The 1,153,433-nt window shown below is 44.1% G+C and overlaps 1 protein-coding gene and 1 non-coding gene across 3 annotated transcripts; both read right to left on the bottom strand.

The window, feature by feature from the left end:
* Positions 1-193,251: 193,251 nt before the first annotated feature.
* Positions 193,252-193,412, bottom strand: LOC138460008 (U1 spliceosomal RNA). The gene has a single exon (XR_011262777.1). It is a non-coding gene; the product is annotated as a U1 spliceosomal RNA (small nuclear RNA).
* Positions 193,413-506,208: 312,796 nt separating this feature from the next.
* MYOM2 (myomesin 2) lies at positions 506,209-1,084,776 on the bottom strand. 2 transcript variants are annotated; one of them, XM_069606094.1, is made up of 38 exons: positions 1,084,663-1,084,776; positions 1,041,264-1,041,390; positions 1,010,159-1,010,287; positions 996,534-996,662; positions 952,733-952,877; positions 952,444-952,601; positions 935,079-935,171; positions 901,773-901,861; positions 899,783-899,830; positions 878,184-878,348; positions 828,463-828,624; positions 827,825-827,966; positions 820,799-820,998; positions 810,156-810,209; positions 796,758-796,885; positions 787,876-788,059; positions 786,529-786,703; positions 755,416-755,537; positions 746,303-746,490; positions 733,521-733,647; positions 718,158-718,336; positions 696,230-696,344; positions 691,250-691,406; positions 673,345-673,451; positions 635,116-635,160; positions 629,597-629,733; positions 591,908-592,052; positions 576,784-576,843; positions 576,213-576,280; positions 569,796-569,909; positions 545,193-545,280; positions 544,842-544,880; positions 541,866-541,971; positions 519,672-519,835; positions 517,733-517,769; positions 517,607-517,629; positions 516,329-516,384; positions 506,209-507,442 (listed from the first exon to the last, which is right to left on the bottom strand). In XM_069606094.1, exons 2-38 carry the CDS (start codon positions 1,041,368-1,041,370, stop codon positions 507,062-507,064), a joined length of 4,566 nt encoding a protein of 1,521 aa, XP_069462195.1. In that variant the 5' UTR covers positions 1,041,371-1,041,390; positions 1,084,663-1,084,776; the 3' UTR covers positions 506,209-507,061. The 2 variants fall into 2 exon arrangements, with proteins under 2 accessions (XP_069462195.1, XP_069462196.1); XM_069606095.1 differs by lacking the exon at positions 996,534-996,662.
* Positions 1,084,777-1,153,433: the final 68,657 nt, after the last annotated feature.

Raw genomic sequence — 1,153,433 nt, 5'->3', positions numbered from 1 at the left:
AAGACTGCCAGGAAAGAAAGTCACTATGACTTGTTTATTGTACCTACAGCCAAAAAATAAACTGTACTTTTGAAATATTCTGTGCACTAAAATAATAAATAATACATCAAACAGTGTACAGCTATTCTCTAAAATGGCTAAAAATAAACATTCTGAAGATAATCCAGAGCTAGCTTCAAAGTGATAATACAAACTTGAAGACTACATGTCATCTCAGACCAGCCCTTTAGGGACCTGGTCTTGAATATCATCAGACTGCCTCACCCCCACCAGTTGGGCAATGTATAGCAGCCAAATGGATTTATTTGTCTACTTAAATTGGATCTTTCACTAGACAGTATTATCATACATAGAATTGAGGTATGCATTTTCAGTATAACCAAAGACCACCCTGGAAGGAATTCAGCACCATTATAAAGAATCGCTTTGGAGTCATCAATAGCAGCATAGAAAATCCAAGAGGAGAGTTTATCCCACATCCAAAGTCATACTACAACATTGTATGGGAACCTCAACCTCCTCACCCGAATATCACCATCTATGTGGAATTATCAATAGCAAAATTCATCATTCCTGTAAATAGTTAAATGTCATTGCACACCATCCCTATGCAGACTTGAACACAACTGAAAAGCATCCACATTTGGGCAATAATCTCAGACTATCCATGGCAGGATCTCAACATTATCACAAACTATTCCTGTGGAGACATCCGTATCATCTGTAAAAGTACAATATAATAACAGAACCTCCCTTTGCATTCTTTGAATTACATATCATCTTGATGGGGACATCTTAATCATCACACACTATCACTTTATGGACATTAATATCATCAACCAACATCTGTGTATCATACACATCTACGTGGAAATTACCACATAACTACTCATCCTTCTGGGGATTCAATATAATGATATTCAGAATTTTTGTGAACTTCGATATCATCATGCACCATCCCTGTGGAGAATTCAATATCTTCACACAACAGACTTGTGGAGTCATCCGAACCATCAGACAACATCAACATTGGGCCATTGTCATCCAACATCCTCTTTGTGGAATCCTCCATATTATGTATGACACCTCATCTTTATTTCGGCTTCAACATAATGACACCCATATCGGCGGACACTTCTATATTACCATGCACCATCTGTTGAAGAGTTTAAGATCATCACACACTATCCCAGTGGGGACTTCAGTATCATCACACACCATCCCAGTGGGAACTTCAGTATCATCACGCACCATCACAGTGGGGACTTCAGTATCATCACACACTATCACAGTGGGGACTTCAGTATCATCACGCACCATCCCAGTGGGGACTTCAGTATCATCATGCACCATTACAGTGGGGACTTCAGTATCATAACACACTATCCCAGTGGGGACTTCAGTATCATTACGCACCATCCCAGTGGGAACTTCAGTATTATCACGCACCATCACAGTGGGGACTTCAGTATCATCACGCACCACACCAGTGGGGACTTCTGTATCATCATGCACCATCCCAGTGGGGACTTCAAAATCATCACACACCATCACAGTGGGAAGTTCAGTATCATAACAACCCATCCCAGTTGGGACTTCAGAGTTATCATACCCCATCCTAGTGGGGACTTCAGTATCATCACACACCATCCCAGTGGGGACTTCAACATCAACACACACCACTACTGTGGGGACTGCAACATTATCACACACCATACATACAGAACTTGAATATCATAGGGCACCAACTCTGTGGGGACTTCAATGTCAGTCTCATCCCCTCTGAATGTTGCATAATTGCAAATGTTTGGTGATTAGTGGGGCTGTTTCTTCGCCAAAAGGAAGCACATTTGTATTCACAAACAGTACACACTTTTCAATGCAAGGAAAATCCACATCTCCACCGATATCTTGTTTGAGCCAGGCTCAAAGGGCTGGGCAATGTACATATATCTGACGCTTCTAAACAAGGCACTTGCAGTGTGAACTGTTGCTGTCTCACTGGTGTTTCTATGCCTCATACAGCGATAAAAATTAGTTTTTTTGTTTTTGGGAATTTTTATGTTATGCCATTTAACATCCGTCATAGTGAGTTGCACTACCAGCAGCCACGTTGGTGCTCAGAACGTCTCAGTATATTAGTGCTAACGCTAAATACTCAAAGAATTGACCAGTTCACCATTTGCAATAGAGTACAATGCCTATGAAATGTGCAAGTCACCTTTGTGAATAAGTCCTGTAAAAGATATTGCATCGCCAGAGCTATTCTGTGATGTCTGATTCTTTAAGAATCAGCCCATTAATGTATTACAGGGAAACATTCTACATTGTAAGGTAGTAGGCAAAGAAAACAGGTATGTATGCTACCATCCATCATAAAATCACCTGTACTGAAACACAGGCAGCTAAAGCAACTCCTGACTTCAAAAACGACCAAGAAAAACGTGTTTATTTTACCCGCAGCCAATCAATAAACTGTCATGTTGAAGTATTCTAGCACTAAAATAATGACTAATAGATCAAATAGTGTAGTTATGCCCTAAATTAGCTCAAAATAAACATTTTGAACATATATTGGGGACAAATGTAAAACTACAATTGATTTATACTTAATTTTATTAAATGGAGAAAATTACATTAAATAGAACTTTGTATTAGTCTGAAACCTATAATGAGTGTCACAGCACATTTTCCCTTGAAAATGCTCCCCTGTCTACCAACAGTTTGAATATCATAATGCTGAAGAGTGTATAAATTCCCAAGTGTGTGTTGAAGACTGCCGTACCGCCTCCAGTCTACAGGGCATTGCTGAGAAAATGAATACACACACGAAAATAAACACAGGTCCCCACAAGGTCAATTTTTTAAAAAATGTGAAAATTAGCACAGTTGTTTTTTAAGTCATTTTAAATAATTTGAAGTACTTTAACGTGTGGGGACCTGGCTTCAGGTCCCCACAGTGAAATCAAGCCCCCGTCCCATGGCCAACCATGTAAAATGCTAATGACAGATCAATAGATGCACCAAATAAGGGGGGCGTCTTTTGTCATATTTGTACAAGTGCATCGATTACAAATCGATTAATCATTAATCATTGAGACAATTTGTTTTCCTAAAGCCTGTCTGCTGTTTTGATAGGCAGCCTGTTAAGGAAGCCCATTCTTATAGTTCCCTTAGTAAATAGGAAGACAATAATTTGCTCTCTGCATCTTTTAAGGCTCTTCACCTGCAATTAGCAGGACTTTTTGATGGGGATATTGTTAGATAATTTCAAAATATTGCATATTTTTTTTTCCAATTAAAATATCCTTAAACGATAAGAACAGTGTGTGTGCCCAAGATTGGTTGCATTCTTAAAGACATAATTGTTTAGTCCATTCAATCCCGGTGCCTCAGCACCAGATGATTTGCCAATTAAGTCATTAATATCCTCCATTTCAAAACTTAACTTTTACTTTGCCGCAATTCTAGAGATCTGCTTCTGTTGATCGGGCTCCTTAAATAGATCACATGTTATCTTTGAATCTTCAGTACTGTGCACTCATGCATGTGCCTTCATATGATGCACTTTTTGTGCCATCTCTGCTTGTCAGTGTTACGTCGGTCCTTTTACAGCAGAGAACTGTGCCGTCTCCTATCGAGGTATAGCTTTCTTATACATTAGGAGACTTGTAGTTCAGACATTGTTCATTTGGCTTATTGCATTCCTTTCATGCCGAGATGTTACCCTGCAGGGCTTTGTCCAGTGGGCTAGAGCTTCTTATGTGCTTGGTCACAGGGCAGGTCTGAGCACAGGGCTGTGATAGGGCATGCATTACATTACAATCACATAAATTATACTCCACCCCCTCATGGGTCCTACCCCTTGCACTTGTGAACCCTGAATGTATGTTTGATGTTGACTGTATTTACGCAAGATCCAGGTCTGTTAGCCTCTTTGGGTCGCCATATATACTGTTAGTGTACTGTTGCACAAGGGAATGGAATCATGGGTGGAACCTGGAGTAGTGGGCATAGCAATGGGTCACATTGAGCTCTGCATCACAGGTGACCTGTGTGTTAAGAGAATGTTGTTGTTTCCCGTTACGGTACACCTCTTCCAATGCTTTGGGTACCACCAATGTCACCAGTGCTGCAAAGATGTTGGGGAAGTGGGATGTCATAACCAACTGTGCCTTTGTTGACTTTACCTGTGCATGGGTGGTGGGCAGGGAGATGTGCTCGGTTGCATACTGCATGAGCGTGTTGAACTCAAGATCCTAAATCAGTAACGTGTCATGCATGGAAGGGATGCAGAATAACCCTTGCACCAAATTATCAGACAGACTCAGGTAGTTGGCAATATGTCTCATGCCACTGTTTTAATATCAATTGTCTAAAATAGGGAGTTACAATGGACATCAACTGACATTTGCTCGAGCTATGAATGCAAATCACATATAAATACACTTAAGTACTGAAAATCCATCATAAGTGACATCATACTATGTAGCAAATAAAAGAAACCTATGGCGGTGTTATTTGTGGGTCATACTGCATGGGCATGTTGAACTTAAGGTCCTTAATCAGTAACATGTCATGCATGGAAGCGATGCAGAATTACTCTTGCACCAAATAATCAGACCGACTCAGGTAGTTGGCAAAAAGTCTCATGCCACTGTTTTAATATCAATTGTCTAAAATAGGGAGTTACAATGGACATCAACGGACATTTGCTCGAGCTCTCAATGCAAATCACATATAAATATACTTAAGTACTGAAAATCCATTATAAGTGACATCATACTATGTAGCAAACAAAAGAAACCTATGGCTGTGTTATGTTTGGGTCAAGCGGAACATCTAAGTATACTTTCTATATAGGAACAGGTTGTGATTGGGTCTCTATAGTCAGGTGGACAATTTATGCCCACCCCTAGTGCAAGTCATCTTCAACACTTATTAAGTACACAGAATACTATTGGCTCCTATAAGGCCCTTTGCTATAGGGCCCTCTATAACTAGTTGGCACGCTTGTACCATCTGGAACATTCAGCTCCTCAGCAGCACATAAGCTCATTCCCAGGTGCCGGGAGGTAGGCATGACTTTTGCTTCCCACCCAATTAGCCCCTCATCTCTCATCGCCCATGCCTTCTGCCATGCAGACTGCCCTTGAACTTGGCCTTGCAGGAGATTCTCTTCTCTTGGGAATAAAAGGGAGTACAGGCACACGCTTATCACAGTTCTGGTCTGCATGCCCAACTCCTTTTTACATCCTTGGCTTATGTGACTAGAGCCTGTATTGTGGCCTGTTTAGAAGCATTTCATTGTCTTTAATAAACTTGGCACTCATTGTGTTCCTTCTTTGCACCTTAACACGAGATGATTCAACGTCTCACGGTTTCTGTTCTTCATGGATACATAATCAGTTCTCGGCTGCTAGGCCAAACAGATTCCCCCTTCAAGTCAGCAATCTCCAGCTAATTCTTTGCTGCAACACACACATCTCTCAATCCTTCTTTCTCTGTGGATTTGAACTTACTAAAATTGTGACACTGATATCCAGACACTATATAAAGACGGCTTGGCCTGCAGCATATTCACTACATATAGATAGCTTCTAAGATTGCTTGTTCTATTTGCGTTTATGCATTTATACAGTATTAAACGGCTTGCATTTTCTGCAGTGCTCTTTACGCATGCAATCCTCATTTCTGCATAAGGATGTTCATGCAATTCCATATTTCGTCATCAATTTCTATAAGGTCCATACATCCTTGTTTTCAGACACTCTTCTCGGTGCGTCAATCTCACTTTTTGTGAAGTCACCAGCTTCTCCTTCTTTCATCTTCATATTCCTCCAGGAATCTCCACGTAGAGATTGTTATCTATACGGGGGTACATCAGGTATGGCTTTCTTAATGGGTATCTTTTCTCAAATACTCTACGCCGTATGGTCACAACTATTGGTGTCAAACATGGTGCAATTTCAGCCTCCCAACATACAGGCAGAAGGAGGGCGGGACTTCTTGTAGAGGCATTCAGCTGCTCCTCTACATTGTCCAGAACCTGGGCAAGCACAATTGAAAACATGGGCTGCAACAAGCCATGCAGAATGCTCATAATGTGCTGGAAGGTGCTTGTTCTGAAAACGTACAGCACTGACAAAAGATTCTGCAATGGCATTATGGCTGTTCTTGTGTTAATCATTCTTTGTAGATTTGCCTTTATCAGAGAGAGTAGCTCAGCTGACGTATCTCTGTTAAGGTGCTACATTTTTATCAGCTGTTCATCAGGAAGTGCCCAGGGAGATTGCAAGGTATTGGTGCAATCCTTGCAAGGTGTTTCCTCTAAATGTGTGCTGGTTGTACTCTGTGATGCAGCTGTGCATGCCTCTTAAGATTAATGTACAGCAGGAAGTCTTAGAGTCTGGGGTTTTCTATGTCTAGTGGCTGCATATAGTGGCTGCATAGTGTTGGAAAATGTCTTTGGAGGAGGTATGGGCCTCACATTCCCTTTCATGGTCAATTGGGTGCGCCTGTGGCTTCATTTCCATCACCTGAATGCATTTACATTCACCTTTTGTTTTTGGTTCAATTAGCTACTATTTTTGGTAGTGTTTAGTCCAGTATTTCAACCTGAACATACAATGGAATTAGCATTTTTGTTTCCGGCACTAATTCCTCAAAAGTTGTACAAATTGGCACAGATGTCATTTAGGCCATTTTAAGTCATTTGGAAAACATCACCAGTGGGGACTTGGGTTTAGGTCCACAAAGTGAAATCAAGTCCCCACAGCGTGTGCATGTTTACACACCCAAGTCCCCTCAAGGATAGTAACACAAACACAGGTGCACACTCATTGCATATACACTCTCATACATGCATACGCATTTAGAGTCTTGCTCACAAAGACATGCATACACACACATGCATATATGCACACTCAAATGAATAACATGCAGATGCTTTTCATGCTGTGTTGTTGGTAGTCTTCTTTCATGTTTGGGGCTCCATGTACTTTGAAATCAGGAACACTGGCAAGCTGGCTCTGCATAGCAACCTATGTCTAGCCAACCCTGTGGATCAGCGTTTGGTTGCTTATCATCATTGTTCTGCTCAGCTTCAGCTTGACTCCTCAATTAGGCAACAATTCACACAGCATACATAGCAATCACTATGTCACTATGACTCTTGGCCAAGAAGACCGGGTGAAAAATGGGGATCAAGGTGTTCCCCCTCTTGCCCTGTCACTAGTTGAGGGATTAATTATTATCATCAAACAATAGACAGGCGGACAAGATTCCTAAAAGCAATCATCTTTATTTCTAACCCATTGAATGCTTAATAACAAATATGAAACACAACATGTAGTAATGGCAATCTGAACAGAATGGGATTATTACTCAATAAGAAACATCAAGTGAACATGATATCAGAAGAGCCTCTGACCCTGAGTCAAACTGAACCCCATAGTGTGGCAATCCCAAAACTGTTGTGAGAGGGTTTAGCAAAGAGAAACACAACAGGCACAATGGCCTACTAATAATTAATCAAATGTGATCTACTAGCAAAAGAAAAGACAGAGCTCTAGCATATGCAACTTGAATTATATGCCAGTTTACCACATTTTCTAATGTAGAGTCACCTTGTCCAAGGTAGTAGCAATCACCCTTAGTCAAATTGTCCTACAAGGCCATGGGTGGACCTATGATTCAGGGTGCAGAATCATCACCACCCTCAATCTGGTTTGGCTAGTAATGTCATGCCATCAAAAGGGGCTGCCCATTGAGGATAAAGGACAGTTATCTCATTGTCTAGCTTGCCTGGTCATGCATGGCTGACAAGAGGGGCTCCAAAATATTTGTTTGACAAAAACAGCTAAGCGAGAGAATAAATCTGACACATATCACTTAGGAGCTAGGAATTCTTCTCTTTTTCACAGCTTGCGCTGGGATGCAAGTGCAATGTCTTAGTCAGGCGAAGAAATTTAGACTGCAATGCATATATTATCAGGTCTCCCAGTGCCCATTTATCCATTAGTAGTTACCTTTGATACATATTAGAAACAACGTATAGCCATATAGAAAGAGCAACAATGTATTCACACTGTGGTTGCAGAGGTTGACGATATGGTGGTGCAGAGCGCGGAGGAGCTGGAAAAGAAATGTTGGGTCCAGGGAGGAAGGGTAGGGATGAGCCCTCTGAAGGTTAAATTCCTGTGAGTAGGGCATGGGGTTCTGTGATGCCAAGAGGCTTGGTGAAGATTTGGAGCACTACTGCCCTCACCCGAAAAGAGCAGTCATCCTATTTGAACTGAATGCGCTGCACTCTAGGGTCAAATAATGAAGTAAAATTCAGACACAGAGTGGTGCACCGATCACGTCATTCATGGGCACCTGGGTTCCCAGAGAGCTGAGGTGGGAGAAATGCTAGGGCTGTACCATGATTTGGGATGGGAGGAGCAGATGTGATGTCCATAAATGTATCTACAAGGTCAGAGAGCTGTTTGTGCATGCCACAGTGTCTGGTATAATAAGGAGAGCCGTTGTATTATCAAAGCAGAGTTGACATCACTATTTACACGGATCAGGACCCGACAGAGGGGTGCACATCATGTAATGGTCAAGAATGTTTTACTTGTTAGAGAAATGTATTATGGTAAAATGTATCTGGTAGTTAATCAACTCCTAGGTATCATAGTGACGATGTAGTAGGTCATGTGATTAGGGGAATATATTTAGATAATGTATGATCATAGGGTAATGGACTATGTGGGATAATTTGAATTGTGTATAGGTTTTAGCCAATGGGGAGTGAGGTTGTAATGGTGTTTATGTATAGTTTTGTAAACTTGTGGTTTTCTGCTACAAAAGATGTAACTTCTTTGGCTGGGGCGAAATCTGTGTTAGTATGGGACCATCTGAGACTGTTGCATGTAATAAAACTGTGTTTTCCTTGCAACCAGTGCATTGATTGTTTGACATATTTGGTTTTGTTTTTTATCAATCAGGGTTTGGATCATTCACCCTACAAAACTGGTAGGATCAATGTGATCACAGACTCTCCGGGTTTCCCCGCCGAACATCCTGGATTGCAATGCCCATCTGCAGTAACTTGTCCGATGTGCATGAGTTGAGGAGGTTCTGTAGTATAATTTAGCGTGTTTTGGAGTGCAGCGCCACTGCATGGGATCACATTATAGCTGTAAGGTGGTACAGCAAGTCATGTGTCGCCAGGGTAACATATGGACAGGTATATGAAGTCAGCCTATCTATGAACATCATTTTTTTTCTCCATTTTTCAATACTTACTTTAAAAGAATACCATTTTTTCTCAATTGAAAATGCCTCAATTACAGGAGACACATTAGATACTTTATTAATTAACTTAACTAACAAATACTAATCACTAATACTAATCAAATAACATCATAATGTGATCTCCATGTGAAAATAAGGTAGAAAAGACAGGCTCTGAAAGTCATTTTAAACGTGCACTTGGATTCATTTTTTTTCTCTGTTCACTGTGTTAGCTGGATGCAAAATATGCATGCCAGGAAATGAGTAGATACAGTTTCTAAACTGTATAAGTCAAGCTATTGTTGAAGAAGGAGGATAGATTAGTGTGGACTTTGATTGGGTACACAGCATTTTAAGGGTTGTCACACAGGTTTCTTGAAGCAGCTCGGGAAGAAGGAGAGTTAGTGGACATTTTGCAGAGCTGCAGTGAAGACTTGGCTGGAGTTGATGTGGGGTTGCCTGGCTGGGCTGCTGGAAGGCGTTGTTCCAGTGCACTGCTGACCTTCGGAGACTGGGGTGTCCAGTCAATTAGCACTGGCTTGAGAACAAAAGATTGCAGATTGGAACTGCACGTTCTCGCTGGGTGCTTTAAAAAGAAGACCCTGAGCCACTTATCGGAGGCGACCAGCCAGGAGATTGCGTGTGGGAGAGCTACAAATAGCTGGTAAATATACAAATGGAGTGAGTTTGCTGTGACAGACAAATGATTTATTATTAGGCAGGCAGTGTAGCGATAGTCACTATTGGGGAGTCACCGTGTTTAAATGCCACATTCTAATGTTCCCATCTAAATGCAAGTCAATTGATGTACTGTTCTTTTTATTGTTGCAAAGATTTTAATGAAATGCCTTGTATTTTTGCAATTGTTTCTCTTCTGTTTATTCTAGAAAAGACTGCCTCGCAAAGCTGGTAATGTATGATTTTGAAATGAAACTGGTATAAATCATAACCTGTGTAAAGTTTTTTTTTGCTTCTGTCGTTCTCGGGTGCATTTAGCCCATATCACATAATAAAAGGGGAGGTTATTAGGTCATATATGTGCCAAACTGCCTATTTAGATAAAGTAATGTTATGAGCAATTATAAATAACTTTGTGCGTGGTTCCACTCAGTGTATGTGTGTGTCTTCTGAGTGAAGTATAATACAATAGTCTGCTGGGCGTATATGAATCAGCAGAGAGAGGCCTCTGGAAACATAGTCTCACTAATGTACATAAATTAGTGATAACACCGCTGTGTACTGAAATAATGCATAGCCACTATATAGCCACTATACCACTATAATACCAAACCCAATCTAAATACAAGAAGTGGTTATTACTAAATTATTTTGTTTTTGGCGGTAAGAAAATACCGCTAGGTCCCAAATCTACACAAAATACCCAACAGTTCAAAGATGCTGTACCCTGCATCAGAGGTACTTGGGAGAACACATAGATGTAAGTGCCCCTTTGTGGGAGAAAACAATGGAGGAAAAGAAATGTGAAGTTGAGTGTATGTGCAGAGTGTGTGGAGAGAGCAGACCATGTGGCGATATATTGGCTTTATAATAATGGCCAGGGGGATCTCCTCTGATGAGAGGAAAGGGGGCATCCTAAGTAGTATAACAGAGATAAAAGAGAAGATAGGACAAGGTATCCTCTCATACAAGAAGAAAGGCAGCGCTGCAATTAGAGTTTTGGTCCATTATATAGAAGGCCAGGAAGCAAGGAGACAGAGGAAGGGTCTAAACCATTGTGTAAATAAGTGTGTTTCTATTGTGTCAATGTTTAGGCTATTAAGTGTGATTTAATGTGTACATAGAATTGTTGTGGTTTGGGTCGGTGGTTGCCCAGTTGTATGAATAAGGGTGCGTGGTGGTGAGTGTGTGTGTGTATTCAGGAATATGAGTGTGTGGTTTGGCTTGAGGGGGACATTGGGAGGAGATGCAGGGAGTGTACACACCACTAGGAGGGTGGGGTAGAACGGTGGCGTTGGATAGGCTATCTAAGAAATAAGTGTTTTTAGTAAGGAGAGAAGGGGCAAGTGTTATGAGTATCCCACTCGAGTATATGTGCACCGCACCTCTGCAGTACTAGGAAAAGATTCTCAAATACCATTTTGAGTGGGTCACGGATACAAATGGGTAATGTACAAGCCGTGGCCTGAAGAGGGCTCAAATAACAGGGATGTGTTGGGACATATGTATACATATCTTACTGTGAAGAATAAAGGGATAAAGTTGAGAAGCAGGCAGGGTATCCTGTAACTCTGGCCAAAAGTCAAGGATTTCGAAGATGTCCCAGAGGCATACAAAGAACAAAAGGAGGCAATACCTACCACTAGTGTCATCACCACAGCCCGCATCCATATGGGTGTTTCCCCTTGCAACCCACAGCAGGTTATACCAACCCCCACAATGTACCTCAACCTGCACCAAGGCAGGAAGCTCCCAATGCTAGTGCAAATGCCACACATGATGCAGTGGCTAATGCTACACAAGACCCATTGGCTACTGAAGTAGAACCTAGGGCACAGAGAGAATTAGAAACAAAATTCAACAGATCAGAGGGAGATCTGGCATGAGCAGTGCAGGGAGAGGGATGGAGAATGATGATAAGTGCAGGTGTATGAAGAGCAGGCGACATTCTGTTTTGAATTAATAGTACAGTGATTAGTGATGTGCAGGTAGCTGTAAGCAAAGATAACCTCGATGCTGGGGAGCATCCAGAGGGTCCATTGTGGGCTGTCAGTGATGATTATGACCCAACTCGAAGGGGGCACAGATAATGAGGTCACAGGTCACAAAAGAGATGGGTTTATAGTTGACTTGGTTCTTGGGATAAGTGGTATGATGGTGTACACCTTGAAAAAATTAGGAAAATACTAGAAGAACATTGAAATATTGACGATATGTGAGCAGGGAAAACTGATCAGGTATGACAGCTCCTGGATTATTTCTGGTGTGCAGAGAACAGCTGGTGAAGAGGAGAGGTTTCCTAAAGGATTTGCAGCCCTTTTGCCATGGTACTAAGTGGGGAGTCCAATAGTGAGGAGGGCATAGGGGTTGGGGTTCGTGGAGAGAACAAATGAAGGGGGAGGAGAAGAGAGTAGCGTGAGCAGGCATATGATTTTGGAGTCCATTTAAACTGCTTGAATCACCAACTGATAGTGAAGACACAGATCAGAGTTAAAAGTGGCAAGCATAGATTGGAAGGTCATGGACAGCCTGTGAGGATATGCATGGGGTGGTTAATGTAAACGTTGGATATAGAGCCCAGAGCAGTGAAAACATCCCTAGATGTGTTGTAGGAAGAAAGTCTATACAGTAGTGGGTTTTTGTGATAGCATCGCATCGTGAGGGTCATTGTTGTTTTCAGATGTTGTACTCCTATGGAAAATCATTACTGTTGGAATGGGTCAGATGCAGTAAAGCGAAAGAAAGGTAACAGTAATCAAAGTGAGTTGCCTTTAGCAATTTTCAATCCAAAATGCCAATACACATTAATGGAGTTGATGAGAGGTAGAGAGAGAGCTTGAAGGAAAGTCATGACTTGTCCACTAGATGGCTACATGATCAGGTTTTAATAGTTTTAATGACTTTATAAGCAGGCGCGGCAGAATTGTGCAGGTAGACAGTAAAATGTAACAGAGACAGTGACTCCAACTAGAGTTACCTGGTGTTTGTGGATTTTCGGGAGGATGAAATCCCACATGAGTATGACTATTACTGGAATTTCAGGGGAAAGACATTCACGAAGACCGTGAAGAACATTGAAGAAGAGATTAAGGGTGCGATTGGACTGGCATAGGAGGACATTAAAAGGAGTTTGTGTTTGAAGTTGACCAGCAATGTAGTCAAAAGAAGAGGAAGGGAAGTCAGATTGGGCTGGTAGATAGATGGGCTCACGTTCCTGACCAGGAGCCCAAATCACAGACCTTTTAACATACTGTTAATAAAGATTAGAAAAATTGCAGGGATCATGGAATGAGGTCACCCTTCTGCTGAGGACACCACAGGGCTCAGATGGCTGAACTTCACCTGGTCCAACCATTACCACCATATGTTTTATTACCCCTCATGCCATCACTCTACTCAGAGGCATCTTCCCCAAGTCATCACGTGAGACACCACTTGTCCCTTTCTGTAACTGTGTCCAATACCACAATTTTGATCCTTTGCCACTTTTATATGTATATTATGTCATATTGATTGGGAGAACAGAGGTTCACTAAGACATTTACGTATAGCATTTGATGAGTGTGTCACTAAATTAGATCTAACAGTCATTAATACAAAAGCAAACATATTCACAATAGGAGAGAAAAGACTAAATCAACCAAAGTTTTATATGGGTGGTGCCTCCTTGAGGCCAGTTGTACTTATGAATATCTAAGGTTTACATTGCTCTGCTAGTTTTGATGATGTGAGTTCTAATTCTGGCACATACGGAAACAATTGTCCCTTGTTCTCCTCACTCCTAACCAGGGGGAGCCTAGCTTGCATCTCCAGAAACCCTTCACATCCAAGGAGCGGCCTGGGTACCAGTGCAGCTGGCAGAGAGGCAGACCCAACAGCAGTTTCTCTCCAATGAGCCCTGGGTATGAGTGAGGAGCATAGTTTGCCTCTGACCTTTAAAACCTGTGTTCACCTCACAACTAGAGTACTCTGTAAAGGACTGCTCTCACAGCAGGATCCAAACAAATTCTTTTAGATAAGCGCTATATACAAAAGCTAAATTAATATTATTCTATTCTTCTTGAAGAGGTCCAATAAATCAGAAAAGGAGTTGTAGACTGCTTCAATATAACGATAAAATGTTGCCCATGATTGCGCAAAATGAAATCCTCCTTTAAGGGGTCCAATCCCTGTTAATTTGGGTAAAACCTCCCTCCATTCCAGTCAGCTCTGTCTAACTATTTCATTGTGCCCCATTCCCAAGCCTGCTACTTCAAAGGCCCCTTAGTATATAGCACCCTGTTGTGAAGCTGATTCTTTTGTTTAGGGTATGCCACTTTGAAGCTCGGTTCCGAGGTGGCTCTTGCTAGGGCTTCCTAGACTGGAGAGAGGTTTTACCAAAACTCAAAAAGTATCAAAGAGATCAAACACCCTCTGCCTATTTCTGTTAGGCAGAATCATATGCAGTACACGTTGGGAACACCACACACAATTAAGACTACAAGTGCAAGTACAAATTCACCTTTGGTACAAGTCTGTATTACACAGTAAAGTGGTAGCGATGGCTGAGCAGCCAGACTTATCTCAAGAGTAAAGGGAGCAGTATCAAAAGCTACACAAAAGACAGCAATTACTATGGTTCAAACAAACACTGCTTTAAGGATTCTGAGTAAAAGAATAAACATGTGTTTACACCATCAGTTGTAAAACAGTTCACTAATGTAAAGCAACAGAAAATCACAATCTTCATACATTACACAACACCCAATCAATTCTGGACAAGTTAAGCTCAAAATGAAGTGTGAGCAAAATGGCACTGCAGCAATTTAAAAGGGAGAGAAAGACAAGGTCAAAAATCAACAACACCAACAAGTGATAGGCAGGGCAATCTAGAAAAGGCTTACTACAACTAGGATTCAAATCAATAGGCATGGGCCAAAGTTAATGGTTTAGAGTCTTTGCAGAGGATCACACAGTTCAGAGTAGTTTGCGGTTAAGGTTTTGCCAAGAGTTCAAAACGAAGTTGGTCGGAGGAAAAGTTATTCAAAAGATAGAGAAGGACAAGCTTTTGGAGAGGCAAAAGATTTCAAACACTTTCACCGCGGTCGGACGGAACGAACAACCGGATTTGAACAGTACCAGTGAGGCGATTGTTCCTGGCAGTTCCTTAAATGAAGAAGAATGCTGTAGGTGAGGTGATTGTTCCTGGCAGTTCCTGCAGGCACACGGTTCCTGAAGCGACTGTCGTGGTTACAAGAAGGAGGAAGACTGTAGGGTCCTGCACTGTCCAGGGAAGAAGCCAGCTTCAGAGCAAAGCGTCAAATAAATGCTGCGCTCCTTAAAACCCAAACAGGTTCCATTCCTCCTGGCTATCTGGTTCACTGCAGCGAGGCACAGCAAATTTGACCAGGAGAGGAAGGCCGACGTTTGGTGTTTGGTGAGGGCAGGGCTTCACCGGGATGTCCAGTAGTTACAGCAGTCATCTTCCTTCAGCTCCTCCTTGGTTCTCTCGTTCCAGTTGCGACTCTGCCTTCCAAGTCCCAGAGACCTGCTTTTAAGCAGTTTTCCCCCATTCACACAGCCTGGCTGGCAATCACATAGAAGGGTGGCTTTTCTGACAGGACAGTCCCCTAGCCAATCAAACAAGAGTGCAACTTGGGTCTCCAAGGAGACCCTGTACAGGGTGCCTCAATCCCCTCCCTCACATCCTGTCCACCCAGACACTCATGCGCCTAAGGAGGGCTTCTGTGCAGAAGCCCGCCAAAGGACGGCAAACAAATGAACCAAATCTGGTTTGCCGCACAGAATAAAACACCAGAAAGACCTTTACAAAAAGAAATGGTGAATAAACCCAACTGGAACTGAATAAAAATAAAAGGGGTCCAGCGGGTTAGTGTTTGAGGCTACCACCATAGCCTCTAACAGTACCGAGTCTATTTTCATAGCTCGCGGTAGAATACAAGTGCTAGATACCACTGCCACCAGCCAAATCTTAGAGAAAGGGGAACAAAATAATGTTCCATGAGAACCAGACAAAAAGGGATAACTATTACCCTTTGCAGTACTCTATGGGAAGATAGTTTGTACTGGGACTGTGCGTTTAAAATACTATTAAAGTCAATGGCAACTTTACATGTTCTGGGAGACAGTAGACAGTCCCAGAAACAGGAATTTGAAGTGGGAAGTCTAAAAAGACAAGCCTGTGTCACTGCAATAAAGGTGCTGTGTGACACAAAGGAAAAAAATGATGCCTATGAAGTAGGTGAGACTCCATAGTCCATGAGCACAAAATGTACAACACACAGCAAAACACATGTAAGAGTGGAAAAAAAAGGCTCACACTCTTACCAGGTGAAAAAAATAAATCATAGAAATCCAGCAAAGCTGCTGAGGGACTCAACAGGTAAGGGAAATTAGCCATTCTGGAGTATTCTCCCAAACAATTTCCCTTCTGGCTGCAGCAGAGACAGCCAGTCTAGGCAACATACATGCATCCTGTCCATGCATGTCCTAGGCCCACAGACACAAAAAACAAGAGTCTTGTTATCGCCTTGAAAATAATGTGTGATTAAAACACAGTTGTTTTATAAAACTCATAGAGAAGTTTCAAAAATTATTCTGAATATTCTCAAACATTTGGTAAACAAAAATGTTTATAATTGTGAACAAAATGAACGTTTAAATAGAGTATGAAGAATTTGATGTAACTTAAAGTAACAAATTTAGCTATTGTGAGGAGCAATACGTGAGCACCATGTTTTACGGGGTGGTATCCACCCTTTTTTTATCATTTTTTGCATTATTAAGTATAGCCCCAGTGTCATCGGGCTAGCTTGAAACTGTGAGCTCCATACATAAACCTAAACACAGAAAATTACATATATAAGAAGAGTTTCTTCAAAAGGAACACGTGGTGCCCACCTTTTCCTCTACATTGCACTTCAGTTTCATCACAAACTATTCCTTCTAGGACTTCGATATCACATGCTATCCATGTAGGGACTACAATATCACTCGACATTATCTCCGTATAGAATTATGATCAAACAATATTCCAGAGGGTGCTCAAAAATTATAGTGTACACTTGCAGACTACATGTCATCTCAGACCATCCCTTTAGGGACTTGGGGCCTCATTACGAGTATGGAGGTAGCCATGGTGCAATTAGTGCCATGGCTGCCTCCATACTGGGCTCCAATGCTGGGGTCTGTGAATGAGGAATTACCGGGTCATTCCGACTTTGGAGGACCCGGTAATTCCTCATGCGCAGAACCATTCCCCATTCCCATTTGAGCTCCCATAGGGCTCAATGGGAATGTGGATGGAGATGATAACGAGCCTGTTAATAGCGGGCCCGTTATTAGCTCCTTGGTCCCCTCGCGGGACCCAGAAAGGACGTCTGGTTTTACCAGACGTCTGTTCTGGACCCTGCAAGGGAAACTCGTAATAGGGCATCCCGTAATGAAGGGTGCCGGTCCTGTACCGGCACCCTTCATTATGGGAACACCTATGTTATGATGAGGCTCTTGGCCTTGAAAATCATAAGACTGCCCCACCCCCACCAGTTGGGCAATATAGTATACCACAATTGAATTCTTTGTCTTCTTAAATAGGATCCTTCAACAGACAGTATAATTATACATAAAATCGAGGTATGACTTTTCAATATAACCAAAGACCATCCTATAGGGAATTCACAATCTTTATAAAAATAAATCACGTTTGAGACATCACTATCAGCACAGATAATCCACAGGAGAGTTTATCACCCATCCAAAGTCATAATATAACATTGCATGGGAATGTCAACCTCATCACTCCCATATAACCATCCATGCTGTTTTATCAATGGCAAAACTCATCATTCCTGTGAATAATTCATTGCACACCATCCCTATGTGGACTTGAATACCATTGAAAACTTTCCCTATGTGGGCTTTTATCTCAGACTATCCATGCCAGTACCTCAACATTTTCACAAACTATTCCTGTGGAGACACCTGTATCATCTGTAAAAATACAATATAATAACAGAACCTCCCTTTGCATTCTGTGAATTACATATCATCTTGATGGGGACATCCTAATCATTACCCACTATCACTGAATGGAAATTAATATCATCAACCACTATCTGTGTATCATAAACCATCATACACCATCTGTGTGGAAATTACCACATAACAACTCCTCATCATTCTGGGGCTTCAATATACTGATATTCCCAATCTTTGTGAACTTCAATATCATCATGCACTATCCCTGTGGAGCATTCAATATCTTCACACAGCAAACGTGTGGAGCCGTCCAAACCATAACACACTATCACCGTTGGGACATCGTTTCCATCTTTGTGGGACCCTCCATATTATGACACATCATCTTTGTGGTGGCTTCAACATAATGGCATCCACACATGCGGAAAACTCTATATTATCATGCACCAGATCATTACACACTATCCCTGTGGTGACTTCTGTATCATCACTCGCCATCCCAGTGGGAATTTCAGTATTGTCACACACCATCCCTGTGGGAATTTCAGTATCGTCACAAGCCATCCCTGCAGGGATTTCAGAATCACCACACATCACCCCAGTGGGCAATTCAGTATCATCACAACCCACCAAATGGGGACATCAATATTATCACACAATATCCCAGTGGGGCCTTCCACATCAACACACACCACTTTTGTGGAGACTTCAACTTTATCACACACCATCCACGAGGGAGCTTAAATATCATAGGGCACCATCTGTGTGGGGAATTCTCTGTCAGTCTGGTCCCCTCTGAATGATGGAGCATAATTGCATATGTTTGGTGATTAGTGGGGTGGTTTCTTCACCAAAGGAAGCACAATTGTATTCACAAACAGTACACACTTTTCAATGCAAAGAAAATCCACATCTCCACCCATAGCTTGTTTGAGACAGGCTCAAAGAGCCGTGCAATGCATACATATCTGCCCAGTATGAACAAAGCATTTAAAATACCCCCCCCCCGGGGATTTCCCTGCCTCCTGCGCAGACACACCGGTTTACAGTTGTGTGTCGGTCGGCTTCTGTATGGCACTTGGGAACCACCTTTGGCTCTCTGCCTTATGCCACCTTTCCAAGGCCTCGGGCACCTCCTCGACAGAACTCGCTTCATGCTGCTGCCTTGCCTGGAGCACTGGTAAGCACTGTCCTCGCGGTCCTGCAGATGCAAATACCCAGGGAGCTCCTCTCCACTACTGGCGTCTCTGCAGCTTCCCACAACGTTGGCTCCACTTCTCCAGGCTTGCTCGCGAGTCTCGACCCAGCTTCTGTCTGGTTTCCGCTCCTCCATTTCCTGCCTCTCCGAGTCTCCGCTTCTCCTCTCCTTTCCCACCTTGTTACTACAGGGAGACAGAAGTCCCTCTCGTGCCATCGCATCCTGGATTTAAAGTTCCAGGCATCAATTGCAATGCCACAAGACTAGAGCGCTGAGTGTCAAACCAACAGTCTTTCTTCCGTGTTTGATGCATCTTCCTCTTCTCAGTACCAAAGTGATGTCTGTGTATGTAAGAATCATTATAAAGAGGATGTATGTCTCTGTGGTGTCACTGCCTCTTCCCAGTACCTGAATGATGTCTACAGGGAAATTATTTATGAGAAAGATAGGGTGGGACCGACAGTAACCTAAAAAGACCTGGGGGGTTTTAAGTTCACTGGAAAAGAGAAATGGGGGATACCATGTCTCACCCATGGGCGCATCATCTCCACTCCCCAGGTCTCCTCCACCCAGTTGTTTCTCACTCACATATCAAACCCACAGGGTCATGATACGAAAGCAATGGCCTTTCCTTGACCGCATGGGAGGAGGATATATTGGGGAAAGAAGTGAGGACACCCTCACTGGCTTCAATATAATGACATTCCTAGTCTTTGTGAACTTCAATATCATCATGTACCATCCATATAGAGCCTTCAATATCCTCCCACAACAGACTAGTGAAGCCTTCCAAACCATTAGACACTATCAACGTTGGGACATTGTCATCCTATGCCATATTTGTGGGAACCTCCATATCATTACACCTCATCTTTATGGTGGCTTCAACATAAAGACCTACTCTCTAACTCCTCCTTAAACCTTCTTCTGCCTTTGACACAGTCAACCACTCCATCCTCATAAACCTTTTCCATGATACCCTTGGCATCACGGACAGGGCACTGGCGTGACTTATCTCCTTCCTTTCAAATAGACCTTCCCAAGTGCAAATGGGTCCTTTTCTCTCCTCCACCACACTCTCTACTTATGAAATCCCTCAGGGCTCTATCCTGTCACCATGGCCCATCTGATCTCCTCTTTCTCCCCTCATTTCCAGTGGAAAACAAATGACACACAGCTCTCTTTCTTTTTTTAAATTTCACTTTTATTGATTTTGAAAAGTTCGGCAGTCGCATAAATGCAGCTTACATCTCTTGGTTACAGAAAGAAAAAAAGCGAGCATGTAAGTATTATAACAATCAGTTATATCGCATACCTGAAAAAAGGAAAGAGAAAAAGAAAGGAAAAAGAAAACCCCAAACTATTGCATCTAAACATATCCCACCCCTAATTCCCACCCCCCGCACATGATATCAAACCAGAACTTAGAGAGAGCGTTGAACAACATTAATTAACCGTCATTTCAGTCATGGCAGTGGGCATAAAAGTCGCACATTGATTTAACAGACACGTACTCGAGTCAATCCAATCGTTAGGCCTTCGTAGCTTTGGACATAGCGTGTGTCAGACACACCTTACAACGCATATATAGAGCGAAACTCCAACCAGGCGTTCTCTACCGTGGAACGATCCCCATGCAATGCTGCAGTCAGGCACTCCATTCTGTAAATGCTCAGTGCGACTGCTCGCCATTCACTCTTGCTGGGGAGCGTGGGTCTCTTCCATGTCATAGTAAGACATGCTCGAGCAGCCATCAATAGACCCTGCACCATTTTGCATGCCACCACTATTCTATCCCCTTCCTCAGTTAAAGAAAACAAAACGAGCAGTGGATGCATCTCTCTTTCCTCCCCGTCGAGGTCCCTGATCCAGCTAAGGACTTCTGACCAATAGAGTTGGACCTTTGCGCATCCCCACCACATATGCCAATAATCGGCCCGCCTCCCACAACCCCTCCAACAGTTCGGGCTCACTCCCTGGTACATCTTGGCCAGCCGGGCAGGGTCGTATTGCCATCTGTATAGTAATTTGGTGGCATGTAATTTATATTGGCACGAGAGGGAGGACTTCGCCGTCCTTCTGCACATTTGTAACCATAGTTTTGGGGAGATTTGCCTGCCCATATCAGGTTCCCATTTTTTCTTAAGTGTCAAGGAGGGTTTAATATCGATTTCAATGAGTGCGAGGTACATAGCACTGATCAGACCCTTGGAGCTAGTGCACCGATCGAGGATCTCTTCAAACGGCGTGAGGTCTCTTTGTAACTGTTGCTTCCATATGGGTCTGGTCATTACCCCCTTGAGTCTAAGATACAGGAAGACCGAGAGATTACCTATGCCGAGGGCTTCCTGCAACTCCTGAATGGTAATAAAGGAGTCATTGCGGCGCAGTTGTCCTGCCCTTTCTAGCCCCGCCTGGTACCATGCTTCATAACTCCCTGGTTCCTGAATAGCATCGCGGATCCCTGGTGACCAGAGATGCCCCAGTGGGGCGGGCCACGTTGTGACACCCACCATTTTCCTCCCTGGTTTCCATATCGACCATATCGTGCCTATGATGGGATGGGATTTGACAGTGTTACGTAGTTGTGGTCCAGGCACCCATAGCCATTCACTCATGATAAAGGGACGGAGGTGGTAATTATCAAGCGCTATCCACTGGGGTTCTGACTGCTGTCTGAAATGTGGGACAAGGACCCTAAGCTGAGTGGCTCTATAGTATGTCTCAATATCTGGGAGGCCCACCCCAGCGTTATCTTTTCTAAGTTGAAGGAGGGGTCTCGGGATTCTTGGCTTTTGGCCTTGCCATAAAAAGGTTAGTATCAATTTCCTTATGTCTGTAAAGTAGTCCGGGGGCATTTGAATATGGAGCATTTGAAATAAGTACAATATTTTAGGGAGCAGGACCATTTTTACAGCATTCAGACGCCCTAGCCACGAGATGGTAAGTTTGGACCACCTTTGGACATCTTTCTGGAGAGCAATGGACATTGGGGGGAAGTTGGCCTCATACAGGGATCCAAGGTCTCGGGTGACGTTAATGCCCAGGTATCGGAGCGTAGTGAGGCTGACCTTAACGCCCAAGGGGGCGAAGCGCTCGACGTCCGCGTCTCTGCGGGTGTCTATTGGAAGGACGACAGATTTGCCTGTGTTAATTTTCAGTCCTGCCAACGCTCCATACTCCTCAATAATACTAAATGCTGCCGGGATCGAGTTTAAAGGGTCGGTCACATGTAGCAAAATGTCATCTGCGTATAGTCCCAATTTATATTCCCGGTCGCCCACCGTGATACCCTTAACTCTGGCGTCATTTCTCAGTTTTTGTGCCAACGGTTCTAGAGACAACACAAATAGGATCGCCGACAGTGGACAGCCTTGCCTTGTGCCTCTCTCAAGGGGAAACCACCGAGAGTATCCCCCGTTCACCACCACGGACGTCACAGGGGAGCTATAAAGTGCTTTAATGGCACGGGAGAGCTGTGGTCCCAGCCCGTATGAACTCAATACCCTCTCTAGGAATTCCCAGGAGACCCGGTCAAAGGCCTTCTCGGCATCCAAAGACAGGAGAGACGGGTCTCCCTCCATCTCCTTTGCTTCGTGGATTAGGTGCAGCGTTTTTCTCATTGTGTCCGCGCCCTGTCTGCCAAGGACAAAGCCAACTTGGTCGGAGTTTATCAGCCTAGGGAGGAATGTCTCTAACCGGGCTGCAATCACTCTGGCGTAAATCTTCGCATCGATATTAAGCAAGGAGATGGGGCGATAAGAGCTACAGTGTCTGGGGTCACGGCCCTCTTTTGGGATGACCGCGAGGAGGGCTTGCGAAAAAGATGGAGGTGCCTGGCCTGTGATAAAGATGTGGTTAAATAGTGATGTAAGAAAGGGAGCAATGAAGGGGGAGAACGTTTTATAGAACCCAGGCGTGAATCCATCGTCCCCTGGGGCTTTGCCTGTTTTCAACCTCTTGATGGCCTCTATGACTTCCTCTTCAAGAACAGGCATGTCTAAGGAATCCGCATCAGTGGGTGATAGTGTGGGGATCTGCAATTCCTTCAGATATGCATCTATACTCCCTACGGGGGAGGGCGGGTCACATGTATATAGGTCTTCATAAAAGTAAGCAAATGCTTCCTGTATGTCCTCAGGGGCCGTGACTACCGTGTCTGTGAGAGTGCCATCAAGTCTCTCGATCGTTTCAACCCATCTCTCCGCTTTTTGCGCGCGAAGGCGGGCCGCCAAGAGAGCGTCGGCCCTGTCACCCTTCTCATAGAACTTCTGCTTGAGATACTGTAGGGTCTGTGCCGTCTTACCGGCGATGAGTATCCTCAACTCCTCCCTGAGACGGCGGACTTCGGCAATATGTGCAGCCCTCTCAGATGGAGATGACTGTGCCATGGCCTGCGCCCTCCCAAGCCTTTCCCTTATATCCGTCTCCACCAGAGCACGTTCACGTTTTTAATCGGCTCCCTCTTTTATTAATATTCCCCTCAGCGTCGCTTTGCCGGCCTCCCAGACGTGTAGCTTCCCCACCTCCCCCGTATCATTTATAAGGAAAAACTGTTTTATTTCATTTTCCAGGTTTTATCTGAAGGCCAAATCGGCCCATAGAGAGTCGTTGCATCTCCATTTGGAGTTTCGCGGGGCTAGATCGTGCCAGGGTATGTCCACTGCCACCATATCATGATCCGTCCAGGCGGAGGTATGTATACTAGCTGCCTGCATTATACGCGTGAGATGTTCTGAGAGAAAAATGTAATCAATGCGCGTAAGCGTGTCATGGGGGAGGGAATGGAAGGTGAAGCCTCTCTCCAACGGGTGTAAGTGACGCCAGGAGTCAGTGAGGCCAAAGAGGTCAAGGGTCAGCTTGATGTTCGCCTCGTTTGATATACCGGGTGGGTCTGCTGCGTCTGCTTTGGATTGTCTATCTAAGGAGCTGTCCATCCACGTGTTAAAGTCCCCGCCGAGGACCGTGTGTCCTTTGGCCATTCCAAAGACCTTTTCACTGATTTTATGCAGAAATCTGTTCTGCCCCTGGTTAGGTGCATAGAGTGTGGCGAGGGTGACTATCGTGCCCCTTATGTTAGCAATGACTATGAGGGCCCTCCCCTCCTGATCTGTCCATGTCTCCATAATAGTGCTCCGCAGGCTCTTGCGGATTATGATTCCCACCCCCGCTTTCTTCAGAGCGCCCGAGCTCCAAAAGGTGGGCCCAACCTCCCGTGATGGAATCATTCTCTCCTCACCCTTCCGATATCTCGTTTCCTGAAGAAAGAGAATGTCGATCTTCGATCTCTTAAATTCCCTGGCCACCATAGATCTCTTGGTGGGGGGGTTCAGCCCCTTAACATTAAGCGTGCAGATACGTATGGTATCTGTGGAAAGTGTGTGTGTCATTTTAGGTCATATACGTGTGTATGCACCTCGAGTGTGCCTGCGACAGCGCCAATTCCGTGTGTAAAGCCCTCGCGTACATGGGTATTGTGCTATTTCTCCCTTCAAATCTAAGTTGTGGTCGATTAAATGTTGCTCTTCTACCCCACCCTCCCCACCCTCCCCCATCCCCTTTATGATCGGCGCCCGACCCGGCTGGGTTGACCTCACCCAGTCGAATTCGGACCATCAGCGGGGACCGCAAGAACAAGCAGTCCCTTCCCATTACAAGCAAACATAACAGTGAGCCCCCAACAAACAAATCACACAAAAACCTGAGTAAACCGCAGCTTCGAAACAGTACTATCGACTCCCCCCAGAATGTCTATGCTGCATGGATATTACCTCATATCCATCACCAAGTTCACCGTGCAAACAGAATCGAATGCTCCATACGTAGGTTGATATATCGCAGTCAAGGAGCGCCTCGAGGAAGGCGTGTGGATCCATGATCCTCAATGAGCAAATAACACCTCAGTCGACCCCACGGCCCATCAGGCGGGGCCCCAAATGAAGCGATCGGGGTAAGGCACCCTTCTGAGGAAGGCATTTTTCCCCCAATAATTGAGCACACACGACCCCTGTCCATGCTAGTGTTCCATGTCACGCGAGTCATCCATCCTCCGAAATTTCCTGGAGCCCTGGATACGCCTCCGGCGGGGGCCCTTGATGCGCCATTCAGCTTCCTTTATATTTGGATCCCCCTGGGAGGGCTCCCCTGCGTGATCGCCCAAGAGATCAGCTGTGCAGTCTGCAATTTCCTTCTCCGTTGCGAGCTTTATTGTCGAGCCTTGCCACTCGAAGGTGAGAGAGAACGGGTACCCCCATCGATATCTGCTTCCCTTGTCTTTCAGCATCCTTGTAATTGGGATACATTTTCTTCTCAGAGCAAGCGTGAGGGATGACAAATCCTGGTAAAGAGAGACAGTCGCGTCACCCATGGTGAGTGGTGGGGCATTTCTAGCTTTTTCCAAGATGCGGGCCCTGTCAGCGTAGTTGTGAAATCTGACTAGGACCGAACGCGGACCTCCTGCCCTGCCTCCTGCCCTGTGGACGCGGTCGATTTTGGGTTCGTCTACCAGGTCGTCCTTAAAGAGGAGTTTCAGGATGTTGTGGGTGGATTGCCTCAAATCAAGATCAGTCTCCCCTTCCTTTTCGGGAATGCCATGTACACGTATGTTGTTACGGCGTTCTCTATTTTCAAGATCGTCCACCTTCAGCTTTATTTCCTCTTCCCTATGTTCTAACTCCGCAATACGAAGGTCCATCTGCGTTTCCAGCGTATTTAAGGAGGTTTGATTGTGTTCGAGCTGTTCCACTCTATCATCCATCTTATCCATCCTTTGCGTAATCTTGTCAATCCGACCCCCTATGTCTGCTCTCATGCTTCTCATTTCTTTGAGTAGGTCAGCAACGTCCCCTTTAGTTGCCGCGGCCTCAGATCCTTGGGAGGCCATCATTTGCTCGTCCGGGCCTCGGGGGTCGTCTTGCGATGGGGTGAACTTGTATTTTGCCAATTTGTCCATAGGGTCCTTGGGTAGTGGGGTCACAATCACACAATGGGGTGCTCTCAGGACAGCGTCTGCATGTGGTGGTGTGTCTTGCGGGCCGGATAGGTTCCGTGTCGTCGAGGCCTGTGGCCGTGTCCGGAGGTCCCCGTCCAGGCGAGGTGACAGTTCGATGGGACCAGCAGGAGCAGTGGCCGGGAACGGGGGCCGAGGAGGGCACACGCCCTGGAGTCCAGGGGCCCAACCCTCAGCCCACTGCACGCCGGAGGGGAGGGAAGCGCGTAGCGCTGATATCCCCGGAGTGCATTTTTCCCCACCAGAAGAACTGTGAGCTCGGGGGAGGGTTCGGTATATCCCCGTAGAGAAGGCCTTCCTCCGTTGTCGCCCTGGCGGGGACCCACGCACCGGCTTAAAGTCTGGGACCGTGTCTTACGCCGATCAGGTGAGGCCTGTGCGTCTTTCAAGTTGCACGCACCTTCTCGCAGGATTCAGCCGAGTCGAGGGTCCACGAAGTCGCCAGTTTCCTGGGGCCGTGTCAGCGCAGCGTGTGCCGGAAGCTTCCAGGCCTCGCGCGTCCTCCTTCCGTATGGCGCAGGAGAGTGTTTCTCCGGAATGCAAGATCCGATTTCGATCGGAGTTGGAACCAGACGGTGCCCGGGAGGTTCCGACACCAGGTTCCAACGTTCGTTTTAGCCAGCGGGGGTCTCGTGGTGGGGGCTCAACCCACTTTTTGGGACCCTTGCGCGGAGCTCACACGGAGAACGTCTCCATCCGTGCGCCCCCTGGTGGCCGTACACACAGCTCTCTTTCAAGCTGCCATCCTCTACCTCCCCCTCCTTCATACCTGACTGCCTGACTGCTATTCAGGCATGGTGCTCTGCCAATGACCTCTGCCTTAACGCCAGCAAAACAGAGCTCCTTCTCATTGGGATGCCTGCTCCTTGTTTCCCTCCCACTCTCTGGCATGACTCCTTGGGTCCCCTCCCCTGACCCACCTGTGAGGCAAAAAACCTTGGGATTATCTTTTACTCCTCTCTCTCTCTCTCTCTCTCTCTCTCTCTCTCTCTCTCTCTCTCTCTCTCTCCCTCTCTTTCTCTCTCTCTATATACACATCACTGGCCTTGCCAAGAAGTCCAACTTTCAGCTCCACCTTCTCAAGGTCATTCTACCTTTCCTTGCCTTCCCCTAGAAGCTCAACGTCTGCAGAGAACTGGTTCTCTCTGGGCTTTACTACAGCAACAGCCTCTGCCTCTTTCCTCCATTCACTCCCTTCAACTAATCCAGAATCAGAGTGTAAGACCTATCCTTGGCGTTAAGGACCGCATCTCTCCAGCCCTAAAATCTCTCCACTGGCTCCTGGTGACTGCAAGGATAAAATTCAAGACTCTTTGCATCATACACAAGGCTATCTGGAGCCTGGGACCTCTTTACATCCAGCTTTTTATCCCTAAATACCTCCCGCCCAGAGTCCTTTGATCCTATTGCTCCAACTCTCTGCAGGTCAAACGTTTCCCCAAGCAGAGAGTGGGAGGTAGATCCCTTACTTAGGCTGGCTCCTTCCTCTGGAATGGCCTCATTCCTGCCCTCAGACTTGAGCCAGATCTTCTTAAATTCTGGAAACTTCTCAAGACTTTTCTTTTCTCCTCTTCCTTCCCTCTGCCTGCCCTGTGCAAACTCTCCCTCTTCTGCTGCGACTGGGGCCTGGTCCCTTCCCCTTCCAGTCCCCTCAGCATCCTTTGCCAGTACTTGCCCTTAGTCTCTCTTTCCCAGACTAGCCAAGTCTGGCCCTCCCTGTCCACAGCATTCACCCTCACTTTCCCTGTGGCACTTGCTGTTTTGGCCCATCCTGCACTTCTCCCTCTATCACCTTCCCCCATGCACTTACCACCTTTTCAAGCACTTGAATGGTAGGATAGTCACAAAACCAATATAACAATTTTTGTTATTCCACTTTCATGATTCCCATGTATCCCCAGCCCCCATATTGCCTTGTGGCACCAGGAAGCACTTATATGCGCCATACACATGTCCAATAAACAAATAATGACACTCATATCTGCAGAAATCTCTATATTGTCATGCACCATCTCTGGAAGAGTTTAAGATCATCACACACTATCTCTCTGGTGACTTCAATATTATCATGCACCCTACCAGTGGGCAGTTCAATATCATCACCCACCATCCCAGTGGGGACTTCAAATCAACAACCACCACTTCTGTGGGGACTTTAACTTTATCACACGCCATCCATGTCAACTTTATCACACACCATCCATGTGGGAAATGAAATATCATAGGGCACCATCTGTGTGGAGACTTCAATTTCAGTCCGATCCCCTCTGAATAATGTAGCAGAATTGTATATGTTTGGTGATTAGTGGGGTGGTTTCTGCACCAAGGGAAGCACATTTGTATTCACAAATGGTACACACTTTTCAATGCAAGGAAAATCCACATCTCCACCCATAGCTTGTTTGGGACAGGCTCAAAAGACTGCAAAGCATACATATCTGACCCTTCTAAACAAGGCATTTTCAGTGTGAACTCTTGCTCTCCCACTGGTGTTTCTATTGCTCATACAGTGATGGAAATGTGTTTTTTGTTTTTGGGGAATTCTCTACGGTATGCCATTTAACACCCATTATAGTGAAATGCACTACCAGCAGCCACGTTGGTGCTCAGAACATCTCAGTACATTAGTGCTAATACTAATGTACTAGAAGAACTGACCAGTGCACCATTTGAAATGGAGCACAGCCTCTATGAAATTTTCAAGTCACCTTTGTGAATAAAAGCCTGTACAAAATATTGCATCCCCAGAGCTATTTTGTGATATCTGGTATTTTGTGAATTGACCTATTGATGTATTATAGGCCAATATTCTAAATTGCAAGATAGCGGGCAGAAAAGAAAGGTTACACGTGCTACAATTCATCATAACATCCCCAATACTGAACATCAGGCAGCTAAAGTAACTCTTCTTTTCAAAAACTGCCAGGAAAGAAAGTCACTATGACTTGTTTTTGTACTTACAGCCAAACAATAAAGTGTACTTTTGAAATATTCTGTGCACTAAAATAATGAATAATGCATCAAACCGTGTACAGCTATGCTCTAAAATAGCTAATAATAAACATTCTGAAGATATTCCAGAAGTAGCTTCAAAGTGATAATACACACTTGCAGACTACATGTCATCTCAGACCATCCCTTTAGGGACCTGGTCTTGAATATCATCAGACTGCCCCACCCCCACCAGTTGGGCAATGTATAGCAGCCAAATGGAATTCTTTGTCTACTTAAATTGGATCTTTCACTAGACAGTATTATCATACATACAATTGAGGTATGCATTTTCAGTATAACCAAAGACCAACCTGGAGGGAATTTAGCACCATTATAAATAATTGCTTTGGAGTCATCAATAGCAGCATAGAAAATCCATGAGGAGAGTTTATCACACATCCAAAGTCGTACTATAACATTGCATGAGAACCTCAACCTCCTCACTCGAATATCACCATCCATGTGGAATTTTCAATGGCAAAATTCATCATTCCTGTAAATAGTTAAATGTCATTGCACACCATCCCTATGCAGACTTGAACACAACTGAAAAACATCCACATTTGGGAAATAATCTATATTACCATGCACCATCTGTCGAAGAGTTTAAGATCATCACACACTATCCCAGTGGGGACTTCAGTATCATCACACACCATCCCAGTGGGAACTTCAGTATCATCACGCACCATCACAGTGTGGACTTCAGTAGCATCACACACTATCCCAGTGGGGACGTCTGTATCATCATGCACCATCCCCTTGACTATTGTTACACACCATCCCTCTTGGGATTTCAAAATCATCACACACCATCCCGGTCGGAAGTTCAGTATCATAACAATCCATCCCAGTTGGGACTTCAGAGTTATCATACCCCATCCTAGTGGGGACTTCAGTATCATCACACACCATCCCAGTGGGGACTTCAACATCAACACACACCACTACTGTGGGGACTGCAACTTTATCACACACCATACATACAGAACTTGAATATCATAGGGCACCATCTCTGTGGGGACTTTAATGTCAGTCTCATCCCCTCTGAATGTTGCATAATTGCATATGTTTGGTGATTAGTGGGGCTGTTTCTTCGCCAAAGGAAGCACATTTGTATTCACAAACAGTACACACTTTTCAACGCAAGGAAAATCCACATCTCCACCAATAGCTTGTTTGAGCCAGGCTCAAAGGGCTGGGAAATGCACACATATTTGACGCTTCTAAACAAGGCACTTGCAGTGTGAACTGTTGCTGTCTCACTGGTGTTTCTATGCCTCATACAGTGATGGAAATTTGTTTTTTTATTTTTGGGAATTTTTTACGTTATGCCATTTAACATCTGTCATAGTGAGTTGCACTACCAGCAGCCACGTTGGTGCTCAGAACGTCTCAGTATATTAGTGCTAACGCTAAATACTCAAAGAATTGACCAGTTCACCATTTGCAATAGAGTACAATGCCTATGAAATGTGCAAGTCACCTTTGTGAATAAGTCCTTTAAAAGATATTGCATCGCCAGAGCTATTCTGTGATGTCTGATTCTTTGAGAATCAGCCCATTAATGTAGTACAGGGAAACATTCTACATTGTAAGGTAGTAGGCAAAGAAAACAGGTATGTATGCTACAATTCATTATAACATCACCTGTACTGAAACACAGGAGCTAAAGCAACTCCTGACTTCAAAAATGACCAAGAGAAACGTGTTTATTTTACCCACAGCCAATCAATAAACTGTCTTGTTGAAGTATTCTAGCAAGAAAATAATTACTAATAGATCAAATAGTGTAGTTATGCCCTAAAATAGCTCAAAATAAACATTCTGAACATATATAAAGGACAAATGTTAGACTAAAATTGATTTATAATTAATTTTATTAAAATTTTAGAAAATTACGTTAAATAGAACTTTGTATTAGTCTGAAACCTATAATGAGTGTCACAGCACATTTTCCTTTGAAAATGCTCCCCTGTCTACCAATAGTTTGAGTATCATAATGCTGAAGAGTGTTTAATTTCCCAAGTGTGTGTTGAAGACTGCAGTACCGCCTCCGGTCTGCGGGGGCATTACTGAGAAAATGAATACACACAAGAAAATAAACACAGGTCCCCACAAGGTCAATTCTTTAAAAAATGCGAAAATTAGCACAGTTGTTTTTTAAGTCGTTTTAAATAATTAGAAGTACTTTGACGTTTAGGGACCTGGCTTTAGGTCCCCACAGTGAAATCAAGCCCCCCCATGGCCAACCATGTAAAATGCTAATGACAGATCAATAGATGCACCAAATAAGGGGGGGGGCATCTTTTGTCATATTTGTACAAGTGCATCAATTACAAATCGATTAATCATTAATCATTGTGCCAATTATTTTCCTAAAGCCTGTCTGCTGTTTTGATAGGCAGCCTGTTAAGGAAGCCCATTCCTATAGTTCCCTTAGTAAATAGGAAGACAATAATTTGCTCTCTGCATCTATTAAAGCTGTTTACCTGTAATTAGCAGGACTTTTTGATGGGGATATTGTTAGATCATTTCAAAATATTGCATATTTTTTTTTAAATTAGAATATCCTTAAACTATAAGAACAGTGTGTCTGCCCAAGATTGGTTGCATTCTTAAAGACATAATTGCTTAGTCCATTCAATCCGGGTCCCCAGCACCAGATGATTTGCCAATTAGTCATTAATATCCTCCATTTCAAAACTTAACTTTTACTTTACCGCAGTTCTAGAGATCTGCTTCTGTTGATCAGGCTCCTTATATAGATCACATGTTATCTTTGAATCTTCAGTACTGTGCACTCATGCATGTGCCTTGATATACTTTCTGATAATCTTGTGCACTTTGTGACCGTGATCCTCCTTCATACAGTGCACTTTTTGTGCCATCTCTGCTTGTCAGTGTTATGTCGGTCATCTTACAGCAGAGAACTGTGCCGTCTCCTAGCTAGGTATAGCTTCCTTATACATTGGGAGACTTGTAGTTCAGACATTGTTCATTTGGCTTTTTGCATTCCTTTCATGCCCAGATGTTATCCTGCAGGGCTTTGTCCAGTGGGCTACAGCTTCTTATGTGCTTGGTCACAGGGCAGGTCCTAGCACAGGGATGTGATAGGGCATGCATTACATTACAATCACATAAGTTAAACTCCACCCCCTCATTGTTCCTACCCTTTGCACTTGTGAACCCTGAATGTGTGTTTGATGTTGACTGTATTTACACAGGATCCAGGTATGTTGGCCTCTTTGGGTCACCATATACACTGGTAGTGTACTGTTGCACAATGGCATGGCATCATGGGTGGAACCTGGAGTAGCAGACATAGCAATGGGTCACATTGAGGTCTGCATCACAGGTGACCCGTGTGTTAAGCGAATGTTGTTGTTTCCCGTTACGGTACACCTCTTCCAATGCTTTGGGTACCACTGATGTCACGAGTGCTGCAATGATGTTGGGGAAGTGGGATGTCATAAACAACTGTGCTTTGTTGCCTTTACCTGTGCATGGGTGGTGGGCAGGGAGATGTACTCGGTTGCATACTGCATGAGCGTGTTGTACTCAAGGTCTTAATCAGTAACGTGTCATGCATGGAAGGGATGCAGAACAACTTTTGCACCAAATAATCAGACCGACTCAGGTAGTTGGCAAAAAGTCTCATGCCACTGTTGTAAAATCAATTGTCTAAAATTGGAAGTTACAATGGACATCAATGGACATTTGCTCGAGCTCTCAATGCAAATCACGTATAAATACACTTAAGTACTGAAAATCCATCATAAGTGACGTCATACTATGTAGCAAATAAAAGAAACCTATGGCGGTGTTATGTTTGGGTCAAGGGAAACATCTAAGTATGCTTTCTATATAGAAACAGGTTGTGATTGGGTCCCTATAGTCAGGTGGACAACTTATGCCCACCCCTAGTGCAAGTCATATTCAACACTTACTAAGTACACAGAATACTATTGGCTCCTATAAGGCCCTTCGCTCTAGGGTCCTCTATAAATAGTTGGCACGCTTATACCATCTGGAACATTTGGCTCCTTAGCAGCACATAAACTCATTCCCAGCAGCCAGGAGGTGGGCATGACTTTTGCTTCCCACCCAATTAGCCCCTCATCTCTCATCGCCCATGCCTTCTGCCATGCAGACTGCCCTTGAACTTGGCCTTGAAGGAGATTCTCTTCTCTTGGGAATAAAAGGGAGTACAGGCACACGCTTATCACAGTTCTGGTATGCATGCCCAACTCCTATTTACATCCTTGGTTTATGTGACTAGAGCCCGTATTGCAGCCTGTTTTGAAGCATTTCATTGTCTTTAATAAACTTGGCACTCATGGTGTTGCTACTTTGCACCTTAACACGAGATGATTCAACGTCTCACGGTTTCTCTTCTTCATGGATAGATAACCAGTTCTCGGCTGCTTCAGCTTTGACACCAAGCCAAACAACTTCCCCCTTCAAGTCTGCGATCTACAGCTAATTCTTTCCTGCAACACAGACATCTCTCAATCCTTCTTTCTCTATGGATTTGAACTTACTAAAATTGTGACACTGATGTCCAGACACTACATAAAGACAGCTTTGCCTGCAGCCTATTCACTACGTATAGATAGCTTCTAAGATTGCTTGTTCTATTTGCGTTAATGCATTTGTACAGTGTTATCAACCTACTGGGCAAGCACAATTGAAAACATGGGCTGCAACAAGCCATGCAGCATGCTCAAAATGTGCTGGAAGGTGCTTGTTCTGAAAACGTACAGCACTGACAAAAGATTCAGCAATGGCAGGATGGCTGTTCTTGTGTTAATCATTCTTTGTAGATTTGCCTTTATCAGGGAGAGTAGCTTAGCTGAAGTCTCTCTGTTAAGGCGTTAAATTGTTATCAGCTGTTCATCAGGTAGTGCCCAGGGAGATTGCCTAACCCAAGGAATGGGTGCTATCCTTGCAAGGTGTTTCCTCTAAATGTGTGCTGGTTGTACTCTGTGATGCAGCTGTGCATGTCTCTTCAGCTTAATGTACAGCAGGAAGTCTTAGAGTCTGGGGTTTGCTTAGTCTAGTGGCTGCATATAGTGGCTGCATAGTGTTGGAAAATGTCTTTGGAGGAGGTATGGGCCTCACATACCCTTTCATGGCCAATTGGGTGCACCTGTGGCTTCATTCCCATCACCTGAATGCATTTACCTTCACATTTTGTTTTTGGTTCAATTAGCTACTATTTTTGGTAGTGTTTAGTCCAGTATTTCAACCTGAACATACGATGGAATTAGCATTTTTGTTTCCGGCACTAATTCCCCCAGTGGATTTAGCCATGGTGGAATTATTTCTGGTGTTCAATGTTTATTCCTCTGGTGCTAGTTTCTACAAGGTTAATTCCACCAGAAGAATTGGCATCCATTTTCAATAACCATTATAACAGCTGATAGGTAAAGTGGCAGCAATTCAGTTACTGCCACTTTTTCCCCTTACCACTGAATTTGTAATGAGATCCAATTCGTATCAAATAAACATCAACCCTGTGAACAAAATTTCAAGCTAACATTCAACTAATTCAAATATCATACTAAAGCAAGATGGCATCATTGCACACAATATGTGTAAGATCTTCACAGTGTGGATTTCAATATAATCACGCACCACCTCTGTGGGGAATTCAACATATTTACAGAAACATAAGGAAGTAAAGTCACATTTTGATTGATTTGTTATAAAAGAAGTCAGTGCTTAAATTCAATCTGGAAATGTGTTGTGCAATAGGGAATACTTCCGTTAAGTATTGATTTTTTATAAAGGTCTCTAAACATAAAAATGCAAAACACCCCGCATTATTTCATTTATTTTCCATTTAAACACAACGAGGAAAGAGTTTCGGCCATTAAAAAAACATTTTGAGTGTTTATAAATGGTTCCCATGAATCTGGTGCCTGCTGCCTAAGCAGGTAGGGCATCAGATTTACAAAGTGTGTTTAAATTCCTGTCCATGGAGGTCATTACAACCCCGGCGTTAAGGGTTAACGACAGCGTTAACCCTTAACACCGGATTCCCACTTTAACGCCTGCTTTTGGCAGGCGTTAAAGTCCATGGCGCTAACCCGCCATGGTGGTAATTACGCCGCCGTAATTTACGGCGGCGTAATTAGCACCTTCCCCACTCCCATTATGCCCTATGGGGCATAAATGGGAATGGGGAAGGGAAAATGGGAAATGGGGATTTACCGCCCCACTCACCTTGGAATGGGGCGGTAAATCCGCCATCCACCATGGTGTAAACATAGTTTACACCATGGTGGTAAAGTTGGTGCACTTAGCACCAAGGTTGTAATGACCTCCCATGTGTTGATGACTGCAATACTACATCCAGCCTATGGGGGCAGAGCTGAGAAAAAAATCCACACACCAAAATAAACACAGGTCCCCACAAGCCCATTTTTTCAAAAGTTGTAAAAATTGCCACAGATGTCTTTTAGACCATTTTAAGTCATTTGGAACACATTACCAGTGGGGACTTGGGTTTAGGTCCCCACAGTGAAATCAAGTCCCCACAGCGTGTGCATGTTTACACACCCAAGACCCCACAAGGATAGTAACCCAAACTCAGGTGCACACGCATTGCATATACACTCTCATACATGCATACACATTTAGAGTCTTGCTCACAAAGACATGCATACACACACATGGATATATGCACACTCAAATGAATAACATGCAGATTTTGTTCATGCTGTGTTGTTGGTAGTCTTCTTTCATGTTTGGGTCTCCATGTACTTTGAAATCAGGAACACGGGCAAGCTGGCTCTGCATAGCAACCTATGTCTAGCCAACCCTGCGGATCAGAGTTTGGTTGCTTAGCATCATTGTTCTGCTCAGCTTCAGCTTGACTCCTCAATTAGGCAACAATTCACACTGCATACATAGCAATTACTATGTCACTATGACTCTTGGCCAAGAAGACCGGATGAAAAATGGGGATCAAGGTGTTCCCCCTCTTGCCCTATCACTAGTTGAGGGATTCATTATTATCATCAAACAATAGACAGGCAGACAAGATTCGTAAAAGCAATAGTTTGTATTTCTAACCCATTGAATGCTTAATAACAAATATGAAACACAACATGTAGTAATGACAACCTGAAGAGAATTGGATTATTATTCAATAGAACACATCCAGTGAACTTGATATCAGAAGAGCCTCTGACCCTGAGTCAAGCTGAACCCCATTGTGTGGCAATCCCAAAACTGTTGTGAGAGGGTTTAGCAAAGAGAACACAACAGGCACAATGGCCTACTAATAATGAATCAAATGTGATCTACTAGCAAAAGAAACGACAGAGCTCTAGCATATGCAACTTGAATTATATGCCAGTTTACCACATTTTCTCATGTAGGGTCACCTTCTCCAAGGTAGTAGCAATCACCCTTAGTCAAATTGTCCTACAAGACCATGGATGAACCTATGATTCAGGGTGCAGAGTCATCACCACCCTCAATCTGGTTTGGCTAGTAATGTCAGGCCACCAAAAGGGGCTGCCCATTGAGGACAAAGGACAGTTATCTCATTGTCTAGCTTGCCTGGTCATGCATGACTGACAAGAAAGGCTCCAAAATATGTGTTCGACAAAAACAGCTAAGTGAGAGAATAAATCTGCCACATTTCCCTTAGGAGCTAGGAATTCTTCTCTTTTTCACAGCTTGTGCTTGGATGCAAGTGCAATGTCCTAGTCAGGCGAAGAAATTTAGACTGCAATACATATATTAGCAGGCTTCCCAGTGCCCATTTACCCATTAGTAGTTACCTTTGATACATATTAGAAACAACGTATAGCCATATAGAAAGAGCAACAATGTATTCACACTGTGGTTACACAGCTTCACGATAGGGTGGTGCAGAGTGCGGAGGAGCTGGAAAAGAAATGTTGGGTCCAGGGAGGAAGGGCAGGGATGAGCCCTCTGAAGGTTAAATTCATGTGAGTAGAGCATGGGGTTCTGTGATGCCAAGAGGCTTGGTGAAGATTTGGAGCACTACTGCCCTCACCCGAAAAGAGCAGTCATCCTGTTTGAACTGAAGGCGCTCCACTCTAGGGTCAAATAATAAAGTAAAATTAAGACACAGAGTGGTGTCCCGATCACGTCATTCATGGGCAACTGGGTTCCCAGAGAGCTATGGTGGGAGACATGTTAGGGCTGTACCATGACTTGGGATGGGAGGAGCAGATGTGATGTCCATAAATGTATCTACAAGGTCAGAGAGCTGTTTGTGCATGCCACAGTGTCTGGTATAATAAGGAGAGCCATTGTATTATCAAATCAGAGTTGACATCACTATTCACACGGATCAGGACCCGACAGAGGGGTGCACATCGTGTGATGGTGAAGAATGTTTTACTTGTTAGAGAAATGTATTATGGTAAAATGTATCTGGTACTTAATCAACTCCTACGTATCATAGTGATGATGTAGTAGGTCATGTGATTAGGGGAATATATTTAGATAATGTATGACCATAGGGTAATGGACTATATGGGATGTTTAGAATTGTGTATAGGTTTTAGCCAATGGGGAGTGCAGTTGTAATGGTGTTTATGTATAGTTTTGTTTGTGGTTTTCTGCTACAAAAGATGTAACATCTTTGGGTGGGGCGAAATCTGTGTTAGTATGGGACCATCTGAGACTGTTGCATGTAATAAAACTGTGTTTTAATTGCAACCAGTGCATTGATTATTTGACATATTTGGTATTGTTTTACATCAATCGGGGTTTGGATCATTCACTCTACAAAACTGGTGGGATCGATGTGATCACAGACTCTCCGGGTTTCCCCGCCGAGCATCCTGGGTTGCAATGCCCATCTGCAGTAACTTGGCCAATGTGCATGACTAGAGGAGGTTCAAAGACGCTGTACCCTGCATTACAGGTACTTGAGAGAACACATAAACGTAAGTCACCTTTGCGGGAGAAAAATAAATGAAGGAAAAGAAATGTGAAGTTGAGTGTATGTGAGTGTGTGCAGAGTGTGTGGAGAGAGCATACCATGTGGTGATATATTGGGTTTATAACGTTATAATAATGGCCAGAGGGATCTCCTCTGATGAGAGGAAAGGTGGCATCCTAAGTAGTATAACAGAGATAAAAGAGAAGAGAGGAAAAGGGATCCCCTCATACAAGAAGAAAGGCAGCACTGCAATTAGAGTATTGGTCCATTATATAGAAGGCCAGGAAGAAAGGAGACAGAGGAAGGGTCTAAACCAAGTGTGTTTCTATTGTGTCAATGTTTAGGCTATTAAGTGCGATTTAATGTGTACATAGAATTGTTGTGGTTGGAGTCAGTGATTGCCCAGTTGTATGAATAAGGGTGTGTGGTGGTGAGTGTGTGTGTGTGTGTGTTTATTCAGGAATATGAGTGTGTGGTTTGGCTTGAGGGGACATTGGGAGGAGATGCAGGGAGTGTAAACAGCATTGGGCAGTTGGATAGGCTATCTAAGTGATTTTAGTAAGGAGAGAAGGGGCAAGCGTTATGAGTATCCCACTCGAGTATATGTGCACCGCACCTCTGCAGTACTAGGAAAAGATTCTCAAATACCATTTTGAGTGGGTCACGGATACAAATGGGTAATATACAAGCCGTGGCCCGAAGAGGGCTCAAATAACAGGGATGTGTTGGGACATATGTATAGATATCTTACTGCGAAGTATAAAGGGAGAAAGTTGAGAAGCAGGCAGGGTATCCTGTAACTCTGGCCAATAGTCAAGGATTTCAAAGATGTCCCAGAGGCACACAAAGAACAAAAGGAGAAAATACTTACCACTAGTGTCATCACCACAGCCCGCATCCATATGTGTGTTTCCCCTTGCAACCTACAGCAGGTTATACCAACCCCCACTATGTACCTCAACCTGCACCAAGGCAGGAAGCTCTGAATGCTAGTGCAAATGCCACGCATGATGCAGTGGCTAATGCTACACAAGAACCATTGGCTACTGAAGTAGAACCTAGGGCACAGAGAGAATTAGAAACAAAATTCAACAGATCATAGGGAGAGCTGGTATGAGCAGTGCAGGGAGAGGGATGGAGAATGATGATAAGTGCAGGTGTATGGAGAGCAGGCGACATTCTGTTTTGAATTAATAGTACAGTGATTAGTGATGTGCAGGTAGCTGTAAGCAAAGATAACCTTGATGCTGGGGAGCATCCAGAGGGTCCATTGTGGGCTGTCAGTGAAGATTATGACCCAACTCGAAGGGGCCACAGATACATAGGTCACAGAGGAGGAAGATGAGTGGGCGTCAGAGAAGGATCAGTGGGAGAATCAGGAGGCTGAGAAACCACCAATAGAAACAAGGGTAGAGAGCCTATGGGGGATGAGGCTTAGGGCACAATCAGGTCAAATGACTGTAGCAAACGGCAGGAGAGGAGGGAGAACCATACAGGTAAAACAGTCGCGAACACAGATTTCAATACTAAAAAAGGGACATGGAAGGACACAATATGTGCCCTGGCCACACATGGACAGAAACAATTTAATGAAGGCATTACCATCACTTACAGAGGGGGCAGGCAAATGGATATATGCATTAGAAAAATACTTTGCAGGGATTACATTGGCAGTGGAGGACATGAAATGTGTATTTGCTGCACTGCTAGGAGAACACGCAGGTGACATATGGAGAAAGCTGGGGTACCAAGGGATACAGATAAATAATAACAATCATGATGTAGCACAGTTCAATGACTGTTGGTCCGAAAGTATGGAACACGTGTAAGGTCAGCATACCGAGGCACACTAGATATCATTTTGGTTATGGCCCATACATGAAGTTAGTTGAAGACCCTGCATTGTAAATGAACCAGATTTAAGAAATGTGGAGGGTGGAGACAGGGGAGCCCTGGGCCAAGAATATAGAAATATTTTATCGTATGCTATCGAAGGGACTCCCCAAGGATGTGCAAAAGGATCTTGATAATATATTAGGAATTAAAGCAAAAGGATGGGCTGAGATTCAGGCAATCATAGTGCATCATTGTAGGAGAAGGCAGGAGCAGGAAAAGGAAACAGCAGAGTAGGCGTTGAAGGCTGAAGCGACGTTAGTAAAGAAGAAGATGGCAAACCTAAGTGTAGAAGTAGCGCTGATTACCAGCTCCCCTGAGGGGCAGCAGGACACACGACAAGCACTGGAATGGCACCCAGGCAATAGAAGGGATGTGGGAGGTAATCAGAGGGGAAGAGGAGGTTTCCAGGGAGGATAAGGACGTGGATTTGGGGAATGATGCCTAGGTTCTGTGGACTTTGACCATGTTGGTCCTGTGGCAAGACAGGACACTTTGCGCGAGAGTGTCAGAGCAGACCAATGTATTCTTATGAACACTGCACTTATCCTGGTGGACCTGCGTTTGGTCTTACCAAAGGTCTTACCTTTGGTCTGCCATCAAAGATGATGCCCCCAATTGCCCGAAGTCCCCCACAGGTACCTAACCTAACCCTGGACAAGCACACAGTACCCATATCTGACACCCCTGGTGCCCCCAGACCAGCAATTGCAGAACCCAAGCACAATTCAAGACCAACAGTCCCCATATCAGCTCTGGGATAAGCATATTCTGCCACATGGGACAGTAACCCATTACACTGGAGCACTACATTAACAAGGTCACTTTCCGGTATCAGGAAAAGTAATGGACACACAGTAGTTATCTGGATCAATAAGAATTATTCCATTTACATAACACTTACCCATCAAGGTAGGCATCCAGGTGGTGGTAGCATGCTATTATTTTCATAAGAGACCCCAGTGAACTCGCTTTCTAGGGACTTTCTGAGCAAGCTAAACATGACCATTGCATTTACCGAGGACGGTGTAGTGTGCTCAACTCTAGAAATATATTATGCTAGGGCTGCTGCGATAATACAAGCACTTCACAGTGATGACACTACCAGAGGGGTACCTATGCATCCAGATATGTTCCTATATGGATTAACAGTGTTGGTGGGATGGGTGCCAGGAATAAAAGACAAAACGTGAAGGGTGCTAGTGGACTTTTTGTTTAGGCCAGCAGTCCCTCAGGAACATGTCCCAAGTACCATCCTCCCACTAGATCTAGAAGCTGTAATAATCAAAAAGGTTAATGTAGTTCTGTTAGGGAATGTCTAAGAAAAAGGTGAGTGGCACATGGTTTTGTGTATCGATCCTACCCAGCCATTAACAGTGTGGTCTGATGAGGAGCTGTTCGAGGATGTTGACAATGATGTAGAAATGATTTTTGAAATATGTATCCCTTGTCAGTTCATGGTGCAGTACAGAGAGCTACACTTGTTGCTAGACCAGTACACTCACACTTGCAGGAAGCAATGGCAAAAGTTCAGAGTACCTTTTGGACTAGTAAACGCCACGATGTAGGTTATTGAAGAGCATAGGGGTAGTTTGTATAAAGCTGAATCAGAGTAGAGTATTAGCTAAACTACGACAATACCCATTATCCAGAGAAGCAGATGAATTAATTTATGACACCAGCATGGCATTATGGAAGCAGGGCATAATAGTACCATCTGAATCCCCCTGCAACACAGCTATATATCCTGTCAAGAAAGCAAAGGGCTCAAGTTTGAGAATTATATGGGATCTCTGCCTTCTGAATAACATTGTAGAGGCATAAATCCTGGCAGAACTGAATCCCTCCATGATCCTTTGCAACATAGCTAATGCAGCCACATCTTTTACTGTCATTGATTTGAAATAAATGCTTTTTTCTTCATTCCATCACACCCTGATTATCAAAATCTCACTGTTTAGGTATTGCAGGCATCAGTTTCATCACAAAAGGCTTCCTCAGTGCTAATGTAATTCCCCAGTATTTTTAAAAGAGTGTTACATATGGATTTAGATAACATACACGTTCAGCGCTTCATCATTCAGTATGTAGATTACCTTCTAGTGCACAGTAACACCGAAGAACAGCATAGAGAGGGTGCAGTGACACTGTTGAGATTACTTGCAGAAAAGGGGTACAAAGTGAACAAGGACAACATTCAGTATTGTCAGAAGAAGTGGTATTCATAGGTCAAATTATATCCTCAACATGAAAAAGGGTACCCCAGAAAGAGCAATTCAATTACAAAACACTCAAAGGCCTACTACAGTGAAATAGATGCATAATTGTCTAGTATTGTGCAACTATTGTACAGCATGGATTTTCAACTACTCAAGTTACACCAAGCCCGTGTTGCAAGAATTTAAAGTAGCACAGAAAGTTAAAGGGTGTCTCATATGAACAGGAGAAATGTTCACATGTTTTTAAGAACTTTAAAATGCCATAAGTAATGCTCCAGTGTTAGCCACCCCATATTCCATAAAGGAGTTCTATTTGTTCTCACATTCCATTGGGGAAGTAATGATAGCAGTGTTGACCCAGAAAACATCTATCAGACACAAGCCCCTCGCCTGTTAAAGCAGGATCTTAGACTCTGTGATGCAGGGCAATTTCCCTTGCGAACAGGCGTTAGTAGCTGCATCAAATAGATAATATGAGAGTAAAACATTAGATGTGTTTGTCAAAAGAAAGATGTTGAGTGTGAAGATGAGGGGACCAAGAATGTCCAGGAGTTCCTGGAAATTGAGAAGGGGTAATCATATATTCAAGAGGTGCCCTAACTTGGACGATGCTCTGAAAGCCAAGATGTTGGATATTCAAAAGAACGGGGGGGTTATGACCTGTGTCAAATAATGCATATATATCAAGGGGAATGGGGATTGATGAAACTTGTCTGTATTAAGCCATGTTGAGGGAATTAGATATATGTGTATGCAATATTTCTGTGGAGTGCATTTTAAAGTAATCTGATAGTAGGGGGACACTGAGTTTGTTGGGCTCCAAGTCATTAGTTACGTGGTTGACGACTACGTCTTTGAGACATGTGGGATAGTGCAGAATAAAAGAGATGGGTTGAATGTTGACTTGGTTCTTGGGATAAGTGGTGGTTCTCTGAAATAGGCATGATGGTCTACACCTTGAAAAAACTTGGAATATACTAGAAGAACCTGAAAGATTGACGATATGAGAGTGGGGAAAACTGATCAGGTACGCCAGCTCCTGGATTATCTCTGGTGTGCAGAGAGCAGCTGGTGAAGAGGAGGGGTTTTCTTACAGGATTTGTAGCCCTTCTGCCATGGTACTAAGTGGGGAGTTCAATAGTGAGGAGGGCATAGGGGTTGGGGTTGGTGGAGAGAACAAATTAAGGTGGAGGAGGAAAGTAGCATGAGTAGGGATATCATTTTGGAGTCAATTTAAACTGCTTGAATCACCAACTGATAGTGAAGACAAAGATCAGAGTTAAAAGTGGCAAGCATAGATTTGAAGTTCATGGACAGCCTGTGAGGATAAGCATGGAGTGGTTAATGTAAAAGTTGGATATAGAGCCCAGAGCAGTGAAAACATCCCTAGATGTGTTGTAGGATAGAAGTCTACACAGTAGTGGGTTTTTGTGATAGCATCGCATCGTGAGGGTCATTGTTGTTCTCAGATGTTGTACTCCTATGGAAAATCATTGCTGTTGGAATGGGTCAGATGCAGTAAAGCGTGAGAAAGGTAACAGTAATCAAAGTGAGTTGCCTTTAGTGATTTTCAATCCAAAATGCCAATACACATTATTGGAGTTGATGAGAGGTAGAGAGAGAGATTGAAGGAAAGTCATGACTTATCCACTAGATGGCTACATGATCAGGTTTTAATAGTTGTAATGATTTTATAAGCAGGCACGGCAGAATGATAGAGGTAGACAGTAAAATGTAAAGAGACAGTGACTCCAACTAGAGATTCCTGGTGTTGGTGGATTTTCGGGAGGATGAAATCCCACATGAGTATGACTATTACTGGAATTTCAGGAGAAAGACATTCACGGAGACTGTCAAGAACATTGAAGAAGAGATTAAGGGTTCAATAGGACTGGTATAGGAATATATTAAAAGGAGTTTGTGTTTGAAGTTGACCAGCAATGTAGTCAAAAGAAGAGGAAGGGAAGTCAGATTGGGCTGGTAGGTAGATGGGCTCATGTTCCTGATCAGGAGCCCAAATCACAGACCTTTTAACATACTGTTAATAAAGATGAGAAGAATTGCAGGGATCAGGGAATGAGGCCACCCTTCTGTTGAGGACACCACAGGGCTCAGATGGCTGAACTTCACCTGGTCCAACCATTACCACCATATGTTTTATTACCCCTCATGCCATCACTCGACTCAGAGGCATCTTCCCCAAGTCATCACGTGAGACACCCCTTGTCCCTTTCTGTAACTGTGTCCAATACCACAATTTTAATAATTTGCCACTTTTATATGAATATTATATTGTATTGATTGTGAGAACAGAGGTCCACTAAGACATTTACGTATAGCATTTGATGAGTGTGTCACTAAATTAGATCTAAGAGTCATTAAGACAAAAACAAACATATTCACAATAGGAGAGAAACGACTAAAGCAAACAAAGTTTTATAAGGGTGGTGCCTCCTTGAGGCCAGTTGTACTTATGAATATCTGAGGCCTACATTGCTCTGCTACTTTTGATGATGTGAGTTCTAATTCCGGGCCATACAGAAACAATTGTCTCTTGTTCTCTTCACTCCTAACCAGGGGGAGCCTAGCTTGCATCTCCAGAAACCCTTCACATCCAAGGAGCGGCCTGGGTACCAATGCAGCTGGCAGAGAGGCAGACCCAACAGCAGTTTCTCTTCAATGAGCAGTGGGTATGAGTGAGGAGCAGAGCTTGCCTCTGACCTGGAAAACCTGTGTTCACCTCACAACTAGAGTACTCTGTAAAAGACTGCTTTCACAGCAGGATCCAAACAAATTATTTTATATAAGCGCTATATAACAAAGCAAAATTATTATTTTTCTATTCTTCTTGAAGAGGTCCAATAAATCTGAAAAGGAGTGGTAGACTGCTTCATTATAACGATAAAACACTGCCCATGAATGCCCTAAAGAAATCCTCCTTTAAGGGGTCCAACCCCTGTTAATTTGGTTAAAACCTCCGCCCATTGCAGTCAGCTCTGTCTAACTATTTCATTGTGCCCCGTTCCCAAGCCTGCTACTTCAATGGACCCTTAGTATATAACACCCTGTTGTGAAGCTGATCCTTTTGTTTAGGGTATGCCACTTTGAAGCTCGGTTCCGAGGTGGCTCCTGCTTAGGGCTTGCTAGGCTGGAGAGAGGCTTTACCAAAACTCAAAAAGTATCAAAGAGATCAAACACCCTCTGCCTATTTCTGTTAGGCAGAATCATATGTAGTATACTTTGGGAACACCACACACAATTAAGACTACAAGTGCAAATAAAAATTCACCTTTGGTACAAGTCTTTACTACACAGTAAAGTGGTAGAAATGGGTGAGCAGCCAGACCTATCTCAAGAGTAAAGTGAGCAGTATCAAAACCTACACAAAGGACAGCAATTAGCATGGTTCAAACAAACACTGATTCAAGGTTTCTGAGTAAAAGAATATACATTTGTTTACACCATCAGTTGTAAAACAGTTCGCTAATGTAAAGCAGCAGAAAATCACAATCTTAATACTTTACACAACACCCAATCAATTCTGGACAAGTTAAGCTCAAAATGAAGTGTGAGCAAAATGGTACTCCAGAAATTTAAAAGGGAGGGAAAGACAAAGTTATCAAAAATCAACAACACCAACAAGTGATAGGCAGGGTAATCTAGAAAAGGCTTACTACAACTAGGATTCTAGTCAATAGGCCTGGGCCAATGTTAATGGTTTAGAGTCTTTGCAGAGTATCACACAGTTCAGAGTAGTTCACTGTTAAGTATTTGCCAAGAATGCCCACCAAAGGACGGCAAACAAATGAACTAAATCTGGTTTGGCGCACACAGTAAAACACCAGAAAGACCTTTACAAAAAGAAATGGTGAATAAACCCAACCGGAACCGAATAAAAATAAAAGGGGTCCAGCGGGTTAGCATTTCTGGCTACCACCATAGCCTCTAACAGTACCGAGGATATTTTCATAGCTCGCGGTAGAATAAAAATGGTAGATACCACTGCCAGCAGCAAAATCTTAGAGAAAGGGGAACAAAATAATGTTCCATGAGAAACAGACAAAAAGGGATAACTATTAACCCTTCCAGTACTCTATGGGAAGATAGTTTGTACTGGGTCTGTAAGTTTAAAAAGACTAGTAAAGTCAATGGCAACTTTACATGTTCTGGGAGATAGTAGTCAGTCCCAGAAAAAGGAGTTTGAAGTGGGAAGTCTAAAAAGACAACCTTGTGTCACTGCACTAAAGGTGCTGTGTGACACAAAGTAAAAAGATGATGCCTATGGAGTAGGTGAGACTCCATAGTCCATGAGCACAAAATGTACAACACACAGCAAAACACATGTAAGAGTGAGAAAAAAGGCTCACACTATTACCAGGTGAAATAATAAATCCTAGAAATCCAGCAAAGCTGCTGAGGGACTCAACAGGTAAGGGAAATTAGCCGTTCTGGAGAATTCTCCCTAACAATTTCCCTTCTGGCTGCAGCAGAGACAGCCAGTCTAGGCAAAATACATGCATCCTGCCCATGCTTGTCCTAGGCTCAGGGCTTACATGCGTATGCTTCAAATCTGATGTGCATTTAATAATTATGTGAACTATCAGCTGCCATATCTAAAACTAGGTTCACTTAAATTTCAAGATTATCCTGTCACCTATAGTTTATCTGAAATGGAGAACCCTCAAAATTCTATTATCAATTCAAATAAAAAAGCCATGGCTTTTACACCCTTGCCAGATGTGTGTGTGTGTGTGTCTGTGTGTAAGCATTCAGGTAATTTTTCTGGAAGTTAAGTGAGAGGTTGGTGTGAGGAAAGGGAGAGATATGTGAATCATGATGCATTAATGAGTGCAGGCCAGAAGTGCCTGGTTACTAAGTACTGGCATGTCTGCAGGTGGCTCAATTGGTAACACCAGGGGTATCTGTATAAGCAATGAAGAGACCCCAAGTGTTGGTGACCTGATTGATTTGCTTTGAAATCTGCCTTTTAGGCCATCAGCATTTCAAGAAGATGAAGGGAACATGTGTGACAGGGGGTGGGAGTGCTGGAGAGTCAGACAGAGATAGCTCTAAATTGGCTGGGCTGGGCTTAAGAAGTGGTGAGGTGATGAAGTGTGGAGGCTGCAGTGTATATGTGGCTCTATATTAATAGTGAATTGGGGAAAGAAATGTTGAGTATTTAATAAGTGAGAGTGGTTCGTGGGCAGTTTGTATTTATCAGAACTGGGAGTCCTAGCTGCTCTCTGTTTTTTTCTTGTGATAATATTGAGAATGGGATGTAGCTCTTTCATGATCCAGTTTTCCTTGGACCTGCTCATGGTGCTCATGTGTGCTCATGGTGAGGTACTCATATCCCTGGTCAATGGTGACAGGAAGTAAATAGTCTTTGTGGCATCATGGCTGACAGCAGTGACATTGCGATAAAAGGGATTATTTTGGCCCTTTGGCAAGAAATTAACAAATTGCAAGTCTGTGCTTGTAGTTGCCTTGCCAATTTGGGACTAGGCATGTTACTGTTTTCTGTGTCATATAGAGAACAAGTGGATGAGGCAGACAAAATTCAGTCCGGGCATAGGAAAAAATTGAGTCCGGGCATTGTGTGAGTGCGGATGCTCTCTAAGAGAGGTCTTGGTGTCCAATGTTCATAGGTTAGGGGTTGTGTGTGATGCTGATTGTGACAAATTAACTTCTGCCCAGCAGGGGTAGACGGATGAGTAGAGGCAAAAGCGGCCACTGAGTCTTCGCACTTCTACAAACCAGGAGCCAGCACTATCATCAAAGCAAAACAGGCACAGTTAAGAGATATCCCTGCTATGCCTTTTGTGTGAAGGTGGGCAGAGGGAAGGCTCTCAAGAGGGCTGTTAATGTAGTTCAGTAGGCACCCAAACAGCAAAGTATAATATTCTCAAATAAAGGAATGTCCAATCAAGTTTCTATTGAAATATATACTTTAAGCAAAGACACCTAGTACAACGATAACTAACTAGCTCCACCTCTGTAGAAAGAACACAGAATATGAAAAATATGCAAAAATAGAAAAGATGCAGACCTCCAGCCACTGGAGTGCCCGATCGAGAAGCCATGCCACTGCCGCCCTCCTCACCTGTGCCCAAAGAGTGTGTGAGGGCCTCTGCCACAGACAAGACCATGATCCATGCTATTCATTTGACCCTGGAACAAATGCGGGGGCAAGGGTCTGACCCACTGACATCAGTCACAATCACAGAGTGCTCCCAGCATGGCAGCCCAATGCACTGGTCTCAGCTACCCCTGTCCCTAGTGGAATCTGCAAAGGGTCCCATGCTAAAGAGGGCTGCAAGTGAACGTACACTGACTGGGTGCTTCACTGGGCATGTTTGGTGGGGGGTGGTGTTTGGGCAGGGGGTTGTTTGGGGAAGGGGTGCTTGGGGAGATGGGAGAGGGGGGTCTGCTGAAAGGGGTGTAGGGCTTGTGTGCATTTACATTGTTAGTTTTTACATAGTTGCATCACTGACTGGACATTCCTCTATCCAAAACACATCTTCACTGTGATTGTGCATGATGACTACAAAGGTGCAAGGGGTATACAGAGTGAAGGGGAAACTAAACGATTATTATCTATCAGTTCTTGGTGGGCCATGCACCCATCCCTGGCTTCTATATGCATATGCATGGACCCGGCTGGCACTGCATCATCATCATCCTCTGGTGGAGGAATGTCCATATCTGGGTGAAGGGGTATGTTTTGCAGCATGCAAATGTTGTGCAACATTACAGAAGCCACAACTATCTGCCCCACCATCTCCGGCCTGTACATGAGTGTACCCCCAGACTGGTGTTGGTATCTGAAATGTGCCTTCAAGAGCCTGAAGGACCGCTTGATGGCCACCCTGGTCGTCACATTGGCCCTGTTGTATGCCACTTCCTGCAGAATATGGGGATTCCTCATAGAAGTCATCAGCCACAGACACATGTGTGACTAATGATGCTCAGCAGTGTGCTTGCCTGGGATGGTCGAATCTCACTGGTCAGTGTGTGCATGCATGTCCCAGGTCTCATTGTGTCACACTGTTTCACACTATAGTCCTTGCATGCATATTTCACTGTTCAGTTGGCTATTGCGTTCTGGTAACTGTAGCGCATTGCATGTGGATGTCCCATTGGGTTTGAAATGGCCTGGTCAGTGACTGCTACATCTCTAGTCATGACATACTCCTTTGTGTAGTGGCCTGTTTATTGAGGGGTGTGCTGGCAGGTCCTGCATGTGCAGGGTGCTCTCTGGACATGCATTTGTAACATTGTTGCACCCCCCCCCATTTGCCTGTCACTGCTAGGTGGATTATACATGTACTCACCCAACATCCAGGTCCTCTGGGACGCTCCATGTAGGCCAGCAGCATACTTTTCCGAAGGAACATTGCATCGCGGGTTGATTCTGTGAATCGGGCACAGCAGTGCATGATGCTAAAGGTCGGCATCACAGGTGACCTGGACATTCAGGGAGTGGAACTGCTTCCGGTTTCTCTAGACCTTTACTGAGGCATGGGGGGCCACCAGTTCAACATGCGTACTGACACCGCATTGGGTATAGCTGCAATTGCATAGAAGCGGGCCTTGCTGTCATTGAACTGTGTCTGGGTATTGGAGACAATGATGTGCTGGCCCACATGGTGCAATAGGGCCTCCAGCACCTGCACCAGCACTCTGGAGAAGGCAGATTGGGAAACGCTGTGCTGGCTCACAGAGTGCTGGAACATGCCACTGGCCAGGAAGTACAGAACCAACACCAGCTTTAGCAGCAATGGTATGGCTGAACTAATGCAGATCCTGCTCTCAATATCCTCCTGGATGTGGGTCAGTAGGACAAGTTTGGTCTGCCTGTTTAGGCGGTACAGGGTTAGTATCTGTCTGTCAGTGAGGGACCAGGGTGTGGCCATTGTGCAAGGGATCCCTACATGCCTCTTACTCTCCACCTGCATCCCCATAATCCTCCTCCTCCTCCACCTTCTCTCCCTGCTGTCCTGTTGTAAATTTGCATGTAGTGCCTCTAGATCCATGTTTGCCGCAATGAGTGGCAGCATGCTTGTGTTGGGAAGTGTTTTTGGGGTAGTCATGGCCCTTTTGTCCTCTTCCTATATGCATAGGGTGCACCTGGGTGGACTAGGTGAACCTCAGGCCAATTTCATAATCTGCCATGATGTCATCGTAGCAGTATTACCAGCGCAGGGTTTCGCCGCTGCTGGTATATTTGTTGCCGGTATTATCAGTACCAGTAATTCTGAATGGGCTGATATCAGCTCTGGTAATTCCAGCAGCTTTGTTCCTGCAAACCAGTAAAATTGCTGGTAAATGGTATTTCCAGCACTTTAACCAGGTTATGGCAAACTTGAAATGGGGGCCATCATCCTGATTTGTGTACTGTTGTAAACCAAAATGTGTACCCATTGCTCCATCTACTAAATCATGCTTCCTGCAGTTGGTTCAGGTAGTCAAAACTCTAATCTAACTATGTATGATACATTTTTTTCTAGATTGGTTTAGATATGCATTGGCTTGTTAAAACATACCAAGTGTCATTCCCTGTACATCTAATTTATTTATACTATTAATGCAGACTGTGGACTGCTTTTCATGTTGAAACATGTTGTTATTAAATTGGGTACCAGCTACAAGTGTAGAAGTTAAGTACACACTGTACATGTTGGTGTGTTGATTGGTTCATCAGTTCAGGAACTTTGATTGACAAGTATACTTAATAGGTTTTTTTTGCATGTGAAAAATTACATCAATTGTGATGTTCTTTAGTATTTGCCCATAGTTAGTCTCTGTTGGGTGATTCATATTGTGTACTAGTTCTCTGTGTCAAAGGTTACACCAGAGGTTAACATTCCTTGTGCTATCTATGGTGGTGCAGCATTCTTTATGTGGTTATTATATTTTTTAAACAGGCTAAAATCTACTGAAGGAGTCATTCAGGATCATACGGCCCAGGGACTCATCAAGGAGGAGCACTGTGACCATGGTAGAGACTTGAGTGACCAAAAGTCATGTCAGGTGCCATACTTGTTACCAATGCAGGACATTCACATGAGCAAGGGGGAACTGCTGTGGCCCACAACACAGGCAGCAAGGGAAGCACAGCACAAAAGGTTCTCATGTTTTATCATCACACAGGCAGAACAGGCCATAAAATTAACAAATGCATGTGCATGCACCGTACACTCGCCCAACGCTTGTGCTTGAGACAGTGGGGCGAACAATCGCACCACGTTAGAACTCCAGTGGGGAATCACGAGCGGGTCACACCCCTACCGCGTCCCACCAGGGCCCACTATGAGCCAAATAAGTACTGGAACAGTGATGTAAGCACCATACTAACCACAGGCATCATATCTCAAGACTAGGAGAAAATCTGATGATTTCAGAAATCTATTAGGAGAACCTTAATTTGACATATAATTCTGTCTACTTCAGATGCTGCCTCTGCAGATCATTTGTGTTATGCTTGCTAGAAATGGAGCAGAAGGGGGCTACAAAAGGTCATGCCTCTTACTTTGCAAGGAACAAGCACTGTAGGGAATTAAACCAACATTGAGAGGCTGGTGTTTGTTTTTTCCTGTAATAGATATCACAATTGTTTCAATTAGTAAACGTTTTGCCAGGGACAGATTCACCTCTGATAAGTAAGAAGAAGAGCTCATAATCATTTCAGTTGCATATTTTGCTGTTACAGTGAAATCATTTTGGAACAGTTTATTGAAGGTAAATGTGAGTTGCTTGTTGTTTAAAAGAGATACAATAATTGGTAAACCTTTTTTGGATTGTTTCAGTTGCACAATGCCATTTTCAAACTCACAATGCTATGACTGCTCTGTTTCGAGAAGATGGTTATTTGGGTGGTTCTTGGCTACCTACAATTATTTGTTGACTCCATTCAGGAATACTTTGACCAATTTCAGTGGCTATATTTTCTTCTGGTTGAATCTCATCTGTACTATTTACATTTCTCTCTTGTAAGGCTGTTTTCTGTCACCTAAAAAGGATACTAAAATGTAACCTACCATCGTCACAATTTGTCTTCTCATTGCCAATGTTTGATTAACTGTAGCAGAGTCATGTATTAGAGCTCTATCTTGTCTGAGGATTGGTAACATTGAGTATTCTCTATATCTCTTCAGACTATACAATTTGTCTGTTGCCCTGACCATGTCCATCTCCGCAATTTAATTTTTATAAGTAAGACACAGCCTGGGCGCTCACAAACTTCTCCCAAGGTAAGACCCATGTTGTTCAAGGTGTCTTGCGTAAAGGTATACAGGTCTTTGACAAATTTGTTGGGACAACTTTTATGCAGGCCTTTGTCCAATAATTGGAGAAGGTGGTTTGAACTTAATGCCATCTTATTGATTTTAAGATATAATAGGACCCTTTTAAATGGCCAAATGGAAAGCAAGGGCTGAAGGCCATACTCCAAGTGCAAGGCCTCAACAGGAACTCCTCTTGGCATGTTCATAATTGAGCGGAGGAGTTTCGCCTCTAATTTCTGAAGCCAAGCAACTTCACCTGTGGACATTGTCTCCAATGCTTAGACTGTCCATTTGATTTTTCAGTTCTAATAAGGCTTCAATTCTAATAAGGCAGATTCAGTTCCATGTTTATGTCTAAAGCCAGACTGACGCAGACGTAGGAGATTGTTGGTTTCCAAGTAAGACTGAATCTGGAGATAGGCAGCTCAAGTAGTTATAGGCCTGTAATTAGTTGCTATTTTTTTTTAGGAGCATGAGGACCCACGCGTCCTTTAGATTAGAAGGGACAGTGCATGAGTTGAATGAAGCGTGGTGATGAAAGGCACTAGTTCCCTAGCTGCCTCTTTTATTATGGGTGAAGGGCAGCAATCTCTGTGGCATCTGGAAGGTTGTAGTGAGGATATTATTTAAACAACTTCTTGTGTGGCGACAGGGGAAAATTAGAATCGGTTGCATGGCCTCATCTGAATTAGGTGTTATTGTGGTCTGGGATGATCCTTAGATAGATTAAGTTTCTTGTTTTCGATTTTCTCTTGGAAAAGTGAGAATTTATTGGCTAGTGAAAATTGGTACATCAGGTCTTATCCTTGGTGCGTGTTTCTGTACAGCGTAAGGGTGACTCTATCTCTTTTAGGATGTTAAAAAGCTCTCTAGTACTTGAGTTAGCTTTGTTGATCCTATCGCTCAAAGTTTCTTTTTACGTTTGGGCCATCGCCTTTTTAAATTGTTTAGATATGTTGGAAAATGTTACTTTGTTGGCATCCGCTGGGCTGGTCTTCCAAATAGGTTTCTGCACTTCTTTTCTCGTTATGTACGACTTTAAGGTCAGGCGTAAACCAAGAACTAAGGTGTGCTAGAGGTTTCTCTATGCTGTGTGTTTGGTGTTGGCCTGAACATGAAACTGTTTCAGAGGCCAAACGTGTGGATATATTTTTGGCACAGATGGAGAAGTAACTACTATTTTTGTGATTGGTGTATATGTACATTGCAAGGTTAAGTTAATGTGTTCTCTTGCAGTACATTTTCCATATATGCCTCTAGAGAAGGACATGTGAATAATATTGAATTATGTATGTACCGCGGGGGCGGTGCAGCTATCGGTTGTTCCTCTGCATCCTTTAAGTCTGTTGATTACGTTTTCGGCCGAGTAGTCCGGGGTCATTATGGCCGCAAATAAGAAGAGTAATGCTGGCTGCCTATTGAATAGGCACCAGGAACAGACTGAAGGGGCTCTGTGGCCTCCTCTCCAATGACCAACAGAGGCCGTGTTTCAGAGGTCTTGGCACTCAGTACTCGCAGGAGATTGCGAGATAGACCTCCCGCTACAATAATGACTCAAAACAAAGCCTCTGCAAATCCGCAAAAACGTCCAAGTCAGGACCGTACAGTCTTTCCTTGAAGACTGGTCCCTTAGAATATTCATCCCCGGACAGTCCACAAAAATATGGCACTGTTGAGTCCATGGTGCCAGTACCGACCTTAGTTATATCTCCAAGCCTGGAAAGGTCAGTGAACCATGCTGGGAGGAATTTGGTCCATCTAATTTCACATCGACTCCTCGCAATGTTCTGCTCTCATGGCCAGTATTGCCAAAGAGTTACTTCTATGTAAGGATCCTTTTGACCTTCGTCTTTTGGCTGATGCTCTAAATGATTGGGTGGCGAACATGCGGTCGCCTAAAGTGAATACTGCCTCGCAGACAGACAGACTGTTCAGTCCAGGCGCCCTGCCACAGATACCGAAGGTCAGTAATGCCTGTCAAGTCCTTATACTAAGGGAGACAAGAGATCAAGCTCTACAAACTAATTCCTGCAGCGAGGAGCCCTTGAAGTCCACTATGCCAATACTGGCTAGCAGAGAGAAAGCCACAATTCTCAATGTGGCCTCTAAAGGCCTAATACAGGAAACATTGCCTCCCTCATTGTTCCCTGATCCGAAATCTGGCCAAAAAGGGGTTAGACATCCTACAACTATGATGGCTAAATGTAAGAAGCTACCCGCATGGAACGTTCGTCTAAAAAAGCCACAAATGCCAATAATAAAGGATACGAATATGCATGACTTTGTCATGGACCAAAGAAACTTTGTTATAACCAACATTCGGAAAATGGAAGGAAAAGATATTAGAGAAGCTCTGCGCAACAAAGTCCTTGCCTGGATGCGTCAGAGAACCAGACACGCTGTTGTCAGACTCACTTATTTAAAAATCCTTCGTAGAATGGACCAGAGTGACTGGTGTTCGTAACCTAACAGCTACTGTGTCTTAGTGGGTTGTAGGGACACACCTTACCTGCCTTTCTCAGTTGCTGTAAATATTTCCCTAGAGGGTCTTCCATTTGTAACTTGATTCTCTGATGTACGCTAGGGAGCTCTTCCGTGTTCTCCTTATCTCTTTTCTAAATCTATGGACTTTGAATTCTTGCTACTTGAGTTTGTTGAAACTTTCTGGCGGTCTACCTATGGACTAATTCCGATCCACCGATACTGAATGTATAATTCTTGGTTTCACGCTCTTTGAATGTATTGATGTTGTTTGTTTTTTAAGCGCCCTTATGCCTTCGGGTCCCCAGGTGCACTATATGAATAAGATAAAGTAAAGTATGCATGCACTAGGTGTTTTCTACAGGTTTTTTATGTTTGGCTGTTGAAAAGCAAATGACAAACATGCTGTTTTCCTACATTATATATAGTAATTAGAATGGTCCAGATGCAATTAGTAACAGCTTTTTTAAAATATATTGTAGCATTTAAAATATGTTTAGAGGCATAGGGCGAATTGTAAAAAAAAATGCAGCATCTAAAAAATAGAACACAGGTTGCCCTTTTTGTAGATGCCCCATTTTAGCAAATGCGCCGGTCAACTTATTTCTCAAATGTGAGCTCTGACCTATGCATTTCCAGGAGGCTTTGCTGTAGTGCGAATGGGGTGCTGGCCAGCCCACCTGAATACATTAGCATTGGAAGTGTGCTGTTGGAGGAGTGCTGGAAGTGCATGCCTGGCCCATTCTCACAATCAAAAATCAACCAAAAAAGCATTCCTTTCCATGTTTGAGGGATAGAAATACAGAAAACTGCATGGCTGGTTCAGCAGTCAACTTGTCATGATTTGGTCATCTAGCTGCACCTGTAAGTTTGGCATGTGCAATTAAATGCACAGAAATGCCCTGTGATTTGCGCAAAAGTACAAAGTGGTGAAAAAGGTCACCTGACTGTGTGCATCTAACATGCACCCATGTAGACCGCTTTGTGGATTGGGCTGCTCCTTTTCTGGTGGAAGGTAGGAGATGCTCTACCAAATCTGAGTACTTGCACCAAACATTTCTTGAGAATCTTGCCCCAGATTGAATGCATTCTAAATATTAACTATATGTAAAAAGTTAAATTCAAGACATATAGATTGAGGGGTTATTATTTCTGGACGATGACCTGACCCCAGATTGTTTGCCAGAGTAAAGCTGAAGACAATACTTTGGGAAATGGCCTTAGCCCAAGAGATGTTTTCTCACCAAGGGCCCAATTTACAATGCGTTTTATTGGGATTTTACCAATGAAAATACTTTTGTAAATCAGACCCCAAGTGTTTAAAGCCACTACAAAATGTATTATTTACACTGATTTCAAAAGGCAAGATGAAAAATTATGAACCCCTATGCTCAAAAGACCTTTACTAAAGAGGTTAAATTGAGCTTCCCAAATTGATCTGCTTTTCAATTCAAATACACTGAAAATTATTGTTTTCCCTTTTTAGTTTACTCAATATCATATCAGTTTCCAAATGCCTCAAATCTGATTAGGCAGCAACTTAAAGTGATCAGGACCATAATTCCTTTACACCAACATAGTTTTGAAAATGTTGAATGTAAAGAACTTCATTCACTGATATTAGCTCTTCATAAAAAAGTCAAAATATATTTCTGAGTAAAATATCTATTTCTCCAGTTCAAACACATTCCATTTATTTTTCTTGATTATTATGACCATGTTCATAACAACATAAATGATCAGTCTAAAAATGCTCTCTGATTTCCAATTCCTGTAAAAATTTACCACCAGTCACCTTTCTCTGCTTTTTCTGATCCCAGCATTTAATGTCATCTGGGCCATATCCTTTATCCACAATCTGCCACACAAATTGTTCTATCAGTCTTTGTTTATAGATCTATGACTGATGTTTCACTCTTTCGCTGTATGGCTAATCATCTCAATTTTCAATGTAAAGATGCATGAATTACATTTAGTAAATGGCCAATGTTCTATTGCAGTTGATAAGTCCTATATTTTTTGTAAACATTCTTTGAGCTTCTGGTCCAATCATATTTACGTAATCTTTTTTAGCCTTTTCCCTTATCAAAAGGCAAGCACAGGACATTCATGGGACAATTCTGTAGTACATGCCAATTCCGTAAAATTAATCTATTGATATTACTTAATTTGCCAAATGTGGTAACACATGCAGACCTACTGACTGTTCTATTTTCATTTTTGTATTCACAATCGTTTTTCTATCTCCAACTTGATCTCATAGCTGAACATTTGTGTAATGACTTTGGGTAACACAATTCCTCAAGAAATTCTGTTATTGTATTTTGAAGCCTACTAAGGAAGTACAATTCACTTTGGATCTCAAACACTTCCAAGAGGAAATAGTCTCCCATAATATCTTTGATGATAACTCCTAAAGTTTAAAATCAGAGTCCTCTTTGTTGGCGTCTTGAACAACATCACTGCCAATTGGCCATCAGCCACTTTTTCAATATGTCTAAAAACACTATTACATGCTCACTTTTTGAAGAGGTACATTTAAAATTGTGATCCAGCCGATTTCACCATTTCAGAAATGCTGTGATGGACCATTATTTCTATTTAAAATATTCACAATATCATTTATATTTGTATCCTATAAAGACAGAACAATTGGAACAAGGATTGGCTGCATCAAAAATGTGCACAAGACACAAGTGATCACAGTTCAAGGGTGTTTATTAAACTGTATGCAAGTTAGAAAAATGCCTAATCTAAAACAAAATCTAAGATGGGAGAAAGTGTCGACCATCAAATGAAAATATGTCAGTCCTTGTGGCATCAGGTCAAATAAAAAGGGCCTATACTAAGAAAGCAATTGCCAAACCTTACAACTAATACAAAAGGGAGTGTGGGATAGTTCTCAAGAAAAACAAGAAGTGTTTCCAAATGATATGTCAGAATGCGGTAGCTTGGGTCTCCCTTCCCCACATTTTTAGCATGGGGTAAGGTGGGATATTGGAGCACAGCATAAACTCGAGCTTCCTCAGAACAAGTCGACAGTTCCACTTGCAACTATCAGGACCGTTGATGGCCAAGTCTTGTTTCTCTTGAAAGTTTCTTGCCTTAGAGGGCCCGAAATACTCAATAACAAAACAAAAGTTCCTTTAACAAAATGAAAGTTAGTTTCCTGGTTTTGCTTAGGATGACGGTTCTTTGCCCCTGGCTCCCCCTCTTCTGGGTGCTGACCCTTGTTCATTGGTCTTGGGTGATCGGTTTTCACCCCTCAGATGTCCATCTTCAGGGCTTGCATCATAACACAGTTCCTATCGATATCAAGGCCTTTGCGGTTGTAGTTTCCTGGTCTCGTGGACCTGATATGATTATCAAGAAAAACAACAAACATAAAGTCTGGTCTATGTATTTCTTGGGTGATGATCTCACCCTTGGGTGCCTCTCTTCCGGGCGCTGATCCTTCACAAACTATATTCCACAAACCAAACAATAGTTTCTTCTCTTAATAGACTTTGGGTGATGGCTTCACCCCCGGACCAACTGTTAGCCTCCCTCAACCGGGATTCACTATGACTTTTCCAGCATTCGCTAATCTTAAGATCTTTTTAAATAGTTCTAGTGGACATCCCTCGGCTGGGTTCACTCTCGTCTACAAACTTTCTCAGGACTTTAAACTTTGCCCCTTCTAGTCAGCATCCCCCTTCCGGGTTCACTCTTGCCAGTTTCACCTTCACATTCACTTTCAATGTATTCGGGATTCACTTTCCTTACTTTATCATGTAGTGGGATTCACTTCCCTTACTTTCTTTATAGTTCGTAGATCAAAGGCTTTCGACTGTACAGGGATTTTGCTTGAACTCCTCTATGACCACTTTGACCTATCTTTGCCTCGTCTCCTATGGCTTTCTGGTTACTGTAGTTTTACTCAGACAGGGATTGACCAGAGACTCTCGAGTTAGCACCCACATGGTGCTGGTTCCCACTACATCTGGTCTCCCCTCAACACTTTTACAGTTCTTTGAACTTGGTTCAACTTGCCACTTTGCGCCTTTCATTCACCACAGCCTGGTTCTCATAGGTCCCCCCCTCGACTCACCGGCTGTGATGAACCGCTTAGCTTTCCTTGTTACCAAAGTCAAGGCCAGTACCACGGTAGCAGGTGTTTCCCTGGCTCCCACATATTAGCATCGTCATGCTCTGTGTAACATTGACATTTGGTGCAACACACTTGGGCTATTGCCCTCGGCCTTACGATTCTTTCAGCGGAGGGTTCACAGGGTTTTGTCAAAGAGGGCAAGGTTGTGTCTCTCCTTGTCAGCCTCTTGATGTTTGCTACTTTTCTCCTCCTCTTGAACTGCCAGGTCTAGATAGCTGTCTCGTCATGCGGTCTGCCATGCTCATACTGTGCTCTCCTGCTCCACCTTTTATCCCTGTGGGGAAGGGAAAGGGCCGTCAGGTGTGCATGATTCTGTTCAATTGCCTGACCATGCCTAACCCTTGGGTTGGGACATGTTGGGGTAAACACTTTAATCATTAGTCCCTTGTCTTCCACGGGGTACACAAGTGTTTGTGTCAAATGGGGAGGTTTGTCCTGAGAAATGATATTCTTCATCCCAGGGGAGTTGGTCATTTCAGAAAGGTGAGATGGGTAGGGTTTGTGAAGCAAACAGGAATGAGAGGAATTATTATCATGAAATAAACAAGGGGGTTTGTGGGGCAAACGGGAATAGTAGGAATTGTGAAATAAACAAGGAGAATTGTGGGAACTGTAGTATTTTACCTGAGCAGGTCGGGAGTGCGGGAACTAATAATCAGAGGGACGGAAGAAGAATGATTGGGAGTATTTGCATAGTGAACATGAAAACAAGGATTCTGAGAAAGATGGTTTCTGACTACAACGTGGTGTGTAATGGATTCACCAGAAGAAGAGGGGATGGTGTATTCTCAAAAAGGACGTTTATCGGATGGAAGGGAGCCTGAGCTGATACAGCCCATAAAAGCCTTGTGGACCTCGTCTTCCTCATCCCTTTGTCTGGTATAGTACTGCAGCACACCAGGGGCAATCCCCTGAGCACAACCCCGGGATCCCTCACCCAGGTGATCCTGCCTTGCTCGTCCACCCCCAGGGTTGGGATCCGAGAGCACCAGCCCTCCCCTGATCACCTGATTAAGGGCTTCCCGAGGTTTACTTAGGAGAATACCCTCAGGTTTCGCACACTGGGAACCATTAATGGATTTTTAGGCTGGAGAGATACGGTTCCTGTGCTTGAGGCCAAGGATAAGTCTGGCAGCCCCAGTCTGGACAAGCTAAGGTGGTGGAGAGAGGAAGAGGATAGATTATGGAAAAGGTTGTTTCAATATTCAAGCCTAGAGAGTACCAGTGCTCTGGAGATGTTAAGCTTCTGGGGAAAAGTGAGGAAAAGAAGGCTATCTCTAAGGAGGTGGAGTTGAAAATGGGCCTTCTTGGCAAGATCCAAGATGTGAGGGATGAAAGAGAGAGAGGAGCCAAAGTAGTAGGAGTCCCAAAGGAAGGATCTCAGTTTTGCTGGCATTGAGGGAGAGATCATTGTAGGCACAACTGGACTGGATAGCAGATAGGCTGTCAGGAATGGTAGAGGATGAGGTGGGACCATCAGAGGGAAGTTTGAAAAAGAGTTGGGTGCCATCAGCATAAAAGCGGGAGGTGAAAGTAGAGATAAGGTGAGCAAGCGGAGTGAGATAGACGTTAAAGAGCCAGGGTGAGAGGTTAGAGCCCTGGGGAACGCACAGGAGGAGATAGAGGTGTGAGAGGTGAAAGAGCTCAGGATGACCTGGGAGGGACGGTCAGTGACCAAGGAGGTGTTGTATTGCTTTAATTTAGAACATTGTCAAACCATAGTATTGTCTACTGCAAACTGCATTGTGAGTCATGCATTTTGCATAGGACATTATCATGACTGTTTCACATTTCAAACAACAGAATGTCCATGCTAGTTTCACAGTGTCTACATGAAATGGCCCCTTAACAGCCATGAATTACTCCTGGAACATTGTTCCATCCCTACATGTATCCTCTATCCTTACCTCATGCCCTTTAGTGACATTAACTGCCCCATGACACACACAGATATACTACCAGGTCTACGAGGCTTATACCTGCCAGTCAGTTACTGGCCACACATATGCCAAGTAAAGTACAGATACGCGTACAATTTCACATCATTCACAGAATTCTGTCACTAACTCACTCACTATATGTCTGTATGGGTAAGTGAGACATCATGTCATTTAACACAATGACCTCTCTCTCAGTTTACTCGCCTCGCTAGCCTCACTTATTCACTCACCTCACTTAATCATAATTTGATTGGAAGTGTGTGTTTGAGGGTGTGAGTGTGTATACCTATTTGCTTGTGTGCCTGCAGGCATGTCTATACATGTAATGACATAGCCTCTGACACTCAAATCAAAACATTTTTGTTCAGACCCTATATTTAGGGAATAGGTTTAATGATGAAATACAAGTTGTGTACATTTCCAGAATTCATGTAGCAAAGTCGAGAAAATACCCAATCGAACAGCAATGGGCCTCATTACACGGTAGGCGGTGAGCCATGGCGCTATTAGCGCCATGGCTCATGCCGGTAAAATACTGGCACCGCCTTGGCGGAAAGGGGATTTACCGCCCCATTCCAAGGTTGGCGGGCGGTAAATCCCCCTTCCACCATTGCCCTTCCCCATTCCCATTTCTGCCCCATAGGGCTCTATGGGAATGGGGAAGGCGCTAATTACGGCACCGCATTTTTGCGGTGCCGTAATTAGCTCCGAGGTCCCTTAGCGGGTTGGATTTTAACGCCTGCAAAAAGCAGGCATTAAATCCCCCAACCCGCAAAGGGACCTCGTAGTAAGGCGGTAAGGATTTACCGGTACCGGTATTTTACCGGTACCGGTAAATCCCTACCGCCATCCGTGTAATGAGGCCAAACACACACCTTGTGTTTTTATATTTTAGCAAGGAATCGCTTTTTTCCTCACTATTAGGTTGAGTGTTAGCTAGCTCCTTACCAGTGATGAAGTCAAACTGAGGGCCCCCCTGCGAGCTCCTTGAATTAGTATATTGTCACCCACAGACCCCCGGGTCTGCCTGGGCCCCACCACTCACCACTCATGCTAAATGCTTATGTTGACCGTGCTGCCACAGGCGAGTTATGCACGTTGCAATAATTGACACATTTGTTTTTCAATTCAATCTTACATCTAGCATCTACCATAGAAAATAAAGTGGGAGTGTCTGGTTCCTGGCATGCACATTTTCGAGCCACCATTGTGTGCGACAAATAACATTATTATATGCCTGCCAGTAGCGAAGGCAGATTTTTATGCCAGGGGTGGGCGCCTCCTGAGTGTGCAATGTAATTGTAAATGATTTAAGCTCAGTCGCATCATGTGAATAGCTTAAGTGGTGGGGCATTAACATCTCCCACACATATGTGCAATTAATCAAGCATAACAAGAGAGATTAAGGGCAATCAAGTTGGTGCCTCTGAGAACGTTTTCTTTTAAATAATCTGTTGAAAAAGGTGAATTTTACTGGACATTTTTTTTCGAAAAATGTTTTAAATAAACATACAATTTACAATTGGTTCTTCAAGTTAAGACATTGCAAAATAAAGTAAATGTCATGCCATTAACAGTAAACCGGAGCAGTTGACGAGATTTTCATGATGCGTGTTTCCCAGCAAATTAAAGCATTGCCATTGTAAGTCACTTCTATGCAGCTGTGCCCCCAATGTATTGAACCAATATATGCCATCATTGACAAAGAAAATCATTTCATGAAGTGGCCCCTATAATATATGCCAGTATTACCAATGCAAATCAATTCAATTGTGTGGCCACAATATATGCCATTAGGGTCCCTGTGCATCACTTTTACGAATCTGCAGGCTAGTGTGGCGACTGTAAATCTTTTTCATGAAGTGTGGCCACATTCTATTCCAGTATGCTCACTGTACATACTATTTATGAAACGGTAGCCACAATCTATAACAGAATCACCAATACAGTCCATTGGATGATGCTGCACGCACAGACACAATAAGACAGCACTGTCATTATCGGTTACTTAGATAATGCAGCCTCTACTGCCAACAATACATAGACGTGCAGCGCAAGCCCACACATCGCCCTCTTCCCTCACACACACATTATTCACACAAAGAAATCATGAGCTACTACACGCATGTATTTTGGGTCATTCCGCATTGTGTCGAGTGGTGTTTTTTTTCATCCATTCTGCATATTGCATATACATTTATCTAGCCCTGTTTGTCAATAATCCACTTTTTATAGAAATAACATATCCTCTCACTCAGTATGTAAGCATTTCAGTCAGTGAGAACATCTCCCTTATCCTGTAAATTTCCTAAGGGAAAGAATTTCGGGATAGCTAGTTCCTGGCTGATTTGCATAAAAAGATAATTTAAGTAACATACACATGTCCACAGATTTTTTATTTTTTATTTAACGGATATTACTGTCATAGTGATGCAAGCATGCAACTAGTTTGAACCCACAATGCACACTGGGTTGCGTGCTCATTTCATCTGTCACGATGCTTACACTAACAATCAATGTCTGTAAACTATGAGTCATATATATATATATATATATATATATATATATATATATATATATATATATATATATATATATATATATATATATAAATGTGCATAGGCTCGGTCTGCTCTACTGGTGAAAAAGGCTTATAATTTCCCTCCCAACACAGAAGAAATGCCTCTGGTGAAGACAGCAGCTTATTACAGTGGTCTATTTTAATTACCCCCTCCACCTGCCCTGAGGGGGCACGCAAGTGGTCCTACTAGTGTAGTACACTAACAAACAAGTCCGCTAATTTCCCTTTGGGTCTGCACACAGACCTATTATAGCCTTTAAATGACAGGGGTGTGTTATGTAGACCCCAAAACATAAAGCAAGTATTAATACAGATCCTCGCTTCAACTGTGCACATCATTGATTCGTACGTGCAATTGTATATGCCAAATAGTGAGGATGTTGCGTGGGGCTTTGTGCTGATGAGTCCAACATGACAAAAGACACACACAAAATCAGATATTAGAACAATTGAAATAATGCGTGAAAACTATTTGGCATCGCTCATATGTGATTGAATACCAAAGAAATAGCTGAGTAGGCCAAAAAGCACCTCACTTGCTCACGGACCTATCACCAGCTGGAAGTAATCTTTAGTTTCTTTAAACCCCGACATTGGGACCAAAAAGGAATTACAACAGTAAAGGCGCAATTCTTGCAATATCACGCCTTTATATTTTTCAATTGAACACCTCTTGTTGTCAAGATGACATTGCATTCACCCCAAAATACAAATGTCCATCTAATCAGCTTCTGACTGTTAATTTCAAATATGCACCGTATTCCATCATAATTGCTATTGTTTTATATGGCATTAAAATTACAATCTGCCATGGACAACTGATCATTTTCATGTGCTATTTTCAAACGTGATAAATGTCGACAATGAAATAATCGCCAGCTGCTACACAGAAAATACATTATATTTATTGAAAGAACAGATTGGATCAACCAGTGCTTGCTGTCTTGGAGGTGTGCCCTCTTTCTTTCAACCCCATATGATTTATGATAAGATATGCGTTATAAAATCTACGTGTTCACTGATATACAGTAATACATCGGAGAACAGCAATCCTTTTAAATGATAATGTTATTGTTGTGTAGTGTAGTAGCCCAATGCTGAACAGTGTGTACACGTGTTTTACATTGCATTAACTGTATAGTACATATTCACAATTGCCCTTTTCCTACAGACACAATATCTCAGCAAGAGAAATAGTTAAGAGCATCCAAGTGCCTGCCTTCCATTGATCACATAAAGTCGGATCTGATGCGATTGAAGGTAACACCTTTCTGCGAAGTGTATGCCCATGCCTGTTTTTAGGATAACAAAGTTGATCCATATTGTGTAACCTTCTTGAACAGATTAGAAGAAAAAATATCATTGTGGGCACTGCATTCTGTATTAATGCTGTATTAATGTGTGCGGAATTGATTTGGACATAATGCAAGGCTTGCAAAGTGTATTCTCGCAATCATTTCCATCAGATCTGTAAGAGTATGTTCAATCCACAGTCTCCTAATCACATTATCTGCAACTTTAGTTGAAAGTTGAATGTGGTAGACATTGGGTAGCAGCATATCCTGGAATGTGAAGGCGTGGTATCAGGCATCCCAGGTTGCATAAAACAGTGAAGCAATCATGGGTCGCACATTGAAGAACAGTGTTATGCCACATGTAAATATGCCCAATACCCCAAAGGAACCCTCAAATGTCCTTATATAAGTTTAGAGTAGCAGAAAGGATTGGTACCATGCATCACATTTTACTTAAAACATTGAAGTGATCACGGGTCACACCTTAAAGAACAGTATTCTGCCACATTTAAATATGTAAATTAGCCCCCAAAAAGAACCCTCAAATGTCCTCATATAGCAGGCTCTTTAGATTGAATCCCCACTCTGTAGCAAACATCGATGGATGACTGGGTATCTGAAATTGTGCAGCTGAGGTTGCTGTGGTTCTGGAAGTAAATCGAGGGCCACATTATATCTTTGCACTACACGGTAGACAGTACAAGTGAAAATAGGAATACAACTGAAAATCACATTTCCTTCTAGAGCAATATTTTTCTCTCTGTAGGTGCAAGAGGGAGATGGCCCTAGATCTGAATTTCAATTTCAGTCAGTGACTGCTCTGTAGTGCATGCAGTGTTATAGTTGCCTTCAGATGGGTGTAGCTGAAAAAAAATGAGCCTTCCAGTTATCAATCCTTTGATCTTATGGTGCAAAGGTTGTTGCAGAGTGCTAGTGTCATACAAAAATGGTTCCCCAAAGGGATTAGTGAGCATCTGTTAGATGTAACCTTTCTCTTATCCTGATGTGTTTGGTGGATGTTGCACACGATTTTAAAAGAGAAATGCGGATCTATTGGAAGCCATTACAATGATTTAAGGGCTTGTGTAATGTGGTATCAGGGTCTCAAGCTAAAGATCAGTTGTGCTGCCTTCTTTTTGATTACTTGCAGCAGGTGATTCATAATTTGCATAAGCAATCACAAGCATAGACTCTTGCCATGGTAAATACAGGTCCTCGATGAAGACCCTGGTCAAGGCGACTTCCTGAGAAAGTTTAAGAAAGTCCAAATGCGTGTCAGCCATGGAGGAAACAGTGTGGCATCCGGGTGATGTCCTTTATATAGCTGTTGAAGGAGAACAATTTAGGAAAGGTAAAACCAACAATCTTTTGCAGAGTAAACCATGGCTGAAGCAAAACCCATCTTGGGAAGCCAAGTGAAATCACGATTATAGGAGGTGGGGGTACTAAATAAATGACCTTTCTCTGTTAAGGAGGAGGTTGATGTCGATCATCTAGTCATTAAGGTAAGTAAGGTTGATATAACATTTTAGGCTTGGATTGCATTGTTCAGCTTAAAGTAGATGAGGCTGAGAATGGTGATGAATGGCGATGATGGCTGCCAAAGATTTGAAATATGCATTAAATTGCCAGGTTGAAAGGGTGGATCATTACTGGACAACACTATTGAGGAGAGTTGGATTGGTGATATACATCCCTGACCTCACATGTCCTGGAGCAAGGAGATGATTTAATCTGCTGTGAGCCCGTACATCCCGAATAGGGTATCACTAACAAGCAATACTATTTAGAGGCAGGCAGTAATACAGTACTGTGTGTGTAAACAAAACAATTAACAGAAGTTACTCAAATGGTGCTGTCAATAGTGTGAAATACTTCTTGCGGGTCAAGAAGGATGAGGTCAGGTCAGAATCTAGGGAGTGCAACAATTCTTTCCTAGTGAAAAGCAGCACAGATCTGTCCCCATGGCAGTCCAATAAACAGACAGATAGTCCTGAACTAATATGTTCCATTCACTGTAACACAGCAAAGGTTTGGTGGTTATTTTCTCCACGATCTTACCTGTGGACTATCAGCCGATAGTTTGGCAGAATCGAATGGTTGTCAGTGTGATTTTTAAAAAGGAATGTGATAGGAGTCCTCTCAAGGCTTTGGTGAAACAGCCGGTACATAGGGATTTCTTGAAAAAACATTCCCCCTGACAGGAGAAAACAGTTTCCTTGATTGTAGTTGCCGCATTGTGATAGACCTGACCTGGAGACGATCTTATTGTCTGGACAGTTTTGCTATTCTACAGAGGGGTATCATGGTAAAATGAAGATGAATTGGGCCCATGCAAACGTGTGAGAAGGAGAGGTTTAGAGGAACAAATGTGGTTGTCACTCATAGAAGAAGGAGGACAAGTTGTCTGCCAATTTCTGGGAGGGCACAGAAGCAGATGAGCTTTCAGAAAGGATGTGTAACTCCTTACAGATTCCAAATACTGCCGCTGACAGATTAGATGCCTGCATGATGTGGTTATGAAATTGTGCTTTCTTTTTCTTCTTGATATTCACATGGTAGTGTGAGGAACCGGGAATGAGACACAGACACAGAGGACTCCTGGTGATTGGTATAAACATTTATGAAATAATAAAGGAGGTTGGAAAATTCCTCACCGTGCCTAATCTAGGAGGTATTTCCCTATCTCAACCAAAAACTAAGGGTCTGTCCTATGTCATGATGTCCAAAGCAAAAATGCCCTGTGTTCAAAATCCTATCCTAGCCCTCTCATTCTAAAAGTAACTCTAACGTATGAGCGGTATTGTCTTCGGCTTGGAAAGTGCACAAATGTTCAAGTTGAACAAAAGGTATACGTACAACAAAAGTTCCAAATGAATAATATTCACAGTTCCAGGGAAGGACTACCTTCCCAACCAAAACAACAGTTCAAAAGAATAACCAAGTTCTTTGAAGCCCAAGGGGACAACCACTCCTCATGGTGTTGCAATATACTCCAGGAGAAATGACTCCCTTCGCCAGGTCCTTTCCACATTCAATGCAATCCAAAATTATAAGAGCATGAGTCTTCTGTTCGATTCTCTTTTCAAGTTACCACAACTTGGGTGAGTTTAAATGTAAACTGTAGAAAATGTGTCTCCTGTTCCAATTAGGGAATGCCTTCTCCAGCTCCCTTCTAGTACCCAGACATTGTACTGTGGGCTCGCTGACTTTAGGATGGCTCCCTTGGCTTCTCTGACCCCGCTCGGGTCCTTCTCTGCTTCTGCTCTCTCACTCTCTTTCTCTCTACTTTGGGCAAAGCATCTTTCTGGCTGGTGTCGTTCTGGGCATCGCTCCGGCTTCCTTTTCTGGCATTAAGCTCCTTCTTTACCTTGCATCCCACTTTGGCTTCTCTCCTACCTGTGTGAAAGTGTCACTACCTCCCCTTACTTTGTGCTGCATCTCTGCCTCCCTCACCGCCTCCTGGATTCCCAGACCAAGATGAGAAGCCTTCTATGGTACTGCTACGTCTCCTTGCTCTCCTGTCCACCTGACAGTCAGATCTCTCCATTGCTCTGAGCTGCTCCATCTTTGAACGCCTGCTTCAAGGAAGGGAGTTGCTCAGAGCCAATCAGCTTTCTCCAAGCACTAGTCTGGTCCTTTAGTTCAGCCTAGTAATCTTAATTTGGGTAGTCCTTTTTCTCATCTCAGTCGTTGGTATTCTGTTTGCTACAGAATATTGAAAGATACTGTCAGCAGGCTTTGCAGGTTGTTGAAGGGGATTATAACAGTATGCCATCAAGGCATGAGGAATGGAGGGGATATCCCTAAAAGGGAAAGGGGGATACCATGTCTCATCTGATGAAGCCTGTCCCTCCCTCTGTTGGTCGACTCCCCGCATGTGATCTTCCCTCGCATAGCCAACCCAAGAGTCAGGATCAGGTAGCGGCTGGCATCCCCTGCCCACATGAGGATAAGCTACATCTGGGAAGGGAGAGATGACATCATCATAATCATCACAGTAGACTCTAGAATGTGCCAGATAGGTTATTTTATCTTAGGTGGAGTGGGACATATGTCATTTGTATTGCAGTGTCTAATTATCATCCTTCATCATTGGGATGAAGTGGATTCTGCACTGCAGAAGTAAAATGATCAGTAGAGTCTAAAATTCCAACTCAGCCCACAGACTGTTAAAAACCAAGAGCCAACACAATCATCAAGGTAATATAGGCAAAGTTAAGAGGTATACCTCTTTTGCCTTTTGTGGTAATGTGGGCTGAAGGCAGACTATGCTATTAAGACGGCTGTGAATGTGATTCAGTGGTGGCGCAAAGAGCAAAGTATTAAAGTCAAAATAAAGAGAATGTCCAATCAAGATCTATAAAAATAGATTAATTTCATATATCACAACATCATCAAAATAACTGAATAGAAACAACACTACATGAGACCCATCACTGATGAAAGAACTCAGAATAAGCAAAAATGGCAAAATGCAGCACTCTGGATAATGGATAAGTATAAAACACAAAGTTATTACAAAGAATATGTTTCTTTGATACCAAAAGGCATTCAGTGACTTAACCAGTTTCTAGGGTCCATGAGTTCACCAAGTTTGCAGTTAATTGTCAATAGTATCTTCTTGCTGTTCTTAGTGGTTCAGCAGTGTCAAATCTAGCCTCGAGCAGCGGTGTGAGCAGATCAAGCTCAGTTCAGGTACGATGGATCATGTGGGCCCAAGCAACGAGTTGGCTTCAAGCAGGTTTGAATGGGGTAGCTCTTTGCGGGTCAAAGCCATGCCGTTTGAGACAGTCGGCAGAGGTTGTCACAATGGTGATCCTAGTGCTCTGATGTGCGGTTCAGCGAAACAAATGGTTGAGGGCAAATTGGGTCAAGTCATGGTGTAAGCCCTGGTTTGAGTTGACAAGTGACTCTCCACTGGTTCAATTTGGGTCCCTGTGTTGAGCGGTTGATTCAAGCCTAGCAAGTGACAGGCTTAAAAAGGGCATGATGCATCATTGAGCCGGCTCATGATGCACACACTTGTTGGAAGGTTCAGAGAAGTGCCAGCAAGCAGTACGGGTGGGATCCCTCAGTGCCAATGGTATCAAGCTCTGCTTCGATGGCAGTTTGACCAGTTTTGAGTTGGCAGAATGGGGCCACCCGTTCACCGATCTGGTCTTCCAGATGCTGTGAGATCCAATTCAGGGGCTCTCGGACAGGTGGAGTCCTTTCAGGTTATGCTCTACCAGCTTTGGGAGCTTCTGTTGCAGAATGGCAGGTCCTGGTCCACAGCAAGTGCCATCGCTAATGTGCCCTGGTAGTGGATAGGGGCCAGAGCTCTCCTCTGCCTTGGACTGATGCTTCTTCACCTCAGTGGTTGACGGCATGGAAAGTGCAAGATATCTTATGAACTTTAGCAGGGTTTGTTCCAAAATGAATTAAAGAAGTGGTGTGACACCACTTCTCTTATAGGCAAAAGTCCACAGGTGATTGGATTTAAGCTAGCTTGCTTCAGGGGTCCAACCCTTGCTCTTAATATAAGTGGATTCCCTCCTTCTAGCATCATGCCCCAAGTGTTTTGAAATGAAACATAGGGCACAGAAAGGAGAGATGGAGGCAGAGAGAAACACAATGGCGTAATCTTCCTTCATCTGTACAGAGCTCCCCTTTCTACACTAACCCCATCCCTCACTTATCAATAGGATCAAAGGCCCTTTGAAATGTAGAACACTTGTGCGAGACCAAGTCTTTTGCCAATGTATGTGCCATTTGATTCCTGTTAACTGTTATGTGGCTGTCATCTGTGAAGGGCATTGCCTACCCTTGCTACCGTCCTGCCAGGAGTGGCAAGGTCCAACCTGTTGTAGGAGAATATGCATACCCCTTCCACAGCTAGGCATGGGTTCACAGGGCTGAGACATGTGAGGTATCACATTGCTGTGGATGTAATAATTATGAGGCTACCATCTACCATTCTATACATCAGCTATGGCTTATTCTTAAAGATTATTCTGACACCAGGTGGTAGAGTCATAATTATAGGCTTTTGGAATTGAGGTACATATCTTAAATGTATTCCCATGCACTACAGAGATCTGGTTGTCACTGCAACTGTCAGATGGGCATCTGTGACCTCTCATTGTGCTCTGTGCCAGAAGGTGCTGCAGATCAGGCTAATGATGCAGCAAGGCACAAAATACAATATGCATTTGGCATGGAGCTTATGAAAGGGAAATGTGATCAGCAGATTAACCTTTCAGGATGCAATTACTCACATAATTTGTATTAAATTAATGGAAATGTAAAATGCTGGTGCTCCTACACACTTGCCAAGTGGCTATCTGTCACAGTCTTGGACATTGTGCCTTGTCAATTAAGGGGGACTGAAAATCCTAGATTCTAGTGGTTTTATTTTTCAAGCTGGTGATCAAATCATAATAATGAACCAAGTTGCTGATCCATATGAGGTCTCAATGAAGAGGACTGTATTGATACTGTATCCGTCTGCATACTGTGCCGGGTTTCATGAGCTAGGCAGTCTCTGCCAATGCTGGACTTCCTGTAGCAGATGTCACTGCCCTGTTGTGATCTTGCTTCCCATAAGCTGATCTACCTACTCTTTTCTATTCTATTTCTTTCTATTTCCCCTCTTAAAATCCATCGATCACATTCTGGGCAATGGTGAATCTTGCAGCTCTGATTTTCCTTTTTTTGCCCTCCTCAGGGAACTTTTTTATTTTTATTTGGCAGAAAGGTACACATTGCGATCTGTTTGTTCCATAAAGGAATTCTTTGATATTTTATTATATATTGAGTCGAGCATAGGGACTTTCTATTGTTGGTTAAAAGGAAACTCTGTGGAAAGGCTGAGAACATTGAAATCATGAAGCACTTGTCATTTTATTATGAAAACATGTTTGATCTGCATTATTTGCACTTTAATGCTTTTATTAATATTAAAGGTGATGATGTGAACTGTTCTCTATTATTGGAGGGTTACCGCATATCACTGTTATAGTCATTTTGTAGATTTGTAGACACGTATTCTAATCTTTTAACTGATCAAATGTATTTGTTGATCAAGCTATTGCTATTTAATGAATTAGTGAAAGGTTCCAGTAATTAACCATATCACAATAAAGATAAATAAAAATATGCACTTGATGCAGAGCACAGGAGTAGTCTGGTGTTCCTCTGCTTCTTTACATGGGTGTTGTGAGGCATTGTTCTCTATACTGCCTTGCAAAAGTACACATATGCTATTGATTTGGCTTTGGTCTTGGAAGTGTATTTACTTCCTGATTCCTATTTCTGATTTGTGTGTCTTCGATTTATTTTGCTTCACTGAAAATGATGAATTTCAAGGTAGTAGTGTGCATATAATGCAGCATGATTTGAGTAATTTGGCTTGTTGGTATGCTTTTTTGGACATACAGCATGTGGCAAACGTGCAAGACAAGAGAAAGAATAATATTAAACAATACAGGGTCCATTCAGCAGTGGTGTCGCCAGGAATCAAATTTAGGAGGGGCACAGAGGGGGCCAAAGACAAAAGTAGGTGGCCGCCTATAAAAGGGGAACCTGTGACGTCAGAAGCACTGCTGCAGAGAATCTATTGTGCACACCAACTACCACACCCCTTTTGTGTACCTCAACCCTCACATCAGAATGTAGGCACTAAACCATTAAGTCACTAATGACCCATCATTAGCGGTTTTGTGCGCTACATTCTATTGGAGGACTGTTCTTGGCTAAAGGGTGACTAAACAGCTCTTCATTGTTGTGCAATAATCTTGCATTTAAACAGCTTGAAAGAAGTTATAAAGGCTCTTTGAAGGGAAACAATAATAGGGATTAAATCAAAGTTGCTGATGTTGGAATAAATGTAACCTTAGTTCATCTAGAGGACCATATGTCACAATTCTAGTTTGTGTCCTAGGTAGGCCCTTTCATCATTTCGAATAGCATAGGAGTTTGAAGGACTAAAGGAAGAGGCGTTGCTCATTCATCACATTCTGGTTGGTTCAGGATTAACTGATTTATCTAAAATAAAGTACCAATTATCAAAACTAGCCTCCAGTATTTTGCTGTGTTGGGAAGGCGCAGACATAGAAGGAACTACATTAGCTATACGATTCTCAAAGCTTAAATATCATGCCCCTTAAACATTAGGACACTACCATTCTCTGTGATGTCTTTCTCAAACCAAGACTTCCACAGCACATACTTTGTATTAACTTTAATGTTGATATAATGCCAGATGCATTGTGAGGCGAAGTCAGAAGGCATCATTACATGAGGGAAAATACATTCTTTAAAACAGAATTTTGTAATATTAATGGTAATACATTCAAGACATTTAGAACAATCAGCCTTGTAAAACACATTAGCAATAGCGAGTGGTGATTCCAATGTTTTTTTCCCAAAATAAGCCATTATGGGGGATTTAGGAAATTGGCAGTTATGAACCAATATTTTGATTATTTAAGGAAAAAAAAAACCTTACTTCGCCATAGAGCCATGAAGGTTTACAAACAAAACATCAATTAATATACATATATAAACACACCAGATGAAATTCCCAGCTGCTCATTCATATTAGAATACAACTTTAAATGAAGAATGGTCTAAATATTACTCAGTGAAGGCTCATAAATGACAATGTTCATCCCAAACAGCTTGAAATAGGACTGACGAACTTGTGGGTTTTAATGGAAAGTAAACCTTGAAGTGCTGGGCCTAAAAGCATTGCTCGAAGGCCTGTTCCACAGCAGGACAGCCTTTGCTCCCGAAAGCATGGTCCATTGTGGCATGCTTTTGCGGGCCTGATGACTAAGTTCTATTAGAGAATCTAACAGGAGTTGGCATCTCTTGTTAACGTTCAGTTGGTCCTCAGCCAGACCATGGTCTCTAAAATCAATTCTAATAGAATAATATACATTAACAGCCCCCTCACCATGGATCCTGGTGCAATGTGTAATTTGCTCCCTTGTGATAAATAGACAGCCCCTCACTACCCGGATCCAGTGAATGCACTTATTTAGGAAAGCGTCACTGGGTTTGTGTTGGTTTGAGGCCATCTTGTGGACCTTATGGAGTTAGAGTGACCTCCTGCCCATGATACAATGGGCCTTCTGCTGTTAGCAGATGACATACGGGGGGCATGAGCCAACCAAATTCTGGTCCTTCCAGATATAATGGTATCCCCGGGTCAACTTACTGCCTTAGGGCCCAGGAGATGTGTCAACGGCGTGGGGAGTGGGGGTGCGAGCGATGTCATAACAATAAGTATTCATACTAGGGACATTGTTATTTAAATCTGTCTTGGGCAGTTCCTTTTTACCTGCTGCTTTAATTGCAATAAAGATATTTGTTTCAGGATCAGTTTTTGGTCCATTGCCACACTGGATGGCACTAACCTAGTTTGGGCCTATTTCCAGCCCATATGAACCAGTTTCCTCTATTTTGTCTCGATACACGTGCCCCTACCCCCACCAACCAATTCAATCAAATGGGTGACTACATTTTAAGAATTGAAATTTTATCCAGCACAGTGCTAAAATGACAATTGCTGAATACTGCCCCACCCCCAACAAAATGATTTGATATAAGATTGTCCACTTGCTCATGGGAGAGGGCAAAAACTAGTAGACCGTAGACCTTTGCCAGGCATAATGTCACTTGATGCCCCCACTAATGCAACATGTGTCCCCATTTCTGCCATTCCTCTGTCCTTTCTTGCAGGGTTTCTTCACCTACAGGTGGCCCGTGGGAAGACTCCTGCGAGGGGGTAGTTAACATAGTCAGTGTTGTGTGGCAGGTGAAGTCCTCAGAGGCGGGCATCTTAGGCTGCAATGTATTCTGCCCACTGGGGCTTGTTAAATTACAGGAGGGTGTCAAATTGCAGTTACTCTCCGACACAGAGTATCTAGGGGTCCACATGACTGGGGCTGCAGGGTACGTTGACATGGTGCAGCTGCTGGTGCATCGGATCCCAGGATCACAATCAATAACTCCCCCTCAGTCATTCGTGGCAGCACAGTTCCCGCAGTTCCCACCCCTTCAATGGGTGATCAAGGATATCTGGCATTTTTAAATGAGAGACTCCAAAGCAGTTACCTCAGGAGAAATTCATTTGATAGAGTGTGGAAAGATTCTGGAGGCTGCGAGGAGTCAGAAATAAGAAGCGGACACACAGTTGTCATGTTTCCAGCAAAGATATTTATTAAAAGAAAATTGACCCTATGATAAAGATGAACTTCCCTGCCTATAAAGCAAAACTAAGGATCTGTCTTTGTGAAAAACTGTCCTTGTGTCCAAAACACCCTATCCTGACCCTCACACTATAAACAACTGGCAATTTGTAAGGAAAATATCTTCAATTGGCCAAAATATTTTCACATCTGAAATATGTATAATTCAAAAAGATAGCAGGTGCCCCTCTCTCGGAAGAACAAGGCATGATAACCTGTTCAGTGGTTGTTAACCACATTGAGAGTTCGCAGCCATCTGCTTTTTGCTCACTGTACCTTTCACAGATGGGAAATATCCATTTGCATATCAGTCTATTGCTATGGCAATTCCTCTCTCAGGCTCAGCTTCACCTCACTGATGATGCCCAACAAGGCTGAAATACGTGTATGGGGTTGCTGGTGGTACTCCTGTTCAGAGAGGAATTGCCATAGCATTTCGGTGCTGGACTGCCCATGTGGGCGGGACAAAGACTGATATGCAAATGGGAATTTCACATCTGTGAAAGGTACAGTGAGCAAAAAGGTGTTATGTCTGAGTAGTGTAAGTTCGTGTTACGGTTGTTTGTCCATGAAAATGTGAAGAAGAGGGTTCACTTCTCCTACCAGTGGGAGCATGTATCTGACAGTATGCCATGGGAGCCGGAGCATCAAAGGGTCTTCCTCAGGGAAAAGGGTCTTTGATATTAGGGGATCTTTCTCATGGGAACAGGGGAGATACTGCGTCTCATCCTGTGAAGTCATGACATCACCCCGGTAGCTGTCTCCTCCCATGTGATCCTACCTCATGAAGCCACCCCAGGGTCAGGTAGCAGCTGCCTTCCCCATGCCACATGGGATGAGGTCACCACTGTGGAATCCATGAGGGCTCCATTGTATTCATCGCAAGGCGTTCTGCCTACGAACAGATGCACCAGACTAGGAGATGATAGTGCACCACAAGTCTGCATGTCCCCATTGGACAAGAAGGTGACATAGAAGTGGCTCCAAAAGGATCCCTCCCAGACACGCAAGCTGGTAAGGAATCCAGACAAGTCATGTAACCCATACCCACAGCACTGAAATAAAGGAGGTGGGGCAGTGCAGCGGGAGCAACAATTCAAAGGCATTATCCTTGGCATGTACATGTAGTGTTAAAGTCATGATAACACACCTAGGGCATTTGATATTATAGGATGTGATATTTTTGGAAGAGCAGTATTTACTCCTCCCACACACCTGTTAACATATGGTACATAAATGTCCTCTCACTATCACAAATACACACGCATTATATAATGGCAAGAAAGTTAAAAATTGTAAACCTTATAGGAGTTGTTACTATTCTGGAAGATAATTCTTGCACTAGTGAAGGGCATGCTGTTTCAGAATATGGCACTGCATGAGGTAGTCGAGTCATGAAAGATACAGACCAGGATGTTGCCATAATGGAGGGGGGCATGGTTTCAAACCCCAAACTATTTACATAACCACCGAAAGAAAATGAGAAACAACGGGGTAAGTGCTCTGAAGAACAGCAAATGTGCCTCATCAATAGTTCAGAAAAGCATTGTGAAATCTTGGGAACGATGAAAGGTAATTTAAAAAAAAAACACATTGCTTTTTCTAAAGGTGCAAGCAGTTTTTTATGCTTTGATTGTTTTGTTTGGGCTGCACCTGATAAGTTCTCACATTAATATGTGATTTGCACTTCCATTAAATGGAACAATATTTTTAAAAGTTACTACTGTGTAGAAGCACTCTACGTGTTAACCGCATATCATTTCTTCACAAATTCATCCACATTCTAACAATATTTTGATGTGGAAAAAGTATGACAGTTATTATTTATTTATGTATTTATTTCATTTGTATAGCGTGCATACAACCCGGAGGCATCAAGGCGCTGTTACAGGTACATGTTCTCACAATGGTTTCATGAACAATACAATAGGGTAACACAGGTACATGTTATCACAGTGGCATCAGAGATTTACGTTTAGGAGAAGAGCTGAGTTTTGAGTGCTTTGTAGGACTTTTATGCCCTCAGAGAGGCAGATGAGGGAGTTCCTTGATTTGGGAGCTAAGTAGGGGAAACTTGAACTGCCAGCTTTGGATCTCTTTACTTTAGGTAAGATTAGGCGGTCAGTGTAGGGAGACCTAGTGGGTCTTGAGGAGTATGCTTTTGCAACTCTTTGAGAGAGGTTTGGGGGACTGTATTGGAGAGCCATTTATGGGCGATGGACAGGGTTTTCCAGGTGGTGCACTCCTTGATGGGGAGCCAATGTGCTACCCTTCTTGCTTTAGAGATGTGATCTCTTTTCACAATGTTAAGGGCTGCTCTGACGGTGTTATTTTGTATGGCTTGGAGTTTGTGGATGTTACAAGAGGAGGTACCTATGAATAGTGCATTGCAGTAATCAATCCTAGATCCTAGGATTGCGCAGGCAAGAGTTAGGCAACAATTTTTACAGAGGAAGGGTGTGGCCACAATTAAGACCTTGGTGGCATAGGCTGCTGAAGAGGCAATGGCGCTCACTAGTCTGGACAAGGTGAGTTAGGCGTTGAGGTATACCCCGAGAGATTTTATCATAGCTGAGGCGGGAATTGAACAGTTGTCAATCCGGAAGGCCGTGTATTGGTTGTTGAGATTTTTTAGGGCACTCGGTGGACAGACAATTACAATTTTACTTTTATTGTTGTTTAGGCGTAGGTGGTTGGCTGCCATCCAAGCCTGTATTGTGGAGATGTTTTTGAGGGTGGCTGAGTCATCAGCATAGTTACATGTAACTGGGATCAGGATTTGGGTGTCGTCGGCATAGTTGGTGTAGGCTATCCTGCATGAGTCCAGAATATTGGAGAGAGGCCTGGTGAAGATGTTGTATAGAGTCTGGGAGATGCATGGCCTTTGCAATACTCAACATGGGATGGGAGACGTTGAGGGTTGGCGATGTCCAAGAATACCCTCATGAATCTACCTTCCAGGAAGGATGCAATCCAGGCAGTGGCTGATGGAGAGAAGTTGGCAGAGGTGATGAGGGGGTGGCAAAGGATTTGGTGGTCGACCAGGTCAAATGACGCAGATAGATCAAAGCGGAGGAAAAGAAAAGAGTTTCCTCATCCCAGATCTCGTCTATCTGATTTTTTATGTTGAGAATGGCAGATTCAGTGCCATGCCCGGGGCGGAAGCCAGATTACTGCACTCATAGGATTTGGTTAGCCTCATGGAATTGCTGATCTTGTAGGTAGGCTACCCAATCCAGTATTTTTAGTACGAAGGGCACAGTGATGATTCGCCTCTAGCTGGAGGGAATCTCTGGGTCTAACAAGGGTTTTTTTTAGGAGTGGGAGGATCCAAGTTTCTTTTCGGCTGTCTGGAATGGTACTTTTGGCAAAGGAGGCATTTATGAAGGCAGTGATGAAGGGGGCTAGTATTTCAGCACACTCTTTAATGAGGGATGCTGGGCATAGGTCTCCTTTGCATTTTGAGGGTTTTAGACTTTTAATTAAATTTAGGACTTCTTTTTCTGATCGGTCTCTGAAAATAAACTTGGGGGTGGATGGATTTGGGGAGAACGGTATGGTGCTGATTACAATGGCTTTGGGGTCCTTGTGGAATATGGCTTGGTGAAGAAGAATCTTCTTGTTCAGGGTGTACATTTATCTAATAATGCTGTTTGGATGTCTGAGAACCAGGTTTCACCTTTAGTGGGGGAAGAAGGGTTGGGGGCTGGAGATTCCAATTCCCTAAAGATGATAAACATCTCTTTCGAGTCCGATTTGGCATTGCTGATTCCGGCATTGAAGGAATTAGATTTGGCAGTGATTATTGCAGATTTATAATGTTTGAAGATTTTACTGAAGTCTTCTTTCAGGGTGTCAGTGGGATTCTTTAGCCAGGTTAGCTGGACTTGGCATTTCATATTGCGTAGTTCTAGAAGGTTGGGGGTAAACCAAGAGTTGGAGTGTCTGATGGCTTTGGTTTTATTCAGAACTAAGGGGGCAATGGTGTTCAATGCTTTTAAAGGGTTGAGCTGTATATGTCCACTAGTGACTTGGGGTCGGCAGTGAAAGGGGGCTTTAGGCATGGGGTGTCCAGCAGACTCCTGGTGGTAATGGATTGGGCATGGATTGGGGTTTATTGGGCTGTGTAATGGAGAAATTGATAATGTGGTGGTCAGACCATGGGCAGAGGTTGTTGACGCTGGTAGAGACCTTGCAGTTCTGGTCATCAGTCCAGTCTAGTATTTGTATTTATATTTTTGTATTTTGTATTTTATTTATTTCTATAGCGCACCAGGCCCAGGGGCAACCGGGCGCTTAACTTAGTTACAACAAGATGAAAGCATGACAAGGCAATGTGACAGAGTATTACAGGATTATTACAGGAAGATTTACAAAATTTACAAAATATACATTCAAACGAATATCGATAAGGCAGTGATTTACAGGATAGTTAATAAGGGATGCAGAGTAGGTCAAAGTGCAAGTAGGGCAGTAAGCTGGTGTTAGCAGTCTTGGGCGGATAGCCAAGCTTTGGTAAGGTATTTGAATTTCAGGAAGGAAGGTTCTGCTCTAAGGTCATTGGGGAGTGAGTTCCAAAGTTTGGCTGCCAGGATGGGGAAGCTGGTTCCACCAGATCTTTGGAGATTAAAACGCGGGATGTCAAGGCAGTTGGCTTGGGCCGCTCTGCGAGGTCTGGTGGAATTGTGGAAAGAGAATCTGTTTGCCAGGTAGCGAGGGGCTTGGTTGTGGAGGCATTTGTGTGTGAGAGCCAAGGACTTCAAGGAGATGCGATGTGGGATAGAGAGCCAGTGCAGGTTGCGCCTGGTGTCAGATATATGCTGGCGCCTAGGAATGTTAAGGGCCGCTCTGATCGCATTGTTTTGGACAATTTGTAGCTTGTTTAAGTTGCGGAGATTAGTACCTAGATAGAGGGCATTACAGTAGTCGACCTTGGATAGTACAAGGGTCCTGGCCAAGGTTACGCAGTTGGCAGTGGTTAGGAACGGGCGACAGGCGGTGATGAGCTTGCAAGTATGCGCTGCTGCAGATGAGACTGCGTTGGATTGTCTAGTCAAGGATAGGGTTGAGTCGATGTAAATCCCTAGGGTTTTCGTGTCCTTAGCAATCGGGATGGTGTTCCCATCAATGGTGAAAGACTTGAAGGCAGGGTCAAGTTTAGTGAGTTTTTGTGGTGAACCAAGAATGAGGAGCTCTGTCTTTTCATCATTTAGGCAGAGGCCGTGTTGGGCCATCCACGCTTGGATGACCTGGTAGATGGCGTTGATGGCAAGGGAGTCAGTTGTGTAGTCTCCTGTGATGGGGATTAGTATCTGTGTGTCGTCAGCGTAATTGGTATACGTGACGCCCAAATGGTCCAAAATATCAAAAAGGGGTTTGGTAAACACGTTATATAACTTGGGCGAGACACAGGACCCTTGAGGCACACCACAAGAGACCGGAGCGGGTGGTGCGGCCGCAAGTGGGGAGAACACGCGCATTGATCTATTATCCAGGAAGGATCTGATCCAAGTGGCGGCATTTTCTGAGAAGTGTGCGGCTGATTTGAGGTGATGGCAGAGAATTTTGTGATTGACAAGATCAAAAGCAGCAGAGAGGTCCAGGAGAAGTAATAACGCCAGTTTGCCTTTGTCTTTGAGATCTTCGATCTGCGTTTTTAAATCAATAAGGGCGGTCTCAGTGCCATGGCGAGGCCGGAAGCCTGATTGCCTGAGTCCCAGAAGTTTATTTGATTCAAGGTATTCCTGAATTTGTAGGTAGGCCGCGCGGTCAAGGATTTTTAGTAAAAAAGGTACAGTGGTAATTGGTCTGTAGTTTGTGGGTATGCTGGGATCCAGGGTAGGTTTTTTCAGAAGCGGGATGACCCATGCATCCTTAAGATTGTCCGGTACAATCCCAGAGCTAAAGGAGGAGTTGATGAGCGTAGTGATGAATGGTGCTAGGTCGTGAGCAGCTTCCTTAATAATAGGTGCAGGACAAAGGTCACCCTGACAATTGGACGGTTTAAGGCTAGTGATAATCTTTTCCACTTCGAGAATGGAGAGTGGAGAGAAGCTAAAAGGAGTCAGAGAGTCTGTGATAGAGAGGTTTATGGTAGGTATAGGGATCTGTAGAGGGTTGGATTGAAGGCTAGATTGTTTGTTGTTGATTTTAATTTGGAGAGTGGCAATCTTACCTAAGAGAGCTTCTTGGATTTTGGAGCACCAGGTGCTATCTTTGGTACATGTGTCAGGTGGAGTAACAGGAGTTTCAAGTTCTTTTAGGATTTTAAACAATTCTTTGGTGTTAGATTTGGCTTGCTCGATGCGTTTGTTATATGTGTCTTTTTTTGCCTGGAATATAGCTTCCTTGTAGTTAAGGGTGGCCAGGAGTACGCGTGATTTGTTAGCTAGAGAGTGATTGCTTCTCCAGTGGGATTCTGCAATTCGTTTTTCTTTGCGTAGTGCTCTGAGATGGGGTGTAAACCAAGAGTTTAGGTGGGCTCGAGGTTTAGATTTTCTCAGTTTCGAGGGTGCAATGGTGTCTAAGGCTGTAAGCATGGCCCGGTTGAATGTGTCGACCAGGGCCGTAGGGTCAGAGCATGAGGGTCCCGAACATTGAGAGCTGGAAGGAGGAGGGGGAGGAGTCTATCGCAGGTAATGTTGCGTTTGTTACGGGTGGCCATAGCCGGGGCAATGTTGTGAGGGAGGCTGATAGGTTTGGACTCAATATTGAATGTAATTAAGTTGTGGTCTGTCCAGGCGCACTGTTGGTTAGAGGTGATGTTGATGGGACAGTTGAGGGCGGCTAGCCAGTCAAGGGTTCTGCCCTTGTTGTGGGTAGGTTGGTTTAGGAACTGAGTGAATCCAGCATTAGTGAGGATGTTGTCAATAGACGAAGCAGCAGTGTCCTTGGGGTCGTGGAGGCCTAAGTTGAAATCCCCCAGTATCATGACCTGGGAGATAGCTTTGGTGTTGTGTGTGAAGATGTTGGAGAGGTCCTCCGCGAAGGTGGATAGTGGGCCGGGTGGCCGGTAGAGTAGATGGAAGGTGATAGAGTGGTTGGGTGTGAGAGCTAGTTTAGCTGTCAGAGCTTCCAGAGTGGAGGAGTGATGTGTGGCTGAGAGGTGGAAGTTCAGAGCGTTTTTGTGGATGATGGCGATGCCACCTCCTTTAGATTGGATGGAATTACGGTCATGTCTGATAATGTTGTAGTCAGGAGGGATAGCGAGGGAGAGAAGAGGACCTGAAGCTGGGTGGAGCCAGGTTTCAGTGATTGCTATAAAGTCGAGGTCAAGGTTGAGGATCAAGTCAGCTACTTCTAGGGCGTGAGCCGGGAGTGATCTGGCGTTGATTAGCGCGCCTTTGATATTGTTTAAGTTAGGGGAATTGGAAGATGGTGGTAGATTAGGTGAAAGTGTAGGTGGTGACAAAGGGAGAGGCAGTTTGATGCGGTGAGCTAAATGATGAGAAGCGTGGGTAAGACGCGAGCCAAGTCTAGCATTTCTCAAGGAGATAGAGCAGGGTAGGTTAGGTAAAGGTCTGGTGGCGAAGTGCTGGATCCAAAGGGCTGGGTTGTTAAGATAAGGGTTGGTGTGGTGAGCGTGGGATGGCATAGTTGAGGTGTGATGCAAGTAAGAGTGGTAGATAGAGGTGGTGGTATGGTATAGTGCAGTGCAGCCAGGGTGCAGTATAAGAATGAGAAGGGTAGGCAGCAGTCTGGTAAGTAGGGTACTGAAAGAGTACAGTGGTGAGTTTGCAGTAGTTAGACTGTTGGTGGGGGGCATGTTGACCTAGTAGAGTCTAAGCGCGCGTGGTCTGGTAAGGAATGCGAGGGCGACCATATGACATTTACACAATAACACTAGTCTGTTAGTGACCAGGGGCACAACACAGTTGCAGTGGTCAGTTAGCGACCATAAGGCACAACACAATTGCAGTGGTCAGTTAGCGACCATAAGGCACAACACAATTGCAGTGGTCAGTTAGCGACCATAAGGCACAACACAGTTGCAGTGGTCAGTTAGCGACCATAAGGCACAACACAATTGCAGTGGTCAGTTAGCGACCATAAGGCACAACACAGTTGCAGTGGTCAGTTAGCGACCATAAGGCACAACACAATTGCAGTGGTCAGTTAGCGAACATAAGGCACAACACAATTGCAGTGGTCAGTTAGTGACCAAAGGCACAACACAGTTGCAGTGGTCAGTTAGCGACCATAAGGCACAACACAATTGCAGTGGTCAGTTAGCGACCATAAGGCACAACACAGTTGCAGTGGTCAGTTAGCGACCATAAGGCACAACACAATTGCAGTGGTCAGTTAGCGACCATAAGGCACAACACAATTGCAGTGGTCAGTTAGTGACCAAAGGCACAACACAATTGCAGTGGTCAGTTAGTGACCAAAGGCACAACACAATTGCAGTGGTCAGTTAGTGACCAAAGGCACAACACAATTGCAGTGGTCAGTTAGCGACCATAAGGCACAACACAATTGCAGTGGTCAGTTAGCAACCATAAGGCACAACACAATTGCAGTGGTCCGTAGGCGACCAAAGGGCACAGCCAGTAGCAGTCATGAGGCATACAGCATTAGGGGCAGAAAGTGACTGTACTATTGAGAGGTGGCAGTAACGCAAAGAGGCAGCAGAGTTGGAGGCATAAGTGTATGTAGCAAACAGTTATCGAGGGTGAAGAAAAACCGAGTTTAAATGTTTGTGATTGCGGAGTAGCAGAAGACATACCAGAAAGCACAATAGTGTAGACTGAGGGTATCCCCTCTACTCACAATGGATTAAAGGGCCGAGTAGACACTGGCTCCAAGGCTCCGTAGGCGAACAGGGGGCAAACAGGGGCCTTAGTGCGGGCCTTTGTTGAGAGGCCGGCGTTCCCGCCTGCCGGCGGAAGGGGGTAAATATGAAAGGGGAGGTCAACAACTGATTCGTGCGGCCAGAGCCTCGCTCTGGTGCCGCGATGCGCCCGCCATTGCTGGGCCAGGCGGAAGAGTCTGACGGAGTCAGTCGATTCTCAAGAGGCGTTGCGCTTCAGAAATCGACGAGCAGCTGGAAATCAATAAATATGCACGATGGCCATACCTGACTGAGATATGATGGCAACCCTCGCCCTTGAGGGAAATCGGTGAGGCAGGGTGATCTGACGCACGGCCGAACCGTGTGTAGCTGGAGATGCTCCTCGGCTCAGGAGGCTAGTGCTCCTGCCCCTCCTCCGTGGTGTGCTGCTGCGGCTGGAGCAGTAAGGGCAGAGTTCCTGGCCCCTGGCTCCTGTGGCTCCGAACAGGCTCTCAACAGGCCTTTGTATGGCCTTCGTAAGGGCTGCCGGCGGATGTAGTGGCGTGGATAAGCGAGGCTTAGCCTCGTTGTGGCGCCGCGATGCGCCCGGCATGCGGGGGTCAGGCAGGAAGTAGGACAAGGCCAGGCAGGCCTTCGTTGCAGCTTACCAGCTGTTGCGGTTTCCGACGATGGGGAAAGGGCTCCTGCCCTCTTCCCTTGGATGGGGCGACGAAGTGAGGCCAGACAGGCTCTCAACAGGCCTTTGTATGGCCTTCGTAAGGGCCGCCGGCAGATCCGCCTGCCGGCGGATGTAGTGGCGTGGATAAGCGAGGCTTAGCCTCGTTGTGGCGCCGCGATGCGCCCGGCATGCGGGGGTCAGGCAGGAAGTAGGACAAGGCCAGGCAGGCCTTCGTTGCAGCTTACCAGCTGTTGCGGTTTCCGACGATGGGGAAAGGGCTCCTGCCCTCTTCCCTTGGATGGGGCGACGAAGTGAGGCCAGACAGGCTCTCAACAGGCCTTTGTATGGCCTTCGTAAGGGCCGCCGGCAGATCCGCCTGCCGGCGGATGTAGTGGCGTGGATAAGCGAGGCTTAGCCTCGTTGTGGCGCCGCGATGCGCCCGGCATGCGGGGGTCAGGCAGGAAGTAGGACAAGGCCAGGCAGGCCTTCGTTGCAGCTTACCAGCTGTTGCGGTTTCCGACGATGGGGAAAGGGCTCCTGCCCTCTTCCCTTGGATGGGGCGACGAAGTGAGGCCAGACAGGCTCTCAACAGGCCTTTGTATGGCCTTCGTAAGGGCCGCCGGCAGATCCGCCTGCCGGCGGATGTAGTGGCGTGGATAAGCGAGGCTTAGCCTCGTTGTGGCGCCGCGATGCGCCCGGCATGCGGGGGTCAGGCAGGAAGTAGGACAAGGCCAGGCAGGCCTTCGTTGCAGCTTACCAGCTGTTGCGGTTTCCGACGATGGGGAAAGGGCTCCTGCCCTCTTCCCTTGGATGGGGCGACGAAGTGAGGCCAGACAGGCTCTCAACAGGCCTTTGTATGGCCTTCGTAAGGGCCGCCGGCAGATCCGCCTGCCGGCGGATGTAGTGGCGTGGATAAGCGAGGCTTAGCCTCGTTGTGGCGCCGCGATGCGCCCGGCATGCGGGGGTCAGGCAGGAAGTAGGACAAGGCCAGGCAGGCCTTCGTTGCAGCTTACCAGCTGTTGCGGTTTCCGACGATGGGGAAAGGGCTCCTGCCCTCTTCCCTTGGATGGGGCGACGAAGTATGCGTCCCTTCACGTGGCTCGGCTTGGTGATGCGCTTACTGAAGCCTAGAATTTCATGGACGTTGGCTAGAGAGGTGGTTTGAGTGTTGTTGGGGTCATTAAGGTCCACATTAAGCTCTGCTAATCGAATAAATTTGGAGGAGGTTTTAATAATATCCTACAGGATATGGAGGAGGCTTTCCTCAAAATTCTGTGAATGGCCGGGTGGGCGGTAGATGAGGTGGATGGCGATGATGCATGTGGGTGAGGGTGAGAGCTTGCGAGATAATAGGTCTGTGTTGCCATCGATGGAAGTGTTGGTCTTTCTGAAAAAGAGGGAGACTCTAGCTATCATGGCAACACGACCTCCTATAGAGATGAGACTTTCATTTCGGAAGACAGTGGTGCCAGTGGGGATGTCAAGGGATAGGGCAGGGCCAGAAGCCTCATGAAGCCAAATCTCAGATATGGCCAGTGTGTTAAGGTTGTGGTTGGTGATGAGATCATTAATATCTAGTGCATGGGCGGTTATGGAGCAAGTATTGATGAGGGTGCATGTCAAGAAGGGCCAAGTGGCTGTTGTTGAGTTGGAAGGGTCTGATGGTGTGCCGTCTTTGGGAGGGGGTTTGCAAGTTAGGATGTTTTGTACCTGGTATCTTGGTGAAGGGGCTTTGGGATAGCTGTTGTGTGGTGCGACCGCTGCCTTTTCCTGTAGGGGGTTAGGGGGAGCATACAGTCATATAGAGGTGTGAGGGAGAGTTACGACTGTACAAGTAAGGTCTGCAGGTGTGGCATTCTTAACAAAAAGAGTGCTAGGCACAATACCATTGTCCAGAAAGAGTGGCTTACATTTGTTGAACTTACAGTGCCTTATAAATATTAGAAATCTTCTTGAGGTGCAGAAAAGACAGCCCACAATTCAACCTGCTAACATGATTGCTAACATAGGACAACATTGTGTGGATCTACTAAAGCTGTGTCTATCCCACAAGTAGAGGAGGTGGTCACTATTGTAGATGAACTTTGCATATTTTTAATAGTACCTGATTCTGTTACGCAAAGAAGGTAACTCAGGTGTAGTTGTGCAATGAGATGGCCAAATGCACTTGTATACCTTTTGTTCTCAAGCTTTTCCAGTTTGGGTTATGGGAAACCTGAGGGAACTATCACATCTATACGCCAGGGACCTTCTGTTCAGATGACCAGGGAAGAGCCAATACTTTTGGATCCCGACCCTTGGATTGAGCACGTGAGGCAGGATCACCTGGTTGGAGGGTCCTTGGGGATTGTGAGAAAGTGCCTGAGGGCAAGACATGATATCCCCCGTTTACTAACACTGACATATCTGCCCCTCCTCTGCCGTTCTGGGTTATATGCAATCCACACCCATAACTCCCCATTCACCACTATCTGGTACTGAGATGATGAAGAATGGACTTGGAGTTATTCTCACTTCCAATGTAAAACACCACTATAGTACTGGGACAAAGAGGAGTATGCAGTCATCGGCTACTGATGGTCAGGCATGGTGCAATAACTGGATTTGGTATTGTCAGGCAGCAGAAACTAACAACATATTTTTAATTTTTTATTTTAAATGTTTTATTGGTTTACATTTTTGTTTTACATACACCTTTAACATTACTTCATCACATTTAAAATGAAGAGAAGAACATTCAAAATTCAATTTCCTTTCATCCTTTTTTTCAACAAAACATCAATGCACTTACATCTTTTAATTCTGTTCACTCTTCATCTTCAGAACTCTTTCAACAAACTTCAGTACTGCAACTATTAAACAGATCTTTTCTCCCATAATAACCCAAGCCCAGCAATGATTTGGACTCAGGGTACTTTCACAACTGACATAATCAGGTAAATAAAATTCTCTGATTTCTTTTAATGAGTCACATACCGTTACCCAATGACATAGCGTCTCCACCACTGCAGAAAGTACATTTATCATTTTTAGTACTTGGCATTTTCCGGGCCCATAGAACTTCACCAGTGGCTAGACTGTTACGTCTGCACCTAAGGAGCAGATCATGGTAGTGTTGTGATGGACATTTTTGTAAATAGCTTGGGAGGGAGTTTAAGCCCTTCCTTTAAGCAGTTCTTATGCAACTCAGTTTAACTTGATCACACTATTCTATAGTGCTTATCCAATGACAGTCTGGCAATGTCTGCATGACCTTGGTCGGATTTATCTCCAGAACATTGGAACCAATATCATTCTGTTGTAGGATCCTTTCGATCTTTCCTTTCCACTGAGTTACATACTTATCTTGAGTATTTTTAAGCAGATCAAAGATTGCAAAGGGGCTATATTTGTTTCATACTTGCACTTCCTATATAATGCTACTGATTTCCATTGGACCATAGAATCAAGTGATTGGTCTTTAGTTCTTGCCTAATGGCGCACATAGGCACTGTATTAGGAAGTTGCAGTAATGAACGCCACAACAGACCCTCTAATTTCTCCCATGTTTCCCAGGGTAGATGCATTATAGCCTCAAAGCTATAGGTTAAGAATTGAGCAATTTTCTGTTTAAAGAAGGACAGAATAGGAATCATTGTAAATCACCCAAACTTCCTATGGAATATTCTTCCCTGGTTTATTAGAGTGGTCAGTCTGGTTCTCAAATGAGTATAATGCCCCTGATCACTAATACTTCTATTAATTACAATTCCCAAAGAGGTCATTGTATCTACTACTCCATGACCTCCGACTCCACGCTCCAAGAAAATGCTTCTATTTTCTTTTTATAGGCCAATTTCATTACTAGTACTTTAGATTTTACCACATTCATCTTCATACCATTCTTTATTAAATACAAATTGAATGCCTGAATCCTGCGCTGGGGACCAATCGGTGTTAAGTCTAAAAAGACTAAATCGTCAGCGAAAAGTATCCAAGGGATTGGTGTACTATTGATCTTTGGCAGGAAGGTGATGACCTCTCTCTGAGAATCCGCCAAATCGGTAATGTGTAAACAGAATAAGAATGGGGCCAAGGCACACCCTTGCTTTAAACCTCATGCGTGAAGAGTTTTTGTTTCCTTTGCCAGAGAGTCAAATTCTCACCGAAGTATTTGTGTACAGCACCTCTATGGCCTCGACCAAGTAATTGGGGCAGTTCCATGCTCTTAATTTGGTCCAAAGCTTCTCTCTAATGGCTCTGTCGAACGCCTGTTTGAGATCAACAAATGTTAGATATAAAGACGTATATGTTCCCAGTGCTCTCTCTTTCAAGATATTAATCATTAAGAGATTTAAGGTGGTACCAACACCCTTAACAAAACCAGTTTGTCTCGAGTCTAAGATACCCCTCCTCTTAGCCCACAATTTGAGATCTCTCAACAGGACAGTTGCGAACAGTTTCCCTACTGAGTCTAGGAGAGCACTTGGGAGACAGTTTTTTTTGGAAAAGCCCTATCACCTTTTTTAAAAATGGGCACTATAGTTGCCTCCTTCCATGATGCTGGTATCCTTTTGTCCAACATGATCTGTGCAGAAAGAACTGGCAAGAATTTGCTGCACTGAATTAGATTTTTTTTAAAGTTCATGGTTTGATAAACCATCAGGTCCTCAGCTCAAGATGTACTTAGCTTCTTTATCATCAATTCCACATATGTATCATCAAATGCAAAGCTCCAAGTTTCGGGTATGATTCTTCCCCCTTGCTTTGATTCCATCTAGGATCTGCAAAAAGTGTTGTATAATGAGCTACCCAATGCGATTCCAATATCATGCCAATGATATGACTTTGCCTAAGGGAGCCATTATGATCAGTTCCCACAGATATCTAGTGCTCTTTGCACAGACAACTTTTTGCATGTGTTCCGAATCATTTTGGGACCTAATACACCTAGTTGTAATGCACAAATTTCGACATTGCTGTTTAACTCTCCTAATCTTCTCTTGGCTTTCAGACGTATTGCTTTCTTTGTTTATTTGTCTGATTAATGTACGCAGCAATTTTCTCCTCTTTACCAGGGAGTGGTCATACAAATGTTTCTGATCCACCTGTTTGTTGGACTTCCCCACTCCCCGTGGGCCCAGTTCTTGGAAGATCCCCTGATATTCCACCCAGGAAGGGTCGGCTCGAGCAGAATCCATGTATCAAGTTGTAATAAGGGTTACCTCATGCTGTTTTCATCTAAGGTGATTTCCTTCCCTCTCTAATTCCACCTTGCCCATTTTTTTCCTTTCTTCATCTCCCACATTATTTCTAATAGAGATTGCCAACAGGTCGTGATCACTCAGTTGCTTTGGCATGATGTTAAGCATCTCCACCTTCTCTTTGAGATGTCCAGGGATAAAACCGAATTTGATTCATGATTTCAGCTCACTGTGGTTCCATGCACACTTCCCTGGTATATCCCTGGGGGTTTGGCCATTCAGCATAGACATGTTTCTTGCTGTCATGGCATTCATCCACTCCTTTTCCCTTATATTCCATTTGTTCTTACTCAGCGGAAGACCCACCCTACTTAGGAGTTTGAGGTTGAGATTGAAACAGATGAGAATTTTAACATCATCCCTCTCCGCCATCCTTTCATCCATTGCCTTTCCCACACACTCCACTAGCTTGATTTCTTTACTCATATTCAAACGCCAGTAAATGTTAATCATAAGTATCAGGCTTAGCTAGGTTTTTTGTTTCTGTTCTAATAACATGATTTGCACATAGGGATTTGGGCAGTTAACATATGTTATGGTCCAAACAGATTCAATTCTAACCAGAGTCTAAAGTCCTGAATATGGTCGGCCAGTAATCCCCTTTGGGGCCATGTTCAGAGAGGCAATGTACCCATCACACACAGGCATAATCCTCGACCAGGTTTCCTGGAAGCACAAGACATCATATTTCTCTAGTTCCAGAGAGCTTTCTGTAAAGAATGACCTAAATCCCCTTGTGTTCCAGAAAGCTATCTTCAATAACTCAACCCCCCCTTCACCAGAGTCTAGTCTCTCTTGCCACCACTCAAGGTAGTAGCTATCCAACTCCAAGGAGCTTCCTCATCCACTAACCCCTTTTTTCCGATCTTTTCATATCATCCTTTTTCACCTGATTATCAATTGTAAATGTCAGGCATTTCAGATTTTCCTTTTCAGGCAGAGCAGTTTTATATTCTGTTGCTCTTTGATTCTTTAAGGGATTGTCCACTTTATTCTTTTTTGGGATTTCCCTCTGCATCGTTGCATTCCTCCAATTTGCTCTTATCCTTTCTTGATAATTGTTATCTTTATTCTTTTTCAGGATTTCCTCTGCATCGTTGCTTCCCTCCAATTTGCTCTTATTCTTTCTTGAAAATTACTAACTTCATACCCTAAGGGAAGAAATGTATCCTTTAGGGATAAGATTAGATCTTTTTTTCCTGTGCTGCGAGATGAAGTATAACCCAATTGGTTCTTTTGTCCAGCACAAATTCCATGATGCTGATATCTCTCGTAGATATCTGATGTCTAGGGATACTACAGTTCAGCAGGCAGAGGCAAGTTCTATTCAGCACAGGTGCAATTGAGCTCCCCACAATTCCCTCCAAGTATATTTTAAAGGTCAATCTTGGGGACTCTTAACCTTTTCCTTTTTATTCCCTTTACTAGCTTTTTCTATGGGAACTTTTACAGGGTAATTCATAGAATTTCGCAGAAAAGTGTCGCAAGCGGCTGGCGCAGAGTGTCCGCGTGCGATTGTCTGCGCCAGGCACGTGCGCTAAAACCGATTTTTCCGCGCACAGCGTATTCATGGATTTTAGGCTCCCAAACCAGCCGTGGCGCAGAGTATCGCAGCGACCCTGCAGCAGCGCCAGTAACGCCCCCAAGAACGCCCTCGCGCAAGGAAAAGCCATCAAAATCGCTAAATCATCGCAAAGGGCTGCGCTAACCCTGGACCAGTCTACAGGGCTGCCAAACAAGGAACGCAAAGCGGGTAACGTGCATATCAGGGGTACGCGTGAAGTTATACACGCGATTAGCCAGGGTACGTGTATTACAGGGGTACGCGGGAAGTTCTACACGCGATTGGCCAGGGTACGTGTATTACAGGGGTACGCGTGAAGTTTTACACGCGATTAGCCAGGGCACGTGTATCACAGGGGTACGCAGGAATTATCACACGCGATTTGGCTGGGTACGTGTATTACAGGGGTACACGGGAAGTTCTACACGCGATTCGGCTGGGTACGTGTATTACAGGGGTGCGCAGGAATTCTCACATGCGATTTGGCCAGGTACGTGTATCACAGGGGTGCGCAGGAATTATCACACGCGATTTGGCTTGGTACGTGTATTACAGGGGTGCGTGGGAAGTTCTACACGCGATTGGCCAGGGTACGTGTATTACAGGGGTACATGGGAATTATCACACGCGATTTGGCTGGGTACGTGTATTACAGGGGTACACGGGAAGTTCTACACGCGATTCGGCTGGGTACGTGTATTACAGGGGTGCGCGGGAATTCTCACATGCGATTTGGCCAGGTACGTGTATTACAGGGGTGTGCGGGAATTATCACACGCATTAGGCTGGGTGGGTCCTCACAGGTGTTCCCTGTACACCCTCCACGGCCCCTGCAGGCAGCCCACAAAACAGGGGACTACCCTGCACACCTGCTCATGTCCCCCTGAACCCCCAACCCCCAGCAGTGCAGGGGCAGCCTCCACCAGGCCCCCACCCATGTCTCCCAACACCCCCACCCCCCAGCAGTGCAGGGGCAGCCTCCACCAGGCCCCCACTCATGTCCCCTATCACCCCCACCCCCACCGCCACCAGGGGCACCCTTCACAAGGCCCCCATCCATGTCTCCCACCACCCCCACCCCCCAGCCACCAGGGGCACCCTCCACCAGGCCCCCATCCATGTCTCCCACCACCTGCACCCCACCGCAGTGCAGGGGCACCCTCCACCAGGCCCCCACCCATGTCCCCTATCACCCCCACCCCCCAGCAGTGCAGGGGCACCCTCCACCAGGCCCCCACTCATGTCCCCTATCACCCCCACCCCCCAGCCACCAGGGGCACCCTCCACCAGGCCCCCACTCATGTCTCCCACCACCCCCACCCCCCAGCAGTGCAGGGGCACCCTCCACCAGGCCCCCACTCATGTCCCCTATCACCCCCACCCCCCAGCCACCAGGGGCACCCTCCACCAGGCCCCCACCCATGTCTCCCACCACCCCCAAACCCCAGCAGTGCAGGGGCACCCTCCACCAGGCCCCCACCCATGTCTCCCACCACCCCCACCCCCCAGCAGTGCAGGGGCACCATCCACCAGGCCCCCACTCATGTCCCCTGTCACCCCCACCCCCCTGCCACCAGGGGCACCCTCCACCAGGCTCCCACCCATGTCTCCCACCACCCCCACCCCCCAGCCACCAGGGGCACCCTCCACCAGGCCCCCACTCATGTCTCCCACCACCCCCACCCCCCAGCATCCAGGGGCACCCTCCACCAGGCCCCCACCCATGTCTCCCACCACCCCCACCCCCCAGCCACCAGGGGCACCCTCCACCAGGCCCCCACTCATGTCTCCCACCACCCCCACCCCCCAGCAGTGCAGGGGCAGCCTCCACCAGGCCCCCACTCATGTCCCCTATCACCCCCACCCCCCGCCACCAGGGGCACCCTCCACCAGGCCCCCATCCATGTCTCCCACCACCCCCACCCCCCAGCAGTGCAGGGGCACCCTCCACCAGGCCCCCACCCATGTCTCCCACCACCCCCACCCCCCAGCCACCAGGGGCACCCTCCACCAGGCCCCCACTCATGTCTCCCACCACCCCCACCCCCCAGCAGTGCAGGGGCAGCCTCCACCAGGCCCCCACTCATGTCCCCTATCACCCCCACCCCCCCGCCACCAGGGGCACCCTCCACCAGGCCCCCACTCATGTCTCCCACCACCCCCACCCCCCAGCAGTGCAGGGGCAGCCTCCACCAGGCCCCCACTCATGTCCCCTATCACCCCCACCCCCCAGCCACCGGGGGCACCCTCCACCAGGCCCCCATCCATGTCTCCCACCGCCCCCACCCCCCAGCCACCAGGGGCACCCTCCACCAGGCCCCCACCCATGTCTCCCACCACCCCCACTCCCCAGCAGTGCAGGGGCACCCTCCACCAGGCCCCCACCCATGTCCCCTATCACCCCCACCCCCCAGCAGTGCAGGGGCACCCTCCACCAGGCCCCCACCCATGTCCCCTATCACCCCCACCCCCCAGCAGTGCAGGGGCACCCTCCACCAGGCCCCCACTCATGTCCCCTATCACCCCCACCCCCCAGCCACCAGGGGCACCCTCCACCAGGCCCCCACCCATGTCTCCCACCACCCCCACCCCCCAGCAGTGCAGGGGCACCCTCCACCAGGCCCCCACCCATGTCTCCCACCACCCCCACCCCCCAGCAGTGCAGGGGCACCCTCCACCAGGCCCCCACTCATGTCCCCTATCACCCCCACCCCCCTGCCACCAGGGGCACCCTCCACCAGGCTCCCACCCATGTCTCCCACCACCCCCACCCCCCAGCCACCAGGGGCACCCTCCACCAGGCCCCCACTCATGTCTCCCACCACCCCCACCCCCCAGCATCCAGGGGCACCCTCCACCAGGCCCCCACCCATGTCTCCCACCACCCCCACCCCCCAGCCACCAGGGGCACCCTCCACCAGGCCCCCACTCATGTCTCCCACCACCCCCACCCCCCAGCAGTGCAGGGTCAGCCTCCACCAGGCCCCCACTCATGTCCCCTATCACCCCCACCCCCCCGCCACCAGGGGCACCCTCCACCAGGCCCCCATCCATGTCTCCCACCACCCCCACCCCCCAGCAGTGCAGGGGCACCCTCCACCAGGCCCCCACCCATGTCTCCCACCACCCCCACCCCCCAGCCACCAGGGGCACCCTCCACCAGGCCCCCACTCATGTCTCCCACCACCCCCACCCCCCAGCAGTGCAGGGGCAGCCTCCACCAGGCCCCCACTCATGTCCCCTATCACCCCCACCCATCCGCCACCAGGGGCACCCTCCACCAGGCCCCCACTCATGTCTCCCACCACCCCCACCCCCCAGCAGTGCAGGGGCAGCCTCCACCAGGCCCCCACTCATGTCCCCTATCACCCCCACCCCCCAGCCACCAGGGGCACCCTCCACCAGGCCCCCATCCATGTCTCCCACCACCCCCACCCCCAGCCACCAGGGGCACCCTCCACCAGGCCCCCATCCATGTCTCCCACCACCCCCACCCCCCAGCAGTGCAGGGGCACCCTTCACCAGGCCCCCACCCATGTCCCCTATCACCCCCACCCCCCAGCAGTGCAGGGGCACCCTCCACCAGGCCCCCACTCATGTCCCCTATCACCCCCACCCCCCAGCCACCAGGGGCACCCTCCACCAGGCCCCCACTCATGTCCCCTATCACCCCCACCCCCCAGCCACCAGGGGCACCCTCCACCAGGCCCCCATCCATGTCTCCCACCACCCCCACCCCCCAGCAGTGCAGGGGCACCCTCCACCAGGCCCCCACCCATGTCCCCTATCACCCCCACGCCCCAGCAGTGCAGGGGCACCCTCCACCAGGCCCCCACTCATGTCCCCTATCACCCCCCCCCCCGCCACCAGGGGCACCCTCCACCAGGTTCCCACCCATGTCTCCCACCACCCCCACCCCCCAGCCACCAGGGGCACCCTCCACCAGGCCCCCATCCATGTCTCCCACCACCCCCACCCCCCAGCAGTGCAGGGGCAGCCTCCACCAGGCCCCCACTCATGTCCCCTATCACCCCCACCCCCCAGCCACCAGGGGCACCCTCCACCAGGCCCCCACTCATGTCCCCTATCACCCCCACCCCCCAGCCACCAGGGGCACCCTCCACCAGGCCCCCATCCATGTCTCCCACCACCCCCACCCCCCAGCAGTGCAGGGGCACCCTCCACCAGGCCCCCACCCATGTCCCCTATCACCCCCACCCCCCAGCAGTGCAGGGGCCTCCTCCACCAGGCCCCCACCCATGTCCCCTATCACCCCACCCCCCAGCAGTGCAGGGGCACCCTCCACCAGGCCCCCACTCATGTCCCCTATCACCCCCACCCCCCAGCCACCAGGGGCACCCTCCACCAGGCCCCCACTCATGTCTCCCACCACCCCCACCCCCCAGCAGTGCAGGGGCACCCTCCACCAGGCCCCCACCCATGTCTCCCACCACCCCCACCCCCCAGCCACCAGGGGCACCCTCCACCAGGCCCCCATCCATGTCTCCCACCACCCCCACCCCCCAGCCACCAGGGGCACCCTCCACCAGGCCCCCATCCATGTCTCCCACCACCCCCACCCCCCAGCAGTGCAGGGGCACCCTCCACCAGGCCCCCACCCATGTCTCCCACCACCCCCACCCCCCAGCCACCAGGGGCACCCTCCACCAGGCCCCCATCCATGTCACCCACCACCCCCACCCCCCAGCAGTGCAGGGGCACCCTCCACCAGGCCCCCACCCATGTCCCCTATCACCCCCACCCCCCAGCAGTGCAGGGGCACCCTCCACCAGGCCCCCACTCATGTCCCCTATCACCCCCACCCCCCAGCCACCAGGGGCACCCTCCACCAGGCCCCCACTCATGTCCCCTATCACCCCCACCCCCCAGCCACCAGGGGCACCCTCCACCAGGCCCCCATCCATGTCTCCCACCACCCCCACCCCCCAGCAGTGCAGGGGCACCCTCCACCAGGCCCCCACCCATGTCCCCTATCACCCCCACCCCCCAGCAGTGCAGGGGCACCCTCCACCAGGCCCCCACTCATGTCCCCTATCACCCCCACCCCCCAGCCACCAGGGGCACCCTCCACCAGGCCCCCACTCATGTCCCCTATCACCCCCACCCCCCAGCCACCAGGGGCACCCTCCACCAGGCCCCCACCCATGTCCCCTATCACCCCCACCCCCCAGCAGTGCAGGGGCACCCTCCACCAGGCCACCACTCATGTCCCCTATCACCCCCACCCCCCCGCCACCAGGGGCACCCTTCACAAGGCCCCCATCCATGTCTCCCACCACCCCCACCCCCCAGCCACCAGGGGCACCCTCCACCAGGCCCCCACCCATGTCTCCCACCACCCCCACCCCCCAGCAGTGCAGGGGCAGCAGGCAGTCAGGCAGCAGCAGATGGGAGCGTGCTCGGGGCTCTGGGGGGCAGTAGTTCGGCCTTCCGGGCAGGAGCGTGGTATTCCGTGTGCGTACGCGTGGCCAGCTTGTTACGGAGTGATTTGGCACGTGAAAATCCTGCACGTCAGCGTGAAAACCGACTAAAGGCCCTCAGCGCGTAAGCGCGTCTGTGACGTGACCCGCACGGATGTTTCCCACACAGCACGTGATGACAGAGCACACGTGGAAAGACTGCACGTCAGAGTGTAATCGCGTGTGATTGGTGAAAATGGCCATACACGCAGAAGTGACAAAGCGTGTGATTGGTGGAAATGGCCCTACACGCAGAAGTGACAAAGCGTGTGATTGGTGGAAATGGCCCTACACGCAGAAGTGACAAAGCGTGTAATTGGTGGAAATGGCCCTACACGCAGAAGTGACAAAGCATGTAATTGGTGGAAATGGCCCTAGCGCGTACACGCCGCGTAAGTGACGCTGGACGTGTGGGCCTGTATAAAAGGTACGTGTAGAACACGTTTTCCTTGTACGTGCTTTTCGTGGAGAGCGAGTGGGTGAATTCTGTACTTCTTGTCGTTTCACACGCGATTTACTTCACAGCGTTTCAAGTTCGTATTCCCTGTTACCTCTGACAGCTTTTTCTCTTTTTTCGCTTTTACTGGTTTACCTGGGCCTGTTCCCTCAAACAGTGTTCCCTTCTACTGTTGTCCTGTCTCCTCAGACAGCGTACAAATCTTCTTTTGGCGGGGGTGTTGCCAACCAAATGTGCTCCTTTTACACGCTCGTTTACCAGGCAGACGGTGAGTAACATCTGTGCTTGCCCCGTGTGTAGCCTACCCCTTCAGAGGTCATTCTAGGCTGCGTGTGACACGCATACGTTCATTCTTGTGTTACTGGGTGCCACAGCGTAGTGCAGGTTTTTCTTTCTGCACACGTGGTCTAGGAGGGGTTGCGTGCACGTCATCTCCCTTTTTTGGGGCTCCTGTGCGTAACGTGACCCGTCATCTTTCCCCAGGGGTTACAATCAGCCTTGCAAGAGCACTAGGGTACAATTACCATCTGGTACCCAACCCCTTTGACCCCCAATTGCCCAGGACAATAGTTTATAGCCACTCCCATACGCACATTTACATCAGTGCCATGGCTGGGAGGCGAGGATTCCGTAAGGGTGGCAAAGGTGGAAGAGCCACAAGTGGTGGCCGTGGTGGATCCGGTAGGGGACGTGGTCGTTACTTGCAGGGTGAGCCTGTCCCCCCATGTGTGGAGGACCAGTCAAGGGCACCCATAATCCCCCCCCCTCACGTTGAGGCTGATGTGGCTGACACCATCCATGCTTAGCCCTTGTTGGACCAGCCCATTGTGGCACCAGATCTGGCTGACTCCATGGCTGACTTCCAGGTCAGCAGGCCTATGACACGTGCGCTGGTGCACGTTGATGTCACCATGCCACGTGCATCTGGGCCAGCAAGGTCATCTGCTGCACCAAGGAGGCAGGGCGGAGAGGCTGCAGGGGCAGCTGCGGCTCCATCCACCCCAGCCCTCACACACCCAGCCAGGACAGTGTCGGTCCTAGTCCATGCTGCTGACATTCCCCCTGACACCATCACACTGGAGCCAATGCCTGCACCAACTCCCATGCTGAGTGTGCAATCCCACACTCCTGATACAGAGTCCACCAGGGCTCCTGCCCCTAGTGTCCAGAGCGGCGCAGGACACTCAGGATCACCACCACCTTCCAAGCGGAAGAGAAAGAGTGCTCGTCCGGCACAGGCTGATGCCCCAGACACGGCTACACAGTCCGGCCCGTCCAGGAAGCCCAGCTTCACGGATGACGAACTGAATGCACTTGTCGAGTATGTGTCCGGACATGACAACGAGATGGTCATTGTTGCAGGATCCAAGACCACACCTGCACAACGCCAGGCACACTGGCAGACCGTTGCGGACATCGTAAGTGCCCTTGGAATCATGAGGCGCACAGCCAATGATTGCTATAAGCGCTGGAATGACCTAAAGCGCAGGGCAAAGAGTAAGCTGGCCTCAAGTCATGCCGCAACTCTAGTGACTGGAGGTGGGTCTCCAGTAGTAGACATGGAACTCACTCCACATGAGTCAGTCGCTGGGACCTACGTCACGGAGGAACAGATCCAACGCGTGGGAGATCTGGCTGATTACGAGGCATTGTCCGGTGAGTGCACATGCATGTGTGTGTCATCCATGTGCATGGTGTGTGTGTGAGGGCTTCTGTTTGTGTGCCAGGTGAGAGTGTGTGCACCTGAGTCGTATGGGTCAGCCATGTGCTTCATGCAATACTTCCTGCGCAGCTGCATTTGGCCATAGCAGTATCCCTTCTGCCAACAGTAGACATCTAGCCCAACTGCACGCCAGTTGCCCTTGAAGTGTCACCTTGCCACAACATAGTTGCTTATTTTTCACTGTTCATTCAGTCAGATTGTTTGCATTCCCCCACTTTTACTAGGCATGTCGCTGTCCACTAGTCACATGTCTGACATGGCTATGGTAAAGTGGAGTGACTTTGTTACCTGGATATCATTTGTACACACATGTCCCTGTGCAATTGGACCATTTCAGACTGGCAGCTCCAGGTGAAAAATCTGACCTGTTAGAATTAGAAAAGCGATTACATGCGGGAACTGGACTGAATGAATAGGTGCTGCCCTCCTCTCCATCTTCACTCAATAGCAATGGTACATGCCATCTGTGTGATGGCATGTGTGTTTCACCTGGCAATCACAGGGCAATGTGTGATGCCACTGCCAGGCAGCATGCAGAAAATGTGTTCATCTTCCATCTTGGTGTCATCAGTGTGTGCCATTTGCCAGCACTTCATACGCAGTGAGGGTGCATGCATGGGAGGGTTTTAGTCACGTGGGACATGTGTCAATCAAGTACTGGTTCTCTTGCTTCTCAGCCCTCATTGTGTGCCATGGTGCTAATGCCTGTTTCCATTTCTTTGTTTTCATGTCTTTGCAGGGGAAGACGCACCTGATACTGCTGGGGTTGTGGAGATGGTGCAGACCCAGGAGGAGTCCGAGGGCCGACCAACCACCAGTGAGGGACGTGGTGTGGTGGTGGGGGAGAACCCACAAGTGCTGCAGGTCGTGCTCTCAAGGGGTGTCTCTGGCTGCACCTCCCCCGAGCTGTACTCAGGTGTTGATTCGGATGAGACCTACGTGCCGTCGCAGGTGAGTGTTCCAGGGAGGGATTCTGTTCTGTCTCACCCACCTGCACCAGGGTCAGAACCCTCCATGGGGATGTCAGTGTTGACAGCTACGCCTTTGGTGGTTACGGATGCAGGGTCACACTCCGCGACATCTGATCCTGTTCCTGGGCCAGCAGATCAGAGGGGGAATGCAGTCCTGCAGCCTCAGGCAGTGCCGGCACAGCAAGGCGCAGTTCGCCTTGCCCCAGACAGGTGTGGTGCCCGCCGACGTGGTGGCCGTACGCCACCTGGCAATACCACATGGGAGCAATCCATTTACGGTATGGCAACCCAACAGGCTGCATCATCCGAGATGATGGCTCAGGCCATGGATAGGGTGGCCACTTCCATTGTCCCCCCAGAAAGGCTGATGGAGCGACTAGAGCAGGCAACCGACTCCATCTGCCAGTCACACAGGGAGGACATGTTGGGGTCCAACAGGGACAGGCGGGCGGCACTGGCGACTCTGCAGGAGGCCATCTCCATTGAGTCCCAGGGCCACAGGGAAGCCCTGAGGCAGGAGCTCCTTCACCTCAGGACGACTCTTGTTGAGCTTGAGGCTTCAACACACCAAAGGACAGAACAGCAGCTGGAGCGTCTCACCCATACCCTCTCAGCTGAGATGCAGGCAACGAGGGCGGAGGTCCGGGCATCCCGTGAGTTGTTGCATGGGGACCTCCGCACACTCATCCTCCAGAACCAGACCTACCACACCCGCATGCTTGCAGCCATGGAGGAGCAGACTAGGGCCTTGCGTGGGCTGCCTCCCATAGTGCAACCACCTCCGGATGCAGCTGCACAGGGTGATAATAGCGACAGCAGTGATACACCCACAATAGGGTAGCCGTGTGGGCCATGAGCCCATGGAGGTGTTTTATTTTCCCAGGATCCACACAGGTGGGTTCTGGTGTGCATCCTGTCCTCGGACCTCCTGGGTGGCCTCCCCAACCCCCCCGGGCCCATCAGTGGCCATTTTTGATTGTTTCTTATTTTTATTTTTATTTTTATTTATTTTATTCCCTATTTTTTTGGGACGATTTGTTGGCTTCCGTGGTTCCTGTGGGCATACGCTGCATTGTGGCTGGGCACATGCAGGCTTGTAATGTATTTGGTTCAGATGCTTGGGTTTGAGTCACACACACCCCTCCTGCTTCCCGTTTCCATGGGCTTGCAAAGGGTGTGCCCAAGTGACAGTGAATTACACAGTGACGTTGGACTCCCATGAGCTGTGTGGGCAGTCTGTAGTCAATACTGTGTATACATTCCTAGTGCATATTGCTGTTGTGTTGTACACTGCATGTTGCATTGATGTGTAACTCATCTTCTATGTCTACCTCCCAATTTGCAGGTCCCTTCCTTTTGTCTACACAAGGACCTCTAGTCTGGAGATGGGGTCCATGTTGGCAGCAGTGCACCTACAACTCTACATGGCGCCAACACTGCACAGTTGGTAGTGGTGGGAGTGCAGGCATTTCCAGGTGGTGAGACTACTAATATGTAACATTTGTGATGTCATGTTAATGGTAGTACGTGCTCAAGTATGTTGTTGGTCCGGCATTGCTGTGAGCATTTCAGGTGTTGCAGGTTTCTAATAGGGACACTGTACATAGTGACACTAGTGTCATGTTGTGGGGATTACTTTGTTTACCTGCAAATAGCATGACATGGCACGGTGTGTCGTGTGGCGGTGCTGGGGTTGGGTTGGCTGACATGGCACTGTCCTCTTGTTGCATTTTGCAAGTGGGTATTCATTTTAGCTGCTTGAATGTGTAACTTCACAAAACTGCATTGGTGGTGTCTGTGTGGGTAGGGATGCACACATTGTGACACTTCCAGGTGAACAATCTCAGGCTGATATGGTATTCACGGTTCATTCTCCAGACATTCAGGATCAGTGTCAGGTTGAGTCATCATTGATTGTCAGATGGAATGTGCCAGGGCAGTGTGCACTCCACAGGGGTGTGATTTCTATGTGAAGTAATTAGCCACTAGCTGTGTACGGGCTGCCTCCCCCTGTGCCCTTTCCCCTCCCATGCGCAGCGGCTGTGCATGTGGTTGGGGATGTGGGGCCACCACCATGTCCACGGCCAGGCCCCGGCGTGTTGCAACGTTGTGCAGGACACATGCTGCCACTATGATCCTGCACACTACTGGGGGAGCGTATAACAGCTGCCCGCCAGAATGGTCAAGGGAGCGAAAGCGTGATTTTAGCACTCCGAATGTGCGCTCCACTATGCCCCGGGTCGTAATGTGGGCTGTGTTATATCTTACCTCGGGTGGCGTGGTGGGGTTCCGAATTGGCGTCATCATGTGGGGGCTGAGAGGGTAGGCACTGTCCCCTGTGGAGGTGGTGATTGGTATCATTGGTGGGGTTGTGACCTTGCTCAGTATCCAACATGCATGCATGTGCAGTGGCATACATACTCACCAAGCAGCCATGTATCGCCATGCCGCCCAGCTTCTAGGTCCCGGCTTAGGGTGGACATTCGGTAAATGAAGCTGTCGTGGGTGGACCCGGGATAGTTGGCATATACTGAGGTGATGATTCCCTTGGCATTACATGCTACCTGCACGTTGATGGAATGCCAGTGCTTGCGGTTCCTATAGATGTGCACAGATGCCCTGGGGGGACGTAGAGCCACATGGGTGCAGTCGATGGCACCAAGCACTTTGGGGAATCGTGCCACACCGTAAAAATCCAGGGCGGCAGCATGCCTTTCTGCAGGTGTTCTGGGCAGGTATATGTGCCTGCGGACTGATGGGCGTGCAGTGATGATGTTCAAGACCTGGTGTAGGCAGCGTGACTGGGTGGCCTGTGACACCCCACCCACTATGGCACTTGTCCGCTGAAATGATCCAGTGGCTAAGAAGTGCAGTACATTGAGGACCTTCTCCAGGGGGCTGAGTGCTTGGGAGCACAGGGTGGGTGATGTGAGGTCATCCTCCCACTCACTCACCAGGTCCAGTATTATGTGTGGTGGAAACCTGTACCTCCCATACACCTGGTCATCAGGCATCCCGAAAAGGCTGGTTCTGGGTGTGAATATTCTGGCCCTGACTATCCTCCTCCTCCTCCTTTGGTAGCCCACTGCCACTGCTGCTAGGAACGGTATGTTCATCCTGGCGTCTGAGCTTGTTATTGTTAAAGTGCGCAAATTTATGCTTTGCGCGTGTTCTAGGCGAGCGTGTGACCCGCGCACCCCTGGAATCCAGTTCCCAGTCCAATAGCGTGTGGAAATTCCCACGCACCATGGGATACAGGTGCGCTGACGTACTTGCGTGTGTACTTGCCCGCGCACCCATGAAATACACGTACATAGGCCAATCGCGTGTACGCGCACTTTTGTCCAATTACACGCGATGACACGCTGACGTGCAGTATTTCCACGTTTGCTCCGTCATCACATGCTGAGTGGGGAACACCCGTGCGGGTCACGTCACAGACGCGCTTACGCGCTGAGGGACTCTGGTCCAATAGAATCGCGTATGCGTGCTGACGCACTTACGCGCTAAGGGCCTTTCCTCGGATTTCACGCTGACGTGCAGGATTTTCACGTGCCAAATCACTCCGTATCAAGCTGGCCACGCGAAAACACACGGAAGACCACGCTCCTGCCCAGAAGGCCGAGTTACTGCCCCCCAGTGCCCCGAGCAGCCTCCCACGTGCCATCTGCTGCTGCCTGCCTGCCTGCCTGCCTGCTGCCACCGTGCCCTGCCATTTGGTGCCTGCACATCAGCCATCTGCAGGGGTCCAGTTGCTGTGTCCACCCCTGCTGGAACTGAAGACTCCCGACTGGGATTACATCGCTCCACAGCCCAGCCCCAGGACCCAGTTGCCCACCCACACCTGCCTCTGGGGTTGCCATGTCGGGCACTTCCACATCTGGCACCAGTGGCAACCCCAGGCCAGAGGGGCAGAGGGGCACCAGCTTCACTGCCACCGAAGTTGGTGTCCTGGTGGAGCATGTCCTGGGGCAGTATGATGCCCTCTTTGGATCGTCCCGCGCCAGCAAGGAAGGACGGGAGAGGATCTGCGCCGACTGTGTGGTTGCCATCAACGCGGAGGGGGTGGCAACCCGCAACGTCCTGAAGATCAAGAAGCGCTGGGAGGACTTGAGGTCCAGGACCCTTGTGAAGGCCCGGCGCCTCGTGGAGGGGGGCCGGGGCCGCATGAGTTCCATCCAGATGAGGGTCCTGGAACGCGTACGCCCAGCGCTCCACGCCCAGATCCTTGAGAGGGAGGCCCGTCTGGAGTTGAGCGGTAAGTGTCCAAGCATTACTGTGTGAGACAGGGCATGTTGCGGTGTGCTGGTTCTATGATACTTGCCTGTATGTGTGCCATAGGCCATGTATGCATGTATGTGTGCAGGGACATCATGGTAATGCATGTGCGACCAGTGATGTGTGACCCACATGGTTGTTGCATGTGTTCAAATGCCGCATGGGGAGCCCTATGCAGATTTTGAACATGAGAGCATGCCAGTCTCTGTACCTGGATATGGGTGGGGGTGAGGGATGGGTGCTGATGCCAGGTACATATATGGTAGCCATGTCTGTGTGCCTGACCTGCGTGTCTGTGACTTGTGCATGCCATGGATGCATGACACATGTGTGTGACAATGCACAGATTCAGTGAAGCAGCCAAATTACCCTTGTATCCGCTGTGTTTGGTGTGTTTGGGGCCAGATGGATGTGACTGAGGTGAAGTGTGTGCATGTGATAGGCATGAGCCAGGATGCATGTGAGTTACATATCATTGAATGTTTCAAGAGTCCATTGGACCTGCATGGAAATGTCCATGGCATGCACCATGCCTGTTACTGTGTGTGTTTTGCCTGGACTGACCCATGTGTTGTGGAGGGACATGATGGAAGTGTACTTTGACAGTGGTGCTCATCTGCTATTGCTTCCTGTCTAGGGGACCATTGTACAGTGCCCTGATGCTTGTGTTCTTTGTCTCCCTCTACGCAGCGGCTAGTGAAGAAGAGGGCGGAGACGGCGCTGTGGAGCAAGGCGGCGGGGATGCCCCCACGGCTGCAGCGGAAGGGGTGGGTGAGCCCCCACAGGGGCCTGCTACGGTGGGAGACGGTGAGGAGCCATCCAGGTTGGTGGTTTGCACAGAGGAGGAGGAGGCCGCCACTGGGGCACACATGGGGCCTGGTGGGGGCATCCCTGCTGGTGCAAGTGGTGCAGTCCAGGGCCAGAGGCAGGAGGCAGCACAGGTCACCGTGGAGGGGCCTGTGCATGTCGCTGTCCCTGACCCTGTGAGTGCACCACCATGCACCAGCAGGGATGCCCCGTCCCAGGCCCGTCCGCAGGTAGAGGGGATGTCAATGTCACCTGACTCCCCTCCACCTGTGGATGTGGGAAACCCTGGCCGTGTGGAGAAGGTCCTGATTGGGGTCGCGATGCGCACGGCTGTGATTCGTGATGCCGTGCGTGCTTCCCAGGAGGAGCACGCACGTCATCACGAAGTGCACCGTGCCGACGTGGCCCAATTGGGATCGGCCATGTTCGGGGGTTTCCTGCATGTGTTGGCCAATCTGGCGGCCCTCTCCTCCTCTGTGCAGGCTATACACCAGTCGTTCTCCTTGCCGTCTTCCGGCCCAGATGCCACCAGGGCCCCCTGTGGACCTGCCCCGACCAATGCAGCCAGCTCGGTGGGGATCCCATCCCTGCCACAGTTGGGAGTCGGAGGTCCAGCAGGGGTGGACAACACAGCAACTGCACCCCAGCAGATGGAAGATGTGACAGCATCATTGGGCAGGGCACGTGCACGACGGCGTCGGTGGTTTCCATCAGCCTGGATGCCGTCGTGCTGGCAGAGGCAGTGGCGTCGGAGGCAGCAGCAGGCTCGACGTGGGAGGCATCATGGCTCGGGGCCATCAAGATCAGAGGGGCAGGCATCGGCTGGAGGGCAGGGCAACCCTGGGATGGTGGTGTCTTCATTGTGGGAGCAGTTGGTCCAGCGGATAGGTGCGGAGCAGCAGCGGGCGGAGGAGGAGCGGCTCACCATGGTCAGGGCGGAGTTCTCCATGCGTCGGGCGTTGAGGCGGGCTGAGTGCCTCGAGGAAGCTCGCAGGGAGTTTGAGCTGGACATGGGGTTATCCCTGCGAGACCTCGGGGCCAGGACAGAGTCCCGCCTCCAGGACATCGACATGGAGTTCGATGATGCCCTTGCCAGCAACATCACCGAGTGAGCCGCAGGACTTGCCCGCTGCCTTTGTATATAGTTATTTAGTTAGTTAGTGTTAGGTTTCCTTTATTTATTTTTATTTTTTTGGACCGCTCGGACAATGGCCACTTTTTTGTATATATTATTTTCATTAGGTAGTAGTAGGTTTCATTTATGGTGTTGGGCTCATGGACCCTGGAATATTCGTGTATATAGTTTGCTTTTTGAAGAAACATTTTTTTTATTAATTATTGTGTTCACCATGAGGAAATGGTTTTTCATTATTTTCCTTCCACATGATATTGCTTTCGACAACATTTGTTTTTGGATTACTTTGTTTTTTTTATTTTTACATTTGTTCTCGGACATGGACCATTTATTTTGTTATCCCCATTGTTGTATGTTTGATTTGTTTACTTATTTTTCATCTTTAATACATGTTTTTTTAACTTTCACTTGTGGTATTTTCTCATTGGTTTCATACATGTCATGATATGGGTTTTGACATTCACTTGCACCCATTGTGTATGTGTGTGTGACGGACATGTGTTCATTTACAGACTTGCCATTGGGGTTGTATCATGTAATTGCATTCACTATGTGGGTGGATGCAATCCTTGCCTGGGTGTTTGTGCTGGGTATGCTGCCCATTACTGCCATGATTGAGTATCGTCAGGACCTGGGGGCAGGGGGACATGTGTGGGTGCCTGGTGGAGGCTGCCCCTGCACTGCTGGGGGGTGGGGGTGGTGGGTGACATGGGTGGGGGCCTGGTGGAGGGTGCCCCTGGTGGCTGGGGGGTGGGGGTGGTGGTTGACATGGGTGGGGGCCTGGTGGAGGATGCCCCTGCACTGCTGGGGGGTGGGGGTGGTGGGTGACATGGGTGGGGGCCTGCTGGCAGGTGCCCCACAGTGCTGGGGGGTGGGGGTGGTGGGAGACATGGGTGGGGGCCTGGTGGAGGGTGCCCCTGGTGGCTGGGGGGTGGGAGTGGTGGGAGACATGGGTGGGGGCCTGGTGGAGGATGCCCCTGCACTGCTGGGGTGTGGGGGTGGTGGGTGACATGGGTGGGGGCCTGGTGGAGGGTGCCCCTGGTGGCTGGGGGGTGGGGGTGGTGGGTGACATGGGTGGGGGCCTGGTGGAGGATGCCCCTGCACTGCTGGGGGGTGGGGGTGGTGGGAGACATGGGTGGGGGCCTGGTGGAGGATGCCCCTGCACTGCTGGGGGGTGGGGGTGGTGGGTGACATGGGTGGGGGCCTGCTGGCAGGTGCCCCACAGTGCTGGGGGGTGAGGGTGGTGGGTGACATGGGTGGGGCCTGGTGGAGGGTGCCCCTGGTGGCTGGGGGGTGGGGGTAGTGGGTGACATGGGTGGGGGCCTGGTGGAGGATGCCCCTGCACTGCTGGGGGGTGGGGGTGGTGAGAGACATGGCCGGGGGCCTGGTGGAGGCTGCCCCTGGTGGCTGGGGGGTGGGGGTGGTGGGTGACATGGGTGGGGGCCTGGTGGAGGATGCCCCTGCACTGCTGGGGGGTGGGGGTGGTGGGAGACATGGGTGGGGGCCTGGTGGAGGATGCACCTGCACTGCTGGGGGGTGGGGGTGGTGGGAGACATGGGTGGGGGCCTGGTGGAGGGTGCCCCTGCACTGCTGGGGGGTGGGGGTGATAGGGGACATGGGTGGGGGCCTGGTGGAGGGTGCCCCTGCACTGCTGGGGGGTGGGGGTGGTGGGAGACATGGATGGGGGCCTGATGGAGAGTGCCCCTGGTGGCTGGGGGGTGGGGGTGGTGGGAGACATGGGTGGGGGCCTGGTGGAGGATGCCCCTGCACTGCTGGAGGGTGGGGGTGGTGGGTGACATGGGTGGGGGCCTGGTGGAGGGTGCCCCTGGTGGCTGGGGGGTGGGGGTGGTGGGTGACATGGGTGGGGGCCTGGTGGAGGATGCCCCTGCACTGCTGGGGGGTGGGGGTGGTGGGAGACATGGGTGGGGGCCTGGTGGAGGATGCCCCTGCACTGCTGGGGGGTGGGGGTGGTGGGAGACATGGGTGGGGGCCTGGTGGAGGATGCCCCTGCACTGCTGGGGGGTGGGGGTGGTGGGAGACATGGGTGGGGGCCTGGTGGAGGCTGCCCCTGGTGGCTGGGGGGTGGGGGTGGTGGGTGACATGGGTGGGGGCCCGGTGGAGGATGCCCCTGCACTGCTGGGGGGTGGGGGTGGTGGGAGACATGGGTGGGGGCCTGGTGGAGGCTGCCCCTGGTGGCTGGGGGGTGGGGGTGGTGGGAGACATGGGTGGGGGCCTGGTGGAGGATGCCCCTGCACTGCTGGGGGGTGGGGGTGGTGGGTGACATGGGTGGGGGCCTGGTGGAGGGTGCCCCTGGTGGCTGGGGGGTGGGGGTGGTGGGTGACATGGGTGGGGGCCTGGTGGAGGATGCCTCTGCACTGCTGGGGGGTGGGGGTGGTGGGAGACATGGGTGGGGGCCTGGTGGAGGATGCCCCTGCACTGCTGGGGGGTGGGGGTGGTGGGAGACTTGGGTGGGGGCCTGGTGGAGGCTGCCCCGGTGGCTGGGGGGTGGGGGTGGTGGGTGACATGGGTGGGGGCCTGGTGGAGGATGCCCCTGCACTGCTGGGGGGTGGGGGTGGTGGGAGACATGGGTGGGGGCCTGGTGGAGGCTGCCCCTGGTGGCTGGGGGGTGGGGGTGGTGGGTGACATGGTTGGGGGCCTGGTGGAGGGTGCCCCTGGTGGCTGGGGGGTGGGGGTGGTAGGTGACATGGGTGGGGGCCTGGTGGAGGGTGCCCCTGGTGGCTGGGGGGTGGGGGTGGTGGGTGACATGGGTGGGGGCCTGGTGGAGGATGCCCCTGCACTGCTGGGGGGTGGGGGTGGTGGGAGACATGGGTGGGGGCCTGGTGGAGGATGCCCCTGCACTGCTGGGGGGTGGGGGTGGTGGGAGACATGGGTGGGGGCCTGGTGGAGGCTGCCCCTGGTGGCTGGGGGGTGGGGTGGTGGGTAGACATGGGTGGGGGCCTGGTGGAGGATGCCCCTGCACTGCTGGGGGGTGGGGGTGGTGGGAGACATGGGTGGGGGCCTGGTGGAGGCTGCCCCTGGTGGCTGGGGGGTGCGGGTGGTGGGTGACATGGGTGGGGGCCTGGTGGAGGGTGCCCCTGGTGGCTGGGCGGTGGGGGTGGTGGGAGACATGGGTGGGGGCCTGGTGGAGGCTGCCCCTGGTGGCTGGGGGGTGGGGGTGGTGGGAGACATGGGTGGGGGCCTGGTGGAGGATGCCCCTGCACTGCTGGGGGGTGGGGGTGGTGGGTGACATGAGCAGGTGTGCAGGGTAGTCCCCTGTGGTGTGTGCTGCCTGCAGGGGCCGTGGAGGGTGTACAGGTAATACCTGGGAGCACACAGCCAAATCGCGTGTGGAACTTCCCGCGCACCCCTGCAATCCACGTACCCTGCCTAATCGTGTGTGGAACTTCCCGCGCACCCCTGAAATCCACGTACCCGGCCAAATCGCGTGTGTAACTTCCCGCGCACCCCTGAAATCCACGTACCCGGCCAAATCGCGTGTGTAACTTCCCGCGCACCCCTGAAATCCACGTACCCTGACAAATCGCGTGTGGTACTTCCCGCGCACCCCTGAAATCCACATACCCTGACTAATCGCGTGTGGAACTTCCCGCGCACCCCTGAAATCCACGTACCCGGCCAAATCGCGTGTGGTACTTCCCGCGCACCCCTGCAATCCACGTACCCGGCCAAATCGCGTGTGGTACTTCCCGCGCACCCCTGAAATCCACGTACCCGGCCAAATCGCGTGTGGTACTTCCCGCGCACCCCTGAAATCCACGTACACGGCCAAATCGCGTGTGGAACTTCCCGCGCACCCCTGCAATCCACGTACCCTGCCTAATCGCGTGTGGTACTTCCCGCGCACCCCTGAAATCCACGTACCCGGCCAAATCGCGTGTGGTACTTCCCGCGCACCCCTGAAATCCACGTACACGGCCAAATCGCGTGTGGAACTTCCCGCGCACCCCTGCAATCCACGTACCCTGCCTAATCGCGTGTGGAACTTCCCGCACACCCCTGAAATCCACGTACCCGGCCAAATCGCGTGTGGAACTTCCCGCGCACCCCTGTAATCCACGTACCCTGACTAATCGCGTGTGGAACTTCCCGAGCACCCCTGAAATCCACGTACCCGGCCAAATCGCGTGTGGAACTTCCCGCGCACCCCTGAAATCCACGTACCCTGCCTAATCGCGTGTGGAACTTCCCGCGCACCCCTGCAATCCACGTACCCTGCCTAATCGCGTGTGGAACTTCCCGCGCACCCCTGAAATCCACGTCATCGGCCAAATCGCGTGTGGAACTTCCCGCGCACCCCTGAAATGCACGTACCCTGCCTAATCGCGTGTGGAACTTCCCGCGCACCCCTGAAATCCACGTACCCGGCCATATCGCGTGTGGAACTTCCCGCGCACCCCTGCAATCCACGTACCCTGACAAATCGCGTGTGGTACTTCCCACGCACCCCTGTAATCCACATACCCGGCCAATTCGCGTGTGAGACTTCCCGCGCACCCCGGTATACACGCACACGTTTTTTTTCTGTCAGCGCGTGTCTGTGTTTGTGGGTACCCCTTTGCACGTCATTTGTCCTGGAGGGCCACAGTATTGGGCATTCATCATGGCTGTATATAGGTGCTATTTGTTGGCGCAGCTTTTGGCGCACATTTCTTCCAGGCGCAGAGACGCTACCGCCTGCTTTCTTGTGGCGGTCGTGTTTGTGCCTGTGCGCTGGTTTGAGCGTGCGCTTTTTTGCCCTATTCTATTCCAGGAATTCGTGTTGTAGGCGAGCGTGTGGGCGTTCCGCGCACTTGTACCCTGTGCTTCCCCCGTGACGCCCACATTTTGGCAAGTTGTTCCCCATTCCGAGTGGTACGCCCCGTGTTCCGCCTACTTTTGTTGCGTGCGCCGCGCTATGTGTGATTTTCGCTGTGGCCTGTGCGATTTTCGCTGTGACCTGGCGCACGCTGTTTGATGGCCTGTGCGCCAACGTGCGCCGCGCACTTTTTTATCGCACATCCGCTGGTTTTCTCGCGCACGGACTTCCATGAATCGACGTGCGCTGCTTTTCGTGCGATTTTCGCACTTGCACTGCGATTTTCGCTATTCCACTGCGAATCGCACGTTTTTGCCCACTTGCACCGCGCTAATTATTCCATGAATCGGCCTGTTAATCTTTTCTTATCCTTGTACTTATGTCCCCATCTTCCTCCCTCGATCTCATGAGTTCTTTAATTACGACCCCCTTTCTTTTTTCTTTGATAGTTTTTATGGGTTGTGTTACTTGCGCTTTTGGGTGGGCACATTGATTGTCATTCAAGGTCTTAGTTTTCTTTTGAAGTGGTTTTATCATTTCTTCCAGCTGATTTTCTATTTTTGCCCACTCAGAATTGCTAATCTCTTTCCACTGATCTTCGTCCTCTACTCTCTCAATTTCTGCAATGAGATCACTAAGATCAGCATCAAATAGATCAATCACTTCATCCTACTCCACCACTTCTCCCACCTTTTCTATAGCATCAATCTTGTCCTCCTCCATAATTGCCAGTTATCTTCTGTCTCTTTTTGGTTCAGGTGTATTATCATGAGCTCGGGGACAGCGTCAGTTTCTTAAAAAAGCTATCAACCATTTGAATTCCGCGTAGTGGTTGATGGCATATTCTTGGTTTTCTTCGTGCTTTGCTTTGTTTTCTTAGAAGTAGTGGGTATGTTGGAATTACTAAATTTACCTTCCTTAGCTTTGGGAACTTTAAACATAGAGAAGATATTATTCTCATTGGATGCCCTTGGTGTACTTTGGTTTTCAACTGTTGCACGGTCCAGATGTTTAGGCTCCGATCTCACTTGCTCTTTTATTAGAGGTGCCCTTTCCATATTCTCTGGTCTCTTCATTTCCTTTATTTGAGCCCTCATCCATTCGCCATCCAGCAGAAAAGCCTCCATCATAGATGTCTCTTCTGTAGTTTCCCTCTGCGCCAGATCACGCAGGCGATTCTGCCAGTTAATTGAAGTCTCTACTTCTTTATCCAGTCTTAGTTCCATCTTGTTTGCCAATGCCTCCACACTTACTAATTTATTCAATATTCCCAAGATCATTGTAGATTGATCTTGGAGGTTAGTTGTCATTGCCTCATACAGTTTGGTAAAAGGCAGAAGTGAGGTTGTGAGGGAAGCCGTCATAAGATGTTGGAGACGGGCCAACTCCTCTGAGCCCAAAGGCAGCTTATCCCTCAATTTTTCTTTCCTTACACAGTCACAACATTGATGAGAGAATTCTGATGATGATGATGAAATAGAAGAATTTTGGGAGGAGAGAATGTTATTGTCTTGCAAGACTGAATCCTACTCTTGTGCATCCACAGGACTACAAGTTCTACCAAATTCCTCTAGAAACACCTCTTGATATTCAATTTCAGATATTTTGGATGGAACCTGTATCAGATTTTTCTCTGGTTGGCACTTATTGCCCACTTTCATCTTTCCTATTTGTTGGAAGGCCAACTTTTGTTCTGCACAGCGTTTCAATCTTTCTTCAACCACATTTTCCATTCTGCTTTCTTCCGCTTTCCATACCACCCTCAAATCTGCTTGCTTTAAGGATTCATCTGGGATGTGCACACGCTCAGTTACACTAGAGAAACTCAAACATTTTTGCTGTGCGATATTTTTAGTGAGATCTGCAAGGTCCTTTATCAGAATGGCGGCCAGATCTGCATTTTGCATTTTTACCCCTTTACGCTTTTCGAATGGTAGGTGTTCATTAATTAATTTCCCCGACCTGCCTTCCAATAAGGATTTATCCTGGCTTCCCATCTCTGCCCTATCAGTTTGTAGATTAGTCTCCAAGACCGTACCTTCTATTTTTTCCTCATGGCTTGACTTTGCATTAATATCCATACCAGGAATAAAATTCCCTCCCAGGACTTCCTCCGTATTCATCTTTCCATCGGATCTCTAATCCAAGCTACCATCCCCTTCTTCAATGCTGCATGTACTAAGGGTATGTTCTCCTCTCCAAATTTGCAGCTCCCCAATTTTTTCATTCCCCACAATGACTTACTATTTTTTTGCAGCCCTTAGAGCATTTAGAGACACTCTTCCCCTTTCACTTGAAACATTTAAAATGTTTCTCCCCTCACCTTCCTCCATCGGTGGTGAATTAGAGGCTGAAACCTACCCACCATTTATTTCCACCGCGATTCCCAACATATCATTGTTGGTGTCAGGCATCGCGTTATCCACCTCATTCACTTTATGCATGTCTTATCTCTGCCTTACCTGTAGGTGTGTTCCAAGCAGGCAGGATGCTTTCAGCGTTTTCTCCTGCACACTCCTGCTAACTGCAACTTCGCTTCGCTTCCTGCAAAGATTTTAAACAGCAGGAAGCATGTCACAATAGAGGGCGGAGAGGAGTTTGGGGAGTCCTTAAAGGTGTAGCAGCAATTTTCTCCTTGCAGCGTTCACAGCATTTACGGCACCAAATGCAGCCAGCAGAGTAAGAGGGGTATGACTCCTGCTCCTGCTAACTCCAACTTGGCTCCAACTAACAACATATACCTGAGACCTGTTAAAAGGGTTCAGGTGTTTCAAAAGCTGGAACTCAAAACAGTGCAATAGGAGAGAGTGGCCTTGGTGCAGGGAGAAAGAGCAGCCATGGGGGCAGGAGATTTGGAGGTCGGGATACTATCCCGGAGGACCCACAAGACCAGAAGTGGGAGAGTCGCATGTTGCGTGCAGAACCAGGAATCCATCGCAGTGAAAGAGGACAGCAGGAGCTGTCAAACTACAGAAAAGCAGAATGGCTGCATACCGAAGCCGCACTGGAAACTGGCATGTGGAGAGAAGTGCCTGGTGAGGAGGAAAGGTGAGTGTGGCCCATGTCCCGGTTGGCCAGGAGGTGAGACGAAGCAACAGGAACTGCAGCGGTGGAGCGGGACGGGCCAGTAAGTGTCAGAGGACTCAGAAGTTCCAGAGCTCTCCCAGGGAACCGCAGGCTAGTGGCGGTTCACAATCATGAATACCAAATTGAAAGAAAAGCACTGCTTCAAGATAATTACTCAATTTTGAATACCAAACTTAGCAAAAAGATTACACTTAGCCAAAGGCTCTGTTTGAATGCAATTACTCTAACTTGAATAACAAACTAAATGAAAAGCACTATTGAATGCCACTGCATAATCTTGCATGCCGAACAGAACAAACAATACTGTTTGAACGCAATTACACAGACTTAAATACAGAACTGAATGAGAAGTAAAGTGTGAATAAAAATATGCAGTATTAAATACTGAGCAGGATAGTAAGTATTGTTTGAAGTAAAACCCGGGCATATTAAATACTGAAGGAACATTGGAAAATAAACTGACAATGAGTATCAGACTAAACCAAACCAATATTGTACACATAAATAAAGAAAAGAGGTTTAAAAAAAATAATGTTGAAAAGACTTGCAAAAAAACTGATGTACATGAGTGTAACAACAGAGGCCAAAGGGGAGGAACTTATGGTTGCGTGACTGGTGATGGGTGGACCGTGTGGTCTGTGAACTGCGCCTAGAACTGGGATTTCCCCACAATAGAGTTCACCTATAGTGCAAATCAAGTCAAGGGAAAGCACAGGGCTCCTGGTTGTGTGGCCGGTGATGGGTGGACTGTGTGGTCCCACATTTGCGCCGAGACCGGAGGGCCCAAGATGTTGAGAATACTGAGACTTTGTGGCAAGTCAGTTGAGTCTTGGGGAAGGGAATCCTGAGAACTTAAAGAACTGAGTAACACTGTCTTGGGGAAGGGATCCTCAAGACCCTCTTTTTGTGAACTGTTCTAAATTGAATTCGGGGAAGAGAACCTTAAGATTTGGCAGAACATTGGTTAGACCAACAACTATTGGATATGTCAAGCCTCAAGTATAAGGCCCAAGAAGATTTTAAGCTGAGAGCAGCTAAGACTTTATTTTTTAACACTATTCTGGTTAAGAGAAATCCCACACTTTGTTTATTTATAGATGTAGGTTTTTGTTGTAAATCTCCCCCTGTCTCCCCTGGAATCGCTTCTTTCTCTGTTCCGCGGGAGGATTCCTCTTGTGGACAGATCTGGTCTTGTATAGACTCGCTCGAGTCTCGTCCGGCTGCAGAGCGCGTTCAGAGTTCCGGGAAGGCCGCTGTTCCAGGATGTCCAGCAAAGTAGGTAGCGGTTGCTAAGAATGGGGATTCCAGGAGTTGAATAGAGGGAAAGGGAGAAGGAAGGAGGAAGGAAAACAGGATCTTGGATAGAAGATTCGCCGAACAGCACACACACGTCAAGTCACTGCCTAATGAGAGCGTTGAGATGCACAGGGCCACGGGGACGTGGCCAATTTATAGGACCTGCCGTGTGCGACGTGAAAGCTGGTGTGAGGCAAGTCGCTTGTTGCAGCCATGTTGGGAGTAACAAGGAATACAAGCCCCGGCGCGATAAGGACCAGGAGGTTCAGAAAGGACAAGTTCTATGGGTCATGACAGTTTTGGGACACAGACAGAGCTTTGATTTGGACTTACACACTCAGACTTTCCTTAATTTTCTTTAGGATATATAAATTCACACATTAGTTATACAGAAACTTAGGCCTTACACCATTGTGACATTTTAATAAAGCTTGTTGAAACTTGATTTCTGTTGTCTGTGTCATCTCTATACTATGCCTGTCTCATAGGGCATTAAACTGGTGCCTTCCCAGTAGATACTACTGGTTAAGCTATAGTAAACTTTCTTCAATTTGTTTTGAGGCTTGGGTGAGGTTGTTCAGGAAAGTTCAGGGTAGGAGGTAGAGTTTGTGGTGGATCTTGTATGTAGAAGCAAAACTGGTGTTTGCTACAGTAAATGAGGCAGAGGTGGTACATTTGTATTTTCAGAGGGTTGTAATAGCTCTTCTCCATGGAGTAGAGGTGTTGCCTGCATTTTGTTATAGGTCTTTGAATAAGTGGGAGTGTTTAGTGTGGTGTACTTTCTTATCATTACTACGGAGTCTGCCAGTGCAGTTGATTTGGCCGACGGTTGCTATGCCGTCACTGTGCAAGTTAGTGGTTTTGGGGTGCTAGGGTTTTGTGTGGACATCTTGCAGGGGGAGGAGAGTGTTTTTACAGGTTGCTTCCCTCCACCTATTGAGGTGGCCACTGCTTGGAGAGATTTCCCAGTTTACTGTGTCTGATCTTTTAATGCAATTCCTCTTTAACTTAGTCTTTACTGGCGATGTGGTGGGAGTGCAATGGGGCCTTCAGAAAACTCTTTGCATTTGATTTAGAGCTCTGAGTGACTTAAGATTTCTAGATTGTATTCATTTTGTTTGTGGTCGCTAACACTGTGCACAGGTGAATTATGGATGAAACTAATATTTAGGTAGATGGGGTTCATTGGTTTTGGCCATGTGTGGATATGTGACTGATGTTTTAGTTTTTTGGGATAAATGATGAATTGTTAACTTTTTTTTGTATTCAAATCTTTGTATCTTTGTATTGTTATTATAACATCTTTGTATTATGTTTCATCACATTTCAAAACAAAATTAACTCTGTCCAACTAAATACAATATGGCTGTGCTAATACAATGCATAATTTATTTACCTGTGATTGAGATTTACATTGTGATAGGCTTGTGTTAAACCAAACACAATACATTAAAAGAAATAAGTAGTTGCACACAAATCCCCCCCCAGCAACTTTAAATTTGGGCAAGCCAAGCAAGAAGAAGTAGAGACGGAGGCCTAGCCATACCTTACAAATAATGCCAAAGAATCGCAACAGCACCAATGCTAAACATCCCAGGCTGTGACTTTCATTTCCTTGAGCAAGCAAATCAATCTATCCTTTCCACTCATTTGCAGACCACCCTCATACAACCTGACAGTCACAGAGAAATTTGCAGATAGCATAACCAGCATCACAGTAGTACATGAGCACCTGATCATACTAATATACAGTTCAAAGAGGAGAATAGCTATTATACCAAATTGCTAACCTCCCACATAGCCAACATACTCCTACAACAAATGGTGAAAAGGGAAACCCACTCTGTCGGACACACATTGAATGCAATGCTGTGCCAAAAATGTCAAATTACAACAACTTGCCCAGTACAAATCCACTGGAGCAACCACCTTATGATTATGTGTGAATTCAGTGTGAGTACAAAGATCTAGCACCAAATTAGAAAAGAAACTTGAAATCCCTCAACAAAGCATAACTCAACACCATATTGAAATCCACAAAACCACACAACTCTCTCCTGGACACACTTCCACCAGAGTAAATAATGGAGAACCTCCATGGATCAGAGAAGCCATAGCCAATAAAACACCAAAGAAACTCTTCAGACCCCACAAAAGCAAATTGGCCGCAAGATGGTTTACTGCCCACCTCTGAGCTTTGAAAAAAATAAACCATAACATCTTCTATGCCCACCAATCCATAACACCTAGAAGAATTAAGAAGGGTGACAAGAAAGATGGAGGGGCCTGCTCTATGGTAGATGCTGATTCGTGGGCAGCGCAAGAAATATTACTGAAATTGTATAAGGCAGTGAAACAAGGTGTAAAGGTAGAAACCGAAGAACCAGAACAATAGGATGTAGAATATGAATCTGGGGCATTTGACAATGAAGACGTGCAGGAAGAGAGTGAGGAACATTGGGAAACTGAAGAGGATCAGGAAGAGAGGACTCCATTAGAGACAATCAAGACTGCAAGCTAGAGCAATGGCAGTAGTTATAGGGAAAAGAAAACATTAAACACATTGTAAAACACATTGTAGTCAATAAGGGGGAGGCAGTTCCCATTAATACAAAAGAAAGTAGGCAGATCGCAATATATGCCATGGCCCCATATGGACAAGAATAAGACCCTACCACCTCCTACAGCAGAGGCAGGGGTGGGTAAGTGGACAATGCATTCGAAAAACATACAGCAGGGGCTACCCTAGCAATTGGAGACATGAAAAGCCTATTAGCCAACATAATCGGAGATCAGGCCCAAACAATTTGCCAACAAGCTAGGTACCCAGGGGTCCAGTCAGAGAGTGATGCACCTAATGGGGCTCAATTTAATAACTGCTGAGCCTGTGTTTGGGATGCTTTCAGAAGGGAATACCCAGAAAGACCAGTAGGTGCCATCTTGGCACGCACAATGAAACACAATGAAGATCCTGCATTGTATATTCAGTCAAACAAAGAAATGTGTCAAAAAAAGACAAGGGAAATGTGGGAAAAGAACATACCATTGCTCTATCATACATTATGAAAGGGTGTTCCCACTGAAGAGCAAGTATAATTATACAGAATAGTAGGTATGGAAGCAAATGGATGGGGAAAGATAGAAGCACATAAAGTGTATTTTTGTAAACTCAAGCACGAGAATGAAAGGGTAGCTGAAGGAAAGGCACAGCATGCAGAAGCCAAACTAGTACAGAGGAAATCTGCCAAGGTTTAGCATGGAGGGAGCAGTAGTTACAAACGCGACAGATGCCCAACAGCAGTCAGGAGTCAGGACCATCACAAGAGTGGGAAAACAAACCAGATATCAATCGACGAGACAGGCGAGGGGAACAAGGGGCAAGGAGTAACTCACAAAAAGGGCAAAGGGAGGATTTGGGAGATTAAGGTGACAATTTCAAGGAGTATGTTTCACATGTGGGAAGATGGGACACATTGCCCAGTATTGTCAAAGCAGACCCCACATGCAATACCACCCAGGAGCACCCCTAACTCCATATTACACACAAGGGTCAACAAAGGGATTTTATGTCCCAAACCAAGCCACAGCCCCGGTACCACTGTATGCCCCAAGGTCTACATAACCCCAGAACGTAAGCCCAGAACAAATGAACTCGCCCACACAGGAACAGCCCATACAGTACCCAACTCCAGTGTTATGCATAATGTCAGAGAACAGGCTCCAGCACAAGCAACTACAGGTCTGTGGAAACATAATGCCCTTCCACGAGAAAAAGTGACTCACTACACTGGAGCTAGTGTTTTAGGAAGCAATGCTTTCCCACTTCCAAGGTCAAATAGATATACATAGTTCTCTCAATCACTACAGACACAGACAAGGAACTCAAGGTGGAAGTGAAGATCGGGAACATAATGTTTACCTTAATTGTAGATACCTGAGCCACTCGACCTTGGATGGTTTTCACTAGCAAATAACAGTATGGACACTCAGAGATTTTCTGGGGCAAGTGTAAGGGTTCCTTTCACATAAGAATGACCACTCATTATAGGGACTCAAGAGATAATTAAACCATTACTTTACAGTACAGAGACACCAGTGAACTTACTGGGGAGGGATCTCCTTCAGATCTCCTTAAGAAACTGAATATGATCATTTCATTTACTGACAAAGGAATTGTGTGTTCCACACCAAACATGCATTACAACAGAATAGCCACCGTAATATAAGCCAGTTGCAGTACTAACACAATTAGAGCATTACCACTGCAAGAGGCTTTATTTACATACGCATTGACCACTTTGATAAGTTACCAGGTGTACAAAATGTAATATTTCGCTATTAGCAGGATTTGAATTCAGACCAGCAGTGCCCCACGAGGAAGCTCCAGGGACAATGTTCACATTATGCATTGAGGCAGTGATCATGATGAAAGACACAGTCATCATAACAGGCACAGATGATGAAGGTATGCATTGGAGAACAGAACTATGTATATGCCCTACACTTCCACTAAGAGATGTCACAGATGAACAATAATATTTGAAATCAGCATACCTCGCCATATGGTAGTGCAACACAGGGAAGTACCACAGACAATACTGCAGCCACATCAGCACCCTCACAGCTACAATACGACTTAGCACAAGTGCCCAGTCGACTGTGGACAAGCAACCCTCATGACGTAGGATGACTGACCAGTATAGGGGTAGTTAAAATCAAACTGAAACCAGGCGCCATACCTCTTAGAGTAAAACAATATGCATCGTCCAAAGAAGCAGATGTGGGGATTTATGACACGATCAAAGTACTACTCGACCAAGGCATCATAGTGCCCTCAGACACCACATGCAACACAGCCATATATCAACTGAAGAAAGCAAAGGGATCATCATGGAGATTAATTCTGTACTCTGAATGACATAATGACAGCAAAATATCTGCTACTGCCAAACCCTGCATCAATATTGTTCAACATACCTGCTGATGCAATCTACTTTTCTGTAATAGGTCTCAAGAATGCATTCTTCTCAATTCCACTACACCCAGACTCTCAATACTTGACTGCATTTTTATATCGTGGAAAGAGATTCCAGCATACTTGTTTACCCCAAGGGTACTGTGAATCCCATAGTGTTTTCAACAGGGTCCTCCAGATGAACCTTGGGAACATCCAGTGACGAGTGCAGTGCTACAATATGTAGATGACTTACTAGTATGCAGCACCACTCAAAAACAATGCGGAAAAGACACAATACAACTCTCAATGATATTTGCAGACAAAAGGTGGACAAAGACAACCTACAATACTGCCAGAAGGAAATGGTATATTTGGGACAGATCATATCCTCAGCATGAAGAAGGATAAACCCAGACAGAGCCCCAGCAGTAGAAAACACACCACAGCCTAAGACAGTAAGAGAATGCAGCAATTCCTAGGCTTGTGGAATTATTGCAGAACCTGGCCCACTTGAATGGAGAGAATAGATGGCAGAATGCTTTGAGGATCTCAAAATATCTATCAGTGCACCAGAATTAGCAACCTGGGTTACAATAAAGAGTTTTTCTTATTCTCACACCCAAATGGGCAGGCTATGACAGTGTACTCACACAGCAATCATCACAGAAATACTAGCCATTGGTGTATTACAGTGGCCTTTTAGACCCATTAATACAAGGCCCCTTCCCATGCGAGCAAGCATTAGCAACTGCAGCATTTGCTGTAGAGAGGTCTGCCACCATAGTTATGGGACATATAATCACATTGTACATTGAGCATGCAGTCTTTTCCATCTTAGAGAGAAACAAATCAACACTCACCACCAACAGGGCAACTGGTTATGTGGTAATCTTGACAAACTCAGCAATTACTATAGTGAGATACCACACAGTCAAACCAGTAACATTCATAGCCACAGCAGTAGGGCCACAAGATGAGATGCATGATTTTGCAATATGTGAAGGAAAGCCAAACAAATACAGCCGGGTGAGTGATGACCCCCTTGACACAGGAAAAGTGCTCCGTGTAGATGTGCCATCAAGCATAGATCAAGAGACCAGCCAGAGACACACAGGAGCAGCAGTAGTGAAATATTTGAAGGACAATGAAGAAGAACTTCAAATAGCGATGCAACAGATATTACCCTGACACTATTCAGCCCAAGCTGCAGAACTTGTAGCACTAAAAGAAGCCCTAGAAATACCAGCATATGATGATATCACCATCTATACCGACTCAGCATATATGACTTTTACAATACATTCAGGATTATAAAGGTGGAATAGAAGAGGTTACAGAATGGCACATGAGTCACCAGTCCAGCATGCAATCTTACTGTAAAGGGAAAGATGTGATTTCACATGGAAATGCAGCTGCAGAAGCAGCCACCAAACAGGCAGCTGATATGTCTTTTCCAGAGGAAAACCAAACACCTGTCTCAACAGTACAGCCAGGAAGACTACCAGAAGTGAATCATCAATAGAACACATAATTGAGTTTCAAGAAAATGCCCCACCAGAAGAAAAAGCATTCTGGGTAAAAAGAGGATGTACCATGTCACCCACTGATATCATATGGAGTCAAAACCGCACAGGTAAAGTAATAATGCCTATTGAGCTACTAAACACTGCCTTATAACAGCTCCATTTCCCTATGCATGCACCTAAGCAGCACATTGCTGCTAACATCAGTGAAAACTGGTTTTCATGTGTACCACATGCCACAGGTTGTATTATTATTATTATTATTATTATTATTATTATTATTATTATTATTATTATTATTATTATTATTATTATTATTATTATTATTATTATTATATGTTTGCAATGCGCTAGATGCCCAAAGGCCTCAGAGCACAACAAAGATACAAAACAAACGCACAGAAATAAAAAATATAAAAGGGAAGCAGAGTGCATGCTCCATAGTCAGCAGTGCTGCAAAACCACAAAGTCATCAACTATCTTCAAACTCTTGAGAAGTTGATACAGATGGACAAAAACAATGGCAGATTACTTTTACCACAGCCCAACAATATACATTTCCTGCCATTCTGAGAGCACCATTGATCTATCTTAATACTTTGGAATGATCTTAAATTCAGATGTTCTTACAGCACCAAGTCCAGTCTCCTGACGAAGCCAGACGAACGCCTTGTTCCTCAGGGCATCCCCATATTCATGACCCAATGGTGTATCAACATTGGTGATGATAACATTTCTATTATCAATAAAGGTATTCTTCATGGATGATTCTTCAGCAATTCAGTGCATGAATGTTTTGCCAATACACAAACTTCTGCGAAGGCAATATTTAAGATTATTGATATTCTGTTCAACACAGTTGGCAAAGAGTCCCCGCTCCTACTTCAACATGGGAGTTTGACAAGGGCGGTTGTATATGCTGTCCAGCTGTGATGGAAATATTGGGGAAGAGAACATACAGATTAGGTAATGCTTTTTGCTGTTTATTAGGTTTGTTGTCCAGGAGCTAGGAGCTGTATTATATTCTCCAACTCAGAAGTCATCTGACAAAAAATGTACGTAGTATTCCTAATATTTACACCCTTCCCATCCCCCATGAGTTGATTTGTATCTAAGGTGGCCAAGCAGCTCAGGTGGCATTGCATTATTTGGGAATCCTGATTAATAACAACTGGGAGGACCGATTTTTCTTGTCTGTGGGCTGATCATACTGACAGGATTCGTCTACTTTCTCTGGCTGGAGTTGTACTGCCAATTTGTCTATTATTTCTATCCAGGTGCAAAATTCTGCAAAAAGGTTTTGCATAAATTAAGCTCACCAGAATATTTTCCTTACATTTTTGCCCATTGTATATGGCTGTTCTGGTTGTGTTGGGAGGTTTGTAAATCTTGCTCTTCCAAAAGATCAGAAGGAGACTGCATAAGGTGTTCCGAGGTAGCTATCAGCATATTTTATAATATTGATTGAATTGAGACTGTTTCAGCCATCTCAAGGGCAGATGGAGATGACATTGCAATACCAAAGCTTTGGACATGGTTTTCGAGGGAATCATTCTCAAGGGATATCCCATCTCTTCAATAGTAGATGGTTTACCAGTACTAGTAAGGATGCTCCCAAACAGTCAGTATCATCCTCACCAGCAGAAGAAGCATATCTCATGTGCAGCAGCCACTGCTTCCTATGGGCACTCAGAACCATCATTTTAGGTGGCTGTTAAAATGCAGAGGGGCCGTACATATGGCCATCGGTAAGTTGGATGCTTTGCTAGCTTTACTTCCTTTGACTATTATGAAAGACATGGTTCAAAAAAGAAAGAGTTAAAGGTAATTAGGGTTTATCAAAAGCCCGATACATAACAGGCACCATGTCTAGTCCCTAGATACCAACTAGAATATGGGAACTAGCTTTTTCACAGTAACCTCGCTCAAGAGGCAACATACTTACCCGAAGAACATTCATAGAAGCGGAACTAGGTCAAACAAAGCCACTGATGCATGAATGCAAAGGTCAGACAATGTTGGCAGAAAACTTCACTAGGACATCACAGCAGCCCGGCTCATGCTGATGGAGCTGCAATGGCGGGAACAGCATAGCCCAGAAGGCAGAGGTGTCCCGCATGGCAATCCGGCCACTAGAGACACAAAAGGTACTATAGCCTCCAACCTCCAAATGAACAGTAGAGGGAGCCCAGGCTATCACCAGCCAGGCTACCGCCAGCCAGCGGATGACAACATGGTAGGCCGACAAGCCGCACCGGAGTGAGCCCACAGATATAAACCTGCACACAACTAGCTTCCTCTGTCAGCTTCATCCTGGACACAAAGTTAAGACACTAAAGGCCACATTGCCCGGCCCAACAGGGCCCTTTAAGAGCTCCATGTCAACTATATCAACATGGTGAACAGATGCAGCACATGCAGGTATGTACTACTAGTATAGTGCACACGTTCCTAATGGATAGAGGCAGGACCTTGCATTAATGCAGATGCCGAATCTATAGCAAGATACCTTATGAGTGAGGTATTCCCAAGGTGGGGCATCTGTGACTTTTTGAGATCCAACAATAGGCCCCACTTTGTAAATTAGTTTTTTGGGGAAGTTACCAGATTGCTACGAATTAGACTTAAAATGTGTACCCCCTAACACTCGCAGGCAAATGGGTTGATAGAACGGTTTAATTGTTCACTAAAACTAAAGTAGGCCAAGCTTTGTGATACCCTCAAAAAGAGGTGGCTGTACTGCCTGCACTTAGCCCTATTCAGTCTGTGCAACCCGTCAAGCAAGGAACACTTCCTGACAACCAATGAAGTGGTGACAGGAAGGAGAGTGCAAACCCTGGCTGCACCCACACAAACAGCATCTGATGCACACAGAAGTGCAGAATTATTGGCAGATTAATTTAATGGATATCTAATGAATATGTCAACCTGTGCAAAGTAAATTTCTTCACAGATAGTCATCAAAGGGCACCATGAGGCCCTAACAGACCAACAAGACGCAGCAGCAAGAGAACCTCTTCAGTTACAAACTGGAGACAGTGTCTGCGCTAGCAAGCATACATGATGTTGGAATCAACCAAAATTCACTGGAACATTTGAAGTGGAGAAACCAACACCAAATGCAGCTAAGCTAAAAAATCACTGTGCCTGGGTCCATTTAACTGATCTGTGCAAGGATAAAAGTACAGCACCATAGCATTGATGCGCAAAAGACGTTGGAACTCAAGCAAGAATCAGCAACCAAAGTTCAGTATTTCTGAAAAGACTTTAAAAAAGTGGAATAGAATAATGAAACCATTTGGGCACAGCTGAGCAAGTGAAGCAGTCGATATCAAAGAAGACAAAGAGAATAATTGTATAAATGTCAAGAATGTGTTTATAGGGATATGTAGTCTATTTTTCTCTCTTCCTCTTTCTTTTGAACTAATGGAATTAATTAAATTAGGTATTAGAGGTAGTAAGCATAATGATACAAAGGTAGAGAATGTGCTTATTCTTAGGGATAACCTTGTGACCAGACACAAACGACAACTGAATGCAGAAGCGCATAACGTATTAGACGTGCATCATTCAGATGGGACAAACCTGTGGTACAACCTAATGACAGCCATTAATAGGGCCCAGGTAAATGGGTCATGTTACATATGCAGGCTTATACCACATGTGATTTGCACCCCCAGACTGTTCTTATCTAAGGAAGTGAAGACTTTAGAGGTGCAGTGGTTAGCAAACAATCATTTGCAGAATGCATGGGCAGAATCAGGGACACGCAGTAGGAATAAAAATGGAAAAAACATTCAAAGGTTAATGTGACGGGATGAGAAAATACAAAAAAGCACAGTGTCTGGCAAAGTCACATATGGTCATACAAGGAGCAACATGTTGGAACAAGAAATGGGGGGGAAGGGGCAGGCAGTGTTTAATTCTGAGTGACCAGGGAAGTCAATTGGGTTTGCCAGAGGTCGCAAGAGTGACCTCTGCTGTTTCCCAGTGACCTCTGGCCTGATTCTGCGACCTCTGACCTGGACTGGAGCCTGGAGCTTGCTTGTTTTTTATAAATAGTTTGCAAACTATTTCTAAAAAATTAGCAACTTCAGGCTCCAGTCCAGGCCAGTGGAAGCAGCAGCGTGGTGCGCTGGTGACTTCATGTGTGTAACTCAAGCTGTCATTGCTTAGCAAGCATTGCTCGAGGTCGTCCGGGGCTATGCTGAGCCAGGAAGAAGAGGAGCAGAAGAGCAAAGCGGGACTCGAGGGCCTCCTCAATTGGACAACTATCCTGTGGGGAGTGTGTAAAGGTTACCTTTTCTGCCACATGTGCCAGCAGCACCACTGTGATTTCCCATATGGCTAATGGCTTTGCATATTAACAATTTTGGTATGTAAACCTCACGCATAATGGCATATGATTGTGAGCAGTTTATTCTCTGACGGCAGTGAAATTAGGATGTATTTTGTTTAATTCCATCCTCTCTTCTTGTGCAACATGTTTTATACAATTCCCTTTTTTAGCTGGCATTTCTGATTCCATTCACATCAGGTTCCCCCTGTCTACATTGTGGCGCTTCGTGGGTGTTCATAAAGTTAGATCAGTGATGCAATCTACACAGCAATTGCATATATTTACATATGATATGATATTTATAACGCGCTTATAACCAGATGTTTCTAAGCGTGAACCCAGGGATCGAACCTGTGTTGCTTGCTCCGTGTCGTCTTGCTTCCAAGGTGAGCACGTTGCCCAATTACGTCTGACGAAATTACCACCAAACTTACCACTGAACTTGTAATGCGGGCCATTATGTAATGGAGTGCCTCACACTAACGTGCTCCAGGTACAGCACTTTAACGCTCTCTTGGCACTGCTAAACATGGGCGCTCAGATGAATAAGCAAAATGCAGCCAGTGTTTACACAGGGCATACATAACAATATTCATCATTGTGTTGCCCCTGAGCTATCCTCCCGATAGTAGTGTAATGAAGGTTTGTGTGTGTGGGTATTGCTACATGTGCAGGGATGCTCCTTCTGTCTGCTTTTTCGTTGTGAAGTGTGTCAGGTGTGCATATTTCTGATGGACAAGGACAAAGTTATTGCTTCATGGCCCTCAAGTATTACTATTTATTCAATGCTTTTCTGTGCTTTCTCTCTTAGGTCAATTTGAGATGTGCATTTCGTGTACTACTGCATTGATGTTGGCATATTCTTTTGGAAATATAGCTTTTGAACTTTTCTTTTGCCATGGTTTATTCATCGACAGATGTATGTATGTGCCTTTTCATGATGGATTTCATGATGGCTGTTTGTTTCTGTTTGTGTTCATTTAGAAAACAAACTCAGGGCATGAGCAATGTGTGGGCCTTGGGATAGCACGCCCATGCAACTTTATCACATGATAATAGCGAGAGCGGTATTTACAGAGTACTAAAGGAGGCTCAGATACCATATATCATGTTTATGTGGAGAATCAGGTTAATGTAGGAGGAAATTAACATTTTAGAATTAAGAGATGTGCACGGAAACAGGAAGTCTGTTGTGGAAAGAGAGAACTGAATGAACATTAACTTCAGCAGAAAGGCAAAATGCAAGTGAGGATAAGGGATGACAGTCTAAGAGTTATACTGCAAGAGAACAAAATTGACTGTAGCTGATACACTGAATGTGGCAGAGACACACGACAAGTACAAGTCAAGGTGGCAGTTTCAGGCCCACTGGTATGCCCCTTTTCCCCCTCCCCTGCACTCCAGCCCTTGGGCGGGCCTGTCCATGTTCGGAGTTAGACTGTGGAGTTGGACTGCGTGTCATATGACATTGATATTGCAACCATATTTTTCTTAGTGTCCTGAGGGATACTGCCGTAGGATACCACTTCTGGCGATGGCACTCAGGTGCAGGGTCAAATGACATCACTTCTGTGACCCCTTGCATTTTGGTAAAATGACGTCCCTGTGAGGGACTGATGGGATTTACAGAAAAATAAATAATGCATACAAATGAAAGCAGTCGAAATGTATGAGCATTGCATGTAAATAAATTGACCAGTCTACATCAACTTGAACAACCTGTAAATGTACAGATACTCACCCAAACTTCGTTTTGTTTCAGGGGCAAAGGAAGCATGCCAGTTGGAAGCAATGGCAACTGCAATCAAACATATGTTATGCCAGCACTAAATGAGGAAACTGACACAATCATAGACTTCCTGTTGCAATGTGGAACTAAGCCCTACTCTATCACCATCATGGACCAGCCTTTGGTCATTAGTAACGTTACATGCCCCTGTAATGATGATTCCCGAAAATCATGTAAAAATTGCCCAATGTACAATCCCAGTCGGCTGCATCACCCCGAACAATTGTAGGACAAACAAACTCACAAAGAGCAGGAAGAAGAAAAAGATAAAACAATTTTTCAAAGGAAGCAGACAAGGCCTTAGAGAAGATACAAGCACAATATATACTTTCTTTAAAAGCTCAATTATTCTTCACCTTAGGCTAGCTCCTGGAATACAAACTGTAACATACTGGAAAAGTATCCAAATCATCCGCTGGAACCTGAAAGAATGGCACATAAAATTATCTTAATGCAATCAGAGAGAAGCTTTTTGTGCTCAGGCGTATAGCACTATAGAACTGAATGGCGCTGGAACTACCAACAACAAATGAGGTGGTGTCTACATGAAGATTGGCAGCACTTGCTGCACCTATATGCCTTGTAATGATGCCAGCAATGGTGCACTGACTCTTGCAATAGAACAAATGTTCAAGTTGAAAACGGACACGGAAGCAGCAGAGAAGATCATTAAAGATGATGATTATTTGGCAGTCCTTACCTCGTGGATTTCTCATCAACTTCTGTCAAGTGTTATATCCTGTGCATATTATCTTGAAAATAACCTGGTGTATCTATCAAATAATAATAATAACTCTTAGTGTCTCTAATGGAATTAAAACCTAACCTTCTTGCAGTTATGCAGGTCATGCCACTCATCTTTAGAAAGGGGAAAGCTGTCAAAATGACCCGCAACCAAAGGTAGGAGAAATAAAAATGTACCCAATGAATGGCTGCTTAGGCCCAGAGGGAACACTTTGGTCATTGCCCCCCGATCCAGAGAACAACTTAACGTGCTACCTTGACCCTACTGCAGATGGGGAAAGCAATTGTTTATGATGTAATCCATGGGATTATAGGATGTGTGGAGAGGATTTGAGAAATGTATCCAAAATATGGGTGCTCAAAACTATTTATGACTGGCAACAAGAGCAAGATAAACAGGCTTGAGAGTAAATATAGAGATTTTTCGCCTATGGGACGAAAGTGGGGAATGTTGGGAGTACACTAATGTTGGAAAATACATCCAATGCCCCAAAAATGCATAAAAATACAAGCTTCAAAAGCCATTGTATAAGGTACACAGCACAAAGAGAGCAGCCCCACACATAGAAAACATCCATATGTATTCCTAACAAGATGCCAGTAGCCATGACTTATTGAGCCATAACACACAGACCTTACATGTAAACATAACTATGTGTCTTTAATAGATACAGCAGCATTTAACATTAGTCAGGGAAACATTGAGGGGCACTCATAATGAAAGAGAATGATAACAACCCTTTACACTGATTAAATAAATAACACATCCTCAAGACCAAGTTAGCCAATTACGAAGCATGAAAACCCTCACCACCTCAGCAGAAAACATCAGCCAGGCCCTTGCAGAGAGGTGGATAGATACCAAGTTTCAACTTCCCACAGCAAGACTATATGCTGTGCAGTGATTGGTTAAGGCAAGGGGCGAACATCTTCCCTGGTCTTAAGTGTGGTAGTGAGGTCATGAAAAAGCAACAAAGAAAATATCAGATCCCAGAGCTAAAGGATCAGAGCTAAAGGACAAATACTGCACACAGATTGGTCAACACACAATCAGCTTAGCTGAGTTCCCAAACCTGTGTTCAAAAGACTTATTATTATTATTATTATTATTATTATTATTATTATTATTATTATTATTATTATTATTATCAGGGTGCACAATTTATATTCCTAAGCAGTACATCAAAAAGTATCATAATGAATGTCACAAACTACTAAGAATTGTACAATGAGCAGTGAAGAGTACGCCAGTCCAGACAGAATGATTAAGGAACAACACTGCCCTTTGTGGGAAAAGTCTCAATAAAAGAGCTCCAAGTGCTAAGGAAGGGGCCATGCTAAACACCATTACACATAGAATAGAATTAGGAATTAGTGATTTGTAATGGAAACTCACGAACAACCCTCAAAGCAAATAAATAACATTTGCAAATAGCAAAAACACTTTGTTAAAGGGACGTTAGGGTTACGTTGCACTAATAAAAACCTATGAAATTCAGTGAAAAAACTTTGCTAAAGGGACATGCTGGTTACAAATAAAACCTAAACCCACCAGAAATTTGCCAGTATGGTAAGCTATGCGATCATAACTCGTGCCACCACCAGGCACTGCTAGGACTAATAACCAGAACATCAAAGATGACATCACAAATCTCCTTGATGACAATAATGTAATGTACATAATGAAATCATGATCTTTTCTGCAAAATTGGATGAACTTAATAATGACTTTAAGGAACTTTTAAATTATGTAAAAAAATCATGTTATTAGAAACGATGTGTATCACTGTCCTTCTTGTACCTGTCCCCCTTTTCCATAGCAATCACCCCATCAAATTCCCAACATTTAGATGAAAGATGCTTGAAACTTGTCTCCCTCTCTCCCGTGATGAACATTGCATAGAAATTCCAAATTCTCCCATTTATGTTTCACATACCAATACCCCACCCCTTTGATAAATAAATATATATTTTATATTTTATACTTTAAATAACTTTTATATTCTTCTTTGATATATTTTTTTTTTAAACCCCAATGAATAGCCTGTGGACACCACGACTGTCCGGGGAGTCCATTTATGTAATGGGGTGTCCGCGGACATTGTGCCGTGTCTGAGCCTTTTCTGGTTGGGCATGACGCGCTTTTAAATAGTTTGTGAACAGCACCCCAGTTTATGGACACTGATGCACATGCGCCTGGCATTCTTCCACCCAATGTTGCCCGCAGACACATGTCAGCTTTGCATATGTACCCCAATGGCATCACTTGTCCAGGGTAACAACGTGTCTGGGAACCATTCTTGGCACCTCAAACAGTTCAAAACTGCATTTGTGGCCAATCTAAGAACTTTTGAAGTGGCAGTTTTCCCTTGCAGAGCTGCTAGACCCATTCTTAGTTCATCTGTCAAGTTTTTAACACTTTTCAAAGCCTATTTTTGGCTCAATAACCCATGGACATTTGTGCCGTCAATGGACAGCTCCTTTGAAGGGACACACGCATTTCTTTTACTCATTCTCAATCTGGATATCCAGGAGAGAGCAGCTGAAAGTACCTGCTTTGCAGAACAGCTTCATTTGGAGCAATGGAATCTGTTATGGCTCTCCCCCCTTCCCAGGGGCCACCACCACCTGGTGGTCCTGGAGAGGGGAATAGGAGGGGGAACAGGTGCAGTGATGCAGAACAGGATGAAGAGGAAAAAGATGGGGTAGTGGAAGTGTCGACATCCAGTACCCAGCGTGAATCAAGGGTCTGGAAGTTTTTCACCACTGTTGAGGTGAGGGTGGCCCAAAGGCTCGGGCAGACAAGGTTAGATGCACTGAGTGCTGTGTTGTACTTATTTAGTGAAAACCTGGTCCCTGCTCCTATTGGACCGCCTCCATGTGGCACCACACCGGATCCAAATACTGGAATGCTATGAGAAAGGCTGTTCCTTTTTCATGGAGAAGCAGGTTGACAAGCTCTACCCCATCGTCCTCAACCACTCCTGCAACCACACATGCAACACCTGTGGTGCAGAGGATCCTGGTGGCTGCCTTGCAGGCCATACAGAACGCTGTTGACCTTTACCTTTCGACGGTCATGATACTATGTTTGTACTGTGACCCATCGATCTGCAGTGGGGAGTATCTACATAGTGCTTTTGAGGCTGCAGTCAAGGAGCATAAGAAACACTGAAATCTACCTTAAAAGTAAAGCCTGCCCAACATCTTCCCCTGTCCACCTGCCCTGCCGCCTCTGTGGTTGTTGACCCTTCCCTAAATTCCCTCCCTTCCCCCACCTTACCTCCAGCAAAAATAAACCCAAAAAGTCCAAAAGAATATAAGAACACAAAAAAAAGTTCCTTTAGGAGACACCGTTCACAGTTAAAAATTACAACGTAAAATCAAATCAAAGGGCAAATATTTAATTAAATATTGTATGTGTTCACAGAAACTGCTTTAAGGCATTTTGAAGATTTTCCCAAAAAATCTGATTGGCAATATCAGTCAGATGTACTCCATCTCTTTGAAAAATGTTGACACTATCATATTTGCATTATCAAAAGATGTCATGCCAACATCCCGCAAAAAAGCAGACGCAGCTTTGTTAACATTGTACCTTGCTTTTTCAATTCGTAAACAAAATAAGTCTGAACGCTTCCATATTTGTCTCTGGGCGTTCCGTGAAAAAACTATTTTTGAATGTGGAAACAGTCCCATCAAGGATATGTATCCTTTATTTCAAACTGTAATGAAATTCCAGTCACATAAGCCAAACTATTCCCTCCTCACTGAACAACAATGATCTCTGGATGCTTCAAATTAACCATTCTCTCACAAAACAGAAGCAATTCCGCTCACTTTATTCCACAAACTCCATACCATGAAACTTCTGTTTGTCCTAATCCATGATTTTCAGACAATTCCCAGTGCTCAGAGTACACTTTCACCGAATGAATCCAAGAGTCTCCCAGAATCCATACAGTCTGCTTCCTCAAAGAAATAGCCATAGCCATCTTCACTGCACTCAACAAACAAAACTCCTGTGCACTGTCTTCCTGTACACCAAAGCTAAGAAACCTGATTGGCTGATCCTTGTTGCCTGCAGATATTATGACTGTCCGCGGTCTCCACAGTCCCCTTTCCACGGCAGGCATCCTCAAAGAACTTGGATAGGACGTACAATTTCCACGGCCTACAGCGATGTCCGCAGATAGCCTGTTCAATTACAGGGGGTAGGGAGGTTTACAATCAATTTAAAACATTTATTCTACAATGGTGGCTGTTAAAATAGCCTTTTTTCAGTTTTCAAATTCGTTTTTGTTTTTCTAATTTGTGTAACCTACACCTACTAACAGATATATTCCTATACACTGCACATATTCCCATTTAAGCTGTTCACATGAACTTTTTCAAAGCATTTTTAACATTAAAAAGAAAATGTTGATTCCCAACATCACTTAAAAGCACTCCATCGCTCTGAAAAGTATTTACACCATCCAACATAATGTTTTCATTCCCAAAAGATGTCATCCCTAAAGCATATAGAAAAGCATGTACACCATTATTAACAAGCTTCCAGCTGTTTCTATTTCTGGACTAAATGCATTTAGACATCTCCATATTCTATGCAGGAAAAAATGATCTGCACTGTTGGAAACAGTTCCTTTAGGCGTTTCGAGAAATTGTTAATGGCAAACTGCAATGATACAGCAGTCAGATAGCCCAAACTGGTTCCTCCACAATGCAAAATATTAATTTCTGGATGTTTAAAATCACCCATACTCTCACAAAATGATAATAATGTTGCAAAGTGTACCCCATAAACTGCATACCAGGAAACTTCCACTTCTTGCAATTCAGTAGTACCAGAGATGCTCCAACATTCATTATACACCTTCAATGAGTGCATTCAACAATCTCCCACCATCCACACACTTTGCTTCTTAATAGCAATACACACATCTATTTTCACTGCACAGAACAAACAAAACACATTCTACCCTGTCTTATAACCCACAACCACAAAATGTCCCCGCTGTATAAGGCAGCCCTTCTACCCTTTCTACTTTAGTGCTTGTAACACTCCCTCATTGGCTGCTTTCAAACAGTCACACATCCATCCTCCAATTGCATCCACAAACTCTAACCTAACCCTGTCATCTCAGTTCAACACTTCAGATGTACACTTCAACTCTGAGAGTACATATCTCCTGTTAATCACAGCCACCTGCATCAACAACTACTGTAAAACACTCCAAGATTTGTACTTGCAGATTCAGCAACATCTGCATCTAAGAAAACATACTACAGGTATGTTTATAGTGTATAAAGTATTGCAACATTTTTACAAATATATATATATATATATATGGTTGTTCCCACTTAGCCTGTAATAACCTTCTCAACAAGCATATTCTCTTTTTAACAACTCTATTAAATGCCATATATAACATCACTCTGCACCTGGTAACATCAAGTGGCAGTTACTGACATACACTGCCAACATATTAAAGTTCCACACAACAGGTGCCACTTAAAAACTTTCTACAAATCTTTTACATCAGTTTTTCCTTTCGTTTACAAAACACTTACACAGAGTGCAACTGTAAGTGCACATATGCATTTTTTAACTTTCAGCAAAATTGTCCAAATGATAAACATTTTTAAATGCACATCAAAGTTTCCAAACTTTCTCATTACATCCCATATAGTGCCACCATTATTCACATCCTCTCACATACGGGTACACTGTCAAACAGCTTGATTCATCAAATTTATTTTTGGCACATTGCAAAGTGATGTTGTACTCCTAAAAAGTAACTTTGCACTGGCAACACAAACCCTTACTCATAGTACTGTACAAAGAGCATTTTTGTAGTACAAAGTCAATGCAAACTCACTGTATACTGCAAAAATAAATGTGCACTGACTTTCCACTGCAAAAAGTACACTCTGCATAGTTCCATGAATCAGGGTTTCCATTGGCACTGCAAACTCACTGTTTAGCAGTGAAAAGCCACTTTGTACTGTGCAAAAAATCCCATTAATCAGACCCAACGTATTTATATACAACACTTCCCTTTACATATAAACTATTGTTTTTTTTACAACCACTACTATAACACACCAAACACTGCTCCAACTACAATCTTCCATTGCATTACTACAAGGCCACAGTTTCCCTATTCTTTAAAAACACATTACAAATACATTCTACCACAAACACAACCCTTCCCTTATTAAATTCACCAGCATAAAAATGACCTAGATATGCATCTTTTTTACACACCCATTTTTGCCCTACACCTTACAATGACCCAAACAACGCTAATCATAGGGCCTCACTACAGGATTGCCGGTAAAACCCACTGGTAGCTGCTGTGTTGCCATCAACCCTGTAATACCATTACTACCACCTCACATCACGATGCTATATCAATATCACAATCAGCACCAGTACACTAAGTTCCCATTCCCACCATGCAATGGGAACCATGAAGCACCAGCATCATTAGTAACAATGCTAATGCTTCATTGTAAAGCCTGTCTGTAGTGGCCGTAACTCCCAGCAGGTAAAAACTGCCTGGAGTACAGTGCCCTTACAACTAAACACAGAGTGAGCCGGTCCCGAAAGGCTGCCAGTAACTTTTTACTGCTACCTTTACACACCCCTTCATAATAATAGCCATTTTACAATTTTTCTAACAACATACTTAACATACTTTACTACAACAGCCATAACCCACTTTCCTTAACTCTTTTTCCCAACAACTTCTACTACCTTAATTAATATCAAACTCTCTTACTAAAACTACTTTCACATTACCAGATATACCCACTAACTTTCTGTTACAATTACAAGAAAAAAGATGATTGAAGAAAACTGCTACCGAAGAAAGAACAGTCTTCACATCCTACACATCCTACAAAGTAAGTACAAGCATGTTTACAGCTCTAATTGTAACAATGTATTTTCACTATATATTAGTCTATGATATGATATGATATGGCATTTGTAACGCGCCTATACACAGGTGTTTCAAGGCGCGACGAGGCAGGGAGGGGAGGAAACAAGGGGAAACAGACAACGATCCTACTAGGCCAGGTGTCATTCAGATCGCGCAAGTGCAAGGGTGGGGGAGGGGGAAAAGTGCAAGGGGAAGGGGGGGTGCAGTAAAGGTAAGTGGCGTAAAGTAATAAATAAATAGGGCCAACTGGTGGCAAGTGCAAGGTAAGTGCAGAACAAGTGCTGGAAAAGGGGGGGGGCTGTAGGGATACAGAGACAGTCCCGCAGTGCAGAGGGGTTCCAGGGCATCAGTGCAAGTGGAGAGTGGCTGGGCCCAGGGCCGAGGCCGTTAAGAGTGGTCCAGTTGCAGAATCAGTGCAGTATCAGTGAGGAATAATTGGCTGTTCAGCAGGGGAGAGGGAGAGAGAAAGCAGAGGCAAAGAGGAAGGTTTTGAGGTGCTTCCGGAACCGGAGATGGTTCTTCTCAAGTTTCAGGGAGGCAGGAAGGCTGTTCCAGAGGGAGGCCCCTGCCGCGGAGAGAGATCTACCCCCAGCTCGTTGCTTCGAGAAGCGGCTGACCCTGAGGGAGTTGGAGGCGGATGAGCGAAGGGCTCGGGAAGGAAGATATTTGGGAAGAGAGAGTTGAAGGTATATAGGACCAAGGCCCCAGAAGGCCTTGTGGACAATGCAGAGGGTTTTGAACTTTATCCTCGCAGCTACTGGGAGCCAGTGTAGAGATTTCAGTCCTGGAGAGATACGGTCCCTGGGCTTGAGGCCAAGGACAAGTCTCGCAGTTCTGTTCTGTATGAGTTGCAGAGGGCGGAGAGTGGAGGCAGGCAGATTAAGGTAGAGGCTGTTACAGTAATCCAGCTTCGAGAGAACCAGGGCTCGGGAGACAGTGAGCTTCTGGGGGAAGGAGAGGAAGGGAAGAATACCTCTGAGGAGGTGCAGCTGGTAGTGTGACTTCTTAGCGACGTCAGAAATATGAGGAGAGAAGGAGAGTGTGGAGTCGAAGATGACCCCAAGGTTTTTTGCATTGCAGGTAGGAGCAGGGAGGGGGCCAAGGGAGGCAGGCCAGAGAGCTGCAGGGAAGGAGGGAGTGGGTGTACCGATGAGTAGGATCTCAGTCTTACTGGAACTAAGGCAGAGGTCATTTGCGGCACACCATTCCTGGATAGCAGACAGACAGTCAGAGATGAGGGAAGGAGAGGGGGAGGCTGAGGGTAGCCTGAAAATGAGCTGGGTATCGTCCGCATAGCACTGGAAATTAGGGCAGAGAGCGGCGATGCGGTGGCCAAGGAGTGCCATATACTGGTTGAACAGCCAGGGAGAGAGATTTGATCCCTGGGGGACACCACAGGTGGAGAAAAAGATGTCGGAGAGGAACGACCCCAGTTGGACCTGGGAGGGTCGATTTGAAAGGAAAGAGGTCAGCCACGCCAGAGCCTGACCAGTGATACCCAGGTTTTCACGGAGACGGTTGAGCAGTCTACATTATTCTGCTCTACTCACCAACATTGTATTTCACTCTTGCTCATTATATTGCAACATTCACACTCTTTCGATTCCTATCCAAGCACTGTTCTTTATTTAAAACACCACCCTTTCCTTACTACCTAACAACACAGCTATCTCTCGACAACTTCTCTACCACAATATACTTTCTCAATATTCCATAACCCTATGCACATAAGGCCTGGATTCCAATGCAACAGCTTTCCAAATCACTAACCCACATTAGTACAAACAGACACACTTCTTCACCCGTTTTCCATTCTATCCATACAACCTTCATACCTATGCAGTACACCACAGCAGTATAACAACCACTGTTTTCTTCAAAACATCATAATGTTCCTACTTATTCCATCACACCACAACTCCCTTACTAACTAACTCAAGCCTGTCACACCTGTAAATCCGCTTACTCTTACAACCTTCCCAACCACACCTATCATCCCACTGCACAATCACACACATACACCCATGCATAAAACATCCATAAACACTCAACGATTCCGGTGAAATCCAGCATTAACGGTATTACTGCTGCATTTAAGGGCTGGCCCTATCACAAGTTGTGTGCTAAAACGGCTGTTTTATCTCTAGCTTTTTTCTGGAGGTGAAATCCCTGTTTTCGGCTGTATTACCACCTGCTGTATTAGCCTGCAGTATTAGCGCCGAAAATGCCCCATGCAATCCAATGGACCCAATGGGGTATGGGGATTTACCTTTAATGCCCAACCCGTGATCCGGTGGTAATACTGTCACACCAGTTGGTGCTAAGGCTATTATGGTTGGGTGGTATTACAGCCAGGATACAACCAAACTCATGTTGAGGCTGAATGCCCACTAAAAAGCAACTCCATAGAAAACAAAGAAAAATTAGAGCAGATGACAATAAAAACAAGCCATACAGTCATTCTCCTCTAAAAACATATAGAAAACATTAAAACAAAACTGTTAGTAAGCTCAGTCAACAAAAATAAATCAGCTACCAGTATAACATGAAAATAATCCAAATAATTCATTTTGCACAAATAAAAAGCCACCGTAGAAGTTCTTAACAATCTTATAAAGGCAGTTACAAAGTCACGATCTATCATAACTTCAAGGCTTTATTTCTAATGCACCTACGATTTTAGCCAGCACACCACCAATATGGCTGCTTTGCATGCTGGCACCAGACTTCATGTCCTTCCCTTGCCTTCCCCGCTCTGATTGGCCCACTCTCCCACCATTTTAGGGCCAATCAGGGGTGCCAGCAGGCCCACACAAAAGGCCCCTGTTTGCGCCTGTCAGAGCATGAAGTATCTTCTCCTCTCAAAAATGTTTACCGGACTTTCTAAACTGATACCTTCACTTGATGTCTTATCTGAACTGGTATGCAATATTAATGCACAAGGCTACATCCTCCTTGACTGAACACTATCTCTGTTGTTATCACTGTTGCATGCGTTCTCCCCTAAATCCTTCGGGAGCTGCCCGTCAACCACTAGCCATACCAACACCATTTTGGCTTATGTGAAAAACCAAATCTAGGCGTTCTCTGATCTGTTTAAGCACTTTCGCTTCTGTGCTTAGAGTGCCTCCCTGTGCCATTCAGGTGGCTGAGACCCTCCGCACACACAACCTGTTATAGCCCCGCATAACAGGAGAGGAGGCTTGGCTAGTTTGTGTAAACATATCTATCTTGATTCTCATGCTGCCTGATGTAGCCCCGTAACATGAGGTGAGACTTTGCCAGTCTGTGTAACCATACCTATCTTGACTCTCATGTTGCCTGATGTAGCCTCCCATAACATGAGGCAAGGCGAGGCTCTGCCAGTCCGTTTAATCATACCACTGTATGTCTGTAACCATATGCCTATGTACCGTACACTTTCTGTAACTATCGCCTGGATGCCTGAGGGCTATGCTGGCTGAAATTAATGCAAACAATAAATAAATACATAAATAAATACCCTTAAAAAGTACATAAGAAAACTAATTCTTGAAGCACTAATTGACAGCACATTTCTACTAAAGAGAAAGTTGCTTATATTAATATTAAACAGAATGAAATCACTAACTAATTAATCAATAAATTACAAAACGTACTTTTAAACATGTGCAATGTCAACAGAGATACCTTTACAAATGTATGTGATGGTAAATGGATTTACACAAGCAGCACAGAACCATATTTCAATGAAGATGCTTATAAACAAAAACAAAGAAAGTCAATTGCCATAAGCAATAATGGCCAAGACTATGACATGGTAGGAGGCACCATTATGGCAAAAGAAATTGCTATACACAAAACATCCCCAAGAAACTTTCAACACAATATTCCTTTTGCCCAAACAAACCATCCAATATACAAATGGACATGGGGCTCAATATGTAATGTACAACAACAATCCTTCAAATCTTTATGACAAGTCCTAAATCACTATATGAATCTAAAAGACAATAGTAGAATACAAACTCGACAAACCATGGACTCCTGCCCAGTGCGCATTCATATAGGACTGCAAGGGCATTCATTAGCCTGAATTTCAGGATCTGCTTGCAAAAGCACATTACATCACATCAAAAGGATAGCAACACAACATTCTGTTACAGAAAACAAATTTGGTTGAGGAACCTTTTCACAAAGCACACTTATCAGGGTAGACCTCAGCGCCCTTCTGTTTGTTGAAACAGTAATTTTTGTCGCATGAATTGAGTAACAACTGAGAAAATGTGGTTCCTCCACTCTGTTTTGTAAACTAATAGTAAAAGTATAGTTACACGTTTTCATTCATGCGCCAGATAAGAAAAGAAAAGACTCCACTCAGTTGCAATATAGTTATTAAGGCTGTGTATTAGTATGAGCGGGTGCCCTTTATGTGTTTCAATGGACTTGGCCGTCTTTCTCAAATCAGGGCTAATTTGTGATACAAATTACATTCAAATAACGAGCATTGCCATTCATTCGGTATTGTACAATTAATGCAAAGAAAAAAGTGTCATATGTAACACAGACATCAAGGGAGGGGGGTTGGGTGGGATTGATGCAGATAAACAGTGAGCCATGAAGCATTTGAAACAATGAAAAAATGAAAAACATAAACGTAATGTGAAAACATTGACAAATGGGAGAAAGGGGAAAAAACAAAAAGAACATTTTTTATGAGTTCATTTACAAAATTAAAAGCAAATATTAAGTGATCTAGAACATGAAACAAAAGGATTTCCTCTTACCAAATGGTATTGATTTATAATTCGGAACGTGGCTTTTCAGCAACTCAAAAAAGTCATGGGCTCAATCCCAAGCTGCCAAGTAAACTAGAGGTAATTAGTTCTATGTTTAGTTAACTTAATTTTTCATATATATGTAGATCGAAGTAATAATAATTTCTTGATTCAAATTTAAATGTGCCCATATGGAAAAATAGAAGAGAGGCGGTTTTAAAGCATCTTGTGCTTGTTCAAGTGCCTTTCAGTTGGTCAAAAAGCTGCGCGAGGGTAATGTAATTTTTTAGCGTTTAAAAGGAACTTATTGTCTCATTGCATACTTAAGTGAATAATTGGCAAGTGCAGTTTCTTTGATTGCTCCGCGTGTCGAGCGGACTAAAAGGCAAACAACCTAATGCTAGTATCTTACCTCTAAACTTCAAACACGAGCTCCGTGCAAATTTGTCCGCGTTCGTAAGAGAAACAAAAATGGTGGCCTTAACTGTTATGACTCTGGTCTCCACGGCGACCGTAATGGTCCTTTTTCGATTTTTATTATGGGCGCCATGTTTTGGGCTCGGAAAGCAAAGGGAGTACAAATCTCCACCATGTAAGCCCATACTGTGAAATAAATACGAAGCATATATGGATTATGTTATATGGCGTGATGTCAATTAATATGGAAACTGAATTTTAAGCATTTTCCAAAATCCAATGTGGGTTAATAACACAAACAAAATACTAGAGAGGATATACATAGGCAGGTGCCATTTTCCTAATAATACCGTAGGCTGTTGCCATGACGACCTATAGAAGTGATTGCTCGATTAGAGAGTGCTAATCACTGCAAAGTAATGGGCAACATGTTTGTTACATATTTGAGCGTTGTGATCGTTATTTACTGAATTGTAATGTGTGTTGATTCCTCGAATGGAAAATAGGTTTGTGTTGTATGGTGTGATGTCTATTAGTATGGAAACTGAATTTAAAGCCTTTTACAAAATCAATTGTGGGTTGATAACACAAACACAATATTGGAGAAGATGTACAAAGGCAAGTGCCAATTTCCTAATAATAACGTAGACTGTTGCCATGACTTGTTGCAATAGCGACCAATGGAATTAATTATTCAAAAAGATTTCTAGTCAATGTAAGGGGCTTATTGAAATATATATTATATACTTGAACATTCTTATTTGTTCTACTCAACAAACACACTTCAAAATCATATACTGAAATTGTGTTATTTGCACTTAAGGCCGTTGGATGAACTGAGAGGTAAATCAACTATATTTTGAACTCATAATTAGTAAATGCCATGTAACTCTTAACCCATCCAGAGTTTATTGTTTCATAGGAAGGAGGACATCTCATTGTCCGAGTTCAGACCACTTTCTACTGTCCGAAAGCAACATATTAATTTTGCTTCCTCTTGTCTTAAGTTCATCTCTTGATCTCCTCCTCTGGGTCCAAGGGTTACTTTCTTTAATCCCAAATATTTAATGTCTTTTTTACTGCTTAGTTGATGTTTTCTTTGCCAGTGAGCTGCTAGTGGTAAATTGACATTCTGACTTCCAATAGTGGACATAGGTTCCCGATTCTTATTCTCATTTCTCTAATGGTGCTTCCAATGTACATTTTCTTACTTTGACAGATTATTGCGTAAATTACAAATTTTGTTTTTCAGTTTATGAAGTCAGTAATTTTGTACTTGATGCCAAAGGAATCTTCAAAAACTTCTGTATTACCCATTGCATATTGACACATGGAACATGAGCTACATTTTCGAAAGCCCACGGGTAGCTGGGGTAGCCATGATATTGTTTCTGTACACTTTTCTTCTGGGAGGTGTGAGGACTAAGAATATTTTTCAGCGTTCTTGCTCTTTTGAATGTCACTGAAGGACTGTCTTCAATGGGAATGGGAATGGGAATCTTTAAAATGGGGATCTAATTTGAAAAGATCCCAGTTCTTTTTTAAGATCTTCCTTAGTACTGAATTGTTGGCGCAATACGTTGTGATGAATCTAATTCGTTCTGGCTGGCCACCAGTTTGCTTACTGGAAATCAATGTATTTTCTCTGTTAAGTTCCCTTTCTTGAACACGTGCTTTTGTAATATTTTTCCTGGCATATCCTCTGGCTAAAAAACGTGTTGAGTTCAACTTGCATTCTTCGTCAAAGTCTACTTTTGCCGAACAGTTCCTTAGAGCTCGTATAAACTCCCCTTTTGGGATGTTTTTAATTACCGGATTATAGGGACAACTAGTCGCGAACAAAGTTGAATTTGCCTCTGTTGGTTTCCTGTAGGTTTTAGTCATCAGTTTGTTTTCTTCTATATAAATTGTTAGATCAAAAAAGTTGACCTCTGATGTACTAGAGTTTCCAGTAAATTGTATTCCTAAGGTGTTTTGATTTGCTCTTTGTCTCAATCCTTGTAGTTGGTCATCATTCCCCTTCCAGATGAGAAAAACATCATCTATATAACGATTCCATAGAACAACATTGTCTTCATAGTCTGCATCTGAGCAGATGTATTGGTCTTCATACATAGCCATTTCAAGGTTAGCCAAAGCCGGGGCATATTTAACTCCCATAGCTACGCCACTAGAAAAACATTATTTTTCAAAGTTAGGAGCAACATTTCTTTTAGCATCTGTATTGACTGATGCTGTGTCCTGAGAAAAAGTATAATATATCGCATCCAGAGCTGTGTTATGCTTAATCGATGTATAAAGAGCTGTAACAGCCCATGTAACCAAGATATATCCAGTTTATACTGCTAATAGTTTGTTGATGATCGATGTTGTGTCTTTAAGAAATTATGTAGTTGTGCTGACTTTAGGTCTAAGAATATTGCCAATGTATTCAGCCATATTGACGGTAGCCCAACCTATTCCACTCAGAATAGGTTTCCCTTCTGGAATTCGCTCAAACGTTTTATGAACTTTAGGTAGAAAGTACATGGTCAGTAATATAGGTTGTTTGATCTCCATAGCTTGTTTTTTCTCATCTGTTAAGAGTCCTTGAAGGTGCCAACATGTAATTGCTTCTGTGAGTTCCTTGGTAATATCCAATTTAGGGTTTGATGGTAATTTGACATAACATAGCGGTGTTGTTAAATGATTATAGGCCATTGTTATATAATCTTCACGGTTCATCACTACAATTTTTCCACCATTGTCGGCTGCCTTAATCTTTAATTTGAAATCTTGTTGTAATTCTTGAAGAGCTTTTCTTTCTGTTCATGACAGGTTGTCAAATTTGTGTCTGACTTTAGGTGTTCTGTTTCTATTTGTTGCATCAAATGCATCATTTAAGTCTTTGGTCACTGATTTGTAAAATGCATCTATTAGATTGTCTGCCATTAGTTGAGGTGTAAACTTCGATTTGTTTTTCATTTCCTTTGGTGCAAGACTGCTTTGTTGTATTTGTAATTCATAGAAAGTTTCATGAATAGGCTGTTCTGTGTTGTCATCCAAAGATCTGAGTAAATGAATGTAATTAAGATCTTCAATGGTAAATTTGCTTCTCCTTATAGGCAAATCTCTCTGTTGGTGAGTACTGGTCACTTGGGTAGCAAACCATGTCTTAAGTTTCAGTTTTCTGACAAATTTAAATAAGTCTATGTGGACATCCGTGGTGTTATAATCTATTGTCGGGGCAAAAGAAAAGCCTTTGTTCAGTAATGAAATTTCTTCTGTTTTTAGAGTCCGATACGATAAATTGAAAACTAAATTATTCACTTTGTCTTTTTCGCTGCCTCTCTCGCTGCAGCTCTTGTGAGCCTTCTGAAATCTTCTCGGGCGTCGGGATTCCCTGAATCTACCACTCCCACGTTTCCACCTGCACCTGTGACTGGTTGATGTTGATTCGTTTGTGGTGGTAGTAAAAAACGTACTTGTTTTTGATACATGGTACGATTGCCTTTTTTGTATCTTCCAATTTGGTTAAGAAAACCTAGTTCTGTGGTCGTTTGATTCTCGGTGTCTGTTTCCTTGTCTGTTTCCTTGTCTTGATCGCCTTCAGAATCTGCATCTGAGCTGCCTGGTGATGTGTTCGGAGTACTCTCTCTAGAAAGTGGTTTTGAGAATTGTTTATATTTGTCTTGGAATGTGTACACCTTATCATCTTGGGAATCATGGTCATCTCTGAAGAATGTCCTCATTTTCCTTAATTTAATTTCTGTTACACAACATCTTGTGGATAGAGTATACTATGCAAAAAGTCCTGCTCTAGAACTGCAAATTTAAATAGCATCCTCCTCCATGGCACTGCCAAAGAACTTATTCAAAAAACAGAACAGATCCAAAGTAAATATTTTGGATCTGAAGTTGAATTACAACATTCAGTAAGTTTTGAAAACATTAACGAAAACCTCACAAACAGCACCCACCTTAAAAACACATACAAAAAAGAAACAGCTAAGCATCAAAACACAAATGCTGAATTACAAGATAAAGGGCCTCATCACGAGTTTGGCGGTAACCCTTAAATGCGGCAGTAACATTATTACCACCACATTTAAGGGTCCACCAAATCACAGCCTTGGTGTATCCCCCCCCCCCCTCTGAGCTGGGGGCAAATACGCTGCAATTTTGCTGATTTTCAGCAGTAACACCACCAGCGGAAAATCCGCCGGTGGTAATAGCGTGAAAATTCCCCATTGAGGCCAATGGGGAATGGGAACTTCATGAACGAGCCCAATAGGGAATGGGCACAACCCGTTCTCCCAAACCCGTGATCCGACGCTAATAGGGCCAGGGGGTTTGGCGGTGGGGCTAATAGCTAATAGCGTTACTGCCCAACTCGTGATGAGGCCCAAAGTATGTGTCTGTTGTAGAACTTTTATAAAAAAGAGTACTAAAACAGTAGATATGGCCTACAAAACATAAGACAATAAGAAATCCCAATGGTTCCAAATAGCTTTTTATCCATCAGCAGAAAATAAATACAAAATAAGTGGCCACGCAATAGTTTGCACATCCTGCAGTACAAAGCTGGACAATAACTAAATGCCATCAATTGCTTTTACTAATAACTTAGACATTTCCCCACTTCCAAAAGCTCTTCAACAACTTACCTTGTATGAGAGCATTATAATCCAAACAGTACACCATTTTCAAGCTATAATACGAATTCAACTGAAAACGGCCATATTGTGGCAAAATAATATATTTGTCATTAGATCTTAAAGAAAATATAGACACTGTAGGAGTACAATGGCTAATAGATCAATCATTGATTGTACTAGTTAATAGTGTACCAACAAAAGATGAAAAAATGTGGCAACAACTAGTCAACTTAAACAAAGTTAGACAAGCCCTACAATACCGTAAAGGAAACAATTAATATTACAAAGATATAAACATAGGGGAAAACTTAAAATAAATCACCCAAATAATTCAAGATTCACCACAAACTGGCCAATTTGAACGTATAAATCCTGTTACTGCAGCCAACATTTTCGACCAGAATACAATTCACCCACTACCCTCCAAAGACAACATAGAAGAAGGATTAGAAACATAAAAATGAGTCAAGCCAAAGGCTCTTCAATGAGCATAAGGAAGAAAAGCATAGGAGCACATTATTTTCTTTACTTTTTCCTACAGGAAATGGATGAAGATATTATCAAAGATCCACGCAAATTAGTGCATCATAATATCACTTTTTATGAATGTATTCTGAAGACCCCAGGTTTAGACAAAATGTAGAATACATGTTCCAAATCCTATTTGAAAGTGAACTAGCAACTCTATGTCATGGAGTTGCACACACATTAAAAACAAGCTATAATATTTCAAACATATCTGCTACGCAACCACTTTAAAAGATAAAATACAAAGATGAAGTTTTGCAGTCAAGTATCACAAATCTCTTGGTAAACATGTGTGGTACAAAAGAATACTGGTTCTGATGTCATGCTAATGTACGTTGTATGCTAAGGAACCTAGGCCCACCCACATGTTGTGTTACTTTATGTTGTGCAGAACATGCATGGCATGACTTGTACAACTTCTTAAGTAATGAAAACCAAAATAAAGAGGGAATTGATATAAGAACACCCGTAGAACGCTGTGCTCATGACCCTCTTAATGTTAAGTCTTGTAGAAATGTGAATATTGTTTTAATTAAGAATATTTACCAAAATCAGCTTCACCACTTACATAAAGGAGCAGAGGTTTATAATGTTTACAGCTCCACATTTTAGTTTCATGTTTAAGACAATGTTCATTTTCTCATGCAACTTCTAAATACATGGAGATTTGTTCATAATTTAGCTGTGATTTGAGCAATGACAAGTCTTCTCAGATTGTTTAGATTGATATATAGGGCCTGATTCATGGAAGTGCAGTATAATGGCACAATCCCATAGGACAACGTTCCATGAATCAGGACCATTGTATTTTCATGACTATTTCTGCTTCATTTAGGATGAGTGGTTCTCCAAGTGGTTCTTGGTATCCTGTAAGGGAAAGGTTGACTGCCCTCAGGAGTTTCTTTATTTAGCATAGATTCAATTTCTTCCTCTTGTTGGCGTTCATTTTCCAACAAGCGCTTGTATTGTTTGAAATTAACATATTTTATACTGCTTTCATATGCTTTAAATGTCAAATGAGTCATGATCCGCTAATAGTTATTCTTCATTTCTCCAAGGTTAAAAAAATTGAATAAAGATCTCTATGTTTAAAAAGTTGAATAAAGATCTCTATGTTGCAGATATTTAAATGATAACTTTATGTGATTAATTTGGCTGGGTTTTGTAAGTTTAAATATAATTCCGTCACAAGTTGAGACTGAATAGTTTTCCAAACAAGTACTTCTGTGTGGGTAGTATGTGTCCATTATATTATTTTGTTTTAATGCACTAGCTGTTGGGATCATTTGTGGCTATTGTTTTCTTTCTCTTGGTAGGATTTTAGTACTCTTTTTTTCTGGATGAAGCTGAACCAAGGTTTAGCCAGACAATGAGTTCCTGTTAAACGGTCAGCAGCTTCGTAGTACCTGCATTCTCTATGGGAGAGCAGTTTTATATCAAAGCTGTATAAATTTTGTGACAGTGTTTTCTCAGATGATATGTCATCCCAGAGGTTTTTTAGCTCTGTTTTTGCAGCTTTGGTGAGGTAGGATGTGACATATCTTGCAAAAGCAGATGAATTGTCCACAATGTATTGGGTGTCTAGATTTGAATTCCAGAACAGGGCAAGGATTGCACTGCAATTATTGATGTATTTGGATGCTTTGACCCTTTTAATGTTTTATGTGTTTTTATGGGATTTCCCTTTTACACTGTGTCTAACAGTAGACATTAAGCAATTTGCTTGTCCTGTTGTGGAAACTGATCTAGGGACACCATAGCGCATTTGATATAGTATTTACATTTGTTTTTATATTGTCGTCGGCAGTATTTGCCACACTTATGTTCTTGGAAGCGTAAGATTTGTGTACACAGGTCACTATCTGTGGTTTCTGAAGGGATGTCAGAGATTATCTATTTTTGAATACATTGTAAAACAGTGGCATCACTGTCATGGACAATCATGGGAGCATTTGTTATCCACAAAAGTATGTGGCTATGTGGTGCTCCTCTGGATTGGTGTTCATTTCTCCAAAAGAAGCGTTCAACTTCTCTGAGTGGAGGGGTATTATTATTGCAGTTGTAGTGCAGCATGGCAATGAAGTGGTGGTGATGCCTTATATATCATTGGTATGACCTCAAAGCGCTGGTTGGTTGAATGCCCTCGGGAACCACAGTTCAAGTCAGTAGAGAGAGCGAGTGTTGTATGGTTCGTGGGCACACCGGATATGTGTGCAGCCGGTGTGGTTGTTGAATGATAGCTGCTTCATATCGGTAGGTGTGGTGCTGGGGAAATTAGTTGGATGTGTTGTCTGGATGGTGGACACCCAGACTGAGTTCTGGCTGTGTTAGGCCTGAGGAGATGCCTAAGCTAGCCAGAATGTGCTCAGCTAGCTGTGTTTTATTAGGATGATGAGGTGTTTGTGGGGTCGTGTTAGTAAGAGAACAGCTAGCCTGAATTTACCATGGTTTAGCTGTGTTCTAGTTTAGTGATGGTGTATAGGAGAGAGTAAGCGTAGTAGTGTGATATGGTGGTTATCAGTAAAGTGCCTGTGACCAGGTATGAGAACAGGACAGAGGGTCGAACATAGCAGCATATGTATATAAAGTGACAGGATTGAAAGGGTAAAAATGTGATACATATAACATGGGGATACAGGTACATAGTAAATATAGGAGATACAGATATGTACCAACTGCCGCAGCATCTATACCGGCCGCGGCATCCGCAACATCTGTACCATCTGTAGCATCTGCGACATCCATAGCATCCATGCCCTCTATAGCGTCCCCAGCGTCTGCAGCGTCACAGCATTCATAGCATCCATGGCATCTGCAGTGTCCGCACCACCCGCAGCGTCTGCACCATCCGAAGCGTCTGCACCATCCGAGGCATCCATACCAACCGTAGCGTCCGCACCAACCATAGCGTCCGCACCATTCATAGTGTTTGCATCATCTGTTACATGCACTCCCTCTGTTATATGCACTCCATCCGTACCGTGTACTCCATCCGTTCCATCCGTTCCATTTTCTCCATCCGTTCCATTTGCTCCATACTTTACATCCGCTCCATCCTCTTCATCATGTCATCTGTTCCGTCTGTTCCATCCGCTCCATCCGCTCCATCCAATCCATCCAATCCATCCGGTCCATCAGTTCCATCCCCTCGATCTGGTCCATCCACTCGATCTGGTCTATCCATTACGTCCATTCCATCCAGTCTATCCATTACATCCGGTCTATCTGTTCCATCCAGTGCATTCATTCTGTCTGTTCCATGTGTTCCATCAGTTCCATGCATTCCATCAGTTCCATGTGTTCCATCAGTTCCATGTGTTTGATCGGTTCCATGTGTTCAATACAATTCCATGTGTTTGATCCGTTCCATACGTTCGATCCATTCTATGCCTATCGGCTCTCTGCGTTTCATCCGTTCCATCACTCCATCCATTCCATCACTCCATCCGTTCCATCATGCCATCCATTCCACTTCCCACACCAGTGACCAATGTTCCCTCTAAGCTGTGTGCTTGCCCACCTTCCTTCTGGGTGCCGCTCAGAAGATTATTAGCAGCGCACACAGACAATTCTCACCTATTCAAAAAGATTTAATAAGGCAGAAGCCACAGCAATTACCTGAAATGTTCTTTCTCTTAAAATAAGCAACTAGTCTTGATGTTCTGCTAATTTACATTACACAACTATGTACCTGAACTCCCTAACAGCAAAATACAAAACAAGAGGTTAAAAACTAACATGAAAAACTGGCTCCATGAACAGAAGTATCTAACCAAGATATGCCTGCACACATTAACCAACAATTTTCCCTCCCCACCCATGACTCTGACCTAAACCTGACCTGACTCTACCAGACTTTTACCGTATGAGTCGAACTTCTGCCCTAGAGTAAATTACAATACTACCAAACAACCTTGACTCTTCCTCTCTTGGCTCTGTGAAAGGTTAGCAGATGTGTACCTACATTCACTTGTTTTATGTTTGTTGTAACATGAATAACGTTCACGCGCCAGGATTTCTGTTACTCATTGTGCCTTACCAAAAGTGTCACCCACACTTTATAATTGAACTACCAGCTCAAATATCGGATACTGACTGTAAGCAGGCTACTTGGATGTGTAACCAAATCCCATACTTCCTCACCTTTGTACATATGTCACGCAAGTGCTTTGAAGCGGCCCCCTTGTAAGTTAACGCATTATAAAACTCAAATATTACTTTGCCCTCTAAAGTTTTTGAAAAGACAAGAGTAGCATTGTAATATCATTTACTTAGCCCACAAGGGTATGGACTATGCCTGGGATTACTCGTCCATAGTATCAGGCACCGGATATTCAGACAGGAGAATGCTTGTCACACAATCTGCATCGTTTCCAAGTGTTCAGAGTTCCTTTGGGCATAGACCTTCACAAATTATATGGTAACTTGCTTCTATCACTGAGCACTTGTTTAATCCTACACAATGATGTAAGGGTGGGGTATGTTGCAAACAATCTTGTATGCACTGCAAAAGAATTGTGTACATGCAGAGTCATGACATTCTTAAAATGCACATCATATGTTGAGTCATTTAAATATGCCTTGCTTGCAAAGTATTGTGGGTCTGCAAATATCCCAGAGAGTGTTTACTGCTCCAATCCCTCACTTTTTACAGGGCTCTATCAACTAATATTGGAGGCAAGCACAGGGGCTGGGGAAGGGTATAGGTCGAAGCATCACTCCTTGCGGGTGATGAACAAAGTAGCACATTTCAAAGACCAAGTCAGACGTTTCGGCAGTACACTGAAGGAAATGTGTTGTGTGTTTGCTAAAGGATAGGAAATTGTAGTACCCATGTAGGGAACAGCATTTTTTTCTTTCTATGCTCAACTACCGAGGGCTTTTCAATATAACCATGTGTTCTGTGTGTGCAGTCTCTAGCCTCTCCCTGCATCTATTTAACAATTCACAAATAATTACAGAAGAGGGATCCATAGTTACAAAAGAAGGCAATCAATCAGTTGTATCTCGGATGAATTGATGCAATTAACTTAACAGGCATATATGTGTGATTTACTTCACCAGGACTCCACAGTAAACCTCATTTAGGCTCTTGTATAATTTTATCTAGGCTGTGGTGCAGAAGGGTGGGCAAAACTATACACTTTATTATGTGATATGTCATTTCACTCCCTATGTCAGGGGTACAAGCAGGGCTCTAATCAGATTGTCAGGTGGACTGTAGATAGTGGCCAATGTGAGAGAGAGGCCAGGATAGATAGAGAGCCTGCAGACCAGGCATTCAAAGCCTTGTAATAACAAAAGCAGCAATCCACTCTTTGAAGATCAAGGCTACACCCCCACCGGGATTGTTGGTTCTGGGCATGGAGAGGATCTTGCAGCCATCAGGAAGTAGAGTGTCGAAAGCTGTGACAGAGCTGGCCATGAACCAAGTCTTGGTGAGACTGAGTACATCCAAATCAAGATCTTCCAGGAGATGGCAGATGTCCGAGGAATGTTTGACAGCTGAGCAAGAATTGAGGGTAGCGTTGTGGAACAGGTTGCCACCTTTGAAAAACTTCCATGGAGGGGTTCAGGCAAGAGGTACCCCCTGCAGAAGTATTGGAAGTGCCAGAGGGTGGGCAGAGGAGGAAGGAAGATATGTCAGGGTAGACAGAGATGAAGAAAAGAGTGCAGCGGAGGGTGCAAGATGTGGCGGGGGAAGGCGGTGTTAGAGTGGCCAATGAAAGAGTGGAGGGTGCCAGCGAGGTGGCAGAGGAAGGAGGCGGCACAAGAGCCAGAGAGGGGTAGGTAGGAATACAGGAGAAGAAAGGAAGTTGATAAGGTGTGTGACGCGTCTCTCAAAAAGGAGGAGATTGGCCTCAGGGCTCTGGACCAAGACAGTGCCATTTAAGTAAACATGAATGATGGTCTTAGAGGAGTGGAAGGGGGCCAGGAGGGCCTCCCACCGGGTCCTACCATTAATGGGAGAAGAGGAAATCGGAGTGAAAACTGAGACCATATGTGTGGTCCATAGGCCAGGAGAGAGAATGACAAAAAGGATGTTGGTCAGGGTTTGTCTGCAGGAAACACTGGTGTAGGTATCAGCGATAGGGAGGTCGGTTTTGGAGAACATGATGTTCCTTTTGAACTTCTTCCTGCCAGACATAGTGAGAAGGATAAGATGGTCAATAGAATAGCAGTTTGAGAGATGTTAAGTACTTTCACATAACTTTTCTAATAAACAGAGCGTTGCTCAATTCATAGATTTGCTTATACTTATTTGTATTGTAATTGGGCACATTTTTGTGCACGGTTGTTTAACAAATGTGTACATTTCGAAATAGTCATGAAATTGAATCAATTATCAGCATATTATTTTCTTCTTCAGAGGTATCTTTTATTATTTTACTCCTCCTATAGCATCCTTGCCAAAAATGTTACTTTGCAATATAATTTGGTAAGTTTGCAGCATTATTACTGTGACACTGACGTTGGCCATTTCATCATTGAATTTGAGGTTAACTTTACATGTGGATCACATTAAAAATGCACATTTTTTTAAAATGTCAAAACAGCCTTCAAAACAGCATTTTTAAATTGCATTAATGACATGGTGCATCAACAAAACTAGGTTTTGGGTCACGATGTATTGCCATTGGTCAAAACCTTGCGTGAATGACTACAATTCTATGGTATTAGCCTAGAAGGCGCGCTTTAATTTACTGCAGCAGGTTTCATAGAATAGAACATTTCTTAAAGGCTGACATCTAGCTTGATTTATATTTTGAAGTTTCTAATTAAATGTTAACATTGCCTTCAGCTAAGAGGAGAGATAAAAGACTGCTGCACCATGCTGATAAACTATTACATAATGAACAAAAGTGGCCAGCAGATCACCGACTTTTTCCCATATTGTCTTTTATGAAAATATGGTCATTTTCACAATGCAATGCCACACTGCGTTCTGTGAGTAATAATAAACACTATGTTTAAAGGATTATGTATAAATACCGTTTTCATTTGTATTAAGGAAATGATGCTTTTGTGGTGCTGGCATGCTGTGAGGAGTTGAGAGGGGCACTGCTTCATACGGTTTTCTTTGATTTGAATTAGGCATGAATGCACTGTCGCTTAGTCTACCAATAGCTTCCCAGGTGGTTGCTGTATGTTTGTGTGTGAGCGACATTTCAATATTACATGACAATATAAAAATAAAAGACAGGAACTAATATGGAAACGGATTTCAAATAAATGTGCTCAGTAAGAGAAACAGTACCCCAAACGTTTTATAATTACAATGCAATTGTTTGTTTTTATTCTGCGCCCGGCTACCTAATGGGTTTGGCGCGCAATACCAAATAACTACACAAACAAACACACAAACAAACAAACACACATTGAACATGCCCTTTGGCATTTTAAAATATGACTAAATGATGATGATGTGCCTTTGAGGTGGGAGTCACTGTGCAGGGCATGCTTAGAGTCAGATATCGATGTAATCAGCACTAATTAAGCAATAAACCCTGACGGGGTGCGACATTACTGGGTCAGGAAATTCCCAGGGGATGAGTTAAAGGCCTGAGTGAAGCAAAGGACCTTACCTCCAGGGCGTGTTTTCCATTCTAGAAAAAAAAATATATATATATATACCAAGATGGTCATCATGGAGTAGGGAGAAGGGAATTATAAGTAGTCCCTATTATAAGTAGGGACAATGCAGCACAAGGTAAGTGGGTGGTTGGGGGGTTTGTGGAAATTGGGCCTGGGGGAGGTAGGGGAAGTGGATCATGGTACACTTACCTGAATCCAGGGAGGGGAAGATGGGGGTAGGGGGGCAGGGGTTTACCATGTGGAAATACCCCCGTTCTGAGCTTCCTGATTAGCCGGGAGGTCACCCCACCCCCAATGGGTAGTAATAATGTTTATAGTTGTACAACTCTCAAAGCAAGCTAGTGTATTGCCTACAAATATCAACTTAAAGGTACAGTATTTGTCATTGACTATGGTAATATTTGACGAAACACGAAATAGTCTTTGTCATGATAATACGATAACCTTGGTGAGATGACACCCACACATTCCTTTCTTTATTCCCCACCATCAATGCTGAAGAGAAAATTAACTTAACTAAACCCCTCTCTCTCTACCATGTGGCGGAAGGGAGAATCTCCACTCTGTTCACAAGATGTTAGCCATTTCCAACATGTTACATTGTATATTGTCTTGCATACACTTGAAGTACTTCCCAACCAGACCACGTGTGGTGTAAAGCGCTAGACACTCAACTTTACAAAATAAAAGAGCAGCCATAGGGGTTTAGGTTGAACTTTCTATTAGCGCTCTACTTTCAAATGTTACATTATAATCAAATGGCCTACAGTACCTCTCCTCCACAGCTGTAATATCTGCAGTAACACAATGCAGCCATTGCCCAAATGTGAGGCCCGTTTGTCTCATCCAGTGACCTCTGATTTATTTATTTATTTCCTGTCACCTATATGCTGACACAGAAAATGCATCTCCACTCTCTCCATGATGTGGCACCCGACCGAAACCATGCTGCCCATGCGCAAGTCCAAGCCATGTGCATGGTGATGCATGGGAATCTGCTTAAGATCACTTGTAATTCTGCCAGCTTCACACACATAGAGTGGGATTGGCAAGTGGATACAACACTGCCCCCCGAATGGGGGCAGTCATGAGAGCTAGGATCAAATACCACCTCCACAACATCTTTTTGTAATTGGCCTTGCATTTTTCTTTTTAAATTGCATTTATGACATGAATACAATAAACAGATACGCGTCATAGGCAATGCAGTATGGAACTATTATTGTGGTTTGGATGCCAGAGGCAAAAGAAGCGCCATGACTAATCATTCTGAGTCCACAGCAATCACCACATTTCGAATTCCCATTGCAGTGAAACATTGATTTTAGGTTTACAGTTGCAAATTCAGTCTAATATGTTTGGCTTTGATGGCCTCATTTTTGGGATTTTTGCATTTATTTTTGTGTTTTATTTTGTTGACTTTTTAAAAATGTTGTGAGGTCAAAATTTTATCCAGAAACAGAAAAGTCAATAGACATGTGTTACACTTCTTAATGGTATTATGGTGTCATAAACAATACAGTGAGTGTCCCCTACTGCCTTTGACAACGTGTAAGGTGATCTAGCTGAGTGCATGGTGATGTATGGGTATGTTGAAATGTGTGCTGCCCTACCTTTGCTCCTCTCCAAATGTCCTAGCCTCTCACACCTGCAGGAACTGGGTCCCAAGTAACAAGATGCCAACAGAGGTGGTATTAAGCCATCTGAAGGAGGCTAAGATCTCCACAAAACCCAACAATGAAAGGTGCTGTAAAAAGTGTAAGAAATGAAAATGATAATACTAAAAGCATGCACCACATATCAAAAAACATATGAAAATAAAGATACAGCTTAATACGTATTCCTTTTTTACTCAAACGCCAAACACAAGCAGCTCTGAACCTATGGTATTTGATGGTTGGAGGGATTATTTCAAACCGTCCCTGGGACTCTCGATATATAGAAACACCATCTCCAGCAAGCAAGTCCCTGCATAGAACCGTTCGGACAAACAAGCCTGGCAAATGTGAAATCATTGGGAGTGTGGTACTTTCAAGACTAACATTTGCATTCTTTTTAATATTGAATTTGTATTGTGATCGATTGAAAACATCAAAACAAAACACCACAATACATTTCAAAGAAGGATTTGGCAGAAGTGAGAGAAAACCCCAGCTTTCCTGGCTTCCTTTCACTGGTGAACAATCCTCTTACCGCTTCACCACTATAGTTGTTATGATGAAGACTGGAGATGAGTAAAAGTGCATTAAATCATTCCCATACATCACAATGCACTTGCATTGCACTGTACCACAGCATACACGGTGCATTGCTGCTATGAGTACGCCTCTTTCTAGTTCTGTTTACACTGTTACAAAAACCGACAGACGCAAGCACTGGCAAAACTGGTTTGCCTCTTGACTGGGGGTCTGCACAGTCCTACTTAGCTGATATTCTCGACAAAGTAGGACTATGTTGCTCATTTCGAAGAGTATGTAGGAGGTTGCCAATGTTTCTCACATTTAAAAAAAGCCCATTGATGATGTACCTGTACCATATGTTCTGCATATTCTGCTAAACAGTAGCAATACATCAAGCACTGGGTCAACCGTGCTCATCTTATCATGTGGCTATGAATGTTTAAAATTGTATATAATGTGTTAATATATAACAACAGAAGCTCATAAAAAATTCAGTATTTCTGTCTATAACTGATCAACCTTGAATAGCATTAGTCGAGGACGCCCCAAACCTTTCTCTTACTCTAACCACACACTATCCATTACTACAGAATCTAGATGAGAACATCCACCAAACATCCTAGTGAGTTGATTGGAAACCACTGACAACCATTTTCAACTGTGATGTACTAACATTACTAAAGGCGGCCACATTAAATTAGGTCCAGTGTGAATGGGCCAGTTTGCGGTCAGAGCCAGAAAGAAAAGCTAATTTGAGTGTACAGCAGTTACCCATCACCTGGCCCTCACTAGACAGTACCCTTGCCTTCCAACAAAATAGCAACACAAATACCCAACTAGCCCAGTAGCAGTTAACCCTCCTTTGGAAGCTAAAACCCTACCTTACACCTGAGGGCTTCAGACCCACAGTCAAGGGCCTGGAAACCTCCTGCATTGACGGGGGAATACTCCTACTCACTAGCGCCTAAATAATGCACCTGGCCCCACATAGGGCCATCCAATATGTCGTAGCATGGCTCATAATAAGAAACAGAGGATTCAACTGTGTTTCCTCCATTTGAAAGGAGCTGCATCGGCTTCCTATCCCAGGCAGAAAACCTTTAAGACGGTCTGCATTACCTATATGGCAACCAGCACTTGCACACCTGCCTACTTAGCTGCCAAATTCTGTAGCTCAGGTGGTTACACATTTTTTTTTATTGTGTTTGATTCAAAATAGAAACTTTACAATTTTATAACACATTTTTGTTTGTTTAAAAGAAGAAAACATATAACAGTATACATTCTCAATTCATTACATATTACAAGACAGCAAAATATAAAATTACTTCGATTTACATTAATTCATTTTGTGCACAAATAGCTTTCATTATAACCTTTAAAAAAATAGTCAGATTGATAAGTAACTTACAACTGTTCCCCCACATACACCTATTCCATAAGGTCAGTTTGGAGAATTCGGTATCAGAATACAAGTAGCTTCTTAGATGTCTATTTCTTACTTCATCGAAGTGTTTACAATAGATTACCAAATGTTTCAGCGATTCAGTGGCACCATATATTTGACAAAATCTGCAATCTGCACCTTGTCTATCAAACTTCACACCTTTATCAACCCAGCTCTGAATTCGCTCAAAAGTAGGAAATTGCTTAAACGTTCCTTAAGTTCCTTTCTAAAAAATTAGGAAATTGGAACAAATACCTGGGTAAAACCCGCATTTTCCTTCTAAAAGGCGCATATTCTTTATACATCTTACAGTTACCAATTTGGTCAGATTGCCGACACCAAGCCAAGAGTTGGAATTTGCGTTTGTTTGCATGTAGACACAGTAAAAAGTCTTCTTTAGGAACATTTGTGATTTCTAAAATGTCATCCATTTTCTTAGTAAAGTTAACTAATTTCAATAAGGAACCATGTTCTATTATTTGACCAAGATCACCATAGTGTGAGTTCCTAGGTGGATTTAACATCTTTCTGTAGTTGTTCAAACGTATCCAACTCCACTTGGCAGACAATGGCAACAATCCTAATTCATCGAGAATAATTGCATTTGGAACAGATCTAGCAATACCCAGGACCTTTTTCCACATTTGCCCTTGAATCATGTCGAGAACATCCTCCATATCAAACATACACAAATCGAGAATATATAATATACAAGGTTCGATCTTCAGCAAATAAAACTGAATGATTGGTATCAGAGAATGATTGCAATATTTCTTGAATAATATGCTCATGTGAGATATCAAGGGTTTAGTTCTTTCCGTTAAAAGTTTAGACCACCATATCTTAGAATACAGATCATTAATAGAGTAACCAAGATAACGCAGTTCTTTAACCACCTCTAATTTTTCCATACCAATTACCCAATCATACTTTTTGATAGTTTTCTTCCCATCAGCAAAAACCAAAATTTTAGATTTAGCCCAATTTATTTTCCTATTATGTTCCTCTGCAAAAAGATGAAATGCATCCAGCTTGTTCTGTAACCCAAAGGGGGTTCTATCAAGGAATAATAAATTGTCTGCGCAACTAATACAGTTCAGTTTGAGATGTCCAAGTTTAGCCGGATAGCATGTTATGTCTTTCCAGAGAATTTCAATTTGAGAGAGATAAATATTAAATAATATCGCGGCCATAGAGCAACTCTGTTTCAGTCCAATTTCAGTAGGGATTTGATCTGTAAGGGTTCCTATTTTATTAACACGGACCATATAATTTGTGTTGGAGTGTAGTAAAGCTATCAACGCCACCAGATGTACTGGAATCCCTAGATGGATCATAATCTTCCATAGAACACATCTTATAACAGTGTCAAAAGCTGAACTGAGGTCTATCGCAGCCATATAGACTGCTCCAATTCCCTTTTTTTTGGTTTGACACTGAAGAATAGATAAAATAGTGGCATTCAAGGTACACCCCATATCCTTACGGAAACCAGTCTTAAATTTGGACAGAGTATCATTCTGAAATAAGTATTCTTGAAGTTCTTTTAGAATAAGCTGAGAAAAAACCTTAGCAGAGACATCCGTAATCGCAATTGGCCTAAAATTTTGGGGATCGTTGGAGGGACCCTTCTTATAAATGGGGACTATAATTGCGGAGCACCAAGTGGATAGAATTCTTTTAGTAGCAAAAATGAAATCAAATTTAATTTTTAGGATTGGAGCCCAGAAATGCGGGTCATGTTTAAGTACGCATGCCGGGATATAATCGGGGCCAGAAGCTTTAGTGTCTTTCAGCCTGAGGATAGCATCTATCACATCCTCAACTGACCATGGACAACATTCCAAAATAAATCCTGCATATTCAATGTGAGGAATATTTCGGAATGATTTTGGTAATAGAAATTTTTCACGTATGTAGGTAACCCAAGTAGCAGCTAGAATGGAATGTTCACAAGAGACACTGGTAACATGCACATTTCTAATGAGAGACCAGATATTCCTAGTATCATGTTCCAATATATTATGCATCATCCGCTGATTATCCTTAATGGCCATTTCATGCCTGTAAAGCCTGATCTGATTCTTGAAGGAAACAATGATACGCTTCTTTTCCAAGCCATACACTGTGCGACTCAAATTCAATCTCGCCAATTCCCTAATTTTGGACTTTTTATTGAATTTTAGATTATAAATTCTTAAGTCAAAAGCATGCCGATGTTCACTCCAAGTAACAGATGGTCTAAAGGCATATGCAATATCTAACAAATTTGTTTGAATGATATAATTTAGTTTAGCTTCCGTTTCGGGTTTATATAGCTCATGATTCCAATTAATAGATAGAAAAGTTACATCATTCTTGATTTTATCAATCAATTTTCTGCAAATGTATCTGTTCCACCGTATGGACAGACCAGGTCTATCAGTCTCCAACAATTGCAACGATTCTTCCTTAACTAAACTCCACTCTTTCATGTTTAAGCTAATAGAGATGGCAAGATGGTCCCCATAACCAAAGTTTAATATTTGGGTTGGTTCATATGTATTATAAAAGTAAGAAGATATGAAAAGTGGTCAATATAAGAACTACGATCACCACGTTTCCAGGAATACAAGGGGGATCCATGCTCGGGCTTAACTAGTTGCATGTCCCAACCTAACAAATGCCGTACCCATTTTTTGCCATTTATAACAGTTATTGGTAAACTCCCATTTTCCATACACATTCCAAAAGATTTGGTCCCATAGCAGTAGGAATTAAAATCGCCTCCTAAGATGATCTGCACATGTTGCATAGTTGAGAATATGTCTACCAATATTCCATCAAGTACTTGCAAAATTCGATCCCAGGTAATACGGGCTCTATTCCAATAAAGGCAGATAATTATTAAAGCTGTATCATGAGATCCCTTAACTTTTAGATGGATTACCAATAAACTATCATCTCTTAGCAACAACTTAACATCAAAGTTACAACGATTGCTTATGAGTACAGCTAAACCACCAGAAGGCCTACCCTTTGGACCCCTAGTAGCTTCCATAGTGTAGGAACCAAAGCCCTCAATATTAAAAGATGACATATGCATTGTTTCCTGCAAAAGAAATATTTCATGGTTTTTGCTGGATTTATCTTTAACATACCACCGCTGGAAATTTGCAAGTCCACAACAATTCCAGGATGTAATTCTCAGTTTACCATAGCTACGCTATCTCATCTCTGTTAGCTTTTGCAGTAGGACATACAATACCAGTAAATCCCGAGGTAACTTCGTTAAGAGCAACCACTAATGCGAGCAATTGTTTTAATGTATCAGCACTAACATTTAGTTCCGGGACCACTTGTGTATTCACAGCTTTGGGAATATCAATTTTGAGTGGAGTTGCCAAGAATTCATCTGCATCCTTAACGTTCATAAAAAACAAATGGAGTAATACCCAGTTCCATGAAGTTTTCCCTTTGCTCCCAGACCATCTTCATAATTAACATTGACTGAAAGCCACATAACATGCAATGATTACAATGAATACCCATCCGTATCCAGTCAAGGTCATAAGAACGAAGAGTTCTTAATGGGGGGATGGATTGAAAAGTTTTCAGCATAAATGTTCTGTTCAAACTGGTTCTACCGTTTATTTGCACATTATTTTCCCATCCCATAATAACCGGCATACCAGGAATCAATTTCACATCCTGTTCCACTTTATCAATACATGACTTGGAATCACCATCTTCATAAATCGACTTGGATTCCAATTCCACATCATTCTCGCCAGTTAAGGGACTAGGACCAGATATCACACTCGGAGCTTGCTTTTTTTTAATCTTAATTAAAGGTTTGTTCACTCCCTTATTTCCTAAACGCACAGGTTTACTTACTCCTATATTATCAGAACCCATATCGCCATTCACTTCTTCAATCATTTCATCATCAAAGTGATTATCTCCACTGTCCAACACAGATTTATGACCTTCATCTATAACCTCCTTCATGTTATTACCATTACCAATGAGGTTATTATTCTCCATAATTTTTTTGTTTTTCTTTTGAGTTCTTTTATTGTTTACAGGATAGAATTGAGAGAGGGCAGTTTGCACACCCATTGTACCCATACCTATCGATGTAGACTGGCCCTTTGTAGAGAGAAAAAAGATTACATTCTTTACCAGACTTGCTGGCATTAGCATTCTTGTCAACATTTAGGTGTTTGCATTTTTTCAAACATTTTTTTGGCTGCAATATGTCTTCATTTGAGCCCTCAGATGTCCAATTTAAATGGGCCTTGGACTAATCATCCAATTGATGAAGATCAATGCACTTCTCTTCACTGGCACCAATCCTTTCTTTGTGAAATACGGTCTCAACCCCCTTTTTGGATTTAACGTTAATTTTTTTCTCATTTGCTTTTTGGGATTTATTTCTCTTTGCTTCCCTTTTCAGTGCACGTGCTAATGTTTTTTTTTCTCTCCTTGTCAATACCACTTTATGCTCTACACAATCATTTTCAGATTTGGACTCATTCAAACAGTCACTCATCTCTTCATTTCTGTCCTCCGTTAGATCAATTAAATCTAAAAGCACTGATGGACTATCCATCACTTCCCCACGAGACACCGGTTCTACTTTTGGCAAATGCAGGCACTTATTTTTGATAATTAATTTTCCCACAAGAGATTTTTTTACCTCCTCTATGTCGATTTTCAAAACTTTAATATCGCTACTTAAGTCACCTATAGCTTTTATTAAAGAAACAGACGCTTTTGATTCGTAATTGGGCAAACAAACTATTGGAGGAGTTTCCATTTCTGCAAATGTTTTCAATTCAGCATTCACCATTCTTCCATCCGCTGGAGTTTGTGTAGAGCAGTGCTTAGTATTTAATCTATTTTTATTGTGAACTAGATTAGACACTGCGTCGCAAGTAAACAGCAGCCCCTCTACTTTGTTCACCCTACACAAGAGCTCAGTTATACATGATCTCAAATCAACTAAATCGCCATGCGTTCTTTCGTGTCCCTTATCTAATAAATCCAGTATCCTTGAAAGAACTGGAAAGTCAATACCAAAACCTCGGGCATTGCGAGCACGCAAGTCCAATTCCTCATCCCCTTTTACATCATCACAATTTTTTCCTTTGAAACTCATACCTTTCTTTTTTTCAAATTGTTCAATTTGTTCATTAGGGTCCATGTAGCGATTTTTCTTAGTTACCAGTGACTTTTTCATGGATTAGCAAGGGTTTGCCTTCAAGACTATCACTTTTGCAAGCTTTACCATCATAGTCACCATCGTCACTCAAATTTCCCACAAAAGAGTGGCGGTCGTGTCCATAATGGGTTGGTAAACTAAACATATGGACGTCCTCTATATCCATCATTCTATTTGAGACAGGAGTAGATGGCCCCATAGAGAATCCCCCCCATAATCTCATTCTCTTACCCACTTCCATCTCAATGGTCCGACCAAGAATAGAACAGTCGTTCAGGCCTCCCAACACTCGATTATTATGATTTCTAGAATCGAGATTACTTCTCATCCACTCATCCAGCTCGGTCTCACTAGGGGCCATATTCAAGGGCACATTGAATTCATTTACCTCCTTAACATCCTCATTAATCGGTGAGGATGCGAGATTAGATGAGGCACGATATCCCATTTTAGGAACGTCCTTTATTAGAGCACTTTCCTCATTAGTACTCTGCATCTGATCAATTTTAGATGCTTCAAAGGTTACCCCCCCTTCCTCATTCATACTCTGTATTTGTTCAATCTTTGAGGCATTCAAAGTTACCACTTCATCATTTGAACACTGAACTCCATCATTTTTAGAAACATTCGGAGTAACAATACCATCCTCAATCACAGCAGGGGGCAGAGGCAAATTATTGAGACTATAGTCACTACATTCGTAGTTAACCACCGCATCCTGAATGGCATCAAAATTGGCATCAAGATTACCAGGATCTTAATGTGAGGATCTTTCCTTTGCACTTGCCACCAGCTGGCCTATTTATTTATTTTTTATTCTACTTATCCTGTACTGCACTCCCCCCACTCCCCTTCCCCTTGCACTTTTCCCTACCACCTACCCCTGCACTTGCGCGATCTAAATGGCACGTGGCCTAGTAGGATCGTTGTCTGTCTTCCCTTGTTCCTCCCTCCCTGCCTCGTTGCGCCTTGCAACACTTGTGTATAGGCACGTTACAAATGCATATCACATCATATCATATATCATATGTGTGCCTTTTGGTCACACAGGATAGCTTGTGTTTAAGTAGCTAGGGATGCACTTCCATGGCAACAATCTCAGGGTGGTAAGGTTGTGAAAGTTGACTGTCTCTTTGTCATCATCGATTGTCACCTGGTATGTGCCAGGCCTGTGTGCATTCCGCAGGGGTGGGAGTTTAGGTGAAAAATCTGGCCACAAGCTGGGTCCAGGCTTCCTCGCCACGTGCCCTATCCCCTCCCATGGGCAGCGCCTGTGCCTGTGGTTGGAGATGTGGGGGCACCACCATGTCCACCGGTACGCCCCCTGCTCTGTTGCAACATTGTGCCGGACACATGCTGCCACAATTATCCTGCACACTACTGGGGGTGCATAGAGTAGCTGCCCGTCAGAGCAGTCAAGTGAGCGGAAGCGTGACTTGAGCACTCCGAATGTGCGCTCCACTATGGCCCTGGTTGCAATATGGGCCGCGTTGTATCTTACCTTGGGTGGTGTGGTGGGGTTCCGGATTGGCGTCATCATGTGGTTGCTCAGAGGGTAGGCACTGTCCCCTGGGGAGGTGATAATAGTTGAGATTATTATACTCAGGGCGGACATTCTGTATATGAAACTGTCATGGGTGGAGCCAGGGTAGATTGCACAGACAGAGGTGATGATTCCCTTTGCATCGCATACCACCTGTACGTTGATCGAATGCCAGTACTTGCGGTTTCGGTAGATGTGCTCAGTGGCCCTAGGTGGACGTAGGTCCACATGGGTGCAATCTATGGCACCAAGCACTTTGGGGAAGTGTGCCACCCTGTAAAAATCCAGGACCACGGCCTGCCTTTCTGCGGGTGTTCTGGGCATGTATATGTGCCTGCGGACTGAGGGGCACGCTGTCATGGTTGCCAAGACCTGGTGTAGGCAGCATGACTGCGTGGCCTGTGAGAACCCCCCCACTATGGCAGTGGTCCGCTGAAATGACACAGTGGCCAAAAAATGCAGGACATTGAGCACCTTCTCCAAGGGGCTCAATGCTTGGGAGCAAAGGGTGGGGGATGTAAGGTCATCTTACCACTCCCTGACCAGGTCTAGGATGATGTGGGTGGAAACCTATACCTACCGTAGACCTGGTCGTCAGGCATCCCAAAAAGGCTTGTCCGTGGTGAGAAAATGCGTGCCCTGGCTATTCTCCTCCTCCTGCAGTGTCCCACGATCAGTGCTGCAACAAATGGGGCATTCATCGTAGCTGTATATACGTGTTTGTTGTTTGCGCGCACTTTTATACTGTGCACGGAGACGCTTCCGCCTGCTTTCATGTGGCGGACGCGTTGACGGCTGTGCGCGTCTTTTGCCATGCGCGGGTTTCCCTTATTCTAATCCATGAATACAGGTTGTTCGCGTGCGTGTGGGTGTTCTGTGTAGTTCCCTGCAGTACTTCCCCCAGTGCAGTTGAGCATGAATGGGTTAGACGCCATCCAATATGAGATTGCGGAGTGCCAGTTTGAAATTTTTGACAACAACTCATTGGATAAGGAGTGAACAGAGAAGACAATCTAAGTGTTATCAGCAAAGGGTTGATAGGAGAAGCCATACAAAGAGATCAGCGTGCCAGGAGATGAAGCATAGACAGCAAAGATAGGTGGACCAAGGACCGACCTTTGATGAACTCCAAAAATAAGGGTGGTTAGTGTGGAAGTAAGGCTATTCCAGGACACCTTAAAGTGACTGTGGGCAAGGTATGAAGCAAAGCAAACGAGGGCTTTATCTCTGATGCCTTTAGCCTGTAGCTATCAACACACATTTGCCTATAGAGAATCGATGTGAAGACGTAACGTTTGGGATCTTCACTGTAAACATGCATCCACTTTAAATGAGACAGCAGGAAACTAAATAATCAGTTCTATTTTGTTTGGAAATATGTGTTTTCACTGCTAAATGTATAAAACTGACAAAACATATTCCTCTTATTTTATCAAAACCACAGGTCGCTAGCACTGACTAGTAATAATATATTTGTCACTACAGTTATTAAATTGACTTTTCATTCAATCCTCAATAATGATTTCTGTTCAATGTTTGTTTTAGTAATTTCACTTGTATTCAATCCTGTATATTTAATTACTGATAATTTTCCACATAAAGATTGGATTCTCTCAATAAACAATCTGTTGTGGTTGTCCCCTTGGAATATTTGCATCCAGATTAATTAAATAATTTTATTGGACCATATCACACTCTGTGTGTTTGGTGCTTCTATTCAATTTGTTCAACTTAATTAACTTATATTGTTTTATTGTGGTCTGAAATCATATATTTTTATAATCGCGCGTGCTCAAGGCATCATTCATTAATTTTAAATCTGCCATGAAGCAGAAGTAGTGAGGGTGCGAAATAAGACGATACCCTATTGTAATTGAAATAAACATATTTCTACTATTTTAAATACATTTATAGTTATTTTTTACCTTCGGATTTTGATGTTAATGTGGTTGACAGTATATCGTTCTTTTGTTTATACAGGAATCTAAGATTCTTTTTCTCCAAAATGTGATTCTATGACAATTCATTGAATAGCTACTAATTGAAAACACAATTACGTGAATGTCTTGTAGTAATGATAATTATAATAAATAATCTAAAGTTATGGGAGATGTGTATAAAAAACAGGGATAACCAGCTTGTCCGATAAGTTTTTTTTTCTCATAGCAAAAGATGGCATACAAAGAAAGCTACATTGACTTACCGGTCCCAAAGGTGATAGCACAAACAAAAAAGTACCCTAAAATAGATGTGAATATTAGTGAGTGACACCGTGAATCAGAGAAGTTGAGACTGTTTTATTTCATTTTATTTGTATGTTATTTATTTATAAAGCGTAAAAGCTTATAAAGCGTCAAAGCTCGCAAGCATCAGGGTGTTACAATTTCACAGGGACTAGAGGAGATGAGACAAAACAAAAAAGAAACATCATAGTCATGGGTCAGTCGGCAAAGCTGGAGAATGGAAATCAGTCAAATAGATGCGTTTTTATATGCTTCCGATAAGCCAAGTAGCAATTCTCCAAGCGGAGCTCTAGTGTCAAGGTGTTCCAGTCTTGAGCTGTTAGTATGGGCATTGATTGACCCAGGCCTCTGGCTTTCTTAGATTTCAGAATGGCCAGTTCACTGCCCAAGGTGGAACGAAGTAGTTTGGAGGGAACCTATGGTTTTAATCGTTCCTTCAGATACATGGAAGCCATCCCGTAAAAAGACATGTATCACCAATAAAAGACTTTTAAAGCATATTCTGGCTGTAAGGTTCAGCCAGTGAAGTTTCCTCCTGCGTAGCGAGATGTGCTCTTTCCTGGGAATGTCAAGAATGATCTGCACCACTTCATTCTGAAGGATCTGCAATCTCGTGGTGCAGCGGTTGCTGGCACCTACCAGTAGGGTGTTACAATAGTCAAGACGGGGCATAATAATTGCCCTAACCAGAGTTACAAACATTTTTGGAGACAGCAAAGGTTTCACTTGTCTCAGATGGTATTGTGAAGTGCCCAATGCTCCATCGACATGTGAATCGGTGCTGTTCAGGGACATCCAGATTTTTGCAAGGCCGTAGATGTAGTCAACTCAGGCAGAATCAGTTACTTAGTTTCCACTCAACTCCAGAAGGAGATACATTTAATCTGCATAGTTGGTAAAACAAATGTCCAAGTATGTCAACAGATCACAGAGTGATCTAATGTACAAATTCAACCACATTTGAGACAGACATGTACTTTGCGGGACACTGCAGATTATTGACTCAGTATTTGAGGACACATTACCCCAGCACACCCACGACTTCCTGTTGCGCAGGAAGGAGCATATCCAGTTGGTGGCTTCATTGGAGCACTCCCCAGAGGTGGGCAGTGAGTTTATTAGTTGCTGGTGGTCTAGCAAATCAAAGGCCGCAGAGAGATCCAAAAGAATTAGCTGGCCGGTTTTACTTTGGTCAAGGATGTTGATCTTGTGCATCTGAAGGTCCAGCAAGGCACTTTCAGTTCCGTGCTGCACTCGAAAGCAGATTGTTTTGGTTGGAAGAGGTTGGAATTTTCAAAATGTCTCTACAGTTGCGCTGTAGCTACTTTTTCTATGATTTTAGAGAGAAAAGGGGTGTTGGTGGTAGGGCATAAGTTGCTGGTATCTTTTTGGATAGGGTTTTTTTTTGGTATGGGGTGACTGCTACGTATTTGATAGTGTCAGTGACATTCCTGAAGGTAAAAAATGAATTCATAAAGCGCACCAAGAACGTAACAAAGATATCTGGGTTTCATAGAATAAGGTTGGTTGGATTCATTTCACCAGGACTGGATGTTGGATGCATACATTTGAGGATTTTTTACCTGATACACAGGAGAAGGAAAAGGCAGAGTTGGAGGCTGGTTCAATATGGGAAGTCGTGATATGGCAATGGTTCCCCTTTGTAAAGGCAGCTATGACTTCGTCTACAAAAGCTTGCTGCACCTTGTCGCAATCTTCTTTTGTAGGCTCAAACCTTTGGGTCTGCATTTTTGGTGTCTGGAAGTTTCTGTAGATTTCAAATAGTTTTTTCGAGTCATTTTCTGCAGACTTGATTTCACTAGTAATACAAGTTTTTCTGGCCTCATAAATTTGTTTTTGAGACGCTTGTGCTAAAGATTTCCAAATGTCTTTGTTCTCACAAGTTTTCCTAGCAAAGGATCAACTAATAGCCTCGTGGGTAGAGGTGATGTGCTGACTATCAAGCAGGCCCCGATGTCATAAAAATACAAAATGGGTGTTCATAAAATCGTAAGGTTCTGCCTATGCAAAACCTACAAAGTAATAATAACTGTCTGTGCATGCTGGCCCCCTATGCATCTATTTTAATATACATTGGACGTTATTGGATGACAGAAGAGTTTGAAACGTGTGCCTGAGGCGGACATACTGCAGGGAATACTGCTAAGGCTGTAATGAGGACTTTAGTAATGCTGACATGAGCAGCATGTTTTTCTTTTCTGACACTTGCCCTTCCAATTTCTTCTGCCCACCGTCTTTCAACTGACAAGTTCTATTGTATCGTAGTCAAGAAAAGGCCTAAGCAAATGCATCCTCTTAACCCACACCTGCCTACGCATGTCAACACATGACAATGTGTCATACGACATGTGAACTAATTTCTGATTACCTCAAACAAGCGCGAAACCAGTGTCAAAACACTAACTTACACGGCCAATCCAAAATGTAGTGAGGGGCCACCAAGACAGCAAGCACCCAGAGACAAATGAAAGTGCTGGTTACACCGGGATGAGTGCTGCTGGTCGCATCACTGAACGACTGGGACTGCAAGAGGGTGTGCCCTGCCCATGCCTTCACCAGCTGCAGCTCACCCTCCTCACCCTTCACTACCTGCTGCAACAACAACCTGATCTTTTCTCTAAGGCAACTCTACCTGCCGCCTCCGCTGGCCTGCCACACTAAACTAGAAACTTGCCAGAGTTCTGTGTTTCCAAATTAGGATATTTCCTTTTTAAAACCATGTACTGCTCCCTTTTTCAATGACATGAAATATAGCCACCCCTTCACCATGCCCTCTTGCATGGCCGTCGATTAGGGATTGCCGGAGGTAGCGACTGTTTTCTGTGGCAATCCCCTTGGAACTTCTGGCGCTGTGTCTGGAACCTAAGCATACCAACTACTTCAACGTCAGAAAGGTATTTTTTACTCAGCGAACAAATACACTGTTGACCGGAAATAACACATTTTGGTTCGGACACAGTGGGTCTCCCATCCAACTTTTAAAAAGTATGACTAAGAACTGTTCAATGAGTGTCTGACATCTTTGCAGTTGCACTTTCCTTAAGTACTACTTTTCATGTTTTATGAGGGGATATTATCTAGAGTGCAAACAGACGCTGCCTGTGACAGCCTGCCACCCTCACAGACACTTTAACAGCAGGATCCACCCATCTCCCAGGGCAATAGCACGAGTAGCACCCAAGGTAAGTAGGAGTAGATACTAATGGTGTCATTTTAAAAGGATTGTATTTGATGTGCAGAGCCTTCCATCAAAAGCAAACTGATTTTAGTTGATGTTGGACCGTAAGTGAGACGTGATCTCTGTACTTTCCATAGTAGCCAAACTGAAGTGACAATTTAGGGCGGAGACTGCTGATGGCAGAGGTAAGAATGGGCAAACCTTTGCCATGGTATAGAGCAAGTGTCTCCAACCTTTACTTTGGCAAGAGCTACTTGTAGTTAATGGCCAATGGGCGGGAGCTAATGGCGAGAGTTTCTGGAGTGGTGATGCCCATGAGTATCTTGTTCCATTCATTTGTTCTTTATATGTGTGCATTTATCATTTTAACAACTTAAAAAACATCTTTATTTCCTTTCTTTTTTTAATTAGTAGCTGTCTCCTAAAAATTGTCAAAACATATCACAATGTAGGAAACTAATCGGGACATTCAATGTGAAGGCTGACATTGCTCGCTATATACCAGCGCTCAGTAATTTGGCATGCAGCTTGAAAAAGCACTCAGATGCTGTCAGATAGGATCAACGTTTTGATTTCAGGATGCAGATTTTGCAGAACAAAACTCATAGTGCTGATACCCTACTTGCCATACTGTTTGCACCTAACTGCACACCTGACATGGCAGACATAAATTCACAACAGTTTTTAAACTATTTTACAAAAGGCTGTCACTGGAGTCACTACGTCCTACACAATTGCACCATCTGTAAAAATACATATGTTTTTCATCAAATAATTAGCAACTTTGAAGGATGCTTCTGTAGCAGCATTTGCAGTGCAGCATTTAGTTTACCTACTTTTTAGGATCGCGGACAGCTACCTTTGGGAAAATAATTTTCATAGTTTTTGTGTGTTACTGCAAAATGCCTATCAAGAGTATACTCTTTTCCTCACTGTTAATTGGGCACCGTAGATTAAAGATGCACATTTTCTTTTTTTGCTGGAAGAAAAAAAATTGGTTTCCCACTCTGGGTGGAAATGGGCATCTTTTGCCGTTTTGTTGGGTGGTGCATCCACACCTGCCTCTAGGATTTCAACAAGGGTAGATTGTGTCTTTTTGTGGGCTGCATGTGCAAAAACAAGTATTCAAATCAATGCATTCTACCATTTCAATCAACATATACCACATTTTGCTTTGTCAAAATAGAATCCTTGTCCAGGTTAGCATATCCCCAATGCATGCAAATTGCTCACATGTCAAGTCACATAATTCATCAAGGAAAAGTAGGTAAATCTACTAAGTGACTACAGATTAATGTTTGTGTCTAAATAATTGGAAAGATTGAAAACATTTACATGTGATCAAGTTATATGCAAAATGTGTAAAATGCATGGTCTAAAATAACAGTGTAATAGTGATAACTTGAAAACTGCACTAATCATATAACAACCCAACCAGACAATATAAAAATCATTAAATAAAAATGTTGAACGAAGAGAGTATGGTTGTAGCGAGGGGTGACAAATTCATAATGGAAAGTGACCTGACAACTAACTCCCCTTCATGAAAGCGCCAGAAAACGTACAGGATCACCTTCTTTCCATGTGGAAAACGCACTGGTAATTCTAGTGCATGACCAATGAGCCGTGACTGGATTGTGCATGCAGCTCCCTCAGACATATGGGAATTTCCCATGTGTTAGAGAATTACTTGCCAATTGGATGGTGCCCAATTTGTAGGAAAAACACTGCACATACATTGCACCATTTCAATACAGTATTGAAAAGCTGAAAACCCCCTGCCAGAATTTGAACACATGCAAACAGGTTCCCCATAGATCTCTGTAGATCTCCCGGTTTGTGGACATAGCCAAATGGGATCAACCCTATTAATTGTTTTCTCATCTTATGGCTCTCCTCTGTGATCTCTCCCTGTATTCACCACCATGGTCGTTACGGTGCTCCGTTACTTAGTAACTAGGTTTAGGCTATATTAATCCTACACATATCAAAGTATATACATACAAACCACTAATGACTTTTCCCACCTAATTAGTACATTTGTATTCTTGTTTTGTAAAACAAAGGATGAAACAGAACTATGAAATCATGTAAATCTTGGCATTAAGGGCACATGTGACTTTAAATTCCTGTTCAGTTTTTATAAATGTAGTGACAAGCACCAGAATGCAGTCCGCTAGTAGTTTTCCACATTAACATAAGTGTAACATTTCTGTTCGTGGTTGAATTCCTATATTGGGACGTGCATAGAGATGGGCTCCTCCTTATCAAAGCGAATGTCATCTTAACCTTTAATACTATTGGGGCTTCTGCTTAAAATCGAAAACTCAGTATCTTAAATTAAAAAAATGCAGTTTCACCAACACGTAATGCTATATGTACCTTTTTTTCTTGGAAGCGGGCACATGGATGGTCTTTTTTCTACATGCGCGCACCCACATCCAAACTCAGCAAAACATGATTACACCGATTTCTTTATATTCCCAGTTCTGATTGGAAGCCTACAAATACCAGCTTTCAAAGTAATGCTAACTGAAATAAATCTAAATAAACACAGTGAGACTGAAACCATCACGGCCCCATCTTTGTTACACATGGCATGCAGATTTATGCACCCCTCCCCTTTTTAATCAGCCATGATTTGCACCTCTTGCTGACAATGGTCACAGCACACATTTCCTATTTGCTTTTGTTATTCATATATAACCCCTTGTTGTGACATTGCCCGAGCCCTTCGAGCCCAAAGGCTGCTTCTCCTTCTCTCACCATGCACACAGCTTTTGACTGTTTGATATGTAAGGAGAGGAGATCAAAGCAGCAGGGAAAGAGGCCCAGGGACTTCAGACACCAAAATAAACAATGTGCTCATTTTGGTGTCTAATGCGAAGAGCTACTGGGAAGCCCCAGGAGAGCTACCAGTAGCTCACAAACTACTGGTTGGAGACCCATGGTATAGAGACTGTGGCAGAGCGGGCATGAGGGAGAGGCAGCATTGGAGACATCCACAGTTAAGCAGGGTGCAAGCTTATGTGGACATGTACCAGCGAATACAACCTGTGTATGCTCACACCTGATTGGCTATGCACACCAAACAGGGTGCTCATCAGTGGTCGAAGTGAGCGGGAGCGGACGGGAGCGGTGCTCCTCTACTTTTTTAAATGATCTTTTACAGCTCCTATACTTTTATTTTAAAAAGAAACCATTCCAGAATGGTTTCGTTTTGAAATAGAAGTGTAGGAAGAAGTTGAAACTTGCACTTTCAGTGCAGTGCACTGAACGTTCCCTTAAACAGCAGGTGCAAGTGTTTGGGGTGTCTATTGTGTGTGGGAGGGGACGTGGTGATGGGGTTTGTGGGGAGTGGGTGCAGACCGGCAGGAAACATAGTTCCACTACTTCTTTTCGTGCACTTCGACCACTGGTGCTCATGTGTCATACTTGATTGAAAATTATTGAAAGCACTTATCTCTATGCACTTTTTCACATTTCAGAAATAATCCTGTTCACGCATTATGTAGAAAAGGGTGACATTTGCCTAAGGAGTTAAGTGTTTGATATTCTGAACTCTATTAATCCTGCAATGTATCACAGGTTTCAATCCCAGTTTGGCCAACTCAGAATTCCCCCTTCATTGATTCATTGAATATCATCAATTTGGATAATAATATTACGATTTTATGGGGCGTGGCTAAGCACTGAGGAAAGATGGCCGCCTAGAGGTGCCGCGCCGCCTCACAAAATATATATAATACATTAGGCCTTTTTTATTTTTTCAGAACTTGCCTTAAATCTGGAGCACATTGCGCTGCTGATACCTCGAGAGGGCTTGCTGCGTTTTCGGTACAGTTCCGACGCAGAGAACTGCTTCTTCGATGGCCGGGTCGCACTCAGAGGACAAACACAGAGATAACGCCTGAAGCGCGCCGCCCCTCGTGTGGAGAGGTGCGGTGTCACGCATTAAGTGATGCACCGGCTCGGGCCTGGTAATACTGGCTCCTTTATACCAATTTGCCACCTGGTGTACAAAAGGAGGTAAAAAAAGGGGGAAAAGAAAAAGGGAGAAAAAGAGTGAGCATTTAAACAGTTCATTTAGAAGCACAGAGAAAAGAAGAACACAGATAAGTCTTAAAGGTGAGAGGAAAGGGTGAAGGGGCTGCAAGAAGGGAAGGGTGCTATCAGATGTAAAGAACAAGAGCAAAGGAAGAAAAAGAGAAGCGGAAGAGTGGAAAAATATTTAAGACATACAGTTGAAATTTAAGTACTCTGCACTCTATATATTGAATACTTCTTGCATAAACACTCCTCTCCTCTAAATATTAATAACAATTGCCACATCTTCTTGCCAGCAATATTTATCTACTGGCTATACAGATTGGAATATTAACACCCAACCTTCACACCTCCACAGCTCTGCAGGCTTGCTCCTCTCTTTATTGTAGACTGCTTTGGAAAACTGCTTTTGGATTACTTTACGATAACACAAATTCCTACAAGATCTCTTCAGTCTTTTAAGCTTCCGTAGTATATGCCTTATTATTCTCTGTTTTTCCATTTTGGTCTCTTTATCTAAGAGTAAAACATGAATAATAATATGTATGTAATAATTGTATACTATGAGACATCATAGAAAACATTTACAAAGAGATATTACCAAACCCTTCCAAGTTAAGAAATCACTCCAACTATTTGCAAAAAGGTGGTCACACAATTGAACGCAAGCTGACTATTGTTCTGATTTATAACTATCTTCAATTCTTCACCTCAGTTAAACGCCTCAATAACAAGTATCAGTCAACAATTGTTCAACTATGGCAGCCAACAAAGCTAACCAAAAAAATGTTTCCTCTACTAAAGATGCCACCTCCTCTTCAACAAATCTTAAAAGACCTAAAAGTGACTCACCACCACCACTAGGTATTTCAGATCCTGCCATTGAAGCCATTCTCGCGGAAATCAGGGCACTTAAGCCCTTCATAGAAACCACAAACTCTAAGCTACAGCAATTAGCTGAAAGGTGGATGGGAGTCAAGAATAGAGTGGAGGAGGTAGAGAAAAGAGTGGGTGATCTTGAAGACATATCCCCTAGGGTTGCACAATTAGAAAAATCTATTAAAGAACTCCAAAAGCATAATGAAGACTTGGAAAATCGCAGCAGGTGCAATAACCTCTGCATCTCAGGCTTACCAGAGGGAGTTGAGGGAACCGACCCCATTGTTTTCCTACAAAAATTCTTACCAGCCATCCTACGTTTGCCCTTGGAAACTACATTTAACATACAATGTGCTCATAGAATTGGTCAACCTACAGTCTCTTCCACATCTCTTCCGATGCCCAGGACACTTATGTTTTACCTTTTGGAATACTCTCAACTACAACTTATTATCTCCACAGCAAAAGAAGGCAAATCACTCATTTGGCATTGCAGCAAGCTATTTATTTCAAAGGATGTGGCCAGAAGCACGGCACAAAGAAGAAACGTTTTTCTATCATTCCGTCCTGCTCTAAAACAACTAAATATCTGCTATGGCTTATTCCACCCATGCTCCCTTAAAGTAACTCATGAGGGTCGCACAGCAGTATTTCATGATCCAGCTGACTTGAGGTCCTTCATACAATCCATTAAATGTGACGGTATGGACACCTCCTCTCCTGCAATGGCCTCAACATCACCTACTAGTTGAAATCTAGTCTTCACAACTTTATATTCTTTTTATTATTTACCTAATGCAATGATTATCCAATTGCATTACTTGAGTGGGGCGGGTGCTCTTGTTGTGTCCCTCTTCCACTGATGGTCGCTCTTTTCCTTTGGGCGACCCAGTTGGCGTTACCTATCCCCAGTATATCTTTCCTCCCTGATCCTCCTCCTATGTCCTGTTTGATCTCTAAAACCACTTGTATCACATTGTCTGAATCCTCTCAATGTTTGATCAGACCCCTTCCTCCCCTCCCTGATCCTCAATGTTCTATCCTCCTGTATAACTATTTGGGTATATGTGATTTAAACCACATGACTAAGGATATGTTTCGATTATCATTCTACAGCTATAAGTTGCATGTCTATCAATATGTTTTTGATAAATGATCTTTAAGTGCATGACATGGAACATCAAGGGATGTAAGAATCCCTTCAAAAGATGCACAGTTATATCTCACTTGAACAAATTTCAGCCTACAGTTGCTTGCCTACAAGAAACTCATTTATCCTAAAAAGAAACAATGAAACTCAATCTCTCTTGGCTAAGGAGGTTATCTCCAGTCCTGCTGTATCCAAGAAAATAAATGGAGTTTCTATATTAATCAGCAAAAATAATCCTTCAAAATTCTTGCCCAAGATGCTGACACCAATGGCAGATGGGTTTGGGAAAACCTTTTAATTGATTCCACACAAGTATCAATTACAAACATCTATGGGCCCACACTACCAGATCCCCCCTTTTGGAATGCTATAAAACAAATGATGCTTAAAAATAACTTTACCAATTTGATAATGTGTAGAGATGTCAATCAGGTGTGTGACCCTTTTTTAGACCGAAAATCCAGTTGCATGTTCAAACCCAATAAAACGCACACGTCCTTTGTTAATTGCCTAGCGGAGACAGGATTAATTGAGACATGGAGGCTATCTCATCCCACACAATTGGACTATAACTTCCATTCCCCCCACACAATACATTATCACGCATTGACTATATTTTTGTAATTAAAACCCTCTCTGGATCCATTATTGATTCTAAAATCTCTAATAGTATTATATCAGACCACGCACCGGTTATCACATCCTTTTGCCTTACAGATGCGAACAAAGTGGCTACCAGATGGACACTTAACCATTTCCTTCTAAATGATTCACAGTTTTTTCAATCCGTTCAAGCTTTCATTCAACAATATTTCAATAACAATCAAGACTGTGATACCTGTAGGGTATTTTGTGTAGATTTGGAGCCTAGCGGTATTTTCTTATCACTAAGAATAAAAGTAATTTATCAACAATCACCCCTTGCATTCAGATCGGGTTTGGTATTATGGTGGTATCGTGGCTATGCATTATTTCAGTACACAGATACATTTAGTTGGTATGCATTTCGTTGTGGTATAGTGATGAGCATAATTTCTTTGATTTATTTGTGGCCCCAACATACAAAACCCCTTTCTTCTGTTTAGACTGTTCTTGTGATCTCTAGAGGCCACAGGCTTCTACATTATTCAAGAACACCACATTTTCATATGGAGTGCCACTTATGGCTGTTATTACTGATTTATCTACACCAGTGAGCTATGCTTCCATAAAGTATTCACAATAACATGTGGTATAATCACTAATTTATTTACATTAGTGAAATTATTTCCAGAGGCCTCTTTCTCTGCTGACTCATGTACATCCAACAGACTATCAGATTGTGTTCCACTCAGAAGTCACACACACATACACTGAGTGGAACCGCGCACACAGCTATTTATCATTACTCATAACATAACTTTTTCCACATGGGATGCTTGACATATATTACCTAATAACCTCCCCTTTTATTAGATGATATGGGCTAACAACTGTACCAGAGAAAAACAGAATCAAATAGAAGCCTTTACACGGATTGTGATTTACATCAATTTCATTTCAAAATCATACATTACCAGTTTTGCGAGGCAGTCTTTTCTAGAATAAACACAAGAGAAGCAATTGCAAAATACATGGCATTACATTAGATTCTTCGCAACAATAAAAAAAAATGCATCAGTTGACTTGCATTTCTGAATAGCAACATTAGAATACAGCTATCGCTACGCTGCCTGACTGAAATAGCTTTCATTCACACAGCGCATTCTCGCTTTGTGTAAAATAATTATCAGCAAAATTGTAGCAGATCAGTGCGTGAACTCTCTGGACAGGTCGCCTTCTTTAAATGGCTCGGGACTTCCCTTTGTAACACCCGGCGAGGACATGCAGTTCCAATCTGCACTCTTTGGTCCTAAAACCGGTCCCAATTCACTGGAATCTCCAGCCTGTGAAAGTCAGCAGTACACTGGAACGACGCCCCTCTATCAGGCTACCCCACAGCAACCCCCCTCAGGCTTCTCACCCAAGCTGTGTAAAAATGTCCACTGCCTTTCTCTCTCCCTGAGATTCTTCAGGAAACCTCTGTTACAGCCCCTAGGGTGACGTGCACCCAATAGAATTCTATCATGTCATACCCTCCTTCTTTAAACAATGGCTTGGCTTATACAGTTTAGAAACTGTATCTACTCATTTCCTGGCATGCAGATTTGCATCCAGCTAACACAGTGAACAGAGAAGAAGAAAAATGAATCCAAGTGCACGTTTAAAATGACTTTCAGAGCCTGTCTTTTCCACCTCATTTTGCATTGGAGAACACATCATGATGTTATTTGATTAGAATCATGTTAGTACTGTTAATTACATTAGTTCATTAATCCTCTAATGTGTCTCCTGCAACAGAGGCATTTCAGGTGAGAGATAAGAAAAAAAAATGTGTTTTTTAAATGTGATAAAAATTGCTGTGTTTTTGACTGAGTAGCCTGTCTTCATTTACATGTCCATGTCACATTGGCAACACATGGCTTGCTGTACCTCATTATAGCAATACATTAATCCCATGCAATGGTGCTGTGCTCCCAAAACACGCTAAATAATCCTACTTACCTCTGTGGTTAATAATTAGGATGAATTCAAATCTGCTTTAAGAGGTCAAATAATGGCCCTCTCAGGTATGAACAAAAAACTTACGAAAAAACACCTAGATTACCTTTACTCTAAACTCAACCTTGCAGAGCAACACTACTATGTTGACACTAACTCAACAAACTTACAAGTAATAAAAATACGCTTTGAAATCAATAAAGAAATCACAGAGCTTGCAGCTGGTACCATACTTAAATACAAAACAAAGATATATCAAACGTCAAATAAAGCGAGCAAAATGCTTGCTTCTTATTTAAAAACCAAAAAGGAAAAAGTTCAAATTTCACACATTAAGGACACTCAAGTCATATCTCATCACCGTTCTGATGAATTACTTCAAAGCTTTAGGACATTTTATACTGATCTCTATACTCCAGAAAGCTCTATTCCCAAAGACAATATTGACTCCTTTCTGAATAATATTAGTCACAACTCATACCCCAGATCAGACCTATCTCACCTTGAAAATGATATTACCTCCTCTGAGATCACTAAAGCTATTCACAGCTTCGGTAAAGGCAAAGCACCAGGCCCGATGGACTATCCACCAAATTCTACATCAATGTATCCCAAGTATTAACCCCAAAACATTAAACACTCTTTTCATACTTTATATCACAAAAGGCTTCCTCAGGTTCCTTCTCAGAAGCGTTACTTATCATTTTCCCTAAACAAGATAAAGACCCTACCCTTCCCAGTAATTATCAACCCATTTCCCTTATCAACATAGAAAGCAAAATTTTTGCTAAAATACTAGCTAACAGAATTGAATCCCCACCCCCAAATCTGGTTAAAACAGATCAAACTGGCTATGTAAAAGGACGTAACATATCCTCTAATGCCAGACTTCTACTTAATGCCATTAACCTAGCAGCCAAAGACAAAAAAGATAATCAAGGCTACGCTGCCATTGCATTGGACGCAGAGAAAGCTTTTGATTGGAATTTTATGTTCCAAACCCTACGCTGGCACGGTTGTGGTGAAAAATGTATCTCACATGTTAAACTTCTTTATTCATCCCCGGATACACTATCTACTTAAATGGTCAAACATCCTCATTCTTTCCCTTTGCAATGAGACATGCGGCATGGCTTCCCCTTTTCGCCATTATTATATATCCTCTCACTTGAACTGTTACTAGAATTAATAAAATCTAACAAGAACATCCTGGGTATTCAAGTAGGTGCCTCAATTACCAAAATAGCCGCATACGCGGACAATATTCTTATCTTAATCAAAAACCCCAAACTTCATATACCTAACCTCTTGGATGCGCTATCTCAGTTTGGTCATGTATCAGGATATAAACTAAATAGACAAAAATCAGAAATTATGCCCTTAAATCCCTACTGTCTCAAGCATGACATTGACATGTTTGTTCTCAAATGGTGCAGTGGTTCCATCAAATATTTAGGACTTTGTTTTGCCCCTACAATCCAAGAAACCATCAAGCTCAACACTAAAACGTAACTGGATACTCTTAAGGACTTTACATCCAAGTGGTCCCCCCTTTACCTTTCCTGGTGGGGGCGTTTAGAAACAATTAAAATGATGCTAACCCCTATAGTACTATATTATCTTCAGCTTCTCTCCCATCCACTATCCCTTTCCTTTTCAAATCCATTTATTCCATACTACTAAATTTTCTTTTGGGAGTAGGAAAAAGTAAAAGAATTGCACTAACTAAACTTTAAGCACCCTATGAAATGGGAGGCATTAGATTCCCTGACTTTAAGTTATACCACTCTGCGTTTCTCATAAAACAGTCTCGCCAATGGTTCAGAGATCCCGAATTCGCAGACACCCCGACATTAGAAAAACACACAGTTTATCCACACAATATTACTGATTATATATACATATTTAAACATACCTCAAAAAACATCTTGGAACCTATTAAAGCATCCGTTTTAGCCCTACAAACTTTTCTCTTCCCCATATTAAAACTCTCGATAAGTATCTTTCCCCGTTACTATGGCATAACAAGAATATAGTAATAAATAAAAAGATCCTCAATCGCAAAGCATGGATCAAAAAAGGAATCAGATTCATCCAACACATTATAGATAGTCCTTCTGTTCACCCTTTCCAGCAATTTTCTACCATATTTACCATACCCAAGACAGATTTTCAGTTTTACAATAAATTTATCAACTCCTGTCTTGATGTACTCGGTCACTTTTCCTATGAGATTCTTGATCCAGACGCCCTCAGATTACTGCAGCTAACCATGACTGGCAAAGTTAGAGCCTCAAAAATATACAATTTGCTCACCTCAACATTTAATGTTTGCCCAATTCGTCTGAAATGGGAATTTGACTTAGGTTATATGTTTGAAGATCATATATGGCTCCACCTGTTTTCTAAAATTAAACAATTATCGGTGTCAGCAAATATTACACAACACTATTAATTCTTCATTCATAGAGCATTCATTACTCCGGCTAAATTAGCTAAGGCTAACCCGAATTATGATGCTAAATGTTGGTCATGTGGCCTATAACCCGCCACATATATGCACATGTTCTTTGAATGTTCATATATTGTCAAATTTTCGCATGATATCTGGAAGCTCATTAAATGTGTCTTCTATGTAGATGTTCCATTCTCTTCTGTGAATATATTTTTAGGAAGCTTGGCTATTACAACATACATTCCACCTGACTCAGCCAGATTATATGATCTATTTATAGGTATAGCCTTAAAATGCATCACAGCTAACTGGAAAGAATTTCGTTTGCTCTCTGCTAAGGCATGGTGGAATGTTATTTGTCACACTCATAAATTGGAAATGTGCATGGCTAACAATCAAAATACAATTCCTTAATACAATGCTAAATGGTACTATTTCACCTGTTATCTTAACTGTTTCAACGCAACTGCTCATGGCCCATGAACATATATCCTCATATTTACTTCATTAACCTGATGACTATACTTATATTCAAAGGACTGTTTTATATTATTACAGAAATGAATAGATCAGTTTTATGAAAAAAAAAATGGATTATACCCATCCCTCCCCATCCTGCTCCCACCTCTTTCCTGTATGTCTCATGTTTGTCTCCTAGTACGTCTCCCCATATTTCTATTCTTCTCTCCATATTAGTTACTCTTTACAGACTTGTTTTATAACTATTCATGTTTAATTAGTAATATCTCCAACTTCTAGTCTACTCTTGTTTAAATTGGTGCAATTTGTTAATTTGACCAACGAGTGTCTTGTATAGAAATCATAATCTCGTTTGTTAAGATCATTTACTCTGTTCATCCTTTATGGTAACCTGTTTCACTCAAGTCTGTAACTTGCTAACATATGTATAATTTTCAGTATCTTGAACAATAAAAAATCATTAAATTAAAAAAAATAAAAAAATATTACGATTTTATATATACTGCATTACAAAATGAAGAATGATGTTAGTGAGCACTACATGGGAAACAATAGAATACATCACACTTGTTTAGCCAATGCATTTTGGTAAATCGTTTATTTATGACATCAGGTGTTTGGCAGATCCACTTCCTTGCACAAACAACTAGTTCTGCTAATGAAAGACAATAGTGCACAACTCTTAGTACGTTAGTGTAAAACTCAAGCTGGGATGGGAGAACAATGGCAAAATAAAGCCTGCAAAACCAGGACACGTTTGCAAAACTCCCACCTTTTACTCTGGTCCTAATTTTGTTGTCATTGGTACATTGCTACCTCATAAATTGTACTTGTTCTTAACTGCTAAACATTGGATTGCCTAGAAGAAATTCAGCTCAGTTTGCTCTTTAAAAAACAAACTGATGCTTCACTTGGTATAAGTTTGTTTTACTTTGCATACCATGTTATAGGGAATCTAAGTGATTTGGCCGTGGCAGAAACTGCCGGGGCAGAAACATTCGAATGAGAAAGGTGCGAACTACCAAAAGTTTGCACCTTTCTCATGCAAACACACATACATACTCACACTCCCACACACACAACACACCCATAACATCCCCTCACCCACACCCTCAGCACACCCCCACACACACCCCCAACATAAACAAACCCCACTTACCTTCATCTTCAAGCTGTGTTCCTGCACCGCCAGTTCCCTTTCACTTCTGTGATCGGGAAACGGCGCCACAGGGTCCTTTTCTTTTCTTTTTTTTTTAAACGAAAGGCTGCGGGGGTGTCACCCGCAACCCCCGCTCACTATACCATGAAGTGTAGTTAGCGGGGTGATGTGGAGGATACCCCCGCAGCCCCCATTTTTTTTTTTTTACAACGCTACCACCAAAGATTCAAACTTTTGGTGTTCGAACCTTTGGTGGTAGCATTTTAAGAACTTTTGGTCTGTGCAACCATTTTTTGTCGGTCAAATCGGCCTATACCTGTCAGAGGCACAGTTAGAATGCCAGATTATTCTATTGGTAGGCTATGCAGGGTACTAGTAAGCTTTATAATGCTTCTTTTTCATTGGCTTAATACTGAGTCTCCCGCAAAAGGATAGGTGCCACAAGAACGTTTTTCACAGGTTTACACAATGATTTCTGCCGCTTATGATTGCAATTAGATGTGAGAAAAGTGTTATGCAGCTGTTCGTTGTGCTCTTGTCATGTCCCCCGTGAGAAAATCAGTGCAACACTGCACTTGAACAACACACCATGCACCAGCACTCACTCCGTGAGACATAGCTCGAAGCCACGTAGGCCAGCTACAAGCAGATGCAGGCCACGCGTTACTAGCACCCCTTGTGCAGCTCTCGTTGCGCCATGTGCCATTCCAAACATCATCCTCATCGTTACTGCCAGCCTTTGCAGCCACCGCTGCCAGGCTCCTGTGCCTGCACACCGAAACCGTGGTAAAGAATGAGAAAAAAAACAAAGGAGAAAATGCAGAATCTTTTTGACCGAAAGTGGTAGGTATTATTATATATGTATATTTTTTATTGTTGTTGATCATTTCACAGAAATGCTGCACCAAATCAGTAGAAAAAAATGAATGAAAAAATCGAAGGAGAAATTACTGAACTTGTTTGACTGAAAATGGTAGGTATTTTGTATATGTACCGCAAAGAATAGGGTAGGTTGGGTAAGGGAGGTGTGGGGGGATCTCCCACCGCATTATTTTTAATAAAGTACAAAAAGCTATTTTTCGTTTTTCTGTCAAAAAATTTGATTAGGTGGTTTCCCCATTTGTTTTTTTTTCCTCCGTTAAATTCACAGTAACCCCCTCACACTGCCTCAGCTTTAGCCATCACAGCTCTCTTGGTTGACCCACAGAGTTCCCTGTACTAGTGCACAGAGCCGCCGGGAAATCCCCTGAAAGCCACTGTTTCAGTCTTTACATGCCATTGTTCCAGAGCTTACAAAACACTATGGCAGCTCCCAAAGCCCTATATGCCATCACATGCCTCTCCTACCAGACTCCCAAACAGACCTTCAGAGATTCCTCGATCATCCCTTGCAGCCCTTGTTCCAGCAATTACACTTTCTGTGCTACGTCTCACAGCCTCTTGTGCTAGTGTTGGGTTGCAAGTGCAACATCCCAACCATATGAAAGAGATTTAGGCTGCACAAATTGTTTTACTAAGAAGCGCTGGCCATTTAGTGTCAGTATTTTGCCATGTTGTTTGGCAGTTCTGCAATATTTGTAGTTAGCGTTGGCACACTTTAGAAAGCATCAAAGAGCTTTACACGATGAAAGAAGAAGCACCAATATGATAACATTTATTATATTTAGAGGCTAGAGCTACGGCATGTGTAATATGTTTTATAGCTAGCAGTAGTGATTGATGTTGTGCTTTAGTTGCATTAAGGAGATCTTAGAATATGGTGTTTTATTTTCTATCCAGGGAAGCTTTTGGTAGCAGGTGAAAAGGTATCTGAAGTTTCTAGCTGTGAAATATGGCACGGGTCGTGTTGTAGAAACATGAGGGCTGTCTGCGTGTGAGCAAAAGTTCTGCAACTTTGTATTATTGTATTGTATTTTAGTTGGCATTTATATAGTACATTTTTAACATGATTATAGTCTCAATGCGATAACGGTGGGGGCACTCTCAGGGACCGAAGTCCAAAAATGTAGGAAATCATGTAGTTGGATTAGAATGTGTGTGCGCATTTGGTCACAATAAGGCTTAGCGGGCTGGCCAGGCTTTGGTAAAAAGCAAAAAAGCAACCCACAAGGTCAGGCATGTTAGAAGTTGTAGCATTTGGTAGCTAGAGAATTAGGCCCCCTTTGGGGCTTTTGCCCTGTCCATTTAATTAGAGTTTATGCATCCTTCACCCCACCGAGTGTGCAGACAGCCAAAGTTATGGAGGACGGGAGATGCACAGCACAGATATCAGCTAATTGTGCAATCCCAAGCAGTTCACAGAATCTGGGAACTGAATGTTGATTTTGGATGATCAGATTAGTGCTGCCACTGTGAAGGATGAATATCATGAGAACAGGGCCTGGTGTCTGGCATTGCCATGGTGTTGTGCTAGGTTTGGAGTATTACTGCCCCCATTGAGAAGTGGCCGGTCCATTTGAGCGACAGGTGTCTGAACAAATAAATATATATATATATATATATATATATATATATATATATATTTATACGTGCATTTTTAAAGCACTGACACAACCCACGGGCATCGAGGCTCTGTTACAGGAATTGTTTGTTTTTTAGTTGCGTAATTGTTTTTTTTTTCTTAGTTGCATATTTATAACGCGCTTAAATACCCGAAGGTTTCTAAGTGCGGGCCCGGGGATCAAACCTGTGTTGCTTTGTGTCGACTAGCTTCTTTCTAAGTTGAACATGTTGCCGCTGAGCTATCCTCCCGGGACAATAAATGCAAATCGAGCAAATAAATATATGAAATTATGGATTCCCCAAGAGCGTGCCTTGACTGTGTTTTCTATAAAGCATCTGGTTCTCAAGAGAGATAAGGTAGGAGGCGTGCTAGGGAATTATTGTGTTGTAAGTTGAGAGTAGCAAGATGTGATACCAAAGAGTACAGCTGCAAGGTCAAAGCAGCTATCTGGGAGTGCCAAATTGTCTGGTCTCATGAGAAAGCTATTTTATTACCAGGCGGGGTGGAACTTGTTCTCATTCACTCCCTGATTGGGTTCTGTCGGTGCTACGCACATCACAAGTAGGCCAAAATTACCATGACCAATAAGGAGAGTCCATTGTTGCAACAAAGTACCTGAATATAGTGTACCAATTACATCACAGTGTTTAAACGGTCCGATAGCACAGCAAGTAGAGCGCTTGCTTTGACATCTGTGCTGAGGCTTCTGACTCAGGTTCGAATCCCGCAAGGCCAAACTCAGCCTTTCATCCTTCAGAGGTCAATAAATGAGCACCACACACTGTGGGTAATAATAAGCAGTGCTCAGATACCTGAGGGTTCGTAGCGCTATATAAATGCTAAATTAATATTATTATTTTCTGTTGACTGTACAATTAGGTCATCTGGTAAGGGGTTGTATTTAGATATGCACGACCAATAGGGTAATGAACTATATGGGATGTTTAGATTTTTGTATAGGTGTTAGCCAATGGGTAACATGGGATTATGTTGTATCTGATATGTTTTGCTTTGTGGTTTTTGACTATAACAGATGTAATTTGACATGATATGATATGATATTATATGATATGATATGATATGACGTGGCATTTATGGTGTGCCTGTACACAAGTGTTTCTAGACGCAGCATAGGTGTGTCGAGCTTGGGTTAAGTTTGCAGTGTTAAGGGACTGACTGACACTCTTGGCCATATTTGCATGTAATACAACTTTGTTCTTCTTGCAAATAGTGCACTTTATATTGGACCCTTTGGAGTTATTTTTATCGATCGGGTTTTGGGTCTACTCTATGAATTTGGTAACCCGATGTGATTCCAGATTCTCCGTGAGACTGGGGGCTATCCCGCAGTGTATCCTGGGTTGTGGCACCCATATGCAGTGAACAGTCCTAGTGAAAACTATGAGGAGGTCTGCGGGTGCCATGCTGCCAGAAGGCCTGCCTTATCCTTGGAGCCAACTGTGGAGGACATTGGAGGGGAAAACTACATCATAGGAGCTCAGAGGAACACTTAGAACGTGAGTGCACTCTTGAAGGAAAAAGAAAAAGGGGTGACACATGTACTTTGGGTGTGTATGAGAGTGTGAAGAAAGAGAAGGAGAATGTCCCTGATGAAGAGGAAAGACCCTGTGGTGACATACAATACATTTTGTGAGTAGTGAATCCCCCACCTGCTGCAGGGAATAATATGTCATAGTAGTGTAGTAAAGAGAAGAATTGATGTGGGATATTTCCTCTTAGATGAAGAACGATAGTGTTGTATTTAATGTGGCAACCCTGCATATAGAAGAACCAGTATCCCTCTGTCCTAGAGTGAAAGGGTTGTGAGGAGGGTTGAGCTCCCTCATTTCAAGAGAATTTCAAGAGAATGTACACACAATAAGGATCTACACCACTGTGTAAATAACTGTTTTAATTTGTTGATTTTGTTAATTATTGTGTGTATCAGAACAGGGTAGTGTGAGTCGGTGGTTGCCCATTTGTGGGAATATGGTTTGTGATGTGATGAGTGCGAGAGAAGAAATATTTTTAGGTGGGCTGGGTTTGTATAGTGGGTGTGGAAAGGGGGAGTGATTTTGTTGAAGTATTGGGATGGTTTGGAGTAAGATGCCAATGAACCGATGGTTGATAGGTTTAGGATTTTAAATAAGGTTGGATTTGAGAAGGAGTATGAATACTCTGTTAGAACATATGTGTGCAGTGCTGCCATGTTACAGAGAGATCATGGAGTACCATCGCAAATGGGTTCATGGGACTACAGGAAGAATGTTTAAATCTTGACCCAAGGAGAGCATGAACAATAAAGCTGTCCTCAAACACTTGTATACAAATTTTGATTAAAAATATAAAGGAAATGATTTGAAGAGCAGGCAGAATATACTTGAATTGTGGAAAATGTTTGAAGATGTAGAGAACACCCCTAATGACAGCAAGGAGAGAACAGACAGTAGGCTCTGTTCAGGCATGGTACCCACCGCCACCACCACCGCCCACCTCCTTATGGGTGCTTACCTCTACAGCCTGCAGCGGGATACACCAGCCCCAAGTATGTGCAATGATACAACACATACCGATTGATTATGGAAGTAGAAAACAAGGTGCAGGTGAGAATTAGAAACAGCACTGAAGAAAACAGAGGAGGATCTAGAAAGAGTGTTGCAGGGACAAAGCGAAGGGTAGAGTGCAGCAATAGGTGCAGTGTCATTAGGGATATCCAGGTATCAAAACAGTGAAGAATACCCCAATTCAAGGGGAGATCCATCGGTTTCACTGTAGTGGGGCACATGCGCCAGTAGTGGAGATTATGACTCGGTAGGTGCCGACAGAGAAGTGTTAGTCGCAGAAGAGGGGTGATTGACGGAGGAGGAACAGATGGAAGATCAAGGATCAGGAAAAAGGGCAGGGACACCATGGGGCCCGAGACTTAGAACTCGCCACAGCCGAATGGCCTTAGCAAAAGGCAAGAGGGGAGGGAGAACCTTGCAGGCTACTAAAATGAGGGGACATTTCCTGTTGTTGCACAAGGGACTGATCCCAGCCCACTATGTGCCCTGGCTGCATTTGGATCAGAACAACTTAATGAAGGCACTGCCCTCACTCACAGGTGGGCGGGCCAGTGGATATATTCACTAGACAAACTAGACAGCAGGGACCACATGGGCTGTAGGGACATGAAGAGTTAGTTTGCAGTGTTGTTGTGGGAAGAGGCAGACAAAATATGGAGAAAGTCAAGGTATTCAGGGGTACAGATGAACAGAGATGATCATGGCTGTCGGAGACACATATTGAAAGCTTTGAGGGTAGCATACCCAGACTCAGCTGACATAAATTCCATCATGGCCATACCATGAAGGCAGATGAAGACCCTGCACTGTATATTAATAAGATTCATGAGATGTGGGGAGCGGAAACAGGGGAAGCTGGGGACAAGAATATAGCCATATTTTATAACATGTTATGTAAGTTCTTAACAAGAAAGTGCAAAATGATTTAGATAAGGTCATTGGTATCGAGGCGAAGGGATGTACCGAAATTCAGGGACAGTGATATATCCATTTACAGGGATACATCACTGTAAATGGAGACAAGGGAAGGACAAGGAGATAGCAGAGCAAGCGCAATGCCCAGAAACAAAACTGGTGCAGAAGAAATTAGCTAAACTGAGCATGGGAGGAGCTATGATTACTAGCTTTACAGTAGGGCAGCCAGGCTTGAGACAGGTGCAGGAATGGGTCGAGGGGTACACAGATGACAGAAGGGAAATTGGATGTTTCCAGAAGGGAAGAGGAGGGTTTCACAGAGGTAAAGTGGGTGGATTCAGAGTGGTGAGGTCTAAGTTTGGTGGACAATACTGGTAATGTGGGAGAATGGGACATTTAGTGCAAGAATATAGAAGCAGACCATCCTATTCTTTTTATCCTCACACCTACTCTTGTGGACCAGCATTCATGCTCACTTATCACCCGCCATCAAAGATACTGCCCCCAGTTACCTTTTACACCGCAGGTCCCATGCCCGTCCCAACCCAAAGCTCATCACAACTGCATCAGTTTCAGTACCCAATGCCCATGCAGCCAATTCAGTATCAAGCCCCGAAAGTTGCACAGTGATTCGTGCAGAAACCACCCCCGCACAGCCATGGGATAATAATTTCTCGCAACAAGGTACACGGAGATGGGTTAAAAATCCCTTGCACCCAGAAACAGTGATGCAGTACACCGAAGCAGGTTTTCTAGTGGGGCAACCTCTTCCCACTTCCTGGAACACACACCTATGCCAAATAGGACATCCCACAGAGAAATCTGACATGCCAAGTTATGTCAGACACTGCCAACTCGGAAGAGGAACCTCAGGTAGGAGTGTGGATAGGAAATAAAACATTTACATTTATGGTTGTCACAGGGGCTACAAAGTCTTGTATTAGGAAAGAAAGGTTTCCTGTGTAAGGTAAGATAATGGACATGCAGGGATTCTCTGGGGCAATTACGTTGGTTCCTTTCACTGAAGATGTATCAATCACAGTAGGCACACTGGTGGTGTCATCTCCATTATTGTGTTCAAGAGATACCCCAGTCAAACATTTGGTCAGGGACCTCCTAATTAAATTGAACATGACCATTGCATTTACAGAGGAAGGCATAGTGTGCTCAATGCCAGGCATATAGCATGCTAGGGCTGCTGCAATAACATAAGCACATTACAGTGACAGTGCCACAAGAGGGGTGCCCTTACATCAAGATTTGTTGGTTTAAGGGATGACAGTTTTGTTGGGCTGGGTGCCCAGAATAAACAGATGAGGAAAGGGACCAATGGCACACAGTTTTGTGCATTTACCCAACACAGTCACTTAGTGACGTACTGAAAGAATAGCTGTTCAAGGATGCTGAAGACACAGGAGAAATTATTTTCAAAATGTGCATACCCTGCAAAATCATGATCCAACACACCGAGGTACCCCACACCATGCTCATTACAACAGCATTTCCAGCACACTCATAGGAGGCTATGGAGGAGCGGCTTGGTAATGTATGGACCAGAAATCCCCATAATGTGGGATTATTGAAGAGTATAGGGGCTGTTCACATGACGCTCAAGCCAGGCGCAGTATTACCCAGAGTATTACAGTATCCCCTGTCACGAGTGGCTGATGAAGGGATTTATAACACCATTGTAGCATTATGGCAACAAAGCAACATACAGCCATCAGACTCCCCATGCAACATAGTCATATATCATGTGAAAGAAGCTAAGGGTTGCACTTGGATGTTGGTACAGGACCTCCGCTCTTTGAATAACACTATAAAGGCAGAATTCCCAGTGGTCCCTAATCCTTGCACAAAGCTGCACACTTTACTGTCATTGATCTAAAGAATGCATTATTCTCCATTCCACTGCACCCAGATTCCCAATATCTCACAGTGCTTACTTACCATGGGCAGAGATTCCAGCACCCAAGAAAAACCCATGGGTACTGTGAGTGCCCAAACAATTTCAGCAGAGTGCTATAAATGGATTTAGGTAAAATACAGGTACTGAGCACAATCATTCAATATGTAGATGACCTTTTGCTCTGCAGCGTTATAGAAGAAAAGTGTAGGACATATTCAGTGACACTGTTAACATTACTTACAGAAAAGGGGTACAAAGTAGACAGAATGCAGTATTGCATTAAATAGGTATAACTGGTCCAAATAATATCATCAGCAAGAAGAAGAGGAACCCCATAAAGAGCAATAGCAGTACAACACACACCACAGCTGAACACATTTAAAGAGATTCAACAGCTCTTAGTCAAGTCATGGATTCTTTTTTATTATTCCACTTACACCAAGCCCTTTTTGCAAGGGCTAAAAGAAGCATAGAAAGTTAAGAGAACAATTACCTGGAGAGAAGGAATTATCACATGCTTTCAGGAACTAAAACATGTGATCAGCAATGCCCTGTTGTTAGCAACACCAGATTATGCAAAAAAACATTTCCTGTGCTCACATCCTAACGGCCAAGTAATGACAGCTGTTCTCACACAGCAGACATAAATAGGACACTATCACAATCACAATACAAACATCTTCTAAAATCACAACAGGATGTCCAGTGACATTATATGTGCAACACACAGTTTTTGCTACTTTAAAGAGAGATTTGTATGAGCCCTCAGTACACAGAGAGCGGCTGGCTGGGAGGCCATATTGCCCAACTCTTCCATTCATACTGTCCAATGCCGCACATTGAATCTGGCCAGCTTCATTGCAGTTTCCATACAACCAGAAATGATATGGTAGGTCATTTAAAACACACCTGTACACCAGTGTGTCTAGGCACAATGAGTGCCAGGTGAGGCAGTGCACGATTGTGCACCCTGTGACCTCACATCCTCTGGGCCAGCCCTCACTGCCCCTATGCCAACCCACACACTTCATTGCTTTATATCTAGTGTTGGAATTGTGGCATATTTAACCACTTTTGTGATCTGCTATAATGTGTCTGGACGAGAAGTCCTGACTGATTTGCTGATGACATTGTAATTGATGCCAGGATTGAAAATCACATATGAAATACAGTGGGGAGATTTTCTCATGTCAACAGGATTACTTTTGTGACCATCCTGGAGTAATTTGATGTTCCTCTACTACTGCGAGTGAAATTTTTGAGAGAAGTCCTGACGTTTTATAAATCGGCCATCATTGACACTTTAATACTTGTGTTCGCCAACTTCATGAAGTTGAAATAAAAAAAATAAAAAATAAATATGAAAAAATATTAAAAACATTTCCTGCACAATATATCCAGAGCGGTACTGAACTGCATTTCATGCCCCTAAGCGATAACTTCGGCCATATGGCGCACTATACTAATGCACCGTCATCTAATTTACTTTAACTTTACATAGATTTTTGCAAAGATCAGTCTAATAAGCTGTTACCATCTATTTAACACCATATCTATTTTTCCTAACAATTTTTAAAACTTCCATAGTTTCATGCCATGCCCGCTTGACAGTCTGTCCCAGAATTCTTCTGCAATCAACCACTCATTATTGGCTGTAAATCTGTCCAACATTATAATTCTCAGCTGGACAATTTGGTATTTTTGAACGCTTAGCTAAAACCTCAGCAGTAGGCATCAAATTGAACCTGAACTGTAAAAAAGAGTTTCTCCAGTATTCATTGGTAAATTAATACAAGTACATGGACACTGCGCCTAGCAATTTATCACCTTTTGAGAAACTCTGATACATGGGGTATCCACTCATTTTATCTATGGTAAAGATGAAATCGGCTGGAAATAAATATTTTTTTGTTAAAACAGTATTTATTTTCAACAAATCCAATGACTGCTGGATATCATTCAGAATCATTTCTGCAAATGTCCTAAATCTGTCAAATACACAGGACTGCCCAATCTTTAATGTTTCACTTAAATGTTAGGATCTTACAGAAGTGCCATCCCTTCTGAGACACTATGCCCAGTTTGTATTTCAAGACCGCAATGGGCAAACTTTATGGTAAATGAAGGCGCTTCTTCCAGATCCAGACTTCGATTAAATCCCAATCGAGGGCTCTCACCATACAAGAAGTTTCTAACCCATATAGTATGGATGGCAATAACTTTAACTTGCAGAATTCAATTAATGGAAGTACGGAAAATCTCCAATACTTGTTGATTTTGTTTATTTGCGGGACACATTTAGTAGTGTGAGAAACTAAAGTGTGTGACCTGCAAGTTCCCATGGATCTCTTTCTCAGGTGCTCACGGCATAGCCATCACCTTTGGATCCCGACTCTGGGGGTAGAGCAGTGCAGGAGAATTATCTGGGTGACGGGTCTTTGGAGAGTGGGGGAGAGGCAGCCAATGGTGAGACGCAGCATTCCCCCCTTTCCTGTACCCATGCCCCATCCAATGTCCCAACTCCACCCCCGTTCTGCACAAACACTGGGCGAGGAAGCGGGTGACTGAGAGTAAAGAGGCTAACCCTTACATATTTCATTGGATGTCCTGCTAATTGGGTAAGGCAAAGTCTGGTACTTGACTTTAATGACATACATTTGATACTCATTAGCTCTCCCCACACAGATAAAAGATGGAACATAGAGACACCCTCTTAGCAAGGTGGAACACGAGAATGAGCATATCTTCTTGTGGCAGAATGACCAATCAAGGGATGAGAGAAAAGGGTATGGAAACCCAGGAGATCCCTAAAGGAGGTTGTTGCCTCCGAAGAGCCATGAAAGATCCGCAGAGAATGCCAAATCCCAGACAAGAAGATTGCATTGTGTATCAAGGACGCCAGCGATTCTCCCGGGTGAACAACATAGTTGAGGAGGTGAGGCCAAGCCTGTGGTATTAATCTTGACTTGTGAATTAAAGCCGTAAAGACAAGAAAGGAATGCACATATCTAGTGAGTTCACAACATGAAAGGCTGGTGTGTATTAAGGAAAGATTGAAGTTACAAAAGTGTATCTTTTTTTTTCTTTTGTCATGGGAAAGCACGAATGCAGACCCCCACTACCAGAAATAATGCAGTTAGTATCCCACATTTGGGGAAATCGCAGGAGTCAGCAAATCAGATGTGAATGGATGAGCTCACCCTGGGCGATCTGCCTTTCTGATCACAGATTCTGCCCTGCCAGGTAAGTATTGCAACAGTATATCTCACGATTGAAGGCTGCGTGCGTGCTGATGAGACGTGAAGCAAGGCAGACCTGTGGTGAATTCCAAATCACAGATAACTGTGAAACCAGTGATACAGAGTAGTGGAGGGGTCCGGAAACAGGAAACAACACTCGAAAGTCTCTGCAAAATATGTTATATCTAGTTATAGAGCAGCAATGAAAATGAACTACTTTAAGAGAAATATTTCTATGGACATTTGTGCTTATGATACTGAACTGCCAAGACTTGATACTGAACTGCCAAGACTTATGATACTGAACTTCCAAGACCAAGAGACACTGGCCCAAAGAAGTCAAGAGTGTGAGCTGAAGAGTAGGTCAAAGTGGTCCTGCAGAGGTCTATAGTAAAAGCATTGCATATTCGAAGGTCTTCAACATCCATGAAAGGTCCGAGCCCGACTGAGGGAGAATGGAAGTGTGATAAGTTAGGGGAAGGGAACCCCTACATAATGTGAATAAATCTTGGGGAAGGGAACCCCTGCAAGTGTTGTGATTGTGAGGTCTGAGCTTGGCTGAGGGAGATCTATGTTGAATCAGGTACTTTTTGGTTGAAAGGTCCGAGCCCGATTGAGGGAGACCTATGTGAGCTATTCGCTTTGAGACGTCCGAGTCAGTTAGTGACTTTAACATGGAAGCCCAAGTGGACTTCGATCCACATTTTGAATTGCATTTGTTTTGAGAACCTGAGCCAGAGTGTGTCATCTTGTTTAATAGGGCTGCCTTACTCTGTGCTGTCCAACATTGCCACATTGATTCTTTCTGCTATAACACTGACTTTTCTTTGCATACATATTCCTCTTTACACACTCTTTGCATAAGAGCTAGGGCAGGCATTAGGTTTTGTTAGTATAGGCCATTTTGATTTGAATTAGACTGACTAGGATTGTGTTTTCTTTATTATTTGATGGTAGAGACTACTCCCTACTTAGCTATAGGGCAGAGTAGATGGTTCGCCAAACCCCAAAAAGATAATAAAGGTTTTAAAACGTGTCCCCCCTGTGTCAGTGTCATACTTGTGATAGCATGCCTCCCTTACAGTAGACATATTTTGAAATTTGGTTAATATTAAAATGTTATTCAGAGCTGCATTTAGTGTAAATCCCAAATAAATACCTTTTGCTTGTTACTACCTAGGAAAAATGCATTAAAGTAATTCAGTTTGGATAAAATGAGTGCTCTGGCTAGAGTAGAGCAACTTGTTGTAGAGAGGAAAGGTCTCATAGCGTTTATGGGTTTACAGGTGTAGACTGTAGCGGAGGCAGTCACATTTACTTGCTTGGTTAGGGTTAACGATGAGTCAAGATAAAAACCTAATGTCTTGACTACCTTGGAGACCAGGGTATTAATGTTGTATTTGTCAGAGGCATTGTATCTGGTGTCAAATGTGTTTAGTTTAGCTTGGGAGCCAGTGCGCAGTAATTCTGTCTTCTCGTCATTTAAGGAGTGGCCATGGGTGGCCATCCATGCCTGAATAATGAGATATATTTTGTTTAGTAGTTTGGTGTCCAGTTCATAATTCCTGAGGATAGGAATGGGGACTTGGGTGTCATCTGCACAGTTAGTGTAGGTGACTCCCAAGTGGCCCATATCATCAAACAAAGGCTTAGTAAAAAATTGTACAGCCTCAGAGACTCAGGGCCCTTTGATACTCCACAGGTCACTGGGGCAGGGTCTGCAGAGGCTGTGGGTGAGAAGTCTCTAATTGTTCTGCTGTTGAGGAAAGATTGTATCCAGGCCGTGGCTTTTTCAGAGAAGTGGTCTGATGATGTGTGGTGGTCACACAAGACTTCATCTGACAAGGTCAAAAGCGGCTGATAAATCTAAAAACAGAAGGAGTTATATGTTCCCTTTATCTTTTTGGTCATCTATTTGGGTTTTCAGATCTAATAGTGCAGTTTCTGTGCCATGTCGAGGTCTGAACCCAGAATGTTGCTGGCCCAGAAGATTCTTGGTTTATAGATGTGCTTGTATTTGTAAATATGCAGCCCTGTCCAGAATTTTCAGAAAAGATGGTACAGTGGTAATGTGTCTGTAGTTTGTCGGGATTTCTGGGTCAAGGTTAGGTTTTATTAGCAAAGGAAGGACCCAGCCATCTTTCAAGTTAGGTGGGTCTGTACTAGTTTTGAATGAGGAGTTTATAAATGTGGTGATGGAAGGTGCAAGTTCCTTAGCTGCATCTTTAATGATGTTAGCTGGGCAGATGGCACCCTGACAGTGTGATGGTTTGAGGCTAGATATTATATTTTCAACTTCTTTAATAGACAAAGGGGTAAAATTGAATAGTTTTCACAGGCTTAGGAATTGTAGGTTTAGGCTTAGGTGAGGCAATACTTATTTTTTCCTTTTAATTTTGGATTGTAGCATCAATATTTTATCTAGTAGTGCTGCTTGTATTTTGGTACACCAGGCCTTGTCCTTGGAGTGTGGGATGTTTTTACCCATGCATCCGAGCCCTACCTCAAAAACTGTGCAGTACTAACATGGAAAACATCATGGTGGCCAGAGCTTCCCAGAAAATGCACAGGGAAGTGCATGAAGAATAGGCTGCCACTCATTTTTGCCGATGTTATGGGCACAGAAGGGCACTGCCTAAAACCACCATTGGACTACCCACACAGTAGTCTGAAACCATTGGGAATGGCAATGCTGATTGCCAAAAGCAACCTAGAATTGTGGGGAATTCATTTTCTTAAATCCCAAAAATGGGTGCAGTACCAGTACTCACCACTATCAGAAAGCCGGCGTTTTAAAACACTAGATCTTTTTTCTTTTTGTGTAAAACTGAATAAATGAATGAAATAAATGAAGGCAGGCCAAAGAAAGACTTACTGAGAGGTGGATCCAATGTAAAGTTATATTCTGAAGTGACTTGAATGTTCATAACAAGACTGGCTGAGCTCTGCAGGTCTGCAGCAGCCTAACTGAAACTGGATTTAAAACTACCAAAAATCTAAATGTTTAAAAGAAATGAGTGACCTACTTTTGAGTGTCACATAGGTTGCAATTGTTTTAATGTCATAGTTCTAAACTTAGAATCAGCATTCTAGCTGCATATGTAAACATTGTCTTGACTTAAACTGGGTAACAAAAAGTGACATTTTATCTGAAGCCTGGCTTAAGGAACTGAATTCTGCCCACCAGCTACCCCCGACAGGAGATGAGACTTGCACAACAGCTGTGTTCCCAGGCCTAGCTGCCCTTTTGCTGCTCCCACCAAAAGGGATATGACACTTCTCTGATTGAATTACCTGGGCTCTGCAGGAAATTGAACAAAGCCCTGTCCTGACTCAGGCAGATGGTTTATTGCAGGGGTAATAAAAATGACTTCCTCTTGGCAGAAACTGGCAGGGGGAGAAACTGGAGACAGAGGCTGAGCTTGAAGAAAGTGGAAAAACTGGTTTCTGTACCATGTGACCTGAAAAGACACACCCCTCTAGCCAGAATATGGTTTTAGAAAAAGATGAATAACTCATAGTACGGACTTGTCATAATTATTTAAATGATACCATAATTCTTGTGATTTTTCTGCCCACATTTTAAGAGGTTTTTAGAACCGGTGGCATGATCTGGGGGCAAGCTAGCAGTTAAGAGGGTATTACTTAAAATGTATGCATGTTAAAAATCTGACACTTCATCAAGTAATGTCCATACTCCTTGCGCACATGTGTATAAATTTGGGGTAATGTCCGATATTGCGAAACCAGTTAAAAAGTGAAATATGTTTCCATTTCTGAATGCAAGCTCCCAGGAAGAGCAGATTTGGACAGGGTATACCTCCTGTGATATGTGATGGGTGCATGTAATTTTAAACAAATGTGTACCTGTGCAAATATGTCTTTTGGGTCAAAATATAGATTGTGTGTAATTTGACAGGGGTGGGTTCTCTGTACCATAAACAGACCTCATCATGATGACACTTCATTTCATTCCCCCAATCAAGGGGAAGAGGAGGAAGTGGCCAATGACAAGTGGAGAGGGGTAGAGCCTAGTGATGCTGCACACACACCCATTTTCAAAACACATAAAAGCAGACAGTCAGGACAGATAGGGACATTCAATTCCATTTGCTGCAACGCGCTCTGCCGGACCATACAACATTCAGAGATCCAGACTTCAAATCCATCAATCTCCAGAATCCAGAGAGGCTAGACCAGAGAGAGCAGAGCTGACCCAGACCACTGTTAGCAGAACCAGAGAGCTGACCCAGATCACTGTGAAGTGCCGAGACCAGACCAGAGTCCAGTCTAAAACCTGACCAGATCCGTGGCGAGGCCCATTCTAATTCAAGAATATAGTGTGAGTACCTAGCAGAACTGTGCAGAACCAATCTCTTAGTTAAAATAATATAATTCAATCTATTTTAATCTAAGTAGAACTGCCTCCTAACTGTCACCTGTCATTTGTAAAGCTGTCACCTGTCATTTTCTAGTTGCAAGCTGCACTTGTCACTTTGAATTTTAACATTCCAAATCCGAAAAACTACCTTTATTTAATCGCTCATATCTCCGTGACCGTTTGTGCTAGAGACTTGCAGTAACTTTCTTCTGAAAGCTTAGAATCTTGGCTTCCCTACGAACCTAGAAACGCATTCGCGAATTTACCGCGATTTGCAAATTTCTCCACGTGTGAAAACAGCAGTTTCCTTGCTAAAAATTTGTTTGCCTCTTAAGAACCATCCCTGAATCATTGCTAGAGTGAGCCTGGACTAATATTAACTTGATACCACTCACCCTGAACCTCTAGAGGGAATTAAAAGCATTTTAGCATATTTTTCACTTCATTGCCAGCACATATAAAAGCATTTTGGGCCTGTGTTTCTAACTTCTGTAGTCTAAGCTTGCTGGGGTGAACGGGATTACATGTGATTGCATTTCTGAGAACTGTGTGCTTTCCTTCCATTTCCTTGCATTGCATAAAGGGGGGAGGGGATTACCAGAGAAAAGTGATTACATTGTTTTGTTGAAATCATATTGAGTATTTTCTGTATTGCATTTTCATTCAACATTACATCCATCTGAACTTATATAAAGCATTCTCTACCACCTTATTCTTCTGTTCCTATTCACAAGTGTGCTAGTGCCGGACTATCCATTATTGATTACTGCTCAGATTCAGTGTGATATTCAATTATTAATTTATTATAAAGCGTGATATATATATATTGTTTAAATTATCAAATAAACCTTTAAACTTGCAAAACAGAACTACTTCTTGGCTCAGTGGGGTCAGGGGGATTCCAAGAGAGGGGTGTTATATAGGGGTAGTCATCCAGAACGCATGAACTGGCCATAAAGATATATCAATAAGGGTTTCCATTCAGTATCCCAGACTAGGCATTGACTTAGCTGTAGTGTTGAATTGAATCCTCTTACAAATTGGGGGCTCGAGCCGGACGTTTGGGTTAGATCTATCACTTGTGCAGATTAATACAGTGTGCCAGCTGACCAGATACACATATCCGGTCGGATCGCCACGCTGTGTTACGCTGTAAAGCTCTCCTCAAAGGAACGCTCTAAGGAAAAGGTCTGTTTTGCAAAAATAAAATACAAACTTCTGTAAGTCAGGAAGGAGACCAAATTCCAGAATGACGACCTTAGTAGACATGAAAATAGCCAGAGAGCACTTCTTACATAAGTTATTTGTGAGAGGTGAGTGGACTCACCAGGACCGCATGGTCTGGTTGCAGGCCATCACGCAACAGGTCACGGAAACAGGGTCAGATACATGGAGAGATCAGGGTCCCTTACATGTGGCCCTGAGTGAACTATACATGGCTCCTAAAGCTAAGGATGAACAAGACAAGATGGTTAGGATAGCGGCATACCTGTACCTATATATGGGAGACATGCAGGATAAATGTACTGAAAGCCAAGATCTGGCGAATAAGCGACAGATGGCGTTAGAGAAGGTCCAATCTGACCTGGTCTCTTCTGAGCAGAGGCTGCAGGGGAGCCGGGAGTCAGAAAATGAGAGTAGACAGCACATCATTAAAATAAAGAAGGATATGGACATCCTGCAACAGGAAAAGGCTGACCAGGATACCAGATTTCTGGCCTTGCAGAAGGAGTACCAAGAAGGTTTGGACTCCCTACTGCAGAGCCAGAAAAAGCTGGAGCAACAGTTAGACTTCAATAGGGTATGTGCTGAGCAGGTAGTCACCCTGCAAAGCCACCTAGATAGGGAGAAGGCAGAGAGCAATAAACTGATTCTGAAAGACCTGGATACCCAGGCAGAGTTTGATCAGGAGCGCCAGAAAGCTGGTGCCTTCCAAAGGCAAAGGGACGACCTGGCGGCACAGATGCAGGCTCTTAGTCAGGAAAGGGATACCTTAGGCCAGGAAGTCTGCCACTTAAAAAGGAAAATGGAAGAAAATCACCTGGCCCTCCAGGGACTGGGTGACCTCCAAAAAGAACACCAGAACTTGTTAGAGCACACCAGGAAGGTGGAGGATGCTCTGGCAAGAAAGGAGCAGGCCAATAGGGAAACAGCTCAGGAGGTAACCCTCCTGCAGCAAAGACTGGCCCAGTGCTCCAGGACCAATCAGGAAAACGCAGAGAGAGAATGAGGCTCTCTGCCAGCACAATGATAGGCTCCAACAACAGGTAGCGATGCAGGAGAGACTGATAGAGTCTAGTAAGGCCTTAACTGAGGAACTGAAGGCGCAGGCTCTTGCATTGCAACAGGGAGCAGGGGCGGATAGAGATGAGGTTCGCTGGAAAAGAGAAACTCCTGAGCATAACCCCAGGAGCCCTAGTACCAGAGGCCTTTATTTCTCTCAGTCCCTGGACTCTGCCACCCCCATGTCCCCTGGCGCACATGAGCACAGGGCCACAGGGATGGCAGATTACTATCCAGCCAGAAGCATGGGGCTCATAGGCCAGTACCACCCAGGAATGGAGGGGCGGGCATCCGGGTATGGGCACCCAAGCACAGTGCAATTTGATGGGGAACCCCAGGAGAGTAGGCCCATTAAGGGCATCCTGAAAACCTCTGCCCAGTTAGGTCAGTGGGGGGGGTACCCATCAAATCCTGGCAGCAAGGAGGGATCTGAAGACTCCTCTGAGCGGTAGAGGACACAGGAGACCAGGTCCCCACATTCTGCCAGCCATTCCCTGGCTCGCAGAATCCGGGAAAACCTGGAAGAACAGACGGGAACCTCTGGGAGCAGTGCCTCTGAGTCAGAAGATGAATGGACCAGGGTTACCCGAACCAAAAAGGCCAATAAGGCAAAAAGGGCCTTGCTTATGGACCCATTGAAACATATTAAGGCAATCAGGAGTGTCATCACGCCTTATCATAAGAACGCCAAGTACTCTGTTTGGGAACACTTGGAGCTCTATGAGCAAATGATGGAGACTTTCCATTTGAAGGACAGCAGTAGCTGCATCCAGTACGTCAAATGGACATTCTCCCCAGAATACTCCAGTTTCTTTGTGGGGCTGGAGGACCAAAATCATTCCAGGTGGTCCACCTATAGGGCGGCCATATTAAAACATTTTTCTGTTCACAGAAATCCCCAAGAGGCTCGCAAGGCAGCCTACAATTTACAATGTGGGGAGGATCAGGCCCCACAAGAGTTTGTGCAAGAGTTAAAGCGTGCTTTTGCACAGACCACAAGAAGGGTGCGCACGGATAGCAGAGAATTTATTAATAAGTTTTTCCATGCCTTGCCCAAATACATAATGACCCAGCTTGTGAGGGATTTTAGACTGGGTCATTGAACAGGCGACCCGGATCTATGAGGTGCAGAAGCCAATAGACAATAAAAAAATTGCGCCCAAAAACCCCAAAGCCAACAACACCCCTGCTGCTGCTAAGGTGGCAGAGGTAAAGGTCACCCCCGTTTTAGAGTTGGAGATGGGGGGGCCTAAAAACCCACCTGCACCTAATAATGCTAGGCCCAGAAGGCCCTCGGGCCAGTCACAGACAGGGAGCCAGGGAGGCAGCCCCACAAATGGGGTCCCTCGCTCTCCTGATTATGTAAGCCCCCGTTACAAGGGAAACAGACCCATCCTGGGTTATGTGTGGACTCCTCCAGCCCAAGGGGGGGATCCAGCCAAGCACCTAACCCAGAGAACTTCCCTCCCAACTTCTCACAGGAGGGCAGAAACTCACCAAACCCTGGGCAGAACTTCTTCCCCAGGTATCCACCCAATTTCCAGCTCCAAAATCATCCATCCTTCTTTCCCCAATTCCCTGAGCCCAGACAACCTAATCCGGGAGAGGGGAGGCCAAGGGTGGAGGGGTACCAAAATCTTCCCAACCAGGGGTACTACCAGAGAAGGGATAGCTACCCTTCCCGGGATCAGCCCAGGGGAGAAAATAGAGCCCCATATCAGCCTGAGCGGGTTTCCCAGTTAGAGCGCCAGGTACAAAATATGGCACGGGATCTGGGTCACATACTGAGGGCGCAGCAGAACCCTCAGATGGGCATGCCGGCACAGAATGCACCAAACTCTGGACCTGGTGCTCCAGAACAATGACGGGGGCAGCACCCCGATAACTCACCGGTTCCCAGGGAGGAGGCACAAAGGGAAGGGGGGTGTAAAGCCTTGGAGGAAGCTTCCTTCCTCACTTGTAAACAGCCCCTGGAAACCCAGGAACCGGAAACAAAATCTCTTGCCCCTGAAAGACTGCCTCCTAAGGAGCAGAGGGGGGGTAGGAGAAACAAAAGACCCAAACAGACTCAGTTTGAGGAGGAGGTACAGACCTTCGAAGTTGAGGGAGAGGGATCCTCACAGGATCCTGGGAAAAGGATCTTCTCCTTCAGAGAGGGGGGAACTCCTCCCAAAGAAAAATGGGTCCCTAGGGATGCAAATCCAGATTGGGGAGATGTGGAGACTGAGCTACCGCCGCCCACCATCTCATCCCAGAACCAACCGCAAGAAAATCCCTTGGTTCAAACCCATCCTGATGACTGCCCCCAAAAATGGCGGGGCGGCCCAGAACCGGAGCCAGGGGAACCCACAATGGCTCTGATCTCCAGTTGCCAACTTTTTCTTTCAGATTCCCAAGGCTCTCCACAGAATTCTGCCCAAATCTCTTCTCTAGCAATGTCCAAAACCAGAAAGTTAGCCCACCAGTTGTCCAAAAATGTGCATTATCTGTGCCCCCTTGAGGAGAAGGAGGGAAGATATTATGCCCCGGTACAAGTACAGGGGCAGGGTACAATTTTGGCACTGGTGGACACTGGATCTCAAGCTACCCTTCTGTCCAGAAGGGCCTTTGACGAACTGAATGCAGGAAGGGGAGAGAATTACCGAATTCCTCTCACCTCACTTCCTGGACAACTCCAGAACTTTGACGGGAAGGAAATTCCCGTCGAGGGGACGGCAGATTTGGACATTAAAATTGGGCGACACAAGTTGAAACACCCAGTCATAGTTGTGACTCCAGAGGGCACCCCTTGTTTACTAGGGAATGACCTCCTGAGAAGGTTGTCACCCCTAATAGATTGCGTAAACAAGGTCCTCTGGACCCAGACTAGCCGACCAATAAAATGAAAACAGAGTGTCAACCATGTTAGTTTAAACGGCACCTGCCACATGGTTGAACAAAAATCTGACCAAGTAGAATTTCACTTCCAGAATAGCCAAATTCCAGACGTGACGGTAATAGCAGTAGGACAACAGACTGGTGATGGAGGGTCCTCTCTATTTCTGAAAATCAACCTTCCTTCCAGTCTAAAGTGGTACTCCACGCTGGAAGGAAACACTGTGAGATTCTATACTAATCCACAATCAGAAACTCCCACTCCTATAGTCCAGAAAGATGTGAAATCAGCTCAGAGCCTGGCTGATATTCAGCAAATTGGAGAGAAGTTGTTCATCCCTGTTCAGTTAAATGATGGGAAGGACTCTGTTCTCGCTCGAGTGTGCGTGAACAATGGTAAGAGCTTCATCAGCGAAGCCATGTTTCGCCAACTCCCAAAAGATCCAGCCATTCCCACCTTTAAACTGATAGACAAATGGGAAATGGACCTGGAAGCACCTAATTCCAAACATCTCCTGCCAAGCAGGTGTATGCTCAAAATCTCCATTGGCAACAAGAGCATAGTCCACAATTGTTGGGTCGTGCGAGACGTCCCTGCCGCCTTTTACTTAGGCAGTGACATTCTCAATCGCTTTGCCATTAGTTTGGACCCAATAAACTTCAAAGCTTGGTCCTGATTAGCGGATAATCCCATGGGCTTTGATGATCCAGAAAAAGCATTTAGGTCAGCTCAATTGCTACCTTATGCAGTTGAAATTCAGATCAAAGAGGAAGTCACCATCCCAGAAAGGACCCGACAATTCTCCCTGGAAGTGAAAGCTAAAAGAGGACAATATTTGCAAAACCCTGATGCTTACATACATCTAAATGCTTCTCTCCAACAGCAAGGGTTAGGGGTAAACCCAACACCATTAGTCAACATAGAACATGACACCATTCTAATAGAGGTGGATAACAGCGACTTAAAGAGTATTACTCTAGCCGCAGGCACCATTATTGGAATGGCGGTTGATGACCGACATTTTTCCATAGATTTAGGTAATGAACTGTTAGGGCCAATCCCCAAGGACTGCTTTGACAGTGACAGTGATGACAATACAACACCAGACAGGATTTTTACCCGGCATGGGGGGAACTTCCTGGTGTACACTTCTTGCCCTTATGGTAAGGAAGATGTGACTTGTGACTTCAGGAGGGATGAGGTGATTTTCCAGGTCCATGGGGGCTGCCTTTCCCACCTGAAGCCTCCAGTCCAAATCAGCACTCTGACCAGGGACTTCTCCACCCAGCTGGAGGAGGCCGCTGAGATAGCCAAACCAGAGGTCTTTCCAGGCTTCAGGCAGATGGTGGAAGAGAGAGTCAACCTAGCTGATGCCTGTGTGACTCTGGAACAAAAGCAAAAGTTGAAACAAGTTTTCTTGGATTTCCAAGATCTCTTTGCGGTAGACTCATATGACTGTGGCCGCACCGACATCCACACAACAACAATCCCCACGGACCCTGCCATGACTCCAGTGTTTGTGAAGCAATATCGCTTGCCTCTCGCATCAATGGAGTCCCTTACTGAAATAATTAAGAACCTTGAGTCCCGGGGAATAATCCGTCCAGTCCACAGCACCTTCAATAATCCGGTGCTGGGAATATTGAAGCCAAACGGCCAGTGGAGACTCTGCGCCGACCTCAGGGAGCTCAACAAACGGGTCCATACTTCCCGATGGCCTCTTCCCTACATTGACCAAGGGCTGGCCCAGATTCAGGGGTCACAGGTATTCACTGCAATAGACCTGACCAATGGATACTGGACCGTGCCGGTCAGTAGGGAGGACCAATACAAGCTGGCTTTTACCTTTGGGGGCCAGCAGTATACATGGACCCGGACTCCCTTCGGATACCTTAACTCCGGTAATGAGTTCAATATTTTCCTACACAAGGCCATGCCCGACCTGGGTGCAAGGGGTAACCTGGCTTATGTAGATGATGTCCTCATCAAAAGTTCATCTGTGAAGGAACACATAGCGGAGATCCGTTATGTTCTGACGCAGTTGAGGGCCGCCGGAGCAAAACTTTCCTTTCAGAAAGCACAGTGGTGTAGAACCCGTGTTAATTTCTTGGGGCATGAGATTACTCCTCAGGGTCTCTGTCCCCAGGAAAAGAAGGTGGAAGCACTCCAAAAACTGAAAGACGCCACAACTCTGCGGGAACTAAGGAGCCTCCTTGGACTGACTAATTACAGCAGAAAGTTCCTTGAGGGCTACGCAGAAATCACCAGACCCCTGATTCATCTCCTGAAGGGGGGGGTCGAGTGGGAATGGGGTCCAGAACAAGCCGAGGCAGTAAAACAACTCAAAAGAAGCCTCTCACAAGCGCCTTGCCTAGCTTACCCTGTCAGAAACAAGGAGTTCTTCCTGGAGACGGGGTTCTCTAATACGTGCTTGACAGCAGTATTATACCAAAAGCATGACAAGGTCAATAAAGTAATCTCCTATGCGAGCAAAACTTTATCCTCTGTGGAGGAAAAATTCAACGATTGTGAGAAGGCACTCCTGGCAACGGTGTGGGCATTGAAGAATTACCGCCCGTTTATCCAGGGAGAACACATCATAGTGGAGACTCCACACCAGCCTCTGCAATATCTCCAAAGTGACAGAATCCGGGCCGGAAATGTGAGTAATTCCCAAATTACTTCCTGGATTCTGTCAATGCAAGGCTTTCCTGTGGAGGTCAGATATGGCCAAAACAAGAAGAGTCCCCTCGCGCAAGGTCTGGCTGACTTGCATGATTGTGCCAGAGAAAACTGTCTCGAGGACGAAAGTCTAAAAATCAAGGACAACACGGAGGCATACCTTAATTCCCCACACAAAGTCTTTGAAGAGGACAAGTGTGAGGGAATGCCCACTGTCTATGTAGATGGATGCTCGTACCATGTTGACAACGACGGGGAGAAAGAACTGGTGGCTGGCGTAGGGAATGCATGGGTGAATGAGTCCCCAGAACCCTCTGCTGGATACAAAATTGGTCCCCGAAGTAGTCAGGTGGCAGAATTGATGGCTGTGCATCAGGCCATCCTCACTGCTGTCCAGCATCAACTCCACGAACTGGTCATAATCACAGATTCGGATTATGTACGGAACGGGTTCGTGGAGCACCTGGTTAATTGGAAAACCAGAGGCATGTTATGTGGTAATAACAAACCCTTGAAACATGGGAAGTTGATCCAAAACATTGATGATCTGGTCACCTCGAATGAGATGACCATCCATTGAGAAAAGATCAAGGGTCATTCCAAAGTAGAGGGACCAGACAAAACTGGAAATGACTTAGCTGATCAGCTGGCCAAAACTGGGGCCACCCAAGGGGATCTAATTGAGATTGAGTCCCTGTTGGGGGAAATCCAGGTCACTGCTATCACTAGGTCCCAGACAAATGCTCACAACAACCTTCCAATTGCACAATGGAGCAAGGAGACCCCTGATGCTGATTTGATTACAGCTCAGAAGGGGGATCCAATTATTGGTAAGTTTTACCAACACCTTGAGGACCCGGAGAACTTTCCCCTGACGGATACCGATTACATTGGGAAAGAGGACCTAAGAGTGTTGATGAAATGTCCAAAAATGTTCCGAATCCAAGACGGTTTGCTGGTAAGGAAATCCAAAACTGGCCACGATCAGTGGGTGGTTCCTACCTCATTCCGAAGCCTGATGTTAAGTCACGCCCATGATGCGGCCACCGCCGGTCATAGGGGGTTTCACACAACATTGGAAATCTTAAGAGAGGTTGCATACTGGCCACACATGGGGCAGGACCTCGACCAATACTTGAAGGGGTGTCTTGTGTGTGCACAATTTCAGCCATCATCCCTCACGCACCGTGCGCCTCTCCAAAAGAGGGGGATGACACTGCCATGGTCAGATTTACAAATCGACTTTGTAGGCCCCGTGATTCGCTCTGCTAGGGGGAATAAGTACATGTTGACTGTGACATGCTTGTTTACCAAGTGGGTGGAATGTCTACCAGCCCCAAATTGCAAGGCAGAAACTGCTGCTGCCCTGATGATTAACCACATCTTTTCCCGTTTTGGTCTACCTCAAAGGATTGAGTCAGACAGAGGTAGCCACTTCACCAGTGAAGTGATGACAAAGATGTGGGAGATACTGGGGGTCAAAAGGAAGTTGCATATTGCTTACCGGCCAGCTTCTTCTGGGGCAGTAGAGAGATATAACCGAACCATTGTGAGCATATTAAAGAAGTTTGTGGCAGATTCTGGGCCAAGTTGGGATATCCGATTACCTCTGGTCCTAATGGCCATCAGATCTACCCCTTCATCTGCAACCAAAATGTCACCATTCGAGTTGATGACTGGATGCAAAATGGTGCTTCCTCAGCATTTGCTCTACAGAACCCAAGAGCAGACACTGATAAATGCCTCCACAACTCATGAGTATGTGGAGAATTTAAGGAAACACCTCCAACATGCTTTTGCTTATGCTCAGCGGAATCTAGAAAGATCAGCTGATAGCATGAAGACCCACTATGACCTGAAGACTTCCAGGAAGGAATATCAGGTGGGGGACCGGGTCTATCTATACAATTTCCAAAGGAACCAGGCCAAGCAGCGAACATTTTTGCCTACATGGAAGGGACCCTTTGGGATTATAGACAAAATCTCCCCTGTGGCCTACAAGATCCGCATCCCCAAAGGCGGTTTGGCAGAGGGGGAAGACAATTGGGTCCACATAAACCAGTTGAAGTGTTGCCATCCCAGGCACACTCTGCAACAACTGGAGGAATCCTCTGGAATCCTAGAGGGTACTGTCTCAGATTAATTCAGTTCTAACTTAAAATATCCTACATATCGCCTATCAAATTCTGAGTTTCTCAATGTGGGTTTTTTGGTTTTTGAATGCAAAAAGAAATGTGCATGTTCATATGTTTTGACTATACATTTATATGCCACCCCACTATATCAATGGTGGGGGAGAAATGTCCATGAATAGGTATTGCCGCTCTTCCTTTGTCGTCCTAGGAGAAAGAAAACCTGGAGACGGGCCAAGGAGGACGATCCGGAGACCGGGAGCAGAGACGCAAGGGGCCCAGTGTACCGCCCAATACTCCCATCAGGACCGGCGAGGAGAACCGATCGATCCGACCGGATGGAGGAAAAGTGCTGAACTGTGCCATCTATTGGAAGAAGATGAGGAAACATCCCAGGTCTTGCGAGTTCCATCAGTGAAACCGAATGGCCATCGCAAGAGGGGCGCTTGTGGGATGTTTTTACCCATGCATCCGAGCCCTACCTCAAAAACTGTGCAGTACTGACATGGAAAACATCATGGTGGCCAGAGCTTCCCAGAAAATGCACAGGGAAGTGCATGAAGAATAGGCTGCCACTCATTTTTGCCGATGTTATGGGCACAGAAGGGCACTGCCTAAAACCACCATTGGACTACCCACACAGTAGTCTGAAACCATTGGGAATGGCAATGCTGATTGCCAAAAGCAACCTAGAATTGTGGGGAATTCATTTTCTTAAATCCCAAAAATGGGTGCAGTACCAGTACTCACCACTATCAGAAAGCCGGAGTTTTAAAACACCAGATCTTTTTTCTTTTTGTGTAAAACTGAATAAATGAATGAAATAAATGAAGGCAGGCCAAAGAAAGACTTACTGAGAGGTGGATCCAATGTAAAGTTATATTCTGAAGTGACTTGAATGTTCATAACAAGACTGGCTGAGCTCTGCAGGTCTGCAGCAGCCTAACTGAAACTGGATTTAAAACTACCAAAAATCTAAATGTTTAAAAGAAATGAGTGACCTACTTTTGAGTGTCACATAGGTTGCAATTGTTGTAATGTCATAGTTCTAAACTTAGAATCAGCATTCTAGCTGCATATGTAAACATTGTCTTGACTTAAACTGGGTAACAAAAAGTGACATTTTATCTGAAGCCTGGCTTAAGGAACTGAATTCTGCCCACCAGCTACCCCCGACAGGAGATGAGACTTGCACAACAGCTGTGTTCCCAGGCCTAGCTGCCCTTTTGCTGCTCCCACCAAAAGGGATATGACACTTCTCTGATTGAATTACCTGGGCTCTGCAGGAAATTGAACAAAGCCCTGTCCTGACTCAGGCAGATGGTTTATTGCAGGGGTAATAAAAATGGCTTCCTCTTGGCAGAAACTGGGAGGGGGAGAAACTGGAGACAGAGGCTGAGCTTGAAGAAAGTGGAAAAACTGGTTTCTGTACCATGTGACCTGAAAAGACACACCCCTGTAGCCAGAATATGGTTTTAGAAAAAGATGAATAACTCATAGTACGGACTTGTCATAATTATTTAAATGATACCATAATTCTTGTGATTTTTCTGCCCACATTTTAAGAGGTTTTTAGAACCGGTGGCATGATCTGGGGGCAAGCTAGCAGTTAAGAGGGTATTACTTAAAATGTATGCATGTTAAAAATCTGACACTTCATCAAGTAATGTCCATACTTCTTGCGCACATGTGTATAAATTTGGGGTAATGTCCGATATTGCGAAACCAGTTAAAAAGTGAAATATGTTGCCATTTCTGAATGCAAGCTCCCAGGAAGAGCAGATTTGGACAGGGTATACCTCCTGTGATATGTGATGGGTGCATGTAATTTTAAACAAATGTGTACCTGTGCAAATATGTCTTTTGGGTCAAAATATAGATTGTGTGTAATTTGACAGGGGTGGGTTCTCTGTACCATAAACAGACCTCATCATGATGACACTTCATTTCATTCCCCCAATCAAGGGGAAGAGGAGGAAGTGGCCAATGACAAGTGGAGAGGGGTAGAGCCTAGTGATGCTGCACACACACCCATTTTCAAAACACATAAAAGCAGACAGTCAGGACAGATAGGGACATTCAATTCCATTTGCTGCAACGCGCTCTGCCGGACCATACAACATTCAGAGATCCAGACTTCAAATCCATCAATCTCCAGAATCCAGAGAGGCTAGACCAGGGAGAGCAGAGCTGACCCAGACCACTGTTAGCAGAACCAGAGAGCTGACCCAGATCACTGTGAAGTGCCGAGACCAGACCAGAGTCCAGTCTAAAACCTGACCAGATCCGTGGCGAGGCCCATTCTAATTCCAGAATATAGTGTGAGTACCTAGCAGAACTGTGCAGAACCAATCTCTTAGTTAAAATAATATAATTCAATCTATTTTAATCTAAGTAGAACTGCCTCCTAACTGTCACCTGTCATTTGTAAAGCTGTCACCTGTCATTTTCTAGTTGCAAGCTGCACTTGTCACTTTGAATTTTAACATTCCAAATCCGAAAAACTACCTTTATTTAATCGCTCATATCTCCGTGACCGTTTGTGCTAGAGACTTGCAGTAACTTTCTTCTGAAAGCTTAGAATCTTGGCTTTCCTACGAACCTAGAAACGCATTCCTACCCCTGATACTTTTGCCGCAATCGCGAAAAACGCACTCGCGAATTTACCGCGATTTGCAAATTTCTCCACGTGTGAAAGCAGCAGTTTCCTTGCTAAAAATTCGTTTGCCTCTTAAGAACCATCCCTGAATCATTGCTAGAGTGAGCCTGGACTAATATTAACTTGATACCACTCACCCTGAACCTCTAGAGGGAATTAAAAGCATTTTAGCATATTTTTCACTTCATTGCCAGCACATATAAAAGCATTTTGGGCCTGTGTTTCTAACTTCTGTAGTCTAAGCTTGCTGGGGTGAACGGGATTACATGTGATTGCATTTCTGAGAACTGTGTGCTTTCCTTCCATTTCCTTGCATTGCATAAAGGGGGGAGGGGATTGCCAGAGAAAAGTGATTACATTGTTTTGTTGAAATCATATTGAGTATTTTCTGTATTGCATTTTCATTCAACATTACATCCATCTGAACTTATATAAAGCATTCTCTACCACCTTATTCTTCTGTTCCTATTCACAAGTGTGCTAGTGCCGGACTATCCATTATTGATTACTGCTCAGATTCAGTGTGATATTCAATTATTAATTTATTATAAAGCGTGATATATATATATTGTTTAAATTATCAAATAAACCTTTAAACTTGCAAAACAGAACTACTTCTTGGCTCAGTGAGGTCAGGGGGATTCCAAGAGAGGGGTGTTATATAGGGGTAGTCATCCAGAACGCATGAACTGGACATAAAGATATATCAATAAGGGTTTCCATTCAGTATCCCAGACTAGGCATTGACTTAGCTGTAGTGTTGAATTGAATCCTCTTACAGGAGCAAGTTTCTGTAGGGGCGGTGGGTGACTCAAACTCTCTAAGGATGCTGATGAGCTCTCTGGTACCGGATTAGGCATCAATTATTCTGTTGTTATATGTATCACCTTTGGATTGGAGGATTGCAGACTTGTAGCAAACGACGGTTTTAGCGAATACATCTTTGTTAGAGACTGAAGGGTGGTTTTTCCACATTGTTTCTGCTCTTCTTTTGTTATTATGTAGAGTTTTGAGAGTGTTGAATTGTATAGATCTACAAATGTTGAGGGGTCTTGGTTTGTACATGAGTAGTTAAGGAGAGGTCGTATCAACGGTAGTAGGTTCTCTGTTGTAATGTTCGTTTTGTTCCTGGTTAGTGCCTTTGGTGCTAGAGCAGTGGGCAAGTTCTGATGAATGCTGATTGAAGGGTGAATGAGACAAAATGGTGATCTGTCCTGGCACAAGGTATGTTGGTGAGGATATTAGTATCACAATTGAGGTCTGCAATCCAGTCTAAGATTCTACCTTTATTGTGTGTAGGTGTACTGATACGATGGGAGAAACCTAGTTCTGCTATTGTGTTGCTAAGGTGGTGGCAGTGTTATCATTAGCATCTTGGAAACCTAGATTGAAATCCCCAAGAAGTAACATTTGTGAGCCAGGTTTGGTATTAGTAGAGAGGAGTTGAGAAATATCTTCCTCGAAGGTCAAAAGTCGACCTGTAGGTCTGTATATGAGGTGAATTTCTAAAGTACATGAAGCTGAGAGTGGGAGCTTCAAGGATAATAGTTCCGCTGATGGGAAAATGACAAGTGTCAAATCTCTTAGTCCTATTGATATAATTATCTGCACTGGCTAAGGATAGTGTAGGTCCAGCTGCAGTATGAAACCATGTCTCTGTTATGGCCAGAAAGTCAAGCTGATTAGAAATGATAAGGTCAGCAATATCCAGTGTGTGCGCCGCCAATAATCTGGCATTGATGAGAGCTCCTTTGATAGCAGAGTTAGTATTGTTGGGCTGTTATTGCGGCACTGTTATGTTGGAAGAGCAGGAAGGGTAAGGTCTGGCTGTTTTTGTAAGGGTGTTCAAGGTATTTATCATGGTGGACATAGTGGACTTAGATTTAGGTTTGATTAGAACTGTGTCATTAGAGGCTAGTAAGAAGGTTTGCCTAAATCTAGAGCCTAGTCAAAGGTTTTGGATAGTCGATGGGCATGGTTGGTTGGTGACAGGTTTGGCGGCATAGCGATAAATCCATTGGATTGGTGTAAGGACATTGTAATGGTTTGCCATATAATGTTTAGTAGGCCTGTGGTAAGCAGGGTGACAGGAAGTATGTAGGTGCTACAGAGTTGTGGCGAGGTAGTGAAGTAGACATAGAGATAGAAATGTTATTCTTGCTAGGTAAGGTGTCATGGTCAAAGGTAGGTTGCATGGTTGTGCAATTCTTATTTATATCAGGCATGGCTGAGGCGAGTAGGAGTATGGTAATTAGTGTAGCCAAAGTTGCAGTTATTTGAATAGGCTAATTAGGCAAGGGAGTAACATTATACATAAGCATGACTGGCAAGCTAGTTTGTCTCTAGACAAGTACTGTATCCAATAAGGTAATATGGTGGTGCAGAATAGGCAAACAAACGGCAACCGTATCAAAATGCATTAAAGTCAAAAACAGTTTCTATCAGTAAGCAGTAAAGGCAAAAACTATTTTTTATCAAGGTGCAATAGGCAGGATCAATTTTCCATCAAAATGCAATATATGAAGTAGCCACAGAGCAGTTTTCAACACAATGCAATATATGCAGTAGGCACAGAGCAGGTCCCATCAAAATGCAATTTGTGCAGTAGGCACAACACAGTTTTCAATAAAATGCAATATATGCATTAGGCACGGAGCAGTTTTCAACAAAATGCAATATATGCAGTAGACACAGAGCCACTTCCAACAAAATGCAATATGTGCAGTAGGCACGGAGCAGTTTTTGACACAAAGCTATATATGCAGTAGGCACGGAGCAGTTTTAAACAGAATGCAATATATGCAGTAGGCACAGAACAATTATCTAGCAAGATGCAATATAGGCAAAGTTAGTTATTGGGCAGAAAGCAATAGGTCATAGACAGGAAAGATGTAGGCAGATATCAGTATTGTGCTCCTTTAAATGTACGGCAGAATGCAGGTATATAAGCAGGGCTAGATACTGGCCAGCGGACTGCTACCGAGGCAGTTGTGTCACAGTATGGTTCAAGCAGTAACAGATATCTGGTATGCTAGTTTGGATCTACGACCTTCAATCAGGTGAGCCATGTGTACCGGGAGCAGGAAGGGCAGGGAACATAGGCGTACTGTGAGAGTAGAGGCCAATTGGTAAATTGTCATAACTGATTTGGTAGATGGTCTCATCCTCAGTCAATAACATTTTGACCACCATTTTAGAAGTAATACAGAACTCCACTATGTCTGCTCTTGTGTTGTCTAAAAAGTAAACCGATTAGGGGTATGGCCAGCAGCCCACAAGATGGCTGCTTAGTCCGGTTGCTCCAAGCCCCGGGGCGTCAAATTCTTATAAAGAAAGAGCAGACGCAGCATATTTTGACATATCGTATTGGTGTGAGCTTCCAGCGTTGTCGCCAGCTGCATGAATTGGTTTGCAGCAGCAGGAAAGAAGGAGTTTGTAGTGCTCTGACAACACCGCAGATTCTCCTCAGTGTGTGCAGTGGAGAGAGAGGTGTCTGACGGCTGTGCCAGCGTTCTGAGGCTGCGTGGATGCCACATCCTGCAGTTCTTGTGCAGGCTGCTGCGATAGGAGCGCATCGTGAGCACTGAATGTGCTTGTGGGAAGGCAGCGTTTGTCGTGCATTGACAGTGGTGAGGGCAGCAGTGAAGCTGCTGTTGTGATCTGATCGCCAGCAGCAGTTTCTCTTCCCTTTCTGTGTATCTAAAGTGACTGAAATAGTGATGGCCATCTTGGTAGGGGGACCGGGAATATAACTCCAATGAACATATGATTTGATGAGGGACCAGCCTTGGGTTCTCTGAATTATATTAGCCTCTGGACGGTGTCATCCTGCTACCTTTATACATGGGGGTGGAATACTTTGATATCAGAGGTTGATTCCTCTCACTGGACATATGCTATTGTGGTTACTGAGAAGGCACTCCTGTGGGGAAGTACCATAAGTCTGCAGTTGTTACCGGAGTATATACTTCTTCTAGCAGTCCCTCACAGTGCTGATCAAGGAGTTGTTTTCTGAAGGACTGTCTGTGTGTACGCTGTAAGTAATACAAACGAGTGACAGAGTATATGCTTGAATGATGAAATTAAAGGGGTTGGTAGTCAGTAATTCATGTTCATATTTCAGGCATATGCCGATGACATACTAGCATATATGGATGATCTGGTTAAATCACCCCCCCCCCCCCCCCAACCTCTCCTTCATGCAAGAAATTGAGGCATACTCCAGGGTATCTAGATATGAATGCAACAAGAGTAAGACTGAAATGATGCCATTGAACAACTTCCGTTTCAGTTTGCATGTTAGAGTTCTGGATTGCAATGGCAAAAGCGGAGTATCACCTTTCTGGGAATAGACTTTTCTCCTCAAATAAGTGAAACCTTTCATTTAAATTGTGTATGGGCGAAGGCCTAAATAGAGGGTCTGCTAGTTTAATCGTCTCTGCTGCTCTTATCTTGTTGAGAGCTGTTTGGCGTCTGTGTGTGTCTCCAGTAATAATGTACTCACTGGGATGCTCCCTCTGCAGTGACTTTAATCCTTCTTTATGGACATGTATAAAGGCTTAGCCAAATTCTTACAGCAGGGAGGGGCCCAGGGTGTCTCTTAGAATACTCCATCTGCTTCTGTATCAAGGGGGAGTGAAGTTCTCTGACTTTAGAAGATACCTAGTAGCCTTTGGTATAGGGCAGGGAATGGAATGGCTCCAAAGGGAGGATTATCTCACTCGGCTGGTTTGCGTGGATTTGGAAGTTTTTTTGGCATACCCCTATCATACACAACACCTCCTCTTATCTGTGCTAAACCATCTTTACAACTGATAGGGTCGATTTTGTTCATATCTGTAACTCTGAAGAAGTAGGAGAAAATTAAAGGTGTAGGATCCTACACCCCGAGGGCTGAGTTCTGTGTTTTTTTTTGTTTTTTTAAAAAAGGATTCTCTCTTTAGCAAGTATGCAGGAAGTGTTTGGATATCCATCAGGTAAATTCCTACGGTACATGCAAATGTCTAAATGCTAATAGAAGGAGATGGGGAGGATTGGGGGATCTGACAGGGAGTGGCGGTGGGATCCTCGCAAAGGGGCAGTTATATGTAAGGCTTGAGTGCAGGCAGACAACATTAACCCCAATAGGAAAACAGAGCGGGTGTCGGGAAAGGATTGAGATACTACAATTTTGGACACTATATGGGGGGAATTATGGCATAAAATCTTGCACACCTCTTTGTCTGCATTTATAATGCAGACTCTCTTCATAATCTACAATAGAGTGCTTTATACACCAGGCCGTAATAGTCATGGGGTAAGAATGAAGGATCAGTGATGTGTTGGTCATGTGGGGAGGAGGTGGGATCATTGATGCACCTGTTGTTTTGGCATTCTGGAAGGAGATTTGGCCACATACTCTGCATATATGTGCGTCTGATGTGTCTTTCTCTCCAATGGTTGTATTTCTCGGGAGCAGTCACCCTATGTTTAGGGATAAGGATTCTCTTTGGATGCTTTTAGATGCCTTTATTGCTCTGGCCCTCAAGGTAAATACTGTATGCAGGAAGGAACTCTCTAAGTTACATCAGAGGCTTAGTGGACCAGGTGGCATATGCGTACAGGATGGAAATGTGCAAAGACAGGAAGTCTCAGGTTTCTGGGGGGAATCACATTGGCATATTTGGGGGCATATCTCAGCACTGGTAGGGGTGTTGATTCCGCATGGTTGTAGGATGATTGCTCAATCTTGTCTGAAGTAAAGCAAATGTGCGAGTTCAGCTGAGCTAGCATCAAATAAGCAACCTCATAATTGGGTTCCTTGCCCCGATGATTGAAATGGTGTAGATGACTTCCCTACTTTTTTGCCTACTCCCCTTTTCTTTGTGTGGGTTTCTGTTCCCCAATCAGACCCTCCAGAAAATTGCGGCATGAAATGGAAAATTTTGCAGCACAAAAAAGAAAAAAATTGCGGCACACAACTGCGTTTTTTGCGGCATTTTCTAATGTTGAAAAATATATCATTTAACATCTTTTTTAGCCTAAAACCAAGTAATTGCAAGGCTTTTGTTAGTGAGGAACAAAATGTTGTGTTCTGTCTGGCCACGCTCTGTAGGACAGCCAGGTCGAGTCACCACCGCCTAACATTTTGGATTGTGGTGGGGGAGGGGGGATATTGCCTGATCAGCTCCATGGAAATGGTGCTGCGCCACTACTTCCAGCAGACAAGTGGAAAGCAAATAAACAGATAGGCTTGAATTCAAAAGTGTAACCCTGGTTGAAGCCCATAGGTTTGCTTTTCGCTTGTCCTATGACCCCAGGAGAGAGGGGGAACAAATCTATACTTCTCCATGGAAGGAATCCGTGAGGCCCAAGACACAGGGGCAATGCAGTGGCAGTAACTGCAAGCCCATAATACCTAGCCAAACAATGAACTCTCTTGGGTGGTCATCATTCCTTGGTTATGCCACCCACACATGGTGACTTAACACACCCACAAACAGAAATGACATCACAACACTACCAGGGGTCAAGTCCTACAAATTAAAGTGGGGGGACTCATCAACAAATGCAATGGCATGTGATGTCATCAGAAACTAGCTTATCAAGGTGAAATAAGCATATATCATTAAATTGGCTTTCCATAACCACCAAAATTGCACAAGACGAATGGCATTTGCCTTTCATAAATTTAAACACCCAATTTTGTGCGTAATTGGTGTCATACAGCCCAGCCTTGATTGAAGGCTGGGCTGCATGATACAAACGCTCGTAGCTGTATTCGTTTCAAATTGCTTTACAATTATTGTAAAGCAATTTGAAATGAATACAGCTACGAGAGTCTTCAATTGGAATCATGCAGCCCAGCCTTGATTCAAGGCTGGGCTGCATGATACAAACGCTCATAGCTGTATTCGTTTTCAAATTGCTTTACAATTGGTATCATGCAGCCCATGATACCAATTGAAGACTCTCGTAGCTGTATTCGTTTCAAACTGCTTTACAATAATTGTAAAGCGATTTGAAACGAATACAGCTACGAGCGTTTGTATCATGCAGCCCAGCCTTGAATGAAGGCTGGGCTGCATGATACCAATTGAAGACTCTCGTAGCTGTATTCGTTTCAAACTGCTTTACAATAATTGTAAAGCAATTTGAAACAAATACAGCTACGAGCGTTTGTATCATGCAGCCCAGCCTTGATTTCAAATTGCTTTACAATAATTGTAAAGCAATTTGAAATTAATACAGCTACGAGAGTCTTCAATTGTAGACGAGCGGCAGAAAGCATTAAGTTTATGCTTTCTTTTCCGGCACTCGACAGGAAAGTAATTTACTTTCCTGTCGAGCGCCAGTAATGAAAACAGTCGAGTGGCCTCTTTGGGTGCTCTGAGTTGGGGGCAGATGAGCGGACAGGCCAGTGCTTACCTGGCTACGCTTCACCAACTCTGTCAGCTCGGCAGGGCGGGCACTCAAAGAGCCTTGGAAGTGCCTGGGGTCACAGCCAAATGCTGTGCAGCTCCCAGGCCTGCGTGACCCTCCCCCAATCCTGGGCCTGCAACGCAGAGCCGGAGGTGTTAACCCTCAAGCTGCTGCAATCAGCAGTCAGCTGTGTTCGCTCTAAATCATTAAATGAGTGCGAAAAAAGACACACTAAGCTAACGTGTCTTTTTCGCGCTCATTTAATGATTTATAGCGGCAATTGCGGGAAATGGCAAATTTTGCGATTTTTTTGCAAATCGCAAAATCGCCATAAGGTGGATGGTCTGCCCAATGTCTTCTTTCCATTTGTCTTCATTTCATTTTCTTTCTCTTTTCTTTTTTCTTTTTTCTTTGTGTCATTGTTTCATTGTATTGTGTCCTTTTTTGTTCTCTTTATTAATGTGTATCTCTCCCATCTTCCTTGTCGCTCTTCCATATATTTTGTTCATGCAGTCTGAGGATTTCTTCTGTGGCTTAGTTTGACTGATTTGAAGGGGATGGTCAGTGAGAGGTAAGTACTTCTTTTAACTGTATGTACAGATCATGGGGGGGTATGCCAATATCTTTGGGATGCAGTGGTTTTAAGAGATACTATTGAAGAATGTTGTACTTGTATGTCTTAGTGAATCTTGGATGATTTATACAGATGTTGTAACGTGGTTGCAGGAGGGATGCTGCATATGTTGGGGGGAAGGCCCCTAGGTTTCTATGTTTCAATTTTTCTATTTCTATTTTGTATGTGTGACCATTGAGATGATGCTGTATGAATTATGTGAAGTATACAGTAGTTCTTTATTGGAGCTTATGTAAATGTATTACATGATCCCATATGAATTGTATTGTATTGTACTATATATTATAATAATAATAAAGATTATTTTATCTAAAAAAAAAAGTAAACCAAGTCTATATTTCTAGAGGAAAAAAGTCTCTGACTCGTGATCTCATGAAACAATGCGGGAACGTTCAACCTATTCAAGGTTACATCAACATCCATGTGAACAATACGCTCCAAAATCAGGGATTTAGGAATCAACTCCTTCTGAGAAGACTTTTTGCAGTATTTCTGCAAGCATCTCCGTATAGAGGTGTCGGTTTGTCTTACTAAAGGTTTACAGTGATTACTCTTCCAGGGATCTTGGCTAGTTTGAGTTTTCCGTATACACTCTAGATCTGAGATTTGCATATCCATATCTCTACTTGTGGACTCCTTTTGTTCTCTTACTGTCAACATGGCAGATGTACAAGACGCTAATCCAGTGCACTCCCTATTAGGGCGCAGCTGTGAAAAATTACTCCTTCGCTTGTCAGGGGCTAGAATAGTCATTACAAGAGCCACATATTCAGTTGCCACATAGCCTTCCCCAGCATCACACGTTTAAGTGTAAGCCACTTTTTTATTCAAAGCCAGCTCTTGTCTAGTATTGTTGAGTAAAGTATAACTTATTATTGGCTTACCAGACAGTGGCTTACTAGTGTTGTTACATGTCACCGCTACATACCCTGATGCCTCATCTTCCATTGCATGTGAATTCCGCAGGAACTTCCACAAGCTTTTTCTATTCTTGTTTCTCTGGCCATTTTCTGATTTTTGAGTGGCCTTTCAGGGCAGCTGGATTGGTTTCCTTGATTGAGCATCTATGATGTTGCTGTCATCATTTACTATTAAAGTCCCCGGAGTGGCCGAAGCACTCACGACAGAGCTTTCTTCTCTAGTATTGGCCCTCAAAGTACTAACTCCTCGTTATCAAATCAGTTCAGTGGCTTATTGAGTGACACCTTGATTGGGCAGGAAAAGAAGTCTCTCAGTTGAGGGTGGCCGTCCAGTAAATCATTACAACTTGCTGCATTTCTTGCCTGTTTTTCTGCCCTAGAGTACTTGCATGATTCCCTTTTTAGAGAGAATTTTGGTTAGACATTATTTTATTTTGGCCCTATATAGTATTGCTGTTTGGGTTGATACTTCATTGCAGTGACACAGAACACAAGTTGCTTCAAAAGGCAAAGGAGCTATATATTTGAGCTGTGTCTGTTTTAGATGTATGAATAGGTCTAGGGGAAGAATGGAGTCATTTTGTAGAATTTGCAGCTCTAAGCATAATGCCAGGGTCCAATTATTGGTGCTGCCCAGGCAGTGAGTCAGACAAGCACAGTCATTTGAAGGTCAAGGTATAGAAGTTGAACGTGTTGGTTCAATGTCACACTAAACTTGAAATTGTATCTAATGATTTTAACTTATCTTAAAGACGATACTTAACATCCTTATAGAAAGTAGTGGTATCACAAACACATGCAAATCTGCATCTAAACATTTGTTTTATTAAAAGTAATATTGCAATGTCCATTTGACTATTCATTTAAGCATTGATACAGGATGCAGTTTTGATTGTGTATCCTGTATGCAGACGTTAAGGGACCTTTCTTCACAAATGGTTAGTTGCAAGGAACATATAAGCTTGGCAAGTCATTTACATCATATTGCGAACCATGTGTGTACATGGTTAGTAAACAAAATGGTTATTACATTTTTTTTATCACTGACCAGAACATGGTAAATTAGCTTATACTGTGATTAAATAATATATTTCTAAACTGCCTAGTATCAAAATACCAAAAGCAGCTGTAAAAACAAATAAGTGAAGATTTTACTGTGGTTTTGTAACAATGATGTATTATCCCATTTAAAGCAGGCCAGGCTACGCCTTTTCATAGATATTTTGGAAAGCCGAGACTACCAGGAAGGTGAACATAAAAATGGGCACACAGATATTGGGGACCCACACAAAACAAATGAAGGGGCTTAAGAAACTCTCCTCACCCCTTCATCTTTCAGCAAGATGACAACCTCATGCTTGATATGCAGGTCTGGAAATAATGGAAATAAGCATGGACATAGTCTTCCCTAATCTCCTTTATCCTTTCTAGAATTAAAATATTTGTTTTTTGTGTGTATATGGTTAACCTTACCCATTCACTCATATAATAATACAAACATGGAATTTTAAAATAACCACTGTCAATTCATCATAAAATCAAATTCATATAAAAAGCTGACATATCTATGCACAGGAATAACATAGATTATAGTGCCTAAAATAAATGTGAAACATATGCAATATTACTCAACTTGGAGAAGATCTCCTTTATGAAAGCCACTAAAGCAACTATGATAAATACCTGGCGGGCATCAACTAGTCTTGCCCATAAATTGGGAGGAATTAACACTGAAACATAGTGTAGCCATTCTCTATGGAACAATATTCTCCTCTGCATTTGTATTGGGCATTCCATCAACAGATGAAAAATGGACTCCAGACATTTCATTTTGCACAACCTACATAAACGTTTACCTCTAGGAAGAGCCATTCTCGGTCAAATGACTTCCAGGTTGTGCAAGCAAGTTAACCAAAATTTAATATACCACATGCACATTTTCCCAGAGGGATCTTTCATTAAATAGGGCCTCAATGCCCTCTGATTCGTGTACTGAGTCCTTATATAGTGTTAGTCTACCAAACTCTTGTTCATCCTCTATATGATCCCAATCTCTCATCCTAAATTTAACTACTGCCATAGATGAGTCTATAGGGATATTTGCTTCCAACAAATATCCTTCACATGACTTCATAAACACCATTAAACATTTATTAGAATCTTACCTAAAGATATCCCCCAATTTAGAGAGTAAACCAAGGAATCACCCCTTCCCTAGATTATCTTAAAATAGAGACCCTGTTTGTTATGCTTGTATAACGACCACCTTGACTGTAAACATAATTTTGATCTAATTATGCTAATTGGGACTGAATGGGGGTTGTCCCAACACTGCCCTCTAAATCTTGCCTGCCAACAAATCAAACCAGGTGTTCTTCTTAGGATACACTAGCTGCAATCCATACATCACTGAAGGGGTGACTTTCACCCTATAAAACAAAGAATGCACACATCTTCACACTAATTATCTTCATAAATGAAATGAAAACCCCCTGCCTTTTCTTTAATCAGTTTGTGATGGCAAAGGTGTACCCTAGATAAACAAGTTGTTCAACTTCTTCAACCCTGTCATGCCCAATTGCCCACTGGAATTTATTCAGTTTCCTATTTACAAATTACCTTTTCAATAGTAGTTATGTTCTAGCCTAGATGGAGGGGACATGTTAACAATAGGAGATACAATGAAGGTATATGGGCTATAGTTAAGGTGAGTCAGACTCCATACGAACCTCAAAAAATGTGATTGTTAATAACCTTTCATTTGTGTGATGGATTAGGAAAACATTCTGAAGTTGTTTGGGGATGCATAGGCCTCTCCAGATTGCAAGGTTTGTTAGAGATATGTTAAAATATAGCAAAGTTATTAAGAAGACAAAAAATATGTTTTTCCAAAGTTGCGGCTTACTTCTCATTAGTTTTCCCATAGACAAACAAGGTAAATGTTAGCCGGTCTGCACAGCCAAAACTGCTGGATGGATTTGGAACAGGTCCAAAATAACTTGGGCACAAAGCATTTCAAAATAGGCCTTTTTGTGGTTTGTGGTTACTCCGTGTAGTAGTTTTTTAAATATTTGACAGTGAAGGGTTGCCCCCTTCTAAAAAAGAGATACCTATATCTCGGGTAAAATACCAAAACCGGGGGTTTTGTGAAATTAAACGGCCGTCATCTTTTTTTTCTCAATATAAGAGATACAGGAGGTGCAGTGACTGAGTTTGCGAAACAAAGCTTTCGACTGTAGCCACGGTAGCAGACATTTGAATTTACACTGTGTCATGCAAACAGAATGTGTCAAGGGGGCAATGGGAAAGGGTAGGGGAAGTGAGGATGCCATCAAGGATGTGTGGGGAGTCTGCAGTTAGTGGAGGGACACTTGTTGTAGGCTTGGGGGGACAGGGAGGGATTTTGTTAGCACAATAATGTTTCCCCATAAACTAAGTAATATAGAACTACAGATAGCCGAGAGTATGTGTAGTTTGGTCCGCAGCTATCGATATTTGGTGTTTGTGTATTTTTAAAAAAATATATATTTACAAGCATAGTGACATCAGGGTGAAAAATTACTGCCCATGGCCAAAAGCCATGGCCAGTGACAAGGTAGGTATTTTGGATTCTTCTCTATTTTGGAAGTGTGTTTCCAGACATGGTTAAATGTGAGACCGTGGAGAAAAAAATGAAGCTGAAACAAAACACTACAAAAGGAGTCTGCTACTTTAAGTGGAAAAACTTACAAAAATAGATAACAAGGTACAATTACAGATATAAGAGCAGAAATTATACTTAACTTTTCTTGTGATAGGTATAAAAGTCCATATCTAATATGAAATGTAGTCACTTTACCTAAGTCTGACTACTCCTATTAAGTGAGGGTTTTTATAGTGTAGTAGCTGATATAGCCAAAGCTTTAATTTCCTCATAGGTACAGGCAACTTGGTGCAAATTGGGGAAACAGTGTGGGATTGTATAAAGAACAACGCTTCTCTAAGCCACAAACCCACAAACATATTTTGACCTTTGCTGAAATATGGGTAAAGAGTTGGGGTGTCCAAATGCCATGATCTAATATTACATGATACGATCTAAGTCATTTATAACACGCCTGTGCGCAAGTGTTTCTAGGCACGAAATGACAGGGGGGAAGACAGAGGAAGGACAAAACAAATGATCTTACTAGGCCTTGTGTCATCCAGATCGTTCAAGTGTGATAACGCAAAGTGTCAGGGGGAGGGAGAAGGGCGAAGTGTCATGGAGAGGGAAGTGTAATCAGGGCAGCGTTATTCTGAGTATGTACAGCCAGGGCAGCATGGCTCTGGGTAAGTGCAAGGTGTTACGCTCACCTGGTTCCCACAGGGGTGTCGAGCGGAACTGGACAGCCACGGTCTCCACCAACGTGATGCGTAGTGCAGTGATGACTGACTGGACTGGCCCACCTAGCTTCGTCTGCCGTAGAAGTAGTCTCCTAAAGGCAGAGAAAGGGAATTAGCCACCCGTGGATTTGAGTAATAGCCCCTCACTGCGTCCCCATTTATCACCTTTGATATTCCTGTTCACAAAGCTCACCTTATAGTTTTGAATGATGAGCTCTCCATCCTGCGAGGAACGCAGGGGCGCGTTGATGGCCAGTTACTTCACTGGCCTGAGGATATTGGACAAGTTCTAGACAAATCTTGGCTCCAAACCTCCTGGCGAAGGACCGTAAGTATATAGTTCTTAAGAGTTCAAAAATGTCTGTATAATCACTCTTGTCCAATTCCTTTGTTTATCTTGCAGCTTAGACCCAAAAGAAGATCGTCCCGTGGCAGCTGAAAGCGTTCAGGTAAGAGTCTGTATTATCCCACACTGTCCGTTAAATGATGCCAAGGTTTAACTCGCTGCTTTCTCTTTTCTTACAGGTGCGGCGTAAGAAGATTTGGCGTGCTGGTGAATAATACCTCCGGCGGTAAAATCAGGTAAGAATATGGTGCCAAGAGATTGTCCTTGTTTGTTCCCTCGGCTCACCTTGTAGTTTTCTTGTCCCCCTTAGGCGCTGGAATGCGGCAACATAATGATGGAGACAGCGCCGGATCGTAGAGATGCTGCGAGGAACGGTGAGTATGGCACGGCGCTGCTGCTGGCGATGCGACGTGTTTAAAATAAAGTCTTTTTCTGATTCAAAGTTGCGATGAATCCGGAATCAGGTAAGAAACCAAATAATGTTCTTGTTCTAACCTTTCTTCTTCTTTCCCTTCTTTCTAGGCGCTCTGGACTCGAGGCGGGCGTGGCAAGAGGCTAGATGCTGACTGCAGGCATGGTGAGCGTTACGCTGCAGGATGCAGGATGCAGAATAACGCGAAGCATGTGCTGCTCTTTGGGTGTGGTTTAAATAGCCTCCGTGGTAGTGCCAGGTAAGTATTCCTCCACAACCAAACCTGAGTAACAAAATAGTCCCTAGCTAGAGTAGTCCCTTCCAAGCCTCACATGGGCTTGGATCTCTTGCAGCATTGTCTGCATCAGGTAAGTTTTAACATATGAGCCTGGCGCCTATGGCGCCAGGACTGATGCCCCATATGAGCCTGGCGCCATAGACTCCAGGACTGTACCCATATAGCCCCTAACAGGGGTTGCTGAGCTTTCTCTGGGTAACATGATGCCTGCTTTCGGGGATGATGGACTTGGTCTGGATGCCCGGGGGCAGGCATCATGGCACAAGGTGGGTGGGGCATGTAGGGTTACAATTACAGCCCCAAGTGTGAAGTAGGCCCAGAGGCAGTGTAACGGCAACTGATCATGGAGGAGCCTGGTACCCAGTGAGACGCTGAGGATAGCCAGGCAACCAGACAGTGCTGCAGACAGGTAGGTCAGCAGAGGGGAGAGAGAGAAAGCAGAGGGGAAAAGGAAGGTCTTTATCTGCTTCCGGAACTTCAGGAGGTCCGGCTCAAGTTTGAGAGGGGCAGTGAGGCCATTCCAGAGGGAGATACCTGCAGAGGAGAGAGATCTACCACCCACGCTCTGACCAGAGAAGCGTCTGACCCTCAAAATTTGCAGTGGTTGAGCGAAGGTCACGAGAAGCAGAGTGTTTGGGAAGAGAGAGTTAGATGTAGTGCAGTCTACGGCACAAGAAAGCCTTGTGGAAGATGCAGAGTGTCTTGAACTTGATCCTTGCAGCCACTGAGAGCCAGTGGAGAGATTTCAGGGCAGGAGAGATATGGTCCCTGGGATTGAGGCCAAGTGTAAGTCTTGCAGTCCTGTTTGGGATTAGTTACATACGGTGGACAGTAGAGGAAGACAGATTGAGAAAGTCGCTGTTGTAGTAGTCCAGCTTAGAGAGGACTAGGGCTCTGGAGATAGTGAGATTCTGGGGGAAGGTGAGACACGGAAGAGTACCTCTGAGGAGGTGTGGCTGGTAGTGGGCTTTTCTGGACAGGTCAGTGATGTAAGGAGAGAGTGGAGTTGAAGATGACACCAACGTTTTTTGCCTCACAAGAAAGGCAAAGGAAGTAGGCCTGTTGGGCACAAACTCCTAGGTAGGTTCGAGGGCTACTAGAAGTTTGCAGACTCTTGGAAGGCCCAGCACCAAATTATGCACAGTCACCTGTTAGGACCCCCCAGACATTACTGGCTACATGACATCTGGCCACCCCACCCTTGCCCTGGATTTCAGCAAAAGTGAAAATGTGTGGGCTTGTGGGTTTGTGGCTTCGCGTATGTTCCCTATACAATTCCACAATGTTTCAAAAATCTGTATCAAACTTTGCATAGTTACCTGTTAGGCCATTTCACCCCACCCCTTTCCCTGGATTTCAGCAGCAAAAGTAAAAATGTGTTTGTGGCCTGCTGACAAAGCTGTTAACCATGTTCACCAGGAAGGGAAACAAAAAATGTATGAGAGGCGAATAGACCTGAGAGGCGAAGGTGAATGCAGGTATCATTTCAGAAGTTTCCAAATGTCTGCAGCATCAGGCGAAATTACTTTTCCAGAGGATTTTTGCCAGATGGTGCCGCCCGACAAAGCCATAAACCATGTTCGCCAGGAAGGGAAACTATGTTGTTTCTCAACCAGTCCCGACACGAGGAACAAACCTCAAGGTACAAAAACAACATTTCAAGGCCCTAGGATACATGGTTTCCAAGATAATTGCACCACAATGCACTGCAACAAACTGCACCAAACCAGGGTGAAGCGGAACTGCGACCGACAGGATCATTAATTTTCAACAATTGATGAGAGTGTACTCATGTTTGTCTACAGAACCCACCCAGAGAATGGGTGCTTCTTTTTTTTTTAAAAATAAAAAATAAATGTTTTTCATAACAACATTATTAGATACCCTCGGCTACCAAACCAGCAAATCATATGGCAGAGTTTGAGGCATGGCTAGTCACAGGAATGACTGGAATACTTAACTGTGGCTAGATCTTGCCCATTCGCGGCATGGCACATTTAGTCGCAGATATGACTATACAGTTACCATGCTCATGGCTTTCCTCCAACCAACCACACGTGCAGTTTGACGGGCATACGTAGCCACATTTATCAACATGCATTGGGCAGCTGCACATACAATGTTGCCACTCTGTGCGTGCTGGATGTACCCAGGCTACACATGTGCCTCATTGTTGCTGCGGCAAAATATGGTCAAATAGCACATTTTTATAGCCATGGTCAAATAGCACATTTTTATAGCCTGGACAACCTGACAAATTCTTCCTGTATAACCATGGCTACAGAGAAGCCACAGCATTGGGTGTTTCTTTAGCCATGTATATTGGGCACATGGGTTGTTGTGTGTAGACGCATTACCATTTTTTGATAGCTAATTGGCTGCTGTTATACACACGGCTATGGAAGTAGCACTGTGTATTGAACAATGCATTTTCTGCACAATAATACTATTGTTATGTGGATGATAGAGCACAGAATTTCGCTAGTGTTTCTTATTTTATGTGCTTAGGTTTACCCTTCTCTCATTTTAATTTTTATAGGTGGCAAGGTTTGTTTTTGAGCTTGTAAAAAATGTATGTGTACCCGTGTCTACAAGGCGAGGTTTGCAGCCATGTTAAAAGTCGCAGCTATCAGAGATGCTGGGCAAAAAAGAAAAGAAAATATCTGTGTTTTTCATTGTTTTTTATTGGTTGTTGTTACTGTTGTATTTGTGTACTTGTCTGTGATAGGTTGCAGGGAAAATGTGTCAGCCATTTTAATAATTTGCATATTATGTAGTCCTCTTTTTCTAGTTTTGATTTTTGGAAAGTATACAAGCCACCATTTTGTGTAGTTGTATGCTTTTGATTGCTGAACTCACACTGTACACATGCTAAGAGTGTGGGTGATATGAAAAAAGTGTCAGTCAACATTTACATATTTAAATATTTATTTGTAGAGTTGTGTGCATGAGCTATGTTAACCACAGCTATGAAATGGCATATATTTTGCATCTACTCAGTTTAAGTGGCAGTACATTCTTGAAGTATTCCTTTACCTTTCACTAACATGGTTAGAAAATGTGTTTCAGCTATGTGTATAACTGCTTTCAGATGGCATACATTGACACTATTTTCCACATGTTCTCATTAACTGGCAGTTTGTTTAATGTATTTTTAAAAGTTCTACTAACATGTTACTTATGAAATATATTTTTAAATCAATAGTATTTATATGTATCTATTTCATTTTTTTGTATGCAGGTTTCTGAGGGTGAAGGTTTACTTGTTTGTAATTGGCCAATGGTCTTTTGATTGTGGACAATATGCTTTGACGTTTTGTTGAGCATGAGCCTTCCTATAGGGTTCCTCTACATCATCCCAATGGACCCTAACAAAGTGCTGGAATAAAGTTGGGTTCCCCAACATTGTGATGGTTTTTAGAAGATGTGCTCTGCAACATCTTTCCACAGAAAATACAATGCAATTTCTCAATGTCCTTCTTACTCTGTTGCTCCTTGATGTCAAAATGTCTGTCAACTATCAGCAACAGTCATTTGAGCATGCTCCTTGTTACATGGAGGTAAAGCAGAAGAGACTCACACTATCTCTGCTTTTCTTTGTTTTTTTATCAATTCACCATTTTTTTTCTCCCAATAACCTCATGGTTCTTGTAGGACCGCCACATCATCCCAGTGGACTTGTACTATATGGTTGATAAGCATTTGTGTGCCAAAGCTTTGTAATGGTACATTTGACGGTCCCTGGTTATGAATTTTTGTAATCCACATTGGATTTGTATTCCCAATGACCCAATGATTGCTATGAGTGAAGAGAACAGCTGTGTGGTATGCACACATGTTGTATTTTATATAGTCAATACAATGCAATACATATGTGGGTAAAACAGATTTATTTGTATTTAAAAATGGTGTTCTTTAAGTTTTCTTTGTTTACACATATAAGGACTACTTAATGCGCACACATACACATATATCAATATTTGTTTTAAACATAAAGCCATAACCACTGCAATGGTATCACCCAACAAAATGGTGAGCTTTGGAGGCGTGGTCAATTGTAGCAACGACTGGAGGTCATAGTCGTGGCTATAATGGGGCTTGTGTAGTTATGGCTATTAAGGTGATGTAATTCGGTAATATTTAGAAGCATTGGCTAAATAAATTTTTTGGTTTGAGGAGGGCGATGTGGGAAGATTTTGTATGATTTTTTTAGAGTTATTTTTGGTAGTGAGTAGAAGATATTTGATATTTTAGGATTTTTTAGGCATTTAATACAGCATCTAAGGAAAGTGCACAGACAGATTGAATTTGTTTTTGAAACCTTCAAATTGACTTCATAAGGGAATTCCAGAGTTTGATATATTGGCAAAATAAAAAAATATATAACTTCAAAACAGTACTCCTAATGTGCTGAAAAGGTACACTCTTCGTACCGGAACACAGTTCTTTTAAGGACTAACTATTACATAAATATGTATATATGTATGAAACCATATTAGATGTAACTTTTTCACCAACATCCTGTAACCGCGACTAAACAAAAGTCAATGAATTGCATACCCGCGGCTACAATGAAAACTTTAGAAAAATACATTTCAACAACACAAACTGAGTTATTTTTGGTAGTGAGTAGAAGATATTTGATATTTTAGGATTTTTTAGGCATTTAATACAGCATCTAAGGAAAGTGCACAGACAGATTGAATTTGTTTTTGAAACCTTCAAATTGACTTCATAAGGGAATTCCAGAGTTTGATATATTGGCAAAATAAAAAAATATATAACTTCAAAACAGTACTCCTAATGTGCTGAAAAGGTACACTCTTCGTACCTGAACACAGTTCTTTTAAGGACTAACTATTACATAAATATGTATATATGTATGAAACCATATTAGATGTAACTTTTTCACCAACATCCTGTAACCGCGACTAAACAAAAGTCAATGAATTGCATACCCGCGGCTACAATGAAAACTTTAGAAAAATACATTTCAACAACACAAACTGTATAAAATAGATCACATAACCCTTAAAAGAGCTGTTTAGGGGGCTAGGGAAGGAAGAAGGTCGAGGTGGGAATTGAGAATTAAACATATAACAAAGGGATTGAAGAAAAAGGGAGCATATACATTTTTTTGTTTTATTTTAAATTTTGTGTTGTTTTTTTGTAAAAACGGGAAACAAAATTGCCACTTAAAAAAATAACTTGTGATTGCAATACATATGATGTTGGGAGAGACTCATTTCCCAATGGGCTAGTGTGGCACCTCCCGAGACTGTCCAATTATGACATATAATGCAAAGAATTTTAAACACTGCAAGATTGGGTGCCGGCAAAATAAGAGCAGGTGGATGTTGTGCTCCATGTTGTGGTGGCTGGAGCTGAAGTTTGATGAGTTGAGAAGAAGATGTAGCTGGAGGTGATGACAAAGGTGGTGCCAAAGAAGTAGATGCACCCGTAGAAGTATGATAGTAAAGTGAACAAGACCCATGCATTTTCACCTTGTGGTGTTCATGGGCTTTTCTTTACTTATCCATGTCATCCCTATGGACACGCACCCGATGGTTTATTAATACAGAGGTGTCCAAGCTCTTTAAAGTGATGGCTCATGGTCCTCATCGCAGAGACTTTTTGCAAAAGATGAACTACACCTCCTCTACGTCCTGCAGTGAATGGAGCTCCTTTACAAGAAAGAATCTCCAGCTCTCTAAAATGTCTTTCGTGGCACATAGCATCTTTCATGATGACGATGGGCTTGGCACTCATATGACTGGATTGTCACTACTGTGAATTCTGCCAGACATGATGGAAATAGTCTCACAAGTGTTGAACATTCTAAAAAAGAAAAATGACAAAACAAAAAGAGCAATGTCATATAATTGAAACAGATATATTCAATAAATTAAAACAAAGAATAGAAAAGACAACAAATAACAAGACAATGGAGAGAGGTTTATGAAAAAAGCAGGTAAGTAAGGATGGGAAAATACGGTGTAATCAGCTGAAAGTACTTGTAGTATAAATGAACACCTGCATACTGACAAGGACTAAAAGCAATAACTTAAATGAATCAGGCGGTAAGGGTCGGCGCTGTTTACGCCGCTGTAAACCCCTTACCGCCTGGGTCCTAATGAGGCCCATTGTTTAACTTTCACTAACAAGCAGCAAAAACATTTGATTTTTCAATGAATGACATTTGTATGCAGCTATTTCATTTTCTGTATGTATGTTAGTGAGTATGAAGGTGTATTTGATTGTATTTGTGGTAAACTTTAATGCACTTTCACTATGAAATACTTACAGCTGTCTTCAGTTTTCTGTGAGGTGACACAATTGATGGTGTCTTGTAAGTTCATCTTAGTCACTTTTTAATTTGTGTACTTTATTGTGGCTGCTTTTTTTAGTATCTGTTGAAAGAAGGTTGGATTATTTTCATCAATGTTTGGATTGGGTCTTTCTTGTTTCTATGGTGGGCAGGTGTTGATAGGATGTCAAGTACCTCAGGTGCTCTTTGGCTACTGAAGAAGTCTTTCAGTTAACTCCAGTGAAAGCCCAACCCATATTCAAAATGTAGGAGTGGATGAAGCTAAACTGAACAAATTAATTCTCAATGGTAAAAAGACATTTATAAAAAAAAGTGGTTAGACTTGTGCCAATTCTCTGTTGTGACATCTCTTGTGGCAACACAATTGGGGCATATGCAACACATTACCTTCATGACAGATACATTGCATGCTAATACTATGACAAGAGGTCGAATTGCTAACTGTCCGCTGAGGGTTTTATGCCAGTTGCATCTTCCGTGGTGAGGATGGGTTAGGTACCCACCACATTGTCATCACTGCTGCTATAATTGTCAGACATGCTTGAATGTCTAACAAGGAAAAAAATGTAAAACAGGAAAAATGTCAAGACAAAACGACAATGCCACAACTAAAACAAAAAATACAGACACTGAATTAACAACACGACAAAAGAGGATTAAGTAAAAAATGGGTGACAAGGATAGATCATTTAGGGATTAGTAGCCAAAGGTTCTTGTGGTCAGTGAGAAATCCGTTCACCAAGAGGCACTGATACCAATAATAAATATAAAGCTATTTTGTTTGGGTGTGGTGATTATTCACTGCTTACGTAAGCTCACATGCTCTGATTGGTCATGTTTGCACTCGCAGATCTCATCATACAGCGTTGGCATAACCGTATAAACAAACTGTAGCGCGTAACTGGTCTGTTGACCAGGTTACGGGTCATGAGTAGCCACGTAAGCACATCACGTAATCTGATTGTCTGGTGCACGAGGTGCGAAGACGCGGATCTGCGTCAATGGAACTCACGCCCTATTGGTCCATTTCGGACACACGGGTCTCATCATATAGGTGCCTATAGAAGACGCAATCCGGTTGAGTTTTTCAAGTAGCCACAGCTATTGCACATACCCAAAGATATCTCTCATTTGAACCTGACTTTGCCTCTAGGAACTTTTAAAGAGCAGTATATTCATGTACCCATTCCTTTTTTACCTTTTTTGTCCCTATACCTTTGTCCTTTGTCTTGTGCTTTGTAGTTTGTGATTGTTTTATTTTAGCTTGTTATTTTTTAAAGGTTTTTTTATTTTAAGTGCCAGAATACATTTTGTGTTGTGTTTTTTACAGTTTAGATTTTTTTCTCCACGGTCACATATCGCAATATGTCTGACACCAGTAGTGATGAAGAGGTGATGCGGGTGGCTTCTGCTCTAAATTCAAGTAAGTAACCATGTGCACAGAAAACTTTTGCAGATAGTTAACAGTATTTTCATATGAAGGAGCAACACAGTAAGAAGTACATTGAGGATGTGGTGTGTATTTTTTGTGGAAAGGTGTTGCAGAGGGACCCTTCCAATAAGCCATTGCAAAGTTTGAGAACCTCGGCATTGATCCAACACCTGGTCCAAGTCCATTGGAATTGTAAGCAAAATTCAATCAACACTACAGCCAAGTCAATGCCTAGTCTGGGATGCTGAGGAAAACCCTTATTAATGTATTTTTATGTCTAGTTCAGTACTCTGGATGACCACCCTTGTATAACAACCCCCTCTTAGAATCCCCCTGACCCCACTGAGCCAAGAAGTAGGTTTGTTTTGCAAATTAAAAGGTTTATTTGAGAATTTAAACAATATATATATATATATATATATATATATATATATATATATATATATATATATATCACACTTTATAATAAATTAATATCTGATAGTACACTTAGACATATGATGTTGATCAACAATGGGTAATCTGGCACTAGCACACTTCTTTACAATCAATGAGGAGTTAGTATAGGATGGATAAAGTAGCAAAAATACTTTTATGATTTCAAGGGAAAAGCAATGAGGAATAAAATGCAGTACAGAATTACTTGATATGATTTTAGCAAAAGATAAGATAATCACTTTTTCTCTGGCAATTCACCCCCCTCCCCTATGCAATGTAAGAAATGGAAGGAGATGGAAAGAGGAGCACACAGGAATGCAATCAAATACAATACGAAATTCAGTTCCCTCCCAGCAAGCTTAGAGGAAACAGGTAGGAGTTTGAAACACAGGCCCAAAATGCTTTTTAAATGTGATGGCAATGGATGGGAAAATGTGCCAATGATTTTAATTCCCTCTAGAGATTCAGGGTGAGTGGGAGATGCGTGTTGGTATTAGTTCAGGCTCACTTTAGCAATGCTCTATGAGTTATTACCAAGTTACAAACGGATTTTAACAAAGGAACGAATGGAGCTGCTCTTTTGACAAGTGGAGAAATTGAGCCAAAATCGCAAATCGCGGTAAATTCGCGAGTGCGTGAATCGTGATTGCGGCAAAAGTATAGTAGCAAGTCGGTTCTAGGCTTGTTGGAAAGCTTATATTCTAAGCTAAGCTTTCAGAGGAAAGTTGAATCTCGTTCCTAGCCCAAACAGTTCCAGAGATACGGACGATTAAATAAAGGTAGTTTTTCGGATTTAAAGTAAACTCAAAATGGCAGGTGACAGCTTGCAGCTGCTGAATTGACAGGTGACAGTTGTGCAACTTTAAAAATGACAGATGACACGATTTCTAGGAGGCAGTTCTACTTAAGTTAAAATAGTTTGGATTAGATTATTTTAACTAAGAGATTGGTTCTGCACAGTTCTGCTAGGTACTCACAATATACATTTGAAATAGGCCTCGCCACGGATCTGGTCAAGTTTTGGACTGGACTCCGGTTCTGGTCTCGGCACTTCAATCAGGCACCGGTTCTGCTCACAGCGATCTGGGTCAGCTCTGCTCTGCTGGTCTAGCCTCTCTGGATTCAGCGGCCTCTGGTTCTGGATACTGCTCTGCTTTCCGGTCCGGATCAAGTGGATTCTGGACGTAACACTGCTTTCTGGGTACTGGCAAGAGTTCTTGGCAAAAGAATTCAGACAGCTCGCCTGGATATGGAATAGTTGCAAATGATTTTAAGGATGCTGAGGCCTGCTGAGAAGAGTTCTCAGTTTGTGGGTTTAGGCCCTTGCTTTAAGTTCTGAAGTAAAGTTCTGGTCTTTGGAGATTGATGGATTTGAAGTCTGGATCTCTGGATGTGAAGTCGTCGGTCAGCATGCTCCGCAGCAAATGGAATTGAATGTCTCTACCTGTCCCAGCAGTCTCTTTTTATGTGTTTTGGAAATGGGTGTGTGCCTGGGCCTAGCTAAGCCTGCCCCTCTCTACTTGTCATTGGCCCAATTCTCCCCTCTCCCATGATTGGGGGAAGGAAATGGATTGTCATCATGGTGAGGTCTGTTTATGGGTCAGAGGATCCTCCCCTGGTCAGTTTGCCCACAAATCTATATTTGATTTAAATACATCTTTCCCAGATATACAATTTGTTGAAATTACATGTGCACATTATATATTCCTTATGGTCCATGCTTGTCCGCCTCTGATCTTCCTGGGGGCTTGCATTCAAAAATGACAACATTTTGCGCTTTTTAACTGGTTTTGCAATATCGGACATTTACCCAAAATTACACACATGTGCGCAAGGAGTATGGACATTAATTGATGAAGTGTCAGATTTTTAACATGCAGACATTTGGAGTGAGACCCTATTTTCCGCTAGCAACCCCCCAGAATACACCACAGGGTCCTAACGCCTCTCAAAATGATCACAGAAAAATCACAAAAATAATGATATTACTTATATAATTCTGACAAGTCCGCACTATGAGTTATCTATCTTTTTAAAATTATGCCCTGGTCAAAAAGGGGTGTGGCTTCCCACATCACAGGGTGGAATAACTGGTTTATCCACTTCCCCCAAGCTCAGCTGCTAGCAGAGGCACTTCTCCTCCCCCTTCTCCCAAGAGGAAGCCACTTTACAGCCCCCCAATATAACATTTGCCTGAGTCCATTGTTCAGTTTCCTGCAGTGCCCCTCCCCTAATCTAATCAGAGAGGTGACAACTCCTTTTGGAAAGGGGCAGCAGGATGCATCTAGGCCTGGGAAGAGTGACTGAACAGGTTTCTCCTGTCGGGGGTAGTTGTCAGGCAGAATCCAGTTTCATTAAGCCAGTTTTCAGCTAAATGTCACTTTTTGTTCCCAGTTTTCTACATTCAAATCAAACTGACAATTTGTACCTATACATTAAATAATTACTTCCTTCAAGTCATTTCAGAATATAATGTTACATTCTTCCACCTCTTAGCAAGTCTTTCCTTGGCCTGGTTTTGTTTCATTTGTTCAGTTTTACACAAAAGTCTGGTGGTTTTAAAACGCCGGCTTTCTGATAGTGGTGAGTACTGGTAATGCAACCATTTTTGGGATTAAGAAAATGAATTCCCCACAGTTCTGAGTTGCTTTTTTGGCAATCAGCATTGCCATTCCCAATGGTTTCAGGCTACTGTGTGTGTAGCCCAATGGTGGTTTTAGGCAGTGCCCTCCTGTGCTCACAACATAGGCAAAAATGGCTGGCAGCCTATTCTTCATGTTTTCCCTGTGCACTCTCTGGGGAGTTCTGGCCATCATGATGTTTTCCATGCCAGTTTTAGGTCGGGCTTGTATGCATGGGTAAAAACATCCCACAAGCCCCCCTCTTGCGATGGCCATTCTGTCCTTTCACTGATGGAACTCGCAAGATCTGGGATGTTCGCCTCCTCTTCTTCCAATTCCATGGATGGCACAGTTCAGCATCTTTTCCTCCCTCCAGTCGATCAATCAGTTCCCCTTGCTGGTCCTGTGGGAGGATTGGGCGTTACCCCGGGCCCCTCAGGTCTCTGCTCCCGGTCCCCGGTCGTCCTCCTTGGTCAGTCTCCATGGCTTCATCTCTCCTAGGATGATAAAGCAAAGCGGCAATACCTATTCGTAGACATTTCTTCCCCACTATTAATGGTGTGGCGAACATATACATTTTATGAATCAGAAGATATGAACATATACATTTTCTTTTTTAAATTAGGAGACAAGAACATGTATATATACATGGATCACAGAATTTTATATGCTATATGTGGAATATTTTAGGGTTGGAACTGAATTACTCTGGAGCGGCCCCCTCTGGGATTCCAGTGGATTCCTCCAGTTGTTGCAGAGTGTGCCTGGGATGGCCACACTTTAGCTGATTTATATGTACCCACTTGTCTTCCCCCTCTGCCAAACCGCCTTTGGGGATGCGGATCTTGTAGGCCACAGGGGAGATTTTGTCTATAATTTCAAACGGTCCCTTCCATGTAGGCAAAAATTTTCGCTGTTTGGCCTGGTTCCTTTGGAAATTGTATAGATAGACCCGATCACCCACCTTATATTCCTTTCGGGTAGTTTTTAAATCATAGTGGGTCTTCATGCTCTCGGCTGATCTTTCTAGATTCCGCTGAGCATAGGCAAAAGCATGTTGAAGGTGTTTCCTTAAATTCTCCACATACTCATGAGTTGTGGAGGCATTTATCAGTGTCTGCTCTTGAGCCCTGTAGAGCAAATGCTGGGGAAGCACCATCTTGCGTCCAGTCATCAACTCAAATGGTGACATTTTGGTTGCAGATTAAGGGGTAGATCTGATGGCCATTAGGACCAGAGGTAATCGGATATCCCAACTTGGCCCAGAATCTGCCACAAACTTTTTTAAGATGCTCACAATGGTTCGGTTATATCTCTCCACTGCTCCAGAAGAAGCTGGCTTGTAAGCAATATGTAGCTTTCTTTTGACCCCCAGTATCTCCCACATCTTTGTCATTACTTCACTGGTGAAGTGGCTACCTCTGTCTGACTCAATCCTTTGAGGTCGACCAAAACGGGAAAAGATGTGGTTAATCATCAGGGCAGCTGCTGTTTCTGCCTTGCAGTTTGGGGCTGGGAGACATTCCACCCACTTGGTAAACAAGCATGTAACGGTCATCATGTACTTGTTTGCTCTAGGCGAGCGAATCACCAGGCCTACAAAGTCGATTTGCAAATCTGACCATGGCAGTGTCATCCACCTCTTTTGGAGAGGCGCACGGTGTGTGAGGGATGATGGCTGAAATTGTGCACACACAAGACACCCCTTCAAGTATTGGTCGAGGTCCTGCCCCATGTGTGGCCAGTATGCAACCTCTCTTAAGATTTCCAGTGTTGTGTGAAACCCCCTATGACCGGCGGTGGCCGCATCATGGGCGTGACTTAACATCAGGCTTCGGAATGAGGTAGGAACCACCCACTGATCGTGGCCAGCTTGGGATTTCCTTACCAACAAACCGTCTTGGATTCGGAACATTTTTGGACATTTCATCAACACTCTAAGGTCCTCTTTCCCAATGTAATCTGTGTCCGTCAGGGGAAAGTTCTCAGGGTCCTCAAGGTGTTGGTAAAACTTACCAATGATTGGATCCCCCTTCTGAGCTGTAATTAAATCAGCACCAGGGGTCTCCTTACCCCATTGTGCAGTTGAAAGATCATTGTGAGCATTTGTCTGGGACCTAGTGATAGCAGTGACCTGGATTTCCCCCAACAGGGACTCTATTTCTAAGAGATCCCCTTGGATGGCCCTGGTTTTGGTCAGCTGATCAGCTAAGTCATTTCCAGTTTTGTCTGGTCCCTCTACTTTGGAATGACCCTTGATCTTTTTCCAGTAGATGGTCATCCCATTCGAGGTGACCAGATCATCAATGTTTTGGATTAACTTCCCATGTTTCAGGGGTTTGTTATTAGCACATAACATGCCTCTGGTTTTCCAATTAGCCAGGTGCTCCACGAACCCGTTCCGTACATAATCCGGATCGGTAATTATGACCAGTTCGTGGAGTTGATGTTGGACAGCAGTGAGGATGGCCTGATGCACAGCCATCAACTCTGCCACCTGACTACTTCGGGGACCAATTTTGTATCCAGCGGAGGGTTCTGGAAACTCCTTCACCCAGGCATTCCCTACGCCGGCCACCAATTCTTTCTCCCCGTTGTTGTCAACATGGTACGAGCATCCATCCACATAGACAGTGGGAATTCCCTCACACTTGTCTTCTTCAAAGACTTTGTGTGGGGAATTAAGGTATGCCTCCATGTTGTCCTTGATTTTTAGACTTTCGTCCTCAAGACAGTTTTCTCTGGCACAATCATGCAAGTCAGCCAGACCTTGCGCGAGGGGACTCTTCTTGTTTTGGCCATATCTGACCTCCACAGGAAAGCCTTGCATTGACAGAATCCAGGAAGTAATTCGGGAATTACTCACATTTCCGGCCCGGATTCTGTCACTTAGGAGATATTTCAGAGGCTGGTGTGGAGTCTCCACTATGATGTGTTCCCCCTGGATAAAAGGGTGGTAATTCTTCAATGCCCACACCGTTGCCAGGAGTGCCTTCTCACAATCGTTGAATTTTTCCTCCACAGAGGATAAAGTTTCGCTCGCACAGGAGATTACTTTATTGACCTTGTCATGCTTTTGGTATAATACTGCCGTCAAACACGTATTAGAGAACCCCGTCTCCAGGAAGAACTCCTTGTTTCTGACAGGGTAAGCTAGGCAATGCGCTTGTGAGAGGCTTCTTTTGAGTTGTTTTACCGCCTCGGATTGTTCTGGACCCCATTCCCACTTGACCCCCCCCTTCAAGAGATGAATCAGGGGACTAGTGATCTCTGTGTAGCCTTCAATGAACTTTCTGCTGTAATTAGTCAGTCCAAGGAGGCTCCTTAGTTCCTGCAGAGTTGTGGGGTCTTTCAGTTTCTGGAGTGCTTCCACTTTCTTTTCTTGGGGACGGAGACCCTGAGGAGTAATCTCATGCCCCAAGAAATTAACACGGGTTCTACACCACTGTGCTTTCTGAAAGGAAAGTTTTGCTCCGGCGGCCCTCAACTGTGTCAGAACATAACGGATCTCCGCTATGTGTTCTTCCACAGATGAACTTTTGATGAGGACATCATCTACATAAGCCAGGTTACCCCTCGCACCCAGGTCGGGCATGGCCTTATGTAGGAAAATGTTGAATTCATTGCCGGAGTTGAGGTATCCGAAGGGAGTCCGGGTCCATGTGTACTGCTGGCCCCCAAAGGTAAAAGCCAGTTTGTATTGGTCCTCCCTACTGACAGGCACGGTCCAGTATCCATTGGTCAGGTCTATTGCTGTGAATACCTGTGACCCCTGAATCTGGGCCAGCCCTTGGTCAATGTAGGGCAGAGGCCATCGGGAAGTATGGACCCATTTGTTGAGCTCCCTAAGGTCGGCGCAGAGTCTCCACTGGCCCTTTGGCTTCTATATTCCCAGCACCGGATTATTGAAAGTGCTGTGGACTGGACGGATTATTCCCCGGGACTCAAGGTTCTTAATTATTTCAGTAAGGGACTCCATGGATGCGAGAGGCAAGCGATATTGCTTCACAAACACTGGAGTCATTCCAGGGTCCGTGGGAATTGTTGTGGTGTGGATGTCGGTGCGACCACAGTCATATGAGTCTACCGCAAAGAGATCTTGGAAATCCAAGAAAACTTGTTTCAACTTTTGCTTCTGTTCCAGAGTCACACAGGCATCAGCTAGGTTGACTCTCTCTTCCACCATCTGCCTGAAGCCTGGAAAGACTTCTGGTTTGGCTATCTCAGCGGCCTCCTCCAGCTGGGTGGAGAAGTCCCTGGTCAGAGTGCTGATTTGGACTGGAGGCTTCAGGTGGGAAAGGCAGCCCTCATGGACCTGGAAAATCACCTCATCCCTCCTGAAGTCACAAGTCACATCTTCCTTACCATAAGGGCAAGAAGTGTACACCAGGAACTTCCCCCCATGCCGGTTGAAAATCCTGTCTGGTGTTGTATTGACCTCACTGTCACTGTCAAAACAGTCCTTGGGGATTGGTCCTAACAGTTCATTTCCTAAATCAATGGAGAAATGTCGGTCATCAACCGCCATTCCAATAATGGTGCCTGCGGCTAGAGTAATACTCTTTAAGTCGCTGTTATCCACCTCTATTGGAATGGTGTCATGTTCTATGTTGACTAATGGTGTTGGGTTTACCCCCAACCCTTGCTGTTGGAGAGAAGCATTTAGATGAATATAAGCATCAGGGTTTTTCAATTTTTGTCCTCTTTTAACTTTCACTTCAAGGGAGAATTGTCGGGTCCTTTCTGGGATGGTGACTTCTTCTTTAATCTGATTTTCAACTGCATAAGGTAGCAATTGAGCTGACCTAAATGCTTTTTCTGGATCATCAAAGTCCATGGGATTATCCACTAATCGGGACCAAGCTTTGAAGTTTATTAGGTCCAAACTAATGGCAAAGCGCACGACCCAAAAATTATGGACTATGCTCTTGTTGCCAATGGAGATTTTGAGCATACACCTGCTTGGCAGGAGATGTTTCTAATTGGCTGCTTCCAGGTCAATTTCCCATTTGTCTATCAGTTTGAATGTGGGAATGGCTGGATCTTTTGGGAGTTGGCGGAACATGGCTTCGCTGATGAAGCTCTTACCGTTGTTCACACACACTCGAGCGAGAACAGAGTCCTTTCCATCATTTAACTGAACAGGGATGAACAACTGATCTCCAATTTGCTGAATATCAGCCAGGCTCTGAGCTGATTTCACATCTTTCTGGACTATAGGAGTGGGAGTTTCTGATTGTGGATTAGTAAAGAATTTCAGGGTGTTTCCTTCCAGTGTGGAATACCACCTTAAACTGGAAGGAAGGTTGATTTTCAGAAATAGAGAGGACCTCCCATCACCAGTCTGTTGTCCTACTGCTATTACTGTCACGTCTGGAGTTTGGTTGTTCTGGAAGTGAAATTCTACTTGGTCAGATTTTTGTTCAACCATGTGGCAGGTGCCGTTTAAACTAACATGGTTGACACTCTGTTTTAATTTTATTGGTCGGCTAGTCTGGGTCCAGAGGACATTGTTTACACAATCTATTAGGGGTGACAACCTTCTCAGGAGGTCATTCCCTAGTAAACAAGGGGTGCCCTCTGGAGTCACTACTATGACCGGGTGTTTCACCTTGTGTCGGCCAATTTTAATGTCCAAGTCTGCAGTCCCCTCAACGGGAATTTCCGTCCCGTCAAAGTTCTGCAGTTGTCCAGGAAGAGAGGTGAGAGGAATACGGTAATTCTCCCCCCTTCCTGCATTTAGTTCCTCAAAGGCACTTTTGGACAGAAGGGTAGCTTGGGATCCAGTGTCCACCAGTGCCAAAATTGTACCCTGCCCCTGTACTTGTACCGGGACATAATATCTTCCCTCCTTCTCCTCAAGGGGGCACAGATAATGCACATTTTTTGACAACTGGTGGGCTAACTTTCTGGTTTTGGACATGGCGAGAGAAGAGATTTGGGCAGAATTCTGTGGAGAGTCTTGGGAATCTGAAAGAAAAAGTTGGCAACTGGAGATCAGAGCCATTGTGGGTTCCCCTGGTTCCGGTTCTGGGCCACCCCCCCCCTTTTTGGAGGCAGTCACCAGGATGGGTTTGAACCAGGGGATTTCGGTATTGTCGGCTCAGACTCCACATCTCCCCAGTCTGGATTGGAATCCCTTGGGACCCATTTTTCCTTGGGAGGAGTTCCCCCATCTCTGAAGGAGAAGATCCTTTTCCCAGGATCTTCTGAGGATCCCTCTCCCTCAAATTGGAAGACCTGTACCTCCTCCACAAAGAGGGTCTGTTTGGGTCCTTTGTTTCTCCTACACCCCCTCTGCTCCTTGGGAGGCAGGCTTTCAGGGGCAGGAGATTTTGTTTCTGGTTCCTGGTTTTCCAGGGGCTGTTTACAAGTTGGGAAGGAAGCTTCCTCCAAGGCTTTACACCCCCCTTCCCCTTGTGCCTCCTCCCTGGGAACAGGTGGGTTATCGGGGTGCTGCCCCTGTCATTGTTCTGGAGCACCAGGTCCAGATTTTGGGGCATTCTGCGGTGGCATGCTCATCTGAGGGTTCTGTTGAGCCCTCAGTATGTGACCCAGATCTCGTGCCATATGTTGGACCTGGCGCTCAAGTTTTGAAACCCGCTCAGGCTGATACGGGGCTCTATTTTCTCCCCTGGGCTGATCCCGGGAAGGGTAGCTATCCCTTCTCTGGTAGTACTCCTGGTTGGGAAGATTTTGGTACCCCTCCACCCTTGGCCTCCCCTCTCCCGGATTAGGTTGTCTGGGCTCAGGGAATTGGGGAAAGAAGGATGGATGATTTTGGGGCTGGAAATTGGGTGGATACCTGGAGAAAAAGTTCTGCCCAGGATTTGGAGAATTTCTGCCCTCCTGTGGGAAGTTGGGAGGGAAGTTCCCTGGGTTAGGTGCTTGGCTGGATCCCCCCATTTGGGCTGGAGGAGTCCACACATAACCCAGGATTGGTCGGTTTCCCTTGTAGCGGGGACTTACATAGTCAGGGGAGCGGGGGACCCCATTTGTGGGACTACCTCCTCGACTCCCTGTCTGTGACTGGCCCGAGGGCCTTCTGGGCTGTGAATTATTTGGGGCAGGCAGGTTTTTAGGCCCCCCATCTCCAAATCTAAAACGGGGGCAACCTTTACCTCTGCCACCTTGGCAGCAGCAGGGGTGCTGTTGGTTTTGGGGTTTTCCGGCGCGTTATTTTTATTTTCGATGGGCTTCTGCACCTCATAGATCCAGGTAGCCTGTTCAATGACCCAGTCTAAAGATCTTTTCTCATGAAAACCTCTCACGAGCTGGGTCATTATGTATTTGGGTAAGGCATGGAAAAATGTATTGATAAATTCTCTGCTATCCGTGCGCACCCTTCTGGTGGTCTGCGCAAAAGCACGCTTTAATTCTTGCACAAACTCTTGTGGGGCCTGATGCTCCCCACATTGCAAATTGTAGGCTGCCTTGCGAGCCTCTTGAGAATTTCTGTGAACAGAAAAATGTTTCAAGATGGCCACCTTATAGGTGGACCATCTTAAATGATTTTGGTCCTCCAGCCCCGCAAAGAAACTGGAGTATTCTGGGGAGAATATCCATTTGACGTACTGGATGCAGCTACTGCTGTCCTTCAAATGGAAAGTCTCCATCATTTGCTCATAGAGCTCCAAGTGTTCCCAAATGGAATACTTGGCGTTCTTATGATAAGGAGTGATGACACTCCTGATTGCCTTGATCTGCTTTAAGGGGTCCTTAAGCAAGGCCCTTTTTGCCTTATTGGCCTTTTTGGTTCGGGTAACCCTGGTCCATTCATCCTCTGACTCAGAAGCACTGCTTCCAGAGATGCCCGTCTGATCTTCCAGGTTTTCCTGGATTCTGCGAGCCTGGGAATGGCTGGCAGAATGTGGGGACCTTTTCTCCTGTGTCCTGTAATGCTCAGAGGAGTCTTCAGACCCCTCCTTGCTGCCAGGATTTGCTAGGTATTCCCCCCACTGACCTAACTGGGCAGAGGTTTTCAGGATGCTCTTAATGGGCCTACTCTCCTGGGGTTCCCCACTAAATTGCACTGTGCTTGGGTGCCCATACCCGGATGCCCGCCCATCCATTCCTGGGAGGTACTGGCCTCTGAGCCCCATACTTCTAGCTGGATAGTAATCTGCCATCCCCGTGGCCCTGTGCTCATGTGCGCGAGGGGACAGGGGGGTGGCAGGGTCCAGGGACTGGGAGAGATGAAGGCCTCTGGTACTAGGGCTCCTGAGGTTATGCTCAGGAGTTTCTCTTTCCCAGCGAACCTCATCTCTATCCGCCCCTGCTTCCTGTTGCAATGCAAGAGCCTGCGCTTTCAGTTCCTCAGTTAAGGCCTTACTAGACTCTATCAGTCTCTCCTGCATCGCTACCTGTTGCTGGAGCCTATCATTGTGCTGGCAGAGAGCCTCATTCTCTCTCTGTGCCTCCTGATCGGTCCTGGAATACTGGGCCAGTCTTTGCTGCAGGAGGGTTACCTCCTCAGTACCATCCCTACTGGCCTGCTCCTTTCTTGCCAGAGCCTCCTCCACCCTCCTGGTGTGCTCTAACAAGTTCTGGTGTTCTTTTTGGAGGTCACCCAGTCCCTGGAGGGCCAGGTGATTTTCTTCCATTTTCCTTTTTAAGTGGCAGACTTCCTGGCCTAAGGTATCCCTTTCCTGACTAAGAGCCTGCATCTATGTCGCCAGGTCGTCCCTTTGCCTTTGGAAGGCACCAGCTTTCTGGCACTCCTGGTCAAACTCTGCCTGGGTATCCAGGTCTTTCAAAATCAGTTTATTGCTCTCTGCCTTCTCCCTATCTAGGTGGCTTTGCAGGGTGACTACCTGCTCGGCACATGCCCTATTGAAATCTAATTGTTGCTCCAGCTTTTTCTGGCTCTGCAGTAGGGAGTCCAAACCTTCTTGGTACTCCTTCTGCAAGGCCAGAAATCTGGTATCCTGGTCCGCCTTTTCCTGTTGCAGCACATCCTTATCCTCCTTTATTTTAGTGATGTACTGTCTGCTGTCCTTTTCTGACTCCTGGCTCCTGAGCAGCCTCTGTTCAGAAGAGTCCAGATCAGATTGGGCCTTCTCTAACGCCATCTGTTGCCTATTTGCCAGATCTTGGCCTTCAGCACATTTGTCCTGCATGGCTCCCATATATAGATACAAATATGCCGCTATCCTGGCAATCTTATTATGTTCATCTTTAGCTTTAGGAGCCATATATAGTTCACTCAGGGCCACATGTAGGGGACCCTGATCTCCCCATGTATCTGACCCTGTTTCAGTGACCTGTTGCGCGATTGCCTGCAACCAGACCGTTTGGTCCTGATGAGTCCACTCACCTCTCACAAATAGCTTATGTAAGAAGTGCTCTCTGGCTATTTTGATGTCTACCAGTGTCGTCATTCTGGAATTTGAGTTCCTTCCTGACTTACAGAAGTTTGTATTTTATTTTTGCAAAACAGACCGTTTCCTTAGAGCGTTCCTTTGAGGAGTGCTTTACAGCGTAACACAGCGTGGTGATCCGACCGGATGTATGTCTCCTGTCAGTTAGCACACTGTATTAATCTGCACAAGTGATAAATCTAACCCAGAATATCCCGGCTCGAGCCCCCGCTTTTGTAAGTGATATTCAATCAACACTACAGCCAAGTCAATGCCTAGTCTGGGATGCTGAGGAAAACCCTTATTAATGTATTTTTATGTCTAGTTCAGTACTCTGGATGACCACCCTTGTATAACACCCCCCTCTTAGAATCCCCCTGACTCCACTGAGCCAAGAAGTAGGTTTGTTTTGCAAATTAAAAGGTTTATTTGAGAATTTAGACAATATATATATATATATCACACTTTATAATAAATTAATATCTGATAGTACACTTAGACATATGATGTTGATCAACAATGGGTAATCTGGCACTAGCACACTTCTATACAATCAATGAGGAGTTAGTATAGGATGGATAAAGTAGCAAAAATACTTTTATGATTTCAAGGGAAAAACAATGAGGAATAAAATGCAGTACAGAAATACTTGATATGATTTTAGCAAAAGATAAGATAATCACTTTTTCTCTGGCAATTCACCCCCCTTCCCTATGCAATGTAAGAAATTGAAGGAGATGGAAATAGGAGCACACAGTTCTCAGGAATGCAATCAAATACAATACGAAATTCAGTTCCCTCCCAGCAAGCTTAGAGGATACAGGTAGGAGTTTGAAACACAGGCCCAAAATGCTTTTTAAATGTGATGGCACTGGATGGGAAAATGTGCCAATGATTTTAATTCCCTCTAGAGATTCAGGGTGAGTGGGAGATGCGTGTTGGTATTAGTTCAGGCTCACTTTAGCAATGCTCTATGAGTTATTACCAAGTTGCAAACGGATTTTAACAAAGGAAAGAATGGAGCTGCTATTTTGACAAGTGGAGAAATTGAGCCAAAATCGCAAATCGCGGTAAATTTGCGAGTGCGTGAATCGTGATTGCGGCAAAAGTCTAAGGAGTAGCAAGTCGGCTCTAGGCTTGTTGGAAAGCTTAGATTCTAAGCTTTCAGAGGAAAGTTGAATCTTGTTCCTAGCCCAAACAGTTCCAGAGATACGGACGATTAAATAAAGGTCGTTTTTCGGATTTAAAGTAAACTCAAAATGACAGGTGACAGTTGTGCAGCTTTAAAAATGACAGATGACACGATTTCTAGGAGGCAGTTCTACTTAGGTTAAAATAGTTTGGATCAGATTATTTTAACTAAGAGATTGGTTCTGCACAGTTCTGCTAGGTACTCACAATATAAATTTGAAATAGGCCTCGCCACGGATCTGGTCAGGTTTTGGACTGGACTCCGGTTCTGGTCTCGGCACTTCAATCAGGCACCGGTTCTGCTCACAGCAATCTGGGTCAGCTCTGCTCTGCTGGTCTAGCCTTTCTGGATTCAGCGGCCTCTGGTTCTGGATACTGCTCTGCTTTCCGGACCGGATCAAGTGGATTCTGGATGTAACACTGCTTTCTGGGTACTGGCAAGAGTTCTTGGCAAAAGAATTCAGACAGCTCGCCCGGCTGTGGAATAGTTACAAATTATTTTAAGGATGCTGAGGCCTGCTGAGAACAGTTCTCAGTTTGTGGGTTTAGGCCCTTGCTTTATGTTCTGAAGTAAAGTTCTGGTCTTTGGAGATTGATGGATTTGAAGTCTGGATCTCTGGATGTGAAGTCGTCGGTCAGCATGCTCCGCAGCAAATGGAATTGAATGTCTCTACCTGTCCTAGCAGTCTCTTTTTATGTGTTTTGGAAATGGGTGTGTGCCTGGGCCTAGCTAAGCCTGCCCCTCTCTACTTGTCATTGGCCCAATTCTCCCCTCTCCCATGATTGGGGGAAGGAAATGGATTGTCATCATGATGAGGTCTGTTTATGGGTCAGAGGATCCTCCCCTGGTCAGTTTGCCCACAAATCTATATTTGATTTAAATACATCTTTCCCAGATATACAATTTGTTGAAATTACATGTGCACATTATATATTCCTTATGGTCCATGCTTGTCCGCCTCTGATCATCCTGGGGGCTTGCATTCAAAAATGACAACATTTTGCGCTTTTTAACTGGTTTTGCAATATCGCACATTTACCCAAAATTACACACATGTGCGCAAGGAGTATGGACATTAATTGATGAAGTGTCAGATTTTTAACATGCAGACATTTGGAGTGAGACCCTATTTTCCGCTAGCAACCCCCAAGAATACACCACAGGGTCCTAACGCCTCTCAAAATGTTCACAGAAAAATCACAAAAATAATGATATTACTTATATAATTCTGACAAGTCCGCACTATGAGTTATCTATCTTTGTAAAATTATGCCCTGGTCAAAAAGGGGTGTGGCTTCCCACATCACAGGGTGGAATAACTGGTTTATCCACTTCCCCCAAGCTCAGCTGCTAGCAGAGGCACTTCTCCTCCCCCTTCTCCCAAGAGGAAGCCACTTTACAGCCCCCCAATATAACATTTGCCTGAGTCCATTGTTCAGTTTCCTGCAGTCCCCCTCCCCTAATCTAATCAGAGAGGTGACAACTCCTTTTGGCAAGGGGCAGCAGGATGCAGCTAGGCCTGGGAAGAGTGGCTGAACAGGTTTCTCCTGTCGGGGGTAGTTGTCAGGCAGAATCCAGTTTCATTAACCCAGGTTTCAGCTAAATGTCACTTTTTGTTCCCAGTTTTCTACATTCAAATCAAACTGACAATTTGTACCTATACATTAAATAATTACTTCCTTCAAGTCATTTCAGAATATAGTTTTACATTCTTCCACCTCTTAGCAAGTCTTTCCTTGGCCTGGTTTTGTTTCATTTGTTCAGTTTTACACAAAAGTCTGGTGGTTTTAAAACGCAGGCTTTCTGATAGTGGTGAGTACTGGTAATGCAACCATTTTTGGGATTAAGAAAATGAATTCCCCACAGTTCTGAGTTGCTTTTTTGGCAATCAGCATTGCCATTCCCAATGGTTTCAGGCTACTGTGTGCGTAGCCCAATGGTGGTTTTAGGCAGTGCCCTCCTGTGCTCACAACATAGGCAAAAATGGCTGGCAGCCTATTCTTCATGTTTTCCTTGTGCCCTCTCTGGGGAGTTCTGGCCATCATGATGTTTTCCATGCCAGTACTGCACAGTTTTATGGTAGGGCTTGTATGCATGGGTAAAAACATCCCACAGAATGAAGTGGATGAATCCTATAGGAAAGCTCATGTGCAACATAAAATGAAAGTGCATGGTGCACAATCAGCACGTTTGTGTCTGTCATCTGCACCATGGTCTTCCAATTCTATTGATTCTTATATTTCACCTGACCTCATCCCATCCTGCCTGCACCCTATCTACAGGACTGTATCGTAATGTGTAAAAGATGTCACAACTACTTCGAGGTGGGACATACCACCTTAGATGGTTTGGGAAAGAGTGTCTCAGAATGCCAGGCAAATTGCCTATACTAGGAGTCTGTCTGTTTTTTTGTTTTTTTTAAGTAAATATTCTTTTACACCCTTTAAAAAACTAAAAGCCAAAACAATTAACAAAAACTAAATGCAAAGAAAAATAAATGTTTCTTTTCTTAACCGTTTTTGTGTGTGTGAATAGAAATGTGTTTCCCTTCCCAGTTCCTTCCTCTTTTTTCACATCTCCACCAAACTTATCAGTTATAACAATAGACAATAAAAACACTGACTGTATAAATGGATCAATAATGTTTAATCAATCCTTTCAATACAGTGTGCGTTAAAAAAGGACATATGTTTATATATTTCATTGCAGCCACGGGTACCCTTCACTGTAGCCGTGGGTAAACTCCCCAGTAATTTTTGAGATTGACTGCGTCTCCATTTCGACCAATCGTATAGCGTCATGGAAGCTGTGGGTACAATAACAGTAGTGACAGCAGCCATGGGTATAACGGCCACCTATGCCCAATGGGTAGCCGCGGCTACGAACAAATGTGTTAAAAATAATATATATATGCAGATATATGTGTGGTTGGTAGTCTAGTAAAGTTTTATTATAAGATACAGTGGGCCTCATTACGACCCAGGCGGTAAGTTACCGCCTGGGCCGTGACTTTACCACCATGGCGTAAACTACGTTTACGCCATGGTGGTTGGCGGATTTACCGCCCCATTCCAACCTTGGCGGGGCGGTAAATCCCCATTTTCCCATTTTCCCTTCCCCATTCCCATTTTGCCCCATAGGGCAAAATGGGAGTGGGGAAGGCGTTAATTACGCCACCGTAAATTACGGTGGCGTAATTAACATCAAGGTCCCTTAGCGCCATGGATTTTAACACCTGCTAAAAGCAGGTGTTAAAACCTCCATGGCGCTAAGGGACCTCGGAATCAGGCGGTAAGGGTCGGCGCTGTTTACGCCGCCGTAAAACCCTTACCGCCTGAGTCGTAGTCTTTGACCAGTTACTGTTCCACTTAAAGAACGTTCTATTAATCAATAATACATATGAGTGAACATTCTTTAAAAAGTTAAATAAGTATGCAAACAAAGTTTTTTTAGAATGCATTGATTTGGGTGGAATGTGGTGCTGGGATTTCTTTTCTTTTACTTTGTACACATTATATATATTATTCAGTAGCCCAATTATCTCTGTTATCACTGTCCATGATTTGTCTTAAGTCTTTAATGGCCTTTTTCACAGATTGTACATCATTTTGAATATTAATTAATAGTTATTTTGTTTCTTTTAAGGTGTCCAAGATTGGTGTTGTGGGTAATTCTTGAGGTGCCTGTTGTATGGGACATATCACAACCAATTTTATTTAGTACCTTTTAAAAAATATCACAAATGGAACAATCCATAATTATTAATAGGTGCCTTCCGTGGCAAATGCATTACATGTGTGTGGGCGCGCCAATTCTTTCTTTAATCCATCCATCTGGTGAATCGGAATCTCTCTTTTGAACATCTAATATGATAAACTATTTTTTAATTTACCAATTGATACTTTATTAACAAACTGAATAACAGAGCAGGAAAGATATATAACTAACAGAGCTCTATACTCTTTTTTATTAGATTAATGTATTTTCACTTGCTCCCATTTCCCACTTCTGTGACTTGCTGACATTTTTTTATACAAAATGGTAATGTCGATGAACATACATTTGTTGTTTTCTAGTATTGTTTTATGACTGTATTTGATACAATTATTTAATTTTCTTACGTGAATTGACTGTATATTGTAAAGCTTTGAAAACGCTGCAGCGTTTCGGGACAGAAAAAAAAAAGAAATGACCAAGAAAATGGCCACCGGGAAAGGGAAAACGGAGTCAATTGTCCCTTTCCATGGTGGCCATCGGGAGCGGCCGCGCTGGGAACGGAAGTGTTCCCAACGTGTCCGCTCCTGAAAAAAAAGGAGCAGAAGGTAAGTGGGGTTGGAAGGTGGGGGGAAGAAAAAAGTTTAATAAAGGAAACGTACCTGCATCGGAAACATCCAGCCGTGTGGAGGCGCGGAGCAGGGATGGCCCCGCTCTGAGTCTCCACACGGCTGGAGGCTGCCACACCCCTTGCCACAGACAAGGCGACTGTAATCCAGGCCTAGAATCGAAGTATTCTCGGCCAGGTAACGACCCGGCGAGAGCCAATCAGAATGCATGTTGCATTCTGCTTGACTCTCGCCGTGTACTTATTTTGTTTGTGCTATTGGCGAGCGAAAGGTGCCTTGTTAGTGATTCTGTTTCTTCAATTTCAAGGAGAAAAGGAAATCAGACACCTTGTAATAGTCATCAAGTGTTTAAAAAGCCTAGAAAATCTAATGCAGATCCTTAAAAGGATGCAAGTACCCCCTTGACATTTATCTGAAGGCGGTCTCAGGTACATTGGAGGAAAACAGCTTTAGGGCGGAGCGAGCACTGACTAAAACTTTGGGATCTGTGTGCTAGACAACACCAATTCATTTTCATGATTAATGTTTGTTGTTTTACTTTGGTAAATTATTTAATTGGAACAAACATTAAGATGACGATGATGACGATGATTTACTTATGATGGATGAGAATAAGGTATGAGTTGCTGTCCCTAATCTGCAAAAGAGGCTTACAATGTACAAATGTTGCATATTTGACCGCCTCAATATGGCCCCTGGACAGACTCTGGGAACCTATAGTGCAGATACAGCCTTCAGTGAAAATGAAATAGATGCACATCTAATACACAGATACATTGCATGCAGTGACTTTGCCTCCTCCAGCAAAGCTACATATAAGCCTTCATCATTTTGGAAGGGTATTAGCAGAGTGTCTGGGCTTGTGAGGTTGTGCCTCGCATATGATCACTATACATTGTGCATGGGGCTTAGCCTGGCATACACAGCCACTACTTTAGTATATGTGGCTGCACTTTGCAAAATAAAACATTGCCTTGGCCATGAAAGAAGTGTTTAGCATATTAGGGCTATCCAGGTCTTGTGAGTCTTTCAATGAAATACAATAGCAGTAACTGACCTGATGAGACTGTTCTGGCTTGAGAAGACAGCAGTCCTGGCCTGTGATTGTTATTCTGGTTGTGCACCCAGCACATCTTAACTACACCTAATACATATGGAGGCAGCATTGTAATTAGAATCTGGTTGAAAACAAAAAGAGGGTTTTGTCTGCTTCAGTACTTTTTAATAATGTATTCATCTTACAATTACTATACATTTTTTACATATGTGATGTTAGGTCCTGTGATGTCATCAGGATCACATGTTGTGTGATGATACTTCCTTTGATGCCATAAGGTGTGTGATGTCACTTCCGCTACACTGGCACGTTGATGATCGTAGATCCCTTTCCTTGTATACAGTTTCCTATGATGATTAAAATAAAAATCATTATTTTTTAACAAAACATTCCAATAAGATACTTGCTATAATACAAATTGAATAGGTAATAGGATGTTTAAATAATCAAAACTGCACTTACATTTATATTGGAACTTTCGAAGCATACACTGCTGTAATTCTAAAGCTGCCTACTGCAATGCCAGCAAGTAGTGCTTACTCCTCGTAAAGTGTCTCCTAAGGCCATCAACAAAACATTACCATTGGCAGTCACTGCATACAGCACAATGCAACCTAATGACTTTCCTGAATCATGATCTCTGATTTGTGTCAGTTCTTCAAGCGAAAACCATTGCATGCATTGACTTCCTGCCTGGAACATCACGATGTAGGAAATTGCAATTACAATGTGTGTGATGCCCAGGGTGACCTGTCGAATTGAACACTTTTCCCAAGAGGGAATTGGGATGCGGTTGGTAGCTTGTCAGAGGCTTGTCCTTTTAATAATATATTTACCTCGAAAGCTGCCATCTTAGTGTTCTTGCACTTGCATTCAGAGCATTGATAACGCAGGGTGTGGAGCCCGGGATGTTTCAGTAATCCCTTTGCTTTCTCCAGTTTTTGTTGAGTCGTTTTCTTTGATTTATGAGGTTCAACTCGAATTAAGCTGTGGGTTAGGACCCAGAGGATAGCACACACTGACAGTATAATCTAACCGAAGGACACACGCTCAGTGGCATCAGGAAAAGAACACACACACTGAAATGTATTTCATCAGCTTTGTGTCCAGCGATGCAATTTTCTTTTTCTTGTACAACAGTTTCCCCGGGGAAAACCACCGATTGATCTTTTTTATCTTATTTTAATTTGGAACGATATAACATGTTGCGGTACTTCGAAAATAGCTTTTCTGACACCTGAACTTTGCATGGGTGCATTAGGCATCAGCAGCAAGATCATATCAGCAGAGTGGATGTTCAGGTTTTTCCGAATGATTATACACTTCTATGTTTAATAAATATGACTTTAAAGACATTTCAGCATTACTGTATTGACCAGGTGGAGGAGTAATTTTACTGAAAAGGTTGGTGGGGTGGGCTGTAATAGCTGGAGGAAAGTTGTGGGCCACGTAAAACGGGGCTTAGTGAAGGAAGAGAGTGAAGCAGAAGAGGGGACAATCCCGCAGGACATTTTGGAATAAATTGTTTAAGGTAGCGTGTTTCTGGTCAGGGTATTAGACCTCCAAAGATCTTTGACATAATAAAATAGCTCGGCGTGTGCAGCACATCTGTTTAGTAATTGCCTTAAGTCCCCAACTTTGGGGGAAAGTGACAGTGGTGGACAATGTGAGGTGCGCGCACTGGTGCCCTGATAGATGATGTAAGGAGTTGTCACTGGCAGACGGCAGGCTGCACCTGCACGGGTGGACAATGTGAGAAACCGGTGGTGGTGGGACAGTATGAGGAGCTGACACTGGATTTAGCATTTCCTAAGAGAGCAAATAGAAGCAAACCACATTTATATTACAAAGTTATGATTATCAAACCACATACACAAAAACATTACTTCAATTTCTCCACACTCTACAGTTGTAAGAATACTTAATTTGTACAGAAAATATGAAAATAGCGACTGTCAGGAACACAAGTAGCACAGGTTGCCATGCAGGGACAAGCATGCTTGACCAGCATGTGGCAAGGGGTCCATGGATAGCTTAGCTTCATGCTCCCTGGATTGGCTTTGACTCTGACTCTCCAGACTTCACTCAATCTGCAGCAAAGAGTCTGGCATACAGCCTCCAATCACTGCTGTTCTGTAGATGGCTGGAATTCCAGTCTGCAACAGTGTTGACCTGGAGTTTGATATTACTGTTCATGCATAAATGCCCAAACCCTCTCACCAGATCCACTAGTCGCTAGAATTGTTACTCCCAGGCAGTTAATAATACATAACACTGAAACATTGTCCATACGTAGGAGGACACAATAGTTTATCTTATCCCTTGCAGGACTTTTCAATGTGAAGGAGCTCACCAAAAGCTCTAGGCACTTTATGTGGAGAGTTCTCTCGTTCTCTGACCATTTCCTTTTACATATTATCTATTTTGGGTAAATTTTTTACATTGCACAAAGCATCTTATAATGTGGTGCAATGGGTGATCATTTTGTATCACCATAGACAACACTCAAAAGGAATTTGGGGTTATTGTCAGATGTGCCTAAAGACAAACTGGTGGGCAGCAGTTACTTTTCATTACTTTTTCCTGTACTGTTTTATAGCATTTTTGTTTTTCCCATATTTTGGACACTAACAGTGGCTAGTGTCCTAACATGGCCTTGTCACAAGGTTTTTAATTTGTTCTTTGGTCATCTAGACTTCTTGCCCTGTTACTGCCTGCTCAGGTCAGGAAAATCCTTTTATGGTCATGCATTTTCCCGGCAAAGCCTTGCTTTCTGCTGGCTAGAACATGCCATGTGACTTGGAAGCCAACATGCGGATTGGGACTGGCTGGTCCCACTAAACAAACTGGTTTCAGTATGTCTGGAGTGTATGCATGAGTTGTACCAACAGGGGTCCCTGATTGGGCCACTGCTGGGGTGTGTGTGTAGGGCATATCCTCTATTGGTTGGACTGAGTTTTGTTCCCCCCCTCAATTTAGGATAAGAAGAAGGGTCCTGCTGCCATTCTTTCAGATCTGAAGAGTAACCAAGTATCCTGTTGTAGCCGAGAAGACTGTGGGAGACCAGTGGAAGATCCTTGAAGAAGCCTTGCGACTAATTCTTGCTGCAGTCCCAGGGGAGCCCTGTCTGGCTACTGCTCTCTGAAGACCCTCATCAGTGCTTCAACCCTCTGGACCAGTGGGAACAACCTGCTCCGGTGTCTTCTGGTAACTCTGCATGTTGGAGCCTTTAGACGTGTCCCCGGGACATCCGTGGGGTTTACCAGCTCCAGTTTAGGATACCATGGTAGAAGCGCTTTAGTTCCGAGTTTTGGTCCAGAACTCTAAGGGTCTTCAGTTTGTCCAGCAGGTAGCCCTCCTGCGATATGTGGACATCCCTTCATCCAAGGGCCCGGAGATAGGAGGCGTTCTTCAACCACAACATCTGAGTCCCCTGCTATTGCCATGCATCAGTGACCATCCATGAAACTGGCTTTCCACATGTGGTTGAGAGCTCAAAAAGGCCTGAATCTGTGTTTGCTGCATTCATCCACAGGAACAGGTTGCAGCAGCTCCTGGACCCGACCAAAACTTTTCTTGTACCCGCAGCTCCTGGACATCTGCCACAAGAACCAAAAGTGGGAAAACATACCTCAGACTACTCTCCAATGTCCTGCCAAGTCTGAGGCAAAACCAAAGTACAGTTGGAGCGATACTTACCTGCCCCCCTACATCCACCCTTTAATAGTTCGCAAACATTTAAATAGCTTCACAACTGTTTGGCTTTGGTACAACTTGTCCCAAAATCCCTCAAATACATAAACTCACCAGTGAATGTCTTCTTATGTATTCTGAACCCATTGTCACGTCCCCAGAACCCATCTTCTAACTGTTTCCCAACTCCTAAAACTCGTGGAAAACTTAGGGTTTGACTTCATTTGTTAGGACTGCAATTCCTGTGGACAGTTGGAGTTTATCTAATTATTTACCTTCCTTTTCAGGTATCAGGAAGGAAGGTAAGTAATTAGATTAGCACCAATTGATTTGGGTTAAATTGCTTACTGTGCACCAACTTGTGGTGTCTGGAAACACTTTCTGCTGTGTAGGTATCATACAAATGTTCAATAAATAAATAACATACAAAATACAGTGACTGTATATATGTTTTATAGTGTTTAGTATTGTGTTATAATATTGCCTGTTATAAGTAATTTTTCATAGTGTGTTTTCTGGTCCTAAAATAAATATAGTATTTTTATAACTAACTGTCTAAGTGTAATCCTTGGTGTTTCACTGCGTGGACTCATTGTGGACCCCTGGTCCAACTACCCTCTCCTGAGATTTATCCTTGGCCTCTCTCCATGCTACCTTAATTGGTTTGCCTGACTCCCAGAAGTGGCTCCCTGTTCAATATAACAAGGTTGTCCTCCTAAATATCTGTGCACCAGGCCAGAGTTTAGAAGTCCATTCTACATATGAGCACAAAGCAACACCTGTTCGAAAGTACCTAACGTGCATTGAGCAGGCGCAAGAACACACTTTCCCAATAGCCCAACCTTGTGATACTAACTATTGGCATTGTTGCAGCAGCAGAATGGACCAAGGAGTGCGTCTCATGGATGGTCTCTGCAATGCTCCATACGTACCAGGAAGTTACTGCAAGCTATCTATGAATGGACTAAAAGGTTCCTGTGCCAGTACCATATAGGCAGTGAGAAAATGCATGTAGGACGAGCCTCAGTGTTACGCAAATGAGCGGGTTCGCGCTGCAGCTTCTGGTACCAACGCAGTGAAGCATAATACCAAAAAATACTTGTATAAGCAACATTCCTACACCACACATGTTTAGTTCATACAAAGAATGGTGCATAACTTGATGGAATTAGCAGTAAAGAACCAAGGATGGCGTGAAGTTGCAGGACTCTTCGATAAGCACACATGTGAATTTAGTGGGTGATATGGCAGCATGAGCTATGCCTGCATTTTGGGTTGTGATATGGCATCATGTATAGTATTATTATTATTTTTAAATAAGAAAAACTTGTTAACATTTGGAAATGTTTATTCTCATTGCTGCTGGCTGTTAGTCGTAAATAAATTAATGTATAAAAAGAAATTTCTGGTCTTGACATAGAGTTTGCATATGTATTGACATCTCTGTAAAGGAAAATACAGAAAATGGCACCATGATGAGTGACAACAATCCTTTATACCCTAGTACATCATGTGGAGTTACAGTACAAGGCAGAAAAAACTTTGTGAAACGCATATGATTGGTTCCTAATATTATAAATGAAGCAACATTAAACGTCTATTAAACTGTGACTGAGGCGTTTTCAAAAAGTGTGTAGCATAAACAGAATCACTTCTATGGACTAACCGTTTTGGCATCTAAGGTACAGCAGGGGACAATAATGTGCGAAAGATCACACACTTGAAGGGAAGAAGCTGGGATTTGAGCTCAGTCTAGTCACATGATTGACCACATTTGTTCTTAGATCTGGTTGCTGAAAATATGTAATAAACCAATCTATCAAATATATAAATGTGCACAGATGTGCATTATGAAAAAAGGGAATGGGTATAGCTTTTTTTTCCCCATTCAGAATGGAAATGTACAAGTAACAAAGTACCAAGTAATGTAAGACCAATCATTCCCCTCTAGCTTCTACAACCCAATTCTTAGCCTTACAAAAACACAACCTGAGGATTGCCATTATGCACAATGTGAAGAAAGCTAAAACAAAATTAAAAAAACTTTGTTTGTCCATAACATCATGCAAATAAATCAGTTTAAAATGGGAGCATGGGTGATTCTGTCACTACATTTAAGTGTCTTGTGAGAAGTTGCAGATTTCTGGGTGGAAGATCTGTGGGGCCTTTGTATTGCAAAGATCCCCAACAGCTCTAATCATTCGAACGTTCATGCACATTTGCGAAACTTGATGCCATTCACAGTTCACAAGGAACAGGCTTTTCACATGTGCGGGCAAGTTAGGAGATTTGCATGGACGAATGCCAGCTTTGGAGAGGTACCATTAAGTACACAGCAGCCTCATTGATACAGTTTGGAGGTGAGTGGGGGTTGCAGGTCCCCAGGTGGCCCATGTGCTAAGAAGGTCCCGAGAGGTCAAAGCCCTTTGACTGTTTACAGAACCTGCCTCATTAGTGTCATTGTAAGCTTAAGAAGGCTTGCTTAGCATCTTAAAGAATAATCATTTTAGCAATGTGATGTCCTTTCTATTGCAGCAAGTTGTGGGTCATCTTGCAGCTATGTTTAATAAAGGGGGGGCAATCTGCAGTCCCACCAGCGTTGAGGGGGTCTAACACCTATGTCCCTCCTTTAATTTGTGCTCATGTGACCAGGCCAGGTTTGATCTTATTTCATCCGAGTAAAGGTCGGAGTAAAGGTCGGACATAAAATATGTGACCAGTGTTCACACTGAAAATGGCAGCCTCTGAAAAGGAGTTCATGTTTATATCCGATTTTACTATCAGTGCATTAAAAACGTGATAGAATATAACTCATCACCAACAAATAGTAAAAGGATGTGCATTGAAATTTCCCAACTTCAGACATGACTGTTGAACAGAGAAGAACAGAATGGAAATGCAATTCTGGACATGTGTTCCTGGATTCCCCAGTGAACCACTGCATGAAATGGAAGTACAATGATCAGTTCCCTTTCTTGTTGAAGTTAGGAGTCTCAGTTCTCCAGACATTTGGAGTTTTGTCTGCAAAATATGTGGATAGCTAACTAAGTGTAATCCTTGGGGGATATTGTAATCAGCGTGATTCTTGGTCTGAATTGCTATTTAGAGCCCAACCGAGAGTACCAATGTGTCTATTACCTGCTAGGGAAACCTCAGTGAAAGTGACACATGAATCTTGTTGGACTCAGGCAGTAGATGTTTTTAAGTGCATTGACGCACACATGTCAATTGGGCTGCTCCAACTGCTGAAAGTGAATTCTGCAAGGTAGTGTGAGAATTGAGCATTCACACGTGAATTGATCTTTTTCAGTAGCACAAACTGACTCACGATATCTAAGTAAGCAATGTGAGTAAGGCCCCCTTCCTTGTTGGGTTGTTGGGTTGTGTTGAGCTTTAGGAAGGCCAAGCAGGGCTTTTACACATGCTTGCAGCAGCATGGCAATTTGTGTAGAGGAAGCCTAATCTGTATTTTTGCTTAACTTTTACTTATTGTTAGGGAAACATTTATTTTTAGTAACACATGCAGGTAACAGCACTTTATATTACAATTTCAGTTACAGAAACGTTCATTACTAGTTCATTTAAATAAATAAATATGCTTTTTTCAGATTAATCTTTAGTTTCTTTACATGTTAAAATAATTCAGTCAGCAAGAGAGCCTTGACCCATTCCTTTCTGCAATAGCTACCTCAGATGTAAGGATATGTTTCCCTTAACTATTGACTATTCCACCTGGAACATGATCCATGAAATAGGCAACATTCGTTCGCAGTAACAGACTTGTTATGGGAGATGCATTTTGTTCCCCATCCCTAATGCAGCAATGCAATTGAAGTCAATGTCAGCGACAAAAAACACATATATAGCTGCTAGGCACTTATCCACCCTGCTATCACCTGGACCACTTTGCTGCATGTGACAGCTATCTTGAGCATCCTTCCTTCAAAATCCTGCACACATAAAGTGGCTTGTTGTTAAACAGAATGCACGTGTCCTTGACTCCTACCTTTTCCAGGCATGAAAAGAGAAGTTTATACATTGCTTTGTTTTTGAGATGTTTAAGAGTAGTCCCTACATAAGTAATACCATACAATGTAGCATAATCAGCAAAGGAGAATATGTTTTCTCTCATGTAAAACTTGAGAAACAATACAAAATCTGAGCATACACCCGAGTTAGAGAAAGTGTCATGGCTACCAAGTTATGTGACAAATAAGAGGGCCCTGGTAGAAATATTAGACTGCAGCTATTAAAAATAAAACACACATATACCATAACTTCATAATTAGTCAATATGACCCGTGGAGGGGGCCATTACCATTTGGTTAATGCCCCTGGGGCTATAGTTAGAAGCCTGAGTGAAACAAGAGCTTTTACAGGACCCAGGAGGCATTACCCAACTGGTAATTCCCCCCCTCCTCGGGTCATATTGCCATTAGTACCCCAGCACGTTGTACAAGGGTACAAATTGCAATTTTTCTCGAATCAAGAAACAGCTCTGCAACCGTTTCTTGACTCGAGACAAAAAAGGAAAAACAATGTCTGCCAGGGATTGGGGAGAAAGACTACACATAGTCCTGCTCTCGTTCCATGGCGGTTATTAAAATCAATGTGAAAAAAGTAAACAAAAATATGGCTGCCATAGAATGGGCGAAGGAACTACGCGTAGTCCCTTCTTCCTTTGCATGGCGGCCAGTCGCGGGGAGAACTCTGGACGCCTCAGCGGTCGGCGTCTTCTCGTGCCTGTAAGACCCGGGCGAGCGTCAATGTGCTTGCATTTTACAAGCTCATTAACACTTGCCGGGTAATAATATTCAATAGATTACAAGCCCTGTTAAGACAGGTTAAAAAAGAGCATTGTTCTAAAAATGTAAAGGGCATATTATTCCTATTTATTATGCATAATCAACTCGCAATAACTTGAAAAACAAATCCTTATTTAGAAATCTAATATCCATACATAGTGCTTGTTTGACAAATTTGCAGACATCATTATTGAAATATAATATCAATAAAATTCATCAAACGTGCCATGGCTTCGGTGCAGGTTCTACTCTTGAAATCTGATTTGAGCCAATACCTTCTTAAATCAATGAAGTTTGGGCAAATCAACATAAAATGGATATCTTCCTCAACACCATGTACACAGGAGCAGCATTTGGAAGCTCCAGCCACTTCATGCGCACTTCAGTAGAAGCACATTTAGCCTAATCATTAACAATATTCATCTATGATCAGGAGATCTTAATGTGGCTTTATCAGCATTAGTCTTGGGCATAGCAGAAGAGGGAAACAATTTCAATGAAGTATGTTTGGCCAGTCTGCTCATCGTGGCCCTCTGCTGCATCTGCACCACCAGTCAGAATAGATCTTATCTCATCCTTATTAACATGCCAGAGTTGTCCAATGCCCCAACTCTTCATCAGAACAGAACCTTGTTGTATCCATGAAAACGTGTTATGCACTGTAGATGCCACTAACTCTGCAACTGCCTTCATTAAGTTGAGGAGCTCTAATTTTCCCAGATGTGCTTTAAAAATAAAACTCCAAGGATCTGTGTTTTACCAATATTGATGTACTTTGGACTCCTAGTTCTAATCTTAGCATGTCCCCAGGTGGATAAGGAGGGAGGCCCAAAATGTTATGTGAACAATTGGTTTTGGGAACATCAAGGCCTGCACAATCATTAGCTCCCCAAATCTCAGTACCATACAGAATGGACGTATAAACCTTCATTTTCATTACCCCCAGGCACTTATCCAACCATTTACCCGCAAAATGATAATAGAAACTTACCCGGCCCTTTCAAATTACGACTGCTCTTTATGTTGCCTTTCTAATATGCGGGAGCCAACTGCATATTCTTCCAAACAATATGCAAAAGATAATTATACGTATCACATATTTCAATTTTAATATTGTAGGTTTCTTTTGGAATGATGGTGCTAAAAAACACTATTTTAGTCTTTAGTAGGTATTGTTTTAAACCATGGTCAGGAAAATAAATGTGCCCTTCATTGAAGGCTTTGTAGGATCTCCCCTGGAATTTGATCAATCAAAGCCATCTCATCAGCATACATGAGAGCTGCATATGTATTTCCATGCAAGACAGGATGATTCGTTTTTGCTGGTGAAATCTATGGATCAAATTTGGCCAGAAACAAAATAAACAATAAGGGAGCTAGAGGACAACCTTGCCACACTCCCTTGTTCATCATAACAGCTACTGAATAGCTTTTGTCACCAGCACACCGAAAGGTTGCTGATGCATCAGTATACATTATGTGGACCAGCTATTTTAGGCCATCAGGAATAGCCAATCTATTCAATTTGTTTAACCAAATCGACCGATCCACTGAATTAAAGGCATTTGCAAGATCTAAAAAGGCTACACATACTCCATTGCCTGTGCCTTTGAGATACTTTCCAGCAATTGCATGTATTATAAAACAATGGTCAATCATGCTAATGCTGTGCCTAAATGCAGCTTGCTTGTCTGGTATTGTGTTATTTGCAGTTGCCCACTCCTTCAGCCTCCTTTGCAAGAAAAATCCAACAATGACATTGGTCGGTAGCAGTGCGGATCACTGGCAGTACCTTTCTTGAAGGTGGGAATTATAACATTTTTCTTCCATGGCTCATGTAATATTAGTTCATGGGCAATGGAATTAACTACCCTAAAGTAACATAGGTACTCACCATTCCATAAACCATTTTTACATACAAATGTCCAATAAATAAAAAAACCTCAGGTCTCAGACCAGCTTGGTCTGTGGTCTTCCGTCCTTTTTCTGACCTCAAGGCTAAACAAATCTCATCTTTAGCAAAGACCACATGTTCTACTGCCTTATTAAGGTATCTTCTACTGACATATCAAATTACCTTTTTGCTATGGGTTCCTGAAGTAAAAGGTGAAATTGTATCACCTTTATATACCCATTTCCAAAAGGCCCTCATGTCTTTTTGTCTAACCATTTTACCATGCAGCCCTCACTGCTCCTCAATAAATATGTTTCTCTTCCTAAAAAGTAAGTTTTCATAGGAAAATGTTCAATGATAGTTCACTCGCCTTTAATTTATTTGATTTTTCAGCCATATTCAATCTCACATTAACATTTCTACACTCTCAAACCATGGGGGCATCAATGCGTGTTGCCTGATATTCCTGCTTTGCTTTATCTTGACTATTGACAAATTTACCACAGACCCTAGAAATTAAATGTTCAATAATCATAAACAAGTGTTGCAAAGAGCCCCCTTCCAAACTCAGGCATATCTAAGACAGAAGGGTGCCTTCATCATGTAGGTCCATCATCATTGAGTCCTTATTAATCCTCGCCATTGATGGATAATTAGATGTATTTGATTTTATTGTATTGGTAATTTGTAGGGCAAAGGGAAGGGAACAGGGGAACAGTAAGACAATGGAATATGATAACAGACTTGAGCAGAACATAGAAGCATTCCTACTAGGCTGTGTGAAAATTTGGATTGTGCAACTGCAGAGAGAAAGAAGGGACACGAGAAGGGAGTACGTGCTAGAGGTTCCACAGAGGGGTGAAGTGCCAGAGAGCCAGTTGCAAGGCAACAGGTTAGTGCCAGGCAGTGACCACTAGATTGTAGAGGGGTCACCAGCCCATACAATAAGTGCAGGCCTATGAGACAGGATAGTCCAAGTGGTGTGCAAAGGCAAGTGCAGGGGGAGGTCGCATGCTGCGGGCAATAGGATAAGAGGTGGACACATAAGGGCCCAGGCCACTAATCACAGCGACTGTGGGGTTTAGCACAGGGGGGAGAGAGGGAAGGAGGAGGAAAAGAGAAAAGTCTTCAGGTGCTTGTGTTACTTGAGCAGATCTGGCTCAAGACGGAGAGAAAGAGTGGGGCTGTTGCAAAGGAGGGAGCCAGCTGAGGAAAGGGAACGGCTGCCTGCTCTCTGCTTAGAGAAGTGCTTGACAAGCAGGGAGTTGGAGACGGAGGATCGGAGGGATCTGAAGTAGAGTGTTTGGTGAGAGTGAGTTGCAGATAGCATGGTCCCCAGCACCAGACTGGCTTATTGATGATGGAGAGGGATTTGAATTTGATCCTTGCAGCAACCGGGAGCCAGTGGAGAGATTTTAGGGCTGAAGAGATGCCGCCCCTGGCCTTAAGGCCAAGGATAAGTCTCACAGTCCTATTCTGGATTAGCTGGAGGGGTCAGAGAGAAGAAGAAGGCAGGTTAAGGAAGAAGCTATTGCAATAGTCTAGCCTGGAGAGTACTAGAGCGCTGGAGACAATAAACTTCTGGGAAAAAGTGTGGAAAGGAAGGGTGCCCCTGACGAGGGAGAGTAATACGCTTGATGGATAATTAGATGTATCAGATGAGACATTCCTATTTGGAGTGCCTGTGCTAAAACATGCTCAGGTTGACGACAATGGACTGTGGTTGCTTTCAATGCATGGTATGACTGCAAATTCGACCACTTTGTTATACGACAAATATTCCACTACACAAGTTGATCACTGACTTCCTAGAGCTTGTGCTGAATGTGAGTCTAGGGGAAATGTCTCCCCTAAAACTACCATTCTGCTCAAAAAAACAAAAATGAAGCACACAAATATCTATTGAGTGACTTCTAACTTAATTTGTTATCTGTATCACAATTTGTGCAGGGATACCACATGCATTTTACAGCATTTCTACAAATCTGATCCCCCACCTAGTTTTGTGCTAATGTCGCCCATTCAAGGGTAAGAATCGCTCTTGCACATTATTGTGCATGTTACCAAGGGGAGACGATGGATTAAACATAGCAGCCAGTCAGAAAGGGAGCCTGGACCCATTCGTTTGTGCAAAGCTACCTCTGATGTAAGGATATGTTTCCCATAACTATTGACAATTCCACCTGGTACACCCTCTCCGTGAAATATGCAACATTTCCTGCCAGTAAAAGACTTGTTATGGGAGACGCATGTTGTTCCCCATCCCTAGTGCAGCAATGCAAGTGAAGTCACTGTCTACCAAAAAAATAATATCTATCTGCTAGGCACTTAGCCACCCTGCTGTCACCTGCCCCACTTTGCTGTATGTGTCAGCTCTCATATGCATCTTTCCTTCAAAGCACTCCATACACATGGGTTTTTGATGAACAGAACACACCAGGACCTGACTCCTCCATGTGCCAGGCATGAAAAGAAGAGGTTATAAATGGCTTTTTTATGGAGATGTTTTAAGAGCATTCCCTATTTACATAAATGATACCAGAAACTGTAACACAATGTGCAGAGGATATGTTATCCCATGTAACACTTGAGAACCAATAGAAAATGAAAATGTGAGTTTACGCTGAAATTAGAGAAGGCAATGTTGGGTCATTGGACATGACAAGCCAGAGAGGCCGATTGCAAATATTATGTGTTTCAACTGAATAGACAAGGCCCTCAGAATACCAACAGAATGCTGCAGGATTTCATGAGTTCCCAGTGTAATGGAAAACAAAAGGCTGTGATTGATTTGGTTTGGGATTAGTGTGTGAGATCTTTAAATCACATTACTGCAGAAGACACCAACAAGGAAAAAAAGAAAAAAAGGAAAAGAGACACAGACAACTGTACAATTTCCAATTGTCCCCTCCACATCACTTAAACACTAACTTTCTATAGATTTACGCGCTCCATTAGTTTAAAAACAGAAATACGAACATTGCCTTTATGGGCAGGTCTTCGCCAATTAGCATAATCAAACTTTTTGTGATGACACGCCGTCCCAGATACCTTAAATCAGAAACTAAGTCTATGCAAGATAAACTGCAGGTGTGCACAATTAATAATGAAAGGTGACCTTTATGAGATGACTCTGGTTGGTTCCTCTTGTATTTACAGCATGCTAGAGACAGAGACTCACCACAAGCCCTCGAACCCCCAGCACTCAACCCAGCAGACCACTTGCAACAGAGTCTGAAACTCTGCACGCCACACAACAAGGAAATCTTCTCCCTCCAAACCCAGAGACACACGTGAATCGAGACCCCCCCCCCCAAGTCACACAGACCAACCACGGAAAGAAACTCAGCACAGCTCTATTTTCAACATAAAATTACAGAGACCACCTTTCTTCTGATTGCGGTCACCAACAATCAAATACTCCTGCAACAAGAGAAACAAAAAAAAAACTCTTCAACACAAGACCCCTTTGTGCTGACCGCACTGCAAGAGACCGCAGGAGCCGTCTTTCCCCTCTGATGCTGTCGAGCACCATTAAACAATTGCTCCAACAAGAAGTCATACATAAACCCTGAATCACAGGAGACTCCAGGGCCTTTCTCCCCCTCAATCCTACTGAGTACTACAAATCCACTGTCGCAACAAGAAACAAACCTCCAATGCAAGAATTCTCTTGCTGCCTGAACTATAGGCGACTGCAGGGGCTTTCTCCCCTTTGATCCTATCCAGCATTATCTATTCACTGGTGCAACAAGAGATAAACCTTCAAGACAAGATTTCCTTTGCTGCTCGAACTACAAGAGACTGCAGGGGGCCTCTCCCCTTTGATCCCACCCATCACTACCAACCACTGCCAAAACCAGAGGCAAACCTTCAATACAAGAATTATTTTACCGACCGAACTACAGGAGACTGCAGGGGCTCTCTCCCCTTTGATCCTGCTTGAACTACAAGAGACCGCAGGGGCTCTCTCCCCTTTGATCCCACCCGTCACTACCAACCACTGCCAAAACCAGAGGCAAACCTTCAATACAAGAATTCTTTTACCGACCGAACTACAGGAGACTGCAGGGGCTTCTCCCCTCTGATCCTGTCCAGCGCTACCAATCCTTTGCTGCAACAAGAGACAGACTTCAACTCAAGAACCTTGGAATCCACCTCAGTACAGAAGACTGTAGGGGCTTTCTCCCCTTTGATCCAGCACAGCAGCACCCCTTAAGTGCTGAAACAAGAGTCAAATCTCATAACAAAGCCATTCGAATTAACGAGAACACAGGAGACTGCAGGGGCTCTTTCCACTTTGAACCTGCAGCAAAAGACACCCTAGCACAGAAGATTGTAGAACCTACCTCCCACCCCTGATCCTCACCAGTACAGCGTTTATCGATACAAGCACCAGGCAGTGTAACATCACCCACCCATAGTACAGGCGATTGCCTCCTCCCCCCGGAACCTGACCACCGACTGAAATGCAACAAAAACAGACAACAGGCCTGAACAAAAGACTAAGAGGAAAACTGGGCATGGATATCTCACAACCAACGATGGAACACGCATTCCAAAAAAGGAAACTAACCAGACCTCCTTTAGAAAACCGATCCATCCACAATAAATCGGAAACAACCACCACAAAAAAGAAACAACTAGCGGCAACGAAAAGATCAGCCCTCAAAACCCACACCAAGCCCTTGCTTTACCCGAGTGGGACCCAGTGAAAAAAACACAAAAACAGCAAATCGGACCGAAACCGAATCAAAAACGACAAGCACTCTAGAACTGCAGATTCCAACCATCTGGAACCCAGGACCAGACTCCGTGAAAGACCCACGGAAACCCAGCACTGACAACCTCAAAAGAGCTCTGCAATGCTCAACGACCTAAAAAAAAATAGAAAATGGAAAATTATAAACAACAACAAATATTCACCACCAAAATACGACCGGTGAACAATCACCGAACAAACTCAATCCAACTCAGACTTCAAGATTATCCACAGCTGGGATCACAAAAAAAGAAAAAGCAAAACAAGCAAAACTACAGTGGCTTCAAGCTCACGCAAGTCAAACACTTCTCAAGGAAAGTTCACACCTCCAACCGATGGCAGTAGTAGGCAAGGCCATGCGCCTATCACTAGACATCCCCGAAATAGAATCTATTATGAACAGTGCGAAAAGAAGGAACGAAATCTTTGGCGAATCTATGCACTTGGTGGCACCCAACTGCAACTCCACGCCCTTGATCAAGAACACCAACACTCAGAACTACGACGAACTTCATTCTAGCAGAGACCCACCACACTCAACCATAAAAAAAGAACAGAAAACGACCAAATTTAAGTACGACGCAATAGAATCATTCCACACCCCTGGACAAGAACACGACACCAACCACCCAAAACTCAAAACATGCAACCATACAGAGAGCAACGCCCCAAACGAGGATATCCAAAATCAGAGACTACCGACAACTATGCTTGAACTTCAAAACATGCTGCTTGCTGTGGTCTCGCAATCCATGATACCATTCCTCAAACTACACGAGGCAACCAAAGACAACATACCTGACCAGGCAACAATATTGGCAATGACACATTCTAAGCAAGTACACACAGAAGACTTCGTAACAACCATAGAAAAATGTCCTGCATCTGGCAACAAAGACTCTTCGAGATTGCATGTGTAGACAGAGAGGAGAAAACCCAACTAACCAAGGAGCTCATGGCATGGCTCAAAAGCCAACAAGAAAAAAAAAACACACCACAGAATACAGCAAAAGATCACACAGAAAACTCAACACCCATCTGTCTGATACCACAAAAACTGACCCTTGATCAACAGAGACACACCTCATCAACAGTATCAGCCCCCGTGCCAAATCAAACTCCAATCCTCTCAAACGCGAACAAAGACAGAACAAAGAAAACAGATCCATCAGAAAACACAACTACAACGACATTTTTGAGATTTTTGACTTGGGAAAGAAAGCGCCCAAAGAACACACCAAAAAGACAGCCAAACAAACGCAAAAACAAACTGGCTCGAGAGCCTTTTTACGAAATCTCACAATCCTGAAACCTACCACGGAAAAAAACAACAACCAACCAAGCGAAGAAGCCCACACCATTCCAACCTACACAACCAGGGGCAGGAACGAATAACCCAAAAAAGGCAGACAGCAACCTCTGCATCAATCCACAAAGAACCAAGCCCGGAACTAGACGATTTACTCAATCGAATAACTCACGAGGATTCACCAACACAATAAACCATGAAAACAAAAAGTCAAATAAACGATTCAAGTCTATTAATAGTCGACGACTACCAACCGCGCCATTCCGTCAGCGACACCCTATCGTGTAAAGAAATTTCAGACAGACCCATGACCTACTCAACCGAAGATACAAAAAACCACGCAACATACGACGAAATCTCCACAACTTCGCTAGCCAACGAAACAATGAACACCACCAGAACCAGACACTCCATAATCTGACCGGCGCAAGAAAGATCCAACACGAAAAATCAAAGCGAACCCACGGATCCATCTGAAATAAGATTCACAAACCCATATCCACAAAGAGAAAACCACAGTGTGAACATAGAAAATATCATTCACAGATCAACCCCATTGGTGCTGAACAGAGCGAACATTCTAATTCTCTTCCAAGCAATTCCGAACCTGAACAAAATACGCTCAAGAGACATCGAGCTGGTCATCTTTGAAGACGAAAAACGCAACGACAAAATATCACTGAAACTATATGATAAAACAACCATGGAAACGATACTAACAACAAAGAAGATACTATACAACCTCGGATTCAGATGCAGGCCCGGCACGACATCTAAAAATGAATAGACTGAAAATCTAGGTACGCAAACAAGCGACCCCTCACCGATACAAAGAGGAAAACGCTCCCCAAAGCAAGGCAAGGCGCAAGTCTCAGGCACAAACAATGATCTATTAATAACGCTGCAAGGACATCCTACGCAGCTTATCAACCACCACTATGAAAGTGTGAACACCAACAACAGCTACACCAGCAATAAACATCCGATCAGACGAGACTATGTCTCAGAAGACAGATCAGACTACTCAACCAACACAAACGTGAGCATCATATCATAACAATCAATCGAGCCAAAGGACACCTGGACCCTATGCTCGTGCAACACGAGAGGCAACGCCCACCTATTTAATGAATCATCACCAGAATTTGAAACTTTCCAGATCATCTGCTTCTAAGAAACCTGCCTCTCCCAGCCCCCATGCTGCAAAGGCTTCCTAACCTTCCTCAACCCAGCACCCACAAGACCCAAAGGAAGACCATCATCAGGACTACTAACATTAATTAAGACTGACCCGACATGGTCCATAATCCAAACTACAAACATCAACCCATGGACACAAAACACTGTTGTAAAAATAAAAGGTAGCCCAGACTCTGCAGACAAAAAACATCAGTACAGAATAATCTCCATCATGAACCTTTACTGGAATCCTGCGGCCATTAACAACGAAACCTTCCTGGACTGTGTCTTCTTAACAATGGACAAACTTTCCAACGAACACACAACAATCAAATTCATACTATGTGGAGATCTCAATCTCCACCTTTGGGACACAGATGGACATCCTATTCCACACAAAGACCTGACAACACGCGCTAAGAGATGGACAAATGAAATAACCATTCATAACCTCATCAAATACCCCACAGACGAAATTAACAAGATACTACCTACATGGTCCCGCGGAAAATCGTCTGCCATCATCGACTACATCTACTTCTCAAAAAAACTAATAGATGCAGTAGAAAAAGTCTGCACAATAGAAAAATCAAAGAGCGATCACAATCAGCTCGTCATACACAGACAAAACATGCTCCAACGACTCCAGTCTCGTCGCACTGTCCCACTCGAAGTCTGCACAGCGGATAGAAGATTACGCATTACTCAACAAGCCACAATTATGCTTACATATCATTTTCTCCAAACAACACTGCCCGACGCCCAGAAACTTAACTACCAATGGCTACTCATACCACACTACAAGGAAACGATGAACCAACCCAAAAAGACACACCCACATGCCTACAACAGTGAGCTAGTTGAAAGGGAAAGGATACTGAGAAACACAGTGCAAAAACCAAAGGAAAGCAAAGGCAAAGAAGTATTCAAAAAAATCAAAGCTGCAAAACAAAACTACAACAACTGGATCAAAACCCATCGCATGACTCTCCTACAAAAGGACGCAAAAGCCATCATGGAAACCTACAAAACCCACAATCTCAGAGATCTATGGAACTTACTAAACAACAACTCAGCTGATCAACACAAACTCACGGGAAATGTCACAGAACAGAAATGGATCTAACACTATTCGAACATATATAAAGCCCGAAATTCACAAATCGAAGAAGAACCCCAGACAAACCAGACAAAAAAAAAATCAAGTGGACAGTACTCTGCAACCATCAAGACATACTGGACATAGTACAGAAACTCAATATATCCCGTGCCCCGGGCCCCGACGGGACCTCAAATGCAATGATCAAGAAAGATCCACAATCATGAGCCAATCTCATGTGCAACATCGTAACACTCATAAACAACCTCAACCAGATACCCTTGACATGGAAAACCGCAAGTATAGTGCCCATCCACAAACAAGGATCAAGAGACGACCCGGCCAACTTTCGCCCAATCGCACTTCTAGATTCTTTGGGGAAGCTGTTCGCATCCATCCTTCTGAAGAAACTGAACCAATGGGAAACCACAACACATCGATCCGCAACCAGACAAACTGGCTTCACTCCAAATGTGGGTACTAACATCAACCTCCTCTTGCTGTACCTGATCAAGCACAAAGCAATCCACAACAAAACAACCATATATCTGGCCTTCATCGATCTCCACATGGCTTTCGACGGTATCTCCAGAGAAAAACTATGGGACAAACTCGAAACATGGAAATGCCCAAACAACATCCTGGGACCAATAAAACAACTCTATTCAAACACTTCAATAACAATAAGACTCACAAGCAAAGGACAAACAACATCGAAAATACCCACCGTCAACAGTCTAAAACAAGGCTGTCCCCTAGTGGCCACGCTTTACAACCTCTACACAGCACATATCGAGATACATCTCCAACCGGACATCATGAACCCACTAAAGATCAACTCAACAGCAGTAAAAATCATGACATACGCAGACAACATCATTCTGCTGGACAAGACTCCTGCCGGCCTCCAAAACAGCCTCACACAACTAGACCAATACATGAGCTACAACAAACTCACAATCAACAAAAAAAGAAGATGAAAATCATGCAATTCGGCAGAATACCTCATAAAAAAGGAAAACAACTGTAAATCTCCCTAAATGGCAACCAGCTAGATGAAGTATCTACATTCAAATACCTAGGGATCAACATAAACCAATCCAAATCTGAAAAAGAATGGACCACGAAACTGGAAGAAAAAACTCAATCATTGGCAAGACAAGGTTGCGTAATACAACGAAAGTACGGAAAATATTCATTCAAGCCAATCACTACATACTACAACCAAAAAGTGATCCCAACCATAGTCGGTGGAACAGAAGCAATGATGAATGCATCCGATTATGATTGGACAAAACTAGAAGCCTGCTTCTGGCGCAAGATCCTACAACTTCCATTCTCTTTCCCTATGTCCAGAAGACGACACGAGGTAGCAGTGCAATCACTCAGCTCAATTGTCCTGTGGAAACATCTCGACCTATACCGCAAGCTGCTGATGGATGAAAAAACACTGGCTATCCAAATTCTAAGATCCCACCCCAACGCAATGAACAACAATCCTCCTCAAATGGAAAGACAATCTTGAAGAACAGATGATATTCGAAGAGATCTCCCATGAAATGCTTACGCTGTGACCTCAACACACAAAAACAAAGTTGATGAGAAACGACTGGATAAAAACACTCAACCAAAAAACAAAATATAGCCTGAACATACAATGTGAAACAGATATAAGATCAATCCACAAACTCCCCACCTATCTGGTCATCTTCCTGGACAACAAAATCCGAGCAACATATCTGAGAATACGTATGAACATCATACGCACCCGCTTCTATCTAGCAAAAACAAGGCTAATTCCCATAACAGAGCAATTCTGCCGATTCTGCTCAGACACACAGAAACCAGAGACATTATACCATCTTGTCACGGAATGCGACAACCTCTCAGAACAAAGAACCCGCTTTGGTGCTTTCTACAAGATCACACACCAGACAATGGAGACAGAAAAAATATGGATGACGATCCTAAACGGCAAATCACACAAACTGATCCTTACGATATGCCAATTTCTGCAAGAAATACTAAAACTGGACAAACATACCGCAGACTGAAAAGACAAAAACCTTGCAAAACCGAGACAAATGAAAAGTTTATAAATGAAACTATAAAAATGTTTTAAAATAAATAATAATAATGAAACATTTTTAACAGTGGGAGCATGAAAACAGCTTATCAGTTTTCTCTAATACAATTTTGGCAGCAAAAGCATTCCTGTAACCTATTGTTCTGGTGCAGAAAATTCAAACATGTGAATGTATTCATCATTTTGTTCATGGTCTTATGTGTTTTTTCTCTGTTGATCTCCCATCAACCAAGATGATTATTTTCAACCATGTTGAGTAGTTTTTTAAAGAGACACATATTCCATAATTACATGATATTGACTTACAGTTACATTCCCATCTATATTCCTACTTGAAAATGGTTCAAACACAACCACTGGATAAAAGCCCAGAACAAAAGACAACGAGCTAGTATTTTAAACCTAACATCATAGGAGAGAAGGACATATGCAGGTAGGAAAATAAAATGTATATATTGTAGGATGTTCTAAAATATATAAAGATTTGTTATACATGATGTGCACTGCCAACTCTTCTACAGAGTCTGATGCTAGAAGGTGTGCCCAATGAAAAACCATTTGATGACAGTCATGTAAGCCATGCAGTAAATGAATGCAAGTGGGTTTGGTAGGAGCTATGTCTGAGGGAGGCAAGAAGAAGCACCTCCCAGTCACTGTCATAGGAAATAAAAACTATATGTTTCAAGGGATGGGCGGGGATATCCAATGAGACATTACTATGCCTTCTGAGCTCAAGGTTGTGCGTGATTTAATGAGTTCTGTTTGTTGCATTCTGCTAAAATCATTTCTGTTTTTTTGGGATTCTCAGGGTATATTAGATAAAGTGAGTTCTCCTTTAGATCACTTATAAGTAGTGTCTCAGGCAGAGAATGAAATGCATACTGCTGGGGTGGTAAATTGGACATGAGAAGCTTTCGCAGTCACATCTGGTGGCAGCTATTGCAGAATCTGCATCATACAGGGTCCTGAAATTGTGACAGGTCACAAGGAGATGGCCGAATTCAGAGAGTAAATGTCTGTGTTTATTTACACTTTCCTTTATTTTTGTATCAGAGGAGGGGAGGGGGGATCTAATCTCTTTGCACAGCCCTTAAGAGTTGAGAATTGTGTAGCATCTGAGTGACCTGAGAGGCGGCACAGGTCTCTTTGAAGGCTCTTAATAGTGGATTACATAATTATAGAACTGTGTTGTTTGAGAACTTCCCACTGGGGGGTGAGAGTCTCATGGTGAGGAGTGAATTAGTAGATAAAGGGGTAATGTTTTGTTGGATGACCCAGGAGGGCTAGACTGCGGTAACATGCTGATAACCTCACTTGTGAATTTAATTGACTGTAATTGACCTTAGGGACTTGACCAGGGTGGTGTATCCATAATCTCACCTGTGAGTTGCATTGAGTGTAAATGTCCTGACGGTACTGAGCGCAGGTTTCGTGTTGCTGCACCTGGGTTATGGTAAGTGATAAGTATGCCATTTAGGGAGGGAAAAAAATGAGTGAAATATAAATGTTTCTTGCTGAGGGTATACACTTTAATTGAGTGTATACTCTGGACTATTGGCTGTTGTCAATGCTTGCTGTGAGATATGATTGTAAAGCATGCGATGTACCGAGTGCTAGACTCAGCACCTTTGGGACATTTAGGGTATTGGGTGAAGGCCACCCAGCAGCCATCTTTGGATTGTATGGAGATATAACAATAGAGCCTTCTGTTCAAGTGCATTTGCATCAGAGGGCAGTGGACCAAGGTCCCCTCAGCGGAGAAGGATGTGTCTGGAAGCTTCAGCAAGATCGAGGTGAACTGGATGCATACTGACATGTAATGATTGGTGAGCACTAGGGGTCAATGCCGGACTAAGTTATGGAATATGAAAGAGTTCATCATCTCAGGAGAGCGGGATATAACTTGCCAGTAGTTGCATAGGGCTGCTCTGGGTCGAGCATCTCGGGAACTATAAAGGGAGGTGAGCTGGAGGGCTTAGCAGCTTGCTGTGGGCAGCAGGGTGGAATGGCATGCTGTCTGACTTTTCCATGTTTTCAAAATAAAGGCCTTCTTCATTCCTTGAATAACCTGGTGATATTTCTTCACTCATTTCGCCGATGGTGGTTGTGACTAAGACTTGTCCCACCATGCTGCAGACCCTGAGTTGCTTCCTCCCGAACATCCCCAAGCGTACTCTAGGAAAGGTAGGAGACGTTGTTTAAACACCAGTCGGGATGTGCAGAGGATGATACCAAGGCGGTTGAGCATACATTCAGGGTCACATAGTGAACCATGAGTCCTTTAATGGACAGGGGAGTGGACAAACAAGGTGTGGACTTGCTTAGGAGATATGCTGAAAAGAAGATTCTGGGTTGAATAGAGAATGCTCGTTTTACGGTTTGTTTGTTTTATAGCAGTGGTTCTCTTGAGTGCTTCTTACTTCTACCCTGAAACAAACCTGGTAAAATATCTGGACTGAATAGCTAGGCAGGCTGATTGTATTTTCGTTTACTGTTTTATTGCTGCCCGGATGCATTTGTGTTCAGGGGGAAGGGTTTCCTGTGAAAACTCCAGATTTTAACAGTATTTGCATAATGTTTTGAACAGGAGACACTAGGATTATAAATACTGATGCCCGAATAAATAGCGAAAGATGAATGTTTGGATGGAACAGGGGCACCTGGATAGCAAGGCAAGAGAAACATTGAAGGAGTGGTAAAAGTAGGAACAGCAATGGGCAAGGAGCAGTCAAAACAGGCGAAGCGACCCACATTGAGTCACCCACCCATTATATGTTTACTCAATCCAATAGTGCTGCCTACGATTTTTAGACTCTGTACATATTGTGATGCAACATAATAAACATGTGCTGCTCCCAATAGAAGGGACCTTTAATTTGAATAAATATGGGACCCTTAGATGGGATTTGGGGAAGCAGAAGAAGAAAATAACACTGAAAGAAAGGGGAGCATTTGCAACATGGCTGGAAGAGGAGACAGCACAAAGAAATTACAGTAAAGATAGAGGGCTGAAGGAAATGAATGACTGATTGCGAGGACAGATAAAATACTTCAGATCAAGAGAGGCAGGAGAAAAGAGCAGAAATTGATTCCCCCAAATAGTGCAGGAGTCAGAAAAGGAAAAGGGTAAGGACAAAGGGGAAGGCGTACAGGAAAAGCAGAACAGTGAATCAGCAGAAGATATTATCGAGTTCTTTACAAGTAGGTGAGCAGTCATGAGAGCGCAGCAGAGACAGCTACAACCAAAGCAGCCACACCAAGGGGAGGCGTTACCACAGGGTACTATACCACCTTAAACTTTGGCCACAACGGCACCTTAAATGCAGCCCCTGCACTGCAGATACTTTACTTTTACTGCAGCTGTTAAGAGGCACTTGTGACCCCTGAACCTGGTCTGTGCTACTGGAGATCAGGCACTGAAGATCAGGTTACTGATGCAATTGGGCACAGGTGTACATTATGCTTTTTACATGGAGTTTATGAAGGAGAAATGTGATCAGCAGATTTACCTTCCTGAAACGGAATTATTAATTGTAATTAATTGTTAACTAATAACCATTTTAAAAAACAGGCTTATACACTCTTGTCAGATGTTGGGTGTCAATGTCAAATCCATGTAGGGATATGGTTGAATGCAATAACTTGTAGTTCTCACCTGCATTGCCATAGGCCACCTCAGAAATTGGTGATATGTTTGGAAGGTAAAACGGGACCCATACATGTATGGTTTCAGCGCACACACTGCCTAAACCACCCAAAATGTTCCAAACAAGGTTGGAACAGTGGTTCGAGCAGTTCAGATGCAGGGGTACTGCCTTGCTCAAGCTGAAACAGCAATCCACTTTTGGATGGTGCAGTGCACTGACAAATGGGTTTGAAAGTGCAGGACAGCTATTGGAAGATCAGTGAATGCCATAGGCAGCTTCAGAAGGCCCTGTTGGTTTAGTCTGTTCAATCACGGCTTACAGCGACTCAACAGTGAAATTGCAGGAATCCTGGCTGTCTTGGATTTCAGGATCTGTTAGCCCCACTACAGGGTCTCATGGAAAATATGGGTACTTTTCTTGGTCACTTAAACCTGGAGGAAGACTGGCACACACCTTCAGGGGTCCTTCAACATGGTAAGGCCATGGACAGTAGTGTGGCTGTCAGAGATGCAGGTATTGTCCCAGCAGTTGTTTGCTCCCAATTGTTCATGAGGATGGTTAGGGGACAGAGCTTGCCACTGCCTTGGAACACCTTGCATGACTTCAAAATGGGAGGACTTTGGAAAGGACTGTTGTGACAACAGGGTCCAACAACATTTTCTTAAAGGTTTGAAATCCAGAGAGGATTCAAAGAAGTAGTGCCATGGAGCGTATGAAAGGGAAATCTTATCAGCACATGATCATCATGGCACCGGGCAAAGAGAAAAGGTGAGCACTGCATGTCCACATAATTTCCAGATTCAGAGTTTCCCGAAACTCCCAAGAAGAATCTGGCTTATTACCTAAGGGTAACCAGAGTGCTAGAGGAGGTTCTGCATAGATACCCTGTTGCTAGTGTACAATACCAGTCGTGGATTCAGACCCCTAATGTGAATTGGGCAAGTGGCGTGGTAAGGAAGGTTCTGGTGCTGCATACAACTCCCTGTCATTCTGTCTGGTGTCATTACAAAACAGAAAAGAAACACCACAGATAAAAGAATCTATGAGTCCAGTGTAACTTCCTGCAGCACATAATGGGTGAATCTAGGTAGAGAGTGTGCCTGTATTTGCCCCAGGCTCAGCACAGTTGTCCCCACGCTGCCCTTGTTCTGCCAGGGGGGACAGCTGTGATGAACATAGTCCCATCCTGCCTAGTGTATGTGCATTCTTCATCGGATAGAGTCCTGGAAATGCAGAGTACCCCATGAATTGCTGTTCGAAAAGACAAACGTCTGGCTCCTAATGCCCTGGAAAAACAAATAAAAGAAAATTGAACATGTGTGCGAGTTCACGTATATTCAGTGGTGGGGGTCCTTTCATTCATTGTACTCTTCCAAGGCCCAAACTGTAAGTTGTGGGTGCTTGATGTGCACCTCAGTATAAAAGAGAAAAAAAGTGTACACATATACCTTCAGATGTGCTCCACCGCCCCCTAATAAAGAAGATTGAGAAGAAGGGCATTGTCCCCCCGTGTACTATATGCTATGGCATCCCATGACATGAACACTAATGAGATTGGTGTGACTGAGGTCTGCTTGCTTTAGGCTCTCTCTGGACCAACTGAGTTTACCCAGTGTTGAAAAATACAATGACAGCTCTCAGTGAAGAAAAGGGTCTCCTGTAGTCAGAGCACGGTGACAGAATGAACACAGAATACAGAATGAATGCAAACTGTGTGTCACATGATGATTCTTGCTTACCTTCATTTGCCACATCAGGACACTTCTTGCTTCACAGTGGGTGACTCTGCACTCTCACCCATTATAATGCACCAGTTGAGTGGCATTTGTTTCTACTTCAGCCTCATATTGGCCATTCGAGTGTACATCCAGTGACAGAGCAAGTAGGAAGCCACCTCATTTCTATAACTGAATTGAAGCCTCAGGCTGGGTCCATTAACAGGAAGCATGCTATCAAGCCCATCAGCTCTTAGAGATTCATAAAGAGAGCGACACCCTTAATAGCCTACATGGCCAAAGAAAAGAGAGACAGACATTTTTCTATTTCTCATCTATAAAGCAGGCCTTGCCACGTTATATTGCTGAGAAGGCTACTTTTACAACTCTGATGCCTTTCTGGTGCTTCCAATGCAGGAGAACCAAAATAAAGAAGATTAGCAGTCATACCCACTTGGGAGGATATGCTGTAAGCGAATAGCAACTGCTCCGCCCACAGCCCAGCCCAGCAAAGCCATAATGAACCATACACAATAAACAGGTATGTAGAAAGACACATACATCTGCATGTAGTTTTCCTTTTTTCTTCTGTGGCAACCTAATGTTTACATTTTTCATTGCAATATTGTATACATTGTTTTATTTTGGTAGCCTAGATAAAATCAGTAGATGCTGCTACTCAATAACTATTTTTAAATAATTATTGTATATGTTTTATATTTTATGTATCATGTCTTTATCTTTTTTCTTATGTATGTGTTAAAAGGTTTATTTAACCATAATAACACAATAAAAAATATATATTTTTTTGTATTCAATTCTTAGAAAGTATTTCTTGGTCTGATTAATTTAAGGGAGTTGTTAAAGAATTGAACGTAATGCTAAAATATTGTACTATTTCATTTCATGTATCCAGCCCTACAGTGTATCTATTCTCTATAAAGTTCACCCTGGTGGTTGGAGGTCTTAAATACACTTGTGAGGGTAACTGCTTATTTTTTACTAACTTTAATTGTATTACTGGTTGCATGAATTTGGAGGGTTGATATATATATATATATATATATATATATATATATATATATATATATTTTTTTTTTTTTTTTGCAGGTGGGAAATTCGGAAGCATGCTTCACATTCACTGCCATTGGAGGTACCACACACACACACAAACACATTACTTCACATATTCGAGCATTCTTCAAGCAGCTCCTATAGATACTCGTATTTGATGACTCTGTTGGGTGTCCTGACCCACGTTTAAGCTATCATGCCACAACATTTGGTGCTGTGGGCTTAGAAAATTCAAGATGGCGGAAAACCCACATGTGCGCCGAAATCCAGGAAAGCTGCGCAGTTTGTGCGCACACCAAAATGGTTGCCTCACTTGCCACCCACCAGTGCGAGAATGAAAGGCCGGGTTGCCATGAGGGAAATGGGTTGCCAAAGGAAAAACAGTAGCGCCGGTTAGCTTCAAAGCGCTTTAAAACCACCATTGGACTACCCGCACAGTAGTCTGAAACCATTGGGAATGGCAATGCTGATTGCCAAATGCAACCTAGAATTGTTGGGAATTCATTTTCTTAAATCCCAAAAATGGGTGCAGTACCAGTACTCACCACTATCCAAAAGCCGGCAGTTTAAAACCACCCTGTGTTTCTCTGAAGGCAGGCTCAAACTGTCTATTTTAAACATTGCAACACATCTAAAAACTCACTGGACACCAGCAGACATTTGGTAGAATGGAGTGTTGTGTGCCTACAAAATCTGGGAAATGAAGAGCCCAGAACAATGCTTATAACAAAACTGGCTGAGCTATGGAGTCAGCAGTTTAAGTTGCACTGGATTTAAAGACACTAAAATCGAAAATGTTTAGATTAAATGAGTGACCTATGTTTGGTGTCACATGCCTTTGTAACTGTTTAAATGTCATAGTTTTAAACTTAGAATCAGCCTTCTAGCTGCATATGTGAAAATGTTTAGTTTTATTTGAATGCAGAAACTGGGGAACAAAAAGTGACATTTTATCTGAAACCCGGCTTAAGGAACTGAATTCTGCCTGGCAACTACCCCCATCAGGAGTGAAACTTGAGTCACAGCTGTGTTCCCAGGCCTAGCTGCCCTTTTGCTGCTCACACTAAGGATATGCCATCTTTCTGATAATTGAATTACCTGTGCTCTGCAGGAGAGTGAACAATGCAACTCCCTTCACCCAGGCAGAGGGTTTATTGAGAGGATCATAAATGGCTTCCTCTTGAACAATGAGCCTCTCCTGACTCAGGCAAAGGTTTTATTACAGCGGTCGTAAAATGTAGCTTCCTCTTGGCAGAAGCTGGGAGGAGCACTGCCTGTGAGAGAAGCTGGCTTGGCAGAACTGGATAAACCAGTATTTCTACCTTGTGCTGAGAGGAAACCACACCCCTTTGGAGCCAGAACATAACTTTAAAAAGATGGATCATTCATAGAGCGGACATGGGAAAATTTTATAAATGATACCATAATTCTTGTGATTTTTCTGCCCACAGTTTAAGAGGTTTTTAGAACCGGTGGTATGTTCAGGGGGATGTTAGCGGAAAAGTGGATATTACTCTAAATGTATGCATGTTAAAAGTCTGAAACTTCATCAGTTAATGTCCATACTCCCTGCGCACATGTATGTAAAGTTGGGTCAATGTCAGAAATTGAAAAATCAGTTAAAAAGTCAATTATGTGCCATTTCTGAATGCAAGCTCTTAGAAACAGCAGATTTGGACAGAGACATGGCTAAATTCAGCCACACCAGGTATATGTAATTTCAAGCAACTGTGTAACTGTGAAATATGTCTTTTATTATCAAATATAGAATGTGTGCAATCTGACAGAGGAGTGTCCTATCTGCAAGCCATAAAATGACATCCCTCTGACTCACAGTTCATTCCCCAATCAAATGATAAATGGAAGTTTGACCAATTAGAAGCTGAGAGAGAGGTAGGGTCAGTGATGCTAGAACACACCCACATTCTAAACACATAAAAGCAGACAGACAGGACAGATAGGGACCTTCAATTCCATCTGCCGCTGGAAGCTCTGCCGGAAAAATCCATACTTACCTCCATCAAACCTCCAGAGAGCCAAACTAGAGACTTCAATCTATCCAGAACTAAGAGACCAGACCAGAGAGAAAGCAGTGCTGTACCCAGAGAGACCCAGACCAGCAGAGAGAGCTGACCCAGATCACTGTGAAGTGCAGAGGCCAGACCAGACCAGAGTCAAGTCTAAAACCCTGACCAGATCCGTGATGAGGCCCATTTCACTCAAGAATATAGTGTGAGTACCCAGCAGAACTGTGTAGAACCAACCTCTTAGTTTAAATTCATCTAATTCAATCTATTTAACCTAAGTAGAACTGCCTGATAGATCCAAATCTGTCACCTGTCATTCTAGCTGCAAAATTTGTCACTTGTCATTTTGAGCTTTTAAAATTTGCAAAACCAAAAACGACCTCTATTAAATCGGTCATAACTCTGTAACCGTTTGGGCTAGAGACTTGCAGTAACTTTTATCTGAAAGCTTAGAATCGTGGCTTTCCTATGAACCTAGAACCGCATTCCTACCCCTTATGGTTTTACCGCAATCGCGGAACACACATTCGCGAATTTTACCGCGATTTGCAAATTTCTTCACATGTAAAAACTGCTGCTGCTTGCCTTCCATTTGCCAGAAATTCGTTTAACCTGCTAACTATCCCTGCCTCATTGCTAGTGTGAGCCTGGACTAATATTAACTAGATACCACTCACCGTGAACCTCTGAAAGGGAATTAAAAGCATTTCCAGCATATTTCTCATCCATTGCTAGCACATATCAAAGCATTTTGCCTGTGTTTTCAAAACTCCTATCTGTTTCCTGTAGTGTAAGCTTGCTGGGGTGAACTGATTTACATTGATTGCATTTCTGCGAACTGTGTGTTTTCCTTCCATTTCCTTGCCTTGCATCAAGGGGGGGAGGGGATTGCCAGAGAAAAGTGATTACATTGTTTGGTTGAAATCATATTGAGTATTTTCTGTACTGCATTCATTGAATATTGCATCCACCTGAGCTTACATAAAGCATCCTCTACCACATTATACTTTTGTTCCTATTTACCAGTGTGCTACCTTATCCATTTCATGTCAACTCATTAGTGATTATAAGAAGTGTGCTAGTGCCAGATTCTCCGTTGTTGATCTTTATCATATCAGATTAAGTGTGCTATTCAATTATTAATTTATTATAAAGTGTGATATATATATATTTTAAATTATCAAATAAACCTTTTAAACTTGCAAAACAGAACTACTTCTTGGCTCAGTGGAGTCAGGGGGATTCCAAGAGAGGGGTGTTATATAGGGGTAGTCATCCAGAACGCATGAACTGGACATAAAGATATATCAATAAGGGTTTTCATTCAGTATTCTAGACTAGGCGTTAACTTAGCTGTAGTGCTGAATTGAATCCTCTTACAAATTGGGGGCTCGAGCCGAGACGTTGGGTTAGATTTACCACTTGTGCAGCTTAATACAGCGTGCCAGCTGACCAGATACACATATCCGGTCGGATCACCACGCTGTGTTACGCTGTAAAGCACTCCTCAAAAGGCACACTCCAAGAAAAGTTCTGTTCTGCAAAAATAAAATACAAACTTCTGTAAGTCAGGAAAGAGACGCCTTAGGCCAGGAAGTCTGCCATTTAAAAAGAAAAATGGAAGAAAATCACCTGGCCCACCAGGGACTGGGTGACCTCCAAAAAGAACACCAGAACTTGTTAGAGCACACCAGGAGGGTGGAGGATGCTCTAGCAAGAAAGGAGCAGGCCAATAGGGACACAGCTCAGGAGGTAACCCTCCTGCAGCAAAGACTGGCCCAGTGCTCCAGGACCAATCAGGAAACACAGAGGGAAAATGAGGCCCTCTGTCAACACAATGACAGGCTCCAACAACAGGTAGCGATGCAGGAGAGACTGATAGAGTCTAGTAAGGCCTTAACTGAGGAACTGAAGGCACAAATGCAGGCTCTTGCATTGCAACAGGGAGCAGGGGCGGATAGAGATGAGGTTCGCTGGGAAATGGAAACTCCGGAGCATAACCTCAGGAACCCTAGTACCAGAGGCCCTCATACCTCTCAGTCCCTGGACTCTGCCACCCCCATGTCCCCTGGCGCACATGAGCACAGGGCCACAGGGATGGCAGATTACTATCCAGCCAGAAGCATGGGGCTCATAGGCCAGTACCTCCCAGGAATGGATGGGCGGGCATCTGGGCATGGGCACCCAAGCATGGTGCAATTCAGTGGGGAACCCCGGGAGAGTAGGCCCATTAAGGGCATCCTGAAAACCTCTGCCCAGTTAGGTCAGTGGAGGGGGTACCCATCAAATCCTGGCAGCAAGGAGGAATCTGAAGACTCCTCTGAACTGCGCAGGACACAGGAGACCAGGTCCCCACATTCTGCCAGCCATTTCCAGGCTCGCAGAATCCGGGAAAACCTGGAAGAACAGACGGGAACCTCTGGGAGCAGTGCCTCTGAGTCCGAGGACGAATGGACAAGGGTTACCCGAACCAAAAGGGCCAATAAGGCAAAAAGGGCCTTGCTTAAGGACCCCTTAAAGCAGATTAAGGCGATCAGGAGCGTCATCACACCTTACCATAAGAACGCTAAGTATTCTGTTTGGGAGCACTTAGAGCTGTTTGAACAAATGATGGAGACTTTCCATTTGAAGGACAGCCAAAGCTGTATTCAATATGTAAAGTGGACCTTCTCCCCGGAATACTCCAGTTTCTTTGCGGGCCTGGAGGACCAAAATCATTTAAGATGGTCCACCTATAAGGCGGCCATCTTGAAACATTTTTCCATTCATAGAAATCCTCAAGAGGCTCGCAAGGCAGCCTACAATTTGCAATGTGGGGAGGATCAGGCCCCACGAGAATTTGTGCAAGAACTGAAACGTGCTTTTGCGCAGACCACCAGAAGGGTGCGCACAGATAGCAGAGAATTTATAAATACGTTCTTCCATGCCTTGCCCAAATATATCATGACCCAGCTCGTGAGGGATTTTCACGAGAAAAGATCTTTAGACTGGGTCATTGAACAGGCTACCCGGATCTATGAGGTGCAGAAACCGGTAGATAGCAAAAGTAATGCCCAGAAAAACCCCAAAGCCAACACCACCCCTGCTGCTGCCAAGGTGGCAGAGGTAAAGGTCACCCCCGTTTTAGATTTGGAGATGGGGGGGCCTAAAAACCTACCTGCACCTAATAATGCTAGGCCCAGAAGGTCCTCGGGCCAGTCACAGACAGGGAGCCAAGGAGGCAGCCCCACAAATGGGGTCCCTCGCTCTCCTGATTATGTAAGTCCCCGTTACAAGGGAAATCGACCCATCCTGGGTTATGTGTGGACTCCTCCAGCCCAAGGGGGGGGATCCAGCCAAGCACCTAACCCAGGGAACTTCCCTCCAAACTTCCCACAGGAGGGCAGAAATTTACCAAACCCTGGGCAGAACTTTTTCCCCAGATATCCACCCGACTTTCAGCCCCAAAACCATCCATCCTTCTTTCCCCAATTCCCTGAGCCCAGACCACTGAATCCGGGAGAGGGGAGGCCAAGGGTGGAGGGGTACCCAAATCTTCCCAACCCGGGGTATTACCAGAGGAGGGACAGCTACCCTTCCCGGGATCAGCCCAGGGGAGAAAACAGGGCCCCGTATCAGCCTGAGCGGGTTTCCCAGTTAGAGCGCCAGGTTCAAAACATGGCGCGGGATCTGGGTCACATACTGAGGGCTCAGCAGAACCCTCAGATCGGCATGCCGGCGCAGAACGCACCCAACTCTGGACCTGGTGCCCCAGAACAATGACGGGGGCAGCACCCCGATAACTCACCGGTTCCCAGGGAGGAGGCACAAAGGGAAGGGGGGTGTAAAGCCTTGGAGGAAGCTTCCTTCCTCACTTGTAAACAGCCCCTGGAAACCCAGGAACCGGAAACAAAATCTCTTGCCCCTGAAAGTCTGCCTCCTAAGGAGCAGAGGGGGGGTAGGAGAAACAAAAGACCCAAACAGACTCAGTTTGAGGAGGAGGTACAGATCTTCCAATTTGAGGGAGAGGGATCCTCAGAGGATCCTGGGAAAAGGATCTTCTCCTTCAGAAAAGGGGGAACTCCTCCCAAAGAAAAATGGGTCCCTAGGGATGCAAATCCAGACTGGGAAGATGTGGAGACTGAGCTACCGCCGCCCACTATCTCATCCCAGAACCAACAGCAAGAAAATCCCCTGGTTCAAACCCATCCTGGTGACTGCCTCCAAAAAGGGGGGGGCGGCCCAGAACCGGAGCCAGGGGAACCCAAAATGGCTCTGATCTCCAGTTGCCAACTTTTTCTTTCAGATTCCCAAGGCTCTCCACAGAATTCTGCCCAAATCTCTTCGCTAGCGATGTCCAAAACCAGAAAGTTAGCCCACCAGTTGTCCAAAAATGTGCATTATCTGTGCCCCCTTGAGGAGAAGGAGGGAAGATACTATGCCCCGGTACAAGTACAGGGGCAGGGTACAATCTTGGCACTGGTGGACACTGGATCTCAAGCTACCCTTCTGTCCAGAAGGGCCTTTGACGAACTGAATGCAGGAAGGGGAGAGAATTACCAAATTCCTCTCACCTCTCTTCCTGGACAACTCCAGAACTTTGACGGGAAGGAAATTCCCGTTGAGGGGACGGCAGACTTGGACATTAAAATTGGGCGACATAAGTTGAAACACCCGGTCATAGTTGTGACCCCAGAGGGCACCCCTTGTTTACTAGGGAATGACCTCCTGAGAAGGTTGTCACCCCTAATAGATTGTGTAAACAAGGTCCTCTGGACCCAGACTAGCCGACCAATAAAATTAAAACAGAGTGTCAACCATGTTAGTTTAAATGGCACCTGCCACATGGTTGAACAAAAATCTGACCAAGTAGAATTTCACTTCCAGAATAGCCAAATTCCAGACGTGACAGTAATAGCAGTAGGACAACAGACTGGTGATGGGGGGTCCTCTCTATTTCTGAAAATCAACCTTCCTTCCAGTCTAAAGTGGTATTCCACGCTGGAAGGAAACACTCTGAAATTCTATACCAATCCACAATCTGAAACTCCCACTCCTATAGTCCAGAAAGATGTGAAATCAGCTCAGAGCCTGGCTGATATTCAGCAAATTGGAGAGCAGTTGTTCATCCCTGTTCAGTTAAATGATGGGAAGGACTCTGTTCTCGCTCGAGTGTGTGTGAACAACGGTAAGAGCTTCATCAGCGAAGCCATGTTTCGCCAACTCCCAAAAGATCCAGCCATTCCCAACTTCAAACTGATAGACAAATGGGAAATGGACCTGGAAGCACCTAATTCCAAACATCTCCTGCCAAGCAGGTGTATGCTCAAAATCTCCATTGGCAACAAGAGCATAGTCCACAATTGTTGGGTCGTGCGAGACGTCCCTGCCGCCTTTTACTTAGGCAGTGACATTCTCAATCGCTTTGCCATTAGTTTGGACCTAATAAACTTCAAAGCTTGGTCTCGAGTAGCGGATAATCCCATGGGCTTTGATGATCCAGAAAAAGCATTTAGGTCAGCTCAATTGCTACCTTATGCAGTTGAAATTCAGATTAAAGAGGAAGTCACCATCCCAGAAAGGACCCGACAATTCTCCCTGGAAGTGAAAGTTAAAAGAGGACAACATTTGAAAAACCCTGATGCTTACATACATCTAAATGCTTCTCTCCAACAGCAAGGGTTAGGGGTAAACCCAACACCATTAGTCAACATAGAACATGACACCATTCCAATAGAGGTGGATAACAGCGACTTAAAGAGTATTACTCTAGCCGCAGGCACCATTATTGGAATGGCGGTTGATGACCGACATTTCTCCATTGATCTTAGAAATGAACTGTTAGGACCAATCCCCAAGGACTGTTTTGAGAGTGACAGTGATGACAATACAACACCAGACAGGATTTTTACCCGGCATGGGGGGAACTTCCTGGTGTACACTTCCTGCCCTTATGGTAAGGAAGATGTGACTTGTGAATTCAGGAGGGATGAGGTGATTTTCCAGGTTCATGAAGGCTGCCTTGCCCACCTGAAGCCTCCGGTCCAGATCAGCACTCTGACCAGGGACTTCTCCACCCAGCTGGAGGAGGCCGCGGAGATAGCCAAACCAGAAGACTTTCCAGGCTTCAGGCAGATGGTGGAAGAGAGAGTCAACCTAGCTGATGCCTGTGTGACTCTGGAACAAAAGCAAAAGTTGAAACACGTTTTCTTGGATTTCCAAGATCTCTTTGCGGTAGACTCATATGACTGTGGTCGCACTGACATCCACACAACAACAATCCCCACGGACCCTGGCATGACTCCTGTGTTTGTGAAGCAATATCGCTTGCCTCTCGCATCAATGGAGTCCCTTACTGAAATAATTAAAAACCTTGAGTCCCGGGGAATAATCCGTCCAGTCCACAGCACCTTCAATAATCCGGTGCTGGGAATATTGAAGCCAAACGGCCAGTGGAGACTCTGCGCTGACCTCAGGGAACTCAACAAACGGGTCCATACTTCCCGATGGCCTCTGCCCTACATTGACCAAGGGCTGGCCCAGATCCAGGGGTCACAGGTATTCACTGCAATAGACCTGACCAATGGATACTGGACCGTGCCTGTCAGCAGGGAGGACCAATACAAACTGGCTTTTACCTTTGGGGGCCAGCAGTACACATGGACCCGGACTCCCTTCGGATACCTTAACTCCGGTAATGAGTTCAATATTTTCCTACATAAGGCCATGCCCGACCTGGGTGCGAGGGGTAACCTGGCTTATGAAGATGATGTCCTCATTAAAAGTTCATCTGTGGAGGAACACATAGCGGAGATCCATTATGTTCTGACGCAGTTGAGGGCCGCCGGAGCAAAACTTTCCTTTCAGAAAGCACAGTGGTGTAGAACCCGTGTTAATTTCTTGGGGCATGAGATTACTCCTCAGGGTCTCTGTCCCCAGGAAAAGAAAGTGGAAGCACTTCAGAAACTGAAAGACCCCACAACTCTGCGGGAACTAAGGAGCCTCCTTGGACTGACTAATTACAGCAGAAAGTTCATTGAGGGCTACGCAGAGATCACTAGACCCCTGATTCATCTCCTGAAGGGGGGGGTCAAGTGGGAATGGGGTCCAGAACAAGCCGAGGCAGTAAAACAACTCAAGAGAAGCCTCTCACAAGCGCCTTGCCTAGCTTACCCTGTCAGAAACAAGGAGTTCTTCCTGGAGACAGGGTTCTCTAATACGTGCTTGACGGCAGTATTATACCAAAAGCATGACAAGGTCAATAAAGTAATCTCATATGCGAGCAAAACTTTATCCTCTGTGGAGGAGAAATTCAACGATTGTGAGAAGGCACTCCTGGCAACGGTGTGGGCATTGAAGAATTACCGCCCGTTTATCCAGGGGGAACACATCATAGTGGAGACTCCACACCAGCCTCTGCAATATCTCCAAAGTGACAGAATCCGGGCCGGAAATGTGAGTAATTCCCGAATTACTTCCTGGATTCTGTCAATGCAAGGCTTTCCTGTGGAGGTCCGATATGGCCAAAACAAGAAGAGTCCCCTCGCGCAAGGTCTGGCTGACTTGCATGATTGTGCCAGAGAAAACTGTCTCGAGGACGAAAGTCTAAAAATAAAGGACAACATGGAGGCATACCTTAATTCCCCCCACAAAGTCTTTGAAGAGGACAAGTGTGAGGGAATGCCCACTGTGTATGTGGATGGATGCTCTTACCATGTTGACAACAACGGGGAGAAAGAACTGGTGGCCGGCGTAGGGAATGCATGGGTGAATGAGTCCCCAGAACCCTCCGCTGGATACAAAATTGGTCCCCGAAGTAGTCAGGTGGCAGAATTGATGGCTGTGCATCAGGCCATCCTCACTGCTGTCCAGCATCAACTCCACGAACTGGTCATAATCACAGATTCGGATTATGTACGGAACGGGTTCGTGGAGCACCTGGTTAATTGGAAAACCAGAGGCATGTTATGTGCTAACAACAAACGCTTGAAACATGGGAAGTTGATCCAAAACATTGATGATTTGGTCACCTCGAATGAGATGACCATCTATTGGAAAAAGATCAAGGGTCATTCCAAAGTAGAGGGACCAGACAAAACTGGAAATGACTTAGCTGATCAGCTGGCCAAAACCGGGGCCATCCAAGGGGATCTAATTGAGATTGAGTCCCTGTTGGGGGAAATCCAGGTCACTGCCATCACTAGGTCCCAGACAAATGCTCACAACGACCTTTCAATTGTACAATGGAGTAAGGAGACCCCTGATGCTGATTTGATTACCGCTCAGAAGGGGGATCCAATTATTGGTAAATTTTACCAGCACCTTGAGGACCCTGAGAACTTTCCCCTGACGGATACCGATTACATTGGGAAAGAGGACCTAAGAGTGTTGATGAAATGTCCAAAAATGTTCCGGATCCAAGACGGTTTGTTGGTAAGGAAATCCAAAGCTGGCCATGACCAGTGGGTGGTTCCTACCTCATTCCGAAGCCTGATGTTAAGTCACGCCCATGATGCGGCTACTGCCGGTCATAGGGGGTTTCACACAACATTGGAAATCTTAAGAGAGGTTGCATACTGGCCACACATGGGGCAGGACCTCGACCAATATTTGAAGGGTTGTCTTGTGTGTGCACAATTTCAGCCGACATCCCTCACACACCGGGCGCCTTTACAAAAGAGGGGAATGACACTGCCATGGTCAGATTTACAAATCGACTTTGTAGGCCCCGTGATTCGCTCTGCTAGGGGGAATAAGTACATGTTGACCGTCACATGCTTGTTTACCAAGTGGGTGGAATGTCTCCCAGCCCCAAATTGCAAGGCAGAAACTGCAGCTGCCTTGATGATTAACCACATCTTTTCCCGTTTTGGTCTACCTCAAAGGATTGAGTCAGACAGAGGTAGCCACTTCACCAGTGAAGTAATGACAAAGATGTGGGAGATACTGGGGGTCAAGAGAAAGCTGCATATTGCTTATAGACCAGCTTCTTCTGGGGCAGTAGAGAGATATAACCAGACAATTGTGAGCATATTAAAGAAGTTTGTGTCAGATTCTGGGCCAAGTTGGGATATCCGATTACCTCTGGTCCTAATGGCTATCAGATCTACCCCTTCATCTGCAACCAAAATGTCACCATTTGAGTTGATGACTGGGCGCAAGATGGTGCTTCCCCAGCATTTGCTCTACAGGACCCAAGAGCAGACACTGATAAATGCCTCCACTACTCATGAGTATGTAGAGAAATTAAGGAAACACCTCCAACATGCTTTTGCTTATGCTCAGCGGAATCTAGAAAGATCAGCTGATAGCATGAAGACCCATTATGACCTGAAAACTTCCAGGAAGGAATATCAGGTGGGGGACCGGGTCTATCTATACAACTTCCAAAGAAACCAGGCAAAACAGCAGAAATGTTTGCCTACATGGAAAGGACCCTTTGAGATCATCGACAAGATCTCACCTGTGGCCTACAAAATCCACATCCCCAAAGGCGGTTCGGCAGAGGGGGAAGACAAGTGGGTCCACATAAACCAGTTGAAATGTTGCCATCCCAGGCACACTCTGCAACAACTGGAGGAATCCTCTGGAATCCTAGCGGGTACTGTCTCAGATTAATTCAGTTCCAACCATAAAACATACCACATCTAGTCTCTAAAATACTGTGATTTGCATGAAACTGTCTCTTAGTTATACTGTTTTTTTTTTTCAAAATAAGAATGTAATGTTTCGTCATGATGAAATGCATATGCTGTCCCACCATCTCAACAGTGGTGGAAAAACGTCTATGAGTAGGTATTGCCGCTCTTCCTTTGTCGTCCTAGGAGAAAGAAGACCTTGAGACTGGCCAAGGAGGGCGATCCGGAGACCGGGAACGAAGATCCAATGGGCCCAGTGGACCGCCCAATATTCACATCAGGACCGGCGAGAAGAACCCATCGATCAGTACCGGATGGAGAAGAAGATGCTGAACTGTGCCATCTACAGAGTAGGAAGAAGATTATGCGGACAGACCGGTGCGTGGGTCAAAACCCTTGGGCACGCGACTCCCCATCGACTCAAATTCAAAGTTCAGTCGCGTGGGGGGGGCTTGTTGGGTGTCTTGACCCACGTTTAAGCTATCATGCCACAACATTTGGTGCTGTGGGCTTAGAAAATTCAAGATGGCGGAAAACCCACATGTGCGCCGAAATCCAGGAAAGCTGCGCAGTTTGTGCGCACACCAAAATGGTTGCCTCACTTGCCACCCACCAGTGCGAGAATGAAAGGCCGGGTTGCCATGAGGGAAATGGGTTGCCAAAGGAAAAACAGTAGCGCCGGTTAGCTTCAAAGCGCTTTAAAACCACCATTGGACTACCCGCACAGTGGTCTGAAACCATTGGGAATGGCAATGCTGATTGCCAAATGCAACCTAGAATTGTTGGGAATTCATTTTCTTAAATCCCAAAAATGGGTGCAGTACCAGTACTCACCACTATCCAAAAGCCGGCAGTTTAAAACCACCCTGTGTTTCTCTGAAGGCAGGCTCAAACTGTCTATTTTAAACATTGCAACACATCTAAAAACTCACTGGACACCAGCAGACATTTGGTAGAATGGAGTGTTGTGTGCCTACAAAATCTGGGAAATGAAGAGCCCAGAACAATGCTTATAACAAAACTGGCTGAGCTATGGAGTCAGCAGTTTAAGTTGCACTGGATTTAAAGACACTAAAATCGAAAATGTTTAGATTAAATGAGTGACCTATGTTTGGTGTCACATGCCTTTGTAACTGTTTAAATGTCATAGTTTTAAACTTAGAATCAGCCTTCTAGCTGCATATGTGAAAATGTTTAGTTTTATTTGAATGCAGAAACTGGGGAACAAAAAGTGACATTTTATCTGAAACCCGGCTTAAGGAACTGAATTCTGCCTGGCAACTACCCCCATCAGGAGTGAAACTTGAGTCACAGCTGTGTTCCCAGGCCTAGCTGCCCTTTTGCTGCTCACACTAAGGATATGCCATCTTTCTGATAATTGAATTACCTGTGCTCTGCAGGAGAGTGAACAATGCAACTCCCTTCACCCAGGCAGAGGGTTTATTGAGAGGATCATAAATGGCTTCCTCTTGAACAATGAGCCTCTCCTGACTCAGGCAAAGGTTTTATTACAGCGGTCGTAAAATGTAGCTTCCTCTTGGCAGAAGCTGGGAGGAGCACTGCCTGTGAGAGAAGCTGGCTTGGCAGAACTGGATAAACCAGTATTTCTACCTTGTGCTGAGAGGAAACCACACCCCTTTGGAGCCAGAACATAACTTTAAAAAGATGGATCATTCATAGAGCGGACATGGGAAAATTTTATAAATGATACCATAATTCTTGTGATTTTTCTGCCCACAGTTTAAGAGGTTTTTAGAACCGGTGGTATGTTCAGGGGGGTGTTAGCGGAAAAGTGGATATTACTCTAAATGTATGCATGTTAAAAGTCTGAAACTTCATCAGTTGATGTCCATACTCCCTGCGCACATGTATGTAAAGTTGGGTCAATGTCAGAAATTGAAAAATCAGTTAAAAAGTCAATTATGTGCCATTTCTGAATGCAAGCTCTTAGAAACAGCAGATTTGGACAGAGACATGGCTAAATTCAGCCACACCAGGTATATGTAATTTCAAGCAACTGTGTAACTGTGAAATATGTCTTTTATTATCAAATATAGAATGTGTGCAATCTGACAGAGGAGTGTCCTATCTGCAAGCCATAAAATGACATCCCTCTGACTCACAGTTCATTCCCCAATCAAATGATAAATGGAAGTTTGACCAATTAGAAGCTGAGAGAGAGGTAGGGTCAGTGATGCTAGAACACACCCACATTCTAAACACATAAAAGCAGACAGACAGGACAGATAGGGACCTTCAATTCCATCTGCCGCTGGAAGCTCTGCCGGAAAAATCCATACTTACCTCCATCAAACCTCCAGAGAGCCAAACTAGAGACTTCAATCTATCCAGAACTAAGAGACCAGACCAGAGAGAAAGCAGTGCTGTACCCAGAGAGACCCAGACCAGCAGAGAGAGCTGACCCAGATCACTGTGAAGTGCAGAGGCCAGACCAGACCAGAGTCAAGTCTAAAACCCTGACCAGATCCGTGATGAGGCCCATTTCACTCAAGAATATAGTGTGAGTACCCAGCAGAACTGTGTAGAACCAATCTCTTAGTTTAAATTCATCTAATTCAATCTATTTAACCTAAGTAGAACTGCCTGATAGATCCAAATCTGTCACCTGTCATTCTAGCTGCAAAATTTGTCACTTGTCATTTTGAGCTTTTAAAATTTGCAAAACCAAAAACGACCTCTATTAAATCGGTCATAACTCTGTAACCGTTTGGGCTAGAGACTTGCAGTAACTTTTATCTGAAAGCTTAGAATCGTGGCTTTCCTATGTAAAAACTGCTGCTGCTTGCCTTCCATTTGCCAGAAATTCGTTTAACCTGCTAACTATCCCTGCCACATTGCTAGTGTGAGCCTGGACTAATATTAACTAGATACCACTCACCCTGAACCTCTGAAAGGGAATTAAAAGCATTTCCAGCATATTTCTCATCCATTGCTAGCACATATCAAAGCATTTTGCCTGTGTTTTCAAAACTCCTATCTGTTTCCTGTAGTGTAAGCTTGCTGGGGTGAACTGATTTACATTGATTGCATTTCTGAGAACTGTGTGTTTTCCTTCCATTTCCTTGCCTTGCATCAAGGGGGGGAGGGGATTGCCAGAGAAAAGTGATTACATTGTTTGGTTGAAATCATATTGAGTATTTTCTGTACTGCATTCATTGAATATTGCATCCACCTGAGCTTACATAAAGCATCCTCTACCACATTATACTTTTGTTCCTATTTACCAGTGTGCTACCTTATCCATTTCATGTCAACTCATTAGTGATTATAAGAAGTGTGCTAGTGCCAGATTCTCCGTTGTTGATCTTTATCATATCAGATTAAGTGTGCTATTCAATTATTAATTTATTATAAAGTGTGATATATATATATATTTTAAATTATCAAATAAACCTTTTAAACTTGCAAAACAGAACTACTTCTTGGCTCAGTGGAGTCAGGGGGATTCCAAGAGAGGGGTGTTATATAGGGGTAGTCATCCAGAACGCATGAACTGGACATAAAGATATATCAATAAGGGTTTTCATTCAGTATTCTAGACTAGGCGTTAACTTAGCTGTAGTGCTGAATTGAATCCTCTTACAACTCGCCCTGGTTCGAATAATAGTGTATGGTATTAGTCAATTCTGGGATACTGGTAGCTTTGGAAATTATGCAATAGTGCAATCATGTTCTGCCTGGAGTCATTCTGTTGCAGGGAGAGCAGAGAGACAGACCTCTAGGTGTGCTTCATCTAAAGCTGTTCGTACTCCAAATCCCCATTTTCTTGAATCATTTAGGGCAACCCTTTTGTGAGCCAGAGCTGTTTCAATAAATGTAGAATGGCAGGGCAAAAGAAATCATAATTTCATGGCAAGTGTAAATGCAAAACATGTTGAAGAAGACAGAACAGGTGCTCACAACATGTGCAAAAGGGCTAGCAAAAAACACACAGGGTAATTCATAGAATTTCGCAGAAAAGTGTCGCAAGCGGCTGGCGTGCGCCAAAACCGATTTCCCCGCACAGCGTATTCATGGATTTTAGGCTCCCAAACTAGCCGTGGCGCAGAGTATCGCAGCGACCCTGCAGCAGCGCCAGTAATGCCCCCAAGAATGCCCTCGCGCAAGGAAAAGCCATCAAAATCGCTAAATCATCGCTAAGGGCTGCGCTAACCCTGGACCAGTTTACAGGGCTGCCAAACAAGGAACGCAAAGTGGGTAACGTTCATATCAGGGGTACGCGGGAAGTTTTACATGCGATTAGCCAGGGTACGTGTATGACAGGGGTACGTGTGAAGTTTAACACGCGATTAGCAAGGGTACGTGTATTACAGGGATCCGCGGGAATTATCACACGCGATTTGGCTGGGTACGTGTATGACAGGGGTACGCGTGAAGTTTTACACGCGATTAGCCAGGGTACTGTATTACGCAGTCAACGAGCCATGCAAGAAGACGTGCAGACTCATCATGAAAAGACTGCAGGTCAGCTCGCATGGCCCGTTGACGCAACGCCACCCCACCCTGGACATGCTCAACCTGGTGCAGGATAGCCACATCCGCAGGGAGAGGAAGGCCAGGTGTTGTAAGCCAATCCCCTCCCTGAGAATGGGTCTGGAGGTAGGCATCCCCGCTGGTGCAAGATGATGCAGTGACAGGAGCAGGGACAGGATTGCACACAGGCACCTCCGCGGCGGCCTGTGCTGCCTCCTGTCCCAGATCCTGCACTGCACCACTAGCACCAGTGGAATCCCCACCTCCAGACCCCGCCTCTGTCGCTTGCACGGCCTCCTCCTCCTCCAAACCCCCCACCAACCTGGATGACTCCGTGCCATCTTCCTCCGTTGGGCCCTGTGGGGTCCCAGCTGCCCCTTCTGCTGCCGAGGAGTCCAACTCCAACCTCCACCTCTTGGACCTCCCCTCGGCAGCTGCGGCCTGGGACACGGCACCGGTCTCCTCACTCCCCGACGAGATCAGAACCTGGGAGGGGATCCGGGCCTTGCGTCTCCGGCTGGTGGTGCGACCCCTGACGCTGTGCTCCACAGCACCTTCTCCGCCCTCTGCATCAGTTGACGCTGCAGAAATGGAGAAAGAAAACACAGGCATCAGGGCACTGTCCAATGGACTCATACACACATGACAGTCATACATGAGTGGCATTGGTAAACCTCAGACATGGCATCACAATCCCCAACACACATGTCATTTCAACTTACACACATGAGCCATACCACAGGCATATTGCAACAGCCAGCACCATCCATTCACATACAACAGCATGAGCAGCCAAAGGTCATCCACACATCACATGCAACATAGGGAGTACACTACACATGTACACACACCACCAAACTTGCATGCATGTGTACACCTCCGCCAACTGTCGCAGTGTTCCGATCGACATCCATGTCACACCTGACAATCATTCCTCCACATCCTGTGCCATGCAAGCCCACACACACAAGCACCATCCATGTGTCACACATGAGACCCCTCGCATGTGTCACCCTCACGGCCATGTACACCCCCCCCTACTTGCCCACATAAAAATACATGTTCAACATGCACACTCCTGGCACACCACACGCACAGCTTACAATCAGTATGCATGTACACTTACCGCTCGACTCCAGACAGGTCTGCCTCTCAAGGACCTGGACGTGGAGCGCTGGGGATATGCGTTCCAGGACCCTCATCTGATCTTCCGACAAGTAGCCCCGGCGCCCCTTAGCATCCGCTGCCTTTAGGAGGCGCTGGGCCTTGTTGAGGGTCCTGGACCTGAAGTCCTCCCAGCGCTTCCTGACATGTTCATAGTCGCGGACTGCAACCTCCTCCGCGTTGATGGCAGTCACGATGTCCATCCAGATCCGAGTCAGTCCTTCCTTGTCGGCGCGCAACATTCCGAAGAGGGCATCATACTGCCCCAGGACATGCTCCACCAGGACACCAACTTCGGTGGCAGTGAAGCTGGTGCCCCTCTGCCTCCTTGGCCGGGGATTGCCACTGGTGCCAGATGTTGCAGTGCCCGACATGGCAACCCCAGAGGAAGGAGTGGGTGGGCAACTGGGACCTGGGGCTGGGCTGTGGGGCGATGGAAAAGTAGTCGGGAGTCTTCGGTTCCAGCAGGGGTGGTCACAGCAACAGCACCCCTGGCTGATGTGCAGGCAGCAAATGGCAGGGCAAGTGGGCAGTCAGGCAGCAGCAGATGGCAGGTGGGAGCGTGCTCAGGGCTCTGGGGGCAGTAATTCGGCCTTCTGGGCAGGAGCGTGGTCTTCCGTGTGTGAACGCGTGGCCAGCTTGATACGGAGTGATTTTGCACGTGAAAATCCAGCAGGTCTGCGTGTAATTCGAGGAAAGGCCCTTAGCGCGTAAGCGCATCAGCACACGTCTGTACATTCATTGGCCCAAAGGCCACCAGCGTATGCGCGTCTATGAAGTCACATGCACGTTGAATATGGCACACGTTTGAAATGTTGCGTGTTAAAAAAATGAAAGACACGTCCGAGTGTCAAAGCATGTAATTGGTGGAAATGGCCTTAGCGCGTACACGCGGAAGTGACAAAACGTGTAATTGGTGGAAATGGCCCTACACGCGGAAGTGACAAAGCGTGTAATTGGTGGAAATGGCCCTAGCACGTACACGCGGAAGTGACGCTGGACGTGTGGGCCTGCATAAAAGGTACGTGTAGAACACCATTTCCTTGTACGTGCTTTTCGTGGAGAGTGAGTGGGTGAAATCTGTACTTCTTGTCGTTTCACACGCGATTTACTTCACGGCGTTTCAAGTTCGTACTCCCTGTTACCTCTGACAGCTTTTTCTCTTTTTTCTCTTTTTCTGGTTTTCCTGCGCCTGTTCCCTCAAACAGCGTTCCCTTCTACTGTTGTCCTGTCTCCTCAGACAGCGTACAATTCTTCTTTTGGCGGGGGTGTTGCCAACGCGCAAACGCGCTTCTTTTTCACGCTCTTTTACCTGGCAGACGGTGAGTCAAGCACGTATCTAACATCTGTGCTTGCCCCGTGTGTAGCCTACCCCTTCAGAGGTCATTCTAGGCCTCCTGTGTGTTGCATGACTCGTCATCTTTCCCCAGGGGTCACATTCAGCCTTGCTAGGGGAGTACTAGGGTACAATTACCATCTGGTACCCAACCCCTTTGACCCCCAATTGCCCAGAACAATAGTTTACAGCCACTCCCATACGCACATTAACATCAGTGCCATGGTTGGGAGGCGAGGAATCCGTAAGGGTGGCAAAGGTGGACGAGCCACAAGTGGTGGCCATGGTGGATCAGGTAGGGGACGTGGTCGTTACTTGCAGGGTGAGCCTGTCCCCCCATGTGTGGAGGACCAGTCAAGGGCACCCATAATCCCCCCCACCCCCCCTGGTTGAGGCTGATGTGGCTGACACCATCCATGCTCAGCCCTTGTTGGACCAGCCCATTGTGGCACCAGACCTGGCTGACTCCATGGCTGACTTCCAGGTCAGCAGGCCTATGACACGTGCGCTGGTGCACGTTGATGTCATCAGGCCACGTGGATCAGGGGCAGCAAGGTCATCTGCTGCCCCAAGTAGGCAGGGTGGAGAGGCTGCAGGGGCAGCTGCGGCTCCATCCACCCCAGCTCTCACACACCCAGCCAGGACAGTGTCGGTCCTAGTCCATCCTGCTGACATTCCCCCTGACACCATTACACTTGAGCCAATGCCTGCACCAACTCCCATGCTGAGTGTGCAATCCCACACTCCTGATACAGAGTCCACCAAGGCTCCTGCCCCTAGTGTCCAGAGCGGCGTAGGACACTCAGGATCACCACCACCTTCCAAGAGGAAGAGGAAGAGTGCTCGTCTGGCACAGGCTGATGCCCCAGACACGGCTACACAGTCCGGCCGGTCGAGGAAGCCCAGCTTCACGGATGACGAACTGAATGCACTTGTCGAGTATGTGTCCGCACATGATAACGAGATGGTCATTGTTGCATGATCCAAGACCACACCTGCACAACGCCAGGCACACTGGCAGACGGTTGCGGACATCGTAAGTGCCCTTGGAATCGTGAGGCGCACAGCCAATGATTGCTATAAGCGCTGGAATGACCTAAAGCGCAGGGCAAAGAATAAGCTGGCCTCAAGTCACGCCGCAACTCTAGTGACTGGAGGTGGGTCTCCAGTAGAAGACATGGAACTCACTCCACATGAGTCAGTCGCTGGGACCTACGTCACAGAGGAACAGATCCAAGGCGTGGGAGATCTGCCTGATTATGAGGCATTGTCCGGTGAGTGCACATGCATGTGTGTGTCATCCATGTGCATGGTGTGTGTGTGAGGGCTTCTGTTTGTGTGCCAGGTGAGGGTGTGTGCGCCTGAGTCGTTTGGGTCACCCATGTGCTTCATGCAATACATTCTGCGCAGAAGCATTTGGCCATAGCAGTATCCCTTTTGCAAACAGTAGACATCTAGCCCAACAGCTCGCCAGTTGCCCTTGAAGTGTCACCTTGCCACAACATTGTTGCTTATTTTTCTCTGTTCATTCAGGCAGATTGTTTGCATTCCACCACTTTTACTAGGCATTTCTCAGTCCTCTAGTCACATGTCTGACATGGCAGACCTGTTTGAATTAGAAAAGCTATTACATTAGGGAACTGGACTGAATGAATAAGTGCTGTCCTCCTCTCCATCTTCACTCAATAGCAATGGTACATGCCATCTGTGTGATGGCATGTGTATTTCACCTGGCAATCACAGGCCAAAGTGTGATGCCACTGCCAGGCAGCATGCAGAAAATGTGTTCATCTTCCATCTTGGTGTCATCAGTGTGTGCCATTTGCCTACCCTTCATATGCAGTGAGAGTGCATGCATGGGAGGGTTTTAGTCATGTGGGACATGTGTCAATCAAGTACTGGTTCTGTTGCTTCTCAGCCCTCATTGTGTGCCATGGTGCTAATGCCTGTTTCCATTTGTTTGCATTTATGTCTTTGCAGGGGAAGACGCACCTGATACTGCTGGGGTTGTGGAGATGGTGCAGACCCAGGAGGGGTCCGAGGGCCGACCGACCACCAGTGAGGGACATGGTGTGGTGGTGGGTGAGAACCCACAACTGCTGCAGGTCGTGCTCTCAAGGGGTGTCTCTGGCTGCACCTCCCCCGAGCTGTACTCAGGTGTTGATTCGGATAATGAGACCTATGTGCCGTCGCAGGTGAGTGTTCCTGGGAGGGATTCTGTTCTGTCCCACCCACCTGCACCAGGGTCAGAACCCTCAATGGGGATGTCAGTGTTGCCAGCTACGCCTTTGGTGGTTACGGATGCAGGGTCACACTCCGCGACATCTGATCCTGTTCCTGGGCCAGCAGATCAGAGGGGGAATGCAGTCCTGCAGCCTCAGGCAGTGCCGGCACAGCAAGGCGCAGTTCACCTTGCCCCAGACAGGTGTGGTGCCCGCCGACGTGGTGGCCGTACGCCACCTGGCAATAAAGCATGGGAGCAATCCATTTACGGTATGGCAACCCAACAGGCAGCATCATCAGAGATGATGGCTCAGGCCATGGATAGGGTGGCCACTTCCATTGTCCCCCCCGAAAGGCTGATGGAGCGACTACAGCAGGCAACCGACTCCATCTGCCAGTCACACAGGGAGGACATGTTGGCGTCCAACAGGGACAGGCGCGCGGCACTGGCGACTCTGCAGGAAGCCATCTCCATAGAGTCCCAGGGCCACAGGGAAGCCCTGAGGCTGGAACTCCTTCACCTCAGGACGACTCTTGTTGAGCTTGAGGCTTCAACAAACCGAAGGACAGAACAGCAGCTGGAGCGTCTCACCCATACCCTCTTAGCTGAGATGCAGGCAACTAGGGCGGAGGTCCGGGCATCCCTTGAGTTGTTGCATGGGGACCTCGCACACTCATCCTCCAGAACGAGACCTACCACACCCGCATGCTTGCAGCCATGGAGGAACAGACTAGGGCCTTGCGTGGTCTGCCTCCCATAGTGCCACCACCTCCGGATGCAGCTGCACAGGGTGATAATAGCGACAGCAGTGATACTCCCACAATAGGGTAGCCGTGTGGGCCATGAGCCCATGGAGGTGTTTTTTTTTTTCGCAAGATCCACACAGGTGGGTTTTGGTGTGCACCCTGTCCTCGGACCTCCTGGGTGGCCTCCCCAACCCCCCCCCCCCCGGGCCCATTAATGGCCATTTTTTATTTTTTTTTATTTTTTATTTTTTTTATTATTTATTTATTTTTTTTTTTTTTGGGACAGTGTGTTGCCCTGTGTGGCTCCCGTGGGCATATGCTGCATTGTGGCTGGGCACATGCAGGCTTGTCATGTATTTGGTTCAGATGCTTGGGTTTTTGTCACACCCACCCCTCCTGCTTCCCGTTTCCATGGGCTTGCAAAGGGTGTGCCCAAGTGACATTGACGTACATGGTGAAATTGGACTCCCACTACATGTGTGGGTAGTCTAGTCAATACTGTGTATACATTCCTAGTGCATATTGCTGTTGTACACTGCATGTTGCATTGATGTGTAACTCATCATCCGTGTCTACCTCCTAATTTGCAGGTCCTTTCCTCATGTCTACACAAGGCCCTCTACTTTGGAGATGGGGTCCATGTTGGCAGCAGTGCACCTACAACTCTACATGGCGGCAACACTGTACAGTTGGAAGTGGTGGGAGTGCAGGCATTTTGAAGTGGTGAGACTACTAATTCCTTACATTCGTAATGTCATGTTAATGGTAGTTTTGAGGGTCGCTAGCTGATAAGTGTTATTGCTAAATACCTGCTCAAGTGTGTTGTTGGTCCTGCATTACTTGAGCATTTCAGGTGTCACGAGTTTCAATTAGGGACACTGTACTTTGTGACACTTGTGTCATGTTGTGGGGATTACTTTGTTTACCTGCACATAGCATGACATGGCACTGTGTGTCGTGTGGCGGTGCTGGGGATGGGTTGGGTGACTTGGCACTGTCCTCATGTTGCATTTTGCAAGTGGGTATTCATTTTAGCTGCATGAATGTGTTTTTTCACGAAAATGCATTGGTGGTGTCTGTGTAGGTAGGGATGCACACATTGTAACACTTCCAGGTGAAGAATCTCAGGCTGATATGGTTTTGACGGTTGATTCTCCAGACATTCAGGATCAGTGTCAGGTTGAGTAATCATTGCTTGTCAGATGGTATATGCCAGGGCAGTGTGCACTCCACATGGGTGTGATTTCTATGTGAAGTAATTAGCCGCTAGCTGTGTACGGGCTGCCTCCCCCGTGCCCTTTCCCCTCCCATGCGCAGCAGGCGTGCATGTGGTTGGGGATGTGGGGGCACCACCATGTCACCATGTTGCAACGTTGTGCAGGACACATGCTGCCACTATGATCCTGCACACTACTGGGGGAGCGTATAACAGCTGCCCGCCAGAACGGTCAAGGGAGCGAAAGCGTGACTTAAGCACTCCGAATGTGCGCTCCACTATGCCCCGGGTTGCAATGTGGGCTGTGTTATATCTTACCGCGGGTGGCGTGGTGGGGTTCCGAATTGGCGTCATCATGTGGAGGCTGAGAGGGTAGGCACTGTCCCCTGTGGAGGTGGTGATGGGTATCATTGGTGGGGTTGTGACCTTGCTCAGTATCTGACATGCATGCATGTGCAGTGGCATTCATACTCACCAAGCAGCCATGTATCGCCATACCGCCCAGCTTCTAGGTCCCGGCTTAGGGTGGACATTCGGTAAATGAAGCTGTCGTGGGTGGACCCGGGATAGCTGGCATATACTGAGGTGATGATTCCCTTGGCATTACATACTACCTGCACGTTGATGGAATGCCAGTGCTTGCGGTTCCTATAGATGTGCTCAGATGCCCTCGGGGGACGTTGAGCCACATGGGTGCAGTCGATGGCACCTAGCACTTTGGGGAATCGTGCCACACCGTAAAAATCCAGGGCGGCAGCATGCCTTTCTGCAGGTGTTCTGGGCAGGTATATGTGCCTGCGGAGTGATGGGCGTGCAGTGATGATGTTCAAGACCTGGTGTAGGCAGCGTGACTGCGTGGCCTGTGACACCCCACCCACTATGGCACTTGTCCGCTGAAATGATCCAGTGGCTAAGAAGTGCAGTACATTGAGGACCTTCTCCAGGGGGCCGAGTGCTTGGGAGCACAGGGTGGGTGATGTGAGGTCATCCTCCCACTCACTCACCAGGTCCAGTATTATGTGTGGTGGAAACCTGTACCTCCCATACACCTGGTCATCAGGCATCCCGAAAAGGCTGGTTCTGGGTGTGAATATTCTGGCCCTGACTATCCTCCTCCTCCTCCTCCTTTGGTAGCCCACGGCCACTGCTGCTAGGAACGGTATATTCATCCTGGCGTCTGAGCTTGTTAGTTTTTTGCCCGCAAATGTATGCGTCGCGGGTCGACGTATGCCTGCTTCCTACTGGCGTACGTGTTTCTTTGCGCGTGTTGTAGGCGAGCGTGTGAAACTTCCCGCGCACCCCTGAAATCCAGTACCCAGGCCAATAGCGTGTGGAAATTCCCGCGCACCCCGGAATACACGTGCGCTGATGTACTTGCGTGTGTAAGTGCCCGCGCACCCCTGAAATACACGTACATAGGCCAATCGCGTGTAGGCGCACTTTTGTCCAATTACACGCGATGACACTCTGACGTGCAGTCTTTCCACGTGTGCTCCGTCATCACGTGCTATGAGGGAAACACCCGTGCGGGTCACGTCACAGACGCGCTTACGCGCTGAGGGCCTTTGGTCCAATAGAATCGCGTATGGGTGCTGACACGCTTACGCGCTAAGGGCCTTTCCTCGAATTTCACGCTGACGTGCAGGATTTTCACGTGCCAAATCACTCCCTATCAAGCTGGCCACGCGAAAACACACGGAAGACTATGCTCCTGCCCAGAAGGCCGAATTACTGCCCCCCAGTGCCCCGAGCAGCCTCCCACATGCCATCTGCTGCTGCCTGCCTGCCTGCTGCCACAGTGCCCTGCCATTTGGTGCCTGCACATCAACCATCTGCAGGGGTCCACCCCTGCTGGAACAGAAGACTCCCGACTGGGATAACATCGCTCCACAGCCCAGCCCCAGGACCCAGTTGCCCACCCACTCCTGCCTCTGGGGTTGCCATGTCGGGCACTTCGACATCTGGCACCAGTGGCAACCCCAGGCCAGAGGGGCACCAGCTTCACTGCCACCGAAGTTGGTGTCCTGGTAGAGCATGTCCTGGGGCAGTATGATGCCCTCTTTGGATCGTCCCGCGCCAGCAAGGAAGGACGGGAGAGGATCTGGGCCGACTGTGTGGTTGCCATCAACACGGAGGGGGTGGAAACCCGCGACGTCCAGAAGATCAAGAAGCGCTGGGAGGACTTGAGGTCCAGGACCCTCGTGAAGGCCCGGCGCCTCGTGGAGGGGGGCCGGGGCCGCATGAGTTCCATCCAGATGAGGGTCCTGGAACGCGTACGCCCAGCGCTCCATGCCCAGATCCTTGAGAGGGAGACCCGTCTGGAGTTGAGCAGTAAGTGGCCAAGCATTGCTGTGTGAGACAGGGCATGTTGCGGTGTACTGGTTGTCTGATACTTGCCTGTATGTGTGACATAGGCCATGTATGCATATATGTGTGCAGGGACATCATGGTAATGCATGTGCGACCAGTGATGTGTGAACCACATGGTTGTTGCATGTGTTTAAATGCGACATGGGGAGCCCTATGCAGATTTTACACATGAGAGCATGCCAGTCTCTGTTCCTGGACATGGGTGGGGGTGAGGGATGGGTGCTGATGCCAGGTACATATATGGTAGCCATGTCTGTGTGCCTGACCTGCGTGTCTGTGACTTGTGAATGCCATGGATGCATGACACATGTGTGTGACAATGCACAGATTCACTGATGCAGCCTAGTTATCCTTGTATCTGCTGTGTTTGGGGTGTATGAGGCCAGATGGATGTGACTGAGGTGAAGTGTGTGCATGTGATAGGCATGACCCATGATGCATGTGAGTTCCATATCATTGTATGTTTCAAGAGTCCATTGGACATGTATGGAAATGTCCATGGCATGCACCATGCCTGTTACTGTGGGTGTTTTGCCTGGACTGACCCATGTGTTGTGGAGGGACATGATGGAAGTGTACTTTGACAGTGGTACTCATCTGCTATTGCTTCCTGTCTAGGGGACCATTGTACAGTACCCTGATGCTTGTGTTCTATGTCTCCCTCTACGCAGCGGCTAGTGAAGAAGAGGGCGGAGACGGCGCTGTGGAGCAAGGACGGCTGCAGCGGAAGGGGTGGGTGAGCCCCCACAGGGGCCTGCTATGGCGGAAGACGGTGAGGAGCCATCCAGGTTGGTGGTTTCCACAGAGGAGGAGGAGGCCGCCACTGAGGCACACATGGGGCCTGGTGGGGGCATCCCTGCTGGTGCAAGTGGTGCAGTCCAGGGGCAGGGGCAGGAGGCAGCACAGGTCACCGTGGAGGGGCCTGTGCTTGTCGCTGTCCCTGACCCTGTGAGTGCACCACCATGCACCAGCAGGGATGCCCCGTCCCAGGCCCGTCCGCAGGTAGAGGGGATGTCCATGTCACCTGACTCCCCTCCACCTGTGGACGAGGGGACCCGTGGCCGTATGGAGAAGGTCCTGATTGGGGTCGCGATGCGCGCGGGTGCAATTTGTGATGACGTGCGTGCTTCCCGGGAGGAGCACGCACGTCATCACGAAGAGCACCGTGCCGACGTGGCCCAATTGGGATCTTCCATGTTCGGGGGTTTCCTGCATGTGTCGGCCAATCTGGCGGCCCTCTCCTCCTCTGTGGAGGCTATACACCGGTCGTTCTCCTTGCCGTCTTCCGACCCAGATGCCACCAGGGCCCCCTGTGGACCTGCCCTGACCAATGCAGCCAGCTCGGTGGGGATCCTATCCCTGCCACAGTCGGGGTGTCGGAGGTCCAGCAGGGGTGGACACCACAGCAATTGTACCCCAGCAGATGGAGGATGTGCCGGCATCATCAGGCAGGGCACGTGCACGACGGCGTCGGTGGATTCCATCAGCCTGGATGCCGTCGTGCTGGCAGAGGCAGTTGCGTCGGAGGCAGCAGCAGAGTCAACGTGGGAGGCATCATGGCTCGGGGCCATCAACATCGGAGGGGCAGGCATCGGCCGGAGGGCAGGAGGACCCAGGACGGGAAGTGTCTTCCGTGTGGCCGCGGTTGGGCCAGCAGATAGGTGCGGAGCGGCGGCGGGCGGAAGAGGCGCGGCTCACGATGGTCAGGGCGGAGAACTCCATGCAGAGGGCCCTGAGGCGGGCCGAGTGCCTCAAGGCAATCCACAGGGGGTTGGAGGAGCAGATGGCGTCGTCCCTGCGGACCCTCGGGGCCATGGAACAGGACCGCCTCCGGGACATAGACGAGGAGTTGGATGATGCCCTGGCCCGGAACACCACGGAGTGAGCCGCTGGACTTGCCCGCCGCCTTTGTATATAGTTCTTTAGTTTTAGGTTTCCTTTGTTTCTTCTTATGATTTGCAGTCGACGGACACTGCTCCACTTTTTGTATATAGTTGCATTTTAGTTAGGGTTTTTTGTAGGTTTCCTTTGTTCAGTTGGGCTCATGGACCCTTGGATGTTTTGTACATAGTTCTTCATTGGATTGTTTTTTTTTTTATTATTTATTCACCATGGAGCAATGGTTTTTGCATTTATTTTTCTCTTTCGGATTGATTTTATTTTTAATGTGACTTTGGACAACATTTTTTTGGATTTGGATTTGTAGTTTTGATTTTTTTGGACGGACATGCAGCTTATCTTTTTTTCATTGCCATTGTAGTTTGTTTCATTTCATTTGCATTCAATTTTTTTTAATACAATTTTGTTTTCATACTTCACTGTGTGGTATCATCTCATTGGCTTCATGCATGTCATGTTGGGTGTTTTCCCATTCAATTGCAACCATTGTGTGTGACGGACATGGGTTCATTTGCTTTATGAACATTGGGGGTGTAACATGTAATTTCCATTTCCATGTGGGTGAATGGGTTACTTGGTAGGGCCTTTTGGCTGTGGAGGCTGACCATAACGCACATTATTGGGGATTGTGAGGACCTGGGTGCAGGGGGACATGAGTGGGGGCCTGGTGGAGGGTGCCCTGCACTGCTGGGGGGTGGGGGTAATAGGGGCCATGAGTTGGACATGAGTGGGGGCCTGGTGGAGGGTGCCCTGCACTGCTGGGGGGTGGGGGTGATAGGGGCCATGAGTGGGGGCCTGGTGGAGGGTGCCCCACACTGCTGTGGGGTGGGGGTGGTGGGAGACATGAGTTGGACATGAGTGGGGGCCTGGTGGAGGGTACCCCTGGATGCTGGGGGGTGGGGGTGCAGGGGGACATGAGTTGGACATGAGTGGGGGCCTGGTGGAGGGTGCCCTGCACTGCTGGGAGGTGGGGGTGGTGGGAGACATGAGTTGGACATGAGTGGGGGCCTGGTGGAGGGTGCCCTGCACTGCTGGGGGGTGGGGGTGATAGGGGCCATGAGTGGGGGCCTGGTGGAGGGTGCTCCTGGATGCTGGGGGGTGGGGGTGATAGGGGACATGAGTGGGGGCCTGGTGGAGGGTGCCCCTGGATGCTGGGGGATGGGGGTGAAAGGGGACATGAGTGGGGGCCTGGTGGAGGGTGCCCCAAACTGCTGGGGGGTGAGGGTGCTGGGTGACATGAGCAGGTGTGCAGGGTAGTCCCCTGTGGTGTCGGCTGCCTGCAGGGGCCGTGGAGGGTGTACAGGGAATACCTGGGAGCACACAGCCAAATCGCGTGTAGAATTTCCCGCGTACCCCTGAAATACACTTACCCAGCCAAATCGCGTGTGGAAATTCCCGCGCACGTACCCGGCCAAATCGCGTGTGGGACTTCCCGCGTACCCCTGAAATCCACATACCATGCCAAATCGCGTGTGAAACTTCCCGCGCACCCCTGAGATCCACGTACCCAGCCAAGTCGCGTGTGGAAATTCCCGCGGACGTACCCGGCCAAATCGCGTGTGGAACTTCCCGCACACCCCTGAAATCCACGTACCCTTCCAAATCGCATGTGAGACTTCCCGCTCACCCCTGAGATCCACGTACCCAGCCAAATCGCGTGTGGAAATTCACGCGCACATACCCGGCCAAATCGCGTGTGGAACTTCCCGCACACCCCTGAAATCCACGTACCCTGCCAAATCGCGTGTGGGACTTCCCGCGCACCCCTGAGATCCACGTACCCAGCCAAATCGCGTGTAGAAATTCCCGTGCACGTACCCGGCCAAATCGCGTGTGGAACTTCCCGCGTACCCCTGAAATCCACATACCCTGCCAAATCACGTGTGAGACTTCCCGCGCACCCCTGAGATCCACGTACCCAGCCAAGTCGCGTGTGGAAATTCCCGCGCACGTACCCGGCCAAATCGCGTGTGGAACTTCCCGCGCAACCCGAAATCCACGTACCCTGCCAAATCGCGTGTGAGACTTCCCGCGCACCCCTGAGATCCACATACCCAGCCAAATCGCGTGTGGAAATTCCCGCGCACGTACCCGGCCAAATCGCGTGTGGTACTTCCCGCGCACCCCTGAAATCCACGTACCCTGCCAAATCGCGTGTGAAAGTTCCCGCGCACCCCGGAATACACGCACATGTTATTTTTCAGTCAGCGGGTGTCCGTGTTTGTGGGTACCCTTTGCACGTCATTTGTCCTGGAGGGCCACAGTATAGGACATTCATCATAGCTGTATATAGGTGCTATTTGTTGGCGCACCTTTTGGCGCACATTTATTAAAGGTGCAGAGACGCTACCGCCTGCTTTCTTGTGGCGGTCGTGTTTGTGCCTGTGCGCTGGTTTGACAGTGCGCTTTTTTGCCCTATTCGATTCCATGAATACGTGTTGTAGGCGAGCGTGTGGGCGTTCCGCACACTTGCACCCTTTACTTCCCCCGTGACGCCCACATTTTGGCAAGTTGTTCCCCATTCCGAGTGTTACGCCCCGTGTTCCGCCTACTTTTGTTGTGTGCGCCGCGCTATGTGCGATTTTCTCTGTGGCCTGTGCGATTTTCGCTGTGACCTGGCGCACGCCGTTAGTTGGCCTGTGCGCCGCGCACTTTTTTAGCGCACATCCGATGGTTTTCTCGCGCACGGCCTTCCATTAATCGATGTGCGCTGCTTTTCGAGCGATTTTCGCACTTGCACTGCGATTTTCGCTACTCCACTGCGAATCGCACGTTTTTGGCCACTTGCGCCGCGCTAATTATTCCATGAATCGGCCTGACAATATTTTACAAGCGCTTGTGAAATGTATGGGGGCGGCACATCCACTGGAAGTGTAGTAGGTGACATGGTAATTTCTACAACAATTGAGCATTTGTAAGTGAAAGGTCTATGCCAAATAACTGCAAGCCAATTTGCACCCAAAGAAAACAGTCCTACTGTAAACCACAAATAAACAAAGATGTGGCATTTTTTAGGCCATCGGAGAGATAATCTGAATTTTATCAGTCCTCAAATAAGCAGCAGCCATTTGAAAGGGAAACAACAGGTGATATAAGTGACAGTCTAGAGGGGATGGAGACTGCAGAAGCTAGTCTTGTGGAAAGATTGGCACAAACTGGAACCCAATTTTCAATAGACAAAAGAGTGGAGACATAGCAGAACTGTGTTTCAGTCATCTGCTCCTTGGAAACCTGTAATGTAAATCACCAGTGGTCTGACAAAAAACCCAGAAGAAATACATAGTGATTGCCCAAACCCAGAGCAGCTCTCAATAATACCATCTGGGATATCTAGATCCACAGGGCACCATGCTCCTGCTTCACCGCCAAAAATATTACTACAGCTATCTGTACCATGAGTAACAGGAAAGTGAGGAGACAGATGTGGAGATTGAGCACAACTCTGCTTCTGTGCCATCTTGGTTGATGTCAGCCAGTGTCTATGAACCCTCAGAAACAGATGGCACATAGGGCCTGATTCACAGAAGCGTGTTATGTTACCACAATCCCATAGGAAAATGTTCTGTGAATCAGGCCCATAGTGTTCTGGCCAGCTGATAAATGTGATTGTAAATATGAAGAATGGTGACAGTACCTCCACTAGGAATGTAATATCTTTAGAACGTAGAACATCTCTTCACCAGCAAACCAAAAGTGGCATGATAGAAAATAGAACAGCCGATGCCAAACCCCACAGAATAACCATGTAAATTAACCGGTTGATTGGAATGTTTATAGCCCAAGACATGCAGCCATTCAATATTTTAAAAACTGCTGGTTTTAAAGCCCTTATGAATTACTGTGGCCATGCTACTTCATGTTCAACTGTTGAAGTTTCTCAATTATACTAAAGCCTGCCAGAACCTGCACATTCCACCCTGAATCTTTCACTGTCTTCATTTATCCTTCCTTCCTTCCATTGTTACCTTCAAATTTCACAATTTATTTGTGTTAGCTCTAAAATACACATTCCTCCCAAATCGTCCTTGCATGTAGAGAGCTTTAAGCTGCATTGACCCATGTACATGACAGTTCGTGCATGTGCCATTGGTATTAAATTAACTCTTTGAGAGCTGAGGATGTTGCAAGTTACATTTTCTGTTTTTGTGTCAAGAAGATGATTTTGGTCTACCGATGTCAGTTTAGCAGTTACGTGGGTTCAGGTGGAGGAGTTCTGTATACTGGTACGTGTTTATGCTGAGGTATTTATGCCATTGTGTGACTATACTAGCTAGGCTGCAGTGCATCAACGTATCACAGTTTTAAATGAGGTGCATATTGTTTCTGGTTATAGGATTGTGTATCATCAAGCATACATTTATTGTATGGTGCTATGTAGCTTGTTTGTTTCCACGAATATTAATTCATTAAGGATGCATTTTGTTTTTGACTGCTGTTTAATTTCTTTTTTGTTCTTAAAAATGTATTTATTGGACTGACTGTATGCGTAGTGTTTGAAGACTTTACAAATAGGTGTTACATGTTTCTTATTTTGTTCTAGGTTGCTGTTATAACCCACAGATTGTGGATTCAAGGTGACTCTTGTATGTATGGCTCCAGTGATATGTTGTTGTATTGGTCTTTTCTCAGAGGAACAGAATTACTTGGCATGAACAAAATAGCATTAAAACTGCACCATAATGCGTTATCCAGCGCCCTCAGAACCCCAATGGGATGGATTACCAGATGGTTGGAATGATTGGAGCTACAACAAGGCACCAACCTGTGTGTGAAGTAACAAAAGAGCTGCAGTCTCTGGATATCGGCGTTCCTTCATGCATCATTCTTTCGTCATATACTGTAGCCTGATAATTCTGGATCGTAGGCACAGCAGCGCATAGGGTTATTAACAAAGCCGGGTATAACAGCAATGCATGAATGTGTGCTTTCAAGCAGGGTCGGGGACTATCTCACATGGTATATCCACATCAGTGTGCTTGGTGTTTATCTGGGAGTAACATTGTTCATCTAATGAAGTATTGCAACCCTTCATTTTATGAAAGCATTTTCAGTGATTAGTACTAGTTGTTTAAATGAAGACCTGCTCATTTTAAGGTGTGTTTTATTTTCAGTGTTTTGTGGCACTTTTAAGAATAAACAAACAAATGCAGGTGTATGAATATATTAATGCTTTGTTTAAAGAAAAGTTAATATCTCCAGTTTTGCTGAGCCAATTTTCAAAATTCTATATTAAGAGCTATGAGTATTCAAAAATACCTTTTTACATATCTACAGAAGAGGAGCTGCTCGTATAATTGTCTCTTTTTTGGCTTAGATGGGAACCATGTTTTATTAAGCAACAAAGAGGTGCAGGATAGGGTGTTGTCCCTCATATTGGTAAACACTGGTGAGGACTGAAAAGAAACACGAGCACTCAGTCAGTAAAATGTACAATTTGATATATCCTGGAAAATGAAAAATTAAACAAAATCAGCAAATCCGAAATATAGAACAACAATAACAAATCATTGTGCTTCATGACATTTCAGATAAAGAGCGATCAGAGCAGAGGGAGAGGCCGGGGAAAGGGTACTGCAAAACCGTTCATAGTACTATCCCGAACAGCAACACTGCATGCATTTGTTATAAATGGGAGTTTCTTTGGAAGTTTGAATTCCATGACAGAAAACAGCAATATTGTCTACTCCTGTTTCATAATCCACTTCCCAACCCAGGTGCACCTGCTTTTCCTCAACAAACAAATACAACAAGTACTCCGCGCACAAGAAGATTGTGACAGCCTAGGAGAAAGTAACCATGTCATGGATCTATAACGTCTGTTGATGAAGAAGGTTCCTGTGCAATGTGTAATAGAATGCCTATCTGTACCTTTCCACACATAGGCACTGGAGATAGAATATTGGCTCTTCGATCTGAAGACTTTGTCACTGCTCCTCTTTATTCTACCTCTAGAAAAGCTGTCAGTATCTCAAAACAATTTAATTTACATTTTGTTTCTTAACCAATATCTGACTCTCTGGGTTATATAGGACACTAACATGCTTTCCTGTTGAGTGCCTCAATTCCCTTAATTTGCTGGGTCGCAATCGCATGCGTAAGTGATATGATTCAATGCAGACTTAATGGAGTCTCTCTAAATGTCCCTTCTGAAAACATAGAAATTGTGCTTGCAACTCTGGAAGAGGGCCTAATCACACTGCCAGCCCTAAGTAGCTTATTAAAACGTGGGTAAACCACTCCAAACTCCAGAAGATCCCCCAATATTATGTATGCCCTGAATCAAATTATTGTGCCCATCAATAGCCTATGTAATACTCCTATTTTTCCTGTGAAGAAATCCGGTGAAGACACATATCGAATCGTACAGGACCTGTGGGCTGTAAACTCTGTAGTTTTGCTTTCTTTTCCAGTAGTTTCTGAATCATGCCAATTTTTACTTGTGTCTTCTGCATTCAACATCCTACTTCACTGATGTAGATCCCTGTGCTTCTTTCCGTTTTCCACTGAGTCAACCAGGCTGTCGATATTTGTCTACTCGCATGTATCACTGATTGCAAACATCCAATCTAGGCTAACACATCGGTTTACAGAATCCCTTACCTTATTTTCCCAGATATTGAAAATATATATGGATGACATTTCCAGTAAAGACTGTATTTGTACAATATGTTGATAATGTAATCTTAGCTTCATGCCCTTATGATGCATGTAGACAAGACTCTTGTGTCCTGAATCATGGAATTATTTGGTGAAAAACGCAGATTTGCACGCTTTTCTGCCCGAAAATCTCCATACTTTAAACAGGGATAGTCGGGCAGAAAGGCGCACAAATCTGCATTTTTCACGCAAATAATTCCATGAATCAGGGTGTTATTCTTTTCACTTGTCCAGCCATCAAAGGTTACAAACATTCAACACAGGAATGGGCAGTATTTATATTCTTTTATTGTGCGTTTGGGTAAATAAAAACCCTTTTGCACACAATTAACATGAATAAAACATACAGATACACATTTAAAAAGACATATATAAATACAATCAAAATTATTGCTCATCTAATACACAATACATGACTAAAAGCACCAAAAACAGCAAGGTTCAAGACACAATAAAAAAATCGATTTGTTGATAATACCTCAAAGGCAACACATTTCATAGGAAAGTAGAACTACAGAGTGTAACATATCAACATGAATAATAAGATATTATAAATTACATAAAATCGAGTAAATTACCACCAACAGCTGCCTCATTTTATTTCAGTGCAATTGCTCTTTGTTCACATTTAACACCCACATGCAGGCGACACAAGCAGTGGTGGCATAAAGTGACTTTATAGTATTACAAATTAAAATGACTGCATGAATAGTTTATGAAAACACCCAGCAAAGAATGAATCTCCCAAAACAACTAAAGGGCTTTCTCTGAACATATCTTTGTTAAATATTGTTGAAGAGATTTTGGGCTTCCTTCCAAACATAGAACAATGCTGCAGTGATCACTACAGAATCCGTTCCATAGACACTACATTAAAACGGGTCGGTCTCAATAAAATTAGAAGTGGAGGTGAAGGTCAGTTATACAAGATAAGTGTACATTATTAAAGAATGAATATTGCTGTAGGCAGCCAACATTGAACACATATACATGTTGTTGCCATTGTATAAAAGCCCAATTCAATCCCTGTCACTCAGATCTGATCCTTTTAAGGGCTCGCTGGATATTGCCAGCAACAGATATTTGGTTATTCCATCCTTGTTAAGCCATTATAAGATTTCATATGTTTTAATCCACCCAAATCTTATGAAAGGTCAACAGAAAACGAAGCAGCATTCACAGCTATTAAACACATTTTAACCAGGCTGTGCAACAATGAGAAGCCTTTTACGCTCTTCTGCCATGAATGGTATAGGTTTAGTTTGGATGTGCCAAAACAGAAATGCAGGAACACACATTGACCATTAGCGCATTATAGCACAGCAGTAGAGTTTGTGAATGCTGGTTTGCTGCTATGTCTTTGGTCTGTAGCAGCTGCCACTTTAGCGGTACAGTAACCATAACAGACAGTGTTTGGATCCCATTAACCATCGTTGCTTCACATGCTGTCGATGTTGTCATGGCTTTGTTGTTTAAAATGACAACAGAGCACATGTGCATTATACTGAATTCCAAAATATGAACTGATTTTGTTAAACATATTTCACATCACTGTAACTCGATGCTATGTTCTCAATCCTGCTTCTTTATTGCAGAGCCCACAACATGGAGAATTAGAAGATGGTAATATTTTTTAGGATGCTTTCTCCACTAAATATAAAGTGCATTAAAAGATATGAAATGAACACATATAAAGATTGGGCCTCAAAATGAAAATTATTTGATTTAAATATTAAGGTCCTCAATTAGAATGTGGTGGTGCAGAAAATAATGTGGTGGTAATGGGATTAGTACCGCCTTTATTGTACTGCCAAATTCAGAGAAATGGTACATTCTAGAAAGTTGGAACAACTTGGAGACTGTTTACCCATTGAGAGACACAGGACATGTGAATTTGTAAGCTGTGAGATACACAGAACCTATATTTGTAAAAGCGCTGAATTATTCTTCCTAATGTATGTAATTCAGTGATGTCAGCTGCTAAGAGGAAGGCTTAGATGTAAATGGAATGAGAATTTCAGATGGACATTCATGTATTCTCATGTGAAAGAGGTGATAGGAAAGGCATTTGTGAGATCTGTCATTTTTCTTGGTTCTGGAGACCAATCAGGTTCCCTGACCAAGTTCTGGATTTGCGATATTTGGGGTACAATCTTAGGAACTCCTCATCTATGGGTATGTGGAAGGCATCTCTCATAGAGAAACTCTGGCCACTTCTGTCTCATATGAAATGTCTATATACCAGGATGTGCAGATTTTTGATGATTCCACTCTTGAAATATTATCTTATAAAGATCGAGCCCATCTTGTGGTGTGGTTTAGATATGTCTTTACTGGATCTAGGTGATTACTTGAATTATCTGCAGGGTTGTGTTTGGAATGAAATTCTCTGTTTCTCAAGTGCCATGCCAAATGCTATTATTAGACATGAGCTAGACGTATTTCCCTTCAGACCAGCTACCATTGGAGACAGATTTCACATTTTGCTAAATGTATAAATCCTCCTTGTAACTCACTCTATGTTGACCTCAGCTTAATGTTGGTGGACTCCTCTGCCAATTCTGTTATCAATATAAACAAACCATGTGTTCTCTTCTTCACAATATAGGCCCCAGTGAATAAAAGCTCATCAATCGTCCTTGTACTGTTAAATTTAAACTTTTTAGACAGGACCGGCTCTGTACTGCGGAGTTGATAGGGATTTATAACCTATTTAGGGAATATGCACAATTCCCCTGAAGGAAAGATTCTCTTTGTACTTATTTAAAATTCTGTCCATGTAGCTAGGCACATGCACTTTATATGTGCTTTTGTTTAAATCAATTTGCTACAAGGGAACGGACCAAACATTGGTCATCCTTTAAGGCTTTTGGTGTTTCCACAAATTGTCAGTTTTTTGTAATCAGATGGACTGTCTGGGAACGCCTAGACATTGGGTTACTGCCTGTCCCAATTTTACACTTGTTAGACTTAGGTTTTTTCTTGAGGTAAATCGTGATGCTGATTTTGCACAAAATCTTATTGGGCCCAGACTAACGTGGAGAGATAATGTTGCACTGATACTGCCTTTATATCGTTTTTTAATTATTGTTGAATCACAAATAATAGGATAGTGATTGTTGATTGTTGACTGCTATTGTGAACACACACTCAGTTTAGTTTGGATGCTTTTTAGAATCATCATTTGAAATGTTCTACTCTGTGTATTATGCTTCTGGTAGGATTTTAAGTATGTATGTGTTTTTACAACGGAATGAGCAATGATTTGGAATTTAGGAATGAATGAATTTTAACTTATGATCTGTAACTAACTTATGAATTGCAGTCTACATCTTAATATGTGAATGTATGTATTCTATAATGTATTGATTTTTCTTTCGTCTCTTTTTTTGGTAAAGGTTTGGTTAAACCAAATACAATAAAAATAACAAATAAAAAGTGTTAACATGTGTGCATACTTTTTGAGTGAAGTGAAACATCCAACATGGTTTAGATTGAGGTGTGCAGGAAGTATCTTTGAAATTCAAGGGGGATAGCACATGTCATGTTATTTTGCTATTATCTAGTTGAAAATATGATATTGTTACTGTGGTTCAACTTGCATCTTGCATCAGAGTGAAAGGGTCAGGTTGTTGCACACTAAGTCATTGAAGTGAGGGTTGTCTGAGACTGCGATAGAAACAGAAAAAACAAAAAACAAGAATGAAAGGAAATGTTGATAGTGGTAATCTTGTTTGGGTGTAATATGTTAAGCTTCATTGGATAGGGTGTCACTCAATAAAAAAAAGCATACATAAAATGTCACCTTTGATCTCACACTACCAGGAAAAAAACTCCTTGATATACTCTCACAAAACCCAGATCTTATTTATTTTTTAGATGGTTCATGCCTTTGTTATGATGAAGGGAAACTCATTTTAGCTATGTTGTTTGTTGTTTTGAAAACTATAACACAAAGAGCACAACATCCGCAAAAATGATCTGCTCAGATTTCTTTACGGGTTGCTCTAACAGGAGTATGTGTGTTAGCACACAAATAAAGAGTTTATATATACACTGCTTCTCACTGTGCATTTGAAATCATGCATGACTGTGAAATTCTAGAAGCAAGATGTATGTATGTATCCTATGCTTTTGCTTTTATCTAGGATCTTATTGTACCTAAACAAATTGTTCACTGCAACAGACACTGCACCGAACAAAGTGTCTATTTCTCACTCTCAAGTTCTAATCATCTTCTGACAATCTGACCTAACATATCAACCTCAATTTGCATCCCAGGAGGACCTTGCTATAACACAAGACAATGCACCAGAAATTGAAGGCGATAATGGAATGTTGCATTTTTAGTCTGCATTTTTGTATGATAATTTAGCGTGGGCTAATCCATTCATTAATGCATCCATTTGGTATAAGCTCTGTTTAGCATTATAGTTCATTTTGATTATAAATCGATATTTGCTGAAATCAATGCAGATATATTTAGCTTGTTATTTTGTATAGCGCACATTCTGTGTTACTAACCGCTATACAGTGGATTTTGTCAATCATGAATCCAGCTCATGCTGAGCGCGGGAGGGAAATGTGTTTACAGCCGAACACAGTTTAGTTGTTTTCATAAGTCTCTTGGCAGACTTTGCGAAAATAGCCTTCACTGCTTTTGTTTTCGTTCCTGCAGTTAGACTGTCTTTTGCGAAAAGACAGGAATGTTACATGATATGCTTACTGTTCTTAGAATAATGTAGAAGAACGTCACCGTGTTCTAGTACAGTACCCGATCATGCTATGCTGAAATTATGCAAGCACGTAGCTATAGAATGGATGCAGGTTGACATAGAATGCTTTCTACGCATGCAATTGTAGAATATATCATTGCGCTGTATAATGTTCTGTTGAAGAGAGACCTAGGGAGGCTGGCTCAGAGCTAGGGAAGGCAATCTCACAGTCTTAGAGCTGGGGGCTTTTTGAGAGCTAGAGGGAGAGGACTGGGGTGCTGAAATGCTGTGAGGGTTGGGTTTGCTAAATGCGCTCATAGCTAGAGAGTGCTGCTTGTTAGATATTAGTGACTAATGACATGCATAAATAAAGATGCATTCTGTTTGAAATATCCAATTCCTGTGTCTTTGTGATCTTCTATATTTTGTTTCCATAGCATATTTTTAGTTCCATATTTAGCCTTTAACATCCCAATCACCTTGGCCATTCTTGATTTGGCTGCTTGGTTGCACCAAAGGTGCTATCATCTTATATTGCATATGTGTGCAGGCAGTGTGGGGTAGCACAAGAAGCAAAATGGGGGATGGTCGCTGCTGTTGTAAGAAATGGATATGACCCTTTCTTTCATACTGTAGCCCAGAAATATTTTAAAAATTGTGTAATTTCTCAACAACAGCAACACACCTTTGAAGGCAAACACTGAAGACAATCTCCTTACATTCATTTCATACAGATTCCAACATCTTTTTGACTGGAATATGATTTTGTAATATTAGATATTATTGTTTTCCCATAAGAAAGCTGATATGAAGCAGTTGTAACGATATTGATTGATGCCTTGTACCAGAATTTAGCATACCTGTCAGTATGAACAGTGACAAATTAACCAATTCACAGGGCAAACAGAGAAGGAGATGTGTGCAGTATTACAAATTCAGCAAATGCTTCACTTCTCACACCATCCTCAATCAGCAGGGGCAGTGGTGCAATAGAATGGCATTCTAGCACATATAATAGCCACAATCTACACAGATAAAACTTTAAATTAAAAAATACAATCTCATTAGCCATAATTTGAATGTAAAGTATGGTAAACAAGATAACAGGCTTAAACCTGCCTGAAATAATGACCAGTCATGCAATGTGCCTTCCTGCAGGGCCACTACTAACTTTTGCAAAGGCAAATGTGCATCTGACTAATGAATTGAGTTTAATCTATTACAACCCTCTAATGAAATATGAGAGTTCTCTTTACTCACAGGTCAAAGAAGCACTACCAGTTGAACCAGAGCAGGCCTGAATTTCCATGGAATTTGAAGATTTGATATATAGCAAGGTACTTTAATGAATGTCTACCCCAGCACCATGTGATAAAACTTGTTTTTTGTCCCATAACTAATAATAGGTCTGTAAAGTGTCATGGCCTGCCCCCTATATAAACACTGCCAGTTGTTAAAATGTTTCATCTCATACTGAACATCAGTGCTCTGTTTGCATGATTAGTCATAACTGGACTATGGGAGAATACTGAATATAGTAGCTTCAGCAAATGCATTCATACAATGATGTAGGATCCAAAAAGGAGATAGAGAACTGGCTCTGGTTGTATAAGCACAGTGTTGTGCTGTGGCAGGGAGGGATCTGTGGGACTTCCTCTCGATTTTGTGGAGTATGTTAATTAATTTTCAACCTGGTACAGATGAATGCACTGTTGGTCATGAACTATATCAAAAGAAGTTAACTGTAACTCCCTCTAATCAAGCTGAATCTACCTCACATGCAGTCCTTACCGCTTCTAACCCCTAATCTCCTCTCGTGTATACAGACAAGATCAAATGCACCAAACCTTCTCATGTGCACTAATGCTCTATGTTTTCCATGATAAGGCAGGAGATATTAAAGTGTAATCAAGTGGTATGCAGATGGTAAGGTGTTGACAAGTGTCAGTTATATTACAAATGTTATAGGGGATCATTTGAGGATGCATTGATCACTGCATTTTACTGCAGCAATTATTTTTCCAGTGACTTATCTGCCGACATTACTTAAACTTGTCCCAATAGAGTGCTGTGTTACATTGGAAGAACTGACCTTGAAGACGTCTTGTCCACCTTCCTCTCTGTTGTCCAACCACAATTTTTGTTCCATTAATTAATACTGTTGAAGTTAGGAGAGCTAATGGTTTACTGGGATGATGTTTGTGTCATTTTCTAATGAAGCTAATTGCAAGGCCAAAATGTTCTCAATCACATGAGATTTTTGTTTGATTATAGTAGATAGAAATGTGCACCCTGAGATATTATTTCTGAGTAACATTTACCATCCCATCCAACAGAAGTTTACTTAATAGCTTGAGAATTGTTAGTAATCAATCCATCTACACATTTTTGGATAATAAGTTGTTGAGCCTTTTCGGTAGGATAAGAAATAGCAAAATGTTTTCAAATTCTTACTGAACATGCTCCATTAAATCAACTGGATGTTTTCTGTTCTGTCTACATCTTTTTACCTTTTCCCAATGGGTGTTAATTATTTTATTGCTGTAATTACTATGTCTATTTTGTCTTTTAATGGGCGCACCTCAAAACTTTCATCTCTCAGTTTGTTATCACCATCAGACCACTGTGCAGCTTTCCTCACAGTGTGGAGTTTGTCAAGGGTAGTGATAACAGAGAGGAACTGATAAATGTCTGGCATCATTGGGTTATCCATCCTGACTACCATATTTAGTACATCAAAAAATGTCGTAGGGTGCTCTGTTAACTTGGGGAATTGTTTTACTAACGCCATTAGTACATTCAGACTTCAGGGTTGGTGTACGGAAATTATGGTATGCTCAGTCGGAGGTAGAATCGGCATCTATGGCATAACTCGTTCAGTGCCAGTGCCTCACATAGGAGATGCCACATTGGCAATGCATAATTGCTGTACCTTTTTTTGTAATACAGTAAAAAGCAAAAAAGAGTATTCATCATCTTTGGAACCAAAATAGTGGGCTGATAAAGAGCAGCTAGGGTTTGGGAAGGGACGTTTTGATATGAGGGAAGCAACTAAGAAGAAACTGCAAGGAGATCTATACAATCTTCAGGCAGAAGTGCAGTGGGCATGGCATGTAAGGGTAGAACAGAAACAGCCTCTTGAAAAGAGTTCATTTGCAGTATTAGCTCCTCTACAATATTGGTTCCTCCCTCAATTATCGAATTATGATTATTACTTTTCAAAAATGCATATATTGACTAGTTACTTAGTGTAGTAACACCAGTGAGAGGAGCAGGCTACAGATAAAAGTATGAGGATCATTTTAACTAATTTTAGTTTTAGGAGAAAACTGAGTGAAGAACCAATATCGCAGGGAAGTATCTACTACAAATACACCCTCTATGGAAAAACAGTTACAAACACGAAAAGGTGATATATGAGATGGGACAGACGCATGGACTATAGTTATAGTTAATGTATTTCTAGATTAGATACTTAGTATGTATTCAGATTGATTTAACATTTGACTTTCATGTCTCCAAAGTATGAAAACCCATAAAACATGAGTCTGAAGCCACACTGAAAGCTAGAGGCCCAGGCACCAGGCTCAACACAATGACATTTCCACCATATCCATTTGGTGAGAGGTAAACATTACACAGCAATACTCATACATATGCATTTAGAGTTCAGCTTTTAGAAAGATAGCAGACATTTCTATCCAGTAAGGCGCGCGCGCGCGCGCACACACACACACACACACACACACACACACACACAAATATTAGGCTTAACCAGACATGCATGCACAAATAGGCAAGACCACAGACACAAGGATTGACATAAGTATTTAGTAGAAACACTAAAAGGTAGTAAATATAAGACACAACCAACATATATTTAACATCTCGTTGGTGTGTGACACATAATGTAGGAATCTGAATCAGAATATAGGGCCTCATCACAAGGTTGGAGGTATCCCTGCTGTAAATGTGCCGGAATACCGCCAACTCAAATAGTGTTACCGCTACTCTGTCCAGCACTGTTAGCGCTGGACCACAAGTAGCGATAAGGTGGTAAATCCCCATTCTCCATTCGGCCCATTGGACCCAATGGGGCTGGAGGGAGCTATTAGCACTCAGCTCATACCTGGAGGTGAATTCATCCTGGCAGGGCCAAACTTGTGATTGGGCCAACCCTTAAATACGGTGGTCATAGTGTTACTGCTGCATTTAAGGGCTACCGCCCTACTCGTGATGAGGCCCATAGTCAGTTGAATTATCCATTTAGGTTTCACTAAGCCTCAGAAATCCATGGATAAAACCACACAGTTAAAGACAGTCAGTTTGAGCTCACATTAGAAAGATACACAGAAAAGGTCAGAGGCCCTGAACATGGTGTAAATGTTGTGCTGTGGTTCGTCAGAAGTATGAGATAAAGTTTTTTCCCAGGCATGAAACAAGGACACATTAATTAATTAGATGTTGCAACTATGAGCAGGCCCTGTGAGGGGAAGATGTAAAACACTGTGCAGGGATTGGCTGTGAACAGAAAGGTACAGCAAAGTCCCACACTTCTAACGAATGAAACATAACTAATAAAGTGCCTGCCCATGTTCTTAGATACTAACAAAGACAAGGACACAGTTTGGTTGGAACGAGGCAATGTGCAGAGACATGCATAGGGCAAAGTCACATAGACAGAAGTTGTACACTGCCCAATATTACCATGATACACAAAGATAGCCAAATAAGATTGCATAATCCAATATATGTATGCATTAAATAATGTAGGAATATAACGCGTAGAGTTTTCTTAACATTCATTAAAGTTCACCTGCATTTTAATATGCAAGCCACGCACACCCACCCATCTATTGAATACACAACTTAGTCATTGACATGACCTCAGAGCAAGGGATCAAGATGCACACCCCATGAAATCATGTAGTAATACCATGCGAAAGGAAATAGAAGGGAATCATGTTTCCAATGAGTAGCAACATTAACTGGCGGTTGAGCAGTCACACAAATGAGAAGAGTAAGTCAGTGCCAACCTTTTAGCTCTCATGGGAAAGGATGCAAAGTATTCTTTTTGATGCCACACTGTTCGCACCTCACAAGTCTATTTGTCAGCAATGACCAAAGCGGCCTACCCCAGGATACCCATAGGAGCTACACCAAGCAGAAGTGGAGTTTTATATGAAACATTTTAACATGTCAACTCTCCGACAAGATTCATGTGAAACTAGAGGGTCCCACCATAAGATAATTACCATGAAGTAGTCATTAGAATGGTCATGAGGGATTGGATAGTCCGATAAGGCTAGGCATTGTATAGCTTCAACTATAGACCAACCAACACTGTCCAATCAGCGAACATGAATTGGAAAGTATTCTGAAACAATGTTTGAAATGTCACTCAACTTCTCACTATAAAATGCAACCATTGTGTAATGTGCTTTGAATGATTTTGTGGATTGTTCCCAGGTATGGTTGCATGTAATAACATTTTGGCTTATTCAATTATTTGTATTATATGAATATTTGAGCCTTACCCTACATAAGGCAGGAAAATAAGAATTACAAACTGCAATGTGACAAAATAACTGAAGATGAATTATAATTCAAGAAAACAATAAACATATTCAAAAAGATGACTATGATTGAACAAATCATTCTAACAAAGTGGTATGTAAGACTATTTGTCTAAAGTCCTGTAATATAAATATGCATTATGAAAAAACTGTGTGAACCCAGAAGCATAAAAAGAATTAACAATGTGAATAATTGGGCTAGTACGTTGACACCATTGCACAGATAGAGATGATAGACTAATGGTGTTTGTATTCCATCACAAGAGAAAATTATTATGAATATACTCAATAAAGGGAATCATATTTAACAGTTAGATGTAATATAAGAACAGCACTTTATGTGTCTAAGTTATTTTAATTTAATGACTTTAATATTGTATCTTGTTAGTTTGTATTTGTTTTGTTTCTTTCCTGGAAAATAAGTTGATCGCAAATATATTATCAGAAATTGATTGAAAAAGCTTCCTATAGATGTAAGTAATTATACAAATATTCCACCTTGCAAAACATGTGTCAGCCATTTTGTAGCATTTTATAATAAATTCAGAAGTAAAATCTCGAGTAGTGTACTAGCAGACTACGATTTAAAATTATATGAGTTTCAGAAGCAACTATCAATTGCATTTCAAAATAATACAAGCAGGTTTATTTGGTGTTTATATAGTGAACCACGGTGTATTATTGAATACTATTAGAGAAGTAGGAGCACAAGATATTATTGCAAGATCAAATAAATGAGATGCAAGTAGACAATATCATTTTTTGTAATAGATAGGCATTCAATAAAAGACAGTTTAAGAATTATTGCATCATGACTATTGAAATGATGATGATAAGACATGAACATACAAAGTTTATTCTGATTCACAATGTATAATTTAAATCATATCATTAGTGCAAGGTATTGAAATCCAGAGGTACATGTGCAATTGTTTTTGATGTTTTGACACTAGACAATATAGAATCATGGTACCATTGATATCCTTGCAGCTTGTTATGAATTACTATATTTTAATTGAAATTGATCATAATCAACAGCGCCACCCACCATACAGATATCTGGACATTTAATGTTATTCAAATGTATTTGTTGCCAGATTTGAGGAAGAATATATTTTCTATGAGGTTAATCCTTTCAGAAATGGGTTTCATTTATGTATGTCCTTTATCAATGCTATAATATTAATCTGGAGAGGTAATGAAAATTATATTGATGGTTTTGTAAAATGGATTAATGAAATTAATGAAAATGTATGCTTCACATCTGTGTACAGTAATAACCAAGTTGTGTTTTGGTACTTGGATATATTTCACAGAGATTTTAAGACTGAAGTTTCCCTTTATATCAAACACACTGATAAGAATACAACTCTCTGTTTAATAGTCAACATCCCAAAACCATTAGGGAAAACATACCCCATTGTTTGCTCCTGTGAATAAGGAGAAAGTGTCCCTCTTTATGTGAATTCTATAGAATGCCCACTACTTTTTGTGGGTACAGTCAAGCAATAAACAGACTGATTAATAGTAAACTGCATATTCTAGAGACTACTGATCTTTAAATAATTCATTGATAAAGCCGTTGAAATCTAACCTGCAACAAAGAGATTGTTCTTTAAAGAGAAACTGGCCGAAAGAGAACACAAGTCAATAGACAAACTAGCTGCACATGAAAGGCATGAGCTGAATGATCAAATTGAAAGACCCTCATACTATCAGGAAGGATATAAACAAGTATGGATATCTGAGATACACATGTGTACCTATATTTAAATGTATGGATTTTATAGAGCCTGTACTGTTGTGTAAAATGTATGTGAAGTTTTATCTATTTTTTTTAAAAAGTGACAATTTCTTTTGAAAATGGCTACAATATGCACTTTTTTTTCTAAGGTTTCAATTGGAGAAAGTCAGAACAATTCCTAAATGGGATGTACATATGGATGTAATATATAGGAGCTATTCTGTAACCTACACATGTGATTAATGTTATTTAAATTAAAATGTAAATGTAAACACATGTAAATATTGGTTAGCTCAGTTTAGTTTCATGCTTCTAAGTGAGAAATTCCATTATAAAAATAAGTCTGCAGGTGGCCAGGTCCTAATTAGCAAACTGTGGGCAATTGAGGTGATATAAAAATTACATCACAGAGCAGCCAAAATATAGTGCTTACAGTCTTACAATAACAATGTGTACACAGATAATACCATTGGTCACATCGTAGGAGCTTCAGTAGAAATGTGATAAACATGAAATGAATGAGCAGTCTAGTCATTGAAACATTCACATGCAAAGGACCATGTGATTATATTTGAAGGCCAATTGCGTGAGCTGTTGTTTCTTAAAAAATAGTGAGTGTAAAGAACGTTACTGCCTCTGATGAAAACAAAGCACTATATGAAAGTGAAATAAAGGGATCAGTGTATCCTTATACATGTTATAAATACTAGGTTACTGAGAGCCTTAGTTATTGTGTTTAAACTCGCACATTGCACATTGATAATGTTATTAGACACATTGCAGGAGCTTCTTGATATGTTACAAAGGCAGATGATACATTTGAAAAGAAAAGAGTGTGTCATTGAATGTTAGAGAGGTAAAGAGTTTGTGCAGTAGGTGCATTAACGTTTTGCATTAACATTTAGAATTCGGAGTTGAGTAGAGTGAGGTTAGATTTACTTAGGCCACACAAGTGCTAGCATAGCTGCAGGCACATGACTATAGCAGGGTGTCGAAAAGCCAAGTAAAATCAAAAGTGAACAATAGTGCCTCATGAAGAAAAAAATTCATAGTGTGCCGAGGATGTAGTGGAAATGAGATTGGCCTTAAAACAAACCAATCCTTATTTGTGCAAGTTAGAATTAGAGGGAAGGAAAGAGATGTAGCTAAACGTTTTGTGAGCAACATGAAAATTGTTCCAAGTGGGATACTGCTCAAAAGTCGCCATGGGTCGAGGTAGGAACTGAAAAATGACACAAATGGATACGCGATATGGTGAGAGGGGATATCCCACGCAGAAGGTGGGGACATTTAAAGAAAATGTATAGAAGGGCAAAGACGAATTGCAGGAGTTGAAATAGAGGAAAAAAGGAGGAAGGCGAGACTATACTAGAACTGGTGGATGGGAGTTTGAGTTTGAATTGGCTGAAAGCTGTGACTGGGGAGGATTCGAAGTTGGCTCAGGGACGTTGGTCTGCCAAGGATGAGCTGAGGCCTACCGAGTTAAAGGAAAGGAACTGACTGTGAACATGGGGGAAGAAAAAGCCCAAGGAGGAGATGGCCCATTCAAGTACAGGGATTCAAGAAGTCATGTAGATGGTGAGTATACAAAATAAATAAATGAAATACCTCCTGCAGAATAATTAACAAGATGTCAGATTTGACACAAAACAGCATTTCATTAGTTTTTACAGTACCAAAAGGTTAATGAAAAAGCTGAATCTAAATTTTGTGTGGAAGAATTTCCATTTATTGCAGATGTTTAAAATATAATGAGCCATCTGATGAGCGGTGGATAAGAGAAAGTCACATAAGATTGACAGGCACATGGTTTTTATATATTGTTACAGAAACCAATGAATTAAAAATCTAACAAATATCATATGTTATGCCATGCCAAAGGAAATTTGCCTTAACATAGCTGTATCATGTGTTTTGGTGTCTGTGCACAAGATGTTATGTAACAAATTGACTGATTCAAGCTGATGAGATTGAATATATAAAATGCATAATTGTGAAAGTGTGAGGCAGTTTCTATGTGCCTCTGGTAGTGGATACATTGAGATCAGACATTACAGTACTATGTATGCTGGTGCGTAACTGAAGGTCCATAATAAAAAAGTAAGATTAGCATTCAAGAAGAGATAAGATACTTCCACCTACCAATTATTTGGTGGAGAATGGGGGCAAGGATTATCTAGTTTGCATTAGTTGAACCTGGTAACATTGTGTTGTCAGTGGTGTGCTTCATATGACGTGCGGTGTATGATAAATTGTAAATAACGTAGTTTTAGGCATTGTGAGCTGTGCATCCAGGTTGAAACATGTCCAAGGTTAGCATGTCAGATGTGCAGATTATGCAGAAGCCATGTTTTTTGGTTTATGAACGTGGTCATCAGATACTATGAAGGTGAAAAGTGAACGTTTGATTACAAAAATTGAAAATTATCTCCAGATCATTTATTTGAAGAGGATACTGTCTTGCACTCTAATTAAGCTTTTCAGCTATTAACTATTAGCGGCATGGCTACCCCCTTACTGGGTACCGGGTCCGGGTTCCCTGAATGGGAATTACCGGGCCATTCCGACCTTGGAGGGCCTGGTATTTCCCCATTCAGGAAAGCCGACCCAGTACATCCCCATTCCCATTCGAGCCCCCATAGGGCTCAATGGGAATGGGGAGCATGCTAACAATGGGCCCGTTAAAAACAGGCGTCCTTAGCCGGTCCCGCAAGCAGAACTCGTAATGAGGCGGTAATGGGTTGACGGCTCCGGCACTTTTACCGGTGCCGTTAACCACTTATCGCCAGGGTCGGAATGACACCCAGTGTAATTCGGACAGGTGCCACCTTGTGGTTAATTCTAAACAGGGTGTTGAATATTCAAAATCATAAATTGCGAAGGGTTGTGATGTATAAAAATGAATTGAGAGAAGTACGTAAAAAAGTGAGCCAACTAGAAAACAATACAGGCAATGAGAATCAATAGTTATTACAAGTGTAAGCCAGATGTAAATATTTAATGGGATAGGCACATGTATACATTAATTCTCAGTGTTGTGATACAATACAACGTGAAGTTGAGATAAAAAAAAACAAATACAGGAATAGTCAGAACTTGTTGACCAGTTGAAAGGGGAAATATGTCAGATTCAAGTTGATAAGAATGAATTCCTAGTAGAAATGCAATCATTACATAATAATTAAATAATAAACAGTTGTCACGTGATGTTCAGGGCTTAGAATGTGAAATCACTAATTTGATGGCAGAGACCAGAACAAATCTAAAAATAGCCTCCAATTGTAAGGAGCAAGTCACAGAAATGTATACATTGATCAGGAGGTTGAAGCAAGAGCAGATTCAAGTCAGGACAAAACAGAAACTTTGAAATTACACATAAGGCAATTAAATCTGGGAAAATGGAGAAGTAAAATGACAAATATTGCATTTGTGTAACAATTAGCTGCAAAACATGTCAACAAGTGAGCATATGTCATTCCAAAGATATGTGAGCTGAGCCAGTAGTACACCAGCCAAAAGATGGCTGGAAACCCGGGAAGGAATGTGCAGTGGCGCAGGCTCTCAGTGAGAGGAAGAGAGAGACTCTCCAGATCAGACAGAGGGCATGATTTTCCCTAAGGAGAGAGACATATGCAAAATAGAAAATTGGAAGGGAACATAATGCACATCTAATTGTGGTGTGCACAGAAAATTGAGACATGGGAAAAAGAAATAGGGAGAACCTCACAAGAACCCCACAGCTATATGCATGGACATACAGTGCATATAGATGCAGTTAAAGTTATGAAATAACTTAAAGAGATTATAAAGCCATTTACAAAGGAGTCTGATGTGTCCATTGGGGAACATTTAAACCAGGTCATACATATATCAAACCCTGAATGTTCCAAAAGAGCATTATATTAGGTTTTTCCATTGTACAGAAGACACAAAACATGCTTGGTTTTTGTGTAGTCTAACTTAACAACTTCTTGTGTCATGGATAAAATACTAAGAGGAATTTAGGATGGATTTCTCACCATACAGGTCAATACAAGAAGCAAAGCAGGCAGTTTATGCATTGTCAGCAGGCCCAGATGAGTCCGCATTCAATTTCAACGAACATTAAGAAGGGCATTTTTAGGATTTGACACAGAGCAATATGAACTCAAATGACTTCAAGACAACATTATTTTGCAGGGTACATCAGTTGATTGTAGTGCAGTTAGCATGCAAATGTTCAAATGAGAAAACTATTCATTGGATGCTGGACCAAACCATGAAGTATGGCAAGTCATGATTCCCACAGAGATTGAAGGTAAGCAACAGAATAACAAAGGGAAAGTTGTGTTATTTGGCCAGGTAAGAGTATGGCATTGGAGACAGGAAGGTCTCCAATGCCAAATGGAAAGTCAAAGAATAGCATGTCACAGAATCAGTAAGCACAGCCAATGCAAGGAAAGGCACTTCGCTCTTCCATCTCCAACTCCCTCAGGGTCAGCCGCTTCTCGAAGCAACGAGTTGGGGGTCGATCTCTCGCCGTGGCAGGGGCCTCCCTCTGGAACAGCCTTCCTGTCTCCCTGAAACTTGAGGAGAACCATCTCCGGTTCCGGAAGCACCTCAAAACCTTCCTCTTTGCTTCTGCTTTCTCTCTCCCTCTCCCCTGCTAATGTCTCGACTGAATCTGCACCGAATCTGCAACTGGGCCACTCTCACCGACCGCGGTCCTGGTCCCAGCCACTCTCCTCTTGCACTGCCTCCCTGGCAACCCCTGCACTGAGGGACTGTCTCTGTATCCCTACAGCCCCCCCTTTCCCAGCACTTGTCTGCACTTACCTTGCACTTGCCACCAGCTGTCCCTATTTATTTACTTATTCTACTTACTTGTACTGCACTTCCCCCTCCCCTTCCCCTTGCACTTTTCCCTTCCCCCTACCCCTGCACTTGCGCGGTCTGAATGACACCTGGCCTAGTAGGATCGTTGTCTGTCTTCCCCTTGTTCCCCCCTCCCTGCCTCGTCGCGCCTTGAAACACTTGTGTATAGGCGCGTTACAAATGCCATATCATATCACATCATATCACAGGCAGAGACTACAGCACCACTGTTGCCAGTGTTTTAGTTGAACAACTCAAGAGATGCATCAACGTACATGAGCTCAAGATACCTAGGGGAATTTCCCAGGAAAGCCTTTCAGCACAATCTAATAGAACCAAATAGCCCCACGTGTGAATCACCTCATGGACCGTACCAGGCACAGGGAACTCAAAGTAGGTTTAACCCTATGACAATGACATATGGGCACAGTGATCAAATGGAACCAAGGTATGTAGACAGATTCATTGAAATGCGGGCCCAACAAAGAGAACAGTATCAGCCCAATGAAAGACCTAATGTGGCCCACACTCCTATGCCAAAGTCACAGCACAAGTGAGTTATGCACAAGAAACAAGACCACATTCTTCCCCCTCCATTATCAAAGCAGTTTAAGGGAAATACCAGCTGAATCCAGTCACAAGAAGGTAACCAGAACAGGTTTGGGCAATTTAATCAATACAGGCGTAGAGCACAGAGAAATTATGATAGGGATCAAGAAATATTTTACAGTCTAGAGACATAAATGAGGTTGCTTGCTGAACAGGTATTGAGACCGTGTGCTAGCCAAAGAAATCCCCAACAAATGACAAGAGCCTAGTAAGTGATTAGTCATACAAACACCCCAACCCGGAGAGCAGATGCAAAATAACACACCATCAGATAAACATTGAGGGATGTACAGTGAAAGAGATTTGGAGAATAAGGTATGCAATGACATTGGTAATAGGAACACACACAAGAAAGGGGTGTGGTTTAATCTAGACCTAAATTAAACTATTGACTCTGTTCAAGAGTGTGAGGGGAATGAAAGCCAAACTAAAAATACACATGTTTATACCAGCAAGAATACTGAGTCCAAAAAACAGTGAGTACACATATCAAATTAAAGGAAAATATACTACAAAATGGAAATAATGAGAATGCAAATAAACAAATACACCACAGTGCTAAAGGTGCTGGATGGAACACTGACAGCATGGACAGTGAAAGAGAGAGGCCCTCATTACAAGTCAGGCGTTAAGGGTTTAACGGCGCCGTCGGCCGTCGGCGCCGTTAACCCTTAACGCCTGATTCACACTTTAACGCCTGCTTTTTGCAGGCGTTAAAGTCCAAGGCGCTAAGCGACCCTGGTGCTAATTACCGCCTTCCCCATCCCCATTGTGCCCTATGGGGCAAAAATGGGAATGGGGAAGGGCAAATGGTGAATGGGGAATTACCGCCCCACTCACCTTGGAATGGGGCGGTAATTCCCCCATCCACCGTGGCGGAATCCGGCATGGACCATGGTGCTAATAGCACCATGGTCCACCGCCTGACTTGTAATGAGGGCCAGAGTGTTTTAATAGATGATGAGGCCAAATAGCGTACATAGTGCCTTGGATGATCCAGTTAAAAAATCCAATTGCGAATACAGATCACATCAGAAATAAATGAATTGACCAGTGAGAAGAGAGTGAATGGAAAGAACATGGATGGGGCTTCATTGTCCACGACATCTAATGCTCATATTTCCAAAGATGTAGAAACTCAAAAAAGTGCACATACAGGTGAGTCAAAGGAAGAAATATTTTGTGCGACAGATGTTCAATTAGGTGCAGTTAACAGGTAAAATACAAGAGCAAGCAAAGTTCCAAACAAAGGATGATCCTGTTTTCCCGCATTAAGAAGGAAACACTGAAAATATATTGAACTCATGTAAAATAACAAAGGTACTTGATGATACTGGAAACAATGTGGGGAAAACAGATACAGAGTTGGGTGTGAACAGAGGCAGACCCATTAGGCAGTGAGGCCTGTTGATAACAAAGCTTCAGATGGACTCAGAGGACAGAAAAGTAAACAAAGAAGAAAGGAATGTTGGAGATGAAACTGTCAAAAAGGGGGTAAGGTATAATTCAACATGCCGCTTTGTTCAGCGAGAAGTCAATCATGTTTAAAGAGAGTCATTTCTGGGATCAGTAACAACTCTCATATTTTTTGTGTATACTAGAAACATGTGAGGATCAATATTATGCCCCTATAACACTAGAAGAACAATGCAATGTGCTTGCAATGGAGGACACAGGTGGACAGGCTATGGTGATGTCAAGGAAACTGCTAGATAGCATACATGATGGAAACACCAACTAAACACTTTAAAGTTAAGATATCTAGAGAGCCCTATGTATAACTGCAATAGTGAGGAGATACCTGTGAAAGGTGCTGCTTACATTAACATGAACACAGGAAAACATAAGTCCATTCAAGAAGTAGTTTTGACCAAGATGGAGGAAACGTCATTCCTGTTAGGCACACATTGGGGCTCATTACGAGTCCGCCGGCCCGGAATCTGGTGATTCCGTGACGACGGTGACACCGTTTCCGCGACCGCAAGTTTGCGGAATGAATGGGTGATTACGGCATGTGGGTCGCGCGCAACACACCGAGGCGGAAACGGTGTCACCGTCGTCACGTAAACACACACGGACATACCGCCACAAAAAACGGTGCAAAACCCGTATCTGCACCCGCCGTCATGGACACGGAATCACCGGAAGCGGAAATACCATGACTGCGAAAACAAAACGGAAACAGAGAGGTGGCCATTATATAAAGCACAATCCACTGCCATCCTCAGACACCACAGGTCAGAACACCTCCCTGAGACTGAGAACACATCTAACACCATGGCATCTAGGATCCCAGCACACAGACAGCAAAAGCAGCGCGTTCGGTGAGGCTGAGCTCACAGTACTGGTGAAACACATTGTCGAGCATGCTGAAATGCTCTTTAGCGCAGCCCAGTGGCGTGCTACCCAGCAACGCTGCAAGGAGGTGTGGGCGGAGGCAGCACGCAAGTGCACAGCGGTTGGTGTGACAACACACACTGTGAAGGACTACCATAAGATGTGGGATGACCTCAGGCTCTGGGTGTGCAATCTCATCGCTGCACACTGCCAGCACAGCACTGGCACCGGTGGAGGCCCTGCATCCCCTCTCAAGTTGCAATCATGGGAGGAGCACTGCAGCAGTGTCCTGCACCCCGAGGGCATTCATGGCATCGGAGACGCAGGAGTGAGCCCACCTGCAGATGCCGGTAAGTGCACAAAGTACACAGCCATAAGTGTGAATGCACCCCAGGAGGGACCCACTGACCCCCCCCAGCCAGGGCAGGAGTGACCCAATGGACCCACTGCCCCCCCCAGCCAGGGCAGGAGTGAACCAATGGACCCACTGACCCCCCCAGCCAGGGCAGGAGTGACCCAATGGACCCACTGACCCCCCCAGCCAGGGCAGTTGTGACCCAATGTACCCACTGACCCCCCTCAGCCAGGGCATGAGTGACCCAATGGACCCACTGACCCCCACAGCCAGGGCAGGAGTGACCCAATGGACCCACTGACCCACCCAGCCAGGGCAGGAGTGACCAAATGGACCCACTGACCACTAAGTTGGCAAGTAACACATCCCCAATGCATGTCCCCCAGACATGTCACAAGACATGTCACAAGTGTGTACATGCAAGTGATCATGGATCGTTCAGTTTGATGCATGTGATGGACACATCAAGTAACATCACACAACTAACAGCATGACCTCTTTATCCCCACAGCCATGTCAAGTGACAGCGACGACGGCCAATGGCGATGCAGCGGCCACCTGCACGTGCCAAACGCAGCACTCCTGCCCAGGAGGATGATGCTAGCTGCTCTGGCACACAAGCACCAGCTGTATCGGGCACACCAGCACCAGCTGCATCGGGCACACCAGCACCAGCTGCATCGGGCACACCAGCACCAGCTGCATCGGGTACATCAGCACCAGCGGACGCCACCATCCCCATGCAGGCACCCACCATGGCCCCGGATACCATTTTACAGCCCATCTACACTGCTGAGGAGGCTGCATCGAGTGATGACAGTGCCCCGGCTATGCAGGCTGAAGTTGTACAACAGGGTGAGGGGGACAACACGGATGAGCTGTCATCCATCCATGGCCTACAGTTCAGCCCCCAGGCACTGCACAGCCCCACGCGCTCCCCAACAACCTCCATGCTGAGCTCAGTACTCGCTTGCAGTGCATTGAGGAACAGCAGGCCACCCTGATGCAGCTCGTGGAAAGACAGCTAGAGGAGGCCAGGTTGCAGCATGAAGAGGCCATGCATCAGCGGGAGGAGGCCAAGCTGCAGCGCGAGAGCAATGTGACGTCGGTGCGTTGGCTCTCCAGGGCCTTTGGACGATTTGTGATCACCATCGTCACCCTGGCACGCCATGTCAGGGAAGGGAACGGTGTGCAATCCAGCATAGCGGAGTCAATGTTGGTTGCCCAGCAGGCAATTCAAGGACGTATGCCCATAATCACATGAGTAGTCACCTTAGCCAGCACCACCCCATCCAGCTCTGCTACTGCCAGCCCATGGAGGCGCTCTAGTCAGCTGAATGGACCCGCCAGCAAAGACACTCCTGCGCATAAGCGCCCCCGCAAATAGTGCCATGTGGGGATGGCAATAGACATGACATTCAGGGACACGATGGGTGTATGAGGTTAGTTACGTTTGGGTGGTGGGGGAGGTCCATTAGGGGGTTAGTTGTTTGGGGCCTGGTTGGGGGTGGGTACGTTTGGGTGGTAGGGGAGGTCCATTAGGGGGTTAGTTGTCTGGACCTGGTTAGGGGTGGGTACGTTTGGGTGGTGGGTAGCTCCATTAGGGGGTTAGTTGTTTGGGGCCCAGGTTGGGAGTGGGTACGTTTGGGTGGTGGGTGTACATGGGTGTACAGCTTCCCTACCTAATAGACCTTCTTTCCTGTTTTGTTTATAATACAACACCTCCATAATGAGTGGACATCTGTCATTTCATTTTCAGTCAATCCATTTATTCACCAGCATTGTCATATCCATGCAATGCTGTCAATGTGCAGTCTCTCAAAAGTAAATGTGAATGAGTGTATCCCGTACTCGTTGCCCATCTTGTGCACACCAGGGAGGGTTTGGAGCCACCTCATCCCCATCCCCATCTTCAACTCCATCATCATCCTCTGTGTCTGGGGACATATTGTGCAGCATGGCACACACAAGTACAATTTTACCCGTCTTCACTGGGTTGTAGAGCAGAGATCCGCCAGATCTGCTCAAGCAGTGGAACCTGGCCTTCAGTAGGCCAAATGTCCTCTCAATCACGCCACGTGTGCGGACATGTGCCCTTTTGTACGCCTCTTCATGCATGTTCCTTGGCCGCCGTACAGACATCATCAGCCATAGCGTGAGTGCATATCCAGCATCACCTACATGGGATAGAAATGTGTGGGACATGTCAGTGTTTGTGGTATCATCTCTTGAGCAGATGCAGTGCAATCTTGTGTCATCATTCATTCATCCATATGGGCCAAGCAGTGGTCGTACCAGTTGGTGACTACCATTCATGGGTAATTGTTGTGGACTTTGGCATTTGGACATTACCCCACGACTTGCTGTGCATATGTAGTTGCCCTTGCGGACAATAGTGTTTGGTAAGTATGGCATTGTGCAATGATGTACACACATGGAGGAGTCAATCAAAAGACTATGATGATATGGTTGTTGCAGGATGTCTCATGTGCAGTCATCATGTGCATTGGGGGGCAGTGGTGCATAGTGTGTGTGGCTGTGTTGAGTAGCTCAGTTTGTATGGCCTTGTGGTAGTATTGGTTGTGTGCCTCATTTGGCAGGGTGTGTACAGGCACACTGTGGCAACCTGTCATGTGTAGCTTTGTGATGTGTGGGTTATGCTGACCGTCCATTACATGGGCCAGGGGGTGATGCATGTGCAGTTGTAGCAGCCCACTCACACAGGTCATTGCCCTGGACACACCCCCCCATCCACAGGGCCTGTGCATTGGCAGTTGTACTCACCCAATAGCCATGTGCTTTGTCCAGTGTAGTGTTCCATTTAGCGTGGCAATGTCGAATTCCACAGGACCATTGAGTCATGTGTTCACCCCGGGAAATATGCCCAGCAATGTGTAATCACTTGTCCGGCGTCACATACCATCTGTACATTCAGTGAGTGCTACTGTTTCCTATTGCGGTACACCATCTCCATTGCATGTGGTACTGTCAGCTCTATGTGGGTGCAGTCTACTGCACCTATGCAATTTGGCATGGGCGCAATGGCATGGAAGGCCAACTTGGTGGCAATGACCTGGCAAGGGTACGGGGTAGGGCGATGTTTTCCGACATATGGCGCAGCAGGGCATCCATTACCTGTCCCAATAATTTAGAGAAACAGGGCTGTGAGAGCCCGTGCAGCTCACCAAATGTTTGCTGATAAGTTCTGGTGCCAAGAAAATGCAGTACCGACACCCCTTTCAGGGGGGGGATTGCGGTCGAAATGCCAATGTGGCTGCTGATGTTGTCCTCAATTATGGCGGTGATGTACATGGTTGTTGGACGGTCCAGCCAATATAATGTGTGGATCTGTCCTGGGGTCAGGTTCCAGGGTGAGGCCCTGATGCAGGTTATTGTAGGCTGCCTGCGGGGTCGTGCCAGCTGCACAATTGGGTTTGGCATGGGTGCAAGGTTTGCTAACTGCGGCCTGCGCCTCCTCTGCCTCTGCCTCATTCTCCTCTGCACCATTACTGCCACCATGTGCAGAGCTGCCTGTAGGTTCAATATCCCCAGTCCCAATGCTGCTGCAGCTGCTGCCTGCATAGTTGTGTTTGGAGTTGGCCTGGGTGTCGGTGTGGCCCTTTTGTAGGCTTCCAGTGGCCTGCTGGGTCCAGCTGGGCTCATTTGCTGCACCTGTGGCCTGGTTCAGCTCACCAGGCACTGTTTAGCGTCATTTTTGTGGTGGTGCTGATAACGCCTCCGTGGCCACGGTTATTCCACCATTTTCATGGCGGTGTTTCCATGCCCGTGGTACTCATAATGCCCATGTGTTAGGTGTTGCCGGTAACTGGGGGGTTTCCCGGCGACGCATTTTACGGGTCCCTTAATTCCGTGGCGGCGGTTTGTGGTGGTGGTATTTCCAGGATCGTGGGTCATGATTTGACGGTCATGGAAACAGCGCTGGTATGGTTATACCGGTGGCGTTAAGTCCGGGCAGGCGGACTCGTAATGAGGCCCATTGTCTGAAATGTCTGATGCTTCTAATGGATGGGGTGAACAGTGTTCTATGGTCATTGGCCAAACCGCTGCAGAAGCCTCAAAAAGTGGCAATTCCGCCTAATAATGCAAAAGAATGCCACATCATTGCCAAATCAGAAACATCTATTTTCAGAATGGCTGTGTCCCTAGTGTTACTGTTACTCTCATGGGCTAGGATGAAAAGCAGGATACAAAGGTAAAACAATCATTGGAGATTCATGGAGATCCATGGAAGAACTGGCAATTATAAGTGAATGAAAACACATTAAGATTCTATTTAAATGAGGAAGACACAAACCCCTCTGGCGCTTCTGTATCAGAACAGGAAAAATATATCCCAGCCATTGAAGTTCATGATTATATCAGTGTGCATGGATGGGTATCCAGAGATGTTTGTGGCAGTACTGGCACAGGAACAAGAAAGTCATGTTGTCACAGAGAACGTGTTGAAGAAAATGCTTGACAGAAAATAAATACCAAAGTTTACCATAAGAAATCAACAAATATTCAGAGAATACAAACCTGATCTGGAACACAGAATTCTTGGCAGATGCATTTTGAAAATAGAGATAGGATCCAAAAGCATCATCACAATGTTAAATGGCCTCAGATGTTCCGGGTATGCCAGTGGTACTGGAATTACTCTAAGCCAAACTCAATGACGAAGTAGACAAAATGCAAGGCAAAGTCTGCATTATTATCACCCAACCAAACCAGGGACAGCACACAAGCATCAAAATCAGGAGTCTCTCTCCGAATTCATACAAAACAACATCTTAAATACCTTTAACGCATCATCTCTGGTGTCATACATGATCACAATTTCACAAAACCTTTGGGGAATGGGGGTTGTTTAAGAAATGTGACTAGATATAGATCATATAGGGGTTGCACAATTAATTGGGTAAATGATATCTGATGTCTCCTCCTGACATCATCCCAGCATTGATAAAAGTAAAAATACATCACTTCTAGGAAACTAAATTGGCTGGCATATCATAAGGTGGCGGCAGGGCACCAATGGATTCAATTGTTTGGTTTCTTGCTAACCAACCTTGGACATTTGACAAGTGATCAAGATATGCGCCAGATGGTAGTAGGGGGAGAGAGGCCCATGAACTGTCTTCTATTCATTAAAGAAACTAAAAACCCTCATTGCTTAGACCATGAGCCCAGCAATCTCTATGTTCTTCAACTTGGGTCTGTGTGTGCTTTTAGGGAGTACCAGAAATGTCCTATATTCTGCTGGCACCTAATGAATAGCCACTGTCTTCCAATTATGAGTCACATGTTATAGGACTGTTTACGAAGTGGAATTACCTCCTATTTTTGTGGAGTTTAGCTGTTATTAATGTGTGTGCCGTATTCTCTGATGCTTCTGGGGACTCTTCTGAGTTATCCTCTGTGGGGTTCTTTTGCTGCACTGTGCCATGGTCTTCATTTTAACAAGGGTCGGTTGTGCTCTTGTACGTTGAATTAATTGGGGAGTATACTGCCTATGTCCTGGGAATAACTATATTGTGCCTTTGATCTGCCGTTTCCATACAATCTATCTCCTTCTGGCCTTGGCACTAATTGCTAACTACTGCCTGACTTCTGCACAGCTCTGTATTTCTGAGGATTCAGCCTTTTGAGTTCTCTGAAGGCCTCAAGGCTTTTGTCTATTTAAAAGCATGCTGCAGCATCCATTTTAAAGAAGATGACTGCCCTATTACACTCTTATTTCTATATTAAAGGGCTATACTTGCATGTTGTTGGTGTTGCATTCAGCTTATACATTGGTTATGTTAGTGTTCTTTATGTCTTGTGGTTGCTATGTTAATGTTGTTCATGTCTAAATGCTTGTTTGACCTAGTGTACATGTTCTTTATGTGGAGGGCATATCTACTTAGTGTCTAGTGGGTGTTCCTATTGATGTTACAATGTCAGTCAGCTTGACCACTTTTGCCATCTTCAGCTTAGATTATCTTTATCTCTTGTTTCACCTACCTGGCAAAAGGGTGGTATGGTTGTCTGAGTGAGTAATGCTTCTAATCTGTGCGATATTTGATTGGGGCCAGGAAATAATCTATGGATGACGCATTCATCTGCCTCCCAACAACAATGTGTGGCTAGTTAGTGTAACTAAGGCCAAATTATATCTGGGAACTTATATCATGCACAGGATATGCATGGTTCTGGATGTATTGAACCAAAATGTTTGGTCCAGACTGGATGGAGTACCACAGGAATTTAAGAATAAAAGGCAACCATATTGTTATGCACAAATAATGACATATGCAATTGAGCTCCAGGTGAAAAAGGATGTTACCATTCCTGCATTCAAAAGACAGTTTGCAGTAGCATTGCTTAATAACTTTTCTTAATTGGTCATTTGGGGGTTAAAGCGTCCCTGCTTGCTGTCTTTTTTTGTTTTGCTATGCAGAGGCCAGTAAACCTGTCTTGTGATAATATGTAGTTTTAGCATCCTCTATATTGCTACATCTAAGGCTTGCCACAGGATGAGGTCACTGGGTGGAGTAGTGGAAGGTATGCACACATGCCCTAAAGAAACATAAGTGCTGACAAATTGAAGGATGCTGCACTTTAATTGTGCACTATTGGCCAAAGACAGAACTTTCCAAAAACTGTTCAATAATCACAGACATGTTTCACCATTCTTTTAGCTCTTTCGCATGGGGAATCTAATATGCTGGGACATTAATACAGTTCAACAGTGGAACTAATCAAGCTATCCAACCTTAAAGCTAATACAAGGGAAATCACTAATTCAATTTGAATTAGGAAACATATTCTTGTATTATAATCTATGCACCCCAAAAATGCCTCCCCTAACGGTAGTGCTTTACCGAGGTTGCACTGAATTCACTCTTCCCATTCCTGTATGATACATGGATTTTGTGATCAGATATGTCCTCCTTGGATTAAAAAAAAATCACCAACTGAAACTGTGTGTGCCGCAAAAAACGGATTTACAATTTTTTAACTGCCCTTTTTAAATTTTAAATCCTAAGAATTTAATACATCAGATCAATGTCTTTTTTTATTATGAACATATACAGGCAGGTTTTCACAGCTGTAGGTAAGAGAGTCCACAGCCATCGTTTTTGGATGTCCTACTCATCCCCCCACACAATGTGTAAAAATGGCCCGAAGAATGGTGGTGGGATGATGGGGACTGAGCTTCCCTGTGGAACTTTCATTTCATACAGCCAATGCTTGTTCAGCCATGGTTAATGTTAGCTTTTTAACCGGAATTTCAGTGAAGGACACGCAGAGTTCTCATACATAGAGTGGCTGAAGGCAAGCCTGATAAGAGTTGCAGCATGTTTGCAACTCCAATTAAGTAATTAGCTCTCAGAACACTGCTTTGAAAGCCCCCTTACAGGCACTTTGAGTTCAAAGGCTTGATTAAAGCGAGCTCAAAGAGATCCCTAAGGTGGAGTTTTGAGCGGGGAGAGGCAGGAATTAGCATGGCCATGACAGTCAATGCGTTGACTAATAAACCAAAAACACCTATAGATGATAGCCCTGATTCATGGAATGTTCTGTGCATTAAATAGGGACCTTGCATGCAAAACCGCCCGCAAAACCCTGTTAGTCAATCCATGGAACCGAATGCACAGGGAAAATTAGTACTGTGGGGTTTTTGCACAGTACCAGCACGTTCCGTCATGCAGTAGATCGCATTGAGCAATACACCACGCAGGGCAGGGGCGTGGCCTACGCATAGACCAGGGTAGGTGGCATACCATGTGGAACGAGGAAGAACATGGAAAATTGCGTGCGTTCCGACGGACAGCCCACGCGAGGTGATTGCATTCATGGATCTGACCGATCAACCTCACATTGGGGAAATGACCACGCAAAACTCTTGATGTAACTGCCACACAAAGGCAGGAGTACAGAAACTTGCTCATAGGAATCACCATGCAGAGGTAAGATCACAAGTTGGATTTCGGGGTGTGTGCATGCAGTCTGGGTTCCAATAAAAGGTAGGGGTGCGCCTAAGCAGTGTAGCTAGGTGAAGGCCCGGTTACGGGGGTTGACATGCCTATTTATCAGGAAATTACAACTTTTACAATACATGGTACGTATGATGTGGGGTTGCTCGGGATAGTTATGAGGGACCCTACACAGTGTCGCTGGGGTGCTGGATTGGTTGTGGGGGACCCCACACAGCATTACATGGGTGCATGCGTTTGCATCCGAGGACCGTGCACAGATAGGTATTAGTGGCTGTTTGTACTTTGCCGGGGCGTGTCGGGGGCGTTCCGGTCATGACATGCATATAGGCTTACTTTGCAGGAACAATTCCATGAATACGCAGAGTAAGCAGAAAAACGTATGCATGCATGGTCGCGCAGAGTCGTTCACAGCACACAGGTTTTATGGAATCTGTGTGCTCTTTTCCATGATTCGGGCCCCAGGTGTCCCGCCTCATATCTCATTCCTCTGTGTGCTAGCTCATATGCCATTCCTCCCTAACTGTACACTCATGTAATAGTTTAGGCTTATATGTTTCACAAGCTACACCTAACATCCCAAACAAAAAAGCATCCAGTGGCCATTAACATCAATATACTTCTTTAGTGTTGCCCTTCTGTCTGGAGAATGCCTGTGACTTACCTAGTCACCTGGCCTCTGGATTTCTTCATTTACAGACTTCAAATATATGAGTGCCTAAACAAAATGACTGCATGGTGTTTGTGAAAATGTATTCACCCAAGTTGTATATGGAATAAAGTACACAGTTGCTTTGAAATGAAAAATGCTATAACAAGGGTACAAAATTGCGATGCGGAGGGAGCTATTTAGCTCCAGGCTGCAGCCAAGGGGATCCTGGTTAGTTTGAAACCAATAGCAACCAGGAGCTACTGTTGGTTCCTCAGTAAAGTGGTTCCATACACATATAGCTATGTGATATTAGCTATGTAGATTTAGGAATGTGTATAGAAGAGAATTAAGGATACAGCTATTGGGGATTTTAAGCTTATTGGATGAGGTTTAATAGACACATAAATAGAGTTTGCATCTTACATGACATGAACTCGCTCCTGGTTCCCCAGTGGTATCTCCTGCCTAACATGTGAGGACTGATACCCAGGAGCTGCCTTTAGCTCCTGGAAAACCAATCGTAATGTCGATCCCTGTATGACCGTGCAACAGCAACCGTGCCTGTGTTGTGTTTAAATGTCACACAATACATCAGTTGTGTTCAACGTCCTTCGCACACAAATCAGGGGCCGTAAAAAGCACATGGCTCAGATTCTATGCACTCAAAAGACAAACACATCACAGTATATAAAATGTACGTGGACGGGACTATGTGCACCTGGAATGAATCAATGGCCTCAGATTTTAGGCAGAACTGTACACCGTCCATCATTTAACAGCATCAGTACAAACTATCACATCCATCTGAAGGCACACTTGGTATGTTAATGGGCCTAATACAATTGTCATTCATCAAACGTTTTCTGAGGCAAATGATGATTTACTCGTTGTCTCGCTGCAACTCTGCCTTTGACGGATGTCCAAATGAAATGAGCCAGGAGCGATGGCATCAATGGTCAGCAACATTTACGTTCACCAGTCAGCGGCCATTTCGTGCTTTATGAACCACATACCTGTTTCAAAAACCGAATCAAACATGCCTATTAGCGTCCGTTTCAGCGGTAGCATACCTTATATACAATACGGCGTGCACTCCCTGGTACAGAATACTACGGTCAAATAATGCATATCCCTTCAAAAGAAAATGCAGAATGGCAATCTACAACTTCTTGCTGAAAAATACACCTGCCTTTCTTGGAAATGCTGTGGCAGTCAGCTGGATCTGTCCTTGTTTCTGACATAAGTATAATGGTTTTAATAATCGCCCATTCCTGAAGTGGGTTGCTTGCATCAGACAGAGGCGTGGGGCCTGCGGAGTTCCCATGGCCACCAGCTGTGTTCCTTTGATGCCATCTAGCGGTCGAGTGGTATTTTTGAAGGATAGCAGCACTATAACGGGTTTCAGACCCATGTATAAAGCCGCAGAAAGTGACGAAAATACCAATGATACTTATAATGCAAATACAAATATTAATAATAATAATAATGGCAATAGTTATAAAACTATTATGAAATAGCATGGCTTTAAATACATAAATGATTTCCCACATTCAATAAAAGCCACAATTGTTGTCAGCAGTGGTATACAATTGGTTTTCTTGGACATAGCAAGTGGAATATTTCAAATATGCAAACATTGAAATATTGAAGTGTTTCACATAAATCTAAAGTTGAATGTGTGACTTTAATTCAACAGAGTTTGACACAGAAGGATAAGGTATACACTGTAAACATATTGAAGGGCACCCAAAGCAACACGACTTTGATATATATAAAGTACAATTATTTGTGGCTTTGGAGAATATGGTGGAAACAGCAATGCTACAGGAATAATAGCGGAGTAATGGGTGTTGAGGAGCAGAATGTGAGTCTGGATTGGAAAATTGCAATGCACTGACATGTGTATTGGCTGCATCAGAGTCGTTGTTTTTTTTTTGGTCATGTGGCTTATCATGCTTTCTTCTTCCAGTATGTCTCAGCGCAGGCATGAGAGAACACAAGAAAACCCTGAGACGCAACAAGCATTCTGATTGGCTCTCGCCAGGTCCCTATCCGGCCGGGAATCCCTCCGTCGGGATTCCACGGTCTTTGTCCCCGGCGGGGGGTGTGGCAGCCCCTCAGCCAATGAGGAGGCTTGAAGAGGGGCCATCCCCGCTCCGAGCCTCCCCGCGACTTAAAGGCTGCCTTTGTCCCCCGCCGGGGACTCGGGTAAGTCTTTTTAAATTTTTTAATTTTTTTATTTTTCCCTTCCCTTCCCTCCCCTCTCTCCCACCCCCCCAACTTACCTTCTTGATCCTGCGTCCCCGGCGGGGGACGTGGGAAGCCTCCAGCCGTGTGGAGACTCGGAGCGGGGCCATTCCCGCTCTGCACCTCCACACGGCTGGGGGCTTCCCTCGTCCCCCGCCGGGGACGCAGGTACTTTTTTTTTCTCTTTTTCCCCCTTCCCACTCCCGCTCTCCCAACCCCACTTACCTTTTTTTTATCCTTTTTCGGGAGCGGATGTGCTGGGAACACTTGTGTTCCCGAAATAATGATACAGCAGAGGCAGGTGCCAGTGCAGTTAATGGCAGTAGTGGGCGCCCCCCTTCGTTCTTTAATGATGACATGCAGTCGGTGCCCTGGCAGTTGTGGACAACTGGTCCCCACGACGTAGGGCTACTAAGCGGGGTCACACCAGTAAAGATCAATCTCAAGCCTGGAGCAATTCTGCCCCGGGTCAAACAATACCCCTTGTCTCGAGAAGCAGAAGAGGGAATAAAAGAAACAATACATGCCCTACTCGCACAGGGGATAATAGTACCCTCAAACTCCCTGTGTAACACCTGTATTTACCCAATCAAAAAAGCAAAAGGAGGGACCTGGAGGATGATCCAGTACCTACGCCCACTAAATGACGTCATCCAGAAAGAGTTCCCTTTGGTCCCAAACCCGGCATCCATTCTATGCAGCATCCCAAAAGACGCATCTCACTTCACCCTGGTGGATTTGAAAAAGGCATTCTTCTCAATACCACTCGCAGAAGAGTGCAGATACCTGACAGCATTCACCCTAGGAGGAGGAGGTACAAACACTGCAGATTGCCCCAGGGTTATTGCGAAAGTCCCAGCATATTCAACAGAATATTGCACGAAGATCTTGGAAACATGACTGCTGACAGCACAATAATACAGTACGTGGATGATTTGTTAATTTGCAGCAAAAACGAGGGAGACTGTAGGAAAGACTCCATTGACCTGTTGACATTACTAGCCCAAAAGGGCTACAAGGTGGACAAGGAAAAGTTGCAATATTGTCAACGCGAGGTGCTGTACCTAGGGCAATTGATCTCAAAAGATGGCAAGAAAATAATCCCAGACAGAGCAGCAGCTATCTCGGCTGTTGGGAGACCAAAGACAGTGAAAGACATGCAAACATTCCTAGGGATGTGCAACTATTGTCGTGCCTGGATATTAGACTATGCTGCATACACACGCCCATTGCTCCAGGCACTCAAAGAAGCACAAAAGGAAAATACAGAAATACAGTGGGACTCGGAGTCATGCGATGCATTCATATCACTTAAAGAACTAATTTCAAGCGTACCAGTGCTCGCAAACCCAGATTATGAATGCGAGTTCTACCTGTTCTCGCACTGCAAGGGGCATTCATAACAGCAGTCTTAACGCAGAAAACAACACTAGGTCACAAGCCTCTGCCATACTACAGCGGGACATTGGACGCAGTAATGCAGGGACATTTTGCGTGCGAACAGGCGCTCGCAGCCACCGTGTTCGCCATTGAGAAGAGCGCCACCATAGTAATGGGGTGCTCACTGACACTGTATGTAGAACACTCATTGTTCGCCATACTTGAGCGATCAAAAAGCACATTAACCACAAGAGAGCCACCGCATATGAGGTAATACTGTCAAGCGCCAATATACACGTGGTAAGGTGCAAGGTGGCTAACCCCGCAAGATTCATCTCAGAACAATGCACTGTGTAGGAAATACAGGCACATGATTGTGCAACATATCAAGGCGAGGACAATGGTACAACTGTAGTGAGCGAGAACGCACTGGAGCAGGGAGAGGTATTTTTTATAGATGGGTCAGCTTCCATAAATTCAGAAACTGGAGAAAAACATGTGGGGGTGGCGGTCGTGCGACTGGAAGAAGGTGAGTATGATGTCCTAATACAGCAGCGACTGCCAGCTCATTTCTCAGCACAGGCAGCAGAACTTGTAGCATTAATTGAAGCACTACGAGCAGCAAGGGGATGCGCAGTAACAATTTCCACAGATTCAGCCTACATGGCCACAACAGTACACGGAGGGCTTGCCAGGTGGGGAAGAAGGGGGTTCACCTGTACAACATGCAGAATTACTAAATGAACTCATAGAAGCGTTGAAAGAACCCACCATGGTAGCAATAGTGAAATGCCAGGCCCACACCAATAATACTGACTTTGTCTCTTTGGGAAACGCAGCAGCAGACGCAGCTGCCAAGGAGGCATCATATTTAACAAAGGAAAACACAGGTGAGTACTTAATGCGGAGAGAATCGGAGGACGATGTTCCGGACAGGCACAATGCCATGCCAGTGTCACAAATATTGGAACTACAGGAAGGGGCAGCTGAGGACGAAAAAGAGTTGTGGACAAAAAGAGGGTGCAGTCAGTCCGCCACTGATTTATTATGGCGACAAGACAACACAGGTAAAGTAGTGATGCCAACTAAGTTATTAGAAATAGCATTCCAGCAGCTACACTTTCCAGCACACAATGCAAGACAACACATCGCAGCTGAGATACAAGAACACTGGTTCATTCCAGGGTTACAGGAACAACTCTCTAAGCTAGCAATGGAATGTACAACGTGCCAGATATACAACTCCGGCATGACTTTAAGAACGCTGAGAGGAACAATACTCAAGCCAGTAGGACATTTCAGAGAGCTGCATATAGATTATGCAGATATGTGTGAAAGATGCAACGGAGCGAGGTACATGATAGTGGAAGTTGGCCCCTTTTCACAGTGGGTAGAGGCAGGTCCCTGTGCCCGCCCAGATGATAAATGCGCTGCAAAGTTTCTAGTGCGGGAAGTGTTCACCCGCTGGGGAATTTGCGACGTAATTAGCTCTGAAAACGACACACATTTAGTGAATGATCTCTTTAAAGAAGTAACATCATTACTAGGAATAAAACACAAATAATGCTCGATTCATCACCCACAAAGTAACGGTGTGGTAGAAAAGATAAACGGATTACTAAAAGGGAGGCTCTCAACATTGTGTTTCACCCTTAAGAAAAATTGGGTGCACTGTCTCCCCTTGGCTCTGTTTGAACTGAGGAATCTGCCAAGCAAGGACCACCATTTGTCGCCCCATGAGATCGTGACAGGGAGACGAATGCACACAGCACACAGCACACTCACCTCTCCGTAGACATTCAGATGCACACAGAAGTGCTACTGTACTAGGAGAGGAATTCAACGACTATCTAACAAAACTCACGAAGGCAGCACGAATGAGAGCGAGAAAACTTGTGCCACAAGTGACAGGGAGAATGGAACACACACTCCAGAGAAAGAAAGCCCAACGGGTCAGCTACAACCAGGTGAAATGATATATGTTAGGAGCTTTGTGCGTAGGTGGAATGCTCCAAGATTTCATGTCCCATATAAGGTGGTGTTTTGCACACCCACAGCGGTGAAAGTGAAGGGCTTGAGATATCGGATACATTTGACAGACGTCCGAAAAGCCTATGACAGCGTGGGACCAGTAGAAAGTACAGAGGGCCCTGACAGGGAAAATGTGCAAGAGTAAAAGAAATTCACACAACAGAGCATGCCAGGTGTATTGAAATGGCCACTGTATTATAACAATGTTTATGACAAAATGCGAAACAGTATTAAATGAAAATGACGTCTCTCTCTGTCTGTGCTATTATATTTATCACACTCATGTTTGGCTTACAATGTATTAGATAATAGCATTTATCTGCATTGAGATAAATGAGGGGGGAGGTAATGGAACCAGCATGGAAAATGTAAGCAAACCATTTAAGGAGGGTAACTATTTAATATGGGATGGCTTACAGCTGGTATGGGGGTATGGCCCACATCCAGACCAGGCAAAACATCAGAACGATACTAACAACAAGTCGACCACTCCTCTGAAGCCCCAGCGCAATGCTATACATTTTAGTGTACATGAACTAAATGACCGGCATCCATCTGTTATATCATGGTTATATGACACCACTGCTACCCCGCCCACAACGACAATCAGTCCTCCCAGAGAAAATGACTACGCCGCAGAGAGAATGAAAGAGAATATTAAAATGGCTGACAAGTTTATGACTCTGTACAAGGAGTGGGAGAAGGGGGGGCTGGGGAAAGGGAGTCCCTGTTGCACACAGCCAGGCACGCTAAAACATTCCTTAAAAACAGGAGAAGGAGGGAGGTGGGTAGGAAGAGATATGACGAATACTATGGCCTGGGACTAGATACGATAGAAGATCCCAGGCACCCACACCAGTCGAATAAATGGTATGCAGACATGAGCTCCGCAGCTAAACTAACAACTAATGAAAGCTGCTACGTGTGCTCCCTGATCCCACTTGCCTCAGGCACACCTAAAGTTTTGATGCCACAAGAATTCCCTCTTGCAGATGCCCATTGTCTCCTCCATCTCACTCTGTGTAGAATTAAGAACACCTTCCAGGCACACATGGTATCTTTTGAAATGCTGCAGAATGAGAAAACGTGCTACTCAAGAGCCAAAGGAGTGGTATGGAGTGGTATGTCTAAAAGAACCGTTCTTAGTAATAAAACACTATTTTCTGAAAACAAATGGAAAGATGATGTGGTAACCTGCAAGGCTGAAGCACTGTGAGGGCTGTCGACAGAAAAACTACAATGGATCGCAAATACGTGTGCCGCAGTCTGGTCAGAACATGTGGCAACATTGACCTGGGTGAGCGCTATAGAAAAAGCATTGAAACTACAGAAAGAAATCTCAAACAAACTTTGCTTCCTGGGAGAAGGGAAAATCGACATGGGAAGAAACACGAACTGCAGCAAGAGCCCAATGATCCCAGATATGAAGAAAGGAACAGCAGCCCTAATGGACACTTACTGGGTCTGTGGCAAACAGGCGTACATGCACCTCCCACCATCATTGAGGGGCACGTGTTCCCTGGCGACACTGCACTCAGCCCTAATGGTAATACCTGAGAGCCACCTCGGAGAAGGGGGCCGGAAGATGACCCAAGCTACAGCAAACGCCTCACCCACTGAAGAGCCACCACTGTACGCCCTATCAGAAGGAAACGCCGACGGAATCGTATCCAGAAAACAGAGGTTATCAAACTATATCTCAAAGGCCTCCTCAGAACCTTTGGCACAGATCCCAGACAGGTACAGGTTATTCAGCTCAACGGAAAGCTTCTTCGCCTCCCTCATTCCAAGCATTCAGGCCCGGGCAAATGCAAAGTGGCTGCAGATTACGCGGTGGGAGCTGATTCAATTGGCCAACGACACTGAAGAAGGGTTCCAAGTGATCAAGGTGGAGGTAAGGGCGCTGAGACTAATGACAATGCAAAACAGGTATGTCCGAGACCTGTTGACAGCGATGGATGGAGGTGTTTGCCAAAAAATCGGAAGTGCCTGTTGCACTTTTGTACCTTCTGAAGATGCTGATAATGGGACACCATCACACGTCATCGCTGCAGTGCACAACCGAGGGGAACAAATGAAGAATGAGGTTGGCACAGACCCAAGCATGTGGTTCGACAACCTTTTTTCATGGGTACCCTCCTGGATGGGGCTCGCAGTGATTTTTTGTGTGTGCCAGTTGGGTCTTCGATGCTGCCCAAATGTAGTCCCAAATGGAACAATGATGATGGTGACGATGGGCAATGCCAGAGGATGTGCACGGGCGCAACAGAAAGCACACGTACAAACTGGTGAGGCTTCAGAGTCCAAGTATAGAATGGTACCCATATATTATGATGGGGATATAGTAGACAGGTTATATCATACCACAATAAAGGAGCCCCGTGAACTAGAATGGTACACAGAGGTATGGGTGGACCTGGAGGGAGATGGGAGATGTATATATATGACCTGCACACCAGATGAGTATACTAGAAGGGGGGAGAGCCTCCGAAGGGTGTGCAGAGCTTGGATGCCAATAAAGGGAGGCCATTCTGATATTTCCTCCCAACTAGAATAATGCACTGATGGAACTCTAGATTTGCTTTTGTAGAGGAGGGTAGGTCAATAGGACTCCCCCCTCCCACTGCATGTCCCTCCCTGGTGAAGACTCATGACTCGTCGGCAGCACACCGGCCCCCGAGCCCAGGCGGCAGGGCGGCTGCAGACCAACACGTGAGGCTGCACCACCACGTTATGTGGCAGAGCACAGACGCCATCTTGTATTAAGCCATCCCCATCTTGCTAGAAATGTGCAGTTCTAACCCAAGGCAGAGCAAACATGCACACTGAAAGCTGCAGAGTTTCCCCCACTCGACCGCGCTCACAGAGGCCCACCCTTCCCCCACCTCCCACTGCATGGCAGATCCGCTGAGGGCTCGTTCTCACGAGCCACCAGACGCGAGCAAACAACACAATAAAACACTGTAGCTGTTAACCTTCCGCAGAACATCATTGCCCCAGCCATGAACGGGAACATTAGGAAGTAACTGAGACCAGCCCAAACCCTGCAGGCCCTGAACCTGCACCAAGGCCCCAACGACAGACGGCATGGCGCCTCACACCTATACCTACCCCGAAAACCCTTGCAATGTGTAGAAACCATTTATGTAATGTGTGTCTTGTTGACTAACGGTCACTGCTAATGTAAAGGAGAATGGGTAAAGAGAAACTATGCATGTTTATAATGTAGAGATGTACAAAGACTGGCTAGCTGATAACAATGTGTAATAACATGTGTTGCTCTTTTTACACACACACCTTCCTAACACTACCTCATGTTCGTATGTCAACTGTAGATGTGAAATGCTGTGCTAAAGGGTATGATCCCCAGCTGCTATTCCTTTTAATGCAAATACATATGAGTCCTTATAGAAACCCCATGTGTTGTTAGTCACCCCTCACCCATAGGACAGTAAACCGCCTTGTGCAAGATGCTGCGCACAGAGTTGCAAGGCCATTTCCCGCTCCTCCTGCCCAGGCCCTCTAGAGATACCTGGTGTTCAAACAGCACAGCTTCGCCTCCTATCCCGACCCTGCTGGACCCATTTCAAGCATCCGCCTCCCCCATGTCAGAGGCCACCACAACCTGACTCCATGACTTACGAGCTACCAGGTCCTAAATCCCACCGCCTCTCAGGCACCAGTCACATGCCCCCCATGGGCCAGTAGTACCTGCATCGACCCCAAGTTAATGACCCTAAAAAGGGGGCGCCCACACGTGTACCAACAGATCGTTATACCATTCCTCACCTAAACTGCCAAGGCAGGGTGGTCAAGCAACCCCTCCCATGCCCCTGACTATGCACATGAGACCGGGTTGTTTGAAACTAAGGTATCCTCCAAACTTTTGAATTGAGACACTCCAGGTCGCATATCAATGTTCCTGTCCACATACTGATCTAAGGTCAGCGCTTACATGAGTTGCGAACCAACGGGAATCATAACGTGTGACGCATGAGTGGAAATATGTGGCCAAAAGGGCAAATGTTAGTTTAGTTATCAATCGTCGTTACAAGGCATGTCGGCCCGGCACTCAACCCGATGAGCCCAGCTGACCTCCCACCCCACGTGGCACAGCTCCAACGTCCGCCAATCCTGGAGAAGCAACTTTATACAATGTATACCACCTAGCCATCACCACCCAATCCCTAAGACTATGTGCCCCCTATAGCTTGTGTCATGCGTGACGTAGTTCTGTAATAAGTGGGACTGTCTTTACGATTGTCAGACAGAGCGCTCTCGGAGTTTGCAGAGTCCTTTGCATGCCCTATATTGATCTATATAAAGCTCTTTTGATCTCACCCGCACTTGGTCCTAGCCTCATTCCCCTTCTGGGGTGTGTCCTTTACTGCCCTTCTCTAAGGGGGGTGCGTTTCTGGGGACACTTGCATTCACTTTCATTTTGGCTGATTTTTGGATTATTTCTGTGTCCTAGAAAATTAAAAGCTGTGATTCAGAGTCTTGTGTTTTGGACTATCCAGTGTCTCACTTGTTACCATTACTGATCGTTGGGATGAGATGACACTTATCCACATAAAAAAGAGCCTATACCACTTCCAATTCAAGCAACCCAAGAAGCTAGTTAGGGTTAAAGGAGCTTGGATCAACACCTTCACATATGGAAGGGGATTCTGAACACTCTTGTTTGTTTAGCCAGAATCATGTTCTCCAGATACTCAATTCTGTTTTACATGTACCTACTTCCCCCAGATCCCTGCTTCCAACTTGTTTCCCTTGCATTTGACTGGATTAAATGTTTGACACCTCATTTAATCAGTGAAATGTGCTCTCTAGATGTGACACACGACTCTTAGTGCACTCCAACATGGTCATCAGAGCATCCTGGTATGGTGGGGTGGGTCTGGACAGACTTTTATCATCAGGATGTTGTCTAGACAAGAACCTATGTGAACAAAATGTCAGATTTAGCAGACCTATCTCACTTCTTGTTCTTACCAGTGGCCATCTTTAAAATGTTAGCAGCACCCACTCTGACAACCCATGCCCTCTGGACTCAGTACACCCCCAGAAGGATTGTGATTGATATTGCTGAGCATTCAATAGAGGAATATTTCCCTTTTTAATATCGAATAGCTCTCCATTTGTGTGGTGCAAGTCTTCATAACCTAATGATTCCAACATATATCTGTTTTAGATTGACACACGATAATGATCTCTGCCCCTTGAATGCTACCTCTGGTCAAATCTGATACAGCTTTGCTATCTTTAGCTCCTGAAGACAAGATAATTTCAGTCACAATATGACATTGTGCAAGACCTAGTCACTCAGTTTACCACCCACAGGTAAACAATGCTTGTGCCACTTACAACACCTGAACTTCCCCCACATCCCTTTGAAACCATTGTATCTCACAGACATCCCAGCGATTGGAGCTCTTTGATGTTGTAGGGATGGGCCTTTTCCTTTTCACTCAATGGACTGCCATGCAGTGTTCTTCCTTTACTCAAGCACTGTCTCTAAAATAAGATTTACCTCTTGGCAGTGTTGCCACATATCCAGATCTGTTGTCACAGCAGGGGGCGGCTGCTGTCAGCAATCTAGGATCTCTGCACCAGCTTCAGGGATCTGCAACAGTTTCCCCAATCAGCACTCGCTTTGCATTGTGTTGATCTAGCATGCTTCTCTCATGGGGAAAAGGCTCCAATTCTAAACCATTCCCAGTCCCTTTCCCAATACCAGAAATCACTTCACAGTGGGGCGCTGGTGAGCGCTGTCCAAATCAACAAAAATGACAAAGTGAGCAAGCAAGGTAATTTGGCTGCTCTGCTCTCAGACCTGCAATTCACAATCTCACTTTGGTGGTGGCCATATTGCTTCCCACAAGTGGGAGGGAAGATAGTACTTTCAGGAGCTTATATTTCATAACGACCTCAGATACTAAGTGGCACACCTAAGTTTGTTGTCAAATGCAGAGTTTTCCCTCTCAGAGAATATAGTTTTGTGCTGCAATCATGTTGAAAGAAGGCAGATCAGTGCTTTCACAGATGGAGTGAAATAGTTTCACACACAACTCTCACAGCCTTTTGTCATGTCCCCATCAAATATGGAGTCACATAGGACCTTAAAGGGAACTTAAGTTTTGTGTACTGCTAGATAACATGACACAAATACCTTCGTTTTTATAATTTGCTTTGCAGTGTATGTGTCGGGAGGGGTCCACTGGTGAGCTCCAAATAGCAGATTCATGTCGGAATCCCATTGGAAAAACTGATTCTCAAATGGGTTGCTGAGGTAGTGTTCAGTTAAAGGGAAAGAAAGAAACATCTGAATGTCAGGAAAAATTATATTTGGATGCTCCAAGAGCCACATAATTCAGGATATCTCACGGCACAATCATGCTGCTCAACAATTGGGACAGCTGTAGTGGAGCATCTCCTCTTGTAGCTTTCTTGAGATCATAAGGGTGACTTTGAAGAGTAATGCCAATGCTCTAGGACACATGCATGGAGCGGTGTGGAGTTAATATATACGAAAGTGTGTTTCCAGTTTCTGATGAGGTTCAACTATTGTTTCTGCACTACTGGATTGTCCCTTTAGAGGATGCAGCAAGGACTGAGTGGAGTAGTTCCAGGTCACACAGATGTGATGTCTTTGGGAGTTAACGTCCATGGAGGCCGAGTTCTACACTGAATGGTGAGCTTCTCTGTGAATTGGTTACCCTGACAAGATATGGGAGTGGCATAGAAATTAAGATGACCACTGGTCATGGCAGGAAGCCTCTAAATACTGGGCAATGACTTGTCTGCCCAATCTGTCAAGACCCTTTTATCTCACCCCCCTGCCTGACAAACTTAGCTTTACTTTTTAGGTTTTCCTGATGGACTGAAGTATAAGTAATTGGGATTCCTTTTTTAATTGTGCAGACCATGCTATAGCTAACAATGTGCCAATCACCAGCATAGGTCAGGTTGAAGAATGTTTGGATTTGGAGGAGTGTGTCACAAATTAGAGTAATTTGGGTTCACACCGTATAATAAATGAAGAGCTATGAGAAACCTGGAAGAGATTACGACTCACCCACCGCAAACCGCAATGGAAGAGGGAGGTGAGATGATCCAGCGACTGTTTCAATCACCAATGAAAGGAGAAAGAAAAGATAGCAATAATGATGCAACAATTATCTTGCCCAATATATGTAAAGATGTCAATGCAAGTCTGTTTTGTGCAAGTGCACCAAGAAAATAGCTTTGTGGGCAGATGTGTTTGCTGTTTTCTGGTCTAAGACATTAGTCCCTGGTGGGGAAAAAAACTCTCATATTAGTAAAGAATGAACAGGCACCGTTGGGGATACCAGCCAGTCTCAGAAAACTGCCAAGCTGAAAGTCTTACAGTAGAGGAAAGCAAGAAATAATTCCCAGTGCTCTTCTGGATGATGTTGGTATTAAAACAGTAGGATATTTGAATTACCTTAGCACAATGTTAGTCAATCAGAAAATCTTCCCTTCAAACAGAAGACACACAATATTATACATTTGATTTCTTATGTTATATTTTAGAGATAAAAACGAATTGAGATTGTTGATTGAATGTTGAATGAATAATTGAACAAAGTTTAGAATGTAATGACACAATTAGGGTTTCACAAAGAATAATTGCAGCGCAAATGACAGTTCAGGGATCATCAGTGGAAACATTTTAGGTCGAAATTAGATGAACTTGTTTATTCTCAGCATTGTACAATGCATATTGTTGCTGAATTTCTACATAGAGTCCAAATGAGAAAACAATAATATATTAATAGCCATAAAAGCAACAGGGAAAGGGTTATGTTATGTTATTAAGATTTGTCAAGCACATGCACCCCCGTAGGTATCATGGCGCTAGGAGAGAGGGAGGAAGAAGAAAAAAATAAAAAAGTCGCCCAAGAGCAGAAAACTTATTTAAAACAGTAAAGTTTGCAGGTTGTGCCGGAAGGTAAGATGTTCGATATATCACACGGGGAGAGACAGATTATTCCATCTCTTAGCAGCCACTACCTAGAACGCGCGGCTACCTTTACGAGCAAATCTGAAACGAAGCACCATCAATCGACAGTTCTCTTGAGAGTGGAGGACATGAGTGGGTTGGTAATGAGAGAATTTAAATTAGATGTAATCAGTGAACTGCGCCAATTATCAATGATACAGTAACAGTTGGGTTATATTTTTAATTCCCTTCCACAGCCTGACACGTGTTTCGAGCAAGGCTCTTTTTCAAAGGCTGTACAAAATAGCAGATATACAACCAATAATACATTCATAAATGAATTTACAACATACCAATGTAGCAAACATCAAGGGGTTACAAGGGGATTAGCCAAAAAAAGGAAGGAGGAAAAATTATAATTGTGTGTTATGTAATGCTATATCATTGGATTTAAAAGAACATTTCATAAAATAAAACATTTTCCATGCAACCAATTACCGTTCAATAAGAAGATCCATCCGATTACAACCCAGTAAAAAGGATGACAAAACAAAAAATATAAAAGATTAGGTGTGTGCGGTGGAGAACAACCATAGATAAAATAATGTATTGAATCAACTACCAATTTGAAGAACAATATGTGTTTCATAATAATGTTTTTTCACCCTTGATTTATCTTTGGAAAAGATATATTGATGATGTTTTTATGATTTGGACTGGCAATGTTGCTGAACTAAATGAATTTGTAAATTTTCTAAATGTCAACAAATGGGGTTTGCAATTTGCACATCATTTTTCAAATGATTCTGTGGATTTTCTTGACTTGAATATCTCCAAGTCCCCCATGGGCTTTATCACTAAAACTTTTCGTAAACCCACTTCGGTTAATGCAGTTTTACATTCATCTAGTTCTCATAAACGTTCTGTTATCAACAATATTCCGAAAGGTGAATACATTAGAGCTAAACGGAATTGCTTCCTTAATGATGACTTTGAAGCGGATAAATTGTTTGTACGTGACCAATTTGTACAACGGGGGTATCAACCAAACCTCCTTGCTAAGGTTGAACGTGAAGTGTCCAGTATGAAGAGGGCTGATTTACTCAAACCCAAAACTAGAACAAACTCAGCTAACATGAGTTCTAATAAAATCAAGTTGATTACTAGATACACCAGTGATAGTAATGAGGTGTATGCTATACTAAAACGTCGTTGGCACTTACTCCACCTAGACAAGGATCTCACCAAACTATTGGAACCTAACCCTTCAATAGTTTTTAGTGGAGCCCCTACTCTTAAAAATCTCTTATGCCCGTCTTTTATGGCACCAACACTTACTGCTAGAACATGGTTAGATCAAGGGCGCTTGAATGGGTTTCACAAATGTGGGAACTGCAATATGTGTTCACATACATTTGAATCTGTGGAGCTTGATTTTGGCACAACAGGTAAACATGTAATTAATTTGTTTATTAATTGCAACACCAAGTTTGTGGTGTATTGTATTATATGTGTTTGCGGCTTATTTTATGTTGGGAGTACCATTAGGCCACTCAAAATTCGTATTCGGGAGCATTTGGCCTCCTTGCATAAACGGGATGCCAAATATCCATTGGCATTGCATTGGCAGACTCTACATCAACTGGATGATTTTAAGGATTTAAAATGTATTGGGTTGTCTCAAATACGCCCCTTAAAAAGAGGTGGCAATATGGAACTTAGACTTAGACAACTAGAGGCAAGACTTATTTGTAAACATAGATTGGTAAACCGTGGACTCAATTCCGATCATGAATTTCATGTTTTCTTATGACTCTATTTCATATTTAAAGCTGGTTTTGTGCCACTGACACTTGGGTAGCTACACCTGATTATCGTGTTCTTTTTGTTACTTAATTGTATTTGGAATTCTTATTGAAATGGGAACTTATCTGTTTTAAGCATGTCCCGTGTTGTATTAATGGGTGTGTGCGGTTGAACGTACAACCTGTGATAACATATTCTTTCAGACCGTTAAGATTATTCTTTTTATCATCGGCTTAGAAAATGTGTCAGATGAATTGGAATGTATTTAATCTAATTGAGCCTTAAGTGATTACTTAGACTTAGTAGCACCGACAGGCTGTGTGTTTACCGCATAACCTGTATTCACTATTTTCGGGGTGGTAATTTTTATTATAATTTATCATTACGTAATTATTCATGGAAAAGCATTTAACATAATTGTGTTATTCCTATAAATTGTTGGCAAATTCTAAGGTGTTAAATATGGCTCGAGAGATTATCATTTTACTAGAGCCGGCCCTCTTCCTCACCTAATATGGCCGCCGCTGTTTGCTCTGTCATGTGGTTGCCTATACGATCTAGTTTTTCTTTTTAACTATACGCGTAGTATCATGCGCGCACGCTTTTCCTTGTACACTGTTGTTGCCGGAAGGCTGGTAAGAGGCACGCCTGCTCTTTTGATACGATCCCTGTATTCCAATTAGTCGGTTTTATCTAACTCAGAGCCTGTTTCCTTCTTTTTCTCTTGCTAATTGCCAATCACCCATTGACAATGGATTCGTGACTCGTTCTGAACTGGTTGTGTGGTGTAATCTATGGGTAACATTTCCTTTTTATACGTGGATTTTTGCAGTATTTATATAATGGTCATTGCAACTGCAAGTAATACTAAGGTAATCATGATTTTGTTTTCTATCAATTTTCATAATTAATGTGGTTAAATTGGTTGTCTTTGAACGTATATGTTAATAGCTAATCTTTACTAAATTATTTTCTTGCCGTAGAGTTTCTTTTCGGACAAGTTCAACGGTAAATATAACTAGTCAGTTTTGATCCATTTAGTTGATTCAATACATTATTTTATCTATGGTTGTTCTCCACCGCACACACCTAATCTTTTATATTTTTTGTTTTGTCATCCTTTTTACTGGGTTGTAATCGGATGGATCTTCTTATTGAATGGTAATTGGTTGCATGGAAAATGTTTTATTTTATGAAATGTTCTTTTAAATCCAATGATATGGCATTACATAACACACAATTATAATTTTTCCTCCTTCCTTTTTTTGGCTAATCCCCTTGTAACCCCTTGATGTTTGCTACATTGGTATGTTGTAAATTCATTTATGAATGTATTATTGGTTGTATATCTGCTATTTTGTACAGCCTTTGAAAAAGAGCCTTGCTCGAAACACGTGTCAGGCTGTGGAAGGGAATTAAAAATATAACCCAACTGTTACTGTATCATTGATAATTGGCGCAGTTCACTGATTACATCTAATTTACTGTTTACTGAGGGTTCTTGGTCCTGGCACCCTCACACTTTCATGCTGAACGCTGCCTTTTCAAATTTCTAATATTGAGCAATAGCGCTGGTTGTTCAAATAGGCCTTCGGACCACATTGCTCTATCGTAATGAGAGAATTTAGCCTGCAGGTATTCGGCTCCAACACCATAGGAGGCCCTGTGCACCATGCACATCAACTTAAACATAATTCGTTGGCCAACTGGAAGCCAATGCAGCTGGTGCAGTAAAGGGGTCATGTGGGCGCCAAAAGGGGGATGGAAAATGCATCTCGTAGCCGCATTCTGCAGAAGCTGTAGCCGTCCTATCAGATGGGCGGGTTGTGCCAGATAGAGCGAGTTGCAGTAATTGAGCACGCTCAGTACCAAAGCCGCAGCCACGGGAGCCTGTTTAATGGCTGGAATAAAAGTAAGAACCTTTCGGAGGATCCTAAATTTAAAATGGCGGGATTTACATACTGCACTGACTTGTTTGACCGTAGTCAGTGTGGCTGAGATCTGCACGCCAAGGTTACGTACCGATGGTACGGGTAAAGGGAGAGGACCGAGGGAGGGAGTCCAGAACTCAGTGGTCTAGAAGGATTGTGGATTGGAGGTGCCTACAATGAGAACCTTGGTTTTACTACTGTTAAGTTTCAGCCAATTTTGTGACATCCATATGCCTAATTCCTTGAGACAGTGCCTAAAGCGAGATGCCGTTTCGGTTTTAGTTAGGTCAAGACAGACCAGAATCTGGGTGTCATCCACATAGGAATAGAAGCAGAACCCAAGAGAGGCAACGAGGAACAGGACGTATCTTATATAGATATTGAATAGAATAGGGCATAGAGCTCATCCCTGAGGAACGCCACAGGATAGGTGAACCAGGACAGAATGGAAAGGGGGAAGAGACACAGATTGAGAGTGATCCGCCAGGAATGCGATAAACCATTTTAGCACTTGGCTATCAATCCCAGCCTCAGAGAGCCGGAAGATAAGGAGAGCATGATCGACAGTGTCGAAGGCAGCCGAGAGATCTAATAACAGGAATGCCCCAACACCGCCCTGGTCGGCCAAACACAACAGGTCTTCCATAACTAAGTTGAGTACTGACTGATTGGAAGGGATTGAGAAAGTGAGAGGATTCTAGGAAAGCCGAAAGAAGGGGAGACACCAGCGCCTCCAGAACTTTCATCAAAACTGGAAGGAGAGAAATCGGGCAGTAGTTGGCCAACACCTCGGGATCACGTGAGGGCTTTTTTCAACAGAGGAATAACTAAAGCATGTTTAAGGGGGCCTGGTATCGTCCCTGTCGTAAAAGAGATGTTGATGGCAGAAGTAATGAAATTGATTATATCAGGCGATGATTCCTGCAAAAGAGCCAGGGGTATGGCATCATCAGGGGAAGCAGATTTTAGTTTTACAATAGTGGACAGAACTTCAGCTTTAGAGTATTGGGGGAAAGTGGACCAAGATCCTGTCGAAGGAGGAGGTATGGCAGTGGGAAGGCCTTTGTGCTGAGAGTCAGCTTTTATATTTTCGAAGATAATTGCAATTTTTTTCCACAAAAAAGGTAGAAAAAGAGTTGCATAGCTCCTGAGAAGGGGAGCTGCATTATGTCCAGCTTTAGGATTGGACAGAGATTGGACAAGGTCAAAGAGGGCTTTGGGTTTATTGATAGCCTTCTCTACTGACTGACCAAAGTAGGTTTGTTTTGCATTTGCTATATCGATATGATATGCGGCACGCATATTACGAGAGAGCAGCTTGCATTCAGGCAGGTAGGTTTGGTGCCATTTCCTTTCGGCTTGCCTACAGCGAAGCTTGCTTTCTTTTAGGCCTTGGGAGAAGCATGGTTCAGGTAGACAGTTACACTGTTTGCACATTTTAATCGGGGCCAAGATGTTGGCAGTAGTTAGAAAGGCTGCTTCCAATGTGGATAGGTTGCAAGTTCCAGTGCTGCTGCATTGAGTTAGTAATGAGCGAATTAGCTCAGGTTTTATGACCCTGGTCCAGCTGCGTTTTGAAATAGCAGGTTTCCTAAGCATAAGGGGAGGGCTTTTTAAAGCAATAGAGAAAGGGGTCTGTCCATAGTATAGGAACTGGGGTAGGTATGTTAGTGAGCATAGCAGGGGAGAAAATAAGATCCAATATATTGCTGCCGTTATGAGTAGAGGTCATGACCCCTTGGGAGAGACCTAGGTCGTCCATAAGTGCTAGGAACTTTGTGACGGATTTCGCCGATACCTGATTCATGGGTAGATTGAAATCCCCCAGAGTAATTAAATCAGGGTACTGCACAAGCAGTTCTAGCACAAATGCAGGAAAATCAGTGTAAAATGCAGTATCAATCCTGGGAGGGTGGTATACCAATAGGAATGTAAAGGTATGAGTAGAGGAGATGCAGATACGAGTAAGGATGTTTAGGGTCTGAACTGGTGGTTATATATTTAGTTTTGTAAATCAGAGCTACCCCACCCCCAGGGTTGGGAGCTACACAGCCAGCATGTATGATGGCATACACATCAGGGAGCGCTTGAACAATGGCTGGGCCAGATGTCTCTCTGAGCCAAGTCTCAGTAATGAAAAGAGATCCAGCCCCTCCTGAGCAAGAAGGTCATAGCTATCCATTGCAATAGGGCACATAACTAAGTGCCTGAACACTTGCGTTCCTGCGGTGGTAAAGCTGCTTTAAAGCCGGCTGGCCATATGGTAGTGCTGGGGGCAAGGGATATAAATTCTGTGCGTTTCTCACCACCATGAGGAGTAAGGTCCTTTGAGGGGGGCAGAACACTGTGCACAGTTTGTGCACAGACGGGCACCGACGGGCTTGCCTTAAGTGTGCCTTCGGCGCGCTGGAAGCGTGCCCGCTGCACCCGTCCGTCTGCTGCGCGCTCGCTCGATCCGGCATATAATTGTTGCGGGATGAAGGCGAGGCTGAGCCGGCCTCCAACACTTGATCAATAAAGAGGACTATCCTCTGCCTTGCCTTGTAGTGGAAGGTAGGTAAGCGCAGTCAGCCGTACAAAGAGTAGCAAACACACAATAGTAGTTAGGGCAGTTCTAAAAGCTGACTGTGGGTGTCTCAAGGATAAATAGGGCCAATCTAAGCAGTGTGATGTATTCCTCCAATTGTATTATGGAAGAGAAGAAGAGAAGAGTCTGTTTCTCACAGTGGAGAAATGTTGATGCTGTGACTGGAGACACAGGTTGGCAAAATGTGAGAATGATTACTGAAGCAATGGTAGTTGTAATGTAACGAGTCATAAAGTAAGAAAGAGAAAGAGATCATGAGTTTGTAGCGACAACTCCAGATATGGAATGTGAAAGGCATAGAGAAATGCAACTGGGGGTTGGGGATAAACAGTGAAAAGACAGTTGTAATGTGGAGATCCACACAATCAAGAGTTTGCTAAGACACCACATCTGTTTAGCAGTCCAGATAAGTCAGAAAGGCGTGGAATAGCCAAGATAGTACGGTTTGCCTCTGATCTAGCTTGTGCTAGGAACACAAGTGGAGCTTGGTGAGGCATGGAAGAATTTGGTCTTCAAAAATCTCCAATACTGAAGCTGAGAGTGGCAGAGAAAACCCTGAACATCCACCTTAACAAGACGGTAACCCTTAAATCTGGTGGTAGCGCTATTACCGCTGGATTTAAGGGTCCGCTAAATCAGGGCTTTGGCGGATTTCTCCCCAGCTCTGAGCTTGGGGGAAATCCACTGAAAATTTGCGCTCATACTGCCGGCGGGAAATCCCCCGGCGGTATGAGCGCGAAATTTCCCCATTGAGCTCAATGGGGAATGGGGCATTCCCGAATGGGCTCAATGGGAAATGGGAAATTCCAAATCCGCCAAACCCATGATCCGGTGCTAATAGCGCCGGTGGGTTTGGTGGTAGGACAGATAGCACCAGCGCGATTAGCACTGACATTACCGCCCATCTCGTGATGAGGCCCTTAGTGAGGTAAAAGAGCTATGAGAACATGAGGAGGTGTCAAGGATGTGGGACACGAAGCTTGAGAAGGATCAAAAGTATGACAGTTAAGCAAAGGAATTTATTAATTGTGAGGAAAAAGAAGAAATTCTTCATAGAAGTTGTAGGTCCAACATTCCAAAGAGTGCAGTGGCCTTCACAAAGCAACACCATTAGGGAACCAGTGAAAACAAGTTTTTGCTTAACATGAGTTTTGGTTCAAATACTTCATGGAGCTCAGTGGAAACGATAAGCCAAGAAAAAAGAAGTTAGGGATATGCTTGCTGAGACACTAATAAAGTGTGGTGGATCTAATTATTTAAGTTTGAAGTGCTTCATACACGTCTAAGAGGCAAAGAAGTCTTATCATTGCAAAACAAAGGTTACCTCCTTGGGATATGCCAGGTATGATTGTCAAACTTCCTCCTGTGATACTTATTTGCTACAAAGTACTTTTCACAGGAATATAGTACTTCACTGGCTGTTCAATAGTAATCCAGCCCAAAAGGAGAGTGTTGGTCAGACTGCTTCTGATCTGGGGTCATAGTATTCAAGTTTACAGGCAGGGGGTGGTATGCCTTGCACTACCTTACTATTTGCACGTCGTACTGCCTGTCCCTGTCTCTATTCCTCTTTAGAAGGAATTTAGAAGGTATATAGTGTCCCGATGACATACTCTAAGGGCTGTAGTTCCCTTCTCAATTAGGAGAAATATACCCGTCTTCAAACCTACAATGGGTTCAGCATTTTATCCTGAGGCCTTGTCTCATGTTCACCCCAAACTGTAGTGGTAGTCTTGCTAGGAATCTCTCCACACTTGTCTCCTTCTTACTGAAATTGATCTCCCCAGTCCTATTGGAAAGCTGTCGATCTTGCAGCTGTAGTGTTGGATCCTCCTCTGTTCTTGCACTATTCCCTGCTAACTGTGTGGTTCAAGCCTCTGGTGTTCTTACACTGCTAACCATTCCATTTATGGCAGGAAGGTTTTGAGTAAATCATAATCTCCAACATTGTTCTATGCAGCCGTCCAGACCTTTATTTTTCAACTTGTTATGCTATTAGTGAAGGTGAAATGAAATATGCAAAACAGGGTTGGTCCCACCCCAATAGGTGCAGGCTAGCTGAAACTGCTAGGTCACTTTCTTTTGTCACAATACCACAAGCAATTCACACACATGTTTCAGGCTCACTGAGAAATGTCTGAGAGGTATAGCATCGACTACTAGTCACAGCAAGCCTATTACTCATGTTTAGTCCTCACTGTGATCTTGTGGAATATTTGTATCCACGCCAAGGCGCCACACTGCACCCCTTTGCCAATGGGGAAAGAAAACTGTCAAAAATGGAGGCGATAACCCCTGTGCGCACTAAATCTGCATAATTGCGCAGGGTTCATAAACCATGAAAGAGCTGCACACCCCGCCACACACACAGGCAAATTTGGTGTAAAAACAGGAATCACTGCTGTCACCTGTCATCTGTCATCTGTCACCTGTCATCTGTCATCTGTCACCTGTCACCTGAAACAAGGCCACAGAAGGGCAAAATCTGAAAAAGCCCTTAAAAATTCAGTCATTTTCCCAGAGAATAATGGAAAGAAACGGGTGCTGAAATCATGGATTCTCCAGGCAGTCAGAGGAATCCTGGCCTCCCTGCCTGATAGCTGCTTAAGGAAATTAGCTGTCAAGTCCATGTAAAGGTGTTTCTTTTTCTGGAAAAAATTTCAAAATCCACTATTTAAAGCATGTTTGAGAAAGGCTAATTCTTTTAAAATACCCAAAGCCCTTATAAACTGTGCTTTTATTTTTTTAAAAAGACTTTAATTTAAAGGAACTCAATCTGGAGCTAATCCACCATTTAATTCTGATCTGGAGTGCCTGGCTTGGGAAAGTTGACATCTCAGCTTGACACTTCCTTGAAAACAGGAAGCCTAATGGCTCCCACATAATGACAACAAGGAGAACAATGAGGCTGCATTAGACATTCATCTGGGGCTGAAACAAACAACAAAAGACAGGCTGAGCATTGACCTCTGTTGGGAGGGGAAGATCACACCCCCCTGATCATAAGACTGCACAGCTGCTACCTGAGAAGGGGATGTTGCAAAGGAGAACTTTGATGTGAAATCCTTGTTGTTTGATTAAAGTTTAGAACTCCTTAACCAAGCAACCTAAAGAGGAACAAATCTGAAAATTGGTAGACAATAAACTAATTTCAGTCTTGTGATTTGAAGTCATTGAGGAAACTTGTACCATTTAAGGGACCATAGTTATGAAAGAATCTGCATTGTAGCAGAACGATCAATGTTGCAAACCTAAAATTGTATGTACATGATCAACTTAACTGATCAGCGCCCTGAGATGTACCGAATTAGAAATGATTAATCCAAACTGTTATAGTTAAAATTGATAGAAATCCATAGACTGACCAAGACAGCTCGCACAAAGATGGGGAGTCAATGGGAATGTAGACAATCGAATATACAATATATGTGCCCAATTTTATTAGGGTACATAATGTTAGAAATGTATATGTGTGCAAATGTTATGTTTTGGTAAAAATCGATTTGGGAGTTCCCAAATCCTGCCATAAAGATGACAGCTCTGTTCAGACCGCCAACTAGGACAAAGCACATGCCTGTAGCCACTCAGAGTCATGGGGGTGTGTTTTTGAAATTCTGCATACAACATAAACTGGGGATGGCATTTGACTACACTTAGGCACAGTGATGCCAGAATCCATCCAGATGTCCGCAGAGCACCTTATTTCAGAACTCTTCATCTTGTAGCTGACTCCAGAATCTCTGAAGATCCAGATTTATTTGCAGAATCCAGACTATTGCTATCTTAACCCAATTGCAAACATACAGAACTTAAAAGAATAATTCTGATTCAGCTTGGCTTGCTACCATTAAGCCTTGCCCGCTGAAACTTTCATCCTGCTATCTACCATGTCCAGTAACCAGAAGGGGCCCTTCCAAATCTAGTCTGAGTGCAGTCCAAAATTGACCAGAACCGTGCCGCTGATCCGATCCCTCCAGAGGAGCCTTGCTGCCGGTAGACGTGACCCAATTCATTGACCAGAGCAGACAGTCCAAATTACAAAGGACTGTAAGCATAATAGGAAGAACAGTGGCCCATAGTATATCAGCATTGTATTGTCCCAATCTCAACCCATCCCATCTTTAAATTCAGAACCCAGTATTGTTAGAATCCTTATTGCGCTGATTTTCTCACCTGTGTTACAAAACCATAACTTCTTAGTGATTTTGAATAACTAAAGTAAATCCACCATGGACTGGTTGTGCTGGCCACGTAGCTGTGAAGTTTCATGTAATTTTAGTCAAAGTTACATGTGTCTTTTGCCCATTTCAAAGTGCTTCTTCCATCCCATCCTGATCTGAAGTGTGTATTGTTGTTTATATGATATCTCATGTGTGTTAGGACTTGTTTAGAGTTGCTTTCTTTAGAATTTTTCTCCATTGAAGCATTTATGACCATTTTGCAGTATTTCATAAAACATTTTTTCACCTGTCATTTTTAAGAGTTCATTTCCCAAAAAAAACGGTTTTCTCTCTTGTTTGGGCAGGGACGATTGCCTATAAACTTTAGACCTTGTCTTTCATTCCTGAATACCTGCTGATTACTCACATTGGTCTAGGATTGCTCAATTGTACTTTAGTACTTTGCAGGGGGGACTATTAACCTAAACGCTATCTGTGCACAAAACAAAATTGTTCTTTTTCCTGTGCTTTCTATGCTGCATCATTATAAGTGAATTCAATTGTTTGACTTATATTCTGAATTATATTGTCACCGGTAGGTGACTGCTGCCATATATATATATATATATATATATATATATATATATATATATATATATATATATATATATATATATATATATATATATATATATATATATTAAACTTATATGTGATTTGAATATTAAATAAATAAATACATCTTTACCTTTACAAACTAGCCTGATTCCTGGTTCAGTGTGACCTGGGGGGTATTTTGAGATGGGTGTGATATGAGTGGCATAGCATTCAGAATATTGAATTTATAGACAAAAATCAATAAGGCTGTCATTGCGCGCTACATGCTAGGCGAGACCTGGTTGAGTGCCTGATTGAAATCCCTTTCAATCTTCAGGTTATTACTGACACTCCCACATCTGCTTACCTATTCTGAGGTTGCCCTCTGTTTTTATATGCCAAAACGGGCTTTTTACTTTGTCTTCTTAGTTGTGATTGTCTAATTAGGATACCTTTTGTAATGTTTACTTGTACTGGTAACACAGTAAAATGACTACCTCTGTGGCCTGCTAAACTTGAGCTAATAAAGGGATGGCTGCTATTTCGATTGAAAATAGAAACACTGTCTTTGTTATATTGCTGTGTCAGACACCTCTTACCTGTGCCTCACTATCTGGCTTAAGTGATGCATATCTTTTCTGCTCATCTCTCAGGTATTGCCAATATTAACACCAATGCTATTATGCATATAATGATGCATCGCATTACATGTGCCCAAAATGGGTGTAACTCTCCTCAAACATTCACACAAAAGAGGTGGTACGCAACCCTAAACAACATTATGCACCAATCCACCACAGTGGACGTTAGGACACAGCATTCAGAGGCATCCTGACAACTGATCGGTGGACAAGAATGACTGACCCTGAACTTATGGTCTCCCAATATAACCAGACTATAATTTGTCTTGTTGATGATATTGCCCCCACTCAAACCAAACAAGAGCAATTTAAGAGAAATAGTATATTACCAATCTTGGATTCCTAAAATCATTATTTAGGAAATCAGTGAGGTTCTGAAGAAAAACATCCTAATAAATAGAACACCATTAATAATACTCTAGATCATCGTTCTAAATACAAACAACAATCTTAGAAAGTGAGCAAGAGTTTTACACCACACAAATTGATTTAGCCACTAATTCTACCATTATACATTCTGCATTGTTTGATATTCTAAATTCTCTCTAAGACAACCAATAGCACAGCACGATTGGCGCCTTATGAATGCTAGCGCAATCCTATCTAGGATTATTTTTTGAAAGAAATACTAAGATTTCTCTCTTGGAGGATACTAGGAACATTCTTATTTCCAAGATAACTCAGTCTTTATTGACCAACCTTGTTCATCAGATAATGGTTTCAACTATGCCAACTTTGCCAATATAGTAGGTCAGGATACTCTATTATTTCTGGTTGGCTTCAAACCCACTCTTTGTCCATGGAATCCATGCTCCTCAATGATCAATAAATATAGTTCAGATATTGTTTAGCCCGGCATTAACAACACTAATTAACTCCTCCTTTGAAAATATTATTGTTCCTATCATACAGAAGCAAGCCTTGGTAACTCCACTATTAAAAAAGTGTATCCTGGATCCTTCAGGTTTCTATGGATTCTGTCCCATAACCAATGTATAATTTTTGCTAAAATTATTGGACAAAGTAGAAACAACAAAGTTGAGCGCCTTCATTGAAAACCACAGCCTCTTAGGAGATCACACATCTGGGGTATGGCCAGCTAGAAGCTTGGAGATAGCTCTTGGAGATTTGTAAGCTTTATTATTAAATATTATTTATGATGGAGATAAAGGTTTACTAATGCTGCTGGATCTCTCATTCAACCTTGATACCTTGGATCATTCTACCTTAATCAATCATATTAATGAAACTACATTTTTCTTATAAAGCAAGGTAATGGTTATCTTCCTTCATTGCCAATAGACATTCTAGGGTCAATAGGTCAAAACTGGCCCTAATCAGTCACAGGTTAAACATGTGGAATGTGGTGTCCCACAGGGAGTGTGTTTATCAACCCTACTTTTTAACTTTTAAATAAAGACCTTTAATTACACCTTGACCGAATTTGAAATCACATTCCAGAATTTTGCAAATGATACCCAACTAGTTTTTAGACAAAGATCCACAGGCTAATATAATGGAAATTCAAACCCTTTTCAATAAAATTGAATAGTGGATGTCAAATGACTACTTTGGGCTCAATGCAGATAAAACAGAGCTCCATCTAGAAACATTAAGCAAAAAGAATTCTGCATCTTCTTCTGTAATTGATCACCTTAGACAATCATGGATATCATTTCCAACACAACAAAAATGTAAAACCCCTAGGTGTTTTCTTTTAGTCTGATCTTTCCATGATACTTCAAATCACTTCCATAGATAGGTCCATCATTATCACCTGAAGCTGCTGCGCTAACTCAGACCTTTGCTAGAAGAATCTCATTCAGCACCTTGATGCCTCCGGGCTTAGAGTGCTTTATAAATGAAAAAAAATAGAAAATAAATTGTGGCACCATTGCCAGAGCAATTAATGGTTCAAATCTGCCTATTTCAAAACTTTGTATGCAGGTGCCCCCAAATACGCTATTATCGCACTAAAGGTATTGCAAAATACCACTTTATGGATAGTTATAAATACTCCAAGCATCACCAAATCTTTCATGCTTGTAGAAGGCATCATTGAGGCTTGGATTGATTTGAAACTACACATTAGCCCATAACGTTTATACGGCAGATGCCCGTGCTATATAATGAATCAAATTATACAGTACAGCCCATCTCATGACTTACGGTCCACTGCTTCTCTTCTCTTCCATGTGCCTTGCTTTAAACAATCCCATGGCATGGGCAGGGCTTGCAGCATAAATGCAATCCAACACTAGAATCTACTACACCCTGATGTTTATGCTGTCCATTTATAAATAATGAAGACTTTTTTTTTCTAAGGATAATCTGTGATCCTCTCTGGACTATTAGAGTGATTAGATACCTACGGGTCAGAGTGCTATGCCAATAACAAATAGCAAATACCAAAGAAGCAAGAATGCAACAAAGGTCAGCATGCTAGAAGCTTCATTCAGGATAAGATAGACTTCATCAATAATTGAATTGCTAATCAAGAAATATGGTTTAGAGTTTTTAGCCACGGATTGGCTGCCACACCAAAGACAGACTGTCTTTTTTAAGCTAACTTGAAACTGTCTCCAATGAGTGGTATTCTGCTCCCCATCAACATGTTCCCACTTCCATTTTGTCTTCTATTGGGATTTTCTTTCCTGAAACCCCATTTGTGGTTTTAACCCGCCCTGAATCCTATCTTTTCCAAGATATGTCCGACCATTTCCCCTTAACCCCTGCAAACCTGCAACAAACATCGCTCCCCTACATCCCCATATGATAATTCCACGCCCCTATCTTACTGTCACTACCACCCTGCTCCCCTCATGCACTTCCATGTTCCCAACAGCCAACATCCTCCTGTTCTCGAGGTGCTGCATTGGGTTCCAATGTGACATTCATTGTTTTGTAGGTCAGTGTCTCTGTGAGAAATATTGCAGACCAGCACACCATGCATGAGGCTCAGAGAGTGGCCAGTCATAAAACATTGTAACACTGTTGGGAGGAGCAGTAGCTCAGATGGTGCTCACTGTTGCTTTTGTGGTCTTTGGTGGAGCAAATAAAATAGCACATGAGTGAGGTGAGACTCATAAAAATCAGATGGCTCTGACAGGTTACATATGCATGTGCTGCTTAAAGACTAGGCAGCATTGGCGGCTGGTGAATCTTTGAACTGGAGGCATGTAAATGGATTTTTCCACCAAACGGGAGGGGCTTGGGTTTTTGTCATCCCATGAAAAATAATTAAATAATGGTTTAAAATGCTGTAATTTACACCAGTTTCTGTGAACAAATCGATATGAAGTCAAACAGTTTATAATGCATTTTGTAGTGTAATATGAGATATACCCAACAGATGCAAGTTGCCAACAGTGCACAGCAACATTTTCCAACACATTTTTCTTATCCCTTTTCCCACAACATATGCCAGTATATAAAAATGTTCAGGCTGGTTGTGTCTATACATTGTGGAATGTTTAAAGCCACGAGGCTTTGCACTGCGACATCCCTGTGTGCTGATGGTGAAAGAATCATCAAAAATGGCCGTAAAAGCCCTATGCGGGCCAAACCTATGAAAATTGCGCTTTAAATCCAGAAAAGATGGCTGCCAAATCTACTTTGCCTGTTGTCAGTGGTGGAAGGAGACCACACTGCTGAAACATGCCACTGGGCTGCCTACCAAGGAAAAATGGAAACTGCATGAAAGGCAGTGCTTTATTGCAAGAATCCCGAAAATTGCTTTTGAAACCCCCTTTCTTGGTTGCTGAAAATACAAAATACCATACCGGACCAAAACACCACAAAACATCCAATATCTTTGCTGGGTGTTACCCGTCACTTCATTTAAGGAATCACTATGAACACACAGTGGGCCTCATTCCGAGTGGGGCGCTAAGGGATACCGGGCACCGGTAAGGAGAACGGTGCCAGTAATCCCTTACTGTCCTACTACGAGTTCCCTTAGTGGGTCCCTCCTTTAACGGCTGGTCTGACCAGGTGTTATGGATGGGACCCGTTAAGGGAATTTGAGCCCCCTATGGGGGCTGAAATGGGAATGGGGAATGGCTTTTTCAAAGGGGAGCTACCGGTCCAGCAAAGGTCGGACTACACTGGTAAGTCCCCATTGAACCATACCAGTGCCGGACCCGTTTTGGGAGGCAGTCATGGGGCAAATAGCGCCATGACTACCTCCAATCTCGGAATGAGGCCCAATGTCAGGAAAAGCAGAATCTATCATCAAAATATCCACAGTAAAAAGTGTGCTTGCCTGTAAACATCTGTCAAAATATGGGTGCAGTACAAGTGGTCGCCTTTATGACCGCTGTCATTAGTTGCATCAGAAGCTTAAACTTGTGCACTTGAAATCAAATGTCTACAAATTAAGTGACCTGTTATCAAAAGTAATATAGGTTGCAATTATTTATTCTCCATGGTTTAGAGCCTGGAATTAGATTCTAGTCACCTGTTTTAAAATTGCAAGCTTATTTTCGACAAAGAAAACTTTAACAACATGACTTTTAAAGTAAGCCTGATGCAAGCCAAAACTGCAAAGCAACTCCCCCACTGGGCAAGCCACCTCCCTTCTGCTCTCTGGACCAGGAACTCACATTCAGGTGTTGATTAAGAGGGGGGGGCACTGGGGCTGCTCCTGGAAGAGACAATGAACCTTCCTTGGATGAAATGATATGCAGATTGTAAGTGTCAACAGTGGCCTCTGCCATAGGAAGAGACCTTTGGAGGCGGAGGCAGACATGTTTGTTGATTCTCAAAGCACAGAAAGCATATTTTTGAAAAAGACTGATAAGGGACTGTGCGAATTTGTAAAAATTGCAGAATTACAGCATTGTTAATGTGATTTTTTTTGTGCACATTTTAAAAGGACCCAGAACTCTGTGCGATGTTCTGAGAAGGCGCAGTGAAAATTCTGGTTTTGTAGCGATTGTATTTAGGTCAGAAGCATGAAACTTCATACGATTATGCCCAGATATCATGCGCACATATGTATCAAATTGTGGAAAAATTAGACATTGTGTCCCAGACCAAAAGTGTGAAAATGTATCAAATCCAGACCCAAGATCTCACAGCAATGAGGTTTGGACGAGGGTGTGCTCCACAAAATATGTGATCTATTTATGTCATTGGTATAAAGATTGTGCACATGTAAAGATGTATTATATCAAAAATAGATTTTATGTGCAAAAGGCACAGGGGAGGATGTTTTGCCTCATAAACTACATCATCATGGTGACATACTGTTTTCTCCTCCAATCAAGGGAGAGAGCAGACTTTAGCCAATAGAATACCTAGGGGGTGCGCCTAGGATAATTAGGCTTACCCACCCCTTTATCAACACATAAATAGAGACAGCTGAGTACCTTGAAAGACACTGATCCACCCACCATTCCTAATTTGGTGAAGCACTTTGAAGGAGATCCATCCATACTCCTTGTTCCGGACTACAGAAACTTTGCAAGCAGAAAGGCTCAGAGCATAGCTGAACCATTTTCAGCTGGGCCTAACTTCCAGAACCCATCCCTCAACTTAAAGGGGAAACCAAAATAAGCAGCCAGGCTGTGCTGTAACTGCTTGCCTGCCAAAGAATTTTCTTCATAATCAGAAGGGCAGATTAAACCCCAGGCTGGTGCCATGCTGTGCAGACCAGAGAGCCGTTGCAGATCCAGTCCAGTCGTGCTGTGCAGTGTAGACCAGAGCGCCTTGCTGTCTATCCTGCCGTGCAGTGTCCAGATCGCCTTGCTGATCGCGGAACCAGACCAGTCCGGTGTGCCCAGCAGTCTGTCCCAGAAAGTATCCCTAACCAGAATCCCTGACGGTTCCATCCAAAACATTGGTAGTGAGTATCCACAGTATAGGATTGTCACTAGCCTATGTACTGTCCATAGTCATCCCTATCCAAATCAAATCTCTCTTATATCCAGAACTGTATTGTTAGGAATCCTTTTTGTCTAGCCTGAACTCTCTCTCTTATCCTATAGTCCTTCTGTAATAATATTGTTAAAAGTCATCTTTGCGCTGATATAGTTCATCTGAAGAAGGCAAGCGTCTCGGCCGGCAACAACCTGATAGGAGGTGTCCTGATCTGGTGGCTGTGCTGTTGTGTAGTTTGTTTCTTCATAGTCCATCCCTAGTGTAAAGAAACATTGTTTGCATTTTAAAAGCGCATCTTGTTCTACAATTTTGCCTCTATCTGAAAAAACGACCTCCACGAAACCGTTCTTAACTTCTTCATACTTTATGATAGAAACAAAATGTACATGTCTACTTGAAGCTAACTTCCTAAACTTTTTAAAGAACCCGAATCCGCATCTCAATATAGTTTTTCCGCAATCGCGTTTACCGCACGCGGGAAAGTTTGCCATTCATTTTTCGTTTGGCTAAAATCTATAACGTGTAAAATAGCTTTTCATTGCACCTGACCTTCAAAATTAAGTTTTTGTTTTGCTTATTACTCTCACATCATTTCTAGTGTTTGTCTGAACCCATACAAAGTGGCTACCATTAGTATTTCAACAATTTCAGTGAATTAAACCATTTTCAGTGTTTTACCCATTCGATTCAAGCCAACTTTAAAACCATTTTGCCAGTCAATTCTGTTTTTCTCTGGTGTTGGCTGTGGGAATATTGGGATTGATATAATTGCTTGAATTCTGTATTCCTGAAACCTGTACTCTCTCCTTCTATTTCTTCCTATTGCATATTGGGGAATTGAGGGGTGTGCAGGGGGAAATATTAACCACATTGCCATTTGATTGAACACACACAAAAGTATTATCTCTGTGGTGCATTATTTTTCCCATCCTTGCTCGATGTGATTAAAGAGATTGTTTAGTGTGACATCACCCCATTGGTGATCATCGTGTACCCATTAAAATAGTGTGATATATATATATTGTGAAATGTAAAATAAATATTGTAACTTTGCAAACCAGCCTGATTCCTGGTTCAGTGTGACCGGGGGGGTTAAAGAGAGGGGCGTGATATAGGTGTTACATCGTTCAGAATAAAAGAACTTATAGACACAAATAAATAATTAAGGGTTTCAGTTGTGCATCCCACGCTAGGCATTGTAACGCTCACCTGACTCCCACGGAGGCGCTGGCCGGGTTCGCGCTGCTGTGACCTCTTCAAAGGTGATGCGCAGGGTTTGGAAGACGGACTGGACCGGGCCCCCAAATCTGGCTTGTCTGGCTCGCAGAAGTATCCTTCTGTAGGCGAAAATAGGGGATTAACTGTCTGCGGGGTAATGCAATCAGCCTCCCACTTTCCCCTCTCACCCTCCTCGAAACCCTTCTGTGATTCCTTGTAGCGTCTCACCTTAGGGTCAGGAAGGACAAGCTCTCCATTCTGCTTCTGATGTAGGGGCGCGTTGGTATCCAGTTACTTCACTGGATTTTCGGATTGGTGAGAACCAAACTTGCTTGGCTTCCAGGTAAGTTTTTTGATAAGAGGTTCCCCTTGTGTCCATGCATTAATGTACTAATGCTAGTGTCTTTTTCCCCATAGGGGCCGGGGTACGGAATGCCGGGGAACAGGCACCGACCCACGATGAGAGGTGAAATCCTTGTGGAAATCAGGTAAGTCTTTAATGAGCGTTTTTTGGTAATGTATTTTCATTCGCTCATTAACGCTGATGTCTCTTTTTCCCCTTAGGGGCCGGGGTCCGGAAATGCCAGGATGCGGCGCGGACCCGAAATGAAGAGGGAATGAATCAACAGGTAAGTCTTAACATGGAGAATTAGCTTTCCTTATTCCCTTCTCTCTCTCACCTTTTGTTCTGGTCTTTTTCTCCCTAAGCGCTGGGGCGTGACTGCGAATCCGGATGATCGCTGCTGAACATGGAGGCGCCCTGTAAAGGTGAGTGGAATGCGGCGCTGCAGCGATCGATGCGATGAGCTTTTAAATAAAAGTCTTCCTTTTCAGGATTGTCGGCGAGATGTCTCCGGGATGCGGATTTAGCAGGTAAGGACTTTTCCTTCTTCTGTTCTCTTCTTCTCTTCCTTTGCAGGTGATCCCGGATGCTGGCAGGGGTGGCAGAAGTCAGGATGCAGGAGCAGACACGGTGAGCGTCCAGCTGCTAGATGCAGAACAACGCAAAGCACGTGTGGCTGTTCGGGTGGGGTTTAAATAGCCTTGGAAGAAGTTCCAGGTATGTATCCTTCCTCCAATCAGGTATGTATCCTTCCCTGACCACGCCCGGATGGTAAATTAGTCCCACAGGTAAAGTAGTTCCTTTCAGGCCTCAAGGAAGCCGGGATCCTGCAGCATGGTCTGCATCAGGTAAGTGAACCCAAGCACTTCCATAATGAGCCTGGCGCCTATGGCGCCAGGACACTGTCCAAAGGGCCCCTATATGGGGTTGCTGGGTCCTTCCTTGGGGACTGGATGTCCGCTTTCGGGGACGCAGGGCTTGAACCGGCTCCCTGGGAGTGGGCATCATGACAGCACTCCCCCCCAAGGCCCCTCCCAAGGTTTTTCCCTCCGGGGGTTTTGGTTTGTCTGGGAAGAGTCGGTGGAATTACCTGACTAATCGAGGTGCATGCACATGGTCGCTGGGTTCTCACGACCTCTCCTGAGGTCCGTACCCCTTCCAATCAATTAGGTAGAACAGTTTTGACCTAAACATTTTTGAGTCTAAAATGTTCTTCACTTCGAATGCAGGCTCCCCATCTATTAGAATAGGTTCTGGAGGTTTGAGTAGTCGGGTTGCGGGTATCACTGGTTTCAGAAGTGACACATGAAAAACAGGGTGAATTTGCATACTAGCTGGTAAATCAAGTTTAACAGCCACTGGGTTAATTATTGCCGTAATAGAATAAGGTCCCAGATATTTTGGGTTAAAAGTTTGAGGCCCTTTGAGTGGTAAATGTCTGGTAGCTAACCACACTTGATCCCCAATCTGATACGGAGGTGCTTCACTCCGATGTAGATCAGCATTCTCCTTGTATTTTCTCTTGGCTTGTTGTAAATGCGTAGTTGCCTCTTTGAAGGCTTGGGTAATTGTACAATGCAGATGTTCTACTGCAGGCATTCCGAGATTCTGAGTTGAGTCAAGGTTTGAGGTTCGAGGGTGATGCCCAAACAAAGTATAAAAAGGACTGTGGCCAGTTCCAGAGTGTACCGAATTATTATATGCGTATTCGGCTATCCAAAGAATGTCTTTCCAGTTGCTTTCAGATTGCTGTAACATACACCGTAAGTATTGCTCAAGGGTCTGATTTGTCCTCTCGGTCTGACCATCGGTCTGAGGGTGGTGACTTGTCGATAATCTTACGTCGATCTGCGCCATTTGACAACATTTGCGCCAGAAGTGGGAAATGAATTGGCTTCCCCAGTCAGAGATTAGTATAGATGGGAATCCATGTAGCCGAACAATATTTTCGAGGAATTCTTTGGCTAGGACAGAAGCTGAAGGTAAACCTTTCAAAGGAATAAAGTGGGCCATTTTGGAAAACAAATCCACAATTACCAGAATAGTATTGTACCCCGAACAAGGAGGCAGGTCCTTAATAAAATCCATTGATAGGGTGTGCCAGGGTGCTGGCGGTATGTCTAGAGGTTGAAGGAGACTGGCTGGTCTTTTCTTTTGACTTTTATTTTGGGCGCAAACACCACAGGACATCACTAAAGATTTAACATCTTTTCGCCAAGAGGGCCACCAAAATTGTCGTTTCACCTTTTCCTCTGTCTTGGCAATACCGGAGTGTCCCTCTATTAATGCATCATGATAACCGGAAATAACTAGTTCGTGTAATTCCTTATGTGGCAGGAATAAGCGTCCTTGGAAATAAGGTAAACCATTATCTATGGTAAAGTCTGATCCTTTTTGTATCCAATCCTGTAAGGTTGTAGGGTCCAGGAGTTGTTTCACTCTGGCATGAATGTCTTCAAGCGTCTGTAACAAAGTCATGCCTAGAATCCTCTGTTCGGGAATTATTGGTACAGGTACTGAGTTTGTATCAGATTCTCCCATTCCAATTCGGGATAAGGCATTTGCTTTGCCATTCTTGCAGCCAGGTCGATAGGTAATCACGAAATCAAATTCAGCGAAAAACAAAGCCCATCAGAGCTGCCGTGATGACTGAGACTTGGCGGTTTTCAAATACTGTAAATTCCGGTGATCAGTGATCACTGTGATGGTATGTCGAGCGCCAAGCAGATAATGCCGCCAGGCTTTAAAAGCGGACTTAATGGCTAACAGTTCTTTGTCCGTGATTGCATAATTAACCTCTGGTGCCAAGAATTTTCTGGACCAAAATGCTACGGGATGCAGTTGGTTGGTTTCGGGATCTCTTTGGGACAGGACAGCTCCCATGGCTAGGCTGGATGCGTCAGTCTCGACGACATAAGGGAGATCTGGACGCGGGTGTTTCAATATAGGTGCAGAGGTAAACTTAGCTTTTAAATCCTGAAAGGCCTGCTCGGCTTCTTCAGACCATTCAAAACGTTTATTTTTCCTCAAGAGTGCAGTAATGGGTTGTACCACACGTGAAAATTCCGGGATAAACCTGCGATAGAAATTGGTAAAGCCGAGCATGCTTTGAACCCCTTTTACAGAGCTAGGTGATGGCCATTTGAGGATGGCATCCAATTTTCTTGAGTCCATTCGGACTCCTTTGGGTGTCAGGATGAAACCTAGAAACTCGACTTCTGTGGTATGGAAAACACATTTCTCCAATTTAGCAAATAGTTTGTGTTGGCGCAGTTTTTCAAGTACTGCCCTGACGTGTTTTCTGTGATCAGATTCCGAAGAGGAGTACACCAGAATGTCATTGATATATACGACAACACAAACATCGATGAGTTCCCGAAGGACATCATTCATGAAGTATTGGAAGGCAGCCGGCACGTTACACAATCCGAAAGGCATCACCTGGTACTCAAATAATCCATATTTAGTACGGAAGGCAGTTTTCCATTCGTCGCCTTCTTTAACTCGTACCAGATGATAAGCCCCCGGAGATCTAACTTGGTGTATATGCAAGCGTCCTTCACCTGGTCAAGGAGTTCAGGGATCAGAGGCAGAGGATAACGCTTTTTAACCTTTATCTGGTTCAATGCGCGGTAATCGATACAAGTTCTAAGGTCGCCTTCTTTTTTGGGCACGAAGAACAAAGCCGAGGATGCCGGGGACTTTGACGGGTGAATAAAACCATTAGCTAGGTATTGATCCAAATATTGTCTCAAATGCAGATTCTCAGGTTCGGTAAGGGCATAAATCCTGCTACAAGGGGGTTGTGCACCGGGCACCAGATCGATTTGGAATCGTACGATCTGTGAGGAGGTAACATGTTGGCCTGTTCCTTTTAGAAGACGTCCTGAAAGTCTTGGTATTCCGGAGGTAGTTGCATGGAGGCAGAGGTTACAGATGCTAGATTAATCTTCAGGTTTTCTGGGTAGCAGGTTTGTGTACAATCCGGGAAGGTTATTCTCTTAGCTTGCCAATCAATTCGAGGATTATGTGTCTCTAACCAAGGGTTTCCAAGAATAACCTGAAACTGTGGAGCCTTGATTACATCAAACACAACACCCTCCCTATAGCCGTCGGGACCAATAAGAGTCACCTTAGTAGTGGAATGTGTTACCGGTCCAGAGGCAATTTCAGTTCCATCGACTGTGGTGATGACATCTTTGCTGGTTTTAGGACGGAGAGGGAGGTTAATCCTAGAGACCAATTCACGATCCACATAGTTTCCAATAGCCCCACTATCGATGTATGCCTTTATTGCATGCAACCGCTTAGGCTGTTCTGGATCTACGAGAACCATTGGCACAATGAAATGCGAGGTCTGAGAGTTAGTTTTCAAGCTCGGCAAGCGGACCCCTACACTTGTCGGGCAGAGTCGTTTCCCGAAACAGAGTCTTCATGGTTTTTATCAGCGGCTCCTACCGCCTTTCGGGGCGGTTTTGCCGGGCAATCTCGTAGAAAGTGTCCAGAATTCCCACAATAAAGACATAATTTTAACTGCCGCCTCCTTTCACGTTCCTTTTGAGTTAAGGGTCCTTTAACCCCTCCAATTTGCATAGGCTCAGAGACACCAACTCCCTTGGGATTAGCATGGGTCTTGACCAACACCCGGGTCTCAAACCTGGACCGATCTGCTTTTCTGTTTTGAAGTCTGTGATCCAATTGGACCACTAAGTCTATATACTCTGTGCATTCTTGGGGCGGATTTACAACTTGGGCCAAGACATCTTTAAGTTCTCTGCGTAGGCCTCGATAAAACAACGTGACTCTTTTATCCTCTGGCCATCCCGTTTCCACAATTAGTCTATTAAAGGTTGCAATATAGGATAGGAGGTCCTGATTGCCCTGTCGCAGGGATAGAAGTTCGTCATCCAGAGCCTGCCCCTGAGAGTGTCGAGCAAATAACCTTTCCATGCTTGCTTGAAACCTTTGAAAATCACGGAGAATCGGGTCATCTTGAGTAACCAGTGGAACTGACCAATCGGCTGCGCAGCCGCTGAGATATGACAATACAAAGGCTACCTTGGTCTGATCATTAGGGAAGGCCCCAGGTCTGCATAGGAAGTGCAAACGACACTGATTCATGAATACGTCGAATCATTTGGGGTCCCCAGCAAAGCGTTCGGGTGGGGCCAGCGGCATGTTTCCAGGTAGATTAATCTGCACAGGGTTACTGGAAACCACAGGTGCGGGGTTCCCTCTGGAACCGGGTAGAGGAGTTTGCCCAGCTTGACCTTGCAAAAGCTGTCTGGCCAGGTCATCAGTTCTTTCCTTTGATATTATTAATTCCCTCCTGAGGGCATTATTCTCTTGACGAGCGGCATGTACTTTGGCCCGTAATTCCCCCAGTAATTGGGCCAACTGATCAGTCTCAGAACTTTCCATAGCGCCTGGGTGGGAATTTGTAGGAAGGCTTTGCGTTCTGTAACGCTCACCTGACTCCCACGGAGGCGCTGGCCCAGTTCGTGCTGCTGTGACCTCTTCAAAGGTGATGCGCAGGGTTCGGAAGACGGACTGGACCGGGCCCCCAAATCTGGCTTGTCTGGCTCGCAGAAGTATCCTTCTGTAGGCGAAAATAGGGGATTAACTGTCTGCGGGGTAATGCAATCAGCCTCCCACTTTCCCCTCTCACCCTCCTCGAAACCCTTCTGTGATTCCTCGTAGCGTCTCACCTTAGGGTCTGGAAGGACGAGCTCTCCATCCTGCTTCTGATGCAGGGGCGCGTTGGTATCCAGTTACTTCACTGGATTTTCGGATTGGTGAGAACCAAACTTGCTTGGCTTCCAGGTACGTTTTTTGATAAGAGGTTCCCCTTGTGTCCATGCATTAATGTACTAATGCTAGTGTCTTTTTCCCCATAGGGGCCGGGGTACGGAATGCCGGGGAACAGGCACCGACCCCAGATGAGAGGTGAAATCCTTGTAGAAATCAGGTGAGTCTTTAATGAGCGTTTTTTGGTAATGTCTTTTCAATCGCTCATTAACGCTGATGTCTCTTTTTCCCCTTAGGGGCCGGGGTCCGGAAATGCCAGGATGCGGCGCAGACCCGAAATGAAGAGGGAATGAATCAACAGGTAAGTCTTAACATGGAGAATTAGCTTTCCTTATTCCCTTCTCTCTCTCACCTTTTGTTCTGGTCTTTTTCTCCCTAAGCGCTGGGGCGTGACTGTGAATCCGGATGATCGCTGCTGAACATGGAGGCGCCCTGTAAAGGTGAGTGGAATGCGGCGCTGCAGCGATCGACGCGATGAGCTTTTAAATAAAAGTCTTCCTTTTCAGGATTGTCGGCGAGATGTCTCCGGGATGCGGTTTTAGCAGGTAAGGACTTTTCCTTCTTCTGTTCTCTTCTTCTCTTCCTTTGCAGGTGATCCAGGATGCTGGCAGGCGTGGCAGAAGTCAGGATGCAGGAGCAGACACGGTGAGCATCCAGCTGCTAGATGCAGAACAACACGAAGCACGTGGTGGGGTTTAAATAGCCTTGGAAGAAGTTCCAGGTATGTATCCTTCCTCCAATCAGGTATGTATCCTTCCCCGACCACGCCCGGATGGTAAATTAGTCCCACAGGTAAAGTAGTTCCTTTCAGGCCTCAAGGAGGCCGGGATCCTGCAGCATGGTCTGCATCAGGTAAGTGCACCCAAGCACTTCCATAATGAGCCTGGCGCCTATGGCGCCAGGACTGATGACTTTTATGAGCCTGGCGCCATAGGCGCCAGGACACTGTCCAAAGGGCCCCTATATGGGGTTGCTGGGTCCTTCCTTGGGGACTGGATGTCCGCTTTCGGGGACGCAGGGCTTGAACCGGCTCCCCAGGAGCGGGCATCATGACAGGCATTGATTTAGGTGAAGTGCCGGACTGAAATCACTTACAAGATTTGGGGCTCATCACGAGATCTCTGAATTAGACATACCACTTGTGACAGTCTAATACAGCATGCTAACTGACAGGGTACATAAACCCTGTTGGGCTATCACACTGTGCTACACTGTGATAAGCACCCTTCAATACAAACGCTCTAAGGAATTGGTCTGTTTGCAAAAATAAAATAACTTCTCTAAGTCAGAAAGGAAATTAATATTTCCGGAATGGCGACCATAGTGGAAAGTAATATGGCAAGGGAACACTTACTGCACAAATTATTTGTCAGGTGTGAATGGGTAAAGCAGGATCAGAATGTGTGGTTGCAGGAAATTAAAGAACAGGCCTCTGCAACAGGATTAAATAAATGCCAAGATCAGGGTCCATTACATATGGCACTGAGTGAACTGTATTTGGTCCCTAAGGTGAAAAAAGAGCAAAGTAAGATTGCCAAAATAGCGGCATATCTGTACCTCCACATTGGAGCACTACACGAAAAATATGCTGAAAACCTAGATCTGGCAAACAAGCAATTACAATCATTAGAAAAAGCCCAAACCGATCTGGACCCTGCAGAGCAAAGGCTACAAAAGAGCCATGAATCAGAAAATGAAGCTAGAGCTAGAAAAAGCTGGAACAGCAAATACATTTTAATAGGGCCTGCGCAGAGCAGGTAGTCGCCCTGCAAAACCGCCTTGACCAAGAAAGAGAATAATAAATGAATCCTCAAAGACCTTGACACCCAAACAGAATTTGAGGAGCAGCGTCAGAAAGCTGGTGCACTCCAAAAACAAAGGGACGACCTGGCTGCACAGAGGGGTACTCTTATTCAGGAAAGGGACACCTTAGGCCAGGAGGTCAGTTTTTTAAAAGATAAGATAGAAGAAAATCACCTGGCCCTCCAGGGACAGGGTGAGATCCAAAAAGATTACACAAAACTGTTAGAGCACTGCAGGAGGATGGAAGAAGCTCTGGCAAAAAGTGACCAGGCCAGTAAGGACAGGACTCAGGAGGTATCCCTCCTGCAGCAAAAAATGGCCCAATATTCTAAAGTTACACAGGAAGCACAGAGAGACAATGGGCCTCATTACGACTCAGGCGGTAAAGGGTTTACGGCGGCGTAAACAGCGCCGACCCTTACCGCCTGATTCCGAGCAGGTGTTAAAATCCATGGCGCTAAGGGACCTTGATGTTAATTATGCCACCGTAATTTACGGTGGCGTAATTAACGCCTTCCCCACTCCCATTATGCCCTATGGGGCAAAAATGGGAATGGGGAAGGGTAAATGGGGATTGGGGACTTACCGCCCCGCCAACCTCGGAATGGGGCAGTAAGTCCGCCAACCACCATGGCGTAAACGTAGTTTACGCCATGGTGGTAAAGGTACGACCCAGGCGGTAACTTACCGCCTGGGTCGTAATGACCCCCAATGAGGCCCTCTGTGAGAAAAATGATAGGCTTCACAGACAAGTAGCTATGCAGGAACAACTGATAGAGACTAGCAAGGCCTTGATAGAGGAACAAAAATGTCAGGTTTGTGCATGGCAACAGGGAGCAGGGGCTGAGAGAGATGAGATCCACTGGGAAAGGGAAACACCTGAGCATAACCTCAGGAACCCTCAGGAACCCTAGTACCAGAGGCCTTCATCTCTTCCACTCCATGGAATCTGCTACCCCCATGTCCACTGGCGCACAGGAGCCAAGGGCCACAGACTTCAATCCAATGAGGAATATGGGGCTTATAGATCAGCACCTCCCAGGAATGGATGGGCGGGCATCTGGGTATTGGTTCCCAAGTGCATGGGCCATATTCTGTGATCAGGGAGACTCCAATGAGGGGAGGGTCAGAGAAATGGATCCTCAAAAATAGCATTTACCCAGAGACCAGATGGTAAAATTTAGCGGGGAACTCCATGAGAGTAGGCCCACTACGGGCATCCTGAAAACCTCCTCCCAGCTACGACAGTGGGGGCGGGTGGTACTCAGCAAATCCTGGGAGCAAGGAGGAATCAGAAGACTCCTGTGAACACCAAAGGACTCAAGAAACTAGGACCCCACATTCTGCCAGCCATTCCCTAGCTCGCAGAATCTGGGAGAGCCTAGAATACCAGACAGGCACCTCTGGTAGCAGTGCCTCTGAGTCAGAGGAGGAGTGGACCAGGGTCACCCAAACCAAGAAACCCAACAAGGTCAAGAGGGCCTTGCTCAAGGATCCCCTAAAACAAATAAAGGCCATTAGGAGCGTCATCATGCCCTACCATAAGAATGTGAAATATTCGGTTTGGGAGCACCTTGAGCTCTTTGAACAAATGATGGAGACTTTCCATTTGAAGGATAGCCAAAGCTGTATTCAATATGTAAAGTGGACCTTCTCTCCCGAGCACTCCAGCTTCTTTGCGGGGCTAAAGGATCAGAATCATTCCAGATGGACCACCTATAGGGCGGCCATTTTTGAAACATTTTTCTGTGCACTGGAATACCCAGGAGGCTCGCAAGGCAGCTTACAACTTGCAATGTGGGGAAGATCAGGCCCCACAAGAATGTGTTCAAGAATTAAAGCGTGCCTTTGCACAGACCACTAGAAGGGTGCCCACTGACAGCAAAGAGTTTGTAAATACTTTCTTCCATGCTCTCCCCAAATATATCATGACCCAACTAGTGAGGGACTTTCACAAGAAAAGATCACTAGACTGAGTCATTGAACAAGCCACATGCATGTATGACGTTCAAAAGCCAGTGGAAAATAAAAATAATCCAAAAAGCCCCAAAACAGCCAACACCCCTGCTGCTGCTAAAGTGGCGGAGGTGAAGGTTGCCCGCATTTTAGATTTGGAGATGGGGGGCCTAATAACCTGCCTGCAGAGAATCGAAACAACCCCAAATCCAGAAGGCCATCGGGCCAATCACAAATGGGGAGCCAGGAAGGCAACCCCACAAATGGGACCCCTAACTCCCCTGACTACATCAGCCCACGCTACAGGGGCAATAGACCCATCCTGGGTTATGTGTGGACTCCTCCAGCCCAAGGAGGGGGGATCCAACCAGACACCAGCTAACCCAGGGAACTTCCCTCCTCACTTTCCCCAGGAGAGCAGTAATTCCCCAAATACCGGACAGAATTTCTTCCCATGGTACCCACAAAACCTTAATCCCCAAAACAATCCATCCTTCTTTCCCCACTTTCCTGAGCCCAGACAGCCCAATCCGGGAGAGGGGAGGCCAAGGGTGGAGGGTACCCAAACTTCCCTAATAGTATTTTGGGAGAAGGGATAGCTACCCTTCCCGGGATCAGCCAGGGGATCAGCCCAGGGGAGACATGAGGACCCAACGGAGACATGAGGACCCCGTACCAGCCAGAGCAGGTGTCCCAACTAGAGCACCAGGTCCAAAACATGGTACAGGATCTGGGTCGCATGCTGAGGGCTCAACAGAACCCTCAGATGAGTATGGCTGTGCAGAATGCCTCAAATCCAGGACCTGGTGCTCCAGAGCAATGACGGGTCAAGAACCCCGACAACCCACCGGTTCCAAGCGAGGAGGCACAAGGGGAATGGGGGTGTAAAGCCTTGGAGGAAGCTTCCTTCCCCACTTGTAAAAAGCCCCTGGAGACCCAGGAACCGGAACCGAAATCTCATGCCCCTGAAAGTCTGCCACTCAAGGAGCAGAGGGGGGTAGGAGAAATAAAGAGCCCAAATAGACCCATTTTGAGGAGGAGGTACAAGTTTTCCAGTTTGAAGGAGAGGGATCCTCAGAGGATCCTGGGAAAAGGATATTCTCCTTCAGAGATGGGGGAACTCCTCCCAAAGAAAAATGGCTCCTAAAGGATCCAAATCCAGACTATATAGATGTGGGGACTGAGTTAGCACCACCCATCATCAATCCCCAGAATCATCAGCATGAAAATCCCCTGGTTCCAACCCATCCTGGTGACTGCCTCCAAGAAGGGGGGGCAACCCAGAACTGGAACCAGGGGAACCCAAAACTTCCCCATATCTAGCTGTCACCTTTTTCTTTCAGATTCCCAAGACTCCAAACATAGTCCGGCCCATTATCTTTGCCCCTTTGAGGAAAAGGAGGGAAGATTTTATGCCCCGGTCCAAATACAGGGGCAAAGTACAATTTTGGCATTGGTGGATACTGGATCCCAAGCTACCCTTCTGTCAAAAAGGGCCTTTGATCAACTGAATTCGGGAAGGGGGGAGAAATACCAAATTCCTCTCACCCCTCTTCCTGTACAACTTCAGAATTTCGGAATTTCGACGGGAGGGAAATTCCCATCGAGGGGACTGCAGATATGGACATTAAAATTGGGCGACACAAGGTGAAGCACCCGGTCATAGTTGTGACTCCAGAGGGCACACCTTGTTTACTAGGGAATGACATCCTGCAGAGGTTGTGTAAACAAGGTCCTCTGGACCCAGACAAGCCAACCAATAAAATTGAAACAGCGTGTCAACCATGTTCATTTAAACGGCACATGCCACATGGTTGAACAAAAACCTGACCAAATAGAATTATACTTCCAGAACAATCAAATCCCAGACGTGAGAGTAATTGCAATAGGACAACAAACTGGTGATGGGGGGGTCCTCTCTATTTCTGAAAATCAACCTTCCTTCCAGACTAAGGTGACATTCCACACTGGAAGAAAACACTCTGAAATTATTTACAAATTCACAATCAGAAAATCCCACTCCTATATTGCAGAAAGAAGAAAAATCAGCTCAAAGCCTGGCTGATATTCAGAAAATTGGAGAGCATTTGTTCATTCCTATTCAGTTAAATGAAGGGAAGGACTATGTTCTCGCCCGAGTGTGTGTGAACAACAGTAAGAGCTTCATTAGTGAGGGCATGTTCCGCAAACTCCCAAAAGATCCAGCCATTCCCACATTTAAACTGGTAGACAGATGGGAAATGGATCTGGAAACACCCAAATCCAAACATCTCTTGCCTAGCAGGTGTATGCTCATAATTTCCATAGGCAACAAAAGCATAGTCCATAATTGTTGGGTCGTGCGAGATGTCCCTGCTACATTTTACTTAGCCAATGACATTCTCAATTGCTTTGCCATTAGTTTGGACCTAATAAACTTCAAAGCCTGGTCCCAATTAGCGGGCAATCCCATGGGCTTTGATGACCCAGAGAAAGCATTTAGGTCAGCTCAACTGCTGCCTTATGCAGTTGAAATTCAGATTGGAGAGGAAGTCACCATCCCAGAACGGACCTGACAATTCTCACTGGAAGTGAAAGTTAAAAGAGGACAGAAACAGAAAAACCCTGACACCTATATTCATCTTAATGCTCACTTCCAACAGCAAGGTTTGGAGGTAAACCCAACACCACTAGTCAATATAGAGCATGACACTATTCCAATTGAGGTGGATAACAGTGACTTAACCTCTTAAATGCCATCGACGAGCCGGCTCGTCGGTAAGAACCGCTCCAGGTTGCCACCGACGAGCCGGCTCGTCGGTGGCACTTAAGGGGTTAATGACGGGGGAAATGTTGGGCGGGTTTTGCGGTGGGTACCGTGATTTTTTAAAAAAACCCGTGGCACTGGGGGGGACAACAATGGCACTTAAAGGGTTAAAGAGTATCACTCTAGCTGCAGGCACCATTATTGGAATGGCAGTTGATGACCGACATTTTTCCATAGATTTAGGTAATGAACTGTTAAGACCAATCCCCAAGGACTGTTTTGACAGTGATAGTGATGATGACGCAACACCCGACAGGATCTTCACCCGGCATGGGGGGAATTTCCTGGTGTACACTTCCTGCCCTTATGGCAAGGAAGATGTGACTGACTTCAGGAGGGATGAGGCGATTTTACAGGTCCATGAGGGCTGCCTTCCCCACCTGAAGCCAACAGTCCAAATCAGCACTTTGACCAAGGACTTCTCCACCCAGCTGGTGGAGGCTGCTGAGATAGCAAAACCGGAAGTCTTTCTAGGATGACCTTAGGGAGCTCAACAAATGGGTCCATACTTCCCGATGGCCTCTTCCCTACATTGACCAAGGGCTGGGCGAGATCCAGGGGTCAAAGGTATTCACTGCCATTGACCTGACCAACCAGTACTGGACTGGACCTGTCAGTAGGGAGGACCAATACAAGCTGGCGTTTACCTTCGGGGGCAGCAGTACACATGGACCCGGACTCCCTTCAGATACATCAACTCTGGCAATGAATTTAACATTTTTCTACACAAGGCCATGCCCAACTTGGGTGAAAGGGGTAACCTGGCCTATGTAGATGATGTTTTAGTCAAAAGCTCGACTATGGAGGAACACATAGCGGAGATCTGTTATGTTCTGACACAGTTGAGGGCTGTGGGAGCAAAACTCTCCTTCCAAAAGGCACAGTGGTGCACAACCCGTGTCAATTTCTTGGGGCATGAGATTACTCCTCAGGGTCTATGTCCCCTGGAAAAGACAGTGGAAGCACTCCAGAAATTAAAAGACCCCATCTTTTGAAGGGGGGGGTCAAGTGGGAGTGGGGTCCAGAACAAGCCGAGGCAGTAAGACAACTCAAAAGAAGCCTCTCACACGTGCCTTTCCTAGATTACCCTGTCAAAAACAAGGAGTTGTTCTTGGAGACACGTTCTCAAATACATCCTTGACTGCAGTATTATGTCAAAAGCATGACTAGGTCAATAAAGTAATCTCCTATGTGAGTAAAACTTTATCCTCTGTGGAGGAAAAATTCAACGATTGTGAGAAGGCACTCCTGACAATGGTGTGGGCATTGAAGAATTACCGCCCATTTATCTAGGGGGAAAACATCATAGTGGAGACTCCACACCAGCCTCTGCAATATCTCCAGAAAGTGACAGAATCCGGCCCTGAAATGTGAATAATTCCTGAATTACTTCGGGATTCTGTCAATGCAAGGCTTTCCTGTGGAGGTCAGATATGGCCAAACCAAGAGGCGTCCCCTCGAGCAAGCTCTGGCTGACTTGCATGATTGTGCCAGAGAAAACTGTCTCGAGGACAAAAGTCTTAAAATCAAGGACAACATGGAGGCATACCTTAATTCCCCACACAAAGTCTATGAAGAAGACAAGTGTGAGGGAATGCCCACTGTCTATGTGGATGGATGATCTTACCATGTTGACAACAACGGGGAAAAAGAACTTGTGCCGGCGTAGGGAATGCATGGGTAAATGATGCCACAGAGCCCTCCGCTGGGTACAAAATCAGTCCCCGAAGTAGTCAAGTGGCAGAGTTGATGGCTGTGCATCAAGCCATCCTCACTGCTGTCCAACACCAACTCCACAAACTGGTCATAATCACAGATACAGATTTTGTACCGAACGGGTTCGTGGAGCACCTGGTTAACTGGAAAACCAGGGGCATGCTATGTGCTAATAACAAACCATTAAAACATGGAAAATTAATCCAAAATATTGATGATCTGGTCACCTCGAATGGGATGACCATCTACAGGAAAAAGATCAAGGGTCATTCTAAAGTAGAGGGACCAGAAAAAACTGGAAATGACGTAGCTGATCAGCTGGCCAAAACTCGAGCCATCTAAGGGGATCTATTTGAGATCGAGTACCTGTTGGGGGAAATCCAGGATACTGCTATCACTAGGTCCCAGACAAATGGTCACAATGTACTCTCCAGTGCAAAATGGAGTAAGGAGACCCCAGATACTGATTTGATTACGGCTCAAAAGGGGGATCCAATAGTTGGTAAGTTTTATCAACACATTGAGGACCCTGAGAACTTTCCCCTAACGAATACCGATTACATAGGGAAAGAGGACCTCAGAGTGTTGATGAAATGTCCAAAAATGTTCCGAATCCAAGACGGTTTGTTGGTGAGGAGATCCATAGCTGCCATGATCAGTGGGTGGTCCCTACCTCATTCCGAAGCCTGATGCTAAATCACGCCCATTATGCGGCCACAGCCGGTCATAGGGGGTTTCATAAAACACTTGAAATCTTAAGAGAGGTTGCATACTGGCCACACATGGAGCAGGACCTCGACCAATACTTGAAGGGGTGCCTTGTGTGTGCACAATTTCAGCCAACATCCCCCACACACCGTGTGCCTCTCCAAAAGAGAGGGATGACATTGGCTTGGTCAGATTTACAAGTTGATTTTATCGGGCCCGTGATTCGCTCGTCTAGGGGGAACAAGTACATATTGACCGTGACATGATTGCTCACTAAATGGGTGGAATGTCTCCTGGCCCCAAATTGCAAGGCAGAAACAGCAGCTGCCCTGATCATCAACCACATCTTCTTGCGATTTGTACTACCCCAAAGGATTGAGTTAGACCGAGGTAGCCACTTCACTAGTGAAGTAATGACAAAGATGTGGGAGATACTTTGGGTCAAAAGGAAACTACACATTACCTATCGGCAATCCTCTAGTGGTGGAGTTGAGAGATACAACAAGACAATTGTGAGCATATTAAAAAAGTCTGTGGTAGATTCTGTGCCAAGTTGGGACAGTTGACTACCTCTTGTCCTGATGGCCATCAGATCTACCCCTGGAAATTGCTTTTGAATCCCTTTTTCTTGGTTGCTGAAAATACAAAATACTGGACCAAAACACCACAAAACATCCAATATCTTTGCTGGGTGTTACCCGTCACTTCATTTAAGGATTCATTATGAACACACAATGTCAGGAAAAGCAGAATCTATCATGAAAATATCCATAGTAAAAAGTGTGCTTGCCTGTGAAAATCTGTCAAAATATGGTCGCAGTACCAGCGGCCGCCTGTATGACTGCTGTCATTAGTGGCATCAGAAGCTTAAACTTGTGCAATTGAAATCAAATGTCTATACATTAAGTGACCTGTTATCAAAAGTAATATAGGTTGCAAATATTTAATCTCCATGGTTTAGAGACTGGAATTAGAGTTCTAGTCGCCTGTTTTCAAATTGCAAGTTTATTTTCAACAAAGACAAATTTAACAAAGTGGCTTTTAAAGTAAGCCTGATGCAAGCTAAAACTACAAAGCAACTCCCCCACTGGGCAAGGCACCTACCTTCTGCTCTCTGGACCAGAAACTCACATTCAGGTGTTCATTAAGAGGGGAGGGGCACAGGGGCTGCTCCTGGAAGAGACAATGAACCTTCTTCGGCTGAAAGGATATGCAGATTGTAAGTGTCAACAGCCTCTGCCAGAGGAAGAGGGCGGAGATTGCTCTTGAGCTAAAGAAACCTTTGGAGGCGGAGACAGACATGTTTGTTGATTCTCAAAACACATAAAGCATCTTTTTGAAAAAGACTGATAATGGACTGTGCAAATTTGTAAAAATTGCAGAATTACAGTATTGTTAATGTGATTTTTTTTGTGCACATTTTAAAAGGACCCTGAACTCTGTGTGATGTTCTGAGAAGGTGCAGTGGAAATTCTGGTTTTGTGGTGATTGTATTTAGGTCAGAAGCATGAAACTTCATAAGATTAAGCCCAGATATCACGCGCACATATGTATAAAATTGTGGACAAATTAGACATTGTGTCCCAGACCAAAAGTGTGAAAGTGTGTCAAATCCAGACACAAGATCTCACAGCAACGAGGCTTGGAAGAGGGTGTGCTCCACAAAATATGTGATATATGTATGTCATTGGTATAAAGATTGTACACATGTAAAGATTTATTATATCAAAAATAGATTTTATGTTCAAAAGGCAAAGGGGAGGATGTGTTGCCTCATAAATGACATCATCATGGTGACACACTGTTTTCTCCTCCAATCAAGGGAGAGAGCAGACTTTAGCCAATAGACTACCTAGGGGGTGCGCCTAGGATAATTCAGCTTACCCACCCCTTTATCAACACATAAATAGAGAGAGCTGAGGACCTAGAAAGACACTGATCCACCCACCATCCCTAATTTGGTGAAGCACTTTGAAGAAGATCCATCCATACTCCTTGTTCCAGACTACAGAAACTTTGCAAGCAGAAAGGCTCTGTCATGATTCCTGCCCCTCATGTCCACAGCCCTCCAAGATGTCAGTCTGGAGCCAGGCCACGATCACCTACATGGCCCCCAAGGGCCTCTCCATCCCTCCAAAGACCCACTTGGAGTCAGACTTGGTGCTTATGGCACCAGGCTCACTCACTCCCATAGGATAACATTGGGGATTGGACTTGTAATGCTTTGATGGGGACAAGATGGATGCCCCCACATATTTTGGTTCCCAGAACTGCATGTGCAGTCTAGTCTTTTGGGTGTGGTTCAGCCCAGAGACAACTGGGATATCCAGAGACTATTTAAGCCATGCCCAGGCTGAGAAACATGCTTTGTGTTTCCTGCACCTGCAGCGTGACACTCACCGTGTTCGGATCGGTCCCCAGTAGGCCTGCATCTTTCTTCTGGGCTCAGCTCCTGCAAGAACAAGAACACCGTTAGGAATAGCCTTACCTTGAGGCGCTTCTGCCCATCATTCATCACTTCTTCTGTTCTGCTGGCATCTACGGCGGTGCCATTCCCATTCTGGCATGCCGCTTCCTAGGGAAAAGGGAAAAGAACAGAAAAAGGCATTAGTAAGCATTCAGCAAATCTTAGCTTATTTTTAAAGACTGTACGAGCTTCAAACGCTTACCTGAATCCCAGACGCTCTGGGGGAACTCTATCTCCGGAACTTCTCATCCATCTGCAAGAGGGAAAAGACACTCCAGGTTAGCGTGGAAACATCTAGAGGCGCTGCATACCGCGCTTCCTCACCGCATTTCTTCTTCATAACTGGCATCCACGCTGAAAACGTCGCGGCACCTAAAAGACAAAGAAAAAGAACTCAGTTCAATACAAATACGAAAGGGTTGCATCGTGCATCACGATCTCACTCATCCTTCAGCGCTACTCATCTCAGCAGCACGTCGCCATCCCCGGACGCCAGCCATCATCTAAGGAAGGAAAGGAACAAAGTTAGAGAACTGTTCAAAAGACTCATTATATTTACCTGTCAGACTCTTGTCAGTGAAGTAACTAGGCAGCAACGAGCCTGCATCAATCAACGCGTCCCTGCGCTGAAAGCAGGAAGGAGAGCACACTATCCAAGAAAACAAGGCCCAGTTTCCAGTCGAGTAGACTCCAGGGAAGGGTTTGAGGTCGTAAGAGGTCAGAACAGGCTGAGTGACGTCCCTGTGGATACCAGGAGAGCGTTACAGAACACAAAGCCTCACATCAAAATCCACCTGGGCGTCATGGAAACGTCAGAAAACGAGCAGTTAGCCCACATGTTGGGGGAGCTACGTTTCGAAGTACATGCAGGCAGGCAGGAGACCAACACCCTGAGGAGAGAGCTGATAGTAGCCAAATAACGCACTGATGATTTAAGCCGGCAACTTCTCCAGTCACAAGCAGGGCATGCACCATTTCCAGGAAGCGTGCCCTCGATGCCAGCACCATCAGCCAATCCCGTTCAGATAACCCTTACTGGGGAAGTTCGCTTGGTACAGCCCAAACGATTTACGGGGGATCCCAAGAGGTTTGCAACGTTTATGAACCAGTGCCGCCTGCACTTCCTTTGTAGACCAGGGGCCTTTCGGAATGACCAATCACGGGTCGCTTTTGTGCTATCCTACCTGAGTGGTAGCGCCGCAGACTGGTCTGTACCCTTTGTGGCCCAAGACGATCCTTTGCTGCATGATTTCAGGGGACTTTCAGCAGGAGATGGAAAAGCTGTTTGCCCGTTGTACTCATGGGCAGGCATTAGACAATGAACTTCTGTCCCTACGCCAAGGGAATCAAGACCTATTAACATACATAGCCATGTTGAATAGACCCGTAGTTGAAGCAGAATGGCCAGTGGAGAAGAGAACCACGTTATTTCATTGGGGGTTGCCGGGGGAGCTCACGGATGTTCTCGCACAAGTAGTGAACCCCCGGAAAGACTGCTCAGAATTCATTGACCTTGTTGTTCAACTGGATCATAGGTTGCAGGACGAAGTGCAGATCGAACCAGACCGGACCCTCGCCCTATGTATATGCGTTCAAAGGACAATATTGCCTGCACAACGGAAGGTTCACGAGAACCAATGCAAATCGGGGGGGGGGGTCAGATCCCCCTTGACTAAAGCGGAAAGGGATAAAAGGAGACAGCAGCAGTTATGTCTGTACTGTGGAAGGTCAGGTCTTTTCGTTAAAGAGTGCCCTGTGAAGCCACGAGGAGGACGGTACCATCAAGGAATCGGAAAACTCCCCAGCCCGGCAAGTGTAGGGGTTCACTTGTCGAGTGAAGAAAGTGAACTACAGACCTCCCATTTTGCACTGTGGTCTTGATCAATCACCAACAACCATCTTGGATGCCCGCAGTAAGAGCGTACATTGACAGTGGAGCCGCTGGGAATTACATCGACCAGGATCTTGCGGCAAAGATGGGGCTTCCGTTACGCCCTAAATCAACCACCGACACTGGTACCACTGTCGTCGGCATGAAATAGCTTCTGGTCCAGTATCCCAATGCACTGCAGCTTTAACCCTTCTGTGCCAGGATGGACACCAAGAATCTATCGTTTTCGACCTCATTAAGGCACCACAGTTCCGGTTGATTTTGGTTATGCCATGGTTGGTAGCTCACAATCCTCGAATTGAGTGGCGAGCAAAAGAATTGGCCTTTCCCGAGACTGGCACCCACACATGTTATCGCCAAGAGAAACAACCAATAGACACCAGAACCTCCACCCTTGCGACTGTGGCAATCGGCACCCTACCAAGTGAATACCAGGACTTTCAAGATGTCTTTCAGAAAGAACAGGCTAATACCCTGCGACCTCATAGACCATACGATTGCCAAATCGACCTGATACCCAGCGCACAAATCCCTTGTGGGCGAATTTACGCACTCACAGAACCAGAAAACCAGCACCTGAAGGCCTATCTTGACCAATACCTGGCCAACCGGTTCATCCGTCCCTCAAAGTCTCTAGCAGCCAGTCCTCTATTCTTTGTACTGAAAAAGGAGGGGGACTTGAGAACGTGCATCGACTATTGCGCACTGAACCAGATTACCATAAAAAAAACGCTACCCCCTGCAATGATCCCTGAATTGCTTGATCAAGTCAAAGAAGCCCAAATCTACACAAAACTAGATCTGCGGGGGGCATATCACCTTGTTTGTGTAAAACAGGGGGCGAATGGAAAACCGCTTTTCGCACCAAATACGGCTTGTACGAATATCAAGCAATGCCCTTTGGCCTTTGCAACGTGCCTGCAGCATTTCAATACTTAATGAACGATGTCCTACGGGAATTGATTGATGTCTGTGCTCTAGTGTACATCGACGATATTCTAGTATATTCCGCATCAAAGCAGGACCACCTTAAACACGTCCGATCCGTATTGCAGAAACTCCTTCAACACCAGCTCTACGCCAATCTCGAAAAGTGCTCATTCCACGTCTCCGGAGTGGAATTCCTGGGCTTTATTCTCAGCCCGAATGGAATCCGAATGGATGTACACAAGGTAGATGCTATCCTGAACTGGCCAACCCCAAATTCATTCAAGGGGGTTCAAAGTATGCTGGGTTTTTGCAAACTTCCCAGGATTTTCACAAATCGTGCATCCCATCACATCATTGCTAAGGAAAAGCAACAAAAAGTTCCAGTGGACAACAGAAGCCGAGGAAGCTTTCCAGGAACTCAAAGCAAGATTCACATCTGCCCCAATCTTACGCCACTCTCGCCCTGATCTCCCATACCTGGTGGAAATGGACGCCTCAAGCATGGCTATGGGAGCCGTCCTCTCACAAAAGAACCCTGAAATGGGCCAGTTACATCCTGTTGCCTTCTGGTCACGTAAATTCACACCCCCTGAACTCAATTACACTATCACAGACAAAGAACTTCTGGCCATTAAGTCAGCCTTTAAGACATGGCGGCACTACCTCTTGGGCGCCAGACACATAATCACCATAATAACTGACCACCAGAACCTCCAGTAACTAAAAACGGCAAGGGCCCAATCCTCACGACAACTACGCTGGGCTCTTTTTTTTTGCTAAATATGACTATGTGATTAAATTTCGACCATGGGTGAAAAACGGGAAGGCCGATGCCCTTTCCCGTATGGGGGTGGAAGAGCAAGGGTATCAGACCCCTGACCCATTTGCAATCATCCCGAGTGACAAGCTCCTAGGAATCACAGCAACCATAACTCAGAAAGAATTACATGAAGAAATCCAAAACTTGATCAGTCCGGAGCAATTACAAACGTGGAGTGCACAAGGAGAATATTACATGATAAAAGATCAGTTGCCCTACTTCAGGAATCGTTTATTCTTACCAAACCAAGAACTATGAGAACAAGTTATGTCCAGTTATCATGGTTCCTTGATCGAGGGCCACCCCGGAATCGCTAAAACCATAGCCAAGGTAAAACGACATTATTGGTAGCCAACATGGCGTAAAGACATTATCCAATTAATCCTATCTTGTGGAGTGTGTGCTCAGAACAAGTCATCCTAGCAGAAACCGGCTGGGCTATTACAACCATTGGAAATCCCACCAGCACCCTGGCACACGTTGTCCCTCAATTTTATTACTGATTTGCCACCCAGTCAAGGGTTTAACACTATTCTTGTGGTGGGGACCTATTTTTAAAAATGGCACATTTCATTCCTCTTAAGGGGCAACCAAATGCTTTCACTCTGGCAGAGGCATTTCTTGAAGGCATTGTACGGCTCCATGGTTTTCCTTCAGTTTTAGTCTCAGACCGAGGTACTCAATTCGTATCTAACTTCTGGAGAAAATGCTGCTCTATGGCCCAGATCGACATCCGGCTATCCACCAGTCACCATCCCCAAATGAATGATCAAACTGAGAGGACAAATCAGACGCTGAAGCAGTATCTGTGTTGCATGTTGCACTAAGCTGAAAGAAGCTGGTTCGACCTATTATGGATAGCTGAATATGCTCATAATAATTCCCTACACACCAGCACTGGGCAGACACCCTTTTATTCCATGTATGGCAGGCACCCACGTACTTCTGAGTTGGATTTCCTACAACCCTGGAAATGCCAGCAGTCAAAACCTTGCACACAACCATTTCTCAAACCTTTAAAAGGGCAGCTGAACACCTACTTCCAGCTAAGAATCGCCAAAAGAAGTTTGCTGATCAACACCGAGCAAAGGCCCCCAACTACCAAGTGGGAGACAAAGCCTGGCTTGCGCCTAAACACGTGTCCATTAAAGGAACCCGAACTTTCCGTCCAAGATACCTGGGTCCACTCACCGTCACCTCTGTGATAAATCATGTGACGGTCAGAATAGCTTTGCCGTCAAACATGAAGATTCATCCTGTGTTCCATATGTCTCTCCTTAAACCTGTTCAAACTGGGACCCGGGTATCAATGCCTCCGCAGCCAGTAGTAGTCACCGGGGAGCCAGAAATCGAAGTTAAGGACATCCTGGATTCAAAGTACGTCAGATCCAGATTATACTACTTAGTAGACTGGAAGGGGTACGGTCCACAAGACAGGACATGGGAGACTTGTGCGTACATCCATGCACCTCGCTTGCTTAGACGATTTCATCAAAACCCTCCAAACAAACCAGGACCAGACAGAAGAGCCACCTTGAGAGGGGCCTTGGCGGGGAGTGCTGTCAGTATTCCTGCCCCTCATGTCCACAGCCCTAAAAGATGTTAGTCTGGAGCCAGGCCAAGATAACCTACATGCCCCTCAAGGGCCTCTCCATCCCTCCAAAGACCCACTTGGAGTCAGACTTGGCGCTTGTGGCACCATACTCACTCACTCCCATAGGATAACATTTGGGATTGGACTTCTAGTGCTTTGATGGGGACAAGATGGATGCCCCCACATATTTCAGTTCCCAGAACTGCATGTGCAGTCTCGTCTTTTGGGTGTGGTTCAGCCCAGAGACACCTGGGATATCCAGAGATGATTTAAGCCACACCCAGGCTGAGAAACATGCTTTGTGTTTTCTGCACCTGCAGCGTGACTCTCACCGTGTTCGGATCAGTCTCCAGTAGGCCTGCATCTTTCTTCTGCGCTCAGCTCCTGCAAGAACAAGAACACCGTTAGGAGCAGCCTTACCTTGCGGCGCTTCTTCCCATCATTCATCGCTTCTTCTGTTCTGCCGGCATCTTCAGCGGTGTCATTCCCATCCTGGCACGCCACTTCCTAAGGAAAAGGGAAAAGAACAGAAAAAAAGGCATTAGTAAGCATTCAGCAAATCTTTGCTTATTTTTAAAGACTGTACAAGCTTCAAACTCTTACCTGAATCCCAGCCGCTCTGGGGGAACTCTGTATCCGGAACTTCTCATCCATCTGCAAGAGGGAAAAGACACTCCAGGTTAGCGTGGAAACATCTAGAGGCACCGCATAACGCGCTTACTCACCGCATTTCTTCTTCATAACCGGCATCCACGGTGAAAACGTCGTGGCACCTAAAAGACACAGAAAAAGAATTCAGTTCAATACAAATACGAAAGGATCGCATCGCGCTCTCACTCACCTTCAGCGCTACACATTTCAGCAGCACGTCGCCATCCCCAGACGCCGGCCATCATCTAAGGAAGGAAAGGAACGAAGTTAGAGAACTGTTCATACTTATCTGTCAGACTCTTGCCAGTGAAGAAACTAGGCAGCAACGAGTCTGCATCAATCAACGTGCCCCTGCGCTGAAAGCAGGACAGAGAGCACACTTTCCAAGAAAACAAGGCCCAGTCTCCAGTCGAGTAGACTCCAGGGAAGGGTTTGAGGTCATAAGAGGTCAGAACTGTCCATATCAAATCTCTCTTATATCCAGAACTGTATTGTTCGGAATCCTTTTTGTCTTGCCTGAACTCTCTCTCTTATCAAATAGTCCTTCTGTAATAATATTGTTTACGCTCGGAGATGACTTATCTCCTGCCAGGCAGTGTGTTTACGTCACAGAGACAAGGCAAAGCCAATCTGGTCCTCCCTATGGAGGCATGGATGCATGTAGAGAGTGCATGCAGGGAAGTGTTTTTTTAATTTAATGTGCATATACACCACGTGTATAGAAGTAGCTCCGGGTGTGTCTCAGAGACAATATATGCATGTATGCATGCATTGTGATGAATCGCAGGGTATTCTCACTTTTTCCAATTCGGGAAGCCCCTTCCCATGGGGCCAGGGAGGTGGGGCTGCTACCCGGAAGTCTCTCTGGGGATGGTAATCAGCAGGTTGATCTCATCGGGCGGGAAGCCCTCCATGGGTCCAGTGACAATAGCCTTGGTAGAATGTAGTATTTACCACAGGCATCTCTGTCCACTCCTTCCTTTCACACTTCACAATTCCCTGTGGTTTCCCACACCTCTGTGGATCTCTGTAGATTAAAGGATTCCATTCATGCAGGTCATACTGGAACGAAGAACAGGGAGGCTTACCCAGTTTGAGGTTATAACATCACTTACATGAATAAGATCAGAAAAGGAGGCAAAAGCTCACTGTGGAAACAACATACCCTGTACAGTCTACAAAATATGACTCCAGTAATAAAAGACAGGGACGTATTGTATATGCTGTTAAGCCAGCCCTGGAGCCAGGTACCAGATGCCGTTTCCATGGCAAGATCCATGAGGGAAAGGGAACGAGGTGCTGCGATAATGGTCGAGTGTCTACAGCCGGTCCGTGGAGCAGGACCCTGTCCAGTGAGGGGGAGAGAGGAAACCCGACTGGCAAAGCCAAAAACCAGAGAAAATGTGCAGCCACGCTCGCAGAAGAGAGGGTACCGCTGTGGAGCCACCGAGAATAGGATGCCAAATCCGGAAACAGAGCAGACGCCCAGGACAGACCGGAGACCACAACAACATATCCCCAAGGTAGGCCAAGGGTCGGGCCAGTTGGTGGGACATGGAGGACACCAAATAAGATAAAAAAGACACATACCAATATCCCAAGAGCCAGAAAGGGATACTAAACAATCTCTAGAAGCTGGAACAAACTTTACAAAATGTCCTATGTGGAAAAGTACCTGGTTAGAGATTACACTAGGTCTATTCAGTGGGGCATTGAGGGAAGCATGAGGAGAGAACCCACACAAACATCACTGCAGGGTCTAGGACCATATGAGGTCAGGCGACTTCCACAGAAGCAAACCATATGGGGCATGGACTCATACAGGATCAGATAAACACACAGGTATGGGGCTGGGGTCCAGAACAAGTCAGGGAGTGCCCAAGATAAGAAAAAGGGGTTGAGGACACACACATAAGAGAAAGAAGCTATAGAACAAATCGGGGCAAACCCGCGACAACCCAGGGGGACCTGCGACTCATAAGAAAGAAAGAGAGGCACAAAAAGCTGACACAAGGGGCTGAGATCCCATTACCAAAAGAAGAGCCATTTTGGAAAATTACAAGATCTATAGTCAAGTTTCGCATGCTAGTGCACCGGACATGATGCTACGATCTTTAAGCTGCAAAAAGAACAAGGGGAAGGGATTTACCCCCTTGATACTTGGAAACTATGCTTTGGGATACACAGGTCTACAGTTACGTCTGGCAGGATAGTGAACCAGACATAATACTATGCTTGTGCACTGAAGAGAGTAACAACTGGAAAAGACTTCCCCTTGATACTTGGGAACTGTGTTTACCGAGTCACTCATTGTTGTTTCTCATCAAGAATTGAACATTACAAGTCTGTATCTAAAAAGAGAGAAGCCTCTCTCTTGATTAAGAAGACGCCCAGTTTTTTCCTTAGTTATTTTAGCGTAAGGGATGGAAATAGGTTTGGACACAGGATGGTGGACATTTTTCTATACACGGCATCCTGATGGAGTCCTTAGTGTTTTGTTGAGGCAAGGCAACCCCTCATAGAAATAGGGCAAGATAGGTTTTACCTTTTCTTTTCTTTATAATAAAAGTCTTTGCCAACGAGCATGCCACCACTGTGTCAGACTCATACTTCTGCATCCTTACAGTATGTTTATATGTTGGTGTTTGTTTTTTTGAATGTGTACATGCAAGGAGGCATCTATATTTAGTGGTGGAGGTTATGGGGGCAAAGCATTCTTTTTTGCTTTACCCTTGATGCAGACTAACATGTATCAATGGTAAAGCAAAGATGGGAAGTGAAGCATCAAAAATAATGAATACATAAGTGTTATTACCTCGCTAGACTAGCCTGCATTGCATGTAGGTTAGTTTAGATGGGTAATAACACTTATTATATTTGCAATATCCTTGATGCTAAGTAAAAAATGACATGTTTCATTAAAAAAGTACATGCAAACTGGGACTAAGAGTATAAGTCTACATATACTTTCTTAATGTGGCATGGCATTTTTTACTTGACAAAGCAAATATAAGTATTAACGTTGCATGACTGACCTACATTAGTAGTGCCAGTCTGCATTTACTTTGTTAATGTGACATCACTTTTCATACTCGTTAGCAAGGCTCAAGCAAACAGGATAAGTGCTATCATGTGGCTACCTTCACCTATGGTGTCAGTGTGCATTTACGTTCTTACTGTGGCATGGTATTTGCTAAATTTTACTTGACACCAAGGGTAAAGCCAACATGATGAATATTATTATGTGGCTACACTGGCTTACGTTGATAGCTACAGTCTAGCCATATATTCTTTGAGTGTTATGGCATTTTTGTACTTTCCATCAAGGGTAAAAGCAATCATAACTGTAATTACTTGGTAAACTGGCCAGTCTGGATATACTTTCTTTCTGTGTCATGACATTTGTTACAGTCTTGGGGTTCATATTTAGTAATACTGGCAGATATCGGTACAGCATGCATGGACATGTTGTAAGTGATTTCAATCCGGCACTTCACCTAAGTCAATGCCTAGCGTGGGATGCACAACTGAAATCCTTAATTATTTATTTGTGTCTATGAGTTCTTTTATTATGAACGATGTAACACTTATATAACGCCCCCTCTCTTTTAACCCCACCCCACCCCCCCCGCCCCGGTCACACTGAACCAGGAATCAGGCTGGTTTGCAAAGTTAAAATATTTATTTTATATTTCACAATATATATATCACACTATTTTAATGGGTACACAATGATCACCAATGGGGTGATGTCACACTTAAACAATCTCTTTAATCACATCGAGCAATGATGGGAAAAATAATGCACCACAGAGATAATACTTTTGTGTGTGTTCAATCAAATGGCAATGTGGTTAATATTTCCCCCTGCACACCCCTCAATCCCCCAATATGCAATAGGAAGAAATAGAAGGAGAGAGTACAGGTTTCAGGAATACAGAATTCAAGCAATTATATCAATCCCAATGTTCCCACAGCCAACACCAGAGAAAAACAGAATTGACTGGCAAAATGGTTTTAAAGTTGGCTTGAATCGAATGGGTAAAACACTGAAAATGGTTTAATTCACTGAAATTGTTGAAATACTAATGGTAGCCACTTTGTATGGGTTCAGACAAACACTAGAAATGATGTGAGAGTAATAAGCAAAACAAAAACTTAATTTTGAAGTCAGGTGCAATGAAAAGCTATTTTACACGTTATATATTTTAGCCAAACGAAAAATTCACGGCAAACTATTCTGCGTGCGGTAAGCGATATTGCGGAAAAACTATAAGGAGTAGAGAGGAGGTTCTGGGTTCCTTAGAAAGCTTCGGATGATATCTTCAAGTAGACACACATTTTGTTTCTAGCATAAAGTATGAAGAAGTTATGAACAGTTTCGTGGAGGTCGTTTTTTCAGATCGAGGCAAAATTGTAGAACAAAATGCGCTTTTAAAATGCAAAAAAGGTTTCTTTATACTAGGGATGGACTATGAAGAAACAAACTACACGACAGCACAGCCACCAGATCAGGACGCCTCCGATCAGGTTGTTGCCGGCAGAGGCGCTTGCCTTCTTCAAATGAACTATATCAGCGTAAACATGCTCACATGTCTAAGCTGCTAGCGCAATAACGAGAGTCTGCATGGCCAGTCTCCTGATGCCCCAAGTCTAGACAAGTAGGCTCCTTTTGCTTTTGTGTTCTCCCTAAAATACATAATGAAAACTTATGAACGTGTGCTTTATATGTGGGTATATAGCTGTTTTAATGCACAAGTAGACCATCTCCCATAGAGCAATATGAACAGATGTGTGAAGACTCCACATGCATACATATGGGTTGATGATCATTTAAGGGGATTCTAGAGGTTCGCTGTTGCATTTGAATCATGATGAAAATTACAAAGAATAAAGATTCCATCTTCCATACAGACACTGCTCAACAGGATGCCACCACAGAACCTGAAGAACATGGGCATGTGTACAAGCATAGCCTCAAGAGGAACAGAAGCCTGACTTTTAACTGGACCAACCAGACACGCAGCCACATAACACCAACACACCCTGATGTTATTTGGCTGAAAATAATGTTCAGGAAGAGAGAGGAAACAAGCTTGTATGTTAATGTGTCAGGAATGCTCTATGATGTACTGGACTCGTTGATGTACTGGATTTTTCTTTGTAAGTAGTATGTGTCTGTGCTGTTGGAATCCCATTGGAAGTATGGGGAACACTGTTTATCTCACAAAAACCATCACACAGTCTATTAATATGCAAGCTAAAGTAAACCAGCACCATTTTTGGCTGGTGGAACAGTGAGACACATTTTAATTTCTCTATTGTTGTGTGATGTACATTTTTCTGATTTGCTGAATGAATGTTGCAGTAAAACGATTGCTGACCTTAGGATAGCGTTGCTTACCACAATGTCCTAATCTGTACCAGAAGCAGCCAGTTTCTTCATGAGTGATAACCTTTGAGTCCAAACTCCACAATATGTATTTTAAAATATGTGAGCACTTAATTCCAGATGTACAGAGAAAATGTTCTTTATGTTGATTTCTTGAGTACGTATTGGGCTCTAGCATCTTGAGCGTCTGTGTGCTGGATGGAATTACCAATAAACCGGACAGACTCAAAGGAGATGATAAAATACTGCTTTAAGCTCAAAGAAGTAAAGCAGGGCGAATAAACACTCAACACATCGATTTATGCAGGATCACAATGTATTTTTGATTATACTCTATGATGTCACCCTATGTGGAAAACTGTAAAACCTATTGGGAGGTGGGATTGGATAAAGGGAACATGCCTGCATGTAGACAGTGTGTGTGATAATCCCTCATTGGTGGTCTCTTGTCTGTGGGACACACCCGGAGCTACTTCTATGCATGTGGTGTAATATACTCGTCATAGCAGCGAATATGCCTGTGGAATAATACTTTGCAACACTGTATCTAGCTGTTTACATTTCAAACAACTGTTTCATTCAAAAAATGGGCAACTCTAGATAGGCCCTTTATAGCTGGCCAAATGTCAAAAAAGATTTAAAATTCTAAGCATAGTTGTACCATTGCAAGCAAAACAATGTTCCTTGTCCTGCTCCGGCCCTCTCCAGCCACTACTCGGTCTCAAGCATCATTTGTTCTATGAATAAACCCCCCAGGTGTATATAGACCCTCTACAGAGGCTATCAACTCTCAACCAATAACAGGGCTGGCATGTTCCTGCTGTTTGGCATAGCACCCAAAATGATGCAACTATCCCATCTATAGCAATGAAGTTAAATGGTGCATTTATCATCTTGATTTGCATCATCCCAAAAAGAATCATAGATTGCAATGTTAGGGATAGGCCAAAAGAGAAGCTGCTTCTGTCAACAAGACATGCCTCCCACTCAAAAAGGAGTGAAGTGCCATGGCACTTTTAGAAATATAAAACAAATGTTTTTCACTATGAATGGAGCAAAAGTTGAGGCATTATTTTACTTTGTCCTTCTGAATACTATTGTGTTCAATATTTCACAATGTTACATACGTGTGCCTTGCAATGTATGTGTCTAGCATCTCGGCAGCATGCTTCAAACAGAGGTGATGTTTTCTCATTTGGTTCGAAAAACCAATAGCATTGTGGTGCTGGCCATACTCGGATTTTAGAATTCCAATGTTACACTTGCATGTTTCTACAGCAACGCTGCATATGCTTTTCAAAGTTGCACCTTTACATCACAGTGCTTAAAAGTCAGACATGTAGCTGCCTGATATTCAATGCAATCTAAAACACATGTAATCATCTAATTGTACACTAACATACACTTCTCCAGAAGCACCATATCTAGGCACTTCAATTTTAAAGCAGTCTGATGAAAAGGCAATAAACTTTTCAATGTAACACGTTTTTATAGTGCTCTGAAAGCACGCCATGTAGGTGCATTTATAAACATATTCTTGTAATCTATCACAAAATGGGGAGCTCAGGGGTGAATTACTTTGCTCAGAGGGCTACACCTTGGTGGGTGCCTCAACTTAAATGATACTCCTTCTCTGTCCAGGGAATTCAACACCAGAAGACAGTAATTCCTGCAATTAGTCTAATGTTATATGTTACTTAATGTCCATGATTAAAAAAAAAGACACGCTTTCGTTTAGTGCATTTTTAACGCAGTTGCAATTGTGGTGTTAATTATCACTGAATGAATCGCAGTTCCTGATTCAGGGACTCAGAATGAGTTTGGTGGTAATCAGGCACTAAGTATGCTGTAATACCACCATAGCCATATACTATTAATGCCACTCGACCTGTTGTTTTAGCACAGGATTATTATTATTATTATTATTATTATTATTATTATTATTATTACTTACGCTTTATAAAGCTCAATATGCCCATCGGGCCTCAGTGTACAGGTAGGGAAGGGGGGAAGAAAACAACAAAGTTGAGCCAGGGGAAAACCTAAAGGACATAGATAATCAAGAGGGGAGACTCTTAAAGAAGCCAAACAGAGGTCCCAACAACATATGTAAGATCAGTACCAAGGAACGGCAGACAAGCACAGAAAGGGCCCAGACTAATCATTGGAATTAAACAAAAAGGTCTTCAGTGATTTCTTAAAATGTGTGAGGTCCGGACATTTTGAAGTTCACTAGGAATAGCATTCCAGAGCCTTGGAGCAACAACGTCAAAGCTTGTACGGCTAAATCTTTCTAGCTTATAGCGTGGTTGAGACAGTTTCCTAGAGCAGTTGGAACGAAGGCAGTGACTAGAAGGAGCATGCTGAATCCTTTTGATAAAATAACCAGGAGCCTTAGTCGGCAGATATTTATGTGTTAAAGTTAACAACGTGTTGTTTAACAGGAAGCCAATGCAAAGATCTACCAGTACTGGTAACATGGTCTCTTCTAGTAAGGCCACAAACCGCTCCTGCTGCATTATTTTGAGCTACTTGCAGAACTGCAAGGTTAGATTCAGAAGTATTAGCTGGGAGGCTATTGCAGTATTCAAATCGAGAATCCACAAGGTCAGTGGCAAGAGAAACAGTGCTAGGTTTGGACAAATACGGATTTATTTGTCGAATAAGCCTAGTGGTATAGGCACAAGAAGCCTTGACCTGTCCAAAATGTTTCTTCATATTGAGATTAGTGTCCCAAGGACTGACTTTAAAAGACAGTCAGCAATTTTAAATTGAGAATGTCTCTGGTCAGGTTTGGCTAGACGTTGACAGTATCCTATAAGCATGACGTCAGTCTTGCTGCCATTAAGGGCCAAGGAATTAGCTTTCATCCATCTTTCTATCACATCATACGTATAAATGATGGTTTGTTGGTTCTTATCATAATCACCAGTCAATTTAAAATACACCTATCATCAGCGTAATTGATATAACTTACACCGATACTGTCTAACAGATCAAAAAGAGGGTGAGTGTACACATTAAATTGTGAAGGGGAGACACAGGTTCCCTGCGGTGCACCACAAGTAAGTGTTTCAGGCAAAGATTGAAAACTACCAGAAGCAACACAAGCAGTTCTAAGTCCTAAGAAGGAAGCAAACCAAGAGATGGCGGATTTGGAGCAGTTTGCAATGGTAGCCAGCCTTTCGTGCAGCAGTGAATGATCAATCAAATCAAAGCTGCCGAGAGGTCAAGCAGCATGAGCAGTGGAATTTGACCAGAATCCACAACATGGGAAACAATAGCTTTCAAGTCAAGCATGGCAATCACTGTACTATACTAAAGTTCGGAAACCGGATTTATAAGTGCCCAACAACTTACAGTCCTCATTGTTGCTCTGCAACTGAAGATATGCAATCCTATCCAAGATTTTCCGAAGAAAATACATATTCGTAATAGGGCGAAACATATTTGCTGAAGAAGGATCAAGATTTTCTTTCCTTAGAATAGGAAAGATCCAAACCTTTTTCAGTGACATAGGAACCAATGGTGCAACAAAGGAGGTATTAACTATTCTAGTTATAAGGGATACCAAGCAACCAATATTCTCCTAACAATACTCGAGGGACATATTTCAGCAGGGCAAGTAGGGTTTAAGAAGTTGAACAATTGAGAAGTTGAACAATAAGAGTCAAATTGGTTTCTGTGATTTCTCTGAAAACAAATTGCGGAGAAGTAGTGTAAGTGTTCTCAGCATCGATGCTGGTATGGGTGGAAGATACCAAGTTAAGTAGAAAAGCTTCAATCTTAGTCTGATGAGTATTGAGCTTGATACTGAAACTAGATTTAATGCCATAGCACCAACTTTTAACAATGACAGAATGAGAATTACTTTTCCCTTCAAATTCATTCAAAATGCAAAAAAAGTTCTCTTTGGCAGGAATTAGCAGTACAAATCCGATTTTCATAATAATCACTCTTAGCACTAACAATAGCATTCTTGTAGTCAGGAACAGCACTGCGATAAAGAGTAAGATTATACGACAGAACTTTCCGACACCCTTTCTCTATTTGTCGCATCCGTTTTCTTCTGACTTCCATTATATCACCTGAAAACCAGGTATTACTGAAGGTTCTGTTTTAACAATCCTAGTAATAGGAGGAGACAAAATATTAATAATACCAGAGACAACATCTTGATAGTGTTCCACCATTGCTTATATTGAAGCAGTGGAGGCAAAATTGTTCAACACAGGGCGGGCAATTTCACAAAAGACCTCTGATGTAATATTATGGATGTTCCTTCTGATTGTCTTTAATCGTGGATTAGAATTCACTTTGGCTAGTTTCATGGGTAAAAGCAAAGCAAAGGTAATCAGATAGTGATCAGGCCAGGGGCAAGGAGAGATGTATTAGGATTCCATGGAAAGTTTATGGTTAAGAATCCAATCCAAAATATGTCTGTCCCTATGAGAGGCATTTTTAACCAGCTGAGTGAAACCATAAACCTGAATAGTATCAAGAAGGGAATTAGCGTCATGGTTGTCATCATGATATGCCCACAAATTAAATTTGCCCATGATGACCACATATGAAGATACCTTAATAAAATCACCAATAAGCATCATGAGCTGTTCTTCAAACAAAGGAGTATTTATAGGAGGGTGATAGATAACAAGAATACTAATAGTGGTGTTAGAATCCACAGCAAGCTTGATAAGAGTGTATTCACAATCGTTAATGGGAGATGGAGAACTCATGTGGATGGCAAGAGTACCTCTAAAAATGACAGCTGTGCTAGCACCCCTCCCTTGAGGGTGATCAGTTCTAAAAATGCAGGAACCAACTAGGCAATGCAAGAGATGCTGCATTATTGGTACAATAAGAGAGCCACGTTTCAGTAAGGCAGGCTATGTCCAAATGCTGGGTCTGTATAAGGTCTGCTACTTCAAGAGCATGCTTAGCAAGTGACCGAGTATTTAACAGTGCCATATTAAGTGAGCATGACACTAATGAAGTGCTCTTGAGTGGATGATTAGCCAATATAGTATTATTTGATTGTTGCACCATGGCATGGTCTTAGAGACTATTACCCTCAACAGCATCATCACATGCTAAGGAGAGTAAAAACTCGAGCACGTATGGCCACTCCTGTAGGGGGTGGGAGGGCTGATAAATTGCTGACCTACAACAAAGTGACCCTTGGTGATGGTAGGGGTGAGGTTGGCTGCACACGCTTTCACTAGTTTATCTGGCACGCTGTCTCCTTTACAGTTGGATGCTTTTAGTTTAGATATAGTGACAAATACCAGTTCTTGTGTGACTGGGGTGAAATGGAATGACGAGTTGGGTGTTTCAATGGGGGTGAGGAGGGGGCTGGTGATGGAAGAATTTTTATCTGCAAGTAACAGTCTTTTGGTGGAATTTATTTTTTTGTAGTAGCACAATTTTAACAGAGAGTGTGTCTTGGATAGTGGTGCACTATTCTTTACTGGAGTTGGTATGGGTCGTGCTTGGAGTAGGGTTTTTTAGTTCTCTAAGAATAGAGAAGAGTTCTTTGGAGTCAGATGATGCTTTACTGATACGAGTATTGTATGCGTTTGCTTTATGAGAGACAATAGCTGTTTTATAAATTTTGTTGGCGTCCTTGAAGTCTTTAGAGGAGTCAGGGGAGGGTTGTTTGTGATGGGCATGTTCAAGGGAGCGTTTTGTTCTTCTCAGGGACACAAGTTCTTCATCGAACCAGAAGTGGTTCTTTTTATCGGTTCGACGTGTTTTAGTTGACACGGGCGCTACTTCTTCGATAGAGAGAGAGAGGCATTTATGGTAGTAGTCGGCAATGATACTTGGGTCGTCGCTGGTGATTAGATTAATTTCAAGGTTTTTGTTAAGGATGGGGTGAAGTTCTGTGCCGTAGGTTTACGAGGATTTCTAGCTTAGTAAGTGTCTGATGTTTTGGATTTGAGTGTTTGGGGTTCATCACTCATTAGAGTGAACTTAATACAAAAATGGATCATCCAGCCAAGGGGGGTGATAGCATCTATGGTCAGGTTAGTGTTGAGTGACAGTATCCAGTTCAGAATGCTGCCCTTAATATATGTGGGGGTATTTACCAGCTGGGTAAAATTCATGTCCTTAAGTGCTGAATGTGGGATTTCTGCTTTAGAATCTTGGTCATCAATGAATCCTAGATTCAAGTCTCCAAGGATACTACATTTAGTGTTGGGTTTGATAAGTGGAGTAATAAGTAATGGGATATCTGTTTCTGGGTGGCTATTAGAGCTGGGCGTTCTATAAATCACTATAAGGTTGATTGTGGTTTTTGTGTTCAGTCCGGGTTTAACTAGCAGGAGTTCGTAGCCTGAAATGTCTTCAATGGGACTTGATCTGAGTAGTAGATTGCTCCAAGTTATGATTGATAAACCACCTCCTGAGGTATGAGTTCTATCGGATCTGAAGATGTTATAGCCAGGAGGTATGGACAAAGCTAGTAGAGGTCCTGAAGCCTGGTGGAGCCAGGATTCTGTGATTATTAGAAGGTCCAGATTTTCTTCAGTGATCAGGTTGTGAATTTCAATAGCATGAGCCCCTAGTGACCGGGCGTTTATGAGGGCACTTTTTAAGCTAATAGGTGAGTTGGGTGCTTCTGTGGTAGCAGGTTTGGGCACCAATGGTTGCAGGGAATTGGAGGTTCTGTTTGTGGTCAGGGTGGTGGATGGCTTGTGTTTTCTATTATGCCAAGTGTCGTTGGGATTGGATGATAAAGGTGACCTGGAGGCAGGGGGTGTGATGTGTGTGGAATGGTTTTGTACGCGATCTAAGGCAAAATGTTCTGTCGTTAGAGAGGTCAGCTGTGGGATATGAGGATGCAGATTCTCTAATAGGGATCCTGCAAGTCGCATTAGGACTATAGGCATTGTTTGGTCTCATTAGAAAGGGTGGTGTGGGTGGAAGGAAGGGTGTTGGGCAGGGTATGGGATTGTGTCTAGGGCATGCTAGTCTGGCGAGACCATTTCTGCATGCCAATAGATGATTGCCTGTACAAGGAGTACTGTCAGAGACAATACAGTATAGGAACATGGTAATAAGTACCCGACTTAACATAGCAATGTTTAGAGTGGAGTGTGCCTTGGAGGCAATGTGTAAGTAGTAATGTTTGGCAGACATGGGATTGGCAAGCAGTTCAATGCATGGTCTAACAGACAATGGGGTGGGTGCACAGTTGTAAATAGAGAGAGCAGTGAGACAAAGTGCTGTATACGATATGCTGTCAATATCGCAAGCGTCACAGTGTGCTAACAACAATGTGCTTACAATGATAAAAGTTAGTTGGCTGTACTGGGTGCAGTATGCTGACGAGAACATGGCAGGCTCAACACAATATGTAACCAGTCAATAACAAGGTGATGCACAGCAGGTTTAGGGCAGAATGCTATTTGTGAGGCAACAAGGTAATACATTCCGATAACAGTGTGCTGAAGATGTAGCAATATGTCAATGTATACTAGATGCAGAGGATTACACGAGGACATGCAGGCAAAAAACGTTTGTACATAGCGTTGTGAGTTATGAGTTAACCGTACCGTTGAACGGGGTGATGCGTTCCTGAGGCATTCAGAGATGTGCATATGCAATGGGGTTAAACGCACGAAAATGTCAAATGTGTCCAGTATGGGAGGGTATGCAACGAATGTGTCCCTTTGGTGAGTGGAGGTACCGTGGAAAGGTGAACTCGCAGCAAACTGAGGAAGGGGAAGGGTACCGCTCGACCGGCCGTGACCTGTGAGACAGAGGTGATTGTTTGATCCATACCCTTTAGAGAACACACAACTAACTCTGTATGTTGATAACCAGCACATCTGATCTTGAAAGAAAATCTGGCAAACATTTGCTCAGTTCATACCACTTATAATTGTAATGGCGGGTTAGCTCTTCAGTGGCTCTGGTTGACAGGACCATCAGTTCAAAGGTAGAACATGTTTTTTTGTTAATTCCTCCAGGATGCAACATCCAATATATATGCAGATTCTGTACCACATTCCAAGGTCTATCTCTGCATGTTGAATTTATTATACACGTACACAAACCCACTCAGCTGGAAATTCAATAGGGTTGCTATGTGTCAACATGTTGATGATACCGCTGTCTTCTGCAGTGGTACTCCATTGCACTTGGCATTTGCTTGCATGTTTTTAGTCATATGGGTTGTGTAGTGAGATTGCACATTGTCTCTTGCTTGTGAAGCCTCTTGGACATTCAGAGGCAGTTCATAGAGTATGCTATTGTGCACTTGTAGGAAAGCATAAGAACACCTGTTGGAATTATTCAGATCATAGTGTTAAAGTTTCTAGGACATCATACTCATGTTGTACTGCCAGTGCAATGCTCTTTCCCAAAGCCATTTGCCTTGTTGTGTTCTGCCGCATTTTTCATCCAGAGACCCTTTGTTGAACAAAAAGCTTCAGCTGCATTTGCAGACCTGGTGATTTCCTATGACACATTTGTCTTTTCTTAGTATTTCATGGTCATGTGAAAGTGTGCTTGTTCTATAATGACTCTCATGTTGATCCTGTGTCATCTTCAAGAATTGTGAATGCATGAACTGCATTCTTGCATTCCAACCCTTCAACTCGCAAATTTAATATGTATAGAATTCAGTTAAGGTGATGTTTGATCACAAGAAAACCCCTGAAATTCAGATGCTATACCACCCTTACTCAAAGCTGCCATTGTAAGACTATCACTGGAAACTAGAGCAGGCTGATAATATCACCCAGCACATCACTACAGCACCAGATTACATCTGAAACCGAGAGAGGTGATATATTTAATTACAAACACGTTTATGGACAAAACGTTATAGGACTAGAGGGGGCCAAATGCATACTTTGTCTAAATGTCACATCTAATAATTCTAACTAGCATGACATCTGTGCTACCCAAACATATTTACCAACCAAAGGTATTCTAGTGCATTTCTAACAGTAGAACCACTTGATTCTTAAATTGACACATACTGAAAGAGCCATGACTACAATGAATACAATGTTACACATGTAAATTATTTATTAAGTAGTAACCACACCCTCCAGGAATTCTCAAAAGTCGGCATGTATGAGCTCAAATGTGAAGAATTACACTACATTTGCTTTCAAAGTACAGCGATAAACTGAATTGAGGATGAGTGCAGTTTAATGATAACGTTGCAGTAGGTCAGAGAAGGACCATCATGTAAATGACAGGGAACAGTTTTCAGAATGCATTTGGTTTTCATATCAAAACCGACTTAAAGTTTGTTCAACCAAGGAGAAGGGAGGTACTGAGCATGTAAAAGGGTACTACTTATGCAAGATGACCTATTATGGTCAAAGTGGAGGTGATTTTATTGTATGTTTGACAAAGAAAACGTCAGTCATACAAAGGCAGATGAGATATTCTTCACCTTAAACGGGTAATGTTTCAAGTGAACATACAACTGCAGATTATCTGGATTTTGAGCCACATTTTAAAAAGCATGCTTTCTATATTATATGAAGAAAGTACAAAAAATGTGCATTCCCGTTACTGTGAGCAACATCGAATCAGTGCATAGTGCACACCTGTTAACATACCCTAAAATGTATATCCGGGAAATATCACTCATATATTTTGAAATAAACGCCCTTAAATGTTCTTACTGATTGTGCTTTGAAGTGGTATCATGGGCCCTTCCCACCCACGCCTATTGGAATGCATTGCACTACCATATGGCTGCACTCCAAGCCCGGCAGTCTGGCAGTTGGCCATAGGAATGAATGTAATGACCAGATGGCCGACTTGCTCTGGAATTCCGAATGGGCACTCATTTCAATTTTTTCTCCAGTTGGGTCTATGTGGGGGCTGGACACTTTACCAGGACCCTCCCCCCCTGTCACCCAGGGTACACAGATTACAAGAAAGCTTAGTCACCTTCCCTGGATTACTGTAAACAGTTTGTATGGGTCTGGGCTGTGCTCCACTTGGTTCTCACTGCCACACCTGGGCTCCATGGTGAAATCATCACACATACCTCAAGCAGGCCAGGGGACATTACCCATGGATTTTCCCAAGAGAGCTTGGCCTGCTGGGGGGGCCCACGGCAGGAGAAAAATAAATACAAGCTTTTTGTGCTCTTTTGAGAGGACAACTTTTTATTTTGGGGTAGCAGTGTGCACGATCGACAAAAAAACCTCAGCAGACTTGCACTCAGAGGGCAAGTGCCAACGTGAGCCATGCCGTCGCTCTTCTCCACTGAGCCCCTTTTTCCCGAGCAGTCCGGGATGATGACTGTTCTGTGGGGTGCTGCATCCCTGCACCAGGCATGCCCCTCTCGCCGCTCGCTCCCACCCCTCCATGCTGGAGCAGGCTAATCTGGTGCCAGCGTGAACGACCTGTCCACCCAAACTACAAGCATTGGGGCGCTCTCTCACGCTTGGTTCCTGCAGACTGCCCAGAGGGTGCAAAGGTCGGCTGAAGGCAGGGTGCGGCTCCCAACGTTCCCACCATCCAGCAGGCATGACTACCTGCTTAAGATTACACCTTGCACCTATATGTAGACACAGACAGTACAGTGAAACTGTGAATGGCTCATTAAATTAGTTATGGTTATTGATCAATCCATCTTTTACTTGGATTACTGTGGTAGTTCTAGAGGATATACATGCTGATGATCAATGACATCCCAGAATGTATGCATTTATCAAAGCAAGGCCAACCTGGGCTCACTCAGCCTCTTTGGTGACTCTAGGTAACCTCCAGCCGATCGCACATACCCGTGACGGCCACAACACATTCAGATGCCTGCCCTATCAATTTCCAGTGGTACTTTCTGTGTGTACCATGGTGACCATTGTTAAGCGGAAACCTGTGCAGTTCCCTCTGGGACCACTGCAAAAGATTTAGGCTTACAGGTGTTTGGCAGTAAACCCACTTGGTAGCAGTCTGTACCGCACAGATTCACTTGGTAGCTGTGGCTGAGCAGTCAGACTTCCCTCAAGAAGAGTTAGGCAGTATGTGGAGTATACAAGATAAGGCAATTTACACAGTAGAACAAGCAGACACGGAACAGAGCTTGGGTGTAAAGATATATAGTTATTTATTTATAAAAACACATCTATGAAAAACAAACTTGAACTAATACGGCAAACAACTTCAATTACAATTACTATAAGTATCTCACTCCTCTAACAATATTTCGACAAGTCTAGATTCAACGGCACCACTGATTTGCAGACAGAGGTGAATGCTTTAACCTAGGTGGCACTCTAATATTTGTTAGAACGGGAGAGAAAAGGCAGGGTATGAAACCAACTCGGTACCAACTCTTTTACGAAGCAAATGCAAAGCAAGTAAGGCAGGGTCTACTGTGGATCACAAAGTTCAGAGGCCAGGCCCACTCGGAGAGAGGCAAGGCGATATATCCAAAAAAGTATCACAGTGGAAATGCACTTCGAGTCTTTGTAGCAAATTGTCACAGAAAGGGTGGACCAGTTTAGAACAAAAAGTTAAGAAGGTCTGGAGGCGACCCAATGGAAAGGTAAGGATTTAAGACACCTCACGCTAACCATCACAAGGGAAGCCAGGTAGACACGGTACCTTGTAAATGAAGTGACAGCTCCGGCGGGGGCAGTTGTTCCTGGTGGTGGATGCAAGTCGGGGCTTTGCCAAGAGATGAGATGATCTCGTTGTTGAAGGAAAGTTGAAGATCGTTGCACCACCAGGGAAGAGACCAGCCGCGGAGTGCTCCGTCACAAGGCACCACCTTTTGGTTGCGGTATGGGCTAGTGGCTATCCGATGCCGGGGTGCTCAGCATGGGCAATTCGACCACTACGCCCTAGAAGCGAAGAAAAAGCAAAGGGACTGGTTGTTCCCACCAGTCAGGGGAAGAAGACTCTCCAGCCGGGAGATCTCCTCTGTCGTTGGGAAGTGGTGAGACGGTTCAGCAGGGCTCCACCTTAGGTGTCGTTGTTGCAGGTCGGCTCAGCTTTACCCTCGTGGGATTCTTAGGTCCTGTGGCGACTTCTGAAGATCCAGTCCCAAAAGCCCTGCTTTTATGCAGAAAACCCCCATTCATTCAGCCTAGCTGTCAATCAAAACACGCTAAGTGGTGAGCGGGGTGGCTCACCACTTGGGCCAATCACACCAGAGTGCGACTTGAGTTGGCAAGGCAACTCAGTCCAGGGTGCCTAAACCCCCTCCCACGCCCCCTGTGGTACCCAGACAGTATGGCACCACTTTGGAGGGCTTCTGTGTAGAAGCCCGCCAAAAGTGGAACAAAGGGCTCAACCTTTGGTTCAGAGTTACAGAGGTGAACACAACACATTTTAAAAACCAAGTTCTGGCAGAAAATACCGACTGGTAGATTTATTTAAGACAAATAAACCGGCGGTATGTTAGAGACTAACGGGAAAAAGTATTAGCCTCCAACAATAGGAAGAATCCCATAGAATTATATTCGGGGTCGAATATAACAAGTAGTTTCCACTACCACCAGCCAAAACTCGGCGAGGGGGGACGGGACAGTGTCCCCTCGAATAAGAGACCCAGGGGTAATCGAATTACCCCTACTAGTACGTCCACAAAAGGATGGTTTGTACTAATTCCGTTAGTAAATTTAGGTCTAGTAAAGCCAATGGTGACTTTACATGCCCTGGGAGACCGTAGTCAGTCCCAGGGTATGGAGTCTATGGGGGGGATCCTCTAGGATGCCCCAGTGTTAGGGCACGGAGGGTGCGGTGTAACACACATAGCAAACCACATGAGACCCTATGGAGTAAAAGACCCCATAGCCCATAGAACACATTGACATTCACAGGAATCAACCACATTCATGTCCAAGAGGGGGAGAAAAGAGTCTCACTCTTGGCAGGATGGACAAAAACAAACTCACTAGGTTACGAAATTCAGCCTAAACAGAGAATTCTCCCTAACAACCATGAGTAACAGGGAAACAGGGTTTGATTCTGGAGAGGGAGCCTGAGAAACAGCTACAACATCCAAGGAAGTCAGCAGGCACGCAAATTACCCACTCCTGACTCGGGGAGGTAGTTATGAAAAATAACAATACAGGACTCTCTTGAGGCCTTATAATTGGAATGAGTACACATTACATCCTTGAAAGAGGATCCATTAGAAGACAAGTCTGGTGTCCGCAGCCAGGGTAATTCCAAATCCAATAGCATATATTAAAGTTGCTACAGTTAAAAAACTCATAGTTGGATCTTGGGATCAATCTGGAAGTCCGGTGAGAGGCGAGATACCGCCTGTTCCATACCCTGCCTTTCAGCGCCCCCTTGATGCTCTTGACTGAGTGTCCTGGGGTTCCAAAGCATTTACTTTGAAGAAATTAGCATGTTCAATTCAGTCCGGTCACCAGAATACTTCAGCTAGGAATAATGTAATAGGGCTCTGGTTCCGTTTTGTTGGTTTTTGGAATTGGGGCCATGATTAAGAGGGACAGCTGGGGGAATTAGATTTGGGCTGCTAGAGGTGTACAGTACTGTTTTGTAGTGTGCAGTAGATTATTGTCTTTGTGTCTTTATGTAATTTCTCAAACTTGATTGAGAACATCCAGGCAGACTAAGGGGGGAGGGGCTGTAACCTGAGCAAGAGAAAATACAACGTGCACCTATAGTATAATCGTAAAGACACAATATTGTATATTTTGTATATTTAGAAGGAGAAGAAAATCTGATTCTCTCCAGATGCTTTGGCCTGTAACTCCCATCATCCTTACCCAGCATAAGCAATGCTGCTGGATCATGGGAGCCCAATGCCAAAAGTTCTGGCGAGCTGTTGGTTTCCTACCCCTTATTTAGAGTAACACATTACGTGTCTGCTGCAGCATTTCATTTGTACAATACTGTGTGTATGGAATGCGAAGCGAAATTCCTGGATGATCAGCAAAAAAGATGCTGCCTACCTTTTCCTTGCCCAATGTAGGGGTCTGTATCTGATGATGCTTGCTGCCATGTTATTGTTGTACAAACAGAGAGGAGTGGTGCCAGTATGCATCGTTGCCTAAAACCCTTGATGAGACTGCAGGGTTGTGTCCATTCCACAGTTGCATCTCAGCTTAGAAGCACATTGTTTTGTGTTTACAAAGGGCTCATAGCTTCAAGAATTGAGGCGTTGCCTTCATGAGTTCAAAAGCCACCTTAATTGTTCATGCGTGATGGTTTTAAATGCAGTTTTTAAATCTGCACGGAGCACTGTTTAGCCAGAACAAAAATATGGTTTCCTGCTTAAAATCTTTTATTGAAGTTTTCCAATATTACAGCAAGCAGTTCATTAAATGTCGTGTCTATTTTCTTATTACACTAAAAAGGTAATTAGCAGTAAGAATTAACGTGTCTGTACAAATGGAATACATGGATGCTACTACAACTTCAATAAACGATTGGTAGTGTAGATAAACTGTAAACATATTTTTGATACAACCAGTCTAATCTGAAAGCCTGGTCAACTATACTAATTCCCATCTGGAAGTCAGTTCAGATGTGGGATAAAACATTATCTTCATTTTCTCATGTGTCCAATCCACTGAGAAGTGCCTTCCCATAAGCCTTGGCTAGGGAATACAGCAGTGTAATGTCGAGAAGGCATCTGCAATGTATCTCTAATACTACCCTGGAAACATTACAGGAATGGGTTTCTCAGAGACCCATAGAAAGAACCTACCCAACTGAGATTGAGGTGGGATTATTACTAGTTGGATCTCGGACAGAGAGATGGAGGAAGCACAATAACTGATCGCGTTGTTCTTGCAACCAAGGCACGGACTCGCTGCAGTACTTTATGATGTTTTTGCATCATGTACAAAAATATTAGGAAAGTAACTCTAATAAGGCCAAGGGAATCACATAACATGAGAACTTGTCATGGATTGTCTGTTTTCGGGGAGCCACACATTTGTTGGGTTGTTGGTTCATTGTAAAGAAGGGTTATTTCAATGAGGGGAAAGGTGTGATGCTACCTCTCAGCTGTTGTAGTATATGTATCTCTTGTGTACACATTGATTAGATTTTGTAAGTGATAATTTCATAAGGTAATTTTTTATGTGTATCTAGTGTTTAGATTGTATTATATGTTATTAGTATTGTTTGCACACATAGGTGTCCCCAGGTCATCTGGGTGCATTAACTTATACACTAAATGTGCTAATTGGATTATTATTTTAAAAATACAAATGTGTACATAGCATGTGTGTGCACGAGTTCTGGGTGATACAGAATACCCTTTATGAAATTGATGAAATACATTTATTGTGGTTAGCAATGGGAAAATATATTACGCATTTACATTATATTTGAGTGAGAAATATTTATTATTAACATTGTCGCTTATACGGCTTTGTTCTTCTAATCCTAATAAAGTAAATACAGTACAACAACTACTTACTGGGCAAATGAATAGGCACTAATACATGTGTCTACAATCCCCGGAATACAGCTGATAATTTGGGGACATAGTTGCAGCACACATTTGAATTTCAACTAAGAAACATGGAAAGGGCAGCTGACCTCTCCAAATCATTTTATGACAAAACAGTGATGGTCAGAGAATATGGAGAACATAAGATAGGTGACAAGGTATATTTTTATTTAATTCTATAATGAGTAGTGCAACACATTTACAATTATAGACAGGAACAGTATATCGCTAGTGGTATGCAAAGCCTTGGTTGAACAGGGTGGTTGACAGCAGGAACAACTTGTTCATGTAAAGCTGTGCCATGCTACAGACGAAATCAGTAGAATACGAGAATCCATTTTGAGTAGTAGAGAGTTGAGAAATGGTCACAATCACAGAACAAAAGTGGATATGACATGGAGGAATCATGGCAACAGGTAACTGTATACAGTGGGCCTCCTTCCAAGTCTGCTGGTCCGGTAACAACGGTACCAGTGAGCTTGCTGGTACCGTTGTTACCGGACCGGCAAACTACAAGTTCTACTCACGGATGCCTTTTCTCCCGCCAGGTCTGGCCTGGCGGGCAGAACGGCACCCGCGAGCAGACCATGTTGAATGCACCAGCACCATTCACGAATGTTGCCAGTGCATCCGGCCTCCCCATTCCCATTGGCTCAGTGGGCTCAATGGGAATGGGGAGTAATGCATTCTGGCGCCTGGCAATGGGGAAATACAGGGTAAGCCAGGGCTATAATGGCCCTGGATTTCTGCATTGCCAGGTGCTGGAAAAATGTGCAAGTTCAGCAGCTGCCTGCCGGTTTTACCGGCAGGACTACCGCCAAACTTGTAATGAGGCCCAGGGTGTAAAAACTAAAATGCAAGGGTATAGTCATAAAGCAGTTTCTTGTTGCAGGTCAGTAGGTAGGATTTGTTGTGGAAGGAAGGATGGCAGAAAGGATACAAATCATGTTTATTATTAACAGGATGTGCACAGGACATTGAGAACTGGATGTGCAGAAGACTATATGATACAAATCTAGTCTAAAAAAAAGTGAATCACGTCCTTCCCTCTATGAAGGTGTGCGGTGTGTGGTGCCTGAGGTGGAGAACCTGTGGGAATCAGTATACAAGAGGCAAATGGATTCTAATTGATTTGAGGAACGAGTGCTGAAATGGTGACACAATAATTGTTGATCAGCACCAGATGGCAGCCTCTCATTAAAATAATAAACAGACACACTAGTCATCAGAGCATATCAAAGTGAATTAAGCCGATGACTTGTCCCCGGCTGGGAAAGATATCTGGCTGTTAACTGATAGTCAGGTTATCATGGAGCCTGGTCCAACATTGCGTATGGCACTAAAGGATGCACTTGGGTTCATAGTGGCCGAGAAAATATTGCTACACCAAAAAGTCACCAGCAGTTTAGACCCATGTTTATTTTCTCAGTGAAAATACAATTACAATGCCAAGAAATGCCCTGAGATCAAAGAATGGTACCACATACACATAGAGAGAGCACATGTTACTTTTAAAGGAGGTGCAACTCCAACCATGGAATGTTTTAATGCCAAAATGTCCTGGTCCAAAGAGGAGAGAATGTAGACTGGCCATAGTGTTTACTGTAATCACAGCAGGTGTCAGGGCTACAGTGTCAGTGGCAAATGTGGTATCCATGACATCAATGAGCCTGGTCTTAATAGTCTTGCAAAGAGCAAATACTATTAGGGTATACCAGAGAGTTTGATTACATACCATGAACTAAATGATACTCTCTTAGAATCAGAAGCCATAGGATGGTCCATAGTCTTCATTCATAAGGCTGATGCCTTCATGAAAGAATACCTTTGGTATTTATTGATTTATTTCCACGGATAACGCGCACGACTGCCCTCAGGCATCGTGGCACAGTTACAGAATATTCACTTAGGTGCAGGCTAGCATAGATAATGGTCTTAAGTACAGTCTTACATAATTACAGCTCAGAAACATTATTCGTGTTACATAAACATCGGGTAATAACAGAGAAGGTGCAGTCTACTTGAAAAGATTGTTTTTCATTGCTTTTCTGAAAGCCATGAGGGAGGTTTCCTTTCTAAGTTTAAGTGGTAGTGAGTTCCAGGCTGTCGGTGCTACGTCTTCAAAGTTGGACCCCCCTTCTTTGGTTCTTTTGAATGCAGGGATTGTGAGTTGGTGTGAGTATAGGGCACATTTAGGTCTGTGGGATTGAGGATGATGTATTTGTTTTGCTAGGTAGTGGAGTGCAGATTGAGACAGACATCTATGAGTGATGGTGAGTGCTTTGAATAGTATGCACTCTCTGATCGGGAGCCAGTCGGCGTCTTTCCTGACTTGAGAGATATGCTCTCTCCTAGGGATACTAAGAGCGGCTCTGAGAACAATATTTTGCGTGATTTGCAATGTGTTAAAGTTTTTGGCGGAAGTACCTAGAAGGAGGACACTGCAATATTCAAATTTTGTGCCAATAGTAGCTCTGACAATGTTGAGGAAGTTTTTGAAGGAGAGGTGGGGCTTTACGACATTCATGATTTTAGTTGTGAGTGCTGCTGATGATGAGATATAGTTAACCTGTCTATCCAAGGAGAGGGTGGAGTCCAGGTATACCCCCAGAGTGTTTACTGCAGCAGAGACTGTGATTACAGTGTTCTCAATGGGGAAATTACAGTATGTGTAGTCTAGTTTGTTCAGGGTCTCTTTAGGACCTACCAGTAAGATTTCCATTTTTTCCCCATTGAGACAAAGGCCGCTAGCCGCCATCCATGCCTGGATGATTGCGTATGTTTTCTGTAGTGTTTTGAGGTCTTGTTCATAGTCACCAGATAGTGGGAGAAGACTCTGTGTGTCGTCGGCATAATTGGTGAAAGTAATGCCAAGTTCTTCTAGGTCATTGAATAGAGGCAGGGTGAATAGGGTATAGAGGGTGGGCGATGTGCACAAGCTTTGTGGCACTCCACAACCAATGGGTGATGGATTGGCTGATGCCTGGTCTGAGAAGACCCTCATGGCTTGGCCCTACAAGAAGGAGGTTATCCATGTGGTGGCTTCATGGGAGAAATGGGCTGCATCTGTAAGGTGCTTCCCCAGGATCTTGTGGACCAGCAAGTCAAATGCTGCCGACAAGATGAGGAGCAGAAGTAGTGCAGACTTGCACTTGTCCATGTTTCCAAGTGACTGATTTTTTTTAAGTCTAGCAGAGCTGACTCTGCCATGTCGAGGGCGAAAGCCGGCTTGCCTTTTCCCCAAGATGTTGTGCATTTCCAGGTAGGACTGGATCTGTAGATATGCAGCCTTATCTAAGATTTTCAGCAAGAAAGGCACTGTGGTGATGGGTCTGTAGTTGTTTAGTGAGTCTGGGTCCAGCATGGGCTTTTTTAACAGAGGTCGACCCATGCTTCCTTGAGGGTGGAGGGTACAATGCCGGTGGTGAAAGAGTCATTCATAAAAGCTGTAAAGAAGGGAGCTAGAGATTCAGCACAGTCTTTCATTATGTTTGCTGGGTAGATGTCACCCTTGCATGGCGACGTTTTTATATGCTTCATAATAAGTATGACCTCGGGTATGGTTACTTCCCTGAAAGCAAACGTTTTCTGAGGTTTTGAGGTAGGCGGAGCACTCAGATCTGGCTTAGGGCCAGTGAGCGCTGGTGGCGCAGCCTTGGGCAAGTTGTTGAAGTTAGCCCTAATTTTCTGCTGGAGTAGATTGATTTTGTCCTATATAGCGTGTTGGATTTCATTACACCATTTCTCATCCTTCACAGTCTGATGTGTAGACGTGGGGGGGACAACTAGTTCATTGAAAATGGCAAATAATTCCTTGGACTGGGATTTGGCTTCGTCTATTCTGCAGTTGTAGGTAGCTGCTTTTGCTACAGCAATGGCGTTTTTATATTTCTTGGCAATTGTGAGGTATGTCTCCTGTGAGGAGGAAGATGGGATAGATTCCCATTTGTTGAGGGCTTGCCTTTTGAGTGTTCTTAGGTCAAGTAGATCCTGGATTTACCAAGAGTTGGCATGTTTAAAGTTTTTTGCCCTGGTTTTCTCTTATGGGGCAATGGCGTCTACCGATTCTTTAAGAATGGTGTTTTAGAGCTCGACCAATTCTGTGGGATTGTTGGATAGTGATAATGACAATGCTGAGGCATCCAGGAGGGGGGAATTCTGTCTTTGGTGATCCGTTTTTTTGATCTTGCCATGGCAGCAGGCATGGGTGGGGCTGTGTTTGGCAGCTATACTGGAAGGTATGTGGAAATGCAGAAGATGATGGTCCATCCAGGGGCAGGGGGTGTTGGAGCTAATGTCGATACCACAATTGTGATCAACTAAACAATCTTGCATACATCCTTTGATGTGGGTTAGGCTGTCCACTTTTTGGATAAAGCCCAAATCAAGGAGAGATTTAGCAAATGCGTTGCAATTTTTGTCTTTTGCGTCATTGAAACCCAGATTGAAATCTCCTAGGAGAATGGCTCTGGTGTTAGCTTTGAGGTTATTACTTAGGAGGTGTATTAGATTAGCTTGGAAGTCCAGAAGGGGGCCTGGAAGACAGTAGACTAGGTGTAGCATCATGGTGTCGTTAGGAGAGAAGGAGATTTTCACAGAGTGAGCATCACTGTTATCTGTGGTAGCAGACTTTATTTGTCTGGCTTTTAGAGTTTCTTTTACAATAAGGGTGACTTTGCCACACTTGTGCGTTGTTCTATCCTGGGGGAGGATAGTGTAGCCTGGTGGAAGGGATTGGCATATGGCTGGACCGGAGGCTTCATGTAGCCAGGTTTCTGTGATGGCTTATGTGTCGAGCTCCAGGTCTGTGATAATGTCATGGATTTCTAAGGTGTGGGCATGCATGGACCTTGCATTATTGAGTGCACGTTGGATTTGGGTAGTGGAGTTGTTAGGTTTAAGTTTGGTTGTGACAATGGGGCGCTTGATGCTTAAGTCTTGGGTAAGAGGCGTAGTGGTAGTTGTGATTGGGGGCGGGTGAGGAGGTTTTGCTAGGTGCTTGTTAGTTGTGGAGGTACCAAGGAAGGAGCAGAAACTTAGTTTTTGGTTCCTTAAGTGTAGGGGTATGGGAAGCGTGTAAGTCTGAGCTCGTAGTGTTGGCTTAGATGATGGGGAGCCTGAGATATGACTTTCATGGTGGCAGGGTTAGGCGTCTCTATGATGAGTGCAGGGAGGAAGGGTGTGGGTGGGATCCTCTGTGAGCAAGGTAGTTGGTGGGTAAGTGGCCAGGTAGGCAGGTTGGGTGTCATGATACTGGCCGGTTGCTAAGTATAAGTAGTGTGAGGCGTTAGTGCGCTCAGGCAGTAAACAAAGAAAAATGGCTGGGTTAGCTGGAGTAGCTCACAAATGCAAGAATTCACAGTAAAAATGCAGGTCAGGCAATATCAAAACAAGGGTCGGCAGGCCAGAGCAACAACAGTCAGTGGCAGAGCCGATAGAGCTATATCACAAATGCAAGCAGTCTCGTGATTAGGACTGGATTGGATTTGGCAAATTAGGGTTTACAGGCTAGAAACATAACATTTGCTGGGTAGCTCACAGATGCAGGCAATCATGCAAGTTTGGCATTGGCAATTGGGGCATACATGCAGAGGGAGAACACAATTCCATGGCAAACATTGTAAATGAACAGGTTTGGCATTATCAAAGTTGGGGTGTATAGGCAAGGAACCACAGTACAATAGCTCGGCTGTTAAAGCTTAACTGGTTGGCAGGCATTGTGTAGGACTTTAGCGAAGATACATGGCAAAATTCACCATTATTACAGATGCCTAACTAGTATTGTAACTAATGTTGCAGAGAAGCTTGTAATCATGTTCAGATGTTGCATACTGGTCGATGGCTTGGGTGGATGTGTTCAAGTCCGTGGCAGTCGTTGTGGTAACAGGCAGTCATCCCCTGAGCACTGGTGCCAGCTCACGCCTTCCGGTCATTCCGGGGGCTTGAAATGGAACGGAATTGATGGTTGCTAAGCAACCTCTGTAAAGAGAGCTTTGAAACATTTTGCGGCAGCTATTTTAAAATGTTGGTAGGCTCCACAGGGCAAATGGCGGCAGCAACCAACATCCAGGACTTGGCCCAAAGGTGGCTGTGTGGAGGAGCAGGGCAGCGGAGGCAGAGGCAGGATTGCCTACCGTGGATTCACCACACCGGGCGACCTAAGAGATGGGATAGCTGCTGCTGCAGCTATCTTGGAGGGGCTCCTGCCCTGAGCGGGTTCTGATGGCGAGTGGGCAACATGCACAGTCAGGCTAAGCCTTGGAGGCGGTGCCTTAGGGGCAGGGTGCCAGATCAAGCCTTCCAGTCGTGCCGGGGGCTTGAAATGGAACAGAACTGATGGTTGCTAAGCAACCTTTGTAAACAGAGCTTCTGGGTTGACTGGGTATGTTTTATTGTAACTTTTGCATGAGATCGGTACAGGATTTCATTTCCCAATTGATGCAAGGTTCACTCTATTGTATAATTGGAGACCATCCGATATCATGTTCAATGGTTGCAAGGTAGGAGAGAGACATTATTCCAGAGAGGGTGTCTTTGAAATAGGGAGTACAGTGGCTCTGTTTACAGATGTGGAATGCAAGGTGCTTGGATTTCTGCTGATTATTACACACTTTATCCTGGAGCTAATATACCAAATTAAGGTAGCTAACAATGTTGGATTCTTGCAAAAAGTGAAGTTCATTAAGGTGAAAACCCGCAGGATAGCACAATTTCCATAATGGGTAATGGGTCTTTACTTGTGTGTGTTTAGGGATAAAGAAATGTCCTCTGTATGAAAAGCCAGTCATTCGAGATACTGCCCATACTTTATCACAAATACAACACAACAAGAGGGGTGGCAACAATGTTGTCTGTGTGACGAATTCAACGATCACATATTTAAATCACATTTCCTATGAGTTCAGTACAGCACACTGTGCTCTTTGCAAGGGTCTCCTATGAAACAATAATTACCATTGGCCGGGGGAGGGCGGGTGATTATTTTGTGTTGACACAGACATGGTACAATACACACTACAAATGATTGTTGTATTTCAGAAACAATAATTCATAAATGACCCAAATCTTTAATTTCTTTTGAAGCATAAGGAAATAAACATAGTCACATTGAATATTTGGAGAGGCAGTATTACTGTGGATGGTTCAGGTCTATCAACCAAAAACAGTGTAATTTTGATAGATCTGCAGTGGACAGAAACAACATTATCAGCATTGGAAATATGCATAGTTGTGACAGATAAGCTAAACTGCTGCGGGCCAACTGTAGCTACTTAGCTAGTGATAATAGATCCCAAAAGGGGATATCTGAATAATTTCTGAACAAAGGAGATGCCTAGAAGGGTATTATTCATATTAACCACCACATACTTACCATACAAAGCACAGATACATTGATTGTAATAGGGAAGAGCCTGCCTGTGCTGTTTACTGGAGCACTAGCTAGGCTATTAGGAGACCTGACCTAGTGCTCCAGTAAACAGCACAGGCAGGCTCTTCCCTATTAGGATCCTGAAAGACAAATATCAAGGACCCTACAAGATTTGTCAATGCTCAGATGCAAAAGAGGAACCCACTGGAGAATATAATGCACACTCCCCAGTCTTTTTAATAGACATTCCTGCACCTGCCTAACGGAGAAAGCTCATTAAAGATTTTAGAATTTCATGAGGAAAATGGCAGACACACATATAGTCGGGATCGGCTTTATGTGTTTTTTAGCACGATAGAGTGTACTTACTTGCATTTGTGAGTTCAGTGATAGAGATGTATCCATCCCTACCCACTTCACTAAAAAAACGGTGAGTTCCTAGTGTGACCAGAGTATTGGGCAACCCACAGTTGGAATACCCAAAACAGTACCTTGTGTTTTATACAGAATGATAGCAAAGCCATCCCAATTAGAGGCTAGAGTTTAACAATAGACCATGCACACAGGTTATTGCACAACATGAGCAAAGTTGTAGGCAATGAAGGGAGATTATCATGTGCTAATATGTTTGCTGGTAAATACACACAAGTAGGCAACCTGAGCTAAAATTCATCATCATTTGTACAATTTATTAGGAGGTGCACAGGTATGTTGGTTATAGGAAGGAAAAGGAGACAAGATGCTTGGTTGCAAATGGAGGTTCAGGACTGGGATATCCATTGATCTGAAAAAGAGTACATTTAGACCCCACCTACTCTGGCATGTGTGCATGTCTCATCTTTGTTATTGGTCTCTTCTCAGTGACCCAGCGAACACATACCAACTACTTTTTTTTTTTATTTTAACCTTTTTTTTGTTTGTCTTGACAACTCACGGAAACAGGGAAACACAGGGAGCCACATTTCTCCAGCAGCGATAACAATACAAATACATTATTACCAGTGCATTTTGAACATCTTATGGAAGAGAGCAGGAGATTCAAATAACACATATAAGTTTGGCATTCGAAATAGAGGAAAGCGAAATCACAAAGCAGTCACATTATGGGGAACCACCTGGAGAAGAATGAACAGAGTTTGAAGTAGAAGACAGACATGTAATCGCGAAACCTTTGCCAGATGTCTCTTGGCCTTGTGTGTGGGTGCTGCATTGCACCCCGGGGCTTCTTCTGTGTCGTGTGCCCATGTAATTGTTCTAAGCCACTGTGTGTATGTGGGTGCCTTAGGCCGGAGCCAACATAGCAATATACAGCGGACCGCCAGCAACATACAGAGCCCCGCCAGTTTATTCAAGTCCCGTCCCAGCTGGGGGAAGTCATGGAAGAGACAATGTAGTGGGGTGGGGGTAATGGTGTGTTCCAATACATCAGATAACGTGGTGCATATGTCAGACCAGAATTGGGTCAGGTGCGGGCAGTGCAGAAGCATATGTATGTAGGTAGCCTGATCCGAGCCGCACCTGGGACAGTGGGGAGGGGATTCGCTGAACATACGATGTAGCCTCTGAGGCGTGTGATGATACCTCTGCAGTACTTTGAATTGTAATAGCTTAAATCTAGAGTTGTAAGACACATTGTGGGTGTGAGCGCACATTTGGGACCATCTCTCGTCAGTGATCTCAACCTCCAGGTCTCCCTCCCAGCTGCGCCTCAATTTAAGAAAGGGTGGGGCTGCCCTAATCTGCAATTAGAACTAAAGCCTCGACACCTTACCCCTGAAGGAGGAATAGGAACAGAGTTCTGCTACTATGGGTTCATGAGGAGGTAGTGCGGAGAAGTCCGGGTATCTCGATTTAAGGTTCCTGCGGAGGGTGGAATATTGTAACCAAGCTGTGGGTCAATGCCTGAGAGAAGGGGGGAGCTCAGTCCACTCAATAAAGTTGCCCTGCGTGTATACGTCACGGAGTGTCAGGAAGCCAGCATCTGACCAGCGGGTGACGATGGATTGTGAAATGGATGGGATTTCGGGAAAGAAGTTCCATAACGGTAGGTCTCCATGGAATGGGAGCCCACAGCTTGGTCAACGCTAAGGATGTACTGTCTACGGGGTTTGCAGAGTCGAGGACGGAATGTAAGGGTTTAAGGATAAGGGGGCCAATCACCCGGTCAGAGACTGTCAGTTTCTCCAATCAGACATGTGGGGGGGAGGTCAGTGGTATTGAACCAATGAGATGCAAATTGGGACTGAGCTACCACCCAATATCTGGTGAAATCTGGGGCGTTTAACCCACCTAATTCCTTAGGGGTGGTCAGTGTGGAGAGTTTTAGCCAGACTGCGCCTGAGTGCCAGAGGAAGGTGTTGCAGATTTGGCGCAGTGATTTGAAGAATGCGTCCCCATGCCATATGGGCAGATTGGCAAAGCGATAAAGAAGTTGAGGTAACACCACCATTTTAAGTATTCCAATCCTGCCTGCAAGTGAAATGGGGAGCCTAGACCAGCTAGAAGTTTTCGTGGCTAGGTTCTTCAGATAGGTGATTCTAGCGTGGGACCAGGTGAATCCTCCTAAGTCCTAAGTCCAATGGGGTTTGTGTGGAGTCTGTAAGCGGGAATAACACAGATTTGGAGCGGTTAACTTTCAACCCAGAGATGTCACCAAATCGGATGACGTCCTCGAGGATAGGGGCCTGGTTGGTATCAGGAGAGCGGATGTACCGAAGAGTGTCGTCTGTGTAGAGGGAGATTATATCGGACTGACTCGCTGTGCTTAATCCCCTGTAAGAGTGTGACTGGCGAATCATGTCGGCAAAGGGCTCAATAGCGATGGCGAAGATTAGTGGAGAAAAAGGACATCCCTGACGTGTCCCACTGGATATCTGGAAGGGGGTGGAGCACCTATCTTCTGTGCGAACTCTAGCTGAGGGGGCTCTGTAAAGCAACTTAACCCAGGCTCGAAAGTTGGGGCCAAACCCACATTTCTCTAGGACTCGCCACATGTATTTCCAAGACACCGAGTCAAATGCCTTCTGCATGTCCAGGGTGGCTTCTACCGCCTGTGTGGTGGGGATGACCCTGTTTATCACGTTGAAGAGCCTTCTTAAATTTAGCTATGTGGATCTACCCGGGACAAATCCTGCCTGGTCAGGGTGGATAATGTGGGGCATGATCGGGGCTAAGCGGTTGGCCAGGAGTTTAGCATATATTTTAATATCAGTGTTAATCAATGAGAGGGGACGGTATGAGCCACATTGGGTAGGGGGCTTGCCGGGTTTGAGGAGGACTGTTATTAATGCCTCGCGGAGAGAAGGAGGAAGTATACCCCTTTCACATGACTCTTCCCATAGGGCCACGAGGTGGGGGACCAGGAGTGACTTGTATTGTTTATAAAACTCCATGGGGAGCCCATCCGGGCCGGGGGCTTTACCCGACGCCAATGACTCAATGGCCTCAGTTAGCTCATCAGTGGTAATGGGGCATTCCAGAGAGCAGCCAGCCTCCTCGGATAGGACTGTGAGGGGGAGGTTATTCAAGTATGTGTCGATTTCTGGCATTGGGGGGCCATCGACCTCCGAGTATAAGGAGGTGTAGAACGATAGAAACTCAGAATTGATGTCCTCAGGGGAAGTGGCCAATGAGCCGTCAGATCTTGATATAGCTGGGATATTGGGAGCTCTGAGCTCACGCCGGAGCAGTCTAGCCAGCATACAGCCAGGGCGGTCTCCCTAACCATATCTCCTTACTGAACGGGGAGAGTCTAGAAATTTGACCTCTTGCTCAGCCAGGCAGCGAAACATGTCCAGCTCCGAGCCCAGTGCTGACAATGTGGTTGGGGAGTGGTCTTGAGCATATTGGGCCTCGAGCCTGGACAGGGTCGATTCACTAACGGAGATGTCTGCCCGGATTCCCTTTAGGATGCCACATCCCTTGGCAATACCTCTTGTATACGCTTTAAAGGACTCCCAAAGTATGGCTTGTGTCGTTACAGAGTCTACGTTAACCTCAAAGAATTCCTCAATGGAGGATTCAAGTTCGGTAGCGAAATCTTGATCCAGAAGAGCATGAGGACCAAACCTCCATTCTCTCGTCCTTTCAGCGTCCGGGCCCCAGTTTAGCGAAATAAGTACTGGTGAGTGGTATAATATTGTTCTGGGAAGGATGGCCTGATGAGATATGGACCTAAGTAGCATGTCAGTTATGAGCCACCGGTCTATTCTAGAATGGGAATCGTGGACCGAGGAGTAAAATGAGAACGTGCAGGAGTCAGGGTGCATTCATCGCCAGGCATCTATTAATGCCAAGCGACGGAGCGTGATCAGTATGGTATAGGCTGCTTTGGAGAGTTGGCGGGGTCGAGTGCCCGACCTGTCTAGGGTGACATCCAATATTGTATTAAAATCGCTGCCCCATATAATCGGGATTAGGGGGTAGCCCTTCAGGACCGAGGCTAGGTGCAGATAGAAATCGGGATCATCAACATTCGGGCCATAGATGTTCAGGATGGCCACCTCCTGGTGTTGTAGTGTACCGATGGTCAATAAATATCTACCTAGGGGGTCAGCAATTGAACGGTTACATACACATTTCAGGCTTCTGTGAATTAAAGTGAGCGTGCCACGGCTCTCTGTGGAATAGTTAGTGTAATATCTTTGGGGACCACATTGTTTGGCAAATCGTTCACATTGATCGGAACGAGCGTGGGTTTCTTGCAGACATAACATTTTCACTCATTGGCGTTCAGCCTACAGTTGTATCTGCTGCATCTTTTTATAGTTGCCCAGGCTGCGGACATTCCAGCTCATGAAAGTCAGGTCGGTATCCAGCATTTGTGTGGTGGTGTTACATGGGATTCTGGATAAAGACTATCAAGCAAAAGGAAAACAGCATTCTGGGTGTAAGTGGATCCCTGCCAATTTATTCATGATGAGCTACTGTGATGCACGTAGCGTCCCTGGTGGTTGTCAAGAGTTTTTTTAACATAACATTTCCCCCTAACACCCCCCACCCACATGCCTCCCACAATCGGAGAGAAGAAACCCCAACAAACCCATAACAACAACAATTTACTGGGCATCTACGCCTGGGGGGCTGTTAGTTAGCCTGGCGATGGCGCGCCGGACTGGGGAGAGTGTAAGGAGGTTTTACAATACAGCAACATTTAGCCAAAGTGTTCAGTGCAACGGAGAGACATATAGAGCACCCGTCTAGGAGAAAGAGGGCAGCTGAAATAAGGGTCTTTAACCGTAGGCCCCAGAGCCCTAATATACGAGCATAATATCGGCCTGGGGCGGCATAGGGCCATCCAAGAGCACAGTAACCAGACACCGGGGGGAACTGGGGACGGATGTGGGATGGTTTCTCAGCTGGGTCTGGGTGTCAAACCACTCTAAGCGCCATGAGTCTGCGCAACACGTAAGGCCACATTGCTGAGGATCAATGGAGCAACAGCATAAACTAGTAACCAGAACATTTCCATTGAAACGCAAGCGCCAATTGAGGTTTCGCAGCTCGGCATTAGGCCGCTCCAAGCGCTATGAGTCTGCGCGACCTAGAAGGCCACTTTAGTAGGATCATTGGAGCAACAACACAAAATAGTAACACGAGGCTATCACAAGGGGGAGACGCCAACAGGGGTCTCCAGTGTAACACAACAGTATGCAGCATAGGTATACTTCCCATCCGGACAGCAAGTGGTTCAGCCCGGGATGTGTTCGTCTATGAATTTAGAGGCCTCTTCCGGGATAGTGAAGAAGAATGTTTGGTTGGAGTGTTCGATTCTCATCTTTGCGGGAAAAATAGAGTATTTAACCCCAAAGTCACGGAGTCTCCTTTTTATGGCCAGAAAGGTGTTACGCTCCTGCTGCACAGCCACTGAGACAGAAGGGTACAGGTGTATCCTCGCGGCCCCAAGAAGCAGTTCCCCTTTAGCTCTGGCCACTCGCAATAAAGCATCTTGGTCACGAAAATTCAGGATCCTGGCTATGATGGAGCGAGGGGGTGCTCCAGGTCTGGGTTTCGCGGTCAGGGAACGATGCGCCCTCTCAACCGCAAATTGTGCTGAGAGTTTACGGTGGTCCAGTAGCGTTAGAAGGGTTTGTTCCACGTATTCCTCCATGGGTTCCCTAATGTTGTCCTCGGGTATGCCGACAATGCAGAGGTTATTCCGTCTGCAGCGGGATTCGAGATTGTCATTTTTTTTCTCCACTGCCAGGACCCGACTGGAAAGAGTAGGGAACCCAGGTCATCCTCAGCAGTGCCAACCCTTGTTTCGATTTCAGCGACTCGGCTCTCTGTTCTCTCGATATGAGCCTTAATCGATGAGATGGTACCATTCATGTCATCTAACTTAGTATGTAACGTGGTGAAGCCTTCACACATGTATTCCCGCCTTTTTTGTGAGTCATCTGGTGCTGAGGATGTCGAGGTAGTGGGTGATTCCTCCGGGGGCTCAGTTGGTGGCCTTGAGGGCGTCTTAGCAAACATATTTAGTGAGCTTTGCTTCTTTCCGGCTCCCCCTCCCTTGGTCATAATGGTAAGTGGGGAATAATTCCCGGGTGCTCCAAGGGTACTACCTGTCGGGTGTTCAAGTTCCATTTGATAAATGCTTAGAGAAATTAAGGAGAAAAGAAGGGGGGGTGATGATGAATGTTGCTGGATGCAGTGCAAGGGTGAGCTCATCTGGCCAAGTGAGGACCACCGGTTGCCCAGTGCTGCCACGTGGGTTCTGTGCTGTGATGGACCGAACGAGCCGCAGGCGCTCTATAATGGTGCAATAGGATATGGCTGGAGCAACAGTGGCAGGAGCCCCAAGAAGCCGGATAGGAAGTTGCACGGTAAGATCTCCTCAGTCTCCTCAAGCAGGGTAATGCCAGCAGTGAGGCATAACCAACCCCGACCAGGGACGTATGGATCTATGAGGCGACGGAGTGCAACCAGCGGGCTGCGGAGTTGGCCACCAGGATCAGGCAGATAGTATGAGGTGGCGAGGTCACACGAGTTTCCTCGGCTGTACTGCAGGTCTGAGATCCACAGTAAGGCACGGATAATTAGATTGCCCGTAGTGAGAAGCAATGTTGTGGCGTATTATAGGTAAATTCAAGGCCAGGGCCCAGGGACTATAGACGGGCAGCAGCAGCGCTATGGGCCCACGCTCCAGGCGTTCACTCACCGGTCCGCGCAGCAGATGGACGGCCGAGGGGCCGTAGTTGAGCTGAAGAGGAGGGAGGTGAGCCTCAAGGAGTGCCACGGGTAGCAGGAGACACACACTCAAACCCCGTGCCCCCCACCCGACAGCAGGCCCGATCCAGAGCGCCCGCAGGGGGGTGGCAGGGGGGAGTAAGACGTTGTGTGGGTTGGCGCAGAGCTGCGCCTGGCAGGACAGCCGCACCGATGGTTTCTCCATCCAGGAGTCGCTATCGTAGGCAGAGGCTGTAGCTGGAGCAGCTGTGGCAGGACAGTAGGTCGAGGTAGCCCGCCGGGATGGCAGAAGGGGGCAGCAGCACGACGAGCTCGGGGAGCTTGACGCCCCTCCCCCACAGCAGGACGCAGCGCCGCGCTCCCAAGTGGCCGGGAGAGTCGCAGTCAACGGAGCGGGAGGCGGGAGATCAGGCAGCAGAAGTCCCAGCAGGGATCAGGGCTCACAGCTCAGTGCCGGAGGCGCGTTTTCCCACGAAACTTCCCGGGGGTGCAGAGGATAGGGTTATAAATATGCACCGTTAATTGCAAGCGGATGCAATGTAGTTGCAGGGATAAACGTGAAGCCTTTTTGCTCCCCCAGTCCGGAGCTCAACACCTAGGCGGCCATCTTGCTTTGACGCAACAGCGCCCCCTCACACATACCAACTACTAACAGTCCTTGCAAACTGTACAGAAAGTCTTACAATTACCATCATTAATTAAATTACTTAAAATTGGATAAAATGACAGAGGGACACAACACTGACGGCCTCATTACAAGTCAGGCGGAATGTGTTAACGGGATCTGCTAATGGGTGCAGACTCATTATTCCCATTCCACCTGATTACGAGGTCCCCTCACGGGACCCGGCAAGGACGACTGGTAAAACCAGACGTTGTTACCGGGTCCCGCGAGGGGACCAGGGAGCTAACAACGGGTCGGTCGTAATTGGCCCGTTGTTAGCTTCCTCTCCCATTCCCATTGATCCCTATGGGGGCTTGAATGGGAATGGGGAAGGTCCGGGCCCTGGTTCCCTGAGGGAGGAATTACCGGGCCCTCTGAACTCGGAATGGCACGATTATTCCCCATTCAGGGAACCCAGACCCGGTTTTGGAGGCAGCCATGCCGCCAATAGCAGCATGGTTACCGCCAAACCCGTAATGAGGCCCTGCCTTTGTTGTAGGAAGGTAAACAAATGAAGCATTCAACCTACTGCACTGTTCAAGCTAATCTTCTCTACTGTAAGTATCATTGAGTTTCTCTTGTGAGTGAGACAGGTGTAGAAACAGGAGATTTCCATCGAAATAATGATTTATCAATGCATGACTCCTTTCAATGATATCTGAATCTTAGTGAATTCATCAATTCTCGCCTGTGTGCAGTAATGCTACATACACCATTGACATTTCTTCCAAAGATGTACGGATTAAGAGGACATTATTCTTGTCCTGATTAAATCTGTGTATGCAAATAACGAGGATATGAGACTAATATCAGTCGCACTCAATGCACTATTTCTTGCGATAGTAATGATCAGCTGTGGCACTCCTCTTCATGTCTCTGTATGTTCAAATCAATTGGAACATACAACACAAGCACACATATTGCTGTGTTAAATGTGATTCAGTAGTTCTGCGGTCATGGTACACAACAAAAGTGTGTGTGTATTATTATCTTAAGTGTGTAATTTTATGCATTTGTTGAAAGTATCTTCAACTCTCATTGTAGCCCTCTGAGGGCATAAACAATGGAAATCATGTAAACAGTAATTCAATATGGTAAGGGTTTAAGGGAAAAGAAGACTGGGAAGTTTTTATATATTGTAGTACTTTCATGTTAGCCTTAAGATAGCTCAGTGTGTTGAGTTCTTGCTGCTGCAATCTATGTGTGATCTGCAGGTCGCAGGTTTGAATCCCAGCAAGCCCAACTCAGCCTTTCATCCTCTCAAGGTCGACAAATAAGTACCTGGTGTAAGCGCTAGATAAATACACATCATGATGTTCATACATTTGGATGTAGGCTGTCATGTTTCAGATGCTAGTTAAAGTGCATTTTGATATATTAGCATTTCCTTGATGGGATTTGTGTGATCTTACCTGGATGGACTGAAGCTACATGGTAAGCAATTGATTGGTATGGGGTCTATTTAGTACTAGAAACTATGGGGGCACTGTTGGACCAGGAATCTCCAGGAGACATTTTCTTTTCTGGGAAGTTGTTCCCATTGTGGTAGCCTTTTTTCCATATGGATGGTGGTGGGGTTAGTGGAATTGTATCAAGAACCAGGCAAGATCATGTATCTACTTCTTAGAAGCTGCTCCTCTCTGATGCAATTATCACAAGGGGAAATGAGTGGGCTTTAATGGAGTGGTGTCAAGGTCACCTACATAGAGTAGATTCTCAAATGTGGTTTCTTCATGGCATGTTAACTTAAATTATTTATATTAGTTTAGGGAGAAAAACATTTTCTATATCATGGGTGGGACATATTTCTGTGATTTAATTTGTAACCAAGCACTTTTCAACCCCCACAGTGGCTATTGGCCGTCAGTTGTATGTTGAATGATTTCCTTGTTTAAGCAAATTATTGATGCAAAACATAACCATGAAAACAAAGAACATGTACACAGACCAACATGTATTTTTGAGTATTCTTCTATCATCCTTTATTTCTTGGGGTATGGTTCGGTTACTGATTTTTTAAAATGTATTTCTATTAATTTACAATCAAATTGAACCCACAAATGTCAAAGAGAGTGAGAGGTTACTGCAAGGTGGGGTCAGTGGCCTTGTTCTGAAGGGGTCACGTGATTGCGTTTGTATTTTTGTTCAGTTGTTTAGGAGCACTACTCATGAGCAGGGAACACTTGTGCATTGGTGGTGTGAGATAGGTGGTGTCCGTGGTTGATGTGTGTTTTCAATTGTTGTCTGAATGAATGTGGGTGATGAGAAGGGAACTGATAGGTGGGGTTAGTGCCCTTGTTCTTATAGCTTCTCGTGATTCTGCAATTGGTTTATGTTTAGTTGTTTCTAAGTATTACTCTTTGGCAGGGAGCACTAGTGCACCAGTGGTGCTTGTGAGGTAGGCGGTGTCTAGTATTGCTGTGCATTTTCAATTGTCTGAATGAGTATGCATACTCAGATGGCAAATGCAATACGGGGCCTGTGCCCTTGCTCTTATAGGTTCACATGATTGTGTTTTTCATTTTTGTCCTGTTGTTTCCAAGAGTGCAGCAGTGGTGCTTGAGAAGTAGGTGATGGTTGGTGTTTGTGAGTAAATTAAATTTTACAACTGTGAACACTATTTTTAAGTCTGAACATAGTGTTCAGATGAGTGTCGCTGCTTCACATCCATGAAGACCTGCTGTCTAACCTTGATGCTAATCTCTCCTCTGTCCTCATCTTTCTTGATCTCTCTTCTGCCTTTGAAACGGTCAACCATGCCATCCTGCTCAACTGGTTCTGTGATAACCTGGATATCACTGATCAGGCTCTGGCTTGTCTGACTTCTTTCCACTCAGATGAACCAACCCTCCAGGTCCAACTTGGGTCCTTCATCTGCTCTATCTCTCCATCCATCTGTGGTGTTCCCCAGGGGTCTAACCTTTCTCCCTGGTTGTTCAACCAATACATGGTACCTCTCAACCACCACTTTGCTGCTCTCTGCTCCATTTTCAGTGCTATGCGGAGAACAGTGAGCTCGCTTTCAGGCTTCCCTCTGCTGCCTCTTCTCGTTCTCTCATTCCGGATTGTCTGTCTGCAATCCAGGAGTGGTATCCATCCAATGATCTCTGCCTGAATGCCAGTAAGATGGATATACTCCTCATCAGCACACCTGCACCTTTTTTTCCTGCCACTCTCTGGCCGGCATCCCTTGGGCATCCCTTGGCCCTCTTCCTGCTCTCAACCGTTGAAGCTAAGAACCTCGGGGTCATCTTCGACTCCACACTCTCCTTCTCTCTTTACATCTCCGATGTCTCTAAGAAGTCAAACTACCAACTGCACCTCCTCAGAGGTATTCTTCCTTTCCTCTCCTTCCCCCAGAAGCTCTCAGTCTCCAGAGCTGCAGTTCTCTCTAGGCTTCACTACTGCAACAGCCTCTTTTTAAATCTGCCCGCCTCTAATCTGCAACCCATCCAGAACAGGACTGCAAGACTTGTCCTTGGCCTCAATCCCAGGAATCGTATCTCTTCAGCCCTGAAATCTCTCCATTGGCTCCCAGTGACTGCAAGGATCAAGTTCAAGACACTTTGCATTGTCCATAATATCTCCCAGTCTCTCTTCAGAAATATCTTCCTACTCAAGCTCTTTCGCTCCTCCACCTACAACTCCTTGAGGGTCTGTCGCTTCTCCAAGCAATGAGTTGAGGCAGAACTCTCTCTTCAGCTGGCAGCTCCCTATGGAACAGCCTCCCTGACTCTCTGAAACTTGAGCAGAACCATCTCCGGTTCTGGAAGGATTTCAAGACTTTCCTCTTTGCTTCTGCCTTCTCTCTTCCACTTCCCTGCTGATCACCCGTCTAATACTGCACTGGTCACCTGGCTACCATCTGAACTTTGGGCCCATATCCCTGCCCACGCAGTTGCACACCTGCACTGCCTCCTGGCAACCCTGCACTTGGCTTTGTATCTGCAACCATTTTGATCCTGTGTCCTGCACTTGCTCCTCCACCCCTTCCCCCGGCACTTTCCCTCGTCTCTCTCCCCTGTACTTGCACGATCTCAAGCTCACTAGTCCTAGTAAGATTGTTGTCTTGTCCTCCCTTTGTTTCCCTCCCTTGCCTCATCGCGCCTTGAAACACTTGTGTATAGGCGTGTTATAAATGTCATATCATATATATAATTCTATTTTCCTTGGTAACTCAATGTGTCCGTTTTAATTCCATGTGCTTGTCTGGACGTTGGTCTGTCTGTGTACATGTGATGCTGTCATGGGTGAGTGTGATGTAATAGTAGAGTGTTTCTTCACCCAGGGATCTGAGAGTGTCACTTGAAACTGTCTTACCTGGGTGAGTCAATCTACGTAATGACGTATACTGGAATATATAACTGCTACTAACTCTAACATTATCTGAGGATTTATCTGATGGCTACCAGAGTGATATTTATGAGAGTTATACCTCACAGTGCTACAGTAGTCCTACAGGAAAATTTTGTTTATTGGCAGTTTTCTGCATCACATAGCCTAATGAGGGCATTTTAATTAAGCACAGGTTGTTCTTACTGCACTATCACCATATCTCCAGTAGACACACCCTGCATACCAGCTGGTGTTTAGAAAACATAACCAGCCACCTTCCAGGCTACTCTCTCTGTCGCCAGCTTGCTGATTTAGGAACCAGCACTTGTTTTCCAGGAATACTTTTTTCAAATATCAATATAAACTAATTCTAACAACTGAAACATTAGGGTAAATCAGTAAGCAAAAAATACTCCTGGAGTGATTTGGTGCTAACACCTATGCATAGTCCTCCGTACCTTACGATTGTGAGCGGACTCTGTAAATTGGGCTCTTTGCAAATGCTTATATAGAGCAAAAACCTAGATCTCCTTTCCAGGCATTGTTTTACAGATATATTCCTTTCAATAGAGACAGTTTTAGCAATGCATGTTTTTCTGTCTATGATTTTGTGACTTTGATTGTGATCCTCTGAGGAAATGCTCATACTTTCACGCTTTCAAAGTTTAGTCTGAGAAATATTCTGCTCCCATTTCTGTGTTCGGTTCAGCCTAGTCCTGGAACACTGTGTTTCCAATCCTTTGCCTCCCTACTTGTGATCATTGTGCTTCAGTCCTTGGCCCTCATCACAAGGGTTGCCAGAAAACCCACTGGTAGGCGGCGGGTTTTTGGCAACCCCGTAAAAGCTGTGCCACTCGGATATCTCAAGGGCGGTGGTAACGGTTACTCCCAATTTCCATGGAGTCCAGTAGGATAGTTACCTTCCAAAAGTACTCCATGGAAATGGGGACATGGAAGCACCAGTACTGTTGCTAATGGTGCTGGTGCTTCCGTGACAACTATGCCGGTAGGGGACTGAAAACTGGGCATGTCAGGCCTGGCGAGGGATCTGTGACCCCTACTGCTAAAGAAAGACCTTGGCTGTGAAGCCAGCTGTGCGGGCTGCACTCCTATGTACCACTCTGGTGTGCTTTCATATAGTACTTAAAGTTCAACAAAAACTTTTTTCTGGTTTATAAAACTAATACGTGTTTATTTAATCTTGATCTGCTTATTATTTTCATAAACTGTAATTCCTCCAGGGGAATTAGAATTTTGAGGCTGAAATGTCACATTAAGGCCTATGCATTTCGGGTAAGAAACCCTTCCTCAGGGCCTGTGAAGATATGTGTTTAAATCTGCCTTCTGGTTAAATCTCTTAAATAATTATCACAATTAAAAAGACAACCATAGTGTCCACAATTAGAATATGAGAAACCATACATCGAGTGACAGCATAATAATCATCACAAAGAACATTAAACAGAAGCATGATTGGACATTCAAATTGCAGTAGTGAGTTTCATGTACATTACCAATATTATATCGCAAAGTTGTTAATAGGTTTGGTCATCATCCAAAATGTTTATCAACTATGGTGGATCAGAACGATGTCAGAAAGATTTCCCCAAAAAATAATTATAAAAGGCAAATGAGCCAATTTTTAGAAATAAAAAAAGTTTGTTATTAGTGTGGCTGAACTTAAGAGAATGGTCAAGGGACTGACCTGCTATGCACATGTGTGGAACTCCATAAAGCAGTCTCACGGAGACAAAGCAATCAATAGTGCCTGATTATATGGTCGTGATTGCTGGTCTGAAAAGATGATAAAACTTAATTATGTGTTGCTCTTTACGTGAGTTTGTGAAGATTCTGTATAATGGAGTTGACATTGTTACCTGAAAAAATGCAAAGCGTTGGAGCAGCTAGCTGCTGCTGAAATTGCCGAGCAGAGTGCTGTTGTAGCTCGCGTGTAAGCTCAGGCTTACAGAGTAATGTGGGGTTGCGTAGGAAGCGAAAACGCCTTCATAGAATTGTGGATCTGTGAAAAAATAGAGCCTCATTAAGTGTCGCTCTTGTTTAAGTGGGCAAAGGATATCACAATGCATGCCTAGTCAGTTACCTGAAATGTTAAACATCGAGGCGGCAGGTCGCTGCTGAAATATACGAGCACAACGCTGTGCGGCTCGCATCTGGGCTCGGCTTACTCTGTTGTGGTAGGTTGCCCTGGAAACGGTAAAATCTATGTGATGCAGCGTGTGCTGTACTGCGTGTGTGTGAAATAGAGCGGACATCTTGGAAAGATGTGATTGAAATATATTATTTTAGAAAGAGCGGAGTATTGCATAGCAATGTACTGACAAGCTAAGTGCGTTTTGTGTGTATGATAGAATAGAAAAGGAAAAAATAAACTGTGAGAAGACTAATGGTAAATACAATGGAAATTTAAAAAGTAAATAAATAAATAAATAATTGTAAATGGCGAAAAATAATAATATAAATAAAACCATCATGTTGTCAAGGATCGTAAGTCGTAATTATTAACGTAATGAAAATGAATAATGCTATCAATATTCTTGAGATTCATAACTTTGGTAAGCAGATGCACTTGAAGCCTGCCATCTGGTGGGCTATAGAACAACAAAACAATACAAACTAAGTGGTGGAAAATTCTGTTAATAGAAAAATTACAAAAAATGCAAAATACTTAAACATTAGTGCAAAAAATGAAATGGAAAAATAAAAATTGTTTTTTATGGAAAACAACTTAAATCTAATTCTTCATTCATCCCATCAGGTGTCAGGGACCCAATCCTCTCAATCCATAATGCTTCTCTTTGGGCTCTCAACTTCTTCATGTTTATATTCTGTCCTTTGGTAGAGATCACCTCAAGTACTGTGAATCGAAGTTGTGCCACTGTGTGACCATTCTGATGAAAATATCTTGCTACTGCTGACATTTGATAATTCATTCGAATGCAAGATGTATGTTTGTTAATACGTACACGTATTTTGCGGGCGGTCTCCCCCATGTAATACTTAGCACATGGGCATTTAATTGCGTAAATGACATTTTCTGACAGACACGTAGCATGTTGTTTTAATTTATCTCCCGTCCTCGGGTGTGATATGTAAGGTCCTTTAATGATATTGTTGGAGTTGCCGCAACTCATGCATGGATGTGTTCCAGGAAATTTGTCAACTGTTTTTTGTTTCAATTTCTGTTGCGTGTATCAACCAGTAAATTTCGTAAGTTGTTACTTTTTTGATACGCAAACACTGGTGGTTGTGCAAAAAGTTCTTTGGTTCTTTGATCATTCTGTAAAATGGTCCATCTTTTTAGAACACTATCTCTGATTTGCTGATTCTGGATCGAGTACTTGGTAACGAAAACCAATTCTGGTTTAGGTCGTTCCTGTTTTTTGTCAATAGTTGAGTGCGGTCTTGTGCGTCTGTTTTGATCCTGGCTGCAGTGATGCCATCATCTGGAAATCCTCTTTCTTTTAGTTTCGTATATAAATATTGAGTTCCAGGTCACATTCTACTTGATCGCTCACTATTCTTTTGATTCTCAACATTTGACCGAAAGGTAGATTGCCTAAAATGTTAGGTGGGTGGAAGCTCATTCTATGAAGAAGGTTGTTTCTGTCGGTAGGTTTTGAGTAGAGTTTTGTCAAGATTCTTATGCATTTGATAGATGTTTGTATGTGCAGATAATGAATATTTGGATTCCCAATCTCCATCGTAAATTGTAGCCTGTTGTCGGTATTATTCAAATATAAAAGAAAATTGTTCAATTCCTCTCGACTGCCTGACCATATTCCAAATAGTCGTCAATATATCTGTTCCATTTTTTTAGACTTTGCTACCAGCACCCTTATTTCCAGACTGGCATACTCAGAATGAGACCCATTGAGTGCTTGTAGGGAATTTTTTTGCTGCTGTCTTAAAATCCTTGTGCCTTTGTTCATATTTTAATTCTTATGTTCATGATGTCCAGCCTTTATTATTATTATTGTTCAAATGTCCTACTTGTTGTGTATCTATATCCATTGCTTGCATTTTTCTTTTCCGTTTTTTAGCTTTACTGGTTTGTACTCTCGTGCTTGACAGATTTACCTTCTACATTCAAGTGCACTGAAGCCAATCCAGCAATACCCTATAATTGTTAGTCCATTGCATCAATCCTATTATCTTCTGTTATGTATCCTGCTCTTTGCTTCTTTGCAGAAGAAATGCGTCTGTCTCCTGACTGTGTTTTATTCTTCATGGGATCTCAGTATTTTAATATGGGCACTCATTTTACTTTGCTACTGATTAATTTCCCATGGCAATATCTGCCCATTGAATGTCATTGCCTGTTATTATAAATACAGATTTTTTCAGACACTTTTTAGTAAGCATTTGTAAAATTCCATAATAACATACAGCATCCAGTAGTTGATACAATCATCAATGTAATAATATATAGAAGAAACAGTACAGCAGAATAAAAGAGCACTATAATTCATATAAATTCAAGCCAGTGGGCCTCATTACGAGGCTGGCGGTAGCCGTGCCTACAACACAGGCACGGCTGCCGCTGGTATTCATTTTTTCCAGTGGCCAGAACTGGGCAATTACCGGGTCATTATGGCCTTGCCGGACCCGCTATTTGCCCATTCCTGGCCGCCGGAAAAAATGATTCCCCATTCCCATTTGAGCCCCATAAGGAATGGGGAGGTCGGATGCACCGGCACCATTTATAACGGTGCCGGTGCAGTCGACATGCTGTGCTCGCGGGTGCCTTTCATTCCGCGGAATGAAAGGCACCCACGAGCACAACTCAAAGTTTGCCGGTCCAGATACAATGGTATCGGCATGCTTACCTGAACCATTGTATCCGGACCGGCAAGCTCGTAATGAGGCCCAGTGTATCAAGGTTAATAAGAACTCAAATATCTTATGTACTTACAAAAGTATACAAAAAGTCAAAACTTGTAAATCTATTAAACCTGGAGCGTGTGAAGAGTTGTTAAACGACAACAGTAGAGAAACAAAATATACACTAACTTAGACAGACACGACACATTAGGAGGGGGACATAGAGCTATACAAGAGTAGTAACTTATAAAAATCCTGATGAGGAGGTAGCAAGATAATCAGTAAAGGTCCTCAATTTTTGATTATATATCTTAACATCACACAGAGAATGCATACATCCTTTTTCAAGCCTATGAATAAAACATAAATAATTCCACCAAGCAGAGTATGATAAACAATCCAGGCATTTCCAGTTTGAGACTATAATGTGGACGCCAATAATTACAAATAAACAGAACAGGTTTCGAAAGGAAATACCAGCAATACCAGAATAACCATGTGATCCACAAATAAGGTTATCCAAATTAACTTCAGTGAAATTAAACATTTTATGTAGTATTAGCCACATCTTTCCACAAAATGGAAGTGCAAATGTACATAATATCATAATGTGTTTTTGTAGTAAGATATATTTACATTTTTAAAAAACAGTTTGAGTGAGGTTAGCAGCTCTAGATATTTTAAAAAACTGTAGCCTCACTTTTCCGCAAATTGTAGAAGATTAAATGGAGACAGGGTCCTTCTCCCAATCGTAAGGACTGGGGGATTTAATTGGAGTTTGTTTATTAGTGGATATAAGTAATTTATAGAATTCAGCTGCTTTACTTGAGTTCTTGCCAAGTAGACATTTTAATTCCTTGGCTGGAGCTTTTTGAGTTAGGTTTGGTAAGGAGATACCTACAATGTCGGCAATCTCTTCTTATACTTCATAATCAGAATTGTTGAACTTACAAATATATGCAAAAGTATGAAAAGGAATCAAGGACTCGTAATAGAACACATTATGAACACATGAGATCCCCTTATTATACCATCTATGGATCATTTTAGTCTGTACTTTCATTGGTAGATCTTTATTGAAACCCAAACCAATGTTATCATATTCTAGTATTGCTGGAGCTGAGTTAATTAGGTAATTATATGCAATATTAAGAAAGCAAAGGTTAGGGAATAATTCTGAACATGGCCAGGAAGACATATTAAAAAAATACAGTATCTCAAATGGGGAAAGACAATCACGTTCTGTTTTACATCCTGTAGGATTGGTAGCCGATAAATCAGTAGCATGCAAACATATAATTAATTCGTATTGAGGTTTTCACACACTTTTGCGCCACTTGGTATTCATGAAAAACCTAATGCCCGTAATAAGTGAAATCTTGTTCTCAGTTTTAATGTATGTATGTTAATAAACCGTGTGCCCTTTCTGAGCCACGTTTTTCGGCATCCTTGTGCATTTTTCAAATCAGGGCTTAAGTACACAACAATGAAAAATACAAATGAACCATAGTAAAGAATCACGGTAAAACTCCAGTAAACCAACACATCACAATCAATACAATATATATATACAAGACCGAGGGGTCTAAAGAGGTAGAAGCACGAAATATGCAGACCAACTAGATGGGGAGGAAAACAGGCAGTGCAAGTAATCGTTAGACCCAGTTCGACATCAGAAGCCACCTAACTAGAAGGAAGTCCGAGCACTACGAAGAGTGGAGCCTTGTGCTCAAACGTACCTGCACACGCGGGTGTCAACGGGCAAAGGAGAGTCTCTTCAGGGAAATCAGGCAGTTCAGAAAGGTGGACGAAAAGATGGTGAACAAATCCCTGTGACTCAGGCAAGCCTCCACTTGGGGGCAGAAGCAGGGCGTGAGTGTGGGAAAGTGTTTGCTGTTTACAACAGTGATGGAAAGCCACAGACTCCTGCAGGAGGGCGACCGGTTAGGGTATTGACTACTCACCGGTCCCCGATGCAGGCAGACCCAGGCTTCTCCGGTTCAGTTTCGGTACTGGCAGGTTCAGTTGCGATCAGAGGGATGTTTCTACGCCGTGTAGATTCCGTGACAGCAGGAGTCAGGGTCGAGGGTGTCCCAGATGCAGCGAACACGCACAGGTTTGTTACCACAGCAGGGCAAGTCCGCAACCACGTGTATTCCGGTCCCAAAGCACACGTCTCACTTCAGACCTGGGAACACCAAGTGTACAAATCGTGTGAGAGTGCTGAGGACACGAGATTAGCAGTAAGCCAGACGGCGGTGACAGAGCAAGGTTCCTGTGTAGGCTGGTCAGTCCACTGGATGGCCCAGGGACGCTTCCGAAGGCTTACGGACAGGATTTGGTGATGGTTTGCAGACCTTCTCGTACGATCAGAGGCCGAGTGGTCTTGCAGCACGACAGCAGTGCAGGGTGCCAAAGCTTCAGCGGGTCACCAGCGATTCCTTCTTAGTTGCAGGATACCTGGCTCCTTATCCTTTGTTCGTGAGAACTCAGGAGATCGACCTGGTAGTGGGGTTTTCAGCCTCCTCTTATTCAGAGTTCCCTTCGCGCCAAAATGGAGAGGGCCCAATGGGAGATCTGCTCGTAAAACACTCACACCATGCGTGGACCTATCACAGACCACGGTGGTCCCAGGCATTCAAGACATACTAGACTCTCTGGCACCCAGGATGTGTATTAGTAACAGACATCCCAGCCCACATCCTGGAGGCTCACACAAGGCATGCAGAAGCCCGCAAAAGCGTTGTGTTTCGTGGGAAAGTGCATGACCAAATAAGGACTGCCCTGGGTCGGCTCGACGTGGGGGAAGGTGAAGGGGCAAGACGGTCAGCGGACAGGACAAAGAACCCCGTGGCATGGCCATTTTGGAGGCCAGGCCACCCATTTGGGCCAAACGCGGGAAGCGCAGTTAACATGGCAAAAAGGGGTTCAAAACACAAAGAAACGATAGCTGCCACCAGTCCCGTCCGTGACACACTTGCACATTTAATAATAAGTCCAGCAAGAGTTTCTAGGGCCTTTGGAATGACTGGAGACCCAAGAGCGCAGTAATGTAAGTTACGGTGCACTCTTGTTTCATGTTGCTCAAAAAACAGCAAAATGAGAAAAGGACTAAGGGAAATGAAGTCTCCCAGTACTGACTGTCTTAAGGGCATGTCAGTTTCCCCAGAAGAATTGAGCGAAAGCCCAGAGGAGTGCGGCGGAAGGCTGAGCTTCTCTGGCAAAGTCTAGATCACGGTGTAAAACAACAGCAAAAGGTTTGGGGGTTGCCACTTGGAAGGAAAATTACCTACAATTATGAAATCTTTCCTAACAGTAGCCAAAGAACGCACTGATGATTTAATCCGGCAACTTCTCCACTCAAAAGCAGGGCATGCACCATTGCCGGGAAGCGTGCCCTCGATGCCAGCACCATTAGCCAATACCGTTCAGATAACCCTTCCTGGGGCAGTTCCCTTGGCCCCGCCCAAACGATTTACGGGGGATCCCAAGAGGTTTGCAACGATCATGAACCAGTGCCACCTGCACTTCCTTTGTAGACCAGGGGCCTTTCCGAATGACCAATCACGGGTCGCTTTTGTTGTCTTAAGGGCATGTCAGTTTCCCCAGAAGAATTGAGCGAAAGCCCAGAGGAGTGCGGCGGAAGGCTGAGCTTCTCTGGCAAAGTCTAGATCACGGTGTAAAACAACAGCAAAAGGTTTGGGGGTTGCCACTTGGAAGGAAAATTACCTACAATTATGAAATCTTTCCTAACAGTAGCCAAAGAACGCACTGATGATTTAATCCGGCAACTTCTCCACTCAAAAGCAGGGCATGCACCATTGCCGGGAAGCGTGCCCTCGATGCCAGCACCATTAGCCAATACCGTTCAGATAACCCTTCCTGGGGCAGTTCCCTTGGCCCCGCCCAAACGATTTACGGGGGATCCCAAGAGGTTTGCAACGATCATGAACCAGTGCCACCTGCACTTCCTTTGTAGACCAGGGGCCTTTCCGAATGACCAATCACGGGTCGCTTTTGTGCTATCCTACCTGAGTGGTAGCGCCGCGGTCTGTCCTGTATCCTTTGTGGCCCAAGACGATCCTTTGCTGCATGACTTCAGGGGCTTTCAGCAGGCGATGGAAAAGCTGTTTGCCCGTTGTACTCATGGGCAGTCTTTAGACAACAAACTTCTCTCCCTACGCCAAGGGAATCAAGACCTATTAACATACATAGCCACGTTCAATAGACTCGTAGTTGAAGCAGAATGGCCAGTGGAGAAGAGAACCATGTTATTTCATCCGGGGTTGCGTGGGGAAGCTCAAGGATGTTCTCGCACAAGTAGTGAACCCCCCAAAAGACTGCTCAGAATTCATTGACCTTGTTGTTCAAATGGATCATAGGTTGCAGGACCGAAGAGCAAATCAAACAAGACAGGAACCTCGCCCTATGTATGTGCGTTCAAAGGACAATATTGCCCGCACAACGGAAGGTTCAGGAGAACAAATGCAAATCGGGGGGGGTAGGATCCCCCTTGACTAAAGCAGAAAGGGATAAAAGGAGACAGCAGCAGTTATGTCTATACTGTGGAAGGTCAGGTTATTTCCTTAAAGAGTGCCCTTTGAAGCCACCGAGGAGGACGGTAGGAAGATACCATCAAGGAATCAGAAAACTCCCCAGCCCGGCAGGTGTAGGGGTCCACTTGTCGAGCAAAGAAAGTGAACTACAAACCTCCCATTTTGCACTATCTGTGGTCTTGATAAATCACCAACAACCATCTCGGATGCATGTAGTAATAGCGTACATTGACAGTGGAGCCGTTGGGAATTACATCGACCAGGATCTTGTGGCAAAGATGGGGCTTCCGTTACGCCCTAAATCAACCACCGACACTGTTACCACTGTCGACGGCACAAAAATAGCTTCTGGTCCAGTATCCCAATGCACTGCAGCTTTAACCCTTCTGTGCCAGGATGGACACCAATAATCTATCTTTTTCGACATCATTAAGGCACCACAGTTCCGGTTGATTTTGGGAATGCCATGGTTGGTAGCTCACAATCCTCAAATCGATTGGCAAGCAAAAGAATGGGTCTTTCCCGAAACTTGCGCCCACACATGTTATCGCCAAGAGAAAAAACCAATAGACACCAGAACCTCCACACTTGCGACTGTGGCAATCAGCACCCTCCCAAGTGAATACCAGGACTTTCAAGATGTCTTTCAGAAAGAACAGGCTAATACCCTGCCACCGCATAGACCATACAATTGACAAATCAACCTGATACCCGGCGCACAAATCCCTTGTGGGCAAATTTACACACTCATGGAACCAGAAAATCAGCACTTGAAGGCCTATCTTGACCAATACCTGGCCAACGGGTTCATCCGTCCCTCGAAGTATCCAGCAGCCAGTCCTCTATACTTCGTACCGAAAAAGGAGGCGGACTTGAGAACGCGCATCGACTATCACGCACTGAACCAGATTACGATAAAAAACGCCAACCCTTGCCACTGATCCCTGAATTGCTTGATCAAGTCAAAGATGCCCAAATCTACACAAAACTAGACCTGAGTGGGGCATATCACCTTGTTCACGTAAAACCGGGGGACGAATGGAAAACCACTTTTTGCACCAAATACGGCTTGTACGAATATCAAGTAATGCCCTTTGGCTTTTGCAACGCGCCTGCAGCATTTCAATACTTCATGAATGATGTCCTACGGGAATTGATTGATGTCTGTGCTCTAGTGTACATCGACGATATTCTAGTATATTCTGCATCAAAGCAGGAAAACGTTAAACACGTCGGATCCGCATTGGAGAAACTCTGTCAACACCAGCTCTACGCCAAGCTCGAAAAGTGCTCATTCCACGTCTCCGAGGTGGAATTCCTGGGCTTTATTCTCAGCCCGAATGGAATCCGAATGGATGTACACAAGGTAGATGCTATCCTGAACTGGCCATGCCCAAATTCATTCAAGGGGGTTCAAAGTATGCTGGGTTTTGCAAACTTCTACCGCCGGTTCATCCCAGGATTCTCGCAAATCGTGCATCCCATCATGTCATTGCTAAGGAAAAGCAACAAAAAGTTCCAGTGGACAACAGAAGCTGAGGAAGCTTTCCAGGAACTCAAAGCAAGATTCACATCTGCCCCAATCTTACGCCACCCTTGCCCTGATCTCCCATACCTGGTGGAAACGGACAGCTCAAGCATGGCTATGGGAGCCGTACTCTCACAAAAGGACCCCGAAACGGGCCAGTTACACCCTGTTGACTTCTGGTCATGTAAATTCACACCCCCTGAACTCATTTACGCTATCACAGACAAAGAACTCCTGGCCATTAAGTCAGCCTTTAAGGCATGGCGGCACTACCTCTTGGGCACCAGACACACAATCACTGTAATAACTGACCACCGGAACCTCCAGTACATAAAAACAGCAAAGGCCCAATCCTCACGACAACTACGTTGGGCTCTTTTTTTTGCTGAATATGACTACGTGATTACATTTCGACCAGGGGTGAAAAACGGGAAGGCCGATGCCCTTTCCCGTATGGGGGTGGAAGAGCAAGTGTATCAGACTGCTGACCCAATAGCAATCATCCTGAGTGACACGCTCCTAGGAATCAGAGCAACCATAACTCAGAAAGAATTACATGAAGAAATCCAAAACCTGATGATTCCGGAGCAATTACAAGCGTGGAGTGAACACGGAGAACATTACATGATAAAAGATCAGTTGCCCTACTTCAGGAATCGTTTATTCTTACCAAACCAAGAACTACGAGAACAAGTCATGCCCCGTTATCATGATTCCTTGATCGAGGGTCACCCTGGAATCGCTAAAACCCTAGCCAAGGTAAAACGAAATTATTGGTGGCCCACGAGGCGTAAAGACATTAGTGCGTATTCGTTTGAACGCAGCTGGGAGATTGTCTGCTTCTATGATGACATCTAGTGGTGTCAAACAAGGGTGTATGTTCACGGCGATACTGTTTAATCTGTACCTGGCAGACATGGGAAAAGCCTTTTGTATAGCAGCAGCTAACCCAGTGAAAATCACTGCGGTGATCCTTGGTTGGTTGGCATATGCCGACGATCTTATTCTGCTTGACTATACACCGGCTGGTCTTCAGTTGATGCTGGATGCTTTAAGCAGTTATTGTATCGACAATGGACTACAGATCAATTTAGATAAGTGTAAAGTGATGGTTTTCACAAATTAAAGGTGTCCAAAAAAATATGTATGGTCTCTGAATGGTGAAAATTTAGAACAAGTAAATACCTATAAATATCTTGGTATCACCATTGATGACCGTTTAACCTGGAAGGTACACTTGTCTATGCTTCAAACTCAGTGCATTGTATCTACCAATGTGTCGAGCATTTTCATCGGTAGCAGCAGTGGCTACTCGGTATCTGCGGTATTGACGATCTATATTGCAAAGATAAGAGCAGTTCTATTGTATGCTATTGTTATATGGGGGCATAACCTAATCAAACTTGTTGAAAAATGTGAAGTTCGTCTACTTAGGAAGTTGTTTCGGTTGCCTCAATGTGCAAGTGCAGAACACTTATACCTTGAATTTGATCTGGTGGGGATCTCTTATGTATTTTTTAATCACTGTGTTATCATTTTGAGAAGCTGAAACGACTCCAAATAGATACAATCACTGGTGCATATATACATGCCTACCTGTGCCTAGTGAGTAACTCTAAGTTTGGAATAATGGGCAAACTGCATAAACTTCATAGTAAATGTGACTGTCATAATCATCCAAATGGTCTAGTGAGTATGCCTCTTATGAAGCTAAATTTAAAAAATGTACTGAAGGATGTTTGCTATGAACTGCAGATGACTAATCTCTCCACAAAAACATATAGTGGAATTTATTACAATGAGCGATTATCACGTTGCAAACCTCCAGGTTATATAAATGCATATCCTAACCCACAAACGGTGCGGCAATATCTGTTACTAAAATTTAATATCTCTGAGGCCCTGGAAACATATGGAACACAAATGGGTATTACTCGTGACAGGCGTTTCTGTCGTCTATGTGGCCATAATGTTATAGAGTCACTGCATCATTTGTTAATCAAATGTGATAGCTTGCATGCACTGCGATACAAACACATGAAATCATACAACAACACCACCAATCTCGATGAAATAGAGACATTGTGGTCATTATTTATGAGTGGCAATGACATAAATCTAATCTATTTTATGGTGACATTTTATAAGAAAATTGTACTGATTTTACATTGTATTGTATAATTATGTAGGGTATCTCAAGAGTATTGTATGAAATCTAATGTGTGTTTTTATTGTGCTCAATTAGTAAATTGGTATTAATCTTGTATTTTTAATATTGTTATAATGTGTAATCACGGTATATAAGACATTTGTTTTGTTATATGTATACTAAATAAATAATTAAAGACATTATCAAATTCATCCTATCTTTTGGAGTGTGTGCTCAAAACACGTCATCCAAGCAGAAACCGGCAGGGCTATTACAACCATTGGAAATCCCACCAGCACCCTGGCCCACGTTGTCCCTTGATTTTATTACTGATTTACCACCCAGTCAAGGGTTTAACACTATTCTTGTGGTCGTGGACCTATTTTCAAAAATGGCACATTTCATTCCTCTTAAGGGGCTCCCAAATGCTTCCACTCTGGCAAAGGTATTTCTTGAAGGCATTGTACGGCTCCATGGATTTCCTTCAGTTTTAGTCTCAGACCGAGGTACTCAATTTGTATCTAACTTCTGGAGAAAATGCTGCTCTATGGCCCAGATCGACATCCGGCTATCCACTAGTCACCATCCCCAAACGGATGGTCAAACTGAGAGGACAAATCAGACGCCGAGCAGTATCTGCGTTGCATGTTACACCAAGCTGAAGGAAGCTGGTTCAAACTATTATGGATAGCTGAATATGCTTATAATAATTCCCTACACACCAGCACTGGGCAGACACCCTTTTATACTATGTATGGCAGGCACCCACGTACTTCTTAGTTGGACGTTCCCACAAACCTGGAAATGCCAGCAGTCAAAACCTTGCACACAACCATTTCTCAAACCTTTAAAAGGGCAGCCGAACACCGAAGTTTTTTGATCAACACCGAGCAAAGGCCCCCAACTAACAAGTGGGAGACAAAGTCTGGCTGGCGTCTAAACACGTGTCCATTAAAGGAACCCGAACGTTCCGTCCAAGATACCTGGGTCCATTCACCGTCACCTCTGTGATAAATCCTGTGGCGGTCAGACTAGCTTTGCCGTCAAACATGCAGATTCATCCTGTGTTCCACGTGTCTCTCCTTAAACCTGTTCAACCTGGGACCCGGGTAGCAACGCCACCGCAGACAGTAGTAGTCGCCGGGGAGCCAGAATTCAAAGTCAAGGACATCCTGGATTCAAAGTACATCAGATCCAAATTATACTACTTAGTAGACTGGAATGGGTATGGTCCACAAGACCGGACATGGGAGCCTTGTGAGTACATCCATGCACCTCACTTGCTTAGACGATTTCATCAAAACCATCCACCAAACCAGGACCAGACAGAAGAGCCACCTTGAGAGGGGCCTTGGGGGGGAGTGCTGTCATGATTCCTGCCCCTCATGTCCCAACCATCCAAGATGTCAGGCTGGAACCAGGCCACAATCACCTACATGGCCCTCAAGGGACTCTCCATCCCTCCAAAGACCCACTTGCAGTCCGACTTGGCGCTTGTGGCACCAGACTCACTCACTCCCATAGGATAACATTGGGGATTGGACTTGTAGTGCATTGATGGGGACAAGATGGATGCCCCCACATTTTTCGGTTCCCAGAACTGCATGTGCAGTCTAGTATTTTGGGTGTGTTTCAGCCCAGAGACACCTGGGATACCCAGAGACTACTTAAGCCACGGCCAGGCTGAGAAACATGCTTTGTGTTTTCTGCACCTGCAGCGTGACACTCACCGTGTTCGGATCGGTCTCCAGTAGGCATGCATCTTTCTTCTGTGTTCAGCTCCTGCAAGAACAAGAACACTCTTAGGAACAGCCTTACCTTGTGGCGCTTCTGCCCATCATTCATCACTACTTCTGTTCTGCGGGCATCTTTGGTGGTGTTATACCCATCCCGGCATGCCGCTTCCTAAGGAAAAAGGAAAAGAACAGAAAAAAGGCATTAGTAAGCATTCAGCAAATCTTTGCTTATTTTTATAGATTGTACGAGCTTCAAACGCTTACCTGAATCCCAGCCGCTCTGGGAGAACTCTGTCTCCGGAACTTCTCATCCATCTGCAAGAGGGAAAAGACACTCCAGGTTAGCGTGGAAACATCTAGAGGTGCCGCATATCCCGCTTACTCACTGCATTTCCTCTTCATAACCGGCATCCACACTGAAAACGTTGCGGCACCTAAAAGACACAGAAAAAGAACTCAGTTCAATACAAATACGAAAGGGTTGCATCGCGCATCGCGCTCTCACTCACCTTCAGCGATACTCATCTCAGCAGCACATCGTCATCACCGGACGCCGGCCATCATCTAAGGAAGGAAAGGAACAAAGTTAGAGAACTGTTCAAAAGACTCATTATACTTACCTGTCGGACTCTTGCCGGTGAAGTAACTAGGCAGCAACGAGCCCGCATCAATCAACGCACCCCTGCACTGAAAGCAGGATGGAGAGCACACTTTCCAAGAAAACAAGGTGAGCTGTGGATCAAAGGGAAGGGTTGGACCCCAGGGAAGAAGGGGCTCAAGCACACAGAGACAATAGGGAGTTAAACTCTACCAATCCTCTGTTTCAGGCCCAGTCTTCAGTCGAGTAGACTCTAGGGAAGGGTTCAAGGTCGTAAGAGGTCAGAACAGGCTGAGTGACGTCCCCGTGGATACCAGGTGAGCGTTATAGATAGGTAGACGTACTGATGAATTGTTGCAGTCATAGGTCATTTTTACAGAGGGCCCCAAGATTGTAAGCCTTGGGCAGAGGAGCAAGAAGGCCAGGTGGGAGGGAGCTAGGGAAGGGGAGGGATGGCATTGGAAGGAGGGAGGAAAATTACTTCTGTTTTTGAAAGGTTCAGCATGAGGCAGTGGATAGCCATCCAATGATGAATTTCAGTGATGTTGCAAATTGTTACAAGTTAGCCGGTGTGAAGGAGGCTAAGGAGACATATATTTGAGTATCAGCACATAGGTGATAGTAAAATCCAAAGGATGAGATAAGTCTTCCATGGGCGAAGAGCAAGGTCCAAGGACTGATCCTTGGGTGATGCCAACAGGGAGAGAGGTGGGGGTCAGAGGATTGCGAATTCCAGGAAATTTTAAAGGCTCAACCTTCCAGGTAGGAGGCAATCCAAGCAAGAGAAGATATGAGAAACCCAATATGATATCAATTAACTTCATGTTTTTTTTAAACTATTTTTTATTAAGTTTAAGTCACATACCAAACATCACAACAGCGTCCCAGACTCTAGGACGTAACCCACCATCCCATCCCATCCACCTCCCCCATCCGAGCCCCACATAAATACCAAAAAAGGGGGAAAGCATCAACATGCCCAGGTCACAGCTAAAATTCCAACAAAAACAGAACAAAAACAGATAGAACAACGTTACACTACATGTGATAGCTACTAAACCAGGTCACACCAGAACGATGGAGGGGTCGGCTGTTCGATGACCAAGCACCTTCTAAACATTGTCAAACTGGTTGCGGAGTGTCCCGGGATGACGAAGCCCGCCCGCTACATCGTCCATCAGCTATGTAGCTGCTGAAGGCCCCCTGTAGTCCCTGGGTCTGCTATCGGGCAAAAGCGGCTGATTGTTCTGCGACTCTCTACGTTCACATAACGACATAGAGTTCATCCAGTGGTGTAGGGTAGGAGCCGCAGCCGCACCCCAGGCACAAGCCTCTAATGTCCTGGTGACCACGGAAGCCACGCTCACCAATTGTTTATCGCTGCTAGATTGAAGCTCCACCAATGCCAGTAGCCAAGTTTCAGGAGTAAATGGAATCGAATCCTCGATCATCCTTCCCGTAGCATCTGCAACGGCCCTCCAGAAGGGTTGAATAAGAGGACAGAGCCAAGCCACATGGAAGAAGTCAGCCATAGTCTGCTGGCATCGTCTGCAATTCGAAGACCTCAGTGGGAATATTTTATGTAAAGACAACGGAGAGTAATACAGGTGATATAAGAACTTATAATGAATCAGTCGATATCTGCAATTAATGGAGATTGATTTGAACTGACCCAGAACAACACCCCACTGTGACTCCGTCAGAGATTGCATTAAACAGCCTTCCCATTTAGACCTATATTGGGGTGATAAGGGGGACACCAACGATCTAGCCATACCATACAGAGATGAAACCACCCTTCTAGAGGACGCCGGGTTTGTAACATATTCCAAAATTGGGGAGACGACCGGCGCCGAGGGGAAACTGGCCATCTCGACCTCAACACTTCACGAAGACGGAAGTACAACAGCATAGCAAGCGGGGACCAGTCGCCCCGGGACTTAAGTTCCTCCCAAGTTAGGAATACTCCACGCGGTGCAACGTGAAAAGCCCAAAGCCTGGAAATGTTGAATAAATATGTGCTCAAATGTAAGGGGGATCCCACGGACCCTGTAAATAGCCAGCCGTGGGGAATACCACTGACCCAGGCCCACCCACACCGCCAATTGATCCCAGGCCCTTAGCGTAACCTCGAGGGGTTGAACCTCTGCCTTCACATGGCGCTCCCGGACAGCCCAGAGAAAGCCCCACAAGTCATTGTCTGCGCGATGGCCCTCTCAAGGTGGGAGTGAGGGCAACCATCCGACGGGGACCACCACCAAATTGAATATTGGATCTGAGCAATAAGGTAATAAAGAAAAAGATTATGGACCTCAAGCCCTCCCTGGGGGAGAGTGTTTCCCTGCCCAGATCAATTTGTACATTAAGGTGTTTATACATTTCCAGAAAGAAGCAGGGGGCCATATTGGGACGTTATTAAAAACAAATAATAATTTCGGCAAGATGACCATTTTAGACAGAGAGTGGGGAAGTCTTATCCACACATCTACCTTATGCTCCAAGAGTTGTAGGGCAGCAATGTAGTTTTCCTCAAATAATCTAGTAGGAGAGGTGGACACTTTTATGCCTAAGTAACAAATTCCCAGCGGACACCAGGCAAAGGATGCACCGATATCCTGAGCGGAGACCCCAGGAGTGATTGGAAGAGTTTCGGATTTAGACCAGTTTATTTGTAGGCCAGAGATAGCACCGAAGGCAGATATCTCCTCCATCACCGGTGGTAAATTAAGCCGGGGGTATTTTACATATAACAGCAAGTCATCTGCATAGAGGGAAACAATGGATACATGAGAACAGATAGTCGCCCCCCGGTGGGAGTGGAACTCCCTCAGGGCACAGGCCACCGGCTCAATAGCCAGAGCGAACAAGAGAGGGGAGAAGGGACAGCCCTCCCTAGTCCCTCGCAGAACAGTGAAGAAACACGTTGCCCATGCCCGACCCCCTAAGGACCTCGAACAAAAAAGGCCACTCCACCGAATCAAACGCCTTCTCCGCGTCCAAAGCCACCGCGGCGATAGGGACGTCCGGGTTCACATTATGAATTAGTGTAAACAGCCTACGCAAATTATTCTGTGTCGACCGGCCGGGAATAAATCTTGCTTGGTCCGGAAGGATCAGAGCGGGCATATGAGGAAGGAGTCAGTCCACAAGTAGCTTCGCAAAGATTTTATTATCAGTATTTATCAAAGACAAGGGGCGGTAAGATGAACACTTCCTAGGGTCTTTGTTAGGCTTAAGCAGAACCGTGATCAGGGCCGTCCTAGTGGATTCTGGCAATACCCCAGAGGAGGCAGCCTCCTCAAACATAGTATATAAATGAGGAATGAGTAAATCAGGAAAAGCTTTATACAGCTCAGCCGTAATCCTGTCCGTACCGGGGGCCTTGCCATTCGGGAGCGACTGAATTATGCCACAGTTCATCCACAGTGGGGGGAACATTGAGAAGCACCCCGACCTCTGAATCAAGCGAGCCTAGGCCTACCCTATCAAGATACTGCTCAATGACATTGTGACCAGCCCACCCCACGAGCGGAATACAGCTCCTCGTAGAACTGGTGAAATACCCTGTTTATCCCCACCACATCTTTGACAGGCTCCCCCGAGGAGGACTAATTAACTTAATGTATTAAAAATACTTTAATATATGATATCAATTAACTGTATGTATTAAAATACTTTAATATATGATTTTGATTAATATTATATGACATTGATTAACCCATACCTGATATGTGAATATTTCCTTTAGTGTTCTAGGATTTGTACAGAGACTCCAATACAGAAGCCCCCTTTCAATTGCCTTTGGGGGTATGTACTAACATTACCCATACTGAGGCATTCCGTTTCCAGTATAAGGTTTGCACACTCCTAGTAGGAACATGCATTGTCTGTCAATGTAGTGTTTTATTTTGCTATTGGTCCACAGTTTTCTCCAGCTCCATTCTTTCATTACTTACCATTCTGGTAAATGCCTGTTTCTGTCCCACATCATCAACAACAAGCAGATCTTATTCTGTCAGCTTTAGTGTCATAGCTCTTGAATGGGCCTCAAAGTTTCTAAGTGATGCAAATTAGGCAGTGCCTATTTTGAGACATCTAATTATGTTTTTGTAGTTTTCATCTGAGTGAAAAAGAATGCCCTTTATGTTGTCTACCAATCCAGAGATGGTTATATGGGGGAGGTGAATTTGGGACAATTAGACCACTATGTGGGTGTGTACATTGAAAAAGAAAGTGATGTAGGATGTGTGCTCATGTAGGTATCTGTCCTTAGTGGCACGGAGTGCATTCCATATGTTCCTGCTTGTGTACATGTACCAAATAATGTGGTGTGCATTAGCTGAATCAGGTTCATTCTACACATCTTGACATTACATATTGACTAAGTGAGGCAATGTGTATTCCGAGTTAATTTTGTCTCTTGAGTTCACTGCATCATTCTAAGCACAGTGAAGTGTGAGATGTCTACTCCTGTAGAGCATGGGCATTGAGTGATGCAAAGTACAATATGTAGCATGTGGTCCTTTTGAGTACTATGGGGTCTCAGTTTTATTGTATTTTTATTTTATTTAAACTTTTATACAGCACTGCACCTACCCAAAGGGACTTGAAGCCTGTTACAAAGTTGGAAGATTAGGAAAGGCAAAGGATAGCAGAGTAGCTGGTCAGACTGGTTAGATGTGCGGTAAGAGGATTTTTGTGGAAGGTGATGATGAAAGATGTGGCACAAATATCGGGTGGAAGGGTGTCCCAGGCTCTGGGTTCCTATTGGGTGATCATTTGTTTTTGTTTGCAGTCAAATTCTCAGAGTGCAATAGGAGGTTATGGCTGGCTTCTCTGGTGTTTGTGTGGGTGATGAGTTTCACTTTGTTGTGAAGGTAGGATAGGTCTGTGAGGTTCATGGCCTTCTACATGATTCTGAGTACATTGAAAGTGATTTTCTGGGGTGTTTGGTGCCAGTGGAGAGGAAGATAGCTCGGGTGATATTTGGATGTCTGTGTGTAGAATGGGTTGTGCTGCTGCGTCTGTATGGCTTGCAGGGATCTGAGAGTGTTTTTGAGGAGAGCATTGGGGAAAACATTTTCGTAGTCCAGCCTGGAGAGCACTAGTGACTGGACTGCAGTAGAGTTGTGAGCGGGCAAGATTAGGAAGTATATCTACATGTCATCTGCATATTGGTGAAAGTGGATGTTCTGGTTGCTCAGCGTCTGTCCAAAGGATTTGGGAAATAAGTTGAAGTAGATGGGATATCGGGGAACCTTGTGGTATGCAGTATTTTACCGGGGTGGGGCTTGATCAGTAGTGGAGCATGCAGATAAAGTGGGTCATGTAGGTTAGGAAATAGGTAATCCAGTGCCTGAAAGTTTCATCCTGTGGAATAGGATGTTTGAAAGGATTGTGTGGTCAATAGAGTTGAAAGTGGCAGAGAGGTCAAGGAGTACTAGAAGGACTGTGTGTTCTTTGTGAGTGATGTTGTGGGGATTATACAGGATGCATTGTGGCAGTCTCTGTGCTGTATTGAGGGCAGGAACCTGATTTGAAGTGGTTGAGGAGTTTGTTTGTGGGGATGTGTTGTTGGAGTTTGGCTTATGACAAAGTGTTCCATTATTGTGCTGAGGTATGTATTATAATGTAAAGAGGTCTTGTTCTGACACTAATGTTGTCCTCACTGTGTATGGCTCTGCAAGGAAGGTGGAAGCAAATGATTTCCTAAAGAAAAGGATAGGATTTGGAATTGATAAATTACCAGCCAAAATTAAATAAAACAAAAAGCAAACTAAGGTAGTTTACTTTCAAATTTCTTGAAAAAGACAACAAACCTTTAGAATGGCTTCAAAGTGGTAATTCAATCTTCACATTTATTGAAATCAATGCTCAATGTGTTTCGGGAAACCTTCCCTTCCAAAGAATTGAGTCGATCCAATTTTAATTCAGGAGGCCAATTTATCTCCTTGGATTATAAAACCAATTGTGTGTCTATTCTCTATGTGTTACTCAATACTTAGATTTACCAACTATTGGCTTATATATTGGCCTCTTGATTTAAAATTGGATTCACTTGACTTGTCAGGTATTCTTATTCCTAATAAGCTTAAAAATCAATTTCTTAGTGAGATACCTTTATGGCAATTAACATATGTGATTCTCATGTGTGAGTTCCTGTATTTTCTTGTTAAATGCATTTAACAATGTTTTTGAACAATAGTCAATTAAAATGGATTAACTCATTATGTAATGACTATTTTGGTGAATAACCAACCTGGAATATAGATCTTTTCTTTACATATTGTCATTTGCATTATTGACAGATGTTTGATTGGCGCCTGATGAATAGAAGGTTTTCCTGAAATGTGTTGTAGATTGGTTACAATAAATATGAACATTGTATTACTATTTTGAAGCTATTCTAAAGATATATTGTCTTTTTTAAGAGATTAGACAAGAATCTACCTCATGTTACTTTTTGTTTTATTTAATTTTGATTGGTAAATTATCCAGTCCAAAGGTGTGCAGGGGACAGGGGTATCCTTTTCTTTAGAATATAATTTGTTTCTCTATATTATGTACCCTATCTGCCAAGGCTGTTATATCGCAGCTGTGCCAAAATGTTTGCAAAAGTTGGTTGAATTATACATATCCTTGTACTGTTTCCTTATTATTGATGTGCATTTAAACACTCTCTATATATGTAAGAAAGGTGAGGACGGTGTGCTAGTGGATATTGGTTAGGCAGACGAGGAAGCTCTTGGTGTTGGATGCAGATCAGAAATGCAGATTAACTGGTCGATTCATGGAATTAATGTGCGCCGAAAATTCCCGCGCAGAGGTGCCAAAACGTGCGATTCGCAGTAAAAGTGCAAAAATCGCAGTGCAACTGCGAAAATCGCAGGGAAACCAGCGCACATCGATTCATGGAAGTCCGTGCGTGAGAAAAACATTGGATGTGCGCTGAAAAAGTGCACGGTGCACGCCGGCGCACAGGTCATCCAACAGCGTGCGCCACGGCCACTGCGATATTGCACATAGCGCGGGGCACATCACAAAATTAGGTGGAACACGGGGCGTAACACTCGGAATGGGGAACGACGCGTGAAAATATGGGCGTCACGGGGGAAGTACAGGAGGCAAGTGCGCGGAACGCCCACACGCTCGCCTACAACCCGTATTCATGGAATCGAATAGCGCAAACCAGCGCACGGTAAAAGACGTGCACAGGGCCAAACAAGTACGCCACAAGAAAGCAGGCGGTAGCATCCCTGTGTCTGAAATAAATGTGCGCCAAAATGTACGCTAACAAAAAGCACCCATATACAGCCATGATGAATGGTCCATACAGCGGCCCTCTAGGACAAATGAGGTGCAAAGGGGTACCGACAAACACGGACACCCGCTGTGTGAAAATTAGCGTGTGCGTGTATTACGGGGTTCGTGGGAAGTTCCACACGCGATTGGCCTGAGCACGTGTATTCCGGGGTGCGCGGGAAGTTTCACACGCAAATTTGCAGGGTACGTGTATTACGGGGTTCGCGGGAAGTTCCACACGCGATTGCCCTGGGTCCGTGTATTTCGGGGTGCGCGGGAAGTTTCACACGCAAATTAGCAGGGTACGTGTATTTAGGTGTGCGGGGGAAGTTACACACGCGAATTAGCAGGGTGCTTGTATTTCGGTGTGCGCGTGAAGTCTACATGCAATTTCAGCAGGGTACGTGTACTCCGGGTGTGCTGCAAATTCCACACGCGAATCCAGCAGCCTATGTGTATTTCTGGGGTGCCGCAGAGTACCACACGTGAATTGGCCGTGTGGGTCCTCCCAGCTGTTCCCTCTACACCCTCCACGGCCCCTGCAGGCGGCCCACTCCACAGGGGACTACCCTGCACCCCTGCACATGTCCCGCAGGCAGCCCATCCACCATGGCCATGCCCCCCAGCCAACCCACATGTCACCTTGCACTACTGCCCACCAACGCATGTCTCCCAGCACCCCCATCCCCCAGCATCCAGGGACACCCTCCACCAGGCCCCCACTCATGTCTCCCTGCACCCCCACCCCCCACCAGTCAGGGGCACCCTCCACCAGGCCCCCACCCATGTCTCCCAGCACCCCCACCCCCCTGCATCCAGGGGCACCCTCCACCAGGCCCCCACTCATGTCCCACTGCACCCCCACCCCCCAGCATCCAGGGGCACCCTCCACCAGGCCCCCACTCATGTCTCCCAGCACCCCCACCCCCCAGCACTGTGGGGCACCCTCCACCAGGCCCCACTCTAGTCTCCCTGCACCCCCACCCCCCACCAGTCAGGGGCACCCTCCACCAGGCCCCCACTCATGTCCAACTCATGTCTCCTTGCACCCCCACCCCCCTGCTTCCAGGGGCACCCTCCACCAGGCCCCCGCTCATGTCTCCCTGCACCCCCACCAGTCAGGGGCACCCTCCACCAGGCCCCCACTCATGTCTCCCAGCACCCCCACCCCCCTGCATCCAGGGGCACCCTCCACCAGGCCCCCACTTATGTCTCCCTGCACCCCCATCCCCCACCACTCAGGGGCACCCTCCACCAGGCCCCCCACTCATGTCTCCCAGCACCCCCACCCCCCTGCATCCAGGGGCACCCTCCACCAGGCCCCCACTCATGTCCCCCTGCACCCCCACCCCCCAGCACTGTGGGGCACCCTCCACCAGGCCCCCACTCATGTCCAACTCATGTCTCCTTGCACCCCCACCCCCCAGCATCCTGGGGCACCCTCCACCAGGCCCCCACTCATGTCTCCCTGCACCCCCACCAGTAAGGGGCACCCTCCACCAGGCCCCCAATCATGTCTCCCAGCACCCCACCCCCCTGCATCCAGGGGCACCCTCCACTAGGCCCTCACTCATGTCTCCCTGCACCCCCACCCCCCACCAGTCAGGGGCACCCTCCACCAGGCCCCCACTCATGTCTCCCAGCACCCCCACCCCCCTGCATCCAGGGGCACCCTCCACCAGACCCCCACTCATGTCCCCCTGCACCCCCACCCCCCAGCACTGTGGGGCATCCTCCACCAGGCCCCCACTCATGTCTCCCAGCACCCCCATACCCCTGCATCCCGGGGCACCCTCCACCAGGCCCCCACTCATGTCTCCCTGCACCCCCCGCCCTGCATCCAGGGGCACCCTCCACCAGGCCCCCACTCATCTCTCCCAGCACCCCCACCCCCTGCATCCAGGGGCACCCTCCACCAGGCCCCCACTCATGTCTCCCAGCACCCCCACCCCCCACCAGTCAGGGGCACCCTCCACCAGGCCCTCACTCATGTCTCCCTGCACCCCCACCCCCCACCAGTCAGGGGCACCCTCCACCAGGCCCCCACTCATGTCTCATAGCACCCCCACCCCCCTGCATCCAGGGGCACCCTCCACCAGGCCCCCACCCATGTCTCCCTGCACCCCCACCCCCCACCAGTCAGGGGCACTCTCCACCAGGCCCCCACTCATGTCCCACTGCACCCCCACACCCCAGCACTGCGGGGCACCCTCCACCAGGCCCCCACTCATGTCCAACTCATGTCTCCTTGCACCCCCACCCTCCTGCGTCCAGGGGCACCCTCCACCAGGCCCCCACTCATGTCTCCCAGCACCCCCACCCCCCAGCACTGTGAGGCACCCTCCACCAGGCCCCCACTTATGTCTCCCTGCACCCCCACCCCTCACCAGTCAGGGGCACCCTTCACCAGGCCCCCACTCATGCCCAACTCATGTCTCCTTGCACCCCCATCCCCCAGCATCCAGGGGCACCCTCCACCAGGCCCCCAATCATGTCTCCCTGCACCCCCACCCCCCACCAGTCAGGGGCACCCTCCAACAGGCCCCCACTCATGTCTCCCAGCACCCCCACCCCCTGCATCCAGGGGCACCCTCCACCAGGCCCCCACTCATGTCCCCCTGCACCCCACCCCCCAGCACTGTGGGACACCCTCCACCAGGTCCCCACTCATATCTCCCTGCACCCCCAACCCCCACCAGTCAGGGGCACCCTCCACCAGGCCCCCACTCATGTCCAACTCATGTCTCCTTGCACCCCCACCCCCCAGCATCCAGTGGCACCCTCCACCAGGCCCCCACTCATGTCTCCCTGCACCCCCACCCCCCAGCACTGTGGGGCACCCTCCTCCAGGGCCCCACTCATGTCCAACTCATGTCTCCTTGCACCCCCACCCCCCAGCATCCAGGGGCATCCTCCACCAGGCCCCCACTCATGTCTCCCAGCACCCCCACCCCCCTGCATCCAGGGGCACCCTCCACCAGGCCTCCACTCATGTCCCCCTGCACCCCCACCCCCCAGCACTGTGGGGCACCCTCCATCAGGACCCACCCATGTCTCCCAGCACCCCCACACCCCTGCATCCAGGGGCATCCTCCACCATGCCCCCACTCATGTCTCCCTGCACCCCCACCCCCCTGCATCCAGGGGCACCCTCCACCAGGCCCCCACTCATGTCCCCAGCACCCTCACCCCCCTGCATCCAGGGGCACCCTCCACCTGGCCCCCACTCATGTCCCCCGGCACCCCCACCCCCCTGCATCCAGGGGCACCCTCCACCAGGCCCCCACTCATGTCTCCCAGCACCCCCAGCCCACTGCATCCAGGGGCAAACTCCACCAGGCCCCCACTCATGTCTCCCTGCACCCCCACCCCCTGCATCCAGGGGCACCCTCCACCAGGCCCCCACTCATGTCCCCCTGCACCCCCACCCCCCAGCACTGTGGGGCACTCTCCACCAGGCCCCCACTCATGTCTCCCAGCACCCCTACCCCACAGCACTGTGGGGCACCCTCCACCAGGCCCCCACTCATGTCTCCCAGCACCCCCACCCCCTTGCATCCAGGGGCACCCTCCACCAGGCCCCCACTCATGTCTTCCTGCACCCCCACCCCCCTGCATCCAGGGGCACCCTCCACCAGGCTCCCACTCATGTCTCCCAGCACCCCCACCCCCCACCAGTCAGGGGCACCCTCCACCAGGCCCTCACTCATGTCTCCCTGCACCCCCACCACCACCAGTCAGGGGCACCCTCCACCAGGCCCCCACTCATTACTCATAGCACCCCCACCCCCCTACATCCAGGGGCACCCTCCACCAGGCCCCCACTCATGTCCCCCTGCCCTCCCACCCCCCAGCACTGTAGGGCACCCTCCACCAGGCCCCCACTCATGTCCAACTCATGTCTCCTTGCACCCCCACCCCCCAGCATCCAGGGGCACCCTCCACCAGGCCCCCACTCATGTCTCCCTGCACCCCCACCCCCCTGCATCCATGGGCACCCTCCACCAGGCCCCCACTTATGTCTCCCTGCACCCCCACCCCCCACCACTCAGGGGCACCCTCCACCAGGCCCCCACTCATGTCTCCCAGCACCCCCACCCCTCTGCATCCAGGGGCACCCTCCACCAGGCCCCCACTCATGTCCCCCTGCACCCCCACCCCCCAGCACTGTGGGGCACCCTCCACCAGGCCCCCACTCATGTTCAACTCATGTCTCCTTGCACCCCCACCCCCCAGCATCCAGGGGCACCCTCCACCAGGCCCTCACTCATGTCTCCCAGCACCCCCACCCCCCTGCATCCAGGGGCACCCTCCACCAGGCCTCCACTCATGTCCCCCTGTACCCCCACCCCCCAGCACTGTGGGGCACCCTCCACCAGGCCCCCACTCATGTCTCCCAGCCCCCCCACCCACCTGCATCCAGGGGCACCCTCCACCAGGCCCCCACTCATGTCTCCCTGCACCCCCACCGCCCTGCATCCAGGGGCACCCTCCACCAGGCCCCCACTCATGTCCCCCGGCACCCCCACCCCCCTGCATCCAGGGGCACCCTCCACCATCCCCCACTCATGTCTCCCAGCACCCCCACCCCCCTGCATCCAGGGGCACCCTCCACCAGGCCCCCACTCATGTCTCCTTGCACCCCCACCCCCCTGCATCCAGGGGCACCCTCCACCAGGCCCCCACTCATGTCTCCCAACACCCCCACCCCCCTGCATCCAGGGGCACCTCCACCAGGCCCCCACTCATGTCCCCCTGCACCCCCACCCCCCAGCACTGTGGGGCACCCTCCACCAGGCCCCCACTCATGTCTCCCTGCACCCCCATCCCCCACCAGTCAGGGGCACCCTCCACCAGGCCCTCACTCATGTCTCCCTGCACCCCCATCCCCCACCAGTCAGGGGCACCCTCCACCAGGCCCTCACTCATGTCTCCCTGCACCCCCACCAGTCAGGGGCACCCTCCACCAGGCCCCCACTCATGTCTCATAGCACCCCCAGCCCCCTGCATCCAGGGGCACACTCCACTAGGCCCCCACTCATGTCCCCCTGCACTCCCACCCCCAGCACTGTAGGGCACCCTCCACCAGGCCCCACTCATGTCCAACTCATGTCTCCTTGCACCCCCACCCACCAGCATCCAGGGGCACCCTCCACCAGGCCCCCACTCATGTCTCCCTGCACCCCCACCCCCCACCAGTCAGAGGCACCCTCCACCAGGCCCCCACTCATGTCTCCTTGCACCCCCACCCACCAGCATCCAGGGGCACCCTCCACCAGGCCCCCACTCATGTCTCCCTGCACCCCCACCCCCCACCAGTCAGAGGCACCCTCCACCAGGACCCCACCCATGTCTCCCAGCACCCCCACCCCCCTGCATACAGGGGCACCCTCCACCAGGACCCCACTCATGTCTCCCAGCACCCCCACCCCCCTGCATCCAGGGGCACCTCCACCAGGCCCCCACTCATGTCCCCCTGCACCCCCACCCCCCAGCACTGTGGGGCACCCTCCACCAGGCCCCCACTCATGTCTCCCTGCACCCCAACCCCCCACCAGTCAGGGGCACCCTACACCAGGCCCCCACTCATGTCCAACTCATGTCTCCTTGCACCCCCACCCCCCAGCATCTAGGGGCACCCTCCACCAGGCCCCCACTCATGTCTCCCTGCACCCCCACCCCCCACCAGTCAGGGGCACCCTCCACCAGGCCCTCACTCATGTCTCCCTGCACCCCCACCCCCCACCAGTCAGGGGCACCTCCACCAGGCCCCCACTCATGTCTCATAGCACCCCCACCCCCCTGCATCCAGGGGCACCCTCCACCAGGCCCCCACTCATGTCCCCCTGCACTCCCACCCCCCAGCACTGTAGGGCACCCTCCACCAGGCCCCCACTCATGTCCAACTCATGTCTCCTTGCACCCCCACCCCCCAGCATCCAGGGGCACCCTCCACCAGGCCCCCACTCATGTCTCCCTGCACTCCCACCCCCCACCAGTCAGAGGCACCCTCCACCAGGCCCCCACTCATGTCTCCCAGCACCCCCACCCCCCTGCATCCAGGGGCACCCTCCACCAGGCTCCCACTCATGTTCCCCTGCACCCCCACCCCCCCAGCACTGTGGGCACCCTCCACCAGGACCCCACTCATGTCTCCCAGCACCCCCACCCCCCTGCATCCAGGGGCACCCTCCACCAGGCCCCCACTCATGTCTCCCTGCACCCCCACCCCCCACCAGTCAGGGGCACCCTCCACCAGGCCCCCACTCATGTCTCCCAGCACCCCCACCCCCCTGCATCCAGGGGCACCCTCCACCAGGCCCCCACTCATGTCCCCCTGCACCTCCACCCCCCAGCACTGTGGGGCACCCTCCACCAGGCCCCCACTCATGTCCAACTCATGTCTGCTTGCACCCCCACCCCCCTGCATCCAGGGGCACCCTCCACCAGGCCCCCACTCATTTCTCCCAGCACCCCCACCCCCCAGCACTGTGGGGCCCCCTCCACTAGGCCCCCACTCATGTCTCCCAGCACCCCCACCCCCCTGCATCCAGGGGCACCTTCCACCAGGCTCCCACTCATGTCTCCCTACACCCCCACCCCCCACCAGTCGGGGGCACCCTCCACCAGGCCCCCACTCATGTCTCCCAGGACCCCCACCCCCCCTGCATCCAGGGGCACCCTCCACCAGGTCCCCACTCATGTCCCCCTGCACCCCCACCCCCCAGCACTGTGGGGCACCCTCCACCAGGCCCCCCACTCATGTCTTTCTGCACCCCCACCCCCACCAGTCAGGGGCACCCTCCACCAGGCCCCCACTCATGTCCAACTCATGTCTCCTTGCATCCCCACCCCCCAGCATCCAGGGGCACCCTCCACCAGGCCCCCACTCATGTCTCCCTGCACCCCCACCCCCCACCAGTCAGGGGCACCCTCCACCAGGCCCCCACTCATGTCTCCCAGCACCCCCACCCCCCTGCATCTAGGGGCACCCTCCACCAGGCCCCCACTGATGTCTCCCTGCACCCCCACCCCCCACCAGTCAGGGGCACCCTCCACCAGGCCCCCACTCATGTCCAACTCATGTCTCCTTGCACCCCCACCCCCCAGCATCCAGGGGCACCCTCCACCAGGCCCCCACTCATGTCTCCCAGCACCCCCACCCCCCACCAGTCAGGGGCACCCTCCACCAGGCCCCCACTCATGTCTCCCTGCACCCCTACCCCCCACCAGTCAGGGGCATCCTCCACCAGGCCCCCACTCATGTCCAACTCATGTCTCCTTGCACCCCCACACCCTAGCATCCAGGGGCACCCTCCACCAGGCCCCCACTCATGTCTCCCTGCACCCCCACCCCCCACCAGTCAGGGGCACCCTCCACTAGGCCCCCACTCATGTCTCCCTGCACCCCCACCCCCCAGCACTGTGGGGCACCCTCCACCAGGCCCCCACTCATGTCCAACTCATGTCTTCTTGCACCCCCACCACCCAGCATCCAGGGGCACCCTCCACCAGGCCCCCACTCATGTCTCCCAGCACTCCACCCCCCACCAGTCAGGGGCACCCTCCATCAGGCCCTCACTCATGTCTCCCTGCACCCCCACCCCCCACCAGTCAGGGGCACCCTCCACCAGGCCCCCACTCATGTCCAACCATGTCTCCTTGCACCCCCACCCCCCAACATCCAGGGGCACCCTCCACCAGGCCCCCACTCATGACTCCCTGCACCCCCACCCCCCACCAGTCAGGGGTACCCTCCACCAGGCCCCCACTCCTTCCTACCACCCCCCCACCCCCTAACAGTGTGATTCATCTGTGTACGTGTATATCAGGGTTGCGCGTGTAGTCTGACACGCAATAACAGCAGGGTACGTGTATTACAGGGTTTGCGCGAAGTTCCACACGCAATATCAGCAGGGTACGTGTATTACGGGGTTCGCGGGAAGTTCCACACGCGATTTCAGCAGGTTACGTGTATTTCGGTGTGTGCGCGTGAAGTTACACACGCGACTGTGCCTGTGAGAGTGGGGTACGTGTATTCCAGGGGTGGGCGGGATTATTTACTCGCGACTGGGCCTGGGAGAGCGTGTTACGTGTATTCCTGGGGTGGGCGGGAAGATTTACACGCTCGCCTACAACGCGCCAAAAAATAAAAGGACCAATCCTGAAACACGTACGCCAGCATGAAACAGTCGCACGTCCCGCGCAGCATAAAAGAGTGCGCAAACAACAAACAAGCTCAGACACCAGGATGACTATACCGTTCCTAGCAGCAGTGGCCGTGGGGTACCGCAGGAGGAGCAGGATAGTCAGGGCCAGAATCTTCACACCCAGAACCAGCCTATTTGGTATGGCAGATGACCAGGTGTATGGGAGGTACAGGTTTCCACCACACATAATACTCAACCTGGTCAGTGAGTGGGAGGATGACCTCACATCACCCACCCTGTGCTCCCAAGCACTCAGCCCCCTGGAGAAGGTCCTCAATGTACTGCACTTCTTGGCTACCGGATCATTTCAGCGGACAAGTGCCATAGTGGGGGGGGTGTCACAGGCCACGCAGTCACGGTGCCTACACCAGGTGTTGGCCATCATCACTGCACGCCCATCAGTCCGCAGGCACATATACCTGCCCAGAACATCTGCAGAAAGGCCGGCTGTCAGCCAGGATTTCTACAGGGTGGCACAATTCTCCAAAGTGCTTGGTGCCATTGATTGCACCCATGTGGCTCTACGTCCCCCAAGACATCTGAGCACATCTATAGAAACCGCAAGCACTGGCATTCCATCAACGTCCAGGTAGTATGTGATGCCAAGGGAATCATACCTCAGTATATGGCAACTATCCAGGGTGCACCCACGACAGCTTCATTTACAGGATGTCAACCCTAAACCGGGACATGGAAGCTGGGCGGCATGGCGATGCATGGCTGCTTGATGAGTAGAAATGCCACAGGACACGCATGCATGACAGATACAGAATAATGCCAATACCCCACTAATGATCCCCATCACCACCTCCCCAGGGGACAGTGCCTACCCTCTGAGCACACACATGATGACGCCAATTCGGAACCCCATCACGCCTCCCGAGGTAAGATACAACACAGGCCATATTGCAACACGGGGCATAGTGGAGCGCACATTCGGAGTGCTCAAGTCACGCTTTCGCTCCCTTGACCGTTCTGGCGGGCAGCTGTTATACGCTCCCCCAGTAGTTTACAGGATCATAGTGGCAGCATGTGTCCTGCACAATGTCGCAACACGCCGGGGCCTGGCTGTGGACATGGTGGTGCCCCCACATCCCCAACCACATGCACGCCCGCTGCGCATTGGAGGGGAAGGGCACGGGGTAAGGCAGCCCGTATGCAGCTGGTGGCTAATTACTTCACATAGAAAGCACACCCCTGTGGAGTGCACACAGCCCTGGTACATACCATCTGACAATCAATGATGACTCAATCTGACAATTATGATGAACAAATGGACAGTCAACTTTCAGAACCATAGCAGCCTGAGATTGTTCATCTGGAAGTGTCACAATGTGTGCATCCCTACCTACACAAACACCACCAATGCAGTGTCATCAAAAGACACACTTCCATGCAGCAAAAATGAATACCCACTTGCAAAATACAACATGAGAACAGTGCCATGTCACCCAACCCCTCCCCGGCATGGCCACACAACACACCATGGCATGTCATGCAATGTGAGAGCAAACAAATTAATCCCCACAACATGCCCGAAGTGTCACCAACTACAGTGTCCCTAATGGAAACTGGCCACACATGAAATGCTCACAGTAATGCAGGACCAACAACACACATTACCAAATACTTACCAAGAATACCAATCACCTACACAACCTCCAACCTACCATAAACATGACAGTACAGACTTAAAAAATTGGTAGCCTCACTACCTGATAATGGCAGCACTTCAAACACTTCCAAGTATACAGTGTTAGCGCCACGCAAGAGTGTAGGTGCACTACTTACAACATGGACTCCACTCCCAAAGTAGACCGCCTTGTGAAGACACGAGAAATGGACCTGCAAATTAGGAGGATGAGATGGATGCAGAGGCACATATCAATACACCATGCAGTGTACAATACAACAACAATATGCACTAGGAATGTATACACAGTATTGACTACAGACTGCCCACACATCAAATGGGAGTCCAACGTCACTGTGTACGTCAATGTCACTTGGGCAGGAGGGGTGTGTGTCACACAAACCCAAGCATCTGACCCAAATTCAGGAAAAGCCTGCATGTGCCCAGCCACAATACAGCGTATGCCCACGGGAGCCACACAAGGCAACACACTATCCAAAAAAATAAAAAATAAATAATAAAAAAAAAATAAAAATAAAAAAAAAACAAAAATGGCCATTAATGGACCTGGGGGGGTAGGGGAGGCCACCCAGGAGGAACGAGGACAGGGTGCACACCAAAACCCACCTGTGTGGATCTTGCGAGAAAAAAAACACCCCATGGGCTCATGGCCTGCACGGCTACCCTATTGTGAGAGATTCGCTGCTGTCGCTCTCCTCACCCTCTGCAGCTGCATCAGGAGGTGGTGGCACTATGGGAGGCAGCCCACGCAAAGCCCTAGTCTGGTCATCCATGGCAGCAAGCATGCGGGTGTGGAAGGTCTGGTTCTGGAGGATAATTGTGTGGACGTCCCCATGCAACAACTCACGGGATGCCCGGACCTCCGCCCTAGTTGCCTGCATCTCAGCTGAGAGCGTATGTGTGAGCCACTCCAGCTGCTGTTCTGTCCTTGTGTTAGCTGAAGCCTCAAGCTCAACCAGAGTTGCCCTGAGCTGACGGAGTTCCACCCTCAGGGCTTCCCTGTGGCCCTGGGACTCAATGGAAATGGCTTCCCACAGAGTCTCCAGTGCCGCCTGCCTCTCCCTGTTGGACGCCAACATGTCCTCCCTGTGTGACTGGCTAATGGAGTCTGTTGCCTGCTGTAGTGGTTCAATTAGCCTTTCTTAGGGGACAATGGAAGTGGCCACCCTATCCATGGCCTGAGCCATCATCTCAGTTGATGCTGCCTGTTGGTTTGCCATACCGTATATGGATTGCTCCCATGCGGTACTGCCTGGTGGCGTCAGCAGGCACCACACCTGTCTGGGGCAAGACGAACTGCGCCTTGCTGTGCCGGCACTGCCTGAGGCTGCAGGACTGCATTCCCCCTCTGATCTGCTGGCCCAGGAACAGGATCAGATGTAGCGGAGTGTGACCCAGTATCCGTAACCACCAAAGGCTGACCTACCAACACTGACATCCCCATTGAGGGTTCGACCCCTGGTGCAGGTGGGTTGGACAGTACAGAATCCCTCCCAGAGACACTTACCTGCGACGGCACATAGGTCTCATCATCCGAATCGACACCTGAATAGAGCTCGGGGGAGGTGCACCCAGAGACACCCCTTGAGATGACGGCCTGCAGCAAGTGTGGGTTCTCACCCACCACCACACCACGTCCCTCACTGGTGCCCGGTCGGTCCTGAGACCCCTCCTGGGTCTGCACCATCTCCACAACCCCAGCAGTATCAAGTGCGTCATCCCCTGCAAAGACATGAAAGAAAAGAAATGGGAACAGGCATTAGCAACATTGAACACAATTAGGGCTGAGAAGCAACAGAAACAGTACTTCATTGACACATGTCCCACATAACTATAACCCTCACATGCATGCACTGTCACTCTGTATGAAGGGGAGGCAAATGGCACACATTGATGACACTAAGATGGAAGACCAACAAATGTGCTGCATGCTGCCTAGCAGTGCCATCACACATTGGCCTGTGATTGGCATGTCCAATACACATACATGACACATGCCATCACACAGATGGCATGTACCCTAGCCATGTCACACATGTGACAATAGGAGTGAGAAATGCCTAGTGAAAGTGGTGGAATGCAGACAATCAGCCTGAATGAACAATAACATGCAACTATGTTGTGGCAAGATGACAATTCAAGGGCAACTGGCATGAGGTTGGGCTGAAAGTCTACTGTTGCCAGAAGGGATACTGCAACACCCAAATCCTGGTGCGCAGAATGTTTTGGATGAAGCACATGGGTGACCCAAGCCACTCACCTGGCACTCAATCAGAAGCACTCACACACACGCCATGCACATGGATGACACACACATGCATGTGCACTCACCGGACAAAGCCTCATAATCTGGCAGGTCTCCCACACCTTGGATCTGTTCCTCCGTGACGTAGGTCCCAGCAACATACTCATGTGGAGTGAGTTCTATGTCCTCTGCCGGATACCCACCTCCAGTCACTAGAGTTGCGGCATGACTTGAGGCCAGTTTTTTCTTTGCCCTGCGCTTAAGGTCATTCCAGCGCTTGTAGCAATCATTAGCTGTGCACCTCACAAATCCAAGGGTACTTATGAGTTCCGCAATGGTCTGCCAGTGTGCCTGACGTTGTGCAGGTGTGGTCTTGCATCCTGCAGTAATCACCATTTCACTGTCATGTGCGGACACATACTCCACAAGTGCATCAAGTTCGACCCGATTGAAGCAGGGCTTCCTTGGTGGGCCGGACTGTGTAGCCGTGTCTGGGGCATTAGCCTGTACTGGACGAGCACTCTTCCTCTTCCGCTTGGAAGGTGGTGGTGATACTGAGTGTCCTACGCCACTATGCACACTAGGGGCAGGAGCCCCGGTGGACTGTGGACTAGGAGTGTGGGAATGAACACTCACCATGGGAGTTGGTGCAGGCATTAGCTGAAGTGTGATGTGGTCAGGGGAACATCAGCAGGATGGACTAGGACCGACACTGTCCTGGCTGGGACACTCAGAGCTGGGGTGGATGGAGCCACAGCGGCCCCTGCAGCCTCCCCACCCTGCCTACTCAGGGCAGCAGATGACATAGCTGCCCCTGATCCACGTGGGCTGGTGACACCAACATGCACCGCCACATGTGGCCTAGACCTGCTGACCTGGAAGTCAGCCATGGAGTCACCCAGTGCGAGGTCTGGTGCCACAATGGGCTGGTCCAACAAGGGCTGAGCAGGGATGGTGTCAGCCACGTTACCCTCAACTGGGGCGGGGGCATGGGTGTCCCTGACTGGTCACCCACACATGGGGGACTAGGGGCACCCTGCAAGTCCTGGCCACGTCCCCTACCGTATCCACCACGGCCACCTCTTGTGGCTTGCCACCTTTGCCACCCTTACCGCGTGCTCTCCTCCCAACCATGGCACTGATGTTGTTGTGCGTATGGGAGTTGCAGTAAACTATTGTCCTGGGTAATTGGGGGTAAAAGGGGTAGGGTACTAGATGGAATTCGTACCCTAGTGCTCTAGCAAGGCTGTATGTGACCCCTGGGGGAAGATAACGGGTCATGCAACGCCCAGGCACCCCGAAAAAGGTAGATAATGTGCACACAACCCCTCCTAGACCACGTGCGTGGAAAAAAAAACCTGAACTAGGCTGTGGCACCCAGAAACACAAAAATGAACGTATGCGTGTCACACTCAGCTTAGACTGACATCTGAAGGGTTAGGCAACACACGGGGCAAGCACAGATGTCAAATACGTGCGCAACTCACCGTCTGCCAGGAAAAATTGCGTGTAAAATACGCGCGTGTGCGTGTTGGCAACACCCCCACCAAAAGAAGAATTGTACGCTGTCTGAGGAGACATGACAACAGGAGAAGTGAACGCTGTTTGAGGAAACTGGCCCAGGAAAAAGACAAGAAGAGAAAAAGCTGTCAGAGGTAACAGGGAGTACGAACTTGGAACGCCGTGAAGTAAATCGCGTGTGAACCGACAAGAAGTACAGATTTCACCCACTCGCTCTCCACGAAAAGCACGTACAAGGAAATGGCGTTCTACACGTACCTTTTAAACATGCCCACACGTCCAGCGTCACTTCCGTGTGTATGCGCTAAGGCCCCATCCTCCAATTACACGCGCTGACACTCTGACGTGCAGTCATTGGACGTGTAACATGCACCCGAGTACAGGGAAACGCACACGCACGCACGTCACAGACGCACATAGTCGCTGTTGGCCTTTGGGCCAATGAATTCGCATACGTGTGCTGACGCGCTTACGTGCTAAGGCCCTTTCCTCGAATTACACGCAGACGTGCTGGATTTTCACGTGCCAAATCACTCCGTATCAAGCTGGCCACGCGTAAGCACACGGAAGACCACGCTCCTGCCCAGAAGGCTGAAATTACTGCCCCCTAGAGCCCCGAGCACGCTCCCACCTGCCATCTGCTGCTGCCTGATTGCCTGCTGCCCACGTGCCTTGCCATTTGCTGCCTGCACATCAGCCATGGGTGCTGTTGCTGTGACCACCCCTGCTGGAACCGAAGACTCCCGACTGGGATTCCATCGCTCCACAGCCCAGCCCCAGGACCCAGTTGCCCACCCACTCCTGCCTCTGGAGGTTGTCATGTCGGGCACTGCAACATCTGGCACCACTGACAACCCCCGGCCAGAGAGGCAGAGGGGCACCAGCTTCACTGTCACCGAAGTTGGTGTCCTGGTGGAGCAAGTCCTGGGGCAGTATGATGCCCTCTTCGGAAGTTCCCACGCCGACAAGGAAGGACGGACTCAGATCTGGACGGACATCGTGACTGCCATCAACGCGGAGGGGGTGGCAGTCCGCGACTTCCAACATGTCAAGAAGTGCTGGGAGGACTTCAGGTCCAGGACCCTCAACAAGGCCCGACGCCTCTTGAAGGCAGCAGATGCTAGGGGGCGCCGGGGCCACTTGTCGGAAGATTAGATGAGGGTCATGGAACGCATATCCCCAGGGCTCCACGTCCAGGTCCTTGAGAGGCAGACCCATCTGGAGTCCAGCGGTAAGTGTACATGCATCATGATTGTAAGCTGTGCGTGTGGTGGTGTGCCAGTAGTGTGCAGGTTGCACATCTGTTTGTGTGGGGCCGAGTATGGGTGGGGGTGTACAGGGCCGTGAGGCTAACACATGCGAGGGCTGTCATGTGTGAGACGTGGATGGTGCTTGTGTGTGTAGGCTTGCATGCCAAATGCAGTTGTGTGGGCACACATGTTTGGATGAATGAGTATGTAAGTAGGCATGTTCGTGATGTCACGCATGTTAGGGAGATTTCTCTGTTTAGGCTGAATTTCCTAACCTAGTGAGTCCCCCAGCAGCTTTGCTGGATTTCGGGAGTTTGTTTTTTTCCATCCTGCCAAGAGTGAGACTCTTTTTCTCCCACTCTTGGACATGAATGTGTGTTAATTCCTTTGAATGTCAATGTGTTCTATGGGCTATGGGATTTTTTACTCCATAGGGTCTCATATGTTTTTCTATGTGTGTTGCACTGCACCCTACGTGCCGTAACACTGGGGCGTCCTAGCAGACCTCCACCATAGACTCCATACCCGGGGACTGACTACTGTCTCCCCGGGCATGTAAAGTCACCATTGGCTTTACTAGACCTAAATCTACTAACAGGACTAGTACAAACCATCTTATTGTGGACGTACTAGTAGGGGTAATTCGATTACTCCTGGACCTGTTACTCGAGGGGGCACTGTCCCGTCCCCCCTCGTCGAGTTTTGGCTGGTGGCAGTGGAAACTACTTGTTATGTTCGACCCCGAACATAACCCTATGGGATTCGTCCCATTGTTGGAGATTGACCATTTTTCTCGTTAATCTCTAACGTACCACCGGTATCCTTATCTTAAATAAGTTTATCGGATGGTATTTTCTGCCAGAACTCGGTTTGTAAAATGGCGTCTGTGTCCGTCTCTGTGACTCCTAAACCAAAGGTTGAGCCCTTGGTTCCACTTTTGGCGGGCCTCTGTACAGAGACCCTCCAAAGTGGTGCCATTCTGTCTGGGTTACCACAGGGGTGTGGGAGGGGGTTTAGGCACCCTGGACCGAGTTGCCTTGCCAACTCCGGTCGCTCTCTGGAGTGACTGGCCCAAGTGGTGAGCGTTCCCGCTCACCACTTAGCATGTGTTGATTGACAGCTAGGCCGAATGAATGGGGGTTTTCTGCATAAAAGCAGGGCTTTTGGGACTGGATCTTCAGAAGTCGCCACAGGACCTAAGAATCCGACGAGGGTAACGCTGAGCCGACCTGCAACGACGACACCTCCGGTGGAGCCCTGCTGAGCCGACTCACCACTTCCCGACGACAGAGGAGATCTCCCTGCCGGAGAGTCTCTTCCCCTGGCTGGTGGGAACAACCAGTCCCCTTTGCTTTTTATTCGCCTCAGGACGCAGTGGTCGAATTGTCCGTGCAGAGCACCTCGGCAACCGGATAGCCACTACCCCTATACCGCGACCAAAAGGTGGTGCCTTGTGACGGAGCACTCCGCGGCTGGTCTCTTCCCTGGTGGTGCACCGGACTTCACTTTTCTTCGACGACGAGAACCTCTCTTCTCTTGGCAAAGACCCAACGTGCATCCACCACCAGGAACAACTGCCCCCGCCGGAGCTGCCCTCCACAACAAGGTACCGTGTCCGCCTGGCTTCCCTTTCGATCGGATTGAGTGAGGTGTCTTAATCCTCTCCTTTCCGTTGGGTCGCCTCCAAGCTTTTCTCATTTATTGTTCTGAACTGGTTCAATCTGCCGATAACAATTTGCTACAAAGACTTGAATGCATCTCCGCTAGAGACTTTTTGGGACATCGCGCCTTGCCTCTCTCCGAGTGGGCCTGGCCTCTGAACTTTATGCTCTATTGTGATTCTTGCCTTCTTGCCGTGCATTTTACCCGCGAAGTATTGAACTGCGTTGATTTGGTAACCTGCCTATCTTTTTCTCTCCCGTCCTAACTAATATTCGAGTGTCATCTAGGTTGAGGTATACACCTCTGTCTGAAAATAAGTGGTACCGGTAGAACCTAGAGTTGTCGAGATATTGCTAGGGGGACTGATCGTTTTCTTTTTTGTAGAGTAATTGTGTTTGATTTGTTTGCCGTGATAGTGCCATAGTGTTTTTCATAGATGTTCTGTTATAAATAAATACCTTAATATCTTTACACTAAGCCTCGTTGCATGTTTGCTTGTATTGCTGTGAAGAATTGCCCTATTTTGTATACTCCACATACTGCTCAACTTTTCTTGAGAGAAGTCTGACTGCTCAGCCACAGCTACCAAGTGAATCTGTGTGGTGCAGACTGCTACCAAGTGGGTTCACCGCCAACGCCTGTAGTCCTAAATCTTTTGCAGTGGTCCCAGAGGGAACTGCACAGGTTTCCGCCTAACACTGGTGTACAGCGGTGGGATTTGTATCGAGTATACAGTTTAGAGTGCTTTTCGACACTGTAGGATAACTAACCACAAAACTTTGCACAAAAAGCAACTTTCAAAAACATGTCTACGATGGAAACTTACAATCAAGAGTCCATGTCAGGTGAAAATACTGAGAGTTTGCGAGCTCTCTGTAGGCAAGCGAATCTTTCTGTAAGAGGCAAGAAGTTAGAGCTAATTGAGAGATTGCTGGCGAACCAAAGTCTGGGTACTGGTTCAGAGGAACCAATCTCTCCAGCGACTGTAGATAACAGTGATGGTGTTGATCTGAATCGTAATTCTGATGATAGCGATGAAGAGGCTGACGAGGACGGCGAGGCTAACGAAACTGTCTCCCCTGCTCCTCTACCCGCCTTACCAGCTGTGCCTACGGGGTCCATACCAGGTCCCACAAGTAACCCTGCTTATTTTGAACTTGAAAAAATGAAGCTCGAACTAGAATACAAACGGTTCTTGGCTCAATCTGAACGAAACCAAGAGCTCGAGTTCAGACGGATGAATGCCCAGGCTGAGCAGAAGCAAGCTGAGTTAAGACTCAGGGAAATAGAACTTAATCACGAGTTACAGATGAAAAAGTTGTCTATGGAAAATGCTCCTCTCTCCTCTGGTTCCTCTAGGAGCTCCAGTCCCAAAAGACCCCGGATGCCGAAGGAATTAGTGGGTATGTATGAACCGAGATTGGATGTGTTGGATTGGTTGAAACTGTTTAAATACAATCATGGGCTCCAGGACATCACCGGGAATGCTTTGCTCCCCTGGTTGTTCTCTAGGCTCCCTCCTGTTGCGACTGATGTGGTAATGGAGTTGGGGGAGGCGGATAAGACGGATTACGAAAGTGTGAAACTAGCTTTAATAGCTAGATTCGGGAAGACCCCTTCCCAGTATCTTAAGAGGTTTAGAACCCTCAAAAAGCATGATGGTACCCCTTGGGCTACCTGGGTGAGTGAAGGGTTGAAAAACTTAGAGGGATGGATTAAGGGTTACAAAGTGAACACTTATGAGGGTATGAGGAATCTTTTTATGTTGGAGTCTATTTATGATGCCTGTTCTCCTGAGCTCAGACAGCACTTGGCTGATTCGAAGGAATTGGATTCCAGGGAGCTAGCTAAGGCTGCTGACTTATGGGTTGCCAACATGGCTACTCATAAGGATTCTGGGGCAACTCAGAAAAAGGATGAGGGAAAACAGCCTAAAAAAGACTCAAAAGAGAATTCTAATAACTCACATTCCAAAGAGGGCCCCAAACAAAACCAGAAGGGTAAGCCACCCGGAAAACCACAGCAGAATAGTGTGCCTTCTGGTGCCAAACCAGAAGGAGGTCAGAACAAGCCACCATTCCAGAAAGCATTTGGTAAATGCTTTGTTTGTGGCTCGACTGACCACGTGAAAGGAGATCCCAGATGTAAGGGTAAACCTTCAGGGGTCCAGCTTTTCTCCTTAGCCTTCGCTCCAGAAGAGGAAGTCCAAATGGCAAGTGGAAACTTTCTACTGCTAGCTGACGAACCCATTGGAGTCTCAGCCAGAGTTTCTTTAGTATCTCTGGGGTTGTGGGAACAACAGAATTCAGATGTCTATAATTCTATCCCCGATAATACTAAAGAGTATTATAAGGACAGTGTCCAGGTGAATGGTCAGGAGACTCCTGCCATTAGGGACACTGGGGCCAGCATAACTGTGGTGGATAAATCATTTTTTCAGGCTGAGGATGTTGCTAAGGCACCCAAACGCCTCACCAAGTTAGCTGGAGGGCCTGTGCAGATGCTTCCCCAATTACCAGTTCTCATCCAGTGTAATGACATGACTGTGAAGATACCTGTCAGCATACAGAGTGAGGTACCAGGACGCGTACTGTTGGGTAACGATTTAAAAACTCTCGGAGTTGTATCGCATACTCCCAGACCTCCTAGTAAACGGTTACAGGAGCTAACCAGACCTGCAAGAGAGAGGACCATGCGCGGTACTCTCCAGGAGATGATGAAGAAAGATATCACTCCTGCTCCACTGGAATTGTCGGCCGCTGGCTCCAAGAAATCAGAAGCGAAAGGGAAACCTAAGGCTTCTACCCCGAAACCAGCAGCCCGCATTCCAGTGCAGCCAACACGGACTTCCCCGCGGTTGTCCACAGTTACACCCGTAACTCCACCCCCAGCCGAGGCTGAGAGGGAGGTACAACCCTGTGTGGTAGAATTAGACTCTGAGGAAGAGCTAATGGAAGGCCAGGGACTCATTGGAGATCTGGATCCTGTTGACCATCCTGAGCTGCAGTCTTTACTGACAGAAGGTGGACCCAGCAGGGCAGACTTCAGTAAGGGACAGAGAGAATGTCCAACTCTGGAAGGTCTTCGCCACCAGGCAGAAGCTCAGGCTGAAGGGCAAGAGCCTGGGAAATACAGGTTGCACTGGGAAGATGGCCTCTTCTACAGTGAACCGACCGAGTCTGCACCTGGAGACTACAAACGACTTGTAGTACCCCAAGAGAACAGACCACAGTTCTTGCAGTTAGCCCACGAGATTCCTTTGGCTGGTCACTTGAGTTTCAAGAAGACTAAGGAAAGGCTTTCTCTCTACTTCTATTGGACGAAGATGGGGGCCGAAGTAGAAAAATACTGCAGGAGCTGCCACACCTGCCAGATCTCTGGTGAGGTTGGTTCCAAGAATGTGGCACCTTTAGTGCCTCTCCCAGTCGTGGGAGTCCCATTTGAGAGAGTAGGGATTGACATCGTTGGTCCCCTTGATCCTCCAACCTCCTCAGGCAAAAGGTTTATACTTGTTGTAGTAGACCATGCTACTAGGTATCCTGAGGCAATTCCTATGAGGACTGTTACAGCTCTGGCTGTGGCTAAAGCCCTCCTTGGTATTTTTACTAGGGTCGGGTTTCCGAAGGAAGTAATCTCTGACAGGGGGTCAAACTTTATGTCCCACTACATGAAAGCCATGTGGAAAACCTGCGGAGTAACTTACAAGTTCTCAACGGCTTTCCACCCACAAACCAATGGGTTGGTAGAACGGTTCAACCGAACCATGAAGAGCATGATAGGTGCTTTAGAGGAACCCCTTAAGCGCAAGTGGGACCTTCTACTGCCATACCTTCTATTTGCTTATAGAGAAGTCCCTCAGGAGGGCGTAGGTTACTCGCCCTTTGAACTCCTCTATGGTCATCCCGTCAGAGGTCCATTGGCCCTGATTAAGGAGGGGTTGGAGAGTGCTCCTTCCCCCAAGCCAGTCAGAGTGACTGACTACGTGATAGGTCTCCGGAGGAGAATGTCGCACATGATGACGGAAGCAAGCGATAACTTGAAAGCTGGACAAGCATTGGTCAAGCACTGGCACGATCAAAAGGCTAACATGGTTGAGTTCGCTCAAGACCAGCTCATTCTCGTTATGATCCCAACAAGGCAGAGGGCCTTGCAAGATAAGTGGATGGGACCCTTCCGAGTAGTGGGTAAACTCGGAGAGGTTAACTATCTGTTGGACTTGGGCAATCCCAAGGAGGCTCCGACAGTCTTTCACACCAACCGTCTTAAAGCGTATGTCTCACAACCTGATGTAGGAGCGTTGCTTCTAGCATCATCCGAGGAAGAAGAAGAGAGTGAAGCTCTCCCGGATCTCCTCAGAGGCTAGACGAAAAAATTGAAGGAGTAAATCTCTCCTCCAATCTGACACCCGAGCAACAAGACGAGTGCAAATCGATGTTGAATCAGTTTGCCCCTCTGTTCTCGCTTTCACCAGGCTTGACCCCTTGGGGCCAGCACGACATACTCACTGGTGACTGTCTGCCAGTCAAAAGCAGAGGATACCGCATGTCAGAAAACGTACGAACCCACATCAAAGGTGAGGTCAGCAAGATGCTTGATCTCGGGGTAATAGAGCCCTCTACTAGTCCATGGTCTAGCCCAGTTGTGTTAGTACCAAAGGCCGGATCTAAAGAAATTAGATTCTGCGTGGATTATAGAGCTCTTAATGCAGTCACCACGACTGATACCCACCCTTTGCCAAGAACAGATGAGTTGGTGGATAAACTTGGCGCCGCCAAGTTCCTCAGCACATTTGACTTGACGTCAGGCTATTGGCAAATAGCCCTGACAGACCATGCCAGGGAGAAAACTGCATTTTCTACCCCCATTGGCTTATACCAGTTTAAGGTAATGCCTTTCGGATTGAAAAATGCACCTGCTACGTTTCAACGGATGGTAAACCAGGTTCTGAATGGGATGGAGGACTTCTGCATGGCATACTTGGATGACATCGCAGTGTTCAGCAATTCCTGGGAAGAACATGTAACCCACCTGAGAGATGTTTTGCAGGCTCTTGGACGAGCCAATCTGACCATAAAGGTGAGTAAATGTCAAATTGGACAGAGTAAGGTAGTCTATCTTGGGCATGAGGTAGGCGGTGGAGAAATAAGGCCTTTGCTCAATTTAAGCTGTGGAAAATTGGACAACACTGACTACTCAAACCCAGGTGAGAGCCTTCCTAGGCCTCACTGGGTATGACAGGGATTTCATAGAGAACTATGGGACCATAGCTTCTCCACTGAATGTCATCTCCTCGCCCAAATTTCCTAAAAAGGTTAAATGGAACGAGGAGTGCAATCAGGCTTTTGAAAACCTGAAAAAGGCTCTTTGCCAAGCCCCAGTACTCAGAGCTCCTGATTACCACCAAACTTTCATTGTGCAGACAGATGCTCCGAATGTAGGAATAGGTGCCGTACTCAGTCAACTGGATGGGAAAGGTAGGAAGCACCCCGTTTGCTTCATCAGCCGCAAGTTGAAGGATCCTGAAACAAGGTGGGCAACAATCGAAAGAGAGTGCTTTGCTATCGTGTGGGCGCTGAAGAAGTTTAGGCCGTACTTGTATGGTTCTACTTTCGTCATTCAGACTGACCACCAACCCTTGAGATGGTTAATGCAAATAAAAGGGGAAAACCCAAAACTATTGAGATGTTCGATCTGCCTGCAAGGGTTTGATTTCACCATTGAGCACAGGTCAGGATGTCACCACCAAAATGCTGATGGTCTCTCTAGGATGTATGTCATCGACTAGAGGTATGAGATTCATCCAGGAGTGGATTAAATCCTCCTGTCCCTTAGTCTGGGGGGGGCGAGTGTTAGGGAGAATTCTCTGTTTAGGCTGAATTTCCTAACCTAGTGAGTCCCCCAGCAGCTTTGCTGGATTTTGGGAGTTTGTTTTTTTCCATCCTGCCAAGAGTGAGACTCTTTTCTCCCACTCTTGGACATGTACGTGTGTAATTCCTCTGAAATGTCAATGTGTTTGATGGGCTATGGGGTCTTTTACTCCATAGGGTCTCATATGTTTTTTCTATGTGTGTTACACCGCACCCTACGTGCCGTAACACTGGGGCGTCCTAGCGGACCTCCACCATAGACTCCATACCCGGGGACTGACTACTGTCTCCCCGGGCATGTAAAGTCACCATTGGCTTTACTAGACCTAAATTTACTAACATGACTAGTACAAACCATCTTATTGTGGATGTACTAGTAGGGGTAATTCGATTACTCCTGGACCTGTTACTCGAGGGGGCACTGTCCCGTCCCCCCTCGTCGAGTTTTGGCTGGTGGCAGTGGAAACTACTTGTTATGTTCGACCCCGAACATAAACCTATGGGATTCGTCCCATTGTTGGAGATTGACCCTTTTTCTTGGTAATCTCTAACGTACCACCGGTATCCTTATCTTAAATAAGTTTATCGGATGGTATTTTCTGCCAGAACTCGGTTTGTAAAATGGCGTCTGTGTTTGTCTCTGTGACTCCTAAACCAAAGGTTGAGCCCTTTGTTCCACGTTTGGCGGGCCTCTGTACAGAGACCCTCCAAAGTGGTGCCATTCTGTCTGGGTTACCACAGGGGTATGGGAGGGGGTTTAGGCATCCTGGACCGAGTTGCCTTGCCAACTCCGGTCGCACTCTGGAGTGATTGGCCCAAGTGGTGAGCGTTCCCGCTCACCACTTAGCATGTGTTGATTGACAGCTAGGCTGAATGAATGGCGGTTTTCTGCATAAAAGCAGGGCTTTTGGGACTGGATCTTCAGAAGTCGCCACAGGACCTAAGAATCCGACGAGGGTAACGCTGAGCTGACCTGCAACGACGACACCTCTGGTGGAGCCCTGCTGAGCCGACTCACCACTTCCCGACGAAGAGTCTCTTCCCCTGACTGGTGGGAACAACCAGTCCCCTTTGCTTTTTATTTGCCTCAAGACGCAGTGGTCGAATTGCCCGTGCAGAACACCTCGGCAAGCGGATAGCCACTATCCCTGTACCGCGACCAAAAGGTGGTGCCTTGTGACGGAGTACTCCGCGGCTGGTCTCTTCCCTGGTGGTGCACCGGACTTCACTTTTCTTCGACGACGAGAACCTCTCTACTCTTGGCAAAGACCCGACGTGCATCCACCACCAGGAACAACTGCCCCCGCCGGAGCTGCCCTCCACAACAAGGTACCGTGTCCGCCTGGCTTCCCTTTCGATCGGATTGAGTGAGGTGTCTTAATCCTCTCCTTTCCGTTGGGTCGCCTCCAAGCTTTTCTCATTTATTGTTCTGAACTGGTTCAATCTGCCGATAACAATTTGGTACAAAGACTTGAATGCATCTCCGCTAGAGACTTTTTGGGACATCGCGCCTTGCCTCTCTCCGAGTGGGCCTGGCCTCTGAACTTTATGCTCTATTGTGATTCTTGCCTTCTTGCCGTGCAATTTACCCGCGAAGTATTGAACTGCGTTGATTTCGTAACCTGCCTATCTTTTTCTCTCCCGTCCTAACTAATATTCGAGTGTCATCTAGGTTGAGGTATACACCTCTGTCTTAAAATAAGTGGTACCGGTAGAACCTAGAGTTGTCGAGATATTGCTAGGGGGATTGATCGTTTTCTTTTTCGTAGAGTAATTGTGTTTGATTTGTTTGCCGTGATAGTGCCATAGTGTTTTTCATAGATGTTCTGTTATAAATAAATACCTTAATGTCTTTACACTAAGCCTCGTTGCGTGTTTGCTTGTCTTGCTGTGAAGAATTGCCCTATTTTGTATACTCCACATACCGCTCAACTTTTCTTGAGAGAAGTCTGACTGCTCAGCCACAGCTACCAAGTGAATCTGTGTGGTGCAGACTGCTACCAAGTGGGTTCAGCGCCAACGCCTGTAGTCCTAAATCTTTTGCAGTGGTCCCAGAGGGAACTGCACAGGTTTCCGCCTAACAACGCATGTATGTTGTTTTCAGCTGCATATATCAGCACTGTGTACATGTGCATGTGTGTGTAGTTGACAAGGGTGCAACAGTGATGCAACATGGATGCATGTGACAGCGGGATGTGGAAGCCTGATTGGCAGATGTGACATGGATGCCCATCTGAACACTACGACAGTTGGCAGAGGTGTACACATGCATGCAAGTGTGGTGGTGTGTGTGCATGTGTAGTGCACTCCCTGTATTGCATGTGATGTCTGGCTCACCGTTGCCTGCTCATGCTGTTGTATGTGTATGGATGGTGCTGGCATTTGCGATATGGCTGTGGTATGGCTCATGTGTGCAAGTTGAAATGACATGTGTGTTGGCGATTGTGATGCCATGTCTGAGGTTTGCCAATGCCACTCATATACAACTGTCATGTGTCTATGTGTCCATTGTACAGTGCCCTGATGCCTGTGTTTTATTTCTCCCTGTCTGCAGCGTCAACTGATGAAGAGGGCGGAGAAGGTGCTGTGGAGCACAGCGGCGGGGATCGCACCGCCAGCCGGAGATGCAAGGCCCGGCTCCCCTCCCAGGTTGTGATCCCGTCGGGGAGTGAGGAGTCCGGTGCCGCATCCCAGGCCGCAGCTGCCGGGGGGAGGTCCAAGAGGAGGAGGTTGGAGTTGGACTCCTCGGCAGCAGAAGGGGCAGCTGGGACCCCACAGGGCCCAACAGGGAAGATGGCACGGAGTCATCCAGGTTGGTGGGGGGTTTGGTGGAGGAGGAGGCTGTGCAAGCAACAGATGGGGTCTGGAGGTGGGGATTCCACTGGTGCTAGTGGTGCAGTGCAGGACCAGGGCCAGGAGGCAGCACAGGCCGCCGCGGAGGTGCCTGTGTGCAATCCTGTCCCTGATCCTGTCACTGCATCATCTTGCACCAGCAGGGATGCCTACGTCGGGACCCGTTTTCAGGCAGGGGATGAGCTCACAACAACTGGCCTTCCTCTGCCTGCGGACGTGGCTATCCGGGTCCAGGTTGAGCCTGTCCTGACTGGTGTGGCGTTGCGTCAACGGGCCATGCGAGGTGACCTGCAGTCTTTTCATGAGGAGACTGCACGTCATCTCGAATGGCTCGTTGACCGCGTCGGCCTACTGGGACAGGTCACCCAGGCCGGATTCCTCCGTTTGATGGGGCTTGCTCAGACCCCCTCCTCAACTGAACCCCCTATGCGCCAGTCGTCCTCCGTGCTATCTTCCCATGAATTAGTCACCTGGGTGCCCTGTGGAGCTGCCTCTGACGGTGCGGCCAGGCTGGTGGAGGAGGCATCCCTGCCACAGTCGGGAGTCGGACGTCCAGCAGGGGTGGCCACATCAATGACTGCACCCCAGCCAGTGGAGGATGTGCAGGCAGCAGGAGGCAGTGCACGGGCAGAGGCACAGCAGCAGCAACGAGGTGGGAGCCATGATGGCTCGGGGTCTTCGACATCGGAGGGGCAGGCATCGGCCGGAGGGCAGGAGGACCCAGGACGGGAAGTGTCTTCCGTGTGGCAGCGGTTGGGCCACGCCATAGATGCGGAGCGGCAGCAGGCGGAAGAGGCACGGCTCATGATGGTCAGGGCCGAGAACTCCATGCGGAGGGCCCTGAGGCGGGCCGAGTGCCTCGAGGCAATCCGCAGGGAGTTGGAGGTGAACATGTCGACGGCCCTGCGGACCCTCGGGGCCATGGAGGAGGACCGCCTCTGGGACATTGAGCAGGAGTTTGATGATGCCCTGGCCCGGAACATCCCGAAGTGAGCCGTCGGACTAGCCCGCTGCCCTTGTAAATAGTTCTGTAGTTAGTGTTAGGTTTCCTTTGATTTTGCATTTTTTTTGGACCTTTTGGACAATGGGCCACATTTTTGTATATAGTTTTTTTTTATTAGGTAGTGTTATTAGATAGGTTTCATTTCTTCTGTTGGGATCATGGACCCTGGATTGTTTATCTGTATATAGTTGACTGTTGGATTTTCATTTTTTTTTATGATTTACCCATGGAGCAATGGTTTTCGATTTTAATTTTCCATTGGATTTATTTTTGTGGACTGTGACTTTGGACACCTTTCCTTTGGATTATGATTTGTGGTTTTGCATTATTTCATGGACATGCTGTTTTCTTTTTTTCTAAATTCCCATTTTTGTTTGTTTATTTTTGATTCAATTTATGTTGCTTTTAATACATATTTTTTCTTCAAACTTCAATGTGTAGCATCATCTCATTGGTTTCATGCATATCATGATATGGGTTTTGACATTCACTGACACCCATTGGGTGTATGTGAGGGACATGTGTTCATTTCCAAACTTGCAATTGGGGTTCTATCATGTTATTGCCATTTCTAAGTGGGTGGATGCAATACTCGGGTGGGTGTTTGGCATTTGGAGGCTGACCATAAGGGCTAGGGATTTAGATTGTGATGACATGTTGGCTGGGGAACATGTGTGGGGGCCTGGTGGAGGGTGCCCCACGGTGCTGGGGGGTGGGGGTGCTGGGGGACATGAGTTGGACATGAGTGGGGACCTGCTGGCAGGTGTCCCACAGTGCTGGGGGGTGGAGGTGCAGGGGGACATGAGTGGGACATGAGTGGGGGCCTGGTGGAGGGTGCCCCACAGTGCTGGGGGGTGGGGGTGCTGGGGGACATGAGTTGGACATGAGTGGGGGCCTGCTGGCAGGTGCCCCACAGAGCTGGGGGTGGGGGTGCAGGGGGAGATGAGTGGGGGCCTGGTGGAGGGTGCCCTGCACTGCTGGGTGGTGGCGGTGCAGGGGGACATGAGTGGGGGCCTGGTGGAGGGTGCCCCTGACTGTTGGGGGTTGGGGGTGCAGGGGGAGATGAGTGGGGGCCTGGTGGAGGGTGCCCCACAGTGCTGGGGGGTGGGGGTGCAAGGAGACATGAGTCGGGGCCTGGTGGAGGGTGCCCCTGGATGCAGGGGGGTGGGGGTGCTGGGAGAAATGAGTGGGGGCCTAGTGGAGGGTGCACCAAAGTGCTGGGGGGTAGGGGTGCAGGGGGACATGCGTTGGTGGGCAGTAGTGCAAGGTGACATGTGGGTTGGCTGGGGGGCATGGTGGATGGGCTGCCTGCGGGACATGTGCAGGGTAGTCCCCTGTGGTGTGGGCCACCTGCAGGGGCCATGGAGGGTGTAGAGGGAACACCTGGGAGGACCCACACGGGCAATTCAAGTGTAGTGCTCCCCGCACACCCCTGAAATACACGTGCCCTGATGGAATCGCGTGTGATACTTCCCTCGCACCCCTGAAATGCACGTTCCCTGCTGATTTTGCATGTGATACTTCCCGTGCACCACTGAAATACATGTACCCTGATGGAATCGCGTGTGATACTTCCCGCGCACCCCTGAAATGCACGTACCGTGCTGATTTTGCATGTGATACTTCCCGCGCACCCCTGGAATACACATACCCTGATGGAATTGCGTGTGATACTTCCCGCGCACCCCTGAAATGCACGTAGCCTGCTGATTTTGCGTGTGATACTTCCCGCGCACCACTGAAATACACGTGCCCTGATGGAATCGCGTATGATACTTCCCGCGCACCCCTGAAATGCACTGTCACGAGATGACACCCTGAAAAGAGAGGCACAGGACACCCAGGAAGGGTTTCAGGTGGTTGTGCCGAAGTAAGGTGGACAGAATAGTACACACACAGCTGAAAGTAATGAGAACGAAGAGTAGTCAAGTGTAGCAAGGAATAAGGTACAACAGAATGGATTCCCTCTAGGGGTGTATGCAGATATAGGGAAAGAGTATTCCACGGACCTTAGGAAAAACTCTAGCCTTCTGCATAGTTTGCTATAACAGAGGCCCACGCTGTTTGCTCATGACTTGGAACAACAGATACGGGTGTCTGTAACGTAGAAACGAGACAAAGGAAGGGGCAGAGGTTGCCTGAAGGAAACCAATAGACACGCTCTGTACAAAAAGGTCTACGAACAGTACAAGAGAAGATATTTACAGACAAATCCAGGAAAAGGATGTTGATAGCAAACTAGCAGAAGGAAATGAAGGGAAAGTCGTGTAACAGGATTGGATAGCAGAGAACAGTAAGGAACAAGGTTGAGCGCTCAGAGGAGCAGGAAAGCAATGAACAAGCCCACAGGAGCAGGGCTGTAAGGTAGAGAGCCCAGAGGGAAAGGGTTTAGGGCAGCGGAGTAAAGCAGGATGAGCAAGCCCACAAGAGCAGGGCTGTAAGGTAGAGAGCCTAGAGGGAAAGGGCTTAGGGCAGTGGAGTAAAGCAGGATGAGTAAGCTCACAGGAGCAGGGCTGTGAGGTAGAGAGCCTAGAGGGAAAGGGTTTAGGGCAGTGGAGTAAAGCAGGCTGCACGGCAAGGAACCCAGAAGGGCCGAGCAGCAAGGTGTGAGCCCTGAGGGGCAGGGCCTCTGACCGTAGTAGGTTGTAGATGACTGTAGAGGGCTGCTAGGCCGAGAACCCAGCGGAAAAAGGTAGGTAGTAAGCAGCGGAGCGTGATCAGCTGCAAGGTAGGAAGCCCAGAGGACAAGGGCTGTAGGCAGCTGGAGTGAGGCAGGCTGCAGAGCAAGGAGCCCAGAGGACAAGGGCTGTAGGCAGCCGGAGTGAGGCATGCTGCAGAGCAGGGAGCCCAGAGGACAAGGGCTGTAGGCAGCCAGAGTGAGGCAGGCTGCAGAGCAGGGAGCCCAGAGGACAAGGGATGTAGGCAGCCGGAGTGAGGCAGGCTGCAGAGCAGGGAGCCCAGAGGACAAGGGCTGAAGCTCGAAAGCAGCAGAGTGTGATCAGCTGCAATGTAGGCAAGGGCGGAGGCTGGAAGGCAGCAGAGCGTGCGCGGCTGCAATGTAGAGAGCCCGGCAGGGCAAGGGCGGAGGCTGGAAGGCAGCAGAGCGTGATTGGCTGCAATGTAGAGAGCCCGGCAGGGCACTGGATCCAAAGCCGGAGTAAGGAGGAACCGCATACAAGATCCGTAGCTCGAAGCAACAAGGTGCCGGTAAGACTCCTAATGCAAGAGACTGAGATCCTGCAGGCAGCAGCCTCCATACTGCCCAGCCCAGCACAGAGGAAGGCCAATTGGTCGCACCTGGCTAAGCACACCTGTAGACAATTGGCCACCTCCCTCTCTGTTCCTGAGCCGGTGGAAGCAGAGGAGATCCCTAGGGCCTCTGGGGATTGTAGTTCCGAAGATGGCGAATAGGAATGGCCAGGAAAAGACGGTTATGGCCAAGTGCATTGTGGCAAGTGTAGTTTGTTGGGAAAAATAGAAAAGCACCAAAGTCTCGCAAATGGGAAATGAGGTCCATATTGATTGTAAATGTATGCGCCCATGGCGCAGGCATGACATGCACGTACCCTGCCGATTTTGCGTGTGATACTTCCCGCGCACCACTGAAATACACGTACCCTGATGGAATCGCGTGTGATACTTCCCGCGCACCCCTGAAATACACGTACCCTGCTGATTTTGCATGTGATACTTCCCGCGCACCACTGAAATACACGTACCCTGATGGAATTGCTTGTGATACTTCCCGCGCACCCCTGAAATACACGTACCCTGATGGAATCGCGTGTGATACTTCCTGCGCACCCCTGAAATGCACGTACCCTGCTGTTTTTGCGTGTGATACTTCCCACGCACCCCTGGAATACACGTACCCTGATGGAATCGCGTGTGATACTTCCTGCGCACCCCTGAAATGCACGTACCCTGCTGTTTTTGCGTGTGATACTTCCCGCGCACCCCTGGAACACACGTGCCCTGATGGAATCGCGGGTGTTACTTCCCTCGCACCCCTGATGTACACGTACCCAGGACAATCGCGTGTGAAACTTCCCGCGAACCACTGAAATACACGTTCCCCGCTTGGCGTTTGCCGTTTGGCTGCCCTGTGAACTGGTCCAGGGTTAGCACAGCCCTTTGCAATGATTTGGGAATTTTGAAGGCTTTTCCTTGCGCAAGGGCCTTCTTGGGGGCGTAACTGGCGCAGCTGCAGGGTCGCTGCGCCACGGCTGATTTTTGAGGCTAAAATCCATGAATACGCTATTCGATGAAAAGGATTTTATCACACGCAGCTGGCGCAGTGTATCGCACGGGGACACTGTGCGCCAGCCGCGTGCACCACTTTTGTGCAAAATTCTATGAATTACCCTGTATATGTGTTCCTGAATGAAAATACCTATGTCTGTTGTTTGTTGGTACAGACTGAGCAGGTTAGCCATAGGGGCAGCCCCTGGCTTGTGCAGGGCAGAATTGTCAACACGGTTGTTGAAAGAAGATGTTTGAGTCTATTAAGTACACAAGACCTGATGTTGTGGGAACTGTAAGGCTGCTAGACTTTAGTAGTGTGGCTTTAGTTGAGAGATGATAGTGATGGGTGAAGAGTGGGGGATAGGTTAGGTTTTTGTCACTTACAGGCTCTTGATTTTTATGTTTCAGTGAGATTCAGGTGCACAACTGTGTCACACAGCAGCATATCTATAAATCCTATTCATTTCCCACAGTGCAAAAGAAGGATTTCTTGCCAATGAGAAGCCCAGGTTGCTGGTGCATAGTTTGTATTCATTGTATATCATCTTTCATTTCTTTCAACATGGTTTGTTGAACAGCCACGTCTTGACTTTTTCATCAAAGTCACATGGTTCACTTTGGCCATTTTGGGTAGGGTATTTCAGAGTTCCATGGACAGGACAGAACTGAAAATGAAGCTCCTCCTTTTAATTTCTTATTTTAGTTAGGGACTAGTACAAGCACAGATTTGCTAAACCTTGGTGTTTTGGAGAATGTTAAGTATTGAAACTTACTTCTGAAGTTGGAAGAACCTCATTCATAGTATGAACAATGGGTGATGGACACATTTTTTAAATAAGCTCTTCATTTGATGGGCAGCCAGTGGAGAATACATAATGCTGGCTTAATATGTTTGAATCACTTAATTCTGAGAAGTAGACTTGTAGCTGCATTTTCAACTCTTTGAAGCTCCCTCATTAGGTAATCTGGGAGTCTGAGATAGAGGCTGGATGTATAGTCTATTTTGCATTGTATTTCAGACATTTTAGAATTGGCACTGGTCAGTAAAGAAAGGTGCAGCGTAGCATGCACAGCTGGGAGAAATGTCTTCTGGTGATGGCTCTGTTCTGCGATTCCAGACTCAGGGTGGTTCCCATTGTGGTTCCAAGAGTCCTTATTGCGGTCAACAGTATTAGGCAAGAGCCCATTGTGTCAGGCAAGGGGATTGTGGCAGAGTTACAACCTACAGGATTTGAAGGCATCAGTGCTGTATTAATGGATAAGTGGAGCTTTACTGATTTAGTTATCTGAATTTCATTCCCCCATCTTTATTTGCTTATTTGTCCACTCTTTTAATGCAAACAGTGGGGGAAGACCCCACGCCCTTCTCTTCTACCCACACCTTCTTCCCCCTTTTCTATATACCTTACCCAAACATACACTCCATAATTCTGTGGCAGGCAGAAATGTGGTAAAAATGCCAAAAACAGAATTCAGTGAAATGTAACAGGGATGAAAGATAGTTTCGAGACTGCCTCGATCTTATAAACATAATTCTGTGTGTCAATGGTGGTAGCCTGGATCTCTTGGATGTAATGGACAGCTGTGTTGCTGCATATGGCCATACTTTATTTGGAGAAGCAGTGTTTGAGGGGTGTCCTGGTGGAGGGGTATCTGTTATTTTGCCAGGCTCTTTCTAGCTTTCTGGCACCATGTTTGATGGTGAGGAGGGAGTCACTGAACCATGTCTGCTAGTGGTGCCTAACCATTCAAATACATATGTATTCCCCGCCATCAAAGTAATTCTGTTGAAGTAAATTACTATGTTGTAATTTACTAAGGCAAAACAACGTGATACCGTATTGGAGATGGCTATTTGGTTGAACACTTGGGTCAGTGGGGTGTTGTAATTGCTGGGAAGTGAGCTGGGGTGGGCATGTGGGGAGGTAAGAATGGAATGTGTCATGCAACAACTGTGCTTGTGATGTGTTTGATTTCTCTGGCTGGGTGTGTGTGTGTGTGTGTGTGGCAGGTTGGGGGGTTGTGTGGCAGAGTTGACTGAGAGACCGCTCATGTTTTCTAGGTTGTGGTGGAAGAGCTTTGCACCTAATGGCAAATGTTGACTTGTTGTCAGAGCACATGGGCATTACAACTCTATCAATCCTAGGAGGCTGGTGCAGGTGTATGAGCTGGAGCTCGGTTTATGTGAGCTGTATTTAATGCATGGCACTGTATTTGGACTATGCTGATTATATATGTGCATATATGGCTGCACGGGTTATTCAAAGGGAGCACTGGGGATGAAAGACTGCACTTGCCATGTAATAGCAATACCTGTCCATGTGAGGCAGCAATATATTCCAAGGTGGACATAATCAAGTTGGGAATGCTGTAAAGTTTCACATCAAGCAGGATTGTCATGGCATGGAAGTACTTAGGGCTTACGGCTGAGAGATGGATTCTTAAGGAAGGGGTTATTTGACCTGTTTTGGGTGAATATGTGATGGCATGATGTGAGAGGCAGGAGTTGATGACGTTGACCCAGCCTGGATCCAGGGTAGCCATGCATTTAGAAGGGGCTTGAGTTTAGCATGCGTCATCTAGAAAAATGTGCTAGTTTAGCTGTGGGTCTGAAGTTGATGAGGGTGTCTTGAAGGATGTGGTGAAATGGGCCCCATTGTTACTCACCACTCCGAATAGGCCGAAGATGCAGAGAAAATGACGTTGGAGATGTTGGTGGTATAAGATTCCGAATTCAGCCTTCCAATACAGCTCCCCTGAGTATAAGACTCAGGCTTCCTCAAAGAGGGGCTCTTTTCCACAATGTACCTCTCTGCTGTTTTAGTTAGAACAGACAGAGATGTCAATTGAGTAAAAGAGCGGGGAGAACGCACACCGCCAATACCAATGCTGCAAAAGAATACCAAAATATTAGACAGTGTTGATATTATACAAGTGATTAGAACAGTTGAAAATGATTGGACAACTACCTAGATAGATATTGGAGTGGAGTTGAGTTTCCCCGGGATGATCTACAAAGAATAACACAAATTAGTGGAATTGAACTAAATCAGTATCGGTTCCCACTATAGCTATTAAAAATTGATAACAACTGACCTGAATAAAGATAATGGAGTAAGAGGAGTCCAGGATACTGCAGACAACGACCGGAAAAAATAACAAACAGGGAAGTTAGTACAGGTAAGTAACCCCGAACGGCACGAGGGACGCACTAGTGCCGGGTTGGTGCAGTTCAGGAGGGCGTTCATATGCACTTAAGAGCAATCTCACAGGAAAGTCACTCAATGTCCCAGAATCCAACAGAAGACAACATCCATGGAAGACAATAGGTATGTACCTGAGTACACGAGTATAGTAGAGTAGCTGTTGAGATGATCCGGATAGTAGACAGCAAATTGATGTGCAGAACGGCAACCAGGAAAGAACCGCAAGACACAGAAGAGAGGCATATCCAGTAGCGTTCCCAGTCCAACAACCAGACGAGCACGACAGGAATAAAGGAGGAGACGAGGCAATCCAAAAGTCAGGCAAAGGTCAAAACCAGGAGTTCAGATAAGGATTCGTGTAGGGAGACACGAAGAGGAAATGGACGAAACCGCGTGTAGCTGGTAACATTAATTAGCAGCAACGAGCCCCTTGGAAGACGGTGGTTTTATAGTCGTAAGAGGGGCGTGGCTTGCTGTACGTCTTCCACGTACAAGACGTGTCAGGTGACCTGGAGTGCGTCGACGTTTGTAGCTTGTACCTGGACCATAGAGGAGCCTGTAAAGAAGTTGTATTCCGCAAGGATGCCCGCGGGGAAGCCTGAAGTGTAACACCCATGCGTCAGAGGGTTTGGGGTTGGGTGTTATCAGAGGGACTGTGGAGGAGATAGAGCTTATCTGATGTTGAACTAGTCATTGGGGGTGCGCACTGAGGAGCACGGGGTGTAGCAGTAAGTATGGATAGTTTGGAGACTGACTTTATGTTAAAAAAACATTCTGTGTGTCATTGATGGTAGACAGGATCTATTGGAGGTAATGAGCAGCTTTGTTGCTGCATATGGCCTTTTTTGTATTTGGAGTAGCAGTGTTTGAGGGGTGTCCTGGTGGAGGAGCATGTGTTCATTTGCCAGGCAATTTCTAGATTTCTGGCACCCGAGATGATGATGAGGAGGGAGTCACTGAACCATGTTTAGTAGTGGTGCTCAAGTTTGAAGATGGCTATTTGGTGGAACCCTTGGGTGAGTGTGGTGTTGAAGTTGCAGAGAAGTGAGCTCGAGTGGACATGAGTGGAGGAAGGAATGTAAGGTGTCAGTTAAGACGTGTTTGTGATGTGGTTGATTTCTCTGGCTGGGGGTGTATGTGGCAGGTGGGCTGATGTTGTGTGGCAGAGTGAACTCAGAGAATGCTCATGTATTCTAGGGTGTGGTTGGACGAGCTTTGCACATACTGTCAAATTCTGACTTGTGATCAGAGAGCATGGGCATTACAACTGTATTACTCCTATGAGGCTGTTGAAGGTATGTGATCTGTATGTAACGCATTGCACTGCATCTGGACATATGCTGGTTATAGATGTGCATATATGGCTGCACCAATTATTCATAGGCAGCCCTCGGGATTCAAATACTGCACTTGCCATGTAATGGCAGTGTGTGTCCGTATGAGACAGCACATGGCACACAACTGTGGTACCTGGGCATATTCCACTGTTGCTGAACAAACAAGTATTGTACCTGGTCTGATCAGACAACAAGATGTCTTTAAAAAGTCAGTGCTAGTGATTTTGGCAATGTTTTTAATTGTACCATGTAAGGAACTTTAGATCCATGTGTTATCTGCACTACTCTAGAGGTATCAATCCAGTGGTGATTAAAGGATATCTGCACAGCAGTGTGCATTGGAAAGGCCAGTTTGTATTCTCTTGAACCATAACTACGTATTTGCACTGCATTATGCATGTGCACAAGGCCTCTCTTCCCCCTTCCCTAAACCACTTCTGTGCATCTTGTGTTGCGTAGCTCTGTGGAGCCTTTCCCTCTCTTCTCCTTTTCTCTCCTTCAATTTCCATTTCCTCTATCACACCCTCTATTGTGCTCTCAATCCCCACCATCTTCTCCAACTGCTTCTCTATCTCCTATCCTATTCCTCTAACTAAGATTGGAAGGAAGAAGTTCAACACGGATACCCTTGTCTCCAATTTAGGCCTTCCCATCGCTGACACCTATGGCAAAGCCTCCTCCAGACAGACTCTTACCGACATTCTCTTTGTCGTGTCTTCTCCTGACCTATGGACCCTTTATATGGCCACACTTCTCTCTCTTTCTTCGTCTTCTCCCATTAATGGTGGCACCAGGTGGCAGGTCTTATTGGCCTCCTTCCTGTCCTCCAGAGTCATCATTAATGTGTATATAAATGGCACTGTCAAGGTCCGGGGCCGTTAGACCAATCTCCTACTATTTGATTGCGCCTTCCTTGTCCCATCAGCTTCCTTCCTTCTGCTTCTACTCCTGATACCACTGCTCTGCCTCCTCTGCCATCTCCCTCTTCAACCTCTCCATCTCCTTTTCCATCGATTACCTCTCTGGCACCACATCCACCTCCATCCTGTACCTCTATGGCTTCCCTGCCATCTACTGCCTCTCTGGCTCCCTTGCCAGCCACCTCCACTCTGGCTCTCTTGCCAATTCCAGCCTCCACCCCTCTGGCTTCCTTGCTATCAACCACCTCTTTGGTTCTTCTGCTGCCTCCTCCTTCCCCCTTTCTGGTTCCTCTGCCACTTTTGAGGGTACACCTGTCTCTTGTACCCCTCCAAAGAAGTCTTTCAAAAGTGGCAACCTGCTCAGTGTTGCTACTGTCAACTCTCGCTCTTCTGTCAAACACTACTCTGACATCTGCCACCTTCTTGAACTCCTGGATCTGGATGCCCTCGCTCTTACCGAGATATGGTTGAAGACCAGCTTTGTCACACATTTTGACACATTCCTATCTCAGGGCTACAAGATCCCAGGCACAACCGGACCGGAAGCGGAGTGGCCCTGATCTTTCCTGAGTGGACCTCTGCTTCCATCATCCCCACTCAGACATATTCCTCATTTGAATGCCCGGTCTGCAGGCTCTCTATCTCCCCCAGCCTCTCTATGACCTTGCCCACCATCTACAGGCCTCCTGGCCTGTTCACCCTCTTCCTCCCCGAATGAGCTGACATCACCTCCTTTCTCCTTTCCTCTACCTCTCAGCTTCTCCTCCTGGGGGATCGCAACATCTACCTGGACTCCCCAGGCCAATCCTCTGAGTTTTGTCACAATCTATGTGACTCTCGTTCCCTCTCCATTATACCCTCTAGCCCGACACACTCAGCTGGACACAACTTGGATGTTCTCATCTCTTCAGACATGCCTCACTGTACTCCTCTTACCACTCCACTCTCCTGGAATGACCACTTCCTTCTTTCTTCTCACTTGAAGCTTCCTGTCCCCTTGGCAAAGCCCCACTGAGCACTGCCACCTTCCTTTGTGGACATTCCGCCTATTAAGTGAGTGTCAGTGGCTGCCATCGCCTCCACTTTCTCTCCCTGCCTACTCCTGCGGCTGACCCCAACTGTGACAGAGCCCTTTCCAACCTTCACCTTTCTAACTTTAATACTCTGAACATCCTTGCCCCTGTCATGAGGATCCACCTTAAGCCTGCCACCAAGTGCAACTCTTGGTATGACCCTGACACGCAAGTGCCAAGAATCTGAGAGGAAGTAGGGGGCATCGGACGCACCCTCTAACAAAACTGGCATCCCGTCTGCTCCAAATTCAATACAGACTCTCCACCTTCTCTAAGAAGAGGGTCCATATTCAAACCCGCATCTCTGCACCCTCTAACAACATGGCCAAACATTTCAAAATCTGCAAGTAGCTGCCAATCCTACTGTAGTATCTACCTCTTCTACACCCACCCATGCCCTCTGCATGGCTCTGGCTCCCCATTTTACCTCTAAACCCAGGACAACCTGTCCACACTTCCCTCTTCCCCTCTACCTCTCTCATGCCCTCCTTTGCCACTCATGCCTCTCTCCTGGAACACCTGATGACGTTTCTAGACAAGTCCGGTCTATGAAAGTCTCATCCAAACAGGTGACTCCCTGCTACTCCAGAACCATTAAGGACAGCATTGTCTCTCTTGCTCCAGACTTGGCTGATTTCTGTAATCACTCTGTCAGTACTGGTTCCTTCCCCTCTCTTCGCAAGCACTCCCTTGTGCATCCCCAAACTAAAAAAGCCTTCTGCCGACCCCTCCATTCCGGCAAACTATCGCCAGATCTCTAGCATCCTTTCCTGGGCAAACTACTGGAGAAGTTGCCTATCTCCCAGCTAACCCTCCACACTTAATCTTTTGGTTGTCTTGATGACTATCAGTCTGGCTTCATTGCAGCAAGAGGCATTGAAACTGCTCACCTGAACACCTGTGAAGACCTGCTGTCTAATTTTGTAACCAGCTCTCGCTCTTTCCTCATTCTCCTTGACCTTTCCTCTGTATTTGATACAGTCAACCATGCCACCCATATCTCTACCTTTTCCTCTAAATTTCAGTTTCATGTGGATGACACGCAGCGCTCTTTCAGGCTACCCTCAGTCTCCTCCTCCTTGCTCATCCCTGACTGTCCATCTGCTATTTGGGTATGATTCGCCTCTATACCTTAAGGACAATAAACTGAGGTCCTTCTCATTGGGACCCCTGCTCCTGCTTTTCCTTCCCCACTCTGGCTGCCCTTCTTGGGCCCTCGCCCCTCACACTACTGTGAGGCAAGAAACCTTGGGGTCATCTTTGAATCCACTCCCACCTTTTCTACCCACATCAAAGACCTTTCCAACAAGGCACATTTCCAGCGGCATCTCCTCAAAGGTATTCTCCCTTTTCTTACCTTCCCCCAGAAGCTCACTGTCTCCAGTGCTCTGGTTCGCTTTATGCTGGACTACTGCAACAGCCCCTTTCTCAATCTGCCTAGCTCTTCTCTTTGCCCTCTTCAACTCATCCAGAACAGAACCGCAAGACTTAACCTTGGCCTCAAGCCCAGGGACCACATCTCTCCATCCCTGAAATCCCTCCACTAACTACCTGTGGTTATAAAGATCAATTTCAAGACCCTCTGCATCATCCACATGGCTTTCTGGGGATGTGGCCCTCACTTTCTTCAACTATCTCTTCCTAGATATCTTCCTTCTAGAGCCCTTTGCTCGTCTACCTCTAATTTTCTGCAGGTCAGTCACTTCTCCAAGCAGAGAATGGAGGTAGATTTCTCTCCTCTTCAGGTGCCTCTCTCTGGAATGGCCTCCCTGCCTCTCTCTGCCTTGAGCCAGATCTCCTTAAGTTCCATAAGCTCAAGACCTTCCTTTTCTCCTCTTCTTTCCCATTCCCTCTCCACTGAAAGCCTCCCTTGCTCCTTCATCCATCTGCTGACTGGCTGCTTGGTGTCCCCTGAGTCTTACATGGAACCAGCCCCCCCCCCCCGGCCAGTCCCCCTGAACATGTAGCCTGGCCCACCTTGCACTGCCACCTGTCTTACCTTGCACTACCTGACTGGGTTGCTCCCTGTAGCCCCTGCCTTCCTTGCACTTAACTCAGAGCCCTTCTGCTTTGGTTGCACTTCCACTGCACTTGATTCCCTGCACTTCTTGTTGCGCACTTGCATCATCTAAATGACACCAGGCCTAGTAAGATGTTTTGTCTTGTTCTCCCATGTTCCCTTCCATTGACTAGTTGCACCTTGAAACACTTGGGTATAAGTGCATAATAAAATTCAAATCAATCAATAAATCAATCAATCAATATGATAAGATCTCTGGATTTAAGTTATTAACAGTAGCTGTGACATTTTCTGAAAACTGTTGAAATGAAAATGGTAGCAAACGTTGCCCGTTTTTTCGTTTTATGGCCAGGAAATGGAGGGAGATTGAATGAGCTATAAAACATCTTAGTAGTATACTTACTACTCCCCAGTCACATTGCCTGCATTTTGTAGTTAGGAAAATGTGCACCATTAACAACCTCCTAACTGTGAATGGTTATTTCCTTCGATGGGCAGCTGCTAACAACTCAATGAATATTGTAACTGATTATGTATCTTTATAACATTCATTGCAAACTGCAATGTTGGAGCCACAACCTATTTTAGTTTGAAATTGCTGGTTATTGTTTATAATGACACAAAAGACTGGGGTGTCCAGATTTATATTTAAGCATTATAGATCTAGCCCAAGGGATCTATGGGAAGTTATGGGCCCTGAAGACCAAGGAAAATTTGAGCATAGGTAGGGTCTATACATCTATTATGTCCTGAGGTATGGGGGGATCAAAAAGAAAAAAAAGGTCAATCTGCCTGAAGTGGATGGTGGGAACCGATATTCCGCAGCTATAGGGAAATAGCCAGGGATGTGGGGGGCTTAAATCCCAGCCAGCCAAATGAGTGCCAGTAAAGTTGGAGATGCTGGGCTGTGTCGCCAGGTGCTGCCCAGCGAAGCTTAAGGGGGCGGAGTCAAACACCCCGCCACCGGATTACAGTAAGGAGGGCACGCAGTTTATTTTGCCAGGGCGCATCTACCGGGTGCAGCCTGGGCAATGTGGGGATCAGCGCTGGGCCAGGGATTCAGTCATGTGCTACTGTGATGAGAGGGACCACTGCACCGAGAGCCCTGTGGGGGGGGCTCTCAGTACAGCACTCCCTCACATTAAGGGAGCATCACACTGACAGCCGTGTTACTGCTCTGGCTGCAGGGCTCTCTGCATAGCAACCCCACTCATCACAGAAGCACCCTGCCAAAGCCCTGCATCCAGCTGAATGACACTGGGTGAATGATGTGGCTACCCGCAATTGCCAGATGTCCACGCCATACAGAATTTCCCAGCTATACCGGCATTTAAGACCGAGGAATTGGCTAATGGGGGAGTGCCACATCACTCCCCCAGTATATAAAATCCATGCAGGCTTCACATGCAGTCTCTCTTCGCTGCCTACAAACCAGATTCACAGGATTGTATCTGGCGATACCATGTGCCTTCACAGGGACATTGTAAACTGGAAGCTCAGAGAACAAGCGCAGCAGGATTGTGTTTGCTGCACCATTGTCGGGTCTAAGTCCAGCCCATCTGTGCCCATCCGTGCTTCACGCAGGCAATTGGGTTATGCCTAATCTCCTGCTACCCCCTCCATTACCTATTCATGAACCTCACTGCTCAATCTTGTCCCTCACAACATGGTACCCCCAGCTAGGTCTGCTGCTGGAGAGCTTCGGAAATTATAATTTCAACTACTCTGTGTGCACCATCTGACGAACTCAGGCGCCTTCTGCCCATGCAGCTCGCTGCCATGATTTATTGCTCGACTTGAGTCCTGATTAGACTTGGCTTCGGGAGTCCTCTGGCCCAGTTTTAAACCAAGCTCTGCCTCCTAATTACAGTTTTCTACATGTAGGCAGGGTGTCCATCCACCCTGGCGGTGGTCGTGTTGTTATTTTCTCAACCGATGTTTCCTTGTTTATTGCTACCTCTTGCCCAAAAGCCTTCAAATGGGAGCTTTGCTTATTTGATTTCCCATATCTGCTTTTAAAACTCTTTATTCGCTCCTACTCTATCATCCTCCCGGACAGGACACAGTGTTCCATTCTGTTTTTCTCAACCTTGCAGATGATTTAAAACACTAATTCAATTACATGTTCAAATTAGGTGATTTCATCCTGAATTCCATCCAGACATCATCCTTTTTGGTAGACAGTTTTCTATCTGTTATGTCTGAACTTGCGTTTTCACAATTAGTCACAGGCCATACCCATTTCCTGGGTAATATGTAGGATCTAGACCGCAGCTAGACCTTTCCTTAAAAAGCAAACTGCCTGACTATAGCTAGAGCTATTATTGGGGCCAACCTCGATTACCGAAACGCCCTCCTGGCCGGGACATCCACAAAGAACATTGAAAAACTACAAATTGTGCAAAGTAATGCACTCTGTGCTGATATTGGTATCCCAAGAAGGGAAGACATCTCAGCTGCCAGGAAACAAGCCCACTGGCTACCCGTCTAGGAACGCGTTAATTTCAAAACATTGTCTCTCACCCCTAAATGCATCCAACACGCAGCACCTCAATACCTTTCTCAAGATTCACCAGACCACTCACAGAAAGACCAATTAGAACCCCATACGCCAACCTACTCTCAGTGTCTAAGGTCACAAGAGCGCGGACTGGAGACTCCAGCTTCCCATTCATCATCGCAACCCGGTGGAACTCCCTGACACCCAACCTCAGAGGGATATCATCCCACATAGCCTTCCGCAAAGAAATCAAAACACAACTATTCTTCTGAAATCTCCCAGTATCTATGCACAGGGTTCTAAATGTATTGAATTGTCCTGCATGTAACACTGCTTCTAATCCAAGTAACTTTGTCATGTGTATACTATGCCACCCATGTAACCTGCTCCAACCTTGCTATTCCACATGTAACCAGTAAGCAATGTCATAACCTGTAACTAAATAACACTCTTGTAACAGCGCCTCAATGCCCCTGGGCTGTCAGGGCACTTTCTGAATGGGAATAAATAAAAATAAAATAAAATAAATCTATTTTTCGCCTCTATCTCCCTGTAAGATGTTTTCTCCTTTAAGCGTTCTTCGGACTGATCATTTAATCTTGCCTGTTTAGCGGCTTGCTCTCTCCTTTTCCTTTGCTGCCTGCTCTTCCTTGCCCCCTAGACATTAATAGCACTCCATTGATAGTTCCCGGATCACTGACTCAATCAATTTAGCACAAATTCTATGTTCTTTTAATAACATAGCTGATCATTTGGCTCCTCGGAAGCCATCTAAGCCTCTTGCATATACATCTGAGCCCTGGGTTTCCTCTTAGTTGTGATTGAATAACTGTCCACTAGCCAAATCTCTTTACCGTGTAGCTATGCCAATGTAACATCAAGCCATTTTAGAGGCTAAGTAGCTCTATTTTACCCACCAGATAAAGCTTGCAATTAAACAACTGAAAGAAAATGTTAAAACTGTCCAATATGTACAGTCTCTGACGGAATGTTCTAATGCCGTCCCCCCCCTCCCAGGCAGTATGCATTTCCCTTTTTGCTTTCTTTATGAATACGATTGATCTTATTCATCGGAAAATGTCCACCTCTATGTCAGATCATACGGCTGCTCTCGAGCTGGGCTCTGTTCCTACTGCTGCTCCTTGCCATTCTTGGCTCTACTTTCCTGTGTTTACTTCTAATGGGATCATTCAGGCCACTAGTAAGCTTAACGCTGCTTCCCCTTTGGATCCTATTCCACTATTGATTGTTAAAAACATCATGCCTGAAATGGCTACCTTGGTGACCTCCACCGTTAACCATTGGTTTGCCATTAGTGTTCTTCTCCCTGAGCGGAAGCATGCCCTTATTATTCCCATTCTGAAAAAGCCCTTCCCTGATCCTCTTCTCCTTGTCAACTATAGCCCTAGTTCCCTTCTTTCTTTTTATGGCGCTGTTAGAAGCTCCAGTTACCCCACTTCTGAGCTTCTTTCTTGAAGACTCTGGCTTTCTTGACCACTTTCAATCAGGGTTCAGACCCGGCCACTGCACTGAAATGATTTAGTCTCGGTCATGGATCATCTGGCCCAACATTCGGACCAGGGCGGCAATGGGGCACTAATCCTCCTTGATGTATCAACTGAGTTTGAAACCATTGATCAGGAAATCTTGCTTGCTAGACTAGCTGCAGCTGGTATCTTAGCGTTGTGTTGTCTTGGTTCAGTTCCTTCCTCACTAACTGTTCCAAGTCTCTTTCACTACCCCCTTTCTGCTCCTCTCCTCTTCCGATTACAGGTGGGTTTCCTCAGGGCTTTGCCCTCTCTCGCATCCTGTTCAATGTGCATATGTCCATCCCCAGCCAAGCTCATCCAGTCATGCTATTGCTGCTGCTATACTTATGCGGATGATACTAAGATTGTGGTTCCTCTCAATCTTGCCCATTCTGAGGTAGGTAACAGAGTTAAAACCTGCCTGACAGCCGTAGGTAACTGGATGAGCCAGAATTGGGGCAAATTCACCCGAAAGAAAACCAAGGTCCTAGAATAGGCCCCCCTTCTGCAGCTGCTTTATGGACCCCCAACACCTGGCCTGTTGCTCTCAGTCCTTTCCCTCTACCTGTTCCGGTAGTCGAAGACTTAAGCACTAAAATCTCTGCCTCTTTATCTATGGAAGCTCATATCAGCTCAGCTTTCCAAACAGGACATTGTAAACGTAAGGCCTTGCGGAAAGTACTTCTATTCCTGCTTTCTCATCTGCACGCTCCAGTTGTAGCTTCCTCTGTTTTTGGCATGCCAGACTACTGCAATGCCCTCTTTTTGGCCCAGCCTGCTTACCTTCTTAACAGTTTACAAGCGCTCCAGAATTCTGTGTCCAGGGTAGTTTTGGGGCTACCATCACATGCACATGTTTCTCCCACTCTTTGCAGCCTTCATTGGCTTCCTATGGACCAATTGATCAAATGTCACTGTGCATTGTTCCCTGTGCTTTTTATGGTCAAGGCACCGAGTATCTGCACAGCAAGTTTCGTTGATATGTTCCATACAGATCTGTGCGCTCTGCCTCTGAATTTATTCCTTCAAGTTCCCAGATTCCATAGCTCTAGAATCGGCGGCCGTGCCTTTTCTGATGCTGCTGCACTGCTCTCGTAGACCCTGTTCCATTAGGAGCCACTTACTCTTCCCACATCACTTAAAAACTCTTCTGTTTTAGTCCCTTTCTTAATCTTGTCGCTTTCCTTTGCTTTTGTTCCCTCCCAGCATCAAAATGCCTTTGCATGTAGGCTGCACTATACAAATTCACTTGACATAAAATAACGCAACATTATCAGAACCATTTATCTGCTGGCTTATATGTTCAAATGTCCTTGATACGTTCATCACTCTGCAGGAAATCGCACTATGTGGTTGTGAATCCAAAGTTATTCACTATTGGGCTCACTGTAGTGAAAACAATAATGGACAGAAGAGAGGGTCCCAAAAACAAGCTGCCTATTGATGTCAAACATATAGGTTGGAAATTTAGACTGGCATGAGGTAACTATCAATTTAAATCTTGTGTGGAAACATATATCACAAGATAAAGGCATAGGCCGGTTTTACAAGAAAATATACTAGATTTTATTTTGCTAGTACAAACGTGGGCTCCCTTGACAAATCATCTATAATGTTTACGATTGGAAGTCACCATGTTTTACTAACATCACTCTGAGCTGCTAATGGCCTTTATTGAGTCTTTGACATTTATCAACTGATTGATTTGTATGCTTTTGAATACAGTGTTTCATTTATTATTGTTATATGTTGTTATATGCTGTTTTTTAATAATAAGATATGGACTTTTGACGTCCTAACTTTTAGTTTGTACTAGCAAAATAAAATCAAGTATATTTTTTTGTAAACCCGGCCTGTGCCTTTATCTTGTGATATATGTTTCCATACAAGATTTAAATTGATAGTTACCTCATGCCAGTCTAAATTTCCAACCTATATGGTTGACATCAATAGGCAGCTTGTTTTGGGGAGCCTCTCTTCTGTCCATGAATTGCAGGCCACATCCCACAAGCCCCTAACAAAAAAGTGCCCCCCTTTATTTGCTCATATAGCAGTACCGTGAAAACAATAATACCACATGAATCTGCAGCAATAATACCAAAAACAAAAACTCAAATATGCACACATATCACATTGTGAAAATCTTTTCATTAAGCATTCTGAACTCACTGATTGTAACATTACAAAATATTGATGTTAAGTGATTATGAAGATAATATTGTAGGTATATGCAAAACTCTGAATGACCATCATACTTGTGCATTCCTCAAGGAATGTTAAACTTACTTTGAATGATCGTCATACTGGTGCATTCCTCAATATCTGTTAGCCTTTGAACTATCATCACACTGGTGCAGTTCTCAATGTATGTTTTTCTTTGAAAGATCCTCATGCTGGTGCATCCTTCAGTTGTGTTAAACTCTGAATAATCACCATTCTCTATACGTGATAACTTTAAAGGATTGGAATACTGGTGCATAATGTGGCTAGCCCAAATTCTGGCTAATCACACCTTGTACAGTGCTCTGCAGCTTTCGAGCCAGACACACGCTTCTAACAATAAAATAAAATAACTCATTATAATATAGGTTAAACTTTGAATGCTCATCATACTGGCACATTCCTCTACATATGTCATTGTCATGCTGGTGCAATGTGATATTTGTTCAAAGAAGAATGCATACTGTCATGATGAAGAGTTCCAGTTTTATTTGCACAGTACGAGAAACACAAATGATGCATAACTAGAGACACTTGATATGGAAAAGCTAACAATTCTACCTACTGTACAATCTTTCATCTCACATCACCCACATAACCTTCCTACTAAGGCCGACATCAGGCACTTGACTTGGGTGGTTTAGCACTACTTACAGTATGCATAGTGTATACATCACTGTACTATATAGAGGGGTTTGGCTACTTCTCAATCAAAAATCCTCCCTGGCAGAAACAGTACTCCTTTCTCTTGTGTTTCGTCTCCCTTCTTCCCATTAACAAAGACCAAAGAACTTTCTTGAACTAAGTTGAAACTGTCTAGTTCATCTTGGTGCTTTGGTGATGTCTAAAGAAGCAGAAACATGACATCAAGGGTGACATTGAAATGCAGACATTTTGTTTGCCAGATTGTGCTTCCATTTGTAGTGATGGGTGGATCCATATTCGAACAACACTGCTTTTGTTAAGCTTAGGAAGGAAAAGCCTACATTTCACAAACATTCTTATCTTTACAATGTGTATGTTACCATACTGCCTTGAAAAACACTAGTACAAAGCAAAAAATAACTAATGCTATTTAAGATGCTATACTGTGTAAATGTTCATGCAAATGTGGCAATCATTATTTACAGTGGGCAGTGCAGGTTCTATGAGACAAAGGACATGTTTGAGATGGACTAATCATCTCATAAATAGGGAACAATGTTGTTGAACATACATATAATACTGCAGTTTCTCTTGAACATACTATTAGAAGCACTGGAACATCTCTGTATCTCACTGTAATCCCTGCAAGGCCGACATGGCTGCTGCTTCTGCATTTACTTCCTAGAGGGTTTTCCACCTTTGGGAGGCACCTTCGCTTGTGCTGCTGCCTTAGGGGCGGCTGTTTTAGCAGCCTCATGTGCTGGCTCTGCCTTTGCTGGTTTAGAATGCGCGGGTGCTTTGATTTCAGGCAACTCCTCCCCATGTTTGTACACACTGACGGTGACATCCACTGTTTCTCCACCGTACTTGTTCCTAACATAGATTCCGTATTTGCCTGAATCCTCTGAAGACACACCTGTGATCGTTAAGCTGGCATATTTCGATTGATCAAGTGAAACTGCGAAGTGGTCATTGAGTTCTAGATCTCGGTCATTCTTTAACCAGCTCACTTCAGGTGGAGGGTTTCCAAACACGGTGCAGGTCAGATTCAGAGTCTAGAGAAGATATAAAAATGATAGAGTGTGAACACGCATATTCTGTTGGTGTTAAATACAGGCATTATGTATATATCTTTCCTACATGTACTTAACTTGGGACAAGGAACAAACAATTGAGTATTAATCTAGTTCCCCATATGAGGAATATATAACACTGAGAGTGGTTGATCCTAATCTTGACCTATGTTCACTTGTTTGTGTGTTGTTTTATTGTGTGCGATTTATTTGTGAGGAATAAATATAGCCTCAAGTGAATTAATTTGTGTTGAATCAAATATCCTTTACAGTATATTGGTGAGTGGAGGGGAAAAGCGTGGTTGAACCTGTGTGGGGAGGAAGGGGCAGCACAAACCTATCAGCCTTACAGTCTTGTTTTGATGTCTTTATGTGTTCTTTGAGGGGAGGTGAATACAGTGAGTTATGACTATTCTCATGAGATGTTTTCCAAAGAAGGATCTTTAGGGGATTTTTGTTCAATTAGTTCGGGCGAGGCGGAGGGAAAAGCATTCCAAATTGAGGGCATGTAGTTTGAGGAGGCCTTTTTGCAGGTATTCCCCTTATGGCATATCAGTATTTCAAGTCTGGCAATTGCTTGTCATCGAGTGGAATAGATCACATGTTGATATGTGGTAGTTTAGTAAAGTATGAGGCTTCTTATTGGCGAGGGCTTTGCCTATAGTCCAGCATGCTTTGCATTTGAAGAATAGGGAGAGTGGAATTATTGGCCAGTGGTGTGAAACACGTTGGGATGATGTGGTATTTGTGAGCATCTCTGACCTGGTGAGCTGCCAGGAATACTACTTCCTTAACGTGCCAATAGACAGTGTAGTAAGATTGTGAGGGGTGTGTTGCAATCATCTATGTGCATTATGGTTTCAGTTTGGCCTGTCACTTAGACATTGGGCACTGGGGGGTAGGACTTGATATTCCTGAGCATTTATCAGGCAGATGGTCCCCTTTTTGGTAGTTGCTTTTTAATAAGAGTCGTAAAGCTCTGCAAGATGAATTCTCTCAGGTGTTTTATTAATGTATTTATTGGAACATACTTCCAACAGGGAGGCTAAGATGTTTTTGTACGTTCTTAGGAGCATAGGAATTGAACAAAATGAAAAACCTCCAATGAATAGCAAGGGAAACACATTCGATGACATTTTTCTTCTTTGGATATCCTATTGTGGTCGGACCATTGTGCCATTCTATTTGATATCATTGCATATAACATGACGATGTGTTGGTAAGAACCTATATAGCAGGATAATTAGAAAGACAGGAAAAGACCTGGAGCATTATAATGATATGCATGAGAATAGGATACAAGGTCTTAGTTATCATCACCTCTTTAAAAAGTTTGGGAGTAAGCAGAAACAATCATGAAGAAAAATCATGGAACTTGGTATAGCTTGGCCCTAATGAAATCAGAGTCATCAGAAGGATGGAAGGAGTGAGGACTAAAAGCTGCTCATATGAGGCCTGGTTGGCACATAAGCATCAGCAATGAACCCAGTACCTAATACATCCTTTTATGATAACAGACTTCTCCAAGCTAATAACATCTATTTTTTATTTGAGCTGATTTGAAAGAGCTGAAATCTAGTAATGATCAATTCCCCCCTCTCATGCACTTTATGAATAATTGCCTATTCACCCGAAAAGGGACTAAAGTTAGGACCGTCTTAAAAGCCAATAATCCTATTTAAGAAACCGAAAGGACATAGAACTAAAGAGGCATAGGCCAAGCCCATATTCAGAACTGTGTGTTTCTTGCAGACTCTGAAGTGGATAGATTAGTGAAAAAAGGATGGACTACTTTCCCTGAAAGAAAGTGAGAATCTATCAGGAGAATTTCTTTATCAAGTCAACCAGTCATTTCAATAAGGTATAGACGCCATGAAGTATAGCCAGCTAAGAAATACGAAACCCAGCAGATCCTGCAAACTAGAGACTGATTTTCTTGAGAATTTCCCCAATAAACTGTTGGAAGTGATAGTAATGAAACCCTCGCATGATGTGGTGTTACGAGATGACCTCTTTGATGCAAGCTTTAGACCAAGCAATGGTACAGAGGCAATGGTGATGACCAACAACCTCCATAAGCGTATGCGTTGTGACCATGTTCAGCCCTGATATTGTTAGATTATTCAGCAACCATAAACACCATTGACCATGAAACTCTGCTCAACTGGGTTTATGCATTGGGTCCTCTATCTTTGAATAACTGCTCAACCTGGTCAATGAGACAAACAATTTTGGAGGGATGTTAGATCAGCACCTTAGATTGAATACACAAGTAAAGGCCTTTTCTTTTAAACTAAGAATGCTAGAGCATATTCTCTATTTGGTCCCTGGTGTGAATTTGGTTAATGCTTTTATATCATGCAGAATTGTTTTCTGTAGGGGGTGAATGGTAGCCCGACAACGGCCTCTGTATTCCTGTTGCAGCTGATTCAGGATGAAACTTCTCATCTTTTACTGTGTCTATGAAAATGGAATGATATCACACCAGCTGATCATAACCTGGACGGACACCACTGGCCAGTAGAATCATCGTTCAAACAGCTCGCATTTTCAATTTGGCTATTCCATGAATGGGATCAAGGTTCATTAGATGCACATGTCTTATATATGGAGCAACTAGACAATTGTGTTCACCTACTGCATGATTTTCAGTTGTAGCCCTGGCCAGTAAATAAAAAATAGGAGGTAAAGGTTTTTTTTCAATACATGCCAAGGTAAACTGGAACTCACAGATATTATTAGAACAATGGAAGATCACCTGAGGTTTAGAAAAGCATTAAAGACCTTTCTCTTTGTTAGTATCGAGAGAAATTGGACTATTACTATAAGCCGTGTTCTTCCTTCTTTGAATTACCAATATGCCCACTCTATCAAAGAATACTATATGAGCTGTATTGCAAAACAACAGCTACAATATCTAGAAAGAGGGCAAGTGATTTGCTCCTGGCAATAAGTATGGGTAGCTATTATCCATTCAGCCAAGACCAGATGAGAGAGATATAATTTGATATGATATGTCATTTATAATGCGCTTGTACACAAGTGTTTCTAGGCACGACAAGACAGGGAGGGAAGTCAGATGGAGGACAATAGAAACGATCTTACTAGACCTTGTGTCATTCAGATCGGGCAAGTGTGACAATGCAAAGTGCAGGTGGAAGTTAGAAGGGGGAAGTGCCAGGGAGAGGGACGGCGAAGTGCAATCAGGGCAGCATTGCTCTGGGTAAGTGCAGCCATGGCAGCGCGGCTCTGGGTGAGTGCAAGGAGGCAGGGGATTGTAGGGTTATAGAAACAGTGCAGGGTAGGCTCGAGGGCAATGCAGAGGAGACTGATCTTGTAGAAGACTGGTCCCAGTGACATTCTGAGGGTAGCCAAGCAACCAATCAGGGCAACAGATCGGTAGGTCAGCAGGGGAGACGGAGTGAGAAATCAGAGGATACAAGGAAGGTCTGGAGTTGCTTCGGAAATGTCAGGTGGTACAAGATGGATTTGATTGTGTTGAATCTGACAAATTCGGTCTATAGCTGGATGAATTAGGTCTATGCGTAGGAGTTCCCAGATTAGATTTTGGAGAGGCAGTCATTAAGTTTGCCATGTCTTAGAGATATCGGACATCAAGTTAACATTGAGAGGTAGTTACCTATGAATGTAGCTGCAATTTCTCTTTTGGGTATGGCTCTGAATATTGAACTAAATCCCAGATAATATGAATGTGTTATGAATGACACAAGTTAGATGAAATGCTGGAAATGGGAGAGTTCTCAGCAAGCAATCAGGCGCCTAATTCAAAGGCTGCTCCACATATGTTATTCACTAGGCTGCAAGAAAATAAGCAATGATACCAGCAAGTTGATTGAGGCTGGGACTAATTTAGAGCCACGCCCAAAATACAATGATAGCTCGACCAATGACAATGCAATGCACTTAACCACACTTCCAGGATGACACTCAGCAATTGGGAAACTTCAGCAACCGGACATTTGCCAGGTTTATCAAACTAATACAATAGTAAATCCGCTTAAAAGGGCAGGAATATAAATAATGTTGAAATAAACAGGCACATTCTGTTTTGCTCTTGCCTAGTGAAATATAGAAATAAAGTGATCCCAGATTGTCATAAAATAAAATAATAAAGAGAATGCTAACCCAGAATGTTAATTGGACACAGAAAGCAGTTGCTTCTGATTTTCAGGTATCATCATTTTGATGATGACACATTTCCTATCCCTCTACCACCACGCAGTGCTGTGGAATGTGGGGATAAAGGTCAGGCATTCAAGCAGGGTAAAGATGGCACATGTTGGATGAGATTCAGAGTTTAAGGCTGGCCACTGCTTACATGTTCATGCTTCCAGAGTTCTTTAAGACGTTTTGCATAATATTATCATTTACAAAATATAGTTTTTTTTAACACTCTCTTCTGTTCTATAGATAGATATTTTTAATCTTAATCGTATAGTTGTTTTTTAGTTGTTTATTGTTGTTTACAATGCATATAGTGGGACTCATTACAAGTTTGGTGGTATTTTGGCAGTAGAACAGCTGAAATACCCTCAAACATATTTACTGTAACTGGTACTTGGTCTGGTGAAATTACTGCCAGATTACAAGTGGCAGTGTGATGCTGTCAGTCCCCATTTGTGGATTTCGGCAGATTACCACTGGCGGTAATTCTGTCAAAATTGCTGCATTTTGGCAGTAAGGTGACAAAATTACCTCCAGCATTTTGCTGGAAGTTTTTCCCTCTGTCTCACCACCAAGGTTGTAATACGGTGGTGCAGTATTATGGCGGCAATGCCTTGGTATCACAATTACCAGTCCATTACCACAATTTGTTCCCACACCGCTGTATTTGTAATGAGGCCCATTGGACTTTTTGAAAATATCAGTGAAAATCTATTTGTCATTCTGCCAAACCATCTACCTATGGGGAAATAAGCATCCTTTAGTTTTAACAATGATTTTCTGCGATTGCACAATCACGACCTTTGTCCTTTTAAAAAATATGAGCGTACTCGACTATATTAAACATAGTATGGTTTATATATAAACCACCATATTGTCAGGGATAGCTAGTAAGAGCTAGCAAAATCCCTATTTGTCACAATGATAATTCCAATTTGGACAGGAGTAACATCCATTGTAACTGTGTGAATGAGATAGTGGGGCATTGATTAGATTACAATCGTAACAATTATATGTTGGCTCTCCTGATGCAAAGAATGCGACATATATATGTTTGGTATAGCAACACACTTTACTCACTTTACTGCTTCATCGCAATACACACATTGAAAGTGGTGTATGTTGGATGAATTAGAGACACGTGTAGGAACCCAACAAGTCAAGATTCATGTCAAGTTCTCCTGCCCATGAGGTCTCCAGAGGTGCATCCCAGTGCCATGGAACGGAAGTACCACCTTCATATTTAGGCTTTGCTCAATTTCACAGGCAAGAGGCTGTCCTAAAATGCATGTTGCTGTGCAGGGAATATAGTGGTGCAAAGGGGTGAGGCCTTCTATTCACATGAATAATAAAGAAACTGGTCATGCAAAGGATGTTTTGCCACAGCAATACCAAAGGTACACCTTTGCACAACCTCGGAGCCTGTTGCAATGCATAGTGGTGGTTGCGGCACACCAGTGGGGAAGGGTTTCAGAATAAGAGGTCACTACATGAGGAACATATGTATGGGTGTCACATATTTTGTGTTTATACTCTATAATTTGTTTTGTTGGATTAGATGTCTTTGTTTATGAAGCCCAGGGCCACTGATCTACAGCACAGGAACCTAGTGATGAGAATTGCTTCAGTGAGCAAGGGGCTTCACACACCTGACCATTACACAATATATCTGTCTTAAATAATATCACTCTTAGAATTAATATTGTTTGCTATTGCGAATTCCCCGGGCTATTAGAGAAATGGGCTGAAAGAAGGAATATATGTGCAAGCAGAAACTGTAACTCTTGAACAGGAAATACACTGAAATGTTAATTCCAAGAGAAATACACCAGACAATATTTCATTGAATGAACTGGTTCACCGCAAGAGGTGAATTGTAATTCATCACATTGTTTTATCACCAGAGAATTAAACCACCGCCTTGGATGCAGCGTTGGAGGACAGTGGTCTATGGGAAAGAATTTGAGATTCTCCGATGGGAAATAGTGCCAGGGGAATCATGTCTTTTTGTATACCTCCTGAAAACAACATGAGAGGTTGTCATAAGCGGTGCAGAGAGTAGCAAATTTAGTATTTGGCCGAATACCGAACAGCTAATAAAATATTCAGGCTAATATGGAGCTGATGATTTGTTTCATTCAATAAATTCACTTAAACAAGAAGAACCCTACTATGTTTAATTTATTTATTTTTATTTCAATCAGCATTTCATCCTTATTTAATGCACACAGTCCAGAGAGGAACATAAAAAGGCCGGAACGCATGCCCAGAAGGATGTTGCATTTGCAAAACCAGCACTCCTCAACATGCTGAACTTCATGAATGCAAAGCGCTAGGTTGCAATGAACAAAATTGATACTGCTACCTACGATAGCCACGGCGGATCGCACAGATTGCAATCTCTTGAGATTAGTTTACGCAGCACCTGAATTCCATACCTTCCTTCCCACCCACTCAGAAATGTACACATTGTTCCTGTCTTCTCATGCCTGATTCAAGTTAAGGGTACATGTGAGGGAAGTGGACTCAAACTGCCAACTATCTATTTTTAAAGAGCTGACTGCTTCCCACGTCCAGTAAAAATGCAAGTGTGCCCCCCAGACTGTCAGATAGGGTTCAAGGAGAGATAATCACAAGTGGGACATGCTGGCATATGACTGTATCTGCCCAAAACCTGAAACCTCTAAGAAAGCGATTGCCTGTCATGGAGTCGCTCATTCCCACCAAATCTCAGTCCGCGTCCTCTTACCTACCCCGTCCCAAAACCCCAGCGGATGATGGCTCTATTGCTTTCCTACGTCACTCTCGCGTAAACCCTCCAGCAGATAGAATGTTCTCTATCCCTCGCTGTCCTCTCTCACATGTTTTACTGTCGGGATAGACTGGCCCATAACGTTTTTCGAGACATTTCCCCTACAAGCAACTTTCCCAAAAGGCCAATAATGGCTTGGAATTGTTGATCCCGCCTTGCACTGTATGGTAGTAACCCTGCCTTTATTGATGAAGAAGCTGCAGACACCTGTTGCTTGGTAAGTCATCTGATTGTGAAACATACGTCCCTTCCAGCAATTTCATCAACAGAGCACAGCTCTTTGACTGTGTCCCATAGAGAGTCCTCATAACTCTCACTCTATGCCCCATCTGGCAGACTGGCCCACAGGTGACCTGTACAGTTTTCCAGACCTGAAAATGTGGATCCAAGATATCATAGGCAGGGCATGTCACTGTGCCTGATATATAACTGACTGCATGGGACCTGCTTGTGTCCTCCACCTGTTATGAATTCAAGTTTCTTTAGAGGCTTTTCAGAAAGGAACACACCACCCTGACCCTCACCGTCTCTGCTCTCTAATGCACTATTATGCATTGTAGTGTTATATTTAATGGGAAATGCTTCCAAATGTCTTTTAATCCCATTCCCTTTCACAATCTGCACTCCATTGCGGCCTTTCCATTGTTACATTGCATTAAAATGAAATAATAAAAGTATTCAGTTGGAGTCAAATAGAGAAACATTATTTGGCCAGCGATTAATAGCAATTGCTAAGCCAGAATGCAGGTGAATTACTTGAAGTGAAAGTTCGATACACCCCTAGTTGCCATTTTAGGAAGTAGTATCAGAACATTTGACAAGGAATAGTATTTGTTTACATGATTCAAAGATAATCATTAACTCGCATTTGAAATTATGTACTATTACCGTCATTATGGGTTTGGTAGTAAGTGAGAAAACATGCATTCATGGGATTCCTGACTCATTTTTGACCAACAATCTATGAGTTTGGTCTACAGAAGGCGGAAATATTTCTAGTATTTGCAATGGAGTTAGTTCCTCAACTGAAAACCGAGGAATTACGGACGCGAGACTAATGGCAGGAAGTCCTAGACACTCCAATCAAGTTATATTTCACTTCAAAATGGGGGTTAACCAAAACAAATCCTTTGGTGGTTTTGTCACTGTTACCTACAGCGGTAAAAGTAAATCTTCAATTGAAAGGGTATTAAATGAGCATCCAAGACTGTAGCATGACCAGTCTGCCCCTCATTGCAAGATACATTAGTACACATGTTTGCTCAAATACTCTTGCCCCAAAATATGTATTACATGTGCACGCAGGCATCAACGAATAGGACGTTGATTCACGATCACTATGGATATTGATCACTATTAGCTTGAGCTAAGTATGACACACATGGTAAGTAGAGTTGTTAATGCAATTCAAAGTAACAACATTTTACAGCTATCGGTTTTAAAATATCCATCTCCTTGGAGAGGGTGTTGGGGCAACACATTTTTTTTTTTTTAACAGTCAGGTCCCCTGCAGCAGTCCTATTTACCGAGTGACATTTATTTTGGTGCAAGATGGCAAGCTGCATCTGTCGCTATACTTGTCCCCACCCTTCAAGGAATCATGATTTTGATGGCAGCAATATTTATTGTATTTATTTATTTTGTTCATTTATATAAAGCGCACAAAACCCATAGGCATCGAGACGCTATGCACCTCCTAAATTCTCAAATGTAATATTATTCCTGTTGCACTGCTATTGTTTTCAAACATTTTTCCCATTTAACCAGTCGCAGACGAGCACCCCTAAGAATTGCTATTATTGCGACTCTTCTGCATTGTAAGCAATATTGCATTCACTAGATTTTATTCTTACTATCTCTTCATAACTTACCTTGCCATCCATGATGGTGACCACATCAGGTAAACCACCAACAACTTTACCACGATCTGAAAATATTGACAAATAAATAATTACATAAGATTCATTTCAAATAAATAACATTGATTGTGTCTGAACGCAATAAACGCAGCATACACATTCAACTAGAAAGATGGAAAACCCCAATAACTAAGTCTGATTTCTGATACAACTGCGAGTGAGCAAGTGAGAGAGTAAACGAGTGAAGGGGTGAGCTTGTATGGTCATGAATAAAGTGCAACATGCAAAGGAAATCACATCTAGGCGCTGATCTTCCATCTCGAGCTTGAAGCTGACCTCAGATCAGTTTCATAACAGCCGAGTTTGGCGCCCTCTTTCCGGAAACCCAAACAATCCTGGAAGGTGCACGACTCTTAAAGGAGATGAATCTCTATGTTGTGTTGCGACACGAGAACCCGCCCGACACCCTCTTGGTTCCAGGCATGGTCTCTTCATAGCTTGAGCGTGATGCTTTTATCAGTCCCAGCTGTATGGGGGATACAATATCCCAGACTGATGTTACAGATGGCGAATGGCCATCAGTATGAGAGCCGTGCTGATGTGTCTATCCTCTGCACAATTCCAGTGCAACCATTGTCATTTCTTGGAGAGTTGGGCCCTGGCAAGACTGACTGCTCTGTTTTATACTAAGTAGAGTCTGTTGATTATAGCCTTTGCACCTCTCTTTCAGGGTTGGACTGGCGCATACAATTGGCTCGAAAAAGCTCCCCACAGTCGCAAACGGCAATGTGTTCCTTTTGTGACAGACTGCTTGAGTCGTACCTACGCTGGAATGTTTTGGCAGAATGTGTTGCAAATTCTGCATCTGATCTAATATTTCTTCAATAGCACTGGTCAAACCTACAAGCTGCACAGTGAAGTAACCGACCCACTGTGTGCAAAAAAACGGTCCCACTTTGAGCAACAACTCAGGCCCACCTTAGATTCTTTGGGCTCCACTGGGGCACTGCCCGTGATGCCCTGTAGGACAGTCCGAGCCTGCCCTCTTTAAAACGTTTGTGATGATCAAAAGAAGACAGAAGTAATTCCAGACCCCCACCACTATTTGACATGTCTTCTTTGGAATAAAAGTCATGGGGGGGGGGGCTGGTTTACAAAGCGTTTTTTATGAGAGGTTTGATTTGGGGGTTTTGGTAAATCTCCCTGTGAGTAAATGTTCAGGAGAATAGGGAAAGTGCAACTTCGCAAAACACAAGAAGGTCTCATATTAAAATACTGTAGGCTACTTACTCTTCTCAGCGAAAGCTGCTTGCCTGCGAGCAAGAAATAAGGAAAAACAAAATGAAAACGATGTTCATGAAACAGTGAAACATGCTAGAGTGGTTAGTGACTGGACATATACAGGAGGCAACTTACTTAAGTTTCTGGAATTCAGCATAGGCTTCGTCGAAAGCTGTACACAAATAAAAAGAAAGTTAAATATATTAATAAGTTGAAGTTAGATTGCTTTTTTTTACCAACGTTAACTAACCATTCTATAAAACATGATGCTGCTTACAATTTCTTTCTAAATTAATGGAGAATACGCCAGTCTCCTGGCTTATTACACATGTGATAAGTCTGTGATATGAGTAGATGTTTGATACTGAGATGCAGCAAACTGTCAGGGTGTTACAAAGCTATGGATGCTGTTGACATCTGTCGCCATACATTACTCCTTATCAATAAGACTGACGATAGCACATTTTTGGGAATGCACATGAAAATGAGTTCATAGCGACAGCAATAGCCACCATCCCATCCAATCGGACTGTTTGGAATGCAGTCTGTAACTTCCTGCAGAGACTGCTTTCCAATCATTCTTGCACCGTGATTTCTTCAGAAAATGAAGCGCTCACAGTAACACAATGCGATGCAGCGGCTCTTGATTGCACACTGTTGATAGTGCCTGACAGGGCTTAAGTGGGCTGAGCTGGCCAGGGCAGAGAGTGTTGATAGTCTAAAAAAAAAACTGCCTGTGAGCCGCAGTTGCTTTTTTGCTGCGACAGTGGCTGCAAATCCTTTTATGAGCAGTCTTCCTCCGCCACTGTGTTGCAAAAACGAGAGTTGTGTTCGGTTGTATTGCATTTTGTAAGGTCCCTATTCATCTGAACAATATATTTGCTCAACATAGCAGCCAAAGTGCAGGAAGCCGCAGCGAGCAGACATGGGGAAAGTCGCAGCACGGCGCAGAGGTAAGTCTGTCTTTACTTGCTCTGAGCGGTCTGGAGGGATTACTAGACAAGGCGAGATCCCCAGCGGTGCAATGGTCCAGTTCATTATCATGCCAGAATTGCATCCCATCTGCTGTCGCACTCTGTGAGCTGAAGGGGACTGCAAATTCATGTTTATGAGGTCTGCTTCAGCAAGCAATGGGCCTCATTCCGAGTACGGCGCTAACCAATGGCGCTATTAACGCCTTGGTTGACGCCGTACCCGGACCGGCAGCGCCTTGGTGGATGGCGGAATTACCGCCCCATTCCAAGGTTGGCGGGGCGGTAATTCCCCATTCACCAAGGCTCTTCCCCATTCCCAAATGAGCCCCCATAGGGCTCAATGGGAATGGGGAAGATGCAAATAACGGTGACCGTTCATTACGGTCACCGTTATTGGCTTGGAGGCCCCTTTGCGCCCTCGACTTTAACACCTGCTCAAAGCAGGCGTTAAGGGCGAGGGCGCAAAGGGACCTCGGAGTATGGCGGTAAGGGATCACCGCCACCGGTCTCGTTACCGGTGGCCGCTATCCCTTACCGCCATACTCGGAATGAGGCCCAATGTGTGAAAGCTGGTGACGATTCACCTGGCCTGCGAATGGTCCCCATCACACCCACGAGTACCCTCCTTTGTCTGCCATAGGCTGAAATAATCTGATTTAAAGTTTAGAAATCTATTTTACTTTGTATTTTGTCGATTGGAGACTTTGATTTGCCAATTCAAACTAATACAAGGTCCTAATGAAAGCGAGAGAACATAAAATAAATACTGGCTGGCACAATTGCGCCGTCAGCTAAAATGCTTGCAAAGTCGTCAGCACACGTATTTCTTTGCAGTAGTTGATGTATAACGCGTTCTTGCTACACCAGTGACAGTGATCTCCATACACATTAGATTTCAATCAAATGGCCATAGATTTTGGGGTTCACAGAGCACACTATGATGTGCGAGTGCAACACAGAATCAAATAATTCACAGCATGTCATTAAAGAAATAATGGAGGACCCCACAATATAAGATAGAGCTCATCGTTACCCAGAAAGAAACGACAGTAAGAAACATGGATAAGGTCACGATGTTGAGTGGGTGACCAGTAGCCTACCTTGACCAGCTAAATCAATGACGCGTTTCTGCGATGCTTTCGAATCGAATATCTCAAATGTATATTTGCCCTTGTCTTTTTCAGTGGGCTCACAAATCTGCAGCCAAGCGTACTCGTCGGTTCCTCCGATTCTCATCTTTTCGCTTGAAGATATCTTCGATTCCCTTGTAAGCGGAAAATACATGGTTTAGAAGGGCTCACAAAGTCCAATCCAGGGAAAACATGGATATCATTCATGCTTTTATGCAAGTCTATGCAAAAGGGACGAGCATACTCGTCCTTGGCACTTAAGAGGTTAAGATAGTACATGTTTGGTGAGAGGGGAGATTTTTATTAGGTCATTTTTGTTTATATAAAAAACAACATGTATTTGTAGACACCAAATAAAGTTACTCGTGAAAAGTATGAACACAGAAGTTAAAAGCACACTCGACAATGCACATTTTTCAAGCGTTATCTCAAAGGAATGTGCACTTACATGAAAGTGTATTATGGTTGATCTTAAACTTTTTTTAATTATTCAAGCATTTAGTACATTTTGTATAGTAATGGCCGTTCACTCTTCTTCAGGTTGTTTGAATTGTGTCTATACAAGCAGGTGGGCATTCAGGATTGCCTTCCAAAGAAGTTCATCAGATATAAAATAAAAAACAACACGTCTAAATGATAGGCACGCAGGATGCATTATGATGAAAATAAAGCGACATAATCAAACTATTGCTCTAACCAGTTAAGGTTTGCTTTCACTGACTGCAGCGGGCGATTTGCGGGAGTATTATGAACATATATGTATGTGCTGTAAATGGAGGTTTGTGTAGCAAGTATTCATAAAGTAGTTGACCAACTAAAACCTAACGACATGAGGTGCAATTAAAATGTGTGTATTAAGGGGATCTGCCCCGAGATGGCGGTTGGCTGAAGAACAGCTGTAAGCTTCTCTTTCTGAGCTGCCATGATGAGGGACAAATATTTCCCTTTGCCTTCGCCTTTTTCCTAAGTTTTTTATTTTATTTCTGAATGAAGCTGAATGTGGTTTTCCTGTAACAGGAGCCCTGCGTAATTCTGGCATCGACTCGCCAATGCTATGCTCGAGTCACAGGTGGAGGGGATCATAACATCCTGTCCAGCACGATGAGCACTGCCACTGCAGTCGTGATGATTCTATTGGGGACTGAGAGAGGATGCCTACCAACCCATGCTGCTGCTCTGGGTTTTGGTGTGGGTCACAGAACGCAGGAGGATGGTAAAGGGGCAGGGATTAGGGGTGGGGGCAAATGTGCAATACAGCCTGACACAATCCCTCGCAGGGCAAGCAAACATGGAATCAGACATGCTGAATTGACAGGTGGGCCGATGGCGGTGAAAAAGATGGGACCGACCCATTAGAGACATCTATGCTTATTTACAGTCCTGTTGAGAAATCAGGTGGCTTGACCATACTGCTTGGGATATCACAACCAGGAGCTGTTGGATCTGAGGAACATCTCTAAGTGTCTCTGTCTAATGCAAATCTGGCTTGTGCCTACATTAATTTCTGAAGCAACATGTCATAATCGGTCTCATGCATTCCCTGCTACCGTCACCCCACCACCTGTGAATGCATGTGCTGGTGCTCTATATACTATTGTGGGTGTGGTGTGATGATTATATTAGCCACTGGAGCTGGACTATTAATGGAACAAAGAAGGAAGAAAGAGATGAGGCTTCTCGTTGGCCAGGAAAAGAGGCAGAATAGGACGTAAGACATCAATGAGTCATCAATGATCTCACACTAAAGATTAGGGGATCGGAAGGTGTCTATGCTAGTACAAGGGATGGCGCCATGAAAGGAACCCCATAACAGAGGATGGAAAAATTACATGGTATTAGTGCACTCAACTGTACTGTACTTGTGTATTGGAGATAAGACTGTTCCCTTTCCAAAATGTCTTAATGCGCACACAGTGGCCAATGTGGCTCCGCAGACCAGATGGGATGATTCTCAAGGAAGGTCTAATTTGTGACTGCTCGTGAATGCTGAGGAAAGGGGAGCTTGAATCACGCAAAACTAAAATTAAGAATGGCCCCTCTGTTAATAAATTGGAGCACTAAGCAGCTTACAAATGAATTGAGAAAGAAATCACAGAAACAGGAAAGCTCTTTATTTGGAAAGAAAAGTAAGTGGTATATGTACTGCCAATCAGGGAATTGTAAGGATATTTGGCGTGGTACAGCACAGAGTACAGCACTACTGCACAGGTAGCATTTTTTTTTGATGCAGCACCACCACATGAGTGTGGTGCATTGCTATATGTGTTGCCAGATTAACATGGACATATAAGTAAAGACAGGCTATTCAGTCAAAAACGATTTTAACATATAAGATGCAAATCTATTTTTACAGTTAAAAGCACACGTGCACATTCAAAAATGCACACTATTTTTCACCTGAAATGCCTATGGTGCAAGAGACACATTTGAAAATTGATAACTAACATTATTAATAAATAACCTGACTAATAAAACTGCATTTAACATAACCCACTAATAAAAATGTGTCTCCACTGCAGAATTAGGCCTACTCTGAAAGTGAACTTTTTAACGCACATTCATTTTTTTCTTTTTCTCTGCTGCTCTGTCCACATAACTACAGGAAGCAAAAGGGCTCGAAGGAACAGGAAATCAGTTGGTTACAAATAAGTACTGTAGAAATGAGCCATTGTGTAGTGAGGGAGGAGATGGCATGATTGATTTCTGATTGGAGCAGCGTCATAGCAAGTATCATGCTAGAGGCAGTGATGAGAGTTTTGCTGGGGGAGCTTGAGGAGAGGGGGAGGACAGTCGGGATTTGGCAGAGCTGGGAGAAGGACCTGTTTCCTGGCTGAAGCATTCCTGCTGCAAAAGCTGAGAATTCCAGGCAATAACCCCGGTTTGAGAACGAAAGACGCTTGTTTTCACTGGGGTTAATCTTCAAGGGAGCCAAATTCAGAAAGAGAACAGCTGAAGAAAACTCATGCTGAACAGATAAGGTAATTACAGAAGTGTGGGGGCTGAGTGTGTACGAGAATATTCAGTCAGTGTAGGAAAGGAGATTCCTGTGCTTTAATCACATGTTTAATGTTGCAAATTGAGTTCTTGTCTCCGCCACTCTCTTTTCAGTGTATCACAGACAATGCTGTTACTGTGCTATTTTATTTATTTCTATAAAGAGTGAGATCGTGTTTAAATGCAACTTTTATAATACACAAAAATATTTGAAAGCAGACGGGTGGTGTGTTTTATATTTACCAATACAGTGCTGATGATGTGGGGAGATGTTTAGACAGTGCAATTGTCATTTTCAAGGTAGCTAAACGTCAAATTTGCTGCAGCCGGGTGCACAATGTAATTCAGTATGAGCAATTATAACTAACTGTGTGTGTTGTAGTTTGTCGGATGTCTATGAGTCGGCAAAAAGGGAGGCCGGGGACATAGTTCACTACCGTATATAAGATATTGAAAATACCACATGATAGCTCGCTGCCGTAGATAAGACAGAGAGAAATTGCCCGTGGTGGCACACTAAAAATGAAAATGTGGTGTTCCTGAAATGCAAGCCTGAGGGCTCTCTAGTGATTACATGAAAAATCTAAGCAAAAATAAGGGGTTCTGAATATTGGGGCCACAAATAAAACAAGGGAATTATGCTCACCAAAATACCACCAACCACGCATACCAACCACGCATACCAAATACGCATGTCTGTGTGCTGAAATAATGCATGTCCACTGTATTATTGTTGTACATGGCCCAATCTGAATACAAGGAGTGATTGTTGTTAAGTTATTTTTCGGCGGTAAGAAAATACCGTCAGGCCCCAAATCTCCACAAAATACCCTACATATTTATGGTGCGTTGCAGGCCGGGAAAGTGATCATAGAGTACCTACTGGGCGTGGCAAGCGTGTCTCACACTGCCATTTGCACATTAAAGGGAACCCATTTTATAATAGCAGTGTGCCACTAAAAACGAATTTTAGAATGTCACAAAGGGAAACCACATTCTCAGACCTAGTGCAATATTTAGAGGCAAAGTTGTTTGCACATTGGACTTGGTCGTTGAATAGCATGTTAGAATGGGTGAGGTGCAGAATAGCATGTCACCTCAGGGTGAGGTGCAGAAAGTAAAACTAGACAATATTTTTGCAGAAGGCAGCATAATTCAGGTCTGCCTTACAAGATTATTGAATGCAGCCGATAAAAGTGCAGAGAAAGACTGTTTAATACGGCTATGCGGCAAAATATGGTTTATTTTGAATAAGTCCCTGCGAATGCAGGAGAATGATACTCAGCTAATTAACAGGTTAAAGACTGAATTAGATGGTGCAAGTAAAAATCAGGAAATGTTGAGAGCAGAATTGGATGTATGCCAAAAAGACATGCAATTAAAATGCAGAGACTTTGATACTCAGTTATCCAAAAGCAAGAAACAATTTGAGGATAGTGAGCAAGAATTGGTACACTTAAAAGCCTTAGTGGACCACATTAGACAGGATAAAGATGAGGTTGTTTCAGAAATGCAGATTTTACAAAAAAGAACATTGTGAAAAAGAATGTGATCTCCAGAGTGCAGAACAAGAAATGATTAAAATGATTCAAGAAAGAGACAAGAGAAATAAAGAGTTCAATGAATGCCAAATGCAAATGTGCGACATGCAGGAGGTGATTAATAAGATGAGTGATGAAAACAACTATTTGCAAAATGAAGCAAACAGACTCCTTAAAAAGTGTAAGGACTTAGAACAGCAAATGTGCATTCCCAGGTCCCAGGAGAGGCGGCAGGGTACCACATTCAATAGAGTGGAGGTGAATTCTAGCTCTGCCCAAAGAGCTAGTGCTCCAGTGACTGGGCCGGTGACTGAACTTGGTTGCAGCGCCCTTGGGGCATTTGATACTCCCATTGGGGGCAGCCACCAATCTCATACACCTGAAAACAGGATTGAATCACAAAATAGTGCAATTCCATGCATTGCAACAAGTAGCCCCATAAAAATGATGAAATTCATTAAAGCCCTGATCAAACCATTTAAAAAGGGAGGTGAATGCTGCATTGAGGATCACTTAGAAGCGGTGCATGACATTTTTAAAGCACTCCAGATACCTAAGGAACAGTACAGACAATATTTTCATTTAACTTTAGATGCCCTGATGGTCAGCATCATAAGGGGATTAAATGAACAACAGAATATGACCTGGTTGGAGTTTGAAAAAGAAATTAGGTGTCATTTTTCTCCTTTTCAGTCATTGCAGGAGGCAAAGAAAGTCGCTTACACAATTACTGCTGGACCTAATACATCCCCTCGCCAATTTTTACAAGACTTAAAAAGAGCATTTTCTCGCTTTGATGTATCTTTTGTCTCAAATTCCAATGTGTTTAAAACTGCATACTTCTATGGGCTACAGAAAGACATCATATCCCAATTGGTCCGTGAATTTGACCGTGACAAGTCCCTTGAATGGATTGTACATCAAAGCACAAATCTATATGAGGTACTCTATTGTCAGGGTAGAGAACGTGATAAAATGAAAGATACTAGACCTAAATCTAAAGAACCCTCAGCCACAGTAATGGAAATCAGGTCAGCCAAAATGTCCCTTGAGTCTGCTCAAAGCCAAGGTAAAAATAATGTGACACCTGAACAAAGGAGTAATCAACAAAGATCGCCATTTCCTGTACCAATGTTCCAATCACATGATCCTAGTAATAGAGAGAGCTACATCAGCCCTGGGTATTTAGGGGACAGACCCCGTGTAGGATATCGGCCTGATATGGCAGGTATGAACAATAACCAGAGATAAAATCAAGATCAAAGAAATGATGGTCCATACAAGTCATTGGGGACACAGAGCAGATTTGATCCCAACATCATGATATATGGTAATCAGGATAGGCCCCGATATGTGGATCGATTTACTGATAATGGAAATCAACCTAGGGGCCAGTACCCACAATCTGAGAGACAGGACATGAGGCAAAACGTGAACTACAATCCACGTCAGTACAATGATTCCCCACCAGGGGACTATAATCAAGGGATGGGTGCAACCCGCTCCCCTCCACAAATGAATCAAGAGTTCAGAAACCATCCCAACCGACATCAATCACCTGAGAGGTATCAGAATAGATCCAATCAGGGGGAAAACAACCAATATCGACCTAGACCACAGAAAGAGGATCCTAGAGAGATGGAAAGGTTCCAGTGCCTTGAGGCCCAAGTGAAAATGTTAGCTGAGCAAATAGGAAAGCTCTGTACAGCGCAAAAACAACCTTCCAAAGAGGGGGCTGATGGCCATAGCAATGACCGGGGGGCTTCCGAAAAGTGACTAAGGATTTATGATAACTGCAGTGCCAAAATGACAGATTGCTCTGATATAATTTTGCATAACGACTCTGAGATGCCTAATGGATTAAATGTGAAAGTGCCAGTAAATGAACTTGTGACAGAAAGTGCAAATACTTCTAAAAAAGAGGTACGGTTTAACCTAGAGCTAAATAAAACAGTAAAGATTTGTACAAATGAAAAAGAAACATTAGGAATTCCAAAAGAACAAAGGGACAGATTTAAGAAAAATGACTTATGCATGGGGAATACCAGTGAACAGGGAGTAAGTGGGGATACTATAGCTCCTTCCCTGGGCAAGAAAAACAATGACCAAACACAGACAGAAAAAGGAAATACTCAAAAGGAGGGTACAAGTCAATCACCTGAAGAATTCTTTGAGCCACATATTTTTGAAGAGGCTGAAAGGGCTGGTATCACACTAAATGATCACAAATGCACAGAATTAAAAAATGACAAATTTCTGAATGATGTTGTTACACATGTTCAGTTGGAAGGTTGTAATGTGGTCTCTGATGTTACCCAGATGGATGGGCGAACAGTGGCCACACTCCAAAAAACCTCTGATCATGGAGAAATCAATAAAGTCTCTCGCGCAGAAATGGGTAAAAAGGAGGGAAAAATGTCTTTCCATTTACCAATGTGTTTAGCCAAAAGTGAAAAAGACCTGAAAAGGGGAGCCCTGAAATCAGTAAGAATTCACATTCTTATGTGTATTAGAGGAAGTTGAGGACAGGTATTATGCACCCATCACTGTAGAAGAAAAATGCCACACCTTTGCTGTGATTGACACTGGCGCACAGGCCACAATTATGTCCAAGGAGCTGGTAAAGAGTATCAATGAAGGGAGACCCCCACAGAGTCAGATCACAGTGAAGAAAAATCAAGGCCCAGTGCATAACTTTAATGGGGAGGAGGTGCCCATCATAGGTGTAACTGAGGTGGACATAAAAATAGGAAAGCACAGAATGAAACAAGAGGTATTGATCACATCTATTTGTGAAATTCCATTTCTGATGGGGACAGATTGTCTGAAAAGATTGTCTCCTCTAATAGATGGGGTGAATGGAGTGCTGTGGTCCTTAACCAAAAAGCCATTGAGGCCTAACAAACTAAAATCACAAAACAGCAATATAAATGAATGTCACACCGTTGCCAAAACAAATGATGCTGTGGAGGTATATCTCCAGAATAGCTGCATACCTAGTGTCACTGTTATATTAATGTGTCAAGACAAAATGCAGAGCGACAATGAAAAACTACTTGTACAAATATACTTGGACCCAAGGAAAAATTGGCAGACTGCCATAGATGAGCACACATTACGTTTTTATTTAAAAGAGAAAACATGCAAACAGAATATTGCTCCTAAAACAGATTCAGAAAAACACATTACCGCTCTGGCAGAAATACACATGGAAGATGAGCAACCATGGGTTCATGTTGGTATAAATGACTATTTTAAAACAATAAAAGCCACTTTAGCGCTTGAACATGAAAGGAGTTTCATTAATGATAAATTGTTGCAAAAAATAATGGAGAGGGAAGAAATCCCGAGATTTAGGATTAAAAACCAATATGTTTCTGGGTTGGGCAGTCCAGACTTTGAAAACCGAATTGCAGGCAGATGCATGCTTAAAATTAGCATTGGGCAGAAAACAATTTACCATAATGTATGGATAGTGAGTGGAGCACAAAATGAATTTTACATGGGCAATGACATCCTGCACAGAATGTGTATGGTGTTAGATTTCCTTAATCAAAAAATATGGTCACGCCTAGGTGGTCCGGCACCTGAATTTGAAGACAAAAGAAGGGCTTATCATTGTGCACAACTGGTTCCTTATGCAATCGAATTACAAATGAGGAAAGATACTATTATTCCTGCATTTACAAAACAGTTTGCAATAACACTGAAATGCAAAAATGGACAGCAGATGAAAGGCTCTGATGCATTTGTATGCCTGAATGAATCCATAAAACAGCAAGGCCTGGATTATGAATACATTCCATTGGTAGATATTGGTGAAAGATCTGTAAAAATTATGGTAAATAATAAAGGTTGTCAGGATATTAATTAAGAGGAAAACTCCCCATTAGGAATGGCCATACAAAAATCACATTATACGGCAGATTTAAATAACATGGTGATTGGAAATATTCCTGAAAAGTATGTAGATGCCAAGGGTGAGTTGCCAGAACACCTGGACTCTCAGCCCAAAGGAATATTTAAAATTCATTCTGTGTATCCTTATGATTCAAATGAGACAGTGTGCTGCCATCAAGAGGATTGCATAATATTTAATTTAAATGAAAATGAAACAGAAAATCAGCCCATTGAAGTGGAAGCTGGTATGCCAAAATATTTAAAAGTGGCAGCTTTACAAAAAGACACAGCCACACAGTTAGAGGAAAGCGCTGAGATTCCCTTACCAGAAGATTTTCCAGAAGAGCAGATCTCCTTAGCGGATGCATGTGAAAGCAATGAGGATAGGGACAATCTGAGGGAGATATTTATGGAGCTTAAGGATATATTTGCAAAAGATGCTTATGATTGTGGTTTAACTGATTTACATGTGGCCACATTACCAGAAGGGTGTAGCAGAAATCCAGTGTTTGTACGCCAGTATAGACTACCGCTGGCATGTTTAGAATCATTGGCAGAGATTATTAAAAATTTGTTTAAGAAGAAGAGAGGAAAGAGAGGTGCGGTGATGCTCGCGATATCATTGGCAATGTCTATAGTTGGAGCCATAATAGGTACCACAATATCAACAGCCAATTCTATTTCGGTAGGAACACTGAGTACTAAAGCGCAACAACTGAGTATTGACCTAGAAATAATACAAAAAACATTAGATGGAATTAGAGGGGGACTGGATGAACAAGTAAGATTCATAAATGAAACTGCAATCATTCTAAATGAACAAGCGGATGTAATGCAACGGGCGACTAAAATAATACTTAAGCATGACAGAACTTTAAATGAAATATTGAACATAATGAGTCCTGTTGATAGACTATTAACGAATTATATGAGAGAAGTTCAAACGGCAGTTTCACAATTGATTCAAGGACATATCCCCTTGTATTTTATTTTGCAGGATATTATTCGTCAAATGATAGAAAGATTGACCAGGAGGGAAATTGATATAATACAGGTAAAAATTGCATTCGAAATGGGTAATGCAATGCCGTTATATGTGGACTTGGAAAGACTAGAGATCAGATTTTTGCTATGCATCCCATATGTAGCCCCTGAACTTCTTTACCAAACGAAGTGGGTACACAACGTGGGATTTTGGCAAGAGGACAAATTTATTAAGATTAAGACTCCAGAAGTGGTGGCATTTCAGTCATGGGAACCTGAAGTTTATTTAATACCAAACCTGGAAACATGTGTAAAATTTAAAGAACAAAATTATATGTGTCCAGGTAAACCGTTTGTTCCTGATGCCACAGATGCTATTTGTGGTTTGAAATCTGACCCAAGTATATCAGAGGGATGTGAAGTGATTATTAGCAATATGGGGAGTGAAGAAATGGCACAGGCTAAGATGGTCAGAGGTAAATGGTTGGTCAGCACCTGTTTAAGAACATGACGATAGTACATTTAAACCATGGAACATACGTGGTTAAACAGGTGAAATATAATGTTTTTTATTTACAGGTTCCAAAGGATACAATTGTGTCAATTGGGGGGTTAACATTGTTTCATGTAACAAATGATATTTGGGAAAGCCAAGTGGAAAATATCGATTTTTTCCAAAGGGATAATTTTGCAATAGATCCGTATGTGGAATATTTATTGAATCACAAAGAAAGACATGTTATAAAAATGAATTTGAGAAAAAACAATATTACAATTAGTAATCTGGGGATAATAGAAGTGGAAAGATTTAATTGGGGAACCTGAGGGGAACGCTCAATAGTGGGTTTGGCTGTCCTGGTGATAATCATGGGTGGATGGTTGATTGTGCTATCAGTAAAAATGAAAATGTTACTGATTTTACTAGCTACGTCAGGAAGAGAAAGATATCCCAATACACATGCATTTTAAAAGAAAAAAAAGAACAAGTTGTTTTTAGGAATTGGCTTGGATTGTAGCCAAGTTCTAAAAACAAAAGGAGGGTATATGTAAGGATATTTGGCGTGTTACAGCACAGAGTACAGCACTACTGCACAGGTAGCAATTTTTTTTTGATGCAGCACCACCACATGGGTGTGGTGCATTGCTATATGTGTTGCCAGATTAACATGGACATATAAGTAAAGACAGGCTATTCAGTCAAAAACGATTTTAACATATAAGATGCAAATCTATTTTTACAGTTAAAAGCACACGTGCACATTCAAAAATGCACACTATTTTTCACCTGAAATGCCTATGGTGCAAGAGACACATTTGAAAATTAATAACTAACATTATTAATAAATAACCTGACTAATAAAACTGCATTTAACATAACCCACTAGTAAAAATGTGTCTCCACTGCAGAATTAGGCCTACTCTGAAAGTGAACTTTTTAACGCACATTCATTTTTTTCTTTTTCTCTGCTGCTCTGTCCACATAACTACAGGAAGCAAAAGGGCTCGAAGTAACAGGAAATCAGTTGGTTACAAATAATTACTGTAGAAATGAGCCATTGTGTAGTGAGGGAGGAGATGGCATGATTGATTTCTGATTGGAGCAGCGTCATAGCAAGTATCATGCTAGAGGCAGTGATGAGAGTTTTGTTGGGGGAGCTTGAGGAGAGGGGGAGGACAGTCGGGATTTGTCACAGCTGGGAGAAGGACCTGTTTCCTGGCTGAAGCATTCCTGCTGCAAAAGCTGAGAATTCCAGGCAATAACCCCGGTTTGAGAACGAAAGACGCTTGTTTTCACTGGGGTTAATCTTCAAGGGAGCCAAATTCAGAAAGAGAACAGCTGAAGAAAACTCATGCTGAACAGATAAGGTAATTACAGAAGTGTGGGGGCTGAGTGTGTACGAGAATATTCAGTCAGTGTAGGAAAGGAGATTCCTGTGCTTTAATCACATGTTTAATGTTGCAAATTGAGTTCTTGTCTCCGCCACTCTCTTTTCAGTGTATCACAGACAATGCTGTTACTGTGCTATTTTATTTATTTCTATAAAGAGTGAGATCGTGTTTAAATGCAACTTTTATAATACACAAAAATATTTGAAAGCAGACGGGTGGTGTGTTTTATATTTACCAATACAGTGCTGATGATGTGGGGAGATGTTTAGACAGTGCAATTGTCATTTTCAAGGTAGCTAAACGTCAAATTTGCTGCAGCCGGGTGCACAATGTAATTCAGTATGAGCAATTATAACTAACTGTGTGTGTTGTAGTTTGTCGGAGGTCTATGAGTCGGCAAAAAGGGAGGCCCGGGACATAGTTCACTACCGTATATAAGATAGTGAAAATACCACATGATAGCTCGCTGCCGTAGATAAGACAGAGAGAAATTGCCCATGGTGGCACACTAAAAATGAAAATGTGGTGTTCCTGAAATGCAAGCCTGAGGTCTCTCTAGTGATTACACGAAAAATCTAAGCAAAAATAAGGGGTTCTGGATATTGGGGCCACAAATAAAACAAGGGAATTATGCTCACCAAAATACCACCAACCACGCATACCAACCACGCATACCAAATACGCATGTCTGTGTGCTGAAATAATGCATGTCCACTGTATTATTGTTGTACATGGCCCAATCTGAATACAAGGAGTGATTGTTGTTAAGTTATTTTTTGGCGGTAAGAAAATACGGTCAGGCCCCAAATCTCCACAAAATACCCTACAGAATCAACACTATTGAACAGATGATGTTTAATTTTAGGATTAACTGGAGTGAGTTTGCTTGCCTTTTAAAATATACCCAATCATAGTCATGTTTTAATGTTTAGATGGTGAGCTACTATTTCTAATGCACAAGTCACAGAGGTTTGGCAGGTGAATTATGTCAATTCATGGGGATTTAATAATTGGAGTGCTCCATTAGCTCATCCAGTTTGCTTAGCAGGTAAATCAATTATTAGTGTAATGTGCAGATAAATGTACCAGTACATCCTCTGTCCCTCCTCCTCCTCATTACTCTAAAAATTAGAAAGAGTATGAGCAGGCCCAGTCGCCCCGTGTGACTAGGGGTGAGAAATGATACAAGTGGAGGCAGAGTAGATCAAACCATTAAATCCACACACATCTGTCATAAAGAATTGTTTAGCTTGAACGACAAAAGTAGGGAATTAACATAGGCTGAAGAATGTAGAAGTAGTGTACTGAAAATAACATAGGTTCCTCCATACCAAGAGAGGAACTCACTACATTGGCAGGACAGATTCAACTATTGGTAGATAAGGGCACAGCACAAATGGGCAATGTATGACAGATGTACAAGTTCAATGTGAAAGAAACTAATGTCCAGCTAAGTCGCTAACATGGAGGCAAAGGTGCAGAAGCACAGCGATTCTCTTTACATGGAGGCCGCGCAGGCCCAAGAATTTGTTAGAATCCAAGATGCTGAAACTCACGATAAAACATCTATTTTAGAAGCTTTTAAAGCTGCACAGATAGCAGTGCAGAGCTATATTATTGGGTTCACCATATACGTGGCCCCTTTCAGAAATGGACCTTATGAAGACAGAAGCATTCTATCGCTGCAAGATGTAGTTTGTGTTAGTGGTACAAGCGGTGGACCTCAATAGCATTGGCTGATTTTCCAATATGTTGCTTCTTCCTATATACATCATATGATGGCTATTACAAGATGACCACATGGGTAGCACACTGTTGATTGTACTACTTCCCAGGCATCTTGCAAGGTGAACATATCTCCCTAATCAAATAGTGTATGTAGAAGCCTAAAGGTTCCTCTTGCTTAACTATTAACGCTTCATGGCCAAAAATCACACTTTAGCAGCTTTGATTTAATGTGATTGGGTTTGATGTTTCATGTACTGCCATGCCACCTGCAGGAGGGTAGGGTAGTTAAAGGATTTGCAATTTCTGTACTCTGGTATTTCGGAATAGGTGGGTAGTGCAAGCATTTATTGTGGTTAACATAATGTAAATACAGCTAATTAAATACATATAATATTGATTCCAAAAAAGCCATAGACAAGTGGTCAGATTTGGCGACTAGGCAACCTATATTCTAAATACATAAGTATGCCGGTTCTTTGGTGATGTTATTTTAAAATCACAGTGGTATATTGGCAACCATTGAGTGTTAACTATAAATTCACCCAGGTTTTGGAACGCTATCAAAAAAGTGTACCTTGAATGGGTTGTTGCAGGAAAATAGTATACATGAACTTGGTTCAGAACAGTGTAGAACTGTGGATGCAGTCTGATAATCTACAGGCATGCCTGAAGTCAAACTCAGTGCACACAGAACAGCAAGTATGTGGCATAAGTAAATACAGTTATCAGCGGTAAAACATTGTTTCATGGCCAGGATTTTTTTCCAGTTATTTGCTGAAAATATGTTAACAAAACGAATTGAAAAATAAATGGGGTGTGGGGTGAGGGGCTACAAGAGGTAGGGGGTTGGGTTCAGGCATTAAATAATAAGTGTGGGGGGTTGGAGGGAACACCCCGAAATATAAAAAAAATGTTCAGCAAACAACTCATCAGAAAAAAAAAAACCTGCCGAGGAAAGAACAATGAACCGTTATCAACAGTAGGTATTGCCGCCTATGTCATAACAGTGTTTAGCACTGGCAAAGCAAATAGATTTGGCTTTTGCAGTAGTTCATTGCATTTTACATTCAGCATGAATTTGTTTCAGCCGAAAAAGAATGGGTCCCACTTTAAAGAAAATGCAAAATGAAGGGCCATATACCAGATGAATAATATTAAATCAGCTTTTAGCCTCTGCTGAATGATTACATCTTTCTAACATTATACATTGGCATCTGAGGCATAAAGCTGGCATCTTACGCAGCCTGCTATGAAGTCTTTTAACATAAGATGTGAGCTCTATACCATCCACCACAGCATTGTCAGAGATGTTAAAGAACACCTTCAAGTCTCAATTACAGAGGGCCTTAAACAATCTCCAACTAACCTGGTAGCTCCAAACAATTTTATTTACAACAGGGAAAAATGGAAACTACACAAATATAATGAAATGTAATGACATATATGATATAACTGTTGCTTGAGGCAAGAGATGAATATTGTGTTATGTCCAGATCCAGCACCAATTTATCAGCCCTGCTCATTCAAAGTGGGCATTGACATTCATGTTAGCATGCTAGATATGACTGATGCAAGTAAGAACTGGTAGTGTGATGTCCATATGGCAATTTCCGTCTTTAAAAAACATGAGCCTCAATCATGCTTTACCATCCACCTCTGGGATACATCAATCAGCTGCTCTTATAAGAACTTGCCTACGCATTTCAGACTTATTAACATAGCTTAAGTTTCATGCATTTTTCAAACTCTTCAGCCATGCAGGTCCCCGAGTTTTAAAAATGTACAAATACTACAAACAGAGCCATATGCAGAATGCAGAAATCTTTCAGTCTAACAGATGAACTTGTCATATATTAAACCACATTGTATATTTTTGCATCAAACTCCTTACAAACTCTCCATATAGGCTGTTCATTCTTTCTTATCCTTCTCTGTATTTTCCACCCTAATGACTACATCACTCTCCTTTGGGAGGAAGTGAAAGAGAGAGAAAACAATAGCAATTGAGAGAGATAGAAGGAGGGAATGGCAAAGAGGGGGATATAAAGGAGTAAATGAAAGATTAAATGATACAGAACAGAGGACGAGAGAGGGAGGATCTACGTAAGTTTGAGACAGTGCCGGAGATAGTCAGATTGGGATGAAGAACTATTACAAAGGATAATGACTGTGATGGAGGATAAAGACTGTGATGCGAGATAATGACTATTATGAATAAGAAGAACTGTGATAAAGGGGAAAGACTGTGATGAGGTGGAAGGACTGTGATCAAGAAGACTCATGAATCTTAATGACTGTGATGAAGGAGAAGGACTGTGACTAAAGAAATGGAATTTGATGAAGGACTATAATGAAGGGCAAGGTCTATCACAAAGTACTGTGATGAAGGAGAAGGATTGCCACAAAATAAAAAAGTACTATTGCAAAAGTAGAGGAACTATGACATTGGCAAGTGACTATGGTGAAGGTGAAGGGCTGGATATATGGAGAAGGACTCAGGAATGATATGTGGTGATGAAGGAATGTGATGAAGGAAAAATAATTTGCAGAAAGAGAAGACCTGTGATGAAGGACAGTGACGAAGGAGAGAGACATTGATGACAAAGGAGGAGTACTGTGTTGAAAGAATGGGACAAAAATGAAAGTCATTGATATATAAGGATTGTGATTAAGGACTGTGATGATGAGGAAGGACTGTGACCCCATAGAAGGACTTTCATTAAGGAGAAGGACTTTGGCAAATGAGAAGGACTGAGATGAAGAAGGACTGTGACAAAGAACGGCTATGATGAAGAAGTACTGTGTTGACAGAGAAGTAATATCACACTCCTAATGTATTTTAATTCACCAATTTAAAAGCCACATTGCACTCTCATCCACACAAACTCTCCACCACAGCCCAAATAATGCTGACTTATCTACGTCATATGGTGATCTCTTCTTCCCGCTCTGCTAATGTTTTTATCCAATATTTCTCTTTAAAAATCGACCAAATCTGGGACACCTTCAACACTCTCCTACCACTGCCCCCACTTACCCTTCCCCATACTGCCTATTCCTACTAACTCCTGTTTATTTTCTTACTTTGTTCACTTTATTTTGGCAAGCCAGCCATAAAGACACATCATACATATTTTTGACATGCAACTTTTGCTTTCAGTAAAAGAAAGGCAGTGATTAATAACAATACACAATACAATCAATATAAAGTCAGTATTACAGCCCAAACAGGATGAAAACGTATTCCATGAGAAACATCATGCATCCCATCAGATAGAAATATTAATAAAAGCGCTAGTGCAATCTTAAACAGTTATGCTTCAGAGTTATAATAAAACGCTTATACTCATCATGAATAAGAACAATTAGAAATCATCCTTTTTCCTATCAGAGATTACAAAAATAAAACCTAATGCACATTACATGTATTTATTTGTCTATTCCATACCCGGGAAGATTAAATTGCCACCACATAAACTATCAAAAAGGCAGTGATAAATAACAGTACAATGTGGAATCTGTATCTTAAGCAATACTTCTTTAAACACAAGACAATGGGTTATTCCCTAGAGACATCCTGTGACACCTCTAGGAACACTACCAAGGGTCCAAATTGCAATAAAGTACGAAAGTACAAAATTAATTGCCCATTTAAAATAACGTACTATTGCAAATCATAATAAATTACAATATAAACTCGTCTTTTTCCTGGCATAAAAACAAAAGTAAAGCTTAGCAAACTTTTACTATGCTCGTTCTTCTGTTCCATGTCCTGGAAAGATAAGTTGCCACCAAATGGACTGCCAATTGATCGTTAGATGTGTAACATGGAATCATAGCGTGTTGGGTGGTTGTTACTGTTCTTAACAAAAAGAAAGGTTTCAAATACCTCTTCCGTTCATTCAGATATCCTGGGCATATGAGCCTAAAGTGTTAAACATTCTCAAACTTTTCTGTAAAGAATGGACATTTGTCGGATACACCAACTTGCCACTGCTGACAAAAAACTGCCACAGGGAAAATAAACAAATGTATTTTCATTCATCTCAACTTCTTCTTTTAAACTGGCTCCCATACTTATGTCTGTCAAAGCCTCCTTCATCCTGACAGATAGCCAAGGACCTTTCATCACCTGTCCTTTCTCTCGTCAATGTTTAACCTCTCTTTTCCTCTGATGAAGGACTGTGATGAATTAGAATGACTATGATGATGTATTACAATTGAGATGAAAGAGCAGTACAGGGGAATATGAAGTACCTTGATGGGCTATTATGAAGTAGAAGGAGTAAATCGACCATGACTATGATGAAGGAGAATATTATGATGGAGGAAATTATGTTGAGGTGAATGACTGTAATGAAGAAGCATTGAGATGAAGGGGGATTACGTTGAGGATGGACAGCGAGGAAGGAGAAGGCCTATGATGAAGAAGCACTATCATGGAAGAGAGGAATTTCAATGTAGAAGGACTATGAAAAACGAGTCCCAATATTTATGAAGAAGGGCTATGCTGAAGGAGAATGCTATGAAAGAGGAGAAGGACTATGATGAAGGAGAAAGACTGTGCTGGCAACTGTTTTGTAAGAGAAGCACTGCAATGGAGAATCATGATGAAATTGAAGGACTAGGATGAAGGAAAGGTATTTGGACAAATTATTTTAAGGTAGGAGCAGTACCATGATGTAGGGCTAAGAATACGGAGAATGACACACACACAGGGCAGGATTAAAATGTTGGACTAACATAACGGAGAAGGACTTTCACAAAGGAAATGGACTATGATGAAGGACTAGAAGAAACAATCGGAAGTCGAAGAACAAAAAATTAATTTATGATGTTGTCAATGCATTTCATCAGCACTGCAAGGTGCCACACTGGCCAAATTGCCTACTTCTCAAATAGCTTACTTCTCAACACACTTCACTGTCCCTTCTCTATGTGTATATTTTGCCTCCTGTGGCATCTAACGGGCCACCATATGTGCAATAACAAAATCAGGAAGAGAGGATGCATACACGTGAACACCCATACACACATGCATTATTTGACAAATTGTCTTTGGCAATTTTCAGACAAAACATAAAATGGGCAAACGTGAGAATGTGTATTAGATATTTGTTTCAGGTTTTGTCAAATTGCTACATATTCGATGGGTTTATAGGCCAAACATGATTGTGATATTTAACCATCTGCTACATGTCAGTTCTTTGATCACCACAGAACAGAGCAGAATGCACAACTACATCTGAATCCCCACAAGACCGGGCGCATTCACCAAACAAACACCATGCCACTGCTGGGTTCAAGATGTTCTGGAGGCAATAAAACATGAATAGAAGGAGGACACAAGATCAGATCAGTAACCACTCCTCAAGGACCTATGCCTAATACTCAACCATAAACCAATAAAGTCTCTCCTGTATGTATTTATTTATTTATTTTAATTCTTGATAACGCGCCAAATCGCCCAAAGGCCTCACGGCGCACATAAAACAAGTGAGACAAGACTAAACAAGACAGAAAGGCGGACATCTCAGGAGAAAACTATGTAACAGAGAGTTAAAGAGCATTAAAAACATGGGTCTTGAGATTTTTCTTGAACTGAATTAGTGAGGAGGAGCCCTTAAGGTGAAGAGGAAGAGCGTTCCAGAGAGTAGGGGCTGAGACACTGAAGATAGTTTTGCCAAACTTGACTGAGCGAAAACGTGGCTGAGTGAGCATGGCTTGCTTGGTGGACCTGAGTGAACGGCCAGGGACGTAGCGATGAATGCACTGGGTAAGGTAGATGGGTGCAGAACCAATCAAACATTTGAAGGTGAGAGTGAGTATCTTAAAGGATACCCTATGCTTGATAGGCAGCCAGTGCAATTTCTTCCTGGCATCAGTGATGGAAGAGTGCCTTGCCAAAGCAAGCACAGCTCGGACTGTTTCATGCAGTGAAATGTACAATTGAAGCCTGCAACCACTTATTTCCTTACAGTTTCGTTTTAGACTCAGATGGCAAGTAATTATTGTAATTTAGTGTGTGCTCTCCATTTTGACAAATATGTGCAAAATCACAAGATCTGTTTAGCTACTTCTGATGTGTAGTACCTCTGATGAATCCTACGGATCCCTGACTAAACCCCTGCCTAAAGTCTTCTCCCAGGAGGCCGTTGAAAGGCAGACACTTCTTGATCCTGACCTTGGGGGTTGTGTTCTGTGTGAGGATCACCTGTGAGGAGACAAGGCCCAGGGTCATGAGGAGATCCCATAGGATAAGACACAGTATTTGTCCTTTAAAAGGGACAGCCTTTTATATCTGCCAGAACAGGTAATGGCTTATTGTCATTATGATGTATCTGAACCACATACAAGATCTGTGGCTCTGGGCGCAAATTCCATAAAACCTGAACAAACCTTAACAACAGAAAGACCCTTTAAGGTATTTCAGGATAAAAATCCTCCTTAGTCCGAAAGGTATAATGGAAAGACATTTAAAAATATTGCCTTAAATTAACTGTCTTCCTCTATAACAATGAAGTCTAATGGTTTATATTTAAATGATTCTAAGGGAAATAAATCTACTGTTAAAACCAAGAAGTTATTTTAAAAAAACTGATGTTGTTGGGGACTACAAATCCCATAATCCCATAAGTACTGGGACGAGGAAGAAGACTGAAGAGCCATGTTGTAGCACTAGTCAGACAATGAAGCCTAATAGCCAACACCTGGGGGAAGCTGAGAGGCTTAAAATACCCCCTCCCAAGTGCAGCCAGAAGTCGTAGAAGTGGTGCAACACGTGGAGAAAGGTATACAGAAGCCGGTGAGTCTAACCTGGCATTCTGAATCCTTGCGCAAGCACTTCCGGCAACAGTATCCAGTTTAATAATCACTTGCATAAGAATAGAAGCAAGGCAACATTTGTGTTAAGCCTCTAACAATGGGAATATTGAAATGTAGCACTCGCGTGTAGCAAACGCTACGGGAAGCCATAGTTAAATCTTTAAACATTGTAAAACCTATGAAGAAGTGGTTGTGTGTGCCTAATTATGATTCTCAGAGGAATAGTACCCTCTGAAACCTTATTAACGGAGACAACAATTGCTTCTAATGAGAGGTGAAGTGGTGAAACCGTGTTACTGGAAGTTGGAGAGCAAAAATTGCACACGCCAAAATTGAACCAGGTATTTCCCCTATTGAGACTGAAACCGGCCTTTCCCAAAGCCAGAGAACAATTTAAGCAATACTGTAAACCAACTGGAACTTAAGTATTGCCTATAATACAAGTGTGCAAACATAACCTCAAGCCAAGAGAGTGGCACAAAAGCTTCTGGGTAATTATACTGGCTAACAGTAGGAAGAGGCCTAAAGGCAAGGTTGGGGAAAGGAAACTTGCTACTGATAAACATTATTTGAAATGTATACAAACTACATTGCCAAAATCCATATGAGAAAGAAAGAAGTGCATCCTAAAGACAAGTCTAGGTTGCTGTTGGTTGAAGACAGACAAGAGAGGCAAAGAGGCTGCCCCTTGGAAAGAGGGATATTCAGAGGAAGAGTGCCTTGCCTATGTGAAGGTGTTGAAGTACATGAAAGGGAATCTTGTCATAGGCCAAAACTGTTTAATGTCACAAAATACTGAAGCTGTAGTGCTATCACAGAGTCCTGAAGCTGTGGTGGTGTATTTGGTTGCCAGTAGATGTGAGACTTCAGTAGCACAAATGAAGTGGGATGCTATGAGGCAAAAGGATTAGATCCTCATGGTAACTCTTGTAGAAGTTGAAGTTGTTGAAGTGGAAGTATAAGTGATGTGAAGCCATCCTGACAGAAATACCTACTTTAATTCCTAATCCTATAAAGAGAGGCATACCAACTGTTAACCAAGAACTGTGTTTCACTAATATTTACAGAAGTTGTATTTCCTTTGAATAGCTATTCTTCTTCCTGGACAACTGGAAGTTGTGGCAAATCAGTGCGGCTGGGAAGAACATTGATGCTATTTTGGTGAAGTAAAAAGTGTGTATTATCACTAAGAGGAGAAGTTATTCTGTTATTGGAACTTTGGTTAACAAAACCTTACTTTAATATTGAATCCATCAAGAACTGAATTGAGACTGTATTACATACATGGGTTTTGTTGTTTCTCTATGTTGAACATTGAAGCTGAGTTCACCTTGAATCCTGGGGAATGGGTGTTTACCCAGGTTATTAAGATGTTATTAAACTAACCTGTGAATGTCATTGTTGATGTTATTTGAATTGCCTTATATTTTCTTTGTCCGATTGATGTTTCAGTGTGAGGGCCAGCCATCCTGTGTTAGAGTGATCCCCTTTAGTGTTGATAGGCAGGGAAATCCTTGTGAGAGTAGGGATAGTGAGATGTTTGATATCACGTATGATTTAATAAAATGGCATATTTTGAACAATTATCCAAAATATGTCTGCCTCACATTGCTGAGCCCTCGCATACCCTAGAAGAATCTGCACATCTCTATTGGTTTATTGTTCCACAATTTGCTGTCTTTGTAATCAGGCCTTTTGCTAGTCATTTTTAGAACATCAAACATGTCTGCAGTAACCAGAACATAGGTTATGCTCAGTGTGATGGTTTCATTTATTGGTGCCAGAATGCATAGCCCATAGCTGTATTGACCAATGTCCAAAGTCAAAACTGCACAACTGCCGCTTTTCAATAACAAATTTGAATTCCCCTTGAGGTTCAAAATCCTTGAATAGCCACTTGCTGTAACTGTGATTTGCCACCAAATGAGAACTCCAGCTGCTGACACACCAGCAGAATTGGTAGTTTCCTGATGCAGGAGGGACACTCATTTTAAGGAAGCAGTTCAAATTGCCCATCACAAGGAACCATGGGACATGTCGTCTTATTACTGTATTCATTTTTTTCCTGTACTTTCCAGGAGACTCTCAGAGCTGAAGAACCTCTGGCACGTACACTGTTCAACTCTGCTCTGTAGCTTAGTGATGTAAAAAAGTGATGAATTCACCAGTAAGCACCTTTGCATTGGTAAACTCATTCTAAAACTATACAGTTAATGCAGCTGTGTAATCCATTTATTACACAGACAGTAACTGGTAGCACAATGTGGGTCATAAGATATGAAATTCATTGTAAGCAACTTACTTCTGATACCATGAGACTTTCATTTCCTCTGCAAAGTACTTCATGAAGCAGTGCAGACGAATTCCTTCTGCCGTGCATACAATCTTCAGCTCGGAAGCAGATGATCCTACACAAATTCATGAAAAGGTGGTTAGCATCTAATGAAAACTGTTTCACTTTATACTCTGGTTTATGCTAAAATGCAACAATAGGGATTTTTATATTTCCATTAACACCACAATTGATTCTTAGCACTGATGAATGATCGGCTTAAATGCATTCTGTACATAATTTGGTACATTTAAACAATTATTTTGTTAGTGTCTCCATCTTCTAAATCAGTGACATGATTCACTAATTTCTTTTTTAAACTATGTAAGGAGGACTGCTGTTTGTAGGAGGCAGCAGTGTATGTTTTCTAGCGGTATTAGTTTACCAATATATATCAGAGATGTCTATCTTAAAATTGCCATTAAACTAATTTGCTGAAATAATATTAATTTTCGGAAATTCATTTATTGGTAGAGGTTAAACAATAGGACATGGCATGAAAGCCTCTTCCTACCTTATTTGGGTGTAGAATGTGCAACTTGCTCTTGATCGAACAATACAGTTGTTGACCCCAATTTCCTGATCTTTTGATTATTTGTCACTCGCTTAGGTTCTTGGAAGATGACTGGCATTCATCACAAGTCATTGTGACTTGAGACTGGGGCAGTGAACCAATAGCAATGCACAGTTGCTTGACCTCAGTGGGAAGTGTCTGAAGGAGAAGTTGACACACACAGCATATATCTGTGTCTATCTACAATATGTATTTGTTGGGTCTTTTCTGCTTTATCTCCTCTCATTATCACATTCAAGATGTTCCCCTTTAAAAGACATGTTGTAACATTCTAGCTCATAAGTAGCACAACTGTCGATGCCAACTCCAGACAGAGTATTCCCTGATGCACCGTTCTATCCATGACTACCAACAACTTTAAAACCCATTAGAGGAACTTCCTACTTGCATCTTTTGAATTAATAAGGACACATTCACGACTTGTCTTCTATGATCATGGCTTTCACGCTCATTGATTAACAATTTCCTTAGATAGAATTTTCAGCAGAATTCCACACCATCAGGAATTACACTGTATCCTCTGAAACAGGCAGGACTCTTATAAACAGTCATGGAGTGGGTCAGGGCCTTCTTGACAGAGCACGGCTAATCAGTATTATTTTCTCCAAAGAAGTCATGCCCCTTACCAAACACTGTGTCATTCTATGTGGTTTATCAATGCTCTCATTCTGTTCAGCCTATATGTCCATATGATGCACATATTGTCAGACTCATATAGTTTGTGATCTATATGAACTCTCTTAGCATTAAGGTCCTTGGTCATCTGAATGCTGATCTGGAGTCAGGTTAGGCAGACGTGATGGTGCTTGAATGCTATACTGAGTGGATACAGGAAAATTAGCTGAATTTGAAAATCATATGAAGGAAATAATGGAAATAGGAAATGATGAACTCTGACAACCAAACTCCTGTTTGATTCCTTGGTATATCATGTAGTATCTCAATGGGAGATATAGCTTACATTCCTTACTCACCATACAGTTACTTGTGGTTGTGAACAGGTGTTTTAAACATCAAAAGGACATCAAGATATTAATCATTTTTCTCTCTGACAACTGGATCTCACAAGTAATCAGCTTAATAAGATGCAGAATAAGGTGTCAATTGTGGCCTTCAAACAATCAGCTAAGCAGGAACATTAATTGTGTGATCAACCATTTTAAGAAAATTAAGTATGTGTCCATTTCCACAAATCTGTTGGCCAAGATGCAAAAAAATGTATAAGATCATCTACTGTTGTAACATATCGGTAAATGCACCCTTAATGTGGCCATTCCCATTTAGTACTTGCTAGTCTGGGTTAACAACCCACCCATGTGGTTAGGGCCCAAGGTGTGGTTGTGTGCTTCTTCCTATCTGTCCTCATATATGCAACGTAATAATATGTAGAGGAATGTATTTTAAATGTGTCGTTGGTCATCTAATACAGAGCTAAGCCCTCATTCTCCTCCATGCTGCTCCTTCTCTGTCTTTTTGGTCATGGTCATAGTCAAATTTGGGTTTGAGGTGGAAAGAACCACTGCTACGGGATTGGACTACTTCTCTTTCCTTCCCAGTCTCTTAATACAGGATAAGGTTGAATTGCAGATTACTGGCAAGAGAGCTTTAATGAATGCAATCACTAATTCATATGTCTATGAATCGGGGTACATAGCTCACATTGCACACACCACTTCCTGTCCTGAGAAATATAAGGCAAAATGGAGTCACATATTATTATCATATATAGGGAATATAAAAAACAAAAGTGAGCCGCAAAGTGTTTACGTCTGGGGAATTTAAATCTGATACTCCCATAAACTGATCCTCTCCTTTATAGCTGTATGAAATGTTTCATTTTCTGTGTGTGTTATATTTTCTTAAATATAGGTTATTCTTTTACACGTGCCTTAATATTCTTTGTGCTTAAGGACTATTATAGGGTGGGTCTTATACAACAAATTTGAGGTATACTTGTTTGCATAATAAATGAATATACGCATATCTTTTTAAGAGCACACTTAATAAAAGACAACTAAAATGAAGACAGGCACAGTACATTCTCCTCTATGCAAAAAACAGTAAACCTATTTTTCGGGGCAGCAAAACATTTATGTGTATAGGATAAACAAACCCCAATCTAGAAACACAAAACAAAGTATTTCTTGTACCTGATGTGTCTCTTGTAATTAGGTAGGTAACCATTTTCTGAATATAATTAGCATGCACTGAATAGCATGCTGAAGGGTATGTTATAATACACTCCTGCACGGTTTAGGGATAGCACACAATCTGTGAATATATTCTGGACTTAAGAGACCGTTCTGAGTGTGAGCATGCACTAGATGACAAGCATAGACACACATTCACAAGTGTGGGCCGTAGCTACTTACCACAAATCCTACTCATTTCAAGGACTATATCTTCAAATACTGTGAAAAATGAAAGAATTGTAAAATCAACCAGAAATGTCGCACAGTACAGATGTAACTTCATATTGCCACTGATAACATTACATTTACACTCACATTTAATTATGTATTTACTCTTTTTTACTCGTGATTTTTTAAAATAAATTAGAAGTGCAACATGTTTCTGTGTTCAGCATTTAAAATAAATGTATGGTCATGTAATCACTCTGCTTTACAGCACATACAAATGCACCAATACTACAGTGCCCAGCCATAAGAAGCTTGCTTTGCAAAATGCTAGTCATTGGCCCCATACATGTGATTTTCCTTTACCTTTTCCAGCAAGGTCAAGTGTAGATACATCTTGACCTCTGTCATCAGTCAATGTTGCCTTGTACATGCCTTGATCCTTCTTCGATAGCTAGAGAAATAGCACATGAAAACATATGTATTAGGAGGATTTTAGTTGCAGGGACACTGAATTACAAAAGTACTACAAATATTGGAGCAATGCAATATATTCGGTATAAGAACTGCAGGTCAGAAAAACAAGATAATAATATTATGGAATGATAAACTGTGAATCTGCAGGCACATGGATTTATCTCTGTGAATCTTTTGTGCATAAGCAGCCTACCGATACACTTGGGTATGTGCTACTTTATCAAGAGTGATTGGACATGTTACATCATCCCCTGTTGCAGAACAAGCTCATTTGAATCATTCACCTGCCGGTTCATTGTAACACACAAGGAATCCATCACATTACACCTCATCTACAGACCACCTCACAGGAGTGACTCTTTCATTGTAGACATCTCCAACTTACTCCCCTCTGCCAAATTAGCATATTCAAATGATGTCTTTCTGAGAGATGTTAACGTTCCCGAGTCACAGGCTGACAACGACACTCGAAGAACACTTTTCACACTGACCACTTCCAAGTACCTTAAGCAAATTGTGCTCTTCCGCACGCACAACAAAGGCAACACCCTAGTCTTAGTGTTCAAATCACCCCCCTGCATCACCTATGCAGACCCTATCCCACTTCACTGGTCTGACCATGCCAACATCCCATTGTCTGTCACCCACTTGACTAAAGCTCAACAAGGTCAGGCTAAATGCCCCCACACTTAATGCTGCTCAATCAAATCCTTCTAGAAGCAAATATTGCTGACTTCCCCAAGACAAGTAATGCTTCAGGCCTCCTGGAATTATTCAGCAACTCATGCCCCCCTAAAATCCATCCGGGCCAAACTCAGACCATCTGCCTCATGGTACTCCCGCGAGCTAGCCTCCAATAAACATTAATTCAGAGCCCTAGAGAAATGGTGGCACAAAAACCATAACTCAGGAGACCTAACCAACCTCAAACCACGACGCAGAAACCGTAGGAACGCAGAAACCATAGGATTCTGATTACCAAGGCCAAAGCTGCATACTACTCCACCACCCTTGCAACAGCCTCTTTCAGGAGAAAAAATATCTTTCAAGACGTGAAGCACTGTACCAAACCCTTGTCTGACCCCCAGGTACCAGCAACTTGTGAAAAATGCAACAGAATCAAAATATGTTTTATTAAAAAAATAGTAAAAATCTGATAGACCATTAAATCAACCTCTCACAGCATTAGCATCCCCTGCAACCATTCACGCAAATTGCCCCTCTGGACCCAATTCTCTCCTCTATTTCCCTGGATCTCCTAAAAATGATTGCCTCTCTCAAACCTACTACTTAATCTAATGATATCATTCTGGCCTCCATTGATAAACAATTGAAGGCCGGGCACTCAATACGCTCCTCAGCATCAATAATGCTTCCCTCACAGAAGCATAAATTCCATCAAGACTGGCCTCATACGACCTCTTTTGAAAAAAACAACACTAGATCCAGACAACATGGACAACCACAGGCCCATTACAAACCTCCTGTTTATTGTCAAAATCTTTGAAAAAGTAATTGGTACACAACTACTCACCTGAATCGAACTACATCTCCTGAATGACTATCAGTCAGGGTTCTGGTCAAAGCGTAGCATCGAGACAGCCACCATCCAGTTGGTGGATGACGCTTGCCAAATCATTGATGAGGGCGACTCATGCCTCCTCGTCCTCCTTAACCTCTCAGTTGCATTCAACACCATTGACCACCGCATCCCTCTCTCACTCCTTTCTGACAGGGTAGGATTCTCTGGCACTGTCCCAAATCAGTTTACCTCCTTCATCTCAGGCAGACACCAGGCTGTGCCAATTAACCTGTTACGTTCTAACTGATACTATAAGTGTGAAGCATTTCCAGAAGAAATGCTGCTAGTTCCATTTCTGACATTCTTTCCGGACTGGCACACTTAAAGTTTGCTGTTGGGTGCCATGTATCTCCTGGCAGGCCTGACCTGGAAGTAGACCGGCTCCCTACCGGCAAATAAATACCTGAATCACCGGCACCGATACAAATGGTGCCAGTGATTCAGGAAATCTCCTGCCATGGAGTGTGATGGGACTTCATGGGAATCCAAACTTACTCTCCGCTGCCTGTAATATCCGGTTAATACTGGGATGTTGGGCGGCGAAAATGGTAAGGGTCGTTTGCCGTATCCCATCAGTAACACCAGCAAAATAACAGCAAACTTAGAATGAGGTCCCAGGTCTCCTGCAGAGTCCCCCAAGGCGCTATCCTCTCTCCAATTCTTTTTAACCTTTACATGGAGCCTCTGGGCACTGTCCTCAAAGATCGAAATATAGCCATCCAACAATACGAAGACAATACTCAGTTGTACTTGAGAGTAAATAGCACACATGACCTCATTCGTCTCTGAGATTGGCTAGCCATAATCCAGTCATGGATGTCGGATGCCTAGCACCAACTAAACTCATGCAAAACTGAATTTGTCCTTATCGGTCTGCCTGCTAAAAGACTACTTGTATAACAATGGCTCAATTATATGCGCCTAGAAGGATGTGATCCACAATGCTCAGACTCAGCTAAATCCTTAGGCTTCACCATTGACAGCAATCTTTCCTTCCAGAAACACATAGCCAAGAACGACCAAATAGCCTCGCTCAGAATCTCTACCCTTTGAAAAATCAAACCCTTCATCCTGCCACAGGACTTCCAGACCGTTGTGCAGGCCCTTGTGGTCTCACACATCGATGGGGTAAATGCTCTCCTGACAGCACCCCCAGCTGCTCGCTTCGCACCCCTAAAAGCAGTCCTGCACACTGCAGCACATTATATTATGGGAGCACAGAAATGTGACTGAATTACCCCCATCTTATGCAAACTACATTGGCATCTACTCCAAGCCAGGATAGTATTCAAGACTTCATGTATCACCTACAAAACAGTCACGAGTAGCAGACCAGCGTACCTGGTGGCTAAGCTCCTCAAATTACGTGGCACATGCACCTGGCGCATCAAATTGACCAACCGGCTGGAATCACAACTCGTCCACAAAGAGAGGACTTGCAAACAATCCTTCTCTTCTCATGCACCCACCCTCTGTAACTCGATCCCGGTGTCGGCTCGGAATGCCCCCACAATTCTCCAATTTATCAAATATCTCAAAACATGTCTCTTTTAAAAGCACCTGACCAAGGACTTATTCTAATGGATGAACATACCAGGGCACAGACCTCACCGTACAGTGCTACTGTTAAAAGATCCCAGCCCAAATGCCAGCTACCCAGACTCTGTGAAGCGCTCCGCTGCTCTCGAGCTAGGTCTGCACTTTATACAATTTTATTTTTTTAGCAGTTGCTATACATGGAGAGTAAAAATCGCTCCATGTCTATATGAACACAAACAAGACAATTGTAGGAAGGAGTGCAATTCACATTTACACACCAGGAACATAGCATTATTTTAAGCCCTACACAAAAACATGTATTGTTCAGTGTGTATACAAAACAATGCTTCGTGGGTGGATGGCACTGTGATATGTGTATGGTTGAAAGATTTTATCATAAATGTCTCTGTCTAGTACAGGGTAGACAAACACATGTTTCCTACCACGTGGGAGAAAGTTATGGACGGCACCCAAGTCCAGTGGGCCCTAGGACCCCAGTAAAGACCATGTATGGGTACTTTGGTGCATACATTTTGAACATTGTAATTGTAATGGGTTATTTATAATGTACTGAATTCCCAGAGGTTTCTAAGCGTTGCCCCAAGGAATCGAACGCGTGTTGCTCCGCGCCGTCTTGCTTTCAAGACGAACACGTTGCCCCTGAGCTATCCTCCCAAGAACTTGAGGCTGTGCAAGACAAAGGGTAGTGTTTTGAACTGTTGAACAAACATCACTGAAGGATGGTGGAACATGGTTGTCTTTCAGCCACATGCTTTGCTGTGATGACCAAATTTGAGAAGGCCAAAGTGTGGTTCACACCTAAATGGGGCTGCAGATCCCCTTGCTGGACGCGCTCTGTAGCTGCTTTGGGGGTTCTGTCGGACACTCCTTCTGATCTTCACTTGTGCACCCTTGCGGTCTGGTGTGTGTGTGTGCATGTGTGTGTGTGTGTGTACCATCTCATTGGTGGCACGCATGGGTCTTAGTGTCAATGTGCCTGCTTTTATAATACAAATAATATACACGGTCAATCAGATTCCCAAATGGTTATGAACGTTCCTCCATGTAAATAAGGGAACCAACCCTAGATACTTCACACTAGCAGAGAAGCACGCACACATTTGATGTGTGTAGCTGTGTTTCTCTCAGTGGCACAGACAGCACAGTGTGAACTGGGTGATTCTGGGTGGGGGCACTTTTTTTAATGATCCAGCGATTTCTGCTCAAAGTTCATGCAGTGATGCACCCATTGGCTAACAGTTAAATGGGGACAAGGTAGAGGTCAATTCCCCTCACACGCTGAAACCTCACTGACAGGAATCCCAAAATCATGGATGTTCCTACTCGGCCCAAACCTATTCTACAATTTCAATCAGAATGCATACGTTTCCACAGGTGTGCTATCTGCCTCACAACAACAGACACTCTGCATTGTAGTCTGCTCCTTGTGACAAAACTAGTTTGATCAGGAACACGTTTGTTTTAATCTTTATACCAGTGGTCGAAGTGGGTGGGAGCAGTTGGGAGTGGTGTTCCTGTAACGGTCCGGTCTGGTAGCACATCGAGTGTAGCCCTCGCTTTCACATCGGTGTAGGGCCCGCTGACGCAGGTTCGAATCCCGGTAGGGGCAAACTCAGCCTTTCATCCTTCCAAGGTCGATAAATGAGCACCACACACTGTAATTATTATTCTACTTTTATTTGAAAAAGCAACCGTTCCTGAATGGGTTAGATTTCAAACAGAAGTGTAGGCAGAAGTTCAAGTGTGCACTTCAGTGCACTGCCCTGAACATTCCCTTAAACAGCAGGTGTGTTTGTTTGGGAGTTTGGATTGCACGTGTGAGAGGTTGTGGCGATGAGGTTTGTGATGCGTATTGGCAGGCCATCAGGGTACATAGTTCCACTACTTCTTTGCTTACACTTCGACCACTGCTTTATACAACATCAACAACGTAACTTCTGCCTTTCACGCGATAGCATCTAATTTCCAACGTAAATATGCATTCCTTAGAGACTTGTATGTCCAACCCAAAAGACAGTGGACCTTAATTACTTGTATTATTTCCGCATGTCACTTTGAATATGAAGGCATTTCGATGTCCTCGATGTCCTTGTTGGTAATTTTCTGTACAGTAAATGCTGCATGACGGCAATTTGTCATATAAATACACACGCCTTATAGTTTTTTTTAGCCTATTTAAGACACCCGTAAACAATCGTGGCATTGGCCCTGAAGTTGAGTCAGTGTTTATGGATATGTATTAATAATGATATACCAAGGCCAGTTGCAACTTTCGTTCTTTGGATTCCACTACGAAAATGAAATAGTGACTAGAAAGCCATGCAGTTTGCTTGTAGTTGTTAATGTGGGGGTGTTGTGGCTCTTGGGGCCCCGGTTAGGTAATGTGCTGGGCACAGGTGCATCTGATGGGTGCTTTAAGGGATTCCATGTTTTCCTCTGCTGTTTGTTTCATGTTTTGGGGTGTGAGTGACTCAGCCTAGTGTGTGGGGTCACTGGTGAAGGTAGCATTGCTGGGTTTGGTGCCCGGTGTTCATTCTGTGTTTGGTGGCTGGGATAGGTTTGATCCATTGTATACTGTTTTGCATGCTGTTCTACAGTGTCCTCGACGCAAAGCTCTACACATCTCGTTTTCCAATGTTTAAAGAGGAATTTAGAAATGTGTATGACGGTGACAAGCTAATGTTTTTATGCACGTTAAATAACCTATCTAACAGCTAGAGTGTGCCTAGGATATTAGTAACACATGTACTTTATGTATTCCATATTCCATCTTTTGTACATATTGTCATTTGTATAGGGGTCTATTTCTCGTTGTTAGCTTATTTGTGTGCATTCTGTTCGGGTACATTTCCTTGATATGTTTTTCATTGATTTGTTTTTTAATTAGAAGCCTCCCACAAACCGCCCCTAGTTCACCACCTACCCCATCACCCCCACACCTGCCTACTCTCCACCACTAGAGACCCATAACTGATATTTTTAAAATGAAAATTCAGTGAAAAACATATTGAGGAAAGTGCACATGAATAAACTAACAACGAAATCAAACCCATTATGTTCCAAATATAACCTGTGAAAATGTCACTTCTTCAATTTCTTTTCATGTTTTTTTTTCTTAATGCATCCTTTCTACATCATCTTTTAAATAGCTTTGTGCACTGAACCATTCCATGCTGTAACATTATACTTAGACATACACCTTTGCATTACTATTTGGAAAGTAGTTCTGTCCATAAGCGTTCTTACTGCATTTAAATGTAAACACATATTTCGGCCAGGACCTTGCCATTATTTTTTATTCGCTCTGTACATCCACCTTTGTGTGTCAAGTAGTTTATTTCTATTCACTTTCTTGATGAATTTCAATTGAAACGTGTATTTCTACTTTAGAATCAAACGCTAACCGAATAAACTTAATTGTCATCCTCGTTTTAAAATGTTCTCTTGTTTCATCTTATCTTACAACACGTTTAGTTTTTTTCATTAATGGTTATTCAGATCAATTATGGATAAATACTTGCAATATCTACATCTGTAATAACGTTTAATATGATTTGTTTCTGAAATACATTATATAGAAGAGTTTAATTTCCATCTAATAAATCATGTTCTTTTTTTAGTATGGAATATTGAACGTTATGGAACTTGATTGTGCCATGTGATGTCACTAATTATTACTGTTGCTGATTCATGAGTCATACTTGTGTTCTCTGATTGTAGAAAATACATTTGGTAGTAAGTCCCATTTATATGTTTCTCCATTTGTTCTAACTGACATGTTTCTTCATTTGATGTCCTATATTGCGTTTAATGTTTATTTTGACAGATTTCCACACATACGAAAGAGAACACAGGGTTGAACACAGGTGGGTACCCCTGGATCATAGTACTATATAGACAAACCCACGAGAGTGTTACATACCACAAAGTTAGTACATACATCTTTATTACTAACAATGAAATACTTATTCATTACATTATGAAATTACATAAAGTAGAGGACACTGTATATGATTAAACTGATGTATACATCTTAAACATGTTTTAATACATATTTGAACAAAGCAGACATATACAACCAAGCTATATTAAATATTTCTCATCATCACTCACACTCATGCATTCTTCCTTAAAGTGTCTGTTGCATAAACCACATGGGAAAACACCTTTTTTGCTATAATAAATGTTGGGCACTTAATCGCAATCCAGGATTGTTATGTCAAAAATGGGTTGACGAACAAATTCAATGCACACAAAATTGAAGTTTGCAGTTCCGCAGAGCCTTCCCTACATATTTGTTCCTATTAGGCACTGTACAAAATTCACTGGAACTTCGTCAGGGCTGTTATACACCTGAAGTAAGAAACATGGTTTGTGATACAGTCTATTATATACCTTCAATGTTTAATCTCATATATCAAAAATAACAACAGCAATCGCTTTGTATATTGCACACAATTGTATAAACTACAAGCACAGTATTAATCCATGCTTCTTTGTAATCTTCAGAAGGTTCAAATTCTTTTGGTTTTGAGTAAACTCATCAGAATTTATGAAAAAGATGTACACCATTGTATGAATGAGTTTACATTTCCTCAAATTAATCTCATTATTTAGTGCTGTGAAATTAAATATAAGTTCAAATTGGACAGCAATCACATGGGTCGCATTCCCAAAAATCGAGTGCTCCCGTTTGCCCTAACCATCACAAGGCACCAAAGTGAACACCAAGACTAGTGACCCTGACTCAAAAATGTGTGGACAGTCACTATTGAATGCGTTAAAAGGACTTGCATAGACAAGTGCTCTACATAAGAGCTCTCATATTACCCGGTAAGATAGCTCAGCGGGTTGAGCGCTCGCTGCTGTGATCTGAGCGTGATCTGCAGGTCGCAGGTTTGAATCCCGGCAAGGCCAACTCAGCCTTTCATCCTTCCCAGGTCGATAAATGAGTACCAATTTCGGTTGGGTGATATTGTATGTAAATATGTGCTCTGTAAAGCGCTTTGGATTAAGGTGCTATATAAATAACACATCATTATCACATTGGTATTCAAGAAAGGCTGTATACTTTCAGCAATATCACTTCTGTGATTTCCTTTGAAAAAGGTTAATTAAATCATCAATGCAAACCTGAACTCCCGGTGTTAGACTGTTAGAATACGCTGTGAATCTTATGAAATTTGAAAGCCTGCACATTGGCGTTTCTAAAGCAGCCACAGTTCTATGGAGTCATATATTTAGCACAAATCAGAGCTCTGCAAAAGTGCACAATTCATTAAAGGTAAAGTGCATCAAATACACAGTATTGTGATATAAACGATCCCATGGTACTGAAAAAAGAAGAAAGATATTGCTCTCAAAATACAACAAGGATTGACTCCTGCATCTTGTAAATGGCATACATAATTAGACTTGTAGCCCACATGTGTCTAATTCGTAACCATTCACTGTTCTTGCTCTTTCTGAAAAGCTTTTCCTTGTCCCTATCTATCATTCCACCGGGTTTAAGTTTATAAATTACCTTCCAGTGGGTATCATCAGGTTTATGATTGTGCTCTACAAAATGTTTCTCGAGAGGTGCGTTTTCCACTTTGTTTTGTATACAGCTCTTGTGTTCTGTCATTCCGGTGCATATGTTTCTCTCTGTTTCACCATTGTACCATTGAACAACAATTTGCATGCGGACCAGATCGGATATATGACCATTGTACTATTGCAGTTGGTTAGTGCATGTTTTTACCATAGTTTTGTCAAGCCCAAGTCACACTCTGTGCTTCTCTTAGTTAAAGTGCAACACCTGCAATTACCACCAGGTGTGTGGCCTCTTGCTTTTTCTAAGCCCCATATTTCTGGTAGGCTCATCTCTCTCTGTGGGGGTAAGTGAATGGCGTTTCTTGTCAGGATGTCTTTTAGATTTTTGCTACTTTTAAATGCAAAAATAGGAGGAATGAGACTAGACTTTTCTTTCCCAAATAATCTTTTTCTTGATTCTGTAGTACATGTTGGCAAAAGTGCTGACAAATACTAGATTTTCTATGTTTTTGTCCTTCGGTCTGTACTCTAATAAAGCTTCATGGTTGTTATTAGAAGTTCTCAGTACACTTGTCTGACCAATTTCTTCAGATATCCGCAGTGGGTCAGTTTTTCCTTTAATTTGACTGCTTGAGCTGTTTCTTCTCAACCTGAGAAATTGACCAAACAGTACATTATTTCGAGTATGTTTGGGATGAAAGCTGTTGTATCTCAGGAAGGCATTCCTGTCTGTGGTTTTATGAAAAGGCTTAACCCAGAGTTTTGTTTCATGATTTTATCACATACAAATTGTTACATCCAGAAAATTGACCTTAGTGTTACTGAATATTCCAGTGAATTTAAGAAAAATGTTTTGCTCTTTTAGCCATACCACAAAAGCACAGCCGTTGTCCTGTACCCTTTACATCTATGTACCGTTTCCATATTCAGATATTATCCTTATATGGTTTTGAGTCAACATTTAGTTTGCTTTTCTCAAGTGTCTCAATATACAGGTTAGCTAAATTGGGTGTTCCTCTAGCACCCCTCACTGTTCCATGAATGTGTTTATAAAAATCTTCCTGGAACATGAAGTAATTCTCTTTGAGAGCCATCGTCAGACACCAAAAGATGAAAGAACTTGGAATGTTTCCTTCTGTTCGTTTCAACAATGACAGTTCTTCTATAATTTCAAGACTAGCTTCCTGTGCAATCATGGTGTACAGGTAGGTCACATATAGTCCTATCAACAGTTCACCCTAAAGATCAAAGGTAATACCTTCCACAAAGTAGATAACCACTGTTGTATCTTGCAAATAGGATAGCATCTGTAGAGCAAATGGTCTTAAATATGTGTCTGCAAACTGTGATAGGGGTTTGAGTACCAAATCCACTCCAGAAACAATTGTCCTGCCTGGGGGATTTATTAAAGTTTTATGTACTTTGGGCAAGATATACAATTTTGGATTTCTCTGATTCTCTTTCACAAGGAAAGTATACAATATGATAAAATATGATATGGCATTTTTTTTGTCCTCTTGTATAGCGCTGGCAGCACGCAGGCATCAGGTTGCTTTTAACAAAACAAAACAACAACACAGACTATGCTAAAATGAACATCCCTATTCATAATCTGATACATGATCTTCTTGTTACTGCTAGAGACGAGATACTAAATCACCTGAACAGGTGGTTTTTCAGATTTTCTCAAATGGTTTATCTTCTAATCTGAGCTCAAGCGGGAGACTGTTCCACTACTGTGCTGCCATTACTGCAAATGATCTGCCCAGACCTGTCTTTAGCTTATATTTTGGCACTGTGAGCAAGCCTTTACCTCCCGAGTGTAACTGTCTCTGTGGGATGTAAGCTTCAAATTGTTTTTTAAGATAGAAGGGAGCTTTTCCGAACAAGCACTCGTGTATGAGTGTCATGGCCTTAAACTTCGTCCTCTCTTCCACTCTAAACCAATGCAGCGATCTTCTTGCCAGTGTTACATGATCTCGACTCCTAAATTTCTTGACAATCCTCACTGTGTCATTTTCTATAACTTGGCATCTAGCCAAATCTTTTGTTGTTGCACCTATTAACATGGCATTGCCATAATCCAACCTCGGCAGTACAATGGCCCTTGCTATTGTAGCTGTGTTGGTTTCGTTTAGGTAAGGTCTGATAGCCATCATGAGGCGTAAGTGATATGCTGTGTTTTTATGCAAATAGTTAACCCGCGCTTCTGAATTGACTGAGGTATTGACCATCATCCCCAATGTTTTAACCTGGTTGGAGACTTGTATTTTAGCTTCATTTATAGGGACAGTCTCATACTCAGTTCCTAGCTTGGCTATTGTTCGACTGGACCCAAACAGCATAGGTTCAGTGTTTGTATCATTAAGACACATCCAATTTTGCTGCATCCATTCTTCAATTTTGCTATACTTTTTCGTTATCTTGTCACTGTCTTTGGAATATATTCCCTCTATTTCAATGATAAGCTACGTGTCATCTGCATAATTGGTGAAAAACACACCAGTCTGAACCAGTATGTCACATAGGCTTCTCATATAAATATTAAAAAGCATTGGCGAGAGACTTGCTCCCTGAGGGACTCCAAATAAAATTGAAATAACCTCTGAGAACTTATCAATGAACTTTTGCTTGACGATCCGTTAAGAAGGATACTAGCCTATCCAAAGCTACCTCAGAGCATCCCACTATGCCTTTCAGTGCATTTACTAGTAGTTGATGATCTACCAGATCAAACGCAGCACTGAGATCCAATAACATTAGTATCCCTACTTTTCCTCTATCAACAAATTCCAAAATATGGTTTTGAAGATCTATCATTGCCGTTTCTGTGCTGTGAGACGCCTGAAACCAGATTGTTGTTGGTGTAGGGATGACTGTTTTTCTATATGCTCTTGTAATTGCATGGTAGCAATTTTATCCAGTATTTTGAGTATGACGTTTGAATTTGTGATAGGGCAAAGATTGCTAAGGTCCTTCAGATCCAAACCTACCTTTTTTACTAGGGGCATGATAGTAACTTTTTTAAATCACTTTCGGTACTATTCCCTCCTTAAAAGAAGCATTAACTATTCTCAACAGAACAGGTGCAAACAATTCCTTGTTTTGTAATATGATGTTAGATGGTAACAAGTTTTCGGCACAAGCGGTGGGTTTTATTTGACTTAAAACCTCAAGCAGTTCTGCTTCAGTGATAGTAGTGAAATTGAAAGTGTTTAACACACCCTGTTTAACACTATCCTTCATCGGCATTGCCTGGCTAGATAGTTTCCTGGCATTAATTATATTTTGTCTGGCTTTCGTTATTTTAGCTGCAAAAGCATTTTGCACAGTATCACAATCGTCCTTAGTTGGAGAGAATGGCGGTGTGAGAGTTTTGGGTTTCTCAACACTTTGGAAAATTTTGAATAGCTTTCTTGTAGTGTTAGATGCTGCTTTGATTTCTTTATTAGCTACCCTTGTTTTATCTCTATACTTTTTGTTCGCTACCTTCCAGTTATCTTTGTTTTCCTTTGATTTATCATGATGCCACTTTCTTTCGAGTGCTCTTTTTTCCGTTTTAAATAGAACCAGCTCTGAATAAATCTATCCTAGTCTTGAATTTGTGTAAGATATTAACTTAACATTATCTCGCAGGTATCCTGGTCCTGTAGTGATTGTGGAATGTTATCTAAACAAGGTTGGAGTTGTTCAGCTTGCAAAAAGTGGTCATTCCAGATACAAGGTTCTGTGGAAATCATTTGGGTCTGCAAATTTTGTGTAAGGACCCAATCCAGTTGATTTCCTTGTGATGTAGTGGGCTCGCTTTTGATTACCCTGAAATCTAAATGTTTCAATATGTTTTCCAAGGCAATGGCTTATTTGTCCTTCCCATTCCCTCTCCAATAATTGAAATCGGCAACTACTAACGTAGATACGTTGGGGGGTTTCAGAATTATTAGTTGTGAGCAAAGCTTGTTTGCAAACTCTGAGACTAAGGAAGGTGGTCTATAAAGCACTTCTATATTTAGGCAGTTATTGATAGTAAATACCAATTTCAGCTGTAGCGATTCACATCCACTACAGCTAAAATTAACTTTCAACAATTTCAGCGTATCTCTGGCTATAATTGCTACCTCACAACCCTGACCACTTTCTCTATTCGTATTGAACACTGTGTAGCCACTGGGACTGCTAGGTCACATGTGGGTCCTATGGGGTCTTTCAACCAGGTTTCTGTCACACATAATATAACTACTTGTTTTTCCATGATCAGGTAATTTATGTCAGTTGCGTGTTTAACCATTGAACCTGTATTCAGTAGCCCCACCTTTAACCTCTGATTTGGCTCTGATGTTCTAGTATGGTTCCCTTCCTCTTCCCCCATGGGTGGGAGTCTATGATCTACCATACATTCACTGATACAGGGCAACCCCCCGTCCCCTCCCACATCTATTAGCATTATTTCCTGGTGTAGAGCTACAAGTTCGTATAAATAGATAATTATTATGTAAATGAGGAAAGAGGGTGGGCAGAGCAGAGCACTCACCCAGAGCGAAACCGGAGTAAACTACAAAAATTCTCGGAAGTGTAGTTCACGGCACAGCAGCCCTTCAGCCTCAATAAATTAGGCAGTTACAGCCTGCTAAAACTACTCAATTAACTTGATTTCTAATGACAGGCAACCAAGTTCTGACAATCAATGTGGTTACTCAACAATTTGCTCTAGGTAATTTGTATTAGAAGCAATTACACAAGTAAAACCTTAAAAGTTAATAAAAGGTTACTAACATGCTACACTTTAAAACTATACTAAAATGTAAAAATATCAGCATCCTGCTTCTCTCCTAAACAAGCATCAAATGAAAATTAACCTCCTACTTGCTTAAATACACCGGAGTAAACTGGCCCCTACGCCCCGGCGCTTACGCGCCTTACGTATCAATTAGTATTGTCACAAACTACAAGAATTCTGCGAAGTGTAGTTCGCGGCACAGCCTGCTAAAACTCAATTAACTTGATTTCTAATGACAGGCAACCAAGTTCTGACAATCAATGTGGTTACTCAACAATTTAATCTAGGTAATTTGTATTAGAAGCAATTACACAAGTAAAACCTTAAAAGTTAATAAAAGGTTACTAACATGCTACACTTTAAAACTATACTAAAATGTAAAAATATCAGCATCCTGCTTCTCTCCTAAACAAGCATCAAATGAAAATTAACCTCCTACTTGCTTAAATACACCGGAGTAAACTGGCCCCTACGCCCCGGCGCTTACGCGCCTTACGTATCAATTAGTATTGTCACAAACTACAAGAATTCTGCGAAGTGTAGTTCGCGGCACAGCCTGCTAAAACTCAATTAACTTGATTTCTAATGACAGGCAACCAAGTTCTGACAATCAATGTGGTTACTCAACAATTTACTCTAGGTAATTTGTATTAGATGCAATTGCACAAGTAAAACCTTAAAAGTTAATAAAACGTTACTAACACGCTACACTTTAAAACAATTCTAAAATATTAAAATATCAGCCTCCTGCTTCTCTCCTAAACAAGCATCTAATGAAAATTAACCTCCTACTTGCTTAAATACACCAGAGTAAACCAGCCCCTATTCGCTGGCGCTTATGAGCCTGATGTATCAATTAGTACTGTCACAAACTACAAGAATTCTCCGAAGTGTAGTTTGCGACACAGCAGCCCTTTAGCCTCACTAAATTAGGCAGTTACAGCCTGCTAAAACTCAATTAACGTGATTTCTAATGACAGGCAACCAAGTTCTGACAATCAATGTGGTTACTCAACAATTTGTTCTAGGTAATTTGTATTAGATGCAATTACACAAGTAAAACCTTAAAAGTTAATGAAAGGTTACTAACACGCTACACTTTAAAACAATTCTAAAATATTAAAATATCAGCCTCCTGCTTCTCTCCTAAACAAACATAAGCATTTATAACCTGCATGTACACAAGTGTTGCTAGGCGTGACAAGACAAGGAGGGGGAAACATAGAATGGACAAAACAACGATCTTACTAGGGCCAGTGACATTCAGATCACGGAAGTGCTGAGAAGAGGAAGGGGAGAAGTACCAGGTAACTCAAAAATGCAGACAAGGGGTGGCTCAGTGCAGGTAAGTTAAAAAGCGTGGCCACCGGGTGACTCATAAGTGCATAGAGAGGGGACTGTAGGGTTGCAGATACAGACCACAAGTGCTAGGGGAGCCGGGAGGCAGTGCAAAGTACAACTGGACAAGCAGGACCCTGTCCCAAGTTCAGAAGGTAGCCAGGTGACCAGTGTGTGGGCAGTCAGGACATCAGCAGGGGAGAGGAAGAGAGAAAGTGGAAGCAAAGAGGAAGGTCTTGAATTGCTTCTGGAACCGGGGGTGGTTCTGCTCAAATTTGAGAGATGCAGGGAGGCTGTTCCAGAGGGATGCCACATTTGAAGATAGAGATATTCTCCCAATGCTCTGCTTTGAAAAGCGACTGGCCCTCAGGGAGTTGGAAGTGGCTGAGCAGAGAGCTAAAGAGGGGAGATTTTTAGGAAGATAGAGTTTGAGGTAATGCGGTCCCAGGCCCCAGAAAGCCTTTTGGATGATGCAGAGGGACTTGAACTAAATTGGATCATTTCTTACTAATCCAACCCCTGTTTCCTGCTTTCCCTACTTTCTCTTTAATGATGCCTTTTAAATAGTTTGTGGGATCGTCCTCCAGTCTTAGTAGCACATGGCATCCTGTAGTTGTCTGAAACATTCTCTAATATAATCTGTTATGTTGAGTAGGACAATTGCCCTACCTTTATCAGCTCTGCATATAATGTTGTCAGAATAATGTTTGTAAAGTTTCAATATCCTTGGTTTCATCTTTAGACGTGTTGACATAGTTGTTAAGCCTCACATGTTGTTCCAATTTGGCAACATTGGCCAGTACTTTGTTTCAAATACCTGTGCTTCTGCTGAGTTGGGGCTAGTAGGGGGCATAAAGAAAGAACTGTTCCGTAAACCAGATTTGTTTTCTTCAACAATAACACTGTGGTTTTCCAAAATTTGTTTCAGGTGGATCTTTCTCATGAACTGTCTGAATTTAATACTGAAGCCACATTTGCTGTGTACATTGATAGTCACAAAACCTAGACCTTTCTCTAATACTGTCATTTCTTGGGCATTGGGTTCATAGTTGGAGATATTTACTACAGTACTCTCCTTCTTCTTGTTATCTATGGTTACAACTCCCAATTTCCTGGATCATGGACTTGTCCTAAAAAAAGGTATTTCATTATATGGTCTATGGCCTCTTCTTCTATTCCTATAGACTCCTGCTCTTCTGTTTCTTAAATTACCCCTCTGGGCCGCCCCCTCTTGTGTGTGACTTAAACCTGTATGCTCTTGATTCTTCTCCAGAGGTTTCATTACTGGAGCTGTAAGATGTATTGCCAAATCTCAGTCTTCTGCCACCGACTTGTCTGATCTGATCTATGTTTTCTCTGAAGACAAACCCTTCTTTGGTATAAGGGAAAGCCAGATATAAATACAATGTGTCCATATTTACATTAAATGCATCTGACCCTTTGGGCATACTTTATCATGTAGCTGATATGTATTGCTCCTATTTCTCTTATAGTGTTACATTTTCCTTATTTCATAATAACTATGTCTAGTCATTATATCACTACCCTTTCCTGACTTTAAGTTCTGCTTTTAACTTATAGACCTGAAATTAAATAAATTGTATATTTAAGTCACAGACAATGATGTTTTTTTATGATCCACATTTAGTCCTGTGACAACAAGAGCTGTTCACTCCTGCGGCCCAATCACATTGTGTAATTTTAAAGCAGAGCCAGCGATTTTGGAGGTCTGCAATTTGGCTATTAGGTGCCAATGTTTCAAAGTAAATAGTTGCCGGCAGTAGCAAATCAAGCTATGGAGTGTTTGCTTAAGTAGAAGGGACAGGGGTTATATATTGTACTTGGATAGAGAGAACATCATTATGGCACACCAATATTTTTAGGATTATAGAGATTACAAATTGGTTGCTTTATATATTTCAGAAAAAAAGTACTGCTTGTTCTGCTTCTCCTGTTCTCAAGAATACAAAATAAACATGAAGCTAATCTGAGAGGAACATGTGTAAATCCATGGAAGATCATGTTGTAATGATTCACTGGGCAACCAATTAGGTAAACATTGGTTTAATCTGGTGATCAACTAAGTGGTCAAAGTCACTCACACAATAAAATGCACAAAGGGCTTTTTGCTACACAGCTCTTGCATTGTTTATCGTAGGGGAACTAAATGTTTCTATGCTTGTTCATTTAAAACACTGATACCATTGTGTGATTTCTTCTTTTCTAGCCTAAATCGCCAATTTGTACATATTCAGGACAGAATAGTTTAGGTTCATGAGCATAACACTGAGCATTACAATATTAATTTTGAATTATGTCACTGCAGGGCAGGTGCAAGCATTTATGTTGTCTCTGGGAATAGTTTTGATTCTCATCCCATGCAATGAAGAACGGTTTGGCATTATTGGCTCTTGTGCGCCCTAATGTAGGCAGTCTAAGGTACAATGTAGAATTGCCTGATTGTTGAACTAGTCCTTTCTCACTCTAAAATAACATACTGCAAAATAAAGATCACATGGACCCTGTGAGCCATGGTAAGGCTCTTGTGAATGTAGTGACATTGTGAGTACTATCCTGGTGGGGACCGCTTTGTCAAAAGTGAATAACGAAATATTGTAAATATATTTGACCTTGCTTGTCCAGACGAATGTGTGCTACAGGAATTTGATGAATTGATCCATTCTCTCTTTCCATTGTTAACCTGCCCCGTGAAAAATGGGTACGACGTTCATTCATCACCCGTTTATTTTTCTTTGCTGCAATTTTTGGTGAAATTATTTTGCTGAAAAAAAACATTGAAACATTTGGGGGGTCATATAAGGGGTAAGGTGGGGTGGTGTATAGTGAATAAACAAAAGGGGAGAGGGGAATTGGGGGCCAAATAAAAAAGAAATGTGATGATTTCTTTCAGCAAACACTGGCACAAAAAAAGAACGGCTGAAGAATGAACATAGAACCGAAGAATGTTACCAGGAGGGAGGTTTGGTTTGATGATGTAGGCAGGCCAGGAGGGAGCTAATCTCATGGCTTGCGGAGGAATCATAAGAGGACAAGTAGCGGTAATGTGTAGCGAGAACCAAATATAAAGCCCTGATTAAGAACAAGAAGAAGAATTTGTAGCCCACTGTCTGGGATAACTTGTTAGATGCAGTAATGAAAAGAGATTCCTCCTCATTGTGGAAACTTGTGTCTGGCAAAGAAGCGAATGGCACTGAGGATTTGCATTGTTGCATAGATCTAGAGGTTTGGCGGAAACATTTTGAGGGGTTGTATATGATTCCCCAAGATGTAGCCATGGTTTCAGATCCCCCAGTATTAACACTCAGTATGATTCGCCCAGTGACTGAGGTGGATTGTTTTTTTCGTACTGAAACAGAAATTAAAGAGGTTTTGGATGCTGCCAAATCCCATAAGGCTCCTTGGACAGAATCTGTACTAACTGAATAGAAAAAAGACAAGCCGACAATATGGGTGCCCATCCTATTCCGCCTTTGCAAAGCTGTGACAAGATCGGGGATTATGCCTACTTCCTTACGACAGGCGGTTATTGTTTGCATTTATACAAAGGGTGGGAGGGATTTTCCAGGGAACTACTGCCCAATATCTGTTTTGGACTATGCTGAAAAATATTTGCCAAAGGGGCCCTGGATCACCTAAAACAATGGTTGGATGCCAATAGTGTTAGTAGTCATCTTCAAAACAGGTTTAGATTTGGCATGAGTACCATCGACCAGAGTTTCTGATTGTTTTTGATACTGCAGATCGTGATGGCAATAAAGAAGGTTAATGTCTATGCAGCCTTCGAAGACTTGAAGACTGTATTTTACAGTGTCCCTGCTACCTCCTGTGGGAGGTTTTAATGAAAAAGGATGTGATGAATTGACATTTGAAAAGGGATGTGATGGATTGACATGAATTAAAAGTTATTAATTTTAGCTGTAATAAAAAATAATAATAGATTGACTATTATTTGCCAGCTATATTATGAGAATATAGCAGTTGTGTGATGTGTGATGGGGTATGGTTGTTGAGGTGACATTTAGGGTTCAAAGAGGAGTGAGGCCAGGCTGTGTCCTTGCCCCACTCTGCTTTAATATTATTTAAATATATATGTAGTTATTAGAGAGTTGACTGGGAGCTGCCTTGATCCCCCATGACTGGGGGATGACAGATTCCCATGTTTATTATTGGCTAATGACGCTGTACTGCTAACCACTTCCCCCATGGGTTTAAGGCATAGTCTAAGTCGTTTTACTCATAAATGTAATTTCCAAAGACTAGAGCTTAATAAGACAAAACAAAGGTCATGGTCTTTCGTCCAAAATGTGTGAGGCCCTGCAGGTTAGAGGTGGCGATGCGTGCTTGCAAACTTGAGCAGGCCATGCATACGACTACTTAGGAACTCGATTCAATGAAGTGGCTAATGACAAGACCAAATGATATAAGCAAAACTCCTGGGGCAGCAGTGAAGATGTTACTAAGTCTATTCATTAAGATCGTAAGGTTACTCCATAGGCTAGAAAGGAACAGGAGACAGTATAGGAGCCAGATCCACTGGCACCCACCACCCTGGGGTGGAACCTCCAAGCATCCACAAAGATTCCAGTGACATACCAGCACTCTTACTCTGACATCATACACACCATACATCCAGGAAGACAAGATACAACACCAATTTATTAAATCATGTGTCACAGTGGAAAAATAGTTGGGGGTTAAGAAATGTGCATCCCATGGTTGCATATCTATTTGCGCATCAGGTGTTCACCTAACAGGAGTTTGTTCTTATTTCTTTAGTTAGTAAGTGCTTCCATGTTAAGTGAGCAATTGTTGCAATAACTCCACGACAGAAAACCATCTCTCTATTCTTTCAAAATCTTCTTTGGACCAGCTCAGAAAAGAGTGGGAGAAATGTGGGAGGAGCTTCTTAACGGTTTGGTGCCTTGATGGCCATTCAAGGGATAAAAAGGCATTCTCCCACAATTCCCATACCAGGAACAGCCTCAGATGAGAACAGTGATGCAGACCCACTAGCTGAAAATTGCACTTTTGAATTTCAGATGTTTTGCAGAAATGCAGCTTCAAGGTTGCACCTGTGTTTATAAATGTGTAAGTGCTTCTTGTTTCAGGTTGAAGTTATGTGAAATAAACAACTACTCTGGGAGTATATGTATAATATTTAGGGGAGGATTGCATTTGAGCATCAGGTGTTCACCTAACAGGAGTTCTTTCCATTTTTTTTTCACTTCTCGTCACTGCTGCAGGGGTTGTCTTGATTCACCATTGGTTTCGCCTTCACTACACTGTTGCAAATGCTTGGATTTGTCTCTAGACATGCTTGGCCACCTTGCATATTGACTTCCTGACACTCTGACTTCTGTGCAGCGCCTTCTGAACTAGTATGCATGGTGGCCCAGTTTCATGTTGTGCTTCATGTTTGCCATCTTGAATCCTTGCTTACATCTCTTTCTCTGTAACGTGTCTAACTGACTTCTGCAACCGTTTTCTCTCTCCCTTCTGCTCTCCCCTCACTGTTTTTCTTTTACTCTCTGCTCCCTTCTCTCTCATCTCTTTATTCTTGATAACTGTCTGTCTCCTCCCCCTGCCCTTACTTGTTTCCACTCCCCCCAGCGCTATCTTAAATGTTGTCAGGGTTAGTACGATGGTAGCTTGTTTTGTTCCTATCCCCCTGCCCTCTTGTATTCTCTGGCTCTACCAGAAATGTCATCAGGCCTAGTACAGTATTCGCCTGTCTGTTTCCTTTTCCCCCTCTCTACCCCAATTCCCTCTTTACCTGCCTTAGCACTTGCACTATCTGAAATGTCACCAGGCCGAGTACAATAGTTAATTTCACATTCTTGTTGTTCACAGCCATATTAGAATGTCGTCATATTTTTTCCTGTGTTCCCTCCCTGGCTGTGAAGTGCTTTGCAACACATTGTGTACAGGCTCTATATAAATAATCTATCATATCATATCATATATCTCCTGCTATAGAGATCTATAAATTACTCACTTCGGATTTGTATGGTTCGGAAATGTGGGGTTACGCAAATTGTTCATCTTTGGGGACTGTAAAGAACAAATCTCTAAAGTCACCATTGTGGCTTCCAAATAGTTCACTAAATTCCCCACTCCATTTTGAGTGCAGACTTAGCACTATCTTGGATATTGCATTATTTAAGCCCATACTATATTGGGCAAGAATTTGAAGTACTCCCAAACTAGGGAAATGTAGAGGTATTGGCTCATGTCCTCGCTATTACGGGAGGTTGTTTGCTTAAGTGGGTAGTGAAGGTGAGGAAATTTACAAGGAAATGTACTAGCAGCTGGGGCAACCCAAAGGCTGTTATTTGTCCGGTCTGCAATTCCAGTGATATAACAATAACACACTTCTTGCTGCTCTGTAATAGTTATAGAGCCCTGAGGGTCAACTATCTTGTTCCCATGTTCAGACCTGCTATTAATTGTCACATTTGGGAAGCAATGGCCTTCTGCAGGGTGACAAATTACCTTAATACTGGTTATTTCACTGCCAAATGTATTCATCGTGCTTGGCTGGCGCTGTAGTAAGGTCAGTTTTTTCAACTGTAAAACATCCTGAATACAAACTTTAGCCTTATTAGTACCCGGCGAGAGTCAAGCAGAATGCAACATGCATTCTGATTGACTCTCGCTGGGTCCTTACCCAGCTGAGAATCCTTCGATTCTTGGCCGGGATTCCAGACGCCTTGTCCTCGGTGGGGTGCGTGGCAGCCCCTCAGCCAATGAGGAGGCTTGAAGCATGGCCATCCCTGCTCGGAGCCTCCCCTCGGCTTAGAGGCTGCCTTCGCCCCCCGCTGGGAACTCAGGTAAGCTTTTTTTTTTCTTTCCCTTCCCTCCCTCCTACCTGCCCTCCCCACCTCACTTACCTTCTATCCATTGGTACCAGGTGGGGGACGATGGCAGCCTCCTGCCGTGTGGAGACTCGGAGCGGGTCATCCCCACTCCGAGCCTTCACACGCCTGGAGGCTTCCATCGTCCTCCGCCGGGGGCCCAGGTACATTTTCTCCCTTCCCCTTCCTCTCCTTTCCGCCCTCCCAACCGCACTTAATTTCTTTTTTTTTTTGCTCAGGCATATAACTATGGGCTCCGGGGCATTACCTGAGTCGGTAATGCCCCTGCCGCTCGGAGCATATTGCTTTAATAATCATCGTCTACATTTGAATCAACTTTGTGTGAGGTATCATGCCTTCTGTTTTCAATGGATTGAGATAGAGGGCTCTATCAGAGCCTTGGCGGTATCCTGGCGGTAATAGGATACTGCCAATGCAAATAGCATTACTGTTACTCGGTTTGGCAATATTAGCACCTGATCACGAATAATGGTGCAGTGGTAAGCTCCCATTCCCCATTGGGTCCAATGGACCCAATGGGGTTGGGGGTGCTTTTACCGCTGGCGGTAATAGCACTGAGAGCATGCAAAAACGGGCAGAAAGCTGGATTTTTACCTCCAGCAAAAAGCTGGAGGTAAAACTCCAAACGTTCCTCCCAAATCGAGATTGAGCGAACACTTAAATGCAGCGGTAATAGCATTACTGCAGTATTTAAGGGCTACTGCCCAACTCGTGATAAGGCCCTCCAGAGTCTTTGAAAGGCATGCAGTTTCATCTCTGCATTCCACTAATTCAGCCCAGGAGTCACCATGTAAAGATTGTTTGTTGTATAAATTCCTATGGGAGATACCTGGGGGATTGCTGGTACTAGTAAATGTAGTGGAAAGAGGAGAATTAAACAACACTTAAAACCAATATGATCCTCCCTGAAGAAGAATGGCCAATAACCAGTCTAGTTAATATGCACAAGAGATTACATCAGACATCACTATTATGTAGGTTATATGTTTCTTTGGACAAAATCAATGAATATATGGTTGGAAACTATGTGTTTAAATTGCATATATAGTCAAGCAGAGATATACATGAAAAGTACTTGTGTTTGTCCATACAAAACTATTTTCCCATTAAAGTATAAATACCAGGAGATATATATAACTCGTGGCTTTCCAGAAGAAGATAAACCGAGCATAACATCACCTTTTCAAAAATAAGTAAAAACCTAAATCCTACACAATTGCCTCTGGGGGGGGGGGCACAGCTTGAACATCAACCAAGAGTGCTGCATGTGTATCTAGCACACGATCCTCATGATTACTCATTCAATGTTAGGGGTTAGGGGTCTAAGCCTAGATGCACTGTGTGTCTGAAGTTGGTGCAAGGGTTGGGTCCTGAATTCCAGATGGCTGCATAAGGATACAGGTACTGTAGCTGAAAGGGTACCCCTGGAATACAAAACTGATTCGAACCTCTGTCCCTGAGAATATATTCATCATTGCCTATGGCTGACAGTTGGGAGTGAGTATCATCTCTCAGAGTCTCTTAATGATAGAAGTGGTAGATAGTTCGTGTAGGTGCGGAACAGTGATTTGTAGTCTGCAGTAACTCATATATAAGGAGTGGAGAGTCTGCCATACTAGGGGCAGGAGAAGCAAAGGACTGTGCATGGAGAAGTCATTTCTGACTAACTAAATGGCTGAGAGAGATAGCCCTACAATGCAACGCAAATGTCTGCCATATAAGTTTAGGCAGTCTCCTTGTGGTGAAATTCAGGGGATGGTGTACAGCCAGATCCTGCTGGTAGTAGAAATATCACATGGATCTAAGTGGACAGCAGAAGAAATTAATATAGCGTAATACTTATCCCATTAGGGCAAAACAAAATACAACAAAAAATAACAATAAAACAAATAAAATTGCTGGAGGTGACAGTGAATTTCCAGGCAATGACAAAATAAAATCGAAATATGGACGCCCAGTTGGAAGGCCGAAACATAACTGCAATTCATCCTCCAAGAGAGCTCTGTGCTTCCTGGACAACACCAATTAGGCTCCCCTCAAAGTACTGTATTTCTAAAGACTTTGCCCCAGTTACATATCACAGGCAGCCTTACAGTCATCAATGACATTTCTCAGGTATTATAGAAAACCCCTAACATGAAAAGATCATATTCAGAGACAGAATGTCCAATAAGTGTGACACAACTTGGAACTGATCAAGAACATTGGGCCTGATTTACAAAGCGTTTTTCAGTGGGATTGCGTCATGGTAAAATGCTTTTGTAAATCAGGCCAATTGTGACTGGGCTGCACCCAGGGAAAATGTCCTACAGCACTTCGTAGTGTGACATTAGCCAGGCATTAATGAAAACAAGACAGATTGGGCATCCTGTACCCAGAAAAGTTTGCAGATTTGGCTTTTCCTGAAATATGTGAAGATGTTTGACAATGTGAAAAGATGGGTTTAAGGAAAAACATGTTTTGCCTTGGTGCACAAAAATGTTAAAATACATGTAGGCTCTGGTCACTCATGTCATGGAGGACTGCCCAAATGGTTCAGAATAATAGGAAACATAGGAATTCACATTCACATCGAGCTACTGCCCTTTTGAAGCGTTGATCTGCTTCTTTCACCAACTTTGATGCATGCTACTGAAAATACCAAGTGCATAAGAATGAGTAAGGCATGTAGGATTGTTTGAGCTGCTTCATTATCTTTTTCTGAATCAGATCCATTGAAACAAAAAAGTTGCGAAGGTAACTCAGCATTGTAACAGGACAAACATGTGTTTGATATTGTCTATTTGTATGTATCTGACATGATGTACCTTTGCAATTGGCAGTCTGCAAATTCCTTTCTGCAAATCAGGGGCCTCCTCTGATTCAATCTCAACATTATCCTTGTACCATCGATAAACTGTTTCTTTCTTGATATTGGCTACCTGCAAACAGATATTAAACAAGTCCATGTTTATTTATACATTGCCTTGGAAAATATATTCACAGTTCCATATTTGTCTGGATTTTATGCCTGAATAACTTATATGAATTTGATAAAAATCTGCAAGTGGTCTTTAACATTGAACACTGACAAACAATACGTGGAACATAGTAAATACAGGAAAACGTCAATAGGGTAAAATTAATAACTGCAGAGGTTAAAACAATGATCATATTGTTACACTATATGGTCAAGCATCTCAGTCGTAAGAGATAAATCATTTTGAGATATAACATGCCGCATAGGCTGGTAGACAATTACAGAATATGGGTGTAGTGTGAAAAAGGCACCATTAAATGTTGTGTTTTTTACCAGTGCCATGACTGAAAAACTTACAATAACCTGGTAACACCCTAGCGTCTGGAAACTGGCAGCTCCAAACAAAGGTAACTAGCCATAGCCAACCCACTGCTCAGGATGTGAGGTTGTGATTCGTATAGTTGAGCACCACATCTAAAGGTAGACCGAGTAGAGATCTCTACACATGTGTTATGTCACCAATGTAGTGAGTAGTTGAGATGAAATGACTATTGCTGTGCAATAGTACAGTGGAGGACAGTGGTTTCTAAACCCTATGCTCTACTCAGCAATACTATTAGCACAGCAGTGATTTGATCATAAAGATGTAAATGGCACAGATGTGTGGTTTAATGATAAAAAAGCAGGCAATTTAGTCTTGATGGTTTGATGCATCAAGTCAATCACAATGGTATGGGATCAGCATTAAGTGACTTATTTTACATTGTGCAACTGGATACTATGGGCAGCTCAAAACACTCCAGAAAAGCGTAGATCAGAACAGAGGTGATGGGGTTATTGATTTGCATCATCAGCTTAGTAGCACTGCAATGCTGGTTCGGTCACATCAATGTGGCTTGAATCAGAAAAGGCTGGGTTCTGCAACCAGAATCTCCGAAGCAGCATCTTTAGACACTGATGGGTTCCCTGATGTCCCCAGCTCAGGAAAATACATCAGAGCGTCTTGCAGAGCCAGCCATAATCCCAGGCAGACTCCATGTACACCAGCAGTCTTCACTGACAGATAACTTTTCCTCCCAGTTGTCACTACTCTTTTTTCACAAGAGTGGATAGGGGGAGCTGCCAGCTCCATTGGAAATGTTAACTCCGGCCTATGTGGGGGGTTTTTGAGCACCAGGGGGCAGATTGTCAAAGTGCTAAAATGTGAGGAAATTATTTGACAATGCAAACCAGAGAAAACAGATTTTGTCACAATCTATATTTGCTAAGAACATTTGCACTAGGGAAACATGTATCAGGCTGTTTTCTGCACTATATTTGCTGCATAGCATACAATGAAAGGTGTCTACTACATTTCTTTTCATGTTACGCAGCATACATAGCAAATAAAACAGTCTGCTCCAATTTTTCCCAGTGAAAACATGTTTAGATAATATTGATTGGGGTTTAATCTGTTTGCTCCATTCTCTATTATCACAGCAGCAAAACTGTTGCTAAATTAATTTGCTCTGCTTTTTTGAGAAAATGTGGCCCCTGTAGATCAAAGAAGAGTTCTGTCTTGACCATTCTTCTATAAAGATGATTCTAAACATGATTAACCATTTGGTGGGGGAGACACTCCATATAGGCAAATTCCCAATGGGTTATTGGTCTTTTTCAATCCTCATTTAAAGGGCAATCCATGTATGTGTTGCAGATGTTGCCTCCTCTGCTCTGTCATATTGAGAATCCTTGATTTGCAGGAAGTTTAAGAAGGACATTTCTTACAGTAAATCCCAAGATGGCCAAAGTCTGACTCATATAGCTTTCTGGCATCTTGGATTCCATGGACATCCCCACTCCATTGTCTGCCCTATACTAAGGGGTCTCCCTCCAAATGGTGCCCTTTCAATGATTCCCCCTTGTCTTGTAGCTTCCATGGAAGTGCCCGTTCCCAGTCAGTTGAATCACTTTGTTCAAAGCCATCTCTACTGATTCAGATGGTTGTATACGAATTGACCTTTTTACAATTGACCTTTTCACAATTGACCAAATTGACTGAATTTAAAAGGTCAATTAGGACATATATGCGGGGGGAAATGCCCCGCACCCCCCACCCAATACAAGCCCCCTGCAACTACCCACCCGAAACCCTTATATTATTGTAAACCAAAACCAACCAAATATATATATATATTTAATAAGTAAACAGTCAATTGTACAGGTCAATTAGGACTACTGTAATTCAGTCAATTGTTTGTGTTTATGCAGCCATATTGTAATATGAAAATGTCAAACTCTGGCATCAAATTTTAGTATTCTATAAGGTATTGGCGGCATGGCTGCTGCCGAAATCGGGTCTGGGTCTGGGGAATTACCGGGGCATTCCGAGTTCGGAGGGCCAGGTAATTCCTCCCTCCAGGAACCCCGGCCCGGACCTTCCCCATTCCCATCTGAGCCCCCATAGGGCTCAATGGGAAGGGGAGAGGGTGCAAACAACGGGGCGATTACCGGTGGCCCGTTGTTTTCTCCCTCTTCCCCTTGCGGGACCCGGTAAAGACGCCTGGTTCCTGGGGGGGAGCTTGTAATGAGGCGGAACAGGTTTAACAGGGCCGCCTCCTTTTGTGGAGGCCGTTAACCCATTCCGCCTCAGTCGTAATGAGGCCCCTTGTATTGAGTAAGTTGAATATTTCGATAGGCCTTCTCATTATTAGATTATCAATGCCAGTAATAATTACAAAAAGAAAGCATGTTGCTTTTACATGTAATCTCAAAACAGTTAATTTAGCTTGAACTCTGGATGAACCTACATTATATTGTTTATGCACAGCGGTCTTGTGGACAGGCAAGCAAATGTGAAACAAGCCCCCATTGTCAATAAAATACAGGAAATAAATAGCTAAATACATTCCAAATTCAAGATTTCCATGATCCTATTATTTAGAATTCAGCTGGATGGCCCCCTGGACTGACATTGAGGAATGCATGGACAGCCAGTAATGACAAATCCAAATAGCAGTGGCCTATAATACAACCTGACTTCCAATATGACAGAGCCATAAGAACTTATGTAAAATATGTGTCTGTTTCATTGAAATGAGTCTATTAAGATGTACTTTTGTTCATAAGAGCAGATGTGTTCTTTTGATACCAAGTCCTACAAAGCATCTGATTATGTTCAGCATTAAAAACAGTGTGTTATAAAGTGAATATAATGGAATACATCATTGTCTCTAACCTTTCAACAGATGGCTGATTTAAAAAACCAAAATAGATTTGGTTCTTTGAATTCAGTGGTGGGGCCCTAGTTATATGACTATAAGAGGGATCCCTAAGTTATGACTTATTAATATATTTGCATATTTTAACAATTTGTACTTCATGCACCAACAGAAACATGAAGGATGTTTCTGAAGTGAGAATCTTGTTGTGATTCTGAATATGTAATTTGTATTAATGACACAGATGCATGAAAATGAATTTTAAGGGAAAAACATATGTCAGTCTAATTTGATTATTCCTCATGAGGGGAGGGCTAACTCACAGCCAACACATCATGTTATGACATGTGTCAATACACTGGGCCAGTCCAAGCAAAGAGGAAGAGCCTAGTGGGTATTAATCAGTGAGGCAACCTATCACAGGTACTATACAATCCACAATAGCTGTGTAGAATTATGCCAAATGGATTGTGTTTGCTTGGTATTTAAACTCAAACACAGAGAGAGAAGGGGAACACTTGGCAAAGCATCAAAGGAGGAGAGTTTGCCTACAGGAGAAACACATATTGGGCTTTCAACTTGAAGGAACTAATTGAAGGTCTCCATAAAAAGCTTTCTCCAAGAATGAACTGACTTTTCCAGGACAGAATCAGATTATCTGCAAACAATTTGGGAGCAAGTGGACAGACTGAAAGGAACAGCTTGCCTGGCAGAGTTGCTCAGCACTGTTAATGTCCCTCCATGTCGTGGGCCTTTGCAAAAACAACAAAATATGAGTACAATAAACCCAGAGTAGAGAATGGAGATAAAACAAGAAGGTATGCTAAAATAGAGTACCATAGAGTCTATAATTACACAGCACGTAATAGTCACTGACTGTGACAATTATTAATTCATTCCAGTTTTCACAAGAGAAATATATATCTGGATGTGTGAGTATGGTGTACATTATGTCTCACAGATTTGCAGGGATTGCTAAACTTCTTGACCTGCAAAAACCTTTGTTTATATTAAAGAATAATAGTGAATATTACTGAAAAGAAAAGAAATTCCTTCGATTTTTCTACTTCTCAGAGTGAAATAGGAAGGATGTTATTTTTTCCCATTCAACCTCAATAATTTCAAAGAAGGAGGTTATTTTTTCCCATTCAACCTCAATAATGTCAAGATAAACAGTCAATTGTTTTGTTTTTCCAAGTACTGCTGCAAAGAGATTGAAGGATACTGCCTTAAGCGGCCTCCTAATGCCAAATGAAATGGAGTTGCTGAGTCCTCTTCTGTTTCAATTTATAAGCAGAGACCATAGATTGCTGGTGAAGTTTAAAAGGTGTATAATACGATTATGTTTTCCATATTATTAAACTGTTTCTTCTCAGTGATGTGCCATTTAAAGCAGATAATGCAGAATTAGATTTGAGTAAATACATGCATTTTAATATCCTGTTTTTGTCTACAATAGTAATTTATAGAAGATTGCATCTTAATGTCTAGATGCTGGTATAATTATAAACAAATACATTGGACATTTTAAATTATGCAAATGTTCAGTGATACAATACCAGGCAGGTTGTGTTTCTTTTTTGGAGGCAATCTGTATATATGTGTGTGTAATTTTGTGGGTGACAAATTAGGGGTCCACCTTTAAATTCCTAATTTAATATTTTAAATAAACTAGAATATTCAGATTAAAAATAGCCTGTTTCATGCTCCAGAATTTGGGATGGTATTTTCATGGTGTGGGAATTAGATCTGGGATATTTCTGTGAAAATAAGGATCACCCGTTACAAACTTCCATACTCATTACAGGTGCTCAAATCCCATCCAGGCAGCTTGCGACCTTGAAAATGCAGGCTAAATCCATTTGAAATTTGACACACTTCTGATATTGTCTGGTTCTTTCTAAAGAGAATTGTGCCCATTTCGTGGGAGCCATTGTCGGGCAAAGAATTACTATTGTGGCAGCCTTCTACATGGAAAATATAAGGGCAAACTAAACTGCAGACTTTGCAGAATAGTGCGGTCAGGCTTGTTAATCAACTCAAGAGTAGTGACCACGTCAGTGAGGCTTATCGTGAACTTCATTTGCTTACAGCGAGGAGTACATTGCTTTTTCAGTTATTATTGCTCACAGGTGCCTGCATGGGAGTGCACCCCTCTATTTGAAATCCAGGCTTACTTTTAAAACAAGCTATCGCATATTGTGTTCTAATTACAGTAACTTGCTGGTTACTCTATATATGAAATTGGAAAGAGCTGGGAGATTGACCTTTGACTCCACAGCTTCTTGTCTCTGGGAAAATGTACCAACAGATTTAAGAGGAATACACTCACTGACACTCTTCAGGGTATCTCTTCACTTCGACAGCTTACTGATTTGGCGACATTTAATATAGTTTTGTTTGTGGTAATGTACTTTTTAAGTGATATCTGCTGGGTTTTTTATGTGTGTTTAGTTGCTTTGCATCTTTTTCTACTTATTTTGCCTGCTTAATGTCTGTTGTGGTCTGCCCTTTTCTGTGCCCCTCTTTGCCCATGGGTTGCAGGTGTGTTATGAATATTAAATAAATTGATAAACAAATAAAATAACTGTGAGCCAAGTTCTGGTGCAAATGTGGGCATAAAGTATAGACACCTTGGCTCACCCTTGGATTTCCTCTGGGCAGAATAGGATGTCTTCACATACCTATGTTGTTTTTGAAAACCATGCATTCCATAACAGAGCCTGTGAGAAAAGCACATCTACTGTGTATGTGTGCTCCCTGCCCATACAAAAGAGTAAACAATAAAAAAAAACTGTTGTACACATGTACTCTCACTTTTTTCATTTAATAAAGCACAGCAAACCATGGGAATGTTACAGGGGCCTCCACCTTTCTTGTTTTTTTTTTATCGTGGTACACGTTAGATTAATTAGATTATAATTTTTGCATCCGGAATTCTTTGAGCATGGGGTGCTGAATAATGTAATCAGGATGGAAGAGCACAGGTGACTTTTCTGCTCAAGTTACTTAAATACTGAAGAAAACACTCATTTAAGAAAACATAGATGATGTCTCTTTCTTACCTTACATACAAGTACCACCACACATTCTTCTGTAACTTCCCAATACAAATACTCCTGGAAATAAGGACCTAGAAATATGGGAGAGGGGCAACGACAAACATTGGATTGTGCACTAGCAAAAGTGTTGCCTCTTTAATAAAATGTACATAGCAATGCTGGATAGCAATGTCTGCTGCGATGAGCAGCACTATAAATGAACATGGCTCAGGCGAGCAAGATCAGATAGCACCAGAAAATTAACTAGTTGGAATGCATTGACAGCATATACCAGCTGACTTATGAAAGCAAAACAATTTTACACCACAGACTTTAAGTTCTTTAGTTTTATAAATACCAAATATTACTATCTTTCTAATTATCTTGCGCTACTTTGACCTCAGGTAGATGAAAGGATGAGCCAAGCCTGCTCAATCGCGTCCTAATAATGGTGTATTTTTTGCAGATCCTTTCAGATGTCCAATTACCTTATTGATCTGCCCTGCAAGATCATGGTGTTTATCATGGTGATAAATATAATACCATATGCAAATAAATAAAACAACTTATTTTTAATAGTAAACCTGAATCTCACCTTGTTTTCTGAGAAACTCTTTTCTCTGGAACTCTGCCTCAGCCAGGACAGCTTTGAAAGCTACATGAAAAAAAAAATGTCAACCTTTAATTTTAGCTCGTACCGAAAGTAAGGACATACTAGCATACTAAATGTAAATGAACACAACACAGTTCTTCCACATCATTGCTTGGAATTATTCTAGAAAAGGATAACTTTTCATAAGGACACAGTCTTCATCAAGAGAGTAAACATTTCAAGATAGAAATTAAAAGAATAAAACAAAAGATTGTCCCACATCAGTTTCTCTGAAACTGGGTTCATACTCTAATAGTGCATGATAGATCTCAGAAGCACTGTAATGCACAAAACGCACTGATGTACAGAAGTTGTCAGACTCTTAACGATTAAACCCTTTCAAAACCCTGCAATATAGTTGTAATATGTTTTAGATCAACCTTGTTTAGGTCATTGCTACCAGCAGGGCTGTTTTTCGGGCATTGTTTTCATGTGTTATGAACTTTATTGTTAGAACTGGTACTTTGTACACCACGTTTGCCATCTTTATACTCAAATAATGCTATGTTACCCCTTTTAAAGAGTCCAGGATTTGATTTTCACCCATAATTTAGTGTAAAAATAGGAATAGTTATGTGGTGTATTGTTTGAAACATGTTGACAGAGAGAATGCTGAGGGCACTTTAAAAGTGGGGAGAAAGTGCATGCACTTACTTCGGGTCCTAAAATGCAGTGCAGCAGCATCAGACCTTCAAGCATGAAACCAGTTATATCAATAAAGTGTAGCAGGAGCTATTTAATAATTAATGAATTTAATTTAACAATCTTGTTTCCAGTGACATATATCAGCCATACCCCTACACTGCACTGGTAACAGTGCTATTCAGCGCATACATTTCTATGAGTGAACACCTTTTTATTCAACATAAAGTGTTTGCCCATAAGGAATTTGTGGTGGCACTAGATTCTCACTGCAATTGCTCTTATTTTGCTAATATGTACATGTGTTTTAGTGAAAAGCAGTGAAAATATGCTAGCACTGCGCAAACTTTGCCATTTTGCACATTTCTACACAGTGCCTTTCACCAGAGCCTTTGTCCAACGTTCATAGCTGGTGCCAGATTGTTCTACCTTTCCATGTTCATTTATATTCCCTCATTTGCACAATTGCTTCATTGTTTTCTTCCTTGCTTTTCATCTTCCTTAGTATTCATCTATTTTTCTCTCCTCTATGTCCATTTGTCTTTATTCGTCATACTACGTTTGTTCATTTGGAACTAAAGATAGATTGAAAGGAAGGAGATGACTGATGCAAGCATTGGCTTATAGAGTAGGTGTTCAATTTAACAGATAATGCAGATCGTTGGCACGAACGGCAATCTGAGCAGTGAAGAACAGGGGTATGCAGGTAAATAGTTTCTGTGGCAAGTCCATGTTCAAGAATATGTCTTTTAAGATAAAGAGTAAGGTTGTAAATGTGACTAGGGTTTACAGAAGAAGTTCATAGGTACACAATCACTGTAGGAACCTTAATGTATTCTTTCAGGAGCTCGACAACATAGATATGGTTGTGTAGGCACTTTCTAGTGAAACGAGCTGGGGTTGAGTTGGTCATGCCGGTTTGACGAGATTCAGCCGCACTGTGAAATTGAACAAGCAGCAAATGTGTAAGGCTAGAAGAAACTTGAGATTAGCAGTGATGTGCAGATCCATGATGTTCGAAAGCTCGACAGTGACTTGGTGTGAGTGACGATAGCAGTGAGGTCGCTTAACTTGTTCATCACAGCTTTCCATTTCAGTAGCATCAAAGACTTGAATCTTGAAGAAGCTGAAAAACAGGCAGGTGATGTCATGTCGGTGGCTGTGAGGTCCTTGAAACAGTTTGAAGTACAAATTGCCAAAAGCACTCTAGCCGATCCTTGCAGAAGCTCAGTGTCTTGATGGCACTCAAACCAACTTGCAGTGGTTTGATGATGCACAGAGAGGTAGGGACAGCTTCCTTGGGTCCTGGCTTGTTGTGAGATCCTGCCCAGAGACACTAAGGAAAGAGGAGTCTGTCTTATGCCTTTCCATGCCAGAAAGGTTGCCAGGAACACTTTCAGGACCCCCACCTCAGCAGGCAGAGTCCAATGTTCTGGGAGCAGTCAGGCTTTCCAACAGCTAGTTGCTTCAAATGTTCCCCTGAAGATTTTTGGGGATGAATGCTCCCTCCTTGTAAATCCTTCTTTTCACCACAAAGGCTGGAGACTTTTGGCAGCTTTTACCCCAACATGGTTCCATTAAAATCTTGTAAGAAAGAAATATGGTTCAATGAAGATGACAAAAATAGATACAAGTGGGTTTCATAACTGATTTGTCCATTGCAATTTCTTCAGTGGGCCAATCCTTTCCTTTTGTAGCAAGGGATTTTCCAGCTGATGTCAGCTCCCAGAGTGCTTTGCCTGCGGGAAGTGAGGAGGGGCACAGGAAGAAAGTGTATCTAGGCAACCGTCTTCTGGAACAAATCATCTCCTTGGCTGCACCATGCTTACGCCCTCACCTATCTGCCTGGAATACAATAATACAGTAGTAGCCCCTCAGAGTGACCTCGCCATTGATTTACATCGATCATCTTTGAAGTACCTAGCTACCACCTTACCACCTGTGGGTATGCTCTGACCTTCTGGGAAGGTGTCACACCTTCCCATCAGAGAAAAAGAGGTATCTACGGCTGTTCCTAGCATCTGATGTGGGTAAAACAGCCAGGCCCAGAGAGTAATACAGAAAGGGCTTTGACAGATGCAAGAGTCACAAAAAAATGGTTTGACAATAAAATTACATCAGATGGGGTTTGGCATTTATAGCTGTATTTACTCAAATGCCATTATATCAAAGTAGATAGTTTAATATTTACATCTAACTAATGTTCTTCCGCTAGGCTATGGCACTACACCGTAGCGCCATGGCGCTATTTATAATTTAAATCATGGTTCCCAACTATTAAAGGCATCCCATGTCAGTCGGAATGCATTTGTTTTCAAGATGGCACATGTTACTTTGTGGCTGTCATGTTGTCAACTCATTATTGCAGCTTCTGGTTTGTCCTTAGACAGGGCATAGCAAATTACAGATGTGTTTTAACTTAAAGCAATTGGAAAATGAGATCTGTTTATCAGCAATCACTTTATTTTTTTATTTGTTTTATTGTTATTTGGTTAACAAGTAACCTTTATCAAAACATAGAAATTCAATGACATTCATTAAAATAAGATTACATAATACAGGATACATGCGAGAATTACATAATACAATGCATATTAAGATACAGAGTCACAAGATACATTTTAGAAGACATGGCAAACAAGGAAACTAAAATAAGGAAGGAGATAAAAAAAGCTGAGTGAGAGACGCACATGTGCGAGCCTACAGATATGAACATAAATCAAGTCATTGTTTCCCCGCTTCTAAAACTTCTTTCAAAAAGTGGATTGCGCGCGACCCTCCAATCATTGTGGCCATAGGAATTCATAATTAGCTGCCACCCTCTTTCAGTCGGGACCTGATCACAGTGTTGGAGCAGGTGACCAAAATAAAACAAGTGCCTCGTCTCCCGGGAACTACGGTGTAATATTATGTGTAAAAGGGTCTTCATCTAGTCAGGCACTGAGCATAACTGGCATACTGTTAATGATCTCAGAACTTTGCTCCTAACACACACAATTACGTTGGTCTGCAGTAAATTGTGCCACAGCCTCATCACCCTGGATTGCCAAGATCTAGCTGATTTACACAGGCAATCAGGACACGTTCCCACTGGTCTCACGTCAATCAGCAATCACTTTCTGAGAGAAAGCCAGCAACATCTGGCACAATTAAATATATAACAAACTTTGGATGGTATCCCCTCATAGATCGAATTTGGTCAAATTCCCGCCAGCCAAAAAATCCTTCTAGGGTGTGGCTTTTCATCAAGGCAAATGTATCTACTGAATCCATCCACACTGTAATGTTGAGAACAAGGATTATACTGAATGTCCATATTGAATCCCTGTAGAAATATGGCCAAGCACTATAACTTTTGATTCTCTCCTTGCATTGCCATTAACCACCTGAGAGGCCTGTGGTTAGTCTGGACAGTAAAGTGAGACCAACAATTGTCCGCCAGTCAGCCAAACAAACCTGTATTCGATACAAAAACCTTCAAGTTACACAATAAAATATCTTAAAAGAATTTTCTTTGTACAATTAATAAAAGTGACAGAAAGCTAAAAAATAAATAAGGATGTAACATCACTAAGTAAAAACCTTAATTCATAGAGAGATACCAGTTATTAGTCGCACGGATGCCAGAAGGTAGAGTAAACTAACAGCCCCTACAATTGCTTAAAACAATACGAAGAGGTAAGCACCCACGTCCATACCCTACTGTAAACAACCACTGTAATTTTTCACAGCAAATCATTCCAAAATGGCCCTGTAACATTCCAAGTTGTCCAAAGAAAGGAAGAAAAAGTACTGGTAGTGCAGTACCAATACTGTCCCAATACACAAAGCTATCAATGTTATAGACCAGAATGTATTAATCTCCTTTGAGTGCAACCTTTAGGATCTTAGATCTTTGTAACCACACTCTATGTGTGTACCTAGCGGTTGCAAAAATGACATGTGGTTGTGGGGATTGTCTCAAGTACTTTATGGCATCACATGAGCAACACTAATTTCATTTAATACAGGTTACAGATAGCAGCATCTCAAATCAAGTGTGCAGGGATATGCCAATAAGTAATGGATTAGCGTTTCATTAGCTGATTTGCACATGAGGCACAATCCAGAGGAATTTGCATAACACCCACTACTAAAAGAAGCAGTCTGAAGAATCCCAAGTTTCACAAAAACATATAAGGATCATTCCAAAAGGGGGCGTGATACAATCAAGGTAGGTATGTTTATCATCCCGGTAACCGCACAGATAAATAGTCTCGGCCCAGCTTAAGCAGAGCTGCTTTACCCTGTAACCTTTGCCTTACTCCTATATTTACCACCTCTTTCAGGTTCAGTAGCCTGGCACCAGAACAGGATCTTGGGTAATTTCTTGCATCACATATTCCCAGGGCACTGAGTGTATGTTTCAGATGTATAACCCGTTTAACACTGTGTGCCCCAGTCAATGATAGCAAATGATTTGCTGCTTCGCGGTAGATGACAAGTTCATCTGTTTTCCATAGGCAATTGCAATATAGTGCTGATTTGAACACAATAGAGTCACATATCAGGACAACAATAACTTCAAGCTGTACCAGTGAAGAGGGAGCACTACTTGGGAGAAGGACACATTTAAAAAAAAAAGAAAAAAATTATAACAGCCAGTTTCCCAGTATTAGAATATCCCCATAGTTCATCCCCATAGTTCATATCCAAAGATAGCTGCTGGTAAGGCCCGTTTCTTATACAGGTCCAAAGCCGAGGAAATTGCGCTCCTGAGAGCAGTACTTGGCAGAAAGTGGTTTGAACACCATGACTTTTGTTTTTTCTGCATTCAATTCAAGATTTTGACAAGAAAATGTTCAATTAATTTTTCAAACTCATCGGTGTAATAGCCAAAATAACTGTGTCATCTGCATAAAAGAGAATGGGGATCTCCAAGGATGACATCTTTGTGTGGTCAATTCAACCCCTTGCAAAGCCGTCCATTGCCTCCTGGGTGTAAGTACAGAATGAAAGGAGTGACCTCCTTGTCTCACCCCTTTATTTACAATTAAAGAGTTGGCCTGCTCCCCACCTAGACCATAATGTACAGTCACTTGATTCTCTAGGTAAATCAACATTATAGAGGTCAAAAATTGAGCAGGTATGTTGCGATCTCGTAAGATTTGCCACAGTGAATTCCTTGAAACCGTGTCAAACGCTGTTTTCAGATCGAGAAATATAGCATATCATTTTATTTCTGGATCACTATGAACAACAGAAAGCAGTGGTCTAGTGTGCCCCTATTGGCTCGAAAACCAGCTTGCAAGTCGCTCAGCACATTGTTATAAACCCATGCTTGCAGTTGTTTGACCTTCCCAAATGTATTCCCTGTGCAATCTAGAAGGGAGATTGGACAGTACTTTCCCGGGAACTCCCTGCCACCATTTTTATAAATTGGGGCAATTACGGCACTCAACCAAGAGTTAGGAATGGAACTTGAACTAAGACTGGCGTTACATGGTTTCATTAACACCGGGGCCCAAATTACCAGCTTGTACTTATAAAGGTCCAATGGAATCTAATATGGACCAACAATTGTAGGGTTACATCTTAAAGATAGCCCACACCACGACAAATACCTCTTACTCCATTGTAACACTGTTTCTCTTTTTGTCAGTCACCTGCTAATGTATGTGACAGGTTGTCCTAACCCTTCTTAGTTTAGCTGTGATAAAGCGGCTCCATTTCCAAAGTCGCAAGCATGTGTCTGATTTATGAATTCCTTTTCATAGTGTAGGATCTTTAAAACTGGTGCCCTGCACAACTCATTGTATTGGTTATTAAAAGCTGTTTGGCAAGCAGGAGTCACATTTTCTTTCTTTGGCTTCTTGTTGGATGTTAGGTATTCAAGGGATGGACAATGTTCCCATATCCCTTGATGGAATACTTTTAATAGTCAGTGAGGCCAGGGAATGCCATCACCTTGCTCTGAGGGGTAGGAATGTTACAATCCTTTACCACTTCCACATTTATCTCGGTAGAGGAAGCTTCTTACGGCCACCCCCTTTCTTTCCTAGGTAAGTCACAATACCCTGCACCATCTGGTGTTGGATTCCTTGATAGTCAATACAGCATTCAGCATTTCATGCAACACTGGTTTCAGATGGGATAGATGGTCTTTCCCAGTGTGGCTGAACTAAATAGGCAATGCTGAAGTATTTCAAGCCAGATAGGACCTAGTTTACAATCTCCTGAAAATTGGAAAGGACATTTTTTAGCCCAAAAGCTTTCCTTTGTCAGTCAGGCGGATCTGCCAGCACCCACTCATGAGGTCAAATGTGCTCATTTACTTGTCAGTGCCCAACTTATTAATATGCTTATCTGCTCAAGGCATGGGGTGAACATCTGTACTTGTGAGAGTTGAGCCCTCTATAGTCCACACAAATGAGGACATCAATTGTCTATTTGCTGGACTTTTTAGGACACAGCAACATGTGACTGGTACATGGGATATGGAATGGCTCATTTACCCTAGAAACAATATCTTGGAGACTTCCTCCTTGAAGGTGTCCCGTACTATGTCACGCAACCAGCAAATAATGCTTTTCACGGACTGTCTCCTGTGATATGAACACATCAGTTTGTGTGACATGGACTCAGTGAAGACAGGCCTGTAAAATGCTCTAAAAGATGCTGACAGACTTTCAGATGTTGCTTTGTCAGGTAGGAAGTGTTGCTGCCCCTCTATAGACCTATCTGTGGATTCTGTGTATAGCACGTTTGTGTGGGGGGTGTTATCAGTCTCCTCTTCAGACTCACAGTCTTTCACCATAGCTAGCACCAAGTCAGCCCTGCTGTAATGAGAGGTCAGCCATTTGACATGAAACGCACAGCATTTACCTAGACGGATTTGTGTCAATGACGTAGTTAGCATTACTGAGTTTTTGAAGTATTATGTAGTTTCCAGGCCACTTATCCTGAAGTGCACTTGGCTTCACCAGCTCCATTACCCAGAATATCTGTCCTGGAGCTTACTGTGTCACAGCTTCCTTCTGGTCATGCCAGTAGCTCATCAATTCCTGACATGCCTTCCCATTTTTCTGGGACTGTTCTCTGTACTGGGCTTTTTTGGACCTCAATCAAAGCAGATAATCCATTATGTTTTAAGAACGACTTCAGGGGGTTTACCCTTACCCTGCCACCCTCAGCAAGGTGGCCAAACATAAGTTCAAGGGGACTGAACCCCACTCCGTTTTGGGACACTTCGCTGCAGGTGAACAATATGCATGGTGGGAGAAGACACCACTTTCTCATCAGGTGCTCTTCAAAGCCACCTATCATGTCTTTCAGGGTTTTGCTAAAGCTCTCCATAAGCCCTTTTGTTTGGGGATGGAAAGCTGTCGAGAACGAGTAAGCACTGCATACTTCTCTCATTTTACCTTATTTAGATATGAAGTTGGATCCCCTATCATAATTTAGTTCTTTGGGGAACCCCACATGAGAGCATACCCCAAATATAACCTTTGGCATGACAGGCTCATCAGGTTTATTTCTTCAGCGTACCGGGTGGCATGGTCTCCTACCACTAAAATGTACCCATTACCTAAATGGGTTGTGTATTCAAGGACACAAAATGAGCAATCCTATTCTCTCAAAAGGCAGCCCTATCACTGGTAGTGAAATTAAGTTTACCTTTTTTTTGCCCTGACTGCAGCTTGGCAAGTCTGCATGGAGTATACAAATTCCTTTATTTGTACACCAACATCGGACCAGTAATAATGAACTGCCAACCAATCAGATGTCTTGCTCATTCCTACGTGACCTGCCAAATTTGGGGCTAGAGAGCGTTTGAGAACGTGTAAGTCACTGCAGACTCCTCCCACATTTTCTTCATACATGCAGATATGGAGTTGAATCCCATATCAGAAATGTCTCCCTTAGGGAACACCACATGCCTCTCTTAACATTTGGAAGCCACAGGCTACCTAGGTTGACTGCTTCACATAGCGGGTGGCATGGTGTAATACCACTTAAATGTACCCATTATCTGAGTAGGATTGGGGATCCAAAGGACACACGATGTGCATTCCTATTCTCAAAAAAGGCCACTGGTAGTTAGATTATAGGGCTTGTTTGCCCCGCCTCACTTACATTAAAAGAAGTTTGTAAGTCTGCAAGGGGTGTAAGCATTGCTTTATTTGTACCCCCTATGGGGTGAGCAAAAATGCACTATTATTATTATCTGTCCTTTCCTGGTGGAAGTGCATGTTGTGTGGAGCGAGGAGAGTTCCTAGTGGTTCCATGTACAGACTGAGGTTCACACAGCATAGGAAGGATAATAATAATGGTGCAGCTGGTACATAATGGTCCATAATGGTATTTATTGGAGTGCTTTATATTCATAGGGAAATAACTTGGTGAGGGAAGCAGAGAAACAACGGAGCAGCAAGCTTACAGGGAGGTTTCCTAACAAGGTAACAAGGGATAAATAAGCAATCAGGGGAGGAGACAGTGAGGCGCAAATCACCCAGTCTCCAGTAGGGTAGGGAGTGGAGGGTGTGTGCACCTAGATTCCTTAATGAGGAGGGTCTTTCGCTCCTTTCAGAACTGTTGAATCAAGGAACTGAGGTCCTGGAACGTGACAGCTCTGTATATATTGCCCATACACAGAGCTTGCAGCAGGGCCATATGGCTTTGATGCAGCACTGTACTGCACCCTCTCGTGGCAAAAAGGCTTCTGATGACAGCTGACACCAGAGATAAATATCAAAGATGAGGAGTCTGTAGGAGGAGAGACTAGTCCATCTGAAAGAACGTTAATGTGTTCATCAGAAGAGAAGGCATGAAAGAAAAATAAAACACCAGAGGAGGGTGTCAAACAACAATGGGTGTACGATGGGCAGTATATCCCATTCCCAGGCTGCATTGTCAGAGGATTTGATGGCCTAAGCCAGTGTTCATTGGCAATGGTAGTGTTTGCATAAAATGGGAACCTCCAAATGCTGCACAGCATAAAAGACTCCATTTGAGTAAGGGATCTGTAAGTTAATGTTCTTTCTGATTCAAAAACAGGCACAACAGTCAACTGATCAAAGACATGGTAAACAGCCAGCGAAAGGGTACATGTGACCATAGCCCAAGGGGCTTCTTGCTGAAGAGTGCAGGAAGCTAGTAATAACCTGGAGTGCCTAATAAATATGCTGGTTCTCTGCTATGAATCTAGAGGACTTCAAAACCCAGCTGGCCACCTGCGCCATGTCCCTTGAATGTAACATTAACAGAAACCTCTCCTTCAAAGAGCACTGAACAAGAAAAACACAAACAGTTTAGCTATCAACTTTCTTACCTGCAGAAAATAAAGCCCTTTATCACAGGAAACAACTTCAGATCTGCTGTCCAACTCTTGATCCTCTCTCACCTGGGTAATGGTAATGCCCTTTTGGAAAGCCTCGTGGTGACTACGCTGGCACCCTGAAATGTGACCTGGATGCTACAACTCAACTCATCAAAGGAATATGGAAATTATACCACATCACCCCAATCTTCATCGAACGGGACTGGCTCCTAATGCAACCCCCTATTATCTTCAAATTCTGCTGCATCATCGACAAGGCTGACACCCTGGGGTCCCCAAGCTACCTGACTGAGAAACTCTGCATCTCTGGAGACCTAAAATCCCAAAAATGTTAGGACATATCCAGACTTGACTCTGCCGGTGTTGGAAGGAAAGACCCAGAAGACAGGGCTTTGCTGTCTTTGCCTCAAGACTCTGGAACCTCCTCCCCATGAACATCATACCCAGAAAACTCTAGATGCTTATTCACAATGCCACCCAGGTGACAGCACCTACACTGGTGGTCTAGACCTAAAGGCAGCAGAGTTGCTCATTCCCAGAATGTAGCAGAGCAGCAGCACTGGAACAGTGCCCACCGTGTGCTGGCTCTGGGGCCTCGGCAACTATGTCCCACATCTGCTGATTATGTTGCATTGATAGTAGTAGAGTATTTAGTGGCAAATGGTAAATGCATAATTGGTAGGTTCTTGATTGTGTCCCTGGAGTGAGAGTGGTAACTCCTCTTCATGGAGGAAGATGAGGAACAGTGCCTAAAAGAGATGCTGGAGAGCCCTAGCTCTGCCTATGTTTCTTTTTCTTCTCTGCTTGTGGACCAGCTTCTCCATGGTATCCACCACTACAGTGTTTAAAGGGAACCTCTCACCACATTTGTGGTAAAAGCAAATACCTTAACGGCACACCCCCAGTGTCAATTCAAAGGCTTCAACTCTCAGCATCCACAATCCTCCAAGCCACAGACTTCCCCAAGGGAGTAAACACATTTCCTACTGGGAACATACCCTGAAATGTGCCTCCTGCAATCTGCACAGGACTTGAAGCTTGAGGCCTTCAGAGGGTTAAGCTTGATACATTTAGAAACACATTTGCTTAACCAAGAGGCATTTCATCAGAAGTGTACAAAGCAAGAGAAAAAAGGAATTAAGCTTATGGGCTTCAGCGGCTTCATATATACTTGCCCTGATTTCATGTCCGGTGCAGGGTACTCAACGACACCAGACCGAGTTGACATGGAGCCAGGCAGCCCCCCTGGCTTGTGGACATGTTTTGGAAGACAGCTGGTGTTACTCTGTCTCATATTTAAGTATTCACTCACATGTCACCAAATGTAACATTCCTTCAAATGTGTCAAGTTTGTTTCCAGCCACACAGTCACACAGATACATCAGAGACAAATGTGTAAAAGCCTTAACATTTTGATTTCCCCTTTTGAGCATTCTCTAAAACTCCTGAGCTATTGCTCTGGAATTTTGCAAAAGTTCCTGAGTGCTAGGTAAGAAATAATTTAGTCACACTGTGTGAGACTACACAACACTTATCTACTTGGTATTAGTTAACCCACCTTTTGGTATAGGCATGTACTACACAGGTTGGTAGTGTGACTGAGCAGCCAGGCTTATCTAAAGAAGAGTGAATGTGAGCTGTAGAGCTGTAGCAATGAAATTTGCAAATACAAGTAGCCAAGTAACACTTAAACTCAAGGTTTCAGTTATAAATAGTTATTTATTTAACATCAATTTTGAAATAAGCGTTCTTTAAAAAGGGCAAAATATGTAACAATAACATATACTTTAAAATACTGTTCCAGAATCAGCACAAGTTAGTCAATACTGTTTAGAGATGCTTTTTACACACTTCCTACACCCGGAGGTGACTTCGTTCACAAGGAGAGTAATTGCATTTATATATCATTAGTTATACTTTTCCGATTCTGAGGTTGCAGAAACGAAAGGTAAAATTAACGAAAAAGGTTAAAACAGGTTCCCAGTATAGATGAGGACAATTAATCTTCCAATGAGATCTAGACAAGCCTTTCCCAGCAATAACAGTTTAAAACAAGTTACCACTTTTGAGGGACAGATATATCAAAGTGAATGGACTAGAAGAGTCTAGAGGGAGCTAGGACAGCCAAAGTCAATTGGAACATAATCTATGGAGCTGATGCACTTCTTAGATAGTAAAGGTCTTGCACAAAGTTAAAGAGTGTTGTGGAAATCACTTGTGGGATTGCAAGCGGTTACACTTGTGAGAAGCAGAGTTGGAATCAACTCTAAAAAAAGTAGCCAATGTAAGTCTCAACTGAGAAGAGCACAGCTAAAGATACTGTGGTAAAGACCACAAGTCTAAACAGTACCTCTGGTTTGAAGAAGAGTGGTCCAACTGGATTCTATTGCAGCCATGCAGGCCCTGGGTTCCTGGGCCTCAGTCATGGGGTCAAGAGGGAGGACATCTGGAGGACTCCTGTGGCAGCAATTTGGAGGTTGTCGGCAGCTGCGGGCTCTTTTCAGATCAGCGGCACTTCGCGGTTTCACCACCATGGATCGGATACCAGTTGGGCTTCCTTCACTCCTTGAGTCCAGCACTCTGGTGAGGGGACTCAAGCACTGGTCGTCCTGCTTCAGGAGGATCCTTAGGAGACTTCTGGCCGGACTGTAGACGTTTCACTTGACTACGGATTTCTCGACACTTGGCACTTGATTCTTGAAACTGCAAAGAAGTACAGCCAATCAGGGAAGATGGTCCAGTGGAGTTTGTCTCTGGGTTAGGTGGTCCCACTAACCCAAGGGAAGATGTTGTCCCATCCGGAGCTTCTCTTGTTGATCAGAAAAAAGGGAGTTTCAGCACAGCAGCAGGGCTTCACCTGGCAATTCATAGGTCAGGAGGATTCAGCAAGCTTCGTTCAAGGTTTCTTTGTCGGTGGTCCCAGTGGTCGAGTCTCTCTCTAGTGCCAAAACCCTCACCTTTTAAGCAAGTTTCTCCCATTCATGCACAACCAGGACTGGTTGATTTCATGCACTCCTAGAGACAAAGGACAGGGGAGTTTTGGGAACCTCCCTCACATCCTGCCTTTCCAGATACACTGGAGCCAGAGGCAGGTTTCAGGACTGAAGCTGCCAAAGGCAAAATTAAGAAATGGCTCAAACCTGGCTTGTCGTGCAGAGTAAAACCCAAGAAAGACCTCACAAACAGAGAATGGCAAAAAAAGAAGACGAGGGCCATTTTGACAAAATGGTCATCCATGGGTGCTATACTGCAGCTGAGGATTCAGCCTGTGGTAGAAAGGCACAATGGTAGGAAAATTAAATCACTGCCACCAGCCATTTAAAGTAGTGAGGGTAACATAAAAAATGTTACATGAAAATGTAGGATAAGGGGCTACTAGCTAACCCCCCCAGCACTCCACATAAGATGGTGTGTGCTGGACACACAAAAAAAAGGTAAGTAAAGTAGATTTCACTTTACTATTTTTGGGAACAGTAGTTCACACAAGAAAATGTATTTAAACCTTATGAGAAATCTAAAGAATTTCTCTGTGACACTGCACTGAAGGTGCTCTGTGTCACCATACAAAAAGTAGATGCCTATGGAGTTTGTCAGACTCCAAAAACAAAGGAAACACAAAATCCAAATCAGGTCAAATCACTCACTCCAGGGTTAACATTAAAAGGTCATAAAGTCCAGCAAAAGAGCTGGCGTCTCTAAGGTGGTAGGAATTTAGCACTAAAATGAAAATTCACCCTAAACTGAGGATGGCAACTTTCGTTTTGGAGCAAATGGGGCATTCATCAGGAGCTAGTTAAATGATAACATCATTTCTCTGTGTCAGTAAACAAGTCACCAGGGCTACATCACACGATCCCAAATTCATATCCTATGGTGGAAGTCTAATTATTGTGCATTAAACCAGTCATAAATATCATTTGCACCTCATAAGCTTGGGATCGGAAGCATGGGCGTGTCCTGGGTGCCTGAAGCACTACTTATCCACACAGAACACTGTGTGTGGGGCTCCCTCTGCTGCAAAATGAGGACTGTTTAGCAGAGCTCACATTCTAACAGAAAACAAATATAATTTTGCATAGCAAAATTACACAAAGCTCAATATTGTACAGGCTGGCAGATGGAGGGTATACTCTCATGAATATATCATTTTAGATATGCAGACAATCTTAATCAGCAGACTATCAGTGCATGGCGAGGAAGGAGAAAAAAGATTGGTAGGGCAAATAATACACGTGAAATCAAGTGGAGTCGACATTGACTGCAAAAGGTGAGAATGGTAAGACATTTAGCAAGAGGAAAGAGGGCATGAGAGGAGTGGTTAAAGGTTTAGGTTAATAATTATATAAAGGTTGGCATTTGTTCCTCATAGAATGTGCAGATTGCAGTTTAGATAAGGAAAACTGCTGGGGTGCCTTTGAAAGCCTATTCATGCTCCAATAATTATGTGTTCATTGGACTGGGACCTGCATATACAGTGTTTGCATTTGAATCATCTTAGCTTTGAGAAAAATACCCTTCATGGCGAGATCTTTTAAAAATGGTGGGAGTCAAAGTAAAATGGAATGTGTGCACTGACAGTTAAATTATGTAAAATAAGTATTGAACTTTTGGAAATGCACAGGCATGTGGAAGAAAAATAAGGCCTAGGAACCAGGGTGATGGAAGAGGAAAATAATTAGCAATCTTATTTTCTAAAAAATATATTTTGGCTTAAAAGCCTATTTTATGTGTCATTCTACGTGCCCGGTTGCTCAGACAAACCTTGTAGCTCTAGTTTATAAAAACAAATGTTTCTAACTGTAAAATATATTTGCAAAACAAAGCATGCATTTGTTCCGTATTCCACAAGATGGATATCCGAGTTTCTGGAAAAGTAGAACTATTTGAAGCAGCTTCAAACTCTGAATAGAACACTTTTGATCTCTGTATCCTAAGATCCACCTCTGCTCTGATTAGGTTCTACAATGTATAATAGGCACAACATGAAACCATATTTTTTTTTTATTTCCATCCTTTGTAAAGGAAAATATGAGCCACAATCTGAGGAATCGTAATCGAGTGAAGCCTGGTTACACGCTCTTTCATTACAAGATAAACATACTGTACCATCGCCAATGAGAACTAAGGATGACTGGTTCTTGGCTTTCCCGTCTTGGATTTGCACTGTATAGGTGCCTTCATTTTCAATCGTGAATCGGTCCATCACCATCTCAATCATTCCAGTTGACTTGTCACACTTAAGCTTATGACTCTGTAGAGCAAAAAGATACAAACAATAATCACAGAATGTAATAAAATGCAGGCATATTCATGATGCTAGCCTATCCACAACTAGGTGTTTGTTATACCACTGTCTGGTCTGTGTATGTACACAGGTCCCAGGCAGAGACACTGCAGAGGTGAAATTCATTATGTGAGAAACCAGAAGGTGTCTCACCTATTAGTCCCCGGGAATCTCTCTCAGCCAGGGCACGGCCATCGCCTTTGGATCCAACTCCTGGGGGTGGACCAGTGCGGGAGGATCACCTGGGTGAGTGGTCTTCACGGAATGGGAGTGGGACACCTGAGGGGTAGACGCAGTATTCCCCTCTCTGTAACACCTTTACCCCATCCTACTGGGTAGGATATTTAGGAACTCTACTTCCCCCCTTTTCCTACACAAACATGTTCACATAGACAGCCTACTCTGGGAGAAAACAGACTCACAACCTATAATTGTACCTGACATGTCCCACTACTATGGTCAGGCAAGTTCGGGCAATTAATGATAATCACTCACACTTGACTTCCATTAAACATCCCCACACGGATAAAAGGTGGAGCATGAGAGCACACTCTGAGCAAGGCAAGGTACACGAAGGAACAGTAGTTTCGAGACAGCAGCTGAACGAAGGGAGAAAGACGGCAAACCAAGAAGAGGTACCCTTGACCTTTTCAGACGGAAAACCGTTACTTTCCCAAGTCATTTGGATTGAACAGCCTAAGAACAGGAAACAAGACTGAAGAATCCTGCATTATGTGTGGGAGATACCTGAGGGACCACCTGCCTGGCTGATTGAGTTGGGGAGGAACAGCAGCTGCCATGGTACTGCTCTTGGCTCCAAGATTAAAGCAGAGCCAGGAAAATCAACACAGCCGATGAGTTAAGGAAATCGATACAAGATTGGTCTGTGTTGAAGTCAAGGTTGCAACTGGCAACATTGTATAAACAGCGCAAGAAGCAAGATTTATAAAGTGTATGATGAAAGACGTGAGGAAAGCTGAATTCCTGATGGATGTTTGAACGAAGAGAGGAAAGATACAACACCTGTGACACAGTGGTCCAGCACCACAAGTGTATTCAATTGGCGGTCTCTGTAAGGTGATCAGCCAAAAGTGATAGAAAGGAAAAGTAGAAAACGAGATTGAGAAATTGAGTGAGCTGAAGTAGTCCTGCAACAGTTTAAGCAAAATCCATTGTACAAGCGTAAGTGTTCAATTTTTTACACGATCCGAGACCAATTGAGAATATTGTGTTTAAGGGGTCCGAGCCTGAATGAGGGAGATCTGTGGTCCAAGCCTGATTGCAGGAGACCAACTGTGAATATTGTGCAAAAGGGGGTCTGAACTTGAAGGAGAGAGACCCATGGTGAATAGTGAAATCGAGAGCTTGTGAATGCGGAAAATCTGGTAAGAAAGGAATTTAAGTGCTTATGTGTTACATCAGACCCTCTGCAATAAGGGACTTTGAATGGTAAAGAGACTTTGGCAGAGAATGCCCTTATACCTATGCTTTGAACTGTATCCTTGTGAGAAGCCAGAGTGTGTGCGAAGCTCGAGCACGCCGCCTTGTCCTGTGCTGAAAACGTGGGGAAGGGAGACCAACTGCTTAACTATTCTGACATTCTTTCTTGAACACTTTTCTTTTTGCATGCATTATTGTCCACACCATTTGTATTTAGAAGTAAGGATTGGCAATAGGTTTATTAATATAGGCCCTTTTATTTTGACAGAGACTCAACTAGGACTGTGATATTTATTATTTGATGGTTGGTGCTTGCTTTCATCCTTAGATTTAGGATTAGATAGGTGTTTAACCAACCCACTGATGTTCCATAAACATCCTTGAACAGTGATCACTATGTCTGTCTTCACTGTTTGATACCATTCCTTCTTTCCAATGTCAACAGTTGACTATGGTAGAGAGCAATTGAAGATCTGTGTCCATGGTTGACATTGGTCAATTCTGGATGGCTATGGTCAACCACTAGCAAATGGTCTAAAACCTTTTTGGAATTGGCAATTCATTTTTTTCAATGCTTGCTTGTGCCAATTGCACGTGCATGTGAACAACATCTTGCATTCTGCCAGATGAAAAGCCCCAAGAGTGTACAGAGTTCTGCCACTCACAGAATTTCAGGGCAACAAGGAGATGCTGAACCCAAGGGAAAGTCCCTGATTCAGAAAGGGGTACACTTTCAGATAAGCCAGTCCGTATGTCTGCTTCTCCTGTGACTGATCCTCCCTGTCTTGGGTCAAGCACATACATCTGTACTGGATAAACATTGACTTTTTACCAACTACCACCAACAAAAATGTCTTAGGCCTCCCTTGACCATGACTCTTTAAAAGTTGCAGAACAAAAAAAAACAAGGATTGATGCAAAACTCCTCGCTATTCAGTGTCCAAATCTAGACAACCCCACCCTCACCCCCTCTACGCAAATCTCCAGGAAGAAAACAATCCACTACTGCAAATAGCAATATTAAGATCCCCTTGATGCCTTTCCTCCTGCCACTTGCATAGCTACCATCCACCCTATTGATCTCCCTAGTTTTCACCCCTAGACCAAACGTTTGTGTATGGCACATGTACACATCACAATGAATAGGTACATAACCAAATAGACAATTGAATGAATAACTACATGAATAAATACATCAAGCATGTGTAAAATTAGATCTATAGGGCCCATCATCACAAACGCACACCCTGCACCCATGTGAAAGGGAGACTGAACTAAGCCCTTAACCCTCCTAACTGCAAGTGACCAACACAGGCCACCCTATGCCACACACCGACATATATGCAAGGAGGCATTGGATACTGGTCCTTTGTGCCCATTGTTTATCTCGTCTCAAGCGCAGAGGTTTCCTCTGTGAATTGGGCACTGGCTTCCATGTAGATACTACAAGAGAAGGTAATACCCTCTCTCTGTTTATTACCACTGGTTAGTATAATAGGTACAAAAGGCAACTCTGTTTAGCACAAGGGCAAGTAAAGGTTTTAAAGAAATGGAGCTTTAGTTGGCACATATTTTCGGGTTATTGTCACTTTATATGCATTACTTAAGTACTGAGATGTATTTATTTCAATGATTTGTTATCTGTTAGTGTATTTGGAGGATTGTTATTAGGACCTTCGGTTGTTGTTGTGATGGGCTGGTTAAATTGTTGAGGTTTGTCACTCTCAGTAGAGAGGGAGGTGTATGTAGGGACTAGTTGTTTGGACAATGGCTTTGTTTTGTACGGGCCATGGAGTATAAAGGGTTGCTCATTATTTTCGCACATGCACTGGAATTGATATGTGTTTTTGTAGGGGTTGGACAGCTGAGTGGTATGGAAGGTGTGTATGAGGGTGCTATCCACCATGATCATACTCCACATCTGATAGAAGCTAGTCAGAAACCAGGTTGAAAGGATCCCCAACTGTGGTCTTTTGACAGCAAGCTGCTGGGCAAACCTGAGTATTGCGATTGAATCTTAATAAAGCTACATGAGTATGTGGGCATCAACTCTGCAATGGCCATCAGCATGACAGTTTGGGATGCTCCGAAAGGCATGCCTTAGCAGGTTTTCTTGTTAACAGTTACTGTCAAAGAGGGCACCATAGGAAGAAAAACGGGAAAATAAACATTATGTGTGTTATGATTATTATTTTGATGGTATTTAATTAGTCATTCGTATCTTTGGGAAGCAGTAGAGCCCTTTACAAGTCATAGGGGAAAGGACATAAGCAGAGATACAAGGGAGCTAATAACGGTGGAGGGGGATGGACAATTTGGCCCCAAGGGATCTACAATCAATGAAGTGAGAAAACAGGGGAGGCACCTCGCCCAGTCTCAGGATAGGTGGGAGTGGAGGGCTTGTGGACTTAGGTGTTAGGAAATACCCATTCCTTCAAAGTCAGGGTTTTGAACTCCTTCCTGAATTGGGAGGAGGAACCAGCGACTGGGTGTAGACAAAGAAGACCTTTCTTCTGGTTCTTTCCTTCGTGTACCAGTGGAGTTCAAGTTTGCACATGTCCTTCCTTCTGGTGAAGCGAGATTAAGGGTACTTGAGAGGCAGCCCCCATTGTCTCTAGGACATGGAACATCATCAATTAAACTACAAAAGGAACTAGTATAAATCAGGGTGTTTGTTCTAGTAGGAAATGGTGTCCAATATGCCAAGCCTGTACAGTAGAGATTACACAGACAGTCTGCTGGCATGGGATCCCTTTTGCCTCAAGGGAGACAGTGAGATTGAATGGGAACAACAAATATAAATCTACAATTTAAAAGGGGAGACTATATTTCATCCTCAGGTATGTATTCAGTAATTCCCAGTTTATTATGCTCATGTATACAACCACTGATACCCAACCATGGTAGAATGCATTACATCCTTTGTGGAATCAGTAATGCTTCCTGTTTGTCCACCACACAAATCGTCTTCCATTTCCCAGTTCTAAATAGGAGACTTCCAAGGGAAAAAGCAGCATGCCTGTATGGGGACTGCCTGAGGTATATGATACATCTAGAGATCCTCTACTTCTACCACTACATGGAAAAGGAGATATAGACCATTATGTTAATGTCCTAGAGTCCGGGATGAAAGAACATCTAGTTGTAATGTAATAAAGGTGTAAAGACCTCACATTATAGTCTTGACACATGGACCATTATCACTGGCACATGCAGAAAGTAACACATCATTGAAAGCCCTGGCACAGCATTTGGCAGTAGTCACTATAAATATAATCTGTTATGATCATCATGGGTTCATGATAAAAAGTGGAAAGCTTAATCCAGACATTTGGCTCAGCTCGTTATTGAGGTCACAGCCATAGCACATCCTCTGGCTCTCCTATACCTTTACTTTTGCTAATACACTCTTTGACAGGATGGGTTGTGGGTTTTGCTGGGCAACTATGTCAAAGTTTGTATTTCCTAAAATTTACAGTGTTAGGATCCAAGCCTGAGTATTTGGATCCCTGATTGTTGGTAAGGCTTCCAGCGAGTGAATCTAGATCATTTCTGAGTAGAAGAGGAATTGTAGTGGGCTGGACCATGCTATCTCTGCCATTCGTGGTTAACATTGAGTCATGGGCACAGATACTTTTACAGGAAAGGGTAGTAAACCATTTCATGCATGAACATGTGCAGAGGTAAAGTTGGCATTGTGGTTGGGTTTTATAGCAGGATAATCTTTAGAATTTCCTCAGGAAATGTCATTAATCTCACAATGTGTATCCTAATTCAGTAGGGTGACTGGGCTTACATTGTACACCTCCAGGATCAAGTCCATGGTATGGAAAGCACCAGAATATATTGCTATAATATGTTGAAGTGATCCTATATAAAGATCTAACCGTCAAATGTAACAACAGTTTTGAAAGAATGTGCAGGGAAGATACATTTTGAAAAAAAGGTATGGGCACATTTTCATATATTGGTCATTGGCAGGATATATAGCTTGGGAATATGTTTTGTCTAAAATCTATTCCTGTTCTGTCGCATCATCTTTTGACCTTTATGCAACCAAATTTAAGGATATTCATTTTCATAGGTATTGCTTTGCATATAAGGGCAGGAATGCTCGCTAGAGTCAGAAGAGTTTGTGAGGGTGTGGGAGAGGGGTGGCCTTGAAGTTCCAAACCTGACAAGTTACACCAAGCAGCATTGATGAATTGCTTGATGTTGTTGCCATTTGAGATGGACCGAACTCTAGGTCCACAAATATTCTTAAAGGATAGGTGGTTCACAGAGGTAAATTCAAATTGTGTAAATCTAAGTATTTTGAATGTTCCTGCATCACTTCCCTTTGGGAGCCTATGCACACCTAGCATGGTGTTCAGGCATACTATAAATTACCTAAGTGGCCTAAGTAATACCACCTGTGGAAAAACAATATACTACCACCAATATTTGCAGATAGAATCATGGAAAGGCAGAGACAACGTGTAAGAGCTAGCTCTATCAGAGCATTTGAAAAATGATTCAATTCAAACTGGCATCCAAATAGTAATTCAAATACCTGCAGAGCAGACATTTTCCTGACAAGAGCCACTTACTAAAGGACTTAGATGAAGTAATGTAACTTGTTTCTCCAGTAAAGTTTTGAAAAAGAGCACAATCTCAATATGTTATATGGAGTTGGTAGGTTGGAGGGGATCTGGCAATTCCTAAATACCACCCTTATCTAGGGGACGCAGATGTGCTGGCTCTGATTACAGAAAGTCTGAGTTCAACTGAAACTGATCCTTTTAGCACAACTATGAAGATCAAAGACTTCATCAAATGTAGGACCACCTTTGCGGTCTATGCACTCATCTGCATCTGTGGTGAACTCTATGTGGGCAGTACAATTAGACAACTGCGCATTAGGATCAGGGAACACTTAGCCAGTTTGAACAGTCAGGATGAACGAGTGCCACTGCTGTACACTGGCAGCAGACTCATCAGTTTTCGAATAAATCAGATCTCCAAATGATTGGCCTAATGACAGCCAAGAGAGGGAAGAGGACAGGAGATATGATATTAAAACTGAGACAAATGGAGAGAAAATGTATTCGTCTCTTGCACTGCACTCAAGTGGGTCTTCATAGAGACAACAAGATGAATGTTTTCTTATGACTAATTGTGTGAATTACTAGGTGAATATCTGATGTTACGATGAGCAACAATAATGTGAAACATCTCATTGAATAGTTCTGTATGACGCACCTTAACTCAATTACTATAGTGTATTTCTGAGTGAAACATGCACCTCATCACCCAACCATATTAGAGACATCTTAAGTGCAGTGACGTTAATGCGAACTTGGCCCACATGTTTCTAGAGTGTCTAAGAGCACAATTATCCTGCAATGTGGGGATGATCCACCAGAAGACTGTTCCTCTCTTGATTGGAATATTATTTGGTTTTCATATTGGTTTTCAATATGCCCCTGGAAAAGGGTATTGGAATGCACAAAATCGGAAGTATATGACCAGCACTCACAAGTGCACTAATATAGTGATTATGTTAAGACATGTTGGGCCTGATTTACAAAGCCTTTTTTTACAAAGAAGTGCTGCTCAGTCATGACATGAATTACTTTGGTTAACTATGGAATGTAATAGATAACTATACAACAGAAATGGTTTCCCAATGAAACTATAGGGTTGATAACATGTTGAAACTACAAAACTGCTGCTACAAAACTGCTGCCCTTTTGCTGTGCACTTTATTGTGATTAGCAGTGTGTAAAATGCGCATATGATTTTTTCACCATTTCCTTTGTCATAACAGACATATTAAAATATGTTTTAATATGTATGTCTTTGTACGCTTCTGTGCCTGATCTAGGACTGTAACTAATGTCTAGCAAATTGTGTTATTCATCAATACAGAAATACACATTTAAATAAAATGACATATTTGGAGCAGGCTGACCATACCTGGTCTTTGCAGTGATACCTGATATTATTTGCCTAACCCTTCATATATTTAAACACAACTCAGAGAAAATGCCTGACACCTCAGATCCTTATTGAGAAAAAAGTTGCTTTGCTTTTACATTTTTATAACAAAATGTGGTGGGTTTGTGGAACATAATTGTTGCACTGTCGATAATGTACAAAAGTTTACTTTTGTATTTATTAATTTATTTGTTTAATGAAAATTGCAGTGAAAACTGCATTTTTGGCACAAAATGCTTCCAAAACCTTTTAACATTGATATAGAAAGTGGAGAACCAGTGTCCTTCACAATGGGTGAGCAGATGTAGATGTAGGACCTGATGATGCAGGGGAGGTAGAAACATGAACCAGGGACAACAGCAGTAGAGCATGATAGACGTCTGGGATAGTGGAGGAAGTGCTAACCTTTAGGATGAAGACGTGAGGGATAAGTGATGTGGGGCTGCCGTAAAGAGGAAGTCGGAGATGAGAACAGGGAGGTGTATGGTGGTGTAGAATGCTATGCAAGTGATTCTTCAGAAAGGAGATCTAGGATGTTGGATTTAAATACAGATAGAGTGGTAGTAGTGCAGAGAGGGAGAGGAAGAGGTTTCGAGAGTTAGGGAGCAGGGAGAGGAATAACGCGGAAAGGAGAGGGAGCTCAAGGGGAATGAGGGGTGGTAAAGAAATGAGCCGCAGATGGTTGTAGAGAGCGAGGGGGGAGTAGGGAGTGAGATGGGCTGATGGGCAGGGTGGAGCAAGTCTATGTATAGTTTTGAAAATGATGAGAATATGATTATACTTTGGCCTCTGTCTCATAGATAACCAGCCTAACTGACGGTGGGCTGGTGACATAAAGGTGAAGCGGGCATGGTAGAAGAGTGTATGTACAGCAAATTGAAGACTTTGTCGAGTGGTGAAAAGGCATAGTTTGCAATGCCATAGAATAGACTGGCAAATTAGTCAGATCAAGAGACGACTAAAGATGAGATTAGGTGCTTAGCAGTGTTGAAAGGAAAAAGATGTCTTACTTTTCTGACATTGAGAAGATTAAGTCAGGCTGCAGTGGCAGATTTGAAGATGAAGCGCAGGAAGTGGTGAGATGGTTTAAAGATGACACCTAGGTTGCGAGCAGAAGCAGAGTAGGGAAGGTAGTCAGGAGAGAAGGATAGATGAGGGGAGAGATAGCCTGTTTGGATGGGAAGTCGATAACTTCAGTCTTAGTGGAACTGAGAGTGAGTGACTGAGATATCATCCAGTATTTGATGGTGGAGAGGCAGGTAGAAATATTTGAACATAACTCCTCAGATAAGGATAGAAAGGAGGAGGAGATCTAAGGTCATCAGGAAAGAGTTGATAGGAGAAGTCATAGAAGGAGTTCAAGGTGCAAAGAGCAGGGGTATAGCAGGTAAGGAGAAGTGGACCCAGGACTGTCCCTTAGGCAACACCAACACTAAGGGGGTAAGTGGAGAGGCACGGCTGTTCCTGGACATCTGAAGTGTCAGGGGGTGAGGTATGGACCAAATCAAGCGAGATCCTTGTCCCTGATGCCAAGTAGAGCTAGTGTCGAGAGAAGGTCAGAATTGATGATGTTATCAAAGACAGCAGAGAGGTCAAGATGAATGAGAAAAGATGAATGGTTAGCATGATGAGTTGAAGAGAAGTAGTTACTGACATTGAGGAGAGATGTCTCAGTAGAGTGCAGAGGTCAGAAGCCAGAATGAAGGGGATTGCTAATGGTGTGTGTGTCAAGGAACTCAGTGAGTTAGTTGAAAAATACATGCTCTAGGATGAAGGAATAGTGAGGTAGGAGAAAGACAGGACAGAAGCTGGGAGGACAGTTAGGTTCTATGCCAGGATTCTTAAGGATAGGGAACAAAGTATCCAACTTGCAGGATGATAGAAAAGTTGCCCTGTCAAGAGAGGACTTGAAGAGGAAAGATATGGAGCAACACTCCGAGCTATGGGTTCCACTATGTGCAGGTTAGATGGGGGCACAGTCCTGAGAAGGTGGTCAAGGATGTCATCAGGGATAGTGGGGGCAAAGGAAGACATTTTGACAGGAGAGGAGAGTAGAGGTGGTGGAGACAAATAAGCAGGTGCGAGATATATGGTAATTTGCATGGGGTATTTTGAATGTTGGACCTTTTTAAGCAATGTAGAGAACTAGATTGTTAGCAGAAAGAGTAGAGCCAATGAAGGAGGGTTTAGGAGGTCAGAAAATTGAGTTGAGAGATAGAAGTCACGTATGAGTCAAAAGCTGAAGAGCCGTTTTGAAGAGTCAGGTTAAATTGTAAATGCAGTGAGCGGGAAGTGAGAGGAGACAAGAGCATTAAGAGCAGCGTTACAGTTAGTGAAATCTTTACGAGTGGATGAAACAGTACATTTTGCATTGGAAGAGAGAGAGAGTGGTGTAGGTCAGATAGGTAGAAAGGGAATCTGGAGGAATGAAACTTGCATTTGGTAATGGAAGTGGTAGATGGGGAGAGTAAGCTGGAAGTGGAGCTTGAAGTAAAGATGACGAACGGATAAAAGGGAAAAGGAATGGCAGAGATATTAGAGGCCGAGAGTTGAGAGGAGATGAGCATAAGGTCAAGGGATGTGCCATTTGTATGGGTGGGGAGAGATAGTGAACAGTAGAGAGTGGTTAAGGAGGAGGGAGCTAAAGTGCGTTCTTAGAGGAGTGGACTGAGAGAGGAGATTAAAGTCATGAGTGACAATGAGCTATTGATGGGGAGGAAGGGAGTCAATTAGTTGGAAGAGGTGGCCATTATATATTTATCGTGCCGGGACCAGGTGACCGATAGAGAAATATAATATGAATGCAACAGGGAGTAGTGATTGTGGACATAGTATATTTGAAAGAGGGAGAATTAGTGGGAGATAGGGGAGTAGGAGAGATAGGATGTTTCGGTGATGCAAACAGTACTACACCACCAACCCTACCAGTTGGGCAGGGATAGTGGTGAAGTTGTAGGCAGCGTTATGAATGGCAGCAAGGGTTGTAATGTCCAGGAGTAATGAGAGCAAGTAAGGGAGAGTGGGAAAGAAGGAAGTTAAGAGGAAAAGGAAGATCTTTTACAGAGAGATTGTGCATTGTAAAGAGCAATACAGAGAGAGTCGATGTAGAAGCATACTGATATTGAGTCTGTGAAGTAGAGAGACGCTGGGGAGAGATGCTTGGAGAGTGTGATGAAAGTTAGGGTCGGAGGTTTTGTGGATGGACAGAATAGGTGAGCAAGAAGGGGGTTGGTGTTGAAGAAAAGAGGTGATACCGATAGGACAAGAGTTAAAATAGTTTTGAGAAGAATAAAGGGGGAAGTAGAAGAGAAAAGAAGAAATAATAAGAACAGTGCATGGTGAGGGTGGGTCTGAGCAAAGACATAATTGGTACTCACAAGCAAGCAGCAGGACACAACAAAGCAATAGCTCAAAGGCAAAGAGACTTGTGAAAAAGGTTGGAGGTTGCCCCATAGCTGTTTGACCTTTGCTGGGTCACCCAGGGCTGAGACGCCCCAAAGCAAGTAGTCAAGTACTGAAAATTGGGATGACCATCCAATGGTGGGAACAAAAGCCAGGTCAACCACCATGCGGTTACAGAGCAGGGCAGGCGGGCACATGGAGTCCTGGTCCCCCTGTCTGTCGCTTGATAGTTCTGCAGTTGTCTGAGAGGAGTGATATCTGTGCTCAGATTAGCAGCACATGCCGGTGGGTGAGACAAGTTGCCTCTGCAGGTTGCCTCAGGCAGATGGAAAGATACCATCCCAGTAGAAGCCCATTTGGAATTAGAAAGACCTTTCAAATATGGCAGTTTGAGGATCATAAGTCATGTGAGTAGTCCCTAGATTCATCATGGAGGCTTCCTGGGGCCCTCCTCCCCCGTTCTCTGAAGGCAGCATCAGATAATGGAATGAGTGCCTCTGGTTCTGTTGTTATGGGCGACATAAAAGCCTGCCTGATTCTTTGTGCTGTACAATAAAATTGTTAGATGAGAAAGTACACGAATAAGCACTGTGAGATGTAAAATGTTGCTGCCTCTTGTGATGACGCTGGGAACATAATGGCTGTTGGGGAGAAACTCTGAGCAAACAAGTTTGGCGTGGATTTTCGACAATACCACCTGAATAAACAGAGCTTGTTAGTTTCAGTCAATTGGAACTCTGTCCATACCCAAAGATGTGTTGTATAATTTGTGGCAAATAGAATTTCCTGACAAAAGGAGAACGCAGAGAGACCCGAAGTGTGAACATGGTAATGGAATGAGATCTAAGGGCAGAGAACTCCAAACTACTGATACCTTAAAGATGATATGTTTGAATGCTTGGATCGTGCATGCTATAAAGTCACCCGTCTGTAATTTGCGGGGGAAAGAGGGCTTTATAGATTTGAATGAGCACACTTTTCCCAACGACTGATGCTGACACAAACCCATTCTCTCTGCTTTGGAATCATGCCACTAGTCTACAGGGCCTGTCTTTTTCAGAGCTAGCCCCAATATACTACTCAATTTGCAATCGTAGGATTATTTTCTTGAAGCATGGATTCACCAACTTTCCGCAATGCTCTTATGTGCATATAACTTAGCAATATGCAGTTTATATCAATGTCATCACAAACGGGCAGAGGAAATAAAGCTTCGGCAGATGCTAATGAAACAGAGATGGTTTGGGGATGGGATTCCTGAAATCAATCTCTTTGTTAGGCATTGAAGGAAAAAAATGCTCATCAAAAACAATGTTTTACTTAAATGAGAAAAAAAAACTGCAATGTGCATATAGACAAGTGAAAGGCTAGATTTTAGGTATATTACTATATGCTAATTAAGCACATCTAATGCAAGAAGATAACTACACGAGGTAATGTCGACATTTGGAAGGTGCATTATGTGGCAAAAAGAACAAATGAGAACATTACATTTTCCCTTTTTAATGAAAAGTCGCAAGGCCATTACTTGTTCTTTTTTGGGTACAGTCAGCAGTTTCCGCCTCACCATACGTTTAAATACAAATGAGTCTATTTTTTGGGATTGGCAATTTTGCTGCATACTTTTTAACGTATCTTCTTCATCTGCATCTTGATAAAAGGATCATGAGAGCGCACTGCCCTGCCAATGTCATCACCCTCTGGACGGCCTCGCTATACAAATGGGGCGTTCATCAGTTCAAGGACTGCGGCTTCTGAATGTGCCAGCGCTGCAAAAGCAGGAAGCTACTTGTTATGGTCGCGGTGCAGCCGGATCAAGTTCACTGACTTTATGGGAGCTATAATTCCGGGTTTTATGTGGCCGTCTAATATATCACCTGGTTCCGCTGCAGAAGTCACCTGTGAATTCCTAAATGAAGATGTAAGACCCAGCTCTTTAACAACTTGAGCGTGTGCATGACGTAATTTAACAAATGTAAGAAGCATAGCAAATGGGCTTTGATTGCAATTAAATAATTAACAAGGAACAATGGTGGTGCCAAGTGCTCATGATCTTGAATTACGCTAATTGGATACTGAAAGGGGATTTACGATCTAATTCGCTTGTTTATGGAATCTGTTTGTGCCAAGTCTAAAGTCTTGTGAGCAAAGAAGGTGGGAGTTTTAGAAGTGCAACTTCCCCAAAAGCAAGATGTTTCAAAGCAAAACGGATCATTCATTTTTTATTTTAATAAATACAGATTCTGGAATTCAAAAGAATGCAATGCCATGGTTGCCATCTCTATTTGCAAACATTCCAGAAATCTGATTGTCAAAAAGGGCTAATTACTGAAAGCTTCTGCTGATTTATCGGATGCAGAAAGCCACCGGTAAGTGGTGGGCTACCGCTGACCCTGTAATACTGTTTCCGCTACCTGATATAATGTGCTACCGGGATATCATACGCAGCAGCAGAACGGTAAATCCCCATTACTCTGGAGTCCCATACGACTCTATGGCAATGGGGACACTGAAGCACCGGCACCGTTTCTAACGGAGCTGGTGCTACAGTGAATACACTGCTGTTAGGGGCCTGAACACCTGGCAGGTCAGGCCTGCCAGGAGTACTGTGCCCCTGCCAGCACACTCGTAGTTTGGCAGTCCGGAAAGGGTGCTGGTACGTTGCTACCGGCATCCTTATTTCTAGACCGCCAAATTTATAATGAAGCCTAATATGTGGCTGAGAAGTCCGCATGTACTTTGAACATATTTACAGACATGCTTTGTTAACATCTCGGGAGGATAGCTCAGCAGCAACATGCTTGCCTTGGAAGCAAGACAACACGGAGCAAGACAGCTTCGATCCCCTGGTCCGCGCTTAGAAACCTCTGGGTATTAAGGGCGTTATAAATAACCTATCATATCAACATTTAGGTCCAGGCACATGAACTGGGCAAATGATTTCCCATACAGGGAGAACTTGGAAAATGTCTGAATTGCAGTCTCAGTTAGAAAAGATGAACACAAGCATTGAGTCACGTTGGTATGATAGCTTAATTCAATTGTGTGAATTACCTCTGCTCATCTCTGTGACAGAATTCCACCTCCTCAGGTGTATTCACCTGCAATTTTTAGGTTGTGGACAAAGAAATCGGAGATGGTGTCTTCAATAAAATGTGCTCTACCAAGCAGAAACATAGGCACTCTGGCTAAACAGTAGAGTCAGTAGTTAGACCAGAGCCTACTCTGGTCTCAGATTGTGAGTAACGGACATTCACATAGTGGATTTATGCAAATATCTGATGTTCAGTCATGCTTGGAAGCAGTGTTCAAGTATTTTGTAAATTGGATTCTAAGTAATCATTTCCCAGAGAATGTTATGGTATTTCTACAAACTGTAAACTCAGAACAATGAAAACACAGGATAAATACACACCACAGGTACAACTTGGTTCCTTCCTTTCATCAATCTCCCTCTCTACTTGTGGTGTTCCCCAGGGGTCTAACCTCTCGTCCTGGCTTTTCAGCCAATACCTGGCAGCTCTTGCTTACTGCATTTCCAGTTTCTGCTCCAACTTCAAGTGCTATGCTGATGACACTCAACTAATTTTAAGTCTGCCCTCGGCCACCTCCTCTCCCTCCCTCATTTATGATTGCCTAATTGCCATACAAATTGGGTGTACTGCCAACAATCTTTGTCTAAATGCCAACACGACTGAGATCCTCCTCATCGGTACACCTTCACCATCCTTTCCCCTCACTCTCTGGCCAGCCTCCCTTGGCCCTCCTCCTACCCCCACCTGCGAAGCCAAGAACCTCGGGGTCATCTTTGACTCCACACTTTCCTTCACCGCACACATTTCTGATGTCTTTAAAAAGTCAAACTTCCTACTTCACCTCCTCAGAGGTACTCTGCCTTGCCTCTCCTTCCCCCAGAAGCTCACTGATTCTCAATCTCTGGTTCTCTCCAGGTTGGACTACTGTAACAGCCTATTTCTAAATCTACCTGCCTCCACTCTCCACCCTCTACAACTAATCCAGAACAGGACTGCAAGACTTGTCCTTGACCTCAAGCCCTGGGATCATATCTCTCCAGCTCTGGAATCCTTTCATTGGCTCCCAGTGGATTAAAGAATTACATTTAAAACCCTCTGTATTGTCCACAAGGCTTTCTGGGGCCTGGGTCCAAAATACGTTCAACTACCCCTCCGCAAATACATCCCCTCTCGAGCTCTTCGCTCCTCTACCTCTAATTCCCCCAGGGTCAGTTGTTTTTCAAAGAAACGAGCTGGGGGCAGATCTTTGTCTTCGGCTGGGGCCTACCTTTGGAACAGCCTACCGTACACCTTGAAACTTGTGGAGAACCATCTCCGGTTCTGGAAGCACCTTTAAGACCTTCCTTTCCGCTTCAGCCTTTGCCCCTCTTCTCCCCTGCTGACTTGTTTTCTCTCTTGGCACTGAGCACCCGGACACCGTCTGTCCTTCGGACCCAGGTACCTGCTCACCCTGCCTCCCTCCTGCACTGGGTTTTGTATCTGTACCCATACAGACCCCCACTCTCTTCTGCACTTATCAGATATACCCTATCTGACTAATCTTGGACTTGCTGGTTGCACTACCACCTTTTCATTGCCTGTATTTATTTATTTATTTAACTTACTCTTTATTCTTTTCTCTCCTCTGTTCTGCACTTTCCACTTCTCCCCCTTCCATGCACGTTCCCCCTTTTTCCCTTCTCTATGCATTTGCACGTTCTTAATGTCACTGGGCCTAGTAAGATTGTTGTTTTTATGTTTTGTTCTCCCTTGTTCCCCTTCCTTTGCTTGGTCCCACTCTGAAACACTTGTGTACAAGCACGATATCAATAAAATATTATATCATATCACCAAAATAAACATTATTATAGCTACAATATACCCAGCGACCACCCAAAACCCACTGCCGATTCTCTTTCTCTCGTGCACCTCCACATCTCTCACCTACCACACATGCCCAGAGGGCTAGTGAAACAACCTATCAAAACATTCAAACTGCACTTCATTCTCTAGCCAAACTAAAAAACCAATAACCTCTGACACCAAACAACTGAAAAACTGAATCCCGCCCTTCTGGATACAACAGGTCCCAGTGCACAAAACAAAGCACACCCAGAAAGCTCACATGCACAGGCGGCAGCTCCTCCTAGTTCTGCATGCATCAACAGATGAGCACAACAACTATCCTATCCCTCTATCCCCACTAACAGTGGAGTAACTTTGCTGAAAATGTTGGGGCAACATGACATCTGAAGAAAAGGTGCCTCAGCCAAATCAATGGGGAGAAAATCGTGTGCCATGAAAGTTGGGGGGGACAAACAACCCTGTCCCCCCCTAAAATTACGCCCATGCCCACTAACCAACCCAATCCACTTTACCTTACAGAGTCACTTGAGCATCTGGAGACCAGCAAAATGGCAATGGTGAATGGTATGAATCAGCTTACATAACACAAAATAGCATACTCATTTTACCAGCAATACATTTGATATACTATCATTGAAATTGTGAGTGGAGTGAGTGAGCAGGAAAGTAGAAAGAGACAAAAGAGGACAGATAAAAGGGAGGAATAGGATGCATTTTTAGGCAATTGTGAGAAAATGAAAGAGAATTTGAGAATCAAAGGGAAGAAAGGAAGTGTCTAGGAGGAAAGAGGTAATAGAAGAGCAAAGAGGAAGGGAAATAAGGCAAACAGCAGAGCTATATACTGACGGAAAAGCAGCAATATGAGACAAAAGGATGCCAAAAAGGAGAGTAGAGCGGGACTTTGTACAGGAAAAGACAATGGATATAATAGGAAATCTGTGGGCCTGAAATGATACAAATGGATGGGCTAGAAAAATATTAAAAAGAAAAATTTGACAGATGTGAGTGGTGATTGAGATTTGGGAGGAAAAAGAAATTGAAATGTCAAAACTATCCTCGAGATTATGAGCCAAGGAGGAAACAGTAGGAAGGACGGGTAAGGATAGAGCAGATGGAGGAAGAGGGTGGGAAGAACAGAGGCAGAAAGAAACAGAACCTCAGTCTTAGTGGGGTTTAGACAGAGATAGTGGGAAGGCATCCAGTAAGTCCTGTGTACTGGGAGTTATATTTTCTTCTATAATCTCCTCTTGAGAGCATTTTAAGGTACTCTCTCTGGCCTTCCTAGTCTGCACCTGTTTCATTTTGCTGGGAGGCCTGGGGGTGCTTGATACAACTCCAAGAGTTTTTAAGTCATTCCCCAACAGGACTCTCCCAGATACTTTACTCTGCACACTTGCAGGTATCTTGACAGTTGTGTCATTGCACTAGATGAGAGCCGGTAACTGTGGAAGCATTTGGACAGGGCCTCCAGCAAGCTTAGTTAGGTATGTGGGTGCCTTAGCAACATCCTCTACCTTGAAAAATGATTCAACTACCGTAATGCTGGCCCCAGTGTCTCTGATGGTAGGGGTCTCCTAACCATTCACAAGAACACTGTCTTTGTAATACTCTTTAGTATTGTCTGGAATGGAATTGTAAATGGTTCCATGTCATTTCATCGCGGGATGTTTTTTTGCTGTTTTTTTTAACCGCGGTTCTTTTAACGAACAAATACATCGATTTCTATTTTAATTATTTTTGGGGGGTTCTCCCCCAATTCCCCCAGTACATGTAATAGTTTATTTATTCACAAACACCCACACCCCATATATATAATTGTCTAAACCCCCTAAAAAATTTGATGGGTTTTTTTGTTAAAAGATTTGTGGTAAAAAAAACCTGCGAAAAAACATCCCGCCTTGAAAGGACATTGTACCTTGTAAACATCTAAGTTCTGCTGTTCCCACAGACCCAGGTATACTCACACTGGCTGAGACTTTCATGGGTCCCTCAGCCAGTAAGTGAAGGCTTCCACTTGCCATTGGTACTTCATCCTCTGGGGATAAGGCTAAAGAGACAGTGTGGATCCCTGAAGGTTTATCCCTACATGTGGGATCCCCCTTTCACATGGTCAGTTGATCCACAAGCACAACATTTACCAAATGCCTTTATGAATGGGTGTTTGTTTTGACCTCCCTCTGGTTTGGCACCAGGAGGTACACTAGCCTGATTTGGTTTCCCTTGTGGCTTATCCTTGTTATGTTTAGGGCCCTCTTTTGGAGTGGAGGTATTGGAATTCTCTTTGTTATCTTTCTTGTGCTGCTTCTCCTCATCCTTCTTCTGAGTTGCCCCAGAATCTTTGTGAGTAGCCCTGTTGGCAGCCGACAAGTCAGCAGCCCTTGCTAACGTCTTTGGATCAATTTCCTTAAAGTCAGCCAAGTGCTGTCTCAGCTCCGGAGAGCAGGCATCATAAATAGTTTCCAACATAAACAGATTTTTCATACCTTCATAAGTGTTAACTCTGTTACTTTTAGCCCACCCATGTAAGTTTTTTAAACTTTCTGTCACCCAGTTAGGCCATGGGGTACCATCATGCTTTTTGAGGGCTTTAAAACTCTTAAGCTACTGGGAAGGGGTCTTCCCAAACCTAGCTATCAAAGCTAGTTTCACACTTTCATACTCCTTTCTCTCTATATCCCCCTACTCCTTTACCACATCCATTGCAACAGGGTGTAGCCTAGAAAAAAGCCAAGGAACCAGCTGATTCCCTGTAATGTCTTGAATCCCATGGTTATATTCAAACGTAGCCAACCAATCCAAAATATCAAGCTTAAACTCATACATACTTACTGCATCTTTGGTGTCATGGGTTTTGACCCATGTTGAATCAATAGACTGGGTAGATGTGGGGATGAGCTGTCGCCGCCCATTATTCTATCCCAGAACAAGCTAAATCAATAGACTGGTTGGATGTGGGGATGAGCTATCGCCGCCCACATTCACGCCAGAATAGGAGAACTGCGCAGTTGGCACGAGACCACTCCAAAGATACAACCTTCTTGTGGGGAATTAATTTTCTTAATCCCAAAAATGGTTACATTACCAGTACTCATCACTATCAGAAAGCCGGCGTTTTAAAACCACCAGACCTTTGTGTAAAACTGAACAAATGAAACAAAACCAGACCAAGGAAAGACTTGCTAAGAGGTGGATACAATGTAAAACTATATTCTGAAATGACTTGAAGGAAGTTATTATTTAATGTATATGTAAAAATTGTAAGTGATTTAAACTGGGAACAAAAAGTGACATTTAGCTGAAACCTGGCTTAATGAAATTGAATTCTGCCTGACAACTACCCCCGACAGGAGTTGATACTGGATGAACAGCTGTGTTCCCAGGCCTGGCTGCCAGGCCTGGCTGCATCCTGAGGTCACATGGCCCTGTTGATTAGATTAGGGGTGGAGCAGCTGGGGACTACAGGGAGTTGAACAAAGGCCTGTCCTGGACTAAGGCAAATGTTATATTGGGGGGCCGTAAAGTGGCTTCCTCTTAGGGGAAACTGGGAGTGGCAGTGCCTCTGCTAGCAGCTGAGCTTGGGGGAAGTGGATAAACCAGTTATTCCACCCTGTGATGTGGGAAGCCACACCCCTTTTTGACCAGGGCATAATTTTAAAAAGATAGATAACTCAAAGTGCAGACTTGTCAGAATTATATAAGTAATATCATTATTTTTGTGATTTTTCTGTGAACATTTTGAGATGCGTTAGGACCCTGTGGTGTATTCTGGGGGGTTGCTAGCGGAAAATAGGGTCTCACTCCAAATGTCTGCATGTTAAAAATCTAACACTTCATCAATTAATGTCCATACTCCTTGCGCACATGTGTGTAAATTTGGGTAAATGTCCGATATTGCAAAACCAGTTAAAAAGCGCAAAATGTTGTCATTTTTGAATGCAAGCCCGGAGGAAGATCAGAGGCGGACAAGCATGGACCATAAGGAATATATAATGTGCACATGTAATTTCAACAAATTGTATATCTCGGAAGGATGTATTTGAATCAAATATAGATTTGTGGGCAAACTGACAAGGGGAGGTTCCTCTGACCATAAAACCTACAGCATCACTCTGACTCACATTTCCTTCCCCCAATCAAGGGAGAGAGGAGGAATTGGCCAATGATAAGTGAGAGGGGCAGGTTTAGTTGTGACCAACGCACACACCCACTTTCCAAAACACATAAAAAGAGACTGCTGGGACAGGTAGAGACATTCAATTCCATTTGCTGCGGAGCATGCTGACCGACGACTTCACATCCAGAGATCCAGACTTCAAATCCATCATTCTCCAGAACCTGTAGCAGTACCCAGAAAGCAGTGTTACATCCAGAATCCAGAGAGGCTAGACCAGCAGAGCAGAGCTGACCCAGATCACTGTGAAGTGCTGAGACCAGAACCGGAGTCCAGTCCAAAACCTGACCAGATCCGTGGCGAGGCCTATTTCAAATTTATATTGTGAGTACCTAGCAGAACTGTGCAGAACCAATCTCTTAGTTAAAATAATCTCTTAGTTAAAATAATCTAATCCAAACTATTTTAACCTAAGTAGAACTGCCTCCTAGAAATCGTATCATCTGTCATTTTTAAAGCTGCCCTTATTTAATCGTCCGTATCTCTGGAACCGTTTGGGCTAGGAACGGAATTCAACTTTCATCTGAAAGCTTAGAATCTAGGCTTTCCAACGAACCTATTCCCTATACGCGAGACACGCACTCACGAAATTTACCACGTTTTGCGATTTTGGCTCAATTTCTCCACTTGTCAAGATAGCAGCTCCACTCTTTCTTTTGTTAAAATCCGTTGCAACTGGTAATAACTCAGAGCATTGCTAAAGTGAGCCTGAACTAATACCAACACGCATCTCCCACTCACCCTGAATCTCTAGAGGGAATTAAAATCATTGGCACATTTTCCCATCCTTTGCCATCACATTTAAAAAGCATGTTGGGCCTCTGTTTCAAACTCCTACCTGTTTCCTCTAAGCTTGCTGGGGAGGAACTGAATTTCGTATTGTATTTGATTGCATTCCTGAGAACTGTGTGCTCCTCTTTCCATCTCCTTCCATTTCTTACATTGCATAGGGGAGGGGGGTGAATTGCCAGAGAAAAAGTGATTATCTTATCTTTTGCTAAAATCATATCAAGTATTTCTGTACTGCATTTTATTCCTCATTGCTTTTCCCTTGAAATCATAAAAGTATTTTTGCTACTTTATCCATCCTATACTAATTCCTCATTGATTATAAAGAAGTGTGCTAGTGTCAGAAAACCCATTGTTGATTAACATTATATTACAAGGGTGATATTGATTATTAATTTATTATAAAAGCGTGGTATCTATATTTTGTTTTATTTCTCAAATAAACCTTTCAAACTTGCAAAACAGAACCACTTCTTGGCTCAGTGGGGTCAGTGGGATTCTAAGAGAGGGGTGTTATATAGGGGTAGTCATCCAGAACTCATGAACTGGACATAAAGATATATCAATAAGGGTTTCCATTCAGTATCCCAGACTAGGCATTGACTTAGCTGTAGTGTTGAATTGAATCCTCTTACAAATTGGGGGCTCATAGCCGGGGATTCCGGATTAGACCTATCACTTGTGCAGATTAATACAGTGTGCTAACTGACAAGATACATACATCCGGTCGGATCACCACGCTGTGTTACGCTGTAAAGCACTCCTCAAAAGGACGCTCTAAGGGAAAGGTCTGTTTTGCAAAAATAAAATACAAACTTCTGTAAGTCAGGAAGGAACTCAAATTCCAGAATGACGACCTTGGTAGATATGAAAATAGCCAGAGAGCACTTCTTACATAAGCTATTTGTGAGAGGTGAGTGGACTCATCAGGACCAGACGGTCTGGTTGCAGGCAATCGCACCCCAGATCACTGAAACAGGGTCAGATACATGGAGAGACCAGGGTCCCTTACATGTGGCCCTGAGTGAACTATATATGCCCCTAAGGCCAAAGATGAGCACAACAAGATTTGCAGGGTAGCGGCATATTTATATTTACATATGGGAGCCATGCAGGACAAATGTGCTGAAGGCCAAATCTGGCGAGTAGGCAACTGCTGGCATTACAGAAGGCCCAATCTGATCTAGACTCTTCTGAGCAGAGGCTGCACAGAAGCCAGGAGTCCGAAAATGAGAGTAGACAGTACATCATTAAAATAAAGAAGGATATGGATATCCTGCAACAGGAAAAGACGGACCAGGATACCAGAATTCTGGCTTTACAGAAGGAGCACCAAGACAGTCTGGACTCCTTACTGCAGAGCCAGAAAAAGCTGGAGCAACAGATCAATTTCAACAGGGCATGCACAGAGCAGGTAGCCACCCTGCAAATCCAACTAGACAGGAAGAAAGAGGAAAGCAATAAATTGATTTTGAAAGACCTGGATACCCAGGCAGAGTTTGATGAAGAACACCAGAAAGCTGGTGCCTTCCAAAGGCAAAGGGATGACCTGGCGGCACAGATGCAGACTCTTAGTCAGGAAAGGGATACCTTAGGCCAGGAAGTCTGCCACTTAAAAAGGAAAATAGAAGAAAATCACCTGGCCCTCCAGGGACTTGGTGACCTCAAAAAAGAACACCAGAACTTGTTAGAGCACACCAGGAGGGTGGAGGATGCTCTGGCACGAAAGGAGCAGGCCAATAGGGACACAGCTCAGGAGGTAACCCTCCTGCAGCGGAGACTGGCCCAGTACTCCAGGACCAATCAGGAGGCACAGAGAGAAAATGAGGCTCTCTGTCAGCACAATGATAGGCTCCAGCAACAGGTAGCGATGCAGGAGAGACTGATAGAGTCTAGTAAGGCCTTAACTGAGGAACTGAAAGCGCAGGCTCTTGCATTGCAACAGGGAGCAGGGGCGGATAGAGACCAGGTTCGCTGGGAGAGGGAGACTCCTGAGCATAACCTCAGGAGCCCTAGTACCAGAGGTCTTCATATCTCTCAGTCCCTGGACTCTGCCAACCCCATGTCCCCTGGCGCACATGAGCACCGGGCCACAGGGATGGCAGATTACTATCCAACCAGAAGTATGGGGCTCATAGGCCAGTACCTCCCAGGAATGGAGGGGCGGGCATCCGGGTATGGGCACCCAAGCACATTGCAATTTAGTGGGGAACCCCAGGAGAGTAGGCCCATTAAGGGCATCCTGAAAACTTCTGCCCAGTTAGGTCAGTGGGGGGATACCCATCAAATCCTGGCAGCAAGGAGGAATCTGAAGACTCTTCTGAATGGCGCAGGACACAGGAGACCAGGTCCCCACATTCTGCCAGCCATTCCCAGGCTCGCAGAATCCGGGAAAACCTGGAAGATCAGACAGGAACCTCTGGGAGCAGTGCCTCTGAGTCAGAGGATGAATGGACCAGGGTTACCCGAACCAAAAAGGCCAATAAGGCAAAAAGGGCCTTGCTTAAGGACCCATTGAAGCAAATAAAGGCAATAAGGAGTGTTATCACGCCTTATCATAAGAACGCCAAGTATTCTGTTTGGGAGCACTTAGAGCTGTTTGAGCAAATGATGGAGACTTTTCATTTGAAGGACAGCCAAAGCTGTATTCAATATGTAAAGTGGACCTTCTCACCAGAGTACTCCAGTTTCTTTGCGGGGCTGGAGGACCAAAATCATTCAAGGTGGTCCACATACAGGGCGGCCATCTTGAAACATTTTTCTGTGCACAGAAATCCCCAAGAGGCTCGCAAGGCAGCCAACAATTTGCAATGTGGGGAGGATCAGGCCCCACAAGAGTTTGTGCAAGAATTAAAGCGTGCTTTTGCGCAGACCACCAGAAAGGTGCGCACAGACAGCAAAGAGTTTGTCAATACATTTTTCCATGCTCTCCCTAAATATATAATGACCCAGCAAGTGAGAGATTTTCATGAGAAAAGATCTTTAGACTGGGTCATTGAACAGGCTACCCGGATCTATGAGGTGCAGAAGCCCATCGAAAATAAAAACAATGCGCCGAAAAACCCCAAAACCAACAGCACCCCTGCTGCTGCCAATGTGGCAGAGGTAAAGGTTGTCCCCATTTTAGATTTGGAGATGGGGGGCCTAAAAACCTGCCTGCACAAAATAATTCACAGCCCAGAAGGCCCTCGGGCGAGTCACAGACAGGAAGTCGAGGAGGTAGTCCCACAAATGGGGTCCTCCGCTCCCCTGACTATGTTAAGTCCCCGCTACAAGGGAAACCGACCAATCCTGGGTTATGTGTGGACTCCTCCAGCCCAAGGGGGGGATCCAGCCAAGCACCTAACCCAGGGAACTTCCCTCCCAACTTCCCACAGGAGGGCAGAAATTCTCCAAATCCTGGGCAGAACTTTTTCCCCAGGTATCCACCCAATTTCCAGCCCCAAAATCATCCATCCTTCTTTCCCCAATTCCCTGAGCCCAGACAGCCTAATCCGGGAGAGGGGAGGCCAAGGGTGGAGGGGTACCAAAATCTTCCCAACCAGGGGTACTACCAGAGAAGGGATAGCTACCCTTCCCGGGATCAGCCCAGGGGAGAAAAGAGCCCCGTATCAGCCTGAGCGGGTTTCACAACTTGAGCGCCAGGTCCAAAATATGGCACGGGATCAGGGTCACATACTGAGGGCTCAACAGAACCCTCAGATGAGCATGCCACCGCAGAATGCCCCAAACTCTGGACCGGGTGCTCCAGAACAATGACGGGGGCAGCACCCCTATAACCCACCGGTTCCCAGGGAGGAGGCACAAGGGGAAGGGGGCGTAAAGCCTTGGAGGAAGCTTCCTTCCCAACTTGTAAACAGCCCCTGGAAAACCAGGAACCGGAAACAAAATCTCCTGCCCCTGAAAGCCTGCCTCCCAAGGAGCAGAGGGGAGGTAGGAGAAACAAAGTACCCAAACAGACCCAGTTTGTGGAGGAGGTACAGATCTTCCAATTTGAGGGAGAGGGATCCTCAGAGGATCCTGGGGAAAGGATCTTCTCCTTTAGAGATGGGGGAACTCCTCCCAAGGAAAAATGGGTCCCAAGGGACGCCAATTCAGACTGGGGAGATGTGGAGACTGAGCTACCGCCGCCCATCATCTCATCCCAGAACCCACAATACCGAAATCCCCTGGTTCAAACCCATCCTGGTGACTGCCTCCAAAAAGGGGGGGGGCGGCCCAGAACCGGAACCAGGGGAACCCACAATGGCTCTGATCTCCAGTTGCCAACTTTTTCTTTCAGATTCCCAAGGCTCTCCACAGAATTCTGCCCACATCTCTTCGCTAGCAATGTCCAAAACCAGAAAGTTAGCCCACCAGTTGTCCAAAAATGTGCATTATCTGTGCCCCCTTGAGGAGAAGGAGGGAAGATACTATGCCCCGGTACAAGTACAGGGGCAGGGTACAATTTTGGCACTGGTGGACACTGGATCCCAAGCTACCCTTCTGTCCAAAAGGGCCTTTGAGGAACTAAATGCAGGAAGGGGGGAGAATTACCATATTCCTCTCACCTCTCTTCCTGGACAACTGCAGAACTTTGATGGGAAGGAAATTCCTGTCGAGGGGACTGCAGATTTGGACATCGAAATTGGGAGACACAAGGTGAAACACCCGGTCATAGTAGTGACTCCAGAGGGCACCCCTTGTTTACTAGGGAATGACCTCCTGAGAAGGTTGTCACCCCTAATAGATTGTGTAAACAAGGTCCTCTGGACCCAGACTAGCCGACCAATAAAATTAAAACAGAGTGTCAACCATGTTAGTTTAAACGGCACCTGCCACATGGTTGAACAAAAATCTGACCAAGTAGAATTTCACTTCCAGAACAACCAAACTCCAGACGTGACAGTAATAGCAGTAGGACAACAGACTGGTGATGGGGGGTCCTATCTATTTCTGAAAATCAACCTTCCTTCCAGTTTAAGGTGGTATTCCACACTGGAAGGAAACACCCTGAAATTCTTTACTAATCCACAATCAGAAACTCCCACTCCTATAGTCGAGAAAGATGTGAAATCAGCTCAGAGCCTGGCTGATATTCAGCAAATTGGAGAGCGGTTGTTCATCCCTGTTCAGTTAAATTATGGGAAGGACTCTGTTCTCGCTCGAGTGTGTGTGAACAACGGTAAGAGCTTCATCAGCAAAGCCATGTTCCGCCAACTCCCAACAGATCCAGCCATTCCCACATTCAAACTGATAGACAAAGGGGAAATGGACCTGGAAGCACCTAATTCCAAACATCTCCTGCCAAGCAGGTGTATGCTCAAAATCTCCATTGGCAACAAGAGCATAGTCCATAATTGTTGGGTCGTGCGAGACGTCACTGCCGCCTTTTACTTAGGCAGTGACATTCTCAATCGCTTTGCCATTAGTTTGGACCTAATAAACTTCAAAGCTTGGTCCCGATTCGCGGATAATCCCATGGGCATTGATGATCCAGAAAAAGCATTTAGGTCAGCTCAATTGCTACCTTATGCAGTTGAAATTCAGATCAAAGAGGAAGTCACCATCCCAGAAAGGACCCGACAATTCTCCCTGGAAGTGAAAGTTAAAAGAGGACAAAAATTGCAAAACCCTAATACTTATATACATCTAAATGCTGCTCTCCAACAGCAAGGGTTGGGGGTAAACCCAACTCCATTAGTCAACATAGAACATGACACCATTCTAAAAGAGGTGGATAACAGCGACTTAAAGAGTATTACTCTATCCACAGGCACCATTATTGGAATGGCGGTTGATGACTGACATTTTTCCATTGATTTAGGAAATGAAGTGTTAGGACCAATCCCCAAGGACTGTTTTGACAGTGACAGTGATGACAATACAACACCAGACAGGATTTTTACCCGGCATGGGGGGAACTTCGTGGTGTACACTTCCTGCCCTTATGGTAAGGAAGATGTGACTTGTGACTTCAGGAGGGATGAGGTGATTTTCCAGGTCCATGAGGGTTGCCTTTCCCACCTGAGGCCTCCAGTCCAAATCAGCACTCTGACCAGGAACTTCTCCACCCAGCTGGAGGAGGCCGCTGAGATAGCCAAACCAGAAGTCTTTCCAGGCTTCAGGCAGATGGTGGAAGAGAGAGTCAACCTAGCTGATGCCTGTGTGACTCTGGAACAAAAGCAAAAGTTGAAATAAGTTTTCTTGGATTTCCAAGATCTCTTTGCTGTAGACTCATATGACTGTGGCCGCACCGACATCCACACAACAACAATCCCCACGGACCCTGGCATGACTCCAGTGTTTGTGAAGCAATATCGCTTGCCTCTCGCATCAATGGAGTCCCTTACTGAAATAATTAAGAACCTGGAGTCCTGGGGAATAATCCATCCTGTTCACAGCACCTTCAATAACCCGGTGCTGGGAATATTGAAGCCAAACGGCCAGTGGAGACTCTGCGCCGACCTCAGGGAGCTCATCAAACGGGTCCATACTTCCCGATGGCCTCTGCCCTACATTGACCAAGGGCTGGCCCAGATCCAGGGGTCACAGGTATTCACTGCAATAGACCTGACCAATGGATACTGGACTGTGCCTGTCAGTAGGGAGGACCAATACAAGCTGGCTTTTACCTTTGGGGGCCAGCAGTACACATGGACCCGGACTCCCTTTGGATACCTCAACTCCGGCAATGAATTCAACATTTTCCTACACAAGGCCATGCCTGACCTGGGTGCAAGGGGTAACCTGGCTTATGTAGATGATGTCCTCATCAAAAGTTCATCTGTGGAGGAACACATAGCGGAGATCCGTTATGTTCTCACCCAGTTGAGGGCCGCCGGAGCAAAACTTTCCTTTCAGAAAGCACAGTGGTGTAGAACCCGTGTTAATTTCTTGGGGCATGAGATTACTCCTCAGGGTCTCTGTCCCCAGGAAAAGAAAGTGGAAGCACTTCAGAAACTGAAAGACCCCACCACTCTGCGGGAACTAAGGAGCCTCCTTGGACTGACTAATTACAGCAGAAAGTTCATTGAAGGCTACGCAGAGATCACTAGACCCCTGATTCATCTCTTGAAGGGGGGGGGTCAAGTGGGAATGGGGTCCAGAACAATCTGAGGCGGTAAGACAACTCAAAGGAAGCCTCTCACAAGCGCCTTGCCTAGCTTACCCTGTCAGAAACAAGGAGTTCTTCCTGGAGACGGGGTTCTCTAATACGTGCTTGACGGCAGTATTATACCAAAAGCATGACAAGGTCAATAAAGTAATCTCCTATGCGAGCAAAACTTTATCCTCTGTGGAGGAAAAATTCAACGATTATGAGAAGGCACTCCTGGCAACGGTGTGGGCATTGAAGAATTACCGCCCGTTTATCCAGGGGGAACACATCATAGTGGAGACTCCACACCAGCCTCTGCAATATCTCCAAAGTGACAGAATCCGGGCCGGAAATGTGAGTAATTCCCGAATTACTTCCTGGATTCTGTCAAAGCAAGGCTTTCCTGTAGAGGTCAGATATGGCCAAAACAAGAAGAGTCCCCTCACGCAAGGTCTGGCTGACTTGCATGATTGTGCCGGAGAAAGCTGTCTTGAGGACGAAAGTCTAAAAATCAAGGACAACATGGAGGCATACCTTAATTCCCCACACAAAGTCTTTGAAGAAGACAAGTGTGAGGGAATGCCCACTGTCTATGTGGATGGATGCTCTTACCATGTTGACAACGACGGGGAGAAAGAACTGGTGGCTGGCGTAGGGAATGCATGGGTGAAGGAGTTCCCAGAACCTCCGCTGGATACAAAATTGGTCCCCGATGTAGTCAGGTGGCAGAATTGATGGCTGTGCATCAGGCCATCCTCACTGCTGTCCAGCATCAACTCCACGAACTGGTCATAATCACAAATTCGGATTATGTACGGAACGGGTTCATGGAGCACCTGGTCAACTGGAAAACCAGAGGCATGTTATGCACTAATAACAAACCCCTGAAACATGGGAAGTTCATCCAAAACATTGATGATCTGGTCACCTCGAATGGGATGACCATCTACTGGAAGAAGATCAAGGGTCATTCCAAAGTAGAGGGGCCAGACACAACTGGAAATGACTTAGCTGATCAGCTGGCCAAAACCGGGGTCATCCAAGGGGATCTAATCGAAATAGAGTCCCTGTTGGGGGAAATCCAGATCACCGCTATCACTAGGTCCCAGACAAGTGCTCACAATGATCTTTCAACTGCACAATGGAGTAAGGAGACCCCTGATGCTGATTTAATTACAGCTCAGAAGGGGGATCCAATTATTGGTAAGTTTTACCAACACCTTGAGGACCCTGAGAACTTTCCCCTGACGGATACCGATTACATTGGGAAAGAGGACCTAAGAGTGTTGATGAAATGTCCAAAAATGTTCCGAATCCAAGACGGTTTGTTGGTAAGCAAATCCCAAGCTGGCCATGATCAGTGGGTGGTTCCTACCTCATTCCAAGGCCTGATGTTAAGTCACGCCCATGATGCGGCCACCGCCGGTCATAGGGGGTTTCACACAACACTGGAAATCTTAAGAGAGGTTGCATACTGGCCACACATGGGGCAGGACCTCGACCAATACTTGAAGGGGTGTCTTGTGTGTGCACAATTTCAGCCATCATCCCTCACACACCGTGCGCCTCTCCAAAAGAGGGGGATGACACTGCCATGGTCAGATTTGCAAATCGACTTTGTAGGCCCTGTGATTCGCTTGTCTAGAGGAAACAAGTACATGTTGACCATTACATGCTTGTTTACCAAGTGGGTGGAATGTCTCCTAGCCCCAAACTGCAAGGCAGAAACAGCAGCTGCCCTGATTATTAACCACATCTTTTCCCGTTTTGGTCTACCTCAAAGGATTGAGTCAGACAGGGGTAGCCACTTCACCAGTGAAGTAATGACAAAGATGTGGGAGATACTGGGGGTTAAAAGGAAGCTACACATTGCTTACAGGCCAGCTTCTTCTGGAGCAGTGCAGAGATATAACTGAACCATTGTGAGCATCTTAAAAAAGTTTGTGGCAGATTCTGGGCCAAGTTGGGATATCCGATTACCTCTGGTCCTAATGGCCATCAGATCTACCCCTTCATCTGCAACCAAAATGTCACCATTTGAGTTGATGACTGGACGCAAGATGGTGCTTCCCCAGCATTTGCTCTACAGAACCCAAGAGCAAACGTTGATAAATGCCTCCACAACTCATGAGTATGTGGAGAATTTAAGGAAACACCTTCAGCATGCTTTTGCCTATGCTCAGCGGAATCTAGAAAGATCAGCCGAGAGCATGAAGACCCACTATGATTTCAAAACTACCCGAAAGGAATATAAGGTGGGTGATCGGGTCTATCTATACAATTTCCAAAGGAACCAGGCCAAACAGCGAAAATTCTTGCCTACATGGAAGGGACCGTTTGAAATTATAGACAAAATCTCCGCTGTGGCCTACAAGATCTGCATCCCCAAAGGCGGTTTGGCAGAAGGGGAAGACAAGTGGGTCCATATTAACCAGCTTAAGTGTTGCCATTCCAGGCACACTTTGCAGCAACTGGAGGAGTCCTCTGCAATACCAGAGGGGACCGCTCCAGATTAATTCAGTTCCAACCCTAAAATATCCCACATATGATCTCTAAAATATTATACTCTTGTAAGCCACTGTCTTTGAATGATAACTTGTATCTCAAAAGTAAAATGTTAGGTATGTTAAAATATAAAATGTATATGTCTGCCACACCATTAGTAGTGATGGAAAAATGTCTACGAATAGGTATTGCCGCTTTTCCTTTGTCGTCCTAGGAGAAAGAAAACCTGGAGACTGGCCAAGGAGGACGATCCGGAGACCGGGAGCAGAGACCCAAGGGGCCCAGGGTACCGCCAAATCCTCCATTCAGGATCAGCAAGAAGAACTGATTGATCGACTGGAGGGAGGAAAAGATGCTGAACTGTGCCACCTACAGGATTGGAAGAAGATAATGGGGACATACCAGTGCAAGGGCTCAAAAACTCCTTTGCGCCCGACTTCCCCTCAACTTGAATCAAAGCGCAGTCGGGCGGGGGGATTTGTCATGGGTTTTGACCCATGTTGAATCAATAGAATGGGTAGATGTGGGGATGAGCTGTCGCCGCCCATTATTCTATCCCAGAACAAACTAAATCAATAGACTGGGTGGATGTGGGGATGAGCTATCACCGCCCACATTCACGCCAGAATAGGAGAACTGCGCAGTTGGCACGAGACCACTCCTAAGATACAACCTTCTTGTGGGGAATTCATTTTCTTAATCCCAAAAATGGTTGCATTACCAGTACTCACCACTATCAGAAAGCCGGCGTTTTAAAACCACAAGACTTTTGTGTGAAACTGAACAAATGAAACAAAACCAGACCAAGGAAAGACTTGCTAAGAGGTGGATACAATGTAAAACTATATTCTGAAATGACTTGAAGGAAGTAATTATTTAATGTATATGTAAAAATTGTAAGTGATTTAAAATGGGAACAAAAAGTGACATTTAGCTGAAACCTGGCTTAATGAAACTGAATTCTGCCTGACAACTACCCCCGACAGGAGTTGATACTGGATGAACAGCTGTGTTCCCAGGCCTGGCTGCCAGGCCTGGCTGCATCCTGAGGTCACATGGCCCTGTTGATTAGATTAGGGGTGGAGCAGCTGGGGACTACAGGGAGTTGAACAAAGGCCCGTCCTGGACTCAGGCAAATGTTATATTGGGGGGCCGTAAAGTGGCTTCCTCTTAGGGGAAACTGGGAGGGGCAGTGCCTCTGCTAGCAACTGAGCTTGGGGGAAGTGAATAAACCAGTTATTTCACCCTGTGATCTGGGAGCCACACCCCTTTTTTACCAGGGCATAATTTTAAAATGATAGATTTTAAAAAGATAGATAACTCAAAGTGCGGACTTGTCAGAATTATATAAGTAATATCATTATTTTTGTGATTTTTCTGTGAACATTTTGAGATGCGTTAGGACCCTGTGGTGTATTCTGGGAGGTTGCTAGCGGAAAATAGGGTCTCACTCCAAATGTCTGCATGTTAAAAATCTAACACTTCATCAATTAATGTCCATACTCCTTGCGCACATGTGTGTAAATTTGAGTAAATGTCCGATATTGCAAAACCAGTTAAAAAGCGCAAAATGTTGTCATTTTTGAATGCAAGCCCCCAGGAAGATCAGAGGCAGACAAGCATGGACCATAAGGAATATATAATGTGCACATGTAATTTCAACAAATTTTATATCTGGTAAGGATGTATTTGAATCAAATATAGATTTGTGGGCAAACTGACAAGGGGAGGTTCTTCTGACCATAAACCCTACAGCATCACTCTGACTCACATTTCCTTCCCCCATTCAAGGGAGAGAGGAGGAATTGGCCAATGATAAGTGAGAGGGGCAGGTTTAGTTATGACCAACGCACACGTCCACTTTCCAAAACACATAAAAAGAGACTGCTGGGACAGGTAGAGACATTCAATTCCATTTGCTGCGGAGCATGCTGACCGACGACTTCACATCCAGAGATCCAGACTTCAAATCCATCAATCTCCAGAACCTGTAGCAGTACCCAGAAAGCAGTGTTACATCCAGAATCCAGAGAGGCTAGACCAGCAGAGCAGAGCTGACCCAGATCACTGTGAAGTGCCGAGACCAGAACCGGAGTCCAGTCCAAAACCTGACCAGATCTGCGGCGAGGCCTGTTTCAAATTTATATTGTGAGTACCTAGCAGAACTGTGCAGAACCAATCTCTTAGTTAAAATAATCTAATCCAAACTATTTTAACCTAAGTAGAACTGCCTCCTAGAAATCGTATCATCTGTCATTTTTAAAGCTGCACAACTGTCACCTGTCAATTCTGCAGCTGCAAGCTGTCACCTGTCATTTTGAGTTTACTTTAAATCCGAAGAACTACCCTTATTTAATCGTCCGTACCTCTGGAACCGTTTGGGCTAGGAACGGAATTCAACTTTCTTCTGAAAGCCTAGAATCTTCCTATTCCCTATACTTTTTCCACAATCGCGAGACACGCACTCGCAAAATTTACCGCGATTTGCGATTTTGGCTCAATTTCTCCACTTGTCAAGATAGCAGCTCCACTCTTTCTTTTGTTAAAATCCGTTGCAACTGGTAATAACTCATAGAGCATTGCTAAAGTGAGCCTGAACTAAGACCAACACGCATCTCCCACTCACCCTGAATCTCTAGAGGGAATTAAAATCATTGGCACATTTTCCCATCCATTGCCATCACATTTAAAAAGCATTTTGGGCCTGTGTTTCAAACTCCTACCTGTTTCCTCTAAGCTTGCTGGGGGGGAACTGAATTTCGTATTGTATTTGATTGCATTCCTGAGAACTGTGTGCTCCTCTTTCCATCTCCTTCCATTTCTTACATTGCATAGGGGAGGGGGGTGAATTGCCAGAGAAAAAGTGATTATCTTATCTTTTGCTAAAAACATATCAAGTATTTCTGTACTGCATTTTATTCCTCATTGCTTTTCCCTTGAAATCATAAAAGTATTTTTGCTACTTTATCCATCCTATACTAATTCCTCATTGATTATAAAGAAGTGTGCTAGTGTCAGATTACCCATTGTTGATTAACATTATATTATAAGGGCGATATCGATTATTAATTTATTATAAAAGCGTGGTATCTATATTTTGTTTTATTTCTCAAATAAACCTTTCAAACTTGCAAAACAGAACTACTTCTTGGCTCAGTGGGGTCAGGGGGATTCTAAGAGAGGGGTGTTATATAGGGGTAGTCATCCAGAACTCATGAACTGGACATAAAGATATATCAATAAGGGTTTCCATTCACTATCCCAGACTAGGCATTGACTTAGCTGTAGTGTTGAATTGAATCCTCTAACATTGGGCATGTGAGGGCTCTTAGGACTGGAAGACCTAGAAGACTCTGGGAGAGAACCAGTTTCAAGAGACAACTTTTTTCATTTCAAATGCATGATTCAACTCCATTTCTCTGAGTTTAAGTTCTTGATGTTTGATTTCAGTTTGAGCTTGGATTATTTTAAATTCAAACTCAAGTCTCATTCTTTCCAAAGAGACAAATTCAGGACTTAGTGTTGGACCTGATGGGGTCCCTGTGGTCAAAGGTTGAGGCCTATGAGCAGGTAGAGGTGAAACAGGGCCTACATTTTGAGACTCTTCTGCCTCATCTAACTCATCCTTAACATTTGAGCTGGGCTTAGAATCATTATCATCCTCTTCAATATTTTCCACATTTGCTGTAGGGTTAGGGGTTTCAGACCCACTCCTCAGACTTTGGTATTCCAACTTTTCTCTCAATTCAACCTTTTTGCCTTTTACAGTGAGGGTCCTAGCTTTAAACATATCTCTCAATTGATCAACTGTCAAAGTGACTAGGGTCTCCTGGCTGTAGCTTTCCATATCAGGCATGATAAAACAATTCTGTTTCTATTGCTGCTTAGCCTTGTGAGGGTTATTTGAACAAAGATAAGAGTAGCACTCTAAATGTAACAAGTATACTTTATCCTCACTACTGTACACCAGTGTTAGGCAGAATCACATGCAGTACCCTTTGGGAACACTACATGCAATTAAGACTACAAATGTACTACACAGTAATGTGGTAGCAGTGGCTGAGCAGCCAGACTTATCTCAAGATTAAAGTGAACAGTAGAACAAGTTACACAAAGGACCAACAAATACAGTGATTCAAGCAAACACTTACTCAAGGTTTCTTGGTGAAAGAATATACATTTATTTACACAGTCATTAGGAAAACATTACACTAGCAAGAGCAGCTCAATATCATATACTAATACACTACACATACACAACCAATACACAACCAATAAGTTACAGAACAAGTTCAGCTCTCCTGAAGTGGGAGCAAAATGGCACTTCAGTTACTTTAAAAAGGGATAAAAAGACAAGGTTATAAGAAATGAAGCACAGATACTTTCATAGGAAGGGCAAAGGGTTTCAGTTAACTACAACCAGCAATTCAGTTCATAGGCCTGGGCCAAAGTCAATGGTACAGAGTCTTTGCATAGGTTAGCACAGTTCTGGTAGTAAATGGTTAAGTGTTTGCAACGGATCTTAGAAGAATGTGATCAGATGAAAAATTAGATGTTGGTTTAGGGAAGGACAAGCCTTCAAAGTCGGGAAAGTTTCACAAACTTTCACTGTGGCCAAAAAGATTTCAGGACCGCGTTTGCACAGTACTTTTAAAGTAATGAAGAGCTGTAGCTGAGGAAGTTCTTCCTAGCAGTTTGAGCAGATCTCACTGTTCCTGAGCTTCAGTTGTGGGGACAAAAAGGAGGACGCCGGGAGGTTCCTGCACTGCCCAGGGAAGAGGCCACAAGCTTGGCAAAACTTCGGTTTTAGGTGTGAGTGCCTTAAAGACCACAAACTGGTATCCTTCCCACTAAGTGCTCGCTTTGACATCCGTGGCTATCCGGTTTTCCACAGCACTCTGCAGACAATTCGACCAGGAGGGGAGGGTGTCCAGGCGGCTTCCGAGTTGGTTGTTCCCACCAAACTCAAGGGAAGAAGTTAACCTCGAAGGGCTTCTCTGTCGATGGAGTTTCAGGCAATTCGGACCTGCAGCAGGGCTTCACCGGTCGTCCAGGACTTGTAGCAGTCGTCTTCCTTCAGCTCGTCTTCGGTTCTTTTGTTCGAGTGGTCGACTCTGATTTCCAAGTCCCAGAGACCTGCTTTTAAACAGTTTTCCCCATTCATTCCAGCCTGGCTGTCACTCACACAGCAGGGTGGCTGTCCTTGCTGGACAGCCAGTCAGCCAATCATGCCAGAGTGCATTCAGGTCTCCTGCGAGACTAAGCACAGGAAGTTTCAGGCACCTACATCACATCCTGTCCACCCCAGACACTCAAGTGCCAGAGGAGGGCTTCAGCACTAAAGCCCACCAAAGGCCAACAAACAAAGGGACCACACCTGGATTGGCATGCAGAGACAAACACAAGAAGGACCTTTCAAAAAAGAAATGGCGAACAAAGTCGACCGGAGTCTGTTTTTACAGATAGGTCTTGGGCACCATATTGAAAAACATGACTGACCCGATTTTTAGCTACCGTTGTTCGCGGTCGGGAAAAATCATCGAAGTTTGATCTAAACCATTGCCACCATCCATTTCTAGTAGGAACGGGTAACATTTGACTATTACATGAGTGTTTTGACTCAGGGGATGCTAGGCAACCCCTCCAGCACTCCATAGGAAGATAGTGTGTGCTAGGTCTGTACATTTAAAGAGACTAGTAAAGTAAATTTAACTTTACATGCTCTTGGAGACAGAAGTCAGTCCCAGAGAAGGTATTTAAACCTTGGGAAGTCTGAAAGATGTCCCTGTGCCATTGTACTGAAGGTGCTGTGAGACACACAGAAAAAGATGATGCCTATGGAGTTTTTTTAAAACTTCATAACCAAAGAACACAAAAGTAAAACACACATCAAAATACATGGAAGAGATAGAAAAAAAGGCTCACACTCTTCCCAGGTAGAAAAATCTAATCCTAGATATCCAGAAAAGTTGCTGGGGGGTCTCAAAAGGTAAGGGAAATTAGCACATTCTTGAGAATTCTCCGTAACACACAGAAAACAAACATTGTTATCTTACAGAATGTGTGTAGACCCAGGGACAAGCAGAATACATTCTGGTGGCATTACCAAATATGTGAACACATTTGTGTCTGTTCAATTGACATAAGGTTGAAAAGATACATCACCCAGTCTTCACTTAATAATTATCAAAATCACTTAAATACTTGCAAGGCTTGTCTCTTCCTCCGTTTGGTATAATGGACTCCTTTTATTACTAAAAATACCCTTAGAAAAACAGCCAATGCAACTGGAAACTGTTTGCCAACAACTCGCTCAAGGCATTGTGATAGTTCCTCATAGAATATGAGCTATAAGGTAGAAAGATTCACTTGCAAAGGGGTTTGAGTAATGAGGTAAATTGTGTATAGTTTCCATAGAAGAAACAACCATAAGAGATGCAAAAGGCATATGTAATGAAAGACTAAACTTATGAAGTTCCATGTTAGAGGGAGGGGAAGGTGGAATGGAGTCTGTATCTCTAGCTGGTTGTTCTTGGTTGTGGTCCTGGTGAGGAGGATTAATAAAGCAAAACAAATCTGAAGATTATACTAGCCTGAACTTTTTGACTGCAATTTGCAGGTAACATGGAAGTAAACATGGTACATTCTCTCACATTTTGTGTAGTCGTGTGTGTTTAAATGCTGATTTGTGCCACACTGCTATTGATTACTGACATGACAGTGTTGTTTTCCCCTTACTTTTGTCAGGTGTTATGGCAGTACCACTGATTTTAGTGGATTCAAAGTCATCACATGAATGTGAGTCGGTTTTGGTGTGACTTGAACCAGAATATACTTTTCATGAATGATGAACAGAGCAGCTAATAGGCCAAGGTGAGGACATCCTATATTTCAGAAAATGTGGTTCCCTCTTGCGTACTCTCTAACGGCTCCTTCTTCCTGAGTTAACCAGTGCTATTTGCCCTCTAAGTACTACCTCTGCAATGTTTCCAATAATGTAACAAAAGTATAGAAGCCCCTCTACTGAGGATGAACATGGTTCACATAACTTGTTCTGTAGAATGTCTTCCACTCTGGAAGGTCTAAAACCAGGTGTTATTTCAATTCACCATTCACAGAGGAGAAATAATAATTTGCATATCTTTATTTCTAATTATGTTTTTTTTGTAATTTAGCTAGGCATGCAATTACTTTAGAAAGATAATGTATGAGAAAGATACATGAGTGATGAAATTTCTTACATGGCATAGCATGACATTGCATTTACCTCACTGTCTTTAATTTCCACGTCATTCACCACAAATCTGAAGGTAGAGTCAGCCGACAGACTCTCAGCCTGCATCCAGAATCGGACCTGACCTTTTTCAAAGATCTCATACGACAACTCAGATTTCAATGGAATTGCTGAAAGAAGATATAAAGAATTTGAACAATATAGAAGCTGAATCCAAAACAGGATTGTAATTGTATTCTCTATTTCTAGAGTGAAAAACACTCCTAAACACATTCAAAATATAATGGCTAGATGTTGCTCTTTCAAATTAACAGTATTTTGTAAATCTTTCAACGTTCATCCCTATCCCTTGACTCTGTGGTGATTGTGTCATGTATTATACATCTTAACCCAGGTCTGGCTTGTATTGCATATCTGCATGAATGATTAAGTCATTATTTGTCAAATGTGAAGCCATATTAATAAATGACTTTAATGTAGTACAAACGCTTGACGTTGCATTGATAAAGAATGGGACTAAAACAAAATATGAGGACATACATTTACCAGAATGAACTGTAATGGTTGTGTGCTATGTGCTTGATATCTTATTCATAAACATTTTGGCTCCAGCTGAATATGTGAGCTTTTATGCAGATTTCGGCTGAATGGTATACATGCATTTCAAGGCACCCCGAATTGAAAGTGCCAAACCTGCCATTTCAGAGCAAGACAAATTCTAAACCATCAGCTGTGCAACACAGGGAAAAGACACTTGTGAATGAGCAGAGTAGCTTGCAAGTATGTGCGTGTGACAGGGAGGGGATGAACAGGTGCATGTGAGCAAATTAGTGAGTGGGGGAGATTATAGAAACTGAATGAGTAAGCAGGATTGAAAGTCAAGCAAGGGTACCCAGATCCCCATACTTGTCAAAGATACATCATGTTCTGTTATGCTAGAAAATGTCTACATTGCGGCAAATCGCCACCATAGTGGTCTCAGATCACTGCGGCTCGTCTCGAAGGTTGGTATTCTGCACTCAACCAGGTTTCATAAAACATAGTCTTTGCAGGAAAGCAAAAGGTAAGGGGTGAAGCTCTGAGGTAATGTGAGTAGACGTAACAAACAGATGATTCAAATAGAGATGAGACTGGTTGAAGGAAGAAAAGTAGAGTTTTTGATACAATAGGTGCATGTTGATCCAGCCAAAGTATCATAGATGAGGAGCGGAGAAATTAAGGGACTAAATTCTATAGTGTCTTGAGAAGGGAATATTTGGATAAGAACAGTTATGCACAAATAAATACATATACTAAAAGGAAGGATTTGTGTAGCTCTGTGATGGTTTCAAGTATAACATAATAATAATTTAGCATTTATATAGCACTGCAAACCCTTGGGTACCTGAGCGCTGCTTATTATTACCCACGGTGTGTGGTGCTCATTTATTGACCTCGGAACGATGAAAGGCTGAGTTTGGCCATGCCGGGATTCGAACCTGATGTCAAAGCAAGCTCTGCACGGATGTCAAAGCAAGCACTACTACTTGCTGTGCTATCGGACTGGCATGTTTGTTGCTTGCGATTCATTTAATTGTGTGCACTCTGTTCGTGCACTTTTCCTTGATTTCACTTTCACCATATTTTTCGGGTATATGTTATGTTATGTTATGTTACCTGAACTTGTAGAGCGCACGGTCACCCAAGGGCATTATGGCGCTGGTTGCGGAAGCTACCAAACAGGAAGAACAGTAATAGTCAAAAAGCTAAAATAAAGTAGTTTTCAGAGCTTTCCTGAAAGCCAAATGGTTAGAGGTAGACTTGAGTGGTAGTGGGAGGGTGTTCCACAGCCTGGCCGCGGCAATGGAAAAGGCTCTGCCACCGAGTCTTTCCCGGTTATACCTGGGAACCACCAAGAGGTTGGTGTTCAGGGAACGAAGATTACATTCTGGGATATAACGGACAAATTTGGTTTGAAGAAACTCGGCACCTAGGCCCTGGATTGCTCGGTGGACAATACACAGTGACTTGAACTTAACTCGCTGGGCCACTGGGAGCCAGTGGAGTTGGCGAAGCACTGGCGTGATATGTGCTCCATAGGGAGAACCTGTGGCTAGTCTGGCTGCCAGGTTCTGCATGCGTTGGAGACGTTGGAGAAGGCCCGCCGGCTGAGGGAGGTATAGGGAGTTACAATAGTCCAACCGGGAGAGGACTAATGCAGCCACCACAGGAGGGTGCATAGCCTCTGGGATCATAGGGAGGACCCTCTTAAGTACCTTAATCTGGTGGTGGGCGGATTGGCAGACCGTTGAGACCTGATTTGTCATGGACAGGGTGGTGGAAAGAATGACCCCTAAGTTCTTTACTTTGTCCACTGGGCAGGGCAGGGGGCCTAGTGAAGTAGGCCAAAAAGCAGGGGTCCATAATGATGGGCTGGGAGGACAACCCACCAGCATCACCTCAGTTTTATCGCCATTGAGCCTGAGCCAGTTGTGGTCCATCCAGCCACCGACTGATGTCAGACAGTCATGAAGAGAAGCTGAGACCTTGGTATGATCCTGATCCAAACGGATCAGGATTTGAGTATCATCCGCTTGTTAATGTGTGTTTTGGGGTAGAGGGTGGGGGAATGGGCGAGTGGGGGTTTGAGGTGGTGGTGTGGCTGGGGTGGGCAGAGGGCTATTAAAAACATTTCAAAGTCAAATCAATGAAAAGTGCACGAATTAAGTGCACATGATTAATTACTGCGAGTCCAAAAACAAACGTACAACCGGTTTCAAGGGAACCCATTAAGCATGTCTGCTTTCATTGCTGGTTGAATGTTTAATCTCCCCCTTAAATCACACCACAATGTAGTAACTCAGACTGTGAAGCCAAGACTCTCTGAAAGACTAATAAGGAAGGAGACACGCAGGGTAAGTGGAGAGGGATGGCGCAGTTGTGTCTGCATGAAGTAACAATCAAGAACTTTTTTTAATCTAAAATGTTCTAGTAATGTGAGTGTATCTTGGGGCAAGGAGCAGTTAGGCATTGAGACCTTCCACACAATGTGGATGTCATTGTTAGTCTTGGTGTATTACAATGCACAAGGAAGCCTGGGCAAAGTCGGTCACTGCTGCCTGCAGATGTCAGCAGTTTGAAAGTTTATCTAATGTTCTTGTTGCTGCAGCCCACTAGCGGCTACTATGTTCCTCTTTTCTTTTTGCTGCCAGCTCTCTTGCCACTATCCCTTTGCCCAAGCGGTCTCCATGTACCGTACTTTCACTATCCCCAGTGCTACAAGTCTCCTCAACCTCCGGCTGTACTCTTGCCAACATCTTGGTGCTTGTTTACCAATTTCTCTATCTGCTTTCTTGCATTCTCTTTGTCCTTTTAGCTTTGCTATCATTCACTATCACTTCTTTTTACTCCCACTACCCCCTCGATTAATTTTGCTCATCAGAATCCTTCTAATCTCAGCTACTCAACACCCCACTCTGATATTCCCCCTCCTATCAACCTCGCCTTATGGAATGTGTGTTCTCTCTGTAAAAAAGGCCAATTCAGTTCTAGACAACTTCTTACGTTTCAATCTACAGTTCCTCTGTATTAACGAAACCTGGATGGATATCTTCTTTGTTTTCTTCCTCTCTATAACTCCGTCCATACACTTCTGCTGTCCAGAGCCCATCCCTCTTCTGCTCCCTCTGATCCTATTCCATCCTCTCTTAATTCTAAAGTCTACCCCTCTCTACTGTCTTACCCTACCCCATGTTTTAATGTCTATCTCTTCTGTTCAGGCTTTCCTACTTCGTCTAAGCATGCTACGATTCTTCTTAGCCTTAGAAAGCCCCCACTTCACCCTTCTATTCCATTTAATTTCGGACCCATATTTCTTCTTCCTTATCTTTCCAAGCTCTTGTAACGTCTTGTCTATTCCCAAGTCTCTCCTTTTATTATCTCTTCCAATCCATTCACCCCCGCTTCCAATCTGGTTTACATTCTCACCACTCCACAGAGACTGTGTTATTCTCTGTCTGCTACTCTCTTCTTTCTGCCCACTATGCAAAACATTCCTCTATTCTGATTATTCTTCGTTTGTCAGCTGCCTTTCACACCGTTGACCACTCTCTTCCTCTTTCTTCTCTTTCATATTATGGATTTTCTGGGTCTGTCCTGTGTTGGTTTCAGTCCTATCTTTCGAAAAGGCAATTACTCGATTTCCTGGGCTGCAAATCCTCCCCTACCTTCCCTCTCCACTAATCTCATACTGTAGGTTGTCCCACCCCTACTAAGTCTCGGGTCCTCTTCTTTTCTCCCTCTACACCTCTTCTCTTGCCTCCGTAATCTCATACTGTAGGTTGTCCCACCCCTACTAAGTCTCGGCTCCTCTTCTTTTCTCCCTCTACACCTCTTCTCTTGCCTCCGTAATCTCATACTGTAGGTTGTCCCACCCCTACTTAGTCTCGGCTCCTCTTCTTTTCTCCCTCTACACCTCTTCTCTTGCCTCCGTAATCTCATACTGTAGGTTGTCCCACCCCCTACTAAGTCTCGGGTCCTCTTCTTTTCTCCCTCTACACCTCTTCTCTTGCCTCCGTAATCTCATACTGTAGGTTGTCCCACCCCCTACTAAGTCTCGGCTCCTCTTCTTTTCTCCCTCTACACCTCTTCTCTTGCCTCCGTAATCTCATACTGTAGATTGTCCCACCCTCTACTACGTCTCGGGTCCTCTTCTTTTCTCCCTCTACACCTCTTCTCTTGCCTCCGTAATCTCATACTGTAGGTTGTCCCACCCCCTACTAAGTCTCGGGTCCTCTTCTTTTCTCCCTCTACACCTCTTCTCTTGCCTCCGTAATCTCATACTGTAGGTTGTCCCACCCCCTACTAAGTCTCGGGTCCTCTTCTTTTCTCCCTCTACACCTCTTCTCTTGCCTCCGTAATCTCATACTGTAGGTGTCCCACCCCCTACTACGTCTCGGGTCCTCTTCTTTTCTCCCTCTACACCTCTTCTCTTGCCTCCATAATCTCATACTGTAGGTTGCCCCACCCCCTACCAAATAAATATAAACATGAGCAAAACTCCCTTAAAATCGAACAATTCCACTTGGATATGTGCATGAGGAAATAATGTTTAATTTGATTTTAAACAACCATGCTCTTTTGGAAATTGTGTTTGCCCCACCAACTGTTGTAAATAGCCAGACGTTTCACCAACACTTCCACGCCATTTGGTGAACGTGGAGTGCAGTGTGCGTAGTAACCCCATCTCTCGTGCGTGCAGCACAGGTTTTTTCAGATTATAAAACAGAGAAATCGAAGCGGACTAGGGGCCACAGCTGGCATCCATTACAGTTTTCGCGCTTGTTTATAAAGTCCCACAGAACATGGGCAGGTTAAATCAAAGTTCTAAAAATGGCTGGCTCGTAAAGGCGTCCGCAGAGAAGACGAGAGGAATATTAGTTTTGAAATACAGCACGCTGCAGCAAACTGGTACATGGCAGGTGAGTTTATGGGTGTACTGAAAAGACTCGGGTGGGCCGGTGTGTGCACTTATATATCTGCAAGCAATATGGAGAGTCATGCAATGCACTTACTTGGGTTCCGTATCTCATGGCTCAGAGCCATCAGACGCTCGAGCTCTGAAAGAAAGAAAACAGTGGGATGAGCTTCTCTACGCGAACCAATGCATTCTCTCCATGCGGCTGAACCGCCATCTTCAATGCTATTATCGTATCTGTCACATCAGTCTGCAATCATGAGTTCTAATAATTAATAGTCCTATGCAAATGGTATTCATGCAGTAGAAGACAGCAGGGGTTAAGACCTAAAAAGTAAAGTGGTAGACTCATCAACAAACGCAATGGGATGTAAAATCACCGTAATTAGCATATCAAGGTGAAATATGCACATTTCATTAAATTGGGTTTGCACATGTACCCAAATTGCACAGAACGATTGGCATTTGTCTTTCATAAAATCAACACACAGACAAAACCGAGAGAGGATGTTTTCTTCTAATAGTGTTTTTGAAAAAGTTAAAAGGTTTAAACTCCAAGAACCAATACAAATGTTTTCCCTGGAACTTGCATTACCGAAATGGGACATCTCACGTTTAGTTGTTTTCAATTTTGCATCAGGTTATATAGTGCAGTGGTGAAGTGACTGGACTGCAAACCTCAGGACTGTGATTCGATTACCAAGGTTGGCTTTACTTCATAAATTCGAAAAGGATTCAATGTTTCACATTTTAGCTGGGGGGGGGACTGGGTCCACCCTCTGAAAAAAGTGGGTGGTCTCGGTCCACCTGCCTGTACCCTCGACTTGAGCCCTGGAAGACCGGCTTTCCAGCCTACACTTTTTAGTTACCAGGAGCGCCGGCAATCAAAAGCAATACATGTCTGTCAGCGTTTACTGCCTTCAAAACTATCTCTCTTTCTTGCACTCTGGCAGACCGGACCCGCTGACTGGCAAAGATGGAATATATCTTAGCAAAGAGGCAAATGAATTGGCAGCAAACGTCATCCTACAGTCATCTTACACCTTCTACACCTTCTAGCCCATTTATACTGACTTTTAGGAAACACTTCATGATGAACCTCATGAGTATTTGAATTGTAGCAATTTTACCGGCTGCATAATGAGTTCCACTGTCCTAATATAATCTGCTTTTATGCTTGCACCACTTACCTCGCACTGAGGATTGTCATGAGCTATATGTGTCTGACTGCAGGCCTCGAGGGCCAGAATCCTGATGGGATTTCAGGATATCCCCCGTGAATATTCATGAGTTATAATTTGCATACATTCAGAATCATTGTATGGAAATGTTTCTCATGAATTTTAATGAGGGATATTCTGAAAATCCGACATGTTTCCGGGCCTCAAGGCTGGAGTTGGACAACCCTGAAAGATGAGGGAGTAGCATGGTCTCTCAGCAGATTGTTCATAATTTGGTAGGTGGGCGGGAGGTGGGAGGGAGGCTGGCATAGATCTAAAATACAATAGTTATAATGACAGGCAGCATTCTTAAAGGTACCAGAAAGGAGGGGGGGATTCCGTGAAGAAGCTTCAGGAGGTAGAAAATGGTAAAGCACAACTTAGAAACAATGTTTAGCTGACCTGCAATGGAAAATTCAGAGTGAGGGGTCGCACCCAGATTGTGAAGTGGGTACGTACACAATGATACATAGGTCACACAATGTTGCTCTTGGCACACGCTTATTTAAATGTGATTGGAGAGCATTCATCCTTGGATATGAAAGGGACCACCATGTGAGGGCTGATGGAGCTCTATTGGGAACTGAGTTTTAATTATCACCAGCACATATCTAGGAGTGAATCCCACAGCTACGGAGGATCTGTGCCAGGGACCCCATGAAGATAACATATAGTCTCGATGAGATGCCAACAATGTGCATCGCTTTCTTCAACCCATGTACTGTGATTCAATGTTCTGCTGTGTAGACAGCTGCAGACATTTCAAGTTGCTAAAGGTGCAAGAGAGAACCTGGTCTCCGACCAGAGGAAGCTACTCCTTGATGTGCATTGGGGTGCTTTTGCTCACTGAACGAGAGGATAAGAAGGATTGCATTTGCTCGTTAGGCCGCTCTGCAAAATGTATGCAGAGCTTTCTGCAGGCCAGGTACCTTAGCTGCAGGCTTGGCAGGACCTTGTCATCCACTTTAAAGTGAGGTGATGAGAGCCTGCTTGGGTTGCTAGGTGACCTCAAATGACTAACAAAAGTAGTGAAGATGTGTGTGGAAATGGATGCTATACAAATCCCAACTTGGCCACCTTGGCACTGCAGATTGCACAGCTGAGTCATTAGCTCACAAAAACGCACACACACACAAACACAAAGGCATACATGCACACTGACACATACACACAAGCACACATGCGCATATGCACATATACACAACACAGGTTTATCTGGATGTTGTCATCTCCTCAGACATCCCCCTCTCTAACCCTCTCACCACTCCTCTCTCTTGGACGGACACTTTCGGTTTTCCTCCCATATGAAATTCTCTGGCCCACCGGCTAAGCTCAGCTCAGAACTGCCACCTGCCTTCATGAACATTCAGCCCATGAAGTGTGTGTCAGTGGCTGCCTTTGCCTCTACTTTCTCTGCTCCTCCTACTCCTCCGGCTCACACTCTGATACAGCCCTCTCTAACCTGAGTCTTGCTATCTCCAACACTTTGGACAACTTTACCCCTGTCATGAGAATCCATCTGAAGCCCACCTCCAAGTGCAACTATTGGTATGACCCTGACCTTGCCACCTTGAAATGCAAGTGCAGGGAGGCTGAGAGAAAGTGGAGGGCTTTGTGCGCCCCCCTCTGAAAACTGGCCTGCCGACTGCTCCAAAGGCAGCTGGCCAATCCTTCTGCAGGCTCCACCTCTCCTGTTCCTTCCCAAGCCCTCTGTATGGCTCTGGCTACTCCTTTCACAACTAAAGCTCAGGACATCCTGTCCACCCTCTCCTTCTTTTCTCCTTCTACCTCTCTGCCCCTGCCCCGTTGGCTGCCTCTCCCTCTCCTCCTAGTTTCCCCGCTTTCTCTACGACAACACCTGACGACATTTCTAGACAAGTCTGATCTATGAAAGTGTTGTCCAATAAGGTGCTACTCTGCTTCTTCAAAACCATCAAGGACCACATTGAGACCCTTGCTCCAGCCTCAGCCAATTTCTGCAATCACTTTTTTGCCACTGGATCTTCCCCATCTCTTCTCACACACTCCCTTGTGCGCCCCCTCCTTAAAAAGCCTTCTGCCGATCATACCTGCCCAGAAAAATCTGTTGCCCAATCTCTATCACTCCTTTCCTGGGCAAACTCCTGGAAAATCTGTCCATCTCCCAGTTTACTGTCCACATCAATTCTGTTGGTTGTCTCCATGGCCATCAGTCTGGCTTCAGAGTATCCAGAGGCACAAAAACTGCTCTCCTGAACACCTTTGATGTTCTGATCTCCAATCTTGACTCCTGTATTCCTTCCATCCTCACCCTCCCTGGCCTTTCCTCTGCTTTTGATATGGTCAATCAAGCCATACTGATCAATCGCTAGAACCTGGGCATCAAAGATCAGGCCCTGGAGTGGTTGACCTCCCTCGTTCTGGACTGTCCCTCCCAGGTAAAACTTGGGTCCTATCTCTCCACCATATCTATCTCCACATGTGGTGTTCCCCAGGGCTCTACCCTCTCACCCTGGCTCGTCAATGTCTACTTGGCACCTTAGGCACACCTGAGCTCTACCTTCTCCTCTAACTTCAATTGCTATGCGGATGACACTCAATTCTCATTTAGGCTCCCGTCAGCCTCATCTCCTCTCTCGCTCATTCCTGACTGTCTATCCACGATTCAGAAGTGGCGCGCCTCCAACAATCTCCGCCTTAATGCCAGTAAGACTGAGATCCTTCTCATTGTGACCCCTGCTCCCACTTTCTCTCTCTCACTCTGGCTGCCCTCGTTGAGCCCTCTTTGTTCGCCTTCCTGTGAGGCAAAAACCCTTGGGGTCATCTTCAACTCCACTCCTTTCTTCTCTCCTCACATCACAGACCTTCCCAAGAAGGCCCACTACCAGCTGTGCATCCTCGGAGGTATTCTTCCCTTTCTCATTTTCCCCCAGAAGCTCACTGTCTCCAGAGTCCTGGTTCTCTGTAGGCTGGACTACTACAACAGCTTTTTTTCTCAGACTGCCTTCCTCTACTCTCTGCCCTCTTCAACTCATCCAGAACAGGACTGCAAGACTTAACCTTGGCCTCAAGCCCAGGGACCGTATCTGTCCAGCCCTGACATCGCTCCACTTGCTCACAAACTTGAGCCGGACCACCTGAAGTTCCGGAAGCAGGTCAATACCTCCCATTTCTCCTCCTCTTTCTACCTCCCCTGCAGACATACCTGTCTACTGCACCGACTGGTTGCTGGCTACCCTCACAGTCTCACTGGGTACCAGGCTCCTCCTTGAACAGTCTTTCCTGCACTGCCTCTGGGACCAACATGCACTTAGGGGCTGAAATATGAACCTCTACAAGCCCCTGGCTCCCTGCGCTTACCCAGAGCCACGCTGCCTTGGCTTCACTGACTCAGAGCAATGCTGCCCTGATTACACTCGCCTGCGCACCTCCCCAGTACTTTTCCCTCTCCCTCTCCTTTCCCCAGCACTTCATGCTGTTGCACCTGCACGATCTGAATGACACAAGGCCTAGTAAGATTGCTTGTCTTGCCCTCCCTCCCTTGTCTTGTCATGCTTTGAAACACTATTGTATAGGTGTGTTATAAATGACATATCACATATCACAAGAAACCCAACAGCCTGAATTTTCAAGAGATCATGCAATCAAGCAATGAATCCAAAGGCAAGAAGATGGCACTGAAATCCTGGAAGACTGCTGCTGCAGACAATTAGAATTGTCCAAGTCATCTACCTCAGAAGCCCTGCTTCCTCGGATTTGACCAGAAATTAACCTCAAGAATGCCTTCCTCACTAAAACTTGTGGGGTCCAATAGTCCTGCATCATGCACCATTGTCCTGATGTAACTGGATTTCTGAAGTGTACTAGGGCCATCCTGTGGGCTGCAAATTCACTGACCATCTCTGCTGCTACATGTGCTGTCCCAAGCTTCATCTTGGGACTCAACAGTGGCCCAAGAACATCAACACCAGCTGTTACAGCTGTCTTTCGTAAAGAAGGGCCTGTTGGCAGCCTGCCCCTTTTCCATGGCCTCAGACCGAGTTTGATAAACCTTGCCCAATTTTCTTTTCATGGCTATGCTTCATCAGTCCTGCCTGCGGTTCCTCCTCATTGTGACTGCTGTTCTGTGGTGTCTGGACCATCTTGCTCTAGGTCTGCTGGAACAGTCCTGTAATCAGAGATCAGAAGCAACACCTAGCAGACCTAATCCTATCACCTTTTTCAGCCACTGTGTCTGCAGCCCCTGATTACCGACCATGGGCGTAATTATTGGGGGGACAGAGGGTTTTGTCCCCCCCCAACTTTTGTGGCATGCCTTTTCGTCCCCCCATATTTTGGAGGGAGGGCAGTGGGGCCACAATCATCAGTTATGTAATTGGACAGCACAAGCCCAGCTGGGGTGCCCAGCAAGGCTTGCACTGTCTCATTACATAATGCGGAGATGCCTGGCAGCACACTGCAACACATTCAGGGCTGGGATACCCTTCGTGGCTCAGTCCCTCACCTGGCTGGCCTGACTCAGTCAGCAGCCAGGGTGCTGAACTGGGTGCTGCAGGGCCTGGCACCTTTACTGTAACGCTAGCAGCAGTACTTCCGGGGGCCAGCGGCACAGAGCATCGCTTTCCAGCTTTGTGTTCGTGCGACACACAGACAAGAACTAGGAAGCTCATTCAGCTTCCTGGTTTTTTGTCTGGAGGCGCGTGAGTGCAAAGAGGTTAGGTTGGTGTAACATGAGACGTGGCCCGGGCGGCATTTGAAAGCAGAGCATAGGTACTTATAGGTACTTAAAAAAAAATGTTTTAATTGTGTTTGTGTATGTTTGTTGGGGAGCTCTGTCCAAGCCCTCTGAGGCAAAATGCATGCAAACTTCCTAATTGGCATATGGATTACACCAACAGAAGTGAATTCACAGAAAAGGACATTGCAAGGCACATCATCATTCTTTGATACTTGAGGCACCATGGAAGTGACTTTAAAATAAGTTGCCATAAATAAGCCAAGTGATAAATAACTTTGTGGTGCAAAATACCTAAATTACCTAAATTACCCTATAGTTATATGTGAAGCAACTCTATAGTCATTAGGCTTTTCCATTATAATAGCATGATACATTAACATAAGCTTTGAAGTGAATCAGAATCACTTACAGAGCCGCAGATAAGACACAAAGAGCCTCATTACAACCCTGGCAGCCTCGGTTTGAACAGTGCTGGTAAGGTACCGGCACCGTTCATACCGGGTCACCACATTACGAGTTTGCTCGCGGGTGGTGGTATGCACGTCTGGTCTGGCCAGACGTGCATACCGGCACCCGCGAGCAGACCAGGATTTTAACAACGGACCCGTCATTAACGGGTCCGTTGTTAGCATCCTCCCCATTCCCATTGATGCCTATGGGGGATCAATGGGAATGGGGAAGTACCGGGCCCGGGTCTTGAAAATGGGAATTACCGGGCCCGCAAAAGTCGGAATGGCCCGGTAATTCCTTTTTTCCGGGACCCAGACCACTACACGAGTTTGGATTTAGCCATGCCGGTAATGATGGCATAGCTACCTCCAAACTCGTAATGAGGCCCAAAGTGATTAAATAATTTGCTCATGATCACACACTTGGTTAAATGGTGAAACTGGGATGTGGACAATTTAAGCGACCATGCACATCTTTCCAGGCTTAGTTGACATAGCTATTTATTAAGGTTTTGCTTTACATTTCATGTGCTTATTATTTATATAATACATATAACATCTAAATATTTATAACAATGCATTGGAAGCAAACCACATTACATAATAAACTAGCCTTTCATAGTAAACTAACCATACACCATATAAATTGTCATAGATATATGTTGAGCAATGGGAGTATGGCTTTAGTTTTATCCTCCCCATTCTGCATGCAAAGTCACAATAGCATCATGTAGATTAATGTGAGCTTAACACATCCTCCTTGGGTTTTAATGCCATAGTCATTATTTTATAAAGCATGCAACATTATGCACCCTTCTCACATCTGAACACTCCCTCCCATTCACATTTCTAAAGGGACAAAAGTCCCTTCTAATAGTAGACCCCACCAACCCGTCAGTGCCTAATGGCTCACAATGTAATACTATGTTAATACAGAGCAACGTGAGGACCCTCTGCTGCCTGGAGCTCCTTGGGACATTGTCCTGGCAGTGGGACATCTCTACCATTCGGAACGGGTAAGGTGTCCTGCTGCCAGGACAATGAGTGTGCTGAACGGGAATTGCTCAGCTCACATTGTCCTGCCAGCGGGACACTTTTGCCATTGGGCACCCTCTTTGAGGTGCCGAATGGGAGAGGTGTCCCAATGACAAATTACCCGGTATGGCTCTTAAAAGAGCTACGGGGTGGCAGCTTTGCCACCCCCTTGTGACTCTCCTGCTCGGTACTCCACTGCTTGGAGCCATTAGCACACAGGAAAACATACCTTCATTTTAATCAGTCAGAATCTTGTAGAAAAAATCTATCAGCACCTAGACATATAAGGTGCTGTGCAGAACCCAAGTTTGGAGATATATGGCATTTCAAAATCTATACCAATTATACTTGTTCTCACACTGCACTGCATTAACCAATGGTTTCTGCCTTTGAACAAAATGAAAAATCAGGCAAATTACTGAAATTCCAGTGAATCTGGTCCTTTCGGCCATGGCTTTATAGTTCAGCTAGGTCAAGTCAAGGTAGCCCAAAATTACAGGTATCAGGGGTGATAAAGTCTGATCTGCTCAATGGATGTTGCGCCACTGTTTCCATGTGTTATTGTAAATGTACATATACATGTTGTGTGCACACAGTGTATGTCACTGGAGGTGCTGGGTACATTTGTATGTGAGTGAGAGTGTGTGCAAGCATATGTGTGTTGACTTTTGTGTCTGTCTGAATGAATGATAAATAATGCATTGTTTGCATGTTCTAGTGGAGTTAAGTTTGTGAATGTTATGTTGTGTCACTGGGTGCATGGCAGGCCGGCTGAAGATGTGTGGGGGCCCAATTGAATTTTAAAGATACGCCACCAGTCTTATGAAAGTTATAACAGAGCGTCAGCAATGGACTCTTGTGGTGTAGTAGTTAGGTGTTTTCCCTCTGGGATTTAGGTTGTTTGACCAACGTACAAAATCACGGCAGAATTAACTGTAGTCTTTTTCGCTGTGAATACGTTTTTTTCCTCGGTACAAACAACCAAAAATTATGTCTCCTCAAACCTCCAGTACACCCATGAACCCCCCACTTACCTTTTCTCCATCCGCTGCCTCTCCTGTAACCTGCAACGTCAGATCCATTGCGTTAACGGGGGGTCGGATCTGACGCTGCAGTGTCCCTTTTCTTCTATTTTTTTTGGGGCCCCTGCCACCAATGCTGAGGAAGAAGGGAACCCCCCCTGCAACTGCCAAAGCCAAAAATACCGAACATGGGCTGAGGGGGCTACCCCTGCAACCACTGCTCTTCATGTTCGGTATCTTTGGCTTCGAACTAATGGTGGTGACCGAATTTGGTCAAATCTACCATTCGACCAAATCTTTTTTTAACAATTTGGCCGACACAATCCCCCAGAGCTACCATCCGCCCACCCTTCACCCCAACCCCTTTTCAGTTGTCATGTCCCCCCCAACATTTTCAGCAAAGTTACTCCACTGGTACCGACCAATGGGACGAATGGCTAATGACAAAAGTAAGTGTTCGGGTTACAGTGTACTTACTACTCTTTGTGCCTCCCTTGCCACGTAGGGAATGCATGGGTACAAACATCAATCCCTATAATTACCAGTGGAGTTCTGATTCACTATGGGAAACCCCTAGTGTGGTGGAATTGTACCCCTAATATTATCCTGAAAACGTTTTCCTTAAAAGTGTACTTAAACTACATTTTTACTTACCTGTTGGCTGTTACCAAAACCTACGCAAGAGAACGTTGAAAATTACTACATCCTTTCAAATACTTATCTGCATCTTGAATTTCTGATACCCCAGGACTCATTACCTGATAAGGAAGCACTGCCTAAATTAGGTGCTGGGTTTGCAATAACGCAGCAGAGTGTATTGGATATGGTTTCTGTCACTTGCTTTCTCACTTCACTTGTTACCAGTTGTTACCAGTGGTTACCAGTGGTGGAGGCAACTGTTGGTGTCAGGCAGGGAGGATCGGAGCTCCTGAGGGGCACCTCAATTATAAATGAGCCAAGGTCAGTGGCAGCATTTCCTACTGAAGTGCATTAATATTGTCCACTAATTTGTGTGAGGGAGTGAAACTAGTGAGAAATGGTGCATGACCCAACTTAAAAGGCTTCAGTGGAAGTTGGGGATGGAGATTCTTGCCCGTGCATATTCTACACTTTGTGGCGTAATGCATGAGAAAACCCATTTGATATCAGGTCTCCAAAGACGCCATGGAGCACTTTACAACAAACTTACTGTATGCCGCTGCTGACATTAAATGGCAGCATTGCCACAGCAGAACACATTCATGATGTCTGCGCCCACAACATAAGCCAGCATTGCCACTGTAAAACGTACTTTTATGATCACCTTACCCAGAATATATGGTAGCATTTCCACTGTAAAACGCATTCATTATGCCTTTGCCCACAGTCCCACAATTTACCCAGCAGTGCCCCTCTAAAACACTTTCATAATACTAGGGGACCTTTAGCATATCAAACAAACACGTTTGCAGACTTTGCACAAAGAAAATACAGTCAGTCTCAAACACACACAAACTGCAAAATACTTTAAAAAAAATAGACCAGACTTATCATTTACGACTCACATTGTTTTCATACAGACAAAAAGAAAGCTTAACTGTACACTCTCCTTAGTCATTTCATGTTGTTAAATGTTTTGTCACAGATGTACTCGTGTTATTTACCAAACTCTTTTTATTGAGTATTTTGAACAAAAGAGAGATAAGGAATACAGACATCATGTCTTCAAGTGTTGTTTTGAGACTTACGCATCAATTAGACAATTTCCGTATACATGGTGCCCATTGCTTACTCTCTCTAAACCCTTCCCCCACCCTTTTACCCACTCCACTCCCGCCACCAACATGGTGGTTACCCACCCAACTTCTAAACCCCCTAAACTTGCAAAAGTATGTACGTATTGATGTAGTTCCATGAGCGTCTGTATGGATCAGTCAATAGGTGCCGAGTCATATAGGGAATGGAATAGAGTATAGCCTAAAGGTATCTGCCAGAATCCTAAAGAGATCGGCCTGTAAGGGTTTGTTGCAGCGTTTAAGGACAAAGCATTCGAGTGAGCATATTCTGGTTAATAGGGTCAGCCAGGCGGCTTAGTTGGGACTGTGCCTGTTTTCCAATGGAGGATCAGGATTTTTCAGGCTGAAAAGAGCGCTGTATGAACGAGTTTTCTAGCCACTGGGTCAATATACCAGTCTTCTTCCCCAACCCCAAATAGCACTAGACCCGGGGCTAAATCCAAGGTGACCCCATGCACCCCAATGGCGTGTTCATGAACCATTGCCCAAAATACCCTAATCTTCAGGCAGGCCCATATAATATGTCCCATTGTAGCCAGTCCCACGCAGTGTCTCCAGGGGGGAGGGTGTATGTGTGAGCCCCATTCTATGTAGTTTACTCAGTGTGTAGTATAGCCTTTGTTTGTTTGTTTGTTTGTTTGCTTGTTTGTTTGCTTGTTTGTTTGTTTATTTGTATGGCACACCCGACCCGAAGGTATCTTGGTGCTTTTTACACAGAGGTTACAAGTATACTTTTAGCTTGGTTACAGGAGATGCAATATACAACATGTACATAAATGTATACAATTTATACAAGAAGAATGATTCTACACTATGCAAAGAGTAATACAGTGGTGGTCTATATACAACAGAAACAGTAATATAATGGAACAGGTAAAGTAAGTGATACCGGGTAAGGTGAGGGAAAATAGGAAGCAAATTTGAGTGGGCACCACAGGGGTATTGAATTTTTATGGTGTTCTTAAAGGTCTCTGGTGTAATGAGTCTCTTTTAGGAAGTTAGATCCTATGTACAGGAGCTGGCTGAAAAAGGCCTGGAGACACCCAAACCCAGAAAAACAGCAAGAGCAAAAGATTAGGTAAAATACCCAATCATACAGCCGCTCTCTGAAATCCCAAACTGGGTTTTGTGTTAGTTGTAATTTTACTATGTAAAATTCCTGTGAACCAATCTTGGAACAAATTTGAAAGTCAAATTTGTAATGGTTTTTCAATGTTGATTTTATCCATCAAGCAAAAAGTTCTTTTAAGAAAAGAGTAGCCACTAATAGTGTTCTTAGAGAGGAAGAGTTTGCCATAAGTCACTCTATCTGTAGACTTATATTGTGCCAATGTATTTCGGAATACAACAAATTCCTTCATCAGGGCAAGTCTAAAACATAACATTTATATGCAATTGTGCCAATCATCCCATGGTTAATATCCATATATAATAAATCCCATATTTAGAAAGACGTAAGTATGTAAACATCAACATGATCAGTCATCATCCAAATAGTTGAAAAAAATGTGAAGGTAAACACATACCCGACAATGTAATGAGCAGGATCAGTAGGCAGGTTGAAAAATAAAAGAAACAAATCAGATCAGTACAAAGGTAAGTAAAGACGTCCTATAACAAAATGGAGGGAATTGGGTCCATTACCTGATGTAGGTGAGTAATGGCAAAATCTGTGTTTCAGAGGCCAGGCTGCTACACCGCGTTCGGTGAGCAGTTGCTGTAAATAGTAAAGTATGTATAAAGGGCCTAACCAAAGTGTAGCTAATCGCTTAAAGTAAGAGCAAACGTGGATTGTTGCTTACCATATGTAGAGAACGGTGCGGAGAAGTTCTCTCTGCGTCTGCCGAAAGCAGACTGTCCTTGTTGCATCGGCGCGTTGCCGAGCAACCTGGTTTTATAAGACACGTTATTAAAGGCAGACTGTCCTCGTTGCATCGGCGCGTTGCCGAGCAACCTGGTTTTGTAAGACACGTGATCGCGGCTTCACAATAAAGAGCGCGAGCCATGATCCGTGTCTGTGAACAGGTCAATGAGCTTGAATATGATAAAAATACCTAATATTAGGACCTCCTGGGTTAGTAATGAATAAAGTCATCACATAAAAATCAGAAGGGATGGATAGTCTGTCGTCCATGGACATAGAAAAAATACTAAGAGTGAATAATCAAAACTAAAAAGGCTCAATCGGATGGCAGTAATGGCTGTTTCATGAACACCTCAGATAGAGCTGTGTTGTTATAAATGTGTGCCTAAATTGGATAAATAGAACCTAGGGAGCAACCCTATGGCTGTATCTTATATTGATAGTGTGTGCCTTAATGCCGCTAGTGGTGTCGTCCAGGCAGACGGCACCTCGGGTCCTGGAAGAAAACTCCAGGATGCGCAGCATGCAGGTCACAACATGGGAAACAATTCCTATTCATATACACGTATTAAACTATAACACTTTCAAGTGACCCTCAGCTTTCAGGTCGTATGTGTACTGGTGTCAATTCAAACCAAAAGATGCAAAATACAATAAGAGAAAACAATTAGAGAAAACAATTGAAGAAAATTGGTGAGGGAAAATAAACATAAAGTGCCGGAGCCGGATAGCAGAATCGGTAGTCAGGGAGTATGTGAGAAGTAATTCGGGAGGATGTGTAGTCTAGTTTGAGCTAGGCTTGGGCTATCCAGATGTGTCATTGGTAACCAACCAGGTTATGGTATTGCGCCTGAACATGTAAACTGGTTGGTTGGCTCTCAGTGACGGGGGTAAGGAGTTCCAAGCTTGTGCTACCTTGACGGGGAAGCTACTTCCTCCTGCTTTTTTGAGTTTACATCTGGGCACGACTATGCAGGCTGAGTTGATTCTCCTGTTAGGTCGGGAAGTGGATTGTTTCATGATTTTGTCAGTAAGGTAAATGGGGGCAACTTGATTAAGGCATTTATGCGTTAGAGATACAGTTTTAAGCAAAATTCTGTCCTTGGTAGAGAGCCATTTCATCTGTCTTCTCAGGTGCGATATGTGGTCTCTCTTAGGAATACCGTGGTTGGCTCTAAAGGCATTGTTTTGAAGGATTTGGATTGTGTTGGTGATGTACTGCACTGTAGTTACTTGCACCCAGGCACAAGGCGTTACAATAATCCAGTTTGGAGAGGATAAGTGCTCTAGCTAAGATTGTACAGCTATCTTTGGACGGGAAATGTTTGCATGCCCTGATAAGTTTACAAGTGTGAGCGGTAGAGGATGCCATGGCACTGACTTGTTTATTAAATGTGAAGGTGGAATCGAGCTAAAAACCTAAGGTTTTTACTTCTTTTGCCCCATTAATAGTATTACCGTCTATATTAAAGGTGGTGTAGTTTGGGCTCAATTTGTTGAGGTTAGCTGTGTTTCCAAGTATTAGGAGTTTGGTCTTGTCATCATTCAGGCATAGGCAATTTGTGGCCACCCAGGCCTGAATGATAAGGTATATTCTATTCACCAGGGTCAAGTCCTTGTCATATTCGCCTGTGAGAGGTACGAGGATCTGGGTGTCATCTGCATAATTAGTGTAGGTGACACCCAGATGGTCTATATCATCGAACAAGGGCTTAGTGAATATATTATACATAGTCAGGGATACACAAGAACCTTGTGGCACACCACAGGTTATTGGGATTGGATCTGCCACTGCAAGTGGAGAAAAGACTCTCATGGTCCTTTTGCTAAGAAAACATTTAATCCAGGTGATGGCGTCTTGTGAGAAGTACGCCGCCGAGGCAAGGTGTCTACAGTGTACTTGATGGTCGACCAGGTGAAATGTGGCCGGAAGCTCAAGGAGTAGCAGTAGTGCTACTTTACCTTGGTCCTTGAGTTCATCAATTTGAGTTTTTAAGTCTATTAGCGCTGTCTCAGTGCTGTGATAAGGTCTAAAACCAGATTGGCGTGCACCAAGGAGGTAGTTATTATCTAGGTACTCCTGAATCTGGATGTAGGCAACTCTGTCGAGGATCTTAAGTAAAAAATGTACCGTGTTAATCGGCCTATCGTTGGTTGGCATTGTCGGGTTCAGTGATTGTTTTTTCAATAAGGGTAGGACCCAGGTCTCCTTTAAATTACTGGGGACAGTGCCGGATGTGAATGAGGAGTTAATTAATTTGGTTATGAATGGCGCCAGGTCCCTGGTGGCATCTTTGGTTATCTGTGCTGGGCAGCTGTCTCCTAGAGATCTTGATGGTTTGAGGGCTGAGATGATTTTGTCTACCTCGACGGTGGAGACCTGAGAGAAGTTGAAATTATGTGGTGGTTATATTGGAAGAAGCTGAGACTGTACTCTGCTGATCTGTATTAGGTAGGTTAGCTTTTTTCTTTGCAATCTTGCTTTGGAGGAAGGAGATTTTGTTCATAAGGGCATTCTGAATATTCGTACACCAAATTTTGTCCTTCAGACATTCGTCTGCCTGTGGGATGGGCGATTCCATTTCCCTTAGAATGGTGAACAGTTCCTTGGTGCTTGAGCTTGCTTTATTAATCCTCTCATTATAGTGTTCTTGTTTCAAACATATTGTTTCTTTTTTGTAGTGGGTGGCTAGGTTGATCAAGTTATTTTTATTTTCATCGGTCGGAAAGAGTTTCCAAAGGGTTTCAAGCTTCCTTTTATCTAGTCTCAAGGATTTTAGGTGAGGAGTGAACCAAGAGTTCAGGTGAGCTATAGGTTTGCTTTTAGGCATCTTAAGTAGTGTCTAAGGTTTTCGTCATGGTGTCATTGTAAGCGTCAAGTAATTTGTCTGGACTAGTTGAGTCCAGCAGTGAGTCAATGGTAGGCATGATAAGAGGCATGAGCTTATCTGCAGTGATGTTTCTTTTATTCCTCGTAGGGAGGGAGGCACTATAGGCTTGATCTTGGAGAAAGGTGTCTTAGTTGGTAAGGTGAAGGAGATTCGGAAATAATCAGTCCAGGTCTGGGGCGTAATAGAGGTGATGGATACTGTACAATTGAGGTTGGCTACCCAATCAAGGGTTCTCCCTTTGTTATGGGTTGCCTGGGAAACTCTTTGGGTGAGTCCCAGTTCTGCTAGTAGGTTAGTGATAGCTAAAGTGTGTTGGTCGTTAAGGGTCGTTGAAACCTAAGTTAAAATCCCCTAGCATGAGAATTTCAGAAGTCAGTTTAGTTTTATTAGAGCGAATTACAGATAGCTCTTCTTCAAATGAACCAATCAGTCCTGGAGGTCGTAGAAATATTGTTAGAGTACCTGCGTTAGCAATAGGTACTTTGACTGTAAGTAATTCAAAGAGCTGACATTGGGAGAAACGGTTATTCTCATAGCTAGGTTGGATTAAGCTATGATGGCAATGCCTCTGCCTCTAGCTTCCGCTCTGTCCGCTCTTAGGATTTTGTAATTCTAAGGAACTGCTAGTAGGAGGGTCGGTCCTGCTGCTGCATGGAGGCATGACTCTGTTATAGCAAGGAAGTCAAGATTATCTGCTGTAATCATATCCGCTATTTCTGTAACATGCGCCATTAGGGATCTGGCATTAGTTAACTCACCCTTAATGTTAGATTGGTTGGTGTCATGGGAGGTTTACCCAGGCATGTTTTAGGGAGTGGTTCTGGTGTGGTAGTTAGTGCAGGATGCTTAATTCTGTTGTAGGTTTTGGATTTGGTATTGTTCCTCGTACTAGTGACATTTAGAATGGGAGAGGTATTAGTTAGTGGTTCAATGAGTCTAGGTAGTCTAGCCCAAAGTCTGCAGTTTCTAGCTATGAGGGAACATGGAGTGCCTGGAAGATTCTGATTACCAGTAGAGTAGTAGGTCATAGAGTTGGTGGGCGCTAAGTAAGTTGGGCCCATTTCGCGGAAGTGTTCGGGAGATGTAAGCTGGGCAGATATGCACGAAGAAGGTGAAGAGATAGGGCATTGGTAAGGTGATGGATAGCGGTTGTCACATAGGGGGGTGGAAGGGTCAGGGTCTGGTATAGACATTAAAGCACCTACCGCTAAAGAAGCATACAGTACTATTGACAACAAGGAATTGGAAGCATATAGTACTATTGACAACAAGGAATTGAAAGTGTACATAGTGTTGGGAGTGAGCCACATTGGTTGATATCAGTTGCTGGTATAGACTAACTAGTGTTAGTGGTGGACTAAATATCAGGACTCACAGTTGTAGGCACTTGCAAATGACAGGACTCATAATAGTAGGCACTCGCAAATAGCAGGACTCACAATAGTAGGCACTTGCAAATAGCAGGACTCACAGTAGTAGGCACTTGCAAATGAAAGGACTCGTAATAGTAGGCACTCGCAAATAGCAGGACTCACAATAGTAGGCCCTTGGAAGTAGTAGGATCAGTTAGAATTGAATCTCTCTATTGAGAATATTGTATGATGTTATGGGTATAGGGTCAAAGAAACAGTAGACATCCCTTATGTCAATCGGGATTTCTAAGTCGCTGGACTGGACCATTGTTTCGCTAGTGTCTGGTTCCGTTTAGTATTGTTTGGGTTGCAGATGGTGTAGAACGTGCATAGGCACGGGAAGAGAGTCACATTTGCACCGTCTTGAGCTCCCCAGCTGATGGTTTGGCTAACAATGTTTGCTTGCTCGTGTTCAAGCGTATTAACACCAAAAGAGTGTGCTATCACAGCCAGTCTGACTTCTGTAGTTGTAAAACCTGGCTGTCTTCTTGGAATTCAATGGGGGATTGCTCATTATAGATAGAGTTTCATTACCTTTATCCCTGGCCATGTAGAGTCTTGGTTAGGGTGCAGCGAGTGGTCGAGGACAATCAATAGTATTGCCCTTACGCTGATCAACTCAAGGACAGCCCGAACATCCGCACCTAGAAGCATTCTCATTTTGTGCCATTTTGTCAGCATTGGGCCCAGTAGGGGGTGCAAGCTAATGGTTCTGGGGGACTTCTTTAGTCGGATGGCTAAGAGTTCTGGCAGAGAGTATGGTGCCATTAAGGACATTTCCATGTGTTTCCAGCTCAGTGTGTCTGTCTGTCATATCAAGCCAATGTTTGGCCCAGCATATTTGGGTCAATTGGTAATAGGTATGCCAGGCTGGTACCGCCAGCCCGCTGTCGCCATTGGTGGTCTGGCAGACTTCTAATCGAAGCTGTGCTTTTTTGCCCCTCCAAAGGAATCTGGAAGGCATGTGTCCACGTCTCTGTACAACTGACATGTTGGTGCACATGGTAGCATCATAGCCAGATAGATTCGTTTTGGGAGGGAGTTAATTTTGAACACATTGATGTAGCCCATGTGGGACAGCATTAGTATGTTCCATCTGGAGAGATCAGATTTACTTTGGAGGAGGGTCAGTGGTAGTTCAAATCAGAGATTATATCAAAATAGGGGCTGATTAGTATTCCCGAATATTTAATATTGCGTAGCTGGAGGTGAAATGGAGCGACCCCTCCTGGGTCCCATGACATATTTGCTCTAAGCGGGAGAATTTCTGATTTCGATCAGTTGATGCTATATCATGGGTCCATAGTTGTGCAGTAGGTACTGTAGTCGCTGACGTAGAGCAGGAGGTTGTCTGCATATATTGAAACACGGTGCTCCTCACCCCCTGTAGTATTCCCTCCCATTCTGGGCCAATACAGAGTCTTTCCACCAGTGGTTCAATTGAACGCATGCATAAGAGGAGGGAAAGGGGGCATCCCTGACTAGTATCGGAATGTAGCTCGAACGGGTCTGAAGTGAAGCGAGATATTCCGGGGTCAGGATGGTCTGCCAAAATATATCAGTGTCAGCTTCCAGGTGTTCGAGAAAGTCTGGGTAGTTCAGTTCCCTTAGGTTCAGTCGCCACATGGGTCTTGTTTGTGGCGATCGAGGCAGTACGATATGGAGGAGTACAGATGTGTGATTGGACACTATTTTGGGTAGTATTGTGCATTGTCGTACTGATGAAAGAGCAGTCATGGAGGTTAGTGAAGTCTGGAGTAGGATCCATGGCGGTTTGAACAGAAGGTGAAGTTATGGCGTTGTGGCTGAAGGGTACGCCATACGCCTGCGAGTCCCAGATCAGACATAAGGATCTGTAATGATGTGCGTTTGTGCGGGGTCGCTTGTTACATCTGGGATGGGCTCTTTCGGTCCAGTGCAAGGTTAAGCACTGTATTCCAGTCTTCCCCTATGATAGTAAGGTTCCCTAATAGGTGTGCACATTTTCCAAAGATGTGTGTAAAAAAGGAGGAAGTATCCTTTGTGGGCGCATATATGTTTAAAAGAGTTATTGGTTGGCGATGTAAGAGCCCAGGTAGAAGGACATATCTACCCCTGTGTCTCTAATCGTATGCAGGGTATTGAATGGGCTGTGTATCAAGATGGACACCTCTCTTTTTCCCCTGTGTGGGGAGTGCACGGCTTTATTGATCCCCCGACACAGTTTCCCCGATTCAAGTTCGTCAAGGTGTGTTGCCTGTATGAATTCAATGTCACTTTGCAAGTCTCGCAAATGGTTAAGTATCTGCCGTCTTAAAAGGATGGCCAATTCCCTGAGCGTTAAGGGTTACCAGGCGTAGTTCAGTCACTATGCCACTATCCGGAGGGGGAGGCATGTGAGCAAGACTTGATGTTAAGCAGCTGTATAGTAGGGCTGCCTATTCTATCTATCATATATGACATACATATAAGTTTAATAATTTGTCCACACATCAAACATAATTTATAACATATAACTTCGAAACAGTTTTGTAAACATTGGGGTAATAAACCTTATCCCAATACAGGGTCAAGCAAGGCTATGCGGGGTGGGGGGGTCAGGCATTCACTCCATGCCCTTTGCATGTCTGTGTCCCTGTGGGGGGGGCATCGGTAGGTGGAACAAACAAGCAAATAAACAAATAGACAAATGTATATTTGGATGGGGTTCTATGATGGCCTAGGGTAGCAAGCAGTTCGGCAATGTGTTGCCTGCATTGAGTGTAGTACATTTAGTAGCTCAAAGATACATTCTTGGTGCATGATGATGGTGTGACATATTGATCATTATGTCGGGAGTCTCATTCTATCTCAGAGGAGGTCAGAGCTGAAATTGTAGAAGCCAATGTGGAGTGAAAGTTATTGGTCAGGACGCACAATGGGGTCAGATTGCAGTCTCTTTCCTTTTGGTCCTTGCTGTTGGTGCCATTGTGAAGCGCTGCACGGTTGGCTTGACCTTCGTTTTCCACCTCGGTAGAGAAGTCGGTATAGACTATATTGTGTTGTTGAAGGAGTTGCCATGCCCCTTCCGGGTCATCGAAGGAGTGCCATTATTTGTCTAGTGGAATGCACCAGATGGCTGGAAATTTCAGGTCAGATTTATGGTTCAAGTCTTTCAGTTCTTCTTCTTCGGGAGACCTCCACAGAGTAGTCGTTTAAAATGTGGGTGTCAGCCCCCTGCGTATGGATTGTGCCAGCAGCATGATAGGCTTGCAGGGGTGCCACTTTATATTGGAAGCTGAGGAGGTGCATTGTAAAGGGGCAGGGGCGTTCTCCTGCGTCCAGTTTAGGGATGGGTGCTCTGTGCACTCTCTCAATCACATAGGTCCTTGGAACTTGGATGAGCAGTTTTTCATGGAAAAAGCAGTATATATAGACCTCTAGATCTGGTCCCTCTACTTGTTCCAGTAGGCCAACGATGTGTCGGTTGTCTGACAAGATACATTTTTGTGATCCTCAACTTTGGAGCCCAGGGGTTGCACCACTCTAATAAGGCCATCTAGTTGTGTGGAGGTTGCTTCATTGCTGTCTTTGAGGGCGCTGATGTGTTGTTCATTGTCAGTAGTGCCATCCACTTGGGCATTTAGGCACGTTTGGATGTCCTGTAGGTCCCTTTTAATTTCTTGGACTGTGTTATTTGTCTCCTGTGTTCTTTGTCCTATTATTATAATTTCCAGTAGGATTGCTTGGAGTGGATTCATTTTGGGTTGTTGCCGTGTTGAGCGGCACAGTGATGCTTCTGTTGTGTATGTGTCTGTGTCCCCGTTAGTGTTGCCTACTGATGTAGTATTTGCCATACCCTGGTGGTGAGGGAACAGTGGAGAACTAGGTGCATTGTGTGCATAGGTTCATTCCACTCTTTGTAGCCCAGTTTAGTTCCAGTTAATGGAGCTGGGGGGCATGTTCGATCTGTGTGTCACTCTGCGGATTGATCAGTATTTGTGAGGCACATAACTGTTTGGGATGGTTGGATGATGATTAAGCAGTTGTGTAGATTGGAGCGTGGGTGGGCCCCACTATGGATCTTGATCGGGCCTTCCCCTTTTTTAAATTTTCCCTCTACCCCTGAGTCCAGGTCTGGGCACTCCCACTGCGCAGTGATGATTTGGTGAAATGAGGAGGCGCAGGATTGGGCTGCCACTTATGGAGGGTATGCTGTTAGCAGGGTGCAGCTTGGCGGTTTAAATCAATATCCCCTTCTGGACCCATGTCCGGGGGTTGGGGTGGGTAGCATTCACTAGGTCTTTATGGCAGCATGCGCCGGTCATGACCCCCCCTGTGTTCTCCCTACCCCTGGGCCAGGCACATTGCAAGCTCTGGCATTATTCAGCATTTATCATCCCTCTTTTTTATTCCTCATTGTGCCCTCTGCCGTGGTCTAAAGTCGAGTGCACAGGCAGTGGATGGTGCCGAGAGATGGTATAGGTGAGCCGTCACCTCTGTTGATTTCTTCAGACGTGCCTATCTTCAGGGAGCATGGTATGGTTGCGGTCAGGGTGTCCCAGTTGGGGATTGCACAGTGACATACATGGGCAGCTGCGCATCAGCTTTCCCATGAAGATCCTCCAGATCACTCCTGTAAGTGGGTCATAGCAGTCGTAAGCTGTTGATGCAGAGTGGGGCTCTTGTTCTCATGCGGCACCACGCCTGTAGGCATTGACCAAGTCGGGCACCGTGCTGCGAGATGGAAGGTCAATTGGTTTCCCAATGAGGAGCACCAGTTCTTCCTCTGGCTTGTCCGTGCCTGATATTATTTTTTGATTTTTAGGGGCACCACATCATGACAATATTGTGGGTCGTCGCTAATATTATCAAAAATCAGAATAAATGCAGGGTGAAATAATTCCAAACACAGTCTTATCACATGTGACCTAAAGTTCATTAACATCAGTGATGTTTTATCATTGCTCAGGAGGAGCCATCAGATTGCTGTTACCCAATCAGAAGTGTAATCTTTATAGAATGTATATGTAGTCAATCCCCTTAACCAATCCCCTCAACCCATAGGTTTTGGTACAGTATGATGCTAATTATGCCAAAGGATCAACTTAAAAGCTGTTGATTTTGATTAGAATGTGGAGAGCTTCGAGATTTGTATGCTGTTTGCTTTCCCTGCTTTATTTTGATGTCAATAAAGCTGGCTTGGGCCTTGCACTTTGTCTATTCCCGTTATTGTGTTCGGTTTGATCTGGCACCAGAACGTCTGTGTGGGGACTTCAGAGGCCGCCTTTACAATTCAGAAAAATGGAGACACAAAATTCCACATTTGGGCAGCCTGTGATGAGAAGACTGCATTTTTTACGTGCTACTTTAAAATTTAGAATAATTATTTGGTTGAGGTTTGCGAGTTTTACAGGTTACGCTGGAACACAGAGCTTGAGTTTAGAAAAGAGGACTGTCTTTAGATGCACTGAATCCTTAGAAGCAAACATGATGGCAGGCTGAGGTAAGAGCTACTGTGTGGCCTGTAATACAGCTCATACAAGCACTTAATTGGGAAGTGGTAGCAGTGAAACGATTCTCTTAAAAACACTGTTTTACTCAAAAAAAGAACAATGGACTTTCTAGCAATAAACAAGAACGGAGTAAAAGAGAACGTCATGATAATCTGTGAAAAACTATCTGGGAAGAACTTGATGTTAGAAGTATGGACATTCTTAATGGGAACACAATGGGTGATATTCCAGCGCAAATGACATGGGAAAGAGATACCCAAAAATCTATTTTGGATTATTTTATAACTTCCAAATGTATGACAAAGAACATCTACAGGATGAAGGTCATCAAAACAACTCTAAGTGATCACAACCTAGTTCCATCTCATATAATACGGAACCAACAAAAGAACAAGGAGGCAATTGGCTGAGAATAAGCAGTGAGAAAATAAAAAATCTTACAGCCGCATTAAATATACTGGATGATGAAGAAGATGGCTCAAAACTTGAATATGATGCCCTCCTACAAATATACAAAACTCAATCTAGTAAAAACATGAAAAACGAGCCCTAGAAATCACCAATAAAGTAAGCGCTGAAAAGGATAAAGATAAAAAGAAAAAGAAAATGCAATATAAGAACTGGCTGAAATGGCATGAATCTGCAATGGAACAAAATGATGCAGCAGTTATGATGTCTTCCTTAGCCCAAAGAAACTCTAGGGATTTCTGTACTGCAATCAATGGGTTAGAGAGACCGCAGGCTGCGAGTCTCTGTAACTCGGTTACAGAGGATTTATGGATTGCCCATTATACTGCACTTTCCCAGAAAAAGAATGGTGCAAAAGCATCTGCTGTGCTAAGTGAACGGCCTTGGAAGCTCTGCACAGAAAGAGATGGCATCTTCACAAATATTAAGAAATCAAGCACTTTGCGCGCCCCGGGACCAGATGGCTTAACTAATTACATCTTAAAGCGAAATCCAGATGAATGGGCTGACTTTTGCCATAAGTTGTTTAAGAGGGTATTAAATCTGGGAAGAATACCAAAGACCTGGAAAAGAGCCATAATCTTTCCTATTTTTTAAAAAGGCTCGAGGTTGGAACCAAACAACTACAGGCCCATTGCACTTTGTGACGTAGTTAGGAAAATCTTCACCACCGAGCTGCTTAATCAACTAACAACTTGGATTAATAATTCTGGAGTAGCAGACGTGAGACAAACCGGCTTCATCAAAGTGGGGGGCTGTAGCCTAAATTTATTCATCCTTAATACCTTGAAAATGGAGGCGATAAGGAATAAAACATCTATATACATTGCATTTATTGATCTGGCTCACGCCTTTGATGGAGTGGATAGAGAGATGCGGTGGAATAAAATGAAAAGAAAAGGTTGTCCACTCAGTTTAAATCTGCAGTTAAGGCTCTCTTTTCGGAGACATCTGTACAAGTGCACCTTGATCAGAGAGGGCATATAACCCCACTGATACCAACTACTCGTGGTGTAAAGCAGGGCTGCCCCTTAGGAGCCACGCCTTTCAACTTTTTCATATCAGATGTGGGTGAAGCTCTGGCCAATGTAAACCCCTTCCCTCCAAAGATCAATGAAGAACATATTAACATGATCTTATACGCAGATGACATCGCAATCCTAGACCTAACGCCATTTGGACTTCAGAGGAAGATCACCGCCTTAAAAGTCTACATTGAAGAAAACAAATTGGAGATCAATGTACAGAAAACTGAGATCCTCATATTAAAGAACTTAAGAGGACCCCATAAAGAAAAGGCTTGTCAAAAATGTCAATGGAAGCTAGGCAAAGATGTCCTTAAAGTTGTTTCTGAGGCAAAATATCTGGGCATCACAATAAGCGCAAGCATCTGTGATGAACCTATGGTCAAAAAGCTGGTGGCTTGCTGAGCAAGCCTAAAAACTTAACACAAAATATGGGAAATTGTCCATGTCCAGTTGTTCGCTTCTATAGAAATAAAATAATTCCAGCACTCACATACGGAGCTGAGACCATGTTTGGAATCAATCAGGAGTTTTGGTCAAGATGCAAACACGTGATATGGCGAAGAATTCTTAACTTGCCCAAAGGCTTTCCAACTGCCTGCATGAAGTACGAGTTAAGTTTATCGTCCATGAACGTGACTGTCATATGGAACTCATTAACCCTCTACAGAAAAATCGTAAGAGATGATAATAACATACAATTCTGCATTCTAAAAAATCTAAAAGAGCAATCGACAGATGGCCTCTTGAGTACTTGGAGAGCATTCTGTGAAACTATTCTAAATCAGCTAAACACTGATATACTCTTGTGCAGAACCCAAATGCAGTTAAGAAAAGGCTTCTAGAACAAGACTGGATTGATACACAGGATAAGAGAAGACAGCACAAAAGAATGAAAAATCCCCCGTCAGAATCAAAGACATTAAAGGAACTCCCTAAGTACTTGATTCAATTCCCGTGTAAAAAGAGGGGAGGAATTTTCCTGAACTTCAGGCTAAAAGCATGGGAATCAAAAGAAACTTTATATCAAAGAGAAAATTGCTGTGTGCAAGAACATGCATGTCACCTCTGTAATAGCTCTGAAGATTCACTGAAACATCTGGTGTTGTTTTGCTCAACATGTAGAGATGAGAGAATGAGATGCATGAGTCAAGAGTTGGCCAAACACGCCATGTACACTGCAGAAAAATGGTGGAGCATCATGCACATTGGTGAAAATAAACTAATATTCACAGTAACGGCATTTCTGGATGTGATAACAAGAAGCCTGAGAACTAATAACGCTGAGGAAGGTCTTGGTCCACCATTCTAAAATGAGGATGCATATGTATAGACGAATACAAAATGTTTTCTTTGTTTTTTAAAAGTTTGTAATAAACAAAACAAAATTAAAAAAAAGAACAATGGAGTTTGTATTGATCTGACCAAATCACGTACATTTTGAAAATAATTGTGAGAGTGGTGCTGTAGTTCGTGCCCTGAGAGGAGGGCAGCCACTCGGTGATACCCTGGTCCACAATGGTACTTTAAGTCAGTTCCCAGTCACACTAGAGCTGCAGGCCCTCTGCATCCTTTAAAAACATGTACACATAGAGTTGATGAAAGATTGTTCCTATGCTATATTGATTGCTGCTCTCCTCTGGGTGGAAATAGTGCCATCTTCTCGTGTTAGTAATTCACTGTGTTGCTCATTATTTTCAGATGTCCTTTGATATGCCTTTTGCCAATCGAAAGGCCTGAGCTGGGCAAGGGTTTCATTCTGGGGTAGCTGGCAGCAGCTACACCACGGAATGTACCACAATGACCCTCTGCACCCCAGGTTATTTTCCACTGCATTATTGATCTACAGTTTCTACCTTCCAGCAGCCTAGAGCTGCTTACATGTGCTCTGTGGACCGGACACATAACACATGGAAACAATGCAGAGCTCAAGGTACTTCCAGTTCAGGTTAGCATCTTCCCTGTCCGCCCTCTAAACTAACCCATCCCCTTATTTTTCAGATTCACTAGGGTGCCTGGAGATCATAAAATGGCAGCAGTGTAATACATCCCAGTATAATTACATAGCATAACACCCATGTGTGAACATGATGATCCTCACTGCTGCAACTATACATTGAGGAGGAGGGATCAAAGGCAACAAATGAACAAGACAAGGCCATGCAACATGGGTTTGATTCCTGGTCAAGCGCTTAGAACCTGGAGGAGTTCGGCAAGAAGGACTATGTAAATCACCACTGATGAGCATGATTGATCTACTGCCTCCAGACCTAGCTCCTACTTCCGTTCAACACCCCCCTTTTCTCCTCACCGTTTTTCAACTACTAATTACAGTTTGGCACAAATCTCCTTGTACAACATAGGTTTCAATCCCCAAACCGGAAGTTACTCATGACTTTGTCCAACAGTTCAAAACCAGACACTGATGTCCGTCAACCAGTTTCCCCAATCCCCACTTTTCGTGACACTTACTGGTGCTGTGTGTTCCGTCATGCTCCTTCTTCACAGGGGTGAATATGCTAATGCAGGGGTCTCAAGTGTCTCCATACTATGCAAAAGTAGGTGAACCAGTCCTGTTTCCTTATTTTTGTTACATTTGAAATAAGAAAATCAAAACTACAAGTTCCAGAATGCAAAGCATAATATCATGACAGGAAAACATACTCACGAGTGACATGGGGAACTTGAAAGCTCTGCTAATTCCCCAGCCATAACGCATAGGATGGCTGATTGCCGTACTCTAGAAGGCTGCCTGCTGCACTGTGCATGCTTCTATGCAGCCAGAAGGGCAGTTTCTGACTGAGACTGGAGGGATGACTCAGTCAGAAATAAGCAAAGCCCACAAACTGTAACGCTCTGGAAAGTTCTTACTTCAGGACACAGAACGCAACGCGTCCTTTTTATGAGACTTTAGCTGCAATGTCTGCCCGTTCTGGTGTACTTCTCCGAGTATGTGTGGTCAAACCCTTACGTCACCCTGACCACACATGCAAAGAAGAGGAGCACATGTTGCACTCACTCATATGAAATCAAAGATGCGTTGGTAAAAAAGCACAATAGAAGCAAAAATGCAACAAAGACATCGAGACCCCACCTCTTCCGGGGACAATTCCTACCAAAGAACCGAGTCTGTCGTTGCGTGATCTTCGGTTTGCCTGGAGCACGACTAGCGTGTGGCCAGGGTTTTACTCACTCATCTATGTTTTAAAACATGCTCATGTCAGACTCTGGGGTCGTATGCAGTGAGCTGGGCATAGTTGAAACAATGTTGCATCAGAGCCTTTCAGTGCAGATCACATGTGCTTTAACTGTGTGTTTCTTTACATCTAGCAATAACAGTGCTTCTGTGACTAAAACAGGCATATAGAAAGACAGGGCCTGCCAGTCCAAGAGGCAGATGGGGGTGGGCAAAACAGGACATCAAGCAGTGAGCCAGAGGGGGCGACTGATCCTACTGCACCCACCCTAACTCTGCCACTGCTTGTTACACATTTGGCTTTACTTGACTGACTTTCTTCTGTTGTGTTCTAGACAGCCGCACAGATAAGGGGTGTATCGGCCAACTTTTACTCACTAAAAATAGGCAAATACTCCCAAAAAATGATGTACGTGGAACTTGATTGCTTCTTTTGCTTATAGTTGTTAATTGTACTTAGACACTAGCCCCTGATATCATATGTGTGACTTTCTGTTCAGCGTACTATTGACTTGATTTGGTTTACGCTACATTGATCATGTTTGACAAGACCAAGTGTGAGCAGCCCTTACTCATCATCTAGGTTGGCCTCTCAGAACCCTCTCACAGGGCTGATTCTGCAAATCCCTCATAGCAAATACATAAAAGTACATTGTAGATAAAGTAATTTCAGTGAGATGTGTTTGCATATTGTATTAAGTAATTCTTCAAGTCCAATTAGAATTTACATTTTGGAGGTCCTTGAGTCTACACTGAGTTGGAAAGAAGCAGAGGATGGCTGTGGCATTAATCCTTCAAAGCAGAAGGTCTAATCATATATTCTGGCATTCTATCAGATTAAATGAATGAAAAGTAAGCAGGCCTCCCTGCCCATTCTAATGCAACATCTATCAGTGATGTATTTGGAAGGTGAGTGGTCATACACAAAGGGAAATTCTTCAAATATTTGAGTTTGCATTTTAATGTGTGTATTAGTGTATGAGAGTACTTGGATTCTTCCCAGCAAAATATGCCTTTCTGTAGAAGATAGTGAGATTTAGGAATTGCTCGGAACCTGTTTTTTTCCAAAGAAGTGTTCATATAAGGGGATGCAATAGTGGCCTAGTTACTGAAATAATCCTCTCTAGCCTTGCTTCGTATTTCACAGACAAGTGAAAAAGAAAGTAGAATTTGCTAAGTAAGCAGCATTGGAGGAAGTATTTGGTAAAACACTTTGATTAGGTCTATTTACATTTAATTTAGTGAAAGATATGGGGCAAGATTACAGAAACTTTGCACCGGTGCAGGCGCAAAGTTTGCCTGGTATTAGCACTAGGGCAAAGTTTGCCCTATTTTTAAAAAACGCTGGGACACATTAAAAAAACATTGCAAGTGCAGTTTGTAATATAGAAGCACCGCTAATACCATTCTGTATTAGCACTAGGGCAAACTTTGCCCTGGTGCAAACATTCAGTGAAAATGCATCTTTTTTGCACTAAGGCAATTTTTGCCCTGTTGCTTTTTATATGCCAAACTGCACTTGTCGAGGTGCAATGGTATTTCATGTGCCCCAGTGTTTTTTAAAAATAGGGCACACTTTGCCCTAGTGCTAATACCGTGCAAACTTTGCACTTGTACCAGTGCAACATTTCCGTAATCTGGCCCCTGATGAGTATGAGCAAGACACTGTAGGTGTAGAATTGGAAGAAAAGAGGGATATGTAATGTGCCCTGAATGAACATTCAGAACAATGAGCTTCAGGAGAACCAATATCCAGATATTCTCAATATCAGAGATAACCCTGGAGCTCTCGGTGAAACCATGGCTTTCTGTTTAGGAAGTTGGGGCAAGATAATGGCTTGACAAGTTGGAGACACTTGCTATTATGAATGTCCATGGGGACCCAGGAAGAATGTGTGCCTCAGATTGATGATCTGCTGATCCGCACTGGGGCTCAATGCTTCACGTAGGAGTCGGGGGGCCTCTAACCAACTCCGGCCATGGGGAAGAGCAAGGGGGCTTGCCAGAGCCCCCTCTATTCCCACAGCAGAGGTTGTAACTGCAGGTGTGAGATTCTGTAAACCAATGTGCAACTGTCAACCTATAGCGTAGGCCATTGCTTTCTCCTCGGTTCTTCAGCTGCACCTGGATGATGCTGCTGTGGTGAATGTGTGTGAAGAATTCAGCAGAATAGATTCAGTGGCACACCTCACATTTTTTGTTTGAACTAGTCTAGCATCAGTAGGTAAACATCTGTGGCCAAGTTTTGTAGCTTGAGTATGTCTCCAGTTTCCAAAATGATGACTTGTCTTTAGCCTGTTCTTTGGTACTTTCAAATGCCAATGGCTCTCTTGTTGGTGCATCTGATGTATGTATGGGCCATCGATATTCCATTGTCTCTCTTGTTATGAGGTTGTTGTATGGTTTCCTTAGCAATGTTGATAGTGGGTGTCCTCTGTCACTTGTGAAGGGAAGAGGGAGGCACTCTTAACTGGCAGTGCAGCTATTGTCTGTCGGTGGGTCAGATCAATTGTATGGAGGAGACTTTTGGGCTGAAACATGTCAGGGATGCGTGTGGTCTTGTGCAGAAGGAATGTGACCTAGCAGTTCGGGCTGGACTGCCCCCTTTGGGGTAGGACCAAGCCTGATTTGCATATGGTTTTTTCCCTTCTGTAATGGCTTGGCAGGCTGAAAAATGATGGTCTGGGGGATTGCCCAGAGCTTTGCCCGTGGTTATTATTCATTCAAAACCTTCCAGCCATCACCTTTCTGTTTTGCTAAAGTCACCCCGAGTGGGACGGGTATGCCCAGACGTGGGTCCCGAGTCTGCCGGGCCTAGAGACCCAAGCTACGCCTCACTGATGATGCCCATGAAGGCTGAAACATGTCTGGGGATGCGTGTGGTCTTGTGCAGAAGTAATGTGACTTAGCAGTTCGGGCTGGACTGCCCCCTTTGGGGTAGGACCAAACCTGATTTGCATATGGTTTTTCCCCTTCTGTAATGGCTTAGCAGGCTGAAAAACGATGGTCTGGGGTGTTGCCCAGAGCTTTGCCCGTGGTTATGATTAATTCAAAACCTTCAAGCCATCACCTTTCTGTTTTGGTAAATGTGGTCTACACTTGCGTGCTTGTTGATTGACTTAAGAATCAATTTGTCCATCTTCCTGTTCACCCCAATTGACCTTCAAGATGCCAACCTCATTCTATGGTTCTGGGCCCCTTCTATAGTTGGTTGTGCACCATATGTATGCGTCAAACAACAGCTGTATGTTGAGACTCATGTAGCTTTTCCCGTTGTACTAGGTAATTGAACTGGTGGCAGCTTTTGCGATGGCCAAATGTGTACCGTCCATGACACAATGACACGGAAGTCCTCCTTGGTGGCTCGGATGGCCTCTGGAGAATGTTTTCAGGTAACATATTATGCCACAAGTGGCATAAGCAACTCTGAAAAATCGCATCCCAAACCTTTTTACTGATGGGTGATTGGGCTCTGCCCAATGTCTCTGCTCACACTCCTTGCATTGAGCATGCTGACAAATAAAGTAGGGCCGTTAGCAGTTTCAGCTCTGGCTACATGGCATGTGGGGGGCATTTCAAAGCGTGGCCGCATCCTCTATCGTATCCAGGAGGTCTAAACACGTTTTTTTTACTAAGATGCTTTCTCTATATGCATTTGCAGTCAGTTTATTGTGCTAGTTGACTGTGTCTGTAAAATTATATAAACCTTTGGTTCCTTCTGCTGGTGCGAACAATGGGCAAGAGTGTCTTGTCAATCTGGAGCGCAGATCCAACTGTTTCCATTTTGTAATCCTGCAAACTCATTTACCATTACCATGTGTGGTGAGCAGGCAGTGCCATTAAGGGTCAGCAGGATTGCCAGTCATGTCGACCCTTCTGTTATTCCCCATTTTGGAGTCTGCAGACGACATACATTACTACTGCATGAGTAATGTATCATGCAGTATTGCTGTACACAAACTCAGGTGAAAAAAAGAGTTTCAGTAACAAAACTTGTAATTTGGCAGAGTGACCAAACATCTGACAGTCTTAAATCCCAGATGTTGTACCACTCCTGCTAGCCTTATGTTCATATAGGTAGCATGGTGAAATTGGCTGTGTAGTGGTTGGGGGTGATGGGATGTGGGTCCTTTCTGCGGGTTTGGCTTGGCAGGGATTAATTCATGAATGGGGCAGCTCATTCTTGAGGTGTTCCATTGGGATGTGCATCATGTGAGAGGCTCTACAATGCCATGAGTGGCTAATGTGCACTGTCTTTCCAATTTGTGTGCAGGAACATGGAGACAGGCACAGTAATTGATGGCTCACATGTATCTCAGTTAATATAAATGTGGAGCGGTCATATATGTTTCTCGTGTTAATCAAAGATATGAATTGCTTTCTCGATCTGCTAATCTAGTCCACCGTACAGCTGAACTAATGCTACCAAACATTTCATTTTGTAGTTGTGTTCAGTGCTTGCCTTCAGTTGTTCGGTGTATCCTTTCTGTGGGTGTTCATTTGGTAAACATGCTTTGAGATGGATTACAGTGTGTGGCTTGTATTTGAACTAAGTGCTTGAAGTGATGTTCAGTGGCTTTTCCTATCTTGATAATATGGTTGCCATTTGTTGACCACTTCCCAATTAGACATAGATTTTGCCATTCTTTGATTAGTAGTCATTTAGGTTAAATATATGTCTGGTCTTGGGCTTTACACACATTCATTGATTCAGTAGTCATTTGGGCAACCAAGGATTTCCTCATTTGGGTCCACAGTAATTGCATTCTTCTCCCAGTAAAGTAAAACAATGAGAGGCATTTCAAGAAGTCCAACCATACAACTAGCCATCTCATTGAACAGTGGCGAGAGATGGAGGAACAAGAACACGTTCAAACATCACCTACCTTAACACATGTATGTGTTCAGGGTCAAGAAATACTATAAAATTGACTCATTCTGTTCACACTCCTATTTGCTTCCAGATAGATACTATATCGTCAGTGTCAAACATCAATCAATGCCAGCATTCTCCCGATCACTAGACGAGCCAGTGCAATGTGACTGGATGGCACCTGCATGCTTTGACTGCATGCCTTGCTGAGTGCCATTGTCACCTCCACCTGACAAAAAGAAAATGGGCCTCATTATGTGTCCGGTGGTAGCCGTCTGCCGCCGGAGTCATTTGTATTGCCTCGCCCGCCAATTGGGACTTACCGGGGCATTACAGCCCCGGTGGTCCCGGTAATTCCTCATTAAAGGGTGCCGGAAAATATGACTTCCCAATCCCATTTGAGTCACATTGGGCTCAATGAGAATGGGGAGCATGGATGCCCCAGCACCATTCATGAATGGGGCATCCGCCAAGGTCTGCGAGCGGGTGCTATTCCACCTGCCAGGTCAGACCTGGCGGGCGAAAAGGCACCCGCTCGCAGAACTCATAGTTTGCCGGTCTGGAAACAACAGTACAGGCATGCTTACTTGTACTGTTGTTTCTGGACCGGCAACCTTATAATGAGGCCCAATTAAATCTACCCCTCCACAGGACATATCTAAATGTGGAATTTCTTTGAGCAGGGAGAACAGCTGTCGACCTGCACTCTGCATTCTAATGTTATGCTTCATGGCATGGAACCATTCTGAGTACCTTATCCTGTTTGGGACATACGATGGGTCCAATTATCACAAAGGGGATTGATAAACAGGTTCAACAGGGTTTGCCCTGACAGTCATGTTTTAACACACAAGAGGGCACAACACATCTGTACAGTGGTACTCAGTCTTCTCAATCACACAGTGATCCAGAGAGGAACTAGCAATGCATCCCTATCAAGAGACACAAGGATAGCGGGATTGTCTGTCTAAAACGATCTGTTTTATGACTAAACTAGGAAGCGCTGATGTGCTGCTTATCTAATAGAAGATAGAACAAGAAAAGAAAAAACAGAACCTAAGTCCGGTGAACTCTTCTGAACTCACTGGTCTTGTGAGTCACTTTTCTAATTCCCTCCTGGACCACTCTCTTTCAATAATACATAAAAGGAGAACATCTATGGCTTATTGGTGAGCAGTCTATTTATAGGTATACATCATTTTATTCGCCTATAGACTCACAGAGTATAAATCCTTAGATTATCTCTGGGTACAAAACAGAGATGTTTACTAAAAAGATTAATTTAGCATTAATTTGCTATAGTGAAGGCACAGACTCACTGCTCTCTTCGGCCAAATCGCATTCGTTCAAAGGGAGCTTGGAGTAAGAGCTGCTATGGTATATAAGAGTGTTACTGCCTCCTAGATGCAGCATGCGCTGTCTACCGGTTTCCGTGGTGTAAGGAAATTCTAACCACTTTCTTCAGGACACTCTTCTATACAGACAGTGATTTTTTCACTGTACTCTAGGAGAGGCGATGGAGGTAGTATACATTACCACACTGTCCTCTGTTGCCATATATGAGAAGTTCATAAAGGAACCTGTATTATTTTCATATGGTAGACCAATGAATAAGATGTAGGACAGTTGTCCATTTCAGTTCCTCAGTCAGCAATGAGAAATCAACCCATCAGGACGACCTACAAAGGGGTTTTTCGTTAGTTGTAAGCAGTGCTTGCCATCGCGTTTCGACTCGAGCCGTTGGTCCGACTCCAGGGCAGTCAATCGGTCTTCCATGTGATTGAGAAGGCTGTTGCTGAGTACCACTGTACAGATGCGTTGTGCCTATGTGATGGGTCACCATCCACTTGTTTGGGAACAGCTTCTCTCCAACCTCTCATCTTCAACAAACTACAAAACGTCAACAGCATGCTGGCAGATGCTACTGCCAGTGCCTATTTAATGTGGCTACCAGTACCACCAGCACCTCATGATATATCAGAGACTGATGAATAAGCAATTACGAACATTAGTGGCACCTAACACTCATACCAATGGAACTATTGCAGAGAATGTATGTCTATTGTCTAATTGGTGGGAATGTCAGTTGACAACTTTCTATCATAATCATTTGTAGAACACAAAGGGCCTCATTAGGACCCTGGTACTAAGTATTTAACGGCGCCGTAAAAGGCTGTGGTGCCGTTAAACACTTAGCGCCTTACTACGAGGTCCCTTTGCGGGACCCGACCTGAACCGCTGGTCTAGACAAGCCGTTAAAGTAGGGACCCGCAAAGGGACCTTGGTGCTAAGTACGTCACCGCAATTTGCGGTACCATACTTAGCGCCTTCCCCATTCCCATAGAGCCCTATGGGGCGAAAATGGGAATGGGGAAGGGACATGGTTCAATGGGGAATTACCGCCCCGCCAACCTTGGAATGGGGTAGTAATTCCCCATTGAACCATGGCGGACCCGTTACAACACCGGCACCAACTATGGTGCTAGCAGCACCATGGTTTAGCGCCGGTGTTGTAATGAGGGCCAAAGGCAATTACAAACCTGTGGCTATTAGCATTCTGGCACATTTCTAGTAGAAATGTCATTGCATGCAAGACTGTACCTCAGCTCTAGGATCAAGTAGTAATTTCATTGCACAATGCTCTTCAGCAGGGGCATGGGCACCAGTGGGTAAGGTGCAAGTTAAATTGTCTTAAGAGTGCGCTGGCTGTCATTTTCCTCTAGGAGCTGGCAAGAGTAGGAGCTGCAGCAGGTGAAACGATGATTGTCAACAAGTCACTTCTCTTTCAAGACTTTGATGTCAAGGCCTTCTAGGGGATGACATATGGGAAAACCTGGAGCAGGTACTGACTGGCTATCTACCTGTCTGGTAGCTCTGATATTTTTGTCAGTGGACAAAAGATCAAATGTCACTGTTTCCCTAAGGTTGATGAACACAACGTGTGCCACTTTCTTTGCATATGTTCTCCACCTTGTGGTGACACGTTTTCCAATATTTTTGCACCTATTCATGACATGCTCTGTGTGGGGGCACACAATCTCTAATTATGTCAGCATGCCATACATCATGGGAATTGAGATCTGGGGACTGAAGGAGCATTACAGACTGATACATCAGGTAATTATATCATTGGCCAGCATCTGTAATTCAGAATGCATATACTCAATCGGCTTCTAAATATCACAAATTAAGTGCTCTGAGAGACTACAGTTAAAGGCTGAGCCAAACATTAAACTAACTTCACAGCCATTTCTTGTTGCCGTACGTCAAGGTGACAGTGACCATATTTACAGTGATAGACAGAAATAAGACACAGTAAAAATAAAAATAAAACGTATTGGAAAAGAAGCACAAAGACCCTAAAGCACCTCAGGGTCCACATTAGCCTGAACAATGCCAATTATCTGGTTGTTGCATCATGTGAACCCTACCATTGCAATGTTCAATGGCAAATCATGCGGGATGTATGACTTTCCCACTGGTGCCACTGTGGGTCTAGGTACTGCAGTCTTGACCCTTCAATACCTCTGTGCCTGTGTCTACAATCGCTGATGGGCGGATAGCTGTGCAGATAGTAAATACATAATGAAAAATCTCAAGTCAAGTTGGAAAGCTTTTTTATTCATTGCAATATTGGCTCTTCGTGTGCTCTGTACTAACAACACCATGGGCCTCATTACAAGTATTGCGGAATGGGTTAACGTGCGCCACTAATGGCGGCGGCGCCGTTAAACCCATTCCACAATATTACGAGGTCCCCTCGTGGGACCCGCTCTGGTTGGCTGGTTTTACCGGACATCCAGAGCGGGTCCCTCGAGGGGACCGGGCCCTCCAAACTCGGAATGGCCCGGTAATTCCCCATTCAGGGAACCCAGACCCGGACACGGTTTTGGAGGCAGCCATGCCCTAATCTATTCTGCTGGAGGTAGCCATGCCCTTGTTAAGGGCATGGCTACCTCCAAAGTCGTAATGAGGCCCCATGTGTCTTTGCGGCTCCTGGTAAATGCGTAATCGGAGCAGGTCATGAGAGGTTTCTGATGCTCGTGGGGCTTTTTTGTCATAGCACATTTTAGAAGGCTCACAGTGGCACTTGCACAGCACTGACTCTTATTGGAATGAATACATGCCATAACCAATCACAGAAGACTATGGAAAGACACAACCCTTTGGCAAAGCACTGCAACAGGATCTTTTGGGTAGGCCTGTCTGAGCCCACATAATGAAGCATTGGTATTCACTAGTTATGTTTGCACAGACAGACACTGTCCTAGGACTGTAGCTCAACTATACTTGTGGATGGGAGGCAATACACAATTCCAATGATGACACAAATGAAGAAATTATGAGCATTATATATTTCATGTCAATACAGTACTTCAACTTGCAAAGGCATGCAAACAATGTCCTTTGCCTCTACCACAGTGCCAAGGCAGACACTAAGGCAAATACATTTTAATTACATTCCCCCAATTTTTAGCAACACATTTTCAGTGGACCAGACCATGACGCACAACATTAATACTAAGTGCCATTAAACGTGTGAAACTAAGGCCAACAATGTATAGCAACATATTGATTAGGAAGAATGCTGCAAACCAACATGTTTAGCAACATTCTTACGGGTGAGTGTGTTTGGCACCAAACAATTTTGGCCACCTAAGATCAATTTCTTCTGTGACATCCGCTGACCCATGCATTGGCTGTCCCTCATCCATTTCTTTTTATCAATCCCTTACCTGAAGCTCAACCAAAAAAAGGCCAAAGTAATTTTGCTGGGGAACCCCAAAAACCAAGCCCAGTTCCAGAAGTGATCAATAGAGACAAAGACTGATGTGCTCATTTCTCATATCTCACCCACTGTAAACTCTCTTCACTTTCCTTTCAACACTGCCCTCTCATTCAAAACATGTATTTACTATAAGTCCCAAACATAACAGTCCCAGATTGTTTTACTCCATAATGCCATGCCATTCACCTCCCCTCCCATGTTTCATACCCGTTTTCTAAGCAATGGTCATCTCAAACCTGAATAGTGCCAGCTCCCTACTTGCAGCAGTCTTAGACACCACCTTGGCCCCTTTAACAGCTTCTCAACATGCTGCATGCAAGTCTCATCACAGTATTAAGAAAATTCAACCACATCGTCCACATCATCAATGAGTTGCCACGGGTACCTCTTCAAGCATGAATACTTTTCAAGACAGCCTTCATCCAGAGGTCGAAGTGGGCGGGAGCAGTGCTCCTATACTTTATATTATTAAGTTTCACTGTTCCTATACTTTTATTTTAAAAATAAACCGTTCTGGAATGGTTTAGTTTCAAAATAAAAGTGTAGGAAGAAGTTGAAGCTTGCACTTCAGTGCAGTGCACTGAACATTGACATAAATAGCAGGTGTGTTTGTTTATGGGTTTGTATGGCGCGTGGGAGGAGCCACAATGATGGTGTTTGTACAGGAGCAGGCCAGCACGGAACATAGTTCCACTACACCTTTTTGTACACTTCGACCACTGCCTTCATCACCTATAAATCAGACACAACCAAAACACCACAATACCCGTCTGCAAAATTCACCATCTCTAGAGGCCAGTGCACCGCTAGAATTCACAGCATCACTCAACGGAAAACAGAGAACTGGTAGAAAGAAAAACTAGGAAACAGGTCGTTTCCTGCTACACACTGTTTCTCTGCAAAATGTTACCAATGCAGCTCAGACTGCCCCAATCCAACCTACAATTCAGGAAGTACCTGAATATCATACTCTTCCAAGAACATCTTGCCACTTGTTTATTGTTCCAGTCAAATCTACGTAGTTCCCAGCGCCAGAGCATACCCCCTCTTATTGCAGCAAACCCATCCATCCCAACACATTGTGCTACCCCTGCACACTATCTGTAACTCCCTGGCAGTATCCCCTACGTGCTCCATTATTCCCCAGCAGTTTCCTGATTTTTAACTGCTATAAGTGCATAAATACATATATACATGCATGCATGCATACTTGCATGCACAATCGGCACTGAAATGCACATAATGACGTTTTTGAGGCACGATTACAGAGGCGACATTGGCATATACCACATGTGACAGTGATGCAGGACAAACGCGTTGAGCCACATTGCAGAACGTGGCACACACCACAAATGTTTAATCACACATATGTACAGGAAAGTTCCACACATCAACATTCTCTACTGGCACCCCAAAAGGGGAGAATGAACAGCAACTACATTTGAGCTACATCCAAACATGGGAGAGTAACAAACACCTACTGTTTTACCTACCCTCAAACCATAAAGAGTGTTGCACACAAACACTTGTGGTGCTCTTCCAAATATGTAATTAAAGTATAGCAATTACTTCTAATCACACTCACACAGGGCAGAGTGGCACAAACCTACTAATTGATTTACCTTCATGAGAAGTGATTTCTGAACTCCACACATTTCTAACCACTCTGAACAGAATGGACATTTTGTGGTGCAGAACTACTTTTTAGTGTTTTTCTGAAGGGAATACAGCATGGAGAAATCGATTAGTTGATGCACCAACTCTTAGATCTGAGCATAGTGCCTGCCTATGGCAGGAACCACTGCCAAACAAGATTAACAAACCTCACCAAGGTGTATTAAGTGAAGAAGTCATGAACACATTGACATTCTTAGTAGCAACCTAGTGGCTAGTTATGGTCCAACACACTAGGAAGACTTCCCCTATTTTGATCATCACATTCTCTTTGCAATGTATTTGGATCTCCATTCTGAACAGTGTCTAATTTGAAGAAAATCAATCATAACAGAATGCAATGAATAGTGTAGATTGGGTGATTTGAGTGTCATCAAGCCATAAAAGAGACATATATGGTGCAGTGAAAGAGACAAACAGTGAACCAATGACAAGTTCTTACCTTTTTCATCCATGACGTAGCTGGATGAAATGCCATCAGTGTCGCTAACCGCGACAGAGTAGGTTCCTAAGTCTGATTTATCAGGGTTCTTGAAGTATAGTTTAGAGCTAAGAAAAAATATGATGGATTACTGCCAATGTAAACATCCTCACGACACATTTCCAATGTGTACTTTAAATAACGTCAAGTCCTAAAGTCAGTTGAAATGCATTCCCCATATTTACAGACCATAATATTTATATCAAAATAATATTATGAATACAAAACAGTGTACAACTTAGACATCACTTCAATCAGTTTCTGCTAGGCACTAAATGCCACAAACCAAAATGATGGAGAGTAGCAATGCTATTGTAAATGACAAATATTAACCAACTTAATCATTGTGTCCCCACCTAACAATAGAAGGTTTTCTGGGGTCAATTTTGTATTATTATTAGGGTATTTATTGAGCACAGACCTAGCTTCAGGAAGCAACAGAGCGATTTACAATCGTAGGAGGGAGAATATAGTGAGAGAGACTTAGAAACCAGGGAATGGGGAGCTAAGAACAGGGAAGCGCAAGGTGTATAATTTGTCAGCAAGGGATCTACAAGCAACCAAGGGAGAAACAGTGGGGATCAAATAACCCAGTCTCGGTAGGGTGGGGAGTGAAGGGTGTATGGATCTAGGTGTTTGGGAGGAGACCTTCCTTGAAGAGGAGGGTCTTGAGCTCCTTCCTGAACTATAGTAGTGAGGGGGAGAGTCTGATATTGACAGAAAGGAAGTTCCAGAGTCTAGCAGCGTAGACAGAAAAGCCCTGTCTTCTAGTTCTTTCCCTTCTGCACTGGTGGAGTTGAAGTCTGCAGGTCTTTACTTCTGGTGGATCAGAGGCGTCCAAGGATGCTACGTTTCTCAGTGAGGTAGCTTGGGGACTTCAGGGTGACAGTCTTGTAGATTATGCAGCAGTAGTTGAAGATGATACCGGCAGTGGGAGCCAGCGCAGTTCGATGAGGATTGGGTGATGTCGTTGGATATGCAGAGTCCTTTGATGAGTTGTGCTGCAATATGCAGGACACACTTATTTATTTATTTATTTATTTATTTATTTATGTATTTATACATTTGCAGAAACACACTAAACCCAAAGGAATCGAGGTGCTGGTTACAGGTCATAAAACTAGGCAACAGAATTCAGTATAAAGAGCCAGGTTGTGAGGTGTTTCCTGAAGGCCCAGTAAAAGGGATCAGATCAGCGGGAGAGTGGCACAGAATTCCAGAGCCTATTGAGAATGACAGGGATGCTGGCTCCACCTGCTCTAGCACGCCTAAATCAAGGAGTAATAAAATGATTAGAGTAAGCAGAGCATGTCGGTCTTGTAGAGTGAGCTTATCACATTTCTGTAAAAGGTAGGGTGGGCAGAGATGGTGAGGCAACAGTGGGTGATGGATAGTGTTTGGAAGCTAATAGGTTCACAAATACAGAGCCAGTGAACATTTCTTCTGGCAGCTGAGATGTGCTCCTGTCTGGGAAGGTCTAATGCCGCTCGTAGGGTGTTGTTCTGGATGACTTGTAGTTTATTGATGTTACATACAGAGGTGCCTGTGAAGAGGGTGATGCAATACCAAAGTCTGGAGCCTATACCGGCTTGGTCAATGGTAAAGTAATTGTAGGTAGAGAGAAAGGGTCTGCTTGCATTGATGAGCTTCGTAGAGTGGGGAGCTGAAGATGCAATGGCACTGTCCTGTCGTGATAATGCAAGGGTGGCATCTGGAAATGCACCAGCTGTCTCCACTGCTGGTGAAACAGGGATAGTGATGCCAGCAATCGTGCTGGAGCAAAACGCTGGATCTAGTTCGTTAAGGAGAGATTGAGAGCCAATAAAAATAATTTCCGTTTTTGTTGTCATTCAGAAAAAGTAGATGGGAGGCCATCCAGGTCTGGATGATCTGGTATAGTGAACAGAGATTCGCAGAGTCCTTAATGTAGTCTCCTGTGAGGCGAAAGAGAATGTGTGTGTCATCAATGTAATTTGCATATGAGATACCAAGAGCATCGAGGTGGTCAAAAAGAGGGTTGGTGTAAATATTATACAGTGTCGCGGAGACACAAGAGCTTTGGGGTATGCCGCAGGATACCGGAGAAGGAGGCACAGAGGCATTTTTGGTGGAGGCTCTTGTGGATCTGTCAGCAAAGAAGGAGGGGATTCAGTGAATTGCTTCTTGCAAGAAGTTGTCAGCAAAGTAGGATGCTGGCAAATGATTTTGTGGTCAACCAAGTCAAATGCTGTAGAGACGTCTAGAAATAGTAGTCCTTGATGTCATCAAGTTTTCTTTTTTAAATTGAGTAGTGCTGATTCTGTGCCATGGCGGAAACCTGACTGGTGAATGTCGAGGATCTGGTTGAGCTTGGGGTAGTATTGAATCTGGCGATAGGCTGCTCGGTTTAGTACCTTTAGGATGAACAGGACAATGGTGATAGGTAGGTAGTTGGTGAGGATAGAGGGGACTAGTGTTTTTTTTGAGGATGTGAAGGTACCCATGCTTCCTTGAGGCTGGTGGGGATGGAACAAGCAGTAAATGAGGCATTGATGATGGCTGTTATGATGGGGTGAGAGCTGCTGCACAGTCCTTGTTAACTGGAAATGGGCATGCCTCTCCTTTGCAGAGAGATGGCTTGAGGCATTTCATAATGATGGTCACTTCTGACTCAGATACATGGTGAAAGCTAAAGGGTGGAGCTGTGGGGAGTGTATCTTAATGTGGGAATTTGTGAGTGTGTTGCAATGCGATAGGAATGGTAGGTTGTTTTAGCCAGAGGTTCTTCTGTAGTTTGACAATTTTGCCCAAGCCTTGTTGGGCCTAGACATGGTAGTTGGGTGAACTTCAATGTGGATAGGCACTGACCTATGTTGGTTGGGATGTGTAACAAAGCCAAGGGTGTTGGGACAGGTTAGAAGTGCATGGAGGCAACAATGATGGAAGAAATCTCAGGGGTTGGACCATGTAGTGTGGAGGCAGCAATTTTGGCAAAAAATGAGTCGCTGTATGAGGAAGGTAGGTCTGGGGTGCATACCTTGATTTTTGGTTATGTGAACAGGCCTTTCTCGTCTGGACAGCCCCATACAAGCTTCTGGCGCCTTAGAAGCAGGCCTTTGATTAGGGTCGGCTCTGCCAGCCAGCACATATAGTCAGAGTCCTTAACAGGACCCGCTGGTCAATCATGTGTCTCGAAAGAGAGGGCTTGACTAAGAATGGAACCACAGCTCTGAAGGGTGGAAGTGGCTTCGGTGTGGGTCACAGTGGCCATTTTGGAATGGAGCTGGAGCTCCTGTTCAATGAAGTGCAGCCCTGCACAGCAAATGTGCAGGATTCTAGCTGGTGTGGTCTTCAGTGGTTCGCCTACAGTGTGCGCAGCATTCTGATGACGGGTGCAGGCCCAGACAGGCTTTTGGAGCCTTAGAAGGGGGCCTCCAATTAGGGCCGGCTCCGCCTACTTGATCTAATCGACATATCAGCGGTGCACGAGTAGTCACTGGAAGGCCTTCCAAAAGTGCATTGCTGCCATCGAGGTGAGAGAGAACAAAGTCTTGGACAGCAGAGCTGAAGGGTTATTTTGGGATGTAGGGCTCGATATTCTTCAGGAGAGAAATGTGGTACTAAGCTGTTTGTGCCTTCATTCTGATGTGCTGTCTGAAGGAGGTGAAGGGACTTGGCAAAGGTGGCCAGCTGGGGTGCGAAGCCGTCAAGGTCCAAAGCAGAAAGCCAGGTCTCTATGTCAAGGTGTTCAGAATTGTGGGTTAGGAGTGGGAATTTCCTCTTGGAGGGTTGAGTTTCAGGAAAGCAATTGACATCCATGACTAGATAAATGAGAGGAAATCCTTGACTCTGTGGATCTCTTCAATGGAGGATATCTGGAGGTAATGCTGTGTGTCACCTGCGCATTGGTGTATATGGCTTTTGTATGGAGCTTGGAGGGTTTCAAGTGGTTCCATGTAAAAACTGCTACACCTGCTCTCCAAAAACATAACACCGCTCCAATTATCAGCAAAATGACGATTAGATGCTGATAACCTGATGAAAGAGTCTTATAAGGATGGGTAAGTCGTGTGTTTCTTTTGTGTTTTTTCTTGTTGTTCTGTTTTTTAAAGGTTTAATTAAACCAATAAAAATATATATATACATATATATTTTTAAACTGAAATTCAGTGGGAGACGATGAATCCTTGCAGGAAATCATGTGCGATAGGTAGAGTGGTGATCTGGGGGAAATTATTTGTACAACCTTGTTACAATTGGAAAGGTATGTCCTGAACCAGCTGAGGATGATCCTGCTGATTCACATCCCTAATAGGTCAAGGGATTGACCGTCAGTGTAAACCTTGTCATCCTTTCTAAATGTAATTTAACCATAAAATGGTATAAAAAGCCACAGAGAAAAGTCAAAATATTATCAACAGTTACGTCACATTAACATAAATTGTCTTCTATTAAAAAAAGTATTTCAAACACCCCGTCACATTAATGTAATAAATTAACCCAATCAGTACTTGGGTCCTTTCTCTCCACCACCTCCCTCTCCGAATGTGGTGTTCCCCAGGGCTCTATCCTCTCACCCTGGCTCTTCAATGTCTTTGGCCCACTTGATCTATACCTTCTCTTCTAATTTTCTGTGTTATGCTGGTGACACTCAGCTCTCTTTCAAGCTCCGCTCAGCCTCTTCCTCCTTCTCATTCATTCCTGACTCTCTTTCCATGATTCGGGCATGGTGTGCCTCTAATAATCTCTGCATTCATGCCAGTAAGACTTAGATTCTTCTCATTGGGACCCCTTCTCCCACTTTCCCTCTCTCACTCAGGCTGCCCTCCTTGGGCCCCCTTCCTTCGCCTTCCTGTGAGGCAAAAAACCTTGGTATCATCTTCGACTCCACTCTCTCCTCTCCTCACATCATGGTTCTTGCCAAGAAGAGCCACTACCAGATGGACCTCCTCAGGAGATATTCTTCCTTTTCTCACCTTCCCACAGAAGCTCATTGTCTCCAGAGCTCTGGTTGTCTCTAGGCTGGACTACTGCAACAGACTCTTTCTCAATCTGCCTTCCTCGACTCTACACCCTCTGCAACTAATCCAGAGCAGGACTACAAGACTTGTCTTTGGCCTCAAGCCCATGGATTGGACCTCCCCAGCCCTGAAATCTCTCCACATGACCCTCTGCTTCGTCCACAAATCTTTTGGGGGCCGGGGTGTGCACTACATCCAACACTCTCTTCCAAAATACCTTCCTTCTCGATCCATTCGCTAAGTTACCTCAAACTCTCTGAGGGTCAGATACTTCTCCAGGCAGAGAGTGGGGGGTAGATCTCTCTCGTCTGCAGGTGCCTCCCACTGGAATGACCTACCTACTTGAGCCAAACCACCTAAAGTTCTGTAAGCAGCTCAAGACCTTCGTTTTCCATTCGGTTCTCTCTCTGTCTGTCTCTCTCTCTCTCTCTCTCTCCCTCTGTCTCTCTCTCGCTCTCCCCTGCTGACCTACCTGTCTGCTGGGCCAACTGCTTGATTGGCTACCATCCAAAGGCCCACTGGTTACCAGGCTCCTCCATGATCAGTCTCCCATGCACTGCCTCCGGACTTGCTGCATATTTAGGGGCTGTAACTGTAACCCTATAATCTCCTGCCTCCTTGCACTTACCCAGAGCAATGCTGCCCTGATTGGACTCCCCCGTCGCTGGGACATCCCCACTCTCCGTTCCCCCTGCACTTTGCGTTGTCACACTTGCACGATCTGAATAATGCAAGGTCTATTAAGATTGCTTGTTGTGTCCTCCCTCTGTCATCCCTCCCCTGTCTTGTTGGGCCTAGAAACACTTGTCTACAGGTGTGTTATAAATGAAATATCATATCATATCATACTTGCAATATAGCTGTAACTTAAACTGTAGCAATGTAGGTAATTAGGCTCATTACACTGCCATTTGAGAATGAGAAGAAGTGCTTTGATTAATGGTAAGTGCTTTGATTAATGGTCTGATTACATCATCACATTGCATTGCTGGTTAAGTGAAGATATTTAGTAGTTCCCTTGTTCTAAATGTTGTTTCAATGACATATACTCAAAAAGCTTTAATTAGGCTATCTAGCAGTGTACAATCTGCTAAATGTTGGACTCATGCAACTTAATGTTTCCAGGGGTCCACATGGCAATGTTTTGCAAAACTTCAATTGGTCTTAATATAGCGTGAACTTCCCAATACCACCACTCTTCAATCATTTGAATGCTCATTTCCTGTCTAATGGTTGTTATTTGGTCGATGGGGGTAGATTAACAGCACTTTGTTTGCATCAACCTTTGCCTTTCATTCAATGACAAGCTCAAGTACCCCCAACCACGTGTGACATATATAAAGAAAAAGAGCACATGTCACAAACTCTGTCTTTGTCACAAGAGCCAGATGTTCTATTGCATTGAGAATCATAAGGATAGTGTCATCTGAATATATGAGGACAACCTTAATACAGCCTCAATTTCTTGTTCTAAAAGAGCTGCATTCAATAATGTTGATTGACAGGTGTTCTAAAAAGAGTTACAAAATATGTGCTAACATGCACCCTCGGTGTGCAATATTGTTGAATTAGCATTAAACCTTTGGCACTCTAAAGATTATTGACAACTGGCCAATCAAACAATCGGAGAAAATCCACAATATCAGATGTGACCCTATAGCCCAAAAGGCAAATGCTTAACTTCATAGCTAGTCCTGCATACAAAGGGTAAATATTGGACATGTATAGCAGTTATACAATATGCCAACCACTTGCCCCCGCTGGCTTGAGCTTAAGTTATTTCTAATCAATAAGTCACAATCTTTCTCTAGATAAGCAATGATAAATGTATAATGCTTACGCTACTGCCATCAGGTGGCATAAAGAAGTGCTTTCTCATTTGCTTCACTTGTTTAATGATACGAGAAAATTACTACAGCTTTGGATGAGTGCAGGGATAAGTAATGGATGAAAATCCTATTGTGCCCCACAGTCCTATTATACTAGCAATGATCCCAATCATGAAGGTGAAACAGGCACGTTCTCTTTGTGTTAACGTGGGAAGGTTATGCTAGTCAGGGGGATGTGAGCTAGAAAAGCAGAATCCAATCAATAAAATGTCTCAGGTACCAAAATAAAAGAGCGTACAATAAGGTCCAATAGCCTACCGTGCAAAAGAAGACAGGGGATATGAAGGCATTAAGAAGAACTCTGGATCTGAAAACAGTGTCCAATAGGCCATATTTCCACCAGCACTTTTTAGTTTCAATGACGATATTTAAAAAAGATAAAGAGTGGGCTCTGTGAAGGTCTGGGAGTAAGAGACGGACACAAGGGTGGCATATTGATTGATTAAAACTAGTATTCAAGACAAAATAAGAAGGGTTGGAGAACATCCTACATAGCCCTATATCTATGAGGGGTTTCCCTGCCTCAACAAAACTAACTAATGATACTGTCAGTATCAGGATGTCCAACTTATAGTCCATGGTCATGTGTTCAAAACCTATCCTATGCCTCACAAACTAAATTTAGGAAAAAGGCGAAAAGGGAAATGCCATTTGACTGCTCACCTTCAGCCCGATATAATAGTGCTAAACTAAATGTTCAAAACGGTTGTAGAAAAGTAAATATAAGTTCCACGAGGCTTGTGGTTTGATTTCCTTTCCCCAAAACCTTTTTCGCATTCCACAAGGTTTATTCTTCGTGAGCAGACCTGCTTCTCAGGGTTGTGACAAGGTAAAATAGCCTGGGTCCATATAGTAACCTGCTATGCAATTAATCTTCTCACTTGTTGTGGGTCCCAGACCACATTCATGGCACCCCTCTTCTTGACCCACTGTCTCGGGTACACTAGTTTCTTCCAAGTTTTGTCTCTCTTCATTCTCTTTCACCCACACCCTTAGTTCACTCTCATGCCAAGGTCTCTGGGTATTCTCAACACCTATAAAGTTTGTATTGCTCTTGGATATAATTTGGTGAACTCTCTTCCCACCAGGGTCGCAGACCACCTTCAGGTATTGACTCACAACACTTCTCCAATCTTGCTCTATCGCACAGCCCTGGTTTACTATCCTGCCAGAGTCTGTGAATGTTCCTTGTTTCTTCAATGGTCATAATTCCCCCTCTTACTAATTGGGGTATCTTTTTCTCATCTGGGTCCCAAACCCTTTTTACTGGTTTCTTCACATTAGCATCCTGCTTCACTTTGCCTTCACTCTATGGCCCTTGTTTAATCTCCTGCCAAGATCTGTGAGTCTTCCTTTGCTCCACTTTGTTCCCCATGTGCTCCATGGGTCTCCCCAACTTTTAGACTAGCCACCCTTGTACCTTTAGGTCATTGACCTTGTCTCTGTGGTTATTTTGGGGTTACCAGGAGTTTTGGTGGCTCTTCAGCCCAGTGGGACCGTTTACTGTCCCTCGCATACTCTCATTTCAGTCTCCTGTTGCCTGGATGTCCATGTGGCAGTCTCGGAAAAAGGCAGGTATGTTTTTTGCTTCCTATTTCATCGGGTCCCCATGAGTCTGCCCTCTTCCTGCGCGTTATCTGCTTATCCCTGATGAGTGTCTGTGCAGCTCTTGTGAAGGGGTAGGTCCACACCGAGCATTGAATGATGACGCCATCCTTCTCTCTAAGCTCTGCCTTTGAATGATAGTTAAACTATCACGCTGTCAAAAAGGCTAGAGCGTGTAACTTCATTCCCATTGGTGATCATCCTTAATAACGTCCTCTTCCTCATCGAAGTACTACCATTGAATACTGTTTAAGTGTCTTTTCCTTCAAGGGGTTCCGCTTGCAAGGTATTACAACAGCACATTGTGGTACCTGGTGGAGGGTACAAAGAAGCAGATGGAGTAAAGGTGGAGGACTGTCATAAATCACCAGTGTATCAATTGAAAAGGATACGGTAACCAAAAAAGGATACAATTGGTAGGGCTCTTCCGGATCCTTTTTTCACACGACTTGATTGTAGGTAGGTCAATTTAGACCTTCCAAATGATACAACTCTCTGACTGGATGAAACAGGCAGAGAGATGGATCACTGGAAAGGGCGTGGGAATTGTGTAGGAAGTATGCCTAGGATAGATAAAGTATCATAAGAAACTGTCCCAATCGAATTATTAAGATAACACAGTTTAGCATTAATTCAGACACTGACCTTATGGCAAAAACTGAAGTAATCCACGAAGTTCCTTGAAGAAAACCAGGAGTTGAACAAACGACAAAGGAAGGGAATATTAGTAAGGGAGACTTATCCCGAACGGCACGAGGCTCTCGCTAGATACCGGGTTGGTGCACCACTGGATAGCGTCCAAAGTACTGTGCACAATAACTTTCCAATAGTTCATGAAATACTTCCTTTCCCACGATGAACAGAAATATGAATTTCACCTGTTAACTGTCACAGGTATCAAAGGTTCAAAAATAGTTCAGAAAACCACGTGCAGGATAGCACGCGATAGAATACACGCAGCCAGACCAGCCGCGCTTGAAAACAGCGTCCGCGTGTAGATATTAGCATGTGAACAGGATTCACGCAGCTCAGGACAGCCACGCTTGCAGACAGCGTCCGCGTGGAGATTTGGCACGCAAACAGGATTCACACAGCTCAGGACAGCCGCGCTTGCAGACAGCGTCCGCGTGGTGATTTGGCACGCGAACAGGATTCACGCAGCTCAGGACAGCCGCGCTTGCAGACAGCGTCCGCGTGGAGATTTGGCACGCGAACAGGATTTACGCAGCTCAGGACAGCCGCGCTTGCAGACAGCGTCCGCGTGGAGATTTGGCACGCAAACAGGATTCACGCAGCTCCGGAATTAGCGTGTGGCCCCAAGAAGATGATGTCGCCATTCTTGGAAAGCATCCTTGATTGCAATTAATTCACGCTCAGTGGCAGTATAGTTTTGTTCATATGGGGTAAGTTTGCGTGAGAAGAAAGCAACTGGATGCTCCTCCTTAGTTTCTGCACAAACCTGCGAAAGTACAACTCCTGTAGCGACACTGGAGGCGTCTGCTTCAACGATAAACTGACCATCCGGATCAGGATGTTGAAGTACAGGTGCAGTGGTAAATGCTTCTTTTAACCTCTCAAAAGAAGCTTCGGCATTCTGGTTCCAACAGAATGGAATTTTAGAACTAGTTAAAGCTGTCAATGGGGCCACTGCTTTGGAGAAAGAACGAATAAATCTGCGATAAAAATTTGCAAAACCTAGAAATGACTGTAATGACTTGACATTGTGTGGAGCAGGCCAATTCAATATGGCCTTCACTTTGGAACGACTCATTCGAACACCTTGATTGGTAATGTCATAACCCAGAAATTCCACTTCTTGTGTATGAAAGACACATTTCTCGGCTTTAACAAAAAGTTTGTTCTCTCTCAGTCTTTGTAAGACAGCTAAGACGTGTTTAACATGTTCTGGAAAAGACGATGAATATATCAAAATGTCATCCAAGTAAATCATCACGAATTGGTCCATCATGTCTTTGAAGATATCGTTCATGAAGAACTGAAATGTGGCGGGAGCGTTACAAAGACCAAAAGGCATCACTAAATATTCATAAAGGCCGTACCGCGTCTTAAAAGTGACCTTCCATTCGTCTCCTTCGCGAATGCGAACCAGATTGTAAGCACCACGCAAATCTAATTTAGAGAAATACTTGGAAGTTCCTAATTGATCTAACAGAACATTAATCAGTGGTAAAGGGTATTGATTCTTTATGGTGATGTCGTTAATAACCCTGTAATCAATGCAAGGCCTTAGATCTCCTTCCTTCTTTGGAACAAAGAATAAAGGAGAAGCAGCCGGCGATTGAGATGGCCGTATAAATCCCATATCAAGAGCTTTATCGATGTATTCTTTCAAGACAACATCTTCTTTGAGAGTTAAAGAATAAACTCGACCAGTAGGAATTTTAGCTCCAGGAAATAATTCAATTGGACAATCATACTGCCTATGTGGAGGCAGCTGTTCTGCCTGACCTCTGTCAAACACATCAGCAAAATCTGCATATTCACTTGGTATATGTGTACCGCTCTGATGTACCACACTAATAGTGGAAATTCCCTCAATAGAGGCCAACATATGTGATTTATTTGACACCACCTGGCTGGTAAAACAATGTTCGTTGCAAAAAACGGAAGGATATTGGATCAATCCCGTAACCCAGTCTATGGCGGGATTATGAAGAGTCAACCAATTAAGTCCAAGTAATATTTTGTATATAGGAGCCGCAATGACATCGAAGACTATTTCCTCCGAATGACCATTTGATAAAGTCATCTGAATAGGTACTGTCTCCTGAGTTACCATACCGGAAATCAAGACCGATCCATCCACAGTATTAACAGTTTCAGGTTTGTCCTTGTCTATAAGGGGTATAGAACATTTCTTGGCATATGTGATATCGATGTAATTATTAGTGGTTCCAGAGTCAACCATAGCCTTGGAAACCAAGTCTTGATCATTGAAACGTAAAGTCATCTCAACAGCTATCGGTGCATGCGCTGGAAATGTGATGGAGTACGATGTAACACTCAACACAGGGACTCCTGCTACTATCGAGTTTTGGCGTTTCCCGAAGGCTTATTTGGTCTTTTAGGACATGCCGCCAATAAATTCTCAGATGAACTGCAATACATACATAAGTTATTTTTTCTTCGGTTCTCTCTTTCGGTTCTAGACAACCGGCCTCTCACCGCACCAATTTGCATTGGTTCAGGATCATTCGAAGAAGGTGCCGGTGTATCAGAACGAACTGGTGCATGAAGGAAAGGTTTTCTCTCCTTTGCGGGCATTTCTTCGGGCATCAATTTGTAAGATTAAATCAAGAAATTCTGAAAAACCTGTAGGAACCACTGGGACCGTGGACAAGGCATCTTTGAGTTCTTCTGAAAGACCCTTGTAGAAAACAGCCGTCTTCTTGTCTTCCGGCCATTGAGTTTCGGCTGTTAATTGGTTAAATCGTGCAATGTAAGCCAACAGAGGTTGAGTGCCTTGTTGTAAATTCAGCAACTCCAGATCTGTGGCTTGAGTAGCGTAGCGCATATCAAAGACTTTGTTCATAGCAGCCAGAAGATCATCGCAATCGTACAACAAAGGGCTATTTGATTCCAATAAAGGATTTGCCCAAGCAGCAGCTGTACCCCCCAAATGGGAAAGCACGAATGCTGCTTTAGTAGTTAGATCGGGAAACGAATTAGGTCGGCAAAGGAAATGAAGTCGGCACTGATTAACAAAAGTTCTATAGGTTTTAGGATCGCCTGTGAACCTTTCCGGGGGAGCCAAGGAAACTGTGTGGGGATCACCACTTTAAGAGTTTCCTGTGATAATGATGGTGTCGTAGTCCCAGATCCAGATGCAGTGGCTACTGGAACCCGTGCTCCCTGAGGAGTGGCATGCATGGCATCTTGCATAACATCCATTCGATGCCGTAGCACGTCCTGTGCCGTAATCATTTCATTTCTCAAGTCAGTGATTAACTGAGTCAAAACAGTTAAAGGATCCGTACCCTCCATGGCTTCTGATTCTGTCATAAATCACCAGTGTATCAATTGAAAAGGATACGGTAACCAAAAAAGGTACAATTGGTAGGGCTCTTCCGGACCCTTTTTTCACACGACTTGATTGTAGGTAGGTCAATTTGGACCTTCCAAATGATACAACTCTCTGACTGGATGAAACAGGCAGAGAGATGGATCACTGGAAAGGGCGTGGGAATTGTGTAGGAAGCATGTCTAGGATAGATAAAGTATCATAGGAAACTGTCCCAATCGAATTATTAAGATAACACAGTTTAGCATTAATTCAGACACTGACCTTATGGCAAAAACTGAAGTAATCCACGAAGTTCCTTGAAGAAAACCAGAAGTTGAACAAACGACAAAGGAAGAGAATATTAGTAAGGGAGACTTATCCCGAACGGCACGAGGCTCTCGCTAAATACCGGGTTGGTGCACCACAGGATAGCGTCCAAAGTACTGTGCACAATAACTTTCCAATAGTTCATGAAATACTTCCTTTCCCACGATGAACAGAAATAAGATTGTCACCTGTTAACTGTCACAGGTACCAAAGGTTCAAAAATAGTTCAGAAAACCACGTGCAGGATAGCACGCGATAGAATACACGCAGCCAGACCAGCCGCGCTTGAAAACAGCGTCCGCGTGTAGATATTAGCACGCGAACACGATACACGCAGCTCAGGACAGCCGCGCTTGCAGACAGCGTCTGCGTGGAGATTTGGCACGCAAATAGGATTCACGCAGCTCAGGACAGCCGCGCTTGCAGACAGCGTCCGCGTGGAGATTTGGCACGCGAACAGGATACACGCAGCTCAGGACAGCCGCGCTTGTAGACAGCGTCCGCGTGGAGATTTGGCACACAAACAGGATTCACGCAGCTCAGGACAGCCGCGCTTGCAGACAGCGTCCGCGTGGAGATTTGGCACGCGAATAGGATTCACGCAGCTCAGGACAGCCGCGCTTGCAGACAGCGTCCGCTAGGTGATTTGGCACGCAAACTGGATTCACGCAGCTCAGGACAGCCGTGCTTGCAGACAGCGTCCGCGTGGAGATTTGGCATGCGAACAGGATTCACGCAGCTCAGGACAGCCGCGCTTGCAGACAGCATCCGCGTGGTGATTTGGCACGAGAACAGGATTCACGCAGCTCAGGACAGCCGCGCTTGCAGACAGAGTCCGCGTGGAGATATGTCACACGAACAGGATTCACACAGCTCAGGACAGCCGCGCTTGCAGACAGCGTCCGCGTGGAGATTTGGCACGGGAACAGGATTCACGCAGCTCCGGAATTAGCGTGTGTAGGGAAACACGCTCAAAATAGGCCAAAGAAGTTGCTGAAGGGAATGTGAGAACGCAGGTCCGGAGTTCAGCTACCAAAACGCCAAAATTGACTTAATCAGAAGCAGCGATCAGAGTTTCCACGCTGCTTATGTACGCACTGCCGTGATACATGTGACGGACCTAAGTCACGTGAATTTTAACGGCGTGAATAATGCAGACGTCGTTTTCCGGGCAATGCATCGAACAACCTCCATTTTGAGTAGAATGGTCTAATGGTTCTATGGGCGCAACTCATTTTATATGGAGAGGTCGTTCCTGGTCCAGAGGTATGTCCAGCAGGCATGACAAGGACTAAAGAAGTACTGTGTTCTACCTATTTGGTGACTGCTCTTGATGGGTTCTCCCTCCTCATGAGGTCCTCCCACTGAGTATCAGCCCCAGGGGGAATATAGGGTGGCAGCCTCACCACCCTGACATCCTTTGGGGGGCTTCCCCATCTACAGCAGTGATGATACCTTGGGGCTACAAAACTGTGACCAATCTTTTTAGGTGTGTTCTTAAGGCTAGACAGACTTGAGTCAGTGTTAAGGCAGTCATACTGGTTGTTCCCAATGAATCACATGCATTGAGATGGTGGAGTGAAGTGGTGATCAGCTTGAAATCGGCACAGGTGGGGAATTGGTTTAGTCACCATCTGAAACATGATGAGCCACTTTGATGATGTCCAATGATGCAATACATTTCTTCAGTGGCAGTCAGCTCAAAAATGGCTACAGTGCAGGTACGTGCGGCTTCAGTCAGCAGCTCAAATCGATCTGAAAAGTGGCAAGTGTCAATGGCAGCTTTGGTGAAGCAGCAGCAGCTTGAAAATAACTCAAAAGCATCTGAGTAGTACCAAAAGTGGGTCAATGTGAGAATCAGAGCCCACTGCTGATCATTGACTCCTAGGTTGCTGTGAGACCTTGTCCAGTGTCTTGAGGGGTTAGGGGCATCCTTGGTCTGTGCTTCCTAGCCATGAAGTTCAGCAGGGGGCACTTAAATGGACTGTTACTTTGAGTGAAGAGGGTTCCGGTGCCAGTGCTAAGGCAACACGTAGGGCTTGTCCATACAGCAGGTCACCTCAAATGTTCTTCTGGGATTGTTTGAGAAATGGTCTTCCTCTACCCTTGGAGTCTTTAGCTTTATCTTTACATGTATGGTAGAGGACATTGGGCAGACTACTTCAATAGAGGTGCAGGTGAAATCATTGTTCTTCTGAATTAAAAAATTATTAAATTGAAGGGGTGGTCTCACCCCCTAGATAGTCATTCTTTCACAGCAGATTGGCGATTTTAAGCCTTCTGTAAATGTCCGATCCTGCTTGCTGTAATCCGTGTCTTGTCCTGGGGATGTCAGTCTGGGAGTTCAGTGTATGCATGGAGGGATCACAGGGAGTGTGAGTGACCAAAGAGATTCCATGATGTTGGTGACTTCTCTGTACTTTATCTTTTCTGTAGCCTATCTGCCTTGTAATAAAGATTCTCTAGTACTTACCACCCTGGTGTCATTTTCCTCTTGCTTATAATATCTGTCCTTTGAAGCATGGGTCCCCTGCAGGCACCCTGGGGCATATCATGTTCTTTTAGAAAGTGTACGTTCTCTCCAGAGAGCAAAGAGCCTTTGTTAAGGCTGTTTTGGATGAAACTCAGTTTCATACAGCTGGATACACAACTCTCACAGGGGAGATGAGTCATTAGAAACAATGCTGACACTAAAATTACATTAATGTGTTTTAGCCAGTATGGTTGTACATGATTCCCATAGGCCATAACGTCAAAATTAGAAATGACTTAAATTTAAGTATTACTCTGCCACCAGGTCCTGGGAGCACACAATTATATAATTTGCAGCAGGGCTGCCCACGGTTAATGGCAGCACCTGGCTATTGGAACTTTGGGATCCATCATGCTATTTGCAGTAATGTCCATGTTACTCTGTTATTGCAGTGCTGACAAAACACATGGCAGCTGCTGAGAGATGTCAGTATATAATTGGTTATTTATACCATGCTTAGTACCGAAGAGGTTGCTAAGCGCAACCCGGGATTCGAGCCTGTGTTGCTCTGCATTGTCTTGCTTCCAAGATGAACACCTTGCCACTGAGCTATACTACCCGTGTCATAGTAGACAGGCTGAGCAGAGTTACACCTCTGAATAATTAGCTCAGGTTTGAAAATTGGAGGTCTCTGCAGCTTTCCTGTTATGGTATTGCTTATTTATGTAGCTCCTATGCACAGGCAAGTGTTTCAAAGCACTCAAGGAGGGTGGGAACATGGGGTGGGGGGACAGTCGATCAAATCCCTTGAAATTCTGAGGCGATAATAGTCGGCACAGGCGCATTAAGTGAGTAAACAAATACATGTAACAGTTTGGAGATAGCAAATAGGCCTGGCGGTGATTCTGCAGTTTTAACAGTGCAATTAAGGGGTGGAGACAAGGGAGCACAGACATGTGATCTTCAGGCGTGTTGCGTACGGATCGTGCACATGCACAGAGGGTCATGGGGGGGTGAAGTGCATCTGGTCGGTAGAGACTGTGGTAAGTGCAGAAAGAGTCACTCTCTAGGGTACATTTCTCAAGTGCATTCAGTGTGGGTGAGGTGTAGGGCCCTGAGGCAAGTGCGAAAGAGGACTGGAGGGGATGTCAGGGACCAGTGAGACTCTGGGGTACACCCGACGGCAAGTCAGTAAGAAGAGGGAGGGAGGGAAAACAGAGAATTGGGTTAGCAGGGTAGACAGATAGAGAAGAAGAGGATAAGAGGAAAGTGTTCAGGAGTTTCCGGAATTTAAGGAGATCCAGCTCAAGAACTGTTATATGGTTGTTCCTTTGTTTGTTTGTTTATTTAATAATGCACGCCAAACCCTGGGTAGCTAGGCGCAACAGGACAAGAACACTTAAAACTTAGTTACAGAGCATGTTAGATATGAACATACATACAAGGAATATATGGATACTGGCACCTCTGGTTACAATTAGGAGGTGGAGGCAACAAGCTCACATAGAATGTAGTACATATTGCAGGTCAATCAGTGGCAGAAACAATGAGCTTGGTGGAGCTAGGACGAGGCTCAACATGGGGTTAAGAGTCATTTGATCATAGCTATTTGAGTATATTGCATCTGAATTCAGGGTAGGGTTGTTCCATTCTGAGATCAGATGGGAGTTCATTCCAGCATTGTGCTGCTTTGGCTGGGAAACTGGTTCCACCAGCTGTGGTTTGTTTAAATCTGGGAGTCTCTAGTGTGTGGGCATTAGCAGATCTCATTGGGCGGGAGGCAAATCTTCTATTTATTCTTTCAGAAAGGTATGGGGGTGCTAGGTGGTTCAGGCATTTGGATGTGAGTGAGACTGTTTTAAGGAGGATCCTGTCGTTAATTTTTAGCCAGTGGGCTTCTCGTCTAAACTTAGAAATGTGCTCTCTGTTCAGTATATTCAAAGCTGCTCTTAACGCATTGTTTTGCAGTCTTTGAATTTTATCTGTGACATATTTGTTGGCACCTGAATACAGGGCATTGCAATAATCTAGTCTGGACATACAAATCAGATTTGTAAAATCTTATTTGACAAATCATACAAATTTGATTGACATACAAATCAGAAAAATATAATGCTTACCTTATTCTATTACTATTGATCTTTGTGAACCTCTTATCAATTCACAAATTATCAGAAGCTAGACAATGAACTATGATTGAAGGCATCTCTGAATTGCCCCTGACCTAGATATAAAAGTTCAAACCGTCTTATTACTGTTCAACACAGGCGGTTATGTAGCCAGTAGACGAAGCAGTGGAGCATGCAGAGATGTGTGTGCTAGTCTGGAGGAAACCAGTAATTAAGATGAAAACAACCCAATAGCGAAAGAGATGAGTGAGTCACTGACTTCGAACATTGATTCCAATGTGATCAATAAAGCATGTTGTTATAGCGCACAATTCATCCCAGACTATTAGGTTGCAATCATCACATTGCAAAGCAGACTGCACTGTCAGAATATTTACAGTGTAAAATTCCTCTGTTTAACACCATGATGGAAGACTTACTTTTCGCCCACTGTTTCAAAACTGAACTTAGTTTCGTCAGTGATCTCCTCATAAGATTTGCACCAAGTAAACTGGGATGCATCTGTCCTCTCTTTGCAGTTGAAAGTGAGGTAAATGTTACCCTCTTCATCAACACCTGTGCTAATTTCTTCAGCACCTGCAATATGAAAATGAAATAAGCCATGAAACACATCTGAAACACAACCCTGCTCCCCTTTATAAATAAAAATAAAAGATTGTGTAACAACTAGGCAAATGTAGCATATCATTTCTTCATTTGTTGACCTTTAAGAGAGCTGGGAAACATTATCTATTGGGGTTTAGTTACAACGATGCAGGGTCAAACACTACTGTCTGTGGGAAGGGAACTGTGCTAGGACTGGAAGTCATAGTTTGCTTTAGGAATCTTTTCAATCGTGTCTTCATTTTTAAAATAAATGTACTTTTCAGACACATTACGCTATTAACGACTTAAGATATTCATATGAACATCTCAATCTAGTGGTGATGACTTGTCACCCCAGATTTGCACAAGCAAGGTAACGTTTACACATGGGATAACAGCAAATCCGCATCCTTTAGGGACCAATTGACAGTAAACACTGATAATACATTTGTTTCTCACATAGAGGGAATGTTTAACCTATTTTAGAATATATATGGTAATCAATTTGAACACTGTCTTCTATGTTTTGAAAACAGGAAGCTGAAGAAATGTTTTCTGGAACATGTATTTGATCTATTGTCAAGAACTAATCATTCCCATACAGATTGTGCAAAAATGTGACCGATTCTTTACTGCACACAGTCAGGCCAGATAACTGTTTGTATGGAATGATGCCCAGACGAGGGCGTCTTCATTTTTGTGTCTACAATCACTGTCACATCTTACTGATGACACACAAGAAGGAAGAAAGACATGGCTGGGCATGCTGTTGGTACTCTTGTTCAGAGAGTAGAGTTGCCTAACATTTTGGATCTGGACTGTCCCTGTTGGAGGAACTAGAATGATATTCAAATAGATGTTTCTCCTCTGCGGAAGAAGAGCGTGGTAAAATGTTATTGTCGGCTATGGAAGGTGGCACTATCTCATAGATCAGGATATTTGGTATTGATCAGTATTTGGTATTTGGACATGTTTGGTATCAGTAGAAGGGATCTCATATGGCAAAGCACCTTTGCAAATGCTATTAATTTCAACCTATGATAGTAAGGGTAATCCAGGTGCGTACTCCTTGCTTTCTCTGCCTAGATAGGTGCAGCACCACATGCATGCCTCACTGATGACACTAAACACATCCGAAACCTGTGTCTGGGTTTGTTTTTTGATCATTATATTCCTCAGAGAATTGCCTAGCATTATGGGTGCGGACTATGACTGGGCTGGAGCAGAACGATTTAGTATTGTTGGGGGCTGCCTCCGGTCTCTGGGGCAGCCCACGGATGCTATCGGGATCACCCGATAGCGTAGGCACGTTGGTGGACAACTGGCGTGTCTCTGGTAGGGAAGCACCCTACGGCGTCCGGTGTCTCTGGGCGCAGGCTACACAGTGCGGGGGTGCCAACCCCAGACTCCAGTGGTCGCGGCTCCGAGGGCACTCGGGCCACGCCGCACACAAGGCCATGACCACGTGGCAGGCCCACAACCCGCATCCAAGCACACACACACAGACACGAGTTGCCGCTTCCTGGGGGTCTGCTACTCTGCCCTCGCAGCGCCAGCAGAGCCCCTTTTATTGGACAAGCACATGAGCGCCATGACACAGTCACGGCGCTCACGTCAACAAAACACTAGACCCCCACACAACATCCATCCTTTATTATAAGCAAACAAAAACCCACCACAAACATTTGGTGCATTCCAGTCCGCACACCACCTACAGACTACTAAAACTCAAACACTTTTAACACTGCAAAACAAACAGGTGTGTTCCAGTCCTCACACCGTGGGGCCCTATGACGGGCTCCTCCAACTTAAAAAATCCCGGGATCAAGCTGGCCCCCGGCACCGCTGCAGGACAAGAAGAATACATTCTCTTCATACTCCTCCTCCCCTATAACATACAGTACTTCTCGGGGACTCTCCACCACCTGGACCGCCGCCACCTTGGGGGTCTTTCTCCCCTTCACCTCACTCCCCCCTGATGCCCCTATCATGCCGGCTGGGGCTGGAGTGAGACACACTCGTGCAAAGTGATCTCCTTTCCCGTGCCTTCCACAGATCTGTTCCATCGCCGGGAAGTCCTGCAGGTGTGGAAGATCCCACCCACACTGATGACATATGGTGGCATTGGGGTCTCTCTTTGGCCAGTCTCCCCTCCTCATCACTCTTCCTCCTGGCCACCTGCCGACAGCCGCCACCTCCTCAACCTTCACTCGCGGCATGGGGACCTCCATCTTTAGGTGGTGTCTAGAGGAGTCCATGACGGAGGCTCGCACCTCTGCCAGTTCCTGGGCCCTGCCAATCTCCAATATGCGATCGAGGGTCAGCGCTGGGTCCCTCAGAACCTGCCTGCGCAGTTTGGTGGAGCTGCAGCCATAGATAATCTGCGCCCGGATCTCGTCCTCCTCGAAATTCCCCAGGTCACAGGAGAGTGCAATTCCGCGCAGCTTCCCGTGGAATGCATCGAGGCTTTCCCCTTCCTCCTGCCTTGCACACCTCATCCTGAACCGTTCATAGTCCCTGTCGACCATGGGCCTGAAGTACTCGTACAGGACTGCGATGGCTGCATCGTAAGACTGATCTCTGGGCCTTAATGTCTTGAACAGCCTCTGGACGGCTAGCCCGGCCGAGTACAGGAGTGTTGGGCGCTTTGCTGCGTCTTTGATTTCCATGGCCTCAAAGTACAGCTCCAGGTTTTCCACCCAGGCTGTCCACCGGGGTCCCAGACCTGCAGGCGCACCCAGGACATCGAAGTTGGGTATTGGTGCCAGCTGACCCCGACATATCCCCTCGTCATCCACCATGCTGACTGCAGTTGGGGATGCCGGATGCCGTCACCGGTGTCGATATATGCCTGCTGTTACTGCACTTCAGGTATCTTGATCCTTGGTGGAGAGCACCTTTGACGGCACCCCGATGCACCCAGGACCGCGCTCCTCCTTCGGGGCCCGCTGCTGATGCAGCACAGGGTGTCCTCACTGCACTGTTCACCACCCTGGATGCCCCCGTTCTTCCTGCCCAGGGGCGCACAAGCACTCCAGATGGAGCCGCAACCCCTAGGGCTTGGCACAAATGCGGCTTGTGGAGGGGCAATGTCCATTCCCTGGGCTGTTCTAAGTTCTCTCCCTCCCCGGGGCAGCCCAGTCAGTCACAAAGCCCACACTCGAAAACGTTTTTTTTTCTGTGGGCCCATATATGGAGGGGCTTTCCTTTACTTTCGGTTGGGCCGTTCACCACGGCAGCCCGGGGGGTGGGGATCCCCTTTTCCGGCTCTGCATCGCCGGCAGCCCACACCCCTTCCCGCTCTTCTTGTTGGCGCCTGGGGGAAGAAACAGGCCTTCAGATGAGGCCCGCAGGCGAGTCGGAGCTCCAAGCCACACCCCCTTACTTCGTCCGCGGTCCGGGCTCCCTCCAGCTCCCACCGCGGGCACCAGGCGACCGGCGCAGGAGGACCGCAACAGGTCCCGGGGCCACCCGCAATCTTGCGGCCACCACGTCCCTCTCCTACACGGCTGCCGATTGCAGCCGTGTACGCGGGTCCCTTTTTTTGTTTTTTTCCCCGCCCACCACCACCACCAGCTGGCGGGCGCGACCTCGTCGCCAGTGTTGGAGGCTGCCTCTGGTCTCCGGGGATCACCCGATAGCGTAGGCATGTCGGTGGACAACCGACATGTCTCTGGTACGGAAGCACCCTATGGCGTCCGGTGTCTCCGGGCGCAGGCTACACAGTGCGGGGGTGCCACCCCAGACTCCAGCGGTCGCGGCTCCGAGGGCACTCGGGCCGTGCCGCACACAAGGCCACGACCACGTGGCAGGCCCACAACCTGCATCCAAGCACACACACACAGACACGAGTTGCCGCTTCCTGGGGCTCTGCTGCTCTGCCCTCGCAGTGCCAGCAGAGCCCCTTTTATTAGACAAGCACGTGAGCGTCATGACACAGTCACGGCGCTCATGTCAACAAAACACTAGACCCCCACACAACAAGTATGCACCTGGATTGATATCCGCTTTTTCAGTACACACATGATCTTAGACCTTGTTGACTTGGACTCAGAGAGAACAGGTCATTTGGCCGTCTTTATTTTCTGTATAGGGCCACTAATGTTGCTTGGAAGGGGAGCATTAAGTGGTGGTAACTTTTCCAAAGTTGTATCTATGGTCTGCCAAGACTAAAATTATATTAATGCAAAAGATATTAGTATCAATGCATTTCCAAATTTTCCAAATGCCTATTTTAAAATGAATTTTTGATTTAATGTGATGTTACAAACTCATGAAATGTAATTGGTGTGGAACACAATCAGCGTATTGACACATGTATCCATGCATACTTCATAAATCCTGATGGGTCTTCACAGTTCCGTGCTGACTGAAGAATCGCGGGGGTCTGATTTACCAAACTCATTTTAATTCGTATCTATTATTGAAAAAAAAGGTATTATTTGCAGGCCACAATTCACTGAAAACTATTGTGTTTTCACTTTGTGCTGTGTGCATGTAGGCAGTATAGAAGTAAATTGTGTAAAAGGTTAGGAGACCAGAAGTTGAATTGGCTAATTTGTATGGACATAATTGATCATAATGGGATGCACAGATATATAACCAATCCTGCACCTCCTTCTTCTCTCCCTTGATGGTCCCAGACCCTACATCTGTGTGAAACCGAGCACAGAGAACGTGTTCACAGGGCTATTCTGAACCACTCGCTGCATTGATCGAGTTTAGTGGAAATCTCATGCACTGCATAGGTTATGAAGTTTGTTGAAATTCATAAGTTTTAATAAGAGTTACTGATCGTTTACATTCATGCATACCTGGTCTAGCCTGGGCGATCACTGGTTCAGAAATGTCGGATGGTTTGCCTATGCCAGCTGCATTCACTGCACGAATTCGAAAAACATAGGTTTTACCCTCTTCCAGTTCCGTGACCTTAAAACGAAAACATATATTAGTGAAGAATGAAGGTATTTAGACGCTCAGAAGCATTAATTCAGATACGCATTTGTATTTTCTATTTTTGTTGTGTCTGGCCGATAACGTTGTATGGCCATTTCCCACACGTTTGCCTTATCCTACTCTCTGACGCACACATACTTGTGTTTCCTCCGTGGATGTGACCAACAGTCACACAAGAAACACTGAGACATCAGAAGTATGTTTTTACTTCTTCAAAATTCTCTTCACCATACATTCACTTCGCCACATTTACCTCTTCATACCTTTGTTTCTTCTGTTTTTGCCCTCTCTAACATTCACTGTGTCATTACTGGAGCAGACCACTGGTACCCATCTTCTTTGTTAGCCTATACTTTTCCCCCAACCCTTATCTTACAACTAACCATACCATATAGATGGCCACCTTGACAATGTTAAGATGTAGACAAGGTAAGAAGAAGTACATCCCTAGAGAAACAAATGCAGAGGAGGTAAGTGTAGAACATGTTCTTTTAGGTGAAGTAAAGGGGGTCAAATGTTGTATGCATTGTCGGGAAAAGAAGGGAAAACAGAGGGAACGATGTTGATGTCATATAAAAGTGGAAACACAGCTTTTCTTAATATTACTTAGTGGCGTTTGTGCTGTTATGAGTTGGTGGCAGGACTTGGCAACTGCTTCAGAACACCTTTAAAAACAAAACTGCTGGCCAAACAGTTAATGTAATTTCAACAACACATTCATAAACCAGTCACACTTTGAGTTTTGGGCAAACAGTCTTGCACAGCAGAAAGGCCACCAGTTAACAGAGTGTTGAAAAATAATGCAATGTGTTACAAAACCCTCTAACACTGCACTTCAACATTAAGGGTTAACATTCCTTTGTTGTTTCATTTCTCCTTTTAAAGCATGAGAATGTTGTGTGACAACAGATGAACAAGGGCTGTGAGCTTGTGGCTCAATGTTCACTGAGGACTAGACAATCTGCATTGTATGTTTAGGCCACAGTTAAAGCTGCTCTGGTCAGGATGATTAGTTCACCACTTCTGACATCCCTTCTGACATCCCTGATCTCCAGTGAGTCGAAGGTTGTCAATAGGTGAGGCTGTTATTATGAACTCGAAGTGCAATATGTGCCAACTCCCCACTTCCACAATGAAATAACATTGATGACATCACCAAACACGCCTTGACTACCTTCCTCTATATCAGTGACAGCACTTACCCTGGAAACCTTTACTTTCCTTGGATCTTGAATACAAAAAACACAACAATACAAATGGAACAGACTCCAGGAGAATCAATACCATTCTAATTCTCTTCCTTGGGTTTGCTATCAAGGTACAATATTCTCCTTCGCCTAGATTGTGTTTTCTGGGCAGGGGCAGCAATGTAGAAGCCTTTGTATGGTTGACAGCCTCCTCCTCAGTATCCTGTCTGCAACGTTGTCTGCCCTTCATAAGGATTATATGTCAAGTCCCCCTTTAGAGTCAGGCTGTTAAAAAGTGCGCATGCCCTAGTTTGTTAATTCAACCATGTGGTAGAGGATGGCATGCCTGAAAGCAACAAATCCTGTATCAACAGATGTGTCAGATTAGTCTGTAGAGTTTTGGAATAAAAACCAGGTAAAGGTGATAGTTTAATAGTGAGAGAAATGTATTGTAGGCCACACCCCAGAATCATTATGTAAATAGGTGCAATTTGGAGGTCAGCTAGTATCTATTCTCTGTGGTCTGTACATGAGAATGTTAGGTAAAATCCTATTATCGCTGAACCATAACAGGCTACTGGCAGAGTTTATCTTGTCTGTCTGGGGTAGGGACTCTATAGGGACTCCAACCATCTTCTTCCAATACTGTACTAGGGCTATTGGATCCCAAGCCATGTGCTTTCTTATGAACCAAGCAGGTTAAATGTTTTGAAGTTGTAATCCCAGGTGATACAAAATCAGTTGTTTATTTATTTATTGAGCATTTGTTAGGCGCATATACAACAGAGTTGTGTTTGGAGGTGCCACTAGGCTTAATGGGGAGGGAACAGAGGAGTAAATTACAGTGGCAAGAAAAGTAAATAGACAATTGGGATCCTACTAGGCTTTGTGGCATTCGTGCATGCAAGTGCAATGAAGAGAAGAGAGAGATATAAGGAGGGGGTGTGTCGAGGGGGTGGAATGGAGCAGGGTAAAGGCAAGAGCTGGTGGGAGCCGGGTTGCGAAGTGCAAGGGGAAGCCAGGAAGGAGACCACTGGCATCCAGGGTGAGATGCACAGTTGCCAGGCAAGGGCCTGCATGGGCGTTGATGAGGGAGGGGTGCTGGTATCGACTGGGTGAAGGGCCTGGTAACTTGTGAGATTCATGAAGGACCAGGGCACCAGTCTCTGAGGCATAGTGGTGATTAGCAGGGAAGGGAAAGAGGGAAAGAAGTAGAGTTTATGAAGTTTCCAGAATTTGAGAAGGTCCGGCAGAAGTCAGATAGGGGAATGGAGTTTGTTCCAAAGAGAGGTACCAGCTGAAGAGAGAGACCTTCCGCTGACTCGCTGCTTAAAGAAGCATTTTACAAGCAAGAATTTGGAGTTAGAAGAGTGAAGGTCTCAAGCAGGGTGGGATTTAGGGAGCGGCAGTTCAAGGCCCCAGAAAGCCTTGTGGATGATGCAGAGGATCTTGAACGTGATCCTTGCAAGCACCAGGAGCCAGTGGAGAGATTTTAGGGAAGGAGAGATACGGTCCCTGGGCTTGAGGCCAAGCATAAGGCTCACAGTCCTATTCTGGATTAGCTGAAGGGGGCGTAGAGAGGAAAGGAGAAGATTGATTAACCATGTCCATGTTTCCACTGCAGCCCAAATCGATCTCAACTTCTTGCCAGGTTTTTTTTCTTTTGTATTTATCTATTTGACATTTTTCATAATGCACAAACAGTAGTTCTATGTTAGAAGATGTATTTTAAATGCAAATACATTTGCTAACAAAGAGGAGTCAAAGTGAGGGGGATAGCTCAGGGGCAGCGTGTGTGTCTATGAAGCAAGACAACACAGCCCAATACAGGTTTGAATCCTGATCCCGCGCTTAGAAACCGATCTCTGATATTAGGCGCGTTATACAAGAACAATTATAATTTGTTATCCATTGATATAAGTCCACTTGTTATTAGTCCTTGACTTGCTTTGAGGCAAATGACACATTTTACAGAATTTTTACTGTATGTCCGATTTGCAATTCAGCAAAAAAAATAAGAACTTTTGGCCAGCTTTAGTAATCCTTTGCTTCAGGGTACAATTTGTCTTGTATTAGCGATTCTTTCGGTCATCCAAAAACTGAAAAATATTTGTTTAGGGAAATACGGAAGTTTAGGTTTTTTTTGTTGCTGTTTAACACCACATTCTACCACATTCGCAAAGCTTTCAGTCACCAATATAGTTTTAGTTAATTTATTACCATTTTCGACCTTTCGTCATAGGCAAACACACAAAATCATTAAACATTTGATGAGTATATACGTTTAATGAACATTCATAGATATACATTGAAATTAGTAAAATACATTTGGGGCTTGATGTGAAATGCGTTTTCCAATGCGATTGAGACATTATAAAACTCTTTTAGTAAATCATGCCCTAAAATAGGAGAATAACAAAGTGCTTCTACTAACACCATTACAACAAAACGTTATGAGTGAGTGATCCAAATCGACAAACATGAGATATATACTTTGCTCCTATAAAAAATCATGGGTAAAAAGGCATTTTTCTTAGGCCAGCTGAGATGCATCAGATTATAATGTTAGCACAATGCCTATGCTGGCAATGAGGTAATTAAAATGGGAGCCTTAGCAGATATTGCTTCCTTAGCCATGCTCTGTGCAAATATGGGGGTGCTCTATGGACAGTTGATTCATTGTCAGTTCCATCACACGTTGCCATGGGTTCAGAGGTGGTTCTAATCCCAGCTGATAAGAATTTCAGTCTGAAATATAATGTTCTTAAATCCAGATACATATGAACAGAAAGTGAGTTTCTCATTCTACTAAACAATGGCAATGATAGCATTTGTCGGAAACTCCAGCATACCATAGGGTGCCCATTTAATACTTAATATATAGGGACCTAACAAATGTAGGCTTAAGTAGGGCTAGGTACTTTTCACACCTTACCTTCCCCTTCTTAATCCAATACCTGCACAATGATGCTGAACTCTGTATTCTGGACTGTGTCTTCTCATCCTCCAGAGCATGGATGCCTTTTTTGATTGTTGCTTTCATGTTCAACTCTCCCGGATTGCCCCAGATCTCAACATGGTCAATGTCATGACACAGGTTTTTAATATGTTGGCACTATGGCAGAATTATTTTTCCTTCTTGGGACAATAAATCACTCCAAGCGTCACTATATCTTCCTAACTCTGACGAGCTCTAAATCCTTGCCCAGTACATCAGTCGTTTCAGTGTAATTAATGCTGCATAAGTTAAGCTCCATGAGTAGGGGAACGCCTTTCTCAGTTGTGGTCAGGAAGTTAGCTTTCATGAAGCCCCAAAGTTCTTCCCCATGCGAAAAGGTATCGTGTAGGTTTTCATGGACACTCTTACGGCGTGATCCCCAGTAGTTCTTGTGATATCGCAATCGCCCCAAGACAGCACCACCCCAGCCTTCTCCACATGCTTAAACCAATTACCATAAGACTTTGGGCCTCATTACGACCCAGGCGGTAAGTTACCGCCTGGGCCGTGACTTTACCACCATGGCGTAAACTACGTTTACGCCATGGTGGTAGGCGGACTTACCGCCCCATTCCGAGGTCGGCGGGGCGGTAAGTCCCCAATCCCCATTTACCCTTCCCCATTCCCATTTTTGCCCCATAGGGCATAATGGGAGTGGGGAAGGCGTTAATTACGCCACCGTAAATTACGGTGGCGTAATTAACTCCATGGTCCCTTAGCGCCATGGATTTTAACACCTGCTAAAAGCAGGTGTTAAATCCGCCATGGCGCTAAGGGACCTCAAACTCAGGCGGTAAGGGTCGGCGCTGTTTACGCTGCCGTTAACCCCTTACCGCCTGAGTCATAATGAGGCCCTATGTCTGCTCGTCTTTTACATCACTTCACCTTAGTTTATTTCGTTTTAGTCTTATTAATTTTCCTTTCCATTCAATGGGCTATGTATGTATGTATGCTGATATATTTTATTCTATTTTATTTCTAAAGTATTATGATACTGTTGAATTTTATGATTGTATTTTGCGTATGTGTAAAGTTTTAGATAAAACTATACCACATTAAAACAAAATAAAATAAAATTACCACAAGAGGTTAACATGATTTCGAGGTAGTCATACATAATCATCTGTTCTACACAGTGACCATTTATATCAAATGACAACTTGGGGCTCCTTCTCTTCTTCCTGATAAGTACCATCATCTTGGATTTTGAATAGTTATTTGTAACCCATTGTCAAATTGGTTACAATGTTTTAATTGCTTCCACAAACAGGCTGGAGTCAATGATGTAGGGACTTTGTCATCAACAAACATTACAACTGTGAATGTCTTTACCCAGGGACGGTGTATCTGGTCACTTATTTTGCTATAGCTTGTTTGATAATAATGCAGAAATGTTTGCGACCAAGCAAGCAACCATGGCAAGTTAATTTCTGTATATTAAATGCTGTATAGTTTCCCCAATGTAGCCCCCATCTTGCTGACGCCATGTTACGATTATATAATATCAATATAGCTGAAAGTAAGGTTTAGAGGATTCCTAATCTTGTTGAAAGAGCCCATAGCTGCGCTTGCTTTAGTGCCTGCATTAGGTTTGGCTCATAAGTTGCTCTTAGGCCCATCATTTGTTTTGTCGCATAGGATAACACAAACATTAATTTTGGCTTAACTGGCACTTAAGCAAAATCATTGGTTTTGGTTCAATTGTGACACTACACGACCACCTAATAAGGCTTTGTAATTTTACTCCCGGGTGACACATCCTCAATGCATTTGATTTATCTTGTGGGTGATAATTTATTCCCAAAGACAAGGAGCCAAGTATATATTTGAGGCTATATGGGTGGGGACATACACAGTGTGCACTGAAAGGCACTCTAGAGCTAGGGAAGCTCTGGGACACAGCACTTCTTTACTTTATCAGTGTTCTTCCTGTAATAAAGGTTGCCTTCCCAGTTTCTCTCTGCCACGGACTTGGAAGGAGGTATGTACAGTGTGGCATCCTTTGTTGGGTGGGGGTGTTGACACTTTGCTTTGGGTGAGAGAAGTGCACTTTAGATCAACATTATAATGTCAGTTTAGAATGTTAATCTAAATGTACATCGCTCACAGTGCTAGACAGCCCAGTCCAGCCGGGTGCTTTCTTTGCATGGGCTGCATGCCTTTGAGAATGGGTGCATCGCTAACTATTTGTTTGTTTTTGTTTTGTAATGTGGTGCTTTTGGGGTCTGCAAAAAATGCAGAGAGCAATAATGAGAGGCTGACATGCACAGGAATTGTGGCCCTGGTGCTTCTCAATATTGTGCTACAAGCATCTTCTCTTGTCAGTTAGCAGGCTCAGCGTTAAACAGAGGGAGGCTATCTAGTAGTGTTTGGTGGTGAAGGTGTGCAGAGGATGCGAGCAGGAAGGTGATGTATTATTATGCATGTAATGCATGTAATGTGAGTGCATCAAATTTGGGTTCTCGAAATTGATCGACTGGCATACTTTACTGGTAATGAATGGTTAAGCAAACAAGGTTGTTATTACATGGTTAGACTGGCCTGCATTGGAGCATCCAATATGGCCATGTATTTATACCATTGCATGGTGTTATTTACTGGACATCGACGGCACAGCATACATGTTAAGTCTTATTACATAGCTTGACTGGACTACATTGGTGGCACCAGTCTGCATATACATTATTACTGGGCATCAGGGGTAAATTAAACAGGATATGTTTTATTACATTGCTATTCAGTCCTACATTGGTGCATCCAGCCTGCATATGCCTATACTTTCTCACTGGGGCATGCCATTTTTTGCTGAGAAACAAGAAGAAAACACACAATAAGTATTCTTGCATGACTAGACTGGCTAACATTGGCACAACTAATCTGGCATTATATTCTTAATTTGTTTTTTTACTGTGCATGAATGGCAAAGCAAACATCATTAATGTCTAAACTGGCCTGCATTCGTGCAGCCCATATAGCAATATGCTCTTGCTGCGGCATGGCATATTTTGCTGTGCATAAAGGGTGAAGTAAGCAGTATTAAATGGCATATATTGTTTGGTACTAGTGCATATATTTTTTTACTGTGGCATGGCATTTTTTTTACTAGGCATTAGGAGTAAAGCAAACATGATAAGTATTATCACGTGTCTATAGTTGCCTACATTGTTGCAGATACCATAGCATTATTTTTTTTTACTGTGGCATGGTATTAAGTTCTTACTGTGCATAAAGCAAATATTATATGTTATTCAATGGCTAGATTGGCCTACATTGGTGCACCAGTCTGGCCACATTGTAGCTTACTGTGACATGTACATTTTTACTGAGTATCAAGGGTAAAGAAAACATGTGTGTTATTACGTGGTCAGGCTGGCCTACATTGGTATAGCCAGTCTGTAAATATGTTACACTGCACATTAATGGTAAAGTAAATATGATAAGTGTTCTTACACAGCCATACTGGCCTACATTAGTGCAGCCAGTGTGGATACACTGGGCCTCATTATGACCCTGCCGGCCCAGAAAAAAAACGGTAAAACCGCCACCACTGTTGTTTCCGGACCGGCTGATTCAGAGTCCTGCAGGCGGGAGGTGTCACTCCCGCCAGGTCTGACCTGGTGGGATTAACACCACCCCCCTGCAGGCGGACATTGAAACACTGGCTCTGTCATAGACAGAACCAGTGTGTCCATGGTCCCCATCCCCATAATGGGGATTTACAGAATTCCGCCTCCGGAATTACTGGGTCACCTGGGTTGTAATGCCCCGGTGATTCCGGCAATCACAGAGGCGGAATGGTATTACGGGTCCGGCGGCAGCCTGACGGTTTTTCCGGCACGGCTACAGCCAGACTTGTAATGAGGCCCATTGTCTTACTGTGCCATGACATTGTTTACTCATGGGCAAGGGAAAAAGGGGTATGTTCTTATATGGTAATAGTAGCATATAATGGTGCAACATGCAAGGGCATGTATTGGTGACAGCATGATTTGTGTTTATTTTGGCACATATTGTGGGCAAAGGCATCTATTGGACTTTTACATGTGCTGCCAAACAAAACCAATTTCAAACTGTCAGCTTCATCACGATTTTGGCGGTAACCCTTAAATGTGGCGGTAATCCTATTACGGGTTTGGTTGCATTTACCCCAGCTCTGAGCTGGGGGTGAATGGGCCAGGAAAATTCCCATTTTCGGGCGCAATTAGCACACGCTATTAGTGTGCGCTAATTGCACTGAAAATCCCCAGTGGGTCCAATGGACCCAATGGGGAATTACTGTTACCACCAAACCCGTGATCCGGCGCTAATAGCACGCAAGGGTTTGGCGGAAACGCTGTTAGCCCAGGTGGTATACTAGCAGCAATACCGCTGGGATACCGCCCAACTCGTGATGAGGCCCTGTGTCTTTTTACCCAGAAAGTGTGCTGTAAAATGCATAATTAACCCAATATTTTCTTGAAATGTTCAACAGCGGATAGCCTCTCCAACACCCCTTTGGTTGTTTCCTGCTCCTTTGATTTGCTTGTTCCCTCCTGCATATTCATAGAAAACATGTACGCCCTTCCAATTTAATAATTCACAAGCTACCACTGGATGTATGCGATTGAAAACGTTCCATTGGTTAGCTTTGCTAATGTGTGTTGTGGTATAATTAGTGTGAGCCACTCCTGTAATATTCTGCAAATATTTGTTTTAACACTGGAGATATTGATGTTTTGCTTGAAAAACGAAGACTACTTATTTGTCTGATCGACCTCTACCTTTATTTTCATGTAATGGTGAGCCTAGGCATGACTTGATTGAAGGGGCGCCTTACATTGCAGTGTATGTACATAGTCTAGGGGATAAAAGGCCACAAAAAGGTTCAAAGAGAGCATGTGGCCTTATTTGTTTTTGACATGGTACTATTTTATGTGTCAAAGCGATGTGAGATCACATTTTGAGTGAAGAAATACTAATGAATATTATCCAAATAATTCAGAATGCTTTGCAAGTTAATAGATTGATCGTTGTTGTCAAGCTTAATATGTACATTTAATGAAATTCCCTGTCTGGAATGTGAAATGGCATGTGTGATTGAAGCAGAACATCGATTTACTCACATTGCTTGCACGTCTGTGTGTATTTTGTGTTATTTTGAATTGCCTGACAGAAAGCTGAGTCATTTCAGCTATCAGGCTCAATGAGCCTTACTATTTTATGGTGTTTTATGAACAGTGTGCTCTGTTCTGTCCTCTTTCTCTTCTATTCCATTATTTTGAATGATTACTTGAGATTGCCTTGAAGGTGGAAGAGTGACTTCAGTCGCCTTTAAAAATATAGTGTACTTAAACAACTAAAATCCATAAAAACCCTTCCTTTTCTCAACTGCTCCTGATTTATAGTTACTGCAATACAGAAACATTTGTTTGATTCAGTAACATCTATTGATATAATGAGCTAAACAATTTGTATGCAACTATGACCTAAGGCTTGCAAAGTTAATTATATATACTCTTAAAACAGCACAAAAGGTGATGTCATTTTAGCACCTCACAACAAATGAGTAGAGAGAAATTAAAATCCTACATGGAAAGATGGCTACAGCAGCATGCGATCAAAATCTACCTCTTTACTTTGGAATTCTGTAATAGTTATGGTTAACTTGCTAAATCCATACGACGAGCACTCTTTGGGCGGCTAATAACCTTGCTCCCGCTGGACAAATCCTCACCAAACTTAGCAAAAACTGTATATGGTCCACTCTGAATTGTTCTGCAAAGATGAGGTTTTGTCCAGGGGGTGCAAAGTTATAGGGCGGGGTCCCATTTTCTTTTATCCATAGACTGAATGGAGAAAAACTTTGATCACACCTACAGCCCAAACCGCTGGATGGATTTTCACCAAATTTGCAGCAGGAGCAGCGGCTTGGTCCAGAAAGTGTGCTTTTTTAAATTTGGTGAAAATCCGTCCAGTAGTTTTCTTTAAAACGGGCAAAATGTAGGTAAACAAAAATGAGTGATATCTGGGTTCGGTCTGCGGACCCATTTACCTGTTCGATCCCCAGACAGTCATATGATTGGCCCATCGAGTGATGTGAAGTCCGCGGACATCGGGCGTGCACGCTGATTGGATGGAGAAAAACGTGAAATACGTCAGTTTTCCCGAAACGGCTGCCATCTTGGATTCACAGACCTTTTGCCAGTGTCCGCGGACACCGCAAAAAAAGGGGAAAAACGCAACATTGCACTTGTCAAACTCAACAAACAATCTCTGGGCAGGTGGGGGGATGAGGATGGGATGGGATATGGCCATAAGAAGCCAAAAAACGGGTGATTTTAATCCATGAAAGTCTGCAAACACTCCAGTCCTGTGGTGTTCGTGGACACTTCAGATGTCCTAGGACATCTGTGCACATTTCTGCATTACAGGGTTGGTGAAATGCAGTTTTTGGATGGCTTGTAACTTTGGCGCCACTCAATGAAACTGAGTGTAATTTTAGAATATTATTTCTGAATGGTTTTGCAAGGTTTTGTGGGATTCTGTCAAGAGGGGGCAAAAGTAGAGGGGGGTTTCCAAAATATTGTAAAGACTTATAAATGTGGTGCCATTTGACGAATCTGCAAAACAGTTGGCAAAACGATTTTGGATCTAGATATAAATGGTTTTGCAAAGTTTGGTGGGATTCTGTCAAGAGCGGGCAAAGTTAGAGGGGGGGGTCCCAAAATAATGTAAAGGCTTATAAATGTGGTGCTATTTCACAAATCTACACAAAAGTTTGCAAAAAGATTTTAGATCGAGATATAAATGGTTTTCTAAAGTTTGGTGGGATTTTCTCAAGAGGGGCGAAATTAGAGGGGGGTGTCAGAATGTTTAGTTGGTTTATAACTTTTTTGTCATTTGACGAATGTGGACACATGTTTTGAGAAAGATTATAGACCCAACCTTCAATGTTTGTTTAAAGACTGAATGGATTTTGTCAAGTGGGGGCTAAGTTATATGACTATTGTATATACATACATTTTGACACTTTTGAAAAAATAAAACATGGTTGGATTTCAAGCAAACTTTTGTAAGGGGCATTGGCAAGGACATTAAAGCATGGTTTTGCAAATGTGCCCGTGTTTTATTTTTTGACAAGTGTCATAATGTAGGTACAAAAAATAGTGATATACCTTTGGTGACTGAGGTATAGTCTGGCCATGAGCAGTGGCCAGATTGTCCGGGTCATGGTTTAAGGTCATGATGCGGACAATGTAGCTACTGGCAATGACCGTGAGGGACGGAAAATGGTGTTAAAGTGCCCGTGTCCACCTGGGACCGGCTATGTGGTAAAGTTATTCGAGGGTAGGATAGGTATGAAAGGGAAAGAAAATGTGCTTGTGGTAATATGGTCATAGGGATCTGCAGGCTGCCCTGGAAAGGGAAGAGGGGCTCTGTACGGAGCCCCGCCTTCTCTTTCCAGGGTGGCCATCTTGGAAAAATGAATTTTTTTTAGCACCCCGGGTTCCCGCAGGGGCTGCAATGGAGGATAACGGTCCAGAGCCCTTGTTATTTATGTATTTATTTATTTATTTATAACACGCTGAAGCCCACAGACATCAGGGAGCACATAGAAACACTTTTCTTTGGCTAATAGCATTGGGCATCTGGGCTGTTAACCCCTGTTCCGGTCCGTGGAACAGGGGATGAACGTCATATTCCCATTAGGATAACACAAAATGCTAATGGAAATGTTGGAAAAACGAATTGAGTCTATGTACTTTACTAAGAAATGTAAAGTAGATGGAGTATATAAGAATATGTTTTAATTCTATTTTTTAACTGTGAAAGGTAGTTCCTAAAGGAACATTTCTTTTATTGTTTAAAAAAAATAATAATTGCAGCAGAGGTTAGAACGTAATGTGAGGAGGGAAATGAGGGAAAAGGCACCAAGCACTAATATGGAGGGGTAGGTGGACAGGGGAAGATGCTGCACGTGTGTTACTTCTAAGGTAGTGGGCAGTGTTTCTCATGCTCCTTGATTACAGCTTCAAACACATGTCAAAATTGCTTCCCCCTGCAGAGTGGTGTGTTGCAGTATATACAGAGGACTGTTGTCTTCCAATGATATGGATCAACAGCCTCTTTTATTGCTTGCAAGGTAGCTGGTGAGATCTTGTGTACCACAGAAGTAGACTGTGTGGTTATAGTATTGGTTGAGGAAGATAAGGTGGAGGAAGACAGCCTACTACTTGCTGAGAAAGGAACAACCTTTCTGAGAGCATTGTGGTGGTTGGATTTGGTTGGATTTGGTGTGGTGGTGCATCGAGGTGGTCCCGTAGGAGTACTGACCAGGTAGTCCACAACGGAGTACACTCAGTACATTTCACTTTGCTAGTTTTAGCCTTTGCTACACTCCCAACAGTGGTAAAGAACTGCCACTCCCATGATTCACTCTGGGTGCTAGAGGTAGGCACTTCCTCTCCTTCATCTTCTTGGTCCTCTTCATTGTGGAAGTACTGCACTTTTTTATTGTGTAGGTCCTCCAGCTAGCTGGTGGTGGTGGCTCTTGGGAGGGGGATGGCAATAGCTGATGCCATCTTTAAGAGAAATAGCAGTTGTTCTAATATTCTTCCAAGTATGTGATTTATACTATATTGTCAATGGATAATGAGTAAGTATAGGTGTATGAGCTGTGCAAAGGTACATTTTGAGCTGGAAAGTTCCTAGATCAGTCGAAAAGGGCAGTCCCAAACCGTCCTCAAAGCATGGACCCGATCACGAAGTGCGAACGCCTTCACAGACACGTCATCATGCTGCATGTGAGCGCATGATCACGTGGCACTGTCCGGAAGGTCTGTGATGACATCAGACGTTCGTGGACGTCGACGGATGCAAAAACTGAAGAAAAAGTTGCAAAGAAGTTTATAGAAGCATTAAAAATGATGCTAGAAGTTGGGAAATGGCAGTGCTTTAAGGTGAAGCATTGTAAATTGGACAGAAGTTTTGCTATATTGGGGTAAGTATGATATTAGTAAGTTGTATGAAAATAGCATGCACTGGTAAAAACCCATGAAATTCGGTGAAAAAACTTTGTTAAAGGGACATTATGGTTAAGTTTCACTAATAAAAACCTAGCAAATTCAGTGTAAAAACTTTGTTAAAGGGACATTATTGTTACTTTGCACTAATAACAACCTATCCATATTATGGTTACAAGTAAAACCCCAGAAATAAAGCAGTTATGGTAAGCTAAGCAACCATAACTCGCGCCGCCACTGTGCACTGCTAAGACTAACAGCCATGACATCAAAGATGACATCACACATGTCATTGATGACATCACTGATGGGGGGACAAAGTTATATCGGGAGTCCCCAAAAATATTTTTTTCCATAGACTGAAATACTACAGGCCGAACGGCTGGACGGATTTTCACCAAATTTTGCAGCATGAGCGGGGGCTTGGGTCAGAAAGTGTGCTTTTGTGTGTTTGGTGGAAATCCGACCAGTACCTTTGTTGTAAAGAACTGAAATGCACGTCCCAAAAAATGTGTGATATCTAGGTCTGCTCCGAGGACCCATTTCCCTGTTCGCTCTGCAGACAGAAGTGTCATTGTCTTGCGGTACGGCGTGTTGTCGGAGAAGTTAAGATGTGGCCAGTGGTTGGCTGAGGGAAGTGTGCTGTGTATCAACATTTTTTGGGGATGCTACCATCCACCATGGAGGATAGTGCAGCAGTCGGAAGGGTTTGGAAAATGTACTGTATGCAATGTGTTGGTGGCAATAAGGGAGGGAATGGGTGGGGGATTGAGAAGTGGCTAATGTGACATATGTAGGTGATTACTTTGTCTGGTGATTGGAAGCAGCTGTTGTAACGGCCGCATAGCTTCTGCCGTGACCTGTTTGCGGCGATCTCTTTTCGTGGTGAGTGGTGGCAGGTCAATTGCAGAAGGGGAGTGAACTGCACATGACATAGGTTGGGTGGGAGCGCGGGTTGATCTGCGCTGTGGATGGAATGCAGTAGTTGGGAAAATAGTGGCATACATGGGTGAATGAAGGTGCGGTGGGTCTATGAAAGGATTAGACTATTGGGTGCATGGCCAAAGGTCCAAGGCCATAGGATGTAGGGCATGCATTCAAGAGTGTAGGGCTGGAACATACCCACTGCAGGAATGCATGTTTGACTCTGCATTGGGTAGAGGGTGGTGCTTGAATAGTGTGGTGTGTGCAGATTGGTTTCAGTAGGGCCAGTGTTGGGAACACAATGTGGGTCGGTTGGCAGTGACACTGTACTTTCTGAATGGAAGTGTGTACGGCCATAGTATATGAATGAAAGTGCACAGGGGTGCCAGAGAGAGTGTTTTGTTTGTAACTTATACACCACCTTGCCCAATTCACATGGCAGTGTGGGGATTAGCCAATCAGGTAGCGTGGGTGTGGTTAACAGGGAGGGGAGGTGAAACTGTTGTACATTATACACTGCGTACTGAGGGTGGCTGACATGGCAAAACGCATTGGGCCTCATTAGGACCCTGGCGGTAAGGGGTCTACGCCAGCGTTAGCTGCGCCGACCCCTTACCGCCAACTACGAGTTCCCAAAGCGCCATGGTCACTTCTACGCCCGCTTTTTGCGGGCGGAGAAATCCATGGCGCTATGGGACCTTGGTGTTAATTACGCCACCGTAATGTACGGTGGCGTAATTAACGCCTTCCCCACTCCCATTGAGCCCTATGGGGCCGAAATGGGAATGGGGAAGGGTAAATGGGTCAATGGGGACTTACCGCCCCGCCAACCTCGGAATGGGGCGGTAAGTCCGCCATCCGCCATGGCGTAAACGGACTTTACGCCATGGCGGAAAAGTCCGCCGATGGCGGAAAAAATCCGCCAGGGTCCTAATGAGGGCCATTGTGTTGACTGTAGGTGATCCCTTTGTCATAGATCTGCACAACCATGCCCTGCAAAGTCCCTTTGACAGCAATTTTGGTTTTGAAGGAGTGGACGCATTGTGGAACGCTGTGTATGAGTGCAATGTTGCCGATATGCATGCACTTTGCAAAGACCGCGCCACTTTTGCAGTAGTAGATGTTATCGTCATCCATTATGGTGGTATACATATGGGTTCCCTGGCTTGCTTAGATTTGTTCTGTAGACTGAGGACATTGCTGGATGTCATGAGGATGCTTATCCCCACCGCCAAGGTGCTTTTCTCATCCATAATACCACGAAGAGTATGGGCCACTGCTCATGGATGTTGTTCCGAACCAGATGCAGGAAGGTGTCTCATCAACAGAGGCATGTCCACTTTTTTGTCCGCTCGTGGAATTTTCTTCTGCAACAATGAACTCATTAGTTGTGGAAATGCAGAGTTTTTCCAAGGAAATGTCATCTTGTTGTCACCCATTGGCAATGCAGTTTTGTTTGCTTGCCTACAGGATGCAGTGAAGAGTTTACTGTACTAATGTGAGCACAAGAAAACACAAAAACCAATAAAAACCGAAAAAAGATGTTTCTGTAGAAGCATCTAAAAAATTAAAAAAAACAGGCTCTTTTAAGAGCCGCCCCTTACCAGGAACTCCCCCTACCCTGGTTGCAAGTTATTCCCCCATGCCCACAAGCAGCACGAAAGCCACATCCGGGGATTTTGCAGCTGGCAGCCACGGAAATGGAACTGTGCGGATTGTCCAATCAGATGCTTAGGGTGTGCGGCAATAGGAAGAGGGACTCCTGCTTCACTCTGGCCTGACCCTCGACATACTTGGGGGCACGCACGTGCCAGATTCGGCGCTTCTCACCATGCTGGCCTATGGAAATGGGACTGTAGCGATTGTCCTATCAACTGGTGCTCCGGGTGTGCGTCACAGGAAAGCACGCCAATAGGAAGAAGGACTCCTCCTGCTTTACTGGGGCACGGCCCTCGCAGTACTTGGGTAAAGGCACGTGCCACATTCTGCGCTTCTCAGCATGCTGGCCTATATGAATGGGAGTATGGCCTTTGGCCAATCAGGTGCTCTGGGTGTGCGGCACAGGAAAGGGTGCCATTCACTTTTTCCATTCCTTTGTGTACTGCGGTGGGCAAACATGGCAAGACACACAGTTGTCATCGCGGGTGATGGCTTTGAGGAAGATCTGTGCATGTATGCCCTCCAAGAAGAGTTGTCTGGCAATTTTGGTTTGAAGGGAGTGGACGCTTTGTGGTGTAGTGTCGAAAGAATGCTGTTTCGGCGGACTGCTTGTAGAATGTCGGCACATGGCCTCTTCGGCAACTGTACATGTTGTGATTGTGCACTTTGGAGCCTTCTTTTTGGGTTACATGCCTTGTTCCCGTGTGTTCCGTCAACTGAAGATTATGATGAAAGCAGTGCAGCATTTTTCCTACCGCCAAGATGCTTTTTTTCATGTATAACCCTGAGAATAGTGTGGAAGTATTCCAATGATTCCTGTCACCAGCCAGAGGTCGGAAGCGGTCTCATCAACAGATGCATGTGTGACTTCTTGAGTGCTGCTGGGATGTTCTTCTTTGAGAATGAGAACATTGGTTTGCGATAAATTCACCTTTTCAAGGCAAATGACATGTCTTTGTCGACCAGTGGAAATGAAATGTTGTTTCAAAATCTACAAACTGCACTGAAGACCCTATTGCAAGAATGTGAGCTGATGCTGAAAACACACATTTACGTATGAAAACTGCAAATAAAGTGTTTCTAGGGAAGCACCTTTAAAAAATAAAATAAAAATAAAAACCACAAAGTTTCTTTTAAGAGCCACTACAACTCACGATGTCTGCTCCCATGGTTGAAAGTTATTCCCCCATTCATGCGCGCGCCCTGCAAGAAAAGTCTGCGAATATCGCAATAGTTGCAGCATGGCACGTGTTACACATGCCCATTTTACAGATGAAGGCCATAGAAATGGGCCTGCAGAGGCTACGGTATTGGGCAATAAAGTTTGTGGGTGTGGTGTGTACGGACTGACTGTGCAAAACAGAGGGAGCCACACATGTGATGTCATCAGTGATGTCATGAATGAGATTTGTGATGGCATCTTTGATGTCATGGGTATTAGTCCTTGCAGTGCGCACTGATGGCACGAGTAATGGTTGCTTAGCTTACCATAACTGTCGATTTTTTTTCTTCGGTTTTACCTGTAACCATAACGTCCCTGTAACACTGTTTTTCCATTAAATTTCATAGGTTTTTTCTAGTGTAACTTAACCATAACGTCCCTTTATATCTTGATATACCAAACAAACCAGGCAGATACCCCGCTTGACCCATGAATGTCACAAATGCAGTGTACTATCAAAAAAATAAAATCACTTCTCTTTGGCGTAGACATTAAGGGTAGCTTCTAACAGATACATACATTTGGTATAGCCAATGTGTAGGAAATGGGAATTCTGTTCACAGCATTTTGCTTTCCTGGAACACCATTTTGATTTTATGAGGAGTGCAGTCAGTGCATATTTTTCAGAGAATCCTGTTTTGCTCTTTGAATAATCGCAATATATGTGCAACACACTTCAATTTTAACACATGGTATTGGGCAAATACGTGTGCACACCCTATTACAACATGCACATGTATACACTGTGTTTAATCATGGATTTCAAAATGCCATTAGTTGTGTTATGAAGTCAATATATGAAGCTGTGCTTTAGAGACTATTTTTCAATTTCCATATTTTGCTTGGATATAACTTGATGGTTGCAGATTCTGAGTGTAGAAATGTACATGGCCAACACACCTTTTGGGAATCAAACATCATTCAGCCTGAACATTTTTCAAGACACAAATCAGAAAACCTTGGATTTCACAGACTTATAATTGGCTCCTCTCTGAAGCTCACCCAAGCTTCTGATAGTCATTTTTGTTAGATAAATTGGCATCCTGCTAGGACCTTGTGACATTACTATGCAGTGTTCCTTTTATCCATCTAGAGGACATGGTAAAAAGCCCCTGTGTTGCACAGACAGGTAGAAGAGCCTTTCACATGTGATTCTTTCCTGAATGCTCTATTCAACCCAAGAGCCTGATCTGTTAGATGCCAGTTTTGGCACTTTTACGTGTCCCTATAAATCATCAACAAAAGGGTTAATTTTCTCATATGCAGTTACTCTGCAGGAAGCCAGGCCGTCGGTGGAAGGGAATGGTACTCGAGACTTGCATACGGTGAGGCAAGTCTTAACTCAACATTTTGAGTTACTTAGGCCCAAAGTGCTTCCATCCTGAGATTTAGTAGAAAGTTAGAACCAACCGTTTTTGTCGCAAGGACTAGCTTATTTGGACCTTTTCGTCAGGCAACATGATTTGCAAAAAATGCTAATACAGAAATTCAAAAGAAAAGCACAATTTAATTGGAAACATGGTGCAGGATTCATGCTCTTGAGAGATTCTCAAAAGAACCAAGTGGCAGTGGCAAATTCTGTAATGCTAGCTCAGCAATGCCTAGCGCTTCTTGTCCTGTAACTGTGATTTTCACACTAAGAAAATTCCCATCAGCCTTTACATTTAGATTTCCTTATATCTCTAATGCAGCTATTAGTGGTTATAGTCTGTGGTGGGGCATTGCCCACATTTGTCATCCTGAAGTTAGCTATTGCACGTAGAACAGGATCTCAGAGAGATTGCGTTAAATTGGAGGAGACTGCAGTTTTGTAGTTACAACCTCATAAAATATCAGTTTACAAATTCACGCAAGAACAATTATCTAGTATAGCCCCAAAGTGCTACCTGAAAGACTGAAGCACAAACCTAAAATTAACACAAGAGACTTTCAGGTGGGAAGTGTGAACGCTGAACCGAAGCTGATGAGTTGACTGGCTGGATTGAAAGTGATATGGTTCACATTTATGAAACTGAGTTTAAAGTGTATGCTACTGAGCATTATCCTAGTAGTTCATTTTGTGAGTTTCATCATTCTTTAATCTCCAAGATTACAAAGTCTGCACTGCTAAATCAGACAGACGAACAATATGTTATCACATGAGAACAGAGAAAAACACGCATGCTCAGCAGCATGCAGTTCAAGGAGCTAGTATCCAGGTTCAAGGAGATTAAGGAAAGACTGTGTTGTGAGAAAGGCCCTCGAAATGATAAACCAACCTAACTATCAGCAATTCAAATGAATATTCAAATATTCAAAGACATGTCATTTTGCCTAATTCACAGAAGTGTTTTATAAAGGCAAAACCCATTGGAAAAGGTTCTGTGATTCAGGGCCATTAGGGGCGGGATGTGGGGGGGGGGCATTTCTTCTATTTAAAAGATTAAAAGACTGTTGGGATTGCTTAGAATGTACTTATGAAAGGGAGACTTGGAATCTGTGACCCCTCTCTGCCATTCAAATTAAAATGACATGGTTCTTGAAAATAATGTGTCAAAGATATATGCATGCTTTATTACGCAATCATTTTACAAATGGTTTGTTTGTTTGTTTTATTATTTATATTGCGCACCAGACCCCAGGGTATTAGGGCACAAAATCATAAAGAGGGTTGTAAAGCTTAAGTTACATTGGTACACAGAATAAAAAACAGCTATGGTTACAATGCAGTGTGCGTGATCAACAGTCAGAGCGAAATTTATACAGAGGTAAGTATGCACTGCTGTAGGACAAATATATACAGTAAATGCAATGAGGTACTGTAAGACACATATATACAATAAATAGCGTGGGTGCTAAGGAGATTGAATATGATGTGAGTTCAGATATCGTGTTCCTTAAACCAATGGATAAGCTTGGATCTGAATTGTAGGTAGGGTAGGTCGTCTCTTAAGGCAGGGGGGAGGGAGTTCCAGTATTGTGCCGCTTTGACGGGGAAGCTGCTCCCGCCGGATTTAGTACGTTTATATCTAGGTACTCATAGCAGGTTGTAATTGACTTTTCTTAGAGGGCGATTGGTTGCTTGTCTAGTAAATCTGGCTGTGAGGTAGTGTGGGGCAGACTTGTGGAGACATTTGTGTGTTAGGGATGCAATTTTAAGGAAAATCTTGACTTTCGTAGAGAGCCAGTTGACAGATCTTTTAAGGTCGGATATGTAAGCATTTTGTGGGAGGCTTAGGGAAGCTCTTAGGGCATTGTTTTGGAGGGTCTAAATCTTGGTTATGATGTATTTGTTACTGCCTACATAGAGGGAGTTGCAATAGTCCAATTTGGACAGGATCAGGGCACTCGCTAGAGTAATATAGTTGTTGGGTGAGAGGAAGGGCTTGGCTGCTCTGATTAGCTTGCAGGTGTATAAGGTGGCCGAGACCATAGTATTTACTTGTTTTCCGAAGGTTAACATAGAATCTAAGTAGAAGCCAAGGGTTTTGACTACCTTAGCCACAGTAATGTTGTTGTTATCAATTGTGAAGGAGTAGTAGTCCTGGTCTAATTTTAATAATGGGGTGCCTAGAATGAGGATTTCCGTTTTGTCATCATTCAGGCATAGACCGTGAGAGGCCATAAATGCCTGGATGATGAGGTATACCCTGTTCACAAAGGCCAAATCCTTTCCATAATCCCCCGTCAATGGGATGAGGATCTGTGTATCATCAGTGTAGTTCGTATAGGTGATACCCATACCATCTAGATTATCGAAAAGGGGCTTTGGGAAGATGTTGTACAAGGTAGGGGATACACATGAGCCCTGAGGCACACCGCAAGAGATGGGTGAAAGGTCAGCAGCTGCTAGAGGAGAGAAAACCTGCATAGTCCTGTTATTGAGGAAGGACTGGATCCAGTTGGCTGCCTCTTGGGAGAAGTGAGCTGCGGAATCCAAGTGGTTGCAGAGAATCTTGTGATCAACCAAATCAAAAGCAGCTGAGAGATCAAGGAGTAGCATAAGTGCCGTTTTGCCTTCGTCTCTTAGTGCATCAATCTGTGCCTTGAGGTCTATGAGCACAGTCTCAGTACTGTGTTGAGGTCTGAAGCCAGACTGTCGAACTCCTAGAAGGTGGTTTTGTTCCAGATGATGCTGGATTTGCAAATACGCTATTTTATCTAAGATTTTGAGTAGGAATGGCACTGTGGTGATAGAGCGGTAATTAGTTAGGATGGATGGGTCAAGGTTTTGTTTTTTAAGGAGGGGGAGGACCCAGGAGTGTTTCAAATTGTTAGGTATGGTGCCTGACGTGAAGGACACGTTTATAAGTTTGGTGATGAAAAGGGAAAGTTCACGGGCATCATCTTTTATAATTTGAGCTGGTCATCATGGCAATTAAACGGTTTGAGGGTGAGGATAACTTTTTCAACTTCTTTGATGGATACTTTGTGAAAGTAGAAGCAGGGAGTCGGTAATGTGGGTGAGATCGGGAGGGTCTGGGGTGCTGGTGTGGCAATAGTGCAAGTATTAGAGGCAATGAGAGTGTCTTTTTTAATGTTAATCTTAGCCTGAAGAGTTATTATCTTATTGGCTATGACATTTTGTATGCTCGTGCACCAATTTTTGTCCTTGACACAGGAGTCTGGAGCTTGGATTGGTGATTCTAGCTTTTTTAGAATAGCAAACAATTCTTTAGTATTCGATTTAGCTTGGGAGATTCAGTGATGTGGTGATTGAAAAAGAATACTGTGTGCTGACATGTATTCGTTGTGTTTCTAAAGATGCCCCTTGAAATACAGTTGAGATGAAACATGTATTAAAAATCTGGTTACCTTTAAATAACGGCTCGCTGTTGCTGTTTTGTTTGCAGTCGTCCACGTTTCTGAATCCACCTCCTTGTAATCCACAAAGTAACCTGTTACCGGGCCTTTGCCAATGTAGACTGGGGGCTTCCACAGAATGACCAGAGAAGAGTTTCTAACCTCACAGAATGTCAGATCATGGGATGGCCCTAAAATTAATTGACAACATAGATTATTGCACTTTAGAGCAGTAAGTTAAATGCTGCTGTGGTGGCACACACAATTATTTGCAAAGTTTTGAATGCATACACCCCAAAGGATGTGCATTTGAAGGACTACTCAACGAATGCATGGAAACAACACACTGGAAACAAGACTACTGTGGCAATTATCTATAAAAATAAGAGCAATATTTGTGTTTGTAATTGTGCATACTGATCCTCATCGTCATCAACATCAAAATGTTTATTTCGAAGGTTAGAAACCATCATAAAAGAATACAGTACAGATTCAAAATAATTGTTACACACAACAGTTAAAACAATAAAAACCTATACAGAGAGCATAAAAAGTGAATTGTTCTTCTTACAACATTCTTCATGCAGTATTAGTATTAGCGAGGGTCAATGAGCTTGTAAAACGCAAGCTCAGTGGCCATGAACCGGGCCTTACCTGCCTCAAAAGTCTTTGAGCCGCCGCCACCGTGTCCCTGTGCTTTTCGCAACTGGCCACCATGGACAGGGAAAAGGGACTACATGTAGTCCCTTCGCTCTTTCCATGGCGGGCATTGTATTGGTTTACTTTTTTTCATATTGCATGGAGAGGGAGAAGGGACTACATGTAGTCCCTTCTCCCCGACCCCCGGCAGCCATTTTTTTGCTTTCTTTTTCTCGAGTCGAGAAACGGTTGCAGCACCATTTCTCGACTACTTGTAGTTAGTACCCTGGTACGACGTGCTGGGTGACTAATGGCAATATGACCCTCGGAGGGGGGCATTAACGGTCGGGTAATGCCACCAGGGCACCATTAAAGCCCTCGCTTTGCTTGGGCAACTAACTATGGCCAGGCGGCATTACTTGACCGGTAATGCCCCCCTCCTCAGCTCATATGGCCTAAATAGTGCACATTTAATGAATGAATAAACAGTATGAGCATCTTGTTTGTTCTGTACTGAGCACAGGTATTTTATCACGTCATTGATTTTTCTACAGTTGTTCCTTTTTAGTAATGGAATTAGAAACCTTGCCCTGAGGTTGTATGACAACATGGAAAAAAATCGAAAATGTATAAGATTACCCAAAGTTTTATTGTTACATGGATGAGAGGACTTGGGTAGTGACCACTATTGTCTAACCAATGGATCTGCACTGTGGAAATTGGTGAGCAATTAGCCACTTAAATAAATAACCCACTTCTCTTGCACAGGCTCAATAACCAGTGTGCATAGTTTGCTTTTGCCTCATAGCAACTGTAAGAACAGTAATGAGAAACAGAATTGTCTGCACTAAGGCACTGGGAACTTTTCTGTTCCATGTGTCTCAGTCGGACAAAAGTTGCATCCTTTTTCATTATATTTGAAAAGGAACCAAATAAATTGGGAAAACCGAGGGAACCAAATTCCTTCTTCAGTTGGTTTAGTTGGTGTATCCAAGGAATTTTATTTTTTACATTGTTTATTGCATCTTCAGAATGAAGAATAACAGCATTCTATAGATAACAGTCAACTATGTCTAACTATATCAGAAACCAGTAGTTCATTGATGATGTCATGTGTTAAGTGTGGCTCTGTATTTGGCCATAGTCTAATCCATAGAAGTAATGGTTCAAGACTAATGCTTTGGTGGCCTTGCCATATTTATAAGAACATTGTTGATCTGTTCAATCACTTCACTGAGTACCAAATTAAATTTTGTAAAGGTTTTTAAAATGCTGTTCCCCAATCACACTATAGATGTTGTGAATGTGTAAAAGGGTCCCAAAGTACTAGCAAAATGGCCGGTTTATGGAGCTTGAAACAAGTCATGGATGATCAAGTACTGAAAGAGACTTCTCCACCTAGTTCCATCATACATGAGGGAGATTTTAATCTGAAAATAGGAAACAGCCCTCACCAGGATATCTTTGACCTTTTAAAGGGAATGGTTTTGGGAATCCTGGAACCCACAATGAATGATAGTCATACTTGTTCAGTGGGGCTTGTATTTTTATCAGGGTTTGAAGAATGGGGCCTTCACTCTATTAATGGCCGCACACCTAGTGATAATCCAGGAAATGTTACTTTCCGAAGAGAACACAAAGAAATCCAAATTATGGAGAACTGCGTCCCCTGCACATTTTCTCAAAGGCGAAGAGCCTAAATGAGTTAATCAAGGTCTTTTAGAGTTTTTTGACATATATTAAGTGTCTCCTTGGATTCAAAGTTCAAATATGTAGAGATTCATAATAAAGTTCCATAAGCGGTTTTCTTTAGAGAAGGATGCACGCATGCACGAGCAGCGTCAATACTTGTGATGTCACTTGCGCACGCACGAGCGACGTAAGTGTTATACTGATGAGAACCAGAATTGTCATCAAAAGGTTTAAATGAAAAAGAAGTCACTCGCGGTGTCGCGAGCGACGTCATATGATGGGTAAGTATGAATTAGCTACAGAAGATGGTAAGTATAGCTAATCAATGGTAAGTATGGAATATGATGTAACACGCGCATGTGCAAACTGCATCAATGATTGTAACGTCACTCACGTGCGCACGAGCGACGTGGGTGTAATTCAAAATGGAAACTAGATTTGTCTCCAAAGAATAGATATGACGTCATTCGTGCTCACGCGAGCGACGTCATATCATAGATAAGTATGAGATAAAAAAGATACAAAGGTCTGAAGAGATGTGATTTAGTAATTATTTAAAGATACAAGTGTATGCGTGAGTGACGTGCACAACAGTGACGTCACCTAAGGCATGTGTTGGGTTATGGAAATGCAAGTATTGCTACAATAGTAAAACAGGTGATAGCCTGGATATAGCCTAGTGAAAAAGAATAGAACAGAGTTTTTAGGGATGAATTAAGAATAAGAAAAAATTGTGAAAACCGCTGATGTGGGTAATTAACCTGTTGTTCATCAAGTCAGCTATTAAAAAATTAAAAAAATTAAAAAATATATGATAGATAGGAATACTGGGTCGGAGCTAGGGCAACTCTACAATCATAAGGCGAGAGAAATGTGTCTTATACCATAGTGTGTAAAAGTGTGTAAAATGTGAAGAACATTTTTAACTGGGCAGTGCTTAATTATTTTAGCCGATAATGTAAGAAAATTACTATAGACCGGGTTAAAGCGAGTAGAGGTACTATTGTATTGAAAAATAGCCATGGTGTTACACTATTTAAGAGGGTAAATGAAATATTTACATAATGGAGAAGTCATTTCTACAATTGTCTATCCCAAGACAGATGGGTGTACAATCTGATGAAATAATTACATAATGAAAAAGTCATTTGTATTATTGTCTGTCCCAAGACAGATGGGTGTACAATCTTATGTGGACTTCTATGGGTGTTTTTGGAATGGATTTTAACCGTTTTCTTACCCCAATTTGAACATTGGTCTGGATGGAATTCTGGCAGATCTCTTTCACAAAAAGGTTGAGTTTTGTCACCAATCCTTGCGATTGTTTTTAACTCAACAATTACATCAGGTACAGTTCCTGATTCATGGAAATTTGCTATCATATTACCAATTTCTAAAAAAGGAAATAGATCTAGCCCCTTGACCTATCGACCCATATTCCTCCTAGATACTCATTTTAAAATATTTGGTAGGGTCCTGCTCGAAAAGTTGGAACATTGGGTTTCTGAGAGTAACATTCTCTGAGGGGTTCAGATGGGCTTCTCTCCATGACTGGGTACAAGAGAACAAGCCCTCAATCTCTACTTACTAATAGCCCACTCTTTGTATATACATTAAGAGCCAGCTTATCTGACCTTCATGGACCTGAGCACAGCACTTGATAAGGTTAACAGATATAAACTCTGGCATGTGCTCAGGTCCTTGAATTGCACAAATGATATTTTAAACATTCTGACAAACACTTGAAGTAATTTCCATTGCACCTCTTACTTTAAGAAATCAGTAGGAGTACACCAAGGTTGTGTCCTGCCTCTGTTGTTGTTCACGCTATATATAAATGGTTCACACGAGGTCCTTGTGGAAAGTGGTACCAATGTACCAAATATTGGTTATACGTTTCTTGCTGTGCCTGCCTGCGCAGACAACACAGTGCCTATTGCTAGGACTCCGCGAGCTGTGCAAATATTAATAAATGAGTACACTATGTTCATGAATTCTTTAGATCTTCAGTTGAATTCTAAGAAATCTGCAATAAGGATCTGTTCCTTAAAGAGGAGACATCTCAAAATACAGCAGATGTAAAGCCACCAATTCCCAATTCCACAAGTGACAGAATTCGACATCCTTGGCATCAGCTTTTCATCAAACTTATCAGGAGGCCCACACTTAGCCAAGCAAACACTTAGTATGAAACACACTTTTAGTGGCATCGCTAGTTTTTGTGTAAATCACAGCCACTCAATAATATCCTCAAAATAAATGCAATGAAAACTAAATATGTGGCTTTTTACATGGCCATCCTGCAGGGAATGTCAAATGTGTCCTCGCTATAACACATTTGTGACAACAATTTTTAAAAGATTCTACTGGGCCTTCCACAAGCAGCACCATATTATGCTGTCCATTTAGAGTTAGGTATCCATTATTTGGAGAATTATCTGAGAATGGAGCCGGCCCTTCACCTGGTTTGCCTCTAGTCAAATCCCAAAGCAGCTCTAACCCATTTCATCATAAACAATATCTAGAACAAAACTGGTGCTTTATCCAGCCCCTGGTTTAAGCATATGAAGGACTGCTTAACAGAAATACATACTATACCCCTCTTTTCTACTCTAGAATGTCTAGATCTTTCAAGGGTAATAGTATACAATCAACCAGAAAACCTTCTTCATGAGCAGCATGCAAGCTTAGAAATACAGAAACTGTTGAGCCAAAATATGCATTGCTTGCCTCAAACAAAATTCAGAACTATATGTTATGTAGTCACTTTTCGACAGACAGATGCCTAATCACAAGGGCTCATTTTAATTGCTATAGTCACAGACCGATAATGATAAACTAGACAGGCAATGATCACGAGGAAAAGCGCAATATGTGCAATATGCTCATATTCTTCTGTACGGCATACAACTTGCTCAAGCAAAAAAACATAAAACTGATTTTAAGGGGTGCTGGCCTTGCACACTGGCGTCCATCTCTTTACAATGTACTAAGAGGTGAAACCCACATAGTTGGCTGCACACTAATTTCATTTCGTAGACAGACCCCAAGAATAAGGAGCAAAAAAGCACAAGCAGAAGATAACCAATGCCTAATTTCGATTTTGACAGATTTTATTGATTGGTTTTGCCATGGTCTTATACTCTCTTTGCATTGTTATTGTTAATGATGTGTTTGATATGTAATAATTGGTTATGCCTAATGGAATTATTGTTTTCCAAAATAAACAAACAAACGAACAAACTAATCTGGTCACTTATATAATCCAGACCAACTTCTCGATGTTACAGGTCGGGCTACTTTATGCAACACCAAAAAAGTGGCATAGAAAAATATTGTCCTTAATTTGTATTGATGGCATGGGGGAGAACCCACACACCTCACCCCTGTATTCACTAATTGTGATAGACCTGGCCTGATAGATGGGAAGTAAAAAGTCAAAAGTTAAACCTTCCAGATTCCTGCCAAACTTGATAATCACTCCGGTAGCCTGGATGAGTTTGATGGCCAAACTATTAATTTGATTGAACAAAAAGGACGGGCAAGGGAGCCCAGTTGGACACTGCGCTTGCAAGGTAAGTTAGCACAAAGGTTTTCGCAAATGTAACAGCTGTTCGATGTGCCCCTTTGCTTTCGAAACCAAAAGTGTCCTACTAAATCCAGGACAAGAACACAGGATTGACTAATTTATTAACTGCTGTACTAAATTCACTGTGTACTGTATTATCTGCGTGTGCAACAAGAAATATATCAGCAGTACTATAAGACCCCTGTTTTCTTATATTAATATTATATTATATTATTTTCTATTACTATTATTATTGATTTGGTCCTCTACACTAATGTCTATTATTATCAACTAATTGCAATTAGACGACAGGTTAGTCTGTGCCTTTTGATCAGGTGTACTAATATGTGTACTTTTCATTATCCAATTAGCCTTTTCAGTTCATGACCAACTTCCATGTCTAAATTAATATGCCAAGAGGAGCCTATTGCAATTAGTGACCAAGTGACCAACCTGCACTCTTAATCTTGGACGTCTAGCTTGTTCGCCATCCACCAATTAGATTAACCACAATTTGCTTACAGAACTGGTGCTGGTACCGTTTTTCAAATTTTCAAGTTTCACGACTGTCACAATTTGTTAAATTATGTTTTATGCTTTATATTCTCCATCCTAACGGCAGCCTTTCATTTGCCCCCCCTTTTTTGCCTCATTTCCAATTGTTAAGCACATGCAATTTTATCTTATTTATTAGTGGTTTGGTCTTGCAAAATCATCCAAAAGAACTACGATTCTCACAGTGGCTTGATTGGAGGTTATTCAGCTATATTACCACTAATACTCACCTAAAATGGCAGCTCCGAAAGGCAATACTTTGGAACACCTTCCGCAAGCTAGTATCATGTGGACACATAATCAGGTCAGTTTGCCTGGCGCCCGAGTGGGGAGAAATTACACACGTAGCAGACCAAGGATTTACTTACGGTCCCATAGACCTCGCGCAGCAATCAGCTGCCGAGTCTAGTGTTAACTCTTTACGGAATTAAACAGATTAGACGTCCATGATTAATAACACTCGTCTTCTTTATATTTCTTTCTCCTTTGCCCATCCTGGGACTCTTTACATTTTGGAATCGCTTCCGTTGTTTTGATCACCCACACATCTTCGTCATTGACAGTTTGGATAATATTAATGGGATACCGCACTTGCGAGGAATTAAAGGTATGCACTATTATACAGTTACCTTTCACAATTGAAGTATGGAATAATAATATGCAAGATTGCTTACACCGCTATGGCATTAAATGTATCATTCTAACTTCAATCTCATAATTATGTTGGAACTTTGCAGTTGAATCAGCAAACAATAAAACCAATCCCACCAAATCCATTTGGATACAAGGTACTTAACCCTTATGTACAAATGATTAATGCTATGAACAATCAGATAATTGTCAAACTATCTTTCAATCAAGCACGCTATTATTTCTAATGGACAAAATTGTTGGTTGCTTCTCTTTTTCTTTGTGTTGCCTTCTTCTAATGATGGATTGAACCTCCTTTATTTCAACCATGGCTCCTTCCACAATTGACATACACCATATTTACGGTATTTAAAAATCTAATATACATATATACAAAAATATGTTCCACATTTTTCACCTCTAATCACTTCTTACTTTTATTTTACTGGCTCATGTTATATTTGAAATTTGATGCATGGAATCGTTTGCATACATTTGTGTCACTGAACAATGACAATTTGTACATGTCTGTTTTATCTCACGGGCCATTTGCCTGTGGTGGTTTTTTTTGTCAAATCCCCTGTCCACCTGGACATGTTTGTCCCTACCATGATATTTATTTTATGTGTATCCACACATTGGACTATTTGGTTCATTTGATTTTTTTTGTGTTGAATTATTTTACATAATCAATTTGTATCAGCCTCAGAGGAATTTCAAGGACTGCTCGAAACACGTGTCAAGCGGTATATGTTCCCATTAAATAATTCTGCAACTAAGCAGTATCTGAATCTTTTTTTGTTGGTGCAGAGAGACTGGAACACGTGCCTAATTTTAATTTGACTGTGCCAATTCAGTACACTATCAAATGCTAGCCCTAGGTATGTACATTCAGGAACCAACTCTAGTTTTCGTCCAGATGCAAAGATACAAGGTAGAGCACCATAAGGCTTGCCCACACACATAAGCTTGGATTTGTCAGCATTCCTAGACAGAACTCTCAAATCCATGAATCTGACATATCCAGCAATGAGTTTCTTGGGAGCGTTCGGGTTGCGGGCCAGTAAAACGACATTGTCTGCATTAAAGAAAGGACACATGTATTTTTGCCTGCTATTCTAGGCATGTCCTTTTCTGATTCATTTATCTCTTGCGATAGTGTGCTGATGTAAAGATTGAATCGTAATGGCGCAAGCAAACAACCTTGCCTGACTTCAGAGGATACACCAAATGGTGAATTGACGTCTCCTGCACTATCCTATGTTGCCACAGCTGTGAGATTGTTGTGCAGTGAGATCAGCAGATTTAAAAGAGGCCAAGGCATGCACAGGAAGTACAAAGAGTGACACAACATTTTTTGATTCACACTGTTGAAGGCCAAGCACAATTCCATAAACCCCACGCAGACTGGGCATCCATAACCATGGACATACTTGTCCAGTATTAGCCTGAGGTTAAGGACCTGCTTGACTGTCCCAACATCTGCTCTAAACCAATATTGCTCTTCAGATAAGATGTTTTTATTCTGTGCCCAGTCAATTAATCGATTTTACACCACCCTCCCCAACCATTAACTGTAGAGTAAATTCATGAGATGGGTCTATATCATCTTGGGTTTAATATATCACCTTTTTTGTAAAAAGGTATTATTGATTCTTTACAACTCAAGGTCATTTGGTTGTTATCCATTGCAGGTATTATAGCATTAAGGATTTTAGCAAATACAGGTACCCAAATCAAATGGTTGTTCTTAAATACATCCAGTGCAACATGATCCGGTCCAAGGCCTTTCCCTGATGAAGTGGAAAACAGGGCTCTTCTTAGTTCTGCAACCTCAAACTGCACTGGGGAAGAATTAGATTGAATAATTTCCCGACACAGGTTATTTTCTATAACTGGCTCTGCTTGACCACACTATCATTATGTCTATTATGCCCCTTTATGATTTTTAGTAAACAGCATTTTGTTTCTTTGCAAACCTGATTATACCATGTAGGAAAACTATATTTATATCGGCGGGCCTGAATGTTCAATCATGCAATGGTCCTAAAATACATTGACAAAATGTGGCTTAGTTACCTGTTAGGACCCTCCGGACATCACCGGCTACATGACATTTGGACACCTGACTCCAAACCCCAGATTTCAGCCCCTTCATACATTAGTTGTTTGCCTGAAGTCGGCGAAACATCAATGGTGTCATCAAAAGTTTGGATGAGTCTCATTTTAAGCGTCTCAACGTGAGGAACACAACTAGAAGGTTGCAAACCACGTTTCAAGGCCCTAGGACGCACCATTTCTGATATATTTGTACTGCAAAGCACTCAGTCGCACAGGATAAATATTACAGCCACTTCACACATAATAAGACAGTTGCCTGAAATCGGCAAAACATCAATGTGGTCGTAAAAGGACAGGATAAACTCATTTTGAGTGTCTCGACATGAGGAAAAAACACAAAGGAGGGACCTTGAAAAGCACCTTTCAAGGCCATAGGACGTGCCATTTCCAATATATTTGTACCACAATGTACGGGAGCACACTGGATTAATTTTAATTTTGTGTAATTGCTATGCTTTTCTCTCTCCAGATGCCTCTCAAAAAGCAGAAATCTAGTGGATAAATTAATTCAAAATCATAGAAAGTGAGATTATTAAGGGCCGCAGAGATACACCTCAACATTGTGAAGCCCGACTTGAACAATAACAAATAAGGCAGGCTGAGTCAAGGGACAAAGAAACAACTGAACAGAATCAAGTCTGGCTTGAACAACAACGAATAAGAATGTCTGGATCAAGGTGTGGAAACAACAGAACCCATGCAGAGTACGGGTACATTTTGCAAGTTATATATGAAGACAACAGCAAAATGTGTGTTTGTAGTTGTGCATACTGAGCATATGTATTAGACGACTTGCATAATTGGTCCCACATTGGACATTTGCACGCATCTCTCTTAAATACAATTCCAGTCCTTGGACCAAAAAAGTACATTTTCTGGTTCTTCTTTGAACCCATTGCTAGTTGAGGTCATTACAAATTTAGCTTCTTTAGTTTATAACCCTCCATGAACCCTGATTAATGCATCCATCAGAAAGGGATAGGACCATCAGATCCCAAAATAGCAATTGTCACTGCTTTGCTTAAAGCCCTCAACCAGATCCAGGTGACTTGTTTAAGATGCATCCAGTTTATTATCTCCCATTCCAGTAGAAATTATTTGGCATATATGCAAATCAACGGTTTATAGTCATAATATCGAAAAAATAATGTCGAATTACAAAAATGTCGAAAAAAAATGTCGAATTCAAAAATGTCGAAAACACATACATATAATAGAAAAAGTCATTAATTCGAAAATAAAATGTCGAAAAAAAATCGAAAAACCAATGTTAAAATAACTATGTAAAATATCACATATACTAACGTTTTTTATTGGGCGGGTCCCCCCGGGTCCCCCCCCAAACCCCCCATCCCAAACCCCTACCCCAACCCTCCACTCCTCCCCATCCCCCCCAACACCCCCATGGATATACCTTTAATTTTTTTAAAAAAATATTTAATAAAACATTAATTAAATAATTAATTATTAAAAAACTCCATCCCAAACCCCTACCCCAACCCCCCCCCTCCTCCCCATCCCTCCCACTCACCATGGATATACCTTTAACCATTTAAAAAAAATATGTTTTATAAAATATAATTAATTAATGATTTATTTAAACATTATTTCGAAAAAAAAAATCGATTTGACTTTCGATATTATTGTATTCGACATTATGACTGGACACCCAAATCAACACCACATTTGGATATATAAATACAAAATCTCATGAACGCAGATACATCCTTCACCTATACTTTACACTGTCACAAACACACTCAAACACATTACCCCAGTCAGAGACACTGACACACATGCATACACACTCCATCTTTTTTGAAAACACACATATATTTTAAAGTCCATTCTGGCTCCCTCTCCATACACAAGTCCAATGTGTATTCCACTTGAAGTTCTCTCTGCGTCCGTGAGTTGAAATATGCAGCCAACATTCCAAGAAAGCACAACTTGGGAGCACAATAATAGCCATGTCCCTTCACCATCTTTCGCTTTAGATTGTCACAATGCAAACCCCGTAGCCCCAATATCAGCAAGACACAACAACTAATTCTTGTCATGTGTGGCAGAGGATGACTGGCAAATCAAGGGGGTCTACTGTCTAACTGTATGGTGGGGCAACATCAGGTGGTGAGGGAGCAAAGAATCGGTTTGGCATGATGGGCAATTAAAGGGCGTGAGTGGCAAGGAACTGGTGATGGAGCAATGTCTGTTGGGTAAGGAGGAACATGCAAGGTAAGGGAAGGGGACTGAGTTAATGGTTAAAGGATGGAAGAAAATGGGAATGGAGGTCTGAAAGTTAATTGTAAGAAACAGGGGGCATTGAGAATGTGGGCCTAGGGAAGGAGACCGGAGGATGTTGGGTAAGGAAAATAGGGGGGAGGGACTGATCTGGAACGGTAGGTCAGCAGGTTGACTATTGCTGAGATCGATGTCCGACATGAATGGCACTGCACCTGATTGCGGGACTAGCTTGACCCCCTTTCTTTTTTCTAAGTAATGCATACCTGCTTTATGAACATATGTTTCAATTACTACTTTTAGATTTTTTTCAGGTTGCTTTATCATGTGACTTGATGCTCTGAATGTACGCACAATTGTACAGATTAGTATTATAATTTGAGTAAGATTTCATCATAATTAAAATCCTTTTTTAGCCCTTGACTAACAACGTTGCAGAAAGAATTTTGTTTCTAATATTGAAGATGGAATAGGAGAAGAAATATTCAGTTGCCCCTGCCTTCTAAATTGGAAACTGTGGAACTAGGAAGACAGGGCTTAAATCCCCACCTTCCACACCTCATACATTATGTGATGCTGAGCAAATCACATTTCATCACTGTGCCTTATTTTCCTTAACTATCTGTAGAGACAGCCTCACTCATATGGGTTTATACTCCATAATGTTAGTCTATAAATAATTCTAATTTTAACTATTTACATTAAGTATACTGGTAGGGAGGCAAATGACAATGGAGGGTTTTATGTTGTAGGGGCGGGTACACCGGGGGCAGGTATTGGGTTTGTGTTGTGGGCTAGGGTGGCATGAAGCCAAGTATGTGTTTTTTGCCATGCCAATTCAGATTTGTTTCTGAGAGCAAACCCAGAACCCCTACTTATGCAAGGACTCTGCTCTACCCATGAATGTTCTAGCTTTGTTACCTCTTTAAATTGTTCTAAAACTAAAGCTGGAATAGGATGGAAGGAAATGTAACCTCCTGTCAAAATGCAAACGGTAACACATGTGCTCAAATTCCAGCTTTCCCATTTCACCACTTGTATTATCCTGGGGAAATAATTGTACTATGTTTCGTATCTGGGAGAATTTCTAGGTGCCACAACTGAAATGTTTTTTTTCATAAAAAGAACATAATGTCAATAATGTTAACTACATATACTCCAGAATGTGTGGGTGGTGGAGAGGTAGGTATTGTATTGACTTGTTCGGGAAGTTGAGGCTGCAGCACATTGGGCTTGAGCCATTACAGTATGGGCCAGAAAAGTAAACTTGTTCCCCAGGCTAAATGTTGCCAGTCCTCCCCTGCTTCAGAATGCCATGTATTCCGCTAAAGTGCTGTGTGTCACAGAGGCCGTTATGCCCTATCCTACCCAAGAGCCGCCCTACCTTTTAATATTTGTATGCTCCAACAAATGCAAATAATTCCTATCTTTGATATTCATTTGTAGAATTATGCTGATGACACTCAGCATTTCGTAAACTGAGCACCAGCGCTGGAGTCTTGCAGTCAGCGTTGCCCTACTCCTTCCAGGTGATTACGTGCTGGTTGGCTGCAAACAAATTGAAATTAAAAACCTTCATATCTGAAATTATAGCTCTTGGCACTACTGCTGCCACACGGTCAAATACGCAACTAAGGTCATGTCAGATGTGGCTTATGGTATTGGAAACATGCTCCACTCCAGCTGCAGTGGTGAAGAATGTGGTGAATTTCTGGATTCAAGCTTAACCTAACTCTGGAGCTCTCCAAGATCAGCAGAACATGTGATCCCTGCAGAGATTCTCGAAACAGGCATTGTTCGACACTAGCTTTGAAATATTCCTCTTGTTTCAGTCAAACCTCCCTCCTTGTATCATCCTGAATTTGTTCTGGGTTGGCTGCAGAGTAACTGAGCTCGCCTGGTACTTCACATTGGCAAAAGAAGGCATACCCAGCGAATGGAGGATAGCTCTGTGGCAATGTGTGGGTCTTGGATGCAAGACCAAGCTGAGCAACACAGGTTCGAATCCAGGATCTCCGCTTGAAACCAAGCGTGTTATAATTAACCTGCACTTGCACGATCTGAATGTACAAGTCCTAGTATGATTGTTTCCCACTTGCCTTCCCTTGCCTTGTTGCGCCTTGAGACACACACGTGTATAGGTGCATAATAAATGACCTATACAAATACCCCACTCTTGCTACATAATCTACATTGGTTGCCAGAGCTCCATGCATTGCATTTAAGGTCATGTGCATGTTGTGCTTGACCTTTTTTATGAACATCTTCAATGTTTCATTTCTCCTGATTTCACACGTTATATTCATCATGTATTATCTGATCTTCTGGATCTCCCCTATTGCCTAGTAGGATCGTTCCCCCCTGACCTCCTTACCTTGTTGCGCCTTGAGACACACACATGTATAGGCACATTCTCTGATATTCTGGTTTCCCTCTCAGATTTAGAAGGCAGAACATGGATGGGGCAGTTCTTTTCCTAACAGGCTGTGGATTTATACAACTACTTAGCAATCACTTTTTGCCCAAATGTGAATCATATGACTTTTCTGAGAACTCTGAAAATGATCTGTTTCTCCAACTATCCTTCAATGATCTCACACTTCTGAAGTAACGTGTTTAGCTTAACCTGCACTACTATAGTGAAACTGCATAGGGTGCTCTAACTGTAGGATACATCTTAAGCAATAGATAAAGCCATATTGCTGTCAGCAATTTGTTCCTAGTTATATGCTAGCTTATAGATTCTAATTTTCAGGCAGGTCAGATAACTGTTAACAAGGCACAACATATATGAATATGATTGTAAAGTAAGTTGCCGTCTTTTTTATTTTAGCAATGTAATGCACAGATTCAATGAACATTCTCCATTGCTCAAATTCAGAAGAGGAAACGGGATACACATTTAAGCATGAGATTTTAATATTTAATGTCTACTCATTTTAACTTGCAACGCATCCAACTTTTTTTTCACTATCAAACTGGATGCAAAAGCAATTTGTGACCAATGCTATAAAATAAAATCTTATACAATCCCATAGAATGAAGTGCAAACTTTAATGTCATGTCATTCTTCCAATTAGAGCGTAAAACATGAATGTTTTAGTGCATGATGTATCTGCCTAAAGTAATTGAGTTCAAAAGTATAAATCTTATTCAAAGTAGCACTCAAAGTTTAAATATATATATATATATTACAAATATTGACTGCATTTTTACTGTACATAGGAAATGTCTACAGGACCATTCGGATCGCACAGTTGGCCAGTATCCCTAGGATGCAGGGCTATATACTTGAAGTTCAGTGAAGGTAGATTATGTAGCAGAAAACAGCAGTGAATATTTTATGTATCAACCCATTTTATTAATCATTAAAATATGGAATTGTTTTACTTGTGAAATGGTTTTATATGTAAGATATATTTAAGCAGCACAGTGTGTTAAAAGCTAAGCAATGCAGTAATATCATACACTTGGATTCATTTTCATGTTTTTCTTTGTATTGGGGGTGATCGAGCATTAAACCAGGACATTGCAAAACAAGATTTTATGCTATGTGACTATAAGGGACAAATCACAGCCAAAGGAAAACTCCATGCAAGTAACAGAATTAACTATATACAACTTATATGTGTCGTTTTGTAAAATGTCAAAGGATAAGAAAAAAACGGATTGGATCAATGATATCATGCCATTTAGTTGAAACACGCAGTTTGATTTCCCTTGGAGAAACAATTAATTTGACTACATTGCCAAAATCTCCAAATGACTCAAATGATGACAAAATACAATTGCAAAAATAGCAGGACAAGTGTCAAAGGTGTATTGAAGATTGAAATAACCATTATGGTACAGGAATTTACTTGCACCTATTGCCTATAGTCAAACATCATTGGCTTTCTATGGCCTCTAAAATCAATGCCTTCACTTACCAGGCTCTGGCATTGTCCATGCTTCACATTTGAAGTGCTCACTGGGGTCAGATGGTAGTCCTATTCCGGCCAGGTTACAGGCAGCAATTTTGAATTCATAAAATGCACCTTCAGACAGTTCTTCAACCTATGTGGGAATACATTTCAGAAATAGCTGAAAACATGTTTGAAGATGAACCATTTGAAAGTAAGCAAATTGTTTTGGTGCATTGAAATATTGCTTAGCATTATATTAGGTCCAGTGAGGCAGGAGATCTCCTCTCTTCTCTTTTGCAAATCCAGCCCTTCATTTCTCTTCTGCCTCCCTCTTGATCATCTTAACATAAGTAGTTCAGTAGATGACACACTCTTGATTGATTCCTGATTGGGTCCTGGACAGAGCATCACTGATCAATTTGATCAGATGGTACCTTCCAGAAGTGTGACACTTCTTCCAGAATCTATGCCTACACATTAAAGTGACCAATTTTTACAATAGCTAGTTCATCTGCAAAAAATCGATGTTCAGTGCTGAGCTTGTTTTCCAATCAACATACAATATAAATACAATGTCACATTTCATAAAAACCTTAAGGCTTGTGGAATTGGCAAAGATCAGGGCTTCAGACGAAATTTGCCACCGGAATGGTCTGCCACAAAAAAAGAGTAATGGGATATTTTTGCAATGTCCAGTGAAGCACAAATAGGCAAGCTAATGATTGTGCTGATCTAACAGTGAGCTGTTGTAATCTCTGCAGTTGGAAATCTTCTTTCAGAAGATAAACTGACACATTGATTTTCTTGGTAGTTTTCTATGCTCAGAGGGGGATTCACATCATATCTGTATATATCGGAAGAATGAGTCCAGCATGAATGTCTCCACTTGCATGCACATGGTAATATGTTGAGGGAACTTGAGCATGATACCATAACATACTTACTATATCCTTGTTAAAAGCAAGTACATGCTACCTAATAGTTCTACGCTGAAATGTACACATATAAATATGGTAATTTATCACTTTAAATAGAATGCTTATATATGTATACTTTGATCTATGAAATGATGGCACATAAGGTACACATGGCCAAGGAGTGAGGGGTGACACAGACTGTCACAGATTCACTCAAATGAATCCCAAACTTTCCCATCTTGCTGTTAATTTGTTTAACTATATATATTTTGCATTTTGTGTGATGTTATTGAGGTTTTGTATCATGCCAAATAACAAAGTACTTGTTTCAAAGTGTATGAAGTGCAGGGAGTGATCAATTACAATACAAAGCAACCAAGTGTTGTTCTATTTGAGTGGTATGAGAATCAAATGAAGGACACCTGTGATGAAGTCCTCACAGAATCCCAGACTACAGTCTCCTCCCAGGTGGCCACAGGAAGGCAGCCAATACCTGATCCTGACCCTGGTGGTGGTATTTGCCGGGTGAATCACCTGGGAGGAGAAGGCCACCAAGGTTATAGGATGACTCTATTAGATGATATGCAGTATGTATCTACTTCAGAGGGTGAGGTTTATGTAATACCCGACTATCTAATGTCTTGTTGTTATCATACAATTTCCCCTCCAAAGCCCCCTTTAAACATAAAGTGTGAAACCCCTTAGGGTAAACATGGAATAAAAAAAACAAGGATTTAATGATACTTCTAATGATCATAATTCTATATTATATTCAAATTGTGAGGTTAAGAAGCAACAATTGGTTTCTTTAAAAAAAATCTCCTCAGTATACATTGAATAAATCATTAAAGCAGAGTAAACTGAATGTACTTAAATTAAATAGGAACATTAGGGACTTTATGCCCCATAATGCTCTAAGTGATGGGACGAGGAAGCTCCGAACTGCAATGCTCTGTCCAGTGTTTCTAATGACCCACACCTGAGTGGGACTTTTGAACATTTAAAGCCCCTTTAGGTGCAGGCTATAAGAAGAAGAAGTAGAAGGAGAAGTGTAAAGCAGCAGCGGAAGAAGCAAAAAGATGGGGCTGTCACTGCTGTTGTGGTTTCAGTGGACTGCTGTGCTAAGAGAGTCAGAGAAGCTGTGATTTTACCTTTAGAGGATGTGCAGCGGAAAGTGGTGCAGTTGCTGGCTGTCCCATGGGAGAGAAAAGCTCACCCTACCCAGCATTGTACTCTGGTGGTTGGCATTCACCAAAGCATGTGAGGAAAGTCACAAGCTCCTGTTGCAGTAAGCGCAGACCGCGGGAGTATGACCGGAGCTGTCAAACACCCCAGGACCGGACATGAGAAGAGAAGACTGAAACTGCAGTGGGTCACACAAAGGCACAAAGGAAGCGCAGTGAGTTGGTCTTCATTAGGTGACCCCGGGGTGCTTCACATTCGACTGATGGCTGCTAACAGTCGTTTTGAATACCTAACAAATGAATGTAAGTGTTTGTGGCCTAATATACACATTGAAGGAAAGCGAGAGGAGAAGAATTGTAACAACCATTGCCAAAGTAAAGAAGGGTCGATATTTAACCCAGATTACAACCCTCATTGCATAGGTAAAGAGGGGGTAATATTGGAACACAATAACAACCAGAATTGCCTAAGTCAAAAGAAAGCAATTATAAGAAACAGGGGAAATCGTTATCCTAAGGAGAGAAATGTGAATAATAGCCATTACCAGCATGTAACTGGTGTGGTAGTAGAAAACCAAAGGTGTCAGAACAGAAGCCTTCCATGTAGAAAGCCTCAAGGGGGGATGAACTGAACCTAGAGTGAAAGTGGCAAACATACCAGTGGAAGAAACAGCATCAATGTGTATTGTTTCCTTATGAAGGAAGTTGTGCATTTCAATGATGGTGAAATATGGAAGCAAGCATCACCACAAAGTACTTGTAGTAGTGGTAGGAGTTTTATCCTGGCTGGCGAAAAGACCAGGAAAGGGATTATTAGTTGTAGCCCTGGCAGGTTAGTGAACCAGGAAGAAGACATTGATGTACTACCTTGTGGTTGAAGGTTGTGGTGGAAAGAAAGTGGCAAAGCAACCAATGTGTTATGATTTAAATTGTGGTAAAACCATCCTTACAAAACTGTATTGTTTATAGAGAAGAAACGTTATATTAAAAACAGACTGGCAGTATGTACACAAAGGGCCTCATCAAGGGTTGGGCGAAGCAGCAAAAATGTGGCTGTAATGCTATTACCACTGCATTACTGCTCCACCCAATCCCAGGTTTGGGCGGAAAGCTGGAGATTTACCTCCAGCTCAGAGCTGGAGGTAAATCTCCAGATTTCTGCCAATTTTCAGTGGTATTACCACTTGCGCTATTACCACTGGTGGTAATAGCACCAAAAAGCCCCATAGACTCCCATGGACTCTAAATTAATGGGGAATTGCAGCCCCTGCACAACTTGGGATCTGGCACAAATTGCACAGGACCATGTTGCTGTAACACTAATAGCTTTGGTGGTATCTAGGCTCAATTACCACTGGGATACCGCTAAGGCCCTGATGAGGCCAGAGTCTTTTGGTTTATTGAGTAGGAGATGGTGGTAACTTCTGAACAATCATATTGAACCTTGTTTAACATTTCCAAGTGCCAAGTGAAAGACATATGAAGTGAAATATCTCGAAACCAACAATCTATTAGGGCTTAGACAATCCGGCTTCCGTCCTCGGCATGGTACGGAGAGGGCTTTAATAGATCTAAAAACCCAAATCGAGGATCTGAAAGATAAGGGCAAACAGGCGCTCCTGCTCCTCCTTGATTTTAAGCAGCCTTTGATTTGGTCGATCATCAAATCCTCTGCCACCATCTCAAAATTGCTGCCCACTTTTCTGACACAGCAACATCCTGGATCAGCTCCTTCCTTGCAAACAGAACCATGAGGGTCTTCTCTCCTCTAGCTGCAGCTGACCCAGCCCACGTCCCGTGCGGAGTCCCACAAGGATCTTGTGTATCTCCCACACTATATAACGTGTTCACTAAACCACTCTTTGATATACTTGACTATCTGGGTGTCTCCTACACTAATTATGCGGATGACACCCAGATACTCATCCCTATCACTGGTGATTATGTAACCGATGCCAAATCTCTTAATACAATCTACACCGTCATCCAGGCCTGGATGGCTAATCATGGGCTTTGCCTTAATGATGAAAAAACCGAGCTAATCATCCTAGGCTCGCAATGTAAACTTACTAAACTTGACCCTAAATATAATTCCTACATTATTGACGGGAATGATACTAAAGTTGCCAATGTCACAAAAACTCTTGGAATATATCTCGACTCTACCCTGTCCCTCAATCGACAAACCAATGCAGTTGTCTCAGCGTCATCTTACACTTGCAAACTGATTACAGCATGCCGTCCCTTTCTGACTACGGGCAACTGCCTGATACTCGCCAGAACGCTCATCATCTCTAAAATCGATGATTGCAACGCTCTCTACCTAGGGACTAGCCAAAGAAACCTTGACAAACTCCAGATCATGCAGAACAACGCCATAAGGGCAGCACTCAACATACCCAGGCACTCTCACATTTCCAATACCAGACGGAACCTATACTGACTACCTATCTCTCAACGTATATCTCTGAAATCACTCAATCTAACCCACAAGGGCCAGAATAACGCAGCTCCTGCTTACTTATCATCACGCTTCACACAACACACAACTTCTAGACCACTGAGATCTGCCCAGGCACACACGCTGGCTATTCCCAGCTTCAAGCTCTGTACTGCTGGAGGGTCGAGCTTCCCTGTCCTTGCAGCCAAGCTTTGGAACTTCCCAATGCCTTGAGAAAGGTTCCTTACTGCCATTCCTTCAAAACCAAACTATGGTTACTTGAACAAGATGCCTTAGCTGCCACCCCGTCATCTGTCAGTTGCTAATACCTTGATGTGCTGCATACCGCACTCTCTGGTTTTCAGAACATTTCTGTATATATGTGTGCATAATTGTATAATCTCTCTGCTCTTTCTATTTTGCTGTAATTGTAACTTGTAACTGTATAATGTTTAAACCTTTGCTGTAACTTGTAACTCTCCTAAACATGCGCCCATAAGCCCCTGGGCAAGGTGCGCAATACAAATAAAGAAATACAAATACAAATACAAATACAAGAGAACTCTGTATTGTGGATGTTGAAAAGAACTTTTTTGATTGGAACTTTTATTTGGAAAATCCTGCATTGATCTCGGGGAGGGGAGAACCAACCCAGGGTACAAGGATACATGTTTACAAAACATATGTTTGCATCTAACTATTATACTGTTGAGTTTGATAGGCCATTTGATACATGTATGATTTTGTTGTATGTATAAGTGTGAGGGGAAAAAAACCTTAGAGTTTATTCCTTTAGTCTGAGTTGGACAGGTAGGGAAATCCTTGTAAGTTTAGGAAAAGTGCAGTGTTTTTCTCACCCTTATTATTTAATTTAATGGCTACTTGTTAGAAAAATGTATCTACTTGTCTGCCTTGTAATTCCGTCAGGATACCCAGAACCTGATCTACCATTATCAGCACCTGAAATCATGGCATTTCCAGGATATTTCAGGCACCGGCAACAGTGGGAAATCCTCATTCATAGGACTCCAGTAATACCAGTGCCTGGAATTGCGGCATTGTTTTTGTTACATTGTATATTGATCTTGCTGTGATTTTATATTTTTATATTTTGATTGTACTTTGTATTCAATGTTCAGCACCTTGTGCCTGTTGAATATACGAGTTTAAGGGGGAGGGGTGGCTCACATTGTTGTTTTTCCTCCATTATGCCGCTAATCCATTCACCTTGCGTTCTTGTTGAATTGATATAGTGGCTTATTGAGCCTATTAATGAGGTCAATATTTTAATTTCTGAGATGAAGGATCTCATTCAGGACATTGGTGGCCAAGGTGATCTAGGTAATGAGGAGTCCATCAAAAGTAGGAAGATCCATAAGCTCAAGATTGGGAGGAATGAGAGCAATAGCAAGATCGTCTGTGCAGGTTCAAACTGCACAGTTTTGAGGGTAGAAACTGACATTGAATCTGCTAATGAACCGAAGGTTGGCCCAAGGGCTGCTAGCAATGGCCACAGATCCCGGGCCATCTCTAATGTCCCAATGTTGAGATCTCTCAAGTACCCCCAATCAATTTATGAAGTCAAGAAATATTTGGCCAGAAGGAGGGAAGACATTATAATATCCCTGCTTGAATAGTTGGGATTCCCAATGCCATTACTAGCGATGCTATTAAAATTTACCAACAATATAAGGGTACTGGATTTTGCAGTCTGAATATGCCTGATAACAGTGTTGGGTGTCTCTTTGGAACTGATACTATATCTAATGTTAATCCACCCGAAGAATTGGTTGTCATTGAGTCATCCATTCCATTAGTCAATAGATGTTCCCCACTAGCTAACCTAGTTACATCAGGGCTTGATAGTGCAAAGAAAAGGAAAAGACATCCTCTGGGAAATTCGACAAAGAAAGTGGCAGCAAAGAAGACAAAATTCTAAATTTGAACACACAATGTGTGAGAGCCAAGCGTTTGGTTCTGAGCACGTTTGTGAAGTTGTCTACACCTGGGAATTGAAACAGTTGATACTACTGCCTGCATTACTTGTGTGCACCCACGTGAAGCGCTCCATCTAAGCGTGAGAGCCAAGTGTTTGGTGTTTGCTGAGGGGTGAATGGGTGGACTGTGGACTCTGCCCACCCTTCCAGGTCCGCGTATATTGGAAGGAAGTACTACATCTTTTTTGCCTCGAACTACATGTCGGATCAGTGATTTATACAGTTGTATCTGACAATATTATTGAAAATCTGTACCGTTTAACGCAAGTGATCTCTCTCAGCTTCTGCTTTGCTTAGTGACACTTAGAGATTTTGGCAAGGATTATTTGCTTGTGTCTGCTGGTTTAGAGGATCGTAAAAGTGATTATGCCTGGAAAACTACGCTCAAGAACAAATAACTACAATTCGAGAATAAATGCTCCCTATAAGAAAGATTTGGCTGCTACCGCCACACGCTCAAAAGCTCGTAAAGCAAGCTCTCAGGTTACTAGTTCTGGAGGCGGCAGGGAGGCGGCAAGGAGAAGAGTGCTGGCTCAATCAAATCCTTCTTTCAGGTCAAAACCGTGATGGCCACAATAGCCGCCCCTTTGGTTGAATGCACAAATATATCTTCCCAGCTGCTTCCCTCACCGCCTAAAAACGTTGGTAATATTACAGACCTATCCTTTGCAGCCATTGACAACAACAACTTGTTACTCGCACTGTGCTATTCTCTGTGTGGTACAAATGGAATAGACAAACTGCCTGAAGTTGATAAGCTTGCTAATGGAAAAACAACTACTCCAGAAAAAGAACCTGTTGGAACTGGAACTTTGGAAGTGGTGCCCACATCACCATTGCTCCCCGAACCTACACAAAGGCTGTCTATTACTCCAAACTTGCTGTCAACTGAGGAGGAGTCAACTATTTTAAGTACGGACCATGAAACTGCTGTACTTCCTAACAAAATACAAGCACAACTGACTGTGATCCAGTTTGCTATGAAAGTCTTACTCCGTCTTAGTGGAAAAATATTTGAGGAAGTTGCTAGAGTTGTTCCAGCAAAAATAACTAGTGAGGACCACGACAAAGAATTGGCTGCCCTAATCATTGCAATGCCATCAAACAATGTACATCAGATTCAAGAAAATTAGCCACTTCCTTCCGAGTTACCAGAAGAGGATAGTCTTGAATACATCGGAAATGTTGATCAGGGCAGTAATGCCTCAACGATTTATTTAACCAGGAAGCAGCACAAACAAATAAAACAACGCTGAAAAATCCTGTTAGACACTCCTGAAGCCCAGACCTCAAAGGAGCGGACTCGAAAATGGGTATTACTGAAAAAATGCAAAACAATAGGAAGAGCAGTAAGAAAAACAAAAGGAAAAAGAAAAATTGGAATACAAATAGTGCGCTGACAAACTGGATAATCACAGACCAGAAGAAATATTCTACAGAGGAGGAAGTTCCCATAATTCGTGAAGATAGTTTTGGACCAGAATGCGTGGCAGACTCTGCATAGGAGCACTCTCCAGAGCGGGAAAACTTGGCAAAATCTTTTGAAGTACCATTGACACCAGAAAGAGCAAGCATTTCCCAAGTACCGGGAATATCGAAGGATAATTCTACAGTTAGTAATGATCCGATTTTGACAATCACGCGGCTATCCCAGGGGAAAAGGGACACCTGCACACACATTAACAGATCAGAATTTATGACAATGGGCCTCATTACAGGTCGGGCGGTCTGGAAATAACAGTAGCGGTAAACCCACCGCCACTGTTAATTCCGGACCACCCGATCCCGACTCCTGCAGGAGGGAGGTGATGTTCCTCCAGGTCTGACCTGGCGGGTCTAACACCGCACGCCTGCAGGCGGACGTGGACACACCAGCACCATCACGAGATGGTGCCGGTGTTTCCACTTCCCCATTCCCATTGAGTCCTATGGGGCTCAATGGGAATGGGGATTTACTGAATTCCGCCTCTGGAATTCCCGGGACACCAGGGTCGTAATGCCCTGGTATTTCTGGGAGTCACGGAGGCGGAATGGTAATACGAGTCCGGCGGTAACCAGGTGGTTTTACCGGCTCGGTTACCGCCGGACTCGTAATGAGGCCCAATGACTCACAAAATCTTGCCACTCAGGATATTAGACACAAAGGATTTTGAATTCTTTGAACCTGTCAAAAACACAGTGCATCAAAGTAGTAGAGTGTACTGCATTGTTGTTGAAACTGTAAATTTGATCAGAATGCATAAAAACATGTTCTTAGAAATGGGCTACGAGATTGATGCAGCCTTGATATTCCTCCCTGCTAAAAATAACACACATTTGGGTGTGGACAACTTGTGGGAAAAACTGCTGCCAGGCGGCAGAGAGGGTGGGAATACCCGTTGCCCTAGTTAATTGCAAGAGAACACCATGGGAATACTCAGTTGGTTGGTCCAGAATAATGATTAAAAAATGGTGTCTAATAACTGGAATTTGTCAATTTGCTCATGGAATACGAAGGGCTTTGCCCACTATTAAGTGCAAAGGGGTCATTAAATTTGCTGTTGCAAGCAGATATCGTTTTATTGCATGAGTGCTGGCTGCTTACCAAATTATACATTGATGGGTACCAGATGTTCCAGATACTGTCTGAAAAGGGACCTGGGGCGTTCTTTGGGAGGCCTCATAATAGGGGTTGAAAACACTATAAGAGCCACTAGAATTCAACTCTCCAACCCTAATCACAATGTCTTCACTGTGAGAACTCGCCCACAAAATGGCATGGGAAATGATACCCTTATACATTTCTACGATCAACCATGCTCCGTACGTGCTAATAGTATGCAAAATGGGCAAGTATCTGGGGATAAGCCTGGCAAACCTACTTGGAGAAAGGGAACATTGTCAGCCATGCTTGACTATTTATTTGGTAATGAGGTGGCTATTTCGCAAGTCAAAGAGAACATGCATAGTGATCATGCCATTCATATCTGGACCATTACTGGCTATGGATCTTGAGTGGATGCTACAGTCGGTGATTTGGACGTTAATCATGTTATGTTATGTTATGTTATGTTATGTTAAGTTAAAGGATATTTATACCACACACTGTCACCGCCGGAGTGGACCCCTGGTGCTCTTTGGTGGTAATAGAATCAGATGGTCTTAGAAACACCTAGTAAAGGTGCACAAATGTGTAATTAATCAGATAGCAGATGAAATTAAAAGATGTATTGGTGTCTCTGCGGATGGTATTGAAAACTGTATTAAGAAAAGGATGTCTGGGTTGTTTGTACATAAGGGCAGTTATGTAATGCTGGGAAATCCAGATAAGAGGGGGCACTACTATAAAGCAATTCAGGACTCAGAGAGACATATGAGGCAAGAGCTCAGAGAAATTAAGAAGGCTGAGCTTGGCCCACAGACCAGCCACTGAGCTTGTCGGCACATGCAAAATAGATACAGGCAATGGGTCAAGGGCTGGAAATTCTCCCATAGAAATGCTCAATGGCAGTACCTTCTCAGAGCAGTGTCAACTAAAGACACTAAAAAGATGTGGGGCCTATTGACTAAATTTAACTCAGCTAAAGTCTCACAAATTACATGTTCTATTAGTGAGCAGCACTGGGTTGAATTCGAGGCCTTTTCATCTGTGAACGGTACTGGAGGGGCTCCAACTCCATGTGAATCTTCAAATTAAATTTTGACCTTGTGGATGTGGAAGCAAAAATCCCAAAACATAAGGACTCTAGGGTGCCAGGTCCACGTGGCCTAGCTAACATTGTATTAAGAAGATCCCTTGAGTTCGGATCAAGGGTGTTGTTTGTGCTATTTAACAAAGTTTGTGAAGAGGGTGGCGCCCCAGATTTTGGAAGAATTCTAACTTGGTACCCATTTATAAAAAAAAAAGGTAAAAGAGCATCTCCTAAAAACTTTAGACTACTTGCAATGTTAAATGTAATTGGAAAAATATTTGCATTCCTGATACGCCACGGTCTAACGAAATGGGTCAAAACAGCCTAGATACTAAACAACATCCAGATGAGCTTTAGGGTGGGCCCCGGGACTGTACACTGTCACTGGCTGATTGATATGCTTGCCAGAGATGCTAAGGTCAAGGGCAACCCTGATCTATACATAGCTATGATTGATTTCTGGTCGGCATTCGACACAGTAGATAGAAACCAACTCTGGCAAACACTTGAAATGTAAGGCTGCTCTGCAGATCTCTTATATGCCGTGCAAAACTTGCATGAAGAGACAGTGGTACAGGTTAGGATGGATAGTGGGGGGGGGGCAATTATGCAGGCCATTCATACAGAGAGGGGAGTTAAACAGGGCTGCTCCTTGGCTCCCCTACTGTTCAACCTGTACTTGCCCGACCTGTCTGAGTACTTGGGACAGGTCGCTAACTGCCCTCCGAGTATTGCTGGAGTCCTGCTGAAATGTCTGTTATATGCAGATAACCTTGTTCTGTGTGATCGCACCTTCTTTGGCCTAAAGGGTTTTCTAACCGCATTGTGTAAATATGCGGGTGAGAATGGTTTGAAGATCAACTTTGAAAAAACAAAATATATGCATTATTCTCCTAGAAACACAGCGGTAGCAAAAATGATAGTAGAGGGTGCTCACATAGAGCAAGTACACCACTTCATGTACCTGGGCCTGGACTTAATGAGCGGCTGTGACTGTGACTACTCAGCAATTATTGCTGAGAAGAAACAAAAATCTATTGCCTTGACCCAAGTTATTGCAGGTACATCAGAGAGAAATCAGGCTACAGTCTACACGGTATACTGACTATATACAGGTAAAGCTGTTGTGCAGCTATCCTATATGGGTTAGAGGCAATATGCATGAAAGATTTGACCTGCTTGAAGGTCCTGGAGGGAATATTTTGGAGGTGTGTCCTTGGAGTGGGCCCCAGTGTACCAATAGAAATAATAAGGCTAGATTTGGGCCTGACATCTTTAATAGCCCAGTCTTAAAAAGAAGAGGCCTATTATACCTAAAAGTAAAATGATCTCCTATTTGCACACTACTGAGACTCCCTGGTAAGGAAAGCAGTGGGACCAACAATAACAACCTTGCCACCCTGACAAATGGTCCTTATGGTGCAAACTATGATAACATTAAAAGTGATCGTTTTTGGTATAATTGCCTAAACACAGAGAACAAATCTGTGCATATCGCACTTCATCAGGTCTGGAAGGAGTTAACAGCCTTGTTGAAGCTTGACAGGCTTAACAAATCAGGTATACAGTAACTGGAATACAGCAAAATTGACCTATAAAATCCCTATGAGTGGTGGCACTCTTAGTGTAATATGTATTATAAAATTGAAATATTAGGTACTTACTTTATAAATGTAATGATAAATGTTGTAACGATGTATGTATTTATGTATGTAAGTAATTGTATTTGTATTGTGTGAAAGTTCTTTGAACTGTACACATAAATATGATTAAAAAGCTTCTTGTGACCCATTGATGGCCAATTAGCATTCCAAGCCATTATTTGCGTGGCAGAGATTTCTCAGAGCAGATAGGGACCTCCAAGGCTGTTGCACTTCTTGAGAAGATGTAGCAGAGGCCAATGATCTCTTTAGATCGTTTTTTTTTGTTACCATTCTCATAGCGTCTTAAAACACTATAAAATGTATTGTTACCCTACCATTTCAAACCTAATGCCTTCTCAAGCTTTACTCCACCCCATGATTTCACAAGCACAATCAAATTTGCATATGAGCCTCCTTAGCTTCTAAAATCTGCAACACCAAATTTCTCAAGTTCATGCACAAATCTAATACTCCATTATTGACCATGCAATGTAATATTTCTTGCTCTCCGCGGGAGGCTCCGACCATCCCAAACACACAGTAGTGCCTTCTTCCGTTCCATGAAGGCCATTTGCTTTGTTTATTATGGCTGCCACAGAAAGGGAAAACGGATTACATTTCTCAGTCTGCAACAGCCCTTTTTCTTTTCTTTACCTTTTTTCACTCGCTTGGGCTTCTAACTATGGCTCTGGGGGAATTAACTAGCCGGTAATGCCCCCCCCCTTGGGTACTTCGGTCATATTGCCTAAACAATGAACACACCATGTTTCTCCATTTTTGCACTATCATAAACATTTGCATTACAAACATAATTTTATGTAAATGAGAAATTCTGTCTTTTCTCTGTATGTAAAGCTAAACATGGTGAATTATGAACATTTCCAAAAACAGATATTCTTAGAATGTATACTAGTAATGCCATGTTTGCATAAAAAGAAAAAGTACGATACAAACCGTGAAAAGTCTCTCTTTGATAAGGCTGGTATTGATTTCGTGCCAGTTCCGATGATTGACTTCGCGTTTGTCTATATAATAACCATTGATTTTCGATCCACCACTGAATTTTGGCACTTTCCAGCCAAGGGTCATTGAGTGGCCATTACAGTTGAGAAGAGTTATTCCATAAGGATGAGAAGGGCTGGCTGTAGGGAAAAGTAGGCTGTATTAAATATGTTGGGTAGATTTATGAGCAGTAATTTTAAATATTGTCAATGCAATCCAAAATACGTTCAGACACGTGTTTGAATTCTATTGCAACTCCAATTGTAATAACTTCTGACTTTGTCAGCTCCCCACAACACTTCAACTTTGAAAAGTTGCATCCATTCCATAGAGAAGGACAATATCAAAGCCAAATGACTCACATTTCAGGTGATTCGTCATTGCTGAACCTTGGGTGGATGTTTTGAAAAGTTAATCTGACATTTGTTCACAAGACTTTTAATAATACTTGTATATTAAAATATTAAATAATGGCTAAAGTTCCCCCTGTGGTACATTGTAAGGCTATTGAAAGTAACAGAGGAATTACGTGGACAAATAGAGGAACAAGGCATAAGGCTGGGTTCCTTTAAAAGATCACGGAATACTGAGGTGACTGAGGTGACTTGCAATATCCTTTTTTCCACTGGGTAGAGTATGTTGTATTCCTTATAATACATGATCATACACTTTCATCCCTTTAAATAACTGGCCTCTTTATTGTAATCTAAGAGATGTTCCAGTTGTTGATACATATAATGGATGTAGAATCTGGTTAGATTAAAAACAGACCAATATGCTGTTTCTAACTTTGTTGAAGGAATATAGTTTAAGCAGTTGGATGAAATTCTTCTAAAATATTTTATTTTTGTGTGATTTAAAATAGGTAATAACTTGCAGATTCTTGCTCTCATGGGTTAACCTTTAGCAGTGCACATAATAAACATACTACCATGGTTTCCTTATCGGTTAATGGCTGCAAAGTGTCATCGAAAGCTATTTTACAAGAAGGGAATTTAAAAAACATGTAAAGTGTTAATAAAGATCAGCTATGTGGTGGCTCAAGCACCAGGCATTGTGACATCACAACTGAAGAGTAATAACTGATTGGCGAGCATTGGGGTTGTTATGTCCCGATTACAGGTCAGTATTGAAGACACAACTAGCCTGTAATAAGAACATTATTTACAAGCTTTTATTTTTGTATTGCTAGCTGCCATGTATCAACAACGCATTATTATATATAAGCCAAGTAATACGTATATGTATATATACATATTTATGTGCACTTTTACATATATATGCAGACATACACATGTATACACACACAGAGTAGACTGTAGGGCGACGCTAGTTGGCCTACAGTTAAGGTGAAACCCATCATCCTTAGAAAATTCTATGTCTAACAACTTTGAATAATAAATTGGATCAGCACGAGATTTTCAAAATCAGATATGCGCACGTGCTACCCAAAACTTGAAAATGCCATATACATCCATGCTGTGTTTCAAAAGATATAAATGTTCAAAACAAGGGTGGGTTTTTCACTTTTTGCATTGGTTTCTTAATAGAAAAAATTTCACATTTTTGATCCGGTGCACAGTCCAAACCATTTGACTGATTTTTGTTACATAAGAAACAAATTGGGCACAAAGCGCTAGAAGGAAATCCTTTTTTGGCTTGGTGTAAATCTGACAAGTATTTTTTATTTTTTATTTTACAGAGTGTGATTCCCAAAACGTTAGCCATATATACCATGATGCATTCCTGGATTTAAGGCTTTCAATTTCTGAAATCCGCAATCTTTAAAATCAAGATTTGAATATAGATTCCTTTTTAAAACAGTCCTAAAACGATATAAGTGTGTAGGGTAATTTTGAGGCAGGGGAGCATGTATTCAGGGTAAAAGAGCAGGATATGTGAAGGTGTGTGCCTGCGGATAGTGTAGATTTTTATTTTATTTTCCTGAGATCTAGATTTGAGATCTAGATACATTTTCGAGTGGCAAAAGAAAAGAGCAATTACATTACAAACATGAAATATTGAGATGTGGCATGCACAGTAAATTAAAGTAGGGGGAAGAGAAGTATTTTGAATGAATTTAGGATACAATATTTTTTATTATAATCTAGGGATGTCTGCTTTGTAAATTAACCTATAATGTGTGGGAGGTTGGTATTAGGGGATAATATTGTTTGAGAATGGGTAAGCTTTAATTTGTGTCTTGAAATTAAAAAAGGTGCTCAACAGAAGCTCAATGGTTCTGATTCATGTTTTCAGTATTCTTTGATATAGTTTCAGAAAATCTAAATGTATTCCACCTCTTCTTCCTCATTCCAGGACACCATTACCCCTAATTTACTCTTCTTTGTCTCATTAGTCCATTTTCCAGGCCTCCCTCTTTCTCGTCCCAGCACCCGATAGTATTCTGGTGCATTAACCCAACCTAAACCACTAGTAATCTGTCAAATGATTGCCACCCCCTCTTCCTCATCTCACAGTAGCACATAACCATGACCATCTATTCCTTGTCATAGTACTCCATTAGTAATCATTTCCATTACTGCTATATCCTTGTTACTCTGCCCAGTACCCCACCAATAATCTGTTGCCTTACCCCAACTCTCTCTTTGTCACCTTCCTCTTCCTTGCCCCAGTAGTGCAATACCCCCGCCTCTCCCTTCTTCATCCCAGTACCCCATTAGTAATCCATTACATTTCCATCACCTCCCTCTTCCTCGTGCCAGCACCTCAACGGTAATCCGTTGCATTACCCTGACTCCATATTTCTCATACCGATTCCCCCTTAGTAATCTGTTAAAAAAAAAAACACCTCCCTCGTCTTTGTCTCACTATCCCATTTGTAATCTGTTGCATTACCCCGATCATCTTCTTCCTCGTCCCTGTGCCCAAATTGTAATCCATTTGATTGCCCCCAGCTTCCTCTTCCCCATTCCAATTCCCCATTAGAAATATGATGCATTACAACCACATGCCTCTTCCTTGTCCCAGTCCTCCATTTGTCCCCATTACATTACTCCCACCTAATTCATCCTCATTCCAGTATTCCAATAGTGATATGTTGCATTACCCAACCTCCATCTTCCATGACCTGGTAAACCATTAGTACTCCATTACATTACCCCCAAGTTCCTCTTCCTCTTCCTCATCCAAGTACTCCAATAGTAATCCATTGCATTACTCTGCCTCCCCATTCCTCCTCCCCATACCCGAGTAGTAATCAGTTATATTAGCCTCAGCTCCCTATTGGTAGTTCTAACATTCAATTACCCAACCTTCCTCTTCATCATCCAAATACTCCATTACCCTTCCCCTTGCTTCCACATCCCAGTACTCCATTTCCCATACCTCCCTCTTCTTTATCCCGGTATCTCATTAGTAATCTGTTTTATTACATCCATCTTCCACTTGCTCATTCCATTCCTCATGCGTAATCCCTTGCATTACCCCAACTCTCTGTTCCTCATCCAATACCCCAATAGGATTCAATTGGATTACCCCCTCATCCATCTCCATTGTTCAAGCACACCATTAGTAATATGTTGCATAATCGCTATCTCCCACTTCTTCATACAAGTACTCCATTAGTACTGCCTGTCTCTTCCCTGTCCCAGTACCCCATTAGCAATTTCTTCCATTACCTCCACTTTCTTCTTCTTTGTCTCAGTACTCAATTACCCCTGCATCTCTGTTGCATGTCCCAGTGTACTTCATTACCTCGATCTCCCTCTTCCAAGTGCTCCATCATTACCCTACCTGCCTTTTTCTCATCCAATCACCCAATAGTGATCCATTGCATTACCCCCACCTCCTTCCTCCTTCTTCCTTGTCCCAGTAGCCCAATAGGAATGTGTTATATGACCCCACCTTCCTCTTCCTTCCTTCCTTGACCCAGTTATCTATTAGTGATCTATTAGTAATGCATTACAATACTGCTACCTATCTTTTCCATGTCACAATACTTCATTAACCCACCTCACACTTCTTCATCCCAGTTCCCCATTAGTAATCCACTACATTAGCATCACTGCCAGTCCACTTGTCCTAGTTCATTTGTTGAATAACCCCCACCTCCCTCTTCCTCGTACTGGTACTCCATTGGCCAAAATTCTCTCATCCCCACCCCAGTGCCCAATTAGTAATCTGTTGTATTAAACCCACTTCTTCCTTGCTGCAGTGCTCCATTACCGCTGCACACTGATTACATCACATGATGTCAGTGATACCATCCCATATGACATCATTAATGACATCACTGGAAACTAGAGCACAGTAACAGGCATCAATGATTACATCACGTAAGACAACACCTTTGACATCATCAGTGACATAACTGGCACAACAGATCTCAGCTTAAAGCAAGAGAGATGCAACATTTAAAAAGCATATTGCTGTTTTCGTAAATAGAGTGCATGGAGACAAGTGCAAAATAGGTTTAAAAAATACTGTGAATTTACAATCATGGTATTCTTACGCACCAGAGTGTGACAGTATTGAATGAACATTTACAATTAAAAGATAGTCTAGTGCCTTTATCATTCTGTCCTCAAATCAATACTTCTTTGCATGATACCCAGTCCAGTATGTTGAATTCCCAAAGTTGCAATTCTAGCGTTCAAGATATGCTGAAAGGTGGTCTGTATGGATGCTGTGACATGTTAAAAGACATCATTATTGTCTTTCAGTGCATGATGAAGAATTAAGAAGACAGGCTGCATTATGAGCCTGGCGCTAACCCGCTGGTGCAGTTGCTGCCAGCCTCGTAACACTTTTTTCCAGTAACTGATATTCTGGTGCCACTGGGACATTACTAGTCCTGGCGGGACGGGAAGTCAGGCGCTGGAAAATGTTGTTCCCCATTCCCGTGGAGTCTCATAGGACTCCATGGGAGTGAGGGGACGGAAGCACCAGCGCCGTTGCTATTGGTGCCGGTGCTTCCGTGACATGCCTGCCTACGTGGACTGTTGCACCCGCCAGGTGAAATCTGCAGATCATAACGGCCCACGGCCCCTGCAGTGAGACTTGTAGTGTGGCGATCCGGAAAGGGTGCCGGTACGTTGCTACGGGCACCCTTATTTCCGCACTGCCACACTTGTAGTGAGGCCGATTCTTGTGAAAGAAATACCAGACCAGAAAAGGTTATTAACACAAATAAGAAGGAACAGTTTCCTAAACCCTTTTTTTTCAAATCAAGCCAAATTAACTGTCGGTATAAACAAGCAAAATGTAGATGTTAGTAATGTGAAAAGGTAAAGGTTATAGCAGGTGGTCTGTTAAGATAACTAATGAGGGAGTATGGTTACATGTATCGAAGACACAGGTTTATGAGGACAAGGATAGATCATTTACTGTACTACCCAAGGTTGTAATCTTACTAGTGAATTGTGATGCAATTGTGCTCATGGGCTGCACAAAGGGGGTTCAACGTTAAATTGCTACAGCTTCCCACACTTTCTGAATTTCAGTCTTTTTGCATTAAGCCAGCCTCTTTTTGTGAAGTTAAGGGGATGGTTTAATCCAACAAAACCTTTTAAATTTGGCAAGTGGTGGAATCTATGTCACCTTAGGTCTAATCCCCTTCCATTGCCTAGCCCCTAAGCACACTGATGACATTATTTATACTTGGTTATTTATGACAAGCTTGATACCGAGAGGTTTCTAAGCACGGACCCTGGGATTGAACCTGTGTTTCTCCATGTCGTCTTGCATCCAAGGCAAGCGTGTTGCCCCTCAGCTTTCCTCCCGGCATCACAGATGACATCATGCATTAAAAAATCAAGTACATCACTGCAAACTAGAGAACTGTGATGAGAGACAGGGCCTGTTGTCACATTGCCCATAGCATAGCCTTCTGCAGTCCCCCATGACCGTCCAAACCATCAAAAGTAGCCACTTGTCAATTAGAGGCATCTGATGTTAAAGAGCTCTGACTAGGCTGCAGCAACCACAATGCTCCCCCATGATGGTCCTGGCCCGAAGCAGGCCTCTGCAAGACTAACAGCCTTTGCTGCTTTGTCTTGATGTTCAATAACCTAAAAAGTAACAAATACCCAATATCAAATTTCAGATGGACCTTGCGTTTGTTGTGGCATGTTCAGGGCTCCATGAGGTCAGACACATTTTCTCGTTGGCCCAGGCCCACCACAACTAAACAATGACAGATTTTCATTTCTGAACATTCTATGGTCCTTCCAAGATAGGAGATGAACGGAAGCGTTTTGTGAAAGGGTTCATCCCGCTCTCCACCACCTTAAAAAAAAAAACGATGTATTGGATTTGCACCCAACCAAGAAATTACACATCTGCACCACTGTGTGCAACTTCTACTACACATTTGAAGCAAAGCCATTTGAAGCAAAGCCATCCAGTGGTTTACGCTGTTGGCCTGTTCAGTGAATGCACATTTCCCCTCAGGAAAACTAATGCGTGAAATAAGGTTTTATGCTTTATAACTTTCAAACCATTGAACAAATGTGCAACTTACTCTCGAGTTATGAGGGCCAGGTCCAAAAAATATCTTTTAATATTTTAAAATGTGCAGAGAAAGGGTTTGGCACTGTGTTAGTACATGTTTTGATACTTTTCATTAGCCTAACTTAAAATATTATACTGAGATGGTAGATTGGTAGGATTTCGAAGTCCCAGAGTCTTTTCCATCAGATGGTGGCCACATGATATATGTGCAAATTAGAAATGAACACACAGAGATGTGCTTATCTTTTACCAAGAAAGAAAGACACGAGAGATTCTCCCATTTTTAACTCCATTGACATGTTCAGGAAGAAGTATGCAAGAAATTCAGTCCTGCATGTCCCCTCTATCAATTGGGTCATACAATTGGGACGATAGAGAAGAAGGGATGCATTTCCTATCACTGGTACAGGGAAATTACATTTCAAGCGGGCCCCTTTATTCATCCAAAGTGTTGCATGTAAGGCCTCATCACAAGGTGCGCTGTAGCCCTTAAATGCGGCGGTAACGGTTTGACCACTGCATTTAAGGGCTGGCCCTATCATGAGTTGGGTGCTAACTGGGCTGTTTTACCCCTAGATTTTTTCTGGAGGTGAAAATCACATTTAGCGCCCTGTATTGTTGCCGACTGTATTAGCGCACAGTATTGGCGCTGAAAAAGCCCCATCGGATCCAATGGACCCAACGAGTAATGGGGATTTACCGTTAACGTGCAACCAGTGATCTGGCGATAATACAGCGGGACCGGTCGGCGCTAACTCTATTACAGTTGGGCGGTATTACAGACGAGATACTGCCCAACGTGTGATGAAGCCCGTAGATTCTAATAAGTGCAACCCAGTATAACATAGTGTATCGTTTCTTTCTCAAACTGTGTAACTTAGAATCATCTTACATTTTGGCATGTCTTTACAATAGCATGACTGAGGTTTTCATATTGGGTTCCACTTGCTAGACTTTGCCACTCTCCATGTACCCCCTCCTCCTTTCTAGGTACCCTCTACCTGCCTATTTCTAAATCCTACCTAACCCTCTCCTACTATAAAGTTGCTTGCTCCGATTCCTGTGGTGCACTTATTTTCCTAGTGCATCTTGCAACGTTTCCAAAGGAATCTGTTGGGAATCCTGAGGATGACAAAATTGTTCTGCCACAAAATTGAGTCTCCAGTCCACCATAAACTCTCCAACTGCACATCTGATTCTTTTCCCCATTCCCAACTCTGCCCTAATGAGAGGCCAACCCTTTTGTGCATAAATCCTGTTTTGAGCACTCTTCTTTTTTCATCTTCCAGTGGCATTTCTGTGGTAATCGCTCTCATCAAGCAGAACAAAGAAGCACTTTCATTTATGAAAAGTCTCAACGCTGCAATACACCATGGGAGATACACGAAAGATTATTTTGGATCAGGGCACACTCTTCCCAATCAAACTTTTAAAGAACAACTGTACAGATTTACACCAAACCCAAAAAGGAACATCTGCAATGCTTTGTGGCCAACTTGTTTTTATAAAATGTTTTTGACAGCGGGCCTCACTAGGACTGTGCCGGTCCAGAAACACTGGTACCGTTAAGTCCACTGGCACTGGTGTTTTCAGACTGGCACAGTACGACTCTGCTGGCGGGTGCCTTCCCGCCTGCCAGGGTCAGATCTGGCGGGCGGAACGGCACCCATCAGCAGAGTTTCACGGAAGCACTGGCATTGTTGTTAACGGTGCCGGTGCCTCCATGGTCCCCATTCCCATGGAGTCCTTTGCGTCTCCATAGGAATGGGGTCTTACAAAACTACTGGCGCCTGACATCCCGGCCGCTGGGGTAAGAATACCCTGGTGATACCGGGAAGTCAGGCCCTGGTAGTTCATTACAGGTCCAGCGGCAACCTGCCAGTTTTACCTGCACGGTTACCGGCAGACCCGTAATGAGGCCCAGTGTGTCTATATAGACAATTTAAAGCAAACATGATCATTTTCTAAAAAATCTAATTATTTTGCAGTGGACAACCAACGTTTGCACTTAAGTGCCTTTGGGGGCTCTTCATGTAATTGTAAACCTTCACACGCTGGAGCGGACAAGCAAAGAGTAAACGCGATGTGAACTCATTTATACTACTTCATTTTGCCCTCTGTCTAATTAAAGATTAACCAGGTGCAAAACCGAGGTGAATTCCATAGGAATCCATTTGGGGTTATGCCTGTGTGAAAATATCATGCAGGCGTAAAACAAGACGCGCCGATCAGACGGTCAAGCATTGCATGGTGGAGATCACTCCTCCAAAATGGGGTGGTGTTTTAAGCTCTAATGCTCAGTGTAAGTCGTCATTCAAAAAGTAGGCAGTGAAAGTCAATTTATTTCTGTACATATAATTATTGCTCTACATTTTACAATCTAACAGCCTTTGAGTCTAAGTGGACAGTTTTTAGCCAATGCAAAAATTAAAACAAGCAATGGACACCACTTTAAAGAAATTGACAGAGAGGAACCAACACACCATTACAAATGTAATATTCAAAGTTAATTTATAACCTCTTAAATTAGTACATTTTTCATGTTAACATTGCAAATTAGATAAGCATAAAAGTCATTGCCAGGTACTTACTGAGGGCCGCATGTACTGCAATAGCTTCTGATTCTTGAGAATTTTCACTGACACCAAGAGCATTAACAGCCTTGACACGGAAAATATACTTCTCTCCAGTTACTAAACCATGAACAACAAACCTAAGAAGGCATACAGTCGATTAATCACAGGACATGAATATGTCTCAACAACGTTTTTATAAGAACATCTTACATTTGACAGCCAAAATAAGTTTCAAAAATAATATTTGCACAGTTGGTTGGATGACAAAGCACACAAGATCATCTTGCAATAGTATTGCTAGGTTAGGCCGAGTCTGCTAACATTATTATGAGCTCATTCCTGATTCCTGAAGTTCTGCTAAGCTTGTAATATTTGAGGTGGCTGATTACGTATGGCAATCTTCAATACTCCCACCCCACCCATCTCAACACAGTCCTTAATAAAGGAAGGCAGGCAGCCTTCATTTAGTAAGGACTGTGACGAGACAGGGGTGGACGTGGAGGTAATTAATGCTTGACAAATGTGTTGTCTTTATGATGGATTGATAGCCTATAACTCTCTTAAGGTCAGTCGTTCCTAATTTCACTATTGATTGTGCTGCCTGATATTTTCTGGTTCAGTGCGGTGTAGTGTTTTCTATTTTCAGATATATCAAAGAAAATGTGTTACCTCAATAAGAAAACGCAATTGGCATTTGTGAGTTTAGGAATGTTATGAATGTCCTAATGCGTGATTATGATTAGAATATTTGAACCGTGAATTTCAGAAACAATTTTCTCAAAGCTGCGCTGAGCATATGGTCCATACAAATGAACCAACTCTAGGGTGATGCCTGTGAAACACTAGTGTTGGGGAACAAAGTGTTGCTATGTTGCTCCTAAAGCATCGGATCGGACACCAATATAAGAAGGCAACAGATCAAGATGCTAACATGGCACTTCACCTTGGACAGAATGAATGCATGCACTGGGCATTACCATAAATAATATTACCATGGTTTGGTTGGAAAATATTTCCTAGAACATGTGCATGCACAGAAAGGTATAAAATAGTATATTTTGAAGTCCCAGAGTCTCTTACATCAGATGGTAGTCACATGATAAATGAGCAAATTTGAAATTAACACACAGAGCTGTGCTTATCTTTTACAAAGTAAGATACAAACGCAAGATTCTCACATTTTAAACAGAAGAATGGAAGCATATCTCAACAATGGTACAGGGAAATGACATTTCAAGAGGGACACTTTATTCACCCAAAGTTTTGCTTGTAATGTGTAACATGTCCAAACAGTGCACTTGCAAACCGAAACTGCCAGCAGCCTGGTAACGCAAGAACTCAACCACAGCAAAAGAGTCATCAGGAAACAAAAGAAAACCTGGCGCTGCTCCAGGACCGCATCCAACCTGTCGCTCCTCAAGGAACTCTGAGCAAACCGCTGAGAGCTAATCAACACAGTCAAGCCCTCCTACTATCAAAACACCATAGCAGAAGCCAACAACAAAAGCAGAGGCCTCTTCAAAGAGGTCAAGCACTTTGTCAACTGGCTACCTGCCACTGTCATACCACACTTCATAAAGAAATCCATTGCCGTCATCAGCTTCTTCATCGTAATAATCAGCAAGATTTGCCAGCACATAGACACCAGTTCTGCATCCACAGACCCACCTCACGTCCCCCCTCATGAAATCTCCACATCCTGGAAAGCATTAAAAATACTCTCAACAGAGGATCTGGTAGAAACCCAGGCCACCCTCAAAGCCACATCATATAAAGACAACATCCTCCCAGCATCCATCCTCAAGACTCTCTCAGAAGAGCCTCTCCTTCCGTATCTGGAGATCATCAACAGCTCCCTAACTTGAATGCACCTTCCCATCATCCCTAAAAACATGACAAACCCTGCCTTTACTGGAGAAACACAGTTTGGATCCCGAAAACCTAGGAAACTATCACCCCTTCAACCACAACTGCAGCAACACATCGACACTAGTAATCTATTCCAAAACTACCAATCCAGGTTTAGACCCAGATGCAGCACAGCGAAAGCAACTATACAGGTGGTTGATGATGCCCTCAACATCCTTGACAATGGCCACCCCTGCCTCCTAATTCTACTCAACCTCTCGGCCACTTTAGCCACAGTAGACCACCAGGCGCTTACGGTCACACTACTTCAGTGCATGGGGATCAGCAACCTTGTCCAATGCTAGTTTAAGTCCTACCGCACCTACCACCAGCAGTTTGTTCAGATAGACTCCTCTAGATTTCCTGTGGAGTCCCGCAGGTTTCCATCCTCTCCCCTGTGATCTTCAATCTATACATGGAGCCGCTGGGAGCCCTCCTAGCTACACACACCATCCACATCCACCAATATGCTGACAACACACAGCTACACCTCAAGATCGACTCCATCATGGACATCCATAAGCTCAAAACATGCCTCTTCCTGATATGGTCTTGGATGTCCAGTGGACATTTTAAGCTCAACCTCTCCAAAACAAAATTCCTACTCCTCACCAACAACACCGAACACCCAGACATACAGCTCACCTCCTGCTCCAAGTCCCTTGGGTTCCACATCGACAAACACCTCTCTTTCAAGACACACTTGGCTAAGAGAACTGAGACAGCTTGGAATCAGCTCTCCCTCCTGCGAAAGTCAAGCCCTTCCTCCCTACAGACAGCTTTAATACACCATTCAAGCACTGGTCCTGTCCCACTTGAATGGGGGCAATGCACTCCTCAAAGTCCTCCTGTTGTTCTCCCTTGTTCCCCGGAAAAGTATCCTACATGTGGCTGCATGTCTCTTTATGGGTCTATGAAGATACAACCACATCACCCTTGCCATCAATGACCTTCACTGGCTCCGACTGCATGCACAAATCACCTTCAAGTCTTGATGCATCATCTATAAGGCAGTCACCCTGAAGTCACCCAGCTACCTCGCAGAGAAATTCAGCATCTCCGGTGGATGTGCATCACTAGAAGCCAGGACACGTGCAAACTTGAAATCCACCACTGCAAAAAGGAAAGGACCAGAAAACAAGCCTTCTCTGCCTACAACCCAAGACTTCCTCCCTGTCAGCGTCAGACACACCCCCACGATCATACATTTCAGTAAAGAACTCAAGACCCACCTCTTCAAGGACCTCTCCTCAACACCTAAGCCATCACGTCGCCCCTTGTGCCACCTGACTCCTAGATGCCGCCTGCCTCCCTCCTCCCGCAACCTGATACAGTTGTACCCCTCCTCTGTGCCCCTATGTATCCTTCCCCCGCTGTATATCTGTTGTGTTATTTTCTCTAAAAACTGCAGTGATATGCATCTGTACTGCTGTACACCTCTGTAAAGCCCTCTGTTATGTATCTGAATTGGTGTATACCTCTGAAAAGCACTCAGTTGCTTCTACAGCTGGGTCTGCACTCAATAATTACAATAATAATAATAATAATGATGATGATAATAACAACAATAGGTTGGCAGCTGTTAAACAAAACCTTGCTCTCTCATTTTGTATTTGCAGCCTTGGATGCATTTTGGTAATATACACCCGTTGTTTTATGCCACTCCAATAGCCACCCTCGCACATTGGTCAGCACTGGGGTTTATACTGCAGCGCACTCTTTATGAATATATTAGACCGCGTAGATGCATGAATCAAGCCAGGCAGAAGTACTACTGGATAAGGAAGGAGCTTTCAGACAGCCACTGCTCCCGTATTCACGAGGAACAACATTGTAGTGATTGTTGATGTACACTTGTCTCTCTTGTGTGTACTATGCATATTTCCTCGGAAGCACTTCTATCTTTTGAATCCATATCCGGTCTATTGATTGCTCTCCAACAGCAAGCTAGCTGAACAGCATATTTTCCGGGGGTTGGGGGACAGGAGGTGGCCAATGTGTTCTCTGATTCATACTTACTTTGTCTGTGCTGGATGCCCCCTTAACCCGCCTTTCCTGCCGTTAAGTTTGACTGCGCCAATCTGCTCCATTCTGAACATCTTCTTTTGTCTTTTCACAGAGTTTCCACTGATAGAAAACGCCTCAGCTTCAGCTGATTTGTCGAGCCATTAAAGTGCATTCTCCTCTGCCTGTGAAGTTTTTTCTGCCAATTGCAGGTACAGGCTGAAGTGGATTTGACAGCATATACAGCACGTCTTTGTCTGAGCCCTTCATCGGATAGCTTTCTTCATGAATCGATATTGGGCAATGTGTTATCTGGTAGCTGGGCTATTCTGTTGTCACCCTTCACCTGCACTTATACTGTATGCGAGCTGAAAGCCATGGAACCTTCTGAAGTATGATTCTATTTCCAGTCCAGTTATTGCAATTCTTCCAACCTGTGGCTTAATGAATTCTAAACCACTGTTTAAACATTACTGGTAAGGAGTACAATAGTTCGGCTTTAGTTCCTTCGTATACGTGATTATATATTGACTGTCCACTTATTTGGCTGTGAAATGTGTGACAATATTTTAGTATGGATTACATTCATATGTATTGTACCATCGTTGTGTCCTGTTTGACAGAACGTGCCCAGTGTAATGTAACATAGTAAACCGCAGAAGGCATTCATGGATTATCCTTTGATAATCTGTGAATTATACACAGTGTCAGGGAATCATTGCTTTGCAGGACTTCCCAGTATTAAGGTTCCTCAAAGAAAGGTGCTTCCTTGGTACAACCATCGAAGCTGAAATCTCAGATCACAGTGTGCAAACAGAGCAGGAATTTACATTTCTTCCAGGACTGTTTCCATGCATTACTGCTATTCTTTATTTCTAAATTCTATTTTATATCCATCTCTGATTGTGGCCTTGTAAGTACTCTGCTGATAGGCAACATTAAAGCACGCAATGGCTATGAGAGGTGGAGGAATATGGATGGTTTTTCTCAGGCCCGCGTAAAAGTAATCATTTACGTTCAATATCTTAAACTCTTTGGCCATCTATGAAAGAGTAGAAACCTCACTAACCACAAACCAAGGTGCCCTGAAGGTCGCCTAATTTAGGGAAATATATGTACGACTAAGGAATACCCCTTCAGAATCTCAGTTAAGAGGGGTGGAAAGAAAACATCTAAGCCTTGCCTTTCATATTGTTCCCTGCGCAGTCACATCAATTTAGGATAAATAATTACCTCATTCTGATTTAGTTAGTGACAACCCAAGCAGGTTTGCTGGTTTTTACCAGGTGATGACAGAAACAAACTTGGTGGATGAGGAAGTGTGTCACAGCACGTAGACCAAGTGGATCGCTGACACAATGGCCCTCATTACGATACTGGCGCTAAACCGTGGCGCTATTAGCACCATGGTTGGTGCCGGTATCGTAACGAGTCCGCCAATGTTCAATGGGGAATTACCACCCCATTCCAAGGTTGGCGGGGCGGTAATTCCCCATTGAACATTGACCCTTCCCCATTCCCATTCCCATTTTTGCCCCATAGGGCTCAATGGGATTGGGGAAGGCGCTAAGTACAGTACCGCAAATTGCGGTACCATACTTAGCACCAAGGTCCCTTTGCGGGTCCCTACTTTAACGGCTGGTCTAGACCAGCCGTTCAGGTCAGGTCCCACAAAGGGACCTCGTAGTAAGGCGCTAACAGGCCGATTCATGTAATTCCTCACAAAAGTGTCGCACGCGGCTGGCGCACAGCGTGCCGGTGCGAATGTCTGCGCCAGCCGCGTGTGATAAAATCAATTTCCGCGCACAGCGTATTCATGGATTCTCGCCTCCAAAAGCAGACGTGGCACAGCGAGCCTGCAGCAGCGCCAGTTACGCCCCCAAGAACGCCTTCGCACAAGGAAAAGCCATCAAGATCGCAAAACCATCGCCAAGGGCTGCGCCAACCCTGGACCAGTTCACCGGACTGGCAAACAGAAAACGCAAAGCGGGGGAACGTGTATTACGGGTTTCGGGAACACGCGTGCGCGAGAAGTTTCACGCGCGATCGGGCCTGGGGGAGCGTGTGCGTGTATTTCAGGGGTGCGTGAGAAGTTCCACACGCGATTGGGCTGGGTGCGGGTATTCCAGGGGTGCGCGAGAAGTTTTACACGCGATTGGGCAGGGTACGTGTATTACAGGGGTGCGCGAGAAGTTTCACATGCGATTGGGCTGGGTACGTGTATTTCAGGGGTGCGCGAGAAGTTCCACAAGCGATCGGGCCTGGGGGAGCATGTGCGTGTATTTCAGGGGTGCATGAGAAGTTTCACACGCGATTGGGCTGGGTACGTGTATTTCAGGGGTGCGCGGGAAGTTTTACACGCGATTGGGCAGGGTACGTGTATTTCAGGGGTGCGCAAGAAGTTTCACACGCGATTGGGCTGGGTATGTGTATTTCAGGGGTGCGCGGGAAGTTTCACATGCGATTGGGCTGAGTGCGGGTATTTCAGGGGTGCGCGGGAAGTTTCACACGCGATTGGGCTGGGTACGTGTATTTCAGGGGTGCTCGGGAAGTTTTACACGCGATTGGGCTGTGTACGTGTATTTTAGGGGTGCGCGAGAAGTTCCACACGCAATCGGGCCTGGGGGAGCATGTGCGTGTATTTCAGGGGTGCGTGAGGAGTTTCACACGCGATTGAGCTGGGTACGTGTATTTCAGGGGTGCGCGGGAAGTTTTACACGCGATTGGGCTGGGTACGTGTATTTCAGGGGTGCGCGAGAAGTTCCACAAGCGATCGGGCCTGGGGGAGCATGTGCGTGTATTTCAGGGGCGCGTGAGAAGTTTCACACACGATTGGGCTGGGTACGTGTATTTCAGGAGTGCGCGGGAAGTTTCACACGCGATTGGGCTGGGTGCGGGTATTTCAGGGGTGCGCGGGAAGTTTCACACGCGATTGGGCTGGGTTTGTGTATTTCAGGGGTGCGCAGGAAGTTTTACACGCGATTGGGCTGGGTACGTGTATTTCAGGGGTGCGTGAGAAGTTCCACATGCGATCGGGCCTAGGGGAGCGTGTGCGTGTATTTCAGGGGTGCGTGAGAAGTTTCACACGCGATTGGGCTGGGTACGTGTATTTCAGGGGTACGCGAGAAGTTTCACACGCGATTGGGCTGGGTACGTGTATTTCAGGGGTGCGCGGGAAGTTTAACACGCGATTGGGCTGGGTGCGGGTATTTCAGGGGTGCGCGGGAAGTTTCATACGCGATTGGGCTGGGTACGTGTATTTCAGGGGTGCGTGAGAAGTTTCACGCGCGATTGGGCTGGGTACGTGTATTTCAGGGGTGCGCGGGAAGTTTAACACGCGATTGGGCTGGGTGCGGGTATTTCAGGGGTGCGCGGGAAGTTTCATACGCGATTGGGCTGGGTACGTGTATTCCAGGGGTGCGCGGGAAGTTCTACACGCGATTGGGCTGGGTGCGGGTATTTCAGGGGTGCGCGGGAAGTTTAACACGCGATTGGGCTGGGTGCGGGTATTTCAGGGGTGCGCGGGAAGTTGCACACGCGATTGGGCTGGGTACGTGTATTTCAGGGGTGCGCGGGAAGTTTTACACGCGATTGGGCTGGGTACGTGTATTTCAGAAGTGCGCGAGAAGTTCCACACGCGATCGGGCCTGGGGGAGCGTGTGCGTGTATTTCAGGGGTGCGCGGGAAGTTTCACACGCGATTGGGCTGGGTACGTGTATTCCAGGGGTGCGAGGGAAGTTTTACACGCTTGCCTACAACACGTATTCATGGAATCGAACGTGGCCAATCCGGAAACACGTATGCCAGCAGGAAGTAGGTGTACGTCCACCCAAACAGCATAAAAGTGCAGGCAAACTACAAACAAGCTCAGACGCCAGGATGAACATACCGTTCCTAGCAGCAGTGGCCGTGGGATACCGCAGGAGGAGGAGGAGGATAGTCAGGGCCAGAATTTTTACACCCAGAACCAGCCTTTTTGGGATGCCTGATGACCATGTGTATGGGAGGTACAGGTTTCCACCTCACATAATACTCGACCTGGTCAGTGAGTGGGAGGATGACCTCACATCAACCACCCTGTGCTCCCAAGCACTCAGCCCCCTGGAGAAGGTCCTCAATGTACTGCACTTCTTGGCCACTGGATCATTTCAGCGGACAAGTGCCATAGTGGGAGGGGTGTCACAGGCCACGCAGTCACGCTGCCTACACCAGGTCTTGGCCATCATCACTGCACGCCCATCAGTCCGCAGGCACATATAACTGCCCAGAACACCTGCAGAAAGGTAGGCTGTCGCCCAGGATTTCTACAGGGTGGCACAATTCCCCAAAGTGCTAGGTGCCATTGATTGCACTCATGTGGCTCTACGTCCCCCCAGGGCAACTGAGCACATCTATCGAAACCGCAAGCACTGGCATTCCATCAACGTCCAGGTAGTATGTGATGCCAAGGGAATCATCACCTCAGTATACGCCAACTATCCAGGCTCCACCCACGAAAGTTTCATCTACAGAATGTCTACCCTAAACCGGGACATAGAAGCTGGGCGGCATGGCGATACATGGCTGCTCGGTGAGTATAAATGCCACTGCGCATGCATGCATGTCAGATACTGAGTAATGTCACAACCCCACTAATGATACCCATCACCACCTCCCCAGGGGACAGTGCCTACCCTCTCAGCACCCACATGATGACGCCAATTCGGAACCCCACCACGCCACCACAGGTAAGATACAACACAGCCCACATTGCAACCCGGGGCATCGTGGAGCGCACATTCGGAGTGCTCAAGTCACGCTTCCGCTCCCTTGACCGTTCTGGCGGGCAGCTGTTATACGCTCCCCCAGTAGTGTGCAGGATCATAGTGGCAGCATGTGTCCTGCACAACGTTGCAACACGCCGGGGCCTGCCCGTGGACATGGTGGTGCCCCCACATCCCCAACCACATGCATGCCCGCTGCGCATGGGAGGGGAAAGGGCACGGGGTGAGGCAGCCCGTACGCAGCTCGTGGCTAATTACTTCACATAAAATCACACCCCTGTGGAGTGCACACAGCCCTGGCACGTACCAGCTGACAATCAATGATGATTGTAACTGACAATTATGATGTGTCAATGGACAGTCAACTGTCACAACCATACCAGCCTGAGATTGTACATCTGGAAGTGTTCCATTGTGTGCTTCCCTACCTACACAAACACCACCAATGCTGTGTTCAAAAGACACACTTCTATGCTGCTAAAATCATTACCCCCTTGCAAGATACAACATGACAACAGTGCCATGTCACCCAACCCCTCCCCAGCACCTCCACCCAACACACCATGGCATGACATGCCATGTGAGAGCAAAGTCATCCCCCAAACATGACACGTGTCACAAAGTACAGTGTCCCTAATGGAAACTGGCCACACACAATATGCCCACATAAATGTAGAAATAACAACACACATGACCAAATACTTACCACAATACAATCGACATAGCATAAACATGACAGTACTAAGGTAAAGGATACGTAGTCTTACAACATGAGAATGCCAGCACATCCACCACCTCCAACTGTACAGTGTTGTTGCCACGCACATCTGGAAGTCCACTGCTCACAACATGAGCTCCATTTCCAAAGTGGACGGCCTTGTGAAGACATGAGGAATGAACCTGCAAATTAGGAGGGAGACATGGATGCACAAGCACACATCAATACACCATGCAGTGCACAATACAACAACAATATGCACTAGGAATGTATACACAGCATTCACTACAGACTGCCCACACATGTCGTGGGAGTCCAACGTCACTGTGTAAGTCACTGTCACTTGGGCACACCCTTTGCAAGCCCATGGAAACGGGAAGCAGGAGGGGTGTGTGTCTCACGAACCCAAGCATCTAACCCAAACTCAGGACAAGCCTGCATGTGCCCAGCCGGAATACAGTGGATGCCCACGGGAGCCACACAAGGCAACACACTGCAACAAAAAATCAAAAATAAAAAATAAAAAATGGCCATGTGTGGGCCAGGGGGGGTGGGGGAGGCCACCCAGGAGTTCCGAGGACAGGGTGCCCACCAACAGCCACCTGTGTGAATGTTGGGGAAAAAAAACACCTCCATGGGCTCATGGCCTGCACGGCCACTAAATTGTGGAAGATTCACTGCTGGATTCGCTCTCCTCAACCTCTGCTGCTGCTGCCACAGGAGGTGGTGGTGCTATGGGAGGCAGCCCACGCAAAGCCCTAGTTTGCTCCTCCATGGCAGCAAGCATGCGGGTGTGGAAGGCCTCGTTCTGGAGGGATATGGTGCGGAGATCCCCATGCAACACCCGACGTGTTGCCCGGACCTCCGCCCTAGTTGCCCGGGCCTCCGCCCGAGTTGCCTGCATCTCTGCTGAGAGCATACGGTTGACGCGCTCCAGCAGCTGTTCCGTCCTGGTGACAGTGGAAGCCTCAAGGTCCACAAGAGTCTGCCTGAGGTGCCGGACCTCTCCCCTCAGGGCTTCCCTCTGTCCCTGGGCATCTAGAGAAATTGATTCCCTCAGATTGTCCAGGGCCGCCTGTCTGTCCCTGTTGGACGCCAACATGTCCTCCCTGACTGATTGGCAAATGGAGCCTGTTGCCTGCTGTAGTAGCTCCATCTGCCTTTCTGGGGGGACAATGGAAGTGGCCACCCTCTCCATGGCTTGAGCAATCATTTCTGATGATGCTGCCTGTTGGTTGGCCATACCGTATATGGATTGCTCCCATGCGGTATTGCCAGGTGGCTGACGGCCACCACGTCGGCGGGCACCACACCTGTCTGGGGCAAGGTGAACTGCGCCTTGCTGTGTCGGCACTGCCTGAGGCTGCAGGACTGCATTTCCCCTCTGATCTGCTGGCCCAGGAACAGGATCAGATGTTGCAGAGTGTGGCCCTGCATCTGTAACCACCACAGGCGCACCTACCAACACTGACATCCCCATAGTGGGCTCTACCCCTGGTGCAGGTGGGTCGGACAGAACAGTATCTCTTCCATGAACACATACCTGCGAATCCACATAGGTCTCATCCGAATCAACACCTGAAAAGAGTTCTGGGGAGGTGCAGCCAGGGACACCCCTGGACAGTGTGGCCTGCAGCAAGAGAGGGTTCTCCCCCACCACCAAACCACGTCCCCCACTGGTGCCTGGTCGTGCTTCAGATCCCTCCTGGGCCTGCACCATCTCCTCTCCCTCAACACCATCAAGTGCGTCATCCTCTGCAAAAACATGAAAAACAAAAAATGGAAACAGGCATTAGCACCATGGCACGCTATTAGGCCAGACAAGCTACAGTACCAGTCCTTGATTTACACATGTCCCACATGACTATAACCCTCCCATGCATGCACTCTCCATGAGTTGGAAGGGGAGGAAAATGTCAGACACTGATGACACCAAGATGGAAGAGCAACACATTAGCTGCATGCTGGCTAGCAGTGCCATCACACATTGGCCTGGGAGTGGCATGTCCAATACACATACATGACACATGCCATCACGCAGATGGCATGTACCATAGGCATGTCATATATGTGACAATAGGGCAGAGTGATGCGCAGTAGAACCGGGTGAATTTCTACAATCAGCCTGAATGAACACAGCTAAATACGGAACAATGTTGTTGCAAGATGCCACATCAAGGGCAACTGGCACGATGTAGTGCAAAATGCCTACTGTGGGCAGAAGGGATACAGTAATACCCAAATCCCAGGGCGCCAAATGCATTGGATGAAGCACATGGGTGGCCCAAAACACTCAGGCACACACACCCTGACCTGGCACTCAACCAGAACCCCTCCCACAAACAACATACACATGGATCACACACACATGCATGTGCACTCACCGGACAATGCCTCGGAATCTGGCAGTTCTCCCACACCTTGGATCTGCTCCTCTGTGACGTAGGTCCCAGCAACATGCTCATGTAGAGTGAGTTCAATGTCCTCTTGTGGAGACCCACCTCCAGTCACCAGAGTTGCGGCATGACTTGAGGCCAGCTTTTTCTTTGCCCTACGCTTAAGGTCGTTCCAGCGCTTGTAGCACTCAACAGCTGTGCGCCTCACAAACCCAAGGGCACTTATGCTGTCCGCGATGGACTGCCAGTGTGCCTGACGTTGAGCAGGTGTGATCCTACACCCTGAAGTGACCAACATTTCGGCGTCATGTTCGGACACATACTGCACAAGTGCATCCAGTTCGGCATCATTGAAGCTAGGCTTCCTTGGCGTGCCGGACCGTGTAGCCGTGTCGGGGTCATCAGCCTGTACTGGACGAGCACTCTTCCTCTTTCTTTTTGTGGGTGGTGGGGATCCGGAGTGCCCTACGCCGCTCTGGACACTAGAGGCAGGAGCACCGGTGGACTGTGTAGTAGTAGTGTGCGATGGCACACTGACCACATGACTTTCTGCAGGCATTAGCTGAAGTGTGATGATGGCAGGGGGAACCTCAGTCTGATGTACCGGGACCAACACTGTCCTGGCTGGGAGAGTCAGAGCTGGGGTGGACGGAGCTGCAGCTGCCCCTGCAGCCTCCCCACCCCGCCTACTCGGGGCAGCAGATGACATGGCTGCCCCTGTACCACGTGGCCTGGTGACACTGGCTTGCGCAGCCACCTGTGGCCTAGACTTGGCGACCTGGAAGTCAGCCTGGGAGTCACCCTGTGCTAGGCCAGGTGCCACAACGGGCCGGTCCAACAAGGGCTGAGCAGGGATGGTGTCAGCCACGTTTCCCTCAACCATGGGGGGGGGATGTGTGTCCCTGACTGGTCCTCCACATGTGGGGGGCTAGGGGTAGTCTGCAAATCCTGGCCACGTCCCCTACCGCGCCCACCACACCCAGCTCTTGAGGCTCGGCCACCTTTGCCACCCTTACCACTTGCTCGCCTCCCAGCCATGGCACTGATGGAGTTGTGCGTATGGGAGTTGCAGTAGACAATTGTCCTGGGCAATTGGGGGTGAAAGGGGTAGGGTACTAGATGGAATTCGTACCCAAGTGCTCTAGCAAGGCTGTATGGAACCCCTGGGGAAAGATGATGGGTCACGCAACGCACAGGCATACCTAAAACAGAAAATGATGTGCACGCGACCCCCCGTAGACCACTTGCGTGGGAAAAGGAACCCGCACTACGCTGTGGCACCCAGAAACACAAAAATGAACGTATGCGGGTCACACGCATCCTACAATGACCTCTGAAGGGGTATGCTACACACGGGGCTAGCACAGTTGGTAAATACGTGCGCGACTCACCGTCTGCCTGGGAAAAGAGCGTGAAAAATACACCCCCGCCGAAAGAAGATTTGTACACTGTCTGAGGAGACAGGACAAAAGGAGAAGTCAACGCTGTTTGAGGAAACAGGTCGAAGAGAAAATCAGAAAAATACTGACAGAGGTAACAGGGAGTACGAACTGGAAACGCTGTGAAGTAAATCGCGTGTGAACCGACAAGAAGTACAGATTTCACCCACTCGCTCTCCACGAGAAGCACGTACAAGGAAATGACGTACTACACGTACCTTTTAAACCGCACCACACGTCCAACGTCACTTCCGCGTATACGCACTGAGGCCCTATCCTCCAATTACGTGGGCTGACACTCGGACGTGCAGTTTTTGGTCTTGTAACATTCCCCCGGGTACAGGGAAACGCCCGCGTGTGTCACATCACAGACGTGCCTGCGCTGTCAGGGCCTTTGGTCCAATGGAATCGCGTACATTGGCCAATCGCGTGTGGAACTTCTCGCGCACCTCTGAAATACATGCGCCCAGGCCAATCGCGTTTGAAACTTCTCGCGCACCTCTGATATACACGCACATGCTCCCCCAGGCCCGATCGCGTGTGAAACTTCTCGCGCACCCCTGAAATACACGCGCCCAGGCCAATCGCGTGTGAAACTTCTCGCGCACCTCTGAAATACACACACCCAGGCCAATCACGTGTGAAACTTCTCACGCAACTCTGAAATACACGCACACGCTCCCCCAGGCCCGATCGCGTGTGGAACTTCTCGCGCACCTCTGAAATACACGCGCCCAGGCCAATCGCGTTTGAAACTTCTCGCGCACCTCTGATATACACGCACATGCTCCCCCAGGCCCGATCGCGTGTGAAACTTCTCGCGCACCTCTGAAATACATGCGCCCAGGCCAATCGCGTGTGAACCTTCTCACGCAGCCCTGAAATACACGCACACGCTCCCCCAGGCCCGATCACGTGTGGAACTTCTCGCGCACCTCTGAAATACACGCGCCCAGGCCAATCGCGTGTGAACCTTCTCGCGCACCCCTGAAATACATGCACACGCTCCCCCAGGCCTGATCGCATGTGGAACTTCTCGCGCACCCCTGAAATACACGCACACGCTCCGCCAGGCCCGATCGCGTGTGAAACTTCTCGCGCACCTCTGAAATACACGCACCCAGGCCAATCGCGTGTGAAACTTCTCGCGCACCCCTGAAATACACGCACACGCTCCCCCAGGCCCGATTGCGTGTGAAACTTCTCGTGCACCTCTGAAATACACGCACACGCTCCCCCAGGCCCGATCGCGTGTGAAACTTCTCACGCACCTCTGAAATACACGCGCCCAGGCCAATCGCGTGTGAAACTTCTTACGCACCTCTGAAATACACGCACACGCTCCCCCAGGCCCGATCGCGTGTGGAACTTCTCACGCATCCCTGAAATACACGCGCCCAGGCCAATCACGTGTGAAACTTCTCACGCAACTCTGAAATACACGCACACGCTCCCCCAGGCCCGATCGCGTGTGGAACTTCTCGCGCACCCCTGAAATACACGCGCCCAGGCCAATCGCGTGTGAAACTTCTCGCGCACCTCTGAAATACACACACCCAGGCCAATCACGTGTGAAACTTCTCACGCAACTCTGAAATACACGCACACGCTCCCCCAGGCCCGATCGCATGTGGAACTTCTCGCGCACCCCTGAAATACACGCGCCCAGGCCAATCGCGTTTGAAACTTCTCGTGCACCTCTGATATACACGCACATGCTCCCCCAGGCCCGATCGCGTGTGAAACTTCTCGCGCACCTCTGAAATACATGCGCCCAGGCCAATCGCGTGTGAACCTTCTCGCGCAGCCCTGAAATACACGCACACGCTCCCCCAGGCCCGATCACGTGTGGAACTTCTCGCGCACCTCTGAAATACACGCGCCCAGGCCAATCGCGTGTGAACCTTCTCGCGCACCCCTGAAATACATGCACACGCTCCCCCAGGCCTGATCGCGTGTGGAACTTCTCGCGCACCCCTGAAATACACGCACACGCTCCGCCAGGCCCGATCGCGTGTGAAACTTCTCGTGCACCTCTGAAATACACGCACCCACGCCAATCGCGTGTGAAACTTCTCGCGCACCCCTGAAATACACGCACACGCTCCCCCAGGCCCGATTGCGTGTGAAACTTCTCGTGCACCTCTGAAATACACGCACACGCTCCCCCAGGCCCGATCGCATGTGAAACTTCTCGCGCACCTCTGAAATACACGCGCCCAGGCCAATCGCGTGTGAAACTTCTTACGCACCTCTGAAATACACGCACACGCTCCCCCAGGCCCGATCGCGTGTGGAACTTCTCACGCACCCCTGAAATACACGCGCACAGGCCAATCACGTGTGAAACTTCTCACGCAACTCTGAAATACACGCACACGCTCCCCCAGGCCCGATCGCGTGTGGAACTTCTCGCGCACCCCTGAAATACACGCGCCCAGGCCAATCGCGTGTGAAACTTCTCGCGCACCTCTGAAATACACGCACACACTCCCCCAGGCCCGATCGCATGTGGAACTTCTCACGCACCCCTGAAATACACGCGCCCAGGCCAATCACGTGTGAAACTTCTCACGCAACTCTGAAATACACGCAGACGCTCAACCAGGCCCGATCGCATGTGGAACTTCTCGCGCACCCCTGAAATACACGCGCCCAGGCCAATCGCGTGTGAAACTTCTCGCGCACCTCTGAAATACACGCACACACTCCCCCAGGCCCGATCGCATGTGGAACTTCTCGCGCACCTCTGAAATACACGCACACGCACACGCTCCCCCAGGCCCGATCGCGTGTGGAACTTCTCGCGCGTGTAGAACTTTGGCACACATTTTTTTCCTGCGTAGGGACGCTACCGCCTGCTTTCGTGGGGCGGACATGTATGAGCCTGTGCGCGTCTTTCGCCCTGCGCTGTTTTTCCCTATTCGATTCCATGAATACGTGTTGTAGGCGAGCCTGTGGGCGTTCCACGCACTTGCCTCCTGTACTTCCCCCGTGACGCCCACATTTTCACGAGTTGTTCCCCATTCTGTGTGTAACGCCCCGTGTTACTCCTACTTTTGTTATGTGCGCCGCGCTATGTGCGAATTTGGCTGTGGCCTTATCACACGGCGTTTGATGACCTGTGTGCCAGCGTGCTCCAGCGTGCGCCGCGCACTTTTTCAGCGCACATCCCACATTTTGCGCGTGCACGGACTTCCATGAATAGATGTGCGCTGTTTTCTGTGCGATAATCACACTTGCACTGCGATTTTCGCTTTTTCACTGCGAATCGCACGTTTTCGCACGCGTGCGCCGTTTTTTCAGCGCACATTCATTCCATGAATCGGCCTGTAAGTGTTTAACGGCGCCGCAGCTTTTTACGGCGCCGTTAACCACTTAGCGCCTGGGTCGTAATGAGGCCCAATATCTGCATGTGGATGCAAGCTTTCAATATGAAAAAAATAGCTTGACATGGGGGTCCCACAAGGTCCCGCAAGGGTTCTGTGTCCTTTTGCCACCATGGTTTTTCCATTCGTTTCTTAATCAAATGTTTTCATTGACAAAACTACTTGCAAATGTTTTCTTTAATATTTGGGCGGTTACCCCCATCCCCGTTTTCTAATATGTAATCCCTAGCCGTCAACCCCGTTTATCCTCTTACCCATCACCTTTATTTTTGTATTCGTTTTTTCAAAAAATATAAAAATACTCGTTAAAACAAAACTGGCGCCAAAGCGACTGTATACCCCCACAAGTACTGAGGTGAGACTGGATGTTGTGCGCACTACCTAAAAGTTAAGGAGGACAAAGGGCACTGTTTCTCTTTGTGTCCTATGTTTGACTTCTGACCATATTGAAGAGTAAGGATGTGTGATTGATAAGGGTTTCCTTATTCATCTGTGAAATTACCACTGTCCCTCATATGTTTGTGGCTCTATCAAGCTTTCTGGCTGGCCCAGGAAACTAAGGTATAGGTTACAAAATCATTTTGAAAATGTTTTATAGTGCGTGTAGATTTTAGTCTATGAATGTAGGAATTGGACCTCGAATTTGAAGGCCTCTGGAATATGCATGGGAGTAATAACACTCCGCTATAGCTGGGAAACAAAAGAGCACTGTAAAAAGGGGCATGCAAAGGAAAATGAGTTTAGTATCTCAGATTCTATTACACTAAGCAAAGAGCAGCTTTTAGCTTTTAGTTCTGAAACACAGGAGACAGTTCTCAGAATATTAATTACTGCATCATGTGAAATGTGCTGTGCATGGCATTGATGTCATTTGTAATTTTGTGTACAGATTTGTAACATGTTCTACAGATGATGTATGTATAAATTTGATGGATTTCATTGATTGGATTAAACTCTATGGCGATGATGATGGTAAAATGTTTCTTTTTAACATTGTTCACCATTCATTCCTAAGAATTATCTACAGTATATATTTTAGTGATAATGAGAACATTACACTTTTCTTACTGAGCAAAACATGTTATCACAACCTAAAACAGCCACACAGATAATTTTCTGATAGGTTATCATTCCAAGATGGAGAGTTTGGTACACTCCTATTCTACATATTCAAAATATGACTATGTGAAAGGATACGTGAAAAATTACACCAACCTAGTTCCAGCCTAGTTGGTATTAATTAAAAGAGCATTTTGGGAACAGACTATGACCACAGTTCCTTATATTTGACAAATATGTTTAAGAATACATGAATGTATGTGTGAATCACTAAGTACACAATCAACAATGGGATTTGTGCTATTTCCCTTTCCCCGAAATTCACTTTAACATTAAAATGTTTGTAAAATGGAACCATATATATTGAGCCAGAAAGTATTTCCATTAGGATGAGAGGGAAACATGGCTGCAGTCACTTCACTGAGCTCTAACAGCTGTCCAACAGTCATGGTCCCTTTATCCGCCAGGTGGTTGTGAGATACTCATTTCCAAAATTCACTGACATCCCAACATATATGATTGCACATGAATGGAGTGTCAGCACAAACAAATATATAAGCAAACATAGTAGAGATTGGAGTAGTCCCATGAACCTTACGGTATATAGTTGATGATTTGAGAATGTACAAATAGACTATAGGAGTAGAGTGGAAGAGGAAAGGGGTTTGGAAGAGAACAATTATGAATATGAACGTGAACAGGCATACTCTATATAGTTAAAGAGAAATATCTACAATGATGTGTTCCATTTCTGCATTTCTGGGGGTAGGGTATTCCAGTGATAGGGCAAAGAGGAAGAAGGAGAAAAAGAAACATGAACCAGCTGTATTAATTATGGAAAACTGATGAGGGTACTACTAGATGAGGGCAAGAGAAGGGTAATAGTGGGAGACAGAGGTAGCCTGTTAACTGGTGAGGGCAAGTCCATACATTGATTTAAATAAAAGTAGAATTTGGTGTGGCAGGTGGTACAGATAGAGCCAGTAGCATGAAGGCAGTCGTCAGATTTGGGACAACAGTAGGAGAAGTGGTTCAGAATGTGAGTTGTAAACGTGAACGTTTTGTTGAGGGGTAAAGGAGTAGATATGGATCCTGAAGGAGGGCACATTTTTCATATGTTATGCAGTTTGAGCATGGCAGGTGCAACAGTAAAGGTGATGAACTGATGGAGTTGAAGGTTGCTGCCAAAGATGACATCTAGGTCACATGCATTGTGAGATGGCTAAATGAGGACAGGATGATAGCAAATAGGAAATATTTGGGGCATTCTGGGCAGGGACATACATTAGGTATGTCTTGTAGATGCTAGGTATGAGGCAGTGTAATGTCATTAGGTCATGGATTACTGAAAGGAAGTTAGAGATCGTTCAAGAGATTTCCAGGTTGAAAGATGGAAAAGATGAGGGAATATGCATATAATCAGCACTGAGGTGGTATGAGATTCTGAAGAAAGACTGTAGATTGCTGAGAGAGGATGTATAGACAGAAAAGAGTAGCAGGAAAGTTCAGAGACTCAAATAACTCGTACTGGGAGTAAGTATGTTGGCAATGAGGGCTCTGTGTTGCAGAGAATGGACAATTATAAGTAAAGTAAAGTAAAGTGCCATGCAGATGAGTGCAGTGTGTTGGATTCTGTGGTTCAACAGGGTGCAATGAAGAGAATGGTGGTCAGCAGTGTAAGAAGCGGCAGACAGATCAAGATAGAGAAGTAGCAATGAAATATTTTTAGTGGTGGACAGTAGTGAACATGTTGGAAAAGCGGGTCAATGCACTCACGTGGGGTGATGGCTATGGAATCCACACTCAGAAGGGCCCCGAGCCCATTAACATCAATGTATCTTTAAATGATAAGCAATAGTGAGAAAGTTGGTGATGTGTGTTAGTGTATTTACTGTGGAGTGATGGCAATGGAATGCTGCAATGGTTTGCACACTGAAGTGGTTGGCTGAGCCCAGTAAGCACTAAGTAGTTGGTGATACTGCCGACGACCACACAATCAACGAATATTCAAGGTGGTGGATAAGAGAAATAAGCAGATAGCTGGATAGCTGGTCATTCATGGCTTTCTTGAAGATGGATGGAAGGAGGCTAAGGAGTTCTAAATTGAAATGGAAAAGTTGAAAATATAAGAGATATTGTAACAGCCTTCAAAGTTTGTGGAGAAAACGGATCCATAGGAATGGAGGACATGTTGGGTGTCTTGCAATTGTCAGCCAACAGAGTAGGAGATGATGGAAAAAGAAGTCAAAGGATGACGGAGGAGAGCTGAGAGTGTGTGACAAGAAGCACAATGGAAAGGAGGCCAGTGAGTGTGACATTGATCTTTTCAATCTTGGATGATAATTTAATTGTCTGAGGGGGATGGGAAGATATATCAAGGGTTATTTGTTTAAAGGAAAGAGAAGACATTCTGGGTTTGGGAGCACAGAGAGGAGATTAGGTTAATGAAGTAGACATCACTGCATTGCGAGTAGTAGTGGAGACAGAAACGTCTCTTTTAGGGAAGCCAGGAGTTGGGATGGAGTAGAGAAGGGACAGCTATGATGAAATGTAGGCTAGAGCTTTTAGATGACAGGGATCAGTAGGTTAGATGATATGAGGTAAATGTAATAACGATATCAAAGGTTAATTGGTAAGCTGTGGAGGGAGATCAGCAAGTGGTAAAAAAAGGGATGGGCGGGTTTATCACTACAAGACATTTTTGGTAGGTTAAATGTTCCCACAAAAGCAAGAGCTGTATCAGTTAGAAAAAAGTCAAGTAACAGGTGGAGCACATCAAAGAAGGAATTGGGTGGACCTTGGTGATGTGTAGATCAAGAATACAGAGGGCAGCAGGAAGTTGGATAGCAGTGTACACAAAGATGAGTGGGAGACATCTAGACTGCAGAAGGGCAGATTCATTATGGTGACCATGAGTAGGACCTGCTTCCTCTCTTCTCGATTGCAGGTTTTCAGTGAATGCCCCTGAATCTTGACAGCAGCATACAAAGGTTGGTTGTGTCCCAGGCTGTGGGGAATACACCCTGGATGCTAGGGTCATTCAATCTTAAACTAAACTCATTTCAAGATGGCTACTGAGTTTCATTGTTTGACCCTGGAGTGTCCTCGAGTTCATATTGGATATTTGCAGCTTTAAAGGAGGATGGACACGGCACAGGCTGTGATGATTCCACACAGTTGGCTCTGGAGGGACCTCAGGTCAACTTGGTGCTCTGGCCAATGGATCTCTGGCTCAACTGTTTTTAAAATTACTTTTGAGTTGGAAATTATCATATCAGGCACAATTGCCCTGTTGTGCCAAATATTAGTAGGTGAGGAATGGAATTAACACAGACACTGGTGCTTCATGTCAGGTCCAATAGAAGAGCACTCTGGTTGCATAGGTACTGGGGCCCATAGCACTGTATTTGTCACATCATCGTCATGTGTTGTTCTCATGCTTGAGAGAGGAATAACTGAAAATATTGAGTAACCAGGCCAGGGCAAACTTTAACAAAACAAACTTGGTGCTGGGTGACACGACAGTCAGGGTCCATCTGTAGTAGGTGAACAAGACAGTTGCATTTGGTTCACACCTGGGAGGAGGAGTGGGTGGAAAAGGAAACACTGAGGGCATCTTGAGAGAGACACACGTGCCTGATTTTGTTGGGATGGACCTGAAGATATTTGCAGTGTTGGGTGACACACAATCAGAGTTCATCTATTGAAGCAAGTGGATGAGATACATGCTAAACAGTTGACAACTGGGGGGAGGAGGAGCAGGAGAAGCCAGGTATCCTTAGGGCATCTTGAAGGAGAGCTACACTCCTTTGATTCTGCTGGAAGGAATCAGCAGAGATTTGGTAATGCAGTTGACACATTGGTCAGTGTCCGTACCTTGAAGTGAGAGGACAAAAGTCATTTCAACCATTAACTCCAAGGAGGAGGAGCACGAGGAACTGGGAATCCTTGATGGCAGCTAGTGGGAGAGTCACACTCACCTGAATTTGGTGGGAGGGAGCAGAAGAGATCCGGGCAGCCAGTGTCCTTCCTGAAAATAGCAGATGAGACATGTGCCATCAGGTGACACCTCCAAAGAGGAGTGGGGAAGGCAAGAAACCCCACGGACAGCTTGTGGGAAATTCAGACTTGGCTGACTTTGCTGGAAGGCACCAGCCAGTGTCCCCCTTGAAGAGTGTGTTTGAGACACATGCCATGCGGGGACACTTGGTAGAAGGAGCCAGGCGAGCCATGAATCACAAAGGACAACTTTTCAGATAGGCACAATTGCCTGGTTTTTCTGGGAGGGAGCAGTTTAGGTTTGGCAAGGTGTGTGCCACACCAATAAGTGTCGATCTCTTTTAGTGAGTGGATAAGATGCGTGTCATAAGGTGACATGTGCAAAGATGAGTAGGATGAGTGCAGATATGGGAGGGACACAGTCACATTATTTTGCTAGGAGCCAGCAGCTGACATTTGGCGGGGCCACAGTCAGTGTCTGTCTGTGGAAGCGAATATGTGAGACATATGCTATTGGTTAACACCTTGGAGGAAGAGTGGGAGGAGCTGTGAATCCCTGAGGGTAACTTGTTTAACAGGCATGCTCCCCTGAATTGGCTGGGTGGGAGCAGCTGACATTCTGGGAGGCGTAGGAAAAACCAGCCATTGAGGGCACAACACATTTGAAACAACATGTAAGCACCTCAATGATCTACAGGCAGGGGGAGACATGCTGCATATGGTCTTCTGACTCAGGCAACAGCACTTTACGTATGTACCAGCCAGGCAAGACATTGCTAATTGAAGGTATCATCCAACTAACATTACAAAGCCAATGACAAGTAGCTCTAAGGTACATGCACCAGTACAAGTAAATGCATTGGTAGTGCACCACAATGGTGAACATCCTCTGAGCACAACATAGTATACTGCATATCACAGGTCTATATCTCTGTTGCCTGCAACCAGTGATACTTCAAGGCATAATGATGATGATAAGATGGATGATAATCAATATATTATTCTCCCTCAGAGTCCAGATGAAACAAGAATTGGAGCTGGAAAACAGTGATACTGAGGAGAAAGAGAAGAATGTCACCATAGATGCAGATGTTGTAATATTGATAGCGATTCGCCCCATCTGTATAAACTCTCTTTGAAAAGCAGCCTTTCTATCAAAGATAGGAAAGCACGTCACATCATCATTTGGCAATGAGAACACCACTACCACTACCCCCACCAGCACCATCAGACCCACATGTACACAGCCCATTTGTTAGCCTATTAAGAATGTCAAAGGGGTGGCTGTGCTTCACACAGAATAAACATAAACTAAGTGGCCACTTCAACGCTCCACCAGAAGGTGTGTTGTGTCAAAGACATTCAGGGATCAACATGGATGCCAAATCTATGTGTCCCATATGGGACAGAACATAAATAGACATTGGAAGAAATCAAAAGTATAAGGGGCATCTCTCACTATACCATCAGAGAAGCAGCATTCCTCCACCAATCTGTACAATTACTCCCGGCCCCTGAAAATACTGCAGCTTTATTAGTACATGGGAGTTGGTGAGAAAGATCTATTGCAGGACCCCTGTGGAGCATAGCAGTGACTCCCCTATTGCAGTTGGGCAGGGTTATGGAGCCTGGCCAAAAATATCACAATTCCCATGACTGCTGGTTCCATGCTAACCTGGCTATGATGTAGGCAACAGATACAATATGATGTGGCATTTATAACCCGCCTGTACACCTGCTTCTAGGCGCAATCTATTGTCCCACTCTTTTGAGGAAAATCCTAGATTTGTGTGCCTTATGGGAAAAGCTGGTCAATGCTGAGAAGTTCCCAGCCAATGTTTTTTCTGGCATTAACTGATACAAGACATCAGGCTATGCCGATATTAGAGTGGGTAGTACAGCATTCCATGGAGCAGAAAGTCCACTTCACCATGGGCATGCAGACCAGTGGCTGTAGCATTGAGGTCAGGCCTGTCACAGCACACTGTATGGGCTTTCCTTCCCCCAACAGAAAAAGAGATACCAGATAAATTCAAGGGGCAGCAGTTGTATGCAATGTGGCACCAGATGACGTTGTGCATGCAAGGGTTTCAGGTAGAAGCCAAAGGGGTGTTATCATCTGGGAAAAGGTGTAGAAGGTGGAAGGATAGTGTCTAAAGCCTCATGGTTTGCATTTGGGCTTTGTTGCCTCAGACATCTTAACAAATATCCTTGCTGACTCATAAATTGGCAAGACAGTGCACATCCCCTGCTTTGTTCATGTCTCTCACGTTGTGGCCCCATGCTGTGTAAGCAACTATGTTACTCTGGAAGTTCTTATTGCTGTAGGCCAGGAAGTCAGCTTCATATTTAGTAAGACTTACCATGTCAAAAATGCACAGTGGTAGCCACAAGTCAGCCACAAATTGCACCTATGCAATTTGAGGACCTCTGTTGGTGTCCTCTCCCCGCATTAGATCTCTACATTGCACATGTTACAGTTTACGTGAGCAGTGCCTCGGTCATCACATATTACTGCAACACTCACAAGCACTTGAGATATTGACATTTATAAAAATGGACACTCACTTTATTGCAAAAGACTGTGGAATAATGTCTGCCAATAGCTAGCACACCGACTGAGATGATGACAACGGTTTCACAGATACATCTTTATGGGAGGGCAAAAGGGGCACTTGCCCCAAGCTCCCACGTTCGAGGGGGCCCTCAAAATGCAGCCTCAATAAATTAAGTCAGTTCCCATTAGTCATCAAAATTAGATATCACATGTTGGGATGCTTTATGGTGTGCTGCTAACGCTCTAAACGTATTGCCTGTAGGTGTTGACAAGTACATTCTGCTCTGCTCCTTTCATCCTTTCGTATACATAGTTTGTGTGTCACAACACCTGTAGTATTCTCAACTTTCTAATGGGATTATATTGATCATATGCAATAGCCAAAGTTGAAATGAATGTTGATGAATTTGAATGTCCCAATGGTTCAGTGGATAGCTCAGTGTGTTAAACACTCATGACTGGGAATTACACTCATATGCAAGATTACAGTTGCAAATTCCAGCAAGGTTGGTGCAGCCTTTCCAATATGTGCAGTTGATAAGCATGCATTTATATGTACTTTGTTTTTTAGCACACTAGGTCTTATCATCATCAATGTACCTGCACCATATAGCGGTTGCTATAGAAACTAAAATAGCATCAGTATGGTGAAGGTCTAGAATTTGGTTGTTCGGATAGGGAGTTCTATAACCTAGGAATGCACCTCAAATGACAAACAAAGTGTTAGTCCACAGAGGTGATTATGTATCTAAATTCCAGACCGTGGAACCAAAGTGTTGATGCTTGGATCCTGGCTTAGCCAGCAGACAATACAGTGATCGTGGACTAGTCTTTTTTCACTGACAGTTCTGTGCTGTGTTCTATGAAAAGGTTTGTTTTAGGTCATGTGATTTGCATATTCTCAAAGACAGTTCTGTAAAATGGGATTATTTTTGTTCAAGGTAAGAACTAGAAAAGAAAGTGGTAAAGTGCAGACATTGCAGAGAGGGTGTGAATCCCAGCTTCACCTTTTAATCAATGTTTGATCCTGGGCATGTCATTTAATCGTGTATTGCCTCACCTGTCCAAATTGACAGTTCCTATAACTTTCAAAACTCTCAGCCCTTCAGAATGATTTCGTTCTCATGGTATGGTCTTTAAAAAAGACTCACTCATGGTTTTGCTAGCTATATACAGTGTTGCTTCATCTATAATAATAGGGAGCATTGCTATATTGCACACCAGAGCCACTTGTTTATTTGTTCTCTAACTGCAACACTACTTGAAAACCAGGTCCCTCTTCTAATCTCAGTCTGTTTGGATACATCACCACAAAATAAAGGTATGAAGATTTTTTGGGCAGTATATTTACAACTTTGTTATAAGTGCCTCTGCGCACGATACCTGCCACTAAGCGTTCATTATGTTTTTGAAAAGCATAGTGATTTTTCACCTATTGCCTACCATGAAGTGGCACGTCAATGGCACTTCAATGGTATTGGTTTGCAACGTTTTCATTTAGCCATATCATAGAGTGTATTAGCGAAACAGGAACTCGCTTCTTTCCTTCTGACAGTGTTACAAATCTTGTTCGCCACTAACCCATCTCCTACATAAATTGTAAAAATATCGCACCAAAGCCACCACTGCATGTGTGTTACCAGCCTAAAGGCAGTTCCCAAAAGGTCAGTGCGTGCACAGCTGTGGTTCTTTGTACTCTGCACTATTGCCACAGACTCTTTTAAAATCTGCCAGCTTCTACTCTCCACCCTCAGCAACTCATCCATAAGAGGACTGTGTGACTTGTCCTTGGTCTGAAAGCCAGGGATCATATCTCTACTTGACTAAAATGTGTGCAATAACTCCCTGTTGCTGCGAAGAATAAAATGAAAGCCCTGTCCATTATGCACAAGTCCTTCTGGTCCCTGGGACCTCAATACCTTTCACTCTCACTTCCTAAATATCTGCTTGCTCTAGCTCCTCCTTCCTCAGCCTCCTACTCCCTCAGGGTCAGTTACTTCTGAACGCAAGCAGTTGGAGATATATGTCTTTCTTCTGCTGGGGGTCTCCCTCTGGAACAGGCTCTCTGCCTCCCTGGAACTTGCAGAGAACCATCTTAGGGTCTGGAAGCACCTCAAAACCTTTCCATGTGCTTCTTCTTTTTCCATCCTCTTCCCTGCTCACTTCCTGACTAAAACTGCTTGTGCACTGATTTCCTACCCACCCTCTTATCTGTACCCAGCCCACCTCCCTCCCGATAGTTCCACACCTGCCCTTGCTTTCTGCTAACCCCCGCACTTGGGGACTGTTTTCTGTAACCCTAACAGTCCAACCACCCCTTGATGTCTACACCTATCCTTGCACTTACCAGCAATGGACGTAGTGGCACTTATTGCTATTTTCTGTTGTTCCCATGTGCTCTACTGTGCCCTCCCCCTTCCCATTCACTTGAACACTCTCAGTGTCACCTGGCCTAGTGGCATCAATATCTCTGTGTGGCCTCTGTTCCGCCTCCCTTTCCTCGTCGCGCCTTCACACACTTGTGTATAGGCGCTGTACAAATGCCACAGCACACCATATCATAGCACATCATATGATGCACACACTGCATTCATACCAACAAGATGCCTCCCACATACCGTGTAGACTTCACAGAAAGGTCTTTCCACTGTAATCCATGTACTACAAATGTTGGAAAAGTGCTCCCACAAAAGCATCACAGAATGTATGTTAGCAACGTTAAGCAAGTGAGTGCAGTGTATGCATACAAACAGGATGCCTGCCACTTCCCTTGCACACTTTCGCTATAGGCTCCTACATGTTTCAGTACAAACAGACCTTCGGCCACAGTGTTTGTGTACACAACACAACCAGCAACCACATTGTGCAATGCCTTAGCCTCTACAGTGCCAAAGCCATAGCTGCTATCCTGAAAAGAACTGGTTGTAGCACATCTAATCCTTAAAGTACAGCAGAATCTGCATAGTTACCATGCTAGGAACAGAAGGGGGAAGGGTTGAAGGAGGGGATGTAATACAGTGTAGGGGAGTGTGTCTTTAATACTGTCTCTGAAAAGATGTATTTGTTTTGGGGGGGTTGTCATGTTTTTGTTATGTGCCTGCGTACATACTTTTTTTGTGCTTTCTCTCTTTCGCTGACTGTCTGTTTGCTTCTCCTCCTGACATTTCTATCAACTGAAGGTCAACGCTTCTCTTACATTTCTACAGGATTCCCTGCAACGCTTCCTGCTGAGTGGCAAACAAAACGGCATTGCCAATAGAGGTAAAAACAATGTCATTTCCTTGGAACCACTGGAAATCTTGCTGGTTATTAATGCTTTCATAGGCGGTGCAGAACATCCCAGCACTGCACATAAAGTCACACATGCTTCTGTTTATCCAACACCTCCCGACCTCTGGCTGTGAACAAAGTACACCGGCATGGTTCTATGATCCTCTTGGTGTTATCGATGAGAAAATCACCATGCCAGTAGGAAACATCTGCATCACTGCTGTCATCAACTTCTTTAGGTTGGCGAGCAAACGTGAGCACGACATGTACCCGAAATGTAGTGCTCCAAAATGCACGACCACCACATCAACAGTACTGACAGAGGCCACACATGTGCAAAGGAGATCCATGCACCCGAAATCCCACTCATAGACTGTGCCCCAAAAAGCCTCCACTACTTCCAACTCAACTGAGAGTTAGCAGCAAAGCCTCTTTCCACGGCATACATGTGCAAATCTTGCACAAAGGTATCACCCATGATTAGCGCTCTGCGTCTCCCCATCTCTGCCAACATCACTGCATCGTGTTTTGGGTGAAAATGTTACCGCCCCTTCCTGTGAACCACACCCTTCACACCTGATTGGGCAATCCTCAGAGTTCCATTTGCAAGCACACCATGCTCAGAAGGGCAAATTGTTCCACATGACTCTTCCCAGCTACAGCGAGGGCTGCACCCCAGAAAAGCAGACACAGTCCTTCTCCCATTTCCACTATTACATTTGCAACAGTCGCTCATTTGATAGTATGAAAAAGGCACACAAGCATGTAGCTATAACATGCAAGACCACTGCATTGAACACTATAATTTCTGTTCAACACTCCAGACGTACCATTACACACTCACAGTACACGTGCACTTAGTGATGCTGACAAGTTCTTCTCATGCTGCAATGTGTTAAGACACTTCTTAAAGCAAGTGTCCTGTACACGGCAACCCATAGCAAACGTAAATATTAAGAAATTGGTCCCTAATGTACAAAGTGTTAATTGACCTACACCATGGCCAAGTGAACGCGTATTACCTCCCTTTCTTTTTCCACCAAGTGTAAAATGTTCTCGACAACCACTGTTCAATGGTGACCATCCTTGGAGAGATGCAGACTTAACCCTGTATGGCGGCTTTATGTGGTGCCGGGTGTGCCCAAGGCCTACTCTCTTGGGTGCATGGCCAATGGCCTACAGCCTTTGGCCATGTACCCAAATGTGTACTCCTTGCCCAGGCCCCACACAACATATTGGAGCCAGGATTGGGAACATTTGCTGCATGATGCAATCCACAAACGTACCATACAATGGGTGGTATAAAGGCCAACCCATACCAAAGGCAAATGGCGACATGTGGCTACCTACTGTGCAATAAGTGCAATAATGTACACCATATGGTACTGTATGCATATCGGTTTACTTGTGCTCTTCTACCATGTTTACAATGTCCTGCCCCACCATTCTTTAAACGTCGCCTCCCTCGAAGACTTGCATACTTTAAACTGCATGCCTGCATTATGGTGCTGTGGCTACGGTGCAGGCCTAAGCTCTTTGGTGCCTGGCCTGTGGCCTTTCGCCATTCACCCACCAGTGTAGGTCTTGCCCACACCCAGCAGAACATAACAGAGTCATGCAGGTGAACAAGTGGCCAGATACATACCATGTAACCCTACCACTTCTAACCACCCAGTACTTCACCACTGAACCCAGTGGACACACTACATGACGGGTCACTCCATGAGGTCCAGGCATGCAGCAGACACTCTACGATGTGCTACCAATCCCCACACCCATGGAACCAACATTGTATAAATTGCTGTGACATCAGTGACCACGGAAACTGGTCGCTTCAGCAGCTACGGTGCTGTAATGCAGACTGCCTGCAGTCCCCACACAAGGTAGTTGCCTGTGGAGGCAGCCGCGATTTGGCGCAATACGCACAGATACTGAAGAATATGACTGTCTTCTTCCACTTACTGACATATATCACATGAATCACATGTCATTCCCCAACCCTCTCCTTCCCTTCTTCCCACCACCACATGGCATAAAGTATGTTTGTGAGTCCCTTTCTGCACTGCACTGTCCTCAGATACATCAAGGCGGCATTTCCCAAAACCATTGATGCACAGCACGCTTCCCTCCAGTCAACCACTGCTGTGTTCAATGTTCGCCAAGAGCACAGCGTACCGCAGGCCAATGAGACTTCGATCCGTGGAGCGAACAGGGAAATGGGTCAGCGGAGCGGACCCAAATGTCACTAATATTTTGGGACATACATTTCAGTTCTTTGCAACAAAACTACTGGTCCGATTTCCACCAAACAATCAAAAGCACGTTTTCTGAGCCAAGATCCCGCTACTGCTGCAAATTTGGTGACAATCCATCTAGCTGTTCGGGCTGTAGCTGTGCGCAAGTTTTTGCCCATTCGGTCTATGGGAAAAAAAATGTTTTGGGACCCCCCTATAACTTTGCCCCCCCTGCACGAAACCTCATCCAACTTGGTGGAAAAATTCAGAGCCAGCCATATACTTTTCTTGAAAAGTTTGGTGAGGATTCCTCCAGGGGGAGTGAAGTTATAAGCTGCTTAAAAAGTGCTCTTCCTATGGGCCTCATTCCGAGTATGGCGGTAAGGGATAGCGGCCACCGGTAACGAGACCGGTGGCGGTGATCCCTTACCGCCATACTCCGAGTTCCCTTTGCACCCTCGCCCTTAACGCCTGCTTTGAGCAGGTGTTAAAGTCGAGGGCGCAAAGGGGCCTCCAAGCCAATAACGGTGACCGTAATGAACGGTCACCGTTATTTGCATCTTCCCCATTCCCATTGAGCCCTATGGGGGCTCATTTGGGAATGGGGAAGAGCCTTGGTGAATGGGGAATTACCGCCCCGCCAACCTTGGAATGGGGCGGTAATTCCGCCATCCACCAAGGCGCTGCCGGTCCGGGTACGGCGTCAACCAAGGCGTTAATAGCGCCATTGGTTAGCGCCGTACTCGGAATGAGGCCCTATGAGTTTAGCAACTTAACCATAACTTCACAGCCGCTACTGCTGGCCGTGTAATATATATACAAACACACACACAAAGGATATGATTGATTTAGATTACATTTTCAAGTTTATTTTTCAAACTGAAATCATGACTTAAGTTCTCACTTGAGTGCCATCTGTGAGTATCAATGAAACAGATGAAGTGCTAGTTGCAGTCTGTCAGACACTGTGAAAAGGTAAATGACTAAAGAGCTCGATGAGGCACATTTACCCTAATCATGAGCTCAGAAACTACGTCAATAGTGCAAACAGACACAGAGTATTCCATGTGTGTTGCCTAGAGTTCCCATAATCCCCTTTGCTTGATTAATAGAATTTTGGGTGTAATTTTGTAACATCAACCGACTATTAAGGTACAATGCAAACATTCTGGACACCTTGTTTGGTACTATAGAAACCAGGGGAGGTCAGAAGATCATTTTGACTCAATTACCCAAGTACCTTTGATGCTTGGTGGATCAAGACGTGACAAGTTGCACAGTTATTTCATATGTAATCAAACCCACACACTGCACTTTGCAGGCTCAATGCAGATGTATGGCACCTTTAATTGTATTCAGAATATTGCAAATAGAGAAATGCATTTTGCGTACCTGTTATATGTGATTGGCTTATGATTACAGTGCTCCCAGTGGTTTGATCCTACCACAGAAGAGTCAATATAATATCCAATTAATTCTTCCTCCTGTTTTGGTTTATCCCACTGCACAACAACAGAGGTTTTCGTATTTCTTGTTGCCAATATGCGACCAGGAGCAGATGGCACAGCTATACATTTAAAAATAAAATCATGTTAATCACACAAAGCAAATACTCTAACTTAATCCATACAATAACACCAATTATTAGCTCCAAAAGATAATTCAGTTTTGGGTGTATGCAATATAAATGGTCAATATTCATATTGTATTATATACATTGGCATTGTGTTAATGTTATTGGAACATCACAACTAATTTACATTTGCCAATCTATAAGAACACAGGGAAAGTAGTCATTACTGAATGTGAGAAACATATGTGAGGAGTCTCAACAATACGGTAGCATTTTTCTATGGGCTATAGTGGTGTTTTTCTTTTTACTGCCGATCCTATTGGGCATTCAACTCTTTCCTTAATGAGAAACATCAGCTCATAACTGCAATAAACTACATCCCACAAAGGATAGTAGCAAAAAGCACCCATCAAGGGCTTTAGTGAGAATCCAATAATGTGCATCATTGCACCTTCAAATGCTTTAAAAATCTACCATTCCTGGCTGATTTTGAAATATAGAATGGTGTTATAATTGTTCAATTAGATTGCTTTTCAACACTAAATGTAGTTTGTTTATCATACATTGTCATGCATATTTGAGGGACTCACTTTACTCTTGCACTTTTGTTCAGTTATGTTTCATATAGATGGTATGCTAGGTACTAACTCCTCTTCCATTGCTCCTCATTGATAGGTCAAACACTATCATAGACTTGTTGGATTTCCCTGCTAGGAACAACCTGCTTTAGGGAGCAACCACATGGTAATTGTATGTAAATACAATACTGGTAAAGAGGGTCAAAAGCCTCTTTCATTGAAACATCAAGCAACCTGTTTCTGTCTTCCAATATACGTAGAAGTGAATGTAGTGTTACCTTCAAGTAAAGTGGTAAGAACAATCAGTCCCCATTGTATAAACATATGTGCATGGTTATTTACCTGACCAGACTTTAAAAATGGGAAATGCATACCGATGTCCTTCTTAAAATGTGATTAGAATTATTTGAAAAAAACCCAGGGCCTGCCTTTTCTGTTTATTATCCTCAAATCCTCAGACAAAGCTTCCAACAGTATTTCAATTACATAATATGCACATACACATTATTTTTGACTTGGATTATGAATGTATTCTATAGTGATAAGTACATAGAGTAGGATTATGTTTATGTTTTGCTTTTTTTTTACCCAGAAGGTCTTGTGCTTGAATGGGTGGTGTTATTTCTGATGGTTCACTGACACCAAATTTGTTAACCGACAGGACCCTGAAATTGTAGGATTTTCCGGCCACCAAATCAAATATTGCAAAGCGCGGAGATCTGACAGGAATCTGGGCATTGACTCTTTGCCAGCTTCCACTTCCAACCATCGACTGAAAAGACAAACGAAAATATCAAACTCAGTTATTTTTTGAAAACTCTCACCATTTCATTGCATTGTGCTGATGGTTACATTAACATTTCACATAATCATTTTGATTACATAAACCTGTTCAGGTATTTCCATATAATCTACTCCATAAGAATTCTACTTTTGTCACTCCACAGTCAAAAAGGCAGATTCCATACACTCTTTATCCAGTGAGCACCCTGTTATAAGATTGAACAAAGACACACGTGACAGTGGATCAATGAATTTCACAGAATTTCACAGAAAATGGCTCAATTCAGTATTTTAACAGGGAAGGGGATAGACCAAACACGAATAGGAACTTGGGGCTCTCTGCAAATAATAAGGGAATTTCTAAAACAAACAGTATCAGGGATGGGATCAAATAAAGTGTACATTTCTCTGAGTGCTCCACAACTCTATGACAAATGGTCAAATAATAAGGTTATTAACCTAAGAATACGTCCATGTCTTTCCTGGGACACCCTCTAAGAATACGTCCATGTCTTTCCTGGGACACCCTCGTCTACAAAGTAGCATCCAGCAAAATGACCAAAAAAAGTTCCAAATTATTATGTGAAGTAATGCTTAGCCTCCTGGCTTCCCTAACTATAAAAGAAATATTTCAAAAAGTGGCCAACACAAGACTTCACAATTCCTAGTCTGAAAGGTTCAGACCTAGCCTGACACAACAAAACAGTAGTTTTCTTCTCCCAGGTTTCAGGTTTCTCTACTTAGGTTTCACATCAGCCTAATAGCATCACTTTAGCCTTTCTCAGACCGTGGGTTTCTCTCATTCACTGTATATGCAGTTTTCTCAGTATGAATTGCAGATTTGTCTTGGGATTCTCAGCATTCACTTCAAGCACATTGGGAATTTTTCCAACTCTCATTAATGGTCCTTTTCGATATAGTCACTACTATAGCCTACAAGGGGTCTCTCTTCTGATAGAATTTTCAGAAGTCATTTGCCTGTAGGATTCCTTCTGGGTGCTTAATCTGTCTTGGGGACCCCCTTCTACGCCCATTCCTGCATTCATGTTATGCTTCTATTAGTCAGTTCGCTGGGTTGCCTTCTTCCAGAGCAGATGCTGTTATGTTGCGAGAACTTGTACTACCACCTCCTAGGCAATGGTTTCCCTGTGCATCCTGGGATCAGCCTTGGGATCAGTCTGAGATCTGGGATCAGTCTGAAACTCAAGAACTTCCCAAAAAAGTCTCAATTCCAATCTCTTTCCTCCCATTTTAGAGTCCTCTGGGCTATTTGTCACCATATGGAACCATGGGATTGGCTAGAACTGTTATACATCTGTCTCAGGGCTTTGGATCCCAAGGATTGTGTTCCTCCAACCATTTTTCAAATCTGCCTAATTGGTTCTCTCTGCAGTGGATAATGAGGTGGGTTCTGTCACCTGTTTACCCAGCACCATTATATTCGGCATACACCATTGCCACCACCATGGAATCTTCCTTTCTCTGTTCGGGCATTTGCTGTATCCTGCTATCATGGGAAAGTTAGCTACGGCATCACATGGGTTTTCTGCCCAATTGTGGAGCTCATGGCTGCTCCATTACCTCACTGTGAGTTTGGGAACATGCTTTTGATGGCGTATGCCGTACCGGTCTGACAGGGCCCAGCATGCACATTGACCTGCAGATTTTCTTTATGCGGAACATGTAATAAAAGTTGCTTTAACACCTTCTACACTGTAGCATCTAACGATTCTTATACAAGTAGGTAAGAGAACTTTACACCATGGATTTGACTAACATTTTCTGATGATTTGTTTCTTAATGAGTTTAATCGCAGCATTTCAACCATCTGGCAGACACAATGAGTTGAGCCCGGATCAACCCAGTACCTAACAGTTTGCCCTCTCACACAAAAACCCTCTCACACCCAACCCTACCTAACAAACTGTCTCCTTCAAACTCCCCTCTGTTCCAGGCTAGAAATTGTGCATAGATATAATGGATCACTTAAAAGTGATCTAGTGAAAAGAAACAATTTCTCTATTTTTACCAGTATATGCAGAGACAAAAATATCCAACACAAGATCACAGAATGTCCTTTCATTTGTTGATGCCTGCTTGGGTATTGAGTTTCTATTTGAATTGCAATCCATTTTAAAACATTTAATCCACAATTACCCTTCTATAGCAGAGCTCTGACCATTTTCCACAAAAAGTGCAATACCAGCACAGTGTTGTTTACCAATTCGACTTGTGCTTATGCCAACAAGCATTAATTGACTGGATCCACTAATATTTTTTAACATTAGTCTACCCAAAGATACCACTGGTGCCACATTGAACATAGTTGTGTGCCAATGCTACACCTAAAGCCATAAATGTGTATACAATAGGGTCTGTAGGGTCTTGGCAGATGATGTGAATATCCCAGCAAGGAAAGGATGTCAGGAATGTACAAGCTGTTATTGAGTAGGTTCCAATAGTCCAGAAAGAAAATGTAATTCTGTAAGTTAAAGTAAGTACACTCATACTGTTATTTGTGTGCCAATGCTTCAATTGAACATGGATGTAATTGTTAAGTAAACAGAAGCTAAAACTGAAGCATTTTATCAACCTGAGGAAAACGTCCATCTTACAATGACTATGCTTTTGAATTAGTGGTTAGGGGCTTCTGTGAAAAAAACTGTTCACCATGGCAATGCCAATATTACAATGTTATAATTAAGCAATTAACCATGATTTGTGGGGGCATTAATGGGTCAGGCCATGAAGCATCACCAGAAATGGTAATGCCACTCCGCAGCTGGGTTTATTGCTATTATCGTTTCAGTATACTTACGGGGGGCAAAAAAATATTGTTTTAAGTTGAAAAATAGTGTGGTTACCATTTCTCAACTTAAATAAAAACCTAAAACAAAATGGAGGCCATGGTAAACAAAGAAGGGAATTACACATATTCAATTCTCCCTGTCCATGGTGACCATTGCAACAGTGGGATAGCACCGGAACACAGACAAGGGATGAGGCAAGCTGTGTCAGGCTTGAAGTCCAATTAATTAATTGCTGGTCCGCGGAAGCTGCTGATCCCCCATGAATGCTTCCTTCTCAACTGATATTACCAACAGTTAAGTTGACAGCACCCTTAAGGGAAAAGGGGAAAATTGATAAAATAATAAAAAAACACCAGGTCTGCGTCTGCTTGATATGTGTTTTGCCGTTTTACATAAGAGGGAAAAGTTGGATAACATTTAATAATCCCTAACCTTCAATTCAGGTGTTCTCCCATAAACTTTGTTAAAGAAATTATAATAAACACCATACCTGGTCCTTCTCGACTTAGATGATGATGGCTGCAGGAACTGCCAGAAACAAATTAAGTTCCTTGGTTGCAGTCTATAAACTTTGCCATAAACAATTTGAGTTCCTTTTTTAAAATTCGTTTTCACTATGTCTTCTTCACCATTGCTTTTTATAAAGTTAACTGTTAAGTTTCATGAAAACTAATCCATGTTAAGTTATCAAAACTTTTCAATTGAATTCAGAATTGCATCTGAGTGAAGCAAAAAATGTCTCTTTTCACTTTAATGGTATGTAAACTTGTGTTGTGCCTGCACTAAGATAAATAGTGTCTTAATTAATACAAACACAAGCAAGCCGCCCATGCGCGAAGGAAAATAGTGTCTCAATTAAAATATTCTCAAACTGCTCATGAGCGAAGGAGAAAATGTTAGTTCATCACTCCAGAAGATTACACTCACTCGAATGATTACGAGAGTCACACACGAGGTTGAAGACGCGAGCTGCTCACGCGGATGATGACATCAGCTGCACACACGGATGATGACGCAAGCTGCTAACGCGGATGTTGACGCGAGCCACACACACGGATGATGACGTGAGCTGCACGCGCAGATGATGACGCAAGCCTCTCACGCGGATAAAGTAACTGTGCATGCATGCACAGCCGGTAATACGAGCGCACGCTGAGTTTAATCTTTCAACTAAAACACTGTCATTTGCGCAGACAGTGCAAAATGTTCTGCTAACCGCACCTCTAATATGAAGACTAAGTTGTCTTCAAAATATTTAACTTAAAAAACTAAATGCCTGCAGCATACGGATTTATCAAGTATTCACACATTCACTGGTTACATAAAAACAGAAGGCTTCACAGTTCAAACGTTACTGTAGATATAAATGCTTTCCTGGTTTGAAGCGCAGAACTTAAAGTAACTCTAAAATAACTGCCAGTTCAAATAATGTTACTGTCTTTAAATTAGAAAAGATTAACTAGACTGTTTTTTTCAAATATGGAGGAATGAATAACAGGAAACTTTACCTAACTAAAGTTAATAAATATGTCTCAAGTCACTTAGCTTGCTTCTTTCTTTTGTAGATAGAAGATTACTTCTCTGGAATGACTTCCTGGTTCCTCTGACTCTCTACTGATTCTCAGTTCCTCCTTCAAAGACTAGAGGCCTTACCAAAGTTTGCAAAATTACCAGAGCCTCTCATATATGACCTTCCTGCTGGACTGCTGACAATGAAAGGCAGTTTAGAACATTCTGACAATGCCTTTCTATTAATCCTGACCAATCAAAGATCTTATTTGGAATCTCCATTTTTGCTTGGGAAGCTCTCCACACTCTGAACTTCAAGGTTAAGGCCCAAACCATAAATCGTGTTCATCACATACTCACTCACCTAATTAAACCACAACTCCATGAAACCTGACAGTAGCCCCATGAAACCTGACAAGCTGCAGGTAAGTGGGCCTGGGGCTGGGTTGGGGGGAGTGGACAGAAGAGGTGGAATTTCGGGGGGACAGAGGAAGGGCATGAAGGCTCACTTGCCTGTAGCCCAGCATGGAAAATGGCAGCCTCTCGTTGCTCAGGGGGCTCTGGATACAGGAATTACCATCAGGTAAAATACACATTCTGAGCTCTCTGATTGGCTGTGAGACCCACAGGGTGCTAATGAGCATTAATAGGCAACCTCTATCTTTGATTGAAAGGATTGCATACCAAAAATAAGACTTTTTTCATGACTTTTGTGGAATTCTAAATATTGGTGCATCGTGAGTGTAGATTAATTGTATCAAACAATTTCTTCACAATTTAAGATATCCTGGAAATCTGGCTGGGACAGTAGCTACATAGGTTTGGATGCGTCATAAGGATGGATCATTCTTAAATCCAATCTCCAGCTGTAGGCACAGATTAGAGGTAATCATTTTAACAATATTTAGGAAAGCTTTTAAAAAGAGATGCTGCCTACAAGGCATCCTTCAGAGTAATGTCCTAACATCTTCCTCTGCATTAATTATGAAATTGAATACTGGTGAAATGGGGCGTGATATGAGAATATTCATCAAACAGTCTGGTGGCTGGGAACATAGGGCATTAGGCGTAGGGGTAATGTCCTTTTAAGTGCATGCAATGTGGTGACTTGAAACTTTTTGAGTGTAAATCAAAGCTTCTGGAAGTATGATGATGAGGCATTTCACAGTCAAGTTTGTGATTGTTATTGATGGATTAGAATTGCTCAGTTGCTTTGCTTAGTTATTGTGTCATCTTAAAAAATGAATAAATGAGGATGGTTTGCCATATGCAAGAACATAATGAGAGTGGTATGTGTGCATTTGTCTGTGACCCTATAATGCTCTGCTTTTTAGCATCTCCTTCAAGGCTCAATTTTGGTGACATTGTTGTTTGTGGCAGACTAGGTCGAGGCCCCACCAATTGAGAATGTGGGAATGATCATTGTATGTGCACAGTGGACGAGTCTGGTGAGTGGGGTTAGTAAGAATGTTTTAACATTGTGAGATGCCACACCAATTCTAAAATATTGTATCAGTTTTGTTAATGTTTAGGTCTTTATGGAACTTTTGGAAAGGTTTAAAGTTTGGCTCGAGCTAGGGTTTTTGGTCAACTACGTTGTAGGTCCTGAAACTCTTATTATGAGTTAACTAGGTTTGTGTTTGTTTATAATCACAGAATAGTATCAGGCCTCTGAATAGGAAGGAATTGAGCAATTTAATTTCGAAATGGAAAAGATGAGGTCAAGACAATTTCCTTTGGTTAGCAGGATGTAGGCAATGTATGGAAAAGCAGGAAGCATGTGAAATGCCTCAATGATATTGAGGGGTCTACTGTCATGATAACATTGAAAAGTGATAACATTGAGAAGCTACTGCACTGTAGTTGCAGTGTAAGTAATATTGATTGAACCACTGCCCTTATGACCAAATCCAATGAATACATCTAATAGTTTATAAGCCACCACTCAGGTTCGCTAGTAAGTCTTTCACCAGCATTTCAACCACTCTACACATACTGCAGTCTGCCAAATAGTTTCTGTACCCTAACCACTCTAAAGCATTATCCTAATCAAACACTTGCTGACGCCAATTACTTTACAATACAAAATATCCTTCTACACAGACTCAACTTTTCCATCACCTATTTTTTCTATTTGCCATGTCCTTAATACAAAGGACTTCCTCATTAAGGAACAGCTCAATCTACTCTTGATCACAGATACTGACACCTCTAGCCCTACATGCAAATGCATAAGACCCCTTTATTGTATCTTCACTACAAGAAACCTAAGGTATCAGACCAGTAGTCATCATACATTAAAGGCAAATCCCTTTAGATATCCTGGCTCTATATCCTCCCAGACTGGAAATGCAAACATGCAAACCTCCTCCTCTGAATGTTATGCAACACACAATGCAATGTACTTACCTGCCACCAACCTCCATGCCCTCCAAGACATTCATAAAGTACTTATTTCTTCTATTTAATCAACTATCCTTTACCTACATACTTATGCTAGTGTCACAAGATATGGATGTATGGCTTGCATTTGGTTCTCTCCTCTCCACCTGGCAACTCCAAGACTTATTTGATGACAATAACATGAAGTCCCTGTGTGAATAGACATCCTACAATGGTGGTCTTTTTATTGACAATGTGGGTGTAAGCAACATAAATTAACTTGTCCAGTAGACTGTTGTACTACAAATACCCCTTATTCCCCACCTTTCATTCCCCAGCAAAGAACTACTATTACCATAGTCACTGGTACTCTATCACATCAATGCAGAAAACAGCCTCCTCACTGGTGTTCCGTTGACCATCCTGGCCCCACTATAGACCACCAGACGCACAGCAACATGACATATTATGAAAACAAGAAATGTAACCTTTTTAATTATATCTTGAGGTAGCTGCACTACTTTCCTATTACAGCCAGAATATTCTTTAAGACTGCCTATATTACCTCTAAGGCAACCACTTCCTACATAGCTGCAAAACTCTATAACTCAGGTAAGTCATGCTCTTCCAAGAGCTAAACCATCTCTAGGCTAGATACAAAACTGGCATGTGATGAAATAACAGGACACAGGCCGTGTTATGCCGCTACCTTCTGCAACACTATCCTGGCAGCAATCTACACTGTGCCAACATGCTTGGCGTTTGCACAGGAACCCAAGACCATACTCTTCAGCCAATAACCAATTGTCACCTAGGATCATTCAGTTCCTGCAACTCCTCCCACAGCCATTGAAGAAACATCCCATGCCACATAGGGTAACCCCCTATTCCTGCTGCACTGTGCTCCATTGTTGCCCAGTTAGCTTTTACCTGTATAATATCCCAATTACAAATACAAATACAAATACCATATTTAGTTTAATTAGTAATATGTCCAGCCCAACAATAAACCTCCAACTTGAATGAATCTGTAAATAATGGAGTTCTTCATGGAGCGCAATGTAAATAGATAGACATAAACTTTGGGACATCCAGTAAAAGGTGGACACCCACAAGGGTCAATTTTTTTTAAATATGGGAATCCAATTTTCTAAGAACGAAAAAAAGTATTAAAGAAAGGCCATCTGGGGAGCAGTGAATAGAAAGAAGAATCCAGTGTATAGATTTAATGAGAAGTTCTGTCATGTTAGTGAGTATATGGCATGCAATGTGCAGGACAGACATTGTATGTTTTAGATTATATTACAAATGAAACAGTCATAGCAGACAACAGAGCATACTTTAAGGAGGATGCACTCAAGGAGATTGTGGTACACAAATGGGATTGCTATTCGAGAGGGAGCAGTCAGGTTGTCTAGTGAATACCTATCAATTTATGTCCTACTTATTGTAAATGCTAATGAGGTAGTTGAAAGAAGAGTTTAGGCCTTCGGTAGGAGGTTATTAGTGGTAACAACCAGATTCCAGATTGTGTATAGGTTTTTGAAAAAAAGGGGTCATGGTTTCCAATGGGGAGTCTATTGCTTGCCTTGAGGTTGACGAGGGTTCACGTTAACTGGGTATAGTTGGAGGTGGTCTAGCAATAGGCTAATCTGGCAGGACTTGATCAGATCAGACCAAATATGTACCATTACAATAAGGAAATCCTAAGAGGGACAGCAATGTAAAATCTAGAGATATTAGTTTCACCATTGCAATGAAGGGGGAGCGATTTTCACTTGTACAACGGGGGAATTATTTACTAGTCTTATCACCTGCTGCAGGACATACTTTTAATTGCTGTCATTTTCAAAACGAGCCCATGTAAAATTGCTATATTAGAGTTCTTTCCACCCAAGGCTTTTTTCACGTTATCATGTTTTTCTTTGCTTACTTGCATAGAAATCTTTGCTATCATGTACAATTGAGGAGTGAAGGTGTTCTTACCTTTTCAACATAGTAAACTAATGGCTCTCTGCCACGTGGGACAGGTGGATCCCAGCTGAGCACAACATATGTTTTTGTGGTTTCTGCAGCATTAACATTGGTAGGTGCACCTGGTACCTTGACATCGCCTGCAAAGAAGAAAAAAAAGGCAGGAGAAGTCAAAATGAACCATCCACTCACCACATATCGAAAACTGTAAAAGTTCATCCGATTCAGTAAATGAGTCAGTGATGAGCGACCCATAGTATGAAATACAGTGTGCACAATTTGCATTTCTTTTTCAGAATATTGAACTAAGTAATAGAAATAGATGTACCTTCCGTCCGTGCTCCCTCCTTCCATTGCTCCCTTTACTTGCTCGCTCCCTCCTCCCTTTCTTCCTTTCATCCTCCCACCATCAGTAATGACTTCAATCTTAATTTCTCTTTAGGTATTTCTCAAGTGAAATATCTCTGATCTCACACCCCACCCCCTCAACACTCCAAGACCAAAATCTAACTTTTCAGTTCTTGGGAAGTCACCCACAATATTGAACATAAATATAGGCAACTAGCCTCCCGTAAATAAATACAATCTGCCTGATTTTAACTTGCTAACGTTTTAATTTACAAGTCTTACAAACATCCATTTGTATAAAAGCAAACCCAAATATTCGAGATTTGCCATCTGGCAAGGATGTGAAAGCCCTGTTTTTAAAAAAGTTAATTAATTAATAAAAACGACCCAGGTAATTCCATCTCTGAAAGGATGATCTCCTGATGAGAGTCCCCTTTCGTAATCCCCATTGAAGCATCAGTATCCTGGCCTGCGGCACATGCTCTACCAGTGGCACAGAACAGGTTCAGAGGTCACATGTGCCTATATGAATGCTGCAGGGAAAGTCAGGTTTCTGCAGTGCATGGGTTGCATTTATGATATGCACCCCTGTACATAAACTACGATAATTATAAGTTGCCCAAGTGGAAGGTTAACTCTAAATACAAACCATGCCTGAGTTAGCACATGGTACATGGCACTGCTCATAATCATTGCAGCCACATGTAACTTGATATCACAATCAGCTGTGGAAGGTGCTGTGTATTTTGGATAGACAGGCTGATCCTGCCAAGTGACAGGAAAGGAACCTGAATTGCCATTTCTCTTTTTTTATTTCTTTGTGAGAGCAGGTTACACCCTCCCCAAGAGTCATCCACACAATCGGCAGCTGTCCTAGTCACCAAAAGAGTATGCTCATTCAAAGGGAGTAGTATCACACCAGGTGCTGCATATCTATAGGCCTTTTATCTTATTGAAAAGGGGAGGGGACGGTATTAGTGTAGACAGGGAGAGCTCTGTATAGTTGGGAAGGATTCCCCCCTCTTATTTATCTCTGCCACTCTCTCTCTTCCTGTACCCTCCACTTCCTCTAGAGCAAAGCACGTTGGGTGTGATGTCAGAAGGGCAAAGTACACTTCTTTCAAGAACAGTGATTGTACCCCTAAAGTATTCTGGATTTAGTCCATTCGCTATGGACTTGTACCTTTAAAAGAAGGGGTCTCATACCACTTCTGGAAATCATCTTTGAATCGACTCCAACCCTTGAAGAAGATTTCATTTGGACCCTGCTGTGAGAGCAGTCATTTCCACAGTCTTCAAGTTGTGAGGTGAAGGTAGGTGTTCTAAGGCACAGGTGAGCTCTGTCCTCTAACCTACCCCAAAGCATGCTTCTCTGTCAGCCACAGCGAAGCCCAGGACCTGAATGTGTTAAAGGACACCTGCAGTTGGCCTGGCAGCCTTTGCCATGTTTGAGAGCTAGAGAACATGGACCCATGTTGTCACTGAGCCCCTGGAGTGGGACTCGGAGCAATCTGCGGACGGACCTGTTGCTGGAACAAGATGTGCCTCTCTGCCAACCACAGTGACCCAGGACCGCACTGTGTTGAAGGACACCTGCAGTTGTCTGCCAGCCTCCTCATGTTTGGGGGCACATGAAAACGATTCAGATTGTCCATAAGACCCTGGATTGGGACTCACAGCAAGCTGAGAGCCAAGACAGCAAAGATGCTTGTGTTTTTCTCCATTGAACTGCCTGGAGCGTATTGCATGAACACAAACATTTGAACTACCAGGACCCTACGGTGTTGCCTTTTGTACTCTTCTGATCTTCGAATTGCTCATAAAGAGCCAATAATTCTGTGCTGCAACCAAGAACATATCCTTTTAAAGGACATTGTGGCTATTGCACCTTACACCCCTTATTCATTACTCAGAGTGCTGCATTTTGCTATCTTTGTTCTTTCCTCAGGGGTGAGTTTTGAGTTTTGTGTAGCATGTTTTTAGTTAGTTATTATTGTACATGGTGTGTTTAATTAAAGTATATACATTTTTATATAACCTTGATTGGACATTCCTTTATTTTGGACTTTTATACTTCACTATTTGGGTTGCTACTGAACCACATGCATTCATCCGGCTGCCACTATGTACAGTGCTCTGGTGTCTAATCGTCAAGCGAATGCTGAGCTTGCCAATGCCTGGGCTGGTGAACTGGGTGGGTCAATTGACCCTGGCTGCTGGCGGAGATGCTGTAACAATGTCTGCTTGGTCAGTATGGACTGGGGTTTATGGGCCTCTCAAAATACGATTCTCTTTGGGACATATTGGACTCTGGAACGTATGTTTAAGGGAAACCTTTAAGAGAATGATGAGTGCTGGAAATGTAAACAGGCAAAGGGTTCACTGCTGCAATGACGAGTGCTGGAAGTGTAGACAGGCAAAGGGTACACTGCTGCAATGACGAGTGCTGGAAGTGTAAACAGGCAAAGGGTACACTGCTGCAATGACGAGTGCTGGAAGTGTAGACAGGCAAAGGGTACACTGCTGCAATGAGCGCTGGAAGTGTAAAAAGGCAAAGGGTACACTGAGCTATTTACTTTGGTTTTGCAGCAAGACCAGGGATTTTTGGGAAAGGGTCTGTGAGAACTTGAGTCTGGTGCTGAACTTTACTATTCCAAGGAAAGCTTGCCTCTTCTAGGGGATGTGTCTTCATTAGAGGATCTGTCTTTTTGTGAGAAAATGTAGCTTCAACAGAGCCGTTTGCCTGCAAAGAGGCTGATCCTGTGTGCATGGAAATCATCCAATTCCTTCTGTATCGATGATTGGGTGGAAGAGTTATTGAATGTGTCCACATACAAGAGGGCAATTTGCAAACAGACTGGAGACAATGATACATTCTGTGATATGCAGGGTCCTTTCCTAAATGTGTATGGATGGAATTCTTTTGTGATGTGTTTTCTTATAAAATGTCAACAATGTAATAATTTGGATTACACTGTTGTTCTTGACTTTAGATCCAACAATACATACTGCATCATGTTTGATGTGTGCATGTTATTATGGTGTGCTTCTTTTTTTTCCTTTTTTTTCTCTCCAGCTTGTAGGCATCATATCGGGTAAATGTGCCTTACCCCGACTGTTCCATTGCTCGCCTGCTCTTATTTTTTGTGATTTTACTACGCAACATTTGTTGATCATACTGGTATATTAAAGTTAAAATAATCGTAATTCTAGAACTATGACTACCCATCTCTATATTAGATGCAATGGGCCTAATTTACAAAGCTTCTTTCAAGGGAAAAACTTCTGTATAGGCGCATTGCATATTACCAATAAAAAAATGGGATTTACCCATTGAAAATCGCTTTTGTAAATCAGGCAAATAGTCTCTTACTCTGTTTCATTCTTGAAATAACTATAAAAAGCAACTTTTACAACAACTCGTTCTTGATAAAGTTTGAAGAATCAGGGAGTACTGTAATCATGCTCCAAGCATGGTCTCAGAGGACCTGTGCATATTGGTTCTCCAAACAACTCACCACTTTAGGTTTCCGTAAACATTTAGGATCTTATAGAGGTTTTAGATTAAAGTGAGAAGGTCACGTTTATTCCAACTGAGACTGTAGACAAAAAGATGACTATGTCAATTATCATTGTAGCTTCATTTTGTACTAGCCACAGTGGATATTCCGAGGTAAGAGAGGAAGGGATGTCCCAGAGTAATCGCTGGGTGTGACACATATTAACACTTCAAGAAACTAATATCCATTTTCTTGGCCCATTGCTCCAGCAAATACATCAAATGGCCTTAGTCTGCATTAATCCATAACGCATAAGGCATTGGGAACATGTCAATCCAAACTGGTTGCTTTTCATGTGCTATCAGTAATCCATTCTGGAAATCCTTTCTGAAAACCACTGATATCCTTTTGAAATCCTTCTTCTCCCTGTTGGGAACTCCCCATTTGCCGTTCCGGTGTTGGGGATTGTGCCGCGTAGCCAACAGGGAATTTTCCAGCTGTGGAAGAGCGCTGGGGACAAGAACACAGTAGGGTCTCTGTCGCTCCTCCACGTGGCTAACATTTTGCCATACAGAGTGACTCAGACGCCATGGAAGGCCGCAGGAGTGCAGCAACCTCCTCAATCTGCTTTGGGGCTGGAAGGAGATGCCCCAACAGCCCCTTAGCTGCAATACCCCGCCATGCGGCTGCGGGTTGTGATGGCTCCCTGGGGAGCAGTGAATACATATTGTGCTGGGCGAAAACCTGCAGCACCAGTGAGGAGACACAATCGTTGCATTGTGGCAGCCTCCAACCCATGAGGTATGGCACTGGGACTGCAGAGGGCTAGCGGTGGGCCTCCTTCCTTTGCCCCCCCTTCAGCCTGGAGGGTGCATGCTCTGGTGGGTGGTGACCAGGTGGCAAACAGCAGATCCTGAGGCCCGTTGAAGGCCAGCCCACAAATCAGGAGTTGAGCACTTGGCTGGATAAAGTGAGTTGTTTGCAAGGGGCAATTCGTCTGAGGAGCAGCAGTACAGGAGTCCTCAAGCTGTGCAATTGATGTGATGCCCTCGCCCATCCCACTCTTCATGCACTACATAGGACCACACAGCACAATTGCACCTGCTGTCGGAAGGGCGATATTGGCAGTGGAAGCCTCACAATATGGTGAAAGGGCCGCAGCAGAGCCTGGATCCCTTTATGCGGGCAAAAACAAAAAGGCTGCGGTGCCTCTGCAGCCCCTAGGGGACTCAGCGCCAGTTGCTCCGGACACAGCCCCACTGACGCTGGTACAGATCATGGTGGCCATTCAAGACTCTTGCTTCTCACTAGAATTGAAGATACAATCCGTGGGGGTGGAAGTGTCCCTGCAGTGGGCTGACCTCCAAAAGGCCAATGAGAGGGTAACCGAAGTCAGAAATTGGGTTGGTGATGCTGAACCTGCTATAGCCCACCCTTCAGGCATCACTGAATGTGGTGGTGACATGAGCTCTGGAGGTGCCGACTGAAGAAGCAGAGGGCCGCTCCAGACGATACAATATCCGAATCCTGGGCATTGCCGAAGGGAAAGAAGGGCACACTATGGAACTGTACCTGAAAAGGCGTATTGCAGACTCCTGGGGGGTGTAGGACCTGTCTAAACGGGTCACAATCGAGAAGGCACATCAGGTCCTAGGCAGACCACCCACAGCAGGGGCACACCCATGAGCTATGATTGTAAGTTCCTCAATTTTCAGAATTGGGATGCTATATTGCAGGACGCCAGGAGGAAAGGTGCCTACGAGGTTGATGGTAACAGGCGTTTGGTCTTCCCGGACTTCACTCAGGAGGTCCAGATGCAAAGCAAATCATATGATGCAGCAAAACAGAAATTAAAAACCTGAATCTTCGCTACATGATGCGGCTTTCTGGGGCCAGGGTTCAGTCTATCTGCAACTCTCTCTTCCTAAATACTCTCCTTCCTGAGCCCTCCACTCGCCTTCCTCCAATTCTCTGCAGGTGAGTCGCTCCTCTAAACAGAGACTTGGGGGGGAGATCTTTATCCTCTTTGGAACAGCCTCCCTGACTCTCTCTGTCTCTAATCAGTTCTCCTTAAGTGCTGGAAGCTCCTCAAGACTTTACTCTTCGCCTCCTCCTCCTCTCTCCCTCTCCTCTGCTAACCACCTCTTTCTGCTCTCTCGCTGTCTCTCCTCTACTTCTGCTCAGTTTTGCTGACTGGCTGCCTGGTGTACCTTCAGAGCCTCACAGGTCCCAAGCTTTCCTCGCCAGTCTCCTACACTTGCCTCCGGGCTTTGCACTTACCTCAGCACTACTGCACTGTGGTTACGACCCATGAGAGTGGTATCTCTCTGTACTTAACCCATTTTCTGAAGGGACTGGGCGAACCTGGTCCCTATTTGCCCATTCCCCTCGTACTTCCTGTTCTGCAGTTTTGGGTTGGGTGCAGCTGCACGATCTGAATGTACCATGCCAACTAAGATCATATGTTTTGTCTTCTGTGGTCCTCCCCTCCCATGCATGGTTGCACTTTGAAACACTATAAGCGGATAATAAATAAACAATCAATCAATCAATGATGTTCTATCCGGCCAAGCTAAAGGTTCTCATGGGTAACAAATCCTTTTTTTCCATAAACCTGAGGAAGTCTGGGACTATCTAGACACAGTGAGTGACTGTTGTACTGAGGGTGGTTGCCGGAGGGACTATGATTGTTGGTGGGGGGACTCTGACTAATGCCCCACCCCCTGAGGAAAAAGAGGCCTGGCAGGGTCCTCGTGCAAGACGATGGGTCATTGATGCTCCAGCAAGACGTGACAGGTGGCCTGGCCACTGCTGATGCAGTGCCTGTTGCAGGGACAGACCTGAGAGACGATCCTGGATGGCCCTGAAGACACAGGAAAGTAGTATCAGGTTTGCAATGGCTGTAGGCCCAGGGTCTACGGAAATGGCTTCACCGGCGAGGTTGTGAGGGAGGGGCCAATGGTTAGATTAGGTGACATGCATGGTTTATTGGGTTGAGGTATTAGGGTTTCTGGTAGGGGGCCGGTGGGGGTTAATGAAGGGGGGCATGTTGAGGGGTCAGGGTGGCCTATGGCTCAAGGAGCAGACCCAGACTTCATTGGTGGTTTATGGTTTGGGTTGGGTGACAGATACACCTAGTTCATGGGTGGTATGTGGTGGGGGTGGTAATGGGGTTGGTTGGGTACTGGGGTTTGGGCAAGCAGGAGGTGGTGTTGTGGGGTGGGTTGGCTTGGTTTGGGGAGGGGTTGTGTTACCACAGGACAAGGTAGTGTTGAGCAGTAAAAGTAATGGATTTTCATCTGCGTATTCCTTCAATGGGCGCAATTTGGAGTGTAGATGTTACATGCAGGGTAATGGCTGAGGGGTTGAAATGGAAAGTGTTAGTAATGTCATGGAATGTTAACAGTTTATGTGACAAAATCAAAAGGGGAGTGGTCCTACAATTACTGAATATTGATAGGCCTACATTTGCCAAACTCATTTGCCATGGACTGCATGTTTTTGTTTGGGTCCATACAGGTTTCTAAGGGGGGCACAAAGAGTGATGGTACGCATACGCAAGTATACACCGTTTGACGTTCCGGTGACAGTTTAGGATGCTGGGCGTCGATTTGTGTTGGTGACGCGCTCACTCAGAGAGGATGTGTGGGAGTAGCTTAATGCTTATGCCTCTGCAGAGGGAGCTGCTGTACGAGATCCTGGGCCTGTTTTTTCACCATAGTGTGAATAGGTGGGTGGTGGACAGCGATCTTAATGATGCCATGGATAGCGGTAAGGACAGATTCCAGAGCCCACAAAAGAGTTGCATTAAACAATCACCATTGGGTAAATTTGTTAGTTCCAACGGCTTTGTAGATGTTTAGCGCTATGAGCACTCTTCCAAGTTGGGTTTCTCCTTTCACTATTGGGTACATCTTTCCCTTTCACGATGTGATTACCGCATTGTGTCCGGTTCGGATGTATGGCCAGAGGCATTTTCAACCACTCCCCCCATGCTGTTGATGGGGTCGAGTGTAGTGCCAACCTGTCGCTCCTGACATCTGTGTGCTTATCACTTGGGGTTCCCGGACACAGTTGACAAGCTGAAGGATAAAATGAAAGAGTACCTTGAATTAAATCACCCATCCGCGGCAAGTCCTGTCACACTTTGGGAGGGTAACAAGACAGTCATACAGAGCCAGTCAATTTCACTTTTGGTGGCAAAAAGAAGAGAGTGATGAGAGAAGTAAATCGAGGTGGATCTCCTGGTCTTGAATTTGGAACAAACGTTCCTGGAAGACGGCTCTAGGGACTCACAGTACTCACTATTGCTAGCGAAGAGGTGGGCAATAAGTCAAGGAAGCTTCTGGCTTGGCTGGATATTAAGAACAAGCCCTCCAGATGTGTACAGGAAATTATTACCAAATCGGGAGAGTGGGTACAAGTGGATAGTCAGATCTCTGCAGCTTTTGCAATTTACTAAAAGAAACGGTATCCCATATTGTCTGATTGGGGCCCCCCACTATACGCAAATCTTTTGGAACAGATTCCACTCCCTTGGATTACGTCTTCACAGAGGGAGGAACTCGAGAGAGGGATTACCCAAGAGGAGGTGGCAGCGGAAGTGTCGATGCTCTAATCTGGGAAGATGCCGGGACCCAACGGTTTTCTGGTAGAATTTTGGAAGTGTATTAGGGACACGTTGATGGGGCCCATGTTGGCAATGTTTAAAGAGAGTATGAGGGTGGGTGAGTTGCCAACGGATCTCCGCCAGGCAACAATCATTGTTCTCCTCTAGAAAAACAAACCACTAGGGGTATGTGCCTCTCATAGGCCTATCTTGCTTCTCAATATGGAGTCAAAGGTATTGGCTAAGGTCCTGTCAAACAGATTGCTTGCTGTATTGCCATCACTGATCCACCCAGACCAGAATTGGCGTCTTCCAAACAGGGCAACATATATGAATATTAGGCAGCTACACACAGTCTTGGAGTTGGTAGACAACATCCCTGATCCTCTGGCACTGGTGGCCATAGATTTTGTAAAAGCCTTTAATTTGGTCTATTGGTGCTTCGTTTGGGAAAACATGGAATGCATGGGCTTTGGTCCGACCTTCGTGGCATGGGTGAAGTTGCTATATGTGCGCCCTGGAGTGGAAGTTCAATTCAACGAGGAATTGTCGGCCCACTTCCCATTAAAGAGAGGCACACGACAGTGCTGCCTCCTCTCCCACCCTGTTCATCCTAGCCATGGAACCCTTGGCAATTTGACTTAGAGGGGATCCTCTCATCAGAGGCTTTGTGCGGCCGTCGGGCCGGGAAGACCGCCCCTCCCTATATGCAGATGATCTGCTACTATACGGTGGTAAGTCACAGAAATCGATCCCATGTATTACTGAAATACTTGAAATCTATGGGTGGTATAGTGGCCTTCGGGTCAACTTGTCCAAGTCGGTCCTAGTACTGGTGAAGGGCACCCAGGCGGCAATTTCAGAAGGTTACACCTTTAAGATAGCATCAGGATCCTTTAAGTATTTGGGAGTGGAGATAGCTCTGGTCCCTGACACATTTCTTAAATGCAATTTACAACCAGCGATTGCAAGTTCCGCTGCAGATGTACGTTTCTGATTGACTCTTCCCTCATCTTTGTTGGGGAGAGCAGCTCTGTTTAAGATGATGACGCTGCAAGGCTTCTCTATATTTTGCAAAACACCCCGGTTAGGACACCAGACTGAAAATTTCAACTCATTGAGTCGGCATTGTGCAAACTATTATGGATGGATTTGGAGTCCAGGATATCTTTACATAATTTGTACATGTGTTGGGTAGTCGGATGGGTCTCCCAGACCTTAAACAATACTATTGGGCCACGCAACTGTCAGTGTCTAATGGGTGGCTACACAAGAATGGGCAGCCTAGCCCACATATCGGGCTGGAATGTGCGGCAATGCCGTATAATGACCCGTCACAAACACTTCACGGATGGATAACCAGGAAACATCTGCTTCCAATATCACAACAAGTGGTGAGAGGCTGGGGCAATGCTAGGTAGAAAACAGAGTGGAAAGGGATCATAACGATACAGGCTCCATTATGGCACAACTGTGACCTGTCTGAGCTGGCAGCACTGGCCTTTTCTTCTCAATGGTATGACAAAGGTGTTCGGGTTATGACAGATGTGCTGGTGGAGGGTAGCATCTGCTCATGTCAGGAATTATGGCGGAATTATGGCAAAGCTCCCAGTTAACAGAGCGGAACCTATAACAGTACATCCGGTTCAGACATGCCTGGTGGGCACACTGTCATGGGACTGTCGACGGCACTGTCGACGGCCCGGCGCAGTCTCCTCTGGAAGCAAATGTTACTGGTGAACTTCTACTTGGGAAGTCTGTTTCCACTTTGTAACATGTGGTATTCAGTTTCACCAGGCAACCTCTGAAGGGCCATAAAGCGAGGTGGGAGTCAGATGTGAGCCCCCTAGAAATGGAAGAATGGCAAGAAACCCTTATGTCGCCCAGCGAAGGTGGCCATACCATCCAGGTTTCAACTAGTAGAATTGAAGATCCTGTACAGAATATATTACAGGAGGGAAGCATTTTTTGGGTGGGGCCGTGCAGCTGACCCTACCTGTTTACGCTGTCACAGAGAGCAGGGGGCATTTTATCATACTATCCAGGCATATTCACAAATCCAGTCCTTCTGGCCGAAGGTGGTAGAAAAGGTATCTGCTGTATTATCAGACCCAAGCCCATTGGAGCCGAAACTGCTACTGCTCGGGTCCTGTGGGGATATAGTATATTCAAGATACGAATAACTGCTTAGCTCAAATGCTTTGATAGACGCAAAGTGGAACATTGCCATGAATTGGGGAGCGACGGAAAGGCCCAAGGTGTCCAAGTGGGATCTGGATATGGATTGCTGCATGGCCATGAAGGAAATGATTTATAGGGTCAGAGGATGCCCCGATAAATTTGGGAAAATCTGGGTTGCATGGGTGGATGCTGTTTGATTATATCACCATAGTAATGGGCGGTTGGCACTCCAATCTGAACATGTATTGTGCCATTTGCCATTTGTGTGTTCAGTCCTCAACTTGGAGGAACTGCTTTTCTCTTTTCAAGACAATATATGTTGATTTGTGCCACTGTCATGTTTTGTTTGCTTTACTTTTGAAAATCAATAAAGCAAAATTGAAAAAAAAGAGTTGATCTCTTCCACGCTCTCCTACAAGAGTTATTCCAGTTGCTCGAGTTTGGAATAAAATGTTTTTTGTTTGGCAACCAAACACTGACATCCAGCTTGCAATAGGTGTCAATCAAATATTTAAAGACATATAATGAAAATGCTTGTATAAACTGGCTTTGTGGTTTACAGTATATTGTACCATGTGAAGAGATCCTGCTTTCTTGTACTAACCTCGAACGAGCACTAAATAGATATGAACCCATAGTCATTGTATTCCATTATTTATTACCTAATGGTTATGAATAGACAAGAAAGACATTTGGTTTAAAGAACGGTATCTGGAAACCTGCTAACAATGTAATTATATGTTTTCGTGACAGCTACAATTCTGTGCAGAGCTGCATTTCACACGGTGTGCTGGCTGGGGAAGCAAGCACTGTGTTGTCAAAACCCAACTGTACTGAGAGGCAGAACTGGACTGGGAGCCAAAAGTGCCCTGGCCATGTTGTTCAAAATGGCCCAATGTTACACCAGGGGAGTGAATGTATTGAGCAAGGCCAACCCCTCTAAGTAGAATGTAGTGGCAAGACCAACCCCTCTAAGTAGAATGTAGTGGCAAGACCAACCCCTCTAAGTAGAATGTAGTGGCAAGACCAACCCCTCTAAGTAGAATGTAGTGGCAAGACCAACCCCTCTAAGTAGAATGTAGTGGCAAGACCAACCCCTCTAAGTAGAATGTAGTGGCAAGACCAACCCCTCTAAGTAGAATGTAGTGGCAAGACCAACCCCTCTAAGTAGAATGTAGTGGCAAGACCAACCCCTCTAAGTAGAATGTAGTGGCAAGACCAACCACTCTAAGTAGAATGTAGTGGCAAGACCAACCCCTCTAAGTAGAATGTAGTGGCAAGACCAACCCCTCTAAGTAGAATGTAGTGGTTGGGATGTGATTTCTCCAATAAAGAAGATTTGGGAAAAGGGGAGTTTTAAAGAACATGTGTCTATATACGGATTGCAAAGTAGTTAAACCTAAAAAAAACTAACACAAACATTTAAGAGTGAGGAATATCATAATGAAAACTTTACAACATACTTTGCTTCAAAGGTATGTGAGGGATGAGAAGAGCTGGAAGAAAAGTGGTTGGGTGACTGCGAGAGAAGGTCATGAACAAAACATAGGATATTCAAAACAACTAGCCTGCTGGTGTAGAGGCCCACCAGGAAATCTCCAGACTTCCCTGTAGGCCAGCCCAACACTGCTGAGTCAACCGATATAATGTTCTTTTTTTTGCATAATTTTCTTATCACAGATCTAGTCTCTAACCAGAAAATGTTGTATATATGTGTTTTACAAACAGGCTTGCAGGTTCCATGAAAACGAAAGGACAAGTGAGGCAAAACGGACAGGGAAAGTCTACACCTGAAGGAGCGCCTTAGCTGTTTCCGCCCATGCCTTCCGTAATACTACACCGCACCAGTTGCAGTATAAATGTCACAATGTTGCTTCTTACAAAGTGGGTGCACTTTAGAGAATAATACTTGGCTTAGAGAAGAAATGATCAGGGGTTCCTCCAAGCGCGCAGTGCGTTAGTGGTGTAGTGTGGCAGCTAGACATCAGGCACATACACCACAGAAGAGCTGCCGCTATGGTAATAGGAAAAATGTCAGCACAATGGGCAGACAGTTCTTACATTCTGTTGCATGTGTTTGCATGGCTTGCCGGTTTTAACAGACATATGTGTGTAATTAGAATGGAGAAGCATGGTTTTAGCAGCTTGGTCACAGGTTGCGGTGGTCAATGACCGTAAACCAGCACTATATGAAATGACAATGTGGAATTGCATTTCAATTTGTAATCAAGTCATCTTGCATATGTATTCAATTAGTTATTATTTGTATTGTTAGGGCCCTCATGCCATCATTTTACAGGCAACTAGCCATGCTGTCATGATAGGAACTTGAATGCAAATACATGCATATCTGGAAGTCAAACTAGTTCCTGGAGATTGTAAGGAATAGAAACTGGGTAACTTGTTAATGATGCATGAGTAGGCGGATTGGGAATACAAGTGCAATGCAAGGAAATATATTATTATACTCGGCAGTCATCAGATAATGCTCGAGGCCCTGCGATTTGTTTCCATTCAGGTGATCCCTAGTGAACAGGATGTACCTTGTATTTGCAGGAAACAGACAGAAAGCCCATAGGATCCACTCTCGATGTGTCTTCTAGCAATGGAATGACATTTGCAACTTGCGAAAAGTAATGTACTCATTAAAATCCTACCCACAGCGGGGAATTTCTCAAACCAAATAACAAACAACCAACATTGTGCAGGGCGTGCCTGAAAATAATGCACAGCGAACTGCAATATTGTATTCCCTGATCACAGTGCACTTACCTTCAAGGTCATCCTGGTAAATCACAATCTGTTGACCTCCATCAAGATGAATTGCTGCAAAAAGAAATGTACAGCATTAAAAAGAATGTTAATAATAATATATACATGTAAGACAGCATACATTGCATAATGAAACTTCCAGAGTGGGCTGTTCTGCACATAACAAAATATCAGCAGCTCAAAATAGGATGCTCAAGTTGCTTCATTAAAAATAATACACATACCTTTCCAAGAAAACCACAATTTCACAAGAGAATGAAAAGAGACAGCATTTTTTGGACTCGAATAATTATAATCAGATGCAATCATAAAGGAGACCTCCACATTTAATGAATATAAACAATATATGGTGAATGGCGGGGCGTACAGAGATTACTCTGTGGTTTGGTCCACCAGTAAAAGGCAGAAGTCAACCATCCGTGAGGTTCATATGGGGTTATGGAACAGTGAAAAGTGATTGTAAAGACACCATGAAGACTATGGGGGTAGTTTAAAAAAAAGATGCACTGAGCTGACCGTATCAGAACCGGCAGCATTGTATTGCTGTGTAGGCTCCTGGAAGTACACGAGCCGTGGGCCGAGCTGAGCAGCAGGCAGAGGCGTTGCTGGGGGCAGGGGGCTGAGGGGGCTGTAGCCCTGGATCATTTGGTTGTAGCCCTGGATAGAAGCTCAGGAGCTACAACCAAAGGACTAGCCAGCGTCGAGTCCCGACAGTCCAGACGTTAGCATAGCCCCTGATCTTTTTCAGACCTAGCAACACCCCTGGCAGCAGCCATATGTATTGATAATGTCAGTGAATGGCCACCATAATTAGGGCGATTGCAGGGATGAAAGCGGATTGGTTGGCACATACACAAGATCCCATAAGGAGGTGTGTGTGCTATATCAGGCTCAGCCCATGGCACAGCTATGCCCAAGTTACCCGATGCAGCGTCATCACTTACGGCAGGTTTTTACTGCCCGAGAACCTCACTATAGAACCATGTGGATTTTAGTTGCTGAGTCAAGCTCCACTACATGGTGGAAAGATCTGTTAGGGAGGTGGTCCGTATCATAAGGGTCATTCCAGCGAAATGGGGCTGTAATGTCATGCTGAACAAGGTCAGAGGACGAACCATGGGGAAGTTTAAAGTCAGTTTAACTGACTAAAGGGATCATGTTGATTTTAATTTTAAGGCTCATTGTGCATAACCCTATACAAACCCCACACTTTCTGTTCACCGAAGCCCTGATTTTATGACTAGGAAGCTATGGTGATTTCAATTATTCATTTCTGCACAGCCGTATGGAAATACACCTTGCCTGCTACCTTTGCTGCCTAGTTTCCTATTTGAGGAAAGCCCTCATGATTCAACATCTTTAAACACCTGCATGTCCACGACATTTTTGTTGTTTTGGAAAAGGGTGTATGTCAGGCATCAAAGTCATAGCATTGGTGGGATCCCACCTCTGTGTACACCCTTTCCAAAAAAACAAATGTTATTGCACTCCCTTATGTAGGTGCTTGTCATGTGGATTAAAAGAAAATCACTTTGGATTTGTTATGTGTGTGTATATTTATATATGTACGTTCAATCACAACAGGTTTTTGCAGATGCATAAAGACAGGAAGAATACGTAGGGATTCCAACATCTCCACCAAGCTGACAATTCTTTTGAGGCAAGATGCGAGTAAATTTGCACAACAGAGCTGCTGGGGAGGTGACACTGGACTTTATCTTCCGTCCCTCTGTGCTGGAAATGGACGAAAATACCAAACCGCGTCATATACTGATTTACTGAGAGCTTGTCTACACCATTAAATGATGCTCAATCCATTTTATTGAGGCATGTAAAACGACCCTGTATATAGGAAGGAACTGTGAAGGATTTTTAGTGGGTAGGAAACTTATAACATCAGAAATTAGCAGATGCTTACTACATGGTGACAGGCTCTCTAAATGTCATGATAGCTGTTTCAATGTCAGTAGAAACACCTTTATAAGAATAAACACATTTCTATAAAAGATGTATCATGTAACGAAAGCATAGCAGACTCTCGTGATATATGTATTATCTAAATTGACTTGTGACGAAAAAGTGTACATTAAGTGAGTCGGAAAGTGTGCATTGCTATTGATCTTTTAGGTGTTCTCAAACTGTCTCATACAGGCCTTCTGGAAGGTTCCAGCCTTCCTGGCAGGATTCCACACGCTACATGACATTTTCACAGGATGTCTTTCTTATGTGTCAAATCCCGCCTTAGATCTAGAAATGGGGATTGACCCCTGCTGTCCAAATCAGGAAGCTTGAGACACAGAAAGGGAGTTTGTCCAGCAAGTTAAATGCATTGTACCCCCTAAATAAGTGTCGAAGTCCCTTAAAAAGGAGATGCTCAGTGTCCCCTACCTTGGGTGGGGGGGTTTGCTGCATAGATAGGAGGTGTAAATGAAGTATCAAAAGTTGTAGGAGATTTGTCATAATTTTGGAACGTTCTGCAGTGTTTTGGAAGAGATTGCTAGTTGTTTGTGCCTTTTGTTTTTCCCTGTATGATCACTTTTTGTCTGTTTGTGTGTTTTACTATTTTTTGACATTGCTCCTTTTTCATTGATGTCACACATCCTTTTCTACACTATCTTTTTTTGTAGAATCCTTTCTGTGAAGCCCAGAGGTCGGCTTCAGCTGTGTAAACGACAGCCACCTTTCCTACTGCTTCTTTGATCTAAGGACATTTTTCCATTGCATGAGTCGTGCAGGAATCAATTTCTTTGTCTTTGCCCCTTGTCTTTTTTCGTGTGTGACATTTTAGACCACATGGAATTGAATCTGGAGGGTGTGCTGGGGAGAAGATGAGGGCTGGATTTCTCCTCAATCTCAATGTCAGAGTTTGAGGTAACCAGCACACAGACGAGATGGTGCTTCAGGATAAGCTGATGAAGCTTAAAGAGTGAATGAGGGAGTTAGAGAAGGGGCAGTGCCATGAGAAAGGGGAATGGTCTTGAGGAGGACCAGAGGGTGCTGGGGAGGGAAAGACGGAGTATGAGGGGCTGGTGGAACCCACAGAAGGGTGGGTGGAAGAGGCTAGTCCTTTCAACAATACCTGCGGCACAAATACATTTTTTAGCACAATGCTGGCACCATTTTGTATATCACTCAGGTGCTCTCGAGCTAGAATTGTTCTATAAACAATAAAATAAAATGATTTAAAAAAAGCGAAAAGGAAGGATACGTTCCACAGCTCACCCCCCCAAGCCCGTAATTTTCAGTTTGGCGAATGCTTATCTTTGTGTAACCTGAGTTTTGTACCTGTTTTTCAGTGGGAACTCCTTCAATCTAACAAGGACCAAAACACTCCGGATTCCAAGAGACTTAAATCTACACACATAGATCGAAACCTAAAAGGAATCTGTTAATTGTGTTAAACGAAAGAAGCTGCCTTCTCTGAGCAGCCCACACACATGCTCATCTACAGACTATGGGCCTCATTACGACCCAGGCGGTAAGTTACCGCCTGGGTCGTTCCTTTACCACCATGGCGTAAACTACGTTTACGCCATGGTGCTTGGCGGATTAACCGCCCCATTCCGAGGTTGGCGGGGCGGTAAGTCCCCAATCCCCATTTACCCTTCCCCATTCCCATTTTTGCCCCATAGGGCATAATGGGAGTGGGGAAGGCGTTAATTACGCCACCGTAAATTACGGTGGCGTAATTAACAACATGGTCCCTTAGCGCCATGGATTTTAACACCTGCTAAAAGCAGGTGTTAAATCCGCCATGGCGCTAAGGGACCTCGGAATCAGGCGGTAAGGGTCGGCGCTATGGGGCAAAAATGGGAATGGGGAAGGGTAAATGGGTTAATGGGGACTTACCGCCCCGCCAAACTCGGAATGGGGCGGTAAGTCTGCCAACCACCATGGCGTAAACATAGTTTACGCCATGGTTGTAAAGGTACGACCCAGGCGGTAACTTCCCGCCTGGGTCGTAATGAGGCCCTATGTGAGTATCCTCGAAATAAAAAGTCACTAAGGGCAGGTATGGAATGAACTGTGCTGTGGCACAACATCATTATTTTCATACCAGACATCAGCAATTGACAAAGGTCACAGTGACACCTTTGGTCATCAGCAAGCAATGCTATTTTTTCATCATTTCAATTGAAAATGAGTGAGAATAATTTCAAATTAGCATTTTGTGTTAAAATTAGAAATCCCAGCCAGTGACTAGCACAACTAAAAAAGCTAAATGTGGGAGGCTTGAAAGTTTAACCATCAGAGCGAAAAAAAGAAAAGAAAAGGGATCGTCTCATCCACCAACTGAATAGTAAAATCCATTTAGATTCTTTTCAATAAGTAAAGTTATGCATAAAACATCTATTGAAATTCAGAATATGCAAATGTTTCTCATATTCGCTGTGGATATTCCATTAATTTTTCTATTCGACATGACGACATGCACAACCCCATATAGGAAGCTAACATTTGAGCATCTGTGTACAGGGGCAAGAAAATAATATGACTGAAAATGTCAATTAAAAAAATAAAATAATTCAACTATTAGTTAGATAGTAGTAAAACAGCAACCCCTGACAGAAACCCAGTAGTAATTTTGTTCAAATTGTGCATCTCAGATAAGGAATACATGTTTGTGGATACATGCCAGTCTAGCATTTAACGTTCAAAGGTGTGTCATAGTAGTTTTGAGTGCAATACAATGCCTGATTTATGTGACTTGCAATGTAATCGAAAGTTAGTTTGCACTTGGGTGCTCACCTACCGTAATGGCAGCCTTACTGGTATTTCCATTAAGGTCCTGATTCACATAGAGTTTTCCCATGGGGCTTTGCAATTATAAAACGCTTCTGTGAATTAGGCCCTAAGAGTGTTGGGAAAGTGAGCCTCGTTACGCAATCACGAATATCAATTAAATGTATTCCTCATTTGGATTTCAGCAGATTTAAAATTCACAGGTTGTCCACCAGCGGAAACAACCCTATTTTAAGTTAGCGTTACACCAGGAATCCACCAGCAGAAAGAAATTCTGCAGTGCCTATTGCCATGCATGGATACCGGCAAATTTGGCAGCAGCTTTCCGCCGGCCTATTCCTGATGTAAAACCGATGTAGTGCTAACTTAAAGCCACAATGGATGAACCTTTTCAAAACAGATGAAAACACTTGAGTGAAATGCAACTATCTGACTTATTTCTTATGAGTGTCACCGGAAAAGAGCTCAAAGAGACATGCATTGAATATTCTGTAATTTAGTGATTGTTCAAGGGTGGCCATCGATGAGCAACGTTGGAAGGCAGAGAAAATAAAATTGCATCAAAAAATACAAGGGAATCAATATGCTTAAAAAAACGAATATAAACATTATATATATATATATATATATATATATTTACTTTAGTGCAGTTACCGCACTATAGTTTAGTATTGAGTTCCATAGAAAACCCAAAAAATGAATTGCTAATAACTTTTGACTCATATGATGGATTTGGCTAATGGTTTGCAGACAAAATTATAGTAAAAATAAAAAAGTTATTATGAAAATAACACCCAACAGTTTCACAGTTTCAGCCACAGAAATCTTTAAAATATAAGCCAGAGTGAAACCGACGGGAGGGAGGCTGATATTCGAGAGGGGTCTGCACGCAGAAGAGGGGGACACAGGAGTGAAGAATCATGACCTCAAGTGCAATCCAAAAGAACTTTTTGTTTGTTATTTCAGTCTATCACATCCTCGGAATCAGGAGAGACAACCTCAAAATATCTGGATATTGATAAGAACTGTTTGAGGAGTCTGCACTCTAAAGAGGGGGACTGAGGGGTAAAACTATCACCCAACATTCATTTGAAACAGTACTTCTTTTGTTTGTTACTTTTGGAAGCCATCAGGTCCTTAGGGGCAAGAAACTTTTTGTAGAAAAGAGACTCAACCACTGTGGGTCCCAATAAGTGAAGAGGAACTGCTGTCTTGTGCTTGAAAAGTTTGAGAGTGTGCTGTGCTCAGGGGTCCTGCCGTGTCACATGCTCAAAACATGAGGAAGGGGGCCCCCGGCAAACACATCCTGACTTATCATTTGTGAATGCCTCTTTCTTTCTTGTGAACCTTATCCCATACGCTTTTTCTATTTAGCGTAAGGATGGGCAGTAGGTTTTTCTCAGTATAGGCCCTTTTATTTGACATGATGACACGAGGACTGCCTTATTATTATTTGAAGGTTATAGCTTGCTCCCATCTTAGATTTAGGTTTAGATTAGGCATTTTTCCAACCTACTATACAGTTTAATAAACACCCTTGAACAGAGATCAATTGTGTCTGTCTATTCTTGATACCATGCCTTCCTTACAGCAGGCATGCATCTGCAAGGACGGATTTCAGAAATTCATATCTCATTAACGCCAGTAATTATGAAAGAAAACAATATGTCAGGTAAAATATTGAGTGCAGATTGGACCCCCACCTTTTGCCTGTTCACAACTATACAAATTATAATCATCCAATGAAGATTAGGAGACTGAATTATCTGGGAGTGTTTGATCATTAAATAAGTCAATACGAAAAATGTGATGCCACATGGGAATATGAGAGGTTACACAAGGAAAAGCACAGCAAAGGAGTTATCACTCTCTCTGACAGCCAGACATATTGGATTATGATCAATAACAAGCTACCGGCCCACCTGGAGGGGTGGTGAGATGGAAATATCTGGAGATGATGAACCTTGTCCAGGAGTGACAATGAAGCAGTTGGTGGCAGATGCCACATGTGACTAGAGGCACCAGAGACTAGGGAAGACCAGAATCCAACTGATGATGGTTACATGAACAAAACGAATTATCTTGAAGTTACTATAAAAATCAGATCTGCTCTTGAGCCCTTTCTATTCTACATCCCAGGAGTTGATGGTTTGGAGTTGCTATGGGGAGCTGGGTCCCAATAGAATACAGGAGCATTGTAATGTGAAATGGATGTTGATTTAAGTGCAAAGTGAGATTTCCTTTTCATGAGAACTGATTGCACTTTGTGCTGGCTGCACAGTGTCAAACTAAGTGCAGTATTTTGTGTATTATTTTTATTATTAATATTATCACTATTATTATTATTATTATTATTATTATTATTATTGTTATTGTTGTTGTTAGGGTATTTATTGAGCGTGGACCTAGATTTGGGGAGCAACATTGTGCTTCACAATCATAGGGGAAAGAACACAGTGAGGAAAGCAGAGAAGTAAGGGAGTGGGGAGCTAACAACAGGGGAGGGCAGGTATTTGACAGCAAAGTACCTACAAGGGGCCTTGAGAGGAAACAGTGTGGAGCAGATCACCCAGTCTCAGGTAGAGAGGGGAATGGAGGGTGCGTGGAACTAGTTGTTAGGGAGGAGCCATGCCTTGAAGAGGAGGGCCTTAAGCACCTTCCTGAACTGTAGAAGCAATGGGGTGATTCTGCTGTTGAAAGGAAGGACATTTCAGAGTTTTGGGGCATACACATAGAAGACCTGCCTTCTGATTCTTTCCTTTGTGCACTAGCAGAGTTCAATTCATCACATGTACTTACTTAGTGAATCGTAGGCCTCCAGAGATGCTGATTGTCTCACTGAGGTAGCTTAAGGACTTGAGGGTGACAGCCTTGTAGATGATGCAGCAGCATTTGAAAATGATAGAGCCCAAATCGGGAGCCAGTGCAGTTTGATGAAGGTCAGGGTAATGTGGTTGAATATGCTGAGTCTTGTGATGAGTACAGCATGCAGGTCTCATCTCACGGGACCAAATGTAGTCTTCGGAAGGCCTTCCAAAAGGGTGTTGCCACCATCTAGGTGGTCGAAGACTAAGGCTTGGACAGCAGACCTGAAGTTGTTTTATAGGATGAAGACATGATTTTCTGCAGGAGAGAAAGTTGGTACCAAGCCATTTGTGTCTTCCTTGCTGCATGCTGCTTGAAGGAGAGGTGTCTGTCGATGTTGAATCCAAGGGACTTGTAGAAGGTGGCCAGCTGTGGTATGAAGCCCTTCAGGTTCATAACAGAGAGGCAAGTCTGGATTACAGGGTGTTCAGTCGTGTAGGGGTTGACCATCAGGTAAGGCAGGCCTGTGGATGTCTTTGGTGGAAGATATTTTGAGGTAGAGCTGCATGCCATCTGCATATTGGTGGATGTGGATTTTGTTTGGAGAGAGGAGGGTTCCAAGTGGTGCCATGCAAAGACTGAAGATCATAGAGGAGAGGGTGGATCCTTGAGGTACTCCACATGTGATGGGTAGAGTTGGAGATTTGGATGAATCTATGTGCACAAACTGGTGGCCAGTAGCAATGATTTGAACCAGCAGAGGATGATCTCTCTGATCTCCATGCAACAATGTAGATTGTCAATGAATGTTTACTTGTCTACTCTGTCGAATGCTGATGGAAAGTCAAGCTCCATCAAATTGCACCCCATAGGTTTCCAAATATATTGTTGCCAGTTTAGGCTGTAAACAGAAGTCCCATCCTTCATAGCCTCATTAATAATTAGCTTACCTGTGCATGCCACAGATATTTTAAAATATATTTAGGGATGCGAGGGATGCGAGGGGAGTCATGTCTATTTCCATGAAAATAGTACAAATGTAAATCCCATGCAACCCCTAATTCTGAAATTGCACAATGAGATTAATTTGTGAAATGAAAGGACATAAATATATTTTGTAAATGCAATTTGAAAACCAATCTCCTAAGTTGGTGTTGGTGAGCTGAAATTGTGTGTGTTCTAAATCAGTGACACTGCAACCCTAACCTGAAACATGAAGGGGTCTGATGTTATTTACATTGAGCTTATGTTATATGACACACACACATACTATCAAACGTGAGCACCATATTGATATGGCAAAAGGTGGGGGCATGCAACAGTTCCCTGATAACAGTACTTTTTGGTAATATTGGGAAATAAAGTTCTGCGTATTATGTTCAAGTGTAATGTTATGTGCAGTTTCAATATGATAGCATTTTATAGAATCATGCTACTGTTGCAACCAATTTGCTGTCTTGATCTCCGTGTCGCATATTTAACCCCATTATCCAGTAAGCAGCCGATTTAAAATTAAAATTAATTTGCTATTCAGAAATAAATATGCATATAAGTCTGATTATGGTAATTAATTCTTGTGTATGAGAAATAGTGAGATCGATGCAGACAGGTCAATTACATTTTTTGGTAGTCCGGCTGCCGGTGATTATGTAAAATTGTGGTGATTTCCACTGCATAAAGCTGGGGACCACCTTTGCATTGATTTTATTTAAAACAACTTGTATACTAATTCGGAAATAGCCTGTTTCTTGTCCCCAGAATTGTGGGTCAGACTATATGTCGGGGGGTATTATGTAGTGATGCCCACTTAGTGTACAATCCATACATTAAACAAATATATCTTGCACTATACACATCAGTCTTTGTTTTAGCTATTTTACAAGAGCCAGGGTGAGAAGATTGAGGGAAAAGACCCAGAGATTCTTTATTTTTATGTTTTAATGTTTGTAAGGATTTTTAAGAGTGTGATAATAACAATAGTAAAGTCACATTTACGCGTATTGCACTTACCTTTGCACCTGTAATCAAACATCACTCACCCTGGTGAAATAAGTGCATGGCAGGGATATCATGCATTTTAAAGTGAGCCTGTCAGGACACTTTCCTCCAAGTCCCTGCAGCTTTTCAGCCCTGATTCTCAAATATGTTTTTCCAAAACATTATTGACCAGCAGTGAGAAATATTCGAATGCAGAATAAACCCATCTGCTTGTGCAAATAAAATCGTTGAGAGTAAGTTCTCATTGGTATGTAGCAGTTTGAATAATCTAAGGCGATATTGAATATCGATAACAATATTTCTGAGAATGTTTAGGAACTTTAGCTTCACAGCTTGCTTTACTAGAAGATATCTACCATACCAGATAACACCTGGACAATGTGCAACCAACCCAGTTTCCATTAAAAAGGTACTAATCCACCTGTGATGCTTTGCTTAGCATTGTATTGGCCCTTTTACCTCTTCGTTAAATCTATCCAAGTTTGACTTGATTTGTAGGTTGCACTCTTTATGATTTTCTAACTTGGGTGTCCCTAGAGGTTCCAGAATACATTGTTTGGGTTCTCTTGTACTGTGATAATAATTCATAATATCACCGAATGGTTCATTGTGGATAGCATTCTAATGACAAAACATTTGACTGGGATACAAATATTTGAGTAGGTTGGCACATTTGACAAGGAATGCATGGTGCCTGCATCGAGAGTTCTGAGATTGTACTTGGTCATCTTTCATAACATCTATGTTCCTGTAATCCTTTGAAGAGATTGGCTCTATAAATATACGTATTCCCATGCATAACCAAGAATGAATTAATTGCAATTTCTATGGAGAATGCCATGAGTGGGGTGGAGCTTCATGAAATGCTGAACAGCTAAATTTAGTTGGATTTTTAGTATGGCCAACACAATTGTAAATAATTGCCAATGGAAATGATTGTGTATTCCTGTTTCATCCATCTTCCCTTTGGGTGTAAGGGGAGCGTGCAAATGACATAAGCCTTAGTCCCAACAATACCAAAAACATAATATGGAAAATGCACGGGATACAGTGGACAATACGAAAATATTGTCTTTTTCCAGTGACTGGCTGCTTACTTTGTAGCCTGGCCAGATCAGCAGGATCAAGTGCGGCAACAGCTACGGATACCCGAGACGGCCTGCTCACTCCGGCCTTGTTCACTGCTCTCACACGGAACATGTAAGACCGCCCCTCATAGAGTCCCGTGACAGGGTACTTGCAAATCTTGACTGGAGCGTCATTGCACTGAATCCAGGAGTCAGTTCCGACCTCACACCTGCAAACCAAACACGCAAGAACAAATGCCATCATTGTACACATATTGACAGATAATGTTATCGATTTTTAAAACAATAAGCATTATGTAATTTACTAGTTTGCTGGTTCTTAAATTCAACGAAAAAATTGGCATGTTTAATTTAATTATTAAGTGCCATTTTAATGAACCACTAATTCATTATTGTGAATGATTGTAATTAGTAATCTGAACAAATTGCTGTTATCATCTACTTTCAAGTTGCTCATTTATTTCAATTTGGATCCACTGAATTTCAACTGTACAATAACAATTGCAGCACTATTTGCTTTTGAAGAATTTTATTTGTATGCAAAACTTTAAACCATTTTATCAAAAATAGTACATTTCGTATACATTTACAGATTACTCAGGCTACATCCATGCACATCTGTTGCATTATTTTAAAGAAAGATCAACTCTGAAAAACTGAAAAAAGAAGAGTCATCTGGATCTGATCGGCTGAATCTAACAAATTTGGCCTAACATCGTGGGAACTGAAAGCTGCTTCCCACGTCCTACTTTATCCTGTGACATTCTCTACTATCCACCTCCTCACTGCATCTCACAGCCCTGCCACCTGCTTCCCTGCACCCGCCCCACATGCCCCGATTCTAAACAAATCACATACCAGCTTTTGCAGGCCATTCACATCCACCGTCCCTTATATCCACCAATGAAAGAGAAAAGGCACTCAATTTCATGCTCCCGTCCCATGTTGCCATCACAATCAGGATTTTTCATGAAATTATAACATTTGTTTTTGAAATAGTGTTAGCGCTATGCATGGGAGACTTTCTCCAAAACACAACAGAAAATCATCGTAGTCTCAACAGTTGAATTCGAGTGCGCACCCTTGAACTTTGTGTTTTTGCAGATTCCCATTATAACCCAGGATAGCCTTTTCCTGGCATTTGACAATACCTGAGATTGAGAACAGACTCACTTAAAAAGGGGTCCTTGAAGAAGGATGTTTGTATACAAAATGCTTGGAACCTTGTTTGTGTCTGCCATTAAACATGGTTTACTGAACTGCATTAAGTGTTATTATGATAAGTAATACAATGTAATCTTATTTATAAACATGCAGTAGACGATCTACAAGGGTTCTGACCAGTCTCTAACAAGGTGTCTTAACTCTGTATGTTGTTAGCATGCATAGATGGGAAACATTTGCACTTGTGCCATGCTCAGATGCTAGGGTAGATGGGCTTTGGGCTGGCAGTAGTGAATTGTCAGATACAGCCAAGACTTTGAGATACCTTATGTAGTGTCATAATGCTCTCCTTATTAGTAGCTATGTTCAATATGCTACTTCTGCTTACTGCCTGTTGCTTTACTTTGCCGCAATCAATGATTCCGAACAGTTCCTGCTGCTACTTCTTCTGCTGTAAACTGTATAACATTTCCATCCCTTCCTCTCACTCTCCCATGATTGACTGCTGTGCCTTCAGGACATCTTATTTGTTCTCGATTATTGCCACACACAACACAGACACTGACAGCCAAAATGCATATTTCAGACCTTGGTAGTATTGTGTTGTGTGATCATGTACCTGCCATCAACCTCAAGGGCATGCCTTAAAATGGTCACTGGCTTGGTCCACAGGCCATACCCAGTGGCCACATTAGGTGTCTAGGAGATCCTGTCATGCATGCACAAAACAAAGCATCACCTGGACATGATCATAGGTTGTGTATGATAGACACATTGGTGCTCTGGAACCAAACAGTATGACCAGCAGACACGTGTGTTGCCTGGGTGTGCCTGTGATAAGGCGAAAAGGCCAGGCAACAGGCACATTTTACAATTGGCATTTTGCCTTTAGCTATTCCCTGCTCAAAACAGAGCTTGGCGTTGAAGCCATGGGCTATGATTAGTTGATGCAATGGGTGGCTTAGTTGTGCCTGGTGCATGGGCCATGCCTAGTGGTCACATCAGACGGCATGAGGGTGACTTTGACAAATTGGTTTAATGACATGGCTACAGGAACTTCTCAGTGGTCACAGTGGATGGCTTGGGTGTGCCAGAGGTCAAACACCATGCTCAAGGAAATGATGGTCCAGCTATGGTTGGTTTAGAAACTGAACGGGTTAAATAGACCCTTGGACCATGTTATGCTCTATGCAAGAAACCATTGCCTCCATTGCATTGTTCTTGTAAGATCTGGACTGCTTTGGAGTGGAAGTCAATACAGAGAGTCATAAGCAGTTGCGCCATCCTTCCCTCCTTTAGGTTGCTGTGTCGGAGGAAGGAATGTGGCAGGTATGTGGGATGTAATGGCCTCTCAGAGAAACTCCCCATGCATGACCAGCTGTGGAAGAATTTGAGGAATTTAGTTGGCAGCAGCGCTCTGTAGTAGAGCTTAAGAACCTTTGTAGGCGAGCTTGTGAACGCAATATGATGGCAATGGCAGCAATCTATGGGAAAGACTGTGGAATTTAAGGGGTGGCTATGCCCAGTGAAAATGGCGAAAAACCTCTTGAGGGGATGTATCCCATGAGTGAGACTGGAAGCTTTAAGTAAGTGTAGACTGCAGATACGACCTGTGAGCAAGCCAAAGTACATTTGACATGTGATGCTTATGTGTGTGACAGTAGTTGGACTCAGAACATGAATAGCACAATAGGGAATGCTTAGGTCGGCAACTGGCCAGGGCCTTCCAGTCATTACTACACCTATCTGTTTCTCGGCCACATGCACTACAAAACAAACCCTCTCCACTTTTCGGTGTCTGGCTTGTACTGCTTAACATTCCCTCTATAGTTGGAAATGTGGTTTGGTTGGCATTCTTTCTGCAATTGATCTTACAAGCACTGCACCTTTTCCTCTTCCATGTGATGTCTGCTGCAGGGCTCCTACCCCATCACTTGCAGATGAAAAGGGTCTAATTTGACTGTTATGTGTCTGTCCTTCAAGGAAACCAAAAGGTTGAAACAAATCACTCCCCAGCTGTAATGCCATGGAATGGGTAATTGCCATGTCAGTTAAACTCAAGCATGTACGATACTCAATAAGTGACTGATGTGTCAGCCTACCCACTTGGTGACCCCCTGAAATGGAAGTAGCATGGAGCAGAGATTAGACAATAGCTGGCTCTGACACTGGGTCAATCAGAGTTTAAACAGGTGGCCAATGAGATCTTCATGCTGTGCAGGGGCAACTTGGGGTGCAGCTGTGGTTGGCACAGTGCACTTTCTGGATGGTAGGCATGACTGAAAGGTGAGGTGAGCTTCTGGGCCACAGAAACCATTTGTTTCATAAGTTTACAACTGCTGATAGAGTGTGTGACCATGAGGTGAAGAATATGCACAAAGCAGGGAGACTTTCTGCCTTGCCAATTCATAAGGCTGCCAAGAATGTTGATACCATGTCTACCGAAACAAAGCCAAAAGGCAACTTTTTAGGTCTACGCTACTGGGCTTTTACTTCATACAACTTCCCTGTTGTTTCTGTCCTGAAACCCTTGCATGCAGATCTTGCCTGCTGCTGAATCCTATACAGCTGCATACCCCTTGCATTACTCTGGGTTCCCACTTGGCTGGTACAAATAGGAAAGACCGCCCAATTTCATTTGATGGCAATGTATTCAATGCTCTGACCACGAGTCCACATGTCATCGGTGAAGTGTTTTCAGTACTGCCTTATATTAAACGGTAGTCATACATTTCCCAAAAGCAATCACCTTTTGTGATAAGTCACCGGATACCAAAGTTTTCCACTGAAAGTGGCGTTATAATTAAGTTTCTCTCAAAAGAGCTAGGGTAGGGAAGTGAACACACTTTAGTTTAGTTAAAAGGGAGCTATTCAGTGCTTTAAGAGGGCTAAGAATTTGAGGGGGTGCCTCATTTGGGGGCGTGGCTTCCATGATGGGCATGGCCTGAAAACTGCACAAACCATCGTAAAGTACGCACACAAATATATAAATGTGTGTAAGCATGTATATATTTGTATGGGTACCTTACTATGGTTTGTGTACCTTTCTAGCCATCATTTATAACCTAGAAATATTTTTCAATTTATATAGTTGTGTGCGTACCTTACTATGGTTTGTGTACCTTTCTAGCCATCATTTATAAACCTAGAAATATTTTACAATTTATATAGTTGTGTGCGTACCTTACTATGGTTTGTGTACTTTTCAAGCCATCTTTTATAAACATGGAAATCTGTAACATCTTTCTATGTTTATAAAATATGGATTTAAACGTACACAATTCAAGCCATCTTTTATAAAGCTTTGAGGATGGACAAAGAGGTGTCTTTCTCTGTCGACAACGTTTTATAAAAGATGGCTTGAATTGTTTACTTTTCAAGCCATATTTTATGAATGTAGACATATGTTACATATTTCTGTTTTTATAAAAGATGGCTTGAAAAGTACACAATTCAAGGCATCTTCTATAAAGCTTTGCCAATGGACAAAGAGCCCACAGGCTTGTGATCTGTGTTTGGCTCTGCAGAGCATATTAGATCAATGCGCCTGCGGCATCTATGACCCCCGGCGATCGTGGGGGCTCTGTGATCGTATCTGAAAATGAGATCACAGAGCCCCCAGGTTCGCCGAGGGTCAGTGACCTGGGTAGGGGTGGGGAAACAAAAGGACCATAACTTTCTCTCGTGACCCCTCCAGGTTACAGTAACTGACAGAAGTGCCAGCCAGCCACATCGTTGCTGAAACTGCAACTTGCCTGATTCTAAAATGGCGGGCACATCCCCCGTCGTGACTATGGCTGTGGCGGAATAAATTGTCCTGGCATGGCTTGGTGGGACAGAGGGGACCCGGTAGGGCCCCGGCTCAGCCCCACTTTTTGGAGACTGCCAGGGCCCAGCTCTGTCTGGCCCGGCACATTTAAAGCACTGGATCTATGGATCACTGCACCACCAAAAATGTCAACGTTTAAAATGCCGACTGCAGTCACGTTGACGCAGTGATCACACAATAAATATTACCGTGTACATCATCAAATTTAAAGAAATTTCCCGTTTATAACCCACAGTTAGTAAATGTTTTTGATTTGCGGTGCGCATGTGTCAACAGTTTACCTTATTCACTGTGGTTAAGGAGAGCTGCTTAGTATCCGCAAATATCCAAAGTGTGAAAACAAGGTCAAAAGAGAACTTTATTTTTGAGTTTAGTGCACCCGCACAGATTGAAAATAAAACGTCATCCTTGTGAAAATGTACCTGTGAAATTTCCATTTAGATATTCGAGGAAACCAAAGAAATAAAGTTATATATATCGTTATTTCTATGGAAAACCAGTATAATTAACTGTTTCACTAACATTTCTAGCATTACTGAGGAAGGCTTTACTGAGGAAAGAAAGCGTTATGTGTCAATTGTATTCGAGGTTTGATTGACAGGAAAAAAGAGTGACATTACATTCATCAAGAAAGTCGATTATATACACTGCCATTTAAAAAAAATACGGTTATATAATTATAGAAACACTGGGCAGACGCAAAGAAAACATAAAATGTTCTGACCACCCTAAATACAATGTTTGCTTTATAAAGAAGCCTGTTGTCATAATGGAAAGCGTTGCAGGCAAGTAAATACAAGAAGGGGACACCGGGCGGGGTGGCTGACTGCAGTCGCAGCTGAACTGTAATGTGTAAGTATTACAAACCCGCCCGCCTGGTGTAACCAAATATGCAAATCTCTTCCACTGGGCACATGAAAGTAAATAATAAAAAGGAACACCGGGGGACCGGGCGGATGTGCTTTGTGAAAACCCCTGCCTGAAAATAAGTTGGCTTAATAGCATGGAGAGAAAGCGCCGTTAAAGAAGGTTGAAATTGTGTGGGCAACATTTTTGTACTATTCCAGTTAAAATGACTCATGGTTTATTTCTCCATAAAAACAAATTTTGAAATTCATTCAAAATAATTTGGTTAAAGGGACGATCCTTAAAAAATGGAACTTCTGCAAAGAAACTTTCCAAAAGAAGGGGGATTAAGGTTGCTGTGCGTCAACATCCAATGAATTTGGCAGTTATGGTTGCTAAAACAATAATTACGCCAGCTGATGCCACGTCGTTGTCCTGGACAATAACACAAATTATAGCGTGGAAAATGTCTTTTTTTGCCCAATTTCGTATATATAGAGGACTTTAACGATAGAGTCTTTTAACAATAGAGTCTTTATAATATTTACCTATAGTCCTTGAAAAAAAACTTGAAAAAGTTGAATGGACTTTAGGGTTGCAGTACAGAAACAATGACATTTGCCATTTATGGCCTCAAAAGCAATTACAGCCCACCCCCATCCCAGCATGGGCTGCTTGTGACATCAGACATGGCATCACAATTGAAATCATGAATCAATTATCGAATTACATTACATATGCCGTAACTTCAAACATCTCAGTTTCATGTTAATCAATCATGCCTCACTCACACTAGCCGTGCGCACAGTACCCTGCGGGCAAGATCTAACAACAATGCTGGCAATGCATTTCAATTGTCAAATGAACGACTTTGCACTTCTAATGAAACTGTCCTGGATGTGAACATGTTTGATTTGACATACCCTGCTCTTGTTTCTGAATACGAAAATACATTATTGAATCAAAAGGTGATATTATTGAAACATTTTTCAATGCGTTACTCGACCCATGACCATATGAATTTAGTACATAGGATGTATAACCATATGCATGGACCTACAAAATGCTCATTTGTCTTAAGGTGTTTTCTTTTTTATCACAACACAATTGTGGTTTAGAAAACATGTATCTGTGAAACCTATGTAAACCCTTAAAAGGCAAATATGCAACGGGGATGACTCTTTGTCAATACATACCTGTCAATAAAATATCCGATAACAGGTGCTTCACTTGCTGTGTTTGGTGGTTTCCAAGTGACAATTACGTAATCCTTGTTTGCGTCATGGCATTCAAGGTCCATAGGTGCACCTGGTGATCCTGCAACCAACGCTGCAGCATCTAAACCAAAGTGAGAAGAAGAAGGTATGAGTCCTGCCTAATCCACACTTGACTTGCAGAGTTCATGTGGTATGTTTTGCAACTTGCTGCAGAATTGAGTCTTCAAAAGTGATACACTGTGGCTTGTGCACACTAAACATAGCAAAGCAGAGGTGTATCTCTACTATGATTGATAACTAGAAGATGCCTGTGGATATGCATGGCCTCTTATCATGTCCCCACTAATTAATCAATCAGCTCTTTCGAAAAGAATGTCCCAGACAATATCGGCCTTTAATGATGCATGCAGTATGGCTTACTCTTTCTGCGAATGTACATCCTAGCACATGAACAATGGAAGGACTATAGCCATGGACTGACTGAATATTTTAAATAGTAACTTGAAATTCGATGGGTGATCAATTTTCAAAAAAAGCAGAGTCCTATATTAACAGTTGAAAAAGAAGTAGTAACTATGTAATGGCCATGTGAAGTGCCCAGGAACGGCCAGTCATACCTGCAACAAACATGAATGCGCGGTATTCATTTACGCCACCTCTGGTGACCATCCTCAGGGTGTATAACCCTTCATCATCCTTGTTAAGATGAGTGAAGGACAGAGTGGCACGTCCTTCTCCAAAAAACAGCTCTGTCCACTTGGATTCTTTTACCAGCACATCTGCAAAAGAAGAAAAGATCAATCCAAGTTAATCTAATGTAGAGTATTGACTACGTTATGCTAGTCATGGCATGAACATGAGGTAAGTATGTGCTCGTTCCAACTCTATGTTTCCTATGTGGATCGTCCTTCATTCCCTACACTTAAGCGACATAAAAAGAGCACTGCAATGGCAATGACTTACCTTGTTAACACAAAGAACATTCTGATTGATCCAAGAACAGTCAATATTAGGGGTAGGTTTTAACCCAAAATTGTACCCTCAAGGCTAATTTGAGAACACACATAAAATCTGACATTGAACAGTAGCAAATTGTGTGGAAAACCCAGCTTGACAGATATCGGTAAATATCGGGTCAGAAAATATATACATCTTTTGCTCTACTTCCTCACCTGTCATGAGACGCATCTAGCTATTTACACTAATAATTACTGTCTGCCTATGTGCATGTTTATATGCTGGGTGGAAGAGGCCGATCAGATGCAGGGTGGAAGAGACCGATCAGATGCTGGGTACAAAATGTAATCCCAATATGCCAGAGCCACCTGGCAAAGCTGTGCAATTTGGTGTCCTTCCCAAAGGGAGGTTCTTTCAGTGGGTCAAAAAAATGTACTCATAGAAACCAATGGTACACAGTAATGTCAATTTCCGAACATGACACTCTGCAAATTGAGTTTGAGCCCAATTACTAACGTAGGAGTGCTGTATTTGATGGTCAGGTTTACTTTTAAGTAGATCATTATAGTCTCTAACACCAACTACTAACTGGAACAATTATGAATTTTGGAATGTATTTCATGAAAAGCGCATTGTTGTTTTCCTTTAAATCGAATGTGTACCCTATAATGTTATGTTCTCATGGTAATGTACATGAACAGGACAGAGAGACAGTCTCTGACTCAATAATAAACTTCCCTCAAATACTTTGTTCACAAGAAAGCATGAATAAAATATAAGGATCATCAGAAATTAGGACACACATAATAATAAGAACTGACTATATGAGCTACAGACTACATAATGTCAGCAAGCAGTGCAAGTATATTATTCAGTAAAGTGCATAATATAAGAGCTACAGTGTGAATAGCTGATCTGAATAAATTCTCCTGACGAGCTACTTTGAGTAGCAAAACACACGTTGAGGATAAGGAAGAATGTGAGAAGGTAAGGATACTGTAATTAACACATTGGCACACCATATGGATCTAGTTTCAGAATAACAATTTGATATACAAGGACCAACATGTTTTGAAGACAATTGATGAAATCATTATAATTTGAACACTTATATTGACAAGAACCACTTTCAAATGTAACCCTTTGGACGCATAATTGGATTTCATAACTGAACAGTAAGCAACACATCACAAGAGGATGATGAATACCAAGTAATTGAGTACTATCAGAACTATGGATATATTTAGGGGTTTTTTTGGTAATGAAAAATAACGTGCTTAATTTCTTCATCAATACAGATCTTAGCACATGAGTTCTTTGTATATAATCCCACTGGTTAGAGACCTTGCAGGCGTAGTCTCATAGGAAGTGTATACAGCATTAGACCATGTTATACATACATTAATTAAAGTTAGGCCACTTGGATTATTAGCGTCGGCTATTTTAGTTATCACATAAAATACTAAACATGTATTTTTTTTGTAATATTGATAAAAACATTCTCTAAAATGTATTTGATATACAGCAGTGCTGTACAATATTTCCAACTCCTAATTTTTACTACTGATCAAAGGAAGGAAGGAAGGAAGGAAGGAAGGAAGGAAGGAAGGAAGGAAGGAAGGAAGGAAGGAAGGAAGGAAGGAAGGAAGGAAGGAAGGAAGGAAGGAAGGAAGGAAGGAAGGAAGGAAGGAAGGAAGGAAGGAAGGAAGGAAGGACAGAACATATTTGGCCAATGTCAAATATAAAGGACCCTGACATATATTAGGAATAGATGACTATAAGTAATGTGGTAGTGCAAATCACTTCTCCCACGAATACGTTATTGGTTTTGATACTTCCCGTTGTACGAATTTGGAGCCAACGCTGTTATTTGATTTGCAATCAAATAACAGCGTTGTTGCTTTAAAATTCAAAGTTACATGATGTGCACTGTAACCCCCTGCCACCCTTCCTCAGAGCCGTTATGCCACATGCTATACACAGAATGGAATGCAATTACTTTATTTTGCAATCTCTTTTTTTAGGACAGCTATTGATTGAACCATGTAAGAAAACACAGCAGAACACATTTGGGTAATTAGCAGTGTTAGGTGAGGACACATATGTGTAAAAGGGAAATTCACCCAATATTGCATCCCATTGTTTGCTCATTGTGTTTAATCCATTTTGTGTTTTATAATGTACTACCTCATGCTGGTGCCACTTCAAAGCAGCTGGTAAACCAGGGCATTGGAGACAATACAAAGGTGTGACATATATGCAAGTAATAGGAAGCATGACATGAGGTAACACACCCAAGTAGCCCACTTAGTTACAGTAGATATTTGAGCTGTGAGCTGACGATTGGGATACATACAGTGTGACACTTTTGCTACAGCACCATGGGTAACAGAAATCATGGTGCTTGCAGGTTTTTCATATTACAACAAATGTAGGAACAAGTCAGATAATCTTTCACAGGGCCAACACAGGCAAATTCGAGGTTATCGAGTAATGAACAAATAAAGGCTTGGGGCAGAAGTGCCTTTGATAAGGTATAAGGATGGTAAAATCAGTTGTAGGAGTCATGTGGCAGAGGGACGAATATTTGGATAATGCGCACTGGGGTGAGCTCGATCTTCTCAACATGAAGTCAAATGGTCACATTCATATGGGTATGAAGTTTAACATATGTTCAGCTTCAATTGGGTTAAAAGTTAATAAAGTAATACCCCTTCATTAAAGTTAAATGTACCATAGAGTCACTGGCTATAAATTCTGTTTATTTCATTGTTTGTTGGAATGCAAACATACCAACATGGCCCACGTCATCCAAGTGATATTGATTGAGTCATTGAATGTTTTTTTAAATTGCATTCTGGGAGCCGTAATTTTGCTTTCCCTATTACAGAAATAGAGTCCCAGAATGCAAAGAAAATCCAGGACTGTATGAACATCTCCTGAATGACATGGGTCATGTATGATATTAATAATATCACATTTTGTGTAGTGTGTCATGCCATACTCCCCTCGCTTTCAAACACTTTATTAATTGTTGTTACTATTTCTGACATCTTCAAGATTCTTAATTTCTCAACCTTGGGAGGAAGAGAAACAGTCAGAGCTGCTGGGATTCGATCCAATGCTCTTTAGTCTGAACATAGATGTATAAGGCAGTGCTTAATTTGCTGAGCTATCTCACCAGTTTCTGATTTATATTCAGATTGAGCAAAAAAACCAGTTGCTTAAATGTAATAAAATGTGATCAAGAGCAGGTTCTTTTATCACAATGTATAACCAAAAAACAGAGTTCACTTCCAAAGTTAGTGCAACTCATGTGTAAGATACATGGCCAGTACTCACTGCCCTGCTTTTATAGAGACGCATAGACTCAAACTACTGTAAAAGAATACAGAATGGCACGAACTAAAAAGTCAAGACTTTGCAAAATACCTCCATGACAACAGAGGACAATTGGTACAATTGGCAAGCGTTGTTTGAGTGGATTAGCCCCTAGTCCCCTTCCACCTGACTACTGGGATGTTTGTTACCATCATAACAGAAGTTCGAAGAACATGTTGTGTCCAAAGCAAAACATTTGCAAATTTCGAATGTGAGCAACATTTCCTGCTTCCTTTCAACATCACCCTCAAACTGACGTGACTGATGCAGGTGGGAACATTACTGTTGACATCACTTCTAGCTTCCTTAAAAAGTTGTGGTAAGACTGGGTTCTTCCTACATCACATGGAAAATCTAGAGGCTGTCACGCATGCACAGAGTGCTCACTTGATGTGCCGGTATCCAGATGTAAGCTTTATGTTTGCAAAGTAAAAAGGTGCAATTGGTTAGAACTTGGTTCTTCTAGTTGGTGGGAGAGATGTGGTATATGTTAGTGTGTGGTTGGCTTCGTCAGTGTGCACAATAAAATGTAATACGCAGAATGTGATTTTTTACTAAGAGGAAGAGGCAGTTCAGGCCCTGGTAGGCATTTGACGTGTCTTAGCTGACCCAGAGCAAGGTGTCTCAAGATCACAAGATGGTCACTCCTTTTTCTTTCTAACCAAGATTGTCACTCCTTGAGGGCAACTGGCGGAGCACTGGGATTCAGAGAGGAGCCATGCTCTGCAAGATGGACCCCACTCAAGAGATTTGCCAACATTTCTTCACATGGCCAAATGTTCAGCCATTATCAGGGTCAGAAGGGAACCTGTAAGAGGATTCAATTCAACACTACAGCTAAGTCAACGCCTAGTCTAGAATACTGAATGAAAACCCTTATTGATATATCTTTATGTCCAGTTCATGCGTTCTGGATGACTACCCCTATATAACACCCCTCTCTTGGAATCCCCCTGACCCCACTGAGCCAAGAAGTAGTTCTGTTTTGCAAGTTAAAAGGTTTATTTGATAATTTAAACAATCGATATATATATCACACTTTATAATAATTAATAATTGAATATCACACTTAATCTGAGCAGTAATCAATAATGGATAGTCTGGCACTAGCACACTTGTGAATAGGAACAGAAGAATAAGGTGGTAGAGAATACTTTATATAAGTTCAGATGGATGTAATGTTGAATGAAAAATGCAATACAGAAAATACTCAATATGATTTCAACAAAACAATGTAATCACTTTTCTCTGGCAATTCACCCCCCCCCCTTTATGCAATGCAAGGAAATGGAAGGAAAGCACACAGTTCTCAGAAATGCAATCAAATGTAATTCAGTTCACCCCAGCAAGCTTAGACTACAGAAGTTTGAAACACAGGCCCAAAATGCTTTTATATGTGATAGCAATATATTGGAAAATGTGCTAAAATGATTTTAATTCCCTCTGGAGGTTCAGGGTGAGTGGTATCTAGTTAATATTAGTCCAGGCTCACTCTAGCAATGATTCAGGGATGGTTCTTAAGAGGCAAACGAATTTTTAGCAAGGAAAGCAAGGAAGCTGCTGTTTTCACACGTGGAGAAATTTGCAAATCGTGGTAAAATTCGCGAGTGCGTTTTTCGCGATTGCGGCAAAAGTGTAGGGAATAGGAATGCGGTTCTAGGTTCTAGGTTCTAGGTTGAAAAGCCAAGATTCCCAGCTTTCAGAGGAAAGTTACTGCAAGTCTCTAAGACAAACGGTCACGGAGATATGAGCGATATGGTAAAGGTCGTTTTTCAGATTTGAAATTTTAAAGTTCAAAGTGACAAGTGACAGCTAGCAACTAGAAATGACAGGTGACAGCTTTGCAAATGACAGGTGACAGTTAGGAGACAGTTCTGGTTAGATTAAAATAGATTGAATTATATTATTTTAACTAAGAGATTGGTTCTGCACAGTTCTGCTAGGTACTCACAATATATTTTGAAATAAATGGGCCTCGCCACGGATCTAGTCAGGTTTTCTTCACTCGCCACGGACGGTCTCTGCGCACAGCGGTCTGGGTCAGCTCTACTCTGCTGGTCTGGGTCTCTGGTTCTGATCAGGTCTGTGGGTCCGGATACGGCGGTCTCCGGTTCAGCTGGTCTCTCTCTGGATACAACACTGCTCTCTGGCAAATGGCAAGAGTTCTTGCAAAGAATTCAAACAGCTCGCCTGGCTGTGATAATGGCAATGATTTGAGGCCTGCTAAAGAGGGATTTAGCTTGTAGTTGACCTCTCTGCTACACATTCTGAAGTAAAGTCTTGGTCTCTGAAGGTGGATAGATTGAAGTCTCTATGTTGGCTCTCTGGAGGTTGATGGAGGTAAAGTATGGATTTTCCCGGCAGAGCGTCCCGCAGCAGATGGAATAGAATGTCCCTATCTGTCCTGACTGTCTGCTTTTATGTGTTTTGAAAGTGGGTGTGTGTGCAGCATCACTAGCCAGCCCCTCTCTCAACTGCCCATTGGCCCAATTCTCCCCTCTCCCATGATTGGGGAAGGAACTGTGAGTCAGAGTGATGCTGTAGGTTTATGGGTCAGAGGATGCTCCCCTGGTCAGTTTGCCCACAAAATCTATATTTGATCAAAATGCACACTTCATAGATACACAGTGGTTTGAAATTACATGCATCCATCATGCATTTACTGATGGTAGCCCCTGTTCAAACTCTGCTCTTCCTGAGAGCTTGCATTGAGAAATGGCAACATATTTCACTTTTTGGTCAAGTTACCAATATCAGATTCTTACTCAAATTTACCCAAATGTGTACAAGGCATGCAGGCATTGATTGATGAAGTATCAGACTTTTCACATGCAGACATTTTAAGTAATACCCTCTTAACTGCTAGTTTGCCCCCAGAACATCACACAAATTGGAGTTTGGGCTTGAATTGAAGGTACATTTTTTAAATTAAGGCTCTCAAAGTTATACATTTCTGTCATTTGATTACAAAGAGTTATCAGTGTTTCTGTAAAATATATATTTTGCTTTCAATTCAGTTCTCAGAGTGTTGGAGTCCGCCTCCAAGACTTGGGTGGGTCAGTCACATGTGTCTTCTGGCAGGCAGGCCTTTGTTGACAGGAAACAGTCAAAATCAACATATCCTATTCAATTGCAAGAGCCTATTGTGTGGTCTCCAGGAGGCTCCCAGCCAGTCTGCCTTCTATCAATCAAGAGGTCATGTGAGATTCTAACTCCTGGTGTGAATCTCTGGAGGTGAGAGGGTTTCCCAGGCTTCAGGCCTCTGGGAACAGCAGGTGGCTAATTTTTAATTAAAATGCAGCCTTTGAAGTCAGCTGAGTCAAATCCCTTTGTCAGCAACTGCACTCCGTTCTCCTGTCAGAGTTTAGACCGCTAGCGCCGCCTTGAGGATTTTGTTGGTACTGCATGCAATTTGGGATCTTTCTTGGATTAATGCATTCTAAACAGGAATGGTTCTTACATGGTAGTAAATAATCCTTGCTTAACATTGTTTTGATGGGGCTCCTTACAGTAAAATGGTTATGTGGAACCCCACAAAAGGGTTGAATCTTTAAAGTGGTCCAATGAGCCACGATTTCAGCAACTTTTTGACATCAGTAACAGTGGATTTTGTTAACAAAGATCTTTCTTTACACTGGTGGTTGGCAAGTTAGGTAACCATTTTGGTGTGCGCACAAACTGCGTGGTTCTCCTGGATTCTGGCGCACTTGTGGGCTTTTTGGCCATCTTGGATTTTCTAAGCCCACAGCACCAAATGTTGCAGCATGATAGCTCAAACGTGGGTCAGGACACCCAACAAACCTGGTAAGAATAAATGTGTTGTATGAGGAAAGAAGGAGGTCTAATCTTTTGCACAGAAGGGCTACAGGCTGCTCAAGACTGAAACACCAAGAATATCACTTAGGGAAATAGGTTTGTAAATATTAGATTTCAACAAATTATTCCACACTCAATTCACCCAATCTAGTATGGAGAATGTGGCCCACATGGCCGGATCTTAAGTCCTAGCATGAAGCTTGAACACAAGATGAATATACGATTTCAACCATGCTCACTTTAAAGACTCTGAAAAAGGGACTCCAACTTACTAGTGAACATAATTTCTATGAAATTAGATTGTAGGATTACCAGGACAGCGATGCCTGATCCCAAGATAACAGTTATGATTATAATTATTTTTGACTGTGGTGCTCTGTGCGCAGGTCAATTTTCATTAATGATCCACAATCCCTTTATTATACCAACATAAAACAGACATGGAAGAAGGAGGTGGAACCATTAGGCAGTATCTAATGACGTACAAATGCTAATGGGAAAACAGACCAGTGAATCAACACATTCATTGGATCTTAGAACACACCTATGAAAAAATAGGTTAAAACCCTTCTGAAATGGGGGGTATTAGGGAAGTGTTCCAGATTAGAGTGTACTTTTGCATGGACAGGTGAAAGAGAAAGAGATTAGGACAGGAAGAACCTTTGCTTAATCACCCCAATTTGGCCATCTCATTTTCAGAAGTCAGAACTAGAGGAAGCTTAGCAAGACCACATTATTAAACAGGCCAGGGTGAAGGGAGAGATCAGCTTCAAGAGCCTGCTTATAACCTTGGACCCAACACTGCCATGAGCCAGGTCTAAAATGTGAAGCCAATTAAAAACCAGCTGAGGACACTAGCTGTCAGGATATCGCCTAGGGAGTTGTGGTCCCTCTGAGATTGTTGGCACCTGCAGCACAACGTGATACCATCACCTACTAGACCACTCTGTAGAGCGTTGTCCAGTTATTCCCAAGATGGCACATTATACCTCATGTAATGCGGAAGACAAATACAGTGAGCTGGGGTCACTCAGTGCATCTCAAATCAGGTACCTTCCAGTTAACGTTCCCTATATTCTTTATCTCTCACTCTCAACTTCCTTCTAGTCCTTAACTCTGGATATTGACTATTCCTTCTCTTCAGCGTCTAACTCCTTCCCTTGCTGTCATTATGCTCCTCGGCTCCTTGACTCTTCGTGGGCTGCACCAAGAACTTAGACTCTCCTCACTCCAGACTATACTGCTTCAGCTCCATCTATCATCGACCTGGAGCCGCAGAGTTTTGTTTTGCTTCATGCTTTTTCTTCTTGGACATTCCTATCAGGTCCAACTTTCATTTCCAGCTTTGACTATAAGCCGTGCTGCCAAGGTGGGTTGATACCACAATCTCCCCTATCTCTTCTGCAATTTTCTATCTTCACGTAAGGTGGTAAGTGGGAGATTGGGGCCAGAACAGTTATTTTGAGTGAAGAGCCTGTAGAAACTGGCACTAGCCCAGATACTGTTGGCAGATGTAAGACCACTAGTCCAAGTAATAATATTGCAACCATTTTAGAACCAAAGGCGTGGTGCCAATATTCTACCTCAAGGCACCCGGAGAGGGAAAATATTATCTTCTCTAAAGCAGAAAAGAACCCTTAGGGCAAGAAGCATACAATACAGGGCTGTCGCTCAGTAGAGGCTTTCTGGACGACACTCTTTCCAGCAGTTGACTTGAAAAAAGGCATCAATAATAAAGACAAAGGCAAAAACCGATACCGGGACTAAGTCAAAGAAGTATGTTATGGCAATCCAAATTTCCACAATGGCTGTGAGTGCCTTCAAAAATGTTGTCTTGGGTGGGCCCTCAGCGGGTTGATTCTCAATATTGGGACTGGACTTATGGCATTCTGTCAGTTAAAAGTATCCTCTCATTGAGTTTCATATATCCACTTCCCTCTCACTGTCTTCAAATGTTATGACACCTTCACAACAGGCATTCCAATCTCGTCATACTAATCCTTAAAAATAGATATGTTAAAACGTCCACGTGTGTCATGTGTATTCAGTCTTATCCACCCATGAAAGAGGTTATCATGGGGAACATTCAGATGCACTCCAGAGTTGACATCGGAACCAGAGAGCGGGAAGCACCCAGGGGTAAATTCAAAGTGACATGTTAGGAACATCCAGGAGCAAATTCACACGGGCGCAAATGGCAGTTGAGTACTTAGGAGCACAACTAAAGTTGAAGACCCTTGGATCCAGTTTCAATGGGTCACTTGGGAGAAAATCAATGTAGGCTAATCCCTAGAAGCAAGTCAAGTTGACTTTCCGCTTGTATTAGTGTGGAAAATGTACAGCAGTGTAACCCTGGTGAAACACACATGATGTTCCCCATAGGTGTAACAATGCATGGTGCACCTATAATTGTGAAGGTGTCTGAGTGAGTCCTTGTACTTGGTCCAGTATTTTCATCTGAATCAATCTCTTGTAGCAGTTCCAAATGAACACACTATGGCCTGCCCCACTGCCTATGAACTATGTCCAAGACAGTGGGTGTGCTGCAATGATGTTGGTGTCGGTAAAATGCAAAAACAAAGAGGTGATGGCTGGAAGGTTTAGAATTAATCTTAACCACTGGCAATGCTCTGGGCAACCCTCCAGACCACTGTTCTTCGCCTGCCAAGCCATTACAGAAGGGGAAAGACCATATGCAAATCAGGCTTGGCCCCACCCCAAAGGACCACATCCCTTCTGCACGAGACCACAAGCATCCCCAAACATGTTTCGCCCTTGTTGGGGCTCATCAGTGAGGAGTAGCTTGGGTCTCTAGGCCCAGCAGGCACAGGACCCACGTCTGGGCATACCCGTCCCACTCGGGGTGACAAAGCAAAAACAAAGAGGAGATGGCTGGAAGGTTTAGAATGAATCTTAACCACTGGCAATGCTCTGGGCAACCCTCCAGATGTGGGTCCCGAGTCTGCCGGGCCTAGAGACCCAAGCTACTCCTCACTGATGACGCCCAACAAGGCTGAAACATGTCTGGGGATGCTTGTGGTCTCGTGCAGAAGGGATGTGACCTAGCAGTTCGGGCTGGACTGCCCCTTTTGGCAGGTGAAAAACTAAGATAGAAAGAGACGCTACCGGCAGAGCAGACGGTGGACGTTCCGAAGAGGAGCGGGGAAAGCCACATTTCGATTCCTGGAAAGAGCAGGATTAGAATGAGAATTCAAAGAAAAATATATGCGGATGGCCTCCATCATAGATATTGTTAGACGACTCGACCCGGTCCAGCAAGAAAAAATACGCACTGCGGGAGCCGCCAATTATTACCAAGACCAGGGACCGATTATACAAAATCACTAGGGGCAGATCTAAATGGTCCCTTAGACGACATAAGGTGGTGAGCATCCCTTTCGAGACATCAGAGCAATCTGGTAAAGTGGACACAGAAGTAGAGGGGCTACACTAAGACGAAAAGAAATATAAAAAATGAGTGAAATAAAGCTATCCGTCTGATGGTTGGACCTTAAGAAAAGTGTAATGGGACCCCATTGAAAGCCGATCCCAAAGAGAAAAAAACTAAAAGAAGACGAACATAATTGTACATGTCAATGGAATGTGGTATAATTTTACCCCTGAAGAATTTCCTTGTTAGTAGTGTGAAAGTGTGAAAGGAATGAAACATGTCGGGTATGGTATGAATGCAGTATGAAAGTAAGCATGGGTGATATGAACACAAAGTGAAATGTTTTATGGACTGGGATGTACTTCTCTATGAAAGAGGAGAGCAAGCAACAGATACTTATGAAATTACCATTTTTTAAAATTGTTAAATAATGGAGTACTACAGGATATTGAATGTGCACAGCTAAATTGAAAATTATTGAAAAAATGTTTGTTGTTTACAAATTGTTTGATAAATTATGCAAACATTCCTTACAATTGTAGATGTGAAAAGAGAAAAACATTTTTTTATTGATGATATGCTGTTAAAAAATAACTATTTTTGATACAAACCGGTGTAGTATATGAGAATTTAATAATTACTAATCATATATATAAAAAGGAATAACCACGAATGGTTTTGGGGAAGCAAGTGACCCTGTGAACATAGTGTATTGTTAAACAAAACCTTTTGGGGTAGGACCATGACTGATTTGCATATGGGTTTTCCCCTTCTGTAATGGCTTGGCAGACTGAAAAACGATGGTCTGGAGGGTTGCCCAGAGCTTTGCCCATGGTTATGATTTATTCAAAACCTTCCAGCCATCACCTTTTTGTTTTGCTAAAGTCACCCTGAGTGGGACGGGTATGCCCGGACGTGGGTCCCGAGTCTGCCGGGCCTAGAGACCCAAGCTACTCCTCACTGATGATGCCCAACAAGGCTGAAACATATGTGGGGATGCTTGTGGTCTCGTGCAGAAGGGATGTGACCTAGCAGTTCGGGCTGGACTGCCCCTTTTGGGGTAGGACCATGCCTGATTTGCATATGGTTTTTCCCCTTCTGTAATGGCTTGTCAGACTGAAAAACGATGGTCTGGAGGGTTGCCCAGAGCTTTGCCCGTGGTTATGATTTATTCAAAACCTTCCAGCCATCACCTTTTTGTTTTGCTAAAGTCACCCTGAGTGGGACGGTATGCCCAGACGTGGGTCCCGAGTCTGCCGGGCCTAGAGACCCAAGCTACTCCTCACTGATGATGCCCAACAAGGCTGAAACATATCTGGGGATGCTTGTGGTCTCGTGCAGAAGGGATGTGACCTAGCAGTTCGGGCTGGACTGCCCCTTTTGGGGTAGGACCATGCCTGATTTGCATATGGTTTTTCCCCTTCTGTAATGGCTTGGCAGACTGAAAAACGATGGTCTGGAGGGTTGCCCAGAGCTTTGCCCGTGGTTATGATTTATTCAAAACCTTCCAGCCATCACCTTTTTGTTTTGCTAAAGTCGGTAAAATGCAGCCAAGGAATGGGGTGTAGCATGAGGTTTTGGTCTAAGAGTAGTTCTTTGCAGATTCTTCATACTTGTTCTGCCCTGAATTCATGCTTTTCCAAACATGAGGCAACATTTATTAGCATTCCAACAAGCGTGTATGTCAGACTCTTGTATTAAATGTGATTCCGCCCTCACCGGAAGTTGGTTTCAGTTTGGTCAGTGAGATGTTGGTTAGCTATAGTTTATTGTTTAGCAAAGTTTTTAGAGTTTTGGGAAAGATTCAGTGAATCTGGATTGCGAACATTGGGAGTGCAGGGGTCTTACCTGGGACAAGGGTCTTGACTGGGTAAGTAGTCTACTCAATAGTATTTGTCACCATTCTCCTTAGGAATGTGGCTATAAGGAATCTACCTGTGTTTGGGGCAGGAAGGTCCCAGAAGTTTTAGGCATGGAGGATTGTGTGGGTGCATTCACATGAACTCAGAACAGGTCTTTATTCATATTTTCTTTCTACTCTCTTTCTTTCCCCCTATAATTAGGTCCTGATAGCTTTTTAATATCTTCTATATGAGTATTACCCTTACAGTACTTTGTAAACCTTCACTTGTTCTTGTTACCATTGCCTTTGAACAGAACATGGTGTGTACAACTTTTCTAGCTGTGGTTTGATCGCGTAAATCCTTAATCTCTCTTGGCCCATGCCACTGTATATGTGGATGATCACTTAGTCTCTGGTCAATATAAAAGGTCTTACCCCATTATTCAAACTGCATGGAAACATAAATATCCCCAATGCTGGCCTTTTTTCATCCAATGATTTCTCCTCTTTTGATTGCCTTCTAAAGTAAAGTAAGTATTTTAGTTTGTTTATACTTATTAGGGGTGTCCTCTGTTCCACTTTCACTTAGTAGGGGTTTCTCCCTTTCTACTATCTGCACCTTCTGCCACAAACTCATTCAAAAACATATACATTTTCTATATGGGAGTTGCAACTCATTATCATTAACGGTCAAATAATTAGGCCAGTATTTATTTCAGTGGACCCATGGAATGACTGGCTCCCCTGGTGTTGATAGAAATCATTGGGGTTTAATACCCCCTTGTGAATACCTTGTTGAAATCAAAAACAAAAAATTGTCAAAAACACCAGATCAGCATGGAAAAAATGGTATTAAATCCAGAATGTTTCTTACTATGTCATCTCAGAAGCTTCTCCTCTCTTCCTGATTTCGATGTTCAATAAAATCAATCAATCAATCAATTATCTTTATTTGTATTTATTTATTTTACATTTATAAAGCATGCAGCAGCCCGGAGGCATCGTGGCGCTGTTAGAGTGATCACATACATATGCTACAGGTGGATGGTGTATTCATTTAGTTACAATTGACATTAGTATTGTTTGAGCTTGACTTATTCGAATAGCCTCGGTTTGAGGGCTTTGCAGAAGGCCCAATAGGATGGCTCTGCTCTGAGTGTTGGGGGCAGGGAATTACATTGCCTTGCTACAATGAAGGGAAATCTGTCACCTCCTGCTTTTGCGCATCTGGCTGGGCATTTGGGCTTTTGGTAGGTCTAGACAAACGGGCTCTGTTTACCTTCTGGGAGAGATAGGGAGGGGCTGTGTTGGTGAGGCATTTGTGGGGGACCATCTTGGTGAGCCTGGAGTAACCTGATGAAAACTGATCTGGCGGGACCCCCCTTTTAATATTTAACAGACGATTCATCCTTTCCCTGGTAATGGGAAGGTTTTTGAAGCAAATTAATACTGGCTCGCTCTTGCAGAAAACATCAACCTCTCAACCACTGATTGTTTAATTACTCCTGAATCTTGAGTTTTTTCTTCTGGTTTCTCAAGCCAATAAGAACATTCTTGTGCATATTTATCAAGTTTGTTCAGAGCCCTAAAATGTCCTAAAGAAAGATTAACCATTTATATAAGAACAAGGCCACTTCCTTTTCCTTTGTGGTTGTACTACTTTGTAAGGGATAGAATACATATGGAAGACTCACCCTTGGATGGTGGTTTTAGGGATGTTGGAGCATGAGAGCAGGATATTTTTGTGTTTCAGTCCGTTATTTGTTTGCCTAATTTGTTGGTCCTCATTTTGTTTTTGTTGTCGCAGGATGTGCTGGTTTGCAGGTCCTGGGCACACAGCATTGCTGATTCTCTGATTAGGCAGAGGAGCTTAAGGACATGGGAACGATGTTAGGAGAAGGTGAGGGAGAGGTGGGTGGGGCCACTGAGGAGGACCTAATTAGTAGTACTGGGGAAACAGAGGCAGTGGCTTTTCTGAACACCTCTATGGAGGCATGGGAGACAGGAACATTTGTGGACACCTCCACAGATAAAGGGTTCGGGGTCGAGGGTAGATGCCCGAGAGAGGTAGGGTCATTAAAGGAGTAGGGGGGTCATGTTCCTTATGTGGGAGGAATTGGAAGCTCCAGCAAGCACCATGGAGGGGGATTATGGGATGACTCCTTTCTGGGTTTGCTCATTGAGGAGGACATATACTCCACCCATAAGGGTGAGGGTGCTGTTCAGGGTGACAGGATGGTCCATCAGGAGGCGGTTAGTGGTAGCAGCCTGTGAACCTGCCAAATCAGGTGGTGGTCTGACCTGAAGGGGAGGATAAGCATGTGGATGAGGGGCTGAGGAGGTAGTGGAGGGGGAGACTCTGCCTTTGCCTGTTTTTGCAGAGGGTGTACAGGGGGAGTCCCAGGGAGGGGCAACCTCTACCTCCTAATACAGCACACCTGGTTGAGGGTGTGGGAATAATTGGCCCTGCCACCGGGAAAGACTCTCATGGCGGAGGAGTCTGAGGACTAGTTCATGTTGGTGGGCCATGGGTTTTGGGTGAAGTGGGGGGCAGAAGAGAACAGGCAAGGAGGTGTCCCTTATAGATGATGGCCATGAGGAAACAAGTTTGCTAGTGGCACAAGAAAACATGGCCTCAACTTCCAAGACTACTGACAGGGCTGCCACCACTGCATCCTCAATTGGTGATGAGGATCAACTGGGCCTTAGCATTTCAATGAGACGGGGTGCATAGTGGGTGTGACATTGGGTACATTGTGCTAAAACATCCATATTCATCCAGCTTGAAAATAAGTATCAGTGTAACAAGCAACTGTGGCAAGCAGAATTACCCTATTGCTAAAAGTGGTTTGAGCAGGCAGCACCCTTTTCCAACCCCGTTGACTATATCATAAGTCATGCACGGACCTTTTGCCTTTGCCTGTTAGCCAAGGGATCTGGACTGCGTAGTGGTGGGAGCCACCTGAGGAGATACGTGGAAGTCAACCTTCTTGGTGTCCTGTCGAGCGTTGTGCAAAGGAAAGGAAATGAGGTAGTCATTGGGGCGGAGATGGCCTCAGAGGATTACTACACACCTGCACAATTACCAGCAGTCTGGGGGAGAGATTGAGAACTTGAGGACATGATCTGTGGGAGAGCAACATTAGTTAGTGGGTGGCTCTGATAGAGAACCTGAGAACTTAAGTGGCCCACTATTTCTTGTGAGAGAACCTGAGAACCATAAGGCATCGCAGTACCCTTTGGGAGAATGCAAGAACCAGAGTGGGTGGCTGTGCACTGTAGGAGAACCAAGACACTTTAATGGTTGGATACATGCAGTGAGAGAAACTAAAAATCTTAAGTAATGGCTGTACCCTGTGGGGACACCTTCAAAATATCATGAGTGACCGTGCCTTGTGAAGGACCCAAGAGCTTTGGTGAGTGGTGCACTCTGTCAATGAACTGAGACCTTTTGTGAGTGCCTGCATTATGTGAAAACAAGTCAGAGAAACTTATACACACTATAGGCAATGCCATGTGTAAGTAAGCAACTGGTCAGGCAATCTGAGTCACTTTGAAAGCTGTTTTACAATCACATGCAACACAAAACAACCATGCTCCATCTTTCAGTGCCTGGCATGTACTGCATAACAAAATATGTGCATCTAAACTGGTGTGTTGACTAGCGGTAGATATCCTTCCATAGTCCTAAGAAATGCAGTGCCTGGTAATATTTTTAAATACGATTAAATGTAAAATAATATAAGTGGTCTTGTAATTCGCCCTTCTACCACATTTGGTGGACTAACTGCACGTGGCTTTGTAAGAAGAAAGGCAGTAATGTCTGTTAGTGGATCAATTAGAGAGGCACATGCAAATCATGTATTGTGGATGGGTGCATGGTGGAAGTATCCGGTGCCTTAGTGCCAACCTGCTCTCCATGGGTTTGATGGATAAACTTTGTAGTATGTTATCCATAGCAAAGAGCCCAAGATCTGCAAGACTAACATTCTTTTGGTGTGGTTATACGATGATGTTGAAGAGTGTGTTAGGGATAAAGAGTAGAGCTAAGACATGGCTCGGTTAGTGTTGATGTGCTAAGGACTAGTCCTGCGGTTGCCATCTGTGTGGTTTGGGGGTTGTTTATGTGGAGGGTATATGAGTAATGTTAGGTTGTAGTAGATATTAGAGGGTGTCAGGTAGTTTGGGCAAGAGGGGAGCAGGCCCTGTGGGTTGGTAGATGAGGACAATGGGCAGTTTGAAAATTCAGACATTACCATGATCTACCTGATAAAAGTTATGGAAGGAGGAACTTTTAGTTTGAAATGGAAGTACTGTAGTTACCCTTTTCACCTTCATCCCTGCTCTTTCACCCAGAGGTCTACCCTGCTTCAATTGGTTGGGAAAGGGGCCAGAATCCCTGCTCATTTCGCCTAAAAGTCTACCTTGCTGAAATTCCACAATTCGCCCTCTCCTCACCCCTGCCATGACGAATGGCCACAACTCACCAGGTTTTGAAACGGCACCAAGCCATCAGTATCAGAGTAATGCTGTAACTGTGCAGTGGGTTCATCAGCATGAAACAAGGAGCAGAAAAGGTGGAAGGTGAAGGGCAGATTATTCACAATATGTTCAATACCTTGGTCTCAAAAAGGGGGCGGGGCAACGGTTGCAGGATGGTGAAGATAGTTGTGTTGGCAGTGACAGACAGGGTTTTGTGGGGACGGACATTTTGAACTTTACAAAAACACTGCTATCTCGAGTTTGCAGTCTCTCTTCCCCCTTACTAGCTGAGGTTATCAGGGGGGTTTTCTTACTTGTGACACAGCTAAATGATGGAGCTAAGGCAAAAACATCCATGCAATATTTCTCTACATTTTAAGGGCTATCCGTCTAACGGTATGGAAGGGCTCTGAGGGATTTGCATGTACACAAGATGTGAACTTTTCCCCACAGGCAGTTGGAGCTGGGGAAGGAACTGCCTCACACTTTAACAGCTATTTACACTTCATAACTGAGGAAGGAGGAGAGAGGCTGTCTCTCTGAAGTATGTGGGTTGTTTACTGAATTGTGCTTTTGAATTTACAACGTTCACAAAAGTTGGTAAGATGTGTGCGGGGGGGACACCACAAGTTCCCAACACTCACTCCTAAACTGTGCAGCTGCTGTTTGTGCCTTCTGTCACCACAAAGGCAATGGAACATTGCCCTCACTCAGCCTCTATCTAAACCAGTTGAGGAATGCAAGCATGGGATATGCAACAAAAATAAGTAGTGTGTAAGTCCCTGATATGTGAGCAAATTGGCATCTGTGGGCATAGGGTAAGACATTTTGTAAATGCATGGGATATTGTGTAAGTTGAGTCTGTGGTCAAATACTGTTGCCTATAAAATCTCTCTTAGTCTACCATGCACAATGAATAGCCATATATGTACACACTTAAACACATGCAACACAAAGAAGACGCGTATAAGTCCCTGAGAGTTTAGCAAAATTGCATCTGTGCTGATAGGAACAGCCATTTTTTGTAAAGGTTTGGACTTCTGTGTAAGCTGGGTTGAGGATTGTATGTAGGGCTGACTGTGTTCTACCCTGCCCAGCAGATAGACTTATATGTACGCACACACATGCAGACATATAAAAATAAAAATTTTCTTTTCTTTCTGTGCCAGTCAGCACCAAAGCGGCCTAAAAGTGCTTAAGCTATGTGCCTTATGGTATGTCATCCATACACAGAAAGACAGTGCAGACAAATGCTGGGGCACACTCAGATCTCTCACAGCATGTAATAATAACCCCATTAGGGGTCTCACAATGCAACTCTGACACACTTATGTAATGTACTTGTATTCCTCTACACCCTTATAGCTATTACAGTACATCTCTAGCAATACTTACAACATATATATGTTTACGCATACAGTGCCAAGACATGCTCAGAGCTCTCAAGATGAACCTCTGGCTACACTTACAGTACATAATAATACCCCCATACTGAGGACCCTCTAATCTCACATAATGCACTTCTATTAACTTACATCATGTGGTTGTATGCCCATACAGTACTGAGACACCCACAGAGTTTACCCAGTGCATCTCTATCCACACATAAAATATAAATGAGTATATATAATATGGATACAGGCTAGGAGCTCTCAAAATGCACCAATCACTCTTACAGCTTGTAGTAGTACACCCATAGTGAGGACCCTTAAGATGTTCACGTTGCACCTCTACCCATAGAAGCATGTAATGGTATACCCACACTAAGGCACACTCAAAGGTCTCACAGTGCACCTCTGCCACTCTTACTTCATGGACATGTATGCCGATACTGTAATGTAAGGTAAATGGCCATGTATAGCACCCTTCTGCGACTATTGGTGGCCTCACTGCATGTTGATCTCTGAGCAAAAAAGGGGTCTTCGGTTCATTAGTGGAACAGTGGGAGAGGCAGATTCAAAACATGGGGTGCTGATGGGTGCAGGTCAGAAGTCTGGTTCCTGGGTGCTATTCTGCTTTCTATGGAATTAACAGAGAAACATGGGAGTATGTTACCCATAGAGATTCCAGCACTGTGGGTCTGGTTAGCCACTGAGGTTGGAGAGTGTCAAAGGGCTAAAGAGGAGAGTTAAGTCATGGCTCAATTAGAATTGGTGTGCTAACGGCCTGGCCTGTGGTGGCCATCTGCATTGGTTTGTGTGTGTAGTGCAAGGTTGTAGGAGATCTTAAAGGAAGGTCAGTCAGTCAGGGGAAGGGGGACGTCATCCTTAAAAGGCAACACAACCTGCAACCCTGCACTCCTACCTTTGGCCATGAGAGAGAGGTCCCATTTCTCGAGCCAAGTATTTCACATGCAAACAACTTCAAGGCATCTCCTGTGGTTAAAGACAGTAGCCCTGAGCGTGCTGATCATTCTCATGGACTACGCTGCTGTGGTGGTGCAGCTTAATGATTCAATAGCAACTTGTAAAAGTCCTACTAGCCAGACAGACCCCTTCTTGTAGCAAATTCCGCGAGAAGTCACCATCGCTCCCATGAATGATGTTTTCAGACGGTAGTCATCAAGCATGTGTGGCTCATAGACTGCTACCTGTTAACTGTTGATGAAACATTTGTATTCAAGATATCGTAGTCGAACAGGAGAATGTCCTGAAAACTCTCCCCGTAGGGGATCACAAAAATGTCAACTGGTGTGAGCGATGTACTGCTGGTTGTTGCTATAAATCCTAAGCTTGGCATTGCCGGTGTAGTTGCAAAAATGTTGTCTGGGTGGGGTTCTTCTGATGCAGGGGTTCTTTTAATAGTTGATGTTGCAGGCTCTGCAGCAAAACAACCTTGAATATTTGCAGTGTCTCCTATTTGTGATGCTTACCTAGGATCCTCCTCCCCAAATGCATGTGGATGACATTTGGCTACTTTTACTTTCATACTTAGGCCCATAAGGGAAGCCAGCAGATACTCAATGATGCCTTTAAATCCAACCACCCATGGCTCTCACTATGTTGGTTAGGCAGAGCTCATGCAGGTACAACAGAGAGATACCTTCAGTAAGGGATGCATTATGATGACTAACCAACTCATCGCCTCCTGGATACAGTGTAGCTTGGACTCAGCTGCTATGAACAGATTGTTAACACATCCTCATATAGAGCTTTGCTGTGAGTGTTACAGTGATCTGTGATTGAATTACACTGCTCACATAGTATGCCCAACATGTGCACATGAGCATTACAATGGCTGAACACTAAAGAATTGTCCTCCACACATCCACAGGAACACTTGAACCAATAGGCACATTTAGAGGTTCATAATGAACGCTTATCCAATGACTGATCTTGGAGACCATTAAGGCCTGATAGCAGTGTGATGTTATTGAAAGGATGACAGGTAATAGACTACCCTCATGTAAGTACAGACCCCTACTGGTAATAACTGTGTTTGATGGTATAGGCGCGTTACAAATGCCATATCATATCATATCATATCATATCATATCATGGTATGTGGTAAGGCCACATTATATGGCAACAAGCACTGATAAAAGGATTGTGGTCAAAAACAATAAGTCCTAGCAGTATGCAGAATTAGAACTTGGCAGAAATCTAGGACCGATGCTTCAATAAACCTTGATAGAGTTAATAGCCGCCACAGTTTCTATTGTAAATGTTAACAAACCATGATTTTGGGATAAGAAACAATCATCATTTCGTGGCTGTTGGAGCAAAATGTGTTTTTCAATTATGTATGCCCTCTACTCCTTTTCCTTTCCCTCTTTAGATAGGTGATGCGCCCCTAGGCACAGATTTCAAAGGCAGGGCTCAGTTAGCAGTTCTACACCTTTTCTGCCATTAATATTCGGGGGCAAATTAACAGATTGGAATACTTTCGAGTGAATACCCTAAAGTTCTTACTCCAATTCCCAATGTGAAAAATAGTATTTCTCAGCTGAAGTTTTTCGGCAGCCTTTATTGGGTGGGTTGCTACTAAGGACACCAGGTATTGTAGTAGCAACTTGTAGAGAATCTGGCGATGGCACATAGCATTGTTGGTGTTGTAATCACAGCAGAAATGGGAAAAGGGGAGCTCATCTGGGCCACAGAGGCCATTTCGCAAAGTTCATAACAATGAGGAAAAGGGCATGCACATAGCAGGGGACATGAATTGTCTTGCCAATTCACTAGGCAGCAAAGGCATTGGAACCATTGTCTGCTGCAACGAAGGTCAAATGCAAACTACAAAGCATTAGCCATGGTATCTTCACCTCATCATCCTTCTCCATGATGCCAACACCCCTGTGGCTTCTGCCCTGAAACACTTCCATGCACAATGTTGCTTGAAGATACTTTGCATACATTTGCTGGCCACTGGAATTACTCCAAGAATCCTCGTGGTTGTTAGATGAAAGAGAGATCACCCATGCCCTCAATGATCTAACCTCTGATATACATGTCTATGGTGAAGTGGCCTTTTGTCTGACAGACTGCCTTCTTATTCACCCCAGTATGGCCGTAACACCATTGTACAATACTGGTACTGATTTGCAAAAGAAAAAAACACATACTGAGAACATTGTAGAGGTGATAATCTTTTTTACATAAGCTGCCAGACCAGAATGGAGGTTTCCACAATATAGTAGGGCAAGAGAGTTATCAGCAACACTATAGCCAGTTTAGTATAGAGCAGCACAGTCTGTCATGGGACGCGTGGTGTTTTTGGCCATGCTTGCATGCCTCCACAACAGTGGCCTGACCCCGTGGGGGTTTGGTGTCATATGCCACATAGATAAATGGGTTAGATATTGAGGCCCCACACTCAAGCGCCAACACAGCGTTAGTGCTGATAGGTGGACAAATGCTGACTTTCAGATGCTTTGGGAATGGATGCACCTCAGCTCTTTTGTCTTCTTCTCGTGTCAGTCCATGGTGCTTAATCATATGGGAACACATAGGCGTGGTAACCAAGGTGGCCTCTGGAATTCCTGGTTACACCACTTTCCAGCAGAGTGTGCAAGTGGAAAGAATTCTGTTTTTGTTAATTCTGTCTGAAGTACTGGCAAACATTTGACTTTTGTTGTGGTCTAGCAGCACACATCATAGCTTTTCTGGGTGTGATGGTGATGGCAGTGGTGGTGCTGGTTGTTTTTTGAATGCCACGTAATTATGTGATGCGTTTTCTGATCTGTGGCAGGTAGGCTGTTTGTCAAAGAGACTGTACAGAGGGGTGTGGGAGTAAGCTTCTTTTATCAATTATTAAAGCCTCTGTTTGTGTGGAGTTATTCTTATCCTCCTCCTCTGTAGTATCACTGCTTTCCTGCACCAATTATATTTTCTGTTTGCATTTTGATGGATTATAATCTTTGTCTTGATCATCACCCATCACATAATTAATGTCTGCATAATCAGTGGATGGGGGCAAAAATGGAGACCTGTGCTTTTCAGTCTCTTCCAACTGTTCAATCACAACCACTCTGTGTGTTATTATTTCCTTTTTTTGGTAGATAAGTCTGCACACTGACCTCCTCTGCCCTGAGCTGAGTAGAATGTGCAATGCTGGTCTAGGGGTATGTTCATCCTCATTGCGCAACAGATGTGCATTTACCTGTGCAGGGGCATGCTCCCCAGAGTGTACTTTGGTAGGGGTGTGGAGCATGAGTTGAATGATACCTTCAATTGACCATGTGACAATGTTAGCATCCCCAGTACACATTGCATGGGCTTCTGCAGAACTGAAAAGATCTCAAGCAGTGGGACCCCTGACCTCTGTCCTCATCGACCTTGACCTTGACCTTTCCTCTGCTTTTGACATGGTCAATCACACCCCATGATCAATCGACTCTATGAGAACCTGGGCATCATGGATCAGGCCCTGGTGTGGCTGACCTCCTTCCTCCTGGACCGACCCTGCCAACTTGGGTCCTTTCTCTCCACAACCTCCCTCTCCACATGTGGTGTGCCATAGGGCTCTATCCTCTCACCCTAGCCCTTCTATCGGGCCTCTTTGGCCCACCTGATCTCCACCTTCTCTTCTAACTTTCAGTGTTATGCAGATGTCATACAGCTCTCTTTCAAGCTTCCCTCAGCCTCATCTCTTTCCTTGCTCATTCCTGACTGTCTATCTGCGATTCAGGATTGGTGTGGCTCCAAAGATCTCTGCCTTATGCCAATAAGACTGAGATCCTTCTCATTGGGACACCTGCTCCCACTTTCCCTCTCTCACTCTAGCCGCCTTCCTTGGGTCCACTTCCCTAACGTTCCTGTGAGGCAAAAGACTTGGTGTCATCTTCGACTCCACTCTCTCCTTCTCTCCTCACATCACAGAACTTGCCAAGAAGGCCACTTCCAGCTGAACCTCCTCAGAGGTATTCTACCTTTTCTCACCTTACCCCAGAAGCTCACTGTCTCCAGAGCCCTGGTTCTCTCCAGGCTGGATGACTGCAACAGTCTCTTTTTCAATCTTCATAACTCTACACTTTGCCCAATGCAAATAATCCGGAACAGGACTGTGAGACTTATCATTGGCCTCAACCCCAGGGACTGCATCCCTCCTGCACTGAAATCTCTCCACTGGTTCCTGGTGGCAGCAAGGGTATAGTTCCACACCCTCTGCATCATCCACAAGGCTTTCAGGGGTTGGGGCCCTCACTATCTCCAACTTGATCAGCCTAAATACCTTCCTTGAAGAGCCCTTCTCTCACCTACCTCTAACTCTCTGAGGGTCAGTTGTATCTCCAAGCAGAGAGTGGGCGTAGATCTCTATCCTCTGCAGCTGCCTCCCTCTGGAACAGCCTCCCTGCCCCTCTCAAACTTGAGCTGGACCACCTGAAGTTCCAGAGGCAGATCAAACCTTTCTTTTCTCCTCTGCCTTCTCTCTCTCACTTCCTTGCTAACGTACCTGTCTGCGGCACCGACTGGTTGTTTCGTACCCTCAGATTCTCACTGGGTACCAGACTCCTTCCTTGCACTGCCACCTGGCTTACCACACACTGCGGGGCTGTAACCCCTACAGCCCCATGCCCTCTTGTACTTACCTAGAGCTGTGCTGCCCTGGCTGCACTTACTCAGAGCCTTGCTGCCCTGAGTTAATTTCCCCCTCCCTTCCCCTACACTTCCCCCTCTCCCTTCCCCCTGCACTTCTCGTTGCTGCACTGGCATGATTCCATTGTCACAAGGCCTAGTAGGATTGTTTGTCTTGTCCCCCCTCTGTCTCCACTCCCTTGTCTTGTGGTGCCTAGAAACACTTGTGTACAGGTGCATTATAAATATCATGTCAAATCATAGCATAATATCTTCTTCCCAATGTGTTGCTCACTCATTGGCTCATGTGACACCTGTTTCCCTGAATCCCTGCTGCTTCTACCCATGGAAGTCACACAAGTGTGACTCTTCCACAAGGTGCCCTCAAGGATTACTGGATACTACAGCTCCTCCACCCAGATATCCCGTGAGATCTACCTACGTCAAGAGACAGATGCTGACTGGTCTGTCACCTTAACCCCCTGAAATGCTGCTTCTCCCAGCCAGCAACAACAGGTGAGCATGACTGTACCACAGGCTGCCCCCACTTCTCCTCCCAGGTGCCCCTCAATGGCACATATCTTGACCAGTCAAATCAAGATAAAGACACTGACTGGTCTGTCAGCGGCTCCCTTCAGCAGGAATCTCCCCAAAGTTGCCTGCAGGGATTTCCTGCTGCTCATTCTCTTTCCAGGTTGCGCGTGAGGACACATGTCCCATCTACTCACTTCAAGAGACAGATATGGAGTGATGCGTCACCCACCTCCTCAAATTTCTGCTAATCTTCTCAACAAATTAAGGAAAGTGAGACTCTGCCATAATCTGCCCTCAGGAATTCCTGGCTCCTCCCACTCCTAATCTCAAATTTCATCCAGTGGCACATGTTTCATCCACTTACTTCAAGAAACGGTCACTTACTGCTGTGTCACCTGCCTCCCCAAATCTCTCCTGCTCTCTCCTAGCAAAACCAGATGAACAAGACCCTATCACATGCTACCCTCAGGCATTCAATACTCCTCCTCCCAGGTGTCACCCATAAGCACATGTCTTCTCCACTCCCTTCAAAAGATGCACACCGACTGCTGTGTCACCCACCTCTCTGAATCAATGTTGTTCCCCCTGCACAATCAGGTGAGCATGTCTCACTCCCATTCTGCCTTACGGGATTCCCTGACTCTCCCCACCTCCTGTCAAGTGATGGCATGGGTCTCATCGACTCACTTCCCAGGAAGGACACTAACTGCTTTGTCAATTGTCTCTCCGTATGTCTGCTGCTCACTCCGAGAAAAATCAAATGTGAGTGACTCTCCCACAGGCTGCTCTCCAGGAAAACAACAGCCATATGAATATGCCTCTCATAGCCAATGAAGCTGCTCTCTTTTTCAGGGATTCCCTCTCTTTAAACTCTTTCCAGATCACACTTACATTGTTATATCAATTCAAGTTACTGAAAGTATCACACAACCATCCCTAACTCTAGCTCGCTGGCTCTGTCACACTCACTCACTCACTCTCTTTCTTTCCATCCACTTCTTCATATTCAATCACTCTAACTGCACTCCAGTTTATTAAATATTCACTGGATTTCCTAAGATTGGCGGCAGCAAAAATATTGTGCCTCCCTGAAAGCTGAGACTGAAATGGAACCCCAACCACATGTTATCATTAAAGTCATGTGATTAAACTTCAGGAGAACATTTCACAAGGTTTGTCCAAGTTGTAACATGGTCGAATCACCTGAAATTCAGGTGATTTGAAGTTTGCATAGGAACGTTCCTCAAGGCCAAAATCTGATGGCATGCTCACATGTCATACTGCTAGCTTTCCCCACAGCTCCTTCTTCAGCTAACTGGATTTAGCAGCTTGCACAATCAATCCCTCATGCTCATGGGGCAGCTGGGAAACACATCATCCTAAGTCAACCTGAAAGGTTGCAGCCCCAGCTCCAAATTCTAATGTGGTTGAGCAAAGACTTGCTTAACCCCCAAATTGTCAGGTGTAAGGAAATAAGTCAATTCTAGATTTGGCATACAATTGTGTGGCCCCACATACAATCACCATGACCAGACAGTGCAGTTACTGCACTGCTGGTTTACTCACAAGAAGTACACAGCCAAAGCCTTCACACACACCATCATCCCTCTCATAAACTATATGCCAAATGCTGGTAAACACAACTATATCCCCAAACACTTATGCTTTTCCCCACAATAACTGCCCAGGCCTCACTCATCACAATAAAATATCCATTGGGCCCAAAACACTGAAAGGCTAAGGGCTCATTGCCAATTGCTAGGTAAACAGCTACCCATCATTTACTTTATGATTAAGCCCTTTTTTCGGCCAAGCATGCCTTTTACTCTGACCTTCTTTGTTCTCAATCTTCTCATCCTAGGCGTATTTAACAGACTTCATTCCATCGTCTTTCTCCGCTACCTCTTGATCTTCCTCTTAATTCTACTCTTTCTTCTTCTGACTTTGCTTCTTATTTCTCTACAAAAGTAGCCACACATTGTGCCACTATTGCTCCTTCTTCTTCCTCTTCTTCTATTCCCTCTTCTCCCCCTCATTCTCCAGTTTTCTCATCTTTTCTTCTAATTTCTACTTCTAACACACCATTTTTAATAACTCATGTGCACCCTATGGCTGCTCCTTCTCATCCGATCCCTTCTCCACTTATACCTAAGGTTTATCCATTATTGGTATCTTATCTTACTTCTCTCTTTAATATCTCTCTTCTTTCTTCTACTTTTCTTTCTTCATTTAAACATGCTTCTATTCTTCCTATTTTATAAAAACCCTCTCTCCATTCTTCATTTCCTTTCAATTTTAGAGCTATCTCCCTTCTCCTCAATCTTTCTAAGCTCCTGGAATGTTTAGTATATTCTCTTGTTTCTTCCTTTGTCGCTGACAATTCTATTCTTTGTCATTTTCAATCTGGTTTCTGTTCCATGCACGTCACTGAAACTGACAGTAGCGAATCACAAACTGAAACTGGCCTTCCTTCACTTTGTGATTCGCTACTGTCAGCTTGTGCCTCTTCTGCATGGTGTTCCTCAGGGCTCCATTTTAGGACCGTTTCTTTTGTCTCTTTACACCTCTCCTCTTGCCTATGTTATTTCATCATTTGGAGTATCACATCATTTCTATGCTGATGAAATGTAGCATTTTCTTTCTTTATCTCCTTTTCCTCCTGCCATCCAAGACATTTTGACATCTTGTCTCTTAGCTATCAAATCCTGGATGACAGAGATCATTTTCTTGTTTTAAATTCCGCTAAAACAGAGGTTGTTTTCTTCCCTGCAATTACAATTTCTCCACCTTCTACTCAGACCTAAATTTATTTTCCTCATTCTTTACTTTCCATTTTTTGCACAACTCGTAATTTAGGTCTTTATTTGGATTTCTTATCATATTTCTATTCTTTCTCGTTCATGTCGCTTTCATCTTTTTTAATATCAGTAATGCTAGGCCTGTTCTTACTTTTGGAGGAACTAAGCTCCTGATCTCATCTCTTATTTTTCCTACTTGTTTATTGTTCTAGCACCATTTTTGGATTACCTGTTTCCTGTTTGTCTCCTCTTACATCTAGTTCTAATTCTTCTGTTCTTTTCGTATGTTCTCTTTTACCTCGTGATTCAATTTCTCTCTTGTTCCTTTCTCTTGGTTAGTTATCTTTTTACTTGTTAGGGAGAATTCTCAAGAATGGATAATTTTCCTTACCTACTGAGTCCTTCAGCAGCTTTGCTGGATTTCTAGGATTTATTCTTTCACCTGGTAAGAGTGTGAGTCTTTTTCTCCCACTCTTACATGTGTTTTGTTGTGTGTGTTTAACATTTTCTTGTGTTTATAGACTGTGGAGCCTCACCTACTCCATAGACATCATCTTTTTATTGTGTTTTACACAGCACCTTCAGTGCAGTGACACAGGGTTGTCTTTTAGACTTCCCAACTCAGACTCAATTTTCTGGGACTGACTCCTGTCTCCCTGAACATGTAAAGCTGGCATTAACTTTATTAGTCTTTTAAATCCACAGACCCAGTACACCCTATCTTACATCAAGTACTGGAAAGGGTTAATACTGATCCCTTTTTGTCTGTTTCTCTTGGAGCATTGTTTCACGCATTTTTCATCAAGCCTTGGCTGGAAGCAGTAGCAACTACCCTATTTTCCCTACTGCGGTTATCAATAACATTGGTATTGTTATAGGCTATCTTAGTAGCCTCGAACTTAAACCCGCCGGACCATGTACGTTTTTATACGGTTCTGGCTGCGTTTAATTGTCATTTCTTTTTGAAAATGTCTTTCTCGTGTTTTACTCTGCACGCCAAACCAGGTTTGGTTCCTTTCTTCACCGTCTTTTCGCGGGCTTCTCCACAGAAGCCCTCCTTAGGTGCCTGAAAGTCTTGCTAGGCAGGATGTGAGGGAGGGGTTTTAGGATCCCTTCCATGGGTTCCCTTGGTAACCCAAGTCGCACTCCTGTTTGGTTGACTAGGTGACTGTCCCTGCGGGACAGCCACCCTGCTGTGTGTTTGACAGCCAGGCTGTGTGAATGGGGGAAAACTGCATAAAAAGCAGGTCTCTGGGACTGGAAAGACAGAGTCGCCACTGGAACGAAAGAACTGATGAGGAGCTGACAGAAGAGGACCCCTACAACGACTGAACTGCCCGGTGAAGCCCTGCTGCAGGTCCGAATATTCAAACTCCAACAACAGAGGAGATCCTCCAGGAATCTTCTTCCCCTGAGCTGGTGGGACCAACCAGTTTGCCCAAACTGCAAGCCAGGACTCCCTCCTCTGGTCGAATTTGCTGTACAGAGCTACAGTGCACCTTTTATTTTGTTGCTTTGCTCTGTTGCTGGTTTCTTCCCTGGGCAGTGCAGGACCCTCCAGTGTTCCTACTTCATGTCAGTCTGACAGTTGCTTCAGGAATCGTGAGCCTGCAGGAACTGCCAGGAACATTCGCCTCAGCTAGAGCTTCTTCTCCATTTAAAGGTACTGTGCAAATCCGGTTGTTCGTTTTGTCCAGCCGCGGTGAAGGTGTGTGAAACCTTTCATCAATCTGAGGGCTTGTCCTTCTCTACTCTTTAAACTAACTTTTCTGCCGTCCAACTTCGTCCGGAACTCTTGGCAAAGACTTAACCGCAAACTACCCTGAACTGTGTGATCTTAAGCAAAAGACATTTGTCCTATTGACTTTGGCCCAAAACCTTTTTGATTTGATTCCATCACTGTAGTTCCTTTTTCTAGATTGCCCTGCTTACTTACCTGTTGGTGCTGCTCAACTTTAGCCTAATTTGTTTTTCCCTCCCTTTTTAAATTGCTGGAGTTCCATTTTGCTCTTACTTCATTTTGAGTTTAAACTTGTCCAGAATTTGTTGAGTGGTGTGGTGTACCGTGATTTTTCAACTGCTTTACTTTAGTGAACTGTTTTTCAACTGATGTGTAAATAAATGTATACTCTTTTACTCAGAAATCTTGGGTCAGTGTTTGTTTGAACCATAGTAATTGCTGTCCTTTGTGTAACTATTGATACTGCTCACTTGCTCTTGAGATAAGTCTGGCTGCTCAACCATTGCTACCACTTTACTGTGTAGTACAGGCTTGTACCAAAGGTGAATGTGTACTGTCACTTGTAGTCTTAATTGGGTGTGGTGTTCCCAAGGGGTACTGCATATAATTCTGCCTAACAACACTCTCACCTTAAATGTGTCTCTGTATGGTTTACAAATCTCTTTATGGTCTTGCTCCTTCATGCCTTTCATCTCTTGTGTCCTTATATCTTTCTTCACGCTTGTTGCATCTCAATCTCTCTTTCTTCTCACTGTTCCTCATCCTCCTTGTACCCAATCTCATTAGTGTTCCTTTTCTGTGCTTGCTCCCTTGCACTGGAACATCCTCCCTCTTTCAATGCATTTTCTATGTTCTTATCCAATGTTCTGTTCTGCTCTTAAAAACCATCTTATTCATTCTTAGGCCCTGATACATGGATTATTTGCGCTGAAAAAAATGGGATTTGTGCACCATTCTCCCCGCAAATCCCCATTTCTTAAACAGCGATTTGCGGGCAGAATGGTGCACAAATCACCATTTTTCGCCACAAATAATTCCATGAATCAGGGCGCAAATCTTTACGATTTTGACTTTATGATACTGCACTAATTTATATTGTACTGTAAGTTATGTTTGTACAGCGCTTTGACGCAAAGCGCTTAATACATGCTAAATAAAATACAAATACAAATAGAAGCTGCAACCCAAGCATGCGATCATGTGAAAGGATGTGCAGAAAGTTCTAAGAATTGGTCTTTACAACTAGTATTTTGCTTCATCCGTCACAAACCTTTGGCACACTGTTTTACAACCACTGCTTGTAGTCCCTTCTCTCCAAACAATGATATGGTTTTCTATTCGTAACTAGTATGTTCTCTTGTACATCACAAGTTGGAACACTCAGTTATGGTCACACAATGTAATCACCTGCTATCAAGTCAATTCTTGATTCTACCTAGTTGTGTAATTTAGCATGTGCTTGAATACGTTCACCCAAGCTTATTTCAGATGCAGCTGTTTTCATATCCATAGATTGTGCTGATGTATGGGGAAATAACCTATACATCGATGATGTGTGATGCACATTCGATCCTGCCTGACAGCGGGCAGTCTCTCCCTTTTTCTAGTTTCATTTCATGCACGCATTCAGAAACAGATAAACTCTGCTAGTCCAAGTTTCCAGAAGTCATGCATGAAATATTCGATTGAAGGCAGAGGATGTGAAGTATATTTAAACTGTCTTGCCCAAGAGATGGAAATTGAATGCTGTTACACACACGGTGCAACCTTGAAAGGTTTAGTCTGACTCATTATTATCAGGTCTGGTGTCCCACAGGACTTGCAATGTTATTTAGTCTTCATGCAAGAATAGCTCCATCAGACTTGATGTCATAGCAGATTGAAAGTGGTGGCAAAAAGTGCAGTGGTATTGTGATCTGTGCTACGGTCAATTACATTCGGGTCACACGCACTTTTCTGTAGGGTATACAAGAACACTGTTTGTCATTTTATTAGTGCTTGCTATGCACCCTGTCAGTAAAATATGCAGTTTTAAAACAGCTTCAAACGAGGAAGGGAGAAGGAAGTTGTTTCTCAAGATTGCATATTTACTGGTCTATGCAAGACGATCTATGGATGCAATTAGCGTGTTATGATTGGAAAGGATATTTTATGTGAGGACTCTGCAATTCATGTTTTGTTCGATCATGCTTATCGTGTTTAAAATAAAAATCTAGTGGTGGGTACATTACCAGCATGTATTTATTGTACGTATTTTCTAAATTCAGATTCTTTAGAAAATGCAGAAAATTAGTTCAGAGTTGCAACATATACATTAAAATGTGCAAGGCATTGTGGGCATGCAAATGATCTCACGTGTCAAGTCTTTGTTCCAGGGAAATGTCTTTGTCAATAGGGCAGTGCTATTTACATAGCATGTTTCAGCCCAAGACAGACAGCTCTCAAGGAGTCAGACAACTGCAAACATGTTTCACCCTCATAACGGATCATCTGTGCATTACCGTCTAGACCCTTGTGTTTGGAACAACTCCCAGTAATGGCTACTGGGCGGCGCTGTGTTGTGTGTGGCTTGGTCGAAAATGGCTATTTCTGCTTTCACATTTCAGGTGGTTTATAAAGTGACAATCCAAAAGAAAACAGCAAGTTGACACCTGCTACCTATTCCGTGAGAAAGCATAAGTTAAGAGATTGTTCAGATGGATTCATTTTTGACAGCATAACCCATGAAATTCACTGAGTGTTCTGAAATGACGGTGATCTTAACTCAGAGTTAACCCTGTAAATGCCATGATGTTGTTTTTTTTATTAATTGTTGATCTCTGCTCTGATCTCATGGGCTAACAGGAATTACTGATTTAAAATGGTCGTCACTTCCCACACCAGCTGAATGCCATGAGTTGTGCTGATATACATTGGATAAGCTTATCTATTACTTAACTACAGCTTCTTCAGGGGTTCAGTTATGCTATGTCTTCTCCATGGCCCACTGGCTACGGCCTTCAGGCATAGCCAGTGGCCACTCTGCTGCAGTCAGTATAAAAGGCTTTGGACCACTGACCATGGCCTTTGGCATAATGGGACACCTAGTAATTCCGCCATCCTGCCTAGCTTCTTCACTCTGTAGGCCTGCCACATTCAGCACTACTTTCCTACTGTCAGGGACATGCCTATCCTCACACACCCCAACGTCATGTATTCCTGTCATTTATGTAGTCTGGCTCCCATACATGCTCAGCATCTCTGTCCTCTTCTGCCTCTGCAGGTCCTCAGCTGAATGCCATGCAAAGGTTATCGGTACCTTTAAAGGATTAACGTCCTGGGTACGTGTAATGACGCTACCGCATGCCTATACAAATATCACCTGCCCAAGTTCAGCTTCACTTAGGAGTGGCAACAGTTTTCTAAACAGGTCCAGAAACAATACGATTTGATTAATATGTTGCTAGGGGGAGGGGGGAGCTGAGGGGGCTATAGCCCCGGGTCTTTTGGTTGTAGCCCCGGATAGAAGCACAGGGTCTACAACCAAAAGGCTATGGCTAGCCCTGAGTCCCACCAGTCCTGACATAAGCTTAGCCCCTGATCTTTTCCAGAGCTAGCAACACCCCTGTGTGTACCTATGAGCAATTGCCTCAACCTGCAACGTTGGTGCCATTCTACACAAAGTGTTACTGGACAACATCAATGTGTACACCTGCACCAAGCAAATCCAGGACAAGTTGTGGACAACTTCTGATCCCACACTGGAGCAGGTTATTGTTCTGGATAAAGCTGATGGCCGCCTCACGGTGTACGTGGACCTCTGTAGTATTAACCAGCACATCTTATTGATCATCAACTGCTCCTGAACATAGGAGAAATGATATGTCAATCCCAAGACTCGAAGGGCCTGACAGCATTTATCACACCTCATGACACATACGAATTTACCAGGATGACCTTCAGTGTGACCTTAGTTGCTTCAGTGACTGAAAGGAATAATGCATTTTCAGGAAGATTTACACATATTTTCGGTGATTCACAACAGAATCAGAATGTATAGGGGCCTGTGCTCAGCATTCTTTAGAGCCAGGGTCTCACCTTGAGGCAGGATAAATGCACATTGTTCGGCAGTTAGGTTGACTACCTTGATACACCGTATTATCCAAAGGTGCTGTGGACCTGCTGCAAATTTAGTTATTGGCGCGTCTTGATCTATGAGAACTGTACTCAAAGTTAGTCAAGGGATTTGAGTCCATGGTGTAAACTTTTCAAAGGCGTTTCAAAAGGGGTGCATTGTCCGGTACAACGTCCTTTCATCAGCGTTTATTTTTTTTTCACTGCATTTTTTGCTGCATATTTTTTACCGGAAAAAAGCCATCGAATAATATGGGATGTGGGTAGAGGGATATATGGTTTCTGGGTGTTTCGGGGCTATATTCTAAATAGGTTGCAAGTGGGGTTAGAAATAATAATAATTTGATGAGTTTATGCCGCAAAAAATGCATGCCAAAAAATGCAGCGAAATAAATACGGGCGATGGAATGACAGGGAACCGCATTCTTCAATTGGTCAATGGAACAAATAAGGGCATTCAAGGCTGCCAGGTTGTGTACTGCTAGTGTACCCTCACTGCAACCATTCATCACAGAAAGGCTAGTAATCATTTCTGTTGATGCAGGAAACAATGATGTTAGTGTGCTAGCACCTGGCGGAAGAGGAAAGGAGTGAAGAACCAACATGTGAGCTGCCTTTTAGCCATGCTGTAGTACGTCAGCGTGCGTGACAGCAGCTGAGTTGCAGCATCTGAGCAGCAGCAACGGCAGCCTATACAGAGAGCAAGCTAGAGACTGCTAGGCCCTGGCAGAAGTAGCGAGGAGTGGAGAATAAACGTGGGAGCGAACATACTCGTAAGCCACGCTGCAGCGCAGCAGCATGCTCAGCAGCAGCTGAGTAACAGTTAGGGCAGCATGTAGCGGGAGCACGAGGGAGTGCTGGGATCTAACACTTCCTTCCAAGCAGCGAGGATTGGAGAACCAACATGTGAGCCTGCGCGCCCTTAAGCCATGCAGAGAATCAGGATGGCAGCAGCTAGGCAGCAATTAGTGAATTTCAGACAGGGATTCTGGGAGGCTGGGTTGCCTTTCACCTGGATTTTTTCTGGAACTGTGCTCGGTTAACTTTGGGGACAAGAGGACCAGCAAACTGGTGGAAACTGTTGGAGAACTTTGCAACACCTTACACTGCTCCATTTTGCCTTACCTTTGTTTTTCTCCCTCCATCTACTCACCTTCCCACATCCTGTGCAGCTTCCCAAGACCCATAGAGGCTGGAGACGAAGTGTTGTTAAGGGTGAAACACTCCAATGGTACACCAACACTATATTGCCAGTGCGGCTCCATCCCATATGATGGCACATGATCATATTAGCTGCTTTGTTTGCCCTGCCTTTTGAGACCTCGTAAGCCCTTTCACACGTGTGCTTGGTACATCTATTGGGACCATGGAATAGCGCACAGCATTACACTGCAAAGTGCAAAGGTTCCAACGTATAAATGGTCCCTTTAGATATATTGGGAAAAAATTCTTGGAATTAACAAGACTCATACCGATTTGCCTGCAACTGTTTCTTCTTTAAGCACAGCTTTCAGAAATGCCTATTCACTATTGTATTGTCTCCTAGTGGCCATTCAAAAGGTCCCTTGTCACTTATTAGGGTTTACAAATATTGCATGAGATAATCTACTAAGTGCTAGCATGTGGTGCTACTGAAGGGGTATCCCTGATGGTCACAGATCCTGAAACATTTCAGGGCCACCAAGTTACTTTGGCAACCCTTAAATATTAGCCAGTTCCTGTGAGCAGGCGGTGGACTCTGATGGCGCCTTGAGCCAGTCAGGCGTTCTCTACTCTGGATCACTTAGACATATGTATCCTTGAGCCCAACAAAAATCAACTAAATTGCCTATGAACCTTCTAGATAATTGTTGAGAAGAGGGAATCTCTTTGCACATATTATTTATTTATTTTAGCCTTTATACATAGCGTTTTGAACCCGTGGGTATCTAGGCGCCAGTTGCATTGAGAATAGGTTACAAAAATCAGTAGGAGAGAGGGTAAAAAGGAGGAGTATTAAATGAAAAGCCACGTTTTTCATTTTTTTTCTGAATGTCCGGAAGGGTGGTTCGTTTCTGAGGGCAAGCGGGAGGAAATTCCATAATTTGGCTGCTGTGACAGGGTACCTGGCACCTCCCACTCTGGAGTGGCTTAACGATGGTACTTTGAAGCGGTGAGCATTCGATGATCGGGCTGGCCGGGCTGGGCAGTATTTCTCGATGCGTTGAGAGAAGTAGGTAGAGGCTGATTTTGTGAGGCACCAGTGTACAGAGGAGAGGGATTTAAATGTGACCCTCTCGCGTAGACAGAGCCAGTGTGCATTTCTTCTGGCTTTAGTGATGTGGCCATGTTTTGCGAGCCCAAGGGGGTTGCGAGCAAAAGGGCATTATTTTAAATGACTTGGAGTTTCCATAGATTTCTTTCTGTGGTGCCTGCTAGGAGGGCGCTGCAATAGTCCAGTTGTGATCCAATGGTGGCTCTGGCTATGGTGAGGCGGTTTTCTGTAGATAAGAAGGATCTGCTGGCATTGAGTAGTTTAGTCGTGTAGGTAGCAGAAGATGCAATGACATTAATTTTCCTGGACATGTCCAGAGTGGCATCTTAGTTATGCCTAAGGTTTTAACTGATTATTCAATAATAAGATTGGCTATCAAGACTGTCGTCAAAACGTTGAACTGATACAAGATTGGATTGTGTGATTTCCTTTTGTTGTTTATTACATATATATGATGTCTTCGAATTTGACTGTGATTAGTTGGGACTTTTCATTAGGTGTTTTAAATAATTAAAGAATGTTTCCACTTAGCAGCTAGCTACTCGGTTATCTTCTGTAATTCGTCTATAACCAGGCACTTTATAATATCATAAGATACAGAGGTTGACAAAAGTGTGACAATTGTTAGTCTTATTCGTGGAGCAAAGTGCTTAGAATATGGCATTTCTCTTGAATTCATTAGGTTCTCAGGCATTCCATGTTTCTTAGATAACTCATAGAGGTGGATATTTTAAGTAACACAATGTTGCATCATGACTAAGTGTAAGGCTGTTACAGATGTGGGGGGTAATGGTGGGAAGACACCCAAGGCTTAAGTCGATTTCATTGACAATTATTTTATAAAAATATAGTCATTAATATAGAGGCCAGAAATATCAATAGCTGAATGTTCCCTGGATGAAGAGATTAGAGAGGTAATTTCCCCCCAACACAGAATTCAGTTTGTTGGTTGTCACTGGCAAGGACATTGCATCTGAGAGGTTCCTTCCGTCTGTAACTATGTCAAACCCTGATAATACTGTAAAAATGTGCTTGGGGGTCGAGAGGACAAGCCCCACCGAACGTAGAGCCTCCAGTTATTTACCAAAACTATTGTCTTGTGGCAGCAAAAATTCAAAATAACATCAATAAACTAAAAGCCACCATAAGGACAAGGAGTATATCTAAGGACACATGTGAAGAGCTGGTAAATAGTAGTGACATCTTACAATAGAGCATTTTCAAAAACCAAGTCTCAGGTGAATGATACATTTATGACAATGGCACATAAATAAAGTGAGGCCCCTTCATTGCACACATTGTGATAACAGACCCACAATATATTTTGGGGAAAAGACTTACGGTACTGGAAAACCTAGTTCATAACATCAGTGGCAATATTCACTGGGTGGAATCAAAACTGGATAAAACTTATAAATCTAAGCAAGGCTGCCTCACTTTAAGAATATACAGGTTAATTCTCGGCAACCAAGTAACATCTGCCAGTATAGGTTTACAAATAAGAAAACATTGGCAGCAGTATCAACTCCACATTGTAGAATATCTGCATATGAAATGGTTGTCATTTCCGCAGAAACAAAGCCTGAAGGAACGCCTAAACCTGCCAGCTTACGCCTCACTGGTATTATGTGTACTGGTTAATGTTTCACAAGATATAGAAACCCACTTATGGAATAAAAGCTCATTAAGTCCCTGAAGACCAGGGCCGCTTAAAAGGAGGCAACATAGCTGACACTGATTAAAAATCATGGGATATTCAATCACGCCTACAGATATTGCATAGCATGTCTGTGTAAGAGATTACTGTCACTTTCCGAAATCAAAGCCTAAAGGTTTGCAGAACAGCCAGCAGAAAAGGGGAGCTAAATTCCACAATGGTCCTAGAGGCCCACATAGAGTGTGTCACAGGATGGCAAAGTTGCCAGGACCACTTACGCATTCCAGCTGAAGCCTCACCCTTAGTATTATTTCTAGTTAATGTTCCACAATGTACAGCAACCCAGTTGGGGAATAAAAGCCTGTTAATGTTGAAGGTCATGTCCATTCTCATTAATCGTTTCCACACAAAACTAGCCTTTAGATACTTGAGGAAGACAATCACCCTGGGAGGGGCATGACCATAAAGATCAAGTAGGTGACTGTCCAATGATAAACTTTACAAACCCAGGTATTCTGGCATTTATTTTGGAATTTAAGTCTGGCAGTAAGAGACGTGCCGAAGACCAAGGTAGCTTTAAAAGGGGTAACATAACTGACACTGATCAAATCATGGGATATTCAATTGCACCTGCTGATATTGGCTGCAAAAGTTACTCAGTGGCCCCTATGCTCATCAGCCACAAGTGTAAAGGCCTACTTGGGTGTGGAAAGTGTGTTTAGCTGGCTGCCTAGTTACAGATCTACGTTATGGGACTGAATCACTCATCCAAGATCTGGCACTTTGGCAGAGTGAATGCTTATGAAGAGGTGAATTCTTCATCATCCAAAGGTCCAACACTCCAGCCAGAAACCTGAGGAGAGCTGAGTGAGCGGGAGAAGTCTACTCCGGCAACAGATAGAATTATTTCTTGGGAAAAAGTTGGGATAACCAATAGATTGGATGATGTTGATTTGTGAACACTATTAGATCATTATGCTCCATGAAACATTGCACCTGAAAAAATCTGATCGACATGGATGACCTGCTATTGAAGTGCTAACTATTTAAAATAAGAGGGGTTGTCCATCAGAGGGCTTCTGGTACTAATTTCTGTGAATACAAATGGCATAACTATGAACAGGAGATGATAGTCAATTGTATGCTCTAAAATCCATTTTTAGAATGCCAAACTAAGTGGGGTAGCACAGACTACCTTCTCTTCCTTGGTTGACAACTATATCAATGATGCAATTCTCAACTCAACATCATATCCAGCACAAGAAAATGATGCTTGGTACTGGGCTTATACAAAATGATTATGAAGAGCCAACCTATATTATTAAATCCACAGGTTTTAGGGATAACATGGCCAATCTTTTGAGGCTGACAAGTCATATGATGAGGTGGGGCCCATGACAGATAGGCGGGCTAACAGTGGGAGACTGTCTAGGGAATTTCCTGTAAGAAAGTAGTCAAGAAAAGACCATCTTCAATTTAATTCCCAGTATGGTGAGATGGATGGTGAAATTATTTCTCGAGATGAACAAGATCACAATCGATGACTTTGACCCAATTTTCTAACAAAAATATTTCTGAAATATTTTGACACATCATTGAAAGATAGTCTAGTGATTTCAAGTGGATTCTTTGCCTCTGGGTATAGGAGCAGTCATTATGTCATATTTAAATAGTTTGAAAAAAAGCATTACAAGGTTACTAATGACTCCTAGGTATTTTATCCCATCATGCCCACCCTTCAATCACTGTGTTGGCTCTTTGTTTTTTTTCAGATTGTCGAACTGTAAATCATCCACAATATATTTTACAGCAGATGCCAGCTATGTACAGGATACACAGCACCACACTATAGCCATGATTGCAAGATTGGTAGAAGAAGTCATCTTCCTCCTTTTGCCAATCCTCCCAACATTGTACCAGCACTGCCCTTTGTGTAGGTGGATCTATGGACAACTGTGCAGACAATAGCTCCCCCATTCAATCACTGGAGATGGTTAATGGATTCTCTCCACTCATCTCTGATCCCAGGAAGTATTGTTGGAGGAGAGTGGCTGCAGTTAGCTCACAGGTGTCAGATCGGTGCCTGAGGGAATGCAAGTTAATACAAATATTATTCTTGTTGTGGTGTTTACCATCTCTGGACCACAATCAGGTTCCCACATGTCTAATCAGGTGAAAAACGGTCAGATGTGCTGTTACTGACAGGTCTCTAGCAGTGAATTTTTCCACCGGACCTTTTGCAGAATTATCTACCAAATCTACAGCAATCTGGAATAGCAGGGCAATAGAAGGTCACATAATATTAAGGAACCCTTATTTAACCTATTTCCATTTGAAACAGCACACTGTACTCTGAGCCATAGTCTACCAGAGTTGTACAAAGAGACTACGACTCTGGTCCACGCAACACGGTGTAAATGTGCCATAATATAACATATAGGTACTAACGGATGAAATAACATAACATATTCGCACAGAAGCACTGAGACAGATCTTACTACATTTGTGATTATTCCAGGGAGCACCTTGTATGAACATTTTAAAGCCCTCTATGATGCATCCCTAATGGGAGGTACTTTTAATAGTGGACCGCTCTGCTGTTCACGGCTGAAGAGATACTAACAACTCTCAATGCTCCAAAAAATAGGCCCCATGGTCGGATGGTATCCCCTGAGATTTATTTAAAACAGAATCTGTTTTTTGTATACATGTGCTTCTGACCTTTTTCAATTTTAAGCCAACAATCATTTTCAGCCGTATTCACTGCTCATAAGCGTACTTATTCATCTTTAGAAAATCAACGCCATGCAGTTCTTATAGCTTTGTGATTTTTAACATTTTTAGGAACATTGGGATATTCTGACACAGGATAAGGGCGTGAAAATACATTTGGATCACAAACCAAGCATCAAATTTATAAAGGCAATAACCTTAAAAAACCTATTATGTTCAAGTAATTTATGGTGAGGAACATTACAGAGGAACCAGATTCATGGTTAGGACAAGTCATTAAAGGGTTTTCCAAATGTGGGAAATGTAAAATGTGTGAATATGCTCTCAATAGGACAACACATATTAACGATATGAGTGGAAAAACCTATAGTATTAAACAACGTATCAATTGCAATACCAAATTGATGGCGTATGCTTTCAGATGTTTCTTGCTCTAACGTTAAAAAGGGAGCATGATCAGTTTACTGCAGACCAGGATCTATCAACACTTACGAGCGATCAAAACAAAAGACATGAAAAGTCCATTGGCCTATCACTGGTATCATGAACACAAAGACATGAATATTGATGGTTTGAAATGTTCTGCAATAGAAAAGATTGTAGCTGGAGAATGGAGAGGGGATGTTAAAAAAATATGTTAAGAAGGAAAGAAACAAAGATTATTTTCTTTTTCCAAACAGTTATTAAAGGACTTAAATAGGACAAGGAACTATATAGTTTCCTTAACTGTTACAGATCGTTTTACTTGTTTTTGGTGACCATATTATGTTCAACCTTAATCAAAGTACATTTTTGTGCAATTTTCAAAATATGCATATGGATCATATGTAAATTGCATGACTATACTGAACTATCATATTCTGGTATATGTTTTATTAATGATATTCTCATAAATAATGTAATGCTTGAATTAAACCATTCAAGAATGTCTCTTCTCTTGCCTCTCTATCTGAAAGGCTACTAGTCCTGTTTCTATTACCTTCTAAAATGTTGTCTGGATTTCTCAATTATTATAGAACCATAAGACATAAGGCAGGTAGCACTCTGATATCTTATTACATCCAACCTAACTATTGCTTATATTACTCATTATTGTTACCATGGATTGTGGTTTTCTATATTGAACCCTGCCTGTACAAAGTTGATAGTCCTGTTTCTAAGACTACTAATTTAGATGTTTAAGAAGAAAATAGCATCCATGCCCAGTAGTACACTAATAACACGTGCAGTAACATTCTGGATATAGAGCTAATGAGCAATTTGAAAAGTAAGGTACAAGAGCATCAATTACTTAATGATGGGAAAGTAAAGATTTAATATAAGTGCTGCTTATATCATTTTTATGATGAATATGTCTTATCTTTATTTTTGAGATATACCTCGTCATTGCCCCAGACATAAGGAGAACACTTTAGCAACATAATCTAACCTGGACAACATGAATATCAAGATGATTAAACACCAGTAAAATGACTAATAAGGTTAGCCATTATTACATTATTCAATGCAGATATTACCTTATTGGGGAATACATTTTATAAATAAAAAATATATTCCTTTGGTATATGCATCTCTATTTTTTACAGCTTTTTATTCAGAATTAGATTCATTATGATTGAGGAATACCAATTATGGACATGTATACAATTTAATATGGAATAAAGTAAATCTTAATATTAAGAATAACATTTGACGATCATTTTTAAAAATGTATTTGACAAAACCTGTATCTATATCTAACACAACATATCTATTTTTCTCTCTTCCTTTTGCCCTATCAGCTGTGCTCTCTTAAACCCCACTAATTACAGATATTAAAGGATTTGTGGTATTATTCTCCACTCATTACAGATATAAAATACATTTTGTATAGGAATTGATGTATTATAATGAAATGTATAATCTATTAGCCCTGAAGAAGCGTGATCCAATAATAATAAAAAATTATCGTACCTTGGCTTGTAGAGTTTTTGATGTTTGTTATGATTTTTTGGCTGTAGAAGTTTGTGATGATTTTTATGCCTTTTGGTTACTACATGTAATCCTGCTATGCTTACAATTCTCTAAAATTAAGAGAGTTGTTTGTTCTAGGTTAAAACTTAGAATAGAGAAAATTGTGAACCCAATTACATCACTTATTTAGGGGAGCCTAGAGTGTTCATTACACACCAAAAGGATTTCATTTTTAAAGTTGATATTCTAAAGATGAATTAAAAAGCTTCTGTGCCGTCAAAACTGATGACATTTTTGTTGTGTTCATTTTCTCAATTACAAGTACAGGAGTGGTTATTTTACATTGAGGTATATATCTGCATCATTTCTAATATTTTGTCAGGAGATGTTTGATGTGAACACATATTTAAGTTGTAAAAATGTATAATAGGACACACCATATGCCCTTATATATTAGCACCTGTGTAATTAGGTTATTTTGTAATTTGATTAATGAAAGTCATGAACCACCCACCTCATGGCGCTCAGCAGTAATTATTTCCATTATTAAAAAGAGAGAGTGTAACGATCCCTCACATTTACACCAAACCCTCTCCTCGATAGCCTAGGTATGGTGTATGCTAAAGTTATGGCAGATTGTTTACTCTTGCACATTGAAGATCTGGACCACCTTCATCATATTCAGGTGGCCTTCCGCAAGGGCATAGTCATGGTAGAACAGGCTTCCAGGCTTTCACTAATCATACATAAGTATACTATGTAGAAGACGATACCTTTAAATGTGGCCTTCATCGATTTAAAGGCAGCCTTTGATAATGTTGACCACATTCTCTTATGTGCAGCCATATATAATCTTGGGCTCCTGTCTCAGCTGGTAAAGTGTATTAACGCTCTCTACTCTAGCAGTTTGACAGTTGTAAGATGGGGTCAACAGGGAGACCATACAGAACCCTTTATGGTAACTAAGGGTGTAAGACAAGACTGCGTAATGGCTCCCTACATATTTATATATATATTTAATCAATAATCTTGCTAAATTAGTACTAGCGAGACAGACGGAGGTACCATTGATAACCACAGAGCATATCAATTTTCTTATGTATACAGATGATGCTGTTCTACTATCTACAACACTTTTACATTTGAAAAAGGCGTTTTATGAATGTGTTTCCAAATGTTGTAAAAAGAAATTAGTCACAAACACAACTAAAACAAAGATTATGACACGTCATAACAAAACACTCCCCCCCCAATAGACCTGTAACTGAACAGAGTTGAAATTGAAAATTTTGATCATTAAAGTTACTTGGTGGTTGTTTCAACACTAGGGGGACTGGAACTACCACTTACAGAGGAGTAACTTTATTCTGACCAGACGTGCTGGGGCGCTGTTGTGTTTATCTAAAAACAATGGGAGTACTGCAATTGAAGCAGCTTTAGTGATGTACATGGTGAAAACACAATTGACTGTTCTGCATGCGGCTAAACTCTCGGGTACCTCAATACAGTTAAATTGAAAGTTGATAAAAATACCTTTATCAAGAAGCTGTTGGGGATACCTCTGGCACCTTAGAAATAGCGGTTTAAATGTAACTAGGACAGACTGTTATCAACCATCAAGTTCAGTTGAATCCAATTGTGTTTTGGGTTAAACTTGGGACAAGCACAGAACTGAAGGACTACAAGGGGACAATGTTGGACAACCTTGTAAATAACCACACCAAATCGTGGGCATGGTTTTAGCATGTCAAGGACGTTGTAAGGATGTCCTAATTAAGATTGGTTTAAGTTCTTATTGGTATCATCCAGAGTGCATGGTCACTACAGAGTTTGGGAAGATTAAATGTTATACTGGCATTGGATCTTCACAGACTCCTTGCACAAGAAAGAGAGGCAGAGCTTTTTTTAAAAAAAGAGTAGAAAAGCCACATGAAACATGTATGGGATGGAAGCTACATTTCTGTGGTCTGATAAAAGTAGAATTTCTACAGTTGTTTTACGACACCAAAGGGAACATGTGGAGCCCACTCAGAAGAAAAATATGCCATGGTAGTAGTACATGCACCAGTGACATCAACAGCAACACATCCCCTCTTGCACTGTTTGGTTCTACAGCAGAGAACAACTGATCATTAGAGTTGACTGAAGTAGATTCACATTAACTGAAGTTTCTGGAACTCCAGAAGTGCAAATGGGCCCTCTATGACATGAAAAGAGACAAGCTGGCTAGAGATGATTGTAAGTCAGCTGTAATGCCAGCTCAAGATTAGCAAGGTGTAAAGCACAGGTTGCCAAGCAGGTGAAAGAGTGGCTTCTTTAGATGGTGATCAAGAAAATTTAACCTGAAACATTGAAATGTAATAATCTGAGCAGCACACTAAGAACAAATTATGTAGTCAACCCTCATTCCTGTCCCTGCTTACAAAAATATCTGTTTGGTGTGCATGTTGCTAGATCATATATCTATTCCGATTGGCCTCATAAATTTGGCCTGCTTCATGCCTATGTTTAGTGAGGAGGATAAAACTGCCCGCTTACTAAGTCATTAAGCTCAGGGTGGAAGTGAACCAAGCCCTGAGTTGTGAGAACATGAGCAACTAAAGAATAGTAGGATGAGAAAGGCCCTTTTACAAATATTTTGGAAAACTCTGACTCAGTAACTGAGGCATTTCTGAGACACCCATTATAAAGAGAGCTTAAGTTGGGAAACCTACATGACTGCCACCATGAGGAATTTGAATGGTTGTAATTGTGGTCACATCAGAAAACATTTGATGGGCTGTACAACCCACTCAAGCTAGAACACATTTTAGATTATTGTCCTTCCTATGGAACTGCATATATCTGGTTGTAAATTGGTTCATCCTAAATTGGAAACTCTGCCTGCAGACCCTACTGGGTAAACAGAAATGACAGAGGCCTCCTTAGAAACACAATACCTGTTTCAAGCAGGACACTAAACATTGGTCCTCTCAGGTCCCCAGGGAGGTAAGTCACGTATGGGTCGGTACAACAACCTTGCAAGCTCAGAACCCTGCCAGTTGTTAAGACCACAAGCAAAAACAGTTCCTAAGGGAGTTGTGGTTGTAGGGATCGTATTCATTTAAGAAGGAACCACCCACCACTCATCCCCTCATAAATAAGGTTAATGTCCATGGGTACCTTGGGACACCACTAGGAAGAGTTTTCTGCAAATCCAGTGACTACTCAGGACACAGTCTACATAATAATTATTCCCTGTGCCAATGGAAGCAGTGCCATTAAGAAGGTAGAGATTGGCATTGCTAGTCCCATTTAACCACATATCACCTGTGCAACCACTTTGATTAGAAACAATACATCATGTCCTGATTGTATCAAAATTGTGTTAAACAATCAAAAGTACTAAGCGTACAATTGAATGGGGAAGTGATGCTATTGTGCCTAAGGGACAAGAACTCAAAAGCCTTTTGGCAGCTTATTAACAGCAGTGATACTCCCCAGTCCCTGCACCAAATAAATGGAGTAGCAGAGATAAATTGGGCAGTGTTTTTTGGGTAGGTATTTGCAGGCCATACAGGGTTGACTGGAGATAAGATGTTTATCTGGGATCACCAAACCATCTCATGTATGGATATCAGTGTAAAACCGATCCTTATGATAATGAATACATTGCGGTCCTGAGTCCTAATGGTTTGGCTAACACTGTGTTTAAATCTGATTAGAAGACGTGGTAGAGAACCCTGTCTATCCTGTTTGCCAACATTCTCACCACAGGAATCTTTCTGCCTACGTGGTCCTGTGCCCATATTGTGCCAATCTTTAAAAGAGGAGCTAGAGCGAATCCATCTAGTTACAGGCCAATAGTACAGATGTGGACCTCGTTGAATGGTTGGGTTGCCAACTCAGTACAGCATTTGCCATGGAGCGGAAGGTATGAAGCAATTTTTGGGGCCTCTCTCGATTTAACAGCTGCCTTCGATGCATTAGATCGTGGGTTGTTATGGCAAAAATTGGCAAGCTCTGGTATGCTGGTGGGTCTTCTCTGCTTGCTAATCATTCTTAACTCAAGAATGGCTATCCAAGTCTGATTGAACAACAACAGGGATTTGTCCAGGAAGATTCCAACCCCTATGGGAGTCAGACAGGGATGCGTGGTTCCTCCCTGTCTATTTAATCAAATATTTGGCTGACATCAAAGAGCCCCTCCACGCGGCTTCACTGGTCACCCCTAAATTGTTAAATCTGTGCTTCAAATGGCTCTCATATGCTGATGATTTTTTTTCTGTTTGACACCCCTAAAACTGGTCTTCAGTGTCTGATTACATCTTTTGTAACATTTATGAAGGATTATGCACTCATGTGAACCCCACAAAATCTAAAATAATCAGATTTACAAACAGTAGAAAGAAATGTAATCTTAAAATGGTACATAGGCAAATTGTTGGTTCCGTTTGCTGATTCTCTGATCTGTTTGGGTTTCCCAGTGTATGCTAGACATTCTCTGAATAATAGGTCGGTCTGGTTGAACAACCAAACTATGTGACTGATTATGCAAATGAAAATGATTGACATAAAGTTTGGCAGGTTTTCACTTAAACCAGTGATCAGATATTACGAGGCATAAATGGTTCCTAAGATCCTCTAAGGTGCGAGACCCACCCATTTCCCCTTGTGGATCATCTATCTATTGTGAAGGGGAGAATTTGGAAATGTATATTATATCTACCAACGAGCTTCCCAGGAGTTGCTGTGCAATATGATCTGGGCTTAGTTTCATTACTATCACAAGCACACTGGAGAATACAATCACTCTTGTGTAAAATCTTATCCCCAGTGGAAGATACTTTATTTGTAGATTTTAATAATTTTTACACTAAACTGTGTTGTACCAGAATGAGAGCATTAAAAGACTTATGTATGATACTTGAAAAGATAAGCTGTTCCAAACAGGACCTGATAGCAGCCCAAGCATGGTCAAAATACTCCTATACCAACAAGACTGGATGGCGACACTAGAGCATTTCCATTCATATCCTTCCTTGGTACATTTGAGGGAAGATTACAAAAGGAAGGCAGTGTTAGCTCCATTTTTAAGTATATACCCAGATAAAGTGACCCATGCAGCCTTTATCCCTTTTCGCTGAAATTTGCTTAATTATGATATGACATCACAGGATTCCAACCCAACACTAGGTATTAGACTGCCCTGCAATGAATAACTTGTGCAGGGTCTATCTGGGTAAGCTCGTCCATTTGTCCCTAGATGTTGACTCAAATGGGTTTTGGCACAGATGTCTGGCAGGTAGACCCACCTCCACGGTAATAGGAATCACCAGCTTCGTTAGAGCATTGAATTTAGAAGAGTTTTAGGATGGTTAAGACCACTCATTTTAATGTAGTTTAGTGCACCAAGTTGATTTGCACCGCATGAGAAATGAAATATTATGTAACATTGTTTGCAATCACTTGTAGTGCGGGTGTTAAAGATTGTTAAACTGGAAATGAAATATGTTTTATTTGCTATATTTTAATGCAATGTATTTGAATGTTTTATTAAACCTCTCTCAACCATAAAATAAAAAGAAATAAAAAAAAAATACTTCCTGTCCTGAGGCTGTGCCCATGAGAGCCTTCACTGTCCCTCTTGTTGCAGAGGGTTCCTTTGGCATCTCTACAAGAGTTTCTTTCCCCAATGAGGCCACTGTGGTGCTATGTGGATTGTGTGTCGGTAACCTACAATTCATCAAATTCCTGCCACCGAGGACAAACATTCTGTCTGATTGTTTCAATAAAATGGTGGCCAGTATGATGGTCAGTGTGTAACAGTCCCAGTGATGTTTCAAAGAATGTTTTGGGATTTTGTCTTTTTCAGTAGCTTTTTAGTCAAACTGCAAGTGAGCCTTTCACTCATTTGACAGGGGGATGAGAATGAAGCCCCTGGAGTCCACCCCATGGCATGCTGAGCTATGTGTTGCTCATTTGTATAAAGATGACCTGGGTAACGTCGAATGTCAAACACAATCTGAAACCAGGCAGGCCTTCATCATGGAATGGGGCATAGAGACAATATTTCAAATTGCTTTAAAAAGCAACAGGAGGGCCTCATAATGGTGCTGACAGCTCAGAGCTATAAGTGGGCTGTCCTTAAAACGACAGGTGACGTCACTTACTTGATAGACAGTAGAAACCCTCTGGATGGTGTTATATGTTTAAGTAGTACCTCCAGCATGGGGAAATTGTGGTCTCAAAGAAGAAGGGAAGATAAAGTGAACCGCTCCCAGATTTCCTCCAATGCAGGGCACCAGAACGTCCATTGGATGAAATTAAAATCTCCCCATAACCGACATCAAAACAACAAGATAGTTGTCCATTTTTTCTTCTACAGTTTTCACTTTGTTTTCCATGACTACAGGTTGTACACAAGGATGCCACTGTGACATTGAAAATGGAGGCAGTACGCCTGGGATAAGTAATGCTTTACATGTTGTCAGAGAAGGTCGGCGACTGCATTTCAGCTGCAGTCATCAAATGTTTTGGACTCAGCATCAATTAAACACTCTCATAGTCTGTTGTCAAATATTATCATGCTAGCTATAAAGTCAGGGACCACAATGATGGTTCTGTGTGGGCTACTTGGGCTAAATGCTGACACAAAGACAGAGGCACGCCAATTAATAGGAGCTGATAAGTTTGCGGATAAAGGCATTGTTCATATTGTGACTATCTTCAATTCAATGTCGGTTTATTGGCAGATTGAAGTAGCCAAACAAGAATACAACATGCTCAAAATCTGAGTACTTGCACCAACTATAGGGTAAGTTACCTTTTGGAGAATCGTACCCACACTGGACTAAATAGCTTTTAGGCACCTTTCTCGGTGAAAATGGCATCTTCAGTAACAGTTGGACCGAGCAATTAAACCACCTCCAAAAGATGCTGTGCCAGGAACTTTGCCCCACCTGTAAATCCCAGGTGGGGCGAAACTCTGTGGATTACCTTGTTCATTTCGTAGATGGGGCAAAGGAGAAGTCTCTCCAAAGGCTAAATCTGTGCAAGAAAGTAGTACGTGAAACAAAACATTATGCTTGTCAAAGTAATGGAATACTCAAAACTGGAATATCGTTATTTATGACAGACTTTAGAATGCACTTTAGCTGTCTTGGGTTGTTAATAGCAAGTTATGTATCCTAGTTAAAGTTGCATTGTTGCTGGCTGTTTCTTATTTCAAAACTCCACTGGGGTTCATTTTCTTTCTCTGAATGTTTACTTTGAAACCGAAGTGTTGCACTATAAACAGTAGTTTAATAAAACATATACTGAACACAGTTTTACAATATTTGACTCAAAAAATAACAAACATTTACAAATGTTAGTGGCAAGGTCTTGGTATCAGCTACACAATTCATGCATTTCCATGAATCCATTGTATTGTGTGTGTCTGGCACATGTAATATATACACATGACATGAATATGCTCTCAGATATTGTAAAGAGGGGAATTGTTGATAGCATATTTAACCAACCAACCTCCTATTATACAACATCAATCATAATATGATTTACTTTTAGAGACATTTATCATTTATATTAATCATTCTCGAGCTGAGCTTTAGAGGGGTATAAAAGAGCAGAATACAAAATGAACACCACATAATTGTACAGCCCCATGTATGCAAAGCAGGTTACTTACCATCTCTATACCACTCTGCCCGTGGTTGAAGTCTAGTCAGGTCTGGTGTTATCAGCATAGTGCATGTCAGGCTAAGCGTTTCACCCTCCACTCCAAAGGTCACACCAAACTTCTCCATAAACTGAACATCAATGTGGGCAAACGTCACCACTGGGGGCATTGGCACTAAACAGAAGAAAAGAATACCAATCATGTATTCACATTTTATGCAGCAAACACACATTATAAGTTTACAACGAATGTATTGAAATCGTTCTCTTGCATATCATACTTGTGTTATTGAAAATGTGTACTAATCTAATTTCCTATTTGAAATTAAATGATATTGAATTCAACATGACCATTAATTTTGCTGGGGTGCAACACGCAGCTAGATTCAATCTTTTGGTTCAATTTGTCTAAATGAAACATGAGAGAAAGGAGAGCGGGTGAGGTGTCGAGTATGGTGGATATAGAAAATGGTAAATGTGAATTGTTAACAGAACGTGTCTAGTCATGCTTAGATTTCTGTGGTGTGTGCAAAGGATACAAGTGTGCTGAAGACAGAGGGGACCTTCGGTCAAACATTTGAATTATGTCCTAGTCAACATTGGGAGCAAGTGAAAAACGGTATTAAAGCAGCACATGTTGATGCTTCTTTTCAGACCAGTGATCAGTTTTACAGTGATTTGCAGTGGCCAACCTTGTACGTGGGAAGGCCAGTATGAAAGGGACTGACATAGTCCAACTGTGCATGATATCCACAATGACTGAGTGACATTTAATTTTGCTGTTTCCAAGATGCCTTTCACTTAGCAAAGGATAATTCAGAGCTTCTATGGGGGCATGGAAAAGGTTCTGAGGGGCGTTCTTCGTGCATGGGTTAAGGTGAAGATGCTACAGAGTTAAGGAAACGAAAAGGACCCATGATGCATCTCTTAATGTAGGAGTAAGTATATTTTGAGGCCATTCGTCTTACATCAATTCTCTTTAATATAATCCTCTAGCAGACTGATTCCCCATGACATTTTAAAGAAGGAGTTATGAGGGAAGGTAGAACGCAGATTATATATAGGAGTATCATCACCATTGCGCTGACACATACAGTGAAATGCAACACCCCCATTGAGACAACAATTAGAGAAATACATAGCTACTGAGCATAGGTTATCCATACTTTCATGCTGCTCTCTGTCAGCAATAAAGTATTCAGACCATCGAAGAGAGGCACGATTTATCCAACAGCAGTGGCCAACATTTCACTGGAAACAACAACCAGTGTTGTACCAGGGCCATCTTAGGGTCAGAAAACAGATTCTCAGACCGCTGGCATTATGTTGGTATCCACTGACTGTTATCTTGCACAGCCAATGTATCATCACTGTGTCAGTGTTCACCATCTTGCCTGCCAGTAACTGTGCTGCTGCTGGGGTAGGGGCAGACGTGCTCCCACTTACCATCATGGTCATGCACTGCTGATCGTGACCTTTTAGTGCTCCAAGCCACACCGCCTGACCTGCCAGGCCCTGCCACTACCATCATTGGCACAGCTGATGTTCGGGTCACGTGAAGGATCACGGGCCTTGCCCTATAACTCCATCAGTCTATGGCGTCCTGAGCCCTAGCTGTCCCTGTCAAAGAGTGTCCTTCTAAGAAGTTCCATTATTCCTGTTTGTCCCGGTTTACACTATTTATTTATTTATTTATTTATTTATTTATTTATTGATTGGACATTTGTAATGTGCCTATCCACAAGTGTTTTGAGGTGCCATGTTTCTTGCTCTTTTTTTTCCTGCTATGACTGTATTTCTCATTTTGGTCATGCTACTAGTAATTGCCTTGCTACTTAATTGCTACTCTGTAGCTTTCCTCCTTTTCTCATTCCAATTCCTGCTCATATTGCAGAGCGTTTTTCTTTACCTCACCATTCCTGCCCTCGCCCACTCTCTAATCCCATGTATCCCCGTATCCCTACCAGGTCTCTTTTTCCTATCTCTGTTGGTCACTGGAAAGCTACACCATAGTGCAATAAGTCTATTGCCACTCTTCACTTACTACTTCACTTAATTTTCTCTATGTTACTGAAACCTGGATTTCATCCTTCAATAATGTCACTTCAGCTTCTCTCTCTTCTCCATCCTCTAATTTCTCTCGCACACACCACCCCGCTGCCCATGGTGTAGTCGTACTTTCTCACTCTTCCTGGTTGCTGCAGGTCTCTCCTGGCCCATCCATCTCTTTTCCGTCATTTGAGAATCATTTTTCTTTCTTTTCTAAATCTCAGCCTGTCTGTTTTTTCAATTGTTTATTGTTCTCCTATCCCTCTTCTCTCCCTTATCTCATATGTTGATACTTTACTTTCTTCTGTTCTCCCCTCCACTTCTCCACTGTTCGTACTCGGCGATTTCAATCGGCATCTTGATTCTACTCATTCTTCATCTGCCTTTCTTCCTCTGCTGGACTCCTGCCACCGCTCATCTCTTGACTGTCCCCCTTCACATTCCTCTGGATCCCATCTTGATCTTATATTTACCTCTGTCTCCTGTAATGTCTCGGTTTTCTCTTAACCTGTATATTCCTCAGACCACTTTCTGTGTCCTTTTCTATTATTTTTTCCCCTTTCATCTTTATCGCCTTCTACAAAAACGTTTTTGTGATGGGATCTTTGCTGCTTTGAATCTTCTTCTTTCACTTCAACCATGACTTCTTCTCTCCCTCCGATTCATTTCTTTGCTACTCTATCTGCTGATTCTGCTCCTGTTGTTCTCCAAACTACTCTTGCACCCACTCCAAACTTTCTCTATCTTTCCAATCCTTTTAGTCCTTACCGTAAACCTTCTCGTCCATGGCTTACCCCCACTCTGCTTGTCCCTAATAACTCTCTCTGGAAACTAGAGCACTGGTGGAACAAATCTCAAACCCTTTATGACCTTGATCCTCTGTCTTTGGATCACTCTGTCTTTGGAACTTTTGATCCTCTCCTTCTATCTAGAAAAAAGCTATATGTTTGCTCTTTGACCTTTTCTCTTTGTAAGCATTCTTGTTGGCTCTATCAGCCCCTTACCTCTATTCTCTTTCCCCGTCCACCAGATCCCTCTCTCTTTGTCTCTTTCTGCTTTTGACCTTTCTCACTATTTACCTACTAAAGCCTCTAATCTCTGTGTATCTTTTCCCTCTCCTTGCCCTTTCCCTGCCCCTCCATCACCTCGTGTTTTCAACCCTGCTTTTTCTCCTCTCAAAGATATTGACACTGCTCAGTTTCTTTCTTGTGCTCATCCAACTACTTCTCCCTTTGATTCTATTCCCTGCTTACAAATTCCATTAGTCTATCCTAACCTTCTGACTTACCTTACTACTCGCTTCAATCTCTGTCTCTCTTCTTTGCTTTTTTCTGCCCTTTTTACACATGCTACTGTAGTTCCTATTTTAAAAAAGTCATCACTAGATCCATCTTTAAGTAGCTTTTGCCCTTAAACTTTACTTCCTTTTCTTTCTAAACTCTTAGAATTGTCTACTCTCAAATGTTGACCTTTCTTCATCTTCATTCTCTCCTTCCTCCTCTTTAATCTGGGTTTAGGCCAAGTCATTTTACCGAGACTGCTCTCTTGCCTGTCTCGGACTGCCTGCTCACTGATCGGCATAATACATTCTCCTCTGTTCTCATCCTACTAGACATTTCTGCTGATTATGACCCAGTTGATCATCCTACACTGTCATCCTTTGGTATTCGGGGTTCTCCTCTCTCCTGGTTAAATTCCTACCTCTCTGGCCATAACTATTCTGTTTCGTAGGCGGTTCAGCTCTCTGCACCCCTTACTCCTCTTTATGGTGTCCCTCAGGCTTCATTCCTTGGACCTCTCTTATTCTGCCAGGGGAGGAAGGATAATTCAGGGGCAAGGTGTTTGTCTTGGAAGCAAGACAACACAGCGCAACACAGGTTTGAATCTCTATCCCGCGCTCAGAAACCACTTGTTGGTATTAGGCACGTTATAAATTAACAATTATAATTATATCTCTATAGTGTTCCTTTCTTTTCACTTATCTCTTCAGACAATCTGTTCTGCCACTGCCACACGGATGATTCACAAATCTTTCTCTCCTTTTCTGTGTTCAATGAAGTGCTCCACTCTAATGCCCCTGCTTGTCTTTCTGCAATCCAAGCTTGGATGGCCTCTCACTTTCTTCACTTGGATTTCTCCAAAACTGAAGTTCTTTATTTTTCTCCCTCATCCCCATCTTCCTTTTCATCCCTTTCTTTCCTGCTCTTCCCCTACCCGCTTCCTTTCTCAACTACAGCGTGTAATCTTGGAGTTCTGTTTGATTTATCTCTCATATTCCTCCCACATTTCCCCTACTATCCCTAATTGTCCCTTTATCCTTTTTAATCTCCATCGTGCATGCCCTTTTTTGTTTTTCGAAGCCACTAAGCTTCTTGTTTTCACCTTTTTTTTCCCTCACATTGATTACTGTTCCTCTCTGTTAATTGGACTTCCAGCTGCTCATCTCGCTCCCATCCCTTCTATCTATAATTCTGCCATTTTCTTTTGAACAATCTCCTCGCTCTTCTATTTCTGCTGCTCTTTCTTCTGTTATCCTATCCTTTGACTCTTGTGTTTTTTTTCTTCACTTTTTCCCTATTGTTTTAAAATGTCTTCACAGTCTTGCCCTACTTATCTTGCTTCTTTGCCTTTTTCAGCCAGTACTATTTGATCTAAAACCACTTATTGGCTGGCTGTTCTCAAACCCCCACTGGGCCTTATTCCCCTTTCTGTATGATATGATATGATATGATACGTTATTTATGACATGCTTAATACCCAGAGGTTTCTAAACACCGACCCGGGGATCGCACCCGTGTTGCTCTTATCGTCTTGCTTCCAAGGCGGGCACGTTGCCCCTGAGCTGTCCTCCCGAGACAAAACATCTCAAAACGTATCTTTTATCCCATTCATCTTCTTCATGATTTAGGGCCTCATCATAAGTTGGCCGCATTACCGCTCCACTCAACTATTAGTTGGGCTGAAAGTAGGCCAGCTTTATCACCAGTTTTGACCTGGAGGTATATCTGGTGACTTTCTGCCCATTTACAGTGCTATTAGTGCTGCAGTGATAGCACCCTAAATGCCCCATGGACCCAATGGTAATGGGGCCTACTGCCCCACCCGTAACTTGGGATCCTGCTATTAGCACTGATATGATATGATATGATATGGCATTTATAAAGTGCCTGTACACAAGTGTTTCAAGGCGCGACGAGGCGGGGGGGAAAAAGGGGAGACAGACAACAATCCTACTAGGCCAGGTGTCATTCAGATCACGCAAGTGCAAGGGTAGAGGGGAGGGGAAAAGTGCAAAGGGGAGGTGGAAAGGGGAGAGTGCAGTACAGGGTTAAGAGCATACAGGATAAATAACAAGGGCCATCTAGTGGCAAGTGCGAGATAAGTGCAGAAAAGTGCTAGGAAGGGGGGCTGTAGGAATACAGACACAGTCCCGCGGTGTGAGATAAGTGCAGAAAGTGCTGGGAAGGGGGGCTGTAGGGATACAGACACAGTCCCGCGGTGCAGGGGGTTGCCAGGGAGGCAGTGCAGGGGAGAGTGGCTGGGCCAAGGACCGAGAGCGGTAAGTGGCCCAGTTGCAGATTCAGTGAAGTTTCAGTAAGTTTAGCAGGGGAGAGGGGGAGAGAAAGCGGAAGCAAAGAGGAAGGTTTTGAGGTGCTTCCGGAACCGGAGATGGTTTTACTTGAGTTTCAGGGAGGCAGGAAGGCTGTTCCAGAGGGAGGCCCCTGCAGCGGAGAGAGATCTGCCCCCAACTCGTTGTTTGGAGAAGCGGCTGACCCTGAGGGAGTTGGAGGCGGATGAGCGAAGAGCTCGAGAAGGAAGATATTTAGGAAGAGAGAGTTGAAGGTATTTTGGCCCGAGGCTCCAGAAGGCCTTGTGGACAATGCAGAGGGTTTTGAACTTGATCCTCGCAGTCACTGGACCGAGTTGTGGTAATGCAATATGCATTGGGCAGTATCCCAGCACATTTACCACTGGGATAACCCCCAATTTATGATGAGGCCCTTACTCATCCCACTGCTCATTTATGATTGCACCATTTATATTAATTGTTTGCAATTGGCGCTTTTGATGAAAGCACAATATAAATCACAATACATTAAATTAAATAGGGACAATGGAATAGTAATTAGAGTGCAGGGTCATGAAATTAGTTTTATGAAATAAAGGTTGTGTGGCCAGATAGTTTGAATACTTGTTGGGACAAGGGAGAGACATTACTGACTAAGCTAACATACCTGGGAAATATATCAAGAATTCTGTTGTGGAGTGTTCTGGTTGGAATGTTGGGCAAGTAGTGTGGGCTAAAACGAGGGAAGAATGAGAGTGGGACACTGGGAAGACAGTTGAAGGTGTGAGGGGTGTTGACTTTTGTAAGACTTCACTGAATAAATTGGTGCTCCACTTTTCTAGCTCATCGCTATACTAGCTATGAGTGTCAAATCAGGGGGCAACTGCCAGTCACCCACACCCACAGTCACTGTGTACGGGCCACCGCATCCTTTCCTATTGGCTTTCAGGATTGCTGCATATGGCCCAGCTGCAGCATTGCTGCCAGGATCACTGCTTTCAGCTCTGATGCCACACCAGAACGATACGCGATGGTTGGCGCACTGGCAGCCATTCCTCAACTACTAAATCTGGGTATCAAATGTTGCCTGTGCAGTAAGCATTGAACTTTGTGGACACCAGCAGCCATATTAGAAAGTGTCTAGAACATACAAAGCAGTTACTGGATAATATCTTGCCAGCCAAACAAGCATACAACACTGTGGGCATGAACTGCTACTTGCAGCATGCCATTGTAATACAGAAAACTACTACCATATTTCATATATATATTGGAACATGGCACCAGCCGCATGGCACCTCCTCCACCCGTTCTGCAATAACTAGTACCTCCTCACATTTTGTAAGAGATGGTTAAAAATGTTTGACACATAATAGCTATTGGATGCAAAACATTGCTGCTGCATGGAAGCAAGCAAGCATACTACACAATTTGGGAAAATATGGGTGAAGTGTCTATGATCTATTGTCACAGCAAAATTGAAATTAAAACAACATTTTATACTGTCTTTGAGAGGCACAAATCTTCCCATGCATGGCAGTGCCCAATGTACCTATAGAAAACGATGTTGCTTCTCTAATGGGGCTATCATGTCAAATGTGACTCTGGGGCTATCATGTCATTCCTTATTAAGGACCACTTAGTGATGTATATGAACAACCCAAAGATCCAGGAGTATCTCCTAACAAAGGACCCATCTCTGGACAAAGAGGTGGTGATAGCACCTAGTATTTATCAAACACCTGCCTATATTAAACAAATTAAAGTGGACAAGTCTGACAACACAATAGTGGATGCAGTAAAATCACACACAGATAACAGGCCAAGTGATGGCATAGATCCCAAATCTTTTCGATGTGGCAACGCCAGACATTGTGCAAGCAACTAGTTCTGCCTGGCAAAAAAAGGTGTTTCTTTACAGTGAAAGAAGTGGAGGCACTATGCACACTTCTGAAAATTATTATGAGCTCCAGGACCCTCATAGAGGACCTCTAAGTCCATAGATGAAAATGCAACAGAGATTTGGAGACACACATTCGATGTGACATCTCTCGAAAGCGGGAAATTACAGTTGGCTGTTTTTATGATCAATGGAGTGGAGGTCACCATGAAGGTTGACAGTGGTTCCACATAGACAATCATCTCCAAGAATACCTATACCAGAGTTATGAAATTCCAGTCATGAGGTGTTTCTACCCTCAGACATTGATCTGATGGCTTATGGGGAAGTGACAATTACACTACAGGGGAAATTCCAGACTAACATAAGGACAAGTTATGCAAGAGTGGATTTATTTAGTGGAGAATTGGCCTCTCTCTCAGGATAGAAAGAATAAGCTTCATTCTGCATCCATATAGAAGCATGTGTTGTAGATATGGTGAGTGTCTCTGAGGTGATAGGCATGTGGACTCAAGAATATCCAGAGGTTTTCATGGACAATCTGGGGGAAAGGAGGGACTTTGTGCATCACATTAAACTGAAGACTAATACAAAGCCAGTGGTACACAAGGTGTAGCCTGCCCTGCATATCATATGCACTGATCTTCAACAGGGTTAGGATACAATGCTGCAGTGAGGGGTTATCAAATGGATTGAGAGTTCAGAGTGGTAGGCACCTGTAGTCTTAGTTAACAGCAACATATGGCTTGAAAGATACCCTCTGCCCAACATAATTGAGGTTTTGGAAACACTGGGAACATACCAGGTATTTGGTGCTATGGACCTATCATCAACATACCACCAAGTTAAACCTTTGGAGGACTAACAGCACTTGATATCTCATCAAAGGATCATGAAAAAGGCCCGTAAGGAGTAGAACCCCATCCCAGCCTGGCTGATTCTATGAAGATGCCCACTGCTCCCACTGACTCCCTGGCTCCTGCCTTGGCTGAATTCTGCAACTGCTCCCTCACCACTGGAGTCTTCCCTCCCCCCCTGAAGCACTCCCTTGTGCACCCTCTTCTTAAGAAACCCTCTGCTGACCAGTCCTGCCTGGCTTACTATCGCCCAATCTCCATCACTCCCTTCCTGGGCAAACTCCTGTAAAAGCTGGCCATCTCCCAACTTAATCTGTTGGTTGTCTTCATGACCATCAGTCTGGCTTCAGAGCTCCCAGAAGCACGGAAACTGCTCTCCTTAACATCCGTGAAGACCTGCACTCAAACCTTGATTCGAACACCCCCTGTGTCCTCTTCTTACTTGATCTCTCTTTTGCCTTTGACATGGTCAACCATGCCATCCTGCTCAACCATCTCCGTCATAACCTGGGTATCACGGGTCAGGACCTGGCATGGCTGCTTCTTTCGTCTCTGATGAACCCAACAGGCCCAACCTGGGTCCTTCCTCTCCTCCATCTTTATCTCTACATGTGGTGTCCCCCAGGGGTCTAACCTCTCTCCCTGGCTGTTTAACCAATACCTGGCACTTATTTCCCACCGAATTGCCGCTCTCTGCCCCAACTTTCAGTGGTATGCGGATGACACTCAGCTAATTTTCGGGCTTCCTTCAGCCACCTCTTCTCTGTCTCTCATTGCCGACCTTCTGTCTGCTATCCAGGAGTGGTGTGCCACCATTTAGACTGAGATTCTCCTCATCGGCACACCCGCTCCCTCCTTTCCTGTCACTCTCTGGCCGGCCTCTCATGGCCCTCTTCCTGCACCCACCTGAGAGGCTAAAAACCTAGGGGTCATCTTCGACTCCACACTCTCCTTCTCTCCTCACATCTCTAATGTCTCTAAGAAGTCACATTACCAGCTGCACCTCCTTGGAGGTATTCTTCCTTTCCTCTCCTTCCCCCAGAGCTCTGGTGCTCTCTAGGCTAGATTATTGCAACAGCCTTTTTTCTAAATCTGCCTGCTTCTACTCTCCGCCCTCTGCAACTCATCCAGAACAGGACTGCGAGTCTTGTCCTTGGCCTTAAGCCCAGGGATCGTATCTCTCCAGGACTGACATCTCTGCACTGGCTCCTAGTGGCTGTGAGGATTAAGTTCAAAACCCTCTGCATTCTCCACAAGGCCTTTTGGGGCCTGGGGCCTCAATGCATTCATCTCTCTCTTCCTAAATATCTTCCTTCTCAAGCTCTTTGCTCATCCACCTCCAACTCCCTCAGGGTCTGTTCCTTCTGCAAGCAACAAGTTGGTGGTAGATCTCTTTCTTCGGCTGGGGCATCCCTCTGGACAGCCTCCCTGCCTCCCTAAAACTTGAGGAGAACCACCTCTGGTTCCGGGAGCACCTCAAAACCTTCCTCTTTTCTTCTGCCTTCTCTCCTCAATTCAATTCAACACTGAAGGCTGTTGTGGGATGCCTTGGGTACAGCTTAGGCTTCTGTTTTAATTTGTGCTTTTGTCGGTTTTACTTTGTCAAGGACCCGAGCTCTGTGTGAGCCGCTCTTTTCAGCCTGCTTTATCTGGTTGCTGATTCTGCCTCGCTCACCTGACCTTCAGCCTGTGGGCTGGCTAGCTGATGTGCAGTGGCTGCCTGTCTGCATTTATTTTGTTTTGTTTTGCTCCGTGATTAGATGAGTTCTAGTTATTCTATGAGGTGTGACCCTGGAAGTTTATTTAGGCACACATTACCTACATTTTAGATTAACTCGACTGGATAATTGCAGGTTGTAGACCCGATTAATTGTTTGGTCCTGAGGCAGTCTGCCATGTAGCTGGAGTAAAATGTAGGCTTAGTAAATACAGCTGTCATTAGTTTTCACTTATTTTTCTCCTTTTCCTACAATTTGAAGCATATGCCTTATTGAACTATATCCACATGTTGCTCTTTTGCCTCATTTGCACTAACTTACCAAACAGTATATGCTATATGTATTTGGTTATTTGGTTTCCTGCATATTTTAAACATTGCTGTATTTGCACACCCACTCTTTTAAAACCCTTGCCTGGGCGCGGACAGAATGTGTTGCTGTGTAGTGCAGTTAATGGTAGTTGGAGTGCAGGAGAGTAAAAGGCTAACTGCACCAATCTACACTTTGGCCTGCTCATATATCGTGCACATATACATAATGTACAACCTTCAGCCTTAGACAGCATCACTGCTGAAATGGTGGTTGATTCAATGGAGCAAGTTTAAGAGAGGGAGAAAGAGGGCAACCCCCAATCTATTGAGCATAAAAGCATTGACACTTCTCAGGAAATTTCTCTTGGTCTCTCTCATGTTCGGCTTTCTGCACTTAATCCCTCTAATATTGTTCCCACACTGTCATTGCACGGGTTATGCCGAGATAGAATCACAGCTTCACTGAATCTACTGCTATGCATCCCGTAACTCCATTCCAACCTATCCTATATCCTAATTCTCCTTGACCTGTCTGCTACCTTTGGCACTGTTGATGACTCGGATATCGTTAAAACATTGTATATTCTTGGGATTCGCGGTCCAGCCCTTACCTGGATTGAATCCTACCTGGCACCTCACCAATTCTCTGTCACCTGGAGCAATAACACCTCTCATCTCACTCCTCTAACTGTTGGTGTTCCACAAGTCTCTGTCTTGGCTCTGCTCCTCTTTACTCTCTACACCACTGCCCCTGGGGCACTAATCTCCTCCTTTGGGTTCTCGTCCCAACCCTTCATGGATTACACCCAAATCTTTTTTTTTTCCTGAACGCTCCTCTGATCTCTCTATCAAAATGCCCTGGTTTTTTATCACTCCAAATGGCTTAAAAAATGCGCCATCTTAGAGGCATCCACATCGGTGATGATCAACTTTCTGGAGGATATTTTTAGAGAGGGGATCAACAGGGAGGCTGTGATGGTTAATGTAGTTTCATTCACATCAGGAACTAGGAAAATATTCTTAGAGAATCATGACATCATGCATACCTCTATTGCACTACCACCCCCTCATTCCAATGGCTCTGATGTTGACCATAAGGTCAAACGATTCAAGTAGCAGGTTGCACAGTGGCTCATGCTACTGAACCCCAGGTTCAATGCTAAGTATCAGGTAGAGAAGTATTAAGGCTACAAGAAAATAAGTGCAGTGAGAAATGAAATGGTAATACTGGAAGGCGGTGAGGTATCTTCAATGGATCACCTGCCCAAGTGCAAAGCAGGACGTGGTTAAGCCCAAGGTGTTGATTTAGGGGAGAGGAAAGGACAGGGTATTAACCCTCACATGTGTTGCCCTCCACCTGAGAGGCCCCTAGAGACTGTGTCCAGGATGCCTAATCCATTGCCAGTGTTGGTAGGAGTATTGGCTAGAATGGGGGACAGAGCATGGAACATGAAACTGGGTGGACAGTTGAAGGTGTCGGGTGTGTTGGCTAGTGGTTGACTTTACCTTATAAATTGGCATTCAACTTAGCTGTCTCATCACATTAGTTCCTTGGACACTGGGAAGGCTATGACATTGCTACAGCAAGTGGAGGATCTAAGTCTAAGTGTGTGGACCTTGAGAAGTCCTCTGAGTGACATTGAAAGCAGAAGAAAGTAGGTGGCAGAAGAGATGACTGAACATGCAGGAGAGTCTTCAGATCCTGGCCCTGCCCTGCCGTGTACTGTTTCCCGTGTGAAAGGTATAAGGTTAAAGCATATATACTGTGGGGACATGCTAGGAGCTTTCCACTGTCTAGTTTGCATAACCTTGAAACAGTCAAGATTGTTTGAAATATTGGGGTTCCCTTTAAGAGGTTCGAAAGAATCTACAACCACAGTTGATTAAATTGGGGCTTGGTAGGAGACATCGAATTTAGTATGGAGCTTGTTAATATTGTTTTGAACAGGATAGTATTTAATTGTTTACTCATATACAAAATTAATGACATGTCCTTTTAAATTGTCTCGTAACAAGCGTTTTATTGTAAGGTACTGTGCTGCAATTGGATTCCAATTTGTTTATGATATTATGCTAATAAAATGTCATATTTAATTGTTTAGGGAATAGACTTTTTCCAATATCTGTGTGTTTGTTGTGAAGCACAGATATCAGCCACAGGGGCACGACTGCAAACATTCTACAGACAAGGCTTTCGCGCAGATACACTGATAGGGTCATTATTGAACATGGGGCAGCTTTATATGAATGGGTGATTCATGAGGAGGAATTAATTCTGCAGCTATAGAAATCACATGTCTGTGCCTTGTTATTGCACTATCGGGAGCTGTAACATGCACTCCACAGAGTAGCAGAAGAGAAGGCTGGATTCCATGATTCGAATTGTCACTTGGTCGTGATGCTGTAGTTGTCTGAAATTTCGCAATTTAGTGGACAGCATTTGGAATAGTTGGAGCACCTGTTTTCAAGGCAGGAGAGTTTGCTACTGAAGAGGCAACTATGGTACACGTTGTTTAAATATCAGGTTTGTTTCGACGTGATGCGAGGGGAGGATCCAGAGTGTTAGGATATTAGGGTAAATAGATGTTGAATGACAACCCATTTTGACTAACCTGTTGTGACCTTTTTTAAAAGGAAGACCATAGAGTATTGAATGAGTGGGGCAAATATCGGGATTGTCTGTTTGTCTGAGAAGCAGGTGTACAGCACATCTTGATTGGATTTGATATTCTTCAGAAACCAGAGATGATTTGTGACACTTTTTGTTGAAACCATGACTGCTCTTCATGCTTTTTTGGAAACTATTGTCTGCTACCCTAAATGCTAAGCCACTGATAAATGTTGTTGTGTAAGGGCTGCTCCTGCTTGTAACTACCTAATGAGCCCCTGTATCCCCTAATGTGGTGCAGCCCATTGTTGCTTCCTGAACATAGGATTGTGTTCAATTAAAACCGAAACTAAAATAAATATAATTTATTTTGCTTTACTTTACATTCTCATTCATTACATCCAAGTATAATAACTCTGAATCATTTTAGTGTCCCATATGTATTGTTTTGTGCATTTCTTCTTTAAATAATTAGATTTTTCATAATTTTTGAATAGACCTTTTGTAATGTGTCTTTTTTTTCAATTACATTTTCTGATGATGGCAATCCCCATGTCCTGTCCCTTTCCTACACTTCCCTTTGTTAAATAGCTTCCATTACTTTGGACCTTTTCCCCATCCCACTATGTCCCTGCCATAGATCTTCCACTGTGGCCCACACTCTTATCCTTGAACACTTCCCTCCCTGCCACTGCATCATTTTCTTTCTCTGCCTTAAGATTCCTCTGCTTCCTTTCATTTTGGGTCCTACGTTCTGAACTTGAGGATCCATACTCTTGCTTTTTTCTTCCTCAAAGCCTTCCCTACTTTGCCTTTCTTCCTACAGAATCCAACTTCTTGTTCTCCCCTTTCTCTTGTATGCTCACCACACGTGCTGATCCTTGTCCCCTCAACAAATTAAACATACAGGGTGCTGTCTATGTGACCTGGCATAGGAAAGGCATTGTATAGTCACATGTATGCATGCATGGGCTTACTTGCCCCATTTCCATGTGCCCAAGAAGACTTGAGGTTGGTGGACTACATCTCGATTAGTGAGGGACAGCTTTTAGTTTTATTTTAGATGAGGGATATTTGTCTATCTTGTAATTAATTACTTTTTGGGGATAGTGGAAGGGATCTGATTTTGCATTGTAAGAACTTGCATTATGAAATGATGATGGAAAGATTGGTTTCAGTTTTGAGAGAATTGGTTTTCTAATCAGGGCAGTTTTTCAGCAACACTGAGCATTTTCGTGACCTGGGGAAAAAGGAATTTAGAAGGTATTGATTTTTTCAGGCAAAATAGGGCACGTTTTCTGTCACCTAGGGACAATATATAGGTCGTGTGTCAGGTGCATGTCAGGATTCAAGTGCAGATCAATTTGATCGCTTGATGTGGCTTTTTGTATCCAAGTACCAAACATTCCACTCATAACCGAGAGACATTTCATGCACAAATGTAAGTAATTTGCTGTAGACATGAGCGGCATAACGCAACTCTAAATGAAAGGGCCTCTTTTTAGAAACTGCTTTAATTAAAATAATTGGTTTATCAGTACTGCAGGGAGTGGGGTGTCACTTAGACTACTGCATAACATTTTTATTATTCTCATCTGTTTTTTTTTTCTTTTCTGATATGTACCATCCTGATCGAGACTAGACATAATGGCAGTGTGTCCACTATTGGATCTAACAAGCCCCTTGCAGAAACATGGTACTTGCATTCAGAACGTGGTATTCGGTGTCCCCTGTGCAGTGCCATCTTAACCACGTTTGGGGCCCTGGCACGGACATCTGTGGGGCCCCCCTCCACCAAACCAAAGGAATGAAGCAACCCCGACCCCCTCGTCCGGATCACAACCTATAGGTTGATATGCTGCCTTGCAACATTCAAAATAAGCATGTTTACTCCCTTTAAGTTCCATTACCCTCATCATTCTTGCTCTAATCCGAATGATAAACAAGTAGCATTTGAAGGTCAACATTAGCAGTCCATGAAGAGGTTACTTCTGTTCTAGAATAGATACAGGATACTTTTTTATTAAAAGCATCCAGGAAGGTATGCAGCCTGTAGTATTAATGCAGGACCATATGTAAAAGGTAAATGTAACCCAAAATAAAGAGAGAACTTGCATTAGCTGCCTCACATAATGCAAAATGGCTCAAGCATGGATAGAGGAGACCAATTGAAGGAGAAAGCTATGCATACCATAGCATGGATAGTGGATGCAGAGTAGCAGCTACCAGGAAGGTATCTGTATTCAGGAACACTGAGATAAGAAGTGGGATATGGTTTTCAAATAGTGTTGCCAGTATAGATCAAAGGAACAAGTGCCTGGGGTGTGCAATATATCAATGCTCACTATTCTAGTGGAAGCAACTCCATAGTGGAACAATTAATGAGGCTTTTATGAAGATAATACCCTGAGAAGGAAATCACTCTGTAGGGCTGACAGTTTTGAAAGGATTACGGACTGGCAATTTTGAGAAGTTAGGCAATACAAGATTACATTATATGACCAGGATCCCACATTGGCTAAGGGTTGGATGTGTGCCAACTCTGCAATTTCTGCATTTGAACACTTTCTTTTTCAGTTCTTATAATGATCTAAAACAATCTAATTTTATAAAACTGACTTGGGAAGTACACACATCACATTACCAAACATGACCATTTTAAAAAATAAAATATTATAGAAGGGTGTTACGCAAAATGGGAATGATTCTAGATTAATTCTCTCCATCATCAAGGGAAGTATATAAGTACCAGCATACCAATCAATGTTATTTAACACATTTGATTTGGGGTTTTCTTTCATATTTTAAAGCTTTAAATACTTCAAAAACAATGGCTTGTGCATTGTCATTTATAAACATGCAAAAAAACTTTCACTTTTACAAAAAACCAAACCATTTTTTGTGTCAAAGGAGCAGACCTTAAAATATGCTCGCCTGAGGACTGTAACATCTGGTCCACTCTCTTCTGTCTACCACCCCTTCCAGTCAAATAGCTGACATAAGAAGAAAGATCAACTAATGGGTTAAACAATACCACTGCATGCACAAAAGGCACACGTCACAGAAGACAGCACAGTAATGTAAGATATGTTAGATGATTTGACCAGGATCACTGTGTCATCTGCTGACAAAGCCAGGATACAAGAATGAACGCTTTTGTTCCACAGTCTTGAATTTGGATACTTATTCAACTCTTGGACCAACAGTTTTTGCTCATCATGGGATCTGATTGCCTAGGTTTTATAACACCCGATGTGAACAAACCAATGTCTAGACCTTCACCATACAGATGATATATATTAGTTTTTATAGCAACCCCTATCTGGTGCAGGTACATTGCTGATAATAGCACCTGTTGTGCTATAAAACCAGGTACCTATGCAGGCAGGTTTATAAACTTCAAACATAGGAAAGGCTCAGCCAGCTGCGCTGTAATATGCTATTTTAATCTTGCATATGAACACATATATCTCTGGAATGAGTCCTTAAAACACTGAGCTAACTACTAAACAATTGTGGCGATCAATTTATCAATATGCATTTCAAATTTAGCTATTGCACATGATCAACATACTTTCCACAGGAAGGAAAGAATGCTACAGAGTTGTGCCATTAAAAACACACAATGTATGTATACCACAGTGAACACAGAAGTCATTAAATGATGAATTGATCAAGGCGGAATGTACTTGTCAAAACAGACAGGCAATGGATTTAGAACCTCAGCAGCATGCCATACAATATCCTGACATGTGCTATTTAAGTCTGGTGAACAATGGAATGTTATGTCTCTAGATCAGGCAGCCTTGTGGGGCCTCCCTCCAAGCTGGGGGCCCTGGGCAAGTGCCCCTTTTGCCCTCCCATAAAAACGTCTCTGTCCCTGTGCCCAGTTTAATGTAAGCTATAGATGTGTGCAGTGGTCAAGTCCTAAAAATTAAAGTGGGGGCACTCATCAACAAACTTAATGGGATATGACCTCACCAGAAATTAGCATATCAAGGTGAAATATGCATATTTAATTAAATTGTATTTGCATAACCACCCAAATTGCACAGGGCAATTGGCATTTGCCTTTCATAAAATCAACACACATGTTATGTTCTTCTAATACGGTTTTTGAAACCGTTAAAAGGTTTGCATTTAAAAGGTGTGCATGTTTTGATCTCCAAGGACCAATACAAATGTTTTCCCTTGAACTTGCAGTACCCGAAATGGGACATTTCACCTTTAGTTGTTTGTTATTTTTCATCAGCTTATATAGTGCAGTGGTGAAGTGTCCAGTCTGCAAACCTGACAACTGTGTTTGATCCCCGAGTTCGGCTTTAATTCATGAATTCAAAGAGGACATTCGATTTTTCTCATTTTAGCTGTGGGCACTGAGAGAAAAAAGTGGCTGGCCTCCTTCCACCCTTGTCAACCCTCGACTTGGGTCCTGGATATGTGTAGCCCATTGAGGTGTGAACAAATCTCAGGGTCGGATTGGCCCCTCGACCTCTTGGCCTGTGGCTGGGCTGACATCGTCCCTTGGTAGGAGGGGCCATTTTCTGGCCATGCCTGGGCCGGATTATAAAAAAAGAAATTGGAAAAAAATACATATTTAAAATTAAAAAAACACCTGCGATGGCATCATTCATCAAAGCTAGGTAACACATGTTACCTAGCTTTGATGATTGATTTGCATGCATGATGTGTGCATCACAAATTATGATGCATGCATCATTCACATGCTGCTGCAGCATGCAAAGTTGAGAGGCCGGGGCCCCTGGAGTTGCTGTGCTGTTGTATTAATGGTAAATATGTATTAGTGATATTAGTGATAAACAACCCATTTTAGAGTAGAATAAGCACCCATTTCGGACTATGTATTTTGACTTTCGCAAGTTGCCGTAATAGCAAGGTTTTTGTTTTGCCATTGTCTCTGTTAAGATCATCACAAGACATTCCATCTCGGTGTCCTCGGTCTCTTTACATAATATTTGTGCCTAAGAGCTTCTGTACAGTGTAGAAATATTTGACCATAGCACATCAAGTGGCCATTGACTTCATTGTGCCACAATGAATACTGTGTTGTAATGTGTCTAGCTTTCCCATCTCCCTGGCATCCTGTTCAGGATGTTTGTTTGCATGTTGTTTGCACAGCACTCTGCTGGACCAAATCATTCCTAGCAGACAGAACAGAAACCGTATGGATCAAACCTTGCAAATTCACTCCACGAGTTAACGACTGTGGAGTGCCACAAGGATCCTCACTATCTGCACTATATTTCAACATCTTTCAGACTCCGGTCATCAGAATCTTCAAAAAATACAACATTACATGTTACAACTACGCAGACGACACTCAGATCATCTACAAAATCAAAGACACTGATGCCGACCATTCAACCCTAATCGACTGTTTAAAAGAAGTCTTCAACTGGATGGATGCCAACAACCTGAAAATCAACCCAGGAAAGACAGAAATCATGATCGTATCCAAAGACCAAGAGAACAAAACCACCATCCCATGGCCTACGGAAATGGGAAACGTACCAACACCATCGAAAGTAGTAAAACACCTGGGAGTCCTAACGGACAGCACCCTAACCCTGGAACCACAAATAAATGCAACAGTGAAGAAATGTTTTTTTCTCCTCCACATGGCAAGTAGAATTCTACCTTTCCTCACCTTCACGCACAAAACACTCACTATCGTCGCCCTAATCATGTCAAAAATCAACTATGCAAACAGCCTCTACCTCAGAATACCAGAATACCTCCTGAAGAAACTGCAACGGATCCAAAATGCACCAGCAAGACTACTCCTCAAACTATCCAGAAGAGACCACATCACTCCAGCCCTAAAAACACTACGCTGGCTCCCAGTAAAACATTGCATCACCTTCAAAACAATGTGCATAACGCACAGAGCAATCAGCGGACAAGGAGCAGAATTCCTACAAAAGAAAATAACAGTCTAGAAACCAACGAGACCCCTCCGATCAAGCAACGAAATCCGGCTGGAACTCAAACCATACCTGGAACAACATCCCAAAAGAAATAAGAAACACTGAAGATCCCCTAAAATTCAGGAAATCACTAAAAACCTGGCTCTTCAACACCACAGACTAAATCTGGAAACCAAAACCGGAAAAAGGATGACTAAACCGGAAAGGACACGGACATCCCCGACCCGAGAGGGTAGCTCCTACGGCACGTGGATGGGTGACACCGGACACGCACAGAGACTGAGTCAACTACCCCAGACAATCCCACCAACACTTTCGCCCGGCCCTTAGTTACCGCCAGGTACCGCAGTAGTGTGGAATTGTCGAGATATTGGCAATCACAACACTACCTGAGAGGTTGACATTGGTAGGTGCACTGGCCACAGGAGTATGAAGGGAAGATAAGGGGAGCTATGAGAGAGCTATGAGAGAGCATATTAGAGGTGGGGGCCAGAGGAGTAAGGAACCTTGTATACCAGTCGGACCCAGATTAGGACAGAGCCGCATCAGGGGAGACTACGCAAGCTGAGCGCCTCAATTCAGGATAGACACGCAAACTAACCAACAGTACTACCAATTTCCCTTTCTGCATACACCTCTCAAACTCCAAACCAAACACAACCAAAACCTACAGCACAACAAACCACACAAACTTCACTACCTTGCAACAACAAAACAAAAACACACATTCTTACAGTACACGATGACTACCGGCCGCAAACAACCCAGGCCCAGCCAAAGGACCCACCGGGCTGAGGCCGCCAAGAGCACATCACTGCTCTCTTTCACTTTTCCTGCTTCCTCCCACTAACTCAACCTGCCCTCCTCTTTCAGAGCCCGCAGAGCCCCAAGGGACCACTCCGGTGGTGATAGTGCGCAGTACAAATGTCCTTTAACATTAACATTAACATGTATGAGGTAACGAGTGCTCAGAGTAGGGGATGTCCTGTGAGTGCGCTGCTTTCCCTATTTTGCCAAACTCTGAAGCCTGAAAGTAGAAACATGCAGGCTTGATGCGGCCAACTTTGCACCAGAACTGCCGATGAACTTAACTGGTCTGCTGTTAAATCGCAGTTACCAGTTTAATGGTATCCACCACAGAATAATTGCTCATTTTACGATAGCCGATCTAATAGCTCAGTGGGTTGAGCACTTGCTGCTGCGATGTGTGTCTGATCTGCAGGTTCAAATCCCAGCAAGGTCATCTCATCCGTTCATCCTTCTTAGGTCGATAAATGAGTACCAACGCACGTTGGGTGATATTGTATGCATATCTGTTCTATAAAAAAAAATCTTAAGCATATGTGCTATGCAATAACATATCATTTGGCCTTGGACGTCTGCTTGCATTCACAGTAATTTGACAATGTGGATCTATACGCACAGATATTAATGATATATATGGTGATCCATTCTTGTATGAAATGTATATCACATTAGTGAAATCATAACCATATTTTTTGTTGTGTACTTGGGAACAATGCTATTTGATGCCACTTCCTGTTTTGTCAAGGGGTGAAAGGTCATGTTTCATCGCTTCCCAGGATGTCACTTTGGGGTGGGATCAAATCATATTACTTCTGGTGATGTCATCCGAGGTCAAGGGTTGTGAGGAGAGTGGTGGGCCACTTTTTTGAGGCGAGGGGTGGGCCACTTTTTTTGGGTTGTCCGGGCCTATTTCTCATCCCAGTCTGACCCCATGAACGATTTCTGCACACTTTAAGATACATTAGCCGTCACAGTTGGCTAGAAAAGGTTCAGGTCTGTGTGCTTGATCTTGCCAGTCTCCAGTCTCTCCTGCAGGAATTGCAGGTTCAGCCCAGTCAAAACGCCGACGGTCTGACTTGGTTTTTCCCATCATATGCCTTTCGAAAATGTATGAATGGTGCCAGACAACATCCGGGAAACCACTCTTATCTAGTCTGCTAGTTTGAATCAGCTGAAGTCATCACCCAAAGGTTTACTGTGTACCTCTTCTCAAGTACCAATTATCAACTTTGAGTCGCATTCATACTATGAACAAGTTCTGGGTAGACAGTACCACCCATTTGCTGTAATGTCCGGCCGTCATACGGTCCAAATGGATGGAATGTTATCTCTGTATTCTAAATTAATGCAAAACGTTTACTATAACGGCGAAAACTAATTTTGTTCATAGAGAATTAGATACACTGTTTCTATGCAAATATGTGCTATGTGTGTAATAATTACAGTATTTGTTTTCCAAGCTAGTGAGAAGCTCATCCCCCACAACACCAAGCTAGTGAGAAGCTCTCCCCCCCACTAAACCAAGCTACCGAGAAGCTCACCCCCCACAACACCAAGCTAGTGAGAAGCTCACACCCGACCCACTAAACCAAGCTAGTGAGAAGCTCATCCCCACACACTAATAATCAGTTTGATTACAAAGTTCTCAACCACCCTTGCAGGGAAAGTACCATGTAAAACGAGGATTAAGTATTAAAAATTAAAACGGTGCAATACATTAGTGTGTGTGTTTATTTTTGATCTGATCAGGTAGTAAGGTATATATATATATATATATATATATATATACATATTTACTGTGAAAGCCACTGTCTTGTCTGAGAGCTTAGCAACAATCACTTACGGTGAATGGGCAGTAGAACGGAATGGTAAGGCTCTTCGTCTCGGAACCCTGCAAAAGAGGAGAAAATGGCCATTTAAATCGATAAACGGTCATTGGTGATAAAAAAAGCACTTTTATGAAAATGCCTACATACACTAAAAAAGAATGAAGCTGGAAGAGCCAATTTTTTCATCTTCGTAAAATGCTTTTGTAAAGTGTGTGAGTGTCGCTATGCGTCTGCTTCTGAGTATTGTAGGGGATTTTGAGGTAAAAGCATCTGGTAAATTCATGTTGTTGGAAACATTTGGATTCACTAAGTCTGGCATGAAATTAAGGACACCTTAGTGAAGAAACCCACCACAGTTATGAAGACAACGTTCTGATGAATAAAAGCATTTTACAATGGCGCAATCCCATTGAAACACGCTTTGTCAATCAGGCCCAACATGTGTGACAGCAGATGTAATTGGTCGCAGGTTATCTGATTGGCCGATGAGGATTCCATTGCAGTTCAGAGCTACTAGAATGCAGCAGACGAATAGAATGTGCAGTGAGCTACCAGGATGTGTGCATCACAGAAATGTTGGTATCATCCACCAAATGCAGAATTTGGCTTACTTATCTTCAAGTTTCAGGTGTGGTTGAGGAGAGTTCTCCAACTTTGACCCCTGAATGTGAAGCGACTGGCTTCCCATGTATGTACATTTCAGCATGACGGGTGATCAACACATTGAGGGAAGCAAATCATAGGCTTTGGTCTGGTTCACAAATTAAGAGAGCCTGGGCGATGTTAGGGCAGGATATGTGTGTGCAGTTCTTTAAATGCTATACAAACATTGTTGAACTGGGATCTTTCCGTCATGGCCAACCAATGTACAGAAAAACTGTACATTATGGATGTGATTGTTGTGCCAGAGACAACACATTAGTCGAGTAGACAGGTTGCAGAGTTTTTGGAGTTGGTCATGTGACTGTATCGGAAAGGTTGTAAATATGTGCTAATTCAGATGGCAAATAGCAATGGCATGGGCTGGGGGTGTGGAAGGACCCCGTCCAGCAATCGAAAATAGAAGGCACTTTAGAAAGTGCACTAACTTGTGGAGTGAACTAGTGGGTACTATCAAATAGGAGACCTAGTTGTAAGGAGGGCTAGTACTTCTGACAAGTGAAAATGAGGAAGTGATGGGTTTGCTGGGTCTGATTGGCTCTTAAGCATGTTCTTGGTCATGAAGCCATGCATTTAAGGCCAATTTCGGTTCACTTGGTGTTGCACATATTGCAGGCAGACAACAGCTAAATGGTGATCAACCACACCTGTAATCAGGTTTAAGTGAGGTGAGCATGGCTAGTTTGCAAGTGTGATCTTTGATTTGTGGCCAATGGTATGGTATTCCTGTGGATGTAAGCCATTTTGAGACAGTGAGAAGAGAGATTTCATCCTCCTGCAACACCACAAGGGATACTGTTAATATCAGATACCCATTTTCATGTAGAGGGTCCACTTGTGCACACGGAGATGTTGCACAAAATGAGAGCACTTCCCTGGATCTCATTATTAGCAGAGAGCTGCATTTCTATGATGTTTAACATAGAATTATATGTATTCCATATGTGAATTGGAGCTTGGCCAGTGGTTGAAATGGTGCAACGCATACACCGTTGTACACTTGCACTGTACATACAACTGCAGCATAGTGCAACTCAAGTACATATGCAGAATTGCCATAAAACATGTGCCTATGCCTCAAACATGCAGATGTACTGCATGACTGCAGGCATCGCTCCTGCCAGCAAACAGTCTGTCACAAATTCCTTAGGGACATTATCCAGGTCCCATCACCACCACCATGGTGCGCTCACAAACAGACAAACGTGCATATCACCTTTTTTGGCACAATGTGCAAATAAGACTTGAATACAAATTTTTGGAAAATATACTTTGGTGAATTCAAGTCGAAGTGAAACCTCAACTACTCAGCCTGTAAGCACACACAGCTACATGCAAACGTACGTCTTACAATCACCGCGGCGTTGGTTGAAGCTTGCCCATGGACATTTGTTGCTACTGCTGTATAAGTGGCAGTGTCGTTAAAGTTTGTTCTAGGGAAATAAACAGAAAAGACATGGGAGATCATTCAAAGTATTATCCAATTTACAAAATAATCTTACCAGTTTACGAACATGTGACGGAGTATCGGAGGGAGGCTTAAGAAATGTTCATCATTTATCACACGAAATGTGAAAACAACTAGGACATCCAATGAAAGATCCATGGTTTCTCAAAAGTCAAAACATTTCCCAACGTGCAGATCCTCGAACCAATGGAAAGCAATGCCGGAGTCGGCATTAGTTTTCAGGCAGACATCTTGCCTCATTAAATTTAGATTGCCTCTGAATCAATTCTGCAAGAACCGCCATTGAGTAATGAAAGAGCAATACAGGAATGAAAAATGCACACTGGATTTCTCCTGCAATTATGCCTGGGGCAGAGACAATGATAGGGTTTCAACTCTCAGATAACAATTTTCTAACTTCCTCTTGTTGTTCCCTCCTTTATTAACTAATAATTTATAAAGAATACTGGCTACATCTGAAATAGAATGTCTTCAGAACTATCTGACAACAATGCAACAACTATCAAACTATAATAAGCAGTGGTGGAAGTGTACCAAAAAAAGTAGTGGAACTGTGACCCTGGCGGGGGATAGAGTAGACAGGAAGGGAGCAAAGTGCAACACACTTTTCAAGGGTTACAGCCATGATGGTTGACAGCCAATTAAGATGAAATAGATTTCAGTTTAGCTGTAACTGCTATTCGGTGGTAAAGTGGAGAAATGTGCTTTAACACAAAAAATCTGTTCTGGAATGGTGGAAATGGTTGCAAAAAGTAGTAACGCTAACAGTAAAAAATAAAAGTAGTGGAACGCCGCTCCTGACTGTTCCTGCTCATTTCGACCACTGATAATAAGTACTATATTCAGGCATGAAGTCATCACATATTTTTTTTCAAAAACTGCTCTCAACTGTGAATTGCGGAAGCGATATTTTGTGGAGTGTCAACTTTCACTTGAATCCCCAACATACTTAGGCCCATCTGTGGGTATATCAGCCTTTTACCTCATTTGTCTGGATTGAAATCAGCTACATAAACCTATATTGTTCACATGTATGATTTTCAGAAAGTCTGAACGTATGCAGGGAAGCAGCTGTCAATTCTGTTGTAACAGATCCGACCTAACCTGTCCGGATTGATTCCCTAATTTAGACATTGATGAGTATTATCAATGATGTGAAAAATAATAATTCTACATGTTAGCCTACTAATGCTTTTTAACAAAAATATTAAAACTATGTGAACTATCACAAAACACCTCAAGGGGGATTCATTAGATGTACTGAAGGACACTGGGTATGCAAGTAATCAATTAAGATAACAAGACATTCCAAAATGATAATGGAGTCATATTTAAATCAGTTTTTACTAAACATACAGAAGTTGTGTGACCTTTGCTACACACGACACATAGACTTATATTACACAACATTTAGAAAAATATTCATAGAAAAGGAATAAAGGGACAGCTAATGTGTGAAGAAGTGAAAATGAAAATGATTACATGAATGTGTCATGAAAGATAAAGTAGAAGGGAAGAGATAGGTTCAGCAGTAAACCATAAATGGGAGCAGTGGATGTGGGGTTAGAGGTCAATGAGATGCAAACTATTTTATTTAGAATTATATACAGGGAGGAACAATGCTCGTTTGATCACAAAAGAATGCACAATAGATAAGAAATCAGACTTGACTGGAAGCAGTGAGCCTCTTACAATGGGATGTGTTTGAGGGACATTCTGATCAGGTTGTGGAGGAGAGTAAAAAACAGTCACCAGGGACAATATGTCTTTATTCATTTGAAGCTTTGTTTAGCCCTTCCTCTACCCAGAGGGCCTCAGAGCGCCTTAAATGGTTCAAATATTGAAATATTGAAAAGGTGGCAGTTGAAAATGTTTTCAGGAAGGATAAGCAGATTAGGACAGACACCTGATAGCAGTGGCGGGCGGCTATGCTTTGAGGCTCTTTCTGAAAGTGCTGATGGAGGATGTATTGCATATGTGGAGAGGCAGGAGTACATTCAAATACATAAGGGGACATACATAGATTAAGGACAACCAACATTAAACATTTCAAAGTGGAGGTAGTGCTCGGGATGTGACCATGATAGAGGAATTGCTAGAGTGGAGGCAGATAAAGTGAGGTACAGAGGCATGTTAGATGCAAGGGAAACATGTTAGCTAGAAGGCAGATGAGAGGTAGGTTAAGAGGGTAACTCAGAGGTGAGAAGGTAGGATTCCAGTTTGGTTTGGAACAAATCCATGTGGACTGTTTCTCAGATGTCCATGGGAAGAGAATTACATAAAAGTGGAGCAAGAAGAGAGAAAGAGCAGAAGCACAAGGAGGGCAAGGATCCACAAGGGTAGTAAGGGAGCCAGAGTGGAGATTACGAGAATGCGTGCAGAGTTGGATACAGGAGGATACATACAGAGGTGCTATACAGTGGATAGATTTGTGAACCAAGAGAAGAAATTTTAATCTGGCTCTGTTTTGCATCATCAGTCATCCAGCTTGGTGACAGTACGAGGAAGTAGATGTGAAGTGAGGGAGTTCAAAGAAAGCTAATGATCTTATCGAGGGTTCAGAAATCATGCAAGGTGAAACCAAAGGGGATGCTGGCCCAGTTGTCCAGTTGAGAGAAAACAGGAGTTGTTAAGAGATGTGTGGCAGTGTGACAGGATGGAGGTGCCTGATATTCCTATGTAGGCGGTTGAGGTGAGCTGCTGTTGCAGTTTTGGAGATGAAGGTAAAGAAGGTGTGAGATGGGTCATATATGATGTTGAGGCTTCTAGCTGAAGAAGAGTAGGAGAGAGTCTTAGGGGGAACTGGATCGGCAGAGGAAGAGATGAGATGGAGCATTTGGCAGAAAAGAAGAACACCTCTGTTTTGGTATTGTTTAAAATCAAAGAGTTTGAAGCTATCAGATTTGTAATGGCTCATAGACAGTTGGACATTGTGATAGAGAGATCAGATGAGAGATCAGAAAAAGAAAACAAGATTTGTGTGTCATCTGTAAAGAGTGGGCACAAGAACACAAAGAAGTAGATTAGCATCCCACGAGCAGAGGATACCGTCTAAAGATGAACTGACCCAAGACAGAGCCTAGTGGAACACCAAGTTAGAGGAGTGAGTTGAGAGGTGTTGTTGCTCAAGGAGACAGAGCATTGCTAAGGTATCAGGCAGAATTCAATCTAGACAAGGGCTTGATCATGAATCCCAAGAAGAAGGAGAGTATTAAGGAGATCAGAGTGATCGACAGTCTCAAAGGCAGAGGACAGCTCAAGGAGAATTAGGATAGATAGGTTGAAGTGCTTAGCAGAGACAATGAAGTTCAACACATTTATGAGGAAGTTTCCATAGAGTGACAGGGGCGGACACCTGCATGAATGGGGTCTCGGTGTTGTCGATGTCTAAGAAATTGGTAAAATGGTTGAACATAACCATTTAGAGCACTTATGAGTAGTGCAGAAGGAGAAACACAGCGTGCAAGTCAGCCAGTAGGTTTGGGTTTAGGAGGAGGATGAATGTGGGTTTTTTAAAAAGATTTGAGAAAGCAAGCGGAATTGCAGGACAAGTTGAAGAGTTCACTTAGGTGATGTGCCACTAAATGGGAAATAGGCTTTACTAGTTGAGGAGCAAAAGGGTCTGATGGGGCACAAGAGGGGTTAGCTTTCATCAATAGAGATAGGACATCTTCAGTTTTATTGTGACTAATGTTGGAAATAGAGGCAGAAGATGATGGTAGAGTCGGCACAATGTAGAATGTAGGAGGAAGGAGTGTGAGGAAGGTCAGGAGAGAGTCTCTCATTTTTTTATGTGTGCAGCAAAGTATTCAGCTAGGTCATTAGCTGTGAGAAGTGGAGTCGATAGTCATAGGTTTAGGACAAGTGAGGAGTGAGTTTAGGGTGCCATGTAGATGGTGAAGATGGTTGGAGTGAGAGTTAATGAGTGTGTGGTAGAATTCAATTTTCGCTTTATCAAGAGAGGACATGAGAGAGTACAGGGCAGGTCTTCACGGTGAGCGAGTATGCCTCCATTTGCGCAGCAGCTGATGCATGCCTGACCAGAGAGAGTGTGTGAATGGGGTGATCCATGACTGACGATGCTGACACGTAGGTGTGAAACTTAGCAGTGGGAAGTGAGAGGAGAATTAATCATGTAGTAGGGTTTGGAAGCTGGAGAAGGCAGTGTTGGTGGAAGAAGCATCAGGTGTGAAGGGGAGAATGAGAACTGTAGGTCAGAGAGAAAGCGAGGATTGGCAGAAGGCTTACATTTCCTTTTAGTAATAGGCCTGGAAAGCGGTGAGGAGAGGTCAGAGCGTAGAAAGGTGATGGTGGTGGAAACAATTGAGTGATCTGATAGGGATGTGTGGCAGTAGAATTAGTGAGAGCGAGGTGGAGATGAATAAGAGATCCAAAGAGTTAACCCCGGTAAGGTTAAGTAGTTTATGGATAGAGTGGGGAGCCTGGTCACTAAGAAAAGACTGAAGGTCAGATTTCTGAAAAATGTTTGGAGAGGGAAGGTTAAAGTCTCCCGAGACAAAATACTGGAGCTTCATACAAAGAAAAGTGTGCCACGATATCAGATTAAATGACTCCCCAGGGTGATGGTGTCTGATCATGAATAAAACCAGGCCTGGGCAGGGAGTAGTTAAACCATTTTTTCTTGCCATAGTTGATGGATTTGTATGTTTGCTGACAATATTTTGTGACAATTCTTGGGACACCTATGTTAAGGCAGTATTTTATTCCTGGTGTTTATAAGAAGGTGAAGTGCACTATAATAATGAGATATGAGTTTAAATCCTATTTCTCTGTTATGCCATAGGGACTAGAATGGATCCTTCATGCAAAACCTATAATTATGCAGACATTTGCTGTAATTAATTTGACGACATTTATGGCTGCTACTTTTCAGATTACAGTCTTGAATCTTTCCCTTGTTCACTCAAACAAGCGGTTAAGAAGATGTTCCAGACCTTCTCTGTTGAGGGATTCTGAAAAGCCAGACCAGAGGTGCAATGAGATTACTTTTAAGACCTTGACTAACCTCTCAACAGCAGAGTGACTGAGCATTCAGGCTTAGAGTCAGATAGGCAAGACTTGGTGTTCAGTACAGTGAGCAATTACAAAGTATGTTAAAGAATAGAGGTCCACACACGTCAGTGCCAAAATATAGTATTATTAACACATTATTGCATCACAGGTTTGTATCAAGTTCAGTGCATTAATAGGTCATTAAAATCAATGTAAAAATGTATTCAGCCACAGTTTGGTAACAACGAAACTATGTTGCTCACCATGTTAGCAGTCCAGACATTCAGCCATAGGTAAATACACTGTATGATAGATAATGTGGTAGAAGAGGGGTCAGGGTAAAATTCACAAGCCCTAACATAGGTGAGCTATCTCAGCTAGTTCTCCAGCTATGGAGAGGTTAGATTAACAGTCCCTTACCACTGCCTAGGGCCCAGTAAGGTAGCTACTTTTTAAGTTAGGACCTTTGACACAGTGCAAATCAATGGAGACAGAGGCGCCTAAAGAGATATAAGCTATCTTCATCCCAAGAGTCTGACTTGCAAAATTAACAATACCACAGGAGAGGGAATCAATGGAAACAGCTGGGCTCATAGTAGCCGTAGTTGCTGAAGGCTCACATGCTGCGGGTTCAAGGCTCCCATGCAGGGCTATGGTAGGCCCTTTCAGGGACCCATAGCAGGTTGAAGTGGCCTCAATTTCAGTACAGTTAGCATGAAGAGGAAGGGGAAGAGTACACATTGGTGTGACCCAGAACAGAGTCAGCAGACCCACAAGGCTCACTGCTCCATGAGTCTCCCGAAAGGGAATATTGTTTAGAAATCAATAGTCAAAATTGATGTTCTTTAAATTACCTTTTGAATATGTAGACATTGTTTATGGGATGGATTTGGGGATTGAGTGTTCAAGGCATGCTGTTGGTTGGCATGACTCTAGTCAGATGACATTCCATCTTCCTAATATCCTTCTTTCTCTGTTACCAATTGTCTCATATGCCTGTTGTCTCTGTTTCTACATGCCTTAACACCATGATTCTTCATTCTCTCCTGTTAAATGATGGAACTACTCCTCTTGACCTATTCTGGACACAATGTTCTAATGGATTCCTGTTTGATTTGTGATCACACCAAGTAATGCTTTTGGGCAGTTCTCGTGATTTCTCATACAAGAGGTGCAATTGGTTTCCATGAGGGTTTATGCAAGTGAAACAAGGTGCCCCATTGAGGTTCTGTTGGATTGGACATTATATAGCCAGCATTCAACTTGTCCTCCTTTGACCTCTCAACTGTTATCCTACTGATGTATTCATCAAATTTAGAATTTCCAGGGACTGAATCGGGGGAACTATGCATCGTTCCATTGCTTGTATTTGCTAGCATTGCATATTCAGGCAATCTATGTAATTAAAACATTACTCATTCATTTATCTAGCTGTGTAAGAGGTGTAGGAAGTGAGTGAAAAACAGATTTGTCAAGAAAGAAACTGGTGAAACCAAGAAGTGGGGTGTCAATGTTGTTGGAGACTTGGATGGAGGCACAAATAGGTGGGAAGGGTTGATGCAAGATTGAGCAAGACCTGTTGCACTGCTATCCAATGCTAGTTAGTGCACAAGAATAGTGTCTGCATAGGAATAGCTCCCTGTTCACGTCTTGCCTGCTTCTATGGTACCCTCATTGCCTCTTATTCCCACAATCTTCACTCGGCTGTCTTAAAATTAAGGTTCTCCGGAAGACTCCCTCAAATGTCTCCTTATCCTATAACACTAGTGCTCCCTAGCTGTTTACTTGGTACATAGAAGGATGCTTACATTTCCAAATAGAGGGTTCAAATGAAACCCACCAGAATTAATTGTGGATGTGCCTATATATTCTGCATAAGAAATCAAGGACGGCTTGGCATTCCATCAAGCATTAGTTCCCATTTGTGATATCAGTTGTAAATGCTGTCTGTAATGTCTATGCACTGACGCAGGCATATACACGAAGCCCATGGATTCCAGGCTCTCCTTAGGTCACTTGACATAAATGGAGACAGGGATGCACGTGCATTTTCTGTACTGAGCTGTTGGGGGGCAGGCGGCCACGGACTTAAGGCACTGTCGCCCAGCTGTGCGCGGAAAAGGCAGGGAAATGACATCAGCTTTACAAATGCATTCCCATGCAGGTGCCCATGAGCAAATAATGTGCTCAGTGGGCAATATGCTCTTTGGCTGGCCTATTAATGTCGCCAAGGGAAACTTAATCTTGCCTACAAACATTCCTCTCATTGCTCCATGTATCTAAAAGATTCCAAGCCGCAGGGAAGAAGCTAGGGGCAGCACATCTGCTCTGGCATTTTTAGATGGAGTTATTTGCAGGTAACATTTTACATGAGCTTAGTACTTATAGTAAATGGGCAACCAGACTCATGTGTGGGGATGTCATCTGTAGGATTGATTGGTGTTGAAAACATATAATTAGATGTTGCATTGTGTGGCTTCACAGTTGGCGATAAGAGCAGATCATATTAAATTCAAGAAATGGGGCTGACCACACTTTCCAATTCTCACATTATGCATCATATCCTGTGCCCAGTCTGATTGAAAATCTTGTCCCCTGATTCATAAAGAAGAGAAAGGGCACTGCATGTGATGAGATGTCTTGCTATGGAATCAAGTAGTATGCTATTCTTATCTCCCTCCTAACCTATCTAAATATAGACTGGCATTGGCGCAAAAGAGCCATGGTGATGTAAGGATGGGTAAAGCATATGTCCTCTCTACTCCTACGATGAAGAGGGCATTGCTAAACAGACTTGTACTCTGTTCACTGAGTCCATTTTAACAAATGGAGAATCTCATTGTATGATAGGGATAAACCCTAAGGTCCTGCTTCACAGTGCATTTTCCAACGGGGTTTTGCCATTATAAAATGCTTATATGAATTATGCCCTAAATGTTTTATCAACATTTTGAGTATGTATCAAATCTTTCTCCAGAGTCATAAGGTAATGACAAACATAGGGTCGGACACACTAATCAGACCTTTGTAACCTGAAATTCAAGTTTGGGGATAAAAAAAGGGCCACAGTTCTAAAGGATGAGACTGCAAATATGAAGAGAAAGAATTCAAGAGGCCTCGTTTCCCAACCTGTTAGAAAAGCTGAGAGACAAAAATATCTTCAATTTAGCTAACAACATTCATCGTGGGATTGATTCCCAAGGCTCCAAGATACAGCCTTTAGACTCTTTTGGGTGAAACAAAGATCGTCGGTTTGGAACAACCCATTTAGATTTCTCAGGAAAAGGGAAAAAGGGAAAGGAAAGAAGGAGACGATCCTCAACAGGTAAAGAAGGATTAGGTGGCCACAAAGGCTTTGGCCTGTTCTGTGTGACCCAGGGGAAACTATAAGATCAGGTTTTTGATTATAAGTGTTAAAATGTCAGTACACTGAGACACAGCATTATACTCGTAAGAGAGGTTTATTGTATTCGTCTATACAACATTTAATGGAAACTCATTAAAGATACATGTTAATAATCAGTGGTTGATAATGGGCATACATTATTAAGTATTAGAACTATGACCTTTGAAAGATATATGTCTTTCAAACGATCACTAGTTACACCCTCGTTAGAGTGTTTCAGCAGGTCCAAAACACATGGTATTACTATTTTTTAATAGTTACCCAAATATATATAAATAATTTGGTGACATGCCAAACTATGACTTTTCTGGTGAATTAACACTGTCATTCTCAGATGCATCTGTCTTGAGACCCAAATATCAAACCATCAGTACCTCTTTTGGGATTTGGGTTTTGAGATACACTGGTGATGATTGATGGACTGTTGCATGTCCTTCTTGGCATTGTTACCCAGATTAGGCAGGAGGTGAACCATTGTTGTTTCTAGGCAATCATAGATGCATCATCACTACAGCTGTAGCAAACTCAATGCTAGACTGTTGCACGAGTATGCTAGACTGTTGGAAGACTGTTGCAATGACTTCAATTCTGACCTTCCTGCCACTCTACAGGTCAGAAGGCTAGAATCTGGCTGATCCTAGAGCAAAACAAATGATCATACTTCCCTGATTTCAAGTTTGTCTACCACAAAATTGATCTTCCCTACCACCGATCACATTCTCTGAACAATAATATTCAAGAGGTTATGCCTTATATTAGCTTTAGTCTTCTATGCAAGGTAGGCAATTGCTTGTCAGTCAAGTAGAAAAAAGCATAGGACTTAATTTCAATCTCCATCGTTCTAAATGGTTTGTTCACGGTCTTAATAATTACACCACGACTTTAAAGATTGTTTTAAATTCCTTCCGGGTTCTGCATCAAGCAGTTTAATGAACATCAACCGGAGTGATTGATACTCACCACATTTTTATCACTACATTGTATTTTAGATTAACTTTCCTTGCCAACGTTTGTTTCATGTTAGTGCAATGCCTCCTGAAAGCCAAATGTGTAAACTCAAGCAAATACAGCTATGTCCAAACTAGTACATTCCAACACTCATTTCACCCTGATCTACATATAAAGTTGTGGCATGCTGTTGTTTTCTTCCTCTGCCATTCCACCTTAACATACTTTGCTCTCTCTATACTCATTGACTGCATCTTTTCGTATCAGTTGATATAACACAGTCACATAAAAGGCAAGTCCAGCACTGCTATATTTAGGCAGTTTTAACAACTGCCTGCAGTGGCAGTTTGCAAGATGGGCCTCAATTAGCTTCGACTGGTTTGATTCTACTCGTTATTACCATGCAATATATGTCTGAATTCCAGTTACCCAAACAGCGTCAAACCAAATTAGTTCATCTAAATTAGTTTTGTAAATGGTTTTAAGTTCATTAAAGCCTAAAGCATCAGTAAGGCTATTTCCATAGGATTGCCTGGTGCACACAACAATTTCAAACAAAAACTGGGATGATATAATATGTATGCATGTACAACGAATGAGCTTCCTAAAAATCGCGTAATGGAATTCTAACTGGGGCTGTCTACTATGTTCATACTATTAGGTTGTTGGTATGAAACTCATAGGACCTGCTGTGAATCTGTCTGTGTGGGATGGCTGTGGAAATGGCTCGGGATGCTTTATTGGCCTATCATCTGCTAAGGGCTGAACACAGAAGACTAATGAGGCCTTTGTGCTTATTGACTAACAGCCTTACCTCTGAAGAATCCTATTCCTTTTCTTTCAATTGAGGTTTTAATCATATGTACAACTGATATTAACCTTTTTTAAATATAAAAGTTAACAAGGTAGAGAAGTATCAGGCAAAAATTGCAAAGCGTGTATGTCCACGTGTAGGTATTCAAATATTAGCTGGAAAATTCCATATGCCCCTTTAGTGTATGTGTAATATTATAGGTTGCAAGATACTTTAGCATGTGCTTGTGGAAAACCAGTCACGTGCGTTTCTACTGGCTGATAACTTGCTTGCTTCCCAGGTCTCCAATGATAGAGATGGTCTCCCTCAGGATGCCATGCTATAGAAACTCCAGCGTCTGAACTGAGAGCGCAGTTGTTCCTTCTGTTTCCAGAAATCCTATTTCTTACTACTAACCACACATGCCTCTCAACTCCAACACAGTGCAGATTTACCTACTCGCACTTGTTTATTTTCGTGAACTCTGTCTTGCTGTATCGAATTTCAAAATATTAAGTTGGATAATAAATATTGGAATATTTTAAGGTCACTTCTTATTGGCTTTTCAGCATGTGTAGTATTTTAAGCAGCTTGTTAACATCTTCTTCAATATATGTGTTGACTTTCAGTACATTTCCACCATGGTGTTTCACTTTTGTTTCTCCTGTAGCAAGATACTGCTGCCTAATTTATGGGAGGAAGGCTCATAATTGAATTGATTATAACAAAATGGGTGTCTGAGACTTGCTGATAGTGCATCCACTTTGACTATTTCAATATGGCGTAGCACATTAGGTATTTGGAGGATGACATCTGGTGTGTACACTTTGGCCGCATTCTTATGTATCCAGTAAATCTAGGTTGACGACCCTGGCAAATTGTGCATTTGTATTGTTGGGCAGCTTCACCCACATCCGGCTCTGACATCATGCAATGTGTACAAGGTATCATTGGTTGATACCAGGAGTGTGGTGGAAGACACAGCAATCTGTAATCGTGTATACAGTGGCAAGTCCCACGACAACTATGGTGCTGTTGTGGAATTCTTGATTCCCATGGACCATGTGCCCTCTTTTTCATGATGGAGGAAAATCAGTCATCGATATGCAGAATTCATTCCAGTACACAGGTATCAGAATACTGGTCCCTGTGTACTCTCATGAGTAGTGTTCTGACAGTGTGTGACACCTGCCTCAGCGCTGCTTTGCCTCTTGAAGGAATTACTCGTACCCTCCTCTGAATGGGGTAGGTATGGCAGCAACCTGAAAAGGCTTTTTCTGCAAGTGGAGTCCTGAGAAACATCACAACCTATGGGTAATATGTCTGGAAAAAAGGGGCAGAGTACACGCCAGAAGGGTCTGAGTTCTTTGGACAGGCTATAGATTCGGCTCAGTCAGGGTGGACTGAAACCCACATTTCAAGGATTTTCAGAGTGGTCCCTTAGTACTCCATGCCAGTGAATGTGGGGAGCAAGCACACCCTCTCCAAGAACGGTTTGGGGAGTACTCCACCTGGGAAAATACGGATACATTGTTACAAAAGTAAGTTGTAAAGTACATCCATCCCTATGTTGGGATTACAAAGTAGTGTTAGGGAGAATTCTCAGAAATGTGTCCATTCCTTTCTACCTTAGAGACTCCCACCTCTTCTGCTGGATTTTAGGACTTTGTATCTCTCATGTAATTTTAATGTGATTTCATTTATGTGTTTCTTTTGACTTTGGAGCCTGACAAACTCCATAGGCATGATCTTTACATGCTGTCACACAGCACCTTCAGTGCAGTGGCAGAGGGAAGTCTCTCAGATTTCCCAAAGGATTAAATAACTTCTCGTGGTGAAACTACTGTTTCCAAGAGCAGTGAAGTGAAATTGACTTTACTTACATTTTGTAACTTTCTAGACCCAGCACACACTATCTTACAATAGGGTGCTGGAGGGGTTACCTAGTTTCTCAGGTAACATTTTTATGTTACCTTTCCTACAATTAATGACTGCTGGCAATGGTTTACCTTTTACTACCATTGTATGCTTGTACCGCGGGCTGCATTCGCCGCCACAGTAAGGCATCCATGGGTGCCCTTTTTGTCAAAATGGCCCCGGTTTTATTTTTTTACCATTTCTTGTCAGGAAGGTCCTTTTTGATATTTGCACTGTGAGACAATCCAGGTTTGGTCTCTTTGTTCGATTAGTCTTAGTGAAACCCGCCTCTGGCACCAGTATGTCTGGCAGGGGCAAGAAGTGAGCGAGGTTCCCGAAATTTCCTGTGCTTAATTCTCTTGGTTACAGGAATGCACCCAAAGGTGATTAGCCGGCTGGCTGTCCGGCAAGGACAGCCACCCTGCTGTGTGATTGGCAGCTAGGCTGCAATGAATTGGGAGAAACCTGCATAAAGGTGAGGCTTTTTGGCTTAGAAGGCAGAGTCCACCAATGGACGAAGGAATCCGAATAAGAACTTAGAAGAGACGCTTGCTGCAACTCCTGGACTGTTGGTTTGCCCGGTGAAGCTCTGCTGCTGTGCTGAAGCTCCGAATTCACCTCGACTACAGAAGCCCTACAAGGACAATTTCTCCTTTTGAGTTGGTGGGACCAATCCACTCTAAAGTAAGCCCATCTGGACATCCTCTCTTTGCTGGTTGCATTTCCACTGCAGTTGCTGCTGGAACCAAAGAGCCAGGTAGAAGAACACCAGATTGTATGCGTTCCTCTCAAGTCCGACACGAGTGCTAGGAAGATTCTCCGGACTTCCCTGATGCATGACTGACCAAGCCTGAGCCACCTCAACAGAGTGCTGGACCCCAGATGCGAGGAAAGTCCAGAGTGGTATCCGAGAACCTCAGTGTTGCTATTTGCTGTCAGACGCGAGGAGCTGAAACACAGAAGAACGGCTGAATTTAAGTTTGTCAGTTGCTGCCGCTGACCGTCCAATTGCAGAGCAGGAGTCCCCAGATGTTCTCCCTCTTGTCCCTACAACTGAGGCCCAGGAACAACAGGATCTGCAAGATGTACAGGAACAGAAGCCAGCTGGAACCATTTCTTCTAACCAGACGTACTGTAAAGTCTAAGAGAACTTACCTCTTGTTGTGTAGCCTTACTTGCTCTCAATTGAGACCTGTGTTGGTTGCCTTGCAGAGTTGCAAAAGCTTTGCCCTTCACAAGCCTCCCAACTTGGTGCCCTTCAAGTGTACTATTTTCAACAAACATTTCTATAAACATTGTGCAAGACGTTTTATCGACCTGCAAAGAAGATCTTCAGCTCCCCTTGACATTGTGCAATTAACATTGGCTGTCCTTTCTTACCGAGAGTGTGATTCCCCTTTACCCCTGACTTTGTTCTTTGGAAAGTGTTTAAAAGTACTTACCAGTTTATGAATCATTTGTTAACCTTTGTTCTATTCCTCTATTCTATCTTTTTGACCTAACTCAGTATTGCTCTGAATATAACAGTGATAAATCAATGTCCACAGTGTCCTAGCTATTTAAGTCACCTGAGGGTGTAGGTTGTGTCTGTGTGCCATCCCCAATGGGTGTCATTTGATTCAGAGAAACTGAGCGTGTGTTTTGAAGTACATTTAAGTGGTACATGTTTTGCTCCCTTTCTGAAGAAGGCTAATATAACTGACTGTGAAATAAATTAATAATTGTTTCATCAAGAATCCTTGAGTGTAAGTGTTTATTTGGATAGCTGTATTGTGAAGCTCTGTGTCAAAACATTACCGCTCACATTGACCCCTCTTGAGATGAGCCTGGCTGCTCGACCACACTACCAACCTGTGTAGTTCAGACTTATGCCAAAGGTTGGGCCCCTATTACCAGAAGGTCAAGGTTAGTGTAGTGCACCCAAAGGGTACTGCATACAATCTTGCCTAACAAGTAGTTAAACCGCAAAAATTAGACAAAAACGTTTGTTAAATCTGGGAAATAACATACTGGAAGCTTTATAAACAATGATTTGATTCAAAGTGATGTGGGGATGAGCAGAGATAGAATGAAGGAGGTGGGGTGACTCAGAGAGGAGCAGTGAACCAAGGTAGCCACACAAAAGAGGCCCATGATGCACAGGCCCAGTGGGAAATCTCCAAAGGTTCCTGGAGGCCAGTCCAACACTGATCTCAGGCTACACGAATCTGCCAGGTTGGGAATGTCACAGGCAGTCCACTGATCAAGAAGGATCAAAGTGAACATGAGCCGAGCATCATCAACAGCAATTCAGAGATCACCTGGTAGGAGACAATAACTGGCTCTGTTCCTCTCCCCTGTTAAATGCTTCCTTCGTGGGGGTTGATGGGGGATTTGTGGCTGATGAAGATTCAGAGCTGATGATGCTGTTGGCAAGGAGTTTGGCGAAGAACAGAAGGGTAGAGATGGACCTGTAGATGGCGAGGTCAGAATGGTCTAGATTTTGATACTTCAGTACGGTACTATCAATTGCTTCCTTCAGAAGTGGGGTGAGGAAGCTGTAAATAAGGGGAGCTCGTGGATCCCTTATCCAGGAGGAGAAGAGACATTGCAGGACAGAGCGTTTTGGAGATTTTTCACTTGCCATTGGTGCAAAGTGTTTTGAGTTTTCCTCAGGCCATGTCAGTGGCAATTTAGCACAGGTCACAGCATTTGCTCACGCCTCGAGGTCCAGCGAGCCACCAGTAGTAGCCACTGGGCTGCACTTTCAGCCAGGCCCAGTAGCCACTTTCCCTCAATTGCAGGCCACTTATTGAATCTGAATTTAAACAAGATACAGTAATCAGTTGAGTCAATGTATTTTCTCCCTCATAAATACATTGACATGCTAAATCCTTTAGCGCTCACTGAATGCCAAGCAAATTATAATTATAGCTGAATGTCTGAAAAACAGGCAAAAAAGTGTCAGCTCAGAAAATAGAAAACTAAATTCACTAATTCTATTTATAACTAGTCATTTCAGTTTGGAATGCTTCCAGTGTTAGGAAAATGGACACTGGGGTGAAATGAATCACAAATAATATTATTAATACTACTATACTTTTGCCCAACTGTGGTCAGGACCCATCAAGTGCATAAGCAGGATTGTTGTTTTGGTCTACAGCCCTTGCATATATACTATTATTATTAGCAATGAAAAACGAGCAGAACCTATTTATGCATGTTTCAAAAAAAAAATAGGCTACTGTGTGTTCAGGGAACACTTTTAATATATGTATTTTTAGCAATTTCATTTGGATAGAAACTTCCTTTGAGGGATTTCTCAATTATTAGTTTAAATAGTGTTCTGGTACTTTTATGGGAAATGTCTCTTGATGGTTTGCTCACGGCTGCTGTAATCGCGTTCCCCACACGGGCATTTTAGTTCATGATGGAAAAGGTGTGTGCATCATGTAAATACCGCTTGCAGGGACGCTCGTGCCATAAACGGATTCAATTCCCGCAGCCACTGTCTACTTTGTCGAAATAAACGAATCCCTTTGATTATAATTCAAATTGGACTCTTGCCGGCCATTTTACAGTGACAGCTTTGCTGTTTCCCACAATTCATTCGCACTGACGGGGAATACTAATGCGCTCTGATTTTCAGCAAGGAAAGGATTAGCAGAGGCGCGGGAGCTGCCATCACATGCCTGCTTTGGAAGGGTAATCCCAGACATGTCTTTCAAAGGGATTGCATCACTAAGCCTTAGTAAATTGGTTCCATAGGTTCCTGCAGGTAGTAAGCCACAAGTGTGGAAGAGTGAGTATCCCACGGGCAGCCTCCCACCCCTCACAGCGGATCATGGCATGTAAATGCAGCCTGCCTAATTCAGACGTTAAGGGCTACAGGTCAGGAATGTTGACGCAGTCTCTAATTCATTCACACGATGATAACATGCTGACAGGGCTCCGATTGCGAAGGACAATCACCAGGCAGTTGCAGTCATGTATTGAATGGAGGTTCAGAACTCTTCTTTACATGCTGTAAGGTATATTTGTTCATTCCATTCAGTAGGGTAGCAACGTGGTTTACATTTTTTGACAAATGGCTTTTTTCTTGAACAACTAACCCCGTGTTTAATGTTACACAAACCCAAACCCTGTTCACCATGTTTGACTCTCCTCTTTGTTTGACGTTTTCGATCAATATGTTTGGTACATGCTGCAGAAAAATGTGCCTTCTTTTACAGAGTAGTATAAGGGCCATGACACATCATGAGTTCCCTCCACCCACATCTTCCCCGCTCTCCAAATCCCCGACTGGCTGGTCTTCTTCATGGTGTTTATTTTTTACACAAATTAAATTGAACTTTAACATTGCATTTTTTGGTGACCTAGACAACCTTCTAAATGGGCGGGTTTCTCTGCTGCTGAAAAATGACTCATCTAGAAACCACCCCAGCATCAAAGAAAAAGCCCTGGAAAATGGCCCCTGTCTGTATTCCTAGTGTTAGAATACAGAACTTCTTTTTTCTCTGGGTGAAAGGTAATTTTAAGCCTTTCAAATGGCTATTTAATGTTTTAGAATTTGGAAGTCTTGAATAAATGGGGCAGCTGTATTGAAAGGCAAAGCAAATTCTGACACCAACTTGAAGAGTGCTCCGAAAAAGTCTACTGAGCTTGAAACATGTGTCGACTCAATGCTGATTTATAATATATACGCCAACATTATTGACTGTGATTCACCCAGGATTATTGTGGATCAATGTTATAACAGTGTGTACATATATATTTGTTAGGGAGAATGCTCCAGAATGGCTAATTTCCCTTACCTACTGAGTCCCTCAGCAGCTTTGCTGGATTTCTAGGATTTTTTTTTCTTCACCTGGTAAGAGTGTGAGCCTTTTTTGCCACTCTTACATGTGTTTTGCTGTGTGTGTGTTTATCATTTTTGTGTTCATAGACTGTGGAGCCTCACCTACTCCACAGGGATCATCTTTTTACTGAAAAGGGTTAATACTTATACCTTTTTGTCTGTTTCTCTTGGAGCATTATTTTGCTCCCTTTTCATCAAGACTTGGCTGGTGGCAGTGGTAACTACCCTTTGTTTCTTACTGCGGTTATCTTAAATATCCTTGGTATTGTTTTAGGCTAGCTTGGTAGCCTCGAACTTAAACCCCATAGACCATATATGTTTTATTTTGGTTCTGGCTGGGTTTATTTGCCATTTCTTTTTGAAAATGTCTTTCTCGTGTTTTACTCTGCGCGCCAAACCAGGTTTGGTTAATTTGTTCTCTGTCTTTTCGCGGGCTTCTATGCAGAAGTATTCCTTAGCCGCCTGTATGTCTGAGGGGGACAGGATGTGAGGGAGGGGTTTAGGACTCCCTGCACAGGGTCTCCTTGTAGACCCATGTCGCACTCTGAACTGATTGGCTGTGGTGACTGTCCCGGCAGGACAGCCACCCTGCTGTGTGATTGACAGCCAAGCTGTTTGAATGGGGCAAAACTGTGTAAAAAGCAGGTCTCTGGGTCTGGAAAGGCAGAGTCGCCACTAGAACAAAAGACCCGAGGAGGAGCTGTCGGAAGAGGACCCCTACCACGAATGAACCTCCCGGTGAAGCTCTGCTGCAGGTCCGAATCCTCGAACTCCAACGACAGAGGAGATCCTCCAGGAATCTTCCCCTGAGCTGGTGGGACTAACCAATTCGCCCAAACTACAAGCCAGGACTCCCTCCTCTGGTCGAATTTGCTGTACAGAGCTACAGTGCGGCAGATAGCCAGGAAGGTCGGACCCTGCTTTGGTTTTAAGGAACGCACCTTTTATTTGTTGCTTTGCTCTGCTGCTGGTTTCTTCCCTGGGCAGTGAAGGACCCTCCAGTCTTCCTACTCCATGTCAGTCTGACAGTCGCTTCAGGAACCGTGAGCCTGCAGAAACTGCCAGGAACGTCCACCTCAGCTACAGCTTCTTCTCCATTTAAAGGTACTGTCCAAATCCAGTTGTTCGTTTCGTTCAGCCGCGGTGAAAGTGTGTGAAATATTTCTCCAATACGAGGGCTTGTCCTTCTCTACTCTTTAAAGTAACTTTTCTACCGACCAATTTCGTCCAGAACTCTTGGCAAAGACTTAAAAGCGAACTACTCTGAGCTGTGTGATCTGGAGTAAAAGACTTTTGTCCTATTGACTTTTGCCCTAAGCCTTTTTGATTTGAATCCATCACTGTAGTTCCTCTTTCTCGATTGCCCTGCTTACTTACCTGTTGGTGCTGTTCAATTTCTGCCTTACTTTGTCTTTCCCTCCCTTTTAAATTTCTGGAGTGCCATTTTGCTCCCACTTCATTTGTGAGCATAACTTGTCTGGAACCTATTGGGAGTGGTGTGGTGTATTAAGAGTGTGGTTTTTTAAAATGCTTTACTTTAGTGAAATGTTATCCAACTGATGTGTACATAAATGTATATTCTTTTACTTGTAATTTCTGTCCTTTGTGTAACTATTGATACTGCTCACTTGCTTGTGAGATAAGTCTGGCTACTCAGCCATCGCTATCACTTTTACTGTGTAGTACAGGCTTGTACCAAAGGTGAATTTGTACGGTCACTTGTAGTCTTAATTGTGTGTAGTGTTCCCAAAGTGTACTGCATATAATTCTGCCTAACACTGGTGTACAGCGGTGAGGATCAACTAGTGCTGCTATTACATTGGATCAGCTAACCATAAGGCTAACATCACTAAAAAGCAATATTAATCATGTCTGGTATGGAAAGTGACAGTCAGTCCTGAATTCATTGCTCTAGAAAAGATGAGGATTGAGTTGGAATTCAAATTTTAAATGCTCAAACTGAACAAAAACACCAAGAACTTAAACTCAGAAAAATGGAGTTGAATCATGAACTAGAAATGAAAAGGTTATCTCTTGAAAATGTGTCTCTCCCAGAGTCTTCTAGGTCTTCCAGTCCTAAGAGACCCTTTATGCCTAAAGAAATTGTGGGTATGTATGAGGTTAAGCTTGATATTTCAGATTTGTTGGCAATGTTTGAATATAACCATGGGATTCAAGGTCTTACAGGGAATCAGTTGCTTCCCTGGCTCTTCTCTAGGTTACCCACTGTTGCATCTGATGTTGTGATGGAGTTGGGGGAGGTGGATTGGATGGACTATGCGTGTGTGAAGCTAGCTTTAATTGCTAGATTTGGGAAGACCCCTTCCCAGTACTTTAAGAGGTTTAGAACCCTCAAAAAGCATCAGGGTAGCCCTTGGGCTACCTGGGTATGTGAATGTTTGAAAAACTTAGATGGTTGGGTTATGGGTTACAGAGTAAACATTTATGAAGGTATGAGAAATCTTGTTAAGTTGGAGTCAATTTATGATGCCTGCTCTCCTGAGCTCAGACAGCACCTGGCTGATTCTAAGGAGATAGATCCCTAGAAATTAGCTAAGGCTGCTGACTTGTGGGTTGTCAACAGGTCTACTCACAAGGATTCTGGGGCAACTCAGAAGAAGGATGAGGGAAAGCAGCCAATGAAAGATAACAAGGAGAATTCTAATACCTCCAATCCAAATGAGGGCCACAAACAGTAGCATAAGGGTAAACCACAAGGGAAACCAAATCAGGCTAGTGTACCATCAGGACCCAAACCAGATGGAGATCAGACAAACCCCCATTCATCAAGATATTTTGGAAATATTATGTTTGTGGGTCAACTGAACATGTGAAAGGGGATCTCAGATGTAAGGGTAAACCTTCAGGGATCCACACTGTCTCCTTAGCCTTCTCCCCAGAGGAAGAAGTACCTATTGCAAGTGGAAACTTTCACCTACTGGCTGGTGAACCCATGAGAGCCTCAGCTAGTGTTTCTTTAGTGTCCCTGGGCTTGTGGGAACAACAGAATTTAGATGTCTATAATTCCATCCCAGATAATACTTAGGGGTTTTATAAAGATAGTATTCTTGCAAATGGACAGGAGACTCCTGCCATCAGAGACATTGGAGCCAGCATAACTGTGGTGGATGAATCTTTTTTCAAGGTGGAGGATGTTGCTAAGGCACCCAAATGCCTCACCAGGTTAGCTGAATACCCTGTGCAAATGCTTTCCCAGTTACCAGCTCTTATCCAGTGTAATGATATGACTGTCAAAATACCTGTTAGTTTGCAGAGTGAAGTGCCTGGGAGAGTCCTGTTGGGTAATGACCTGAAAACTCTTGGAGTTGTATCAAGCACCCCCAGGCCTCCCAGTAAAAGGAGACTGGAGCTCACCAGGCCTGCAAGAGAGAGGAACATGAGAGGCTCTCCAGTGGAGTTGATGCAGGAAACTCTCACTCCCACTCCACAGGAGTTGCTCACTGCTATTTCTAGAAAGAATGAGGCAAAGGGGAAACCCAAGACCTCAAGGAAAAAGTCAGACAGCACCCCTGTGCTAGCAACCAGGACATTCCCAAGATTGTCCAAGGCCACACCTGTGACTCCTCCACCTGCTGAGGCAGAGTGTGAGATGCAACCTTGTGTGGTTAGGCCAGTTTCTGAAGAATCATATATGGAAGAAGACACTGTCTTAGTTGTAGATCTTGACCCTGTTGACCATCCTGAGCTGCAGTCTTTACTGGCAGAAGTTGGACCCAACAGGGCAGACTTCAGCAGAGGACAAAGAGAGTTTCCCACTCTCGGGGGTCTTCGACAACAGGCTGCTAACCACCTTGATGGGCAAGAAGTTGGAAAGCATAGGTTAAGCTGGGAAGATGGCCTCTTCTACAGTGAAACGACTGAGTCTATCCCTGGGGACTGCAAAAGAATAGTGCCCCTTGCCAACAGACTACAGTTCCTACAGTTGGCCCATGAGATACCTTTGGATGGTCACTTGAGTTTCAAAAAGACAAGGCTCTCCTTATACTTCTACTGGCCTAAGATGGGTTCAGAAGTGACAAATTCTGTAGGAGCTGTCACACTTGCCAAACTTCTGGCAAGAGTGGAGCCAAGAATGTGGAAGAATGTTGCACCCCTGGTGCTTCTCCCAGTGGTAGGAGTTCCTTTTTAGAGGGTGGGCATAGACATTGTTGGTCCCCTTGACCCTCCCACATCTTCAGGGAACAGGTTTATCTTGGTTGTAGTAGACCATGCTAAAAGATACCCAGAAGCCATACCTATGAGAACTGTTACGGCTCAGGCTGTGGCTAAGGCTCTACTTGGTATTTTTACCAGAGTAGGGTTTCCTAAGGAAGTGATATCCGACAGGGGATCCATTTTTATGTCCCACTACATGCAAGCCATGTGGAAAAACTGTGGTGTCACTTACAAGTTCTCTACAGCCTACCATCCACAAATGGACTGGTAGAGAGGTTTAATTGTACTACGAAGAGCATGATAGGTGCTTTAGAGGAACCCCTTAAAAGAAAGTGGGACCTTCTACTGCCATGCCTTCTATTTGCTTATAGGGAAGTCCCTCAGGAGGGAGTTGGTTACAGTCCCAATGAACTTCTCTATGGCCATCCAGTCAGAGAGCCATTGGCCCTGATTAAGGAGGAGTTGGAGAGTGCTCCTTCCCCCAAGCCAGTCGGAGTGACTGACTATGTGATAGTTCTATGGAGAAGAATGTCACACATGATGGCAGAAGCTAGTGATAACTTAAAAGCAGGTCAGGGTCTGGTCAAACATTGGCATGACCAGAAGGTCAACATGGTTGGGTTTACTCAAGACCAGCTTGTGTTAGTTATGGTGCCAACAAGGCAGAGGGCCTTGCAGGACAAATTGATAGGACCCTTCAAGGTTGTGGGCAAACCTGGAGAGGTGAGCTATTTGGTGGGCCTATGCAGATCTAAGGAGGCTCCCAGAATCTTTCACACCAACCGTTTGAAGGCATATGTCTCGAGACCAGAAGTGGGAGCTTTGCTTCTAGCTTCAGCTCAAGAAGAGGAGAGTTAACCTCTACATGACCTCCTCAGAGGCCAACCTTTGGATGAGAAAATAGAAGGAATCAATCTCTCTTCTCAACTGACTTCTGAACAACAAGAGGAGTACAACGTTCTGTTAAATCAGTTTGCCTCCCTGTTTTCACTATTACCAGGCTTGACCCACTGGGGCCAGCATGATATTCTCACTGGTGACTGTTTACCTGTGAAAAGCAGAGGTTACAGAAAGTCAGAACATGTGAGATCCCACTTCAAAGGAGAGGTCAACAAGATGCTTGATCTCGGGTTTATAGAGCCCTCTACAAGTCCATGGTCTAGTCCAGGTGTTCTAGTACCAAAGCCAGGATCCAAGGAGTTGAGATTCTGTGTGGACTATAGAGATCTAAATGCAGTCACTAGGACTGATGCCCATGCTTTGCCAAGGACAGATGAAGTGGTGGGTAGACTTGGTTCAGCCAAGTACCTCGGTACATTTGATCTGACGTCAGGCTATTGGCAAATAGCTCTGACAGACCATGCCTAGGAGAAAACTGCATTCTCAACCCCAGCAGGCCTCTATCAGTTTAAGGTTATCCCTCTTGGACTAAAGAATGCACCTGCTACATTCCAAAGGATGGTCAATCAAGTTCTGAATGGGTTGGAGGACTTCTGCATGGCATACTTGGATGACATTGAAGTGTTCAGTCCTACATGGAAAGAACATATTGATCACTTAGGATATGTTTTGCAGGCTCTTGAGCAGGCCCGTCTGACCATAAAGGCAAGCAAATGTCAAATTGGTCAGAGCAAAGTGGTCTACCTTGGTCATGAGGTAGGAGGAGGTGAAATAAGGCTAATGTCTAGCAAAGTACAAGCTGTACAAAACTGGGCCACCCCTACTACTCAAACCCAAGTGAGAGCTTTCTTAGGTCTCACTGGGTACTACAGGAATTTCATAGAGAACTATGGGACCATACCTTCTCCCTTGAATGTGATCTCCTCTCCGAAATTCCCTACAAAGGTTAGATGGAATGAGGAGTGCACTCAAGACTTTGAAAACCTGAAGAAAGCCCTTTGTCAAGCTCCAGTCCGAAGAGCTCCCGATTATCACCAACCCTTAATTGTGCAGACAGATACCTCCAATACAGGTATAGGTTCAGTCCTTAATCAACTGGATGAGAAAGGTAGGGAGCACCCCATTTGCTTAATCAGTAGGAAACTGAAGAAACCAGAAACAAGGTGGGCAACCATAGATCGTGAATATTTTGCCATTGTGTGGTCTCTGAAGAAGTTTAGACCATACTTGTATGGTTCTACTTTTGTGTTTCAGACAGACCCTTGAGAGGGTAATGCAAATGAAACGGGAAAACCCAAAATTTCTGAGATGGTCAATCTGCCTGCAAGTGTTTGATTTCACCATTGAGCACAGAACAGGATGTCACCACCAAAATGCTGATGGTCTCTCTAGTATGCTTTTAACTGACTAGAGATTGAGATTCATCCAGGAGTGGATTCAATCCTTCTGTACCTTAGTCTGGGGGGAGCGAGTGTTGGGGAGAATTCTCCAGAATGACTAATTTTGCTTACCTACTGAGTCCCTCAGCAGCTTTGCTGGATTTCTAGGATTTGATTTTTCACCTGGTAAGAGTGTGAGCCTTTTTTCCCCAATCTTACATGTGTTTTGCTGTGTGTGTGTTTAACATTTGTGTGTTCATAGACTGTAGAGCCTCACCTACTCCACAGGCATCATCTTTTTACTGTCTGTTACACAGCACTATCAGTGCAGTGACACAGGGTTGTCTTTTAGACTTCCCAACTCAGACTCCATTTTCTTTGACTGACTACTGTCTCCCAGAACCTATAAAGTTGTGATTTATTTTATTAGCCTCTGTAAAACCACAGACCCAGTACACCCTATTTTACATAGAGCACTGGAAAGGGTTAATACTTATCCCTTTTTGTCTTTTTCTCTTGGAGCATTGTTTCGCTCCCTTTTCATCAAGACTTCGCTGGTGGCAGTGATAACGACCCTATTTTTCCTACCGCGGTTATCTTAAATAACTTTGGTTTTGTTTTAGGCTCTCTTGGTAGCCTCGAACTTAAACCCACTAGACCATATATGTTTTATTTCGGTTCCAGATGGGTTTATTCGACCTTTCTTTTTGAAAATGTCTTTCTCGTGTTTTACTCTGCGTGCCAGACCAGGTTTGGTTCCTTTGTTCACCGTCTTTTCGCAGGCTTCTAGGCAGAAGCCCTCCTTAGGCGCCTGTATGTCTGGGGGGGACAGGATGTGAGGGAGGGGTTTAGGACTGCCTGCACAGGGTATCCTTGGAGACCCATGTCACACTCTGAACTGATTGGCTGTGGTGACTGTCCCGGCGGGACAGCCACCCTGCTGTGTGATTGACAGCCAGGCTGTTTGAATGGGGGGAAACTGCATAAAAAGCATGTCTCTGGGTCTGGAAAGGCAGAGTTGCCACTGGAAGGAAAGAACCGATGAGGAACTGATGGAAGAACCGCCCGGTGAGGCCCTGCTGCAGGTCTGAATCCTCGAACTCCAACGACAGAGAAGATCCTCCAGGAATCGTCTTCCCCTGAGCTGGTGGGACCAACCAGTTCGCCCAAACTGCAAGCCAGAACTCCCTCCTCTGGTCGAATTCGCTGTACAGAGCTACAGTGGGCCAGATAGCCAGGAAGGTCAGACCCTGCTTGGTTTTTAAGGAGCGCACCTTTTATTTGTTGCTTTGCTCTGCTGCTGGTTTCTTCCCTGGGCAGTGCAGGACCCTCCAGTCCTCCTACTTCGTGTCAGTCCGACAGTCGCTTCAGGAACCGTGAGCCTGCAGGAACTGCCAGGAACGTCCACCTCAGCTACAGCTTCTTCTCAATTTAAAGGTACTGTGCAAATCCAGTTGTTTGTTTCGTTCAGCCGCGGTGAAAGTGTGTGAAATCTTTCTCCAATCTGAGGGCTTGTCCTTCTCTACTCTTTAAACTAACTTTTCTGCCAACCAACTTCGTCCAGAACTCTTGCCAAAGACTTAACTGCAAACTAACCTGAGCTGTGTGATCTTGAGAAAAATACTTTTGTCCTATTGACTTTGGCCCTAAGCCTTTTTGATTTTATTCCATCACTGTAGTTCCTCTTTCTAGATTGCCCTGCTTACTTACCTGTTGGTGCTGTTCAATTTCTGCCTAACTTTGTCTTTACCTCCCTTTTAAATTTCTGGAGTGCCATTTTGCTCCCACTTCATTTGTGAGCTTAACTTGTCTGGAACCTTTTGGGAGTGGTGTGGTGTATTAAGAGTGTGATTTTTTAAACTGCTTTACTTTAGTGAAATGTTATACAACTGATGTGTAAATAAATGTATATTCTTTTACTCAGAAACCTTGAGTCAGTGTTTATTTAAATCATAGTAATTGCTGTCCTTTGTGTAACTATTGATACCGCTCACTTGCTCTTGAGATAAGTCTGGCTGCTCAGCCATCGCTGCCACTTTTACTGTGTAGTACAGGCTTGTACAAAAGGTGAATTTGTACTGTCACTTGTAGTCTTAATTGTGTGTGGTGTTCCCAAAGGGTACTGCATATAATTCTGCCTAACAATATTCAGTGAAAAAACTTTGAGAGAGTTAAGGTGAGCAGATTTAATGCAACAAAATCCTTGAAATGAAAGATCAGTGGGTGTGAGCAATGACAAGCATCTTCATATCGGCAGGGGGCGGAAACTCTCCAGGGCAAGTTTTGCCCCTACATTCCGAGACAGGCACTTCATTCAGGCAACGCCAATCTGGTGGCAATTCCGAAGGTTCGCCTTTTCCCATGTGGGCGGACAAGCTTTCTCACATGCAGCTAGCACACTGTGGAATGGGTTACCAGTTGATCTCACAGGCACTGTGAATCACATTCAGTTTAGGTGTGCACTGAAGACCTTCCTGTTTTAGTACCATAGGGGCGGGTGGTGTCCTTGTTGTTCCTCACGCCAAGATGCCTTTGAGAAGTGTGCACTGTACATGCATATAACATAACACCTTAACTCAGCGTCCCCACGTAGATGTCCTCCCATGATGTAATTGTGTATGTCATTGTAAGTCACGTCCATTGTAATACATATGTGCTCATGGGCTTTGCAATGGGGTTGCCGAGTTAAGATGGTCATCACTTCCCACAAATGCTGAATTTCAATGTTTTTTTGTGTTAAATCTGATCAACTTAGCTCTCGCTTCACTGACGTTTTTTCACAGGATGTCAAGGGTTTTGTTACAGTATAGTTCCTTCCATGCCCACTATCCATGGCCTTTGGTCATGGCCAATGCGCATGTTTAACAACTACGTTTCTTCCTGGCCAACTAGCCATGGCTTTTGGCCAGCTGGCGACTGCACATGTTACACCAATAATGTTTTCCTCAATGACCCATTGCCCCCTACCTAGTAGATGGTATTGCTGCATGTGTCAAATGTTTTCCTACTCCCTATACCTGTCATAAATTACTTGAATAATTTCCTTTTCCTGTGGTAGCATAGCAGTGTGCAGATTCCCACAATGATGAAAAAACGGTTGAAAAATAAAAAGTCTTCCCCATTCTCACAGACACTCACCATGAGTCACCCTCTTCTTTTATTTTCCCCCTCCACGCTCCCCTCAATTGTTTTTTCACTCCCTAACCCTCTCCCATTGCCCCTATGACTGTTCGGTTTGCTTGATTCAGTTTCTTTTCCGATCGCATCTTGCATCTTGCATTGTTGCTGCAATAATCTTGCGCAATTCCCCTCATATTCCCCTGATAAGACGAATACATGTTACCTGTGACTGGCTCCCAAGTCCATTCCTAACGTGACAAATTTGGTGTCCTCTTCACCCCTCACCACCTCCCCACCTCTAGCCTGATGCAATTGCATCCTATTTCCTCCTCCATATAGCATTTTTAACTCTTTTAATTTTAGGTATTAAAGGTATTATTGCAGTAATTACTTGCATCGAGAAAACACAACAAAATGGCAGCTTTTCATTTCTGAAACGCCTCTCTACTGCACAGTACCATCATGGGAGACATATACACGTTTTTTGGGAGCCTTGGGCATCCCATTTTACTTCAAATATTTTAAAACTACTGGACAGATTTAGCCTGATTTAGTCAAGGGAATTAAGTCAAAGCTTAATTAATCCTATTTAGTTCAAATCCACCCAAGGGTTTGAGCAGTACTGCTGTTCAGAAATTGGACTTTTGGAAAATTAATAGGGGTTATGTTATGTTAAATTCATTTTAAAAGCGCAGCCTACACTGACAAGGGCATCATGGTGCTAAAAACAGGAAAGAGGGAATAGCCACAGAGAGAAAGAGAAAAACCTTGTTTTCATGGAGCAATGACAAAATAGATGGTGCCGAAACGCGCAGTGAGAGGAATATAATTCCGTTACTGGGCAGCCGCAACCGAAAAGGAGGCCCCCAAGTACGAGAGCGCTGAAATCCTGGTATCAGATCTGAAAGAACGGGAAGCGACAAAGAGAAAACAGTTTGCTTGCTGATACTCCGGGCCAGTGACATAGAAAGAATGGTGGACAATACAAAGAGCTTTGAATTCGACGCACTTAGAGACAGGAGGACAATGAAGAGAGGACATAATAGGAGAAATAGAAGAAGAATGAAGAGGAGTGCTGGTATCAACTCTGGCTGCAGTATTCTGTCAAATGTGAAGGCGGTGAAAAAGGTAAACAGGTTGGCCTAGATAACGGGAATTACAGTAATCAAAAGTCCCAGACACAATAGAAGATACCACAGGACAGCAAAGGTGTAGAGGCAGAAACTGGAGAACTTTACGAAGCACCTAAACCTGAAAAGTAAGTAAAATGAAAACGGTGTGTTTTTGTTTTCTTAATATCATTTTCATTTTTTAACACATCTTTCCCAAAATGTCCAGTTTGAGGGCCTGGGAGTGGCCGTGACAAACATTTTCTTTGGAAAATGTCTCCCAAATCCAACCAGCGAGTCAAAATTTATTGGCAATAGAATTTTGGGAAAATATATGTACACATGATTCCCCTTAACTATAGGGTGGATATTGTCACCCTATAATAAATATATCTATACATATATGTATATCCACACACACACACCCATACACACACACACACACACACACACCCATACATACACAGGAGCAAGCTATCAATAGGCATATAATGAGTCTGATACACAGATGGCTTGATGACATTGATTCCAATCGCAGCGTAAAATTATATCATGATGCTCTCATCATCTTGGTAGTGGAAGAATTCTCCTATTCAAGCCAAGGCATGCCCTGCTTAACCTTAAAGGTAAATGTCAAGAGAAAGAGCACTACATGCATGGAGCCCTGAGGGGAGTGCTAATGCAAACGCTAAGACATTCCAAGCTGGTTTAAATGAGCGGAGATCAGATGTCTCTTAGCTCAGCGGTTAGTTATGAACAGCTGAAGACACTACGGATTGGTATACATAACACATTTGTATGATGATGACATGTAACCTCAATGAAACTTCATAATGTAATAACTTTTGGACAGCTTGTATTCATTTAATTATGCTACAAAATAGAGAACTCTCTTGTCAGTGTGATATTATTTTGTGTCATGATGATTCTTCAACTGATTAGTTTGTGATTGTGTGTGTGTGTGTGGGCGTGTGGGCGTGTGTGTGTGCATATTTGAAATAATGTGTAAACTTGCAAAACAATTGGCATGGTGTGTGAGTTTGTATATACCTATAATGGAATAAAAAATATTTTCCAGTACTATAATCTCCCATAGATAACATTTCAAACTTGAAAGCTGTTCTTTGCACCCAATGTTTTAGTCAACCACAATTCAAATTTAGTTACATTAAATATCAACCATTAGTTGAATACATTGTTTCATGTTATTGCTTATAGCGTAAACGTTGTTCAAGAGCAGTAGAGCACTTTACAACAGAATTGTGGCAGCATTGGGCTTGGCTTTTTATACAGTAGCGCAGTACAATATGATGGAGGGAAAGTGGGATTTTTATCCATCCAGCAGGTATTGTTGATATACGTATGTATGTAAATTCTGAAGTTTAAAACACCCTTCAGTTAACATCACCTCCGACTTCACTGTGGTATTGTGCATGACCAGAAGTGGACTGGACTACATAGTCTTCAAACATTTTCTGGACAGCTTACACAACATCCCTACCTACATTCACAGGAAATCGCTTGAACTCATCTTCCTATGCTCATTAAAACACTCCTTTTTTCTCTCTGTCAATGCTTCACCTGCTGATCACTCACACATCCCTCTCCATTCTGGATTCCCTCTCTCGCAGCCATCACCTAAAGAAAATAACGCTGACTCTATGGTCCCCTACCATTAACAAGTCAGGATCCCCTACATGTGCCTTTACCCACACTTGATCACTCTACTGAACTCACCATCACTTTGTTCAATGCTGCTTCACTAACTCTTAAAGCTACAGCTGTTGAGCCCTCTCCTTCACTGCATCCCACCCCTGCACTCAGCTATAGATCTTCCACACCATTAAAGAGCTGAAAACAACCATTTGTCATTGCGTATGCCTCAAGAGAAAAGCCTGCTCCACTCTATCCTTCCCTCCCCACTGCGCCTGACTTTGCAAACTCATATTACATCAATCATATATTGTTTCTTCGCTTGCAGCCCAGAAGCTATCCATAATCCTCCAGACCATGCTTTCCCTATGTAATGTTGTTCCACATCCTACTCCATTTTAGCAGATGACTTTAGCATCTATCTCTCCCCCAAGGCCACCAAACTATGGGACACCATGTTCACCCTCCTATTCCGCTCTTTTTCTTCTCTACTGCCTCTTATGCCTCCAATTTCATATCCCATTTCACTTCTACTTTCCCTGTTCAGCTAACACACATTTGCCTCTCTCCCAATCTCTCCTAAACCACTACTGATCCCTCTGCACCTCAAAGATCTTGCTCCTGTCACCTGCTACCACCTATCCACCTTTGTTCAATTTCTCTCTAGCTACTGACCCTTCCCAGCAAATTACAATATGAATATGGCTACATTCATCTTAACAACATGACTATGACCCTAGCAATCCCTCTTTCTACTGGTCTGTTTCGTTTATGTCCAACACCCCCAAATCCTTAAAAGAGTTGTCTTTAATCATATTGTTAATGACTTCAAGAAACATGCAGTAACCCAACCCCTCTAAATCACAGTTTGGGCCTCTTCCTGGTCCTTCCATTCTGTTATTTTACACTTCAGAAAAGTACCTAACTTTTCCTCTTTCATGCTTTACACCTACATCTTGTCCTACCTCAGTAAACCTCATCACACTCGTTGGCTCCCACTTCCTGGCCTATCCTCCCAATATATTGATGACTGCAGCTCTTCCTACTCTCCCTCTCAGGCCCTCTGCCCTGTACTCTTTACCAACCTCTTTATCGTCCATCCCACCTTTACTACCTCTTGCCTCTGGCCACACCCAGCACTACTTTGTCCATCTTTGGGAACACGCAATTCAGTCAATTGAACTACTTAAGACCAGACTGAAGACCCACCTTCTAGCAGCTGAAAGGTCTCCTCACCCCCTTAAAATCCTTCCAATCTATTTGCCATGCCTACCCTGCCCTGATGAGAAACATTCCTATGTATGTAAAGTGTATCCATTTAGATATTCCATTGCCTTCAATAAACAACATGTGTGTGTGTCTCACTGTCCCCATTCGTACCCATTCTATGCACTGCACATTACACCTATGCTGTGTGGCTCACCATTACAAAAGGGGCCTTGCTCCCGGACTTCCTTCAAGAATTGTATTATTGCCCTAGGTATAGTACGTTTGATGGAAATGTCTGACCAAACAACCAAATACATTGAAAATGTAAAGTGTCTTCCACCAAACACCATGCTGTATTTGTAGCGTATTGTAAACATCATCACAAAAATACAACACCACACACATTAACAAATATGTACATAAGTGATCAAAAGAGCGGTACACTTCCCAACCTAATATTTACTCTTTGAGCGTAAGACAGAGTGAATGCACATGTCCCTGGTCAATGCATTTGGGAGACAGAGATGATTCCTCCATTACATGATACGACATTCCATATGCAGGATTCCGGAAGTCCGCTCAGTCTGCAAGATGCTCATCCCATGGCCGTTATTTTAGGTATTTTTACTGTTGTGCCAAATTGCTGTGGCATGATTATTCCTCTATCTCCCATGTTTTTTTTCTTTTTCCATGTTTCTCATGTTTAATGAATTATTTCTGATGATTTCTATAATCCGAGATTCCATTTCAGGAATGTAAAAGAGTTGTTGTGAACATTCGTTCAGTTCCAAAGTTATTCCTTCCCATTAATGGCTATGTTAGGACTCTCGCTATGGAGCTGCAGTTTTGATACTCCCAGGCTAGTTTACTGGTGCCTCACAAGTGACTAGGGCTTCGAGCCCCTGTCTTCCCAAGGTCACTCTCCGTATTCTTCATTAATAAAATGTTATCTTGTAACTTCGAGATGTTCCAAGTGGGATTATTGTTAGTCATTTAAATGTGTGAATTATTTGAGAGTATGTGGTAGAAACAGTTCTTCTTCTCTAGGAAAATCTCTTGAGGGCAAAACAGAGCATCACTGTATCACACAGGATCTCATTCCATTAGAAATATACTTGTGGCATGTCCAGAGATGTGTACTATTCCCACACAAATGAGTTCTTGGGTGGGCAGACATGCCGGAAATGGCCCACCAATGTTTGCACTTCCCTGGGAAACCCTGCTGCACTTGATTTTACAAGTACCCGGCCATGATCGTTCTGTTTCATGATCTACCTGGTGAGACACATTAGTGTTCACAAGCCAAACTGCAGAGTAAAACATAGTCTTATTTACACGGGCTATCTGTTACCCCGACTGTTTGCTCCTGCTTGTTTTTCTTTTTTGATTCATTCGTTAGTAAGACACAGAGCATAAAAACCCGTCAGCCGTCAAGAAGGCATAATTTGTCAAACTCTGGCCCGTAACTGCACATCGTTTTGCACCCTGACCCATGTCTGTAAGAAGTCCTCTTGCAAGAGTCTTTCTCAAGTTTGGTACAACACCTTTAGAGTCTTTCATCTCCTATTATTCCAGCAAGGACTGTTGTATAGCTGTAAATCATGCCAAGCCACTCTCACACAGATGGCAGGAAGAAGCTACCAATTTAAGTTAGGATGTTCCTGAAGTGGTCCTGTCCAGAAGCTCGCAGAGCGTCCATTGGCATTGCCTCCAGACACTTTGTGAGAATAACACGAGAGCTTTCAGTGGGCACAGACCACATCTATGGAATGGGTAGAAGGGACTTGTCCAACCCTCATAAACATTAATGGCCATAATGCACACGCATTGTAGCACCTCCAAATTTCCCATACTTTGGACTCCGGTCCCTCCAAGGGCGTTCAATCTATAGCGCGTTGGGAGCATACCCATGTTGAAAGGTGCTATACAAATGACGAAATGATGATGGAAAGCGCTGTTAAAGAAAACCAAGTGCTGTTGCGCTGCTTGCAGGACGTTGAGTTGCCATAAGCAATGCTTCGGACAGAATATAGCCTAAACCCTTGTGTTCTTCTACATCTTCACAAGTGGTTCACTTTCAGCTGATCAGAAACCATTAGTACTGCAACCAGTAACCACCAGAGAGATTCTGGCCACTAAGAACATTGACAAACCGATCAGTCGGGACAGGGCAAACCTATCTCATGTGCTTGCCTCCTGCATCTGCTTTTTCCAGCCTGAAACTGCATGACATTGACATCATATTGAAGTGGGCTTGAGGCAACATGAAAGCTGCACACAATTAAATGTCATTTAATAAAGATCAATGGAAAAAGATTTTAAAAACGACCTCTGACCTAAATGCCCGATATGAAGAACACCACTGGTTCCCACAGCATAAGGATAATGAGGGGCCTATGCTCACATCAGCATATGTTATGCTACTTCATACCCCGATATTTAATTTCATGTTTTGAGGACGTGTATGTTAATCATCTCTCTGCACAGACTACCCTTACTAAGGAGGGTTGAAGAAGTGCATCAGGATGCTAGAGTTGAAACCCGGATTGATCAAACAGTATTTTGTGAACATTTCTTTGGGCTAATATTTGGTAAAGAGGGCGCATATGTGATACTATCATTTTAAATTGTTCATTATGGTATATTTATATATGTATATGTATAATTATATATGTGTATAGTTAAACAGCATACACATTGCAGAGCCATGTCACCGCCTTACCTGTTTATCTCCAAAGTGTGTACACCATATTTACTTTCAATTCTGTATTTCCCGGGGTCAGATGCTGTGCTTATCAACGATTCATTTTTATACCTAGTAAAAGAGAAAGAAAGCAATGTAATTAAAACTAAATTCTATGAGGCCCTATTACCTGAAAATATATAAATAAATGATGTTGCCAAACACTTATCACTCCACTCAACCATGTCATTTCCCTCTAGAGCATCCCGTGCCTCCAGCTACACTCCTACCCCTGCACCCTTTTGGTATCCTACTCGGTGTGTCGCCTTTGTGCTGTGCTCTGTTGCTTCCCAGCTAACTTTGTTTTGTTGAAATCATTTTTATTAACAAATGCAGTGCAGTGGCAACAATAAGAGATGGTAAACCTCAAATACATTGGTACATGCACAATGCCGCTGCATAGCATGGAAATATGTAGACAATTATGTAAAAATGAACATAAAACTCAAACTATGACATCCCTACCGTTCTGAACAGCAAGTCAATAGATTATACTTGAACATCACAAACCATGGCTCCCACACATCCACAGCAACATTCATCCGAAGTCGTTATGATAAACCAAATTATGCTGTATGATCAGTCTGACAAGGACAGCACTTCCGGAGGTTCAAACATTGCCAGCGTCAGTGCGTTCCAGGGCGCCACATCCAGGCTATTCTCTCTCAGTCCCCTACACACTGCCCCATGCCATACAGCAGTGTCTGCCATCGCCCACCTCGGGAGGTCTTCCCACCACACATCCACACTAGGGCCCCTGCTAACTTCCAAGACATTGCGATTGTACGCATTGCCAGCATGCAAATTAGATCCTTCATTTTTGTGAGATGTGTGGCACCTCATTTGTGCAGGAACAACCCTACAAAGCAGGCCACAGGGGGCCATTCATGCACATCGATGCCACACTTGGACACCCTCTTCACAATCTCCGAGCAGAATCCCATTATCACCTGGCAATACCACCACATGTGGATGATATCGGCCTCCATGTTTGAACACCTGGGACAACCCTGTACATCTGTGCCCTGGAACTGGGAAATCCTAAGAGGGGTCTTGTATGCCCTATACGCGATTTATAGTTGTATGAGTTTAAACCTGGCATTCTGGAGACTTTTTCATATAAAGAAGTATCCTTGCCCAATCAGTATCTGTGAATTTTTTACCTAGGTCTACCTCCCACTTAGTCCTTAACCCAAGATCTCACCTAAAATGTGAATTCATGAACCACTCATAAAGTCTAGAGACTACGTGGTCACCTTCCGACGTGTCATAGATCGATGTCAACACTGGGTCACCCTCCATGCAATATTGAGCTGCCGGCCTTTGATTCACTACGATCTGTACCAGACTTGTGTACAATAAAATGTGTCCCTTATGTATACCAAACCGCTGTGCAAGTGCAGCAAACCCAGTCATCTTACCCCCCTGAAGCAAATCCTCCACTGTAGCCTCCCCGCTAACCCCCCAGTTTTTCCTAATGCACTGCACCCAGCTTGGTTGGTCAGCCAACACCACGACTAAGGGTATGTGTGGCGAGTATTGGTCAATGAGACATAAAAGCTTCTAGACTCTATGACACAGTACCTTGCCCAGTGTCAATAGGTGCAGCACTTGTGTAAATTGGGCTCCTTACACCCACATCATCTCTTTCAGTCAGAATTGTCAAACCGAGGGCTGCAAAAGCGGTGTGTCCAATGACTGCTCGTCAGCCAGCCATCTCATTACAAATTGCAGTTGACCAGCAAGGTAATATAGTTCGAAGTGGGGGTGTCCTAATAGCACCATTCTCATAAATCCTTCGGAGCTTGTGCAAGTCTATTATGTTCCTCTCTCCACCTCACAAAAAATGCCTTTATTATGGAATCCAGTCCATTGAAACACATCATGTGTATTACAAAAGGATCATTCACAAAGTGGTACAGAAGGCGAGAGGGGACCACTATTTTCAGGCTGTTCATCGGACAAAGTGGTCTCGCCACTCTCGGTCTTGCATGCGTAGGCTTCCATTACGGTTTGTTTGAAATGCCCTTTATTATGTTTCTCAGGAGGATGGAGGTTGAGGCACCAGCACTAATTGTGTTTTCCAAGGATCTGCGGGAACCGCTGTGCCAGGAATGTTAACTTCTCCTATGAGACTGTGCAGGTGCTCTCCAGGCCCATACAGAGAGGTCACCCGTATGACACTACAATGCGGGCTGGCCAACAGCGTTGTTTCCATCCTCAGCCCAGCCAATAAATCAACTGCTGCAAATATGCAAAGGAAGGCAGTTTGAGCGGGGTATAATCCTGCTTCAAGGTCACTACCAGCCAAAGAGTCATCAAGCGTCCAATAGACAAGCCAGTGCAGCACTACATATCAGACACCCTGCAGCTGAATCCAGGGCAAGTACACAATAAGGTCACAACCCCTGCAGTAATTGTCAAGCTGTGAAACTGCATTTTATCTACGATAGTTTATCATAAGATTAATCCATGTATTAATCCATTTATACATGCATTCATATATGCATCCAGTTAGCATTAGGCTATGTTTGAGCACTATAGTTTTGCTCTAAGCTATAATGTTTCCATATTTGCTGAGAGCCATGAATAGTATGTACACTTGTCATTTTATAGCACATTGTAGTGTGCTGTTAGGTGCAAGGGATCTGCTTTGTGTCTCTGTCCACATGAATTGACTTTGAGCTGTGCGCGGAAAGAAATGCCGAACACATAGCAGGTAAATGTTTTCATAACAAAAATGAGTCTTGGCAATCAGCTATATTAGAGGTGACCTTGCTGGCTGTGGAAGAATGCTTGTTTAGTTTTGCAAGTTAGTCTGTCCCAATGCGAGGAGAGACACAATATGCTTGTCTGTTCTTGTAATGTAGAAAATTTCACCATGAACTGGGACAATATGATTATGCTGACTGAAATTATGTATGCACACACGAAGTATAGAATGCACGCAGCCATCGAATGTTTTCTGTGCTTGCAAATAGTAGAAATGCGTCATTGCTCTGCATAAAACAGTGGCTTTTATTATTGCTAGAGTGAGTGAGGGTGGGTGTGCGAGTTAGCTCTCAGAGGAGGCAGTGTGTGTGTGTGTGTGTGTGTGTGTGTGTGTGTGTGTGTGTGTGTGTCTGTGTGTGTCCAAGTTAGAGCTAAGGTGCTGGGATGCTGGGAGGGAGCTCCCAGTGCTATAGTGGTGGTTAGTAGAGCATTGCTGGAGAGAAGCCGGGAGGGTTTGGATTACTTAAAGCACTCGGTGCTAGAGTGTTGCTTGCTAGGTGTTAGTGTCATTTTGTAATGCATAAAAAAGTGCATTCTGCTTAATACGAATTCTTTGTCTTGTGATCTCTCTGTGTTAGCGTGTGTTTTCATTCTTGTTTCATTAGTATTTACTTCTAAATTTCACAAAGCTGCATGGCAATGAGGAAAGTGTGCACTCTGCCAGCAGTGCCCGATAGGGTGACATCCAAGGGCACTACATTGTTGTTCAATATTGCACCAATAGTCCAGCAACTCTTCACAAAGTCTCACCTGGCAATGTCAAAACATCCAATCACGGTTCTTCTTCATGTTCCTGTTATGACGTGATTAGGTGTGAAAGTAAAGAGAAGGTTATCTACAGTTCCCGTAGCCTGGGGGACCCACCAGGCTCCTCACTGCCCATTGACCACTCTCCAGGGAACACTGTCTGTGTGCCTACCAATCTCTGTGCACCATGGCTGAACGTCCCAAGGAGCCATGCACTTGCAGGGTCGTGTTATCTGCTCACACCCTCAATCGTGCACCGGGCCACTTCCAACCTTCCAGCAGCCTCGCCACAGGGTCAGCCCTAGCCCTGATACACAGGGTCAGCGTTTCCGAGCCGCCCTATGCAATGAAATTCCTGCATCTGTCTCACCACAACAAAGAGACAGGAGGACAGCAGAGCTGCAGTGCTCAACAAGGGCGATTACAATGCGGCCGCCTGCACACGCTGCAGCACTCTGCGTGTGGCAGATTTTCAGAGGTAAAGTGAAGGATTTACTGTGAATCCACAAGTTTTCCTATGGAAATTAGCAGATTTACCATGCAGTAATACCACTGGCAGTAAATCCATTAGAAAGTATAATTTGGTGGTAGAGGAAAAATGCGGTAATGGAATTGACACCACTTTTCTACCTGCACAGCCAACCTTGTAATGAGGCCCAAGGGTAGATGCAGTGCATACGATTCATTTTTTTGAGGATGCAGTACAAGCACTTAGTGTCTTACAGTCCAGAAATCCATTGTTGTATTCAGGACACCACTAATAAACCAGGGTGAATGAGTTTGGCTGAACTGCAAATTATCTGATGTGTTCAGAATTTGCTGAATTTCTTGAACTTGAACTTTGAAGTGCTTTGGAAAATGTAGTTTGGGCATCCAGATTGACCTATATAAGGAACTAACCTCTGGAGCCAGCGGTCACCGTGAATCAATCAGGGAGGCAGGCGGGACATGTCTGTTGCTCTTTCAGGGCTGTCATTTTACTTTATGGAAGTCTTTTAGGCATTGATTGATGTATGCGTTGCTGCTCCCTCTTTAAAAGAAATGTTCTGACTTACCTATAAAAAGGCAGAATACTTGAAGTTCCTTTAAATATATTAGCTCACTTTAAGGGTAGAGAAAAATTGCCTTGGACATGCTGGGAAAACAATAATTGTAGGATCTAGATGATCCCTCTGCAGTGGCATTAGTGGCAAGCTGATTCGGTGTGTGATGGAAGACAGAACCTGCCTGAATGTCAGAGGAATTCATGCTTGTGTTTCTTTCAAATTTATAAGGAGACTGAAGAAGAAGTGTTTGAACCATGCTGGGAAAATAGTTTTCACGAATTTGCTGATCACACATGCAATGCGATTAAAGATATGGTGATTAGGTAAGTACCGAAAAGCACCACCTGCTTAGACAGAGGAGGCATTTAATCTGTGGGGGGGCTTGATTGAGCATGTGCCTTCACACAGGATGAGTTAGCGTGGTAGCTGTAATGGGCACTCACATGTATTTGAAATGTATTAGCACACCCTGAGGACAGGGGAACAGTCCTTTGTTTGCTGGATCTTGCTCATCACTCAGGCAGTGGAATTAGTGGCAGGGCGATTGGGTATGTGATACAATATACCACCTGCCTGCGCAGAAGAGGCATGATTGAATATGCGCTCACACATGAGTCGCAACTTTGTTGTGCACAATAACGTGAGCACTTAATTTGTTTTTACATGTATTAGCACACTTTGAGGGAACGGGAAGTGCCTGGGTGCTAATTGAAAATCACTGTTCGCAAGAATCTTTTAGCACACACCCTCTATGGCCTGTGGATGAATTTGAACTGGGGCAGCTGCATTAGAGAAGCATTGCAGCTGCTTCAGCATTTGAGGCCAAGTGCAAGACTACATAGCCCCACATTAGCAAGTTTTGAAACATGCACCATGTGGGCTGCCAGTGCCCGAAGCTTATTAGACAATAATACAAAGTAAATAAGAGATCCAGACGAGTGGGAAAACATAGGAAGGGGGTGGTGAGAGGGGGGCTGGGGATGGTATGGAAATGCTGCATAGTTTACAACAGAAAGAGCTTTTGTCCAGTTTGTCAGGGACCTATGAAGTTGGGTGGCAGCATCATACAGTAGTAACTAAAAGTATCACATCAAACACGACTACAAGGACTCCAAGCATTGAAACATTGGTTGAGGTGGCTACTCATTCTTCTATATATATATAAATATAAATATATATATATATATATATATATATATATATATATATATATATATATATATATATATATATATATATACTACATATCCAAAAAAGGTGCTTATCCCTCCACATATTTATGGTCAAAGAAAGAGCAAAATTCGCTTTATGAATTTGAATTTAGGTTCTTATAATTAGGGAATCCTACAACGTTTCCCCACTTGATGGAATTTCACAAAGCATTGTTTAGAAATCCCAAGTGAGATCAGCATAATTCATGGACATTTGCATACAGCTCTGTCAATGGAGGAAAATGCTACAATCAAAAGCACTGCATTTCTCTTAGTGAAGCATGGGGCTGGGAGTTCAGCACACCAAGATTGTTTAATTTGCACACAGACAACAGTCAATATGTGTTAGGGAGAATTCTCCAGAATGGCTAATTGCCTTACCTACTGAGTCCCTCAGCAGCTTTGCTGGATTTCTGGGGTTTATTTTTTTTTACCTGGTAAGAGTGTGAGCCTTATTTCCCACTCTTACATCTGTTTTCCTGTGTGTGTTTTACATTTTCTTGTGTTGATAGACTGTGGAGCCTCACCTACTCCATAGGCATCATCTTTTTACTGTGTGTTTCACAGCACCTTCAGTGCAGTGACACAGGGTTGTCTTCTTGACTTCCCAACTCTGACTCCATTTTCTGGGACTGACTACTGTCTCCCAGAAAATGTAAAGTTGACATTGACTTTATTAGTTTCTTTTAAAACTCACAGTCCCAGTACAAACTATCTTAAATAGAGTTCTGGAAAGGTTTAATACTTATCCCTTTTTGCCTGTTTCTCTTGGAGCATTGTTTCGCTCCCTTTTCATTAAGACTTGGCTCGTGGCAGTGGTAACTACCCTATTTTTCCTACTGCAGTTATCTTAAATAGCCCTGGTATTGTTTTAGGATATCTTGGTAGCCTCGAAATTAATATTCGCCTATATACATTTTTATACCGTTCCGTCTCGGTTTAGTCGCCATTTCTTTTTGTAAAAGTCTTTCTCGTGTTTTACTCTGCGCGCCAAACCAGTTTTGGTTCCTTTGTTCGCTGTCCTTTCGCGGGCTTCTGCACAGAAGCCCTCCTTAAGTGCCAGTATGCCTGGGGGGGGACAGGATGTGAGGGAGGGGTTTAGGACTCCCTGCACAGTGTCTTCTTGGAGACCCATGTCGCACTTTGATCTGATTGGCTGTGGTGACTGTCCGGCGGGACAGCCACTCTGCTTTTTGATTGCCAGCCCAGGGGGAAAACTGCATAAAAAGCAGGTCTCTGGGGCTGGAAAGGCAGAGTCGCCACTGGAAAGAGAGAACCAAAGAAGAGCTGACAGAAGAGGACCCCTACCACAAAAGAACCTCCTGGTGAAGCCCTGCTGCACGTCCGAATCTTCAGACTCCAATGACAGGGAAGATCTGCAAGGAATCTTCTCCCCTTGAGCTGGTGGGAACAACCAGTTTACCAAACTGCTCGTCAGGCCTCCCTTCTCAGGTCGAATTTGCTGTACAGAGCTACAGTGAACCGGATAGCCAGGAGGCACTGACCCTGCTTGCGTTTTAAGGAGCGCACCTTTTATTCGTTGCTTTGCTCTGCTGATGGTTTCTTCCCTGGGCAGTGCAGGACCCTCCAGTCTTCCTACTTTGGGTCAGTCTGAGAGTCGCTTCAGCAACCGTGAGCCTGCAGGACCTGCCAGGAACGTATGCCTCAGCTACAGCCTTCTTCTCCATTTAAGGTACTGTTCAAATCTGGTTGTTCTTTGTGTCCAGCCATGGTGAAAGTGTGTGAAACCTTTCGCCAATCCGAGGGCTTTTCCTTCTCCATTCCTTAAGCTAACTTTTCTGCTGACCAACTTCGTCCTGAACTCTTGGCAAAGACTTAACCACGAACTACCCTGAACTGTGTGATCTTCAGCAAAGACTTTGATCCATTGACTTTGGGACAGGCCCCTTTAATTTGATTTCCTCACTGTAGTTCCTTTTTCAAGATTGGCCTGCTTACTTACTTGTTGGTGCTGCTCAATTCTTGTCTAACTTTGTCTTTCCCTCCATTTTAAATTGCTGGAGTGCCATTTTGCTCACACTTAATTTTGAGCCTAACGTGTCCACAATCTATTGGGTGTGGTGCAGTGTATTAAGAGTCTGATTTTCCAACTGCTTTTCTTTAGTGAAATGTTTTACAACTGATGTGTAAAAAAATGTATATTCTTATACTCAGAAACCTTGAGTCGGTGTTTGTTTGAATGACAGTAATTGATGTCTTTTGTGTAACTATTGATACGGCTCACTTAATCTTGAGATAAATCTGGCTGATCAGCCATCGCTACCACTTTACTGTGTAGTACAGGCTTGTACCAAAGGTGAATTTGTACTGTCACTTGTAGTCTTAATTGTGTGTGGTGATCCCAAAGGGTACTGCATATAATTCCGCCTGACAATATGCAAGGATACTGTTTATCTAGTGAGACCTTTGTACAGAATGTGATGGGATTGAGCTGGTTTATGGCTGGCTGTGTGTGTTTTATGTTTAACTTAACTGCTATCAATGGATCTCTCCCCTATGCATTATATCCATGGGTGTATGGATGGCATGGGTCTGTGCCTTCCTGGTTGACTGAGCAAACTAAACCCATTTCTGAGCCATGCATCATTTAACTAACTAACTGGTGGTGGGGAAGGACATGAAAATATGAAGTTGGTACATCACAAGATAGGCATTGAATGCACATTCAGTTAAGACAGACATTCTAATACATGCATCAGTGATGTTGGTTAGTGATCATTGAAGGAGGCAAGTAATAGGACCCCCTGACTCTGGGATTCACTCTGGGAGAATCTTGAAGCAAGTTACCATGGACGCAGTGGGATGTGGTGGCGGGATACAAAGTGGCGAGTAACAACTCAGGTTTTGTTGCAGAGATATTGGGTATTCCATAGTCTCGACGCAAGCTCATTGACGGCGCTGGAAGGAGCGGGGTGCGTGCTCCTTCAGGGAATCGTATCACATATGCTTAAAAGTTTCTCTTTACTGGAGGGGTATTTAATCTCTATCTCGTGTTGCCCCCATTATTTTTTTTTATTTCCATATCCTTCCTTACTGCTGTTTGGTTTAATGTATTAACAATTAAAGCCATCAATATGAACTTTACAGAGTGCTTCTTTGTTAAGTCCTTTTAATTTATTAAAAATGCATAAAAATAGAAACAGTTGAAACATTCTTTACCCACATTAGCATGTGATCAATTGCAAATGTTGTGGTCTGAGTGAAATTGATCAAAACTAGTGTACCTTAAATGAGTAACCTGGAGGTTGCAGAAATGCCAGGAAAGGTGAAGACATGCGTGGGAAATACTTGGAACTATATGATAAACATGTGAAGTCCATTCGAAAAACATTGTGTATCCTGCCGTTCACTGCGCAGATATTGGAAAAGAGCTCCATTATTGATGTTAGATGATTTGATATTCTTTCTTCTTCAAGAAAAGAGAATGTATGCAGTAAACAAAAACAAAAGAAGAGCACGGGAGACGCTGTGCTTGGTCTGCTGTTAAATCTGACTGGACACCTTAGCTGATTAACATTTTCCCATTCTGAGCCAGGCGTTTATATCCGGATATAGAAGATATCAAACAATGTACTTCAAGTGCTTTCAGCTAGAAGCCAGAAAGGAATGAAGGTGTTTTAGGAATGACTGCAACGTAGCATAGTTTCTGCCCTTCATTACCCAGTAAGGCACAGCTACAGGAATGGCATGCCCTACTGTGTCTCCAAACATTCACCCATCAATAAACATGCTTAGCATAATAGACAGAGTATCTGGAAGTCAACAGTCGCCATCATCCACCTCCAGAAACGTTCTCTTGCGCACATATCACAAGGGCCTGCTGTCAAAGTGTGCGGTAGCTTCGCTGTTGACTGAGTACTTAAGAAACTGCTTCTGGGCGCTATATTTTACATTTTCGCAAATGGAAATGATTGCATAAAAGATCCTGACAAAATAATACAGTTAACCCAAACACTCAAGGAATGGCTTCCATGCTAACCAATCTTGATGTATTAGATAGCACTCTGGAGAAAGAAACGATTAATGTGTTAGATTAACTATGAAAACGGACATTTCCGGAAAAATTATTCCAAAAGTTTGGACCCAGCCTTATTTTTTGTAGCTTGCAAATATATAAATGCAGAAGGAATATGATTTGGGACTGCTTGATATTTCTGTATCCTCTGAATATTCAATGCAAATCTTCAGACGCAAATACAGATAGCGTGGCCTCTGCCTTTCCATCTTTCTGACACTGCCAACCAGAGTGGCACTGAATGAAATAGTTAGACGCTTGCTTAGTGGTGAGTAGCGTCTGTGAAAGTCCGCTGACTGGGTCTTGATCGTGCCAGTAAACATGCAAGCAATGTGCCACCCTGAGACTTTCTACAAATCTGGAATGTGTCCCTGCGTCATGCCAGAGTTTGTTAAAATAGCAGGAGTCTGCCTTCTCAGCAGAACCTTTAAATACATACCAGGGCCTGACCCTTCTCTATGACTCAGAGAGATCTTGTAGAATATGTGCAACCTTGAAAGAGACTTTAAATAAACATTTAAATCTTGCATAAGGTGGTGAGACAATGTTCATGCAAGACAGGATGTGAAATAGTGCCATCTATGAAGCTATCTCTCATCAACGTGTGCTCTGCTAATTAGTCATACTTTCGGCATATGTTCGGTGGTTATAAGCAGGGCCTGTGCCTAAACTTGTGATGACTGTAAAGTCAGCGAGTGTGTAACAATTATTGTCATCCAAATAGTGGAAGCATGGACACTTTTGCTGTGCACACCAGAGGCGTAGCCAGGATTGTCTAACAAGTGGAGCTTGAAGCTAATGTATTTGGGCCCACCACAGTAACATTAACATCTGTGCCCATCTGGGCCCACACAGGGTTGCTTAGTTGGCATTTACAGATTTTGGTTGGGCCTTGCCCACTCGGGCCCTACCCTGTCCATGCCTCTGGTGCACACTCCCAAGACTAAGCAGCACGGAAAAGGTGAACTCGCTACATGCCAGATGTAAAAGCTATGTGTTACATTTCATGTGTGCATAAAGAAACTGTGTTACTTTTCTTCAAGAGACACACTGCCATTATGTTGATGCACTAACATTATATTGCTGTCAACTTGCATCTCTGACCCTAGCATTTAAAAATAGAGTTCAGCAAAGTATGTTACTAATTAGCAAAGTCTGCTACTAATCAGGAAAATCTGCTAAGAAATTCATCTGGAAGAAATAGGGTTTTATTTAAATGCCTAAATTGTCACGTTAAAAAAAATTGGTATCTCCATTATTCTGTCATACCTGGTAGCAGTGTTTAAGCATCCAAGATGTCTGGCTATAACTCCAAGCAACCTATGTGAAGCTATGTATTCTCTCTCAGGCGCACTCACGTCTGCATCCCCCACTCCCCAGTGCTCTCCAGCTCATCCTCTGTGTTCTTACTCCTTTGCTCTCCAAAACACGACTCAGGCTCAGAGCCTATCCAGGGATATTCTCCTCATGCGCTGGTTCCTCTAAAGCATGCACCTCCATGATGATCTACCCGGGTGTTGGCTCCTCCCATGGCACCCCGTGTTGCTCACACAGACATCTTGCCAGGTCCCTCAAGTATGATCATGTTCAATACATTGACAAATTCACACGTTTCATGCATAGAGGGTCTCTATGCTTGGTCATCCCAGCCCTGTTCCCTCTGCTCCTACTCTGCATTTAATCTGACTCTCCCCGGTCGCTCTTTGACTTCTCCCACTTCTGCTCTTTGTCTGTACTCTCCGTACTCCACTGTAACATGATTCCTATCCCAATCAAACCCACCCCAACTGTGGATCTCTTCAAAGTTTGGCTTGACCTACACTTACTTGTTAAAGAGGGAGCTCCCCTCTCTCTCCTCATCCCCCCTACACAACCCCACCACTCCCTCCAGTGATGCTTTTCTAAGTAATTTTGTAAATTCATATAGTACTCCTCTTTAATTCAAAGCACTTGCCCCTTAGGGTAATGTTACTTTTGTAAGTCACAAGTTTCTTATATGTTTTGTTTCTCTCCGTTTTGTTTGTCCCTGGTCAATGCCCCACTTTTCTTTTGACACTCTCATAAACTAGCTCACCAACTGTGCTCATGTTTCTGCTGTTTGTACAAGATCCATTTAGTGGAATGACTCCGTCATCTGTAAATGTGTTATTGCAATTCATTTATGATTGAAATTGGCATTCCTGAATTTACCAAATAGATACGAACATGAACCCAGACCGTTTGTAAGTAGCAGGTGACAGCTGTGAATTGCAGTAAAACCAACTGAGCCTTCCTTTCTTCTGAAGGAAATACAATCAGTGAAAGTAAATCGGTTAACAGTGGCAACTGTTAATTAAGTGCTGTAAAGCGACAAGACGGTGGCAGGAAGGAGCAGGGTCTATTGGCAAACACCTCACTGTCTCATATCGCAGATCTGGCTGTCAAAGGTTTTGTCTTCAGCAAACGCCAAAGACCAAGCAGGAGTGTGAGCAAAAAAGTACAGATTGACAACATGGTGAAAACATTTGCAGTGCCACCAACAACATACATATGTCCTCACAAGAAATGAAATGTAGAGAAACATCCCTCTTCAATACAGGACAACCATGACAGATTTTGATTCATAAATATTTCACCATAACATAAATAGAGGTCCCCGATTGTGCGAGCATACATAATGGTTTCCCAGTTGGTTTATCTTATTGTGAAGTTGTCAGTACTGATATTATTATTTGATGACCATTATTACCAAAAGGAAACATGACAGTACCAACATAAGGAGGGAGAACAGTGCTGCAACCCAAAGGTATCTTCGCACGTGACCAACCAATATCACGAGGGACCAGTAGGAAGAGCTACTGTGTTTAGGCATGTGAGCCTGCATGTTCTCATCCCATTGATGAACTGGGCTTAAAGGGCTAGTTGCCTCACTCTAAAAGTTGCGCTTATGAACAAGTCGCAAACAATTAGAAATGCACAGTAGTGTACCTATCTCTTACATGTGCATTCCACCCACTTCTATTGCATACACTCTGCAGCTCATTTGCCACTCTACAAATATATGTACATTTCTACTCTAAACACAGACTGAAAAAGAAAACACATCCGAGAATGAACGTGCTGTAATTGGTTCCTAATGACACCAGTCCCCAGTCAACTGGGCCAAAGAAACTTCACTTAGGACAGATTAGTCAGGGAAATACAGTTTCCATAAGGGGATTTAAAATCATTGCTTGTGAGGACACCTGTTGGTCATTATTAGAACTGCAACCTTAAAAAAACAAGAAATCACAAGAAGTTAAATGGAAGCAGTCCGGTTCGGCCTCTGAGGCCCCAGTGGTCCTCACATTTTGTGCCTGTTCAAACCCCTCCCACAAAGGGGGCTCGGAGGATCTCCTGAGAGGATGTGATGCTTTTTGAAATGGCAATACAGTTATTCTGTTTAATCAAAAGCATAAGCAGCTCTGACATTCTGACATTGGGGAGTCTGAGAACAGTATTTTTCCTTAAGTGGGGACTCAACATATAAAAGTTTGGAAAGCAATGTGTCTAGGCCATTTGGAGTTTTAAAGGTGTCTTAAACTTGGTTGCTGTGTACATAAGGACTATTTAATAAATTAGGGTCACTTGGCAGAGTATTTTCAGATGATAATATCACTATGCCTAAACACCCTTTGAAGTAGCCCCATACGCTTAGTTAGGGAGCATAAAAGTGCAGAAATCAACAATGTACCCAGCAATTTGAAAATTAAATAAACAAGAAAAATCAGCAAATGTCTTACTAACTTGAACTGTAAACTCGTTTCTGCAAAAGATCATGGCTGAAACAGCATTTTCAGGCCTGTCTCTAATACGTACCTTCATAAGCTCTGAGAGTGAGAAAAACCCACTTTCAGGAGTCCTAAAGTGATAATTGGAAAGAGGGAATGTCTTGTTGAAAGAGATTTTGCTGGGAATTTGCATGGATATTTACTGAATGTAGAATAATGTTTTTTTTTAACTGCTTCCGAAATCACAAGGATCGAAGTGCAATCAATAAAGGACGTTGTTGACTGGCTTTGGACTACCCTGATGGGCTCAGAGGAGGTCAGTGAGGACTCCCAAAGTACAGCTCATCCTACCTCTTCAGACTGTAATGCCATTATGATATGCCACAATCACAAAAACAAAACAAAATAAAAGTCTCCAACTCAAAATAAAAGTCTTATAGAAGGTTCATGTAACCTTTAAGTATGCATTGTCAAGGTGGAATGGTACCCAATGAAGACAATCTTCAATCATGTGGAATGTTTTGCAAGAGACATCAAGCTCTTTTTATGCCCTCTTCTGACAAATTGTCTACAATTGCACATCAATATTCTAATGCAGTAATTAAGCCCTATTGACCGGTGAAGGGGTCATTGTTGTTCGATAATGTCCCACCTCCTATTGCGAAAGGATCATTATAACAAGTGATAATGACCCCCTTTCGAACAGCATATGGCTATTAACACATGAAGTTTTGCAACTAAACAGGAAGTTGTTTTTAAAGCAGGAAACATTTACTGCACACAGAGCTCTCATGTAATGATAATTTCATGGACCCAGTAACAATAACTTTACACATTTTGGGCCTAATTCAGAGAGCATTTTCCAAAGAGGTTTTGCCATTATAAAAGGCTTCTGTGAATTAGGCCCTTCGTGTTTGTAGATGTATGTTAATTTGGGGAATTAAACAGCACATGTTCTTCTATGACTTTGTGTAGCAGAATACATTTGTTTCAGTGCTGTTTATAAGCCTGCTGCTGCTCAAGAGAGAATCGTTGGAATGAGATCTACACTAGAGATTGAATGTTGCATCCTGAACAATCTGGTTTGCTGAAAGGGTTTCTATAAAGGAATCCATCTGCTAATTAAGCTTGATAGACGAATCCTGTGGGTTACTCTGGTTAGTAATGGCCCAGAAGCCCATGGTAATGGCTGTTCGAAGCAAGCATGTTAATTCAGGCCCAGAGACATGACCACCATGTCATGGTGTCATGAGGACTATAAAACTACATGTACTCCAGGATAGGCGTTGTGTGTCAGGGCGGCCTTGGGCTAATAATATCGAGAGGTGGGAGAGGGCCATTAAAAGGTACCTTGAAAAGTTGATCCGGGACTGCTGAGCACATTTCCAGCATAAGGCAGGATGATGGTCATGCAAAAGGAAGGATGGCAGTGTTTGACAAAGGAGCTGCCGCCAAAAGGTAAGAGTAGGGCTTGGGCAGAGATCATGCGACCAGGAGGAATAGTGGTGTAGATGGGCTAGTGGGGTGAGTGCAGCATGTTGAACCTTCTGTCGGCAATATTGGTTTGTGTAGCGTAGGATTGGCTACTCATATGATAGCACGTCCCATTATAGGTGCATTGTTAATGATATTCCCAGGGCATTGCCTGACTCAGTAATGCCCCAGCACCCCCAGCCTGGGGTTTATTGCTATTAGCATTCCGCCAAGTTATACCAGGATGTTAATAGTTTGAGGGTTTTTTCAAGTTGAGATGTGTAAACATATGAGCAAAAATAACATGATAAAAATATCACTTGAAAATCTGACACTCCAGTGAGAATATTATTTAAGCAATAAACACAAAATTGGGGGACATTACCTGACCCGGAAATGCCCTCCAAGTGAGGGGTTTATTGCTATTAACAGACAGGTATGTTATACCCGGGATGCTAATAGTTTTCTTTTTCAAGTTGAGAAACGGTGTGTTTGCCATCTCTCAACTTTAAAAAGATATATAAACTAAGATGGCCACCATGGATTAGGGAGATGGGAACTACACATAGTCCCTTCTCACTTTCCATGGTGGCCATTGCTGCAACAGAGATGCAGTGGGAACACCAAGTATTCCTGGCGCCGGCGAGGGACAAAGTAGTGCATGATAAGATGGGCAGCAGTGGGGGGTCTATGGGGGATGTGCAAATTGGGGTTGCGGGGTGGGTTGAAGGAGGTGAAAGGGAGCATGGGGTGCACTCATCTGAATCTCAGTGGCAAAGATGGCAGCCTCCCACTTCTGAGGAAGCTCAGAGCAGGGGCTTTATCATGAGGTAAGAAGACCATTCTGAGCCTCCTGATTGGCTGGTAGGCCACCATACTCTCCACCCCTCCAGTGATAATCTGTTGTAATGTAGATGCACGTGAAAGTGGATGCCTAACATGGCAGAACCACGTCTGGGGTGGATGTTAGTTCTCGCACTCAGAGTATTGTCTGACAATTGAGTGGTGAAGTTTCCTTTTAGGTAGGACCAGACTAATAAGCAAATTATGATTTCTCTTCCCGAGTGGCCACTATCCAATGAAACAGGCGATTTGGCATTGTATTTATTTTATTTTATGTAGATGAGGTTTAGGCAAATGCTGAAGCACTTGGAAATTCACTCCATGTTAGTAAAGATCATTGTTCCTTAGTAGATGCTGCACCTCAGACACACTTCACCTTTGAAGCACAACGAAGGAAAAATGTGCGGGGTTGCAGTTGGTATTCATGTTCAAATGAGAATTGCGTGGGATTACGATGCTGAACTGTTCTTGTGGGATCAAGCTGACATGGAACAGGAATTTCTCAGCTGGTTTTGTGCAAAGGGCTTAAACCAAAATGTAGACTCTCCCCAGAAGGTGGCATCCTTTGAACCCATTATTTAGGCGTGTTAATCCTTAGTTATTGGGCTAAAAGGACTCTCTGATGTTGTTTGCATAATTATATAAATAGAGAGGAAAGCAGTATTTGTGGGTCACATTTCTGGTACACATGCTACCAGTACCCTTTTTGTTTTCGACCTGGTTGCATCCACTGTTTCTAGAGGCATTGTGAGGACAGATCTGAAAATGATGCACATAAAATCTGCAAAAAATCTCTTTACAGTTGGCCCTTCTCACCAGATGATGGGATTGAAGTTAGTTTTTGATTAATGAAACTCAACCAATTTGATTGTGATTAGACGACAAGCAAAACAATGTGGCATTGAATTATCAGATGGACACTGAGAGGCCCTACCTCCCTGTGTAAATGTTGCATGCAGTAAACAAAAATACTGATTGTGATCAGCATACATCACTGATTAAAACACAGCTGTGCAGAATACATTTGCATGAAGAGATTGGTTTGTAAATCTCTCTCATAAACATTGATGTGCACAACACAGTGGATAAATCAGGCAATCTTGCACTGCTCAGTGATAAAGGAATTCATGGCCCTATTTGTGTGTGTGTGTGCGCGTGTGTGTGTATATATATAAGATTAAAATGATGTTGGAGTAAAGGCAACAGCAGGAGTAGCCAGTGAAGACTGGAAAGACAAATGTGATTGGGTGGGATTCCCAAAACGTTTTCCAATGAGTGCATTTAATTGAACAATGCCTGCTGTGTCAGGTCCATGGTCCTTTTCATTCTAAGACTGCTCAAGTTAGAGCACAAATCAGGTGATTATCAAGAAAGCATTGTGTATTCGAATTATATCTGATATTGCGCCACACACTCCAGAAATACGAAATGTACATATATTGGAGAAAAAAAGAAACAACCACTTACCACTGGACAATAGGTGTGGGAAACCCTTGAACGGTAAAGAACAGTTTCACAGACATCTTTTCCCAGACCGTGTGAGATCTCAGCCGCACCAACACATCTGGAGCACGGCTTATGCACTCTTCGTGAATTCGTCTCTCCAGGGCCATTTTTTCCTCCACCTTTTCGATACAAATAAAAATAAAAACATATGACATGTTTTAGGTGCTTGAAACGTAAAACCTTTGCAATAAAGAGAGCGTGATGGATGCGCCCATGCACAGTCGGCCTGGCTTGTTCAGGGTTCATTTACCATCCTCTGTATGGCCACTTTATCCAGCTGTTCCCGGGCAATTCTACGCGAGGAGCGGATATCTTGCTCTAAGTAATCGAGCTCGCTGGAAAACCGAAACCTTGAGTCCTGACTCTGATGAAATTGGGCCTTTTCTTCTTCAGTTCTGTTTGGGGACAAATATTGAATGTAGTTTTTAATGTGCATAATGAAAGGTTATCTATGCGATTAACTTATATTAAAGATGTGACGACAAGTACTCTATTTTTGTTTTATAGACAGATCAAATGGATTCGACACTCACAAATAATTATTTGGAAATAGCTGGACCATTATCTTGATTTGAGCTCACCTAAGGAGCTCCAGAATGTTGTGCACAAAGCTGAATGCTCTGTTTACTAATATGCATGCACTGACATTATAGTCTGCAAACTCAGACTGGCAGTGCATGCCACTCAAGGGCTGTGTAGCGCATTAATACAGTGAAACAATTGTGCCCCTGCACAGCTACGCTCAGTATCAACACTTAAGCAGGACAATGTGCTGAAGATAATCACAGTCATCTGGGGTCTCCAGACACCATTGAATATGTTCAGGCATTTCTTTCTGAGGGCTTGTATAAACACAAATATACCTGAAACATTCAAAATGAATCAGTCACACAAATTAGTTTGATTATGATTGGCAAGAGTAGATTCATGTACATGTGTCTTGATATATTTGCAGCATTACACTTTGGTAACAATGCACAGTAATTAGCTCTTCCCAACACATGTTTCACCACTGTGGGGCTTCCTCAGGGAACTTGAGGCTGCTCAATGAATTATTCACATAAAATAAACATGTTTCTGTTGGAATTACTGGTACTATGACATTTGTAATATCAATCGTGCAGTTGTTTCTTGTTGTTTGTAAAACATGTTCAATTGTTGTTCCTTATTCAGATCATTTAGATTATTCAGACCAATAAGTTATTTTCCCATTGCATTGCAATTTGTTCTCAAAAAAGACAACATGCTAATGGTGTCTTTTTTTTACAAAGAAACTTGCCTGTTCTGCAATGCCCAGTACCACGTCCGTGCTTCACAGTCCGCTTTCATTGTTGATGACTGCGACGTCATCTACATTGAGCATGGACTTCAAGAACCCAAGCACAGCTCTGGCCTGTGCAGAAAACATATGTGTCTTTTTTGATAAAAAAAAAAAAGAAAGGTAAATACATGGGTGCTAAGAGGTAAGGGAAATGGGAGGTAAAGAAGGGGGAAGGGAAGGAGGTGCTGACCAGCAGAATTCAGGCTGTCAAGAAGGCAGGCTTGTATCGTATAATACTGCCTTCCGAGCATCATGATTGGCCAGAGGCCCCTCCCAGGGTGCTAATGATACTTGTCCAGATGGATAGTGATAAGAACTATTTAGCTGATGATAGATAGAGACTTCTAGTCTAAAGGTAATTTCACTGCTTCTTCTTTAAGAGTTTCTGTTCTTGCTACCTATTACTCAGAAGCAGCCCTCATTGTGTGACCCTGTATGGAGAACCGGAGCATTTGCTGGTGTATGTTTGGGTGTTCAGATGACTCTGAGGGTACGTGCATTCCAAGACTGCACTCTCCCTCATTGTCCCCTACATTCCTGCATGTGGTGGAACATGCTCACCCAACTCTAATTGTGGAAAAGGGCAATGGTGGCCTGCCACAACACTGCTGTCCTCTCAGTATTAGAAAGGCCAGCATGCATGGCACACAGGGCCTCATTACGAGTTTGGAGGTAGCCATGGAGCTATTACCACCATGTCTGCCTCCAAACCGGGCTCCTTTACCGGCTTCCTGCAATGGGGACTTACCGGGTCATTCCGAAATAGGAGGACACGGTAAGTCCTCCTTGCAGGAACCATTCTCCATTCCCATTTGAGCACCCATAGGGCTCAATGGGAATGGGGATGGAGGTAACAACGGGCACATTACAAGTGTCCCGTTGTTGCCTCCCTCTTCCCCTCTAGGGACCCGGAAAAGACGTCTGGTTTTACCAGACGTCTGATCCGGGTCCCGCAAAGGGAACCTCGTTATATGCGCTCCCGTAATGAAGGGGGCCGCTCCCGTACCGGCCGCCTTTATTACGGGAGCGCAAGCCTCGTAATGAGGCCAACAATGCCTTGTGGTATTTTTGAATGGGTGGCACACTATTTAAAGTGACCTCTGAAAGGCCCAAAGTATAATTTAAGCATGAAGTGTATAGGAGTCTTCCTGGAATGATACTGTAATACAGTTTTACGAAATACATATTAAAAGCATGAAGTGACTATTGGGATTGATTTGCCATGGGATTGTGCCATTGTAAAACATTTTTGTGAATCAGTCCTTGTTATGCGTGCTTCTTACTGCCTCAGTGAGAAACAAAACTACTATCTTGCTTGACTGCCAAACAGTGGAATTTCCCTGCTGGCTGTTGTCCAGATCAGTAAACTAAGGAGTACAGAATAGAGTCCAGACTGGAGCATCTGCATTAGTCTCATGTTTAGGTCTGCAGAACATGTAAAGTTTATCCTAGAATTAGAAATCAAGAAGTAGCACATATTTCTGAACACTTAATTGAACATTTGGGCCTATTGTTGGTAAAAGATGCATGGGCTAAGATATTGATCAACGACACCCAACGAATATCGCACGTAATAAGGGAACGTTGCTCACCTAGGAAACTCACACAGAAATTAATAACATGCTTACACTGTCAAACAAAGGTCTTAGGGAAAATCCCCATTGGAAAATGCTTTGTAAATCAGGCCCTTAGTCTGTACAGAATAAACTATACTTACATTTGTACATTACACATGGCTGCAGTGTGGCATTCGGCAGCTGTGTGCAACAACATTTTTCCGTAATTCCTTCCTTCACATCTGAAGATGAACTAACGTATTTATATCATTATTGATTTTGGCATTGTTTATTCTAAAAGTTTCACGAAGTAAGTAAGCAGGGACGTGTTTGCTTGCTTGACCTCAAATAATAAGAGCTTTTAGTCCCATCTAAGCAGCAAATTATTCAGTTAAAACTAAGCAAAAAGTACTCTACTTCACATTACAAACAGAAATCAAGCTTAAATGATGTGATTTCCTTTGATCCCTGGAGGATGATTGTTTCAGTCAGCTCACTGGAATTCGAATGAATGAATCATAACTTTCACTTAAATCTTACTTTGTGCAACTTTTTAAAATTGTTTTAAGCCTCAGCCAACACTCTGGTTTCTTGGTGTTCTTTTTGCTGGTGGAGCTGGGGCTGGAATGAAATTACCATTACCCCCTTCCACCAGCAAAAACCTAATGAGCTTTCCAACACCTATGACAGTATCATTATGGAACAAATACATTGGATTCCTATGGAATCTGTCTGTTTTTAGTAACTGCAAAAAGCAGGGGGATTCTAAAGGAAACCATTGAAAATTCTGTCCTTTTTGTGCAAATGGCAGGTGACATTTATTTTTTAAATGTTATTGTGCATTTGTAAGGTGCTTATACATCAAGTAAATTGTGTTTTACACCGCCTGTTAAATGATATTCGCATAAATACTGCCTGATTATAAACATTGGCCTAAGCCATTTCACATTTGTAGTAAAAACCTATGCTTAACTAGATCTAGACAGAATTAACTTTGCAGCCATTTTGGAAAACATCTGCCATTTTGATTCTGACTCTTGCTCTCTGTTCAGAAATGATTAACCATGTTTTCAGCTGCCAGAGCAGACTGACCCTTGAGCCTATGTCAACACTAGAGCTGCCAAGAGCAGACTATTTGCTCTGTGCAAAGAGACCTTGTAGTCAGAATGAACTCTCATTCAAAGTGTTATCTATGTCTATAGACTCATCCTCCCTCAAATAGTGACATACAATGCAAAGTAACTAATGCTGTGAGTTTTGGCAGAAATCCTTTGTGAATTTCTTGGAACATGACTTATCCTAAAGCTCAAGAAACAAGGAAAGATCTACACAGCTGAGTACAACAAAGTTTGCCAGTATGTTTAAGGAACTTTGGAGCCACAGTGAACTTCAATGCAAAGGGTATGTCTGCATCAGTAGCATCAGCCATATATGGAATGGTAGACAAACTAAAAATATGTGCCTTAGCAATACGCTATTGAATTTGTTTCTTGAAACTAGGATCAACCTAAGATGGAGAACCAACATCACCATTGAATCTTCAAGGATAGGACAACATGTCAAAAGTGTACACTAATATTGTTATATTTGTTATGTGAACAGGGCATGGACCCACATATGTAACTTATTAGTTTGGAGATGTTCTGGCTATGACCAGGGCTGTGCATAAATACTGCATGCTTTGTGATGACCAGTACTCACTCCCCTCACAGTGTCTGCTGGTACACACTGTGAGGCGCTTGGGAGCCAGGTAGCTATCTGTTTTGATATTTGAATCTGTACAGAATAAAGGTATATTCATAACTTTGACTTCATGACTGGCGGATTCAATTTTTGGTGGTACTAAGCCTCGATATTCCTTGCTGATCTATCACGCCCACCCTATTTACCCAATTTTGCTAAGTGTAAAGGCAACTGTTCCAGTTTCATACCCTTTGTTGTACTTCATAGTGAAAATGATGAAAACTGTGGGGCAATATGTGGTCTATGCAGTGTTCCCTTTGTATAAAACGGTCCTTCATTTTTGCAACCTCACAAACCAACCGACAATACCTGTCCCTGAGAGTTGTAGTAGCGGCTGAAATATGATGAAGAACCCAATCTGGAACCAAATCATTTCCAAAATTACCAACTAGTAGCAGGACTTGCATGGCCTGGTAAGGTGCTCGAGAAAGTTATCACATCACAGCTACGGGAGTATGTGGAAAAGGAGCGGTTGTTAGACCCTTTACAATCAGGTTTCCATCCAAAGTTTGGCACAGAGACTGCTTTACTGTTAGTGTGGGATGAATTCTTAAAGGGTGCGAACCAGGGGGATTTATCTCTTTTGGTCATGCTGGACCTTTTGGACGCTTTTGATACAGTGGATCACTGTTTCTTAATTAACTGGCTCAGTATGATCAAAAAGGTGTTAGCAGAATTCTCTTGGTTCTAATCTTTTTTATGAGAACAGGGAGGTTGGGTGTCTGACTCTTTGGCTCAGACTTGTGGAGTGCCACGTGGGATTCATTATCTCCCCAACTATTTAATGTATACTTCAAAAAAGGTAGCTGATGCTCCTCTCCAGAAAGAACATGGCATGATAACCTGTTCTGAGATGCTTTTTGCTCACTGTACCTTTCACAGATGGGAAATATTCATTTGCATATCAGTCTTTGTCCCGCCCACATGGGCAGTCCAGCACCGAAATACTATGGCAATTCCTCTCTGAACAAGAGTACCAACAGCAACGCCATACATGTGTTTCAGCCTTGTTGGACCTCATTAGTGAGGTGAAGCTGTGCCTCTCTGAGCACAGTGAGCAAGGAGTCTACGTCTGGTTGCCCCAGGTAACCTAGGGTGACCAACCCCAAGTTCCTCTTAATTATTTCAAAAAAGGTAGCAGGCGCTCCTCTCCAGAAAGAACATGGCATGATAACCTGTTCAGGGATGAGAGTTTGCAGCACACGCTTTTTGCACACTGTACCTTTCACAGACGGGAAATATTATTTGCATATCGGTCTTTGTCCCGCCCATATGGGCAGTCCAGCACTGGAATGCTATGGCTATTAGTTTCTGAACAAGAGTATCAACAGCAACCCCATACACGTGTTTCAGCCTTGTTGGACCTCATCAGTGAGGTGAAGCTGTGCCTCTCTGAGCACAGTGAGCAGGGAGTCCACGTCTGGTTGCCCCCAGGTAACCTAGGGTGACCAACCCCAAGTTCCTCTTAATTATTTAAAAAAAGGTAGCAGGCGCTCCTCTTCAGAAAGAACATGGCATGATAACCTATTCTGAGATGAGAGTTTGCAGCACACGCTTTTTGCTCACTGTACCTTTCACAGATGGGAAATATCCATTTGCATATCAGTCTTTGTTCCGCCCACATGGGCAGTCCAGCACCGAAATGCTATGGCAATCCCTCTCTGAACAAGAGTACCAACAGCAACCCCATACATGTGTTTCAGCCTTGTTGGGCCTCATCAGTGAGGTCAAGCTGTGCCTCTCTGAGCACAGTGAGCAGGGAGTCCACGTCTGGTTGCCCCCAGGTAGCCTAGGGTGACCAACCCCATGGGCAGTCCAGCACCGAAATGCTATGGCAATTCCTCTCTCAGCCCTGTTGGGCCTCATCAGTGAGGTGAAATTGATGTGCCTTGAAATATTTACAAGGAACGTGGGGTTGGTCACCCTTTGTTACCTGGGGGCAACCAGGAGCGTCTGTTACCTTTTTTTGAAATATTTAATTTATACCCCTGTCCTTTGATGGATGTTTGGAGGAGATGTAAGGTAAACTTCCATTCCTATGCTGATGACACTCAGGTGTATGTTAAAATAAGTAACGTAGAGGAGTCTTTCCTCAGAGTTAAGGACTGCTTAGATGAGGTTATTAGCTGGATGTTTTCAAATTGGTTGCAGCGCAATGCTAATAAAACTGAGGTGGTGTTGTTTGGCCCTAAACACCTTGTAGAACCTGGCAATCACCCTCAGTTAACCCATTTATTGGGAACGGGTCTGCCTTTTGCTGCCAAGATTAAAAATATGGGCTGCATTTGGCAGGAGAATGTGGGTAGTGCGGTTCAGGTGAGCGGTACGGTTCAGTCAATTTTCTACACCCACAGCCTCCTGTGCCAAACCTTGTCCTATGTGCGTCAGGCAAGCAGGCAGTAGTGGTTCGAGTGCTGGTTAACTCCAAATTGGATTACTGTAACAGCCTGCTTGTGGGTATTCCAGCTAAACAATGTCAACGGCTACAAAGGGCAGAGAATGCGGGAGTAAGACTGGTGTTTGGGGTGAGGAACTCTGTTCATATTTCCGCATTCCGCTGCTCCCTGCACTGGCTATCTGTGAGTGACAGAAATGATTTCAAAATTCTCTTGCTCATATTTAAATGTTTAAACAACTTGATCCCGGCTTATCTGGCAGATAATATCCACAGATACCTTCTGTCCCGCTCAATCAGGCCCGAGGACAAACTGCTTTTGAGAATCCACCTTCTTCTTGTGTCTCCACAGAGGATCGGCTGATTCACAGTCTATGGACCCAAAACATGGAACACGCCACCTCTGGAAATTTGGGCAGTGGACCTTATGTGCCAATTCCAGAAAGTTTTTAAGACTCATTTATTTCAATAAATCTATTGGTGAGTCTGGGGTTTCTTTTTTGAAGTCTCTGGATTCTGTTTGTTGCTTGTACGGCATCTTACCATCCCTGTTTTTCTATGACTGCTTGATGTTCTATCTGCGACTAAATACTATTAGGTTCATCTGGAGCGCTATATAAATCAATCAAATCAATCACATGTGAGGTCCATTGTCCCCACAAGTGGCCTCTGTTTGGTTATTTGGTTTTTCATATCCCTGGTATCATCTGTACCATTTGATACAATTTGTTGCATCTTTACCATTTAATTGCATCTTATATACATGAGAATGCTGGTATATGTATCAGATATTTACATTTTCTATTAAAAAAAACACAAACTAACACCAGCATAGTATGCAAAACAATAAACCTTGGCAAATCCAATCTATTTAAAGGCTTTTAGGAGCGTGTGAGCTTGTGCATTGTGAAGGTGTATGTGCTGTGTGAGACTAAATATGCTGCATGAGCATGCATGTGCTGTGTGAGTGTGTGTGTGTGTGTACAATGTGGGTCTATGGGCTGTGTGCATGCATGTGTTTTTTTAGGGTCCATAAGCATTGTGAAATTACAAGTGGAGTGAAATCACGCAAGTGTTGAATGAGAATGCAAATGCAGTCTGAGGATGATGTTTTGGGGCGCATCTGCAGAGCCCCATCTTTCTGTAGTACAATATATTTGAAAAGAACCACATTGTAATATTAATGGAATTTAACTGAGTCTGTGGGGGGCATCAAACGCAGAGATAAATATAGTATGCTTCCCTTCTTGAAGTATCCTGTGTGGGATTGAGCCAGAATAGCATTACCTTATGTTATATTATATTATATTGATTTATTTTGCGCACCGCTACCAACCCGAGGGAAGTCTCCAGGCGCTCATTGCATTAAAAGATCACCTGTGTTAGTCAATTTTGAGTAGTTTCAATTTGCTTGGCTTGTGTATGCAGTATGTAAACCTTGTTACAGTTAGAAGAGGGGACAATGTTGCATAGTGACTATATTCGCACCACAAATGATCAAATTCAGCATTTGCGCATACAATAGGATCAATTCTATTAGGCTGGGGGATAGGAACACACAGGTGCAGATGTGTATACATCAGCAAAAGCTGTCCTGCCCTCTTCAGGTGTCCACTGATAATGGTGCCATGGAAAATGTGACTGGGGTGTGAGGTTCACTCAAATTGTCCCCATGACTACAATCAATAACTTTCCCCATATATTCTAGTACTGGAGTTTAGTATAGTAAATAACACCAGTCCTACAATATGTTGGAAAGGCTTTTTTTTAGGAGTCAGGAAAAAGCAAATAGCCCATCAGGTGACATTTTGCAGGTGGGATTTTCACATCGCACCCATCTTCACACGCTTTATTTTTGGCTCACACTATTATAGAGACATTGGGCCTCATTACGAGATTGGCGGTCCGGCCAAAACAGAGCTGGTAAGGCAATACCGGGCTCCAATACCGATCTGTAGTATTACGACCCTAGACGCCAGTCCCGCTGGCATCGACAAGGATCCGCTGTGGCCGTGCACTACCGTACCGGCATGTGGGCGCACGCGCAGGTGGCGTGCCGGTAATACCGGCATCCCGCAATGAAGAGGACACCACGAGTCGCACGACATGTACATACCGGCATCGAGATGCCGGTAAGAAGGGCCACCATGATGCCGGCAATACTGGCATCACGGACCACCTGTTAACAGCAAACCGCTGTGTAACCAAGTGCCACAGGTGCACACAATCAGCACAGGTGGAGGCAATGGAGTCAGGGCTAGCACAAAAGGAGCACACCCACACACCACACCCCTTTCCAAACCAAAATGCTACCACTTGCACTTGCCATACTGGGGCTGGAGGACATGCCTGCACTGCTACTCCTTGAGCAGGCAGTACAACAAGCAACACAGAGGAGATGCAAGAGGAGAAGGAGGGTGAGACTGGCCCAGCAAATCCCAACAGTGCAGGTAGTTGTTCCCCGCAGACAGCCATCAATTCCAGGTATAAGGACCAATCAATTTGACTTAACGCCAGCACAGATCCACACCCTGTACCGGCTGGACAGGGACACCATCACCCTCATAGTGGAATTAATACAGGATGACTTGGTCAGCCTGATCAACATCCGCACAGCCATCCGCCCTCTGCTGAAGGTGGCATCTGTGCTCCACTTCCTGGCCACAGGCACTTACCAACACACAGTGGGCCAAATGCATGGCATGACGCATTCATGCTTCTCTGTTGTGTTAAACCAAGTGCTGGATGCACTACTGAAGCACACAAGTGCCTACATATCCCTACAACACAGGAGGCAGATGCCACCAAAATGGCATTCCATGTACTGGCAGGCATGCCCAATGTAATTGGTGCCCTCAACTGCACGCACGTAGAGTTGGTAGTCCCACATGCCGTGGAGGTGGTGTACCGCAATCGGAAGCTATACCACTCCATCAATGTGCAGATGGTTTGTGATGCCAGCCAGATGATAACACATTGCTGTGCCAGATACCCAGGATCCACGCATGATGCCATGGTGCTGCAGAACTCACTGGCCCCGCTACATGGAAGGAGAGGTCGTACGAAGTGGCTGGCTGTTGGGTTAGTCTGCCCCCTGGGTCATGGAAGGAGAGGGATGGGGGCTACATGCATATGCAAGGGGAATGCCCCCTGGGCCATGGGAGGAGAGGGATGGGGGGCTACATGCATATGCAAAGGGTATGCCCCCTGGGCCATGGGAGGAGAGGGATGGGGCTACATGCATATGCAAGGGGAGTACCCCCTGGCCATGGGAGGAGAGGGATGAAAGTATCTTGAGTTATCCGCCGCCACACAGCCCTCACATGTGCGTACATAATGGCCCTAGCCAAAATGCATTGGGGGGCCCGGTGGTTTAAATGCCTAGGACCCTAGGTCATGTACGTCATCCAAGGCTTGCAGCATGGATTGGCATGCACTGTACAGGTCTGATAGTCATGTGGATATGGATGTGGCTGCCATTGACGGGATTGTGCATATGAACTTAAAAGATGTACTGGCTGAGCACACATGGCAACTGAGCATTATCCTAACACATACCTCCATCTGCTCCCATGTAGGTGATGCTGGATATCCTCTGAAGGCGTGGCTACTTACCCCTGTCAGGAATCCGCAGAACAGGCACGAGGAGGACTTCAATCTTGCACATACACGCACGCGTGTTGTCATCGAGCAGACGTTTGGCCTTTTGAAGGCATGGTTTCGCTGCATCAGCAGGTGGGAGGGGCACTCATATATGGGCCTGAGAAGGTGGGCAAGATCATCAAGGTATGTGCAATGCTGCATAACATGTACATCCGGCGGAACGTACCTCTGCCACCTGACATGGAGCTGCCACCACCTGGTGAAGTAGAAGGAGAGGAAGGAGTAGATGTTGGACATAGGCGGGACGCGATACACATGAGGGTCAGGCAGTGCGGCTATTGGTCATAGACCAATCATTCTGATGTACTTGGATGCAGAGGGTGCCATGTATTGGGAACTGTGGGCACTGGGTGTGTGGATATATGGGCACAGTTCACTATGAAGCAATAAATTGACAAACAACAAATAAGCAATGTCCAGTCATGTGATGTTTTGTAAACAACAGGTGTATTAGTGAGATTTTTTGTACAAAAGATTCAACCATCCATGCCCCCAAGCCCCTCCCCCTAGCCCCCACACACCCCCATGCTACCCCCACACACCCAACTCCCCTCCCCCTCCCTGCCACCCCCCCATGCTACCCCCACACTCCCCAACACCCCAGTACTACACCCACCACCACCTTCCACCCTCCCCCTAACACCCAAAGTCAACAATGGCACGACATGTGTCTGCATGTATTCGTAAAGAGAATCTGCAGGGTGGCCCTGCTACTGTGGAGCCCCCTTCGGAGGTGGGGTTTGGCTATCTGAGCGCCGTGCACTTTGCAGGGACCTGCGCATGGGGCTGGTCTGCCTGGAACTCGCTGGCGTGGTCGATGTGGATGAGCCAAATGGTTGTGACCCCAAAGCCGGAGTTTGCTGCTGCTCCATGCTGTCAGCAGTCCTGGTGAGGATCTGTCCCAAGGCATTGAAGCCATCACGCACTTGTTGTGCACTTGAGTTGATGGCCTGGATTACGGCCGCAGTGCTTTCATGGATGACATGGCGTGCTGTCTCCCCTTCAGCAAGGTACTGCTTGACATAGCCTTGCATCTCCTCCTGCTGGCCCTCCATCCTGGACAGACGTCCCTCAAGGTCCCGTATGGCAGAGTGGGTGGTAGTTGGTGGGTTATATGGTGGTACTGCATGCAATATGGGGCTGTGCAATGTTGGAGACCACCCACCATGGCTGCCCTGTTCGGATGAATCCCAGCGAGGTGTGCCCTGTGGGGTGACCTGCGGGCTTGGTGTTCATCCTACAGGCTCTGAGTGGACGAGTCCTGCATTGCCATCATTGTCAGGGTCAGCTTCCTCGTCGACACTATGCTGTGCCAATGCAGCCATCTCCCGAATTATGCTTGCAGCAGCAGACTGTGTGCCATTGTCCATGCCAGATGTGTCCTCGGCCTGTGTCGATTGTGTGTCCAGGGGTGCAGGGGCAGGTGTCTGCTCGTCCTGTGTGGGTTGCAGTCTGGCTGGTAGTGCTCTGGTTGTTGTACCGCGTGCTGCTTGGCCCATCCATGGTCCACTTGAAGTAGATGGTCCGGTGCCATCACCTTGCCTCCTTGCCCTTTTGGCTGGTGTTGTGCATTGTACACTTCCCTGTGCTTCTTCGCTGTCTGCATCCGTACCTGTGGGGGAAAGAGAGTGGCAGGGCATCAGTGAAGGTGGTGATCGCATCATGCATGTGTTTGTCTTTGTGCAGGTGGCACCATGTGATCAGTTTCATGCCTGGCTTTGCAGCGGACTGGGTACATGCAAGGTTGGGGGGTGCTGTTTGGAATTGTGCAGGTGTTCACATGTACACCATGGTGGCTGCTGTTGGGTCTTGATGTGTGTTGGGAGTGATGTGCTGTGTGACACATGTAGGTCATCTGTGTGTCGGGTGTGTATTCGTGTATGGGCGCAGCATGCAGCATGCACTGGGATGTGATAGTGGTGGGCCCAGCATGTGTATATGGATATGTGTAGGTGTGCATGATGGGCCATGTATTGGCTGGCATTGCTGTCACATTTGGAGGTCAATGCTGATGATTTGTTGTTGTGTGTTTGTAGGGACACTCACCTTCATCTGCCGAGGTTGGCATGCCAAACTCAGCTCCACTGACTCCTTCAATAGACTCCACATCTATGACTGAGCTGCAAGTCTCCTCCCATCTGGCCAATTTGACTGGGAGTGAGGTCCTCCAACTGTTGCCAGCCCCTGGCTCCGAATGGCTGACAAGATGTTCCGTACTCTCAGCCTGAGGTCATCCCATCATTTTTTGCAAACGCGCACTGTGCGTGCAGTGGTGCCGACTGCACTTACTTTCCGGGCAACTTCTTCACAGATGGCCTTCTTCTTCAGCTGTGCTGGGCGCCTGAGGTTGCTGCAGAATACCACATCAGCATTTGCCACTAGGGTTGTTAGCTAACATGTTGAGCTCCTCATCCTTGAACCGTGGTTTACGCAGGCGGGCAATGCCTTTCTGGGTAGACTTCGACATTTTGTCCGTTCTGTGCTAGGAGTTCTGGTGGTGAAGGTCCTGTATGTGGAGGATGGCAGTGGATTGTGTTTTTGAAGATGGCTGCCTAAGCATTTCCTTTTCCGGAGCGATGACGTTACTTCCGGGTCCGTTAATAACGGGCCCATTCTTAGCACTATGTTAATACCGGTACCGCTATTTGGGGGTTGCCGAGGCCGGAGCCGTTATATGCGCATTCATTGATGCCGCTATCTGGGGGTTTGAGGGTTCTTACCGTCATGCCGGTACGGTCGTTACTGACATGCCCGGGTGCGCGTGCTAGCGTACTCTTAATCACTCGCTGTTTGCGGGTTCAAGCCAAGATGGACATGTTATTAACAGCATGCCGTTAATGGATGCTTTTTAGCGCCAATCTTGTAATGAGGCCAATTGTTTGGTTTTGGCAAACTGAGATGGCAGTGCTGTCTCAAAATATTTCCTCCAGAATGTGGCACTGGGGGGGGGGCAGTATGGCCCAGACAAACCCATACCATAGTGGGTAGAGTCATTTGCCGCCTTGGAAGCCTGGATGGCTACATATGTAGTAGGAGGTACCACCCTAGATTTAGGACTGCAGGACAACTTAACCATTCAAGATTGGTGGGAGATAATTTCCCCTGGGGAGCCGTTGACTTATTGTCTCTGACATTTTAGTTTAGGGATGGGAGCCATACTGGAAATAAAATGTAGCAAAAAGGTGGGTGGACGTTACTTTAGGAGTAGATGGGCATGATCACTGCTGCTAGCTTGACGATTTTCATAAGGGAGTAAAAATGTCTGCATTCATGAGGCACTCGCTTGTATTCATGAATACTGGACTTCAAAGAAGACTTCACCACGTTCATTAGAGCCCGAAGGGCATCTTGCCTGTCTTGGAAGGATCTCTCTACAATCTGGTGACCATTAGAAAAATACCACTGTGCCTTTTTCCACAGTTGGAGAAACCAATTCTGCCACCCATCCCCAGAAACAATGGGCTATGATCTGTTTTAAGAACTCTTTGCCATGCAATAAAGCCTTTGCTTCAAAACACAACTTTGGTGGGTGTGGAAGATTCAGGGTGTGGAGCGATCTCTTTTGGAAGACTTGACCTTGGCCAACCATGACACATTGCATCAAGAGAAGTCCAGATTTTAGAGCATCCATCCATAACAAATCCCATCCTTTTACCATAAAAGTTGAATGGCTCCATAAATATGTTACATAAACATTGTTCTATTGAAATCCGACATGATTTTAAAAAACAAAAACTCTAATTGGTTGGCAAATTGACTTCAAAAGGCTGACCATTTTCACTGCACCGCAGTGCTAGACCTACAAATCCCAATGTATTTTAAAGAACATACTTGAGAGAGTGATAGTAACAACACTGTATACTGTCCCTGTAACCTACACCCCACCACAGATTATAATCCAGGAGATGCAGACTAGAACCTGACAGAAAGTAATGCCTACAAGTCAAAATGTGTTTGTCAAAGCAAATGAGAATGAATCACTATGACAATTCAACTCTAGGAAAGAAAACAGGAGATTGCAGTTCACCCTTATTCATGTTTTGAATGCACTATGACTTTGAAAAAGGAAAACATAAAATAATTCTGCTTTCCATTTTAAAAGGTACAAGTGTGTTCCTGCCTGCACATGTAGATGCATGCAAGGTGAGGTCTGAGGCCCTCATACATCTGGCCTGGGTGACCCCCTTTACAGCGTGCAGACGTGTAGCCCCCACAATATATTTATAAGCTGGTGCATCAGCTCCATCCAAAGATGTTGGACGCTGCCGCCGTTGCCACAGCAATGACTGCAGGCACCCAGCAGGATTGGCTGGGTATGCTGGCTGCACCGTGACCTGATTGGACTCTCGCAGAACTTCCTACTCTGCCTCCAGCAAGCTGGCAGGTGATGCCGGCCTGTGTCAAAGGCACAGCTCTAAGGAACAAGTGTGTTCCTGTCTGTGCCTGTTTGCGCCGGGCAAGCTGCCTGGTGTCTTTTCACCCCGATTCTTGCCTCCCAACCCCCACACCTTGGCTAACCCCTAGAGTCTATGCAGATTGTATCATATGAGCATCCTGTACTCCACAGGAGCTGTTTGGAATTGTCAAGGAACTTTCACGCCCTTCTCAGTCAATAGCAGATCCATAATTCCCCCAGGCACAATGTGACTCCATTAGTGTATACTTTGTTGAGAAAATCTGCAAGATTCACCAATCAATTGCTATAGCCAGTACACTGTTTTCATTTTTGATAAGTCCAAGAAATGTTCTATGTCGTCTGTATCTGTGGTGCAGTTTCTTTTTTAACCAGTCACTGACAAGATCATCCATGTGGCCCTGTGCAGGCTTAAATCTGCATCTGCTACTGATCCCATTAATCTTTGTATTATTTAATCGCTGCCTTTCGAAATAATCTCTCTGTTTACCGCAGCCTTCTACCATTCATTCCTAAACTGGGAAATCCCAGCCAATGTAAAGCATGCTCTGGTTACTCCACTTCTTAAGAAACCCCACGTGGATCCAGCTCTTTGGGCCAATTATCACCCCATATTCCTTCTCTCGATTATGACGAAACCTACAGAAGTCATTGCTACTATTCAACTGTCACGATATCTAGATAACAACCACTTTCTTACACTCTTTTCGTTCAGGTTTTAGACCACTGATGTGCAATGATTCTGTTACGATCTCCATTTTGGATGACAGAGTTTTGATTCTCCCTGACCTCTCCGTGGCCGTTGATACCATCAATCAGAGGTGTTGCTGGGGGGGGCCTGAGGGGGCTATAGTCCCAGGTCTTTTGGTTGTAGCCCCAGATAGAAGCTCAGGGGCTACAGCCAACATGCTATCTATACCAAGTCCTGACATTCCCCACACTAGCATAGCCCCAGATCTTTTCTAGACCTAGCAACACCCCTGCATCCGATCATGATATTCTTCTCTGTTGTCTTGAAACAGCTGGCATATCTGTCCCACCTCTATCCTGGCTCTCTTATTTTCTAAAAGACCAAATGACATCTCTTTCTTCTTTTTGCTCCACACCCACAGCTGTAACATGTGGTGTCCCGCAGGGATCCTCACTTTCCTCTCTTCTTTTAAATGTTCGCCTCCGTACTTTGGCTGATCTCATTGAGAAGCACAATGTATGTTTCTATATCTACGCTGATGACTTGCAGCTACTTATGCGCTTGGATGTACATCTCTCTGACCCTCCTTTGAAACTGAAATCCTGTCTGATGTCTATTGGAGATTGGATGGAAAAGAACTTTTTGAAACTAAATGGTGGTTTTAGTGTTTGGATCCACTAATCCCAATGAGGTTTGGAATTCTAAGTGCTGACCTGAGGCTTGGGGCCTATCCCTCCCTTCCAATGCACCAGTAAAGTGCCTTGGAATCAAGCTTCTCCCATCAGGCTCACGAGAATTGGAGATTTCATCTGTCTGATCTTCTGGTTTTCTTAAACTAATATTTTTCTTTTTGTACCATATGAGCTTTGTCCTACTTGTTTTGGCCTCATCCATCATGGATTCACTGGACTACTATAATGGAAAATAGCTTGGCCAACCTGAGTTCCTAGTTCAACGGATGCAGATTTTACAGAACTCTGCAGCACGTTTAGTTTTGGGAGGACAGAGATTGGTACACTCTCTTCTACTTCAACAACTCCACTGGCTTCCCGTGAAATGCTGTATCAATTTTAAAATCTGGTGCATTACACATCATGCTGTTCATCAATTAAGCGCGTCCTTTGTTCAGTCTAAGCTGGCTCAGTACACTCCCCTGCAATCTTCACGATCTTTCTCGAAGCTCTGATCGCACATCCTGAGGTTTTGCAGGGTGTGTGCGGGAGGATGCTCCGTTCCTGTTCTTGCCCCTGTTTTGTGGAATTCTCTTCCTTTTCAGCTTTGAGAAATTGCTGACCATCTTAACTTTCGCAAAGCTCTCAAGACGCATTAGTTTGAGCTGTTCCTGGCTCTGTTCGCATGCTCCTCTGGTTTATTTGCCTTTTGTTTTTAGCGCCTCGATGCCTTCGGGCGATAGCTTTGTGCTTTATAAATGCAAGTACAATACAATAGAATACATGTATGTTCAAATAAATGCAGTGTGTGTGTACATGTGTGTGACAATAATTAAGTGAGTCTATAGATGTGTGTGCGTATGTGTATGTTAGCATCAAAGTGCATGTGTGTGTGCACACGTCTTTTTGTGTTGGTGTTTGGGAGTCATTGTGAAGATGAATGTAATGTGTGAATGTGTTAGTATGCTCAAAAGAAATCAGCACTGCTTCCCCCACCATAATATGGTGTTCTCATGTACAGCCTAATGTAAGTGAATTACAGTGACCAATACAAGCACAAAGTTTATCGTACTGCTGTCCAAATGTAGCACAAATCAATCAAAAAGAGCGGCACAAACTTTCTCATGTTGCTTTGTGACCCTACCATGAATCAAACAAAAAGCTGCACAACATTCCTCATGCAGCTGTGGAAACCTAGCACGGTTTGAAAATGCCATGCAAAGTTTGTCGTGCTGCAACACCAAGCTAGTACGGACCTAAAATAAGCCTGTGCAAAGTTTCTTGTGTCACTGTGTGAAACTGGAACGGATCGTGAAAAATCATGCAAAGTTTCTCCTGCCACTGCATGAAACTACCATGGATTGAAAAAGACCTGCACAAAGTTTCTTGCGGCACAGTACAAAACTAGTACAGATTGTAAAAAAAAAAAACACAATGTTTCTCATGACACGAACCTAGCACAAATTGAAAAAAGACGCACACAGTTTCTTGTGTCTTACACAAGCCTATCAGGAATCAAAAAACTGCTCAAAGTTTCTTGTGGCACTGTGCAAATCTATTATGGTTTGGAAAAACCCACACAAAGTTTCTCATGTCACTGCATGAAACTAAAATGGATCGAAAAGAAAGACCCTTGCAAAGTTTTTCATTGTGCTACACTAAACTAAAATGGAATGAAACATCTCGCTCCACGTGAAACCGCATAAAGCTGGGTGAAATTTCAGTGACAGCGGAACTGTAATGCTGATTTTGCTGAACGGGCCGAAGCAGATTCCAGTTCTGAGTCTGCACTTTTTGCTTTGCAGGTGAAGGTTTTGCTCACCACTACTGATATGAAGTTATTGCAAACAGGCATGTGCAAGTGATTTACAGTGACTATAACTGACACAGATGTTTTGCAGCGGCCACTTTATGCATGTCATTTACAGCAACCATCACTGGCAAAGAGAGATTGTGGCCACAGCTTCATACAAGTGATTTGCAGTGACCACTACTTGCATAGATAGGCTGTGGCTGAGATTCATGCATGCGATTTAAAGTGACCAATAATGGGAAAAAATGATTGTGGCCTCAGCTTCATACAAGTAATTTTAGGGCCATTACTGGCAACAATGGATTGTGGCTACAGGCTCAAACATGTGATTTATAGTGACCATTACTGTCATGGATAGATTGTGATCCTCAGGCTCATGCAAGTCATTTACAGTCACCATTATTGGCATAGAGAGTATGTGATTGTCGTTTCATGAAGTAAATTGTACAATGCTCTTTACTGGCATAGATAGATCATGGTTGCAACATCATGAAAGGGATTTCGAGTAACCATTACTGACATATTGTAGCCACAGCCTCATACATGTAATTAACAGTGACCATTACTAGCATAGAGAGGATGTGGCCTCAGTATCATACACATGATTGTTGGTGACCGTTACTATCATAGATGGATTGTGACTGATGGCTTATGCAAGGGATACACAGTGATCTTTACTGGCATATATTGATTGTGGCTGTGGGTTTATGCAGGTGATTTACAGTGACCGTTAATGGCATTGATAGTTTGTGACCTCAAGTGGAAGCAAGGGATTTGCAGTGCCCACTACTGGCATAGATAGGTTGTGGTCACAGCCTCATGGAAAGGATTTACAGTAACCATTAGTGCAAAGATAGGTTGTGGCTGCAGACACATGCCAGGGATGTTCAGTGACCATTAATGGCATAGATATATTGTGGCCACAGCTTCATGCATGTGATTTTGAGAGACTCTTACTAGATTGCGTCCACAGCTTAATTCAAGTGATTTATGGTGATTTATGGTGACTATTACTAGTATAGATGAAGTGTGGCCGCCTGCTCAAGCAAGTGATTTAGAGTGACCTTTACTGGCAAGGATAGGTTATGCCCTCAAGCTCATGCAAGGTTTTTGCAGTGACCATTACTGGCATAGACAGATTTTGCTAAAAACCTCAAGCAATGGATTTTCAGTATCCATTTGTGGTATATATAAATTGCGGTTGCAGCCTCATGCACGTGATTTATATTGGCCATTACTGGCACAGAAAGATTGTGGCCTCAGCTTCATGCACTTGATTTACTGTGACTATTACATATTTGTAAATTGTATAGCTTTTTATTTATTTTTTTATCAAAAATGATGCTTTTAAAACACACTATTTTCAAAACATTATTTTGCAAATGTTCTCCCCCTGGAACTAGCCTACATTTATTGGGGGTTCCACCAGTATGCTCCTTCACTCATGCTGATTTGATTTGTGGGACTAGTAAGCTCCCAAAATATTCATCAGCCGCAATCCGATGTGAATGATGGATTTTGTTCATGTTACGCAAAAGAACCAATGGTAACTTTTATGGCTTTTTACTCCATTTTTCTCAAAAACTGTGCTGAAAAATGTACTATTTCAGCATATTATTTTGAAACATTTCACAGGGGAGAACTTCCCTCTTGAACTCTTCTAGATATTGGGGCACCCTTGCTATGATTGTTCCCTAATGTTAATTTGAGGAAATATGTAGATTCCTACACTTAATAATTCACCAGCCATGAGATGTTACTCATGAATCATTTCGCACTCATCTGCTCCCTCATGAGCCATCTCCACCCCCTTTTACAACAAAGCTGCCTCCCCCAATGGGTAGAGAGAGTGCATATAATATGCTGGGTACAGGTAGTATTTATGTAAAATCTTCAATCCATCTTTTATGTTTGGTTTTATTCTTCCTCTAGAAATGTCCATTTCTGCCTTGAAAATGTTCACATATACAAGTGGCTAGGATGCAAGACTTTGTTGACCAAAATATTTAAAGAACACCCATCTGAATAAAGAGTGGACAGGAAAGTTATCTTCTCGGTAGAAGAAAAGTTGCCTTCTTCGCAGAAAGTAACTTTCCAAATGAGTTCCTACTCTCTGCTTCAACTTGCAACTTGGCCTAAACTCTGCCTCTGTCTTCACTGAAAAGCCTTGTTTTGACGCCAGATACATGTTTTGATAGTTTCTCCATTATTTTTTACTATCAAGGGCCCCATTACCTTCCATTGTAATGATTGCCTATATCTCCATTTCTGTCTCTAGTTTATTGTAGACAGATTTAGTTGTAATTAGTAGAATTGTGACATGTTATTGTAAAATTTGTTTGCACACTGAGTTCTTTAATCTTAACTGTCTTTTCATTTTTAACTTGTGGTACCTGCATCTCATATCTAAATTACATGTTTTGAGTTCATTTTGCGTTACTATATTTGATACAAATACTGATTCTGTCAAGTCTAGTGACTGCTGCTCTCTCGAGGCACTGAATAGAGTACTTTTGAAGGGTGTCCAGTCAAAATGTCGAATACAATAATGTTGAAAGTCAAAATGTCGAAAATATTTAGTCGAAAATAAAAATGTCGAATTACAAAAATGTCGAATTTTTTTCGATTTTTTTTCGAATTAATGTTTAAATAAATAATTAATTAATTATATTTTATAACACATATTTTTTTTAAATGGTTAAAGGTATATCCATGGTGAGTGGGGGGATGGGGAGGAGGGGGGGTTGGGGTAGGGGTTTGGGATGGGGTTTTTTAATAATTAATTATATAATTAATGTTTTATTAAATACTTTTTTTTAAAAATTAAAGGTATATCCATGGGGGGTGTTGGGGGGGGATGGGGAGGAGTGGAGGGTTGGGGTAGGGGTTTGGGATGGGGGGTTGGGGGGGGACCTCCCCCCCAATAAAAAACGTTAGTATGTGTGACATTTTACATAGTTATTGTAACATTGGTTTTTCGATTTTTTTTCGACATTTTATTTTCGAATTAATGACTTTTTCTATTATATGTATGTGTTTTCGACATTTTTGAATTCGACATTTTTTTTTCGACATTTTTGTAATTCGACATTATTTTTTCGATATTATGACTATAAACCCTTTTGAAGCACACCTGTCTAAAGCCTCTCAGGACACTCCTGGCAAATATCTATCAAATACCTATAGACAAGCTAAAATTCTTGGCTTTGGTAGTGCTCGTTTTTACCATGACTTCAGCACAAGGTGGAGATGCAAATCAAGTGACTGAAGGCACACTCTGGTATGATATTATTACTACACCAAGTGCATTTACAGCTGCAATTATTTAACCCTCAGCTGCTTAGAAATAACATTGACAGGCCAAACTGTAATGTTAAAGCTTGTGAGAGCGATCTCAAAGAGATACCAGGAGTACATGATTTGGGCAGGAAGAAGAAGAAAGTCGATGTGACTGTCAATTGAGATTATCATGGCCATGCGTCAATGGGTGGGTACATAACCAAAAATGCCCACAGGCTATGTATCCCCCCTCACAGGTCATCTCCCTTTTAACTATCATCCATAGCAACAGTGTTGACTTATAGTTGGCTCTTTAACTCCATCTGATACCTAATAGTAAAAAGGCCTACTCCTCTCACATTTGCACATTTGCATTGCAATTCTACTGTCATTTTGACCCATATCTACTAGCAGGCCAGGAGGATAACTCGGGTGTACTAAGTTCACTTTGGAAGAAGGATGGCACCTTGAAACATGAGCTCGATTCCTGGTTAAGAGATTAGTAGCGGGAAGAGTCCTGAATGAAATGCTATACAAATTGCTAATAATAATACTTTCTGTTTTTAGAAGAATACATCTATCCAATCCACCATTGCGTGTCTGGCTAGATATGCAGCCCCTCTTAGCCTTAAACTAAAACTCAATCTTCCTACCTCAAGCCGGGCTCCCCAACATAAATCTCTCTAACGGTGAACAAATTAGCAGATTGACCCTTTTCTTCCTAGTACCATCAAGGATCATATTACCTTCCTCACACCTGCTACAACCTCCATGGTTAATAGGTCTGTGGAGTCAGATGAAACGTCTCGCCACCTAAAAAACCACTACTTCTCTTCTGAAAAGGCAATGATGGTCCATTTATTCTCGCAAACTATTGCCCATTTGCAAATGCTACTTTAATTGTAAATTACCTAGAAAGGAAATGGCACTGCAACTGCTTCTGGAGTGCAGCGAGTTCCAGAACCTTCAAGACCACATGTCTGTTTGTTTAGCCAGAAAAAGGCATTGCAGCTGCCCTGTCTTAGATGAGGGATGAAATCCAGAGGTCTCTGGACATCAACACCCCAGCAATTCACATTCACCTTATGTGTTCTGTAGTCTATGCCACTATTAAACACTCCCTTTGCAAAATCACTTTAAAACCTCCTTTGGCACTGCAAGTGTCATTCTTCTGCTTGGCATCACATCTAACAACCTATCACAATGATCCAGAGCCCAGACAAGCGCTCATTGAATATGTAGGTTTGTTTCCACTGTAACAATCTCACTTTCTTCAAGCCATAAAGTCCCTCTGGAAAAACCCAATAACTAGTGTTTCCACAATGTGAGGTGTTCTTGGTAGATTGTTTGTGTTCACTGCCTCATGAATCATCATCAATCTCTGCAGTATGCTCATGCATGCATGCCATCAATTGGTTATGGTGGACACCATTCAGAGGCTGATGCAATTATAGTGAAACCTTATGGACTCAACTTGTTCTTACCCTACTTTAAAAAGCAGGCAGAGTGTGTAAGCATCTCTTCCCCTATGCCCACATTAACATGCTGATGCGGGCAGAGAGGCTGTCAGTATACCTGCACTGAGCAATGTTTCAGACCAAAAATGTTAGGGATGCATGGAAACCCACCAAAAGGTGGTACCTTCTGCTGATGGTGTCAAATGGAAACCCCTAGAGTTGAATTGGTGTAGCGCAGGCCCTTCATTGCTATTAATAACACTGAGCAAAGGCCACATGTTATTGGACAATGGTCATTTACTCCAAGAGAACCCAGTCTGCAGACCGATGACCTGTGTGGCAGAGATTGTTTTAGATTGATCCATTGCTTCAAGGCCCTGCATTCATCCCTTCCATAACTTTTTTAATAGCCTCTATTCCCTCAATTAGATGAAACAGTACAGCTACACAACTGTCATAAAGGCATTATGTGCCTATAATATGAACAGCTCTCATCTCAAAGTCAGGCTACATCAGCCTGTAGGCACGTATGAAACATTCTGCTAACTTTGACAGATGTACATTTCACAAATGTGGATTTTAACTATTGACTTTGTCGGCCTTCTCTTCTCAAGCAAAATGGAATATTTATAGAACATTACTGAATCATTTGATAATGTATTGTGTGGTTTATGTGTTGACTGGAAATCATAAAAGCTTGGTGTCTTTAAAAATACATTTCTTTTTCTATGCGGGAAACACAATATATGCGTGTTGCTTAGGCACACTTGTATCTACTAGCCTTGACTACCTTGTTATATTGTTTTTCAAAACAATCTCCTTGTTTTGCTTTAAGGAACACATGGTCATTTTATCAGTATTATTATTTGTTTTGCTTCTAGCAACTTACTATCAATATTATTAAAGCATCGCAGCAGAAGAGCACAAGAATTCAGAAACATGCAACATTTGTTGAGCAAGAGAATTGTTTTGAAATGATTTAACTACAAGTTGCAAACAAATCTGATATTTATATCAAGAACATGAACATATATCCAGCAAACTCTGATAAAACAATAAGCAAGGTTGAAAGCTTATTTAGCACACACTCACATTAGGAAATATCATGAATAGAGCACTGATATATTTTTATCATCTGACATAAGCCCATCTTGTTTGAACTTGCAAGTTCATATGTAAATAACAGGTAACATAAAGATGTGTTTCAATGCAAATGTTAACATAGAAGTTGTGTTTGGTGTACAGCTCCTAAGGATTACATGAATTACATCATTATATGTTACAAGTTGATAGGCTATCAGGGAAACATGGATGGGACCTAACCTTTAAAAAAAACTGTTGTTTCAGCAGCCTGCAGAAAGTTTCTGAGATTTCACTGAATCCTACAGCCTTATGGACGATGAAGGGACACGAGCATGGAGACCTGCCTGGGTCAGGATGCAATCATATTTAGGGAGTAGGCCAAGACTCTAATTCTAGTCTATGTGCCCACAAATTTACACATAGCCAATTTTCACAAATTCAGAATTTTCACATTTGCTTTAAAAATATGTAGGCACGGCTAAATTACAAAGCTGAAAGGTCGAACTGCCTTGAAAACAAACTGCAAACAGCTTTCATTTGCCTTCCCCCTGAGACGGGAAACTGCAATTTGCCAATGTTTCTTAAGTTCCAATTTTCTGACTGTTTCAATATTTTGAGGGTTGAAATAAGCAATGTTGGCTAATTTTTCAAAATTCCTTTTACCTTTCCATGGGAGAACCATTAAAAGACACCATGATGTATTTTTGTTATGGTTTGGCTTTGAACATGCCCTGTTTGCTGAAACAATGAGTTAAGTATGGTACGCGTTTTGGCACAGTATCCATATTCAAATTGTGTTTCCCCCTTGTACTTCTTTGGCCAGGATCTGGCACACCACCAAAGCACAGAAGCAGGGTGGGGGGAATTATTTGCAGGGGTATTTGAAATAGTTTACCGGTATTTATTTATTTTATTAATTGCTAATAAAAAAAGAAACCTTTGCAATAAAAACAACAATTAGCATAATTTATACATTTCATGAAAACAGTAAAACAGCACACAGTCAATCGCATATTTAAAATCAATTCCAAAAATGTCAACACTTCAATATTCAACGAAATTGCATTACTATTTAAAATTCTTAACCATAAAGTTTCAGAGTTTAAAAAAGACTCATCTAAAACAAATCGATCAAAATATATCTGACGGTCAAATTGGAATAACGGGCAAATATTTAGGAGATTACATAATGTTTCCACTTCTTGAGCACAGAATCTACATCGTCGTAGAATCCTTGGTATCTATACCCTTACACCGGGAACTTCTCTTTTCAGTAACAGATTTAGTTAAGTACATAACATTGCATTTTATTTTATTGGGTAAATGTTAAAAGAAGGTGATCATTCTTTTTTCATTCTTAGTTTTTGTTTCAAAAACAATATTTTTTATCTTATGAGGCAAACTGAAAATATCTACTTCTGAAATATTATAGAACTCAAGCAGCTTGGTCATCTTTAACTTCCATTCAAGTAGGACTCTACATGAGTTCAAACCTAGTTCAATATTTAGCAGAGTAAACACTCAATTGGCCGTAGATATAAGAACATTAACCCCACAACTGAAGCTTTTTCCAATCTGTTAGTGCACATAATGAAATCAGACCAGCTTCATGATACGCTTACACAGAAGTGATTCAACCTTGTTCCATAAATCGTACAACAGTCCTGTTTTTGCTCCATACAGTAAATAGAGAACAGTTTTTTGGTGATAATGCTTCAGAATAGGTATTGCTGAGAAGCAACCAAATTTTGTGTTGAAGATGCTTAATTCAGCTACGCTTGCCTTGATATTTCTTTGCAGGTTTTCCCAGACTAGCCGTATAGAGGGCCTGGCATGGATTACAATGGCCAAATATTAAAAATGTTGAACCATTTCTAGACGCATGTGATTCAAAAGCCAATTAAAATTCAACCCTTTTCTTTTGGTATAATTTATCATTAAACATTTTTATTTATTTGTATTCAAATCAAATTGTTTTCAAAGAATAGCCATTTATCGCTGTCAGAGCTCTCTTTAGGCCAATAGGGATCAGGGCAAACAATACAACATCATCAGCATAGGCCAAATGGTTTATTTTAAGATTTCCCAATTTGGTGGCAGATTATTTTAAATGCGTTTAAAAATCAAGTTCCCTGATATACAAATTGAATAGAAAAGGTGCCAATACACAACCTTGGCATAAACCCTACTTTGTGATAATACATTTTATTGTAGTGCCATTCTGGTCCAATCTGACTTTAATTTCTGCATCAGAGTGCAAAGCGATCAGCATATTCAATAAACCTTGGGGACAACACAGCTCATTTAATTGGGCCCACAGCTTGGCCCTGTTTACACAATCAAAAATGTGTGAAATGTATAAGAATCCACAAAACAGGGCTTGGTTTTCCTTTTGTTTTTGTTGTTGCAACTGATGTATTACTAAACAGTTTTGAGCAGTACTCATATGAGCAAGGAAACCAGATTGAAATTGATCAAAGATACCCACCCTAGATGCTCAACTCTGAAGTTCCTGGAGCATTAAGGCCCCAAATATATAACTGGAACAGTACAAAGGGGATATTTTTGGTGATAATTATTGGGCTGCAATCTGACACCAATTTTAAAAATTACTATATTCAAGGCCTTTTTCCAAGAGAGAGGGAACATATTTGATCTTAGAATGTTCTGAAACAAGCCCCACAAGATGGTGGGACACAAATTAACATTAGATTTCAACATTTAATTTGCAAGCCCAACTGGGCCATGCGCATTTGATGCTTTACTTATCTTTATAAGGGCTTGAATCCTTTCTAGATCCAGGTACATATCTGCAGCTCATCACCTGAGTACTTTTAAACATTGTTCATTACTATAACCTCTTTCATCATATACATTTGAGAAGTGTGCCTCCCATGTCTCTGCATGTATCGATTGGGTTTGTAAGGAACATTGGAGGTCTGGAGCCCTTATCAACCTCCAAAAGGAGCGTGCATCCTTATATACTATTGAGCCAAGCATTGCCTCAGCAACCAAAGTGTTTAAATTAAAATGATAGTTCTTTAGTTAATTTGTATAATTTTGTGTCATGACTTTGCTTTGGCTCTTAATGTCCAAGGGGTGCATCTGTACATGTCTTAAATCTTTACGCAGGCAACGTTTCTTCTCTACTATCGTGTTGTCATATCTATGTTTGTGAACATGCTGCCCCTTTAAAGACTGGCACAAAAGAACTTGAGGTGTGTACACGTTTGCCAGTATTCTGTAAATCACTTTTCAGAGGTTTCAATTGACAATACTGTGTCATTAAAACGATTTTCCAACCCTGGTTTCCACACTAAGGCCATGTTCTTGGGGTTTGCTTCTATACAGGTGATTGGGTTTGTAGGGTCACTTTTAACTACTGTTAGATCCACAGACAATGAATGCAGACACTAGAATTCATATCAATCACGTCAAGTGACCAACATAACCCAATCAAATCTGCAGAGACAAATACATAGTCTAGTGTGGACATTTTACATCCACTCTGCCAGGTAAAATGAGGTGGCCTATCACCCTCAATATTTCCATTAAACAGGGAAAGGTCCTGAGCTTTCATCTCCTCCTGTATGAGTTTACGCCTGTCTAGTGCCCCCAAGGTCATATTCTTCCTAATTTTCAGCCGATAATAACACAGGTCTAGGCATTCACTATTCAGATCTCCAACAATTAAAATACTACACAGAGTTGCAGCCATCGCCTCCGCCAACAAGTCCGACGCACAATCCAAAAACAATGTCATGGATGTTGATGGGGGATTAAAATAAAGATTAAACACATAGTACAAAGGTACTCCAAGGGCCTCATTCAAGCTCTTTACCAGTTTCACCACCTGTATGTCAGACCTCTTTGTTTCCTTTGATATCATCTTTAGGTTTATACCATTCTTTAATGCACACAAACGACCCCCCGCTGGCCGGCCTCTCTGCCCATGCACTGCATTTATGGTGCAGGTGGTGAAGCCGTCGGCACAGACAGGACACATAAGCCAGGTCTCCTATAGGCATAAAAAGGAAAAAGATTGCAGGGTCTCAAAATGTGTCGACAGAAAAGCATGACCCCTACAATTCCAAGAAGCAATCTTGAAAGAGTGAATTCATTCATAGCGTATCCCCCCAAGCAGCATCCATGCAAAGTAGAGTGAATAGAAGGCCAGTCATACCTTGAGCATATCGCAGTAGAATGTTGGTCAACTACGGCACAAACAGGTTTCGGTCCACAAGAAATATTTATAGTTAGAGGGAGGCGACAAGCCACCTCTGAGACATACGAAGTTAAACTTATTGCAGGTCTAGTGGCACCCAAACTAACATTAACCAACGTTCTTACTTGCATAACATTGCAGCCAAGAGACTTAAAAGCTTCCAATTGCGAAAGTACCATGTCTCTAATCATTCTAGCAAAGAAATATAATTCAACCACATCTACACGTGTCTGATAAAAAACCAACTTGAACAATATCTTTTGGTGTATCCATCTGGAGATTTGGAATCTCTGAGAATAAAACCATAACATGCCGACGATTTAAAGGAAACAAAGAGCTGCCCGTAAGAATGTGTTCGATATATAAAATGTGGTCCTCCTCAAAAGAGTTTTTAGCATCGCCCGACCCAGCCAACACCCATTTTGCTTTAAGAGGATGACCTTGAAAAGAGACCATGAGTTGACTCGTGATTTGACTCGAGGTTAAGGACAGATTCCCAAGAGGAGGGCTTCGGGGCATACTGGCCCCTAACTGGCCTTCTTGGGGAGGGGAGTGAACAAGAGCTTCCTTTTTTCCTCACATGTTCAAAAGAAGTGATGTTAAGGCTGCTGTCCCTTTTGAAGCAAGCTCACATCCCCATGGGCCCTAGCCCCCTACCCAATTCAAGACAAACCATCCTCCATTGGAGTGTGGCCTTGAGTGGAGATGTTAATTTTTGGTAAAAGGGACAGATCAACTTTAGTACTCCTGCATAAGCTTTGCAATGTGAGATGATGGTGTTGCTGTGAATACAAATCAGAGGTTTGAAATGTACAATACACCTGGCCCTTTAAGTTAACTGATTCTCAACATTGAAACCTTTTAGGAGACAATTATAATGAAGGGGCCTTTTTTTAAGGAACTCCTTAAGACAATTGGGACCAGTTTTTTCCCTTTTGTAATTTCAGATGCAACAATGTTTTTGCGAACAAACAACGAAAGGGAGGGATGTGCCATGACTTCCAAAAGATCATCCAGGGGTTTACTGACACTCTCCATTTCAGAATAAACTGACAGTGCACTCAAGTCTAATGGCTCTTGTGTATCTTGTAATTGTGCTCCAAAAGAGCCCTTACAATCCAGAAACATTGTTTTACTTAGAGATGTTTTAGGAACAGAAGAAGACACAGCACACAAGAAGGTAACAGTGTTTTGAACAGAAGATGCCAATAAGTCATCACCCCGATTTGAAGGTATACCACCTTATGACAGATTGTGTACATCCCGCCTCAAGCTCCTTAAGAAACCCTGTGATCCTTTATTTTTTTGTTTAGGCAGATTTTTCATGTTTTTGGTTCCATTTTCCATAAGAACCGGGGGTAAAACTGTATTTGTGGCCATATCTTGGGTCTCTACTTGGTGCCAATGCAGTCTTACAAGGCTTCAGGGTATCAGAATGGTGTACCAAAGAAGAAATGGGATATACATTTGGATTGGACAATTCAGACTGACACGCTTGGACTAAATCAGTGTTCAAAATTGTGGCAACCAAACCCTTGGATGCGGGTGACAACACAGTGCGTCCCACAGTAACAGCCACCATCAAAGTCTCCCTCTGTTGAAAGAGGAGACCCTGAGGGGGGTCCCTTGAGGCCTGTTCCTTTTCAGTCTGGACAGCAATGTGGCCTGCAGCTGTTGAAATAGTGTCAGGTTTAATATGTAAAGAGCTGTAGACATAGCCCTCTAAAAATGCCAATTTTGCTAGTATTGAGCTGATAATTAGATTCTGGTCCCAGAATTCTTCTGATATTCACTCAGTTGAGTTCACAAGCTGGGCCAAAGTACAATTTAGGGCATGAAGGGCTGAGCCTGGTGTTACAGGGGCATTTTAAATCGATGTACCCAAGGACAAAAGATTGGGTGTACTTGGAGGAGTATTTAGGTTAGCCAGTTTTGGTCAGTCAGAGATGAAAAGTGAAGGGCTTTGAGACAAATTTGAGTCCGGAATTATACATAACCCATACGAGAATGATATACGGCAGGGTGGCACTGATTCCATTTCTTGTTGAAAAAGCCTGGTGCCCTCTCTTAAAGACAAATGAGACAATCCTCCGTTTGCATTTTCCACGTGCAACAGAACAGAATCTGTTATTGAAGGGCACAGGAGAGTAACCCTTGCTTCCAGCATATCTAGGGGTTCAAAGTCACCAATCCTGCACACAGGTGATGACGCCATAATATGAAATTCAGAGCACCACTGCTGAACTTTACTGCAGATCACACAAAGAAGCAGCCTTCCTTTTAGCTTTGGATTTACTGCACAGTGAATACAGGTTCACTGACATGTCAAGGCACAAATGGCAGGGAGGGGTTGCATACAACAGTACCAAGTTAAAACGGACTCACCGAACTGGGGCGCCAAGGCAGAATTGCTCCAGATTGCTGCAAGTTTGCGGCACGCGGAAAACCACAGCAGACCACTTTCTGCCCACTTCTTGCTCCTTACCACACTCCATGCCAAATGGAGCTTATCAAGAAAAACAACCAAGGATTCCTTGGTGCAGGCTCCTCCTCCATTGCCATAGGAATGGGAAACAGACTGACTTCCCAAACCACGGCAGATGACTTTCTGCTCTGCGCCGAATGGAGCTTATCCGGAAAAACTACCAAGGATTCCTGGGTGCAGGCTCCTCCTCCAATACAATAGGAATGGGAAACAGACTGACTTCCCGAACCACGGCAGATGACTTTCTGCCCACTTCTTGCTATTTGTGTTTGTTCCATGGCTATAGCTCACTTTAAAACACGGTTCTTACTTAACTACCCAAGAAGCCAATAACTTTTTAACAGAGTATTTTACATTTTCCACTCAATGGGTTACCCAGGGATTGGTTTGCCCTCACCTATCCTTTGGCTTGGGAATTGGTACTTGATAGTATGTTGTTTTAACATTTTAGAAGAGTAGGATGCTGGGTATCTACTCCACTGGTTTGTTGCTAATATTAGGAACTGTATACTCCAAGGCAATTCTATTTTAATTCTCGTGTATAATCTCTCAAGAGAATAAGTATACATAAATGATTAACAAGAGAGTGAGAGCATTATTAATGTGTTTCACTTTATGAGTATAAAATACGCTATAGTGCAAGTGCTAACACTTGTGGGTTTAGTGATAAAACTGTGCAGGGAAGATACTAATAGTATCTAATGTTTGTCATGCAAACAAGGGCAATAAGAATTGCTACAAAGATTCACCCACAACGTGGGCCGAAAACAATATTGATGTCCAAATGTAAGCCTATCAGTTTATCAGTGGTAGTAGTTTATCTTGCACTAAAGTGCAGAGACTCAACTTTCTCCAGAGCCTTGCCTCAGGTACAGCACTATTTTCTCATGCAAAAACCTGCCAGAGTACGAGCTGGGCATTGAGATCACCTTTGGGGTGGAGGTTAGGCTTGGCATGCAGGCTATGACCAGTAACATACCAAAGCACTTTGCATAAAATGGAGGGCCCTTCCTTCCTCATTGGTGTGCTTTCTAACACCACTTCCACTCTCCATCCCAACGCACTGCCATTGTTCAAATGATTTGGCATTGTTTTCTTTGGCTAATAGAATGTAACAGTGTTCCAGGTTTCCATATGTAGGAAGTGTGGTAAATTGTGAGCCATTTTATTTTTCTTGATACACAAAATCCACTATTTTTGGGTGAAAAAAAGATGTAACAATGTTTTGCAGCAAATGTATGTGTCCCTAAAGGGTGTCTGCTTTAACAGTGCCACAGTTCTACACAGTTCTAACTACTGTGATGAATAAGGGTAGGGAGGTGAGCCTGCTAAGCAAACGCTCCTTAAGAGTTTGGGAAAGAGGGACCTCACTGGAAGTGACTCCCCTACAGCGGACAAGGACTCCCATTCCCATGACAAACTCCCTCTACTCCAGATATTACCTGCCTACATGGGAGTCAGTAATACTGACAATACATTTATGCGTGTGGCTCAAAATAATAAGAACTCCCATTCCTATAAGAAAATCCCAGTAACAAATACTGTGTCTGCTTGTATGGGAGTAAATGAGACTGATGGTATAACCATTGAGTGAAACCCAAAACATACTGACATTGCTTCCATACCTTTGGCTCAAGGTAATGCTGAAATTCCCTTGAACCCGACAGCTGATGGGGAACAACACGCCCCTTGGAAGCACGGTGGCGTAAATAAAGATAACACAAACCTTGAAATGCAAATGGGAAATTCTACGCAGAGGCGATCCTCTGACCTGACAATGTCCTGTAGGGATGGAGCCGTGCTGCATCACGGAGCTAGTAGTGGCCTGGAGAAACAAAGGCGCGAAAGAGAGATGCTGTTAGGCTGGTATGAAGAAGTGTAATATTGCAAACGCAAAGATGTGAGAAACCCTGTCTTAGCTGATGATGTGACCATGCTGCAGCCATTGGATAGTTGAACCCGGATACCTTGTGCTTAAAATAATAACTGAAAATCAACTGCTATAGACTTGATAAGGACCCAGAGGGGTCAAAACCTGTGTCGGCTGCCCACTTGCACGTTTAATTAAATAATAAAAACCCTACTGGAAACCAGATTGTGTATTCTTTTTAAGCACAAGGTATCTGGGTTTAACTACCCATTAGCCAATACGCAAGGTGTGGGCAACACCTCCCCTGCATGACCTTGCTGCAGATCTAGAACTCTTTCATAAACAGCATGCAAGAATTAACCCAGTGCTGCACAAGTTGATTCAGCACCTAGTGCACCCAGCACCCATTTCTACATACATGCTGCAGCCATGGTTGGCCTGGGGCAAGCAAACAAATGCAGAGACCAGGAAGCGACGGAGGAATGAATCCTCTGTTCTCAATACGAGAACTGAAGGAAGTGCTGAGACAGCAGAATAAGGAAACCAAACTCTTACTCGACAGAGACGTCAAAAAGAGTAAAGAATGGCACCATCACCGCTGTGACGCCATTCCGCTGGAGCATAACTGAAGGTGTTCAATGTACCCTCATTGCCTAGGGCAGAGGAAGCAAGCCGAACAGAGAAAGAAAGGGTAAAGAATAGCAAGTGGAACAAAACCACAAACGGGTCAGTCAGACCCCTAGAGAGAGATTATCCAAGAGGGTTATGTGAGCCCTAGAAACCAGAGTGTTAGACATTGGCAGAGGCCAAAGAGGCAGCTCCAAGAGCTAAGAAATTCAGAAGGTTAAAGGGGTCTGGAGAGTCCTATCGAGATAAGTGGTACTTTGCAACACATACATGAAAAGGAAATTGGAGGGTTCAATCAATCAAACCAAGAGCAAGGAATAAGGGGAACTTGAAGGCTTCCTTTGTTTAAAACCAGCAGAAAGAGAGTGGTACAATTGGTGGAGATGGATTAAGGAAATCATCCCTCCATTTAAAGAACTTGAGACATTTCATTTCAGTGAAGACTTGCATTTTTCCTTGAGGAACCTACAAAAACACTTTAGAAGTTTTCTTTGATGAAGTGTCAAGAATGAACATTAGAACTGTGACAGAGACTCAGGAAGAAACCCTGAGAGACCGGAGTAAGATTGGTATAAAGATGCCTGAGCAGAGGGTATAGTGCTCTGGCTCTTGTGTTTGTTATTTTCTTAAAGTGGTAGGGCCAGATAGTCAATAGGTTTTGGACTGAGGACTATTTTTGTTTTAACTAAGCACCTCGTGTTTAGTTGATAGGAAGGAGTAATCCCTCTTAGTAATAGGGACAGATCAGCATTTTTCTTTTAACTTGAATAAACAACCTTGATGTGATGTCCTCGAGTCTCACACCTTCTGGTTTGCCACATTACACTAAAGAAAATGCTACAAATATAATGTTGCATAGTGTCAGTGTCTTTTACAGTGTCCAGTGTTTGTGGCCAGTTAAGTCCATGGCCACCAAAACGGCTCAAGACATTACTGTGATGGACAAAACGAGCACTGATAAACATATTGTATGCCAAACAGTAGCTTTATATTTACAGCATGTTCATGTGTGCCTCTAGTCCCTTTGCTACATACAGAATGCTTCAAAAACACGACAACATTATTATGAGCAGCCATGTTTAGATCTGGCGAAACTACCATCAGCTGCTACTGTGGCGTTGAGAAGATGAGTACTTTGTTACATCTCCACGGTGACATATGGTGGCACAAGACTATGCATCAAGGATAGCATGAAAAGAATTGCATCCATATCCTAATCGTGAGTCATTGAAAACTCCATTTGAAGTTTTGCAATCCATACCATGCAATTTATAGGAATAATTCTTAGTCAGCATGCAATCCACCCACAGTGCACCGTGGGGATGCAAATGATCTGGACTGCTCCTGGAGCATGCATGATAGGTATTGTTTAGAGAAAGATACATGGCCATAGGCAGGCAATAGGTGGGCACATAACCAAGCAACACCTAGAGACTATGGGCCTGATTCACAGAGCGTTTTCCAGTGGGGGGTTGCCATTGTAAAATACTTCTGTGAATTAGGCACTATGTGTCCCTCCTCATATGTCATTCCTCTGTGTTTCTCCTCATATGCCATTCCTCCCCACCTGTACTGCAATGCATTTGTTTCGGTTTATAGGTGTCGTAAGCGACAACTAATAGCCCAAACTAAAAATGGTGTCCCCTTCATTAAAACACCTTACGCTTTTGTTTTGCAAATTATTATTTAATGTTAAATAACAGATCAAATAATGTTTAACAACCGATTTGCTGAACCGAGCCTGGTTTGGGACACAGACAGTGGCATATTTTCTCCGTATGGACAGATTTTGTAAAAATGCATGACTAATGTCCAAGAAAAGATGCCAGCATGTGCAGGTATGAATCAGCATTTATTATGTAACCATTGCTTTGTTTTGATCAGAAACAACTATATTCCAAGAGTCTGTATAAAATGGGTGCTTTGGCTTTTGTTTCTAATTCCCACAATCTCAGACGTGCAACACAGTGAAAAGAGGGGACGAACTCAACTCATAATGCACGCAAAGGTCCACTGATGAACAGAATGAAAAATAAATTACTAAGCCAGTAATCCATTTACATTAGGCCTCAGCAGTGATCGAAGTGTACCAAAAAAGTAGTGGAACTGTGACTCTGGCAGAGGCCAGAGCAGGAAGGAAGGGAGCAACGTGCAACACATTTTTCAAGGGTTGCAGTCATGCTGGTTGACAGCCAGTTGATTTGAAACAGATTTCTGTTTAGCTGCAACTGATATCCGTGGAGAAGTGTCTTTAACTTTATAAAGAACAGTTCTGGGGTGGGGAAAATGGTTGCAAAAAGTGGTGGGGCTGTTAACAGTAAAAAATAAAAGTAGTGGAACACCGCTCCCGACCGTTACCGCTCACTTTGACTACCAGCCTTCAGTGGTTTGCAGCCGAAATAAGCTACATATGTACCATCTGTGACTATATTCACACTCTGTTGTAGGGTGGGTGCTCCTCCAAATTCATTATTTTATGAAAGTACAGTTGCAGTTGTGTTACCACATGGGGCAGATACTCAATTAGTTATTTAATGTTTTATAGTTTTTTCTAGTAGCGCGCTTAATACCCGAGTTTGGTTTCTAAGCTCTGTTGCTCTGCATGGTCTTGTTACCAAGACCAGCACGTTGCCCTTTGCTATCCTCCATTCACTGCGCTCTATTTGTGTTCATCACTGGCAAGACAGAGCTCTAACAATTCTGTGGCATGTTCATAAGTCACTTTTTTTTTTAAGGCGGGGTGGTGTACCTAGTTGCTATTTATGTGTGAAGTTGTCATGCTCAATGTTGTATTCGAAACTGAGAATAGATTTCCCTAACACGCCCCTGTAATGGGTCTTCTGTAGCACTGCATTAGATGCCCACAGCAGAAAGCTCTGATGCATTGGCACATGCCCATCTGTGATGATGCAAAATGTGCACAGGCATGCTGACCACAATTAAACATCCCACCACGATAATGAGATGACTGAGCTCATTACGAAAGCATCTTAAAGAGTGTATAAACAAGGTCGCTGCACAGTCATTTGGCACCTTATTTTAAAGAACTGCCAAGAAAAACAGCAGTGCCCTAGCTCTGAATTTTGTTGTATTTTAGTCATGCCATTAGCAAATTGGAGTAATCAAATCCTGGCCAAAAGGACTTACTCCAGGAATAAAGTATAAGTTACACTTGCAACATACAAATAAAGTATTTAGGATGGCAAAATGAAATGAAGTGATGAAATAAAGAGAATGCACATTTTCGGTCACAATGTCAAAGTTATACTATTTTTGGTCGTCAGAAAATCAGAGTGGTTTCTTTGCTATATTGTTACCAGCACCGGCATTAGACCTCACGTTACCTGGAATAAGTCTGGACCTATGTGGAACAACTGTGCCCATTCAGTCTATTCTATTTCATGAGGCTATGCATAAGATGCACACAAAATAACTATATGCAAACACAGGTAAACAATTGTATTAATGTGTGATTTTAAATGCAAGGAGCTGATTTACAATGGTTTGGAAGTAGGTGCAATATACTCAATCCATACATTATGAATGTTCATTGACTATATATTTATTTATACATATATATATATATGTCAAGTGAAAAACCTTAGATGCAGGGACGTTAATGTGAACAATACATTGTAACAAAACCTTTACATTGTAACGTCCCTTCAACTAAAGTTTTTTCTTGAATTTGAAAGGTTTTGTTACAATCTATTGCTCATCTTAACATCCCTGCAACTAACATGTTTTCCTTGAATTTTAAGGGTTTTGTTATAATGTATTGCTCACCTTAACCTCCATGCAACAAAAAAAACGTCCTGGAATTTCAAAGGTTTTGTTACAAAGTGTTGCTCACCTTAACGTCCCTGCAGCAAAAGTTTTTTCATTGAATTTCAAGGGTTTTGTTATTCCTTAGATTTTTAGAACGCTTCCAGACCACTAGCATGGTGGCCGTGCCACTGTTCATTTTAAAATGCTACCAGACCATGAGCCAAGGGCTTTGGATTGCAGGCTTTGAGAACTCACAATGTTTTTAGGGAAATCAGTGTGATCCAATTATTTGCTATGGTGCACACACTTTAGTTAAGCAGCATTCAGCAAGCAGTACACTCCTTTTCGGCACCATCATTTTGGCACAGGCCGTTTTGGCACAGGCATTCAGCTGCAGTGCCCATTTCGGTGCGGCCTGTTGGGTGCGAAAGCCATTCCGGCGCTGTTATTTTGCCGCAAGGGATGTTTGGACATGGCTAACATTGCAGCCACGTCTAAATGCCCTAATGCTAAATATCCCACTTGCATTGCTTTTCTTTTAATTAAATTAGTTAAATAAAATGAAACATGCAGCCTTGAAACCTTCTCTGCCAGAGTTCAAAGCCCAGCATTTAACCACTAAGCCACAATGACTGGGTGGTTTATGGTGCATACATTTCATACTTAGCCTATAATTTAATATGTTCAATGATAAAAGGCTATGTATGAAACTTGATAATGCAAACAATAATATAATTTTAGCATAATGGTTAATTGCTGTGTCTCAAACTCCTTAAGGGCAGGGTTCTCTGATAGCAGAGTTCAGCATAAATGTGATTTATTTAAATTTAATTGTTTCTGTTTTTATAAAAGTGCGGATGCCATGTGTTATGAGATATTTAAAACTAAGAAAACACACGGGATTCAGGACTAAGGACCGTCTGTCATCCATGCAGTAACTGGGACCAACCCTGTTTAGTTTCAAAGTGAGGAAGGATCCAGCCACCTTACGCCATATTTCTTTAAGTGTTCTTCTAAGGGGGTGCCTTAGTGTGCTGACCCTTCCTCACGTTGAAGCTAATCAGGGTTTGTCCCAGTTACTGCAGGGATGGTAAACCAAATGTTGCTGTAAAAATACCCATTTTTTATTCATATTATTGACTGGGAGACTACAAATACCAGAATGCAATTTAGCAAAAGGCAAAAAATTGTCTGTGAGTACAAAACCTTCAAGGACTGACAGTAGCATGGTTTAAAAAAGTAAATAATTCAAATGCCCATTCGGTCGCCCATCCATGCAGTAACCGGGACTGAAACTGCTTAGCTTCAAAGCGGGGCTGACCCTGCTTAGCTTCAAAGCAAGAAAAGGACTGGCCTGTTCTTCTAATAGTCTTGTAAGTTTGGCTCATTTATCAGGCAACATAGCCTGCAGAGGCTGGCCCATTCCTCACTTTGAAGATAAGAAGAGTCTGTCCATGTTACTGCATGACTGGACGACCTGGATGACAATTGAGTCACTGGCCATGGCCAGTGATTTTTCACCCCCAATGTCACTATAGTTATAAAAATAACTTTTTAAAAACAAAGGATTTAAAACATGTAACTGCAGGTACCGAATTACACATACCAGCGATTATCTGTAGTCCTTTATAACATCGGATATAGTTGCGAATATCGGCAAAACAGCAACAAAAACAAAAATACTTCTCTACCCTCCAAGGCCATCACCCCCCACTCCACAGACGGCATCCTCACCTCCCTTGCCCTCTTCCTTTCAACCAAGAGCACACACTGCTTCTGTGACACTTCTGTGATGCAGTTTGCTTTCAGATGTCGACTATTTGTGGCCACAGAAAGCTTTGTGTTGAAAACTCGGTCCCCGGATCCCCTCCAACTCCCAAATTTCACTGAGTGCTTTCTAGCCACCCCCACCTATACCCTCATGGCATTTGTTTGTTTGTGACCGGCAAATAGCTTTTTACTGCGCTTCCTTTTCCCATAACCTCAACTATAGCCGCAAATATCTCTCGAATCATGTGAAAAACAAGATGGTGTTCAATTCATTTATGAAAACTATGATCCTGCAATGCACCATGGGAGATATAACTATAATGTTTGAGGAAGGGGCACCCTATCTCCGTCAAGTTTTAAAATAACTATGGCATGGAATAACCCCAAATTACACATGGATCGCGAGTCAAAGCTTTGTGCCCAAGTCTAGCAGTTTAGGTTGTGCGCTTTTGGAGAAATTTCAATTTTTTGTCTATGGGAAAATGTATGGGAAGCAGGCTGTAATTTTGGAAAACATTTTTTTATGCTTAATAACGTTGTTACATTTGTTTACAAAAATTTGGAGTCTGGGGGGCCCACAGACTTTTAATCACTTTCAAAATGTTGACCAAATCCGATACTGTAATCAAAAGTTATTAACAGTAGACTTTTAAGGGTTTCCTATGTGTCTCCGACTCAACTTAACTATAGGGCTATCGTCGACCTATAATGTATCTGTTCTTACTCTGACTTTTGAGATGTCAATAAAACTGGAATTTACAACCTGAAGAAGTATTCCTGGCGAGTTCATACTTTTTTGGTACTAATGCGGTGAGCATCTTTTTTTGGATTTTTTGCAATTCACAGCATGTGTCTTTGTGCTGTTGCTTTTTTCTCATTTATATATATATTTTTTTTAATTTGTTGTTATGATATGATAAGGCATTTGTAACGCGCCTATACACAAGTGTTTCAAGGCGCGACGAGGCAGGGGGGAACAAGGGGAGACAGACAACGATCTTACTAGGCCAGGTGTCATTCAGATCACGCAAGTGCAAGGGTAGAGGGGAAGGGAAAAGAGCATGGGGGAAAGGGAGAGGGGAAAGTGCAGTACAGGGTTATTAGCATACAGCATACAGGATAAATAACAAGGGCCAGCTGGTGGCAAGTGCGAGGTAAGTGCAGACAAGTGCTGGGAAGGGGGGCTGTATGGATACAGACACAGTCCCGTAGTGCACGGGACGGAGGCAGTGCAGGGGAGAGTGGCTGGGCCGAGACTGGTGAATGGCCCAGTTGCAGATTCAGTGCAGTTTCAGTAGTATTAGCAGGGGAGAGGGGGAGAGAAAGCGGAGGCAAAGAGGAAGGTTTTGAGGTGCTTCCGGAACCGGAGGTGGTTCTCCTCAAGTTTCAGGGAGGTAGGAAGGCTGTTCCAGAGGGAGGCCCCTGCAGTGGAAAGAGATCTGCCACCAACTCGTTGTTTATGCAAAACATTGTTAAAGTGACATTATGGTTAAGTTGCACTAATACAAAGCTATACAATTCAATGAAAAAACTTTGTTAAAGGGAAATTTTGGTTACAAATAAAACCTTGAATCTAACTACTTTATCCTTGTCCCACTAGGGTTGCAAATAAGGGTGGGTAATGATTTCAAGGGGTGGCCAGATGGGCAACTGGTTCGGCATGCTTGGTAATTATCTGCTGATTAGCATTGTCTCAGAGTGTATGCAGCAATAGTCATGGTGATCTGTTGATGCAATCCTGTGCAGCACTTCGGGCTGTAGCCATGGACAGAATTGTAGCCATGGGCAGAATTTATTTTCCCATTCAAACCTATCGCGATTTTGAAAAACTTCACCACTTAGCCAGTCCCTGTTGGCCATGGCCACATTAACCCCATTGCCAGTCCCTCGGGGTAATGGCCAGTAACCAGGTTACCTGCGTCATGGCCAAAAGCCATGGCTCAGACAATCTGGCCACTGCCCATGGCCACAGGCCATGACTCGGAAAATCTGGCCACTGCTCATGGCCACAGGCTGCACCTCAGTCACTAAACAGTATAGCACTGTTTTGTGTACCTACATTATGACACTTTTCCAAAAATAAAACACAGACACATTTGCAAAACCATACTTTCAAGTCTTTGTCAATGTTCCCAGCATAACTTTCCTACAAATCCATTCATGTTTTATTTTTGAAAAGTGTCAAAATGTATATACACAAAATAGTCATATAACTTGGCCCCTACTTGACAAAATCCATCAAGACTTTGCACATACATTCAAGGTTCGGTCTTTAATCTTTCTGCAATCTTGTGATAAGCCATCTAAAAATGTTGAGACCCCTCTTGACAAATGAATTAGCAAATCCATTCAATTCTGGGTCTATGTCCCTGAACATCTGAGATGTTTGTGAACAAACCCCAGACAGTACCCGAACATCCAGGTTGTTTGCGGACTTCAGGGATGACAAAACACAAATTTCTTTGGGCTTCTTATGGCCATATCTCATCCCATCCTCATCATCCCTCACCTCCCTCCCTAGAGATTTTGTCATTAGCTGGGCAAGTGCAATATTGTGTTTTTTAATATGTTTTTACCCCAATGTTCACGGACAACGGGTGCTCTCCACGAATCCAACATGGCGGGCGTTTCCCAGAAATATGATGCACCTCATGCTTTTTACCATCCAATCAGCAAGCGTGTCCAATGTCTGTGGACCTCACGCCTCCCTCTGGGCCAATCAAAGGCCCGTCTGCGGCCTGAACAGGGACGTGAGTCCATGGACCGAACCCAGATATCACTCATTTGTGTTACCTAGTTTTTGGCTGTTTTAAAAAGGCTATTGCACGATTTACACCAAATTTCCAAAAGCATGCGTTCAGGACAAAGCCTACGCTCTAGGCGCAAATGTGATGAAAATCCGTCCAGCAGGTTTGGGCTATGGGTGTAAGCAAAACATTTGTTCCATTGCTTCTATGGGAAAAACAAACATTTTGGGACCCCCTATAACTTTGCCCCTGCGCCCTACATGAAAACCCCCAAATAACTTCATAGGATCAATCTGACAGGGCCATATACTTTTTTTTGCAAAGTTTCATGAGGATTCATCCAGGGGGGCAAAGTTATAAACTGCCCCAAAAAGTGCTCTTCCTGTGGGTTCAGCAACTTAACCATAACTACAGGGCTGCTACCGCAGGCCCTGTAAAATATATATATAAAAATATATATCGACCATACTATGCATGCAGAAATATGCATGAATATCCATGAGCTTTTGTCAAGCTCGCAAACATTACAGAAATATCCCCGAACATCTGAAATGTTATCAGACATCGGAGAAGAAAAAACCCAATTTTGGCTTTTTCTGGACATATTCCATTCCATCCTCATCACCTCTCACATACCCATAGATTGTTTCATTTGTTTGACAAGTCTAATGTGGTGTTTTTACAAATGGTTTTACCGTGATGTCCATGCACTAACACCATAGTTTGTGAATCCAACATAGTGTCTGTTTCAAAAGCTTGGCTGAAGCCCATGCCACATGGATTGTGGAGACTGCCCATGGCTGCAAGTCATGAGCACTGACCATTATGAGGGTATAGTGAACACTGAACTGGGATGCAGGATAGGTGCAGTGGATTACGGGAGTGGTTTGGTGAGGCTGGGTCATGGTCGAGCCTCATGCATTAAGCAGTTAACCATGACTTACATCCCCAGCATTCAATGCTGATAACGACACACATCAGTATGCGCTGCAAGTAAATTTGTTTGTTAAAGGAGGTTTATAGTTATTTCAAAGAGGAATTATTAGTAACGTATATACAATAATGTAATATCATGAAAAATGTTTACCAATAAAAGCCTGCGAAATTCATTGAAACCATTTTATTAAAGGGACGTTATGGTTACGTTGCACTAATAAAAGCCTATGACGTTCAGTGAAAAAACTTTTTTAAAGGGATATTATGGTTAAGTTGCACTGATAAAAACCTGTGCAATTTCCTGAAAACACTTTGGTAAAGGGATGTTATGGTCAAGTTGCGCTAATATAAAACTATGAAATTATGGGAAAAAACTCTGTTAAAGGGACGTTATGGTTACAAGTAAAATAGAAAAACCCAAGAAATTCAGCAGTTATGCTAAGCTTTGCATCCATAACTCGCGCCACCACCATGCACTGCTAAGACTAACACCCAGGACATCAAAGATGACATCACACATGGTGAAGGAAACAGAGATATGCCCTGATTTGAAAAAGGTATTTATAATGCCGAAACACGTATTATCAGAGAGGGCCAACAATAAATCGAATTATGTCATAAACAAGTTGCATTTTGGAATGTATCTTATACTGTGGCGCAGAACAAGTTGCATTTTGGAATGTATCTTATACTGTGGCGCAGTAACAAGGTGTGTCCAAAACACATTTTTCAATGTTTGAATAATGTTTGTCATCTTTTTGCACGAGATTGAGTTCTGGGAAGTATTTTTTGGTCTTGCTTGAAAAACGTTGGGCTAAGAGCAGTGCGTTTTAGATAGCAGACTATTTTTGGGATATAATTGTGGGTTCATGAAATTCTTATTTTACTCGCAACATGTTTTTGAAACAACTCTACTATGGGCAGTTTGCCCGCAGGACCAGTGTTGTATACTTAAAGTAGGTTTTGAAAACCTCCCTGCATCAGTCCTTACATGCTGGAAAACAAAAGAACGTGGACGCGCCAGACCGGTGTTGCTGATGACAGAGTTTGCATGTAATTGTGAATAGGACACGACATGAAACTGTTTTCAAAAACGGCAATAACACCAAGCAACATTAAACATCTATATTCTACCAAACATCATTACATTCTTTAATGTAATTTGTGCATTCAACATGATAAATATGTTTGTATTGTAACCCTTTTTAAGGGGTGTTATGGAAATGTTGCCACGAGTTTACAGCAAGGCTCCTTCCTCAAAACTGCACCTATTACATGCATGAGGGATAGTTTATGATGACATGTCTCTTAAAGAGTGTAGCCAATGCCTTGAGTTGTTCCACGTGCACATTTGCTATTACATCTTTTTTTTTTTTATTCGATTTCAATTTTTGCCAAAAAAGCGTCATCTCGATTATAAATATGTCACATAATCCCATGCTACCCTTGTGGTAAACAAACTCTACACAAATATTGTTATCAGTGCTGAGGAAATTTGCAAATACTAAAACATGGAGTAATATTGCAACTGTCATACCTTTTCCGGAACAGGGGCACAGTGTATTGTTCATATTCCTCTTCTACCAGGCTTCGGCCCTTTTTTGCTTGAGAAGCGCTGTATGAAGATGATGAAACTGCACTTGCTTGTGTAGAGGAAGCACTCCCTCTTCAGAAATAAAAAAAATAGCAAGATAACAAATGTGAATTTAGAAGAGGATTTTCTATTAATACTGATCATAGGCTTTGATTCTTTGCCCTGCACATTCCATTTGGCTATTATGAGCTTTCCTACTATAGCAGCAGTAACTGGGTCCATGTGCTGTACTGGGTAGCAACAGCCTGGACAAGATGAATGTTTGCCGCATTACAGCCTCTGGATCCAGTTATTATTGTTATTAGCACATCTGGTTAACATCCTGGGGGGTGCTAGTGGCAATGTGAGTTTTTTTAGTTTTTTTATCAATGGCTCACATGCTTGCTGCAACTGGTTATTTCAAACAAATACTCATCCAAGATGGCAGTCATGCACATGGATGGTGAGGCTCCATGCAGAGACTCTCTTCCTTTTCCATCATGGTATCCAGGAGCAGCGTGACAGCCAAAGCAGCGAAATAGAAAACAACAGGTGGGTGGGAGAGGATGCAGGTGGTGGAGGTGAGTTGGAGGGAGGAGAACGTGAAGGAAAGATGAGAAAGATAGCAAGGTGGCTGCTAGCAGCTATCAGCCTGCTTGGAATGCAGGCTTGGATCGTGAGGTACATATGGAAATCCAAACAACCGGATTGACAGTGAACCATGTCCTCTGTGCTAATATTCCACATCGTCAATCCCAGAAATAGTGGTCTTCTTTTCTCATACTGTGAACACTCTCAGGAGACTTTCTCTGATATGTTTAATTGATGTCAGCTGTCTCAGTGTTGTGATCATCTATGTCCGTGGTCTCGCTCATTTCAGGTCGCATTGTTCTGTATTTTCCACGTTCTATGCTATATTCATTCATCCTCTGTACGCTTCTTCTCGTTTCACCTGACTGTTCATATGCATCCTCACCCTTGGACTAAATTGAATTGACTAGTAATAAATGGTATCCGTGGATAAGGCTACCTTCTATGACTTTTTGGAGACTTATGTAAATATGACATTTCTCAATAGCTGAACACTTAATCGAAAAGAGTTCACTTTCTGGTAACTGTATCCTGAAGACAACTTTTGTAAATGGTCAAATGGATTTTACATCATGATAGGCACACATTCTTTTCCAACTCTTCCAAAATATATATCAAGGCTTATTACTCTTGATCAACTCTTTTCTTTTCCACATTATACCAAACTGCATGCCTCTGGCATACCCCAATCACTCTGAAAACTCATGAATGTTATTTAATATAATATTGTAAAGCATGTGTGACCTTTTGGATGAGCTCACTGAACTCCACTCCCCATCCATCTGGCTGGGAAACCTAAAACATCAAAGTGTTAAGCTCACAACTTGGGAGTTAGATTTGACAATGTATTCTATGGTCTCTAAGAACAGTTCCTACCATCTACACAGAATAATGAGATCCATCTATTACAGTAGTTTGCCCAAACAGAAAATCACCTGAATTCTTCCTACGCTCCTATTCAGACTACAGAACGTATATAGTTAACACTGACCACCAATAAAATCACTTGGCCAAATTCTGAAGAGTGCAAAATTGCACTGCTTATCTGATGTTTTGACTGCAATGTCTGGACCATGGCATTACGACACTGAATGATCTAATATGACTCATGAGAAAGGAAATAGCCCATGTCAAGACATTTGTGCATGGTACATAATGTTTATAACCAACACACCCATGATATCCTTCGATGATATTTTAATCCTATTACACCCCCAAGATGATTTCAACAACAAATGTAAACTACCTCGGCATTTGGCCACTTGTTTAAAGAAATATGGAGGAACACAACATTTTCAGGATTCCATCCTCGGTACTCCCCTCTTAACACACCAGTGAGGTGAAATTGACATTCTCAAATTCAGAAGGGTGCGAAGACTCTCTTCTACATGGGCTATGGTGAATGATATCCAATGTGGACTGGTGTAGGTCACTAGCTCAGGCTCGAGGCAGTTCTCCCCCCAGCTATGTTACTTCTTACTGTCATGAACACAATGTCAGCTCTCACACTGCCTCACTGGATTGGCATCGCCCGTGGATTGCACAGGTTAAGAGTGTAACACTGCTTTGACATGTTTTGACACAGACACCCTATTCCAGTTGATGCTAACCTCCTTCTTGTGGCACTCGGGCTCATCATGATTGTCTTGCATTTTTGCAACTTGCAGAGCAAACTGTAGCCTCAAAAACCCCTGCAACCAAGATTTACAATTCAGAGTCCCTAAAATGATTTTGTCAATAACTTGAAAATGTGCAAACAATCCACTCTATGACCCCTTTCCAGCCAAAAGGATTTAACCCACTGGCAATCCGAAAGTGTACAGGTCAAAGAGACTGTTATCAGATTACACTTTCAACATATATTAAGTTAACGTAACAATAATAGGCATTCTGAAAGTAATCGGGTGTCCTAAATATTTTCAATGGCTCAATTTCATTTTTGTATCATACCATAAGGCAGCCTATCCATCTTACCAATGACTCTGCCCTCTGTGTTCCAAACATTTCCTAAACATTCGCAACAGCGATATCCCATCATAGTCAGTGAAGACTGTTGGTGCATTCACATGATGGTCTGTAAGTCAGTTCCTAGATTTGGCTGAAGACAAACGAGCAAGACCAAAACCACACAGTGTGGATTTTATGGAGTTATTCCCCACTCATTCATATCATGTTGTTTTTAATTTCTTTTTAAATGGGTCTAAATTATGCATTTCACATCTATAGGAGCTGCATACAGTGCTGTTACAGTAACACATTAAAGATTAGAATACTTCAGATTCAAGACCAAACTGACTCCTGGTTCGCTCCAACTTGCACTTTACCCTACATTGCCCCTATGCCACTCTCAATGCACTAGTTATGACTCAATGTCACAGTCAACACGCCAGTTTGGATGCATGGTGCTGTCATTGTCCCAGGTGTCACCATTCCTTTTCTCACTGACCTAGGGCAGCTATAGCAACTACCAAAATTGATTTCTGTCCTAAAGGCAAGTCTCAACTGCCAAGTGTGTGCCCCACTGCAACAACTCTGCCTCAATAGCTGTCTCATTGGCCCATATCTTCATCTTCTCCGTGTCACTGGCATTGTCCCAGTTCTGCAACATGTTGCTCCCAATGCCATAGTTCTACAGAGATCCCTTTAAAAGCCCCTGTTCTACCCCCCCCCCCCTGTTATACTAACTGCCCAACATCCGCCTCTTGTAACTCTCATTGCACCAGATATGGGCCAGTTCGCTCTCATTTCCCTAGTTCTGCCTCATTTCACCCTTATTGTATCTGTTTTTGATCTGTTCCCCCACGTGTCCTACAGGAGGACCTGATTGTGATCCCCAAAATGTTCAGCATCTGCTGAGTCTCTGAGCCTGATGCTATTATTGTCTCATATGGGTTGGAACTCATCAGCACCACCCAATACCTCCAGGATCAGCGACCCAGCAGGACCTCATTTTTGGAACCTATAAGTATGCACCGTGGTCATTCTAAGCACAGAAGGGGGCGGGGGGGGTGGCTATGACAAGGAAGTATCCTTGATTCAGACTCCTTAGCAACTCCATTAGGGGATGTTGGAAAAAACACTATAATCTGTTTGGGATGGACAACTTTGATCACAATAGAACATTACCAAAACAGAAACTCATGCATGTCATATCCAAAAAACTATGAGGTATTCCACTTCTATTTATAAATGTAAAGTTAAATCATAAATCTTGTGCATATGTCTCAGCTACCCTTCAGCCCACTATCTGTGAGTGCAATAACATTACCTGAAATGTTTCCAGTTCGTGTCTGCATTTCCAGAACTAAGACCAGTCAGTTGGAGCTAAGCAGCAGTTTGCCCATTTCACCCCAAACACAGTAATGCAACGCCCCTGGTGTAATTGCCTTATGATCATGTTTTATTTCTTGAACACTACATGTTTCCTCTGTTTTCTTGCTTAAAACGACACGCATTGGAATTTTTGCCATGGTCTCCCCCCCGCCCCCAAGTAATATGATGGACATTCAAAACATCATCTTACAATCCTTCTTTAAAAAGGTCAAAGGCAACATATCAAATCCTAGTAAGTACACTCATATTGAAAGTGTTTATTTTCCCTCAAACTTCAAGTTTAATTTCTCTCAACCTTTACTATTTATTTTGTAGGCATACGGTGACTCATTTCGTTCTTGAGCACTACCCACGTGTATATTAGCCCTTCCATTTCCAATTGCAATTTCTACTATGCTAAACAATGTTGATGACATGTGGAAAGAAAAATACACTTGGTTGAAATGAAGATTCAAATGAAGATTCAAAAGAAATTATTTTGAAATGTAAATGTAAGTGAATTCAGACGAAAAAGAGAATAAATATACTGATGTAAGAAGACTATGGCTTATATCCCTTGGAGCAGCCTGGTATAGCTAGAGAGACTCCTTTTTGAACTACATACATGTTTGCACACACAATGGAGTTCCACTTTGGCAAACAGAAGCAAGATGTTACCCACACACTTGCTTCAACACACCTTCAGCAGCTGTTTTTGTAACTTCGAACGCGCTGCCTAATTATATTCTGGTACAGTCTGACCTGACTTCAAGCAGAAAAGTTGATAAGTCGGTGCAATTTGGAAACAAGCACATATTTGCGCTGCTATCTTCAGGAGGAGGTGGAAGTAGTTCTGGAGATACACGAGCTCAGTCATAAAGATGTATTGAGTTCCTTGGAAGGTGTAAAACTCTTAATGATGTTGTGAATCCATTCACCAGACAGAGCAGTTTCAAAGTATTCATAATCTATGCAAAATGATGCATGGGGGTGAGAGCGTACCTCACGATCAGGATTGTGTAAGTGTCGTTTTTATTGTGGTCCTGTGTTCTCCTCTCAATTCCTGCTTTTAAATGTTTATCAAACCAACCTCACCGAGATTTGAGTTCTGTGTCTGATTTCTTGTACAGAGGTTAACATAATTGGAATTAAATGTTGTTTCTTTTTCATTTTTGTATTGTTTATGGCAAAAAATACACACAACTATTCCCCTTTTCAATAATATGATATAGGTATGATATGGCATTTGTAACGCGCCTATACACAAGTGTTTCAAGGCGCGACGAGGCAGGGAGGGGGGAACAAGGGGAAGACAGACAACGATCCTACTAGGCCAGGTGTCATTCAGACCGCGCAAGTGCAGGGGTAGGGGGAAGGGAAAAAGTGCAAGGGGAGGGGGGGTGCAGTACAAATAAGTAGAATAGAAATAAAATAATAAATAATTAGGGCCAGCTGGTGGCAAGTGCAAGGTAAGTGCAGACAAGTGCTGGGGGGGGGCTGTAGTGATACAGAGACAGTCCTGCAGTGCAGGGGTTGCCAGGGAGGCAGTGCAAGTGAAGAGTGACTGGGCCCAGGACCGAGGTCGGTGAGAGTGGCCCAGTTGCAGAATCAGTGCAGTTTTGGTGAAGAATTTAGCAGGGGAGAGGGAGAGAGAAAGCAGAAGTGAAGAGGAAGGTTTTGAGGTGCTTCCGGAACCGGAGATGGTTCTCCTGAAGTTTCAGGGAGGCAGGAAGGCTGTTCCAGAGGGAGGCCCCTGCCGCAGAGAGAGATCTACCCCCAGCTCGTTGCTTCGAGAAGCGGCTGAACCTGAGGGAGTTGGAGACGGATGAGCGTAGGGCTCGGGAAGGAAGATATTTAGGAAGAGAGAGTTGAAGGTATTTAGGCCCCAGGCCCCAGAAGGCCTTGTGGACAATGCAGAGGGTTTTGAACTTAATCCTCGCAGCCACTGGGAGCCAGTGTAGAGATTTCAGTCCTGGAGAGATACGGTCCCTGGGCTTGAGGCCAAGGACAAGTCTCGCAGTTCTGTTCTGGATGAGTTGCAGAGGGCGGAGAGTGGAGGCAGGCAGATTAAGATAGAGGCTGTTACAGTAGTCCAGCTTCGAGAGAACCAGGGCTCGGGAGACAGTGAGCTTCTAGGGGAAGGAGAGGAAGGGAAGAATACCTCTGAGGAGGTGCAGTTGGTAATGTGACTTCTTAGAGACGTCAGATATATGAGGAGAGAAGGAGAGTGTGGAGTCGAAGATGACCCTGAGGTTTTTTGCCTTGCAGGTAGGAACAGGAAGAGGGCCAAGAGAGGCCGGCCAGAGAGCTGCAGGAAGGAGGGAGTGGGTGTGCCGATGAGTAGGATCTCAGTCTTACTAGCATTAAGGCAGAGGTCCTTGGCAGCACACCATTCCTGGATAGCAGACAGACAGTCAGAGATGAGGGAGGGAGAGGAGGAGGCCGAGGGTTGCCTGAAAATGAGCTGGGTATCGTCCGCATAGCACTGAAAGTTGGGGCAGAGGGCGGCGATGCGGTGGGCAAGGAGTGCCAAATACTGGTTGAACAGCCAGGGAGAGAGATTAGATCCCTGTGGAACGCCACAGGTGGAGAAAAAGATGTCAGAGAGGAAGGACCCAAGTTGGACCTGGGAGGGTCGATTGGAAAGGAAAGAGGTCAGCCACGCCAGAGCCTGACCAGTGATACCCAGGTTATCACGGAGACGGTTGAGCAGGATGGCATGGTTTACAGTGTCAAAGGCAGAAGAGAGATCGAGCAGAATGAGAACACATGGAGTGTTGGAGTCGAGGTTCAAGAGCAGGTCCTCACGGATGTTCAGGAGAGCAGTTTCCGTGCTTCTGGCCGTAGATATAGATCTACAAGCTGCCTCAACTCAAGTTCCTCCTGTTATGTTCTGTTACCTCTTCTTGTAAAGCGCACGGTCACCCGAAGGTATCATGGCGCTGATGGAGAGAGTGAGAACTGGGGCATGGCAGATCAGAATAAATGGGTTTTCACCAGCCTTCTAAAAGCTAAATAATTAGAAGTTTTCTTAATAGCACATGGAAGGTTGTTCCACAGAGCTGCCGCCGTGACAGAAACAGCCTGACCGCCAACCCGATACCGTTTGTATCTTGGCACAACAAGCTGTTCAGCAGTAGCTGAACGCAGGTGATGCGTAGGGAGGTAGAGGGTAAACTGTTGTGGAGGGTGCGATGAACTATACATAGAGCCTTGAACTCCACCCCCTGAGCCACTGGGAGCCAATGGAGGGTTTGAAGCACAGGAGCGATATGGGCTCCAAAGGGTGTGCCAGTGGCTACCCGTGCAGCCAGATTTTGCAACCGCTGCAACTGCTTAATCACGCCCTTAGGTTGGGCCAGGTACAGAGAGTTGCAATAATCTAGGCGCGATATGACCATGGCTGCTACAACCGGAGGGCGCAGTGGGGCCGGAATCAGAGGCAGTACCTTTCAGATGGAAGTGACCGGCCTGGCATACAGCAGTGACTTGTTGCTCCATAGAAAGTGATGCAAATAGAACAACACCCAGGTTTTTCACTTTCTCTACCGGGATCGGACGAGGTCCCAGGGAAGGGGGACAGAAGGAGGACACCCAGAGGTAGGATCAGGGGGATAGCCCACCACAATCAGGTCAAGACGCAAATACTTTCCCATAGCTCGCAAATCCTAATATTCAAGCCAACTATCTGAGCAAGGTTAAGTAAGAAAGGGGGATTTACAAAGCGTATCCCAGTTAGCTGCTTGAGGAGCCAAATTCTCCTAAACCCCATGTTGGGAGTCCTGCCAAACCATACTTTCAGGCTCTCTTTTCGTTTCTCCTAGATTTCCATGTTTGTCCATTCTTAAATCACATCCCTGGAATCTGAGCCTGAAATGTGTCCTGGACTTTAGTTCCACAGGTTCTCAAGGCTTTATTCTGGGATTATACCAATAATGTCAAGTTTTCAGCTGGGTTGTCATCACTCTAAGCATGCAATTTTCAACTGTTACAAATAAGAGTGCACACATAAGGATAAAAATGAAAGAGTGGCAGTGATTTTGCCGGTATTAACTTCTCTTTTTAGTCTATTTTGTGAAAGGGGTAAATGCCAGCAGCAAATTACTCTTTCGGGACGGAATGCAAGGAATATGGAATCATATGGAATCTGCCTCGTTTAGCAAGTGCTAAAGACAGGTGGATTCCATAAGGATCTGTTCCTTTCATGCCTGCATAAACATAACAGGCAGGAATAAAAAGCATGTGCCCTTTGAAGTCGATGAAGGAATTCAGGGATTAAATGTTAATTCAGTCTGTGCCCCTTCTCTGCCTACAACTGCATGTAAAATGCCCTGGAGTGTAAAAGTAAGGTATACATGGCTAACACCTTGCTTTTACACCTTACATTTACACATCCCTCATAGAAAATTCACCTCACTGGCACTCAATGTAATCCTAGATGTCAATTTTCCAGATTTCCTGTTAGGTTTGGGATTAGGTGCAAACATGTACCCTCCAAACAATTGTCATAATATGAAATACAAATTGCAAAAAGAAGGTGGAAATGCTTGTGAAATTGTCCTTAAAACGTTCATACTTGGAAGTACCACTTGAGTAAAGGATGACTGCCATGTATGCATAGCAGGCAGCATTTAAAATCGATTCCTAAAATGGATTTCATGAGAATCTGTTGGTTGTACACCAGCATAAAATACCATGCTGGCGTAAAACCAAGTGGTTTTTGGTGACAGAGAAAAGGGAAGCGAAAATGTAGCCCCTGCTTCCTGTCTCTGCTACAAAGGGCGTAACATGTTACTGCCTGTCTATTGCACCTTAACTCAAGCTCAAGGGACTTGGAAAATTAGCTCTACTGTGTCTTGTCCCATGATAGAAATCGAAGATGTCTGCTCTCCTACGATTACCATTAATAGTTACATTTGCATTCATATATTATTAAATAAATGAATGTATAACTCCCTTGCAGAATCCACAATTATCAAAGGAAAATAAAGAAATGAAAATCAAACTTTTTCAAACACCTTTTCAGTATAAATACTGATATTAGTATCTCACTATTTTCACTTATATTAATCAAGCTAGTATATATCTGAAGATATTACTGTTAAACTCTGTCTTTCAAATCCCTGTAAGGAGGGAGTTTAATTAATATGTGCATACCTTATTCAAACAGTTTGCATATATTGCTACTAAAATATTTAATCAACATTAAGTAGGGAGAATGGCATATTATCTACACATCTAGGGATCATAATTACTATTTGTAGCAGCCTAATTAGAGAAGGATGTATGCTCTCTATGCACTGAATAGTGTCCCATGCAACTTCAAGTGTTTACGCTTTTTGAGTGGTTTTAAATATATTGAAAAACTTCACATGCTGACATATTGTCATGTGCTTGCTAGTGATTGACAAATGTGATCTATTTCATCGCTTGTGGATGCAATGTCTTTTCATCATTACATTTAGATAAGAATATCATCCTTCCTCACAAAACCGGGTATCCCTTCTAAAATATTGCAACAACATCATCTGTGACGTTATAGAGCAGAGCTTCTGTATCCCCAATAAGTTTAACTGTACCAGCATTTACAAAAATTAAACCATGTAGAAAATGCGTGTAGTTATTTCTCCAAAACATGAAGAAACACCTGACAGCTGCCATTAATAGAGGGCATATATTATTTGACAAAGTGGCCCTATTCTCACCACCTTACATGCTATCCATGAAATCCATAAACCAGGCAAGACAAGCATGGTCTCTATTTCCATCCAAAGGGGGCACCATGTACATCTGTTCCTGTTCATGGGGGATTGACGTGTGTGCTATTATACACACCGGAGATTTGTTGTGCAGGTTGGAGTAGAATGTGAGGACAAAATGCTTCCTGTGGCCCTCATTGCCTAAGGGGATACATTACTTAAAACAGCCAATGTTCGATATCCATACTGCAGTGAAGAAAGCAATGCATTATATATGGGGGTCTAGTCCCTATACAATCAGGATACCAGACTCACAGTCAGTCATCATCCAGAATGGCAAGAAAAAGGCTTCCACAGGTGTTGTGGCCTGAAACCTGAGAGGTGTTGAGGACCTGAGAGTGCTTGAAACCTGAGAGGTTCTAGGAATCTGAGATCCCGCAAACCCTGAGAGGTGCGGAACATCACAGTACTATACAAGATAACAGGTTGAATGGGGCATTTGAAGGAAGTAATCATTCAGGAAAGTTTAATTTTTATTTGGCAGAACCTCAATAAAAGAGACTCTGTGTGTTCTGCACAAAGGTTCATAAAGATAAAAGAACACCATGTAGTGGCAGTTTTTGTTGCACTAGTAAAGAATATTTAATCCATTTGCTCCAGATGTGTTCATTTTACAATAAGTGTGCTCTTACTGAGGTTGAAATCTGATGGTATCCACAATATCAAACCAGCTATGTTTTATCTGGCAACAGAATCAAGTTGCTTGCACCTTGCATGAAGAGATGCCTGCTATGGATTCAGAAAGACCCGTTGCCATCAAGTACTGCGTTTTACATGGTGAAATAAGACTTTTTGTACTTGTGAGGGGTTAGATATGAGAGACGGACACAAGGTTGTGGTGTTCTTAAGTGAAGAAATGTATATTAAACAAAAATGGGTTGTAAAATGCCTCTAAAGCCCTATTCTAAAGAGGACATTCCCTACCTAGAAACTAAAACTAAGGATCTGTCTGTGTCAGGATGTCAGTAACTGAAAAAAAACATCCTTGTGTCCAAAACAACCTATCCTGACCCTCACACCTATAAACAAACAGCAAAAAGAGCAAGACAATGGACCTGATTCATGGAAGCATTTTATAATGGCGCAATCCCATGGGAAAATGTTCCATGAATCAGGCCCTATGTCTTTAACATTGATGTTCAAAACCAAAAGTGTAAGAATTACTCTAACAGAAATGTTCTCCAAAGTAAAGACGCTTTGGATGAAGAAGGGATTTCCTTCCCCTGGATTCTTAACCAAGATGGCAAAATGTCTCTTTAGCTAACAGTTCCTTGATGTCTTCAACTGACTCACAATGTTTTTGTTCAACTGAAAGGTTCTGTTCAAGTAAGAGGTTTTGTAACTGTATTTCTGTAAATGTTCTTATGTCTTGACAGATTACCTGGTATACTCCCCTGCCAGGAATCTTTATAACGTCTTCAGCTGCCGGGTGTACTCGCATGCCAGGAATCTTTGTAAAACTTCAATTGCCTGGTATACTCTTATTAGGATTCTCAGTTCTTAGGTGTAACACAATAGTGTATACCATATGCATGTATCTATTTGTGGTCATATTTTCTCAAATGTACTTGCTCAAAACTTCTCCACCATATTGGCATCATATGATGCTGGATTTGACTAGGGTTTGCTTTTGTACTTTGTCTTGTCTGCATTCCAACATTCTTCTTATGGCACCTTTCCTTTGCACTTTGCCTTGTCTGCATTCAAACAATCTTTGCCTTTGTATATTTTCTGCAACAAACATTATTCTTATTGAGTGTTAAATCTGTACTTTGCCAGGGCTGCATTCAAACAAAATAAACTTTGCCTTTGTATATTTCCTGCATTAGCCAACCTGTACCATTCAATCACTGTTTGTCATGATTGTCTGAATGACCCGGGGTGGCCAGCTGCTTTGGGCAGACTCGGCAGTCTTTTCCAGCATCTCTGAAATTGCTTGCTCTTCTGTGTTATGGCTTCTTCTTCGGCCTGCCAGACAAGAGTGTGCGGGTACTCCCCAGCACCCACATGGCTAAGTAGTCACATGCAAGCTCTCCTGCTCAGCCCGGGGTGGAGTCTGCTGCCTCGTCGAGCAGCTGTAATTCCAGGAGCTCTGGCACTGCTCCCTGTGTCTCCACGGTCCTGCTTGCTCTCCCACAGCATCTCTCTCCCTGTCCTGACGGTATTCTTTGATTTGCCAGCTTTCTGAGTGTGCCTTGCACTTTGGAGCTCCACCGTGGATGGCAATGTCCTCTTCAGCACTGTTCACTGCACCTCTCTCTTCCATAGTGTGATTGCCATTTTTTTATAACACATTTTATTGGTTTTATAACATACATTACAACAAAGGACTCCATAGGAGTCAAACGATAGCTATACTAGAAGAGTTCATTGGATTCATGCATTTCGCTCAGTGCACACATTATACTCATTCGCAACAGTGTCAACACATCACATTACGTTGCTTTATACCCATGTCAAGTTCAATAGTAAGGCAGTTCACTACGCCTCCTCCCACCTTTGCCAAATCCTCCCGGCTTTCTCGGGACACCCTCTGGCCCCATACACTCTCTGCCCCATAGCTATACAAACGTTCACATCTGCAATCCGTTGTTCAACCTGTGGTATCACCTCAGATCCCCATATTTTAGCTATTTTACTCTTAATCAGTGCAGTTGCAGTTGAAAAGAGTGCTTTCTCATATCGAGTCATCTCGCCTTCATCTTACATACCCAGTAGTAATGAGTTGGGCTCTCTTGGTACTACATGCCCCAAAACTCTTGTAAGCATGTCGCAGCACTGTTGCCAGTATGGTTGGATAGCTAGGCAGTCCCATAATGTATGAAAAAAGGTTCCCTCTTCCCGTCGACATAGTAGACAATTGGGATCTGCGCTCTTGCCCCACCTATAGAGCGCTACTCTCGGGTAGTACACTATATGTAGTATCTTGAGCTGAATAAGTAGGAGCCTGGATGAGATGGCCGTTTTTAGTGGGTACATCAAAGCTATGATCCAGTCCTCTCGGAGGATATCCCCTATGTCTCTTCCCCATTTAGACTTCAGTCCCACCAGCTCTAGTGTAGCAAAGGAGGTAATAGCACTGTACATAGTCGAAGTGATTCTATTAACAACTCTTTCCAACACAATGGCCCTCATTATGAGTGTGGTGGAAAGGCAACAACGGCGCCGGTAGTGCTACCGGCGCCGTTGTTACCTCTCCACCACATTAAGAGTTCAGCTCGCGGGTGCCGGACTGCACGCCTGGTCTGACCAGGCGTGCAGACCGCCACCCACGAGCAGAACTCATGATTGCACCAACACCGTTATAAATGGTGCCGGTGCAACCATGCTCCCATCCCCATTCTGCCCTCTGGAGCAGAATGGGGATCGGGAGGCTGGCCATGATGGCACCCGCGAATGTGTAATTACCGGGTCCGCCAACTCGGCCTGACCCAGTTCTTGACCATTCGCGGGTGCTAGAAAAAAAAGCAACTCCGGCGGCAGCCGTGCCTTAATAAGGGCCAATATTTGTTTCCATAGGGATGCAATCTGGCATGTTAGAGGTGTCAGGGAGGTGTTTCTGTAGAGTGTTTTTTAACTGTGTTATGGAAAGGTTGCAACAAGCTTGCAGCAAGGTTCCTTCCTCAAAACTGCACCTACTACATGCATGACGGATAGTTTATAATGACATGTATCTTAAACAGAGAGTGCAAAAGAACACATTTGCAGCCAATGCCTTGAGTTGTTCCATGTGCACATTTTCTATTACATCTTTTTTTTTAATTCGATTTCAATTTTTGGCAAAAAAACCATTAATCTCGATTATAAATATGTCACAAAATCCCATGCTACCCTTGTGGTAAACATACGCTACACAAATATTGTTCTCAGTGCTGAGGAAATTTGCAAATACAAAAAGACAATGGAGTAATAATGCGACCGTCATACCTTTTCCGGAACAGAGGCACAGTGTATTGTTCATATTCCTCTTCTACCAGGCTTCGGCCCTTTTTTGCTTGAGAAGCGCTGTATGAAGATGATGAAACTGCACTTGCTTGTGTAGAGGAAGCGCTCCGTCTTCAGAAATAAAAAATAGTAAGATAACAATTGTGAATTTAGAGGAGGATTTTCCAATAAAGAACAATTAAATTAAACTTCTGGTCATAGGCTTTGATACTTTGCCATGCACATTCCATTTGGCTATTGTGAGCTTTCCTACTACAGCAGCAGTAACTGGGTCCCTGTGCTGTACTGGGTAGTAACAGCCAGGGCCCAAATGAATGTTTGCCCCATTACAGCCTCTGGACCCAGTTATTATTGTTATTAGCACCACTGGGGGTGCTAGTGGCAATATGATTTTATTTATTTTTTAAATCAATGACACACATGCTTGCTGAAACTGGTTATTTCAAACAAATACTCATCCAAGATGGCAGTCATGCACATGGATGGTGAGACTCCATGCAGAGACTCTCTTCCTTTTCCATCATGGTATCCAGCAGCAGCGTGACAGCCAAAGCATTGACATAGAAAACAACAGGTGGGCGGGAGAGGATGCAGGTGAGTTGGAGGGAGGAGAACATGAAGGAAGGATAGATGAGGAAGATAGCAAGGTGGCTGCTAGCAGCTGTCAGCCTGCTTGGAATGCAGGCTTGGATCGTGAGGTACATATGGAAATCCAAACAACCGGATTGACAGTGAACCTTGTCCTCTGTGCTAGTATTCTACATCGTCAATCCCAGAAATAGTTGTCTTCTTTTCTCATCATGTGACCACTCTCAGGAGACTTTCTCTGATATGTTTAATTGATGTCAGCTGTCCCAGTGTTGTGATCATCTATGTCCGTGGTCTCGCTCATTTCAGGTCGCATTGTTCTGTATTTTCCACGTTCTACGCTATATTCATTCATCCTCTGTACCCTTCTTCTCGTTTCACCTGACTGTTCATATGCATCCTCACCCTTGGACTAAATTGAATTGACTTTTTGGAAACTTCTGTAAATATGACCTTTGGAAATGCCTCTTCATTAAAGTAAGTACCAATCAGAACTTTAAAGTGCAGAAATCAGTTGCCAGCTACCACTAGAAGCAACCACGTTTTCTCAATAGCTGAACACTTAATGTAAAAGATTTCACTTTCTGGTAACTGTATCCTGAAGACAACTTTTGTAAATGGTCAAATGGATTTTACATCATGATAGGCACACATTCTTTTCCAACTCTTCCAAAATATATATCGAGGCTTATTACTCTTGATCAACGCTTTTCTTTTCCACATTATACCAAAATGCATGTCTCTGGCATTCCCCAATCACTCTCAAAACTCATGAATGTTATTTAATATAATAGTGTGTAGATCCCTTTTCCCATATTATTCTTTCTCTCAATAAGCTGTACAAAGTTTGGGAATGAAGTACATGCATTAGAAATACTGTGAAAATATATGTAGCATTACATATGTAAAAACTGGCAAGATTCAATTTTAGGTCATCCAAAAATTAACTGACGATTCGAATCAGAAAAAGATGTTTAAAGTATCACATTCAAAGAACTCCTGACTTCCTAAAGCTTTTCTTTTTCTTTTTTTGAATTGTCTGTTTAGCATAGAACCATTTGCTCGACGCTTAACAGACAACTGTTATGCATGGAGATTAACTGTCCCTGATCAATTGAAATAAGATGTACAAATTATGTATGAAAATAATTAAAAGGAAGGGTGGTACAGCCTGTAGGTTTTCTGTGGGTTTCGTTTTTTAAATAAAAGATTCAAATTCGAATGCATAGATGCAAATGCAGTAAATGCAATTGCATACACATCTAATTGCAGGACATGTAAACAAAACAGAACTATAATCACCATATTCTAGACAGCAGTTATAGGGTCATGTTTTCTTTTAAAACAATATAATTGAAACCTCCCAAATAAAACACAGACGCTATATCTATACATCAAATACATTTCATAGCATAGCTTGGCACACCGCAATACATGTCCAATGCATGGCCAAAATACAGATACGTATATATGCTCCGCCGTTACAAAAGCAACAACGTTTCTACTCAATTTGAAAAGTATTTTTACACTCTAAAATCTCTGTTTTATGCCTCAATCTCTTTTAAAGAAATATCAAACAGATAAAGAAGGCTCAAAAAGGCTTGAAGGGAAACCTAAAATAGTGTCAGCTTCTGTCAGATAACTTACTTAACATATTAGGCATATAAGTAGTTAAAGACATATACATTGATTTCGTATATTCAGTACTGCTCTCTGTTGCTTAGTAGACCAAATGTGGCTGCAAGAGAACTGACTGTGCCTCAATTGTAAAGCATGTGTGGCCTTTTTGATGGGCTCACTTAACTCCACTCCCCATCCACTTGGCTGGGAATCCTAAAACATCAAACTATTAAGCTCTCAACTTGGGAGTTAGATTTGACAATGTATTCTATGGTCTCTAAGAACAGTTCCTACAATCTACACAGAATAATGAGATCCATCTATTACAGTAGTTTGCCCAAACAGAAAATCACCTGAATTCTTCCTACGCTCCTATTCAGACTAGATAACTTATATAGTTAACACTGACCACCAATAAAATCACTTGGCCAAATTCTGAAGAGGGCAAAATTGCACTGCTTATCTGATGTTTTGACTGCAATGTCTGGACCATGGCATTACGGCACTGAGTGATCTAATATGACTCATGAGAAAGGAAATAGCCCACGTCAAGACATTTGTGCATGGTACATAATGTTTATAACCAACACACCCATGATATCCTTCCATGATATTTTAATCCTATTACACCCCCAAGATGATTTCAACAACAAATCTAAACTACCTCGGCATTTGGCCAGTTGTTTAAAGAAATATGGAGGAACACAACATTTTCAGGGTTCCATCCTCCGTACTCCCCTCTTAACACACCAATGAGGTGAATTGACATTCTCAAATTCAGAAGGGTTGTGAAGACTCTCTTCTACATGGGCTATGGTGAATGATATCCAATGTGGACTGGTGTAGGTCACTAGCTCAGGCTCGAGGCAGTTCTCCCCCCAGCTATGTTACTTCTTACTGTCATGAACACAATGTCAGCTCTGACACTGCCTCACTGGATTGGCATCGCCCGTGGATTCCACAGGTTAAGAGTGTAACACAGCTTTGACATGTTTTGACACAGACACCCTATTCCAGTTGATTCTAACCTCCTTCTTGTGGCACTCGGGCTAATCATGGATGTCTTGCATTTTTGCAACTTGCAGAGCAAACTGTAGCCTCAAAAACCCCTGCAACCAGGATTTACAATTCAGAGTCCCTAAAATGATTTTGTCAATAACTTGACAATGTGCAAACAATCCACTCTATGACCCCTTTCCAGCCAAAAGGATTTAACCCACTGACAATCAGAATGTGTACACGTCAAAGAGCCTGTTATCAGATTACACTTTCAACATATATTAAGTTAACGTAACAATAATAGGCATTCTGAAAGTAATCTGGTGTCCTAAATATTTTCAATGGCTCAATTTCATTTTTGTATCATACCATAAGGCAGCCTATCCATCTTACCAATGACTCTGCCCTCTGTGTTCCAAACATTTCCTAAACATTCGCAACAGTGATATCCCATCATAGTCAGTGAAGACTGTTGGTGCATTCAAATGATGGTCTGTAAGTCAGTTCCTAGATTTGGCTGAAGAGAAACGAGCAAACCAAAACCACACAATGTGGATTTTATGGAGTTATTCCCCACTCATTCATATCATGTTGTTTTTAATTTCTTTGTAAATGGGTCTAAATTATGCATTCCATATATATACGAGCTGCACACAGTGCTGTACAGTAACACATTAAATATTCAAATACTTCAGATTCAAGACCACACTGACTCCTGGTTTGCTCCAACTTGCACTTCACCCTACATTGCCCCTATGCCACTCTTAATGCACTATTTATGACTCAATGTCACAGTCAACACCCCAGTTCGGATGCATGTTGCTGTCATTATATCAGGTGTCGCCATTCTTTTTCTCACTGACCTAGGGCAGCTATAGCAACTACCAAAAATGATGTCTGTCCTAAACGGTCTAACATCGAATAGTCTCGCAGCATAAGTATAAGAATCTGCACGCCCATGAACTAGCCAGTTCTGAATTCTTCAACACTTTTATAAAGAAAGAGATAGCAACCTGGTGTATATATAGGAAGAATCGACCTGGAGCACAGGATTACCTCTGCCCCTGATGAATGTCCGGTTATATTGAAACACAAAGTACTGAAACTTATATGAATTGAGATGGTTCACACAATGGGGAATGAGAAAAATTGGAGTTGCCATTGTTGTGTTGTGCCAATGAAATTTTGGGCATATAGTTTTTTACACTGTGAGGTGGCATGATTTTAAGATGTATATGACTATGTTATGTGTATATTTTTTTTAAACAATTGAGTGTATTACTTGTGCTGAAGAGAGATTAATATATTAAAAATGATATTTTTCTGGTAATACTGCCTTTGATGATTATTGAGAACACATAATGCAGCCCATATTTGTTTTGTGGTTGCTACAAGAAATTGCTGTCTGAGGGTATATACTGTTTTGATGTAGTTTGTTATATGTTCCTTCCTTTTGTTTAAATACTACTTTTGAGTGTCACGTAGTTTGCAACTGTTAAATGTCATGGTTTTGAACTTAGAATCAGCATTCTAGCTCCATGTGTAAAAATTGTAAGTTTGATTTAAACTGGGAACAAACAGGACATTTAGCTGAAGCTTGGCTTAAAGAAATTGAATTCTGCCTGACAACTACCCCCGACAGGAGTTGAACTGGCTCAACAACTCTTCCCAGGCCTGGCTGCATCCTGCTGCCCCCACCAAAAGGAGATCACACCTCTCTGATTGAATTAAGGGAGGGGTACCTGCAGACTGCAGGAAGTTGAACAAAGCCCTGTCCTGGAATCAGGCAAATGTTATATTGGGGGGGTCGTAAATGGCTTCCTCTTGGGAGAAACTGGGAGGGGCAGTGCCTGTGAGACCCAACTGAGCTTGGGGGAAGTGGATAAACCAGTTATTCCACCATGTGATGTGGGAAGCCACACCCCTTTTTGACCAGGGCATAATTTTAAAAAGATAGATAACTCATAGTGCGGACTGATCAAAATGATATAAATAATATCATTATTCTTGGGATTTTTCCGTGCACATTTTAAAAGGCTTTAGGACTCTGTACCATGTTCTGAGGCAGAACCCCGCTATTTACTGATATTGCAGACACTGTGTTTAAGCTAGACAAATGAAAATTTACTGGAATGTGTGTAGAAGGGGGGTGTACAGTTGTGTCAAATCTGGAAAGGTTTAAAGGTCGTTATCTGGATGAAAAGGGGCAGAATTCTGTCAAAAGTGGACACGAAATCGTACAAAGACAGGGATCGGATGGTTTGGTACTACAGAAAATATGTTAACTGGACCTATAATATTAGAAAAATGGTACATAGATAAAGTGTGTTTGGATCAAATATAGATTTGTGTGCAATTTGACAGAGGAAGGATCCTCGGACCATAAAACCTACAGCATCACTCGGACTCACATTTCCTTCCCCCAATCATGGGAGAGGGGAGAATTGGGCCAATGACAAGTAGAGAGGGGCAGGCTCAGTTATGCCACGCACACACCCACTTTCTAAACACATAAAAGCAGACAGTGCACGACAGGTAGGGAGATTCACTTTCCACTTTCTTGCGGGACGCTTTGCCGGGAGACTCCAGACTTCAAATCCATCAACCTCCAGAGACCAGAGATCCAGAGAGACCAAAGATCCAGAGGGACCAGAGATCCAGAGAGACCAGAACTGTGCAGTGCTGAGAGCAGAACCAGAGACCAGACCGCTGTGAAGAACCGCTAGCAGAAGTCCATCCAATCCTGACCCGATCGGTGACAAAGCCATTCTTGTCCAAAAGATAGTGTGAGTACTCGAGGACTATGCCAGACTAATCTCTTAGTTTAAAATAATCTAATTAAAACTATTTTAACCTATTTAGAACTACCTCATAGGAATCGTGTGTGTCATTCTGTCCTTTTTAAAGCTGAAAACTGTCACCTGTCACTTTGAACTTTTAAATTTAAAATCCGAAAAACTACTTTCACAAAATTATCCGTATCTCCGGAACCGTTTGTGCTAGGAACGAGATTTAACTTTCATCTTATAGCTAAGATTCTAGGCTTTCCAACGAACCTAGAATTCCTACTCCTTATAGTGCCTCTGTAATTACGCTCGACGCACGCGATTAAATTGCCGCGATTTGACATTTTGCACAATTTCAGCCACGTGTAAAAATCAGCAGCTTCTTGCTTTCCTTTGCTAAAATTCGTTTTTAACCTGCTGGTTACTCATAGAGCATTGCTAAAGTGAGCCTGAACTAATATAAACTAGATATCATCCACCCTGAAACTCTAGAGGGAATTAAAAGCATTTTAAGCACATTTCTCACTTCATTGTCCTCACATTCAAAGCATTTTGGGCCTGTGTTTCAAACTTCTACCTGTTTTCCTCTAAGCTTGCTGGGGGGAACTGAATTTCGTATTGTATTTGATTGCACTCCTGAGAACTGTGTGCTCTCCTTTCCAACTCCTCATATTGCATAAAGGGGGGAGTGAATTGTCAAGGAAAAGGGATTACATTGTCTTTTGTTGAAGCCATATCCAGTTATTTTCTGTACTGCATTTCATTCATCATTGCATTGTCCTTGAAGCCATAAGGGCATTCTCTACCACCTTATTTTCTTTTCCTATTCATAAGTAACCAAGAACTGTGCTACTGTAGGGTGACCTATTGCTGATTACTGCTCATATTCACAAGTGTGCTATCCATTATCAATTTATTTATAGAAGTGTGATATATATATATTGTTTAATTTTTCAAATAAACCTTTTAAATTTGCAAAACAAGCCTACTTCTTAGCTCAGTGGGGTCAAGGGGGATTCTAAGAGACGGGTGTTATACAAGGATTCATCATCCAGATTATAACTTGCCATAAAAATACATAAATAAGGGCTTCTCTTGGGCATCCCAGACAAGGCACTGACTTAGTGGGATTGCTTGATTGGAGTCACTTACAGAGTGGGGGCTCGTAGCCGGGGATTCTGGATTAGATTTACCACTTGTGCAGATTAATACAGTGTGCCAACTGACCGCATACACATATCCAGTTAGATCACCACGCTGTTTTACACTGTGAAAGCACTCCTCAAAGGAACGCTCCAAGGAAACGGTCTGTTTTGCAAAATAAAATACAAACTCTGTAAATCAGGAAGGAACTCAAATGTCCAGAATGATGACACTTGTAGACATCAAAATAGCTAGAGAGCACTTCTTACATAAGCTATTTGTGAGAGGTGAGTGGACTCATCAGGACCAAACGGTCTGGTTGCAGGCAATCGCGCAGCAGGTCACTGAAACAGGGTCCGAAAAATGGAGAGATCAGGGTCCATTACATGTGGCCCTGAGTGAACTATATATGGCCCCTAAGGCCAAAGATGAACACGACAAGATGGTTAGGATAGCGGCATATTTGTATCTATATATGGGAGCCATGCAGGACAAATGTGCTGAAGGCCAAGATCTGGCAAATAGGCAACAGATCGCGTTAGAGAAGGCCCAATCTGACCTGGTCTCTTCTGAGCAGAGGCTGCACAGAAGCGAGGAGTCAGAAAACGAGAGTAGACAATACATCATTTAAATGAAGGAGGATATGTATATCCTGCAACAGGAAAAGGCTGACCAGGATACCAGAATTCTGGCTTTGCAAAAGGAGCACCAAGACAGTTTGGACTCCTTACTGCAGAGCCAGAAAAAGCTGGAGCAACAACTGGACTTCAATAGGGCATGCACAAAGCAGGTAGCCACCCTGCAAAGCCAATTGGATAGAGAAAAAGAGGAGAGCAATAAACTGATTCTGAAAGATCTGGACACCCAGACAGAATTTCAGGAAGAGCACCAGAAAGCTGGTGCCTTTCAAAGGCAGAGGGACGACCTGGCAGCACAGATGCAGGCTCTTAGTCAGGAAAGGGACACCTTAGGCCAGGAAGTCTGCCAATTAAAAGAAAAAATTGAAGAAAATCACCTGGCCCTCCAGGGGCTGGGTGACCTCCAAAAAGAGCATCACGACTTGCTAGAGCACACCAGGAGGATGGAGGAGGCTCTTGCAAGAAACAAGCAGGCCAGTAGGGATGGGACTCCGGAGGTAACCCTCCTGCAGCAGAGACTGGCCCAATACTCCAGGACCAATCAGGAGGCACAGAGAGAAAATGAGGCTCTCTGTCAGCACAATGATAGGCTCCAGCAACAGGTAGCCATGCAGGAGAGACTGATAGAGTCTAGTAAGGCCTTAACTGAGGAACTGAAAGTGCAGGCTCTTGCATTGCAACAGGGAGCAGGGGCTGACAGAGATGAAGTTCGCTGGGAAAGGGAAACACCTGAGCATAACCTCAGAAGCCCTAGTACCAGAGGCCTTCATCTCTCTCAGTCCCTGGACTCTGCCACCCCCATGTCCCCTGGCGCACATGAGCACAGGGCCACAGGGATGGCAGATTACTATCCAGCCAAAAGTATGGGGCTCATAGGCCAGTACCACCCAGGAATAGAGGGGCGGGAATCCGGGTATGGGCACCCAAGCACAGTGCAATTTAGTGAGGAACCCCAGGAGAGTAGGCCCATTAAGGGCATCCTGAAAACCTCTGCCCAATTAGGTCAGTGGGGGGAGGTACCCATCAAATCCTGGCAGCAAGGAGGGATCTGAAGACTCCTCTGAGTGTTACAAGACACAGGAGACCAGGTCCCCACATTCTGCCAGCTATTCCCAGGCTCGCAGAATCTGGGAAAACCTGGAAAATCAGACGGGCACCTCTGGGAGCAGTGCTTCTGAATCAGAGGATGAATGGACCAGGGTTACCCGAACCAAAAAGGCCAATAAGGTGAAAAGGTCCTTGCTTAAGGACCCCTTAAAACAGATTAAGGCAATCAGGAGTGTCATCACGCCTTATCATAAGAACGCCAAGTATTCTGTTTGGGAACACTTGGAGCTCTATGAGCAAATGATGAAGACTTTCCATTTGAAGGACAGCAGTAGCTGCATCCAGTAGGTCAAATGGACATTCTCCCCAGAATACTCCAGTTTCTTTGCAGGACTGGAGGACCAAAACCATTCAAGATGGTCTGCATATAGAGCGGCCATCTTGAAACATTTTTCTGTTCATAGAAATCCTCAAGAGGCTCGCAAGGCAGCCTACAATTTGCAATGTGGGGAGGATCAGGCCCCACAAGAATTTGTGCAAGAATTGAAGAGTGCCTTTGCGCAGACCACCAGAAGGCTGCGCACGGACAGCAGAGAATTTGTCAATACTTTCTTCCATGCCTTGCCCAAATGCATCATGACCCAGCTAGTGAGAGATTTTCACGAGAAGAGGTCACTAGACTGGGTCATTGAACAGTCTACCTGGATCTATGAGGTTCAGAAGCCCATAGAAAATAAAAGTAATGCGCAGAAAAACCTCAAAACCAACAGCACCCCTGCTGCTGCCAAGGTGGCGGAGGTAAAGGTTGCCCCCGTTTTAGATTTGGAGATGGGGAGGCCTAAAAACCTGCCTGCACCAAATAATTCACAGCCCAGAAGGCCCTCGGGCCAGTTACAGATAGGGAGTCGAGGCGGTAGTCCCACAAATGGGGTCCCCCGCTCCACTGATTATGTAAGTCCCTGCTACAAGGGAAACCGACCCATCCTGGGTTATGTGTGGACTCCTCCAGCCCAAGGGGGAGGATTCAGCCAAGCACCTGACCCAGGGAACTTCCCTCCTAACTTCCCCCAGGAGGGCAGAAATTCACCAAATCCTGGGCAGAACTTTTTTCCCGGGTATCCACCCAATTTCCAGCCCCAAAATCATCCATCCTTCTTTCCCCAATTCCCTGAGCCCAGACAACCTAATCCGGGAGAGGGGAGGCCAAGGGTGGAGGGGTACCCAAATCTTCCCAATCCGGGGTATTACCAGAGAAGGGATAGCTACCCTTCCCGGGATCAGCCCAAGGGACAAAATAGAGCCCCGTATAAGCCTGAGCGGGTTTCACAACTTGAGCGCCAGGTCCAAAATATGGCACGAGATCTGGGTCACATACTGAGGGCTACACAGAACCCTCAGATGAGCATGCCACCGCAGAATGCCCCAAACTCTGGGCCTGTTGTTCCAGAACAATGACGGGGGCAGCACCCCGATAACCCACCGGTTCCCAGGGAGGAGGCACAAGGGGAAGAGGGGTGTAAAGCCTTGGAGGAAGCTTCCTTCCCAACTTGTAAACAGCCCCTGGAAAACCAGGAACCGGAAACAAAATCTCCTGCCCCTGAAAGCCTGCCTCCCAAGGAGCAGAGGGGGGGTAGGAGAAACAACAGACCCAAACAGACCCACTTTGTGGAGGAGGTACAGGTCTTCCAATTTGAGGGAGAGGGATCCTCAGAAGACCCTGGGAAAAGGATCGTCTCTTTCAGAGATGGGGGAACTCCTCCCAAGGAAAAATGGGTCCCAAGAGATTCCAATCTAGACTGGGTAGATGTGGGGATTGAGCTGACGCCGCCCATCATCCCATCCCAGAACCAACAATACCAAAAACCCCTGGTTCAAACCCATCCTGGTGACTGCCTCCCAAAAGGCAGGGGCGGCCCAGAACCGGAACCAGGGGAACCTAAAACCGAATCAACAGACTGGGTAGATGTGGGGATTGAGCTGTCGCCGCCCATCATTCTATCCCAGAACCAACAATACCAAAATCCCATGGGTCAAACCCATCCTGATGACTGCCTCCAAAAAGGGCGGGGGGGCGGGCCAGAACCCGAAACCATTTCCAGTTGCCAACTTTTTCTTTCAGATTCCCCAGGCTCTCCACAGAATTCTGCCCAAATCTCTTCGCTAGCAATGTCCAAAACAAGAAAATTAGCCCAGCAGTTGTCCACAAATGTGCATTATCTGTGCCCCCTTGAGGAGAAGGAGGGAAGATACTATGCCCCGGTACAAGTACAGGGGCAGGGTACAATTTTGGCACTGGTGGACACTGGATCCCAAGCTATCCTTCTGTCCAAAAGGGCCTTTGATGAACTGAATGCAGGAAGGTGGGAGAATTACTGTATTCCTCTCACCTCTCTTCCTGGACAACTGCAGAACTTTGATGGGAAGGAAATTCCTGTCGAGGGGACTGCAGATTTGGACATCAAAATTGGGCGACACAAGATGAAACACCCGGTCATAGTAGTGACTCCAGAGGGCACCCCTTGTTTACTAGGGAATGACCTCCTGAGAAGGTTGTCACCCCTAATAGATTGCGTAAACAAGGTCCTCTGGGCCCAGACTAGCCGACCAATAAAATTAAAACAGAGTGTCAACCATGTTAGTTTAAACGGCACCTGCCACATGGTTGAACAAAAATCTGACCAAGAAGAATTTCACTTACAGAACACCCAAATTCCAGACGTGACAGCAATAGCAGTAGGACAACAGACTGGTGATGGGCGGTCCTCTCTATTTCTGAAAATCAACCTTCCTTCCAGTTTAAGGTGGTATTCCAAACTGGAAGGAAACACTCTGAAATTCTTTACCAATCCACCATCATACACTCCCACTCCTATAGTCCAGAAAGATGTGAAATCAGCTCAGTGCCTGGCTGATATTCAGCAAATTGGAGAGCGGTTGTTCATCCCTGTTCAGTTAAATGATGGGAAGGACTCTGTTCTCACCCGAGTGTGTGTGAACAACGGTAAGAGCTTCATCAGCAAAGCCATGTTCCGCCAACTCCCAAAAGATCCAGCCATTCCCACATTCAAACTGATAGACAAATGGGAACTGGACCTGGAAGCACCTAATTCCAAACATCTCCTGCCAAGCAGGTGTATGCTCAAAATCTCCATTGGCAACAAGAGCATAGTCCATAATTGTTGGGTCGTGCGAGACGTCACTGCCGCCTTTTACTTAGGCAGTGAGATTCTCAATCGCTTTGCCATTAGTTTGGACCTAATAAACTTCAAAGCTTGGTCCCGATTAGCGGATAATCCCATGGGCTTTGATGATCAAGAAAAAGCATTTAGGTCAGCTCAATTGCTACCTTATGCAGTTGAAATTCAGCTTAAAGAGGAAGTCACCATCCCAGAAAGGACCAGACAATTCTCCCTGGAAGTGAAAGTTAAAAGAGGACAAAAATTGAAAAACCCTGATGCTTATATTCATCATAATGCTTCTCTCCAACAGCAAGGGTTAGGGGTAAACCCAAAACCATTAGTCAACATAGAACATGACACCATTCCAATAGAGGTGGATAACAGCGACTTAAAGAGTATTACTCTAGCCGCAGGCACCATTATTGGAATGGCGGTTGATGACCGACATTTCTCCATTGATTTAGGAAATGAACTGTTAGGACCAATCCCCAAGGACTGTTTTGACAGTGACAGTGAGGACAATACAACATCAGACAGGATTTTCACCCGGCATGGGGGGAACTTCCTGGTGTACACTTCTTGCCCTTATGGTAAGGAAGATGTGACTTGTGCCTTCAGGAGGGATGAGGTGATTTTCCAGGTCCATGAGGGCTGCCTTTCCCACCTGAAGCCTCCAGTCCAAATCAGCACTCTGACCAGGGACTTCTCCACTCAGCTGGAGGAGGCCGCTGAGATAGCCAAACCAGAAGTCTTCCCAGGCTTCAGGCAGATGGTGGAAGAGAGAGTCAACCTGGCTGATGCCTGCGTGACTCTGGAACAGAAGCAAAAGTTGAAACAAGTTTTCTTGGATTTCCAAGATCTGTTTGCGGTAGACTCATATGACTGTGGTCGCACCGACATCCACACGACAACAATTCCCACGGACCCTGACATGACTCCAGTGTTTGTGAAGCAATATCGCTTGCCTCTCGCATACATGGAGTCCCTTACTGAAATAATTAAGAACCTTGAGTCCCGGGGAATAATCCGTCCAGTACACAGCACCTTCAATAATCCGATGCTGGGAATATTGAAACCAAACGGCCAGTGGAGACTCTGTGCCGTCCTTAGGGAGCTCAACAAACTGGTCCATACTTCCCGATGGCCTCTACCCTACATTGACCAAGGGCTGGCCCAGATTCAGGGGTCACAGGTATTCACTGCAATAGACCTGACCAATGGATACTGGACCATGCCTGTCAGTAGGGAGGACCAATACAAACTGGCTTTTACCTTTGGGGGCCAGCAATACACATGGACCCGGACTCCCTTCGGATACCTCAACTCCGGCAATGAATTCAACATTTTCCTACATAAGGCCATGCCCGACCTGGGTGCGAGGGGTAACCTGGCTTATGTAGATGATGTCCTCATCAAAAGTTCATCTGCGGAAGAACACATAGCGGAGATCCGTTATGTTCAGACAAAGTTGAGGGCCGCCGGAGCAATACTTTCCTTTCAGAAAGCACAGTGGTGTAGAACCTGTGTTAATTTCTTGGGGCATGAGATTACTCCTCAGGGTCTCTGTCCCCAGGAAAAGAAAGTGGAAGCACTTCAGAAACTGAAAGATCCCACAACTCTGTGGGAACTAAGGAGCCTCCTTGGACTGACTAATTACAGCAGAAAGTTCATTGAAGGCTACGCAGAGATCACTAGACCTCTGATTCATCTCTTGAAGGGGGGGGTCAAGTGGGAATGTGGTCCAGAACAATCCGAGGCAGTAAGACAACTCAAAAGAAGCCTCTCACAAGCTCCTTGCCTAGCTTACCCTGTCAGAAACAAGGAGTTCTTCCTGGAGACATGGTTCTCCAATACGTGCTTGACGGCAGTATTATACCAAAAACATGACAAGGTCAATAAAGTAATCTCCTATGCGAGCAAAACTTTATCCTCTGTGGAGGAAAAATTCAACGATTGTGAGAAGGCACTCCTGGCAACGGTGTGGGCATTGAAGAATTACCGCCCGTTTATCCAGGGGGAACACATCATAGTGGAGACTCCACACCAGCCTCTGCAATATCTCCAAAGTGACAGAATCCGGGCCGGAAATGTGAGTAATTCCCGAATTACTTCCTGGATTCTGTCAATGCAAGGCTTTCCTGTGGAGGTCAGATATGGCCAAAACAAGAAGAGTCCCCTCGCGCAAGGTCTGGCTGACTTGCATGATTGTGCCAGAGAAAACTGTCTCGAGGACGAAAGTCTAAAAATCAAGGACAACATGGAAGCATACCTTAATTCCCCACACAAAGTCTTTGAAGAAGACAAGTGTGAGGGAATGCCCACTGTCTATGTGGATGGATGCTCGTACCATGTTGACAACAACGGGGAGAAAGAACTGGTGGCCGGCGTAGGGAATGCATGGGTGAAGGAGTTTCCAGAAACCTCCGCTAGATACAAAATTGGTCCCCGAAGTAGTCAGGTGGCAGAGTTGATGGCTGTGCATCAGGCCCTCCTCACTGCTGTCCAACATCAACTCCACGAACTGGTCATAATCACAGATTCAGATTATGTACGGAACGGGTTCGTGGAGCACCTGGTTAATTGGAAAACCAGAGGCATGTTATGTGCTAATAACAAACCCCTGAAACATGGAAGTTAATCCAAAATTTTGATGATCTGGTCACATCGAATGGGATGACCATCTACTGGAAAAAGATCAAGGGTCATTCCAAAGTAGAGGGACCAGACAAATCTGGAAATTACTTAGCTGATCAGCTGGCCAAAACCTAATCGAAATAGAGTCCCTGTTGGGGGAAATCCAGGTCACTGCTATCACTAGGTCCCAGACAAACGCTCACAATGATCTTTCAACTGCACAATGGAGTAAGGAGACCCCTGATTGCGATTTGATTACAGCTCAGAAAGGGGATTCAATAATTGGTAAGTTTTACCAACACATTGAGGACCCTGAGAACTTCCCCTGACGAATACCGATTACATTGTGAAAGAGGACCTAAGAGTGTTGATGAAATGTCCAAAAAGTTTCCGAATCCAAGACGGTTTGTTGGTAAGGAAATCCCAAGCTGGCCATGATCAGTGGGTGGTCCCTACCTCATTCCGAAGCCTGATGTTAAGTCATGCCCATGATGCGGCCACCACCGGTCTTAGGGGGTTTCATACAACACTGGAAATCTTAAGAGAGGTTGCATACTGGCCACACATGGGGCAGGACCTCGACCAATACTTGAAGGGGTGTCTTGTGTGTGCACAATTTCAGCCAACATCCCTCACACACCGGGCACCTCTCCAAAAGAGGGGGATGACACTGCTATGGTCAGATGTGCAAATCTACTTCGTAGGCCCTGTAATTCGCTCGTCTAAAGGAAACAAGTACATGTTGACCGTCACATGCTTGTTTACCAAGTGGGTGGAATGTCTCCCGGCCCCAAATTGCAAGGCAGAAACAGCAGCTGCCCTGATGATTAACCACATCTTTGCCCGTTTTGGTCTACCTCAAAGGATTGAGTCAGATAGGGGTAGCCACTTCACCAGTGAAGTAATGAAGATGTGGGAGATACTGGGGATCAAAAGGAAGCTACACATTGCTTACAGGCCAGCTTCTTCGGGGGCATTAGAACGCTACAACCGGACAATTGTGAGCATATTAAAAAAGTTTGTGGCAGATTCTGGGCCAAGCTGGGATATACGACTACCTCTGGTCCTAATGGCCATCAGATCTACCCCTTCATCTGCAACTAAAATGTCACCATTTGAGTTGATGACCGGGCACAAGATGGTGCTTCCCCAGCATTTGCTCTACAGGACCCAAGAGCAGACACTGATAAATGCCTCCACAACTCATGAGTATGTGGAGAATTTAAGGAAACACCTCCAACATGCTTTTGCCTATGCTCAGCGGAATCTAGAAAGATCAGCTGAGAGTATGAAAACGCACTATGATTTGAAAACCACCAGGAAGGAATATGATGTGGGAGACCGGGTCTATCTATACAATTTCCAAAGGAACAAGGCCAAACAGTGAATATTTTTGCCTACATGGAAGGGACCCTTTGAAATTATAGACAAGATCTCCCCTGTTGCCTACAAAATCTGCATCCCCAAAAGTAATTTGGTGGAAGGGGAAGATAAGTAGGTCCATATTAATCAGCTGAAGTGTTGCCATCCCAGGCACACTCTGCAACAACTGGAGGAATCCACTGGAATCCCAGAGGGGGCCGCTCCAGAGCAATTCAGTTCCAACCCTAAAATATTCCACATATAGCATATAAAATTATGTGATTCTTGAATATATATGTTCTTGTCTCCTAATTTAAAAAAAAAATGTATATGTTCATATCTTCTGATTTATAAAATGTATATGTTGACCACACCATTAATAGTGGTGGAAAAACATCTAGGAATGTGTATTGCCGCTTTGCTTTATCATCCTAGGAGAGATGAAACCATGGAGACTGACCAAGGAGAACGACCCAGGGACCGGGAGCAAAGATCCGAGGGGCCGGGGTACCGCCCAATATTCCCATCAGGACCAGCGAGGAGAACCGATCGATCCAATCGGATGGAGGAAAAGATGCAGAACTGTGCCATCTACAGAATTGGGAGAAGATGATGCGGACATACCAGCGTGTGGATCAAAACATTCTTTGCACCCGACTCCCCCTCGACTCAAATTCAAAGTGCAGTCGGGCGGGGGGGTTTGTCAAGGGTTTTGACCCACGTTGAATTATTAGACGGGGTAGATGTGGGGATGAGCTGTCGCCGGCCATCATTCTATCCCAGAACAAAACTAAATCAATAGACTGGGTGGATGTGGGGATGAGCTGTCGCCGCCCATCATTCCATCCCAGAACCAGGAAAACCACGCGGTTGTGCGCACACCAAAATGTTTGTCTAACCTGCCACCCACCAGTGCCAGCATGATGGACCGGAAGCGCCAGGGGTGAAAGGTGGAGTCAAAGGAAAAATAACAGTGTTGTTAGACCAAAAACGCCTTAAAATCACCTTTGTTTTCCTGAATGCAAGCTCAAAGTGCTGATTCAAACATTGCAGGATATTCAAAAATCTTACTGAACACCAGTAGACATCTGGCAGAATGAAGTGTTGTGTGCACACAAAATCTGGGAAGATGAAGAGCCCAAAACAATGTTTATAACAAAACTGGCTGAGCTGTGGATGTCAGCAGCTTAAGTGAAATTGGACTAAAACTACTAAAATCGAAATGTTTAAATTAAATGAGTGACCTACTTTTGAGTGTCACATAGTTTGCAACTGTTAAATGTCATGGTTTTGAACTTAGAATCAGCATTCTAGCTGCATGTGCAAAACTTTTAAGTTTGATTTAAACTGGGAACAAACAGGACATTTAGCTGAAGCTTGGCTTAAAGAAATTGAATTCTGCCTGACAACTACCCCCGACAGGAGGCTCAACAACTCTTCCCAAGCCTGGCTGCATCCTGCTGCCCCCACCAAAAGGAGATCACACCTCTCTGATTGAATTAAGGGAGGGGTACCTGCAGACTGCAGGACGTTGAACAAAGCCCTGTCCTGGACTCAGGCAAATGTTATATTGGGGGGGTCGTAAATGGCTTCCTCTTGGGAGAAACTGGGAGGGGCAGTGCCTGTGAGAGCCAACTGAGCTTGGGGGAAGTGGATAGACCAGCTATTCCACCATGTGATGTGGGAAGCCACACCCCTTTTTGACCAGGGCATAATTTTAAAAAAGATAGATAACTCATAGTGCGGACTGGTCAAAATTATATAAATAATAACATTATTCTTGGGATTTTTCCATGCACATTTTAAAAGGCGTTAGGACTCTGTACCATGTTCTGAGACAGAACCCCGCTATTTATTGATATTGCAGACACTGTGTTTAAGCTAGACAAATGAAAATTTACTGGAATGTGTGTAGAAGGGGGTGTACAGTTGTGTCAAATCTGGAAAGGTTTAAAGGTCGTTATCTGGATGAAAAGGGGCAGAATTCTGTCAAAAGTGGACACAACATCGTACAAAGACAAGGATAGGATGGTTTGGTACTACAGAAAATATGTTAACTGGACCTATAATATTAGAAAAATGGTACATAGATAAATGTGTGTTTGGATCAAATATAGATTTGTGTGCTATTTGACAGGGGAAGGATCCTTGGACCATAAAACCTACAGCATCACTCTGACTCACATTTCCTTCCCCCAATCATGGGAGAGGGGAGAATTGGGCCAATGACAAGTAGAGAGGGGCAGGCTCAGTTATGCCACGCACACACCCACTTTCTAAACACATAAAAGCAGACAGTGCAGGACAGGTAGGGAGATTCACTTTCCACTTTCTTGAGGGACGCTTTGCCGGGAGACTCCAGACTTCAAATCCATCAACCTCCTGAGACCAGAGATCCAGAGAGACCAGAGATCCAGAGAGACCAGAACTGTGCAGTGCTGAGAGCAGAACCAGAGACCAGAACGCTGTGAAGAACCGCTAGCAGAAGTCCATCCAATCCTGACCCGATCGGTGACGAAGCCATTCCTGTCCAAAAGATAGTGTGAGTACTCTAGGACTGCGCCAGACTAATCTCTTAGTTTAAAATAATCTAATTAAAACTATTTTAAACTATTTAGAACTACCTCATAGGAATCGTGTGTGTCATTCTGTCCTTTTTAAAGCTGAAAACTGTCACCTGTCATTTTGAACTTTTAAATTTAAAATCCGAAAAACTACTTTCACAAAATCGTCCGTATCTCCGGAACCGTTTGTTCTAGGGACGAGATTCAACTTTCATCTTAAAGCTAAGATTCTAGGCTTTCCAACAAACCGACTTCCTACTCCTTATAGTGCCTCTGTAATTACGCCCGACGCACGCGATTAAATTTGCCGCAATTTGACATTTTGCACAATTTCAGCCACGTGTAAGCTTCTTGCTTTCCTTTGCTAAAATTCGTTTTAACCTGCTGGTTACTCATAGAGCATTGCTAAAGTGAGCCTGGACTAATATAAACTAGATATCACCCACCCTGAACCTCTAGAGGGAATTAAAAGCATTTTTAGCACATTTCTCACTTCATTGTCCTCACATTCAAAGCATTTTGGGCCTGCGTTTCAAACTTCTTCCTGTTTTCCTCTAAGCTTGCTGGGGGGGAACTGAATTTCGTATTGTATTTGATTGCATTCCTGAGAACTGTGTGCTCTCCTTTCCAACTCCTCATATTGCATAAAGGGGGGGGAGTGAATTGTCAAGGAAAAGTGATTACATTGTCTTTTGTTGAAGCCATATCCAGTTATTTTCTGTACTGCATTTCATTCATCATTGCATTGTCCTTGAAGCCATAAGGGCATTCTCTACCACCTTATTTTTCTTTTCCTATTCATAAGTAACCAAGAACTGTGCTACTGTAGGGTTACCTATTGCTGATTACTGCTCATATTCACAAGTGTGCTATCCATTATCAATTTATTTATAGAAGTGTGATATATATATATATATATATATTTAATTTTTCAAATAAACCTTATAAATTTGCAAAACAAGCCTACTTCTTGGCTCAGTGTGGTCAAGAGGGATTCTAAGAGAGGGGTGTTATACAAGGGTTCATCATCCAGATTATAACTTGCCATAAAAATACATAAATAAGGGCTTCCCTTGGGCATCCCAGACAAGGCACTGACTGAGTGGGATTGCTTGATTGGAGTCACTTACAATTCAGACTCCTTAGCAACTCCATCTGGGGAGGTGGGAAACAACACTATAATCTGTTTGGGGCGGACAACATTGATCACAATAGAAAATGACCAAAACAGACACTCATGCATCTCATATACAAAAAACTATGAGTTATTGAACTTCTATTTGTAAATGAAAAGTGAAATCATAAATCTTGTGGCTCAGCTACCCCTCAGCCCACACTATCTGTGAGTGCAATAACATTACCTGAAATATTCCAGTTCGTGTCCGCATTTCCAGAACTAAGACCAGTGAGTTTGAGCTAAGCAGCAGTTTGCCCATTTCACCCCAAACACAGTAATGCAACGCCCCTGGTGTAATTGCCTCATGATCATATTTTATTTCTGGAACAATGCATGTTTCCTTGCTAAAAACGACATGCATTGGAATTGTTGCCATGTTGTCTCCCCCAAGTAAATAGATAAACACTCAAAACATCATCTTACAATCGTTCTTTGAAAAGGTCAAAGGCAACATATTAAATCCTTATTTTCCCTCAAACGTCAAGTTTAATTTCTCTTAAACATTACAATTTATTTTGGAGGCATAACATGACTCAGTTCGTTCTTGAGCACTACCCACGTGTATATTAGCCCTTCCATTTCCAATTGCAATTTCAACTACGCTAAACAATGTTGATGACAGGTGGAAGGAAAAATACACTTGGATGAAATGAAGATTCAAAAGAAAGTATTTTGAAATGCAAATGTAAGTGAATTCAGACGAAAAAGAGAAGAAATATACTGATGTAAGAAGACTATGGCTTATATCCCTTGGAACAGCCTGGTATTGCTAGAGAGACTCAGTTTTAAACTACATACATGTTTGCACACACAATGGAGTTCCACTTTGGCAAACAGAAGCAAGATGTTACCCACACACTTGCTTCAACACACCTTCAGCAGCTGTTTTTGTAACTTTGAACACGCTACCTAATTATATTCTGGTACAGTCTGACCTGACTTCAAGCAGAAAAGTTGATAAATCGGTGCAATTTGGAAACAAGCACATATTTGCGCTGCTATCTTCAGGAGGAGGTGGAAGTAGTTCTGGAGATGCAAGAGCTCAGTCATAAAGATGTATTGAGTTCCTTGGAAGGTGTAAAACCCTTAATGATGTTATGAATCCATTCACCAGACAGAGCAGTTTCATAGTATTCATAATCTATGCAAAATGATGCATGGGGGTGAGAGCGTACCTCATGATCAGGATTGTGTAAGTGTCGTTTTTATTGAGGTCCTGTGTTCTCCTTGTAATGCCTGCTTTTAAATGTTTATCAAACCAACCTTACCGATATTTGAGTTATGTGCCTGATTTCTTGTACACAGGTAAACATAATTTGAAATATGTGTTGTTTCTTTTCCATATTTGTATAGTTTATGACAAACAATACACACACACACATACACCTTTTCAACTTGCTCCACCAGTTCCCGAACCTGCTTTCAGCATTTCTTCTATATTCAGGTCAAGACACAAATACTTTCCCATAGCTCACGAATCCTACCATTCAAGGCAACTACCAGAGCAAGGCTAAGTAAGAAAGTGGGATTTATAAAGCATTTCCCAGTTAGCTGCTTGAGGAGCCAAAATCTCCTACACCCCATGTTGCGAGTCTAGCCAAACCATACCATCATGCTCTCTTTTCGTTTCTCCTGGATTTCCATGTTTGTCCATTCTTAAATCACATCCCTGGAATGTGAGTCCAACATGTGGCCTGGACTTTAGTTCCACAAGTTCTCAAAGCTTTATTCTGGGATTATACCAATAATGTCAAGTTTAGTTTTCATCACTCTAAGCATGCAATTTTCAACTGTCACAAATAAGAGTGCAAAAATAAGGATAGAAAGGAAATAGTGAAAGTGATTTTGCCGGCATTCACTGCTCCTTTTAGTCTCTATTTTGTGAAAGGGGTAAATGTCGGCTGCAAATTACTCTTTGCAGATGGAATCCAAGGAATATGGAATTATATGGAATCTGCCTCGTTTACAGTTGGATTCCACACGTATCTGTTCCTTTCATGCCTGCATAAACATAACATGCAGAAGTAAAAAGCATGTGCCCTTTGAATTCGATGAAGGAATGCACGGATGAAATGTTAATTCAGTGTGTGCCCCTTCTCTGCCTACAACTGATACAACTGAATGTAAAATGCCCTGGAGTGTAAAAGTATAAACACCTTGCTTTTACACCTTACATGTATACATCTCTGTTAGAAAATTCACCTCACTGGCACCCAATGTACTCCTGTATGTCAATTTCCCAGATTGTCTTTTGGGTTTGGGCTTCGGTGCAAACATGTACCCTCCAACCAATTGTCATAATATGAAACACAAATTGCAAAAGGAGGTGGAAATGCTTGTGAAATCGCCTTTACACCTCCCGTTCATACTTGGAAATTGAATAGACGATGCCTGCATTTATGCATGGCAGGCAGAATTTAAAATCGATTCATGTGGTGGATTTTATGAGAATCTGTTGGTTGTACACCAGCATAAAATACCATGCTGACGTACAGGCCAGTGCTTTTTGGTGCCAGAGAAAAGGGAAGTGAAAATGGAACTGCTGCTTCCTGCCTCTGTTACAAAGTGCGTAACATGTTTCTGCCCGTCTATAGCACGTTAACTCAAGCTCAGGGGACTTGGACAATTAGCTCTCCTGTGTCTTGTCCCATGATAGAAATCGAAGACGTCTGCTCTCCTACGATTACCATCCATGGTTGCATTTGCATTCATATATTATTAAATAAATGAATGTATAACTGCCTGCAGAATCCACAATTCTTAAAGGTAAATTAAAGACATGAAAATCAAACTCGGTCAAACTTTCATGATTCTCACTTATGTTAATAAAGCTAGTATATATCGGAAGTTATTACTGTTAAACCCTGTCTTTCAAAGCCCTGTCAGGAGGGATGTTAATTAATATTTGCATCCCTTATCTTATTCTAACAATGTTCATATACTGTTACTAAAATACTCAATCAACATTTAGTAGGGGGAATGGCATGTTATCTACACAGCTAGGGATCATAATTACTGTTTGTAGCAGCCTCATTAGAGCAGGATGTATGCTCTCTATGCACTGAATAGTGTCCCATGCAACTTCAAGTGTTTTGAGTGGTGGTAAATGTATTAAAAAACGTCATATTGTACATATTGTCACGTGCCTGCTAGTGATTGACAAATGTCATCTATTTCAATGCGTGTGGATGCAATCTCTTTTCATCCTTGCATTTAGATTATCCTCCTTCCTCACAAAACCCTGAATCCTTTCTAAAATACTGCAACAACATCGTCTGTGAGATTGTAGAGCAGAGCTTCTGTATCCCCAATAAGTTTAACTGTACCAGCATTTACAAAAATTAAACCATGTAGAAAATGTGTGTAGATATTTCTCCAAAACATGAAGAATCACCTGACTGCTGCCATTAATAGAGGGCATATATTAATTGACAAAGTAGCCCTATTCTCACCACATTACTATGCTATGCTGTCCATGAAATCCACAGAGCAGGCTAGACAAGAATTGTGTCTGTCTCCATCCAAAGGAGGAACTGTGTTCATATGTTGCGGTTCATAGCGGATGGATGTGTGTGCTACTATCCACACTGGAGATTTGTTATGCAAGTTGGAGTAGAATTTGAGGGCAAAATGCTTCCTGTGGCCCTATACTGACTCATTGGCTAGGGGGACACTACTTAAAACAGCCAATGTTCGGTATTCCTACTGCAATTATGAAAGCAATGGATTATAATAGGGGTCTGATCCCTATAAAATCAAGATACCAGACTCACAGTCAGTCATCATCCAGAATGGCAAGAAAGAGGTTTGCACAGGTGCTATTGCCTGAAACTTGAGAGGTGTTGAGGATCTGAGAGAACTTGAAGCATGAGGGGTTCTGGGATTCTGAGATCCCGCAAACCCTGAGAGGTACGGAACATCACAGTAATATCGAAGGTAACAGGTGGAATGGGGCAGGTGAAAGAAGCAATCATTCAGGAAAGTTTATTTAATTTTTGATTTGACAGATCCTCAAGAGAAGAGACTCTGTGTTCTGCACAAAGATTCATAAAGATAAATCAACACAATAAATTGGCAGTTATTGCTGCACTAGTAAAGAATCTTCAATCAATTTACTCCAGATTTGTTCATTTTACAACGAGATGCAAAGAAGTGTGTTCTTACTTGGGGTTGAAATCTGATGGTATGCACAATATCAAACCAGCCATGGCTTATCAGGCAACAATCACATTTGCAGCCATTATTTCAAAAGTACAAAGTTTCTTGCACCTTGCATGAAGAGATGCCTGCCATAGATTCAGGCATCCAAGACTATTTGCCAACCAGTACTGCATTTTAAATACGGAGTATTTAAATAAACATCGAGAGGATCCCCCTGGTCGCCCTATTGTGGCAGCCATTGGTTCAATTTTGGAGCCTTTAGCAGTATATACTGATTTCTTTCTAAGTCCGTTTGTGAAAACCATGCGTTCGTATATACAAGATACGACACAAATGATTAAGGTACTAGACACTATAGCTGTGGGAGCCAATGACACTTTAGTCATCTTAGACGTTGAGGCGCTACATACAAGCATCCCACAGATGAAATGTGTCACCATTATGGGAAAGTACCTAGAAAAGAGGGAGGACAGGACAGTTCCAACAGCATTTATCCTGGAATGCATCAGACTGGCCCTCACCAACAATGTTTTCATTGAACAGAGCACATTTTACTTACAGCAACATGGCACAAGCATGGGCTCAAGTTTCGCACCAGATCTCACAAATCTTTTTATGGATGACCTAGAGATACGATCAGTCTATGCTGAGCACAACCCATACAAATATTTGATGAAAGTTTGGGTACGTTACATCGATGATGTGTTCATGCTGTGGGGAGGGAACTCAGTAGAGCTCGATTCGTTTCTTGCCTGGGTCAATGACCAAGAACAGTGTATCAATTTCACTATGAGTTCAAATAAAGAGAACATCTCGTTTTTAGACCTTGAAATTTATAAGGATACAAACAACAAGTTTGGTACAACTCTGTTCAGAAAAGCTACAGATAAAAATACTCTGTTACTTTTTGAGAGTTTCCATCCACAATCTTTGCGTCAAAACCTACCGTTCGGAAAGTTTTTTTACGTGTTAGAAGAAACTGTACCCGTAGAGAGGATTTTGACACAAATAGCAAAAATGTGTCCGCCAGACTTAAAGCGAGAGGTTATCCATCGTACATCGCAAGGAGGTCATTAAAAAGAGCTAAAAACACTCAGAGACAGGACTGTCTTGTACCACAACCCCGAGTTGCAGAAGACAAGATTACTTGTGTCTCCACATTTTCACCTATTAGCAACGACTTGCAGAGGTGTATACTGAAGCACTGGAGCATTATTAACACTGATGACTTTTCCATCAATAAAACGCGGTTTGCCTTCCGCCGGATGCCTAATCTGAGAGACAAATTGGTACATACCTATAGAACCCCCATGGATGGGCATTCAAGCCCCCAACCGACATTGTGGAATTTGCCACCGGTGGTGGGTCATTACACGTGTGGCAGATGTTCGGCTTTTAAATTAACATCAAACATTAAATATGTAGAGTTGAAATGTAGAAAGTGGGAACTAAGAAACTTCACCAACTGCAACTCTAAAAGGTGTCCGTGCGGTTTGTTGTACATCGGCAAAACCAAGAGACCTATCCGGCAGAGGATCTGTGAGCACAGATCCTGTGTGAAGAACCAGGTACCAGAGAAACCCCTGGTGGCACACTTTAAGGGTGCTGACCATGGTGTGGATGACATCCACTGGTTCATTATTGAGATGATACGTCCCCAACCAAGAGGAGGGAACAGAGACTTAAAATTAAGACAAGCTGAACAAAAATGGATCTCTTCTTTGGATACCGTAAGGAACGGTTTAAACATTTCAATTGAATGGTCTCTATTCATCCATTACAAAAAATAGTTGGTTAAATTACGTAGCTAGGTGTCATGAGAGATGATATGATCATGACTAAATATGACATTGAAGTAATCCACATACGTGTATATTGACAATGCACATGGTGCCTGACATCTTATTACATCTAGATAAAAAATCTGGACTGGGACATACGATCTCTTGTTTACGGGCTATTGTCAGTTGAAGTGGAGTATTGAGCAAAGTTTAGATACCGCTCCAAGATGGTGGACATGATACCCACACTAAGATAGCCGCCGATCACGTGATAATATGACGCACGCATTAGCGTGTGTCTCACATGATTCAAGGCACTTTTCGATAAATAGCTCAGTACAAATAGTGATCGTCCTGCCGCTTCGACATACCAGGTGACAGCGTATGGCACGGACATGAGACGGGAAGAGCACATGTCTTTTCGTAAGGTAAGATGAATGCACTAAGAACAAATACCCTTGGTTTGCCTGTAGAGAAGAAATTTAATTTCCCTCTTGTTTTCGTTTTGATTAGATTGCGTGACAATACGGGCAGCAACATCCAGTGAGGTCTTGGACTCCACATGTCCTTCTGAAAAGCGAGACTCTGGGGAGATATTCCAATTGGTAAGCCCTATGTGAAATAGGACGTAGAAGTGCAGTGTTTTTCTTGATAGTCCCCAGTAATACGGGCTTTTACTTCTTTCTGCATAGAATATCGTGGACAGCGGATAGGTACTCCGCCTAACCCCCCCCCCCTTGGAGGAATAGAGGAGTGAAGGGTGGAACCGTATAGCTTATACGGAATGGTTACCAGTGCTACATTGGTTGATCTCTGGAGAACCAGCAAGAGGTAAACATTCACATAAGGTTACGCCCTGTTCTGAACGATGGGGATGTTTTCCTCTCCCTTGCAGGACATGTAAAAAGTTGAAAAATTGTATGAAATCTGGACATTGTACAAAATCAAGATATGTAAAATGTTGAAATAATGTGTAGTAGTGGACAGTAATAAGACCACGAATGACCAAATCCCTCTGCTTACATTAGAAATGGAGATGAAGTTGAAAAAGATGCTATGCACGACTTGTGTAAAAAATTGAAAACCATGTTTTTAAGATTAAATGTTTGTTTGTTTTTTAGAAATATTGAAACTATGGCAATTGTTACGTGAAGATATACGTGAGAACCAGTATATAACAAAAGTTAAGTGCCCTGATGACAGCACTGACAGGATATACAATGGGGATTTATTCCTGTGTTTATTTTTGAGATTCATGTTGGTTCTAGAAACACATTCTTTAAGTGTTGGCACAGTTTCTTTTTCCCGTATGAATCAAGAAGGGTATCATTAATAACAGTAGAGGGTTAAATAGAGACACACCCTCCAGTTAGGCACAAAAAACGAATTTGAAATGTTTGCTTGTTTGCCATTTGTAGAATATGTACACACACTGATATGAGTTCCAGCGTGTGTTTTAAACATATTGTTGTGTTGTTTTAGAGAAATATATTGTAATGTGTAAAGTGTTTTTGATAAATATTAAAATGTGTATTTTTGATAATTACATGGTTATTCGCCCTTTTTTGGTTAAGGGGTGAACATGACTAGGGTTGCATGCATCTAGGATAACTCACTCTTAGCAGAAAGGGAAGGAAGCTGTTCTGTGGGATTCTTTAGATTTTGTGTTCCACGATCCTCACCCACACAGCCCCTAAAAAGGGGATCTTTTCAGCTCATGGTAGTTGATGGGGTTACCTAGTATCCCCTGTGTCTAGAAACTCATGTAGCAGTCAAATGCTACACTTTCCTATCGAAATGGCTGGTGGCAGTGGTTTTACAGTGAACGACCATGATTTTTCCTGACCGCGAACACCAGTAGCTAAAAATCGTGGGAGCCATGTTTTTCAAGATGGCGCCCTAGGCCCCTTTGTTTAAACAGGCCCCGGTCTTCTTTTTTTGCTGTTTCCTTTTAGAAAGGTCCTTCTAGAGTTTGTCTCTGTGTGCCAAACTAGATTTGGTCCCTTTGTTCCTATGCCTTTAGCTGGCTTCTAGACTGAAGTTCGCCTCTGGCACCTGAGTGTCTGGGGTGGGCAGGAAGTGAGGGAGGTGCCCGAAACTCCCTGTGCTTAGTCTCCTAGGAGACCCGTATGCACTCTGGTGTGATTGGCTGGCTGACTGTCTGGCAAGGACAGCCACCCTGCTGAGTGAGTGGCAGCTAGGCTGGAATGAATGGGAGAAAACTTTTTAAAAGGCGAGTCTCTTGGACTGAAAAGCAGAGGCGAACACTGTAACAAAAGAACCAAAGACGAGCTGGAAGAGGACAGATGCTGCAACTACTGGACCGTTGTTTTGCCCGGTGGAGCCCTGCTGCAGGTCCGAATCGCCAAGTTCATCTCGACAGAGAAGCCCCTTCAAGGATGACTTCTTCCTTTGAGTTGGTGGGACCAATCAACTCATAAGCCACCTGGATACCATTCTCGGAGCTCGTTAAGATTAACCAGGGGGAAGGCCACCAGATCGAGTGCTTGAAGGAACAGCAACGGGAATTGAAGAATTGCCAATTTGCCAACTGTGTGACCAGTCCCCGTGCAGTGCAGGAGTCCCCCGATGTCCTCCCTCTTGTCCCCATGACTGAGGCTCAGGAACAACGAGATCTGCAGGAACTGCCAGGAACAGAAGTCTTCAGCTTCATCTTTTTCTTCAATATAAGGTATTGTGAAAACCTGACAAGAGAACTTGCCTCTCACTGCGAAAGTGCGTACAACTTTGGCAACTTGCAGGCCTAGTCAGCTTGTGTCCCGACATATTAACCTTTCTTCCGTGAACTACTTCTAAGAACCGTGGCAAAGACTTTTCTGTTTTAAATACCAGAACCGTTTTTATCTATACAAGACATTAGTCCATTGATATTGGCTTACCTATTGCATTAAATCAACTCCTCTGATGAACTCAAACAATTTGCACTGTTTTAGAGTATCTGTAATATTCGTTTTATTAACTTTTGCTTCTACTTCAATGCTACTTCAGGGGAGTTCAACTGCTTAGTATTCAGTATTGTAGTATAACTTTTCTTTGATATTGGTTTCCTCATTTAGTGAATGCTTTATAAATGATTGTGTAATAAATTAAGAAGTGTTTTTTTACCAAGAAACCTTGAGTCCAAGTGTATATCTGAATACTTGTCATTGTAGACCTTTGTGTAACACCCTAACAAACTCACATTGCTTCTTGAGATAAGCCTGGTTGCTCATCTCGCTACCAAAAACTCTTTGGTACAGACTTATTCCAAAGGTTGGTTTTGCTTACACCGGTAGTCATAGTTGTGTGTAGTGGTCCCAAAGCGTACTGCATGCAAACTCTGCCTAACACTGGTGGCAAGCGGTGAGGAGAAATTGTATAGTTGTTACATTGAGAGTTCTGCTTTACTTTTGTTCAGATAGTAACCTTCACAAGGCTAAACACCATTAGAAAAGCAATGTCATCGTGCCTAATATGGATAACTACAAACAGGAGGCCTTAATCATTTTAACAGGAGATCAACTGAAGGAAATGTGTAAAGAGAGGAACCTCCCTGTTAAAGGAAAGAAAAATGAATTGGTTGAAAGATTGTTGGAACATCAAAGACTGAGAAATTGGGCTGTAACCCCTAATCTCTCAGATGAGGAAAATGATGATGTAGAGTCTAACTCTAATGTTATTGAGGAGCCAGATGAGTCAGAGGAGTCTCAGGATGTGAGCCCCACTGCCCCTCTACCTGCTCTAATTGTGTACATGCAGATTCATGACATTTTCTTAAACTGGCCATGCAAGCACAGTGAAGCTTTAAACATGTTTTGCTTGCAAAGTATTGTGGGCATGCAAATGTACTAGTGATTGGAGGCTAGCACATGAGCTGTGAATTGCCTTTCCTGCACGGGGGATTGGGTGTGGACCGTGGAGAACACTCCTTGGGGGTGATACACAAATCAGCAACTTTCAAAACCCAAGTCAGATATTTCAGCAGTAAAGCACAGTGAATTAAATTTGTTTGTTTGCTGAAGGATAGGACACTCTAGGAGCAGGCTAAGAAACTGCACCTTCTGTATCTTTCTATGCTCATTAGCTGAGAGTTTTTCCATACAATTGTGTGGTCTGTGTTTAGTGCCCTTAGCATCCCCATATATCTTGTTTAATTGATAACAGTGAATTGCAGAAGAGGGGTCTCTAGTTCCAGAAGATGGAACTCAAACTGCTGTACCTCTGGGAACGCTGCTATTAACAGAAAAGGAAAATGCATCTGCTTCCCTTCCACATGCTCCATAAGAAGCCTCAGTAAGGCTCCTGTTGAATATTGTCTAGGCTGTGATGAGGAAGTGTGGGCAAAACTATAGACTGTACTATGCGCCCTGCCATTTCACTTCCTATATCAGAGAATCAAAAGATTTTTCAGGGAGTAAAAAAGATATTTTCTTTGCCAATAGGGATACTTTGTGCCTATTAAAATATGTTCTTCCCCTTAAAATTCCTCCTGATATCAGATAGTTATTAGTAGAGCTCTGTCCTGTGCTACTGCTTGGCTGGCTACTGTTTAAAAAATATCAATGTTCATTGTTTACTGTTTTTGTTTGGCACATTTTCCGGTTTTTAGGGAATAAAAATGGGTGATGGTGTGCCTCTTAGCTGCAAGACTGGCTTTCAGTAAGTGTTGTCACAGCTCTGTTCACAGTACAATGTAATATGGACAGCAGAGGCAGAGGAATTCTCGTCATATTCTGTGATGCAGTTATTCTAATGTCATTTTCATCCTTATACAAATTATTTTCTCATGGCCATTAAATTACTTCATTATAGTGGATGTTCCTTTTAGTTACCATTAATCCATCTGTCAATATTGTATCCTGTCTAAATGGGTTGCCAGTCACATCAGTTATGAGTGATATTTGTTTTTTTGTAATAAAGATGAGTTTTTTTTCCAGTGGAATAAAACAATTTTTTGCATTGTCTCAGACGGATTAATTCTGCTAGGTATTGTGACCGATCCGGAATGGAGAAACTCCCTTACAAATGCTTTGGGGATGATTGCTCACCAACCATGCATGTTCACAAAGTGGCTTGCCTCATTAGTCAGTTGTGCACATGGAAAATAATGTGCGCACAAAGGCCATCCATTTCCATTTAACAATAATTAGAGGGAACATTGATCACACATGTAATTCCGACTAGTTAAAACAAGCAGCTTCTCAAGGTAAAAACACTAGATTTCATTGAGTGACAATACATCTATACCATCTATACCAGTTCCATCATAGAAAGCATGTGGGATATAAATGCTACAAATAAGTGAGATAAGTGAGATTACTAATATATTAAGGATGTTGCTGATTTTCTTTTTAAAGTACATATTTGATAATGAATTCACAGTACATGCTGCGTCTATGGAGACTTACTTTTTTGCTGAGTATTCTTGGACGACATATCTTGTCTGAAGGTTGCGATATGTATGGTCGAAATGCTTGTGTTTCTTCTGATGGAAAGGCAGTGCCTTGGTCGCCATCACTTCTTAGTGCTCTAGTCCTGTCAGTGAAAAAGATGGAAGCTTCTTATTTTCTGCTAAGCAAAAGAACACTTAAATCTCATGTGTGTGTGAATCTAGCACATGGTTACTAGCGCAGAGCAACAAAAGGTAAGAGGTATGCTACAAATCTGTTTCACACAGACACATTTTGTTGTGTACCTGAATGATGTGAAAAATCACATTGCACCTCATAGTCTGTTTGTCTCAATAATGTTGCCTCAGTACATAGTTATTTGTGTAATGAGGTCTGTCCCTCCAGATGTACATCTCTTCTTATTTGCTACCAGCCAGTAAGTATTAGTATCAATGCATCAGCCATGTTTCCAACTGCACTAGAACACACAACTGTAATTTTAAAATATTTAATGATATATTTGCTTTTAAATACAAAATTAGATAATGAATCAGTAATGACGGAGGAAGGAAATTAGTTATTTGAAAGTTTCGGATGAATTTGTTATTATGGCCTCATTATGAGATAGGTGGTAATGGTAAAAAGATGTGGTATGTGGAACACCACCTGAGAATATTGCCAGCATGATTATGGACCAAGAAGAATGTACCTCAGGTATTTGTGTGTATACTGAATGTACTAAGTACTGCAAGATTACAAAATGTGTCATCTACAGATGTAATATCGACCAACCCATGATGCAACCTTTGCACTGATGTTAAAGCCATTGTCTCAATGAGTGACCTCTGCTTTTTTTTTTTAATCCATCTCCAATAGGCCATCTAGTACATTGTGTTGCTAGATGGAAAAGGTGCTGACCATCGCTCCTTCCAACCACACTGCATTGGATTGACAAGTGTACACGACATGCCTCTCCAAATGAGGAACAGTCATCAACACTTTGTTGGAATCCAACCTTTCCAATAACTTTTGAGAGTGTTTTGTGTTTACTTGTTACTTATTTGAAAACTACAGAATTAAAATAAGTGGAGTGATGTCAAAGGCAATGCATTATTCATCTAATCTTGCATTTTGGGTGCCCAAGAGGAAATGTTGAGTGAAGGCTAGTTCCACTCCACATTACTCACCACATGTATTAATTTTTTATAAGAGGAACAATGGTCTTTTGATCCTAAAAGAACAAAAATAGATAAGAAACCAGATTTAATGGGAAGTAGTGAGCTTCTTACAATGGGGTGAGTTTGAAAGACATTCTGACCAGGTTGTGGGGGGGACTAAATGGAACAGTCACCGGGGACAAAACATAAGTGGACATACGTAGAATAAGGACAACAAACATGCAGTTAGGCGGTACAGTACGGAGAGCTGTGCTTGGGATGTAACCATGATGGGTGAAGTGCCAGAGTGGAGGTAAAGGAAGTGACGGACAGAGGGAGGCTTTTAGTTTGGTTTTGAACAAATCCATGTGGACTGTTTAACGGGGGAAGAGAATTGCATGCAAGTGGAGCAAGAAGAGAGAAAGAGCGGAAGTGATAGGAAGCACAGGGAGGACGTGGAGCCACAAGGGTAGTCAAGGAGGCAGAGTAGAGATTACCAGAAGGCTTGTAGAGCTGTATAGAGGAGGATTTATGCAGTGGATCCTTTATGAGGAATAGATGTGTGAACCAAGAGAAGACATTTAAATATGGCCCTGTTTTGCATCATCAGCCTTCCAGTCTGGTGACAGTATGACGAAGTAGGTTTGAAGTGAGGGAGTCAAAGAGATTGCTGGTAGCAAAGTTAAATATCTTGTTGAGAAGACAGAAAGCATAGTTGGGGAGACCAAAGAGGATGCTAGCACAGTAGTCCAGTTTAGAGAAGACAAGAGTAATTAAGAAATGATTGGTGTTCTTGAAAGGAAGAAGACACCTGAATGTCCTAATATTTAAGAGGTGGAGGCAAGCTGCTGTTCCTGTTTTGAAGATGAAAGTAGAAAAGGTGTGAGAAGGGTCATGGATGATACTGAGGTTTGTAGCTGAAGAAGAGCAGGAGAGAGTGTGAGGTGGAAACTGAAATATGAGAGGAAGAGATAAGAGAGCATTTGGCAGGGAAAAGGAGCAACTGTTTTAGTAGAGTTTAACATCAGAGAGTGGAAAGCCATCCAATATTTAATGGCAGAGAGACAGTTGGAAATTCTGATAGAGAAAACAGAGGAGAGTTGGGGAAAAAGGAAGATTTGGGAGTGATCCACGAAGAATTGGTATGAGATCCCAAAGGAGGAGATTAATGCCACAAGAGCAGAAGTGTAGAGTGTAAAGAGCAGTGGACCCAAGACAGAGCCTTGTGAAACACCAACAGTAAGAGCTGTGGGAGTGGGTTGAGAGGTGTTGTTGCTCCAGGAGACAGAGAATTGGTGAGGTGCAAGATAGGATTAAATCCAGGCATGGGCTTGATCACGAATCCAAAGAAGAAAGAGAGTATTAAGGAGATCAGAGTGATTGACATTGTCAAAGGCAGCAGACGGTTCAAGGAAAATTAGAATACCAGATAGGTTGGAGAGCTTAGCACAGGCAATGAAGTTGAACACATTCACCAGAGCAGTTTGTGTGGAGTGAGAGGAGCGGACACTTGCTTGTAGGGGAACTCCAAGGTCGTGGATGGTAAGATGATTGAACAAAACCCTTCCAAGCAGTTTAGAGTAGTGTGGAAGGTGAGACACAGGACAAATGTTAGCAAGTAGGTTTGTGTCAGTGCCTTGCTTTTTAGGAGGTGGAGAAAACAGAGGGAAAGCAAGCAGAGTCAAAGGACAGGTTGAAGAGTTCAGTGAGGTGAGAGGCCACCAAATTGACAATAGGCTTAACTCATTGTGGAGCCAGAGGGACTGATGGGGTACTAGAGGTGTCAGTAATAGTGTGATTGAAGTGGGAGATCGAGACAGAGGAGTATGGTAGAGTAGGCAGAGTGTAATATTTAAGGGGAGGGAGTATCAGGAGAGTCTCTAAATTTGGAAATGTTTACAGAAAAGTATTCAACTAGGTCATTAGCTGTGAGAGTGGAGATGATAGCCATAAAGTTAGGAGGAGTGAGTTTAGGGTGACTTGTAGCCAGCAAGGATAGTTGAGTGAGAGTCAATGAGGGTTAGGTAGAATTCCCTTTTCGCTCTAGCTCAGACAGTGAGGTAGAGTTGCAGGTCTTCATGCAAGTCGGTACGCCTCCATTTGCACAGCAGCTGATGCATGTCTCTTCAAAGTGACCGTATGAATGGGGTGGCCGATGGTTGAGGATACTGAGAAAGTAGGCAGTGGAAAGTGAGAGCATAATGAGTCATACAGTTGGGAATGGAAGCTGGAGAAGGTAGTGTGGGTGAAAGAGGCATCGAGTGTGAAGGAGGAGAGTAAGAATTGTAGGTTGGAGAGAAAGGGGGAATATCAGAAGCTTTAAATGTCCCTTTAGTGTTAGCTGAAGCAAGTGGCGAGGAAAGGTCAAAGGGTGGAAAGGAGATGGTGGTGGAAACAATTGAGTGATCAGATATGGATGGTGTGACAATAATATTTGTGGCTGAGAGAGAGGTGAAGATGAATAGGATATCCAAAGAGTTACCTACAGTGTGGGTAAATAGGTTATGGATAGAGTGGATAGCATGGTCACTTAAAAAGACCGAAGTTCAGATTTTTGAGAAGTGGCTGGCAAGGGAAGGTTAAAGTTACCTAACAGAATTAGGTGATGTTTAGTGGAAAGAGAATCAAGGAGTTGTCCAAGATCATAAAGGAATGGTCCAGTGGGCAGGAAGGTGATAGAGTAGATGATGTGAAACAAGTGAGGCAGAAAAATAGTAGAGATGGTGAATTCAAAAGAGGGAGGAGAGGACATGTCATTGGAGATTTGGGAGCCATTGAGGTGGGAAGATAGTAGGTGTTTAACGCCTCCACCTCTACCAGTCAGTCAGGAGAGTGCATAAAGGATCGTTTGAAGTCATGTATAGCTGCCAAAGTGGCAGTGTCAGATGGAGAAATCCAGGTTTCAGTGATAGCAAGAAGGTCTAGGGAAGAAGAGCTGGAGTGAAAGTAGTCAGTGATAAAGGCTGTTGTGTTGCATACAAACTGAGAATTCCAGAGTGCAAGGTTCATTTGATGAGTTAAGGAAGAATAGAGAAGTTTCATTGGAAGAGTTAGAGTCTCATTGGAAGAGAGGCAAGGTGGATAGGTGTAAGAGGAGGTATGGTTAGATTGTTGGATTTGTTTGCTAGAAGGAAGTGGAGGAGAGATGGAGTAGTGGGAGTTTTGAGTTGTGAGTTTTATAATAGGGAGAGGAAAGGAAGAAATGGTAGTGTGAAGGGAAAAAGCATAGGGAAAGGTGATTAGGACTAGCAGCGGGAGGAGCAGGAGTGAATGGATTATAGGTGAGTAGCACAGTGTGGAGAGACAGTGTAGTAATTAAGAAGTGTTGGTATTCACAGGTGCACCAGGGAGAAAGGCAAAAGCAAAGGCGCATAAACCAAAAGGCAAAGAGGCTAGTCATTGTCTGGTCTTCACCCTAAACAGTTCTGCCCTTAACTAGGAAGTCCCTGGCTGGCCAACGCTAGGAAAATCAGAAGGGATGACACACGCTCTTGTCACCCGATTGGCTCATCCATCAGAGGTTGTTCTCTCTGATGTTGCTCATGGTGTTTCTGGGACCAGGCAATTTCTTCCTGATTTAAAACCCACTTTGCCATCCAACACTGATTTTATTTTATTTTTATTTTTTTAATGATTTTACAGTACGAAATTCAGTCCACTCTGTTTGCCTCTGATTGCCTTCTTCATTAGATTTGTATTTTCATTTGAATGTATCTATTTTATTGTATTACTTTTGTTTCCCCAAAGCTTAATCTTCAAACTGTTTAACTGGCAACAGACATGAGCTATGCTTCTCAATATTTCAATTGTCTTTTAGGTAAAACACATTTTTGGTCTGTGTAAAGAGACACAGGTGTGATTACTATACATCCCCAAAACTAATGTTAGCTGCCAAGAAGTTCCAAACCTGTCCTACTTTATCAGTGGGGGCCTCGTGATACGGAGAGACTGTCCCCTGCCAGCAAGCCTGTGCACAGAACTCCAAGGCCATCAAGCTAAAAAGATACATCCTGTGCCATATGTGCCTTTGCATACATATAGTACTGTGAGCTGGGGTTAGTCTATTTATTGTGTTTTCTAATAGTTTATTGTATACTTCCAACAACTGCTCATGCAAATAAAGAATGGCTATCTCCGAACAAGTCTGTGAATCATGATCTTTGGAGCCATGTGCAACGCATGAATCAGAATAAGCACATGTGCCTGGAGAAGGTTAATACAACCGCACCCTGACCTGAATGATGTTTCTCAAATATTGTTGATTGATCAAACCGTATTTCTTTTAAAAAGTACAAATGGACAGAGGCCTGTTGGAACAAGACAGAGGGCCTCATTACAACTTTTACGTAATGGGTTAATGGGCTCCACTAATGGAGGCGGACCCGTTAAACCCATTACGCAAAATTACGAGGTCCCCTCGCGGGACCCGGCAAGGACGCCTGGTAATCGGCGTGTTGTTATCTCCCTCTCCCATTCCCTTTGAGCCCTATGGGGGCTCAGATAGGAATGGGGAAGGTCCGGGCCCAGGTTCCCAGAGGGAGGAATTACCGGGCCCTCCAAACTCGGAATGGCCCGGTAATTCCCCATTCTGGGAACCCAGACCCGGTTTTGGTGGCAGCCATGCTGCCAATAGCAGCATGGCTACCGCCAAAGCCGTAATGAGACCCAGCGACTCTTATGGCAAGGTGAAAAATGTGATGGATCTGTTCCTCTCGCCCTCATCCGGTCTCATCTTGAGGGTTACCAATTGAATGGAAACCTTTTGTCATGTAACATTAAAAATGGAAAATGTATACAATCTGTTACTTAAAGTATCAGAATCACCATGAAGACAGCTGACAGAGAGATGCATGCAGAACTGGGATCCCCTTTGGCTTCTTCGCAGTGAGACAATAATCTGGGGATAACTTAGAGAGCGTTCAGACGTCTGAAACCCAAATAGGTGGAACAAAGATAGCTGTTTCAAATGTATTGAACACCTGACAAGAAACACAAGCAAGGGCTCTCCAAAACAGAACATCTGTTGGAAGTGTTTGATTATCAGGTGTAGGTAATCTCTTTCATATAGTTTACTCATGAAGCAGAACAACATTATTTTTTCAGGAGTATCATCAAGAATCCATCTTACTGCATCATTCTCGCTCACTCTAATATGCTCATGATGCCCTTGGTGGAAACATGCATGTATGAGACATGCACAAAGAGAATTGTCCTATAGATATGGAAAAGCATCTAGTCCTGCTGAGCGGACAGATGGCTGAAGGTCTTGGAAGCCTGCCCACTCTGAAATAATCTATTTCACACAGAAACATAGCAAAATAAGTGTCATATTTTGAGACTTGTATTCTAATTGTATGAAAACTTATCTTCTAGATTACTGTGAATGGGTCTTCAATTTCCCCTCCACTCTATTTTCTCTATTGACTTCCCTTTCGATGTTTCCTTCCCATGGCCCAATTTGTGATTTTTCCTGACAAAGACAATGCATTTATTGTTTGCTATTGGACAATTCACAGAGTGATCCCTTTTCGTCTAACTCTTAATTAAGAAAATAATTGTAAAATGATGTTCCCATTTTTAACTCGACACAAATGGTGGAGATAACAATGTAAACCTCCCCAACAGTTAACAAAAATGCACATAAGAGACATGCTTATGTTGGGGGACCTTTTGGGTGTATGGAAAAGGGTGTCTCATATAGTCACCTATTTAGACACTTTGCAATGTAATGTTCAAAAGGCTCAATACTGAAACCTTATATTCACGCCTGTCTGGATCCCTCATTCATCTCCTGGTCACGACATGCAGTGCAGGCGCCACTTTCATCTCGGGCTGCACTGCATTCCACAGCATCCCCTAGTGTGTGGGATCAGGAGCTCCACACTAACATGGCAGCCACTGCTGCATCCCTCTGTTTGCTGAAATACCAACGACCTCCAGCAGCAGACCTCCAACGAGCCCTGCCATTGGCTCTTTGCCTCCCAAGGCAGCATCTTGCCAGCAGGCAATGCCGGCAGAGCCCGCCTCCCAAGGCCGGCTCATAAGGCCATTCAACCCTGCCTGGGCCTGCCCGGGTGCATACGACGTATCAAAGCTACATTTCATTCATTTCCATACTTGCTTCATAGCATCATCCCTGTGCCAACTACTGCAATGCAAGGTAAGGAGATTAACATCTCCGACTCCTTTGCCTTGCCCTCATATTGTCGCTTCAAACTTCCTTGGTGCTGTTGCGGATCACATATTTAACTGAAAGGCCCCAAGTACACTCCCACATCGATTTCGCTACTCCACCTCTTCCCCTTCCCCTCCACTGCATACAAGTAACTGCTACTAGTCTGCTACAGCCCGGCATACAGCGGAACTACTCCATACCTATCTAGCTCCAACACAGAAGTCCACTTGCAGAACTCACCTGGGCACACCCCCTGCCCCCCCCTTCCAGCGGCAGTTGACCGGCATGCTACTTGTGTGCCTCAGTATGGCAGCCATCAAAACTATATTACTACTAATCCACCCTACCACTATGACTATACTTCATCCCTTTCTTGACTTGGCAGCCTTGAACTGTATTTGTTGCATATCTTGTCAGCGTAGTTACCTGAGGTAGCCCGCCTCACCACGAATCTTGTCTTTGCCAGACTATGCACCCATACAAATGTTGCTTTTACCTACCTGTACTTGCATACCTGATGTAGCCCCCAAGCCATGAGCCGTGGCTTTGTCAGACTATGCACCTATAGCAATGTTACATTTTACCTACCTGCACTTGCATAGCTGATGTAGCCCCCATGCCATGAGCCGTGGCTTTGTCAGACTATGCACCTATAGCAATGTTACATTTTACCTACCTGTACTTGCATAGCTGATGTAGCCCCCATGCCATGAGCCGTGGCTTTGTCAGACTATGCACCTATAGCAATGTTACATTTTACCTACCTGTACTTGCATAGCTGATGTAGCGCCCATGCCATGAGCCGTGGCTTTGTCAGACTATGCACCTATAGCAATGTTACATTCTGCCTACCTGTACTTGCATAGCTGATGTAGCCCCCATGCCATGAGCCGTGGCTTTGTCAGACTATGCACCTATAGCAATGTTACATTTTACCTACCTGTACTTGCATAGCTGATGTAGCGCCCATGCCATGAGCCGTGGCTTTGTCAGACTATGCACCTATAGCAATGTTACATTCTGCCTACCTGTACTTGCATAGCTGATGTAGCCCCGTACCATGATGTGCGGTTTTGCCAGACTGTGTACCTACTCCAATCTAGTATTTTATGTACAGCTGTACACCTGCAGTACTCCCCCATACCATGAGTCGTGGCTATGCCAGATTATGATTTTGAAGATCCGCCTGCATGTGTGCAACCCTTATGCATGGTCTTGCACTTTCTAAAATGTCACTTCAAACTTATTGTAACTAGCGCCTAGATGCCTGGGGGTTTTGTGTGCTTCTATAAATGTAAAAATAAATACATGGATAATACTCTTCTGTATATCACTGTACACCACACAATCAAAGTATGTTTAATCCCCTAATCAGGAATGTATTTTTGGGGGGTTCTACAAAAAAGGACAGAATCATCTGATTTGCATATGTATATCCCCGGTCACATTGTCTACCAGAGGGTTTCAAGGGTCATGATAAAATAGAGGCAACGAGGTCAGAATATAACTGCAATTCCTTCATAAATGACAGCCACAAAGTATACATTTAGTTCAACAACTTTGGCGCTCTAGAAAAAGATATTTGAAACCCACCTGTTGTTCCCACTTTGCTGATTGCATAGGCCTGTCTCACTAGGACAGATAGTGCGGAGGACCTGTAACAACGCTGGTCTATTGACATGAAGAGACTCAACTTCATCGAATCCACATGACATTGAAATTGGGGATTGCTTGGGAGTGTTTAGTTATTAGGGAAGGAGCGCATCCTGTCAGTGTTGTACAGTAAAATTAGCTGTTACTTGGTACAGTTAGTAGAGAAGGAATACACTGTGTGTGTTTTATAGAAGAATGGGCTTATACCTGGCCTCCAATGGTGTCTAAATCAGCCATCTTGGATTCAACCTCTGTGCTTTCCTTTTACTCTCTTGGCTCATCATATGTCTATGTGTACGGCACATAGGCAAAGTGGTTTGTCTTCTCTCTCCCTGCATAAGAGCACTGGTGGCTCAGTGGCCACATTATCAGAGGAACCCACATGACATATCTCGAAACCCGCCAAAAAGTGGGGAACAAAATTAATGTATGATGCATGCCACATTTAAAATAGAGAAAAGAAAAGAATCCCAGAACTAGTGGAGTTAGTGAGAGTAAAACAAAGTGTATAAAATCATGCACCTTTGGTGAATCCACTCTACATGTTTAATAGTATCTCTTTATAAATCCAAGCAAAACATAATAGACATATAATGTATGTTTCATAATAACTTTCTAATAAGCTATTGTGACATCCCATCCATCTGATTATATAATATAATCTGATGGTCTTGGCATCAGTACACTGCACTTGACAGTAAGTCAATAATCCTTATTTGGGTAAACTGAGCAGCAAAGTGTATATATATTTCAGACATAATTGAGTTTGTGTTCAGTCTTGTTATTCTTATGGGGAAACGCAGGATGTTGCAAGTAGATTACCTAGTGCAGAGGTAGGTATGAAATGGGTTTTATCTTGACATATGTAAGGTAGTAGAGGGAGAGATATGATTAGGAAACGTGTCTTTATTTTTCAATGTCCACACAACCAGATGATGACATTGTTGTTCCTACTAGGCAGTAGATTACATGTACTAGCTGTTTCAGAGTTTCACAATGTGCTAAATGTATGTGAATTCTATATTAACTAGGGAGGTCAGACTTCTATGGCTTCACTCCTGTACACAAGTGTTTCTAGGTCCCGACAAGACAAGGGAGGAAAGACAGAGGGAGGACAAGAAAAACAATCTTACTAGGCCTTGTTTCATTCAGATCGTACAAGTGCGAGAATGAGAGTTCAAGGGGAAAGCGATGGGGGAAGTTCAAGGGAAAGGGGATGGGAAAACAAGGCTGAAAAACTCTGAGTAAGTGCAGCCAGAGCGGCACGACTCTGGGTAGTGTAAGGAGAACAAGGGACTGCAGGGTTACAGTTGCAGCACCTAATTGCGTGGTAGGCAGTGCATGGGTGACTGATCAAGAAAGAGCCTGGCGCCCAGTGAGAGTCTGAGGGTAGCCAACCAACCAGTTGGTACAGCAGAGAGGTAGGGCAGGTAGGTCAGCAGGGGAGGGAGATAGAGAAAGCAGAGGAGAAGAGGAAGGTTTTGAGCTGCTTCCGGAACATCAGGTGGTCCGGCTCAAGTTTGAGAGGGGCAGGGAGGCCATTCCAGAGAGAGGCCCCTACAGAGGAGAGATATCTACACGCCACTCTCAGCCTGGTGAAGTGTCTAACCCTTAGAGAGTTGAAGGTAGCTGAGCAAAGGGCTTGAGAGGGAAGGTAATTTGTAAGAGAGCGTTGGTTGTAGTTTTGGCCCCAGCCCCAGAAAGCTTTGTAGACAATGCAAAGGGTATTGAACTTTTTGTTAGTGACTTCTAGGGAGTAGACAATCCCAGAGATGTATGGAAACCAGGAATAACATTCAGTGCCAAAACCTATCCAATTGATGTGCCATCTTGTTATGACTTGGAAGGAAGGTTTCTGTGGGGAATTTGCATGACTTGCATGCATGTGCCATTTGTGGTCAAACACTACTAGAGAGGAGTAAATACTGGTGTTGGTTGGAGGCAGGAGATTACATTCGAAATGAGTGTGGCATGTTATTGGCCCCCAAACAATTCTAGAGATTCTAGGTCTTTGAATGGTCAGATGAATCTCTCTGAGAGATGTGGCAGTGCTGATTGGCCTATCAAGCTCCCTCCTGCTATCCAAACCTACACACTAATTTGGTTGTGGGTTGGAGTATCAGATAATATCACAAAAAGTCTTGAGTAGGAGGAACCTTGCCTATATTCCTCGGGTTGACTCACAGGTTTGGTGAATAAATTGAATGTCCAGGACTACTTGACAGAAACTGTTTGGCTGCACATCCCTCACCAAAGGACAGACATTTCTCCTCCTCTTAGGCCGATCTAACCCCAAATATGAGCTCCACCTCAAGATCATCCATGCCCTGAGGTTTATCTCTGCTCTGAGGCTCATCCCTATTTTAAGGCCCATCCCTATTCCGAGGACCCCCCCTCCCTGTAATGCTATTATGCCCATTCTGTTCTGGGGTACACTACCTTTCCTGATGCAAATGTTCACACTAAGGCCATGCATTTCCTGATACCCAGTCCTTCTCTTGGAGCTAACCCTATACCAAGATCCATTCACTCATGCCACTAAAGCTATAACCAGGGAACTATGCAACATGATGTTAAATACAAAACTTTCTTATACAATATACGGCACTATTTTATTGTTTGTGATAAGTACAACAACAAATGAGACATGTGTATTGTTAATTTGTTTTCATGTTTAATAGCATACCGGACCCAGTGCACTATAAGGGCATTAAAAGTCATTGTGAAGCGCTTTGCCTGTGTAAAGTACACAGCCTGCAGCCTCATGCCATATGTGGTAGAAAATACATCAATTACTTTTCTTCCTTACAGGGTGCAATTGGACGAACATTACTCTATATGCATTGTAACCCAATATGAAATATATCTATAAAACATGTTATGAATGTTTCTATTACAGTCTAGTTGTGACATGTGTACTTATCTATATAAAAAATGACATCACTAACCACCTGTAATAACGTATTTTTGTTGAGCCCTGAGTACAATTATTTGGTTAAATACCAAACTGCCCGTAATTCCCACTACTGATTCTGCTGCACCTAATATTGACAAATGTTCTTTAGGGGTTCAGTGAGTTGATTTCAGTGTGTTTGGCCTTGCAGTTTATTTAAGGCATGCTATGTTTAGGTATAGAATTATTCTAGAGGCAGGAGATCACTATTGTATTTGAGTGCGATGTACACAGTTAATGTAGCATTCAGATGCTGATGAGAGAGCCATTTGCAATAGGATATGTTGAAGGAGAGGTAGGAAACTGAAGTAGGATTCATATGAGGGAGGAGTAGAAAACAAAAATGATAAGTTGGTACTTTTTGAAAATACCATGATTTGTTGTAGGCATTAAATGATATTAGTACCTGGAGAGGGACAATCAGATTGTTACAAACAATCTGATGGGCCAACGCTGGGTCCTGACCAGCCCATAAAGGAGCTGGCCGCTGCTGCGTCCCTCTGTGTTTCTTCCCCGAGTGGCCCCATGGAAAGGGAGAAGGGACTATGTGTAGTCCCTTCTCCCTTTCCATGGTAGCCATCTTCTTTGATTACCATTATTTTATTATTTTAAATGGCCACCATGGAATGGGATTATAAACTTGGAATCCTGTTCCATGGACACCATATTTCTTTTTTTCGGTTTTCTAAACCCTGGAGTGTCACGCAACTGAAAAAAAAGATTATTATTACACCAGTCTCACAGGCCGGAGTACTAATAGCAATAAACCCCTCGCTCAGGGGGCATTAACGCTTCAGGTAATGGCCTGGGGTCGCCGTTAACTGTGGGCCCTGTGGCATTACTGAAGCAATAATCCACGCCCAGCTCAGGTCTTATTGCTTAATTCAGCATCTGTGACACAGTTTGCAACATCCATACGATCCTTGTGTGGCTACTAAGGAGATGCTAATACCAGTAACTTCCTTGCATGACACGCATAAACAATGGTTAATGTCAGTAAATGCCAAAAGGAACGACATCACAGACTTGCTGACAACCTTGCGTGACTTACAGACGTGTCATATTTGTTATCAGTTACTATTGCGGAGTCGGCAGGATAAAATACTTGTGTGTGTTGTGTGCTCAGTATTGAAAAACATGTTTTGTCTACAAGACCATTTCTTTAGCCACAGAAACATGTATAGCATATTGAAAACATGCCACCTGTGCAGCCAACCCCGGTGCTAAAGACATTACAGACTGCAGCAGCAGACTACACAAACTGTTAAGGTCCTAGAAACGTCTTAGCTATTCTTGCTTCTATCGAGTATGTTTAATCTATTTCTTTCTGGACCTTCAATGCTGGAATAGCTTGATGCTGACACCCACTCAATGTTACTCAATGCACTGTCCTCGAAAGTGTTAAGTGTTGTGTATGTCATGCTGGGATATGGTCCTGTAACTACAGTGTGTGCACATTGTTAAATTAGTGAGGCACCTTACACGCTATTAGGTTCATCTAGTGCTTAGGAGATGGCTGAAGTCCTGTTTAAATTTGATCATTCTTATTAAAGGTTCTAATCTCACATAAAGACACTCTTCCAACACAAAAGACATCTCTTCTAAAAACTGCTATTTTTTCAAACTTCAATGCACATGCTTTATTCTCGAAAATGGAGTAGTCTTCATCATTTTGATGTTATGTAAAATGGTACACCCCATAAAGAACATTTTAAGGATATAATAAGTCACCTTGGACTTATTTTCCTAAGTACATTTACTCAGTATCCTGTACATTTTATTCCAGCCATACTTCATTTGTGATATGTTTCATATTTCACACTGCAATATATCTCATAGTCAGTATACATATTGTGCACATAATATTTAAACATATCATATAAATATCTAGTTGATGGTCGTAGGTGGCACGTGGTGATGAGAGTGTAGTTAGAGGTGAGATGGCAGAAAGAGGGTTTTGTCCACAGTTATGGTTGTGGTCTAGCATTTAGAATGGATATTTTTGAAAGGATACTTTGGTCAAACCCGATGGGAGCTTCTCTATTGTGAAGCATTTAAACAAAAGGGTAATGCAAACAAGTTACATATTATCCTCAGATAATTAGAGAGAATCCTGCATGAAGGCTAGTTTTATGTTTTAAGATGTATTGTTTTCATATGGCATAGACTAGAGCCACAATGATTGTGACTTTATTCTGTTGAGTTGTGTAATGCCTTAAATATTTAGTGAAACATACGATGATGTGAACAGCCCAGTGGTTTGATCCCTTTGTGCTCTGCACCAATTCAGCACCAAATATTTGGCTGATGTTTTGAATTGTATTATAAGATATTATTGACTTTAGAAAGAAATTCTCTGGAATTCTATACAGGTTGTGCAATTAGTATTTTTGTGCTGGAATTACATGATGAGTCAGTAGAATTAATTTATGGATGAATAATATTTATAAATACAGTGTCAAGTGAAACTGTCATGTGAAATAGCATGAAAGTCTACTAAATCCTGGCAGCCAAAATGGGTCACTATCGACAGATAAAGTGATTGGCTTTTGCCAAGGGTCAGTAGCTGCCAGAGCGTGCATGAGTTGGTGGCAGCAGCAGAAATGTCCACCGCCTCACGATCTTTAAAATCCAATTCGGTTTTTACTAAGCTTTCAAGCAGCAGTGTATACCTTCCAATCTTTCAGCAATGATTAGAGTATTTCTAGGTGACACTTTTAGGGTGTGGGTGAGGTGATTTATAGTCGTACAACAATCCTGGGGGTTAAACAGAACCATAATAACTTATTTTGCCGGGCCCAGGGCCCTGAAAGAAGACATATGATCCCAGCTTAGCTGTTAAAATTATAAAACAGTCTATAAATACCCCAGGGGTGGGAACTTCTTTGAGTCCGTGTTGGCTTGCATTGGTGCTTTTGCAAGGGCGCATACCACCAATGTTTCCCATGTGTCAGATTCCGATGTAATTACTTGCATGTTTATTGAACATGCTCCCTCTAGTGAATGCATATTCACTTGAAACGTATTTGCAGAGAGTGGACAATCCAATTTTACTTCAAGTGGAAGGTGTTCAAATCCCAACTGTTGTGTCTAAAATGGCAGCACAGGACTGACATTAAAATAAGAAATAGTCAATGGTTGATAAGCCCTGGGAGTTCTTAAATGTGATCTGCCCTGGGATATCCAAAAGAGAACGACTATTCACCAATAACATTTCACATTCTAAAACAAAAAATTGCTACATTACCTTGCTTTGAGATCAAATCACTCATGCAGCATTTAAGGCTTTGGATTAGCCAGGCGCATTCTACTCTTTCATCTAACAAATCCCCTAGACCATAGTATGATTTAACATTATAATTTGGCTCACAAAATGGGACATGGCTATGGACTATGTGGATTTGAATATAAGGAGAAAATCAAGTTAGGAAAGAAAGAAAGAAAGAAAGAAAGAAAGAAAGAAAGAAAGAAAGAAAGAAAGAAAGAAAGAAAGAAAGAAAGAAAGAAAGAAAGAAAGAAAAGTGGGAGGTAGGAATGGAGGGAGGGAGGGAGGAAACATAGATATGATATCTAGAGCCAGCCAGTACCAGAAGAATCTATGCGTTTGACTTCTTTGCTCAGTGCTCACTGTGCTGAGTGGAAAATTAATATACATCAATTAAGAATGTTCAGGAGAAACGTGACTGTAAGTCGGTATGATTTCATAGTGAGATGCATGTACACTTGAGAAGCTGTAGGCTTCTAGGAGAGGATTCGTCTTGAATAGTCTGAATACATACCCAAAAGGAAACACATAGCTTTACAAATGGCAGTGCATTTACTCACACTTTGAATCCGCTGCACCAGCAACATTTAATTAGAGCAACGCTTTTACTTGCTGAATTGCATTAATGTATATTAATAGGGTTGCCTTCAGGCTAACACTGTTAGGAGAACCTTAATGCAAATATGCATGTGTTGTTGTAGCTGCAAACGTTATCCCATGAAAACTAAATACTGGCCGTGAGTGTCTGAACTGATCTGGCTTCACAGAGCCTGCCATTATGTTAAGTGGGAAAGACTAAAGCTTTGCGTGGGGAGGTCATAGTATATTCCACTCGCAGAATTGAGACCAATGGGCAGAAACGGGTGTACGAAGTTAATTTAGGAGATGGGGGAACACAGTCTGGGAATGCAGTATAACCTGTATATACTTCTTCTATGTGCTCACCTCGCTATAATAGGGACACTTAGACTTGCCCCGCCAAAGACTCGGTTACCTCCCAGTATCCATTATATCATGGAAAGAATATCTAGGATGAACTTGTGAAGATTAACCTCAGCTCACTGTTTTCCAACTCACAATCTAAGTGTTTTGAACACCACATCCTTGTTAAACATGTAAATGCTTTGTCTACCCATGAGGGTTACATGATCTAAATGTGATTATCGTTATTGGTAACCCTGGCAGAACTCATTGTTGAACAAGTGTCTTGCATTCTTCAGTGTGTATGAGCACTTTTATGTTCATCTATAAGGAATGTGAACCAAGTGATATGTTTGTTTTCTTTGTTCTTTATGTTCTCTTATAAAAGGTCTGCCAATTATTGGGCAGGTGCTTTTTCAAAAAAACAAAAAAACTATAAAAATACTACGGGAAATTACACCCAAGGTGACTGGACACCAGCTAAATAAATATGTTAGCAGTCACCATATATGTGTTTTCTTGTTCTCATTTTCATTAAACATGAATATACAGCTCCATTGAGACTTGGTCTGTTAAATGTTTAAATCTTTGTATTAAAAATGAATACAGAGGTATAGAAAATGTTGTCGGTCTAGAAAAATGGACACCTCTCACGATTGACGGCAAACATATTTTGGTGGCCGAAGACCAACCGTCTCATGTACATAACGATAGAAATACAGGTTTCCGAGTTTGACAAATGAGCGGCCATTTTGATGTAACAAGGATCGCCATTTTGTTTTCTAACGATTGCTCATTGCTTTCTGTTCAAACTGCTTCGCAGCACATTTCTGCTTACTCTGCTCAACTGTTAACATTGTTGTCTGAATGTGAAAGGACAAGGCCGCAAGGCCGCAAGGCTAATAAGAGTTTGTTGAAACACAACGTAGGCAGCTACGGAGAGGAATGCCCGGGTCTCCCTCCCGAATGTAGCCTTGAAGGAGAGCCGCAGGGCATTTAATCATTTCACAGCTGCCAGACAGTCTTGTTATATGGTAGAATATGTTAGAATAAAGCAGCTAAAGGCTTGAATTATGCTCTTCTTACGGCCCCCCCTTTTCCGAGCCCTGTAGAGCGTGTAGGCTCCCAGGACACGAATAGCACCTCATAGATAGCAAGGTCTGGAATGTGACTCTTCCCCCGTATGTAGCTCGCTGACAAGAACAGAAGCACTGTGTTCTGTTCAACAAAGAAAAGATGTCTCCAATCTTGCAAGGTTGCATATTGTTGCTAGAATAGATATTTGAAGGTGTCATATTCGTCGAAATTGTCCATCATCAAACCGAGTTCAAAGAAACCCAATAAAGGGGGGTGTTAAACATGTCACAGCTGATTGTATGATATGCATTTTGTATATATGTAACTGATGCACGTAATTTGCTCTCTTGCGTCCCTCGACGTCTAGAGATACACGTCGCAGGGCGTGAGACCGAGTTGGCCAACTGAGACTATTTGCTTTGCAATAAACCCTAGCTTTGGGAATACAACCTCGTGTCTGGCGTATCTATTGTGTGTGGTGACTTGCCTTGTTTCCATAACGCGAGGGACCCCTAGGGGCCCCCTTCAAGATGGCGCTCAAATAGGGACCCTCCCCCACTTGTTCTATAGTGTACGTTGTAATTGAGTAATTGCGGAGAACTACGAGGACGGGACGATCGAGCCAGGATCAAGAGGTGTTTGGGGCACCCGTAGAAGTGATGAGAGTTTCATTTGCAGATCTGCACACATCTGATCCCTGATCGACGTATCTGGCTAGAGAACAAGGAGGCGAGGGTCCCGAAATGAGGCAGAAGCCAAGAAACGTAGACACGACGTCATTGGTTGCTTCAGAATACAGACAAATTGTGTCCTCGAGGACAATTTGATTTATCAGGTGAGTCATAGACCGATTCAAAATAACCCTGATATTGGTTGAGAGTTGACTTTGCAAAATCAAACGCCCTGGGTAAGGTTTATTAACCAAGGGGAGGTTGAAACATGCCTGGGGTATTGTCCACCCTAGCGGGGTTTTTCCGCTGCATTAGACAATCTTTGGAAGATGGCCAAATTGCACCACCTGGAGGAACGCCGGCGTATGAGATGTATGTGAAGTATGGTGTGGGAGCGATAATATTCTGTGAGACTTGGCATAGGCAAACCAGAAAGCAACAAGACCATCAGTGGCCGATAAATGGTAGTTTTGAGATAGCGAGAATAGATAACCTGGAAAGGGTGTTGATAAGAAAGAAAGCGCGTCCCGCAGCATTTGATATCGTTAAGGACTGGAGAAGGGAAGCAATGCTCCGATTTAGAAGCAGAGCAAAGCATGCGCGCAGGCATAAATCGAAAGGTGAAGTAGCGGAAGACGGGATCAGTTGAGTATAGAAATAATATACCTACAACGAGAATTGCACATAGCAGATGAAGTGATGGAAAACATATTGAGCCATACAAAACAAGGCCCAAGATCAGACGCGAGGCCAAACACGCTAGTAACTATTGCTCAAGCCCCTCCCGTAGCTCAAACTCTCCCTCCCGTAGCTCAAGCCCTCCCACAGACCGCGCACGTAACACTTCCTATTAGCCAACCAGGCCCACAGCAGACACTCCCCATTCCTATTGTCCCATCCGCACCTCCCGCCCTAGATACAGACTCGGTACCGTCCATCCCTCCAGGGGTTGAAGTTGAAACCACGGGGGCGAGAGGCGGGACTGAACAAAGTAGATGCACAAGGGTAACTCGCAGTGTGATCAGCAACAAAAGAAAGGTGGAATTGCAGCAACAGGCAGAAATGTATATAGACGGGAATGATGGGACAGCAGCATTGGCTTCGATGTATGACTTCCGAAGAAACAACGAAAGACAGATAGTGTTGGAATGCATGGGTGAATATTTGGTGGAGAGATGGAAACAGTTAATTGGGAAATTACCACTGCAGCGATTGTTAGATTTGAATGCATTGGCACGCTGTAGAGAAAGAGATACAGAAGTAAGGGAACATGTGTATGGACTTTTTGAGCTCAAAAATGAATTGAATAATTATTATGCTGAAATGTTTACTGCACCTGGGTACAGGGGTAAGGATATCGGGAGAGATAGGAAGGAAGTGCTAGGGCCACATAATCGACGGCAAAAGTTACCATCGCCGGGGCGAAAGGCGATGGTGGACGAATTATTGTTGTTAAAGCAGGTGGGGGAAGACTTGAAAGCATGTATACTGAAAACAAGGGTGTTACTGCAGCAAGTAGCAGGACATAATAGAGGAAGAAGGAACGCACAAGGGAGGAGTAATTCGAATATGCATGGGGGGCCATTGAGACCAAATCAGTGTGCATACTGTAAGGAGGAAGGACACTGGCAAGCGCAATGTCCACATTTACAGAATAGAAATGGAACTGGCCAGAGAAGACAGCACAGAGGGCACCAAGGAGCGAATGGACCAAATAGGAATAGTATGCAGCAACACCACAATAATTAAGGTAATCAAAACCAAGCCCAAAACCAAAGTGCTCCTAACCAGAGTCAGGGCCAGCAAACCCAGCAGTATGGGAATCAGAGTGGGGGAAATAGAGGAAAGAATAGGAACATTTTCAATACACAGCCAAATACGTATTACAGAAATAGAAGTGACTACACATCGGATGATGTGTTATTTCCCCAATAGGACAGCCCAGGGCAGGGGTCGGAACCAGTGTCAATTCCCGTGAATCAGAGAGGACCCTACGTAGAAATGAGAGTCGGGAATGATGAGCACCACTTCCTTGTAGATACAGGAGCACAAAAGTGTTCAATAGACCATCACTTGGTTCCTGATATACCACTGTCAGGGCTAAAGAATATTTCCGTAGGGTTCGCAGGTACACCAGTCATAAACCCAGTGTCCCAATCAGTCCCAGTTACCATAGGACCATTCACTGAACATTGTCCCTTTCTCCTTACAGAAAATTGTGGGGAGAACTTGTTGGGATTAAGCTTGTCGAAAAAGCTAGGTGCGATTATACATTGCACGTCAGACGGGGTGTTTCTGACGATTTGGCCTCAAGATGCCCCTGTGTCAGAATTCATGTCTGAAACTTTGCCAGGAGAGTTAAGAAAAGTGCCAACCGTATATGGGCGATGCATGATAACGATGTAGGATTCTTGAAGATAGAGCCAGTGAGGATCATTTTGAAAGAAGGAGTTACACTGCCGCAAATTCCCCAGTATAAAATTTCAGCTAACGGAGAGAAAGGATTGAAAAGTATTGTTTCAGATTTGGTGAAATTAGGGGTAATTGAAGAAATTACAGGCAGTACATGTAACAGCCCGATTCTTCCAGTGTATAAGAAAGGAGGCAATGAAGTACCATATCGTTTCATAATTGATTTGCGCGCGCTAAACAAAGTAGTAGATCCACAATTTCCTTTGGTCCCAGACGTCACTACAATATTGATAATGATACCTGCCTCAACAGAATACTTTAGTGTAATTGATATAAAAAATGCTTTCTTTAGCATTCCGGTGGACAAGGACAGTAGATATTTGTTCACGTTCACATTAGGGGGACGATCATTTACATTCACACGCATTCCACAAGGATATACGGAAAGTCTGAGTATTTACAGTAGAGCGTTAAAAGAGCAGCTAGACATGCTAGAATTACCAGTGGGGTGTGTACTATTGCAATACATAGATGATCTGTTGATCGCTGCTGATACAGAAGACATTTGTAAAAAGAGCACCGTATTACTACTGTGACAAGGTTTGAAGAAGTTTCTATATTATCGAAAGGAGGTGGCTTATTTGGGCTACCTACTTTCGAAAGAAGGGAGAAGGCTAAGGCCATAACGCATAGAAAGTATTTCTTGTATGCCTATTCCAAAGACACAGAAAGGAGTCAGAGCCATAATAGGCATGGCTTCTCATTGCCGGCAGTGGATCGGTAATTTTGCATTGATTGTGTAGCCAATGGTGCTATTAACTAAGAAGGATGCGGTGATACCTTTGCAGTGGAATAAAGAATGTCAGAGAGCGTTTGATCAATTGAAAACTGCATTATGTTCTGCTCCAGTTTTGGGCACACCAAATTATGAAAATGTTTTTAGATTGTTTGTATGCGAGAATGAAGGATGTGCATTTGCTGTTTTGACATACAAACAAGGTGGAAGAAATAGGCCGTGCGGCTATTTTTCTCCTGCGCTGGACCCTGTAGCGCGTGCACTACCACGATGTTTGCGATCTGTCGTGGCGGCTGCTGCGTCGGTGAAACAAACGGAAGGGATGGTATTGGGGCATACTTTAATTCTGATGGTGCCACATGCCATAGATGTCCTATTAAATAGTACACAGACGCAATACCTCACCTCTGCTAGACTGACAAGATATGAAATTATCTTATTTGCGCCCCATATCCAAATTATGAGGTGTAGCGCTTTGAATCCTGCAGAATTAATGCCACTGCCCACAGAAGAAATTGGTGACAACGAATCACCACCCCATGATTGCTTAATGGTCACTGAGGAAGAAACGAAGGAGAGAGTTGATTTAAGTGACACCACACAAAAGGAGCCAGATGTAGAGTTATTTTGTGCCGGCTCTTGTTTTAAACTACCTGATGGCATGTCAACTGCTGCTTACGCTATCACTACCCTATAGAGCGTTGTAGAAAGCAAAAGAATCCCCTACAACTCGGCACAAGCCGCAGAAATAATAGCATTGACCAGAGCCTGTGAGATTTCTGAAAATTTGAACGTGAATATATATACTGATAGTCAGTATGCCTTTGGGGTGGTTCATAACTTTGGTCGACTCTGGGCTGAGAGGGGCTTCTCGACATCGCATGGGGCCAGAATTCAACACGGCCCTTTGATTGTACGATTGTCGTCTGCACTCACGTTTCCAAAGCACCTAACAATAGTGAAATGCGAGGCACATAAAAAGGTAACATGCAAAGTGGGAGAGGGAAATGCATTTGCAGACAGAATTGTGAAACAAACTGCCACTGATTTGAATAATAAAATGATGACAGTCCAGACTGAGGAAGTACCCTGTACGATAGAAGATGGAATTGCCACTGTCAAAGAAATGCAGGCCGAAGCCACGGCCGATGAGATACAAGGGTGGGCAGAGGGCTCTGCTGAGTTAGATTTAGAGGGTTGTTGGGTGGACAAGGGAACTAAAAACTGGATGCTGCCAAATTCCTATGTAACGGCAATGGTCACAATGGCTCACAGCCCTACCCACATCTGTGCCAAGAAAATAATACAGCACCTATCTACGGTATGGAAGAATGTAAACATAAAGAAGAATGCAGAGAGGTTGGTGCAGAACTGCATTACGTATTTACAACATAATGTAGGAAAGGGAACAGTGACTCCAATAGGCAGTTTTGGCCCGCCCTCTATGCTTTTTGAGGTAATCCATTTGGATTTCATAGAGATGGAGAGGTGCCAAAACTTGAAATATGTCTTGGTGGTGATCTGTCCATACAGCAAGTGGGTGGCGGCATATCCCTTAAAAGACTGCACAGCAATGAGTATGGCAAAAGTAATGCTTAAAGAATACTTTTCTCGTTTTGGCTAGCCCCGTGTCATATGGTCAGATAACGGTCCACATTTTGTGGGTGCAGTGGTATTACAGATATGTGCAGGTCTTCAGATTGATAAGAGATTTCATAGTTCGAGGCATCCGAGTCAAAAATTAGCAAGATATGTGCAGGGAGCAAGTTGAGTTGGGTGGATGCATTGCCGATAGCGCTATTGTGCATGCGTACGTCTGTACAGGCTAGAACTGGGCTCTCCCCATATGTGATTGTGATGGGGAGGCCGGCGAATGTTTGGTGCGCACCTCAGCCAAAGCGACTGAGTGAAGTGGAGCATCCTGTACTTAGCACTTATTGAGGCCTTTTAATGCAGAAATTGCATTTGATTCATCAGCAGGTGCAGGAGGCTCTACCCGTAAGATATACTGGTCCGGGGCACGCGCTGGAGCCCGGAGACTGGGTGCTGCTTAAGAACTTTGAGAGAAAATCATTGTTAGCACCCCGGTGGCACGGCCCCTATCAAGTGCTTCTGGCAACGCAGACGGCAATACGGGTGGATGGAAGGAAGGCGTAGATCCATGCCACCCATGCCAAAAAGATCCCATCTTCTCTGAAAGATTTGCCCAATCCGGACGACCGGAAAGAGACAGCGGTCACAGAAACGAAAGAAACTGCTGCCAGTCCACTGCCGCTAAATCTGTCCGAGCGAGAAGTAAAACTCGAAACAAAGCCTGAAAAGAGTGGCAAAAAGGGAGAAGGGCAAAGAGTGCCGCAACGTTGCCCAGCAGAACCTACATCACTGTTGGCCGACACGAAATCTGCATTGCAAATAACGGCAGACACTAAACGTGTACCCTTTTGGCGCCCACCAGCACTTGCCATTGCGCCAGAGCCAAAGACCGAATCCGCATCACTGTCGCGGCGCATACCAGCACCTGACATTGCGCCACAGGCTGACTCTGAGCCTGGATCTGGAAGTGCATCGGCACTGTACACGGATCACACAATACCAGGAGTGAGGCAATATGATTTGCGGCCTCGAAAGACAGAGTGATCCACAGTTGTTTGGTGTTTATGCTAACCTCTGGTTCCGCTCATGCACGGAGAAGGAACTAGAGGTGTAGAGGTGAGAAGCGTGAGAGTTTTGCAAGTCGGACAATTCAAGACTCGCGGCTCCTCGGTGTGATCATAAAAAGTACATGTGTCCTGAACCAAAGCGGACAAGCTGGGCGCACATGGTACAAAGGCAATAGAGAACTGTTCAGAAGTCCTCTGAGCAGTGTGAGAAAGGACAAGTGATCTTGCCTAGAACGAATAAGCAATCCAGGCTGCAAAAGGCTGGCAGACTAAACTGTTGACAATTCCTTTGAACTTATTGACATCCGGACAAGTGCGACGAAGAGAGATATCCAAGACAAACTTTGTCAGGAAGAAGAAGGACGGTGAGAAAAATGTCGGGACTGGTTTCAGCCTCCTCCTGCACCACTGCTCAGAATGAGTTAGTTATAAAGACTGTAAACTTAGGGAAAACGCATGGTAAAAAAATGGTATGCTGGCTTTGACAATAATCATGTGCTTCATGAGTGTGGTAGCACCAATAACGACAGCCTTTGTGTTATGGTATGTGGAGTCTATAAACCCATTGGGAATGTTCTTACCAATAGTTAATATGTCCACTACTTAAAGCCCAGTTCAGGTGATTACTTATACTTTGTCCCCAATGGAAGAGAGACACAGAGAAGGGTATGGGATCAATACGCTACTACTCATCATGAACATGACGCATGCAATTCTAAAGAAAAATAATTGTTGGGTGTGTGCCCATTTACCGCAGCATGCGGGGAAAGGAATAGGCTGGTATGTACAACCATTACCATTAAGTTCTGCATGCAGTGCATCTTTAAGTGCAATGTTTTATGGGAAGTGGAATAAGAGTAGTACGGGTCAATTAGATAGAACAAACATGAATGAGATTGAGGAAATAATTATGAGGCCTGTGGGTTGTTCCATATTCCATAAAGCGCAAGTGATGATCCCAGAACCTACGCCTAAAAGTATGCGAAAAATAACACGACAAAATAGACAAGATAGATTGTCCCCGCCAGTTAAAACATCTGTGATGACGTTTCGTGTAAGGACAGACGGGAACAAAGATGCAACCCCCCCTTCTTACACGGTGAATTACAACCCGAGAACTGTCCCTTTTTGTATAAAAAAGAAAGGCTCATATTCAGTAGGAACATTTACTGGATGCATGAATACAGCGGTACTAACATGGGAAATAGAACCAGTATATGTGGGAGATCCTGTTTATTTTATATGTGGAGAAAAAGCATATCCTTGGTTGCCCAGAAACTGGGGAGGTACATGGTACCTAGGTCTACTGTTCCCGGGAGTGTTCCTCTTAGAAACAGCAGACATGGCCAGGCTATCCAGATCTAGAAACCGAAGGAGTAGCAAAGGTGTTTTGATAGCGAAGGATGTAGCAAAATCATTCATACCATTCTTGTCCCAGATAGTGAACTCCTATAACATAAGGCAGCTGTCCAGAATACTAAAGGATACGATAAACACAACGACAGATATACTATTTAACATGACGTTGGAAGAAAAGGGAATTAGGTTAATGACGCTGCAAAATAGAATGGCTCTCGATGTAATCTTGGTTGATCGTGGGGGAATTTGCAAAATTGTGGGATCAGCGTGCTGCGTATTCGTAGATGACTACTCCCCTACGATTTTTGAAGCAATAAAAAAAATGCATGTCCTAAGCTCCGAACTCCCTACTGGAGAAGGGGGCTGGAGAATAGGGTCCTGGTTTTGGGGAATATTGCGTTCTTGGGGATGGAAGTTGATTGCGATATTAGTAGTAGTGTTTGGAATATTCATAACGTGCTGTTGTTGCATACACTGCCTACCGGTAGTTTGCACTGAGATAACTAAGGGATGTACTAAGGGATGTATGTATATGATAACAAAAAGAAAACAAACTTATGGCCGGGATGACAGAGATACGAATGAAATGAAAACAGTGAAAGAATTAATGGCTATAGATATTAATGTCGATGATGATGCTTATAATAGCATGCAAAATTCAGACATAGGTACTTCAGATTTATCGTCATCAGAGGAGGATACAATGAATGAATGAGACGTTTGGCATACGGCCAAAAGGAGGGTTTGTCGGTCTAGAAAAATGGACACCTCTCACGATTGACAGCAAACGTATTTTGGTGGCCAAAGACCAACCGTCTCATGTACATAACGATAGAAATACAGGTTTCCGAGTTTGACCAATGAGCGGCCATTTTCATGTACCAAGGATTGCCATTTTGTTTTCTAACGATTGCTCATTGCTTTCTGTTCAAACTGCTTCGCAGCACATTTCTGCTTACTCTGCTAGACTGTTAACATTGTTAACATTGTTGTCTGAACGTGAAAGGACAAGGCCGCAAGGCCGCGAGGCCAATAAGAGTTGAAACACAATGTAGGCAGCTCCGGAGAGGAATGCCCGGCTCCCTCCCGAATGTATCCTTGAAGGAGAGCCGCAGGGCATTTAATCATTTCACAGCTGCCAGCCAGTCTCGTTATGTGGTAGAATATGTTAGAATAAAGCAGCTAAAGGCTTGAATTATGCTCTTCTTACGGCCCCCCTTTTCCGAGCCCTGTAGAGCTTGTCAGCTCCCAGGACATGAATAGCACCTCATAGATAGCAAGGTCTGGAATGTGACTCTTCCCCCGTATGTAGCTCGCTGACAAGAACAGAAGCACTGTGTTCTGTTCAACAAAGAAAAGATGTTTCCACACTTGCAAGGTTGCATATTGTTGCTAGAATAGATATTCGAAGGTGTCATATTTGTCGAAATTGTCCATCATCAAACCGAGTTCAAAGAAACCCAATAAAAGGGGGTGATAAACATATCACAGCTGATTGTATGATATGCATTTTGTATATATGTAACTGATGTACATAATTCGCTCTCTTGCGTCCCTCGAGGTCTAGAGATACACGTTGCGGGGTGTGAGACCGAGTTGGCCAACAGAGACTATTTGCTTTGCAAAAAACCCTAGCTTTGGGAATACAACCTCGTGTCTGGCGTATCTATTGTGTGTGGTGACTTGCCTTGTTTCCATAACACGAGGGACCCCTTTCAGTTGTGGTAGAACGCCACCCTTATGTTTTTAAGTTTGCAGCTCTCTAGTCCTCCCACACTCTGTGAGCAGTCCCTTTTGTTACTCATTTCTAGATATAGCCCTCGCTATAATAGGGACACCTAGACTTGCCCCGACCAAAGACTTGGTTACCTCCCAGTATCCATTATATCATGGAAAGAATATCTAGGATGAACTTGTGAAGATTAACCTCAGCTCACTGTTTTCCAACTCACAATCTAAGTGTTTTGAACACCACATCCTTGTTTAAACATGTAAATGCTTTGTCTATACATGAGGGTTACATGATCTAAATGTAATTATCGTTATTGGTAACCCTGGCAGAACTCATTGTTGAACAAGTGCCTTGCATTCTTCTGTGTGTATGAGCACTTTTATGTTCATCTATAAGGAATTTGAACCAAGTGATATGTTTGTTTTCTTTGTTCTTTATGTTCTCTTATAAAAGGTTTGGCAATTATTGGGCAGGTGTTTTTTTAAAAAAACAAAAAAACTATTAAAATACTATGGGAAATTACACCCAAGGTGACTGGACACCAACTAAATAAATATGTTAGCAGCCACCATATATGTGTTTTCCTCAGACTCACTCCAGATACATGGATCCTGCCAGCCTCCCTCTAGACAGTCCCATTAGCATCCTAGACCCAGTTTCTAACGGCTCGATAACCAGCAGCAATCTCTATCGGCTTACGGCCATCATCATTTGGACATCTATGTTAGAGCTGCTGGCCACTGGATCACCCTACTGCGTAAACCCTTTTTTCGCAGTGACCCAGGACAGAGGAACAGGAAGGTCACAAACCCGGATCTCCACTAGTCTGCTCTGTCTTTACACCCCCAGTAACTCACTGATTGCCCTTTCGGCCCAGAAGCCTGGCCAAAGAGTTTCCAGTTCTCACTTCCTGTCCTGCTTCATCTACATACTAAAGACTTTACAGACATGGTTATATGCCAGTCCAGGCCCTCAGATTGACCTCTTTCTTCAGTGCCCTGAGAGGGGGGTGGTCGTTCCCAGTGGTGTGGATCATGCTTTCGTCAATCCATGTGTGAGGTCCGGCGAGTCGGGTCCTGGCAAAAGATGTTCAGTCTGCAAACACTCCTTTCCTATGATAGTGAGTCGCTCTCATGCTTGGCTTCCTTAACATAATATCTTCTTTTGATGCTGCATACTTTCTGAATTGGCCTGAATAGGACCTAGCAACACAGTAACATGTCTTCAATGGTGTAATGTACTGTATGTTGTTAATGCAAGCTAATGTACACCATGAATTGTGGACTGCAGTATGAGAGTTTCTATGAATACATGAATATTAATTAATGGTACAATAAAATATGAGTAAAAATGCTTCCCTTCTTGATCTTGTGTGACCTAACAAGAGTAACTTGTTACGTCTTTAACACTGACACAGTAACATTGCAATTATAGTTGAGAGAAGGTAAAAAGTCTACTGAGATCAAGTTTCTTCAAAATAATAATGTATGATCCATAGGAAGATTTCAGAGAGAAAACATTTCTAATTCACAAATCTTGTTCCTTGGAAGGGAAACAAGCATTATTTATGAAACTCAAATAGAATATGGAAACCAATAATTTATCAGCTTGTCATGCTATTTAGGGAAAACACTTGATGCCCAAAAGTGTAATGCCCCCCTAAATGTCATTTAACTTGAAAGCACTGACAGAGATAGAACATGCTACTTCTGATGTAATTTAATTTCATATTGCAACTATCCATACTGTAAAACTAAAATAACTATGACAATGGTACAATCACTTTCCTTTCAACCTCTCACCCTAATTCCAAACATATACCTCAAATGATCTTACATAAATGTTTACAAAAACCGATTGTGTTGCATACCTGTTTGACAGATTTTCAGGACACCACTTTGAACTTTCCCATGACATCAATACTAATCGAGCTATGACAATGCCTCACATCAGTAGCTAACCAGACCAAAATCAGTGTAGTCTATCGGTTGTGGACTATGCCCTTCAGATAACATATTCCCATGAGTTGCCACAGAACCCATTGAAAGCAGATCGGCCCTCAGTGGCCGGGTACCTCGATATGCACCCATCAAAACCAGAGGCTTTGTATATTCTTCACCTGAAACCCCCCTCTTTTCTTACAGGTCCAGGTGCAAGGATAAAAGAAATGGCAGAAAGGTGCTATATAGGACCACTTTACATTACATGTCGACTTTGCTTTAACTCAATGATCCTCTGAATCCAAACTTCTATTCTCTTTTCACCTCTTGTTAATCCATCTATGCACTACATTTCAGGTGGTGCTTAGTTAGGTCAGATAGTTAACACTCTGTTCTTGTTCCCCCTTCTTAAGAGAGGAAGCCCGAAGTGGCCTGTTGTAGATGGGGAGAATAGGAGACGAACCGCAGGCTGGTACGCTCCCGTACTGTTGCTCAGACAACCATAGTCCTTCATCTCGGTAAGCAATTTATTCTTACCAATCAATACTTCTCTATTGCGGCCCCACCTCTATGGCAAATGTCTACATTGCACTGACAGAGGTTGAACATGGCTTATGCAATATTCTGCCCCGTCCCAAGAACTTGCTGTCCGAGAAGCTTACTCCATATTGCAAGCAAATAGAACTTTAGGACTGATCGAGGGATGTAGCAATCATATTAAGGTATATACTCTCTCAACAGTTATGCACCAGTGCTTCCCTCTCAATCTGTGGACTTTAAGAATTTAGATTGTTAATATGGATGCCATCGACTCTTGGTGATCTTGTGTGCTTGCAATCACTCTATATCTCACTCTTGATATGCATTGATGGCAAATTGCTTATTGTTGGTGATCTGAATATTGAGTTCCTGGAGACTGAGCATGATGCAGCTAATGAGCTATGGGCTACTCTTCAAAGCACATGCATCAGGCAGGTGGTAAATGCACCTACACATAATATGGACAGATACCTGGGCAGATATAGAAATAATTAGCTATCTTTTCTAGGATTGGCCTGATCATAGAACCATTCTATTCCATATGAACAAATCCTCCCCCAATCCATGCAACCTATTGTCTTAAGGGGCAAATCTCAGCTGCAGCATTTCTTGCACCATCACATAACTGGGGCAACGAACTGCAAAACAATTTCACCAATAAGATCATGAATTTTAGGTCCAGTGTCCATCTTTGTCAAACGTAAACGCCCTGGCCAGTTAGCAATTCACACCTGTTCCTCAGTAATCAAGTTCTACTTCTTTTTCTTTAGTTCTATCTCCTTTGAAGAAACTACAAAAATCATGCATAATCTTAACATCACTGTGGGGGAAATGTTTATGTAAGTGCAAATTGCATGCAGGGGACTGCCAAAATTAACACACATGTGCTGTTGGGTCCCCTGCACGCAATATTCAACGTTTACAAAGCGGGCTGTAATTGTGAAGAGAAAAACAAGGTGAAATTGACTTTACTCTTCAATTTTACGCTCTGTTTTGTAAATAATAAAACATACCTCAAATTACGTTTTTCAGTCGAATTTTTATAATGGAGTCTCCTATGGAATCCATCCGCTACTTAGCAATTGCGAGTAAGAGGCATATTCCAAAAGAATCTATTGATTTTATCACAGCATGAAAATCCCATGTATGCATAAAAGGTGATGCTCTTCCTAGACACAGGAGGGAAGCTAAGCAGAGATAAAACTCTAGTTTGTGCCCCTTCCATACCTCGGAAGGGCACGACAATCCCCAGTAGTCTAAAAGTAAGGCAACAATGGCTAATGCCATGCAGTTACACAACAACATTTAAAATGTCCCTCTTTGTATAAGTCAGCTTTCATAGAGGTAAAGCCTTAATTTAGGAGTAATGCTTTTGGGAGACTGGCAGTCTAGGTTTAGGCCTTCTATTGGCACCAGAATATCTCTAGGCTACCCTTACGAAGGAAGTGTTTGCGCTATGAACTCTGCTACACATTTCAGCAATCTTTGACTACCTTGACATAAAATCACCCTCAAAGGACCGAGTAAGGTGTTGGGAACATCAAGTAAAGCAAGAGATTAATAGAATCCTTTTTAGAGGGACAGACAATCAAAAGCATCTTGGATGTTTTTTCATGTGTCTCTTTGGTTTATTCAGTCATGCCTCAGGATTCATGTTTGTCATCATTGTCATGCAATATTTAGATCATGCCCCTCCTTAACTTTCTTCTTCAGGAAGGAATCCAATGTTTAAACTATCTTATTTATACTCAGGTCATTTTTAGGCTTTGGGGGTCCAATCGGGAAGGAAAGCCACATCACTGTAAATGTGGCAGGGTAGTCGATAGTATTGTAGAATTTCTGTCTGTGTCCCTCTGTGCTCAGACCTCCAGTTTAGCAAGGATAGGAAGTAACTTGTAGAGTACATGCCACCCAACATATTGTAGCCCGTAGCACCCCACTGAGCTTGGACCTGTGTGTCGAGTGTCAGGGGAATATCAGAGGAATCCTGCATTGGCATTCCCCAATAGTAGGACGCCACTGAGTCCGACCTGCTAAAGATCCTGCGCCACACAAATAACATTGTGACAAGCTGGTCATATGAACAGTTGTCATTGTATTTTTCCCCCAGCAACAGTGTCCTCATATCAGCCTTGCCCGCTGCTAGTTTCTCTATTTTTACATGGCCCCCCTGCTCATAGGATTTATAAATATGTTCCCTCGTTTTCCTCAATGCCTTGGCATGCCACAGAAATTGTGTTAATGCCTTGTGTAGTTTAGTGAAGAAAGCCAAGACCGCCAAATGGGAACTTTCCTCAAAGAGTATACGAACTTGGGCAACACTGTCATTTTAATCAGTGCTATTATCCCAGCCATTGAGAGTGGGATATGTCTGCACTTCTTAAGCTTTGTCTCCATCTGTTCAGTTTCGGCCCTAGAGGGAGTGCCTGAATCTGGTTATTGTTAGCCCTAAATATTTAATATTTTTCTGTGCTCATTTGAGGTTATATTTGCTACCAGGGATTCTAGTTTAGTTGGTTAGAGGGAACAGCACTGATTTATCATCATTGACCGTAAATCCAGAGAAATAACGAAAATGTGTCACATCCCTTATGATGGGGTCTATGTTGTCATGCGGGTCCCTTACAGTGGTCGAAGTGAACGAAAAGAAGTAGTGGAACTATGTTCCCTACTGGCCGGCACCGCTCCCCACAGACCCCATTGCCGCGCCCCCTCCCATGTACAATGAAACCCCAAAACACATGTGCCTGCTCTACAAGGAAACGTCCTGTACAGCGCACTGAAAGTGCAGGTTCCAACCTCTTCCTACACTTTTATTTTAAAACAAAACCATTCCGGAACGGTTTCTTTTTAAAATAAAAGTATAGGAATGGTAAAACTTAATTAAAAGAAGTAGAGGAGCACCACTCCCAAACGCTCCCGCCTACTTCGACCACTGGTTCCTTATGTACAGTAGTATGTCTTCTGCGTGGTGTAAAATGATCTCTGGGGAACCATACATGCAGATGCCAGGCCTGGCATGTCTTGCTCCTATCAGGTCTACTAGGGGCTCAATGGCAATTGCAAAGAGGTAGAGCAACAAAGGACAACCCTGTCGGTTGCCCCTCTCCAATTATTTTATTTATAATATTGAAAATGGAATAGGAGAAGATGAAGTCTCCCCTGCTTTCTGAAATGGAAACTGTGTAACCAGGAAGACAGGGCTCAAATCCCCACCGTCCACACTTCATACATTATGTTATCCTGAGCAAATCATGTTTTGTCACTGTGCCTTATTTTCCTTAACTATCTGTAGAGAAGGCCTGACTCATATGGGTGTATACTCGATAGTGTTACACTATAAATATCTGTAACCATTTATGTTAAGCATGCTGGTGAGGCGGCAGGCTGCCAAGTGAGAGTATTATGTTGTGGGGACTGGATACACAGGTTGCAGATATGGGGTTTGTGTTGTGGGCTGGGGAGGCAGGAAGGCATGTATGGGTCTTTTGCCATGCCAGCTCATGTTTGACCGTGAGAGCAAATCCAGGCCCCCAGGTTGTGAAATGGCTCTGCTCTACCAATTAATTCTCTAGCTTCACCACCTCGATACATTGTTCTAAAACTGAAGCTGAGATGGGATGGCAGGAGATGTAGCGTGCTGTCAAATTACAAACTGTAATACATTGAAAACTGGGCTCAAATCCTAGCTTTCCCTATTCACCAGTTATATCAGCTTGTTAAAATAATTTTTGGTATTGGTAAGTGGGAGAAGTTCCAGGGGTTTGGGTCTCTAAGAAGCCACAAACATAACTGAAAAATATGTTGCATAAAAGGAAAGTAATGTCAATAATGTCTACTATATATACATAAGAAGGAGTGGGAGGGCGAGAGCTTGGTATTGTGATTACTTGTTCTGGAAGTTGGGGCCGTTGCACTGTGGGATTGGGCATTGCACTATGGGCCAGAAAAGTAAGCTTACACCCCAGGCCAAATGATGCCAGTCCTCCCCTGCCCTAGGCCATCAAAGTCCAGAGGGAAGCATAAAATAACCATCACCAGAGCCACATCACTCCACGCCTTCCCCTCATGCATCCCCTCTTCACCGCCACAATGCTAGTCCATAGTGACACCACAGGGTGCAGAAAAGAGATTCTGGGGAATACACAATATAACATTTCAGATGGGTGGCTTTCAAGTATGGGTTGTATTCTACCTTGGGATTCTGAGTGACTTCATAGGCCCCTTGAGCTTTGCTCTTGTTTTTTTTTAGCAGATGTCACTCTGAATATGTGGATGATTATGGGGTGGACTGGGAACCAAAAGTGGGCCGGATTTTTTTTTGTAAAGTGGCCCCATATTACACCTTTTCAGCAAGGCCAACTCTTTTCCTATGAGAACATTTGAAAATCAAATAGGTTGTCACACAAAAGAGGCCCAAGGTGCAGAGGCCTACTGGGAAATCTCCGGAGTTCCCTACAGGACAGTCCACCCCTGAATATTTTCACGTAGTTGACAGCTACCCATCTATACCTATGTATAAAATGGTAAACATTATCACTGCTGATTGTCAGTAAACCAAAGTAAAATATGTCAACCCTGCAAGAGTGAATCATATTTCAAGTGAGGAAAGGGCCTCATTATGAGTTAGGCGAAAATTCTGTGGTAAATCCGCCCAGAAATTGCCCTAAGGAAATACTGTTACCGCCACTTGGTCAGGAATAATTTCTACCCAATTACAAGTGGTGGTGTAATTCCACAATTATGTTGGGTCCATTGGACCCAATGGGACTTTTTTTGCAGAATGTTCATCGTTGAGTGGGAAGATTTAGCTCCAGGGTTTTCCTAGAGGTAAATCCTCCGCTCAAAACCCAACCTCATAATTTGGCATACTGGTAAAATTGGCAGTAACTAACTCGTAATGAGGCTGTTTATTTCCTTTTCTAAAAGTGCATGGACTCACTACTCTAAATATTGCAATCTGTGAAATGCAAAGAGCTGTTCTGTGCCCGAAGCAGTGTTGCTGCACATGTCACGGTGGAGGGAAGGAGGGACCCAGAGACCTTCAAGGTCTTTGCTCAGAGTTAGTCTTTCACATGTATGCAGCCAGGTCACATCCTGCACATGTAAGTCGCGATCAAATGTTGACACTTTCAGACAGTCACATGCTGACCTTTTGACTGCATGCTCTCAGTCCAATTGCAAGTGTGGTTGTGTGGAGGAAACACTTCAGGACACTGAGTACAAACAATTAATAATTATAGAACGAGCATGGAAGCTGAATGAAAATCAACAGCTGCCTAAGTATGTTTCATAGAAAAGGTATTGTCACATAAAAGAAATTCCCTGGTACCAAAAATTACTTTAAAATGTGGCAACAATATGATTTCACAGCTGTGGATCTGTGTACAACAGTGCAGTTTCAATTTAGATCGCATGATAAATCAATTTCCATGGTGTTGCTGCCGTGTTGCTGGCAGGGCAGGAGCCAGCCTTACAATTGTGGGGCAGCTGGATGACAATTTTGACAGCTCGTCGTGAGTGGGGCCATTAAACCATTGAGCTGAAGACGCCTCAACACACCCCCTTCCTCTGATCTCAGGAGGCTGAATAACTCTTGGGCCTTCCTTTGGCCGATCAGATGCATCTTTGGCCCACTACTAATAAATGGAGTAGTGGGCCATCTACAAGCTGAGCCCAGCAGTTAATTGGCTTCCTCATAAAAGGTATGTTGATAATGCCTGGTCAGGCTTTTGCTCTGAGCCTTCTCCCCTTTGCTGTTGCTGCTGCCACGTTCATGATTGTTAAAATGTAATTGCTCTGCTCTCTCAGGTGAGTAATTTGGCAAGCTCTTGCCCTAGAAGCCCTCTGTCCTCAGAGTCCTGGTTAGAGAAGAACAGCAGAGTACTGCCTTCGGCCATCATCCTCCTAAAAGTGGGAGGGCCTGGCACCGCCCCTGATTGCTATCCTACACTGCTTAATAATAGAGTGATGGATCATACACCCGATAAAAAAGTGTAACGTCATAGCTTGAACGGCTTCAAAATGATATTACGCAGAGTGTAGATGGTGAATCAAGAAATGGAACTTGCAATGACCAACAGAATCAAAGTCTGCTATCATAGTTGCCATGTATGCCAAACTCCAGGATTGGAGCTTGGTTTCTTTTGCGCAGCAACCAGATTTTTGCACGTGCAGCAACCTGCGCATGCGCTCCATGTTGAAATTGCATCAGAGTAAGTCACAATAAAGATGGCTTCTCAACCGGTGCTGTGCGAATTTCTGCATTTGTTGTATTAACGCTCGGAGTGATGGAAGTGTTTATTGATATGCAGGAGGGAAGTGCACTAGGCAGAGTATTATGTATTATGTATTCAGGAAGAAAGATCCAACCTTTAACTGCTTTTGACCTTTTTTGCTCAATTCAAATTGCGTTTTGATTGGCTTCGTCTACAAGAACAGCTGAGTTGGGGTGACTGGGCTTGGTAAGATGGGTAGAGCTTGTTCAGAGGAGAAATGCCTGGCATTTTGGTGCTGGACTGCCCCAGAGCACGACAAAGACTGATATGTTATGGATATTTCTCCTCTGTGAAAGAGATAGTGAGCTAAAGAATCTGGGTAAGACTCTCGAAACTGGGACTTATTGGCTGGCAGAGAGACTCCCAGGACTCCCCTTGTTTTTGCATTCTCTTCCAACGGGTTGGCATAAAAAGAGAACCATTCCAAATGTGTGAAAATATGTGAAAATATTGATGATCTGGCACTTATAGAGATATGCCATCATAATGACATTCACTGCTATTCTCATGCAGCCACTGGAAACAGCCCAACCTGGGGGTCCATCAGTCAAAACTAGCTTTCTGACACTCCTTTTCAAATACAGAGTGCTGGCCACATTTACCACCCCCATTCTACATGGTGTAGGCATTCAGGAAGGACACAGAAGTCGTTCCAGCAAAGCCAGTGTTCCTCGTTTCTCAGCTGTGCAGTTCTCTTCTAGGCTGGAAAGAATGCCAGGGGATACATTTGTCTTGCAATGGTCTGAATGGTTCGGTGGTTATTATAAATCCATGGGTCTTATTGCAAGTTAAGTCATGAGACCAAAATGAATAGGTTGCTGGTTGAGGCTTCCCAATAGGAATACAGTTTTGTGATTGGAAAGTGTAATCTATAACTGGAATGCAATGGGATAGACTAGAGCTCTGGTCCCACCACCTTTAATTACATTGCTCAAAGAACAACAATGATGAGACTTGACTCCTTTTTCACTCAAGCATCGGCCCATGTTTTATAAGGACCATAGATGGATACTAGGAGGAAAAGGATGAAAAAGGCTCTGTCTGGGCACAGGCTATCTCTTTCTTTGAAAATGTGATTAGCTGATGATGAAATTGTGGGGGGCACGGTGCACTCTGCCTGGCCAGGTCTATGGTCCAGGAGATATTCGGGGACTCCTACTGCCATTTGTTTAAACATGTTTCCTCCAAACCCAATGAGAAGTGATGTGCTAAAAACTGCCCCCTTCAGATGATTTAGGTCAGTGTAGCCATCCTCAAGCCTAGACCAAATCTCGAATGTGTTACCATTATATGTCTTCACAAACTAATTTGAAAAATATTCATCTTTGGTGGTATCATTTTTACACATGTTTTATTTCAGCTTTATAGTGCTCTACAATGAGCAAAAGAGCAAGGGGGGGTCACGTGAATCAAACCATTGAGTAAATCAACAGGATAAATTGCTCATTGTGCAGGAGCTAAATGAGGGGATAGACCAGGTCAAGGAGATTAAAATATCAATCAATTGTTAATATACACATGTTCAATTACATTGCACATGGTGCTGAAATCACAATACAAACAGCACAAAAACACACAGTCAATAATGGACATCTCCAATTAAAGTGCATATTAGTCTAATGAGCGTCCTAAAGTGTAAAGTGTACACACTGTGCATAAAATAATTCGGAAACATATTGCATCAGAGGACAGCTTCAATCTCAAATTTAATGCCCGATCTATATTCAAAATCAATTTTATATAACCAAAGTAAGGCAGAAAAAAGAGAAAAAAAAGGTAGGAAAATAGAAAAAAGATAAAAAAGGAATAGACAAAAAGAATCTGTTTTAGTTCATACTGATGCATTCCTAACTTGTCTGTTTACAATATAATTTATCTTTGATTGGGGACAACCTATTTACTTCGCAGGACACATTGACTGTCTTGACCTGCGTGGTATGGTGCCCTCTATATACATATATATCATTTTTTGCCTCCCACAATATGTCTCCATAATACGTTAACATCTCGTCAAAGTGTCCAAGGTTGGTGAGTAAATGGCCAACCAATAAGAATCCCTCTTGTCATACCGCCCGTAGTGATCTAATGAAAGTAGTCTCTGTAGGGGGATGGGGCCAGGTGGAGCCATCAGATATGTTTTAACCTATTATAGTATTCTTTATGTAGCTTAGGATATTAACCAATCCGAGAGGTTCATACGTTTTGTAATCAATATTGTAGTGTGACATGATTAGTGACATATTTTTGTTGTTAAAGGCGCTAACACTCACTGTAAGGACGAGAGCTACTTGTATGCTGTCGCAGACGTTTATTCCGTGTTTTGAATAAAGCTGGGTTTTACCATGCACTTTGAGTACTCCATTATTGAGTATTGTTTTGTATGCTATTACAGCAAATTCGGCCCTCCTTAAGACTGTTTTTAGTGGAGCTATTGTCCATGGCCAGTGTACTTAGGACTCTGTAATTTACAACACAAATCTAATGAAATATCATTTTAGTACATTTAATTTGGGGTATTTATTGAGCACAAACCTAGACAGAGAGTCAACGAACACTTTATCAAAGTCTGGGTTTCTGGTATATGATAGATTGCAACAAGTGGGATGAATTCTTCATTTGGGGTACCAGGGTATAGTTCATATGTACAGGTAGTAAGGAATATGTGATATTACTGAGGTGCTCTGAGGGGGGTGGGTGATACATGTTTCCCTTGATGAAGACGGTCTTCATTTACTTTTTTAATTGCTTGAGGGTGGGTGTGAATCTTGCTTAGATGGGTCTGAATCCACTGCCTAGTATCATAGACCAGCAAGGATTGGCATATGTATCAATGCTGGTTATTTTATGGGCATTAGATCGCCATTTGCCAGGCGCTGCCAAGATATGTGTTAGCGCGCACATGATTTGCCTGCTATTGGCCACTTATGACCAGTTAGTACCAATATGGCAGAGTCAAAATTCTTGGCCTTGCCATTGCTTGCTTTGCTTGTTTATTGTTCACATGCTAAGTGCACTCTTTGGACAAGTATTAAGTAAGTTGGCCCCATGTCCCGCATAGGATGCAGATGTCATCAGATGATCTCCACAACTCTAAAAGGAAGCCATCAGGCGACAGCAGGAACATGTAGTAGCAACAGGTAAGCGGGTAAAGCCCCCCCCCAGCAAGAAGTAGCCGATGTCAAATGGCAAAATAATACCCATACAAGTAATATTTACTGCATTAAATAAATATTAGAGTTCAAATGAAAAAGTTCAACAGTAAAATTAAAGAAAAAATGACAACGAAAACAACAATGTAGCACATGCAGACCCCTATTGCCACACTTGCAACAACCCTGCTCTCCCTGCTATGAAGTAATTTAATGTTGTTTTGTATTTCTTTTTTTAGGATGATTATTTTTTTTCCTTCTTTGAGTTGACAGATTTAGTGCACAGTGATAAATGATCTGTCTGGGTTGTCACTATGAGCTGAGAGAAATGTTGCCAAACTTCCCAGTAATAAATAACCAATATGGGTTTCTCAAAACAGAAGGTCTTTTTTAGTGGCTGTATGCACAGAGATCGAGCAAAGTAGCAGGGTGAATCAGAGGAAAGGTGTATGTATTTGAGTTCATCTGAAACTGTTAGCAGCTATGACACAATGACAGCAAAACAAGGATTAATCCAAATGGTCAGACACTGCAAAGCTTCATCTATGGATTTCAGAGTGCCGAGTGGCCCATGGCTTACCAGAAAGTAATCCTAGGTGTTTTAGAAAACTATGCATATGATCATTGACTGCGTCTGTAACGCAACTATATCTAGCTTACTAAAATAACACAGCTGACAGGACCTCCAACTTTTAAAAGTTGTGTTGCTTGGAACACGCTGTAATAATACAGTGGGCCTCATTACAAGTTTGACGGTAAGTCTGCTGGTTCTACAGGCGGGTTGCCGCTGGACTTGCAATATTTACTGGCACCTGGCTTGCAGGGAACACCGGGGGATTACAACCCTGGCGTTCCGTTAAGTCAGGCGCCGGTAAATTGTTAATCCCCATTTCCATATGAGTCCCATAGGACTCAATAGGAATGGGGACCACAGAAGTACCGGCGCAGGTGCTTCCATGATACTCTGCAGGTGGGTGCCATACAGAGTTGTAATGTGCCGGTCTGGTTCCAATGTTGTTGGTAGGCTTACCGGCACCGTTGTTACCGGACCGGCATAGTCGTAATGAGGCCAAAAGGCTCCTGAGAGGAGTAAAACATGCTTCGTTAAATTGGCTGCCACAAACGGTTAGGATTATCAGGGAGAATTCGTGATTGTGTTTTTACTCAATGGAAATAGTGTACGTGGGTTATCACAGAGCCAGAGTGTGGCTTTAGTTTTGTTGCGCTGTTTGGTCTTATACAGGATGACATATGCCATCTTCATAGATTGCGTTTCCCTCAGTAAAACCAGCATTAACTCTGCCTTTCATTCATTAAAATCCATTCCAGGAAACAACAAACACTGAATTCTCAGAGAAAGCAGAGTGGAGAAAGTATATACGCACTACTAGCGTTTGCTAGGGATGCAAACCTGAGAGTCATGCAGTTAGATGTGCAGAACTAAAAGCAATGGGCCATGGGGAAAAAAATGTTTGTGCTGGAAGACAACATCAAAAAGGCTACCACAGCTGGCCATGCACGAACAGTGCTGATCGTTAAACAGTATCAAGCTTTGTGTTTCATTAAATGAACAAGTGATTTATTTATTTATTTTGGCATTTGTAGAACGCACCTAACCCTGGGGCATCTGGGCGCTGATATTCTTAGGAAGTACATGCAGACGTGGTCAAGAAGGGGTGGGTTGCATTAGGATGGGTGAAATACATGGTCAAACATTCTTAGGGCGTACATAGATTATGTTATCAATTGTGTTCAATGGGTGTATAAAACCAAACAGCATGCACAGGCTGTGTGCCACTCCTCACATGCCACTGCCTCACACCTTTACTCCTATGCCAATAGTTTTGGATTGTAGGTGGTTCCAAATTAACACCTGAGTACCATAACTAAAATCGCTTGCTTCCTGCTTTTTTTTCTTTTTTACATTTCTGCTGGTTAATCGTGTCGGCTCCTGTTTTGTGGTGATGTGCCATAAATCTGTGCACAACAAGACTGGGTGGATTTCCACAGGATCCACCCATTTCAACCCCCGTCAGCATGATTCCCACGCTTTGTTCACGCGCTCATGCAGACTTCCTCATGTCAATGTGGATCAGCTTCCGATTCCCCCTGAATTGGTAGATATGCATGGATTGTGCCCGACTTTCTTGGACCTGCCAAAAGGAGGCGTTGTTTGGGTAAATCAAGGGGGGAAGAGCGGACCACATATTAAGTTTGGACGAATAGGTTTCGCTTGTGCCACTGATAAGCCGGAAATATTGTATTAGAGTACGGATAGGCAGAAATGGCACATGAGGAGGGAGAAACAGCTTGTATGTGTTGTTTGATTATTTGCCCACCCATTGACTGCCCATGGCCATGCTAATTCCTATGGCCATTCCCGCCCAGTTCCCGCCCCTCCCCACCCAAAACACCTCTTTGTGGGAACTCTTTGTGCTCGCTTTATTCAAGCCTTACCATCAAACGTTGCACTCAAAATGCCTGTCATTGTTTTTTTCAAAACAGCCTTCTCCGGGTTAATGACTTACTTGGAGCTGTAAACCAGCTAGTGGTGTAATATAAAATGTCTTAACCATGTCTGCCTTCAGCCACACTTTTTACAAGCATTACACATGTTCTTCACAGAGGTCCTGTTAAAAATAAGAATTGGCAAAGCCAACAGTTTTGGCTTGTGTATAAGTATTAGGCATTTGCCAGGCACTGATATCCGATGCCCAGGCACTCGCACCCTTTTGCACCTGCTGCCATCTGTGGCCAGTTAATACCACTACAGCAGTAGCTGGCAAGTGCCGTTCCCATGCCTACCCAAAAGCCCAAACTGTTGGCATGACCAATGCTTGTTGTAAAGGCAGCTGACATTGCTGATGTTTGGCATGCATGGTGATCATGCAGGTGGCGAAGGAGCACAATCAGAGGCTCAACTCCTGGGTCTTTTGATTGCAGCCCCGGATAAAAGCTCAGGGACTACAACAACCAAAAGGGTAGCTAGCCCCATGTCCTAACAGTCCCGACATTAGCTTAGCCCAGATCTTTTCCAAGTCTAGCAACGCCCCTGCGTCTGCGCAAGGATCGCCTTGGCCTCCGTTCAGGGGTGTAATGCACACCCTTCGATTGGAAAGCAGAAATATCCGCCCGGTGAGACGCCAGCAGCTGTCATTGACACCATCTCCCATCTTAAGAAGAGCACGGCAAGGCGGCGCTTTATTTAGGACGTGGCAAGGGCGCCTCGGAGAATTAATCCCAGCTGAGCTAAGCACGCCCCGCCCACAACCAGCCCCTTGCTTCTGCCTGGAGGGCCAGATGCCGGCTCCAATTAAAGCCGCAATGAAACTTATCCAAAGAGACTCGAGTTCCTTTTGATATGCAAAGGCTAAATCCGGGCTTAGTGCATACTGTAAATGAGGAACGTAACGGCCGTGTCTTTGTAGATATCCTACAGGAAATGCTGTCTAAAACGCACGTGCTACGGCGGACCGCAGCAGCATGAACGGTCTATATTCAAAGTCATATGCGATGTGCATTAATTCACGCAACTCGTTAGCAGAATCGCTCCACGAGGTCCTTGAGCACTAACAAGTGGCCCTGACCTGACCTTGCCCCCATCTAGCAAATCCTCATGGACCGTGGCAAACGCGGACCCCACATTCCTACGGAAATCCGAATGTAATCCGCAAACAGCCTCCTTACACTGAACAAGCTGCCCCTCCCGCCCAGCAAATGGCAAACAGACAGTGTCAGGGCCGTTGCGCAAGTCACACTGCACTAGACACCGGGCTCTCCTCCACACACACTGCACAGGGGGCAAGGGCACGTCTCTTCAGCTGCCCTGAGTAACGGCTGATACTATCCTCGCTTCCAAGAGCCATCACTGGTTACACGCATAAACTGACCTAAATGGACGGCGGATATCACACCCGCTGGTTGTGGAAGCAAGACCACGCAGCGCAACAGAGGTTCGAATCCCGAACCCGCGCTTAAAAACCAAACTCAGGTAATGAGCGCGTTATAAAAAAAAACCGGTAAGATAAAAAATAAATACCCTCAAATCATAGTTATGATGATTCACCACTACCGGCGGAAGGGGTTAAACACATGTTAGTTGTTTACAACAATTTCGGAGGAAAACTGCATTAAATTTCTGTCTTTTTCACAAAACATTGAAACCCATAGTGTAGAAAACATTGGCATTAATGAAGTCAAGCATTGCATGCATACACTCTGCCTGGGTGCCAGCGCAATTGGCACTCGGGCACACATTGCCTTAGTGTAAGAACCGTATCCTTTCAAAGCAGTTTTGCTCCATGGCGGTATTTGTCCAAGGGGCAGTCCTTTGCCTTGGCGCAAACAAAATATGTTTACTGCACAAGGGTCTCTACTGTCAAAAGTGATAATTGTCCTTGCACAGGTGGAGCGCTTCTGTAATTCCACGGTTTTGCCAGATATGACCCCCTGCAGTGAAGGGCAACACACACACGGTCAGAGATTCAGAGCAAAGCTTACAGCAGAGGAGCGCAGTCCAAATGCGCACCTTAAAACGTCCTCATTTGGAAACCTTGAGCACATTATATCACGCCAACAAGTGCGCAGGGTACCGCATTTCTACTATTTAAATCAAGGGTCTCGTGTGTGTAACAGAGTTTAACCTTTCCGCGTGCATGCAATGAAGAAATGTTACTTACCAGGCTCGGGCGATATAAAAACTGGAAAACCAAGAGGAAGGAGGGTGAGCCCAAAGCAACTAACCCGGCTCTGACTGAGGAATACAAAAGTAATATCTATCTGGGAAGGAATGCAGCTGCCCTTTCCAAGCCTTATAGGGCAAAGCAGGGTGCTATATATAGAGGGAGTGGCGGGTGCTCCTAAAGGCTGTGGCAGGAAGGGGTTAAACCGCCTGAAAAGTACACGCGGGAAATTACCAATTGCCGCACTGTATATATCCGGCCCACAACTGCAAACCACAGAATGCGGCAATTCACATTTGAATAAAAGCTCGGCGGAGACTTGCGCATTCACACCGTGGGTACAATAATAAGTGCGCAACGGCGCTTGGTTGTCTGGAAGATTCTACTGTAGAATGCGTGACAGCCACTGGGGTTTGAAGCGCGGAAACGCGACGCGGGAAGCGTGTGCGTGAAATCACTCTAGTAATAAGATTTCGCGTGAATTGCATGAGCGAGTGCCCTGGGCTGTGACGTTAGCTTCTCCAGGGCGTCTTGGAGCCCTGCTTGACTTTCAGTGAATGTTATCGCCATGTGGTGAGACATGTCAGCTGCGTGAAAGGAGCCCCGCTGCTAATTCTGTTTGAAGAGGCAAAGCCCTGTGCAGGCCACGGCAGCTCCTGTTCATCCCGTGGTCTGTGGTAGTAGCATTTCTGGGCACATACTTGTTGGACACGGTCACTTTTTAAAAACGTGTCTTCGACTTGCTATTCTGCTTCGCCCTGGGTCACGCTGAGTGTATGACTCTAAAGCAGAGACATTATTTCCAGAAATGCCCCTTTCTCCTGGTGGCTGTTAAGGGTGCTGGATTCCGTTCATTAAAACATTTGCAATCCAGGTGTAAAGAAGAGGTGTTCTCTAAATCAGACTTGATACTTCAGGATGCATGATAGATGCAGCAAGCAAACACACACATGCGCACACAGTCACTCATGCTTATTTTTCTCTGCCAAGAAGACAACCGAAATAAGCCCACAGACATTCGCACCCAGGCTTGGACTGCGGGGCAATAGGTCAATGCCCGAATTATATGCCCAGCAGACTAGGGCGGGCCCGTTGTTCTGGTAAAAATTGGCACGTTAGAGTAAAGTAACTCCTTAAGGTATCCCACTCTGGCCGAAAAACTGGCAAATTTTCACCCAAAAAACGGGACCACTTTGATTAGTTACTTCACTATAAGGCTAGTATCTTATTTTTAATTTTTATTTGATTACATACTTTCTTACAAACCTGTACCAATTCCGTTAAAACTCACCAACATCATCTCCTCAAGAGACCATTTGTAATACAACACAAGTCAATTCGTGCAACCATTTTGCTAGTAGTTTTTAACAGTGTTACTCAGTGGTCGAAGCTGGTGGGAGCGGTCGGAGTGGTGCTCCTCTATTTTTTTCAATTAAGTTGTACCTATACCCCCTTAGGTAGTACTCAAAGAGTTTGTCACGAAAGGAATGAATTGCCATTTGCAACCGTGGGCCTCTTTTTCCTTGCTGCCGGGCCAAAGCTATGTCCCAGTCTGACCCCTATAAACGGGTGATTGCCAAAGACTCTTTGGGGAACTGGAGCCTGGCCTGCAAAGGAAAGCGACGCACACGTCCCAGCCTCAGTATCTGGGTCAGTAAAAGGAGGAGGAGCCCGGGTATACATCACGCTTACATGTCAGAGTACACACCTGCTTGACAACTATCAGTTTATTTTCCAGGTGTGGGTAATGTACTGAGGTATTTTAACGAATGTCTGTCATGTTGGCAGGCGGGGGCTGCGAGAAGTGTGGACTGTTAGTGACCACACCTGGCATATATTGCAGCAAAAGGATTACAACATAATCACCGGGAGGTAGACATGTGTAACATGGACACGAATGAACAAGAAACTTCAATTGAAAATATAAACTTTACTCAGCTGCATTTCAATGCGCTTGATATTCCCTTTTTATTGATTGTGGCTTTTGTTAAAAAATGCCATGCAATGTTTAAGCAACGAATATCAGAATGGTCATAAAATACAAACGTTGTGGAATGCTTGATATATGCATGTCGTGTTCTAGAGGTGTGTTTGTTAAAACAGATTGCATAATTGGTGGAGCTGAGATGTCATTTGAAGCCAGTGTTGGGTTGGTAAGCAGTCAGGTCTTGATGTGTACACTACTACAGCATGGCTACATGCCAGTAAGGTGTATTCATAGTAGGCATGCTCAAACTTACCACAATGTGCCCTGTGGGAACGTCAAGCTTTTCTGGGTGGGTTTGCCTTGCCCCAGGGGATCCTCACATCAGTATCTAAGCGTCAAAACCTGCAGTTGGTCTCACAAATTTACAGTTTTACCTTTAATGACTTTAAAAAAATGAATAAAGTAATCCTCTTGTAATATTTCGTGTTCACTTTGAGACACTGCACAATGTTTTAAAAAAGGTTTCCTAACAGCTTTTCTTTCCTGTGTCTGTGGAGAAACCTTTGTTTGTGAGCCCGAGAAGTCTTCCTGCAATGTGCTCAGCCACCTTCTGCACTGTTTGTGTGTCTCGAGAACACATTCCCATTGTGTAAATGGTGCAAGAAACACTTTGATTGTTTCGCCACTTGTTTTGCATTTGTCACATTGGCATCTTAGGCAACATGTGCTTTTATCTGGGGGGAATGGCAGAGTAGAAGAATAGGAGCAGGACTTCTCCTTTACCTCAATGTCAATGGTTGTAATAGAGCCCAAGGAGGAGAGCAGACAGAGGTTGTGTTGGAGAAGGAGGCAGGAAAGACAATGTTGGTGGAGATGGGACAGTTATTGAGGAGGAGATGGCAGTTGAGGAATGGGAGATGGTACTTGGGGGAGGCGGGATGATGGGCGAGGAAGGTGAGATGTTGTTTAAGCAGTGGAGATAGTGGCTGAGGAGGTAAGACAGTCAGTGAAAAGGAGTATATGCATAACAATTCAGAGTTGCTTGTGATGTTGGAAGAGGAAAACATGGCAGTACAACCCACAGTGAGGACTGTACGATACCTTTTAAGCAGCACTGCTGTGAACTCATTCTACCAGTTGTATGGGAGGAAAGGTCATTGAGACCCCCTCCCCTCCATTCCAAACCACGTGCAGATTATGATTCGTCCACCGGCCACCCATGCGCCTGTGGCCAGGGATGCGGGATGGCTGCAGGACGACCCATATGTATGCACACATTGGCCAGAAAGCAGATCCCAGACTCCATTTTGTACCACAACCAGACTCCATTTTGTACATGGTACCACAGGCCTCATAGACAAAGGTTGCCTAGCTCTCCCCTCGAGATCGCACACAGCAAGGCAGTCATCTCCCCCACCTTCCTCCCCTCTGCATCCCTGCAGAAGGCCTGTTCCCATGGAGACTAGGCGCGAACAAGCTACATGACACACACTGTATCTTTCACCTTCCGCAGTTCATCGCTGACTATGAATGACTGGGCAAAGGCATGGGTTTGAGGAAAACAATTAATCTCCACAAACATGCCCCGTCCCCATGCAGACCCCACATTTATGAAATACACTGAGGATAACCCCACAACCTTGCTCTCCATATGAAGTAACAGATACCGATGCTACGCCTGTGTGTCACTCTGTTTCACCCACACTGCTAATCCCGCTGTAAAGGTTATAAATGCCCTCCTGTAGGGTTGTATGAAGGGGCTGATTCCAGGAAACGAAACAAGAAGATCTTTACCTATTTTACTGCACATGAAGCTGTTGGTCATATGTCTAGGCCCCATACTGTTGAACGAATCTTGTTCTTTGAAAAACACACTAATGTATGATATGTCAATTTACTTGTTCGATATAATGCAAGGTACACGATCCAGATGCTCAATGGCTTTTCAAATATACGTGTGTTCACAAACATGTTCAACTTGCATACTGTTCCAAATGTATATAATGAAAGACGGTAAAGCCACAAGGCTGTTGTAGATAGAATTTACTTTGTAACATGGTGCTCATGATAAATGTAAACGAGTAACCTATATTATGATCATAGTTCACATATTATTCGATGTACCTGCAACTACACTGGCCTAATTCTACCTCTTTTTCTAATGATTTGTATGTAACCCCCGCAAAGTAGACCAGCTAGAGGCCACAGGGCCCTCTCTCACTTCTCCTGCAGCACTGCGTACTCAGCCCCCACCTCACTCCCCCCTCAGGCCGGGCTGACATCTAAAGGCCCTTGTTCCACTGACGATGTGATGCTATAATTGTAACCTCTCACCCTTCTTCTGAGCCTGCACCAAGTATCCACCCTCCCCCAATCCCCTCGACCCACAATAGCACCATAAACTTGCTCCACACCCCCAGAATCTGGTTAAAGAAATATGGGCAACCAGCCTCTCATCCCACCGCCTTTTGATGCACCGGCTATGTACCCTCTGACCAGATAGTATCACAGCTCACCCCAACCTCGACTGACCATGGTGGCAATATATTTACTCTTGTACTAACATACTCTAAAGATGTCCCCCACTAGATCTAACGTAGAAGAGTGATAGAGGTATCCCTGAAATGTGCCCCCTGATAAGCCACTTGACCCCGTGAAGTAGTCCATTTATTGTATAGTATTTTTATGATGATGAAACACGAACACCTAGAGTTATGTTCTATTTTTCTTGTGATGTTAGAATAACGATTTGTAGAATTTACAGGGCATTATGAATTATAGTCAACACTGAATGAGTATGCGTGGCCACATGGGCAAATGTTAGTACAGGCGAGATGTAACAATTAGACATCGCCTGACCCAGCGCTCCACCTCAACGAGTCCAGCTGACCTACAAGCATCATCGTGACACCATGTGGAGCCTCACCAATCCTGAAGCTTCGACACTACATATTCCATACTGTATACTCCCCATTGCCAATCTCATCGATTCAAGTAACACCTAGTTCCCACGTCATAGGTGACGTGTTTTTGTAACAAAAGGTAGATGTTTTTTGATGTTTGGCAGAGTGCTCTCGGAGTTTGCAGAGTCCTCTGCTTGCCCTATTTTGGTTTTGGATAAACTTTTATCTTCACCCTTCTGTGGTGTGTCTGTTATTGACTCTCATTGGGGAGTTTGGTATTGCATTTTTGAGGACGCTTACTTTCAAGTGGTGACCCAGGGACGTGATTTTTCCCTTTGCTCCTTATGACACAAGAAACGTGTCCTTGCCATGGCGGAGACCCAGGGTGCGCCCCCTCAAGAGGGCTGCCCGCCTACGGCAACCGGTACACTTAGACTTGCGCACGCAGTAGGGTGAGAGGGTACGGGTCCCACTTTGGAAAACCCACCCTACTGCTCGCTAAAGCCAGGGGCGGCCATTGAGTGTGGGGCAGCGCCTGGACAGACCGGGTCCGGGGGGTCTCGGATCAAGATGGACACGTGAGTATCAAGTGCGAGCAACGCTAAAGGAAGCTAGAGAAGGGATATAGGTGTAGTATACAGAGTCAGATGAAGGGAAGGGGGGCTAAAAGAGAGTAAAAGGGAAATATAGCTAACAAAGGTCTTGTGGGTATAACATATTCTTTCTATTATTTCTGCATATGGCCATTAGGACAAGCTAAGGAGATTACAAGGTGAAAGAGGAATACGGTAACCTAGCTCTGCGAGGGTGTGGAAGGCAGCGCTGCATAGTGCTTTCTTGACCAGTGCTGGGAGTAAAAAGAGAAAATAAGTGGAATCAGTAGGAGTGTCATATAAAGGGAGGCTCGGAGTAGTACAATTTAGAAACGCTTTCTTCTTTCTTTCTTGGGTAAAGGGGACATGTGAAAGGGGACAGAAACGGGAGAAAACATAGACTACCAAGGGGTAGATAGCAGGGGTAAGAGGCGACAGGCGGGAAGATTTGTGTGAAATGTTATATGTGATATGTCTTTTGGTAATGTCATGTGAGTATCGTATTGTGTTTGTTGCAACTAGTGTCCACGAACAAGCCATGGCAGAATAGGTACTGCATTATTGATTAGCATATTTTATTTAGATTAAGTGTGACAAATTGGAGATAGATTTCAAATATTGTGATGCAAAACTGATATACAAAGGCACACAACACTGTAGTATTGTCAAAATTGCATTACTGTAAAACAAGTATCATAAGGTGAAGGAAGGAGTTTGGGAGATAGAATGGGTGCAGAAACACCACTAGCTCACATTTGTCAGAGTTTGCCAGGTTATGCTGAGAGGATTACAAAATACCATGATCAATGGATCACAGATCACAGACTAACAGCACTCCTAGCTGATTTGACCTGAATGTGCCTAATCTGCCCGGCGGTTTACCATGGTCACCTGACTGTAACAAATGGCCTAGCTGCCTCCTCACAATTGCACTTTTATATGTCTATAATACAGCAAATAAACTACATTCTAATGTGTAAAACTACCTTTGAGTCAACTATACTGTCAAGTAGATTGCCAACCAACTGCTTAATACGTGCTAGCTGTCCACATATAATTGTGCCACTTTTATTGTTTATCATGTTTTTGTGCAACCTAGTGCACCTTTCTCAAATGCGATTCCTACTCCTAACTATCACATTTTGGGTGCTTATCTATGCAGCCCAACCACAAATCGCTAGTTCATATTCAGCTATTACTCCCGCTATAATGATGATAGATCTTATAGTCCCATCGCAAATCAACCACCCAAACAGATCTTGAAACCACATAGCCATACTATGGGACACCCGTGCTATGTGATAACCTGGCACATACTAGCACTGGATTTACTAACCCGTACCTTAATGCCCTAGCCTTATGGTTAGAACACTTCTCTAAGAAACCTACACCAAACCAACCCTGCTCATTTCACATTAGAAACAATATACTAGGATCTAGATTCTCACGCACTAGTGGTCACACTAAGTACCATCGCTCATGGTCCAAACTTCCTTCGCCTAGCCTCATCCACCAGGTGCCCTCCACATCTACTCCTAAAACTAATCCTATTACCACAGCACTACCATGCAAAGATACACAGATTAAGGGAGCCATTGTCAACGCCAGATCCATTTCTGCTCACTCATTAGACATTGCTGACCTATTCGAGACACAAGAGCTCGACTTTATTGCGATATCTGAGACTTGGCTACACGCAGCCTCTGGACCCTCACTTTCCCTAGGGATACCTATTGATTATTCCATTACAAGATGTGACCGCAACACCAGAGGGGGTGGAGTTGCCTTTATACACACAAACTCTCTTGGCTTGAGAGCTATACCTAATGTAAACATTGAGTCTGCTGATTTACTCTCGGTCAAGCTACCACTATCTCCAAACCAAACGGCCACTTTACACCTGATCTACAGACCACCTGGCCCTGCGACATCCTTTGTGGATGAGATTACTGTCACGACCCACATCCAGAAGACCCCCTGGCAAGCCCATGGGCCAGGAAGGGTCTTGACTCGGGTTTCCACTAAACCCAGGCATCCTTGGCCTAGACCTTCTTGGGCCCAGTCCTGGTGCCTTTGGCTCATACTTGATAAAGGACTTGTTTTGGGAACTACTTTATTTCAGTGCCAATCAACATGGAGGCATCCACATAGCTTGGCTCCTTGGAACCAAGCTATGTTGTACAGTGTTTTTGGGTGTGGTACCATACGAACTATTTTACCTGGACTACTTTCTTGAAGCTCTTTAAACCACACCCGACTGGGATAACACGCTTCGCGTTACTTTGCAATTCTGCAACGTGACGCTCACAATGTTCAGCTGCACCCGCGAACCTGGGAAGAACAGCATCTGTTAAGGAGGAAAAGGACATCGTTAGCAGCAGCAGCTTACCTGTAATTTCATCGTTAGCTGTCCACGGCTCTTGCGATCAGTATCCCGAAACCAGCGCTCCTCCTGAACTGACGGATCTGCAAAAAAGGAAGAAACAAGGTATTAGACATTTTTACAATTTAATGAACGGTGCCGAAAAGCTTACCACGCAAGTCGCTCCTCGACCAGCATCGCCTCAGGAATTCCATGCAACGGGTGAGCACCGCGACCTCCGGGAAGACAAGACAACAGGTTAGCAAGAGGCAAGGCATCATAGCGCTGCACTTAGCGCCTACTCACCGTATCAAGGCGCTCTAAAAACGCCATTACTTACCGGCGAGACCCAATTCAACCTATGCTACATATTGGACTTCCGCGCACCTAAGGAAGAGAAAAGACATTAGTTAAACCAAAAAGGCATGCAAGGACAACTATATACCACAACAATAAGACCTACCTGAAAGACTCAAAGCGGGCCGGCATCAGTGAAGTAACTCCATCGCAATCGCCCACCAAGCACAACGCGCCCCTGCCAAGAAGGCAGGACGGAGAACACACCTGCATTAAAAACAAGGTGAGGAGAGGTCCAGAGAGGCCGCCGGTATACGGGGTGGTGGGGGGCTGTTTACCCCAGTTGCCCAGTCTTGAACATTGCCCACCTGTATTCCAGGCAGAACCCTCCAGCTGGTCACACCTGGGAACCGCAGAGAAGGATACCTGAGTCCCAACTGCTGGGTGGCCTCCCCGTGGAACCAGGTGAGCATAACAGAACGCAAAGCCTGCCAAACCAATCCACCTGGGCACCATGGAGACCTCGGAATTAGACCAATTGGCCCAATTAATAGGAGAACTGCGTGCCGAGGTTCATTCTGCCCGACAGGAGACTAACGCTCTCCGAAGAGATTTAATAGTGACTAAGGAGTGCACTGAAGACATTAGCAGACAATACTTACAATCACAAGCAGGACAGAGACCTCTGCCTGGAAGCAACCCAACGATGCAGAATCCTACCCTGCCATCCACTTCCTCTACCCCGGTACAAATTATGCTACCAGGAACAGTTCCTTTGGCACCGCCGGAGCGGTTTACAGGTGATGCACGGAAATACGCAGCTTTCATGAATCAGTGTCGCCTTCACTTTCTTTGCAGGCCAGGAGCATTTCCAAACGACCAAGCTCGGATAGCCTTTGTTTTATCATACCTGAGCAGTAGCGCAGCAGATTGGTCTGTACCATTGGTGACCCATGATGATCCTTTATTACATGACTTTGGGGGATTTCAGAGGGAAATGGAGAAACCTTTTGCTCGCCATATCTGAGAGCAAGCAGTGGACAATGAACTCCTTTCCCTCCATCAGTGGAATCAGGACTTCTTAACGTACATTGCCACTTTCAACAGATTGGTTGCTGAAGCCAGGTGGCCTGAAAACAAAAGAACTACGTTGTTTCATCGGGGCTTACGAGGCGAATTAAAAGACGTTCTAGCTCAAGTAGTTGATCCTCCTCGAGACGGTTCTGAGTTCATAAATCTGGTCGTACAACTAGACCGAAAAGCAGATCATTCTAAAATGGATCCTAGGGCTGTGTATGTTTGGTCTAGAGACAATGTAACTCGAGCACAAGAAAGCCCTGTGGAGTCCATGCAAATTGGGGGGGTGTGACCTCCATTAACAAAACAAGAGCGAGATAAAAGAAGGCAACAACAGTTATGTCTGTATTGCGGAAAACCTGGGCATTTCCTGAAGGACTGCCCGGTGAATCCTCCAAGGAAGATCGTCGGGGCCACGGAAAAAGATGAAGAGAAGAAATCTAAATCGGAAAACTACCCAGCTCGGCAAACGTAGAGGTCAGTTTGTCGAGTGAGAGGAAAGAGCCACCGACCTCACACTTTGCAATACCAGTGATCTTAAACAATAACCAACGGTCGTCAAGAATGCATGCCGTTGAGGCATACATCGAGAGCGGGGAAGTCGGGAATTATATAGATCAAGACCTGGCTGCAGAGATGGGGCTTCCCTTATGTTCTAAGCCGACTACAGGCAAGGTGACTACGGTAGATGGGACAGAAATCGCTTCCGGACCCGTAAACCAATGCACAGCCGAGATAACCTTGCTGTGCCAGGACGGGCATCGGGAACTCATTTCGTTCGATCTCATCAAGGCACCTCAATTCCGGCTTATACTAGGGATGCCATGGTTAGTCGCTCACAACCCTTTGATCGACTGGCGGGCCAGGAAATTAACCTTCCCCAGTGATTACTCTCCAGCCTGTTATTATCAAGAACAGAAACCAGCTTTCAGTATTTCTACAACTCCCGGAGCGACAACATCAACCTTGGGTGTAACTAATACCTTGCCAGAGGAATACCGCAATTTCCAGGATGTATTCCAGAAGGACCAAGCAAACACCCTGCCGCCGCACAGGCCTTATGACTGTCAAATCAACCTTATTCCTGGTGCTCAAGTCCCTTGTGGTAGAATCTATGCTCTTGCGGAACCTGAAAATCTTCATCAGAAGTCTAATTTAGACCAATACCTTGCAAACGGATTCATCCATCCATCGAAGTCCCCTGCAGCCAGTCCTTTGTTCTTTGTGCCGAAAAAAAGAAGGGGACTTAAGGATCTGTATTGACTACTGCGCATTAAACCAGATCACTGTAAAGAACCGTTATCCCTTGCCACTTATCCCGGAAACGCTTGGCCAGGTCAAAGATGCTCAGATTTACACCAAATTGGATCTTCGGGGAGCATACCACCTGGTCCGGGTCAGAAGCGCAGATGAATGGAAAACTGCTTTCCGTACAAAATATGGTTTATTCGAATATCAAGTCATGCCCTTTGCGTTATGCAACGCTGCGGCAGCATTCCAATATTTCATGAATGACGTCTTGAGAGAGTTAATTGATGTCTGCGCCCTAGTGTGCATAAAGATCCTAGTGTACTCAACCTCAAAACAGGATCATATCAAGCACGTCCGTTCAGTACTCGCCAAGTTCCGTGACATGGTTTATATGCAAAGCTTGAAAAGTGTTTCTTTCACGTAACCGAAGTAGAGTTTCTAGGCTTTATCCTTACTCTCGGAGGCATCAGGATGGACCTGCACAAAGTTGACGCCGTTCTGAAGTGGCCATCACCAACATCAGTAAAAGGAGTCTAAAGTATGTTGGGCTTTGCGAATTTCTATCACCGGTTCAGACCAGACTTCTCCCAAGTTGTACACCCGATCACTGTATTGCTACGAAAAAATAACAAAAAATTTGCCTGGACCGAAGAAGCAGAAAAAGCTTTTCAGGAACTTAAGAAAAGGTTCACCTCAGCGCCAATCCTGCGACATCCACGTCCAGATCTTCCTCATATCGTGGAAACGGACGCTTCCAGTATAGCAATGGGAGCTGTCCTCTCACAAAGAGATCCCGAAACCGGCCAGCTACATCCAGTGGCCTTCTGGTCGAAGAAGTTCTCACCTCCAGAAGTAAATTACGCCAACACGGACAAAGAACTCATGGCAATCAAATCTGCCTTTAACTTTTACTACCTTCTGGGGGCCAGACACACCATTACAGTTATCACGGACCACCGAAACCTGCATTATCTTAAAACAGCTAAAGCCCAGTCTTCACGCCAGTTGCGGTGGGTTCTTTTCTTCGCCGAATATGATTATGTCATTACATTTCGACCAGGAGTCAAAAATGGAAAAGCTGACACACTCTCTCGTACTGGCACTGATGACATAGTTTATACGGCCCGAGACCAAGTCCCCATCATACCCGAAGACAAACTTTTAGGCCTCACTACGGCCTTAACCATATGGAACTGGGAAAAGGAATTCAACAAACCATGAATCCGGATACCCTCCTTGCATGGCAAGCGCAGGGGGAACAATATTCCATCAAAGATCGCTTACCTTTTTTAAGGGTCATCTGTAAATACCCACCAAAGACTTACAACAACAAATCATTTCAGGTTATAACAAGTCTTTGATTGAAGGGCACCCTGGAATTACCAAGACCTTAGCCAAGGTAAAGCAAAACTTCTGGTGGCCTACCTGGCGTAGATATCTCTTCCAAGACATTCAGTCTTGTGGAGTCTGTGCACAAAACAAGTCGCAAAAAGAAAAACCATCTGGCCTTCTGAAACCTTTGGACATTCCTCCTGCACCATGGCACACTCTTTCCCTCGACTTCATCACTGACCTCCCTTCCAGTCAAGGGTTTAACACCATTCTTGTAGTCGTAGACCTATTCTCAAAGATGGCGCACTTTATTCCGCTCAAAGGCCTCCCTGACACATCCACTCTAGCCAAGGTATTTCTGGACGGTATTGTTAAACTACATGGCTTCCCATCAGTCCTGATCTCCGATCGAGGTAGCCAGTTCATCTCCAACTTTTGGAGAAAGTGTTGTGCAATGGCGCAAATTGACGTCCGGCTATCCACTAGCCATCACCCCCAAACGGACGGTCAGACCAAGAGGACCAACCAGAACCTTGAGCAATACCTACGATGCATGTTGCACCATGAACTAAGAGTCTGGAAGGACTTACTATGGATAGCCGAGTACGCATATAACAACTCCTTACATTCCAGTACCGGGCAAACACCCTTTTACACCCTACATGTTAGACACCCGCGTACTTCAGAACTGGATCTCCCAACCAGCTTGGAAATGCCAGCAGTAAAAACCCTTCACACCAACATCACTCAGGCTTTCAAAAAGGCCAAAGAACATCTAATTCGCGCCAAAGACAAGCAAAAACAATTTGCTGACCAACACAGGAAAAAGGCCCCAGACTATCAAGTAGGGGACAAGGTTTGGCTGGCCGCCAGGTTTATACCCATCAAAGGAACCCGAACCTTTCAACCCAGGTACTTAGGACCCTACACCATCAAGGCGATTATTAATCCAGCGGCTGTCAAATTAGATTTACCATCCAATCTACAAATCCACCCAGTATTTCCTGTGTCCCTTTTAAAACCAATGCAGCCTGGTACACGGATTGGAACACCACCGAAACCCATATTTGTTGACGGAGAACCAGAATTCAAAGTTAAAGGCATTCTGGATTCTAAGTCCTTAAGGGGGAAACTATACTATCTAATTGATTGGAAAGGATTTGGACCCCAAGACAGCTCCTGGGAACCCTGTGAAAACGTTCATGCACCACGTTTGATCAAAAACTATTATCGAAACTTCCCAACTAAACCTGGGCCTGACAGGAGGTACACCTTGAGAGGGGCCTTGGGGGGGAGTGCTGTCACAACCCACATCCAGAAGACCCCCTGGCAAGCCCATGGGCCAGGAAGGGTCTTGACTCGGGTCTCCACAAAACCCAGGCATCCTTGGCCTAGGCCTTCTTGGTGCCAGCCCTGGCACCTTTGGCGCCAGGCTCATACTTGATAAAGGACCTGTATTGGGAACTACTTTATTTCAGTGCCAATCAACATGGAGGCATCCACATAGCTTGTCTCCTTGGAACCAAGCTATGCGGTATACTGTTTTTGGGTGTGGTACCATAGGAACTATTTCACCTGGACTACTTTCTTGCAGCTATTTAAACCACACCCGACTGGGATAACATGCTTCGCGTTACTTTGCAATTCTCCAGCGTGATGCTCACCGTGTTCATCTGCAGCCGCGAACCTCGGAAGAACAGCATCTGTTAAGGAGGAAAAGGACAGCAGCAGCAGCTTACCTGTAATTTCATCATTAGCTGTCCACGGCTCTTGCGATCAGCATTCCGGAACCAGCGTTCCTCCCGAACCGACGGATCTGCAAAAAAGGAAGAAACAAGGCATTAGACATTTTTACAATTTAATGAACGGTGCCGAAAAGCTTACCTCGCAAGCCGCTCCTCGACCAGCATAGCCTCAGGAATTCCATGCACCGGGTGAGCACTGCGACCTGCGGGAAGACAAGACAACAGGTTAACAAGAGGCAAGGCATCATAGCGCTGCGCTTAGCACCTACTCACCGCATCAAGGCGCTCTTAAAACGCCATTACTTACCGGTGAGACCCAATTCAGTCTATGCCACATATTGGACTTCCGCGCACCTAAGGAAGCGAAAATACATTAGTTAAACCAAAAAGGCATGCAAGGACAACTATATACCACAGCAATAAGACCTACCTGAAAGACTCAAAGCAGGCCGGCATCAGTGAAGTAACTTCATCGCAATAGCCCACCAAGCACAACGCGCCCTTACCAAGAAGGCAGGACGGAGAACACACCTGCATTAAAAACAAGGTGAGGATAGGTCCAGAGATGCCACGGGTATACGGGGTATTGGGGGGCTGTTTACCCCAGTTGCCCAGTCTTGAACATTGCCCACCTGTATTTCAGGCAGAACCCTCCGTCTGGTCACACCTGGGAACCGCAGAGAAGGATACCTGAGTCCCAACTGCTGGGTGGCGTCCCCGTGGATCCAGGTGAGCTTAACAATTACATCCTTATTACTTGGCAAAGCCAAAACTAAATCGCAGATCATCCTCTCAGGGGACTTCAACTTGGGCCATCAAGATCCAAATGACCTCACTGCAATAGACTTTGCTAATACCTTAACTGATTTAGAATTCACCCATCACATCCATGAACCTACCCACATCAAAGGGAGGGCACTTGACTGGTTAGCCAACGCTAACTGCAATATTAGCCTACAATCTAATTCACCTTGCACATGGTCGGATCACCATATTATTACTTTCAACATAGAAGCAGCCCACCGCCTCCCAACATACAATTGCGCCCCCCATCCCCACTAGAAACAAAGAAGGACATAACAAGAGACAAGTTACTCCCTCTCATCCTTCCCACCGTTAATAAAATCAAAGACTCCTGCTCTGATCCCCCGATCTTAGCTGATGCCTATAATCACGCCATGCTCACAGCCTTAAATTCAATCGCCCCTATTAAACTTAAGAAACCAAAACCACATGCACATCTCAACTCGTGGTTCACACCAAAGTTAAGAGTGCTCCGCAAAGCTAAACGCAGCGCTGAAACCCAATGGAAAATTCATCCTTCTGATGGCCACAAGGATGGTCTCATCCTAGCCTTCCTCAATTACAAAGAAGCTATCTTCCAGGCTAAAAAAGAGTCCCATAATAATTGCAATGCGCAAGCACACTCAAATACCAAAGAATTTTTCAAGATTCTAAAGGAACTTGAATCACCTGCTATACCCCCAGATACTTGCACTAAAGATAGCAAATGGTGTGCAAACATACAGACAGCAGTACTGGATAAAATTGCATCCCACCTATCTAAAATTAAAGTCAAACAAAATTCTGTACAGACGGAAAAACCTCATACCACTACCCTGAGTGCCACCTTTCAGACCACCCCTAATATCAAACCTTTCTCCTTCTCTCCACTCTCCATTGTTGAAGTGGAAGGAATCATTAACAAAATGAAACCATCTAATTGTCAAGGTGATTCATGCCCTGCTCCTATTATCAAGGAACCCTCTCATGATCTAGCCCCTTTTATCACGGCCTTCATAAACTCATCTTTTGAAACAGGTATAGTCCCGGACAATCTCAAGGACGCCTGGGTCATCCCTTTGCTTAAAAAATCGTCTCTTGACCCAAGTATACCAACTAATTACAGACCTATCACCACTGTCCCATTCATGCTCAAAATACTAAGTCGGGCAGCTTACCTTCAGATCCAGGACTATCTTGAAGATAACAATCTCCTCGGTCTGAGACAATCTGGCTTCCGCCCCAGGCATGGGACTGAAACGGCCCTGATTGATCTCAAAACACAAATTGATGTCTTAAAAGATAATGGAAAACTAGCTTTGTTATTATTAGTAGATTGTTCTGCTGCGTTTGATTTGGTCAATCACCAAATCCTATGCCAGCACCTCATATCTGTCGCCCATTTTTCTGACTCTGCCACTGCATGAATCAGTTCCTTTCTAAGCAATAGATCCATGCGGGTCTTCTCTTCTTCAGCCTCCGTGGACCCTGCTCCTATCCACTGTGGCGTCCCTCAAGGTTCTTGTGTGTTGCTTACACTTTACAATGTTTTCATTAAATCACTCTTTGATGTTCTTGACTATCTGGGTGTCTTTTACACTAATTATGCCGATGACACCCAGATACTCATCCCCATCACAGGTGGCCACATAGTTGACACCAAATCCTTGAACAACATCTATGGCTGGATGGCCCAACATGAACTTTGCCTTAATGATGACAAGATGGAGCTCCTCATACTAGTCTCCACTCAATGTCTTAATAAATTAGACCACTCCTTTAAGTCTTTCAATATTGATGGCAACGTCATCAAGGTCTCCAAGGATACTAAAACATTAGGTATCTATCTTGACTCTACTCTATCTCTGACCAGACAAACTAATGAAGTTAGGTCAGCGACGGCCTACACTTGCAAACTTATCACGGCCTGTAGACCATTTCTAACTACTCCTAATTGCATCACTCTGGCTAGAACTCTCATCATGTCCAAGATAGACTATTGTAGTGCCCTCTATCTTGGGACTAGCCAGTCCAACCTTAACAAATTGCAAATTATCCAGAACAATGCCATTAGAGCGGCATTAAACATTCCTAGAAACCAACATATCTCCGACTTCAGAACCATTCTACATTGGCTTCCAGTTAAATATAGAATTTCACTGAAAACTCTTGCCCTGACGTACATGTGTTTGGCCAACAAGGCCCCCTCCTACCTATCCAAAACATCTCACCCTCCACACTTCCACCCGTCCCCTGAGAGCGGCCCAAACATACAGCCTATCCTTGCCCAGATTCAAATTACGAAAAGTTGGGGAGGTGAGCTTCCCTGTCCTGGCCACAAAGCTCTGGAACTAATCTTCCTAACACCATTAGAACTGAGCCTTCTTTCCAATCTTTCAAGAATAAAACCAAATCTTGGCTCTTCACACAAAACATTTGATGTACTTACTATGCCCTCTCTGATACGGCCTGATGTCAGAGGTCTCACTGCCTTATCGTCTCATTGTATATTGTTGGCCTGTATTTAACTTATGTTGTCATTCTGTTAATTTGGTTCACTTCTGTATCTTTCTGTAAACCGATTGAGCTAAGCTCCTTGCCATTTCATGTAACTGTAACCGTGCTATACAAGATGATGTGCCTGGCGCGCTTTACAAATAAATAAAATACAAATACAGAGTTAAAAGGGGAAGGGCTACCTCAGGTATGGCCCAAAGGAGAATCATTCGATAAAAATGTACTGGGCATGGTAGCCACATGTCTATATGTGAAATACAAAGGGAAACAGCACCACAATAGAAGAGAGATATTAGATTTATGGAGGCTCTTTGAAGAAATACCTCCAATCAAAAGTAAAGAACCAATCAAAGAACAGGTCTCATCTCCCCTGGGAGTAGGGAATAGTGGGAAGGAAGGGGAAGAGAAGGAATAGAATTTGCACAATTGTATCCTCTCCTGCCAAAACCAGTCCCTGCGGAAGGGTACAGTGACCCAGTATATATGTCAAAACCTACGGCCCCGACCACACCTCAACCCACAGCACCTCCCCCATACGAGTGTCCGAGATCGGGTGGACAGATGAGTACCCCAGCAAATAGATATTGAAAAGTTTACACAAAATTTAGGGCCTCATTACGAGTTTGGAGGCAGCCATGCCCTTAATAAGGGGTCCGGGTCCGTGGTCACTGAATGGGGAAATACTGGGCCATTCCAACTTTGGAGGGCCCGGTATTTCCCCATTCAGGGAACCCGGACCATCCCCATTCCCATTTGAGCCCCCATAGGGCTCAATGGGAATGGAGAGCATGCTAACAACGGGCCCGTTAATGACGGGCCCGTTTTTAGCATGCGGGTCCCCTCGCGGGACCCGCAAAGGAGGTCTGGTCTGACCAGACGTCCAGAGCTGGTCCCGCGAGGAAACCTCGTAATGAGGCGGTACAGGATTAATGGCGCCGGCACCTTTATAATTTGTAATGATGCCCTTAGACTCAAGGTTAACAATGGCCCGAAGTGAACTATCCCGACTGAGAGATATATGTGAGCAACGAGGATCAGGCGCCTCCAGAATAGAACAGACACAAATGTCGTAGTCACTTGACAGGTCCACGGAAGAAGGATGGAAGAAAGGGAAATCCTGTTCCGGATAAATGGCACACCTACGAGAATAATAGAGGTAGGTCAGGAAGCAAACGAGGGAGAGGCGGATGTATGGGGCATGACATCAGACAGAGAAGAAGAAGTTTGGTGCGACATAGAAGAGCAAGACAAGAGGAAAGAAGACTGGGAATCGCAGCAGGTGGGGCACCAGCGGGGCTAGGACAGACACGATTGAGAAGGGCAATGGAAAAAGAATGGAACGGGAGGTTGATGAACAGAATGGGGTGAATGGCAATATTGGGAAGAAAGGGAATGAAGGTAAGTACCGGGAAGACAGCAAAAGGTAAGCTGCAATTGCCACTGATACACAGGGCGAGGGAGACCTAATTATATCCCCTGGACCCAAATGGATAAGGCAAATGTATTAAAATTGTTGCCCCCACTTTCAGGAGGGGCGAGTAAATGGATCTACACATTTGAGAAAAATACTGCTGGAGTTCCCCTGGCAATAGGTGATGTCAAGAGTTTATTGGTGTCCGCAGTAGGAGACCAAGCGGACATGGTTTGGGCGAAAGCAAGTTTTCCCGGAATAAGATTAGATTGCGGCCGCTATGATGGGGCATCATTCAACACAGTAAGGGCGAGGGTATAGGATGCACTAAGAGAAAATGCTAGTAATACATGCACGAGCCACGGCACCGGAGGTGCGTGGGATACCGGTTGACCCAGACATGTTCATTCAAGGGCTAAAGACACTAGCACGAGTGGTACCAGAACTAAAACGCCAGGAATGGAGAGTGCCAACAGAATTTGTGGTCCGCTCTGTAGCACGCCCTGAGATAATGCCAGGGATAGTGATGTCCCTAGAGTTGCAGGGAGTGCAGGTGTCCGCACAGAAAACAGCTGTAATTGGAGTAGACATACATGGATGTGAATGGCGAACAGTGTTGTGTATCAATGGCAATACACCCCTGCAAGATTCATCTGATGAGGAACTATTCACTGACTCAGACAGTGACTGAGAAATAGTAATGGAGGTAGCAGTTCCCTGTGACATAATGATTCAGACAAGACAAGTCAGTGCAACTCATGGCAGTGGTGGGCGCACCACCTACGTTTTTCAATGATGATATGCAACTTGTGCCAAAGGAAATGTGGACAACAGGCCCACATGATGTAGGGTTGTTGCATGAGGTGACCCCAGTGAAAATAAAACTCCAACCAGGTGCATTACTGCCCCGGGTGAAACAGTAATCTCTGTCATGAGAAGCAGAAGAAGGGATAAAAGAAACTATATCTGCCTTATTACAAGAAAGGTTTATAGTGCCCTCAAATTCACCATGTAACACTTGTATATAACCCATTAACAAAGCAAAGGGAGGGGTGTGGAGGATGATACAGGACCTACGCCCCCTCAATGACATCATACAAAAAGAATTCCTACTTGTCCCAAATCCAGCGTCAATTTTGTCCAGCATACCCAAAGATGCTTCATGTTTCACAGTAGTGGACTTGAAGAATGCATTCTTCTCAGTGCCACTGGATCCTGAATCACAATATTTGACATTTACTTTGGGAGGAAAGAGATATGAGTATTTCAGGTTGCCCCAGGGGTACTGTGAGAGCCCAAGCATATTCAACAGGATCTTACATGAAGATCTTGGAAACATTGACACAAAGAGCACAATCATACAGTACGTTGACGATCTCTTGATTTGTGGGAAGAATGAGGACGAATGCAGGCAAGATTCTGTGATACTATTAACACTTCTGGCACACAAAGGTTACAATGTGGACAAGGGAAAATTACAATAATGTTTAACAGAGGTGTTGTATTTGGGCCAGCTCATATCTAAGGACGGCAATAGAATAATCCCTGACAGGGTAACTGCAGTGCGAGCTGTGAATAAATCTAGGACAGTGAAGGAGATGCAGACATTTCTCGGCATGTGTAATTACTGCTGTGCATGGATCTCAGAATATACAGGGTACAAAAAAACACTCCTACAAGGACTCAAGGAAGCACAGAGAGAGAGTATAACAACACAATGGACACAAGAAATGCACACTGCCTTCAACACACTGAAAGAACTGATATTGACAGCACCCGTCCTAGCAAATCCAGATAATGAGCGCAAATGTTATTTATTTTCACATTACAAAGGGACACTAATGACAGCAGTATTGACACAAAAAACATCATTGGGTCACAAGCCTCTGGCGTGCTACAGTGGTACCCTAGACGCAGTGATGCAAGGACACTTCGCTTGCGAACAAGCTCTTGCAGCCGCAACGTTTGCCATTGAAAAGAGTGCAACAATTGTGTTGGGATGCTCTGTGACACTGTACGTGGGGCATTCAATTTTTGAAATATTAGAAAGGTCCAAGAGCACACTGACTACACAGAGAGCTACAGCATACGGAATAATACTCTCAAGCACAAATATACACATAGTGAGTTGTAAAACTGTGAACCCAGCCACTTTTCTCACAGAAGCATGCCCAGTCAAAGACATGCAAACACACGATTGTGCCACATACATAGGGGAAGATGATGGTACATCCCCAGCCAGTGAGAACGCATTAACAGAAGGAGAAGTATACTTTATAGATGGGTCGGCATCAATTAATTCTGAAAAAGGTGAAAAACATGTGGGGGTGGCTGTGGTATGCCTAGAAGAAGATGAGTATGAAGTGATAGTGCAGAAACGGTTGCTCGCTCATTTTTCAGCACAGACAGCAGAACTAGTAGCACTAATTAAAGCATTACACATGGCAAGAGGATGTGCAGTGACAATATACACTGATTCTGCATACATGACCACAACAGTACATGGAGGGTTGGCACGCTGAGGAAGGAGATGATTTCGGAGAGCTGATGGATCCCCAGTGCAACATGCCGAGTTGTTGGCAGAACTAATAGAAGCATTGAAAGAACCAACGTAGTGGCATTAGTGAAATGCCAAGCCCATACCAACAATAATGATGTCATCTCGTTAGGGAACGCGGCAGCGGAAGATGCTGCCAAAGAAGCGTCATACTTAGTTAACCCTTTAAGTGCCATGGGTATTTCTCCCCAGTGCCAGAGCCTTTTTTGGTGATTTTGGTATGTGGCCATTCAATGGCTTGTAAATTTTGTTACATGAGATATCTCGGCCAAATTTGGCTCCTTTTTTTCCCACATGTAGGCGGTCGTAACGCCACCCAGGAATCCCAGGTTGCTGTAGGGGAGTGAGAGAAAATAAGGAAAAAGTGCGAAAATGTTGGGTTTTTTAAAAAAAATGCCAATAAAATGATGTACAAAGAAGCCTGTGGTTTTTTCCTTGTAAGAGCTAGGAACAAATGGTTTGCTGTGCTGAGTTCCCCAATGTCGTGGCTTTCAGGAACAGGTTGAGCGGAAATGGAAAAAAAATATTTTGATGTGGTTATCAACCGTTTTGTGAAAGGTAGGCGATTTTTGCCATTTTTGCCAATTGGACATGCATGGACGGAATGGAAGAAAAGGGCAGGAAATCCAAATTGGAGGACAGAAAGGCATATGTTTCTGAAAAGTAGACAGAATTCCAAGTTTAGGAAGGGGTGATTTGCATAGGTCAGGCAACAACTAGGTAGGGGAAACTGCCATCGAATGGGGGAAAAGCGGGAAAATGACTGAAAAAAAGGTATGTGTTGGACATGGTTGGCTTGGTACGGCAATGGCTTCTATGAATTTTGAGAAAAGCAATGCTCCGCTACATTCCCCCGACTCTTGCAGTTAGGAGAGCATACCATTTTTGTTTACAAAACAAGCAATACCACAAGCCAAACACTGAGCCATGGTACAGAGGAGTTTTACGCTCATGGCCTGACCAGACGCACTTAGCATGTGCAAATTGGGAAAACCAATGTGGTGAGGAACGGCAGCCATACATTTTTTGAAAGAACACAGGCAGACCTTTTCAAGGGTAGGTGACTTGTGCAGGTTACAAAAGTGTATGGTGGCTAAAGCAGCGACTAAATGTAGGTCATATTTGGGAAAAGAAAGGGTTGTGAGACAAAGGGCACCAGCAAATGGGTCAAAACGTTATGAAAACCACACAAATACAACACATGGCCTACCGTCCCGCGTTCCCACAGGTGTCCCGATGAAAACGGTACCCCACATGTGTGGGTGCACCTACCTGGCCGCCAAGGGGAAAGCCTAAAACACAAGTAACCCCAAGTCTGTTTTCAGAGCGAAATCTCAGACATTCTGCCGACCGGCACAAGGTACAGATATGGGCCTCGGGTGTCCAAGCCACCGAGGAAAACAGGGAACCCCATGCATTTCCGAAAAGAGGACACCCGTGGGAATCCGCAGAGGTATGATTTGCGCACATCGCCCCAGAATTTTTTACCCAGACACCCCCGCAAAGTCCGAAATTTCGGGAAATAAACACATTATCCTTACATTTCGCTTGACGCACCCATCGAAACACGCCCCCAACAACACATGGCCTACCGTCACGCGTTCCCACAGGTGTCCCGATGAAAATGGTACCTCACATGTGTGGGTGCACCTACCTGGCCGCCAAGGGGAAAGCCTAAAACACAAGTAACCCCAAGTCTGTTTTCAGAGCGAAATCTCAGACATTCTGCCGACCGGCACAACGTACAGATATGGGCCTCGGGTGTCCAAGCCACCGAGGAAAACAGGGAACCCCATGCATTTCCGAAAAGAGGACACCCGTGGGAATCCGCAGAGGTATGATTTGCGCACATCGCCCCAGAATTTTTTACCCAGACACCCCTGCAAATTCTGAAATTTGGGGAAAAAAACGCATTTTCAGCACATTTTGCTTGACGCACCCATCGAAACACGCCCCCCAACAACACATGGCCTACCGTCACGCATTCCCACAGGTGTCCCGATGAAAACGGTACCTCACATGTGTGGGGGCACCTACCTGGCGCCAAGGGGAAAGCCTAAAACACAAGTAACCCCAAGTCTGTTTTCAGAGGGAAATCTCAGACATTCTGCCGACCGGCACAACGTACAGATATGGGCCTCGGGTGTCCAAGCCACCGAGGAAAACAGGGAACCCCATGCATTTCCGAAAAGAGGACACCCGTGGGAATCCGCAGAGGTATGATTTGCGCACATCGCCCCAGAATTTTTTACCCAGACACCCCCGCAAAGTCCGAAATTTCGGGTAAAAAAACGCATTTTCCGCACATTTTGCTTGACACACCCATCGAAACACACCCCCAACAACAGATGGCCTACCATCATGCGTTCCCACAGGTGTCTCGATGAAAACGGTACCTCACATGTGTGGGTGCACCTACCTGGCCGCCAAGGGGAAAGCCTAAAACACAAGTAACCACAAGTATGTTTTCAGAGGGAAATCTCAGACATTCTGCCGACCGGCACAACGTACAGATATGGGCCTCGGGTGTCCAAGCCACCGAGGAAAACAGGGAACCCCATGCATTTCCGAAAAGAGGACACCCGTGGGAATCCACAGAGGTATGATTTGCGCACACCGCCCCAGAAATTTTTACCCAGACACCCCTGCAAAGTCCGAAATTTGGGGAAAAAAACGGGTTTTCCGCACATTTCGCTTGACGCACCCATCGAAACACGCCCCCAACAACACATGGCCTACCGTAACGCGTTCCCACAAGTGTCCTGATGAAAACGGTACCTCACATGTGTGGGTGCACCTACCTGGCCGCCAAGGGGAAAGCCTAAAACACAAGTAACCCCAAGTCTGTTTTCAGAGCGAAATCTCAGACATTCTGCCGACCGGCACAACGTACAGATATGGGCCTCGGGTGTCCAAGCCACCGAGGAAAACAGGGAACCCCATGCATTTCCGAAAAGAGGACACCCGTGGGAATCCGCAGAGGTATGATTTGCGCACATCGCCCCAGAATTTTTTACCCAGACACCCCTGCAAATTCTGAAATTTGGGGAAAAAAACGCATTTTCAGCACATTTTGCTTGACGCACCCATCGAAACACGCCCCCCAACAACACATGGCCTACCGTCACGCATTCCCACAGGTGTCCCGATGAAAACGGTACCTCACATGTGTGGGGGCACCTACCTGGCGCCAAGGGGAAAGCCTAAAACACAAGTAACCCCAAGTCTGTTTTCAGAGGGAAATCTCAGACATTCTGCCGACCGGCACAACGTACAGATATGGGCCTCGGGTGTCCAAGCCACCGAGGAAAACAGGGAACCCCATGCATTTCCGAAAAGAGGACACCCGTGGGAATCCGCAGAGGTATGATTTGCGCACATCGCCCCAGAATTTTTTACCCAGACACCCCCGCAAAGTCCGAAATTTCGGGTAAAAAAACGCATTTTCCGCACATTTTGCTTGACACACCCATCGAAACACACCCCCAACAACAGATGGCCTACCATCATGCGTTCCCACAGGTGTCTCGATGAAAACGGTACCTCACATGTGTGGGTGCACCTACCTGGCCGCCAAGGGGAAAGCCTAAAACACAAGTAACCACAAGTATGTTTTCAGAGGGAAATCTCAGACATTCTGCCGACCGGCACAACGTACAGATATGGGCCTCGGGTGTCCAAGCCACCGAGGAAAACAGGGAACCCCATGCATTTCCGAAAAGAGGACACCCGTGGGAATCCACAGAGGTATGATTTGCGCACACCGCCCCAGAAATTTTTACCCAGACACCCCTGCAAAGTCCGAAATTTGGGGAAAAAAACGGGTTTTCCGCACATTTCGCTTGACGCACCCATCGAAACACGCCCCCAACAACACATGGCCTACCGTAACGCGTTCCCACAAGTGTCCTGATGAAAACGGTACCTCACATGTGTGGGTGCACCTACCTGGCCGCCAAGGGGAAAGCCTAAAACACAAGTAACCCCAAGTCTTTTTTCAGAGCGAAATCTCAGACATTCTGCCGACCGGCACAATGTACAGATATGGGCCTCGGGTGTCCAAGCCACCAAGGAAAACAGGGAACCCCATGCATTTCCAAAAAGAAGACACCCGTGGGAATCCACAGAGGTATGATTTGCGCACATCGCCCCAGAATTTTTTACCCAGACACCCCCGCAAAATCCGAAATTTGGGGGAAAAAATGCATTTTCTGCACATTTCGCTTGACGCACCCACGAAACACGCCCCCATCAACACATGGCCTACCGTCACGCTTTCCCACAGGTGTCCCGATGAAAACGGTACCTCACATGTGTGGGTGCACCTACCTGGCCGCCAAGGGGAAAGCCTAAAACACAAGTAACCCCAAGTCTGTTTTCAGAGGGAAATCTCAGACATTCTGCCGACTGGCACAACCTACAGATATGGGCCTCTGGTGTCCAAGCCACTAAGGAAAACGGGGAACCCCATGCATTTTCGAAAAGAGGACACCCGTGGGAATCCGCAGAGGTATGATTTGCGCACATCGCCCCAGAATTTTTTACCCAGACACCCCTGCAAAGTCCGAAATTTCGGGAAATAAACACATTATCCTTACATTTCGCTTGACGCACCCATCGAAACACGCCCCCAACAACACATGGCCTACCGTCACGCGTTCCCACAGGTGTCCCGATGAAAACGGTACCTCACATGTGTGGGTGCACCTACCTGGCCGCCAAGGGGAAAGCCTAAAACACAAGTAACCCCAAGTCTGTTTTCAGAGGGAAATCTCAGACATTCTGCCGACCGGCACAACGTACAGATATGGGCTTCGGGTGTCCAAGCCACCGAGGAAAACAGGGAACCCCATGCATTTCCGAAAAGAGGACACCCGTGGGAATCCGCAGAGGTATGATTTGCGCACATCGGCCCAGATTTTATTACCCAGACACCCCTGCAAAGTCCGAAATTTGGGGAAAAAAATGCATTTTCCGCACATTTCGCTTGACGCACCAATCGAAACACGCCCCCAACAACACATGGCCTACCGTCACGCGTTCCCACAGGTGTCCCGATGAAAACGGTACCTCACATGTGTGGGTCCACCTACCTGGCCGCCAAGGGGAAAGCCTAAAACACAAGTAACCCCAAGTCTGTTGTCAGAGGGAAATCTCAGACATTCTGCCGACCGGCACAACGTACAGATATGGGCCTCGGGTGTCCAAGCCACTGAGGAAAACAGGGAACCCTATGCATTTCCGTAAAGAGGACACCCGTGGGAATCCGCAGAGGTATGATTTGCGCACATCGCCCCAGAATTTATTACCCAGACAGCCTCGCAAAGTCCGAAAAGTCAGGAAAAAAACGCTTTTTCCGCACATTTCGCTCGACGCACCCATCGAAACACGCCCCCAACAACACATGGCCTACCGTCCCGCGTTCCCACAGGTGTCCCGATGAAAACGGTACCTCACATGTGTGGGTGCACCTACCTGGCCGCCAAGGGGAAAGCCTAAAACACAAGTAACCCCAAGTCTGTTTTCAGAGCGAAATCTCAGACATTCTGCCGACCGGCACAACGTACAGATATGGGCCTCGGGTGTCCAAGCCACCAAGGAAAACAGGGAACCCCATGCATTTCCGAAAAGAGGACACCCGTGGGAATCCGCAGAGGTATGATTTGCGCACATCGCCCCAGAAATTTTTACCCAGACAGCCCCGCAAAGTCCGAAATGTCGGGAAAAAAACACTTTTTCTGCACATTTCGCTCGACGCACCCATCAAAAGACACCCCCAACAACACATGGACTACCGTCCCGCGTTCCCACAGGTGTCCCGATGAAAACGGTATCTCACATGCGTGGGTGCACCTACCTGGCTGGCAAGGGGCAAGCCGAAAACGCAAGCAACCCCCAGCCTGTTTGCAGAGGGGAATCTCAGCCATTCTGCCGACCGGCACAACGTACAGATATGGGCCTCGGGTGTCCAAGCCACCGAGGAAAACAGGGAACCCCATGCATTTCCGAAAAGAGGACACCCGTGGAAATCGGCAGAGGTATGATTTGCGCACATCGCCCCAGAATTTATTACCCAGACACCCCTGCAAAGTACGAAATGTGCCCCGGACTTTGCGGGGGTGTCTGGGTAATAAATTCTGGGCGATGTGCGCAAATCATACCTCTGCGGATTCCCACAGGTGTCCTCTTTTCGGAAATGCATGGGGCTCCCTGTTTTCCTTGGTGGCTTGGACACCCGAGGCCCATATCTGTATGTTGTGCCGGTCGGCAGAATGGCTGAGATTCCCCTCTGCAAACAGACTGGGGGTTGCTTGCGTTTTCGGCTTGCCCCTTGCCAGCCAGGTAGGTGCACCCACACATGCGAGGTACCTTTTTTGTCGGGACACCTGTGGGAACACGAGAAGGTATGACATCTGCTGTTGGCGATGTGTTTCGGTGAGTGGCCACAGGGAAATGTCTCTGAAATTGGCCGGAAATTAAGACAATTCTCAGACATTTCGCTCTGGCCACCCAGCGAAACACACCACCAACAACACGTGGCCTACCTTCCCGCGTCCCCACACGTGTCCCGATGAAAACGGTACCTCACATGTGTGGGTGCACCTACCGGGGGCGCAAAAGGAAAAGGGTAACCGACTGGGAACCCCAAGCCATTCGTCACTGCCCATTTTGTTCATGTGGGCAACCTACAGATTTGGGCCTAGGGTGTCGAAGCCAGCAAGGGAAACGGGGAACCCCATGCATTTCCCAAAAGAGGACACCCGTGGGAATCCACAGAGGTCTGCCTTGCGCAAATTGCCCCAGTTTTTATTAGCCACAATCCCCAACAAAGTGTGATATTTGGTGGGGAAAAAACACAATGTTCACTTTGTCTGGGGTTCTGGGTAATAAATTCTGGGCAACTTCGCGCAATTCAGACCTCTGTGCATTCCCACGGGTGTCCTCTTTTGGCAAATGCATGGGGTTCCTTGTTTTCCTTGCTGGCTTCGACACCCTAGGCCCAAATCTGTAGGTTGCCCACATGAACAAAATGGGCAGTGGCGAAAGGCTTGGGGTTACCAGCGGGTTACCCTTTTCCTTTTGCGCCCCCGGTAGGCGCACCCACACATGCGAGGTACCTTTTTCGTCGGGACACCTGTGGGAACACAAGAAGGTATGACATCTGCTGTTGGCGACGTGTTTCGGTGAGTGGCCACAGGGAAATGTCTCTGAAATTGGCCGGAAATGAAGACAATTCTCAGACATTTTGCTCTGGCCACCCACCGAAACACACCGCCAACAACACGTGGCCTACCTTCCCACATCCCCACACGTGTCCCGATGAAAACGGTACCTCACATGTGTGGGTGCACCTACCGGGTCGCAAAAGGAAAAGGGTAACCGACTGGGAACCCCAAGCCATTCGCCACTGGCCATTTTGTTCATGTGGGCAACCTACAGATTTGGGCCTAGGGTGTCGAAGCCAGCAAGGGAAACGGGGAACCCCATGCATTTCCCAAAAGAGGACACCCGTGGGAATCCACAGAGGTCTGCCTTGCGCAAATTGCCCCAGTTTTTATTAGCCACAATCCCCAACAAAGAGTGATATTTGGTGGGGAAATAACACAATGTTCACTTTGTCTGGGGTTCTGGGTAATAGATTCTGGGCCGCTTCGCGCAAGTCAGACCTCTGTGCATTCCCACGGGTGTCCTCTTTTGGGAAATGCATGGGGTTCCCTGTTTTCCTTGCTGGCTTCGACACCCTAGGCCCAAATCTGTAGGTTGCCCACATGAACAAAATGGGCAGTGGCGAAAGGCTTGGGGTTACCAGCGGGTTACCCTTTTCCTTTTGCGCCCCCGGTAGGTGCACCCAAACATGCAAGGTACCTTTTTCGTCGGGACACCTGTGGGAACACGAGAAGGTATGACATCTGCTGTTGGCGACGTGTTTCGGTGAGTGGAGGACACCCGTGGGAATCCACAGAGGTATGATTTGCGCACATCGGCCCAGAATTTTTTACCCAGACACCCCCGCAAAATCCGAAATTTGGGGAAAAAAACGCATTTTCCGCACATTTCGCTTGACGCACCATTCGAAACACGCCCCCAACAACACATGGCCTACCGTCACGCGTTCCCACAGGTGTCCCGATGAAAACGGTACCTCACATGTGTGGGTGCACCTACCTGGCCGCCAAGGGGAAAGCCTAAAACACAAGTAACCCCAAGTCTGTTTTCAGAGGGAAATCTCAGACATTCTGCCGACCGGCACAACGTACAGATATGGGCCTCGGGTGTCCAAGCCACCAAGGAAAACGGGGAACCCCATGCATTTTCGAAAAGAGGACACCCGTGGGAATCAGCAGAGGTCTGATATGCGCACATCGCCCCAGAATTTTTTACCCAGACACCCCTGCAAAATCCGAAATTTGGGGGAAAAAACGCATTTTCTGCACATTTCGCTTGACGCACCCATCGAAACACGCCCCCATCAACACATGGCCTACCGTAACGCATTCCCAAAGGTGTCCCGGTGAAAACGGTACCTCACATGTGTGGGTGCACCTACCTGGCCGCCAAGGGGAAAGCCTAAAACACAAGTAACCCCAAGTCTGTTTTCAGAGGGAAATCTCAGACATTCTGCCGACCGGCACAACGTACAGATATGGGCCTCTGGTGTCCAAGCCACTAAGGAAAACGGGGAACCCCATGCATTTTCGAAAAGAGGACACCCGTGGGAATCCGCAGAGGTATGATTTGCGCACATCGCCCCAGAATTTTTTACCCAGACACCCCCGCAAAGTCCGAAATTTCGGGAAATAAACGCATTATCCTTACATTTCGCTTGACGCACCCATCGAAACACGCCCCCAACAACACATGGCCTACCGTCACGCGTTCCCACAGGTGTCCCGATGAAAACGGTACCTCACATGTGTGGGTGCACCTACCTGGCCGCCAAGGGGAAAGCCTAAAACACAAGTAACCCCAAGTCTGTTTTCAGAGGGAAATCTCAGACATTCTGCCGACCGGCACAACGTACAGATATGGGCCTCTGGTGTCCAAGCCACTAAGGAAAACGGGGAACCCCATGCATTTTCGAAAAGAGGACACCCGTGGGAATCCGCAGAGGTATGATTTGCGCACATCGCCCCAGAATTTTTTACCCAGACACCCCCGCAAAGTCCGAAATTTCGGGAAATAAACGCATTATCCTTACATTTCGCTTGACGCACCCATTCGAAACACGCCCCCAACAACACATGGCCTACCGTCACGCGTTCCCACAGGTGTCCCGATGAAAACGGTACCTCACATGTGTGGGTGCACCTACCTGGCCGCCAAGGGGAAAGCCTAAAACACAAGTAACCCCAAGTCTGTTTTCAGAGCGAAATCTCAGACATTCTGCCAACCGGCACAACATACAGATATGGGCCTCGGGTGTCCAAGCCACCAAGGAAAACAGGGAACCCCATGCATTTCCGAAAAGAGGACACCCGTGGGAATCCGCAGAGGTATGATTTGCGCACATCGCCCCAGAATTTATTTCCCAGAAAGCCCCGCAAAGTCCGAAATGTCGGGAAAAAAACGTATTTTCCGCACATTTCGTTTGACGCACCCATCGAAACACGCCCCCAACAACACATGGCCTACCGTCACGCGTTCCCATAGGTGTCCCGATGAAAACGGTACCTCACATGTGTGGGTGCACCTACCTGGCCGCCAAGGGGAAAGCCTAAAACACAAGTAACCCCAAGTCTGTTTTCAGAGGGAAATCTCAGACATTCTGCCGACCGGCACAACGTACAGATATGGACCTCGGGTGTCCAAGCCACTGAGGAAAACAGGGAACCCCATGCATTTCCGAAAAGAGGACACCCGTGGGAATCCGCAGAGGTATGATTTGCGCACATCGCCCCAGAATTTATTACCCAGACAGCCCCGCAAAGTCCGAAAAGTCGGGAAAAAAACGCTTTTTCCGCACATTTCACTCGACGCACCCATCGAAACACGCCCCCAACAACACATGGCCTACCGTCCCGCGTTCCCACAGGTGTCCCAATGAAAACGGTACCTCACATGCGTGGGTGCACCTACCTGGCCGCCAAGGGGAAAGCCTAAAACACAAGTAACCCCAAGTCTGTTTTCAGAGCAAAATCTCAGACATTCTGCCGACCGGCACAACGTACAGAAATGGGCCTCGGGTGTCCAAGACACCAAGGAAAACAGGGAACCCCATGCATTTCCGAAAAGAGGACACCCGTGGGAATCCGCAGAGGTATGATTTGCGCACATCGCCCCAGAATTTTTTACCCAGACACCCCCGCAAAGTCCGAAATTTGGGGAGAAAAACGCATTTTCTGCACATTTTGCTTGACGCACCCATCGTAACACGCCCCCAACAACACATGGCCTACAGCCACGCGTTCCCACAGGTGTCCCGATGAAAACGGTACCTCACATGTGTGGATGCACCTACCTGGCCACCAAGGGGAAAGCCTAAAACACAAGTAACCCCAAGTCTGTTTTCAGAGGGAAATCTCAGACATTCTGACGACCGGCACAACGTACAGATATGGGCCTCGGGTGTCCAAGCCACAGAGGAAAACAGGGAACCCCATGCATTTCCAAAAAGAGGACACCCGTGGGAATCCGCAGAGGTATGATTTGCGCACATCGGCCCAGAATTTTTTACCCTGACAGCCCCGCAAAGTCCGAAATGTCGGGAAAAAAACACTTTTTCTACACATTTCGCTCGACGCACCCATCAATACACGCCCCCAACAACACATAGCCTACTGTCACGCATTCCCACAGGTGTCCCGATGAAAACGGTACCTCACATGTGTGGGTGCACCTACCTGGCCGCCAAGGGGAAAGCCTAAAACACAAGTAACCCCAAGTCTGTTTTCAGAGCGAAATCTCAGACATTCTGCCGACCGGCACAACGTACAGATATGGGCCTCGGGTGTCCAAGCCACCAAGGAAAACAGGGAACCCCATGCATTTCCGAAAAGAGGACACCCGTGGGAATCCGCAGAGGTATGATTTGCGCACATCGCCCCAGAATTTTTTACCCAGACAGCCCCGCAAAGTCCGAAATGTCGGGAAAAAAACACTTTTTCTGCACATTTCGCTCAACGCACCCATCAAAACACGCCCCCAACAACACATGGCCTACCGTCCCGCGTTCCCACAGGTGTCCCGATGAAAACGGTATCTCACATGCGTGGGTGCACCTACCTGGCTGGCAAGGGGCAAGCCGAAAACGCAAGCAACCCCCAGCCTGTTTGCAGAGGGGAATCTCAGCCATTCTGCCGACCGGCACAACGTACAGATATGGGCCTCGGGTGTCCAAGCCACCGAGGAAAACAGGGAACCCCATGCATTTCCGAAAAGAGGACACCCGTGGGAATCGGCAGAGGTATGATTTGATCACATCGCCCCAGAATTTATTACCCAGACACACCTGCAAAGTACGAAATGTGCCCCGGACATTGCGGGGGTGTCTGGGTAATACATTCTGGGGCGATGTGCGCAAATCATACCTCTGCGGATTCCCACGGGTGTCCTCTTTTTGGAAATGCATGGGGCTCCCTGTTTTCCTTGGTGGCTTGGACACCCGAGGCCCATATCTGTATGTTGTGCCGGTCGGCAGAATGGCTGAGATTCCCCTCTGCAAACAGACTGGGGGTTGCTTGCGTTTTCGGCTTGCCCCTTGCCAGCCAGGTAGGTGCACCCACACATGCGAGGTACCTTTTTTGTCGGGACACCTGTGGGAACACGAGAAGGTGTGACATCTGCTGTTGGCGACGTGTTTCGGTGAGTGGCCACAGGGAAATGTCTCTGAAATTGGCCGGAAATGAAGACAATTCTCAGACATTTCGCTCTGGCCACCCACCGAAACACACCACCAACAACACGTGGCCTACCTTCCCGCGTCCCCACACGTGTCCCGATGAAAACGGTACCTCACATGTATGGGTGCACCTACCGGGTCGCAAAAGGAAAAGGGTAACCGACTGGGAACCCCAAGCCATTCGCCACTGGCCATTTTGTTCATGTGGGCAACCTACAGATTTGGGCCTAGGGTGTCGAAGCCAGCAAGGGAAACGGGGAACCCCATGCATTTCCCAAAAGAGGACACCCGTGGGAATCCACAGAGGTCTGCCTTGCGCAAATTGCCCCAGTTTTTATTAACCACAATCCCCAACAAAGAGTGATATTTGGTGGGGAAATAACACAATGTTCACTTTGTCTGGGGTTCTGGGTAATAGATTCTGGGCCGCTTCGCGCAAGTCAGACCTCTGTGCATTCCCACGGGTGTCCTCTTTTGGGAAATGCATGGGGTTCCCTGTTTTCCTTGCTGGCTTCGACACCCTAGGCCCAAATCTGTAGGTTGCCCACATGAACAAAATGGGCAGTGGCGAAAGGCTTGGGGTTACCAGCGGGTTACCCTTTTCCTTTTGCGCCCCCGGTAGGTGCACCCAAACATGCAAGGTACCTTTTTCGTCGGGACACCTGTGGGAACACGAGAAGGTATGACATCTGCTGTTGGTGACGTGTTTCGGTGAGTGGAGGACACCCGTGGGAATCCACAGAGGTATGATTTGCGCACATCGGCCCAGAATTTTTTACCCAGACACCCCCGCAAAATCCGAAATTTGGGGAAAAAAACGCATTTTCCGCACATTTCGCTTGACGCACCCATCGAAACACGCCCCCAACAACACATGGCCTACCGTCACGCGTTCCCACAGGTGTCCCGATGAAAACGGTACCTCACATGTGTGGGTGCACCTACCTGGCCGCCAAGGGGAAAGCCTAAAACACAAGTAACCCCAAGTCTGTTTTCAGAGGGAAATCTCAGACATTCTGCCGACCGGCACAACGTACAGATATGGGCCTCGGGTGTCCAAGCCACCAAGGAAAACGGGGAACCCCATGCATTTTCGAAAAGAGGACACCCGTGGGAATCAGCAGAGGTCTGATATGCGCACATCGCCCCAGAATTTTTTACCCAGACACCCCTGCAAAATCCGAAATTTGGGGGAAAAAACGCATTTTCTGCACATTTCGCTTGACGCACCCATCGAAACACGCCCCCATCAACACATGGCCTACCGTAACGCATTCCCAAAGGTGTCCCGGTGAAAACGGTACCTCACATGTGTGGGTGCACCTACCTGGCCGCCAAGGGGAAAGCCTAAAACACAAGTAACCCCAAGTCTGTTTTCAGAGGGAAATCTCAGACATTCTGCCGACCGGCACAACGTACAGATATGGGCCTCTGGTGTCCAAGCCACTAAGGAAAACGGGGAACCCCATGCATTTTCGAAAAGAGGACACCCGTGGGAATCCGCAGAGGTATGATTTGCGCACATCGCCCCAGAATTTTTTACCCAGACACCCCCGCAAAGTCCGAAATTTCGGGAAATAAACGCATTATCCTTACATTTCGCTTGACGCACCCATCGAAACACGCCCCCAACAACACATGGCCTACCGTCACGCGTTCCCACAGGTGTCCCGATGAAAACGGTACCTCACATGTGTGGGTGCACCTACCTGGCCGCCAAGGGGAAAGCCTAAAACACAAGTAACCCCAAGTCTGTTTTCAGAGGGAAATCTCAGACATTCTGCCGACCGGCACAACGTACAGATATGGGCCTCTGGTGTCCAAGCCACTAAGGAAAACGGGGAACCCCATGCATTTTCGAAAAGAGGACACCCGTGGGAATCCGCAGAGGTATGATTTGCGCACATCGCCCCAGAATTTTTTACCCAGACACCCCCGCAAAGTCCGAAATTTCGGGAAATAAACGCATTATCCTTACATTTCGCTTGACGCACCCATCGAAACACGCCCCCAACAACACATGGCCTACCGTCACGCGTTCCCACAGGTGTCCCGATGAAAACGGTACCTCACATGTGTGGGTGCACCTACCTGGCCGCCAAGGGGAAAGCCTAAAACACAAGTAACCCCAAGTCTGTTTTCAGAGCGAAATCTCAGACATTCTGCCAACCGGCACAACATACAGATATGGGCCTCGGGTGTCCAAGCCACCAAGGAAAACAGGGAACCCCATGCATTTCCGAAAAGAGGACACCCGTGGGAATCCGCAGAGGTATGATTTGCGCACATCGCCCCAGAATTTATTTCCCAGAAAGCCCCGCAAAGTCCGAAATGTCGGGAAAAAAACGTATTTTCCGCACATTTCGTTTGACGCACCCATCGAAACACGCCCCCAACAACACATGGCCTACCGTCACGCGTTCCCATAGGTGTCCCGATGAAAACGGTACCTCACATGTGTGGGTGCACCTACCTGGCCGCCAAGGGGAAAGCCTAAAACACAAGTAACCCCAAGTCTGTTTTCAGAGGGAAATCTCAGACATTCTGCCGACCGGCACAACGTACAGATATGGACCTCGGGTGTCCAAGCCACTGAGGAAAACAGGGAACCCCATGCATTTCCGAAAAGAGGACACCCGTGGGAATCCGCAGAGGTATGATTTGCGCACATCGCCCCAGAATTTATTACCCAGACAGCCCCGCAAAGTCCGAAAAGTCGGGAAAAAAACGCTTTTTCCGCACATTTCACTCGACGCACCCATCGAAACACGCCCCCAACAACACATGGCCTACCGTCCCGCGTTCCCACAGGTGTCCCAATGAAAACGGTACCTCACATGCGTGGGTGCACCTACCTGGCCGCCAAGGGGAAAGCCTAAAACACAAGTAACCCCAAGTCTGTTTTCAGAGCAAAATCTCAGACATTCTGCCGACCGGCACAACGTACAGATATGGGCCTCGGGTGTCCAAGACACCAAGGAAAACAGGGAACCCCATGCATTTCCGAAAAGAGGACACCCGTGGGAATCCGCAGAGGTATGATTTGCGCACATCGCCCCAGAATTTTTTACCCAGACACCCCCGCAAAGTCCGAAATTTGGGGAGAAAAACGCATTTTCTGCACATTTTGCTTGACGCACCCATCGTAACACGCCCCCAACAACACATGGCCTACAGCCACGCGTTCCCACAGGTGTCCCGATGAAAACGGTACCTCACATGTGTGGATGCACCTACCTGGCCACCAAGGGGAAAGCCTAAAACACAAGTAACCCCAAGTCTGTTTTCAGAGGGAAATCTCAGACATTCTGCCGACCGGCACAACGTACAGATATGGGCCTCGGGTGTCCAAGCCACAGAGGAAAACAGGGAACCCCATGCATTTCCAAAAAGAGGACACCCGTGGGAATCCGCAGAGGTATGATTTGCGCACATCGGCCCAGAATTTTTTACCCTGACAGCCCCGCAAAGTCCGAAATGACGGGAAAAAAACACTTTTTCTACACATTTCGCTCGACGCACCCATCAATACACGCCCCCAACAACACATAGCCTACTGTCACGCATTCCCACAGGTGTCCCGATGAAAACGGTACCTCACATGTGTGGGTGCACCTACCTGGCCGCCAAGGGGAAAGCCTAAAACACAAGTAACCCCAAGTCTGTTTTCAGAGCGAAATCTCAGACATTCTGCCGACCGGCACAACGTACAGATATGGGCCTCGGGTGTCCAAGCCACCAAGGAAAACAGGGAACCCCATGCATTTCCGAAAAGAGGACACCCGTGGGAATCCGCAGAGGTATGATTTGCGCACATCGCCCCAGAATTTTTTACCCAGACAGCCCCGCAAAGTCCGAAATGTCGGGAAAAAAACACTTTTTCTGCACATTTCGCTCAACGCACCCATCAAAACACGCCCCCAACAACACATGGCCTCCGTCCCGCGTTCCCACAGGTGTCCCGATGAAAACGGTATCTCACATGCGTGGGTGCACCTACCTGGCTGGCAAGGGGCAAGCCGAAAACGCAAGCAACCCCCAGCCTGTTTGCAGAGGGGAATCTCAGCCATTCTGCCGACCGGCACAACGTACAGATATGGGCCTCGGGTGTCCAAGCCACCGAGGAAAACAGGGAACCCCATGCATTTCCGAAAAGAGGACACCCGTGGGAATCGGCAGAGGTATGATTTGATCACATCGCCCCAGAATTTATTACCCAGACACACCTGCAAAGTACGAAATGTGCCCCGGACATTGCGGGGGTGTCTGGGTAATACATTCTGGGGCGATGTGCGCAAATCATACCTCTGCGGATTCCCACGGGTGTCCTCTTTTTGGAAATGCATGGGGCTCCCTGTTTTCCTTGGTGGCTTGGACACCCGAGGCCCATATCTGTATGTTGTGCCGGTCGGCAGAATGGCTGAGATTCCCCTCTGCAAACAGACTGGGGGTTGCTTGCGTTTTCGGCTTGCCCCTTGCCAGCCAGGTAGGTGCACCCACACATGCGAGGTACCTTTTTTGTCGGGACACCTGTGGGAACACGAGAAGGTGTGACATCTGCTGTTGGCGACGTGTTTCGGTGAGTGGCCACAGGGAAATGTCTCTGAAATTGGCCGGAAATGAAGACAATTCTCAGACATTTCGCTCTGGCCACCCACCGAAACACACCACCAACAACACGTGGCCTACCTTCCCGCGTCCCCACACGTGTCCCGATGAAAACGGTACCTCACATGTATGGGTGCACCTACCGGGGGCGCAAAAGGAAAAGGGTAACCGACTGGGAACCCCAAGCCGTTCGCCACTGCCCATTTTGTTCATGTGGGCAACCTACAGATTTGGGCCTAGGGTGTCGAAGCCAGCAAGGGAAACGGGGAACCCCATGCATTTCCCAAAAGAGGACACCCGTGGGAATCCACAGAGGTCTGCCTTGCGCAAATTGCCCCAGTTTTTATTAGCCACAATCCCCGACAAAGTGTGATATTTGGTGGGGAAAAAACACAATGTTCACTTTGTCTGGGGTTCTGGGTAATAAATTCTGGGCCACTTCGCGCAAGTCAGACCTCTGTGCATTCCCACGGGTGTCCTCTTTTGGGAAATGCATGGGGTTCCTTGTTTTCCTTGCTGGCTTCGACACCCTAGGCCCAAATCTGTAGGTTGCCCACATGAACAAAATGGGCAGTGGCGAAAGGCTTGGGTTTACCAGCGGGTTACCCTTTTCCTTTTGCGCCCCCGGTAGGTGCACCCACACATGCACAGCCCAGCCGCAACTCCAGGACAGTTGGAGGTGATCTGCCCAGACGGGCCATTCCCACCCACACCACCAACAATCCAGCCCCAGTCTCACCCACCCCACTGACAGTGGGCCCTAACCATAGAATAATAAAAAACAGTACTCACATAACGTTGCAGCTGCTCGGGTAGAAAAATCTGTAAACAAAACAAAGAACATATGTTACCTACGGTCACACCAGCAAAATATAGCCCTCCTCGTGGGCAGATAAGGAGGGGGGCTGTCCTGCACTCCTCCCTGGGCTCAGGCGTCCGTTCCTAGGAGCAGATATCTGGTCCCAGGGAGGGCTGCATGACTTGGCACCCACTCCATTGCGGGTGGGGGGGGAGGCGGTCAACGCCCCATCCCATTAGAAAATTCCCTGACCCTTTGGGGTGCCCCACCGCCCCCCCTAAAAAGCGTTCCACCATTTTCATTTTTTTCCTTTGGTAACCCAACTCCCCTTGGTGCAGAGGGTCACATTGGTGTGCCAATCTGGCGCCGGGGTGCCCAAACCTTAATGCCCCATCTATTGGGGGTCCTGCCCCACCTTTTGTGGTGGCCCTCTCCCCCCCACCCCAAATGGGTGGCAGGGACACCTCATGCAGGCCTCCCTGGGCCTCCTACAAACGGCTTCGTGAGGTACACCCCACCTCCATTTGGGTTGGGGGGGGCCACCCCAAAAGGTGGGGCAGGACCCCCAATAGATGGGGCAGTAGGGTTTGGGCACCCTGGGGGCAGATAGCCACACTAATGTGGCCATCTGCACCAAGCAAAGTTGGGTAAACAAAAAACAAAATACAAATTCATAGGCTGCTTTTTAGGGGGGCTGAGGGCCACCCTAAATTGGCAGCAAATGATGTACCGCAACGGGGGGTGGCCCTTAACCCACCCACCCCAAATGGAGGGCCCCACCTCATGCAACCCTCCCTAGGGCAGATAGGGGGGGCCCCACCTCATGCATCCCTCCCTGGGGTCAGAAGCCCCTTCCTAGGAGCAGATATCTGCCCCCAGGGAGGGTTGCATGAGGTGGGGCCCTCCATTTGGGGTGGGGGGGGTTGAGGGCCACCCCCCGTTGCGATACATCATTCGCTGCCAATTTAGGGTGGCCCTCAGCCCCCCCTAAAAAGCAGCCTGTGATTTTGTATATTCTTTTTTGTTTACCCAACTTCGCTTGGTGCAGATGGCCACATTAGTGTGGGGCAGGACCCCCAATAGATGGGGCAGTAGGGTTTGGGCACCCTGGGGGCAGATAGCCACACTAATGTGGCCATCTGCACCAAGCAAAGTTGGGTAAACAAAAAACAAAATACAAATTCATAGGCTGCTTTATAGGGGGGGCTGAGGGCCACCCTAAATTGGCAGCGAATGATGTACCACAACGGGGGGTGGCCCTCACCCCCCCACCCCAAATGGAGGGCCCCACCTCATGCAACCCTCCCTGGGAGCTGATATCTGCTCCTAGGAAGGGGCATCTGACCCCAGGGCGGGATGCAAGAGGTGGGGCCCCCCCTATCTTCCGCCAGGGAGGGTTGCATGAGGTGGGGCCCTCCATTTGGGGTCGGGAGGGCTGAGGGCCACCCCCCATTGCAATACATCATTCGCTGCCAATTTAGGGTGCCCATCAGCGCCCCCTAAAAAACAGCTTATGAATTTGTATTATTTTTTTTGTTTACCCAACTTCGCTTGGTGCAGATAGCCAAATTAGTGTGGCAATCTGCCCCCAGGGTGCCCAAACCCTACTGCCCCATCTATTGGGGGTCCTGCCCCACCTTTTGTGGTGGCCCTCTCCCCCCCACCCCAAATGGGTGGCAGGGACACCTCATGCAGGCCTCCCTGGGCCTCCTACAAACGGCTGCGTGAGGTACACCCCACCTCCATTTGGGGTTGGGGGGAGAGGGCCACCCCAAACGGTGGGGCAGGACCCCCAATAGATGGGGCAGTAGGGTTTGGGCACCCTGGGGCAGATAGCCGCACTAATGTGGCCATCTGCACCAAGCAAAGTTGGGTAAACAAAAAACAAAATACAAATTCATAGGCTGCTTTTTAGGGGGGGCTGAGGGCCACCCTACATTGGCAGCAAATGATATACCACAACGGGGAGTGGCCCTCAACCCCCCCACCCCAAATGGAGGGCCCCACCTCATGCAACCCTCCCTGGGGGCAGATAGGGGGGCCCCACCTCATGCATCCCTCCCTGGGGTCAGATGCCCCTTCCTAGGAGCAGATATCTGCCCCCAGGGAGGGTTGCATGAGATGGGGCCCTCCATTTGGGGTGGGGGGGGTTGAGGGCCACCCCCCGTTGTGATACATCATTCGCTGCCAATTTAGGGTGGCCCTCAGCCCCCCCTAAAAAGCAGCCTGTGATTTTGTATATTTTTTTTTGTTTACCCAACTTCGCTTGGTGTAGATGGCCACATTAGTGTGGCTATCTGCCCCCAGGGTGCCCAAACCCATCTGCACGATCTATTGGGGGTCCTGCCCCACCTTTTGGGGTGCCCCCCACCCCCAATGGCTGGGGGACACACCTCATGCAGGCCTCCCTGGGCCTCCTCCTAACGGCTGCGTGAGGTACACCCCACCTCCATTTGCTGTGAGGGGGGAGAGGGCCACCACAAAAGGTGGGGCAGGACCCCCAATAGATGGGGCAGTAGGGTTTGGGCACCCTGGGGGCAGATAGCCACACTAATGTGGCAATCTGCACCAAGCAAAGTTGGGTAAACAAAAAACAAAATACAAATTCATAGGCTGCTTTTTAGGGGGGGCTGAGGGCCACCCTAAATTGGCAGCGAATGATGTACCGCAACGGGGGGTGGCCCTCACCCCCCCACCCCAAATGGAGGGCCCCACCTCATGCAACCCTCCCTGGGGGCTGATATCTGCTCCTAGGAAGGGGCATCTGACCCCAGGGAGGGATGCAAGAGGTGGGCCCCCCCTATCTTCCGCCAGGGAGGGTTGCATGAGGTGGGGCCCTCCATTTGGGGTCGGGGAGGGCTGAGGGCCACCCCCTGTTGCAGTACATCATTCGCTGCCAATTAAGGGTGCCCCTCAGCCCCCCCTAAAAAGCAGCCTATGAATTTGTATTATTTTTTTTGTTTACCCAACTTCGCTTGGTGCAGATAGCCACATTAGTGTGGCAATCTGCCCCCAGGGTGCCCAAACCCTACTGCCCCATCTATTGGGGGTCCTGCCCCACCTTTTGTGGTGGCCCTCTCCCCCCCACCCCAAATGGGTGGCCGGGACACCTCATGCAGGCCTCCCTGGGCCTCCTAAAAACGGCTGCGTGAGGTACACCCCACCTCCATTTGGGGTGGGGGGGAAGAGGGCCACCCCAAAAGGTGTGGCAGGACCCCCAATAGATGGGGCAGTAGGGTTTGGGCACCCTGGGGGCAGATAGCCACACTAATGTGGCCATCTGCACCAAGCAAAGTTGGGTAAACAATAAAACAAAATACAAATTCATAGGCTGATTTTTAGGGGGGGCTGAGGGCCACCCTACATTGGCAGCGAATGATATACCGCAACGGGGGGTGGCCCTCAACCCCCCCCACCCCAAATGGAGGGCCCCACCTCATGCAACCCTCCCTGGGGGCGGATAGGGGGGCCCACCTCATGCATCCCTCCCTGGGGTCAGATGCCCCTTCCTAGGAGCAGATATCTGCCCCCAGGGAGGGTTGCATGAGGTGGGGCCCTCCATTCAGGGTGGGGGGGGGGTTGAGGGCCACCCCCCATTGCGATACATCATTTGCTGCCAATTTAGGGTGGCCCTCAGCCCCCCCTAAAAAGCAGCCTGTGATTTTGTATATTTTTTTTTGTTTACCCAACTTCGCTTGGTGCAGATGGCCACATTAGTGTGGCTATCTGCCCCCAGGGTGCCCAAACCCTACTGCCCCATCTATTGGGGGTCCTGCCCCACCTTTTGGGGTGCCCCCCCCACCCCCAATGGCTGGGGGACACACCTCATGCAGGCCTCCCTGGGCCTCCTCCTAACGGCTGCGTGAGGTACACCCCACCTCCATTTGGTGTGAGGGGGGAGAGGGCCACCCCAAAAGGTGGGGCAGGACCCCCAATAAATGGGGCAGTAGGGTTTGGGCACCCTGGGGGCAGATAGCCACACTAATGTGGCCATATGCACCAAGCAAAGTTGGGTAAACAAAAAACAAAATACAAATTCATAGGCTGCTTTTTAGGGGGGGCTGAGGGCCACCCTAAATTGGCAGCGAATGATGTACCGCAATGGGGGGTGGCCCTCAACCCCCCCCACCCCAAATGGAGGGCCCCACCTCATGCAACCCTCCCTGGGGGCTGATATCTGCTCCTAGGAAGGGGCATCTGACCCCAGGGAGGGATGCAAGAGGTGGGGCCCCCCCTATCTTCCGCCAGGGAGGGTTGCATGAGGTAGGGCCCTCCATTTGGGGTCGGGGAGGGCTGAGGGCCACCCCCCGTTGCAGTACATAATTCGCTGCCAATTTAGGGTGCCCCTCAGCCCCCCCTAAAAAGCAGCCTATGAATTTGTATTATTTTTTTTGTTTACCCAACTTCGCTTGGTGCAGATAGCCACATTAGTGTGCCAATCTGCCCCCAGGGTGCCCAAACCCTACTGCCACATATATTGGGGGTCCTGCCCCACCTTTTGTGGTGGCCCTCTCCCCCCCCACCCCAAATGGGTGGCAGGGACACCTCATGCAGGCCTCCCTGGGCCTCCTACAAACAGCTGTGTGAGGTACATCCCACCTCCATTTGGGGTGGGGGGGAGAGGGCCACCCCAAAAGGTGGGGCAGGACCTCCAATAGATGGGGCAGTAGGGTTTGGGCACCCTGGGGGCAGATAGCCACACTAATGTGGCCATCTGCACCAGGCAAAGTTGGGTAAACAAAAAACAAAATACAAATTCATAGGCTGCTTTTTAGGGGGGGCTGAGGGCCACCCTACATTGGCAGCAAATGATATACCGCAACGGGGGGTGGCCCTCAACCCCCCCACCCCAAATGGAGGGCCCCACCTCATGCAACCCTCCCTGGGGGCAGATAGGGGGGCCCCACCTCATGCATCCCTCCCTGGGGTCAGATGCCCCTTCCTAGGAGGAGATATCTGCCCCCAGGGAGGGTTGCATGAGGTGGGGCCCTCCATTTGGGGTGGGGGGGGTTGAGGGCCACCCCCCGTTGCGATACATCATTCGCTGCCAATTTAGGGTGGCCCTCAGCCCCCCCTAAAAAGCAGTCTGTGATTTTGTATATTTATTTTTGTTTACCCAACTTCGCTTGGTGCAGATGGCCACATTAGTGTGGCTATCTGCCCCCAGGGTGCCCAAACCCTACTGCCCCATCTATTGGGGGTCCTGCCCCACCTTTTGGGGTGCCCCCTACCCCGAATGGCTGGGGGACACACCTCATGCAGGCCGCCCTGGGCCTCCTCCTAATGGCTGCGTGAGGTACAGCCCGCCCCATTGCCCCATATAATGACTCTGAGTTCAACATATTTGGAATGAATAACACAGACCCCTCTGAATTTCCCTGGTTAAATGATGATTCCGATCCAACTGTATCACTTGAACCCTACACAACAGAGCGATACAAGGTTCCCAAGCGCATGGGGGATAATTATGTAGAAACTGCCGAAAGGTTCATGGCCCTATATAATGAGTGGGAAAAGGGGGGGCAGGTGGGGTATCCTTAATGCAGCAGTCCGAAACGAAAACTCGGGGACACACAAGGGACAACAAGAGACAGAAAAGGGGGGTGGGACAGGGAAAGCACGATGAATACCACAGGATGGGATTAGATACAATAGAGGACCTGCAGCACCCACACCAGTCCAATAAATGGTATGCAGACATGAGTTATACTGCAAAGTAACCAACTAATAAGAGCTGTTATGTGTGCTCTCTAATACCCCATGCCTCTGGTACTCCTAAAGTACTGTTACCACAGGAGTTGCCTATTGCAGATGCACAATGTCAACTTCATCTTGCATTATGCAGAAATAAAAACACCTTTCTCAAGCACACACCGTCTCCTTTGAAATGCTGCACAATGAAAAGAGCTGTTACTCGAAACCAAAAGGAGTAATATGTCTGAAGGAACCCTTTTTAGTGATCAAAGGAACATTATATGTGGACAATAAATGTCAAGACGAACAGATAACATGCAAAGCAGAGGCACTATGAGGGCTGGCCGAAGAAAAATTACAATAGAACAAAAGAAAAGCGCCCCGATATGGCACGACCACATCTAAAAGCTAACGTGGGTAAAGGCCCTTGGATAGCCATTCAAACTGCAGAAAGAGATACCTTATGAACTTGTTTCCTTGGAGAGGGAAAAGTAAATATGTGCACGAACAAGAACTGCAACAAAACGCTCATCATCCCAGACAAGAAAAAAGGAACTGCTGCACTAATGGACACTTACTGGGTTTCCGGAAAACAGGCGTACCTGCACCTTCCACAGCCATGGAGGGGCAGGTGCTCTTTGGCAACACTGCATTCCGCTCTGATGGTGATACCTGAAAGCCATATCGAAGGGGAGAAAAAGCTGCCAACCACCAGCAATCCAGAACCCGTGCAGCCAGCTGAAGAAGCTCCCATCTTTGCAATATCTGAGGGAAGCATGCAGAGCACAGTCTCACGAAGAAAGAGATCATCAAACTACATCTCCAAGGCATCTTCTGAACTTTTGGCACAGATTCCAGATCGATTCCGGTTGTTTAATTCCGCTGAGACATTCTTTGCTTCCCTCATTGCCAGCATCCAAGCACGGGCAAGCGCAAAATGGCTCCAAATCACCCACTGGGAGCTGATCCAACTGGCGAAAGACACAGAAGAAGGGTTTAATGTAATCAAGGTGGAGCTCAGAGCCCTGCGGCTGATGACGATGCAGAACAGATATATCCTAGACCCATTGACAGCCATGGATGTAGGTGTTTGCTGAAAAATCGGGAACGCATGCTGCACTTTCGTACCCTCTGCAGACGCGGACAATGGAACTCTATCCAATGTAATAGCAGCCATGCATAACCTTGGCGAGCGGATGAAAGAGGAAGGAGGGGTGCAGCCCAGTACCTGGTTCAATGAACTTTTTTCATGGGTTCCTTCTTGGCTCGGGATGGATGTCAAACTGCTAGTACCCACCATCGTTTTCCTGCTCTTGATTTTTTGTGTGTGCCAATTAGTTCTGAGGTGCTGCGCAGATGCAGTGCCTAACAGTGAAAGACTCCAATTTGTACCACAACCATACTCCATTTTGTTCATGGTACCACAGGCCTCATAGACAAAGGTTGCCTGCAGAGCTGCAGCTCTCCCCTCGAGATAGCGCACAGCAAGCCAGTCATCTCCCTCACCCACCTTCCCTCTACGTCCCTGCAGGAGGCCTGTTCCCACGGGAGACAAGGCACGAACAAGCTACATAACAAACCCTGTATCTTTCACCAAACAGAGTTCATCGCTGACTTGTGAATGACCGGGCAAAGACTTGGGTTTGAGGAAAACAATTCATCTCCACAAACATGCCAAGTCCCCATGCAGACCCCACATTCATGACATACACTGTGGATAACCCCCCAACCTTGCTCTCCGTATGAAGTAACAGATACCGACGCTACGCCTGTGTGCTACTCTGTTTCACCCACACTGCAAATCCGGCTGTAAAGGTTATAAATCCCCTCCTGTAAGGATGCATGAAGGGGCTGATTCCAGGAAACGAAACAAGAAGATCTTGACCTATTTTGCTGCACATGAAGCTATTGGTCATATGTCTAGGCCCAAAACTGTTCAATGAATCTTGTTCTTTGAAAAACACTCACACTAATATATGATATGTCAATTTACTTGTTCGATATAATGCCAGGTACACGATCCAGATGCTCACTGGCTTTTCAAATATACGTGTGTTCACAAAGATGTTCAACTTGCATACGGTTCCAAATGCATACAATGAAAGATGGTAAAGCCACAAGGCTGTTGTAGATAGAATTTACTTTGTAACATGGTGCTCATGATAAATGTAAACGTGTAACCTATATTATGATCATAGTTCGCATATTATTCGATGTACTTGCAAGTACACTGGCCTAATTCTACCTCGCATTCCAATGATTTGTATGTAACCCCACAAAGTAAACTGGCTAGAGGCCACAGGGCCCTCTCTCCCTTCTCCTGCAAGGCTGCGTACTCAGTCCCCACCTCCCTCCCCCCTCAGGCCGGGCTGACATCTAAAGGCCCTTGTTCCACTGACGATGTAATGCTATAATTGTAACCTCTCACCCTTCCGCTGAGCCTGCACCAAGTATCCACCCTCCCCCACCCCCCAGACCCGCAATAGCACCATAAACTTGCTCCACACCCCCAGACTCTGGTTAAAGAAATATGGGCAACCAGCCTCTCATCCCACCGCCTTTTGATGTACCGGCTATGTACCCTCTGACTAGGTAGTCTCCCAGCTCACCCCAACCCCGACTGACCATGGTGGCAATATATGTACTCTTGTACTAACATACTATAATCTAGATCTAATGTAGAAGAGTGATAGAGGTATCTCTGAAATGTGCCCCCTGAAAAGCCACCTGACCCCATGAAGCAGTCCATTTATTGTATAGTATTTTTATGACGATGAAACACGAACACCTAGAGTTATGTGCTATTTTTCTGTGATGTTAGAATAATGATTTGTAGGATTTACAGGGCATTATGAATGGATAAACTTTACTTTGTATCTTCACCCGCACTTGGTCCTGGTCTCATTCCCTTCTGGGGTGTGTCCGTTATTGACTCTCATTGGGGAGTTTGGTATTGCATTTTTGGGGATGCTTACTTTCACAGTCCATCTTAAACAATCATTAGAACAAAATTTAAATTTCATTTTGGCAATGGTCTTAGTGGTGGAAATAACACTTGGTGTATTAGAGTATGCAGGCAGATACCAATGGCCAATTCATTTTGACCACTTCAAGGTGAAATCTAGCCTGCAAAGAATGTGGGTGTGACAAAAATCACCAATAAAACAACATGAGACCTCAGAGATCTCAGAACAATGCACACATTCAGCGTTCAACAATAATACCGGAAAATCCTCAACATATCCCTGATACCCAGCTCCGCCGACATCACAGCTCTTGATGCTCTTGATGCCATTACGATATAGAGAAGGCGCATGGAGCTGCATCCTCACTCATCCCTGTACAGTCCGTACAGATGTTGGAAGAGTCATTTGAGGAGTACCTGCAGCAGGTGGGCAAGCACCTTGAAACTGGAATTGGTGAAGAGGGGGTACTCAAGGAGCAGCAGGGATATGTAGCAACATTAATTCGGCATAATAGAGAGTAGAGGATGAGGTGGTGCTGCTGCAGGAGATTGAGGAACATCCTTTCTGAGGGCTAGAGATGTTCCCAGAGAATCTGACTTGGGAGATGGAAACGGCCTCTGCACCATTGTCTGCTTGAGTGGACCAACTAAGGCAGCTTTAGGATTTGATAAAGAGGGTGAATTCAGGTCGGAAGACATTTATTATCTTTATTATTATTGTTATGGTATTTATTGATCGTGGACCTAGCTTTAAGAAGCAAGAGAGCACTTAGAGGTATTCAACAATACACATACATAATGGAGCACTTTACAGAGGTATACAACAGTAAAGATGCATAACAGAGCGTCTTTCAGAGGTAAAAACAGAACAGATGTACAGCGGGGGTTGGCATACCGAGGGGCACATAGGAGTGTGGGGTGAGTCTGATGCTGACTGGAAGGATGTTCCATAGTCCTGGGGCTTAGGCAGACATGGCTTGTTTTCTGGTCCTTTCCTTTTTGCAACGGCGGATTTCAAGTCTGCACATGTCCTGGCATCTAGTGGTGCACTGTCCGCCGGAGATGCCGAGTTTCTCTGCAAGGTAGCTGGGTGACTTGAATGAGACTGCCTTATAGATGATGCAGCAAGACTTGAAGGTGATTTGTGCGTGCAGTGGGAGACAGTGAAGATCAATGAGGACCGGGGTGATGTGGCTGTATCTGCGTAGACCTTTGATGAGGCATTTAGCCGCATGTAAGACACTTCTCAGGAGAACAAGGGAGGACAATGGAGACCTTCAATGAGTTAATTGCCCCCGTCAGGGTGGGATATGACCAGTGCTTGAACAGTGGATCTAGGGGGGAGGAAGGGCTTGACTTTGTGCAGGAGGGAGAGCTGATATCAAGCTGTCTGAGTTTTCTTAACTATGTGCCTCTTGAAGGAGATGTGTTTGATGATGTGGAACACAAGGGACTTGGTGCAGGAGGTGAGCTCAGGTGTGAAGCCCTCAGAGTTCATGGTTGATAGCAAGGTCTGAATGTCTGCGTTAGGCAAGATTGTATGCAGTACCCTGTGGGAGACTGCACCAGCCTTGTCGTCTTGGCAATAGCTAACCCAACCTTTGGTTTAAGTCTGTACTACACAAGTTGGTAGAGTGACTGAGCAGCCAGGCTAATTTCAAGAGGGGTCAATGTGAGCTGTAGGGTTGTAACATAGAGTTCCACAGTGACAGGTATTCAAATAAACACTTACACACAAGGTTCCTTGTTTAAACAAGTACTTATTAATTTAACAGTCAGTTGGATAAGCCTTCTTTAGAATGGGGCAAAAAACATGTAACACTTAAATATACTTCAAAATACACACTCTCAGGTTCAATAAATCAGTAGATACCCTTTTGGGGTGACACACTCAAGTGACTTTAGTAACTAGGACACTGTGGACATTAATGTATCACTGGTACATTTAGAGCAATACTGAGTTTGGTGTTATGAGGAGAAGGTTAGAAGGAGAAAACAATGGTTAACAAGTTTCTCAAACTGGTAAGTACTTTTGAACCCCCCAATGCAATGTAGATTAACCATTTCCCAGCTATACAAGTAAAGAATGTATGACTTTTTGGAGGAACAGATCAAAACACAAAGTCAGAGGTTAGAAGAGTCTATCAGGGAGCCAGGACAGCCATTTTCACTTGAGCAAAGTCAAGGAAAGCTGAAGTGCTTCTTGAAGGTAAGTAAAAAGTCTTGCACAATGTTATAGAGAAATGTTTTTGCAACAGAAATCATTGTTGGGCCACAAGCTGGGAGGCTTGTGAAAGGCAGAGCTGCAAGTAACTCTACAAAAGGCAGTAAATGCAAGTCTCAACTGAGAGCAAGCAAACTACACAGCAAGAGGTAAGTACCCCTGAGTTCACAGTACCTTAGGTCTGAAGAAATTGGTTCCAGCTGGCTTCAGATCCTGTTGTAGTATGGCAGATCCTGTTATTCCTGGGCCTCAGTCGTGGGGACAAGAGGGAGGATTTCTGGTGACTCCTGCACTACGGGTTGATGGTCGGCGGCAGCAATGGACAAAGTTCAGATCAGCAGCACTTTGCGGTTTCAGCTTCTTGCGAATAGCACCACCGCGGTTCTTGGATATTGTTTGGACTTTCCTTGCTTCTGGGGTCCAGCACTCTGTTGAGGTGGCTCAGGCTTGGTCAGCCCAGCTTCTAGGAGTCCAGAGGATCTTCCTTGAGCTTGGGTTTGGCTTAAAAACGATGCACTGGATTCTGGTGTTCCGCTCTCTGGCAATCAATTCCTGCAGCAGCAATGGAAGTACAGCCCGCTCCGAGAGGATTTCGAGATGAGTTTGTCTTGGGGTCTATTGGTCCCATGAAACCAAGCGGAGAAGTCGTCCTTTGCAAGGCTTCTCGAGTCGAGGCAAATTTGGAGCTTCAGCACTGCAGCAGGGTTTCACCGGGCAAACAGTCCAGGAGTTGCAGCAGGCGTCTCTTCTAAGTTCTTCTTCGGATTCCTTCGTCCAGTGGTCGACTTTGCCTTCCAAGCAAAAGACCTTGCCTTTTATGCAGGTTTCGCCCATTCATTCGCAGCCTAGCTGTTACTCACACAGCGGGTGGCTGTCCTCCAAGGTCAGCCAGCCAGCCAATCACCTTTGGGTGCATTCCTGTAACCAAGGAGATGAAGCACAGGGAGTTTTGGGAACCTTGCTTGCTTTCTGCCCTTCCAGACACGCTGGAGCCAGAGGCAGGATTCAGCAGTGAACCCTGCTAAAGACAAAACGAACAAAGGGAACAAACCTGGTTCGGCGGGCAAAGTAAATCTCAGGAAGGACCTTTACAATAAGAAATGGCAAAAATGGAAGACCGGGGCCATTTTGATAAAATGGGCACCCATAGGTGCTTTACTGTAGCTGCAATTGCAGCCCGCGGTAATAATACACAATGGTAGGAAAAAGTAAACCACTGCCACCAGCCATTAATTGTAGAAAGGGTAACATAAAAATGTCACATGGGAAACTAGACAAAGGGGATGCTAAGTAACCCCTCTAGCACCCTATTGCAGGATAGTGTGTGTTACAAAAGTTAAGTAAAGTAAATTTCACTTTACTGCTCTAGGAAACAGCGAGAAGGTATTTAAACGTTTGGGGAATCTAAAAGACTTCCCTGTGCCACTGCACTGAAGGTGCTGTGTGTCACAATGTAAAAAGGTGATGCCTATGGAGTTTGTCAGATTCCAAACCAAAAGAAATACCGAGTTCAAATCAAAGAAAAATACATGAGAGAGTGGGAAACAGGTCTCACTCTCTCCAGGATAAAAATGAAAAAGTCCTTAAATCCAGCAAAAGAGCTGGCGGTCTCTAAGGTATAAGGGAATTAGCACATTTCTGAGAATTCTCCCTAACAGTCTGGGACTTCGGTGTTGTTGGTGAGGAGTAGGAGATATCTCTACCCATTACACAAGCATCCATCTGGTCATAGATGGGGGACTAGTTCAGCTATGCAGAGTGTGGGGAGTGTCTGAAACTTGCTTCCTGTGTGCAGCGCTTCAACTTGACAATTGCATGGCTTCTTAAATGCTTGCACCCTCATTTGTTGTCTCTTGGTCTCCTCACTATCTATGGCATCATCAAAGAAGAGATGTCTGTTTCACAATTTTGAATCAGGGAATGGATCATATTGTGTATCATGTTCTTCATTGTCATCTGTTTCCAAGGAAATCAGAGATGGGGAATTTGTGTTAGTTACCTATTCTTCCTCATGCATGCTTTCCTTTCTTTGTTACTGAGCTGATTTCATATGTCCACCTTCTTGTGCCTAGACCAGTTATAGATCAACTTCCATCTACTCTTGAACTCACCTGAATCAGGTGCAATGATGCTACATGCACAATTCCCTTTGTTCCTGATGCACCACATTCTTCTCAGACTGAAATCCCTGTTCTTTGCAGCGGAAGAGATCTGTGGCTACAGATTGACCAGTGTAGCCAGTACAGAGACCCTTCTACCTGGACCTTTCCAACACAAGCATGTGCCAATGTAGCAGGTGAAAAATGCCCAAAGGATACGTGTCTCTCCGACCCTTATGCTGTCCCTCAAAAGGACAAAAAGCTGTCAGGATGCAGCTCAAAAGATACAACAACCCTGGGCATCATCAATGAAGTGTTTATAGGATATCTATAGATAGATGGCTTGAGTCTCATGTTTGGGCATAACCCTCCCACCCAGAGTGACATTTGCAAAACTGAAAGGTGTTGGCTGGAAGGTTATGAAATAATACTTGCCACTTGCATAGCCCTTAGCAATACTCCAGACTGTGGCTTTTCAGTCTGCTTTGTGAATACTGAAGGGAAAAAAACAATGTTTGTGTTCTCATGCGGAAGGGAAGCGACCAAGATGTTTGGGCTGATTGCCTCTTTAGAAGTGAGACCAGGCCTGATTTGCATATGATTGTTCTGATTTCTCTAATAGATTGGCAGGCATACAAAAATGGTGTTTAGGGTTACCAAGAGGAATACCATAGGTTAAGATGAATTCCAATCCTTCCAGCCATCACTCCTTTTTTTTGCTTTAGTCACCCTGAGTGGGAAGGGTAGGCCCCGCTGTGGGTCCCAAGTCTGCTGGGCCTAGACACAAAAGGAACACTTCACTGATGAAAGCCAATGTGACTATGTTGTGTTAGTTGTGGATTGATAATTTATTGATCTTTTAGCTGTTCTTGATAACTAGCTTCCCCGGCTCCTGAACGGTTACTCTTAAAGCTGAAACCCCTTCCACCTGATAAGTCTGGATTGACTGAACACTGTTGTAGATGAGGTGTCTCACACAGGTCTCCGTCTTGAGGAGAGAAGGTGATCACCTGACTTTTTTGGGAATCAGGACTAGAGACGGCAAGTGTGAGGAATTGCCATCTGGCAAGGGTGTAGAAGCCCTGGCCTTTTTTATTTTTATTAATATGTACATTTATGCAGATAATCCTATCTCAGAAAGGGTAACCCGCTAACCAAGTCCCCTTTTCATAAGCTCCATGGCAAAAGCATAGTGTACACTGTGTCCTGCTGAATCAATAACCTGATTTGCAGTCCCTGGTCTCCAGTGGCACAGTGAAGGTACAGATCACAGGTTCTCATTTGACAGCTGCAGTGACAGCCAAGTCATTACAGTTCAGGGCCTGCATTTCAGCTATGCACCTCCTCACCAAAGATTACATAACTATGAGAGTTGCTATCCAGGTAGCACATTCAACTGTAAATATAAGCCATGCCAGAGTGTATGGTATGGTGGCTAGTATCTCTCATAATTATGTAAGTCACATCAATTTGATAACACAAATGTGTCAGCCGTGTGAGCTCTGCTCAGCTGAGGAAGGGTTATGTGTTTTTCCTCAGTTAGGCTGTCTCTGCTGCCCCAAGCAAGACCTTTGCTCTGGGTGGTTGCCTGTCTTTGTTCCTTTGTGAGGACCAGTAACACACTCCCTCCAGTGAGACAGCCACTACACAGGAAGCTGTCATGGGAACAAGAATCAAAGGGCACATTTTTCACAAAAGGAATAGCTTCACACCAGGATGCAGCATGACAAAAGTGATTTGATGCTGTTGACAAGGGAAGGGGACCAGGTTAGTATAGAGAGAAGGAGCTCATACCAGCTAGAGGAAAGATTCACCATTTTATCATCTCTCTACCTTTCTTCCTTCCTTTTCCCCACTTCCTGAAACAAAAAGCACTCTGGTGTGATGTCAGAAGGTAAGGTCCACTTCTTCCAAGGACAGGGATTGGACCCTTAAAGCAGGCTTGCTTTTCTCCAAATATCTGTAGATTTTTGCCTTTACAAGAAGGGATCTACCATTCATTCTTTCATTCATTTCTGCATTTCAACCCTTGATGAAGAATTTGTTAGGACCCTTTTGTAGGTGAAATCCTTTCCAAAGTCCTCCAGTTGTGAGGTGAAGACGGGTAAGCCAAGGCAGAGGCAAGTTCTGCCCCTTAACGACCCCCAGGGGACATTGGGGTGGACCTGTTGCTGGAGATTGTCCCGGTCTCTGCCATCCGCACTGGTTTGCTCACCACTTCACCATGCTGAAAGGCTCCTACTGGTTTATTCCAGCCCCTGAGCCTGAGAACAAGGACTACTCTTTCCCCTGAGACCCTGAGACTCAGAGCACCTCAGAGCCAAGACAGCCAGTATGCCTGTAATGTTATCGTTGAACCACTGTGAACCATGATTTGAGCACGATTAACCACAATTTAACCAACATGACCCTCAAGGAGCTGCTTTTCGCAATTTCCGACCTGCTAACTGCAGTTTCAAACAGGTTTGCTGCTTCACTGTGCCAGCTGAAGTGTTGTTTCCTATGCTTGAACAAAGAAGCATTACTGCACCTGCACTGTACACACCATTGTCAATCCAGTTGATGGTTGATCTGATCCTGGTGTTCTTCCGAAATGGTGATATTTGAGCTCAGCATTGAACCGGCTCCCCTAGCGCAACCCAACATTAGCCCGCCTGTTGTCAAACCTTGAACCGTTGAACCAAACCTGGTGATCACCACAATCTGCATTGCTGGAGCATCACTTTGAACCACAGTAACCTTCAGTTCGACTCTGACTCGACATCTGATTGCAGCCTTGACTAACACAGCTACTGCATTGTAACTGCAAACCACCGGCAGCATCCACCATTTTTGAACCGCAAATGTATTATTGCCTGATAACTGCCCCATATCCATTCTGGGCCCTACAGTCTGGCCAGGTCACTTTAATTCCTTTTGCTAAAATAACATATCCTGTTCAAAGAACATTGTGTTTATTGATTGCCTTTCACCCCTGTTTCATTACTGAAAGTGCAGCATTCCGCTTTGTCTAGCATATTCTGTGTTCTCTGTATCGCGGTGGGTGCTTGTAGTGTTTTCTATGTAGTTATTATTTGTGGTGTTTAATTAAAATCTATATATATTTTTATAAAATCTGGATTGGGATTTCCTTCATTTTGGACTGTTGTAACTTGCTGTTTGGGTTTCTTCTGTTTCACATTCACACCCTTCTTAAGAGTATAGTCTTCCCTTGGCTCACGTTACCACAAAAGGTGAAGGAGGCATATCTCTTAATTGTGCCTGTTTTACCTTTATGATTGGGTTAACTCTGGTTAGTAGAAGTGTGGGGGCTGACTAGGCACATTATCCTCTACTCACCCTTGCATTCCTGCAGAGCAACATTCAATCATAGTGATTTTAGTGAGAGCTGTTTCAAGAGGGTACTACCACTGTGAGTTTGTTATTGGTTTGAGTGGTGAGGAGTACTTGGTTTCCATAAACACTATCTTCACACTATCTTCCTGAGTGTTGTTTGGCATAGACATAATTTTGATACTAGGATTCTCATGCCCATAAGGCTCAGTATTTGGTTTGTCGGGTTTTGGGAGGGGTGGGCAAGAAACCAATATGCTGTAAGTGGGTGGCCTTGCTGATAATACCTTGTTGAAGAATGTTAGGTGGTGCTTCTTCTTTACTACTCAGCAGTTTGGGTGAGGTGAAGCCTTTTCCTTTTTTTCTTTTTCATTCTGGCTAGTAGGCAGTATGGCAACTAGATATGGTAGAAGAAGGCTTTTTTTGTGTGATATTTTCTATAAAAGCACAGTATACAAATTGTGTGGAAAAATGTGCGATGTCAAGATTAAAATGTAGCAAGATGGTCTTGCAGAGAGCTTTGGGAATGTGTGTTGAGTGGTTACATTACTGAATGGAATTTCATGAGTTGTTATCTTTTTGGGATCAGTTAACTTTATTCAGTGTCTGGAACCATATGAAGCAAAGAAAGTAGAGAATGAATTACAATATTTTGAAGTGGAGCAGAAAATTGAAGTAAATTTGTCTTTTTGAAATTCTATAAAAAGACTATGGGGGTCATTACGAGGTTGGAGGTAGCCATGGTGCAATTAGTGCCATGGCTACCCCCTTACCGCATACCGGGTCTGGGTTCCCTGAATGGGGAATTACCGGGCCATTCCAACTTGGAGGACCCGTATTTCCCCATCCAGGGAACCCATTTCCATTCCCATTTGAGCCCCAATAGGGCTCAATGGGAATGGGGACCATGCTAACAACGGGCCCGTTAATAATGGGCATGTGGTTAGCATGCTGGTCCTTTAGCGGCTCCCACTAAGGGCGCCTGGTAAAACCAGCCGCCCTTAGCAGAACTCGCCAAAAAACCTCGTAATGCAGCGGGAAGTGGTTAATGGCACCAGCACCATTACCGGCACTGTTAACCCCTTACCACCAACCTTGTAATGACCCCCTATGTCTGACCATGATCGTTTAGTATGACTAAGGAGGCATCTTGAAGAGGTGTTTGATTTTAGCAAGATGGAAGAAAAAGATGGTGTATAGGATTGTATGTGGAAGGCATACGTAAAGTTACAAGGAGATGTGAATGTTGAATGAGTAGTACAGCTTTCTTGTTGGGTGTTTTTTTTTTTTAGTGTTTTACAATGGTCAGCCTAAAGTGTTTCATCATTATGGTAAGCATATGCATTTTGTAGCTGCATCTTATAAAATAATTTATTCTAATTGCAGAGGAAATGGTCACCTTGCTAAGGGCTGTCAGATTTTCAAAATGTGTAATCTATCTGGGAAAAATATTCATCTTTATAGAGATTGACCATATTAATTTGACGATACACTTAAAAAAAATGAGTGATTAAAGGAATAAAGTAAGATGGAGTGGAAGTTGATGATGAAAAATAAATGTATGATGAGGTGAAAGGTGAGGGAAAGGAAGAGTGAAAGGAAATAAAGAGTACAAAAAGAGGTAATGGATAGCAGCATGTTGGATTTATGTGAAGAGAATGTGGAGAACTCTCAAAGATAGATAGAAGTATGCCACAAATGTAATCTGTATGGAATATACCAGAAGCACAAGGCCATGTGAAGCTGGATGAGATGGAAGAAGAAGAGATATAATGTGTGGGTGTGTCAAATAGAAGAGAAAAAAAGGTGATGAGCAATCCCAATCCTTAAAGCAAGTTGTATGAAGAAGAACAAAAAGGAAGGAACACTTGGGCAGTGTCTGATTTAGAGGTGAGTTCTGGTGAGTTAATAGGGGAAAAGGTGCTAATGTATATACAAATAAGTGATGGTTGGATCTCACTCAGCCTTGTAAATCCATTATTTCTGAACAGATTTGAAGTATTTGTTCAGGTTGATCCCAGGAACAGGGTCCTTTTAATTAGACAGAGATGCTTCCAATTTTGAAGAAGCTGTGCAAATGGTATCACCATAATAATTTGAAATGTATACTGTTCCATTGAATTATGGTTCTTTCATATGACCCATTATCTATTAATCTTAAACGTTCACTTTAGGAAGTCCGAAGTTCAATGTCATATGATATTGCAATATGTAAACTATGTGCAAGCTGACATAATACGTTTACAAGACTGCAGTAACTCATATGCAGAGATTATAACTATCTAGAATTGAAATAGACATGTGGTGCTTCATTTTGGATAGTACTGAACATTAACAGAAACAGTGGAGCTAGTACTTTGATTACAAATAAGAATGTTTTGGTATTAGTGGACAATTCTAGAAGAAGAGTGGTTTTTGCCAATTGATTCCTTACATGCGGGGTAAAAAGTAACTCATTAACGTTTATTCGAGTGTAGACAAGTGTGAAAGACGTGACCTGTTTTTTTATTTAAAAATGTCTGTACATACAAGGGGAGGATTTATTTTAACTGGAGATTTTGACTCTAGCCTATATGTAAACGATTAAATGGGTTTGGCACCTTTGGACAAATTGTCATTCCTGTTCAGAGATTTCATACAGGATTTTAAATTAAGGGGTTGTTTTAGAATTTCCATCAGAATGCCCCAAGAAACTCCTGTTACTCATCTGATGGTGCTTCAAAATATAGGATTGATTATATGTGTATCCCTTGGAATCTAAAATGTCCTTATTATGATGTTTTCCCCTGTGCATTTTACAGATCACTCTCAACTTGCTTATGAAATAGACAACAGATGATAACTGAGTAAGGAAACTAAATACACAGTTTCTTCAAGATGAAAAGGTGAACATGTTCTTCTAAAGTGAATATGAGGGTTGAAAAAACTTACAGAATTTTTGTTATGAATAAGTAGAATTGTCTTTCATCAAGGAAAATAAGTTTTTGATCTCTGTAGTAACATTGTAAGACATTTTACAATATCAAGCACAAAACATGTTACAGAACAAATTACAAAAGTTGTACAAGTTTTAAAATGCAGGGTTTCATACATCATAGGAGACAAAAAGTGTGTAAAAAATATCGCATTTGGCACAAGAACATAGGAGTCACATTGTTTTTGAAAGTATGGTTGGGCACATTGATCAGAATGAAAAAATCACTTGATTCTTTTGTAAGACAATAGTTGAAACCAAGAAAGCCATGATAGGTTTAAAAGACACAGATTGTATTGTTCACAAAGAAGCTCAGAAATTGTTTTACATAATTTAAAGCATTTATGGAAAGTTGTATAATATAAACGTTATTGAAAGCGAAATTACTGCTTGCCTTAAGATCCTTTAACATTCTGTTAATGTGTTTAAAAAATTATTGTTTGTATCTTTTTGGGATGAACTGCAACAACACTTGCTTGATGTATTTAAGGAAATAATAATGATTGAGTCTTTACAGGAAACATTATTTGAAGGTGTGGCGTGAAATAGCCCAAAATGTCATAACTGCAGTCCAGAGTCAGTGGGGGGGACCTGCCCCTCAGTAAAAGGCCTGTGCTGGAGTACGTGCAAAATGAGGTCCTTACCCAAACACAAAGGAGCCAATTTAGGCATCTAAGGCTGGAGATGCCTGAAAATGTCCCTTGCCACACACAAGGGGAAGACCTCATGATACTTTTGAAAAAGGTCTGGAAAGGCTGAGACCATGTTGGCAGAAACAGCGACACCCGGGGTGTAAATAAAATGACCAGATTGTGTGCAAATGTGCACTGCAAGATGGAGTTTTATACTTTGACCCACAATCATTGCCTTCCAAAGCTGTTGCCCTTTTCAATTAAAGACATGCTCCTCCAAATGTATGCACAAATTTCAACATAAGAGTTTGGTTCCTGTCACGTTGGGAGCCTGAACTGGGTTAAAAAGCTGCTGTCAAATAAAGGCCCTTTTCCAGTGCTGGTACTACAAAAGATATTTCGATGTTGCCTTAAGTAATACTTTGTAAAACCAGATGTGCATCAAAGTCTTGAAAAGTGTAATTATGTTGCCCACATGTAACCTTTGTATGCAGGGAACAGTTTTGCATTGATATTTTATTAATTAATGGAGTGCGTTTCCAGAGTTTATGTCAAATCAAAATGCAAGCCAAAGAGGCCATTTTAGCTGAAGAAAGGAAGGGGAATTAATTGGCAGTAAGTTTCAATTCCTGGCTGTGAATCCCCCCACAAGTGAAACTGGATTTCAAACCTGTGTTTCCAAGGGAATGAGCTGAGTAATTCCCTGTACCTCCAAGTTTTATGACCAAAAGCACTCAGGTTGTCGTAAACATGGCCATTTGCCTTTGAAGCTGTAGGCTAACCTAAACAAAAGGGTCCCTCTTGACATCAGAGCTAAAAGCCAGGTCTCCGCTAGGAGAGGGGGAAGAGTGAAGGCGGAGCATCACGCCCATTGCACACAATAGGAGATATGCTATTTTAGGGATAACTTGGGAAGTATTTTTCGTACACTATTCATGGTTGAATTTATGAAAAGCTGTCAGTAGGATGCTGCTGGTGGACTAAAAAACGATTTTGGTGACACCAACCTATCAAAAGATATAAGACAAAAATTAATTGTGTACTCTGGGTAAATATGACAATCATAAAATGTGAGATAATGTGTAGCAGGTGAGAGATATTCCGTCCATCGAGTGCCAGATTTTTCAGTAATATAGTTTGGGCATAAACGAGGAAAACCTGTAGCGCTGTCATAGAATGATCTACAAACTTCTAGGTCGGATCATTTGATTCACAAAAAATATAGTGTCTGAATATACTGGCATATGTGGCGTAATCTGATGAGAAAGGGTATTTATTAAAATGTGAGATTTCCTGGTACAGAAGCCAGATCCAATCCCCTGTCTTTGTCATATGATTGACGGGGTATCCTACCTGGGCTTCCCAAATCACTCCCCCATTCTCTGGACATATCGGTTTACAGAGGGGGAGGGAACCCCTGACCACTGCTCTATCAGTAGTGCGAGAAGGATAACACATCAGTGATGTCATTTGGCTTATAAATAGGTTACCCCTCTTCAACTGGGGATTCTCTCTACAAAATCCAAGGTGTGCAGCTGACTAAAATCTGAAGCTATCCTTGCAGATATTGGGCCTAGTCTTGGAGTGAAGCAGGGAGCTGGAGTATCTGATTTGGGGGACAGGGAGAGGCCTGGACTGACCCCTTGATTGTTCCTGCAGCAAAGCCCTGGCACCCCTGATGACCATAAAGCCTTTTTTCTCTTGTAAGTATAGACCTCCCCGGCCATAGATTAAACATATCCTCTACTCTTAAGCACTATCCTAGAGATTCCACATGGGAAAATTCCTGTTTCTATCTGTTTGTGAAATTCTGTGATTTGTCTATTGAACAGTATTTTATTTGTCTGTGCATCGTGGTAATTCTCCCATTGACAAATCTTTTGTTCACCTGTGCATTTAAGTCATTTTCCTGAGGAACACAATTGTCCCTTGTTTCCCTGTTGATTGTTGTCCTGTTCCCTCTGAAAAGTCTGCATATTTAAATCATTTTTCTGTGGAAGAATTCATTGTATGTCCCTGTATTTTCACCACTTCCTATTTAAGAATTTCCGTGTCTGTGTAGATCCCTAGTATTTTGCTTATTAAATCAATTAATTCCCACATTACTTCACGGAGTAGGGAAAGGTGGCATTCAAAACTACCTCTGCCTTTGCTGTGTCTTGCGAATCATTACAAATATAAATTGTTCCCCAAAAAGTCATTTTAGCAAGAGCTGAAAAAACAATTCTTCCATGTGTTAAATTGTGTTTAAAAAAAATGTCCATTTCCATCTGTCATATTAAACACAAGTCGTGTTCCCATTGTGAGCATCTCTTTGCCCCAAAGCATGCCTGTGAGTTACCCCTGTCATTTTTAATGAAAATGTGATTACTACATGCCTTTCTCATTGTTGAAAGCGTGTGTCATTTTCAGCCTCAGCAAAATTAATTTGATTTCTAATTTCGTTTTTCCAAAAATGTTTTTTCATCCTTTAAAAAATGTTTTCCCAGAGTATTCCCCTTTCCCCTATCATATTCTGAGCACAGATTTCGAATTGAGGTCCTTCATTTTTCAGAGCTTGCCAGACCTTCACAGCCCCAGAAGAAACTAGTGTGATTTGCTTTTTAATTTTTCAAAAAAATTCTTTTCACCTTTGACAACTTGTTGATCCTAGTTTATATCTCTTCCCCTACTGTACTCTGAACACTGATTTTGCATTGCATTCCGTTTTATTTTTGGATTTTTCTTTCTCATGTGTTGCCTGTGTGAAAATCGAATTTCATATGTGTGCTAGCTAGTCTGTTTTGAAGCCCTATTTTCCTCTAATGTAAGCAGCCCAAAGTACCCTTGTGTTCTGTCCCATAGCAGTCGTATTAAATCCTTGAAAACATATTTTTCCATTGTCACAGGGAGGAGTGCTTAACCTTCCTGCCATCATTTGAGTGAAATTGTTTGGCATTGCTTTTCACAACACAAAATTGGTGTGGCATTACAGTATCTCTTAATCTGGTTACTTTCTAGAAGTCTGTGCATTTGTGTTGCCACAACATTAGTGTCTGCTGTCATCTCTTTGTTCTGATTGGATATTAAAATAATAAATTAATAAATTATTAATTGACAACACACTGGCCTGGTTCCTGGTCTATTGGGAAAAGGGGTGCTGGTGAAGGTTGGGTGCGAAACGGGTTGGAGGCCTCCTCAAAAAGAATTCTGTGTAATAATAAAACATGTTGTATTGTGCACCACCTTCATTTGCAAGGGAAGAGGTCCTTGACTTGCTGGTGCTTCATAATATACTGTGACAAAGGAATTATTTCTGTTTTGTTCAAATAGGGTGGAAAAGGATCTGCTTAATTAAAGACCATTAACACTATTAAATATGGATGATAAATATGTATGAAGACATTAGCAAACTCTAAGAATAACGTTTTGTCAGATGTTGTGAACCCAGATGAAATGTGTGTGCTATCCCAGGGCCGAAAATGTCATATAGTTTAAGTTTAATCAAAAAGGCTGTTAATTATATGATAGAAAGGAAACTAAATATTTGTGAACCTTGTCTTAGAGAATGCATATGATTGAATTGCATAGCTGTAAGTGATTTCAATCCGGCACACATCTAAGTCAACGCCTAGTATGTAGTGCACAACTGAAATCCTTATTTATTTTTGTCTAAAAGTCCTTTATTCTGAACGATATACCACTCATATCACGCCCTTTTTCTGGAACCCCCCGGTCCCACTGAACCAGGAATCAGGCTGGTTTGCAAAGGTAAATATTTATTTATGTATTTAAAATGTAGTCACAATATGTTTTAATAGGTACACAACAATCACCAATGGGGTGATGTAACACTGAATAAGCTCTTTAATACACATGGAGTAAGTAGTGAGCAAAACAATTCAGCACAGAAAATAATACTTTGTGTGGGTTCAGGTCAGATAGCACTGTGGCTAGAGGTTCCCCCTGCACACCCCTCAACCCCCAATAGGTAATGTAAAGAGATAGGAGGAGAGAGCAGGTATTCAGGAATGGCAGAATTCAAATAGAATAACAATCCCGCTTTCCCCCTTTCAAACACCAGAGAAAACGGAATTGACTGTCAAGCTGTCAGAATGGCTTTTAAAGTTATCTTTAGAATGGACTAGGCAAAAACACCAAATATGATTAAAATTGCTGAAATTGTTATAAATTCTTATGGGAGCCGCTTTGGATAGTTGCACACAAACAATGATTTAATCCAAAGAAATCTTAAAATTCAAGTCGGAAGCAATTAAAAGCTGTTTTACACATGTAAAAATTTCCCAAAATGAAAATTTGTGCGAACTTTTCAATGCGCGATATTCGTGATAACGGGAGAATCACATTGATTTGGAGTCCGGTTTTAGGTGCGATGGATAGATATGGATGTTAGCTACAAGGAGTTGAAATTGTGTTTCTATCACAAAAACTGAGGGAGTTAAAAATGTTTTAGTAGAGGTCTTTTTTCGAGATAGGCGCAAGAATGGAAAACAGGAATGCACTTTTAAAATGACAAATGGGTTGCTTACACTAGAGGATGACTATGAACAGAACAAATACCACACAGGAACACAGTCACTTGATCAGGGTGACTGCCTGCTAAGGAAACCTGCCTTCTTCAGATGAGAAAAGGATCAGCGCAGAGATAGTTTTAACAACACTATTTCTGGAGGGAAGATAGGATGGGTTGGAGAGGGTTCAGACAATGTAAAGATACTCCTAACAATACAGGTTTTGAATACAAGATAGGATGGGTCTAAGATAGGAATAAGACTATGCAAAGTCCATATGCTAGTGACACAATTCTTCCTATTTATACTCACTGGATACGTTTTTAAATGGGACCATCAATTCTGGTCAGGGGATTGGATCTGGTTTAAGACAGACAGCTGGGCACATCGGACTGGGCTGGATCAGCAAGGCATTCTGGTCACAGCACGGCAGAGGACTGGACAGGGTCAGCAAGGCTCTCTGGTCACAGCACGGCACAGGACTGGACTGGATCTGCCCTTCTTGGTTCTGAGGCTATTTATTTTCAGCAGTCAAGCAGTAACAGCACAGCCCGGCTGTATTATGATGCTTCCCCTTAGGCTTGTGGGGTTTTGTTCTAGAATTTGAGGCCTAGCTAAGAATGGTTCAGCTATGCAATGGGCCTTTTTCTTTGCCAAGTTTCTGGAGTCTGGAGCAAGGAATATGTAGATTTCAGCAGCAGGGTTCTCCGCCAGCATCAGGAGAGTGAGTGAATCTGTCTGTCCTTATGTGTGGTGAGCTGTCTCTATTTATGCTCTGAAATTATATCATAAGGGGGGGTGTGGGCTGGTTTAGCCTAAGCTTGCCCCTTTGAAAGGTTATTGGATAAGAGTCTACTCTCTGCCTTGATAGGAGGAGAGAAACAGAGTGTCATCTTTATGGTGCCATTTTATGAGGCTGAGAATCCACCCATAGCCTCTGGAACACAAAATCTACTTTTGGCAAAATACATATTTCCACATGTGCAACGTCTATAAAAATCACAAATACAGATTACATATTTTACATAGCAGCTATTCCTCAAAACCCATAGCTGTGGGATCTTGTCTCTGCATTTCACAGAATTTTGCCCTTTTCACTAGGAACACAATGTCCAATTGTTAAGCCAATTTCTACAAGTGTGTGTGTTTAACATGGGGATGAGTGTATAAAGTTTCACAATCCTAGCGGAAATACATTTTGCTTAAAATCACATTTGTTGCAATTGCTGTCCAGAACATGTCACGCAGTTCTGGCGCCTCTTCACCCGTGCAGCCAGAAATTACATTAACAACTCTGTTATTTTTATATTTTTCACAATTTTAAATAGTAAGTTATCAGTCTTTTTAAAATGTGTTCCTTGTCCATGTTAAGCAACAAATGGTTGTTTGGCTCCACCCCTTGGTTTCTCCCTGGAAGCCCAGCAGCCATCCCCCATGTTTGTTCCTTGCAGAGGCCATTTACAACTGTCTTCACACTTCGAATTTCCTGAGCTGTAGCTTGTCATTGTTCCTTTTGCCTCTGTAGACCAGGTTCTTTCCTACCCTACAGTTAATGTCTCTGTGTGATTTCCTGCTGGGGCGAAAGACCTTCTGTCTGTGAGAAAAACCTGCTATTCCAGTTTGGTAGCTTCAGCCAGGTTTAATTTAATTGTTAACTCTGTTGACTTTTCCTTAGCACAAAACAAACTTGTTGTATCAAATAACAGCTAGAATTCTCATTCAAGATTTTAAACCATGGGATGAAAACAATTGCAATATGTGTTACTATCAGTAACAGGCCTCTTAGATTGCAAACATTTGAGTTTCAGTTTATACATGTTAAAGTTTAATCAGGCAGGCCCCTGACAGCTGTCATCACAGCAGGCCTCTGCTGCACAGAGATCTTTTTACAGATCCACAGCCAGGCCACTTTTGTTGTGGAAATCAGCCTTTCAGGACCTTGTAAGTTCACAATGATTTCTTAAACTAAGTGAATTGTAGCACCCAGCTAGAATATTTGAAAGGTGTTCTGTACCAGCATTCTGAAGTTTCAGCAGCAAAGAAAAGGTGATTTAAAGCAATATTTTGACTTTCATTTAGCAAAGCACTGCTTTTTCCTTCTGCACTCCACCTTCAATTGTTGTGGAGCCCAGTGACACATTTCAGTAGTGAGAGCTCTGTTCCACCACTGACAACATGTGTGGCAGATTGGGCAGCCATCTTTTAGTGGGTTGAAAGTGGGATTTTCAGGGGTTTTGGTGCGCAGAAGGGTTTTGTGGCCATTTTGCTGTTTCTGGCACCATCATAACAGAGTGATGCAGCATAGCAGAGCAAAAGTGGGCCAATACATCCCACATATACATATTTGGTTTGGATCTTGGAAACGTTATGTTACCTGATTTTGTCTTTGTTAAATTGATTGATAACATGTAAGCAGATAATGTTGGGTGAAGTAAGGCATATAAGTACATAGTGATGTGAGACAACACTGCCCTTTGTCAGCATTGCTGTTTGTTGTGGAAGATGTTGCGAGGTGATGATAAATTGATACATTGTCTGAAGTGAATATTGTAGTGGGGTTTTATTCAAATGAAATATACATGTTTGTGATGTAAATGTGTTATATACAAGTAAATATTTTGTGACAAGAGTCATGCTGAGAGTTTTTGTGCTGTGTCATTAATAATAATGTATTTCTTATATTGCGCTACCCACCTATAGGTCTCAGAGTGCTCAAATAACAGAAGACATTATTACCCCATAGAGTGGTACTCAATTTATCAACCTCAGATGGATGAAAATCTGAGTTGACCCTGCTGGGATTCGAACCTGCCACAGCAGGCTGCATTTAGCTCGCTACGCTATCTGACTGGCTGAAAGTAAAGTAAGGAATGCTGAGAAGAGTGAATGCATGGGAGCCACCACCAAGTATTTGTCTAAATGTTTTCCAGACTGTAGGTGGAGGTTCAAGAATTTGCAATGAAAATATGGCCAACTTTCCAACTAGGGGATTGGCAATTAATGACTTTGGGGAAGAAACAGAGAGAAGTACTTCATAGGAATACAGAAAATTGATAAAAATAAAAATAAGTTCCAAATTGGAAAATGGTTTTAGTTTTATTTTTTGTAACTAAATATTAAGAATTGTTTTTTTCTATGAAAATAAAGCATCAGTTTTGTAAAGTATGTTTTTTAATGTTCCTTACAGATAAACAATTATTGAAAAGATTTAAATAAAAAATGAGATTTGTTAACAGAATTAAGTATATGAAAGCATTTTAAACTTGTAATTTTACTTGTACTTAGCAGGAATTAAGTTGCCTGGGTCTTATATATTTGCTAGAGGTAACAAAACACATTTGCACAATTGCATCCCACTCCAGTCTCTTCAACATGCATCAGGATATAAATTAGCAGATGATACATGCATTTCTCCATGCAAGGAGCATGCTCTATAGGACAAACTTGGAATGAAGACTAGAGAGCCATAGAGAAGGATGCGAGGCAGAAGTATTCGCGAGGCACCCTTTCTGGGAATACTTCTTTGCATAAAGGGTCTGAAGGAGGCAAATCACGATCTTAAGAACCATCTCCTTCCGGAAGAAATCACTGAATATCTGCTTCTATTTGGTAGACAGAAAGGAGACGGGTCTGTGGATCAATGCAGCACATTGTGATGTTCTTTAGTTTGTGTCAAAGAAAACGTAGGAAAAACAAAAAAATATTTAGTGCTCAGGAAAAACAATATTACACCTAAAACTATTTGGGAAATTTCTAAAGTTTGCATAAAGGGTTAGGTCATGAGAAAATTAAGGAAATGGGACCTGGAAAAAGCAATTAACATGCAGGAAAAATAACTTCACTTAAAAACCTTGGTATAATTAAGGATTAAGAAGAGTGGTTTTGGTCTGCAGGATAAAGTTCAGCAATGTTTCTTGATATTGGCTCAACTGTTGTACAAGCTTATGACATAAAACCCTAGAGAGGAACCAGGGGATGTAGAGGACGTTTGAATAGGGAAACAGATTTGAACCAGTAACTGAGATTTCTGAGTTATGTTCATTCAAAGGACCCCTTTCTGGAGTGAAGCTGTTTTTTTTGTTTTACATGGACATTGTTGGTAACAATATTTGAAGAGTTGAAGCATATTTTATTCATGGTTTTTATGCATTTCTTTTATGTAGAGTTCAGATCACCTGGTTTTGTTTCATTCTTTAGGAACACAATACATAGTTTATGTTTCATTCTTTAGGAACACAATATATCGTTTTTTCTTCCTTTCCTCTCCTTCCCCCAGAAGCTCACTGTCTCCAGAGCTATGGTTCTCTCCAGGCTGGACTACTGCAACAGCCTCTTTCTAAATGTGGCTGCCTCTCCTCTCCGCCCTCTGCAACTCATCCAAAACAGGACTGTGAGACTTGTCCTTGACCTCCAGCCCCGGGATCGTATCTGTCCAGGACTGAAATCCCTGACTGGCTCCCAGTGGCGGCGAGGATTAAGTTCAAAACCCTCTGCATTGTCCACAAGGCCTTCTGGGGCCTCGGACCACAATACTTTCAACTCTCTCTTCCTAAATATCTTCCTTCTCGAGCTCTTCGCTCCTCCTCCTCCAACTCCTTCAGGGTCAGTCGATTCTCCAAGCAGCGAGTTGGTGGTAGATCTCGTTGTTCTTATGGGGCTTCTCTCTGGAACAGTCTCCCTGTCTCTCTGAAACTTGAGGAGAACCATCTACAGTTCCGGAAGCACCTCAAGACCTTCCTCTTTGCTTCTGCTTTCTCTCCTCCTCTCCGCTGCTGATCTCCTGCCTGAATCTGAAACTGCACTGGTTACCTGGCTACCCTCTGATCTCTGGCCCAGGTCCCCTCCCCGCCAGTTGCACACCTACAGTCACCCCCTGGCTACCTTTGCACTCGGGGACAGTTTCTGTATCCCTACAGTACCTACTAGCACTTGACACCTGATATCTGCACTTACCCTTGCACTTGCCACCAGCTCGCCGCACTTTTATTTATTGTCTTTATTTATTTTACTGTTATCCTATTTACTGCACTGCCTCTCCCCTTCCCCCCCACTTTTCCCCTTCCCCCTCCCCTACACTTGCGCAATCTCCATGTCACCTGGACTAGTAGGATTGTTTTCTGTCTTCCCTCTGGTTCCCCTCCCTTGCCTCGTCGCGCCTTGAAACACTTGTGTATAGGCACGTTACAAATGCCATATCATATCATATTATAAACTTTATTTTAGTGCATCAAAAAGGCTTTCAGTGAATACTTGAAATTAACAAAATGGCTGAGGAATGTCACCAAGCAGTTGAGGATGGACTGGCCCTTTAACGATACTGTAGATTTAACTGAATCCAATTTCAACTACTCAGAAATGTGTGACTTATTTTATCTTCAAATTGATTAAGGAAAGCAGTTACATTTTAAAATATAGATGTGGTGGGGTAAAGGGATGGGATAAGGAAGAGGAAGTGGGGAGGGGGGCAGGGTGTCTACCCCACATAATAAAAAAAGAATTTGAGAAATAAATTCAAACATTTCCTCTTTAGGTGAAGCGGATTTGGTGAAATCACAGACATCCACCCGTTACAGGTGGGACCAAACTGTTTTTCGTCTGCACTTTACCCTTTCTGTAATGGCTAAAGAGATTGAAGAACGATCATCTGGTCGTTGTCAAGAGCAAGGCCAGATATTAAGATTAATTAAAAATGTTCCAGCAATCACTCCTGTCGTTTTGCTCTCGTTACTGTGTACAGAGCCCAATGGGGGTATTCCTCACATCAGTTAAAACGTCTTCCACTTTGTTTGGTCCTATGCATGGTTAGTCAAACATGTTTGTTATTATCTTGCTTCAACATTATTATTTATTTTTCAAAATGCATCCTGGTGTTTCTCTTGCATGCTATTAAAGTCCACTCTCTTACCTCTTTTCTGAGCTCTTTCTAGGTGTTGCAGATTGGGCTGTGGATGTGTAAGAACCAGTGGACTAGAGTCACAGCAGAGATGGAACATATTCTGCTCTCAAGTAAGACGTTCTTCCAGTGGTAGAAGTGTACCGAAAAAAAAGAGTGGAACTGTGGTCTTGGCAGGGGAGAGGGTAGGCGGAAGCATAGTGCAACATGTGACAAGGTGTTGTGGCCGGGGCATTGCAATTGTCTAAGCGACAAGTAACTAAGTCTCTGATTACAACTTTACAATTGCACAAAGGCATGAATGGAGAAATCCTCAGTATAGAATAATTAACATGATAGTAAAAAGTGGAGGAATGGTAAACAGTAAAAAATAAAATTAGTGGAGCACCGCTCCCAACGGTTCCCGCTCACTTCGATCACTGCTTTCTTCCCATACAAATGC

This window comes from Ambystoma mexicanum, chromosome 4p (genome assembly GCF_040938575.1).
Source record: "Ambystoma mexicanum isolate Mex_15411 chromosome 4p, UKY_AmexF1_1, whole genome shotgun sequence".
Classification (NCBI taxonomy): Eukaryota; Metazoa; Chordata; class Amphibia; order Caudata; family Ambystomatidae; genus Ambystoma; species Ambystoma mexicanum.
Note: the sequence above shows the minus strand (reverse complement) of the source record. Positions and strands in the feature narration are given on the sequence as shown.

What these genes read in the sequence shown, in the direction of transcription:
- MYOM2 (XM_069606094.1), bottom strand. Translation starts at nt 1,041,370, where the DNA reads ATGGCGACCAAGGCACTGCCTTTCCATCAGAAGAAACACAAGCATTTC. An exon ending in GGCAGAGTGGTATAGAGATG is followed by an intron (nt 828,625 to 878,183) that starts GTAAGTAACCTG and finishes CTTCTTTTGCAG; the next exon opens with ATGTGCTGGTAAAAGAATCC. An exon ending in ACTTGACCTTGCTGGAAAAG is followed by an intron (nt 544,881 to 545,192) that starts GTAAAGGAAAAT and finishes CATTTTTCACAG; the next exon opens with TATTTGAAGATATAGTCCTT.